Consider the following 977972-nt stretch of genomic DNA (forward strand, 5'->3'; position numbering starts at 1 on the left):
CTACAAGCAGTGCATTCCTTTATACAGGAAACTTGCATAGAACACTTGTCCAATGCGCATCGTATCGTAGATACATCGCTATAGTACATCACCTGCAAACTCGATACCACAATTGTCAAGGCGTACCAGACATCAAAGCATTACAACTTTTCCAATCTGCATGTAGCGATCCGAGTATCCAAATATGACTTTTGAAACAATGACATGAAAAAAGAAGACGCCGGTATACCCCGTGTACAGCCCATTTATCCCACTCTGGTTGGTATCGACGCGCCGGCTTTAATTAGCAGCACTCTCATACTGTGCTCGGAACAGGGATCCTTCCGTGGCAAGAAGTTCTCGCGGAGCGCCCATTTCCGCAATTGTGCCCTTGTCTAGGAATACGACGCGATCGAAATCGAGAATCGTGTCCAGCTTGTGTGCAATGGCAATCACAGTCTGTCCCTCAAACTCATCGTGGATGATGCGGTGCATTGTCTCGTCCGTATCGGCATCAACACTGCAAACAAGTTAATAAATCATTCGTCATTCGTTGCCTTGTCACTCGACGTACCTGCTTGAAAACTCGTCCAGAACTAGGATACGGCCACTGCGGACCATGGCACGCCCCAGGCAAAATAGTTGTCGCTGTCCGTGAGAGAGCAGATCCGAGTCCATGTCTTCGTCGAGTCCGCCATGTTCTTCAAAGATATCCCACAGCTGAACAGCTGTAAGGACTTCGATGAGACGCTCGTCGGTTGCCGTGCCGAGAGGGTCAATGTTCTCGCGCACGCTGCCGTAGAGGAAAAACGGTTGCTGCGGAACAGTGTTCAGTCGCATGCGTAGCTCCTCCCTCGGTGCCTTGGCAATGTCGACACCATCAATCAGGATCGAGCCAGTATCAAGGTCAAGCATGCGGAAAAGAGAAGAGACACAGGAAGATTTACCGCTATAGCTACATTAGACAACCGCCCATGTTGATGGTCAGAAAGTTTGGGTGAAGCTTACCTGCCAGTGCGACCGCAAATGGCGATTCTTTCACCGCTCTTGATGGTGAGATCAATGTTTTGAAGAACGGGTCCTAGACTAGCCTCATACGAAGCAGAGACATTCGTGAATGTGATTGATCCGCTCTTGGGCCACTCGCTAGGCAGATCCTCAGTCTCGCCGATGGCGTCCTCTCGTTCAGTTCCGAGCACGAACGAGCGAACACGACTGACAGCACCGATGGCCGTTTCCAGATGTGTCCATTCCGTGACAACCAGCTGCAGAGTCTGACTGAACGAGACAATGTTGAATAGTGCGACGCCGAGAAAGCCTGTAGAGCCACTGCGAATATTGGTCGCCAGACCGACAAGTAGGATGGCAACAGCGGCAACAACCAGATTCAGGACCAGCGTCAGCCATCGCTGGATGCACCACATCAGGTAGTATGGCTTCTGCGACGAGTTGAGGATGTCGATGCTGCGCTGCATGTAATGGCCGGACCAGTTGTAAGCACGAATGCTAGCAAGACCCTCAATACTCTCCACAAAGAGCGAAAAGAGCGGTGCCTTGGATTCAATGTCCAGCAATCGAAGCTGACGCGATGTGCGGAGGTAGTACAATTGAATTATGTACAGAGCACCAATGCAGAGCGGTATGGCCGCACCTACATAACTGGAGCCAATGAACACCAGAACAGCAGAAAATAGAGCGGACAAGATGGCAATAATCGTCTTGTCCAGCGCACTGGGGAGTTCGCTATCGATGAGGTTGAGATCTTGACTGAATCGATTAAGAATCGTGCCGGTATCTTTCGAGGTGATGAATCTTGTCGTTGCATGCATTGTCGTGGACAGCAGACGGTCGTGAAATTCCACCATCATCTTGGGAACAATTTTCAGCTGGAAGACAGAGTCGGACGCAACACTTCCCAAGAAAGCCGTTGCTGCAATGGCAGCATAAACACCGAGCCAGTATCCGATGTGTTCATTGGGGTGCTTTTCATTGGCATTTGCCCACCACTGTAGCCAGATGGCTGCATTATAGTCAGTTATGGGGGTTTGGGGGCTTGTTTGCATGTAGCATCGGTGACTCACCTGGGAATCTGAGGCCAAATACAAAGGCAGAGTAGAGAAATACGTAGAGCACCATGTACCACCAACCAGCCACGCTGATAAAATAGGCATAGATCTTGATGTCACCGACACGACGCGCACCATCGACGTCCTCTACTTCAGCGGCGGCCATATGCTCCAGGATTTCGTCAGGAAGTTCAAGATCTAGCTCCGGCTCACCATCGGTCGATTCATCATCGTCTGACCGCTCCAGGTCGAGTTTAATATCGGCGAGCTCTTCCGGTGTGCATTGTTGAGTGATGTTGCCTTGTCTATCGAGAACGATGACGGAGTCAGAGTAGCGCAGGTGGCGGACTATGGTGATGGTGAATTAGCACTATACAGATTTGCACATCCACGGTACTCACTCGAACTCGTGGCCAGGATTGTCGTAGAGTTCCACTGTCGGAGTAGCCCGTCGCGACCAAAGACGGAGTCAAGGATGCTGGATTCGGTAATACGGTCGACTCCTGCCAATACGTCGTCGAGAATGATGACATCCTCACCTGAGAAGAGGGCTCGTGCGAGTGACTGTGCCGTTAGCTACATGGCCTACTAGTATGCAGGACACTTATACTTACAATACGCATTTGCTGACCACCACTGAGGTGTGAACCACGCGTACCTACTTCTGTGCGGTCACCGTTGGGAAGAATATCAAAGTCTGCCGAAAGCGAACATGCTTGCACAACACTCTTGTATCGAGGCTCATCCCACGTGGATAATCCAACGATATTGTCACGGATTGTGCCTCGGAAGATCCAAGAGGACTGCGGGCAATATGCGGAACTGGGGAAATTTCGTTCAACGGAGCCCCCTACCTCAGGAACTTCACCAAGGAGAAGTCGCAGAAGTGTGGACTTGCCACAGCCAACAGGTCCAATGACCATGGTAGTCTTGGACTTGAGCATGTCGAAGCTGAGAGATTTGAGCACGGGCTCCTTCTCGGAGGAGTACGCGGCAGTGGCATTACGTGCAGTGAAGATCGCGTCAGCGACTGCCATGTGTTGCATTTCCGGAACAGTATCAGGCTGCACAGTCTCTTCGATACCTGCCTTCTTCTCCTGAGATGAAGTAGTACTCGAGCCATCCTTTTCGTTGTTATCTGCGGCCTTTGAATCTTCCGTTTCAGAGTCGGTGTTGGATTCGCCTTGCTCATCTGCGACCAAGTACTCCTGGATGCGCTCAAAGCAGTTCAAGATGGTCTGCGCATGCTCAAGCGCGTCGGGTATGTTGACGGTTGGTTGGTCCGACAGTTCGTACAGAGTCAAGGCGGGGAAAATAATTTGTTCGGTAAGCGTCTGCGTGTGTCTTGATCTGGCCAGCAAAATGAAGACGCCAAATCCCCAGACAGGAGCAAAGGTAGATGATACGTAGACTAAAGCTTGTCAGAGTGGTCTCACAGGCTTTGTTTTTGTACATGTACTCACATCCAGCATTCAGGAAAATGTTCCAAAGACGGTAGCGAAGAGAAGAGCGAATCTCCTCCTGCCGAAGGCGGGTAATCATCGCGGAGATGGTACCACTCACCCCGGTCATTCTGATTCCTTTCAGTGCACCCAGAGCGCCAGATGTTGCTTCCAACCGTGTTTCAATAGCCTCGAGCCATGGCACTTGGGCATCACCAGCGATGGTTGCAACCCGTAAGCTTGCGACGAGACATACTGCTCCAGGTCAGTTTCACGTGATGGCTGATGTGAGCCAGGGGTGTGTTATCATACCAATAATAAAAGCGGTGGAAGCGGACATTGCCACTCCGAGAAATCGATACAGAAGCCATAAAGTAAGGCCAAGCTCGAGTGGACCTGCGTACAATTCGTGGACGTCCTCCATACTCTCCCCGATACGATCAATATCAGCGCTCATGAGAGTCATTGCCTCGGCGTCAGAAGCAGCATGGGAGCTGACTCGTAGTGTCTTGTCGAAAATAACGGAAATGAGGCTGCCACGGAACAGAGTGATGGCACGATACACCTTGAGCTCGTAGACTGCATACGATATCTGCACGCGACTATTAGTTTGGATTGTACGAGTTGGTATCGCGTTACGTACAGCAATCCCTATATAGACGAGAGCGTAGGCAGCGATCAATCCGTAGCCCGTATTCTTGTCGGATTCTGCTGGGGGCGCGGCGACGTAGTCGAGAACTCTCTGCACTAGGAAAGGCTGGGCAATAGTAAAGGCCGAGTAGGCAAGTCGGGCCGGCATGGCAGCCAGTATCTGCCATTTGTAGTGCATTATAAAGGTCCACAGTAGCGCGTGCTTCTTTGATTGATCCGCTTACCAAGTTGTTAGCACTTTGAATACTCGAATGGATACAAGGCAACTAACCTTGATTCCACCTTGCCAGAAGTGATGATGGCTCAGAGGCCCGGAGGAGATCGCTATCTATGGGTGTCAATGTGTCGACGGTCAGGGACGAACGGAATCCTTTCATCATCAGATCATTCAACCAGATAAATAGTGCTCTGCTGTACGTGCTGCTCGTAGCTTCGGGCGAGGCATCCTGCCATTTGGGGCGAAGCAGGCGACGCTTTTCATAGAGCTCCAGAACAAAAAGAACGACCTTGACGGAGAAGCCAGCCACAAAAACCGCGGCAAGGTGATCAGCTGATTGAAGGTAGAACAATGTCCGAACACGTGCAAGATCGAGAAGAGTAGAGAGGCCCAAGTACAGGGTCAGTAGAGTCGAGGGCCGCACGGATCGTGTGTGCTCCAGATAGGAGAGATACAGAAGGAATAGAGACGTGACTAGAGTGACTGAGAGCGCAGCGAGTGTGGACATTGTTTTGGGAGCATCGGGTTGCGCCCACAACGCCAAGAGGACAATCTGCAAAACAATGTACACCCCGTATGAGACCTTGGATATCCGTTAGCCAGGGCCAGAGCTCTCCGGGGGCTTCGTAACATTAGCAGTACCATTTTAATGGGCAAGAGCCAGGACTTTTCGACCTTGGCGAGCGCATCTCGCAGTTGAAGAGCGCGCCCAACTGATAGGAAGACTGTGGACGATGATTAGAGAGCTGCTCGGCGCAGGCGAGCGTTTATCAGGAACTTGCAAGTCAGGCTCAGCGGCAGGATTGTGAGGATCGTCTCCTCGAAGAGCAGAGTGAAGTCGAAGCCACCAAGACATGCCGAGGAGACGGATGGCCCAAAGGCCCTCTCGACATCGATGGTACAGCTGTGGTTCGACTGCATCGCGACGGCGTGTTTGTCTTGAAACGAGGGACGCCCGCGCAACTTGCGGTTTTGCAGCTGCCAATGTCAAACTTGAAAGCCGCCAAGTTGGGGGCTTTGTTTCTCCTCTGGTGTTGAATGCCGACTAGACCTTGATCAAGGGAAACAGATCAAGAGATGGACAAAATCCGCATCCAAACTTTGTGCGTGAGCACGAATGAATGTGTTTGCTGAAGTTATGTGCAAGTGTACTACTACTGTAGGCTGGCTGACCTAACGAAGGGGGGGGGACGCGCCACCGCCTCTGAGAACGGCCATCGCTTGAAAGGGTCAAGGTGATTTGCCTTGGACAGCGCGGCTTACAGTGGGCGGCATCAAACTATCTACACACCCTGTTAGCGTTCTTCGGTATTACAGCACGCCCTGGTTTCCTGGTAGCGTGTCTTTATTTCTGTTACTTTTTTTTCCTTCTTAAATCCTTCCTTGTCAAGATGATGGGCACGCCGATCCAGACTGTCCATCCACTACGCCGCCATCAATCGAGTGCGGGATGGGCTTCAACGCCACCACCAAGAAGCGCTTACCAGGAAAACGCCACTGAACTGTTAGGGCTGATAGAAGTCAAAAAGGGTCATGATGTTGAATACCTTCCTGGCTTGGGCTAACTAGCAAACAGCCGCGACCTGTATGGCTCGCTCGAGTTCAAGTGCAGACTTCCCTGGCTTCTCATATAACCAAGCTTATGAAACCCACCATTCCCGCTTACTTGCTTGCTTGCTTGCTCGGCGACTTCTTGGTGTGGATGAACCGGCGGCTTTTTTTTTTTTGTCTCTCATCTGATCCATGCTGGTCATCTTATTCGTTTATAACTAGTTGTGGAGAGGGGCGACCGGAGGTAAATCAGACCAAGACTACTCCCCTCAAGCCGCCCGGGCTAATAAACTAGGTTACGCCCCCAACAAGCCGAGCATCATTCAGACCCAGTTGTCAAATTCAAAGCCAAGAGCTCTAGAGCCTGTCGGATCTATCCTGCCTTGTCCCGGTTGGGCCGTGGTTATCCCGCACACCCCGTGCTGCTACCCTGCTGAAGGCTTGCGTAATTCGACCAGCCAAAACAACTCGCCAGGCCGCGAGCGTGCCCTGACCTAGCTCCATCTCATATGTTTGACGAGCTACTGCATGCTGACGGGCCTGCATATCCGTGAGAGCCGCAAGCCCTTCTTGGTATTTGTCACAAAAACGAATATGTGCCTACATGTGCCTGCTCGCAATACGCCCAGCGCCTGCAGTCGCACTGCAACGACCGAGAGCGAATGCGACAACCGAGACCAATACGCCTGGCCATATGACATGCCGCTTGTCGCTCAGCCGAAATCTCGACACCGTTGCCCTTCCTTCATTGGTCTAGGCCTGAGTGGCTCCCACACCTCAATGCCGGCCGCCGATTCTAGTCTCATCATTCATCTTTGAGTGCAACACGTTCGTTTATCCCGGTATGATCTGTTCACTGTGGCGTGATGATGGCACTGTCGTGATGAAACATATGGATCTCAACTGCCGAGCTGACTACAGTTCTCCGTGGGGTGATAAACGAGTTCTTTGCTGCCCTCAGGGTTCGTGCACAATGTGCAACATAATTCGTAGACTGACTTTTCGCTACCCAGCCAGCAACTCTCCGAGACATGCAGATTGAGCCCTGAATACACGAACCGACTTTTTTTGTTCTATCCCGAGACATGCAGCTTATTCATTACACTCGGAGAGTTCGTTCCCTACGCCCTTGTCCCAGCCAGGCAGGTTCTACAGTTAATAAGGGAAAGTTGTAAGCAGCATTACGTCAAATGGTCATTTAATTTAATTTTTTATTTATTTCTTGATATTCTGTTTTTAAATATGACGCAAAAACTTTTTTCTTCTTTGGATTCCGTAGTATTGTTCCAGAAGCAAATGAGAACAGTAAGACGATCTATACTCTAGACGTGTATGCAGCCTCTGTACTTGTGTAGGTGTTTCTTTTCGATGGCCACACGGCCACCATCTAGTCCGTATGCTCACGCTTTTTGCAATCTTCGGAAGAGCACATCGCATCGGAGTCCCCGCGGGAGCGCATTTTCTGTGCCCAACTGGCTCATTGTGGAAGCATTAGTGCCCGACTGCTCATTCTCGTGAATATCAAAGTTCAGCAGTAGGCAGGCCAGCAGAAGCTTAATCTCTGCGATGGCAAATGCCTTTCCTAGACAAATGCGCGCTCCGTACCCAAATGGGATGTAGCAATTTTCCATGGCGCGAAGCTCATCCTCGTCCGCTCTCAGCCAGCGACCAGGGTCGTAGATGTGAGGGTTTTGGAATACGGAAGGGTTGTGCTGAATCGCTATTGTTGAGGTCGAAATGATGGTCTGTAGAGATGGGTTAGAAAGAGGGGGGTTAGAAGAGATGAAATTTCACGACGTACCCCAGCTGGAATCATGACATCGTCGTACAAGTGGGTTTCGGGGACAACTCTCTCCGCTCGGCCACTGGAAAGTGGCTTTGTTCGGAGCGACTCACGAAGACAAGCTTCGAGCACTGGTGCGTTCTTGATGGCGTCGAAAGATGGCAACCCGTCATCCTCTAGAGGCAGACTTTGCAGCTCGTTTCTAACCTCGCGTTGCCAACTGCGATGGACGGCCAGGAGCCAGATGGCATATGTCAGGGCCAAAGAAACCGTGGTCTGCGCTGCATGGATATTGTCAAGACACTCTGCTGCGAGAAATGTCTTGCGAGGCACATCATTCCCTTTTTTGTCCTTGAGCAGCCGGCCGACAAGTGAGTATCCTGTAGCGGTATCGATGCTTTTTATGGTCGAGTCCAGCCTCTCCATGTTCCATTCAAAGAGTCTCTCTTCGGCGTGCAGGAACTGGGGGTTCTTGAGATGAGTAATGGCAAACTTCATGAAACTGTGGACGAGTGGGAAGGTGTATAGCAGATTGTTCCAGACCTCGCATTCTGCCCAGTCTTCCAGGATAGTCTGCTTCTCTTTCACAGACTCTAGAGATTGCGATGTATGGTTCGGGCCATAGACAAGCGAAGTGATGTTGTCAAAGGCATACGAGTTGGTGAGCTTAAAGATGTCAGCGCCGACAGTCGACTCCACATGCGCGCTGTTGTTCAGTTCATCCACGAAGAGGTGAACACGTTGACGCAGAGGATGCATGACGGAATCGCTGTAGACAGTGGTGGGCTGGTAGAATGCAAACGTTGACTTTCGCATGGCGCGGTGCTCCATGCACCCGAGTGCGGTGAAGATTGTTCGCTCCCCGTACATGGTAAAGTTGTTGAAGAAGGAACTCTTGGGATGCTGTGTGCCGGCGCGGTAAATCATCCTGGTCGAGGCAGCACTGGAAACCGAAACCTCTCCGGGAGCGACGAGGACGACAGGGCCATATCTCTGATGCCACTTGTAGATTTGTTGATTGCGTCGTAGAAAGATGTCATGCAAGTCCACCCAAAGACGGGTAATCTTGCAAATTCTCGGGCCTGGAACATGGCAGTACGGAGAGAGGAATAGCGCATATACGACTCTTCCAATGAAGAGACATGCTGCAAAAAGGACGGCAATACTCAGAGAGTAGTAGTTGTGCAGATAGCTGGCTCCCATGTTGGCGGTATGAAAGATAAGAGAGTCACAGTGTGGCAGCACTTCTAAGTCAAGGCTGCCGGTAGGATAAGAAGTTGAAGAGTTATATGTAGTACACTATCCAGCTGGTGTGCTCGCTGTCGACTAATAATACCCACACCTAGTCGCAACCTCTGCTTGAACTGGGTGTACCTAGTCTGTGATTACCTCCCTACGCAAGTACCAGCTTCTCCATTGAGCACTCGACTAAGTCCCGGACAAGTCTGCTGCAGTATGTGCCACGGCGCCAAGTATCAAAAGCAGAGCAAACCCCGCCTGTGCCTCTGAACTGGGCCCTGACGCACATGTTAGCTGGCGGGATCTCTATGGCTTTCGGTCACGTCAATGCCAACCACTCAACTATCCACAGGTTCCGATGGTAACAGATGTTGCGTACGCCCCGAACTTCTACAGACCATCCTTCTGAACATGATGCTCCGTACCAAGAGAGCTTTCGCATAATACCATCCAGGTAGGACAGTGGGCTCAGTAGCATAAGCACGCAGAGCGATCACCACCACCAATGCCAAATTCGTGAGACTTTGAACGAGTTTCATAAGCATATACCTTGCGATGCGAATGTTATGACCACCCGGTAGCTTTCTTTCCCTGACTGTGTCCGTCGGTGATTTCCCAAAGCATTCTATTGCGGGACTTGGTCGCACTTCGCAAGAGAGCTGCGGGATTTCGCAGCCTTTTTCGATGACGGATTTCGGACCACCTTGGTTGCGATGCTTGGTTTGTAGGAATACAGTGGCCCCACCGCGAAAGAAGTCGTCCGGATCACGACATGCTTTAGTTTCTCGCAAATAGTTTCGCGTCTCGGAAAGACGTGGCAACTCTCAGATACGGCAGTGGCGGCGCGCCGCCTGCTGAAGCTGCTGCACCGGTTCAAGGCATCAGTTTGTATTCTATGGCTTTTTTTTGTGGAGCGAGGTAACGGGAATGGCCCGGCCTGCCGCGAGTACTGGTAGGGACGCGAGGCTTGTTTTGAGGCTCCTCTGAGGCGGCGATGCTACCCACACACCATCTCTTAGCCGTTTCTTGGCTTGGGCAACGCTTCTCGCCGAGATGCCAAGGAGATGGTGAGTTCATGGCTCTCTGGACTTGGATGCCATAGAAAAGCATGTTCGCATACCTTCCTTTGTTGTTGTTTTTTTTTTCATATTCTCTCTTTGGCTTGTAAACCGATTCTCCAAGAATTCACTGGTGTACCTTGTGATGCGCCTGTCAGAAGCCAGTCTCAGCGCTAGCGACCCTGCCCTACAGCGTAAGCAGGTTAATTGAATGCCAAAGTCTTTTACCATAACAATACGTTTCGGTGTTGGCCTCACCTAAGGCGGTGAGTGCGTGTTATTCAGTGGGCTAGATCTGGGACCAAGAACTCGCAGACTCTGAGGGCTTCGGCACATCAGACCGTAGCCAGTGACATCGTGCATCTCAAAGCACGGAAAACCGGCACGGCGGACGGAGGTGATCAAAGGCAAGAGACTTGACGAAAAAAATTCTACAGTCAAATAAACACACACCCCGTAAGCGCTACGTAGATCCGTCAGCCCTGGGGTACGTGGGCCTAGTAGACAGCCACTTCGGGAGTAGAGACGGCGGGGGGCGGCGAGAACTAGCGCGCGCGATGGCTTCAGTGGCGTAGGTGCTCATCGGTCTCGGTCTCGGCACCCTTGATCACGTACTTTGACATCGTTTTGGAAGGGATGTGTGCTTTCTGTAGTAACGCGAAGACGCCCTGTCTAGTAGTTTGGCTGATCAGTGGCCATGGAGGGGCGCTGACAGTTCTAATCCCCGGTTGCCAACCTGCCCAGGAAGTTTCCGAAGACGGTGTATAGGCGCAACTCGTATACGTACTATTGAGCATGCAGCACTACCTATTGAGCGTAATGTTTGTCTTATAAGCCCAACTACCAGCTGTGGTGCCCGTGTCACCAAAGGAGCACGAGTGCTCTCAGCTTGAAATCGCTTGACAAAGTTGCACCACTTATACCAACGTCACTAAAAACACATTACTCGTGACAACCAAAATGGACTCATCAGAAAATTCCAACATGATTTCTGCCTCGGATCTGGAAAGAATCTGGGGCTGGAATGCGACGGTACCGGAGCCGGTCAACCGTTGTGTCCATGATCTCATTGCAGAAGTAACGTCCAGGCAGCCAAAGGCCGAGGCCATCTGCTCCTGGGACGGAACCATGACATACGAAGAACTCGATACTTACTCAACACGATTAGCCCATCATCTGGTTAGCCTTGGTGTTGGCCAGGGCAAAATTGTGCTTTTATGCTTTGAAAAGTCGCTATGGACGCCGGTGGTCATGTTGGCCGTCATGAAAGCCGGAGGTGCCTCTGTGGCCGTGGACCTTGTCCAGCCCGAGGACCGCCTACGGGTCATTGTTCAGCAAGTCGAACCCGTTCTGATAATCTCATCGGTGAAGCAGCAATTTGTCGCAAACAAGTTGCTGAGCTCTATGCCCCCGTCAGCTTCGGTAGTGGTGGTTGGCGAGGCACAGCTAGCACAGCTACCCGCCCCCGAAGGCGGCGATACGCTACCAACAGTCGACCCAAGCAGCCTCTTATACATTGTCTTTACGTCAGGCAGTACTGGGAGACCGAAAGGTGTCTCCATCAGACACTCCAACCTCAGCAGCGCGGTAAAATACCAGCAGACAGCGCACGGCTTCAAGCCCGACTCCAGGGTATACGACTTTGCCTCGTATGCCTTTGACGTCGCCTGGATGAATGTTTTGCATACATTTACGGCGGGTGCCGTTCTCTGCATCCCTTCAGAGGAAGATCGCAGAGATAACTTTTCCGAATCCATCATCAGACTCAAAGTAACATACGCTGAAATGACGCCAACAATGGCGTACGTTCTCTCACCTAAGACTGCAGAAACTCTGCAGACTATCGTACTGGGAGGCGAAAAAGCCCACACGGAAGCGCTGGATCGTTTCCCCAAAGACGTCGAGCTGAAGAACACATACGGTCCTTCTGAATGCACGCCAACGTCCACCATTACAAATATCGATCGAAGCACCAAATTCACAGGCAGTATAGGCACAGGCTTCGGAGTCAACACGTGGATTGTATCACCATCTGATCACACCACGCTTGTGCCTATCGAAACCGTCGGAGAGCTGGTGATTGAGGGGCCGCTTGTCGGGGCTGGGTACATTGGCGATCCTGAGAAGACTGCTGCCGTCTTCATCAACGACCCGCCTTGGCTGGTTCGTGGCGCCCCCGGCCATGCGGGCCGTAGTGGGCGCGTCTACAAGACTGGTGATCTGGTGCGTTACAACCAAGACGGCGAGATCATCTTCGTCGGCCGCCAAGATACCCAGATCAAAGTCAACGGCCAAAGGACAGAGCTTGGCGAGATTGAGCACATTGTCAAGGAATGTCTCACCAAGACTACGGGAGATTCTAGAGCCATTGTCGAGCACATCATTCCGACAGGCTCAAAACGACCAGTTCTCGTCGCATTCTTGGATGTGGACGCGATGCCAGACGGCGAGGGCTACTTCAAACTCCTGAGAGAAAAGGGCGCCACCCTCGAAGAGCATCTCACCCGGCGACTTCCTGCTTACATGACGATTTTTGCATTTATTCCGATCAAAGGCTTCCCTCTAACGGTCTCGGGGAAGCTGGACCGTCGAAGCCTTCGTGCCAAGGGAGAAGCATTCAACCTGGAGGAACTGACTGCCATGAACCCCTGCCGCAAGGAGAAGCGAGCACCGACGACGGAGACTGAAAAGACGATCCAGCAGCTCTGGGCATCGATTCTGGACATCAGCCCGTCGAGCATCGGAGTAGACGACAGCTTCCTGCGCGTCGGCGGCGACTCCATCACTGTCATGAAATTCGTCTCCCTCGCGCGCGAGAAGGGATTGCGTCTGACAGTGGCGGAGATTCTCAAAAAGCCTCGTCTCGGCGACCTTGCGGCGGGGGTCGGCGAAAGCAGCAACGGGCAAGACGAGACGACGGTCAAGCCGTTTTCGCTGCTGCAGCCGAGTCTCAGCGCCGAAGATGTCCGCTTCTACGCATCCAAACTTTGCTCCGTCGCCCCGGAGAATATCCAAGACATCTTTCCGTGCACGCCCTTGCAGGAAGGACTGCTTGCGCTGACGGCGAAGCGCTCGGGGGATTACATCGCAACAGAGGTCTTTGAGCTGCTTCCCGAGATTGATGTCGGCCGCTTCCGCTCTGCCTGGAATGACTTTGTATCACGTACGCCTATCCTACGGACGCGCATGGTTGATATTCCCGGCCAGGGCATTGTGCAAGTCGTTCTGAACCAGGACGATACGTTGCACAGCGGTGACGATTCTCGTAGCCTGGACGACTATGTACGGCAGCATGAAAAGGTGCAGATGGAACTCGGCACGCCGCTTTTGCATGCTCGCCTGGTGCAGCAGGCCCGTGGCAACCACCTTGTCTGGACCATCCACCACGCACTGTTTGACGGGTGGTCGATTCCCCTCATGCTCACTCTGCTCGAGACGATTTACCACGGCAGCAGTGAGACCCCGCCGCCACCATCACCACCTCCTTTCCAAGACTTTGTAAAGCATATCGTCATGAGCGACCAAGGGCAGATCGAAGCGTTTTGGGGCGGGCAGCTGCGAGGCCTGGCGGCCCAACCCTTCCCAACACTGCCGGCGCCGGATTACGAGCCGAGCCCGACCGCGGTCCTGAATCGCCAGATCAGAGACGTGCAATGGCCACAGGCCGGTGTGACGCCCACCATGGCGCTTCGAGCCGCGTGGGCCATTGTCATTTCTCAGTACACCAGCTCAAAGGATGTTCTCTACGGCGTGACTGTTGCTGGACGCCACGCTCCCGTACATGGCGTGGAGGCCATGGTCGGCCCCACGATTGCCACGGTGCCTCTTCGTGTGCAGCTCGACTTTACAAAGAGCGTCAGCCAGCTTCTGACCGACATGCAGCAGCAAGCGGTAGACATGATTGAGTATGAGCAGGCCGGCCTACTCAAAATCAGCCGCGTGAGCTCCGAAGCCAGGACAGCTTGTCAGTTCCAAACGCTGCTTGTCGTCCAGCCCAACAAGTCAGAAACGACCATCAAGTCTACGGTGTTTGCGCCCGGTACCGAAGAAGAGGAGAATAGTCCTGATTCCGGGTTTCTGGGAGCTTTTGATACATATGCCGTCAACATCATCTGTCACCTGGAGCCAAATGGCGTGTGGCTTCAGGTCAACTACGATGGCAAGATTTTTGCGAGTGACATGGCATCGCGGATGGTTGCCCAGATGGAACACGTGCTTCGACGAATGTGCATCGCCGATAACCTCGACAACAAGCTCGCCGACGTCATTACCATCAGTCAGACGGACTTGTCTACCATCTGGAACTGGAATGCGCAGGTCCCCGAAACGGTTGACCGTTGCGTGCATGACCTGATCATGGATACGACGCAAAAGCTTCCCGACGCCGATGCTATACACGCATGGGATGGGAAAATGACGTACAGAGAGCTCGACGTCTGGTCGACCAGGCTTGCCAGCTACCTTGCAAGTCAAGGAGTCTGTGTAGGCTCGATTGTTCCTCTGTGCTTTGAGAAATCCATGTGGACGCCGGTTGCTATGCTCGCAGTCATGAAAGCGGGCGCAGCATCCGTGGCAATGGATCCCGAGCAACCAGAACAGCGACTGCGAACAATCGTGCAGCAAGTCCAGCCCCAACTACTATTGGCATCGACAAAATACGAGGGCCTTGCAAAGTCATTGACCACATCAGCGACGACTCAGATCGTCGCAGTCGACGAGACATGGCTGACTCGGACGCTACCTTTTCTCGAGACGACCGCCGCGCTACCTTTCATCAAGCCGAGCAGCCCTCTGTTTATTCTGTTTACCTCTGGAACGACTGGCACCCCCAAAGGCGTTGTCGTGACGCACTCGAATTTCAGCACTGCAATCCGCTACCAGAAAGACTTCTTCGGGTACGACAGTCCCCTGGCGCGGGTATATGACTTTTCGTCCTACGCCTTTGACGCAGCCTGGCTGAACTTGCTCTTCTCCTTGACTGGTGGTGCTTGCTTGTGCATCCCCTCGCAAGATGAGCGCCGTGACGACCTCGCCGGGTCGATGGAGCGGTTCCAGGTCACCCACATTGACATGACGCCTACCGCGGCCAGTCTGCTTACCGACGCCGCTCTCAAAAGATTGCACACGTTAACCCTCGGCGGAGAGCGACTACTGCCGTCAGACGCGCAGCGATGGTCAAAGTCCGTTAGACACGTCAACAACATGTATGGCCCGAGTGAATGCACGGCTACGGCTACGATATTACGCGTGACGCCTGAAATGGTCAGCGACAGCATCGGAGTTGGTGTCGGCGTGTGCACATGGATTGTCGATCCGCAGGATTCCTCCTCGCTGGTGCCTGTAGGTTGTGTGGGAGAACTCCTGCTTGAAGGGCCTCTAGTCGGTCCAGGCTATCTCGGACAGCCTGACAAGACCGCAGCGGCCTTCATCCAAGACCCGCCTTGGCTATTGAGCGGAGGCCGACAGGGGCGTCTATACAAGACGGGCGACCTCGTTCGCTACCACCAGGACGGCAGCCTCATCTTCATGGGCCGCAAAGACACGCAAGTCAAGTTTAATGGTCAGCGTCTCGAGTTGGAAGGCATCGAGCACGTCATCCAGAAATGCCTCTCCGATGTGGGCTACAACAGGGCTGTAGTCGAGGTCATCACGCCGTTGCAAGGCAAAAAGGCAGTCCTGGTCGCCTTTTTGGATATCGGCATCGCAGAGAAGGATGGGTTCTTCAAATCGATGCATGAGCGTCAGACGGAGATTGAGGAGAAGCTGGCACAGTCTCTACCCACCAATATCATGATCAGCGCATTCATCCCGAGAAACGGGTTCCCTCTGACCACGGCCGGCAAAATTGACCGCCGCGTCCTGCGCGTCGAGGCGGAAGCCTACACGTTGGACGGGTTGACGGCTCTGAACCCCTACCACAAGGAGGAAGAGAAGCGGCTACCTGCAACCGATGCGGAGCGCACTATCCAAGAACTTTGGTCTTCCACGTTGGGCATAAGCCCAGACACCATCGGTGCCGACGATAGCTTCCTGAGAATCGGCGGCGACTCGGTCAGTGCCATGAGAGTTGTCGGGCTCGCACGCCAAAAGGGCATCTACCTGACGGTGGCGGAGATTCTCAAACGACCCCGATTGAGTGATCTTGCTACTGTGGTTGGTACACTGGTCGAACCTAGCCAGCAGACAATCACACCATTTTCCTTGGTCCGATCCGGTGCTGATGATGCACAGCAAACGCGACTGGAGGCTGCCAATCTCTGCTCGGTCCGGACAGAGCAGGTACAAGACGTGTTCCCTTGCACGCCTTTGCAGGAGGGCTTGCTGGCGTTGACAGCGAGACGCGCCGGAGACTATGTTGCCCAGGAAGTCTTCCAAGTGCGCCAGGAGATTGATGTCCCGCGCTTCAAGGACGCCTGGCACAAGTGGGTGGCCAACACGCCGATCCTCAGGACACGCATCATCGATTTGCCCGGGCAAGGGCTCGTGCAGGTCGTCGTTGACGAGGCCCGCGCATGGCCAGAGACCGTGACTGCCAATGGATCCGAAGACCTCGCCCACTACATGCGCATCGATAACAAGCACCCCATGGGTCTCGGTGTGCCTCTTATGCGCTTCCGGCTCGTCCTCCAGGACCAGCAGCACTACCTTGTCTGGACAATTCATCATGCTCTCTACGACGGATGGTCAATGTCGATTATGCTGAGCACGCTCCAGAGCACCTACAATGGCGCCGCACTCGCGCCCGCGCCACCGTATCAGGCATTTGTGCAGCACGTCAAGGGCGTCAGTCAAGAGCAGACTGCTAGATTCTGGAGCCATCAGCTTCGGGACCTGGAAGCACAGAGCTTCCCGGCATTGCCCTCGCCCAACTATCAGCCTGATTCGAGTGGGTGCATCGTGCGCTCTATAGGCGGCCTTTGCTGGCCGAAAACGGACGTCACTCCCACGGTGGTCCTGCGCGCGGCCCTGTCAGTCATCATCGGGCAGTACACGGGCCTGCGAGACATTGTCCTCGGAACAACAGTGGCGGGGCGTCACGTTCCTGTGCCGGGCGTGGAGCGTATAGTTGGTCCGACCATTGCCACGGTGCCTTTGAGGGTTCAGATGGACTACGCCCAGAGCGCCAAGCACCTGTTGGCCAGCATGCAGGAGCAGATGACCAAGATGATCGAGTACGAGCAGGCCGGTCTCCTACAAATCAGCCAAATTAGCCCAGAAGCCAAGGCTGCCTGCCAGTTCCAGACACTTCTTGTTGTGCAGCCCGACGAAGAGACTCAGACTGCCGGCGGCCTATTCGCTCCAGACTCGGAGGAGGAGGATGAAGCCAACACCGAGCAGGGATTGGCCGGCGCCTTCGACACGTACGCCATCAATATCATCTGCCAGTTGAAGCAAGGCGGGGTGCGGCTGCAGGTCAACTACGACAAGACCATCGTTGCAGCTGCACAAATGACCAAGATCATCTCTCAGATCGAATTCATGCTACGGCAATTCTGCACTGCGAATCTCGACAGCAACTTGGCTGAGCTGATCTCTCTGAACTCGGCCGACTTGCTCGATGTCTGGACCTGGAATTCAAAAGTCCCCGAGACTGCCAGCCACTGCGTACATGAGATCATCGCGGAGTCTGTTGCTAGACAGCCTAGCGATGTGGCCGTGTGCGCCTGGGACGGGCAGCTGACATATCAAGAGCTGGACATGTGGTCCACCCGAATGGCTCATCATCTCGTTGGACTCGGGGTGCAGGGTTACGTCCCTCTGTGCTTTGAAAAGTCCGTGTGGACGCCAGTCGCAATGCTAGCCGTCATGAAGGCCGGTGCGGCGTCGGTGGCAATGGACCCGTCGCAGCCAGAGGAACGTCTCAAGATGATCGTGCAGCAGGTCAAGGCGACACTGGTCCTCTCCTCCGCAAACCAGCGAGAAATCGTCGGCAGGCTGACCGACTCCTCGGTAGCAAGCTCGGTAGTAGTTGGCGAGGCTGCTCTGGCCCAGCTCCCCGTTCCTGATTCATCCGCCAAGTTGCCAGTGGTTAAGCCGGAAGATCCGTTGTATGTCGTGTTTACTTCTGGCAGCACGGGCAATCCAAAGGGTGTCCTGGTCACGCATTCCAACATCAGCAGTGCCATTAAGCATCAGCAGCAGGCACTTGGGTTCAGCAAGGCTTCCAGAGTCTATGACTTTGCATCGTACACATTTGATCTTGTGTGGTGCAATCTCCTCCAAGGTCTTGCGGCGGGTGGCACCATCTGCATCCCCAGCGACCAGACGAGAAGAACCAGCCCCCTGCAAGGCATCGGTCAGCTCTCGGCAAATGTATCACTTCTCACCCCGTCAACCATTCGCGCCCTTGATGTGGCCGGGTTGGCGACCCTTGACACACTCCATTTGATTGGCGAGTCTTTCAGGCCCGATGACATTACCAATATTCCGCACAGGACGGCAATTCACAACATGTACGGGCCGAGTGAGTGTACTACATTCGCTACGCTTCATCGCGTTCCAGAGGCGCGCGGCTCGGAGAAGACAATCGGCAAGGGAGTCGGCCTGAACACGTGGGTGACAGAGGTTTCGGACCACAACATTCTGACACCGGTTGGAGGCATTGGTGAGCTATTACTCGAGGGACCTCTGGTCACTCTAGGCTACCTCGATGAGCCCGAGAAGACTGCGGAGGCTTTCATTGAGGATCCGACTTGGCTGCTACGCGGCGGTCCAGGACCTAACCAGGCTGGTCGTCATGGGCGCCTCTACAAGACTGGTGATTTGGTACGCTATCATAAAGATGGCAGCTTGAGTTTCATCGGCCGCAAAGACAACCAAGTCAAGGTCAACGGTCAGCGACTTGAGCTGGGAGAAGTTGAGCATGCCGTTCAGAGGTGCCTCCCCGACGGCGCCAACGCCGGCGTTGTGGTCGAGCTTGTTACACCCTCCCATGGCGTCAAACCAATCCTGGTTGCCTTTTTAGACGTCAGTTCGTCACTGAAAACGCTCAATAGCAACTCTACTGAGGCTCTGAATGACGCTATGGCGCCCATTATTGCCGGACTTGAAGATCGGCTCGCAGAGCAACTTCCCGCCTACATGACACCATCGGCTTTCGTCCCCGTGCTCGGGTTCCCGCTCACCGCCAGCGGCAAGATGGATCGCCGCAGTCTGCGAGCCAAGGGCGAGGCGCTCACGCTGGAGGAACTGACAGCCAACGCCAGCCAGCAAGAAAAGAAAGCCCCCAAGACCGATGCCGAGCGACATATACAGGGCCTGTGGTCCTCCGTGCTCGGCATCAGCCAAGAGAGCATCGGAAGAGACGATAGCTTCCTGCGCATCGGCGGAGATTCCATTAGCGTCATGAAACTCGTTGAAGCCGCACGCCAGCAGGATGTCTTCCTCACCGTAGCTGATGTCTTCAAGAGCCCCCGACTGAGCGACTTGGCCGCTAGCATCAGCACGCGGGGTCATGTTCAAGTGACGCAAGTCGCCCCGTTCTCGCTTCTTCAACCTGGCTTCACGCCCGACGAGGCGCGTTCTCAGGCCGCCGAGCTCTGTTCCAGTTCTGTAGACCAGATCGAAGATGTCTTCCCCTGCACGCCATTGCAGCAGGGTCTTCTTGCGCTCACCGCAAAGCGCGCGGGTGACTATGTCGGTCAGGAAATATTCACACTTCACCAGACGATTGATATTGTCCGCTTCAAGGAGGCATGGAATAGCCTGATTGCCGCAACTCCGATCCTGCGAACACGCATCATCGATTTACCTGGGCAAGGCATCGTGCAGGCTGTGGTGCAAGAGCAGCCAGAATGGGCCGTTGACGATGAAGATACCAATGATCTTCAATCTTCTGCACGTATCGATAGGCTTCAACCCATGGGGCTAGGCACGGCACTGACCCGATTCCGGCTAGTGCACGAAGCCAATCACCATCATCTTGTCTGGACAATCCACCATGCTCTTTACGACGGATGGTCGCTGCTGTCCATGCTCAATTCGCTTGAGAAGATATATAATGGCGAGAACATCGTTTCGCCAGTGCCTTTCCAAGGTTTCGTTGCCCATATGCTCAGCAATGATCTGGCACAAGCAACGACCTTTTGGGGTCGTGAGATGGAAGGTCTCGAAGCGCCATGCTTCCCAGCACTGCCAACGTTCAACTATCAACCCATTGCTAGTCAGTGTATAACTCGAAAAATTGGTGGTTTACATTGGCCAAAGGTCGATGTGACCCCTTCCACCGCTATCCGAGCCGCTTGGTCTCTTGTCGCTGCGCAGTACACCGGTGTCAACGATGTCGTATTTGGCGCCACAATCGCAGGGCGCAGCGCAGCTGTCCCAGGTGTCGAGGCGATGGTCGGACCAGCCATCGCCACAGTCCCCCTCCGTGTCCGACTAGACAATCGTTCCCGTACTGTTGCACAATTTCTTGTTGGCATGCAGGAGCAAGCTGTTAAAATGATTGAATTCGAGCAAACGGGCCTGTCACAGATCAGCCGAGTCAGCGCAGAGGCCAAGGCGGCATGTCAGTTCCAGACATTGCTTGTTGTGCAGCCAATTGAAGAAACACAGATAGGCAGCGACCTATTCCTTCCAGACAGCGATGACGATCAAGGACAGGGATTTATCGGATCCTTCGACACGTATGCTGTCAATGTTATCTGCGACTTGGAACAGGATGGTCTGCAGCTACATATTGCGTACGACGAAAAAGTGATCGCGGTCGAGGTAATGAACCGGATAGCCGCCCAGCTGGAAAGCGTCCTTCGACAGCTCTGCAGCGATGATAGCCTGGAACGCAAGCTAGCCGACGTTGTGACCATCAATGAGCTAGACTTGAAGGACATTTGGAAGTGGAACGCAGCAGTTCCAGAGCCTCTCAACCGCTGTGTGCACGATTTGATCAAGGAAACAGTAGAAAGACAACCAGAAGCTACTGCCATCGATGCGTGGGACGGTCAATTCACGTATCAACATCTCGACGAGTACTCAACACGGCTCGCTCACCGGCTGGTGGAGCTCGGACTTTGCGCAGGTTCTATCGTGCCTATTTGCTTCGAAAAATCTATGTGGACATCGGTGGCAATGTTGGCGGTTATGAAGGCTGGTGGTGCCTCGGCAGCGCTAGACCCAGCTCAATCAGCAGACCGTTTGGCCACTATTGTTCAACAAGTTCAACCGCAGATGATTCTTGCGTCGCCTGGCTGCCAAAGCCTTGTAGAGAGGCTGGCAAAACCTCTTGGAGCCCCAGTTGTAGCAGTCGGTGAAGCGCAGATCAGCCAGATCGCAGTCCAAGACGGTGCCAAGCTGCCAATAGTTGCACCCGAAGGCCCTCTCTTCGTGTTGTTCACGTCCGGTACTACTGGGACTCCCAAAGGTGTCATTGTCACGCATGCCAATTTCAGCAGCACAATTCTGCATCAGCACGACTACTTTGGCTATGACAGAGCGGCTCGTGTATACGATTTCTCTTCATATGCTTTCGATGCTGCTTGGCTCAATCTCTTGCTTTCCTTGGTCGGCGGTGCTTGCTTGTGTGTGCCTTCCAACGACGAGCGTCGCAACGATCTGGCCGGATCAATGGAGCGATTCCACATCACGCATATTGATATGACGCCTACAGCTGCGGGCCTGCTTCCCGAGACCGCTTTGCGCAAACTACACACCATGACGCTCGGCGGAGAGCAGCTCCGCCCTGTGGACGCGCAGAGGTGGGCGAAGCTGGTCAAGAATGTGAGGAATATGTACGGTCCTAGCGAGTGTACCGCGACAGCCACAATTCTGAGCATTGACTCGGAAGCGATGGTCAAGGATAGTATTGGAAAGGGTGTTGGCCTCTGCACCTGGATCGTCGATGCGGAGACGACAGCCTCCTTGGTGCCCATTGGCTGCGTTGGTGAGCTGCTACTAGAGGGTCCGCTCGTTGGCCCAGGTTATCTCAATGAACCCGAGAAGACTGCAGCCGCCTTTATCGAAAGTCCTGCGTGGCTGATGGCTGGAGGACCAAGCCACACTGGGCGCAGAGGTCGCTTGTATAAAACTGGCGATCTGGTTCGCTACCACCACGATGGCAGCATCGTATATGTTGGTCGCAAGGATACGCAGGTCAAAGTGAACGGCCAGCGTCTAGAATTGGGCGGAGTGGAGCACATCATTCAAGAATATCTCGCCAGCACTGGTGGCGAGACTGGTGTGGTTGTCGAGCTGGTCAAGCCATCGCAAGGCCAAAAACCGGTTCTGGTTGCCTTTTTGGATACTGCAACGACCGAGGTCCATGAGATCACGCAAAAGCTGCAAGGTGGCTTGGAGGAAGTCCTGATCCAGTATCTTCCTACCAACGTGACCATCACGTCGTTCCTCTCCGTCACTGGCTTTCCGCAGACGGCCACTGGCAAGCTGGATCGCAAGAGTCTGCGCAGTCAGGTTGAAGCGCTCACGTTGCAGGAGCTCACGGCAGCCAACATTTACCAGGTCGAGAAGCGCCCGCCCAGCACTGACGCCGAGCGAATGATGCAAGACCTATGGGCCACGGTACTAGGCATCAGCACAGAGAGCATCGGCGCAGACGACAGCTTCATGCGCGTCGGTGGCGACTCCATCAGCGCGATGAGGTTAGTCGGGGCTGCGCGACAGCGTGGCTACATTCTCACAGTCGCCGACATTCTCCTCCATCCGAAACTTTCCGATGCTTCGCAGAGATTGCAGCGCATCGAAGATTATGACTGCGCCGAGAGCGTGCCGCAGACACGGTTGCAGCTGTTGCCAACCAAAATCTCCAACCAGCGTCTCGAAGCTGTCTTGCAGAAATGGGGCTCTCGTGGGCAGCAGGCCCAGAATGTGCTGCCCGTCACGGACGAGCAGGCGCGCAGTCTCTCCATGACGTACTCGGCGTCGCGGAGCATGCTGTTCTATCACACACTCGATTGCTCCACTGAGATGAACTTGTTGAGCATGATCAAGGCATGCTCAGTTCTGGTGTCCCGGTTTGACATTATGCGCACCGCCTTCATTGTGGAAGGAGACTCCTTCTTGCAGGTTGTGCTTCGCTCCATGAAGCTGGAGGTACCGACGATTGTGGCGGAGCAGGACGAGGATGTTGAGGAGTGTATGACGGCTCTGTTACAACGCGAGTCAACCATTGCGCTCGACCTTGGTGTACCGTTGACCAAGTTCTACATCATTTACTCTGAGCAGCAGCAAATGTACCGAGTGGTCTTGCGTCTATCCCACGCGCAATTTGACGCCATTAGCTTGGGCCACATATGGTCTACTTTCGAGGACGTCTGCAAGGACGGCGTCAAGGCGAGCTCGGAACCGGTCTCGAGCTTCTCTGCCCACATGGAGTGCATTTCCGGGCTCGACAAAGCCCAAGCAGTGGCATACTGGCGCGAGGTATTGCAAGGATCCTTCATCACGAAACTGAACTACAACGGGTCCCACGACGTCAAACATGGTGCGGATATTTCCGTCACGAAATCCATTCCTCGCCATCAGCTGAGTTTGATGGATTACACCTTCTCCACCGTTCTCGGCGCAGCTTGGGCATTTGTGCTCGCCAAGAGATCGCAGATCGACGATGTGGTGCTCGGGATGTTGGCGCACGGCCGAGACCAGCCCATCAGTGAAGGGGTCTGCGGTCCTTGCGTCAACGTCGTGCCGCTTCGCGTCACGCTCAAGGATGACTGGCGGGTAGAGGATCTCCTCGCCGCCGCCCATTCTCAGAGGGTGGCCAGTATTCCCTATACCCAGCTTGGCTCTCGCGAGATTGTTCGCAGCTGTACGAACTGGGCGCCAAATGGCTACTTTGGGACCGTGATTCGCCACAACAGTTACAGCGACGATGAAACACAGGCAAGTCGCATGCACATTTTTGAATCTTTTGGTTCGGGAGCGGCTCCGGTAGACATCGACAACGTCGAAGTCCACATCATTGCTGTATCGAGCAGTGACAAGATTGATGTTGAAGTCAGCTTCGCGGCGAATGTGGTTCCCGCTGATGTTGCTCATCAACTGGCAGCGGACCTACAGGACACTATTCTGCAGTTTTACAACAGCCCAGATGCGCCTCTGGCATCACTGCAGGAGTTGCCTCCCTTGAAATGCAGGCTGCCTGTGCGGTCCAAGCCCGTGCACGTCAATGGCATCGAGGCCAAGACTTTGTTGGCAGAGCGCTGCCCAGCTGGCAAGATGGAAGCCCTACGTGCGGCGTGGAAAAGTGTGCTCGGCAGCAGTGTCGAACTGGACGTGGAGTCTCCAAAGACTTTCTTCGAAATGGGAGGTGATTTGATCGGTGCCGGTGTCCTCGCGGCGCATGTCGCAAGCCAGGGGTATTTGATGACCACTGAGGATGTGTTTGAGCATCCTAGTTGGCTGTCGCAGCTGGCTTTGCTTGGCAGCCGGGCCCATTGATGGAGGTTCAGTTCTGGTCAACATTATAGGCGTCGCTCGAGGGGATGTAAACGTTGACTTGATCGGTGATTGTGTTGTGCAGAAGAAAATGGCTTCTTTCCTTTGTCTTGCCTGATGTAGTTGTTTCATAGATTCGCACAAATAATTTGAGAGAAAAAAGATTATCCCAAAAATTGACCACACCATGTCATTGATGCCCAGCTAGTTGTCGGGATGATTAGTATTCTTCCCAGGCGCCCTAGTCGTGCAATGATGAAGACACGCCAACGGCTACGATCGACGCGTCCCACTACTGTCAGGCAGGCACCCACATATAGGCACCCTTTAGTGGGCACCTACTCTTCCACAATACATCATCATCACACACATCTCCATCACAACTACAGTATCAAGTACCTACTCTACTCTTACCACGCACCCTCCACACTGGCAACTGGTTAGTACTGTTGACAGGTGCGATTGACACCGGAAAAACGTTCCTCCGTAGCCTACTATACATCCCCAGTAGATCTCCTTCCATCTCCCTTAAATAATACAAGATTTTCCCTCTGACCCATATGCTCTATACGGTAACCTGTGACTTCCCTTTCAACAAGTAGTGTGGCTGCGTGCGTGAATTTTCTTTCACTTAGTGGGGCTGTTGGAAATGTTGACAGGAGATCACAGGCTGCTGCAGAGAGCACATAGACTGGAGGAATTCTTGTTTTATTAAATAAAGGCCATAAGCACTTATACGGATATATATATAGTAAGCAATGGTCTGTGATTTTAGAATTGCTATCGCTTGTGCGTTAACGGGATATACCAGGTCCCGTTGAAGATGATAGCCTTCGAAAACCATAGGAAGTAGATCTAATATAATTAATATCAATCCTATTAATACCAGAAGAACGTTCCTCCATACTCTAAACCTTTGTCCTCTCCTCATTGATCTTCTTATTAAAGGTCGTATTCTCAATCACCTCTTCATCAGAGCCAACGAAAGCCTTGTCACCGAATGCAATAGCAATTTCTTCTAGGTTATGGCCGGCTGTCTCAACATAATACGTCCATGCTAGCAAAGCAGAGACGAGACAGAACCCCGCGATAATCAAGTAAAAATAGCCGTGAATGCCTGCAAAAGCATCTGGCGACACCATACCGATGATGAAGTTGAAGATCCAGTTGCTCGTGGTCGCGAGAGCCATGCCTTTGCTTCGCCCTCGCAGTGGAAAAATCTCAGCAGGGAGCAACCTAGACAAATGGTTAGTCAACAGAGCAACGGGATACTGTGAGCGCAAGATTACGATATACCATGGCATCGGGCCCCACGTGAAGCCGTAGACAATATTGTAGAGCATAACAAAGGCATACTGTCCATTGGATCTGGTCTTGATTGGGAGATGAGCCTGCGTAAATGCGCACACAATCCCCAACAAGACCGCCATAGCTAGACCTCCCAAAATGAGCAGTGGCCGTCGACCCCATTTGTCAGCAAGATACCACGTTGTGATGGTTGCTGCGGTGTAGGGAATTGCATTGCCGGCTGTGTAGAGCAGCGACTTTCGATCATCGAAACCGGCGGCAGAGAGGGTACTAGGAAGGTAAAAAGAGATGATATTGATCCCGTTCAATTGTGCAAACATTTGCACTGTGATACCAACAATCGTACGCTTACGATATCTTGTAAACATTTCCTGCAGATTTTGTTATTAGTATACTATTTGATAATAGAATCATTGGAATATCATGTCCCACCTTCCAGCTTGACGACCCCAAGGTCCGCTCATACCGTACTGCCTCTTGGATCTCCATGAACACGCTCTGAACATGCGGGGCGTCGACGTCACCGTTGCTGTGCAGATCTGCCACGGTCTGGAGACTTTCTTTCATAAAGCCCTGCTTCGCCAACCATCTTGGAGTTTCGGGGAGAAAAAAAGACATGGAAAGAAGAATAAACGACAAAATGATCTGGATGATGAAAGGTCCCTGCCACGATAGATTGCTGGGAAGCAAGTAGTTGAATCCAAAGTTGACCCAGCACGAGAGCATATAACCGCCAATAAGAAAGGTGTACTCGATGCCAACCATGAGACCACGACGATGTGGCGCGGCGATTTCAGTCTGAATAATGGGAACTGTCATTGAGAGGAACCCGACACCAAGGCCTTGAATCGTTCGTCCCGCGACAAACGTGCCAAAGTCCGGGGCGAACATCTGGATGAAGGCGCTGAAGAAGTAGATGAAGGCGCCGAGGCGGACGCACTTCTTTCTACCCATCATGTCTCCCAGGGGTCCGGATATGAGGGCCCCGAGAGCCGCTGAGAGTTGTAAGCATGACACTGAAATGCCAGTTATAGTGGGATTGACCTGATTGGTCGTGCCATCTGCACCGCCATAATTTTGATAGAATCTCGAAACGAAAACGGGATTCACCAGCAAGCCGGACATGATGCCAGAGTTGTAACCGAATAGCGCGTCGCCGAGACTACCAAATGCACACGTGGCGAAAAGTAATGGTCTACCCTTGATTGGGTATCGAGTAGATATTTTGGTCGGCTTCAGTGCTTTCTCGAGCCAGCTTTGGCCTTGCGTTGATTCGATATGGCTTCCATCTTGGACGTTCTCTGTGGAAACATGATCATCTACAGTCGTAGGCAAGTCCTGTCGCTCCTTGTGAGAGCTTGATCCGTGCATTGTGAGTCTCTTGCTGTGTAATTGACGAGTTTGAGCTGACGAGGACTACTGCTGGTGCTCGAATGTTATTTAAATAAAGCCAGCCATCCCACCTCCCTCAAGCAAGTGGAGCCGATTTTGCATAATGTTAACCTTGGGGTATCTGGGGATATCCGGGGTGACCGTGACCTCCAAGTTCAACCCTTTTCCGCCTGATGGGCTCGCCAAGCATGACTCGGCGGAACTGACAACCGGCGGAAAACGTTTTATTGGATTCGGTTCCGGCGGCAGCTAGCGAGCTACCATGCCAAAACAGGTAGGTAACTAACATACCACTTATACATCCGCCGGAACCGCTAAGCCGTCAACCTTGGACTGTCCCACATCTTGCCGATCGTATATGGGCGAATTGGAGGAGCGGCCCTAGAACATGTCACAGAAAAATTATTCGTTGTTGAGAGTGTTGAAAGAGCCTAGCTGTAGGCAAAGAGAGCTCGTGGGGACACCCACATGGGATGCCTCCACAGACGTAAAAAAAAACGCATACTAAATAACCCCTCTTGTGGGATAGATCCCCTGTATGTGCCCCAAACCGTTGCTCTGGCCATTCGGCACTCGTTCGGCTCTCGATGGTGACCTAAGACCATGGTGACGTTCAGTATGACTGATATGAAGCGGTTTGACTACGGCTGCATGAATCCGGTATCCCAATTGAAATCCCAGAGCCAAAAGAGTCCATTCGATCCACCGTCGACACTTGCGCCCGCGCTATCGACAACGCTCCCTTCTTGTCGGTTTTTATGGGCGGGATTGCACATGGGTCCTCCCTCGTCGAAAGAAGACCTGTCTGTTCTGAAAGCGTGTGCTGGCACGGAGGACGTAGGGAGCACTGGCCGAAGGCGTGAGTAATAACAAGTATTGCTCTAAACAAGGGCGCACTTACCTCGCTGAACGGATGTGAGACTCTCGTTCAATTGATGGGCTACGGCTAAATTTGGCCACATCTGTGCGTCTGTCTCATTTTGAGGAACCACTCCGGTACCCTGCATCTGGGGCAATGGATCACTGAGGGCTCCAGAAGGACCGTGTGACTGAGCTCTATCAGCTGCATTCTGTGCATTGTCGCAAATACCATGGGCAGGCAAGCTCCCGCCCATCATGGCGTCCCCCTCTCGTTTGAGGAGCAGCGAGATCAGGTTCTGAAGAACAACTCCCGATTGGCGTGAAAGAGTCGATTCCCTACCAAGAAGTTGTTGCAGGCGCAGGATCCGAGTGATGGTCCTTTTCAGTTTCTGCGCCCGGTCTGACAGCGGGTCAGAAAGTGCTAAAAGAATGAGCACAGTCGCTGCATGAAACAAATTTATCGCCATAAAGGCGACGAGATGGCTGTCTTTGGCGAGCTGGGCCAGTCCCGGAAGCTCGGCGATCTTTGCCGTCCTCACTGCTGCGCTCAACCAGTACTCTGCATCGCTGGCAACGGACTCATCCCCCTCAGCCATGTAGTCGGTGAGAGTCGGACTTTGCTTATTGTTGATCGATGGAGGGCTCGGTAATTCTGTGGAAGAGGGCGTCACCTCGGGTGAAGTACTAAATGCATTGGAGGACCCGACCGACAGGTGATCGACCTGCTTTGCCAAGAAGGGTCGATACAAAACGATTAATAAATTATCAAATGTCAGCTGTAATGAAAGTGCCTGAAGTAGGTGCGCCCTCGTTCTCGGATCGCCATTTCTGGGCTCATAGTCCCTAGTTAAGTCAAGGTTCAGGTGCGGTGGCAATCCTTTCCTCCAATTGTGTAGCTGCGTCGTGACATGGCTTACGCGTGCGGCATAATCAGATTCATAACGTTGTTTGAGTTTGTGCGTAGAAATAGACCCAAAAATTATCTTCAAGGCAGGCGATGCAATGCGATAGAGATGGCTTAGCTCAGTCTGGTATCGGGAGTACAATATGCCTGACAACTGCTGTCCGCTGGAGGGCGGCGGAAAGTACGGCGACTCGGCGAAATCTTGGGGATATTCGATATTATAATCTTCATCGTTTATGCTGAGCGGCCTTCCATAGGAAATGGATGCAAACCTCATACATTGTTGGTAACGTAACAAAAGTAGCCACTGTTTGATCATTCCAAGTACATACCTGTCCCAAGTGTAAATCGTCCACCATACTCTTTTGCGCTCTTCAGCTTCCTTGTGACTGTGAAGTGGTAGATCACGATGTATCCCCAGCGCATGGGCTATTTTTATTGTTGCGCCTAGCAGGGAAAACGACAAGTTGGGTCGACCGTGGTAAACGTAGTGTGAGCCCAGCAAAATGCATGTTTGGGCTGCGGTTAGTGAGGTCTCATCCAAGAGGCTGATCAGCCGAGATTCTACAATGCCCAGCAAATCGAGGCTCCAGGTGCTCCAGTCCTCATCTTTATCGCGAGACTCGCGATTTTCCCGATACTTGGCCGCCATGCATAAAACCATGGATAGAAGAGTAAGAAATGATAAGTCAGATGGGTATGCGTTTCCGTCCTCAACCGTGGCGAGTCGTGCCCGAAAGGTTGGCTCATATACCACAAGAGAGAACCAATGAACCTTTTCAAAATAGTCCTCAACAAGTTCGTAAATAAGCTTTTGCTCAGGAAACCGACTACCCAAGATTGCCGTGATGGGCAAGCGCACAGCAGGATTAATAGGGGCGCTTTGTATATGATTGCTGCCATCGGGTATAGCGAATGTTGCAAAACTCTCGATACCGTGCTGACTTCCGAGCTTACTCATCTTATAAAACGTTAAAAGGTAGTTCTACATGGTTGAGGTGAAGTGACATGGTGGATTTACCTTTCTCGCAATGCTCATGGCCGAGTCTGTTTCGTTACGGTCCACGCATGCCTGTGAGCTGCAGGACTCTGACAGTCGTATTGAATCGCTTTGCAATTGCTGTACAGCTTCCTCAATCCTTGAAGGCGGACTTTGAGAAGAGTCAACGACGTGCGAGGTCGGAGCTGTCACTTTGGACCTTGATCCGCTGTCGCTTACCCGAGGCGATCTAAAGCCAACGCGTGTAAATGTCTGGATTTAGAGAGCAAGACGTCAGAAACTCACACATGTGTGACTGGCCTGCGTCTCGTCCCTCGACCAGCTGCATTCCGTTCGGTCAACTCCAAGGATGCAGGCTCACATTGCACATCGGCACGAAGGCAAAGAGAACATGGCCGATATGAATCGCACTACAGATCTCTTGTCAGCGATAGTTTGGCCTTAAAGCCAAGACCAAGCGAGGACGGAGCATCAAACCTACACGACTTTTGTTGCGGCGACATCGTCGGCACGCATTGCTCACTCTGGTGGGAAGCCGCCGGGTCGGCCTTAAAAACGGACCTTGCTCGGCACGTGTACGTGCTGACTCCATCGATGAGGCTGGCCGAGTTTGGTGTTTCGGACTTCTTCGAATCGACTGAACCGTCGGAACCATAGTTTATGTACTACCCGGAGGGTAGATAGAAAATAGAAACACATCAGACACTTGATCCCGCCGGAGGGGGGGGCTTTCCATCCGCCGGAAGAGAAATGCCTGAGGGGCTCGATGTGGGGAAACAACCAGGTCCTACCAAATGCACGCGAACTAAGCCTAACGTAGAACTCTTTGGCGAGCTGTCCATCAGACTACTAGCATCCGTATCCGTATACTTAATCACCGTGTACATTAAGAACAGCGATCCGCCGCGGAGCCAGATTTGACCGACAGAAGACGTTGGCCTCTCTTTTGATCTTCTTTTGCATCATTTTTAAGAGGTCATCTAAGCTACGCCTCTTTCCCCATTACAAGAAAGCTGATCATAGTCCTTCGGTTCATGTTATCTAGCAGCAACTATCATGGCACTAGTCAATCCTACACAGCTTCGAGCAGAAAAGGCGAAAAATACTCAAGAATTGTCGATTGGAAGCGCGAAGCAGACATGCGAGAATGTAACTTCGGATTTGCCGAAGCACGATTATGGATGCGATGCAAACGAAGTTGCTCATTCGGAGAAGTATAGAGTAACGCCTGGGACAAGCGTGAGTTGCCCAACTTGTTAGAGCAATAAATGGATCAAGATTAACCAAGGCGTTACATAGAACCTGTCATTTGTTCTAAATGAGCCGCACAGTGTGTCCTATGTCGAACGCCCGGTACCGAAGCTGTCTGCACCACATGATGTGCTGGTAGCCATAAACTATACCGGTATCTGCGGCTCTGATGTGCACTACTGGGACCATGGCGCGATTGGCCACTTTGTCGTCAAGGACCCCATGGTGCTGGGCCATGAGTCGGCCGGAACTGTCGTCCAAGTTGGAAACGCCGTTACGTCTCTGTTGCCAGGTGACCGGGTTGCCCTGGAGCCGGGTTATCCGTGCCGGCATTGCGAAGAGTGCTCAGCTGGTAGATACAATCTTTGTTCGGAAATCGTTTTCGCGGCAACTCCACCCCATCATGGGACACTTACAGGATTCTGGGCAGCGCCAGCTGATTTCTGTTACAAACTTCCTGAGCACGTCCCTCTCCAATGGGGCGCTCTCGTCGAGCCTCTTGCTGTTGCTGTCCACATCGTCAAGCAGGCTAGAATATCCCCTGGGGCAAGCGTGGTAGTCATGGGGGCTGGTCCTGTTGGCATTTTATGTGTAGCGGTGGCAAGAGCTTTTGGTGCTTCCAAGGTCGTGAGTGTGGATATTATTGAGGCAAGGCTAGATCTTGCTAGATCCATGGGAGCCACACACACGTACCTGTCACAGAAAGCCTCGGCGGAGCAGAATGCCAAATCGTTGCTAGAACGATGTGGTCTGGGTCGTGGCGCAGATGCGGTGATAGATGCGAGTGGCGCGGAGCCTTCGATTCAGGCCAGTCTTCATGTTGTCAAAGTCGGAGGGACATTTGTACAAGGAGGAATGGGCAAGTCCGATATCACATTCCCAATCATGGCAATGTGTCAGAAAGAAGTCACGGCTCGAGGGAGTTTCCGTTATGGGCCTGGTGACTTCAAGCTGGCGGTCGAACTGATAGCGAACGGCAGCGTAGCTGTTGGGAGACTGATCACTGCCGTGGTTCCTTTCGCTGAGGCGGAGCACGCCTTTCGCAGAGCCAAGTCAGGCGACGCTGTCAAGATGATTATTGCAGGACCTAATGAAGTACTGAGTGCTGGCTGCTAAAAACGGTGAGTACTGCTACGTGCACAGCACCATATCTCTAGGTGCACAGCAGCACATGATTAGCGTGCTAGCGTGGTACCTCTAGATTTCATATAAGCTCCACCTAAATAGACGTACTTCTTTAGCAGCTACAAAGTAGAAAACGGATACGCGGACAGCGAGACACGCAATACAGAACTATCTCCGCTAGGCATCAGCTACCCGGGAGCAGAATTGTACACATTTCCATGTCGTCATACAACCATGGACAAACTGTACTGCCCTCTCGAGGTCCGGTAAAAAAAAAGCATCATTGTATTTCACATCCTGTGGTTTGTTCTTAAAGTCTTTAACTCTAGCTCTTATTTTCTCAAGCCGGCCGAGTTCGGGCTCGGCCTTTGGACAGCCCCGATTATCCGCAAAAATCCGGCGACTACTGATCAATGAGGCTTCCTCCGACCAGCAAACCTTGACCAGAATTTATGTAGCCCGAGTCCGCCATTCTTGCTAAAAGCCCTTTGTCCCTCATGCCCGCACCGTAATCAACACCAACACACATCTACCATCACAAACAAAGCGGTAGAATGTTGCAAAGCCGGATACTGGGCCAAATGGCCCGCGGCATCCGCTGTCGTGTGCTTCGTCTCCCTGTTTCGAGCATGACCACTCGCGTCCACCACGGACAATGGCTCTCACGACGCGGCGTCCAGACTGGCGACCCCTTTCAGCCGATGCGCCCCCCGTCGCCGCAGGAGCTTGGCCGACCGCAAGCCGCAAAGCAGTACCAGCGCGGCCGCAAGTGGACGCGGCGGTTCTTGTGGACGGCGGCGGTGCTGGGCGGCATCTACGTCATCGACAACCAGGTGTACGCGGCAGGGTTCACGCGCACGGCGCGCACGTTTGGCACCACACTGCTCGTAGCGCTCGACTACAACATCAACTTTCGCGCAGACCCCTGGTTTGGCGGCTCCGTGGCGGATCTGCACCACCGTAGCGCGGAGCGCATGGCTACGCTGCTGCGCGAGAACGGCGGCCTGTATCTCAAGATGGGCCAGGCGGTTGCCATGCAGAGTGCCATGCTGCCACCGGCTTTCCAGAAGATGTTTGCCCGCATGTTTGACGATGCGCCGCAGGACGACTGGCGGGATGTCGAGGCTGTGATCCGCGCCGACTTTGGCAAGAGCGTCGAGGAGGTCTTTGGTGTCAGCTTCACGGGGAAACCCGGGTATGGCGTCATGGAGAAGAAGGCTCGGGCCAGTGCGAGTGTCGCGCAGGTACACTGGGCAAGGCTGCCGGATGGACGAGAGGTGGCGATCAAGGTGCAGAAGCGGGACATTGCTAAGCAGATTTCGTGGGATCTGTGGGCGTTCAAGTTCGTCTTCTCTCGTGGCAGTGGTTACAATGGAAGGCATGCTAACAGTCGACTAGGAGCGTTGCCTGGATCTACTCGAAATGGTTCGACATTCCCTTTTACAGCTTTGTCCCGTACGTGGCCGAACGCCTCGAGCTCGAAACCGATTTTGTCAACGAAGCCAAGAACTCGGATACGATGCGTGACCTGATCAATAACGAAAAGAGCATGCGAGGCCGGGTCTACGTGCCCATCACATACCCGGAGCTTACTTCGCGCCGCGTCATGACGGCCGAGTGGATCGAAGGCGTCCAGCTGTGGGACAAGAAGACGCTCACAGGCCGCTGGCTGGGCGGTCGCGGCAAGGGCACGCCCGGTGCGCGCGTGCCGCTGCCCGACATCGACATGGACGCGATCCGCCGCGAGCTGCGGACGCAGCCCTACCAGGACAAGCTCAAGCCGGAGCGGCAGGAGTGGAAGGGCCGCCGCGGCCAGGGCGGTCTGGGCTTGTCGACCAAAGAGGTCATGAGCACCGTGACGGACCTGTTTGCGGCGCAAATCTTCCGATGGGGCGTGGTGCACTGCGACCCGCACCCGGGCAACGTTTTTGTCCGGCGGCTGCCGAGCGGGCGGGCCGAGGTGGTGCTCATCGACCACGGGCTGTACGTGTACATGTCGCCGACCTTTCGCAACCAGTACGCCGAGTTCTGGAAGGCTCTGATGACGTTTGACAACGCGACGATTGAGCGGGTGACGTCGGAGTGGGGCATCAAGGGCGCCGACTTCTTCGCGAGCGCGACGCTGATGCGGCCGTACGAGGGCGGCAGCCAGTCGACGCGCGAGGCGTTCCTCATCCAGGACGGGGACACGCGGACGTCGGCGGAGCGGCACCACGCGATGGAGCAGCGGATGAAGCAGGGGCTGCGGGACATGCTCGCCGACGAGGACAAGTGGCCCAAGGAGCTCCTCTTCATCGGGCGCAACATGCGCATCGTGCAGGCCAACAACCAGTACATGGGATCGCCGGTGAACCGCATCAAGATCATGGGGACCTGGGCGAGCCGCAGCCTCTTCCAGGACCCGAGCCTCGGGTGGCGCGCGCGCGCGCGCAACGCCTGGCGCCACGTGCTGTTCAAGGCCGTCATGACGGCGTCGGACGTGGCCTTTTACGTGTTCAAGGTCCGGCAGTGGCTCGGCCTGGGCGGCGGCATGGAGGACGTCATGGAGCGCCGCATGAAGGACATGGCCCAGGACATGGGCATTGAGCTGCAAAACGACGTCTTTAGCGGCTAAGAGCCACATTCTTCTACCTGACATGCATCATTCTCAACGAGCTTGCTTATTATTTTTCATCAAGGTGGACTAGATTTTTTTTTTCGAACTTGGTACAGGGCTGAAGAGAAAAACGTGTACTTGGTTATATATACATGGAGTTTCGGAGCATTTATACATGTACTAGACTAGACAATCTCGGCTTCGTTTGTTTTGTACAGGTACAGAGGGGACTTTTAGCGTATACACACTCCTATATCACATAATTGTTGCAGATAAACGCATACATCTACAGCTACCCGATGAACGTGCAAAGCCTCTTCCCCCCCCCCGGTGCGGCCGCAACGATGCCGAACGTTGCCCGCCCATCCATCATCTGTGCTACCAGCATCCAAAGCACAGCCTGGCAGAGGTGGTGGATGCGGCAAACAAAAAACGACATAATTCGCGGAAAGCGTCTGAGCTCGCGCATGTCCGTGACCACCACCTTGCCAGGGCGCGCGCGGCAGGCAGCCGAAGAGCGATCATCATTCATACCTCTGCGAGCCAGAACTATAATCTATACTTGATGGATGGCCTCTGCATCAGGGCACACAAGCGTCGCCAGGTCGAAACCGAACGATGAACAACTAGACATGAGGCCAGAAAATTCCCTCCCAGTCAGGCTCTTTCTTGCCGCTTTCTTTCGGATGGCCCAACTAGGCAGGCCCATGGCAGTTTGGGCACTGGCTCAGCTTAGCCAGTTAGTTTCGAGTCGCGCTCTGGCTAACAAGAGGGATTCGCGGGAAGACAAAACTGTTCTCGCCCATAAATGTTCTACACACCAGGCACGACGAGAGCAGATTTGTGGTGTGAAACTCGAACTGACCAGGTTACGTATACACGGCTTGAATTTCATTTCCCGGCCAGTTATGCACCCGGAAGTTACTGAAAAAAAAAAGGGAGCTGAAAGAAGAGTTGTTCTGCAACCCAAGAAAGCTGCCCGGCGCAAGCGCCATGTGTTACGCGGTGCTACGACAGCTGGGCTGGCTGGTCTCGGGAGTACGGGCGCTTATGCATCCGGTGAACAACAACAAAAACAACAACGACTTGATCCGTGTTCAGAAGAATTGAGTCGTGCCCTTTTGTTCATGGTCTGTAATGTTCGACCACGGCTTTTCGAATAAGGAGGGGGGGCTGGTCGGGGGCTGCTTTCATGGCCAACGAAGAGCAACAGTAAGTATTTTTTTCATCTAGAGGTGACTGACGATCCGCAAGCGGCACAACCTGGCGTGGCACGTGGAAGAAAAGCCAGCTAGTCAGCCTGGCCTGGCCGAGACACTGCACTGCCCAGATCGATGGATTCATTTATTATTTTGGGCGGCCCAGAAGAAGAAGAGTAGAATGTGCTTTGTAGAGACACCAAAAAAAGCAAAAAATTACTGGACTCTAACGTTGGCCAAGACGGCTACACTACTGATAGTACTGGGTACTGAGTATGCGAATTGACTGCGGATATTACGGAAATCGACGACATGGTGTGTTGACCCCCCTGTACGCTGGGCTGAGCGAACAGCAGATGGGCATTTTTTGGTTTCACCTACATTAAAAAAGTCTTTTTTGCTTCCTTCTTTTTCGCGAATAGAAAAGTATTTCCTCCACGCTCATAGCCGCACCGCATCAATGGCCGCAGCATGCATGTGAACCGCCCCCCCTTACGCCACCGCCGCCCCAGAGCGTTGAAATGTCTCTCTCATATGCAACCCTGTCAATCCCAAAACAACGGGAGACAGGGGACCCTTGTTCATCTGGGCAAAGGGGGGAAAAGAGGATACTGATAGAAAAGAGAGAGGACTCGCGAAAGAAAGAGAGACGAGATTCCCAAAAGAAGATCCCCCTCGAGGATTACCGGTGCATGATCCCCGGCTCCTTGTAACTTCCCCGGCACGGCGAGAAACTCGGACGCATGCGCACGCTCTTTTCTCCCTTGCGCCATCGCCGTCTTGCAGCTGGCGGGAAGACCCGCGAAGCTCTGAGAAATCGATGATCCCAGGGGACCAGACAAGCCCTCCGAACCCTCCCCGTCGGGCTTGCAGCCGCAAGGCTACCAGGTACTGCAGGAACGAATGGAGCCGGCGCACATGGTAATCTGCGTACTACCAGTACAAGTACTCAGTACTGGTAATAAGTCGGTACTAGAACGTCGCGCTTCAGCGAGGCAACCGTCATGCGTGCGCACTAGTTAGTGATCAAGCACGCAAAGATGGGCGAACGAGGAATTACAGTTTCGCACTTGGCATTAGCGTATGCATGCGCAGTCAGAACGTCGATCAACCAGAAAGCAGATAGCTGGCTCATCGCCCCGTATCAGCGCGTACCTGCATACTGTTGTGATAAAGGAGGCTTGCAAGCCACTCATATTCTCATCATGGCCATTTGTCACCGCGAGTCCAGATGAATGCACAGGTAGTGGAGCCACGACGCAACCTAAATTATGAGAGGGCCTTTTCTTGGTCTGATTAGTTGTTCGCGTCGCAAGATGGTAGCCCCTTGTTCATCTCTTCATGGTTATGCGCAGCCAAGCGGTGGAGCAGGCCCAGAGGCAACGTCCTTCAACAGCTGCCCATCGTTGATGCGAAGCGGGCGTCTCTACGTCTGCACGCTGGGCAGTCGGCGGGCGCGCCTGTCACTGGTTGCTGCAGTATCTCATTATTCCCTTTGTCCTCTGCCAAGTTGGCACCCACGAGGGTGTGGGCGCACTGGCCCTTGAAAGTTGAGGGTTATTCGTTAGCGTCGAGCTTGGGCAGCCTGGTAGCGAAACCTGGGGGGTTAGGGGGGGTACGAGAACTGTACTTATTAGTACGCGCCAGCTTTCGTGTTGGACAAGAGTCCTGAAAAAGGAGGACCTACTGAGTACCAAGTAATCATGCCATTGGTCTTGGGAGAGGGTCAATTGAGTCAAGAATAGAGGCTTGCGGGCCGGGCATAGGGGGTTTCAAGTGCACAATTTGACCCAAGACTTGGAGCGGTACATGGTCGCGAGAGATGACATTCCGAATCCGAGGTGCTTGGTATACTTACCAGTATGCGGCGGAACAATGCGCATCGCATATAGATTTTGGAATTAGCCGTGCCTCGCTACTGGTATATGAGTGAGGCGATGCAAGCCGTGCCCATGAAGATCTACCGTCCAGGGGCCGCCCAGGGCAACCATACTGGTAGCGGGGCTAAAATCAGTGGCTGTCGAGTGGATTTTAGCGGCAGCCTGTGCCTGTCACAATTGTCCGTCGTCGCTGTCAGCCTGTCAGGTACCTGGATGCCTGGCAAGCGTGGTCGGGTGGCAAGGAGACCCGGGGAGCAACGTGGGTGAGGGTTGCAGAAGCCCACCAGAGCCCCGTGGAAATCTCTCGGCGCGCGCGCTGGAAGCATGGGATGGTTACATACTCGTCTGCTTGGATGATTGGGTGGTCATAGTGCCCACGCGTCGAAACGAGTCTCGTCCAATGCTGTGCACTGGTACGGACGGGTTGGTTGAGGCCGGTTTGCGCCGAAAAGGAGACGGGAGCCAGGAAGCCGTCAAGAAAGAAGGAAGGATACGAGCCGTCGGCTGGCACGGAGAGAGAGAGAAAGAGAAAAGGCATCCTTCCGTACTGGTAGTAATCTGTATCCGTACCGAGTGTGCTTTCAGTTGCGCACGTCCACGCCTTGAGCCGGATGCCCATGCTAAACTGGAGCTTGACATCGACACGAGTTCCCTACCAGTATCCGTACCTTAGTAGCTGCTAGCTACTTAGCATTGCTCGTCAGCACATGTGCCGTTGCAGCTCGGAGCTTATCCTCAAGCAGCGATTGGGAGCCACTCACCTTTTGGACCATTTGGCATTGAACTTGTCGAACCAGTCAGCCAGTGGAAGCAGGTGCCGAAGCTAAGGAGAGCGTCAACCGGGACAAGTTCCCCATGTCCATTTACTCGGTGCCAGTACTCCGTACTCAGGAGTCAGTACCAGTAGGCGCTCACCAGTCAATGGCTGCCATCCACAGGCCCGAAGCCCGCCGCCCAGGGTCCCCTCCCCTCCCGTCGCACACCTTGGATGCTTGGGCACTCTCCCGACTGGTACCTGGAAATAAGTAATGACTTTTAGTGCATCCAACTCGTGCCGCCTCCTTTTTGTTGCCCGAGAATCGTGTTCCAATTTTTCCTATTTCTTTTCCTCCCCTCCCCGTCCTCCTCCTCCTCGACTTTTCTCGCCCTCTCTTCTCTGGTGTTTGCCCGTTTGTCGCCTTCTCGTCAGCCCATTATCTACGTCACTCGCCTGACCCAGCGCTAAATTAACCCCCCCCTTCTACCAGTATTCTTCGCACTAGCCACCCGTTTGTGGCTGATAGGTCGCTTTCGGCACCTACAGACACTCCCCTCCCTGCGCCACGGCAGCCGTTGAGCTGCGTTTGCTTCTGCTTGCGACCAAGTTGCCGAGTGCCTCCCGATATTGGCAAAAGAAAATACATACATACGCCGTTGGCTGTGCCTCTTATTACACTCGTTTTCCCCTCCTCTTCCTCCCCCTCCTACTCTCACATCATTCTATGCGCCATCATATTTGACTTGTCCCTTTTTTTGGCCAGCGTCATCTTTTATTCATGATTTTTCTTGCATTCATTTGTTAGCTTACCACTGCTCGCCCGCCTCACTCGACCATCTACAAGTACATCCCATCTTGCCTCGACAAACGGCCACATACCTTGGCAATAGCTTCACGACTCGCTTAACCATCCCCCCCGCCTCTCACCATGGATCCTTCCGCTTCGCCCACCTCAAACCGCCGTCCCAGCTTCGGCAACCTCCTCCGGCGCACCAAGAGCGGCGACCTGGGCAAGAAGGCTCAGGCCGCGCGCGAAGCTGAGCTCGAGCGCCAGCGCCAGCGCCGCCCGCCTCGCCTTCCCGACTTTGCCAACACCACCGGCCAGCAGCTCTCCAAGGCCCTCAGCACCCAGCTGCGTCTTGATCCCGAGCACTTCTCCTCCAACGGCCCCCCGGCGCCTTACAACGGGCCCAGTCACTTCAACTCGGGCCGCCACGACGCCTCAGTCGCCAGCTCGCGCAGCTATACCTCAAGCGTTGTCCCGCCCACGATTCCTAGTTCTCATCATCCTGTCCAACCGCCACCATTCGATCCCTACGCCGCCACCGAGAGCATGACGCACCGGGGCAGGTACAGCTACGCCAGTAGTGCCATCAGCACCATCAACAGCCCTAGAAGGGTGCGTCGTCGCAAGGATCCTACTCCGTTCAAGTAAGTCATTTGCTCGCCGGCTCACTTTGACGCTCTGGTAGTTTGTCACCCATTTTTGGCCACGGTCAACTTCCTGATTTTTCAATCAATCTGTCCTTCTCAGCCGTTGTGCAGGCAGCTGACTTTGCCCCTCAGTGTTCTCGTCATTGGCTCCAAAGACTCGGGGAAAACCTCGTTCCTCGAGTTCCTCAAGACTGCCCTCGCCTTGCCCCCCCGCCGCCGTCCCAGGAAGCAGGAACAGCCAGAATACCAGGCGCCGCTGCCCGCCGAGGGTAACTTTGTTCCTCACTACCTCGAGACCGAAATTGACGGCGAGAGCGTTGGCCTTACCATTTGGGACTCCGAGGGCCTGGAGAAAAATGTCGTCGATCTCCAACTCCGGGAAATGTCGGCCTTTATCGAAAGCAAGTTTGAGCAGACTTTTGCTGAGGAAATGAAGGTTGTGCGCTCCCCTGGCGTGCAGGACACCCACATCCACGCCGTCTTTCTCATGCTCGACCCCTCTCACATTGATCGCAATATTGCCAACGCGCGCAAGACACAGCTGCAGGCCGACGGGCCCCAGAACGGCTTCCGATCCGACACGGCGAAAATTTTCGGCGCCCTTGACCATGATATGGATCTTCAAGTCCTGCGTTCGCTTCATAGAAAGACGACTGTGATTCCCGTCGTTGGCAAAGCCGACACCATCACCACCAAGCACATGAATGCCCTGAAGCGTGCTGTTTGGGACAGCATCCGCAAGAACGGCCTTGACCCACTCGAAACCCTTGGTCTCGACGACGATTCCAACAGCGTTATCAACGAAGAGGATGAGGAAGCTGAGGTTGACTCTGATACCCTGCCACAGGATGCCAGCGGCGATTCTGACACTTCTCCCGACTTTAGCCCTGTCAAGCGCTCCCCGGGCAAGCGAGCCTCTTCACAGACCATGATACGTCACAAAGCCTCGCAAGAGAACAAAGAGGAGGAGCTGCCCTTTCTTCCACTGTCCACCATCAGCCCCGACCTGTATGAGCCTAGCGTCGTCGGCCGTCAATTTCCCTGGGGCTTTGCCGATCCCTACAATGAGACACACTGCGACTTTCAACGGCTCAAAGAGGCTGTTTTCAGTGAATGGCGGACCGATCTGCGCGAGGCCAGCAAAGAGCAGTGGTATGAAGGCTGGCGAACAAACAAACTCAAACACCGCGAAAATTCGTACCGTCGTCGCTAGGGGACCTTCATCTATGACGCTGATTTGCCTTTGCTAATCAAATTTATACCATGACAACCAACACTGCGTTCCTGACAAAATACTAATGCGGCGAATCCGCATTTCTGGCTTGAGCCGTTTTTCCTCCCATTTTCTTCCGAACTCTCAGTCACGCACTGGGATGATTCCGGGTATATTCTTCTGCATTTATCCGCTGTGGAGCTATTGATGCCCTGCGTTATGCGACACGTCTTTTCTCTTATTTGAAGATCCTCTATACCCGTTGTGTCAGGATTTATTCTACGAACCTGTCCACTGATGGCCTTTTAACGTCTCTCATTAAGCACTTTTTATACTTGACTTTCTACCGACATCTTTCTTCCCTTCTTATCTCCTATTTTTTTTAGCGCCGATATACTCTGCGGCAAAGGTTACTCTCTGCGACATGCACATGTCTTTATCTTTTGTTTTGTCCTGTTGGAACGGGGAAAATGGCTTGGAGCCGTCGACTCAATGCGGCAAATTGAAATACTGCAATCAAATATACAGCCAACATGTTCGATATCCGTTACTGTAACTCTGATTATACTCTTTTTGTCCTCGTTGCAGAACTAATACATGACCTCAAGGATGGCAAGCGTTGGTCAAATGTGGTCAAGACATTTATTCACGATCAGAGAATCTCCCTCGAGCCCCCCCCAGAAGAAGCGAAGGGGGAAACCGAAAAAAAATAAAACCAATAACAGCATCTTGATGGCCATAATCTGTCCCAGAAAAATAAACAATATCCGTCATAAAACTTGTAAACCATAAAAGCATCCATTATAAATATAGATCCCTCATTGAATCCTTCATGACTACAGCCTCTTGCCATCTCTGCGCATGCTCATGCTCTACGCAGCTCGGGGACGAACTCGGTATTCGTCACCTCGCCCGTCCGCATGTCGACGTCCCTCTCCTTGCGCTCCGGGTTCTTGCCAAACTTTTCGACTCTCCGCCTCTCCTTGGTGCCGAGCGCGACAAAGTCGAAACCCTGCGGCAGGCGGCGGTCGCTGATGAGGAGGTCGACCTTCATGTTGCGCGCGCGGTCGCGGTAGGCCTGCTGGTCGCGGGGGTGCTCAAAGAGGTGGTTGTCCTCGTCGTCGTTCTGGATCAGGCTCCACTTGCCGTAGTGCTTGGCGACGAGGGCGACGAGGACGCCCGAGTCGTGGTCGCTCCAGGGGTGGCGCTGCTTGCCGTCGACGGCGGGGCGCAGCGGCCGCCGCGTCGAGGCGGCGCCGACGGACGTGGCCGATGTGCTGAGCGGAGCGGACGGCCGCGGGGAGGAGCCGGGAACCGTCTGCTGCTGGTGGTGGTACTGGTGGTGCTGCAGGAGATGCCGAGCGACACGCGCCTGCGTTTCGGCCTCTAGACGTTGGCGCTTCTGGCGGCGAGCCGCTTCACTCATGCGACGCTTGTCCGTCTCAAAGTAGTCGTCGCCGTCTTGGACGCCATCGTCGTCGTTGGTGTAGGCGGTGGCGGTGGCGGGGCCGGCTTGGTGGCGGGTGCGCTTGCGACCCAGTTGGGGAGACGCCGGGCTAGGGCCGACATGGCGGGACCGGCGGGCTGCATACGGGGTGAGCGGTGCCGCGTCGTGGTTCACAGGGAGGGTGCTGCCGCGGCTCGTGCCTGCGTGCTGGTTCGAAGGAGGCGCCGTCGGCCGGGTGGCTTCGAGAGCTTGAAGATCAGAGGCGTCTTGGAAGAGCGCGGCGCCGGCCTGCGTCTCCGGGAGGCGCACAATCGGCTGCGACTCGCTATCCTGCGAAGCGGCGTCATCGTCTCCAAAGGGGTCGTCCAGGGAAAGCTCGGTGGCGGCGTCGTGGAATTCCTCGGCCGCCTCTGCGGGATCCTGGGGATTGTTTTGCGTGCGGCTCGAGTCGTGCATGGATTGCTCGAGCTCACGGTAGGTGGCCTGTATAGCGAGCAGCAGGTCCTCGGCGGGAAACAGCTTGTTGCGAAACAGGGCCAGGTTGGAAAAGTTGGACTCGGGGCTGCCAATGTGCTTGAGGAACTTGGAGAGACAGGTGCGGCACCGGTGGTCCACCTCGCCGCCTTCGAGGCCGGCGACGGGCATGTAAGGGCCGTTCTGCAGCGCATGATCCATCTGGTCAATGTCCACAATCGCCACACAAAAGACGTTGTACGCCATCGTTCGGGCGTCACGGTTCACCTTGGCGTTGGCGAGCTTGGCGACCAAGCGCGCAGCACGAATGTCGAGAGCCAGGTTGACAATGGACTCGGTGGGGGGGACCTGGTTGCCGCCGAGGAGGAGGTCCTGCAAGTTTTCGTCCAGAATGCCGAGAAATTCAGCGTCGGAACTACTCGAATATTTCTGGCCGTTCTTCGCGCCGTAATAGATAATCTCAAACAGAGTAGCAAGGTTGGCCAGAAGCAGCGCCGTCTTGAAGGCAATGACCTCCGCCTCAGCCATATTGGCGTGATCGCGTAGCCAAGTCCATTGCAAAAAGGGCGCATACTTTTCATCCACCATGAAATGTCTGCGCAAAGCCCCGAAAGTATCCATCTCTAGCTCAAAAGATCGTCGTGCGACCTTGTCCGTCACGTCAAAGGTCCAGTAGTATTCGAGGATACGTTTAGCCGTGTTAGCCAGCTGGACAATGTGGTGGCGCATGAACTCCACATCATCGTCTTGAACTTGAACAGTGTCATCTTGTTGTTGGGCAGGGACAGTGGTATTCTGGACTTGAACCATGGCACCCGCCGTGTGCTCGCTGGCGTCAGGGCCCTCGTTGTGGTGGCTAGTATTATCGGCTTGCCCATCACCAACAGCGCCAGCACCATGGTCCGTCTCCATGTTATCGTCGGCTTCATTGTCATCATCGTCCTCTTCGTTGCGTGGAGGGTCCGACGGGATGCTCAGCTCGCTGTGGATGCTGCCTCTGGGTGGGCCCTTGCGGGCAACGGGATCTTTGATGAGGGAAGAACGATCAATGACTGCTGTGGATAGCGTGGGAGAAGTTAGAATGGCGGCACGCGTTCTCGTTGCCATGCCCCTATCTGGCTCGTCTGCGACGGCGGCAGGTTCGCTGCGTCGAGGGCGGCCTCTTGTTCGGCGCGTTGGCATGGGCTCCGGCGCGGTGGACGCAGGCGCTACCTTACGTTTGGAGCGCATGGCGAGAAGTAATTTTGGTGATGGCAGCGCTGGCGGTGATGAGGTGAGGGGAGAGAATCCGAGGTCGACTGATTGCGGGCGTCGGGGAACGCGTACTTGCGCTGATGGTTGACTGGGGTAGGGATTTCTCGAACCAGGCGGTGCGAACCAGAGCCACACCAAGGGTTTATCGTCAGAATCAATAAGAAGAATCTCGGTGAACGACCCTCTTCTATTCAAAAATACTTCGAGTGCCCATTGATCACCGCTGCGCCTGATCTAGTCGTCGTCAATTTGAATATCCAAGGTCCAGGTAAACATTGGTGTTGGTGGGGTCAGTTTCACGATTTGGGGTTGGGGTTGGGTTACTTAGGCCTTTCCAGCGGTACGTACCTTTGCCCTCAGCCTCAGGGTTAGCCATTAGGGTTACTTAGAGGCCAGGTCAGTCACCAGAAATTGAACCAGCACAGACTGTCGCCGAAGGCATCAAATCCGCTTCATGGGCTTTTATTGCAGATTGACATCCGACTTTCCCGATTCACCCGAAGTGTTTTTTTTTTAATCGCGTCCGTACTTTGAGTTGAGTTGTATTTTCTACCGGCACAAGGCACAAGACAGCATATTTGGTGCCCGTCATCGATACGTACATGCTCAGTGCAAAAGGACCCTCGCAATTCACCAAAATTGTTCTCAAAGTATCGACTGAGCCAATGCAACTTCTCTCCCTCTCACCCGGCTGATATGCACTATCCATCATGTATCATTTATTCTGCACAGCGCCCCTCTGCTTTGCGCGAGCATCGGCACATCCGTTCCAGCCTACGAGAAACCGGGTAGCCTCTGTCAGAAGCGTTTTATTTTCGTTGGCGATCATCTGTTGCAACGCTAGCCACGGGCAAGAGATTGGCGGAGACTGGTGGTGCTGCTATCGGCATGTCACCAGGCAATCGGCAATATGCAAGTGTGATTCTAAAATGGTGTGCTATATCGTAAAACCTGCTATGCCACCCTGCGAGCCGGCCAGCCACCAAATCAACGGCGCCGAGGCGGAGCAGACTATCAGACGATCCAGTCCAAAGACAGCTCGAGGTGAAGCCGAAGCCAAAAGGCGCCTCGACCTTGGCTGCTGCTCGGACGTCGACGTCGACTATGCTCTGGCGATCCACCACACCGACGGAGCCCGGCCCAGTTGCCCGATTTGACATTTAGGCCGTCTTCTTGCTCTTCGACGCTGCTTCTCTCTCCTTTCCAAAAAAACCCGTAAGATAGGCGGAGCGCATCACGAATACAAAGGTCTACGGTGGAGAAACGCCCGGGGCCCCCGACTTAGTTAGCGGAACTGGTTCCTGCGAACAACGGAGCAAGCTGCCATCATCAACACTGACTAGAGTGAGTTTGCTTACCGTAAAACCAATATTGCCCCAGGTCATCGCGTTCCACGCCTGCGGCTGCATCACCCTCTCCTTGCCCAGCGCCAAGCATGTGAAAGCCAGGTGGCCAATGTCACCAAGCCACAACGCGATGAGATAGCTTCTGACCACTTTGATCTCGGAAGTTGTCGTAAGAACAGCCAGCCCGATAAAGCACATGAGAAGGTACATGTTGCCTAGCTGTTGCGCCATGACGATGCTATGCTCCGATGCAGGAAACAGCTGCTTCTCAGGCAGCTGCTCGGCGATGAACCATGTTGGGTCCCGGATGGCGCCGATGAAGCCTGCGACTCTGATCGTGGCCGGGCAGAGATTAGTTTTCCTAGTACTTAGGGTCGCGGCCGTGTGTTGGCCGGCTCCATCTTGCGCGCACAACTCACAAAGAAATCGGCTCAATTATGGTGAATGTCACCCTCGGAATGGCAGGCAGCTGAGAAGCCATGGTGCCTCGTATCACGCCCTCAGACTCTGCGCTCCGGAAAGACCAAAGTAAATAACGCCACCGGCAAGTAACTGCCAGATGGCTGCAGCTCACCAAGTAAACAGGGAACCTTATCGACCAACTCGACTGCCAGTCAGCGTGTGAAGCTTGTGACTCCGAGCCGCGATCCACAAATTCGCTGGGTTCGGGGCGTCGAGCGACAAAGGTGTGACAATTGACATACCCGGAATGAACCGTACGACGCGGGCGCAAAGTCAGCTTGTCAGGCGCGGCGCGGGTGTGTGTGTCAGGAGGTTTTGCTTGGCCTGGCGTGGTAAGAGTAGAGTGGCACAGTGCAGGTGGCCCCGCGCCGGACAGACGGGGATGCTATAACAGCCGCTTCCCAGCTTGATGGCAGGACAATCTTGATAGGAAAAGGGGTCCTGTGAGCCTCCCCCTGCAACCAATTCGTACGTTGACGACGGAGACACGGAGAGTAGCGTTGGCGCCGGCCCCAGCTCCTCACATAACCCAGATGCCCAGGACGGTCTAGCGGGCGGGGGTTTGCCGTTTTTCGTAAATGGACAAGGAAAGACGCCAGCCCCAAAAGTGTAATAGGGCGAACCAGGTGGCTATTCGGGTGGGTTGCAGCGTGCAAGACGGCTGCTTGGTCACGGCTGCTTGGGTCGTGGTGGAGGCTCTGGCCTTTCGGCCGGCTCCCATGTGACAGTTTCACGTGTCACCGCGACAGAGGCAAACTGCCTGCACCGCAAAGCCTCGATTCGGCGTTGCGATTGCTTGTGCATCGGTCGCAGATGGATCCATCCTTAATCCGAGGATGGGACGAGACCACTTTGTCTGGGATTCCTAGAAAGTCTTTTTAATTTCCAACTTGCCCGCCTGCCATTGCATCGTGCCCTTCTCTTGGCTCTTGATCTCAAGGACACCAATGCCCACCACGACATCTCCCTGACCCTTTGCCCACGATGGCTACCATCGAACCGCGTCTAATCCATCTCTTGAACGAGTCGACATCGACTCCTCAGCACTCTCATGCAGACCTTCCTCCTCTGCATGCTCTCCCTCTGCACGCCCATGGCGACAGGCCTCTGCCGAGGCTCGACCGCGATGTAAGCCGTCACGCCGCTTCGCATCCGTATCCCATCCGCCTTCTGCTGGATGACTCCGACTCGGGCGAATCGCGACAAGGCCATGGCGCCTACCGCGATGACAGCCCCGAGGGCCCCGATGATACATACCACAAGAAGCGCAGCCGCGCCACCATGCACGTCAAGGATGACTTTGTGCAGTTGCCGCAGCCACTCAAGAAGCAAAAAGCTACGCAGCAGGCCCTCGTCATGCCGCCCATCATCAACGGTCTCCATGAGCCTCCACCCCACGCCGCGCTCTTCCCGCCCATTTCCTCGACTTCCTATGACAACGACTCCAATCAGATGAAGATGATGCACGACTTGAACAACCACAGCAGCCCGGACGAACGCTCCCAGCGACGGGGCTCCTCGGAGACTGATAAGAGCTCTACCAAGGGTCGTAAGCGCGCTACAAAACCTCGACGCAAGTGGACGGACGAGGAGACCAATCACCTGCTCCTCGGCGTAAACCGCCACGGCGTCGGCAAATGGACCAACATCCTGGAGGACCCCGACTTTACATTCAACGACCGCACTGCTGGCGATTTGAAAGATCGCTTCCGTACCTGCTGCCCTGAAGAACTCCGAAGCTCTGGCAAGGGCTCCCGAAGCGAACGTCGTTCGGACGGCAGCAGCAAGAGCAGCTCACGCAAGGGTCTGCACTCGGAAAACATTCTGATCGGCGATGAAAAGTCTCGCTCAAAGAGCTCCAAGAGTTGCACCGACTCGGAGTCGCCTAAGCAAAAGAAAAGCCGCGCTCATCGCAAGAACATGGAAGACTTGGCTGAACTGGGCATTCATGGTCCGTTCAAAAAGTCTCATCGTCGTGAGCGCCGCCCCTTCACGGAGCAAGATGATCACGAGATTCTAGAAGGCCTCGATCACTACGGACCAGCCTGGACCAAGATCCAGCGTGATCCTCGCTACCATCTCTCCACCCGACAACCTACCGATTTGCGTGACAGAGTCCGAAATAAATACCCTGCCATCTATCAACGCATCGAGAAGGGGACCTTCCAGGCCAAGGATTCTTCCAGAGGCAACGACATCATGGAGCCTTCTGTCAACATGTCCATTGACAACTCGCTCAGGCGCTCCAAGATGGCTGCTACTGGTAGTCGCCGTGGCTCTCGCGACGAGGTCCCGAAATGGCCCGCTAACGTTACCGAGTCTGAGTATGTCCAGCACTCCAGCTTCGAGTTTGGAGACGCTGGTGCACACCACTTCATGGGCGGCGAGATGGATATCTCCAGGCTACTCCTGGACGACCCCCGTATGGCTCACGGGCACGGCCGGCAGGGCGAGCTCTCCGGACCTTCGTCCCCCACCAATACTGGCGTAGACCCCCGCCGCGACCGCTACGACTATGCACTTCGATGCTAGGATGCCATGGGATACGAAATGGATGAATACTACACCACTTATTTTCAGCGCTTTGGCACATACTACGGATAATGTTTCTTTGGGAGTTTGGATTGTATTAGGATATCGAATGGGAGTATGGCGTATGGTACATTGTTTTGACTGATACCAACAATATAGAGGGCTACGAGACGCAGAAAAGTCTCGAAGGGAACAAACGGGCCCAGCCAGTCGGCCGCTCTTGAAGCAGATGGCCAGTAGAGATTAACGAAGCATTTTGGCAACTGATATCATCTACAGATGTGTGCCGTTCGCATACCAAAGGCATTTTAGCGAGCGCTTCATAATCTACTGAATACTATAGTCTGCCCGCAGGCATCATATCTACAATCTTTTTCAACTTGACATGTGAATGTGGCAAGGGACTGATTAGACCCATTTACCCAAAAGAGAATGAACCTCGGCGCGGGGCGACGGGCCAAAGTAATAAGGTGAGGCCCCACCGGCCCAGGTGAACTTCATCGCGATTGTAACACGTGATGTAGCGCGTGACTTTGCTCTAGCTAAACACTAGGGCACAAAGCCCCCAGCAACCGGCGCTAGGCCAAGCGAGGACGAAAAAAATGTGCGTGCCCCAGCGGAGCACATCTTGGTCTTGGTGGACGGAGCGTGCCTCAGTTTCTGATTTTCTGCATCCCGACTAACTACACAGCCAAACCGACAAAATGGCCCGCGGAATGTAAGTCGACACTCCCAACTGAAGACTACAACATTGGCTCTGGATACTGCTTCGTGCAATCCCAGATATGAACGATGCTGCGTCTCACAACTGAAGTCTCTGCCACTGGGCAGATTGGCTTCGTCTCGCGATCAAAAACGCTGACAACCGTCACAGCAAGAAGCACCAAAAGCGTCTCTCAGCCCCCTCCCACTGGCTGTTGGACAAGCTCTCGGGTGTCTACGCCCCTAAGCCCTCGGCCGGTCCTCACAAGCTCCGCGACTGCATGCCCCTGATCGTCTTCATCCGCAACCGTCTCAAGTATGCGCTCAACTACCGCGAGACCCGGTCCATCCTGATGCAGCGTCTGGTCAAGGTCGACGGCAAGGTCCGCACCGACATGACCTACCCCGCCGGCTTCATGGACGTCATCTCCATCGAGAAGACGGGCGAGAACTTCCGCCTCATCTACGACACCAAGGGCCGCTTCACCGTCCACCGCATCCAGGCCGAGGAGGCCGAGTACAAGCTCGGCAAGGTCAAGCGCGTCCAGCTTGGCAAGGGCGGAATCCCATTCTTGGTCACGCACGATGCCAGAACGTGAGTTTCTGTCAGACATCATTCAGCCGTTGGATCAAGCTTTGGTTGATTTCGGGGATTTTGGGCGTCACACGCAAAGATTCTCTCCATGACTGGTTCCCATGATTGGCAAAAGAGAATCAGAAGCGGGCTACTGGAGCTGTCGTCTCCGCTGTCTCGTCTGCCTGCCGCGGTAGGGTCAGACAGCCGGCCGGAGAATTGACGACGCCTCGTAGAACTGCTCCCATGACCCCGAAAACTCCCACCGTCTTTATCTCGACGAACTGTAATGGTAATGCCCCTGCAACGTATTCTTGCTAACATGGTAAATCCAGCATCCGTTACCCTGACCCCCTCATCAAGGTCAACGACACCGTCAAGATCGACCTCGCCACTGGCAAGATCACCGACTTTGTCAAGTTCGACACTGGTGCCATTGCCATGGTCACCGGCGGTCGCAACATGGGCCGTATCGGTGTCATCACCCACCGTGAGCGCCACGACGGTGGCTTCGCCATTGTCCACATCAAGGACGCCATTGACAACACCTTTGCCACCCGTGAGAGCAACGTTTTCGTCATTGGCCAGGAGAAGCCCTGGATCTCCGTGCCCAAGGGCAAGGGTGTCAAGCTCACCATTGCTGAGGAGCGTGACCGCCGCCGCGCTCTGGCCCACTAATTTCATCATGATGGTGACTTGGTTGGGTGTAGAAAAGTAAAAAAGATGGCATGTGCACAGGAGTCACGGATTTGACGTTTCTGTTGGTCGGGGGGCGATATACCACGTCCTTTATAAAACTAGCCATAGGCAAATATGAGAAAACATGAATCTTCCAATAATTCGTCATGTCGTGATCGCCCTACTGAGCCTGCTGATTGTTACTCTGAAGCTTTCAGCTCGCTTCGCGACCTAATGTAAGCATGCTCAGCACGCTATGAGACGCCACTATTACTGGCTGCACAGCCGCCGGCTGTGTGACCGGAAAAATTACATCCATCCTTCCAGCGGCCTCATATCGCATTGACAAACCCAGTTGTGGTTGTTGCTGGCCCTGAGAGGGCTGATCGCATCTGCCGGTGTCTTATCCGCTTTCCCCGCAACTGGTCTTACGAATCTGGGGATAGCGTATCCGCTGGACTAGGAGAACCATGCAAACCACGTCGGAATTGGATTTCCGTCAAGTAAGTTGGCGCACTTATAAGAAGAAGGTAAAAGACGCAAATAAAATTAACTCACCCCATGTACACTACGCTCCAAAGAAGATCAAACGATGCTTCGTTCTGTATTGAAGTCTGGCTTTCGGGGTCGGCGTTTGGTCGTACCTAGCCGCCGATGCCAGTCAACCACCACGAATAGTCCCAGGGCAGTGCCAGCTTGGTCCGGTGGTGCAGTCTTGGGCCTCGCAGCAGCCGCGGGAGCTATAGGATGGAGTGTCGCAAAATGGCAGACTGAAAGTAGTCGCAGCCAAGCCCGTTCTGACATTTCCAGCTCCATAAATGGCAAGGAGCGTTTTGCGACACTGTCGGAAATGAACCAGGCCAGTCTACAGCTCGTCGCGTGGAAGCAACATCACTAATATGAATGAGTAGGCGGTCAATGAGATTGTCGCAGAGCTGGGAAACAAGGATATCATCTCTACGGATGATGAAGATCTCAAGACTCACGGGTACTCTGAATGGTCAACGGTAAACCTTGACACGCTGCCTGTCGCCGTAGCCTACCCACGGACAACGGAAGATGTAGCCGCAATTGCCAGAATCTGCCACAAGTATCGCGTGCCTTTGATTCCGTTCTCTGGTGGCACGAGCCTCGAGGGAAATTTTTCTGCACCGTACGGTGGCGTCAGCGTTGACTTTGCGTTTATGGATAGAATTCTTCAGTTCAACAAAGACGACATGGACGTTGTTGTTCAACCGAGCATAGGCTGGCAAGACCTGAACCAGAAGTTGGCCAACATGGATGCAGGACTCTTCTTCCCGGTGGACCCCGGCCCGACGGCGAAGATTGGCGGCATGATTGGGACAAACTGCTCTGGAACGAATGCGGTCCGGTATGGCACGATGAAGGATTGGGTCATCAACTTGACGGTGGTGCTGGCAGATGGGCGGGTGATCAAGACACGTAGAAGGCCGCGAAAGTCTTCTGCCGGGTATAACTTGAATGGACTTTTTGTAGGCTCAGAGGGCACGCTGGGAATCGTCACTGAAGGTATGTTGAGATGTAAACACCACCTGGCTAATGTCTAGAATGCTGACTCCGGCAAGCCACACTAAAACTTGCCGTGATCCCCGAGACGTACTCTGTAGGCGTCGTCTCCTTTCCAACAATTCGAGAAGCTGCGGCCGCTGCCGCTGGCGTCATGCGGGCTGGTGTCCCTGTCGCCTGCATGGAAATCATGGACGATGTGCAAATGCGTGTCGTCAATTTGAGCGACAGTACGGCCCCACGAACGTGGAAAGAGCTGCCTACGTTGTTTTTCAAGTTTTCTGGCTCCAAGGCGAGTGTCGCCGAGAATATCTCTACGGTACAGGCTATCACATCACGAAACGGCGGCGAGGACTTTGAATTCGCTAAGGACGAGCGGGAGCAAAAACTGCTTTGGTCTGCCAGGAAGGAGTCGCTCTGGTCGATGCTTGCGCTGCGAAAGAATGATGAGGACGTTTGTAAGAAACGAAATACAGATTCACTCGGAATTGCTTTCTAACGATTCATAGGGAGCACGGATGTCGCAGTACCTCTGAGCCGGCTAGCCGATTTGATTGAAGTGAGCAAGAAGGAAATGGACAGCTTGGGCATGTTTGCGAGTATCCTGGGCCACATTGGCGACGGAAACTTTCACGAGAGCATCATGTACAACAAAAATGACCCCCAGGAGCTCGAAAAGGTGGAGCGCTGCGTCCACAACATGGTGAACCGGGCGTTGAACATGGAGGGCACGTGTACGGGCGAGCACTCGATTGGCTGGGGCAAGAAGGAAAGTCTCTTGAAGGAACTCGGTCAAGAGACTGTCGACGTGATGGCGATGATCAAGCAATCGTTGGACCCGCGATGGATTCTGAACCCCGGAAAGATTATGGACGTGCCGTGGTTGCCCAAGGAGACGCACGCGACGAAAGCAGATGTGGCAGTAACGCCTATTAGAAGGCTGACGAAGCAGAGGGCTTCAGAGTAGAATATCTTGCAGATTATGCCAGTGTTGGAGAAACCGGTAGCTTTTTTCATTCTACAAACATAGGGAAGCACTTCGCACCATTCCATCATTCCACTCTTGCGTTGCGCAAACGCCGCCTCAATGACACTGTTTTCCCTCTTCCACCATCCCCCCTCTCCATCTACGTTTTTGCTGTGCACATCAGCGTTCGATTCGTTGTCTACACGTCAGAGCTCGGAAACTTCCATAATGACGACCTTCTATCAATATCCTGAACAATTGGCAGAAAAATGGTCCAACGCGGGACTATCCGAAGCACGATCGCGCAGCGTCTCGCGCAATCCATCTGCGCGCAATGTCCTACCACCACAGTCTGGTCTCGAAAGGCGTTCCATTTCTCTTAAGCTGTCCAACTTGCCTAAAGAAATGACAATTCAGCAACTATACAAGGCATTCTCGTCAAATGGCAAGATTGAGTCTATCGAACTTTACGAAAGCCGCCCAAACGAAACAAAGACCGCTGGCAAAATTACCTTCGCACCACCGCCGAAGATCGAGTTTTGGCAGAACAAGCAACTTTACCTTGATGCACATGGCTACAAAAAGCCAGTCACTATTCACGTAGAGGTGCTTCAAGCTCGAAACGAGGTCTCGGAGGCCAACAAAGAGCAGCGTTGTCCGTCCATCATCTCAATGCGGCTCAAGTCCCTTGACTTTGGCAGCTTGCTGAATAAAGACACCATGATTATTGGTGAAACAATCAACTCGGTGGAGAGTGGCGATGTTTCGCTGGAACTGAACACTCGAAAAGGGGAAGCTATCATTTACTTCCCTTTTCCAGAGAAGCAGAGGTATTTCTCAAGGAAGAGGCAATACAAAGTCGTCATAAATATTTCTGCCATAAGGAGGGTCTAGGATACCTGCTCCGAAGGCAATCAACGGGGATTTACAATGTCCACTGGTTTTGATGGGCTAATTGATTATTTTTGGCAAGCCCCAGACGTTCTGGACTGGATGCCGACTGACTCCAGGAGATGGCACTGCAGCGACGCGTGGGTGCGCGCGACCGACATTTATGAGTCTATTATTGAACCTCAAAAGCTTCCAATATCGACCTATAGTCGAAGTCAGTTCGGAAGATGCATCGACATCAGTCGTCTCAAGACGTTCCGGTGCATAATTGATGAAGCTCATGCGCATTCTCTTGCAGCTGTCGAACACATAATGTTCGCGCTGGACCAATATGATATAGCTCCAACTCGGACCACGCTTAAGCTAGAGAGAGACCGAAAGCGCATGTGGGATATGCTAGATTACTACGGAAACGATACCAGCTCCAATACTCTGGAATATCTCGATCTCACTGCCCATTATATTTACTTGGATTTCGCGGTCCGTTATCGACTGGAAGTTTGTGTCACAAGAGGATACCTTGGGGAGTATGCCATAGATGGCAAATTCCTAGAAAAGCTGGGTGCGCTGAACGTAAAAAAAGCATGCCAGATACTAGAATACGTGGCGGACCAAGAGATGCAACTCGAAGACCCTCTAGAGATATTCGAAGATGCACAAATCACTTGCGCCCCTGCCAAGAGGAGCATACCACACTATTGCGCACTCGTTCTCAAGGCCAATCTCACGCCGACGTCGTTGAAGCTGAACCTCCCAAGCGTCGAAAGCTCGAATCGCGTGATGCGAAAGTATAACAACTTACAAGACCGATTTCTTCGCGTGCAGTTCCTTTCAGAAACAGAATCTGACCGCATTGCAAAAGACCGCTTTAACAACCATGATGTCTGGGAACGATTATTACGTGCACTGTACAAGGGCATCCGGATCGGAGATCGTACATATGAATTTCTGGCATTTGGAAATTCGCAGCTACGAGAAGGTAGCGTGACTTTCTTTTGCCCTACTTCCCATGTATCCTGCGATGATATTCGCAAATGGCTGGGCAACTTTGACCATATTCGCAATATTGCCAAATTTGGAGCTCGTATCGGACAATGCTTTTCGACCACCCGGGAGGTGAGGGGTGTTCGTGTACCGACCATTCGCCACATTGAGGATATTGAAGTCAACGGCGAGTGCTTCAGTGACGGCGTGGGCATTATTTCAGGCCTCCTCGCGAAACTAGTGGTTGATGAGATGAAACTAGATGTCGTTGGAGACCCGTCCGCGTTCCAGTTTCGCATGGGTGGTGCCAAGGGAGTGTTGGTAGTGTGGCCACACGAATACGCGAAGCATATGGAAGTATGCATTCGAAGCTCGCAAATAAAATTTAATACCCAGGTGAAGACGCTCGAAATAATCAAGTGCGCCAGAACCACGACCGCGACGCTCAACCGCCAGACTATAGTCATCTTGGAGCATCTCGGAGTCCCGTCTGAAGCATTTATGCTGCTGCTGGACAAACACATCCGGCAGTATGAAGAATCAATGACGGACCGTGTTGCCGCAATTGAACTCTTGACAAAATTTGTCGACGAGAACCAGACAACAGTCATTGTGGCTGAGCTTCTCAAGGCTGACTTTCAAGACCCATTCGTGAAAAACCTGCTGAAGCTCTGGAGGTCTTGGTCTTTGAAGCTCGTAAAAGAGAAGTGCAGAATTCCCATTGAGGAGAGCGCTTTTGTCTTGGGGTGTATTGATGAGACGGGCACGTTACAAGGACACTCTGTTCAGATGGAAGGATCCAAGACGAAGGCTCTCTCAAGCCTCCCTCAGATCTTTCTTCAAATCAGTGATCGAAAGTACCGAAGCAAGACGACCATTATCAAAGGAGTCTGCATCATCGGCCGCAACCCGTCGCTGCATGCAGGCGACATTCGTATTGTTCAAGCGGTCGATGTCCCGCGCTTGAGGCATCTCAAAGATGTTGTTGTGTTCCCTAGCAAAGGCGATCGACCGCTTCCAAGCATGCTTTCCGGAGGCGACCTAGATGGTGACGAGTACTTTGTCATATGGGATCGTGCCCTGATACCCAAAGTTTGGAACACCCCGCCGATGCACTCTAGGCCAGTGACCCCTCAGAACTTGGACAGGGATGTCGAGGTAAATGACTTGCGCGACTTTGTCGTCAAGTACATGAAGAATGACTTTTTGGGGCTCATTGCGGTTTCGCATCTCGCGCATGCCGATCGACAGGGATTGAATTCTCCGATGTGTAAGTGCTATGAGGTTTTTTAGACGTCTGCTGATTCATTGTACATAGGTTTGCGACTTGCTGAGCTTCACTCGCAGGCCGTCGACTATCCAAAAACGGGAGTGCCGGCAGAATGGAGCCGAGAGAGATATCAGCCGAGAACATGGCCTCATTTCATGCAACGAAAGAGCCGAACGTACCATTCGCGCAGTGCACTCGGGAAACTCTACGACCGCGTAGCCGACGAAAATTTTGACTACGTACCGAGCTGGGAAGACGAGTTTGATTCGAGAATTACTAAAGGGTTTGAATTTACCGACGAAATCCTGGCTGTGGCCAGAGGCATGAAGGAGCAATACGACGTAGCTGTGAGGCGTCTGCTGAAGCAATTCCGTGTTGCCACCGAGTTTGAGCTGTACTCTGGCTGGGCCATGTCCAAACCAGCGGTCGGGTCGGACTACAAGCGGCAAGAAGACCTTGGACAGCAGTTTGACACGCTCAAGCAGCGGTTCCGCGAAATGTGCATACAAGTGGCAGGGGCCGCGGGTGGCGGCAAGCTGGAGTGGCTTGTGGCGGCCCTCTACAAAGTGACGGAAGACGAAGTGAAAACTTTCCTGGCAGAGATGGAGGCGGAGGCGGCGGCGGAGTATTTTATATATTCGTCCAGGACAATGCCGCTCATCAGCTTCCCATGGATCTTTCACTGGGTTCTGGTCAAGATTGCGAGGGGCCACAGCTACAAGCCGCTCGAGACGAGTTTGGCGCCGGCCATTCGTCTTGCACCTCTGGTGGTGGCCACACCACCCCGAGAAGTGGACGAAGATGCCACGCATCATGTTTACGCGCCCGAGGTTGAAGAACCAAGGGAATCCCATGATGCGCCGAAGGAAGACGGCGTGATTCATGAAGAAGTTGGGTTGATTGACTTGTATGCCGAGGCCGACGAAACAAAGCCAGAGACGACGACTGGCTGCAACTCGCCTAGTACGGTGCTTTGCACGGCTCCTATTTCTCGCCATCTCGAGTATCGAGAGTCCAAGGTGGCGCAGCTGCTGCGGCTGTATGAGGACTCTGACGAAGACTAAGGCGCCATCGTGGCAGCGGTAGCTATCAGGCCTAGCAGAAGGTAGTAGCCTTTCTTGGGAAGGTGGGTGATTTCTGGGAAATTCTTTCAAATTTTGAGCTGATCTCGACTTCCCGAGGAGGCTTTTTTTTTATTTCTTTTTTTTTTTTGATTTGCTCTGGTGGTTAGCTAGCGCTTAATACACAAATCGGTCCTCAGCACCCATTTCTCGCCTGCGCGGACCTCTCTGCCCTCGTGCTATATGGCCCATGTTAGTCCTTCCAGGAGTAGAAAAAAAGCACGGGGAAAGCGGCGAGCCTAACCAGGAGACAATCGTCGCCGTGCTTGTGCAGCAGCAGCATGCCCGTCTGGGGCGACACGGGGATGGCCTCGGCCTCGGACTGGCGGTCGTGCGGGTAAAAGACGGTCTCGCCGCCGACGCAGCCCTCGGACGCGGACGTGAGGTACAAGAGCAGCGTCCATGTTGTCCGGGCCTGCACGGGCTTGGAGTCAATCTCGATTGTGACGTTGTTGGATTCGTCGTCTGGAACCGCCAACCCACCGGCCGGGGGTTTGTTCTGTCAATTGCGCTTATTTTCCCGAACCTATGTGTGTGCTACTCACAATGGCAGTCAAAGAACTGTCCTTTGGTGTATCGATAGACGCGAATATTGGGACTCAGACCGATGGGCTCACCACCCCTTTCCATGAGCCGGTTCTTGCGTCAGCAAGACTTTCCACAACTGCACGTGCCTCATCCGTCCTCGTCCATGACAGACAGCCCTGGGCCATGATGTGCGGCCGCAACCATGTAGAAAAAAAAAAAACTCACCACAAATCCCTGACGTGCTCGGCGAGCAGCGCCTCTCGTAGTCCCGTGCGCTCCCACAGCGCTGATGCAAAGGCGGCGTCGTGGACCTGCAGGCGGTCGTTGACGCGGACGGCGTCGCCGCGCCGGGGCGTGCCGGGGGTGGTCTGCAGGGCCAGCGTCGACAGCAAGGCGACGTAGTCGCGGCACAGGCCGCGCGGGAAGAAGCCGTCGACGGTGACGACCTTGTCGCCGGTGCGCGGGTGCGGCGCCGGCGCGAGGTCCACGACGGGCAGCGCGGGCTTGAACCTGGGCCACGCGGGGGGCGGCTGCGGCTGCGGCGGCAGTGGCACGGCGGCCCGGGGGGCTTTGGATGGCTTGCCGGCTTTGGATTTGCCCATTTTTTTTTCGTGTGTCGGAATGATGAGCGGGAGAGGAGGATTCGACGTAGTTTGTCAGTTTTGTGAGTTTTGGAGCGTGCAACAGGACACGGCTGCGTCTCCAATTGTACTGCGCGCATGTAGGCGTCGCTCAGTCGCGTAGATTCCGCTCGACAGACGACTTTCTTTCTTATTTTAAATGAATATAGACTCTCGAGTAAGAAGGGAAGCTTTCTGTTATTATCTCGACTTGTTTTTCTATTTTATCCGTAAGCAGTCTTTTTATTTTAAAACAAACACGCCCAAATTTCATCAGCACCCGCGAGCAAGGCCGTCAATCTCCGCTCCACCTCAGGCCCCAACTTTTTTTTCGATCTGCCCTCCCTGTTGAGGGAACCCTTCCCAGACTTTTACGATCGCCCACATATCATCAAGCAGCAGAAAGGAAATACATATTTTTTTTTAAAGAAAAAGAAAAGAAACATCACAATACAAATACACACCTTGCAATGGGGTTCCTGGCGAAGCTGCTGGCGCCGCACGTCGTAGGCACGCCGCCTGAGCAAGGCTCATCATCATCATCGCCATCTCCATCATCCTTATCACCAGTCTCATCCTCACAAACCGCCGGCGGCAGCAGCAGCAGCAGCAGCATCAGCAGCATCAGCGCCGCCGCCCAGCCCACCGCACCCCCGCCTCCAACCATCGACACCAGCAGCACGGCGCACCTGACGCCCGCGCAGCGGCAGGCCAAGCAGCTGGGGCTTCTGCTGCTCGGGGCGGGCTTCATGGCGGCGTCGGTGGGGGTGACGCGGCGGGCGGTGCTGCGACGGCAGCGCGAGGCGGTGCCGCGCTTCTTCCACTCGTCTTCGTCGTACCTGCCCGCCGCCGGCGGGTCAGCGACGACGCTGGACGCCGGGGAGCGCTCCTCGCTGGCGGCGCAGGCGCTCGGGCTCGCCACGCTCAACGTGGCCGGCTTCGCCGTGCTGCTGCTCGGCGGCACCGCCTGGTCCTTTGACCTCTGCTCCGTCGCGGAGCTGCAGGCCCGGACGCAGACGGTCATGCGCCGGCCGGGCGCTGCAGATGGTGGTCTGCTCGACGAGCAGGACGAGAAGGAGGTGGACAACATGGTCGTGGCCCTCATGGAGAGGCTCGGGATGGACGTCGACGAGCTCAAGGAAAAGGACAGGCGGGCGGCAGAGGCAGCGCAGAGCATCACGCCTACGACGGCGACGGCGACGACCACGACCACGACGCCCAAGTTGTGAGGAATGGAGTTTTTAGGTGGGAGACCCCGGATAAATCAAAACGAGTCAAAGCACGTCATGATTAGGGCATGCAGGGATGCAACGGCAAATTATGTATATTAGTGTAAAAAAAATGTACAAGAGGTGTTTTCTTTGCGCTCTCCCATGTTGTAATTTATCCAAGGAAGCGAATCATGATGCAAAATCTTTTGCTCAAACAACCAAGAGTAAAGTCCTCACAGTCCGAGAAAGCAAGGAAGAAAGAAAGGACGAAAGGAAGAAGGAGCCCTATTCTTTTGCTCCTAATTGCCTGCGAAAAATGCCAATCCTCGCGTAGAGGGTATTCTAAATGCTGCCACAAACCCGTCATCAACGTCCACCTCTATACAAATCTCTATGCTCTTTTTTTTCCTATTTGTCAATTTTTTTCTTTTTCTATATTTGTCCCTTGTGAGGATTCTTTCCTACGACACTGACGCGGCGGTGGCAGAGGCGGCCGCCTCCTCCTTGGCGCGCTGCTTCCGCCACTCCTGCACCTCCTCCAGGCCGGCGAGGTTCTCGAGGCTGGCGCGGCGACCCCAGTTCTTGGGCTGGCGCTTGAGGAACGCGCCGACGGCGCCCAGGTAGCCCTCGTGGCGCAGAAAGTAGGCGTGCTTGGCGCCCTTGCTCCAGAACTTGATGGCGTAGCTGAGCGTGTTCATGGTCTGGCGGTGGCCGCGGATGAAGGAACCGCCAAAGTAAATGTCGGAGAGGTTGTGGATCTGGGACTGCAGCAGGGCAATCTGGCCAATGTTGTTGGAGACGGCGTAGAGCAGGGAGCGGGCAATGTCGCCATCGGTGAAACCGGGCCCGCGGGGGAGGGCGTGGTGGCCGCTGCCGCCGCCGCCGGCCGTGACATCATGGCCGTCGGCGAGGGCGGCGGCCTCGGCGTCCTTCTTCATCTTGAAGACGCGGCCAAAAGAGGAGGCAATGGTGGTGCTCTTCAGGCCGATCTTGCCATAGTCCTGACCGTAAATGTCGCCGACGAGCATGTCGACATGCGTGTTGTCGCCGCTGCCGGCCTGCTCGAGCATCTCGTCAAAGGTGCGGGCGCCGGTGAGCAGAGAGAGCAGGCCCCAGAGGGTGCCGCCGCCGAGAGAGGTGCCGCCGACACGCTCATAGGCGCGGGGACCGGTGACCTTGAGCATGGAGACGCCGGAGCCAATGTTGACGAGGAGGTAGGGGTAGATGGCCTCACGGGGTCCGACAAAGTGCATGGGTTCCGTCTCGGAGTAGGTGAAGACTTCGCGGGGGATTTCGGTGATGAAGAAGTCGAGGCCTGGGAAGGAGAGGTTAGCACTGGGTTGATTGGATTGACGAGAGAGGTGGTAGGCCAAGGCTTGTTCGGGGAGGAGGAAGAAGACTCAAAAAATACTGACCGATAATGAGGCACTCCATCTCATCTTCGCGCGACACGTCAACGCCAAGAGCATCGCGGATCTTGTCGTAAAACTTGTAGGCGCCGCCGCCAGTGGCCATGACGGCGAGGTCGCTGGGGCGGGAGCCGGTGAGCTTGGCCTGACGGTCGCGCAGGTCGCGCATGAACTCGACGCAGTCGTCTATGCGGTCCGTCTCAAAGGTTTGAAAGGTGAGGCGGCCGCCGGGATCGGTCTGGTCAACCTCGCGCGAAAAGTAGACGAGCTTGATCAGTGAGCCGCCAATCTGTGACGCTGGGGGTCAGCATAGGGAGGAGGAGGAGAAGAAGAAGGGGAGCAGAGCCGACATGAAAGAAAAACAGGCTGGCAAGCAACATACATCGACGGCAATGTGACTGACAACGGCAGTATGGTTGGGTAGGCGAATGTCGCTCGTCTCGTGGTGGGTGGTCGGGGAGCCGCGGCCATTTTTGGGGGTGGCCATGTCCGGGTCGACAATGAAGGCGCCGGTGACGTTGATCTTGACGCTGCCGGGCTTGGTGATTGTGCTGTCAATCTCGGCCGTGGTGGTCATTGTGCGGGATCGGGAGAGGGCGGGACGGAGGGGGGACATGGCGGCGGCGGTGGTGTCGAGAGAGGCGTCTGGGGCCGTTGTCGCTGTCGCAGTCGCTGTAGCTGTCGCCGTCGCCGTCGTTGTCGTCGTCGTCCCATCGCGTTCCTCTGGCCCGGGCAGGGCGGCGGAGGGGATCTGAAGGGGAGGTACGGGCGGCGACATGGTGGGCGGACGTAGGAGACGGAAGAAGAGGAAGCTGGGTGGTGGAAAGGAGAGGAGGAGGAGGAGGAGGAGGCGGAAGAAGAAGAGTCGACCGCGGTCGCAGGAGGAGCGCACGACGTCTAACGGAGCATGAGAGCAAGCGTGGCTGTGGGCGTGGCTGTTGTAGAGGTTGATTGAGGTTGATTGAGGGCTGAGTAGGAGAAGGTGTTTGTGTCTTGCGTGTGACGGACGGGCAGTTTGTACGAGGACGAGGGGCCAAATCCACCTCCATCACTTTGTCCGACGAGGGGCATCGGCTTGTTGGCGGGGCCAGACAAGGGCGGCTTACAGGGCCGTCGGCCGCCGAGCCAGACGGCACTGCTGATGCGAGCTTGCTGACGGCGGGCCGTAACGGGATTTCTTTTCTATTTTTTTTTCTTAATATTCTCTCTTTTCTTTTCATTTTCTTCTTTTTCCTCTTCTTCCTATAATTTTTTTTTATTGAATAATATGAATACGAATTAAATAGGAAATGATAGAGCACGTAGATCAAGCTAGGCCCTGAAACCAGGTGCAACCGGCCGCGACGACCCTGCCCGCGACGCTGCGCTGTGAAACCACTATAACCGGCAGTAAGACGCTACCAAACACCCAAACTGAGGCTGAGTCACTCGCCAACAGTACAGGTACTTACTTTAGGGGACTTGCTTGAGATTACAATTAGGGAGGTACAGGCGGTTGCGAATACGGGCTTACCGGACACGAAGCGTACCTAAAAGAAACTTGTAAAAAGAAAAAGAAAAAGACGGATATCAAGCACTCGAGATCTCAACGAATGAAGAGGCTTGGATAATACAACAGGCTGCTTCTCAGCCTCGTCCTGCATTCATAACCACCCACAAGGTACATGAGTATCGATAGCATGCACATCTAGAATCAAGGTCCTTTTTTTTTTTTTTTTTGGAATGAACCACGCCTTCTTTCCAAAATCCACCCTGAGCCGAGGTCAAACTATTGAGCCTTTTTTTTCCTTTGTCTACTTCTCCCTCTCTCTCCTGTCCACCCCGAACCCATTCTCCATAACGCGCCCGTTGAATAACCTTGCCGCTATCGGCATGGGCTTCATGATTCGTCTGTCATCGTCTTATCGGTTCCTCGGCAGATCCTCTCAAGAGTCCCCCCCCCCACACACACCCACTCGTCCGTGTGCTGCGGTCGTGTCGTAACTTGGAACTTGCCGTCGGCCCGGCCATGACAGAATTCGGGGGAGTGGAAAAAAACACTAATTGTTCTGATCAACAGAGAGCGTATTTATTCAAAAGTCCAGTCTACAAATTGCCAACTAGCGTCGCTGACAGACTTTTTTTACGCCGCTACCCCGGATTTAATTATTTCTTCTCCCACAAACGAGATATATATATATACGCTAGTTAGAGGTCAGGTCCCTTGCTATACGTTTGCCATTGACACGTTCCGCAGGGCTTTTGCTCTGCTTCGACGGCCACCTCGGGATGCCGCTCAAAAAAGTCAGATTCTTCCTTGACCGCGTCACTTTTCAGGTGCTTCTGCAAGTATTCTGCAAATGCTGCGACCAGGTCCCCCGGATGGCGTATGAGCCGAGCAAAAAAGAAGTCAAGGTTAAACTTGCTTCCATCATACCACTGTTGACGTAATTCCTCGTACTGCAATTGGCTAAACAGCGTCCTGACAAAGAGAAAGCACAACTGCTGAAGGTTTTGCTTGGGGTATATCACCCAAAGGGGTGGTGTGAAGAGTTGCAGCGGGATGGTGTGAGCGAATTCCCAATCAACGATTCCTGTGATGCGCAGCTCTTGATCGACCAGAATGTTGCATGGTTGCAAATCGGGATGATGCAAAACAAACGGTCCGGCTTCTTTGGGCCCCTGAAGAAACTCCCGAAACGGCTCTCGCAGGGTATGGAGCGCGAAGAGTTCATAGCGGCAGTCGGCCACAGAGAAGTCTGGCGCGGGCTCGGCGACATGACGGACCAGCAAGTCGTATTGTGAGCTCATGTACGTCTTGGCAGATGTACATGACGGCAGGGTAAGTTGATACTTGTCCGCTGAGAATGAGAGAATATCACCCACTATAGGCTCATCGCCTGTCCCGGGCATCAAGGAGCCGATTGCTGGAAATTCCAGATTGCGCAACTCTTGGAGGTAGCCGATCAATTGCAGAAAAAAGCGCCGTTGCGTGGCTTCATCGGCTTCCGCCCTGCAAGCGATCGTTGGTGAGCGGATTGCCGAGAATAAGGTCAGATATAAGGAACATTTGGCGCGTCGTCCCATCGTCGGTCAATATCGCATCGTTTCCAACCGCGTGGACTGCTGGGACCGGGATTTTCGTATTGGCGCGCACATATCTGCAATACGGTAAGTGATTTGCGACTGGAACCGAGGGAGAGATTGGCACTTGAGCGTCGTAGCCTCGCTTTGAAGCTTCTCCCACGGCTTGTGCAGCCTGGGCTCGATGGGGATGCGGACAGCCCATAGAGTGCCGCATTCCTCGAATTCGACGAAGAAACAGACGTTGAAGCTCCCATAAAGACGATGAAATACTCGACACTCCTTTCCGTTGTTGTATCGCGAGGCAAGATCTGCGACTTTGGTGTGCCTCAGCGACCCGACAAATCTGTCGCGATCGAGCCCGGGCGGCAAACGGGGTTGCTCAGGGATGTCGTTCGTGGAGTGTCCCTCGAGGTTGGGGACGCTATCGCGGTGAGTGGGGAGGCCCTTGGAAGATTCCATGGAGATCGGGAGGGGTCAGGGCAGTCCGAGGTGAAATTACGGCGTCATTCCTGAACGGGTTCGAAGATGTTGGCATGGAGCAAGGTTGGAGTGACCTTGCACAAGTACTTACAGTATCCGTATCCGTACTTGCAAAAAAATTAGCTACGCCCAGGGTGTGTTCTGGACATGCCTCTGTGACCTGACTGGCAGAGACTGTGACAGGACAAAAGGGACCCAGTAGGAAATACGAGCTGTACTTGGCAGAGGATAACAGAAGCTCTCGTAGGTTACCAAGGTTTCAACAGACTTGAGTGAATAAACAAATCACCAACTCACGCACTCAATGACCTGTCCAACTATGGTCATATCTCCGCCCCAAACATTAAAGATTTTAGCAAGTAATTTGGTTGAGTCTTTTTAAAACTAAAAGGAGATGACTTTTGCTCTTTTTTCTCTCTTTTTTTTTCTGCAAAAGCCTCAACGATGCATGCATAAAATTCCCTGATACCAAATTGACAACCAGCTCTCTCTTGGGCATGCAGAAATCGAATCCAAATCAAGTATGTTACTTTCTGGTATGACCAGCAAATCTATCGATACATTCAACTTGACCGGTATCGGCCAAGATCCAATAATAACCAAGTCCGTCTATATGCGTATTTCTTCTCTTTTTATCTTTCCGGGGGCCTTGTGTCCACCCTTTTTTTCTCATGCGCTTTTCCTTCGCAACCTGCAACCCTGACAGAGCACTTGTTGCAGTACCTGGGCTCTACACCATCAAACAACTACAAACAACTACAAACAACAACAGGTAGCCAGGAGCCCGTGCAATTGCAACGCCTGAAATTCGCGTGGCTGCGTGGCAGTCTGACAGAATAACCCTGCCTTCTGCGTAGGCCAAAGTCTGCCGCAGCATCACGCCGGATCCCCGTCATATCCCAGAGGTGGGTGTCTGTGTATATTCCTGGCCTAACCTCGCGAGCGCCGCTTCAACGATTGCTCGCTTCCACGACGTTCTTTACGTTGTCTTGATTTTGCCTGCATTTAAAGAAGCAGTGTCAACATGTCTAGTCTTTTCCCCCCAAGCTGTCTTGTAATGATACACGCCGATATTTTAACATCGGGAAAGAGCAGAGCCGCCCCGTCCATCCAAGCACACAAAGAAGTCATTGAAACCTGTTCACATGAGGATTTGCCGCCATAGGATGCTCGATCCATGACTGCTCAGCAAGATATTGTTGTTGTTGTTGTTGCTCAACTAGCATTCCTGAACTACCAAGGTCCGCGGACGACTCGACGAAGCGCCCGCCGATGCTGATGGATGGCGAGCCATTCGGAGAATAAGATACCTTTTCCCAGCCACTGGATGGACTCGGCTCATAACCGACTTCTTCATAATCCGCAATGGTACCTGACTCGCCGTCCACCGGCGATTTGTCCATCATACGGTCGGTCTGGCTATCTATGCCATCCATGGCTGCCTCTTCTGTCTGGTCGGGCTCGTCTTCGAAGTGATCGTGAACCTTGTCCAGCATCTGTACCATCAACAACTGCAGGTCCGTGTCTGAAAGTGCCTGGGCAGTGCTAGGCTTCGAAATACTCGGAAGGATGCGTTGGCCTTCGTTCTTCCAAAAGTCCTTGAGCATGCTGAGCATCTCTGTGACTATGCTGCCCACATGGGCGTTGAGTGGCGCTGCCTCGCCGGGAAATATGAGATCCCATATGCTGTACCACTGTTCCACTGGGCTGAGTCTGCGGCTTAAGCGGTTCTTGAGAGTCTCTTGCACCTGGGCGGATATTCCGTCGCTACTGCGCTTCGAGGATACCGCAGCCGGCGTGCAAGTAATCTGTCGTATGTGGTAGTCTCTTGGATCTGGAGAAGAGAAGACCTTGGCGCAAGTTGGGCAGTAAAACGGCGGTTTCGAATGCCGTCGGTATATGTGCTGCTTGACGTCTTGGATTCGCGTGAGTTTGCGATTCATGCATTCAATGTGACGCGTTGGCCATCTTCGATAAAATGGACAGGCGAATGTAGACTCCCTTTCCACATTCTTTGGTCTGTGGCGACTGTCTTCATCCTCAGAGCTCAGCAAATCATCGTTGGATACGACCTCTTCCTTGGCTGGCGAGTTTCTGCGCGCCAAGATGTCCGGATGGGCTCTGATGTTTGCTGTCGACGACACCAACGGGATTGAATTTCTCCTGGACGAGGTTCCGCGTAGTTTGCGTAGTTTCTTCACGCCAGCATCGGTTGGGGGGGTCACAACACCGACGATGGAGCGGCTGCGGGAGGCACGATCCGAGTCTCCCTTCAAAGGGCTTTTGGAGCGCACGTCGACGGGAAACGATGCACGGGCATTCCTTCTAGCCGCATCGGCACTCAATGTGGAATCAGTTCGATGCAGGCCTGCTTGGAAGTCGTGGTACAGGTCTACACTGGCCGTGTCCGGTGAGTAGGCTGTCCAAGCACCAGCCTGTTGACACAAGGCAAAGGCGTCGGCATGATCGGCAGCGGCCAGAGGGGCGAATGGTGTATAGTATGGAATAGACGACGGGTGGTCCGAGATCAAAGACGACGGTGCACTCAAAGCTGTCTGTATGCTTTCAAGAGACTGCACATGAGGGAGAGGGTAGTTGCCGACAGGTAGCAGCGGCGGTTGCGGCCAGACGAAATTCGGGGGCGAGAATGCCGGGGTATCGCTTTCATGGCAAGATGTCTGGCGGGAGGGATTGCGAGAATATACTGTGTCCGATAATTCTTGAGGTCCGTCAATTGGTGACGAGGAAATTGTAGACGACATGGATGTAGCGGAGACGGTAGCCGGAAGGGGCCGAGGGCGAGTGGTGTTTGTGTTGGTTTTCACGCAGAATTTTTCTCTATCCTTTTACTGCAGAACAAACAAGTCCTAAGTCGGCTTCTTGGCCGAAGACAATGGGATGTGTTGAGGAGAAACCCAACATGACTTCGTCCCAGTCCTTTGCAGATAATAAGGCGGGCTGCGCGGCTAGACGGAAAAGGCCCACTCCTCCCATCTAAATGCCACAATTGTGCGGGAGTTTGTGTGTGGCGGGTAGGGTCATGTTTGGGCCTGAGGAGGGGGCCATGAAGGGATGGCCTTTGACTGGTTCGGCCATTTTTCATTAGCGCATCATGACCTGGTCATTCAGTAGTGAGAATACGACTGTGGCATCGTGAGATCCCTGGAGCCGACGAGGTCAGACCATTTGGCAGGCTTGGCGTGAGAGTAGCTCCAACACAGGCCGAGGCATTGCTAGGAGAGCATCATGTCTGACGAGAATGCGGTGAAGAAGAAAAATTCAACGTAAATTTGTCGGCTATTATTGTACGGGTGTTTCTCAGCTTGTCTGGCAAGTCTGGTTATTGCGAGGAAGGGAGGTGGTGAGGAGATGGTGTTTGTTGGTGTGGGAAGTAAGAACTGGGGCAATGGGTTTACTAAGTAAGTACCTACTTAGGCGAGGGCGGTGCTGGTAGTAGGCAGGTACCTTGGTACCCAAGAAGTAGGTACCACAGATACTACTAACATAGGAACCTAGGTAGGTAAGTAGGTAAGTAAGTACTTGGGGTGGGCTTGGACGGTACTTAGCAGGCTATTGGCTACTTGGTAGCTCTCCGTCGCGGCTGAGCAAATCACTGGACAAAGGATCCTGCATTACTTTTCGGAACTATCCGTAGTTGCGATATACTATTGATGGGCTCGATTTACTACTGCGGAGAATATAGTCGGCTGGCGATGGAGAATTGTTTTCCATTAATATATCGAGCAATATAGGTCGCCAAGGTAAGTAGGCCAAGGTACTCCAGTTGCCCAAAGTCCTGCCGCTGTATTACTACCAAGGTACCTACGCGGTTTTTCGATATGCCAGAAAAAACTGCATTTTCTACTGACATATTTTTTTGGCATGTCGACAGGGTGAAGAGGGGACTGTCCTTTTTTTGGCCTTTTTTGACATAACCCCCCCTGATAGGGGCAGGCCAAGCCTACAGGTGTAGAGATGCATTTTCGAGGCATGCCAGACATGACATCATACTATGGCAACTGGTACCTTGATCTCAACGGTGTGGAGGTGGCAATCGCGTGTACCTCGCCTTGTTTGTGCCCAACTAGGTAGGTGGTTAGCGGCTAGTTATGGGCCTAGGTAAGTACTACCTAAATCTATGGGCCTCCCGCGGAGGAAATCTTCAGGCCCAGAATACTATCCGCACAGGCTATTATAGCCTACCATCGCTGCGGGTAGCGCTGTACTGAGTACGGGCAGCTGTGCACCGCAACTACCTTAATAAGTCAGTACTGGGTACTGGTACTGGCACTGCACTAATAAACGGGTTGGTCCGTCACGCTGTTACAAACGGGCGGCAGGCTGCCAGCTGCCAGCTGCGGGCTCCCTCCCTTGCCTCTGCCCCCAAGCATTTGAAACCACGCTTCCGTCCGTTTGCCTGTTTGGGCTCGTCTAAAAAGTCGTCGAAAACCACACAATGCTCGAGGCAGAATTTTCATCCCTCATCAACAAATATTGCAAGGCCCACGCCATATACCCCTTGGGTCGATCGTGGGTCTCGAATGCCACTCCAACACTTCAATCTCCCCTTTCTCCGGGAAAATCTATCTTGGCATTTTTTTTACCCAGCAAAACTTTGCCCACTTCGAAAATGGAGAGCGATCGACAGAGAAAAGCGCCTCAGCGGGGTCGAGCCACCAGCGCCAGGTCATTCATCCGCAAAGATTTTGGTCCAAATGCCATGCATTACTCCATCCATTTACTAGTCAGTTATGCAGGGGCCGGGACGCGTATTGAGCCGAATTTGACACTTCTGCAAACTATTCAGCATGAACGTCGCACGGCTACGTACGGCGAACAGTACTCGAAAAGAGAAAAAAGCAACGAGCTGCTGTCAACCACCTGCGCGTCAAATCCGCCCTCGGCCCTCCGCCACTCCCGACCCGCCCATGCTACAGGATAGCGTCCGCATAGTGGCTTCTTACGTGTCCCATGCCGCCTTGTCCATGCCGCCAGGCCGCCTATGTCCTCAAAGTTGCCTTACAAGGCGGCGTCCCTCACCAGGTGGCGAAAAAGTGTTGACCAGCCCCCCCCCCCCCCGGCAGTTCATTCAACGGTAAGGGTTGACTTCCCTGGTCCAGATACTGTAACGCTTGCCGACTCAGAACCGTCTTCTGAATACGATCCAAGCGAGTCTAGATTCTATGAGACGCTGACAGCGAGCCCAGAAACAGGTTTTACGCTCCTCGGAGTTGGAGTATTCTACGAGAATGCTGTAGAATAAAAAAATCAGTTGGGGACGGAGACCAAGATCCATTCGGGGGCTAGCTGCGGCAGCCTCGCAGGCACTGCCGCAGTCAGGCTGAATCTGGTTGGACAAAACGCTCCAGCTCTAGCTTCTAGCTTTCCCCAACCCATCAAGATACCTCACCCCGTGCCTACTGACCAGCAGCATCACAGTTTGCGGCGTCTTGCTTCTGCAACGCTACCACTGCCCAGGTAGGCGGACAATGTACCAGGAACCTATGCGAGACGCAGAAATATACTCGCTCATCGGCCTCGTCTCGGCCTCAAACACGCCGAAGACGCCAATTAACCTCATTATTAAACAGCAAATCGTCATTTCTATGGTGGCTTATACGCAGCGCCGCCAGGGTGGTGACCCCCCGCTTCGATGCCACCGCTGACCCGCCAAAGGTCAATAGACAGTCCACCCCACCCACTCATTTTCAAAGCATCATTTTCCAACATCCGAATTGTATTTATTATTATGTCGAACACACATTTGTGGACAGCACTTGATCAGTGCGGGGTCTCCTCTTTTTGGAGACCCGGATCGACTATTCAAGCGTCTATGCCTCGTCATGCCATCTGGCCAACCCTCTTCTCAAAACCAATCCAGTAGCCCTACCTTCCTCCTAGGTAACTTCTCCAAGTATACCCATCCCTATTATACTGGTACGCGCGCGCCAGCTCGCAGCCCGTGTTTTACAATACTCAGCTTCGAATATTTTCTGCCACTCATTCCATCCAAACTCATCCTCGTAACCCCAGGAATGCTGCAGTGACAATGCTTTTCGGTGTTCTGCTTTGGCGTTGCACTCTTTCTATTGCCTATCAGGCCGCCCTCTTCCTTGCGAATATCTTCGTGGCACTGATCCACGACATCCTTCTAAACTCCTGGTATCACACCTATGGCTCTCCCTTGAGCCACAAGCTGCTGTTCAATGACCGCGTCTTTGATGCTTTCTTCATTGTCACTGCCATACGCGAGAGCAACTACTTCACTTCTCTTGGTCCAAGCAGTAACAAGGACCTCGGACCCCGTGTTCCTGCGCACAACAAACCGCTCGATCGACTGACGATTGCCTCCGAAGAGCCTGTCGTCTCAAAGCAGATCACACCTGCTGCCACCATCCTCAACGATAATTTTGACTTGTATGCTGTCTTTGCCGTGATTGCAGAGGCATCCAAGCATGTCGGAATCGATACCGGTCTCTCTGGTCTTGACGCACCGCAATGCCGGTCATTCGCTACCAAGTCTCAACAGCTTGGGCAGCTTAATCCCAAATCCGCCTCGATCCTGTCGAAGAATACCGCCTTCCGGGTATCGCACTGCCAATCACTCGCTGGCGGCGGTTACAGGAAGCGTTGTCAACCTAAGCCTGCGTCGAAAGGTACTGCGAACCGGATATTAAAGGAGCTGCAAGACAAGCTCAGCGGACTGTCGCCATGTAGAGGCGTGCCAGACGGACCAATCCGCTTCAAGTACATTCTTCCGTTTGAAGGCGGATTCGTTCTGATTGCTCGCTTGATCTCTGGCTTCTCATTTTGGGTTTATGCTCCTACCACCCCAGGCCCTAGCGGTTCCGCTGGCGCGGGTCGTGGTAAAGGCGGCCGCGGTGGACGACGCACTACAGCCGGCGTTGGTAGAAGTCGCGGTGGCCGTGGTGGCCGAGGTGGCCGCCCAGTTGGCAGAGGCACCGGCATCGGCATCGGCCCTGGCGGAGGTGATGAAGGCGATATGGGTGACGGAACCAACAATGATCTTGGTAACGGTAATGACGATGCTGCCGACTCCTCCGATAATATTTGCTATGCTTGTCCCTTTTACAAGTTCGATCCAATCACTCATTTTCGCTGCTACAGAAAGTATGAACTGAGGAGATACTCGGACGTCAAGCAGCATATACTGCGGTGCCACTCGCTCGGCAGGTTCTACTGCTCCAAGTGCTGGACGACTTGGAAGGAGGGTGCGGACCAGGAGGCGCAGTGGGAAGCCCACACGTCGATCTGTTTTCTGAGTATACCTGAGCCAGAGCATCTTCGTCCCCGAGAAGCGACAGCGCTCAATGAACTTGCCTTTAACCATCTTACCGACGCAGACAAATGGTATATGATGTGGGACCTTTTATTTGTGAATCATCCCCGGCCCCAATCCCCCTTTATGGACTGCGACCTGCCAGAAATGCTTTGGCTCCTCGCCCTCGGTGGGGAGCAGCTGGCTCGGCAGCTTCCTTCCATGCTGCTATCCATCCTGGGCAACCTCAACCAACCAGAAGCGATACACAACCTTGCCTTGCAGATCCATGCCATTTACAGTTTTCACTTTACTCCTAATCAACAGCGGACGCGGTTATATCGGCGTCAGCATGCCATAGATCAACAAATACAGTTACAGCAGCATGCCCAACAGGCCCAACAGGCCCAACAGGCCCAACAGGCCCAACAGGCACAACAGGCACAACAGGCACAACAGGCACAACAGGCACAACAGGCACAACAGGCACAACAGGCACAACAGGCACAACAGGAACAACAGGCACAACAGGAACAACAAGAAGAACAAGCACGGGCATTCCAGGACCAGCAGGCCCAGGCCCAGCTGGCCCAGCAAGCACAAGCACAAGCACACCAGCCACACCAGCCACACCACGCCCAGCAAGCACAAGTACATCAGGCACAAGCATACCACGCACTACAAGGACAAGCACATCAGCCACATCAGCCACATCAGCCACACCACGCCCAACTGCCTCCGGAAATCATCGATCCAGGCCTGACTATGCTTGGGCACCAGCCTACACTTGATGAAATGCAAGAAGATGATGATGATTTCAATTTATTATTCAACTATGACGCTGCTATGGAGCCACCTGATGGCAGTTTCATGCCGCCCCAACCGCCGGCGCCACCAGCCTTATAAGTTGTTGTTCGACTACGACGTCGCCCCAACCGCTGGCGCCAACGGAGTAATAGTTTGCAGATCAAACTTTACCGACAAGGCTCTTCATCGGCTTCATGACGGGCGGCTGGAGGTGTGTCGAAACCAGGATGCCTGGATCGCGGTCTTGACTGTGGCAGGCGGGAGTGACAGTCGTAATAAAGCTCAAGGCGACGAGACGAGAAGCGGAGTGGGAAGCCCACATGTCGATCTGTTTTCAAATATACCTGAGCCAGAGCATCTTGGTCGCCGAGAAGCGACAGCGCTCGGGATTTGCGTTGTTGTTGGCAGGCAAAGAGGCCGCTGATGCGCTAGCTGGGGTGAGTGGCAGGACGGAGAGACGGCGCTAAACGAAGGAGAAAGCACGGTCGGTTCGACTGGCCCAACATGATGATTTTTCGGGTCGACTTTCTCACTGCCAAATCGCAGACGGGCCTCGGCGTTCTTTTGTATACCGTGCATCCTGCCGTTACCTTGGTGTTTTTGTGCGCATTGTCTGTCGTGATGTAAGGTGGCGCGCGCCACTCTTTTGAGCGAAGATGCTCGCCATGTCTGGTTTCACTCGGACAATGCGCCATCCACACCTGGGATCGCCGGCAGGGGCTCGGATGATGTAATGAGTATCATTGATTTGTGGCTAGTGCCATGACTGCGAGTGCGAGTGCGAAAGAGGATGTCGCTATGAGCTCACGCGGGTTGGGACAGCATTGTTTTGGGATAGAAAAAAAGCGACTTGTTTTGGGTATGGATGAGTTTCTTGTTTGTCTTTCCATTGTCTTGTTTTTGATGATGCCTTTGAAGCAGCCTGTTGTCGTGTTACTGGACCATGGCAATAGGTGGGTACCACACCGGTTGGTGAGGTGTCTGGTTATGTGTAATTCAACAGTTGTGATATTATGGTACTAACACTGCAGCACCTTTTTTTGTCATGGTCGTCGCATAGCCACGTCCTTATACTATAATATCCCTCTTTCGTTCTTTGTTCTTTGATCTTTGTTCTTTTGTTTTCTCGTTGTTTCTTTCATTTTTTTCCTTTTGTTATTCATTACTTGTCATGATTTTCAGGATACAAGGCTGCTATAATATCCACACCTTTCGGGACAGCATCATGCACATGTTTTTGTTTCTCTTCTAGGGGACGTTTCTTATTGTTGCATATGTCATGTTAGAATTTCCTATCTATATACTAAAACAATTATAAAATCGGTGCGGCAATCTTGTTCCTTGCTGTAGTTAGGAGTGACCGCGCAAAACAATGTCTACCCAAGGTATATTAGTTGCAGTGAAGGAAAAAGACACAAAACAGGTCATGATGCCACGTTCCCAAGAGGAAAGGCAGAATAGTAAACAGCAAACGATGTGGCCAAAGACGCAACTGTAAAAAAACGTCGGCCGAGACAGTTCATGAGCAAAATGATAACAGTACAGAAAAATGAGAAAAATGAGAAAAAGAAAAATGAGAAAAAAACTGGAGGGAAGAAGAAGAAGAAGAAGAGAAGAAATCGGACAAAGTAGAAGCGGACCAAAGTAGCAAAGAATCAAGCCGTGAATTTTCAAGCCCCCCGTCCGACCAAGTGGTACTCGTGATAGACCTTGTCGATGAGTCCCGACAGAGTTGCCTGGTAGAGGGCCTCGAGGGCCGCGCCGTCACTGATCTGGTCCAGGCCGTAGCCGCAGGCCTCCAAGCCTGCGGCGACGCACTCCTGCTTGTGCTGGGACCAAAAGTCGTGCACGAGGGAGACGGCGAAGCCGTTGCCGGAGCGGAGGTACGGGTCGCGGCCGCCGTAATGGCCACCGCCGGTGCTCGAGGCTGGGACGTTGATGGCCTCGTCTTGCTCTTCTTGTTGCAGCAGCTGCGGATCCCCGTGCTCGTCGTACTCGTCATACTCATCATACTCGTCGTACTCTTCGTACTCTTCGTACTCGTCCGTCTCGTCGGGCGGCCACAGTTTGGGAAAGAGGGACCGAAAGATGCGGCACCAGCGCTTAGCCTCGCCCTCGTGGCCGTGCAGGCGGTCATTGTGCTCGAGGGCGTCGGCCTCGGCGTCGGCGACGCCCTTGCGGTGGGCGTCGCCGCGCGAGGCCGGGTACCCGAGGCGGGCGCAGGCGTGCGGCGCCAGGTGGGCATCGCGCTCCTCGGGGTCGGCAAAGTCGCGGTGGCAGCGCGGGCAGTAGGGCTTCCAGGGGTGGCGGGCGCGCAGGTGCCGCAGCACGGCGCCGATGCTGATCAGGTCGTCGCCGCCGAGGACGCAGCCGCGGTGGGCTTCGGGGTCCGCCGCGAAGAAGGGGCACGCGAGGTGGAAGAAGCCGTCCGGGCGGAAGACGGGCACCATCTGCTGGCGCGTCGTCTCCTCCTCCTCGCCGGAGTCTGGGCCAGACGCCGACGCGTGCAGCTTGGTCAGCTCCTCGGGTCGCGTGAAGTACTGCGTCTCGTTGACGCGACTCTTCGACGACGACGGCGCGAGGCGGTCCGCCGGCGGCGTCACGTACTGCACCTTGGACATCCAGCGCAGGACGCGCTCGTGCGACGTCTTGAGCACCTGCTCCCGCACCGCCGGCTGCATCACCAGGTTCTTGAGGCTGCTGCTGCTTCTGCCGCCGCCGCGGTCGTCCTTGTCGGCGGCGAGCGTCGTGGTACTACGCGTCTCGGTGGCGGCGAGGGCGTCGGCGTCGGCGTCTTCGTCTCCCTCGGCCGCACGCGCAGGGTAGGAAACGTGGAGGTGTTGGTGGTGTTGGTGGTGTTGGTGGAGGTGCATGTTGTGGAAGTCGTGGCTGAGGTGGTCGTCGCCCCAGTCAGACTCTGTCGCGCTGGCGCTGTTGGATGTCATGCTTCCTGGGTCGCTATCGGCAGAAAAGATGGCGTCTTCTTCGGCACCAAGGTCAGAGTAGGCGTCGTGGTCGTGGGCGGGAGCGTTGTGGTCGTCGAGGGAGGAGGGTTGTTGCTGCTGCTCTTCCTGGGGCCCCATCCAGGATCCGGTCATGGCTATCTGCTCGAAGCTGCTGTCGGAGTGATTCGAAGGCGGCTTGTGACTGGGTCGCGGGCTGAGCGCCAGCACGCTCTCGTCACTGTCCATCTTTGTCTCTTGGTGTTGCACTTGGTCGTGGTCGTCGTCATCGTCGTCATGGTCGCGGTGCTGCGTAACCTCGTCGCCGTCTTGTACCACGCGGGGCATCATCCGGCCGTGGTGACGCCAGGCCTCGTCGTACCCGCCACGCTTGGCAATTTCAATGCGGCAGGGCATGCTGCGGAAGAGGCTGCTCAGCGACGCCGAGTCGCCGTCGTCGACGTCGCGCACCACATCGATGGAGCGCCAGCTCCGCAGCGCCGACGCGGAGACGCGCGACGCCGGCGCCACCCGGAAGTAGACACCGTTCCACTCGCGCAAGCAGATAGCGATGCAACTGCTGCTGCTGCTGCTGCCGGTACCGGTGCCGGTGCCGGTACCGATGGAGAGCAGCACGCAGCCAGACGGCCCGTCGCAGACGCGCGACTCAATCTCGACGCCCTTGCTGCTGAAGCGGACCTTGCCGTCAAAGAGCCAGGGCCGCTGCAGCTCCTTGTTGGCGGCGGCGCTCCTTCCGGGGGGCGCAAAGTGGGCAAACTCTTCCGGCGACCGGGCCAGCAGGCCGCGGACCTCGCCGTCGCGGGCGCCGCCGCGCCAGGCCAGCAGCGAGCCGTCGCGCGTGTCGCGCAGGAGCTCCTCCTGCAGGCGCAGAAAGGCGCGGCGGGCACCCTCGCCGTAGCGGACGGGCAGGGTGGCGCCGGTCAGGGCGGCGAGAGCGTAGACCGTGTCCTCCTCGCGGCCGGCGGCGCGGCCGGCGAACCACGAGATGCGCACGGCGAGCGCCACGTCGGCGAGGGTCGTCGCGCCGCCGTCGAGCAGCACGCCGCGCGGGATGCCGGTGATGGTGGCGATGAGAGGGGCCAGCCCGGGCGAGCTCTTGTCGCCGCGGTAGTTCCAGGAGCCGTCGTAGAAGCGCACGCGGGGCGCGAGGATCAGCTCCTGCAGCGTCCACGACCGCTTCCAGTACCGGCACCGGCTCCACGCCGTCAGGGCATCGTCACTGTTATCCGGTAGTGTCGCCGCCGTTGCCGTCGCAGCCTTGGTCGCAGCCTTGGTCGCGAGGTCGTGCAGGTGAGCGAGGCAAACGGCCGAGTTGCGCAGTCGACGACGGGACCCGTTGACGGCGTCGTCGAGGTCGGCCGTGGAGGCCGGGTCGATGCAGAGCTCCGCGATCCAGATGTAGTCGACGCCGCAACGGCGAGCACGCTCACAGGCCTGCTCGATGGTGTCGTCATGGAGGGCGGAGGGGCTGCTGGTGATGGTGAACGTATGGGCACGGGTCTTGCTGGTGCTGACCGTGAAGGGATACTTGGTGTTGAACGTCCCGGCGGCGGCGGCGGCCGTCGTGGTGGTGGTGGTTGTGGTGGTTGTGTTTGTGTTGGTGTTGGTGGTGTGAGAGGAGGGTGGTGGGGAGGCAAGGGTCGGCGGCGGCGGCGGCCTGTAGTGTGGAGGGGCGGCATCATCAGGACCAGGACCAACCCAAAGACTGCCTTGCAGGAGGGACGTCGATGGCGACGACGACGGCGGCCTTTTCCGGTCCGGGTTGTCTCGCGTATGCGACAGGAGAGCGTAGGGCGGGAGCGCTGCATCTGGCAAGTGGACGACGGAGCGCGAGTAGACGCAGACCAACTTCATGATCACCACCCGTGTGCGGAAAGGGGAAGAAACGTGTATCAAGACTTGCAATCGAGGCAAGATGAAGGATTATTAAGATATTATAATACATGGCATCGCAATGGCATCAAAACACCATTGCAGCTAAAACCAACCTCTTCGAGATCAAAAAGAGGGGGTAGAAAGAGAGAGCCGGGCACTGTTATATAATAGTATACACCACGAAAAAAAACACAAATGTGTATTTTGGGTAAGGGGGGAGGGGGTGTGTGTGATGAATGAACAAGGCAGCCATAGATGATTTGACGCGAGTTGCAAAGTAAGAGTCGTGGATGGACTCCTGGTCGTCTGGCCCAGCCCCACATTGGACGAGTTTCCCGGTTGCGACCCACCTTTGTTTGCGCCGCTTACTTACCAGTAGTATTCCTATACTACGCTAGTACAATTTGGAACAATTTTAGCCTCGTTCTCGCTAAATTCCAGAAAAAGCCAGCCTTCTTTCTCAGCCTTGCGACCCCGTTTTGTGGCAGCCTCGCATGACAGGTCGGTCCCTGTTGTCTCTCTTTCGTCAACATTATATTTAATATTTGCTTTATTTTCAGTGCTGCTTCTCCACCGCATTTGCCCTTGGTTGGGCTGTATAAGTAAACCGTAGAATCCGATCAAAGACTCCCACGTCCCAGATGCAGATTTCCAATTGTAAGAATTTCCAACATATTTAAACCTCTCCCAGCAACTTTCAACATTCTTTCCCAGCAGTATACACATTGGCCCCCCCCGTCCCTTCGCTTCTCTTCCCTCCTACGCCCCCTTGCCGTCATGGGCTCACCGCACCTCCCTCCATGACACATACACAAGACTTGTTTTGGTCTAATTGAGGCCGTCTCCCGACATTCTGCACTGCCCCCAAAAGCGGGGACCATCACGAAGCGTAAAGGGGAAGGCACGCACGCACGTTGGGCAAGTCCAGCATGTCATTCACACTTGTCTGGTGTGTGTAGCCTCTCTTCACCTCTGCGAAAACCCACCGGTGGACCGCCAGAAACATCTTCTTCTCGCTGCTGTGGAGCTGAAAAGCAAGGCACGCACAACCGCTCCAATGAGGGCGGCCGTCTCGAGCGTGCTGGACAGGCGCTGCAAGGAGGGCGGCGGCGGCGGCGGCAGGCTGCAAAGAGACGCAGAGTTACCCCACCGTCGTGTTGTCGGGTGATGTGCCCTTGCCAGTGGTGAGAGCTGTACTTGGAGAGACTGAGTGAAAGAGAGAGAGATAGGTACAGATGGTAAGAGAGACAGAGACATACATGCGCGCGCGCGCCGTTCTCGCACAGCTGTGTCGGAGCTGGCCGGGCGGCCGCCCCCCCCCCTCCCCTTGCCATAAAGGGTCTCGCAGCAGCAAAACCTGCTGGGGGGTGAACCACGATTGTGTAGGCCCTGCGGGGGCCACGAGCTTTGTGTGCCTTTTGGCAGCGCAAGGCAGCGTAAACCATGCTGTTGTCTGGGTTGGGGCGAGTGCCGATAGTTATAATCCTCACAATTGTGACAATCTCCACACACACCCAACCGTCTAGATCGGCCTTGCCCATTGGTTCTAGATCCCCCGTCTCTGGCCGCGGTTGGGGGCCGAAACCAAATTTAAAAAGAAAAAAAAAAGAAAAAAAAAGGAAAGGCTTGTCCAAACTTCAGCGTTGGCGCCAGACTGAGCCAGGGGTGGGTGTAAATCGGCGGTCTGCAGGGGCACCAACGTCTGATCAAAGGCAAGCGATGCCCTCCCAAGGCGCACTCGTCAACTTTCTCCCCCTTGTGGGATCGTAACGAGGAGTCTGCCTTGTTCAATTTTAGATTGTAAAAATGGAGGGGTCATCGAGTTGTTTTTGCGTTGTATGCTCCCCACACACACTCTACTAATACTTGCCAGTACTTGCATGCACGTCCATCACCAACCATCATCACCCATCACCCATCGCCCATCACCCTCCCCCCTTCCCGCCTTTTTTCCAAATCTACTACGGTATTTCCGTTCCGAACATGCCATACTGCAAGGGTTCGTTGTTCTCTGGGGGGCCGGGGGGGGGCCGTTGCGGTACCTTTCTTCCATTTACCCCCCCCCCCCCCTCCCTTCCTCCCCAAGCAGGCGGGTTCTTGAGAAAAAACGGTCAAAAAGTGCCCGGCGGGCCGCTCACCTACATTGTGCGGCTGGGCCGTAGTAATAACTAATAAGTAAGGCAGGTAAGGCTCTTCGTTTACGCTCGACACCACGGGAGTCATTCATCCAGGGGAGGGGGGGGGGCCAGCTTCTCAGCACTTGGTTGTATCGAGTAACTAGTCCCCAAGCCCTTTCGGCTGGACTGGCCTCAATTTTCCTTTTCCTCTTTTTTTTATTTTCTATTTTTTTTTTTTTTTTTTTTTGCTTTCGCGTCTTGAATGATGCTTTTTCCTCCATCCCACCATTTCCTTGGACCGCGGGCCAGACCGCGGGGTTTTGACGACGTGGCAGCCACCAGCTCACGAGTGTGTCTTTGGACTCTTTTTGCCAAATGCAAATCCCTCCTCCTCCCCCTCCCCCTCCCCCATGACGCCCTAGTGCGGGGGAGAGCAAAGCCTCAGGCGATACGCCTCTCATGTGGCTTATTGTCTTTAAAAAACTTGTCCTCATGCGTGTTACGAAAGCATGAGGCTCATCCCTTGCCTTGATTGGAGCCGCTCCCGAGCTGAACGTTGGCTGACCACTTGCCGGCAAGGCCCTTTGCACTTTAACCTCCAAGTTTGGTCTCGTCAATGACGGCACATGGTCTTTTGCACCTGATGGATTCTTGCAACATTTTTTTTTGGCTTTTCTGATACTACTCTTGATTGTATCTACATTGCCATGTACACGACAAGCTCGACGAGTCCTTTGACAGACAAAATCCAGCTGCGCCACAAAAGAAACGTCTTCATGCTGCGCTCTCGCTCCTATACAGCTATACAGCCTTGGCTGATTAGTCCGCTGGTAGTCTTGTGGCTCAGACCATGCTCGACATGAGTAAGTTTTAAGCCTGGTGATGTGGTCAGCTGGCGCTCCGTTTCTTCCCATTCGGTGACAAGACTTACGCATGTCTGTTGGTAGTCAAGGAAAGGAAAGCGACGCGGAGTGGTTAGCAAAGTATGGTCCCGAATCTGCACATATCAATCGTTGGCTTCTAGGTATCTGGACTTACGCCAACTTTCTGTTGGGGAAAACCAAATGTCAGTACTTGCATCTCTCACACTTGACCGAACTGGAGAATACATACAACTTTGGCCGTGATGGGGCCGATATTGACACTACCAGAGCAAGTTTCCTCACACTTGCACCCCTGGGGGATTTGGAAGATCAAGACGGGTGTGGTGACCACGGCGCAAGCAGAGCCGACAGAGATGGGGCACTCGGCACGGATGGAGAGGGCAGTGGCGCCCGAGACGATGGCGAGGATGGTAGCAACGCGCATGTTGGGCGGTTGTGGACAGGTTTGGTTCTGAAAGTCAAGTATTGAAATGCAGAGGGTCGCTGATGAGAATGATATCACGACAAGCTAACCCGAGGTTTTCGGACAGGCGAGGGCGAGCTTTATAGTCGACAGTCATTGTCTTGAATCCTTCCACGCCTCCTGGCTCTTTGGAGAGTCTCCAGATGCTTTTCCCTCCAGGACCGCCATCTTCTCTTCGCCTTCCCCGCCGCCTGCGCAACCTTGGCGACGTCTACTTCAGCTCGGCCTCGTCCTCTTCAGCTAGCGATGTGCTGTCAAGCTGTGTCGCGAGAGGCAGCAGCCCAGCCAGCCATTCATGCAAATGCTGTGCACAGAGTACTGCTTCTGCCACGGCCGGGTACGGATGCGCAAGGCCACCGTGCGTGCTTGAGTATTTACCGGATCCGTGGCCCAGAGCACCCCGTCGGATGAGGACAGCACGATGCAGCTCACCCAAAGAAGAGGAGGATTCGCCGGCGTCCAAATTCTCAGGGTTCGTTGCATGCACGTCTCAGTTGGGAAACGAGCGCCAACGGTCCGGTACAACTAGATTCGCAGCGTAGAAACAGAACAAGCTCCCTATAGGAGCAAAGAAGACCACCAATAGGCTAGCTCGGCGTGAGCATGTCAAGAGGCCACTGCATCGCGCCTTGCTGCTCTTGTCCATGCTACACTTTCATCAGCGGTCAAGATAAAAGTCGCTCGAGGCATGTTTATCCATCGTGGCAATTGGAAGCTGTCGTTGCCGTAGCCTGTCAGCTATCAGATGAGGGTACATGAGCCTGGGTCGGTCCCAGGAAAGGAAGTTGTCAGGAAACCTGCAAATACGTGGGTAGGTGCATAGCGAAAGCGTAGCGTCATCTGCGGCTGATCGACAGGATTGAGGGCAGCCGTACGACGACTGGCTGGACATACACTGCACGGGGTCAAGGATGAAATTCCCCGGACTTGCTTGTCCCGTGCTTGATTCGCTTAGATGTCGCCGCGGGGAGTTGGGCTCCGCAAATCCGACTGCTGCCTCTGAAACGGTGCTTGGGGTAGTTTCTCTCTTCTCTTCTCTTCTTTTTTTGCTCACATCTCATTTCTGTAATCTGTTTCGACATGAGCCATGTACTCCATGACAAATGACGGACCCAGCCCGCGTTCGGGCCCAGGCAAGCGGCCTCTTTTGCGCTGCGCCGGATGCAGCACCTGAGACGTGTCGGAAGGTTTGGTATTTAGTTGCATCGACGACACATTAGTTGTCACCTGCCAAAAATGGTGCGACCTGGGCGAGGAAAGCCACTGATTGTCGGTGGGGAGAAGCCACAAAGCACTCTGTGCGGCAACAGAGCGACGCCGATGAGAGGGCTTGGAGCTAAAACGCGGGGTTGACGCAGAACCGATGCAGGCTGGCTGGGCTTGGGAGACCGGGCTCGAGCAGCCTTGGTTCTGTCAACGACAGGGGAGGGCTCGGAGACGGATTGCGGCGTGTTTCACGGAGAGCACGACGACGACTTGGAGATTCGCCGTCATATGCCAAAAACTTTTTGAGTGCAAAGGTGCATTTCTTGCCTCGGTTGGCCGCCCGCTACTTACAATTGTAGGAAATTAATAGCGCATGGAATATAGGTCGTGCTGTTGATTGACGACCCGCCGTGTAGATGCGCAGGGTCGTACGGAAAAGCAATAGATGTGCTTGGCTGCATCTGTATTGACTTTGCTGCCGTCGCCCGCTCGGGCGAATTGACTGAGGCACGCAGCCAATGTCTTTACTTGGGTGATGGGGATACTGAGCTGCATAATCGGCCGGCAACAACCAAGCATCGTACTATTACAGGTCCATGACTCCGAGCTGCCGTGGGTGATTGGCCAAGGGCCTGTCGAATGATGTACCGAAGCGTTTGTGTGCCGAGAATAGCTATTCGACGCGACTCTGTTCACCAGGCGGTGAATGACGCAGCTGAGGGCGAATTCAAGATTTGCCACTCCTCAGATCTGCAACTGTGCAAGGAAAAGCCACCATCAATATCATCATCATCATCATCACGGCCGCACTGTCTCAAACGAGGGTCGATGCCACTGTTGGCGACGCGACGCGCATCTGTACAGAGACCCGAGATGTCTCCCCCCAATAATTGAACGGGTGACTTGAGCCTCAAGTATAGAAGCACCAAGAAAATTTGCACTCCGAAAATATCTGCGGTATCGGACGTACCCTGCGACGAAACAAGTGCTTCCACAGATGCTCCGTCACCTCGACGCCCTCTTTTTGGCCCATGCACTGCGAGATCCAAGGTCGTCACTCTCGGCGCGGGGAGGGGGGTCGTTCAATATGTTGGCATCGTTGTTTCAATTATCACTTGAGTCGTTGAGCAGAGGCATTGCGTTCTCAACATGTTTGCTTATCCGCAACAAACGGTTGCGGTGATGGGGGGTCAACGCCCGCAGTCAACAACACCATAGGCACGGCACGACGGGGGGCCTTTTTAGCAAACCCTAAATTCTGCGTCTGGTCAGAGAAAAAAAAAGACAAAGGTGCAGATAATAATCCATCCTCACCATGACATGACATGATAACACCCGCAAAACGAAACCTACTGACCCTCTTTGTTGACGACTTCTGATCCGCTCGAACGACTGCTGCGCCTACGGTGCGTACTAATACTGTATACGTGGTACCGTACTCAGTTACATGCGGCACAAACTGCAAACTGGCAAAGTCATCAATACTGAGCAGGTGCTCTCCAATATCTCCGTGTTGAACCTGTGGGTCGCTTCCATCCGGTCGAAATAAATTCCGGTGCATGGCTCTTCGGAAATTCTGCCGCCCTGCTCGACTCATAGGCAGTTCGATTTCATCACTACTATGGCTTGTCTCGATCGATCCACCACCCCATACATTCCGCCCAAGCCATCAATATCAGAGATACGACCTCATCTCTTCCTTGGCAACTTGTACAGCACCTTGAACCTGGAGACGCTGCGATCCAATAACATCACGGCACTCATGTCGCTCATGGACGCGCACCACGGCCAATGGGGGGCCCCTCACATCCGAAACATCATCCCCCAAGCCAGCCACCTCTACATCCAATGCCTGGACAGCTCCACTACCGATCTGCTCCAGTTCATGAGCAAAGTGTGCGACTTTATTGACGAGCACGTGTGCGCTCCCGCCGCGGGGGGTGGCGACGCAAACGTGCTCGTCCACTGCCGAGAGGGAGTCTCCCGCTCGGCCACCATGGTCATTGCCTACCTCATGCGCAAGGACAGCATGAGCCTCGACGACGCCCTGGCCGAGGTCAAGGAAAAGCGCAAGGTCAGGCCAAACCCAAACTTCCTCGACCAGCTACGCGTATGGGAGGCTGTCGGGTATCAGGTCTGGCAGGACGACGACATGACCATCCCCAAGGAGGCGTACCAAGCCTTTCTTGACAAAAGGGCGGTGCTCTTAAAGTCCAAGGGCTTAACCGGCAACGAGCCAATCGGAATACAAAGTCTTTGAACGGAAAGCACACTGATAAATCTATGGCGGTGTATATTTTCGAGAACCTTGATCCGGAGCAGCGTCAAAACTGGTCGACGGTGTACGATGTGCGGGGACGAACAAAGTCGAGAGCCAAGACGCCTCAGAGTACGTCCTCAGAGAGATATCATACACAGTGTCAAAAGGGCAAGGGTTCTTGAGCAAAGACGTAGATGCCGCTTCCCCGGTGCGCTCTCATTTTCAACCTTTGTTTTCCATAGACGCAAACTTATTTACAGACTGGAGATTGGCGTCGTTGTTCGTGAACCGAGGTTTGCTTTGGGTTCTCTTGGTCAGCAAGAAGAGTATTTGGGCTGAGCAACGGGAAGGTAGGGTCATGGCGACTGACTCTGAACGAATTTGTATCGTACACCTTGATAATCATCGGCATATCCTGACCCGTACATGGCAAGCCTGTTCAAAAACCCCTTGATGCCCGGCATGAGCATGTTCACCGTCACGCTTTCCTGGCTGACGCTCTGCGCCCAAAGCTCGACCCTGGGATCGGTCAGGACCGGGGCCGGATGCGCGTACACAATGGTTCCGGAGTTGTCGCCCGCGACGGAGAACTCTTGCGTCAGCCCGTGTGCAATCAACCTCTGGCAATCTTCGACGGACATTACATACGTAATTTTGGGGAGGACGGGGGGGGAGGGGGGGATGTGAGTTGCGGGCATTGGCACAGAAAAGGAGAGGCGAGAAGAGTTTTTCTGTTTCTCTCTCCTTCTACAGAGTGTAATAAGAGCAAAAAAAGAACAGAGAAACAATTACGCAAACTGCAGGCACACTCTTCCTTTGCGGAGCTTTGCCAGCTCTTACATGAACAAGTTCCGACAACGGATGCCCATGCATGAAGAGGATATGCGAATGAGTCGATATATTCCTTCCATGATGGAGGTTTGAAGTCACGTATTATTGCAGGGTTCCTCTCCAATCACTGACAAGACAGGATAGCTCTCCACTCTCTGCTGTTTGCTACATTGCAAGACGGACACGCTCGCCGGAAAGAGGAAAAAGATTTTCAAAACCACGCGACGATGTCGTCGTCGTTCGCGGGAATCTTTGTATTATTGAATACAAAAAAAGGCACAGATGGGCCAATGACTGCCAAAACCTTTAACAATTGCTCCATTTTTTTCCCCAAGGGCTGAAAAAAAAAAACTTAATCTCAACATGCCATATAGTCTCCCAGCCAGCGTCATATCAGTCCCCCCCCCCTCCCGTCGTCCTGACCTCTGCCAGGCTTTTTGGGGGGTCTTTTTTTTTTGGCTCCATCAGTGCGCAGCTTGCATGGCGCAAAGCCTGTCTCGCCAGTTCCAAGAGGGGATTGGAAGGTTTCTGTGCTTCGTGCGTGATATTGCTAAGCCATCTTTCGGGGGGGGGTTGGGTGTGTGATGGAGGATAATGCACTCGACGCAACGTGCGCAAAAGTCGACAACAAATCACCGGTGGCTGCGCACATATATATCGTCACTTTTTGACCGCCGAGTCGGCTTGTGTTGTAAGCCTTTGCCAAGATGACGGGCAGTGGTGGTTTCGCCATCAATGAATCAGACGAGGGCCACACTACATGCAGCAGCAGCAGCATATCACGACTGTATATGGATCACGCCATGTCTTTTTTATCAAAAATAATAACGAGGATGATATAGTAGCGAAAAAAAACTGAAACATGTTGTCCTTCATAGCAAACCATTTGGTATCTTGAGCCAAACAAAGAAAATAAAAAATAATAATAATCATAAGTACAAATCGTGTCCTTGCGTCTTTACATTGTGCACAATAACGAGCAGAAAAAGATGAAAACTTTTTAAAACAAGTGGCCGCCGGGAACCGCCACAAAGATTGCCGTCAAGACGCCGCCCAAGAGGAGCGAAGCGAGAATGGACTGTATAAAGATGGTATCTTGAATCTGACGCAGCGCCGGCTCCTGGATCCAGACCTCACGGTCAAAGACCTTGCGGACGACGTTGCGCTTCTCGTACCTGACCACCCAGGGCTCGTCCTCGTAGCTGTTGGAGGAGCCAAACGACTCGAGGCTCGTCTTGGAGGCGCCGAGGCTGGCGGCGGTAGCGGCGCCGTCCTTTTCCGTGTCTTGGGTGAAGAGCTCCCAGGGGCGCACATGGCGGTGGTGCATGCCGTGCAGCACCACGCACATGCCCTTGTAGGCGGCGACGAGGGTGCTGATCCCGACGACGAAGGCGACGGCGACGAGGGCGCGCCAGCCGCGGCCCGCGCCGCCGAGGCAGAGCACGACGCCGGCGACGACGCCGAGCAGGATGGTGCCGACGCCGAGGCAGCGCGCGAACAGCACCCTCGCCGGGTTGCCGTTGCAGATGGACCAGCGCACAAAGTTGGGGTGGGCCTGGCGGCGGAGCGTCGTCTCGACCGCGGCGACGATGAGACGCAGCGCCGAGGGGTGGGTGGTGTGCGAGAGGGCCTGGACGGCGGCCTTTTGCTCCCACGCCGAGAGGTTGAGCTGGCGCGGCGCGCCGTCCATGATGTAGGTGGCGATGATGCGGTTGATTTCCTCGCGGAAGGGCTGGATGGAGAATGGCTGCTTGGCGCCGGCCGCGTGGAAGGCTTCCGAGGCCTGAGACCGGTAGGTCGCAACGGTGGAGGAGGGCGCGTGGGAGGCCGTGTAGACGGACTCTTGGTCCGGCGCGTCGTGAGAGCCGCGAGGAGGCGTCGTAAAGGGATTGTTGCTGCTGCCGGCGCCGGGGCCCTGCTTCTCAAAGTCTGTGCCCTTGAACATGGCAGCGGCCATGGTGTTTCTACGCCGCATCTTGTCGGCATTGTCCTTGCGGAGCCGGGCGACGACCTCGTCCTCCATGGTCTGCGTCCACTCGGGGGACAGGGCCAGGTCGGTGGTGTCGGCGCTACCGAAGCGAGCGACGTAGTCCTTGTACCAGAGGAAGAACTGCAGGTTTTCGGCTGCATGCTCAATATAGATGAGATAGTTCATAAAGTCGCGAATAGTCATGGGCTACAGAAAGAATATAGTTGTTAGAGGTTGCTATCCTGTTTGGGTAACCGCCGACGTGCGGGCAAGACGTACAGGGCAGGTTCCGCCGTTGATGATGTTGTCAAAAGCGAGAGATTCGGGAATGCCGTTTCCGGATGTTCCAGAGGTGCCAGAGCGCACCGATTCTGCAGTTGCAGAGCCGGGGACAGTGTCATGACTGGCAAGACTCTGAGCATCGACATGCTTGGGTCGGGTATATGTAAGTGGGACGCCCATCTTGATGTATGTTTTGGTGTTGGTGCCTATGCCGTAGCCGATGGTCTGGGCGAGAAGACAACAAAGATTTGGACTTTTGAATACCAGCGTACTACGAGATGAAGGGAGAAAGGCGAATATATAGTCCACCTCATGGTCGGGAGGCAGTGTCACAGACTTGCCGTGAGAGACCTAGCTCGCATGGTCAAAGAAGAAACAACCAACCTGAGTGGGTGCCTGGGTGCTGTGGGGAAATCTGTGACTGGAGTGTTGGCATTCTGCGAGTAGTCAGATTTATTAGAAGGGAATGTACGGAGTAAAGGTGTGTTGTACATGATCATTGATAGAGGACGTACGCCTGTCTCCTGCAGCTAACAAAGTCTACTCCATTTTCGGAACCTGGTCGAGGCATGGCGTTCATACCCCTGCGGGCAGAGTGGAAACAGGGCCGGCCCATGGCCCGAAGCTAGTGGCTGTTGCGTCTGGTTCAAGAGGCTGTTAAGGGTGAGGCTGGTTGAGCAATATCGCGGGGCCGGCAGACGGATGCCGTGCCGTCTCGAATATGAACCATGGAAATTCTCAAATGTACTCGTAGATCATTCCGCCTGATAGGTGCAACCCGGCCGCTCATTTTGGAGCATCAGGAGCAACATGAGATGAGACGAAGAAGACGGGACCAACATCCCAGAGTCCGAGCGGCCATTTGGACAACAACTAGTGTTTGACGTAGCTCCTCGTGGTGTGCGAGGCTAGGGAATGGCGCCGCGGTCTGGCAAGTCTGAGGGTTTGAGCGCCAACAAGAAGCTAACATGGCTAACAACCCCAATTGTGCGTTGACGCTATGGGAAAAAAAATGACACTCACATTCACGGATACAGCAGTGTCGATGGCTGTCGTATTTGATCAAGTTTGGGGCGCTGCGACGACGGCCAGCCACGGCGGCGGTATCCAATCACGATCCCTTGCCTGTCATCTGGGGCTGCAGCCCGTCTTTGGAAAAGCAAAATACGTCGCCTGGGCAAGCTGCGTCAAAAGCAAAAAGGGGCCTCGAAGCGCGGCTTTTTCGCCACCAGGCGTAGCAGCAGTTATCCACATCCATATTGATGAAGTGGCTGCGAACTGCTTCTGCAATGTCGTGTTGGTGGGCAAGGGGGGCCAGAATGAGCTGAATGGCTTTATCAAAAGAAAAATACCGACGAGTACAGGAAGCAGCCCCCCCTCCCCTTTCAGCTGATACTAATACTTGTTCTCGGACTGTGGCAAACGGTTCCGGGGCAAGGTCAGTCAGTCCTTTAGCTGGTGATGATGGGCGTTTGCTCTGTCGACATACCACGGTCACGTAACAAGACTGCACATGGGTAAAGATGGCAGGCTGCGGCTTTCTGCAGGCCCCGTGTCGATCAGCACTTCCACGGTACCATCGCGGTGATTATCGAGCTTTGGAGATCAGCAGGGGACTGACCAGAGTGGGTGAGTGGCATGTGCTTGGAGGATGGTGGCGCCCTGACGCTGCTGGCTACATTCAGAAAAGACGCCCGCAAGAAAAAAAGGGCCCAGTTGTTGTTCTCCGCTGTTAGCCTACTACCGAGTTGTCAGGCTTTGCTGCCCATCTGCATGCGTCGCAGTGAACGACACTCTGTACTTGCACCAACGCCCACTACGGCCCGCACAGGACAGGTACTGGTTGTCGCGCGCAGTAGCATGGTATGAGGCCTGCCCAAGTCCAACGGCCAACTAGTTATAAGCGTTGCCATCATTGTTTCTATTTTTTGAGGTGAAACAGATCCAGCGTTTTCCTTTGCTAGCGTCGAGCTATATCTGGTCCCGTCATGTTTCTTTTTCCCCCAAGTGGCTGGTCGAGCAGCGCCAAGAGGCCTCCTTTCTTTTTTTTTTCCTTCCAATGTTGTCCCCGACTTGCTTTTGCGTGGGACGACCTTGCAGCAAGCTATCGAAACAGGAAAAAGTAAAATAAAGTGTGCTTTTTCTTTTCTAAGGGATTCCAATGTGCTTCGTTGCTGTCGACGACATCTGAGTCAAATTGTTTCTATTTTCAAGTAGCGTGTCTTGGGAATTTTCGATGTGCTCAGTCGATCGGCCCTCCCCTCCTCAGGGAGCAGTTGTTATTGACCGACACGCTGACGGCCTATAAACTACTGAGTACTGAGATTCATATTGTGCCACGGCCTGTCTCGCCCATGCATTATCAGTCAATGGCAGACTTGGCCTGCATTAGCTTCAGCCCGTCTTTCTAGGCCTCCAATCTCAACTTGTTCCCTCCATGCCTCCGTCACGTCGCAACGCAGCCACAGACCAGACCCCTTGCTTAAGCAAAGACGCCACATGAGCACCAAGTCATCACAAGAGACATGCGTCTTCATTTCTCCAAATGTTTTCTTTTGGCCGGGGAACGCGGCGTGGTCTGGTCTTCACTCTTCTCTCGCCGCGTTCCCAAGCGTCTACTGATACTCACAAGTCCATCGATAGATTGAGTACGGCACATGGTCCCGCGGAGGAGTGTTGACATGTCAGTTTGGGTGGGAGACGCGTCGCCGAGTGCCTCCGCCGCGATTATTGGCTCTGGTAAGAGCCCAGTAACTGCCGGGAGCGGCGGACCCTGCGACGTCATTACTGAGTACCAGGATCAACTGGCATCGTGAGGAGGAGGATTGACTACCAGAGTAGAATTTGCAGAGGTAACCGACGCTGCTATACTAATTTTGTCCGGCGTCTTGACTCATCCGATCAATTATGATGCGGGTTCGGTTCATCATGTCTAGACAATACCTAGTATGGGTTGGTTGAGGGCATTATGTAGCAAAAATGTGCATCTTCACCGTGAAATGCCATCAGTTACCCAGCGTACCGATAGACAGAACGGCATTTAAAACCCGAACACGAGCAAACATCAAAGACCGCAGATTACCCTAGACGGTTTCTTCGTCCGTCCTTCGCCCGAAATAGTCCATTCGTAGACCGAAATCGAGCGCCACCTCTTCGCCGTCGCCGATAAGTAACTGGCTACCCTACACCGATATGTCTCGATGATCGAAGCAAGCCGACACGGATCCGCGCATCCGAAAAGAGCAGAATCAGACCACAGCACATGTTTCCCTCTTACCCACTGCACCAGCCGAAAGCAACTCCGAATGCGCACCGTGAGTACTTACTGACTGACTGCTACTACCCACTGCCATCAAGGTCCAGACAGCTGGGCAGGCGATACTTGTGATGTAATCGATCATGTTAACACTATACCTGTTTCATCTCACATGAAGCTGCCATACTCAAGTACCTTTTAACGCGCCGGTGCCCTCCCGGTCTGGTAGTCCATGTACCAAACGTATTCCGGGCTGGGCCGAGCTCAGGAAACCCCCGCTATGCGCCGACATCAACTCTGTTTGCTGGACAAATGACCCCGCCCAATGGTGGAATTTTTGCTGAGCGCCTGCACCAACAGGGGAAGCTCTGCCCCTCATTTTGTGAATTCCAAATACAAAGCTGCGTGTCTCTCACCAATAAAAGCACCAACAGTTTTCTTCAGAGCCATATCCGAAGCTACGAGAAATCACCACCCTGCGTGCACAACGTCAGCCCAACCCACCACACAGTACGTACTCGATCAATTGAAATAGTTCATGCCCCCCCTCCCCTCCCGCAGCCTGTCTGCCAGTTCCTCTTGCCAGCTCCTTTCTCCTCTCCACGCACCGCTAACACTTTGTTGAAACAACCGTCCAGCTCTCACCAACAACCCACACCACACACTCACAGCAAACATGTCTGCCCTCAAGGTCGGTGACAGCTTCCCTGACGACGTCGTCTTCGGCTGGGTCCCTCCCACGCCTGAAAACGCCGACATCAACGCATGCGGCGTCCCTACCAAGTACCCCGCCAGCTCCCGTAAGCCAAACGAGACCGCCCTATCGACGAGGGCATTGGAAGCCATCCCGCCCCGCGAGAGCTGCAGCCTGCTGACAACCAACACCATATAGAGTTCAAGAACAAGAAGGTCGTCCTCGTCTCCGTCCCCGGCGCCTTCACCCCCACCTGCTCGGCCAACCACATCCCCGGCTTCATCAAGAAGGTCGACGAGCTCAAGGCCAAGGGCGTCGACCAAGTCGTCGTCATTGCCTGCAACGACGCCTGGGTCATGTCCGCCTGGGGCAAGGCCCAAAAGGTCCACGACGAGTTCATTGTGAGCCTTTGCCCCCCCCCCATTCTTGCGACGGAGAAAGAAAACCGGGACAGTAGAACCGCAACTAACCAAGGGTACGCAGATCTTTGCCTCGGATGAGGATTGCAAGTTCAGCAAGAGCATCGGCTGGTTGGCCGCACCCACCCGTACCGGCCGTTACGCTATTGTCGTCGACCACGGCAAGGTCGTCTACGCCGAGCTGGAGCCCGCCGGTGGCGTCACCGTCTCGGGCGCCGATGAGGTTCTCGCCAAGCTGTAATGGTCTCAACTAGAAGAGCTTTTTACAATAGATTCACAATAGACGTATAAATAGACCACCGATTCAGGACACGATACTTTGTTTTCGAGGCTGCTTCTCTGGGCGATTGCTGTGGTTGCCCCCATTTGACGTCATCGTTGGCATTCTTAGAGATGACGGGACTGAATTAAACTCCTGGTTGTTCATGTTCGCCAGTGGTCCCGTCCCAACGTCGAATGAGCCCCTGTGTAGCAGTGCCACCCTCTTCTGAGAATGAAGGGCGACGCCCAAGGGGTCTGACCATTGCAAAGGAAACCGCCATCGCAGACGTCATAGCTGACACCAGCATCTTCTACTCTCATTTCACACGTCCACTCACGAAAGCCCTTGTATGAATTTGCATTGGTTCGTCATTGCTCAAAAAAAACTACCAATGTACCCTATGCCATTCCATGCACCTGAGATAGAAGAACCGGCCGGAAAGACACAAGAACCACAAATGAGACTCCTTTCATCCCCCAATTCCTCCGCTGCACCCAACCGACCCGTTGAAAATTTTTGTATTTTTCTGTTCCATTTCGATTTTTTTATAACATTTCCACGGCGTTGCTAAATTTATCGGGTACGGGCGGCGGGCTTGCTGGCGGCACCACCCTTGGCACCCATCTTGGAGACCTGGCGAGCGGTCTGGCCCTTGGCGGCACCAGCGTTCTTGGCCTTGTCAGCCTTCTTGGCGGCGGCGGCGGCCTGCTTCTTGTCCTTGGACTCCTTGATGGCGGCGGCGCGGGCGGCGGAACGGGCCTCGGGGCGCATGCCACGGCGCTCCTTGATCACCTCGAGCGAGGCGCCGACGATGCCACGCTGAGCCTTGACGGCGCGGCGGGTGCGCTTCTTGGCAACCTCCTCGGAGATGCCCTTGCGGTGCTGGCGGCGGAACAGGACGGTCCAGGAGATGCGGCGGGGGTTCTTTCGTTGCAGGAACAGAGACTCGGACTTGCCGTTCTGGAAGCGGAAGACCTTGCTGTCACCGCGGACAAAGATCTTACCCTGTTGGAGACACCATAGTTAGCCATCAAAGCGTTTCATCCTCATATATCCATCCATCGTGTCCCGTCACAGATTCGGCAAGCAGTCCTGCAAGAATTCCTCGGCGATAAATTCGAAACGCGCGAAAGAGTTGCGAGGGACCTTGACGTTTCCGCAACCAGCCATCCACCGGACGGACGCAACACTTGGGTTCCTCATCGCTTCTCTCGATCGCAACACCGGGGGATCGCATTGGGACGGGACGGGAAAGGAATTGGTCGTACCTTGCCAGGGTAGATTCTCTGACCCGAGAAGGTATCGTCGTAGGTACGCATCTTGTCGCGGTTGGTGTGTTTGGGCGACAAGTGTGGTGTTGTAGTGGACCGTGGATTTGGCGATGGCAAAAGTTCAAGCACCTGGCGTCTCTATCAATTTCTCAAAATTGGGGAGCGTGTGTGCCCAAAATTACTAAGCAAGCCTAGGGCAGGCGAGCGCGCTTTAGCGCTCCCCAACACGGCTGTATCGGTAATGGAGTCACGTGATTTGAACACCGTTTGGCGATTTGACCCTACGCTTGGCTGACCAATGAAACAGGAGCCTGTCGATGGAAGTCTGCGAGTGGAGCCGCCTGTCCCAATACGGTCGACTTCAATGTAGATGGATGAAAATGCTCCAAGATTTGTTGCCAAGTATCCATCGTTGCTCATTATACATATCTGCTGTAACTGATTTCATCATGGTATGAGATAGGCGCAGAACACATGGCGGCATCTCATGCCAACGTCGTTGCGGAAGCAGTGCTCGCTCAATTCAGCAAGCTCCCAGCCAAGCGAAAACCCAAGGTCCGGGATAACGGCTTACATGAATGGGTGCCGATAAGTGGTATCGTCGCCGAAAGCAATGGAAGCTTCACCTGTGTAACGCTGGCGTAAGCACTTTACACCTTGCTTCACTACATTCAATTACTCACGCGCAAAGTAGCACGGGAATGAAATGCCTGCCGGTGAGCAAGATGCTAGAATGCAACGGCGTCGGCTTACATGACTGGCACGCTGAGATTCTGGCAATCCGCACCTTCAATCGATGCATTCTGGAAGAGTGCACACGGGTGATTGACGGCGGGATATCAGATCTGGTCGAGAGGACAACCACCTGCTCGAGCAGTGCTTGGCCGTTTCGTCTAAGACCTGGCGTCAAGCTCCATATGTACGCCTCCGAGGCGCCATGTACGTTTCGATGCAAACATACCCAGCCGCGGTAGACTAACAAGCAAAAGGCGGAGACGCAAGCATGGAGAACCTGATGGCAGCTCAAGAAGATGCATCGCCGTGGGACGTACCGTCGCAATCAGAGGCTGAGGCCGGCGCGCCGCAGCAGCAGCTACTACTACCCGGACGAGCCTACTTCTCCCAGCTCGGTGTCGTGCGGCGCAAGCCGGCGCGAAGCGACGCGCCGGCCACGCTTTCCAAGTCATGCTCAGACAAGCTCGCCCTCAAACAGTGCACGTCGCTGCTCTCGTCGCTCACCGCGCTGTTCGTCGACCCAAGCAACGCCTACATTGACACCCTGGTCCTGCCGGAGGACCAGTATTGCGCCGCTGCGTGCCGGCGCGCCTTCTCAGCGACCGGACGTATGAGCGTGCTGGCGGCGGGCGAGGCCGCGAGTCATGGCTACGGCTTCCGTCCATTTTCCGTCGCCACGACCACGGCGCAGTTTGCGTACTCGAGACGGGCCGTGCGGTCGCGCTCCTCCGACGATGAGCTCGTCGCGAGCAATCTCGCGGCCGCGTGGTCCTCGTCCGGACTCGAGGAGTCGATCCTCGGTGGCGTCGTCCAGGGGCACAAGCCGTTCCTGCCCAGAGGCGCGAGTCGCGTGTCCCGGCGCAGCATGTGGCTCGCCGCTCGGGAACTTGCGGCCCGTCTCCCAGACCGGCCGGCGTTGCTGGCGCAGCTCACTGCCGACACGTACTGCCGAGTCAAGCAAGGCTCGCTCCTCGAGGCGCGAAATCAGATCAAGGGGCGCGCAAGGGAGGGTGCGCTCCAAGGTTGGGTGCGAAACACGGGCGACGACTCATTTGGCATGGAGTAAAGCGCGAGGAGCATAAAAAACATGACATCAATAAGAGATTGGTATATTCTCAGAATGTAGCTCGTGTCCTGCACATCACAGAAACGAAATATCGAGCTCACATCGCTACTCATGTAGGTCTTCCTCTAATCTCCCTACTCGTTACCCGCGTCAGTCTTGTCAGCCTTGAGTAGGGCAATTGGAAAATAAGAGTTATTCGTTTTTTTTTTTAACTTTTTTAAGCTCCCAGAGTCCCATGTGCGAAAAGAGAAGAAAAAGTACAAGCCGTTTTTATGCTTCCTCCAATCCCCATACTATGCAGTAGCGGAGTTCCGACGCCGAGTGCCAGGTACTCTGTCTCAAGTTCCGGCCACGTAAAAAATCTCCCGCTGCATGAATGACAATTCCCGAGGCCCTTTCTTTCGACAGCGCTTATGCGATATCATGTTTCGGACAGATTGTCTTACTCGACCTTGCTTTCAAAGTTCTCACCCTCGACAAGGTCAGGGATCTCATCATCATCGTCGCCCTCACCACCCTCGGCCTTGGACATGGCCTGGTAGCTCTCGGCGAGCTTGCGGAGGGAGGCCAGGGAGTCGGGGCCGAGCTGGTTGAGGATACCGGGAACGAGCTCGGTGAGCTCCTTGTCCTCGCCGTTGCCGTAGATGGCAAAGGTGTTGGAGGGGACGGAGGCATTGACTGTGGCGGTACGTTAGCGGGTTGCGGCCGCGAACCGGTTTGATGTGCCCTTGACGGTTGATTGTTTGCAAACGTACCCTTGGGGGCCTTGAAGTGGATGACGTTGCCGTCCTCCTTGAACATGTTGACCTCCTCAATGGCCTGGATGGGCTGGGTGTTGAGCTTCTTCAGGGTCTGGAGGAGCTTCTTGTCGTCGGCGCCGGAGCGGGCAGGACCGCGCTTGGCAGCACGGCGGGGAGTGCCCTTGCCACTGCGCAGAAATTACACACGTTAGTAAGCTTCTTCGAATTGATCCGGGAGGTGGTGCATTTTGTCGTCGGCTGCCTCGGCGACGATTGGCCGGTCGTGTGACGGGATATGCTTACCCTGAACCACGCAAGTTAGCGATTCTGTCCGACGACAAAATTTGGGCAGCATTTCTGCTAGAAATTGGACATACCGCTGCGGGCGCTCTGGGCACCGAGCTTCTTGAGACGCTCCTGGATATCCGCCATGTTGACAGTCGTGTAGAGAGGGGGGGTTCGGGAACTATAGAGATTCGAGGCGTAAGCGGCAAAATTCGAGACGCAATGCGGCCGGGCTGTAAAATTCTCCCAAAAAAGTCGAGCGGTCGGTGGGAGCCGGCTATCTGGGGTGGCGCAACGTACCAAAGAGATGAGGGGTAGCTACAGAATGGCCGTCTTGCTCTCGGTCGTCACTATTCGTGATGGTTATGAGTCCAGTCGTTTTTGTGCGTGCCAAGAGTTTTCGCGTGGGGAAAAAGTGTTTCGCCGAGAGGGTCGCTGACCGCACCGCCAAATCTATCGAGGTGGGTGCGCCAACCACAAGGACCCAACTGCCCCCGTTACCTCCTAATATCACGTAGCAGGAAGGATACTGGTATAGATAAATAATTAATTATTCCATCTTTTCCTCTTTGTTTGACTTTTCTCCAAATTTGTATTGAAATTATTTTGAAAATAACTATGATAGAGTAACTTTTTCCTTGGGTTATATCCAAGATTTTTCTTACTATTATTAAGCTGATAAAGATATTATATAAATCATAAAAGATTAGTTAGAATATTTCATTGTTCATTAACTAATCAATTTTAGGCATCTTCCAAGTATTCTCTAAATATTTTATTTTTATTCTAATATTAATTAGCTTATACGTAAGTATCTATTTATTAGACTGTCTTGTGATTACTAAGTATAGGGGTATAAACTGAATATTATATTATATAATAATTACAATAAAAATAAGCTAATTTTTCTCGTTATAACGTATATACTCTTACCTATTTTAGCCTAGGTTTAGAATTAAAGTTATACAGAATTACACTAGCTATACCAGGTACCTTACTAGCCACCCCAGCCACTTTAAACCTTATATAAGGTCATGACGAACCACTTGAATTCGTTCGAGTCATAGACTGGAATAGACCCACATTTTTCGTCTATATAGATCTAGTAATTCCCTATACCTTTTACCATAGAAAAAAGCAAGCTTCTTTACGACACACGCATGAATAGAAGAACGATTTTATCGATTTTACTTCGACCATCCTTCTTACCAAACGATAACCCGTGTTTCCGATCCTTCCACTTCTATTTACTAAGCCTATCGCTCGTTAACCTCTTACACTAAGAAAAAGTGAATACGTATCTTCTATCGTATTCTGTTCTATTTTATCACTCTAATTGCATACGGATACGTAGGTAATTAAACTTCTCTATCTCTACTGAGTATTAGCGTGCTCGATCCCCACGTCAACGTGACAAGGATCGGGCCTAGCTTTAATTTCGGCCCCCTGCCGCCTCCAAACAAGTCGATGGGAACCTCATCTGCGCATAAATCTTCAGACGCACTGAATTGGTTTCATACAAACTACTTGGAAGGCCGGCGGCTATAAAAGCACCGATAATGGCCACTCAGTTTCGACCCAATACCGGTTGGCAAGGGAGGGCCGCCCACGGCGGCCACCACTGCATGACCTGCATAACAATGTGCTTTACTCGCGCTCTCTACCACTGCCGCATACAGACCAGATACTGGGTAGATACATTTAAATTGCAAGTACCGAAATCCTGAGTTGATGCATCAATGCTACCGTGCTCCACCAATGAGCCGATGTCGTCCAAGCAGCGGCACGGCAAGTGCAACAGAGACCAATCCGTACACTTGCAGTGAAGCACTACATCCTGTCTCAGTTCATTTCTACAAAATGGCAAACTTTAAAGTTGCGCGAGTGAGTGTGATGGGCGAGCCCTTTGCCAAGTAGCGCTCATCTTCACTAAATTATGTAGAGTACGATGAAACACTTGTTTTGACCGGTCCTTATTAGTTCAAAACAATTGTAATTAACCCTCCAATTTCAAGTATTGGGTTCGCACTACTCGACAACCGCGCCTACGGTCCTTGTCTCGCAAGGACGCGAATGACCGCGACTGGATGGTGAGGTGGCCTGACTTATGCTCAGGCACCGCGTTGGAAACAAGTATGATGTTGTAAGCTGCAGCTTTTGATTTAAAAACCATTGGCCGCCGCGACTGTTTGTCTTTTTATATCATTCTTCCAGACCAGTTTCAATATATGTAAAGAAGTCACCATGAAGGCTCTTTCCCTCGCACTTTTGGCTTTGGCCGCCACCAAGGCCCATGCTGCTACCAAGCGCTATATCATGTATTTTGACCAGTACGTGCCAGCGATAATGCATGATACCAAGCTCCAAGTACAGATGCTGACAAGTCTAGATGGCACAAGACGAATCTTCCTCCCAAGGACGTCACGGCAGGCGTAAACTATGTCATTGTCGCCTTTGCCGAGGCCAAGGGCTTTAACACTGCCGATGGAACAAACTACAAGCCCTTTATGCCGACCGAAGAGGTCCGCGCGCTCTTTGACGAGGGAACCAAGGTGTGCATGGCGATCGGCGGCTGGGGCGACACAGATGGCTTTGGCGTCGCAGCCGCCTCTGAAGACTCCCGCAAGCGCTTCGCCGAGAACGTCAACAAGACCGCCTCCAGCCTCGGATATGACTGTGTCGGTAGGCCAAATAGCCCTCATGGCCCCTTCCGGCCACGTGTGTGAGAAAAAAAGACTGACACGTCAAAGATGTGGACTGGGAGTACCCCGGCGGAAACGGCGAGGATTACAAGAAGAAACCCAACTCGGGCAAGGTCTCCGAGATCGAGACGTATCCACTGCTGCTCAAGGAGATCAAGACCGCCATTGGCGACAAGGAGCTCTCGATTGCCGTGCCCGGCAAGGAGGTCGACATGATAGCCTACACGGCCGAGAAGATCCCGGAAATCAGCGCCAGCGTCGACTTTGTCAATGTCATGACGTACGACCTCATGAACCGCCGCGATAACGTGACCAATCACCACACCAGCGTCCAGGGATCCCTCGCCACGATTGAGAGGTATCTCGCGCGCGGTATGCCTGCTGAGAAGATGACTCTCGGATTTGCCTTTTACGCAAAGTGGTTCGCGACCAAGTCGTGCGCCCAATGCGACCAGCGGCCCACCGGTTGCCCAACAGCCGTCCTTGAGGATGATCAAGGCAAGGACACGGAGCGTTCCGCGGCCGTCACCTTTGAGAAGGAAAACTTTGAAAAATTCAACAAGGCCGTCAACGGCAGCAAGGCAGACGATGAACAGGGCGGTCAGTGGTACTGGGACGCGACGGAAAAGAAGTACTGGACCTTTGACACGCCCAAGTTCATCGACAGGAAGCTGAACGAGATTGTCAGGGCCAAGAACCTGGGCGGCGTCATGGCCTGGAGCCTGGCCCAAGACAGCTACGACTGGAGCCGCTTCAAGGCGCTACAGAACGGCATGAAGTCCATGTAATGTAAACAGCGAGAATGCAGGAGCGCAGGCCGTCCTCTGCAGGGCATCTTGTATGTACAACATGGCATAGATAGAAGAATCTACTGCAGGGTGTCTTGACGTATCGATGTATCGGCAGCTTTGAAAAGCCCCATGGTATTTGTCTTCTACACCGGCTTTCATTGACTTGCCGAATTTAATAAACACTTGCTGGTGATTCTTTTGGTATGAATAAGGTAGAAACGATGCCGTGGAATACCCATGAATAATCTGCGCATATCGGGAGAAAGCCCGCCGAGTAATTTGCACACTCCAATATGAGATGATGCTGCGCCAGCCCACGGCGACAAGGCTACACTCAGAGAAGACGGCATCTTTGTGGATGAGCTGCGGCACCCTCGAGACGCATCTCATCTCCCGCATCGAGCCTCGTGTGAGAGTGACAGACACGTAACCTGCAGAGGAGGGTATTTCTCCCACGATAACGGGACATGGCTTCGGCACTCGTCGATGGGATGCGATACGCCTGCGGCCAAGTACTGCTCACGAGACGCTTGCACCAACAGCGTCACTGCTACTTACCCAGAGAGACTCGAGGTAGGAGAGAGTTTACAATAGCGTTATATTGAACAGTTACAGGTGGATGCGGCATCTCGCACCTTGACTCGGTCTCCGTTTTCGGGGGGCGGGGGGGGGGGGGAGGCCAAGAGAAACTCCAGCCATCACCCATCTGCCGGCCATGGCACGGAACGGCATCAAAATTCTTTGGCGCAGGACGTCTCTGGCGAATGAGCATCTTGAACAAGGACCTTCTTTATGTGATCAACGGAAAACGGAGAGAAGAGAGAGTCCTCTTTGACCCGACAGGGGGCGACATAGCTCAATGTAGTGTCGAGCAAGACAAAAAGTTTGTTGATAGTGACGCTTGTTTGTTTGTATGTACGCTTGCCATGGTCATAGACCGGCGACGGGGTCCCCAGCGGACAGGCTACGAAATCCGCCAAAGGGCAAACAATTTCGGGCACTTCTCCCAGCCCAGGTTTCCGAATCTTTTTTTTTCTTTATTACTTCAAGATTTCAAAGCTTTGTCACTGAAACAGTTCATCGAACAGCTACGGGCTGAAGCTTCCCAGACGCACCCTGCGTTGCGTCGGTACGGGCGATGCTAGAATCATCCGAGACAAAAAGTCATGCTCCATCTCGGACCCAGTGCTCTCTCCGCGCACATCTAGCTCGCTCGACTTTGCACGGGAGTGTTCTTTTCTCATCTGGATACCCTGTCAAATTTGCCATCACCCCCTTGTCCAGACCACGGAACACGCACCGACTTGCTGCCCGCTGCGTGTCTCTCTCGTCTCTGTTGTCGAGAGATGCCGGCCGGCAAGGAACGGAGGTTGTTGGGCCGTTCTTGACGGGCACTGTTGGCTTCGCACGACACACATGTTCAGGCAACAGCCGCCGTCTTCTTTTGCTCCGTGGCGGCACATTGCACTCGAACACAATATCGACGCAGCAAGACATTATTGCGATCCGAAACATGAGCAGACATCATCATTCTTTCTGCAAAGAAAAGAAGAAAGGAGAATTTTTACATGCCGGGACAGTGTCACTACTACTTGGATGTTTTCGTTACCACCTTCGTCGACAGCGTACACCCCAACAACAGCAGTAGACCAACAGCGTCTTGCGACTGTTTCGAGCCAGGTACTTGGGATGAGTCGCCGCTACGTACCGGGGTACCCTCCCGCTACCGGGTACCCTTTGCACTTTGGTTTTTATGCCTGGGACGCAACAGCGGGACGAGCCGCGCGGTTCTTCCAGAAACGGGCCGGGCGTCGGACGCCTCGTACCGTGCTCACTCCAAGCAGGGTCCGCACACGACGGCCTCCTGCTACTGGTACAGTGCCTCGGTGTAGTCGACCTCATCCCGGTCGATGGTGATGGTGCACTGGGGCCTTGACGGCGTTGCCGTCGGCGTCCGTGTATATGCGGAATATGTGCAAGTACTCTTCGCCGCCCGCCGGGGGGGGGGGGGGGCAGCGAGGACCGGCAGGTCAGGAAACAATCCACGTCGTAGTGGTCAGCGTTGCGTCCTTGGGGACGTCAGTGTCGTAGCAGGCCGTCGTCCATCCGGGCAGTTCGGCGGCGGTGATGCCACAGTAGACCGGCAACAAGTGTGGCCGGCGTAGCTCGCCTTCTGGGCTGACAGATTCAGGAGACGAGAGAGACGACGATGAGTTGTTGCCGGTGTTGTTTTGAGACTATTACCGGTTTCCGTGAGGGTGGCAGAGCTGAGATGTCTAGGTATATCTGGAGTGTGCAGTCGTAACTTGCCTCAGGTCTTCTTCTTCTCCTCTACATCGGAACGCTGTCCGTCTGCTAGGTGAATCGAGACGCAGCACGTTCCACTATCCGTACACTTGTCGACCTTGGCGACTTGGCGTGGCCTGACCGTACAGCTAGCTACTTGGCTGCATGGAGCGCAGCGTCTTGTTTCCCAAACGTTTGCTTCCGGTGGACCGCGATTGTGTGGGCGCGCGCAACTCCAAGTGCTGCAGCAATGTCAAAGAAATTGTTGGCAGCAAAAAAAAAAAGGCCATGACGGTCTTTGCTTGTTGCCCTTGACTCTTGGTGCATATGCAGAGCGGCAGGGAAAGTAATGAGAGCTAGTCACGCAGGGAGGCGGAGGGGGCTGCGTTTGATGGCAAGCTTGCCATGATCCGATGATGTCAAGGTGATTTTGGCAATGACGACTTGAGGGAGAGAGAGGGTGTCTGGTCATCTGCTTGGTGCGTTGTCGTTTTTTTTTTCTTTTGATCAATCGACAATTATTGATTTGGACATGTCATGTCATCTCGCTGGCCAAGTTTTACCCCAAAGAAAGCGTTGCAGCGCTACAAAAGACCCCTCCAACCAATGCACCCCCTCCGCTCCCAAATTAATTACTGTTAGAGTGCAAACCCTCCTTTACGGGTTTGACTCTCTCTCTCTCTCGCCCGCGTGCCCCTCTCCAAATCGCGGCCGTCGATTAATTTGACAGCCGGACGGGCAAGCCACCCCCTGTTGCAATGCGGACATGCTCGGTCAGAACCTACTGGTACTTCGCAGATGGGGCCGTGCCGGGACCGCAGGGTGGCGGTTCGGCGGTCCAACAGTTGATATTTCCGTTGCAACAAAGGGGGCTTGCCAACTCGACGGCAATGACGAGCCCTCCTCCGCCCGGATGGCTTTCACCGACTCTGGCGTCGGCTTTTCTTGGTGAGAATTTTGAAGTCTGTTTGTTTTTTTCTTTCTCGATAGCAGTGCACGCGAGGACGGATATCGACCGCGTTCTACTCATCAGTACTGTATGGCAGTGGTATGCACGATGATGTTCTCCGTAGTACGTGGTGTACGTGGCCTGGTTAGGCCCAGCGCAGAACAACCCAACCCCCGCGGATAGGTAGGGAGGTTACGGCCACGGTTGTAGGTATTGGTCTTGTGAGCCATGGCATGCAGAGTACGATTTTTTTTTCTTCCTTTATTTTTTCTGCTGGGGAAAATGCTTGACTCGGCCAACTGTCCGTCCAGTCATGGATCAGAGCCGCCGACGGCAAGGGAGGGGGGCCGACCCTAGCAGTAAATAGCATTGTCAAGGTCATGCAGCATCGGTCACCTTTTTAGACACACCGGAACGGCTGGTGCCTCAAAAAAAAAGCGTCCAAAGGGCCGATCCATCGCCCTGCCGCTTTGATGAAAGCAAGGAAATCGTGTGGAGAGTCCAAGGAAGAGAGAGGGAGAGTGGGAGAGACGGAAAGAGATGGTCCGATGCCGACCGACATGGAACATGGGGGGAGAACACATGGGAGAGAGATGGGAAGTTGGGAGAACTGAGTCAGTGAGTATAACTTGCTGGTACTTGGCCAAAAGCCAAAAACGAGGTTGTCAGGCCACGCAGACGCAACGCTGCTGGTCGGTGGTGGGCCCATTTCAATGTCGTGACAGAGCAAAGCAAAAAGCAATAGTTTTTTTTTAATGACCTCTCTGGTCGCCTCTTTTTCAAACCCGCAATGGTTCAATGATTTGCCAAGTATAGACATACTGGCCGTCGCAACTCTCTCGCGCCGGCGCCGCCGCTCCACGTCGTGTCCGGTGCGGGACGGGGGGGAAAGAAGGGGGAGGGGGGCTCAGCGCAGACCCGGAACGAGGCGAAGGAAGCTCTTAGTGCGGTGCGTGTGTGGCCCTTTTGGCCCAAATCAAACTAAAAAAGAACCAAAAAAGTATTGGTAAAAAACGGAAACCGACTAATGAGTTGAACTAGTTTATTACTCGGGGTTGTTCATAAGTTTTACCGGGGGGGGAGAGATGGTGGGAGGCAACCTTGCCCCGCTGTACCGCTCTCTGAACGAGCTCTTGGTCATTTTTATTTTATTTTATTTTATTTTATTTTATTTTATTATTTCGTCTTGGTCTTTTGACTATCCGGATTCTTGGAAGCATTCTTCTTTTTAAACAAACATGATTCCCGTTCATTGTTGCAAATTCTTTACTCTTTTGGGTTGGTAGATCAAATTATACATTCATTCCATTCACGGACAAGCACCCTTTTTTTATTGTTATTCGATTTACTTAGATTATTTCATCTTTCCGTCTCGCTCTTCTCTACGCCACCCCTGTCTTCTTTGTCGACGAAAAGCGCTCGACATTGCCAGTTTTCTGTCAACCTTGCTGTACGACCCTTTCCAGACCAAAACAATGCAGACTCACATGCTTCTGTGCTTCGCGCTGGCCGCGCTGCAGACCACCGTTGCAGGCCTACCATGTACGTATTTTGCCCGTCATGATTGAAAAGGAAAAAATCAACTTGTTTCCTCTTCTTCTTCTTCTTCTTCGCATCACAATACATTTTGTTTGCATCAAAACCGGCCCGGGCTTGCTAACGTTTTGAAATGTACTTAGTGAATGGACTCTTCAGCCGCGATAGACTCGCCACCACGGCCAACATCCATATTCCAAGCTCTGCTGCCGCGCGACCTTACCAGGCAGAGGTGGATGCCGCGGATGCCAACGAGGTCTTTGGACAGTAAAAAGACACGTTCAAGTGTTTTTTTTTCTTCTGCGCGGGCCCTTCGTACGTAACCCATCAATGACGACTATACGCACCCTGTGTTGGCGACGACAACGACAACAACCGCGACGACAACGACAACAACCGCGACGACAACGACAACAACCGCGACGACAACCACTTGACGACTACCAAAACGACAAAACGTCAATTTCCTCTTGGTCGTCTCGTGAAACTACGCATGCCTCGTGCAATTTTCTTTTCACCTTTTCATGCCTGATTTAGACCCTATTTTCTTTTTTTGAGAGAGAGAGAGAGACAGAGAGAGACAGAGGGAGAGAGAGAAACATGATGACCGTCGTGTCTCGGACACCCATCAGTTTCCCCATCTCTTTTGCTATTTCTGGCAGCAATGACAGGATAGGAGGATTTTCCGGGTGTGTTGGGGCGACATCAACCAGAGACAACATTATCAAGTACATGCTGGTTGGTTGTCGATCTTGCCCCCCCTCCCCTTCCTTTCCCCCTTTGACCCTTGCATTTGATAGACCTTCTGTACATGGCTGCAGAAGTATAGCATAATACAAATTCCTTCCATGGTAATTGAAAAAAAGCCAGGGGCTGCCGCGCTTGCGTCCCTGCCTCTTTGTGGTCTACATACTCTCTCTCCCCGTGCTTGCTCAGAAAGTGCCGACGCCGAAAGACCAACAGTTTTGGCCGGCCATGGTTAGTAATGGCCCAGACGCCACCGACCCAGCCTATCGGGACTCTTGGACCACCTTTGCTGCTTTCAGCTTCTCAGCCGTTCCGGACTGGCTGGACAAAGCTGACGTGATTCCGACTTGGGCGCACAGCGTCACTTGGCAACCTTTGCACTACCGAGTTGTGGCGTTCAACCTGCCAATCTTGTCTTTGGGGATGGACGACCAGACGGGTACTCAGTAGAGGCGCCAGTTGGTTCAACGAGTTTCCGTTTGTCTCTCTTTGTTTTTTTGCGCAATATTGGCCTTGGCCTCCCCGGTCCCCCCCCCCTCGGCTCGTACGTTGTGGGGACCTGTAACTAGATTCCAAGCTTGTTGTTCCTTTCGAGTCAGTCGTCAGCTTCTCTCACCTCTCCTCTTTCGTGTTAGTGCTTCCCGCGCATCCATCGCCACCCCCCAATGACGCTAGACGGCTACCAAAACCTATCGACTGGTCAGTTTGCATCTTGACACGGGCCCCCTCTCTCTCCCCATGCCATGCTATGCTTATCCTACTTTCGCCCCCCGGCCGCTCTTTTGCGTGGCAATGGGTGCCAAGGTGCGTGCACGCGGAGGTTCGCCGTGGCAAGCAGGGTAAGCCCACCCAGCTCCGGGGGCTTCCAAGACAACCCAGGAGTCCGTGTTTCACGTCTAATCTCTGCATTGACCACTAGGGCCACTCAATGTTATTGCGTGCCCAGAAATAAGTCTGTACGTGGCAGGGCGCCAGCATTGACATGCCTATTTAGGTGAAGCATTCTTCTTTGCCCTCAACGCTCAGGTTGCTCAACGAATGTTCTCGTTTATAATAGACGAACATCATTTCCTGTCCAGCCGTATTCCAAGTCTGGTGTTGGTTTGATGCTCTCAGCTAGCCGTTTTGTCCAGATTGCAGGCATGCAGGTTGCACGATTGAGCAACTTTCTGCAGCCTTGCAGCCAGAGCGCCGGGTCTTGCGGATGTCCCCCCCTTCCCTCCCCCTACTTACCTACTGATACCCTGTGATGATGACAGGCTTCCCCGGCCAGCGCGTCTTTGGGTATTAATCTTTTCAGTTCTTTGTCTTGGGCCGGCAGTTGCCCCGTGTCAACGATAAGGTCTGCGGTCGGTGGGAGCTGAGCGACCCCGGGCCTGGGCCAGCGGTTCCCTACTGGTAGTACTACAATAGGCATGTCGGGAATGCTGTAAATTTTGGTTTCCTTTTTTACTTGTCGTATTGACGAAAAGTAAAAGACGGGACGGACGCCGGTAAATGGGGAGGGCCACTGTCTCGCGTCTTCCCGCAGCTGTCGCAGCACCTCCGTGCAGCACACTCTTTTGCCAACCCATCTCCAAGTAACCCAAGCAGCCATCAGGCCAGGGCAAGCAGGCACCGAGTATGCATATTTGCCCTCTTGTCTGCGGCACAGGGGTGACGGGGCTTTTGTAAATTGAACGGACAGTGACATTTCTCTAGAGGCGTCGCCAGGGCCCTCTGCCGCCCCCCTCGTCGACACAGCGTAGCATCGCGCATTCGAGTCCTGCATTAGTGGCCCCCCTAGCCTGTCAATCGCCTTCCCAACCGGGTGAGTCTATTTTGTGTGTCTCGCAATCTTGCGCTCGGCAGGTTTCGCTAGCATGCTGGCCACTGATGATAGCTGTGATTTGCGTGTGTACGGAGTACTGAGCACGGCGTAGGCGTTTGCTGGAGATGCAACACTGTTGGTGGTGGCAGTGCCCTGGCCGCTCCCGCCATGTCGCTGTGCCGTTTGTCGTGTGTTGTCGGCTGCCCACTCTAAATCCTCACAATCCCAGACTGACCGAGCTTCCTCCTCCAGAGTACCCAAGTTAAGTAAGGTACTTACCTAATGGCCCTGGGACCCTCTCGCCAGCCCTCCCGCCCCCGAACCTTTAACTCGTCTTCATGGGGACGGGACCCCAAACAAAAACGCCCCCCGATCTCCTCTACTTTTCACATCTCCTCCACACTTTTGAATCTCCGCCAAACTTTTTCTTCTTGGCTTTCTTTTCCCTCTCCCAATTGTCCTCGCTTGCTCCCGTCTCCTGACACCCACGCCACTTGAGCAACCAACCCACACCGCCAACAACGTCCTCAACCGCTCTCTTCGGCAACCAGATAGATGCCTCTCGACGACACTCGCTTCTCCCATGGTTAATTGATGGAGAGCATGGATGTCTTTGCCCGCGCGGCGGTCGGTGATGGTGACGGTTCTTTCGGTCCGACGCTCAAGGGCTTCTTCGACTTCACACTGTCCTTTGAACACTCCATCCTCTCCATCCTGCCAACATCCGTCTTCATCGCCCTCACGCCACTCCACGTAAGCCACCTTTGGCGTCGTCAGCCCTGCGTCAAACCAGGGATACTGCTCTGGCTCAAGATGCTCAGCACATTGCTGCTTCTCTCGTGTCAGGTCGCCAGCCTAGCCCTCTGGGCCGTTGCTTCCGTTCCCCGACATGACTTGGCTGTTGCCTCTGCCGCAATCACTTGTGTTGGCTGTGTATTCGTCTTCTTCCTTTTATACGCCGAGCACATTTATTCATACCGACCCTCGACATTGCTCAGCGTCTATCTAACCCTCATGATCCTGTTTGATATTGCCAAGACGAGGTCTTATTTTCTCCGCGCCGATCTCAGTGCCATTGCCGGTCTTTCTGCCGCAGTTGTCGTTGTCGAGTTGGTCCTGCTGTTGCTGCAAGAAGTCTCGAAACGCCGTCTCCTTACCACCCGAAACTCCGGGCCCCGCATCAGCAGTGAAGCCCTCAGTGGTTTTTGGGGCCGAGCCCTCTTCCTTTGGGTCAACACGACTCTCAAGCTGGGCTTCCGTTCCATCCTGCGTGTCGAAGACCTCAAGGATCTCGGTCCCGAATTCAGCTCGGAGCGCCTCTACGCCGACTTTGAACCTCATTGGCAAGCCGCGAGTCCAACCTCGAATCACTCCCTCGCTAGCGCTCTCTTCCGCACCCTCTATCCCGAATTCTTACGAGTCGTCGTCCCCCGCCTTTGCTTCCTCGGATTCACCTTTGCCCAACCATGGCTCATCATGTGCATCATTGACACCGTCGTCGGTGGCAGTGTGAGCTCCGACATCTCTGGCGGCCTCATCGGTGCCACCGCTTTGGTTTATATTGGCATTTCCATAAGCAGAGGATATTACAACCATCACGCCTACCGGTCCGCCACCTTAACCCGTGGTATACTGGTCACCGCCATTTTGCACAAGGCACTCAGGCTTACCCACGTTCAGCTCAAGAAGTCGGCCGCGCTGACCCTCATGACTGCCGATATCGAAACCTTAACATTTACCATCACAACATTTCACGACCTGTGGGCTAGCGCTTTTGAGTTGGGTCTCGCCATTTTTATGCTGGCAAAGATCATTGGTGGCGCGTGCTTCTTTGTTCTCATTCCTGCCGTTCTCTCTGCCATCGTCTCGTCCTACTACACCAAGAAACTCGGCGTCGCACGCAGGACTTGGAACGAAAAGATCGAAAAAAGAGTCGCCGAGACCAAGGATGTCATTACCCAACTCAAGGCCATCAAGATGAGCGGCCTGGCTCCATTCTCCTCTGACCACATCACAGCTCTTCGCGAAGATGAGATCAAGACCTCGCTCCCTGAGCGTAGTGTTCGTGTTGGCCTGCTCTCTGCCGGTGCCTTGTCTGATGCCATCACCCCGGTCCTTGTCGTCGCTGGAGCTCTGTTTTGGACCAGAGACACACACAAGCTCACAACTGCACAGTTTTTTACAGTCCTAGCACTCGTTGCAGTCGTTGTCAGTCCAATGACACACCTCCTTACCTACGTCCCGTTCGCAGTTGCTGGCTATGCTGGGTTGACTCGTATTCAGGCATTCCTTCGCCTAGATGAACGTCTCGATACTCGCCAGAACGGAAATGGCCCGCCTGAAGGCTCGCCTATGGATATGGTGATGATGCAGGCTGAGAATATCCGGAAAGCCCGCGAGATGGCTGAAAAGGGGCCCAGTCCTTTTGCCATTGAGCTCGTTCATGTCACCATTAACCGACTCGAAAATGCCGCTGTTCCCCTCATCGACGACATCAGCATCCAGTTCCGCACAGGCCAAATTTCCATGCTCGTAGGACCTGTTGGCGCTGGCAAGTCTACCCTGTGTAGGACTATCTTGGGCGAGCAAAAGATTGACGCCGGCTTTGTCCTCATGGGAGGCATACGAATCGCCTACTGCGATCAGTCGCCATGGCTCCAAAACATGTGCATCCGCGACTGCGTTATTGCGCACTGCGAGTATATTCTTCCCTGGTACAGATCTGTCATCTGGGCTTGTGCCCTGGAAGAAGACCTAGAGCAGCTTCCGGATGGAGACAAGACCATGGTCGGTAGCGGCGGTGGCCTCATCAGTGGCGGTCAGAAACAACGCGTCGCATTGGCAAGAGCAATTTACTCCCGCGCCCCCGTCATCGTTCTGGATGACGTTTTCAGTGCGTTGGATTCAGACACAGCCGAGGTCATTCTCGCCCGTCTTCTTGGTGAAAATGGCCTACTCATCCAGACTGGCACGACTGTCATTATGACTACCAACATTCGTGAGCATCTTCCTCTCGCGCAGACCGTCTACGCTCTAGACGGCAAAGGCCATGTGAAGCAGACGGTCAATAACTCCCCTGATCTCATACGGAAGGAGTATTTGGTGAGCAGCTCTCAGGCTCAGGCCTCCAAAGAAGCAGAACCCTTTGTCCCCAAACCAGCACCAGAACCTTCAAAGGATCAAGCGTACGAGCGCCAACATGGTGACTTTTCTCTGTACATGTATTACTTCCGGTCCAGTGGAGTTGGTATGATTATTGTTTGGGTCCTGTCCATATCATTTGCTGCCGTAATCAGGGCGCTGCCTCAGATCTATGCCAGCTTGTGGATGGATCAAGATCCACAGAACATGAACTGGTTCTATGGCTATGCTGCGTTGGCAGTCGGCACTGCCATAACTCTAGCGGTTAGTTTGTTCTACTACTATTACAAAGTAGTGCCCAAGTCATCACGTGTCTTGCACAAGCAGCTGCTGCAGACGACGATGAAGGCCCAGCTCCCATTCATCACCAAAACCGAAAGCGGTGTTCTCGTCAGCAAGTTCTCTCAAGATGTCGGTTTCTTGTCACAACAACTGCCCCAGCATTTTCTCGAGTTCACCTACACATTGGTTGCTTGCCTGGTCAGCATCGGTGTCATCGTCTCCGGCGCAAGCTACGCTGCCATTGCGGTACCGGCGCTGCTCATTTTCCTATGGCAAATGCAGAGCTTCTACCTACGCACGTCTCGACAAATTCGTCACATGGACCTCGAGGCCAAGTCGCCACTCTATACGCTCTTCCAGGATGTCGGAGACGGCATCATGCACATCCGCGCGTTTCAATGGGAGTCGGATATCACGTGGCAGGGATATGGCCTGCTGGACTACTCGCAGCGTCCCTACTACTACTTGTACGCCATCCAGCGCTGGCTCGCCCTCGTCATGGACTTGACTGTGGCTGGCGTAGCCGTGCTCCTGGTCGGCCTCGCTGTGAACCTACCCGACAAAACCAGCGGAGGTGCCATTGGCCTGTCTCTGGTGACACTCATCAACCTGAGTGAGAGCATGTCGTATCTTGTCAAAGATTGGTCGAATCTGGAAACATCGCTGGGTGCCATGGCTCGAGTACGAGAGTTCAATAAGCTGACGCCACTCGAAGCCGAGCCCGTCCTCAAACCCGGCGAGGAGCTGCCGGATAATTGGCCGTCACTGGGCCGTGTTGACCTCACAAGTGTGACGGCCAAGTATGATCCGCTAGACATGGATGCTCGCCCCGTGCTGAAGAACATGTCGCTTATTGTCCAGCCACGCGAAAAGGTTGCCATTATCGGACGTACAGGAAGTGGCAAATCATCTCTTCTTCTTGCGCTGCTCAGGTTCTTGGACTACAGCGGCACTATACGGATCGATGGGCGCGACGTGCGGAGCATCCCGCCCGAGGTGCTACGCTCCCGCATCGTTACCGTGTCGCAGGACGACGTGGAGCTTTCGGCCTCGATCCGGGTCAACCTGAACCCGTACGAGTTGGGCAACGCTGGTGACCGTATCAGCGACGATGTGATGATTGACTACTTGACGCGGGTCAAGCTGTGGCCGCTAATCCAGGCGCACGGGGGGCTCAACGTGCAGCTGCGCGACCTCGAGTTCTCCAAGGGCCAGAAGCAGCTGCTGTGCATCGCGCGCGCGATGCTCCGCCGTCAGCACACATCGGCCAGCCTGGTCCTGGTGGACGAGGCGACGAGCAACGTGGACGAGGAGACGGACGAGGAAATCCAGGCCGAGATTGCGGCGGCGTTTGCGGACTGCACTGTGCTCACGGTGACGCACAGGATGAGTGCGGTGGACCACGCCGATGTCATTGTAGAGATGGATAATGGAAACCTGAACAGGGTCATTACGCGTCGCGCACCGCGCGATGACGAGGCGTTTTAATGGGAGGTGGTGGTTTTTGTTTCTAGTTTTTGCATAACGACATTTAGGATTAGTTTACACATTGAGCGTTTGTCATATTATCGATACCAATTTGAGCTGCATACGACGCCATTAATCGTTACCGCATGAATACGTGAAGGATGATATGTGAAGCCAAGTGACTGTTTAAGGGTGCTTTGTAAAGTGATTATGGCGCTTGTGTTGGGTAACCTGGTTTTTATTTCCTCCCCTACTTGAGCGTAGCCCTGGCCAAGAGAAACGGAAAAAGAATAAACGCACATGAATGAAGCAAGTGTGTAATTGCAGAACATCATCATGGTAGTTGGTACAAGAAAAAAAAAAGTACAAGATTCGTTGCTGATATACACAGGCGCAGAGACGCACGTAAAAAGGTTCCTTGCCTCCTCTGCTTGCCTCTTCTTCTCGGGGCAACGTCTGTCCCCTCCCCTCCTTGGCGTCAGTCCCCCATTACAAAGTTTTGTCAAAATCCCCCGGGCCGTGATTTACTTGTTTTGTGTATGCACGTTGTGCGTGTGTGTTGGGACCTGGCCTCTTTGCTCTCTCTCTCTGTCTCTCTCTCTCTCTCTCCTCCCTTACTTGAGTCCGGCCTCCTTGCGCATCGCCTCCCGCCTGGCCTCGGCCTCTCTCGCTAGTTCTCTCGTCGACTTGATCTCTTGACGTTTTTGGTTTTCTTCCTCTTCCTTGATAACTGCCCAGACTGTATGTGTTGTGTGCGTGGAACAATTTTTTCCCCATGTCAGCAAAAAATCTTGACTCTCTCTCTCAGGTGGGAGGAGAAGAAGGGCTGGGAGCACAAGAGGAACAAAAAAAAAAACGTACTCGGCTTGTCGGATTTTGAATACTGCTTGAGCTTCGTCACAAACTCGTTAAACTCGGCCTCGCGGTCCGCGCGCCCCTCGATGCTCTTGCGCAGCAGGTCCGGGTTGTACCGCGACCGCAGCTCCTCCTCGGTCGGCACGACCCAGTACGTCAGCGCCGGGCCGCCCACGCTCACGCCGATGCCTCTGTTTGTCGTACGCGCCCTGCCCGTCAGCCTATTTTGCCTTGCTCTGTTCCAATTCTTCTCCAATGTCTTTCCCTCTCCCCCGTCCGTCCTTGAACCTTCTCCGCCCGTCCGTGTGTGTATGTGTGTGACTCACGCTATAATAACCTTGGCCCAGAGCCCCCAATTGGTCGGCTTCGCCATGACTTGGGATTTGGGGGTGGCTGCCTCTTCTTTTTCTTTCTTCTTGGTCGTGAGTTGACGCGCCTGGGTGTTGTAGAGTCGGCTGCAATCACGTTTCGGTAGTCGCTTCGGGGAGCCTGGCAAAAAAAAAAGGCTTGGATTATGCGTAGTTGCTCTCGTAGAGTGATAGTTGTGGCTGGTCTTGGTTTGCACGATTGTGACGTGATGCTCGTGGTTGAATCTATCCTGCAGCCGATTCTGCCGTGCCAGTTTGGGAAGGCGGTCTGTCGCAACACCATCAACACCATCATCGATACATAACATACTCACGCAGTACTCAGGATTACGCAAGCAGAAACGCGGTGCATGTTATAATGACTACAAATCTACCGCTTATGATACAAATAATTATACATGATATCGTCAAAGCAACCCACTTCCGATGCAGTCGCTTGCCCTCGTATGCTATCCTTTTTATATCCAACGCTTTCCAGCGTCCCATGAGTCTAACCATGCAACATTATAATCATCTGTTACATTATCGTGCAATCTCCTTCTTGTCTCTCAATACGGCTCCGCGAGATACGCTCTCTGGGCCGCGGCGCCCCTGCTTTGCCAACCCTCTTTAATTCCTCGAGCCTCTCTCGCGCCTTGGGGAAATCTTGAGCTATGGCTTGTTAGCAAGTCTCTCTTATTTCAGACGCGTGCACTGTACGTACCCGCAGCTCGCCAATACCATCTCTTGGCATCTTCCAAGTTTGGCGGGATGCCAATGCCCACCTCCGTAAAGTAGCCCATGGCAAACTCCGCCTTGGCCATGCCAGCTGTGGCCGCCTTGCGTGCCCACAAATAGGCCTCTGTATCGCTCTGATTCAAGACTCCTTCGCTTCCCGTGAGATACCATCCGCTGAGTGCAAGCTCAGCCTGGTGTTCCTCTTGCATGGCAGCTCGAGAGTACCAAACAATCGACAGCCGCGGGTCAACGGGGCATCCAAGGAGTCCGTATTCGTACGCGCATCCCAGACGAAACTGCGAGAACTTGTATCCAAGCTCCGCTGCCTGCTGGAACAGGCTCAGCGCGTACCCTTCGTCACGAATGAGCAAGTCATTAGGCTGTGCTGACTCGTATAGTAGACCGAGCTCATGAAGCGCATGCGGATTGTTCTCGTCTGCCTTGTCAGCGGCTCGCTTCAGCCATGAGACGGCCTCTCGCGGGTCCCTGCTCTGGCCCAGGAGTCCCTTGAGTGTCACCATACCCATCTTGTACATGGCTGGCGGGTCGCCCAGCATTGCGGCACGCTTATACCACTGGATTGCCTTGACCGGATCGCGCCGTGTGCCGCCACCTTCCTCGTGACCAATCTCGCAGCAGACTGCCGTACGATATGCAGCAGCGGCGTGCCCAAGCTTGGCTGCGGATTGGTACAGGGTGAATGCTTCCTTTGTGTCTGGTTCCCCGCTGTACAGACCTTTGCCGAGGCCGTCGGCCAATGTGAACATTGCCTCTACATTTTGATTGCTAGATAGCTTCTTCAGAATCTTGTGCGCATCCATCAAGTATCTATCTCTGGCTTTGGCGCGCGCGCGAGGGTCCGGAATCTGTGAGACAAGAGCATCGGCAGCCTCAATCAGTCGCTTTGCTAATCTTAATGCAGATTGTTGATCTGCGGGGTTCGTCCTAATGACCATTCTGAGCTGCTCCAGCTCTTGCATCGTCACGGGTGTTTCGGGCTCCTTATCCTGTGCCCTATCCAAGGATGCGGAGCTCGGGACAGGAGGCCCGGCGTGCTGCCTCACTTGCTGACGCATATCCTGCTGAACAGCGTGTTGCTGCTGGACCGGCCGAGGTATTCCACCATAATGCCGCACGGGAGGCGGCTTGCCATTGGGGTTGACGAGAGAATTGGCCATTTGTCCGGGCCGAACAGGTGTCGGGTGCGACGGCAGGCCTGGCATTGACGGTCTGGGTGGTGCTCCAGGCTCAGGTGCTTGCTCTGGCAGGTAGGGCGCGCGGCTAGACGCTGGTGGTGCACTAGGCCCTCTCGGAGGAACATCATCGTGGGAGATTGCTTGACCATATCCATGATTATAACCCTGATCGTAGCTCTGGTCGTAACTCTGATTGTAGCCTCGGTCGTAGCCCTGGTCATAGCTCTGGTCGTAGCCTTGGTCGTAGCCCTGGTCGTAGCCCTGATCATAGCCTTGTCCGTAGCCTTGCGTGGCTTGATGGTGTCTTTGGTCATATCCCTGCAAGCCCTGGTCAACGGTTCTGCCATAACCCTGGTCGTTTCTCTGGTCATAGCCCTGCATGCCCTGGTCATTTCTCTGGTCGTAGCTTTGATTACTCTTCTGGTTGTAGCCTTGCCTATCTCTTGGGTCAAATCCGTTGTGGGAGGGCATGGGCGGCACAGACGGGATATCACCAGCCATTTCGAAGACGGCCGATTGAGGTTGGCGCATCTCTGCCATGGACTTGGCATGACTCAGCTGAGGGATATGATGCGGTCCTCTATGCGGCTGCTCTTGTCGCGGTGCCTGGGGCTGGTCATACGAGCGTCTACCAGCATCCTGGCCAGACGCGACCATGTTCTGCACATTGCCGGCGTTTTGATTCGTGTTACGGTCTGGTTGATCATAGTAGCCGTCATACACGTCGGCCACGGGGCCGGCCGAGTTGCTTGAGACAACTGCCTCGTAGCCAGCGCCGTACGATATGTTGGATGACGCCGCCTGCTGCTGCTGCTGCTGCTGCTGCTGCTGCGGATACGCGCGTTGCGGTGTCGGCCTCATCCCCGATGCCGTAGCTGGTCGTTGCGGTACGGCCTGACCAGCAGGTCCACTGTACGGCAATGTTTCGGCTCGCTGATGAGAAGTCTGGGGTTGTCGGCCCGCATCTCGGAACGGAAGCGTCATGCTACGCCCGGGGGGGCCAAAGCCGGCCGCCGGAGGGCCTTGCCGAGGATTCGGCGCATCGGCGTAGTCTGCGTAGACATGATCCTGTTGTCGAGAAATTGGCGCGTCGTCATAGCTCCCATGACCGCGGCCCTGTGGCCGAGGGTTCGGCGCGGTGTTGTATTCTCCATAGGCAGCAGGATCCTGCTGTCTATTATCGGGATATCGTCGGAACTGCTCCCTTGGTGGGGGTTGCCTGGCGTTTACCGGCAGACCGTAGGAGTGGGAGCCAGAGGGCGGGATGCCTCGAGACTGTCCTCTAGGCGGGATATGTCTGGCTCTGTTGGCGGGTGACGCATAATTGCCTTGGTGTTCCCGGTTGTCGAGGCTAGGTCTGCCGTTGGGGCTGTTCATATCCATTGCAGCAGTGCCTGGCCTCGGAGCTTCGCTATAATAAACCAGCCTTTGGGCACGCCAACACCAGCATAACAATTCCGATCTGGAGGCTCTCGACAGCTCAAGACGTCTGTTGCAGACGCGAAAAAACTGGCGGGAGTGGGAGATTTGTGATTTCAGGATCAGAGATACTGTAGAAGCGTCAAGCTCGGGTATATTGCAATGTTGCGAGAGAAATATTCCTGGGCAAGGTGGGCATCCGTCGGCATGTACTGCTGGCTCAGGTGCTGGAGTGTCTTAGTCAGCCGTAAGGTACTGCAGTTTGTTTTGATGGAGATTTGGCTTTAATTTTTTCGTGACAGCGGCTGCGTTCGAAATGTTGCAAAGGTCTACACACTGTGGCGATTCCCCCAAAAAAAAACAATTTGTTATTATCTCTGCAGTATCTCCATCATGACGCAACTTACGGTGGTCTTTGGCGTCCGGAATGTGACGCGGTGTGTGTAGGGATATGGCGCCGTGTCAACGATGGTGGGGCGTGACCAGTTTCTGCCCGTCGCTAGCTACTGCGGTTCATTCAAGCCGTTTACTCTTAGCATTCTCCGTAATTACATAAAGTATTGTTAGTGCGGCAACTCATGTCCTCAATTGGTCGGGCGCCAACATTGCGCACAACTTTCTTTTTTAGTTTCCCCTTGCTGACACGGAGCTCTGCGACGTGACAGGGCCAGCGCCCCTTGCAGCCATGCCGCCGAGAGCACCAGCGCCAACACAAGACGACAGCATCTCAGCCCAACATCGGCTGGCTGCTTCCGAGCGAGTGCCCTGATGTATTGCTTGTATCAAGTTCGCCCGTCAGCGTCACAGAGCTATCGCCACGCACGGCCCCGCACTGGTTTCTGATGCGCCTGGCGTTATGCCTGCCCGAGCCTTGTGCTAGTTGGAGCAAGGGGGTTCACCCGAAACTGTCGCAGAAGTCGGTTGGATTACTGGTACTGGTAAGTAGACCACAAGCTGCTCATCTGCCCAAGAGCGCGTGCACCTACCTGCCGCGGAACCATGAACCTCGAATTTGTCGATCAGTTATTAGCGGCTGGGCGTAGCCTCGAGTGAGCTCACCAGAACCGATCTAGTCCAAGTTGGAACCTCTAAAGGATCCTGTTCTAATCTACTTTGGCAATTTGATTGGGAGCCGGAATCTGGGCACGGAGGAATTCTTTTCATGTGGAACCGGGCTCTTTGCGTACAAGGCGAAGGAGGCATCGCCGTTCCCCATGTCAGCCATCTTTCATGACGGGTTGGCATAAGCGCATACCGTCGCCGGAAGAGGCTTCATGACAAGACCCATCGCTGTTATAAAGTCCTATAGTGTAATGGCTACCATCTCCGTTGGTAATGTGCCGGGCCTTGTAGTGCCTGACGATTGCAAGTAGGCTGTAGCGAGATTTTGCATTGGTAGCGCGGCAAGGGTCGACACTCTCGATAACGATGGTCCGAGACTCGCCGAACGCCAATCTGTTGCTGGCAGCTTATAAGCCAGATACTTTGGATGTGCCGTAGAAGGGTCCGGCACTCTGTATTGAAAGACGACTTGGATTCCTTGGTCTGCGAACCAGCCGAACCGGTCGCAGACCCGATGCACTAGTCGCATGCTGGGGAATGCTTTAAATAGGAATGCATATGGGTCAACATTCAGAATCTCGACTGCATTAAAAATCTGTCTAAGCGTCTTCTGCTTTTCGACTGGAAACGTTAACACAAAGACGACCCCCGTGGATGACAGAATGGCGCGGACCAGGACAAAGACATGGACGGAAATGAGACGAGGCTTGCAAGGCTCAGTTCGTAAGCCTATGACGGACTCGGATCAGAACTGATCGAAAAGTTGCCAGTCTTGATACAAAGCTACCTTAACAACGACTACTACGAGTACTTGCGCACATGAAGCTTAGTTCAAGGCAACACTGGATGGGCTGTCGTTATCGGACCGCTGCCTGGGCGCTTTCACTACCTCTCTTGCTTTGAAAAGTTACTATGATCCACTGTATCGCGTGCGTAAAGACGATTCGTGGTTTGCAGAGGTAGGTATGAAAATCGTGGCGGTCTGAGTAGTGATGGGGTATGACTGCGGAAACCATTTTTTGGATGCGTCTGAACCCTGCTTCTCGGCAGCTATTGCACTAAAAATCGACAGAGCTCCCTTTTTAAAACCCCAGAAAAATACCGCTTTAAGATGGTTGATTACACTGTAATATGTATACAATGAATTTTATCTCATCTATCTACATATTTAAAAAAAGTATTTTAAGCTGAATCTTAAATTTCACTAGCCCTACAATGTATGAGTAGAAATCTTGTCGTAACATATATATATATATATATATATATATAAAGGATTTCTTTTATCTTATAGAAATATCAGTAAAAGTGGTGTTTAGAAGTGGATCTCCAATGTACGGTGGGGTGGCACTTGGAGAGGACAGAGAACATGACCCTCAACTACTCATTCCACGTTCGTCTAAGTGCCAGCGACTTCGCCGTAATGCAGTCTAGACGGGATTTCCATTTCATTCTTTCGATCCGGCCCACAATCTCGACGATGATGATTTCGACAATGATATTCTCAACGCAATAGACTGGTCCAACCCCGCTGCTTTTCTCAAAGCGGCGGGAGGCTTTGTGCCCAGGATGCCCACCCCTCAAGAGGTTCGACGCGAGAGCTAGGAAAGGTCTCGCGGCATCTTCGCTAGCCATGATACACTGAATAAGATACTGGAGCGACATGAGGCCACGATACAGAAGAGATGGTCCAAGAAGACAAGGCAGCAGAGGCTGCAAATTGTCCTCAAAGCCTGGCCAAACATGCCGTCGTCCCACCGCCCAGACTTCGAGGCTCTGCGAAACGAGCCAGGTGAGCAGAGAGCGAAAGGTACCAGGTACAGAGACCACTTCATGTGGCCATGTATCAACCAGGAGGATCTCTCGCAGCCAAAAGTGCTGCCATTGTTCCTCAACGCTCGAGGTCGGCATCCTCCCCCAGCGTTTGCGGCGGCCGACATCGATTCGGTGCATCTTGGCTTGGTATGCAAAGCATTGCGTCCCATATTTCTCAACGAGCATGTCATGATTCTCCACGGCGCTACTCCAGTAGAGGAATATGGGAAATTAGTTGCGTGGAGTGATCATCCTGACGCGTTTGAATGGATGCACACGCGGAAGCAATTCCTCCCTGGAGAAGGACTCGTTATTCTCGAACTGCAAGCTCGTCTTCTGAAATTTCTGGTTGACTGCTGCCATGATATTCTCCACGAGATTCCGATGAATGATTTGACTAGCGAAAAATATGTCATTCGCCCGGAGCCTTCCCTCAAGATAGATAACGAGGCATCCGGGTTTGCATCTCTAGCGGTAATGGCTGCAGAAGCACCTTATAGACTGCCAGAAAGGCTTGATCTAGCAAGGCTCAAGTCGCTTCTTGAGGCTAAAATGTCGGCAGCAGAGGACCACGTGTGGGCACTCCGCGAGGATCCCACATACTTTTTGCACGAATTCCTCGAGGTCAAGGACCACCGACAAGAGATGCTAAAGGACACACAGGGAAAAAAACACCCTGTACATAATAAATTGAGGGAACATCGTCTCTGGGCCCGAGTCACTGCAGGCACCTTGATTGATGCCTACCTCAGCCTCGAGACGTTCACCGAACTTCATCGACAAGCAGAGCATTTGCAAAGGCTAAAGACAAAATAAGAAAAAAATATTTTCCCCGAAAAAGCATTTACCAGAAGAGTACATGATAGCGTTACTACGCTTTCGATGCTCCTGGAGCAAACCGCGAAGAACCCCATTGACAGGCTCAGGACGGTAGTTGTCGCATCGCCCCCATGCGCAAGTTCTTTGTCCGCGTGCCGCCAACTGATCCCAATTCAACCAAGATGTCTGTCATCCAGAGGGATGGGGTCAATATGAGCCAGGTCGAGCAGAATCTGCTCTGGCTTCTACGGACTTTGTGGGAAGACGGGTTTGAACTTTTCCTTGTCGGCGTACCTCACATCATGGATGAAATTGAGCGTGTAATGCAGTCAAACCCCGAAGCGGACGCGTTGATATCGTCACACGTCGTCAACATCATTGGCGATTTATCCATCATAGCCCAGTGCTCGCGAGAGCTAGAGCTCTACCAGCCATAGACCAAGACATTCGGCTCAGCAATGGTTGACCACTTGGATACTTTGAAAGCCAAGTACTCGGAGTGGGGAGAACCATGGGCACGGGTTTCTAAATTTCTCAAGAAACAGAATATGACTGACGTTGGGAGACTCGCAGAGCCCTCTGGTGGTAAGTTTGCTTACCCCGTTGGCAAACGTCGGACGAGAGAGACGGTGAAGGCGTTGTGGAGTGCAGAGCTTCACCTGGACGCCGTGTGGACAAAGATTGACGAGCAAGTGCGTTGTCAAGCTCCGGCTCTCCAAGGCACGGCCGTGTATCGCTTTCTCTCGAAGCCACGCATGCTGCGCAGAACTGCAGAGTGGGTGGAAATCGCGCCGGCGCCGACGAGTGATCAGAAGGCTATGGAGCGTGACCTCGATGCTCTAATCCTCCCGCTTTCAAATGTTTTTTTGAATCACTCTGAGGAAAAATCACAAGCATTCAAGACTCAACCGAAAATCAAGACCAAGACCAGGGGCGTCCCATCTGTAGCACCTGCTGCGACGCATGAGGCTCCGGAACCTGAGGACCCCGACCCGCAACCAACATTTCGCGTCGATGCTCGAACGCTCAAAGTATTTCGTACCATATTCTACGATCCTGATGTGACGTCTACGCCCGGCTCCGTCATCTGGATTGACTTTCTCCACGCCATGGTATCCACAGGTTTCCGAGCGGAGAAGCTCTATGGCTCTGTCTGGCACTTTTCGCCCACCAAGTTGGATGTGGAGCGGAGTATTCACTTCCATGAGCCTCATCCCAAGGGTAAGCTGTCGTTTGAGGTAGCCAGACGGTATGGGAGAAGACTGACGAGAGCGTATGGCTGGTCTGGAAGTATGTTCATCTTGAGGGACAAGTGATTGGTGTGCGCTTTGTAGACTTTTGTAGTGTTGCCAGATGCGCGAATACTGTGCGTCATCTCCGTCAAAAGCACGGTCTTGGACCTGTTGGGGGAGTACCACCAATTCCTCGAGGTAGATTGTCGACGCGCAATGGCGTGCAACAGTGTTGGGCATTTAGTAGCGCCAAGCTTGGTACTCTGGCGTTGCAACCTTTGGGGCTGTGATGATGCATCTACGGGAGAATTGGATTACGTAGAGCGATGTGAAACCGACTGGATATTTAGACTCTGTTGCAAAGTTTGACTCGATTCCCACTGGAATCCTTCAGACCTTTGGGAGGTCAACCCGTGCAGTCAGATCGTGATGTGGGGTCGACGATCAAACCTAGACGCGGCCAATCGCGAGAAGTAGACATGACCCCCCTTCAGCCCGACTCTGTTCTACTCAGTATACTTGTTGAGCCCATGTAGCATGAATAATCTGCCGTAGACCACGGAGAGCCGCCGGAGCGCGCGACTAGTTTCGCTGGTCTTTAGTCGCGCACTCACCTGTCCGTAAAACTCTCCATCGATTTAGTAGCGAATCCCTGAAGATATTTCGCCGAGCTCTTTTGCAAAAAAAGAAAAGGAAAGCAATTCCGAAGATGTTTTCGAAGCGGTATCGAATAGATTGGATTCATCGTCTGTTTCACTGTGTAGCTTCGACGTTGGTCTTTGTTGTGTTACATGGCCCGAGTATTTGACATGCAAGGAGAAATACAAGCAAAAAGAAAAAAAAACCGAAAGAAGAAAAAAAACGAAATTTTCCATGGGAGAACCAGATGCCATGGGAGAACCAGATGCTTGGGTCTTGGACGACTACATCACTGTAGGGCCAGAGGGCGAGTTTGCAAAGATGACCAACTATTAGTACATGAATTCAGACTACAAGTAGGTTAGAAGAGGCATATCCACTAGTAAATTACATGGCAGAGGTACCTCGTTATACTTGATGATTTCTCTAATACAAGTAGTCTACTATCCTTGATACCTTGGGTGACTAGAATAACCTCTTTATACTCTTTTTGTGATAGTAATGGTGTAGTAGAATGCTAGCCTCTTATTAGCCGAGGACAGGATAAAAGTAGAACCTGTGCTTGATAAGGAAAAGTTTTGTGCCAGATTTTAAAATCCATGTGTTTAATTGTTAGCTCCCGTACATTTTTGGGGTTCACGTGGATGTGACATCAACGACGACCAGGTCCAGCAGACAGAGAACCGCAATCAAGAACGCAGCAGGACGAGGTGTATTCTATCGCGTATGGCCGCATGTACCAAACGAGCAGCAGATTCACAATATATCCGGTCGAGTTTATACCCAAGAAAAGAGGCAAAAAAAAAAGAAAAGAAAAGAAACATGCAACAGACAATGTTTGCTGGTCGTCACTGCCTCAACTGCTCATCAGTTGGTCATTAGCTCGGAGCAAATGGGCAGCCGGTGACTCCAGTGTTGAGTCACTGGAAGTTGACGGCATCCTTCTTCCTCGACTGGTTAGATTTTCCTTTTCCAGACTACGCCAAGTCGATAAACATCACTACAAGTCAACTAGTTTGGGCCTGGGGAGGGGACTTGGAACGGGCACCTAGACCACCACGATAGGCACATGTTGGTGATTTGCCACAAACGTCGCTTCGCTAATTATACTTTTTTCGTGCACAAGCCAAAAAGTTCTTTTCATGAACCTTGTTTTCCTCCATTCATCCCAAGACTCTATCGTATATAAAGCACACACGGGCCCCCTTCAGCACCTCACCAGCGCGGCTCATAACACACACAGAAAACAACAACAACAACAACTTGTCCGCAAATCGCAAAACATGGAGAGCACATACGAAGACAAAATCAGGCTCGTTTTAGCCGCCATGACCGTCGTCCTGCAGCCGTGCGTCTGGCTCGAGTCCCTCTGCCTGCACCTCCTCGGCATCGACGACGGCACCGCCTTTCGCATGTTCCCCTCGCGCGACGCGCACCCCGAATTCCCCGCCATCCTTCCCAACGGCCTGGCCTTTATGCACATCCTCCTGATCCCGAACCTCGTGTGGATGGAAAGCGAGCCCGGGAGCGGCCTGCTGGTGGCCAGGCTGGTGTCGCCCCTGACGAGCCGGTGCAGTCGTCGCGTGCGCTGGCTGCTGATGCTGCCGCGGGTCTGGCTGTACCTGGCCCTGTTCAACTACCACTTTGTGTCTTTTCTGGAGGACCCGAGCCGGCTTTTTGGCATGTCTCTCAAGATTGGGTTCTCCATGTGGCTTCTGTGAGGGGATGTTGGCAGGTACTTTGAGCCTTACTCTACACGGGAGAGTTCGAATCGGGGGAAGCGGGATACTGTAACTTTATCATCCATCTGCATTTTCTTCAACTTGCCATAAAACATCTTTATTCATTCATCTCCCTCCAGTCATTGAAAAGAGGAGAGAACCGCACTTGGTCATTGGAAAATTCCGTATCTGACCCCGGCCACAATAGGAATCACTACAGCAATGACTGGCAATCGAGCCCGCGAGTTTACGACATTGTTTAAAAATGCATTTATGCGTGACTATTGATTTCGCGTACCCCAATCTCGGGTGTCAATACGGGGACTTCACGAAGCCCCGCTAGCCTGCTTGAACCGGCCAAAGTCCACGACACAGCTCTCCCTGCGCGCCTTTTCGGCCGCGAATACAAGCAGGTGGGAGTCCAGGATGTCGTCGACCGTGACGTGCAAAACGCTCTGGTCGCCCTCGGCGACCGCCCTGACAAAGGCGCGAGCGAGGCCCGTGTCGCCGCCGCCGTGGTAGCCGCCATCGAGCTTGGGCGTGTAGTGTTTGCTCGTCCTGGAGAGGAAGTCGAAGACATCCTGTGCGGGATGATGAGTATATATTCTTCAACAGAAACAAATAAAGAGAGAAGAAAAAAAATCGTTCAGCTTACAAAAGTAGTCATGTCGCCAATCAACTCCCCCTTGGTGCCCTGGATGCGTGTCCCGCGTTGGCAGACGGACTCGGTGACTGTGAAATGCCGTGAGCAAACGTGCTTCGTGGGTGCGCGCGCGCGGTTGGCTTTCCTTACATGCAGACATGGTGACGCTGGCCGTGATGCCGCCCTCGTACTCAATGTTGACGATTTGGTGGTCGACGACGTCGTTGTCGCCCTCGTACACGCAGGTGCCGTAGTTGGTCCTGTTGAGCGCCTCGGTCACGTTTTCAATGTCGAGGACTTCTGCGTCGACAAAGTGCCTGGCCCACTGCAGAAAAAAGCGAACGCGTCAGACTTGAATGTTCAAAATTCAGACGCAAAAAAAGAAAAGGGCCAGAGATGAGAGACCACCTTTTCAACGCCCCCCTCGAGGGTATCAATGTAAATCTTCCTGGCGCTCCACACGCAGTCCCGTTCGTGCGGGCACTCGAGACAGCGCTTGGCGGTTCCGGCCTCGGCTGGTTTCTGCGACTTTTTGAAGTGGCGAAGAGAGCCAAAGGAATGCACCTTGGTAGGCTGGAGGCCGGAGAGGTAAAAGTTGACAATGTCAATGTCGCTTTTCGAAAGGGGGGGCAGTCAGTCTTGGTCCCAGCAGGGCGTTTTTTTTTAATAAGGGACACACTTGCTGGCAGGATTTGGTCATGAGTGCAAACGATGAATGCGCCTCCTTGTGCCAGTTTCCGCGCACGTACGAGTGCGCAAAGTGCTGGTTCCCGACGGGCTCGATGTGCTGGATGTTGACGATTTCGCCGAGGGCGCCAGAGTCGATGACGTCCTTGACGGCACGGTTGTAGGGGGAATAACGAAGGACTGTCCCAATGTCAGTCACGGCCTACGCGACGGCTCAGGATACTGTCCCCCCCGGCCCGGCCCGGACCGGCCCGGACGGACGTGGCACGTACCGTGGCCCATGCCAAACACTTTTGGCGCCGTAGCCTGCGCCAGGTTGCGAATCTTGACGCAGTCGGCCACCGAGGTGGCCATGGGCTTCTCGCACAGGATGTGGTATCCCAGCTCTGCAAAGTCTTGCACCGCTTCGACGTGTTGATGGTCCTGGAATCGTGTGTAAGTCGGGCGATCATCTTTCCCCCCCGTGACGGCCCCCTTTCTCTCTCTCTCCTCACCTGGACAGCGATGATGACTGCATCGGCGATTTTGCCTTTGGCCTTGAGAGACTTCCAATCAGAGCATTGCAAATCTTGTGGGATGCTACAGGAAATGCGGCCGTTGTTAGTGAATGTGACGACGGACCACCCACCACCACCACCTGTTAACTTGCCCGTGCTTGCGCGAGAAGACGCTACACCTGTGCCTGCTCGGCTCCGCCACGGCCACGACCTTGGCGAGCTCCGGGTTCTCTAAAGCGTACGCCGCATACGTCTGGTGCCATCAGATGGTGAGTGAGCGGACGGCGCAGGCCGAAAAAACTCCGTTAATGCGGGCGGGGGACCGGCTTACCGTGCCACGGCTGCCGGCGCCGACGACGGCCATCGTCACGGGCTTGGCTGCGTGGCCGTTGCTTTGCGGGGCGGAAGCCATCTTTGATCTCTCTTAGGAAAAGGGGGCGTTTTCTTTTTTTTTTTCCTTTGGGCTCTACAAGATCCCAGTCCCAGTCGCGCGCGGCGCAACGGGAAGCATACGATGATGTCGTCGTTGGAGATGATTAATGCAGGCCCAGCCATTGGCCCAACTCCTCTCCATAGAATAATATACAAGTACATACCCCTGCGTTACATGTATTGGTAGCACCTCTGCCCGCCCGCTAATGTCTGCCACCACGTGGGGGAGGGGCGGACTTGGCCTGCCGACTGACGCCTTGCCAAAAGATGCGCCACCTGGCTTTCGTTTTCCTACAAAAGAGTATTCTCGAGATATAGAGTCTGGGGTCCCAACAGATGAGGAACCGATGGCTGATTCGGCGTTGCTATTCCTGCCACCTTGCAAGTCCTCGGGTCGCAGAATGTGCTGTATAGGCATGTACCAACTTGCGCCCGTGTACTCTGTACAGACTAACTAGTTACCGTGGGGGGTACAAGCGATGGTTGCTGTATTAGGCTAATAGTAGTATTTCTTGTTTTTTTTTTTTTTGTTTCCGTGTGGCGACAAGTATACCTTGACTGAGACAATAATTTGAGTAGATACGATGCAGATGGAAATGCCACGCTTGCATTTCAAGTAGCCAAGCCAAGCAAGCATGACCCTGTCCCGTATCCGAATATAAGAACTGTATCCTTCTTACCAAATATGTCGTATTGCGATTTTTTTTACTTTCTCCTCACCAATACACTACTAATAATAGTAAGTAGTTGGTGGATCTGCGAAAGAGGTACGAGCCAAAAGAATCTATCCTGATACGAGACGCAGAGCAAGGTTTCTGAGTCGATACGAAAGCACCTTGCTGGCCATCTTGAAAACCTAAATAGACAAGTACGCGCTCGTCTTTGGCCTGCGAGAACCAGGCAGTGCGGAGAACTCCCGACGTTTGATGAACCGCGCCCCTGTTTAAATACCAAGCGGGACGCAGTCCAAGTATTCCCGGGCAGTGAGATGCTTCATTTGTCCCCCATCCTACTTATGTATGCTGCCCTTGATACGATAGTTACTCTCCGTCTGCTGCTTTTTCCAAAAGTCTTGCGCTCGCAGGACAAACCCAGCATCACATTATGGGCCTATCGCAGGTCAAGATTGGGAACCTGCGATGTGAGTAGCAAAAAAAGAAAGAAGAAGAAGAACCCCCTCCTCTCTCTCGGCCGGGCCAGCCAAGGCGAGCCCGGTCTCAAACCCCCCTCCGTCAAGCCGACCGCGAGAATCGAGTCCAGCGCAAAGAGTCTAATCATCAAGCCGCAGACAACTCGCCATGGGCGCAGGTCATCATTGTCGGGTTCGTCGCCTTTTGCTCCGTCGGCATGTTCAGCGCCATCAGCAACCTCGGCGCCGGCGGCATGCAGGACGTGCAGCTGAGTGACATTGCCAACAGCGTCCTCTATGGCTGCTTCTTCCTCGGCGGCTTCTTTGCCGGTAGCGTCAACGTATGCCTTTTTCTTTCTTTTTTTTTTCTTTTCTTTTTCTTTATTTTTTCTTGTCGAATAATGCAAAGTGGTGATGCTCCTTTCTACTTGGCAGCCAACTGACGCGCCGTCATCGCAAAGAATATCCTGGGCCCGCGCATGACCCTGTCCATGGGCACGACCGGGTACGCGCTGTATCTCGGATCGCTCTGGAACTTCCAGGTCCACGGCACGCGGTGGTTCCTGATCCTGGCCGGGGCCGCGCTCGGCTTCAGCGCGTCGCTGTTCTGGGCCGCCCAGGGCGCCGTCATGATGTCGTACCCGGCCGAGCGGGACAAGGGCCGCAGCTACAGCGTCTTCTGGTCCCTCTTCCAGCTCGGCACCCTCATCGGCTCCGCCATTGCCCTCGCCCTCTCCTTCCGCAGCAGCAGCGCGCCCTCGGTCGGCGGCGGCGTGTACGCGGCCGTCGTCGTCATCCAGCTGACGTCCGTCGCCACCAGCTGGCTCGTCCTGCCGCCGCACCTCGTCGTCCGCGGCGACGGCTCGACGGTCGAGATCCAGGCCGCGCCGGGGCCGAGGCAGGAGGCGCGAGAGTTTGTCCGCATGTTTAGGGACTGGCGCATGCTGGCCCTGCTGCCCATGTGCTTCAGCTCAAACTACTTTTACTCGTACCAGGGCGCCATCACCGCCTTTCTCTTCAACGGCCGCACCCGCGCGCTCGTCGCCCTGCTCACCGGCCTCGGCTCCATCGTCGGCTCCGTCATCATCGGCCTCCTGACGGACACGCTGCCCTGTTCGCGCAGGACCCGGGCGCTCGCCGCCACCGGCGCCACGTTCCTCATGGTCTGCGCGGTATGGGGCGGCGGCGTCGCCTTCCAGCTCGACTTTCGGCGCGGCGACACGGAGCTGAGGGGCCGGCCGCTTCCTTGGGACTGGACTGACAGCCCCGCGGCAGGACCTATCGTGATGATGTTTGCTTGTGAGTAAAAGAGGCCAGCGTAGATACTCCAAGGGGGGGGGTGTCAAAGAAACTAACCACGATTGCAGACTATGTTGTCGACGCCGCTTACCAAGGCCTGGCCTACTATACCATGTCGGCAATCACAAATGAGCCCTTCAAGCTCGCCCGCATGGCCGCGTATTACAAGGGCATTCAATCGGCCGGCGCCGCCGTGTCTTTCGGCATGGATGCCGTCAAGGTGGGCCACCCGAGAAGCGCGGCTTCGGCATGGCGACCAAGGTAGTAGTAACACTTGTGCTAACCGTATGCTGTTGCAGACACCGTACCTCGGCGAGCTTCTCATCTCATGGCTGCTCATCATTGTCTCGCTGCCGCTCTGCGGACTTGTCCTCATGAAGATCCGCGAGTCCAACTACGATGTCGAGGAAGTCGCCAGAGTGGATGAGGACGTCGACAACTCTGGGCTCACGAGAGCCGCGACTACCCCATCGAAGCCAGCTGCCGAAGCGGTTGAGAAGAATTAAGCCACGCAAAGGATAGAGAGTCCTTTTGCATAGCATAGTCTTTTGCATAGCATCCGTACATGTACACTGTTTGCATCTCATATATAGACACATTGAATTGTCTTGCTTGGGCTCATCCTGCTCGATCGTTGTGGGCCATGATGCTAATCCCAAGGGAATAGCGTTGGCATAATGATGTGCGCAAGGTGCGTACGCCGGCTGCCGAGGCTATTAGCAGTAATATAAAAAATATACAAGAGCCGGCGTCTTTGCGCTGGGCTCGCGCAGACTACAGGTCACCCGTCTGTCTTTCTTGCATGTGCCGTGCTCTGCAACAGCCTGCGTACTTTGCAGCGCATGTCAGCACATGGGACGGTCTGGCCGTAGATGAAAGGCTCTCTCTAGTGCTTTCATGGAAGCGTTTTTCCTAGGCGGACCTGCTAAAAACGGCAACTGTTTCTGATGGCCTTTTTTTTTTGCAGTACTCTTCCTTGACAGGCCTACCGTTAACGGCACTTTTATTTGCCAATTAACAATGCAAATGGCAATCAGACATGTTCAAAGCACTCGTAATTGTTGAGACTAGCCAGTGAGTGATTCTGCATTTGCATCTTGCCTACACGTGGTGTCGGTGGCGGCTACCTGTGCTGGGATCCAGCAAGAGGCGCTGTAGAATTTCATCCCGTCCCCAATGATGGCAAAGCACATCTTTCGAGTGTCGTGCGCATATGAGAGAGGAAAAGATTGATTGCGCCTTGAGTGGTGCAATCTCAAGCAATGGTCATATGCGTTCACCATGTTGGAGACGGCAACATACTGCTTGACTGCCTACTATTGGCCACACCCACCTCTCAATGCCACGCCGCAATCGGGCAAGCAATCAGGCCAGTAACGAACGCACTGCTACAGTGAAAGGTGCTGTGAGAAGGTCTGGAACCGGCCTGTTGCAGGCTTTGCCCGCGCTGTCGAGTCGGCCGTGCTAGGTCTCTGCCGGTCTCGGGCATTTTCCCGTGCACGAACAAGAGGGTAAAAAAAAAAAAAAAAAAAAAAAAACACCATGATGACGTAAAAGAAGTTTGGATGCAGAATGTCAAAATGCCAAACATTTCAAAAATGGCAAATTTTCAATGCAAAAGCGCATAGACAAAATCGCGCCAAGACATCTCCAGGTACTAGCCGCAAATCGGCGCGAACATGGGATCGGTGCGACACTGCACGACGGAGCTTATCAGTAAACGCGGTTACGGAAAAAGCTTGGCATCAAGTTAAAAGCTGGAGAAGGGCAGGAAAGAAAAAGACAACTCCTCGGAGGTCTGGGTGACGGGGGAGTCGAGGGAAGCAACATGGCCAGCGCTGTTAGTGCGAGCCCGTCTCCCGGGGGGGGGGGGGTAGGAGGACCCTGTCAGCTCGGAGGGGGATCCCGTGGCCTGCTGGCGAAATTTTTAAAAGAGGGACGAGACGAATCGGAAGCGGCCAGTTGATGAATGAAGGAGGTATGTACTCCGTATTGAGAGAGGCATTTAATTTTGGGACAACAAGTCGTCTTTGCGACAGCGCTAGCATCGATCCAGCCTACCGTAGCGCCACTCTTCATCACAGCCTCGCGCAGTGTCGATGGGGCCGAATTTACTTGGATTTGATTGTTTTTTTTATTGCTCGTGCGTTTGCTCTTCTTTCGGCGGGACAAAAATTTGAGCAAAGGAAGAAAAGAAGAACAAGAAAGGACTTGGGAGCCTTTGACTCTCCGAGACTTTTGGGAGAATCATCAGCTCGCCACTGGTGTAAGCATCAACGCAGTCAGGAAAGGGAGGAGGCGCATCGCCTGCATGCGGTGGCAGCCCGCCCGCCCTCTTTTTTTTCAATCGAAGACTACTGATACAGGGCTTGGGTTGTGTGGGAACGGGTGACGCTGCCGAAAGGGTTCGCGTGTGTATTCTCGGCCCCCTCTTGCCACGTTCATGACATCAGACCGCCTCTGAACTCTTCCAAAAGCCAGCTGATTTTTGCCGACTTACTGGTAAGGGTGGTTTGCGTTTTCACGTTGTAGTTGCGGGTTCTTTTTTATTATGAGCAAAAAAAAAAAAAAGTCTGGGCAGAAAATCGGCGAGGTATCAACGGCTTGCCGTTCTGCAACACGGCCATGCAAAAAGAAGCGTGAGACAGTTGTGTGTTTTCTCTTCTACAAAAACGGGCAACTCGTTATACAATGAATGTTTGTTTGCCCCCCCTTGGAGATACGTCTGTAAACAAAGCAATGGTGGTCAGAAATTCCCTCAACTCGGCCATACCAGATCAAGAAGGCCAGCAGCAACACTGCCCGCGGCGGGTAGACGGCATGCCGCTCACAGACTCGGAGAGCAGGCAACTAGTGAAACTGACACACACACACACACACAGAGAAAGAGAGAGAGAGAAAGCCGCCAGAGGCAGCCCGCATGCTATTAGTTCTGACATAGCCCACCTCGCCGATCCAACGCCAGAACGGCATCCGCCAGCCGACGGCAACCAAGAGGACAAGCCCCTTGTTGCTTTGCAGGCTTGTCCACTAGCCCGCATTCAAACTGGTTTGCTCGTTCGGCCAACGTATTTTTTCATGTGCTGGACGGCAAGAGAAGAGGACTTGCCTGCATCCATGGTGGTCTACCACTTATACATCCACCGACCCGCACACCTGGATCCTCGCCCTCATGGCTCGTTTGGGCTTTTTTTAAAAAAAAAAATTATTTATTTATCAACCCTCCTCTGCCAAGCTGAGGCCAAAATGAGATTGGACGCGCCTCGACCTACGCTTCCTTTCCTAAACGGGCAACGCCAACGTAATATGAGGGCTGTGGTTGGTTGTCCCTCCATAACCGCACCAAGCTCTCAGACATATGGCCATCTGTTAGAGAGGTTCATGATGTCCGAAACGGGCATCCCCAAAAGCTTCAACAATTGGCCCATTGGCCCGCTCGTCCATCCCTTGCCACAGCCTGCACGCGCTCAGCCAGGGCAACAAGGCAGTTCCGCGGCGGCCTAGAGTCTTCTCGTCTGGTCCCCTTCCCCTCCTCCCTCCCACACTTGCTTGTAGCTGTTCAGCTTTTGATTTGATTTTTTTGATTTTTTGATTTTTTTTTTCGCCCTGGGCGGCTGCCGCGTGCGTGATATAAAAACCTGCCGTAATATAAATACAAGTACATGCAAGATACTTGGTAAACAACTCAGTACCGTTGCATTCCCTTGCCACACACACACTCACCCTGCAACCTCTCGCTCCTCTTTCCTCGCTCTTTGCATCCTTGCCTGTTCTCCTTGACCAATACCGCTCTTCCTTTGACTGCTGCTCTGCATTAGTCTTGTCTCCTTTGTCGTTGCCCAGAGAAAGAAATCCCTCTTTCACCTGCTTCTTTCGTGCCAAGTCTTGATCAATACCTGGTCTTGTATCTGTACCAAAGAGTACATTCAGACAAGCACGCACACACACACACACACGTCTCTACGATGCCTGAAGAAGCCATCCCCGAACCTGCTGAAAAGGAGGCCGCCGCCGTCGCCGCCGCCGAGCGGGACACTCGCATCACCTTTCACGACGCAGACCATCCGCGCCTGGCTCGTGGCCGGTCCGAGGGCCGCGGCCGCGACGACGGCTCGCGCTCGCGCTCGCGGGGCGGCGGTCGACGCTCCATGAGCCGCGGCTCCAACATGTCGCGGTCGGAGCTCCCCTCGTCCCCCTACACGGGCATCCAGATCGAGTACCGCACGCTGTCCATCAACGTGGCCGAGTCGCACGCCGTCGACACGGAGGAGTCGTCCTCGTCCGATCCCAAGGCGGCAGCGGCGGCGGGTGGCCTCAACGGCAAGCAGGACAAGGCCGACGAAGACTACTTTGCCAACCTCAACTACCACCAGCTGACGACGGACCAGATCACGCAGCAGCTCAACGTCTCGCGGCGCGACGGCCTCTCGGCGGGCATGGTGGCGAACCGCCAGCAGCGCGACGGCCGCAACACGCTGCCGAAACCAAAGACCAACTACTGGCGCAAGGTGCTCGGCTACGTGTTTGGCGGCTTCTGCTCGGTGCTCTGGGTCGGCGTCGTCATCTTCTTCGTCTGCTGGCGGCCGCTCAGCAACCCGCCCTCGCCCGTCAACCTGGCGCTCGCCATCCTCGTGCTCATCGTCATCGCCCTGCAGGCCGGCTTCTCCGCCTTTCAGGACTGGTCCACGCAGCGGACCATGAAGTCCATCACGGACCTCTTGCCCTCCGAGGCCCTTGCCGTCCGCGACGGCGGCCAGACCGTCCGCGTGCCCGCGGCCGAGCTCGTCGCCGGCGACATTGTCCACCTCTCGATCGGCAACAAGGTGCCCGCCGACCTGCGCATCCTCAGCCACTCGGGCGACATCCGCTTCGACCGCTCCGTGCTCACGGGCGAGTCGGACGAGATTGAGGGCGCCGTCGACGTCACGGACCCGTCCTTTCTCGAGAGCAGGAACATTGCCCTCATGGGCACCCTCGTCGTCAACGGCAGCGGCGTCGGCGTCGTCGTCCTCACGGGCTCGCGCTCCGTCATGGGCCGCATCGCCAAGGCGACCGCCTCGACCGAGGAGCGCCCGACCCTGATCCAGCGGGAGATTTGGCGCTTCGTCCGCATCATCGTCTGCCTCACCGTCGTCCTCGCCCTGCTCATCCTCTTCACCTGGGTCGGCTGGCTGCGCCGCGACCACCCGTCGTACATGAACGTCGTCGCCATGCTCAACAACGTCATGGGCTGCGTCGTCGCCTTCATCCCCGAGGGCATGCCCGTCGGCGTCGCCCTGACCCTCATGATGGTCGCCCGCCGCATGAAGGCCGTCAACGTCCTCCCCAAGGGCCTCTCCACCGTCGAGACGCTCGGCTGCGTCAACGTCATCTGCTCCGACAAGACCGGCACCCTGACGCAAAACGAGATGCACGTCAACTCGTCCGCCTTTGTCGACCAGCCCGTCCCCGTCTCCGACATCCAGGCCAACGTCGACGGCGAGAGCCCCGACGCCTGCAACCGCAGGCTGATGCAGGCCGCGCTCCTCTGCAACGACGCCACCTTTGACCCCTCCACCGTTGCCCTCCCCGTCGCCGCCCGCCAGGTCCAGGGCAACGCCACCGACGCTGCCGTTCTCAAGTTTGCCGCCTCGACCCGGCGGAGCGAGCAGGAAGCCGCCGGGCTGCCCCGCGTCTTCCAGATCCCCTTCAACTCCAAGAACAAGTACATGGTCACCGTCCACGCCGACGCCGACGCCGACGCCGCCGCCGGCGCCGACGACAAGCAGTCGAGGCAGTACCGCGTCTTCGTCAAGGGCGCCCCCGACGTGCTCCTCCCCGCCTGCACCGCGTACTGGTCGCGCGCGGCCAACGCCGTCGTCCCCCTCGACGCCGCTGCCAGGCTGGCCTTTAAAGAGTACCAGGACCGGCTGTCGAGAAACGCGGAGCGCGTCATCGTCCTCTGCGAAAAGACTGTCGCGCCCGCCAACGCCGTCAGCACCAACGCCTTCAGCGACGAGATCGCCGCCGGCGCCATGAGCGACCTCACCGTGATCGGCATCCTCGGCATCATCGACCCGCCCCGGCCCGAGACCGCCGACACCGTCCGCGAGTGCCGCCGCGCCGGCGCCCGCTTCTTCATGGTGACGGGCGACTACGGCCTGACCGCGGCCGCCATTGCCCGCAACACGGGCATCTTCACGGGCGAGCGCGACCCCGACACGGTCGACAGGATCCGCTCCAAGCTCGGCCTCGACGCCGGGGAGCTGCGCGCCGCCCGCGAGAGCGGCGAGACCCGCAGCCTGCTGCTCGAGGGCCACTCCCTCACCGGCCTCGCCAACGACGACTGGGACGTCATTTGCGAGTACGGCGAGATCGTCTTTGCCCGCACCACCCCCGAGCAGAAGCTGCGCATCGTCGAGGAGTTCCGCAAGCGCGACAACGTCGTCGCCGTCACGGGCGACGGTGTCAACGACGCTCCTGCCCTCCGCGCCGCCGACGTGGGCGTCGCGGTCGTGACGGGGAGCGACGTCGCCATCGAGGCGGCCGACCTGGTCCTCCTCGACAAGTTCGACTCCATCATCGAGGCCATCCGCCTGGGCCGTCTCGTGTTCCAAAACCTGCAAAAGGTCATTGCCTATCTCCTACCTGCCGGCAGTTGGTCCGAGATTTGGCCCGTCATCCTAAACGTCTTCTTTGGTGTTCCTCTGCCCCTGAGCTCCTTCCTGATGATCATCATCTGCGTCTTTACCGACCTGTTTCTGTCGCTCTCGCTCATCATGGAAAAGGAAGAGTTTGACCTCTTGTCGCTGCCTCCCCGCAACCACAAGCGCGATCACCTCATCAACCTCAGAATCTACATCCAGGCGTACCTCTTTACCGGCTTCATGGAGACGACCATTGCGCACGCCATGTTCTTCCTCTACTACTGGAAGCAGGCCCGCATTCCCGTCCGCGAAATGTTCTTCCTCTTTGAGGGCTACTCGGAAGGCTTCCACGGCTTCACCCAGGATGAGCTCGCCCACTTCAACGCCGTCGGGCAGAGCATCTACTTTGTCACGCTCGTCATTCTCCAATGGGGCAACGTTCTCTCCGTGCGCAACCGTCGCCTCAGCATCTTCCAGGCCGACCCCTTTACTGCGAAGCGTCGCAACCCCTGGTTGATCCTCAGCGTCCTCATCTCGTTGGCCATTGCCATCTTTGTGACCGAGGTTCCGGGTATCCAGACGCTTTTCGGTACTGCTTCGGTGCCGATTGAGTTTTGGTTGATTCCTCTCCCCCTGGCGCTTGGTATCCTGGCCATGGATGAGGTTCGGAAGCTGGTCGTCCGCGTCTTTCCCAACGGACCCATTGCAAAGATTGCTTGGTGAAGAGGTTTTACTCAAATGAATTGCTTTCTCATTCGTTATTTAATTTGGTTCAAACGGCATAAATACATAGCTACGAGCGATTTGCTGGATAGTGTGGTTACCCTGGAGTTATTGAAACCGATCGGATCATGGTTCCCATAGACAGTATGATATCCTGTGGAATTTTACACAGCACATTTGACTGCGTTTTCGTCATCATTTCTGTACACTTTTAGACTTCCTCTTCGGTATCAACTCAGAATTGATAAGAGTCAACTGCCCAACAAGTCCATCATCCAACCAACGGTGACGCCGCCACAAAGCCATAAGCCTAATGCATCACGCCCAATTTCCATGATCGACAGCCACCCGTCCGTCCGGCGAAGTTCCGGAACGAGGGTTTGGCGGTGGTGGTGCACGCCGCATCGGCGCCGAAAAATGAAGTAGCGCGTTCAAGCGCATGATAGTCGGAAAAATAAACTCACGATATGAAATACTGACGTATACCCTGCTCAACGGGCCACCGGCCGGCAGCAGTGAGAAGACGGGTGAGAAGAGGGTCTCGGCCCCGTCAATTTGTGCTTTTGAAACTTGTTCTGCAAATCATTTCTCTTTGGCGCGACGCAGCGTAGCATTTCATGACCAAATTAGTCTCATTTCTTAGCTTTAGAGGGGTGTGTCTCAATAGGACCTCCGCATGTTATGTTAGTCTGCTTCTCAGAGACAGATAAAAAATAGAACCGTTATCCACTGGCGGCGCAGTGTCGATCGACAGGGCCTGCGGTATTGTTGGTACGCAGAAGTGGAACAACGCGCGCGGGAAGTTGGGGGGTGCGAGATGCCAGGGTCGGGCTGTGGGAGCTTTGCAAGCACTGGCACGGACATTTGAAAGGGCCAATCGGTCGGGATTGCTCATCTTGGCACGTAAAAGAGCCCAGAGTTTGAGGGCATCAACTTCTTGGCCAAAGACATTCACTTCTTGGCGAGGAGCTGTTCAGCAGCTCTTTTTGGCATCGCCTGTTTTGGCCAAGAACAGTTAGACATGATGCTTCATCGGTGTGTTGTTCCAGCGGCTAGTGACATGCATGTTGACGCTTGCGTGTCCCGAGGAGAGTTCTGAGGTCCAGCTTGAGACGAACGCCCGTGTTGAGGGGGATCGAGGGGGTGTGCCACAAACCAATGCCATGCTACCATTTACCTGTCCCTGTGATGCCGCGTCATTTGCATCGAGGGTGGTCCTAAACCAGATGAGTTTGGTCCCGAATGTAGATGATGCTCGTCCTTTTTGCCTGCGTCTTGACCCCAAGGTGCCGCGACTGCCGGGTTGTGGCAGGACTATGTGCCGTTATCCACGATGCGTGCGTGTACTCTGTGGTCGACTGACTCTCCCCCTTGGGGGCCTGAGTTTGGCGTGCGTGCTTTTTTTTTTTTTTGGCACCATCCTTCTTCTGGAGGCAACGCCGCCACGGGATACGTAGACACGGAAGGTTCCGTAAACTTGATCGAGCAACACCTTTACTTTTCTGTCATCCACGGAGTATATTCGTGTCAATTCAGCTTTTGCACTCGAGTATCGTGCGCCTCTGCCGCTGCTGCCGCAGTAGCTTTTTCGGTGGAGGCGAAAGAAAGTCGGTTCCATTTTTGGATAGCTGTAAATGACCTTGTCTGAGGCTGACGATGGGCACACGCCCAAGTGCTTGGATTGGAAGCAAGCTAACACCAAAGAGGAGCGAGTTACCCCGTCCCAGCGCAGTCGGCCATCGTCCGGGACAGCAATGCTTTTTTTTGGGAGGGGAGATCCAAGGAGAAGGATGAACATGGATACTTGCTCCTTTTTCAACCCTCAGCTTTTGCACGGATCGCGAATGATGTTAATACGGAAACAAAAGGGGCGAGAAGGGGAGAGCTTACTGGTTGTGCTACAAGCTTGTTACGTGAGTGCGTACATCATCATCATTTCCCTTACAAATCCAAATCGGCCCAGCCCTTGGCTGTGACCGTACGACCGCATGGCCTTGCATAACCGTTCTTTTCAGTCTCAGGTTTGCCAATGTAGCTGCAAACCCTATCCAATCCTGGTAGCTCTGGTCGGAGAATAGGGTTTTCCAGAGCCCAAATGCAATCTACTGGGTTCTAGCAAGCGCGCAAGCTTCGTCGCACAACCAGTGGATAGCTGTCACAGCGCACCGACAACGACTGTATGAGGCAGGGCTTTATCTGAAGGGCCTGTGTGTCAGTGTGCCCGGTGGCCTCCTGCGTGTCTGAACAGGGCTTGCTTCCGCCTAGCTGAGAGAATCTGGGGGAGTGTTGTCCTCCTTTTTTTTTGGAGCAGGGTGGCGCTCAATTTCCCTTCCGCTGTCAAAAAAATAGGGCGGCCCCAGGTGCTACTATGTGGCGTCCTGTATCGCGCAAGCCTCGTCGCGTGGCAATGGAGAGAAGGGGAGCCCAAAAAATAAAATCGGGCGGTGGCAACCTCTCGGTAATCTTGGTGGCCTGTTCACGGCCTTTTGTAGCATTCTGCATTCTTGATGACCTCGGCAGGAGTCTTGGTGAAAAAGAGTGTCGGTCAAACGACAACATGCACCCGCCGCATCCGACACCGGCTGTCCTTTCGGGCGCAAATCAATTCTCTCCAATGGCCATGCACAGTGGGTGGTGTAATCTGTACATGCGAGAGTACTTTGTATGATGGTCGACTGGGATTATAGACCAGCTGGGGAGCTGTCCCCGGGGCCCATACACACGTATTACAGGGGCAGGGGCCAAGGACAGCCAGCAGGGAGGGGGTAACATAAACTTGGGCTGCCCAGCGGAGTATTCGTGTGCCATGCTCCGGGCCAGGTGGCTCCGGGCTCCCTGCACTGTTGTTATATATATATAATACGCAATTGCGTCGAGCAGGGCAAGACCTCAGCTCTTGAAGATGCTGGGCCAAAGCGCACAAGTCTTGGTCGATCGGGTCATGGTCATGGTAGAGTTAGAGTCTCCCCGCCACCGAAATGCTGTGTCATCGGTGGCTTGGAGATGGTTGGGCGTCAAGGAAAATCTCCGTTGGAAAGGGAACTCTACTTACTATGCGTAAAAGGCGTCTGCAGCCGCACGGGAGACAGCGCCCAACCGCAGCCTTGTTTGTCAATGATGGTCTCCTATTTAGGCCCCGGGGCCGAAGGAGTATTGATATGGATGACGGCGTATAGGCATGCCTCTCAGCAGCTGATGACGGCTCATCCTTTCATCCGTTCGCAACGCATTGTTGCGTAATTTCGGGACCGAGTATGAGATTCTGTCACCACTCCTGTACTCCTATATTAGCGTCCTGAATTACTGGGCACACCCTCAACTATAGACATGGGCAGAACGAGCTTTCCAAGACCCAGCCAAGCCGGTATTCCACGTGTTGATGGTCCACTGTCGCGCCACTTCGATAGTCTGTAACATCCGTGTCGGCGGGAGCCTTCCCTCGTCTCCGGCAGAGACCCTTTCGCTCTACTTTGAGGCACCGAAAAGGGCTGTAAAAAACAGCTGATGTTTAGAGAACCGCCAGCACCGTCACCACCAGCACCATCACCACCGGCGTCACTACCAAAGCACCTGCGCTAGCGCAACTCTGTCAAGCATGAGACTGGACCTGCCCGGCGCAGGTCTCCGCTGCAGAGGGTGGGTTGGACGGATGGTGATGCTCCACCAGTCGGACGAGCAGCAAACCACACAGAAGATGTTTGAATGTCATCGCAAATGTAGGAGGAAATAGTCTCCGAGTCCGTCTGTAATCCCTGTGGCCTGCACTCAAGTCTCAAGTATAACGTATTAGCACACGATATTGCCGCTTCTGGTGCTTTTCAGACCATCGACCCGTGCCGGCTGACGGGTCCTCCACATTCCGGGTCGCTGCTTATCTGGCAGGTCAGGATTCCGAGTCAGAACAGCTCCCTTTCTGTTTCCTAGTCTTGGATACAGCCCATGATAGGTGATCCATATCTGTAGAGTTTCCTTGTCGATCCAAGTTTCTGCCAGACAGAGCGACGTCGCGGCAGTTTGCGTTGTCGTGGTGTAAACTCTATCAGTATACTCCCATGACTCCGTACTATCCCACGAGACCTGCGTTGAGGTTCCACACCCACTGCATCCCGGCAGGCTTGATGGCTTGGGGGGATCGATATGGCGCAATGCCTGGCTCTTGGCTCCTCAGCCGCACGCTTTTTTCCGCATGTCGGGCGATACTATTGTCCGTGGTACGCTAAAATTGATTGCTGCCCCCATTAAAACCCAGTCTCTTTTCGGCCATTACGAATTTCTTGTTTGGTCGCCGATTCGCCGCCGAACTTGGCTGGTATGCCATTGGCTATTACTCAGCAGAGCCAGCAGCACCAATTTGGCAACGGCAGGGTGGCCAGTAGGAAAAACAAATCAATCCAGAAATAGGGGTACTCAGTAACGTTGATTTGGCAGCATCGCGGGGCGTGCTAGCTACGGACGAATATCAAGCAGTAAACGGATTAGAGCGAACGGCGTGGCGGTGACGGCAGAGTGTTCCTGGCCAGCGCTCATGCGCGCCGGCAGCGTTTTGAGGCGTTCCCAAATCCAGGCTGTCTCGGGAGGTAGTCGACGAGGTGTGTGAGTAAGGCTGGTCCGAAGCGCAAATCTGGTGAGAGATTATCGATGCTATATTTTTGGTCGTCACTGCGCTTGAGTGGCTAGTCTCGGAGAGGTGCCGACTGCAACTACAGCAGGCGTCGCAATGAGGGGTTCGGAGTCGCCAGAGTCGAGGCCATGTCAAAAGGTTGTCTCAACGACAGCCGACCATGGCACACTAGCTGGCTATCGGGTCCTGTAGCTGAGAAGCGGCGCTGACGGGGGAGAGACAAGCACACGGATCGGCGTGGGTGGCGCATGGCGTTTGACGGGTGCTCCAGACCCAACGCACACCCCGTGCTTGCCTCGTGAGAGTGACGGCAAGTTTCCGATGTCTGGGGTTTGGATGTGACTCTAGGAGCACGCCAAAATCTAACGGCGGCGACCCTGTGGCTCTCTGGTGCTGGAGGTTTAAAATGCACTAGCTACAAGTAGCCTGGTGAGATGTGAGCGTACCAGAGTCTGTTTAGGTGGCGGGTGATGTCGGTCGCCAACTTGGACGGTGTGAGAATAGTCATGCTGGGCCACCTGCGCAGCCACTATTGCGCCTCAACAGATCGAGACGTGATGCTGGTTCTGGTGGCACGGGGTCCTTGATATCACGGGCAGCTCATTACCAGTCGCCGAAAACGGCTGAGAGATTCGAGAGACCAAGTCTGGTGCGATGGCTGCCGTGTGTGGGACGGGGAAGCCTCCCCAAGCCACGAGCCAGCCTGTCGCCTCAGCTGAGGGCCCTGAGCACGGCGAGGGTCCGAAGTTGAGGAGGCGTCAAGCTTTCGGTGGCAGTAGAGAGTTTAGATGTCGAATCGACGCAGGGGGATTGATGGCTGGCGGACGAACAAATGGTGGGATCGCGGCAAGATGGTGATGGATTTGGCCGTCGGGGGCGCCGTTTGTGATCAAGTAGAGAGGGTGGGAAGATGAGGCTCTGGACCGCGCATCGTCGCTAATTCTAGAAACTGTCATGGAAACCAGAAACGCAGCAAGCATCACAGAGGCAAGAAAACTGAGAACGTCAGGCAATGCTGGGTACGCTACCCAGACAGCCCAGACAGGCCAGGTAGATGAAGCAAATCGGAGGCGTTGTCCAAGTTGCCACCCGGGTGCCACTCAGCTGAGGCCTCGTTACCGACAGGTCGGGAGGGCGTGAGACGTGGGATCCCCAAGTAGCGTTATCTGTGTGTGGCTAACCAAGGCGAGAAAGGGGCCCATCCCAACGACTTGGACGAGTTGGCGCATCGTCAGTCGGTGCGTGCTCATGGCAAGGGAGCGAAGGGCCCTGCAGCGCACGAGTCACTTGGTCGCCAACTGCTAGCGGAGTAAGTAGAGAGCCATCAGGAGAGCTTGGATACCCCCGTCTGAAGCTCTGAAGGAAGCTCTGAAGCTCTAATAGTAAAGCCGTCTTTCGTTTAACACTTCCCCAAGAAGACTAGCGCTCCGGGGCGCCTTTCTGGTTGGTGAGTGGCTCAACGGGTATGGCGGAATGCGCCGCACTTGTCACTCGCCTCGCCCTGCCTCGCCTTGTCCGGCCGCCCACCCACTTCCCCAGAACAACAGAACAGCAGAACAGCAGAACAGTCCAGGTACCTGCCATGCCAACCAAAATTTCCGCAAACTCTCAGGTACCCTCAAGCAAGCCTTGCCCAGCCACGACCCCTACCTTTGGTACAGCGCTCGGCGCCGCTGCGCCACCGTCCAAGTAGTCCTCCCCCCTCCTCTTCCTCCTCTCCCCAGTCATTCCGTCGGTCTCGCCTTCGATATTGGCCGTCCAAGCAGCCCAGAAGGTCCCTCCTTTCTGACTCTCAAGTCCTTTTGTGCACACAGATCGAGAACCAACGCCATCAATACGCCACGGATAACGCCATACTCTCGACTAATTCTTGCACATGAGCCACCATCTGGGCCCTCTCATCTGGTTTTGGTTTGTTCCGCCGCTCAGCCAGCACTCTGGCCTCCGCAATCCCTACACCTCCCTCGTACGTATCCGCCTTTACGTTATTCGCCTACTCGACTTCGAGAACGCAGCAGAGGCAGAGAGGGTACCCTGCCCGGCCATGGAATAGCCTGGCCGCCTGTTATCCACCCCGCAACAGTGTGCGCATCAGTCCCTCCCAACTAGACGCAATCCCGCCCGCTCGCAGCGACGGTTCGCCATTGGCCAGAGCCCGAGCTTCAAAGCTTCGCGATGAGAACCTCGTCCATCAGAATCTGGCTTCGCGGAGTAGTGCTGCTCCGATGGCCGACCTCGTAAACACCTACTGATACTGATACCTTTCAGGTATGTCTTGCCCGCTCTGGAGACATTCCAAACCCAGCCTGGTCCGGCTATCCCGGCCCTCCTGCTGCTCATCTAATTTTGTCGTCCAACAGCTGCAGGGTTCTCCGTTACGGCTTTCTCAGTCCGACGCTATTCCAGCAACACAGCGAGCCGGATTGGATTCGCAGCTTTCTGTTTTTTTGTGGGCATCGCGTTCTTGACAGATTCTTGGTGCAGTCGGCCTGATAATGACAGGTCACACGCTGCTCAAAGTATCCAGCCAATTTTGCCAAGACTTGGGATTCTCTCATAAAAGCTGCTGAATAGGTGTGGCAGTCTTGTTGTGCACTTCGGCGAGCCTCGTATGGCCAGTCCCAGTATCCGCGACATGACAACCACCAGACACTGGCGATGAGCTAGGACGGCTCTGTGTAAGCAACCACCAGATACCCTGCAGAGCCCGTCACAGTACACCCACCACCCGCCTGGGCAACGTCGGTGCAATTATAGCGTGCATTTGATGCTCTGCTAATTGGTTTATAGGTGGAGCTTCTTTTCGCTAGTTTGGGTGTAGCCTTGTCGCTAGGTGCATTTCTGCTTGCTTTCTTCCTCTCGCCGTTTGACACTGTTTCACTATTCAGTGGGACTCACTTGGATCAGCGCTGCCCTTGTCCAGAGTAGCAGTGATGACTGCAAGAGCGCCAGCAGCCCGCCATGATCCAGACCACACCAGCTAATCTAACCAGTTGTTTTTTATTGCATCTGTCCATCCCGATAGAGTTGATGTGCCTGCGACCCCGCCGACGCGTTGTGTTGATTCGACCGACCAGCGACTCACCTCCACATGGCCGACATGCTCCCCCCTTTCCAGTTTGCCAGTACACAAAAGTCGACAATCTTCGGCCCATGCTAGCCCAAAGGGGCACTAACACGACTAACGATAGCAGAGCAACTTGCAAAGCAAAGGGGGCCCCGAGCCACGGCTGAAATGCAAACATTGGTGTGAGCAAGCTAGTGTCTGCTCGGCAGTTGACTCGCATTGCCGCTTCAAAATACATTGCGCCCTTCTTTGTCGTTTGCACATGATGAGATAGCCATGCACTTGAACCAAAACCAAGCAGGAAAAAAAAAACCAAGACAACCAAGACAACCAAGGCGCCAAACTCGAGGCGCCATGGCGGGCTTGTTCCTAGCCGTTGGAACTGTGCAAGCCATGGCTGAGCTTATCCGTTGGATGGCGCTGGTGGCTTGCTCAGAGCAGATGGGCTAGCAGTTGCCAGTGGTGCTCGCTGCATGGTAACCTGGAACCCCATGGGGGTGGCAGCAACGGCATGGCTGCAGGGGGTCCGGGCATTGGCATTACTGGCGTGGTCACTTAAACAATTATCGAAATGGGCCACCAGACGACGGATGGACGCGCATGGGATTGTATGTGACAGACTTAATGGCTGTCCGCGTATCATCGGACTGACAGGGTATACGGCCAGGTGCAACTTATCGGCCGGTACTATTTTTGCCCACGGTACGGATTACATAGCAGCTACACTACCTCCGCCCAGACGTTGCATACGCTCTGCTGTGGCACATTTTCAACAAGTTCGAGTTGCTTGCTCTATGAGCAGCACTTGACGAAATGGGACCCTCCAAACCAGTTCGCTCGTACAATGGCGTCTACAGTGGCATGGTACTAGCATACGTCCCCTGGCTATCACGACGAGGAGCGCCACGAGGCGTTTCCAGGTGAGGCGAGCACGCAGCCTGAAATGTCGCACGATACACACAAAATTTGGAGACGAGACCAGGCTGTCAATACGACGTCGTAAATTTGTGAGAAACAGCAGGCAGAGACGGCTCGGTTGCTGAGTACAAGGCGGTACACCTTTCCCAACCTGGCAGGCAGTGAATGTCGAGTATGGCATTGCCAGGCTTTATTACTTTCCCAAGGCAAGCTATGACAAAGAGAGCAAGTGAGCGAGTCTGGTGGACTGTGTGGTCATGAGAATCAAGTTAGCGTATGGCAGGGGCTAGGGGTCGCCTTGTCTGCACACCCTTCTGCCAGCGCCCCCCTCATCAAGCCACCAGGTGGCCGGCTTGATCTTGTGGTGACATTGAGGCTGGAGACAATTCCCAGGAATTTGGATTGTGGAATCAGGCGCAACAGCAGGTTGCATGACTGATCAGTGTATGGATGTTGCCGACCGGACAACAGCACTTTCGCTAAAGAGCGGAGAGAAACGTGGACCAGGATTGGCGGGCGATATTGTTGTGTTCTACTAAGTAAACCCCTGACTCGAAAGAAGGACAGGATACGGAGTACTCAGTACCCAGTCCGCACCACTTTTACCAGGTCTCGCGGGCAAGCGGGAGTATACAATGATATCAGGATGAAGGATTACGGCGCTTTCCCATGTCGGACAGTCTTGGTTGGCCCACGGCCACGCTGCTTTGCAACCAAGCTTATCATCATGGTGGGAGGGAACTCACCAATGGGGAAGTGGCCCGCCCGTCGCAACGGTGAATTTCTCAACCAAAACTTGACCCGCGGCAGAAGGGCACACCATAGAAGGTTGCAGACGCGCGCGGGTCGGGCACGACGAGCCGTGTCAGCACTCTCGTTTGCTAGACTCCGCAAAGTCCGACAAGGCGAAAAGGAGAGAGATTGGATGGTGTGGTGTGTGGCGCTGAATGGCCTAAAGCGAGCGGTGCCAGGGCAAGGTGGGTAATCGATTGGAAAGCCAGCCCGCAGCCAAGGCTCCCATGTGTTTATTTGAGTCAAGAATCTGGTATCGGTTTAGCTTTGCGACCGCGCGACAAAAAACCTCAAGCTGAGCAGCTGAAACTGGCATGGCGCGGCGTTGATTGATGTGAAATCAAGCTCTGAATTGCATGAAGATGTCTACTCGCCTATTTAGGAACAGCATTGATATTGGACGAACAGTGCGCGAACGGTGGGAAATGGGCGCACCGCACCATGCACTGAGCACGGTTCTTGTCAGAAGCTTGTTAGATGCGGGAGGCGTTGCAGTAACGGGCGGCGCTGGGGAAACCCACATAAGAAGCGGACATTCGGCATGTGGGCAAATCGGACCGCGGCAGGGGCGTACATGTCTGGAGTCGTCTTCTTTGACCAATGCCAAGGGCCTTGTCGTGTCTACGGTGTGCATTTGATGTAGCCTGGTCGTTGATTTTGATTCATTTCATTTATTCCCTTTGTTTCACTTTTTTTTTTCCTTCTTCGGTGATGAAAGGCACCGCGAGCCAGCAAAAGGGCCGCGGAAGAACACCGAGATTTTCATGTGGCAAAGAGCTTCATCAAGCTAGGGTGATTGCATGCAGAGACAACCGTGAAAAGCGAACAAGGGAGGGGGGCGCTAATGCGAAAGTTGGGCACGCAAGCAAAGGAGGACCAGTTTGCTCTTGGTGCGGACCGGCGACGAATGACTGCGATTGCGATGAGCAAGAGTCTATTTCTACTGGCAGCTATTTCTGGGTGTCATCATGGCAACTCGAGAATGCGGAGCGACAAAACTTGCGTCCCACATCACAGCAGTCCCTGTCAGCTGGGGTTGGCGACTCCACCGAGGCCTGGGCTTATGTCTGATTTGACTCGCCTTTGCAGTGCAGGCAGATGTAGATGGGGAGATGCCGCATCACGGAGGAGAGGTGCAGGAAAGGAGAGGGAACAAGAAGGTGATTATGGTGTTGAAAGATGCGCTGGGCGCTAGGTTGACCAAAGAGCTCGCATGATAGACGGCGAGGGGGAGAGAGAATCAGGGTGCATCGTATGGTATCACTCCCTCTGTTTCGGGCAAAGCACGCCTACCAGAGCAACTGCGGACAGCGGCATGCAGCCAGACGGGCTGGCAAAAAAAAAAAATCAAAATCCGGGCAGGGCAACGCACAGGTCAGATTACAGCACGCAAGCCAGAAAAGGCCCGGCGAACACTCGACAGGCTACTCATTGCAGGGAGATGTGGCTGGGGGGGATACATCTCTGCATCTGCGAGCAGCTCAGTGGTGGAATGAACGGTAATGGGGTCGGGTGCGGTGTGCAAGTACAAAACAGGTTAGCGGACGCAGGCGAGGGGTCTCCGAGCTCTGGGCAGTGCATCAAATCAGTACCAGGACAGGCCCAGCTCTCGTCGTCCCACTGCTGGACATATCCACTCGAGCCCTGATAGCCTTGAGTACACGGTGGTGGTGTGTGTTGGTGATGGCCGGTGCTGTGCGTCGAAGGGAGCAGGCCTCGTTGCGCTGGGTTTTGGAACAGCTCAAAAGAGTGCACCCGGCGCATGGCGGGCAGGGCTGGCCGGTGTCAGCCCCGAGCAAGGCTGGCTGGCGGGCAGAGAGGTAGTTATTACCTGCAGCCAACGACGGGGAGTTTTGAATGTGGCGCGGCATGGGTAGGCAGGGAGAGATCGCGCGGGCGTTGTGCAGAATTTGCGCCAAGGGGTCAAGTCATGCTGACAAGAGTATGGAGGGGGGGCGAGGAGGGATGAATAACTTGAAATGCGTTGGTTTGGGAACGAACCATCGGCAGTTGAGAGAGCGGGATGTTGGGGTCGCAAGAGGACACGCAAGAAGAGGGCACGCAAGACAAAGGAAAACTGCAGTTGGGCATATTTGCCAGCGCAGTCGACGTACCGAGTTGTCTGTACAGACATGCCACGGACGGAGGCTATGTGAGTGGTTCATTGGTTGGTATCTATGGATGTCATTCTCATGTGGTTTGTTGCTTATTGCTGACCAGTATTAGAGCGAGCTCATGGACAGGACCAACTGGGAAGAAAGAGGTGTAGAGCGGGCGCAACATGGTTAGAATGTCGCGTCGCGTAGGACGAAACCTTATCATAGGCGGATCCGCGGGCAGGCAGGCTCCATCTGGGGGGGTGGTCGGCCGGCCGGAGACTTATGGATGAAGGGTTGGTGGTCCAGTTTATGTGGGAAATGAGTCAAGGAGATTGCGGGGGGGGAGGGAAGAGGGTGATGTGGACGTCATTGATGAGAGAGCAATGATGCGGCCGGCAGAGTCACAATAGGTGATGGGTTTGTAAAGGGGTTTTTTTTTGTAGAGAAGATGAGTGTTGGGCCGTGCGGCGGTTGATATGTAGAGGAGGGGAGCAAAGAAGAGAGTGAAAGGAGAGTGTGGTGGAGGGCAAGGTGGAGGTGGAGTTGAGGTTGATGTTGTTGTCGGGCAGTGCAATGTGGTGGTGATGGTGGTGAAGGTGGTGATGGTAGTGGTGGTGGTGGTGGTGGTGGTGGTGTTAGTCGGCCGCAAGCCATATCTGTCGCTCCACAGGACAATGGAGGGGAAGGTGTGGACATGGAGACATGGAGTGGGTGGAGGTGATTTCTTTGTTCATTATCAGGACATGGTGCTGTTGGCAGAAGAGATGATGTAGCAAGTAGGGAGGCAAGGTGGTGTGTTTGCCGGACTTGGAGGATGGCCGGGAGATGAGGATGACTTGCGGAATGAGGAGAGTGTACTATTATGGCCCAAGAAGTTTTTTCTCTTGATTAACTTCTCAGGTTTCATTTAATTACATGGTGACATGCTTTGTCTGGATATATTTCTGCATCTAGTAATTAGCAAATAATCCGTTGTTGGAGCAGTACTGGCTGCTGGGTAGCAGTAATAACTGGGATTATGGGACAAGGTGGACAAGGTGGACAAGGACCCCTCGTCTCCTCGCAGGGCCGGTGGTGCCGGCCGGGCAGGGCAGGGCATCCATGTGTCGCGTTGCGGCGAGTGGGTTTAGGATCCGCGCGAACCTGGAGATTTTTTTGTTAACAACATTTCGTGTCCTCTTTTTTTTTTTTTTTTGTTCCCTTGCTTTTCCCCGACCGGAAATTTCTCCGTCTTTTTTGTGTGTGTGTAATGTGTGTAATGTGTGCGTATGCATCTCCCTACTCTACCTTGTTGGTTTATATAGACGAGAGTAGGAGATTGTAGTATTTTATCGTTGCAGAAAGAAGAAAAAAAGAAGAATAGAAGAAGAAGAAGATGATGAATAAAGAAAGAGCCAACGATTCTCGTCATACGTACCAGAAATGGCCGACAGGGGGGGGGACGGGGCGAGTGATCTGTCTGTCTGCTCTGTATCCGTGCTGATTGATGGTTAAACTTACTGATACCAGTACTTAGGTTGTTGGCAGGGGAGAAGCGGGCCACTTACGCGCCAACTCGGTAGAACCTTTTGGCGGTGACGGAGGAGGTTTGTGCGTGTGCATGTGTGTACTTTTTTTTCTCTGTCTGTCTGTCTGTCTGTCTCTTTGAGTCAATATTGCCGTCTTGAAGTATTTAAAAGAAGAGAGAAAAATAATATAGAAAATAGGACCTTTGTACAGATGATGAATGTATTGATCCCCCATGCAGCCATGTAAATTGCAGGACAGCAGACACGGACACACACTCACACACTTAGACACACACACACACACACACACACACACACACACACACACATATACATACACACTGATAATTACTTACTTGTGCACATCCGTTGTTCAGGGCTAGTTTTTTTTTTTTTTTTTTTTTTTTTGCAAGTAACTGGTGCTGTGAGTTGCCCGTAATCCGTAGGTTAGTTGGTACCTAGGTGTCAGTTGGGTGCCAGTTTATAGGTACCTAGAGAGGTAGGTTAGTAGGTGACGCTCAAAAATACAGCAGACACGCCCCCCCCTGTTCGTCCCCTGGTCTCTGCCCCCCCCGTCCCCCTCGTTCCCACCCTCCTTTTCGCACTTTATTTACCAGTAGGGCGTAAAAGAAAAAGACAGACAGAGGAAAAGAATGAATGGAAAGGAAAAAAAAAACTCACGAGGTATCAGTAGTCGATACTCCCTGCCCCCCCCCCCCCTCCTTCGGGTGCGGGCGGGGGGACCGCTCAGCTCCTGGTTCCAGGCGAGTTTTCTTTCTTTCTCTTTTTTTTTCTTTTCATACAGAGTCTCCTTTTTTTTTACCACTTTTTTTTCCTCGCTTCCTTTATCAGTGCAGGTGGTTTAAAAAATTAAAAGCTAAAAAAAAAAAAAAAAAAAAAAAGAGAGAGAAAGTGTGTGCGGGCGCAGTAAACCAGCTGCCACGGGCTTTTTGCAGGTACAGTAAACCAACCACGGATTACTCCGTGCGTGCCTAGGAACTCTAAGCAGGCAGGCAGGCAGGCAGGCAGGCAGGTAACGACCAAGGCAGTAGGTAGGTAGTAGGCACGCTCTCAACTGCTCGCCTGAATCAAGAGCAGAAATAGAGATACATTGTCTTTCCCATGTCATGTCGCAGCCTGGTTTTCTTCCATGTCGTTATTTTCATCTCATCCTTTTTCTTTTTCTTTTCTTTTTTTTATATATATCCCAGTTCTCTCTATTTTCCATTCTTCTTTTACAACTACATTGTTTCATTCACCCCCCAGCCTCGACCGCAGCAGAAGCAGCATCCTTGGCTTCCTTTTCCTCCCCCCACCCTTTATCCCGCTTGACATTCCTCACCCACACCCTCACCACATCCTTCACACCTCGTAGGCTGTAGCCAGCTCTCACACCTCACAGCTCTCTCTCTCTCTCCTCTCTCACTCCTCACAACTCTCACTCCTCACCCTCACTCTCAGCACACATTCAGCACACACACCACCATATCCAGCTCTCATTCATCCACATCCAGCTTCTCTCTGCTCCAGCCCTTTCATCTATCCCTCCAACCATGCATCCATTCAACCATCCATGTACCATCCAACCAACCATCCAACCATCCGTCCGTCCATCCATCCCACACACCTCTAGCTCCTCCACTCACTCACTCACACCACCATCATCACCACCACCACCACCACCACGCACCACTACTGCTACCACCACGTTAACCACACCAGACTAACGACCAAACTAACCATCTCCACCACCCACATCCCTACGCCGCCCAACACGATGCCCGACTCGACCCTTGGCTCTCTCTCCGTTTGCACACCCCCCTTTTCTTTGCACCCCCTCTGCACCCCTCCCCTCTCTCTCTCGCTCGCTCTTTCTCCCCCAGAGACAACTAGGAAAATAAAAATAAAAATACAATTGTACTTTGACAAAGTGGATTCTCTTTTTTTATTTAATTTTTTTTATTTTTCCCTCCCAACCACGGATACTCTCCTTTGCGTTTGTTGGACTCGCTTCAGCTGCATGGCACACGCCGGGGTACGGTTTAGAACAGCCTTGGCTTCCGTCTTGTTCTTCGTCTTGTTCTCTTCTTCTCCTCTTGCTCCTCCTCGTTTGCACTACTTAGTCTCCCCACTTCGCACTTCCTTTCTCGCCTCCAAGACCATCATTGAAGCACGAGACTCAACTTATTTACCTCTTGTCCCAATTCCTTACTCTCGGCTTGAAGTCTATATATTCTCCCAGTCTCCCCCATCTTCATCTTGTCCATATTGCACGTCAAAGACATATATCCTACGCCCAACAATACATCATTCATCCTCATCCATCGCCATAGCCAACCACCGCCACCATCACCAACTTCCAACAAGACTTTCGCGCCAAAGCATCATCGTCGCTTCCACGCCCAGCCGAGACCGACTTCCTCTCCTCCTCCTCCTCCTACAGCGCCTTCTTCACCTCTTTCGCTGACCTCACCTATTGCGTCTTTGCTCTCGGCCGCAGCCACCGACGCCCACTACGCCCACTACGCCACTGCTCCAGAAATGGAAGCCATCACCAGCTTCTCGCAAAGACGCCCAGCCGCCGGCTCGCTTCCGGCCTTTTCCCTCCCCCCTCCCAACGCCGAAATTCCAAGTAAGCTTACCGTGTCCCTCTCCAATTCATATTTTTTTGTTACGTTTGGCGCCTCAACGCCATCTCTCTCTTCTCCCTGGCGCAGAGGACTTGGAGTTTGGTCTGCGACGCGCTCTCGCAAACCTTGCGAGTCCTGTCGAGTGGTTCAGTCTCGAGCTCATTGCATGAGATCACTCTCCTCCTTTCCACATTTCCATCAGCCACAAACCACGAGGCTTCTCACCCCAGAAGCGCCTCGCCCGTCTCAAAAAGACAAAAAAAACTAACAACTCCTTCCTCAACATCAAGGAACCACAGACGGTCTCAGCCCAAGCCTTTCTTCCGTCCACACTGGCGGATCGCAAACCTCGCAGCATCACCAAAGCATGCACAGCTACACGTTCGGCGGAAGTTCAATGCACACCAACAACAGCAATAACGGCTCCATGCCGCAGGGCCCCGGCAACGGCGCATCCTGGAGCGGCTCCTGGAACAGCAACAACAACGCCAGCTACCCTCCAGGCCAGCATCCTCTCCCCAACTCGCCTTACAGCCGTCACAGCATGAGCAGCAGTGCCAATGGCAACACAAGCAATGATGGTGCCAACAACGCCATGGCCTTTAGCAACCCGCGAACCACGGCTTCTCCTGCCGCCGGCCCCGATGCCCTCTCGGCTCCTCCCTTTGACCAGAGCCAGCAGCACTACGTCACCCACAACCCTCATCCCATGGCCACTGGCGCTCCTCAGCATCCGGGCCTCATGGCCACCTCGTCGCAACCACCCGCCCAGTCCCCCCTCGCCGCTCACTCGGACGGCTACGCCCACGCTTACGCCGCCCACACCCGGCCCGGCAGCAACCCTAGCTACTACGCCTCCTCGGGCCCTTCGCAGTTCTCGTCGTATCCTCCTCCTCAGCACTCGCCGACTCATTCCTCCCCCACCACGGGTAGCCCTGGAGCTCGCGGTATCGGCGCCCTTCCCAACAGCATGGGCTACCGCTACGGTACCTACGGCCAGCCTCCCATGCCCGGCACCGTCATGTCCAACATGCACCACCCTGGTGGTCAAATGTCCATGATTCCCGGCATGAGCCAGCACCAGGGCTACAGCAGTCAGATGGTCTACCCTCATCACCCCGCCCCTCAGCCTCAGTCTGAGCGACCCTTCAAGTGCGACCAGTGCATCCAGTCCTTCAGCCGTAACCATGACCTGAAGCGTCACAAGCGGATCCATCTGGCTGTCAAGCCCTTTCCCTGCAACTTTTGCAGCAAGAGCTTCTCTCGCAAAGATGCCCTCAAGGTACGTGCAACCTATTTTTCCTCCTACACACAGGCCTGGCTCGCTGCTATGCCCGCTGCAAGCCTCGAACACTATCGAGAGCCGGCCCAGCCAGCAAGCCACACCTTAAAAAACTCTAAAAACATAGTCATGACGACAACCGACGCTAACATTGCTCGTTTCCACAGAGACATCGTCTTGTCAAGGGCTGCGAGACCAGAACTGGTGATCAAAACGATGACGCCTCTCGCCGCCAAAATGAGCGGGAGCGTGACTAGGTTCCACGCCGCGCCGTGAAATCAATCCTCAAGCGCACCAGACTGCAGCACCAGACTGCAGCACCAGACTGCAGAGAAGGCCCGAAGAGTCTCGATGGAGACTTGAAAGAGGCCCGGAGGATGCTCCGGTCTCGGGTGAATGCTGAGGTACGCGGGTGACTTGGGAGTGCCGCGGCTCTTGCAAGTCGACGATGATGCGCAACCAGCCGGCACAGGCATCAGACGGTGGTTATGCTTACTGTATTGGGTTTATCTAGCGTTTTGTTTCATTTTCTTGTCTGACTTGGGCCTATTATTATTCCCCTTGATGGCTTCGGGCCTTTTTTGTTTTATTTTTTGGTCCTTGGGTTTTTTTTATTGGTTTATGGGTCTACGCCTTTTGGACTGATTTAATAACGAACCGAGCCGCACGACGGCGACAGACTTGTTCGGTTGGAGTTGGTGGATTCTGCTTATGACACACAAGGACCGGGGACCTTGTGCGATGGGTTTGATTTTAGAATTGTTTTGCGAGTCTTTTTGTTTATTATCTATTATTGTTTTGGGGTATTACTCGACTGCCAATGGTAGTAAACATGTAATATATTGTACCATGAAGATTTCAGCCTGGTAGTGACTTGGTTGCGTGTATGACATGGCGCCATGCTATACATTGTGCATTGGTATTCTTTTGCGGCTGTCAGCGGACCTTGGGTACCACATGGCACAGGGTTACGGACTTGTGTGCCTGTGCATCTATAAATCGTCAGATTTATCATGATTTAATTTTCTTTTGATGAGTTCGAGAGGGGGGGCGGGATAACAGGACGAGACTTGGGTTGGCTTCCTCACAAGGCCATGGTCAAGTGGAGCGTGCGACTCGAGGCCCGGACCGTGGCATGTATGACGACGACTTGGGGGGCCCAAACGAGAAGCAGACACGGACACGATGCAGGCTCGTGACAGGTTGAACCGTCTTTTGAAGTATTGGAAATCAATTGTGCTATTTTTTTTTTTTTTGGTTCTTTCCCTTCTTCTTCTCGGGGTTGCCGCTTTATGTAGTGTACAGCCCATGGCCGCGGAGGAGGAAGGGAGGAGGAAAGCAGAAGAGATTAAAAATAAATAAAAATATACTAAAAGAGAGAACGAGCGAATATAGATTGTATATACTCTTTCTAGTTTGCTACCGGGAAGAAAATGGCGTGACCGTGTTATTCTTTTTTTTGGCTGAGAATTATACTTTTGGATCTGTAGTGTGTGCGTTGATGGCGCATGTGATGCGTGTGTGTGTGCTATTATAGCGTCTTGCTCTATTGTACCTTTGATTCTGTTTTGTTTCTTTCTCTCTCTTCTCCATTTGGTCATTTAGAATTGCCAAAACGATGACTATGGTGAAAAACGACAATGTGTGTGTGTGTGATCAGGGACAAGAGGTTAGTTACACTGAGGAGAGTTGCACCGTTTTATCGGCGAGTTTTTTTTTTTTTTTCCTTTTTTTTCTCGGCCAGTCCGTTGTGAAATAAACAGGTATTCGTATACACATATACAGGTCGTCGTATACACAGATACATGTTTAAAGTACATGTGCCCTTCCCTACGCACTGTCCTCCCCCCTTCTCTGTTTCTGATACTTTTAAAGGCAAGGATTTTATATAGAGGTTGTTGCCTTTTTCAGTTTTTGAAGGAGATATGTGGAGAGTTGACAAAAGATGGGTTTTTTTAGAAATATATATATATGCGTGTGTGTGTGTGTGTGTGTGTGTGTGTGTGTATACACGTATCCCGTAAAGAAAATATTGTTGACTTTCAAGTTTGTATAGTAGAGATGTGGAGAGGGAATAAAAAATGATGATTTTTCCACGAAATATCCCTGGTTATAAGAGAGACGGAAATAAGATAAAAAAGATTGAAATCAAAGGCATGCCAGCAATGCACGTTGGTGGTTCGCTGCTATAATGACTACAACAAACTACTGGCAGAGAAAAAAAAAAGTAAAAGAGAAGAGAAGACGGAAGAATAATGAACCGAAACGGCGTTTATAATACAAGGCTACAGATACGAAACAAGAGGAAGGAGAAGAAGGGGGAGAAAAATCAAAAATCGTCCCGTATTCACACAGGCTGTGCACGTATGCGTGTCGTACATGTGTCCTCGTCGCTGAACTTCGGCCCCGGGACCGAGCCCAGATGCTCGGCTTATTATTACTCGTAACTGGTCCATACCTCCGTACGGAGTACTCAGTACTGACCTACCAGTACACTTTTTGGCATGACACCCGAGGGGCCGATACATGCGCAGTTATTGGCAGGACAAGGGGGGAAGGGGAGGGGAGGTGGGAAGAAAGGCGGGCGGGCGCACGTCAAAATAGCTCACGCCCGCCGCCCACTTTCTGCAAATCCTTCAAGGGGTTTTTTGAGGGGGGGAGGGGAAAGGGGGGTTTAAAGAAGAAGAAAAATTAACAGAGTGGTGTCTCTATAGATGGTATGGGTCAAGACCCCCCGAGTGGTGGTTGGCGTATGGTTGTTTTTTTTTTTTCCTTTTATACTGGTATACTGCGCCCCTGGAGTTGCCGCTCCGCTTGTAATGATGGTGCGAGACGGGGGAAGAGAATGGATAAAGGAGAAAGACAGACACACACACAGAAAGAGAGAGAGAGAGAGAAAAGAGAGTAGCCGTTTCTTTTCGGAGATTTGTGTCAGAATCAGGCTGACAAGGAAAAAAAGATGAAATGTTCCTGGCCCCTCCCCTCCCATCTCCCCTTTATTACCCTCCGGACAATTAGTAAAGCAGAGAGAGAAAGGAAAAAATAATGAAACCTGAATGGAGAACTGCACGAGTTTTTTTTTTTTTTTTCCTTTTTTTTTCGGGGCATAAAAAAGAGAATTATTAATATTAAAACAAAGAATATACTCCACAAAACGGGTAGGCTAACTGTTCGTGGTAAAATGGGAGGGGGTGATGTGCAGCGTTGCATTTTTCATGTCTAGACTTGAGAGACTAGCACATTCAAATGTAACGCTGCGAGGACAGAGTAAAGGAGAGAAAGAAAAAGAAAAAAAAAGCACAAGAAAAAATGAGAAGAAAGACAGCAGAAGAAGGCAAGCACAAGAAAAAGAGGATGGGGAAAAAAAGGAAGAAAAGAAGGAGAAGAGGGGGGAGAAGTGGTAATTTTTCAGGATGCTAGTAGGGGTTCGGATTAAACGAATAATAGTCAAGACAGAAAAGAGCAAAAGGAAGAAGAAGAAAAAAAGAACAAAAACAAAGTAAAAAAGAGGGTGGTTTGAGAATAGGTGTTGCATCTCGTTGGGGAAGAAAAAAGAGGCAAAGAGAGAGGACAATGGTTATCGGAGAGGATGAGATGGAAGGGGTATTTGAAGATGACGAGGTGATAGAAGAGACTGCAAGAGAAGAGGAAAAGGGCAAGTATAAGAATGAGATGCATAGTAGAAGCTTCAAGAGAAGACGAAAGGGAGCTCAAAAGAACATGGATAGTAGAAATTTGAAGACAAGGGGAAAAGGGAATTCAAAACCTTATGATGGATAGCAGAGATTACAAGAAAAGAAGTAAAGTGCCAATCAAAAGAATAAAATGAATGGCAGAGACTACAGGAGAAGAATCAAGAGAGCGCACCAGACCCAACAACGTCGACGCAGAAGCAAGCCGTCGTCGTTGAATGATGCGGCCAGAAGACGAGGTATCTCAACATTAACAAACAGTCCAGACTACTCTAACCCCGGATTCGACGACATGCGACGTTTTGATTTTCTTCTGTTCTTCTTCGTTTCAGGGCCGAGGGGGAATGAGAAATGCGGTGCCCCCGTGCTGAATATGCATGCTTTGGTGGTGGTGAGGGTGACGCTGCCATGTGATGAGATTTTTTTTGCACAATTTTCTTTGTCTTGTATTTTTTATCGACTCGTTTTACTCCATTTGAAAACAGAAAGAAAAAGACTGAAAACAAGAGCGGTCATGGGCGGATCAAGTACACCTCACCACCGTACAATCACATTCCAGGATGACGTTGAAATGGCGCGCAATATATATATATACACACACACACACACACATATATATATATATATATTGATATGACCCAGACGTTGGACCTGTCTCTGATTTTTTTTCTTTCTCATTTCTTTCGAAACACTCTCGACAGTAGTCTGCCCTGTATGATTCACACGTCCTCATTTCTTTTTCCTCATTTGACACATTGTCTAAACCATCCGGCCGGCCGGCCCACGCACGCCACGCAGCACGGCCCGACCCGTTGTCGCTCAAAAACAGGTGGTCTCTAATTACAAAAAAAAAAAGTTGAGAAAAGCAGAGAAAAGAAGAACAAGAGGAAAAAAAGCAAAAAGGAACAGTACGTCTGCGTGGGCTTTGCTATTGCCCATCTTGACGTCTGTGCACGTGTGGCCAGTCCATTTATAAACGGCGTCTTTCTTTTGGTCGGGCTGCCGCTATTCGATGCCAGGCTGCAGATTTAAAAAAAAATGGCCGTCATCTCAGGGAGAAGAAGACGTCCATGCAACTGTGGCAGGCCCAGAGCAAAGTCAAATTAGCAGAGAGAGAGAGAGAGAGAGAGAGAGAGATGTTTATAACCGGGCAGCGAATGAGGGGAGTGCAAGTGAGACATGAAGCTCGTGTCAAGAACGACTTGTTCTTGAGAACAGAGAGATGCTTATAAGCAAGAGGTCTTGATAAAAGAGAGAAAGACGACGCAGAAGAAGAAACATCACATTACAAGCTGGCTTAAAGTGAGCCAAAACAAAAACAGTCGGGAAAAGGCCCGTTTCCTGGAATCATTGCACTGCCAGCGCAGTCTTGCCTCCCTGTCGCAGCCAATACCTGGTGATCACGTCAGGAGATGCGCTCTCTAGATCTTGTAAATGAACACCGCAAGCTTCTTTCGCCACATCGCACTGATGCCTGCGAGTTGCTCTACTCGAGATGTGGGATGCAATGCAAGTCGAGTGGTCAGCCAGAGCAGTCTTGACCCTTCATGACGCGGCCCATACCTGGCAATGGGAGTAGGCTATAAGCTCTTTAGATCGTGGGAAACGAATGCCGTAGACGTGTCTCATCATGTCGTACTGATATCGGGTAGTCAACCACGTTGGATGGGGGAGTATAAGCTGAGTTGGTCCGTTGGGGGGCAGAGTCTTGCCTCCATGTCGCGGTCTATACCTAGCAAGAACGGGGGGCTATCAGCTCTCCAGATCTCGAAAACGAATTCCGCAAACCTGTTTCGTCATAATTGCACTGTTGCTTTCCGACTGTTTGAGTATCGAGTGCAAGCCGGGTGGTCCCCCAGAGACAGTCTCAACGTCGCACCGTTCCCCAACACAACGCTGCTTACAGGGTCAGAATATTATCCCATCAACCTTAGACGTATTGATTGTAATAGACATCCCCACCTTGATTGCATCAATATCCACACTTTTTTCCGCGCTCAAGTGTGTACCGCAGGTTCAATCACACACACACACATACCCGTGTAGGGTACCTACCCTAGAGCATCCTCTTTTTCTTACGTTTGCAAGAAAACACCAACGGAACGAGAGCATCCAAGCCAAAAAGTTCACGACTGACCACGGACTGATTTTTTGTCTTTTGAAGCCCTATTTCCAATGGACTTCTTTCTCTTTGACCATTTTTGTTTTTTCTTTCGGGGGAGGGCCCAGTTGTCATGTTACAGACTTTTGCGTCACAAAAAAAAAACACTCATGTCTTTGCCTTTCAACATCTCTCGGCAGCCTCGCCATGTCCTGTGTGATGCAACGTCACCCTGGCGGAAACAGCATGGCTTCCTTGTAGTCTTGCACAGTCGTCGACTGATACAAGGACGCATAAAATCAAAACTCGCCTGCTACATCTCGAGATGCCTTTCACTCGGTAGCCGCGGCTAGCAGTCACGCTCGCAGCCAGCTCATGACCAATAATTATTTACCACTTCATCACTTTCGTCCCTCACTCGATTATGCAGCGATGCTTTTACCATTGCAATCATAATGTATCTCATTTCAAATAAAATCCTAAAAGAAAAGACAGAGAAAAAAAAAACGCTGCGCCATGCCCCAGGTTTCCGAAATACAACATCCCAGTCGTGCGTCCCAAACCGTTCCCAAACTTGTCACGCGAAAACACAACGGGAAAACTCAACTAACACGCCTCCGACAAAATCACTCAATGATCCATCATGCCGCCGTACCGGCCAACGGCTAGACTGCCCAGAAACACGCCGCCGAGGACCGACATGAAGTAGCCCACATTCATCGTCATGACTGCCAACATTCTACCGATTCGTTAGCTTGTCCGTTTTTCCATAGATACTTCTTATAGGCTCTTTTTTCCCTCTCTCTTCTTTTCGAATCTCTTTCCCTCGACTCAACAATCAAAAACTTACAGCAGATAGCCCACGCCGACAATGGTGGTGTCGAGCAGCGCGCGTAGCGGGTCGACGGAGAAGCGCCAGGGCCGGACGGCGGCGGTGGCCTCCTTGCGCGCGACGACGACGACCGTCTCCTCGACGCCGTTGGCCGAGAGCACGGCCGTCTTGGCGTCCGGGTCGTGGGCGACGGCCTCGGCGAGCGGCACCCGCCCGCGGGCGGCGACGTAGCGGCGGCGGGCGTCGCGGTCCAGCCAGCGCGCCTCCTGCGTGGCGCGCAGGGCGACGAGCAGCCGGAGGGCGACGCTCAGCGCGATGAGGAAGATGCAGGTGCCCGCGTAGGCGCCCGAGCTGCGCGGCGTCCACGCGTCCGAGTACAGCGGCGTCGCCGTCTGCGTCTGGAAGACCATGGCCATCATGGAGCCCATCGCGTGGCCGCTGCCGCCAGACGAGGAAGAGTTGGCGTCGGTCGACGAGCCCATGTCCATGTCCATGTGGCCGCTGTGGCGGGGGGTCAAGTTCATGATCGTTTGGCCGCGGGTGCGAGGCAGGTAGATGGGAGAGAGGAGAGTTGTACAGAACGAGGCCAATGTTTGCGGGCAGCCGTTGCAGTTTGCGAATTTACGCAAAGAGAAGCTCGCAGAGGCCCGACACTCGGAGGTTTCAACCGGAATATATGCTTAAAATTTTCGACAGTGGCACTGGTCGCCAAGAAGATGCGCAGGTTTCGGAGGCCCGTCGAAACAGGATGTTGTAGATACCGTCCTCTTCTCGAACAAGGTGGCGTCGTCCCTTGCAGCTCTAATCTTGCTCTCTCTCTCTCTCGTGACACGTCTATCCGGGGGTCGATGAAGGAGCAAAACAAAAGGGGACCCAGGTTCCAGGCCACCTTGGCGGCTTTGGAAAAGTAGGCGTCGCCTCCCGTCTGCACGGCGTCGCAGCCCGTCCCTCGGATCCCCAAGGGAAGCCGCAAGCGATGAGCCGGGCTTTCCAGTTGCTTAACACGTACAGGCGGCGGTTTGGTGGGGGGTTGTTAAGGGAGCTGAAAAAGATGTGCTTTGGTTGTTGGTGGAGCGGGGTGGAGTGGAAAAGTACTGGTACATGGCGGTTAATGCAGAATACCGTCATTGTTGAATACAGGCGGCGCGTCTTGCTATCGACAGAGTAATAAGTAAGTAAATTGAACGCTCATTTTGGTCACGAATGTGATTTCGAGGGCAGCTGTCGTTTGCCTGTATCCCTAAGTTTGCCAATCATGTAGCAAAGGACAGGACTTGTCACCACTGCCTGCAGCCTCGTCGACCGTTTTTTTCATTTACATCAAGATGAAGGCAGACTCCATGTGTTGTCTTGACTGCCGTGTGCTTTAAACTTTGATTTTTGTTTATTTATTCTTTACTTTTTTCATCCTGCCCCTTTTTCTTCTTTTTTACATCTCTTTTCTTTTTTTTCTTTTTCTTTTTCTTTTTCTTTTTTTTTTTGGAAATTTATCCCGAGTATGCCCCCAACCATCGCTGACAATGCCAACACAATAAGCAAAACTTCCAAAGTACCGGTACATAGGACTGTCACACTACGGATTTCCTGCGCAAAAAAACCTTCTCAAACATGCTCGCGCTAACCCGCACCCAGCGGCAAACCGCCACAGCACCAGCCACAGCACCAGCCACAGACGACTTACTCAGTACGCCTCAACCCGTCGAGTAATAAATGGACTGGGTGATCAATGCCCTCACTATCTACCTACTCAGTAACCGACCCAACGTTTTACCTTTTGTTTGCATTGAACCATCTGAAGTTTTCATTGACTCAAGCACATGATCAAGCCTCTATTTACATGGTCGCTTTGTCGATCGGCTCATGCCGGCCTTTGAGGAGGAGGCCTGCATTTGCGGGTCGGTTCTGTCCAGGCCATTGCTTGCTTGGGCCCAGCAGCCAGCCAGACGGGCTTTTACTTTTTTGATGCCAGAGAAACCAACCTGTTCACCCTCGCAGGCCAGCCGTATCTGATGATGTCCTCCTCTGCAGTCTATTCTTTTTCTTTTCTTTTTCCTCTTCTTTCCCATTTCCCACTCGCGCTGAAACCTTTTTCAAGAGTTCACAAAGACCACCACTCCCGGCCAATCCCATCATTGCCCATCCGCGTCCCATTTCCGCCATCATCATCATCATCATCGTCATCACCATCACCATTCTCGCCCACACACAAACGTAATGCAGGCAGCAACCTTGCTCTCCTTTGCAACCCATCTCCTCTTCTACACCACCACCACCACCACCACAACCACCACCACCACCCTCTCCTTGCTCCTCTTTTCCTTTTCTTCCTCTCAGCCCTACAGACATGAACATCCGGGGCGGCGCGCTTCCCCAATCTGGTTAAAAGACGGGACAAGGCGGCGGAAACGTTTGCCTGATTTGGGCAAACGAACCCCTCTGTCGTCTCTCTCTTTTCTCTTCCAAAGAAGAAATTTCCCTTTTGCTTTTTTTTCTGGCCCCTTGCCTGTTCTGCCCATTCCCATCTAAACTAATCTTGGCAACGCACGCACGCGTGCAGGGTCACCCGCCCATTCATCGTCTGAGACGTCGACGAATCGAGTAAGATGCATCGGCGTGAACCAACCTTGCCCCTTCTGGTTGCCCGTGCAGGCACGTCGCATCAGGGCATCTCATGTCGCGCATCCGCGATTGATTGATGCCAAGATGGTAACCTTAATTGATCCTACACCCCATTGAGCGTCATATCAAAAGCCACTGCACCCAACTCGACTACAATGCACACTCGAGTCTACAATTCATCGTGATGCATTTCATTCACTATACACAGCTGTTCTCATCCCGGCCATGGCGCCAGCTCGTCTCTCGGCCCTCTGGTCTAGGCTGTTGCCTGTGGCGTCGAGGCATAGAGCAAATCCATGCCGTTGTCCTTGTTTTTTTTTGTGGCTGCTCATATGGCTTTTCTTTTCTTTTCTTGCACATTCAAGGCACTTTCCATGCCCGACAAAAGAAAGAGAATGTGGCCGCAACAGCGGCCAGCAAGTAAATCACCAAAAATAGCACATCAAGACTGCATCAACGCCAAAAGAAATAAGGAAAAAAATATAACCCATAGCCCGCACAATATAACCCGTGTCCGCCATTAAAAAAATCTTGGCCCATTTCTCTCCAGGCAAGTCTTGTCAAGCCAAATATGTGCCGGATCGCGGCAGTCTCACGATTGGTGGTGGCTGCTGGGAGCCATGCCCGGTTGCTGCGGCATGCCCGTGTAGCCCTGGTTGCGCTGCACGTAATTTTGGTAGGCCATGGCTTGTTGGGCCTCGAGAGGCATGTTGGGCATGTAGTTACCGGGCATATGAGGGTTCTGGGGCATGCCTGGGCGGCTGCTGGGAGGGGGGATGTGGGAGCCAGACTCCTCGGGCGAGTCGCCGCCGTCGCCGCCGTCCACGCCGTTCTCGCCGCCAGCTGCGGGTTCGGGAGCGTTGAGGCAGGCCTGGTACAACATGTTAGCAACGTCTTCTTGGACGGTTCCGACTGTCGTGGTCGTGTGACGCGCGGGGTCGACGCGTCCTGACCGAGTCGCAGGCGTGCGAGCGCCGACCAGAGGGGAATCGAGTGCGTTTGCGGAGCGTACCTGGATGAGGTTCTTGCCCTCAGCCTTGGTGACGAGAGGCTGGAGCTTGGGGGTGGTAAAGGTATATACGAGACCAGTCTCGGAGACGACGAGGAGGAGAACTTGAGTACCGGTCAAAACAGACAGCTCGTAAGCCTAGAGGGTCAGAGTCAGCAGGTGAGCGCGCAAGGGGTGGAGGCGTCGAGGCAACGGATGCTGGGGGTCGAGGGTCGATGTGACGCCGAGTGGCGCAAAAAGCAAAACCAGCAACGGTTTTTTCTTGCCTTTGGCGACCAAGCGGCGTCGTTGGTGATGTGGTGACGCGGAGAGGAGGGAGGAGCGGCGTGGTGGCGACGGACCTTTTTCATGATGCCCGCCTTGCGCTTGGAAAAGGTAATGTGGCGGCGTGACTTGTCCGAGATGAACTTTATCTCAATCTTGCGACGCTCACGGCCGCCCTTTTCGTCATCATCATCGTCATCGTCGGCAGGCGTCGGGCGCTGGCGCTTGACGCCGCGAGACTCGGAGGGAGCGCTGCCGTTGCCGACCGAGTTTGCATCGTCAATGTCGTGAGGGGAAGTCTGGTCGTGCTGGTCGGTAATGTCGGCCATGGCTGCGGGATGATACGTATGCGGGATGGTCTGGCAGGGGAAATAAAATACAGCAATCGAGAATCGGAATTGGATGAAGAAGCCGTTGTATCACGTTGAAATGTATCTGCTGGAAAAGGCAACAAGTGGTGGAGATGCTGCTTTGAGCGTGGTGCCGATGGATCTATACTGGATCTGGCTGTCGAGCGGAGGAGGGAGCAGCCCGTGTGTCGCAGAGAAACAAACCAGGTTTGGTTTGGGAAAAAAAAAAGTTGGGGGTTAATTTTGATGCGGATGGCAGGCAGGCAAGCAGGCAGGCAGGCACAGGCAACAACAGGTGGGAGGGCAGCTCTTTCTGTATCGAGCGTGGTGTGAGATGTGGGCTGTGCTGAGGATAATACTGTGAGTACAGAGAACGAGGCAGGAGAGGCAAGTAAGTAAGGTAGTTAGAGGTACTAGATAGGTGGCAGGGTTGCAGGTCGGCACGCAGGTACCTACTGGTATGAGGTATAAGGTATGAGGTCTGAGGTACTTGTGCCGGTAGTGGACTGTGGTTGGCGATGCTCTCTGTTGTGGAGGAGGCCAGGAGGCTAGGACGGGAGGGGGGGCAGGCCGCTAGGTACCTACCTATATGGCATAACTTGTTATGGCTCTGATTCGCCGCCGGTAGCGTGGTGCTCTGTGGCATGCAGATGCACTTGTCGGGGCGCTTGTGCGGGGGCTCCGCTGTGGAATCGGCCTGCGGTGCGCACAGTGCGCACAGTGCGAGGCTGAGCCCAGCAGCAAGAGTGTGCGTCGTCAGCGCGTGGTTGCGCTCGCTCAGCGGCTGTTCCAGGACCTCCCACCACCTTGCACCTCCTGCCCACCATCCTGCCCACAATCCTGCCCACCCTCTTTCTGCGCTCATCTTCCGCTGTAGACTCGCCGCTGGAGCCTCAAAGAGCCCACAGCCAGGGTTAAGCTTAGCGGTCATGGGTGCGCCATGCCACCTGTGGATACCGCTACTGCAGCCCGCCAGCCCGCTGGCCAGCCAGGTTCCAGGCATGTCCGGAGTTCTTGGGCGGCCTAACTATCATCTGCACTGCAAACTCCCCAGGGTACCTTAGTAAGTACTGAGGAGGTAGTAGATAGTTACCTGCCAGCTGCTACCATAGGTACCTACTTACCTTATTGGCCTTGCGCCCCCAAACTTGCTCAAAAAGGGTTACTGGGCACTCGGCTGTCATCCGACTGCCGACCAGCCCTCTCCTCCAGTATCAGTACCTCTTCGAGAATCCATCATCATGGACAGAGTAGATTTTCTACCTGCCGACCACCAGCAAATACAAACCATCTCGTTCGTCGCCTCTCTCCCCCGCTCACTGCTTTGCACTTTGCAGACATCTTTACTGCACGATTTCTCATCACAAATACTACTGCAACAATTCGTCTGCTCCTCCTCCCCACCCTCGTACACGTTTGCTGCGTCCAAATTGCCTTCGTTTCTCCTACTAACTGGATCATCTGCCTAGGTAATCTGTACTCCTCTCTGTATCAGTACTGGCAATCTGGATTCCACCCTCGCGTCCTCCCTACTTACCCTCCCGCCTCCGTCGCCTCGACCACCCAGACTCAGCCTTGTTGGCGGCACACAATGTATTACTCCGTACCAGAGCATCTACGCCGAACCACATATTTTCAAGCTCCGTAATCGTTACCAGTACCTCCAAATCTGCCTCGCCTCTGGCTCAAAGTAGCCTGTTCCCCGACCCCCCATCAGCAACAAACAGTCTTCAACGTCTCGTCCTCCCTACGTACTGTTCTCAGCTCCAGCCTGGAACGCTGCATGTCATCGTCTCGCCTCTCACCATTCATCTGTACAGTGAAGCTTCTGCTTCTCCTCATATGTAGATGCCTCCTCGAAACTCTTGGCTCGCTATGAAGCCGCATTCCTGCCGTCGACAGCAAGGCTCAAACAGGCGTACATACACGTCTTCCACAACGCGTACCTCTCAATAGCACGCAACCACCCGCCTGCTAAAAAGCATTGAGACATTTCAATTACCACATCCGCAATCCGTGCTAATCTGCCCCAGTCGCTGCACTAGCACTACGGTGGTTCCACAGCTGAGGCTGGGCTAACTCCATGATGGCAGAGCAAGAGCCAAGTGGCACACCAGAGACATGGGCGCAGCCTTTCGAAGGGACACCGAGCACGTTGTGGCTGCCAATGTCTGGGTTCTAATTTTGACGACTGCCTCAGCCGATGAACAATGACCTGTCAACACATTTGTGCTTGACCCGGAAACGCCGCGAGAGTTGGTGGCGAAGGAAGGGTCTGTCTCACACCCGCGTTTAGCGTTGATCATCAGGCCATTAACCACGTCCACGGTTGACCACTTCCACGGCTCCAACAACCTGCAGCTGTTCGCGCTATCGTCAGCCAGCAAGCATCTGCCACTCCACTGCCAAGCGGAGGCAGCGCCCGCGTGCCCGCCTGGGTGGACTGGACCCCAGGCAGAGCGCGAGCTTGATTGTCAGGAAGATCATCACGGCCCTGTCTGAGTGGCGGAACCTTTTTTTTTCTTGGGCCTGAACACCCGCCCATTTCTGGCACTGTACGGTTTTGAGCACTAGCGGCCTGCTGATTCCTTCATTTGGACCGCAGGTACATGATTATTGGGCGACGAGATAGCCCGCCCGGCCCAGGATAGCTAGATGAAGTGCCACGAAACCCGCGAGAGGCGACGGGTACTGCAGGCGACTCGGCAGTGCTACATGGCACGCATGATTTGGAGCATGGCGCAGAAGCTACGGTACTCAAAACTGTCGTTGTCAGTCTGATACTCCGTACATCAGACATTAGCAGGCATTTGGCTGGCCGGCACGATGAGGTTAGCCGTATTAGCGAGTATGGGGGCGTGTGCAACTACGAAGCTGAGCTGAATCTTTTATGACGGAAGCGCCGCACTGTACGAGTTATGCGGTATACGAGTACATTGTACAAGTACCTAGCCAGCACGGCGAGGACGGAAAGGCCGGTGCAACACGAACATGACCAACGATGCCTGACTTGACACAGGTGCGCGGTGGGTGTAAGCAAGAGGGTGTCATGTTGTTTGATGGCAACTGTGCGTGCACGAGAGATCGCACAGGGGAGATCAGGCTGAGTGGATGGGGAATAGTCAGACGGAGAGAGTGCCAAGCAACCCAGGTTCAGGTGGCATGATGACGAAGACAGCAAATCTCGATTGTCGGTGATTAAGTGAGTGGCCCTCTCACAACCGAGTAAGGCCGCGTCGCGACTTGATGTTGGCGCCGTGGAAGCCGGAAAGCTGCTGATAGGAAGAACGGGACCTTCGGGGGGCAAGACTGGGCTCATTTCTCTGCAACACGATACAAGGTATTAATTATTAACTATCGATGATTGACGTTGGCAATGCACGCAGCACACGGCACATGGTCAAAGGGCGCAGACATGAAGCAAGGATGGCATCAAGCACTGGTACTGGTGCAGCTCAGCGTGGTGGATACAGCAGGGAATGAGCGTTTTGGGCTTGGGGCGGTGGTTCGTCGGCAGCCAAGTGAATGAGTGAGCTAATGGGAGGAGGTGTTAAGATGACAGCGGAGCTTGTTCGCAGGGCTCACGAATGGCAGGATAGCAGGCGTCCAGGCCTGGCAGGTTCCAGAACGCGGCCAAATGGCATCTGGTTAGCAATAGCAGGCCACCGGTACCCGTACATGAGTACATGTCTTGCACGCACATGGATGGGTACAGAATAATCTGTGCAGATTACGGGTACTGAGCAGAGGATCCAAGTCCAGGGTCACTGGCTTTTGCTGGGCGGTTTCTTTCCGGAGCATGGTACCAGTAAGACGGGATCCAAACTAGGTGGTGGCTCGTGTCACTGGCGGCGACATGAGGGTGTCGATACTGGGCAGCTGGGGCATGGCCGGGGGACCAGGGAGAGAGAGGGAGTGGCGCAGGGAGGAAACGAGGCGAGCAGATGATTGGGTTCTATTGTCCTAGGAATACTTGGTAAGTAGCGACAGGGCTAGGAGGGGCGGGTGCATTTGAAGCAGGAGTCGAAATTGCAGGTCGAAGATTGTGATGGGAGGCAAGAGACTGACTGGTACGAGGCAGGCATGAAGTCAATGGGGCAATGGCAGTGGCAGTGAGTGACAATGGTCATGGCTACTGAGTACGGGCTGTCAGGTTGGGTGAACTGGGCAACTGGGCCGTTGCTGAGAGGGGTTGAGGGGGAGGCGGACTGGCAACAGGTATGAGGTATGTGAAGATATGAAGTGGGTTTGTGCTCAGCCGTCCGTCCCTAGGCAGGATCTAGAGTCTGGAGTTTTACGGAGTAGGTCTATCGGGTTGTCTGGCGGCTTCTAGTCGACTGCCAAGTCGAGCGAGGTGCGCGCCACCAACGGCTCCCTACGAGGGTAGTTTGGTGGCGGGCTACTCAATAATGTTGCAACTTGAAATGTCGCTTGAGCATTTGACTTTTTTTTCTTTTTGGACAAGACCAGACTTCAAGGCAGCCTGGCAGGGCTACGAGAAGAATTCCGAAAGGAGAAGTCGCAAGAGAACGGGCTGTAATTTGAGCATGGTCCAAGAAGTTGTCTGGCGCCAGGCTGGGGGCAGACGCTGGCAAGCTGGAAGCAGAAGTCTCAGGCGTACAGTCGGAAGCTTGGTTGCTTGGCTATGTGGCCGAGAGCAGACATGGGGCTTCAGCCGCCGGGGTGAGTGGGAATGACTCCTCAACGCTTGCAGGGGGAGTTTGGGACGCGGCGGCGCGAGCGGGGACGCGTTGGCAAAGGTATACGAGGGAGGGTGAGAGGATGAGAGGGTCAGAGGGTGAGAGGATGATTTATTATTATTACTAGGGGGCAGACGACGAGTTGGACGCGAGCCGGGGAATTTTGCACTGGGAAAGATTGGTGTGTTGGATGCATCGACAGACAGGGTTGGTGTGAGGGCTGCGCGGGAGGATTCTCTGTGCACTGGGCAAGCAACTGTCGGCTGCTGAGTTGGAACTTGGGAGTAGGTCAGTCAGCTTTGTTACCAGCTACTGACGGTCATATGGCATGTAGGCATGAGTAGGTGGAATAAGTAGTAACATTAGTAGGGAAATAAGTACGGATAGGCAAGTAAGTGGTAAATAAGTAGGTATATACGTTGGAACACCAACCTATCCTACCTTGGAATGGACAGGGGAGCAATCTGTATAGGCAAGGAACAGAGAGGGTTTGCAGACGCACGGCAACAAGCGGATGTATTGTCTGATGAGGTTTTTCTCCGGCAAAGGTGGAGGGTGTACAGAACAAGCACCTTGAACTTTGTACGGATGACTTACCAGTAAGTACTTGCCTTGCCGGTATCGAGGATGGGGTACCTGGTTGCCTGGTAGTGATGGTGGTGGTGGTGGTAATGGTAGTGGTGGTGATGATGGTGACGGTGATGATGGTGTCGGGCTGACCCACACCCACACCCACACATGTATCAGTACACACTGGCACTCATACTCAGTATACTCTGTAAGTACAGACGGCTCGCGGGACAGACTCTGTCGGTACCTATTCAGCAGCCATGGCATTTTTTGGTCTCTCTTCCTTTTGCCTTTTTTTTCTTGGCAAGAAGAATTCAATGGGTGAAAAAGAGGAGAGAGAGAGAGAGAGAGAGAGAGAGAGAGGAAGGCCCAGCTGTAGTAATTCTTCAAACCCCCCCTCTCAGTATAGGTACTACCTACAGATACTTACCCGCCTAATCCGTACTAGATTCATTCACTACCAAGTACCAAACTGTTTACCGGACAACTTTTCCGGTGTGTGGGGAGAGCGAGAGAGAGAGCGAGAGGGAGAGTGAGAGAGAAAAAGAGGCTAGGGGGGGGCATGGGGAGGGCAAGGAAAGGCAAAGGGGATCTGCGACGGCCAAAAGAGCAAACACCAACAAACGGCTGGGCTGGGCTGGGCTGGGGCTGGAATGGAACGAGAGCGGGCAGGGGCGGGGCAAACGCGGTCCCCGTTACGTGCATACTGCGCTTTCGTCGGGTCCTCTTTTTTTTTTTTTGTCAATTCTTTTTTTCTATCCATGTATTTATGTATTTATTTATTTATTTGCACTTTTTTCACTTTTTTCTCTCATTGCTGTTGTGATTTCGTGCACAGTGCGGCCAAAATTTCTATTCTGCCCTTTCCCTCCCCCCCCTTTGCCCTGCCCTGCCCTGCCTGGCTGCGTGCGTGCGTGTCTACTCAGTACTGAGTATCTTGTCTGACTGGCTTTGCCGCCCCCTAGAACTCTTGCTGGCCCTCTCTCTCTCCCCCTCTTCCTCCCCCTCCCCTTCACTCTCTTCTCACTCAGCTGTGTCCGTCTGTTGTATCTCGATTTTCTGTATCTCGGTCACTGTTCTTTTTTTTCTCTTTTTTTTCTTTTCTTTTTTCCTTCTTGGATAGCCTCCCGGTTTTTTTTTTTCGCGCTTTAAAAAATCAGTCTGCATTCGGAAATTGGCAAGGGAGGGCTGCTTACTTGAACATGGATGGCTCTTCTTGTCAGTTTGGCTTTAAGTCACGTGCCAAAGCTAACAGGGTGAGCTCGCGGGCAGCATGGCATGTTCAGCAGGTCGTCGACGTTGAACGGCGTGAAATGTCGACTTGCGATTTCTTTTTTCCTTTTTTTTTTCTCCCCTCGCGGAATAAGTCACGTTAATTTTGTTTCGTTTCGTTTGTTTTTTGATTGATTCGGGTATTCGTAGAAGTCGAGCTCTTTTCATCAAAACGCAACAGTAAACCCGCAGACACTGGCTACATTGTGCGCTGTATAGAGCACTCGGATCGTGGCCATTATTGTTTCACCATCCATCTCCCTTTTCGATCTGGGCTTGGAGTCGTTCTCCTTTTTTTTCCCTTTTTATCGACTCGATTCAGACAAAGAGTAACTCACACTACATTACCCGTTGCCTCGAGAATGAAAGAAGAAGGAGAAAAAAAATTGGGATGTACTCGTTTAGTACACTGGCAATGGCGCGCTCAATACAACCATCATGATTCATAGGGCTTGCAAATCGACCATGCCGACAAACTTCAACCCTTTTCTCTTTTTTTTTCTTCCCTTTTTCTCTTATGCTTGGGCTGCAGTGGCTGGTAATTCCCCAAGTCGCAAGTAGAGAAGGGCATTTGGGATCTGATTGGCGGGTGCCCCCCCCCCTCGCTCCCATCTCGACGCATCACCAAGTTTGACATCATCCCAGCCTTTGGGAACCATTGGTGTCCACGTCGGCACTTTAGGTAATAAAAAAAAAAGTAGACCATCAGTGCGGCCATCAAATCACTCAGTGCCTTGACAAGAACGAAGTAGACTACACGCACTCTCTTCCCTACTGTTCTGTTCTTGGATGGCCTGCCACCAACACCACCACCACCACCGTCGGCCTATTTGTTTCCTTCTTCATTCAAGGTTCCTCGTCAACTCTGTAAAACACGCGACCGTTTTTGTTGTTCATGGTTCCGTGCTTTCGTGTAGCCAGACACCTCGTTGCGATCATCATACAGGACCGTACCCTGGCCCTCCACGACGGCGCGGCCAGTCCCAGCTTGGACAGGGAGGGAGCCTGTACATGGGCTAGAAACGTCCGAGACTCTAAAATTCTATCCGGACTTTGTGTGTGTGTGTGTGTGTGTGTGTGTGTGTGTGTGTGTGTGCGTGTAAATATGTGCTCGCGTACTCTTGGTTTTAAAGTACCGGTATAACCCACCAGCACGCCATCATGGACACGATTACAGCCATAGACCTGAAGTTGTTTGGGTTTGGGACCAATCTGCTCCTAACCCCCTCTCTCACTGTAATCATACTTTTTTCTTTCTTCTTCTTGGTGGAAACACTCTAGTTTTTATACAAATTTTTGCTACAAATCGTCAAAGCAAAACAGACTTGCCATCACGGCGAATGTGTTCTGTTTTGAAGGGGAGGGGAGAGAGGGGGGCTGATTGATATCAGCAAGAGTTTCAATAAACGTGTGAGAGGCCGTTTATCGAATGATGTTGAGAGGCGAGACAAGAGTGAGTGGAGGAGGAGGCGGCGGAGGAGACGAAGGAGTGCAAGAAGAAGAAAGCTCGGGGGCTGTCATCAAGGTCCAGGGGTTGTCGGAAATAACATGCGCATGTATCCATATATCCTCACATCTGCTTTGTAAAAAACCTGTGAAGAGAGACGAAGACGACAAGCCCCGGCTTTATTTTATTTATTTACTTTTTTTTCTTTTTTTCCTTCTTTAACCTATTTCCCGGTGCCCACTCACCGGCAGGCGGGCCAGCTTGCCGCGAAACTTGCAACACATGGGCGGTCCGTCGACAAGAACTGATACACGCCCTGTGTCGTCGTCTTTTTTTACTTGCCCCATTCTGGCGTTATGAAGGGGGGGCAAAAATGTCGAGGCATGAGAAATCGGCAAGAGAGGGAAAGGGAAAAAAAAATAATAATAATGCAACGTCGCATCTACATTAGGTAGAGATCCTCGCATCATTCGCGTGCCGCGGGCTACGTAAGCCCATCTGCGACGAGATGCCCGTCTGCGCAAGGTGCATGTTGTCTGGAACCAAGATCTGAAGCTACGGGTTGTTTCCAAGGAGGGTTTTTTTTTTCTCCTTGTATTTCTGTATTGGTTGATAAAGGAATAGATTAAAGCGTCAAGTGAAGAAATGTATCAGCATGTCGATGTCTATAGTAACCAAAATGCATGTACTTTCCAATAGAGTGTGCAAGCAATGGGCAGGTCTGCCCTGCGTAACTCGCTTTTTCTCATACCATCTATCTTAGATTCCCTACATTGATGAACTTGACTTGCCATCCTCACATGATTGAACCTCAAACAAAGACGCACGCAGACGTACACACGCACACAAGTCAGGCCGGTCCTCATCTACGCTGCCCTTTTTGTACTTGCTTGGCATATCCCAATCCGTCCTACGCCCGGCCGCCCTTCAAAACGGGCACCCCCAAAACTCCATCTTATCAGTCTTCTTTTTTTCTTTTTTTTTTTCTATTTGATAAACAAAAGTAGCAAACCCTCTCCCATCTTCAAGGGCAAAAAAAATTTTAAAAAAGAGAAAAAAATCAGACCACTCTACACAAAACCAACAACCGCTCTCCCCCCCGCCTCATGATTGGTCGGTCCCGAGGCCTCTCGTGCCTCACCACGAGGGTCCTGAAACGCAACCTCACACGGCCTACGCGCCATCCGCTGCCCACGCAACCCACGCTCCGATTCGCCCTACCGGTTCAATCTCCTTTGACGGTGCTAATCGGCCTATAACCCATTTTTTTTTTCTATATTAGGGCCATGATTATATGTCATCTCATCCCTTGAGACTCGGCAGGAAACGTGTAGCATAGTAGACCAAAAACGGAGAGAAGAGGGGGGAGGGAAGAGGGCCCTATTCATTTCATTTCAGACTCAATCTTTTTTTTTTTAATAATTCTCCCCTTCTCAATAGTAGACTTTCCCCTTTTCATATGGGAACTCTCTGAAAGTAGTGGATGATGCTGCTGCGCCTCGTGGTCGGCCGGCGTTTTCCCTCTCTCCGATCATCATACATTCAATCGCGTTCCTTTATTCTCTTCTGAAGCACATTCTTTTTGTAGATCCCTCTTCTTTTTCTTCCCTTTCTGTGTGGTTGTTTCTTTCAGTTTCTCTCTCTTTTTTTAATCTAATTTTTGCATCTTTTTTTACACATTCATTCATCTTGCGCTTCACTTGGACGCTGGTCGTCAACGAAAACCGAAAATCCAAAAAAACAGACAGACATTTGCACAACGAGACAGCCTCCGAACCGAATTATCCAGCTTTTTTTTTACACCTTGAGGGTCGAACCCCATTTTCGCTTTATTCTTATTCTTGGAAAATCGCAATCCAAGGCTATTCGAATCGAACCGGTTGTGCAGAAAACGCTCCCCTCGCCGCCCCGTCCGTGGCCTCCCGCCCGCGATGCCCGACAAGGTCCTCCTCGCGACGCTCGCCATCAACGTGCTGTTCCTGGCCACCGGCGCCCTCGAGCTCGGCTTCTGCCTCGTCGTCAAGGGCATGCTCGGCGGCGAGCCCGCCGACGGCCGCGAGGCCGTCCGCCACCTGCTCTACCGCGAGTTCCCCCTCGACGCCGGCATCGCCAACGCCGCCTTCATCCTCGGCACCTTTGTCTTCACCCTCGTCGGCCTCGCCTCCAAGGGCCGCTCCGTCCTCAAGTTTAGCGGCTACGTCATCGCCTTTTCCGCCCTCTTCACCCTCTGCCTCGGCGTCGTCCTCTGGGTCATGACCCTGCGCGTCAAGGAGTCCTTCTACCCGACCTACCTGGAGCAGGAGCCGTCGGTCCAGTCGGCGATTCAGACCTCGGTAAGAAGAAGAAAAAGAAAAAGAAAGAAGGAAAGAAGGAAAAAGAAAAGCCACAAAACTAATCTGTACATTTAGTTTGGATGCTGTGGCTACGTCAACGCCTCCACGCCCGCCTTCATCACCGATTCCACGTGTCCGAGCCCCGCCGCCGCCGCTCTCCTGCGCGGCTGCGCAACGTCAATCTCCAGCTTTGCCAACATTGCTCTCGACGTCATCTTTACTGCCCTCTTTGGCATGGTTGGTACGTTTTCTCATACTTTTCCGTCTCACTGTAGATGGATTTTTTTTCTTTGTTTTTTCACGAAAAGAAAGAAAGAAGGAACAAAAACAACAAGGACAAGAAAACAGAACAACCGCTGACAACCCCCAGGCGTCGATGCCATCTTCATCCTCTCCATCGCCGCGCTTCTCAAGGTCCGCAAAGAGCGCGAGCGTTACCGCCACATCGACCAAAAAGGTGGCTATCAGCAATTCTAGGCCGGTCAGGATACCCACAGCTCAAGTCTCAACCGTCCCCTCAGGACTGGCTTCACCCTTCATGCATTATAGGTACACTTTCATTTCCACTAGCGCAGAAATAAAACACTCTCATTTTACAACAGTCTCCAGCAAAACATTGTGCTTGTAATTCATATTATCTAATTGTACGTAAAGGGTTTCGAGGTAGACAAAAAAGATGGCCCGAGGGATACTGCAATAGGTAAGGGTAGGTAGGTAGGCTTGGTTGAGCTCGGTGCTCGGCTTCTATCAGGCGCCTCCAGGCCTCCAGTAGCTGGGAGCTATCAGGGCGCATCAGGAGAGCGTCAACGACGGCTGTATACGCCTGTACAACGCCGTATGCTTCTTATTGAAAAAAACAAAAGAGTAAAGGAGATCAAAGTCGCTGATCATACTGGTGAGTCGTTTCGTCCCGTTGGCGGGTTGGTCCGCCGTTGCGTGGCCGTTTCAGCTGGCGGCGCGCTGTGTGTAGAGCCCCTCCTGTCGTTGGTTTTCCACCACGAAAAGGACAGTATGCTGCTGACCGAGTCAGCTATGAATGAATCCCGCTGTTTAAGGTTGCGCCGAGCAACGAGCCCGGGAAAGCCGGTGCTCTTGCGCCGCCGCCGCGGCAATCGCCGCGTAAAAGTCTCCGACTGCGCGCTGCCTTCTTCCGCAATCGTCGTCGCACCGCTCACGGCTCTGCGTACGCCGGGCAGGAGACTTGTCGACTCGGTCAGGCCCGGCATTGTGTTTGCCCGCTGACGGCTGGCCGGCGAGTTGGGGTGCTCTTGGTCTTCCAGCTCGCCCCAGATTTCGGCGTCCTCTGCCCACCGGAACGTCTTTTTGGTCGGCGTCATGGCTGTCGATTCAAACGTGCTATAGGATGGGAACACCTCCTCGGATTCGACAGCAGCCTCTCCGCTGAGGAGCGACTCCTCCTCGCCCTCCGTATCTTCCACCATGCCCAGACCGGGTGCCAACGTAGACTGACCCACGCCAGGAGCATGCTGCTCGTCACTGAGGCGCCACGAGAGGGCGAGAACGCCGCTCAGCAGGATCACCGTACCCAGACTGATGATACAGGCCCGCAGCGGTGAAATAAAGCTTGTTTGGTTAAAATATATTAGGCCGTCCAAAATAGCAATAATGTTGTAGACGCAAAACACGAGGGGATATAAAACCGACGTTGACACGAGTTTGAGGCCCCGGTGCAGATAGTAAAGCTGGCACAGAGCCAGCGAGACGAGTGCCAGGACGATAGCCCAAGCCTGCCAGTAAATAAACTGGTTTTTGCCGGCGACAGTCTTGATGACCAGCTCGACGGCCGACTTGGCAAAAAGCAGTGCGTGCGCTGACAGATCGCCGCTAATCACACCATACGAGATGCCCTGTATGAGGCGGAAGCGGGAGCTGTGGGAGATGCTGGATACTCTGCTCGTCACATCGGTAGCCACCGCGAGCGCAACCACAAACAGCGCCTGTAGGATCATCCACACGACAAAGGGCCTGCGCGCCATGAGGACCAGCAGCTCTTCCAAATTATGGGCCGGCGACGGTATGGCGCCGAACACGGCGATGAGGATGGCGCCGGTGGTGACGAGTGAGGTGCCGGCGAGCGACCAGCGCGTAAAGGGCTCGCTGAGGATGAGAGTCGCGCAGATGGAGTTGAAGACGAGGCCCGCGGCCTGCAGCGTCGAGAGCACCGGCAAGGGAAGCGTCGAGATCTGGACCGAGCTGCCGAGAATGTTGGCGACGATGAACATGCCCATGCCGACCTGCCAGCGCCGCCGCCGGTAGGGCGGGCGGCGGACGTCGTGCGGCCCCTTTTCGTCCTCGAGGATATGCGATTTGCGCTGCAGCGTCAGTCCCAGGCTCTGCACGCTCGTCGACATGAGACCGACAATGATCCCTAGCTGCGGTTCCTCGCATTAGCACGTCCGTCCGCGGGGGGAGAAGAGGAGAGGCAAGACCGCCCGGGCGCTAATACGTACAGCAATGCTCCCGCCGGGGGAGATGCCGCCGAACGGCTCCATTGCGCTATTGAGGGAGATCCAACATTGGGCAACGGATATGTATATAGGTTCGTGATCAGTATCACCGCATGAGAGGCGCTGCGGTATTCCCGGGGTAGATGCAGAAGGGTCTTGCTTGGTCTTGGAGAAGGCGTCTCTGGGACCACCGCCGTTTCGGATGTGCCTGGCGGAGAGGGTGGCACTTGTCGGGTGTCGGCGGTTGAGTAGTACGATATAGAGTGTCGAGTAAAGGACAAAGCAATCGATCCGTAGGAGGGAGGCCAACAAGAAGATCTAACGGTTAAAGGGAGTAATAAAGATGGGCTTGTGCACCTGATGCGGTGGACATGGGTACAGAGTGGCATGGGGAATGCAGGCGGGCATTGCGTCGCACTTCAATTACAGCATGACCCGTCGGGGACTGTCAAAGCGCCACTTTGCGTTGCTTGGACAGAGTGTGGCTGGTGCCGTCACCTGACATCACCTGACGGACGTCATTGTACGGGCAGCTTCAGGCTGTTTGTCGCGGCCAACGGCCTCCACTGGCCGCTAATAAAAACCGCCGCAGGAGCTCTCCCCATTGTAGCGAAGCAACTGTGGCTAGTGAGCCCGCTGCAATCGCCCGCCGCCCAAGTAGGCCGCCAGCGGGACAAGCTTCTGGTTGGGACAACTCCACCCACCCTCCACCACCTACTGACGACAGCAACCGGCTTCATACTCGCACCGCGGCGATTCATCGACTACAACGGCTTCGCTCTTCGACCTCACGCCCTCCATCCCGACTCCTTCCCTTTGGCAACCCGCAGCACATACACAATCGCCAGCATGTCGCAACACGCATTGTCCGACCAGCAGGTGCGCCATGATCCTTTCCCTCCACCCCAGCAAGGCGCGGGATGCCGATAGCATTGCCCGTCTCTTCCCATCCTCATACTCCTCCCCCGGCCGGCGTTGGCCGGCCCGCTCTCTCTCTACATATGCCAAGAAGACTCGTGCAGCTAACACGTTCAAACGCTCCCCCTCCCCCAATGACAGGTCGACAATGAGCTCCGCAAGATGACGGCCTTTATCAAGCAGGAAGCCATGGAAAAGGCGCGCGAGATTGAGATCAAGGCCAACGAGGAGTTTGAGATAGAAAAGTCCAAGCTGGTCCGCCAAGAGACGGACTCGATCGACGCCACGTACGAGAAGAAGTTCAAGCAGGCCACCATGTCGCAGCAGATCACGCGCTCGACCGTCGCCAACAAGACCCGCCTCAAGGTGCTCGGCGCCCGCCAGGAGCTGCTGGACAGCATATACGAGACCACGCGCCAGCAGCTGTCCGCCGGCACCAAGGACAAGTCCAAGTACCAAAAGGTGCTGGCGGCTCTCGTCCTCGAGGGCCTGTACACGATGAACGAGGCCGACGTCCAGGTCCGCGGCCGCAAGAAGGACGCCGACGTGATCAAGAAGGCCCTGGACGAGGCTGCCAAGACGTATAAGAAGGAGCTGGGCAAGGAAGTCAAGGTGACCCTCGATGAGGAGAATACCGTACCAGACGCCAGGTAGGTGCAGGCTCGCGCCATGGCTTTTTCTTTTTTGCTAACAGTCTTGTGTTGCAGTGCTGGTGGTGTCATCATTGTCGGCTCCAAGGGCAAGATTGAGATTGACAACACCTTTGAAACCCGCCTCAAGCTGCTCGAAGACGCGGCCGCCCCCGCCGTTCGCGAGTCCCTGTTTGGGAAGAATGAGAACCGCAAGTTCTACGACTAAGCCCGCACCCACACCCTCGTGTTGGAAATAGATGGTACTCCTAGAGAATGCGTGGTTGTTGGTCCCCCTCCCAGATCCCGGTAGTGAAGTGGGCTTGGGCTGGGCCAAGAGAGGAGCGGCGCACACATTTCACGTTGCTCGTGTTTCTCAACGTCAGCATTGTTGTCTTTTGGCCTGGTTTTTTTAATTAACTCTTTTTTTTATATGTAGCTTAGAGGTTGTATCATAAACATTCCTACAAGTCTGGTTCTCCTACACTGGTGATGCGTTGTCATTGTAAACTTGGGTATCTTGTAATTTTCTACACGCCGCATTGGTCGTGTTTGGTTGCTAGAGAAACGGTAGCAGGCGACGCTATCGACCTCGAACTACAATTGAATCCAGCACAATCGGCTCTGGCTCCGATTCCGATTCTGTCTCTGGCTGCGGCGCCACCTCGGTCCCTGGTCCCTGCCCCCCCGTCGGCGCCGGCGACGGCGGCTTCTTGCGCAAGAAGCTTTTCATAAACTCCTGCTGCCTGGGCAGGTCCCTCTTCTGTTGCTTCTGGCGCTCCTGGCCGGGCAGGTCGAAGATGCTGCGGGCGCGCCTGCGACGGGTGCGGACCGTGTGTGTTACGCGCTTCTGCACCCACTCGACGACCGACTTAGCCTCGGTGCGGGCGAGCTTCATGCCGGCATCGTTGGTGCGGCGCCAAATATCGTGGAGCCGGGCGGCGAGCTCGTCCACGCTCTGGTTGAACTGCTCCTCGGCGTCGCTGCTGCTGCTGCCGCCGCCGCCGCCGCCGTCGGCGGGCGGCAAGGCCAGCACGGAGCCGTCGTCGACGGCCATGTCGAGGATCAGCACGGAGGCGCGCAGCTCGGCGAACTCGGTGCGCGGGCCGACCTGGAAGTCGGGCTGCGCGAGGCGGTCGATGACGGCCTGCAGCGTGACGACCTCCTCCGGCGCCCGGCGCGCCAGCGAGGCGTCCTGGAAGAGAAAGGTGGCGGCGAGGCGCCGGCGCAGGTCGTGGGCGCGCAGCGAGCTCGTCGGCAGGCAGAGCAGCGCGTTGACGCGGATGCACTGAGAGGCAAAGTTGCCCTGCAGCAGCGCGCAGGTGTCATGGCACTGTCGGCGGGGTTAACGGGTGTGGTGTGGGTGGGAGGAAAGGTGATGCGGCGTGCGCTGCTGAGCAACACGGTATGGGACTTACAAACGAGTTCCATTCTTCGGGTGGGATGGTTTCGATGAGATTTTTGAACGTCTCTTCAAACTGGTTGCCAATGTCGACGTTGGAGATGATGAGCCTGTCCATGGCCATTCGAAGTAGTAGTTGCAGCGCATACTTTTGCGTTTCCAGCGGCAGATCCTGCGATATATCTTTGAGAAGCGACAGTATAGCGAGAAGCGACGCCCAGTTGCGGCCTTTGTACACATCTTCACCCACCTTGGAGACGCTGATTGGTCCACGCTCCAGGCACACATCTTTGGCGCCTATGCGCTCCCACGTTGATTTCATCACATCCGGTGTGAGCAGCGTCTGGATCTGATCGGGACACAGAGCGATTAGGTTGCAGAGCTCCGTGCGCGTCACGGCCGACTGGGCTGTGCAAATCTCCTCAAGAACCCAGAGGAAGACGGCCTCGGGCATGCCGTCCTGGCAGCCCACCACGTTGAACAGGACGCCGGATATGAGGTTCTGCTCGCGCACTCGCCGGTTTCCCTCGGTGAGGAGGCTCCAGGGACTCTTCTTAGCTTCCGGCGGCGGTCTCGAAGAAAGCGCGCCGCCGGCGCCGTCAGGATGGCCGTCGTCGTCGTCGGCGGCGGCGGCGGCGGCGGCGGTCCGGAAGAAGCAGTATCGCAGCTCCTGGTGGCCCGGGTCAGCCCTCTGTACCGCGCGCATGACCTTGTGTGCATCCTTGGCTCCCATTTCGCCGTTGACGATGCCCGTCAGCACACCATACGAGGCCGAGGTTGCAGCGCCACCACCACCACCATCGCCGCCGCCGCCGCCGCTTGGCGTGGACAACAGGTCCCGTACCGGCTCCCGTGCGCGCTGCGAGCTCGCCTGCAGAGCCGTGTCGCGCTGCGCGTCCTTGGCAAGTGCCTTGAGGTCGAACCGGTGCCGCGGGATGATGGCGAGCGGCGACCGGTGGAGTTGGTGCCGGCCGGTGGTCGCGGCTCGTCGCTTAGCTTGCGGCGTGGTGAGCAGATGGTCGGCGGCTCGCACGGGGGGCTGTGGGCGCGCGCCGCCGCCCCCGCCGCCCAGCAGCACGGAGAGGTCCGCGAGTGAGTTGTCGGTTGAGCTGCCGTCGCTGTCCTCCTCGTCGGAGGCGGCAATCTCCCGGGCACGGTTGTTGGGAGGCGTCCGCGGCCGGCAAAGTGGCGATGAAGCCATGAGTGGCTGTTGTGGTGGGGTAGGACAGAAGCTCGTATCTGTGTGTTTTTTTTACCCCAGTTGACGGATTTACGAGGTTTGGTAGTTCATATGTTATGCCTTGTCTTGCTTGGTTGATTAAAGTCGTTTGGTGAGGTGACTGGTATTTGATGTATTATACGGGTATTATGTGCAAAGTTGATGTACAGTCGCGTAGGCTTTAAGACGTTGACGGCACCGCGTCAAGTGGTTGGTCCACAGGCAGATCTGGCCCCACTAACTTCGAGGTGAGGTTGCTGCTACACGATCCTACCCTGTATAGCCTTCTGTTGATTTGATGGGCATGAGGAAACCAACATGATGGCGGAACAGGCTTGTGATTCTTTTCCGCTTTCCGTCTCCTTCCCTCACGGTTTGGCTCTCGTCTCGAAGGTCGCCGTGTGGCCAGCCTTATCCCTGAACAGGCATCAAAGATGGAGCAGGGTGATTGTTGTCAGCACGCGTTTGTCAGCCTGCTCAACATGGGGAGCGGTACCTAGTATCGCCGGTTACATGCATCGAGACCATGCTTTCCATACACAACCACTCCGGAGCCATCCAATACGAGAGCTCAGAGGTCGAGAAGAACGAACCTCCTCCCACAACGACGCACAACCGGCAGAGTCTCGATCATGCGGGACAAATATCAAATCTGGCTGGTGCCACTACGTCAAAGAAATGCACTACGGAGCACGGTGGGCCAGAGCTTAAAACGGCGGCGCCAAGCTGGCACTGCGACAGTCTTGCGGATTACAAACGCGTAAAATGCGCAAGGACGAGGTTCGTAATGAGCCATGTCACAGTTTGACCGAGAGCGCAAGGCCAGGAGCTGGCAGCGCGAGGGGAACCGAACTGCAAAAGGTCTCTTGGCGAGAAACACAAAGCTGCCGTCATCCACGTCGTGAATATTTAAGCTCGGAATGCTAGGGACGTCTGGGCTTGTCTCAGGGTCCGGTAGAGTGGACACAGAGCTGAGCGAGGCGACCAGTACGCGGGTCCTGCAGTACTTATGCTACATGGCAGGATTTGGAGGCTCCTTGCCGAGGGAGGAGGCCCGCAGAAGCATAGAGCAACAATGGAGAAGCCCATTTGCTTGCATTCATGCAGGTCAATAACTCCTCGGCCGGGTCTGGGGTCACGGTGGCTTGCAGGAGGGCGCAGCAAAGCAGCGTGCTTTGCGTTGCTGGCGAGCGAGTCGCGAACCTGCCCGGGTGCTATTTGAAATTAGACAACAAACATGCCATCAATCGCAGTCGAAGCCGAAAAAGCAATGGACGAGGATTGATGGGATGGTGATGGGTGTCAACAAAGACAGGGGGAGAGGACCCGACCACGATCTGCGCCGCCACAGGTGGCGATGTCGGGGAGGCGAGTACTAAATAGACCGTCAAAGAAAATTATCGGACGCGCAGGGGAGCGAGCGCGAGCGTTTTTGGGGGGGGGGTGGTCGTGGGCGAGTCCGAGCCTGCAGTGAATCCGAGGGAGCTGCGGGTAATGAGGCCTCGTGTCTACAGCGTCTTCAGATATGGACATTTATGAACAGTTCAAGGCAGGGATGACCGATGCGACATCTCGGGTGTCAAAAGAATATATAGCTGAATCAATGGGAGTCTTTTTTTTTTTTTTTTTTTTTCCTTCTCAAGACGCTGGCTGCTTCTTTTCAAAAGCGCCTTGCGGCACGACGAAGAATGAGATGACCAGCGACACCATGCCAACAATGTCTCAGCCCAGCAGGGAGGAACGAGGATGGCCTGGCGACAGAAAGCTACGGGACCGTCTTCAGGCCATCCGGGCCTTTCTTTTCATTCGCAAGAGCGGTAAGGGGGCCCTTGAGGCGCGCCGGGTAAAGGGCCCGCCGAAGGGTCGCCGATCCGCGTGTCGAGCTACTGAGTAGTGCTAGGTAATTGGGAAGCTGGCTGGCTGTTGGGATTGAACAGACTTGGGGCTAAATGGAAAGATGACGAAAAGGCAAGTACTGACTGGTCCTGTTATCAATGGCGCTTTAGTAGAACATTTTTCTCTACAGACAACTGGGTGCTTGGTGAGATTTGATGCGACCATACGGGCTCATTCATTGCGGCTTGCACTCCGTGCTGAGAGTTAACTAGTGGCAGTGTGGATTCCCGGGGGCCCAAGGGCGAGGCTATAATAGTAGAAAAGGACCAAAAAAAAAGGACAGAGCCCCCAATGATCAAGCAGCAGCCCCTGGAATTTGGAGATGGGATCGGGTGCAGCAAGATGGCCGGGCAGGACCCGTACGAATAGACAGAGGGATGCGCGATGTCGTCACTGCGTGCGCGCAGGTCATGGCCTGCGAGTAGAGATGATGGGTCAAAAGAGCTCTCAAGACAAAAGAGGAAAAGAAATAGAAACAGAAAACGTTCAAGCTGCGATCTGCAGAGACGAATCAGCCCCGGTCAACCGGTCAAGGTCCTAGTCAGCCGCCATGGGAAAACATCGTATTTGAGCCCGAAGTTTTAATTTTTTTTGGGGTTCGGATTCCTGTAGCTGCCCGTCGTGCCCGTCGTGCCCGAGGCTGCCGGTCGGCCGTCATTTTATTTGCAAGCCAGAAAAAAAAAAGAAGGAAACTACTTAGGGGAGAGCAGGTACCGGGGACTAGTTCACAAGGCGACGAGGTACTTTGTGGACGTTGACAACCCCCCCGCTGAGGAAGGTCCGCAGAGGGGGGCGGCGGCGGCGGCGGCGCGGCGCTGCGCTGCATAGGCTCAGGGGCTGGTTGCTGTTGATTTTTTTTTTGCCCTGGCTGCCAAGGGCTGGCTTTATATTTGCTTGGTAATGAATTTCCAGGGTCATTTTTTTTTGGGCCGGAGGGTCCGCGGGGGTCACGATGAATAACTACTGGGTAGTTATGGGACTGCGTTCATCTGGAGTGGTGCTGGATGGAAGGGCCGGACCAAAGAGGAGGAAGAGGAGTCCTGACCAGTGCTCTGTAAGTAGGATGGGAGGAGGAACAGGAAGAATGAGGGAGAAGAAGAGAAAGGAAAATCAAGGGGTGATGTGCATAATCATGATATCAAAGCCATCTGGCAACAACGGCAGAGCTTATTGGTTGCAGGGAGCACAAGGGAATACTGAGTAACTTAGTAAGTACCGAGTGGTTACTATTAGTATTCAAGTACCACAACTGGTAATAAGAGGGAGAGACGCATGGGGGGCCACTGGACAAACAAGTTCTCGACAATGGACAGACAGACAAATCAAGAGCATTCACCGCGCCCGTAATTTTACCCATGCCGAGTCTGGAATCCCACCAAAGGCAGTGGGGTCAAATGCTTGATTTTGCGTGTATTTTTTTTCCCGCCATTGATTTTCTTACTTTGCGAGTGTATTTCTTCAGGACGGAGATAACTAGGCTCGGATGGCTCGGAAGCCTGTGGTGCCCGGAGAGGCCAGGGCCAGGGGGTTCTACAGCGAGCGTATGGTGGTGGGCGCTGGTAGAGGGATCTTGACCCGTTTAGGCCTTTGGCCGCAGATGATTACAGTGGGATGCGGGATCGAAGCCGCCACTGAAAGAGCGCTGAGCGAGTGAATCCGTGGCTGGCCCACAAAACTGGAAGGGGAGACGAGATAGCTGGCCAATGGGGTCGCGTGGCTGGTGCTGGTGCTGGTGCTGCTTACTTATGCTAAAAGGCCACTGTTACTTATGCGCTGTGCTGGCGCAATGGCAAGCCAGAGAGGTACCTACCTACCTAGGTACCCTACCAACCTGCCTGCTACCTTAGGCAGGTACCTAACTTACCTACCAGTACTTACTGGTAGACTGACAGCGCAATACCCAGTAAGGTGTTCTGTCTTGTCCGTCAGCCCGGTTGCTCAGCTAGCAGCCAGCCTGCCAGCCAACTTACCTGTCTTGCCCAGCCTGCTAGCACCCGCCGCCGCCTCAATTTTCGCTATGCTGGCCTTCTCGCTCGCCAAATGCCCGCTTATCTGACCCTTCCTGACACTTCCTGTTTCCTTTCCCTACCGTTGTCCTACCCGCTGCTCGTCTCTTCATCCACTCCCTCCGTCATCTCCCCAATCGTCTGTTCCCCTCGACCTCGTCCCGCGTCTTTTTTTTCTCTGATCCTCTGGCTGCCGAAATCCTCCGTTTGCCTGGAAAGATTGTGCTCTGCAACCCATCGCGCCAGTCTCGCCGCCTCTCTCTCTCTCTCTCGCTCTCTCCCTTTACTCGGCGCGTCTCGTCAACTGCCCCCCCATTCGACAAACACCACCGCGTTCCACGAGGCTCTCTCTGGACAGAATTCGCTTTTTTTTTTAAAAACGAAAAAAAAAAGCACTTTCAAGCCGTCAACGATAAAGAAAAATTCATATTCAAAAGACGACATCCGAAAACTCGCACCCTCTTCGCAAACCGAACGCCCGCTTCAACGGCTCAAACAGCCACGACCAAGCCCAACACCGCATCCTGGACTGGCCAAACCAAACGGCCTAACCGGCGCATGTTCGCCCTTGCCTACCCGTCATGCCCGATTCTTTGACTCCCGAGGCTGCCGCGGCCGCCAACGGCGCTGACCTCGACAAGGTCCAAACCCAACGAGCTCGATGGGCCACGCGCAGAATGACTATCAAGAGCGGCAGCACTAAACGCCGCTCTCTTCTCAATCGACACAACCGCAAAAAGTCGTCGTCGAGCGAAAAGAGCGTCGGCGCGCCTGGCGGCGGCGATGACGGCCACGGCCCCTTGTCCAATGGCGCCGACGACGACAACGACGATGCCCAAGACTCCGAGGATGACGACGATCAAGAACCTGACAATCGTACACTCTACTTCAATTTGCCCCTGCCTGATACTATGCTCGATGACGAGGGACATCCCATCACCAGTTACGCCAGGAATAAGATTAGAACCGCCAAATACACGCCATTATCTTTTATACCCAAAAATATTTGGTTTCAGTTTCACAACGTCGCCAACATATTCTTCCTCTTTGTCATCATCTTGGTGGTAAGTGAAGCTGCCTCGTTACATACCTTGGCTTCTGTTTTCTCACAACTCTACAGATCTTTCCTATATTTGGCAGTGTCAACCCTGGACTCAGTGCTGTCCCTCTCATCGTCATCATCTGTCTCACCGCCATCAAAGATGCCATTGAGGATTACCGACGAACAGTAACCGATATTGAGCTCAACAACGCACCTGTTCATCGTCTGATGAACTGGGACAATGTCAATGTCGAGGTTGGCGACGTCTCCACCTGGCGACGTATAAAAAAGGCCACCTCTCGCTTCTTCGGTGGAATCTGGTATGCCATTCAAAGCCTCTGGTCCAAACAGGCTAGGCAAAAGAGGATCGAGCGTAAAGCCAAGGCCAACGGACAAGACGAAGAGGAACCTAGGCCTTCCGTCGAAACCCAGCGAACCCGCATGTCTATGCGCCAATCCATCACCTCGCCCTTTGGCAATAGACAGTCTACGCACGAGGATATTCAAATGACGCCTGTGCCATCGCCTTCTCCCGGGGGCCATGTCAAGATCCAGGAGCCCGACAAACAGGACCAGGCACGCCTCGCCGCCATGCAGGACATGAAAACCGACATCATCAACTACAGACGCGCCGCCACAAATGCCCGCTTCAAAAAGGACGCCTGGAAGAACATCGTCGTCGGCGACTTCGTCCGTATCTATAATGATGACGAACTGCCTGCCGACGTCATCATCCTATCCACCTCGGATCCAGACGGTGCTTGCTACGTTGAAACCAAGAACCTGGACGGTGAGACTAACCTCAAGGTCCGACAAGCCCTTCGGAGCGGTCGTGCGCTCAAGCACGCCCGCGATTGCGAACGTTCAGAATTCGTCATCGAGAGCGAAGCCCCGCAATCCAACCTGTACAAATTTAATGGCGCCATCAAATGGAAGCAGAACGTCCCCGGCTATGAGGACGACGAGCCCGAAGACATGACGGAACCCATCACCATCGATAACTTGCTTCTCCGAGGCTGCAACCTCCGTAACACCGAATGGATCCTCGGCGTCGTCGTCTACACTGGTCACGATACCAAAATTATGATGAATACTGGCATGACTCCCTCCAAGCGTGCCCGAATCGCCCGAGAGATGAATTTCAACGTTATCTGCAACTTTGGTATTCTTTTCATCATGTGTTTGGTGTCCGCCATCATCAACGGAGCCGCCTGGGCCAGAACTGATACGTCCAAAAACTACTTCGATTTCGGTTCCATCGGTGGCAGCCCTCCCGTGACTGGCTTCATCACTTTCTGGGCCGCCATTATCAACTTTCAAAACTTGGTTCCCATCTCCCTGTATATCACTTTGGAGATTGTCCGAACTCTGCAAGCCGTATTCATCTTCAGCGATGTTGAGATGTACTACGAGCCAATCGACCAACCCTGTGTCCCAAAGACTTGGAACATCTCCGACGACGTTGGCCAGATTGAATACATCTTTTCCGACAAGACTGGTACCCTGACGCAAAATGTCATGGAGTTCAAAAAGGCCACCATCAACGGACATCCGTACGGCGAGGCTTATACCGAAGCGCAGGCGGGTATGCAGAAGCGCGCCGGTATTGACGTCTCTGTCGAGTCTGAGCGCATCCACGCCGAGATCGCCGAAGCCAAGAACCGCTCCGTAAAGGGAATCCGCAAACTGTACGACAACCCCTACTTTTATGACGATGCCCTCACCTTTGTCGCGCCCGATTTCGTCGCTGATCTGGACGGTGAATCCGGCACCGGACAAAAGGAAGCCAACGAAACCTTTATGCTGGCCCTGGCTCTCTGCCACAGCGTCATCGCAGAAAAGGCGCCCGGCGACCCACCACGCATGTTGTTCAAGGCTCAATCACCCGACGAGGAAGCTCTTGTTGCCACCGCGCGTGACATGGGATTCACGGTTCTCGGAAACTCTGGCGACGGTATCGATGTGAACGTCATGGGCGAGGACCGCCACTACCCGATCCTCAATACCATCGAATTCAACTCTACCCGCAAACGAATGAGCTCCATTGTCAAGATGCCTGATGGTCGCATTGTCATCTTCTGCAAGGGCGCTGATTCGGTCATCTATTCTCGTCTTAAGAAGGGGGAGCAGCGTGAGCTACGCCAAGAAACTGCTGAGCACTTGGAAATGTTTGCGCGTGAGGGTCTGCGCACGCTTTGCATTGCCATGAAGGAGCTCACCGAAGAGGAATACCGTTCCTGGAAGAAGGAACACGACATTGCTGCTGCTGCTCTGGAGGACCGTGAAGAGAAGCTGGAGGCTGCCGCCGAGCTTATTGAGCAAGATTTTCTTCTTCTTGGTGGCACTGCTATCGAGGACCGCCTCCAGATCGGCGTCCCGGATACTATTGAGCTTCTCGGACAGGCTGGTATCAAACTCTGGGTCTTGACTGGCGACAAGGTCGAGACCGCCATCAACATAGGCTTCTCCTGTAATCTGCTCAACAATGACATGGAGCTCATTCATCTCAAGGTGGACGAGGAAGCTGGCGACGACATCTCCGACGACATGCTGCTCGACGAGCTGGAAAAGGGCCTAGACAAACATCTTAATCATTTTGGCCTGAAGGGTGACGACGACGACCTCAAGGCGGCTATGAAGAACCATGAACCGCCTGGCCCCACCCACGGGCTCGTCATTGATGGCTTCGCTCTTCGGTGGGCTCTCCACGACCGGCTCAAGCAAAAATTCCTGTTGCTCTGCAAACAGTGCCGTTCCGTCTTGTGCTGCCGTGTCAGCCCCGCACAAAAAGCTTCGGTTGTTGCCATGGTCAAGAACGGTCTCGACGTCATGACCCTGTCAATCGGAGACGGCGCCAACGACGTTGCCATGATTCAAGAGGCTGATGTCGGTGTCGGCATTGCTGGTCTTGAAGGCCGTCAAGCTGCCATGTCGTCTGATTACGCCATTGGTCAATTCCGCTTCCTGCAGCGTCTGGTTCTTGTCCACGGACGCTGGTCCTACCGTCGTCTGGCTGAGAGTATAAGCAACTTCTTCTACAAGAATATGGTTTGGGTTTTTGGTCTTCTTTGGTTCCAAATTTATTGCGACTTTGACATTACCTATCTGTTTGAGTACAGCTACATCATCATGTTCAATCTGTTCTTCACCTCGGTGCCTGTCGCAGTCCTTGGTATTCTCGATCAGGATGTCTCGGACAAGGTCTCGCTTGCTGTCCCTGAGCTCTACCGCACCGGCATTGAACGGCTCGAATGGACGCAGAGAAAGTTTTGGCTCTACATGCTTGACGGAGTCTACCAGTCGGTCATGGCTTTCTACGTCCCTTATCTTATTTTCAGCAACTCTCGTCCTGTTACGTTCAACGGTCTCAACGTCGATGATAGATACCGACTAGGTGCTTACGTTGCCCACCCCGCTGTGTTGACTATCAATGCATACATCATGATAAACTCATACCGATGGGACTGGCTCATGCTGCTGATTATCGCCATTAGCGACTTATTCATCTTTTTCTGGACCGGTGTCTACACATCGTTCACTTCTTCGTCTACATTCTACAAGGCAGGCGCCGAGATTTATGGAGAGGCGTCCTTTTGGGCTTGTTTCTTCATCGTCCCTGTTCTCTGCCTGTTCCCCAGATTTGCTATCAAGGCGATGCAGAAAGTCTTTTACCCTTATGACGTTGACATTATTCGCGAGCAAGTCTTCATGGGCAAGTTTGACTATCTGAAAGAGCCTAAAGAAAAGGACGATGGTACGACAGACTCTAGGAGCCAAGGATCCCACGGCAGTTCGAGAAAGTCCAAGCACGCCCAGTATGCCAGTGTGGACGAAGACTTGCGACCCATTTACCCGCCTTCGACGGTGACGCAAAATACGTACAATGGGGCACACAGTCAGCAAGGAAGCGCCGACACGACAAATATGCCACGCTACTCTGTCGAGAACCCCATGCACCGAATTTCGACGGACCGCCCGCGACCCTCGTATGACCGCATGCGCGCTTCGATGGACCGCACGCGTGCCAGTTTTGAGGCCAGCAACGATTTCACTTCGGCTGCTCGGCTGTCGCGGATAGAGTCTTCGCACTCGCGCGGAAACTCGCACTCGCATTCAGGCATGATCCGCAGCCGCCTTCGAGCCTTGTCCTCGCTGTCCAGAAAGTCGGACGCCTAGTGGCCGTCTGAGCGTCTTTCATCGGGGGGCGATTCTTGAAATGAGTTTGCGCGTGTCCGCTCGTACATAATCGAAGCTTCATGATGTCTCCATTTCCTTACCATATTCGCTTGCGGAGCCGTGTCACTTTCATTACCCTCGACACCAGCGCTGCTTGTTGACGACTTTCGCATGAGCCATTTACGGGTGACAACACTCGCTTACCAAGATTTACAACACTTTTTGAATACGGAGAGATGGAGGCAAACCTGCCGACTTGCTGGCACAGGTCTTTCAAGGCTAGAGGATTGCTGTGAGCCGCTTGACACATTTGCTGCTTGGCGTTTCTTTATTTCTATCTTTGCAGGTGATTTGGTCGCGCTTCCTTTCGCTGCGCTTTTCGCATCTATTTCTACACGCACTGCTACTTGACTCTCTTTTTCTTTAATTGCGACTGCATCTTAGAATTTCCGCATTTGCAACATGCGAAACTCTGACACACATACACACACACACACACACACACACTACTGCTGTTTCTTTATCCTCTACTTTTTTTCTCCTATACACTCTGACTTTTTCTTTATTCTATTGGCTTCACCAAAGTGGAGGACAACAAGACGCGTGCGGTTTCGGCGTTTTTTTTGTATCAATTTTTCTTTTGGAGTGATGCTTGTTTTTGTACAAGAGAGCAAGAGACGGAGAAAACCGAAGTTGTTTTTGCGTGTTTTTTAGCCGTTGTCGAGGCCGGTATTGCGAGGAAGCGAGGAAGACAGCGAGAGATGGATATGAAGTGTACATAGCATCATCCAGCTCGAGCGACTAGAGGAGGCTCTTTTTTGGAGACGAATGAGAATAAAAGCATCTTGAACTAAAATGAGCTCTACTGACTATGAGTGAGGGTTCAGGTCTTTTGGCATGGAATTGACCTTTGCGTGGGATGCCAAGCCGATTCGAAAAGGCTGATGATGACGCTTGCATGCCGTTTACATTGAGGCCAAGGATCGCTTGCGCATCCGAAACACAGGAGCTGGGCTACATGCCACGACAATGCAGCTTCCCCAACCCCATGTCTGTGTCTGATGCGAAGGTGGAAAGCCTGACTCATCCATAATGGACTCCAGCTTCTGGCATTTGCACAGACCGATAGGCGACAATGGCAGCGGCGCTGTCGCACCTGACGCTCGGAGATAGGTCGCCCCACACCAGCTCCCCAAAAAGTTACTCCAAATGAACTGACAAACTTGCCAGGGTCCTCTCTTCGACATTGACAACCCCCCCCCAAACGTCCAACAGAACAGAGGCCTTTTTAGAGCGTATCAATTTGCGTGCTCATCGCTGCGTCTTGCCGTCATGGAAGCGTACAAGGCTCGTGCGGTGTCGCTCCTCCGTAGCGGCAGCGATGTTGCCCAGCCGTACCTCGAACATGTCCCGTACGTCTGACTTCCCCAACTATCGGACACCCCTTTCACGGGATGGTCACCATGACCTAACTCTTGCTTTTTTCCCTTATTCTCCAGGACGTCGGTTCTCCAAGGCAGCGTCGCCGTACTCGTGATCCTCTTCTCCGTCGTCATCCTCCGCGCCGCGCAGGCCTCCGCCGCGGGCCGTCCCCGACGCTATGTCGTCGAGCCCCCGACGCCGCCCGCCGACAGCTCGACCTCGACCAAACCCGCCGCGGCGCACTCCTCCCACATCGCGTGCTACGCGCCCGCGACGGGCCAGTTCCTGGGCAACGTGCCGGCGGCCTCGACGGACGACATTGACGCGGCCATCGGGGCGGCGGCGGCGGCGCAGCGCGCCTGGAGCGCGACGACGTTTGCGCAGCGCAGGGCGGTGCTGCGGTCGCTGCTGCAGCACGTGCTGGACCACGCGGAGCAGATCTGCCGCGTAGCGGGCCTCGACAGCGGCAAGACGCTCGTGGACGCGCAGCTCGGCGAGATCATGGTCACGGCGGAGCGCCTCCAGTGGACGCTGCGGCACGGCGAGCGGGCCCTGCGGCCGGAGCGCCGCCCGACGAACCTGCTCATGGCGTACAAGCGCAACACGGTGCGGTACGAGCCCATGGGCGTCGTCGCGGCGCTCGTCAGCTGGAACTACCCGTTCCACAACATGCTCGGGCCCGTCATCAGCGGCCTCTTTGCGGGCAACGCCGTCGTGGTCAAGGTCTCGGAGCAGACGGCGTGGTCCGCCGCGTACTTTGCGGGCATCGCCCGGGGCGCGCTGGCGGCGCACGGCTTCGACACGGACCTGGTGCAGGCGTTTGCGTGCTGGCCCGCCGAGGCGAAGCACCTGACGTCGCACCCGGGCATCGCGCACATCACCTTCATCGGCAGCCAGTCGGTCGCGCGCCACGTCGCGGCGTCGGCCGCCAAGGCGCTCACCCCCGTCGTCGCGGAGCTCGGCGGCAAGGACCCCTTCATCGTGCTCGACTCGGCGGAGAGGGACCTTGCGCGCATCACCGAGGTCATCCTCCGGGGCACCTTCCAGGCCGCCGGCCAGAACTGCATCGGCATCGAGCGCGTCATCGCCTCGGGCCGCGTCTACGACAGGCTGGTGGACGCGCTCGCGCCCCGCGTCCGCGCCCTCCGCCTCGGCCCGGACGCCGACGTCGGCGCCATGATCTCGGCCGCGTCCTTTGACCGCCTCGAGGGCCTCGTGCGCGACGCCGTCGCCGGCGGCGCCCGCCTGCTCGCCGGCGGCGCCCGCCACGCCCACCCCGACTACCCGGCCGCCACCTACTTTGCGCCCACCATGCTCGCCGACGTCACGCCCGACATGGCCATTGCCCGCGAGGAGTGCTTCGCGCCCGTGCTGACCCTCATGCGCGCCCGCGCCAGCACCCCCGAGGCCGTGCTCGAGGTCGCCAACGCGCCCGCCTTTGGCCTCGGCGCCTCGGTCCACGGCGCCGAGCGCGACCCGGCCCTCGAGCCCGTCGTCCGCGGCCTCAACGCCGGCATGGTCGCCGTCAACGACTTTGCCGTCTACTACGCCGTCCAGCTGCCCTTTGGCGGCGTCGGCGGCTCCGGCTACGGCCGCTTCGCCGGCCACGAGGGCCTCCGCGGGCTCTGCAACCTCAAGAGCGTCTGCGAGGACAGGTTCGGCTGGCTCGGCGTCAGGACCGCCATCCCCCCGCCCATCCAGTACCCCGTGCCGGACCAGACTAGGAGCTGGCGCTTCGCCCACGGCGTCGTCGAGGTCGGCTACGGCGAGGCCTCGAGAAAGGCCAAGGGCCTGATGGGCATGCTGAAGAACATGTAAAGAATCGAGGAACAAAAGACAGGGCTGAGGATACGTCATGACGGAGCCGCCACTTGTACCATAGAATAATTAATCAAACAATATCCAATCCGTACAGTCACGACAGAGGCTTGCAGGACTCAAGTGTCGTTGTGGTTACGTGGTGTTGCAATTATCTCGACTACCTAGTATTGAATCTGTGACCAAATTTCCCCACTCCCACACAGATTCTCGAACCTCGTCCAATGCCTTCTCATGCACTTTACCAAGTGGACACGGCGGTAGTAGATCCCCAAGCCTGGGGCACAGGGCCAGGAGCCTGTACATTTGCTGGTGGTGGTGGTGGACGGCCACCCCAAGATGGCGCGGCTGTCTGTTGCTGCACGGGAAGAGCAGCCGAAGGGGCAGCGCCCCAGCCGCCCGGAGCACCATTGTGAGGAGCGCATGCTCCCCAGCCGTTGGCGGGTGCGGCCGACTGGACAGGAGGAACGGGCTGGACAGAAGGAACGGACTGAACAGGTGGAACAGGCTGAGAAGGGGCCGGTCCGCCCCAGCCGTTCTGAGCAGGGCCGCCATTGTTGATTGCGGGGGCCGCGGCGGGATCCTGGGATGCCTGACCCCAGCCGTTGAGAGTCTCAGCAGGGCCATTCGAAGCCTGAGCTTCACCACCCCAGGCCTCACCAGGCTGATCAGCGTCTTGGCCGCCACCTTGAACCTCATTCGGGTCAAAGTCAGACTCCGTCTCAAATTGGATTGCTTTGCCGGGAGCGATCTCGGGCTTGTAAATCTCGAGGAACTCGGGAACCTCTTGGTTGGTCTCCAAAAGGGTGCGAGTTAGAACACTGGCAATCGCCTCATCTCTGTCCGTGAAGAGAGAGGTGGCAACACCGCGGTGGCCAATGCGACCAGTGCGCCCTAATCACATTAGTGAATGCCAAGAGAAAAAACAAAAAAAAAAGAAAGTAACGACAGTAAAGAAAAAGGCGTACCAATCCGGTGAGTGTACTCTTCAATGCCGCCATGGTCCATTGACGGAAGGTCATAGTTGATGACGTGCATCACATTGCGCACGTCGATACCACGAGCAGTAACTCCAGTGGCGATCAAAATAGGCGCAGTTCCTGCGCGGAACGAGCGCATGGCAGCCTCACGGTCCAGCTGAGTCCGGTCGCTATGCATCGACGTGACGGGCAGCGTCATGTTGAAAAGAAAGTCATCCAGACAGTCCACTTCCTGTCGGCTGTTCGCAAAAATAATGGTTCGCACGCCATGCATCTCGTTCAGAAGCTGCAACAAAACATTTCGCTTTTCATGGGGCTCAACCTTTACCACGATCTGTTTGATGTTCTCCGTTGTGCTGCCAGCGCGTCCGACCCGGAATCGAACATGAGCAGCTGCAAGATGCTCCTTGGCCAAGTCACGAGCCTGCTTCGGAAACGTTGCGGAGAACAGACCATATTTCACGTTTCCTTCGTCTTGGTCTAGAGTGTGTTAGGGGGAGGTGCCAGGAGATGGAGAAAAAGCGACTTACCTCCACCAAGCATGATGCGCTGGATGTCTTCCTGCCATCCAACGTCAAGCATCTCATCAGCCTCGTCAATGATCAGATACTTGAGGCGACGAAGGGTGAGAACACGAGGCTTGTTAATGAAACTGACAAGTCTTCCAGGAGTTCCAATGAGTACGTCGCAACCGCGATTGAGCAGGTGAATCTGCTCGGGAACGGGCACGCCACCGTAAACGACACCAGGGCGGAGCATAGTGCGGTAGCAAAACTTGCGAGCTTCGTTGAAAATCTGAACAGCCAATTCACGCGTCGGAGCAACGATGAGGACCAAAGGCTCTGCGGTAACCTCGTCTCGACCTTCACAAAAAGTGGCAGGATTTGGGCGAGGCGCGGCGAGTTTCTTTGCCTTGCCCATCAGACGGCTCAGAATGGGGATCAAATAGGCGCCGGTCTTGCCAGATCCTATTAGGATGTCGTCAGCACTACGTTTCAGTCTCGAAAGATCAAGGACATACCAGTCTGAGCGATTCCAATCACATCACGGCCTTGAACGATAGCAGGGATAGTGAACTTTTGGATGGGAGTCGGATGGTCGTAACCTGCCAGCTTGACATTCTCCAACATGACGGGGTGCAAGCCAGCATCATTGAAGGATCTGATGGGCTCAATCTTGACGGGACCCTCCTGGTTGACCTCGATGCTTTCAATACTTGAGCAGGTTAGCAGGGAAAAACAAATACAGGGCGCTGGGACGGACCGTCTGAAATCAAGGCCAATTCTCTCCTGGCGGGTAGCAGGATCGCCAAAGAGCTCGAGCTCAAGACTGTCGATTTTTGGACCAACATCTCCGTACTCATCATTCCATTGGTAAATGGCAGCACTTCCGTCGAAAGCATCAGAGCCTATGATGCCGGCTTGGTTGGCGTCGGAAGCAGGAACGTCATGGCCGGCCGTCTGGTCGGGGGCGGCCCCAGAATGCTGAAGATCCATTTCGACTTTTGCCAACGGCTTTGGAACGCTGAGAAAAGATTAGTCTCGGAAAATGAGAGCCCGCACGCGAGGTGGAGAGGTTTTGATGTCGGACTGACCTTGGATACGGGGATAAAGATGGAAGGGGAGGAGATTTGACGATTTTAACGATGAAAGTTCAACGGTTTTAACGATGGAGCTTCTAGCAGAGCGGTGAATGTAGAGAGTGATGAAGGTGAAAGAAGGAGAATGAGAAGAGGACGAAGCATGCATGTGTTTAAATAAACAACAACAAAGGCAGCTGGCAGCTGGCGGTTGGCAGCTGGCGGCCGCTGGCAGATGCAACTTTATCCGTTTGCAAGTGCATGTTTCGCGCATTACATTGAAGTTTTAGAGGTGCTAGAGATTCAGGTAAGCAATACAGAACAATGAGGTTTATGTACGGCTACCGGCGTAGTGCAATATATACATGCAGATCTCTGCTGGTCTAGCCTATCTCTCTATATGCTTGTCAAAGCTGACGCCGTGTGTTCAGACATAGTTTTCCGGAACTCCATTCTGCTCGTCCCAATCACCCACAGTAAAGTGCGTTGCTACAGTATTGGCACGCTATTCATTGCAAATAGGGCAGCGCACGACCTCCGAGGTGTTTTGGTGCTGGCATCCCCAATATCCCAAGCTCATAATCACAGACTAGCATCACCATAAATCTAACAAGTCCTGTGTATCCAGTGCTGTTGACACCTCAAAGTCATTCATGCCCTTTGCGAGCACTTGCTCCAGCCCGACTGCTGCTCGTCCCGTAACACCGCCCTCCTTCTTGGTCTGATCTATCCCTTTTAGCACCGCATCCAAGAAGCGCTTGTGGAATATCTGCTGCCTAGCCTCTTTATTGGGGTACATTTCCGCGTCCTCGTCCCGCTGGGCCGTGAACAGGTTCAGGTACTCAAACGCGTTCCCCGAGCGCGGCGCCCTATACAGGTTGTCCAAGAACTGCGCGCCCGTCGACGCGGCTGGCACCTCGTCTCGGAGGCCGGCCTGCAGGAAGCGGGCCAGCGTCGCAATCTGCCTGGCGCGGTTCTGCGCGTCCTTGGGCTTGAGCGTGGTGCGGGTGTTGGCCGCCGACGTCCAGCCCTTGGCCGACGACGCGACCGCCCAGCCCATGACGGCGCAGAACGTCGTCAGCGTGCGCACCCAGCCGCCGGGGCACGTCACGAGCTCGTCGCCGGCGACGTCGAGCAGCCAGTCCATGGCCGCCAGCGCGTCGTTGCTGATGTCGCCGGAGAGGTGCGTCATGCCCGCGCGGAGGAACATGACGGTGTGCTCGACGACGGGCGCGACCTGATCGCCAGGCAGCACCCGCAGCAGCTTCAGCAGCTGCTGCCGGACGGGCGTCGCGCTGTCGGAGATGAGCGGGACGAGCTTGGCGAGGACGGCGGCGGTGCCGACGGGGTTGACGGGCGGTTCGAGGGAGAGCTGGCCGGTGAGGTAGGCGAGAGCGTCTTTGCGCTGCTTGTCGGAGCGGGAGGAGGAGGCGAGGGAGAGGTTGTGCTTGAATTGCTGGACGACGTCGGGTGCTTCTGTTGATAAGGACTGGTGTCCCATAACAATCGCTACATGATGTTAGCGGGGCAACAGCGGTCATAAGCACGAGACGCAATACCTTTAGACTTGAAGCTGGTATCTGTAAAATTGGAGGCCTTGGCCTTGGCCTTGCCGACTTTCAATTTCGTTTTCTGCGATAGTTAGCATCGGCAAGGGAATAGATCCAGCATGGGCATACCTGAAAGTCCTTTTGCTTCTCCTTCTTCTTTTTCATACTGGAACCCATGGTGGCAGATTTTTATTCTCACAGACCAAAGCGATTCTCAACTGTCGTATCACCACAGAACGTAATAATTCAGGACTCGTTGTTTTCAAATTGTCTTCTCGTCGTCTTGCGATGTAGAGGGGCAGGAAATTTTGGCGGTGTCGCTAGGCAAAATTGGAGCAGCGTCACTGCATCCTCCACCATCCCCACCAGAGCAACAAGCTGCATTGGGGCCCGACGATTCCTTGCCGGGTCGTCTTCCATAAAACACCCCTCAATACCGCACCAAGATGGCCGATGCGACCAACGTATGTTGAACAAAGCTCTTCCCTTCCTCTCCGAGAAAACGCCGGAAACCCACACTTGGGCCATTTCATACTGATAGCGGGCAACCTTTTTTTTAGGGGAACAGCGCCGCCGTCCTGGACGAGAAGCTGTCGCGCCTGTCTAAGAAGCCCGGCGTCAAGGCCAGCATCGTCATCGACCGGGCGAGCGGGTCGATCCTCAAGACGAGCGGCGATGTTTCGGTGCTAGGAACGACGCAGTCGCGGACGGCGTCGACGGCGGCGTCTTTTTCAAACGAGCCGGCCGCGGCCGAGGAGAGCACCTCCAAGGGCATCGACGACTTTGCGGCCATGATTTGGAAGTTTGTCAACAACTCGGGCGAAATGGTGGAGGAAATGGACAAGGATGTATGTCGCAAAGACTATCCCGGGGTGGGCGAGGGGGAGGGGGGAGGGCACCGGCTGTGTGCGGAGATGCCAGGCGAAGGGCTGCTGCTGACCAGGCGACTAGGACGAACTGCGACTGCTACGACTACGAACCAAGAAGCACGAGATTGTCATTGTGCTAGACCCGAAATACCTGCTGACGGTTGTTCACGACACCCCGGCTTCTTGAAGCGCAGGGCGGGCGTTTGGAGTGGGAAGAAAGAAGATGTATAGGGGCCAAATGCGCAGGTCAGGAGAGACTGGCACTGCGCATGCGTCGACGCCCGATGAAATCATACGTGCGATCCAAGATACCCTTTATTTATGAGTTGTGCAAAGGTAGCACCAAGAAGAAAGCGCGATTGCCAAACAGTCGGCCTGGAAAACTGAACACGAGGCAGCATGGTACATATTCCAGATAACGCTGGGCTGAGCTGACGTCGCCAGCTGCGTAGCCGCGCACAGCCTTGGGCAGCATAAACAGAGAAGATTTGAAATTATACTCCAGTTGCCAATGCGATTTTTTGTTTGGGGGGGCCCGCACCGCCGTTAAGCCATAATGTTGCGCCAGCTTTATTATATTTTACACATTGCCCCATTCAACCCACGTAAACCGCAGTCTGCGCTCATATGGGCGGCCAATACCGCGCGTGATATGCGTCTCTCCCCCTCATCATTGCGATGCCAAAAGCGTCCCAACTTCTCTCGTGCCAAAACAGGTTTTTCATCCGAGTCGGGAAGGATGGTCGAGCGGGTTTTACGCAAGAGGAGCGGGCGCGGGCGCGCCTGTGGCGGTGCCGGAGCGATCGGGAGGGGGCATGAAGAGCGGCATGTACGTGACGCCGAGGGCCATGACTGGATGCAGCGAGAGCCCGCGCATTAGCAATCAAGAAAGAAAAAAACGTTTGTGAGGTGTTCTGGCGCGGAGAGATTTGGGGGACAGTATATATAAGTAGCACGTCACGTACCGGAAAGGCCGACGTTGAAGTAGCCGGGCGTACCGCTCTTCTTGGTCTCGGCGCTCTCGCCGAGCCAGTTCTGGATGGAGAAGACGACACCGGCCCTGCACAGCCGAACCGCGTTAGCAAATTCAATTCGACTTATCATCACCCCCCCCCCTTCGTTCGTCCGTCCCCGTGCCCCTTCTTGGTGGAAAGGAAAGATCCACAGCCGCGAAAACGCGCGGCCGCCAGGGGGGAGAGATGGCAGAAGCAAACGTACCAGCCGACAAATTTGTTTCTCGTAAACATGGCGGCCATGGGCATCGTCGACGACAGCGTCGAGCTGAATTCGGGGTTGTCGCCCTTGGAGACGGGCTCCTGGTATGGAACGACTAGCAAGTTGCGCGCGCGCGCGCTCTCATTAGCAAAGACTACCCCTTGAAAATTTAGAGGGCAAAAAGCACTGCGTTGGCCTTCTGGGCGGGGGAAGACGGCGACGGCCGCCGCGCTCTCTCTCTCCTATCCGGTACGTGCATCATTGCGCGCATCGCCAAGAAGCAGAAAGCCGAAAGGGTGGATGGATGGATGGATGGGTTCTTGGACAACGTACTGAGATCCGCACGGCGCAGGTCCTTGTTCGGCGCCATTGTGAACTCGAGCTTTGTGGTTGAATGGGAGGCGGGTTGAATTGGACGAGGCGGGTGGGTGAGCAATGTCTGTCCAGAGCAGTCTGGGGTTTGCGCGCGCCTGCGGAGCTTCAGCCTGGCGACAGAAACGACCTAGCGCGGTGCAGCCCCAACTCGACAGCGCCACTTGACAGTTGTACTTGGAGAGGACGGTAATAAGAGTAGAATTGGAGGTATATATTATATGTCAAAACATAAAAAAAAGAATAACATGCTTATTTTTGTTCCCGCTTCACAACATAATATCAAAATCGTCGAGAGGAATTAATTTTACACTAGGTTCAATGGCTGTGTGTGGGCTCAGTCCACGCGCACAATGACCTTGTAGCCGAGCGCTCCGGCCTCGCGGATGGCGCACGCGAGACAGCCTCGCTTGCGGCGGCTGATGATGGCATTCCACCCTTGCTCGGAGCAGAGGCTGCGCACGAGAATCTCGAGGTCGGAGCCCGACTGCCGCTTGTGCGACTCGTAGTGCATGTGGGCGGCAAAGGAGAAGCTGTGCTTGCGTTCCGCGCGGGGCGAGGCCGACGGCGACGCGAGGCGCTCCAGGACGGGCGACTGCGGCAGCTCGACAATGCGCGTCATGCAGTCGATGACGAGGACCGAGTTGCCGGGCGCCTTGTTCTCGGGATGGCCGACGCCCAGCAGCTCGGACAGCGGCAGCTGCTTCTTCTGGATCACCTCGGAGACGTGCATGACCTTGTAGTTGAAGAACTTGTGCAGGGGATGGCCTAGATAGAGAGCTGGAGTTAGGGAACAGAGTCTGGGAGGAAGGAGAGGAGCAGGGTGATGAAGGGGGGCGTACCCATGCGATGCAAAGCGCGTGACGTGTTGCCGAGGGATGCCTCTCCGGAGACGTCAATCTCGCGAATGGTCGGGCTCGACGGCGACTTGACGAACCGCACACCACGCGGCGGCGAACACGGGTGAGCATTGACGAAATTCACGTCGTATAATAGAGAGAAAATGTGCTGCCTGTCAGCAACGCCGTCAATGCCCACCCGGAAAGTGAGCGAGGCAGGCTGAGAAAAGAGATCCGGAGCCGGTGCCGATTCGTGCCGGGGCGTGGCCATGATTTCGGGCAGCGGTGTGGGATGAATAGACAGAGCCGATGGCGAGAGCTGCAGAGACGCAAAGTCGACGTGTACGTCGGGCGGCGGGTTCTTGTACCGATTCTCCCAGGGCATCGTAAAGTCGGCCGGAGATGCCGAGTCCTCGTCTCCGTCGCCAACAATGGACGAGTCCCGCTCGAGCCGCCGTTTGGCCCAGATCCTCGACTTTTTACCCAAGTTTGCGACATCCTCTGTACTACGTTAGCCCGTCATTTCAAAAAAAAAAAAACAAAAGCAGCCATGAATAGACCTACCAGCCACATCCTTGACGTCAATGTTTAGCCAGCCTTCCTGCGCACCCGTGGGAACAATGTCCGTCGATACCCAGCCCATGCATTCGGCCGAGCCCTTGCCCGCAGCCAGCACGCGACCGAGGATGCACGACGTGCTCCAGAAACTCATGCCAGAGTAGACGAAGCCGCCGCAGAGGTTGGCAAAGGATCCTAGCTTGCTCATGGCAACGTCGTCGTTCTCGAGCAACGTGGCCATGAGAAAGTGGGACAGACCGTCGCCCGGCAGCATGAGCCCAAAGATGTAAGATTTGGACATCCACCCAGATGGGTGCAAGGCGGCCGCCAGTCGTCTGCGTCGGGCCCTGGCTCGCTCTTTGTGGTTGCCTCTCTGGCACGTTACATCCCAGGTCCCGAAATAGTCGTCGTTGGAGTCTCCTTTGGATTTGGCATCGTAGCCGCAGTCACACATGGAGGTGTCGGGCTTCCTTTTCACGGCCTCGCGCATATGCGCAGTGATACGCGCTTCGTAATCTTCGATGCCAGGCCATCTCAGCTTCTTGGCAAAGTGAAGAAGCCCGTCGACTTGGCGCTGTCCGTTTCTTCCTTTGATGACATAATTACGCGCGGGAAACACTGTTGTCATGTTGTGGCTTTGATTATGGTGGTGGTGGTGGTTGAAGGGTATATGGCTCGCAATGACAGCCAGCCAGCTGGCACTCTTGGCTTTGATGCTCTGCACCAGGGTACCGTCGTGGTTTGCGGGGGTTTCTTGCTTGAAAGTGTCGTCGTGAGTAGACTGGCCGTCGGCGACAATCTCAATGTTATCGAGCCAGCTGCGAGCAAGCAGTAGAGACCACTTGACAGTCGAGTTGGCGGCGCGCTCAAACTGGACAACGTCCATGGGTCGAAAAGCTCCGGCGCCATATTCCTCGCCCTGGGTGACGGCGTCGAGGCGGATGAGGAGCTCGGTGGCCATGAGGATCTGCAGCAGCAGCCAGTACTTTTCCTCGGCCATCTCGTCGGAGCACTCGGTGTTGTGTATGCTGGAGTCGCCGTCGAGACGGTCGCCGTGGGGCTCGCCCCAGAGAATCTGGCCGAGACGGATGCGCCACTCGACGTGGGACAGATCGATCCAGACATTGGCGGCGCCGAGACACTTGAGGAGGGCGACGATCTGGTTGGTCAGGCTCTGGCTGTCCTTCTTGTCGAGAGCAATGTAGCGGGGGCGCATAAAGTTGCCAAACAGGTCGTTGTAGGTCTCGGAGGACTGGCGGTTCTTGAGGTCGTTGTTCTGGTAGAGCTGGCCGTTGCGCTGCAGGCGGCCCAGGACCTCGGCCTCGGGGATGCGGTGCAGCCAGCCGTCGTTGCTGAGCATGTGCTCGCGGGCGTCGACGATGGCGCGGGCCTTTTTGCCGATGCTGTCGAAGCCAAACTGCTCCTCCTCGAGGGCGTCGCTGACGGCGAGCTCGAGGGCGGCCTGGTAGCCCATGGTGCCCTTTTCGAGGCCCTGGAGGCTGAGCATGTTGGGGCGCTCGCGGCAGCGGACAAAGAAGTGGGCGCGGCCGCGGCGCTCGACCTGCTGCTTCTCGGCGGCATCGTGGTTGAGGTCGCGGGTGAGATGGGGGTGGGCGGTGACGCCACTCCAGGCCTTGGCCTCGATCTGGCAGTGGTCGGTCAGGTCGCGGATCTGCAGGTCCTCGTCAAAGGGGAAGGCGACCGAGGGGTTGGGGACGGCGATGAAGGGCCCGTCGTTGCGGGCAAAGTACTGGGGCGCGCCGGAGAAGAGCTTCTCGAGGTCGTCCTGGCCCAGCGTCGCCATGGTTCTTTTTTTTTTTTGTTTCAGATGGAGGAGGAGGAGGCGCAACGGCGGGGAAGCGAGAGCAATGGCATTGAGATGGGAGGGCGACTTGGCGGGGGGCCCTTGAGGCGGCTTGGCGGCGGCGGCGGTCGCGGCAGCGGCGATGACGGGCGGCGACCTCGGGCGGCGGGGTTCGTTTGGTCACGAACGGATGAGGCCAGTGGGGAGAAGGAGAGCTTGGATCTCGGATGGTCGGCCGATGACGTCGTTTTGAGGAGCCCACACAATGGCAGATGGCGAGACCAAAAAAAAAAAATCAAAGGAATCAAAGGAATAAAAAAATCAAAAATCGTTGCACCGTAAATGCAGGGGGAGTCTTTGTAATTTTCATGGAAAAAAAGAGGATGAAAACGCGGGGGGAGAGCTAGGGTCACTGTCTGGCACCAGTCATTGCAGTGGTAAGATGAGCACAGATTACCCGAGGCTGGTTACATATTACGCACATACAAAGAAAAAGTACAGTCAGTCTAGCGAGTAGCTGCAGTTGACAAGCCGCGTGGTGGCGCGAGGCCGAGCAGGGAAAGGAGGCACGGACACGGATCCGGTGCTGGGGCGGGAGATCAGCGCGGCGCCATTGAAGGGTCCAAGACATGGCTCACGTCGCGGAATGGTGCGGCGAATGCGGTGCTGAGGCGCGTGAATCTCGTTGATGCGCCGGGTCTGGGTTAGTTGCGCCAAGCAGCTAAATTGAGATGAAGCCATTGGGAAAGACTGTGACGAGGTGAAAGGAGAAGATGCTCGAAAACGGAGATTCAGCCACTGAGGCGTTTTTGTTCAAGCCACAGCAGGCCCCTACTAATGCACCGAGCAACTACGGATACTCAGTACTTACTTATTAATCGTACTCTGTAATCCGCACCAGTACGAATAATTATCCGTAGGCAGGCACCAATTCGTTATTTACAGCATCACAACATACCATTTTTAGCGGCCGTGACGCCATTTTCCGGGGTCGACTCCACTAGAATCGGGGGTCATGAGGGCTCCCAGTACGGATACTGCTCAACGGTTGGTTCACTGCAAGAACGCTAGAGCAGCGCCTACTGGGGCACTTTGGCAACGACCCCTACGCCCTAGTAATGGCACCAGACGGCGCCGGACAAGCAGTGTCGAGCAGTGCCAAAATACGAGGTATGGACTTGTTAGTACGTGATATGAGCCTGCCGCCTACAACCTGCCACTCATGCAGCGACGAGCGTTACTTGAACCCCTGACTCCCTTTGTCGTGAATGATATTATCGAGGGAGCCAGGCCTCCTTGACTGATATGAAAATTGGGCTACGGGGGTCCACCATGAGGCTGCTACTCCGTACTAACTTACTGGTCAGTAGGTACTAATAGTATACCCAGCACTCAGTAAGGTACTTAGTTAGTGATGGAACGCGCTGCTTTCCTACCTTATCAGGCAGTCGCCTCGACGGGGAGCAGCGCCATATACGCCAGGCGACAGAATTAAGAAGAAGAAGAGAAGATATCAAAAATCCAAAAAATCCAACAAGAACACACTAGACTCTTATATATATTTTTCCACTCCACCGCAACAATTCTGCCCCCCCCCCCCCCTTTGTCTCATCTCCCAGTGGCCCAGTCAAGGGCGTCGTCGGCCACCCTTTGAAACGCCAGCGGAGACAGTCTGTGTGTCGTCCCGTGTCGCAGAGCAGCTTGTCAATATCGCCATCAAGACCCTTCCCCCCCCAACCTGTCGATGGGAAATCTTCTTAGTCGTGCTTTGCTCTTTCTTTCGTTTTCAACTTGAAAATCTCCAAAATCTTCTTTGCAAAAAAAAAAAAAAAACACACAAACGAAAGCATAACAACGACGTCCCCCCCGGCACGGTTTTTACGACTCAATACAAAAATGCACCTTTCATCGTCGACGGCTCTGCTCTTGTGGGCGGCCTCGCTCGCAAGCGCCGGCATCGTCATCACGCCGATTCGCGATAATCAGATTGTCCCCAAGAATTCCGGCGACTGCTTCTTTGGCGTCGTCACGCCCCAGGGCTGCGGGTAAGCTCTCTCTCTCTCTCTCGCCAAAAAAAAAAAAAGACCGTGTCCGTGGGTACACATGGATAGGACCGAGCGTTAAAGAAACTAACTCGTTCAAAAAAGACCCAGAAGAGGTTGACAAACGCCGCTCACATTGAATCAACAAAGATACTCGGAGATACAAGCAAGGAAATGAAAGGGAAGGCGAGCATGCCGGGAGCATGACGTTGGGGGGCACCTGGGAGCATCATGAAAGCGATACATTAATACCATATAGACATTACCCATATTACAATTACATTCCTTTTGCCAACAAAGTCGAGTGCGGCCGCCCTCCCAGGTAGGCCTATTCGCTCTTTGCGATTGTAATTACGTCTTCTCATTGCTTGTGATGCTCCAATGGCAAAAAATCACTCGGAAAAATGGGCGTCTCTGCTGCCTGCTACTACTGTCTTGAAACGTCTCCAGCCCTCACCTGTAAGCTGCCAGCTAAATGCCTCCAATGATGAAAGTGAAACTGGGAGAAAGCCGGCGAAACCAACACCGAGTTTCAGAACCGCCACCGAATAGCTTATGCCACCCTACCTAGCCTACAACAAGACGGCTCATTTATGCTGCGGGAACTTGTTTCCTTGATTATTTCCATTCTTTTCTATGCTCTATGCTTTATTAGGAAATTTACGCAGGAGAGTGACGACAACAAAAAAAAAAACCCCCCGTTGCCGTCGGTGTCGCAATGGATTTCCGTCAATCAAACTCGGTTCACGTCAGTTCCGCTCCCGAAGGAAGAGAAAGCTTTTCCGCACGCCCAACAATGGCACCTAAAGAAAATGAACCGTTTCATTCATGATGAAAAACCTGCTATACATCGAGGAAGGGGATCCCTAAAACCAAAGTCATCCAAGTAGATTAGGCAATCCAAAGCCAACACAAGAGCAGGAAAACCATGAGCCTTTCGAAATACATAAGGAAAACAAGAAAAATGAGAAAGGAAAAAAAAATGTTTTAAAATAAAACAACAAGTGTAGATGTAGAGTAACCAACAAACAACAGCAATTTTCATATGCCCTACGATTCGAACCTTCCACCAACGTAGTAGGCCCTCGCCCTCCCCCTTCTCAGTGTAAGTGAGCTTTGTTCATCGCGAGTCGGGGGCAAAGGAGACAACCACAACAAAAACACACACACGTAGACACACAGAGACTCACACACCGGAAAGGGAAAAAATGATAAAAAAAAAGAAATTGAAAAAATTTCAAGACCGCGAGGCGAATCCGCTAAACTGGAGTTGGTGTGTTACGACAGTTCAGAGATGCACTGGGCCATCTGGGTGTCGCACGCCGAGGCCTCGACGCCCTGGACGGCGCCGGACTGGACGCCGCTCTGGCAGGCCGCGCGCTGCGTCTCGCACGAGCGCTGGACGGCGTCGCCCTTTGTGGTGAAGCTGTTGCCCGCAACGCCAAAGGGGCGGCTCTTGTCGTTGGTCTGGCTAATCTCGGGCGCCGCCACGCCGCCGAGCGCCGCCGCCTTGCTGGCACCACCCCGGCCGCCTGCTCCTCCGGCTCCGGCATTAGCGTTGTTGCCCTGACCTCCAGCGTTAGCATTGCCCTGACCCTGCTGACCGTTGTTGACCTGACCGTTGTTTTGCTGGCCGCCGCGTTGCTGTCCGCCCTGCTGCTGTCCGCCCTGCTGTTGGCCGCCGCGCTGCTGGCCACCCTGCTGCTGACCGGCCTGCTGCTGACCGGCTTGCTGTTGGCCGCCGCGCTGCTGTCCGCCCTGCTGCTGTCCGCCCTGCTGCTGACCGGCTTGCTGTTGGCCGCCGCGCTGCTGGCCACCCTGCTGCTGACCGGCTTGCTGCTGACCGGCTTGCTGCTGTCCAGCTTGCTGCTGTCCAGCTTGCTGTTGGCCGCCGCGTTGCTGTCCACCCTGCTGCTGTCCACCCTGCTGCTGGCCGTTACGGTTACCCTGGCCGTTGTTTTGCTGGCCATTGTTCTGCTGGCCATTGTTCTGCTGGCCGTTGTTCTGCTGGCCGTTGTTCTGCTGGCCGTTGTTCTGCTGACCATTGCGGTTACCGCCGTTGTTGTTGTTATTGTTGTTGTTGCCGTTGCCGCCAACAGTAAAGCGAACACAGTCATCCTGAGCACCACGCTGGGCGACGGGCATGAGGACCGGCTGATGGTTGGCCGAAGACGACATGCTGCACAGGCGGTAGTTGCCAGCGGGGAGACCACCGGTGACCTTGGCCGAGAGAAGACCGCGGCCGTTGCCTGCATCGTTGATACCCTTGAAAAAGGCAAACTTCTGGGGGTCCAGAGGCGCCTGGGGGTTGAGGGTGCGGCCCGTGTCCTGGACGGTGACGTGGGTGTGGCCGATGATGAAGCCGTCCTGGTTGAGGTCCTGGGGCGCCGAGTAGTAGGTGGTGGTGGCATTGGTGAAGGCGCCGGGCGCAAAGTTGATCATCTGCACCTGAATATCAAAGTCTTGCTTGGCAGCAATGTTGTCGCCGTTCTGGGGGTTGACAAAGATGCTCGAGACCATCTTGGTGGTGGCGGGAATGTTGCCCATGGCTTCGCGACAATGTTAAACAAACGTACACTGAAAGTCGAGTACTTGAGTGGATCACTTACGAATACCGTTGCAGGAGCCGCCACGGACCTGGGCGCCATTGGTCAGTGTCTTGCCCTGGCAGAAGTTGATAAAGTTGTTGTTGGAACTGTAAACCATGTCAGTTTTGCCCTTTAAAGATTCGACCTCTTGGTAACATACGTCGCAGAAGCAGCCTGGTCGGCGGAGCCGGGATTATTTCCATTCTGTGCAGAGCCCTGCTGAACGACATTCTGGGAAAGCTGAAGACCGTTGCCGCCGTTGTTACCACCGTTGCCGCCGTTGTTGCCACCCTGCCGGTTACCGCCCTGGCGATTGCCACCCTGGCGGTTCTGACGACGCTCGAGGGCGGAGAGAATAGGAGAGCGACGCGCATCGGCGGCATCGACGACCATGGCTGCGCCCACGAGGGCTGTAATGATGGCTTTGAGCTGCATGTTGAGGAATGTCGTCTAGGCGAAACGATTGACGAAGAAGGACTAGACAAATTATGGTGTTGTATGAAGAAAAGATGAAAGAGAGCGAGCCGCAACAAGTCACAATCTATGGTTCCAGACCGAAGATGATTGCAAACGAGAGTCGATTTGGTGGTGTATTAGTCGCCGAGAGTGTTGAGCGGGCAAAGGAGCGAACGAACGCGGAAGACAAAAGCAGCCCAGCACGCTCAGCAAAGAAGAATAAGGTATACGTCCAGCGGTTGGGGAAGGGGAAAAGGAAAGAGGAAACGGAAACGAGCGCAAGAGTCAAAGGAGAGGGGGAATATCTTTAAAACGTAAAAAAAGAGAGTCGGAGGGAAGAGGGGGGCGGGCCAGAGGGGAATGCCAAGGTCATGCCTTTAAGAACCCTGGCTGCCAGAGGCAACCCCGGTCCTCTGGAAGAGGCGAGAAGAAGAAGGCGAGACTAACAAGGGACGAGACGGAATCTCGGCTCGCTAGCCTGGGTGGTGGCATGGCCTCAGGTTTGCCCCCCCGGGAAGGGGTGTGTGTAGGCAAGTTGATGCATGAGTTTGCAAACCCGGGGAGGGGGGCGGCCAAACCGGCACACACGGCCTCTGGGCCAACAAATCTGTACTGGCCGAAAGGAGGAAGAGCACTCAGCTATTCCTTTGCACAACTCCACGAGGGCAAAACCGGCAGCGGTGGGTACCGCTTGTAGGTTGGGAGGAATCGCAGACAGCTCGTCCGTCATTTGCGTGTAAGTGGTGGGCTCCTCCTTGTCTTGCCGCCACCAACCACCAACCACCAACCGCCACGGGTGCCCTGCTCATCTGCAGGCGATGAGATGGCTCGTGTTTGGGAATTATCAACGCCGTAAAGGCAAAGAAAAGACAGATAAGGAGGGGAGACAGAGACGGAAATTAGGAGGATCGGCACAGTGGCTCCAAACCAGAGGAGTCGCAGCTGTAAAGTGCCTGCACGATGCCATGCATCTTGGGTCCCACGCCTTCGTGACAGGGAATAGCAAGAAAGCTATGACGGGTTCCCCATGGGACATGGTGCTTCCCACTCTTCTTCATCAGTCGCGGGTGCCAAGTGGGCGGGAATGGCGTGCCGACCATCCAAGGACAGACATCCAGCCCTGTACGAAGAAAAGCAACCCACCCACCCACGCTGCAATGCGGCACCGAAATAAGAATGCAAGGTTTACTGAGTACTACTTACTTGGTTGAGGGCCCCCCCCTTTCCAGCCTTGAGAGGCTGCATGAAATTCGAGAAAAAGTGTAAAAAAAAAGAAAAAGAAAAAAGAAAAAAAAAGAAAGGGAAAAAGTAGAGTTCTGAGGTACGGAGTGTCGCAGACGTGCGGCAGCCCCTGGGTGTGGCCGGTCGCCGTCCAATGAGCGACGAGACCGGCCGCCGGAGCGGCTCCACCGGCGGCCGGCCTCTTACACAGGTGAGGCGCGCCGCGAGACAATGTGGGAAGCTCCTGGGCTCCCTACTTGCAAAGTTGCGCCAGACGTTAGAAGAAAACTGGACTGTTTGGGACGTATTGTCGAATTAGAAAATATGTCCAGTTTTATTCAAGGTTTTTTTTTGGTCCTCATATCTCCAACTACGACCTTTTTATTTTTGTCATCTGATTCCTGTAACATCCTATTTCATAACTCGCCGGGTTGCCTCATTCGGGGCAACCCCGGCTGCACACTTAATTCGCTGGCTTGTAAAATAATAAGGGCCCTGACGAACCGATGGTCGGTTATGCTTTGCCCGTCCGTCCATACCACGTCCACCCCCCCATGGTTGAACGCTCAATCGTAACCCTATGCATGTCTCGTCTCAGGTACAACCACTGTAAACCCGACGTATCTGGGGAAGATTGCACTCTACAATCGGAATCGAGCTCAATTTCGACGCCTTCCCGTCTGCTGGGGGAGGCGATGCATATTGTCTTACATCCGGCCAATGTACTTTCTGTGCCGCGAACCCGACGTGGCCGTTCTGTGCCGATGAAAAGTGTCACAGGCTACTTGTACAACGCGCCTGAGGCACATGGCTTGTCGGTTTCGACCGCCATTTCATTAGATTTGCAGATTTGCAGTTACAGCTCAGGTTCGAATTCATTTCTACGAGTTGGCTTCATTTTTTCCCGTTCGGATTGACCGGCATGGTGCCGTCGCGCGGCGCGCCTTTCCCAAAGTCGTCGTCAAAGGCTCCCATTGCCAAGTGCCAAGATTCTGGGCGTCATATCACTCCGAAACAATCCATACCTAAATTCGCAGCAAAAGTGTCTTCTTTCCATTTTGCATCGCTTGCATCTGCACAGGATTTCCCCATACGTGCCTGTGCGTCGTCGTCTGAGCTCGATGACAAGGCACATCCCATCTCCTGGTTCGCCACGTCCGATTTGGAATGGTTTCGTCTCAATTCAAGGCTCGATTCCGATGACGCGTTTCTTGGGGGGATGACTTGAGTACTGCAGTGTAGCATGTTGATGACAATTGATTTCTGGGGCCTTTACAGCGTTCGGTAGATGGGGTCGCATAAACGTCAGTTGCTGTCGCAGATGCTCGATGGTTATAGAATTTCGGGTATTTCTTTTCCCAGTCCACTAAATAATCAGCCCATTTGGCATCCGGCCCATTGAATATTCAACCGGTCAAATATTCGAAACGTGCACAAATCGTATTACAGTTCCAGCTCAGCATCGCCGCCATCCCAACTCTGCGCATTGTACTCCTCGGCAATCTTGTCGAGTAAGACGGCCATCCTATAACCGGCCAGAGCGACTTGCTTCCCAAAATGGGTGCGGCGTCCTCGTAACACTGACCGCTCAGCTCCTGGCCTTGGATGGCTTTGGGGCCTTGTGCAAGTACTTTTTTGCTTGGATGGCGCGACGGTGACATGGTTTCGGAAACGCTGTGCGACTCACCATGCGAACGGATGATGGCGTTGGCCTCGCGCGACCATGCCAGCGCAGTACCACTAGTTTCGGCCAGATCGATACTGTCGAGAGCAGTACGGAGTACGAATTACCGGTGTCCTAAGTAATCAGTGATCACACAATTACAGACACCATGTTCTGATTGGTTGGGATGCCACTTCCACACTGCGTACGCTTTTTGCGGTACAGATGAGCGATGATTGTATGGATACTTATCCCATAGCTGCCTTGTGCCTGTGCAAGAAAAGACAAGCAATGATCGATTGGACGGTGAGCGTGGTATCGGGCGTCGGGTGGGCGGTGCTTTGTGGCGTGGCTTTATTAGATGGCCGAAACTGCCTCTCTTGGTGCATGCGCCACAGACTAGCCAGCCACCTCATCCTGGCGAGGGTCAGGCTTTGCTACGTTCCTGTTCGGGCTCGCCTGGAGCTTGGTCTACCATCCATAGAGAGCTATTTCTGGGCAAGGTGTTGTGGAAATGCCCAGATGCTGCTATGGTCGAGGTAATTTACTCGCTTCTGCAGTCTCCCTGGGTGGTACTGCCGACGCGCTACGGCGCATAATAAGAAACGACCTCTAGGAAATGCGAGGTATTTTTGTGCACAATTCGGCTGGCAAGATACTTTTGCCGTCCCACCATTCGTTGTCGTCTCCACCATTTGCTCGTCAACGAATACCGTGATCAGACGGATATTAGTGCCGACGCTACTCCCTCCAAAGACCTGAATGGCAAACCTATTCAGCTTGGCACGTACTTGGCTTCGCGGGGAGAGTGCCCTGTATGCACTGACCCATTGTTACATTGATGTGCGTATGGATCGAACAGAAAACCAAGCCTTCGCTGACGGCCGTAAGGCAAGAACCGTAATAGTCAGCCCGACTATGGCAAGCATAGCCATGCGCATCGTAACGCTGTTGCGAGTTGGGCTACTTTCTGGGGCTGCTGCTAGTACCACATTTTAGCTGCGTAGCATAACAATAGGACGAGCACATTACCATTCAAGTCTTGTATCAGTTCATCACAGTTAGAGTATGCCCCTTGCCAGCACTTATTAATGATCATGGCGTAAATGCCCAAAGATTTCCCTTGCGAAAATGAGAGGCCCCGGTCTGGATCTGGTCTATGGCCGGTTAATATCTCATAGGCTAAGGAACCAAAGGCATATATGTCGCCCTTGGTTGACAGGGGCGTATAGAAAGGGTTGAACGCAGGGCTCTCAAGAAGCAATGGCGACATATCCAGCGAAGAGCCAGCAAAATCAGCCACCTTTGCGTCCAGCTTGTCATCAACCAAAATATTTGCGCGACGCAAGTCTCCGTGAATGACGCCAGCACCATGGATAAAGCGTAGGGCCACAGCAATTTGCATTATCCAGCGGCGGCGTACATTACGTGCAGCGGCTGGTCGGTGACATCTGTCGTATCGAGGGCGTGCCGGGCTGCATATTCCAGCCGGATGCCATTCTCAACGGTTCCATAGTATTTCAAGAGTCCGCCATGTCCTCCCTGCAGTGCAAATCGTTCATAAATCTGCCGCTCTAGATCAACTTGTAGAGCTCTTTCTGCATCATATGGCTTCTTAATGGCGGTGACTGTTTCCAAAGTGCGGGAATCGAGGACAAGAATGCCACTGACTCCGGCGCTAATAAGGTCATGTATGCCGAATCCGGCTGGCCATTCTATCTCTGAGTGTTTCACAATGTTGTCGGCCATGGCGTCAGTTTCGGCGTGTTGGCATCCACAATGGATTTTTCGCGACTCAGAGGACCTGAAGGAACGAATTGCTGAAGGAGAATGATGAAGGAGAATGATGAAGGAGAACGAGTGTCTGGGGGGGAACCAGGGTTTCCGAAAGAATGATGTCCCCCTTTCACGCTCGCCGCCGAGCTTCTCTCCAGCCACCTCAGCCACAGTGCCTTCCGCCACGCACAGTATGGTTTTCGCACTAAAGACACAGTGTGGGGATTTACTAATAACACAGTGTGTGTAGACTCATTGATCGGTGTAGTAGGACAGCGGTACGGACACTGCTCTCGACAGAGGTATCCTTGACCCAAGAGTTGCGTCGCCCAGCGCGCTTCGCTAGCGGGTACGGCTTGCCGCGCAGGCCACCCAGCCACTTTTCCAAGATGGAGCTGTCCCATACATGGTGGAGGTGGATGCCGTTGCCGCCCCGGAACACGTCATCCTTGTGCAACGGCCTGCGCGCCGCGCCACGGGGGCAGGGTACGGTCGTAGTAGCGCCTGCTCGGTCTAGTTCGTGAGCGAGGACACGACGCATCCACTCTGTGAACTTGCCCCATTTCGGGTAGCGGATGGAGTCGGCACAGCTTGCTACGGAAGCGAGGCAGTCGTCGTCAGTGCGCTTGAGTATCTCGTTCGGATGCGCCTCGGTGGAGTTGGCGATGAAGTTGCCTGCGATGTAAGCGGTGATGATGTGAATGTCGGGCAGAGATTGACTTGGAAATCGTGTAGGATAACGCGATGCAGCAGAACCGGGCAGCGACTTGGTTTAGTCGGGGTCATCGGGCACACTTCCGGACATGACGAGAGACCGCCCGGGAAATATAGCCGCTTCGCATTCATACATTTAAGATTCGGGCAGAGATTTATGCTCATTTTTTTCCTTCCTTGATTCAAAAGATGCGTTACTAGTAGTCGAGGTCTTTTGGGCGTAGCAGGGCCTAGTGCTCCCCATGCCGAGTACGGCTTTCAAGACGATGCAGCGGTGATTTGGTTGCCTCGCAAAATGACCTTGACAATTAAACGAATTAAATGCACACGAATCAATCAGTATTAATCATTTTGAATTATCGTACCCCGCCCAAGCCGCCCAAGCCTCACCTTTTGCTGCGCCGCCTCGTTCTTCAGCCGCAGTCGCAGCTCCCCATGGCCTCCCAGTTCTTGTCCATCACTATCTACGTGTAAGTCATACTGCGTTCATTCCGCGACTAACTATGCGGTTATTGAAGTGTACAATGCTGGCAACTACAGCTTTACTCAAGATCCATCCTCTGATACGGTCCCGCCCTACGCCATTCTTTTCCATACCTGGGGGCCAGAAGAAATTATATTCCCAGATATCACGAGCTCTGGAAATTAGAGACAGAATGAAGACTACCAAAAGCTTCAGTTCTGTACCGAACAATCAAAGCAGCATGCACTACTGCTGGATTAGGTGATTGCATAGGATCAACAACTACAGCATTTTTGGGTGGACACTTGCTGTATCGACAAGTCCAATTCCATACAGTTGCAAACGGCCATAAACAGCATGTTCCGATGGTACTGCAATGTAACTCGACGCTATATGTACATGGAAGATGTTTCAAGAGCTGACAAGTCTGATGAAGAAGGAAAGGACCTTTGCAGGTCATCGTTCCAAGCAAGCAGATGGCTCACGCGTGGCTGGACGCTTCAGAAACTTATTGTCCCGAAAGTAGTAGATTTTGACTCAAAAGATGCGGTCTTTCTAGGAGACAGAGAATCTCTCTAGAGACCATGATTCGTGATATTGCGGGACTGCCGGCAAAAGCGTTGCGCGGCACCTCACTGTCTGAATTTACTGTCTCTGAGCGTGAATCATCGGCAAGAAATCGCCAGACCAAGTATGGGCTCAAAAACGACTACGAGAAGAAGTAGAAAGACTCTCACGGTCAGCGCAGGCCGGTAATTAGGAGATAACCTGACCGCATTAGGTACAGCCATGTGTGTCCCCGATATGGTGCGACTTTACTTGTTCAAAGAAAAGCTGGATCAGGCTGAAAAGCTTCTTCGGAAAGCTCTGGATGGGCTTGGGGCAGGTAAGGGCAAGGGATTCCAGATTTCCCTTAACGTACTGATGGATCTGGGCAATCTGTACAAGGTGCAAGTGCAGCTGCCAGAAGCCGAAAGGATATTAAGCACTTCTCCGCCAAGCGGGCATTTGTTTCGCTCAAGGCCGAACGGAGGAAGCAAAGAAGATATACTTTGGGGCGCTGTAAGATGCCGAAATGGTATGAGGTCCCGATCATGTAAATACGATATTTGTCGTTGCGAGCCTCGGGCACCTGCTGCACTACAAGCAGATTGACTATCAAGGTGCAGAAAGTATTTGCGGGCGCGCCATCGACGCCTGGGGTGCGGTCTACGGGTCGAACCACGGAGAGAAGCCGGTGCTAGTGTCGAGCCCGGGTGCCGTGTGCATGACGCAGGGAAGGCTGAGCGAGGCTGAAAAGCTGCTCGTGAAGGCACTGCGCGGCTACGAGGAAGTGATTGCGCCCATGCAGTCGGCGCGGTTCCGGCCCGCGCTCTGCATCATGGATAGCACGGGCCATCTGAGGCAGAGGCAGGGCCGTCTTCAGGAGGGCGCGGGAGTACTATCAGCCCGCGCTCGACGCTTACCGCGCGATTCTCGGACCAGAGAATGCCACGGTTCAGGGGCTGCAGGAGGGTCTGCGTCATCTGAATCGGCTGATGCTGGAGGCGGGGAGCGACCAGGGCTCGGCGATTTTGTATGAAGAGAGCGCAAAGGATGAAGAAGAAGACCGATGAGGAGGACAGACAGGCCTGAGTTCTTTGACGGGCATCGTGCGCGCGTCACATAACGAAGCGCTGGCAAGGCGCAGACAACGTCGACTCTCGCATGCTATACCCGGAGCCGACATCGAGTAGGAGGGCCTCGCTTGTGGGGTTAAGCATAGAGTGAAATATGCCATCAGGTCGTCTTGAGAAACAGGGTAAAAAGACTGGACTTGTGGAAACAGAGAGTCGTGATTCTGCTTTTTAGATTCCAATGACCAAATATTCACGGCACAGACGCCACAGCAGCTGGCGATGCGGATGAGACACGGTCAAATATAGCGACTCGGCCCTAATTTTGCCGCCAGAATATTGAAAGAATTGTAGGATGATTGTCCTCGTGAGATCTCCATGTAGATTAGCCCATCGTCATCATCATTGGCGGCTATCGGGGACCCCAGTCTGGAGGTAGATATATGTTGCGTCATGCAGCTGTGGCAGGGAATGATAGTCGCGATAAAATTTTCTTCGAGAGCTCTCCATCTGGCTTAGCCCGCTGCCGTCCTGTAGGTACATGTCGCAGATGGCGCAGATGTGCGGCTGCAGGATGCAAGATGACGGGTGACTCTACATATATATGCCTGTCGCCTGTGCTGTCATTAGGCATAAAAAAATGACTGTGGCGCTCCCCTCGAGGCTCAAGCCACCCGAGCCACCCCACACTCCCCCCCCCCCCTCTCCCCGAAGCCGGCAGTCTTAGTGACAAGCCAACAAGCTGAATCATACCCAATCGTCCAATGGGAGTGTCGGCTTTTCCGAATCTGCCCCGTGCAGCGATAAGAACCGGGGATCCATATGACTACAGCGCCTGGCCGCCCGCCAAACCTGTCTCGTGGACGCCGAGCGACCTGACCGCCCAGTAGCCAATTCTTGTTCCTACAAATACTCGGAATTGTTTCAATCGTCTGCTGCGGCGGGCTCTGCTACCTGTTTTTTGAGAAGGAAAGGAAAGAAACAGACAGTCTTCTTCTTTGTCGTACTTGTCTCGGAACCAACAGGCTGCAGCTGTCGCCAACTCGACCCGTGTGCATCGTGCGCTGCAGATCTACATTTCTTTTCTTCTCCGCAGGCCTCCAGCGATGGCCTTTTCTCTCGGGGCCCTGGCTGCCGTCGCCGCGCCGCACGACAACGGGATGCCGCTGCTTGAAGCCATTTCGGGCATTTTTGGCAGCATCAGCATGGCCTCCTGGATCTGTCTCATGGTACGACCTGCTTTGGTCGCCTCCCCGACCACAACGACGAACGAACCTCGATGCTGACCCAAAGCTAGCTGCCGCAAATGTTTGCCAACTACAAGGCCAAGAGTGCCGACGGCATCAGCATGGCCTTTTTGGTCGTCTGGATGCTCGGCGACATTACCAATCTTTTGGGTGCGTTTTCTTTCTTTTTTTTGCATCTTCCGCGCGCCCCTCTCCAACCGCATCTCGCTAACCTTCGACGTCGGCAAACAGGCGCATTCTTCACCCACCTCGCCCCGACGGCCATTGCCCTTGCCTGCTACTTTTGCGTCGCCGACTGCGTCCTCATCACGCAGTGCCTCTACTACAACAACCTCAACCGCCGCAAGGCCGCCCGCACCGCCGCCCGCGCCTACGCGACCGAGGACTCGCCGCTGCTTGGCCGCCGTCAGAGCGAGTCGTCGCGTCGCCAGAGCCACTCGTCCCAGACCAAGACGCCCATTGGCGACGACGTCCTCGACACGAAGCCCTGGGTGCAGAACCTTGTCAGCTTGGTGGCTGTCTACGTCATTGGCTTCCTGGGGTGGTTCATTTCCTACAAGGCTGGTGCGTGGAAATCGGATCCCGCACCGCCCTCGGACCCCGCCGACGGGAGAACGACGCTCGAGTTTATTGGCTTGATTTTGGGTTATGCCAGTGCTTTTTTCTATCTCACGTGAGGAATTTTTCTGACCAAGACTCAAATCAGTGCCGCTAACAATTTGCAGCGCTCGTGTACCTCAAATCATCAAAAACTACCGCGAAAAGTCATGCGAGGGTAGGCTTCCGCGCTCCCCACCGCTCTTGCTACAAGGCTAACCGTCGCAGGTCTCGCTCTGCTCTTCTTCCTCCTTTCGCTGACCGGAAACGCGACCTACGGCATCAGCCTGGTCGCCTACTCGCAGGACAAAAAGTACCTGCTCAATGCCGTACCCTGGCTGCTTGGCTCGCTCGGCACGATTTTCGAAGATTCCCTCATCTTTGTTCAGTTCCACATTTACGCCAACAGTGCGCGCGTCGCCAATTCTTCGGTATAAAGTAGCGGAGGGTTCTTTTTTGTATGCTGCGTTTAGCCGCGGACTCGGCTTGAACAGTGGAATGGTGGCTATGTGACTTTTTCATCGTCGGATCTGCATGCAAACGGCGTTATCTATACTCTGCCGGGGGGGCAAGTCCTGCTTTACCGGCTATCTGAGCTTTTCTCTTGTTTACATAATGTATCAGGATTTATGACGTTGCGGTAGCATCCTACGGGAATGCCGTTGAAATTTATGAATTGATTCTTCTCTCATCATCTCTTGATGGCTACGTGTGATGCAGAGGGAGTTGGAGCGCGCCGGTTGTTGATAAGGCAGAGTGGAGCCCCAAGATTCGCTGGCGGCGAGCGCTCCGATGGCGGGGCAGCAGGGTGCTTTATGGCGGGGCATGTGCTTTGCCCATGAGTCTTGACCAAAATATTTCGCAGACGACATATCCATCCGTCTGTACCCATCCAGGTCTCTTGCATGGTTTTTGAGCGCCGAGTACAATCTACAGCTCCCTTTCAGTCTACCTCCGTCGCGATGGCTACGCAACTACCTCCAAAGAAGTGCGGTACGTCTTCCTTCCTGCCCGGTCTCGCCACTCCGCCTCCGTTTCCGTCCGCAAAATTTACCTCGTCCGCGAAATCTCTCTCTCTCTCTCGCCCATTTTCACGGCCGAGATGCGAAAAAAGTGGAAGCAACCCATGTGCTCTGAGCTGACCTTGCGCGCGCGCGGCGCGTTGAAAACAGGTGTCCTCGGCGCCACTGGCTCCGTCGGCCAGCGCTTCATCCTACTTCTTGCCCAGCACCCCTCCCTCGTCCTGCACGCCATCGGCGCCTCGTCGCGGTCCGCCGGCAAGTCCTACAAGGACGCCGTCCGCTGGAAGCAGGCCTCGCCCATGGGCAAGGTCGCCGACATGGTGGTTCGCGAGTGCAAGGCTAGCGAGTTTGCCGACTGCGATGTTGTCTTTTCCGGCCTCGACTCTGACGTGGCCGGTGATATCGGTTTGTTGCCTCTTTCCCTCCTTTTGCCCTTTTTCCCTCTGCTACTCATATTCATGCTTTCTGGTGCTTCTTTTGTCCTTTTCCGTCGCCGCTACTGTGTTCCGTCCGAAATTACTGACTGCTGCTGCCAGAGATGGAGTTCCTAAAGGCCGAAATTCCAGTCTTCTCCAACGCCAAAAACTACCGTCGCGATCCTCTCGTCCCTCTCGTCGTGCCGACCGTCAATCTCCCCCACCTCGACCTCATCCCGCACCAGCGATCTGTGCACAACCTCTCCAAGGGGTTCCTGGTGTGTAATTCCAACTGCGCTGTCATTGGTCTCGTGATCCCGTTTGCCGCGCTGCAGGCCGCGTTCGGCCCCATCGACATTGTCAGCATCGTCACGCTTCAGGCCGTATCCGGTGCTGGCTACCCAGGAGTTTCATCGATGGACATGCTGGACAACGTCGTGCCATTTATCCAGGGTGAGGAGGACAAGCTCGAGACGGAGGCGCGCAAGATTCTCGGCAGCCTGGACGCCGCCAAGACGGCGTTTGTGGAGCAGGACGGCCTCAGAGTCTCGGCGGCGTGCAACCGCGTGCCGGTCCTGGACGGTCACACGGCGTGCGTCAGCTTAAAGTTCAAGAACCAGCCCGCGCCGTCGGCCGAGGCGGTCAAGAAGGCACTGCGCGAGTATACCTGCGAGGCGCAGGCGCTGGGCTGCCCGTCGGCACCGGAGCCAGCGATTATGGTGTTTGAGGACGCGGACCGCCCGCAGCCCCGTCTGGATCGTGATCTGGGCAACGGGTATACTGTCAGCGTAGGCCGCGTGCGTGAGGACGAGAGCGGCATATTTGATCTCAAGTTTGTTGCTCTCAGCCACAACAGTAAGTATCGCATTCACAAGCCGTGTGAGAGTTGCGCTAACCGGTACTTAGCCGTCATTGGAGCTGCTGGCTCGTCTATCCTCAATGCCGAGGCCGCTATCCTCAAGGGCTACATCTGAGCGCTGCGAGGTTACTATTCACACAAGATATACAGTATATAGAATGCACTGCACAAACAGTGTCGTTTACAAAAGTCAATTCATTGTTATACACGGGAGTCTGATGCATATGTGCCGTAAGTCTCAGCAGGCCTACCTGGCCCTGTGGGCGCAGCCCCATGCTGCGGATGTCTCTATACAACGGGTCCAGATTGACCATTTGTAATTTACGGTTGACACCTCATCCACTCGTCTATTCATGCAACGTGTCTTTGCTACTGGTGCCTTCCTCACTGCCAGACATGTCAAACTCCCCGCCGATACTCCCCAAAAACTCGCCCAAGGGGGCTTGATGGAGTTTTGCTGCAAAGCAAGGGCTTGCTGGCGGATGCCGCGGGTGAGGCAGGCGTAGTACGGGGTCGCGACGGTGCGCGAGCAGAGCCAATGTCGCCAGAGCTCTGCGGCCTTGTTGAGGTCGACATATGATCTGACGAAAGTCTGTCTTGAAACAAATTAATCAAGATGCCAGGTGTTGCGTTTGATCTTGTGTCTGGGTCTCTCTTTTCGAACCTGTATGGTCCATCCCATTTCTCCTTGTGATATTGGCGGTTTGCCCTCCTCGTCAATGGGACAAACGCCGTCTTTCTGCAGCTGCTCTCGTTTAATTGGTGGAGCGAAGCATACTGCCGATGCAATTGATCGTCATTTGCGTCGTACAATGGCAAATGTCTCTATAGTTGACGGCATGCGCTGATAAACCGTCGTTGGGTGGATGCGTACCCAAGACATGCAGATGTGGTGAAGCAGGGGACTGTCGTTGTTGCGTGCATCAGGGTCATCCTGTCACTCTGCGCGCGTGCTGTTGGCAAACTTGCGCCAAGACTGTGGCCACGAATTTGCACGAGATTAGAATCAAATGACCAAACATTACGGAGTCAACAATTTAGCACAAGTAAACTGTCTATCGTCTGTTGCTCCTCAAACGCCGTCCATTGTAATTACTACCTACCACCGACATCCCTGCTTAACATAAGTCGACGCAAAAAGTCTAGAAAACAGCCCAAAAATGCAAATCCCTTGTCCGTAAAAGTCCGAGAGGACAAAAAGGTCTAAAACAGAGAAAAATCTCAAATGTAAAAAAAAGTCTAATAATAAAGAAGTCTTTGGGGGTATCTTGCTCGCTGCAAATGACCATTCAGGTGGCGCGACAATCAGATCAAGTCGCCCGTCTTTGCATCGGCAGGGGGCATGCCTGCTTCTATTAGACTAGCATCTCGCGTATGAGGTGCCTTATCTACCTCGAATAACCTATCAAGCAATGTTAGTTTGGAGAGACGATGACGAGGCGGAGGCACCAAGGGAACTTGCGATAGAACAGACTCGACGAACAGGGCGAGGGCGATCCAGACTGTGCAAAACAGTACTGCGGACTTGATGCAGGAATACAGACTGTTCAAATTCAGGTTTTCGAAGAATCTTGTTCCGTGCGCATCCTCGCTGCACTCGACCTCGCTTCCCAAGGGAGGCTTGTCGCCGCACTTCCAGGTGACGGCGTCTCCGTCTGTCGGGTCGGCAACGGCGTGAACGGCCGAGAAGACGGCCTGGCCGACAAGGTTCTGGGAATCGGCGGCATCGAAGCCCGAGACACTGCCGTCGTCGTCTCTCCAGCCCTTGATGATGCGCGGGCGGGTGGGAGTGGCCGTTGCAGCGACGGCAAGGCACGTAACCATGACAGAGGCTCTCATGTTGGGCAGGTGAAGGGAAGGGGCCACCAGGAACGACGATCCTCAGTGTCGATCTTGTTGAAATTTTTCTCGTTTGGATAGTGAACGGTAGATTCCAAGCAATCGTGTTTAGTTTTTTTTTCTTTGTCAATCTCTCGAAACAAGTTGAGAGCAAGGGGGGGGAGGGAGTATTATATGCGGTGGGCCAAAGGTCAAGGCTCGAGATCAAAGAAAGGCACGCGACATAGTGGTGGTCTGTGGGGAATCAAAAAAGTTATTCGCAGTAACGGTGCTATCTCTTTATAGCATCTTTGTAAGGAGCAAAGACCAGGATGGCTTCGAATGGGCGTTGGCAGTGGCGGCATATGTGTGAGTTGAGTAGTTGCCTTGGACCTTATATAGATCTCCAGAAGCGTTTGCGGCAAGGCGGCATCATGGTGGGGGGAAAGGGACGTCACAGAAACGTTGAAGCATAAACAAGAGTGGCGTCGAAAACTGTTCTCTTTTGCCGGCGCAACATGCGAGCGTGTTGGCCCTGGGCTTTGCTGAGGCTATTGTCTCATGACGAAGAGCATGTATGCTTGCGCAGGGACTACTTACAGCAGTCAGGGCTCGAGTTATCAACCAGGGGGGGTTCCGGTTCTGCCAGTTCTGTTCTCTATTTTTTTTAGTACCATGCGCGCCCGCCCACATACTCAGATCAATGCCATGTTGTTGGAAATGACTCGAAAAATCACGCGTTTTCCACCGATTCATAAAACACACGCCCCCTTTTGGAAAAGTGATCTTATCCTCCTGCGGAAGATCGCCTGGCGAGTTCCGACTTGTGCTGGGCCAGCGCGCTCTCCACTTGTTGCTGAATCGCCATTGCCATGCGGCCCATGCCCGGCCTTTTTTGTATCAGAATCGGGGAGACAAAACCCACACTTGGCAACCTTTTTTTGCGTGCCCAGTAGCCAGCATCGAAGCTCTCAGTGCTCAGCCACCATCAAGGGCCGTCCCCCTCCCCGCCAGGCAGCTAAAAAGCATCCGAGCTCGGCCTCTGAATATCTTATACCGACTTTTCAGTTGACCAAACATTCGCTTTCCACGCTTTCCACGGGGGGCTTTGGCGCCAACGACTCTGCTCGCCCCCCTCCCCTTCTCCCCCCTCCCCACCGGACCGGTCACCGACCCCTGGACAAGACCCCCAAACGTTGCGGAAATCCAGATCGAGACATACGATAACATAGCCTTCTTCCATGCGATTGCGAAAAAAAAATAGCATTTTACTAGTCTCAGGACAGAGAGGGGTCACTGCCCAGCGAGAGCCGCCCTGCGACCATGCCGTCGCCAACAGATGACGAGATCCCTTTCCCGCCGCTGAGCAGCCGCCATCGCTCCCACCTCTCGCCCAGCGATGCGTGCGTCTCGCCCCCGCGCCGGTACGACGGCAACGGCGGCGGCGGCGGTGATGGTGCGGCTGACTCTACAATGCGTCGTCGGCGCCTCAGCGGCCAGCGCAGCGGCAGCCGGCGGCGGAAGCGGACGTGGAAGAAGCTCATGTGGGTGAAGCAGTCATGTATGCTCAACAGCCCTCCTCGGGAAGACAGTCGTGTTTCGGCCTCTTTCCTTTTCTTTTTTTCTTTCTCTTCTTGTATTTCTTTGCTAATCAAAAGACTGGATCAGACCCCGACAACTACACCGACCAGGCCACGTTCCTCGAAAACCTCCAGCGCAACCCGCGCCTCAAGCCGTACGACTTTTGGCCGCTCGTCGCCGACTCGACCGTCATCCTGCAGCACGTCTGCTCCGTCATCATATTCATCGTCAGCTTCGTCGCCATCTTCCACTCGCGCGTCTCGCCCGTCTCCGTCGTGAGCTGGAGCTCCGTCGGCACCTTTCTCGGCTGGATCCTGTGGGAGCGCTGGGTCGCCGAGGAGGAGGACCTCGAGGAGGAGCAGCTGCTGAACCTAAGCCTGAACCCGTCCGGCGCGTCCTCCTCCCCCGCCGTCCCCGCCGCCGTGGCCGCTGCCTCTTCCGTCTCCTCTCCCGCCTCCACGACGACTGCGACCTCGGCCGTGACGAGACCGACGGCGCCGGCCACGCGCCGCAGGACCCGCGCGGGCAGCTTGCGTAGGCCCGTGCTGCCCATCGTGCCCCCAGCCCCGGCCGGCTCGTCAGCCGTGGATGTCACCAAAAGCCAGAGCGGCGACCAGCTCGCGCCGCCGAGACGCCCGCCGCTGCGCAGCGCGACAGACTCCGTCTCGGAGCCTCGTGTCGACGCCTACCCCGCCAGCCTGTCCGAGGAGAGCCGCGTCGTGCAGCGCCTCAGCACCATCAAGTCGGCCATCCTCATCTACTGGACGCTCCTCGGCCTCAGCCCGATCCTCAAGTCGCTCACCAAGTCGACGTCGCGCGACAGCATCTGGGCCATGTCATTCTGGCTGCTGGCCATCAACATCTTCTTCTTTGACTACTCGGGCGGCGTGGGCGCCAAGTTCCCGGCGTCGCTGTCCACCAACGCCGCGCTCATGGCCTCGACGGTGCTCGCCAGCCGCCTGCCCGACACGACGCAGGTCTTCTCGCTCACCCTCTTCAGCATCCAGGTGTTTGGCCTGTTCCCCGTCTTCCGGCGGCACGTGCGCCACCGCTCGTGGAAGTACCACGTCCTGCTGAGCGTGCTGCTCGTGCTCGGCGCGGGATTCGGCGTCGGCATGGTCCTCCGCGACGGTGTCGTCCTCCGCGACGGCGTCGTCCTGCCCGGCGGAGGCGACGGTGGCGGCGGCGGCGGCGCCTGGCCCTGGAAGCGCGGCGTCGCCGGCATGGTCGTGAGCCTGCTGATGGCCGCGCTGGCCACCGGCGGGTGCAGCTGGTGGCTGATTGGGCTGCAAAAGTACAAGAACGAGATTCGAGGCCCGTGGGACCCGGCCAGACCCATCATCATGAGCAGGCCTCGGTGGGATTGAGGATGAGGCCCCCTTGTATAGATATCAATATCATGTAATAATAACGCGCGCGCAACAAACAAAGGAACACACTACACAGTACAGTGTAATCAGTAATGCCTAGTTCATCATTCATCTACGCTTCTGCCTCCTTCTACATGCCATGCCCACTTGACACTCTCATTCGTTTTACTGCACTTTTTGCCTCGTTGTGCACGCATGCCCATCTAATCCACTGTCATGCCGTCTACGCTTGCCCTCTCCCTTTCCCCTTTCCAATCACCTACGCATCCTCAATGTCGAGCACCCACATCTTCTTGTCCAGCACCAGCTCGTGTCGGATGCGGACGCGCCACGGGAAGCCGGCCTCGTCGAGGCCGCCGCGCAGGCGGTCGCCGCGGAAGAGGTAGTCGCTGCGCGGGACGGCCATCCACGAGGGGTGCAGCATGGCCTCTGGCGAGCCGTGCGGCACGGACGCGGGCGCGCCGGGGCTGGAGAGCATGCCGCCGTACTGGGCCACGGGGTTGAAGTCGCCGTCAAAGCCCACCTTGAGCGCGTAGCTGCGCGTCGGCGTCCGCAGCCACATGGCGGCCACGGTGCCGCCGCCCCCGGCCGGCAGCGTCACCACGCGCGTCCGGTCGTCCCACGCGCGCCCGCCCGGCGCCACGTGCACCTCGGATAGCGGGTACGTCGGGTCCGTCGGGTCCGGCACCGTGATGACCCGGATCGGCAGCGTGCGGATGTAGAAGCCGTAGACTTCTCTGGGGGCGGCGGCGGCGGTGGCTTTCCTGGTGGCAGGGACGGCGGCAGCAGCAGTAGTACTTGTTGTGCTGCTACTGTCCCTTGGACGGATGGGGACGGTTGACGTGCTGCCGGTGGCTACCGGCGCCGGGGAAGGAGAAGAAGCAGTGCCAGGAGCAGCAGGACCCGGGGGCACCCACTTGCTCCGTACCCGGGAGGGCTCCGTGTCCCGCTGGCGGACGTAGATCTTGCGGTACTTGGCCGTCGGGGCCAGGTTCCGCGTAAAGGCCTGCAGCGACCTGCTCGGCTGCCGCTGATGGCCGTCGCCGTCGTCGTCGTCGTCGCGGAACCGTACGCGCGCGTACTGCCCCTGCTCGCCGGGCAGCATGCGCAGGAAGATGCCCACGCGGCCGTCATCATCGCCCTCACGCTCGCAGTCGAGCGCCGCCAGGAACGTCTCCGGACCCCACGGGACCGTGGCCATCTCGACCGCGAGGCCGCGGTTCGTCATGCTGTACGGCTGCTGGTTCCAGCGCTGGCGGGCGGCGACGATGTCGGCGCAGGCGGCAAAGTCGGCCGGGGAGCTCGCCAGCAACCCGGGCAACTGCTGCTCATCATCATCATCATCGTTATTATCGTCATTGCCCTCGGCTTCGTCCGAGGCACCGCTGCCATCGGCAGCAGCAGCAGTAGCAGCAGAAGAAGAAGAGGCAGAAGAAGCGCCCCACGCAAACAGCGACTGGTCGTCCGAGGCCTTCATAATCTCCTCCTGCAGCCGGCGAAAGGCGCGGGCGCCGCCCTCGCCGTACAGCATGGGCATGTTGACGCCAAAGAGGCCGAGGAGGCTGTAGGCGCGGTCCTCGGGGCGGGTGGTGGTGCGGCTCGCGGCCCAGGCCATGCGCTGCGCGACGCTGCGCTCGGCGAGGGTGGCCTCGCCGCGGAGGACGGCGGCGTCGATGCGCGCGGCGCGCGCGACGCGCCCCGTGAGCGGCGCCTCGTCGCGGGTGCCGAGGCGCTCCCAGGCGGCGTCGTAGAAGACGACGTGCGCCGGCGCGATGAGCTCCTGCAGGGTCCAGCCGCGGGTGAACCAGGCGCTGGCTTCAAAGGCGGCGGCGGCGGCGGCGGCGGAGGAGGAGGAGAAGGAGGAGACGCCGCCGCCGGCGGGCACGTCGGACAGGAAGGCGTAGCAGAGGGCCGACTCGCGGTACCAGGCGTACATGGAGTTGATGGCCTCGTTGAGCTCGGCCGACGACGTCTTGTCGATGCAGCACGTGTCGACCCAGGCCCAGGCGAGGCCGTCCCGGACGGCCTGCGCGCAGCACTGCCGGATCTTGGCGTAGCCGGCCTTGGAGGCGGCCCGGCCCGACTGCAGGTCCTGGAAGGACACCTCGTCGTCGAGCCAGCGGTGGGAGAGGATGGCGTACTCGGGGACGGCGCTGCCAAAGAATTCCTCCAGCGTGAGGGTGGATGTGTTGAGCAGTCTCATATTTTTTTGGTGTGCGTTCGTTTTGCTATATACTTTGCTTCCCAAAAAAGGCGAGAAGAGCTTTGAGTGCCGTTTCTGCAGAGAGCTGGTCAGCAGAAGGAGCGATTTGCGGACAATGAATAGAACGGCTCGGCTGTACGGATATAGAGAGGATTTTGAGCACGTCTGCCATTCATTGCCCGTTTCTTGGCCACGGCTCTGCTTACTTGCCTGATGGGTAAACCGTAAACCCATGGCTTCAGCTGTCGCGTGCCAAATGGGATGAAATCCATTTTATTATGGGAATGTCATTCAGCTGCGGGTGCCATTTTTGCTTCAGCCGCACATGGAAGGCGTCAAAGAGAATAAAAAAACGGTCAAATTGCGTGAAAGAAGCCGGGTGGCTCGGGACAACGACAAACCCAAAGTGAGGCCATCGCGAATTGGTCTAGAGGCAGTTGTGCTGATGGTAACACCAGATGTGATGGAGATTGCATCTACATTTGAACGGCTCACATGCACAGGGCGGGCGACCAGTTGCGGAGTATGGTTGAGACGGACAAGAAGAAGAAAAATCAAGCAAAATTGGCAATCTCCAGCTGCCGGTAACCCTGGTTCGCGTGGTTGTAGCTTATTATGACGGAGCCACACCCGGCCGCGCCCCTGCTCCGACAAAGATCAGCGTAAGGCGTGCGTTCTTTTTGGCGGGAATTTTCGTCCATTTTTTTTTTTTCCTTCTGAGCCATCAGCCATTACAGGGCGCTTGGCGTGATTTGGCAGGTTGGCAGGGAGGGCGAGCTATGCGAGCCGGGCCAGGTCGGCCAAATGGTCTACTTGCCCTAGCGCACCCGGTTTCACGCTTGTCGATCGTGGCAGGCTCGGTGATGGGACCAGTCAATGAAGAAGTGCGGCGCAGGCATGTGAGTGCTGTTCGTGTTTTACGAGCAAACGCCACGGCGGCAAGACGATGAGCGGTGCAGATAATCTGTGGTCGAAAAGAAAAGAAAAGAAAAGAAAAAGGCCAGCACAGTACTCCGTACAGATTAGTACTCACAAGCATGGACGACTGGGCGCGTGCAGGCGTGTACATGAGACGCCTCTGTGGCCGGTTGTAATGGCCGTTGGCCAGTCAGACCGTACTAATATTTGGGAAACAATACTTGAACTACTGAGTAGCTACTAATAAAAGTAGGGCGCTCGTATTTTGAGACTGCCACGTCGAGATGCTTTCATTCTTGCGTAGGTGAAACTACACGCCACGTGTTTCGGTCAGATTTCCACACATGAGACTATGCTAATGGAGCTATTTGCACCACTACAGGACAATAACAAGACAGCAGCAGCAGCAGCAGCAGCAGCAGCGATAGCGGCAAAGTTCATTTTATATTCTAGAGGCAACAGGGCAGGATAACAGGGAGCGAGAACCAAAACGCCAGAGCTGCAGTTGTAAGGTGTGTTACAGCACAGGTTGCTTTAGTCAAGTCGATTGAAACTTTTGAATTATGAGACAAATAAGTAAAGAGTACTCAGCAGAGCGAGGTCAAGGGCAAGCAGTCGCTCCTGGGCAGGAGGCATCTTGACACTGGAACCGACAAGTATATTGTGATGAGGAAATAGACATGAGCCAAGAAGTAAGTAATATTTGGAGAGTATCAGTATACGGACATGGACTCCTTGCATAGGTAAGAGCGTCGTGTGTTCTACCAGTAAGTAACTTCTCCATGGCAGGGAGGCGACCGAGCCGGATTCAGCAGTCGTGGTCAAAAGGGGACAAACAAGGTTCCCTGAGGATGAGTACCTGGGCATCTAGGCTGGTGCAACTGGGCCAAAAACGGCAGGCTCGTTTGCGGTAGTTGGCTAGTGAAATGAAAAGTCTCATTGGCCGCAGTCTGACAATGAGGGATGTGAACCCGGGCGTGGTGATCTACGGTGCGCTAGGGTGTGCTAGATGGTGGTGGCGTGGTTGCCGTGTGCAGCAGCATTTTTGTTGTCTGAAACAAGATGATGGTGTGTGTGTGTATACAATTACGAGTGTAGAGATTATATCTGTGTGTAGATTATGTGCGTACAGATTATGTGAGTGTGGAATATAGGCGAGAATGGCCATGGCGAACAAGACATTGCACCACATGGCAATCAGAAATCTCCCGAGTCAAGAGGTTCGTGGATCTCTTGGCAAAGCTCGAGAGTGACTTGGATCGAGTTGGACAAAACAAAACTATCAGTACGAGAAAATGCCACGGACAAGGTGCAGAGAGCTGGGGTGCAACAAGCCAGGGCCGGGCAAGTACCAATACATGGACAAGGGAGGTGGCAGAGAAGCATAGTACGAGCCAGCAATGGCCAGGGATATTCAGGCGCATCAAACTCGTCGCCACTGCCGAGGAGGGGTGGTGGCTGAGCAAAGAGGGCGAGCGAGAGGGTGTGAGTGTGTGCTGAAGGGGGCGACGACGGCGGCGAGAGGCCGGAGATATTAATAGAAAAGGGGAGTTGAGTGGAAGCGGAAAGAAAAAAAATGCTGATGCGCATGTGCAGGATGTGCAAGGCACACAGACCGGGCCGGTAGTTTGTCCGAGGCAAGTTGGCAGAAAATAAGGAGGGGAGGTGGGGAGGGTTCAGTACTTACTGAGTAGTACTAGTAAGTTAGTAGAGGGAGGAAAGCTGCTGTACCAGCACTCATAAATCTGCCTGTTTTTTTTTTTGTAACAAGTGCCAAGCCAAGGGGGAAAAAAAAATCCAGTTCAATCTTGTCGGATAAAATGGACGGGCAATTGAATCGACAGCACACCCTGGTCAGCAAAGTATCCGACTATACAATACCGAATAATAATCCATTCAACCTATTTCCATGACACGCAGACGCGGTGACTGATCTTCCCCCCCGTACCTGAGGAATATTGGCTGGTCTAGAATCGGGGCCAACCCCACTGTCGCAGAACAATACTGGTAAATATGGCAGGGCAACGGAGAGGGGAAGACTGGGGGAGTACTAATACGGAGTACACACTACTTACAGTACTTACAGTGTACTCCGTACAGGCGGGTGACATGACTATTGCTTCCAGCTACTGATAGACGCCAGGAAAAAAATCTCCCAGTCAATTCATTCTGAATGAGTTATTTTTCCTCTTTTTTTTTTTAATTCTCCTATAGTTTAGGCTCGTCTTTCTTTGCACAGTCACCATTGACCAAGGACAGTCACCTGTACAGGTCCGTTTACTGGTATCAAGATGGGCAAGCCCAGGTTCAATGTAGGAAAAAAAAAAAAAAAAAGAAAGAAAAAAGGAAGAAAAAAAAAACAAGCTCTTGCTAAGGAGCTGCCAAGTGGGGGCCAAGCTCCCGTATCGTGCCAGAAGGTGGGGCCCCACCTGGGTTGGTGGGCTGTGGCCACGCAACACAGCGCGAACTTGGGTTGAAGCCTGAAACTACAGTTCTTCAGGCGAGGTGGGAAAAAATCATTCATTGTAAAAAAAAAATGGTCATTCTCCCATTTACTGACTGGGATTTTGTTTTTCTCTTCTTTTTGTTTTTTTCGTATCATGCCGGATTTTGTTTTATTTTTTCCCTTTCTTAAACAAGAGTTGTTTATGCAAACTGACCTGCCCACCCCCTTTTCCCTCACATCATTGGCTCCATAACCCGGTACAGTACGGATTACCAGTAATTGCGCAAACGGGGGCGAGTCGCCGTGGGTGTGGGCAACTGGTACTGAGTAGAGTAAGTGCCTCTGGCAGCTGGCAGCTGGCAGGTTGGCAGTTCGGCAGCGCGAGGCTCTGTGCAAGCTGCAGTAACTTGCACAGGCGGCGTCACTCGCTCACTCACTTATTCACTCCCCGCCGCCCACCCCCGTCCAGTTCGTGACACCCCCAGTTCACACCCCGCTAACAAGAGCCTGTACTTACAACAAGTACTCCGTAGTACGGATTATAGGTGCGGGATACTCAGCAAGTGTTACTACACCCACCCATTTTTTTTTTATTTTTTTTTTTGTACTGGGTGACCCAGCTTGCCCAGCCTGCCCAGCCTGGGGCCGCTCTGGTCGGATCGTCGCCGCCATCACCACGGCCGGATTCTGCTGCTGACTCTTGTACTTACCGTTACCTACCTGAGAGGGTACCCAAGTACCTTGCCTTTCCTGCGCAGACAAACCTCCAAAAGCTCGGCTCGACAGCGCACCTTTGCGAGGCGCCGTGTTTGCACCGTACGAGACGAAATCGACCGCTTTATATATACATGTGTATATATATTTATCCAATGCGCCAACTTTATTCATAAAAGAGAAAGAATCTCTCCTCGTTTTTTTTTTCTTTTGAAAAACAAAAAAAAAGTCGCTGATCGCGCTCACTCACATGGAAACACTCTTTGTACCCTGTCTTGTACCTATACTTGGGCACTATAAGTAGGTAAGTATCTACCTACCTGCGTGCAGGGGCCCTGTGTTGCGCGGCACAATTCAGCCAAACGGAAAGAAAAAAAAAGACGAAAAAGTCAATCTGTAAGTACAGGTCTTGGGGCGCGCTGATGGTCCTGAACCAAGCCTTGGTACGCCAATTGGACTCTTACTTGCAGTGGCAAAGTGCTCGGCACTCTTGTGTAGACTTTTTTTTTTCTTCCAAATTCACTTTATTTGTCCGTGTTCGTAGGTGGGCAAGCAAGCAGCCAACTACCTCTGAGCACTGATCCGGTCTCCAACTAGCTACCTACTCAGTAGGGGGGGTGGCCGCTCGAGTCCTGGTGGCATGGCCTTTCGCATTCAGCACGCCGGCAGCGCCACAGGCCCGTACCTGGCCGACGTCGCAGCTTGCTCTGAGTAAGTAGATGTGTTGGTACATGGCCAGAGGTACCCGGGTACAAGTTGCAAAAGTGATTACGCCAGCTCCTTCGCTACCGACTTGTATACTTACTTATAGATTGACCAAGAGCTGCTTTTCTTGGACAGCCACTTAAGTACTTATTAACCTCTGAGCTTTTTTTGAGTGGCCATCCTCATCAATTCCCCAGGCTTCTGCATCATACCACTGCTCCATTTCTCCTGGCTTCATCTCCCTCCCCGCCGGAAGAGCAATCCACTTGATCAAAACCCACAAAGAACACCACCAAAACTCCAGGTTTCTCCCTGTCCACCTCGTCCCTCCTTCTACTTACTCAGCTCGTGGTATGTAACGGAGGGAGGTACCCAGGTACTTACCCGCTCGGTACCCACCAGCCACCATCTCCACCTGATCCACACCCACCTTTCGGTCCACCCTTACAACCCTTGCAACCCTTGCCACACCCTGCCTGGCACGTCCTGGAGCAGCGACAAAGCAGGAAGCTCCACGTCCCTTGTCTCTTCTGGTAATCTTCCCGCCGGCTTGCTAGTAACCAAGGAGAGAGGGAAAAAAATAACAAAATACAACTCCCCTTCCCGGCTCGCCTGCTGCGCCTCTCCCAGAATTTAAATAGCCCGGCTCGCCTCCTCTCCCTCGTCCCCCGCTTCCATTCTCCTTCATCCACACGTACAATCTCAAGATCTCTATCGTGCTTTCGATCCTATATCATCCTACTCACTACTCCTCCAACCAAAACCTCCACATCAACTCTCTCAACCAGTCAAGATGAAGGCCGCTATCGTTCTCGCTGCCGCTGGCCTCGTTGCCGCCCAGCTCCCTGACATCTCCAACGTCCCCCAGTGCGCCGTACGTACAGCAAACCGCCAGTCATGATTCAATCCCTGCCCGCGACACGCCCAACTGACAAGAGACTTGCCACACAGATTACCTGCCTGCTCCCCGCCCTGACCAGCACCGGCTGCTCGCTCACCGACCTGTCGTGCGCCTGCAAGTCTGAGAACCAGGACAAGATCCGCTCCCAGGCCACTCCCTGCCTCGAGAAGGGCTGCTCCAAGGACGACCTCCAGAAGGCCCTCGACGCCGCCAACTCCCTCTGCGGCGGTGGTGTCTCTGGCATCCCCTCGGGCTCTGGCTCTGCCACCTCCAGCGGCGCTGCCTCCACCGGCTCGTCCTCTGGCGCCGCCTCCTCCCCCGCCACCACCGGCAGTGCCTCCTCCACCGGCGGCGTTGTCCCCCCGGTCACCTCGTCGACCGCCTCCTCCGGCCACAGCACCGCCCTCCCCGGCAACGGCACCTCCACCACCCACACCACCCACACCTCCTCCTCCAAGAGCGGCAGTGCTACCAGCTCTGGCTCCTCGCCCACCAGCTCCTCCCCTGGCACTAACGACGCCGCCGGCCCCGTCGCTGGCGTCGTCGCTGCCATCGCTGCTGCCGTCTTTGCTCTGTAAGCGCGCCCTGCACGGTGCTCTACAGATGAGGGCGCTCATCGCCCTCAAGCTGTGTGTAAACGGAAACTGTGTGGACTCCCGCCTAATGCGTGGATCGAATCTGGGAGTCGCAATTGTACGTGGAAATTGACTGATAAAGGATACGAGAAAAGCTCATGGGCTCCATGTGTAAAAGTTGGCACTCTGCCGCTACGTTAATTAATGCAAATTAAATCAACCAATTATATATAAACCATGCCTCAGTTGCCCGATGAATTGTTCTCCAACAGTATGCAAGTGTCTCGATGCGGTAAAGGTAGATGACTGGCGTCGTCTTGGCGCGCGGTGAGTTGATGCAGCCCTGATCTACATGGCCTGACCGACTAGCATCTGGTGGCTTGATGATGATGCGAGATGAGGCTCCTCAAAGGAGAGCGTGCTCTGGGTGTATACTGCCAACGGGACGTATGCCACATTGTTCATCCTCATCCTCATTGAGCATCGCGCGGCGGCATCTCGTCCAACAAAACATGTCTGAAAATGAGCGGCAACCACCAACAGCACGCCAGATGATCCTCTCTCAACTTGCCGTTCGTCCCAGTCACCCAAACAATGTGTTGCTAATAAAGCCTCCTCTCTCTCCCTCTCTCCCTCCCTCCATTCCTCCCTTCTTCTCTTTCCTGCTACATCAAGTCTCGGACGGCGGCGCCTCGTCCAGCAGCATGTCCACGATGTACGGCAGCTGTGACGGCTTCTCCCTGAACCCTTGAATCGCCGCATTCACAAATAGCGTATACTGCCGCTTGCCCTCCTCCTCCTCCTCCTTTTCCTCCTGGCCAGCCTGCTGCCCCTCCCTCGCCTTGCTCTCCTCGGCCTCCCAGTCAATGTGCACGCCCATCTGCGCGCTCCAGTCCATCAGCCGGGCCGCCTGCGCCGGCGTGGCGGGGGGGTCCAGGAACGTCATGGGCTTGATCTCCTGTAGGGCGACGATGCTCCGCGACGCCGCTGCGTCGATGGCGTTTTCTGCCGTCACAGTCGACATTGTCGTCGACGTTGTCGTCGTGTTGTTGTTGGTGGTCGTGGTGGTGTTGTGCCGGGCTGCTGTCTCGGCATCATCATGCTCGTCGTCTTCTGCCGCCGCCGTCGTCGTCGTCGTCGCGGGCTTCCACCGCGCGAGGTATGCGCCCCACGCCTCGTGGATGTGCCCGAAGCAGTGCAGCCGCGGCCGGGCGCGCGCCACGGCGGCCAGGAGGTGGCCGCAGCCGGCGCGGCTCGGCTCGAGGCCGTACGCGGGCAGCGCGAAGCCGGCCAGGTCGAGGACGCCGCGGGGCGGGCCGTGCGTCATGGCGACGTCGACGCCGGCGGGGATGCGAAAGTCGTGGCCGTCCTCCGGGGGGTACTGGAAGCCCCAGACGCCGTACTCGGGCGTCCACGGGCTCGCGTAGAGGCGCAGCAGCGCGCCGTTGGCGAGCCGGAACTCGTGTGCGCCGCCGCCGCCGTCGCCGCCGAGGTACACGACCCCGTCCGCCTTGGCGTCCTCGAGCAGCTCCAGCGCCTCGGTCCGGTACTCCGGGTCCCGGTAGCCGTAGCCGTAGCCGTCGTCGCGGCTCCAGTGGGCGGCGTCCAGCAGCCGGTCGTGGTTGCCCGGGATGACGACCTTGAGGGGCGCGCGCAGGCCGCGCAGCACCGAGAGGGTGCGCCGCAGCTCGTCGGGCGTGCTGCGCGTCGTCAGGTCGCCGCAGTGCAGCGCCACATCGGCCGCGGGCAGCGGCAGGCGGTAGCCCGTCACGGCGACGCTGAAGTCGCTGGCTGCCGTGAGCTCGTCGGCCGCGCTGGCGCGCGACGGCAAGTGCCCGTGCGTGTCCGAGAGGATGAGGATGCGCGTCTTGATGCGGGCCATGATGACAGGCACAAGGGGAGCGAAAAGAACAAAGTGGAAGAAGAACAAGAACAAAAACAAAAACAAGAACAAGAAGAAAATAGAGAGTGTGAAACTTTTGGGGGGAAGGTTGGTTGCACGAGATGGGATGTTGGGGGAACTGGAGCTGCTGCCTGGGCGGGTATAGGACGGTGATGAGCGTTTGCTACATGCAGTGGCGGTGGAGGGAACCTCGGTGCAAGTGAGATGGCACTTTCTCCTGTATTTTCTCTACTCTTTTGCTCTACCTTGTCCTCTTTAATGGGCGTTGATGTATTGCTAGGCCTGGACGATTCTGACAGTACGTTCTCTTTTAAGACTGATGGGGAGTGGTGGTGCGTCCACGGGAATGTCATGTATACGCTGTACCGCGCGCCCGAGCAGCGTAGACAATGCGCCCGAGCTCTCTGATGCTGGGGAAAGCCGTTTTGGGCTATTACAAGTAGGACATGAAGACCATCGTCACTGGCTAGTATTAGCGACCGGTCCCAGGTTACCCCGGGGGGCGCATTCTGCAGTCTGCAGCGACGCACCACGCGAATGAAGTGCAGGGTAGGTAAATAGGCTGCGCAAAACCAGTGAGTACTCACCTGGAAATCATTCAGATATTGCACAACCACAACAACGCAACTTGATTTGTTTCACAGTCACTCATATACGCATCTGCTTTCACCATTTTTGCCTTCCAGCAAACGATATTGTGTAACTCAATTTTGAAAAAAAAAAAAAAAAGTTGGTTCGTGCTGTATCACACACACACCCCCCGCAACACACCGACACCGTCACCAGCCGGGGGCCACTCTTAGCGTCGAGACACTGTCCACGCCTCTCCAGCCAAGACTTGACATCAACACCGCACAACGAGCCGGCCGTGCGTGGCCGTCGCTATCCCGCGCCGACGACATTTGCGCATCTCACGAGAAATAAATGGCGGCGGATCCGATCGACGTCCGCATGGCCTCGTCGACGTCGACGTCGTCGCCGCCCGCGCCGCCCGAGCACGACGAGCCGCGCTACGGCGGCTACTCGCGATTCGAAATCGAGCTCGAGGTAAGATTTGACCGTTTTCAAACCCCGCCCCCCGGCCGTACCCTCCATAATTTACTCACTCCCCTCTGTTATAGTTTGTCCAGTCACTCGCGAACCCCTTTTATCTGAACCACCTCGCGGCGCAGAAGCTCCTGACACAGCCAGCCTTTGTCGCGTACCTGGCGTACCTGCGGTACTGGAGCCGCCCGCCGTACCTGAAGTACCTGACGTACCCGGGGCCGACGCTGCGCCACCTCGAGCTGCTCCAGCAGGAGCGCTTCCGGCAGGACATTATGAGCCCGGACCTGGTGCAGCGGCTGGTCGAGGAGGGCATGCGGAGCGCGGTGCAGTGGCACCGGGACGGGCCCTGACAAGTGACGGCCTTGGGAGAGCACGGGAGTGTCGAGTGACGAGGTCGCGATGAATCATGTATAACATTGTTTTAGGAGTACTTGTATTAAAGTGAACAGGGAAAAAAAAAAGGAAATCATTTAAACTCGATTTGTAGAGTGCGCCGAGTCCTATGCGAGTGCTACTTGCGTCGTAACGCCAACCCAATGCTGTCCCCTTCCAAAACTCCAGCTATCAAGACAATGAAAAAGCCCAAGAAAAGAAGAAAAAAAAAAAACAAGAAAAAACAAGGCAAGGACATGACGCTGCTGCCTAATTCTCCCTCCACCGGTGGCCGCAGGCCATGCACTTGTAGAAGCTCGTCATGGGCTCGTCGGCGCTGCGGATCTGGACCTGGTAGAAGGCGGCCTCGAGGCCGTCGCACGCCTCGGCGGGACACTGGACGCGGGCCTTTTGGGCATTGTCCCAGGCGCCGGGCCCGCCAAAGACGTCCTCCTTCTCCTTGCGCTCGTAGACGCGGCGCGAGAAGACGGGCTCGGTGATGGTGTGCTCGAACGGGCAGGTGCGGCACTCGAGGCGGTTGGTGCCCTGGTTGGTTCGGGAGACGGTGAGGATGTTGGCGCAGTGAGGGCAGACTGGGCGGGCGCGGGCGCGGGCGCTCTGTTAGTCGGCGTTTTTGACCTGGCAAGGAATGGGCAAGGGAAGGGGAAGGAGATCATGTTTCTCATTCATTGCGTTGTGTAGGGGCGGTTGCGGAGCGAGAGTTTTGGGGGGGACTGGTTCGTACAGAGAAGCATGACGGGCGGCGTTTTGCGACGAGTGTCGCGGCTGCAGGTGCTGGAGCTGGTGCGAGATGAGAGAGAGAAAATGGAATATTGGATTGCGGATTCTGTCAGGTTGGGCTGGCTACTGCTTGACAGCTGTCGTATCGCGGTATATCCCCGTCGTGGGAGCGTTTGCGCAAAGCTGGCGGGCCAAAAGGAAAAAAAAAAAGCTGCGTCCGGAAATATCAAGATGCCTGGTGGGGATGGTTGGTGACGATATGGGACGGCGCCCCACCAGATCCCCAAGGGCTTCTTCATATGACTGACATGGGAATCCGTCTTGCGAGTATCAAAGTTTGATGTTTGGCTGAAACTTATAAATCCCCCATACAAAAAATAAAAAGGCGATGCTGCTATTATAGGGATGCCATGGCCTTGCTCAGATTCTGCCATCCTTCAGACGTGCACAATGTTAGCTCAGCCCTGCCCTGCAGCGAGGACTTTGCAGACCAGTCTACATGGAAAAGTTTTGTCATGGTCGAAATCATGATGCGCAAGTAAGTAGATGAATACGCTGAGTGACGAAGCCGTCATGCTGTGGATTGCGTCGAATGCCAAACCACGGCCCGCCGTCGTCTTGGACAGACCATGTACATTACGACGTCATGCGTGCAAGCACAGTCTCAGGTTTGTCCGGCCGCTCGTTCAGGCAGCCACACTTAATCATACAGCGGATGAGCGGCCACTGATTGTCTTGCCGATCCGTCGATTCAGGGCCAGTGTGTACCTCGCTTTTTTTTGTTTCTTTTTTTGTTTTCTTTTTTTGTTTCTTTTATTTTTCTTTTTCCCTTTTTTTCTTCGACATCATTCAGGCGAGACGGGTCGGGCATGTTCAATTGAACAAAAACGGATTGTGACTATCAGTACCAACCTACGCGCTGCTACGCACAAGCCTCCCTCCCTCCCTCCCTCCCCACCCCGTCCGGCCGTCCTCCTGCGCCACAGAAACGAGGGGCACAAGCCGCTGCCAACCTTTTTTTTTGCATGTTATTTCTTTTAGCGTCAAACGTCACCCGCAACAAGCACACAAGACACGTACACGCACTCCCACTCAGCCACTGGGATTATTAGCCGCCCGCCGTTCGTCTCCAGCAGCATCGACAAACTTGCGCCGACCATTTCTCCAATATTGTATACCCCGAGGCCGATTGTAAACGACGCACCCAAGATCGGAGAAACCGGGAGATCCGCTACATTTCTTTTGCTCTCTCCCTCTCTCCCCAAGACATATAGCTTTTTTCGCTCGCAAACTAGCCCCCCCTTCCCCCCCTCTGCTTAGGTAGATAGGGTGTGCCCCGCGCGAGACGGACGATACCATGGCCAACGACGAGCACGAGGTGAGCTTTTGCGATGCGGACATGGCAAAGGTTGCTGAGAGGCACGGGTTGAGGCTTCAACGGTTTTGGACTGACTGAATGTTTCTTGCTTGGTTTTCTTTTGAAAAATTCAGGGCGCCTCGCCCAAGGAGCTCCTCATCGAGGCCTGCCGCCGCAACAACACCGACCTCCTCAGCGACGTCCTCGCCGGGCGGCCCGACGCCGAAATCACCGCGCTCCTCAACAGCACCACGACCGTCATGGGCAACCACCTCTACCACGAGGCCGCCTCTCGAGGCAACTGTGCGTGATTCCCGCCCCTCGTCTTTTTCTTCTCCCCCTTCTCTCTCTCTCTCTCTGTCTCTCTCTCTGTGCCCCGCCTTATCCCCTGCTCGAGAGAAGAAGCTTCGTAATCTCTGTTTTCTTCTTCTTCTCTCTTTGCTCATGGACCAAAAAAAAAAAAAACAGACGAAATCATCGACCTCCTCCTCGACCAGCCCGACTTTGAATGCGACCCGACCAACCGCCTCGAGGGGGACACGCCGCTGCACGCCGCCGTCCGCTGGCTCAACGCCGAGCCCCCGGCCCAGCGACCCTTTGGCGCCGCCCTCGTCGGCATGATGCTCGAGGCCGGCTCCAACCCGCGCGTGCGCAACAAGGGCGGCCTCACCCCCGGCCAGCTCGTCGACCCGGCCAACGCCGAGCTGAGGGCCCTGATTGACAGGCACCAGTACGCGTCGCAGAATGCCGGCGACTTTGTCGAGCTCAGTGGTGGTGGTGGTGGTACCTCGGTGCCGGCGGGTGCGCCTCCGCCTCCGCCGCCGCCGGGAGGTTCTGCCCCGCCGCTGCCGGGACACGCCCCGCCCCCCAAGCTGCCCGTCCAGGACGACGACGACGACGCCGAGTTTAGCGGGAGCGATGACGAGGAGCGCGCAGAGTGGGAGAGGAGAAGACGCGAGCGCGCGCAGAGATAGCACGCACGGGCAAGATTCAGGAGGAAGAAAAAAGAAGAAGAAGCAGAATTTAAATCAACATATGCATAAATGAGACACCGATGGGAGTGAGTGGGTTAGATGGACGTATAATGCAGGCCATGGACGAAAAGGACCATGGACAGGAATCATGATTCAAGCCTTTAAACCTTCAAGTAGCACGTGGATAAAGTTCTATACATCATTTTTGCACATGGATACTCAGACACACAATTTGGGATTCATGCTAAAGACTTAGGTCATTACCAACAGGAGCCCCGACAAGACAAGGAGCAACAGAAGCGGGCAGCAGAGTCTCTCACCAGCAGACTCTTGGCTCGCAGATTTCTGGCCTGCGTTTACAAAAGAAGCATTGCCAAGTCTCCGCATTGACAGCTCCGACAGCTTGCCACCGCTCGCAAGCTCGTACATCTGCGCCGCCAGCTGGTTCAGGATATCGGTCGACCGTCCGGCGGGACACCAGATGACCTTCCAACCACCGCCTTTGGGCACGATAAATGTCGAGCTGCGGTCGTCAAAGGCAAAGCTGTACGCATCGGGGCACATAGCCTTGACGTTTTTACTGTACATGGACGGCTTGCAGATGTTTGGATCGTGGTACTGGCCGATGCAACAGTCCCTGTCACTCCCCGTCGTGGCGCAAGCACTCTTGCATGGCGAGAATGATGGCCTCTGAATATTGTCGTCTGGATAGGGATAAATGCCATCACTGGGTCTTTGCGGAGGAAAGGCCAAGTTGCGCCACGGACACCACTTGGACAGTAAATCGTTTGTTTCGTTCTTCTCCAACGGTATAGGATACGTCTCGTTGGAGTAATAGGTCCCTGACTGTGTTACGTCATAAAGCCACCCGGCTGTTGCGACACACGCCGAGTTGGTAAGGTTTGGTGGTATAAAGGACGTGTTGTCAGACGGCATGTGCTCGATGCCTACGGGTAGATTGTAGCCGTCAACCAGTGAAATGTCGTAGAATGTCTGCATCCCATTCACGCCCCCTGCGAGATTAAACTCCACAAGAGTTGCTGGTACCGCGCCCTATACTCGTCAACAGCGACTCGGTCGAGCTGTAGAGGGCACAAGACTTACACTGAACTGACAGTCCAACTTGGCAAAGCAGTCTCCCGTTTGGCAAGCGCAAGATTCACCATTTACAGTACAGTTTGTGCGCCCCCAGATTCTTCCCTGCCAGGTGGACCCAACAGTCAAGTTCTTGCTTTGGCCTGGCTGCAGCTCGAACCCACCAGTCCCTGGTCCCAGCCCGGCTTGCGTTGCCAGTCCAGGCCATATCGTTGTATCGCATCTGTTGGTAATGACAAGCGGTACTTTGTCGTCGCTGGTCCTAGGTGGCCCTCGCCTGGCGGCGTCGCGTCGCGGAGTTTGCTCGATGAACCTAATTTGCCAGTTCTCGAGAAACGAGTGGTCTGTGCTTGCAGCGATACTCTGAGAAAGAAACAGTAGGATTATAAATCGACCAAGGAAGTGGCTGGACGTATTCGCAGACCAGCCGCGACAGTTGGAGATTCGATTCATGTTTGCCAGCTGGCGGGGCGAAATCGCTCCAAGCTTCGAGTCAACTGTGGCGAGTTGTCGTCCATCCCTTGCACATGTTGAGAGAATACTAGAGTAGGCTACTTTGATGCTGCGGCAAAATGCCTCGATGCGGACTCTCCGTGTAGGCGCCGTTTTGTTGGGATACGTTTTGGCAGGCAATTGCAATGCCAGTTGGAATGCAGCCAGGTGTTGTGGCAGAATGGCTCTGGCTGTGCTGCTCGATTGGTAGGTTCGCTATCTATCCGTCAAGCTGCAACCTGTGAGCGGAAACTGATGTACTAATATTGATAAGGCGTATTGAAAAGAATGAGGCGTGTTGCGGCACTGGCGATGGCAGGGTGATTATAGCAATGCAGAGGTTGGCAGGTCGAGGTTGGACGGTTTTGCACGCCACAGGTTGAATAGGACTATTGATGACATCAGACAGAAATTCAGCGTCAAGCATCATATGTTACTGCGGTTCCCGCAAAGGCAAGACCGGTGCTGGCCACACATTCTCGGCGGCCCCTTTGGCGGAAGGAGGCGGGTTGCCGCTGCTCTCGTCACATTATTGCAACACACAGGCGGTCCACGTAATGTACCAAGTGTTGGCCAAAGTAGTCCATGATCTATGGAAAAATAAAGATGAGCAAACAGATCATCGCCGGTCATAAAATAATAATAATAAAAAAAAGCCACTCCATGGTTGCAGATCCTGTCAAGTCCACCAAGGCGTGCAACATGCAATAAATCTTCCGCGTAAACCAGCCAGCGGCTGAAACGTGCTTACATGAAGCCCCGACACGTGCTCGCAAACACATACAATTCTCACTTTGCTATATAATTCAAGCGCTGTTAGGTATCAATGCTCTCCATACTTTTGTCATGCCTCTCACAACTTGAGGGGTGCCCCATTCTCCGTGTCATCAGCGCTCTACCGGAAGCGGGCACGGCAGCGGCCCATAACCTCGCCCTGGCACACCAGCTCGGTGCTGAATTCGGAGCCATCAAGGGTCAGATAGATATCAAAGTAGACACGGTAAAAGGTTCCTTGTGGTGTGTCCATGCGCTCAAAGTCTTTTTCGAGATTCTTGCGAGACAAGTCGGATGTGAGAGTGACGACTTCCTTGATGCCTGGCAGCTGTTAGCAGTAATTCAGAAAATGTGTACTGAGCAACTTACGAGGGTCCTTGGTATATTCGGGGCAGACATCGTCATCGCAGGCGTAGAGAACATCCTCGTACATGAGGGTGGCGCCAGGGGCAACCTGTCTGAAGAAGGATACCTTGACGGTTTCGCCGTTCTTGACCTTTTGACCTCTTTGGACAAAGATTTGTCGAGTAAACTTGCAGCGGTCCTTGCCATCGAGGGAGGGAACGCGGTAGGCCTCGGGATGGTAGCCCTCCTTGAAAGGTTGAAGGGTGCCCATCAGGTAGTGACGACGAGCGATACGGTGGGTAATGATGCGCTCGCTGATACCGGCGGTGACGGCACCCTTGACAATGGCGGCGACCGAGTCCATGGGACGGACCACCTTGGACTGGAACTGAGGAGGAACGTGGAGCTTGATCTGCTGGAAGAGGTACTCGGAGGCACCAAAACCACCGACGACGAGGATGTTTTGGAGCGTTCTGTTCTGGGCCTGAATGGCAATAATCTGATTGCGAACGAGTTCGAGGATACGGTTGACGACGGGCTCGAAGCACTGCAGAATCTCCTCATTGGTAAAGGTCATGTAGCCTTCCTCAATGCCGGCCTCGGGGAATTCAGCCTCGATACCGACATCGACAGCCCATTTCTGACCGTTATTTCGGAAGTCGGCTTTGATTCTGTTCTCGAAATCCATGATACACTTGGCGTAGACACGACCAGCGGTCTTGGAGCCTTCAGGGAGCTTCATCTTGCGAATCTTGGTGCGCAGAATGTTACTAAAGTTGCGGTTCAAAGCAGTGGAACCGCAGGAATCACCGGAACCGGCGGTACACTCGGCAACGGTGAAGGGGTTCTCCTCCTCGACTTCGTAGGCGATCAAATCGACGGTACCACCACCGCAATCGACAATCAGGACGGCGTCGTGGACCTTGAGGTTGAGAAGGCCGGTCTTGGAACAGAAAAGAGCAGCAGCCTCGGGCTCAGAAACCAAGGTGAGACGGTTGTCGTTTTCGTCGCGCAAAAAGCCGGCCTGGATGGCGGCAGCACGAGTAGCAGCCTTGCCAGCGTCGTTCCAAATGGCAGGGACGGTCAGGTAGTATCGGATATTGCGTTCCTCGCGGTTGAAAACTTCACCAAGAGCCTTTTGCAGAGCGGCGCGCATGGCCTGGCGTAGCTTAAAGAGGTAATCGGCGGCGACGTCAATCTCGGACTTGCCCGGGGGCAGAGGAGGCAGGTTAATGGGATCGATATATGTGTTGCCGCTCAGCATCAGCTGCAGCTTGAACCATTCGACCTTTTGCACGCCCGGCTTGGGGTAGCCAGTCGGGGCAAGGGCATCGGCGATGTCGGGCCCCCATCCGACAACCTTTTGGTACTGATCGTAGTATAAGACAGTAGGGATCTAGTAGGTGGCGGTGTCAGTCAGCGCGGCTGCAAGGCTGCGGGGTCGCGACTACGGACCTTTTGCTTAGTGTATGAGCCGGCACCAGGCCATTCGGTAATGATGTCTTCCTTGGCTTCGTTGTTGGTGGCAAAAGCGAAAGCGACACCGGAAAAGGTCGTACCCTGTCAGCAACTGTTAGTTGGGCCTGGCGGCTGGGTTGGGGGAGACTGTGGTGGAATCGCAGCGGCGAGACGGGGGATACACTCACGAAATCGATACCGACGATGAGCTGCGCCTTGCTCTGGCTAGAACCCTCGACCTCGGCGCGATTCTGACCAAACTGCTGCTGGGACATGGGACCAGAAGGCTGGGGAGGAGGGCCGGGCGGATAGCCAGCCGGGGGAGGGTAGCCCTGAGGAGGACCGCCAGGACCGGGAGGATGGCCCATTGGAGGACCGCCGCCCATGCCTGGAGCCATGTTGGGAGGGTATCCGACAGGCGCGCCGGTGTTGATGGGAGGAGGGCCGCCGACCATTTGCGAAGGCGGGGTGCGGTTGGGACCTTGGTTGGTGAGGGGACTGGTGCGGCCGATGGGCTGACCAGCCGGACCTTGAGGGTAGTTGGCGGTATAGCTGGGCGGGCGGTTGCCAGCCCCGGGATGATTCATTGGAAGCGACGAGGTCGATGTTGATGAGGTGAGGGGAGCGAGGCCGGGCTGGGTGCTCTGCGGTATTTGGCCGGGAGGAGGGGTATTGCTGGAGGGGACGCCGTCGACGGTCTGGATGCTGGCGGTGGATTTGCGCTTTCCGAACCCGAAGTTTTTCAGGCGAGAGTTGATCGAGCTCATAAGGAAGAGGAGATCAGGAGGAAGAAGGAGGGAAAGGGAAAAAAGGGAAAAGGGAAGAAGAGAAAGAGGACCGAGGTGTGGGAGGGGAGGTAGAGCACAGGGTAGGAGAAAAAAAAAGCTATGAAAGGGACGGGGGGGTGTGTGGGAGAGGAAAAGCCGTGAGCTCGTACTGGTAAGCGGGCAACGACGCAGCAGGCAACGCAGAAGGCGGGCAACAACGAGGCTTGGCTTTTGCGTGGGCGAGCGAGCGGGCGGGCGGGCGTGGAGGTACCTGAAGGAGGGGAACTCGGGGATTTTTTTTTTTTTTTTTTTTTGGCTGGCTTGCTGGCTGGCTGGAGCGACAAAGCAAAGGTACCGAAGGTATGTAGGTACCTACCTAGGTAAATAGGTAGAAAAGTCTGTAGGTAGGTATGTAAGCAGTAGAAAGCAGCGGCGACGACGATAACGGCGTCAGGCTGGGCGCAAGTTGGGCCAAGTTGGTTTGGTAAAAGTACCTCTGTAGGCGTGGGAACCAGAGTGGGCTGGCAAGGCGCAGCTGGGTGAGGCTAGCAGCAAAGGAGATGACGAGACGGGGGGAGGGGGAGGAGTAAGATTTGGATGGTTAAGAGAGAGTGTCTTATTGCTGCGGATTTCTTTGAGAACCAAGAGGGGAGAATAGATGGAAATGGGATTTCAGAGTCGAATGTTGGTTGCGTTTTTGAAGAGCCGAATCTACTTACGTAGGAAGTGTAACCTACCTGTAGAATAATCACCAAACAGCGACAGCAAGGTACCTACCTACCTACCTACCTACCTAGGTAGCCAGCTGCTTAACGTATCTACCGTACTCACCTACCTAGGCCCAGGTACCTACCTACCGACTTACTTAGTACTTAGGTAATTACCAATCTAAGTACCTGCCACCTACTTACTTATCTACCCAACTGCCCCCCTCCTACTTATGTACTCGCCAGCCAAGCCACGCAGCCAACTAACCCGTACAGTAATAACGATATGTATCCGTATACGAAAGGGGGGGCTGAGGTGCTGCGCAAAGAGACGACCGAGCCATGGACCAGCCACAGTGTCAACTCTAAGCTTACCTTTTATTAGTACCGTCCGTCACTCGACGCCCCCGTGGCCCCTCCCAAAGAGGCCACCCCGGAGCAGCGGGGAGCTTTTCCGGGGCTGACTACTTACCTATTTACAGAAAGGTACTGCTACGGTGTGCTTGGTAGTTGGTATGGTTGCTGGGCCGCCGTCATTGCCCAAGTCGGAACTTTTTTTTTTTCTGTTTATTAATTTCAATCTTGTCTTATAGTTCAGGAACCGAAAAGCCGAAACATTGCTCCTTTGGCCCTGGTTCGATTTGCTACGTACTTACCTATCTACATATCTGCATACTGACGCGCTACCACTGATTCCAGCCCATCTGACGCCACGCTGACCAGCTAATACGTTACCGACACACAAGTACTTACAAAACAGGTCACCTATAAGGTAGTTAACAAGTACATAATAATGTGCTCGCAAGACCAACCAACTTACCTACCCATGCACAGGTTCAATACTGATTTCCTGGACGAGCGAGGCGCAGGCAAACATCACCCTGCAGAAACATGTTATGCTTGCCCATCGAATACATCATGTTTCAGTTACGTAGCTCCCCACGTACGGTACATATGCCGTTTACTCGATATTCATCGTTGCCAGCACTGCCGAGTCGCAACTCCTGCCCTCCAAGCCCGTCGTCGTATAGACTGTCGGCCGAGTCTCTGTGATGATTTCTCGAGGAGCCGCTCCCGTTTTCCCGCCGTTTTTGGTTCTCTGTGCCACCAACGACCCAGAGAGAGTCGAACCCCTCATTGACCAAAAAAAAAGGCCATGTTTTCTTTGATGCTGCGGCTGTTGCTAACCTGCATGGATGCCAAGGACTGGAACATGGCCGGCTGGCCGCGGACGCGACGCCTCCTGGTTTCTAGCAACAGCGCGTGCCAGCAAGCGAGAGCCCGCCTCTGTAGGTACTCTGTAAACCAAGACCAGACGTTCATCGACAACCCATATGCTGGTGCCGTCCATCTCCCACCATTCTGTATTTGGCGAACTGTGCCATTGCCACACTTGGCCCGTTTCATAAATATAGTAACAACATCCCCTCCTCCCCAGATCCGCGGGGCTGTGCCCGCCCGCCCGCCATGCTTTGGGACGCGATCCAGTCGCCCCGAGGCGTCTTTTCGCTGCTCAGCCTCGTTACCCGCCTGTGGGCTAGGCACCTTGGCTCCAAGGCACCTTTGGATTGTCTCAGCTTACTCACGTGATGCCACTGGCAGCTATTCGTTGCCACTGCTTTTTGCTTTTTCCTCGCGGCTATTCAAGGCGAAGAGATCTAAGTATTATAATGTGTGTCATTGTTTAAATGTAGATTCGTAGTTGTCCTTATAGGCCCACTTCCTCTTGGTCATTGGGGCGTTGAGCATTTTGGCGATATAGGGTCATCCTTTAAGCTTCATGTACGTCATTTTCCTCTTACTACGGACTCGACTTTTGTTCTCTGCTTGCTCCCTGATTCACTGGGAACCATACACGCCATATTCCGTTGACAGGCAGACTAGCCATGCCCGAGCTTGCCATGTAGAGTCGCATTGGACGAAGAAGTGCACAAGTTGTAGGCGTGTTCACTTGCCTGCAGATGGAACCAGCCCCAACAAAAGGCCGAGGTTTTACAGATACACGGAGAATCCATCAGCCAACACGGCCAAGGACCAAGGGCGAGGGGCCAAGGGCCAAGGGTCTCAGAGCCAAGTCGTGTTACCGAGTATCAGTACGGAGTACAGACCGTTGATAGACATTTTGCGGGGGATAGTCTCTTTCACCCCGCAGCCAACGCAATCATTGAGGGAGCAGCGAGCGAGAGAGTGTGAGTGAGGAAAATAATCCCATGACGGCTGTAGCGTAGTGACATTATTATTTCATGCAGGTCCTCGGCCCTCTCTCCAACCGTTGGCTGGTTTATTGCCGAGCAATGGTATGCCTGCAATTCGCTAGTCAATAAGCCATTACCGAGTACGCACTATTGACTATCAGTAAGTAGGTTAGTAGTTTTGGTAGGTAATTACCTAGGTAGGTAGGTACCTAGTTGCCTACCTACCTGAATGGTTAGTACGGACTGATATGCAATGGCTGATACCACGTTGCCAGTTTCGCAGGTGGAGGTGAGACGCCCCTGCCTGTCTGCCCAGCTATTTAGTAGTTATGGGTTGACCGGAATTAATTTATTCGCTGCACTGTTTGACTTGCATCGACCTACATACCGGTAGGTAGTCGATGGAAGCTGGGGCCGCCCCCCCTCCTAAGAAAAAGACAAACGCCAGCTGGCCACACTTCAACGCCGCCTTTGACCTCGTTCAAGATTCATGTCGTTTGGCAACGCATCGAGATTGAGGCCGTTGCGCAGACGATACAATCGCAAAACGCGAGGCTGGAACCGGACCATGGGCCAATGACCTCGAGACGACAACCCGCGTCATCGGCAAGACCAACTAGGGCCCAGACTACCTACGACCCGTTGAGCGAGCGCAGTAAAGGCTGCCTGCCCGCCTGAGCCTCATCACCAACGTCCAGCTGCTGCACCGACAACCATCATCCAAGCCTCTTCGTCCTGCACGTCTTTCGGCCCGTTCCCCATACCAGGCCCAAATATTTACCCGCCAGCAATCCCGGCCCGGCATTGTTATACCAATCAGTGATTTCTTTGCGTCAATTATCATCGCTCCCCGGTTGCGTCATTTGATAGCGACTCTCTTTTTTTTTTGGCCCTTGCTTCCTTGTCCTGACGGCGGGTTCGACTTGGGGTTGGTTGTTGGGGCAAAGCTCTCCGCCTTTTTTTTCCCTGGCTGTCCCCCCCTGGGCCCGCCGGCTCGGCCAAATTCCCAGTCTGGGGCTGGCTGGCTAGCTGAGCTGGCTACGACGCTGTCGTCCGAGGACTGGGAGGAAGAGAAATTTTGTCAGCACCAGCGGCAGCATTGGTGCAGAAGACGGCAACGAACAGAGAGAAAATTCGCTGGTCCAGCACGCTCTGGCGACTACCCATACGATTTACAGCTTCTCGGCTGATCGCTGCTCCAGCTAACTGGGAGGACCGGTGCTACTGCGTTGGCACCCCCGCCATCCGTCACCACGGCGGCGTCTACACCACAGGCTAGCGCCCCGTGGCGCGCTGGCTGGAGGCAGAATGACGCAGCCAAGGAAAGAGTGAGGATGACGACAGTGGGCAATGTCTTGTCTGTGGTTGGGATATTGATGATGTTTGTAGTAAGTTTTTTTTATGTTTGTTTATGTTTTTTCCGTTCCATTTTTACTTTGCCGTCTTCTCCGTCATCGGCTCGTCGGCATGCACCTATTTGCCAGCCTGGTGTTCTAGCTCTCCGGCTGCTACAGGCGGTACCTTCTCCCAAAGAGCTGCTCTCTGCACGCTTCCCGCTACCAATCTTCCCTGTGGGAGTTTACAGTGTTCTCCGAGGCGGCCGCTAAGCCTGCATGTTCCCGGACTGCCACCAAAAACGGACACCACCAAACAAGACCAAGACACCACCAAAACGAGCCTCCCACCACTGCAACCTCGAGCTCCCCGCATCGTCCCCCCCAAAGCTCCCCCGCCCCCTAGCCTACCACCCAGCACCTCATTCCCTCTGCCCAGTGCTGCAAAGCTCAGGCCAGACGACCTGCCCACTGTCGCCACAGAGCCACAACCAAATGCCGCCCACCCACACCTCGCCAGCGCCCACTCCATCCAACTCCCGCTAACAACTCAATAAGCTCGCCCAGCTACTTCTTAACGACGCCAAGTTTCTCCTCTCCTACCTCCAGCTTGCCCGTCCGTCTCCCTCTTCTCCTCACGGCTTCTTCTTCTCTAGACCATTCTTTGCTCCCACGGTCCCGGCCCTCGAGCCAGTCTGTCAGAACCCAGCTCCCTTTCCCACCATACAGCCTGCCTCGTGGCCCCTCAACATGGGCCTACAAGAAGAAACCAAAAAAGTCGTGTCGCAGTTTGAATTCTCTGACGCCGACATCAATTCCCATGTCGCCGAGTTCATTCAGCAGATGAGTGTGTTTTCCCAAGCTTTTGATCCATATTTTCCGTTGTCATCCGCCGCAATGGCTAACGAGTCATCCTCCAGACACTGGCCTCGGCCAGGACGGCACCAGTATTAGCCAGATTCCGACCTACGTCACTGCCGTCCCCAATGGCACCGAAAAGGTTCATCACCCGCCCCCGTCCCCTTCTGACGCCCTCAAGCTTACCTTGTCTAGGGCCTCTATCTGGCCGTCGACCTTGGCGGCACCAACTTCCGCGTCTGCTCCATCATGCTCAACGGCGATACCACCTTCAACCTGACCTACAACAAGGTCGCCATCCCCAAGGAGCTGATGGTAGCCAAGACGGCCAAGGAGCTGTTTGCCTTCCTTGCCAAGCAGATCGAACTCTTTCTTCGCGAGCACCACGCCGACCACTTCGAAAGTCACACGCGTCGACGCCAAACTGCCAGCACCCCTATGGGTTACCGCGACGAAAACATTTTCCGTCTCGGCTTCACCTTTAGTTTCCCTGTCCAGCAACTAGGAATCAACAAGGGCAAGCTTATCCGATGGACCAAGGGTTTTGACATTCCCGATGCCGTTGGCAAGGATGTCTGCGCCCTACTCCAAGACGAGATTGACAGATTGCGACTCCCCGTCAAGGTCGCCGCACTCGTCAACGACACTGTCGGGACGCTCATGGCCCGCTCGTACACATCCGTCGGCAAGCACCAATCCATTCTGGGTGCTATCTTCGGCACCGGTACCAATGGTGCGTACATGGAGAAGACTGCCAACATCAAGAAGCCCATTACTGGTGAATACGACACCTCGACGGGCGAAATGGTCGTCAACACCGAATGGGGCTCGTTTGATAACCAGCTTAACGTTCTTCCCAATACACCCTGGGACAAGAAGCTCGATCAGGACAGCGTCAACAAGGGCTTCCAGATGTTTGAGAAGCGCGTCTCGGGCATGTTCCTCGGCGAGATTGTTCGATTGGCCATTGTAGACATGCTCGAGAAGAAGTCAACCAGCCTTTTCCAGGACACCAACTCGAGTTTCAACGATTATGTCACCACCACTAGCATCGACCCCAAGTCCTCTCTCTTCACGCAATGGGGCTTGGACAGCGCCGTCATGTCGGTCGCCGCCAGTGACAACACCCCGGAGCTCTCCACACTGCGGCAGGAGCTGGAAAAGACTCTGGGCGTTTACTCTGCCTCGCTCGAGGACGCGCAGGCGTTCAAAGCCATTGCCAACGCTGTCGCGCGCCGCGCCGCGCGACTTTCCGCAGTCGCCATTGGTGCCATTGCCATCCAGTCTGGCAAGCTGGACGACCCCGAGTGCGAGCTTGTCGACATTGGCGTCGACGGCAGCCTCGTCGAGCACTACCCCTTCTTCCGCGACATGATTTACGAGGCTCTCCGCGTCATGGACGGCATCGGCCCCAAGGGTGCCGAAAAGATTCGCATCGGTATTGCCAAGGATGGCAGTGGCGTCGGTGCTGCCCTGATAGCGCTGGTCGCTGCCAGCCGCGAGCAGCCAGGTGATTTCCTTGCTGACCTGCGCACTGATATCAAGCGCGGTCTCGACCGTCTTCCGCAACATAGTATGTCATTTCCTTTTTTTTTTCTCTCTCCTTTGCTCTCTTTGTTTCATTCCTTTTTTTCCTATCATTTCCGTACTAACGCGCCCTAGTTGAAGAGTCATCCGTGTCGAACAATGCTGTCCTTGCCATTGGAGCCGTCGCAGCCGTCGGTGTTGCAGCCTTGTGGTACTGGAGACGTCAATAGGCCTCTTCTTGCCTTTATTCTTTTTCTTCTTCTTTTCGCTCTGCGGGAGTTTGGGTACGGGATCTTGTTATATGATTCTCCACAAAAACAGCTTACACTTGTATACTCTACAAAATGACAGATTTTATCTTGCAAGTTGATATGGTCTACTCACTCGCCTGCCCCATGTGTTTGTCTGTTGCAATTGTCGGAATCGATTGATGTGTAAATCCTGCGGAAGGTGACTAGGCAGTCGCAGAATAAATGCAAGCTATCTATGAATCTATATGCTTTAGTTTTGTATAACCATGGTCGCCCCTTTTCAAAGTCAAACCTTTTTTTCCCAAGACGTTTCCAAGAAGCAATGGATTTTTCTTCTTTTCGTTTCTTCTTTTTCTGCGCCTGTCCAAATTTTATAGAGTCCCTCGTGTGTGTGTGTTTTTTTTTCGTTTGTGATGGTTGTTGCTCGCCGCTGCTTCAGCTGCCAAAGGCGGCTGCCGGATAGGACCGATCCCTCTTCTTCCTCTGCGCCGCGCTGGAGCTGCTCCGGGAGCTCGCGCCCGACACCGCCCCGGACGCGGGCTCACTGCCTCCACTGACCAGGTTCCGTCGCGGCGGCGGCAGCGACATCATGTCCACGGGCAGGTCGTTCCACTCCATCTCGGAGCGCTGGTTCTGGTAGGACCCGCCTCGGGGTGGTGGTGGGCGCGCGTCGCTGTTCAAGTTGGCTGATGTCGTAGGCGGGCGGTTGACGACTGCGGCTACGGTTGCCGCTGTGCTAGGCGCAACCTGCTTCGGGGACGCTGCTGCTGCTGCTTCTGCCGCTGTTCCGTTCTGGGCGTCGTGGACGGCGCGGAGGACATCCCCGGTGCGCCGAACCGGGCGCGAGACGAGGATGGCGGAGTCGGGCCGCAGGCGGCGGTAGTAACCCTGGATCGGGGCGCCCACAGCCTCGAAGCCACGCCGGCGGTACCAGGCGAGCCCCTGCTCGTTCTCGGTCCACACGTGCGCGGTGACGCTGTGCAGGGAGAAGGCCGAAGACGAATGCGCAATGACGTCGTCGAGAGCGGCGCTGGCGAGTCCTAGAGCGCGGTACGGCGCGAGCACGCCGAGGCTGCGTATGTATAGGTTCTTCTCGGAGGCGGAGGAGGAGGCGGGATGGGAGGCGGGGAGCGACTCGGGGATGCAGACGACGGCGCCGACAATCTTGGGCTCTTCGGGCAGGCCGTTGCCGTCGCCGGCCCAGGTGATGACGCGCGAATGGCGGTGCGAGAGCGCGGGATCGAGCAAGGCGGCGTAGAAGCTGTCGGGGAAGGTGATGGGCAGGAGGAGGGCGAAGAGCCGGCGTAGGGCGGTTACGTCAGAGGGCTCGATGGCGCGGATCGTTGCGTTTGGGGGCAAGGACGAGTTCGTAGCCGAGGTGAGCGTGGGAGGCACCGACAGCGGTGGTGGTGATGAGGAGGGGGGGGGCGAGGCGGAGGAGAAGGCCGCTGCTGGCGGTTGTGGAGGGGTCGTGGTCTTGGTCGTGGTCGTGGTCGCGGAGGAGGGAGGAGGAGGCGTGTAGGTTGGCGGTTTGGGCGGTTGAAAAAAGGACCGTATGGATTTCTGCTGCGGCGGGCCGCCGCCGCCCAGCTTTGACGACGGGAGCGACATGGCGTACGGGCGCGTGTGTATTTGCAGAGGGTGGGAAGTTTTGAGAAGGGGAGGGTTGTCGGATGATGACAACGTGTGTACTTGGGTTTCTGGGGTGGTGGGCTTCGGGAAGGAAGGGGGTGGTGGATTGCGATTTAGCTTTGTCGGGCGCATTGTTCAAAGGGAAGCGAACCCGGACGGACTGGGGTAGACGGCGATAGAGTTTGGGCAAGGTAGCCGATAGGCTTGCTGCCAAGTAGGCCGAGATGATTTCATTTTACAGTACGAGGTGCGAATCAATTACTGTTGTGTGTGTCAGATGTAAGAATCTTGCGTGGTTAAGGTGAGTATGTGTCGATGGACAAGCAAAAGAGTGTATATACATCTGGTTGAATAGGCACATGGCAAACGCAGGTATGAATCGATCGTTGACACGAACAAATGTACCTTGCCTGGAATCGGCAAGGAATACGGAGTAGAAACGGGTGAAATGCAGCTGCCCAACAATTGTCCGAATCGGGACTTGCTGTCTCAATTAAACGGTGGCGGAGGGTGTGAGGCACTGAGGGCTCGGCGGCCCCAAGCAGAGCAGTTGTTGGTGAGCCCATCAGGCTTGTCGTGTCTTTGATGCCGGGGCACGGGAAAAAAGGAAGCGGGAGCGATTGCCGAAGCGCAGAAACAAAGTTTTTTTTTTATAACATGGCCACCTGATGGGAAAGTGTCAATAGATGGATGAATAAACAAACAAGCAGAGGAATTTCGACAAAAGCGCATTTTATAGGCAATGTATGCAGAAAAGGTCAAGCTCAAGCCGGACAGACTCGCACGTGGATATTGTGGCGGCGACTGGGGGGAGCCGAGGAAAGCGGATTGCGCATGCGGGAAGGGATCGTGGCTTTCGATCTACGAAAATGATGGTGAAATTATGGGAAGAGGATGATGAACACGCCCCTTGCGTGGTTTTATGCAGTGCCTAGGGTGAAACAAAGGAGGGTTGTTGAGTGAATGTGTCGTGTGATGAGGGCTGTGCCTGTCAAGTGCCATGAACGAAATATGTCATGATTTTTTTGGAGAGGTGGTTTGGTGCAAGTGATGGTTTTTATTTGTTTATTTGTTTGTTTATTTATTCATTTTGAAAAATGAAAAAGAAGAGAATTGAGAGAAAATGACGGATCATTGTATCGTCCGTTGCAGAAGCCACTGCAACTGAATCGTGTGATTCGTATTTGAAATTTCAACAGTCAGCTTGAGGCTGAGGTGGTTAACTGCCAGGCAAGTACGGAGTACTAATTGAATTAATGGGGTGTCTCCGTGGTTGGACGGCAATATACGGATACTTACCTAGGTAGACAATGTCAACGTCTGACAGGTTCACGTTGGAGAGTCCGTTGCAAAGATGGGCGAAGGGAACAGACGGGGTGCAAGTCTTGAATAGTAGAAATCTCAATCAAATTTTCTTTCCTCTTCTTCTTTGTCCCCAATGAACAATTTCGGCACCCGTTGTTGCGCACACGCGCGCGTGCCGTGTGTGTCGCCTCTGACATGCACTCAGCACATTCCCGTCGTCATCACAATGACAACCTGCCAGCCTGCCACCAGCCTGCCTGCCACCAGCCAGCCAGCCAGCCAACCACTAACAAAAACCAACTAACCCAAGCAACTAACCCAAGCATCTCCGAAAAAAAAGGCTGCATCGATCCCAAAACCACCTAAAATCCACCCTCTTGCACCCGACATCTGGCAACCCAAAACCCACCCCTGGTCGATTCGCCTTGGGTCGTTGCATCGTCCTTTTTTCTTCCCCCCCCAAAATCTTAAAAACCCTTTTTGGGAAGTTTGCTTCTCTCCTTATTTATTTATCACTCCTCTCTTTCCAGTTTGTCCCATTCGCGGTGGCTTACATTGCCGCTCATCCTGTGCATCATCTCCCAACCGCTCTTCTTCTTCTTCTCCTTCTACCATCCTCCTCCTTTTTATCAATCCACATCTCGACGAGCGAGGGCCGCGCGACAGAGAGACACACAGAGAGGGACGCAGCGAGAAAAAGGGCGAGCGTTGTCCAATTCGCAGCCGCGCCGCCGCTCGTCGTCGTCGCCGCCGCCGCCGCCGCCGCCGCTGCTGCAAGCCCCCCCAGCAGCAGCCCAGCCCAGCCCAGTCCAGCCCAGGGCCTGCCGCCCCTCGAAACCTAGCCCATCCCTAAATTTTGGCCTGGGCTTCGATTTCGGTATTGCTTCATCGCCCGCCCGCCCATCATGAATAGCCCTTCTGGCCGGGCTGGACTCATCAAGGCTCGCGACGAAGCCGGCAGCATGGAGAAACTGGTATGATCTTTACCCGCACACCCAACGCCCTCCCCTGCTCTCCCCCTGCCCGTCTACCTGTCTGCCTGCTACCCTCCCTCCCTCCCCGTGACCTCCTCCTCGCCGTTGCCGACGACGGCGGTTGACTTGCCCGGCCATTGGCGACGCTGACTGGCACGCCCTTGCGGGTGTTCCCATGACGAATTGCGCCCGCCGTCTTCCCCTGTCGTCGCCTCATCTGCTACGTTCCTGTGCTGACAATACCTTGCTTCCCTTTAACCCTCCCCTTCAGGCACATTCCGTACTCGACGACATATTACACAATGTCATCTCCGACCTCCTCACCAAGGTCCATCGCGAAGAGAAGCAGGCCAAGGCCACCTCGGCCGCCATCCGCGTCGAGAAGATGGCCTCGGACGCCTCCGAGAGTTCAACACCCGAGTCGAAACCCGACGGCCGCATAGAAACGGACGCAGCCGTGTACGAGAACGGAAAGGTCACCCTCAAGGGCAACCCGCTCAAGACGACCACCGAGATTCTCTGCCCCAAGTGCCATCTGCCCCGACTGCTCGCGCCCACCGACGGAAAAGGCGCCGTCAAGCCCGATCCCACCGTCGTGCACTGTAAGCGCCACCCCTACATCGACAAGCCGGGCTGCGACATCTACGGCCAGTCCTGGGTCGCCCCGGGACCCGGCCGCGGCAAAAAGAAGAAGGACATGGAGAAGCCCGACCCGGCCGACAAACCTGCCAACGTCCTGTCCTTCCCCTCGGCCACCTGCAGCAAATGCAAGCGCTGCATCCTCGTCACCCGGCTCAACAACCACATGGGCTCCTGCATCGGCAACAGCGGTCGCAACGCCAGCCGCGCCGCTGCCCAAAAGATGAACGGCAACAACTCCCAGCACGACAGCACCCCGCCCTCGTCGCAAAAGGCCACGCCCGCGCCCGGCTCGCGCGCCTCGAGCCCAAGGAAACGAGACGCCGCCCCTGGGAGCGACGATGACGACGAAGACGAAGACGAAGACGACTCCGAGACGAGCCCCAAGAAGAAGAAGTTCAAGTCGGCCGCCGCTGCCGCCGTGACCAAAAAGGTCATTCTCAAAATGAAGCCCAACATGAAGCCCGAAAAAGCCCGCGTCTCCTCCCACCTCAAGCAGGAGCACAAGTTTGACGACAGCGACTCGGCCACGGACAAGACGCCCACAAAGTTACTGAATAAACACACCAGCCCTCTGAAAAAGGTCAAGGTCCAGAAGCCCACCAGCTCGCCGCTCTCCCGGAACGGTAGGGACATTGACACGAGATCAGAGTCGTCAGATCCAATGTCTTCGCCTCCTGGCCGATGAGCTATACACAAAACACAAAACACGCCGGGTCATAATGGCCGCGTTGAGGACAGCGGACTGCTCATGGTGGTATACTGCCGTCCTCTGCGCCCTTGGCCTCGAAATTGTATCAACACTACCATTTGGATAACTATTGACGGCTCGTTTATGCGCACCAACCCTGCGACAACCAGGAAAGTGCATACTCGGGCTCATCTTGTCTCTATACCAGACTTTTGTTTTCTTCCCATCATATACTTTTTGCTTACTTTTTGCATCGGGGACAGGCCAGCTCCCTCCGCTGTTTCACTATTCTTTTTTTTTCCACTTGCCTGTCTTTCTTTCTCTACCCCCTCCATTTTGGCTAACGTTGGCTTTACCCAAACTTGGTTGTTTGTTTTCGCCTGCGCTTCACATTTGTTTATTTATTCTCAGTTTATTTCTTGTTCTGCTTTTGCTACCGTCTCTGTCTCATCAGAACTGGCAAGGAAGAATGCGCAGAGGAGGAAAGAGACGCGGGTTAACGGGGACAGGAGTACAAAAAGAAGACACACACACACACACACACACACATATCCTTAGCATGTCCGCACACACATGTGGACCTGGCGGCGTTTTATCGGAGAAAATGGCGTTGTTTCTTCTCCCTTGATCTTTTGCTTTTCATTTATATTTTGCTCTACTGGTTGCAGTGAGCTACTCTTTGAGAAAGAGGTGTCTTTTTTCTTGTTTCCTGGTTGGTTGTCGGTGCATGGATGGATGGATATTTTACAGGCAGATCCAGAAGTGTATACAGTCAATTGGAGTAGAATGGGTCTCTTTTTTATTCGCACGACATCTATCTTGCATTGTTTGTGACTGCTCAACTTGTTTTAAACTCAGTTGATGGTGTAAAGGGTGGTGTACATCTTATGTTGACGTCCAGACATGCGCTGCGCCAGAGTGTTTATGATTCTCAAACAATCCCATTTTCTGCCAGACCCTGAACTTGGGGGAAAAGAAGAAGAAGAAAGAAAACACGGAATAATAAAGTAGTAAACAAAAGCCGCTTGAAAGAATTCCATTCCTTGTCCATCTAGAGTTCCTCCTCGGACCCCTCCACCACCGTGGCGGTCACGATCCTCACCTCGTCGACGGGCCGGTCCTCGGCGCCGGTGGGCACCATGCCCATGCGCTTGACGGTCGAGAGGCCCCTGGCGACGCGGCCAAAGATGGTGTGCTTGCCGTCGAGCCAGGGCGCGGGCGCGAGCGTGACGAAGAACTGCGACCCGTTGGTGTCGGGCCCCGCGTTGGCCATGCTGAGGACGCCGGCGCCCGCGTGCCGGAGCGCGGGGCTGATCTCGTCGGCAAAGGTGTCCCCGTAGATGGACGACCCGCCGCGGCCGGTGCCCGTCGGGTCGCCGCCCTGGATCATGAAGTTGGGGATGACGCGGTGGAAGATCGTGCCGGCGTAGTAGCCGCGCCGCGCGAGCGTCGCAAAGTTGGCGCACGTCTTGGGCGCGTGCTCCGTGTACAGCTCCAGCGTGACGGAGCCCTTTTTTTTTTGACAAGCGACAAAAAGGGCGGGTTAGTTGGTTGGCTGGGGCGAAAAGAGAGAGAGAGAGAGAGCGGTGAGGGCCGGGTTGAGGGAACATACCATTGTGGTCTCGAGTATTACATTCGTCGTCATGGTGAGAACCGACCCTCGTGGATGCGAGGGCGTCTGTGAGCGTGTGTGAAGAAGGTGTTTGTCGCAAAGAGGCTGAAATATGTCGAGATGCAAATGGTGTCACGGTGGGGCGCAGGCCTGCGCTGGAGCTGGTGTTGGTCAATACCTACTGCGCGGCAGACGTGTGCAAAAATGAGTTGTGAGGATATCAATGTGCCTGTTTCATGTCATCTGCAAAGCAAAACTATACTGTATTTGTAGTCAAAGGGAGATGGCAAAAGTCGGGATAACCACAGTCATCGATTGAACTCGCGCTGCTCAGAGCCAAAGTCTCTTGTCAGCTTCACGGGGCTGCCAAGCAATTCTGATGTAGAATGCACCTTTACAGACATTGAATCTTTAATCTATTGACCCTGTGATTTGCTCTCAAAAACTTGAGAGGCAATTACGGCACATGTCACACGTCCATGTTTCGAGCGGGTGTGAGGCCCGGAGACGTTGGTCGCGGTCTTGGAACCTGGCGTTTCTTGTACATGACACAGACAATGCACAATAAAAAAATTAGATGGAATCTAAGCCAGATGGCTACCATGTATGTTGAGTCTTTGGCTACTTTGACTTTTTTTTATCACTGTCTTTTGCAAATGTGTAGGATAAAATGTTACCCTGATATTCCGCATCATCCAATGCTTGCCTGGCCTAGGGTCGTCCTCGCTGCACTGGACAAGAATTACTTCTATAGCACTTTCTTTTTTCGAAAATAATCAAATGTTCTTTTTCAAACACAGATGGAGATATTCTTATATTTCGGTCGGAATTAAACGTCAAAGATGACTTTCTTTGACATAGAGACGTAGCTTAACGAATCCTTAGTCATCACGAGCGTTGAAGGGACCACGTATCTCTCCATCTGATCGAGTTTCACGCGACAGCCGAGGAGCAAACATCATTCCTTCCGCCAAAATTCGCGCATTGATCTGTCAAGACCGAAGAGCTGCTCGTAATCCTGTCGGCAATCTAGCCTAGGCCATGGCGAGCAATTCGTCAATATTGGACCCCAGCGGGGGGATCCTGAGTGGCCTCAACTCGACCTCTCTCAACGCCACCGCGCGGCCCGAGACGTGGCTCGAGGCCCTCCAGGACGTTGATTTCCTGCTCCTGGAAGCCAAGCTCATCCTCGGCAGCGCAGGCATCATCTACCTCGGCGCCCACGCGGCGTTGCGGAGGCCGCCGTCGGCAGCCCTGCCCCGGGACAAGAAGGCGCGGCGCAAGACGGAGGAGGAGGACAAGCTGGCGCAGGGCCTCGAAATGTCCGACGCCATCCTGTTCCCCGTCATGGCCGGCATCGTCCTCATGGGCCTCTACTACCTCATCCAGTGGCTCAACGACCCGGCCGTCATCAGCAAGATCCTGCGCTGGTACATGTCCATCGTCTCGGTGGCGAGCCTGGTCACCCTCTACGCGCACGGCGTGGACCTGGTCTCTGCGTTTGCGTTCCCGAGGTACTGGCGCGGCCTGGACGGCCGCCTGCGCATGGTGGACCAGAAGACGCAGGCTGTCGTGCGCTGCGACAATGTGGGCAACTCGGACGCCGGCGCCTCCCCGGCGACGGCCACCAATCCCTTGCCGGGCGTCTTTGGCTGGCTCGCCCCGACGGCGAGGCTGCAAAAGGCGGCCTGGAACGTCCGAGGCACGTTCAAGCGGGAGTGGCTGCTGCGCCTCTTTCTGCAAGGCGTGGGGGAGGAGACGGCGCACATCAAGTTTGCGACAATGATGGCTCTGCCGCTGGCGGCTGCGACGGCGGCCTTTTACTTCACCACCACGTCGCCGTTCCTGTCCAACATGCTGGGCTACGGAATGTGCTACTGCTCGTTCTTGGTCTTGTCGCCCACTGACCTGCTCATCGGATCGCTCGTGCTGTCGGGGCTCTTCTTCTACGACATCTTCATGGTCTTCTATACCCCGTACATGGTCACGGTGGCGACGACTCTCGAGGTTCCCATCAAATTGCAGTTCAAGGCTGCCCAGCGCCAGAGTATTCTCGGCCTGGGCGACATTGTCATCCCTGGCATGTTTATCGCCTGGGCGCTCCGCGCGGACTTATGGATGCACTACAAGCGTCTGGTCAAGTACGAGTCAACAGACTTGCGCATCGTCGAAAAGGACGCCGCTTCCGGCGAGCTGGTGACGCGCAGCGAAACGAAGCATCGCGAGATCAAGGCCCCCTACGTGGAGGTCAAGGGCAACTGGGGCGATTGGTTCTGGACGCGTCGTCTCATGTACCTGGTCTCTCCCAAGGAGGTGCCGCTTTCCGTGGCGGCGAGCAGTTTCAGCAAGACGTACTTTTACGCGTCCATGGTTGGCTACCTGCTCGGGTTGCTCGCCACGCTGGCGATGCTTCTGGTGTTCAAGCGCGGCCAGCCGGCGCTGCTGTATCTGGTGCCAAGCGTGCTGGGCTCGACCTACCTCACGGCCGTCGTCCGCGGCGAGCTGAAGAGCCTGTGGACGTATACGGAAGACGGCAGCCTCGATACGGTGGACATTGTCGTGGACCTGGACGGGGATGGGAACCCGATCAAGACGATTGGCAAGCTGGAGAATGGAGTCGTGGACACGACGAAAAAAAAGAACCCCGACTCTGACTCGAAGCGGTCGGATCCGAAAGCAGCTAATGGCAGCGCTCAAGAGAAAGGAGATGGGAAGAAGAGCAAGAAGGAGAAGAACCATCACGTCTTTCTGTTTTCGCTGGAAGCGCCTCCAGAAGATGACGAGTCATAGAGCTATAGGCATCAAAGACGTTAGACCCGACTCGCATTTTCATCAATACCTACATATAGACTAGAGAGCGACGTATTTGGAATGACATGGCGAACATGGGCACTCGAACTGTGAAGCATTCACTTTTGAATTATTAGCGCGCCTGCCGAGGGCTGTCCTTTGTAGGTGTGTTTTTTCTAAGCAGACGTTCTTTTCGTTGGAACAGAGCGTCTTACCATTGTGCATTTCTCGGAGACGTTGGACATGTAGCTTGCCTATGGAGCAGCGATGCCAGGCATTCGTATCCTCAAATGCTGCCAGATCTTGGAGGCGAGTCGAGCAAAACGCGGAGATGAATTGCTTCATCGCTTCAATTTGGTGCAGACTGTGATTTCGACCTGCGTCTGTCTCAGCTCCAACTGCCAGCTGTGGCGGGCTCCGTCATCAGTCCTTTAACAGTATAAGCAGTCGCAATTGAAGTATAATTGACGCAACTCAGGAATCGCACCAGATTTATAGCAATTCCATGAACAAACAAGTACGAAACCTGGACCTGCTGGTTACATGAGCGGTTTGCATGTTGCTTTATATACTTTGATCTCTCAGCTTTCGTCGACGCCATCGCTACTCTTCTGCGCAAAAAAATAAAGAAATGACAACAGGTCAAGGAGAAGATCGGTGGGCGAAAGTTGACGGGCGAAAGTTGACGGGCGAAAGTTGACGGACGACAGTTGACGGACGACAGTTGACGAGCAGACTCGACGGACGACAGTTGATGGACGACAGTTGACGAGCAGACTCGACGGATAGAACTTGACGAAGATTGGATCTGTTACAATAGCAGAAGATGACAAACGGTGTCACAATGGAGGCTCAACAAAGGCCCGACGCCACCAACACGCAAAGAAATAAATGGACAATGGTAGGATGAGGGGGATGTGGCGTTAGCAGTAGCAAGCACCCCCCCAGGTCCAGAAATTGACAGAAGCATGTGAGTATCAGTAGTAGCGCTCTTAGTGTTCCACTGCGGGCTTAGATTTATAAGCCCCGAGTCATTAACTTTATATGCACTATATAAGTCGGCGAGAATTCGAAAAGAATCACCAGCTTCTCTCTGTCAGACATTCACGAGAGAGGCATCACGTCCGAACCTTGGAGGACCGCCAACCACATCCCCAGCGTCATGTCTGAAATTGAATTGAAACATTGGCCAACTGCCGCTGCGAAGCAGCTGAACGATCTAATCGCTGCCAATGCACACAAAGAGCAATATGCATGCTTCGATATGGACGACACTAGCTGGCAATTCGATCTTGAATCGTGCCTCCTTCCATTCCTCGAGAATAAGGGTGTGCTGTCACGGGCAACGTTGGACCCGGCCCTACAACTTATACCCTTCAAGGACTCGGCAAGCGGGCAGGAAAGCTTGTACAGCTACAGCACCCGTCTATACCAGCTGGGTGACTCCGTTTATTACTCCTTTTCTACGCAGGTTTTCAGCCACATACCGCTTCGTCATTTGAAAATTTACGTGGATGAATTGGTGGCTTTGACGGAGCCTGTACCAACCAACTGTTACGAAGGGGACGACCTCGTACAGATTCAAATCCACCCACCAAAGATCTTTGCCGGCCAAGTTGAGCTTTATAACAAATTAATGGCCAACGGAATTGACGTCTACGTCATCACTGCGGCATCGGAAGAGATTGTCCGCATGGTTGCATCGGATCCCAAGTACGGCTACAACGTCAAGCCGGAGAATGTGATTGGCACCACGCTTCTCTTGAGAAACACCAAGTCTGGATCGATTCAAACGTCGCGCAAGCAAGTCGCAGATGGTATATACAGCGCCGAGGCAGTCAAAGATGACGGATCAGATCTGGTGATGACTCCATATCTGTGGGCTCCTGCGACATGGAAAATGGGCAAGTGGGCTGCTATCTTGTCGTATATCGACGAGTGGAAAAAGCCCATACTGGTTGCGGGTGACTCTCCCGAAAGCGACGCGCCGATGCTGCTGCATGGCGTAGATGCGGCTCGAGGGGGAATGCGCTTGTTGGTGGCACGAAATGACGAGACCTTGCGCAAGTTTTCGGCATTGAGAGAACAGGCAGAACGCAAGCAAAAAGAGGCCGAGCTACCTCCAACTGCTAACACTAACTGGACTGTCGTATACCCAAGAGATATATTATGACCAGAATCATTGGAAAGCTATAGAGTTGGTAGCTCTGCATGTACACTATACTTTTAGGACTGTAGAGCGCTTTGGCACTCTGATGACATGGCCGCAGAAAATCTACTTGGCATCATGGTGGTACTTTGCCCTACTAGGTGTAAAGACAGCATCAGCATTTCGGGTCGCATATGGTACAAGGGCCGGCGTATAGTACAGGGAGCGGGCAATCCGGAATCTATTTCAGCGTGGTCAGTACTAATAACACGCGTATCCAGATCCACCTCAAGAATTGATAATCTCGCCCTAGCTGTGTGTTGAACGATTCTCTCTTGCAAGCATACAGTACAATACTGGTGACTTATTAATCCCTGCTGACAAATGCGCACGATGCTAACTAAAAGGAGCTGACAATGACCATGATCTCGAAAGCGCGACGGCAACTTTTGATGCAACGGTGAAGTACGGATAGATGTTGCGGACCCGCGCATGGATCTCAAATCAATGAAAACTTCCAGATGATCGCCTGTAAACTAAGCCTGAAGAGGAAGCCAAGACACGATGAAGTAACCCCAGATAGGCAGCCAAGACGCAAGTCACCGCTAGCGCGCCGCTCTTGGGGCTGGCGGGTAACGAGCTCTTGATGCGCCCTTGATATTGGTAATCTCATGAGTGTTGTTCACAGTCGAGACGTCTGAGACTTTGGTCTTGGTGTCCGTTGATTACTCCGCGTAGGACGAGTCGACTACGTAGTCCGATTTCGTTGATACAAGTCAGGCAAAGATTACTCAATCGGCAAGAAAACTGTCCTACTGCTGTCCATCTAGCCATCCAATTGACGATTTTCCAAGTTTTCCGAAAGAACATGTCTCTCAAACTGACCTACAGAATGTCACCATGGTGTATAAATACTCGGCGACTCATCGAAGCGTAGCCGTATGCGACCATCGGCCGTTGTGCGCTTCAGATCTAATACCGTCGATTGTACTCGGAGATCATCCAGCCCATGGAAGCCACGCAGAGCTCAGATACACGAGCGTCCCAGGAGAATGAAATAGAACCTGCTGATTGAACAATTTCTGGAGCGCAACAAGGAAACTTCTGGACGTCAAGGATCTCCGACAACTACGGGCTCGAGGAGTGCAGTTGCGTGAGCAAAATTACCGATGGAATGAAAGAAGCTGGAGCAGGCGGTTCATAGTACACGGCCAATTCGAAGAGGCCCAGTGAGCGGCCTTTCAATGAGGTGTTGCACTAAAATCATGACGAGGATTGTAGTCAACCGACGATTTGCAAGTAGCGCAAGAGGGAATGGACCATGGCACACTTTCTTGCCGATTTTTTTGAGAAAGTAGGCCAGATAAGGGGAACGAGCCATGGCGCACCGGCATACGTCACTGGCATTATTTCTAGATTATTCATGACACCAGTCAGTCTCGTATACAAGCCATCAAGTTCTTGCCGCACGGCATAGCAGAATCATGTGGCAGGCTACAAGTCGGCCAGTTTCACCGCAAAAGCGATCCAGGACGGTACGTGATGATCACGGCCAGATAAGTGCATGCTAAAGGCTCAACTTACGTCGGCATAGGCCATGCCCTCAACGTCTCGTCAAGAGTGACTTTGAATGAAGTATCTCCGGACTTTCAAACGTCGCTTTGTGGCAGTGACAGTGGGAGATCCTGTCCCGGCTTTGCTGTTCTGGATCCCTTCGCCAGACGATTTCTCTTCCGATGCCGACCGCAATACTTGCGCCAAGCAGCACTCTTTCACGTCGCAAAGTATCTGGATGCGTACCTCGAACCGCACCAACTCAAGTCACTCGAGGAGTATTCTAGCCAGAGAGCTCCCGCGATGGATCCCTTCCGGGTCATGGGACGCCGAGCCCATTCTTCCACGCATTTCCTATATTTTCTCCACCAGCAATGACCATCTTCACGACCTCGCACGCGCTGAATCGGCCGTCTTCATGCTGGACAGACGTATCAGCGACGACACAATTTTGCAAACGGAGGGCCCAGATCGAACTCCATCTAGAGTACCTCCGCGCGTTGCGGATGAGCAATGACAACGAGGCCACTCGAGAGACGTGCCGCGTCGGCCGGGGCGCCGCCACACCAACCATTGACAGAATGATGGGCACCACACACGAACATTGGGCGTCTTTGAACGAATCCCAGAGGAGAACTCCCCAGAGGCCCTTTCCACAACAGCAAGAGGTATGGGAAAAGGTGGCGGCTCCTCATCGAGAGTCCCGGAAACCGAACGTTGTAATTGTGCTCTCCGAAACTGGTCAATATGGTGCAAGTCAAGGCCCGGTTCCCCATCCGTCTTACTCTTTTGTAAAAGCCATCGGGCCATTAAGGCGTTTGCGTTTTAATTACTGCGTTTTCGTTGTGGGTGTTGCAGCTGCAACTCGGAAACCAATACGCAATTTGAAGAGGGCGTGGCAACGCAGGCGTACGGGATCGATGCGACGCGCTTCGTCCTGGATAGCGTTGCCGAGTTGGCAGATGTTTTCTGTGAGGGTGGTGTTGTCACCCAAGATGACGCCGAGAGCCTGCTCGCCAAACTGAGAACTGGAGGTTGTTGAAGGGTAGTAGCATCTTTGACTTGATCCTCCAGATTGGTAATAAAAAATGTCCGAACAGCACAAGTTTTCCCCTCCGAGAAATAAAATCATGCAATTTCGCAAGTTATGCCCGTCTTACAGACAGCTAAAACTGCTCGTAGAATCACACCTCGTCCTATGTGAAGTGGGGTTGGGCCAACGAACCATCTACATTGGATAGAGCAGCCCCGCCTACATATTACAGATGACCTCGGACAGATCTCATCGTAAGCCCAATCTCACGTCTTCATCCTGTGCGGATTCATCTTGCTCTTTTCTTCTCCTGAATCCCGGACGACGACTCTCAGAAGTCTACCCATCTACAGCGCCCTACTACTCTCTAGCTTACCAGCCTTCCCTGCGCGGATACCGTTGTAGACCCTGCCAAGAAATATCGCGAGAGCCTCAAACCGTGCTGCCGTCAGACTCCCCCCCCCCCGCTACGCAGGGCAAGCGCAGTCTTTTCTACGGCCTCGGCGCCTCCAAAAATCAGACCAAAATGACTACGGTTATACAGTGGGTGCTCGACACGCGCAAGTTATGGCAGGACGCCTCCACGACCGCTGAATTGGAGCATGTGGTAAGCTGCTGCGCTCTTACTCCTACAAACCAATCCCCCCCAACGGTATACTGAGGCCCGCATCATCAGGCAGCGCGCGCCATGAATCTGCTACTCGACACTGAACGCGCCGCCGTTCTCCGCTACTACCACGTCCGCGACGCCAAGCTCGCGCTGGGCTCCGCGCTCCTCAAGCGCCTGGTGATTGCGCAACACGTCCCCGGCCTGTCCTGGGATGCCGCGACCGCGGTGCGCGACGCGCACACCAAGCCCGTCTTCTACCACCCGGCGGGCTCGCCGCAGCAGCAGCAGCAGCCGGTCCTCTTCAACGTCTCGCACCAGGCGGGGCTGGTGGTGGTGCTGGCGGCGCGCGGCGCGCCCGAGGGCACGCAGCTCGGCGTCGACGTCGTGTGCCCCGGCGAGCGCCGCGCGCGCGACCTCGAGACCATCCGCGCGGACGGCTGGGCCAGGTACGTCGACATGCACGACTCGGTGCTCTCGCCCGTGGAGGCGCGGCGCCTGCGGGACCTGCACGACCAAGGGGCGGCGGCGGCGGCGGAGGAGGACGACGACGACGTCGTCGCGGACCGCAAGCTCGGCTACTTTTACGCACTGTGGTGTCTGCGCGAGGCCTACGTCAAGATGACCGGCGAGGCTCTGCTGGCGAGCTGGCTGGGCGACCTGGAGATGCGGGGCTTCGCGCCGCCCGGTCAGGCATCCGAGGACGGCGGCGAGCTGCAGGTGTTCTTCGGCCCGGCTGGCGGGACGCGCGTGACGGGTGTTGATCTCCGGATCGAGTGGTTCCTGGGAAAGCAATACATGATCTCGACGGCGATCCGCAATCCGGATCCGGGTGCGCCTCTGCAGCTCGGCAGCTTCCAGCTGCTGAAACTTGACACGGTTCTGAGGCAGGCGGAGGAGCTCAAAGCTACAAGGTAGACCATGCGCGGGCAAAGAGATGGTGAAAAGGGATATACAGAGTACATAGGCAATTATACGCACTCCAATGGAAGAATACGGACGTTTGAGCCCTTTGCGAATAGATGTGCGTTACTTTTGACAATACTCTATTTTCGACTTTGGGCTTCTCCATAGGGTTCTCTCACGGTGCATTGGTACTAGTCGTTTATTCAAGTACTCCTGCCACTGTGGAACCGTCTACAGGTGCTTGCCAAAGAATTCTAGCAACGTCTTGTAGCCACGCTCGTACTCGGCCTTGACCCGGTCATCACTTAGATTGGAACGAGCAGCCATCCAGCCGTGGATCTGGTCGGCAAAGGTCTCGACGTGCTTGGGGACGGTGAGGGCATCCTCAAACTTCTTGACGTCTTCCGCGGGTTCGTCGCCCGACGCGAGCAGGATGAAGGGGACCTTGATACCAGGAGCGTCGGCGGCATCGACCATGGCGGGATGCGCCGATGCAGCAGCGGCAAACGGGTTAGAGGACTCCTTGGCTGCCAGCGCAACAGCCTTGCCGCCCCAGCAAAACTATGCCACCGAATCAGCAATTCGTTTCAGTCTTGTCACAACCGTGCATACTTACGCCGAGGACGCCAGTGGTGGTGACGGAAGGGCTTTGGGTCTTGATAGCCTGGACGTAGCCAGGGAGCGCAGTCGAGGCGCTGGTGGGAGGGTTCTTGTCGAAGAAGGCACCGAGATCCTTCTGCTTCTGCTCCGTGTCGGGAGGGTACCTGTTCCGGTTAGCTATACGGTGCGTTGGGTCTCAAACAAAAGGTGCACATCTCATACCACTCGATGGGGCAGGGCTCTCCCTTGAAGAAGTCGGGAATGTAGACCTTGTACTTTTGCTCGCCGCTGTAGCCGAGAATATCAGCGCCCTGGAGAGTCTGCTCAAAGTAGCCAAAGATGTCGTAGATGATGACGATGGCCTTGGTGGCGTCGGCGGGACCAGTGACATCTTTTTTTTTTCAGCCCCGTTAGTGGTGCCATCATGTCAAGAGGCGGGTTCCTTGGGTCGAGATGAGGGACGCTGTGGTTGGAATTTACATACAAGTCTTGTAGCCGCCCACCTCCTCGTACTTGCCCTTGGCCTGGTAACCCTTTGACACGATCGGGGGCAGGTTGCAGCAGGCCGCGGAGTGGCCGGATGTGGCTGGCATGGCAGACATGATGTTGGATATTGAGTAGCTGCTTTGTGCTCGTCTGCAGTCAATTGAGTCAGCCGACGATTTTGAGATGCAGCGGGTGTGGTCAAGTCTTCAGTTGTTGTCGGCGCAGTGAGGGGTAAGAGGCCAGCGGGCCGAGGGAGTGCCATACCGAAACAATGTACAACAAGAATTCCTGTAATATTCGAGATGAAGAATTAGACTCTCAAGAGGTGGCTGGAGACAATGGGCTTGAGAAGAGAAAAAGGTCGCAACAGTCTATGATGTTGATCGTCGGAGCTATGGTGGGGTGCTGAGGGGTTACCAAGGTGGCGGGGCCTCGGGAGGCCGGCTAGATGATGTCACCAGATTGGTTCCGATGGCAGCAACTTCAATCCTTGCATAGCCTGCCAAGTCAATGAAGCATAGAAATTGTGTATTCTCTTCCTTGAGAGATTCGGCATCGGTTCTCATAGTCCGGAACTCGGGAGCCAAGCTTCTTCTCACCAACAAGAGTGCCGGGGGTTCATGCAAGCCACATGGACTGCTTGCATAGCTATAGATATATAGAAGTACTCTCTTATTGTTATCCGATCTTCCCTGGGCTTTGTGGGGGTCAACTCAGCAGTCATGCAGTGTCCCCCTCCAAGATGTCCGGAGCCTAAAGTACTGACTTGCGTACCCATCGTGAGCGACGTTTCTCTTGTATGCGCGTATGACATGGCTCATCAGAAAATGCTCCAGCTTCAACGGCCTATGCATCCATGTTGCAAGAAAACTTAGTGGGTATCCAGCTCATGATTCATTTTGGGCTGTTTCGGTACAATATATGGTCATGCTGTGTTCCCTGATTATCATCACACGGTCCTGAATACACATCACCTCGACGACGCTTCGGCGTTCCACATAACTCATAGGTTAAATTATCATGTATCATTTGTCTTTATCCTGTTCACTCAAGCATTTGCGATGGGCTGATCTTCTTTTCTGACATCTCAAGTTCATTGGGCCACCTTTGTCGTTCAAGATGCCACCGCGGGCCACTGAGAACAACCCACTGAGTCGTGGCTGTATTTACTTGATGAAAGCACAAGGAACCCGGGCTGAAAAGATTACTTTTTTCTAGTTGGACTTCATTTTACTTCCGAATGATAAGTGGTTTCCCATTTCTGTGAATAAGTGAAGCATGACCACCTTGTTACACGTTTGCGCCCCACGCAAAATTCCGCGAATGGCCTGGTAACAGCCAATTTTCACGATTTTTAATCCTACACTCTCTTTTGATGCAGACCTTTTTCTGTGCCATCATCATTATTCTTGGTCAGGGGAAGCTGTGGGTATTTTGCTGATGAAAAGCATCGGATGATACAGTCGTCCCCGCTGAGGACGACGTTGGAGAGGGCTCAGTTGGGCTCGCCGGTAGAGTAACTCAAAACAATATGGTGTGTATGAAACATATAAATAGTTCTAAGGGCTTCACGGCCGCAGGATAGAAAGTATGTCCCTTTGCGCCAGCGCTGCATCAGTTCGCCGCAGTCTGCGGTGATACTTGATACCGCCAGAAAGATTGGATATCCCCTAGTGACTATCCAAATGATGTTCAGGGCCGGAATTGGCCGGACTGCAACATATACGTAGACTTCGTACATACCTTTCATGGAGATGTTCCCGTCGACACGAACATCGTTCTGCCCAAATCACTTTCCCGCGGATGATTCAAGACGCGAAAAGTCTGGACAAGCTAACACATAGGCACGGCGCGGCCTTTTCCCCCTAGTTCAGAAAGCTTTCATATCATAGTAAAGTATCAAAGGTGGCATCAGTTGAACAGGGCATATTAGCTCGACGGCTTCTGTTTGACAGCGTCGGAACCAACAGGACTAGTGTACATGTCACGAATATGTGTCGGTAAAAACATCATCATCAAACATTTTTCCAAACGATCGAAGTCGTCACGACAGACACGTGTGGCAGGATGAGCCTAGAGTACCAAAATAACTTCACAGGTTGGGCATTGGTGCTGCGATCATGGTTGGGCCGCAGCCTACAGACAAAGAGCCAAGTATAAACCATTGGTAATGGGCCAGTGTGCTGCACGGCTGCTACCGCGCCTCCATGAGGAGACGAAGCAGGGATAGTGTGCAGCAAGGATGTCTGACCTACCACTTGCCGATCGTAGGTGAGAGGCCAATGTCCAATCTTGGCTCATGACTGTGAAGCCTTGTTTGACTGTGAGACTTCGCTCGGACTGTAGCGCCTCGCTTGGCCTGTAACGCCTCGATTGAACTGCAAGGGCAACAACAAGAGCAGAGAAAAGTCCATTCGTGTAGCTACTGATCAAATGATCAGATGCATGTGGCAAAAAAAAAAGTCAGAAGGGAAAAAGACCCCCACAAAGGCCGAGCTAAAGATGCAAGGTCGAAAGTCAACAGCGAGAGAGTCACACAATTTACAGTTACGAGAATGCCATGGGGAAAATGCCATTTCAGCTGGCATGGTACACTGAACTGCTTCCACGTTTCCCTGTTTCCCATCTGCTCGGGGCCCGCTAAGCCGAACTGGTCCGTGAGAGAGCGGAATGGCCTACTGGGTAGCTACTCCGTAACTCGCCAGGAACTTTAGCGCCACGATGTTAAGGTTAAGAAAGCACACGCCCCCCAAAGTGGCCAGGGCAACTGGGGCCAGTGGCTACCGTACGTACAGTACGGGTACTGGGTCGGGAATTGGGTAAAGAGGGGGTGGTATCATTGAGCACCACATCACAACAGTAATAAGAATGAATGGCTCCCCGAGCGGGTGGAGTGACGTCGTGGGGAGATTGGTTTAGGTGTAATTAACATGGGGGTTGAACGGAGCGGTAGGATGGGGGGCGCGTACGGAGACCATGAAAGAGTAGAAATGCAGCATGTTAATACAATCGCGCCCTTGCAGGTGCGGACCGGCAAGAAATGGCGAGACATGGCAATATAGGCAAGGAGAAGCTGCGTGCCGGGGAGAGTCTGAAAGCCTTTGGTAAGATGAGGGAGGGGAGTGTGGGCTGGATAGGTGAGGCTTGCCAAGTAGCAGGCGGCAGCTATGACAAGATGGCGATGGTATTTTGCTTCAGGCTTCCTTCCTTCCTTCCTCCTCTCGGTGTACTTGCCTGTTTCAACTTCAGGAAAGAAGCACACTGACGGGTACGCCGAGCCAAGAGAGGTTTGGCGGCAGCGGGTTGGCGCTGGGGGGGGGTTGAAAGAAGCCTGTCTGCCCATCACTGACCGTCTTCAAAGTGGAGAGAGGTCGCCGGCGGGGGAAGGGAACAGATGAAGAGGCGCACAGATTTGCTTGAGAAGCTAGCTAGCCTTGCCTTGTCGTTGTGTGGTTACATGGTGTGGGAGTGACATTCTAGGAAATGGACCCTGCAGAGTATCAAAAACATGGACCTACTTAGTACTTTGCAGGACATGCAGCCGCTACTTATGCGGATTTTCCTAGCAGCATAAGCCTCACCTGTCGTTGTTTCATCTGCCGTGTATCAAAAGGAGGGGGACTGGCTTTCTACTGATACGCGCTGATGGGTTGCCCACCCGCGGCAAGGCTGATATACCCGCCAGGCGATCAAGAAGCAAGTTGCATACGTAAGTAGCTTGTTGGTGTGGTGTGATGACGACTTTGCAGAGTTCACCAAACGTCCGGAACCCCGGAGACGCGGCGGCGCAGTGCGTGCGTCGCGGCCCGGACGAGTCGCGCGCTCGCCAGTCAACGTTTCATCACACCTCTCTGCGCTCTTGCGAGGCGATCCAGCCCCCCCAAGTAGACAAATGCCGAAGAAGCAGGTGCGAACCTTGGGAAGAAGAGAAGAGCCCGAGCAAGACAAGTCTTCCACGCCTCAGCGACAACGCCGGCAGAAAGGATGTCTTGCCGTTCCGCATGGCGCTAAATCCCGGGCACACACCATACCCATGCCGAGCTGTGTGGCGGCTTCATTAGGCAAACTCGGCCGTCTTTGCGCAACAACACATACATGGATGGCCTCAGTTCATGTGTGGTCTTGGCTCACGCCGCTGGGTGCGGTGCCGAGACCTTTCTTTTTTCAGCATGAGGCTGGGCTTCCATCTACCTTGGATTCACCGGCCAAATTGATCATGTGCCATCGACATGCTGTGGGCGTGGGTAGAGATGGAACGCCCACTTTCTGCTCGCTTTGATTAATATGGAGTTTGTGTGCGGAGGATGGCCCGCTGACCAGATCATGGCCCTAACTCTCTGTTTTATTGTGCTTATCAGTATCTATATTATTTCTTTATTTATTTTATTTTTTCATTTCTTATAGTCCCAAGGAAAGCTCCGGGGGCCGAAACCTCTCGGATATATTCCAGATCAAGCCTCAATCTGCCGTTGTTGTCATCAAAATGAGGCCCTGTCCGAGACGTTGTCAGAACCCAGAAACCCACCAGCCTGCAATCCTGAGCCTACCTGGTCGTGCCGCTCACAGCTCTGGCTATTTGCGTAGTGCTGTATAGCCAAGAATGACAGTCATCCTTCACATCACGCCTCCCTTGTAGATTGACATCACAGCGCGCGTCAAGCTTCGCAGTTCCCTGATGAGGGAAATCTTTAGCTTTTGCGTGAGGAAACAGCTCAGTCGTCCTGCGGCGCAACGCAAGGGCTCCAATCATCCCAAATCCATCCATGCAGGCAACGAGCTTCTCTGGTCAAGCCCCTCCCCGAAGACCCTTGTCCATCCACACACCCAATCCACTATGCCTAGCCCATGTATATGCGCATGTGCGTATCCGTACTCCGTACATGCTCCGTAAATGTCCTTCGCCCTATATTAGTGGCCAGGATAGCGACAGCTAAGATACTAGGATTTTACGTTCTGATGACTGCTCTAACAGCAAAGGTCGGTTGCGGCACGCTCAGCCGGCAGGTCTCACACTATTTCCTGCGTTAGTCAGGAGGGTACATTATTTTTGAGGAGAAAATAAAACCAAGTATATTGATTGGTAATTCGTATCTGACGGGGCAGCCCATTTCACTTGTGGCTTGCTACTTGGACCTGGCCGGTGGAAGAGTTCCGTGGACAAGTCAAGAGCACAAGTTGAAAAAACGTATTGATTTCCTGCATCTTGCCCCCAAACCATGGTGGCAAGACAAGTCTGCACAATTCGCGACTTTTCTCTGGTTTTCCATGACCCTAAATCCCGGGCAATTCCCCAAAGAAGTGTATCCGTGCCCGCCTCCCTGCTGTCGAGGTGCCGACGACGCCCATCCATGCGTGCATCGGCGACAACCCTGCCCGACTATTGTGCGCATCTCGATACGCAGAAGCCATCACGGTGGGGGGTGCAACCTGGGCGTTTCCGATGCCCCCGCTTGCCTGCATTGCCAACAGCAAATGTTTAAAGCCTTTGGATATGTCGCACCACTAGCAACGACAGAGTTGGGGGTCCAAATGTGTCGTGGGCCCGGCCAGAATGGATTGAGGGTTTTCCAATGGTACGATAGCCCCAGACTTTCTGGGTCGCTTGACTTTTCCCTGTCCCAACAATCATCGTCGGAGCGCACTAATGAGACCGCACCGCTGTCGGTGCTCGACATCATGGTTGCTACTCAGTACAGGGGTTGTCTCAGGTGGCACATTCCCGCGCCATCACCAGTGTGTGGCCGGTCGAGTCGATGACAAAGGCAGGGCCACCAATGGCTCCAAGGTCGGCTTGCTGGTTTGTCATGGACGTGTATGCTTGGCCAATTGTCCATCTCAGGCTTGGTGGTGGTTGTATCTTGCGTCCGTCTCCGCTCGTTCGGTCTTGTCATCATAGGGTATTGGCTAGTGGCTCGGCCTGATAAAACGTGAAGTGTAGGGCTTTATACACCGTAAAGGCGCCCTACGGCCATTCCTGACTCTGCGCCTTGCATGACAGCGCCGGCGCTCGTCAATTTTCGAGGATGGCTTGCTGATCGTCCTCATGGGTGCCTCCAAGTGGTCGCCAGCGACGGCGGACTCGGCGCAAACGTTTTGTGTCAAAGGGAGTGAAATGCGCGATACTGCGCTGCTAATGATATTGGTTGCTTTCGGTCCATTCGCATTCGAACGGTTCCCTGTCCCGTGCATGGACAGGCAAGCCAGCCGCTCCTCACGGGGCTCTGAGATGGCGGCAGCTTATTTTATTTTTGGCGAAGACGCTCATGCTACTCGCAAGGCGTTCCGCAATAACCGCAGCAGCGGCCTGGTATAACCCAAACTTCCTTTCCGGCCAAGGCGCAGGTCGGGCACCTGGTACCTGGAATCTGTAGCACATGAAAAGGGACCAGTCAGTCACAAGCATCCAGGGCTGGCGCATGGTGGCGCATACAGCATATGCGGACCACACGACTTAGCAATTACTCACCTTTGGTCCAAGAGATAGCATACCATCTATCTCAATCGATTCCGGCGTCCCGATTGTATCCTGCGGCGTACTCTCCTCTTCCCAACAAGGGCAAGGCAGGGCCCTGGCAAGGCGGCGGGGTGGAACCATAGTGTAGGTGATGTCAGGGACGGGATGGGTTTCCTTGAGAACAGCGAGAAAGATTGGGACAGCAACTGTCAATGAGGAAAAGATGAGTGAATCTCAGCAGAAGATATAGCTAGCCAGCAAGAATTTAGGAGATCCAGAACAGTTAAATGTAGGATGTTGATGTGAGTTGCCAATGACTTAGCTGGTGGCTCTCAAATCCTAAGGGAGTGGGGGCCGATGCCATTTATGGTTTTGCGAATTGCGACTAAAAGCAAAAAAAAAATAAAAAGACACAAAAAAAAAAAAAGAGGTAACGAGCCAGCCGGCTCAGGGTTGGCACACGGCCTTTGGGGTCATTAAGCGCGGTGGAACCCAGACTCCTGGGACAAGCCATGACGGGAATGGGTGACCCAAGACTTGGGGATTGAGTGGACTGGCCATGGTATCTGACGATCGGGAGCCAGGCGGGCGGGCGGCCGAGGTCTCGGACGGTTCTGTGAGCGGAGCCGTGTGTCTGGAGCAGACGTGTCATCTCACCTGTGAGACGCTGCCGAGCCACTGGCTAGTACTGCCTACTGAGTGTACGAAGCAGATAAGAAGAGAGAAAAGACAGCAGTCGAGTGGCGGTTGTCGGGAGCTGAGGCCATACAGGATGTTGCACTACGGTGAGGTTATGTCTCGTATCTTGAGATGTGTGTTTCTCGATCGGTTGTGCATCCTGGTGTCACGTATACCCAGAGAGCTGGGAGCGGTCGTGGTTGCGAGCCCGGGATCGAGTATCAGTAGCAAACCACGTATAGGCCTGTGCGGCATGGCGCTGCATGTCACGCAGATCGTTGTACATATTATCATGAAGAAGACGTCCAACTTGGAACCTGGTGCTACAGTATGGCCGCACATACACACTATTGGCAGTCGCGAGCATAACTTGGACCCCCTTGGCTGCAGTCGGGTAACAGCATATCGAGAACAAGAATTGCTCAAGTAGAAGAGGAAGGAGGAAACGGGCAGCGATGCGGCCGGGACAAGGGGGGTGTGGCGTGAAGCGAGGGTAACCAACCCGGTGATTGTAGGTTTACTATTCATCCAACACGCCACGGATCCCTCATGCTGCCTCTATCCGTCGAGACGAGGCGGGCCTGTTCGGGGGTGTATTGAAGCTGAGTGTTGAACAAGGAGCAGCAAAAAAGGAAATCCTTTTAATTGGAGCGAGGACACAACCAAGACTGAGGGAGAGAAAAGAAAATGGACAAGACGACCAGGGGAATACGCCAGCAAGTGGATAACACGACCCAAGTGGCAGGGAAGAGCACTTCTCCAGCTGCAAGCCGCAAAGCCTCAAAAGCCACCGGAGGAGAGAAGCAACCACATGCTCCATATTAGCTCTTCTCTTGCAGCAAGGCCAGCCAGATTACTGGTTTACCGGGATATTGGCAGGCAGCACTAAGGCTAACTAGCTCGGAGTTCACCCCCCCCCCCCCTCCCCTTCCTTGGTCCAGTGTAAATGCGGAAACAAGCACGGCGAGTAGAGGAAACGAAAAAGCCCCAATGCGAGACATGAGGAACAATGAGATGAGAAAATAGTGGCGGTAAAAAAAATAACACTAAACTAGGAAATGCAGGATGATGTGAATCAAATGTGCAAGTGGCCCAGCTGAGGTTTACTGAGCGGTATCGAAATGTGATCTTGACTGGCTCACAAAACGGAAGAGTAAAGTACGATACTTATTGCCTGGTGACGCAAATGACAAATTGCAACGTCTCGTCAGTCATACATGGTAGTCGCAGCGAGGCGATGGGGCGATTGTTAAGGGTGGCTTCCATTGCGCCGATCTCTGTCTGGCACTTTTTTTATTACCGTCTCATACGGACTAGCTCCAGTCAACAAGAGAAAAGTAGAGAGATAATAATCTGCTGCGAGACTGGTGTTCCCCCTTGTTCCCGGCAACTCTTGTCTCGCAAGAATGCAAATCCTTCATTTGGCATCATCCTTGTGGCTTGCGCGGTGCGAGCACCCATTGCGACACGGTTGACAGACTCGCTGTCCCATACGCGCGAAGACGCGCCAACAGTAGCAATGGGTGGCCGAATAATGACGGAGGGGTGACAAGGGGTGAGGGGAGGAGGGTGACGACGGTTGCCAACCAGCGGCAACGTACACACACCTGCCCAGCCCGCCACAACGGAGCTGATCGTATCGCTTTTCTGCTACCCGATAACTAACAATCGTCAAGCCAGGGAGCGCTCCGTCCAGTTGCTCTCTCATTCTGTTGACCCAATCCACTGTAGACACCCGCATGGGGGCCTTCCAGGGGCCATGAAGTTGTTGTCGTAGCATGAGAAGAATCCATAGGTTGCTGCCAATGCTGCTTCAACCATGTGTGCCTAGCATGTAACGTGCTGGTGCGCATATCACAAACCCGGGCACGCTCTATCGATCGCCAGTGTTGTACGGCTGCAGTTTCTGGTTGCAGAGCAACGACGCGATCAGTCCGAGAGCGCAATAGTATTTTTCTCGCTAGCATGTTACGCCACAAATCAAGCCTCTTGTGCAACTTCATACAACCAATAACTCGCATCAATCGCAGCGTCGCATCGCGGGGCGACTTGCCGAAGCTGCGAGCGAGGAAGGCCGAGTTTATTATGCACGTACCACTTTCCCACCACCGTGGTACTGGGTGCTCTGCCCTACCTAGTTAGCTCCCTCCACCGGCCAGGAGAAGACGTCTGTCTGTACAGGTGTCAGATCCCGCCAGCGGGGCGCCTTGGAGCATCGATTGGGTATCAGAGCTCCAACCGAATGCTCGGGATAGCAACTGCAACGGAGGGAGCGGTAGGGGAGGAGAAGATGGGGAGGGGGGGGGGGACCTCTGCACTCTTTCTGCTGGGTTTTAGCGTCCTTTTTCTGCACGGGGCCGCCGATACGCATTTCAATATCCGCCCTGACCAGGATCAGGATGAGTGATGCGGCCACCGTTGCAGTTTATTATGAAGCAAGCTATACATGGTTAGCTGATGATGATGACCATTGGCAGAGAATCGCAAACTGCGCCCCCTCTAGGCTGCGGATCGAGCGACAACACCAACACATTCTTGAGTGATTCCAACGGCTGATGATGGGATTGAGCTACAGGGTTAGAGTCAGTGAAGATCAAGCATGCTAGTAACATTGCTCACCTTCTAGGCATAATTACCAGCCACAGCTTCAGTGACATTGAGTTCTCCTCGAGTATAGCAGAACCGATTTCTCGGTCGATTCATTATGGACGAATCTGCATAGTCGTTGCTCACTAGCCACTGATGGCTGTGCAGCCACACAGAAACGCTGCTTACTGCTAGCGTGCAGTGGCTGAGGCGGGCACTTTCCTCAGTATCAGCGGTTGCCTTTCACCCTCGTCTTGTATTATTCGCATCTCTTGCGATATATCTAGCCATCCCAGCATACCGCCCGCGTGCTAGGGTACCCATTTCACCGCTACAAAATCTACCGGATTGATGATTCCGGCGGCCCGTGGCCGGGCTAGCAAGGGCGTATACTCAGAACCCTCGTCACGACGCTGGCATGCAAACGCCGCCACTTGAAGAAGGAGTTGCTCAATTCCAATATTGCTCCAAAGCCGCATGGTTTCATCCGGTTAACCGCATAGCCGGGACGACGTGCGACTAGCTGCTGGAATGTGGCCGACATCCCGCTCCAAACCAACACTATCGACTCAGACACGGAGGCTAAACCGGGCCCTCGCGACCAAGCTGCTGCGCCGGCATGACAGGCTTGCGGAACCCACACGCCGGCTCTCGTGAATGTCTCAGCAGAACCCTCTCGTTTCGCCTGATGTGCGCACATGCCCGATCAACGACCGATCACCGCCAGATCCGTGCGACACAGGACGTCGCACAAGATGATGATGCACCGAGTTATCGGTGAGGAATTGTATTCTTGCTCGACATCGATTCTGCATCTTGTTCTGCCTAAAGAAGAAACTTGGCCTTGAACATACCGTGGCAAAATACGAGGTGCGGAGATGAATTGGCCGCAGAACTTCGGATGCAGGCACTGTCTTTGGCCTATTGTGTTGCGTGCTACATCGATTGGCCAAACACAAAGCAATACGGTCTCGCTTTCAAGCGACGTCCAATGCTCACGGGTTGCTTCTTGTCCTAGCAACAGGCCACCCTCTTTTTCCACGCCCGGACAAAAATACAGGAATGCGGCAACAATTGGTCGTCCTTGAGCGAAATGTCTTGCCATTGAACAAGGTCCAGTGCCCGGAAGCTCCAGCCACCCACCCAAACCTAACTACCGCCCTGGGCTGTCAAAAATTCGTGGTCGGTACTTACTTTTTTAGCGGCGCTGGATTGTTGGCTACCAGTAGAAAAGCAGGGGTCTTCTGACCTGTCCAATAACCGTTGCAGCACCACATAAATGCGCCACTTGGACTCAAACACAACAGTGTTAAGCTGGCATTGATTACTGATACCCACGCCGCTGCGATTGTTCTGTTTCTCAGCCTCTGAGCATCCACAAATGTGTGCAATCGCGTCTTTGCATGCGCACCGAGGTACTAACAAACCAGCGATTCCGTGCTACTAGTGAGAAGCTAGTTATTGGTTTCTCTTTGGCTAGCAGTACTAGCCGGATTTCACCACCGCCGCTAATGATGTACGTTCGCCAGTGGACAGTCGCCCCCACGCGCCGAATAGCACACACGTTACTTTCCAAACTTGGCTCCTGCGAAGGAAACAATATGCCTGGCAAAGACCGCCCCGGGTGAGCCGTGGCTCATGCTGTGCTTGCAAGACGAATAAGGAGATCCTCAACGCCCTTAACCTACCATCCGGGCGCGAAGAACAATATCGTCAATCTTGATCTAACTTGGTCCACGATCATCGAAGGCATGTACTAAGCAAGCGATACCAAACATCATCTGAAGCATGCCTGTTTGCGAATCACTGCCTGTTTCATCTGGAGAATTGCGCAATTGCCCCATTGGATTTTGTTTTGTAATCACTCAAGCAAGCCATGCTGAGAAGATCTCAGTGTCATTAGTGACTACGAGCCGACTTCAGACGTTGGACGTTGGCCATGTTTGTTTCATCCGAATACAAACCTCACCCCTGCTCACTGCCACCGAAACTATTCGGCTCAGTCTGTCAAGCGCAGTGGAGAGAAAGCTCCGAATACAGCCTTTTGCCCTGAGTTACTGACTCACCATTCGAGCTGCGATATCTTCACATACATCAGCCCCCCTCCGTGGCGGCTTGGTTCAATGATACACCTGTGCACGATGTTTCGGTATTACTCATCGCAACACTGTAAGAGTTCAGTCACAGCGAGATCTCGGCTGCAGGCTGCATGTTTCTGCTTTTCAGGTTTTGAGGTGTATAGTACAACAGTACAGGTATCGGTGACACGTTTGAACATTTAGAAATATGCCTCGCGATCCGAGGAGTAACCAAACAGGTCTGTTTAGGCTAAAACGCGAGTATTCTCCACCAGTCGTTTTGCTCGCGAGAGCATCTCTGCTCAGCAAGAGCCACATTGAATGCGAACTGGCATTGCTAGCTAACTGTTAGCTAGCGTCTGTTCTTTGCCTAGCGTTGGCCCAGCTCGTCGGTTCTTGTCAGATCGGCGAGCGAGCCCAGGAGCAACTCCACTTCACCTGGTGGTCTTGGTGGAACTCAGTTGACCACTCTCCAGTTTTGAATGCTGCACTGTAATCACAGTGACGTTTTGACGCTTGTGGCAGTCGAGAAGGGGCGGTGTAGCCATGCGACCCGAACCTCCTCGGCCTTGCATCGCCCTAACCTGGGAGCTCCCTCAAGCTCCCTCACTTCTTTGCTACGCTAATAGTTAGCTGGGCACGGTAGCAAATGTGGGTTCGTTGTAATGCTTCAAAACGGGCGCAAGCAATAAGCAAATCGGGTCGGCCGAGGGTTTCATGGCCAGCTTTCCGGCCCTCCACAAACCCCCTTTCCTCCATCGTCTCGCTAGACGTGCCAAATGAGGCTGCAATAGTGTGTATGAGCTGAGTTCTGGCCAATATATACTACATGCTGACGGGGAACACAGATTTCGAGAAGGCGACGTCACAGACACGACAGTGGCGAGGTGCTACAGTGATTGGCCTGCCCATTACTGCGTATTCCCGAGTCCTGCATGGCATGCATACTTCCGTCAGAAGATTTAACCTCCTGATTGCTTGGTTGTTGGGTTTCGCAGACTGGTCTGCCACCGTATAAGCAATCCCGAGTTTTGAGGTGGATCTGCAACAACTGGCACTACATGGAGAATTTTCTCGCAAGCAACCGCCCCTTCGATCATCGAGTGGCAACAGTTTGCAAGACATTTCTCGCATTTCACTTGAGACCCTAGAGGAAGGACTGCTATTGATGCTACCAACTTTAGTCCGCTGTAAAAGAGCGAATCCCGCGGGAACTCGCGCCGTGGTATACATGTCCCTCCGGAGAAATGTGGTTAGTTTTGTCTTGCCCTATTATCTAGTGTGTGGTATGCGTCTCACCTGCGCAAGTCGCAAGACATGCCAACTAAAAGATTGCGCGATCGATACAATATCCCGCCGCCCTCGAGGCCTCTCTGTTTTGCCATTCCGATGCATCGCCGTCCGATGCTATCAGTAATAGCACATTCTCATATCCGCCACCACTGACTCAGAAATAGCAAGGGTTGGCCTACAAACATGGGAATAGCAGTTGAGATGGGAAAGACCTCGTCTCATGGCTGGGCTCTATGGCTTCAGAGGCAAGGTGGCAGAACGCCGTGACCCAAATTTAGAAGTCGCCGCCCCTGAGGCTCGGGCGGCAAGCCACGCTGGGCGAGTTGTGAGTAGAGGCGCAACGCAAGGCTGGGGCTGCTCTTTATTAAAGAGTGTCTCAGTTTCTTCATTCAGCAACAGAGAGGCAAAGAAGCAATTTCTCACCAAGAATACTCAGCAAGCAAATGTTTCAGGGGTCCCTGCCACTAGCTTGCTAGGTGCACACTCGCGGGCTTCTTTCCGCCTTGGGCGGTTGAGACTTGACTGGTTATATGTTGCCGTATAAAGTCCGTACCGTTCCGGTTTTCTCATGTCGACGGCGCTGAGGAAAGGAGTTTTGCGAAGCCCACTCGAATATCCACAAGTGATTCAGCGTGTAAAAGAGGCAACAAAGCAGGAGCCCATGCCCATCTACAGCATTTCGAGGGCGTCGAAAGGGGTGTGAAACAAAGTCAGTATAAAACCCCTGCAAGTATGGAGAGGAGGACCCCTTATTCGTTGGACGAACGCACTATTACAACGGGTGGGGAGTGGCAACAAACAGAGTTGCCGATTCGGCCCTAGAGATAACAGGAGACGAAGACAAGCGGAGTTGCGGAGACAAGTGCAATATCGTTTTTGTGAATTCGAGAAAAAGCAAAGAAGAGGGCAAATACTAACTCCAACAAGGCAGGCATCTGCGTGTCGGCGGGTCTTGACAGGAGGAAAAGAGGAAAGCAATATAATTCGTTCTTGATCGTCATTTCGCGGCTGACCCCTGGGTCGGGGAAACGAAGAGCCTCCTCCCCGAGCTGAACACAAGCCTCTCTGGTAAAAATTCTTGCCATGCCAGTCAAGCCTTTTCCTTTTTTTTTGGAGGGGGATTTTTCCCCAACTTTGCTTTTTTCTTCTTGTTAGTCCCCAAGTTTTTTAGTGAAAGGGGGAGACATCCAGACCGAGGATAAGACTATCACGGCCCGGCCCTCTGACTTCCCGAGCGGTTGACGTTGAGCCACGTTGAGCTATCGACCAGCTTTGCTTTTCCGGCTTGGTAGCCTTTTGAGCCTACACTACGGTTAAAGCCCGAGCCTTTCTTGGCAGCCAGCAGCTCAGTCCCATCGGGAAGCTGGTAGACTTGAGGCAGGCAAGTCACAAGTCTCCATTTAAAAGCAGCATCCATATAGTTTCTCAAAGTGCGTCACGGAAGCGAAGAAGGGAGATTAAAGGGGCTAAAGAAGAATATATCGTGCATCGTTTTTTCTTCTTCTTTGTCTTTGTTCTACGACGGAGCCCGAACATCTCTCGTCGTAATGAATTTATTATTAATGGGCTGTTTCGATATCACATTTAATGCTGGCCTCATGGGGCTTTGTTGGGCCTCTTGCTGTGGGCGGATAATTCGGAACCAGGAATTTCGGAAGGCGCGGTAACAACTGGGCAAGCAATGATGACTTGCCCTCCCAAAACGTGTTGGAAGAGAGAGCAAAAAAAAAAAAAAAAACATTAAATCATTTATGAATAAAATAAAAACTTGGCGTCAAGATGGAAGGCAACCCTTGGTCCCCGTTTTCCCGATTTTAGCTCACGGAGACGCCGACGATTGATGCAACGGTAAACAAGAAAGAGAAGGAGATTCAGGGAGAGAGTGAGAGAGAGCCCTGGCGGTTGTCGTCAATGCAAAGCTTGTCAGCAGGACAAGGCACTTGTGACGGTGGTGGTCGCCCTGCACCTCTGAACCTTCACGCCTCCCCGAATATAATGGGATATAATCCAAAAAAAAAATCAATTTTTTTACTGATACAAAACATGATGATTTCAAAATGGTACTCTTTTTTAAAAATGGAGTGCCACGCGATGAACTTTAAAAAAAAAATCTCGAGCCTCTCTCCCCCTCCCCCTCCTTGGACGGCAACGTATCCACCTCGGAAAGGCCGTTTAAACGCAAGCGAACCTGACCTTTTGGTCGTTTCTCACATTTTTCTGTTCATTGCCTCGTTTTGCTCTTGGGAAATCTCGGTGATGTAACACCTTGGCGACTTTGACTTTCTTTCTTTCTTTAATTTATATTATTTATTTGATCATTTGATTATTTTATTATTTATTTCTTTGCAATTTTTATCCTTCTTTTCCCTAGCCAGGCGTCCCGCGCGATCGGTAGCGTATACCAAGGTGAAAGTATATCGAAAGGAGCGCCCCCCGAAGCGGTGGTGGTGGTGATGTTGGTGGTGGTGGAAGCGACGGGGCCGCACACATCTTCTTTCCATCAAGGACCCCTGTTTTCCACAACAAATGTGTGATTTGCTGTTTAGTGAAATGGGATTTCCGGATCGTGGGGGGGGGGGGGGGAAGAGAGAGGAGGGGGAAGAGGAAGGGGGGTGTAAAAAGAAGTCGAGGATGACGACGACGAGGATGATGACGACGGGCTCTGTCAGCATCCCGAAATAAAAAAAAATGGAAAATGACAGCGGCCAGAGCATTGAATACATCAAAGAAACTCTATTTACTGGGTAGCGTCGGCTGCTATTACAGCGAGACGGTTGCTCCCCTCGGCATTTTCACCTTCTTCAAGCGGTTTGACTTGACGAAATATGTCATTAGCGCTGTTGAACGGGCTAGACAAAACAAAACTCAACATGGTATCTGATTCTAGAGACATCTGTAGCTTAGAGATGGAAAAATAATACAAAACAGACTGATGCTTGTGGGTTCTTTAACCCCATGAGTGCTTCTGTGCGCGCCTGAATACCTCACACGGGAATGCAATAATACTGGTACAGTGTAGTTGTGACAGTTCCGATCCCACTTGTGCTCGCTGCGGCGACCTAATCAAGTGTCCAGCAATGAGACACAGATCTTCAAGAGGCCGTAAAGAGGGCCTACAGGTCTGCCTACGCCTCATCGGAGCTCCTTGGTGACTTTGACAAACAGTCGGCCTCCAGTAACAGGGTGGCCGGTCATGTCCATCAATTGAATAAAGCGATAGCCCGACTGGAGACGATCAAGTCGTATGCATGCCCATGCCCGCGTTGGCCAATTAATCACCCCGGTGACCCCGACCTCGTCAATCTTGATCCTGCATCGTAGCTATTAGTCCGCTGGTCTCTTAAAAACGGGAAATTATACAGGTAGACTTACAGCAGGAAGCTCAATTCCTCCACGACATTCGGAATATCGCGAAACGTCAGCGTTTCGCCCTTTTGGCCCTCACGGCCAAAGGATGGGTGATCTGACTTGTAGACGTGTGTTTTCTTGGCGTGCGTGTCATCCGTGAGCGTGCTGTCCTTTTTAAAGTCAATGAACCTTCCCGTACGAATCTCGGCCTTGGTGAAAGTATGCAGTGCAGATCCATGTCGTTCGGCCTCTTCTCCTTGTCCCTTGACTGGAATGTGCTGTGCCTTGAAGATGGTCAAGGACATGTCCATGGTGTGCACCGTGGCCGCCTCCTTTTGTGTCTGGCTCGATGCATCAGAGCTCCGATAGCCAGGTGGTTTGAGAACCCAACCCATTTCATCGGCAAACATGCCATAGTTGAGCATCATGCCGTCATCCGGATACTGCCAATTCATCGTAACCATTTGTACACCCTTGCGCCAAAAGTAGGCAGGGTTGTAATTTGAACTGTTGACCCGTTTGAACCCAACGGGATAGCTGCGCATAAAGTAGCTTTTGTTATGTAGGAACATGGCACGATGATGCTTTTCATCGAGGTCAAAGATGTCGTCCTCGCTAATGGAGAAGATGTGATTAGGTTGTGTCGCTTGTGTGGTGTCGAGGCCTTCAAACTTGACGCCTCGAGTATATATGGCCAGGTTTTTGAGGTTTTCATGGATCGGCACTTTTGAGTTTGAGTCATGAGGCTGTTCGGATGCTGCTGCTGCGGAAGTCGACATTGACTTGCCCAGCTTAGCTACCTGATGCGACTGCTGCTCATGGCCGAGTTCCGTTTGCGTTGTCGGCGCGGAGATGGATATCAGCGGCTGCGACGAGGATTCATGTGCGCGTTTGGCTTTGATGAGAATTTTGCCGCGCAGCTGCTCGAGCCGCGGCACTTGGGATTGAGGATCACACTCGTCGTGGGGAACTGAAAGGAGCATATCCTGCCATACTTCCTCCATGATATTGACCATAACTTCCTGTTGTTCCAGACCTGCATGTATCTCGAAACTAATGATAATGGGCAGATCACTATCGACGAAAGCAGTGTCTCTGATGGCTTCGGCAACCTCGCGAAATCCACAGTAGTAGGTGAGCATGGGCCCATGGCGAACTACTGGTTCTCCCTTGGCAATGTGGCTGCGGCCTCTGACGGCAGGAGTCTGCGGAAGGTGAAGCCGTTCGTTTCTACCTGCAGTTGAGGGAAATGCGTGCAAACTCGACTTTGGCGAGTCTTCAACAAGAGTGGCACTGTTGCAGCTCACACTTCTCGAATGTGAGGCACTGCCGAGATATTTCCTTGTGGTTTCGCGCGCCTCGTCAAAGGCATGCGTCAACGAGGTGGATGACGATTGGCGATTATGCTGATTGGCGGGAGATTTTGAGCTTGACCTTGGAGTTGCTGGTTCGCCGTCCCAAACGTCAATCTCTATGCAACGGCCTCCCTTTCGTAGAACCTTGGGGTGCCGATGGATTAGCAAAATCGCTGGTTCAGTGTTTGTTTATGCTTACATTTTCGTATGCCTGTGCCGAGCTCTTGGATAGGATTTGATGTCCTTCGAGATAGGTGTTGTGGCTGCTACTGATGAAGTAGTCTGTCAATGGCCGTGTCAAGTCCTTGACAGGTAAAGGCGCAGCAGCATTCCAGGAATACTTGAAGTACCACGTGGCTTGAAAGTCACTAAGTGTATAGTATTTATTCTCCAGGGATACTGTTTTCTCCCCCTGCGTCTCGCGCAAGAAATGCTCAAACTTGCCCTTGGACAAGAGTTTTGCCTCTCCTCGCAGCTCATCGTAAATGTCGCTGAGAACGCTGGTAATATCCGCGGGCAGATGGACGGTGCCGGTGCGACTATCAGCTGGGAACTGACCTTCCAGAGGAGGCGCTTGAGGGGAGGCAAATGCTGTAAATTTGACCATTTTGTGCAAGGCGCCGGTTGCATGGCCGTGAGTGTTGCCGAATATGGACATGGTTCGCATACGGCCGCGCTTGTCGTTTCGGCGCGGCTGACGGGATTTGCGACGTGGCTAGAAGAAACTTGGTCAACGGTCTGAGAAGGGAAGGGTGCTGGGTGATGGTTATGTCTTCTCGTACCCATAGTCCACAAGAGAGCGACATGATGGCGCGTCGCGGCAGCCAGAACGCCCTTTGCAGATGGTTGTCGCGCGGACAGTTGATTCGCGAGCGCGGACGAACAGCCAGAAAGGACGGTGACGGAGGTCAGCAATGGCAGCAGCGCAGCCTTGTCGAGAAGGGATCTGTGAGACACGGCACGCAGCGTGCAGGTAGCCGACGCAGGATACGAGCAGGAGAGGAGAGGAGCGACAGCCTGGTTTTGTGTGCGGAGAAGGAGAGCGAGGAGAAGCCTCACCGGCGATCAAGTCAGGGCATGATTGTGGTCGTGAGGCGAGCGTCCCTAATAATGAATGGATACGAGCCGGCCCGGTTGGCGAGGCTGATGAGGCTGTGGACCAGAAGACGGGACGGCTCTTCCCAGCTAGCTAGGGGAGACGGCGGGCAGCTGGGGCGGTGCTGACCACCAAAAAGTTCAGCTCTGAGTCGCGTGCCAGGATAGCGCCGAATATTGTGGATGGAGCGGCGCTGAGGAGACGAGGCTTGAATTGCCTGGTGGGCGATGCAATTGGTGGTTGTGTACTCCATAGTATGTAGAGAGTGCGACAGTTGGCGCGGGCCGGAGGCTGGTTGGTCAGTGGTGCAGTCGAGGCCAAAAGGGCAAGAGAGAGGGCAAAAGGAGGCTGTAAAAGATGTCAGTGACGGTGATGCAGGCCGGCACTTGGGATGGATGAATGGATGGATGGCGGGTGATTCGCTGCCACACTATCTGTGACTATAAGTACCTAAGTACCAGTACTATTTACATAGGTCCGCTCACCTGTCGTACGTGTTAAGTAGGCCGGTAAGTACCTGCATTGGTGCATAGGTAAGTACGTTGCGGAGAGGATACATTATTTCCCATGCAAATACGGAGTACAGTACCTTCCAAGGTGCCTTTTTATCAGAATTTCTTGACCAACGGAGAACCAGCACTGCCTACCGCCCTGCCTACCGACCGACCGACCTGTTGTGCCTGGTCTGCCTTATCATTACTCAAGAGGGTACTTATCTGGAGATTTGACATGATGGTTTGCAAAATGGCACCAAAACCAGCATAACCTACTTGTACTACTGGTAATATACTTAGTGCACATGGGAATATCAGTGAGGTAGTTACGGATACCAGCTTACCTACCTGGTGCTCACAAGGGACAAGTACTTACTGCCAGGTACTACCTACTTAATATACTTAGTGGGCTTGACCCTCCCTCTTCAGGAGGAGAGTGTTGCTGAAAAGTAAGTAGCGTTTGCAGGCTCGCCAATCTTTGATCTGTGTGCTTCTTCTTTTTTTCTTTTTTTTGTCCGCAATCGTACAGGTGGCACTTATCGATAGCCTATACAGATGACATGGTCGAGGCTATCGATTTCCTATCAGTATACGGATAGGCTGTACGGAGTACTCCGTAACTATATTGTTACTTAGTAGATATGTCAAAGGGGAATCAAACAAGCCTCTGCCAAGGCACCTGTCAAACGCCTCCTCAGGCACGTCCTACCGCGTCAGTACCTGGCAGTACATATTACTAGTTATAAAGCGGGCTACCTGGCTATGTAGCTAGAGGTACCCACTGCCTAAACCCCTGCCGAACCCCCCTGTAACTTCGCCCTGTTTCGCCTGCATGTCCCTGGCTCGACGCGTGGCAGTGCGCTCACTCACCCTTTGCAATTTGGCCAGAAAAATGCCAGATGGCATCCTTGCAGGAGCTTGATTGAGACCATGTTGTCTGTCTCGTGCATATTACATCGTAATCTTTTGCCTTCTTCTCGTAACGGCTCTTTCTCTTCCTTTTTTTTTTCCCTCCCTCCCCCTTCTCTTTTCCTACCCCGACGCGCGGAGCTGTCCCTCGGCTGTCTGTCACGGCGCCAGACAAGCTGAAACGACTGTCCACGACTCTTGACTCCCTACTTACCTCGGCAGCTTCTAACTTATTGTAGATCCCGTCGCCAAACTTGACAGCGCATTTTTGGAGGTCTATTCTGTATTGTGCATATACTTCTCCATCATCACCAAAGACATGATCCAGAATCAAAGGCCGTCCTCCCGGCAATGTACAGTAAAAAAACCAGCAAAGCTATCAGTAGGCAGTGCGGTATCGCTCTGTTATTCGACAGCTACCCTAGAGTTGCTTTTCAGAAATGCACACAACCATCCACGATATACAATAGCCACTGGCCACTGGCCATGTAGTCCACTTCATCGTGGAGAGAGAGAACCGATAAACCCGTAATGTATTCAGTTTATTCATTTTATTCATTTTATTCATTTTATTCATTTTATTCATTTTATTCATTTTATTCATTTTATTCATTTTATTCATTTTATTCATTTTATTCATTTTATTCATTTTATTCATTTTATTCATTTTATTCATTTTATTCATTTTATTCATTTTATTCATTTTATTCATTTTATTCATTTTATTCATTTTATTCATTTTATTCATTTTATTCATTTTATTCATTTTATTCAGCGGGCGGCCTCTTCGCCATGGCCCTCTCGCCGTGGATGGACGGATGGACTTGGAATTCCGGTACAGTCTGCCAAAGTCACGATAAACTCTTCCGCCTACTTACTTATACTTCCGCATTCGGAAAATAAGACCATGTTACCCCGCGCGTGAACAATACCTAACAGCAACCGGAATCATTGTTGGCCAAGATGGAAAGATTCTCTCGACAAACAAGCCGCCACCACCCACGAGTGTCAACGGTGACGTGCTCTTATGCACGGGAGAGAGGGCCAACCCGTCAGATTCCGCGGCATTGATGAAAGGCGGCAGCTGACCAATACCCGCCTAGTCAAAGACAATAGCACGAGGAAATATATATCTCATGTGCATTTGTTTGCTCTGCGACTGTATATATATGCTCTATTATAGCGCCTAACTGACGGGGATCACCAGTCGTTCCAGCTGGACACGCCTTAAATAGCGTGGCCCATCGTGGGGGCGCGTGGATCGACCTTGGCCCGAAAGCCAACCCTAGCTACCAATCGAAAAGGGCATTGTCCACGATAACAATCATGATGATGCCCGTTTATTGTCCCGTTAGTCATAGATATCTTGACAACGTATTATTTGCCGTATTTCGTTGTATCTGCCGAACATGAGCAGATATTTAATCCCGCAGAGAAAGTGGTTGGTTCGGCTCGAGTGCATGACAAGGACTGAGAACTGCGCTCAAAAAGAATGCACAACCGACAAAAGGGATGATCCCGATCATTCGATGGGCCTGTGAAAAAAACAAAAAAATGGCTCGATCAAGAAGCAACCTCGAAGCGACCTTTGTTCCTTGACTTCGGATAATGTTGTGGTCCGCCTTTGCCCGAGTCGTGGTCCGTTGTGCCTGTGGCATTTGGTAACTAGAGGTTAGCATGGATGCTGATACATTTGAAAATCAACACAATCTTGAGCCCAGCCACGCCTTCTCCAAACGGCGGACCTTTTCTTCTCTTTCTTAGGTTCGATTCTATGCCGTCTCAATTTGTAAAAATATGCCATCCGTGACTGGTCGAAAAGGTGCCAGCATTATACAAGCTCCGCATACTCAATATCACATATCACCATCTATCGGGTCCTCGAGACAAGTCGAGAACAGAATGTCGCTCGAGATGGACCGGCACACCACAGAATACCTAGTCAGCTGATCATCGCTACTCGTCAGTCGCATGACAAACTCCCACTCGACGGGACCGAGTTGAGCGCAATGCCGCGGCGGCTGTGGGCTTTGCAAACCGTCTGGTAATAATTGGCTCATGGACGGGACCAAAGATTGATACGGAAGAAGCAGACAAGCGAAAGTATAATTCCCAAGCTGCAGATTCCTATAGGCCGGCTTGCGCCGAGGCACGCGATGAAACGTTGGCTAGCCTGGATGCAGAGAAGTCTGGCTTGGACGAGAGCGGCGCGTCGCATTTCCTCACGAACCTGCACGCTTGGCTCTGGCGAGCTTGAACGGAATCCAAACCGGATGCCCAGAATAGCCACAGCTATTGCTCGGACGATTCTGCTCCGTGCCGCTCTCGCATGGGTGAATTCTGCAACACTGGGTCCAACACGGGGGGCCGAGCATTAGAACCTTGAAAACGGGCATCGCCATCGCGTGCATGGATGCCCCCTCAAATTGCCGTTTCGCGGTTTAGCCTGTTTCATGAGTTCTACCAGTTCATCACGTCTCTTCTTTTTTTATTTTTCGCTCGTTTGTCTAAATGCTTCTAGGCTGCCACTTTTTTCTTCTTCTCTGTCTTTCTGAATGTCTTCTTCTGCCCTTCTCCCCCTTCGTCGGCTGGCCGTTTGGCAGGGTTCTCATCACCTGTTTGTTGAAGCTGCTGCGTCGGCCACCATCGTCGCTGGTCCTCCCAGCAAACCACACACACAATGGGAAATGCGCCCTCGTCCGAGGAGGTAAGGATCCCGCGCCGGCGGCGGCTCTCAAAGCCTCATGCCATGGGCGGCCGAGTGCATATCGCGGGCGAATACGACTACGATGGCGCGCCGACCACGCCACTCAGCGGTGCTTACCACAGGCTCGGTGATGCTATCCCGACAGTACCAAGTTTCGCATTGGTGCAGCATCAGAGCATCTCGGGCATCCAGAGGGCGAAGAACATCCCTGCTCTCAGTCATCGCCTCTCAGCCGCAACGACTAGCTACAAAAGTCGACCCAGCCGCCACAGCACGGACGCATTCCACCCACTTCGGAGCGCTCCCGTGTCAGGGAGCGCTCGGGCGACCAGCATAAAGGAAGATGACGCGCTGGGAAATGACGCCGACAGCAAGAGGATCGACGAGCTCTATTTCTCGTCTCCTCCAGACTTGAGCAGCTCCTCGTCGACCGAGTCTTGGCGCACCTTATCTACCGACTCGAATACAAGCCGAGAGCTGCCGCTTTACATCCCGTACCGGCGCCGTTCACAACGAATACCGGGCCTAGCCACCCGCCCGTCAGATGAAGAGATCCATCGCCCCAACTTGCCAGCTTCGCCACTATGCCGCCCCCCTTCTCCTTCATTACAGGATGAAGGCGACCCAGTTTCCCCCATACACGCCCCTGCCCGCGACCAAGAAACCAATCACCTCGGTAACTCTTCCGAGGTGGCTTACAAGCAGCTAGGAAGCATAAAATTTGGTTCCCTCCGGATTACGAATGGCTCACCCCTCTCAATGCGGAGGGTTGAAGTCAGCGTGGATGATTCGTCGGATCGCCACGGCAACATGCAGGACAGCCGGACTTCATCAGGGGTTGAGACCAACTCACATCTTGTTTTAACACCAGCCTCTCGCCTCATAGAGAGAGCAGACCACTCGACTTCAATCGGGCTCCTAGATTCTACCAATTTGTATTCATCACTGGAAGAACCTCTCATCAACATGCACGTCAGTGAAACTGTTCGGGGGCGGCAGGGCCGGATCTCGAGCGAGACTCAACGTGCATCAATTGAAACATTGCGCCGCAGAATATCATCATATATTGAAGTCATTGACGATGAACAGCTCAAGCTGATCCAACGACCACGAAGTACACTAGTCACGGCAGACGACAGCTCCAGTGTATACTCGGATAATGTCATTCCTCTCATCATCTCAAACGACATACTTCCTCCGCATGAGCAAACGCACAGCGACAACAGCAATGGGCCGCATTTATCATTTCAGACTTTTCGAAACCTCATCCGGCAAAAGAAGGTCAAAAGCTATCTGCAGGCAAATAACAAAGCGGCAGTTAGGGAGGAGCCCTCTCATCAAAGGTCAGCATCTGAACAAGATACTTTTACGAATGCAACCTCGAGGAGCCCAATTAAATCACGCCGCAAGTTGTCAAAAACGAATAATGAGGCCGCACCGCCACCACTACCGTCATTTTCTAACGCAGAGGCCACGGCTTCGTGGCCTCTCCCAATGCAGACATCCAATCAGAGCACCGGCCGGTGGAAAAAAGGCCATGCCTCGAGCAAATCAGATGGTCAAGTTCCCCGCATGCGCTCTCTACGTTATGAAGAAGCCCCAGTGCCTCACCACCAACGACACGGGGAACATGCTCCTCGAGATCGCTCCGAAGCCTATCAGACAACGTCAGAGCACGTGCCCATCCTCCTCGACAGAAAAAGAGCAAATCCGCGTGCGCACGTCAATTTTGAGGGAGATGTAGCAAAGCGAAAGGATAGGCTGGCCAGAGTCGAGCAGATACGACGGTCGCAAACGACCGAGTTCAAGCCTCTCCCGTTGCCCAAGCCCGAATTACCGCAGAGGAGAACGCCAGTCAGGGTGCCCGTACCGACACCCACTGGGTCGCGGATACGGAGCTCCTCCCACGAGAACCCCAGGGAGTCGCGAGACAGGCAAAACACGCACACACCTATGCCGTCGTCGCACGCCCGGTCTCACACGATACCTCTGGTGGCGCAGCGATACGTACCTGAGCGGCGCGACGAAGACTTGGAATACTACGACGGGCTGCCGTTGCCGTACACCGAATTCGACAGCCCGTACGTGTCGCCGCTGAGTGACGGCGGCGAGGAGCTCTGGCCCCTCACATCGGACCAGCCGCTCAGTCAGACCGAGACCGCGGCCCTGCCCAGGCAATTCCGGCCTAGCGAGGTATCACCCATCCGCCACGCAAAGTCCATGCCCAGCATCAACAGCCGCGGCAACGAGCGCGCGCTTCGCACACCGGCACCCATCAGCGCACATAGCCGCCGCGCGCAGGAACTGGCCGAAACATGGGAGCGGCAGCAACAGGAGCAAAAACAACGACGGCGGAAGCAGCAGCAGCAGCAGCAGCAGCAGCAGCAGCAACCTCTCATACCGTCGCTAGAGCAGCTTCGTCTTTTGAGCTTTCAGGAAAATGCACCCTCTTCCCGTCCGACGACGGCGAGCGCCATCGACGAGTATTATAGCTCGCCGGATCTATTTGTGGACCGAGATGAAAGCCTTCCCCCGATTGTATATCGGAATGGAACGCGTAGAGGCTCCGAGGTCTCCGCCAGGCTGTGGCGGCCACCGTATCGTGTTTTACATAGCTACTATTCACCAGCATATAGAAACGCCCCGATATGGGGATAAAAAGAGACGCAAGGGAAGGGTATGCACTGTGTGTGTAGATTAATTAGATATCAGGGAATACCTGCCGAGCAGAGCTTGTATATATGGATTTGGTAAATATAGAACATAAGATTAGAAACTTGGGAAGAAACAAAATCCAAGCACGAAATGTGTAATCAAAAGGCATCGTCACGCTTGCTATACGCTGGACCGTCAACAAGCTTGACTTTATTGCGACTGGTCAGGACTGGGGCACGGGACACCAGCGACAGCCCGGGGATCTTGGCGCCGTCGCCGTCGAGCGCCCAGATCGAGATGCCGAGCCAGTTCTCGCCGTTGTAGTTGAGGATCCCCTCGGGCACCGGGAACTCGGTCTGCGGGCCAATGTTGCTGATGTACTTGCCGTATTGGAAACCGTTGACGTAGAGCAGAGCGCGGTACGCGGGGGCGGCGGCGGTGCTGCTGTTGTCGAAAGCAAAGGCAAGAGGGATGTCGTACCTGTCGGCGGCAAGGTCCAGGTCAAACTTGGCCGTGTAGTAGGTGATGCCTGCCTCGGAGGCGCCCGCGAACGGCGAGGCCTTGGCGAAGAGGTCCAGCGGCGGCGACGGCTGGTGGTAGCCGTTGCGCTCGAAGAAGAGGCCACCCTCGTTGAGCGGGCCGCGGAACTTGTCCTTGTAGTCCTCACCGCCGAGGTTGCCGGCAATCTTCCAGTCGGAGATGGGCGTCGCGGGGCTGCTGCTGCTGCTGCTGCTGCTGTTGGAGGCGGCGGCGGCGGACGACGACTGCAGCTTGTAGTCGAGGATGCCGCGCGGGGCCTTCATGTCGTCGTTGCCGGGCGTCAGGTTTTCGTTGAGCCCGAGGCTGTCCACGACGACGGTCAGCACGTGGCGGCTGCCGGCGCGCAGCCGCGGGACGGCGTGCGTCACGACGACCGTGTCCCAGTCCTTGTTGCCGTCAAAGGAGCCGATAAAGGTGCGGCCGATCCAGGCGGAGGCGGCGTAGGCCGTGCCGCCCGAGGTGGTGAGCACGAGCTGGTCCTCGTCGCCGGACGCGGTGAAGACGCCCCGGAACAGCATCGTGCCGGTGTTGAAGCCGTAGTCGGAGCCGTACAGCGAGACGGGCGTCTTGAGGGGCGTGCCGCGAGGGTTGGTCGTTGTCGTGTGGTCGGCCTTGGTCCAGCGAGAGTCGTCGTAGCCGGGCTGGATCTCGGGGAGGGAGTCGATGGCGTGCCAGTCGAGGGACTGGAGGTCGGGGAGCTTGATGGTGGGCAAGTCAACGTCGGGCGTGGACAGCCAGGTGCCATCGCTGGTTGTCTTGAAAGGTGTGGCATTGCCGTTGATGGAGAGCTTTGATGCGCTCTCGGGTGCGCCGATGATCTCGACAGAGGTTGTTTGGTTGAAATCGGCTTGGATGGAGACCGTCGTGCCGTCTATTGACGCGGAGCGGACTAGGTACCCTCCATTGACAATAATGGTGTCGGGGTTCATGACGGAGCTTCCGTAGGCGGAGCTGTCTCTGGGGAGCACCGGCACCCAGTAATTGTAGGCACTATTGCGATCTGCATGAGATGGTTAGTTGATGGTCGCTTCAAGCAGTCTGCAGAGCTACGGTACTGACCGAGCATGAACACGGTGAGGCCTCCAAGGCGGATTACCTGACGCTCCGAGGTGGGTGTAAACTGGACAATGACGGAGCTGTTTCTCTGCTCATGGGCCACGCTGCTGCCGTGAACATTGTCCACGTCAATGGCGTTTTTCAGCGCAAACTCATGCAGTTCGCCCGGGCCGCCGTACATGATGACGAGGGTCTGGTTGTCAAACTTTTGCCACGTCATGATCTCAGCCGTGGAGTAGAGGAGTGTGTGGTCTCCCATCGAGTAGTCAGTGACATGGAACTTGGAGTCGCGGCCGGACAGGGTCAGCTTGCCGCCAATCTGCGGAATAGCCACCGTTCCCTGTGATGTCGGCAGTTTCAGCGTGTACAATGCCGAGTCTCGGCTCTGGTAGTCTGCGTGGCGAACAACAAAATAGTTTCCAGTCTTGTTGGAAAGCATGGGCGTGATGGCGATGCCCTTGTTGTCGCTGTACACGCCGGGCGTGACATCTCCTGGCACAGCCTCCAGGATGGAGGGAGAGACGCGCATGAACTGCGCTTCCAGTTTCATTTCCGAGTATTTCTCGCGGTCGATATAACGGTCCTCTCTGATGCTCTGTGACGGAATTAAGTCGGCAAAGTTTCTTGAGATGTGATGGAGAGAAGCAACTCACGGCACCATAGTCATAGGAAGTATATCCATTGGGGTGGCCCAAGTTTCCCCAGTTGGTACCGCCAAAGATCTGCTTTTATTAGACATTGATTTCCTGGTGAGGCTTTGGACTGTGCTTTTACCATGTAGATGTTGAAAATATTGACCCCTGCCGCAAGATTGTTCTTGTCAAAGACGCGAGAGAATTCGTGGTTCACGAGCTTGTAGCACTGATCAAAGCCGTAGCCACCGAAAGGATCGTAGGATCCACCTTGAAACTGCATCATAGCCCTGTTAATTACCTCTCATTCTATTGGGGTACCTAGGGGCCAACTGACCTCGACAATGGAGAAGGGTGTACTTGGGCTAAGACGCATGTGCGTTTTGTGCAGGTCGGTGGGCAAGTTACCCGCTGGCCAAACGTCCGGGTTGCCCTGTAGTGTATAAGTTAGTGAATTCACTATCCTCGAATACTTTGGGGATGGCCGCTTACGCAGTCGAATCCGAGGGGGTAAGAGTCGAATCCCTGATCGCGTTTAGCACATGATGTTGACGTGTCGTGTTTTGGGGATTTCATACATAAATGTCAACTTCGCCCTCACCGGTGCCAGGCGCACCAGTTCCTCCAGGATAAGAATCATTGTCGATGAGCGGCACCACAATGCCAGCTTTGCGAGCCTGGTCAATGACGTACTGCATATACTTCTTGTTCGGAAACGGAGACACGGATGCGCCGCTATACTCATTCTCTGGCTGGAATAGAATGACGGGACCACCGTTTGTGATTTGGGCCTTTGCAATGATGGCGCCAATATTGGCCATGTAGCTGTAGCAGCGTGAGCCAGCCAGCTTCCATGCATTTTTGCGCTTCGAGCAGAAACTCACTTGTCAGTTGCCTTGAGGTAGTCCGGAGCATCGGTGCGCAGTATGCCCTTGATGCGCTGTAGCCAGCCAGGGTAGCCCCCTCCAGAGACCTCGGCGTTGATGTACGGGCCGGGCCGGGCCAGAAGATAGACACCTGCCTGGGTGGCCGCCTCGAAGAAGGGCTCGAGCGAAAAGATGCCGTCGGCGCGGAACTCGCCCGGCTTGCCCTCGAGCAGGGCCCAGTCCACATAGAAGGAGACCATGTTGAAGCCCATGGCCTTGATCTTCTGGAAGACGTCTAGATAAAGTGACGGGACGGGGAGCCTGAATGGGTGGAACTCCCCGGAGAACATCAAGGCGCGTTCCCCCCGGATGAAGAGCGACTTGTCATCCCAAGTGATGAGATCCTGGAGCAAGTCTCTTTTGTCGGGCTCATGTATGATGTTGTACGCTTGGTTGTGCCTGCCAAGCACCAGCCCTTGAGCTATCGGCGCGGCTAGAGCCGCCAGAAGAGCAAGAGGCAGCTTCATGGTCTGTCGTTGAAGGCGTGTCTGTACAGATTCACGCGCAGCACATCCCTCGCGGTGTGACAGCCCGGAGGGAAAGGGGCTGGCAGGGCGCCTCTTTTTAACTTACAATCACGTCCCATTCTACGTTGCTAGTTTATGACAGTACCGCTGCATATATTCAATATTGTTGAAATAGGCAAGAAACCCGTCTCGGCAATCACGGCGCGTTAACCACCCCCTCCAATTTGATGCTGCACTCTTTGGGAAGGTCCATGGGTAGACACCAGGAGACCGAGCATGGCCTCTGCCTCCCTTTTCTCCAGGGCAAAGACGGAATCGCGCCCCCCCATGACGCTGAGCACGAGGAACGCGCGAACCGTCATTAGCCTTAACGCGCTGTCCGAAGAATGCTAAGGGGGCAGCCGTTTTGAGTCACGATGGGCAAACTTGGTTCCTGCAAAAGCCGGTCGAGCCAGACAGGAACTGCGATGGGACAGCGTTGCGATGATTAAGTCACAACAGATCCTTCTGCACTTGAGCGACAAGGTAAGCTGGCGCATAGGCGACGGAAATGAGCACGTGGCTAGGGCCTAATTAAGCACCCTCGGTTTTTTCATTAGAAAATGTCATGCCGCCCTTCTATTCTATCGACGGCTCATCGTTAGTTGGCGGATCGCGTCGGGTTGTTTTTAGCGTCGACCTGACCGTAGCGTGGTGAGAATGGATGCAGGTCCGGTGCTCATTTTGACCTGCATCTCCAGCGTTACATTCGGCGCAATACGACCGTACACTGTGCGCTCGAGACTCGACATCCTGACCAGGTAATGGCGTGCGCTCATTACCCAGACAAGCCATGAAGGGGCTGCAGGTCGCGTGGGATTTAGAGTAGTTTATTGAAGGGGCAAAAGGGCGTGTCCAAGGCCGTTCAGCTCCTAGTGTATGTACAGGCTGTAATAACTAGATATGGACATGCTAAGATGTTGGCCGCCTCTTGCTCGTCCAAGTGATTATACGAGCTCCCAGGTTGAGTCGGAGTGAACAGACCCCTCCATGATGCGCTCGATAAACCCAACGGGAATGCAATTCTGCTTCCAGACATGGGCGTCCTTCATGACAAAGTTGACTTTGCGAAAGGCCTTGTCATCGACGCGCGGGTCAGTATCGAGGGCAATAATGTCTGCACGGTTACCCTTTTCGAGCCAGCCAAATCGATATCCGCACGCGTCTTTGCCACATGACTCCCAGCCGCCGAGCATGCACGCTTCCAATACATCTTCCACCGGGATGCCGGCTTCCACGAGCAGCTCCATCTCTCTTGCTCCGTGGCCGTGGTTGAATGCGCCGGTGTCACCGCCAGCTGCGAGACGAACGCCCATAGCGTGGGCTTTTTTTGCTATCGCCTTGACTTGCGAGAGTTTGGGCTTGGCGTCGGACTCGACGACGGCCAGGGTTGGAACGTAGATGCATCCGTTGTCGGCCATGGCTTGGATGGCATCGTCGGTTGCCTCGGTTCCATGCTCGATACTTGTCACGCCGGCTTTAGCGGCCATGGTCACGCCTCTAGCAGTGCCCGCATGGCAGGCGACGGGCAGACCGGCGGATCTTGCCTCGTCCACAATGGCATTCATTTCCTCCTGCGTGAACATGACGGTGGCGGGGTCTCGATTCATCGGCGGGAACAAGATGGCGTCTCCTGAAGAAGGCGCACGCAAGGTATTTCTCCGGTAGTCGGCATAAAACTTGATAATATCGGCACCCTCAGCCACTCGCCTTCGGACGGCACGCCTCACTCCATCGGCACCATCACAAGGATCACAGATCGGCGGCGGCGTCATTTCGTTGGCGTAGTTCTCTGTGCGTATCGAATAGGAACCAGTGGTTGCTAAGCAACTCGTCGCGACAAAGAGGCGCGGTCCAGGCGTGAGGCCGCGGTTTACAGCGTCCCGAAGTCTGGCGTCGTGGGAAGCCAGGCCCTCCGTTCCCAGATCACGATACGTAGTGTATCCTGAGAGAAGTGCAAGGCGCATGTGGTTGACAGCACGGACAGTGCGCTCTACGATGCTTTCATCCCGCATCTGCTCCGTTGACGAGCGCTCACTGCCTCCATGGTTAGTGTTTGTGCCTTGCCGCTGCTTTGTGGTCCTGGCTGTTGCGTACCTATAAGCATGCAGGAACACATGGGTATGCGCATCTACGAAACCGGGCATAGCGACTTTGCGACGCAAATCAATATCACCAGACTTCAACTCGGCTGCGATGCTACGCCTCTGGATGACATCTTCAACAGCGCCGGTGGCAGGGTTGACGACAATGGATATATTGCTTTTAAACTGCTTCGAGGTTGGATCGAAGAGTGTCGAGGTATGAACTGTGAAGGTAGGAGTCTCCATGACGCCGAAATTTGATAGACAACTCTCACACGCTGCGATATTTTTTGAAAGAGAACAAGGCAACGAAGGATCGACTGTTGCAGGTTGTCAAATTGCCAACTTGTCGATGACGTTGCCTCTTATAGTGCGTCTCCCTGCTGGTGTGAGTGAAGGATCCTCTGCTGGCTTCCTGGCTCAAGCTAAGGCCGGATAGGCCAGGCGCTCTCCGCCCATTGCATGCCGCAAACACTGCATGCATTGATACTGAGTGGTTTGGTTCTGACAGCGGGACAATCATGACTGTTTGGTGTTGCACGCGCTTCACTAAATATAAGTAGTGAATGTGTATTGTTGCGATTGGGTTTGAGTGGCTACTGGCAGGTGGTTGGCGCAAGGTTGATGGCGCCAGGGGCCGTCTTTTGCCAAGACGCCGCCAACGCTTGATCTGCGAGTTGACCGGCAGCAACTCTTCATGCGTGATTGATAGTCGGCGATTACTGCGAGCTTATGCAACACATGTACTGTATCAGTACTCGAGTAGAGCAGGAGGAGATTGTATTACTGTGAACTCGGACAAGTGACCATAATGCCTTCTTTCGAACTGTTGCAAGCGTCAATAATGCAGCACTAGATGCAGGGGGTGCTGCCATCGGTCTCGATTCGTATCGGCCGCAGCAGTGAAAAAAAAAAAAGAAAAAAAAATCTCGGCAGGGCTCAGAGGATGTGAGAACTGCTGGCTGCATGGTGGCTGGTTCCGAGGCCGCGGCGTTTCAAGACAAGGCCGCTGAGCACTCCTGAAGCCTGCCCCTGCATTCTGCTTGCTGGTGCGATGCGTACCAGTATCAGTAGTTAGCAGTAATAATTCCAACGACAATCAGGGTGCGTTTCCAAGTATTATTCTGTCCGTGTCCTAATAACGGCGAAGTACGGAGTACGGTAAGCAGTTCTGGAATACAGAGTACTGGTAGGCAAGTAGGGTACTCCGTAGTTTGGTAAGTACCAGTAAGTTATTAGGTTAAGAACTTGCCACAGCGCGGGCGCCGCCCAATCCCTGCAACTCCGCGACATGGGCCATACAGGGGCCGGCCGGGTTGATGTGGTCAACTGATATAAGTACTGGTAGCGAAGGAGAGGTGACACGACGGAGCCAAGGTCACCAGGAACCGGCAAGGAATGCCCCGCCGTTGAACGTGATTCCAGAATGATAGTCACTTTGTTGGTTTCAGCAAGTGGGAGAGTGCCGCCCCCGTTGGCAGAGCTGCCGTGGCCTGCGTCTGCGTCTGTATGTGTTTGTGCCTGCTGAAGCTCTCGTCGCCGGTAGGAATAGTGATATGTGGTAATGACCAAGAGTTTCATGCGACGAGCGACAAGATGCGTGGTTGACTCGTTGGGTGCTGTCCAATATCGCAAAAACATGTCCAAGATCCCAGTTCTTGTTCCTCTGTTCTGGAGCGCCACGTCAGAGGAACCTTGGCGGTTCCGCCCAGCCAGTGTGGTCGAAGGGTGAAACGGCAACAAATAGCAGTGCGGCCTACTCGGTACTTACGTGGTACTTGACCTGTCGACCGGATGGCCAGGGTGACCACTGCGGAGACTGGCTTGCGCCCGGCAACACTCCGAAAACCCCCCTGTGGGATACGCCTCCTCCCTGAGGCACCTTAGTCAGTAGGTACTGCCATGTACCCAAAGTGGCGCCAACCATCTTGAGGAATACGAGCTTTGCATGCTCCTATTGTAAAGGCCCTGGCTCTTGCTTGGCCTCTTCATCTCTAAAAGTACCCTCCGTCTGTCCCTCCATTGTGTCACTTGGTTCTTCTTTCTTTCCAAACCCTTCGTTGGTTGTTTTCTCACACTCTCTTCGTTTTTCTCATTCCTTGCCTTGTACCGTCGTTTAGCAGCCAGCATCAACAGGACTTGTGTGACGTTTCTGCTAATCAATAATCCCCCTCTTTGATTTGCACTCCTGCCACTACTTAACGAGACCTTGTTTTTTTCTCGTTACAACACCAAAACTTGCCGCCAGTGTATTCAGACACCGTTTAAGCGGGCCAACCACCACTCGGCCACCAAAGGCCACAACAACAAAACCGAACCGGCATCTTAGCCGTATTTGACGACTGTTACTCAGCTTCCTTTCGCTTCACAGCATAATCGGCCACTTGATCGTGCAATACTCCCATACTTGCCGCTACACGCCATGTATTCATATCGCTTCCTGCTGTACCTTGTTGCCGCGCTCTGCGTGGCTGACGCGGCCCTGTTGCAACATTCCCACCTGCGACGGCAGGCTGATGTTGGGGCCAGCGCAACCGATAGTGCCAGTAGGGGATCCTCTACTGGAAGCGCGACTGACCAAAATTCGTCGCCGGCGAAATCTTCTCCCTCCCCGGCCGCATCGTCGTCGCCGCCGTCCAGCCCCAGCACTGCCAAGCCGACTTCCACGCCAGCTCCGGTATCGACTCCGGCTCCGACCAAACCCTCGCCGTCCCCTTCCTCAGAGTCTCAGTCGCCAGAATCCGAGTCGCCGAGCAAACCTGTGCAGCAACCCTCGTCGGAGCAACCCTCGTCGGAGCAGTCCTCGTCGAAGCAGCCCTCGTCGCAGCCGCAGCCCACTGAGCAGCCGACGTCGGAAGAAGATCCGGCGTCCAAGTCTACTTTCACGAGCTTAGTCACGTCGTCGAGCACATCGCCCTCGGCCAGCGCCACCGGGTCTGGGTCGACTCCCGGGCTGAGCTCAGACAAGGACGGCGCCACCTCGGGCATGCCTGTCAAGACACGCAATACGGTCATCGGCGTGGTTGTTGGCATCGGCGGCGCCATACTACTGGGTGCGGCGGGCATGGTTGCCTACAGGATCTGGGGTCGCAGAAGCCACTCGGACGAAAGCGACGGGCTGATGAGCTACGACATGAGCACCAACGGCTACGAAAAGCACGAGCAGTCCAACTCGCTCGGCAGCGGCAGCCAGCGAACACCGTTTCAATCGACGTTGGACAACTATCACCAGCCAAGCAATGTCAATGCCTCGTCTAACTTTTAAGCTCAAGGCCCGCGCCTTGTCAGGTGAGGCTGGTAAGATTATGCGCCATATGTACGGACGCGGCAGATTGTGAAAAGGAGCACACGGGGGGCATATAATACAAGCACGAAAAGAAGAAAGCGATTTGTCGATTCGCAGGCTGTGCCCTGGACGCATGAGCCTGGAGAAGAGCGGTTGCTTTATGAAGCGATGCATGCGAAAGAGCACGATGGCGCAACGCGTTGCATGCATCGCGCCTCAGACAGAGGATTTTTTTATAGTTTGTCTTCTTTTTTTTGTGCGCCGCATAGCGAAGTCTTCTGTCAATTATTGTACCTGATTTAGAACACGTTTAATAAGCAACTACCTACCTAGTCTATGGCATGAATATGAAGGGCTGCCGGGTGGTGCTGGTAATTTGGTGCTCCGGAAATTGCAATCATGCTTCCCCGCCATGGAGGAGGCAAGGGTTGGAAAAGTGAAAGATGCTCTTGTAGTACGAAGCGCATAACAGAGCGATGCAAGACGTAGCGCAGGCCGGGAATAATATCATCGGGGTAAGTATTCGTTTCACCCCAGTGGAAAGTGTAAGTGAGTTGGGTAACGTCGAGGTTGGTTGGCGTGGAAAGAAGCAACGCCAGAAAGGTTAAGTAAGTTACTGGGAACCGCTACTTGCTACTACGTACGGATACTTGCTAGGTACTCACTAAGTAGTACCAAATACCTACTCAAAGCTGATAAGCTAAGGAATCGGAGTTTGATGTCCTCTGACTGCACGTTGTTAGGCTCACATATCAGCACTTCCTCTCCTACTTACCCACTCGTGTCCTACTCTGCTTTGCTTCAAACTGTATACTAAGTACTCAGCACTCAGAGACCCTGCCTGCCCACCAGCCAAAGAAAGAAAGCCCTCGCCCTCTCCCCGCTGAAAATGCTGGACCTTGTGCGGGAAGCACCCGGGTGGTCCCCTGGGTCTAACTCTTTCAGGCCAGCTTGTGGTGACTGTTCTGGTGGAGCCAAGCCCAAGAGACTTGGGCAGAAAGTGGGCGTCATCATTTTACTGGGTGCTTTCGGGATAGCGGCCCCAGCTTTTTCATTGCCCTTGTGGACTCCGTACTTCTATATTTTTTTCCTTTGGCTCCCTCGGCCGCCCGTACGTAAGTAGTAAAAAAGTGCCTTTACCAATTGCTCAGATACCTCGGTACTCGATTTTATGTAGCCAACTGTGCATTCTGGTCGATGACAAATATCACCAGTCTTTGCACATGAAGAGAGCTCTAACAATGCATCGGTGCAGGAAAGGTGTGCGCAGAACTGAAAAAAGAAAGAAGGACTTGGATAATTTCTTCTTCGCAACACAGATAGAACTCATGCCCTGTTCCCGCCTCTCACTCCTTGCACTCTCAGTATCCGTACTGAGTAAGTACAGATCACTCCGTACTTACTTACCAGTGACCTCATTGTTGGGATGTGCTGGGCTGGTGCTCAGGTACTCCGAGCTACTTTTTAACTCGAACGCGGCCGCTCGCAATCGTTAGCAGATACATGCTATTGCTGGGGCACAGGTTTGTTTCTGCCGCAAGAGTTGAATAGTGTGAGGTACAGTTCATCACGGGGGTTGATTCAGCACCCCTGTACCTCAAGTATCTGTACTTGCGATACCCCAGCATCTGGCCATACCTGGTCATGCCAGGCCCGCTGTGCACCAAGCTTTGACGCGGTCGAAAAAATTTGACTTGCAGAGAAAATCGGCTTAGTACTTAGTTACTTACTGGGTATAGGGAAGGAAAAAAAAGCTGCTGGCAAAGGTGCGGTCAACACACACATACTGGGTACACAAAAAAAGACCACTACTTAATAAGTACACTGAGTACTGGTCGGAACCTAAAAGTAACGAGTACTTACTTACCTTGGTAAGTACCTATCCATCTTAGGCAAGTACCTCTTCGCTACTAATCCTTTTACAAGCCCTGCGTCTTTCCTCCATTGGCGGTGGCTGGGCTCCATAAGGAAGTCAGTTCACCCACCCGATGTAATCAATCCCCCAACCTTCAATGCCGCCAGTCCAAGCCAGCTCTCTTCATACATCCTTCGCACCTCGGTCGCGATTGCACTGCCCTCCGATGTGTCCGGTCGCATCGACACATCTTGTCCTCGTCTTCTAATCTGCTTCGGCTTTGTCTTCTTCTCCCCCGCTCTTGATGCCGCCTCTCCCCATATCGCTATAAGTTGGGATTCTCTCAGCGTACCCGCCCCCTTTAAATTGCCAAAAAGGGTCGTCATAAAATCGACGCGACGCGTACCCACACACCTGAGCACCGCAGACTCCCTTATCGACCCTCTGATCTAGGATTTGGGGAAAAAGAAGAAAAAGAAGAAAAGACCACGAGAGTCGACTTGATACGACGCATTCGAGAGTATCAGTGGCAGGCGACAAGTTCATCGTCTGCGCTGATCTCAGTTGGTAAGGAAGCAAACGCCCGCCCAACCGTGTAAACGGATTATGCGGTGTCACCACCCGACAGCCGCGGGTCCCCCTGATCTACACGTTTTTTTGTCGCTGCCGTAATTTTCTACTGACCAGCTTGTCGCGACTGTCATCAGACATTCAGTTACGACGTCGTCCCCGAAGTCGTCAACTGCCAGCCCTCCACGTGCGCCGGCACTGGACGGTTCTGGAGACTCTCCTTCGCAGGAGGAACGACCAACCTCTCCGGCCCTGTCTACGGCTTCTACCGCCGACGGAGACGACGACGCGGACCTTGAATCCTCTCCTCCTGCACCGGAGCTCCCAGCGCCGAAGCTGCCTGACCGAGTTTCAGCTCTGCTCCGATCGCCAACTCGAGCAACCGACGACGTCTTTGCGACGGCCAGCTGGGGCTCACCTTACCCCCCGCACGACCGCAACGTCCGTCGCCAGAGCTCCAGCAGTGATCTCTCCGAGGAATCGCCGATTCATCACCTAGATATAGACACCCCGTTTCTTCGCCCGGCTCCTCAATTTCCGCAGCTGCCAGACACGGAAACCCGTGAGCCGCTCAGCGCCGCCGCCGCCGTTCTCGCCAACAGGGTCAGGCGCAGCAATAGAGGACTCACCGAGGACTGGATCCGCGCTCACACAGCTGCCGGAGAGGGAAACATTGAGCCTCGACTCTGGCTCAGCGACGGTAGCGATAGCGAGCACTCTTCACTGAGCGGCTCCGAATTAGCTTGGCTCGGCGAGCTTACTCCTAGAGCTGTCAAAACCGCCAAAGCTGCCAAGAAGCAGACGCGACATCCTCGTGCGAGTGCCAGTATCGAGACTCTCAGACCTTCCGAAGGAAAAGGTATCAAGCTGGGTAACTCGACGAGTATGACCTCAGAACCTGAGCTGATGGCCGAGCCGGCGGCCTCCCAGGCCCCTCCCCGGCACGGCGAACCTACCAGCAAGTCTGCCGAGGAGGGACACACTACACCTACAGAACAGTTGGCCCATACCGCATCAAACCCGTCTTCGGGACCATCAGGCGAGGTTGCCGACGTGCCCACCAACACAACCACGGAGACCATTGCTCCGGTGCCCATCCCCTCAACGCCCAAAAGACTCAAAGAAAAGTCCTTGCCAAAAGACCCTACGACGCCTCGAATCAAGAAAAAGGTTCCATGGAAAGGAAAGAATATTATGATCTTGGTCCCTCGCGATGACGACCGTGGCAAGCCTGGCAAGGCTCCCATGCCCTTGCGCCCCCAAGAAATCGAGGGCATGTTTGCATCTTGGAGGGAGCTCGGGTACAACGTCGACGGATTCGATCTGGTTGTTAATGACTACCAACCCCTCGGCACCGATGAATCCCAGAGCCGAGACTGCTGGCCCTCAGCCGAGGAACTGACCAAGGAGCGATCAACTGGCCGCTATCCAGTTGCACTGCCAGACCTGAATGCATGGAAGAACTACGTCCAGGAGCTTCAAGAAGCCAAGCTCAGAGCGCTTGGTGTTTCTGATGCCGAGGAACCCCCTGCTCCATCCATCTCACCATCGCTCACTATTCCTTCTCGCCAGGCGTCTGCACAATACCCTCCACTGCCATTCTCGCCGCCAATTCCCACGTCGTCGGCATCGAGCAACCCTGGCTTCAATTTCCAGTCCCAGCTGCTATCCGGCACCACTACCACAACCCAGAGCCCCGGAATTGCTTCTCCGATTCCCTTTGGGCACATCCAGGGCAAGTTCAACCCTCGTCAGTCCATCTCGCTACCGACTGGCAGCTCTCCATTCCAGATGTCGCAGGTCCAGGGATGGCAGAACCAGGCCGGCATTTTGCAAAGTCTTGCTCGCATTGATTCGCCACTTCTCAGCCTAAACGGCGTCGTCTCACCGCAGTCACCTTATGACCTCGACGGCTTCCCTATGTCAGGCAGTCCCGCATTTAACGCCCACCAAAGGCACCATTCTTTGCAGTACTTCCCTCAACCGATGGCAAGAGCATCGCCTCACCTACAACAAGTACGCGAGGATGACGAAGAAGACGAGCAAACTGAGGAATACTCTAAGAGTCCATCCAAAACGCCAGAGCCCACCAAGCCGCGCCCGGTTTCGATGCAGGCCGAAATGCAAGATGCTCAGTATCACCTCGAGGAGCAACTACGCAATCAGCTCGAGCATGAGGATTACAACCCTCAGGCTCAGGGTAACCCTGCTACCAGCCACGAGAATCTTGCTTCGGCTCACGACCGCCAAGCCTCGGGCAATTTGGCTATTTCAGAGCACTTCGCCAATGACCAGGCTAAGCCCGTTGTCCTTCATCATCCCCGCCCTCACAGTCGTGGCCAATCTCTTACGCAAACGTTCTTCAGAGACCACGATGCGCAACCCGATGATTCCGCATTTAGCCGACTCAATGGCATCCCCGAATCTAACAAGCCTGAGGGCGACGACACCTACGAGATTGAGACAAACCCCAGTAACCTGGGCACGCCTGTGCAAAGCTTTGACTTCCCTGCCATGCTCCACCAACACCAAAAGACGATGTCGGGAGCGAGCAACCCCTGGAATAATGCCAGCGAACACGTTAACGTTCCCGATCACGATAGGAAACCGTCTACCTCGAAACTCAATGTCAAGGCGCCCGAGTTCAAGTTCAATCCTACTAGCAACTTCACCCCGGGTCTCTTCAACTTCTCTTCTCCCCCTACTTTTCAGCCTGGCGCGGCGAGCTTCCAGCCCGCCGTCTTCAACGCTGGAGTCGACGACTATGTTGAGCCTGCGCCCCCCCTTGAATTCGGTAGCATTGGTTTCGGTATGGATGCTGGCTCTCCTTCGTTCACTCCAGGCCAGACTGAGTTTAGCTTTTCTACTTCGGGGCCCAAGTTCAGACCCGACGCGCCATCATTTACACCATTTCAGTCCCTCGCCAACTCGCTCAACAAGCCTCGAAAAGGCCACCAGGGCCGTACAGACTCTATCTTTGGGGACATCAACATTGACACCAGTGAAACCGCCCGCCCGACCCGCAAATCCAAAGCCATTCCTATCATCCGACCTTCTAGTAGATCGTCGGCCAAGTCACCCCTGTTGGGTGTCACTGAAGAATCGGGCGAGGATGAGATGGACAGCGACGGCCGCCCCGTTCAGGATGAGTCGAGAGCCAAGCGCGCCAGAAGTCTTGCGCCAGATAATCAAGATGTCGCTTCATTTGCCCAGATGCCGCTCGCCAGCATCTCGGAGAGTACCAATGATAACGCTCTATTCATTGACACTTCAATGTCGTCCGCTGGCAATGGTGACATTGTAGAGACTAAGCAAACAACTGCTGCGCCTTCTGAAACGTCTCCTGATGCCAACACAAATGAATGGGAGCCTCTCCAAACCGCAAAGGATGCTGTTATCAACAGCCACAAGGCACAACATTCTGCAGAACTCAAATCGAAAAGGCAAGCCCACAAGAGAAACTCACTCTCTGCCACCGCTATCCCATTCTCGCCTGGAGCTCTTTCTTATGGAGAGGAATCACCCGCTACACTAACCCGCGCAGAGCCGAGCCCGGTCAAGATGACGCATTCGGGTAGCATTTCTGATCTGAAGAAAGTCTCCCCCAAAGTCTCGGATGAGTCTCAATTCTCATCTCCAATGCCCTCCGCCAAACCGAAGGGTCTCAAGGCCTCTCGCTTTGCTCGGGCTGACCCTGCTCCAGCTGCCTCTCCCGCTTCAGCTGCCTCTCCCGCTTCAGCTGCCTCTCCTGCTCCAGCTGCCTCTCCTGCTCCAGCTGCCTCCCCTGTTCCCACCGCCTCCCTTGCTCCCGCGGCTTCTTTTGCTCCTACACCTGTTGTAACCCCTACTTCAGAGTCCCAGCCCGAAGAGGGCACTGCTCAAAACCCGCCCGCCGATGTGATGCCGTCTATTGAGACCCAGAACACCCTGATAGACCTCACTGAAGAGCCCATCAAGAAGGATGCGAAGGTAGATGAGCCAACTTTTGAGGAGATTGATGCCGTTATGCAGCAAATGGAGATAGACCCAACCATGGGCGTTAAGAAGAAGCCCCTCGAGAAATCTATCTGGAACCAGCCTACTCCTGCCATTAGCCGACAACCGTCCTACACCCTGCGGGCAGTTGCCCATGAGTTTGTTCCTCAGTTTAATCAGCCAGTTCCCCCGTACCCCGGAGACTCTCAGCTAGAGGACCCCTTCATCGACCCTCCCGATACCTGGGACAATGGGCAGGAGCATGAGGCCATGCCTGCGAGCGACTGGGAAGCTGCTTTCTCCGAGGATGAGCAGTCCAAACTCGAGAGCAGGACGCAATTTTTCGATGGCAGGGTTAACGAGATTGTTGGTAACTTATTGGCGACACGCCTTGAGCCCATGGAAAAGACGCTGCTCTCGATTCATTCCGCTCTCGGGAGCAAGAGTCGTCGTGCTCCTTCATCCCGCCGTGAGATCAGAAGTACGACTGGTGAAAACCAGGAAAGCGATGCTGATGATGAGGACGACGAACTGATTGTGAACCGCTCCATGAGCCCGCGCCGAGATCGCCGCATGGACCAAATCCGCGTCGCCGTTACAGAGGCCCTGGCTGCCCAATCACGCCACAACCACGACGCGATTGAGGCGCCGTCCGCGGATCATTCTGTCCTTTTGGAGGCTATCGAGGAAATGAAGACCCAAATGAGCACGTTCACGAGCTTGCCGCACCTCGGCCGCGAAATCGCGGATGGGCATGCTGAAGATTTCAGACCAAGCACGTCAAAGTCTGATGATGCTATCCTCGCTAAGCTAGATCAGCTGCAAACAAAGAACATCGACTTGGAGCAGCGCTTACAACTCGAACAGCACAAGATTGAGCAGGAAGTACAGAAACGTCGCGAGGCAGAAGACGCTGCCGCCGAGCTCGAACGCAAGCTAAACACTGCTGAGACTCGCGTCGAGGTTGAAATTATCAATAAGAGCGTGTACGATCAGCGTGTGGGGGATCTTGAAGAGCGTCTCAGGCTGCAAGAAGAGAAGACCGAGGAGGAGCTCAAGCAGCGCCGCCTTCTCGAGGACAAGCTCTGTGATGTACAGCGGCAACTTAAGCATGCTTCCGAGGAGGAAAGTCGTCTAACCGAAACCCTTGAGGAACGTGATCGCAGGATCAAGGAGTTGGAGCAGGTTGCTGGCAAGAAGGCTATGCGCATGACCCTGCTAGAAGCTGCTTCCAACAACGCAAGCCAGTCCCAGAGCGAGATGACCAACAAGCTCAACGCCCTTGAGGGCGACTTGAAGGAGGTCCGCCAAGACAATACGCACTGGCGCACCGAGGCTGAGCGGGCTGATGAGAACGCTCGCCGCAACGCTGGCGAGCTCGCTGTTGTGAGCGAAGAAAACAAGAGTCTTCAAAAAACCCTCCACACCCTCACTGCTCAGCTGCAAGAAAATGAGCGTCTCCGTGAATCATGGCGTGGTAAGTTCATGTCCCTCCAAGAGGACATGGCGAACGCTGCCCGTGAGGTTGCGGAAGAGAGCGCCAGACGCATCAGAAAGGACCAGGCTATGCTTGCCCGCCAAGAAGTGCTGGACGCTAGATTGCAAGCCGAGGCTAAAACGCGTGAGCGCCTCGAAGTTGAGATGGAACGCCTTCAGCTCAACGAGCGAAGCGGCATGCGTGCGCTCAACGAATGCACACGTCTCGAGGGGATTCTCGGCGAGCTCCGTACTGAGAAGGACAGGCTCCAGCAGACTGCAGCCCGCCACTTGCGCGAATTCGAAGAGGCCAGAGAGTCTGGCGCCAGCGAGGTCAAACGCACCCGAATGTCTATGCAGACAGAGATTGATGCTGCCAACCACCAAGTCAACGTTGTCCGTCAAGAACTTGAAGATCAAAATACCAAGCTCCGTTCCGAGATTGACAACATCAGACTCGAGGCCGACACCGCCAAGGAGCGCAACGACATGCTCATGGAGGAAGAACAGACGACCAAGGTTAAGGCTCTGGAAGAACTTGAGCGCAAGCACCAAAACGAAATTGAAGACATGCAGACACGTTATGAGCGCCAGATCAGCAATGCTGCTGAGGACTCTCAACGATCCGAGGAGGCACTCTTGGAGCGCCTTAGCCTCTCTTCAGCCAAGGTTGAGCATCTTCAGGACCGCATCTTGCATCTAGAAGAGAAACTTGAGATCTCTAAGCAAGCCGCTGCCGCCGCTGCCCAAGCCGCCGCCAGCCGGACCGCTAAGGCTACTAGTCTCGAACCTGGCCGTGCTGTTACAATTGCTGCTCCTGTCAATACCGCTCGCGCTGCCGCCGCCCCTGAATTGCCCGAGAAGATTTCGCCCCAGGCCCTTCGCGAATCCATTATGGTCCTCCAAGAACAACTCCAGGCCCGCGAGCAACGTATCGAAGAGCTTGAGCAGGACATTTCTAAGCTCGACCCTGAGGCACCTTCCAAGATTTCGAAGCGTGACGACGAAATCAGCTGGCTACGTGAGCTCCTTGCTGTGAGACATAGCGATCTGCAGGACATTATCACAGCATTGTCGGTCGACTCATTTGACCGCGAAAGAGTCAAAGACGCTGCCATCAGACTGAAGGCTAACCTGCAGATGGAAGAGCAGGAGCGCGAGCGAGCTATGAACGGTGGCTCGGCTATCACTCTGCCCAACATTGCTCAGAGTATCCAAGCTGCAACTCCTCGGGTCGCGCAGACCATTGGATCTGGCTTCAATGCGTTTGATCGATGGAGAAAATCTAGCCAGACGTCATTCTTATCTGGCGTGCTCAGCTCGCCTTCAGCAGGCCCTGCCGCCACTCCATCGCGAAGCAAGGGCCCCAGCGCTCAACAATCTAGGCTTCTCAGCGGACTCCTAACACCTCCTGCATCTGGTCTGCGTCAAACACCTACGGCTGACAGCAAGCCTCAGCCTACAGCCTTTGCTAGCACAGGACGCCGGTTTCCGACCCACGGCAGCGCGCACAGCCGCCCACGCGGAGAATCAGAGTCATCAGCCGCCGTGGAAGAGGAGGAACAGGCGACCCCAGAAGACACCACGCCGACGCGTCGCCAGGAGCAGCCAGCAGACCCAGTAACGCCACTTATGATACGCCAGAGCGGATATGACTCTGACGCGCAGCCTGGCGACTTTGATGATCATGACTTCTTCGAGGATTGAGGCGAAGTGAGGCACGGCTGAACGGTCAACACGACCATTATCACTTGATTCATCATTATACATATTTTTCCTTTGTCCAACACATGCGAGCATCATATCGAGAACAGCAGGGAACAGGAAGAGCAGACGAGACAAGAAAAGGGGAGTTGGGAATTTTCGTTTGCGCGGATGAAGTTCAAGACGATTGCCCACTGGGCACTCGCGCAAAGTTCATAACGCCACGGGGACCGGAAAAAAAACAGATTGCGACCTAGAAAGATACCCCCTGTTTGGATTTGGTTTTGGCGGCTTTATTACCTTGATTTTTTTTTGTCTCATCATTTATTGTTTCAACTCATCACTCTCCGCTCTAATCATCGCCGTCCTGGAACCACCAAACCGCCCGCAGATTGACAAATACACAGTGGCTAGCCAGCGGGAAAGCGAGATGGATTGGAAAAAGCGCACCGATAGCGAACTGTCTTTTTTTTTATCATGCGAACCAAAAAAATAATCGTCTTTCTTGGGGATTTTCACCATGGGTTTTCCATCGATTGTCACCTTGCTGCCTTCTATTCTTCTCTTTACATTCTTTCTATACATTTTTAACACCATTTTACATGTCTTTTTTTGCTACACCTTTTCTCGTTACTTCTTACTATCCGTTTCTGTATATTATTGAAGCATAGCGCGAGAGAGAACGTGTCTACTGTACCCAAAGGATATCTGATTTCATTTCCCACTACTGACACTCCTTTTGTGTGTCTGTGTGTCTGTGTCTACTTCCACAATTTACTTCTTACAATTGTACTGGGCAACGAGACTCTGTTGCGCCTACGGTGGCTGCGTATATAATATGGCGTGACATGAAATCTGAGCCACATACTTCACACGCAAGGGTATATCAATGGGCAAAAATAACACTGTAATGTACTGTTTTAAGCATTATGAATGTAGTATCTATTGGTATAGGTGCCCGCCTGTAATCCATTATCCAAGAGGGGAGAAGAGTGCGTCTAGTTGTTGCTGAGTAGCTTCTCGACGGCCCACTTGACGGAAAAGTTACGGAGGTCCGAGTAGTGTTGCCCAACGCCCACGAATAGGACAGGCACATTGGTGGCATGGACCAGGCTGACCAGGGTGCCAACCATGTCGCCAACTGTGTCACATTTGGAAATAATGAAGCCGTCTAGGGAGCGGACGGCACCGAATGCAGCGTTGAAGTTGCGCGCCTGGGCGACCGAATCTGTGCCAACAAGAGCCTCACCGACCATGAGAATCTTGTCGGGCTGGGCAAACTTGGCAAACTTTTCGAGCGACGACATAAGGCGCTGGTCATTGTGCCGACGACCGGCTGTGTCGATGAGGACCACGTCGTAGCCCTCCTGCGCAGCGTGGGTGACGGCGTCCTTGGCCACCGTGGCGGCGTCCTTGCCATAGCCCTTTTGGTACAGCTCGACCTGCCCGCCCTCGCGCATCGTCAGTTCTTTCAGGTTGCGGACGTGTACGGCCAGCTGCTCAACGGCACCGGAACGAAACGTATCACCGGCCGCGATGAGCACCTTGTATTTGTTTTGCAGCAGGAAGAAACAGATTTTGGACAGGTTGGTTGATTTGCCCACACCGTTGACGCCGACAATTGACATGACGTAGGGCCGGCGCTGACGAAGAGATGTAACAGGCGGTGACGTAATGGAGTCAATGTCGCGGAGAAGGTCAAGAGACGACGTCGGTGTCAGCATCTTGGTGAGAGATGCCTCCATGGCTGTCTGTATTCTTGCATTGATGCCTGTCAAATACTGTTAATACGATTGACGCTGAGTAAATTGGATGGGGAGCTTGCCTTCAAAGCTTCCAGTCTTGGTGCCTACCAGCTCCTTTTCCACACCCTCGCAGAGTCGCACTGCAGCTTCTCTAGCCACATTCTTGCGAAGGAGATGCTCTTCCATGCCTTTCATGGCCTTTGCGAGGTCCTCGGTCGTCAAAGTCTTTCCGCCAACAACATTGCGGAAGAGTCCGCTGATGGCGTTCACGCCAGAGCCCAGGATACCGGCTTTAGCGGACGCCGCACGCGAGGCAGCCGCCTTTTCCGCCTCTGCAGATGCAAGAATACCCTGAACCTCGTCGCCAAGGTCACGCAGAACAAACTTGCCCTTGGCTGACGTGCCCCAGGTGGTTGAATCGACCGACTCTACCGCACTGGACTTGCCAACACCGTCGCCATCCTGCGCAGAGTAGTCGAGCTGCACATCGTCTTCTTCATCTGCAAAGCCGTCCGCATCCCACTTCCTACCCTTCTTACCACTTGTGCCCTTTTTCGAGCGAGTGGATTCATCTCCGGAAGAAGCAGCCGCCGAGCCGTGCTTGGCCTTGCGCGCGCGTCTGGACATTTTAGCCACGGGCCCAGCTTTGGCGACAACTAGGTTGCTGCTCGCAGGCGTCGACGGTCGTGATGTGGTGGGCGTCGAATCGGCCGATGGAGCATCTTTGCCAGCATCACCAGAGACGGCACGGCCCCTGTAAGTCAGGCCCGGAGCTGAAAGCCTCTTGCCGTCGGGGGAGCTATCCGCGTCGTCAATCGCTTCGCTAGGGTCGGCTGTACTGGATTTGTCGAGCTCCCGAAGTTGTTGGTCAAAGTAGTCGTCAAACCCGTGACACTCGACCAGGGTGGTGTGCGGCTTCTTGACTTGTTCGCCATATAGACTGACAAAGATTGTTCGTATGTTATCGACGAGTTTATCCACCCAGCTCAGGTGAAGAAGCGACCGATACACAACCTGCCTTACAGTCAGTATTTCTTATGATTTGCCATATTAGAGCGGCCATCGGCATACGACGAAGATAACTCCGAGCTCCTTTACCATGGTCCACTTCAGAGTGTGGTGGTCAGTCTTGTAGGCGGGATTCGCGGAGGCCGATTGAGCACTTTGCACGACATTTCCAGAGTGTCTTTCCTCGATGAACGTATCGGCGATGAAATTGTTGATAACCGAGGGGTTCACGGGGGCGTACGTGCGCGACCAAAGCACAACGCCGGAAGTCGTTATGATCTCGAATGTGTCCAGCATTGCGATCGAACTGTGGTGGGGGGTTTCGTGACAAGAGATACAATTAAAAGAAGGAGAGGGTAAGAGGAGTGAATAGAAAGAGCGGATACGAAGAGAGAGTGAGAAAAGAGGCGCACAGTCCGCAGCACAGGAACGAATTCTCGCTGGCGGTCTCGAAAAATTCGGCACAGTGATGTATGTAAATGCTGCAAGTCGCGGCCTTCGATGAAGAAAGCTATAGGCGGCGTTGCCGTATCACCGCGCTAGCTTCCTTACCTGCTGGCGGAACCAGGTGCTCTGGGCCTCTGGCGGGTGAAATGTGGTGCCTTCCGGAAGAGTCTGGCCCGTATCACGTGCAGCACCCTTGCGAGGCGCGGGATTGTGGCTGTCCAGCAGTAAGTTAGTTGTTTAGGTACTTGGACCTTGGACAGTGTGGCGCAGTGTACAAGCTGCCTGATGGCTGTGGTGAGATGTACTCTCGGCTCAGGGGGGATTCGAGTGAAGGACAGGTACCGTTTAGTTAGGCGTAGAAAAAAATGTAGGCAGCTTTCAGGCAGCTCTCAGCTAGCTGGAGCTTCGTAGTATTGATAGCGCGCATCGGTGGCTCCAAAAAAAGTGGCCAGCGCAACCACATGCCCTCTATGCTCGCCTTTGGCCACAGTCGCATCTAGCTCTCGTCTCGCATTCCGTCCGCCATCTCCATCTGCACGCTGCAGAGAGCTCGAATTCACGATGCAGCGAGCCAACTACGGGCAGTCGCCCCCTCTGCACCACCCCGTGCCTCAGCACGTATCGACGGTGCCCCAACTCAGATCGCCTCCCCCTCCTCCGGGGTCCGCACAGTCGCAGCAGGGCTACGGCGGCAATCCCTATCAGCAGCAAGGTGGCGGCACGGGCAACGTCTTTGGCGCCTACGGCCAGTTCATGAATGATCCAACCGCCCAGGTCGCCGCCCAATTTGGTCAGACGGCTTTCAAACATGGCCAAGAATACGTCGAGCAAAATGTGCGCCCTCGCTTGCCCTCCGGCTCGCCTCCCTTCCCGTCCCTTCGACGACTAACCAGCTCGCCAGATCGGTCGCTATGTCAACGTCTCGGCTCTGAAGCACTACTTCAACGTTTCCAACTCCTACGTCATCAACAAGCTCTTCCTCGTGCTCTTCCCTTGGCGGCACAAGCCATGGGCGCGAAAGCAAGCCACGGCAACCAACGGCCAGGAGGGCTGGTACCTGCCACCGCGCGAGGATATCAACAGCCCCGACATGTATATTCCAGGTTGGTTTGAGCTAACTTGACTTGATACGAATACTCTCTGACTCCAATCTAGTCATGGCCATCGTCACGTTTATCCTTCTCTCGACGCTCATTGCCGGTCTTCGAGGCGACTTCCAACCCGAACTTCTCGGCTACACTGCAACAAAAGGACTGGTCGTCGTCATCGTTGAAATTATTGCTCTGAAACTTGGGTGCTACCTTCTTAGTATCTCTAGCCAGTCTCAGCTCTTCGATCTGATTGCCTACTCTGGCTACAAGTTCGTGGGCATCATCACCACGATTGCCGTTGCCGAAATTGTCAACGGCGGTAAGGGCACTGGCGGTTGGATTGGCTGGACCGTTTTTCTGTACACATTCCTTGCCAACTCTCTTTTCTTGGTATGTGAAAATCAGGCAATGCCGGTATGGCAGCACTAACGCCGCCGCAGATGCGTTCCTTGAAATACGTCCTACTTCCCGAAAACGCTGGCAGCAATGGCGGGCCGATGCAAACTGACTCGAGAGCGAAACGCAACCAGCGAACCCAGTTCCTCTTCTTTTACTCGTACATTGTACAGTTCTTCTTCATGTGGGTGTTGACACGAGCATGAATTTGGCGTGCCTTAAGGTCGCTGCCAGTCCAGATGAAGGAGTAGCGGGAGCTAGCTTGGGAGAGTTGGTACAGCACATAACGAGGCTTCTCCTACTCTGGCTTGAATGTTTCCAGAGCTGCCCGCGCTCAGTCTTTAAAGGAGAAAGGGGGGACTAGCGTCTACAAAAAGGGCACCAGTGGGCGCAGACTGTTCGGGGCCAGATGTAGCCGAACCTCTAACTTAGAATAATAACTATGAGAAATGTAACGAAGTACAAGTAGCACATTCAGGTGTAGAATTGCCTGGTTCAGTTGATTCCACGCGTCTGTCCCAAGACCACTGCACCGACACGACAGTCTCTGAGGCTTATGTAAATACACACTCCTAAACTACTCAGGCATTGGTTGACTTTGAATCATTCTTCCATGTCAATTGCCGCAACATGTGTGTTGGTGGGAAGTGATTCAGGACATGCCTGCCCCACATGTGAATCTGGCGGTAGCACGTCACTGTTTTTTATCATTCTTCAACCTTTGGCCCCCTTTCTCATTCTACATCACCTATGCTATATCTTTAATTGAACCTCTTTTTGGACGTGGTATTCAATAGTTCCTGTATCGGTATTTCGCTTGACTTGGTCGCCATGCCTTCGCCGATTGTAGCGGCGACGGTCCAGTCGGCCGCCCTCGGCGTCCTCAGCAGTATCTTGGCACAGTGCATCACAGCGTACAGGCAAAAGGTCAGGCCGCCGCGAGTTGAAAGTGCTCGTGTTTTTTTCTACTTTTTTTCCCCTTCATTTCTAGTCTTCTAACAGCTCTATAGGATCCGTTATCTATCGATTGGATCCCCGTCTTTCAGTACTTACTCTTCATCATCGTCAGCACGCCGCCCAACTTCCTGTGGTACGTCTACTTGCCTTGCAGATGTCCTTTTTTTTTTTTCGCCGCAATGAGGCAGTCAAAAGAAGGAGCTGACACCGTTTTTACTTATCTGGCAGGCAAGAATTGATTGAGGCGTCTTTCCCGTCGCACCCTGAGCCCGCGGCCCGTTCCAAACAGACGGGCGACAAGGCACCGCCAGCACCCCTGTCCACGCGCAACACGGCCATCAAGTTCCTTCTGGACCAGACCGTCGGCGCCGCCGTCAACACACTTTTGTTTATCACCTTTACCCGGTCCCTCCGTATGGCCAGCGGTCATGCGCCCCGCGTCACCAATGTGTCCAAGGCCGTCAGCTACTGGGTCAGCCCCGACGCCGTCGACTTCTCACGCGTGGATTTTGATACCGTGTGGGCAGAGGCAAAGGAGGAGTTTTGGCCTTTGATCCTGGCGGGCTACAAGCTCTGGCCTGTTATTTCGCTCGTCAACTTTACGCTTGTCAAGTCGGTGCAAGGACGGAATTTGCTCGGTGCGCTGGCTGGAGTCGTCTGGGGCGTCTATATTTGCTTGTTTGCCGCACACTGAACCGAGCCACCGGTTCATACGTTATGTAAGCTTTCATTATATACTTGTATGGTATTCTTCTGTTTTCTGTTTCACGCCAAGTGTGAGGGGGGCGCCATAGCACGCGAATAGAGGTCAATAATTTCATTGCTATTCAATATCGCTTAAAGGCTGGTTGCTGATTTTGCCAAACCGAGTACGGTGACAGGTAGTAGAGTAACCTATTCGAGTAGTGAAGACAGATCAACGCTTTTTGCCCCCCTTCAAAGATATTCATGTGTCTTATCATCTCATCCGTGCCATGCGTGCCTCGGATGTAGTGTCGCCGCTTGCTTGGTCAAAAGGAAGACATTAGCTGCTTTCTACAAGAGGGTTGGTCTGCAAATCCGGTTCTATTAGCTGTGCGATTGGGTGGAGAACGGATTCAGGATAGAACACTGGAGCTTCGGGTGATAGTACATGATGCACGACCGTCTCATTGGAACCGCGTGAATCCTCGTGTGATTCTTCTCGAATTACCCATAGCACAGATCCAGCCCCAGTAGGCGAATGAAACCAGTCTATTGCCGGAACTTCTAGGCCGACATCAAGTTCTTGGAATAGTATTTCAGCAACGTCATACCAGTGAAATAGCCAGGCCCGCATGTTCCACATGTATTCTTGTGTGTTGTCCGGCCGCAGCATGTCACTGGCGAAGTTGAAGACTGTAGCTGCCAGCCATCTGCATGGCGTCGGCAAATCCGGGGTGGATTGAACATTGCACGACCAATATCTCGCTTCTTTATATATGTCGTGGCCAGTCGCCTCCCACTCTTGGAGGGCGTCAAACAAATCGAGATGCTCTCCTTTGGGGATGCAGGGCTGTAGAGCCAGAGCGCCTTGAAAAGTTTTGAACGTACAGAGGCGCATACAAGTGCCTGATCTGCTTGGTAGCAAAACTCCATCAATAGCAGTGTAGGTCGGATCCGTAAACGGTACTTCTTGTAGGATGTCGTCGTTCAGTTCTTGCGGTAACAGAAGATCAATTTGACATTGGTCCGGCGAGGGCTCTTGGACGTCGTCTTGGAATTCATCTGCAGAGTCGTCTGTAAGAGGGTTTTCATCTCCGTCGAGACACTCAGCCCGTAGCGCTATCATGTCGGCAATGGCTCCCTCCACAGCCTGGTGGCCATTTGTCATGCGGGCGACGGTGTCCTCCTCGCGCTGCTAGATTGCAGAGGGGGATTTGTGAAAGAAGAGCACAGCGCATTCGCCACAAAATGGCTGTGCGGTTTTGGATTTGATGAGTATCGCATGATATACCCTGTGCAGAGGACAGAAATACTAGGTAGTGCCGCGGCGAGAGGCAGAGTCATGGTCAACGTGTCGCCACCGGCCATGAGGTAGAGAATAGCAGCGGCCGCGGCAAGACATGGCGAGATGATGAACGGAAGGTCAAGTTGTATTTTGTATTGCTATTGTTATTGTTTCCCTTGGTGTTGTCTTTTTTTTTCGATCTTTTTTATGACTACTCTTTTGTTGTTTTTCCGGACATGACAAACGGAAGAAAGTAGACCAACTATAGCGTAGTATTATTGATGGATGTATGGAGTAAGTACTTGGATGATGAAAGCTTGTTCGGGAGAAAATGCTTTGGGGCTGTGGAGAACTGACTGGTCCACTCACCCAGTCAGTTTCAGCGATCGCACCCCAATGTTCCTACCTTCCGATTCCCAGCCAACCCATCCTTCAGTGAGTGTTCCGTTTTATTTTTCCTTGCAGCCTGATTGCCCAATAAGTACTCGAGTTTCCTTACCGCAGTTGGTTTCATGTTGAATGTTGAATGGCAGTGACGCCGCACCCGGCACCACACCTTGCACTGTAAAAAGACTGTCTGTAATGATGCAAAGACCATTCGCACAGTACCAGTGTACCACTCTTTCTTCCTTGAAAGAATTAATTCATTTCCGGACCAAGTTCCAAAGAGCAATGAATGAGTGTTTTCTCTTACATTGGTTTTATAAATGCTGCTATTGGTCGCTGCAGTTGACTTCGTGCTCCCTGGATATTGGCGGGGTCGCGGAAATGTCGGAACGTGGAATGGAAGCCGCCTGCCCCTCTCGATGGCATCCGACTTAAGCCGCCGTCGTCCACCCGTTCCGACAAGCTGTAGGCTAGTAGCGAATGCTTCGACAGTCAGCCACCTTGTCTTCGTTTTAAATATAAATAACCTCGCGAGGACCTCCCATGCCTCTTTAGACCGACCACTTGACTTTACATCCCTGCCGCGCCTCCCACACCACCAAAACAAGCACACAATGGCTGATCACGTCCACCGAGTTACCCTTTTCAAGCTGCCAAAGCCCGAGGATGTCGACAGATTGATTGAGCAGTACAAAGTCCTAGAGGCTACCCACCAAAAGGTCTGTACTGTGTTCACAGCACAGGTGTGGTTTTTGTTTTCTCCCCGACACATATGCTGATGAGGTCTGTCTTCAGAACGGCAAGCCGTACTTGCGATCCGTCGTCATCGGCAAGCCCGAGGCCGACCCTCGCGCCCAAGGCTTCACTCTCTGTGCCAAGACTGAGTTTGCCAGCGCCGAAGACATGAAGTACTACGATGAGGAATGCGAGGCCCACAAGACACTCAAGGGCGTCGCCAAATCTCTCACGCTGGAAGGCGCAATGAGCGTCTACTTTAAGCCCACTGTCTATAAGCCTAGCATCAATTCTGGAGACTCGCAATAAAAATCTACAATCGAATGAATTGATCAATTTGATGGATGGGTATAATTACGTCTCTTAAAAATATTTTCGGCGTTTGAGGTATCGAAAATCCGGAGCCCGGTTCATGAACATGGTTGCTTCAGTGCCCGTATTCTGTTCACAATCTCTCGTCGGCTTGCTTGCTGTCTCAGCAGCGTTCTTGAACATCAACATTCAGCCACATACGACTCAGCCTAAGCGTTCTGCGGAACTCTCGTCAACTCCTCAAGCTCTGTAGAATTGCTGTTTCTGCCGGGTGATGGCTTTTCTCCGGGCAGCGATGTCAAAATGTCCAATGCTGGCGGGTGCCTTTCAAGTGTGAAGAGGGAGGCCACCACCATGACCGCACATGTTACAATCATGAGTCTTGTCTCTTCAGTAAAGGCACCAGAATACGCAGAACTCACAAACTCTTGCTTCTCAGCCGGAAACTGTAGCCCTGCGACTGGTGATTTGTGAATCTGTGCCAGCTGTTCTTGGGAAAGCTGCGACCTCAAGGATCCATTTACATGGTCGTTGAACACCACAGTACAAATCGACAATCCAATCGCGCCCCCCAGCACCCTAGCTTGGGCCACGGCGCCTTGAGCGGCTGCTCTGATCTTCTGCTCGGGCGCCACCAGGTTTGTCATTATTGTCGCCGCGGAGAAGCAGAGTCCAACTCCCAGTCCGAATGCAGCTTGGAACACATACTGCATGGCTTTGGCCTTGGCCGGAATGATGGACATGAGTGTTACCCCGAGAAGCTGGAGGCACGCCGCTGCAATAAGAGTGTACGCAGTATTGTTCTTCTTGCTCGATATAGCTCCACCCAGAAATGAACCTGCTGCGCATGCCCCGAGTAGAGGCAAGATGTGAACACTGGCCATCAGGACAGATTGCCGGTCGACAATCTGAAATCTCTCGGGGATTGTAATCGCCAAAGATATGTATGGAAATCCCGTCAAAAGAGTAACGCTGCAAATTCCTTTTCATTAGTTTGCGGGCCATGTACACGGAGGACGCTGAACTACTCACAAAAGCCCAGCAGAATACACTCGTCGGCTTATGAGTCGTATTGGGAAAATGGGTTCGATCCCAAAACACGATTTCACTTCCAGGAAGATTTGCCACGCGATAAACAGTATCCAGCATACTGCGGAGATGACCAGGGTGATGATGATCTGCGCGCTGTTCCAAGCATAAGTCTGCGACCCAGCCTGCTGAATAGCAAACACCAAGAGGCCGGAGCTACTTAGCAGGGTAATGCCGCCAATAAAATCAATCTTTGTAAATGCTTCCCAGGAAAGCATATTGGCTGCGTTTTCGGGCGGCCAGAAGTTTGTGATGGCGAGCATTGCTACTAATCCGAAAGGGATGCTGTTTGTTGTCAGTCACGACTCCCCGAGGAGCGACATCGCCACTTACTTCATGTTGAAGAGCCAGCGCCAGTCCGAAAATTGCACTACCAGACCACCAATAATCGGACCTAGTACAAAGGCGATAGTTAATGTGGCTCCTATCATTGCCCCAATCAAACTTGGTCTATGAGAAGGACCAACTTCGACAAGGCCAATTTGGGTGAGACTATAAAGTCCGGATGCACCAATACCTTGAAATCCGCGACAGACTATTCTATACAAGTTTGGTAAGTCTGTGCATGATACCTTGGATCTCCGTACTTACAGTGCTACCATGCTCTTGGAAGAGGCACACCCAAGAGAGAACGCAGTGAAGAGCACCCACGACAGCACTAACATGTTTCTTCGGCCGTACATGTCGCTCAACCTCGATATAACGACGGCGAATCCTTCAAATTATGTTAGAAAACAGTTTTTTTCGTGAATGAAGTGTTCTTTTTTCTTCACACACCCATGTATGTCAAGAGGTACGCCAGTACGATCCAGGGCGCATTTCCAAAATCCTGTAGTTCTCGCGAGATGGTGATTAATGAAGTGGATGCAATCGAAGTATCCAGACTAGAGAACAAGAGTCCGCAAAGGAGACTATTCAGTGCAATTTAGCTTTGCCCTCATTTTGTCGTCGGGGTTCCGCGACGTACCATGCAACTAGCACACCGTGGCCAAGCCGACTCGTGGTATGCTTCGCAGTAACAGGCTCTTCTGGTTTTGTCAGGGGCTGCTCATCGCTTTCCCTCCTCTCAGATGTCGTGTTATTTGTCTGGCAGGAGGGAGGATTCGGATACGTCAACGAGAGCCGGAAAGTATTGTCCATTGCGTTCGTCATGTTGGCACACCCGCGGTCTGGTCTGTGGCAAGCGCGTGGCTTTTGTTAAGTGTTTCGACGAGGTCTTGATCATTCACGATTTTTTTTTAAATTTCTTCTTATCTTAACAAAGTTGATTCAAATTATAGAGGCAGAATCTTTTCGGTAAACAACATCGGCAAAGCTGTTGATGGACAGCGAACGCCCGCCAATATGTCTTGAACGCAATGGCCCGCAGATGTGCGCCCATCGTACTCTCCCCTCGTTTTTTCAGGTATTCTTCTGAGAATCAATCCCAGAGACCCGAACCCGTGGTACAAAAACTAGCCTTTCAAAACCTGCGTTTCCCGTGTCCCATCGGTGTCGCATGGCGGCCTCTCTGCAACACACACTCCAGAGATGATCGAAATCCGGGTCAAAAGGGCATTCGCTCCGGGCTTGAACCTTATTCTAAACGGATGCATGAAAATAACTGGTCATTTTCACTCCTGCATGGCAAAGCGACATATGGGGTGTTAACCGTTGTGGCTTCACTTTGTACTGGTACATGCATGCGGCTCCTCATGGCATGCAGTAATTCTACATGCATGATCCTGCAGGAATACGGGGGAGTAATAAAATTTAATGAACTTTCTCCGCTAAAAAACGGAGCGGCTTACTGGGGAATTGGGGCGATCAAGTGCTTCACTTCCCTTCTGGCATTTTCGCTCGCCATGCCGGCACCTATTCACCAGTTCCAATATCAGTCCTCCCAGCCAACTCACCGCTCTAGGGAATGCCGTGAATGCCTTCTTCCGTGATTATTGCGGCATTTCAAAAGCTCTCCTCCATAAGTTAATGGTGCCCCATTCGCAAGCATTTACGGTTTTGAGCATGGCTCGATCACCATTTCATGGACTCGGGCTCATTGGGCATGTACCATGTTCCCGTCGCTTATTTATTGCCAAGTGGCACAACGCCCAAGCTGAGGTGAATATGTCGCTTGCGGAGAGCTCAGTCTGACAAAACTCTCGATCTAGAACGATGCAGCTGTGACACCCGGCATAACGAATCAAAACATCAGAGATGGCGCGTGCACATAGAAAGCTGGCGTTTACTCATACTCTTCTAGTACTTGATTGGCCTCCCTTCTGATCTGTGTTCTCTGTAGCACGATTTGTTTGCCCATCTCTACATGTATTTGACGAATTAGAAAATGGCGGCCATCACATAGAGATTGTTTGCATCAGCTTCGTACGCCTTGCCGGCGGGTCCTACGGTAAGGGTTTTTACTCGCGCTGAAGACTCCGCAAAAAGAAACGGTGACAAAACAGAATACATGCCACGTCATTTCAATCCTCGATATTAATTTATCATAGACTTGTTTTACGTCGTGTGCTCTCCATGGAGACTTGTTTGTCACCCCCATCACTGGTAATACGACGGTCAGGCCGCTACATCCGGAACCAGTCTCACTCACATTTCATTCGAGTGTGCCTTATTCTTTTTTTTCCTCGTCTTTCGGATTCACAGAGATCGAGTTGTACATCTACCAGTGTGGCGGAAGGTAGGCGGCCACTAAATCTGCGACGGCTTTGATCAGGTGTTCAAGTTGCAAGGCGCGGGAGCTGGGGCATCTAGCTTTTTACTTGTTTGCTATTCAGTTTCGGTGATGCCAACCCATTATACGCAATTTCAGAATGATCCCGTCGATTAGACTCGTTCTGTGCCAGATTAACCACCTCTGGGGAATGTTGCGAGAATTGATGTGGTATTGTTGTTCTACGTCAATGGTTTTGTCACGGAGTAATAATAACTATATACGAAACGTCGTCTTTGTTCTATGTTATCTTACTGTATATAAAAGCCTAGCAGAGATGAATGACTTAAAATACGGATTGCATGGCCGAAATAGCCAGTCGCAGCTCTCTATTCGTCCACAGCACCGAACTCACTCACTTGTCATGTGCTTGTCTTTTCTCATTTTCCATCACAACTGATTAAGGCGTTTTTGGCCTTGGCTTGCAGTTGCAATTACGTTACAAGACACATAGACAGCTCGCAGGAAGCGCCTTGAAAACGCAAGTCAACAGCTTACAGCGTGGCTGCGCTGAGTGCAGCGCCGTGCGGCCCAACCGGGTAGTCAATGCAGAGCTGATGCTTTCACTGTTTACCAGTTTGTCCTTTGAATCGTCTTCCAATCAGCAAGCCGCTCATGCAGGCGCTCTTGCATGAGCTCCGCTATAAGCTTGAGCAGTATTGACTGCAGCTTTACTATCGGGCCGCCAAAGAACCTGCACGGACGAATGAATGCCCAAATTGATAGAGCTGTCAAGGACCATTGAAGTTTTCGCATTTACTCTTGTATCGCCTTTTCTCGGAGCTCCTGTTTGATATCTGTATCATCTGCTCAGTGTTGTCGGCTACTCGGCTCCATTATGGTTGACATTGCCGTCATAGGCCTCGGGCTTCGGTTTCCCGGCGACGCATCATCCCCTGAAGCTCTATGGGATATATTGGAGCACGGAGAGTCTCAGTGGTCTGAAATTCCGCAAGACAGACTTAATATCAATGGTTATTATCATCCCGGTGGTGACCGTCAAGGCTCTGTAAGCAAACTCTCTCTTCCGGTGACTTACACTAATACCTTGTTAGATATCGTTCAAAGGGGCACATTTCATTAAAGGGAACATTGCAGAATTCGATGCCTCGGTTAGTACAATTCCTTTCTCATCTTTTCCTCGCTAACTAGGCCGCTCAAGTTTTTCTCCATCTCGGCCGCTGATGCGAAAGCGATTGACCCTCAACAACGCCTACTTCTGGAGGTTTGTTACGAGGCCCTTGAAAATGGTATGTGGCACGTAGTCCTCGAGTGAACTCGGCTCATTGTTTTCTTTTCTTTTTCTAGCCGGGTGCACAAAAGAAGGCATTGACGGTACCGACACCTCCGTTTATGTTGGGTCGTTTGTCAAAGGTACAGTCTCCGCCAGCACTTCAACGATCGAGTCCTAACACAATAACCTAGATTATGAACAAATATGCTTGCGCGACCCAGATTGGCAACCTCAATATGCAGCAACAGGCAACGGTATTGCCATCATGGCAAATCGCATTTCTTACTATTTCAATCTCCATGGTCCAAGCATGACGATTGATACAGGCTGCAGTGGAAGTCTCGTATCTGTCCATTTAGCTGTGCAAAGTTTGCTCTCTGGTGAATCATCTTTGGTGAGAGCTCATGAGCTTTTGAATTTGTCTTTGATTGACTGACCGTTCTTAGGCTATTGCTGCCGGTGCAGGCCTGATCCTGACCCCGAATACCATCATGCCAATGACAGCACTAAACTTTCTAAGTCCGGATGGCAAGTGTTTCACATTTGACGCTCGTGCAAATGGCTATGGCAGAGGTGAAGGTGTCGGTGTCGTAATCTTGAAACGTCTTTCAGATGCCATCAGAGACAACGACACTGTTCGAGCTGTGATTCGAGGCACTCGAGTGAACCAAGATGGAAGAACTACAGGTGAGTAAATATGACGCAATTGTAAAGCATTATACTCATTCAAAGAAAGGAATCACTCTTCCTAGTAAAGAAGCACAAGTGGCAAACATCAGAGCCGTCTACATGGCTGCGGGGCTTCCTTTCTCTGATACTGCCTACGTCGAGTGCCATGGGACAGGGACACAAGCAGGCGACTGGCGCGAATTGAAAGCCATTGCTGAGACACTTGGAGCATCTCGCGCTTCCGATAATCCCCTATTTGTCGGGTCCGTGAAGCCAAATATCGGACATTTGGAAGGGGCAGCCGGTGTGGCCGGTTTGATAAAAGCCGTATTGATGCTCGAGCGAGAGCGCATTCCTCCACATATCAATTTTGAAACTCCAAATCCTGATATTGACTTCACAAAATGGAAAGTACAGGTAAGCTCTCCGGTCGAATGACTATCTTAACTTACAGCTGACTGAGCTTTAGGTGTCCCGCATTGCGCAACCCTGGCCGTTCAACCAGAGGAAGCGGATAAGCGTCAATTGTTTCGGTTTCGGAGGAACAAACGCGCACGTAAGTAGATACCTCACTATTCTATACAACTGTGACAAAGGATGACTCAACTATAACAGGTAATTCTGGACGGGGCCGACGAGTATCTGTCGACACAAAAGCTCGTCGCACATCACAGCTCGACAAATCATACTGTCAATGATTTGCCACTACAGAATGGATTCTCTCAATCAAAGCGCGGAATGCTAGGTCCAGAGAATTGGCAGCTGTTCTGTTTTTCTTCCAATGAGCGCTTGGGCATTCAGAGATTAGTATCTCAGCACGCATCAATGCTGAGCAAGTCGGAGAATTTGGCAGGCGACTTCTTATCAAACTATGCCTACACGATGGGGTGTCGTCGGTCATCTCTTGAATGGAGGGCGTTTTTTGTTTCCAGTTCGATTTTGGATTTATCTGAGCAGATGATCCAGTCGCAGCATTCGATAAGACGGTCTACCAAGCAAGCCCTCCTGAAGCTCTGTTTCCTGTTCTGCGGCCAAGGATCACAGTGGGCACGGATGGGCTTAGACTTGAGGCCGTTCCCTGTCTTTTGGAACAGCATCAATTCTGCAAGTTGGTATCTGAAGACAATTCTGGAATCATCTTTTGATCTCATTGAGGAAATTTCCCGCGATGCCCAGGGCTCTGCCTTATCAAGCGCTCACATCTCACAGCCAGCGACTACAGCAATCCAGATTGCCATTGTGGATTTGCTACATTCATTTGGAATAGCACCAGACTTTGTCGTCGGTCATTCATCCGGTGAGATCGCAGCTGCATACGCGTGCGGGGCCATTTCACGGGAAGAAGCGTGGGAAGTGGCCTACTACCGTGGACTTGCTGCATCCAAATTGCAAAGCAAGATACCAGGATTTCAGGGAGCAATGATTGTGGTTTCCATGAGCTTTGACCAGGCCACTTCTTACATCAGCGGTCTATCTGATCCTCTCGAAATCGCCTGCATCAATAGCCCGAATTCCATTACCCTATCCGGGAAACGTGAGATTGTTGAATCAGCTGCCCGAGATCTTACAGCGAAGAACATCCGCCATCGTGTTCTCTCAGTGGATATGGCTTATCATTCGACCTACATGAAGAAAGCCGAGGATGAATACATTCTCAATATTAGCTCAATATCTCCTTCAGTTGGACGAAAGACCGTGCGGATGTTTTCTACCGTATCTGGTGGTGAGCTACAATGCTCAAGTCTCAATGCTGGCTACTGGGGCAAAAACATGGTGTCAACTGTACAGTTCTCCTCTGCCATAGAGTCTCTTATGGGTATTCCAGAGGATCAGCACCCATCCGTCTTCATCGAAATGGGGCCATCGACTGTTTTGCGAACGTTGGTTTTGGATACGCTTGCTACCCGCGTACAACCCGAGCAGTTCTTCAGTGCATTAGACAGAGAACGTGCAGGCATGGCGTCTATTCTCAATATTGTCGGCGAACTATGGTCTTTTGGCCAAAATGTCAACCTTAAGAGCGCTATTTCTCGTCGACTTTCTCAAGCACGTCCCAAATGTCTCTCCGATCTTCCATCGTACCCCTGGAATCATACCAAGTCATACTGGCATGAGTCCCATCTGAGTATAGCGAACAGGTTTCGAGAATACGGTCGCCTAGATCTCATTGGCGCACCCACTGCCGATTCAGTGTCTTTTGAACCTCGGTGGCGCGGTTTTCTAAGAATTTCCGAGAACCCGTGGATCCAAGATCACCAAGTCCAAAAGTCGGTCATCTACCCAGCTGCTGGTATGATCTGCATGGTGCTAGAGGGGGCCAGGCAACTGAGAAAGAGATTCTCCGCCCTCATCGGCTACGAAATACGAAATATGCGCTTGGAAAAAGCGATTGTCGTACCAAACACTACTCATGGTATTGAGATCGCACTGAATATGAGAGCAGAACCCGATTCTGGAAAGCAACATTCGCCGACTGGTCATTTCACGTTCTCCATCTATTCGAAGGCCCTAGGAAAAGAATGGGAGAAGCACGCAACTGGTAGTTTGCACTTTTGCTGTCAGTCACAGAATATGGACATTGTATTTGCGGCTTTCCATGATCAGCACGATGAAGTCAGTAGTGGCTGCACTACATCAGTCAACCCAAGACAATTATATGAACACTTGGATACTGCTGGAGTCTCCTACGGGCCGATGTTTCGTAATATTCTGGAAGTCAAAAAAGGGTCCGGCTGCTGCATTAGCAAGATACGCGTCCCCGACACCAGATCGAAAATGCCGGCCAACTTTGAGCACCCACATTTGCTTCATCCTGCGACATTGGATTCGATGTTCCAAACGCTTTTTGCTCTTGACTCATCACCAAAGATTCCTTACCAGGTCCAGAGCATATTTGTGTCCGATAGTCTGGATTTAAGCACCAGCCGGGAGTTCGTCGGTCATGCTATTGCGAAACAACTCAAGTTCAGTGAGGCTGAGGCGCATATCACTATGTGCAGCACTGATAGACCGTTGAGTCAGATTATTATAAAGGGTCTATGCTTCAGCGGAGATCTCTTTACTTCATCAGCGGGATCATCTTTCCTCCCCAACTACCGAAACTTGGCCACGAAAATAGTGTGGCGAGAAGACCCCAGAACTGCAAAGTTTAAATCACTTAGACATGCAATCTCGCTGCTGTGTCATAAGCACCCCAGTCTTTCCATTCTTCAGATTGGTGGTGAGCTTTCACTTGCAAAATGTGCTTTATTGGCAGTTTTGGACAATTGCGACCAGCCACTGCGCCTCGGGAAATACTCGTTTATCAATCAGGCGCAGCCCAGCTCGAGCATCGAAGACATCAGGCTGGGGCCATTCAGGAGCTATGTAGAACAACTTCCTGATATTGCTTCCGTTCGATCTGAATACGATCTCATATTGGTCAATGGCGCTGTCACGGACGAACTTGGGCAGTTCGAGTGCTTCTTAAAGCCCAGCGGGATAATCTTCCAACTCTTCTCAGCCGGCGATATTGTTGAGAAACCAAAGGGCAATGTATCTGACACCAGTTTTGGTTTGGGTTGCAGCTTGGCTGATATGCAATCTGAGTGGCTTGGGTGCACTGGCGCTCCGTTTGCAGAGATTGGTGAGATCATGCAAGCAAGTATACGCAAAATTGCCTCTCACAGCACAAGACGATTTATGCCTTCCGATTTCATTCTTCTTTTACCTAATGACGCCACTGAGGAAATTTCTCTTTTTGAGACTCAGTTTCGGGAATATCTTGCTGCCAACTGTCCAACGACTAGTCTCTCCGCTCTGCAGCTCCGAGATGCAGTACTCGACGATTTCATACACAGCGGCGCGGTCTATATTTCTCTGCTTGACCTCTCTCCGGGAAAATCTACCGAAGGCTTCATATTTGGCTGGAACGAAGTAGATTTCAATGCTTTCCACTTGCTACAGAGCAGAGTAAAAACCATCATTTGGATCACGAAAGGTGCTAATATGAATCCAACCGCCCCTCGGCTTGCACCAATATTTGGTCTTGCCAGAACCCTGATGTCTGAAGACTTGCAAAAAACATTTGCTACTTTTGACTTGGCCCAGGATTCCTTGTTGTCGGAGTCCAAGATCCTCGACATGCTCATTGCCATCTGCCAGAGTGTTGCAGACCCTGCTCTCGGCGGCGAAGCTCGCGAAGTGGACTTTGCGGAGCAGGATGGGGCACTGCTCATCCTTAGATTAGAGCCTCTAAATCTCTTGAATGATATCATAGAGAAGGGTGGCAGTCTCGATGACATAGTGGAAAGAAGGTTTCGAACTGAGGCAAGCGAGATCGGCAGGCAGATTCTCCTCGAGTCATGCCTTCATTCTGATGACTCGTCATCCAGGTTTGCTTCGCATTCCCACTTCCAAGAAATCGAAATGGGTGAGTTGGACCCCAGAAATATTGCCATTTCCTTCGAGTCCGCTACCCTGCTTGTCACGAACAGAGAAAGAGGGGCTCCCACATGCCAAAGCCACGATGTTGTTGGATATGTTTCTGCTACTGGAAACAACACATCTGAATACAAGATCGGAGACAAAGTGGTGTCTCTGATTCCTGGAGGCAACGGTTTATGCACCACGGCCCGGGTCGATGCTGCGTTAGTCACGCACTACAGACCCGGGTTCGTGCCCAGCCACTTCCTATCCGCATACTACGCGCTGTTCGATGTTGGCAGAGCATGTAAGGGTAAGGAAGTTTTGATACACGTCGGTGCGAGCGGTTTCGGTCTTGCCGCTGTTGAACTTGCCCTCCTGTCTGGAGCCAGCGTGATGGCTACTGTCATGGGGGCGGATACGGACAGGCAGAGAGAGATTTTGAAAAGGCGTGGTATAGGGCATGGCCGCATCTTGGACGGAAATGACGATGCTTACCCCTCAGTCGTCAAGTTACTCACGAATGATCGAGGAGTTGACATTGTTTATAATCCTACTCAGAAGGATGTACGACTCTCGGTTGCCTGTGCTCGTCGATGTAAGTTGAAGTCGTGGGGTACCTGAAAGAAAGCTAACAGAAATTACTAGACGGTACGGTTGTTCACTTCGTTGACACTTCAAAATCCGCTTCTGTGAGCAATCCCAGCAATCCGGTGACCATGGTTGGATTCGATTTGGCCGCTCTGCTCACTGAGGATTTGGATCATGCGATAGCCATTTTTGATTCCGTGAATAAGCTCACTGCGCATACTTGCTTGAAATGGATGTCAGAACCGACTCTTCAGCATCAGTTCGACATATCTCAATTGCAAAATGCAATGCAAGTCGCCAGTGAAACACCGAATATCGGTTACGTGTCCGTAACCGCGAAAGGGGCTCCAGAAAACGCGAATCCTGTTCAAGTCCTGCAGCAAAAGCTTCCAACATCACTCAAAGCCTGCATCGACGAGAATTCCACGTACATTTTAGCCGGTGGGCTGGGCGGATTGGGAAGAAGTATTGCGGAGCTACTGGCAGACAATGGGGCGAAGCATATCGCCTTTTTCAACAGATCTGGAGCCTCATCATCAGGATCCATGCAGTTCTTGCAGAAGCTTTGCGAAAAAGGAGTGACTGCCAAGGCGTTTGCCGTTGATATTTGCGACCAAGACGCTCTTCAAGATCTTGTTAGAGCCATCGTTGCTACAAGCATGCCCCCCATTGCTGGCGTATTCCACTGTGCGGCTGTTATCAAAGACGCCGTTTTTGACAACATGACTTATGATGACTGGAATGTCGCCTTCAAGCCAAAAGCTTTAGGAGCACACAATCTCGTTGAAGCGGTGGATGCAACCGGCCATGATCCGTTCTATGTGTTTTTGGCAAGCTCTGCGGGTGTCATTGGCACCCGCGGACAGGCAAACTACGCAGCTGGCAATGCTTTCCTGGATGCCCTAGCTGGAAGCCTACGGATCCGTGGAAAGAGGGCTACTTCTCTGGATTTAGGTCCTATTCTCGGGGCAGGCATGCTGGCAGAGGATGAGGCCCTACTCGATATTCTGCGGGCGAGTGGGTTTTATGGCATCCGACATGAAGATTTCCTCACCATAGTTAAACATGCGATAACCAGAGAGACATTCAAAGGCAAGCCACTACCTCCTCAGGTGGTTATTGGTGTTGGGACTGGTGGATTAATGTTACAGAATCAGCCAGCGGACCCGTACTGGTCCCGAACAGCGATGTATTCATACCTCAACATCGTTGACATGCCGGAACCGGACTTGAGCACCCCTACAGTTTCAGTCGCTCTAGGCATCAAGGCTGAGTTGGCAAGCTGCTCGGATGCTGAAACCGCTGCCGACATTGTGTGCAGCGGTCTCTCAGGCATGCTGGCCAAGGCAATGAACATGACGGCCGAGGAGCTGGACCCATCCCGATCCCCAAGCGCGTATGGAGTCGATTCACTTGTAGCTGTAGGTGTTCGAAATTGGATATCTGGAAACTGCGGGGTAGACATTTCTGTTTTCGAGATATTGAGCGACTTGAGTGTTTTCGAGCTGTCCAAGTTGGTGGTGCAGAATGGGAAATTTGGGCGTCGTGCAGACGCGACTTAGGGAGATAAAAGTGCTTCTTATGAAAATTACCTCCATTCGCCAAATGAAAAAGATCTAAGTCGACTGAAAGTTGCAATAGTAAAAATAGAAGAACAAGGATGCCTGCCTCTTCTTCGGCTTGATGCAGGGAAAATATTGATTGAGATAACAAGCAAAAATGCGTGATCTGGGAATCGAACCCAGGGCTCCCCGACGTTGCGGATGGCAACGGAGAATTTTACCACTAAACCAATCACGCTACCGTGTAACAGATGTCATGTGAGGGAAATATTGGGCATTATATTATATTTACACCCTTTGTGACGCCAAAAGAGTACAGAGTCGAGCCCAGCACGATGGTCGACTTCATGGCGTTCATGAGGATAACTGTTTCGGTTTCGGTTTAGCTATCTATTCTGGTTACCCAATCCCACCACCATTCAGTTATACATGAGTAAGATTGAGTTCTAGCTATTAGCATCACACGAGAGTGGCGACGCCTGCTCTGGATCCCATACTGCCTCGACAACGCTCATGCGGCATCCCTGGGCCCTTGTCGCACCCTAGTTTGGGTTAGCCTGTAGTCCTGTATTAATTGTCTCGCAGCACTGGGCTCACCTGGAATCTAAATCGTGCATCTGCGGCAGCAAATAATGCCTTAAAGTCATTTTCATCACGCTCCTGAGCATTCAGTAAAGTGAGCATGATCATGTCCATACCCCTCATCAGTCTCTCATCCCAAGGATTTTCTGCGCCAGGCTGTCGTAAACAATGATCATTGATCACAACTCGCGCACCAGGTTTCAAGGACGGGATGAGGTTCTTGAGAATGCTAATAGCATATGGCGTTGAGTAGTTATGGATAATCCAGCGGAAAAAGTATACTGGTTTCATGGTACACCGCGGTCAGTACAAGTCAGCAGAACCCAAGGCATTGGCCATCGCTCACCGTCTGCTCCCTTGACTACTTGTTCTTTGAAGAAATCGTGCGCCTGGAATGTTACTCTGCTCGCGACATCAGCATCTTCCGAAATGGGACTTGGCGCACTCTCGACTGTTTTTGGTAAATCCTGAACAATAAACTTCATGTTCTTCCACTTCTTTGCTAGGTCCACACACACAAAGCCATGACTGCCACCGATATCGACAAAGGTTCCAGCATTTTTGTCGATGTCTGAGAGATCATAGTTATCGACAAAATAACGGACTTCATATCCTTCTCCCCCAGTCAAGCTAGCCATAGCGGAGCCCATTCTTCTTGCAGCTTTAGGGTTCTTTCCAAATGTAACAAACATAGGTTCTTTGTTCACAGTGTCAAAGGCGAAATTGAACCCGGTCGTCGTCAGAGACGTTGCCTCGGGGTACTGCTGGAGAGATTTCAAGACATTGGCCGATGCTGGAAAGATGTCTTCCGAATTGAAGCCAATCCAATTCTGTAGAGCATCGTCTTCGGCTAGACAACGGGACAAGGCAGTATGCGCAATGGTTCCTGGGGTTGGTTCGCAGAAGATATGGTTCGTCATTGCATGTCGCATTACTCGAGCAAGATTTATTGCATCTAGTGAAGTCTTCGATTGGAGTTCGGCGAAGGAGATGGTACCCGAAGTAGGCACAAGAGCAGCTGCGAGCAGTCAGACTGTAGACGTTCCCTGGTAGAAAGCACGTCAAAACTTACCAATTCCGTAGTGGTTGATAATCTGAAGCGTCAGGGAATCCAAGAACTATACTGCCGTGTCAGCGCGCGTCGCATGAGCAGCATAGCACATGTCGACCTACACCCCAGACGCCCCATCTCACGCTCTCGCGCGGACCACGAACTAGACTTGAAAGCTCGTTGGCAGCAAAGATGATCTCATGTCGACTCTTTTGAATATCCTCTGGTAGCTTCGGGAAATCTGCCGGGGCATCTGCGTCGAATGACGGAGGTGCGATACCTTGACTCTTGCAGAAGCTGTCGAGCTTATTGGATTCCGCGCTGATAATCTTTGCAAGATGGATCATGCGAGAATCAACTAACGTTTCTGGCTTCCTTTCAGTTGCCGCCTTGGATTCGTCACCATGCTCTTTATCGATTACGCTGCCGTTAATCTCCCTCTTCGATTTGAGCTGTGCGATTCCGGAGAAAGATCGTCGGTTGAGCTTCTTTTCCTCGGCTGTAGCTGAACGTGATGATCCAGCACTTGAGCCCTGAATCCAAGACTTAAACTTCCCCATTCCCGGTAGATGCAAAGATAGTCAGGTGTCTGCCTTGAAACGAGAGGGGCCTAAGACTGTCAGGGTTTTAGCGACGCAGCCAGATATATGAATTTTAATTGCAACGGGGGAAGCTACAGCTCTTGGCGTGTATGTGAGAATGTGGAAAGGAAAGTGGTAAGGGAGTGGAGTAAAGTGATGAGCAAAGAAAGAGGTAGAGGAGGGAAGCGAAAACAGAGACAGAGACCATGGCAGCAGACAGAGCAGGCAAATTGCAGTCCCATTGCTCCCAGCCTGTTTTCGTTTGGAGGAAAGAGAGTCGAACTTGAGCAGGCAGCTCTGACTTCTAGATTCTACTTGATTGTCCGTATTGACAAGCAGACGAGCGACTCAGCTGACGCTCACAGGCCACGCTCTGGCAGCCTCTCCAGCTTCGATTGGGAGGGAGCAAATGGTGGGCAGCTGCTTCAAATACACCAGCGCGAAACTGTACTCATTGGGAAGCGCCGGGGAATTGCGGTACACGCCGACCAGCAATGGAGACCAACCCAGAGGTCGTGCAGCGTAGTAGAAGGGTCCAGTGAAAGAAGGAGCTTGCAAAAATCAATGGGGAGGTGTAGGTGACTTTCATGCATTATAGAACGACGGTTGCCTACATTTTGCGATTGCCGGTGTGTGCAGGCAGCTGAATCTCCGAGCTAGAATTGCGAGACGCCCAATCAAGTCAGGGACCTGGGGAAAAGAATCATCCAAGGGCCTCGGTGGTGCTCGCTTGGGCGTAGTAAAAGAGCAATGGGTGTTTAAAAGGCGGGTAGGTAAGTACTGGCTCCAGGCTCAGCCGATGCAAGGCAACAATTCGACGCCGTACCGAGTGCCTGCGATCCGGAGCATGGGGAAAGCACGAAGCGCAGCTCGATTGGTGCCGTATTATATTTTACGCGGCATGGTGGGTTTTTGCTGTACCAGCACGCCGGTAGGCAGAGAAAGCCGCTCAGGAGCTGCATCCAAAGTGGCGCCACCGCTCGCACCCGAGGCAGCGGGACAGAAGCCCACGACATCCTTGGTACACACCGGTCAATAGTCGCAGCCAAGGTAGGAAGTGACCTGGCCCTCCCGGCAAATATCAACCCAGCTTGAGTTAGGAGACGTGTCTAGAGGAGCCGCTAAGGAAGTGTAGCCTCACTCTTGGCTGGGCCAAGGTCGCAGAGTCCTCCCACAGGGCACCCCTATAATAAGTTATCAACATAATCCCCGCAATGGTACGAAATGCAATGTAACCCATGGCGGAGTAGCAAAAATGGGCGGCTGTCAGCCTGCTCCCGCAGCCTAGTCTGTGCCGATGCTTCGGTGATGGTTATTAATAACGGGACGAGGCTACTCTACTCGGGTCGCCCGAAGCAGCCTCACCAGGACCTTGTCTATGAGTATGGATGGAAGCTCGGCCGGTCATACGGTAACTAGCTATTGCTCCAAGGTCTCATTCATCCAAGACCGAGCTGCCCGGCTCCGTGCAGCTTATAATCTGGCAATAGGCTATAGCCACATGGGCCAGTTATGACAGGTCAGACAGGCTTCCACACTCCCAACCCCAGCGGCGCTGGCTTGCATGCAAGGGCGGCACCCCGGCAGTTTATGTCCCAATAGTGTGGGCGGTTTCGCGATTGGACCGCCTTTGCCCTGCCATGATTGGTTTGCTTTGAGTCCTGCCACAATGTATAATACAGCAATGTCTTGCTTTATCGTTTCGTTTCCTCTTGCCATATACTCAGTAGGCAGATGGGTAAAGTACTCAGTAAGTAGCAGGCAAGCAGGGTAGCACGGGTACTTAGGTCGGCAGTAGGTTCTCAGCCGCTACAGACGAATCATTTGCCTGCCTGGGTGTGGTGGATTGCGCGCATTTAGCGCTGTAAAATAGGTGCCGCCAGACGAAAGAGGCAGTCATCATACCTGCGACAGTGCCAAAGTGCTGGTCATCCAGTAATACTCAGTACAGCGAGACAGCGAGCGTCCATTTACTCAGTACCGACCCATTGCCATGATGATGAATACGACCCTGCCACACCTGCCACTCCTCCCCCCTGGTTGATCTGCGCGCGAGCTAAATATTTTCATTATTATTAACTAATCTGTCCTAGTGTTCCACACCCCATGCTACTTGGCGGCCATGCGGCCACACCTACTTACCCAAGCACGCCACGGTTGCTTTTGCTTGAGTTCGGTCAGTACCAGTAGCGTGGGTGCGTGGTGGTCCCGCAACGAGTCGAATCATCAATCCACGCGTCCTCGCAATCGCACCTGGTCCCATGTGTCCGGCTTGCGAGGCAACCACATTTATCACAGTCTGCACAAGTTTTCATCATAGCACGACAGCAGCCGCGGAGATCTAACGTGAGATCAATTGGTCAATGATGCCTCTAGAAATACAAATAAAATATGCCAAGAATCACCCACTTCCCCACATTCAGCAATAATCGTAGTAACCACCACCTGGTTCCTTTAGTAGCTGGTGCAGCATATCAATCATGTGCATCATAAATGCTCCCATGCATGCAGCATATGTATCCAAGCCCCATAAACTCCAAAACCTCGCTGGCCTGGGTAATTCGTGCGACCTGGTTCTTACAGTTCCCACCTTCTCCTCTACATCGCATCCAGCTCTGACGCAGTTGCCACGGCCCCCCTTTTCAAGGCTCCCTACAGTCCTTAGCCCATATTCTCCGGCTTTTGCGCGTAGATTATGTGAAGCGGCATATACATGAGCGCGTTATTGTCATGGTAGGCTCTCCGCACACTAGTGAGGAAGACTTCAACTTCTTCACGCTTCCAGTTCAATCCGCGCACCATCGGACCAAGTGCAATCGCCTGCAAGCCGTCCAGGAGAATCGTTCGCCAATAAAGTCCGACAGTTTTGAGCACTTTGTTCTTAGGCCACGTTCCGATTGGTACATGGAAAACTCGCTCAGTGACATTGACGTAACCAGCTTCTTGCAGCATTTTGGTCAGTTGGCCGCCCGACGAAATATTCAGATCCACCCCCAGGTTCCCCAGTCCTGCACTGACATTAGACCAGAACTGGGCAACCAGGTGTGTTTCTGGTAACTCTGTGTCTATGTTGGCACTCCGGGGGGCGTGGTGGATTTCTTGCAGTTCTATCCAGCCACCGGGTTTCAGATGCCTATCATCAGTCAGCTTAGCATAACGGTCCCGTTCGGTCTGGGGCAAAATACGGACTCCAATGCCCGGCGGAAGAGTCGCATCCAGTCCTTCAAGGCCATGACCGTGTGTCTAGAGTGAATATAGTCGAAGTGGTTTCGAGGGTACAGCCAAGGAGACTCGGCATCATCAACAATGAACCTGACGTTAGGTGGGAGCCAATCCGGCTGAATTGGAGAGAGGTCTATCCCAAGAACGCTGGCGCTTGGGAATTGATCGCCCACTGAAGGGGAATGACAAGATCAGCTTCAGGCTTGATCTCCGCAGGTATTTTATCGACTCACTTTCAATGACCCAGATGCCCGTTCCAGTACCAATATCCAGAATCTGCTGTGGATTGTCGCCAATTGGTGCAAAGAACAGCTTCTGGCCGCAGAGAAGTTTCACCATTGCATGCTTCATGTCCTCTCTTTCTTGTTCCACGTCATCGTTAGGGAAATTGTAGGCTCCTTCGCGAAAGCGATGGTAGCGCCGGCCATTTTCGTACATGTAGTCCCGAACCGATGATTCTGCGGAAGTGCTACCAGAGCTGAACCCTTCGCTTACGTATCCTCCGTCTGATGCATCGTCTCGAAAGCCCTGCGAGGCATCCTCGGCCACAATAGATTCTTCTGCCTGCGTGAAGGCTTCCCACGACATTTGCTCCTGTTCTGTGGCAGATAGTGACGGGAACATATCAGCGCCATTTGGATGGGTCAGAGTAGACACAAGGAGTGAATCTGGTCTTCCACCTGTCGGTAAGCGCCCTGCCTCGGGTGACGCTTCTACAGCAACAGGTTCGTCATCCTGAGGTGCTTCGTGCTGGTTCAAGCCTACACTTCCGCTGTTGTCCAGGGCTTCGGAGTCTTGTGTGTCACTACGCACTTTGCCTGCCGGTTGGCTTGCAGCGGCAGTCGCAACGGCCTGGTCGGTAGATGTGACGCTTTCGGTATTTGCTGCAGCATCCGGCGGTATCCCCTCCACGTCTCTGGCTAGATTGTGTGTTTGCGCCACCCCGGCATTGGTCTCGTGTTTTGTTTTCGGGGCAAGTTGTGTTGGCTCGTTCTCGTGAACAAGAGTACTGGTGCCAGGCGTGGATACATGATGGCTTACAGCATGTTTCGTAGCCTCGTTGTAATCCTTTGGTATATGTGTCGGCATGTCGTCTGGTTGTGTCCCGTTATGCGGATCCATTGTCTCGACGACGCCGGTGCAACGGATCGTCCTTGTCTTCCGTTTGATCGAGGCCGCGCACTTGACGTTACGTGTTCCGGTGTTTAGTCACAGTGCTCGGCCGTATAGACTGTGGACGTGATTCACATGCACATCGGCGTCCCATCAATCTTCTTGGTCGTGCTTGGTGGTGGTTGCACAGTTATCGCGAAGTCGATAGGGCCTGCCAGAGATGGAAGACTCGCAGATGGGTGAATGCAATGAATATGCCGAGATTGTTCGAATGCACGAACTTGCCCAGCGTTTTCGGTGTCGTTTGCGGGAAAATGGTCTCTCTTGAGTTGATGGCAGCAAGAGGGATGTCGGGGGCAAGTCGATGGGCTGTTTGCTTGTGAGGAGAGTGGTCGGACGTGTGTAGAGGTGCTCGCTGCCCCGTTAATATCCAGAGAGGGTCAGCCTTGGAGTCTCGGTGCCGCCGGTAGGCCCCGCCTGGGTTCCGCTACTCACTGCCTCCACTCTCTGTGTGCTAGGAGGCACGAGGGTAGAGCAACTGGAGCAGCTTCAGTAGGTACCGTTGCGCCTGCTGGCTGGTAGGTACCTAAGCAGGTAATCCGGCGCTCCTCATCGTCAGCTTCGATTACTCCCAAGTCACAGCTCACTGTGCTCTCGTTAATTAGCACGTACAGACTTCGACTGCAACAGTCTCTGGTTTTCGAACCCTTCGAGGTGGAGCGTGGTACTAGGCAGATGTTGACTCAGGCCGCCATGTTTCTGTGATCAGATACAACCCTACGAAGTACCGTGGTTAGGCTAAGAAGCATTCCAGTACAATAGTCCCTAAAAGTAAACCCCTGTCTATGTTTGTGCGGATGTATATCTGTGAGGTTCGTGTTAAGTATCATCTACTATCCAGTGCGGCGGTACTCCTTCGATAAATTGATCCGCCTTTCCAACATAACGTTTGACGGTGTAGCGACTAGCCGAACATTGGACGGCAGACAACAGCTCCGTACCAGCGGCTACAGAGACCTGCCAGGTATCACCTACAGGTATGGAGCACTCTAGCAGTCGAGGGCGAAATTTATGATAATGATGCACCAAGGATCATGGCTCCATTCTCGAGATTTGAGACAGCGAAGCGGCTACTTGCCTCACAGGGTGCTGCCGAGGTTGCACGACTCTAAGTATCATTAATAGATGCGCAGGTTTGCTTGACTTTGGGTCACCAACAGAGCTGAGAAACACAATGTTCTTCTTTGTGAGTTTACCTATAGGACCAGTACTAAGTTAGTAGTTAGTGGGTAGACCCTAGGACACGGTACCTACTCGTGCCACGCACCCACTGGTCGCTTTTCTCCCAACCAGTCTCAATGCCGTAAGTTACCTTACTTCCCAAGCAAGTTCCAACCTACCTACCTACCAGGTAGCTACTTACTATTAGATACCTGCCAACCTAAGTAAATACTAACGCAAAAACAGGTACTTGAGTATGTGCCTACCTAGGTAGGCAGGTAGGTACCTAAGTAGCCAACTAGCTACCTACATAAAAAGTGCCTATTGGCATACGTAGTGGGCGACCCACCAGCGCGAGCAGTTAGACAAGAAAACCACATCGGCGTTCGTTGATCCAAAGTTTACCCTCGCACAAACACCCGTGATATGGCCTAGCTCACGATGACCCCTGGAGCGAAAAAGAAGTATTGCGCCGGCTCTGAAGGGTTTGACCCTTCGACTGTAGCTGGCGATGCTACCCTGCAATCCCAAATCGATGAGCTTCTGAAAGAAGATGACCTTCTCAGTGCCAGTCGCGCACTGTTCAAGCTCCCGAATGATGACGATTACGTATACCATGCCACCGCAAGTGTAAGCCTTGCCCAAGTACAGCACATAGTACGGCTCGGGAATGTCAATGGCCTGCATGATTGGTATAAAATGGCAGACGGAAAATCAGTGAGTCCCTCACGTCCATAATCCCGTGCGGTATGAGAGCCAGTTCCTAACCAGGCACACCACAAAGATGGCCGCACCGTCGCTACCAGATATAAATGCTTATATAGCAATATACAGACCGGAAACAGTGACACTTTCCGCTCTCAGAAACTTCAAGACGAATGCCAAGAAGAACTCTACCCGGGCAGAGTGCGCCATGTGTCTTATCGACAGAAGATACATACATCCAACTCTAGAATCGAAATTAACAATACCCAAAGTAAAATCATCAGCAATTTACAATCCGTACTTCCAATTCTGGGAATGGTCTTGTCGCTCATTAGAATGGTGCGGCCCGTGTGCATCTTCCGAGAGAGTAGCCACAAGCCACCATGTGCTGCCGATATTTATGCATCATTTTGGATGCGCAACGCCCTCACACGAAAGCTTACAGATGCTAAAGATCATTTCAGAAGGCCGTGATATAGCGGACATGGGCTCCGGAAATGGGTATTGGAGTTATATGCTTAGAGCATACGGTCTCAAATCACACGCAGTAGACAACCTGCAAAGCGCATGGCGGGTCTCCTGGGTCGATGACACAGTGATATCAGACGGTGTCAAGTGGCTCGAACATCACGGTCGTGGCGAGCAAATGGTCCTTCTTCTCGTCTATCCTGTCGTTGGAGGCGGCTCTCGAGGCGGCTCTCAAGGCGCCTTTACGAAGGACCTGGTCGATACATATGGCGGTGACACCATAGCTGTGGTCGGCACACAGAACAAAAACGGGTATACTGGGTTCAAGGACCTGACCATGGCCGAGTATATGGAAAAAGAACAGCCGAGCTGGACAAAGATTGTACAGATATCACTCCCGAGCTTCGCCGGAAAAGATGAGGCGTTGTTTGTTTTCCAGAGAGGCGAGCGAGCCCTAAAGCTAGAAGAAAAGCCCAGCTAGTGCATAGTAAAGCCCTGATGTGTCCATCTCAGATCTGCGTCAACATCTGAATGTGCCGTCGGGTTCATGAAGTCACCAACCACAAACGAGATGATCTGACGCTACATATGGAAAGTAAACAGCGCGCGTCGAAATCGCAGGCACAGTCCATAGTATTCACGTCAGGACCACGAACAGTACTGGTAGTGAACAGAAACATGAATATCACTGGTATTAGTAGAAGCTCCTCAAGCCCATCATCAGACAGGGATATCAACTCAGCGCCCCCACTACGGGCCCCATGATGATGAATGCGACAGGGCAGCCTCTCTCACACCTGCAGCACCTAGCGGCTATTAGTGGTAACCAAGGCAAAGCGCCTCGGACGCAGAGGGGCCATTTACCAGCCATCCCACTTTCCAGAGTAGCTACGTCGCGCTCGATTTTCTACAACGCCAATGGCACAAAAATCTACGCCTTCCATCAATTCTGCCCAATCCTGCCCAGCTTCACTGCCTTTCAGGGGAGCGCCGTATACCTCAAGTGACGCCGACCTTCGAGATCCTTGTCTCCGAGACCCCGCATCGCCCCCCGGCCCACGGCAACGATGTCTCTGGCAGTGCAAGGCGAGCGGCGCCGCGACAGGTCTAGATCCAGGTCGCGTGACCGACGGCCAAAAGAGGAGCCCGAGCGAGTGACAAAGTCATATTCAGACGTGCGAGAACCAAGCTATGGATATCCTGATGATGGGTACGTCGACAGGTATGACGACAAATACTCACAGTTTGAAAGCGAACACCGTCTTGGGTATCCCTCCGGGGTCAGCCTTGACCCGGCCATGCCTGGGCCTCAGTACCAGTATGATGGGAAACGTTCTTCTTACAGAGAGAAGCACTCTCAGCCAGAGTTCGTGGATTCGAACCATCTTCCAGGGTCTTTTCCGGACGACGAGGAACAACCCCGCCGAGGAGAGAAGGAAGACCGCTACAAGAGTCGTAAAGATACTCAGGAATTGAGATACAACAAGTATGAATACGACAACAATAATCGAGATAGCCGTCGATCCGAAACTGGGCGCGGGAAACAAGATTCGATTGACGCCAGCGATGACCGATTGAAGTACCTGCCCCAAAAGTACAGCCAGAATTACGATGACAAGGGAGACGGCAGAAGGAAAGTCAGACGCTCTCGCTCTGATTCCGAAGACGAGGCCCTAACTTACGGTGGCCCGCCTCCATTCACCACTCAGGCGAGCTCTCCCCCGACATATGGGAGTTACATCCCCGCTTCAAACTCCGGGGACACGCGTGGTTCCAAGCACAAGGATGCCTACTATGACGATAGGAGACGTCCGTATAGCCCCGAAAGAGAAGAAAGATCGTCCAGGAGGACAAAGAATGACACCTATTGGGAGTACCCGGACGATTCAAGGACCTCTAAATCGAGTGCCCTGACGGTGGAAAATTCCCGGCGCACAAGAGACCGCTCTCGGGATGCTAGACGAGATGCCTCACCAGGTCCGGCCTTGCTGACAGCTGAGCCGGACAAGCATAGACGAGACAAATCTCGTGATAGGTCTCGGGAGCGATCCAGAGACCGACGATCATCTAAGCGCGAGCTCTCGCCCCTGCCGCCCACTGGCCGGATGTCATCCCTCACAGTCGACACAAGTCGTCCTGTCAATATGTCACTGGCGGCGGCGCCAGGGTCCCCTCTCCTCGAGTCATACCATGGCACCTACCAGGACTGTTCTCCAATGCCATCGCCTCTACTTCTTGCGTCGCAGGCTGCCAATGAACCCCAAAAGATGATCGATGCACTCTCCCCGCTCAACTCCGATATCGAAGGAGACGGCAAGAAGCGCAATCGTAGAGCCCGTTTCCATGACCCAGAAGATATCGCATCACGTCTGGCACGCGCTTTGAAAGGCGATAGACCTCCTGATACGGAGCCTCTCATTGAGATCCTTCCAAGTTTGTCGCACGATCAAGTCATGGAGCTACGGGCGGAGTACAAACGCATTGTCAAAACAGGCTCTGAGAGAAAAGGAGTCAACATCGCGAAGCATATTCGAGCACGACTCAAGGACGAAGATCCTATGTTAATGAAGGCGTGCTATTCGGTTGCTCTTGGCATGTGGGAGAGTGAAGCATACTGGGCTAATTTCTGGTATCAAGGTGACAAAACGCGTCGCGAACTTCTTATTGAAACCCTGATGGGACGCACAAATGATGAGATCCGCTGCATCAAGGACGCCTTCACCGACAAGAAGTACGACAACAGCCTTACGAAATGCATGAAGACAGAGTTGAAAGAGGACAAATTTAAAAAGGCTGTATTGACAGTTTTGGAAGAAAGAAGAATGGAGGATTACGATCACTATGGCCGTACAATTCCGCTGGATTATGATTTGATCGACCGCGATGTTGACGAGCTGAGAAAAGCCGTCAAGGCCGAAAAAGGTGGCGAAACCTTGATGATTGCCATCGTTTTACAGCGGAGTGATTCTCATCTGAGGGCAGTCTTGAAGGAATATGAACGCCACTATAGGGGCAACTTTGCCCGCGAGGCGCTCAAGAAGAGTGGAAATCTTGTGGTAAGCGCTCCCTGCCCCTCTATACAGCTTTTGTAGCATCACAAGGGCTAATTGTTCAAAGGGCGAACTTCTCGCTCATATTTTGAATGGAGTAATTAACCGTCCTGTGCGAGACGCATTGCTGCTGCACCACGCACTGACGGCCTCGCGCAAGGACAACCTACGACGCGAGTTGCTCGTTTCTCGGCTTGTCAGGTACCACTGGGACCCCATGCACATGCAGGCTGTCAAAAAGGCCTACGGCGAGAGGTACGGTCGTGAGCTTCAAGACGCCGTCCGTGATGCGACCAGCGGGGAATGGGGAATATTTTGCCTGGAGCTTTGCATTGCGCGAATGCCCAACCATGTTCGCCGCATTGAAAGAGTTGGCGGCAGCGCTCGGTAGGTGTATCATATCAGCCAACACACAAGCGTGCTTTCCAATGTCTGGTTTTGCGTCATACGGTATCTATGAACTGAATATACATCGAACTGTTTCTTCCTTTATGCTGAAGAGTCCGTGTCCTTTTATTTGCCCTTTTTACCACCTTTTGCTTGGCTTTTGCCTCCACCAGGGCCACGGCCTCCTTTATTTGCGCCAGAGTTTGCACCAACGACGACAAGGCGAACTCGGCCGGCAGGGACCGTGTTGACGATCTCTTCGGGTTTCAAGAACTTGATGAGTTCGACCTCTCTTGGCCACATCTTTTCAGTATCCATGCTCTTGTCATCCAAAACGCCTTTTCTACCCGCATCTGCTCTCCAACGTTCAAGCAGCTCCTTTACTGCTTTGCCCTTCTTCACGGCGCCGGGCTGGAGCTTGAACTTGTATTTAGCTCGGGCAAGGGCGGCCCAAGGAGCACAGACCGTTACAGCCTCCAGAATTTCGTCGCCTGGGCGCGGAGTCCCGACCAATAAGTCAATCTGTGCACTATATTCCTCTTCGTCGTCAACTTCGCAATCCCCGCCGTCCAAAATCGCACGCCTCTTCTCTTCATGTGCAGCGACTTCTTGTTGTTTCTTTTCGTGCTGTGCACGGCGTCTCGCTTTTGTCTGCTCCATCTCTTGCTCCCGCTTCAGTTTTGCCTGCGATTCTGCTTCAGCTTTCTGTTTTCCGGCAGCAGAACCAATAAGCACCTCGGCAGCAGCACGATCTTCTTCGTCCTGATCTTTGTACTTGGCAGCAATTTTCTTTGCTTTTCCTCTTTGGCCTCTCTTTGGCTTTTTGGATTCATGTGGCACACCAGTCCGCGCCGGGGATTCTGCAATGCTGTCCACCTCTGTAGGATTTTTGTTGGTTACAGTTACTGATGGGGCAGCTTCTTGCTCATCCATGTTTTCGTCATTCTCTCCGTTGACATCTAGAGAAGCCAAAGTTGATGTTATTCGGTTCTTATCTTCTCCCAGCTGTGATGTCTCCAATCCCGCACCCCCGCCGTGAAGGGGGTTGGCTCGGATAGATTGCGCTTCCTCGTCTTGATAATCAGATTCCTCTAGTCCGCTATCGGGTTCGTGATTACAGTTCATGGTAGAAGTGTCATGTTTGATGTCATGGTCCGCCGCCCTGTGTTCAGTATGTGAAGGGTCTGAGCCGGGTTCTCGCTCAGTAGCACCGTCAGCTGCACCATTGTCCTGTATGCGATGTTTGTTATGGTGGGCCTTGCTTTCCTCGCTAATTCTGAACATGATACTGAGACCAAGTACTAACGGCCCCGGGGGCAGAAAGTTCTTCTCTCCGCTGACATTGAAGTTTCCTGGTTGTAGAATGTCTCCCGTAGAAGTTGACTTGGTGACTTGGCGCGAACTGACCCACCAAGCGCCAATGCCAGCTTTGGAGTCCCACGCATCGGAGGAGCAAATACTCAGTTGTCCGGCCTGAGCTAGCGTGGCTGGTGGGATGGGTGCATCTGTTGTATCCGGATTGTTCTTCACAACGACTACAGCGGCATTGTTTGCGTCGGCATGGCAAAAGGCATCACCACTACGCAAATGCCGCCGATATAGAATCTCTGCCTGTGACTTGTCCCTAGCACCCAGGACAAGGTAGCCATCGGAAGAAATAAACCAGTAGAACTTCTCAAACCACATCAGATTTCGAATCGGCTGTAGTAGCGCCTTCTCCTGTTTCAAACCTCTCTTTAAGTCTTGTCTGATCTTCTGCTCAGTGCTTCTGATGGCCTTGTTCGCCTGCAGTTGAGTTTTCTCTTGCTTAACAACAGCGGTCTTTCGTTGATCGTAGTATTCTCGGGCATTGCTCCAAGGGCTGAGAGTCAGGTTCACTTCAACAATGACACTATTGTTCAAATTCTTCTGCTCAGCCTTGGCATTATCCAACTCATCGTCAGATTCACCATCACTATCATCTGTTTCGAAAGGGTCCTCCTCCTCATCAACAGTATCGTCTTCTTCGCTCAGTCGAATAGAGATGACATTATCAGTCAAGTTCAAGGGCAGGCATATCAGGTTCGCAACAGGGTTGTTCTTCTTTTGCTCTCGCGCAACAAGCTTCCCAATATCCACCCAATCCATTCCTTGGTCCAGTAGACCATTGATCGAATCCATAGCCTCTTGAACACGCTCAATGTTCGCCTCGATCGCAGCTGCTTTTCGAAAATTGTCGGATTGGGCAGTTTGCAATCCCTTGATTCTGCTTTCTTGGTCTTGTTTTGCTAAGTCTAGTTTCCTTTGAGCAGCAGCTTCTCTTTCCGCCAGACGACTTTCTAGCTTTTGGCCTTCAAGGGACGAGAAGAACTCGTCGACGGTTTGATTGTAGCCCTCAACTCTGAGAACCTCAAAATTGTTGTTCTTTTCGAATTTCTTCGGCACAAAGGGATGGAAATCATCATAGAGCAGGCCGAGCTTGGTCTCAGCAGAGACGTCTGGGCTCTGCAGGTTCTGTTCCTGGCTGGGCTTCTTTGCAAATATAAAGCCGGCGCACGTTGGAGACGACGTGATGGATTCAACAAGCTCTCTTGCTTTACACAAATTTTGTGTCAGATCGCTAAGGAGAGTCGCATTTTCCAAAATTGTCTCCAGCTTGACGGAAGTGTCGAAGTCGTTTGCTTGCAGTATATGATCAACTAGGATTGGAGGTAATTCTGTAATTGATACAGCCAAACACTTTCGGAGAACATCTCCCTGTCTAGAGGACAGTTTTGAAGCGGGCGTTTTTGTAGCTGAAGCCTTCTCGACAGCCGCCACTAGTGCCGTGCGGACTCTCTCTTGAGACAGCTCTGGTATTCCCAGGAAATTCTGTCTGCTATCAAGGGAATACTGCAGCCCTACCTTTTGTGGTTCCTGGCCTTCTCCCTCAGACACATTTCTAGACAAAGCGAGTATCTTGAGGTCAGCATCGGTAAGGATAACATTTCCGCTCTGTGTTTGTTTTGTCAGCAGTTGAATAGCCACCATCCGCGGGTTTTCTTACTGCAAAAAATTCAAGAAATAGTCTGTATTGCCCTTCACTGAATTGGAATTCAAGAATGCGGTCAGTTCCTATCTGAGATACCGAGGTAAGACGACGTGTCTTAAGGACTTTGCGCAGTCGAGTAACAAAGGCAGACGGAACTCCAGCTGTCGCGCGAGCAAAGTCTGTCGTGTGGCAACGAAACCCGATATCTATGAGCAATTGCTTCTTCGTATCCGGCTTTGCAAATTTGAAAAGTAATATCTTTGTCGAGAGGTCGTAGATATTGGCGACTCGGAGCGAGATCAAGCTCTGGTTGAGCTCATGAGCAATGACCTGTACAAATGGAGAAACGTGTAAGCAAGGGTGGAGGGTGCGCTGTGCGGTTGGAATTCAAGAGGTCTCACCTTGACGTCGAGAGAGGAGTACCTTTGCTTCATATCGAATGCTCTGAGCAGTCAAACCAGGTACAAATCGAGCTTCCGCTGGGAATTTGCGATAGCTCGTGCCGTTGCGCCTCATCGGGACGTGGGGCACAGCATGACATGGCGGGGGCCATTACACTGCGGAAATACCGTGTGATGTCACGTGCATCTAAAGAGAATCTGGCCACCACTTGCTAAGTAATAAGGTAAGCAGTAAAGACTCAAGAGTAGCTTGAACAGATGGAGCTTGCACGCGGCGAGAAAAAATGGGCTTTTCTACCAGTAAATAATTGCTGCCGTCCAAGTATATGAGTCAACATCAGAGGTGGCCTCCGAGCAATAGACATTAACGAACAATTATCAATTGCCAGCCACATTGCAGATAATGGGATCGCATAGTAGTCTGACGAGGTAAATACCATCCTTCCGACAAGCCTGCAGCGTGACTCGGGACGACCGGTGTACTTATGGGGATCTGCCCCTGTTCAGCAAGCTCGAAGAGTGTGTCTGTCTCGTACAGTGCGCTTTACAGTAGATATCATGAGTTCTGTTCCTTGTGGTGGCTCGTGGCTTGCAAGGAATCAGTAGGTATGCAAGAGTAAGTAGGTGTCTATCCGAAATCCGTACGGAGTACGGAGTACTCGGTACGGATTACATGCAATTGAAATGCTGCCAGAGGCCCAGTAAAATCGTGGCCCAGTGCAAAGGCTAATCATAAGTAAGCCAAATGGAAGTTGGCCAAGGCAAGTAAGTAATATAGTTATGTATGTACATGTACGGACTACAGTCTACTTACATACAAGATTAGAGTACCATCTGCGAACCACGGGCAGGGGCGAAGCCGAGGCATGCAATACGGAGGGGTGCAACCTGTGCAAGGCAATAAAACTCTGGCGCCACACGCCGCACGGCGAGTATGATGCGTCTTTTCGCCGGTGCAAGTACAAAGTACGGAGTATAGGAAAACCAATAATAAACAATTGTTACTTACTTAGTCGCACGAGAGAGCTTGTGACAGAGATGGCGTGCGGAGGGTGCCAGGGTTGGTTGGCCTCTTTGCCCCTGGGTTGTCGTGGCAACCATGCGACACAGCTGGCCCAGTCGCGCGATCAGACGCGTCCACCGCTCGTGTCAACAACAGATGAGCTGAGAGCACCACGGCGCTGACAGGTCTTCGGTGGGTGGCCATCGAATAGGACAGGCTTCAGCGTGTACAAACTTGCTCTAGATATCGTGACTCCATTTCCATGTGCAAGATGGCTTAATTGTAAAGTAAACGGCCAGATCTAGCCGTTGGGCACTGGAATTCTCGGGCTTCAGATGATAGACACCTGGCTGGTTTTTGCTGCCCAAAATTGCTGCCTTTCTTTTTGTTTGGCGTGTGCGAGACACGGCAGGCGAGAAAGCCCACATGGGGTTTTGTTAGGGGACGGGGATGGGGGACAATTACCTGAGGAGGCTCCGAAACAGTGGAGTTTTACTGGTCTGAATTCCAAGACCTTTTTTTTTTTTAGAAAAAGAAATCTCACTTTGGGACAAAGGGCTCTTTATTAAGAAAGAAAAATGAAAGAAAGAAAAAAAAAAAGAAAAAAAAAGAAAAAAACCTTAGGGTACATATGGGCGGAAAGTATCAGCCGGCTTGGACGACGCTATTGTGGGCAGCAGCCAGCTCATCAAGCATCGTTCGATGCAAGCCAATGAGGCCCAACAGTAAGTAGATGGAAACCACACCGTCTTGAGCATACGCCATTCACAGCGAATATCTCTCCGCTTTTCCCCTAGCCTGATGGTCCGTCGCACACCCTAATAATAGTTGGGTCGTATTGCAGAAGAGAGTTTGTTTCCCCCCTCCCTTTTTGCTTACCGGTATTGGTACCGCCTCGTGCATAGCAGAGTACTGTAAGTACCTGCCGACCTACCTGCCAAGTTACCGACGTACCTGGCTACCTCCTAACTTACTCAGGTACATAGTCTCCTCCTCCATGCAGATGTATCAGCAAGGGAGGTGCCGGGTTGCTCGTCCCGGCGCTTTCAATGGCCGTGCATCTCTCAAGCTGAGGCGCTCCCGGTGGAGAGAGTATCATCAGGCTATTCCGGTTTGGCTGAAAGTAAACAAACCCCCAGCCCGTGTAAACACTGTGCATCGAGCCAAGGATACAGCCCCAAGCAACGACAGGCCCACGTAATAACATGTAGCCAGCCCAAATCCCCGTCTCCCCCGGTCCTCAAAAGCCATCGCTCTGCTGCATCCGTCAGGCCGCCATCTCTCCTTTTCAATCACCTCCAGACACAGACAGCATCATCATTCTCGAAAGAAAAGACTTCACCGAGGACCTTTCCCTCTCTTTTCTTTCTCCCTCTTCTTCGACTTTTGTTCCAAAGACAAAAGCCAGAGGACTTCTTGTCATCCTTTCGTGCTCGCTACGGAAGGTTGTATGAGAAGATTCTCTCGCTAGGCAAAAGTCGCCAATCTGGACTTTGAAGCCCGTGTCCCCGTGCCCTTTAGCATCTTTCCCTCGACGTACAAGGACAGCGAGTCGCAGACGACGACCCAGACTCACGAGGAGGTTGCTATCAATCTCCCCAACAACCAACCAGCCGGACGGGAAGGCCAGTACTCTTCTCACAAGGTCAACGAGGAAGAAGTCCGTTTTACCCGTGAAGAAGATCTTCGCCGCCGTCCCGGTTTCCAGTCGGAGCAGCACTACGTCAGGGAAGATCGCAGGTAAGCTTTACTTCATCTCTTTTCTTTTCTCTAATTCCTACTTCTCCCCGTCCCTCTATCTTTGTACCTCTGTCTCCCACCAATTCCCTCGTCTCGCTCGTGCAGCACTTGTCGGTCATTTTTCCACAAACTCCCCCCTCCCCCCTTCAAATCCATGCAAGCCCTGCCTGAGCGCCCAGGCCAGAGGTGCGGTGAAGCTTCGCCAAGCGCACCCTGGTCCAGGGGTTTCAGTTGCCCCAGAGACCAAGTCACGAATATTCCTCCACCAAGGTACTGATCATCTTCTTAGACCTGCACACAGCGAGTACGCTGACACTCACATCGAGGTCGATACTCACCGTCAGTCCTACGGCAACCCCATTGACAATATCGAGCGTGAATATCGCGAGCGTTTCCGCCCTCGATACAACACCACTGTAGACGTTCCCCCTCAGACCTACCAGTCCGAGAACATCCGTGTCAACGAGTACACCGTTGACGCAGGCGCCCGTCCTTCCGTTCACAAGGAAGACATCAAGATCACCGAGGAGACCTTCGAGCCCTTCCGTTTCGGTCAAGCCGATCAAAAGTCCAAGATGGGTTACTACGACGAAGACGGTATGTCTTGCCTGCCTAGCTGCCCGATCTGTATCGTCAGCTGCTAATAAAGATACTAGGTCACTACCACTCTTTCCGCCACGGCATGCACAAGCTTGCTGACCGCGTTGTTCACCCCCGTGGTCATCACGAGGAGCACATCGATGTGGAGATTCGCGAGGGCCCTGCTCCCGCTCCCCGCGGTCGCACCTCGGAGCCCAGCCAGTACCTGCCCAACACTGTCACCATCCCTTGCCACCACATTCGCATCGGTGACTTCCTGATGCTGCAAGGTCGTCCTTGCCAGGTCATCCGCATCTCTACCTCCTCCGCTACTGGCCAGTACCGTTATCTCGGCGTTGACCTCTTCACTCGTCAGTTGCATGAGGAGTCTTCCTTTGTCTCCAACCCCGCTCCCAGCGTGGTTGTCCAGACCATGCTTGGCCCTGTTTTCAAGCAGTACCGTGTGCTTGATCTGCAGGGTGGCAACATTGTTGCCATGACTGAGACCGGCGATGTCAAGCAGAGCCTGGCCGTCATTGACCAGTCCAACCTCTGGTCTCGTCTTAGCAGTGCCTTTGAGTCTGGCCGCGGCAGTGTCCGTGCTCTCGTCCTCAACGACAACGGCCGCGAGCTCGCTGTTGACATGAAGGTCATCCATGGCTCTCGCCTGTAAGGAGCGTCATGCCGCTCGTGTATGAATCAGATATATTATTTGGACATGTAGCTAGTTTATATTGGCTTATATATAGCCGCCGACAATGTGACGAAAGACTTTTGTCTCTCTATTCTTGCTTTGCACTTTCAATGCCCTACTCGTACCAAGTCGCTTTTCACTGGCTTCCCTTATCTGGCCGTGAATCGTGCTCCAAAAGACCTTGCACTATTTTGTCAAACATGTTACTGTACCTGCCCACCTTATTAATGGAAAGATGTATCTACATTTTTGTCTCCATTTGAGCTTCCTAGCAGTATTATCTTGCCTGGTACGGAGTCTTTGCTCTCTGATCCTCTCGTCGCAACCAGAACTTCCAAATAGCGCGGCACATATATACCATGAACCATCAAGGTTCTTGCTTACACAGATGTTCTCAAAGATACGTGACCGGCTGTTTTTACAGGCCTGCATCATTAAACACAGTTGTTTATCATGTGTGAATAGTGCGCCAGAGTCCTCAGTTCGCTCTGGGATTTTTAGTACAACCTTATACCCATTGGCTTATGCCTTGGCCCGCTCCTTTGCTCGAGTGACGCTGACAATGTCTATCTACAAGAATGATCAAGGCAGGTAACAGACCCGTGAAGGTGTGCTCAGTCGCGTGGGCCATAGCAGCGGGGTCCTCCTTCTTATCATACATGGGATACGTAGCATGCATCAAAATTCGTTCTCGATACGTAAGCCTAGCGCCTCCGGTCGTATCTCGTGACCCAGAAGAGGCTGTCAGGTTCTTACTTAAGATTCCAGTATTGAACTAGTCGTCTTGCGTGTAGCACCTTGAGGGTTCCTCCCTCCAACACAACAGCTTTGCCGAGCGCCGCACTTTATAGCAAACCCCAGGTTGCAATATGGGTAGTCAAGCTTCCAAGCCGCTGTATCAACCGGATCAGCATGAAAAGGCAGAATACGATCGTGTCAATGATCTATGCATAGATGAGGACTACATTCAACTATCTACCGAGAAGCCAGGTCGAGAGACAGTGCGGCTGCAACCGAGAGCTCCACAAGGCGTTGATCCCATCAGCTCAGATGAGTTCATTCGACGGGTACTTAATGACCCAAAGAACAGGTATTGAATAATGTTTCTGGCAGATGTGGGTTGTCCGACCACTCGTTTGCTAATTCCCACCAGGCTTGCTCTTACAGCATTGAGTTCAGCGAACCCGCGCCAAGTCTTGCTGTCTTCGCCCGTTGCCCAGTGTGATCAGCAGATTTTCAATCATAAGATCCCGTTTGAGGGAAGCCCGATCACTTCCCAGGGATCCAGCGGCCGCTGCTGGCTCTTTGCCTCGACCAATATTTTCAGGATCGCCCTTATGCAAACCTATGGACTCGAGTCATTTGAGCTCTCCCAGGCGTACCTCTTCTTCTGGGACAAGTTCGAAAAGGCAAACTGGTTCCTCGAGCAAATTATCGACACCAGCCAGGAAGACGTTGACAGCCGCGTCGTTCAACAGCTACTTGCTGACCTGATCGGCGACGGTGGACAAATGAGTATGGTTCAGGGTCTGGTAGCCAAATATGGTCTGGTTCCCAAGGTCATTTATCCCGATAACTGGAACGCTGTGAACTCTGGTGTTCTCAACTCGATTTTGAAAACAAAGTTACGCCAGAAAGCTCTGGTACTGCGCAAGTTATTACGCGGAGAGCTTGCTAGTCAACCACTACCGGTAGCTGTCGAGGATCTTAAGGCTGCTATTCTGCAGGAAGTCTTGACCACCATGACCTTGCTCCTGGGACCACCTCCGAAAAGCACCGACTCGTTCACTTGGGAGTACGTGGACAAGAACGGAAAGACTCATAAACTGAGCAGCTCGCCAAAAGAATTTGCCCGCGGTATTTATGGGACAACTCTTCGAGTCAGCTCAGAGACTTTGGACGGAATGATCTCTCTTGTTCACGATCCCCGCCACAAGCCAATGTCACTCCTGTCTGTTGACCGTCTGGGAAACATTGTGGGCGGCCGCAAAGTTGAATACGTCAACGTCGACATGCATGTGCTCAAATCCGCATGCGTAAGGATGATAAAGGCAGGTATGCCGGTCTTCTTTGGCTGCGACATTGGGCAATTTAGCGACAGGAACCTGGGTATTATGGATACAGAGCTATTTGAGTATGAGGTTGGTATTAACACCGACCTGTTGGGCATGAAGAAGGCGGAGAGGCTTATGGCAGGAGAGAGCAAGATGACGCACGCCATGGTCTTGACGGCAGTGCATATTGACGAGGCAACCGGAAAGCCCGTCCGATGGAGAGTCCAAAATAGCTGGGGGCCTGCTGTTGGGGACAATGGTTGGTTTGTGATGACGGATTCTTGGATGGATGAATTTGTTTATCAGGCGGTTATTGACCCACGACTGTGCTCGCGGGCAGTGCGGGATGTCTTAAAGCAGGACCCGATTACATTGCCACTGTGGGATCCAATGGGCTCTTTGGCTTGATTATGACGCAGCAACGCCATTATGGGTAATTACTCCGTATAGTTGGTCTGGTTTGATAAGTGCACCGACTATTTTGAGAATACTGAGTACTGCGATGCTGTACGGGTTACAGCATGCCATGACTCCTAGCACTTGCACCTCGCGACACCCCTGTCGTTGGGCAGGTAGATTGCATGACAGAAGCCAGTGATGCCCAATGTCGTACAGAAATGACATGGGTCATACCCTGTAGGGTATTCCGTACTCTAATCTATCTTGTTTTTTTTTTCCTGTTCCCCACTGACGAAACCCTGTTCTATCAACGTTGGGCAGCATTGGATACTCTAATGGCAGTGCGGCATAAAATGAGAAGTAGGGTAGGGTAACAGGGCCGGAACGCGAGATAGAAGAGGCGAGCAGATGCTCCGATCGAGCGTACTATATGGTACTACCAGTAATGTGCGACTAAAAAAGTCTCAATATGCAAGGAGCTGCAAGTATAACGAGAAAACGAGTCCTTAGCTTCACCGAACCCATGCTTACAGCGTTGCAGCCCACATTGTAATCGGTGCAGGTGGCGCACTAACTGACCTAGAGACGTTGGAGAGAGGCACCTACTGGTAGGGTAATGTGTACCTTGTCTTAGTACCTTAGGTACTTGCCTGCCTACAGTTTGCTACTGCCCTGAACAGGTACTTGCTTGCTTACCTGTTGCATGTAACTAACCCCAGCGGCCCATAGAACTCCCTGCAAAGCATGCATGGAGTTTGTCCCTTGGTAATCATCAGCAACCACGCGAAGGCTGGAGGGTATGCTACTGCCAAGCATCCGCATCTGATGCAGAAATTGCGTCTTGGCGGGCTCTAAGTCATTGCCGCAGCACGGCGGCTAAGTGAAATTTCAGCCCTGTTTTTGTAGTGCCTACGTGCGAAGGCTAGGTACCTATCTACACCGGCACACTGTCCGAACTCGATATGCATGCCGTGTATCTATTCGATTGTTTATTTGGAGAAGGGGGGAGGGAAGGATCCAGCCTGTCCCCTTGTCTGTTTAGGTCGAGCTGAGAACAGGGTGCTCGTAATTCAGCATCAGGTCAATGCCCAAGTTTCCCACCAACGTTCCTCCACACAACGTCCCTCTACCTAGGTAGTACCTGCCAACCTGCCTACCTACCTGGTACCTGCCTAGTACAAGGTGACGTCGTTGCTGGTGGTCACTGGTGGCAATGCCCTTGCCGAACCAAGAAAAACCACATATCCGCCCCTCATACCTTATATTGCACACGTTTTTCGACACCAAGCAACTTCCCCGTCTCTGCTGCTCTCGGGCACGCAGAAATTTCGCCATCCGCCTTCCCAGTGGCGCGCCGTGTGACTATATATCCCTCTACATCCTGCAATAGTAAGTGTAAACACACATTTGCTGGTTCACGGGTGCATTGTCGCGCCAAAGAGTGAGGCACCGAATAAACACTCCCGCCAATTCGGGTATCTGTGGGTGTCCCGCTCAATCCCAATGTGGGCGACTTTCCAGGAGGCATAGCTAACGGCTTGGCTGATCACGTAGGCTGCCTCGCCCAGCCCGAGTCTTGGGTTTTTTTTTCCCCTTGTATATTGCGAGGTGTACTGTGCTTCCAGTGCTGCTGCAGCGAAACCGCAGGTTGACCGCAAAATCCACACGATCCCACTACTACTCTATTCTCCGTCGCCCCTCACCGATACACCCGGCACTCGCAACCCCGCCAACTTCTCCAGCTCATCCAAACCCAGCGTTGTGAATAACGGCACTGCACCGCCGTGCTTGCTGCCCATTGTGACGCGCCCTCGAATCAGAAGCCCAAGTCTAGGGTCATGGCCGACCGACATCGCAGCTCTCATCATGCCAGTCGGCCGGCGAGCGCGAATCCCTCGCGATCATCTCTTCCGGCCGGGATGGTGTATCAACCGTCATATACGGACGACTTGTATTTGGCAACAGCTGGCGGCCGCCATCTTACTACCACATCTCGCGGCTATTCAAGCTCCACTACTTCGTCTGGCCAGCCTGCCACAACAAGGACCTACGCCGTCATGCAGGATCCCCGCTCTCACCTTCGAACACGCGACCACAGCCACAGCAGGCGGTCGACCATGGACTCGACGACAAGGCCGCCTGTAATTGTCACCACAGTACAAAATGATCGAGCTCACAAGAACGCGGCTCATAGTGCTGTTGTGCGTAATGGCAGTCCGGTCCGCGACGAATACCGTCACACCAACTCCCAGCACTATACCTTGCCCGCCTCGACGAACCGTTCTCGCAGCTCTGCACGGCCATACCGCGGTGAAGATTATACTCGCCGCAGGGATCGTGGAGATAGCTTATTGAGCCCCCTCAGTGTTGAGTCTTACCGCCAGTCTCGGCCTTCCGTCACATACCCAAGCAATCCGCGCCACAGTGCAACATCAATCGACTATGGCGATGATGGTTACAAGTACACAAATGCCGGAGAGTTGGTCCGATATGATCTTGACCACTCTAAGCCATCCCGGTCCCCACGACATGACAGCTTTGACCGAGGCTACTATCACCCCAGAACATCATATGCCAGTAACCACAGGAGAAGTGATGGTCCAAGACATGACGTTGACAGAGGTTACGCTGTGCCTCATGAACGCTCTGATGCGCGTGGCGGGCCCCCGCCCACTATGCGTGGATTTGACAAGACGCTCAGAGATTATGCTGTCGATCAAGATCGTCAAGCCCTCCCTGCCGCACCGAAACCTCCGAAGCCGCTCCCATATTCCGAGACATCTGGCAATTTTCGGGACCCAGGAGAGACGAGGCACAGGCGGCCTGTTTCTGTTAGCCAGGAGCCGTCCTATTGGGACAATTCCCATCACATTCGGGACGACTTCCGAGATCGGCGCGGCCATGTACGTGATCGCAGCGATGATAGGATGACTGAAAGCAAGCGCCCTCATTCTACTCACTTTTATGATGACAGTGGTCCGAGCCGTGCGTTTGGTATTCGCACTAGTCCGGACACGGTCCCAGATGCTCGACGTGACAACCGACATGATGGTCGACGTAACCGAGAGGATGCACGGGGTGGTGGTTTTCTACAACATGGTGAAAAGTCCCTCCCGGAGGCTAGGCAATCTACACACGACCGTGCGTTTCCTCTCTCTGCTGAGAGCAAACGTCCAGAAGGCGATGGAAAGGAAAGAGACAGAGAGGCTGCTTACAATATCCTTGGAGCCGCGGGTACTGGCCTTGGCATATCTGCAGCAGCAGCTGGGTTTGCTGCCTCTAGGAGAGATAACGAGCCCGCGAATGGTCCTGACGAGCAGAGTGATGCTACTCATGGCCCTGCCATCGGGAACCTCGGCCGTCACGAGACATTTGAGGCTGCCGAGCGCTCTTCACCCAAAGATCGGCATAGCCCACGACCAGAACCTGCCAGAGCAGGCGAGGGAGATTCTGCTGGCCTCTCAGATAATGGGGGGGCTTCCTTGGTCAAGTACAGTAACTCATCTGCCTCTGACTCGGATGACGCAGGACGGAGCAAGGTGAGGGGGAAACAACGACTACCTGGCTCTTTCAATCCTAGAGACACCGATGACCTCCGCCAGATAAAGGAGCAGCTCGCTGCTCTCAGGATGCAAGACAACCAGCAACAGTCCAACGAGCCCGTGGCTGATCAGGTTGACCGCTCGGCCCGCCCCACGTCCCCGAATAAGGAAGTCTCTCCTGCTCCTGCGTCAGATAAGGGTGAGGAAAGTTTGGCTGTTGGATTTCCAGCCGACAAGAAGCATGCTCGCGTCGTTTCACCTCCTCGTGATAAGCGAGAAGAGAAGCCTTTGAGGGGTATTTTGAAGCAACCAAGTGCCAGCTTTCCTGAAGAAGCCAACCCCGTTCGAGAAGGTGTTGCTCCTCACAAGGAGGATAAGAAGCTCAAGGAAGTTCCACCCGGAGCACGATGGACAAAAATCAATCGCAAGGTGGTCAATCCTGAAGCTCTCACTATTGGACAGGAGCGGTTTGAGGAGCGAGATGGTTTTGTGATTGTTTTGCGTGTCCTGAGCAAGGAGGAGATTCAAGCGTATGCTGCCGCAACTCAAATTCTTAGAGGTATAGTATAGTGTTTCCTATTGCGGAGGGTTTGTAGTCCTAACATGACATACAGAGCGACGCCGTGATCGCGAGGACCCGGATCGTGAGCAGGAGCGCAGGCGTCATGACGATGATGATAGCCCTCGGCATCACCGCCGTAATCGACGCCATGGTGGAGGTGATGGGCACGACAACGATGCTGATGGTAAAACGCGAGGGCTTGGTAAGGACCTCGGTGATAACGAGGGGTTGGGGGGTTCTCGGGACGAGGGAAGCGACGGTTCGGGTGATAAGAGGCTAGATTCCGAGAATGACAGGCCAAGACGGTTGAGGCGGGAGGATCAAGATGGCGATACTGCGGGGAAAAGACGAGAACGGACCCATGGCGACGAGAGAAGCGAGGATATTGAAAGGCGGAGAAAGACTGGGCGGGATCATGATGGTGAACGTGAACCGCATCGCGGTGATGGCGACAGATATCACCAATAGGCTTGCTATCGCGGCAGTCCACAATGTACTACGTCTTGTGTGTGTTTTTGGCTGCTGTGCCTGAGTTTTTGGCCTCGGTACCCAGCCTGTGTGCGGTGCCGTGTCTCCAGTTCCGTTTAAGTGTCGATTTCTCGTGGAGATATATTTCTGGCTGGTTTTATCGTTGGCCGGTGGCTAGCGACCGTCCGATACTACCAGTCCTGAGTAGAGGTGATGCAACACTAGATTCAGGCTTCACATTTGGTCCAAAATCACAACAGCGGTACGTATGAGGAACGTTACAGGACGAAGAAAACCAGGCGGTGAAATTCAGACAGTTTAATCGGTGCAAATGTTAACTATAGGGTAGGGGGGGGGGGGGGGGGGGGGAGATGAAGGGCTAACTGTGTTGTGTATCCGCCGCGGAGTCTGTGGTGGTTTTAGGCAAGTAACCGAGTGAATCCACCAGATGATCCAGTTTCGCGCATCGTCGACAGAGTCTTTCCTTGAGCCAGAATGAAGTGTACCAAGTAAGAAGATACCAGGCGTAGCTCAGGCAGTCGAATATACCTGGTGAAGCATGATTCCCCCCACAGCGGAACTGAGCAAAAAGTCTTGCCAAATCGGCACCCGAGAGAGAACGACTGGTAATACGGGCCTCTTAGAAACTAATGAGACCCTCCATCGGAAGCGCATGAGCGATGGTAGTAAGCCGCTGATTGCCCTACAGGCAACGGAAGGTCCACCCGAGGAAAACCAAAGGGTATTTGTAATGACATGTACAGTTTAGAGCGATAGAGCAACAAGTTTCGAGAAAAGCCTTGGCAGCGTCCGGGTGCCGTTCCATTGAGAACCAACTTTATGCATACAGAATGACATGACATGCGCATATCGCAGTGGCGGTAATGCCGTGCAGGTCGGCAAAAACCAAGACGGAAACAACAGAAGGTTAGCGAGGACACGACAAGCCGAGCCCATAGCGAAAGTAAGACGACACTGCCGACCTCGTATGTGGTGGCACTAGTGTTAAATTAAACAGCCCAGGCATAAAAATACATCACCACAGGCAAGTGGTACACTCGAGTCCCGAAGGTACACGGAGACGCGTCGAAAACCAAACACGTAAAATCAAATAAAATGAAATGGCAGCGAACGCCCGACGCCCCAAAATTGAGCGTGACAACCGCGTATGTCTTCCGCAGTGACGACGGCCTGAAACAGAGCAGTGGGGACGGCACTTGCAAGCTGACAACTACTGCCAGCCATTATCACATCCGGTCACCTCACGCTACAAGAGCACTCGCGCAGCGACGGAGGTCGGGGCTCTAGCCTAGAGTAGAAGACGCGCGAGAGGTTGGTCAGATATAGCAGCCCAACAGCCCAACAGAGGAACAGAGGCGCAGTCACACTCTGATATTAGGATCACTCGATCAGCGCACCTCGGCGCTGTGAATGCGCCGTTTGCCGTGCTATGCTACTTGGCATGAGAGACGGTAGCTTAAGTTGGCAGCCAGGCTAACAACAAGCTGCCATCGCCAATAGGTGCTGCCCGCCGGCAGGATACCACGGATATCATGCCGTACAAGATACTAAATAGAACCGCCATCCAAGTTGTTCGTTCGCCCGTTCTGGCACATCACTAGTTGCAAAAAGCAGCTGCCGGCGGCGATGGCTGATCAGCCAGGAAGAGCGCCGTTTTCGCAAGAGCTGGCCGCCACGCCTGAAAGTGATGGGACAGCACCGCGATTCAGTTCTTTGCTCGTTGGCCCCACGAAGGCTGTGTTCCGTGTGACCGGTGCCCACTCGGTCCCAACCAAGAAAGTTGAAGGATGACAGTCGTGAGGAGTAGCCCAGAGACGAAAAAAAGAGACAGCATATACTACCAGTACTACAAGGGGCATTCGACTTCAGGAATATCGCCTGACCCGGCCGCTGGGCAACTCTGCAGTGTATCCTGAAAAGAAGCCGAAGCGTGAACTCATGACGAGTATCCGTATTGATCTAGTCCACGGTATTGAATCATGCGCGACAAAGGCTGGCCTGCTTGGGTGAAGGCGACGTTTCATCAGGGGTGGGCTTTCCAAGTACGGCCAACTACTCCAATTGCGCCACCCTTTCTTGCCTAGCCCCTTTATCTTCCTGCATGCGCTAGCTGGCGAGGCATGGTTTGGGCTGCCACTTCAACAGATATCCCGTTCTCCATCGATTCCTGCCTGACGTGCCAGGGCCGAGCCTCTCGGGAACCAGGATTGGCTCATCAGGGATGGCACCCCGAGAGCGGCAGACATGGGTAGATATCTCTCTCGAATAGCATTTTACTATTAGTACTCCTTACCTTTACTGAACTAGCGCAACCAGCTCAGTATGCGACAGTAAACAGACAATAAGTATGGCGTAATTTCGCAACGCAGTTTCTTCCCCTGACGCGACCGTAACATGAGTCGAATTTGGCAGGATGGCCGCCCCCCCTTTCTGTCTATTTTTTTTCTTCGCACCAAGATTTACATGGTAAAGTAGTGCACTGATAAACAACTAATAGCGCCGACGTGAGACATACTGTTCCCTGGGAACACAAGATTGTATGCAGGAGATCGTGCACTGGTGGTAGATGTACGGTTGTCCGTGTTGGAGTCCTGAGTAGTTAGGCTGCGTATCTAGCTTGGTTTTGGAATAAGCCAGCTTGAGTATCTGTAATCCGTAGCGCGCAAAATAATACTTACATTCCCTGGCAGTCGGCAACACTAAGAATTCCTACCAGTACTGATAGCTATCCTGCGCTTGCAACAAACCGTGCAAGGATTCTAGCGTTTCTGCCCCAGATCTAGAAGAAAGTTAGTTCTGCAAGTATTGCAGCGGCACTGGCGCAGGGAAACCAGCCAGGGAGGGCGTGAGAAGATGCTGGGGCGAAAGCCCACTCTGGACCTAAGTCCTTAGTACTGAGTAGTGTGCCAGTACGGAGTACTCCGTAGTCTATTAGTAGCCGGTATGTACTAGGCAGCAGGTAGGCACCTACCTAAGGTGTAGCTCCTGCATGCTCGCGCCGTACCCCTGCGCAACAGGTAAGTAGAGGGAGCCCTTGCCTCGAACGGTAGGCCAGGTCTTTTGCAGCCAAGTAGCTGATGCAAAGACTACTCGGTACATTTTGTACAAGGATGTAGATTTCGCGTCCAGCTCAGCACCAGGGAGTCGGTCGGTGACAGTCGCCCTGAGAGTGCATCAGTTAGCATGAAGACCTCTCCTTGTCCTGATCGGATTGTTGCGGGCGCAGTGGCTTCTGTATCGTCGGCCGAGAGTCGACCATGTATGTAAGCAGATAGAGAGTCGAGCTAGCAGTGACGGTTGGCATGCAAGATTGAGTGCTGAGGGATCACCTTGTGTCTTAACATGTAAAGGTAGTTCAAGGATGTTAGCCCTACGATGTGGCAACCACTGGATGCCCGTCAACCCACCAGAATGCTCCGCCCATGTACACATCTCGGGGGAAGTTTGTTTGCTTTCGAGAGATCGTGGCGTATTACCAGGTTGAACACACGATCTAAAAGAACCCTGCTCAAGCGCGCCTGAGAAGAGAGGGGAAGGACCCAGCATATCAATTTAGCAGTTTTGTACACAGGACGACAACAGCGGCGCGCCAACGTCACGATTGGCTGTAAGTACTGCTTTCGACCGGAGAGCTAGCTATGAGGAGTTGGAGCACAGCGAGCCGGCGTCAGCCACATCACACGCACCACCGACTTAACAGAGGCAAAGGGGCAAGCTCATGTTCCTTGCGCCCCAGCCTGAACCATGCCACCGGGTCTCTCAACCGCGAGACGCTTGGGCAGAGGCATGGTTCTGACTCTGGCCTGTCCATCTGTCAATTGGATGGAATAGATATATCATGCCCCCGACACGTCGGCGGAAAGCATCGTTAGTAGAAGTGTTTTGTTTTTGCGACTATAATAAATAGGTACTATCTCGTAATACGACAACCTCAGTTGCCCGTCGGCCGTCGGCCGTACGGAGTAATCGCACGGGCATGACCGCAATTACCTCACTCCTTCGCACACGCTGCTAAAGGTATTGGTGTGGGCTCTCGGTACCCGGTTTTGCACGTATAGGAAAATAAAACGGACGCAGTACATGCTACATGATGCCGGTAATATTATCAATAATGATGTTATTACGATTAAGTGCGCAAATGTGTCGGTATGACGAGCGAGGTAGCGCCACCTCGGAAGCAAATAGCGAGCATCAGACAACTCACTGAGGAAGGCCGCGCCGCCTTCTTCGTGGGGCACAAGCATACTTACTGTCCCACGCCAATTTCGTCGAATCCGCTGGCGCCCCATTTTCAAAGACTCCCAATTACGCCAAGCCTTCCGGTTTTTGTCCCGAAAGGTTGAACTCCAGCGCTTGGTCCAACTCACTAGCAAGACCGTCGCTGACTAGTTGGGGGAGAATAAAGGGGAGTGGAGGTGCGGTCACTCACGAGGAAGGCAGGTGTGGATGTGCCGCGTGCGTGTCTGCGCATATGATGGAGGCCCCCAGAGAATTTTTTCTCTTCATGAAAAAAAGAAAGAAAAAAGGCCACCAAACTTGTCCATCGTCATGCAGGAGGTACACCGCGGGCATAATAAGTACCTCCGGGCAATTAGAGCACATGTGCCATGTAGAACGCAGGGCAAATTACAATTGTCATGGCAGATGTTTCGGATGAGGACTGGGAGCTATTAATATCGCCCGAGGTGAGACTGCCTGTCCCCCTTTCTAGGCCCACTGGGCTTGACTCTCTGGCTAACCAAGGCATCCCAAGATAGTTGGCTTGTACCTACCTAGGTGGGTAGTTAACGGTATGCCGGCAGCTACTTAGTTAGTTAGGTCCAGTTTGTTCGGTTACGGGCTGGCTGGGAGACATAAAAGTCCTTCCATACTAGTAAGCTCCTCTCTCGAAATGACGCCCAGCCCAAGTCTGTGCCTCTGATCCAACGGCTCCGCGAGGACCTTACTCTTGAAAACAGGGGCAGCCTTGTCTTGCTGACCCGCTCTCCCTTTCCACCCTGACCTTGTCCCGCGCCAACCGTTCTTCTCCAACTTCTTCACTTCTCTCACAGTTTACAAGTGCTGCTTACTACTGGCATCTCGAGTGTCCCCTGTATTCAGTAACTATCGCGGCGAATCGCTTCTCATTTTGAACACGGGCGGAAGAACGGATTTTGGGAAGACATTATCGCGACTCGTTTGAGCGTGTCCCGAGTCCAATTCAGGCGCGCTAGCTAACCGACAGCTGCTGGGCCTGTCTCCTGGCTAAGTAGCCAACTGGTACCATCAGGGCTTGCTTTGTTCGCCGCTTGATCTGACCGAAGTTCCAATCTTTATTCTTGCCGACAGCGTTTCGTCGTGTGTATTGATTTGAATTACGAACTGGTGCAGCCTGTCGCAACGATACTAGCTTTCTACGGACCGGCGTGGACAGTGAGCCACCGAAGTTACTGTCGACCGGCGCGAAACAAACCGAGACAACCTCTGCGTTTGTGCGACACCTTCATTCTCTGCGCCAATATTGGCTACCGCCCAACAACAAAATACAACACCGATGTTCTTCGAGTTTGTCGAATAAACGTCAACAACTACACCAAGATCATATAATTTCAAGTCTTTGTCGTCACCGAGCTCTAATCTACCCAGGTAGCACAAACCACTACATCGAGCAACGACAGGGGTATCTAGTGCTGACCAGCTTCAAGCCCCACTCTTTATCGCAACGGTCCACTGCATTCTACCAGTTGATATCACGAAAAGCTGCGTACCGCGTCTCATTGACGGACAACTGAGACTACGCGTATCGTTTTCCTTCATAATCCAGGTAAGGTGGCGATGCCACGGGTGGTATTCCGACCACATCACCTAAGAATTTGGAAGATTTATCAAAAGAAGCGCCACTGACCGTAACCTGCGATAGCCTGCACCACACCCGCCCGGCCTTTGCTTGAACCTCGTTCTTCGACAAGAACCTTTGCCTGATACAGACGCCCTTATTCGCCCTCACAAGTCGTTCTTTCTGGGAGAATTTGACGCTGAACTCGAAAACGAGACTCGGGCAAAGCTACAACGCCAGCGTTCCACCAAAGTTTGGTCCCGAGTAAGTTGCTCTATTCTTTCGAGAGCCGTTGCTATTGTCCAAGGGCATTACAGGAGCAAAGCGCACAGTTAGACACACCCACGGCTCCAAATTCATGCTGCGCGAGAAAATCAAGCGATACAGGGGTGCAGACGCAACTGTCTTTGAATGCTCTACTGATCATGATATAGTCCTTGGCCAGAACACCAATGTCTAGCATCGCAACCATGGCTGCGCCCCAACACCAGGTTCGAAGCCACTTCAAAGATGAGTTGGTAAGTTGGTCGCCGTTTCCTTCCGTTTTTTTCCGTCTCATTCCCTTCTATGAGCGAGAAAAAAGGCAATTACAACGAGATACATATGGAGACGACGCGCATAGGGCAATCGAATACCTTCCGAGTGGTTGAGTACTGATATATTCCATGGCCACGCGTTGAGACGTCGGCAGCGCTAGACCGCTGTATTCCATATGCATCCTCCATACCAAATGATTCGCATTGCAAGTCGCAGAAGCCTTTGTCTGTTCCTTCAAGCGACGGGACTCATCGGATGCCACAGCTAAAGGGTTGGCCAGCTAGCGGCTTTGTCTCTAATTCGGGCTGCTGTACATAGAGCAGCTCATGGACACAGAGATGCCAACCAAACTTCTGTATGCGAAGCTGCAAACTCTTGTGGACAATATTCGCAACCCCGACTCGGAATAAGAGTCCTCGGTGGGACAATGATTTCACTCCCGAGCCGCGCCAACCCACAGAAGCCAGTGGCTGCAGAGAGACATGCTCCTGTGGGCCCGCTAAGGGGCTTATCCGATGACAAGGAAAAGGGTTGTCGAATCGCATGAGCACGGCTGAGGAGCAAGCTCAAGTACCGTTGAGCTTGTCAACGCCACGCAGCAGCTTACCACTGCCTATGAAAGTTGTCGCGCCATAGCAGGCTAGGCTGCCCTGATTCAGGCTCCCATCCACAACCCAACGGACCGCATACCGCACTCCGGCCGGCGCGCAACAATCGCAAGGCCGCAGGTGAGAGCCATCGTGTGCTGAGGAATTTGAGCAAGTGCCTGCTCAAGCATCACGGCATCCGCCACAACCGGTGGGGGAGTGACGTGGGTATGGGTAACCTCCATCGTGATCCAAGGTCGGTCGCGATTGAGAGCCAGCTTACCCGAGTCCAAGCCCAGCCTTCCTTGCCTGGTGCCTGCTTGCTTGCCGTCGATGAGGACGGACAGACTGGGCATGGGGATGGGGAAGACGTCGTGCGCCCCCCGAGACAGGGGCACCCTAGCAGGGACCTGCACACCGCTGTCGCCAACCAAGAAGATCCGACTCTGGCGTTGCTGTGGTCCGTTGGTTTAGTCGCCGTGCAGGAGCCAGTGGCTTATTGGATAGCCCGGACTTTTTATTACCACATTGTCACAGCTTTTGCAATTGGTCATTTAATTAAAAAGCCGGAGCCGTCCCTGTGTTGTCTTGCTTCCAAGCGTCTTCGGCCAACCCTGGCTCACTTTGCTTCGGGCCACTTTCTGCGCTGTGCAGCAACGACATCTCCACAATACGTCGCTGGACTCGTACATTGCGGTACCCACACCCCCCGGCCGCTGCATGAGCGCTTCACACAGACCCTGGTACCACCCACCCCCCTGTTGAGCAGGCTGGCAAGGAAGGGAGACAACAGGAAGCAAAGCCGGCGAGCCCAAAAAAAAAAGAGGTCAATGTTCAATATATGCAAAACCGCGATACATGTTTTCTCTGCCCCAAAGTTGAGAAAAGAAGAGAAGACAACGAACAGCACTGCGCTGCTCGGGCACTCCCTTGTCGGCCTGGCGCTCTCTTGCCTGTCTGGGCACTAGCCTGACAGCGCTGATGAGCATTACTGGTCACCTTTACTCAGACTTATTTCCCAGTACAAAGGCAACGCCGTTTTTGCCTGTGTGGGATGGCGCCAATCACCACTCAAGCCGGCATATTCCCCTTCCACCTCCCCGCCCCTAACCATTTGGAGCGCCAAAGTGCTTTTATCAGCTCATTTTTTTTTACCCACTTCAATTCCTACTTTGGACTCTCTCCCCTCCCCCCTTCCAACTCTATCCAGACACGCGCCATGTGCAGCTTTCTGGACTGGCCTTCGTTTATTAGCCACCTTGCCCCTACCAGTACAGGCCAGCCCAGTCCAGGTGGCCTCGGCTGAGATGCGTTGATCTGCTGCCCCTTTCCCAAGGCGCTGCCCCCCCGTCTCACAGCATTCCATATGAGGCAAATCCCTGTCTGCTCTACTTAACAAGAGTGTTGACCGCAAGGGCCGGCTGTTCGATGCAGAGTTATCCCTGCCTGCCTGGTGCACCCTACCAACCTAGCTACCTACCTAGCTTCCTCTGCCTAAAGCCCGGCTGGTGCTACTTCCCCACGTTGTGGCCCGCCACCCCCCAACGTCCTCTTTACTGGGCAAACAACCTGCACCAGGACCCGGTTTGCTTTAATCAGCCCCCTTTCTAGGCCTAGCACGCCTCACCCGTGGCATCCTAGTCTGGCTCCAGGGGACAGCATACTCCACCACACGCCTCCCCAGACCTCTCTTTTTTTCTTGGACAGCGCCAAGGGGCCAAATAAAACACCACCACTACCTACTTCACCACGTTTTGTTTTCCTTCGCGCGTTGGAGTCTCTTCTCTTTCTTCCTTTCTTAATGCCAATGTCTTACTGATGGGCCTCCTCTCTATGCAGCATCCTCCCCACCAGCAACAGCAAGGTCCTCCACCTACGCAGCATTTGCACCACTCTCGGCCGCCCAGCATAGTTCATCAACAGCATCCCGGCCAACCTCACCAACCACAACAGTCCGGCCACCACAGTGGCTACCACCCGCCAGCGCAATCCCTTCCTTCCGCCTATCAGCAGGGAAACCAGACAGGAAACACGCAGGACAATATAAACTATTATAACCATCCCAGTCCCTACAGCACACCTGGTGCAACGAGCGGATATACCTCCGCCGGTGAGTACCCTTCCTGTGCCACTCTACATGCCTCTCCTTGTGTCACGAGCTTCGCTGGCTGTCAGCCTCATCGAGACTTAACAATAGTCTTGTATCGCTGACAACTCTTCAATATGTACAGACACCTCCGACATGATGGCCGCAGCGCAAATGCCCCGACCGCCCTACCCGCCGATGTCGTACCACACACCGCAATCTAACTCACCCGCCTCTGTCGCATCACCTTCTCAGCACGACCAACATCGAAGTCTCTATGGCCAAGCGCCTTCGCAACACATGCCTCAATCCATGTACTACCAGCCGCAGCCGCCGTACCAGCCTATGCCCCCCCAGGCTGCACACTCCCCTTATGGCCATCATACTCACCATCCGCAACAACCCATGGCCTCGCAAGCCAACTTGATGATGTCCCACACGGCCGCGCCGAACCAAATGCCGCAGCATCCCCCTCCGCATACACAGGCTGGCATGACCAGCAGCCCCAGGCCTAAGATCGAGCCTCAAGTTCCCCTTCAAATGCAAAAACAGCCCCAGGGTTCCCCAATGCCTCAGGCGAATCACCAACAACAACCGCCTCAAATGCAGAGCCCCGGTGGTCACAACGCGGCGGTGAACCCCAATGCCGCTCCTGGTCCCATCCCCGCCACAACTCCACTTGTGGTGAGGCAGGACGGCAATGGTGTTCAGTGGATCGCTTTTGAATATTCGCGCGATCGAGTTAAGATGGAATATACCATCCGCTGCGATGTCGAATCTGTGAACACAGATGAGTTATCCGCCGACTTCAAGCAGGAAAACTGTGTCTATCCTCGTGCCTGCTGCCCCAAGGATCAATATCGCGGCAACCGCCTGATGTACGAGACGGACTGTAACCGTGTTGGCTGGGCACTTGCGCAGCTGAACGCGCCGCTTCGTGGCAAGCGAGGTTTGATCCAGAGAGCTGTTGATAGCTGGCGCAACAGTAACCAGGACCCACGTCTTCGAAGCCGCAGAGTCCGCAGAATGGCGAAGATGAACAATCGCAAGCAGTCACAGGGCCCTACTCATCCACCCGCTGCTGCGCACATGCCTAGTCATGGACCACCTCCAGGTTTGACAAATGGCCCTGGCTCTATGGGACCCAGTCCTACACCCACGATGGAAAGCAAGCCTAGCCTGGCGAGCATGGGCCAGCCGATGCACCACCATCATGCAGGCGGACATCCTGGAGCCGTCACTGGAGGAGGAGATGAAGTCGGTATGTTCCACCAGATGTGATACCCTGCATAGACCTTCCATCTGCCACACATTTGCCTTGTTTTGTTCTTCCTACATCATCGCACTGCCCTATTGCACCTGGCCGCATTTTATCGCCATTATGCGTTCTGATTTGATGATACCACCCACTTTCTGCCATATATCGTCCCCAAGGGAAAAAAAAGTCTGCGCCAATTGATTTGTTCCTCCAGTTTGGATACACTGCACCTTGTTTTTTTTTAATATATCTTTGTGCATTTTTCTCATTTTTGTCCTGGTACTCGGCCGCTCGCTGCTCTTTGTTTGTTATTTACTTCGGGGCTTACTCAAGGAGGGCAAAACTCGACGAGTTCGTTTCTGTCCCAGGCTGTCTTCTGATTGTTGCCGCTGCGTTTTGTTTCATATGTCGAAAAATCGAGTCGGATTGTTGCTTTACATATCCTCCTTACACATTTTTGCCTCGCTGGCAACGGGCTGTCGCGAAGTTGAGCTGCTTCCTTTTCTTTTCTCTCCACGCACAATCCTGTACATTACTGTCTTAAAACCATCATCTCAGGCCGCAGCTTTTTTTTAGTGCCACTGCTGGAACACGCTGCTAGGTGTTGGTTGATTTTAGATGAGCTCCCTTGGTCTCTGGAATATCAATGTTGCACTGAAGATCATTTTTAGCCACGTTTTGGATTCTCTGATTGGCGCGATCTTGGTCTCAAGACTTGATGTTTCCCTCGCACTCCGTTCACGCCCTCGCACCACTCACTGCTCAATTATACGTGCAAGCTAACACACATGCACAGCTGATGGCAATTCGCATGAAAGTGATCAAACATACCGAAATGCTGGCGAAAACACAACGAACCCACAAGACGTACGCACTGCCCACGTCTTCACTGGATATACTGGTCACGGCTACCCCTCCGCCGCATCTGGCGGCGCAGTATCCTCGCACACGCCTCGCACTGGGTCCGCAGTAGCTGCAAAGCAGCGGAGCCATGGCCCTGGCGATGATCAGGATGGCTTGTTTCCCGACCTACCGGAGGCCAGAAAGCGCAAATTCGTCCTCGTCGAAGATAGTAGACGCGGTTCCCGCCTCCGCGTGCGGGTGACACTTGACGGCGTGGATACCAACGAGATCCCGGACAGTTTCCGAACTCGCGCCAGCGTCTACCCCCGCAGCTTCTTCCCTCGAGAAATGCAAAACCCGCCCCCGAACGCTCTTGGAGCACACTTTTTCTCAGACGATGTGTCGGATGATGGCATTCAGGACACGGACGGGCGCGATATTAGTAGACGTGGCTTGAAATCAACACCGTCTACCCCCGTCAAGGTACCGTTGCCTGATAGTCAGGACGGCGAGATCATGGTTCCCAGGATGAAGAGATCGAGACGCGTGAAGGAGCTGAAGCTCAATGATATGGGCCACCGTATGGCCTGGCTCCAAAGCAGAGTCTTTTCGGGCAGAAATCTGTTTTTACAGCGGGCCTGTAAGTTGAAAGAAAGCCGTTGTTACAATGCTGTTGACAAAGCGCTAACGAATGCATACAGTAGATTGCTATCGCACCAAAACTTGTGCTGCTATCGAAGGCAACATGCAAGACGTTCGAGCGAGTGCAGCACATTTTGAGTTGCGTACAGGCAAACGCAGATGGGTTGACCGGAGTCGCCATGGAAGCGCCGACAAATTAACAGATTAAACTGACTTGCCAGACTTCATCTCGCGACCAACAGATCACGACCACTGGTGCTGACATATTTTTGTTTCCTATACATTGCTTTTTCCACACAGCCCCAGAGCGCTTTCCATGTGTTCAAGAGCCCCTGATAGTGTCTCTTCCCTACTCTCTCAACGTTCGATCAGCGTTGTGTGTACTTAATTGTTTGGATCTTTAATAGGTTTGATATCGCACTGGACTTTTTAGAACTAGGTATCTAATCAAAATATTGTGCGACTTATCGAGTTTGGCGTTCATTTAATTTTAATTCTCAATATTCAATGGCCAAACAACCTGGCTCGCCAGATCCGGGCCTTTTTTTTTTGTATATTTGTTGCGAACAATATGAATTTATGAAGCTGTGCTGGTGGCGCGGACTGGCTCCCAACCCAATTCTCAGGTTTTGGCGCTATCCAATGCTGGCTGACGGTCGTACACGCGTACCTATCCTCGGCCTTATTAACAGATAACCAGCGCCCGTTGACATGGTCGCGAAACATGCACTGCTCTGCTTCCAAAATGTCGCATTCCCGCCAAGTGACAGAAAAATCCGAGAATAATTACCGTGATGAACTGGAAGCACCACAGAACAAGTCTGGGCAAGTTACCAATCGGGATGGATCCGTTTTTGAGCTTTCTGGCGAGCCGTCGCTCCTGGCGCCGTCCAGCATGCGAGGCACATCCTCCCCCCTGGGTAGGGATACTCTGCCGCAAGCAAACCCATGGCCTTTCTACCTAGATGACGTGCCAGATACAAGAGCAGCCCATAGTTTACGACAATCTAGCAATTTGACAAGCGACGCGAACCACCAGACAGCTAACCCCTGGCCATATCATGGCGTTGAAACCGATAACCCTGACATGCTCGATGCTCCAGAGGATGAAAAAGCTTCTACTGGGTTTGGCGACACAATCACATCATGCGGTGAGGCAAACGAACAGCCACCACTATTGCCTGACCCTATACCATATAGTGGCAATGACGCAGTCGCGTTGGATGGGTTGGAAGCAGGCCAAGGCCACCATCTACCCCTCCAAGGATTGTATGAGCAGCAGCTCCCAGTTCCAGCCGCATTGCCAATTCATCCGACGAGTAGCGAGACGACGTCTCCGATGCAGTCTACTGGGCAAACAAGCACATACACTAATGTCGGCTCCTGGTCGAGCAGCCCTGTTGCTACCATAGATGAGTCTCGAGTGCATGAGACCGTACGACACAACAGTATTCCCGCAAAAATGAGTATGTTTCGAATCAATAGGCTGCAGTCTGATAAATCTACGTGAGGTTTTTTCGTTCACTGACAAGCAACAACCAGATAATATAGCAGCTGAAATTCAAGGCGGCCGGACAAGTGTACATGAAGGCAGCGATATTATATCAGACTTGCCTTCAAATTTCAATAATACGTCACCCATGCCTCGAAAAGAGCATACTACGCCTATGCCGGCATTCAAAAACCACGAAGTGCAAACCACCTCTCACGAAAGTCTACGCTATCAGCCGGCAGGACATTTATTAAATGGGACTTACTCCCAACCGCCCCCCGCATACACTACCAACGGAACCTCAGCGCAGAATGTCGCAAGTCGAGACGCTGAAAGTCATGTCCAACACTTGTACTCGCATGTTCAAAACACAGGTGCCGACCAGCCTTCCGTGATTACGGTAGCGCCTGCAGCAGATGCCTATTCTCAGTCGGAGACATCATCCTCTGAGCCTCGACTCCGACCAATCGCGCCACCTTTACCACCACGATCTCCTGGGCAGACCAGGCACATGGTTGGCTTGAGCAATGGGCCTCATAATAATGTATCTTTCCCCCCCCCTCCGAAGAGGAACAATGTGCCTCCAATACTTCATCCACCACCCGTTCCACAGCGACCAACGATATTGCCTTCGTTCTCTTCATCCTCGAAATTTCTGGGGAGCTCGTCAGCAAAGAAGTGGCTAGACAAGACAAACCAAGCGATTGAAAACACTCTGGATGCTGTGCTGCAGGGCCCAGCTGGACATCCCACCCGCCCAGCCTATGTTAGCCGCCCTGAGCACCCCAGCCAACAAACATTTCTGTCACCTGCAAGTGATGAGTACCAAGACCAGGTCGATGCTTCACGAAGACCGAGTTGAAATATAGGAACTGATGGTGCAAAAGCTCAGCAGATATCACTCGAGGACTCATGCAACGGGCGGTATGATGGCAATTTTTGGATCCAACTTTACCGCCGCAATTTAAATCTCACTGGCCGCTGTTCTAGGTCAAATATATAGTGACAAGATAGTGCTTAATATGAGTCTGACTTCACCGTTTCTTCCATAACGGACAATTTCTTCGACTGAAATTCACAGAACACCTGTTCTTGAAATTACTTATACAACTCTGAAAAGACAGTGCGTGGGTCAAATGCTGTCTAGTGTGCGGTATCATGCTAAGTCGCCCCATGCTGATGGTCGCGTGTTTCTTGTTGAGACTCCCGTGTGTGGTGATATGTGAGTCGGCTGGCGCGATTCGTGAGAGGCCACACTCGCTCGGCCTAGTCACCTCGCTTTCTGTTTTGCTACTAGCCAGAAATTCGACGTCTCGAATCAAGGACTAGCCGCACTGGCAAAGCTCTGCGCCCTTGCACGTTAATTGTCATCAGGCGTGTTGATCGAGGCAAGCCTAACGCCCTCGTGACTCGTATGAATCTAAGGACTGCGCCCAATGCGTTGCCAATTATGAACAAGGAAGGGCGTGGAGCCCAAGCTGGAGCCGTTTTCGGTGCCGCTCGATTTTCTGGCGCGCCCTTGTATGATTCTTTCATGCGCACAGAAATCGCAATGATTCATACGCTACTACGCCTGCACGCACTTGAAATCGTGTGAGATTCGCTCTCATGCTGTCGAGCGAAGATATTGCTCTCGGTATGGCGGTTGATAGTTGGCATGCATGTACTACTATTAATAGGTACCTACCTAGGTAGTAACTGGGCTGGGCTCGCCTGGCCTCTCTGGTTACCTAGGTAGGTTTGTACCTACCTAGTAGGTACAAACTACTGAGTAAAAAGGTACCTAGGTAGGTCGTAAAGTTGCTCAGATAAGTACTAATGTACTCCGTACCTTACTTAGTACCTTAGTATGTGCTAAGACCAGCGGCTAAGTATACCTGTAAGGTAGTTATCAGCCTCCCAGGAGTCCAGGACTACCTACTTAGGCTGCTAGGTACAAGTTTCACGCTGCAGGTTCCAAGCCAACACAGGTACCTTCTACCCAACGCAAGAGACAGCCCAGCCATACTGCACAGGCCACATACAGGGCGGCAACGCTCCACTGGCTGACACAAGCCTAGGAGCCCCCTCGAAATTCCTTCTACTGCTCATAAGGCGCCTCTCCCACTTCTCCTCCCTACCTAGTACCTTTCCACCTATTGTCCTTCATCCATCCACCGTCTCCCCCATCCGCCAACCTCCTCATCGTCCGTTTGCATCTACTCCTCAAGAATACCATCTTCTCATCAGAGATCTTGGCCAGGTTAGAGAGCTTTGCATACTGGAACTTCGCGTGCAAATCTCGCTCTCGCTTCTCGCCACGATCGGGCCGAAAAGCCGTCACCGCCCGACTCTTGCCATCCAACCCTGACCTGTGTCATTCATCTCTGCATTTATTGCAGTAAATCGTAAGTACTGCTGATTGCACTATTGACCATGTCAACTCTCCCTCCATCATCGTCGTCTGTACCAGACGCTGTGTCAGCATGACCTTGGCTGTGGCCGTAGATCACCAACGCCAACTGCAGTTGATATTTTGCCGGTATCAACGATGAAGAACATCGAACTAAAACATCTGAAGGCCTCTCAGATCTCTCAATTTCCGAGTTTTGTTGCCCTACTGACCTTGCTCTAGATTCAGGCATCCCAACAACTCCACGCAGCGACAGCGAGCCATCACCGGGTAATTGAGCCCTTGAACGAGTGCATATTTTTTTCTTCAAAATGACGACCATGGTATGACGAGCATGCCCTTCATTTCGGGTGGACACCTCACAGGCACCGCCCAATCTCCAACCGATGAAACATGATGCTAATATCGGTGAGCAGGATCTTCGCGTCGGCAACAAATACCGGATCGGTCGAAAGATTGGTTCTGGTTCGTTTGGTGACATTTATTTGGGCACCAACATCATCTCCGGCGAGGAGATCGCCATCAAGTTGGAGTCCGTAAAGGCCAAGCATCCTCAGCTTGAATACGAGGCACGTGTCTACAAGTCCCTGGCTGGAGGCGTAGGTATCCCATTCGTGCGATGGTTCGGAACCGAATGTGACTACAATGCCATGGTTCTTGATCTTCTTGGGCCTAGTCTGGAGGACTTGTTCAACTTCTGCAACCGTAAATTTTCGCTGAAGACTGTTCTCCTTCTTGCCGATCAGCTTATCTCCCGCATCGAATACATTCACGCCAAGAGCTTCATCCATCGGGATATCAAGCCCGACAACTTTCTGATGGGAATTGGAAAGCGTGGAAATCAGGTCAATGTCATTGACTTTGGCCTTGCCAAGAAATACCGCGACCCGAAAACCCACTTCCATATTCCCTACCGCGAGAACAAGAACCTTACCGGTACCGCTCGCTACGCCTCCATCAACACCCATCTTGGCGTGGAACAGTCTCGCAGAGATGACATGGAGTCCCTCGGATACGTTATGCTCTATTTCTGCCGCGGCTCTCTTCCCTGGCAGGGACTGAAGGCTGCCACGAAGAAGCAGAAGTATGACCGCATCATGGAGAAGAAGATGACGACACCCACGGAAGTCCTCTGTCGAGGTTTCCCCAACGAATTCGCGATTTATCTGAACTATACACGTTCTCTCCGCTTTGATGACAAGCCGGACTACAGCTACCTGCGCAAGATTTTCCGCGACCTCTTCGTCCGGGAGGGCTTCCAGTACGACTATGTCTTCGACTGGACTGTGTACAAGTATCAGAAGAATGCCCAGGCCATTGCCCAGGCTGTTGGTCAAGCTGCCGACGACGATGAGAAGGCACGCGCCTCGCGGGCTAACGCCACCACAGCCACCCCGTCCGGCGCGGCCAAGCCTGGTGCCATCCCCAGCTCTCGCCGCAAGATGCTTGAGCGTGGATCCGGTGCTGGCGTTGATACTCCCGACACCAACCGCGCTATCGGTGGAAGCGATAGGATGTGAGTTTCTTAATCAAGCCTATCCTATTTCTCAACGGCTCTATTTTTACGAGGACGTGAACCTCTTATCCGAACGTTGTACCGAATAGACTTTTGCTGACAAGTGCGGCTGACTCAGTGGACGATAAACAGGCTTCGCTCCGCTTCAAAAGGAGCGAGATACGCCTCTGGCAGCTACCGACAAAAATGATGTTCACAAGGCTTCAGCTCATGGTACTTTTTTGAGAATGTGGACGGGGACACTGCTGCAACGACATTCGCAAGCAGAGTGCAGCCGGGCAGTGACTGTCATGCCGTGGCAACTATCGGAATTGCCGTGTTTGTTTGCTCACAACAGCCCCCCAAGCCCATGTCTGCACAACGCATCATACTATCTTGTTCTTCAACGCATCATATATTTACGACTTCAGCCATGGCTCGGATGGCATCGCACGTGGGAAACAAACATCAAGTCAGGCTCGTATACAGCCTGCTTGTGATTCTCCGTCGATGTTTCATCGGAAAGGCATGTCCGGGGATGCCATACAGGCATTCCCGAAGTTCCTGGACCATCCCTTACATCGCCGAGGAAGTGAAATTCACTAGCTCCCTTCCGTGGTAGGCTACTACCACTGTGATCCTACAAAATCTAGCTTGTCGATGCGAATGATGCGTTCAGGACTCATGTTTCCTTGTTCATTATGTTGCTGTTCGTGTTTTTTTCTTTCATCTTTGTATGGGGATTTACTTTCCTTGGCCACAAGTTGATTTTCACAACTCAAACCAGCTTGATGTGCCATCAAGGGGATGCGACCTGGCTGCGTGGTAGTCAATGGCATTGACAAGAGGCAGTAAATCATCTGATGCTGAGATGGCTGCGCCGCGCCATGCTGATTATGGAATGGGTTGTTGAGTGAATCGCTCGGTAAACTAGGCGCACCTTCATGGTAACCTCGTTACTGATGACTGCTGGGAAACGTCGCGAGGGAGCAGGTCTGTGGTTAATCACAGTATCGCGCGAGTAGCCACCGAAAACAGCGCCCGAAGACGATCGTCGCAAAATCCTGTTGACCCATTATAAGAGTGTACACCGATAGTTAAGAGATTGCTTTTCCTCCTGAAACTGATGGCTCATGAATCAGCTGTGAATGTCGGTGTAACTGACTAGGTAGTCTAGTCGCCCATGATGGACAAGCTCAGTTTTGCAATGGCGTCCGTGTCACGCGCCCACTTCGCTTCGCTAGTCGCAGCTCACTACTTGATGCCGTCTGGCTCATGAGTCTCCTTGAAGCTGTTGGGCGGCGATTAGGCATCTTACCACACTGCGGCAAGCCAAGACTGCTTATCTGCCGTCTCCGAGGCCCTCTCGTCCAAGCTACCGGACATTGCCGCCTGGCACTCATCAGGGGAGCAAGGCACCTAACTACAGTCTACCTGTAAGTACGTGGCACCTCACAGTCTTTTAGCGCCCAAGATGTGAGGAGGACCACCCAGCGCCATGTACCCGTGGTACAAAGCCCAGCCTATTCAAGCCAAGCTCCCCACCCTTTTCTCAGCGCTTCAATGCACCTGGATAATCAATACTCGATCAGCACCTCAGACCCCGAGTGTGCAAGTTGAGAAGCAAGGCACAATGACCCCATCAACTGTTGACCTTCTATTTCTGACCTTCAACTGCGCAAAAGCATTGATAAACACTTCAGTGTTGGCCAATCACTTGGAGGCGGCCTTTGGGCAGAACGCCACAGACTTGCCAGACATCGTTGTCTTGTACGTGCATCGTTGAATGGGACACAATGTCTACTGTGCGAACCGCTGTGCTAATTTATCGCACAGGTCCCTCCAAGAGGTTGCGCCCTTGAGCTATGCTTTCATTGGTGATTATTTCCTACGACCGTACATCGAGCGTTTCGACACTGCCATTAATCAAGCTGCGTCCCAGTACGGGTTGAAACATGAGGTGGCTAGCTTGATGTCGTCTACTGCCGAACGACCGACACCGCAAAAACGCTACGAGCTGATGAAGTCGAAAAACGTGGGCTACACAGCTATACTTCTGTTTGCCAAGGACTCAAACCGCATTAAAGATATTCGGGAGGCAGAGGTTGGTTTTGGCGCTGCCGACATGGGAAACAAAGGTGCTGTTGGTCTCAGAACCACTTACGATGCAGGAGAACGTGGCTCTGCAGAGATGACATTCGTTGCAACACATTTGGCCGCGATGGAGTGGAATCTACCTCGTCGTAATGCCAACTGGGCCTCCATCATGCGATGCATGACGTTTGGTGACCCGCTACCTCTACTCGAGAAGATGCGCGGTGGGAGCCCTACGTCGCCTGAGAGTGACGGGCCGGGAGAAGGTGCAGGGCTGTTACAAGGGCAACAGAATCAGCCCGAAACAGATGCGCTGCAAAAACAGCTGCACGACATCTCGCTGTTCAAACCTACGTCACATCTCTTCGTCGGTGGAGACCTCAACTATCGTATATCAACAAGCTCTCCGCCACCAAACGCTGCCTTTCCCAGTATGGATGTCGAATCAGATAATTACTACCCAAGGTTCTTCGAGCTAGATCAGCTCACTCGAGAAAAGGCCGCAGGCAGGACTTTGCATGGTTTGACCGAGGCCCCGGTTCACTTTCCCCCGACTTACAAATACGATGTGTTGGAGACCGGCAGCAAGGACGAAGATGGGATGGACCCTGTCCCATGGAAATTTGCTCCGCACCGCTATCCTAGCTGGACCGACCGTATTCTGTATTTAGACCTGCCCGGCTGGGCTACTTCTGAGCAGGGCAGTAGCATGAAGGTTCATGCGTACGATGCTCTTCCGCTGATGCGGACAAGCGACCACCGACCAGTATTTCTCCGCATTGAAGCTCCCATACTGAGCTTGTCGGACTTGACACCGACTGTAGAACAGTTGGTAACTGATACAGACCCCCGAGTTCGGCTACCGACAGAGTTGGACCCCGAGGCATGGCAGCGACGCCTGGCGGCGAGACGGCGCGAGCTTCTTGTTGGTTGGAGCATGTTTCTCTGGAGCACTAAAGAGGGTGCATGCATATTAGCCACTTTTCTGATCGCTTCGATCAGCGGGTATTGGGCATATCGCTCGGCATAGAAAATATCCACATTGTATCAAACGGCATCTATTGAACTGCTTTGCGTATGCAAGTCTCCCGATTACAACTGCTCTAAGCGCGGCGACAGCACTTATCGTAGCGTCTATGATCCCTTCCTAAGTATCGTTTATGCGTGCTTATCCTACAATAGCCCATCTGCCGCCCGCATCAGCTTCTTCGTATCGGCTTCTTCCAAAAGAAGGCCGCCGCTTGGTAAAACGGTAGACCTAGAAGTCTACGAAGTACTGATCATACTGCTGGGCCATGTCTAACGTATATGTGTCCCGCTTCCCATCGTCCTCTGGATATATATCGAAACACTGAGCATCGCTGGGATAGCGAACAGGTGGAATGATAGGGCCCGAAGTCCGTCGCTGTAGTATATCATCCCAGTTAAGATCTCGAAAGAACGGGTGCGATTTTACTCTACCCGCTCCACCGCTAATGTTTCCTAGTCTTCGAGAGCGATCGACTGTGCAGAAAGAGCAAATAATATCCCTGGCCTGGTTCGAAATCGGCGGATCTGCTGGGAAAGTGATGGGTCGCTCTACGATCCTGTACTGATGATTAGGGACAATTTTGCCACGACGAGTCGCAATTTTGCTCACTGTTTGTATATCTCTAATGGATTTTGGTGCCAGAATGGAGGATAGCCGGTGAGGAACTCAAATAGGAGGATGCCAAGTGCCCACCAGTCCACAGCTGTAGTGTGTCCCTTGTTGTGTATCACCTCCGGAGCCAAGTACTCTGGTGTCCCACAAAGCGTATACGTTTCTACAGGTCGATCATCGTGGTGCCCAAGCCGTTTGGCGAACCCAAAATCTACCAACTTGATATGGCCGTCTCTGTCGAGGAGCAGATTCTCCGGCTTGAGATCCCTGTAAGCAACGCCGCCCTGGTGCTCATGGAGGTATTCGAGCACCAACACAATTTCCGCGGCGTAGAATCGTGCGACTGGCTCATCGAAGCGGCGAAACTTCCTGAGATAGCTGAAAAGCTCACCGCCAGGCACATAGTCGAGGAGCATATAAAGCGAGTCGGCATCGGCAAATGAGGCGATCAGGTTCGTGATGAAGGGGTGGCCAGCAACGTCCGCAAGGACAGCGCGTTCGTGGCGCACATGGTCGATCTGCTTCAGCTTGATGACCTCTGTCTTTCGGAGAATTTTTAACGCATACACCTCGGAGCTGTCTTGTCGGTCAAGCGCCGCGGTTGCGCTAGCCGGCCGGACAAGGCAGACTCGCGCAAAGGTGCCTGAAGGTGGTCAGCGGGTTGTCTGTCCGCGAGGCAGTGGTAATGGGGGTTCACGAACCTGTGCCGAGGGTTCTGACAAGGTTAAAGTTAGACAGCTTGAAATGATGTACTGGCGGCAATGGTTTGACACTGCTACTGCCATGAGCCGACATGTTGGGCTCAGCATCGATGCCATAGCTGGTAGGTTGAGCAACAGAAGATGACGCCATGGTGCTGGTCGAATGTGCAGCTTGTCGACCGTATTGCGATCAAAGAGAACAGGTCCCCATCCGCAACCGACGACCGACGACCGATTTCGTGAACACAAACGCTGCGTCTAGCACGGCCATGCGATTGATCAATGCTGGGATCTAGTGCGATCCATGGCCGCAAGCAAGCTGGCGAGGGACGGGCTGGCAGGAAGTTCCTGCTTCTGGTCGAGTGGCACTTTTGATGGACTCTGCAACGGTATCTTTCAGCTGCGGGCCGATTTCCGGTTAGAGAGAGCCGTCTGCGCGCGAATGGGATGCAGAGTTTCGGGTCGCACTCTCCCCTCAACGGTGACGGTACAGACAGACGATGCTGGGCGGCGCCTGTACCAGTGCGTCAGGTGGGTCAGTGGCGGACATAACAAAAACGGGGTACACTTCCAACAGTCGGTACTTCCAGCAGCACAACGAGGTACTTCAATAGTGGAGCAGCAGCGAGAAGGCGGGGCAGCCCGCCAAGTGTGGCTTGAAAAGGGCAGTGTGACGCCCTGGCCTGAGCCCCCTGAGGTCGAGTGTACCCATCACATCCCACCAGTGGCTGGTACATGTATGAGAAGGGAGCTCCACCAACTCGAAGGCAGGTAAGTAGGCAATGACATAGGTAGGTGCTGCGAGAGGCCACACAAGCAAGCAAAGATTCAATCCACTCTCCAAAGCTGGAGCAGTCTTTTGTCGCTTGCACGCATCCAGGATCACCAAACCCCTCCTGTCCACCTGACCTGCTCTGTCATCTATCGCGCTTCCAACTCCTTTGCTCCCGCCTCACACGATTTGGTCTGCTCGCCTCAAACTGCTGCGAGGGCTGAGACGACAAGAGCAGTGTTTCGTCGCCATGCGCGTCTGATGAAAAGGCAAAAACCATGTTCTCCAACTTTACCAGTATAGTGCAGAAAGCACAGCAGCTCATTGACCCTACGCAAGGGCTAAATCTATCCAGCTCCGACCGGAATCCTTCCAAGGCGTCGCTGTTCCAGAGCCAATTTCGGCTCCCAGCATCCCAGAATCCTCTCTATGAGATCACTGCCGAGCTCACCATCCCACCATCGAATGCTACAGGAGGAGAGAAGGAGAACGATAGGGGATGGCACTATGCTGGCAAGCTGCACCTGTCCGAGGCATTTGTCTGTTTTTCAACGACTCCCACAAGCTTCCTGCAGTCAGCGAGCACGAGCACCTCATCTGCGTTCACCGGCCAAACTCACGGTGGCGGACCCAGCGGGAATGGGTTCACGTTTCCCCTGTGTGCCATACGGCGTGTAGAAAGGCTCAATAGTCAGAATTTCCAGGTACAGCAGGGAAACCCGAGGTCGCAACGCCGTTGCTAACAGCGCATATGTAGTTTGCGCTCGCCATCACGACGTGGAACGGGCTTCTCGCCGAGCATCAGAAAGACAAGGACAACAGCACGAAATACAGTAAAGACATCAAAGAACAACGCATCACCATCCACCTCGCAGGTTCCAGACAGGCCTGCGAGCGGTTCTGCGACGGCCTGAAGAAGGGCCTCCGAGCCGGTGTAGGTAACGTTGGCAAGCTGCGCAGGGTCGTCGCCGAATGCTACTCGGAATACCTCTTACGACCAGACGAGAAGAAAGACAGTCGTCCTCCCGATGCAGGGCTTGGTCTGACGTTCCGTTACCCTGGCGACCCGAAAAAGCTGAGAGATCGGGCTAAGATGCGGCTTTGGGCAGAGTATCTTCGCGACAACGGCCGAGGCGCCACGCTCATTCGGCAACCCACCTTTCACAAGCTCATTCGAGTTGGTCTTCCAAATCGGCTGCGAGGCGAGATGTGGGAGCTTACTTCCGGCTCGCTCTACCTGCGCTTGGAGTCCCCGACTCTATATGCAGACACGCTAGCCAAGTTTCAGGGTCAGGAGTCGCTCGCCATCGATGAGATTGAAAAGGACCTCAACAGAAGCCTGCCGGAATACCCTGGCTTCCAAAGTGAGGATGGTATCGGGCGCCTCCGCCGCGTGCTCACTGCCTACAGCTGGGTGAATACTGACGTCGGCTACTGCCAAGCGATGAACATTGTCGTAGCCGCTCTCCTCATATACATGTCCGAGTCCCAGGCCTTCTTCCTGCTCTCGGCCTTGTGCGACAGGTTGGTACCCGGATACTACTCCACCACCATGTACGGCACGCTTCTAGACCAAAAGGTCTTCGAGTCTCTTGTCGAGCGAACCATGCCTGTACTTTGGGAACACCTTGTCAAGAGTGACGTCCAGCTCTCCGTCGTGTCCCTTCCATGGTTTCTTTCTTTATATATTAACTCCATGCCGCTTGTTTTCGCCTTTCGCGTCTTGGATGTCTTCTTCGTTGAAGGCCCAAAGGTCCTTTTTCAGGTTGGCCTAGCCATTCTACGCATCAACGGAGAGGAGCTGCTCGATGCCGCGGACGATGGCGCCTTCATATCGGTGCTGAAGTCGTACTTCGCGCGGCTGGACCAATCTGCGCACCCGAGGTCCGAGAACCCCAAGCTTCGCGCTGTTACCCGGTTCCAAGAGCTCATGGTTGTCGCCTTCAAAGAATTCTCAGGCGTCACCCACAGTAGTATCACGGAGCTGCGGCTGCAGAAAAAAGATGCAGTCCTCAACAACATCGAAAACTTTGCAAAGAGAACCGCCATCCGTAATCTGGGCCCAGACAGCAAGCTCCTCTCCAACGACGAGCTAGGCTCCCTCTACGACCGATTCTACAATGTTCTGTACGAGCGCCAACAGCGAGATCGCATGATACAGGAGGAGGCGCAGCGCCGTGCCAAAGCCAGCAGAATGCGCGCATCCGAGATCTTCGCCGCCAGTGCCTCGGATCAGGTCGAAAAGGGCCGCGTGGGGCTGGGGCCAAGCACCAGTTTGATGGACTACGACGCGTTCCGAGAGTTCCTCGCCAGCATGTCTCGTTGGGCAGTTTCGGATTCGCCCGGCCAGCCCAAGAGGAGCACTGGAGCAGAGACAGAACGACATGGTAGGGTCAGCGTCGGCCAGGAGCGCTCCCGCAGCAGTTCGCCTTGGGGATTCGGGCCTGAACCCGCCCACCATGAGTTCCTAGAGCGGCTCTTCAAGAAGTGGGATGTTGACGGCGATCAAGCGCTCACTCTGCAAAATGTCGTCTCCGGCTTAGCAGGCATCAAGGGCAAGAAAGATATCATGGGTACCATCACATACTTCTTCGAGCTTTACGACGACGACGGAGATGGCAAGGTCGACCGAGAGGGCATTCTACGCATTTCGGAAGCGCTACTGTTCCTGTCGCGGCGCGGCTTAGAAGGCTCTTTGAGCCCATCAACAATCGTCCGCGCTGATGGTAGCAGTGAACCGCTCGGCAGCCAGGCCGCTAATGCGTCCGCAACCGAAAAATTTCTTGGTAGCGTCAGCGCCTTCATTCGTCGCTGTTTTGAATACGCTGATCCAGACCATCCGAAGAACGACGGAAATGACGACCTGATTACAGTCGATGGTGGTCAAGACTCCAAAGTTGCAGACGCATTTACTGTGGGCAATGATGACGATGACGACGACGACGACGACGACGACGACAGAGACGATTTCAGGCCAGTTGCACACACAGAGGTCGCCCTTGTGGACCTGGCAACTAACTCTCAAGCCACTACAGAAGGGGAGACTACAGAAGGGGAGGGCATCTCGAGTCGCATCACCAGCAAGGCGAAGGCGGAAGCCGCCAATGCAGCATTAGATCCCGCCCACCCGCTTCACATAACTTTGCCAACCTTCCGGATGGTGGTGTTGGCAGATGAGCTCTTGGAGCAGTTCTTCGAGTCCTCGTTCCCGGTATCGTTCCACATTATTGATGGGGTACCAGACACACTCATCTCAGCCGGTACTCTCACAACGTTCTCCAGCTTGGGCTTTGGCACAAGGCACCAAGTTTCGCCACAGATCGGGCCCCCCGGCGCAGGACGGGGACTGCGCGGGGTCCTAGACAATATTGTGACTGACGGTATGCGAGTCGCTACCGAGGTGCGACGGCGCATGGAGGAAGCGCAGAGAGAACTGGAAAAGAATGCTGTTCCCGGTCAACGCGCATATGATGACGATGATGAGGATGACGACATGGCTCTGCGGGCTGAGGTGGCGTCGGGCCAGGGTGCAGATATCGAGCGTCGCTCCGTCCGAAGCTCTGATCGAGACTTACTAGACGGCGCTGACGCATATGCTGGCGCATCGGGAAAGGAAGCCGGGGAACGGCTAGTGGAGGTTGACGCGGAGGACAGATCTGCTGCCAGGTCCGGGTCGCATGAAGAAGACGTGGGCGTGGTGGAATTCGCCACTTAGTGAGGCATCATATAAAGGGACACCAGTTTCACACCAATGTCTCTATTCATAGCCAGGCAGCTTGGAAAGTTGTATCAAGCCAGTATCTGCCACATATGATTCATGCTATATATCGTAGCCCGTATTCCGCATATCTGCCAAAACCTTTTCTATCACTTTCCCATCAGCCTCATCGCTCATGCGTGCGGCGGCATCTCTAGCTTCAACCCATTCGAGCTCAAACCCTTGTTCCCAGGCCTCCCTTGTGCTAGCATCTTGTTTGGCGGTACAATCACCCTTTGCGGCGAACCAAAATATCATTTTAAAAGAGTGCGTCTGTCGGCACCGGTAAACGCAGACGGAGGAAGGCTCGCAATTGACTAAGCCTTCAGTCAACCCGTTCGGGCCAACCGTGAGTGTCTTGTCCTCGAGCATCATGCTGTCACTGGGTGTCGCTCTTGTAGTATTCTTTAAAGGTAACGGGTGGAACTCCAATCCCGTTTCTTCGCATGTCTCGCGAATGGCAGTAGCATGGAGGTCCTCGTGTATGTTCTTGCGACCCTTAGGCAACTGGGTATATCCCGAGTCGCGATCATAGATAATTGCGATCTTTCGTGCTCTAGGATCAACCGGCACACAACCGCATGAGATCATGAGGAACTCTGCTGGAATGAAGCGTTGTACGTGCTGGTCAGCTGAAAGACGTACTCCAGTACCGACATTGTCCGCTACTGATGTCGCAGTGTCTGCCATGCTACCTGAACGGGGTGTGAATGAAGGTTGGAGATGCCTGGTAGGTAGATCCAGTAAACTTTTAATTTGAAATCCACCACTACTTGCTTCTATACTTATGTGTACAGTTGCTTCCTTCTCGGGTGGTATCCGATGACTCCTCGCCGGTGAGACTTCAGGCGTTGCTTTCAGTGGGCGTACCACATGTGGCTATTTCAGTCACGTTTGTGCTAAAGAAATACATATTTCCTTGACGGTCATTCCTTTGATATATTGTTTTGCTCGTATATTTATAACTATCAGGTGACAAAACTGAAAAAGAAGCGGCGACAGTGTATTTCAAGAACATGGCAGCGAATTTTGGATAAGGCTGAAAGAAGAACCACTTCAAGAATCTTTTTTTAATCCTACCTGGCTGGAAATTCACAAGCATTTTTTGAGATAAAATTAAAAAAAAGCGTAATGTAGTACATATTCCACGTCGCATTCCATCGAAATTAGCGTCACGCTGTCCTGGCTAAAGTTTTTTTTTTTTTTTTTCACCTCCAAGCCACCAAGTTGAAATACTGCAACAAGAACTTTTAAAACAAGTCGGCACAAGCCATTATAAAAGTTTACTGTCCGCTGGGGGAGAAAATTCATAGATCTAAGCTCGATATCTCTCAAACAAGGTCGATTTTCTAGCTACGCTGTCTGTTGCATTAATGTTTTTTCTTTCTTTCTATCTGAACTCGTCTTTATGTCTCACACCAGTGGTATGCATCTGCTAATCTACTATTCCAACAGGATTACGTGCTGATCGTAAAAACCAGCCGTCGCTTCACTGCTGTAAAAAAAAAAAATTAGGTTGTGCTTCTTGACGTACACCTTATTTTCATGGCATTGAGCTTTGCTTCATTTGCAATCCACAGAGGTGCATGCATTTTCTTCATGTTTGGCGTCGTAATGCCTTCCCAGGCGGTGGCACCATGCATGTTTCCTTCCCATGTGACTTTCGATCTTCTATCAACAACGGAGATCTCATCGTCGGGAGTGAAATGGGCAACACAAGTGCCGTTAGACATGTTGAAGATCGACCTAGTTAGTGGTTATTCAAATACCCACGAGCATTGGCTACTCCCCTACTCCGTACACAGCTACAGCTATCAATGGAGACAAGTACATTCTGTCGCTGCACGATGAAATAGCGTTGAAATCGGAGCCTTCTCTAGACTGGCTGGTCGATGTGGATCACTAGTAAAAGTTAGTTCGCCCTCCTTGGCCAAGAACGTTCATTCTGGTAGCGAGAGTCAGTCAGTCAGGGTGCTCGGCTAGTGCAACGCAACAACGGCGCGCCGCTCGTGGGCCAACTGGTAGGATAACTGCCCAGCGCTTGCAGCCCCTTTTCGGTGTCAAGGGTTTGATCCGCGGTCACCCCACGCCCACTAGATGTAAACCAGTCCCTTCATACCTCCCTCCCTCCTTACACGCAACATCGAGATCCTGGCGATACTCTGACTATTGTGTGAATCTTCCCCTGTCACCTGTTCAAGCATACACAGTCATTCACAGATCGCAATGTCAACCACTAGCTCTTCTGAGCCATCAGGTAAGATCGCGAAGCCTGAGATGATCGCTGCGCAGGTTCGCCACTGGGACCCCGCTGTCAAACGACGAATGTTTCGCGGCGGGTTTGTCTCGTCTTGGAATCCATCTAACAACCTGGTGTAGGGCAGCAAGGGGTCAAGGGAACACACCTGTCGGCGAATCTCCTTTCAAACAACCCCTTTCGAAACCGAGCTGCCTCTCCGTCAAACCCAGCGGCTAGCCTGTCGAGTTCTCCGTTTGACGACCCTGCACCTCACCGACCGCTTTCACGCAATCCATTCCTCGACCAGCCTCCTGCTGTGCGCTCGCCCGGTGTGGCGTCAACTCATTCCGACTCTCAGAGCTTGTCAGCGGAAGATATCTTTGTACGTACAGCCGCCAATTGTCGTTGCTAGACCCTCGTGCGCCTAGTGCCTGCTTCCATTCCGAGGGTTGTCGGGTCCCTCCTTCCGGAGGCACGCCACCCAGTTCCGACGAACGCCGCTGACCAGCAACATTTTGCAGAATTCATTGACTCTCGACGATAGCAAGCCTGTAGACTTTCAGCCATCATCTCTACCCAACGCGAGGCGACCTATGGAGCGACGCGCACCACCACCCCGCCCTGGCGAAAAGCCGGGAATTCAACCTTTGCTCAATATGCAAAAGCATCGACCAACAAAGTCCCAGGAAGAGGCCCTCAAAGCCAAGGGCCAGGCTCCAAGCTCACAGCCTGGCTCATCAAGATCGCCCCAAAGAAAACCTCAACGCCGACCGCGGCGCAATTCTGAATCCTCGATAATGGACTTCAATGTAAAATCTATTACGGAGGAAGAGCGGAAGATGATTGAGGAGAAGCGACGTGGTAAAGACAAGTTGCGCCGTGAGGGTCGTGATGGAAAAGATAAAGGCCGGTCAGGCAGACCGAGCCGGCGAATTGATATCATTGACCAACTCGACGCGACGAGCATCTACGGAACTGGGCGTGAGTATTTGGTGAAGCTCTAGGACCAACTACAATTTTTTACTAACAAGCTGGCAAGTGTTCCATCACGACGGCCCATTTGACGCACTGAACCCTCACCGCAACCGGCAGAGCAGTCGCCGCGCCCCAATGCAAGCGTTTCCGAAGGACTCACTCAACAACTCTATTGGCGGTTCTGGGCCCTTGAACTCACAAGCAGACCATTCAACTTTCATGGGGCAGACTGCTGAGGCATTCAGAGACTACGCGGCTGGCGCACGAGCTAAGAATGCCGCCATTTTCAACCCCGTCTCTCGCGGTGATGTGATACACGGTGACGAGAGCCATGGACTCGGCACATCAACTTTTCTGGAAGGAACTCCGGCCGCTCGGGCAGCTATCGCTCGGCACCAGGCTGAGGAGGCGCAAGAGGCAATGACGGTGGGTATACAGCGAAAAAAGTCTTTGGCGCACCGGATCCGACACATGAATAAAGGCCCTCGTGAATACCATGCTGGTGGGCAATATTCTCCTGACGCCCTACATTCCCGCCCTGCCGACGGCGGTGAAGCCAACCACGGCTACTTCTCTGAATTTGGGAAAGGCGAAGACAACATATCGGTCCAACGTCGCGACGGCACGCTTTCGCCAGCTAGCCCACCTCCTGTCCCAAGGCGTAGCTCCGGCGCGGCTCTCGAGAGGCGAGCCACAACAGACGCTACCAGCCCAGCCGAGGAGATCCCCGCAAAACAAAGCAGCCTTCTTGGAAGAATGAAAAGTCTCAAAGGTGGCAGGAAACCCAGAAATGTAGACGGTACCAATTGCGCCCCAGCGAATCAGGGTTGAATTTTTCAAGCAGATGTATGCGAATGAATAGTGCACGAGCGCAAAGCAACTCAATGATGCAGCGCCAAAGACACGATAGTCCAATTTGCAGTGGCTCTCACGGACATGTCGGCGTATAGCCGCGCCGATGTGCTCCGCTACTCAGTCGGCGGTGTACGAGTAAAACAGCTGCCGAGTTGCACCAGAAGAGTGGTCTGATTCGCTTCAGAAACAGCCGGCTTACTTATTAGCTGAAGCTTGTTGTGGGCCAAGAATGTTTATGCTGCCAGCTATGTCATGAGGCTGTATTTGGTCGGCGATCGTCACTGTCTTGCAGCGATGGTTTAGCCAGTAGTGACATCGATATTTCTATCTGCAAAGCTTGCAGAAGTAGCTCTAATGACTGAATTGACAATTCCTTAAATCTTTCTCTACTCTCGCGCAGAGTATCGCTATCTGGCCCGCCACTTCAGCATTGGTGGGGCTAGCTTATAATGGCGGTCTTGCCTGCCAGTTGTAGTGCTAAAACACTTGGTATCACCTACATCTTTCACCCAACGGGTATGTACTCGAGTAATCATAGACATGTTAAAAAACTCCGCTCGTCTCCAGTCTCGTCTCGTTTGCGCTTCGACACTTGCCGATGAAGAAGCAAGGCTGTCTGATCATCTCGGTAGATATCAACCAGTCAAATATGGATGTACAGAGCTGGACGGTGCGGTTCTGGTTGGCGGCCTACGAAGAGGTTCCGTCGTAGGTATTAGTGCCGATGATGCAGAAGGCTTTGGCCTATTAGTAGGTATTCCCCTTCACAGTCTTCTGCCACGGATATTAACACGAACAGATGGGACTGCAAGGTATGGTAAGAGCAATCCTGGAGGGCTCAGTGACTCGCACCTTGGTCATAACACCAAAGCCTTTGGCGTCGATATCGAAACTAATCGTGGACATCACAAAATCCGAACTATCGGAATCTGGCTTTGATCAGGTTTTGATCCAAGAGAAATGCCGGGCTTGCCTGGATAGGGTGATGCTCTCGGTTGTATTTGACATCGACGGCATCTGGCAAACGCTGTCCGAGCTTCTACAACCTATGAATGAGGTTACGTCTCCAGCTGTTACTAGCAAAAACCCAAAGACAGAAATTCAAAGAAGTGAGGACGGAGACGTGTCACGATACTTGGGGCAAGAGAGCATGAATCTTGAAGGGAAATCACGGGCGACATCGCATGATGCTCTCGACGAACACGGTGTAGCCATATGCCCTCCAGAAATCATCGTCATAACTCATTTCTCGACTCTCTTAACTTCACTATTCGCTAGGCGGGAGAAGACCGAAGCACATAAAGCCCTATCGTTCCTAAAGACACGATTGCGTGGGCTCTCCCGCTATTCAAGCACAAGTCCTCTGCTGCTACTGATCAATTCTACCACCGAGGGCTCAAGTAACAGGCATCAAGAGTCAGCTTTGGACTTTGGCAATCCAACTACGGGCTACAAGAGTCCGGATCCTACGCTCAATTTAGTATTTGGGTCGGGGGGCGGCCTGCGTACTTCACGGCCAAGTTTTGGCATCGTTTTCAGCCAGTTTCTAGACTTGCATCTCTTCTGTACCGATTTCCCGGCGCACCGAGCAGCTTCATCTTGCTGCCTTACGAAGCTCGCTGTATCTTTCAAGGGTGGCTGCCAGCAGCATTCTTCCACGTTAGTGGAAGTTTTGCAGGATAATTTGGGGTTGAATTCTACGCATGTTCACGAAGATCGCGAGCAACGATGGGCTGTCTTGGATGTGTCTGGCCCGCGAATTGTAAACCCATGTGGGCATTAGTGCTCTAGTCACGAACGACCGATAGGCATGCAAAAGCAGAACATTGGCTGGAACAAAAAGAGTACAGGTGCTTCAGTGTAAAGTACTTCGGCAGGACAGGCTTGTCTTGGTAAGACCAAAAAAAACAAATTTCTTGCGTTCAAGATCTTCTATGCATTTTATATCGATTTCACCAGAATTCTGACGTTCGGAAGAAAGATATCTGCCGTCAAGGGTAAGAGTCCGTACGATATCAGATCCGCAAAACAACATTCGCTCAATTTCGCTTCCAAAACAATGATTTGAACGGCAACCGGTGTAAGAACTCGTTTGTCAGGAATAAGAAAAGAATGCCCGGATAATTACGATGAAGAGGAGCCGGGAACATCCGAACGTCGATTGTTCTTCCAAAAATCGATAGCCTCCACGACATCTTCGCCCTTTTCATCCTCGTACGCATATAGGATCTGGAGCACTGTTAGCGAAGAATTCTTTGGGCTGTGGGAAAGTGTAAATACCTCGTGAGTGCTGCTATGCAGCATTCTGATGCTCTTGTGTGGCACAATATGGACAGTGCCATTCTCAATGTTGCGTAATTCTATGAAGTTGGACTCAAAAGCAAGGATAAATGGATAGCTCAATGCAAAGCTCTGAGGCGCGCCTTCCCAGTCAATTCGCCACTCGGGGCGAGCTCTCCAACCATTGCGGTTAACAAAAAATGAGAATTCCGAGTAGTTGAGCAAAAATTCGCCATTCAACCGCTCGATATGAATCGGCCGCACTCCTTCCCTCCGAGCAACAAAATCAAGGGAAGTATCAGCTTGGTCAAGAAGTGACTGTGTCTCAAGAGTTTGCAAGGAGACGACCTCGAAACCTCTAGCGCAAGCCACACAGAGAACTGACTTGAGGAAATGAACTGATGTAGATTCCGTGGGGATGTAGAACTCTTTGAAGGGTCGAAGTTCATCATGGCCACTGCTGATGAATTTGCCAAGTCCCTTTTGTTTCTTTGCCTTCGTCATCGCGTCGTTAGGCTCGAAAACCTTAATGGTGGTCGATAGCGCGGTAGACTTCACACAGCAAACAAGATGTCTGCCTAAACAGATCCCAGTCTTGAAGAAACTGCAGTGATTCTGTATCTTCTTCGGTCTCTTAGCCAGGGCCGGTTCGTCAGGGTTCAGTGCTGACAGAGCATAGGACTGCAGCGTTTTGTTTGAGAGAACGAGGAGAAGCTGGTATTCCTCTAGTATGTCAATCTGCGTGACGCTGGGCGTTTCGAGAACCCGCCTCGGTATTTGCTCTTTCACTTTACGGTCCGAGACATATATACCATTATCGGTGCCGTACAGTAATTTCCTACCACCATCTAGAGCAAGTTAGTAACATGCGGCCATTGCCATTCATCGGGTTTCTCACCAAACGGCGTGACACAGTTCACTTGGTTGGTGCCTCCGAAGAAGTTGCTCGAAATCGCCGTAGTGTTGAAAAAGTCGGCGCGAGCACGGAGACGCTGCTGTGCGTTGTCAATAAACTCAAGCCATTTCTTTCTTGCCGCCTGATTGGAAGCATAAAGGGTCTGTTCGTAACCCGCTTTCCCTAAATGTCGAAACGTTATGGGCCAGCCTTCGCCCTTCTTGGCATCCGATGCAGTCGTTCGGATAGACGGAATGAGGCTCGAGGATGATCGCTTTATGGAACCTTGCAACGGGATAACTTCGTCCATTTCTCGAATGGCGAGTAATTCCAGAGGTATTGGCCGCCTGTACGCGGTAATATCTTCTGTCTTCCCTTTTTGCTTGATGCGAACAAGTAAAACGGCATGATCGAACAGAAACGCTGTTATCTCCGCCGGGTCTGTCGGTGACTTCTTGAATTGGCTCTTGAATACCAGCTCGCGTCCCTCCTCGGTCAGTCGAAGATCAACCCTTTCATTAGCCTTAAATCGCAATTGTTCGTGCAAGCGTCTCAGATTAAAGCGATTCTCAGCTTTGCCAGATTCAGCGTTTACGCGGCCGAGGAGATCCCTGATCATGGTGAGCACTTTCGGTATATCGGCCTTGTCGGGATTGTCGTCCTCTGTGTACTTGAGCACGTTTTCAAGCAAAAGCGGGTACCGAGCTAATCGAGTGGTAGGCTTGGTTAAATATCCGTTGAGTTCAAGTTTGCGGGATTCCCTCTTTCTTTCGATTTCATCAACGAAGGCAGAAAAGTGAGGGTTCACGGAACGCTCGTTTTCGAATCCGAATTTGCCTTCAAGTTGCTTGGATCCATACCAGATGAAGGGCTCGAACTGGGGCACAAATTCTAAGAAGACGTCACCAATATTGTGAACAATCGGATCCTTCTGTTGACGAGTAGTAAGAGAGGACGCAAATCTTGAGCTGACAGTATGGATACTGGGGTGGTCAATAATATTACTGAATATTGTTTTGACAACCTTTTCGCGGCGTTGAGAAGGTATAGGCGACTGCTTTGATTTCAGAGGGAGAATCCAGAAGTCGCGCAAATATTCAAGATCCTTGACGAAGTCTCTCTCGGTATAGCAGATCTCAGAGATCACTTCTTGTCTCTTTTTCTCTCGCTCACCAACAGCGTCTGCGACTTCCTTCGGCACTGAGTTTATCCAAAGTTTTTGCTCGTCCGTCTGGTCTGCTTCATCATCGTGTAGATTTGTTGCATCATCTTTTCGAAGTCCAGGGTTGATCTTGAGATTTAATCGCGATACTTGCTCCAATCTGCGCGGACACGCAATGGAATAGCAAAGCTGCTCTCGCGTGCAAGTAGGCGAGTAACATTCAGAAAGTAAGACAAAAACCCCATTTACGGATGATTTCTCCTCTGGCTCGTCCACAAGGGTCTCTCTGAACTGATACATCTCTGACTGTGAGTCTCGCAGGCGATGCTCGTAGGTCACATCATGAAAGAACTTCTGCGCGTCCAGTGCGCGGCCAAGAAGAAGCGCAAGATTTCTGTCTGTAGTCCTGATAATGTAAGACAAGACATCGACAGCCTCGGAGCCACTGAAGGCATTCTTGTATGTGAGTTCGTTCTTGGTGCGATCCCCGACGTATATCTTTTGTCTAAAGCACTCAGCCACTCGAGAAAGTAGTGCAGGATAGACAAGCGGGGGGCGTATTTTCGTTGCCGTTTGAGGGCGCTCGCCCTCGATAGATTTACTTCGACATGGTCTTTGCACGAGCGTCGCAGTATCAGACTCTGAAGGTGTGATCGTCGGCGCGATACTAGAAGCCATAGACATGCTTCGAGAATGCTCATAAGTGCTCGTTGACGAAACCATGCTCGTGGTTCTACCTTGAGCACTAGACGCATTTGCATACGAGCCACCATGCGACATATATCCGTTCGCAGTCTGTAGGTCTGATGGTGTCCGCCGGTTGGGGATGACACGGCCACTCATCGTCTGATGAGCGTCCCTATCCTGCATGTGGTATGGGCCAGTCATTGACATGGATCGATCTTCGTGTCTTTCGGGTACAATACGGCCCTGCGCAGTGGTTCTTGCAGAATGCTGCTGCGAATATGGAGCCTGGCGAGACTGGTTCGCAGGCGACTGCTGATAGGCATGCTGGGATGGTTGATACATCTGGGGCCTAGAGGTCGACGCGAGGGATTGGGATCGGTAAGGGTCGGTATTCAAAGCAGCTCTGTGCGGAATCTGATACATTCTATGGCCAGGCTGTCTTGCGCCTGCCGCTTGTGGCTGTACTCCTCTGGATTCCATTCTAGGAGGCATCGGGCCACCGGGATTTGGGTACTGGCGTCGTCCCTGAGGTATGTATTGATTTGGTGGATATTGCCCACCTGAGGTCGATCGTTGCCCTTGATAATAGCCAGCAGGCATGCTACCTTCCGAGATTCTGTTACCGACAGGGGCAGGATGCTCATATTCACCATAATAGCCTTGGTGAGGTCGCTGCTGAGGAGGGTGCCGCGGGGGAGCTCTTCCTTGATCCATCATCGGAGGCATTGTGGATGAGGTCATAGTCTGCGACCTGCCAGGCGGTGGCGCGGCACCAAAAATATTAGAGAAGGCAGCATCGCGTTGGGGGTTGTTGTCTGGGTAGCCTCGTTGCCGTGGTGGTGGCCTTGAATCGTATGGATAGTCCGCCATAGCTACATATGCGTTAGAAGTCAACAGCTTCCCTGAGGGGATTCGGTCTAACACAGGAAAGGTGTCACGGTACCTTTGGATGTCCAGGCGCGACCAGACACAGAAGTAGGCGAGTCTCCGAGACAATTTCTACCCCGAGGCCAGACTGCTTCAAGAAATATTCCAACGAAGAAAGAGACACAGTGACTGTCTCGTTTCCAGTTCAAACGACCGCACTGATTGGCTTTCGTTGCTCCGGCTGAGCCGTGGCCGCGCTGCTCAAGGATGGTCCAACGTCAGTAGGTGTCGGTCGAGGGGAACCGCAAAAGGAGCCGAGATCAGGACGGCGGTATCGATAGGTAGGCTGGAACAGGACTGTTTCGTAGCCAAACAGTCGTATCTTGAACCTCGTCGTGTGTTTGCAGGGTGTCTCGGTCGAGTTGCACCTTAGGCCTCGCGGACGCCTTGAGGGATTGGTTGCGAGCTGTCAATTGCCTTCATGTGTGGCTTAGACAATCCCCCAGTTGTAGGGGTTAACTACGCCACAGTCGTTCTGTGGCGCAGGTGTGGCTCGTGACTGGGATGTTCACCACCAGAGCCATACACAAGGTAGACCTATGTTGCCTGAGAATTTACAAAATTAATTGAGCCCTCATTTTTAAAATGCAATGAGTTTTTTGTCGAAACAAAAGACAAATCGGACAGGAGTTGGTTGCCTCTTTCATGCCGCTAGTCACGTGCAATTTGAAGCTGTTTAGCCAAGGTAGGCGGAACGAAGCCAGAGCTCCCTCTGCAGCTCCTGACTGCACCGCCATCATACAGTCAATACAACTATTGAGCACCATCCAGTATATAGACGCACAATATGGAGTCAGAAGTTGCACCAAAATTTGCGCCTTTCATTGGCATGGTAAGATTTCAGATAGACCCCGTTGCCAACCCCTTCTAACAGGCTTGCTTAGGGTGGCATTGCTGCAGCAATGGTATTTGGATGTACGAGCGACCATTTTCGACCCCGATGTTACGACCGCGAAATATGAAGCGAAACATTGTGACTAACTTTCTGCAGCGATCGGTGCTGCCTATGGAACCGCGAAATCTGGCATCGGTATTGCGGGAGTAGGCACGTTTCGACCTGATCTGATCATGAAGGTAGGTTATAGCTAGAAGTTGTTCCTCTCTCAGTCCGGGGCTTGAGGCTCTAACTTTCCAAGTGCCTTATACCTGTCGTTATGTCAGGCATAATAGCTGTCTACTCTCTCGTCATATCGGTATTGATAGCGGAAGACCTAACGCCACCATCCGTGGGCAGCTACAGCTTGTTTGCGTAAGTGCCGCTCACGCACAGCGCCATGCACCAAAGCAACCTATATACATGAGCTAATGTTTATTAGTGGATTTCTGCACCTTGGTTGTGGCATAGCGGTAGGGATGACAGGTCTGGCTGCTGGATATTGCATCGGCGTTGTCGGTGAGGCTGGCGTCCGAGCATATATGGAGCAGTCGAGGGTGTTCGTTGGTATGGTGCTTATTTTGATTTTCGGCGAGGTTCTTGGGCTTTATGGGTAATTGAAACGTCATTGCCTGTGGTTCTACGTGCTAACTGGCCCGGTAGGCTCATCGTCGCGCTGCTGCTCAACACTCAAAGCAAAGGCTAAAAACAGCGAATTCACTCGGACGACACCTTATCTGCCGTGGAGGTTTAAGTTTTTTACACTGCTCGAAGACTTGTGCTTTGGTAGTCTGTACTGTATGATTTTGGAGGCGTTTGCGGAAGCTTTGTACCGGCTAGTTACCGCCTTGGTATTTGTCGAGTCGTGTGTATAGCTTGCTCGGGACGCTAGCATGCCGAGCGAGGGACGATACATTAAATTTCATGTTATCCACCGTTGGCCACCTGCCTCGGTTTTGTTTATTGTTTATGGCTATGAAGTACCATACGTGCACTAGAACGACACCTCTAGTGTGGTCTAATGTATAGGTAAGATGCGATGGCCAAGCCGACGCGAGAGCCGTCTTCGTTGTAAGGCATCGGCCTCTCCGCGAATTCTTGTCCAACTGCGTTCACGCTCTTCCCATCCCCTCATCTGGGCTTTTGCCGCCATTAGTGATGTTTTCTTTCTTTGCTGTCTATCCAATATGACAGCATGACTTGTACTAACCGATCAACCAGTCCCACTGCCGTTCTTCCTGCTGAAGTGTTGTGCTTGAGCCTTCTCTCGCCAGTCTTTCCCTCTTGGCCTCGGCAGCAGCTTGCTCTCCCACCAGGTATGGGTCCTCGAGTGGCCGGAAGACCTCGATGTTAGCAGCGTTCTGCTCCTCGATGAGTCTGGCTGTTCTTTGGCGCTCTGGTGGGCCAGCCGTTTGGTACCTTCCGTCGACCACTCGGCGTTCAGCGACCTTACGATAGTGTCTGGTGGTTGGTGTATCCACAGCTGACCACATCTGGAAGTGCGGCATCGCCGTGGACGGCGCGCGTGCCGGCACAGGCGGAAGGCCGATCGTTTCGGGCTGGGCTCCTCGGCGTCGCCGGTCATCGCATAAGTCTGCTGCTACGGTGAGACGAGCTGGCGTAGGACTGGGGGGCCTTCTCGGCGTGTAGAGTGGTGCTGCATCTGCATTTGGGATGGTCGAGTGGTATGATGGAGCATCGGATACTGCTGGCGGTATTAATCCACTGCGCTGGCTAACCTATGTCGCGATTCCTCCCCAAGCCAGCTGCTTTCATTGTGCGTCCTGCTCTCTTACCATAGGATGGTGCCGCCGATCTGATGGAGGCCGTTTCTATGTCTAGTGTGCTGTATTGCGCCGTTGTGCTTGCTGCCGCCATGCTTTCTCTCAGTTTCGTTGCTCTGTGTTTGGTTATAGTGCGCGCTGCGCGAAGACGGTATGCTTTGGACTCTGTTGAAAGCCAGTTGCGAGTCGTGATTTTTGTGTATATCTTCTTTATTCCTAGCGGGCGGGGTCTACCTTGGGGATGTTCTACCTAGGTTACATCTTTGGTACAGATGGGCCGGTCGAACTTTAGTGCTGCAAATGTTGTGTGCCTTGGGCGTGGGCACGCGACCCCGCCGAACAAGCGTCATTGTGATGAGCTTTGGTCCTGGTTAGGTACGTGGCGGTTCTACGCCATCTACGGAGCACCTCATGTAGGTGGCATGAGGTGGCTGGGCACCTACCTTAGTACCTACTAAGGTACCTACCTACGCGAGAGGGGGGGGGGGGTCTAATATACCCAAAAAGTGAATTTTATACTGACATACTTTTTTGGCATATCGACAGGGTCAAGGGGAATTCTAACATATTTTTGGCCTTTTTTCACATGCCCCCTGATAGGGCTAGGCTATGTCTACATGAGTAAAAAATATGTTAGTAGAGAATCTATTTTCAAACGACGTTAGAGCTATGTCAGAAAACACCCCTCCTCCTCCTCCTCGTAAGTATCTAGGTAGGTACCTAAGTACCTTGGGGAACTACTGATACCATTCTCCCCGGGCTACTTGGTGAACCGCTCACTGCCTAGGTAGGGTATACAATAAAACGCCGCGGCTTTGGTGACTTTTGCAGTCGACGTGAATTAATAGTATCGTTGTGTTTTATTGATAGGGTGCGTAAGGTATCTACTTGCTTACCTTCTCCAAGCTACTAGTTGGGCCATAGTGGTACGCTTTCAAGCGCCACTCACCTACCCAGTAGCCCTCAAGATACGTCAGCCCCCCATACTTATCTGGCACTCGACGGCGCGTTGTTTGTTCCCTCCAAGACGGGAAAAGACTTGACAAGTGCCGCACTGATGCGAGTATGACCGCAACCGATAGAAGCAGATAAACGCGTACAAAACACAAGACGTCAACGTATAGAGGAACTATAGAATCACACCACACCATAGGTCGCAATTGAAAGCACGGGTCGCCACTGTCCATCAAGTCAACCAGGTCCAGGGTAGTGAGTGACTGGAAGTCCGACGCCAGAGAAGAGCGTAACGCGTCCCAACAAACGCCAACGTGGACTGATCCCGCATCGCCACGTCACGCCGCCAGCGCCTCGAGAGCGACCCTATGCATCGTAAGAGAAAAAAGATGGAAGAACACACTCTAAGCTCACGGAAGAATGGCATCTCACCCCCGAGTGCGCAACACCACGCGCGTCGAAACGCGAAGGGCAAGAGAAAGAGAAACAATGGAAGTGCAGAGGACAACTCAACAACAATGAGCCCTAGCTCTACATCGCAAAGCTCAGACAGCCACGATGAAGATGTATACGACCCAGATCAGCCACTTGCAGAACGCCGAAAAGTACAGAAAAGTTTCAGAGAACTCCTCCGTGACGTAACAGAAAACTCGGAGGAATACATCCAGTCTGGCTCGCACGGGTTGTATGACACCATTATCAAAGCAAATGAGCTCACGAAAAAAGTCCGCCAAACGTCAGAAGCCACCATAGACTCACGGCTGCTAGTCAGCACAACCGATCTCTCATATCGGAAGACGCTACGGCTTACACAAGGCAGCCTCTCCCAAGGCGTTGATGTAGATGAGCTTGTCTCGAAGTGCATAACTTTTATGCGCCAGGAACGTGGAAGCTCGGGAAGAGGAGAGGGAGGTGAAGAAGCAGAAGAATCAGACAGTGCGATGACACAGAGACGACACGGGAGAGAAGACTTCAGCGGAATTGACGATTCCGAAGACAGAGACGGCGATATGATGAACTGGAGTCATTTAGGCCGATTTGCATGTCTTCCACACTCCAGGAGACCAGCCTTACATGGGCTTCTGCTTGGTCCATTATCACTCGAGAGAAAAGTACGGAGGCTTGCTAAACGCAGTGCCCCATTCAGACCAAACAACCTGGCCGAAACGCGACCGGAGATTCTGAACACCGAAGACCTAGCTAAAAAAGAGAACGACCTCACCGCCATATGTGGGAAGATATTCCAGCAGCTTCAAAATACACAAGAACAGGTGCAAGAGGCGGTAGCAGACGCCATACACGATGAGATGAGCGACGAAGAAAAGATTAATATAATGCACAAACATGGGCTACGGCGGACCGGTGGCATAGATCTTATGAGATTTGTGGTCAACCCCAAATCGTTCGGACAAACAGTCGAGAATATTTTCTACGTGAGTTTCTTAATCCGAGATGGGAGAATCGAGATCGAGTATGATGAATACGACCTCCCTGCACTAGGTAAGTCTGACGCCCTATATTCGAGAAGGAAGCTGCTCACATGGCCAACCAGCCCCTGTCGTCCGTGAAGAGCAGGAGGATGAATCAGCTCGCCAAGGCTCAGCAAAGCATCAAGCTGTATTGTCTATTGACATGCAAGCCTGGCAAGACATAGTCGAAACTCTCCAGATCAAAGAGCCGATGATTGCTCATAGGCAAGAGATCGTGGCTAGTGGCCCAGGTATCAGAGGCTGGTATAGCTGAGTTCTAAGCATATTCACCTGCCTCATGTATGATCCATTCATGGAAGCAGCACATCGAGTGAATGAACCCACAAACCCTTTCAAGCCGGTACCTGCCTCGGTGATTTCTTCATATGCTACACAAAGCGTACATAAGAAACGCAGTATCTACTGGAATCGCCCTTCATTGTCCTCCCGCTTCGTGTGAACGATGGCTCAAAGCGACACTGAAGGTACAAAGGGGGTGTATAGACAAAGGGTGAAAGGAAGAAATCAAGAATCACTGACTGGAAAAGGACAGCCACGAAATAATTGGAAGAATGCTAAAACACCTTATATATAAACGAGAATAAATACCTCTAGCCGAATGAACTACATATATTAACCGCGAACACCGAATCCCAGTCGCGTAGATCTCGAGAAACACTGGAAGAATTTGCATCATTCTGCTGTCCGGACAAGTTAGAATGACCTGCAGATGCGATACGCTTCTATCGAAGGAAGGAACAGTTAACGGAGGCGCCAGAGCCGACGACATAACCGATTCCATTGCCAAATCCAAGAGAGAGCGAGAGCAGGATGCGCGTATCACGCAGCTAGAGAGGCAGCTTTTATTAGCCAAGGCTCAAATGGAAGAGAGAGTGGACGCTCTGGTGGAAGCCGATGAATGGGAAAACCCCCCCAATCTCGAGGCAGTAAAAAAACGTGAGCGAGGGGAGTCAAGGTGGGAGCACAAGTCCAAAGAAAGGAAAGACATTGCGGCAGAATGGAAGAAGATAGAGTATCGCAGCTGCGAGCCCATCGAGCAAAAGAAAGCACTCGACGACGAAAGACAAAAAATAGAGAAGATGAAATGGGAGTTTGCCACACAGGCTAAGTCCGGGTCTCAAAGAACAAGGAGGATCGCGTCCAGAGAAGCGACTGTGGTAAGCGACCATGAAGCACCATACGGCGACGCAGTACTATCTCCAAGCGATCAGACGATTATATTTCAGAAACCAGTTCCAAAGGACGTGCAGATGCTCAACAGTGGCAGAGCGAAATGTGAGGATTATTACGAAGGGAGCAAAACTTCCTTAGCATCTCCAACAAGCAGTTTTGACACGGCCACCAAAGCCAACTCTACCTTAGTCAACCTGGCACGAGGAGTCGTCCGTCAGGAAGATTCGGTTCGAGGTTCTGGCATTGAGAAAAGGCCCGACATTCAGAACGGGCCGCGAGTTTCAGAGCAACCCAAAATGGCACGACTTGGGAAAACAGACAATAGCGACATGATATGCGGGGCGTGTAGGCAAATAGCCACCCATTCGTTGTCTCCCAATTTCACTACCCAGTCATTTTGCATCATGCTTCTAACAATTGGCATCGTAATGCTCATCGCAACATCATTGTGCGTCCAGAAAACCAGAAAAGAGCAAAGTCTATGGCTTGAGGCGAATGGACTTACGAGAGCCCACCTGCTTGCTATAGCTCCCGCGGGAGATGCTAGGTAGACTGCATTCAAAGGCCTACATGGAGAGCGGCGGACGAATCGGACAAAGAATCGTGGTGATTGGTAAGCTTCTACGCTTCGGAGACAAGAGGCGGAAAACTACCCATGAGCAGGTAATGCCAGCTAAAATATTTCAAATACACATTGGTTGCAATATTCTGGCTCTCCGCCCGCCTAGTAGAAGCCCGTCGGAGACTACTTGGTCAATAATGAATGACTATTGCCCCTCTTTTCCCTAGGTCATAGATCGCCGTACTGGGTGGCGCCACCGAACTCGTCCACCCAAAATACGATTTGGAATTACTTAGTAGGTCCCCAGACTGGGCCAAGCCGATTGAGTGATGCGCTGATGACATATGCAATAAAGAGTTGGCGCTAGCGAGCGCAGGCTTGTGATGCTGACGCAGGGGAGAAGGAGACCCGCGTTTTGGTGCTACTTTTAAATATGCACTTGCCCAGCCCGCCAATCCCGATGTTTCGAATTGCGCGGTATCAATTCATTCTAACACAAATCAGATTGATTTATCCGGTCAGATCACTACGCACTATGTCGACTCAACTTATTCCTTCCAACCCAGCGGATGTCATGGTTATCCGCCATGTCACCCCCAGCATTGTGACATTTTCGGTGCCATTCGCAAGATTTGGCAAGGCAAAAATCGGCGGTCGAGGAACCCTGGGTTAGTATATTCGCCAATAGCTAGCGTTAGACTGCACAGTTGACGCTCAACGGTGTTTCATGGCTAATTTGCAAGCTTAGTGAAACTGACATCGGGTTCGTTGGCCGCGTTTTCTCCTGTTGCGCTGACGGACGCAACCAAGGCCAAAGTGACGGAAATGGGCGGCAGAGTCAGTTACTTGATCGCGCTAGATTTTGAGCATCACATATTCCTATCGGAATGGGCGAAAGAGTATCCTGGTGCCAAGATTATTGGACCTCATGGTTTGCCAGAGAAACGAGCCCAGCAGGACGACCCAAAAATTGGCAAAGAGGAATTCGCAGTTGTGTTCACACCAGAAAAGAAACACGAGACTAAGATCAGCGACGAGTTCGATGCCGACTTCGATTACGAATATGTTGATGGTCACGCCAACCGCGAACTTGTCTTCTGCTACAAACCCGAAAAGGTACTGATTGAGGCTGATCTGCTGTTCAACTTACCTGCTACTGAGCAGTATAGCAAAGTGTCGGAGGGCGAGCGTCAGGCCTCCGGTGTAGTGGACAAGCTATTTGCGAAGCTCCAGAGCACTGCGGGTGACGGTAAATGGATCAAACGATTCAATTGGTATATTCTTGCCAAGGACAGACCGAGCTACAACGAAAGTCTCCAGGTTATTGGTGGTTGGGACTTCAATACTCTGATCCCTTGCCATGGCGATGTTATTGAAGGGGATGCTAAGCAAATTTTTGACAAGATATTCAGCTGGCACTTGGATGGCAAGAACTGAGCCTTTCGCAGCTGACTGTTGATTGGCGTTTACGATCCTGGATAATTTGAAATTGCGTTCGGAGTTGACAGCGGGGGTAGGTAATGGCAAAGGTGCAAGATTATTTCATAGTTATACCCTAGTGACATTTTTTCTTGGCCATTGAGATAGGCAACCTGTAAATGATACCATCACGCTAGATTAAGAAAACTAGACGGATCCAAGAAATCGGAGCAAGCAAGAATATTTCCCGCTGAAAAGCCTAGTCTATTTGAATCTATTATGCAGAATTATATCTCTATTTCTTTCTGGTATACGGATGGTCTATTTCTATGGCAATTACTACTCAGTAGTTGTATTACTGATACCACTCGGTGAATGTTGGGCCCTGGTTGTGGTGATCGGTGTGATAAGTGGGGCCGCAGCCCAGCCTCTGCGCTTCTTCTGGCTGTTTCTCCTGCCCTCTCAACCGCCAAGAGTCTTCCGAGAAAGTCTACACTGGCTACATGTTCAGTCCTCCTCTCGTCTGAAAGAAACCTACAGAATATGTAACCATTTTCCCATAGATAAATGGCAGAATACGGGAAGATGGAGCCGTTCTCATTCGCGGGCTCGAATGACGTCGACCACGCTGTCTGCATCCGCATGCAAGTTCGGTAATGGTGGAGTATCTGGGAAGCATTGACTAACATTTTACAGTATGAGCTTGGAGGGAGAAGGCGCGCCTTTGAAACAATCTACCTTACTCAACCGGCCTGATCTACGCCATGTTGGGTCAAACATGAGGTATCGGCCTGCCACCCTCACACTTGGCACAACGCCACTAACGTGATGCAGCGTGTACTCGGATTTATACGTCACTGTTCAAGTTTGGGCTGGCTCGAAGGCTCTTACAGTTCCCGTGCAAACGTCATATAAACCTTTCCGTGCGGAAAGACGGTATGGCACTTGGCGGCAGTATTTGAGATCCGTATACTAATGACCTGAAAGGTGGAACGAGTGGTTGCGGCTTCCCATTTCCTATAGATCGCTCCCAGCAGATTCATGTATCGCCATCACCATTTGGGACATCTCTCCAAGCGGTGGAGAAGACTCTCAAGGACATGCTATTCCCTTTGGCGGAACAACCCTGTCCATGTTCGATGCTGAGAATCAGATCCGAAAGGGACGCCAGAAATGTCTTGTATACAGGCATAGAATTGCGGACGGATCTATAAGAATGGAGACACCGGCCATTTACACATCCAAGAAGAAGGCAATGGCCGGAGAAGTTGACGTGCAGGCTGCCCGAGATGCAGAAGAATTGGAGCGAATGGAGGGTCTCTTCAAGAAGCACGAAATGGGCGATATTCCTAGGGTTGACTGGCTCGACCAACTGGTATTTCGTGACTTCGAGAACCGCGGCCTCAAAGCGGCGGAATCCTCCCTCAAGATGCTGCAGCGGCGGCGACGTCTCGACAACCTCAAAAATGAGGTCATTGACCACGTATCAGATCCAACGAACGACTTGAGTCTACCAGCATTTGTTCTGAACGTGGAGCTACCTAGATTTGATTTTCCAGTCGTGTTTGCGGACCACGAATATGACGTCCCTCCAGTATCCGCGCTGGCAACCTTGCAGGTCAATGCATCCGGACAGCATCGCCACCAAGCTCCCGAGGTCCAATTTGGGCCCGGCATTAATGCTGGCGACGACAGCATGTCGGCAATAGGCGCAAAAATAGCAGCAGTATTTGATCCAGAAGTCGGTCAGAGAGATAACCCCGCTGAGACGAAGCACAGAAGGCTGTTTCGAAGCTCTCACCGCCATGGAATACTCGACAAGGATCTGAAGCCCAATGCAAAAGTCCGGGATGAACTCAACACCATCATGAACTATTCTCCAACCCACAGCTTATCCCCGGAAGAGATGGATCTCGTTTGGAAATTCAGATATCATCTCACCAGAGACAAGAGAGCTCTTACCAAGTTTGCAAAGTCCGTCAACTGGAGCGACCAAAATGAATCAAAACAAGCTATCCAAGTTCTCGGACGGTGGACCGAGATTGATGTTGACGATGCTCTTGAGCTGCTTGGATCATCATTTAGCAACCCCGCTGTGCGCTCATATGCTGTGGACCGATTGCGCAAAGCCGAAGATGATGAGTTGCTGCTTTATTTGTTGCAACTTGTACAGGCATTGAAATATGAGCATATTGCTACAGAGTCTGTAGACAATGCCCTCGAAGATTCATCGCTGGCGCGTTTCTTGATACATAGGGCTGCTGCAAATTTTCTCCTTGGTAACTACTTTTATTGGTACCTCATGGTAGAGTGCGATGACAATAGCCCAGAGCAAGAAACACACAGTCGCGACATCTATGGGAAAGTGGCATATGACTTCATGCGAAGCTTGGCCAACCAGCCAAATGGTACCGATGAAAGAAAGACGCTACTACGACAAGCGGAACTTGTTGCTGTGTTGTCAAAAATCGCGATTGATGTGAGAAAATCTAGCGAATCAATGTCCAAGAGAGCTGACAAGGTGAAAACCCTGTTTGCGGACCCGAGCAACGAGCTCATTTTTATAGATCCACCGCTGCCTTTACCTTTGGATCCTTCTGTTGAAATAATTGGCATCATTCCTGACCAAGTCACAGTTTTCAAGTCGTCATTAAGCCCTATTAAATGCACTTTCAGAACTGTTGATGGCCAGACTTACCCAATCATTTTCAAAGTTGGAGATGATCTTCGCCAGGACCAGCTTGTGATACAAATCATCACCCTAATGGACCAGCTGCTTCAGAAGGAGAACTTGGATCTCAAACTCCTGCCATACAAGATACTGGCTACAAGCACGGCTGCGGGAGCATCACAGTTTGTGCAATCGCAGAGTTTGTCTAGCATCGTCGGCAAGTTCAAAAACAATCCAGCTTTGGCGTACTTAAAATACCACAATCCAGACAACACGCAACCTTTGGGAGTCAGACAAGAGGCACTGGACACTTATATTCGTTCTTGCGCTGGATACTGCGTTATTACCTATATCCTTGGCGTAGGCGATCGTCATTTAGACAATTTGCTATTAGCGCCTGACGGCCACTTCTTCCATGCCGATTTCGGGTACATCCTTGGGCGCGACCCGAAACCATTTGCTCCTCTGATGAAGCTATCCAAGGAAATGGTTGACTGCATGGGTGGAGTGCAATCAGTACACTATAAGCAGTTTCGGCAGTACTGCTTCTTGGCCTATGCTGCTCTCAGAAAGTCCTCCAACTTGATCTTGAACCTATTTAGCTTGATGATAGATGCCAACATCCCTGACATCAGACTTGAACCTGACAAAGCGGTGCTGAAAGTCCGGGAGCGCTTTCACCTAGAGCTGAATGAGGAGGAAGCAATGCTGTCGCTTGGTAGAATCATTGACGATGCTTTAGCATCGTATGCCCCAGTGGTCATTGACAAGTTGCACGAGTGGGCCCAGGCATTGAGAAATTGAGTTATCCTTAGATCTTAATACACATGTGGCTGACAATTTTCAAGTCTCACCAAATAGGAAGACGCCTTTCCCAGATCTGTACCCCTTAAGTCCGAGCTGCACGGCATCCCGGAGCTTGTTCTCTTCCGTCTCCCAGTTCCACGGGACCCCCTCGACGGGAATATCGGAGAATTTGCCCTGCCGCATCATGTCGAGGATATCACCAACCATATGTTTCTTGCCCACCGCATCACGCTCATTCCAGTTGGATAGCCAAAATCCGACAAAACGAATGTCTTTGAATATTAATAGTCCAACAGGAAGAGCAATGGGCTGCCTCGACATGCCGCCATACGTGACCATAGTACCACCCTCGCCTAGAGCTCTTGCGAGCGTGGTGGCGGATTTCCCGCCAACACAGTTCAGAGCAAGGCCGATACTGTCGCGGCCATTGCGTGTAATCGTCGCGAGCTGGTCCTTCCACTCGCGTGAGAGAAATTGAGATTCCGTGACAACGACGTCAGCACCCAACTGATGAAGCTCTTGCTCAAGGGACTCGGTCTCTGCGGATGATTCTCTATCGCGTATAACATTGATGCTCCTCAAGCCCCAGAGCTTTCCGAACTGGATTGCAGCCCTTCCGACACCAGAATTGGCTCCATTCTGGATGAACCATTGTCCGCTGCCCACATCAAGTGGTTTCATTCCCAGTCCGGCCTTCAGTCCCGCGCTGGGCCCGTAGCAGCGAAGCATTTTGTAAGCAGAGCATGGATTGACGCTCACGGTTGCCACCTGAGTTACTGTCAAACCTTCCTTGTTAACCTTGAGTAGCTGATTAGAGTCAAATACAGCATGTGTCCGCCATGTTCCTATCTGTGAGACAGCCGGAATGACCCAGTCACCTTTTTGAAGCTCGTTGGAAGCACCAGCGACGGACACGACCTCGAAGACCCCCTCATTTCCTGGCGTGATCGATGGCTCAGCAGTACCAATTAGCGAAGTGAAGGCTGGTTTGGAGCCGTATGTGCCTTGTATAGTGTTTATGTCGGCCGGATTGATTGGCGCGGCGAGGGAACGGACAAGAACAGAAGCTTGTGGGATTGATGGAGATATAGAATGAGTATGGAGCCTGCCCGATGGCAATTGGTCAGCGAGAACATGATGTAGAGCTAGGTGTAGCTACTCGTTTACTTGAGAACATCAGACGGCTCGCCATGTTTGGAGAAAACGAGCGCCTTGGCTTGGGTGTAGCCGTAAGGACCAGACTTGCGTCTTCTGGTAGTGATGGGAAGCCGAGATGTATTGATAGTGGCGAAGGGCCGCAGCGGATGCGACAAGAGTCCGGCTGCGCACGCCTTCTTTCCAGCGCATACCATGGCCAGATGCAGTTGCGATGGTTTGACCCGAGATGAGCCTGGCAGCACTAAAACGACAGTGAAGCTTTAGACTTGCTTTCTGGCGAATCGCCAATTATTGGGCCACCCATGACGTTGCGGGGCACTTCCGTCAAAAATTGGTTGGGGCACGCTTGGGGATGGGTCTCCAGCTGCCAGCGAGGAAGGGAGGGCACACAAAGCGGCGAATGGCATCGCCCATCATACCAGTCCGTATCCGTACACCTCTTACTTATGGTGTCGCGCCAAACCTACTGGGTGCTAATTGTGATAAGTCGTGAACGTCATCACCAACGGTGAGTCTATAGGCTGCTACGCCTCTTGATAGGCAAATGATAAGTATTACTTCTACACAAAGTGACAATTATACTCAAGGCCAGTCAGCGTTTGGGGTCGTGATACCGGACAAAACTTTGTCATTTTCATTTACGGAAATAATAATCGGTCAGGTTTGCTCTTACTTTTTGTGCTTCTGCGCAGCGACGATCTTGTCTGGATGGTGTCTGGGCATGTAGTAGGGTGGCCCGTGGATGCCTGCCTAGGCATGTAGTAGTAGGGTGGCAATACCTCAAGAGACTGCTGTCACATAATCAATGCTACCATCTGCATTTGGTTTTTTTGGACCACCTACCGGGCCGAGTCAATTCATCGTCGATTAGGAGGAAATGGCTACCAGTAATAGCAGACGGTTGAACGTGTAATAATAGTGGAGATACACGAATCGCGCAGAGGAGAGAGTTTCTGGTTGTGGGGAAGGCTCACAACCTGCAGCGACAACAGCACGCAGCCGTGGAACTTGCCTAGAGGTCCTCGTGTGCTTGGCACACACAACGGCACCGTGTAGTGTACGAAGTTGTCACTGCAATCTGTGCAGAAAACAGATAACAGAGGGCGCATGTTTAAGTCAGCCGTAATCTTTGAGACCCGGATTATACCTACTACCTATCAGCTATGTACTTAGTTAAGTGACGCTGGAAGGTTGCCAGTCGTCAACTCGCCGCTCAAGTCCCCATGCACGGGAGCCAAGCCCAGCTTCCGCTCTCCGGATAATGTAACATCTCGTACCGTTTCCGTTTCCCGCAACACATGCCTTGCCATCATGCAAGTATGCTCGCCAGCCTACGACTACTTCCCGTTTGTGCCAGAGCCGTTCTCAATAAAGTCGCTGCTCGGGGCTGGCTCGTTGGGAGCCCACTAGGTGGAAGGATACCAGTGCCACCCAAGTCCTTCATCCTTGTTAAACGGCCAGCCACCTGGGAGCTCCAATTTTGCTTCGACCCTTGGCCTTGCGCAACTGACCTCCTTTCTACACATTACTAGACGGGTTTTCTGCGGTGGTCTTACTGCCAATCCGCCACCTTCCCGAGTTCTTCCCCGTCCTGCGAAATAAATACACAGGAGAAGCCAGGAAACTGAGCTTCTAGGCTGTCTGGTCCGTGTCTTTGTCCCAAGACAATTACGGTCTGGCCTCACTGCGGCCCTCTCCTCCTCGCCACTCTACCTTTCTCACGATGCCAACTCTGACAATGCCAACTCGGTCAAAGAGTACGGCGGAGAAAGCACGCTTTGAGCTACCCGCGCTCAATCTCAATTTCGGAAACATCACAGATGGTACCAACATACCTCCACCGCCACCATCGCCAAAGGTGCCAACACCACCGCAAACCCCTCCGGCACTTGATCTAAAAAGTGACCGGGCTCATGGCACAGCCGGCACCATTAAAGCAAATGGTGCCACTACTGGTACCTACTACCTCGAGAAGCGTGCCCCGTTGAGCCCGGGTCTTCGTGCTCAACAGGGCGCACTCCGGCGCATTTTAAGCAAACGCACCCTTAGTAACACAGCCGCAGACAGCCAGCTCCCCGGCAGCCAAAGTACGCCAGTACTGGACGATATCGACCGACCTCAGAGTCGTGGTGGTTTTAGCTTGATGGGCGATCGAAAATCGAAGCGCAACAGCGGCTGGTTCAAAAGATTCCGGAGCGGCGACCAACCGTCGGCTTCAAGGCGCTCGAGCTTCATCTTCAGCGGTAGCTCAAGCAACTTGCCTGCGACGAAGCAATTAGAGCCGCCACCACCAATGATTCCTGAACTTCGAGAGCTGGAAAAGGACGAAGGTAGTCTTGGCTCCGATATTTTTCAAAACATCAAATAGTAACTGCGCCGTTTTGAACATTCACGAGGGCATCCAACTTGCCTGTATGTTGCGGCCGCAGGAATAACGCCCAGGCAGAGAAACGGGAGCTTAGTGAACCCTTTTTCTTGGATATGTTTAGCTTTGCTCTTTGCTACATGTCAAGAGTTGACGGCTTAAACATCACGACCACAGTGTCCGATTACGATACCCCCTCATGGAAGCTTGCTTCTTTGCCGCATCACAATCACATACTCCTTTTATCGCTCTTTTGCCCCCCCCCCCCCTGTGTTTTCTATTTCGATTGAAGGCAACACCGGCCCTCGTCACTACATTCACATCTGTCTTTCTTTTTTGTTTACATAGCAGCCCACCCTGTATGGATGCAAATACATGGCGATCACAGTCAGAACACACAAGATCTGGCTAAACTAATTTTACACGAGATGGCATATATCAGCTACCTAGCTATCTAGCTACCTGGGGTAGAAGTTTGACATGTGCAGCGCCGCGCTGGCAGCCCCTGGTCATAGTTGCATATGATAAATCCCATGTATATAAATAAACTGACCGAAAAGTGATATTACTTTCTGTTTGTCCCACACACTCCAGTTTCATACACGATATCCTACATAATATCCTAGTCATGATCATGGGTAACTGAGCGAATGTCGGTCGGCCTTCTAAGGTCTCGATTTTTCATCAATTGATATTGGCTGCTCCTCGATCGTATCCTCGGGTTTGCCAGGGCGGCAAGCCCACCCATCAACAGCGCGTAGCGTTTCTTTGGACCATATCTTATTCATGAATGCAAGCCGTAATGGGACCAGCGCGATGATAATCAGTGGAAATGCTGGTGCTGCCACCGTCAAGGTCACCCCAAAAACTATACCAGTCAGGACGATCTGCGTGATAGTATAAGTATGCATGCCCAGCCAAGTCACGTTGGCGGGGAGTGGTGCTAGTTCGCCCGTTGGTGTTAGGAGGTTGGCAATTCTTGGAAGTATCGGGTTGACGGAAAGGCTTTCATAGCCCATAAACATAAAGAGACCGGCTAATACGGATGTCGGTGTTAAGCCCAAGACCTTTTGAAAAGGTGGACAGACAAATATCATGATGAAAGCTGCCTGCAGAAAAGCTGAAAAACGTTGCTCATATGTTCTGGCAACTTTGGTGGACGTGTTGCCTCCTGGCGGCTCTACATCAGTAGTTTCAGCTTCCACGTAGTGGATCAATGATTCCGAATGTAAAGGGGCCTGTGGAAGAAGGCCATTAGCAGGTGGAATTCCAAGGATTCCGCAGAGGATCGTTGTAATGCCTAAAAGGGCAATGTCCCATGCAAAGCCACCCGGCTTTCGAACGCCATAACGCTGGACAGTACAGATGATGCTGCTGATTTCGTGGTCGAAGTAAAAAAGGACCGTTATTATGGCGCCTGGTATGATGGAGAGAAAGATCCACCCCACATCAAGTTTCCAGAATTCGACAAAGAACGTGTCGCGTTGCGGGTTGGTGGGCCGAAAGCTGGTCTGTATCTCCAGGCGCTCGTGATCTAGAGAGGCAAGCTCTCCGATGCGCGGGATACCGATCCATACAATAATTGATATTGCTGCAGCATACTCGGAAAGTCCTAGTCGTACGTAGCGGTGTAGTAGGGGCTGCCACGAGTTTGCTGTTGAGAGGAAGATGGCCAAAGTGCAGGTCCCAAAGGCGCCAATCACTGCGTAGAGAAAGGCCGCCAGCGATACCTGCGAGTGCGTGCGTTTCAGCTCGAGAGCTGCTTTGTGGAAGTAAATGACGCTGTTCAGAAGAGAGAATATGTCGGCACTGAAGTGCGTTACATATTGCATGGTCCAGTCATGAGCATTGAATAAGGCTAGCAACAAGTGCATCCAACCAGCATGGATGAGTGACCAGGCCATGACTGACAGGAAATCAACCTGCATCGAGAAGTTAGAGACTTGACCACAGGAATACCCATCGCAGCGTGACGTACACGGAAGTGTTCATTGCATAACTTGTAGATATTTTCTGCAAGGACAGAGAAGGGACCAGTAACTCCGAGTATACACAGCGGCTGAGCGCTGAACCTGTTGATGCACGTAAGAATTGGCGGAATTTCCGAGGGATTACTGTGATAAATCTCACAAAGCAAAAGCCAGGCCGCAGAGACCGGTACTAAAGACGACCTCAATAGTGCCCCAGGACTTGCCGGTGAGGACGTATAGGTCACTAGCAAAAGTGATGCCGGGGAGAATGTTGGTAAAGAATATATACACGGCACTGGCGAGGACCTGCTGGTTAAATATCGTCCAGTCTGAAAGGTATCTGCCCCTCAGATTGCGAAAATCCACCTTAAGAAGCCTCAAGGGCCGCAACCGACCACCCTTGGCAAAATACCGTGACCGATAAGCAGCTTGTACCGTTTCTCCTTGTTCAGCCCTCCTGCGCTCGAAAACCCCGCCAACATTGGGCGGCTGATCTACGAGCTCTTCAACACCGGCCTGTACTGGTACAGAAGAGATAGCAGTAGCGTTGACATGGTCGCCTTGTCGTGACATATTCAGTACCCATCAAAACCTCGTGAGTTTGCAGGGTAGAAAAGGTGAAAAAAAAAAGGCCAAGCGAAGACATGCAAGTAGGGAAAGTCACGGAAGCTCGCCAAGCAACTACCTAGTGACTAACCTTTTCGAAACAGTCTATCATTGAAGCTATGACACGCCACATTGCTATAAATCAAGGTTTTCGATGTGCAGCTGACGGGCACTACTCGTCTGGAATGCCCATGAAGTTGTTGACGGGTGGCGGGGCGGGTTGTGTTGGATTGGGTTCAAGTAGACGATTTCAATACCATGATGCATAATTTGGTATTATTCTCGAGGCAATTTAACTCATCTCGCCAAGTAGACTTGGGTACTCGCCAAGCTGCGTAGTGACGTGATGGAGTAATTACGATAACCTTACGGTGAAGCGGGCACCAATCTTATCGGCACGTGGCGGCGCCGCGTCAGTGCTGTTGTCTCGTGGCTGAAGCGCCTCAATAGCATACAGGCTCAGAGCTTTACAAGTTCGCATACCAATAACTAAACTCGACACGGGCATGTTGTCAAACTTATCGATAATATAACCACACTAGCCATAGTATGGCACAATTCTTGCCGAGATCGTCCTTCCAAATCCCCGGAACCATACCAAAAACATACTTCCTGGGTCATCACCAGGCCGGCGCCAACAAGATCAAAACCATCCTCCCAAATATTTCAGTTGTGCTGGAATGCCGAGATTTCAGGCTACCTTTATCCACGCAAAATCCGAGCCTAGAGAGAGCAATTGAAGGGCGGCAGCGTATTGTGATCTATACAAAGTCCGATCTTGGCACTGACAGCACCACTGCGCGGCAGACCCTGAAGAGGATATATGGAGACAATGCTATATTCTGGGACAAACACAAACCCGCCACCACCACTGCATTACTAAGGAGACTTAAAGACTCTGCGCGTACCGTGGACTCACTGGTCGGCGTGCGAGCCCTAGTAGTTGGGATGCCAAACGTGGGCAAGAGTACACTATTGAACTCTCTTCGCAATGTTGGCATTTCAGGCAAGGTTTCGAAAGCTGCGAAAACGGGCGATCAAGCTGGAGTGACGCGCAAAATTGGAACCGCTGTCCGCATTGTCCCGTCGGAAGACAAAGGAGGTGTCGGTGGTGGCGTCTTCTTAATGGATTCGCCAGGAATATTTCAACCCTATGTCGAGGATGGAGAAACCATGATCAAAGTTGCTCTCGCTCACGGTATTAAGAAAGGTCTCATACATGATGAAATTTTGGCAGATTACCTGCTGTACAATATGAATCGATGGGACCCCACTCTATACAAGCGGTACTGTGAGCCAACCAACGATGTTCACGAGTTTCTCACTGCTGTTGCGAAGAAAGATGGGAAGTTGAGAATCGGGGGTGTGCCGAACATACCCGAAGCAGCCGCACGAGTGCTTTCGCAGTGGCGGGAAGGAAAGCTAGGACGTTATGTGCTGGACGATCTCTCAGAAAGAAGCATCTTAACCCACCAAGCCAACATTGAGCAGCCACGCCAGAGCATGAGCCAGGCTAGGAAGCAGCAAAAGCGGGAAAGAAAAGACCCGAAAGAGACTTAGTCTATTACATAGATACTACTTCATAGCACGATACCCCCCCTTTTTAAATTCGCCTCTTGGACTGTAGAACATTCATGCATATATATATATATATATATCCGTTGGTCCAGTACCGTGCATACCTGCCAAATAATAAAGAAATGATGAAGGAAGGAAAATTGGACCCCTAAAACTCCTCAAGAATATAAAAACCATTGGCACGGCCAGAACTCTGTCGGCCAATAGAGCCTCGTCCCTTTCCTGTGTAAACAAACTCCAGCACTCCAGATGAACCCATACCAAACTACGCCAATGGAAATCCGAACCGAAAGGAACACAGTCAGGAATATAATTCCCCCAATGCTCCCACTATGTATAGTGATTTTGCCATTTGACCATATCCCTGGTCAAAACATCCATCATTTCCACGCACGTCAGATTTCGAAATTCCTTGTCGGTAACAGGTTTTTCTGTTGTCTCATCCAAGATGCCAACACGATCTTTCGAGTTACTCTCATCGTCCGACGTCTTCCGTGGGCTAGCCTCTCCTGAGCTTGAGCTCGTTTGATAAGCTGCCTCTGCCGCAAGATCGAGTTGAGTGCGAGATATAAACTCCATGATTGCAGCAACTCTTCTTTTCATATCCAACATCGTCATTTTACTTGCAGCGGCGGCCTTGGATTTAGAGCTGTGTCGTGTGTCGCTCGATGGAGACTTGGGATGTGACTCTTCTGCAGTTCGTTGAAGATCTCGGGACACTGAGCGAGCGGGCGACTGTTCGTTCTCATCACGATCCTTTGTGTACTGGTTTTTGCCTCTGATTCGTTTCTGATTGTTCTTTGCGGTTCGCTTATGGGAACTTCCGATCACGACGTTTGTTGGTGGTGGTGTTCCTGGAGGGTTGGTGACAATGGGCGCGGGAGTAGGCGCTGGCTCAGAAGCGGATGGAGCTTCGCTGGCCTTCGGCGCTGCCGATTTGGTAGCAGTAACAGGCGTTTCTTCTGATATGTCCGAATCTGATCGCAAATTAGCATACCTCATGTGCCTGTTAACGCCATGGTGCTTTACCTTCGGCACGACGTCGCTCCGCGCGGCTCTTACGCTTATTTGCAGCTTCCTGCCTTTGGCGTTCGCGCTCTTCTCTTTCTGATTTCTCCTTGGTGACTCTCTGAATCCTACTTTTCTTTGAACCATTTCTTGTGCTCGTATCATCATCAGAATCGTCCCGGGTGTGCTCAGCAGCCGGCTGTACTGCTGGAGAAGCAGAGCGTGATGCGGTGCGTTGTCGCTTGACGCTTGCTTGGTTCCTACCAGTTTCATTAGCAAATATGAAAGATGGATTCGTTGGTCTGTCCCACTCTTCGCTGTCACTACGACCACGTTTTGCTCGGCGAATGCCTGTTTCAACATCTGGTGGCACGTCTTCTCGGCTCGCCTCGATTGCTCGCAGCAGCAGTTCATCGTCGTATGCTGCATCGCGGCTATTCATCGTAGACCGTCTCTTTGAAGCCTGAAGAGCCTGTTCGGCGCGTGACGCTTTACTCGAGGGTTTGGGAGACTTCGTCCCATCCTTCAGCACTGAAGTTGCGCGAGAGGTTGGGCGTGATTGACGATGCAGAGGTAAATATTTCGAATATTTTTGTCTGGATAATAGATTAGCCGCCGTGCTTTAGGCATTATGAAGATCATTCGTGCTCGATTCACTTGGCGATCATTGCTCGGCCCGTGGCCTGACAACAGTATAATTGCCGAGAGTCCTTGCAAGAAACATGATGCTTTCTAAGAAAATGGGTATCGCAACATACCCGTTATTTGCAATGGCAATCTTGTGGAGATCTTGTCGGCATTGCTCACAAAAGTATTCATCGGGCGAACTCTCCGCGCTGAATATCCCCACACAGGCGCCATGTTGCCAAACCTTGCAAATGTCGCATTGAACAAAGAAGCCCGTAACGTCCTCTGCAGTAAGATCTACTGACGCGAAAAGTTCTGCGTCGGGGCCGTCAACAGATGGGCGCCCTGGGTAGTCCTCTGAGCCACAGATGCAACGGACGGCCTCGTCTTCTTCATCTTGCATATCATCACTCGCATTCGTCATTCCATCAAGCATGTCACTTTGTAGCATCTTGTCGGCGTCGTCGTCGTGTCCGCGTCGCCGTCGGCGAGACATCGGGCCGTCCTCCAAATCCTCTAAAGGCTCAGAAGACAAAGAAGCGCTCGGGGTAGATTTGTCGGATGAAGGTCGATGAAGCGATCGTGTATTTCTATCAGAGCGACTAGAGACGCCGGAAGACGATTGTTGTGATTGTGGATGGGAGGCGCGAGCTCGAGAGGATCGTCTCGGGGACGGAGGCGCCATTGAGACGAGAGAAATCTGTCGCGCGCTCTGGCACGTTGAGTGATCAGCCCGCCTGATGGACCCGTTTATATACGAGTAAATCAAAGTAGAAAGATGACTTCCACTCGCGGGCCTTTGGTGCACTGGTGAATGGTTGGTATTTTGTGTGCGACTCGCTGTTGCGCTATGTTGTGACAGTCGCGGGAAGGCAAATGTTGAGCGGTATACAATTGCGCAGGTTAAAAAATAAGAAAGGAGATGCTGCTAAATCGATATGTAGTTCCTACACCGCGCAAGGTCATCGCGGCCGTCGTGGTGGCGATAGAATGGCACTATATGCAGGATCAAAAAGTGGTGGAGGATGAATGAGTTGGGTTGAGGCCCAGAAGGTCGCGCGCCTGCAAGTAAGTACCTACCTACTTAGGTACTTAGGTACTTAGGTGCTTGGCTCTTTTGTGATTGTGGCCAAGCGGTCGGTACCTCAGTACAATGTTCGGGTAGCCGATACCTTGTACTGATAGGTACCTTTGAAGAGTGGCTAGCGCACATTAAAAGGAACAAAGTCTCTGCACATTTTGGGTACTGCGGGGTCGTTCGGTACCTAGGCACCTACTAAGTATGGGGTCAAGTACTTACTGGTAGTTACACCACCTGCCCACCTACGGTAGGTAGGTACTTACATGGCTTACTTACTCGGCCAGCTCTTGCTTCACTACTTAATACTTATCGATTGCTAGAGCTACTCTAAGGATGGTAAGGTACACTAAGTACTCAAGCGCCTACTTAGGTGCTTCTGTACTTAGGTATGTACGGAGTAGTAGATACGTGCCTCATAGACAGAACTTCCACAAATTGGCGAGGATGACAGGTGCTCAAATGGCTATGACACCAACTCCCGCGATATAGACTTTAATCACCTGGAAATTAATTAGAACAGCGGATGAGGAAAATATAAACCACTTGTATTTACCACTAGGCTAAGTTCAGCGCTGTTCAGCACCTATAGATATCGCGGGTTGCTTACCTAATTTCTAGTGCATGCCCTGCTGTGGCACACCTCCTTATCCACAAGCTGTGGCAATGTACGCCCAACGACAACATTCAAAAGAGCGCCGCTTCGGAGACGCAGCCGAGGCTCTGTCATTACCTTTCTTGAAAAGCCTCAGAACGACGTAGTCGCTTGCACCACCATACCTTAACGAAGGCTGTTAACAGCAGCGTATTTTGAGGCCACAGTCCACGGGTAGCCGCTGTCGGCCACTTTTACTGAGAGCGCTACACCATAGTTAGTGTTCGGCACACTTCTTGCTCGCCAACAGGTAGGTGAGGGTCTCCGACGTCGAACAATCTACAGAACAATGTGAACGATAAACGCAGTTTCGCGTTTCTGGCGGGAGCTGCGGGCTTTTTTCGGAACTAGGCTAAGAATGAACGAGTTGCAGTGCAAGCGAGCAAGGCTGCAGTTGTACGGCACGGCAGAAGCGATCCTCGACTGAGACGACATACAAACACGAACCGGGGAGTATTGGGACGGCCGAACCGTGTTCTGCGGGGTGGGACGTCTAATCGCCCAGCGTCGCTGGCGGCGCTTGCGTCCAGTGACCGAACTTGCTGCCGGATACGTACAATGTTTGAGGGGTAAGATTGCCACGAAGAATGCCAAGTTCACTTTTGCGAAGAGTGAAATCCTCGAGATATCCGAGCATGTGCCAAGCGGTCTCTATCAGAAGAGCGTCTAGCAAGAACTGCGGTGACCGAGTGGCACCATTATGCTGCTTTGCTGGCATGCCTTGGCAACCGTTTTCATGGCTAATCAATGGGCAATTGCAGTACGATGAGAAATTGCAAGCATGTCACCAGACAGAGTACCATCTGTTTTTTCTGAAAGGCCTATCCGGCCACTCCCTAAGCGAAAGCTTCGCGAGAAGCTGTCGCCAGAGGCTATCCGAACGATTCAATACCCCCCCGCAACTGTCCATAATATCCCTTTATTTTATTATCCAACATGCAACACAGGTGAACCACCGCGTGGATTTTCGAAAGCAAGTGGAAACCACCAAAATCTAGCGAGTGCAACGCCAGAGAACGTGGAGCTATCCCAGCCCCATGGAAGCGCACCTCCTGCTGTTGCTTCCTCCGCCCAGAGAGGTTTACAAGGGGCCCTACAGGAACTTGTTAAACACCACGCACCAACCGATCAAGGTGCTAGTCCAGACCAGAATGTTTCGGTTGCTTCGTCAATAGATGGCTACGATTCACTCGAGAACGCCAATAATAAGAAGAAACGCAAGATCCCGTCAGCTTCTGATTCCACATTGCGAGGGCCTCTATTCGTCAACAGCGGCTCTATCGAGATGTTAGAGCTAGGAAGTAGAATAGACGATGATATTCGAGCGACCGCACCTGCCTTGGCCGTGTCAGGATCATCATCTACACACAATGATGGAATCTCTGGTTCTGGACGCGGCAGAATTGGCCGTGCAGTACATGCGAGAAGCCCACTCAGAACCATCTCTGACGGAAACAACACATGGCCAAGTCGACCACTGAAAGCAGGTTTGTACCAGATGGGAACCAGTACGCAGTTCAACTTCCAAAGTGACCTTGCATTTGGTTGCCAAACTGATCATTTACACGCAGATTACGAAGCGACTGGCATCATTACAAACGCTATCGCGAATGCAGAACGATTGGCCCCTTCTGGACAGGAAAATGCAGGTAGCCTTTTGCGACAGCACTCAGACTTTGAAAAGACTACACCAGTAGTTTCCCAGTTTACCTTCACCTGCGGATCGCAGGTGACAGGTACAGCGCCCTGGCCTGGTAAGCTCAATTGGAATCACTTTCTGCTAGCACTGCATACTCATGTACCTTTTAGACGCCTCGCCCGCGACAAGCGGCTCTGCGCATTGCCCGCTACCACAGACTAAAGGCACGCTGGCGGACGTGTCATCAGGAGAAAAAGCTACCAAAGCAGGACGAAGGCGCACGCGAATTAATAGCCGCCGGCAGCTTGAGAAAGATATTTTCCTTGCTGCTCGGGATCGCCGGCGAGCCGCCATGGATGCTTACCATCATAGTCCGCCGAGGCTTGAAGATGTCTGGATATGCGAGTTTTGCGAATACGAAAGAATTTTCGGTAGCCCCCCCAAAGCCTTGATACGAGAATATGAGATGAAAGACCGCCGATATCGCCAAGAAGAAGCGGACAGACGACGTCTGTTGGAAAAAGCCAAAGCAAAGAGCCGGAAGGGTAGGAAAGGTAACAAGGCTACGAAGGGATCGCAGTCAACAACTCAAAGCTCAGACCAAATACCAGAGGAGCATGCTGCCGCAGATGCACCTGCAATGGAGCCGAATAACAACCACTCGACGCAGTGGGAACTCGATTATGAGGATAGGGTTGACGGCTATCGATCCCGAGACCCTCCGGACATACTGGGGCTGTATGAGAAAAGACCAGTGCCGGAAACGGCTCTCCTAATGTGAACCCGAACGTGGAAAGTGAGAAGAAGGCAAGCTGTCTTTGTTAGCAGCATGGTGACCATACTGAGTATGGGGAGAGGGGTAGACATATGCCCTGGTTCGCCGGGAGATCACATCGCTAGGGGTGAAGAACAAATAAGGCGGAATAGGAATAATAACTAGAAGCACATGACAATTGGATGCCCGTGCTGTACCCGGTGGGCCCGCGACAGTGGTCGGTCGACTTGCCGCATGTCTAGGATGGTGCGTGTGTTCGGTTTCCTCGTTCTGCCTTATTATTGAGCGAGTGTCCTGACTTGGGCCAACGGCTTTCCAACCTGACCACCGATCCTAAGCGAAGGTGCCAACTAATAACAATTGGCTGATTTTCTTGTTCTTCAGACATAATAGACACCAGCGACAGAATCCAATAGTGAAACATTGCACAAAAGCATGAAGGCGCGTAGATGCTCCAGGGGAAGAACGCGACGGACGAGGGCAGGCCAAGGCATGGATCCTGGTGATAAGCTAGCTAACACACTAATGAGACGGCGTAGGACGAGAGCCAATTTGAGCCAACCCTGATTTGGTCATGGCCTAGAAAAAGTTGGCAGCATTCCTGGTTTGCGCAAAGTACCTGACCAAAAGGTAAGTAGTTTTGTAGGCCAACTGAAAAGAGTGGAGGTGGCCAGCGTGTGGGACCAGTTGCTAGTGTGGTTGGCTGTGTGTCGTCATCACCTTTTAGCGCTCCCCCTGCCTGAGTTTCAGTGATTTGTCCCCAAAAACTGGGCAGATGTGGTGACCGACCCTGCAGTGCGCGATTCTTGGCGAGTCCAAGTCAGTAGAGATGCTCTTCGCTCTGTCCTCGCCTCCCTCATGATACCATCGATCGATTCCCTCCTTCTGATGCCCATCCACTTCTAGCTTGCTAAAGGCTTCGAGCGGCCCAGCTGCCCATCATGTTTGGTCGCAAACATACTGCTCCAGTGCAGGTAAGTTTCGCGCCTGTCTAGTCTTGGTGTGGGATTTAAACTTTTCCGGTATACCGGCTGCCATGCTATCGTCAACGATTCTGTCCAGCCTACCGGATCAGATCTTCCTTCCAACATCACCCCCTGTATGGCCATCACGCAGTGCTAATCATGTATGTTGTTCGATCGCCGCAGCCGTTGACGAAGGAGACAGCCAATGCGAATGCTGCCACCGCTGCCATATCGGCGTTCACGCGTCGTGCGTCCGATGCATCTCTTTCCTCTGCAGCTGCTGCAGCTGCGTTAAAGGCACGGCCGACAAGCCCGACCAATGTGGCCGATGTACATTCAAAGCGGCTCTCCCGGCGAAGCCCATCTGTGTCATCCACGCCGGGCAAGCGACGAGAGTTGACAAGGACGCCAAGTGTTGGTTCAATGATGGAGCGCACGTTTCGGTCGCCTTCCCCTGGTCGCAGTCCGGCGCCTGTTACCTACGACGTGCCACCCATCCCAAGCATTCCGAACAACGACAGCTATAAGCCATCGTCTCGACCAAACAGCTCGTCGCGCAAAGCGACCGTCGGCCTGCAAACCCAAAACTTTCGCACAGCAAGCGAGAAAATGAGAGACGGCCAGAGCGGGTCATGGTACGGTGCTGCTACCGCCCATGATTTACACGCGGTGCGCCGGACAACCTCAGAGCTTCAGCTCTCGTCAATTCGCGCGCCAGCTGAGGCAAGACCAGGGAGCGTCAGCCCGTCAATCAACTTCTCATATCCCCGCGCAAGACTGCACTCGCCAGGTGGAAGCTTGAGGTCCCTGCAACTCGATGACCAAACCCTCGTATACGATCCAAACTCTCGGCGCATGGTACCGAGAGCTCAGCTCGAGGCTCGATCCCAAGCCATGTACGAAGAAGAATGCGAAGGTGTCATGGAAGAACCCCGGGCCAAAAAAAGAGAACTGAAAGAACCGAAGGCACCGAAGCAGCCTCGAATCTCAAGAGCTGGATCGCATCTCTCACGTGGCACCGTTGGGAGAACAAGCGCGCCGGCCTTAGAAACGACCCAAGCACTCGAGCCCCAGCCGGGCACTAGCACAGCACATCAGCGTCATTTGGGCGAAGAAATCGAACCAGAGATCAATACTTCACCAACGAGGCCTAAAGCAAAGAAAAAGAAGAAAAAGAAGCAGGAACAGACTTCGCCAGCTGGTGTAGTTGGACCTGAGTCAGCAGCAACAGGAACGTCGAGCTCTGCTTCACCAAACACAATGAAAAAGAAGCTAGACACGACTGCGCAGAGCAGCGCTATTCCGGCATCCACTCTGGAAGCGGAAGCAGAATCTCCCAATGCTATGAATGGTACCACTCCTTCGCCACAAAGAAAGTCGAAAATGAACACGGTGGCTTCAAGGGAGCAATCCGAGAGCCCTGTTCGGTCCGCAAGATTTGCAGCGTCAGCAGATCAATTGGTAGTGCGACATGAGCCGCCTCCACGGTCACTTTCTCCTCGAAAATCTGCTCTGAAACATGCCAGTCCTACCAGGGCTGTGTCGCCTTCTGACGATGGATCAGATATATTGGGGGTTCCTGGACCGTTATCTCCGCTCGATGACGCTCGCAAGAAGAGTGTCAGAGTCAGTTGGGATGACCGCAATACAGTGGTCGTGACTGAACCTACAGTGCAACATGCAGCCGGACAGACTGCCAGCTCCAGCCCTCAGACGAAGAAGGCGTGGCACAGCATTGTTGGCAAGGCGAGTAAAAGAGATGCTGTCTCCATTGAGAAAGAGGAGACAATGTCCCCCCGACCGGTTCTCCCTAGCTTTGGAAGTGTACGAGAAAAGAAGCCAAAGGAGCAAGAAGAAAGGCCGCTAGTTCGCCCTGAATATCTTGTGCAGACCGAAACCCCCCCTGCTGCTGTTGCGCCAGCGGCGTCTCCTGTCGAACCGAATACTTCAAAGCCCCGAGAGCGCCTGCCAGTTATTTTTCCATCCGCGAAGAGGGATGTAGAAGTTTCAAGCTCTGAGGAGGGCCTAATGGACGACACATCGGATGAGGATCTCGACTCCGAAGCTGAAGATCACACTGGCGCTAATGGAGCGACGGCCAAAAGCAATGGGTTCCAGGAAAGCCAGGTACCCACAATAGCAGTCATGCATGCGAGTCCTCGCATGCCGCAAATTGAGCAGCATGAAAATATGGCACCGGTTGATACGGATGAGGATGATAGTTCTTTGGGTAGCGAAGATTTGGAGATGGCTGATGCTCACGCGCATGGTGCAGGGCCACTTATGGATGATATTAAGGAGGAAGAAGAGGAAGGCGATATGTACAGCGATGCCTACGAAGAGATAGCCGAACCAGATGGTGATGGCTTCTTGTCTCTTGATGCTGTTCTCGAGAACCCGACCAACTCGCCGAATGCGAAGACTAATGGCAAAGCCACTCCAGCAGAGTTGGAACCCCCACCCGTCGAAACGATGAATCAGAGCGACAACCCGGATGACTGGGAGAATGCCAAGGCTTACTGGAAGAGTCTCTCATCTGAAAAGCGGCGACAGCTAGAACAAGAAGCCATGGAGGAAGGCGAAGAAGGGCATCACGAAAACCTGAAAACGACCGAAACTGATTTACAAAAGGCTACCGAGGCAAGTGCCCAAACAGCGACGCCTATGAAGGATCGTTCGTACCAAATTGCACCAGGCACGATCCAGCCGTACAATTCCACTCCTGAGTCCACCCCTACCAAATCAGAGTTGAAGACAAATGGCAGCAGTATGCGAAAGTCAATGAGAGAAGGCCAGCGCAATGGAGTGCCGAAAGCTGAAGCGCAAAAGCTTGGTGGCAGCCTTCGAAAGTCTATGCGGCCAGAGAACTCTGTCGTCACTGATGCTGGAGCTCTTCGCCGGCCTTCAGATGACTCAACATCCCCAGCCGCCGCTCCCCGCATGAAACGGTCACTTCGTCACAACTCGATGGATTTAAGCAGCCCAGAGCCACGCCCTTCACGTAGCGCGGCTGACCGTCCGGCATCATATCACGCGGCTGTGGACTCGACCTCTTCCATGAAGCAAACGCGAGATCTACGAGCCAATAGTTCTGCTCTTGCAGCTTCTGTGGCGCAGGGGGGTGGCATGAAAACCACGTTGCGTCGCCGTGGCTCGGATTCAAGCGAAAGCAGCTTTACACGAGCACGTGCTGGCTCCTCAGGGACACACGAGTTCCGCAGATCGATGCGAGGTAGTATGCGCCAAGTACCAAACACCCCCGACAGCATACGACCCGTTTCGCCCGCTGCCGGTGGGACGCGCCGTAACTCCGTCTCTTCCCTTCCATCGGGGGGCGGTTTTGGTGCAGGTCGCCTGCGCCAGTCTCTTCGGGGCGTATCAGCGGATCCACCTGCGAGAAAGCGGATGCCTGGATTTGGAAAATCTGCTGCGGGCAAAACAAAAAAAGGAAAGGGCGACAGTCGATTTGGCGACTCCAGTGACGAAGATGAGGGGCCCCCGAGCATGAACTTCTTCAGGAGTCGCTTTGCCGACTCTAGCTCTGAAGATGATGAACCAAAAGCGAAGTCGAAAGGCAAAGGTCTCCCGAAGTCGCTGCGCTCAAAATCAAATGGCCGTGTCGCTTCAAGTGCGAGTGATTTGCCAGTCGCTCGTGACGGTCGTGGATCACCGATGCTTGACGAGGCCGTTCTCCCTCAATCCAAACAACTAGAAGCTGTTGAAGGCCCGCTGCACGAGTCGGGCTCCGGCCGGGGAGCTTTGATGTCACTACCGCAGAGTGATGGAAATGACAGGTCGTCACACCCTCAGCATACTAGACGTGGTAGTTTTATCTCGCTGCTGAGGCGCAAGAAGGACCCTTCCAGCAAGATAACCCGTGGCCTGACAGAGAGCGCTGCTCGCCAAGATACGAAACTCGAGCGCAGCCCAGAAGAACTGGAGGCGCTTCGCAACACGCCGCTGCACAAACGTGGCCCAAGTTGGCCTCTTTCTCAGCCTGAGGACACTGGTTTCGAAGCCGACCCCCACTCACCTGAGCGTCCATCTACAGCAGGGGGTGCCATTGTCAGCACCAGCTCCAACAAATCCAAGTTTATGCGACGACGCAGCGCATCACAGGGCATGGTGCCAGCAGACACTGCCGACGTGCATGACGACCTAGTCGCAGATACTATACCACAGAAAAAGAAGAAATTCGGGGCTCTACGCAAAATGTTTGGACTGCATGACTAGAGACCTGCCGTCTGCTGCTGAGCAGCATCATAAGCTCTAGGCGCTGAGGCATGGGCGGCCATCCGCCAAGACGTGAATCTCACAATGCTGGGAGCATAATATTTCTCCATTTTCTCTTCTTTGCATATCTTCCACTTCTCATTTGTTCTTTTCTTCGAGAAGCATCACGCATGCCTGCTCTGTGTTCTGAGGCTGCACTCTCTCTTTGCATCATTTGTCAACTACTTTTCTCTGCAGCCTATTGATCCGGAAACGCCTCGTCGCCTTTTATCGTGCGAGGTGCTTCGACTTTGGCAAATAGTGCTTTTGTACTATTAGAAAGTGGGCTGTACGATTTCTTGTATGGATTTTTGTCTGCCACTAACATGCGTCTTTCGTTTTGTTTTGTGCGTCTATTGCGGCTTGCTTGGAAATTACAAAAGGAGAAAGGGGCTAAATATTGTTACCATCGGATTCTTGTCTCAATTTAGTGCTGGTATTACGCATAGATCGGGGTTGGCTTGAAGAGTATCGACTTTTTGGACCTAAAATGTTTCACTTGCAACAGTTGGAACTCGTTGGATTTTCGGCCTTTTGATTTGTTAAAGCTTAATGTTATTTTGTGTAATACTGCAACGAGCCGCAATTCTGCAAGTAGGGTTATGGGAACGTGGACACAGCCGTTAGTTAACTGGTCTCGAAAAGAAGCGGCAAGCCTTTCTGATCTCGAATCGAGCAAGCCACGCCGCAGCTTGTTGGAGGAGCGGATCTTTATCACTGATTTTATCTCAATTTGACTATCATTGAATTAACGCCAATTTATGCACCCTGTTCTGTTTTCCAACCTGTCTATATGCTACTTTTCCTGTATTAGAGAAAGCTACAAGTCTTCAAATACCGTTGGGTGAGTGAGTCCAAACGAGATTCGTGAAGATACACTGGCCGGCGGCGCCGTGCCCCTCGACTCCCCTGGCCCTTAACTCCGTGATCTCTCTTTTTCACGTTCTAAGAGGAGAGTGAGCTGACTTTTGGTGCGCCCAAGGGGCAAAACAGTAGAGCTACTCGGCCGCGTTGGTGCTAGACGAGCTTCTAGTAAAGTCGACGTGGAAGACCCTTCACGTGAACTCGTTTCATCTGCGTGAAATCTTGATGTTGATAGTTGGGGTAGATCCGTTACGCTTCCGGATTGATCAATAATAGTGCCTTGCGCAGCTACAGTAGTTGTTGAGGAGGTCGCTGCGGTGAAGAGGGAGCGATGTCGCTTAGCCTTCGGCAATTCCCTCGTCCGATCTGGTGTAGTACTTGACTGTGAACGGTATATCATCTTTTGCTCGTCAAGAGCGGTTTCCTCGCCATTTGATGGTATTAATGCATCTTCGTAGTTGTCTTGCGCCAGACCGTTGGCAAATGCCGTCTTATTCAACCGGGGGCGGCCAGTACCCCGAGAGCAGGTGTTAGGCCGGTCACCGCTCCCCTCTTGCCGTGCTGGGGTCTTTGAAGCCCTATCACGGAAAGGCTGCCTTCTGATTGTCGATGCGGTTGAAGCCGGCTCGGATTTTGCCGTAGGGGCTTGTGACTTCTGGAACATGGCGTTTCCTTGCACATCCGCTTGGATGTTGACGACCGTATGCCGCGAGGGATGGAAGCTATTTGCCAATGTACAGCTTGATGACGGAATATTACTTTCGTCACTGTCTTCCTCTGCGGATTCGTGAGGTGAAATGAAGCGGGCTGTATTTCTGGTAATATTTGTAGCCGAGATTCCCACCTTTTTCAGAATAGGTGGCGGCGGTGAGGGACGGGGAGCGCCGGAAGAGGTGACACTGGCAGATTTATCATCTACTTTCGTAATTGACACTAGTTCATTTCCTGAATCGACGAGGATGTTTCTCCGCAAATGAGCCATGATCATTTCAATTGTCAAGGGAGCAGCCTGCGCTCCTGTTAGTAGGGGTCCGGCGTCGTGAGAAACGAGCAGTGGAACCTACGTCCGACCCTTCCCATCGGTTTGGAGGCCCTCGCAACGGGACAACAGTCGGTCCAAGCGATATGTCTTGGAAAATTCGGGCAAGAACACGCCCACTCAGTTTGGACCGATCACTGCCCCAGACATGCCACCAAAAATTCTCCAGCCGGCGAGCAGTCGGGTCCTTGAGCTTTTTGTTCGTTGTGGTGTACACTTGAGGTAGAGCATGTGAGTAGAATGTGCGATTCAAATGCTAGGAACGAGCTTACCATGCCAATATTGGCGCACTTTGTCTGCCGGTAAGATAGAATAGCCCGCGACTTCGTCATAGACGGTGCTGGTGTTGGTCAGAATGCCTTTCGGCAACGTCACTGGCCCTGAGGGGTCCATGGTGTGGAGCGGCGTCGTTTGCAGAGGCCAGAGGGTATGGCTCTGATTGAAACAAGTGGCTGGACGAGGGGGGGGGGGGGGGGGTTATTTCAATTTCACGGTGTTGGAGGCCAGGGTTGGACGGCACCGCTCTAGGTCGTGCAGAAGGTGATTCGGACGCAGGTGCAGATACCTAGTGAGGTGCGAGTCCTGGATTTACACTCGACAATTTGAAGTCATTGTTGAGAATTCAAGATTTTTTGATCGCGTCCACTACTTGGCCTGTCGAAATCGGAAGGGGCGAAGAAGAAGAACCCAGGATTCTGCGGCTTGGCTGGCTTCAAACGTCGAGACCAAGATAATGTCAGCGCAGCACGAGATCCAGAACTAGCCCAGCCCTAGCAACAGTAGGTGGTACTGTTCTTTATTTCCTTTGGGGGGAAAGGGAGGGTCAGGATGCGGACGGCAAGGTAAATTTATTGCGACCAATACACGCCGCAGTGGTGCGATTGGTATGAAGTGCGTTGTGCCGCTTCTGCCGGAACGTAAGAGATTGGCGGGGATGATGGGGTGGGATAGATTCAATCTGATCAAATCGCATTCAATTGGTCGTTGAGATGGGCAGGGCAGGTTGGAGCGAGAGCCATGTCCCGAGCAAGCTTTTATTAGGTCGAGCGAGGGCCTTGCCGAGGAGGCGAAGCTGGGAAGGACCTGGCAATCCGAGAGTGACCCGAGTGGGGACCCTGGGAGGCCCACGGATGGATGAAGCACTCAAGCACTTCACCACTGCGGAATGGGCGGTTTGGGATGTAGAGCATTAGCAGAGAGGGCGGAAGGTGATGCAGGTAGGTAGGCAATCTATCAGCATACGTATAGACGGAAAGTCCTGCATGTACAGCAGTCGACCAGCGCAATATCAACAAGCAAGGAACGAAATTAGTCCTTCGATGATCGAGCCTCATCCAGCAAAATGCATGGTCCAGTGCTAGGACCCAGAAAAGAGAGCCTAGATGAGCATGTGCCACCATCTAGTTACTCCATGTACTGGCAACTACTACGGTACAGTATCAGTAGCTTGCCAACTGTAGGGCAAGCTGAACCGACCGACGATCGCCAGACTTTCTCCCATTCAGAGAAGAGTTTGCCCTTTGCCCTTTGCCAATTAAGGAATTGAAAGGGTATTCGTCTTCGATTTTTATATGACTGGTTTATTGGTTATATGCACCATCTTGCATCCCGCAGTTGGAAGCGTGCAGACTACTCAGTACTTGTCTTAAGCTCACCGCCGCGTACGATTACAATATGTACCGGCCATGCCCGCTGAGACACAAACGAACACCCTGGGCATACCTAGACAAGACATAAACCGGGGCCACCGCCGTCCCTGGACTGTCACTGAATACAACGAAAGCCATCTGAAAGGACAAGTATTTGAATAGAAGGATAATACTGAGCCAGTAGGTCGATGAATAATAGCAATTCTCTTGCCAAAATCTTAGCAGAAGCCACTGCCCTGATCTAGCAAATTACACAGAAGATGTACTGAGGTATGTGTGTGGCCAGTGGAACTCGCAACCGCATAGGTAGCCATGCACTCTCTCCTCACAATCTGAGTATGATAAATCTCATTGTTTTCTATTAGTACTCCAAATCACATAAGTAGCCAACAAACCATCAAGTCAATGGTCAAAGAGTTCGAAGTCACGCGGCACCAAACGCCCAAGACTGTTTCGTGCAGGTGGCAGATTCCAACCACAACCGAGCCACACTAGACAATCTACGCCATACCCTTACCCATATTACCCATACAAGATGATAACGATCGAAATTCTGAACTTGACGAAGATGATAGGAGACATCATGGTGACACATTGTCAGGCAACGGCTGATTAGAGAGGACGCCACCAGAAAATTGGTCTTGCAAAGCTAAGGCATCACGCGGCCCTTTTTACGCCAAGGGTCCTGCAAGGATTGAGTGAGGGGGGGACTTCCTCGTGACAGGAAGTTGCTACTTAGGACTGCCCAGAACTCCGAGTATAACCTTCGTGACACCACGATTCGCAACAACACGTGCGAGTTCTTTTCCCGCAGCTCCACCGACGAACCTGACGAAGCATTCAAAGCGCAAGCTTCTGGTTGCTGTTCCCGGCGACCAACTTGATTGACTCAGGTGCGCCCGTATTCATAAACTACAACCCGTTGTCTCTCTAGCAGGGCTTTTGTATCCATGCTGTATGATTTTCAAACGTCTTTTTGATGGAGCCGTGACGCAAGCCAATGTTGAACCTTCAGGGCCCTCAACCGTCGTGGCGCAAAGTAAAATCATCATTATGTATGGTGCATTGATGCCCAAAAGGCCCTCGAGTTACGCGTTTACATTAGTGAGGTTTCCAACTAGCTCATTACGGCGGCATAAGCGGATATTGGCTATGCGCCTGGCGCATTAATAATTCGTTGCGTGTATGACAATCATCTCTGTTAACTGCCAGTGTGGCACTTCTTGTCCAAACAGCCCGTAAATTACGTGAGCGTGTAACCACCGTCCACTCGAAGGTCAATACCGTTAACATATTTGCTGTTCTCTGAGAGCAGAAAAATAACAGGTCCCATCAAGTCACTAGGGTCACCCATTTTGCCCATCGGGATAAGAGATACCCACTTCTTCTTGAGCTCTGGGTTTTCGTCGAGAATTTTCGCAGTTCTATAGTTCGGTTCGTCTTAGACATCATGCGTTGAAAACAGTGGGCAAAGGAAGTCACTTACAGGGCCGTCATCATATATCCAGGGCTCAGGCAATTGACTCGAATGTTCGCATCAGCCCACTCAACCGCAAGAGAAGATGCTAGATGGCGAACGCCAGCCTTTGAGACGTTGTATGGCCTGGATGTAGCTGGTCAATGCTTGCTCGAATTTTGTTGTCATTTTCGTGAGGCCTGCTTACGTCTGAGGCTGGGGAACATTGACGATGGAGCCCGACATGCTTCCAATCAGAACCATGCTTCCTGGCGCCTTGCGCTCCATGAGATGACGCGCTACAGCTGTGGCAAAGAGATAGGTACCATCGACGTTGACAGCCCACAACTTGCGCAGGCGATCGATAGGGTAGTTCACGGCCTCGTAGTTCTCGGTGAAGCCGGCAGATGTGACAAGGTTGTCAATCTTGCCATGCTGCTTAATAACTTCGGCAATGCACGCGTCGACAGAGGCAGGGTCAGAGACGTCCGAGAAATGAGCGGTGACCTTGGGAACTCTAAGGCACACTGTATTAGTGGAAGTCCGCAGAGCCAAAATAGATTCGTGAAAGAAAATGCAAGGGGAGAGAAAGACTGGTTCATAGGATAACTCACCGTTCCGCATTGGGGTTCTCTCGCATGAAAGCCTCAACGAGATTCTTGGTTTGCTTCTCAGCCTCGTCCACTGCGGATGCGTCAACGAAACTGCGTGTTTCGATTAGGGAACAGACGTACTATTCATATCAACCAAGGCGACATCGGCGCCAGAGTACACCATGCCCTGAGCGATAACAAGGCCCAGGCCTCGGGCACCCCCAGTGACGAGGCCTACGTTCTTGTCCAGAGAAAAGGTCTGGAGCGTCGGCTTGACGTACTGGCCACCTGCGCGGCGGACAGGGTCGCTTGGGAGCTCTTCCTCGGGAGGGAAGGGGATCTCGATATCTGAATCGGTCTGGGAGTGGCTACCAGGCTTGTTGCGGCGTGACGGACCATCGTGGAGGGCACGAAGAGCCGCGGGCGACTGGCCTGCGAGAGCTGGGCGGGCGACGGCACACCTGCGGGCAGCATTGCGCACGAGCGGAGTGAAGCGTGAAGCCATTGCGAGTGATGATATCCCGTATTTTTGTCAGTTTCAACGCGATGCGCCCGAATTGGTCCAATTGAGTTGTTGTGCTCAGCGCAGAGCTAGAGGGCTGAAGCAACAAGTGCCTCTGGCCAGGTTAGCTAGTGTCGATCGTTGACGACAGAGATTCGGTCACAAACCGGTCCCCGTCGGTGGAGAGCTGGAAGAGAAGCAGTACAGGTGGTGGTAATAAATAATTGCCCAACTTGTCCAAAAAGAAGATAGGAGAGGAATAGAAGATGAAGGAGAAGGTCTCTTCCAGTCGGGTTTCCTTTTAAGTGAGAAGAGGGGACCTCCGATACTTGTGTGGAAAGTACTGACGGCCGGCTGGCCACAATCACCGGCATAACTACATTTTACCGGGTCCTCCGATAGTGTTTTGCTGCCGCAAAACTTGCTAGTAATCAGCGTGTACTGGACCAGCATTCTGCTTCGTCCACCCCCTCCCCTCCATCCTGTCGCCTGTCTACTGAGTACTATTAGATGTCGGGAAGGGCTTTTTTATGGAGTTGCACTCCTCGAGCTCCGCTGTTTGGCACACACGCCCATCTCTGTGGAGCAAGAAGAGCCATGACGGAGGCAAATTGGCCCCAGGCGACGACGTCACAGGCAGTAGTCTCTGCCTTGTTGCAGTGTTCAAACATGGAAACATGAATATGAATAGCAATCAAAGAAGTAGCGTCGTCTTCACTATTTTATATGAGGATGAGCGCTTTAAGGATTATTTGTACACATCTTTTCGCTGAGGTCTCATTGTGGTATTCCGAGTAAGTAGCAATGGGCTGCACTTCGAGTCGCTGCGCAGGCCTGCTATCCAGGGACTCGCCTTTATTAGGGATCAACCACCGAAATCCCTTCCTCCAGTATTTTTGTTCCGGAGCCCCAAATATTCAGGTTCTACCGACATCAAATGACTTCATTATCCATAGGTCCATGCCGCAATTTATCCTGCTGGCCGCCTGCCCCTCGCAAGATTTGCTATTGCCTTTACTTTGCCACTGCAAAATTGTACGAAGTTTCCATGGATAGTTACACTCTGATTATTATTGGAAGAAGAAATGCCGAGAAGCTGTCTTGATTCTGCAGCTCCATCAATCTATCTACCCAACTGCCGCCCTGCCGACACGGCAACCGTCCCCGAGGCCCCCATCCTAGCATTCCACTTTTTCAGGCAGCAGAATTAAAAACAACCCTGTTGTTATGAACGTGATCCTTCTAGACTCATTATGGCCTGGCAGGCTGCGGCTTGGCTACTACACGCCCCTAGCTCGCCGTGCGATCAGCACGGATTACAGATTACACGAGCCGGAATGCTGTCTCATTCGTGTAGCAATAATCTTCAATTGGCTAGCCTCGGGGACTTCGGCTGCTCTCCCCCGTCCCCATCTCTGCTCAGTTTTGTCACAAAGACGCACCTTGCGAAGATATGTAACACTATCGCTTGGCCACACCTCGCGGTATAGAATGCGTCAATTGAAAAGAGAAACCAGTATACATACAGATCGTGTCTGCCTCCGCTGTGCGCCAGTCATGAGATCCTCTATATAAGTGTAATTTTGTGTGTTGGCCAGGCATGCCAAGCCCCAGAATCATGTCCCCCGCCCGTGAGCCTTTCTCTTAAACGTTGGCATACTGCTTATTGAAAGCTCGACCAATAACCATACGCCGAATCTCCGAGGTACCAGCACCAATCTCGTACAACTTGGCACTAAAGAGAAACAATTATTAGCAAGATAAAACGGCGCTAAATCTGCCTTGATGGAAAGAAAGCACTCACTCTCGTAGCAGGCGCGAGGCCGGCATCTCCTCCACGTATCCCATACCACCAAGCAGTTGGATGCAATCTAGAGAACACTCCGTAGCCCGCTCGGCGGCGTACAGAATAGCACCTGCGCAGTCCTCGGTGCGGATCTTGCCCTGCTCATCGACAGCGCGAGCCGTAGCATATGTGTAGGCACGCGAGGCCTGGAGCTTAGTGTGCATGTCGGCCAGCTTGCCTTGAACCAGCTGGTTGTGGGCAATCGGCTGGCCAAACTGCTTGCGCTGGTGGCTGAACGGCAGAGCAACGTCGAGAGCGGCCTGCATGAGACCAAGCGGGCCGGCGCTGAGAACTAGGCGTTCCAGGTCGAGACCCTCCATAAGCACGCGCACGCCGCCGTTGATCTGTCCGAGGACATTCTCTTTGGGGACGAACACGTTGTCAAACATGAGCTCGCCCGTGTTGCTCCCGCGCATGCCCATCTTGTCGAGCTTGCGCGCGCAGCTGAAGCCCTTGGCAGTCGTATCTACAATGAAGGCGGTGATACCCTTGGAGGCTTTCTCAGGTTCCGTCTTGGCGTAGACGACAATGACATGCGCGTCGGGGCCATTGGTGATCCACATCTTGGAGCCGTTCAGGACGTAGCCGCCGTCGACCTTCTTGGCCGTCGTACGCATGCTGACAACGTCGCTGCCCGAGCCCGACTCAGACATGGCCAGGCCGCCGATACTAGTACCGGAAATCAGGCCAGGCAGATACTTTGCCTTCTGTTCTGGCGAGCCGTTGAGCTGTAGCTGGTTGACGCAGAGCTGGGAATGAGCGGCGTAGCTCAGTGCGATAGACCCGGACGCGCGTGACAACTCCTCCATGACGATGCAGTGCGCCTGGTACCCCAGGCCCAGCCCGCCGACGTCCTCATCGGCGGTGATGCCTAGGAAGCCGGCGTCGCCTAGCTTCTGCCACATCTCGTTAGGGAAGGCGTTCGACTTGTCGGTGTGCGCGGCAACCTCCTCGGAGATCTCGCGTCGTGTGAACTCCTGCACACGTTCGCGAAGCTCTTCCAGGTCCTCGGCGGCTGGCGCTTGGAACCCCTTAGGGTGCTTGGAGGAGTGCAGACGGGACTGCATCGACGTCACCGTGATGGCGGGGCGCAATTGCCTAGCGACAGGGCGCGCCAGGACTCTGAGGGTCTTCAAGCTGGACATTGTGATTCGTACGGTCGGGGTTGGAATCAAACGAAAGATGCGGCTTCCGGGGGAACTACACAAATGAAAAAAAAAACGTGATGGGAGTAACGCACGAAAAGAGAGAGAAACCATGAGACCCAGCTTACTCAACCTGTAGAAAAGTGCCGGTTCCCCGGATTATGGCGGCCGAGTACGTTCTGCGGCTCACGTGTCGGCTTACTACGGCTTGAAGCGGCGACCGGCTACCCCAGGTTTCGCGACCGCGATGGGCTCGGCTTAAGCACCATCTCACTAGACACAGCGTTCCCCGTTTGCGTGCCAACACACTACATTTTTCCCTTCCTTCGCCGGTTTCCAATCTCCCAGGAAAGAGGTAGCACAAGGACACACGCATATTTACCGGGCTCAATTTTCCTCACCTCTTCTGCTATCGCAGTAAATAAACACAAATGTCCTTCTCGCGACCCTCGCAGCAGGCGATGCGCCTCGGTCGCCAGTTCGGACGCCACCACTCCGCCGCCGTCGCCGCCGCCTCCAGAGCCAACTGCCAGGCGCGCAGCGTTGCCAACCTTAGCTCGCCGCACCAGGCGGCCGCCATCTCGAGGATCCAGAGCAATGTCGACACCTCGTCGGACGAGTACAAAGAAAACCAGAAGCAAATGGCCGAGGTCATGACGCAGATGCAGGACCTCTCCGCCAAGATCCAGCTGGGCGGCTCGGAAAAGGCACGCGCCAAGCACCTCGCTCGCAAGAAGATGCTCCCGCGCGATAGAGTCACCGCGCTTATTGATCCTGGAACAACGTTCATGGAGCTGTCTCCAATGGCTGGCTACGAGCTGTACCCTGAGGCCGAGGTCCCCGCCGGTGGCATCATCACCGGTGTTGGTGTTGTGGAAGGCGTAACCTGCGTCATTGTTGCGAATGACAGTACCGTCAAGGGCGGTACATACTACCCCATCACCGTCAAGAAGCATCTGCGCGCCCAGGCCGTTGCCCAAGAGAATAAGCTCCCGTAAGTGAAAATCCCTTGAAGGATTCGTATATTCTTGCTCGCTGGTCGCGCTAACACTTCCCGTTTCTCGTAGTTGTATCTACCTCGTCGATAGCGGCGGTGCCAACCTGCCTCACCAGGCTGACGTGTTCCCCGACCGCGACCACTTTGGCCGCATTTTCTACAACCAGGCCCGCATGAGCTCTCAAGGCATCCCCCAAATCGCCGTCGTCATGGGACCCTGCACAGCGGGCGGCGCCTACGTCCCCGCCATGAGCGACGAGAGCATTATCGTCCAGGAGCAGGGCCACATCTTTCTGGCCGGCCCTCCCCTGGTCAAGGCCGCTACTGGTGAGGTCGTCAGCCACGAAGATCTCGGCGGCGGCAAGATGCATTCCTCCGTCTCTGGTGTCACCGACTACCTGGCCGTCGACGACGCTCACGCCATCGTTCTCGCCCGTCGCAGCATCAGCAATCTGAACTGGCCTGAACGCTCCGCCGCCACAAATCCGCCCGTCAAAACCTTTTCCGAGCCCCTCTACGACCCGGAGGAGCTCCTCGGCATCGCGACAACCAACCTGCGCAAGCCTATGCCCATCCGCGAAGTGATTGCACGCATCGTCGACGGCTCAGAATTTTCCGAGTTCAAGAGAGACTATGGCACTACCCTGGTGACTGGGTTCGCGGAAATTTACGGCCAAAAGGTCGGCATCGTCGCCAACGACGGCATTCTCTTCGCATCATCCGCCGTCAAGGGTGCCCACTTTGTTGAACTCTGTACGCAGCGCGGTATTCCCCTCATCTTCCTGCAAAATATCTCTGGCTTCATGGTCGGCTCTGCATCCGAGCGCGAAGGCATCGCCAAGCACGGCGCCAAGCTGGTCACCGCCGTCGCCTGCGCCGACGTGCCCAAGTTCACCGTTGTCGTCGGCGGCAGCTATGGCGCCGGCAACTACGGCATGTGTGGACGCGCATACAGCCCACGATTCTTGTGGATGTGGCCCAACGCCCGTATCGGTGTCATGGGTGGCGAGCAGCTGACTGCTGTCATGGAAACCGTCGGACAAAAGGCAGACCCTGAACTCCGAGCCAGAATCGACCGTGAAAGCGACGCAACCTTCTCTTCCGCTCGTCTTTGGGTACGTGATAATTATGGGATCCATCTCCGTCAAACACGCGCTAATTTTGTTGGAATAGGATGACGGCATCATTCCACCGCAGCACACCAGACATTACCTCGGACTCGGGCTCAAGGCTGCAATGGGCGGTAGAAACGAAGTCAAAGCAGGGGATACCAAATACGGTGTCTTCAGGATGTAAAACACGATTCATAGATGAAAGAAAATGAAGAAAAAGAGATGAAGCAATTTACACGAAATTTAGGCAGCAAGCGTTTGGTAGTCGCGCAGCCATAGAAATGATAATTACATTGTTTCCTAGATATAAATATAAGCTGAACACGCTATCTGGTTTAACTTGCACAAAAGTCATAGCATCGTACCGTGAGGGCTATCTTCTGGAAATTTGCTACAGATGTAATATGGTATCTAGTCCGGGGCTCGTCAACGCCGGTGTTGCTGTCGCTTGCGCGGTATAAACAGGTCATGGTAAAAACGAAATAAGAACAGTACATTCCAATCCTTATACAAGACTTCATCTTTTAATCTTCAGTCGCAATTGCATCATAATGCGGGCTAGATTCCGCAGCTGCATCTGCCCGTTGCAGATTCACCCAACCATTGTTCCTTTTCCTCCGACAGGCCCATTCCCCAAGTCGATGCGAAAATCGACTAGGTTGATAGAGCCACCATTACCAATAGTTATATTAGATGCTTCTTTTTGGGTGATTTTGGGGGTATTGCTGGATTGTGCTGTTGTAATCTTTGTAAGAAACTTTTGCACATTACTCTGTGCATCTTGCGCATTGTTCACGCTGCGCTCCTGAAGAACAAAGAGTACTGAAACTCGGCAGAAGTCAATAACAGTATCTGTAGCATTAAAGGGATCCTTGTCATTGGCTCGATGAATGATGCCGGCATCAACTTCTCGACTGGTCAGTCGTGGGTTTGTACGTGTAGCATCGAATTCAAGTTCTTCGTCGTTTATTTGTCCGGCCGAGTCAATAGTAGCTCGTCGCAGAGATCTCTTTCTCACTTTTGGAATTGTCTGCCTGTCCGAAGTTGCCAGAACAGAGCGACCGTTGAACGTCACGAGCGAGTTTTGCGCAATGCAAGATAGGCCACTAGTATTGATCTTGGCCAATATTGAAGTGCCCGATAGTGGGATGGAGAAGTTGGTATTAGCCTCAGCAATGAGTCTCGGAAGTGCTTGGCCAAGAGTCACATTCTGTATCATCGATGTCTTGTCCGGTGACACTAGATCGGTTGTTGTGCACCCAACTGACCCGGCAATGCCGCAATCCGGACCGGTGAATCCTCCGCTGCATATGCAGGAGCAGGTTCCGCGAGCAATGACGTTGGTGCCGCCGTTAAGACAAGTGAGGTCCTTTCGACACTTATCGATTCCGTTGTCGTTGGGTGAGTCATTCTTGTTGAAAACAAAGAGTTCAAGAGGCACAGCGATAGCGGCAATGATGATGCAGAGAAGCAAAATCGTGGCTACAATGACCGCCCACAGCGGTAACCCACAGCAACGGCGTTTGGTGTTGCCATTTTGATTTGCGTTCGCGGCTCCATCCTTGGCACCAGCTTTCAAGGGCCATCCCCCTTGTCCTAGCCAGGAGCCTCGAGCCGGACCATTGTTCACCGGAGTTGAGACTGGTGGTGGGAATGCCGCGAGCATATCAGATAGGCCGGAAGCCGGACGGCCACCTAAAAAGAATTCATTAGCTGGAAATTTGAAGGATAGTAGATAATGAGGAGGCTTACCTCGGGTATCTCCACGCCCCTCGCTAAGCTGCTTCTCACTAAGAAAATCGCTCATGGTGTCCATTCGACTGGTGGGCCGTTTGCCTTTGTCTATCATGGCTGCAAGTTTGGTTGCTCTGCGAATCAGGTCTGGCAAGCTAGTAAGGCTGCCTCGCGATTCAGCTTCCCTCACTGCATTCATGTCGATGCGTAGTCCTCGTTTCAGGGCAGAGTTGCGAGGGTTGTTGGTGGATGAAGCTTGCCCCATGCGAAATTCTGTGGGAGCGCTTGTACTTGGAACAGCGTAAGCTTGAGTGCCATCATCCTTGACCGACTCGCCATTGGCGGCGTCCGAAGGACGTCTCGCAGCACCTAGGACATTCCAAGATGCATTCGCATTGCTGACTTCCGCGCCTTCTTGTGCCTGGTTCGTGCCGGTATGCTGTTGCTGGTTTGCCGCGATTGCGGTGGAATCGAGCTCGGCCGGCTGGACTAGCCGACTTTCATCACCGAAGTCACCAGAAAAAGAGCGCGGGCTGATGTCTGTCATTGATTCTTCATAAAATGTCTCCGCATTCATGTTGCGGCTGTTTTCTGCAGCAAAGCCCCAGTTCTCGGGCATGGCAGCGCTAGAGGCGTATGAGCCATGGGATCTTGCGTATGGATTCTCTTCCATGATAGGAGAAACGAATGAGGCATTGGAATAAAAGGACGACGCGCCTCTCCTGGCAGATGGGGGAGGTCCGAGAATAGCACCCTTTTTCTGCTGGCTCACAGAATTACCAGAAGGAAGGTCCGGTATATAGCCAGGACTGGGAGTGAATTGCAAAGAAGAATATTGCGAGCCTGGGGAAGCTTGGCTGTAAAGGCTGTCCTGGGGGCTTTTGATGGTCCGCACCGGTGCGAGAAACAAAGGAGTTGGTTCCTGTAGGCGAGTTTGGTCAACCATAGAAGGAACCCGGCTTGGTCGAGGAGGCCGTTGAGGTGCCTGTGGAGGTTTATTGGCAGGGGGTCTGTATGAAGTGGGAGAATCGGCAGTTCCAGTCGGGGATGGGGTCTCGGGGGGCGGAAATTGAGGCATTGGGGTCGGTCTGGATATCAGCTTCCCGGCACCGCCTTCATACTGTGCTATTCCTTTTTGTTTGAGATTTCTGGACGCAGAAGATGAAGTTGAGTCTGCTGTGCTAGGTGCGGAAGTCTGCACTGGGGCGAGATTCTGTGTGCTTCCTGGCAGACGCTGCTCCGCCATCATTCGCGCTCTGGCAACAGAGCCAGGTTTTACCACCGGCGAGTCCATACTACCGCCATTATCCCGATCACTCATCTGGCTTGCCGCTGTATTCCTATGCAATTTGGAAGGCGCTTCGTATTTCTTGGGAAAGATGGGTGGTACAGTCTGCAGCGCAGAGCGGGCGAGGATGTCGGTGCAAACACAATGGCGGTGTTTGTGGCACGACGTACGACTGCAAGATCTGGCGGTTGTCGTTTGTCTCTGTACATTCCCACTAGTCAGTTTAAAGGATAAAAGAACGGCGATTGTGTTGTAGTGTGAGCTTGTATTATGAGTAGATTGGCGGGACGATAGTCGAGATGACTATTGTCTAGCTGTATATTCAACGATAGTGGAGAGAAAGTGAGACATGGCACTAAAAATGGAAAACCTACCAGGGCTGGTGTGATAGGTTCTCAGATATATTCCAAGACAATGCTTGCTAAAATGGCGCCGTTTTGCGCGTGCGCGCAATGGAAACAATGGGTGAATCTGAACCTCGCAGAGATCTTGGATTCGAGCCAGGTTGGACAAATTTTGAGAAGGGTTGAGGGCGTTCGCACGCGTGCAACAGTAGATTTGCTCGCTCACTGTCAATGCACGGGCGAAGAGGTGGTGCGTTTCAGGCACGCACCGGCTTTGGCGACAAAGCAGTGTTCTGGTACCTTGCACAGCAACACAACTATCACTGCGAGCTAAAAATGCTGCAGCAGTTGAAGAAGAAAGAGATTCGTTGAAAGGAGGAGTCTTTGTTTGCCGGGGCGAATGTGGTGCGCGCCAAATACCTATCTTGTGAGGCGTCGCCGGCGAAGTGTAACGTCTGGGAGAAAAGTAGCGGGAAAACGGATGCAGATAGATGGTGGCGATGGCCGGTAGAAAGAGCGAACAAGGCAAGGTAGTTGCCAAGAAAAGAAGTAGAAAATTGAATAGATTAAACGAAAGAAAGAAAAGAAAGGAAAGGAAAGAAAGGAGCGTTGAGGAAAGAGCGACCGGCTGTGCAGCGCGAGAAGAAAAAGGACTGGAGTAAATGAAAGAAAGGTTGAGGAGGCGGCTCAGCAAGAGGAAATACTGAGTAGGACCGAGTTATGAGGCGGCTCGCTGGACGAGGAGAGTGGCACCACCGGGGTGTCCTTTGTTGCAAGGTGGAAGAAGGCAGGTACGCACCGTCGGTGCACAGCCCTCTACAAGGACGACAAGGTAAAGGGAATTCGCAAGATGCGCGCTGGAGGGAGAACGCGAGGGAGGGGGGGGAGTGCAGGCAGTCCGACAGATAGAGGAGCGAAAGGAAGAAGCAACATTCGAAAGTTGACAAATAAAATGTGAATCTGTATCGATGCTGCGTAGGGGGCAGCCAATCCTGCGACGGATGAGGCAGGCAAACTAGTTAGTTGCTGGCTCGCCTCAGAAATGGCGGCGATCCAACGACGACTGTAGAAGGGCATTCACTAGTCGACGACTAACACGCGCTAGTATTCAAGCTCGCCAGAGGCAGAAAGGAAAAGGAAACAAAAAAGAAAAGCAGGTGCAAAAAAAAAAAAAAAGACGAGAAGACGTGTAATTGGGTGGGCGGGCAGACGGCGCAACCGGCCCCCTGTGTCGAGGTACTTTTTGCAATCTTGGTACCTGACTTATTACCTCTTGCTCAGTTACCACCTACCTAGCTGGATAGTATTGCAAGGCGATCCCGCGATCGCGTTGGCCCATTCGTTCTACTCCATTGGGGCAATTAAAAGGCACCAAAGCAGCCAGGGGCCTTGGATACGGGGGCCTCACCACCAACGGGAGAGCAGGCAGGCAGGGAAGCCCAAGAACCTAGCGGCCACTGCGCAGGAGAAAACTGGAGTTTGTCAGGGGTCTGTCTGTCGCGAGTCCGTCAGTAGGTTGTTTGGGATAGGCAGATAGATACCCAGCTTTTTGGAATCCAAATCGCCAGCCAAGAGGATGTATGTGCTCTTGCTTGCTACTCGAACTATCTTGATCAAGGATATCACATGACTGGAGACATGTATCAATACAATCTAGGGATACGAGGCGATCCCGGGTTACCATTTCAAATTGTGACTGCAGCCGGTACTGCCACTAATATAGTTGTCTATTTCCGTGATATAACTAACATGACAGGGAAAATGACCTGCAGCATGTTTCGGGTTGGTGGGAGGAGGGGCAGGAAGGGACGTACGCTGGCAAGAAAGGTCACCATATCATTTCCTTTCATCGTGTAGTCTCTCCCTTCCTATGTGAATTACTCGGTGCTTTGCTTCTGTTATCTGCGGCTCTAAGGGCAGCAATTGAACCCCCGACTGCCATCAAAGCTTGCTACATCGATAAAAAAACGGCAATATGGGTATTCACTTTAGCCGCTCAGTGCTGAGACATGTACACGCGGGAGAGGAGGTGTAAGCCCGTTGCCGTTGTCTGGTGTCGCTCGTAAATGCAGTGCTTCCTTCTGTTAAATTACGTCCTCCTTGGCGGGGTCAGAGCAAGAATTAACCACCAGCCAGGAACAGGGTGGCATGATGCCTCTCCATCCACAACGCCGTGGCTTGTTCCAAGTTGAGACGGACCCGGGACGTTGTCCAGTCGCAGGTCATTCCACCACACGACGCATCAGGAGACCTGCATGCTATTGGCTAAACTGCCCCCCCCTCTCTCGGTAGCCGTGGCACAGACTTGAGTTAATAAAGGGTTTGTTGATGCAAGGAAGGTCCTTGCTCCGTTTTTTTTTTCTTACCAGTCACAGTTGTACCCAGAAGAGAAAGAGCCTCCAATTCTCATGCCGGGCTAACGACGCAATGCCCCTTAGCTTACAACGGCCAAATCCAAAACACTAGCGTCTTCTTCTCACAACGCAAAAAAATAGGGCCAATGTCCGAGGCCGAAGCACGACGACGGCTGGGTCTTGCTCAATTATTTTGCTACAGAGTAGTCATATTGGCTCCTTAATAACTTGAAATAACTTCCACCTGCTACTTTTTTTCCAGCCCTAGCTACTGCTAATATCCAGCTGCATGCAAGCCCCGTTGGGCGCTGCCGCAGAATTGGTCTAGCGTGAGCTCTCCAAGCGAGTGAATGACACATTTGCTTCCCTCAAAGTGGCGCCAGTGGTAACGGTCAAGTATACCCACTTTGATGAACGTGTCCGAATATTATCATAAATGGCCAGTACAAGTGTAGACGCTCAAACGAGTGCCTGGACGATATATTTCTCGGCTCTCATAGACTGGTTTTTTATCCATTCAGCTATGTGCTGATGGTAACCTCTCTGCACATTCAGTATGGCAGCTTCATGGTTCATGTCACAAGGTTTCTCCTTGTTCGTTCTAGCGAATAAAACGTCATCTTTTACCCTACTCCAAGTAGAACACTTCTTCGAGCATCTTCCACCAGGCCCCGGACTCGGAACTCACAGCACCGTCTACCAGACTCTCCTGATAACTATCTGTCATCTTCCACCATTCACGCACCTTTGGATTCTGTGCCATTCGCGTCATGTCGCCCTCAAAGTCATTGCCAACGTACTTCATAGATGAGAACAGAAGACCATTTTTGTCATCGTACCAGATGGTGACTGTCATGCCACCGAATCGCGCACGTTGTTAGTGTCTGTACTACTCCGTATTCCCGCCGTATATCACATTGGTAGAGCCTCAGCCCCCACCACCAGCCAGTGCGGGAGGGTACACGGCCGGGGTCTGCCCTCCTCCGAGAACTTACAGTCTTCTATGTTGCTTTGCTTGATCTGCTTCAGAACCTCTGGCCATGCATTGGCATGGCATGCTTTGTATTGCTCAACGCAGTCTTTCTTAAGACGAACGACTTGACCGAAACGCCTTGCGTGACCGGGTTCGGACATGGCTGTAGCTGCCCCAAAGCCAGTGTCAGCACCGTAGCCTGGAACCAAATAGTCTTTTTCGACAAGTCAGCCATCAAGGTGAGCAAAGAGGAAGATGTTCTTGGCGAACTCCCTGACGTCCTCGAACCTGCCTGTTCCAGATCTGTGTATAGGGTAGTGGGTGTCCTATAGACGACACCAGGTTGCAGTATTGATGATTAATGATAGGGTAGCTACTCACAGATACGCCGTTATGATATTATGTCTGTGGGAGTGGTATTATGTACAGACGGTTGTATCAGATTATCCGTGGTATACTTGGTAGAGGATAAAGCTATGCGGTTTTCGCGAAGTTGTTTCTGCTATTCGCCACGTGGATAATACTGCGGGGTAGACGTAATATGCACCTCCTCACGGATACAAATCACTGGGATGGAGCAAGCTACAACCTGCACAGACTTGTGGCCACAGGATCTAAAAATATGAGGTGTCATCAACACGAACAAAGTCACATATCGAAAGAAGTATGGGGCGTGAGCTGATACGGCAATTTCTCAGTCAGTTTCGCTTCATATCGGAAATGCGCCACAGTGAGGGAAAGTATAACCGCATCCACGTGAGTGGTCATGTCTTCGCTCTTGTGTCATTTTACTGCATAATAAACAAACTAGTGCCTCTTGGGCAATCAAGATATCTCCTTCGTGGACAACGTCCAAATCTGCAGATAGTTGCATCCGGAATATAAATCGCGACCTAAGTCAAACTATGCCATAAGCTGTGCCTTTTCCTCCGAGGTGGCCGCTTCGCTAGATGGCGCCTTCTTTGATTCGCTCTGTCGCTCGCTGTCACGCCTGCGGCGAACACAGCTGCCCAGGCGCCTGGCCATGCTTTGAATGCAGAGTGCGAGGCTACACAAGTTAGCATGTGACGGTGAAGAAACGAGATGAGTCAATACGAACAATGCAACAGCAACACCGGCTGTGACTCCCATAACAATAGGCATGATGATATGTCCAGCGACGCTCTTCATAAGATGATGCCACTCCTCTTGAGAATTTATGGTTGGCTCCGCAAACTCAGGGATATACTCCGCGTCAGGCAGTTCGACATCAGAGGGTGTCATGTTCTCAGCATCGGAGTCCAGCTCCGGGACGTCTGCCCCTCCACAGCCCTTTATCTTCTGAGCTTGTGCCCATAGCTTGTCCGCCAGCTCCCTTGCACGACACCAGAGGGTAGTGCACTCTGTTTTGGCAGATTGATCGAAAGCCACGGTATGCATGGCGAGGCTGCCCCCTGGGGCCTTAATAAGCTCGACCTTGACAGTGGGGACGCCGGCTACAAATCGCGTGCCGACTTCGATGACCTTCAGATCAACCTCGATCAACTCCATGCTGTCCTGCTCTGCTATAGCTTTTGGGTACACAGCGAGGCTGTAGCCGAGTTTCTTGTTCTTTGGCCTTCTGTGGCCCTTGACAACAGTCGCCTGTAGGTCACCGCTCCAAGGGTCGGCGTCCGGATATAGCTCGAATCCGTTGAGCAATAGTCTCGTCTCATCCGCGATCGTGAAATCCAAGTGCAGCTGTGTATTTCTACCCCTGCAGTCGGCGCAAGGAACAGAGATGCTTTGATCAAAGGCCGACTCCGGCATCCCGTATGACAGTGCGTCGCCATGATTATTGATAGGAAGCGCCTTGAATATATTTTCGTCGTTCTCGGATATTTCGGGCACAATGACGAATGCGGTGGCGACAGCCGCCAGCGCGAGTGGGCGGAACAACATTGTGTTGACCTATATCGGTGATTATTTGAAGATTTCGGCTTGATAGATTAGTGCGTCGTTCGAGATGGAAATATGGGATATGATTGTTGATAATGAAAGGGACAAGCCAGGTGGCAAAGTTGAGAGGGAGGGCAGCAACGAAACTCGTTGCATTACGAGTACAGCACCGGAAGACGCGGAAATGGCTGCTGCCCCACAACGGTGACACAATCCACGAAAGCGGTTGCTGACATAATGCTCATCTCACACGCTTATTGGCCCTTTGGCCAAATGTCTGACACGCGACACAGCTCTGTCACCCTGCCTCTGCGCCCGCTCAGTTGTGATTCCATGTGCAGATTAATGTGGCCACTATTCATTGATTGATTTTGCCAAAAAAACAAAATAAAAACAAAGCATATCTGATCCGAGCCTTAATTTAGAAATTTCGAGCAATCACAAAAGCCAAGACGGAACTGATTCCTTTCTACAGTATTCCAACACACGATTTGTCTGGAGACTCTTTCGGTGGGCCCATGCATCGATGTTGCCGACAGTGCCCTCCGACTGCAGGCAGGGGTAATGGCACTTCGCTTCGATCACATCAAAAATCGGGTTCTTGAAGGCGATGGAGCGGCCCACTTCCACCCCAGGGATAGTCAGGGCTACCAGGTAGTTTTGTCCCAGAAGGTGGAGGATAGGCTGAGGTACCAATCTCCGCCGCCGACGAGGTCGGCGAGACCGTAGTCGCGAAGGTCGATGGGAAGGGATAAGTCACTGTTACTGTCACTGTTCGGAAACGTCAGCCCTTGGCATTTATGTTACAGAAAAGGAGAAAAACTCTTACATTTCTTGGTAGAGACAGAAGAATTGGCGGCGCTTGTGCCAGTCGTGGATGTAGGCCGGGGTGTAGTCTGGGTATGCTCACAACTAGTATCGACATATGTTGGCTGACTGTTGTCAGTCGAAACCCAGGATGTGGTATTGAGAAGTGTCCCAATGACACTGGAGTTTGTGGTGACTGTCGAAACCGTGGTAGTCCAAACACCTGCAGTTCCGGTAGTAAAATGGTCGCCGCCCGGGGTTGTAGCGCCCTCTGGAGTAGGAAACGCCGACGAGCTCGCGTTGCTCAAAGGATAAGGGGTTAGAGTCGCGGTAGCAGTGCTGTTGCTGTGGAAAGTTATCACTGAGGTTCCATTTGCAGTAGTTGTTGTCTCCGAAGGCGTAGGATATACGGTTATGGTGACCACCTCCGTAGAGATGCTTACTGGTGTCTCGGTGACTGTAGCATTAGCAGTCGATTCAGTGGCGCTAGGGCTGCTGAAAGAAGTCGGCGGAGAATGCACACTGCTCGTGTTCTGCACCCCCGAGACTGAAGTTGTAATGCTACCGACGCCAACGCTCGTAGGAACCGCTGTGGGTGTGGCCCCCGTCTCCCGCGACCCTGTACCTGAAGGCTCTCCTACGGTCACAGTGACGTTTTGAAACACTGTGTAGGTAATGACTGGTGCAGAAGTAGACTGGATCGAGGTCACTGCACCACTGATATCCGAACTCATCACTGGACCTGGGACAGATGATAGGTTGAAGGAAGCAGAGAAGGGGGGGATGCGAGAAATGGGGGTAGGCCAATCGATCGTGGAGGTCGCTACCTCCTTGGGTGTAGATTGATCATTTGCTTCTGTCGTCGTGTTTGACACGCCCGTGAAGGTCTGCGTTCGTGTGATGGTAATGATGCTCACCCCGGAGGACACACTAGGACCAGTAGTCGTAAGGTTTTGGTTTGATGTGGTTCCAACAGTAGGAGTAGCATTTTCATGCGGTGTCGAGGGACCTAAAGTTGTTTGCTCTGCGGAAGAAGAATTGCGATCGCTGGACAGCGTAATCGTGTGTAGAGAGGTGATTGTGACGACAGAGAAATTGCTATCAGAAGCCACTGAAGACGTAACTGAGCTGACGGGGGTCTGTGCATCAGATGAGGAGGGTAGGTATGTAGTTCCTGCGTCGGCTGGCTTGCCTGAGATGAAATCTGTCACTGTCACGGTGACAGTCTCATCTCGATGCGCATTTGTTTGCGAAGTCGGGGCTTGGCTCGAGTTTGGCAGCGAAGTTGAAGATGTTGAGAATGTTTCTCTCATGGAAGACTCTTGGATGGCAACAGTGGATGTTGATTCTATCTCAGGGCCATTGCTAATCCCAGGGGATCTAGGCTCCGTAGTCGCCGTAGAGGAATCTTGACTGACTGTCGAAGAAAGGCTAGAGAACGACTGGCTAGCATCACTAATTGTAGCAGTTGGGAGAGGATCTGTGTTTTGTTAGTATCAACCAAGACAACACTAAGATGAGAGAACTCTCACAATGAGCTGTAGACGTAGCCGAAAGATCAGGGTGGCCGAAGTCGTAGGCAACTGGGGAGTCATATTCATCGTCCGGAGAAGAAGGAGCCGGGAGAAAAACAGCACGGTTAAGAACTCGTGCCCGATGAGTAGGCCCCAAAATCAAGATCTGCTCTCCATTGTGGCGACAGTTGGACAAGACGGCGAAGAAGGACAGGGTGAGGAGCACCCAAAGTCCACTCAAAGTAGGGTGGAATTTCATAGTCGTGGATTGATCGATGAGCTATTGATTAAGATTGAGCATGAGAGTATCCATAGTACGAGGCAGATGACAATGAATCATACCTTTGCTTGAATAGTTATTGTTAATGGGCGATTTCGGTTCTTCAATAGGATGGGGGAATGATGGCGAAGGAAAAGGAAGAGGCTGCGGCGTAGACAGGAACAAGCAATATGGTGCGAGTGATTGGAATTGATTAATTGGACAAGGCAGCAAAGGTGAGCCGCAAGTGAGAAAAATTTTCTTCACTCTTTAGGCAAGCAAACGGCGAAAGTGGCTGTTCGGGGCAAGGAGAATCACCAAGCAAACGGATCAACAGCACTCACTGACTTATATACTGAACTAATAGTATCGAAACATCCCTGCGAAGTGAGAACAATCGGTAGAAATTTCTACTTCGAGCAACTCGAAACATGTGCGGATATACTCTGCCGAATGATAGGTGTCCTGCTTCCACCGCAGCCCGGCTGGATAGTTTTGCCACGATAGAAAGCAATGTTTGCGACTTTGAGAAGAAAAGGGAACCACAGGCAGATATACAAGCTACAAAAGATACAAGTTCGGACTCCTTCCGGGCTCTGCCTCCCTCTGTAGAGAAACTTGGGATGATTGCTCTCGGTGTGTCGAGTATACTAGGGCTGCTGTGTCACCCAAGTAGCCGAAGTGCAAGCTTTGCTGCGCAATAGATTATGTACGACGTAAATAGTTGCTCCATCAAACAATCCCTAGCTCTTTTGTTTTTAGCGGCCTATAGAGGCGAGCCCGTTGATACGAGTCGCAATACCAATGAGACGAGTGGGCTGCGATTTACCTCGAAGAGAGAAAGCTTCAGACAGGCTGAACATGAAGAATCAAGGCCAGATAAAAAGTTTTCTGTCAAAATTGAAACTAATACTATGTGCAATACTCAACCGTATACTTCAATCGTCTGTCAGCATTGACACATCTTAGGAGCTCCCTAGCAAACGCTGTGCGTTCATTCATGGAGTCTTCAGGAAGCCGGAGAGAATAGTGGTACACCTTGTATTAGACACTATATATCAAATTCTCACTAAAGCAACGCAGATGGTGAAACAAACCCATATGCGCGGTCAGCCGAAAACGCGCCTGACCCTTCATCATGGGGATGCCCTTGTTCACCTGCTTCTGTTATGGTCTTCGATTTTGAAGAGCCCTCAGCTTTCTAACAACCGAAACATTTGAAGACAAAACAATTTCATCAAATTTTATCATGGGCCTGAGCTGCCAAGTGATTATTGCTTAGGTCACCTCCACTGGGATAGAAGTCTGGCCCGGTATCAGCAAGTCCCTTTAAGCAAACGAGACTTGTGACAGCTCGGCACGCTAATCCCGTCTTGTGGCATTGGATACTGTGTCACAATTACATGCATCAAGTCGTAATCACATCAAATTGGCTCACATCAGACTGCGTATCATAGATTTGGACAAGTCAAAGAGCAATGCACAAGTGGCCGTAGTTCGGCGCACAGCATTGCCTTTGAGTATAATGATTCCTGAATTGGATCTTTCAGAAACGAATCAACTATCGAAATCACCAAAAAATCGTGCTGTTCTACAGAGCATTGGAAAGCGAAGATACCACCGTGACTCAACCGCGCTGATTTGCTGCCTTATCCGGAGAGGTACCACTACAAGTTTCGCGGCAAAAGGTTGAACCTACTAAGACAAAGAAAGTTGTACAATTGCTACTATGCTTGCGCGATGTATTACATGACTAGATGGGCCATCATTATCTTTATACCCATGAACACAATGAAGGCACTTAAAGGTACAAGACCTTGCGCCGACTAGATGTAATTCAAGACAGAAAATATATATACACTCATATGAATGGTGTTTTCTGAACCGTAAGCCCTGAAAACGCACCTCAGTACAATATCAACAGGGCATATCGTCCGAAAGTGCTACTAGTACGGATGGGTATTATGCATTACATACAAGCCTAGATATGAATTTTCCAACCTCTCAACTAGTTTTGGCCGAGTTCAGCTGAAATATTCAGGCTGTATTAATTTGATGGCAGCTGACTCACTGCCGAGCGGACCCCGCAGTGTGACTCTTCTGTCCGACAGCCACCGTGAGGCTGTCGTGCTGGACGGTGGGGTTGATGCCGCTAACAACAGGCTACGGTGTTCGAATTGGCATACCGATCTCTTTATAATGTCCTAAGAGCAGCTGGATGACAAATAAGAGATCTGAAAGGGACATCTGTACAGATAGCACCAGCATCACCATATTGTGTGAGTGCTTTTTCAATCATGGCTGACGAGTTGAGATACATGCCAAACGACCAGCCACTTCGGACGCTATCAAAGACCCCGAAGCAGCTTTTCCAAGCCGCCCTAGAGGATTTTGTCGCGAAGAACGAAGTTCCAGCAAATTTTGAAGAAGGACAGCTGATGGGGATCTTTGGTGGATTTACTGGTATCCCTTACATGTTTCTTCAACTGTCCAATTGGCATCCAGACGTGCGAGTGAACGGAGAAAGCCTTCGCCAGTTAGCAAAGCGCTACATGGCTATTGGGCCAGATGCCTCAATTATGGAACAAGATGTTGAATGTGGACTCGCTAGTGAAAAGCTCAGCAGAGAAGCGTTGGCAGCCTGTCTGTCTGGGGAGGAGACAGATGTGAATCGGTTCATCGCCACCACCGCTGGCGCAGCTGCTTCGTCTACAGATACAGACAACCCAGTGGTAAATGAGATCCTGTATGGAAGAGCGGGTGTTTTGTTCCTGTTGAGATTGGTTCGCCATTGGGTACCCGGCAGCAAGACGAAGCTGGAAACGCAAATGAAGGCTATTGCTGACCGCATTATGGAGGCCAACAATCACGGGCAAGACAGCTGGGTATGGATGAACAAGAAGTTTCTTGGTGCTGTTCATGGAGATATTGGTATCATTACGCAATTGGTATTGTGCCTGCCAGACTTGGCACCCAAACTCGAACCACACCTGCTGCGACTTCTATCTGTGCAATTCGAGGACGGTAATTGGCCGAAATTCATGGACCAGGGCGAGACCGAGTCTGATATTGTTCAATTTTGCCACGGAGCGCCGGGTTTCGTGATTAGTCTTCAAGCGCTGCGACCTTACTACCCTCACCTGAACGCTACTTTTGACAAGGCTATTGCCAAGGGAGTCGAGAGCACTTGGACCAAGGGACTATTGCGGAAGGAGCCGGCATTATGTCATGGAATTCTGGGCAACGCAATGTAAGTGCTGTCGCTCGGGGGACTCATAGGACCACTATATAGCAGTTCGCTGATGCGTGCATCGCAGGGCCTTGCCGAGAGGAGAGAAACGCACCCATTTCTTGGCACTCTCCGAGCCTCAGGTAATCGAGGAGATGAAACAGAAAGACCCAAGTACGTTTGGCACAGCGAATTACGGCCTCAAGTATTGCATCCCCATGATTTCTTCGATGAGCTCGGTCTGGGTGTGGGGTGTTTGTGAGCAGGATCACCCTCCATTTTTTGCTTTCAGCGATGTATAGCTCTCTAGGAATACCAGAGCGCACTACTGTCAAGGCATGGCGAAATTGGATTGGTGATCTATCGATGTGAGGACTGAAAACGACGGGCTGCGCGTCATGAAAGCATCGTAGACTCTACTTCTACGGTACGGTGAGCCGGGCATCCCCATAAATACGGTGCGACTAGCGAGCAATAGCGTTGAACAATCATCGATCGGGGGGAGGAAAAAGTCAAGAATTGCATTTGCTAAGTTTCCGTAACTAGTGCTGTCATGTTGGCTAGACCAGTGCTGTCAAAGTGCACACTAAGAAACTACGGGCTGTCGGTTCCCACTGATGTACACACCCTCCGTTTACGTCAGGACTGCATGGCCCAAGTAGACTTCAGTTGCGTGGATAACATGAGCATCGCTCCATCGGCTATTGATCGCTACAAAATTATCAACCCGATATGCTAGTGATATCTGGGCTCGGAATGGATTTCAGAACTATGGCGTCAAAGAAATGGCAGTTGATGTGCACTCCGCGGATTGTCCATGGACGCAACTGTGTTGATATTGAAGGTTCATCGACGTTGATGCTTTATCAAAATGTAAGACGCCGAATGAGCGCAGAGATGAAGAGCTTGGTGCGAATTACATGTACCAGAAACCCCATCACTCCGATTTCACAAGAGTAAGTGACTGTTCCCCTATTGTGGTGGTAGTTGCCCAATTGACAAGCTGAGCATGCACAGAATACCCAGCATAAGACCAGAGATCCAAAAGCGCCACCAAATATAGCAAATGAAGCGTCAGCCACTATCTAGCCGCCTCAGATGTTTTGTAACTTGTGGCGAGCAAGCCCTGAAATTGGGATCAGGACAAAAGTGTGGGAAAACCCCCCCCCCCCCCCCCCCCCGAGCGGTTGACATCGTATGAAGGAATTGTCCAAGAGGTTTCTATTTCGACCCAACCAATCAATAGAACGAGGCAGTAATGAGAGTATGAGAAATGCAGGGGCGGGAAACTTTGAAAGTGGATTGTTATTCGCCTAATGGGCCCGGCTTCTACCCGCCGGGCTCTTGGCGGCGTCGGCGACGGCCGTACGGAGTTTTTTTTTTTTTGGAGGGGGGGGGGTCATTGGGTCTTTTCGGTTCTTGTTTACCGACGAGGGCAGTTATCAGCGCACTTTTAATTATTACTTTGACGAATTAGAAGAATGCCAGAGACCGGAGGGAGGGAATTTTCTCCGACAGCTCATCAACGGGCCGTCCTACTTGTTATGCTGATCAGGCAAGGGGGTCGAGGCCGATATTGATATAATAGGCAAGATTTTTGTGGGCATTGAAGCGGTGCATCTGCACCAAGACGGATTTGATGATACGATGAAATCATTTTACTGGCAAATCTACCTAGAATAGAAAATCCGCGGCGGACCTTGTTATGAATTAGACGCTGTTGAGGATTGTGGCGTGGACTCTGCGCTGCTGAAAGGCAGGAACGTGACCCGCTACATTCGGCGAAATTTGCGAGAACTGCTGCAATGAGATTGTATACAGTTTTGACTGTTGAATATTGGTTCGGCCTGGCAGTGCAACTGTGCGGCAGTAGACCTCACTGGCAGGCATTGGGTTGTCTTAATACGGACTTGTATAGCAAGAGCGTGCGCGAGTTCCGGGAGACCCTGGAAGGCGATTGCAAACGACTTATCAATACGGACAAGACGAGCTGAAATAAAGTCGACACCAGAAAGGCTGTAGGACAACGGGCCTGCAACGGGCTTGTCAATGATATCATGTGGAGCGACATGTCTGTCGGAATACAGATGCGGCATTACGCGTGGAGAAGGAACGGGCAAGCCGATTCTGCGAAATCATCAATCGGACACTGAAAAGTGACAAGTTTCATTCTTTCCTTTTTCGCCGTACTCGATGGTCTGATCTGTCTTGGGCATGAGACAAAATTACATGTCTTGGTCGGACTTTTTTCGCCGGCGGAGTCGAATTTGTGGCCGGGCATTTATTTGCCCAGTTTTGTTTCTCGGCGGCCCGCGAGCCAAAGTATGGGGGTTTACGGGTGAAAAAGACAAGAGCCCGTGCCTTTCCAGCATTCATTGTATGCCCCCTGGTTTGTGAGCTGGTTGCGTGCACGCGGAGTCTCAATCTCGGAATCCATCGCGACGCTGAATCATGGCACGGCGGTCACGCCACATGGTTTTCGCATGGTCCACCTCCGTATGAGGGCCGGGCAGGAGCTAACTAATGCCCGTTGTCATATGTATCCCCCCCCCCACCACCATGTCGCAGTTGAATGGGATGACGGGGACTTGGTGCAAGACACGGTTACCAGCAGTTATCTGCGGCATGGTTTGGCGCGGCTACCATGCAGAGGGGCGGGCATATGAAATCGGCACTTGAAGCCCCTGACACTGATGATCTGCAACCGCTCGTACATTGATTGCATGGGCGATACTGGCAGAAGTGCTTCGACTGACAACCTCAAGGTTACAAGAAGAGTGATGTTTCTTAACTTGGCGTAAAATCAAGATGGGCGCGCCAATGGAATCTCGGGCTTTTGCTTTCGGAGAGCGTAGGGAATGAAATAAGCCACGCTCGCAAGCAAGACGCGCATAAACACCCGTCAGTGCGGGTATGATCGCCAGAGCGCAAGGTAAAATAGAAGCACGGTGCCGAAAGAACGAACCGAGTGCTTTAAAATGAAGCTGGATACTTCCTTCGCTGAATCGGAGAAAGAATAGTGGCGCCAACGCATCGTCCGCGGAGCCGCGGGACTGAAAACGGTAGTCGGGCTCGGGGCTAAGTTAGCACCGTGAAAGTCGGGCCCGGCGATTGCTCGAGTGGCTGACCCAGCATTTCATAATTTTAGTACAGCGGATCGCCCACAGGGCTGGATGGTGACTGCAGCTTTTTGCTGTGACAATAATTGTACCTCTATTACTAGCTTTGGGCAGGTACGATACCGGCGCTGTGGCACCCCCCCCATGCATCAACAACCGCTCGAGAATAAGCACTGTATATGTTGTAGCGCTGATTGCTGGTAGCGTTGCATTGGTCTTAGTCTGATCTCAAACGAAGAATTTTTTTCGCGGTGCAGAGCCACATGGAATGAGTATCTGGAGGGGGAGAAGAAATTAACCTTTCAAAATCCGGCAGCCTAGCGACGACGAGGTTAGATGGTAACTAGCTGTCAAGATGGTGTGTTCATTCATGGTAGCTTCAGCGCCTTTTCCCGAATAAAGAAAAAGATCTTTCTTGTACGAGGCAAGGCATGCTGAGCCGAGCAGAAATGTGAAATCTGGGGAGGGCTACCTAGGAATACGCCAATTGGTGGTGTATTATGATTATGTGTGGCTTTGGAATCAGCCAGACTAACTTGAGCTACTTACTGCTTGCAACATCCACCGTCCACATTAGTGCAGGCGGGAGAAATGTCCGATGAATCATCTTGTACTTAGTACTACTGTACGGAGTATAGCCACCGCTTACCAGTACAGAGGAGGTGCTCCACTCCGGCGGCATACGGTTAGAAGAATTATAGAAGAACCTTGTTGACTTGCCTGTCCATGACGTGAAGCAAGGGGTGTTGTAGCGAGGCGGAGCGAATCCGAGGAGCGAAGGAGAGCGAAGGCGCTGGTTTTGCTTGGCTGCCTGGCTTCTTTTGTTCACAAGACAAGGGACAGGAAGAAGAACGCAGACGTCTAGCCAATCACGGTGAGCTGGTTCAGCTCATGTTTAGTTCTACGCCAGTACCGCTGCTTGTGGTTTGGTTCAGAGCATAACGCCTCGGAGCCAAGCTATGCCAGCCAGCCGGCCAGCCAGCCCAGCACCAACCAAAGAAGTCTACGTATTGTGAATTTGAGGGTTGCTGCCACGTATATTGTCTCCCCCCCCTCGTTCGCTGAGTACATGTTGTTGAGACATTTTAGAGGCAAACCCCCAGGAGTAGTCATTTTACGTGGCCTTGCCTGCAGATGGCCAGCTAGGCTGCCGATAACGCCGTCTGAGAGCCTGCCAATATGCGAGGTTTAAGAGTGGGTGTGAAGAGAGGTGTTTGATGTGTGCGAGTAATATGGCAGCAGGTGACAAAAGGAACGAGTCGTCGAGCTGCAATGTAGTTTGAATGAATATCGGGACAGGTCGGAGGAGAAGGAGAAGACGGAGAAGAAGAGGAACAGGAAACAAAGATTGTTAATGTGAATATCTTGCTTCAATGCGTAATATATACAACATTATACGTGGCACAATAGAAACAAAGATGCGAGTTTATATTACAGACTGTGAATGAGACGGGCCAGACATCTGAAGCAACAACGGCACAGGGTGCGGTTTCGTCAGGTCATTTAGGTGGATAGGTAACTAGTTATATGTACTTAGGTAGCTCGATGGAGAAAGCGAAAGTCCGCGCCAGGAGAGGTGCGGACTTTTGTCTTGACAGGATATGCTAATACTGTAATACAGCATCCGTGCTGGCCACCCCGTACTTTCTCCATATAACTAACTAATGTGGTAGCTCTACCTAAAAGAGGCGCCCAGAATTTGACCGACTTGTCGAAGCCTATACTGGTAGTTGGGTCGTCGAGATGATTACTTACCTACCTACCTACCTACGTAGGTATCTGTCCATTGCCAGGTCGAGGACGGAGTACAGGGCATGTCGCCGCGGGAGGATTCCTCAGAGGTGGTCCACCGACGCCCGCCCAGAGTGCAAAAGCGCACACATTGGCGTATTGGCGTATTAGTATTGACACATTGGCACATTGGCACATTGGCACAGCACCCACAAGTTCAGTTACAGTGGAGGAGGCTTTCGATGGTGGTGGCTGGGCGGACGGCTTTGTGCTGCAAGGTCGCTGTGTACTTAGGGCACATGCATGTACATTAAGTAGCACCTATGTGCCGGCTCCAAGCCTACAGCCACATGGCCACTGTCTGTCTTTCCGTAGGGGTTACGGCTGCAGCCTCGCGGCCACGAGGTGCTGCAACCCGCTGCCCGCCTTCCTGAGGGGGGGGACTAAATACCTACCTACCTACATATGCAATGAGGGTAAAATAAGGTCAAGAAACAAATAAAAAACAAAAAAGTCACTTTTTGGACTGTTTTTCCTTTCCCATGCTATATACCAAGACCGTGAAGAAAAAATCGAGGATTTAAAAAAAAAATAGACGTGCTGGGCGGCGCTGCCCCGTGGACGATACGGCTCCCTTCCCCTCCCCGGTCTGGCTGTCCTGGCGCTGCTGGGTCGCACTCTCGGACATAGCTGCTGGCCGACGCGGCTAACGCCACGCCCCCTTGCTGGTGGCAGGTTCCACCCGTCCTCACTGGAGACCTCTGATCCCCCCCAACCTGCGAATACGTCTACAATGTGCGCGGTGCCCTCGTTCTCCCTGTGCCAGGCGGGAGGAAAACGCTGAATTATAAAGCAACCCAATCTGATCAACCGATCGCGCCTTGCCTTGCACGCCCCCCTGGTGAAGTCATGGAATTTTTTATTTTTTTCCTTTCTGCTCTTGTTCCACACACCTCTTCTTCTTGTTCCTCTTCTGCCCGTTCCTCATTATTAAGCGGACACCCGTACACCCATTCACATCCTCCTTAAACACGGCGCTCCCTCCGCCATCTCGGACTTACACATACGTCTTGTATACTTGTTCCGTTTTCCTCACTTCCCATTGTTGACTGTCGATACATTTACATGCTGCCTTTACAATAACACCAATCTACCTCCTACGTATAGTTGCCACCGGCTTAATTTCAGCACACGCATACCACACGCACACACTCACACACACTCACACATACGTACACGCACTCACGCACATACACACATAACAAGTACACCACGCCGACCATGGGCTCTCCAAACCTACCTCCCCCTCCGCCGGAAGAAACCAAGGCCAAAAAGCCCACCGGAAAGTCTACCAAGCCGACTCATCGCGCTTCCAAGCGCGCCAATACCGCTACTGCCGCTCATCATCACGATATCATTGCTGGCGCCGCGGGCATGGATGGCCGTCACAAGAGAGTATGGAAGGCCTGTGAGCGCTGTCGTATGAAGAAGACCAAGGTATGTCCCTCCAGCCTGAACATACATCCGGCTCAGTGATGTCGACGCTAATGCAATCAACAACACAGTGTGACGGCGAGTTCCCTTGTAAGCGTTGCAAGGATGACGGACTGGTATGCACTGCCGGCATCCGCAAGAAGATGGAATACAAGCAGCTGCCCAGAGGGTATGTCAAGTCACACCTGCCTCCTTCAGCCTAAAGCCGCAAAAATGTTGACATGATGTCATTTGTAGATACGCCGAAGTGCTCGAGAACACGCAGCTTACTCTGATTGCCACCATCCACAAGCTCTATTCCATGGTTCGCAGCTCACAGCCATGGGAGCTCGGCGAGCCAGACCTGAACGACCGTGGCCAGCCAGTCGTCCACAACATTGCTCAGAAGCTTGGCTGCATCCGACCCAACTGTGACATCGACCTCCCCGTTCACTCAGTATTCCCCGAGGATGAGTCCAGCATGGCCGAGCTCGCCCGCCAGCTTGAGGAGCAACAACCTCACGAAAACGATGCGTCCAGCTCCAACTCTGCCACCGCCGCCGTCGGAGAGGGCGAATCTTTAGCCTATAATCCCACCGAACGAGCATCTTCTTCTGACCTCGACCATTCCGACATGGAGCAAGATTATCGCAAAATGGCTTTCGGAAGCCACAATGCTTTGTCCCTCTCGCCACAGAGCTTCGCAAGCGCCAGCGACTTTGAGTTTAGCACCACACCAATCGATCTCGACGCAGGTGCGATGTTCTCGACACAGTCATCCTCAATGCCCGACTTTTCGTCAACGTGGACCGCTGTTCCCAAAGCTCAACAGCAACAACAGCAGCAGCAACGCCAGCAGCAGCAGCCGCAGCAGAATCCCGCTACTTTGTCAATGTCATTTATGCAGCCGCCGAGTCAATTACAAAATCTTGTCATGATGAATCAGGATGGTCTCGACGCCGACTTTGGAATCAAGCCCGATATTCTGTCGTACGCCAACCCAGACGTGATGATGGGCATGGCGGATCCGATGATTTTTGCCGGTTTTGACAACGATGGCATGAGACTCTAGGGTGGAGATCAGAGAGACTTGTTGCTACGATATACGCGAAACAATCGATGCGAGTGCTTAGTAGATCTAAGCATACCGCGACGGCAGGATACTTGTGTAAATGAACGAGTGTACATGGGTTTTCATTTATGTAATGGGCTACGGCGTTTTTCATTCAACCACTGCAGGAAAATGGTGTTGTGGGTGTGATATCCGGCATTTAGAGGGAATTGGGTTTGGGGAACCGGTACTAGCTTTGATTTATGGATTCTGTACATGTTGGACTTTTTATTACTTTCATTATTATTACTCTGCCTCTCACAGCGACGATAGATCTATTCCCAAACAGTCATTTCAACGACAACAGAATCAACATGAACATCACCAACGCTAAATTTCGCCAAAGTTTCATTCTGCGCAAGACGAATAGATTGAGTGGTCATTGACTGTACATGTGCGTGCGCACGTACTCCAGTGAAGTGGCTTCCAGGGTTTACGTCGTCATGGTACTCGCGTCGGCACACGTAGGCCCTAGGCGATTGCGATACCCGAAAACAGCCAACACAGCCATCTGGCTGATAAGCAATGGCGTCTGCCAATGAAGCTAGGGCCGCTCACAGTGGGAGACGAAAAAAAAAAACATGCAAATACTGCACAGCGTGCGCTTCATGGCAAAAAGTTGCCGGGCTGAGCTGCTTTGAGGCGATGGGTCGAGTGTGTGTGTGGCTTGGGAGCGAAAGCGGTTCCACTTTTACCGTGAAGTGGCTCACGAAAGCATTTCAAATCAGCTCGGCGAGGGTCAAAAACCCACATTCAGCAGCAAAAGGAAAATACTAATAGTAGCAGTAATAATAATAATAGTAGTAATAATAATAGTAGTAGTAGAGATAAATGACTTTGCATATCCCGAAAGAGAAGCCGTCTTGAAAATCTAAACTTAATATAAGAGGGGGGAAGGGGGGGAGTGTGTCTCTGCGCGGTCCAGCTTGGGCTGCCATTGCACGGTAAGAATGGAGAACAGCAGCAGGGTCTCGTCGTCGACTTGGACAAGGTTTTCTTCAAGTCTTATTTGAGCATTTGGCATCGCGCGGCTGAGATTACAAAGCGCGGCGGCGGTCAGAAAAAAAAAAGTTGGAGCCCATCTTCGGTCGAAACCATTTTCATACCACCAATCAGCGAATTGCACAATTCCGTCAAACCTGATGATGCTTTGACTCTCTCTTTTTCCGACTTTCTCTCTTTCCGACTCTCTCTCTCTCTCTCTCTCTCTCTGCCTAACCCAAGAACCGGAGGAAAAGACGGGGCAAGAGGCAACTAAGATGAAAAAAAGAAAAAAAAAACACTTGCGGACAAGTGTTTTTAGCGATTTTCATGGAGAACTACGGATTAGTTAGTGATAGAGTAAAGTCTAGTCTTACCAAAAGGGGTTACGCCCCTGCTCTCAACTGGAACGACGTACCAAGTTAGCCGGCAGTGCTACGCCATCATCTATGGAAGCTGTCAACCCAACGATGGACATGTACTCCGTACTTGACAGGCGGGGGTGAGACAGTTTTTGGGTTCATAGTAACTTAACAACGGTAACCATGGTGGGCATGGCACGGCCGTCGATCAGTCCTTTCTGCGGCAGCATCAGAATCGCCCGCCACGTCCTGACAACCATTCGCTGCAGGGTCGACGTCTCGACGTCGTAAATAAATTTCAAGGGCTTGCATGGCCACCCCTCCCCTCCCCCCTTTCTTCATATACCATCTGATTATCTGGCCAACTACGGCACTTTGCCCACCTTTTGATTACAATATTCACCTCCGTTGTGCAAGTGTGGCCGTCATGCATCTTGCATCTCGCCCAGTCACAGCTCCAAAATGTTTCGCACCGCCACACAGAGGCGTCGCAGCTTGCAAAAATCTCCAATCAATCAGTATCTCTCATCTTGACACAATTCCCAGCCTGGACCGTTCAGCAGTGGTAACCTCATTTTATGCCCCGTCTCAGATTTCTGGGAAACAGCCAAAGAATTGAATCCACCCACCCGACGCCGTGCCGAGGCGGGCATGCGGGATGGTGGGAGGAGGGGGAAGAGGGGAGGGAAAGGGGGGGGGGGGCCGCATGAGAACCCCCTATGCGAAACAAGAAAAAAAAACAGGCCCCGGCGCGCATAGTTACCTTGTGTCATCCCGCGCGACAGCTCCATTCGTGGTAACTAGCCGGTATCCGGGCTCCTGGCAAGCTCCGGGGCGGGCGTGGCGTGGGGGCAGCGGCTGACTCGTCCCGGACGGTGATCGACAACAGCGCGCGCCGCGCGGACAATTGTTCGTGACGTTCTACTTACTTATGCACGAACCGACTTGTATCAGTACTCAACCAGAAGGGACTCGAAAAGTTGCGCATCGCTATAGGGTAAATTTAGCGTGCATATGCATAGGGCTCGACAAAAATCTAGAGCGTACGTAGCATGGCTAGCTGCAGGACCAAGTCCCGTTCTGTCGATTGCGTGCTGGCGCATTGTTCGAGTCTGCCCATGAGCGTGGCCCGTTGTTTCTTCACGTATCCCGAATGCCTTGAATACGGCTTCCGCAGTCGGCTTGTTTTGCCATCGGATCCAGAACCGAACCGTGTGGATCAAGCTGGCCTTCTTAACTGCCGTGTCCGTCGAAACCTCATTTCGAATAACTACTTACTGGCAGGCCCAACGCGGATACAACGGGTATCGGGTATCTCGGGCCATCCATCCAACCTTTCATTGCTACTTACACACACATCCGCTCTTGACCTTTTCTTGATGCCAGCTGGGGCCGGAATAACGGCCGCTGTTTTATCTAGACACCCGATGCCTGTCAGTTAAACATGTTGAGCGACCCATCACTGGGGCGTCTGCGTCCTCGCCTTGCGACCGCGACAACCCGAGTGAGATCGTTCGCAGCTAACCGTTCCCGTCCGCTGGCCTCGGGAGCTTGCCTGTGGGCTGTCATTTGATACATCTATAACGTACGTTCCAACGTCGAAGAACAACCCGAAAATAAGCTTATCGCACATTGTGTCGTTGGTGTTCTGCGACAGCCGCCTTTCCTCGCCAGAAATCGCGATAAGTCTTGTCCGATACCTTGCTCTAGCTCTGTTCCCTAAACAGCCACGGCCAGCTTCCTCTACAATCTGTTTACCAAAGGACCTCCCGTAAAGAAAAAAAAGCACAAACCACGGCACTTTCGAGCCTTATCTCAGTCTCTTGCTGTAATATCCCCATCAGCCAAGAGGCTACTCTTCAGGTTAAAGCTAGATCCAATAGTCGCTGCCGCGCATGGGAGTGAGGTGGAAATATTGATAGGGCCTGATCGGTGTTTGTTTGCAGCGATCGTAGATTTGTAGCGCATAAAGCGATAAAAGATAAACCAGTCCCTCAATCAAAATATGTAGCCTATCATTTCACCATCCTTATCATTTTGATAACAACCAATTGCCGAATAGCCAGTCTGCAGACTACCCCGCCTCTTGGGTCCCCCCCTTCATGGCTGCTGCTGCATCCAGGGTAGTCGTGAGGGCGTATCAATTCTACTGGTAGGTAGTTAATGCAGTTCGCGGAGCGTTAATATAGTTATGCACACCATCGTGGAGTCAATGCTCGTACGAGCCACCTGCATTGACTACCCATGACGGGCGTAACACAAGGTGCTTTTGTTTTTCCCTTTGTATACATCTGGACCGGTGCACCGTGTAGTCCGTAGCTGCATATTTGTGACCTCTGGGCAACTACTTACAAAAGCGAAAACTGATACTTACTGATAATATGAACCGACTGTGGCGACCCCTCCTCCTGTTCTACTCACGTATATTCCCCCCTGGTCGGTCCTCATGCGCCCGTCTTGAGCTTGGCAACGACCACGTCGGGAATTCGAGGCCCCCCCCTCCCTGGGGCGTACTGGTAAAGCATGCCCACAAAGAAGTACTGGTAAGTATACAAGGGCTTTGCTGAAACTTTTTTCTTCTTGGGCTGGGATGAGCTCATGGTCGCCCACGGAGATATACAATATTGGCGAAAAAAAAAAAAAAGTTGGCTTCGCGGAACCGACAAATACTTACGGGCCGAATCATGTTGCGGGTAACCAGGTACCCAGTGGGCGTCATTTGCTCGCTCTGGATGGACGGATCTGGCGTCGTTCGAGTCGAGTCGCCCTCGGGACCGAACTGCTTGCAGAGTTTCCGAGCGAGAGCGTATTCGCCCAAAGAAAATGGTCGGAGAAATGCCGTTTTACGCGCACGCCCCCCCTCCTCCCCATCTCATCTCCGCAACAAAGCCTCAACGGACCGGAGAAGAGACAAGGAGAGAGGGCTGGGCTGGGCTGGGCGTATTACGCGTAATCCTTCAGCCAAGGCAGCTCGATGCTCTCAGATCCTATCACATTCACCCTTTGGTGCATGACTTTGTCTTCAATATATTTTTGTTCTTTGCCATGATCTTGCCCACTGGGGCAGTGTAAAGCCAAGGAAGAGAAGCCCCCCCCCTTACGCCTTTCATTGTGCTGTATGAATCAATCTCCGAAGCTTGCACTTCGCCCGGACAGGCCTTGGCATTGCAGCCTCATGTCCCTGAGAGAATGGTCAGAGTGGACAGAAATTCTCAAAACAGGGACCATCTCGCGAGTCTGCTCGACGTATCTCGCGTGTCCTGAATACGTCCCCGCATACTCGGATTCGGATTATATTACTTCGCACTACGCATCTTGGTGATTAGCTGGCCTGTTTTGGGAACATGCCGCGCCAGCCAAGGCTTACTACCCGCAAACGCTTGTGACAGGGGCGTCATCTTGGTCAATTTTGAAGAGTCTTAAAACACCACGATGCTAATATTAGCAGCGAAAGGATCATCGCTCGCGGCTTATACCAGTCCTGGTTGGCGCCCTCGCACTGAGCCGCAAAACTACGGCCGATGGCACGCACCATGACCAGTCATGGCAGAAAAGAGCAGTCACCGCAATTCAGCTTTCGCCGCACAGTTGATGATCAAAAGAAGATGTACCAAATCAATTTACATCTAACCCCGCATGAAACACCATAACTCCCAGTAAACGCCGATTCGTAGGGCTGTACTCTCATTCCAGGGCATCAACTCACCCTGGGTCCATCAATTCTCGTATACACAGCCTCGATCCGTTATTGGTGCCTTATTTACCAATGCGAACGAGAAACTGCCCGGCAGCATCAATCACAATGCGATCAGCTCTTGGTATCCAGGAGCTGTGTGAGTATGCTCTCACTGGCTCGCCACCATCTTGCTCGTTGCTCAAGGTCGTCGCCTACGCCACCCAGTGCTGCCTCTTTCCTCCGCTTTGCTTCACGGGCTGCTGCCCTGCTATTCTGTCGCTTCGTTTCCAACGGTCCCAGTTCCGCTTCTAGTCGCTCAACTTCCTTCCTCTTACGAGGAAGTTTCGACTGTAAGGCTTCCAGCTCACGTGTAACTTCCTGCTGCTCTGCTTGCCGATGCGACACGAGCTGTCGAGTTTTGGTGAGCGGAAGATTCATATCAGGGTTCGAATCCGCCGTGGCCCGGGCTGCTTTCAGTTCCGCCACTTGCGATTGAAGGCCATGTATCTTCACTGGAAGCTCCTCCAACCGAGCCGTTTCCAGTTGGATGCGTGTGTATTTCTGGCTAAGCTCACGGGCTTTGAGTTCCAAGCCGTCCACCATGCTCGCAACGTCCTGCTTGAGACTCTTTAACTCAGCTTTTGCCCCCAGATTACGCTTTTCCAACTCAAGATTCTCCTGCATGCTGACGATGAGGGGCGGATCTCCCACAATGGCGCGTATGAACTTCTCCTTAGTAACCTGTTCGACGTAGGAGAACCGCAACTTAGAAAACAGCTCGCTGTAATGCGCCAAGTCGGCCTCCAGGCTTGCTGGTGTCGGTCCTTCTAGACATGAATTTGATGCGTCTGATGTTCTTTGTCTCGGCTCCGGGGCTGTGTGGCTTGTAATAGGCTCGCTGAGTTTTATGATGGATATTTCATGTTGTGCCTGATGTCGCGTCACGGCCCTTAGCACATCCTGTGCTTTGGCTGCTGTCTTGCGAGGCGAAGTCGACATTATCTCGTGATATAGTAACTAAAGTTGTTATTGATTTGAACAGGTCCGGTGTTTTGGGCATTCCACGCCACTGTTACCTGCGTTCTGCACAATTTGATGGAGAAATCATGTTCGAAGTAGGGTCGCGACTGCTTCGCATGTTTACTTGTAGCCTAATCCGGTTAGTTTCCACCCCACTTGAGTGACTGCAACCTCCAACATCTGCGCCACCTCTAACGATTGTATCGGCCATCTTTGCTATAATAATTCTTTTTTTGGACGGCGCACTCCCTGCAGGACGGGAAAATACTGGCTGGGTCAACTTAAAATCATGTCAAACGAAGAGATTCTCACAGACGACTATGTCGCTGGTCTTCTGAGCCAGGAGGCCTCCGACTGTTCGATCAAATACTCTGCCATGGGTGTCGACGCCTTCCTAGGGAAAGACTCCAACTCTAAGAAGTAATGCGCTGAATCGCAACTGGCCGTCAGGATATATTTTTTGACAGACTGCAGGCCTATGAACATACCCAAACCGAACACAAGATTCTTGCGCAATATTATCAAAGGCACCGACTCCCATAATAAGGCACTTCTAGCCAAAGAGGCTGCAGAGTCAAAGGCTCGCCTTAGGAGATTAGAGCGAGCCGAGGAGATCAAACGAAAAAAATCAAATCCCACTACGAGAGATATAAGAGAACGCCACATGGGTCACATCCAAGCAATCTTGGGCGGCGGAAGGCGAAGGTCGCGAGACGGAGACAATAACGATAAAGAACCCGACAGCGGCGAACGAGCTCAAGCAAAGGGAAAATCGAGAGATCACCACCATGGAGATGTGTCTGGAGATGAGGACCAAGAAAAGCTGCACAGGAAGTGCTCTGCCGCGGGTCACCAGGCTGACGACAGCAGGCATCATCGCAGCCGACGGCATGACGGGCGACGTTCGAGGCAAAGAAACCACTCATTAGACGACGAAAATCGATCCCGCAGGAGGAAAAACCCTGGAGAAGATAGATCCAGGTCTCCTCGAGCCGGACACCGATTCAAGAGACCCACGAGTCGAGATGGGGAGCGTCGACGCCACCGTCATCGCTCGCCACCAAGAAATCGATCGCCAGCTTCAACTAGGAATGATACGACACGAAATTCACAGACTGAAGAAATCGGCCCTGCGCCGCCACCTATTATTCGTGGTCGTGGTGCAGTCGGTGCGTCGTCGGGAATAGATAGACGGTTTTCTGCATCGTATGATCCAAGGGCGGACATACAAGGCGATGGTGAGGCCAATACATAGAGTCGGTTAATATGGCGTGATTGGATGGAAGCCCACGAATGAAGAGGATATTGAGTTGGGGATACAGGCAAGCTGCAGCCGAGTGGCCGAAGGAAGTGGAGATTGGGTACTAAGAGATGATTATACGTGCAATAGGCTATTTAGGATGTTATCTTAAATTCTGAACGTCGCATAGTAGTCCTTGTCAACGACGTCGCTGGGGAGAACCCCTTTGTACTTTGAGCGGAATAAACATATAACAATGTCTGGAATATAGGGCCTTGCTACAGGGGTTCGTACCAGTGCACAGCTTCGAAACATATGCACGTGTGTTTTCATTTCGCCGTGGCAGTTTATTTGTGATAGATAAAACGTTTCGCGAAGGTGTCGGGCCTGGGTGAGGCAGTTTGGTTGGCACATGACGCGATGAGGGTGGAGGTGTGTGATGTGAGTATCAGTGTCATGTACATCTGCATCATGACCACGCCGCCACACCAAAAGAGGGGGCGCGTCCAAAGCACTATTCAGACGCGGGGTACTATGGATAGAGGCTACTTGCGCGATATACTCAGCAACAACGCGCCTCGGTTTTGTTGGTTTGTTCTTGTTTGCCAGCCAAGGAAAGCTCCACCGAGCAACGCGAGCACATTCATGTCATCGTAATCAGATCTCTGAGCTCAAGCAGGACTATAGCAACTTCAACACCAGCAGGTCAATAACCGACGTCATGTAGGCCCACCCATGGGTCCTCTCAATGTGCGCTGCGGCGCCGTCTTTGCTTTGCTTCAGTGGGTCACGAAGGGTTGTCTTTTGTGTGGGCGCCAGCGAATTTTAGGCGCAGCGAAGTACTCACTCGGGCCTGACCTCCTGAGAGGAGCAGCAGAAGGTGTTTATAGGTTAGCCCCAGAATGGCTCCCCCCATGAACAGTCCCTCACGCCACTGGCTGCTCGCCCTGCACTTGAACAAGGTGGTCCGTCCCATGATATCGTCAGTGCACCGCTCCCGCTATTGCATATTCCAACTCTCCCTAATAATACCCTTTTGATATTTCCCCTCCCTTTGTTTTCGCGTCCGCTCATCGCCTTTCATCTGTCTTCATGCATCACCCTGCTTGCTGAACGAATGCGTATTTGATCTACCAGCAGAGTTTTCGGGACCACGTTGCGTTTCTCGTCGTTGATTGCCTCCGTTGCGCCGCCTGCATCTGCTTCTTCAGCATAGGTCGGCGTATGCCGATGTAAAAGAGCCGACCACACACGGCTGCCCTTGCTGGCCGCGAGAGGTGACTCAGGTGTCACCTCGTCAGCTTGCCATCTCTCTCGATCTCCCTGAACCTGCCCGACAAACATCGTTGAACCCGCCGGCGACAAGATGCGAACCACGCGAATAGTTATCCTCGCCGTCTTTTTTACCGCCACCCTCTTTGTCCTCTTTCGAGCCGTCTTTGCCGTCACACGATCCTCAAACATTGCTCACCCGAAACCAGCGACCTCGCGCAAATCCATCCTAGGACTTGTTTACTACAACCCGCCGTTTTCCCTCTTCCAGCCTAATGCTGCCATCAGCTTGACAGATGACAACAGCACGTCGTTTGCTGCGAGACCTGCAGCATTTGGGCCCCAGCTGGTATCTCATGGTCTGAGTGGGCAACTTTGGGTTGGTAGTGGGTTCGCTGAGGATAGCATGGAGTCTCTTGGAGAACTTGGTTGCAGCGACATCCCTGGCTGGGAGGGTGGCGCAAGTCCCCAGGCAATACTAAAGTCGTCCATCAAATCAGTAGTGTCACATGGCTCACCAACCGATGGCGAACCTGGCAGAGGTAACAAAACCCCTAAAAACACCCTGAAGCAGACTCAATCAGATACCAGGCATTCTAAACCTCTGCGCGCGATGGATGACGGCACCGACAATTACCTACACGAGGCCGCTCCCAGTTCCCGCTCCCGCCGGGACACTTCAGCATCATCGCATGCCGATATCCAGTCTATGCAAGAATCTGCAGAAATTCAAGGCAAAGTGGTGCTGCTTATGCGTGGTGGCTGCGGATTCCTTGAGAAGGTGATGTGGGCACAACGCCGAGGTGCCATCGCCGTAATCGTTGGTGATAACCAGCGGGGAGGCCCGCTGGTAAATATGTTTGCCAGAGGCGAGGATGCCGAAAACGTGACCATTCCGTCTGTGTTCACGGCGCGAACCACGGCGCAACTATTGTCTTCACTCACGCAACCTGGCAGCTTCATTGAGGATAGTATTGACGAGGGCGGTAATCCGATATTGAAAGTGCAGAAGGGTGTGAAACCTCCTTCCAAGAAAGGTGCTGAGAAGATGAAAGCGACCGCTCAAAGCAAGGCAACCGCAGCCCCTAGTTCAGGCAAACGATTTCGTCGCCTTGCGAAGGAACCTGCTTCCGCAACCAAGGATGATCGCGGTTGGGTTGCGCGCCTGCTTGGGTTTAGATCAAGCTCAAAAGATGCAGGTTCTGAATCCCCGTCAGCTCATGGGAAGCTGGAGTGGGTAATGGTTGAGGAATGGGACAACGAAAACGACAAGAAGCTTTCGGATACTATGAAGGCCACAAAGAAGCAACCGCATAAGCCAACCAAGGCAGTCGGGGATGACTTCCGTATTGGCGTTCAAGACTGGCGAGACCCCGACCTTGTTGACAAGTCTCGTTCGAGCGACAAAGCCAGAACTGCCAGCAGCGACTCTCGCAAGGCAGAAAGCAAATATATCACTAAATCTTCGAGCAAAGACGCGCCATCCCATCCCGCCCTGGACTCTCCGGAAAACCCTGGCAAGAGTCGAAGCCTTTTGAAAAAGATTTTTAGTAAAGAAGGTACCACAGAAGGTACCGAAGCTCTTACTGCCGAAGATGAGGATGAGAAGACTGAAACCCCGAAACACGATCGACCAGACCCTGGACCTCACCATGGCCTCTGGGTAACCATCACACCAAACAGCGGCACCAGCCCCTTTTTCGACACTCTGCTTGTCCTTGTCGTTAGCCCCCTCGTAACTCTCAGCGTTGTTTATGCCTTGTTGATATTGCGAGCACGCATTCGTCGTCGACGGTGGCGCGCTCCGAAATCTGTAGTTGAGCGCCTACCAGTACGTACCTATCACACCGTGGTGGTTACACCCAGTATATCGCCCCAGCCTTCGTCTCCCGCCAATTCATCGCCCACCACCCCCCTGCTTCAGCATACACCATCGCGACCCCGACCTCGCTCGCGTACGACTACTGGTGTTCCCGAGAGTGAAAACCTCACTGTTCCTAGTACATCGATCCCTGCCGCGCCGAGCGGATCCCGTCATCGTCCTGCAAATGAGCATGAAAAGGGATCCAGCGGCTTCTCAGCTGAATGGAGAAAGTATATGGGACGGCAGGTTGAGTGCGTTGTTTGCCTGGAAGAATACGTTGACGGCGTCAGTCGCGTAATGAGCCTTCCCTGCGGCCACGAATTCCACGCTGAGTGCATGTAAGTCTTTAATTGGTCAGCTTCTTCCCGAGCCCAACGCTAATACGAGATTATAGCACCCCTTGGTTAACAACTCGACGACGAACCTGCCCTATTTGCAAAGGTGACGTTGTTCGCTCTCTCGCACATTCCTCTCGATCCCTGCCACGGTATGAACCCTACCGTGAGGACAGCGACGACGAGGTGGCTGCATCGTCGAGCCAGGCATCGGATCTCGAACACGGTGTCGGTCAATCAGCACCGCGGAATAGCCAGGGTTCTTCGTCCCGTGGTGATAACTGGTTTGGTGCGTTCTCACAAAGCCTTGGTAATGGCTGGCAGCGCGTGCCATCAAGATCACCATCTCCAGCACCTCGCCGGCCAAATTCGGATTCCTAGATCAAGTCTTCCTGAAACCACCACATATCTGCCTCTTCCCCAAATATGAATTGTTTCACTGCGTCCGTTCTTTCTGCGTTCTTTTTTTTTTTTGCGATGGAGCTCGGCGTACTGCGGTATTGTGATAATTTGGGCTCTTAATGTCATCATATAGTCCTGCTTTGCTCAAGTCTTTACAATGGGGTCCGCTCCTGCATCTTCTGCCTCCACTACGGTTCAGCTTTGTTTCTAGCCATTCACTCTTCTACTGGGTGGATTATACCCCGTGCACCGGTGGCGATGCGACAGTTTTGGGAACACGGCGAAAGCATTAATAGGCAAGATGAATAATGGTTGATTTTTCTCACTCGTATTACCCTCATTCCAACTGTAATGTGTCCTGCTCACAGCGCGGTCATCCCATTCACAGGTTCAAATTTACAGACATGTAATGTGCAGACAGGAAAACTATCTCCATCGTATGGATGTTGACTCCGAGTCCAGGCAAAGCCAGCTCCGAAGCGCCTCAACAAGCGTACGTAATAGTTCACGAAGAATATCAGTACTTTACTGGATTCTTGGAGTGTTGAAGTCGAGGTGGAGATCCTGGATACAGTAAGCTACGGAGACTTTGTCTCATTTTCAAGCATTCACCTCTTCCGCCATATCATGACCCATTTAGACAGTGGGAGAGTCACCAAAGAAATAACTCGTCATGATTATCACGTAGCATTTTAGACGCAGCGTCTTCTAGCCAGTTTAACTAGCATATCGCTATTCTGTATTTGGGAATACATGTCTGTCAACAATAGCCACGGCGTGAGCCTGTGTGTCCTTTCCCGGTCAACCATCAATTGTAAAAAGATCTCCTGCCCTAGGAGCAGGCTTTCTGGCATTGGATGTCCGCCCCTCGGATGCACCTCTGTGTGCAAGGGTGCCGGCGTCTGGGGGAGCCTGTGCACCGCAGAGGGCACTGGGCAACGGTCCAGTCATGGCATGCTTTCCAGCTGCCACCCATGCAACCCTTCTTAGCACGGGCAACCAGCTCTGGGAATAGTTCTGGCAACAGCTCAGCTAGATCAAATGGCTCATCGTCGTCATAGTCCTCAAACGAATCCTCCCCATCGAAAGAGAAGTCAGATACCAAGTCGGCAGTTGTCTCGGATGCTGGACCGACGCCGTCCTCGCCAGCGGCTGGCGCAGCAACGACTCCGGTGGCTGCAAGGGCGAGAAGAGCCTTTTTGAAAGCTCGGGTTAGTAAAGTTGCTGCTTTCTAGAGCATTGATTTCTTACGGTGATGAATTTCATTTTGAAGATGGAGTTGTTTCTTGGTTGATGAAAACAGCTTGCTGTAAGTGGCAGACGGGCATGTGCAGCCCTTATATACTTTTCAACGAGTTCCACAGAACCAAGCTAAGCCTGTGCTGTTGATTCGAATTTAAAGCTCCGAGAGCCTTTCGGAGTTCTGTACATACGTCAACTATCATCTGATAAGCCGGAGGTTGCCACAATTGGACATCTCCAGCTTGGCGACCACCCACTCTGCAAGGGTTTAGACCGCTAGAACCTCAATTGAAACATATATATGACCGCATATGAGGGGAATCTTTTCGCAAAGCCATTTTTTATTGCCGTGATGCGTCATTTCAAGCTTATTTTAACCCCGGAATGGGTGGTGTTGCTCCGCCACGCCCAGGCAGGGACCCATCGGGAGTGGAAATTGGAATCTACAGCTTACTGACCTGAAGGCCTGATCGTGCCTGTAATTCATTCTACGTGAAAAAAATAGCTATATCAGGAGTTCATTAATAATAACATGTGTCTGCTAGACGAACGAAGATATCCGAGTGAAAGACGACTGATTATGGAAACTTTTGAAGGGAAGGCAACCGGCGGTTCATGGTGGATTGATCCGCAATTCCCCATAGTGCCCGCAACAAGGCTGTAGCTGAACAAGAGCTTCTCCATTCTCGTGCAAGGGATATATGGGATGTTGACGCCGGAAATGAAAAGTACAACTAGCTGAATGTTGGCTGCTGTTCGGCGACTCTGTTTGGACGATGTAGCCGGGCGGCTAACCTAGCTCCATGGCCCTCTACAGATGGATGTACTCGGAAGATCGAAATCGCTAGACTATAGACGGATCTATGCAAAAAATAGATCAATTGCGGGAAAATGGTAATGAAATGTTCTTACAAACGACTATATGAGCCTGGTGCGTCCTGGATTGCCATGGTGCTATATCATAGCTTGGGCGATACAATGTGTACCGGAATTATATTTTCTTAAGCAGAGCATCAGTAGAATCGCCGCCCTTCATATCAAACGACCACATGCGCAGCATCCCTGCCATTGACCATTGGCGAAGCCCATGAGGTTTCCTCTCAGGGATAGTGAATGGCTTGGCATCAGGCAGGACATCGGGCATTTTATAGTGGTCATTGTTTAGAACAAAGTATGAGACGCGGAATACGAATCGTGTTGATGCCAGTAATTTCTCTCCTCTTCCTGGCTAGGCTTCGATGAGCTGCTCACAAAGTTCGTCGTTTCGCCGCCCCGTCGTCTAGACTAGACAGGACTGTGATCTGCTGATGAAGCTGCTGCTTACAAATTTGATATCCGTTTCTCGCCATTATAGCTCGCCCAAATTGGACTCAAACGCTACTTATACTGTACCGAATGCTGTAAAGATGTGCCCCATGAGTGCCATTGCCCTTGTTGCGTTTAGCTCCATACGCCAAAGATGCTTGACCCACCACTCCCGGCAGGCGATCTAAACCGAGACGGGGCGATGAAATGCATCTCAAAGCTCAGTTGCGGCCGAGGTGATTAAAGGTGCACCAAGCCATTACGATCTCATGTATGGGTTGAAGGACATATATCCTAGTAGATTCGCGCTTGATTGTGCTCAGGTTTTCGTAAAACATTCCTTGCCAAGCTTCCTCTAATGGCCGACAACCTATCAACACGACAAGGACACTTGCCTCGCGGTTTACGAGTGACCGTTTCCATCGACAGCTGTTGCCACAATGAATCCGAAGTGTATACAACCGGTTCCGTTATTTCGGGGCAGGCAATCCTTCACAGCGAGGTCGACGCATACTGCGAAGAAGCTGACATTCTCCTCCTCGGCCTTGCTGGAACAAGGCTGGAGCTAACGAGACACAAGCCTACCCGGGCGCTGTCTCCATTCTTAAAAATGTACATGATGGACGAGCGGGAAGGAGGTAGCCTCGAATTGGACTCACCTTTCCCTGGGTCTATATCTGCTGGCGAGACTGTTTCCATACCTTTTAGCTTTGTGGTGCCTCAGTACCTCCTCGAGGACTCGTGCCGTCACCCATGCGCAAGTCAGGCAGTCTGGGAGCGGCACTTGCATCTGCCGCCTACACTTGACGGCACAAATGAGGAAGAGCACGAGTTTGTAGCTCGCGGGCGGATACAATACTATGTCGAAATGCGCCTCCGATGCCACAACAACCCCAACAATATCTGCGCTGGCGGTCGTGTCAGCGAAGATTTTAGCAACTCGAAAATCGTTGCGGCAAGGCAGATGGTTACTATCCTTCCAGCTCTCCCAGAGCTGCCCCCTCTGCCGCTGGATGCTGTCAATTTTGGAATGTTTTTGCAAAGCAAGTCGGTTGCCATTCGAAAGAATATCCTGCAGCGATCTGGTAGACTAAATGCTTCGAGCACGCAACCACCAGCTATGATGCTAGATCCTAGTGGTCGGTCTTCAGCATGCTCCGTTGTGCCCTTGGAGCTCGAGTTCTTTCCCAACGACGTCTCATCCCGGCCGCCCAAGAGGCTTGCTGTGTCTGCTGTCGCGCGTGGCACTACACATCTCTGCGCAGAGCCCTCGGAGCTGCTGCCGGAGCTCTCATGCCAAAATGGCGCAATTGGCGGCGGTGGGAGTGGTCCAACTACTGTTCAATACGGCTCTACTCATTCGTTATTCCCGTTGACACCTTCGATCCCAGCGTGGCGCTGGGTCCCAGGCCTAGCGGGTGGTGGCTGTTACAGAGCACGTGTAGAGATGCCGCTCTCATTGCCAGCTGGCCAGCGAAAACCAATACTCCCTACATTTTATTCCTGTCTCATTTCGCAAACCTATACATTAGAGGTCAAAATAGGTCTCGGATACACAACTTCCGGCCTCTCACTAATGTTACCACTGCAAATCGGGGTCTGCAATACAAATTTTAGCAGATAATTCTTGACGGCCATGTTATGAACCGAAATCAAACTCATCAGATCATCTCAGACATTTCCAAGAATTGTTCTTTCATTCATATTCTCCTTGTCAAGAATCGACGAATTCAGTGTTTTCAATCTCCAACTGCTGATCGAACTGCTAGGCTCCATATACTGCAGCAGGGTCGCAGCTACGAGATTCTGAAGCTTGGCCCATACTAGAGACTAGATTCATTTGGAATGTTGCGAAATCATAAGGCACTGGTTTGGTCACAGAGATGTGTAACCACAAAAAAAAGATCGAGTAATGACATCTGATGGGGCCAAACATCCCCATGATCCGCTCTTTACCTTGAACATCCGCAATGCCAGTTCTACCTTTGCTGTGTCTACGTATGATTTGCATATATTCTTGATCAAGTAGGCCTAGAGACATCACCAGCTTGAAGCTAGCTTAGCTCTGCCGCTGAGCAGTAGACTTATTTACAGCTACTGCCAGCTCTTGGGCGTCTCGTAAATCACGTAAGACCTCAATCGTTCCCTGTGATCTCTAGTTACCCACTAATGCACTTGCTCTGTGGCTTACGGTGCACTTTCCCTCACTGGGTTCTTCGGCAGAAACCAGAAATGAGCACTGTCGATGGCGCTTGGCAAGTCCGCCCTCAAAATTTGAGTTTTGAGACTAGGCTGTTTCACGCCGACCTCTACCAGTATGAAACAATGCAAGGAGGATAAGTACTTTTCGTTCCCTTGACAAAGGGCTGTAAAAGCACTTTGTTCTACCAGGCGGTCCATGTGAACTTACATCCATATCCGTTCCGATCTACTAATGTTCAAAACAGGACTGCACGAGTATATTGATAAAATTCGGTGGTCTTGACCCCGACATCCCGACTCGGGCATGTTACCAGTCCAATCTTGCAGACTGCCTGCCTATCGTGTTTTTGGTTCATTCTGGGTGCGGTTGTGTCCTGACAGAAGCATTCAGCACCCTCCCTCCTGCAGACATACGACCCAACATTCTGCCTGGCTCATTAAATGTCCCTGTATAATGGTATTTCGTATCGACATAATCAACAGCCTCGCAGTGGGAAGTAACAGGACTGTGATGATTCGGACAATTATTGGTGGCGAGGTCAGCGCATCACTCCTGGGGCGGTATGGTGAAGGAACTGTGCTCCTCTGGATGAGAAATCGCCGGCGTTTCATGTGTGGTATTGTGACACACACATGGCCAAGCACAATGCTTCTGTTGTAGGCAACAGATAACACAAGCGGTTCCGTAGCTCTACTAATGTTGGCAGGAAGCCCATTGTCCAAAGTCGGTCACTCACGCAGATCGTGGGGCAACGATGTCACATGAGAAGTAGTGTGCTCCCTTGCTAACCAGCTGCGTGGTAACCACGTCATTACCCACAGCGGCGGCGACCTAGACGTGTAGAGCCCGAAAGAATCACTATTTAATGTGTTACAAAGAATCGCATCATTGGTAGACCCAACGAGCGGGTGAATCCTTCCCCACCTGGTTTGACGAGCGGGAAGTTCCAGGACTGTTACCCCTTTGCCCCTCTGAGGAGTGACCATGTGCAAATGCCCAGATCGAGAATAGACCCAACCCTTCTAAGATGTTTACTCCTGGGTCTGGTCTAGGATATGTATGAATCCTCATTGAGATTTGCTGCCTGCGTTTCGCTGTGCAACACAAAGAAATATGCTGTCTTGTGGACAATTGATAAAAGGGCGTAGATTCAATGCACAATCGTGCAGCAGACGACACCCAGGACATCATGTAGATACAAAATATCTACCCCAGCACCTGCCTGCTGCCCCAACAGAAGCGTCTGCTGAAACAATTAGCAAACAAGGTATGCGTATCGAAGCTACTGGCCGAGCGGCTCCAAGGCATATGACGACGTTTTACGACATGCGTGCACCGGTGGTGGCGGACGGAAACATCACAACAAGATGGTTGGCTAGCAAAGATGACACGCGCAGGGACCAGTGGGAGGATAAGCGAGCCATTCGGCTGACCCTAAGTTACATTGGCGGTGGTGAGGCGGAGGCAATATGTCGGGGTTACGCGGCGGAACCTTCACGCAAGATTGGTGGCGAAGGAGCGAGCAGCGATGTAACTGTCAGCTTGGGTCTGCAGTACTTCTCGCACGGTACACAGAGTTTGGAGAGGGAATAGCATGGAGCCGTGTGCGGCAAGATTCTCAAAAGGTTATATTCAGAGAGAATCTCTTTGGTTCGTCAAGTCCACGGGCCCGGCTTCGATGCAACCACGCGCAGCTGTCATCGTTAGGCCGAGACAACAGATTTTCGATTTGTAACTGCAACCCGAAGGTGGCTACTGCAACAGCGAGTCATTGACCACGGACATGCGGCACAGCAAGCAAGCCGGACGGTGTTCTTGTTGGCTGAATACAGCCTCTTCGTGCATAGGCCAGGCAGTGCGGCGCAGCACAACCAGAAATCCTTTGTAATGCACAATTCAGGAGCTGCTGGATTGCCACTCAAAATGATTGCATTGACAGCGCCACCGAAGACGAGACCCCTTCCCGCTCCCGTTAGTTGGTTGGCCACAGAAATATCAGGCCCAGCCCCCTGCTAGCGAGGCCTCGAAATCAGGCCTACTATCCACTCAAAGTCCCATGTCCCGTCTCTCACAGTAGCGACTGCGGGCGGCAGGAACTCCGGCTCTTGCGATGGCCTCACCATCCTGGTGTTTGTTATGCATGGTCTCTGGGCGTCCCCATACCCAGCAATCTGTGGCAAAGATATAGTTAGGGGGTGTCGTGACCCTGGTATGTGCGACCGGGATTCTTAGTCTGTCCTTCTGTCTCTGATGTCCTTGCAAAGCCAAGCCCAAATGGTACGCGCGAGCAAGGCACCGTACTTATTGTGACATCCGCATGCGGTGTTGCCCGGCTGTTCTTCTGGTGTTTTGCGGTCACTTTCGGTGTGTGAGGCAGCTGCGGCCGCGTCAAAGGGCCACCTATTTGTTGTCCACGGTCTGTTTACATGCTACCTACATGCCGTCCATATATGTACACATGCCCGTGGCCCTCCCGGCTTGACCGCATCTCCTTGTATGCACTAGCCCAACAAGGCGATAACTCCCTCCTGCTGTCGGTGTGCACCTTTCACCGTGATTTCAAATTCTTGATCCTCACACGTCATAAAATTGCTAGGCGATAGAAACACTGGCTTGCTAGTAGGAGGGAACCTTCAAGGGCTGGCCGCTGCTCTATTGGTATGAGGCTAGCCTCATTCCGACCGCTACTAAGAAACGCCAAACAAGCGTACAATATCTGCAGCCAAAGGGCTTTCTACTTTTTTTTTTTTTTTTTTTGCAAAGGCAGAACGTGGTCAAAAAAAACACAAAGTTTACTTGGCGAGGCGAAAGTATGCTGGAGCAGACCCTCCCTGCTGGAGATGGCGCCCTTATGTCCACGGCTTCAAAAGTAACCACTGGCAGGGCCGTTATCGGCTGCAACCATGCATCATGTACGCCTTACAGGTGCATTTCATCATTTGCGAGGAACTTCAAACGCTTACCCACAGAGCTGCGTCTGAAGATATGGCAGTGCGCTGCCGAGCCGCGTGTCATCATCCTGGATGACCTCCTTCGACGACCAGAGGCGTATCCTCTCCCCTCAGTCACCCAAATTAACCGCGAAGCACGACTTGAGTCGCGAAAGGGCTACGAGGCCGTTGGTCCAGGGCAGTCATCTCACGTTCATTTCGGCAGGGACATCTTCGTGTGCGATGCCAGCATCACTGAGGCTACTTCGAATGAACCCCTGGAGGCCCTTGCCACCCGAGTAGAGCGGCTCGCATTCTGGGACTGCTTTCCGGACGATAACCGAGTAGAGCTGCCATATTTCTACTCGACATACCTCGCAGCGAGCCAAGCAGCGGCCAGTGCTGCTATGGTCTCAACTGGCGCTGTACCACCTTCGTCCGGGATGGCCATCTCTTCCACAGGGCCAAGACTGCCGGTGGTCGATTTTGAGAAGCTCTGGTTTCCAAATTTACGAGACCTGTGGATTGTGAAAGTCGGTGGCGTGAATAGGGCATGGCTGATCGATGCAGACCTAGAGCAAGACGCGCCGCCAAACAAGACAACTACAGGCGCTTCATTATCTCTTTCACAGCATCCAAAATCCCGCCAGACTGCTCGGAAATTCCGATACTGGGTTCGGGATAACGTTGTTGAAATGGCGCCGCTCAGCCTAGACGATCCAGACACGCGTCTAGTGCTGCGGGAAGGGCGATGCGGCGTACCAGACTGCCGATGGCTCAACCGCGGACGTCCAATCCTGCTTTCCAGGGTGACCTTTATGGAGGGGGAATATCAACCATCTCAGGGGTGGCTGCGCATTGCACCATGGGACGGCCACGACTCCGCCAACACAAGTGCTGGTGGAAACAGCGTCGCGGGCAACGATCTGGGCGAGTCCAGTAGCACTGAGGCTACAAACTGCTCTCGCGACTCGATGCGGTGGGTGGTTGTCGAGAGAATTCTCACCTTTTCTCTTCGATGGGAATCATCTGATGAGACGCACAAAGGTTCACGTCGACATATCGGGTCCCAAAATCATACATAGCGGACTCAACAGTCTGCCGCTTCTCAGCTAGGTTTGTACATATATGTATGCAGTTCCACTCAAGTTAATAAACTCAGAATACCATGTGCTTTTTATGAACACAACACTAGGTATACACTACAAAGATTCAGCAACAAGCCTCGGTCCATGAATCTCTTGAACGGAGAGCAGCGCCGATATTTGCAAATAATGGAGCTTCGAAATCCAAGCTGATCTAGGTTTTGGGAAAAGAATGATGATGGAAACAACGAATCGTTCACATACAGAATCAAATCCTGGCTTCTTGCTGTTCTGTATAGGTGATCCTGTACAGCTTCTCAGCCCAAAAGCAATGCCATTTTAGATCACACGGGCATAGCGCATTGAGTCATGCTATCTACAGTCAGTGGGTAAGACGCGTTGGTTCTTTCCCTTCATCCTTCATCCTTAGTATGCAGTTTCGTAATAAGCTTTCCGCCACAGCACGCCACGGCACACTAGGATATGCGGCTGAAAACTCTGATCTCGATGTTCAAGAAAGTATCCAATACAATTCTTCTTTTCTCACCTTCTTTCTTGTCCGTGTTCCTACTTAGTCAATACAGCTGAAGCCTACGTCGCGACTCCAGGCCGGCAGCTCTTCGGGCAAAAACACCAAGGCCAGTAAAGGCAACCAACCCAAGTACAATCATCTACATCTTTACTCTACTATTGTACAAGATACTATATCACACTCGTCATCAATCCCGCGGATTCATTGGCTCAAGATTGTCAAATGGCACTGTGTTCTTACTACATTTAGACCGTAAAATGAAGATGACGCCTCTCCCGAACGGGCGATTGAGCTATTCCAGCAGTCTTCACGCGCCCTTCAATAAGTTTCATCTCTGAACCAGAGAAAAGGATTCTCTTCCTCATGCGCTGCGGTCTGCCTTTGCTACTTGAAACGTCTCGAGGTGGCGGACGGATGGAACCTCGACTTTAACACTCTTTGCAAAGCCCACGTTCCGCCGCCCAAGTAAGCCGACTGTTCTACAAATAGTCGAGGAACAATGAAAACTGTCTATAATAAGTGCAAAAGAGCGCGTCGACATTGATAGTCAGTCCATTTTTATCAACTTTCCCGTCATAGGCCAAACATTCCCATCAATCATTCATTGAGCTAACTCCGAGTTACGCTTCCGATCTAGTGCAGCACAGCAGCAGCAGTAGTTAGCGACAACAAGGGCATATTCTGGTGTGCCCTAACGATATTGGTCTCATAACAAGGGTGAAACTGATTATTGCCCTTACCTATCGGCTCGTCCACAAGAATGCCGCATCCTCAAACTACTGACTTGTGGTGTACGATCTCGGAATCAGTGCTGCCACCCAATCATCACCAACTCAGACTGCAAACGCGTTTTCTCACCCATGATTAGTTTCTCGTCGGATCATGTAACGACGGATACCACGCGTTTTGCTAACATGCCGAATTGGGTAGGCTTCTATGTGAAAGAGACAAGTCACAGCCAGGAATTGGACGAGCGCTTTTCAGCTTGCCGCGAGAAGAGACACAACTTTGCTACTCGCATTTTGTTCGTGCATGACGATTGTTCGTGCATGACGATGGTAACCTACTCTAGAAACAAGCGAGAGACTTGATTGATGGCATCTCCCCGCTTGAGACCCTCGAATTTTTAGTCCGAGGAACTGAAGATGTCGGACCAGGGGTTGGTAAAGGATGCCCTGCAGCGTTACGTTCCAAATTAGGACTACATAGCAAGTGAAGAACGTGGAGCCTAACCAAGGCTTATATTTGGGTTCATTGTCACGATATGTTGAAATAATTGATTTGCATTTCTTGTTCTAATCATCTCAAAACGATTTTGACTCGCCAACACGACACTGGCGTGCTGGTGTGTGAGGTTGCTGTACAGTATCACTCCAAGGGAACAATCACCATTATCCAGTGCCTGAAACCCATTTAGTAAACGCCGGGAAGTATCTTCCATCGCACCGCCGACTTGTATCTCTCCCAATCAGCCCCATACTTCTCAGCACAAGCGACATCATCTCTACCCTCGCGGTGAATTAAGAGAACGGCAAAGTACAGAGCGTGAAATGCGGTGAAGATAACACCCCATCCTTTAGCAACACTCTGCACAACGTCCGTGCCATCAAGCATTCTATACCCTAGAACATCGGCAGCAGCCATGGCCCCAGAAGGCAAGATTACGTAGCCAGCCAGACCGGCAGCCAAGCTGAAAGGCAAAGACTGCATCCAGTCACCAAAGTAATTGATGTGACGCGAAACTCCCCACCAGCCAGAGGTCAACAAACGGGTACCACGTTTGGTTTGCAGGTAGGACAGGCCAGCAACGCTAGGGTGTTCGGGAGACTTGCGGAAAACGGCCTTTTGGGTGTTGGAGGCGCGGAAAATGTAGAGACCGATAGCGAAAACGCTGCTCAGTATAGCCAGGCCTGGCCAACCGAGGTGGGTGGGATAGACAGCGAGGTAGCGACACTGTGTAGAGTAAATAAACGGCACCCAGACGATGTCGCCAAAGGTAAGCATAAAACCAAGTCCATCGGTGATGATATCCATCATGCTAAGAATACCAGCTTCGGCATATTGACCCTCAAGCACATAGTAGCCCTGTATAGCAGTCACAAAAACCATGCTGTCTGTAATGTAACCATAGTTGCGGTACTGCTTGGCGATGAAGGCTAGGTCAAGAAGCAGCCATCCGGTCAGACCTGGACGCATCTCAAGCCAGGTCTTGATATCAATTTCGCCAAAAAGGGGCAGCGTGATGCGAGGGTTGAGCTCGCGTCCGATGTAGAAGTCGTAGATGATACTTCCTGTGTGGCCGCCCTTGGCGAGCTCTCGAAGTTGACTGTTGCCAGGCTTCACCGTAAAACTGGCGGCGTAGACGTAAATTGAAATGACCCAAGCCAAAAGAAGATTGGCAGTGAGCAACTGCAGATAGTTCTCATCAATCCACCTCCAGACAACAAAGTCAGCGCCGTAGAGATAGGTGCCAACCGCGCACGCGGCAACCTGAACCAGGGTAGATGTAAATGCTACACGGCGCCAAATTAGAATGCTAGCTACACTAATGCAAATGCACCAGTACATACCGTTGAAGCTATAGTCCAGAGGGCGTCCAGATTCGCGCAGTTTCGCACCAAGTACCTTTTGCGAAGGCAGTACACGGAAGAGCACTAAGCTGAGAAGATAATAGGCAAAGGTCCAGCCGGCAGCTTCGAGAGTGATGAATCCGGCAAGACCGTCTTCGGGCCAAGGGATTTGGGTTTTGAACGCATCCCAGGTGAGGTCGCGGGGGTTGAACAAGCCAGGCGCAGGGCAGCCAGATACGTCATTGCATGCAAAGAAAAAGCCGTACACAAGCACTGGCAGGCCAAACACAATGCCAGCAGCACCTAGCCTTGCAGGATGTCAGTATTGCGCGCCTAATGTTTATCGGTTTTCGAACTTACGGTCCGCCAAATTCATAGTCAATTTTTTTCGCGTTGGGAGCCATGGTGTTGCCCCTTTTAAGACAAGAGACACAGCAACGAAGAGCGATGGGAAACCGATATGGAAGTGCAAGCTTTCGAGGAGAAGCACCGCGATATAAATATGCAAACAATTCGAGTGATCCAAGCTCGACGATCTGTAAGGAGCCGCAACTGGATCTTGGCTATACGCGTATCGGGAGTATGCGTGTGCTCTCGGCTGCAAGATTGTTCCCCGGTGTGGAGAGCGCCTTTCAGTGCAACTCAGGCCATCCGGCTTGGTGGTTTCCGGTCGCGTCGGCGGTGGAGTCGCGATTTGGCGAATACGACGCCCGCCGTATTCGTGGGCCGTCTTTGAAAAGGACGACTTCTCCTCGATGTTGCATTTTTAGACTTTGAAAAAAGCATCACACATAACCTGGTTCGTCGAAAGGAAGTTGTACAAGGTGGAATTTCAACCACCTATGAACTCGCCCAGGCTGATTAAGTATATTGCCACTATTGATAGCCCCATGCGCAGCTCATCCATCAATCAATCATTCTAGCTTGCCACGCTCTCAACTTTTAAACTAGAATACCCGCGAGAGCAGCCGCACCAAGGAGCCCCATCACCGGGGTAGTAGCCGCAGCAGGCCCCTTGGATGAGGATGTCGAAGCTGCTCCTGCAGTTGAACCGCTGTTGGCGGCAGATCCGGTGCTCGTTGCACCAGCATCCCCGGCCGCACCGAGCTCTGATGCAAGTGCCTTGGTAGCCTCAGGGAAGTCAGTAGCAGTGGTGCTAGCCAGCCCCCACTGCGCGCATACGTTTGTCAAAGCCGTGCTCCAGTCTATGCATTCAGGTCAGAAACGAAAAACGTTCAGCATCGTCATGGCGGGGGTGTGGGGAGACGTACTGGCCTGGCAGTTGGCGTCGAGTTTGGACGAGCTCATGGTCACGACGATACTAGCCAGATGCTTGCACAAGCAGTCAAAGGTTCCAGATCCAATGTTCTTAACATCGCAGCCTTCCTTGTCGAGAGCCTTCTTAAAAGCAGAGTACGAGCACTGGGGGAAGTCTTTCACAGACTCGGAAAGAGACTCGAGAGCGAGTGCGCCGATGGCGTTCGCCGCGACAACAGCAGACAGAGCAGGGAATCGCATGGTCAAGAGGCTATGTGATGATGGGGCGGTATCCAAGATTCGACGAAGATTTTTGGAGGCGCGCAAGGGGTGAAGGATGACAGAAAACTACGTCGTTGTATGTGGCTGGCGAGCTGGTTAAGACTGTTTGCGAGCAGGCCGTAAGAGTTGAGCCAGGGCCATGCAATTCGAGCCCTCAGCTTCGAATGACCTCTCAAAGCTGATGCTAATCAACCAGCCGCAGTGTTCTAATTTCCTGGGGTTCTGCTATTTTCGTACGGGCACCTTTTCCCCGGCAGTAAGACATTCAATGGGTTGGGCGCTAAAAGCCTTCTGGATCCCTTTTTCGTGCGACTGGGCTTTCAGCTCCTCGCTTTCTGGCTCAATTCGGAAACGCAGAGGTCCGTCGCCCGCAAGGGCAAGCCGAATCAAAGCAACCTCGACGAAGTCCACAAGTTCTATTATTACCTCTAGTCTACTTGATTGGCTGCCTTGGGTCATCACAGCTCGGTTAAGCCCAGGGGAACACACGAGTTTGGCGATCCGCGGCGACTTTTAGCACCTCCCCGCCCCTTGAGGAGGTTTCTTGACGTGTTTTAAAGTAGTGAAATTTACTAGTCATTGTCCAGGCAAAAGTCCGAGAAGAACCAAATTCGGACTCACAAGTAACTGGCATGCCCATGTCATCCACTGTTGAGGTTGCGTCCTCTGGCGTAGAGTGATAGGAAAAAGGTTCTCGTTTGTCTTTTACTAGACAATGGATACTATTACATTACAAAGCGTTTCCCAAACCATTCTCAACACGCATGGAAAAACAATTGATTTCCCAGCTTCGGAACCTCGACTTTGACTGCGCCACAGCTATAGCTTCTGGCCATCTGTGGCTAGCAAGACCCCGCGCCACACCCATCGTCACCAGCCCCACCACTGAGCTACCTTGCCTGGATACTTCCAACGAATGATTTGACACCGGCATCAACTCGCGACAAATTTTCGCCTAATTCTTACGGGGTGGAATGGAAACTAACTGCGGCCATACATAGCCATTCTGTGAGCTTTCCGCAACCCCCACCATGGCATAGGGCTCCTACGGCGAGCAAGCGCCAGATTCGAGCGATCGATACGCCGTGACAATAGTACCCGTGCGACAACATGCCTTCCCACGATAAAATAGTCGACGAACCGAAGAAGGGCAGGATTATCAAATCTGCTTTTGATAGCGAAAGCTTTGAAGCAGATGGTACCATTCATGTAGACGGCCTCGTCGGCTCGGCGACAATCTCGCCATCTGGTCGAGACATTGCGCTTGCATCGTGAGTGGTTGCCATATGCTATGCTTTGTTTGCGCTAACAAATCCAGCCCCGACGGTCTTGCGATCATTGATCTAGATTCTCCTTATAACCCACCTCGCCGACTTCGCAGTCCTGGAATGCCATGGCTCGTCGTAGACGTGCAATGGTCGCCTTTCGCGGCGCGAGACTACTGGGTCGTCTCTACAGCCAATCATCGAGCTCTGGTGTGGAATCTCAACATGAGAGAAGATTCGAGCTCTGGACCGATCGAGCATTCACTTCAAGGACATAGCAGAGCCATCACAGACGTCAACTTCTCCGCCCATCATCCTGATCTTCTTGCAACCTGCTCAGTCGACGGCTCAGTTCACACATGGGATTTACGACGACCGCGACAGCCTGTTCTTACATTCTACGACTGGTTTGCTGGTGCGACGCAGGTTAAATACAATAGACAAGACTCTCACATCGTCGCGTCGGCGCACGACCGATGGCTCCATATTTGGGACGAGAGGAAGGCGTCCAAGCCCATATGCTCCATAACGGCGCACACGTCCAAGATCTACGGTATCGACTGGAATCGAACGAGAGCTACCGGAATTGTTACATGCTCTTTAGACAAAAGCATCAAGTTTTGGGACTACGAAACTGGCGGGGACGAACCGGAGCACATCATCCGAACCGATTACCCTGTGTGGCGAGCGCGACATACTCCATTCGGATGGGGTCTCCTAGCTATGCCACAGAACGAGCCTGGTGACTTATTTCTCTACGACCGACTTTGGTCAGATGACTCGCCCATCGATGCCTCGCCTGCGCCTGTAGCTATCTTCCCTGGCCACGGAGATCACAAAGCAAAGGAATTCCTGTGGCGAAGCCGCGGTGGCGTTTCAGAGGCTGGCATGGATGATCGAGAGTTTCAATTGGTATCGTGGGGCACAGATAACGAGCTTCGACTACATTGTATCGACAATTCCACACTCAGCTCTGTTGGTCATGCGAAAGGTGGCCCAGCAAGGAAAGGGTTGAAAATAACTAGAAAAGGCGCTAGTTATAGGACATTCCGAGCGGTGGACGATGCACCGAGCAAGGAGCGCAGGACTGGTACTATGAGTGACCAGAGGATGATTGGGAATTCACAACAGAGAGCCACTGGTCATGCCGGTCGAGCAAGTGCTCCTCATAATCGCTACTCGCGGCCTGTTTGGCGCGGCCCTTCAATGAAAGCCAAAGCGCTGTCGCACAAAAAGACTACAGACAGTCAATCGGCGATCGGGTGGATGAAGGGCATTACTATGAACAAGCGCAAGGCCTCATCAGATACCTTTCGTCGTCTTCCGTCCAAAGAAGGCATCATGTCCCATAGTTTCCCGGATGACCAATGGGGTGGGCCGGACACTATCCAAGAAGAGCTGTTGCGTGTCAGTACACAAATTCCCAAGGTCAAATGGGACAACATCGACATGGACAGCTTGACGTTCAATGCGTCACTGACAGGCCCTTGGGGCGTTGATGCTGACTCGATCTTTATCAAAGTCAAAATTGATGTTCCTACTGGGTATCCCAAACATAGGGCACCCAAATTCACCATCGAGAAGTCCTCCTTCATGCCAGAAGAGACGCACAGGAGGTTGCAGCGAGAAATACACAAATTGGCGATTCAGTTTCTGCTGCGGAAGCAGAATTGCCTCGAAGTTGCCTTTTCGTATCTTCTGGGCGAAGTGGACCTCGAATCAAGCACTACATTCTTTAAGAATGTCCGTGATCTAGATGATGACTTGGATGGGATGGCAGATGATAGTTCGAGCGACGATGAAGACCCAGCAGCCACCGGATCGGCAAGTATGTCACAGGAGCTCCCCAGCACTGGCGAAGTCGACACGACAATTGCTCCGCATGGCCGCGCTATCATGCCTCCACCCCCTCGTACGTGTGGTGCCCGTTTTTCCAACGATGGCAAACTCGTATGCTTCTTTCCTACTAAGGAGGAGAAATTTCGAGCCTTATTTTCGTCTACCGGGGAAATTTGCAAAGACCGACCTAAGAATGAGCCGTTCTTTGCGGGCTTTGGACGGTTATCGTACGACCAAAGCCCACGCTCGCGGGAAAACACTGAAGAGGCATCTGCCACCGATGATCAGTCCGCGGACTCTGATTCAGACCGGTCATCCTCTGAATCTTCTTCTAGTGACTCAGAATCTACTTCTATTCATAACATGAATATGTGGTATCGGCCGAGTCGCCAGCCAAAGAAGGCTTGGAGTGAAGACCGCTCAGTAAGATCCAGCGGTGCTGGTACTGGAACTGGTACTGGAACGGGCACTGGCATTGGAACGGCTACTGGCACCGGAACGAGCCGGCGCCGCATCATGAAGGCACGAAACGTCATATCGATTTACGACCTCCGCGCAGATTTGCCTTCAAAGAGAGAATTTGCCGAAGAGTACGCGATCTTTGGGGATGGAGCGGACGTCTGCAATCACAACGCGCGCGTTGCTGAGAAACATGGCTTCCTCGATCTCTCAAATATATGGCTGTATCTGGCTCTGCTTTTACGCAAGGGCATACCACTAGAAGTATTAGGGGGGAACGCACACCGTGACTCGATCCTAGTCATTGCGCGAGACGTTGTTTCACGGGTTGGCTACATTGACAAAAATGCTGCTACGGACCCGTCGTCGCATGACAGTGCACTTCTCGGGAGGGTCAGATGGGGTCAGCATCCATTAGCCAAGGACCTTATTGCTGACCTCTTTGACCATTTCGAGAGTACGGCCGACATTCAAATGCTGGCTATGCTCGCATGCATATTCAGCGAAGCTTCTACAGTTCATGGTGTAGCGTATGCTGAATCGAACTTGCCAAAACAGGAAACTCCATTGCCGCTGAAAGCACCGTCATATTCCCTAGACTACTTTCCTGCAGATGCGACATCGTGGAATATGTATAGTCGAAGCTTTACAAACTCTGCCATAACAACACCTGGGACACTTCATACTCCAGTCAACTATGCCAGGTCACAAACATCGGATGATGGAGCGTGGAATGCTGAGACGGGGCCAAATTCTTTCTCGTGTGGAGAAACACCGCCGGGAAAGAACAAAGGCTTCTTAGCCGACCAAACAGCCGTGACAGTGCTTTCCAAATCCCCAAATTCGCGGCCGATTCAGCAAAAAGGCAATACTGGCTTTGCGTCGGCATTGGCTGCAAATCTCCCCCGCTCATTCACAGGGACGGCGACATCGTCCTCGCCACCTTCACAGGGGAAAAAGAAGGCTAGCCCTGCTGAGATGATTCTGAATAGCATTGCTCCACGCGGAGGAAGCAGTAGTGGAGGCGGAACCACAGCCGTGGTTGGCTCTGGTGGCGGCAGAACGTCCATGTCTGATGACGACGCTCGGAAAGAGGACTTGACAACATGGGTCCCCACCAATGTTGCAGTTATTCTAGAGGACCAGAGCATCTTTGATGATGATGGGTGGATGTTATATCCACTTCTTGATCCGAAGTTGTCAGACCTGTATATCAACTACAGATACGCTTATGCGGAGTTACTTCAGATGTGGGAGCAGCCATTGGCTCGGTTGGAGGTGATGAAGTTCAATATCTTGAAAGAGGATGCGTCGCCAAATGGGCTCGACGACAGCCAATTTAGCACCAACGGTAGCAGCATTCTTCCCGGCAAGTCATCGCCACTTGTGATGGGCAAACATGACAATTTGCAAGCACTCCTTGCGTCAGGTCGCGGCCTGGACATCATTGGCCTCTGCCGTGTTCACGAAACACAGCTGGAGCCACTGCAGTACACGTCGTCTGACCCCAGGGTAGGTGGTGCAGTTGGTACTTGCGATAGATGCCAGCAACGACAAGATAAACTACTTTGTGTATACTGCACAGAGCCGGTTGATGCCCTGTTCCCAACCTGTCTTGCGTGTGGCTGCGCCAGTCATGAAGACTGTCTAGGCGAGTGGCATGCTGCGGGCGAAATGTATTGTCCGGCAGGCGATGAGTGCAATTGCGTGGAAGAAGCGGCAAATGGGCAAGTGGAGTCCTGGGCGGCGCTACAGGCGGCGATGCTCAAGGGCCGGCAGATGATGAGCCTTCTCCCAGACCCTGCGATAGGGAGTGGTGATGAGGAGGATGAGCTAGTGGTGCCAGAGAAACAGCCACGTGGATGGGCACGTTTAGGATTTGATACAGCGGGAGGCAGCAAATCGAAGCTGCCAGTGGCACCGCCCGTGTCACTTGGATTTGGACCATTTAAGCGGACAGCCAGCTCGTGGTCACGAAGCACGAGCCAGAAGCGTGGCGGCCGGCGAGGAGGCTAGTTTTCTTCTCTAGTCAGGTAGACCACGCTTCTATGTGCTCGGTGGTTCGGAGGAGCAAGCTTCGGTATCCTGTGAGTTCAAAAACGTCCAGCCACAACATCGAGCTGCAACTGCAATGCATTCGTGTAACATAGTTTATATGATAATCATAATTCAGTAATTTGATGTAAATATTGCATGGTTAGTGATATTCCTCAGGGCTCTTTATCAATATCTTTTCCGCGGTTTCCATGTGTTGGCGGGGAGGCCAACATGTGCTCCGATACCTTCGTTTATCACATGTTTTACTCAGGCTGCGATATTTCCATTTTCATTGGACATGTTGTAGCATTTCAAGACTATAGAAAAGGAGGCGCTTTTGCATATCGTATGCGTGTATAAGACATATGCTCGAGAAATCCATGTCAAGAGGCATAATACAAAAACACCACCGTTCAGTATTAGTGGCTGACCGGTTGGTTATAATTTACCGTTGAACCAGAAAAGCGGATATCTAAGACTTGAAGAGCCGCGCCTCATGCTGCAGATCGAAAAAGCGGACGCCCACAATTAGGTACTTGGTTCCGCCTTGTATCCCGACGCCGAATCAGGCTGTGAAAGTCTCGCAAACCAGCACTATTCTTTTTTTTTTCTTTTTTTTTTTTTTTTTGGCAACTTCAAACTGCTTTATCTAGCCTGTTGCTCTCGGCCTCGCCTTCTTGCTCACACTCATTTTCATCTCGTTCGTCATTTGAAGGCTCCGGACCATGGCAGACTCAACGACCCGGGCCCCAGCTGTACGTATTGGCACACGCCAATCTATCCTAGCCAAGATCCAAGCCGAGGGCATTTGTGGCGCTCTGCGAAAGCACTTTCCAGCTAGGGACTTTGAGATTGATGCGATGCGCACTCTCGGTGATCGCGACAAGGTCACGGCGCTATACAGCTTCGAGGGCAAGAATCTATGGACATCCGAGCTCGAGGAGAAGCTGAGGGCGAATAAGATTGACTTGATTGTCCACTGTCTCAAAGGTTCACCCTCCTCGCCTCTGACTCTCCTCCCACCAGTCCAAGCTGCTAACATCCATCGACCAGATATGCCTACAGCTCTACCTGACGACTGCGAGCTGGCCGTCATCCCCCCCCGCGATGACGCGCGCGACGCCCTCGTCGTAAAGGCCGGCCTACCTTTCACCAGCCTGCAGACGCTCCCCGACGGCGCCGTCGTGGGCACCTCGTCGGTGCGACGCGCCGCCCAGCTGCGCCGGCTGTACCCGCACCTGCGCTTCGCCAACCTGCGCGGCAACGTCGACACCCGGCTGGCCAAGGTGGACGCCGCGGACGGCGGGTACACGTGCATGATCATGTCGGCGGCGGGCCTGGAGCGGATGGGCCTGGGCCACCGCATCAGCCAGCTGCTCGGCTCGCGGGACGGCGGCATCTACCACGCCGTCGGGCAGGGCGCGCTGGGCCTCGAGATCCGGCGCGGCGACGAGGCGACGCGCGCGCTCCTGCGCCCGCTGGCCGACGACGGGGCGACGCTCGCGTGCCTCGCGGAGCGGGCGCTGCTGCGCAGGCTCGAGGGCGGCTGCACGGTGCCCATCGGCGTCGAGACGGAGTGGGCGCCGGCGCCGGCGGAGACGGGGCAGGGCCGCGGGGACAGCCTGCGGATGCGGGCGGTTGTGGTGAGCCTGGACGGCAAGACGGCCGTCAACGACGAGCAGGAGCGGATGGTCAGGACAAGCGATGAGGCCGAGGCCTTTGGTCACGAACTGGCCGAAGCCCTTGTCAAAGCCGGCGCCCGGGATATTTTGCAGGCCATCATAGCCAATCGACCTCCGAAGGAATAGACCAGTGGGTTACTGTGGGATTGATTGTGGCATACAAGGGTGGCCGTTGATCAATACGACGACGAGCACCGAGTCAGCCACGGCCATTGCGGAGACGAATGAACAAATCAAAAGTAAAATTGTCAAGATGCAAAAGAAGGAACTTGGAAGTTCATCATGATGTAGGCATTAAAGCGGCATCAATAGCAAAAGCATATACATATCAAAGAGCTCTACCTACTTCATTAGAAGTTGCTCTGTAGGATCATACTGATCCAGGTGTAATAGCAGACAGGTATCCAAAACTGGCAGAGGCTAATACAATATTCATGCATACTTGTATTACCTGACGACTAGCCATCCATTTACATGTACATATTCCAACCCGGAAATGGGTAGTAAGTAAAGCTGGTGCCACCACTCGACATCCCGCCCAACTGCCAGGGTCGCCAAACTGAGGCAGGGGTGTGCTCTTACACTGGCCCGTTGTCGCGAGACCCCACGTCACTCCCCCCCCCCCTCTCATTATCGGTGCGCCGAGACTCTTCCCCAAACTCTAGTCTCGACTATTTCTTCTTTTCTCATCCTGCACAAGCACAATACTACTCTTGCACCGTTTTTTTCTTCGGTGTTTTTTATTTTTTATTTTTATTTTTCCCAGCAAGCTTGTCACAGCAGCACAGCAACCCGTTCTGCCTCGCCGCGCCTCGCAAAACCAGTTGTCGCATGCCCCGCCTCGCCACCTGCAGCTGACCTAGTCCTGCGCGCCGCCCAGCGATTCTACCATCGTTTTTTAACTGCGAGCACAGGAGTCCTTCTCCCCTCCCAGTTCCCTTTTTTTTTGTTAGGAATCGACGTCTTACCGAAGGGGGGACGGTAAGCGAATATACTTTGCGCCAAGGAAAAAAAAGCCATCCCTCTGCGCCTTCCGCCCACCGAACTCGCAGCTATGGCTTTGCCGAAGCGAATAATAAAAGAGACGGAACGTCTCATGGCGGAACCGTACGTCAAACGCGATCACCAGCCTTGGATGTCCCCCAGCAACGAGCGCTTCTCGTGTACTAACTGGGCCGGCTCGTCCTCTATCCTTTTATAGTGTTCCCGGAATCAGCGCCGTTCCTCACGAGGACAACCTGCGTTATTTTGACGTCGAAATTCACGGCCCTGCGCAGTCACCCTACGAAGGTCCGTTCGTCCGTCCTGCCTCGTCATGGTCGCGACGACCTCGCGTGAGACTGAGAACTGCACGTCAACTGACACGCAAGCAATTCGCAGGTGGAATCTTCAAGCTCGAACTTTTCCTACCCGAAGACTACCCCATGACGCCTCCCAAGATTCGGTTCCTTACAAAAATCTTCCATCCCAATGTCGACAAGCTCGGCCGCATCTGTCTCGATGTTCTGAAAAGTAAGAGCTGAAACACACAATCAAAAGTATAGATTTTCCATCACAGTGCAGTCAGGCTGACATTTTGTTTCTCATAACAAGATAACTGGTCCCCGGCTTTGCAAATTAGAACAATTCTGCTGTCTATCCAGGCCCTACTCGGTGCCCCCAATCCCGATGATCCTCTTGCTGCCGACGTCGCAAAAAGCTGGAAAGAAGACGAGCAAGCTGCCATTGCCACAGCCAAGGAATGGACCACCAAGTATGCCAAGTCTTGATACAATTTCAGCATGGTGAGATTGAGTAATGTCGCAGCTAGCTGCCGAGTCTTAGCATTTCAGGGTCTTTGATAGTATGAAGAGCATCGCATATGAAAGTTGCTTGCTGGGTCCCGGTTAGAATCCGCAACTATGATAAACTACAATAAAAAATATCAAAATTTGTCTACATTCACCAAGCCAGAGCCCAAGTCAAGTCGAGTGGTGCAGGAGAATCAAGTTAGGTCTTGCGTTTAGCATTCAACAGTGTCACACGGCCATGGCAAACAGTGACTGGGTATAAGTAGAGACGTAGCCCTACCACTTTGATATATTGTATCTACAATGCTAGAGTACACAAAGGAAAGCTGTAGGGTTGCAAAGCCGGGCAGAGTAAGCTGATTATACAAGGGCGAGGTCGCCGAACTTCTCCTGTCGGGGGGTCAGCATTCTGTTCGATGATTCGTAGCAACATAACAAAACGCACCTTGTAACCGGGGACCATCCATCGGCCCTTGGAAATGAGCTGGGTGGCCTTCTCGTCAATGGACTTTTCGGCGGCGGCAACTTCGTCCTGTTAAATATCTCATCAGCATCCATGCAAGCGATGCCCACGCGGGATCCACCACGGCGCGCCAAGCGTAAACATACAACAGTAAGCTCCTCGAACGGACGAGCCTCCTCGATGTTCTTGAGGGTGGCGGCGAGGTCCTTGAGCTCGAGGTCGACGGCCTGCTTGGTGGCCTCGGCGTTCTTGACAGCCTCAACCTCGAAAGCCTCAATGGCCTTGAGCTGGCGGTTGACGTCGTAAGTGGCGGGCTTGAAGGCCGTGAAGCGCTTCTCGATCTCGTCAACCACGGCCTGGTTCTTGAGGCTGGAGCGGTAGGCGGCAAAGTCGACCGTGGTGGCCTGCTCCGACAGGAGCTGCACCTTGCGGCGGGCGTCCTCGTTGCGCTTCTTGAAGGCCTGCAGCGAGGCGACGGTGTTGCCGCGGAGGCCGAGCGAGCTGGTCACCTTGGACCAGTCCAGCTTCAGAGCAGCGCTTCGCTGTTTGTGCGTTCTCGAATTAGTTTCAAATAGCTCCTTCATCTTGCTCGTCTTCCATCGCTTCGGATCGGGGGGCTTCGGCGGATCCGCACGCTCGGGGGGGTCTGAGGTGCTCCCTTTTGCCGTCGAGCTCGGCACCTCGCAGCCGTGGTTGCATCGCTCGGATATGCTTCGGAGTGAAATTTGCGTGCGGATCGCCTCAATTGGAAAGTTTTCAACTCACCGTGGCCATTTTGTCGGTATTTGTGAGGTTTCTCGGAGTGGAGAGGTAGATGCTGGTCAAGGTGTTGATGACTTTGCTGCTGGCCCCGAGTGCCCAGGAACGAAGCGCAAATGTGACTAAATCACGTGATCACGTCGCGACTTGTCCCGAGCTTTACCAACAGGTCGAGATGATCATGGAGCTTGACGCAAGGAAACGTCAACTCAATGGTACAAATGTTTTCTTACCAGGACAAAGAGTCAATTAATCATATTCCTTGGGAAATTAACAGGAAAGCAGGTGCAGAAACACATGTGACCGGCTTCAGAGCAAAATGTGCGTGAAATAAGTGTTTGTTCATTTGATTCCATTTTAGACATCAAATCCATGTCAAAATGCCAGAGTACATCTATACAGTGGCCAGTATATGCGTTCTACCGCACTACCAACATATGAACAGTTTTTCCCATCCCATACTCTTTTGTGTATGCGTTGCAGTAACAGATGATAACATTTTCGGAACATATCAGGGCTAGATACTGAGAGCCATGATAGAATTGACAATATCATTGTCATTTTCCTTCAGAGCTTTGATGGCCTTGTTGCGGCTAACGTTAGCCTGTGTCATGACCAGCTCAATATCCTTGTCCTCGATGCCCTCGGCGTCGACCTCCTCGTCGTCATCTTCTTCCTCTTCCTCCTTCTTAGCGTCACCGTCCTGGGCGTGGCTGTGGCCGGCGTGGTCATGGCCGGCGTGCTCGCCACCCTCAGCAGCAGCCTGGGCAGCAATCTGCTGAGCAGCGGCGGCCTGGGCGGTGGCGTTGATGTCCTCGATCTTGGCCTCGCCAAACACACTACCGGCAATGCTCTGTCAGCACTTCCATCTCTTTCGCGAGATACTTATCGATGTAATCGCCAGGAAAACTCACATGTAGGTGTTGCTGTTAGGGGACTTGTAGACCTCGGGGTTGTTGATGACGAAGAGGATCTGTTATGCTGGTTAGCTTGGCTGTTTCCATCAACGCCGTAGAACAGTCCTCGCGCCGGTTCTCGCAGTGATATCTCGGTAGACGTACGTTCTTGGGGCGGCGGAGAGTGACACGGGTGATGCCAGGCACGCGAGTGAGGTGCAGCTTCTCTAGGGCTTTGCGGGCCTTCTTCTCGTTGCGGGAGTGGACAACGGCGGTCGAGCCGGCAGGCAGATTAGCTTCACCCTCCTCAACATCAGACTCGTCGCTGCTGTCGTTCTGGTCGACGGTAGGACGCTGGGACTCGTCCTCGGGAAGCTCTTCGACTCTGGGGTTGGCCATTGTGACGGATGTGTATGCTGCTTTGGCGGGTTAGCAAAACGTCACTTCCCCGCACCACCATCAAAATTGCTGCAAACAGAAGCCCATTTCCGTAGCTTTATCTGGACGACAGATTGGCCTTATTTTCATCATTGGGGCGGTGTCTACTTACAAATTCTTGTCAAATCTTATGGGGTCATGCTCAGGCTACGATTGACTACCGCCTCCATTTTGTGAGGCCAAAACCGCACAGCGAAATTCTAGGGTTTGGTGGTGGACTGGCGCTAAACTATATTAGGCAATTCACGGCTGCCCGCTTTCCTTCGCTCTGGCTATGGGGAACATGGAGGAAGGACGAAGACAATCGGTTCGAATTGTGACGACACGATTAGAGGCGTGTTTCATTATTCATATTGCGTTCTACATCGTCAAATATTCATTGTTTCGATTCACTGCATTGCGCACTCGTAATTCGTTCTTTTTTTAATTCATTTGAATCTCTGAACTTCCGTATTGACGCCGCTCATCATATCGATGAAATGTGACATACAGCCCTTCCAGAATGGGTTGGGGGGTTTATAAAAAGAAAAACAGCAAGCAGCTTTCAAACGCTGTCAGGCTGTCGTAATGCGTTTTTGCCTGTCCCGGAATTTTTTCATACCGCAACCATCTATACCGTGAGATCCTCCCCATGGCCTTTCAATGTGTTCTCCGACCCAAAAAAATGTCCCTTGCTGAAGGCTCCAACATTACAATTGAACTCCATGACAAAAGGACGATTTACGCGGAAGCCTTGACCTTGGCCAGAGCCTTGCGCTCCTCGAATCGACGCTGGGTCTTGAGGCGCATGACCTTGAAGCGGTCAAAGTCGGACAGGGCCTTGCGCTTAGCGATCTGAGCACGCTTCTTGGCCCAGTTGGTCTCCTTCCACTTAGAGTCAATCTCAGCCGACTCCCACTGCTTCTTCAGGGTGGCGTGGCGGGAGCCACGGAGGAGACCGGGAATGACGAGGGGCGACAGGAGGACCTTGTTGAGGGGGAGGGCTTGTCTCGGGACAACGAGGCTTTCGTCTGACGAGGTACCTTCGACGAGAACCTAAATTCGGGGTGAAGAGAATGCATGTTAGTATAAAGACTCCCCCATCACGAAATCATCATAGCTCTTCCGCCATAGTCGTCGCGGCTCCGAGCGGGCTCGAACGTACGCGCTTGTGGTCGATGATCTCGACAATGGCAGCGAGTCTACCAGTATAGGGGTGGTCATTGGTGATGACAACAACACGGCCGACCTCAACGAGGCGCCAGTTGGATCCCTCAATCAGAGCTTCGCCCATTGTGACTATTGTTGATCTGCAGCGGAGAAATAGTCAGCCCAAAATGCTCTATTCCGTACGGCGCAACGTCTTTGTATTCGATATAAAAAGTGATCGTATGCGCTCTCGAATATGGGAAGTATTTATTCGTACCAAATGTCGGTTATGGTCTGGGGTGGATGTAGTTTGGAGATGCACACGCCTTGAAAGCACCAAATGACTTTTTGACAGTCTCGGCTAAGGCAAGCGTGTGGGTTATGAAAAATCACAACGTGCCCTAACGAAAATTCGCGGATTATCAGTTTTACCATGTTCCGAAGTTCCCAGTACTCTATACCGAATATAGCCACGACCCACTTCTCTCTCGTCCCTACTTATTGGCGCTCAACTTTTTTTTCCTAATGTTCGACCTCGATCCAGGTTGTTCAGCTCTGATTTCTGTGCATTCGATTGCTGGATTGGCACGGTCTTCCACAATGCAGAGGCCCTGATAGTCTCCATGTTTCCCAGCTGATAGTAGAAGGTAAGAATTTTATCTCTTCATGCTATTTCATTTTTCTTTCCTCTTCGCAATCACACTGATGAGGTAATTTGCGATTGATTCTGGTCGGTGGCTCTCTCGCCGGAGATGCTAAATCGTCCTGATAAGTGATATTCAATTTCTTACATATTCTGACATTCGATTGTTTATTCAACCTTCTGTTGCACCAATAGCGGTTGACAGTTTGCTAATCAGTGCAAAAGAGTATAGATATTGACCGCGCAACGCGACAATCGATGATCGAATCGTAGCCCATGACGATCACCGGCACTATATACGCCCATAGCGAAACATAGATTGAATATATTTGTTTGATTGATTGCTGGACCAAAGTCTTGGTGTCAACACGTACGAAAAATTGCGGTGGCGGCGGATAGGAAACGGTGCCACGTGCTTGGACATCTCAGGCGACAAGCTCGAATCTGTGTTGCTAGGATGGGACAACCTTTTATCGCAGCCAGAAATTGTCATACCGCTCCCAAGAATTAAGTGTCCATCTGGTACAGGCCACAGTGTCGTGGTCTATCCATGGCAAACAGGCAGTAGGAAGTCTCGATCTCTCGGGCATCTGCAAGCTGCTGTTGCAAGGCTTGAGTCATGATCGCATCAAATCAGCGCCGCTTACCGGGAACCTCTTCGTCTGGACATTTTAAAATCGAGACCCTCCGCGTAAACGCTTGTTACATAAATTGAGCCCGGGACCCGTCAAGTCCGCAATCAGCCGACGACACTGATCTCTGTAGGTATTTATTACACAAGACGGTCTTGAATGGAATACAAGATGAAATGAAGTTTCGAGCTGTGATATTCATGCTCAAATATGCCATTGAAATGGCCGAAATCCATCGCTTATGGCGAGGCTACAATGGACCCGTAACAGGTACGACTGTCGCAGCTATGTAGACCAACGCACAGTCGTTCACGAAATATCGACCTTTTACAGATAGGATTCTGACTTATGAAAAAACTTTGCGCCCCTTCCCAGGGCACTAAGCGCCCATATGGGATGAGATCCAGCCTCAGTTCGAAAGGACCTGCTACTTAGAATTGCTGTGCTTGTGAAGTTGTACCGAGGACTTGCACAAGAGTTGGGTGCGTAGTACCCTAGAGGGACCCTGGAGAATTGCATGTCCGTTAGTGGCATCAAAACATGTATTACGTAGAGAAAATATGAATATGAGGTCATCTAAATATGTGTGTATAAGTTCTGTGGCCACGTACAGCTTTTTTCATAGTATGCCCAGCTCTTTGGCGCATGCAACATTTGATACGGAAGGCTTCCGGCTGTAAGTCGGACAGTGATGCTAGAGACGGGTTTTGGGTGCTGGCCCATCGGAAAGAAGCGGCAACCAAGGCACTACCGACGCTAGTCGAGCTCCGGCCTTGCATGTCCAAGCACAACGTCATTAATTAGGCTACACCGTGAGAGCTCCCGCAGCCATCAAACAAAAACCCCAAGAACCGAAATCGGGTTACAAAGCCAGTACCGCCACAATGTTCCGCTTCGTAAGTTCAATTGAGACGACGAGAGCTCAGCTCACCTGCGCGCTCATGTTTGCAAGCTGACACATGAGCCCTTCCCCGCCAACAGAACAAAACGCTCGACATCGTCACTGTCTTCCACAAGGCCAGCTCCCCAGCCTCTGTTAAAGTCGCCAACCTCGTCAAACAGGTCTCAGCCAACGCCCAGGTTGGCGCAACCATCGACCAAGCCAGTGACCACTCCGCACAGACGAAGCCCGGCCGCGAGCCGTTTGAGCTCAACATCACCGAGGATCCCCCTACCACCGACCAGGTCCAGACCATTCTGGGTTACGTTGGCACTGGCGGCATCTCCAAGGTCATCAAGGGTGCTCGTGACGAGAAGGACGCCCTGAAGCGATTCAAGGAGAGCAAGGAAAACTTTCTCCGACCCCTGGTGAGTGTGCTTTTGGTGGACGCGGTGCGTCAGTTGTCAAGCACTTACTAACAGTAGCTTCCTGCAGACCGTCGATTGGAACAATGGCAAGGCAATTGCTGGCGATAACGAATCGGAGATCCTCAAGATTCTCAACGCCAAGAAGAGCGACTAGAAAAATCCACCTCAACTTTCCTTTGTGTGTACAATAGACTACCTCTCGGATTACTATTTTCTCAGCTCTATAGGACTACATTTACGGAATAAAACAATTTATCACAAACGGCAACAGTCACGGTAAACTTGGAAGTGTTTTAATATACCGCGTCGCTTTGTACAGGTGGCGGGAAGCGGCAGGCAAAGCCAGCCTGCCGTTAAGCAGCTGACATGCTCACATCTCATTCACCTCGAACTCACTTATCAGCTCTTTGCCCGAAATACCGATCACTCTAGTGCGGATCGCTTTTCAAGCCTTCACTCACAGTTACGTCGTTTGCATGCAGGATACCTCCAGCTTCGTAGTACAAACAGCACGATGCAGGCAGTGGTCTACTCACTCACGGCCTTAACATCTCTCTTCTACATCAATAAGGTCACTACATCCAATCTTGACATGACACCACCAAGCCACCATGAACGAAGCTATCTCAAACACGCAGCGATTTGCTCCGCGATTGCGTCCTCGAATCTTTGCTGAAGACCAACCCGACGAGCTCAAGGTGCATTTTGCTAAACTCTACCCCTACGGGCTACCGAAAGAATACAAGATGTGCCGTTCTACCACTGACGACATACCGGTAAAATACATCGAAGACAACCTTCCTCTTGGTTTCTACACAAAGCCGCCGGCTGGTGCGACAGCCATCTTCTCCACGAGCAGCGGGCGGCGTGATTTTCGCCACATGCAACACATCTTGCCACGCAGGAAACTGCACCTGTGGTCTAAGAACGAGATTCAGGAAAATTGCAACTCGATCCGCAAGGCTCACTGGCAAGCTATGCGAGGGATGACTGAGCCACTTTGCTGGGACGATCTCTGGAAGTATTTTGATGCATTTGACCTTTTCCACCACGGCGCCATCAATCTATGGAATATCATCAACCACCTCTACGCTGAGAACAAGATCATCAGCGCTGACATGATGAAACTATCTGCTCTGGAGCTCGGCCGTTGGGCTGACCAGTGGCTTCAAGCCAAAGGTAACGCCGACAAGCTCAAATCCTGTGACCCCTTGAAAGGCTCAGTCATGCGAGTTCTGGATGAGCAAGATTGGGACTCCCTGGGCAGCCTTGGTGATACTGAAATCCCTATGCTGGCGAACGCCCTGAAGTGCCGACGCGACCATCTTCTGTCGCCAACATATATCGAATCGACCGAGGCTCGAGATCTTCTCTCTTCCATCAGGAACGAATGGGGGGTAGAAAATTGGATGAGTAAGACAACTCTTGTACACGACATGGCAACTGTTCTGAGCTGATATGTGATACCTAGCGGGTCAAATAGTGCATTCCAGCAGTGGATTACAGCAACCAAAGCCGAGCGAGCCTATGAAATTGAAGCCTCATAGGCCCCCATGCGCTGTTGTGGACGGGAAGCATTACTACGACGAGCAGACCCGGTCCAAGGGTGCCGTGGAGGCTCTCAAGGCATCGGTGGCAGCCGCTTCCAACCATGTTGTCGTGGCAAATGGCTCTAGAATGTCACTGCCGAAATACCCTCTGACAGACAGAAATATTGTGACAAAAGACTCCAGCGTCATCAAGTCCGCTGTCGACAGCCAACCTACCCGTCCGAGCTCCAGTGATGGTTCAGTCGCCCTGACTTCTTGCTCGAGTGGAGTTTCTCATTCTGTTTCCCCTAGAAGAATGTCGGATTCTGTCGTACAACCTAGTGATCTCAAGAACACCGAAATTGGCAGCGACTTTGCTGTTCCATCAGGCATCGCTGGCGTCCATGCGGTTCCGCCTCATGGTCAAACTTCTCCGCTCATGTCTGGCCAGGCCTAGAAGGCTGCGCCGGCACCTGGAAGTGAGAAGAATCTTGAGAGGGGAGGTATCCATGACCAGCCGATGCTTCAGCACGAAGCGACCAGTAGCGCTTCATGCAGCCCTCAACGTCGACAGACAGACACTGACGCGGGCGACCATCCGACACACGTTACTCACAACAAAGCAGGTGCCACGGATACCAGCACGGTTGAAGTCTCTGCACCAGAAAACAAGTCCGAGTCCCCTTACAGAGTAAAGCGCACGGATGGTCACAATTCGCAACACAATTCCTCGCCAAGAACCCAATATGGTGGCTTCATTCCAGGAAATAAGCCATTCTCCAGAAAAAGGCCCCATGGGTTCCGGCGCCAGGAAAACTTTGGGCCAATGCCTGACAACATGCAAAACGACTTGCCCAATACGCCTATGCCACGACCTGATGCTCGTGTTAATGCAAGCAGCGTTCGAGATTGCCCAAACGCCCATGCCTCACTGGACCGTTTTAACTACGTCCCATGCGGCTGCTACATGTGCGCCATGAGAAACCGGAGCGTCTGGGTTAGAGTGGCTGATAGGCATAGCCTTCCTATCCTGGATGTGCAGACTAGAGTCCGATATGGTGTTGAAAGCCGTTTTGGACGCGTGGAGGATGTAAATCTGTCAGCGAGATCTGCGTCGATGAACTTTATTGTCAGGTATTGTATACTCATTGCACGTTTGTCTTGCTGCACATATCTAATAATCATCAGGTTTATCTCGGAAGACTCGGTCTCCCAAGCTCTGGCCATTGGTGGTGGTCGCATTGAGGAAAAGGGCATCAAGGTCAACATTTCTGCCATGTTTCGGTCCAAGTGGGTTTTGTTGCCATCTGCATTTCATCAGGGCAATCACCCTGGACCACAAGAATCCATCTACAGAGTTTTCAAGGCACCGGCTCAGCGCCGAGGCGACCTGCCCTTTGCCCAAGACTTTTATATGGGAAGAGGAAGTCCTTCTCTGCAGAGAACACCCTCCGATGGCACATTTCTGCACAACAACCGCTCCTTTGAGCAGATGGAGTCTCGCCACTTTGGTCAGGGCGGGCACTATCATGCAAAAAAGACGAGATTTCCTTTGAATGCAGATGGGAACCTTCACGGGCAGCAACCGTTCCAAGCCTTCAACACCAACGCCCAATTCCGTGGCGCTCCGATCGAAGCTATGAACCACCCAATTGCTGCTCCGATGCCTGTACCAGTCCCGAGTGCCCAACCGGAGACCCCTCTGCAGTTTCAGCCTGCAGCTAAAGAGGCGCTTGGTGGAGTTGAAGCAGAGGTCCGATCAGCCGCTTCGCCGCAAGAGAGTGCTACGGGGAAAGAAAGTACAAAGCCTCGAGTTTCGCTGCCCGAAATGTCTGTGGTCGCGTTGACTATCGCCCAAGCACAATGCCTGTCGCAGGATGCGGTGCATCCCATGATTTCCGATGGCCATGCGCCCGCGCGAGCAGACAGGTCTCCTGTGAGACAAACCAAAAAGAAGCGCCAGGCAGCTCAGCTTCGGGTTGAAGCTGTCAAATCAACTGCCGTTGCCCCTGGCCCCCCTCTTGCCTCTCCCGTCGTTGCCACTTGCGCTGCCGAGCAGCATACCAAAGAGAGACAAGTCCGCCGGCCCTCCCTGTTCACAGCAGATGAGATTAGAGACAGGAAGCAGGCATGGGATAGAATTGCCGTGCCCTTGAGCTCGCCACGAAAGCAGTCTCTCGTGGCAGACGATGCTTTGCTCTCGGCCAAGCGCGGCCACGATCGCACACAGTCGCTTCCCATGACCGCGCTCAGGCAGCCGATCAAGTTCGACACCGGCGAGGATGCGAAGAGCGTCACTGATGCTAAGAGCATCATCGATGTGAAGAAGGAAGCACCGGAGTCAAGGTCAGTGGAGCGTGACGGCACGGTTGGCTCGGACGCCGGCTGCCCAGCGGGCGAGGATCACGGGACGAGCGCGCCGCCCGTGTCCTCGCCCAAGAAAAGCGGCAAGCAGGGCCGGAAGAAGAGAAACAAGCAGGATTCGCAGTCCAAGCTGCCTGCGACAAAGGAACATGAACTGTAAGCGACGTGGCACGCCGTGACGTCTTTTGGTTCAGGAGCGTACCGAGGTTGAAAAAAAAAAGGAAAAGAGAACAAAAGTCTGTGGTTAGTCTTGCTAAATCTTGCTCTTGTTATGAAAATCAGTTGCATGTTCAGGTTGGGAAAGGCAGCATCAGGATAGACGCGCAGAGTGAATGTCGATAATTTCTCTTCTGTCTCTTTTTGAGGAAAATGTCATGAATGTGATAATGGTACAGCTTTGGCTCTTCTTTTGGCTTCCATATGTACAACGACGACGCATCATTCTCGTCATCCTGCCCGGCTCTCGTCTCCCTCCGCATCGCGCCCTTTTTGCACTCTTCAATGACTGCGTCGAGTTGGGCCACTTGGCAGGCATTTGCAGCCTGTGCGGTCAGAATCCTGACTCTCTCCTCCTCTACTGCTTGACGAGGCCGGTAATGGTGTCTTCAATCTGCTTATCCGAGAGGCCCTCGAGGGACTGGGCCTTTTCAACGCCAAACTCTGCGAGCCAAGATGTGAGATCAGCACCCGATTCTCGTGTAGCACCTGTTATTCGTTCTTCGTATCGAAAAAAAGGAGGAAAAACGCACCGTAGCGGGCAAAGACCTTGGGCACGGTGCCGGCTGCCTCGCGCATCATGATGGGGATGTTGGGGTTGTTCTTCTTCATCGTGGGGTACGCGCGGACGAGGAAGTTGCTGCGACTCCGAGTTAGCCAATTCGCCGCCACAAGCACCATACGACGGCCAGACGAGGGAAGAGAGTGTCTGGAAACGACCAAGTCACCGGCGGGCTGGCAGCTGCATCGATCCCGCTGCGCGCACGCTCTGGTGAGCCGTTTCGGGGCCGCGCAGTCCATCGCATTCTATCCTCTCTTCATGGTCGGAGCTCGACTGCCTCCCCTGTTTGCCGTCGCATGAAGGACCCATAGTACGCTTCGCCATCGAGAGAAGGGCGAGTGACCTACCGGACGGGTGCGCTCGCCTCCGAGGTCTGGCAGAAGAGGAAGCGAAGCTCCTTGAGGGACTTGGTAAAGGCGTATTTTCCAGACATGGTTGCCGCGGGCGCCGTCGTCGATTTGTCGCGGGAGATGTTGAGGAATTGAGGAGGCAAGAATATCAAGAACTCGACAATTGCAAACCCGGGCGGCTCTGGGTAAGTGTGGCTTTTGGAGGGGGGGGGAGCTTTCGAGATTCAAGGTTCCGGGTACAACTTGTTACTTTTGGCGTTGATGGGATTGGCTCAGTGACTTTTTTGCACAAAAAGTAGTGGAAAGGTGGAGACACGACCAAATGTTGTTATGCAACATAGCTCAGTTGCATAAAAAATCCTTGTTGATGTACTTCCCAAAGCTAGCGCCGGTGTCGCTGGGGCGGTTTATCTCCGGCGACTGGGGGCTCCACCCCCGAATGTCCCTCGACCTCAACGGAAATCCAGCGTCCGAACTTGGGAGCTTTTTTAAATTTTGGATCTTCGTCTGAAGGAGCATACATCATCACCCTTGTTGCTCGCGATACGGAACATAAACGTAAGTCACCATCTTGCGCACACCGTCATTTTTTATTTCCCCTTCGTCCTGAGCCCTGGCAAATTTCGTAGCCTTGCGCCCCGTCTCGCAAAACGCATCTGCAGGAAGGCAGGGACGACGAGGCCCCAGTTCAGCATCGCCGGACGAAGCATTGCCAATTCACCCCTTCTCTTCCCTCCGTCTCCCCCGACATCTCGCCGGCATCTCCCTCCCTTCCCCCTTCAATTGATATGCATACGGCAGCGACGCCACCTACCCGCTCTGACTCAACGAAATCACGAAACAGCGCAGAAAACAACCAACGCTAACCTCCCCTTCTCTCTCTTGCAGCATGGCCTCGACAAGCACTATCCTCCGCGCCGCGCGGCCCATGTTCCGCCCGACAGCCTTTGCCTCGCCCGCGAGGCAGGCGTTTGCCCGCGCGACGCAACAGCAGCAGCAGGTGATGCGCTTCCGCTTCCAGAACCGCCGGTGGCAGAGCTCCGAGGCCGGCGCCGGCAGCGCCGGTTCCCAGTCTCAGCAGCAGCAGCAGCAACAGAGCTGGTTCAAGCGCATGTGGGAGAGTGAGATTGGTATCAAGACGGTGCACTTTTGGGCGCCCGTCATGAAGGTGCGTTTATTTCCATCCAAGCTTTGCCTACTCGATACATGGCCCCCCCTCGCTGGCAAAGTTCCCACGGTCGGGAAAGGGACAAACGCTAACATAAAGACAAAAATCATTCAACAGTGGGCGCTTGTCATTGCTGGTATCTCCGACTTTGCCCGCCCCGTCGAGAAGCTGTCCTTTACGCAAAATTTTGCCCTGACCTGCACCGGCCTCATCTGGACGCGCTGGTGCCTCATCATCAAGCCCAAGAACTACCTGTACGTTTTGCGACACACACAACGCTGATCACTCTCTCAAAAACAAGCCCCTCTTCGCTTGAATGAGCAAGCACCCCGCTGATAATCAAAAATCCACAGCCTCGCCGCCGTCAACTTCTTCCTCGGCCTGGTCGGCATCGTCCAGGTCAGCCGCATTCTGCTCGCCCGTGGTGTGACTGCCGAGGTCGCCGAGGTTGTGGATGAGGCCAAGAAGGATGCCAAGGAAGTCAAGGACCAAGTCAAGGAGCAGGTCAAGGCTTAGTTAAAGAAGACGAATCCTTCTCAAACAACAAAGAAACCCCTTAGTCCCAGGAAGGATCGCGCTGGGGGGGTAGGAGGGGCCATTGACTGTCAGACAGGAGAATGTTGAGAGTCCTGCGAGGGACATATAAGGAGATTTTTCCATAATCGCTCTAGAGATTCTTTTTCAAGATGCAACGAATCACCACAAGAGGGGCCCAAAGTTGAAGATCTCGAAATGGAGGGGGACGGCGTCTGCAGCGTCTCGATTCTTGTACACCACAATACTTAAATGTCGGAAAACAAGACAAGTTCCGACAGACCTAAGCTATAACACTTATTCTTTTGCATGTTTGTCCTTGTTTTTTCGTCTTCATTCATGTCAAGTATTGCTTGGGAGGCACGCCCATCTACAAAAAGTTGCATGTAAAATTCAGACCACAGTCATTGTCGTATTTCTTTTTCATCTTCTCATCAATTAGAAAGAATCAAGAGAGAAACAAACAGTATGAGAAAAGCGATTTCTCATCATACACACATCAGCATATTTCGTTCCAAAATAAACAAACGAAAGGGATGCTGAGTTATATATATAGACCTCCCTCCCCCCCGCCCTCCATATGCCAAAAAAAAGAAGAAAAAAACCGTAGATGCTATCCTCTTTCCAACTCCTGTGACTGATCCAACAAATAAACAGTATGGAAATGAGTTTTTCCAAAAACAAAAAAAGGCGAACAAAATGGTCGTCAAAGCCAAGTACATGACATCAACATTCGACGCGATAGAGAGAGGCTTCTCCTCTTCCGTCTCTTCAACAGAAACAGCCAAAAAGAAAAAAAAAAGTTATAAAATAAATCGCCGGTTGTGTGTTTCCAATAGCGCCCTGTAGAGTGTGTGGGTGTTTGTGCCTACGGGTATCCGGTGCGAAGATAACAACAAGAGTATGAACAAGACAAAGAGAAAAGATTGTGCAAAATAAGAAGAAAATGGAAAAAGAAAATGGAAAACACGCTGTCCAGAAGTGCTAGAAGTAACGCCTGCCAAAATGTAACAGTCGTCAGGCCCCTGCACGTCATAAGAAGTCCTTCATAAGAAGGAGTAAAATTGGAAAAAAAAAAGCGGGAGAGAAAAGGTGGAGGAAAGGCAGCGTTACGGATCCGAATGCCCATCGTTAAGGAGCATCTCAAAGATAATCTGCCGTCCAGGCAGCTCAGGGTGAGCCATGGCAATCTTAACGGTGCCCTTGGATGTGTCGCCCGCCGTGGCCATCTGGCCGTTGCTGCCGTGAAGTTGCTGCGCCTGAGCAGCATTCTCACCCGTGGGACCTCGAATGCCGCCATCAATGACGCGGACGTCGCGACCGGCGATGATCTGCCGGAGACGACCGTTATCCGCGTTACGAACCTCGACATAGTCCTCATTGAACAGCAACAGGTACTGGCCGTACATGGTCGCACCGCGCGCCTTCTTCTGTTTGCCCGTGTACTCCATGATGAGCGTGCGTGAAACGTCGCCGTGCTTGTCCACGTACACTGCACAATCCTCATATGTTAGGATGAACTCGTTCTCGTTGAGACGAAACATGCCGAGCGGCTTCTGGTCACGGATCCGGCTCGCAATATTGGCAATGGCCGGCGCCTTGAGGTCTGGGATCGACATGGGCTGCTTGCGATCCAGCGTCAGCATCTCGATACCCTTGGAGGTTGCCACCGCAATATACGTCTGAAAGATGCTGAGCGAGTAGCACTCGGCCGGGAAGAAGAACTCGTCAAAGTCGCGGAATGTGTCGGTGCTGCCCGCGGCCGACTTGCGCCCGCCAAAGATGCGCGACCGTTTCTCCGTCGCCTTGTGATACAGCGGCTCGACCACTTTAAAAGATGTGTGCAGTCCCTCCTTACGCTTGTAGAAGACCAGCGTGCGATCCTTCATGCGCGCCGTCGCAAAATATGTCACGTCCTTGGCTAGACGCTGCGGCGCCCGCCGCGTATTGTCCGAGATGGGTGGTGCAAATTCAGACACCGGCGCCACGACGTCGAGAGGATACGAAATGAGCGACTTGTCGGCAATGACGAGACAGACATTAAAGTCTTCCAGCACAGCGATCTGCGTCACTCGCGTGCCTGCCACTGTTCGTGTCCAGCCGCGCGGGTTGGAAGGGTCAGAGATGAAGACGCCGTAGTCTGTACCGATGGCTATCAACGTCTTGCCAAATGCCGAGAAGCCCGCTGCGCAATTGACCTGCGCGCGGCAGACTGGCGGGACGCCCTGCGCAGAGCCTAAAACGCCCTCCAAGTCTTGAATTGCGCGATCCAACGGCGTACACTTGACTGCTACGCTCACGCTCCTGGCGTGAGGTGAGCCGGCGTCGTAGTGGAAAGACGCGTCTGCCAGCACGCGAAGTCTGAACGGCTCAGCATTCTGTGAGAACAAAGCCTTTGCATGCATGGTTTTAGCCTCGATAATGCGGCTGCACCACTCTGTGCGGTCGCGCAAAGACGACGCATAGAGCGTGTAGACTTCGTGACCCAGATGCTTGACCTTGAAGGGGTAAAGGATCTTGCCCTCGGCGACATCATTGGACTGAGTCTGCGTTAATGTCGTCCCCGATGAGCCCGTGGATGTGTGCTCCAGCCCAGGCCTTCCGCTGCCGTTGCTGGTGACCTTGTTGAGCTGCTGGCCAGCGGCGCCTGCAGGTGCTGTGCGGCCCAGGGGAGCCGTGATGCCCTTTTGCTTGATGATTGGCTCGTCATTGTTGCTCTCCAGGAAAAGCAGTGGCATAGGAATGGGCTCTCGGGACACGTCGTACTTCCTGTCTCTACCGTCTTTGCTCTGCACTACCTTGGCAAGAATAAAGTAGTGATCAAAGAGCAGCGCGTGTGTGTCCACCCAGCGCATACCCTTGGAACTCAATCGCTGCAAATCGCCCTGCAAGATCAGGGCTCTACCCAGATGATCGAGATTCAAGACGGACTGGAAACCAGGACGGAGAACAAGCATGCGGTCGAGCTCCATCATCTCGACGCGCTTATTGGCCTCGGCGACCTTGGCATCGCATTCGTGAGTGACTGTCTTGATCTCTAGGATGGCCTTTTGCAAGTTGGCTTTTTCCTCACTGTCTCCAATCATCTTGTGGTCCACGCTCTCTAGGAGCAAAATGTATCGCTGCAGACGCTGTACAGGCGCGATGAGGAAATGGGTCCAGTCCTGCTTCAGTGACGATTTGTGCTTTTGCTTGTCTTCCAAAAACTTTTTGAAAAGCAGGTTACGGTCAGACTCTTTGCGCACCATTTGCGCAGCACGCGGATAGCCAGATGCGTATTCCACATAGACTTTCTTCGCTTTTCGGATCCATTCGCGGAAAATGTCACTGAAGCCGACGACCCAAGGTCCCTGCTCCTGTTGGCGGTATTTCAACTGGGCAAAGAGATGGCCCTTGTTGATTTCCAAAACAGAATCGACCTTGCCAAAGACGCTGGCCAAAAATTTGTCTCGCTTATCTGGATGGATTATGGGGGGCTGTCGGGTGCGTAGGTCGTCGCGGTAGAGTGTGCGGAAGATGTCGAGTTGCTTGATAAAATTCTCCTCACCAGTAACAATTTCATGCAGGATATTCTGACGATCAACCTCCTTTTTGGGCTTGGTTTCCCAATCCTCTCTTGAGAGGCCGTAGAAAATGTGCCACTCATCTGCGGGTTTCGACTCTTCGGCGAATACATCCAGGTCTAATTTCTTTAGGGTTCGGGTACAGTGCATCGAGTAGCATCGTCCCGACGTGTTATGCTCGTGTAGTCTGGGAGCATAGCAGCCGGTTCCGGTGAGCTGCCACAGGACGCCAGATATGTGGCCATCCCCGAACTTGACCCATTCTTCTTCTGGTACGAGAACGCCTGCATGGAGCATTGTAGCAAGCACGGAGCTGCTGAGAACCTCGGCATCTGCCACATTCATGGTTGGCACCTTGAACGTAAAGAGCGCGGTCAAACCGTCTTCCACGGTCTTGCTCTTCAGGTCAGCCTCACCGAGAGCCATCTCACGCATCCAGGATTCAATGTTGCTAAGCGCCCAGGGCTCTGCACAGCGCAGGAAGTCGGCCGGCCCAAGCTTCGCGGGCAGAAACTTCCTTTTGCGTCCGGTCGGAAGCGTAATGCCGTCAAAAGCCCCAATAGCCGGCGCTGCGGTGCCAAACTCGGCAGGCCCCGGAGCACCAAACGACGAAGCATGGCGATGATGCCCCTGTCTTCTGCGGTCTTCGGCGGCATCGGTCTTGGAGCGAATAGGTTGCTGCACGGATGGAGCGTTGCTGTGGCTGGAGAGAGAAATGGACCGTTCGGGTTGGAGGAGATGATTGGAACTGGAGTAGTAAGACTCGGGACCATCAGGCCGCAAAGATCGTCCGTCGGTGCCGACCGAGTGTGAGTGTGGCCGTTGCGGCTGGCGGAGGCTATTTTGCGTCGATAGCAAAGAGCTGCTGTCCGAGCCGGGTGGTGGCGGCAGAGGTCTGTTGGTGAGACCGGGGTGGTAGAATAGATCTTGATAGTCGTCTTGCACGGGCGACTCTCCGCCACTTTGATGCGAGTTGAGTGAAACACGGTCTGGACCAGAATCAAAGCTTCGGCGCGTTGGCAGCTGCAGGCCACCAGTATCGCCGTAGTCAATCTCGGCTTGCTCAGGAGGAGGAGCATCTTGATGTCCTGGACGTAGATTGTCAAAGTAGGTGGGCGTCGGCAAGGGCCTTTGGCTGGATGATGAGCGAGGCGGAGGCGCTTCGATGCTGCCATAGTATCCGCCTGACAGGCCGGCCAAGTCAACACCCGCAAACTCGCTATCGTCGCTGCTATAGTCTTGCTCTTCTGGATGGGATGGTAGATTCTTTTCGTCTGGCATAGTGGGCATACTGGTGTAGCCAAAGCTACCCGAGTAATAGGGTTCGCCCATGCTGGCATTTGCCTGCTGAAGTGCAATTGCACCAGCTGCAGCCTCGTCGTCGTCGGTACCGTTGGCGTACGACTGGGTTGATGATCGTCGTTCGTCGGGGAAACCAGGTGTGGCAGGATTTGAGTTAAATTGGCGAAATAGGCGTGCTTGATCCTCGGCTGTGCGACCATCGATGGGCGCGGGCCGTGGACGACCCGATATCGTCGTTTCACTAAAGGTGTTTTCAATTTCCTCGAGGATGCTATCCGTAGTGATGCGCTGCTCGCCGCTATTTCTATCTGCTGTCGTGGTTGAATTCCACGTCGACTCACCAGGGCGGCTGGGAAGAGGAGCGTTGGTGGGATGGCGGCGTAGACCGGGAGAGCCGAGGGGCTGAACGTATGGCCCAGAACCGCCCTGGGAGGACTGGGAGCCAGGCCTCACAGGCTGACTGCTGTATAGTGATGACTGATCGCTGGAAGCGTAGGACGGGCCAACGGGAATCTGTGACGTGGCTGGATAAGGCGCGGCGGCTTGGGCGTACTGGGCATTTTGCTGGTCCGCGCCATTGGTAGGATACTGATATGGTGCTGATGACCACTGAGAGGGGTCATACGTCGGCGTGGGAATTTGAGAGGATGTGTAGGACGTAGTCGGGCTCTGGGTCGAGTATTGATAGCCAGAAGACAGGCCAGGCGAGTGCGTCGTGTGGGAGAAGGAGGGCGAGTGTGTTGGGGCGGGCGACTGGCCGTAAGCATTCGTGTTATCGTAGCCGCTGTAGCCGTGGTAGGTGGCTTGTCGTTGGGGCACATTAGAAGTAGCCTGAGCGGCGTAGGCGGCAGGGTTGTATGACTGAGGCGTATACGACGTCGGCGGGGATGCGCCGCCATAGACGGCAGAGTTGGAGGCAGGCGTGTGTGAGTAGTAGGAGCTTGTGGTGGATTGGGACCTGGTGAAGTTATTGGAGGCAGTACCGTTGTTGTTGCTGTTGTTGGCGGCGAAGGTCTGAGGATTGTAAGCGGCGGTGGCAGCTGGATGCTGCTGGGGCACGGTATCCTGGAAGCGATGTTGAAAGCCGGCAAGCGGGCTGGCCGAGGACGAGGCGGTGGTGGCGGGACTGGTGAGGAAGAGCTCGTCTGCGCCCGCGGGGGCGGCGGCGTGAGTAAAGTTGGGCTCGTTGCTGTCGACAATGGCATGATGGGAGGTATAGTAGGTGCTGGTATTCCTGTCGTCGCCGGTGTTGAAGCTAGGCCGCCTGCCGAGGTCCTGCGCCTGCTGTTGATACTGCTGCGGAGGCTGGTGATGCTGGTGTGCGGAATAGGACGCCGAGACGGGATACTGGACGGGAGGCACAGAACCGTAGCGGCGTTGGTCGTCGCCGCGAAAGGACATGATGGCGAAGGCGGGGCTATGGCGTTTCTAACTATTTCGAATGCAGAATAAAAAAAAGAGGCAAAAGCGAAAGGAAGAAGCTGAGGCCGCGCGCCGGGGAGGGGGGATTTGGCCTAGGTCGAGGAGCGATGACGCCGGCAGCAGATGGTCATTGAGGCTTTTCGCCCAAGGCTGGCTGTTTGGCTGACCGGCTGGTTGGATAGGCTGGACAGGAAGTGTGAGCGTGTCGGGCGGCGCGAGGACCGCTGGGCGCGCGCGCGCGGATATGTGTATCTGTGAGGTGGCGGCGGCGACGGCGGCGACAACGGCGTGTTTGTGGACAGTGGGTGAGCCAGGGGAAAGGTCCGAGAAACAGGTTATGACATGAGAAGAGCCATGTGCGTCCTTGGAGAAGGGACAAGGCCAACTGTGTCGGGAAGGCGTCGAGGTTGTTTGGTGACGGCGATGTTCTTTGGTAGGGTTTTGGCTGGTGTCGGTGTCGGGTTCGGTTCAGCCGGTGGGGAGGGGCGTGGAGAGGAAAGAGGAGGAGAGAAAGAGAGGGCCGTACTGAGTAACTACCTTAGGTACTCCGTGGGCAAGCTGGGACGAAAAGCTGGGAGCTGAGATGGGGAGCTGGTAAGATGGTAAGATGGGGAAGACGTTGCGATGGGCTTGCTGCAGTGGAGGGAGAGCCTGCTGAATTCGGTAGGTAGCGTAAGTAGCGAGGGAGGTAGATACCTGTAGATAGGTAGGTAGGTAGGTAGGTATGGAGTAGCTGCGAGGAGCAAACGAAGGCACAATCGCCAAGAATGAAGCTTTCCTTGAGGCAATTTCTGAATAAGATACCTTGATGCACTGCAAAGACTGTTTATTTTCTCAATGTTTCTTTGAACCTGCTACGTAGGTAAGTTGCGGGGGCAGCTACTGCCCTAAGTATGGTGGTTGGTAAGTACTTAGAAGGGTGACACCTTGACGGATCCAGGTACCTACCTAGCTACCTAGGTAGGTACCTAGGTACTTGCCTACCGTTGGTACTAGGCACCTGTCTACCGGCCTCTCACGCTACCTACCTTACTTACCTACCTACCAGTAGAACTTCAGTACAGAGTAAGTATGATGGCACATGGGTTCTCAGGTAAGTTAAGGTGCCAAGTAAGGTAAGTAAGGTACCTACTAACCTACCCGTCTACCCTACCTAAGTAGGCTAGGCTGAGTAGGTAGGTATTTACCAGGCACCTTTGTTCAGGGCGTCGGCGACGTTTCAGTGCTGTGGCTTGGCGGCGTTTGCCTTGAGGGGGTCGACAGCTGAACCCGCTGGCTGGGTTTGCCTGCCTTGCCTGCCCATCTAACCTACTCCGTACATAAGTAGGTACTTACCTACCCAAGCAAGGTACTTGCCGTCTACCTACTTGCCGACATGCGTACCTAGGATCTGCCAGGTACCTACTCGTAACTGCTGAAAACAAGGCTGCATACCAAGGGTATCTTGTTATAAGTAATCCTGTTTCCTAAATGTTCTTTCTTAAAAAAGAAAAAGAAAAAGGTGTCCTGTTGCGGCTCGGGGCACACCTTGTCTGGACCTCCTTGCCTTGGGCATTCTTTCCTGTAGTTGCCAAGAGATTTCGCTCAAGCCACACCAAAGCAAGTAATGAAAAAGAACGTAAGTGAAGAAAGAAGAAAAAAAAAAGAAAAATGAAAGAAAGAGAAGGCTCGGTGAAATTCAATATACATCGATAGATGCGCCCTTTTCCTCTCTCTAGCAGCGACCCAAGCTCCCTGCTTCAACAAATAAATCAACAGAACAAATCAACAAGTACTCCGTGCTTGAGCAGAATAGGTACCTCAGTAGATACCTCCGGAGTGCACTTTGTCTACTTACAAGCAACCAAGGTATCGGCCTGGTTTGATGCTGAGACATTGGACGATTCGCGACGCTGCGTGCATACGCATACATCTTATACGACACCTAATATGCCCAAACCAAATAAACTTGCCCCCCCGCAACTATCTAGTAGTTACTGATAAGCCAATTCTACTACTGGGTATTATCCTGCTCGCGTCGCAGCCTCGGCCATGCCAACCTCGACAACACATCAACTATACACCGTCTCGACATTTGCCCTTTAAGAATTGCCTCTCCTTTGGACGTTGACAGATTCAGACCCAGAAATTGTCCGGTTTTAAACACCCCTATGATCACCACGATACGCCTATTTCCCACCTCCCCCTTTCCTTTCAACTGCCTTTCCCACAACGTTTTTTTGGCCTCGCTACAAACTTGGTCTGCATCGGCCCGTACTGCATACACATCACAAGAACTCGTTGTAATCTTTCTTTGTTACCCCACCTGGGCGAGGCTCGCTTCTATACAAGTATATATAAGAAAAAAACAAAACAACAACTCTGCCCCCCCCCGCCCAATGGGCATCATCCGTAAATTTTGTCACATCTTGGGTCGCGCTGCTGCATGGCGTACTGGTAGTGGGCCACGCCCTGTCCCGAACGGGCTTCATTTATCAATGTTTCCCGAAATTGTATAGTATAACAAATCATGGCAAATGGGACCTTTTTTCTTCTTTTCGTCATGTAATTTTTTTCTTGTCTCCGTAATCTTCCTAGAAAAATACCTTTCTACAAAAGTTAGCTCATCTACCAAAAAAGGAAGAAAACAATGTGCTGCAACATTCTACAACACTATCGAACCCCTGGTCGTGACATCTGCAACATTCCCGCCTCGCCGGCTTGCAACGCCCTTGTTTCATACCTCTCTTCCATCCCCCCACACTTTCTTCCTATTTTCTCTTTCTTCCCTGCTTGCCTGCCAATCCATCCATCCTGTCTTTGAAGTTGCAACGCGCATGCAGTAGTTACGTGCGCGCCGTGCTCGGGGGGGGGGGGGGGGGGGGGTCGCCTGCAGCCCAAATTTCCCACTTTTGTCCTGACAAGCTTGTTAGCCGTATGCATAGAATAAATATCATACACACACACAAAAAAGAAAGAGAGAGAGAGAGAGAGAGAGAGAGAATGAGAAGAAACGAGTAGAAAAGATGAATACAAAAAGCTCACCTACCTTGCACTGGCCTGTGCGGCTCTTGGGCAAAACCAACTTCACACCGATGGCTCCCCCCCGGAGGGGACGGGACGGACCCATGCACCCCAGACCGGCCAGCCCTGCACAGGGTTCCATGCGACGGCAATAACAAAAAAACAGGTGTCATTGGAGCCTGCCCCCATCTGTAGTTGAAAGTCCCGACATGATGTGAATACATCGTCCTTATTCCACCTCCATTGCACAATTCTCGGCCACGTTTGTACACAAGTCCATCGGCTCAGATGCGAGTGATATAATGGCATGTCCGACTTGAAACACCATCTCAGGCCCAACCGAGAGTCTCGAAGTCTTAAACAAGACTTTTTTTTTTTTTGGAGAGGATACCAGGTCTGACGAAGTGAGAGTGAGATCATATTCAAGGCAGTAAGTCGAAGTTTATAAAAAACGAATGGGCATTCCCAAAATCTCATATAAATTATCACCTCTCAAATATACATTATCACCGTAATAGTATCCCAAGTTGTTGAATCTGGGTCTGCATTGCTCATCCCATAGCATCCACGTTGTGTTGAACTCTCATTGCCACGCTCTCTCCCTCTCTCTCTCTCTCTCTCTCTCTCTCTCAACGAACTCTCCGAGCTCACCATAGCAACTCCTCCCCACCCTTCATGACGAACTTGCCGCCAAACTCCTCGGCCTTGTCTACAATGTCCAGGACGTGGCTCGCGCTCTCCTCGGGGCTCAGCGTCGGGCCCTGACCTTCGGCAAGGCCCCACGACGCGGCCGCCGTCCTACCCATGTCCGTCGTGACCCAGCCCGGGTGCACCGCGACGCCCACCACCCCATTCCCGCTCTCTACTTCTCCTTGACCCTCGCCGCCGCCGCCGCCGTTGCCGCCACTGAGCTGTGTGTGCACCGCTTTGGCGATCCAGTTGGCCGCCGCCTTGCTGGGGCCGTACGCGCCGCCCGGCACGGGCTCCATCATGCCGATGGAGCCCACCGATGAGCTCACCAGCACGTACGCGGCCTTGCCCGCCCGGCCCCGCGCCGCCCGGCCCCGCGTCATGAGAGGCCACAGCCCCTGCAGCGTCACCAGCGGCCCGACGGTGTTGATGTCATGGAGCGCCCGCATCTGCGCGCCGGTCGTCGCCAGCACGCCCCCCATGGTCATGGTATGGCCCGCGTTGGCCACGAGCACGTCCACGTGCCCGACGCCGCTCTCCGCCAGCGCCGGTCCGAAAGCGCGCGCAATGTCGTGGGACTCGAGCCCGCCACCGCCCGCCGAGGAGAAGGAAGAGGTAGAGTAGTCGAGGAGCACGCTGACGAGCTTGCTCTCCGCGCCGGGCACCACGCTGGCCGTGCCGGCGAGGAGCTGAGCCCGCGCGTCTTCGGACCGCACCGTGCCGACGACTACCGTCTGCGCCCGCGCGAGCAGGCTCCGCGCCATGCAGAGACCGATTCCACGGTTGGCCCCAGTCACGACGTAGACTGTGCTCGATTCAGCCATGGCAAAAAGAGGAGAAGGAACAAGAACGGATATCCGTGGAAATTTCGCGACTTCGAGTCGAGTGAAAAGCCTTTTGCCCCTGTCAGCATCAAAGTAAACCTGTGGAAGAACATCGTCCGGGAAGAAAAAGGAGACATACCAACAATTCTCACCTGGAAGTAAAATGTGAAAATGAGTCGGAAATGTCCACCGCTTATGCCTAGTGATGGTGTAAGTGGGAGACTGTGCGTGTAAGTCGCAACCGGGAGGGGCAACCAGGTGGGTAGCAACCGGCCACCAAACCTCGGCCGGTTCCCAACAAGGAAGGGCTGGTCGGTGAGCCGGCCGGCCAAGTACCATCCATCGTCTTCGCGCATTACTTAAAAAACTGCGATGGAATCGGAACATCAATAAAATGGATTAACATCTAGTCCAAGTAACTGACACCCATATGCCGGAAGAAAAAGCCTTTCCCATTCGCTCGACTGATTTACTCCTCTCCCAATGCGCCAAAGTAGAAAAGCAGTGCCGGGACAGCACCGTTACTGCATGATTGCATGCAATTCCGTTCGCTCACGCTATTCGACTGCACCCCGCAATCACCCTCTATTTTCGGCTGCTATTTCGGCGGCAATTTGCTCTGCGTGGTCGAAAAAGCCTGGTCTTACAGTATCCCATTGTGTAGGGTCACTAGGATGCAGAGATTTGGCGCCTGGGCCGTGCATTGCCCATTTCGTCAACTTGACTGGGCCGCCAATGTGAAACATAAAAGCCATTGTACCTTTGCAAATCTTGACTGGCTCAAGCTCTCGTTGGCTAGCGGCCTGCCAAGTTTCATACGTCTCGCCGTGCGGCATGTAAGCCGCTTCGTAGCTGAGACCACCAGGAGCAAGGACATGACTGCTGCCACCGTATTCGCCAAAAACGAGGCCCATGATCTCGGTGCTCATGTTCCGGTGATAATAAGGAGGGCGAAATGTGCCTTCAGCAGTGATCCATTTCTCTGTAAAGATTAAGAATTCGCTCAAAGGTGTGTCCTTCCTATTTGACTTGACGGAAAGGACAGTATATAAAGTTGGGTCGGCCTGGTCTTTTGTCGAATTGACCAAGCTAACAAACTCATTCAAATCGTATTTAATGGGCACGTGATTGCCATGCCATGCAACGACGTCAAAGGGCGTGTGCCTTTGCTCGCATCTGTGCAGAGCGCCCTCAAGCTTGTGTATGATTGACCAAAGGTTTTCATCAATATCGTAACGAGCAAGCGGAGCGCAATAGTTTCGCTCCATGGACATGCCGTTGGGACCAATGACACCACGCTCGGGAAGGTCATGACGGGCAGCGAAAACCTCGTGGATATAGCCGCGGGAAGGCCCATCGGGCAGCTTGACACTGAAACGCATACCACTGGGCATGAGAAAGACCTCACCTGGACGGACCATGAGGGGGCCCAGCTCAGTTGTTATGTCAAGACGGCCTTGTTGTGGGAGAATGAGCATCTCGCCATCATTGTTGCAGAATGCCTCCCTGTCCATGCTGGCATTTGCCGAGTATATATGGATAGCGAGGCCTTCCTGGAGACTGGCGTCTCCTTTCCCACCGATGGTACGGATGCCTTGGACAAAGTTGACCGTGGGGGCATCAGCGCCGGTACTCTCGCCCTCTGGGATAGGAAAAGGATCCCAGGCCTGCTGGGCGGCGCACGATTCAACGTTGGAATTCGGGGAAAGAAAAGAGGACTCAATCTGAGTAGGGCGAACCAGGATGTTAGCACTACGTTGGCCAAATCACGTTACTCATGGACGAGGCCGCTCACATGTTGATTGATGCTGGGATCGAGACGAACAGGTCCATGGGCTACCGAAGGACGGATTCGATACATCCAGACATGACGGATATCGCTCCGCTTAGCATTGACAGCTGAGCCATTGAGCTGCTCTGAGTATAGGTCATACTTGACTTTCTGGGGCGTGTTCTGAGACCAGGATATGATGCCCGGAAGTGCCTGGCTGATGAAACGATTCCCGAACCCGGTGGTATAGGAGTATGGATCACCAGCTGTAGGTGGTTTGGTAAATTCCGCCTTTGCCGTCGCCGTCGGGGGAAGTAGGTTTGGATCGGCCACTGGCGCACTTGATGCCATCATGGCGGGTGGCAGCTACTTGCCTACAAACGGAGCGCCGGGCTACCTGTCGGAGCAGAGGTACATGCGCTTTCCCCGTTCAACAAGAACTAAGTCGAGACCAGACTGGCGAGACGAATTTGATGAATTGCTGGGAGCTATGGATGTGAAATATAAATAACAATGAAAAGAGAAGAAGTGGTAGGCTGGCCATGGCAAAATATTTATCAACACGGGAAAGCTTTGCGCTGTGTAACCCCCCACTGGCTAGTAGTACCTACCTAGTGTTCTGGCGCGTTTTGACTGGGCAGGCAAAAACCTCCCGCGGGTGTGTTCGTAGTGAGAGCAGCGGTATGTTAAGATGAGCACGGCAAGCGTCGGTACTTGTGGAAAAGCCAGAATAGCTAGATCCGTAATACCTTGGTAGGTAGGTTGGTACCTTAGCTGCTAGTAGGTATTTACCTTGGCTGGGCGGGCGGGTACTTGCATCGCGCCGTCTCTGATATTAACCTGGCCACGACTGTACCGAAGAGGCAGAACAAGGCCAGGAAGAGTGGCTGCTGGCTGGCTGGCTGCTGGCTGGCTGATGGGGCGGAGATCGGCCACATCACCTCAGCCCTGGGTAACTAATGGATGCGCTGGTGTCCTTTTTGCGGCTTGGAAGTGGGAAGGCGAGGGGTGTAATGTGGTGGTGTGCATGAATCAATGATTCACACAAACAGAATCGCGTTGACTTCGTAAAATTGACTCTACTGAGTAGCCAAGTACTAATAGCCATGGCATCCACGACGGGAAGCGGCAGGCAGCGGGAAGTCAATTCAATTCCGCGGCCATAATACTTCGCAGGTGGAATACGGATTACGGATTCAAGGCAAGAACCTACCTCGCAAGTACCGAGGTAGCTATCTGGGCATGTACTTGGCTATCGATTGTCCGAGTGCTCTGGTTGATACTCTACTTAGGTACATAACTACCTACGTATTAAGGCGGTAGCCGCCCGATAATACCGATTACAGTAGGTACATTGGGTGTGCAAGATGCGAGACGCGATGCTCCTAATAAGTAACAATAGGTAGTGCGATAACTACCCAGGAACCTATATCTACTTGGCTAACTGACCAGTTGTCGAGTGTAACTTGAAGTTTGGCTGCCACCTTGTACAGGTACAACCCTCGTCGCCCGCCGCTACAGAGATACCAAGCCATCGTCACCCCGCCAAAGGTCCCTGCTACCCCGCCACTGCCCCGCCACAAAGGCGCAGCACGTCGAGTTCCAGCCTCGTACGGATACTGGTAAGTCCACGCTGCGGCTCTGGTTGCTCTTGTCCGGTCATCTCGGGCACCTGACGGAATGCCACCTTGACGTCCGTTTGCACTACGCGCGCATCCTCAACACCACGACGGCCGCATCACAAACCCAAGTCTGCTCTTTTCCCACTATTAGCGCCACTCAATGGCATGGCAGCATTCTTCTTACGCTCTGATACTTCGGACTTATCTCGCCAATATCACGTACGTGTTCCGTCCACCGTAGCCAGTCCAGACATGTTGTGCCCCCAGTTTCCGTTAACTAGTTGGTGGGGATGTCGCTGGCTGGGGCCTCCTTCGCCCCTGGAAAGCCAGGGGAAACAAAGGCTCTCGTTCACGATGCTCGTCACGCGGCAGCCAACCCGGCATCTTTTCTCGCCTGCGGACCGGAATGTTTCCGTTCCATGGAATCCCTGCCCCGGACTCTCCCGTCGTTCAACCAGCTCTTTCTGGGATACCGAAAGGCCATGCCCGTTCCCTCGATATTGCAACCCCGGACCAAGACTCGTGGCCATTGTTTCACACATCAACGCCATGGAACCGACGGCATGGAGCGTCGCATTCTTGCTTAATACCAGTAGTCTCTGCTCCCGCGCCGGCGACCCATTCCCTCGCGACTCGCGGCTTGCATCTGCAGCCTGATGGGGCGCAGCTGATCGACTACCAGTAGAAGGCAAGGGAGGGACTGGGAATCAAGCCACCGAACCTCGTCCGGCAGGCAAATGTGGACATTGGTCTACCCAACAAGGACAAGGCCAAGCCAAACTGGACCATGAGAGAAATCAACCTCACAACTGGTTTCTCCATGCGGACAACCGGGCATACGATCTCCAACGCAGCGTCGCATCCCGCGCGACTCGTCGCACCACGCTGCAGTCTCTTGCGTGCGTGTCTTTGGTGTCTTGTTGGCTACCCACAACTGCTGCATACTGAGTAGTCATGACTGGGTGCCATGTTCCCTTTTCATGTAATACTTGCGACGCGGTACCATGACTACGTGCTAGAATGACACCGACCAGGCTCACACCATCGTCTCGATGCATCTCTAGCTCTGCCAACCACCGTTGCGCCCTATGGAGCCACGCGGAGATAGGTGCTTCCTACTTGGTAAAACTAACTCACCAAGGAAGTAGTCGGGGCCACCAGCGGGCGTGTCATTGCAGACCACGCACCAGACAGAGTTGAAAGCCAATATAAAAATTTTATGTATCTGATGGTCAGATAGCTTGATGGGGTGGAGGGTGGCCCGTACCCCTGCCACGATACTCTACTCGTGTCTGAATGGTCAGCGCCATCATGGGTTACAAGATGCAGATACAGACAGCTACACTGTCAAAGCTAGGCCGATAGTCTGCCTCGGGCACATGGCCTCTGCGGAGCTTTGCTTGCAAGGAAGCTCAAGCTACGTCGCCTGCCTGCGGCCTTGTCTCCGCCTCTTGCTTCTACAAGCTGCGTCAATCGATGTGTATATTCCCAAGGCCTATCTCTGGATATGTGCGAAGCGTGCCTACCATTTTTGGTCTGTCTTCTCCCTCCACGCTAGCCACGCTCTCCGTCTCTCATCAGGAGAAGCTGCCCCACCAACCACTAGCTCTCTCTCGCCATCGTAACGAAGCGCTCTCCGCTTCACACTCGTGTGCTCCTCATCCACGGCTCAGCCGCACACGCAAAGGGCTCCATCACCTGGTGCAGCCTTCTTTCCTAGTTCCGGCTCTACAGTGCCTCGAAGCCGCGCCACACCCAGCATCGCTCCGATCTACCGGTGCGCCAAGTATCCCCCTATAGATCCACTAGCCATCCACCTCGTCCTCGTCCTCGTCCCCCATACGCCCCGGCCCGGACAGCAACGGAGCCTGCTTGTTACAGAGCGCCTTGGTACCCTTACCCGCATCACTATCTGGCACTTGGCACCAGGCTGCTGCCTTGGTGCTCGTCGCCAAGCTCCGGCCCCGTTGGCAGCCCCCGGCTGGTGACAGCCCACCACGGCAACCCGGTAACGAGATGGGTGTCACGTATTGTGCTGTCCGGCCGTTGGGCTCGGCGGTCGTTGTGACGCTAATACTTTTGCTTCTTGTCAAGTTTGTACTCCATAGACGCCGCACCAACGGTTTGCCGCTGCCTCCTGGACCACCCGGAGAACCAGTCCTGGGACACCTCCGCATCGTGCCCTCCCACAGCCCCGAGTACACTTACATGAGGTGGTCTCGAGAGTATGGTTCTGATGTACTTTCCGTCAGCATCCTCGGTCAGCCTGTCATTGTCTTAAACTCGGTGAAAGCTGCTGTCGATCTGCTTGACAAGCGAGGCCTCAACTACTCAGACCGCCCACGCTTTGTGCTCTTCGAGGTCATGGGATGGGGCAAGACGCTGACATTTCTGCGATGGGGCTCCGACTTCCGGATGCACCGACGCATTCTACAAAAGAGTCTATCAAATAGTAGTATTGTGCAATACAGGCGCATGCAGGAGCGCGAAACAGCCATCATGCTCAAGGGCTTGGCAGCCAACCCTGCAGAATGGGAAACTGTTGTTCGTCGACTAGCTACCGCTATTGTACTCGGCATCGGATTCGGCATCAGCATTGACAGCGACCAGGATCCGTTTATTCAAGTGGCTGCAGACGCCAGCTATGCGCTTGGGCATGGGGGCGCACCTGCTGGCACGCCAGTCGATTTTTTCCCGATTCTCCGATACATGCCCAGGTGGTTGCACGACAGGTCGCTCAAGTTTGCCAATGATTGGTGCTGGGCTATCCGCAACTTGCACGACAAGCCATTCAACGCGGCTGTAGCAGCCCAGCAGCGCACCAAGTCGATCATCCAGCTCATGCTAGACCAACGACAGGTGCAGGTTGAGAAAGGAGAGGTGCCGGAGCTGGGGTTAGATGACATAAAAGGAGCGGCCGGCGCCGTGTTTGCTGCCGGACAAGACACAACGTGGGCGACCATCATGGTTTTCGTTATCAACATGATTCTGCACCCAGAGATTCAAACCAAGGCCCAGCAAGCCCTAGACGGAGTTGTTGGACGCAACAGGATGCCAAATTTGAATGACAGGCAGAATCCCGACCTACGCTACATTGAGTACCTGATGCAAGAGACTCTTCGATGGTGCCCTGTATCTCCCATTGGCGTACCCCATCGCTCCATCGAAGACGACGTGTATAATGGCTATTTCATCCCTGCTGGCTCTTTTGTCTATGCCAACGCGCGTGCCATGACTCACGACCCCGATACTTATCTGGATCCTGACGAGTTTGATCCTGACAGATACACGCCCGTAGAAGAAGGCGGTCGTGGCGAGCCGTTCCCCAATGGCCAGTTTGGCTTTGGTCGACGCGTCTGCGTCGGCCAGCACCTTGCCAAGGCGAGCGTGTGGATCGTGATTGCCGGTATCCTGAGCACAATGGACGTCAAAAAGCCGCTCGATGACCAAGGGAACGAAGTCACACCCAAGGTAGAATTGACCAATGGGCTGACCAGCCAGCCCGACGGCTTCGACGCCAGGTTTGTGCCACGAGACGACGTGAGTCTTGATTTAATTCGCGGGCTGCAGGTGTAAGCCGGGATATTGGTACACCCTTGTACATCGAGATTTGGTTGTCACGGGCCGAGTTTGTATTTGTAATTTTGCGGAGGATTGGGTCGTACTTTTCTTGACAGGTTATCGAGGCATTCTCAGGTTGGACGGCCGAGTTGCATCGTAGCAGGCTGAGTGCCCTGCGCTCTGATTGTGCGAATACGCGGGTTTTTCCTGAAACGACAGCTGTGCGGGGTTGTCCTGATGTGTGTTTCTTGAAGCCCACCACGGCTTGAACAATACCTGAAAACCACCTATCCAACTTAATATCCTTTTCTCTGGGAGGGGAAAGGAGGTGTATAGCGAATACAGCTCGAGAGAATATATACACAAGCCAAGCTTGCAATTGAGTCTGATTGATTCACTGATATGGAAATGAAATAATCTTTTGACTTTTTGAGATTATCGATGCGGCTTGCAAAGACAGATGGTGGTGGGCAAGTCTTCGCTTCCAATTCCACCGTCGGCGCTCTCAACCCGCAAACATCGTGGCCCTCGGCGACCCTCGATGGATGCAAGTATACTTGGCATGCTGAAGCACGCAACCTCGTCCATGCACCACCACGCTGACATTATATGAAACGACAACAAACCTAGCCCAGGCCGCAGAGTGCGTGGCAACCCAGCTGCCTAGGTAGCCAGCCAGGCATGTCCAGCCCACCCCTCGTCCCTCCCAGCAGAGGTGCCTGGCATGGCCGCCACGGACCTCATTCACAAAGTGACGTGCGCCCCCCCACGGGGATCCCCGTCTTTCCCGTTCGCCCCTCTGCTACCAGTATCGAACGTGGGCTACCCCTCCTTCGAGTTACGATCAACGACCGGGCCCCCTCTACTACGGCGAGCTGCTTCGTCGAGTAGCTACATGCCCGGGAGAGAGACGCTCACGACCGCATGGGCCAGGGCATCTGGAATATGGTCGCCGTGCAGCGACATGTCCATGTTTTACGCACGGCGATGTTGCCCCCTTTCCATGGAAGGTCGTGACGGACCACGCCCGGCCGCATCACGGTGTGGGTAGCTCAACTATAGGAGTCGTCCGGGGAAATGACCCGGAGTACTGGGAGTAACGTGCAGATGAATAAAAAAAAATTGCGAACCCCCCACCCTCCGGACGAATTAGATGTAGGCGAGGCCGGAACTTTGGGATAGGACAGGGTGGCTTTGAAAGAAAAAAAAAGGCGTGGCGCGTGTTTGTTTTGACCAAAAGCAGCCCGTTTCGATTTCTACGACGTAATGCCAAGATGGAACAGCTAATGACTCTCGGAAGACGGTGAACCCTTTTTTTTCTTGGTCCTGGGCACTACTGCAATATAGATACCGAGATTTGGAGGGTCGTCACCCCACGTTGCTTGTAAAGTCAAACGGGCAGATGTCTTTCATGCATGAGCGCAAGCCTCTTTGCCTTGTTTCCACCGATTGTTGTTTCAAAATGGTGAAAAATTGAAGCATCGAAATTACTGTAGCGAGGAGGATATTGATATAGTCAGCTGCCGGTCTCGCATCGCCCGCCCACTAAAACCCATCACTACGAGTTACAATACGTGCGTGCCCTTATTATGCCCATTCATTTTCTACAGCGCGATGAGCTGAGCGTATAGAATAAGAAGCATATAGCGGCAAACTCTCCCCTTTCATCACGAGTCCCCCGATATCCTGAGCGCCCTCGCCCCGGCCTCGCCTGAGTATCGGACTTAGGGGAGGGCTAGGCTTCGTAGGCTTCGTAGGCTCCGTAGACGAATGGCTGTAGTTGAGAGTAGAGGATGCTATGGATCGTGTCCGCCAAAGGCTATGCTCCTTTTGTGTGTCTTCTTTGCTTCGCCCATTCTTCTCACGTTCCATACTGGTGTTGCAACGTTCGTAGCGTTCGGCTTGGTGCTCCACGGTCTCGATGCCCTGCCAACCCGGTCTTCGCGGTCTGTGTCGGCCGGTATGCCTGCCAAAATTCAAAACGTTATCCAATTGCCTGTCGAGCTTTGAATAGCAGAAATATTCCTGGCTTCCTCGATCCGGTAATTCCGTCGCTATCAAATCTGTCCTTGGCCGTCTCTTCGGAGATCAATTGGGGAAGTTGAAGCCTTCTGTCATTGTGGAGCCGCGAGCTTCCCCAGCTCGGTCCTTAGTTAGTTTGGGGAGAATGCTGTGATGAGACTGGTCCATGACGGGTGCTTTCCAAGCAACAGGAACTGGCCTCGTAACTCCGCCTCGGCAGCGGCCTGTCAAAAGCTCCGTCTCGATTGGCTGGCGCACACAATTGGGTGATGACCGGGCAACACAGCTTGATGCAAGCAGCCAAAGCTGCTCGCCGGAGGGAGCCTGCGCAGGTCTCGGGTTTGGGAGCTTTTGCCCCTCCAGCGTAATCGGTAGGTTTTCATAGTAGCTTTCCTTGGGCCGACGCCGCCGACTGGCTGCCCAGACAGCTTTATTAAGCCGTACCCGAACTTTCCCCTCCTTTCCCCTCCCCCTCCATTGCATCATCACCTCATCCACTTCCAGCCATCATCAACCAAGAAAAAACAAAATCATCCAAAATGGTCAAAGCAGGTAAGAAGACCAAAATGCCTCGTCCCAAAACACAGCGCCACGACCGCATCCTGCACGTCGTCAGATGATGCAAGCGGTAGAAAATTGATGGAGGGGCAGCTCTCGGCGTTTATAGGTGGTGGCGGCATGCGTGTGTGTGTGAGAGAGAGAGCGAGCTGGTTTGCGCGGGTTTTTAGCTCACCCAGTTACGTTACTGTTCCTCGATACCTTGATGGATTGGGCTGGGCTGCAACCTCTTCTGTCAAGGGCCTTGATGGCACCACATCTGACCTGTCTGTAACGACTGAACCGGCGTTGGCCACTTTTGCTTTGCCAAAACGAGACAAGGGGAGACAAAAAAAAGACCATGCAGAAAGCTGACATCTCCTCCCACCCCGACCCTAGTCTGTGTCCTCCGTGGTGACGCCAAGGTCGCCGGTACCGTCACCTTCGAGCAGGAGTCCGAGTCGGCTCCCACCACCATCACCTGGGACATCTCCGGCAACGACCCCAACGCGGAGCGCGGCTTCCACATCCATACCTTTGGCGACAACACCAACGGCTGCACCTCGGCCGGCCCTCACTTCAACCCCCACGGCAAGACCCACGGCGCGCCGTCGGATGCCGCCCGCCACGTTGGCGATCTCGGCAACATCAAGACGGACGCCCAGGGTAACGCCAAGGGCTCCGTCCAGGACAGCCATGTCAAGCTGATTGGCCCTCACAGCGTCGTTGGCGTATGTATATACCGGGAGGAAATTCACGGCCGGTGCCGCCCTTTTCACATCATTTGCTAACTTCTCATCTACATCCAGCGCACTGTCGTTGTTCACGCTGGCACCGACGACCTCGGTAAGGGCGGCAACGAAGAGTCCCTCAAGACCGGAAACGCTGGCCCTCGCCCTGCCTGCGGTAAGCCTGAATGCTCTGGTCACACGTTTCGCTACCCTTTACTAATTGTCTCTCAGGTGTCATTGGTGTCGCCAACTAAGGTAGCCTAAGGCAACTCGGGAAGCCGAATTCAGGGAGCCGAAAAGGCAAACAACTCTGACCGTACCACTTGGCTCGAGAGTAATGTTCAAACTCGAAATCAGCCCTGTCTAGCTTTTCAGGTAGTTTTCAGGTAGTTTCATTCGACAAAAAAGGTTCACCTCATGACTGTTCTGATTTGATGGATTAATTATGCAGCAGCCGCCGCATCCCGTTTCGCCGTACTTACACCTCTCTTCAAATGCAAGCACAACAACAATACGCGTACCGACTATTCTCATAACGAGAAGAAACCTTTTGAAACTCGCCCCTCGCCACCCCTCCAAAAAAGTCCGCATCCATACAAGACCCAAAAACAACGCCTCTCAAAGCAAATCCATGTGACTAAGCGGGATGTTGTCCCATCCGGTCCCTAGCGAGTCACAGTCTCGTATAGCTCGACAGGTTTTATTTGGTCGGCGAATTCAAAATATGTAAAACCTCATGAGTTTATCAGAAGTAGATCATCATAAAGACATCAGGTCACTCCTTTAACCGTCGTTATCAATTCGACAGCCACTTCGTTTGCCTTTTGATAGCTCACTAACTGTCAGCTCCTCCAGTCAACCATTCCTATTCACGCGGAACTGTCGGAACCCGCCTAGTCACGTCCTAATAAGGCTGCAGCCTTCCCCCTTCCCCCCTTTCTCCTAAACACGAATCCATGTCGTCAATCCGGGTTGCGTTTCACCCGGTTTTGGCAGGTCGCCGGCCGTCTCCACTACTGGTAACGTTCTGCTGTAGCCGTCTTGTATTGGTTTGAAAACTTCATGGTACACTTGAGACGAAACTTCTTTTGCCTGCACAGACGACGACTCGTGAACGAGAAAAATAAGTAGGTTTCTGCTCTGACAGCGGCGACACGAGGCTCCGCGTGGATATGGGCAATCCTTGCGTTAGGCCATTGTTTGACCCTGCCAGCTCGCAGACAACCATTTGGGTAACGTTAGTGAGAAGCTTGATTGGATTCTCTAGGTGTTTCGAAACAATGGCCATCTTGGCATGAAAAGTGAAGAACGCCTGTCGAATGGAAAAGATACCGATCACATCATGTAATAGAAGACCTGCAAAACGCTAAAAGGTACTGGTACCGACCACGCACTGAGGAGTGATACCAGTGGTTCATGCTGATAGAAAAGAAAAATAGGAAACAAACTATACCTGTCTCCGCTGTCCCGGAATACAGAGCGGCTACGTTGATCATCCGGTCAAGGGGTATCCACTGAGAGCGTGAGGCCGCCCAGACTTACCTGAAGCTGTATTATTGCTTCCGCAAGTGAGGTGCAAAGACCGGAACTGAGTCCAAGACCACATTTTTCCGAAATTAGGAGAATGAGTCAACCTTGCCATATTAATAACCGGAGCCGAGATATTCCCTCGAGTCAATGCTTGTGTGGTTTCATCTTTCCGTTACATTGTCTCAGGGCCTCCGGATCCGAAGCGTTGTCGCTAAAATCACGCGATCCTCACTAGCTAAAACAACCCCTGCAGTCAAGAAACCATATGAAGATCGAGTTTTCTCAGGCCGTATGACTGCACCAACGAAGAGTCAAAGTAAAAGGTGAAGTGGCAGACGCGAGTCCTGGTGGGCTCGCAGCTTGACCACATCCATTCGATGCGGGCCAAGGCCAAGGCCAAGCAAGGACCCCGCCGTTTCAAACTTCCGAGCCCGAAGCACCGGCATGATTTCGCCTCTTTTATAGTACTTGTAATACAGTAAGTAGTTGCATAGTTTTCAAGTATTTTGGGTAACGAACAAATCTCAGAAAAGGCAATATTGTTTCACAGTCATTCGTGCCTTGGTTGACGTATGTGACGTTCCCCCCCCGCATGGCAAGCATCCGATAGCTCTACAGCCAGGTCCATGCGCGAAGCCCGGGGAGTTATTGCGCGTACCGTGCAGTGCAACTTGCATTGCGGGAAACAATTCCGTCGTTTTGTCATAACCACTGCATATGCCCGTGTCAAGGGTCCGGGGCTCGACACTAGTCAGATACGGGGTGGCGAGCGCAATGCTCAGTCTCTCCGCCACCTATCTTCAAGCCAGTAATGTCATGCATCAGCATTGTTCCTTTCGTTGCACCACTGCATGTATGATGGGAGAAGTGGAAAGTGTTGAAGATATGTATATATGCGCACAAGTACATGAAGTCCCGCTCTTGAGATGGAAGAGCTGATGATCGTTTACAAATTTACTAGCAGAATACATCTTTGCCACTAAAATACCAGGAGCTCTGAGAGTATTGCTCTGAGAGTATTGAAGCGATGAAGTACAACCTGCACTATGTGCCGTTCCTCCTGGTGAGCGAAGTTGTCGTTGCCCAGCCCCGCGTTCTGCAGGCCAGCGTGCAGCACTTCCAGAGCAAGGAGGCCGGTCCATGGCAGCCTCTGATGGCCATGGCTTTCGGCAACCCCCCACAGGAGATCACGGGAATTTTTGACTCTGGCTCTGGCGACACAGTGATCCCGCAGGCGAGATCACGCCTTTGTAAGAGCCCAAACCAGCAGTGCGCCGAGCCGGCGGCTATTGTCCGGGGCCAGTTCGACCGTAACCAGTCCTCCGACGTCAAAGATGTAACGGGCGAACGCTTCAATGCTTCCTTCTCCGGTGGCGACGTTTTTCTGGGCGACTACATCAAGACGACTGTCACCGTGGCAGGTGGCAGCGTCCCCGACGCTCAGGTGGCGCTGGCTAACGAGGGAGGCACCACCGACGACTTTCCGGTATTCGCCATATACGGCTTCGGTCCTTCCGCTTCAGTGCAGACAAATAAGACATATGAGAATCTTCCCCAGGCAATGAAGAGTGCGGGCGTCACAAAGGGCAATTCATACAGTGTGGTCTTGAATTCGACACGTGAGTGCTCCCCTTGCCACAAAGAGCTCTCACCATCCATTACTTGGACAGAAAGACACGCAAGCCCTAACTTTCTGCGCACACAGCTTTCGCCAACGGCAGCGTCTTTATCGGCGGCATCGACCGTTCCAAGTTCACCGGCGAGCTGCAGAAGGTAGACATCGTCAAAAATATTGACAGGGGGGTAATAGACGACTTTTTCGCGACGATGAGCTCCATTTCGCTGGATATGAGCGGCGGCGACGGAACACAAAACGCTAAACGAGAAGAGCAGCCCGCTCGCAGGACTTTTGGGCGCTTCTCCGGGCATCGTAGGGCTGCTAGAGTGACCAAGGAGGCAAAGGGAACCCACGGCAATGACCAGGCCATTGATAGAAGAAACGACCCCATCGGTGATGGGAATGGCGACGGAGACATTGGAGACTTCGATACCGGCAATTTCAATGACATCGGCAATGGAAATAACAATGAAAATGGCAATAATGGTGGTAGTGGCGGAAATAACGTTGACGGCAATAGAAGTGGCGACCGGGATAGCAGCAACAACAGTGGCAGCAATGACAGCGGCAGCAATGGGAATGGCAATGGCATTGACAATGGCAGCGATGGAAATGGCGTTGATGGAAACAAGGGTCAAATCAACGATCAGAAGGACAGTGGAAATGACGGCAATGGCATCGAAAATGATGGCAAAGATAACAACAAAGACGGCAATGGAAATGACGGCAGTGCCAATGGCAATCTCGGCAAAAGCAACGGCAATAGGAACGGTGACCGCAACAATGGCAATGGAAAAGACAACCAGAACAGTAACAGCAACGTCGTCAGTGGTAACGGTAATGAAGTTGGCGGCGAAGTTGACGGCAACAAAGGTGACGGCAACAATCGCAACACCGGCAACAATCGCAACAACGGCAACAACGGCACCAATGGCAAAAACAAGAACAAGAACAATGGCAATGACAATGACAATGGCAATGGCAATGGCAATGGAAATAATACCAACAAAGGGAACGGGAACGAAAATACCAAGAACAAGAACAAGAAAAAGAACAAAAACAAAAACAAGAATCAGAATGGGAACAAAGGCAACAATGGCAATACTGGCAATACGGGCAATACTGGCAGCAATGGCAACAACGGCAACCTCATCAATCTCGGACTCAAGAAGAAGGAGGGTCTCACCCTTTTCGACACGGGCGGTATCGATTTGACACTTCCTGCCGGCGTGGTGAAGAGTATGGCCAAGGCCCTTGACACCGAATTCAGTGAAGAGGATGGCTTAGGCCCCGTCGAGTGTGACAAGCTTAGCGCCGGCAACAAGCTTGTCATGGGCTTCAATAACGACTCCGTCAAGACTACGCTGGGCCTCGACAAGCTTCGCTTGTCAGAAGAGCTGACCAACCCCGCAATCAAAAACGACGGTCTGTGCCAGGTCGGCGTCAATGTAATCCGCAAGCCCCCAAAACCCAAGGACGGCGAAGAGCCTGAGGAGACGTTCAACATTATGGGCTTTGTCTACTACACGGATGTGTATACCGTGTTTGACCTAGAGAGCAATAGCCTGTGGTTTGCCCAGGCCGAGGGCGATCCCAGCGCTCCAGGTGGACAGCTGGAAGAGTTCCCATAAAAGAAACGAAATAACTCAAGTCGTGCATCTGTAAGAGAATCACTCGGCTTGAAACAAGACACGTAAAAGACTTTCATAAGAAATAAATAGAGATAGAAAAGCCTAGCGAAAAGAACCCAAATCATCAACCTCTGAAGTCCTATAAATTATCAATCGGTAGTGATCTTCTTCCGGTTACTCGAGAAGTTTAGCCACGCTGGGGGGCATGAGTGGCGACATAAGATTCGGAGACACCGTTAGTAGACTCTACCATGAGAGTCGATGCTCATCTCAGCGTTGGCTGGTTGATGAACCAAGACCAGAAAGAGAAGGATAAAGTGTGGATTACGCCTCGTAGCAAAGATATTGTCGCGTTACTGGGTACCACACCAATTGGTGAAGTAGTTTGGTATATAGTAGTTTGATAGATACTTATGAGCTGGCTCTCATAAGAGCTGGTACTTGCGACTTGTCCCTGACGCTGCGCCTTACTGTGGCTCAGCGTGGCTGGTGAAGCAACCCCTCCTTGGCGAAGTGCAATGAGCAAACCCCTGCCAGGCTCTGCGGTTCGCTGAAGGACCTGCTACCGTAAATTTTTTTTTTTAAAAAAAAAGAACATATGGAGCATACCAGTGCAGTGTGCAATGGCTCAAGCCCACAGTATATATTTCCTGCTCCTGCATTGCAGGTGCTTGATTGAGGTGGAGTTTGTTTGATGTAGCGAACGGCCACCTTGCCTCACCACTTTCAAGCACACGACAGGCCAGAATGCGGGGCGTCTCCATCTAAGCTCCCCTGCCAGGTACCTACAATCCGCCATCGCTCAACCGTTTCCGCTTGGCTTCTTGTCTTCTGCAACTGTCTCTCTGCTTGTGCAAAAAGGCGATTGTTTTTCTGCACCCCAGTTTCGTCGTTTTGCCCTTTCTTCTCACCCGTCTCTTGCTGCTAGGTACGTCAACTCAACTGCATTTGCGGGGTGCTGGTAGGCACTGCTTGTCATGATGCTTGGTAGCGGTGTAAAGCCGTAGGACAGGGGAAAGACAACTGTCTGTAAGCTGTCCTTGTTGCTTTATATCCGCCATGGGCCAGTGAAATTAAGAGGCACTGGCTAGTACTTGGTTCTTACGGCCCTACCTTTTGTCAATGCTGTGTTGTGCACCGCTGACCGACGTCTGTTTATAGATCTCTTCGTTCACCCCTACCGGTTCATTCATCCATCATGTCCAAGCCATTTATCGGCAACGTCAAGAGCGTGCTCAGCGGCGACACCCTTGTTTTAACAAGTCCAAGCAACCCTGCTGCCGAACGAAACATTTCCCTCGCGTACGTGACCGCCCCTCATCTGCGCCGCGACGGCGACGAGCCCTTTGCCTTCCAATCTCGCGAGTACCTTCGCAATCTTGTTGTCGGCAAGGCCGTTCAGGCTACGATCCACTACACAATTCCCAATTCTGGAAGAGAGTTCGGCACCGTCAAACTCAAGGATGGCACTGATCTGCCCGATGAGCTAGTCAAGGCTGGCTGGCTCAAGGTCCGCGAAGATGCCGGAAAAAAGGAGGACTCTGAAGAGATTCTTGACAAGCTCGAGACTCTCCGTTCTCTCGAATCCCAAGCCAAGTCTGAATCCAAGGGTCTGTGGGCTGGTACTGGTGGCATGATTGAGGTCCAGAACGATCTTGGGAGTCCCGACTTCATTAAAGAATGGAAGGGCAAGACCGTTGACGGCATTGTTGAGCGTGTTCTGAGCGGTGACCGACTGCTCGTGCGCCTTCTTTTGTCAGAAAAGAAGCACGTTCAGCCCATGACTCTGCTCGCTGGTGTTCGGGCCCCGGCTACGGAAAGAGTACAAACCTCGACTGGAGCTACGCAACCCGCTGAAGAGCATGGCAACGAAGCCAAGGCCTTTGTCGAGTCCAGGCTTCTGCAGCGTCTCGTGAAGGTCGAGATCGTGGGTGCTAGCCCTCAAGGACAATTGGTTGCCCACGTCCTTCATCCCCGTGGCAATATTGCCGAGTTTCTCCTTCAAGAAGGTCTCGCCCGATGCAACGACTTTCATTCTACCATGCTCGGAGAGAAGATGGCTGTGCTACGTGCTGCTGAGAGACAGGCGCAGGGCAAAAAGCTTCGTCTGCACAAAAACCACGTCGCGAAAGCCGATGGGGGAAACCAAGATATGGCCATCTTCAAGGTCATCGCTGCTGATACCGTTATCGTGCGCACCAAGAACGGCGGCGAGAAGCGTATCAGCTTCAGCAGTGTCCGCGGCCCACGAACTAATGAGGCCTCGGAGGCACCGTTCCGTGACGAGGCCAAGGAGTTCCTGAGACAAAAGGTTATCGGCAAGCAAGTCAAGATTAGCGTTGATGGTAACAAGCCCGCGACCGAAGGTTTCGAGGCCAAGGAGGTAGCCACCATAACTGACAAGGGGAAGAATATCGGCCTGGAGCTCGTGGAGGCTGGTTGGGCCACGGTCATTCGTCATCGTAAGGACGATACCGATCGATCACCCATCTACGACGAGCTTCTGGCCGCTCAGGAGAAGGCCAAGGAAGAGAAGAAGGGCATGTGGTCTGGTAAGCCTCAAAAGGCCAAGCAGTATCTCGATCTTTCCGACAACCTGCAAAAGGCCAAAATTATGCTTGCAACCCTTCAGCGTCAGAAGAAGGTTCCCGCCATCGTTGACTTTTGCAAGGCTGGTTCCCGCTTCACTATCCTGATCCCTCGCGAAAATGTCAAGCTGACACTTGTCCTTGGTGGCATTCGTGGCCCTCGAGCCCCCCGCCCGGATGGTGAGGGTGGTGAGCCTTTCGGAAAGGAGGCCCTTGACCTCGCTAACCGTCGCTGCAACCAGCGCGACTGCGAAGTTAACATTCACGATATGGACAAGGTCGGTGGGTTCATAGGAGAGCTGTATATTGGCCGTGAGAACTTCGCCAAGGTGCTTGTTGAGGAGGGTCTTGCCACTGTGCACGCTTACTCGGCCCAGAAGTCTGGCAATTCTACAGAGCTATTTGCGGCTGAGAAGCGCGCTAAAGAAGGTCGCAAGAACCTCTGGAAGGATTGGGATCCATCTCAGGATGAGGAAGAAGAAGAAGGAGAAGAGGCCCCAACAGAGACTCAAGAATCCGAGGTTTCTCTGGAGAAGCGCCCCACCGATTACCGTGATGTTGTTATCACTAACATTGATGGTAACGGCAAGCTGAAAATCCAGGAAATCGGAAAAGGCACGGCAGCTCTTGAGCTACTCATGAACGACTTCCGCAAGTTCCATCTCGACTCCAAGAACAACAAACCCCTGGCCGATGCTCCCAAGACAGGCGAATACGTCTCGGCCAAGTTCTCTCTTGACGGCCAGTGGTATCGTGCCCGTGTCCGTGCCAACGATCGCACTGCCAAGGTTGCCGAGGTCCTCTTCGTTGACTACGGCAACTCGGAGAAGGTTGCTTGGTCCAACCTCCGCACTCTCGATCAGGGCCAGTTTGGCGCTCAAAAGCTCAAGCCCCAGGCTGTCGATGCCTCGCTGGCTTTCGTGCAGCTCCCTACCGGCGCAGACTACTTTGATGAGGCTGTCGCTTTCATTGCTGAGCTGACTGAAGGGAAGCGCTTGGTTGGTAGCTTTGATTACGTCGACAACAAGGAAAATATCAGCTACATTACGCTCTACGACCCCAAGGCGGACGGTGGCCTTCCCGGTCCCAATGAGTCGATCAACAATGAAATCGTCGCTGCCGGTTACGGCATGGTTCCCAAGAAGCTCAAGTCTTGGGAGCGCAGCAAGCCTTTTGAGCCTATCCTGCAGCACCTCCGCCAGACGGAAACCCAGGCCAAAGCCGAGCGCCAAGGCCAGTGGGAATATGGTGATCTGACGGAAGACTAATCCTCCAGCACTTTATAAAGGAGCAATTTTATCTAGTCGAAGGGGAAAAAAGGGGAGAGGTGCAAACGCATGATAGGCTTATGGATCAAGGATACGCGACGTTTATTTGACTGGGCTCAGAATTGCATTAAAAATTTGAAATTTAGCGTCACCATATGAACGAGGCGAAAAAAAAAACACAGCATCAGTGGAGGCGAATGGGAAAAAAAATCATGACTTTTGACTAATAAATGCACATAAATTGGAATGTGATGAATTGACAAACTAAACCAGCATACAAATACAACGGCATGCGAGCTTACATTATTGATAATAAGGTCAAGAAGTTGGCGATAATCGAAGTGTCACCGATCAGCCCAAGCAGCATCACAGCAGTGACTTGAGACTCGTGATGGAAAACGAAATTCGTATATGAAGAGAGAGAGACGGAGAGAGACTCGTGGTCAAGCCGATACTTCTCACGACAATGAGTGATAATATGGCTGCGCGAATTGCTTGGGCTGATGAGACCCCCGCCGCAGTGCGTGAATGTATCCGGACTCCGGCTTGCCCAGAATAGCTACGCATGCTGAACAATCAATTATGAGGCGGACAGGGGCACATCCGCGGCCCGTAGCCCTCCTACAGGTCCCTCTTCTCCTGGCTGTCATCACCTCCGCAAAGATATCTCATGCTCGGAGCACACAGATATATTTCGGTGGCAAAATTGTCAGTCCCGCTCTCCTGCTGCCTCTGTTGCAAATCTAGCACAACCTCTCACGCACCCTCGAGGACTACCCACTCTAAGGGTTGCGTGGCCGTAGAGAGGCGTTGGTAGGCAATGAGACGTGCCATTGGAAAATGATCCGCAAGGAACTAAGGAATCCTTCTCTGGTGCTCTTCGCCCACTGTTCTCACCTTCAATTTCCGAGAGGCAATGTCTAGAGGCACATATGTCGGCATGCGCAGTCCAAACCGGGCTGCGTTTAGCCTCCATATGAAGAAAAAAAGGAAAGAAAGAACGAATTAGCTGTCCGTATTTACTGGACCGACATTCTGGGCGACATGGAGAACATGAATCTTGAAAGGAAATCTTGAATGCCATCATGCGTGCCAAGTGCGGTTTCTGGCAATGGACTAGTTTTTTCCGGTCTCGTGGTCTGGCAATGTGCCCGACGCTGTGCAACAAACTATTGCCTAATCACGCTTTAGCGCACAACTGTACAAAGAGAATAAAAGATACTGTTTACAGAACGAATGACAAAGGCAAGTAGATCGGCCTTGAAGAGGCAACGCGCGGCGTGACATCGCCCACAAGCCCATGGCCCAGTATGGGACTGCAAAAGCGAGGGTATGGGCAAAAGCGCCGAAAAGGCAGGATTGGTTTCAGCCCCTTCCTCCTTCGAGCCTGCATACGCACTCTAGTCAACTTCTAGTCCATCTTGCAACCTCTATTAATGACAATCGTGGGGTCGTTCGTGGCACCAGCAAGCCTCACCGAGCTGTCCTGTCGAGAGCTAGCGCAGTGATGTGTGTGGACTGTGTCATAATTCTCGGGTTCGGCACACCGACACACTGACTGTGGCTGCATTGTGGCGCTGCACACCCCCAGACGGGTTGATCTGGATATTCTTCTCACTTACGATGGTGCCTGTCACAAAAGCGTCGCGAGGTGTGGCACACCTAACTTGACAGGTCGGGTCGTTCGCGGGCTCATGTCAATCGCCCAGTGTGGCTTGGTATCCATGGCGTACTTGGACGGAGGCAGAAAGGCTTCGTTATGTACTCCGTACAGGTTGGCAAACTTCACTTGGTCACAAGACGTTGCATTTCCTGTCGCTATGCAGGGAGCACTTGGCGGGGTTGTGGCGATGATACCCCAAAAATGCGTCGGGAGTGGTATGATTGGATTGACGGATTGATCTGGGCAACTATAGCTTCCCCATACGGCGAGACCGAATGATCGTTGGAGACTGTTGCATCGTACTTGACAGCTTGCAACTCGGGGTTTGGTTCTCTTAGGGCTTGAAGCGATCCGCTGGCACTGTTAGCGGTCTCCATCTCCGCAGGATATGTTTGCATCGTCGTGCGGTAGCTCGAAGCCAATAGCGTTGGTGACAGTAGTTTATGCCCAATCTGTATAATCCCCCGCCTTTAGACATGTTTAGCCACCCACTTCCCCAGACAGCATCTGTAGCGGTAAACGGGCGACAGGCCATGCCATGGGCCTGAACCACATCAATGGAACTGGAGTGGACAGTCAAACCCATTGTTAGGGAACCTTTTTGCTCAACTCGGAAGAAAATTGCAGCTTGGGCGGCATATGCCAGCATGTGAAGCCGGGCTCGCGGAATAAAATGACTACGGGCGATCGTTTTGATTAATTAAAAATAAATTCGGCCGATGTGGAGGAAGGCGCGTCGGCAGCCTCCGTCTATGGCCAATATTCTGAGACAGTTCGCAGGCAAAAGCGGGGAGAGTTGAGGTGAAGTATCATCCTGGCGCGACTGGCACATTTGTGCTTTGCAAAATTTTGCTTGGCTGGGAGTCCTGGACGCATTCAACGGAACGCCAGGTCAGACGACACCGCAAAGACATGGCTTGAACTAGATGATGCCACTAGCCAGCGATTTTCTTTCCTACTCATAAATCATCTCATGTTGATCTGGCGAGGTTGACACGCTACATCAAGCTTGAGTCTAGAGCGTTTCATCAACTTTTGGCGTAGTGCTGGAGACGAGTGGCGGCGGCGGCGGCGAGGAACTTGATGGCGACGTGCAACCGGCCCGGCAGCCAGCTGCTAGGGTGCGCTCAGGAGGCTTGCGGTCTGGGTGTTGAGAGAAATTTGAGCTATCCAGACTCGGTTCTGCGCTATGCTCATCGTGTGCTAGCTGACCTTGCTAATGCGTGAGCTAGCAAGTGATGGACATGGGATGCCAATTGACAAGTTGACAAGCAACAAGCCAAGCCAGATGCTGTGCAGGCCCTGTCCGCACCACAGGGCTCGCGCAGATCTCTCGCATGAACGGTTCGGTTCCTTCGCGCACACGCTGGGCGCCGAGCTGGGCCTAAGTTAGCCGGTTACATAATCAAAGAGCCATGCTAAGTACTGCGGTAGTGCGGGCAAAGAAGAATCTGTTACTTCCTACAGAGTAACTTGTTGACCTAGCCAGTATACAACGCGTACTGATCCAGCGGATGAGGCGCAAAAGCTTATTCCGGGCTGGTTCAGCGAAGCAGTACGCACCAAAAGACAACGTATCGAGCAGCTGCTCAACAAGACCTGCGTGGCCTTGCACCGGCATTTAATGGCACCGTGGCTTACTACCAAGGTATACCACGGAAGAGCGTGCAGTAGTGACAACTTAGTAGAGAGCGATGGAATACGGAGGGAGAAAACGAAACAAAAGTGGCACAAAGCCGCGACGCCTTTTCTGAATCGGGCAGTAGACGAGGCTCTTCAGGTGTTCAAGGGAAGAACTGCTCTTCATGGAAAGTGCCATGGAGGATTGGTGTAAGCCGTCAAGCGCAAGTCTTGTTGTTGGTGGTTTGTTGTTGTGGTGCTTGGTAAGTTAAATTGTCGCGGCATTCGTAGTTGAAGATAAGCCTCGTTTGTATTAGACGCCTGCCAGCTGGCAGACGTTTCCTTGCCAGCTGCTAGGCCCGAAAAAAAAGACAACGTCTCTCATTTCTTGAAGCACTGCTAGATTCGCATCGCCGACCTCCTCATTGAATTTCTTCCCCCCTCACAACATCAACTCCCGATTTGAGCAGCCCTCACGCGGCATACAACTACTGGTACAAGCAGCTTCATCGGGCGGGTCGCCCCGAACAAGGCAGCTTGGCAGCTTCCCGCCCTGGTCGGGCAGCGGGACCGCGCCGCAGCAGAGAAGCATGTGAGCTGCGTCTGGCCCGCCGCCGCCCTTCGCTAGTGTGACACTTGCCTGCCCCCTGGTGCCCCTACTGCCCACTGTGACCGGTGCGTCTGCGACTAACACTACCATAGCATGCGCACAACTCCATCAAGACCACCGAGATGGCGGCGCCACCAAGGTCCTGGCCAGCCCGGTGTCCCTCTTTTACTATCCTTGTACGCTGCACCGGCCCTAGCTCTCCGGCCTTGTCGCGCTTGAGTTTTGTTGTTCCTACTTTGTCCATAGCGCAAGAGCTTAGTTGGATTCAAAAAGATTGGTCCCGCCCTACCATGGCTCCCGTTCCTGTTTCTCTCTTCTTGTTTGGCTATGCGGGATGCAAGACCGTTTAGAAATCAACCCTTGAGCTGCCAACACTTGCTTCTACTTTATATTTGACGGCAGTGTCTCTCCGGAGTGTAGTCCTTGCTATTCGTCGCCATGGTGGCCAACCTTTCCGGATACAAGGTCCCTGGCGTGCCGCACTACGAGCCGCGTGCCATGAGAGTATGGATTATACTCTCCACATCATGGGTGACAACGTTGGCCGTTACATCCGTCTTTCTTCGCTTGCTCAGTCGGAGGATCAGAAAGCAAAAGCTGTGGTGGGATGACTACTTGATCATGTTTTCCATGGTAAGCTCAGGAGCACAAACAAAGTCGTAACTTGTCTACTAACTTGTTAGGTGTGGAACTGGGTTGTGCTTGGTATAGGATTTGCCATGTACATCGAAGGCGTTGGTTATCACGTGGAAAGCCTCTCAAAACACGCGGTTCACAACATCTCCAAATGGCTTCTCATCACCGAAGTCATCTACATCTGGAACCTCTGCTGGACTAAGCTCAGCTTGCTCATGATGTATTACCGAATCTTCCGCTTCTCTGGTTTCAAGAAGCAAGTCATTGCTGTCGGCAGTTTCGTTATATGCTGGGCAATTACCATCTCTTTTCTCTTTACTTTCATCTGCAAGCCAATTGAGAAACTGTGGATTCCTGAGCTGGAAGGCAAGTGCGTCAACGAAGTCGGTGTCTGGCTGGCCAATGCTAGCAGCACTATCTTCAGCGACATTGTCATACTACTCCTCCCAATTCCTCAAATCTGGAGACTTCATCTAAAAAGGAGCGAAAAAATTGGTCTGACGGTGGTTTTCGGCCTTGGTTTCTTGTACGTTCCCGTACTCGCTCATTGTCGGCGTGTGTCACTGACAATCTTGCAGCGCCGTGTTTACTTCTTCATATAGGACATGGGTTCTCTTCAACTACGACAAGAACGATATTCCTTATTCGCTAGCCCCCCTGTTGGTTTGGTCTGATGTTGAAATGTGCGCTGGCATCATCTCCGCCTGCCTGCCCACTTTCCGACCTGTTTTCAACGAAGCCGCCAAAAAGTTGGGTATCAACATTCGTTTCGCCCGATCAACGCCTTCTCCACCCCCCGAGGTTACCATTAAAACGATTTCAAATATCAGCAGCAGAAAGCCACAAACTTCGGTCATGACGACGCAACATGATTTATCCGAGAATAACCCCGACCGCAGTCCATTTTACAGACTGCAGGATGAGTCTGACGGCGAGGGCATGCTTGGAGAGTTGACGGACACGAATTCAATCGGCAAGTCCACACGAACCGAGTCTAAGGCCAGCTGCTACGAGCTGCGGGCCATCGATACTGCGGGGTTCAGCGAAGAGTCTATCGAAATGGAGCTTCAGAGGCAGCGGATAGGCAAGTCGCAAGTATAAGGCGATTGTACACGAATATTAATGACTGCAACGACGATATGACTATTGGCATTCTTGACTTGAAAACAAAGAAGCTTTGGCTTCTTGGCGTTTGGCATGGTTGAGTCGCGTCGGACCGCGGCGGACACAATGGGCGTAATGGCGTCGCCTCCTTTCGATATTGATTACATGCTTTGCAAGTGTGAGGACAGGACTCGCGACTGATATTGTATACCTCCAGTTTAAAACAATAATAAAGAATTCGGAATTGCGGTTCAGCAAGGATTTCCCCAGTTGCCTGAATGACTAATGGATATTGCTGGTATGATTGCTGAGACGAGGTAGAGAACATGCGCTTGTGTCTGTAGACGTCAAAGACCACCCAGTACGAATTTGTCAGGATACTTCTCGCGACGTCCAGATCAAAGCGAAGCTTGGCCTACGTTTAAGGTGATCCGGATCATTTCCTGTTGCGGGGGGTGGTCTTGATCGCAGGCACGAGATACAAGGAATCAATCAAAGGTCGAGGAGGTCAGAATTTTGACCTCTGGACCCTTTCTTCTACTGTTCTTTATACCACCTATGCTAACCGAGCTTGAAGCCTGCTATGCGCCTATATACGCGAGGCGAGACCATGTTCAGCCCCGCCATTAGCACCGTTCCCATTTGAGCCAAGTTTATTAGCCTTTTAGTTCGCGACGGGGCTTCGATGACGGCATGGCTACCTCACATTTCTCGATCAAAAGCGCCGTGACTGCCAGAAGAAGACCAAGATTTTGCCTCTGCCCAGGCTGGACCGAGAAAGACCAAATCCCATACCGCTACGAAAACTGCCCTCATCCCCCACGCAAGCACCATTACGCATTCCTCAATTGACTATATTGGCTGTCGCATTGCCTTTTTCCCATACGATCCACGTTCTTACTACCCGATCGATTTAGACATATAGCAAATTCAACAAATGAGTTCTCACGCTACCTCCTCGGGCGCAGTCGCCAGCGGCAGCAACGACAACAAGAAGCAGCCCAAGTCGCGCGGCGCCCGCGCACTAGACGCCGTGGGCGAAAAGGCGGGCGAGATACTGTGAGGCTCCTCGATTCCTTCCCTGGGTATTCTTTGCGACTGCGCGCAGGCAGGCTAACCCGTGGTGGCGTCGCGCGCAGCAAGGAGGACTTGGGCAATGCGCGCAAGGTCGCTTTCGAGGCCATGAAGAGTCGCGCGTACTTGTATCCTCTCAAGGCAAGTCGATGCCGTTTTCCCTACCCTCTAGAGCGCGCCGAATAGAGAGAAGAAGAAGAAGAAGAAGAAGGAAAAAAAAAAAATCTCGAGTGCAGTTGCTAATTTTGGCCGCGGAGTCTAGGGCATCGTCTACTTCCTCTCGCACCGGTCGCTGTGGAAGCCGTTCCTGTCGCGCCTCGGCCCCATCCTGGCGCTGTCGGCGGGCGTCGTCGGCTCCATGTTCGCCTTCACGTACCTGCCGCAGCTGGCGGTGCTCGTCTTCGTCAACGGGCCGTTTGCGGTGGTGTCGACGGTGCTGCTGGTGCTGAGCGAGAGCTCGGCCATCATCAACACCGTCTCGCGCGGGTGGCTGCTGCAGGACGCCATCCTCGACACCTTTGACGGCACGCTCGTGTCGCGCGACGCGGCGGGCATCGTCGCCGAGGGCCGCGAGCTCAAGGCCGGCGGCCGCGGCGGCGACCCGATGAAGCGCCTCGGCAAGGTCCTGCGCAGCCCCTTTGACAAGTTTGGCCCCAAGGCCATGATCCGGTACCTGCTGTACCTGCCGCTCAACTTTATCCCCATCGTCGGCACGGTGGCGTTCGTCTTTCTGCAGGGTGAGAGAGCCTCTCGCCGGGGTTCTGCGAAATCACGAGTTCGGTGGCTAATCGGGGACGATGACAGGTCGCAACCGCGGACGTTCGATCCACGAGAGGGTAAGTTGATGGACGAAGAGTTGAGTGTCTGTGAGCCATCGCAGTATGCTAACGACATGGCAGTACTTTCAACTGAAGAAGTGGTCCAATGCCCAGAAGACGCGCTGGGTCGACACGAATGTCGGGGCTTATACATCGTGCGTTGCGCATGGCATACCCCCAGAGTCCCTACAACATGGCACTAACACGGAGCAAAAAAAGGTTCGGACTTGTCGCGACCGTCTTGGAAATGATTCCCATCGCAAGCATGTTCTTTACGTACACAAACACGGGTGAGTCGGCGCACGCTCGCGGAAGCAGATGGCAGGCAGCAGACGGGAGACTCAAAGGCTAACGAAAAGCACAACAAAGTTGGCGCGGCTCTCTGGGCTGCCGATATCGAAGCGCACAGCACGTCGCTGACAAAGGAGACGGCGCCGAATCTTCGTGCGGCGGCGGACAAGGCAACGGAGAAGTCGGAGTTGTAATTATGTGGCGATATGGCTTGCCAAGGTTATATATTTCGCGCATGGTGATAATATCTCTCTATTCGTAACGGTCGGGCGTCACAAGACTAGCAAAACAAGGCGCGCCGAGCCAATCTTATTACAAAGCAACGCACAATAGACTACAAACGGCCAGACCACGGGGCCTCTCTCCCTCTTTTTCTTTTTCTTACCCCTCACGGCAATTTCTGTCAGTTTTCCATGAAAGTCGGTTGTCCATGATGGCCGGGCGTATTCTTTGTGTCCGCCTACGGGAGGTAAGCCGAGCGCATGACAGTGGCACGTTGGGGTCGGCGCGGATGCGGAGTGGCCGTGTTGGAGGATGTCGGGCCCGGAGTTGCCAGGAGTGGATAGCCCACGGACAGCACTGATTTGTGGAGTTATTTTTTTGGGGGTGGTACCGGAAGGGTTGGGTTCACACGAAGGAGTGTCGCAGTTGCGTGGTTTTTTTTTTCTGTTCTTTTTTCCCTCGCTTGCTTGATTGTATACATTCTTTTTAATTAATATTATCATACTGGTAAAGAGAAGTAACGGGGAGCAAAGGGGGCCTACCATGCCATTCCCGATCGCCGGCTATCGGAGAGCCAGTGTTATAACGGCAGACGAAGAATCGACAAGGGTTGTTGGCTGGGACGACGTCGGTGCTCCAGAAAAACGACTCCAGTATGAAGTAATGGAGGACAGAATTTTGCAGTGACTACTCAGCAGATGGGAATTCCGTCACTGAGTCGTTATCTAGGTAGGTGTATTATGACATATTCCCGCAGCGCCGTTTATCCTGCTAATACCGATAAGTAGGTAGGCAGTTCCCTACTAGCATCCAAGGTACCAGTAGCGGCCAATGGCCCAGCAGTTGGCCCGCCCGCAGCGGTGCATCCACGTAGAGAAACTCCACCAAGACCCCTCTGCAGCTCCCACCCACCACTCAAAACCGCTACCAGAAGGCCCCTACCCCCCCCTAAAGCCACCCGAGCCCCCCACCAGTACCTGCCACTCCAGAAGCGCTACAGCGTCATTACAGAGCTTTTCAACATCCTCTCATAAGCACTCCGTCATCAGTCCCGCCGCTCAACCTTTTTATCCTTTCCCTTCCCGTCTCCATCCATTTTGCCTCAGCTCTTTTCTTGTCACAATCCTTTGACAACACGTCCGTCTTCTTCTTTTCTCGATACCCTTCAACATCCTCATCTTTCACAATGTCCAACTCTCTTGAACAGCTCAAGGCCAGCGGCACTGTAAGTACTCTCTACCTTTTACCCGTCGCCCGCATCTACCCCGCCATCATCTTGCTGCCCCTCGTTGCCGCCACAACAGCTCCTTCACGCCTCAACGGTCGTCAACAGGTTCTGTTGTGAGGGGCATGACAATCTCCTCCAGAAAACTTGATGAGTTGCTCTCTAGCCAACACTGGCTAAATTGTTTCTCGTCTTGCCTCGCAATGCCATGCCTGCCCGCATACTCCAAACTCGGCTTCGAAACCGCTGACCCCATTCTTCCTTAGGTTGTCGTCTGCGACTCTGGTAAATTCCCGCAGCTTCCGTCCACTGCAATTCGACTCATACTAACAATCATCTCTCCTATTTAGGTGACTTTGCCAGTTAGTGAACCCCCACCGTTCTTTCGGTCCTCGCTGCGGTCGATCTTGAGACACTTTCTCCCCCAGTTCTCGCCGCCGCAGCTCCCCCCCGGCCTTCCGATGCTCTCAACAAAACATATACTGACTGACCACCTCATAGCCATTGACAAGTACAAGCCCCAAGATGCCACCACCAACCCTTCGCTCATCCTCGCTGCTTCCAAAAAGGCCGAGTATGCCAAGCTGATTGATGATGCCATCACCTACGCCAAGCAAAAGGGTGGCGACGTTGACGCCCAGGTTGACAACGCTCTTGACCGTCTCTTGGTTGAGTTTGGCAAGGAGATTCTTAAGATCATTCCTGGCCGTGTCTCTACCGAGGTCGACGCCAAGCTGTCCTTCGACACCAAGGGCTCCGTCGACAAGGCTCTCCAGATCATCGATGTATGTTGGCCTTCTACCCGGTCGGTCTGAAGCGTGCCAAGCTAACAATCTGAAATAGCTCTACAAGCAGCAGGGCATCTCCAAGGACCGCATCCTGATCAAGATCGCCTCCACCTGGGAGGGTATCAAGGCCGCCGAGATCCTCCAGCGCGACCACCAGATCAATTGCAACCTGACTCTCATGTTCTCCCTACCTCAGGCCATCGCCGCCGCTGAGGCCAACGCCTTCCTCATCTCCCCCTTTGTCGGCCGCATCCTCGACTGGTACAAGGCTGCCACCAAGCAGGAGTACACCAAGGAGAACGACCCTGGTGTGTCCTCCGTCAAGGCCATTTTTGACTACTACAAGAAGTTTGGCTACAAGACTATTGTCATGGGTGCTTCTTTCCGCAACACTGGCGAGATCACTGAGCTTGCTGGCTGTGATTACCTGACCATCTCCGTATGTACTTCTTGACGTTGTTGTGCTACCCCAGCTAACATAAATCTAGCCTAATCTGCTCGAGGAGCTCCTCAACGGCTCCGATGCTGTCCCCAAGAAGCTCGATGCCGCTGCCGCTTCCGCCAAGAACATTGAGCGCAAGACCTACATTAACGACGAGCCCACCTTCCGCTTCGCCTTCAACGAGGAGCAGATGGCCGTCGAGAAGCTCCGCGAGGGTATCAGCAAGTTTGCTGCCGACGCCGAGACCCTGAAGAAGACCCTGAAGGAGAAGATTTCTGCTTAAATGCAGTAAAAATGGCTGGTTCGTTTGTGCGTCGCGTCGCGTGTCTACTGGCTAGATTGTGTACGCCAGATGCGCCTTTGTTGAGCAATGATCATGTATCAGGAATGGCTATAAAAGAATAATAACACCAATGACCAAAATTGCGTCAATTACTCTGTGATGTTCGTTTCTGACTATACTAACGAGCCGACTTGAAGTCGCCTGATCCGGTCATCCCGATGGAGCCGCATATGCTAGGCTGGTCGGCCAGGCCGGCCAAATGCGCAGTGGCGTATCGCAAGTGATCAGCCAAGCTGGCCGTCATTCTGCGCAGCTCATGCTTGACCAGCTCATCCGGCGCGCGGCCCATCATGACCTGCGGTAGCGGCGCCAACGGGAGCGGCGGCTCCGGCGATCTTTGCGTCTCGTCATGCTGGCCACGCGGCAGCATGGTCCCCGGCAGCGCGGCGCTATCCAGGTCGATCAAGCAACTGCCGGCCGACTCGGAGCGGCTGTGCGAGGTAGCCGACGCCGCGTCGTCCCAGTTGGCTGATGACGAAACTCGGTCCTCTTTGTCACTGTCACGAGCGAGTTGAGGAAACATGACGGGGAACTTCCAGTCCTGCGTCGCGCGCTTTGTGCCTCCACATCTCTCCTCCTCCTCCTCCTCCTCCTCCTCCTCCTCCGTGTCGTCGCCCAATCCGTAGCCAGCCATAGGTCGAACCGTGTCGGTGCCCAGATCGACAGAGTTAAACGGTGAGTTGCTGCTGCTGCTACTGTCCCCGGTGCTCACACCAACACCGACCAGACATAGGTCCAGGTCGATGAGAGATTCGCGGTCCGCCACCTGCGGGAGGCCCGCCATGCCGTTGTGCAGAAGCGCCTGCTGCACGGGCTCGGGCAGGAACTTGGCGTAGTACTGCCGCGAGTAGTCGTCGTAGTTGGAGAGCGTGTTGGAGTCAAAGACCTTTTCGAGCGGGGACTTGACCGTGGCGGCGTGCCGCGGCTGTCGCCGCCGCCGCCGTCGCCGCCGCTGCTGCTGCGGCCGCGAGGTGGCGGACCGTTGCGACCTTCCCTCTTCCTCCTCCTCCTCCTCCTCCTCCTCCTGCCCCTCCTCTTTCCCGTTCTGACCCTCGATGCCGTACGCGCCGGACAGCGCTTCGCAGTCCGATGCGTCGAGGACGTTGTCATCGTCAGTCTCGACCGCCGTGCTAAAGCTCCAGTCCTGCACGATGCCGTCGCCCTCGGCGCCGTCGTATATCGGGGCCGCGCCCCCGGGTGCGAACAACGACCTGCGATCGCCGCCCTGGGCCTCCCAGACGCGGAACGCGCGCACGAGCTGCGCGAGCGACGCCGTGGGGTACCGCTCCTCCGTCGCCGCAACGTAGGCGTGGCGCCGCACCTCCTCCATGGTGGGCCGCCGCGCGGGCTCGCACCGCAGGCAGGTCGCCACCAGGTCCTTGATGCCGTCCGAGTGCGCGTCCCCGACCAGCCGCGGCGTCTGCATCTGCAGCTGGCGGCCGAGCCGGGCCAGGCCGGCGGCGACGCCCAGCTCCGCGTTGGGCGGACGACCGGTCGCGAGCTCGTACGCCAGCGCGCCAAACGCCCACACGTCCACCTCGGCGCCGTAGCCCGCGCCGGAGGCGCCGCCGCCACAGCTACCACCGGCCAGCAGCTCGGGAGCCATGGCATGCGGCGTGCCGACGACGGTGGTGCGCCGGTCCGCGGCGCTGCGCAGCGTCGCAGCGACGCCAAAGTCGCACAGCTGCACGCCGCCGCCGTCCTCGGCAACCAGCACGTTGGCGGCCTTGACGTCGCGGTGGATGATGCCGCGCGCGTGCACCCAGGCGAGCGCCGCCGCCGTCTCGCGCAGGATCGGCACGATCCATTTCTCGCGCAGGCCGGCGCCGGCGCCGCCATGAGCGGCATCAGCAGCAGCAGCAGCAGCAGCAGCAGCAGCACGCGCCGGCCGCATCAGCGTCGCCACGCTGCCGCCCGCGCAGTACTCGACGACGACCCAGGCGGCGGGCCCGACGAGCAGGGCCTCGAGCATGTGGTTGACGTTGCGCGCCCCGCGGAGGGCGCGCAGGGCGCGCAGCTCCGCCTGGACGTCGGCGAGCGTGTCGGCGAGGCCCGGGGCGGCGGCGTCGCCGCGCTCAATGTCGATGACCTTGACGGCGACGACGGCGCCCGCGCTCGTGCCCGCGCCGGAAGCCGTCGCGACGGCCTTGTACACGCGCCCAAACGAGCCCTTGCCGATGAGCTCGGTCAGGCGGTACGGCGGCAGGGGCTGGGAGGCGGCGCGGCAGAGCGCGACGGCGGCGGCCTGGGCCTGCCGGGCGTCCTCGAGGGCGCGCTGCTTGATGGTCGACGGGGCCATGGGTGAGGGGGTGAGGCGCGGCATGGAGCGGCCATGGATCGGGTGCTCGCTTGGATTTCGGGATTGTGTGTGTGTCAATGTGATGGGTTGGTTGGGTCCATGCTGATTGTCTTTATTAGGTGCGTTGTCGCAAGGAGAGGCTGTCCTGGGCGGGGGAGGGCGGCCAACCAACCTATTGTACGACGCGGCTGTCACGGTCGGCGCTGGGTCGTCGCGAGGCTGATGAGTGCGAGCAGCCAACGATTGCTCCAGGAGATGCACTCTTTGGAATTGCAATTGAACATGTGTTATTCATTCACTTATTGTTCATTTCATAGGGCAGGGGGGGCATATCATGGCGTACTTGGTACACGGACTACTTATAGCTGAAGTATTGGAAGGCAAATAACGGCTGGCGTAATGCAGTGTTGGGCCGGCGGCCTAGCAACATTTCTTTCTCGCTATATTTCTTCTATATATATATATATATATATATATCGCTGTAGTAAGTCTGTAGAGCTGCGATTTCTGCTCTCACCAGTGCGGTTCGATGTAGCTGAAACCAGAGCCTGTGGTTCCCGTTCGATGCATAATGGGACGACAGCTCGTGAGCACCAATGACGACTTACTTGCGTGCCTAAGTTGACTTTTCTTCTCGCCACCATCAATCAGCTAGTTCAGCATCACAACTCTGCTGGGTAGCATCTTGTGCTCCCGCTTCTTTTGTACTCGGCATAATCGCGCCTCAAGCACTGCGCTAAAACTAAAAGCAAGAGGAAGAAGAAAAGAAAAGAGCCGCAAAAGAACAGTAATAGGAAGATGACGAAAGAGATTGAGAATTTAGAAAATTATCAAGGCTTTTTGTCAAGAAGTCTGCCAAGGCCACATCACGGGCGATCAAGCTACTAGCTCTATGGTTGTACGGCAACACAAGATACATTGTTGCTATAATAGCTAAACTAGAAGTAGGAACCTGTTACCCCTGGCCGATTCAGCAATATTGACCTGGATAGGGGCGCCAGTTGCTTAGGCGCAATAAACGACGCAAAGCATCAGAATTGAACCTGCATCTACTGCCTTTCTTCAGAACGTTCAATACGATAAGTCGTATATCCCGTGAATGGGTCCTCCGAGGACTCATGTTTCATGTTTGAGATGATCCATTTGCTAACGTAGGTAAGCACTTTGAGGTTAATAACTCCCACGATTTCGTCCCAAGCCTCGTCAAGCTGGCCCAGGGCCTCCGACATAGCCTCGAAGCCTTTTGATCCGAACACGTCCTCGAGAGTGCGTTTAGCACTATTAAGGGACTCTTCAACCTGGAGAAGAAGATTGCCATTTAGCGCTGAGAGTTTTGCAATAGCCTCGTCACCCTCAACATCAACATCCTGCGGGAGATACTGCCGACTAATTAAAGTCACAGCCCGGCGGTAATTGTACAGCCGGTTTGCTTCTTCCAGCTCTTTGTGAACGCGTTCAATATTGCTCTCTTGATGCTCAGTCTCGGCGACAAGTCTCAAATTGGCAAGCTGGCTACAATTTTTGACGAGAATCTGATCCCAGGCGGTTTTCAGTTTGCCCGCAGCATCGTCTATCCTGTCATTGATTTTGGCTGCGAAGGCATCCTCAACTGCGAGCCCAAAGCTGTTTTTCGCGACATTAATTTTTTCAAGGGCTAGATTCTCACGTTTCACAGTCGAAATCCAGAGCTCCTCAATAGCTGCAGCACTCGATGCATCCAGATTTCCCGTGTCACTAAATCCGCGGATGAGTGCGGTAAGCCCTTTGCGATTGTATAGAACATTTGCATGTTGAAGAAACGCACGACCCCGATCAAACTCAGAATTCTTGCCTTTCAGGATGCTGTAGAGGGCAAAGTCCTTGATGTCCTTGCCGCGGGAGCGGAAGCACTCGGCAGGGTTGGGAAAGTCCTCCCCTTGCATCTCGTAATTTTTGCGATGACAGTATTGAACAGTGCCAACACAGTCCTCGGTGAAATTTGGCATCGGGGGGTGCTCCACGTCCGGGTTAGATTCGAGGTGGGTTATCTCTTCACAGAGAGATCTATTCGTTGCAGGCTCCTTAAAGAGCTTCGTTCCCATGGCCTCATGCTGCTGCTCTGGGGCTGCAAGAGCAGCAGCCGACAGGAGAGATAGTACGAGACGCAGCTTCATTGTGAAATGTAATAGAGATTGTTGTAAAGATTTATATCAAGGCGAAGTGATGATAGACTGAAGTAAAGCTGATGCTGGACCTTGGAATATCGTCTGGAGAGGTTGGGGAAAGAGCCGTTTAAATAAAAAATTGTAGAGAAATACGAGTTTGATGTGCTTCTACAACTTCTATATCGGACTATACACACGAGAGGTTCTCTTTGCCGTCTTAATCTGTATAGGTCAGTGACGCAGTGTATTGCCGTGTTGTTCTCTCGTCATATTTGCCAGTCATAAGGCTCCGCTTTAGGGGGCAATTCAATGCACCCATTTACTACTGGTAAGTACCAGAGGACTGAGTCACGACAGAGGCATTGTCGCCGGGTCCTCACCTGGTGACAAGTAGCCAAGCATTCTTCTCGTGTTAAAGAACTACTTGGAAGCCAGATGTTGCCATGTTTACCGAGGATGATTCAGGATTCCCAACTCAGTATTTGACATTGACATGTACGCAATGAGTTGGATATGTGTACGTCCTTTACTGTAAAGCGAACATTTATTCTACAAATACCTATCCAGGCAATGAAACAAGTCTCCTTGAGATGGCGGGCTCACGTCGACGCATGCCGTGTGGCTTAATCCAATACTTGCGGCTCGACACCAACTTTTTCAAGCTTTGTAACTCTGGTTCTCCAATGCAAGTACTCCGTATACGGATACTCGCCCAGCTTTGTCTTGTCAGCCTTCAAACGATGCTGACCGGTCACTTCGCGGCTGCACCCGCGTGAGCCCGACGTCTCGACCCATCTGGTTTTCCGTTCTTTCCACTCACTGCATAGTCTACCCAGAATCGAGAGCAATCGAGAGAACATGAATGTCAAGGTCCCTGGGCCCAATATTGTGCTTTAATGACCCTGCTGGTCATATAATAACGAAGAGCTATAGTCGTCAAAGGGATTGTCAATCACGTCATATCAGGAATCCGAACAAACTTTCGACTGTTTTTGTAGGTTTGTAGCTCTATCGTACACAGTGCTCGGGCGGTTAGCGCATTGATGACGAGCCTTTTTCCACCAAAATTCGATTGTGAGTACGGATACAGCGATTGTGTATGAAAGGCGGTTAAATCGCTCTAGGCAATTTGCGGCTCCAACCAAGGGCCTTGGAAGGGATGCTGAACTGATCCATTGAGGCTAGAGAAGGTTCTTCTTTCCTTGTAAATTTTTTTTTTTTGGGATTGCACCTGGGTGTTCAAAGACCAATCACCATGTTCACCATCTTCGCAAGTACCTCCGTACAAGACCACAATACAAGCATGACAAGTAAATTCTACTTGCATATTAGCATTGCTTTTCAGATGAAAGGGAGAGAGCTACAAGGCGACTGATGTATGATCTGATACTGAGTTGCTAGATCAGTCCCACCGCCCGGCTGAGCCATTGAGTACCCAGTAAGTACGGATCACACTATCTATACTAAGTATTCAGAGAATAACGCCAAGCCTCCTTCATCACTGCCCACAGTGCCCTGCAAGCTCCTCCATCTAAAAATATCATGCTATATAGCAGGGGCTCGATCGTTGATTTGCCTACTCACGGAGTACTCCGTAAGTACTGAGTACGGATAGTAATTAAAATATTCGGCGTCAACTCCGCGGAGTTGGTACGCTGGCCACTCCAGAGGATCTTAATGCCTCAGAGTTGAGATGCACCGCATTAGGTCCTCAATAATCGGCACAGGAAGGAGTTGCTAACTACTCAGCATTCAGTATCCGTAGTTGGGATTCGTTCAACCAGCATCTGCCGACTGGTTCAACAAGGTACTTTGTGGGAGCCCGCCTAGCTGCGCTGCCAACTCTTTGCATGTCGCTCTCCATCCGGCGGAATAGTGTCGGAAACTCTACATCGCAGGACTTGATGACCTTGAAGATGAGGCGGTTACTGGTATATTGACCTCGTATACAGGCTAGCGAGAGCGTCACTCAGCCGACGACTTGAGCTATTTCGAGGCCGCTTCATGGATTCCACCTTGCAGGCCGAACGAGAGTGCCGAACCCGGCAGTGATTTTTTATCGGCTGACACTTGGAGTACAGGCCAATAGATCGACACGTGTTCCTTGGCTTACAAACGCAAAGATAAAAGCCCACATCCAGTTTGACATCTGGCCTGCGGCTCGAACGCCCAATGAGGATCCCACCACGCAGCTTGCCCACCGACGAGACAGCTCGGTTTGTTCTCTTTGGCCTGGGGGAGCGCTGTCATTGTCTACATTCTGTGGGTTTCGTGGCTACGTATTTCGTCTGACCTCGGCAATGTCTTCGCGACGTACCGAATGAATGCTTTGTACAGGAACGAGGCCATGTAGCTAGTCATGGCTTTATGAAATTTCACGAAACACTTGGGGTGTGCTCGTCTGGGCATAGGCATCTCACTTTTAGCAATGTCTCTGTCGTCGGCCGTTGTAGTTGGCAATCAATTGGTCGTGCTAATAGTATTACACCAACTCAAAGTTGTGGGGACAATATGCACGATTGCCTGCAGAGTACCGGTTTGTGAATATAGCATGAATTATATTGTTTAAACATGGTAATAAAAGCGCCCATTCTGAGGCGGTGTGTTTATGTGTCCAAGGAATAGCAAATTGGTATCGTAGCGTAGAAAGGCAAAGAAAACCGGGCTTGAAGATGACGTGAGAGAGCCGAGGGAAATGAAGGAGAAGACAGGAAAACAAGAGGAAAAGATGACACCACGTGGGTTTAGTCCTTGTATTTCTTGCAGGGGACTTGACGAATGTTGCGCTTCACATGGCCCTTCCTGCTAACGTGGATCACCAGAGCCGTGAGCTGGCCGCCGTTGACGCAGGCCGAGTCGAGGCCGAAGGTGTGCTTGCCGAGCGTGAGGCCGCGCTTGGCGTCGTGGCCGTAGACGACGGTGCGACGGTCCGATTTGGGGATCTGAGACTGGCGGAGGTCCCAGAGCTCGGCCCATTCACGCCCTTGGTGGGTGTCGACAGGGATGAGGTCCTCGAACGCGGCGCGGCTAGCGTGGGCGTCCTCATCAGCATCAGTCTGCGCATCAGTCCTGTCCCCGTCCTCGTCGACGAGAGGCTCGTCTTCCACTAGGTTGCCGTCCTGGCCGGGAACCTGGTGCACGAGGCGCCGGGACGGTTCGATGAGGGAGCGCATGTTCATGACGGCCCAGGGATCCTGGCGGAGCGGTCGGATGCCCGGCACCAGGCCGGCGTGGACGACGTACATGGCCAGGTCGTCGGCGGCGAGGATGAGGGGCCTGTCGGCGAGCCACTTGACCTGTTCCGGGGAGAGCTGGCGCGCCGTCTTGCGGTCGCGCTTCTTGCTGTGGCGCACCTGGATGCCGGGGAACGCGACGCCCTCGCCGGCCTCGCGCTGCTCCGCGGCCGAGGCGAGCGCGAGCAGCACCCGGTCCTCGTGGTTGCCGCGCACGGCCGAGGCGCCGAGCTCCATGAGGCGGGCGACGACGCGCGCCGAGTGCGGGCCCTTGTTGACCATGTCCCCCGCGGACACGATGTGGTCCGTGGCGCCGTCGTAGCCGACGTGCTCGAGCAGTCTGTCCAGCGCCCTGTCCATGCCGTGGATGTCGCCGATGATGATGAGACGGCGCCCGTTGCGCGCCGTGGGGATCACGTCCCGCGGCAGCCTCTCCATCATGGTGAGGTCGGCAAACTTGCGGTGGGTGCGGCGGCCCTGCGCGTCGACGTCATCGTTGGCGTCGCTGTCAGGCTCGCGCTCAGGCTCAGGCTCGGGCTCGGGCTCGGGCTGCGACTGCGGCTGCAGCAGCGATTGCGGTTTGGAGAGCGTCGTCGCCCAGTCGCGAAACGACACGAGAGGCGCTTCAAAGGAAGACTGCGCGAGGCCAAAGAGGCACGCGGTGAATAAGACGGCGACCAGCAGGGCCGCAAAGACTCGCTGATGCCGCGAGGATGGCTCCTCGCCTAGACGCGGCATGATTGCGTGCCTGACGCTAGGTGTAGATCGCAGTTATTAATTACTGAGGCGTAGTTTGTTAGGTCCGGCAAGGCCGTAGTCAAGGTAACAGCGAACTCCCAAACGTGAGAGATCCGTATAATTCGAGAAGCATCGACAGCCGGGCGAGAAGAAGAATCAAGAGGCGAAATGAGGAGGTGGCTTGCGTAGTTGTCAACCATGTAAAGGGAGAGACGAGAAAAAAAAAGGGCAAAAACTGAGTTGGGAGAAAAATCAAGGGTCCACGACGCCAAATATATGCTTTTGGGCCTATCTCAGTTCTCGGATGGGGGCCGCCTTAGGCTGACACCAATAAACTATTAGGGGCCGCCGTTTTAGGCTGCGGTGGCGTTGTTTTTAGTGGTCAGCTGGCGGGATATAGCGGGCTTCAGCGGGCTACAGACTTACAGTGGATGCCCAGAGGCCGCCAGAGGCAGTCATCGGGCTTGTTTTTAGCGGCTTCCTACAGCGCTAGCGGGGTCGTTTCTCGGTAACTTACAGGGCTTAGTGCAGTTCCGGGGTGTAGGAGACGGAGACCCTGCATCAGCCAGCGGCTCGTCATCTCTACGATCGAAAAAATGGGCTATACATTGCCCGAAGTTGAATGGATTACCTAAAGTCGCACGTCCCTCTCGATATGCACCCAAGCGCCAGCAGGCCTCCAACAAAGCTCTGTCGTGGATGGTGGTGGCCGGTCGGCTGGTCGCGGAGCCAAGGTTTGCTGCTGAGAGTTTAAGGAATATGGGTGTCCATCTAGCTACCTATCTGGGCGGTGATCATCTCGACGGATTAGGTGAGGATGATATTGGCTATCTACTCAAGCATAAGTAAATTGAGAGGTAAAATTAGAACAAAGTTCGATCCTCTCGTCCGATTCCAGCTCAGATGGTGCAAACACTGCTTGCATTGCACAGGCAGCCTGATGCCTTCCGCTCACACCATGAAGTACCAGAAACATTCTCCAATTCTATACTCTATTTCATTATTAATATCGCACCGATTTGTACTCATTTGATAGTCTGTATACCGGACATGTATCAGATACATCTTCCTGGTGAACATCTCGGCGTGTGATGCAAACTACACCACCAGCGCCGACCATGTTGGCCGAGTCTTGCTCCAATGGCAAAAGATCATCTCTTCAGAGTTGTGAATACATATATTTTTACACGCCGGTACTCTTGATACACGCAGGCAGCTGCTCCACGATCCGGGTTCGGCAGCCAACCGCACCATCTCCCATCATACAATGCTTCTGAGGGTAAAATAGAATCATCCTAAACGCCAAACCGCAATGCCGTATCGCAAATCGTCGTATATACGGTGCCAGAGGGTCCAACATCTTTCCCTCCTCCCCTCTGCCCATCCCTTGCCCTTTCCCCTTCTACCCCGTCACTTTTGGTTGTTCGCGGCCGCAATCGCCGCCTGCTCGGCCCTGTACCGCTCGTTCTCGACGTCGCGCCAGTCCGGGGCGATGGGCTCGTTTCCGCTCGTCTCCTTGACCGCGCCACCAAACGCCGACGCGCCCGCGTACAGCTGGTAGCCCTTGTCGCCGTCCGCGGGCCGCGGGCCGTTGCTCGACTCGCTCTTGTACGCCACCGGCATGTTGCCGCGGAACCGCTTGCGCATGTCCACCATGCCGCGCTTGCAGTCGCCGTAGCCCTTCTTCAGCTGCTGGCACTTGGTCGGCAGCGTCGACGACAGCGGCTCGCGCAGGCAGTCGGCCGCCCGGTTGCGCTGCACCATGACGCAGTCCGATTCCTGGAGGCACTGGGCCAGCGCCTCGCCTGTGAATTCAAGTCAGTGGGGGCGACGCTTCGATCGCGGTGCTTCGATGCAACCTACGCAGTTCTTGACACGAGCTGGGCATTGTTAAACTGTGGCTGTCCTTGGTTGCTTGTCAAAAGGTAATAGTTGTCCTGGCGGCGTTCAAACAATCTGGGCAAGATTCGCTTGCAGCTGATTGGCCAGTAACTCTGGCCACTACGAACCTGCGTGAGCCACACCTTGACAGTCACGCTAAACCGTAATCGGACAGGCGCCACATTCTTCCCCCGGCTGATGACAGCCTTGTGGCTTGCCCATTGTAGCGCACCTTCACATGCTCGTGACATCATCCTTTTCACCATCCACTACCCACAGCTGCCGGTCCTGACCATACCGCCAAAAGATGCGCCTCTGAGTCCTTCATTTCATATCACCTTTATTAATCCCTGCTATAGCATCGGTCATGGTACTATTCGTTTCTTTTATGACCTGACCCCTCCAAACTCACCTCACAATGGCTGTTCCCTTAATCGGACGCCTCCATTCGTATGTTGTGCTCAAACGTCGCACATGGCGGGGACGCAGCCGCACAGCTCACCTCGCTAACGACTTGTGATGCAGTATGGAGTACATTGCTCTCATCGGTTCCTTCGTCCTCGTATCCCTTGAGGCCATCATTCGCATATGCACCCTAGCGCTACGTAAGCTATCACACTCTTCCAAAGTTTGTCATCATGGACACGGCTGACGCACGGTAGCCTCGTTCCTCGTCGCCTACTTTTACCGGGCATCAAGGCGACTATTTCTTCGATTTTCTTCCGCCGAAGATAGGCGCGCTCATCGCAAGACCAAGTGTGAGTTGCATCCTGCCGCCGTTCATCTCGTTGCTAGCTAACCTCTCTCAGGCATCTCTGATTCTGTCCGAGACGCTGCTGACTTTGTCGAGCTTTGTCAATTCTGGGGCTATGAAGCAGAGGAGCATATTGTCCAGACCAAGGATGGGTATCTTCTTGGCCTTCATCGTCTCCAGTGGAGGCGCGGCGAGGAAGGTCAGAGAGTCGACTCTGGCCCGAACTCAATCAAGAAACGTGTCGTATATATGCATCACGGTTTACTCATGAACTCCGAGGTCTGGGTCTGCCAAACCGACGAGAAGAGATGCCTGGCTTTCGAACTGGTTGAAAGAGGCTTCGATGTTTGGGTAAGTCGGCCCTCTACGATGTGCAACCATTCGCTAACAGGGCAAGTTTGGCAACAATCGTGGCAACAAATATTCGAAAAAGTCAATCCACAGCTCACCCAACTCAACACGCTTTTGGGATTTCTCTATTGATGAGTTTGCTTTTCATGATATCCCTGATAGCATCGAGTACATTCTCGAAAGCACTCAGCAGAAGAGCCTCTCATACATTGGCTTCTCTCAGGGCACTGCTCAAGCCTTTGCCACGCTGGCTATTCACCCGAAGCTCAATCATCAGGTCAACGTCTTCATTGCCCTTGCCCCAGCCATGGCTCCCGCTGGCCTCTCCAACGGCATCGTGGACTCCCTCATGAAAGCCTCTCCCTCGGCACTTTATCTCATGTTTGGACGCCGCTCCATCCTCAGCTCCGCGACCACCTGGGAGTCCATCATGTATCCGCCTCTCTTCGCCCGTTCTATTGACATGGGCCTCTCATTCCTCTTCAACTGGAAGACTCTCAATATCTCCGCCAGCCAGAAGCTCGCCGCTTACCCGCATCTGTACTCGTTCACGAGCACCAAGTCCGTTGTCCACTGGTTCCAAATCATTCGCAACCGTTCCTTCCAGCTCTACGACGACGACGTGCATCAGCCCCTCAGCGTCAGCACCTCGCGCAAATTCTCCAAGGTGGCCAAATACCCTACGCGCAACATCCGCACGCCTGTCGTTCTCGTCTACGGCGGCAGCGACTCCCTGGTTGATATCAACAGTATGCTGCGCGAGCTGCCTTCACAAACTGTCGCTACGGAGATTCCTCACTACGAGCATCTCGACTTCCTCTGGGCTCGCGACGTTGACGTACAAGTCTTTCAGCACGTCTTTGACGCCCTCGACAGCTTCACCGATGCAGAGCACACAGTAGAGGAGTACGATCGATACCACGTCGTCCGCTCCGAGAGTCTCATGGGCTCTGGCCTCCTTGTCAACGCCAACAGCACAACTGACAGCGACAACTCCGCCTTGGGCAGCAAGAGCAACGTCCACCTTCCTGTCCCGCAGCCGCATATTGCCCGTGAGCCCGCGGTTCGCTCCCGCGCTGCCACCGTTGGCAGCCCGCCCTCGTTTCCCCTCGTGGGCTCTGCGTTGGAGTCGCCGGCCGCCAAGAAGCCCAAGCCCGAGCAGCTCGACAGCGTCGCTGTACCCGCGCCTGGCTCGGACAAGCTCCGCGGCGTCGGCGTCCGTCGGGAGCCCTCAATCACCGGCCTCAACGTCTCCGTCTTGCGCGACGGCCGCGGGATAGCGCTCGGCCAGGCCAATGCCGTCGGCGGCGTTGTGGCCGACACGAGCGGCGTGGAGCGCGCCGACGTCGTCTCGTCCTCGGGCGAGGAGAAGAAGGGCGAGAAGAAAAAGGGTGAAAAGAAGACGCTGACGAAGCGCCGCTAGGAAAAGACGTCGTCGACGGATGCCTTTTATTGCTTTCCTAATCCGGCCGCGTAGGAATTAGGACACTTTTGCACATCTGTCGAGAAAGAAAAGGATTGTATACAAAACTTGTAATTAGCCTCATTATACCCAGTACACAGGAGTCTCTATTTTAGTACAGTTTCCAGTCACGGGGTCTTTTCTCTTGTTTTATCTTCATGGTGATGAATCAGTCAGTAATAGTTTATTATACGTCGCCCGTACGCGACGTTGTGTTGTATGTAGAAAACATATTTACGCCTTCCGTCCTCCCGTTGTAGACACCAAATCGTATCTTATCCTCTCTCTCTCTCTCACTCTCCGCCTTCGTAGTCATTATGGATTTTTTTTCTTTTCGGTCTTTGCAGCAGCAGCTGCTGCTGATCTTTCTGTCCTCGTATCGAGAAATCACACACTTCCAGAACATTTCCAGCTACCACTGGCACGCATCGCTGGAAGGGCATTGTAAGATGCAGAGATAGAACGAGGGCCCGGAGCGGCAACTAAAGGTGGGAAATGCATCGAGAAAGATGGAAGAAGGGGTATCGCAACGTATATGATATCGTCATCCATGCTAACGGAAAATAGGTAAAAAGAAAATTCGTTGTGGCGCCGAAAATAAAAACGCCGCTCAATGTTGGTAATACATCTAGACACTGTGATGTCCGGGACTCTACGCGTGATTTGGGGGGAATAGGGAATGCAAGTGGGCTCGGTTGCTCTGCCTCAGAGCAAGACTGTGCCCAGGGGGAGGACCTTACTGGCGTCACCGTGAAACCTGGCGCGGTACTCTATAATTCCTTGGCTGATGGTCTGAAAATCCTTCACCTTTCGGTTTCGGTAGTCGGTGAGCAGCTGCCGGAGGCCTTCAATGTACTCTTGCTTTCTCGATTCTTCGCAGTTCGTATACGCACCCAGCTGCAGCAGGATTTGGTCATCTAAGATCACGGCGATTCTGGTCAGTTCTTTTTGCCAACGCCATATCTGGCTGGCCTCGTCGGCATTCGCTACACGGCTTCAGCAGTGAGCAGAGCGAAGACGTACCGGGCGCACTCATTTCCGCAAAGTGCTGAAAGTGGCAGTTCTTTCCCCAAGGGCACACATTGCCTGCGAGTTCGTCTGGGCACAGTGGCAGCTTGCTATCGATCTTATTGCTGTAGGTAGCAGACCGCAAGCCGCCGGCAACAACATTGTGGAAATTCGGGTGGAAGCGATACGAGTGAAAGTAACGCAAGGGAGAGTCATATGCCAAGTAGCTCGGCCGCGAGAAAGCTTCATCCGCATCCTTAGACACGCCTTCTCCTACCTAAAATCTTTATGTTAGTCTTTGTTGCTGACGGATGTGAGAGGCGGGTACTACTTCTCTCTCTTGCTCCATGGCGGGAGCAGAGTCTTGTCGTCCCGCATATAATAATTCAGCACTGAGCGCTGCCACAGCTGGGTCGCTATCAGTAATCTCAGGTGCAGCTTCAGATGTCTTAAAGTTCGGCGAGGATTCTCCAGTTTCATATGGGCTGGCTTCGGCAGGCTCGTAGCCGTCAGAGTCGTCGTCTGCTTCGTCTCCACTGCTTCCCGCCTCTTCCATGGCGATATCCACATCGTTCATTGATGGCATAGTAACTTCCATAGCAACATCGTGCGACGAATCGGCCTTAGGGTCCGTGCTTTGTCCATCTGATGGAGCAGCAGTATGAACATCTTCTACCATCACCTCGGGACTTGATCGAGAACTTGACTCGGTGGCAATATGATCAGAGCTCAGCATGCTGACAGGATCCGCATGGCCACCTCCGGATTGTTCCGCGTTTGCGATAGACTCGGTATGGGTACGAGCTGAGGCTGATCGAGGAGCAGTCTCTTCAAGAACATTGTGTGGAGGGTATTCATCGTCAGAGATGTAGTCAAGATCCTCCCGCAACTTTTGCTCTTCCGCGAGGCCCTCCTTGAGTTCTCTCTCGATATTTGCCACTTGTGATTGAAGCGCCTTCAGCCTTAATATCTGCTCTTTCCGGCGTGACTCGAGCATTGGCAGCCGTTCACTGGCAGCTCGGGATCGATTGATTTTTGGCGAGCCAGGGGATGCCAGTCTTGTCTCTGCTACCTTCGGCAATCGGCTGGAGACGGTATCGTTGATGGGGGAAGCGTTACCATCTGGAGAGCTCGATTTTGCTTCATATATATCGTACGCTCTTGGACGTGGTGAGGCTACTGGGGACGCCGGCGCAGACAACTTAAGTCTCTTCTTCGCCTCCGCCTCTGCGATTTTCCGCTTCATCGCCTCAATTCTTTTGTTCATGCTCTCCAAGTCGTGACGAGCCGCCGGTGGCGTGCTCATAGATCCAGGACTTTGGACAAGCAACGGCGTCTGCAACTGCCTCTTGCCAGGGCTAGTAGGTGCATGCAATACAGACATACGCTGCTCAGGGGATTCCATATCCATATCTATGTCGTCATCGTCATCGCTAACATCAATAAGAAATGGTCGTGTCTGACCAAAAGGTTTTTGGAAGGGACCTTCAGAGGCGCTGCCACTCCTACTAGTTGACAAAGCAGCAGCTTTTGCGGAAGAGGAAACCGAAATGACAGCCTCTGATGCCGACGGCTTAGTAGTTTGGCCGCTTGCTGTCGCCGACGCCGCTGCCGCTGACGACAAAGCTGAAGGGGGCTCCGCGGCGATAGCTGCGTGAGTAGTGTTAGGCAAGCTTTCTTGGTTAGATACAAGCTCTGACGCTGTCACTGTTGTTTGGCGCTCAAGTGCCTTTTGCTTCTCTTCGCGAGCTTTGAGTAATGCCTCCATCTTTTGTTGAAGCAGCTTTGACTTTTCCGAATTTATTTTTGTGCTTGCAGCTTTAGCCACTTTTCCGATGACAGTCGCTCCTCCGGCCTTCGTAGCTTTCGACCCTTTCGCAGCAAGAAGTCGCGCGATACGATCCTTACGCGACTCCGATTTGTCAAGTGATGCTGTAACCGGTGCAACGGTGTCCTTGACTGTTGAAACAGCAGTGCTGACCTTATCGGGAGGAGCAGGGAGGACAGTGGATACTGCAGAGGCCGGGTTATGTGAGGTCTCAAGCCCCAGGTCACCAAAAAGTTGGTCAAGAACAGTTTTGTCGATTCCTTCATTGACATAGTCCTGATAGCCAATGTTGGCTGCTTGAAGTCGTAATATAGCATCTTTCGCTTGGATCCTAGCTTCCGCGATGAGATCAATGGACTTCAGTTGTACCTCTGCCGTGCTCGGCACGCTGATTGCAGCTGAATACCCCGTGGGCATGGGCACAAGAGTGGGTGGCGACATATCCATTTCCCTGGCTGAAAGAAAGGGCGAGTACGAGCCAGAACGATCACGCTCCTCGTCGCTCATCTCAACATAACTAGCATCGATTTCCGAGGCATGTTGCTGCTCCTGAGGTATATACACTGGTTCTTGCGATTCGTATAGGTCTTCGAACTCGTCCGCAGTTATTTCTCCTTCTTCTGCAGAGTCGTTGCCAGTCGCGTTTGCGCGGCTCGATGTTTCCTTGGCAGACGCGCCAGTCTGCTTCGCCACTGAGCTTTCTGCCTTTCCAAAGAACCCCAGCCCGAGACCCGGAATAGTTTGTCTATTATGGTCAAAGGAGTTCTGCGTCGCGTCACCATGGTTTGCGGTGCTATCGGCCGAGCCAGCCGCGTTAAGTGCGTACACCGCCGACGGCGGGATTCCCGGCGCATGGCCAGGGCTGCATGACAGCTGTACCATCTGTGCCGGATTAGTTGATTTAGTCCTCAAAGCTGCCTTTCTCGGAGTCCCCCAGTGTCATAAGCAAGGCCAGTGGCTTCGAAGCACCAGGGGTTTCAAAATCGATATCACGCGTAAAGAGACAGTCTGCCTGCCACCTTAGCAGTATCGATCTGATGAGGCACCTATGAAGGCTTTTTTCATGCCCTGGACGTCTAGAAAACGCGATCGCCACAATCGAATGAGGACTTGTAGATATTGATAAAATTGGACATAAAATCGCAGTGGACAAGAACTATGCGAAGTTGGTCCAAATCGGGGCTAGCGTGCTTGCCACTTGTGGCTGGGCTCAGCGCTCAACAGCATTGAGTCACGTGAAGGTCATTGTTTACTTCAGTGGGGTTTACCCCAGCAACGGTGCTGCTTAATGGCGCCGATCAAAGCGTGCGAAGGGGGCAGTAGAAGACGCAAACGCCGTGTCTTTGCCATTCTCAACACGACAAGTGACGACATCATCTGCGTGCGTTGACTTTTTTTGGTTGTTTTCCTCCTCTCCTTCGTTTTCTATCTCTCGATTGTCTCACCTGGACCTTTTCAAGGCTCGCCACGCTTAGTGACGCGCTTGTTGATACGCGTCCCATGCCCTGGCTCCGATTACATCAACAGCAGTTGGCATAAATGCGACGACGAGATGTCTTTTCCCAGCAATGCGCCGCCACAACGGCGAAATCCCTTCTCAAGGACAGGTTCCCCCGCTCCTTCGCAGACAACCAACGGCCGGCCCAAGTCTGCGCTCTTCTCCTCTCAAGCGCCAACTAGTCCTTCACACAGCCGATCTCACTCTGGCAATCCCCTGGGAGTGGTATTAACTCCTCCTACTGTAAAGAATGGGCGACGAGATTCACGAAGCGGCACGCCCACCTCGGGCACATTTGCACCCGCATTCATCAAGACGGAGGAAATGATGCGGGGTTACGACACTGTCAAAGGCATCGAGGGCGAGAACGACTTTTCTGGCAAGCGCTACGTGTGGCTTAAGGATCCCGAAGAAGCCTTTGTCAAGGGATGGGTTGTACAAGAGAAGCCAGGTGGCAATCTCGTAGTCCAGATCGATGACGGCAGTGTAAGCGACCTAGATGTCGGAGAACCTCATCGCGCCCATGCTAACGCTGAATAGCACCGAGAGGTTGAACCTGACGGGTTTGACAAAGTCAATCCTACAAAGTTCGACAAGGCCAACGATATGGCTGAGCTTACGCATCTGAACGAGGCCTCCGTAGTCCACAACCTCCGCATCCGGTACCAGTCCGACCTCATTTACACATATTCTGGCCTCTTCCTGGTCACAGTCAACCCGTACTGCCCGTTACCTATATACACAAACGAGTACATCAACATGTATCGAGGGAGAAGTAGGGAGGATACCAAACCGCACATTTTTGCTGTGGCCGACGAAGCCTTTCGCCATTTGGTAGATGAAGGCTCCAACCAGAGCATCTTGGTTACCGGCGAATCCGGAGCTGGTAAAACCGAGAATACAAAGAAAGTCATTCAATACCTTGCCGCTGTTGCTCAATCCGACTCATCTAGCAAAAATCGCGGACAACATACCAATCTCTCACAACAGATACTCCGCGCCAATCCAATTCTTGAGGCGTTCGGTAATGCGCAGACAGTCCGAAACCACAACTCATCGCGTTTCGGCAAATTTATCCGAATTGAGTTCAATCGCAGCGGCGCAATTACCGGTGCGCACATCAATTGGTACCTGCTTGAAAAGTCCAGAGTCGTTCGCATTAACAACCAAGAACGCAACTACCACATCTTTTACCAGCTTCTCAAAGGCGCAAACGCCCGTATAAAGAAGGACTTCATGCTAGACGGTTGCGACACCGGCGACTTTGCATACACGCGTGACGGCAACGACAGCATTGTCGGAGTCTCAGACGCGGAGGAATGGGATACGCTCATGGAGGCTTTCCAGGTCATGGGATTCTCCGAGCAAGACCAAACGTCCATTTTGCGGACTATTGCCGCTGTATTGCACCTCGGAAATGTTGAGGTCAAGAAAGAGAGTCGAAGCGCAGACCAGGCTTCGCTCTCGCCAGAGGCAAAAGCGCAGGTGGCCAAGGTCTGCAAGCTGCTCGGCGTACCCGCGGAACCCTTTATCCGCGGCTTATTACATCCCAAGGTCAAAGCAGGGCGTGAGTGGGTAGAAAAAGTACAAACCCCCGAGCAGGTTCGTCTCGCTCTCGATGCACTAGCCAAGGGTGTCTACGAGCGTGGCTTTGGCGATTTGGTTTCTCGAATCAACCACCAACTTCATAGCTCCGGGATGGGCCCTGACGAGTCGCACTTTATCGGTGTTCTCGATATTGCTGGTTTCGAAATCTTTGACCACAACAGCTTCGAACAATTGTGCATCAACTATACAAACGAAAAGTTACAGCAATTCTTCAACCATCACATGTTTGTGCTGGAGCAGGAAGAGTATGCCCGGGAGCAGATTGAGTGGCAATTCATCGATTTCGGTCGAGATTTGCAGCCAACAATTGACCTCATCGAGCTCTCTAATCCCATTGGCATATTTTCTTGCCTGGACGAGGACAGCGTCATGCCAAAGGCCACCGATAAGACTTTTACAGAGAAGCTCAACGCTCTGTGGGAAAAGAAGACGTCCAAGTACCGCCCTTCTAGACTTGGCGCAGGCTTTATCCTTACTCACTACGCAGCTGAGGTCGAATACGACACCAGTGGCTGGCTTGAAAAGAACAAGGACCCTCTCAACGATAATATTACGCGACTGCTTGCGACATCAAAAGATAAGCATATCGCTGCACTCTTTGCCGACTGCGCCGACCCAGATGACGAGGTTGGCGGAGGTCGTAATCGTGTCAAAAAGGGCTTGTTTCGAACTGTTGCACAACGCCACAAGGAGCAGCTTCACAATTTGATGAACAAGCTACATTCTACACATCCTCATTTCGTGCGGTGCATTCTTCCTAACCACAAAAAGCGTCCCAAAACTTTCAGCAACCTTCTTGTTTTGGACCAATTGCGTTGTAATGGTGTGCTCGAAGGTATTCGCATTGCTCGAACTGGTTTTCCCAACCGACTATCCTTTGACGAGCTTCGCCAGAGATACGAGGTACTCTGCTCCAACATGCCTAAGGGTCATCTCGACGGCCAGACAGCCGCCACTATTATGCTTGAGAAACTTGCGCTGGACAAAGCCCTTTATCGTGTTGGTCTAACCAAAGTGTTCTTCCGTGCTGGTGTTTTGGCCGAGTTGGAAGAGCAGCGTGATGCACTGATTACTGAGATAATGTCGAGGTTCCAATCGGTTGCGCGAGGCTTTGTCCAGCGACGGGCGGCATACAAGCGACTCTTCCGAACGGAGGCCACAAGAATCATTCAGAGAAACTTCAATGTGTACCTCAATCTTGTGGAGAATCCTTGGTGGCATCTTATTGTCAAGATGAAGCCTATGCTTGGGTCTACAAGGACCGCTACTGAGGTGAAGAAGAGAGACGCCATGATTCAACAGCTGAATGAGAAGATGCGCCTTGAGCTAGAGAACAAGAAAAAGCTCGAGGAGGAGCGCCGCAACTGCTTTACGGAAATTGCTCGTGTCCAGCAAACTCTGGAGAGCGAAAGGGCTCTGGCATTGGACAAAGAAGAAATCTTCAAGCGACTTCAGCAGCGGGAAGCCGAGCTTGAAGAGAAGCTTTCTGGTGCTCTAGAGGACCAGGAACGCTTGGAAGAAGAGCTCGACGAAATCATGGAAGCCAAGGTGCGCGCCGAACAAGACCTTGAAAGGCATCGTACCCAACTCGCCCAGGCCGCTGGCTTGATTGCGAAACTGGAGGATGAGAAGAAGACACTTTCAACAAAGTCTGCCGAACTCGAACAATCACTGAATGATATTTCACAAAAGCAGTCTGAACGCTCGGAGCAAGAAGAAGCTCTGGAGCGTGAAATCAAGATGCTCCAGAGTCAACTGTCTCTCAAGGACCGCAAAGCCCAGGACCTAGAGAGCAAACTTCTCAAGGTCGACCAAGAAGTGCAAGTCAAGCTCCATGAGACACAGAAAGAGCTGGACTTGACAAAGACCCGTGAAGCGCGCGCAGTTCGAGAAAACCAAGATATCCAGAAACAGCTGGCGCAGCTGTCCAAGACTTCAACCGAGTACGAGGATCTCGTCCGTAATAAAGAAAGCGAGCTGTCACTGCTACGTAGCGACAAGCGGCAATTTGAGTCTGAGCGCCGCGGCTTCGAGGCGCAGAAGAAGGCGTTGACTGAGGACATCGAAAAGACAACTGCAAAGTCCCGTGAAATTCAGGCTGAGCTAGTTGCCTTGAAATCGAAACACTCTCAATTGGAGAGAGAGTCCGAGGATGCCAAGAACCTGCTTGAAGCACGTCTGTCACAGGATGCCCAAGCCGATAAAACCAGACAGCAGCTCGAATCACAAATCAAGGATCTGAAAGAGGAGCTGTATCAGATCCAAATGGATCTCAGTCGAGAGAGGCAGTCTCGCGACGACGTCCTGCTCTTGGGTGAACATAAATATCACGCTCTGAAGGACGAGTTCGACAACCTCAATGAGTCCAAGATTATCATTGAAAAGGAGCTGTATGTGCAGCAAGACTCTCTGCGAAGACACGTAGAAACTCGCAAAGTTGTTGAGCAGGAGCGTGACGAAGCCCGTGTCGAAATCCGCAAGCTACGAGCCGCCAAGGCAGAAATTGAAGAAGCCCGTGTCCTTGCCGAAGAGAAGCGCGAGCTTCAAGCATCCAAGGCAGCCAGGGATCGCGAAGCCAGCCTGCAACGAGATCTTGATGCCGCTCACGCTCGCCTTGGGTGGTTCGAGGATGAGTGCGCCAAGCTCACTCGCCACATCGAAGGCCTCAACAAGACTATGCTTGCTTCTGGTGAATTTGGGCTAAAGAATGATCAGGCAAAGGAACGCATGGAACGTGAGCTGACAACTGTCAAGAGCCGGCTTGCCGCATCTGAAAATGATAACCGGGCTCTCCTGAACAAGCTGCAGCAGAAAGGTCTCGAAATTGCCCGTTCCACTTCAAAAGCAAGTGATGCATCTCGCAGTCAAGTCCTGTCTCTCCAGAAAGAAAAGACGAGATTAGAAGAGCATAATGCTGTTCTAGACAGGCAATTGGGTGAGGCGCAGGTAACTATTGCTTCGCTCGAAAAGAGAACAGAAAAACTGCAACTCGACATGGAAGATCTCAACCACGAGGTTGCGCGAGAGGTCAAGACTAGCCGCAACGCCGAGAAAGCCTCGTCTAACTTCACTGCACAACTCGCCGAGGCCAACCGCACCGTGGATTCGGAGCGACAGCTGCGTACACAAGCTCAGTCAACCGTACGAACACTGCAGGCAACCCTGTCATCCCGCGACCACGAGCTTGAGGAGCTTCGTGAGCAGATGCTCAAGATTCTCAAGACGGTTGACCCCGAGGCTACGCCTCCGGTTGTAGATGGCGCGAACGAACGTGGTATTGCAAACAACTTCGACTTGGTCCGCAAGGTTGAAGAGCTGCAACAAAATCTGCGCGCCCAGACGGCAGCACGCTCCAACGCCGAGTCTCAGCTGTCTGAACTTCGTGCCTCCCGAGGTGACTCCAGCCGCCCGAAGCTGGAGGAGATCCACATCAACGAAGCTCCTTTCAACGGTTCGCCTACGCAGAAAAAAATCAAGCCGCGACGGGTCTCTAACACGACAACACCCACTCGTCGCAGCCAGCAACCCGGGTCTGAAGTCCTGGACTATGCTGACAAGACTGCAGATACCGCTGTAGTAAACAACGGCATGGACCTGAAGGCAGAAGTAGAAGAGCTCCACAACCAGCTCCAGCTCAGGGATATGCAGAACCGCCACCTGCAAAGTCAGCTTGACCGCGCAACTCCCGGCCCCGATAGCGTCTACGATGAACAAAGTCCGTCCATCCGTCGCATGCAGAAGCTCGAAAAGGTCAACAGTCGCCTACATGACCTCTTGGACGACTCTGCTCGCAAGGTGTCTACTCTCGAGAAGAATATTCGCACTGGTGAGCTGTCGCTTCGCGATATTCAGGCTCGGTCTCACGAAGAACTACTTGACGCATTCAACAACCAAGAAGAATCTCGCCGCTCTCTGCTCCACAGCCATAAGGATACTGTCGCCGAGCTTACGGACGTCAAGTCTCACTTTGATAAACTGCGCCACGACCGCGCCAAGTTGGAAGTCGAGGTTCGTGATGTCAAGTCAGATTTGCATGAGATGACACAGGCCCGAGAGCAAGAGTCACAGAGCCGCAGCCAGCTGCTTCAAGAATATACCGACCTCCAAATCCGCCTTGACGCGGAGACGGCTAGGTTAGCGGATGTGACATCGAGTCTTGAAACTTACAAATCACGCGCAGATGAGTACTTTGGCAAACTGGAGCAAGCCGAAATTACTGTACTCAAAGCCACTCGCGCCGAGCAGTTTGCCAAGTCTCAGGCCAGAGAAGCTGAGGACTCTCTAGCGGAGACCATGGCTGAGCGTCAGAAACTCGATAACCAGATTGAGGACCTGCAGAGACAGAACCAGCGGCTGGATGAAAAGGTTGAGGACATCTCGACTGATCTGGAAACAGCCCTACAATCCAAGAAGCGCCTTCAGCACGAACTTGAAGATTACCGCAGCCAGCGTGCCATGGATATAGAGGACAAGGAATCCAGCATGGAGCAGACTCGCAAGAAGTACCAGGCTGAGTTTGCTACCCTGACGAAGGAACTTGACCTGGCCCGTGAAGAAAAACTGTACAAGCAGACAGAGATTACCAGACTTCGAGAAGAGCTCGATGATCTCCGATCCAAGTGGGACGACGAGGTTCTGAACAGCTCTACCTGGTCCAAGGAGAAGGCTCGCATGGAGGCTACCTTGTCCGATGTGTCGGCCTCGCGTGAGGAAGCTGCCAATGCGCACAGCGAAGCCCAAAGCAAGGTCGTGTCTTTGCTGTCTCAGGTACGCACTCTGCGTACCAGCGTTGATGAAATCACCGCGGAGCGTGATCGTCTGATGCGCGAGAAGCGCGGCGTGGAAAGTCGACTCGAGGAAGCCAAGGCAGGCCTTGACGGTCTCGCCCGCGGCGATAGTGCATCACTGCGAGATGCTGCCAACATGGACAAGGAGGTTCTTGAACTCAAGTCGAACCTAGCAAAGCAAGAAGATATTGCGACCGCTGCAGTGGAGAAGATGCGTCGCTCAGAGGCCTTGGTCGCTGAGATGCAAAAGGAGGTTGTCGCCGAACGTGAGAATAACTCATCCGTGCTCGCCCAAAAGGCGGCGGTGGAGCGCATGCTCAACGAGGCACAGCTGAAGCTGGTGGATCTGGAGACGAAGGGATTCTCGAGTGCCAGCCAAGATGTTAAGTTTTTGCACCGGAGAGTTCAAGAGGTAAGTCAAACTGTCTTCTCTACCTTTCGTTATCTAATGTCATTTCCAGCTTGAGTCTCAACTCGAGAAACATGAGACGGAGAAGTCACAGTCACAGCGATCAACGCGCAACGTAGATCGTACTGTCAAGGACCTGCAGGGTCAGGTCGAGCGAAAGGATAGGCAAAACTCGCAGCTTTCGGAAGACGTCAACCGGATGCGCGAAAAGGTCGACAAGCTTCTGAAGACGATTGACGAGCTGCAAGCGTCCGAATCGGCTACTCAGCTGTTGACGCGACGTACAGAACGAGACTTGAGGGAGGAGAAGGAGAAAACGCTGCGCCTGGAGCGCGAGGTGGATAGCTTGAAGGCTTTTAAGAGTGGTGGGAGCCTCAGAGCAGGTGGGAGCATCCGTAGCAGAATCAGCGCACTGGGTGTGATTGAGGACGAAGAGGAGGATTCGAGCTTGAGTCGTGCGCCAAGCCTGACCAAGGGATTTATCTAATTGTGTTCTTGACGGTTTGTCGGAGGTGTCATGGCTAGAGGCTTGGGAGGCTAGGAAAGGCGTCATTTATTTATGGGTAATGATTTAGTATATGTTAATACGAACTTGTATGAGTCCATGCTGTGTTGCAGTGAACGATGGAGAGGGCTTTCTAGGATCAGACATCAAAGGAGGGAAGGAAGTACGAACTCTGGAGCATGACTTTACTACGTACATGTTGTACAGCTTGATTTCGTTGACTGATTAATTTTCTGTTTCTTCTTCTTCTTCTTCTTCTTCTTCTTCTTCTTCTTCTTCTTCTTCTTCTTCTTCTTCTTCTTCTTCTTTTTTTTTTTTGGTCCCTCAAGCGTTCCTGTTTTGCCCATTTCGCGGTACTGTCCATTGCATTCTCTATTTGTTTACTTTTGCTATTTCTCTGATTCTCTCATTTCTATAATCTTTGGTACTTCGACTCTTTCTCTGGCTTTGATAATTTACTTTACATTTCTATTTTGAGGCAGGTAGAGCTCACTAGAGATTTGATTTGTTTCGGTTCTGTGAGCTTTACTCCGCTGCAGACCCGTGTTGCGCAGTAGGAGCGAAACAAAGCAAGGTTATGACAGCTCATAGATTAGAGGCAGACGATCAAGATTCAAGAGCTACGTGATTGAAATGGAAAATAAAAGATCCGGAACAGAAAGAATCAAAAGAGGAAGATTCCATCAAGTGTAACAGCGAAATTTTGCAGTGACTGGTTGCTGACTGCTGGTGCGCGTGCAGGCATGCGCTGAGGCAGGCTGTCGCAAATTGGCAATACTTATTTGCCCCCCCAAAACGCGGGGCGTCGCGGTCGACGCTGCGGCAAACTTACTCCTTACACTCACCTGTCAGTTTTTTTGGCGGACGGCTTGTCGAGCGACTATCATCAGCGTACTGCGGGATTCGACTTGATATTAATTGATTATTGGCAGCGTTTGAGTTGCGCAGCTCCCAGCTCGACTAGCACCGGCCGGTCGCGTCAAGCTAAACCCATCAGCACCATTTACGCCACGCCCTCCGGTCGTTCCCTCCACCAGTCAAGATGCCACAATATCGCATCGGTAGGTCTGCTTTCCGACGCAGAGCTATGCCTGTCAATTAATTTCTGGCTAGAAATCTCTCCCAACAACCGTGCCGGCTGCAAGGACACGGTGTGCAAGAAAGCCGCCGTCAAGATCACCAAGGGCGAGATCAGGTTTGGCACATGGGTTGAGATTGAAGAACGTGGCAGCTGGTCGTGGAAACACTGGTAAGCTTCTAATCAGCGCCCCAGTTGACCAACCACTCCTAATAGGATAGGGGATGCGTGTCAGGCGAGCAAATGCAGCGTCTGCACGACCAATGCGACAAGGGCGATGGCGAGTGGGACTTTGACGAGCTTGACGGCTACGATGAGCTGGAGTATGTCACCGTTTATGGCCAGACACAAAATTCGCAAGCTAAAAACACTAGGTCCAACTCGGAGGTGCAGGAAAAAGTCCGTCGCTGCGTAAAGCAGGCGCACATTGACGCTGAGGACTTCAAGGGCGTACGTGCTCGCTTCCTTCAGGCTTGCGGTAGCTGACTCTTGCAGGACCCTGAGAAGAACAAGCCGGGCGAGAAAGGTATCCGTCTTAGCGCCAAGGAGAGGGCTGCTCTCGAAAAGAACGATGAGGTACGATCTCTCGCCAGACTCGACGCACTGTGCTGACAATGTAGGATGAGCCCAAAACCAAGAAGCGCGGTCGTGACGGTAAGGCCAAGGGTAAAAAGTCTCAAGCTGATGAGGAGGAGAATGACGAGCCCCCTGCCAAAAAGGCCAAGGCTCCTGCAAAGAAGGCCAAAACCAAAGTCGAGGACGACCAGGACGACCAGGACGACGATGCTCCCCTTACCAAGGCCAACGTTGGCCGTGGCAGAAAGGCCAAGGTTGTCAAGGAGGAGACGGAGGAGGACCAAGCTCAGCCTGCCAAGAAATCAAAGGCGGTCTCAAAGGCCAAAGCTGCTCCGAAAGCCAGAAATTCGAAGCAGGTTAAGAAAGAATCAGGCGATGAGGATGAGGTTCCTCCCGCCAAGACGGCCAAGGCTACCACCAAGGCTGCTCCCGTAGCCAGAAAGTCGAAGCAGGCCGACGAAGAGGAAGACGATGAGAACGACGCTCCTCCAGCCAAGAAAGCAAAGGCTACTCCCAAGGCGAACTCCAAAGCCAAAAAGGCCAAGCAGGCCAGTGAGGATGAAGGTGAGGAGAATCAAGCTCCTGCTGCCAAGAAGACCAAGGCTACTCCCAAGGCCAGAAAGTCCAAGCAGGCCGATGAGGATGGAGACGAAGCAGAGGAGGAGGAGGAGAAGCCCAAGCCCAAGCGTCGCGGTCGCCCTTCCAAGGTATAGTTTGCAGTGTATCGTCAGTGGTTGTACAACAGCCGCCACGACCTTTGTTGGAGCATGGTTGCATACTAGGAGTTGTGATGTAAAGAATATTGGATTGTGAGTGTGGATGCATGGCGAGCGGGAATGTTTGTTACAGGAGTTGAGATATATTGGTAGATGGAAATCGAGCTGTAACTCTAATCAGTGGTATTTGTAGTCGTTGAAAAGACGCGTTGCGTATCTGCAGCTCAGACTGTGCTCCTCGCAGTGGTGTGGCAAGGCAGACGGACAACATGCGTCATTGCCCCACCATCGCGAAGCTCCCAGCTCGGAAGCTCTCTCGTTCAAGCTCCCCTTCCCAGTGTCGAACAAAGCAACATTCCACACAATAGCAGCAGCAGCAATAGCCATGTCCAACGTGAACCCCGACCCCGGCCATGACGCGCCCGCCTTCATCCCCCTCGAGGCGAACCCGCCGCTCATGACGGACCTCGTGCACAAGCTCGGCCTGTCGCCCACGCTCGCCATCCACGACGTCTACTCGCTCACCGAGCCCGACCTGTTGGCCTTTATCCCGCGGCCCGCGCTGGCGCTGCTGCTCGTCTTCCCCATCAGCGCCGCCTACGAGAGCCAGCGCCTGTCGGCCGACAGCCTGGTGGCCGAGTACGCCGGCAAGGGCGCCGCCGAGCCCGTCGTCTGGTGGCGGCAGACGATCCGCAACGCCTGCGGCATGATGGGGCTGCTGCACGCCGTGTCCAACGGCCCGGCTAGAGAGTTTATCGGTGCGTACCATCTCTCGTCTCTGCGGGAGAGTGTTGATCCCCTTTTTTGGCAGCTGTGCTGCGGTGCTGCTGCGGGGTGTTGCTACTATTATCCAAACCTGAGCTAACAGGAAGCCGCCATCGACCAGAGTCCGGCTCGACCCTCGACGAGCTCCTCCAAAAGTCGATCCCGCTCGATCCCGCGCAGCGCGCCCGGCTCCTCGAGCAGACGCCCGCGCTCGCCGCCGCGCACCGGGAGGCCGCCTCGCAGGGCGCGACCGCGGCGCCCGACGCCCAGGACGACGTCGACCTGCACTACGTGTGCTTCGTCAAGGGCGGCGACGGCGCGCTGTACGAGCTCGACGGCCGCCGCAAGGGGCCCGTCCGCCTCGGCCCGCTCGACGCCGACGAGGACGTCCTGAGCGACAAGGGCCTCGCGCTCGGCCCGCTCAAGTTCCTCGAGACGGCGGGCGGCGACCTGCGCTTCAGCGCCGTCGCCCTGGCCGGCACGCTCGACTAGAGGCGGTCCTCGGCCCGGCGCGGCGACGAATGGCGCAGGAACCACCAGTGCGGGGAGCACAAGCGGGCGGCGCACGCAACGGCGGCGCGCAGGCTGACGCCTGGCAGGTTTCTACTGGATTAGATGGCATGTACGATGCGGGGATGTATGTTAACCATGGCATGATTAACGAGGGTCGCGTCGAGCAGTACAGCGAAGCAGGAATAGTGCGTCGCTAAATGATCATTCTTTGCCTTGGATGAAGACGGCCTATATATCTAGGCGCTGCGGTGCTGTAGCAAGCACGGCGCAGGCAGAGACTTTGCAAAAAATTGAGGCTGCCACCAAGGTAGCAGACGTCTGTGAAGCTTTCCTGTTCCCTCACATTAATGAGAAGTATCAAATAACTCGTGGCTTCTGATATCCTACATGACGTGATGTTTTTTCCGCAAAACTCTTTCTTACAGACTCTCTCTTGTCGGCAGATCTACATTGTGGCCCTACCTTGAAATCTTTTTACGGCCTTTTGCCCCGAGGACTGCAATACCATGCCGCTTGCTCCCGGTTCTCGCCCAGTACGCCACTAGACGAGAGCTTGAAACGACGGGCTTAGTACCCAGCACACAGCTGTCACAGCTCTCGAAAGGTGTGTCGGTTTCCATGTCAGGACATTAATCTACTAGGTGTCCTTGTTCCGTGGCATTAGCAGTGCGAGCCAAGCAAGCGTTGGCAGAAGAGTCTCTGCTGAGCGTGGGCCAAGGTCAGCCCGTCGTCCCAACAGCCTGGAGGACAGTGCAAACTAGTATGCCCAGAATCTGTGTTGCTCAACTCTCATTCTCAACTTTTTCCTTCTCGCCCTTTGCAGACAGGACTACGGCCATGGTGGGCAGCGAGCCGTCGAGGGGAACTGACTTACACGGCGAGCGGCATCCGACCGCTTTCTAGCTCCAACGACCGAATTCGCAATGGCAATGCTCGAAACCAGTCAGACTATATGAAATAGCACAGAGAAGTAGAAGCCTTCCTCATATCTCGTAGGCTCGATGCAAGAGATGTACTCCCGCCGAGGCAGCTTGTTGAAAATGTTGCCCAGTTCCAGAATGGTCTGTCCCAGGCACTAGGTAGTTACTAGGTAGTAACAAGGAGTTACCAGACGCCAAACTTCAGTCTCGTCGCGGCACACGTAAAAACGCTAGAACAATGTCTCTCATCAACACAAACCGGGTCATCCCAGCACAACATTCCTTCTACCAAAGTTTTCGCGCGACCGCAAAAAGAAAAAAGCAGGACGTATGCATTCCGTGTGGAATAACTCACGGACAATGAAAAACATCAAAAACAAAAAAAGAACGGGTTTGGCCGGGGATTGAACCCGGGACCTCTCGCAATCAAACTCGGGGTGGACCCTAAGCGAGAATCATACTGTGTCGACTGTTAGCTGTGGTTCTAATGGTCGAATGTATTCAAGGAATGACGTACCCACTAGACCACCAAACCATGCTGGTTGTTGACGGTCGCTTTGTTATTTAATTATATCAATGTTTTCCACTGTGGGTCAGACAAAAAGGTGCGCGTTTGGTAGTGGCTATTAACCTGTTCTGCCAACATGCGTGATGCTCTGAACCCATTGAAGAATGCTGCGCTCGCACTACGGATCCGATGATAGAGTGCAACGAATGGCAGAGTATACCATAAACAACACCGTTTGATAAACACAACTAACACAGACTAATTTCAAGGCGCCCGGCTAGGACTACATCTCCTAACAAGCTTCGCCTACAAGTGTAGGGTACTATTCTGCCCGTAGCATGGTTGAAGTGAGGGCCGCCAATATCCTGCCAATTGGCCGGCAAAAAAACAATGGGAAAACATAGAGCTACAAGAGTACATTGCTCATTGCGACGTTATTATTATGCTTCGAGTGGCTTGCGTAAAACATATTGTGAAAGGCAGGCAAAAGTGACGGCGGTGACCGTCGAACCTTGAGAACCGTGCGATTAATACTTGAATTTGCGTCATAATTCGCATTTGTTCTTCTAAATCTTGAAAAAACATTTCCAGTGCTGCATCCAACGTTTGCCATCAAGTCATCCCAAATAGAAAATCTATATACATACGCATGCAGAATGCCCTCAAACGCCATAGCTTATATATATTTTTTTGTTGACGATTTTCTTGTTTCTTTTTTTTTTTTCGTGAAACCTTTTCTTCTCTTGCCTCTTATTCATCCGTCTTGGGCTCTTCCTCAAAGAGAACGAGAATGGTGCCGGCCTTGCAAATGTCGCCCTCCTTGTGGGCGAGCTTCTTGATGACGCCGTCCTGCGGGGAGCGGATGACCGTTTCCATCTTCATCGACTCGATGACGACCAGAGGGGTGCCCTTGCTGACCGTCTGGCCCTCCTCGACCTCGTTCTTGAGAATCTTGCAGGGCATGGGGGCGGCCACCGAGGCCGACACCTCCTTGAGGCCGAGCGCCTTTTCGTACCACTGCGGGGGCAGCAGCGACAGCTCCGTCTTAACGCCGTGCTGGAAAATGGTCACCTTGGAGTCGTTACCGTCCTCCTGCGGCACAACGGTGGAGTGGATGCGCTCGTGCGAGAAGAGAGAGTCGACTTTGGTGACGGCATCCTCGGTGGTGCGCTTGGCGGAGACGTTGGCGAAGACCTCGGGGGTGTCCTGCCCCTTGCGGCTGATGGAGACGGTGTACAGGTCGTGTCCGGTCTGGGCAACGCTGGCCTCGACAACCTCCCCCTCGTTGGCGCTGTAGCCGTCGAGGACCTTGAAAGCAAGCTTGCGCTCGCTGGTGGCGTTGGGCGCGCCGAAGCCGAGAGAGACGCCGTGAGGACCAGGCTCGTTGGCCTGGAAGCTCAAAACACCCAGGGCCGCTTGGGCAAAGACTTCGCCCTTGATGTGCCGAGGCTTGAAAAGCTCGTCCCTCCACTTGTCAATGAAGCCAGTCTCAACGTCGCCCTCGATAAACGCAGGGGACTCGCACAGACGCTTCAGGAACTCGACGTTGGTGCTGAGACCGACAATCTCGAACTTGCGGAGAGCCGCGGCCAGCTTGGCAATGGCAGTCTCGCGGGTATCGCCGCGGACAATGAGCTTGGCAATCATGCCGTCGTACGCCTCGGAAACAACGCTGCCCGAGCCGAAACCCCAGTCCAGCCGAATATCCTCATCGCCCTTCAAGCTCTCGGCAAGGACGGCGTGAACGAGCTTGCCAGAGTCGGGCATGAAGCCCTTTTCGGGGTTCTCAGCGTAGACGCGCGCCTCAATGGCGGCGCCGCGCTGGGCCATTTGCTCTTCGACCTGGGCTTGGTCAAGGGGAAGCTTCTCACCGGCAGCAATGCGGAACTGCCACTCGACGAGATCGACACCGGTAACCATCTCGGTGACGGGGTGCTCGACCTGCAGGCGCGTGTTCATCTCCATAAAGTAAAACTTGCCGCTGTCCTTGTCCAGGATGAACTCGACGGTGCCGGCGCCGACGTAGCCGACAGCGGAGGCGGCCATGCGGGCCTTGTTCCAGAGGTCCTGCTGGGTCGCGCGATCCAGATCGGGGGCGGGGGACTCCTCGAGGACCTTTTGGTGTCGGCGCTGCACGCTGCAGTCACGCTCACCGAGTGCGACGGTGTTGCCGTGCTTGTCGGCAAAGACCTGGACCTCGACGTGACGAGGGCGCACAATGTACTTTTCAACCAGCATGACCTCGCCGCCCTCGCCAAAGGAGGCCTTGGCCTCGGCGCGGGCACTCTTGAGCTGGGTCATGAACTCGTCCTCGGTCATGACGATGCGCATGCCCTTGCCGCCACCACCGCGGACACTCTTGAGCAGCACGGGAAAGGTGACGTTCCTGGCGTGCTCCAGGAGCTGCTGCTCGCCCTGGTCGGAGCCGTGGTATCCGGGCACGCAGGGAACGTTGGCGGCGTTCATAATCTCCTTGGAGCGGGCCTTGTCGCCCATGTCGGACATGGCCGAGGGCGGGGGCCCGATGAAGACGATGCCCTCCTGCTCGCAGCGCTGGGCAAAGGCGGGGTTCTCGGACAGAAAGCCGTAGCCGGGGTGCAGGGCCTGGATGCCGTTCTTCTTGGCCAGGGCGATGATCTTGTCGCCGTCGAGGTAGCCCTTGGCCGGGCCGAGGCCGAGGGACTGGAAGCCCGTGGAGGCGTGCCACGCGTGGGCATCGACGTCGGTGTAGACGGTGGTGGCGCGGATGCCCATGCGCTCGGCCGTCTTGTTGATTCGGATGGCAATCTCGCCACGGTTGGCAATCAGGACGGACTGGATGGCGGTCGTCTTGGGGACGGCGGCGGCAGTCGAGGAGGCATATCGAGGGAGGGGCCGCAGGGCGAGGCGGCGATTAGCCCTGAGTGAACGCATCGCTGAGGTTGTGGTGGTGTGGTGGAATGGTAAACAGAGAGAGGAGATATTGGGAGGGGGAGAGGAGAGGGCAAAAAATGGAAGTGGTCGAGATGCGGCTCGAAAAATGTCAATGGGGGAACCAGAGACGGCAGATGGTATAATTTCCCCGGATGAGCTTAACCCAATGGCTTCTATTGGGAGAGGTGAGAAAGTGAGAAGGGGAAAAGAAGAGGAAAAAGATTCCGAGTGTCCCCAAGATGCCGCCGTCCGCGACGAGCTACGAGCGCAGTAGCTACGGGGAGCTAACAAAGCCGTCCGTGGGGAGCCGAAAGTAGCCGTTTCCCGCAGAACGGGCTATGGTCGTGTGACGTCTGCCGAACAGTCCAGTGCTGTTGAGCCGTCGTCGATGCGCTGGGCCGCCTTGTGCCGCGGACAGCGACAGGCCAACACTCTGGGTACCTATGTATCCGTACACATTACTCAGTTACCCCGGATTGGAGCATTCTAGGCCACTGCTGGGGCACACCTTTCACCTGGTTGGTGTGTCGGTTCATCTGGCGGGCGGGCGGGTGGTGGCTTGTCGGTAGGTGGACAGACCCTTGGGGGCGAGGGCATATTCCAGACGTCCATCGTGACTCAAAGTTTTTTTTTTCCCAAGAAATAGACAGCAATTCAATCAGAAGCAATAGTTTTTGTCATCTTTTGCATCATCTTTTGCACAGTTTTGAAAAATGCCCTTTGGGTAGCCATATCGCGTTGAGATATCTGGTATTACCCTTATCCCCTGTATTATTAGACACTCTGCAGGTACAGTGGCACAGTGGGTGTACTGCTCGTGTCACCTACCGCTCAGCCACAGCAGGTAGGTGCCTAACCAGCCTGCCAGCCACTGGGGGTCCGCCTCCGATACCTTGTCCGTCAGTCTGTCTCCCAAGCCCTTCCCTTTCCCTCACACTGACGACAGCAGCGGGGGTGGTCTCATCGTCCCATCTTGCCGCCCGCCCCAGCTCCTTCAGCTTCCCAACTCAATCGCTTTTTTTATTTCTGCTATTTGCCCCATCCGCCATTGGCTGCCAGCACCGCCCATCCTTCCTCTCCCGGCCAACATCGCAACCGCTCGAGAAGCAACAGCCGCCGCCCCGTCGACACACGACCATGGACAAGATTCCCCTCAACTACGAAGCCTCCGAGGGCGACACCAACAAGCAGGTCACCAGCACGCTACCCAACGAGGTTGTTCAGTGCCTGGAGAATGCCCGGTTTGTATGCGATGCCCGCCCGCACGCGATCGTGTCTTGGGGGGGAAACCTCCAAGCGCTCCAACACCCGCAGTGCTAACTATTGCATTTGTCTTGATTTTTTGTTTTTGCCGTTCGTCATAGCTTCATCTGGCGACTTGCACCGACAATGTGCCCCAGGTATCGTTGATGAACTACACATATCTCCCGTCGTCGCCGCACTCATCGGCGCCCGTCATCGTCATGACTACGAACCCCGCCTCGCGCAAGACCACCAACATTGTCGCCAACCCCAACGTCTCTCTCCTCGTCCACGACTGTAAGCCGTGCACCCCGCCTCCTCCCCCCTTCCCGCGACCATGCTGAATCCTTGACGCAGGGGTCTCCCACCGCCCGCACGGCCGGCGCCCGTCCGGCGGCTCCCCGGAGCCCGCCCCGCCCTCGAGCCTCGCCACCCTCCTCCTCAACCTCAACAGCTCCGCCATGTCCAGCATCAGCGCCACCATAGGAGGTGCCGCGCGCCTGGCCCCCACGGGCTCCGACGAGGAAAAGTTTTACGTCGCCCAGCACCTCGCCAACAACACCTTTGAGGACGACGGCAGCGCCCTCTTCGCCCCCGCCGGCGCCGCCGACGGCGAGACCGACACGAGCCGATTCGTCGCCGGCGAGGACGTCCGCGTCATCGTTGTCGATATCAAAACTGTGCGCATCAGCGACTTCAAGGGCAACGTGCGCGACTGGGCTCTCGTCCCGACGCAAGCAGTCAACGGGACCGTATAGAGAGCAACCTGCGGCAGATCAAAACCGCAATCAGGAATATTTCATCATTGTACACGGCGCATGGGGGAACCATCCATCAGTTTCAAGTTATCTATACCTGAACTCAGCACAGGTTTGAAAAGAACAAGATTGGGAATACAGATTTGAAAGTCTCTTCGTTTACATTGTTTCATTCTGTGTTAAGATATGGTGTACTAATCGATACAATTTGATCATGCCTGAGGAAACGGCATGTCTGGACAACAGAGGCACAGTAGCACATGAAATCAAACAGCAAACGATGCAGCGATAGTGTTTCATGTGGCATTCAGTAGGGAAACCATACATGTATCTTTTTGTGTGCACAAAACAGTGCCAATTTGCGAAGCGCATGTTTTTCTTCTTCGCGACCCAATCGCAGACCAAATAAACGCCCCGAGTACGAAAAGCAAGCCACGTCAAGCTCAGATGCCAAGAATGAAAAAAAAAAGAAAAAAAAAACCGAACAATGATAATCGTGCCCCCAAATAAAGGAAAAAAAACGCTAATACAATACAGAATGTCTCGTCTTGTAGCTTACAGACGAGCCCACTCAATGACTTCGAGTGCCAGCATGACGAGCATGAGAGTAGAAGGGAGGATCCTGGCCGCATGTTAGTATTCAAGTCACGGGCAAGGTAGACGCGATGCGAGGCAGGCAGTGTTACGAACCAGATGACATAGCTCTGGAAGAGCAGGCGACCCATGGTCTTTTCATACACATTGTTGATCTGGCAAATCTGGGCCAGCTGAAGAGCGCTGGGAGCGCCGACGAGAAGGAAGCAGACAATGACAAAGATGGGGTCGTCGAGGATGCTGACGTTGACGTACTTGGCCAGAAGAGCCAGGATCGGCGTCATGATGATGGTGGGGAGCAGCATGCGACTCAGTAGGGACGCAACGAGGAGCTTGGTACCGATTTCCTCCTCCTCAATGTCGATGCTGTCGGGGTTGGCCATGGTGTTGCGAGCCAGGTTGGCGCCGAGGACGACTAGGATGAGGGGAACAGCAACGCCACCGCTCGACTGGATGGCACTGGTGACACTGTTCTTGACAAACGAGCCCTCCTGGAAGAAGAGGCGCTGCAGCGTCGGGATGGAAGCCACCAGGACGGCGATCAGCATGGCCCACAGAGGGGGGTTCATAAAGTCCCAGAGAAAGTTGGTGACCTTGCTGACGACGAATGTGATGCCACGGAAGGCTGACTGGACGGGGCGAGGAAGCGACTTGAAGATGCGGGCGCGAGTGTTGCTGAGGCTACTTCTCACGCGCCCAAGCGTCTTGCGCATGCGCAGCTGAGCCTTGCCCAAGACACCGGCGGGTGCTTCATCCTCCTGCTCGCTGTCCGGGAAAGTAGCAAAGTTGGGTTGTTGGTGGCCGTTGGAGCGCTTCTTTTTGGGCACGTCCTCGTCATCGGATGATCCGTCTACGGATGCGTGAGAAGCGCCACCAGTGGGAGTACGGCCTGGCGGGTTGTAGTGATCGCTGCCGTCGGCGCTGCTTTCGGCGCTGCTTTCAGCATCATCCTCAGTATCGCCATCAAGGCCCTCGATGAGGAGAGCAGGGGCCGCAGGGTCATCGTCACGGTACCGGCCCTCTTCGGCGCGATCGTCATTGTACTCGAGGTATCGCTCCTTGGGAGCCAAGAGCACATGGTATCCCCAGCTCCAGCGTACGAGCTGGCCGAGCTGCTGGAAGATGAGAAGGTAGAGGATGCCGCGGGCGCCAACCTCGTCGTCGTTATCGCCGGGGATCCTGTCCCAGTGTAGGCCGGCGATTGTCTGCGACAGCGACAGCACGAGCGAAATGGGCAGCGAGTTGGAGTTTCCAAAGACGCCCATGGCAACGACAAAGTTGGAAGCGCGACGGTTGAACCGAAACAGCTTAGCGACAACGACAGCGACGGTCCAGGAGACGAGGGTCTGGATGACGAAGATGGCGGGGATGATGGCGAGGTCGCTCAGCTTCTCGGCGCTGAGCTGGGAGGCGAGTTTCGTAAAGACTGGAACATGAAGAAACGGTTAACACGGAGCTCGCATGGTAAGGAAGTTGTTGTCGATGTATTGGGACATACTCAGACATGGCGTGAAGAGTGAGACGTTGAGGTTGGCGAGAAACTTTTGCTTGTCGGCGTCGAATTGGCCGAGTCGTGCAATAATGTAGCCGGGCAGGCTGACGCAGACGACTTCTAGGACAGCCTCAAAGACAAGGAGGCACAGGTGGGACAGGGACGGCGAAGACTGCCCGCCACCTTGAGCAAAGACTTTGAGGGGCAACTCGTAGGCATCCGTAGCCAGTCGGGCGAGCCTGTACGGCGACGGCGAGGCGATCGCGTCCATGTAGCAGGGGCAGGGGAGATGACGTGTAGCGTTCGAAGTCGTGTCAGACTCGGAAAGCAACGAGATGAAGGGACAAAGATGACGGGAGAAGAGGAATAATAAAAAAGAGTAAGAGCGAAAGAGAGAAGAAAGTATAAAGTGGGATGGGAAAAGGAGCGTCCAAGGGAAGAAATAGTAAAGAGAAGAAAAAGCAGGGTTTGAAAACTGGAGATGAATAGGCCGCCAGGTCGGTGGTCGAAGGCGGCGAGGCCAACGGGGAAGACGGCCTGAAGTGCGCGAGAAAATTAACCTTAAGTGGAACCGCGCACGTAGATGCGACACCAAGGCGACACGGTGCAACAGCAGCAGTAGCACCACCACGACCGACCACCATGCCAGGCAAGGCAAGGCGACTACGACGTATGGCTGCAACGCCACCCACCAGCTGAGTCTAAAAAGGTTCTTTTTTTCGTTTTTACGCTCTCGATTCTTTGAACCTTGCGCATCAGTACGATGCGAGACGAGCTCAAAGACAGGGCTGGTGGTGGTTGGTGGTGGTGGTGCTGCACCAGCCTCGAGCCGCTAGGTGGCAACCTGGCGGAGGCTCATTGCGACGCTTCCAGACGTTAACTACTTAGCGCTCTTCGTTGACGGTTTCGCTTCTTCCTTCTGGGTCTTTTTCTTTCCATTTTTTCTGCCTTTGCCTTTGCTAACATCCAGGTCAAGTACCAAGGGCGATCAAAAACAAAATCACATCGAAACACAGAGCCCTGTCACTGGTACAAACAACTGTGGCTGGAACTTGTATCGTCGTGGCTCTCGCACCATCATCATGACCGACTGCCAAGAAATAGCACGATAGCACGCAAGACAAACCTGTCAGCTGTAACCTTGGGGGGGAATCAACAGGGTAGCGATCCACGTTTGTTCAACGCAATTGAAACGGAGGGAGGGGCCCTCACTGATGCGGCGGCAGCGCTGAACCTTGCAGTCAGTCGGTATTCGTTGTCCATGCTGGTTGCTCCGTCTTCATGCTAGCAAGGTGAGTGACCCCTGCAGAACAGCAGAGAGGCAGCCCATCTAGTGCTCCTTTTCTTCCACTTCCCTTGCAAAATTGGGCGCGGTCAGAATGACTCGCCAGCGCAGCCTGCCGAAGTCCCACATATTTTCGTGCCAGGGGAGGAGATAGGTGGGAAGGGTGGACGCATTGCATGCCGCGATACGGCCAAGCCCAGAAACGATGAGAAAAGCAAGCCACCACCTACGCAGTCCATGATGATACACTGAGCCAATCGATGCAGCCCATTCGAACATGAGCTTCTAGCGTGCGCCACCAGCACGGAGAGGGGGGGCGCCTATCTCTCGCCCCAGAAGGGAGGCTTGGGAACCTTGTGGCCGCCCATCCGCCGTATCAATTGGACCGGAAACCCACCGTGCGATGCTAGCGTTTTGACTCACCCCGGCGGTTGTTAGTTTAACTAGCCCTGCCATCGCCTGCCACATATTACGCAAGCTGCATGTGGTGTGGCTTGTTCGCTATTGCCATTGCCATCCATTTTATACCTGCAGTTTCTGCTATTGCAGCCGTTGTTTCTCTTGGCTGCGGCGCATTTATTAGAGAACGGAAGACTCTTGCCGATCGATAAGCGACCAGGTAATAAAAGAGAAAAAAAAAGCACCGTCCCGTCCCAGAAGTGGACTCTTTCAGAAGTGGCCCAAGATACCGGCCTCACGGCCCAAAGATCTGCTTTCTCATCGAAAATTGCAAGTGAGACCGTATCACGGCAGCTCTATGCGGGCTGGCGGCGGGCTGGAATGCGTTGACTTGAAACCATACTGGCTCTTGCAGACAACGGCGAGTCTAGCATGAGAATAAGCTTGTACCAAACCTTCCGGCGTGATTCCTTTGTGAAAAAAAAAAGACAAAAAAAAAGCCTTGAATACGCATAATTCGATACTTTAACCACTGGCGCTAGCTTCGCAAAGCGATAAGTTTGCGGGGAAGAGCTATACCTGATGCGAAGATCTGGTTTGAGCATGAAGTCTCCTGCCGAAAATACATTCATGAGCCTCGTCCCGAGAAGAGAGACGAGGAGATCGGCATGAAATCTAGCCAAACTTGTCCCCATCGTTGGAGCCCACCTCTGGCCTCCATTGCCGCATCGCAAGCTCCGAGGGGTGACGAACTAGGTTTTGCCGTGCCAAGTGAATTGGCCAAACTGTTTTTTTGTTCTCTTCTTTCATCGTTTTTTCAAGATAAATTGAAAAAGAAGCAGAGCCAAGGACAAGTGACGCAGCCACTGCGCGGACAGAATCTTGGCATGCATGACGCAAGAAGCGCACCTCGCACCGCACCCGCACCGCACTGCACCGTACCACACTACATAGTATAACTACTGCGTAGATACGACACACATCATGGATTGATAGCCGGGCGAGACATGTGGCCGTGTTAATGCCAGGCTTGGCAGTCGCCCCCGCCGCCATCTATATCACTCTGCGGCGATTTCAATCCAAGATGGGCAACGTCTCGTTTCCACAGAATTGGAAGACCCCCCCCCCCCCCCCCCTCCTCCCTGGGTACAAGTCGCGTGCCCCCATCTGTTCGTCAAGGCCGCCCCGACAACCGTCCTCAGTACGCCGGCTATCCGGCCGTGTTAATTTCCCCCGGAAGCTGGGATTATGCGAACAGAGCTCCACTGTAAGGAAAGTTCATGGTCTGACCGGAGAGTAATAATCAGGAAAGAGGAAAGAAGGACAAGAAAAAGAAACACTGTGCCATTCTGGCTCGCATGCTTGGACAATAAGACCCTGTCATTATAAGCGGTGGGGAGCGGGGATGGCCGAACTACTTTGTCGTCCCGCGGCGCGGCTCGACCGCAGGATAAATTGAGCTTGGCGCAAGCCCGGATCGACTACAACTAGACCCCCCCGCCATCTTGGCGGCCTCTTTTGCATCGGCGTATTCCTCTCGACGATTCGAGTCGGTGTGATGTGCGCGGGCCAATATAGGAAAATAGGAAACGGACAAAGAAGACGAAGCAAAAGAAAAGCAAGGCATGGCGTAATTGCTGTAGGCAGGATAGAAAAGAGTAGGGCCGCGTGTTACAAGGCGGGGTGGGTTGGTCGAGACGGGGAAAACTACAACATCTCGGAAGATTCTGAAGAAAAAAAAAAAAAAAAAACGTCGGCGAGGCCTCCGAATGGGAGGACCCTTCTTTACTTCCATCCTTGACAGGAACGCTGTTCCTCCATGCGGCGCTCGGTCTGGGCTCTCTCCTCTCTAATTCAGGGCATCTTATAATCGTAACCCGCTGCCACCGACGACGTTGCAGATTACTTGAGTAATGAAGGCGGGGATGAGGGAGGGGCCGGCAACTAACTGGCCCAAAACTCTATTACCGTATCTGTTAGTCATGTCCATTGATTATTCCCATCATTTTTAGCGCTTATGCTCTGGAAGCTCTTGTCCAACCCCCATCTTCATGGGAGGGAATTGGAGGTCTCGTGGGCAATGAAGAGCGGGAAGCCAGCAGGGCACGTTGGACCCTGACTATATCTGCGCCGCATTGACATGGAAAAAGGGTGGCCAACGCTGGTATATACGTGCCAAAGTAACCCACGATGAAGACTAGAATATACATCCTTGAGGACGTGGTGCCTATGCGAGCCAGGGATGATGTCCTTGGCTACTTGCCATCCGACGGATCAGTAGAGAAGCAGAAGCTAGAATCTTCTTTTCTGAAAGCTTTCTTTTCCTTTGCTACTTTCCTTTTTACCTTCTTCTTCTTCTTCTTCTTCTTTTTTGGAGGGGGGGTTGAATATGCAATATGAAAACCCCAACACACAAACTTTTCAGATCTACAGATGCAAGGAGTTTATGTGGCTGAACTCGCCGAGTCGGTCTGCGACAAGCACACATCTCATCACCACTCTTGTTGCTGCTCTGCAATATGATTGAGACCCCCCGACAGCATATTCTACTGGACTGCACCGAATAATGTGGCGTCAGGAGGAGTAGTACGACTACGTTGCGTGATTGATGGGAAACGCCCACGAGGTGGCGTAATGTAAGCTGGCTCGGGGGACCTGGGAGAGCATCGGTGTTGCGCCAACGTCAACGTCATTGGAGGTGTGGGAAACAGCTGGCCCAGTGCAAAGAAGCAACAAAAGGCAAAGTTTGATTGTAATCCCATAGACGTTGCATGCCCCCCCCCCCCCCCCCCCCCCCCCATCCATGGGCATCAAACATCTCCCCGCAGTCTGTTATCGATGAGCTTGTGCAGCGCCTCAATCTCTCCCCACGTAAAAATCGATCGATGGAAGATTGTGACAATTTCTACAAATCCCAGAGGTCCGGTTCATGCGAGGCTGGGCGAGAGATGGGGGCAAAATGGAGCAAACATCAGGTCCTTGGCTTAGCCTTGTGTCGCGCGAATGGCTTGGCTGGATTAATGTACACTGCAGCTTCAGCTCCCTCTTGGCACGTTGTTGGCACGGGGCACTCTACACGTAAGCAACGGGAGGAGGAGAAGGAGGAGGAAATGGAGTACAGTCTCGTTTTGTCCGGAGGGTATATGCTGAGAAATAAAAATAAAATAAATCATTTGATCCGTCTTTTTCGGCCCGGCTAACACAAAGGGCCGTTGCTTGGCATCAGCCTACGAGGCCACACAAGCTTGTTTGAGCCTGGGGGCAGAAGTGAAGAATGGGAAACAATGATGAGTATGTAATAAACAAGGGACAGCGATTGTGCCAGGGAAAAGAGAGATTACGTGCCGTCCAAGGATGGGCAATCTGTTTGTACAACCGTGGAGAGGGGGAGCTGTCGTTTGATAGTCGGCCCAATGACAGACAGACGGACTAGTTGGGCCATGCGATGACGTAGATGACTGTGATGGATGGTGTGCGGTGATGTATTACCCAAAGACAGTAAAAGAAGAAGAAGAGAAGAGAATAAAATAAAAAGCCAATGGCAGGCAAAACGTGGAAATCAGAGACAAATTGTGGGAGGTGGACTTTAAGAAAAGGAGAAGAACAAAAAGACGAAGAAGAAGAGAAGAAAAAGTCTATGACTGAATGACGACGCCACAGAAATGGAACATGAAGAACGAGGGACAGATTCATCTGGTAAGTACTTAATAAGTAGAGTGCAAAGAAAAAAAACCAATCAGAAACTCGTACTTGGAAATTGCAGGACAAGCCACGTCCCACAATGAGACTGGGCTGTTTTTCTCTTCTTTTTTGTTTTTCGGCGAGTAGGAGACTAGTTTGTTTTATTACGACAAAAACTTGCGTACCTGAAATATGATGATGGCATGTATGGAGTAACTACTCAGTACACAACTCGGCTACGGATGATACTAGATTACAGATTTACATGGTTATTTATTAGGTAGGTTTAGTAGGGCATGGCAGGTGCCTGCCTACGTACCTACTTAGCAGCCAAGTACCTACCAAGGTAAACTCAGTTACGTGCCTGATGATGTATTCCGTACTCTGTACGGATACAGGTTACAGATTGCATGGGGTTACCTTTTGCCTGCTTGGGTTGCCGATAAACGAGGGACAAATTGCCCTACGTGGTACTTGGCGCATGATGCAGAAGTAGGAAATGATAGGCAAGTTTCGAAAGAAGAGGCGAGGGAAAAAAAAAGGAAAGTAAAAGATGAGAAAAAAAAATGAAGGAAGCTTGTGCCCGATTCATCACAGTCTACACCACCAATACTCAATAGTCACATTTTACCTACCTAGGTACCTGCTCGAGTGCTAAAGGAGTAGGCATACTTATTAAGTATACTTACGGATACTACTAAGAAATAAAAGTCAGGGCAAGTACCTGCCCAGCTAACACTTGATATGGCTGCCTATATTGGTCAACTTTGCTGCCAACTAGACCTTTTCACCAGTGTGGCACTGCCTACCTCCATTCTTGGGTACTTGGTAGGCAGGTTAGTACCTAGGTACGTACCTGGCTTAGCCTCTTTCCATCCTCACCACGCCCCAAGCCCATGGTACGGCCCCTCCTCGCCCTCCTCTGCCCCTCATCATCAATGAGATAATACACCAAGGCCAACCGGTGACATTTCAAGCCAGCAAAAACCCATTCTTTTTTTTATTCCCTTTTTTCCCCTTCTGTTTTTTTATTATTTTCTAGACTTTTCCATTTACACGTTTTTTCCCCCTTGACAACAAACGGAACTCTCTCTCTCTCTCTCTTCTTTTCTCCATTGCCCACCACTTACGTACCCGACATCTCCCCCCTAAAAATCAGCCTCCCATCTCGCCCAAAACGCCAAAGTTTTTTTTTTTCCGTCCGCTCCTCCTTTCCGTCCCTCCCGAAACGACGACCAAAGGCGAAAAAAAAAAGAGGAAATTTTCCATTGCTGCCCAGGCCGCACCATTTGGAAAAGCCCAACGACAAAAAGCTGTGCGACAATCTCCCCCTTCCCTCCCCTACCTAGCTTGAACACATCCCACGCATTTCTGCATCCCACCTTTTTGCCCGCGTCATTGTCCTTGACCCCTCCCTCCCACCATACTGAGTACGACAACGAGTCGGTCTCAACTCTCGACGACGAACAACGCATTCGTGGCCTCCTCACCCATCAACAGCACCGGGTTTCGTTTTTAAACAGTCGCCATCGCCAAAACGCATTCACCACATGCCGCCGCGCTAGCTGAAGGAGGACTCTGTGCCCTCCTCCCCCCTCCTCCCGCTCTCTCTCCTTCGTCGCTCTTCCTCTTTCCTCAAACCAAAAAGACTCTGGTTGTCGTCAAAGGCTTCCCCCCCTCACATTCGAAGTCGCCACTCTCACGATTCACTCTCGCAGCCTAGCAGTCTAGGTACAAAGGGCAGGAAAAGGAACCCGAAAGGCACAACAGAACCAATCGAAAAAAAAAAACACACATACACGCACACACACACACACACAAACATCATGGCAGACACACAACAAGAGACGCGGCGGCCCTCCACCGAAGACCAAGTCCCCGACCTACCCTCGCAAGCGCAAACGCCCACCGGCGACAACGCCGCCGCAGACGCCGACGACCCTCCCAAGCGCGTGCCCTCTCTGCGGTCCGTCTCGGATCCCCCTACACGCAACTCCAACTCGACGGCCCGCGGCCTCCTCGACGATGCTAGAAACCCTGCGCGCCTCGGCGCTCCCGCCGGTGGGCCCCTCGCCGGCCGGCTCGGCGCGCTCGACGCCAACGTCCTGGCCAAAGCCCGTCGCCTGCAGCAGGACCGCATGAAGCTCGGCAGCCCCGGCGCCGGCACGCCCGCCTCGTCGCCGGGTCCATTGTCTCCCATGGGCGGCGGCGGCGTCAGCCCCAACGGCCTCGTGCCGCGCATGCCCGCCGCCATGGCGCGCCCCGGCCCCGTCATGCACGCCAACTCGGCCCCCGCCGGCACACGCCCGTCCCTCATGGATCGTCGCCGCGCCGGCCTAAAGCTCTCCGACATGGGAGCCGGCGGCGTCGGCGGTGCGGGCTCGGCGGGGGTCAGCCCCGCGCCAACCATGAGACGGGCCGGCGCCCCGAAGCTCTCCGACATGGGCAGCAACGGCGGCGGTACGCCCAGCGCCGCGAGCACCGGCAGTACCCCGACCCCCAGCTCGAAGCTCGACGACTTTAAGAAGTACATTGACGCGGACAAGGGCTGGATCACGTTTGACGGTGCGGCAACCATCACAAGCTCGGGCGTCAACTTTGCCAACGGACAAACCTTCAAGATTTCGCTGGACGAGGTCGAGACTGTAAGCGAGCTCGGCAAGGGTAACTACGGCACCGTGTACAAGGTCCGGCACACGAAGCGCAAGGCTCCGCGCTTCGGTCAGGGCCTGTCCGGCTTCAAGGCGCACCAAGCCCGCTCCGCCGACAACGGCGACAACGACAACGACAACGACAGCGAGGCAGCTGTCGGCGACGGCACCACAGGCATGCTCATGGCTATGAAGGAGATTCGGCTGGAGCTCGACGACGCCAAGTTCACGACGATCCTCAAGGAGCTCGTGATCCTGCACGAGTGCGTTTCGCCGTACATTATCGACTTTTACGGCGCGTTTTACCAAGAGGGCGCCGTCTACATGTGCATCGAGTACATGGACGGCGGGTCCATCGACAAGCTGTACCGCGGGGGCGTCCCCGAGCGCGTCCTGCGCAGCATCACGCACGCGACGGTGCACGGCCTCAAGTGCCTCAAGGACGACCACAACATCATCCACCGCGACGTCAAGCCGACCAACATCCTCGTCAACGCCCGCGGGCAGGTCAAGATTTGCGACTTTGGCGTCAGCGGCAACCTCGTCGCCAGCATCGCCAAGACCAACATCGGCTGCCAGAGCTACATGGCCCCCGAGCGTATCTCGGGCGGCGCCCTCTCCCAGTCGGGCAACGCCGACGGCACCTACAGCGTCCAGAGCGACGTCTGGAGCCTGGGGCTGACGATTATCGAGTGCGCCATGGGCCGCTACCCTTATCCGCCCGAGGTGTCGTCGACGATTTTTGGTCAATTAAACGTACGTTTGTTTCTTTTCTTTTCTTTTCTTTTTCCCTTTTGCCCCTTCTTTTTCGGGATAGGAAAATCAGTCAAACTGTCCATTTTTCGAGAATTAGGGGAAATTTTTCAATAGTATGCTGACAAGAGACATTCGCTGACGTGTACACAGGCCATTGTCGAGGGCGAACCACCCACGCTGCCGAAAGAGGGCTACTCGGACGCGGCCCACGACTTTGTCAAGGGCTGCACCAACAAGGTGCCGCTGCAGCGGCCCACGTACGCCGCCATGCTCAACCACCCGTGGCTCGCCTCCCTCTCCAAGCCCGCCACCATCACCGAGGAGGCCGAGGAGGGCGAGGACGCCGAGCGCGTCGCCGCCCGGGTCGGCCGCATGGCCCTCCACTCGGGCACCGAGGACCCAGACGTCGCCGACTGGGTCCGCGGCGTCCTGCGGCGGAAAGCAAAAGGTAGCGGCGGCGGCGGCGGCGACGACGACCTCACCGCCGGAAGCAGCAGCAACAAAAACGGCAGCAAGAGCCAGGACCAAGGCGACGACGACGGCGCAGAGACTCCCGAGTCCGAGTCCGAGCAGGGCCGCCCGGCGCTGCACGCTGCGCCGCTCAACGGTGCCGGTGCCGTTGCGGGCGAGTCGTGAGAGAAATTTGGCTTGCCTGGGGGTGCGGTGCGCGGCGTGACCATGGAACCATGTACATGAAATGGATGAATGGATGAATGGGCGGATGGGTGGATGGGTTGGATTGGATGAAACGCATACCAGTACACGCAGGTAGACGGACGGAACGGCAAAACGTGTCAGGCAGCTTTGGGTGGTAGTAGTTGTTGTTGTTGTTGTTGCTGTCATCGTTGACGCTGCTGCTGTTTTTTCTTTGGTCCGTCCGTCTTTATCTTGATCATTATATAGCCATTGTTCTTTTTTTTTCTTTTACTTATTTCCCACCAAGTCATATATTCATATACAGCATTACCCCCATCATGGCAGAACAAGAAGAAAAAAAATACGAAATCATAAAAAAAAAAAACTGTAAAAGCGTGACGGTTTAAAAATTATGCAATAGTATATTAAAGCAAAGTCATAGTACGTTGCCATTACATCCTCATTAGATCATAGGACCATAGACTAAAAACACCATAGGCCATGAGCTATACTACCCCCCGAAACAGCGTCGCTCTCCCTTCATAAACAACTGTTTCCCAAAATTCAACCAGTAAACACTATAATAAACAAAACCCTCCATCAACCATGATTCTGGTCCAAACGCCCCCCCCCGAAAAAAGTAGGTATTTGACTCGACCGTCTGTGCTGTATGTGCAGAAATAAATTGAAACAAGATAAACGGCGACCAACCACGAGACCTCGGCAGTCGTGTGCATCGGTCCGTGTCCAAACTTGGCTCGCCGCATAGGGTGGCATTATCGTTCTATTTTTTTTTAAAGCTGAAGTTTTCTTTTCAATGACGTTGGTATCGTGGTATTGACATTGCCGTCAAGCTATCGCTCTTCAAGAGGAAAACGAGGGCCTGCTTGACGACCGATACAAGCTGTCGCAACTAAGCATTTAGCTGTATTCGTCCTTGACGCGACGGCCCTCGTAGCTGCGAGTGCTCTGGCGACGACGCCAGAAGCGACCACCACCAGCGCCGCCGGGGTTGCTGCGGTCCTTCTTGATGCCGGCAGAGAAGACGACGACGGAAATGAGAAGCGCAGTAAAAGAGCCCCAGAGGAATCCGAAGCCGTAGCGACCGAGTTTGGAGTCGCGGTTGTCGGCAGAAAACTTCTTCTGGGCGAGGGCGTAGGTAGCACTGGCATCACATGTTAGTGGATAATGATGACGACCACGACACTGTCGTACCATTGCGTTACACGAGCAATGCACGGCAGGAAGAGGGGCGACAAGACACGTACGTGAGGAGCGACGAAGCGACAGCGTGGCAGAGCAGAGCAAAGAAGCTGACAAAGGTGGCCACGGCGGCGCCGAGACGGCCGCAGCAGGCGAGAAAGCTGCTGAAGAAGGTGAGGGTACCGAAGAAGAGGGCGAGAAGGAGAAAGACCCAGCCAAAGCGGGAGAGGAGGTAGAACTTGTTGTTGGAGCCCGAGTGGGAGCCGGCAATGCCTTGGGGGACGTTGGAGGCGTCACTGCTCCACGCGTGGCCAAAGGGGAGGGCGGGCTTGGCCTTGCCGCAGTCGACGTTGCCCTCGCCGCAGACGTAAAAGTACGTCCACTGGGAGACGTCGCGGGCGCCGTCGATGCCCTTGGTGTCGGCCTGGAGGAAGTAGGTCTTGTTGAAAGGGGTCGAGGTGGTGACGCCTGCGAGGATGATGAAGAGGAGGAAGAGGAGCGAGGTGCCCATGAGGACGAGGCCGACGAGGCCGAGGGGCGCGTCTGCGAGTGGTGCTTTTGTTAGTCATTTGGTTTCTGGCATTGAGAAGTGTTTGGTTTGGTGCAATGTTGGGTGTGTTGCGCGGCATCCTGGGCAGATATACACTGGCGCGGCGGCATGGGAACGGGCAGCAAGACGATTGCGCCATGCCGAGGCAGCGAGGTGATTGAGGTCATGGTCTTGGATAGAAGCGAGCCGTTGCCAGGCCCATTGTGGGCGTCGCCGTCGTCGTTGTTGTTGTCCTCATCGTCGTCGTGACCAGCCATGTGTTGCGGGATGGCACAGCTGCCAGAAGCTCTGGCGTCATCAGGCGTAGGCCCGGCTGTAGCGAGTGTGGCGGCGACGCGGCGCGGTCGGTGATGACTTATTTCACGATGGGGTGCGTGTTCTGGTAGTCGAGGGATTCAACTTACTCTTTGCCATGCTGGAGTGAAAAAAGGTAAAACAGAAGACCAAGGTAGGTATTTGTTTCACGGATTCAAGCCGGGATTGAGAGTGAGAAGGGGGGATAGAAGGAGAAGAGGGAAAAAGAGGGTGAAGGCTTTGTTTTTGTACGAGCTTGGGTGAGGTAGGCAGGTAGCCCCAGCTAAGTAGGTGGTAGGCAGGTAAAGTAGGTAGGTAGGTACCTACACCCAAGCTTGCTGGGTACTTGGATAGCTTCTTAGCTCGGTACCTCCCTCCAAGTACGAATCCTGGCCTGTTTTAGCGTGTGGAGCCCCTGGAGCTTCTGGGGGGTTGTGAAAACCAGCTAGGGATTGGGGCCGTCTCTTGGTTGGAACGATGGACGGGGGTAATAAATGACGGTGATTTCTTTCCTTTTTCTTTCTTTTTTTTTTGTTTTAATCGTCTCGATCTTTTTTCTTCTTTTTTTTTCCACCATTTCGCATCATGATCATGATTCTCATTGTGGTGCGAGTTGGCTTGATAAGCATCCAAGTACAGGCATTCGTATCGTGCAAGGTCACAGGGCCAAGTACCCTGGAAAAGCCCAGAGAGGTAGGTGCCTCTGACCCAGCATGTATCCAAGTCATGTAATAGTACAGCAACAATTGTCACTTTAACCGTCGTCAGTCGTCACCAGAGTCCAAGCAAGCCACTCGATCGACCTGCGCAAGCCCATGGCGGGCTAAACTCAAAGGGGCATCATTCAGTGGAACCTGCTTCTCGACTACGGAGGGGGAACTACTGAGTACTGGTAACTTGATGCTTTGAATTTCCTTGGTTTGGGCAGGAAACAGAAACAGAAACAGAGAGCGCCACCGACTGTGACTGTGATTGTATGGATGGGCAACTACTTAGTACTTACCTAGGTGTCTACTTGGCTCGTTGAATTCCAGCGTCAGAACAGACCTTGGGTCCCTCGGAAGCCTCCATTCACGGCGCGCCACGCCCATCAACCAATCCACTGGAACATGGCTCTGCAATCAGCACGGATGGCCGCCTGTTAGCGCTCTGCCCAGGTCGGTAGGTTAGTAGGTAGAGTACCTATGGACGCCCTGTAACAGCTACCACTTTGCCCGTCGTCACTTCTGTCGGGCCGCCAAACATCCATCCCCAAGAAGCCCCTGTAGCCCCTGCAACTTTGTAGCCCCGTAACCCTGCAACTAATCAACCCTCCTCTGTATCCGGCATTTCCACAGCGCACGCTCCCCAAAGCTTACAAAACTCGTCTCACCCGCGACGCTCTAATGTATCCATCCCCCCATGTCAATTTTCGAAACAATCAGTATCAGTATTGCATCGTGTTTTTTTTGTGTCTCCCGCGACCCAAAATGCTTCAGTTTCCATCTCGATTTTTTTTTTTCAAAGCAAACGCCCAGACGACTTGCCACCACCGCAAGCATCTTAGTAGCTTTCCGGTTTAGACTTTGCAGCCCTCCCCTCCCCTTCTTTCTCTATCTTACCTTGGCAACTAACCCCTGTGGAGCTTGTTACCCTGTCGTATGACGACACCACGAGAAACCGCAGCAACGAAGCCCAGCATCGTGCACTACTACTTACTTGGTTACTACTTGCTGGGACGCCAGGACGCAACAACCAACTAGTTAAGTAGTCAGTCAGCCAGCCAGTCGGTCAATCAAACTCGTCTGATCAGACAAGGAAAAAAAGGTTTGTTACGTTGAGCATTGCCAAGCTCCCCTTGGTCATGAGCAGAATACCAGTACAATTACCTCATTCTAGAGACTGCGACCTCTACACGTCCTTGCTTGTATGTATTTAATTGTGTGCCTTTTCCCGTCATCAATTGTTCGCCACATTACTTACAACAGACCAAGAATACAGTATACAATGCAACAAGTTAAAATAAAATAGAATAAAATGAAATACAAGTAGCTAATCTGTACTCAGTACATGGTTTACCAGCACCACACACAAGTCTCCCTCGGGAAACCCCAGCAACTTTTAGTTAGCGCCAAAGCTTGCCTCACGAGCTATCCGCACCTGTGATGTCATGGAAGTTGCCCCGTCTCACAACTGCTCAATGCTACCGATGCGCAGGTCTCGCCTCCATGGCACCATGGCCAAGTACTGAGTAGTTACCGTTCAGCTTGCTTGGTGTGCTGCCAAGCCGCGGCATCGCCTTGTTCTGTGACGACGACTGCGACGACGACTGCGACGACGAGGGCGACCTTGAAGAAAGCCCGATTCGGTGATTTTAACGTTGCGAAATATCCTTGCAGGACCGAACTTGCCATTATATTTATTTATTTCCTATTCTTTTTCTTCTCTTTTTTTTCTTGACAAGATTTTGGCAGCCTACCTAATAAGTAGTACACTGAATAGCATGCCTACATTGTAGTCACCAACTATTTCCGCGCGTCATACCCATAGACTGTAAAGCAGCGTCCTCACCATCATCATCCATGCCCTCAGGTCCAATTCTGCACAATACCGAGTAAACTGCTATGACTACTCCTCTCCTCGGCATCCCTGTACCGATATTCAACTGCAGGGTTCGCACGCCCCCAACGTTCACGCGCCACTTTCCCTGCCTTTCCCCCCTCCAGCTCCCATCGCCAGAGGCTTACTTCGCCTTGCCCTCCGGCCCATCATCATCATCACCATCAGCCACTCTTTGTAGCACCGGCCGGCTGAGAGGGGGGAAAGGGGACGCTGGCTGGCCACGCATACGTATGCTCACTTGTTCAACGTGGCACAGCTTGCGACGACGCCAAAAGTGATGCTATTTTCGTAGACCGCCACAACACAAAATGTCATCCGCAGCTACTTACAAGTGCCGGCATTCAAGCCACCTGCTCTCTCTCTTTCCCCCTCCTCTGTGTCTCGATATAGATGTACGGATACAGCTTGTTCCATTGGCAGCTCAGCCACCAGCTCACCTGTCAATGTCTACTGGGTACTAATCCACGGCTCTCCCACTCGGCCCCCCCCCCCTCCATCTGTCCTCTCACGCCTCATCCCAAGATCAGAAAAGAAGCGGATCTTGATAAGAATATAATGCTGGTATTATTTTTTTCGAGAAAATAAAAACCCACCAAAAGAGGCCCAGCAAAGCTGTCGTCATCCATCGGGGCACAGCACCGCCCACAAGAAACGTCACCCGCGGTTCCGCCGCCACGGCACACACTGCCGACTGTATTAGCCTCAGCTTGCTTGGCAAGCTCACATTCTCCGCGGGATTCTTCCTTTTCTTTTCTTTTTTCTCTATCCATTTTTTTTTTTCCTTTTCTGTTTTGTCCATTCTGATATCGATGCGATTCGGCCACCCATTACCATGGTATTTCATCCAGACAAACGCCTATGCTGGTATTTTTCTCTTTTTTTTTTTTTCAATTTCTCTTCTTTCCTTTCGAACAATAGTACCAGCTTCCATAAAAAAAATCCTCCCCCGTTGAAACCTTGTGCATAAACTAATCGCAAGTTACTCCGTAGTAGTAGCTTTGAACATGACGTCGTCCCGCTGTGCTTAGGTTGACATCCCAGGACCCGAGTTGAGAAACGTTAAAAAAAAAAGTTGGAGAAAGCCCCCTCTTTCCACCGTCTTAGCCGTGGTAGAAAACGTGCCAAGTACGTGCGTGTGTAAAACTACTCAGAGCTTCTCGGCCCTTGCCAAGCGTCTTCTTCTCCCTCGGACTCGGCGGCCCCCGAGCCGCTGCTTTTGATGTCATGGACTCTGGAACCAACTCAACCAACTCGTCGTCCTCCTCCGTCCCCCGCGCGGCCAGATGCGGCGGAACCCTGACGCCATAGTTTGATCCTACTGGCCCCCAAGATCTAGATCATCATAGCTGCGTCAGATATCTTGTGGAGGGGGACAAGTCGAGCTGGAGCCGCCTTGACTATCGGAACGGCCTACCCGGGACCGATGGGCCCGATATGGGTTGCAGCTGTAAGTTTGTCAATTGGTTGTTGATCATCTCTATCGCCTATTCTCTATCAGTTCCTTACTTTGTCTTTTTTTCTTTTTCTTTTCGCTTTATTTTCTTGTTCTTCGGTTTCGTCGCACTTTGGCATGTTGGCTGAGCCATTACGTTAGACTAGCGATGTAGCAGCTCTCCTTCAGTTTCGTGTAAGCCAGCGCGTACTACGTATACCGAGTCTGAGGCCCATAACCTAGATTTTTAAATCAAATTTATCATAGGCAGATGATGACTTTGTCGAAATACCAAAGTCAACAGAGTAATTGTTTTCCAAATGACACGAATTCCACGCTGGGCGACGAATCAAACCTCAGTCTCGCGAAAACGCAACCCCCGACTTTGGTGGACCAGAATGGCCCAATACCATCAGACCAAAAAAAAAAAAACCTGCAGCCACTCCTACGCTCACGATTTCCAATCCTCATCTTCCATCACAACATAACATTTATACCCCCCAAAAACGAGCAATGAAGCGAGCGCAACGGCTGCTGCTGCGCAACCACCCTTTTCTCTGCTCTGTATTCCCTCGAGAGCCACATCCGGGTGCATCTGCCACCGCCGCCGTCGCCAGCCGATACCGGGGGCCTCCGTGCCGCCACCTGCACCTCCTCCAGCACCACCACGTCAAGCCGGCCGCCGGGACCTCGCCGCCGGGGCAGCCCTTTGTGCGCTACGACGACGTCGCGGCCCTGCAGGAGGAGCACCGCGCGCGGTTCCTTGCCTGGAAAGCCGGGCGCCATCCGGGTCGGCAGCAGCAGCTGGAGCAGCAGCAGGAGGAGGATTCTGGTGACGTCGACGACGCGACACCACCGCGGCCGCAACTCCTCAGCTTCCAGACTCAACCTACGTACACGCTCGGCCGTCGGCAGAATGCGCTGACCCCTGCGCAGGCCGAGCGCCTCACCCGGCCCCTGACCGTAGCCTCCTCCGCCTCCTCCTCCTCTGGGGCAGCGACAGCGGCGGCGGCGGCGTCGACCTCGTACACGCCGCAGGTGCGCAAGACGAGCCGCGGCGGCCTCACGACGTACCACGGACCGGGTCAGCTCGTGCTCTGGCCCGTCCTCGACATGCACTCGCCGCTCCACGCGCGGCGCCTCGGCGTGGCCTCGTACGCGCGCCTCCTCGAGGCCACGACGCAGGCGCTGCTGGCGGACCTCTTTGGCGTCGGGACGTACACCAACCCGGACGAGCCGGGCGTGTGGGTGGCGTCGGCGACGGCGACGGCGGCAGGAAGGGGGACGCCGCCCCCCCCGGAGCGCAAGATTGCGGCCCTGGGCGTGCACCACAGGCGCTACGTCACGGCCCTGGGCGTCGCCCTCAACGTGCACCTCCCCGTGTCGGGCGAGGACGAGGCCGTCAACCCCTGGGCGCGCTTCGTGCCGTGCGGCCTGCAGGGCAAGATGGTGACCTCGGTGGCGAGGGAGACGGGCAGGGAGGGCCAGGCCGCCGAGGCGTGGGACGTGGAGGCGCTGGCGGAGGAGTGGGCGAGGCGGTTCGAGGAGGGGTTGCTGAAGGGATGAGCGGGGTGAGTAGGAGGAGGGAAGAGGGAGGACAAACTGCAAACGGCCTGGTTGGCTGGGATGATGACGGTGGTGGACGCTGGCTTTGTGTATTATAGACATGAGATACCCAGAATAGAACTTGTACAGCATACTGATACTAATTTGCAGCATTTATAGTCCATGCCGCTTGAAGTGGCTGTCATGTATCCGGACGTGGGATGCCCAAAACGTGTTTGGCCAGCTTTCATGCGATTTACGACTTCGCATTTACATCACTGAGCGCGGCATCTCTGAATAAGGATATATTACTAGGTGCCGGCGTATGCTAGGGCAGCGCTGAGATGCGTTGGACTTTTGACGGCCTTTCTGCGACGTCAAGATGCCCTGTAGATTGCATGATATGTATTCGCCTTATCTTATCGCTTGATGTTCGTCCACTTTCTTGCTCTTTTCTTGATTTTTTCTGGCTTCACCCCTCCCGGTCTCCCCCCCCCCCCTCTCTTTCCGTTTTTACAAACATCAAAGAACCGGCAGCAGCAGGGCAACGAGGCCGGTTTAGTGGCGTTTCAAATCACGTCGAAACACCCGGATGCAGAACGAATATTTCTGCGTCAAGGAAATCATGGTCTTACAAACGAGAAGCAAGCACCCTGTGTAGAATTCAATCAACGAAAACTGACTTTCGGCCGCGGCGGGAAAACTCACTGCCCAGTCAAGGCCAGCACCAGGGCGCAGCCGACGTTGGGCCATGTGACGCGCTTAGAAAAGCGGTCGACCCGTTGCCGCGCCTGCTGGTGCCACCTTACGCCAAATGTCTCTCTCCATCAAGAGAGACCTTTGTACTACGTTTTATTCCGCTCGGAGCATGTTGCAGGAAGAACATACCCTTTCAGAAAGACCGAAACACCGGTTGCGGCCGGCTTGTACATCAAAGCGACACCCCGTCGCACTCATTGCGGCGGAGTCCTTCACGGACTGACCAACGTTGCACTGCGGCACAGGATATGGTGGTGTCGCGTTACTCCTTCTTGACCTAGCGTGCGCTTCGAGCCGTCACTTGCCAGGCTCTAGAGGCCTTTGAGGCCAATCTAGAGCTCCCAAAGAGAGAGAGAGTGTACGTGTTTAGATGATGGGCACCCGAGGTCTTTCCACCTCTGAATACCGACTTGAAAATCTTGCCTTTCACAGGTATGCCGAGACTCAAAATGACAATTCCAAACTTGCCGTGATCAACAAGGACACCGGTCATGGCCCAACGATGCCAGCGCTTAACGGTTACACGGCGTGTGGTGCAGCCTCAGCTGTGACGTAGTTTGAAAGGTCTGACAAGCTACTTACCAGGCATCTACAAAGCGACGGGGTGCTTGTTTTCTGTTGTGCGACATTCAAGGTGACTCCAGAGTTGCCGGCCGCAGTTGTGCGGCGTCAACGGCCAGTATGCTTTCGCTGGAAGCCCATCTAGGCAGGCTGACCTTTAAAATATAAGAACGCATCGGTCCCGTTTCAATCTCCCCAAGTTTCTTTTGCTGCAAAAGTACTTAACATGGACAGTCGAAACGAGCCGACTCTCTTGAGACGACTCTTGTCGTGGTTTCCGGGTACCATGACAGAGGAGAGACTCAAGGATTCTCTTACCAAGCTGGCGAGGGCCGAGTTGGACAGAGTTCTCGACCAGCCTCTTAGTGAGAAGGAGCTGGAATCTATGAGAAAGAAAATCATCCGGAACTGCCACGCTGGCCAGAGGATGTACGAAGAATACAGCGTCGAACTCAGCCAGTTGAGAATGCATTTTCATCATGACAACTTGAAGCTGCAAGACCAGCCGCTCAATAAATTGCTCACAGAGCATGTTCATGAAGAACGCATCCCTATTCTTGCGCGCAGTGCTGTGCGGAGGCGCTGGCAGAGACTAGGTGTGTGGAAAGACGACTGGGTACCCAAGACTTGCGATAGGAACAATCCTGGCGTACCGTACCACCCCTCTGACTCTGTTCTGCCGGAAGAATGGGGCTGGACGAAAAATGTCACGCCGCCTGACGACGAGAGGCACCCTGTGAGGCGGGTAATCCGTCGTCGCACCGGGCTACGCCGCGGGCAATTGGGGCCGCCCCCGCCGCGGTGCAGGAACCGTTCCAGCAACAGCTCGGCGGACGAGATGGAATCCTTCATCACTTCACGCCCATGGTTTCTGTTCAAGATCTGCGTCTTTGATGAAGAGGCGCGTCGTGAGAGGCTACCACTATTACTCCCTTGGAAGTTTCACTTGGACGAACCCCGGCAGATTGTGCGGCGGCAATGGGAGAGAATGGGCATCTGGCTGCCGAAATGGAACAAGTCAGCGGAGCCAGGGTGGCATTGGTACTTCGAGGAGCGCTCTTACCCCGAGCCCGAAGACTACACTCTGTTCGATCCAAACGCACCGGAGAAGCACCTGTCACCGTCGGAGCTGCACTTGTATCGCGCCCAGGAGAAGATCATCCAGGCGTCCGCTCCAGACGGGGAAGCAGCAGCAGCAGCTGCCCCGCGCAGACCAACGAGGCAGAAGGCATCATCCTCACGCCGGCAGGCCCCCGCGACAGGGCGACGAACCCGAAGCCAAACCCGAACCCGACCTGCGGCAGCGTCTGCGGAGCCTCGATCGAGGGCCAGGACGGCCGCCCTGCGAGCCCACAGATAGATTCGACTTATTATGAATGGACCGGGGGGGAGCAGCAGCAGCAGCAGCAGCAGCAGCAGCAGCAGCAGCGCCGTCAGGCGTGAGGGAGGCCGAGACGACACCGCGAGCCGGTGGCCTGGCGGCGACGGCAGAGAAGGAGACGACAACAACGAGCAAGCCTGAGATGCCGGCCAAAAAAGTCAAAAAAAGCGCAGGAGAAAAAAGTGAACTGCGCGCCCGTTTTGATTATTAGCGGCCACCATGTTACGATAACTAGTTACTGACTGAACTTTGTGCCCACATCTACAACTTACATCGCTAGCTTTATCATTACACTTTGCATGACTTTGCATGACTTTGCAGCGCGCCTTTGATGATTTCCCCAAATTTACGAATTTCTCAATTGCCCTTTTTTAAAGTTTAAATCCCGAAACACGTTGCCATGCTTCTTACTCAACTCTACCCAATCAGCCGCCTTGCTGTTCCTGTTTGCAACCTGGGGAGTTGGTTCTTGTCTATCTCTATCTCCACGTATCAGAGCGCTCAGAGATAACCAAAAACCCCAGGATCCACAGACTCTTCTCACCCTTGGTCGTCTTAATCGGCGGGCGGGCGATTGTTATCCTCGGCAGCATCACATGTCTTTTTTTTCTTCCTCCGATTGTGAATGGAAATCATTAGGAACGTGACGCATGAATCATTGTTGCCCGTCGTCTGCTACCATCATGCTTGCTTGCGCCTTTTTTCTGTCTCTCTCTTTCCTTTCTCCGGGCTTGGTGGCTTGGTGCTTTATTAATGCCAGCCCGGGCGCGCATCACGTATTATTAGTTTCCCTTATCAGCAACCAGGCAAAAGCTACTCCTTCTTTTCCCCCCTCCCCACATGCGCCGACGAAGCGAAGGCTGGCACACCTCCCTCCACCCCGGACTGTTGTTATCTTGTCCTCCGCAAAAGGCCTTGATGGATTGTCGTTGGACGATAACCGGTGTATATTGTGTTGCGTCGCAGGTTTTTTATCGGGCGATGTCGGCTCACGTCCGCCTCCTGGCTCCTGTTGCGGCCTCGCTGCGTAAAGGCGTGTAAGTGGCCGGCGCGTCGCGGGGGAGGAGGAACCTTATCTTTGATGGGAAGCATATAAATGAAGAAATGGTCCCTGAAAGTGATTTGATTGTAGAATTAAAGTTGTAAATTGTGCTCATAACATCAGGCTTACGGGTTTGCACAACACCAAAGAAAAATGACACAAACCGTGCCTCCAGCTCTGAGCCAGGGCTATGGCTATGGCATTATCCTCGGCGTGGGCTTTGCCTTTGCCATCTTCATGGTATGAGCGGACTCGTCCCTGTACAGACATGAATTCACTCTGATCGCACCAGATTACCCTCACGCACATCCTCAAACGATACAATAATGAAGTCGTCACCTCGGAAATGTTCACCACGGCCGGCCGCACCATGAAGTCGGGCCTCGTCGCCTCCGCCGTCGTCTCGTCGTGGACGTGGGCGGCCACGCTCCTGCAGAGCTCCGGCGTCTGCTACCGCTACGGCGTCTCGGGCCCCTTCTGGTACGCCTCGGGCGCGACGGTGCAGATCCTGCTGTTCGCGACGCTGGCCATCACGCTCAAGCGGCGCGCGCCCAACGCGCACACCTTCCTCGAGGCGGTCAAGGCCCGCTACGGGACCGCGACGCACTTTGTCTTCATCCTGTACGGCGTCATGACCAACGTGCTCGTGTCGCTGATGCTCATCGCCGGCGGCGCGGCCACCATCAACGCCCTCACGGGCGTCAGCGCCGTCGCGGCCATCTTCCTCATGCCCATCCCCGTCGTCGCCTACACCTTCATCGGCGGCCTCAAGGCGACCTTCATCACCGACTACATCCACGGGCTCGCCGTCCTCATCATCATCATCACCTTCTCCCTGACGGCCTACGCCACGTCCGACGTCCTCGGCAGCCCCGCCGCCGTCTACGACCTGCTCGTCGAGGCCGCCGCGGCCCACCCCGTGCCCGGCAACGAGGGCGGCAGCTACCTGACCATGCGCTCCTCCGGCGGCGTCACCTTCTTCATCATCAACATTGTCGGCAACTTTGGCACCGTCTTCCTCGACAACGGCTACTTCAACAAGGCCATCGCCGCCCACCCGGCGCACGCGCTGCCCGGCTACATCATGGGCGGTCTCGCGTGGCTGCCCATCCCGCTCGTCACTGCCACGACCCTCGGTCTCTCCGCGCTCGCGCTCGAGTCGAGTCCCCGATTCCCCACGTTCCCCAACCGCATGAGCGAGGCCGATGTGTCTGCCGGTCTGGCGCTTCCGTATGCGGCCGTTGCTCTGCTCGGCAAGGGCGGTGCTGCCGCCACCCTGGTCATGATTTTCCTCGCCGTGACCTCCTCCTTCAACTCTGAGCTTGTTGCCACGTCTTCCATCTTCACCTACGACGTCTATCGCACCTATTTCCGTCCCAATGCCGGCGGCAAGAGCCTGATTTGGATTTCGCACATTTGCATGGTCATCTATGCCACCATCATCTGTTGCATCTCCGTGGGCCTATGGTTCAACGGCATCTCGATGGGTTATCTGTATCTCCTCATGGGAGTGCTCATCTCTGCAGCTGTCATCCCTGCCACTCTGACTTTACTATGGGACGGCCAGAACAAGTGGGCGGCCATGCTGTCCCCCATCTTCGGAACGGCATGTGCCATCACTGCGTGGCTGGTTACCGCTAAGAAGTCATGCGGCTCTCTTACGATTGAATGCACCGGCTCCAACACGCCGATGCTGGCGGGCAATGTGACAGCACTGTTTGCACCCCTAGTTCTCATCACGTTTTCGAGCATCGTCTGCGGCTTTGACAAGTACAACTGGAAGTCGATGGGCCTCATCCGGCAAGCCGACGACCATGAGCTCATCGTCAGCTCTGGGCTGGATGAAGAGGCGCAAAGGGAGGCGGAGCGCCGAGTCAGGGTCAGCCAAGAGGAGGAAGAGGAAAAGCTCTCGCGCGCATTCAAAATCTCGGTGACCGTCACCGCCATATTGTAAGTTTCCACAAGCCTCCAAAACGCCACAGCCTGACACTAACCTTGCCCAGAGCGGTTTCGCTGTTGGTTCTCTGGCCGATGCCCATGTATGGATCGAGATACATATTTTCCAAGTCATTCTTTACCGGCTGGGTGTCTGTCGGCATCGCGTGGATCTTCCTCTCGCTGCTTGCCGTCGGCGTGTACCCGGCGTGGGAAAGCAGGGAGACGCTGATCAAGGTGACGACCATGATGCTGCGAGGAGGTCGCCTCCCGAAGCGACGGGTCATTGACGGCGAGGCAGTCAAGGCGGAGGAGACTAGTGGTTCTGTGACACCGGTTCGCGCAGAGCCGACGAAAAAGGGGTGAATGTAGCGAGGTTGAAATACTGTAAAAGCTCGCATGCCAATGGCAACACTTGATATAATTGATTAGTCACAGAAAACAAAGTGAAGACAATTTAATGCAAGACTAATAAATATCAGCTTTGATGCAGTTAGCATGATAAAAAAAATAGAGACGATCACTATGATCCGTTTTCAATTTGTAGATGTCAAAAAACAAAAAAGTAACGCATGTTGTTGCGAACCAGGTTGCCCAGTATGAGAATCGAACTCATGATCTTCTCATTTCACCGTATAAATACTAGTGAGACGCTATACCACTTAGCCAACCGGGCTTCTTGTTGGAAGCGTGTGTCGTATTTTGCATTATGAGCTGATCCACACAGCCCCCAGTCTTAAAGCCCGATCTGCTGTCTCACAATTCCTCCGAGCTTTGCTGATCTTGCCAGAGTACGCGATCTCGGCCGGCACGCTAGCTCAACCCATCATCGATATTTCCCATTGCACGACCATGATGCTGCCTGTCCATCAGTCGCGGCGCTGGCCCATCGCCTCTTCACTAGCCAGTTGGCCCACTTGCGGCGAACCTTGCGCCATAACGACAAAGCTATAGTCCCCGTCCATATTCCGGACGATGGCGACTTACGGGCTAAGCCTTATCAGTGGTGATAAAACGGATGCCACCTTGAGAAGCCCCGCCGGATGCCGAGCGGCGTCGTGAAGAAAATGCGACCGCCCGGGCTCCGATCGTGCCCTCTGCAATCGTCCCTGCAGCCAACAACATCGCCGGTCTACAGCATCGAACACGGTCGGATCTACAAGAATACAAGATAAAACACGTCCGGCCAAGATGCATCCCGCAGCTGTCGCCGCGATGCAAGGGCCGACAGAAGACGGCGTTGCGTTTCGCGCGCGGCCGGGCCACGTTCACAGCACCTGGGCGCGCACATTCTCGTCAATGCCCGAGCTCTACATCCAGCCGCAAACGCTGGCCGAGGTAGAAAAGGTGGTCAATCTCGCGCGGCTCTGCCGCCGGCGCATCGTCACCACGGGCTGCGGCCACTCACCGTCGCACATCACCTGCACCTCGAGTTGGATGGTGAACCTCGACCACTTCAACCAGGTGCGCTCCGTCGATGCGGCGACGCGAACCGTCGTCATGGACAGCGGCATCCGGCTGTACGACCTCTGCGCCGCGCTGGACCGCCACGGCCTCGCCATGCCCAACCTCGGCAGCATCAACGAGCAGTCGATCGCGGGCGCCATCTCGACCGGCACGCACGGCAGCAGCGCCGCCCACGGACTCATGTGCGAGGACGTGGTCGCGCTCCGGATCACGCTCGCGAGCGGCGCGACCGAGTACTGCTCGGCCGACGTCAACCCGGACCTGTTCAGGGCGGCGCAGCTGTCGCTCGGTGCGCTCGGCATCATCACCGAGGTCACGCTGCGCGCCGCGCCGGCCTTTACCCTCCGCTGGCAGCAGACCATTGACACGGACCGCGCGATGCTCGAGTCGTGGGGCGCTGCGCTGTGGAAGCAGACCGAGTTTGTGCGCGTCTGGTGGTTCCCGTATACCCGCCGCGCCGTGGTCTGGAAGGCCGACAAGACGGACGAGCCGCACCGCGACCCGCCCGTGAGCTACTACGACGGCGCCCTGGGCTACTACGTGTATCACAACCTGCTCTACGCTGCGCAGTTTGTGCCGCGCATCCTGCCGTGGGTCGAGTGGTTCGTGTTTGGCATGCAGTACGGGTTCGCCAACGGCTCGACGACCAGCGCCGTGCAGCCCAGTCGCAAGGCGCTGCTCATGAACTGCCTGTACTCGCAGTTCGTCAACGAATGGGCGCTCCCCCTCGCCAAGGGCCCCGAGGCGCTGCGGCGACTGAGCTCCTGGATCAACCACCTCACGCCCGACGACCCCGACTACGTCCCCCACAACATTCCCTTTTCCGCCGACGGGCTCTACGTGCATGCCCCCGTCGAAGTCCGGGTCAGCGACACGAGCCTCACCACCAACGCGCGGCCCTTTCTCGACCCGACCGTGGAGGACGGCCCGACGCTGTACCTCAACGCCACGCTGTACCGCCCGTACTGGCGCGACCCGCCGTGCCGTGCGCGCTACTATGAAGCGTTTGAGTGGCTGATGAAGGACATGGGCGGACGGCCACACTGGGCCAAGAATTTCGAGACCAAGCAGGCGGATCTGGAGGCTTTCTACGGCGACAATCTTGACAAGTTCAGGCGCGTGCGCGACGAGGCCGACCCGGAGGGCATGTTCGTCGGTGCCTGGCACAGGGAAAAGATTCTCGCCCGTGGAGACAGGCTGGCTCTCGAGGAGACGGAGATGTCGAGGGAAACGATTTCAAGCGGTGGATTGATGACGTACGGCAAAATATAGACGGCAAAAATAGACTGCTTTTTAGGGTTCACATCGGGTTGGATGTCTTGTGTAGCTTAGCGGGCATATATGGCTGTTTAGTAACAATTCATTGTTTGAGGTACTAGAAAGCTGCAGAGAGGTTCGAGTCAGATTCAAGGGCTTCATCTCAACTCAGCATCTATTTGCAATACCAATACTTATGCTCAACTCCTGTGCACATAATCAAGTATCGCTTAAGTAAAAGCACTTTATCTTCTCCACGTGACTGCGCGTTGCCTAGGGAGCGCTCCGCCATGAGGTCGTCGCGTCGCCCGCGACCCACCACAAAATAGTGGCATCTCAAGGCGACAACGCAGTCCCAATGCCCAAGAAAACCAGATCAATTCCTTAGACATAGATTCCACATCGACTCCTGGTGATGAGGAACCGGCAACGACATAGCCACACACCATGGCCGGCCTCCCAGACACAGGCGGCAACCTTGGCGGTGCTGGCGGCCCACCACCGTCGACGCTCGCCGCGCAGCTCGTCGAGAACATCTCCGCGTCGTCCCGGTCGGCGCGGTCCGACGACAACGCCGAGCTCAAGGGGCTGTTTGCCGTGATACAGCGCGTCAAGGATCAGCCGTCACTGCTGCGGACGGCGGCGCAGCGCACCGAGCACAACCACATGCTCGTCTACGTCTACTGCCGGGTGGTGCTCGACGCCGCGCGCCTCGACGACGACCACCCGCCGCTTCTCGACGCTGCCCGCCACCGTGGCGAGGCGCTCAAGGCGCTCACCTTCCTGCGCTTCACCGTCAACGAGACGCCGGCCGTGCTGTGCCACGCCTCGGCGACCCACGGCCTGCTGTTCCGCGGGCCGGAACCCCTCTGGGCGTGGCTGCTGCCGCGCTGGCTCCGCATGCTGGGCCATCCGGCGTGCGCCGAGCTGGAGAGCGCCATCGAGGGCTTTCTGCAGTATCTGCTGCTGATGGCGGCGAGGGTCTCGAAGCTCTGGCCCTTGATCGGGCCGCTGACCGCGTATTACCGTGGCTGCTTGGCAGGTAGGATTGCCGGCACGATGTCATGTTACGGGACGTTGACTAACCATATGTTTGCGAGCAGGCCTTATAGAAAAATTACAGTCGTCTCCGAACAATGACTCGAAAAAGAACGCATCGATTGATATAGACATGCCGCCGGCGCAAGTCCTGGACCAAGTGCTGGGCGGACCAAGTGCGACGCCGTCAGTCTCACTCACATACCGTATTCGAAGCCCTAGACAAGCACTGAAGCAAGCGCAAAGCCTGGCCAGGGTCCTCGCGTATCCGCTGATTTGCCAGGACTCGGCATTTTCGTCAATTGCGCCCATGTCCGAGATTGGGCCATGGCTCCTCGATTCTTGGCTGGATCTCTGGTCGGCGCAGAAGCGAGTAGAAGGCGATGAGACGAAAAAGTCACCCTTGCCTCTGATAGAAATGGCAGTGGAAGTGGCCAAGGCAGCCCAAGGCAGCCATGTAGTGGCAACTGCTACGAGGAACAAGGCGTGCACGACGCTCGTCTTGTTGTGCAGCGAGATGGTGGCCGTGCCCGAAGTATTAGCCGAATCAGATGCGGATGGAGATGCTGCAAGAGCTAGCTATTGCACTGCTCTAGTTGCTATTGCCCAAGCGGCGCTACGATCACCGACAATCGGTCGCCTGGCGGCATCAAAACTGGTCAATGAACTGTCTTTACTACCAGCGCAATATCTCACGCTTGGAGAAGAAACCGATGTCTGGGTAGGAGAATTCGGATTGAGCTACTCGGATCACTAGGACTGACGAGAAATAGAGATGCGCTCTGCTTTTACGAGATGTAGTCAACCGCGAACCACTCCAGACACTACCTTCTTCAACACACCCATCCCTATTCCAGAACGCAGAACTAAGGCGCTCTGTTGAAACCATGGGATTATCACATGAGCAGCCAACTGGGCACAGTAATGAAACGAAACGAAGAAAACTTAATGAGCCGTCAAAGAGGGACGCCACATCCCTATCACTCAAGAGTCTCTACGCCGCTCTAGAGCTAGATGAACCTGTCGATGAGAAGGGGCTTGATTCGGTGCCTATTTTGTAAGTCTTGTCAGTGAATTGGTTGAGTTCAGCACTAACACGCAAAGAAATGCGATGGATGCGGCGAATGATGGCACTAAATGTTTGGCTATCGACATGATTTCGAAGCTGTGCTGCATTGTTGATAATGAGCTCTGCGAGATTGACGAAAGACGATGTGCCATTTGCGCAGGCAAGACTTCCCCCCAAAGTAATGTACAAGCGCATCGTGTCAAGGTTAGCGTACGTTCTATATTTTCTGAGCTGATCCGCCAATCAAGCTTTCTGGAATCTCGCCGACCACGAGTCGCTGCTATGCTGGCTTTGCGCAGGCTTCTTCTGCATTGCGAAGACGCCACTACTCTTAACCTGGAAACCTCTACCCTGGGCCAGTGGTGTCTGCAGTCTTTGAACAGCTCAATACGAGAGCTGCGCATTGCAGCGGGCAGAGTACTTGTCATTTTTATGCCGTCCAGGGCGACATCTTATCTTGACGACAGCCTACTTTCAAGGAACCGCAAAAACACAATAGCTCTGCTGCGTTCAGTTTCGGATAACGATCAAACTCACCTTGTTGAGTCTCGGATCATGGTCTGGGGCCAGCTTGGGAGAGTGATGCCGGAAAACGAGCTGAACCTAGTCTTGATTAAGCTACTCGAGTATCTTGGTAGCAGCAACAGTTTTCAAGCTGCTGTCGCCTTTAACGAGCTTTTGAGTTTAGCAGAATCACGCAGCACCACGCCAAGGCGCTTGCTCGAACCGTACTGGAAAAGCCTGGCTTATATGGCGACAAAAGACATGGTTCACAGACCACAACGAAGCAGAGCAATAGCAGAGCTCCTGCAAATTTCTGTCAATGAACTATTGCTGCTCATTCAAACCCACGCACTCCCATGGCTGGTCTTGGACAAGCAGACAGAAGTGATACAAAAGTTTGCCGAGGCGCGACAAGAGAACATGGGTTGGCAGCCACTGATGGACAATGCAAACCTGGCTGCCATCCTGTCGCTTCTGATGATACAAGAAACAGATGATATCGAAGGTTTCGTCAGATCTCGCCTAAAAGATGCTGGTCTCCATCTGCATGACCGGCCGATTGTTGAACTGCTGCAGATTGAACCCGTCTTGATCGCCATCGAGCTCCTGAAGGCGGCTGGGCAAGCCGATGGTGCGAGAAAAGAAACCATTACCGAGGCTCTTCGGTGGATGGCAACAAGCCTTTTGAGTGCAAACCCTGAAACTAAAAGGATCAAGAAAGGGAACATGATTGGCAGATTTCTGCAATCACACATTCTAGGCTTGATGGCGCGCCTGACGGATGTGATCAACGACCCAGCAATGATGCAACCCGGCGAGATGGAACAGCGCAATTGCATTCGTGCCCTGGACGAAATGATCAACCTTTGCCAATCGCACGCGCGCATTGCCCGGCCGCAAATATCCGCCTGTCTCCTGGCGGCACTAGCACAAGATTCGCTTAGAGACACGTCCTTGTCGTGCTGGGCATCCATGCTGATGAACTTTGAAGAGGAAGACGTTGAGGCGCTGTTGGAGACGACATTCTTCATTGTCAAGCACTACTGGCCACAATTTAGTTTGTTTTCGACCGAGACTGCCAGTAATATTGTATCATTCCTTCTAGAACATCATGGGGCCATTGTCGAGAATACTATTAGCAGCCTGCCCTCGTTCCAAGGCATTACTGCTTTGTCCAAGTTGGAAGCGAAGCTGCGAGCTCTCCGACCCAAGCTTCTTCCGGAAGAGCTGCTCCCAATTTTTGCCACACGACTTCGCCACGAGAATTCAGGTGTCGTACAACAAGCTTTGAACGAGCTCGTGCCATATCTTCGAGCCAACCAGAGCGCCCTTTACGCCTCCAATGTCTCACAGACTGACAATGTTGTAACCATACTTATGCGTGCATTACTGGATTGTGCTTGCAGATACAACAATCTCCATGGGATCATCAGCCGTCTATGCGTCGAGGCAATGGGCCTCATAGGCTGCTTGGACTCGAACCAAGTCGAAACAGTTCGTGAGCAGCGGTCAATCGTAGTCTTGGACAACTTTGAAAGTTTTCAAGAGACTACCGATTTCGCGCTGTTTATCTTGGAAGAGATTTTGGTTCCAGCATTTCTTTCTGCGACGGACACACGCCTCCAGGGGTTTTTATGTTTTGCGATGCAAGAACTCTTGGAAAGGTTCGAGATCAAAGCCGCCATTGCTCAGCAAAATACGGGAGGGGTTGCTGGGAACGATTTTTATCGAAAATGGATTGCGCTGCCGGAAAATGTGCGGGAAGTAGTGACACCCTTCCTCACCTCGAAGTATATGGTTGCTCCGATGTTGCAAGTCAGGGTGGAATACCCCATCTTTAGCCCTGCTAAGCCCTATGGTAACTGGCTTCGGTCCTTTGTGATTGAGCTACTGCGAAATGGGCAGCATCCCCATGCTGATATGCTCTTTGAGCCTCTGTCGCGCGTCATTCGAGTCAAGGACTTGTCAACGGCTGAGTTCCTACTGCCTTACCTCGTTCTCCATGTGCTCCTTGGATCCAAAAGCACAGACCAAGACAAGGATCAAATTCTTCATGAGCTCACAAGCATTCTGGAGCACAGTCCGTCTGAAGACGCGTCGTATGCCGAAAAGGAAGAATTCAAGCGTTACTGTCATGTAAGTGATAGGAAATCCGAGTTGTCTCACATCCACTGACCTTATTGGCAGGCCGTATTCCGAGTTCTCGATTACGCCATGCGCTGGGTGCATGGCAAGAAGTCTTCGGGCAAACTCTCGCCACAGAAGAAAGAACAAGTTTCTAATATCCAGGCTATCCTCGACAGCATCTCCGCCGAACTTATTTCACAGCGTGCAACTGACTGCAATGAATATGCGCGTGCCTTGTTCCACCTTGAGCAGCATGTCCAGAAGATAGAGCAACAAAAACGAGAGCCTGGTGATCGAGACCGTATGCTAGAGAGGTTGCAGGATATCTATGCCAATATTGATGAGCCAGATGGCTTGGAGGGCATATCGGCGCATCTCCATGCGCTTGATATTAACCAGCAAATTCTTGGCCACAAGAAAGCTGGCCGATGGACGGCTGCGCAGACTTGGTATGAGATCCAATTGGCGGAGAAACCAGACAATGTCGACGTCCAGGTCGAATTACTGAGCTGCCTGAAACAGGCAGGCCAATACGACGTGCTTCTCAATCATGTGGAATCCATGTTTACAGATACACCAAGCGATACCAAAATCATGCCGTATGCCGTCGAAGCGGCCTGGGTTACCGGCCGCTGGGAGAGCCTCGGAAAGTTCATTGAGAGGTTCCAAGGTGACTTGACGCAAGACTTCAACATGTCACTCGCATCAGTTCTCTCGTCTCTTTATAAAAAGACAGGCCACGCGCACCTGTCCCGAACTGTGCAGGGGATGCGGGAAAAAATTGCTGCAGCCATGACTACGTCTGCAACGGCATCACTACAAGCAGCGCACGACTCTTTGCTAAAATGCCACGTTCTTGCCGATCTGGAAATAATTGTTAATTTACAATCCGACAGAGAGGAGGACCGAAAACAAGCTCTGAGCTTGTTGGATAGTCGGCTCGATATCATTGGAGCATATTTCTATGATAAACAGTATATCCTCGGCATTCGGAGAGCTGCTATGGAACTGACGCGACCAAAGTTTTCCGATCTTGATATTTCTGCACTTTGGCTCGCCAGTGCTCGATTGGCCAGGAAGACGGATGCTACTCACCAGTCGTTCAACGCTGTTCTCCATGCCTCGCAGCTGGGAGACGACTCAGCCACAATCGAGAACGCGAAGCTCCTTTGGAAAGATTCGCATCGCCGGCAGGCCATTCAGATGCTCCAAGGTGCGATCGAACGCAACCGTTTCATGACGCAGACCGGAGCGTCCATCACAGCAAGCTCGAGTAAACTTGGCCCGCAGCAGAAGCTCCTGACGGCGCGCGCGCAGTTGTTGTTGGCCAAGTGGCTTGATACCTCTGGGCAAACACACGCCTTGGCGTTGCGTGAAAAGTATCAGCAGCCGCCCAAGACCCATTCCATGTGGGAAAAGGGGCATTATTACCTCGGTCGCCATTACAAGAAAATCTTGGAGTCGGAGCAACCTTTGAAGGCCGACTACCAGAGCGACAATTATGTCACCGGAGAGATTGCAAGATTGGTCATCGAAAACTATCTCAGATCCCTCAACTTTGGAACAAAGTATCTCTACCAGACTCTACCGAGAATTTTGACGCTGTGGCTGGACCTAGGTGCCCAAGTGGATAAAGCGCCGGAAGGAAAGATGTCACTCTCCCGCGAACTTCACAAGCGCCGCGTGGAACAGCTGAATGTGCTGCATAACTTTCTGGACAAGTACATCAAGAGGCTTCCGGCGTACATTTTCTACTCGGCCTTGCCGCAGATTGTTGCCCGTATCGCGCACCACAATATCAGCGTCTTTGAGCGACTTACGCATATAATCATCAAAGTCGTCCAAAGCTATCCGCAGCAAGCTCTCTGGAGCGTGATTGGCGCCATAACCACGAAGCAGGCAGGGGAGCGAAAAGCGCGAGGTACACAGATATTGCAGACTCTTCGAGGCACATCTCGCAAGGTCGAAGGCTCGTCGTATGATCTCAAACAACTTTTGCGCTACGCGGAAAAGCTCGCCGAGCAACTGCTTCTCGCCTGCACCAATGGCGATTTCCACGGCAACAAGACAGTGCATGCAAGCCTCACACGAGACCTGAGGTTCAACCACAAGTGCACTCCCTGTCCTCTGGTCGTTCCAGTCGAGGCTACCTTGACCGCCGCGCTGCCCACGGCTTCCGAATATTTCAAGAGTCACAGGCCATTCTCCCGAGACGTTGTCACAATCGACTGCTTCTTGGACGAGGTTCTGGTGCTGAGCTCGCTCGCCAAACCGCGTCGGCTGAAAGCCCGCGGTAGCGATGGCAAGATTTACATGCTGCTCATCAAACCCAAGGACGACTTGCGAACAGACCAGCGTCTGATGGAGTTCAACAGCATGATCAACCGGTCGCTGAAGCGCGACGCCGAGTCGAGTCGCAGACAGTTGTACATCCGAACCTATGCTGTCGTGCCTCTGAATGAGGAATGCGGCATCATTGAATGGGTGCCCGGTATCAGGACCATGCGAGACACGCTGCTCACGCTGTACTCGTCGCGAAAGATCCACCCCGACTACATGGCTCTGAAGCAACTCATGGACGAGGCGTCGGCGTCGGAAAGCAAGATTCGCATCTTTACCGAGGACGTGCTCGGTCGGTTCCCGCCTCTGCTGCCGCTCTGGTTCATCCAGCAGTTCCCGAACCCGTCGGCGTGGTTCGCGGCACGACTCCGGTACACGCGCTCGTGCGCCGTCATGTCCATGGTCGGCACCATCCTGGGCCTCGGCGACCGGCACGGCGAGAACGTCAACCTCGAGGAGGGCAACGGCGGCATCTTCCACGTCGACTTCAACTGCCTGTTCGACAAGGGCCTGACGTTTGCCAAGCCCGAGCGCGTGCCCTTTCGGCTGACGCACAACATGGTGGCGGCCATGGGCATCTACGGCTACGAGGGGCCCTTTCGCAAGTCGTCGGAGCTCACGCTCAGCATCCTGCGGCAGCAGGAGGAGACCCTGATGACGATCCTCGAGGCCTTCATCTACGACCCGACGCTGGACCTGCAAAAGGAGAAGCGCTCGAGGAAGAGCGACGCGGCGGTGCGGCTGCAGCCGCAGAGCGTAGTGGACAGCATCAAGCGCAAGGTCAAGGGCTTACTCCCCAACGAGAGCATTCCGTTGTCGGTGGAGGGTCAGGTGGAGGAGCTGATTAAACAGGCTGTTGACCCGAGAAATCTGACAGCCATGTATATTGGATGGTGTCCATTTCTGTGAGAATTAGATTGTAGCTGCTGCATATATATATATTAGTGTGCATTTTTGCTGGGCTATGGTCTGGAGGCGCATCGCGGGTGCACATTGAAACGGCGTTTAAAATGTTGAAACATTGTCTTGATTTCCTAGCCCTTTTGCTAATTCATGAATGTTGTTTTGCACCAATAGACTACATGATGTATTTCAACTTGATGCACGCGTGAGTCTGCACTTGACACCCTCCTTGACGGAGAGCGTAAGAGCAATGTATTCCGTCCACGGCGCGTCATCAGTCGCTCCCACGGAGACGTACTCTTGCGCCATGCGCACCATGACATAGGTTGCCTCCGTAAGCGCGTACTGCTGGCCGATACAGATTCGTGGGCCGCCGCCGAATGGAATAAAGTCCTGCGTTTACATGCCGCAATGGTTAGCCGAGGAAACTCGGATTTCAGGAGAAGAGTAGGCCACCGCCCGCAGATATAACAGGAGTCTTTTTTTATGAACCAGTCAGTTTTGTACATACCCACCCATGGCGCTGAGTGGCCCAACGCTCCGGTCGAAATTCGTCGGCGTCCGGCCCATACAAGTCTTTGCGACGCTGCATGGTCCACGCGGAGTAAACGACGCTGCTGCCCTTGGGTACAAATACGGGCGACGTGCCGTCCGGGCCGCCGCCAGTCGGGAGTATGGTGTCGCGGGTAGCTTGGCGGTTGTTCTGGAACACGGGAGGATAGAGGCGGAGCGCTGTATTCGCCGGGTTAGCATTCACCAAGTTTGCCTTGACAGCTCCAAAGGATGCAACGCACTCTCATTGATAATGTACTTGGCGAATTTCAGACCGCGCAGTTGCTCGTAGTTCGGTGGCTTGCTGCCTAGGTCCTGAATCTCGTGGCGTAGCATGCGCCATAGATCCGGCCTGCGCGACAGGACGTAGAAGGCACTGCTCATCAGACTTGCTGTAGTGTCACGCCCCGCGACCATCAGGTTCATGATCTCGTCACAGATGTGCTCCCTGTTGTCAATCGTCTTGGCGACCTCCTTGAGAAAGTAGTAGCGCCGCTCAACGCCGCCTTCCGCCTCGTCGAGCCCGCAAGTTTCCATCTTCTCGCGAATTGTCATGGCCTCGTCCACGAACGTGCCGATGTAGTCTCGGCAGATCCTACGCCAGCCCTTCTCGCGAGGATGTTTGCGGTAGAAGCGGTCCAAGGGGCCTCGACGCAACTTCTGCGTGATGTTGAGAAGGGAAGAGGTGAAGGCCTCACCAAACTCCTGGTCGCGGGCCGAGGGCCGCGCCAGTGTGTTGGTGGAGTGGCCAAGGAGAAACTCGCTGGCCGAGTCGAGTGTGAAGCGCAGGAAGTACGTCTGCAGGTCCACGACGTCGGACGGGTCGCTCGGCAGCACCCGGAGCAGCTCCGCGACGTGGCGTTCCAGCATGGCCAGGTCGGCCACTTGGTCCTTGGCGAAGTTGGGACGCAGGCGCGCGCGAGAGCGCGCCCAATCGTCGCCTTCCAAGACAAATATACCGTGGCCAAGGAACTCGCCGAGGACTGCCTGGCGGGTGGCGATGGAGTAGTCCCTCCACTGTGTGGCGAGCATGCACTTGATGTTGTCAGGCTCGGCCGTGTGGATGGTCTGCTGGCCCTGGATCCACGTGAAGTAGGTGTTGGCCCCGATCTCGCGGAAGAGCCGTGCCGAGCTCGTGGTGAATCGACTCTCGCGCGCCGCGGCGATCGCGTCGAACAGCGCGTCGAGGCCCAGGACGGGATCCTTGTGGCGGTAGGCAGCCGGCCGCTCGCAGCCGTGGCTTGCGTATGCCCGGCCGAGGACCCGCCACGCGGTCAGGTAGCGGAGGACACGATAGCAGACTGCGGCGAGAAAGCAAATGGGGATCAATGTTCGGATGGGATACTCGCCGAGGCGGGCGGTCACGGCACCGAGGTGGCAAGGTATCAAGGCAAGCGGATGCATGGTGGACGTTGACGACGGGGTGAGATGGGGTTTCGTCGCGAGCTCTTAATACAGGTACAGACAAATGAGGAAGAAGGCACGGACCACGGCGGTATTTCAATGCTGAGCTCTGTGGTATCATGTTAGGGGTGACGGCTGTTGCAGCCAGAGAAGGACTGTGTCGTGGCCTACTTCCCTGTTTCGGATGAGACCCTCGCTGCAGGTGCCGACCTAAGCGCCCTGATGATTGTGACGGTTCTTGTGACCAACTTTCGGGCTGAGATTGGCTTTACCAGGCATTAATGACGTAGGGACTGCAGCTTCTGTGGTACTACTTGTCGCGGCGGGCGGTTGGCCATTCGATGGCATCTGGAGTGCTCAGATTAGCTTGGCTGGACACCGGATAACTCTCTCCTTTTAATCATTTACAGTGCGAAATCATCAGTAAGGGGACCTATATAGACTGTTGAAAGCATTTATCGGCGCCCAACGTCGCGTGCAATTGCTTGAGCCACCTCTGGGCATACATTATATGCATTGTTCTTGGTGCCACAAGCCAGCCGCATTGGTAGTCATTTACAGTTTCGACTCGAGAGGAGTTCCAGGTTCTGCGCACCTTTTATTTCCCTAAATCACTAAAAGCTACATACATGACTTTTCATAATCGAAATCGCCACTGGAATACTTTTCTGTCCTGCTTCATATGTTGAGTAGTAACGTCGCCTCGATACCTCAAAGTATATGCCAATTCTTCCCCAACACTGTGTGATTTTTGAACCGCGTTACGCGTGTCACCAGACAATGCCTGGATGAGTTCCTGCGTGTACACAATACAAAGAGTATTGTATAGACCACTACTAAAAAATTCCAGACGAACAGATTGATTGATTTCGGGATATTTGCCGCCCAGACATTCGATGACTGGCCTCCTCGGGCCAATAGTAAAAAAGGGCCATGGGATTCAGGGTCCTGGTACCTAGCTTGCCTCGAGCAAAAGCAAAAAGGTCGAATGAGAAGCCAGGTCTCTTCGTGGGTGGAAGACGAAATGTAGATGAGTTCAAGACTCATGGTGCGCGCCGCGCTCGTATCTCGGAGGTATACTTAGAGCTATATCAAACCCCATAACAGGGACCTCTTGATCTCCGCACTGTAATTCTTTTTTTAGTAACGCCCATACAAAACTCGCCTCTATACGAACACACAGTGGGCTGTTCTCGGCATTTGTGGAGCTCACGGAGACGCCGTTGAAGAAGTTCAATTATCCCGGAGGAGAGCAACTAACCCTGATGATTGTTGTTATATTCCCTTTCGAGATGGAAGCGCCAGAGAGAGAAACTACCTATCCACGAGAGGTAAGTAGCAGGACTGTTGTAGCTCTGGTCTGGCGAGCCAACGCGATAGTATACGGCAGATCTAGCATCTCCAGGCTTCGGACTTGCCAAACCGGTCAATGATATACCTGGTACGGTTTGTACTATGGCAAAAAGCTTTTCAAAATGATTTCCTTCTTTTATCACCTGTTTCGTTGGGACCAACCGATGGGGCTTCTGGCTTGCCCGTGGCCATGACCAATTCTCTGAATTTTGGCTACATCTTTTCCATCGAAATCCTGCACTTACTATGCAACCCAAATCCACTGGAGAGCGAGACTACTGGGGCGCAAGGCTGTCAACGTTTTTTCCTGGGGATGTGCTGCCCACTGCCGAAATCAGGACTGTGGCCGACGGCCCACCGGATGCCAGGGTCATGGATGGTTTGTCGAAATGGAGCATTTTTTGGGGGGCCATGTGTCTCTTCATCGATTTCGCACACATCTAAATGAAAAGAAGCAATTATCGGCTCATGTTGGTTTCGACGCCAATTATCCCCAACCCCAACCCCCGAGTGTGGATCACAGCGACGGGTTGTAGAGGCCATTCGTTCAAGGCCACAATCTGGTTTTCGAATGAGCAATTGCTCTGGATATCATCAATTTTAGGCTAAGCAATAATCTAGGTACACAAGGGCCGTTGAGTAACACTGCGTGCTACCGATAAGTCGTGTTGGGCTTTCAATCACATGCAGGGTGATCCTCGACGCAGCCTCTTGGCTTGCTTCTCCAAATGGTGGACATGGAACTCTACCAATGGGCTGGGAATACTGCGCATAACATGCCGGAGTCGTTCCATTAGCAGCTGGCGAGGATTACACAACCCATGATCCGCGTGTGGCTCGTTCGCTACGACGCCAATGTCGTGAATCACCAGGCCTGACAGGACCCGGTAGAGCTCCTTCAGGCTCAACCTGACCTCTGTGGCCTCGGGAAGCGGCCACAACCCAGCCCGCGCTAGGCAAAAGGTCATGGATCCTAGCGCCATTAATTCACACTGGTGATGTCCCATGCCGCTCGCGTATCGGCACCATCTCGGTCCTTCATCTGACACCGTAAGCCTGTCAGCCACATCGCCAACTATGTCTAGTAGCTTTCGAATAGTTTGGATCCTAATCGAGTCGATGCTTTCTGCAACTCCCCTGTTAGCAAAAAAAAAATCCAGAATACGGAGGTAATCATATCAAAGTACCAATAATCCGGGGCGCTTGTATCTCATCACTCCCAGCTGGCGCATTTCTGGATTGCGGCGGTTCCTCCATCAGCATGCGGTACGCGATCTTGCTGAAATCTTCTTTGCGCCCAAACTCCCAGCATATCCAGAGCAGCTTGGTCTGTATCACATTGGCATCGTGTGAGATTTCCGCCACAGATGCCATCCAAGCCTCGATCCACGGCAGCAGAAGCAGCGTCGCGTCGTAATAGTTTGTCAGCACCGCCAGGTCGTACAAGTTGTCGACGGATAAAATGAGAGGAACCAGGGCGAACTTCGCGTGCACAATGTTCAGGAACAGCTGCATAGGGGCCGGCTTGTCCTCCGGAAGAGCGATGGACCAGTCGGCAGAGTCCTTGCCGTTGCGGCGGGTTGCCTCCATGTAAGGGCCGTACAGCATGCGATCGAATACCGGGGATGCTCTGGCCAAGGTGCGAGAACAGACGAGAAACTCGGCGTACTGCCAGGAATCGGAATCTCCTGTTCCCGGGTCACAACCTACTTGAAGCCGGACGTCACCCCGGCAATCCACTGCGACGGCGCTGCTGCCGGTTTTCGCCATTCTTTAAGCGCAGGCGCTAGGGCATGGACAACTCGATATTTATGCCGAGCTTGACTCGGGAATAGGAAGCTCTATTTAAGCTTCACTTATACCAGGAACGTCTGGAATGCCGCTTTATTCTGATCTTTGGCAATTGGCCGCGCGATCCACCCTCGTGTTTTATTTTTAGCCCTTGTTCTTGGCTGGGGGCAGAACTAATCCCTGACAGATCATACAAGCGGCACCTGGGTCAAGTTTCATAAATCGATATAATGGGCTATACATAGCACACAATTCTCCTTTACTCCCTACAATGCTCATAATCGTCGGTCTACGTCATAATTTGTGGTCTTGGAGGGATGAAGACCTGTCGGGTCATCAGGCGTAGGCAGCCGTGTGCACCATGTATTAGCTAGTTAGTGCTAGGAAATTTTATCTTATAATGGGTTGTTTTAAACAGCCGACACGCCATAGCTTCGCTTCTTGACCGGTTCATGGTAACCAATCAGTACCAGTCTTCTCCGCATTATAACAACATCACCAGTAATGGGTGTATAATCAATACTTCATGTATGGTGACGAGTCTATACGAAGTGGGTTTAAGCCACGAGCAGGGCGGCCTTGTTAATTAGTGTGTAATTGGCCCTTTGGAACGGCAACACGCCCAATAGGTGACCGTGACAGGGAAGTGGGAGCGCTTAGCATTACCCGAGGTTCAATGGCGACGTTGAGTTACTTTGCTAAATCTAATTGGCCTGTTTTGAACATGATGCCAGAAAGATGTTTCGGTATGCCGTCTATGATATCCTTCATTGTGTTTCTGAGATGCCGGCTAGGATTGCAACCTTGATGATCCGCATCCTCAGCCTTTCCAATGTCATGCACGGCAACGCCACCCAGTTTTGTGTACAAATCCAGTACACTAAATGGAATATTCTTAGGGTCCGGTAACGGCCAAAGTCCAGCGCGAGAGAGACCAGACATGAGCGATCCGAGAATCATGGACTCGCATCGGTGATGGCCAAACCATGTCGCGTGGTGGCACCAGCGCGGGCCTTCATCAACAACCAAGAGGCTTTGAATCATGTCCCGAAACACGTTGCAGAGCAAATCCATGATATGCAGTCGTATTGAGACGATGTGCTCTGCGAAGCAGTCAGTTTAGGCCCAATCGCACTCTGGGTGTACACACCTATGGTGTCGGGAGGTATTTGCAAATCCGCAAAATCCGGTTTCGCAAGCATCGAGGCTTGCTGTACAAATCTTGCAGCTGTGCTGAAAAAGTCTTCGCGACTGCCCAGCACCCAGTAAATGCTCATAGCCTTGAACAGCGTGACGGTATCGTCTTCCGGCTCAACAGCGATGGACCTTGTCCACGTTGCCGTCCACGGCCTTAGAATCGCCGATGCACCATACTTGTGCGCGGCGGCAGTCAGATCGTACAATGCTTCAACGGAAAGCTGTGTCGGTACCTTGTCAAAGTGACAGTGAATGGCGTACAGCAAGATGGCCAGGGAGTTTGGCTTGTCGTGGGGCAGCTCGACGAGGCGGTTCTCGGAGAGCAGAGCCGCGCTCGGCTCTTCGGCTTCAGCATCTCTGTAGAAGAGACTCTCGAAAACAGGCGAGACGCGAGATAGAGCGCGAGAGCACGCGATGAAGACGCTGGGCTCGTCGCCATGATTCGAACCCACGCATAGCTGAGCGTCACCGTTGTCGTCAAATACAATGACGCTGGCACACATGTCCGGAGTTGTGCGATTCTGCTATTCGGCAAGAAAAGAGCACAAGACTTGGGTCTATTGGTTCTACACCACGCATTTAAGCCGCTCCCTTGCATCCTTCACACATACTCTCAATTGTTGCCGTGAATCCACCGACCAGCAGGGTCTATTTTTATCCCGACTGGGGCTGTGCTGGTGGTTCTCAAGGAAATCAGCCTAGTCGGCCTTCATCCTCGTAGCGACTGTTGCGTCTGAGCAAGTTGGACCCAGGAAAGTAATGGATACGAATTGCGCAAATGCTTCCATGACTGGTGTCCAGAAAACTTGAAATCATGGTGCAAAAGTTTCCCCAACTTGCTGCTTCGCCAGGCCACCCAGAATAGGCCTCCAATTTCTGTGGGAAAGAACGTCTTATAGGTGGCCATGTGCCCCTATGATAGAAGTACTGTAGTGGTTTACGTTTTCAGTAATTGAAACGAATTCATTGCGCAAATGTGTGATCGGACAGTCGTTCTCGACAGTCATGGGGATACCAGCCTCCAGCTGAGAAACGGTACTCAACTCGACCCGACCATTTACATTACTTGTTCTCGCGCTTTAGCGCGGGCGTCGCCGATTCTGCGTGCGCAATTGCGCGGACAAGCGGTCTCTGATGATCCAAAGCTTCAACATGCTCTCCAAATCAAAGGACACGACGACGAATCTTTGGCCATATTTCTCAACATTGTACATGCGCATTTTCTTGCAGTTCCGCGCACCGTTGATGTCGGTCAGATGTACAACTTGACAATTCTGACATCAAACTACCGTTGCTCATCGATACTGGGCCCTTGGATTGACGCGTGGATATCTGGCATCCGGGAAAAGGTGCGCGAGTCTGACATGGCGATGATGCTCTGGGTGTTCTGGGAGCTTGGGCTCGAAGACGACTTTCACAAGATGGCGCGCAGGATGGTGGTAAACCTAGATGCACGCAAGCTGATGAATGACGGCCGCCTTTGGGGCAGTCGAAAGACTGCGCGTGTCATGGGTGCGATTTTCTCATTACCACGTTTGATTTTTTTTATTTTTTTTATTTTTTTTTGGTTCTAATCAGTTCTTAGACCAACTCTGCAAAATCCGCTTGCAATCTCTACAAGCCCTCTTTGACGCCACCAAAGATATGCTTGAAAATATGCTTGTTTCGGTAGAGGTTCCAAAGTGGTCTCGCTTTGCTACACGAAGCGACCCCAGGCGCTGCCGACGGGCTACCTGCGCAATGATGGAATCCTCACTCGACTCGGCCAGCCTTTGGCCACTCCCAGAGACTACTGAGGTGCAGGAGAGCGTGACAGAAGTGTACTCGAAGCTCGCCGCAGTCACGATTCATAATCACATGGGTTGCGAATTTGGACACTTTTGGTGTAGGAGGATGCAAGATGCGCTGAACTCGCAACTGGATCAAATCAAAACGCTGTGGGATAGTCATGAAGATAGTTTAGCGGATGTCACAGAGTTGGAGAACTAGGGAGTCTTTCTTAGCAACATATAGCTTAATATGAAATAGACTTGTAATTAAACTTGTTTAAACGAGCCTGACGATGTTCTCTCCCCATTTGCCGGCGCTAACCGCTCCACAAGATGATCGAATCTGTCCTTGATATACAATCAACTATTGTCAATATCGCCGGGTAACGTGCGCCTCTTTCAGTCTTATGTGTGGTACGGAGAGGAGAAACGGGGAGGGTAGTATCAAAAGGCAGGCGTCAATATGGTTTTGGGTGACCAACTAGGATCACTAGAGGTGCCGCTAGGGCAGCCAAACATGAGTCAAATTAGTTAGTGCTTGGCCGGCTGCCAGCCACATCGCAATCCTTGCGAAATTTTGTGGCTTCCACAATGGCGTCCCATCGTAGGTTGGCTCGTTGCGCCTGTTTTACATGTCAGCATAGCCGAGATCAAAGCCTACATATTACGATGCATAAAGCTTATCCAGTTAAAGGCATATTAGAGGCTGTTGATTTGGAAAGAAGGGTTTCAGATCTGTCTCTCCGAACAGGCTCTCATCAAGTGGGCTGGTTAGCTTGCGCAACCACTAAGCTGCTGATCGGCTGGCAGTTTGCCATTCGTGGTTGCTCTGAGCCGACTGTTTGTTCTTCTTCTTTCAATTTCATCATTACTTTCTATTAGCTGCCAAACTTGCATTTCGTTGGGACGGTCGGCACTGCACAAGGGCGTCAATACAGCACGAGCGACACGAGCCGACAATGGAGGCAATTTATCCTTCCCCGCAATCGGCCTGTGACTCGGAAACGGGGAGCGACGGACCGGATCGCAGCCAAGGCTCAGCAGAGCTCGACCCAAAGCGAGACGCGCGTGCGCCTGGGAGTGATGCACAACGTAAACGGCGATGGGCGCCAAAGGTCAGGACAGGCTGCGCCACATGCAGGTATATCGAAGTGCCGTCAGACGCCGGAGAGTCGCTGGACAACGCTCACCATTGACAATGAGCAGGCAGCGTCGTATCAAGTGCGATGAGACGAAACCAGTCTGCCGAAAATGTACGTCTTGGCAATTCAGTATTGTGCTGGCCAGGCTCACAGTGAAAGAAACGGCGATTCAACTAAATCGGTCACTAACTTTGATGCAAGGCACAACTGCAAGGCGTGTCTGTCACGGCTTCTTACAGATATCGCACGTCACATTCGAGAAATCTCCTACAGAGCCCAAATCCTGCACAATCATTGAATTATCACCACCAATGTCCCCAGTCGGGACCAGCAGAGCGTATAACGAACCCGATCTGTTCAACTATTTTCGCACATATGTCGCACCCGAAATTGCTGGCGCCTTTGACCAAGAATACTGGCTGGGCAATCTTCTGAGGCAGGCTCAGTCGGAGCCTGTCGTGTGGCATACATGCAACGCTATTGCGGCCGCTCACAAAATGGACCGAATAGGAATCTGCGACAAAGCGTCGCTTGTGGGAGAGCAAAAGTCGCTATCGCTGCAGCCCTACGAGCAGTATCATGCCGCGATCCAGCACATGAAGCACATCGTGCCGCAGCCCGACCTCAGTCTCGAACAAAAGCGGAACGTGGCTTTGGTCAGCCTGCTGTTTACCATCTTTGCATTCATGAGGGGTGATTTGGAAGACTGCAACGCACATACAATGGCCAGCTGGAGCTTGGTGGACACTTGGAAACTTTGGGAGCAGACGCGGCTGTATCGGCCTCGCGACAGACATAGTGTGCACCCAGCAGACTCGCTCATTTACCTCTGTGTACGCATCGAAACGATTGGCAACCACATACGGCAACCGAGTCATAAATACGAATACGGTTGGACCGGGTGCAGTCTGAAGCTGAGAGATGATCCGTTCATTTCTGTAACGGAAGCCTACTTTGAAATGGAGCTCATATGTAACGCCGCCACCGACATCACGGTCCGCCCAGGGCCAAAGTCTGTCAAGTTCACGCCGTCCGAGATTGCCGGTGCCGAAGACCTCCGGGGGCGGTATCGGGCTAGGCTCACAAAGTGGCAAGGAAAGTTCGGCAGCCTCCAGCCGTCGTGCGGCGAAGACGACAAGCTGGCGCTGGCGATTCTGGAGCTGCGCGCGGCCATGATGCGGACGATTGTCTTTACAGAGGACGCGCTGGCCGTTTCTGAACTCTGCTGGGATTCCTGCACCGCAGAGTTTGCCAGAATGATCGGCATGGCCAAGGATATCCTGGCGATGCGGTACGCGGCGACGGGCCAGAATGCCAATGCTCCGCCGGCCCGGAAGCCAAGTCATCGCAGCCGCCGCCGCACACTGGCCATCGGGCCCATGGTCAACGAGACGCTCTATCTGATTGTGCGGCTCTGCCGTGACCCGGTCGTCCGGCGCCGGGCCCTTGCGCTGCTCGCGCACGACTTTCATCTCTCGCCGGGTATCGATACCCTGCTCTACATCCACATGGGCGACGCGATCAGGGCCGAAGAGGAGCGTGAATGGGACACGAAGCAGCAGCAGCAGCAGCAGCAGCAGCAGTTGGAAGGCAAAGGCATCGTCGGCTCCTCCTCCCCCTGTGGATGCAGTCGCAGGCAGACCCGGATCTGTGACGGTCACCGGGTCTGCTCGAGCTGCTTGGACTGTCCGACCCGCAACAGCGCCGTCCTCTGCGTGAAGACGGTCGAGTGCGTGAACAGGGACGGAGCGTGGAGGAGGATCCCGCTGCACTACGGATCATACAACCCTGAACTAACACCGCTCTTTGAAATTTAACGCCGGGAAGCTCTCCTCCCAATTGCAAAAAAGTGGACAGAAAATCGGATGAATTCCCTTTTGACGTGACGTGGCGCGTGGCGCAGGAATTGTGTATTGATCTGGGAAACTTTTCTTCGATGGACATTCTACTAGAATCTTTATTTTAATGTTGTTGTCGTCGTTGTCAATAAGGCGCGTTTTAACGAGGCAGCTATCTTGAGTGAACAAATCTTGCCCAGCAGTGCTCAAGATTACGCCTATAAGTCAGCTGCGAATAACAGCCAGCTGCTCCACATGGAGAGAAGATGCCGTAGCTGTCATTCACATGAAAATATCCCTCTCATGACCCTCAGATTGTCTGCTTATACAGCGGCTGATTCGGCCAAGGGGCTTTTGGTTGCCAAGTTGCTTCTTCTCATCTGGGGCCCGGTCTATCACGAAGATGAGTACCGAATGGGCAAGGAACAACTTTGGCGGCGGGCCGATACATGCAAGTAACGTCCAAATATGGCTAGCAGGTACCCCCAATGATCAGACGATGGGGAAACAGGCTGGTTGTTTTAGCGTGCGCCTACCGTGTGGTGGCTTGCGCTTCGGGTTGGTAGATTCCGCGCAGCCTTGGCTGAACACTCCATCTTGCTGAAGATTTCTCTGGCTTTCCTTCCGAGCAGCATGCTCTTACTTATAAGTGAATACCTACTCGGAGAGTTCGAGAAATTGTCTCTTCCATGTGTTCCGTATACGCGGAGCAACCGCTGAGAGGGGGGGGGGGGGGACGTTTCCTTTCTATTTGAGTGCGGGCTCAGCTGTACAGAGTACGCAGCTCACCGAGACACTGGAACTGAGCGACGTCCGCGATCTTGCTTTTGCCAAGCCACCCTGATCTGTGCCGCTGCGGGTGTCTCAGCCTGGGAGGACCTCTCCTCCGCACGCAATGAGGGCTGGCCCGCGCCGGCGCAGAAATCATCGAAGCCCACCCACTCACTCTTCTCGGGGTTTCAGAGAGCTGGCAATCTGCTTCTGAGACGTGTGTAGGCGAGACTGACATTTACGCCGGGGCAATGTTGTTTCTTCGGGAAACTTTGGTGGAGAGCCAACGGTGAGGAGCACCATGTACCAGTATACCCATTCGTAATCGGACGCCTTGCGCCGTCGCCTGATGAGCACCAAGTTTGCGGCCACCAACCCATCACGTTATCACTTGCCGGGGGGGCTTCTGCAGTCTCCTTACGTACAAGGATCGTTTTGCATATTATGCTACATTCCACCTCAAGTTACACAACCTATGCACTGTCTACAAGTAGGTGGGTTAGCATGGTGCGCAAAGCATCATCGTTTGCTCGCTCCAAGGCACAGTGCTACCAGCGAGGCTGCTCAACAGAAAGCAAGCTCCGTGGTGAGTACTGCTTCTCTCTGGTCCAGCGATGACGATTTGAGACGGTGCTCAAGGTAGTGCTACTATCGATGTGCCGTAGTATTCTTGTTGGGGCGAGTCGGTCTGCGCCCCGGAATCGCGGAGGCCGGTTGCTAAGACATTTCACTATTATAAGGGCAAGGGGACAGCCTGCACCCTCGGTTTCATAGCAAGCTGCCCGTCTTTTTTCTTTTCTTTTCTTTTCTTCTCCTCGTGCTGCGCTGAGCACGGTAAATGCTGCGTCCACCTAGCATCTGCCTTCACCATGTTGAACAAGCCGGAAAAGGTTGCTCAGGATCCCAAGATTGCTCCGGATGCCGCCACCAATGGCGGCATCCTGGATGAAAAGACTGAAACTGTATGCAGAACCTGTCGCGACATCTTTACCTTTGTCCTGTATCTACAGTTTGTGTTGACTTGTTCCTAGAACTATGGCGACTACGACCTGGACCCCTTGACGCAGACTGAGACAGAGGCCCAGGTTACGATGAAGGACCTCAACGTTACGGATGATGACCTTCTCGAGGCCAAGGAGCTGGCTGCCACCTACTCGCTCGACGATGTGAAGCGTGTGAGTCGCACAGCCTGCTTTCTTTTGTCATATTGAGAGATTGCTAACTCCATCGGCAGCTCATGACGCATGTGTACAAGATTCACAGACGCGATCCCAACTTTCCCGCCTCTGCCATTGACAAAATTGAGCAGTTCTTGGGTAAGTCCGGGAAGACTAGGGTTGTGACCCGTTATACTCATCATCACACTTTTTCTCCATAGGCGACAATGACATTTTCAGTAACCCACACAAGCATGAGCGAATCATTGCCGAGATGAAGATTGAAACCGCTCTGCTCACCAACAACTCGCCCTACGCCGAAGTCCGCGCCGTCGTAGATAACAAGGATGACCCCGACATGCCGGCGTCCACCATTCGGGCATGGTTCGTAGGCCTCTTGTTCGCCTGCATCATGGCCTTTGTCAACGGCTTCTTCCAGCCGCGTTTCCCCGCCATCTTCGTCTCCAGCACCGTGCCCCAGCTTCTTGCGTACCCCGTGGGCACCTTCATGGCCAGATGCCTTCCCGACTGGGGCGTCACCCTCTGCGGCGTCAGGCATAGTCTGAACCCTGGCCCCTTCAACAGGAAGGAGCACATGCTCATCAGCGTCATGAGCGTCGCCTACGACTCCGCGCCGTACACGAACCACATCATCTGGATCCAAGCCCTGCCGCAGTACTTTGACCAGCACTGGGCCTACAACGTTGGCTACCAGCTTTGTGTGGCCCTGTCTACCGCCTTCATCGGCTATGGTTTCGCAGGCATAACGCGTCGCTTCATCGTGTGGCCTTCTCATTGTATTTGGCCAAACTCCCTGGCCACCATTGCCCTCAACTCCGCATTCCACTCCAACGACGGAACTCATCCCCTTCCGGGTCCCTTCAACACTACATGGCGATGGTCCCGTATCAAGTTCTTCATGATTTCCTTTTCCCTCATGTTCGTCTGGTTTTGGTTCCCAAACACTATTTTTACTGCTCTTAGCACTTTCTCGTGGATCAGCTGGATTGCTCCTCACAATCGTATCCTTACTGCCATTACAAGTTCGAATACCGGCCTCGGACTTAACCCCTTCCCTACTTTTGACTGGAATACTGTCACTGCTAGAATTGATCCGCTCTACATGCCATCATTCACCACCTTCAGCTACTTTACCGGCTCCTTTATGAGCATGTTCATGGTTATTGGCATCTGGTTTAGCAACGCGTACAGCAGTGCTCACATGCCCATCAACTCGAATTTGCCTTTTGATCGTTTTGGCAAGAGGTACAACGTCACGCGTGTTTTGAACGAGCATGGCACACTTGACATGGCCAAATACAATGCGTACTCGAAACCGTACCTTTCCGCCGGAAACGTGACTGTCTACTTCTGGTTCTTCGCTGTGTATAGTGCCTCCATCACGTATGCTGTACTTCAGCACCGAAACGAGATTTGGAGCGGCATGTCATCGGCACTCCGCAGCATGTTCAAGTCGAACCAAACCGCCCGTGAAGAGGTTGAGATCTCGGATATACACATGCGCCAGATGAGCAAGTATAGAGAGGTGCCCGACTGGTGGTACCTAGCTGTGCTTCTCGTGTCCGCCGCGGTTGGCATGATGTCGATGGCTGTTTGGCCTACTGGAACTAGCCCAGCTGTGGTGGTGTTTGGCATCATCATGTGCGCCATCTTTGTCATTCCCATCGGCATCATGTACTCCATGACCGGCTACCAGGTGACCTTGAACGTTCTGGCCGAGTTCATAGGTGGCGCTGTTTCTAATGGAAATGCTGTTAGCATGGCCTATTTCAAGACCTACGGCTACCTGACTTGCGCTCAGGCTCTCAACTTGGCTCAAGATCTCAAGCTCGGCCACTACGTCAAGATTCCTCCTCGCGTTCTGTTCTGCGGCCAAATGATTCCAACATTGATTTCGACGTTTGTATTCGTTGGCCTTCTCCAATACCAGCTTCATATTGACAAAATTTGCACCCCACAAGCGCCATTCAGATTCATTTGTCCCGGCGAGAACACCTTCTTTACCGCTGCAGTTCTCTGGGGCACCGTCGGGCCCGCTAGACAGTTTGGGTCAGGAAGCCCGTACTCGACGCTTCTCATTGGCTTCCCTGTTGGTGTAGTAATCGTGCTTGCTTTTCTGGCATTGGGTAAACGGTTTCCCAAGAATGCCACGCTGCGCAGTGTTCATCCAGTCATCCTGATCTCGGGCGCCATCAGCTGGGCTCCTTATAACCTGACGTACATTTGGCCCGCGGTCCCCGTCGCGGCGTTCTCATGGTTGTTTGTTCGCAGGAACTATCTTGCGTTCTGGTCCAAGTACAATTACGTCCTGTCTGCGGCTTTTGCTGCCGGTGTCGCCCTTTCTGCGGTTGTTCAGTTCTTTGGCCTCGCGTTCACTGGGATCGAGATCAACTGGTGGGGAAACAATATTGTTGGGCAAGGCTGTGAAGGTGTCGCATGTCCTCTTAAGCCTTTGCATAGCGGCCAATGGTTTGCTCCCAAGCCAGACGGTCAATTGTAACTGCTTTAGTCTGGTCGAGAAGACGTGATCCTTATGCAGAAATTAACTAGCACAATTTTCCTATATTTGATATAGAGAATTTTACTTATTAATCATGTTACTCGACGCTCCAACCTCATACGTGACCCGCGCAAATTGGGCGATAGTAAGTGGCATTTGCCCTGGTGTAAATGCTTTGATGCGCTGTTGCATTTCAACAACAGTCTCGTGATTGCCTACGTCAGTCACGCCCATGCGTACGGTCGCACATTAGCTGGCGTCATCCATCTTGAGTCATCAAGCGTTGATGCATTGGATTGGTCCGCGCCTCAGCCTGACCAGGCAGCAGGCCACTTCAGCCAATTTACTCATATCTTCAGTTGGCCAAAAACTTGTTTCAAGTTGAGTTCGAGCCGCGTTGAGAATCATTTAAAGAAAGGGTCCCAGTTTACACGCAGCTCTGTTGTGCCTGCAATTCTTACAATACGGACATAATGCACTACAGCTCAAGTCAATTCAAACAGGACTGGCGCTACGCTGTTGACCAGGAATTCACCACTTCCGACGGTCAACCTTTCCCTTATGCACCAGGCGGGCATCAGGCATGGGGTGATGAGGTTGCCAAAATTCCGCTGCAGGATGCGTCGGAGAGTTGCGTCAGCAGCGACGGCAGTCGCATCGCCATTGCCGTGGGCGACGACGTCCATTTGATCAACACCGAGACACAAGAGACTATTGCAGTTCTCAAATCACATTTGACAACGGTGGCCAGTCTTGAATTCCATCCGAACGATGCCAATATTCTACTAACCGGCAGTTCCACGAGCTCCCAATGGTCGGGAGGCAAAGTGGTGGTTGATGTGGACGCACTTATTACGGTCTGGGAGCTTGACGAGCGCACACTGACCCTGAATCAAGACACAATAGTGTCTTCTTCAGTCGTCGAAGCCGGCGCGGCGGCGGTTGCTACCGAGCTCGCCCATGCCGGCACCAAACTGCCATCCGAAGCGCTGGAAGAGCTACGAGAGCGCATGGCGCCCAATGTTGAACATGTGGTCAGAAAGCATACGGCAAGGGGCCATACTCGACTGTTTGGCCGACTTCGTACCTCATTTGGGAGCAATGTCTTTAGCCCGTCGGGCCGGTTGATGGTGTATTTACCGGGCAACTCGCCACGGTCAAACGACGTTGACAAGTGGGACATGTGCGTCTGCCGGACGGACGACTTCACGACTCCGATCCTGACGCTTTCCGGTCACACCGACAACATAGTGTGGATAGGCTGGAACAATGAAGAGACCCTCCTCGCCAGCGTCTCCTGGGACAGCACCGTTCGCGTATGGGACGTCGCCACGGGCGGAACCGTGCACGTGTTCCGCACCGGCGACCGTTGCCAGAACTGGACAGGCGGCTTCTCGCCAAACTCAAGGTACCTCGTCGCGACGGACGGAACCCCCAAGGTGCACGTTTACGATCTGGAAGCGCGCGCGCGCGCGTCCCCGGGATCGCAAGGCAGCGCAGCCACCGACGAAGCGTACTGGGTGTACAGGGGACCGGAACGGCAGCACGGCTGGCACCGCGCCGTGGCATGGCACCCGAACAGCAAGTGGCTGGCCGTCGGCCAGGACCAGTCCAGCGAGCTTCTCCTGCTCGACGTGGAGGGCAAGAGCGTGCTCCAGAGGCGTACCCTGTCCACGGCGGCGTCGCGGCCCGACCGGGAAGAGCTCCGCGTCATGCTCGGGAGCAGCGTCGGCGTCAGCCAGATACGCTTCGCGGACAATGGGAGGAAGATTGTGGTCTGGACCCACGGCGACGACAGCATCGAGGTGTTTGACCTTGAGAGGGAGCAGAAATGGCGCTTCGGTCGTGGCGGCACCGAGGACGTTCCCGGGGCGGACGCCTGGCGCGACGAGCATGGCAAGGTGACGAGTGCTGGGGGGAGAGGCATGTCGGTGTGGGAGAGGGATTCAAGATTATGGATGGCAAGTCTCGATGGCGATGCAGTCCGGCTCTGGTCTATCGAGCTCGAGTGATTTTTGTCTGGCGTGCCCTTGCCACCTTGCTAGCTATTAACTATTGGTCAGATTGGCCCGTACCAATTTACGTGCTCTCATGAACGGTTTGGTTTTTTTTTTAAGAAGAAGAAGAATTTCGTTAAATTCGCTAGACAAAGTCCTGCAGCGCGGCTTTTATCCTGGGAATGACGTCCTGGTGTCCCTTGCCGACAGTGGTTCCCGGCAGAAGCACGTCATTGATTCCCTGCGCGACACCGTCGCTGCCCGTAATATCCTGCTCCACGACCGGTGCCGCATTCACCGCCATGGTGATGAGACACATGTATCTGGTGATGGACACGGACAGGCTGGCCGCACCCGCACCCCCTTCCCCTTCCCCGCCGAGAGCCGACGGCAACTCCTGCCCCATGCTGCCCTTGTATATCCTCTCCTGGTCCGCCGCCGTCGACGTCCAGCGCGGGCCGTTGTTGTTCTTGGGCCAGATAAAGTTTGTGTAAAAGGTGCGCGCCGGGCAAAAGTGCAGCCGCAGCAGCGCGGCCAGGTACTTGCTGCCGTCCGGGTCCTCGGTCAGGAACCGGAGCGCGTCCGGCCCGAGAGCCGCAAAGGCCTGGTCGGACGGCGCGAAGAGCGTGCCGCCGCCGCCGCCGCCGCCGCGGCGCTGCGCCGCGAGTTCCTCGTCGAAGCCGGTGAGCCGCACGGCGCGCAGCAGCGTGGAGTAGCCGCCCCTCGCGCGCAGGACCTCCAGGAGAGGAGCCGGCGGCAGCATCACCTCGTCGACGCGGTGGATGATGCCGTTGCCAGCGCGGATGCTGGGCTGGACGAACCTGCCCGACCGGCCCACGGTCCACCCGTCCTCGGCGGCGAGGCGGAGGGGAAAGGTCTGCGGGCCGTTGCTCGTCGCGGGCTCGTAGACTGTCGGTATGTTGGTCAGGCTGCGCAGGTAGGCCTCGCCGAAGAAGTGAGGGCTAATGTGCATCGAGAGCACGCCGGAACCGGCGTCGGCCGCGCCGGACACGCGCTCCGCGAGGCGGGGGTCCTTTTGCCATGCCGCGTTCACCGGCAGGAATAACGTGAACTCGCCGTTGGACGGGTCCGCCAGGAGAGCGATGAGACTCGGGTGCTGCTCGAGAAGCCGGTGGTAGCTGCTGGCTTCTGGCAGTCCCTTGATGATGTTGTATATGGTTTCACTCTGCTGAGAGTTGCCGCTGGGCGTGATTGGATGGGCGTCTTCGATTCGCCGAAAGGCAGCCTCGAGATCGTCGGGGCTTGGCTGTAGCATTTTTTTTTTTTCCTCTTTCCCTTGGTCAGCGTGAGATGCAAGACGTAAGGTGGTTGCTAAAGGGAAGTCCAGCCTGGTCCGTCGTATATAAGTCGCCGAGCGGACTAAACAGGCGTGTGACGACTAAAATAGGGTAACTAGTGGATACATTTTTCCGTTACTCAGCTCATTATTTGCATTATTGTTCAAGTCTCTTAGTTAATTTAAGGTTACTAGTTCTCGTCTATGTAGCTGCGATGTAGTTGGACAGTTGTTTGAGCTCACAGAGTTTGCAGTGTCAGGCTACCTCGCAGCTTGGACATGATTGATACCCGCCGTTTTCACGTGTCCAGTAACTTGCTACCAACTTCAAGAAGTTTACAGCAAATGGTAGTAAATGGAGAGAAATTGTAACAAGCTCCATCTTCTACGCCGGTGTCACCCAGAGAAGTAGACTTTCGCCCTCGTCCAGGTCTGCTTCCACGCCGTGCTGGCTCGCGTCATGCTGCTGGCCCGTCCACACATCCTGCACGGCGTACGTCTTGCCCCCATCCAGTCCCAGGTCCTCCCACGTCGCCGCCACCTTTTGCCTGCCCGGCAGCGTGCTGCCGAACCCGCCCTTGCCCTGGTCCGGCCCGTAGTTGGCCAGCACCACGATCGCGCGGCCGGACCCCCCCTGCTCCGGCCCCGCGACCCACGCCTGGAGCTGCTTCGCCGCCGCCGCCCCCTCGCCCGGGTTCCGCGGCTGGATGGGGTACGTGGCCGCAAAGTCTGCCGCGGCGAGCGCGCGGGGGCTCGCGAGCAGCTCCCGACCGAGGTCGTCGAGCCGCGCCAGGTCCGACCCCGTGATGAGGTTCGCGCCGGCGGCGATCCAGTGCGTGGCGAGGGTGCGGCGCTGCACGTCCGAGACGCCCGTGACGTCCGCCGCGTTGCCCGTGTACAGGTTGTCGAGGTCGGGGCGCACGCGGATCTTGACGGGGCCGCCGTCGCCGCCGCCAAAGACGGCCTTGGCGGCGACGATCCACTGCCGGTAGTTGTCGATGGCGCGCTGCGCCGTAAACCACCGGATAAAGGTCGTCGCTTGGTTGTCGTTGTTGATGTCCTGATCTGTGCGCATGGAGTCGGCCTGATCGTTCCAGAATTTAAAGTAGTCCGCGGAGCGATCTAGCTTCCAGGAGATGTCGAGGCGCATCGGGCGCCCGCTACGGCGGATGGCGGTTTGCCAGGCCCGCACGGCGGCAGACTGGTCTGCGGGTAGAGGCTGGCCGCTTTCAGGAGAGCCGGGAGTGACGTAATCGAGCTTGATAAAGTCGGTGCCCCTAGACAGCTGTGTCAGTATATTGAGTGCGTTAGGAAAAGGGGGAGGCGCGCGGTCCCGCAGGGCAGAGCAACACGTACCAATCGGCAAACTGCTTCACAACGGAGTCATGCCAAAGCTGTACCTCTTCACGAGTGTAGTCGAAAACGCATCGCGCGAGGCCCTCGCTGCCGGAGCAGACTTCGCCGATCTTGGTACTCGTGTTCAGGATAGTTTTGTCCCGGTCTCCCTCGAAGGCTCCAGGCACGACATACAGCCCCAGATTCAAGCCCTTGGCGTGCAGGTGCGCCGCCAGCGCGGGAATGTCAAAGACGGCCGTGTCGTAGGTGATGCGGCCGTGCTCGTCGCCGTTGTAGGCGACGGACCAGCCCGAGTCGAGGCTGCAGTAGGTGTAGTTGGCGGCGGCGCCGAGGTCCGACGCCAAGAGGTCGCACTGCGCCGCGACGTGCGCCTGGTCAAACTTGAAGTCGGCGCCGGTATTGGTGCTTTTCAGGCCAAAGGAGTTCCAACCGCGCGCGGCGGAGCGGAAGCCACCGGCGGTCTCGCCGTAGGAGATGACCTGCAGATTGGTGGCTGAGGCGGCAGCGACCGCCGCAAAGCCCAGGGCGATGGATCGTGGAGCCATTTTTTTTTTTGAGGGATTCGAGCAGATACAATATAGAACTCTGTATATAGAACTCTGTGTATAGAACTCTGTATATAGAACTCTGTATATAGAACTTTGTATATAGAACTCTTTATATAGAACTCTGTATATAGAATGATATAAACTCGTTCTGTCTCGTATCGGCGCAATCGATATTTATATACAAGCCCGAGGCCGATCCCCCGCCGACCACGGTCCTCTCCTACCAACGGACCGATTCAAGATTAGCGAAGACTCGTTGCCGGCAGTGAAGACTCGTTGCCGACAGCGAAGACTCGTTGCTGGCAGTGAAGACTCGTTGCCGGCAGTGAAGACTCGTTGCCGACAGTGAAGACTCGTTGCCGACAGTGAAGACTCGTTGCCGACAGTGAAGACTCGTTGCCGACAGCGAAGACTCGTTGCCGGTAGTTGATGCCGAAAAAGCATCCATCAATTAGATCAAGCAATTCCCACCCACTGATGCGCTGAGACGTTGCGCGCAGGTCTAGCTCCGCGCGAGTCGCGACGGCGCAGTGCGGCCCGGGGTAGATCGCCCCACACGTTTGAGCGCGACGGCCGCAGATCAATCTCGCTGCTCCAACCAGAACAATAGAAGATCAACAATGTTTTGTCTTGATGAGGTTAGAATTTGAATTTCAATACAACTCGACAAGCTACTCCTGAATTGTGCGACATGCTGCTAACTAAAAAAATCATTTCGGGTACTGCGGACTTTGGTTAAGTCCGATGAGACCGTGGACGGCGGCAGATGTTTGTCATGGCCGTCATGGTGTAATGCGGTTCGTCTGCCGAGTCTCGTTTGAAAATTTCCTTGACAAATTTCCTTGACAAACTTCTTTGACAAACTTCTTTGACAAAATTCCTCGAACAAGTACCGGACAAAATCACCCGATAACAAACCCCGGTAACAACTTGGATGATATCCTTGGCAACCTCCTGATAGTCGAATCAGAAGTCTCATGAATAATCACATCAGCCATAATATACAATATCGGATCATCATAGATAGCCTCATTAATAAAATCACTCTAAAACGCCACTCTGCAACTTTTCCCACCTACCATCTACGCCTCGCTCATGAACCCATCAGTCCACCGACCCACTCACACAAGCACACACACTCTCTCTATCCCTCACTGTTTTTTTCTTTCCTCTTTCCTCTTTCCTCTTTTTCTCTTTCTCTTCAAATCTTGTGCTTTCCCGCCTTCTCCTCCTCCTTCTCCACCTCGTGCTCACTTCGCGGCAGCAGCACGGCGCGAAAGTGCACCTGCCCCTTGTCGAGTCTGTCCATGGCCTCCTTGGCGCCGTGCTCGTCGAGGGGAAAGGTCTCGACGACGGGCCGGACGCCGTGGCGGGCGGCAAAGGCGAGCATGTCGCGGTGGACGGCGCGGGTGGCGACGAGGGCGCTCTGGATGACGACGCCGCGCAGCAGCACGGGCGCGTAGGGCACGACGAGGTCGCGGCCGCCGACGCTGAGGGGCACGATGCGGGAGCGGACGGCCATCATGGGCATGATGACGTCCCAGTCGGGCAGGGCCGACGTCGTGACCAGCAGGCGGTCGAGCTCCCACACGTCATCCTCGTCGTCGTCGTCTTTGTTTTCCTTGTTCTTCTTCTTCTTGTCGGCCAAGGTGCTCGTGGCGACGAAGCGGTGGCCGCCGAGGCGCATGGCCTCGTCGCGCTTGCGGTCCGAGCCGGAGAGCACGACGACGCGGCAGCCCATCTTGGCGGCGAACTGGATGGCCAGGTGGCCGAGGCCGCCGACGCCGAGGACGCCGACGGTGTCGGTGGGGCGGACGCCGAGCAGGGCCGTGAAGACGGTGGCGCCGCCGCACTGCAGCGGCGCGGCGTCGGCCGGGCTCAGGCCCTCGGGCAGCGCGTGCAAAAAGGCCTCGCGCCAGACGGCGTGCGTCGCGAAGCTGCCCTGCTCCGGGGACGCGCCGGCCCCGCCGTACATCTGCCGCTCGGCGCAGTACGTCTCGTCGCCCGACAGGCAGGCCGCGCAGAGCCCGCACGCGCCCGTCTGGTAGCCCCAGCCCACGACCTGGCCGGGCTTGAGGGCGCGCACCTCGGGGCCGACGGCCTGCACCTCGCCGACGCCCTCGTGGCCGAGGACCATGTCTTGTTTACGCTGTGTCAATTTTTCGATATTAGTGACTAAATTTCAACTTTTTGTTTTCTCCCAAGTTTTCTCTTTTTGATTTTCAAAGACGGAGTTTTGTCCTGACTGGGCAAAACAAAGAGAGAAAGAAGGCAGTCCGTGTAAGGGTAAAAAACGTACATAGTGTAAATCTAGATAAATAAAGCAAGTTCAGTTAGCAAAAGACAAGTGTATAATGAAATTGAATGTCTAAGCGCGGGGCAAAGGGTTCTCTCCCTTGTTCCCAGACACCCAGACACGAACAAAGAACAAAAGAGAAAACGAACCGGTACCGCAGACACCGGAAGCCAGGACCTTGAGGAGGACCTGGTCGCCGGTGAGCTGCCGGGGCTTGGAGGTGGTGCTCTTGACGGGGGTGCCGTCGGGGGAGCCCTTGTAGACGGTAAAGGAGAGCATGGCGGTGGTGGATGGTGACTTTTTCAAATTCGTAGGTATCCAGACAAGAAGTGGTATGAGAGAGAGAGAAATACAAAGCTGCCGGGAAAAAAAAAGAGAGACAAGAGGTATCGATAAAAACGGAAAGTCAGAAGTTTAAAAACATTTCCAAACCGAGTTATCGGGTGGGGGCGGGAGCTCCGAGCTCCCGGGCTCACCGGGGCGGGAAACGCTCCATTAGCCAATCATGCTGCTTTTGTCAACTTTTTACTAACTCCGATACCAAGCTCAATTGTCAACCCCGGTTTGTGAATACAAAGTCCGAAAAAGAATTCTCCAGAAAAAAAAGGAAGATGAATTAAAATTGGAGGAAAATAAAACCAAGTGTCCAATGATCAATCAGGCATGAGAGAAATAGAGAGGGGTTCCGCGTTTAAAAAAAAATCGCAAAGGCCCCCCCCCCCCCCCCTTCTGCTGTTGGTTGGCCCAAAGCTGTTTTTTACTCTTTATTTTATTCTATTTCTATTTCTTTTCGGGGGACTTGGTTTTTCTTTTCGGAGATTTGGGACCGGACATCTTATCCTCTCTTTTTTCTTCTTTTAGCCTTCTTTTCTTCTGAAATGTATCAGTTACAGATAGGCAGAGCCGGTCAATTCATCTGTAGCTTACAAATAGATGATGACGTCTTTTTTTTTCTCCATTTAATTTGTCCGTCGCATTCCCAGTTTATTTTATTTTAATTATTACCCTCGGTGTTTCTTCACAAGAGTAGTACCCCCCCGTCGACCTGGTCTTCTTCGTTTCCTCATTTGAATTAACCACACTTTTCTCTTCTTCTCAAAGATGCACGCAAATACTCGTCATATTTCTCATTTAACCTTTTCTCTACTTACCTTGCGAAACGTCCTCCCGGAAGGGCCCGCCTTAGGGGGGCGGGCTTGGCGATTGATTTCACTTATTTTCTATTATTATTATTTTTTCCCTCTTTAAACTATTACCCGATTGAGAAGCTCCAACAAGCCGATAGGTTAATCTTGATAAGATGGACATTTCTGATCAGTCGCTATCCTCTTGGCATTATATAATCAGAGACCGAATCATTTAAGTAGTTCACGTTTTTCATCGCCATCATCATCGTCATCATCATCATTACTTTGGCCCCGTTCCTTTCATCTTTTCCCATCGCTCCAACGTCGCCATTTCAGTTCAGCCCCACCTTTTGTTGCCTTGTATGTAGGACGGCAAACTAACAACTACTCATGGCCGTGGTTGTCATTGAAATTTTTCTAAAATAAAGGAGGAGGGGCAATAGAAATAATAGGCTCGGGAATGTTCAAAATTTATTTACAGGTTCAATATGTAATTCGCTGTGCCAAGTTATATCATCATTTTGGGCGCCAACCACACCTATATACAACAACTCCATGCCCCCCTCTTCACAGTAGCCTCCCTCGTTATATCCATCCGTACGCGACAACCCAATCGATCCAAAACAGTACATGAGCAAAAATGTGTAAACGTGGTACCAAGCAAAATTGTATGCACCAGGGAAAAGATCAAGAGAAGAAAAGAGAAGAGAGTCGAGGACAAGAACGAAGATCAAGAACGAAGATCAAGAACAAAAAAAAGCAACTTCGCTTTATGCAATAGATAGGCCGTTTCATGCATTTCAACATCATGGGCCGCCCCCTCCCCACCAGCTGGCTGGCTCAAACAAAGGACAATTTGGCCAGTACACAGTACTCGACATAGTCTTGCCCCTCAATCGTGATAATCTTGCCGGGAGAGACGAGCTTGCCCCTAAACGAGCCGTTTGTCCTGCGTACATACGTGACGCCGTTAAACACGGTTGATCTTGGCTCATCGTCGTCGAGGTCGTCATCCTCGTCACCTGTCGGCGGGCTGGCCACGCCAACGGCCCTCGGGCCCGCGGCCGACGTGCTCTTCCTGCCATGAGCCGCCGACGTAGGCAGGGCCTTGCGCGGCGCAGGTGGCGAGACATAAGGCTGCTGGGGCAGGGGTTGGCGTGCCGACTTGGGGGCGATGGCCTGGATCGGGGGCAGACGCTCCTTGTCGTCGAGGTCCATGGCGTCGCAGGCCAGGGTGGCGTGCAGCGGCGGCAGGCGTTCCTTGTCGTCGAGGCCGTTTGCGTGCAGCGACGGTAGGCGCTCCTTGTCGTCGAGGCCGTTTGCGTGCAGCGACGGTAGGCGCTCCTTGTCGTCGAGGCCGTTGGCGGCGCAAAAGGCCTTGAGCGGCGGCAGGCGATCAGTTTCCTCGTCGACCTTGACATTGGCGGCGCGGAACGACGACGACGACGACGAGACGGGTCGGTCGTTGGGCAAGCGGTGGCCTCGGACGCGGGGTGAGGGAGGCTTGTAAAGGTGGTGGTGATGGTGGTTGTTGTTGTCGTTGTTGTGGTGTTGGCTGTGGGAATGGCGGTGGTGGCCGTGGCCGTGGCCGTCCCTATCGGCCGCGGACATGGGCTCCCCGTCGTCGTCGTCGGCGGCGAGGGGAGAGGCGGACCGTCTCTTTTTCGAGTTGGTGGTGGTGGTAGAGGACGAGGTGCGGTGATGCGACGGGGGCTTCTGGACGGGATGGGAGAGGTCCAGGTCCGAGGGCGGGGAGGCGGGCTTGATGCCGTGGGCCTTTTCATGCATGGCCTTGGCGTGGGCGCTGGCGGTGCCAATCTTGCGGATGGCGCGCTGGCGGTCGGCGCACTTTTCACGCTCCCACCGGAGGTTGCGGGGGCGCTGACCCTCGCCCGTCGTGGAGATGCGCTCGGCATATTCGACAGCCTTTTTCACGTTGGCCTCGACGCTGGCGGCGTCCTCGCCAGCCGTGACCTGCCTACCCCGCTCGCGGCAGTACTCCTTCATGCCCAGGCGGTTGAGGTTGAGGAGGTGGGGGAGCAGGACAATCTCCTCGTGGATGAGCCATGTTTCCGACGGGGGCGGGTAGTTGCCGCGAATGTTCTTGCCGTCGCGTGTCTCGGACACGAGCTTGAAGCGCAGCTTGCCGTCCCGGCTGAGGATGCCGTAGACGGCGTGTTGGTCAGGCTCGGGCTCGGACGAGTAGAGCCAATAGCCAACCAGGATGCGTGTTGGGTAGCGGGCAGCAAAGTCGGAGGAGCCGCCGATTTTGGAGTAGCTGTGCATGTTGACAGAGGGGACGGAGACGGAGACGGGCTCGGGAGCCTGAGTGGCAGGCATGAATGAGTTGCTTGCGGTGGTCGTGGTGGTTATGGTGGTGATTGTACTTTTTGGGTAGGATATCAAGGCCGTTTCTTCCCCCTCACTTGCAGCGGGTGGTGGTGGGTGGTTTTGGGCGTTTGCGTGGGATGTGCTATAAAGAGCAGCATACGGATGCACTCGTCATGGCCTCTGGATGCGAGGTAAAAGAGAAGAAGAAAATAAAAAGTAACAAGTCGCAATGAGAAATTTCTTGGGTTAGGAAAAGAGGTGGAGAAAAGATGGGATGAAAAGTGAGGAGAGAAGAAGAGAAAAAAGAGGAAGAAGAAAAGAGGACAGAGTGGTAGTGGTGGTGGTAAAAGTGGTGGTGGTGATGGCCTCGTGAGAGGAGAAGGAAAAGAATATGTAGTTAAGTGGGTGGGCGGTGGGTGCTTTTTGGCTTGTGTCTTGGACTGTTGGGGGACCTGCTTGTCTTTTCAGAGGGGAAGGAATGCCTGAGAGACGGAAGAGACCTAAAAGACCAAAGGGACCAAAGAGAACTGAGAGACCTGAGAGAGAGAGGAGGGGAAACCAGAGTAAATAGACCAGAGGGTGTTGGAGAGACTTTGAAGATAAAAATAAAATAAAATAAAAAAGGCACGAGGGAAAAAAAAGGTACAAGAGAACGAGGGGATTTTACGGGTGAGGATGGGTGCGGAGAGAGGTATTTTGCGGCGGCTTCAGGGCTGCGGGATGAACTGGATAAAAGGCGCTGTAGCCTGTTAGAAGGTAGGTAGGTACCTACTAGGTAGTCATTAGTTAACTGATGCTCTTGGGCTTGAGGTTGCGGTGCTGTAGCTGCAGCACTAAGGCAGGCGGTTACGGTGTTGCGGGGATGGCTTAGGGGGGGTGGGTTTTGGGGGTTTTAATCTAAGTACAGTGGATGACAACTGTATTTTTAGGGGACGATGGGGGAGTGGATGAGGGGAGGGGAGTGGTGGCAAGGAGGAGGAGGGGTTGGTGAACCAAACCAAGAGACACGCACACCACCAGATGGGCATGCGGGTAGAGCAACCGTTTGGAGGAGTCACGGGCAAGAGGAATGCGGAACGAATAAAGACAAGAAAAATCAATACTTACACCGGGAAGTTTGGCATCTTCTTCAAAAGAGTGCTGTTTTGAAGAAAGGAAAAGAAAAGAAAGAAAGAAAGAAACTTCATGCCAAAAACCGCCCGAGCGCTCTCGCTTTCTCTCCATCTCCTCCCATCTTCTTCTCTCTCTCTCCTGTCGCATATCCTTTGGCACCAAGGTTCTTGGTTAGTTAATTACCTGGTACCAACTAGTCAACTACTTGCTTCCCGTCCTGCACGGCCCGACGCATCAGTCTGGATACTTACTCAAGTAGAACATATGGGGATAGCTGAAGTGCGACGCCCCCCTCCCCTCGCAAGTCCCGGTCCTCAATGCAATGCAAGCCGCCGCCGCTGCTACTGCTGCGGGCTTCGTCGTCGGTGGATTGCAGGGCATCATCGAGACCCCCATCCTCCCCCGCCGCCGCCGCCGCCGCCGTGGCCGCCGCTGCCCATCCTCCCCTCCCGGTTCGGCCAATAAGCCAATAACTAAACTAGTTCAGCCTCTTTTGGGGAGGGGTGAAGGAGGAAGAGGAGGAGGGGGGGCCGCACACACAGTCCAGTGGTTGAAGCAGCAGAAGCAGCAGCCCGTACGGTGGTGGGTTCACAAATAAGGCCCCCCCCTCCCCCTTCTGCCAACCAGTACCAAACCAAGGACCAGGGCGAATTCTCCGCTCGCCAGCAGGACGGAGAGGGGAGGGGGGGCCAACCAACTAGTTGACTGGAAAGGTAGGTAAGGTAGGTAATAATAATAATAATAATAAACTACGTTGTAGAGAAATTTCAGAAAAGAAAAATTTCAGAAAAAAAAAGAGGCTGGAGCGGACAGTGAGTGAATGGGTGGCTTGATGGTTTTTTTTTTTGGCCAATGTAACTTGACTGAAGCAGCAAAAAGGACAGACAGGGCGCACCAACGAAGAACTAACAAACGGCTTCAAGGGACGACAGTACATGTGAGGGAAGCTTACCAGGAGCGTTTTTTTCTTGGTCGTTCCTCTTTGGATGCAACCCTGTGGCGGGCATGCTTGTTCAACTAGTCTCTCTTTCTCTCTCTCTCGCTTTTGTCATGGAAACTAACAAGGCGTGTATGTTATGTATGTCTGTCTGTACGTATGCATGTATAAGTGTACATGTAGGTCGGAGGGGGTTGACAAGTGGTGGTTACTAGACCCGGTAGTTTAAACCATGTACCGCAACACAACTAACTAGTCAAGTAGTGGCTGTTTCTTTGTCCAAAGAACGTTGAGGTAATGGACGACGATGGGCTCTAAAATTAGCAAAACAAACTAGACCAAGGACGGCACATCGGACAAGTCTGGGGTGGGAGGGGAGGTTTGCAGCCCTCTTTCTCCATCTCTCTCTCTCTCTCTCTCTCTCTTTCTTGAAATTGCTTGCCTTTTATGTATTTTTATTTTACCATCTTTGCCTCTTGCAATTAAAAAAAAGAAACGCTTTGGTTGGCTCGCTCGCTCATTTGCTTGCTTGCTTGCTTGCTCGCTTGCTCCGCGCAAGACGCACACTCTCTCACTCGACCAAAAAAAAAAATAGGCCCAGCGACGGCAGCGACGGCGACGGCCGGGCCCTGCCTGCAGCCCACTGCCGACAGGCCCCAATTTTTTCTCTTCTTTGTCTTCTTATAGGTACATGATGCAGAGGAAGGGAATATGAATAAACTCAATTCCACAAATATAGATGTATCATGGAAAAGGAATGTTAATGTCAATAACTATCCAAAATTTGTCCCTTCGGTCCCGTAGCGGCAGATTTGATCGCGTCATGGCCACCAACGCAACAATGTGGTTGTCCTCCTCGTTGCCATGTAACAGATCTATCTCATGGGCACTTTCGCTGTGATCTGCTTGCTGGTTTGTTGCTGATTCGTCTGGTCTTTTGGATCTGTGGTCTGGTGGCCCAAACTACACAGTAGTCTGTTCTGGATTTGGGCACTAAAAAGAAAAAGATGCGGTAGAAAAGAAAAAGAGTAAGGAAAAATAGAAGGAAAAAAAAGGAAAAAGAAAAAAAGAAAAAAAAAAGTGCATGACGGATTTCTGTTGTTGGCTAATAACAAGTGGAGAACGTCGGCGTGGGCAGCTGGCAGCTGGCAGCTGGCAATGAGCGGGGATTGAGTCAAACAGAAACAGTGCCAGCCTGACCTCTCAACATGATTTCAGGGAAATAAAAGGATCGCCTTCAACAATTGCCTTTGAGATTGCTCGTCTTGGAGAGATGTTTTGAGGGGGAAAAAAACACGAATACTCGCCTATTTAATCCGTACCTCGGGGCAGATTGACCTATCTCGGGGAAATACCACAGACCAAGAGATGGCCAAGAACAGGAAAAAAAAAGGGTTCCACTAGTGACTTGCCAAAACTATTAGTTAGTACCTACCCTTCTGTGCGGAGTAACTATACCGGCCTACGGATACACAGGCATCTACTAAGTAGTACCCTGCCTGCCAAACCTTGCCCAAGTACCTACCTACTCAAGTACTAAGTAGTTGCGGACGGATCAAGCCAAAGTATTGATTCCGCTCACGAGTGGCCTTGATATCTCGTAATAATACCACCTGCATACTACTTATACCTCCCTACTTGTACTATAGGTACCCAACTACGTGCTACCTAGTGTGAGGCGGGCAACCCACTGTGCCTGGTGGTTCATCGTCCATGACCGTTTTTGCTGCTCCAGTACGGAGTAAGTACTCAATCTACATGCAAACGCAAACACCCTTATTTCTTTCCCCAGTCACTGATGAGCAAGTTGAGCTCGTCCTTTTCCTTTCTGTTTCTTTCCTCTTCTTCTTCTACACGTTGCTTCTTTGTCTCCCTCTTCCTCCTCTTCCTCTTCCTCCTCTTCCTCTTCCCCTCCTACATGCCTGCACACACTGCACATCTCCTCATCTCCTTGCCGTGCCCGCATACAAGACCCCTCCGACGACTACCAGTACTAATACTTACAACGACCATCCACGACGCAACCTGGTATCCATCGATAACCGCGCCACTCGCGACATGGGGGGGTCCTCCCTCCCTCACTCCCCCGTTCTCCATCCTTCATCAACAGACACCCCCTCTCTCTGTCAAATCCTTCTTGGCTAGCCACCACAAGTTGACTACCAGTAGCTAACCACCTAACCAGTGATCCACCACCCGTCACTCTATCATCCACCATTCATCATCATCCACCAACGGGCCACCGACACCCGCTCCCCGACAAAGGAAAACGGTCAAAGTGCGGAACCAGAAAAGCCAAGGAGGCACAACGACCAGCAGCATCAGCCACCACCACCACCATGCCAAAAAGTCCACCGTCCACCTACCCTACTCACCTCCCACCTCCCACAACAGTGCAAAAACGCATCACCAGGCCACCAGAACTTGCACCAGAACTTGACCTTCTCACCCAACTGCCCCTGTGCGCTCGTGCACGGCTTCCCTCCCCTCTTGTCCATTGGCTTTCTTCTCACGCAAACCTGTCGCCTCACACCTGCGCCACCAATACCACCACGACGCTCACACCACACAGCCACCAGTACTCACTCGTCGCTCACAACCACGCCAAAGCCACAAACGCACCCAACTCTCAAGACACCACACCACACTCTCGCCAAGCTTCTCATACAATGCTTACAAATTACGACTCTTGGAAAACCAAGACACATCTACCACCCTTCACCACCTGTCGTTACCACCTGCCACCACCTGTCGTTACCACCTGCCACCACCTGTCACCACACACACATACACATGACGCCCTCGGCTCAGCCATCTAGTTGCCTCCATTTCCATCTCCATCTACTCCGTATACCCCATACTGTTGGCACGCACAACCAAGACGAGTCCCGAGCCGACCGCGCCATCACCGTAGTCATCTGTGCGCGCTGGCAAGCTCGCAACATGTCTTGCACTGCTTCTCGAATCTACATGTGCTGCATTCTTTTTTTTCTCCTTGTTTTCCGTCTCCGTCTCTGTCTCTCACATTTTTTCTTTTTTTCCCCCTTCTATCCTCACCCGTCCGTCTACTTCAAGACGACTACGGAGTAACGACCAGGTACCTAGCCTATATGTGGTAGCATCTTCCCCTTTCACACCAATCCTGACTGGGATCCGCCTTGTCTGTTGATGATAATGATAATATAGCTGGACCTCGACCAGCACGGCCGTTCTCGCACAAGTTACCACCTCTGCCAGCACCACTCCCACCACTCCCACCACTCCCAGCATCACCAGCACACCAGAACCACCACCGTCGACCTGACCTGACCAGGCCTGCCGCACCAGCCCATATTTTACAGGCCCCCCCTCCTTAGCTGCAGCCTGCGGCTTGCGGCTTGCAGCTTGCAAGGTACCACTGACTGCCGGAGCCCTTGTCCATCCATCCGTCCTTGCCCTGTGGAGAGCGAGACATGGGCCAGCCAGTCAAACCTTTTCAACCTGTCAACCAGTCCGGCCAAGCCCAGCGCAGCTCGACCCAGGCAAGGATGCCAGGTTGCCAGGTACTGACAAGCCCACACCTACCCTCGCAAACTTTTCCCCGACCACGACCAGGCCCTGCATGCCGCGATGTATAATAGCAAGTCAACAAGTATAGTCCTCTGACTGACTATTAGCCGCTTTGCCACGGATCTCGACGGCCTCGCCGCGTCTCGGCTGCCCGGCCTGGGTTAACACGGTATTCTCGAACACATGGCACGGTTGCTGCGCCTCCTGCACATGGCATGGCTATCCACGGCCAAAGGGACCGAGGAGGGACGGATGCGGCTTCTGTCCTGCTTCTTGCTGCGAGAGACCTTCTTTCCTTCACTGGCCAACCACCTTGCCACCCCCAGTCACCAAGCTTGCAAGCTTGCAAAGCAAAGCACACACATGTGCCCCAGTTGTCCGGGCCAGAGAAAGACCAGGCCACAGGCGTCGCTAGTTACTGAGTATCCTAGACCCCTCCCGGGGGTGGAGGGGCGGAGGGGCCGGGCCTCCAACGGCGCAAAAGTACTTTTGCTGACTTGCCTTGCCAATCTGCGCATCTGGCAAAGGCTGTTGGTGAGACCGAGACCAAGACAAACCTGCAGCCTTGATGCGCGCAAGAGGGCCAGGACTGCCCGGCCACTACGCACCACTCACCAATTTAGCCTCCCGTCCTCATTGCCTCTGCCTCTCTCATGCAAGCGCACAATGAGACCAAGCTGCCATGCCACACCCATCATCATTATCATCAGCTGTGCGTGTCCAACGGGCCCCAAAAAGCCACCACTTAATTTGAACTCTACTACTGGCGAGAACGGAGCATTCGTCTTGAGAGTACTCGGTACAGCTAGCAGCAAGCCAAGACATGGCCTTGTAACGTGTCGTTGCTTCCCCGACCGACCAAGAGCAGCAAATCTATCCGAGTCAACCCAGGACAAGGAAGGAAAATTTGCCCGTCTCGCTCATCCTGGATCGACTCGAATCTAGGTTGGCCTGCTTGACAAGCACCCAGCTTGCCAGCGAACCCCGGAGGAGCTAACTAGTTCTGCTCGGGCAGCTTGGCTAACCTGTTTGGCTCAGGCAGTCGTCTTGATTCCCTCCTCGCATCTGCAAATAATGGTGCCATCTCCGATCCGTATCAGCCGTCTTCTCTCTGACCACCTTCTCTCTACTATTACTCACCGTTGACGCCGCCACCCAGTAGTTACCGTCACGTCCTCTCCTCCATCACCCATTTGCCTTGCCTTCCGACCATCCCATCCTGCCAGTCAGTAGCTGCTTTTGGCTTTCCCCTCTTCTCTTGTAACCCTGCCCTCTCCCCTCTCCTCTATCAAGTAACTACTGAGTACTCCGTAGTTTCTTACTCTCCTCCCCTGTCGCCTGTCCCCCCGCTCATCACCATTACTGAGTACCTCTTACCGGTGATCCTGGTCTTTTGGTTTTCCGCCCACCCCCACCCAAGCACTTTCAGTCTGTCACTCGAAGCCAAGCATTGGGGGGAGACGAGACGCTTCGAAACAACTGCCCATCCTACATACAGCTCATTACAACTCTATGGGGACGGTATGTATCTTTCATCACATGGATGCCCAAAGTGCCTCCGGATGCCTCCCCGATTGTCAGTGGCCGGCGAACAATCGCCAATTGCCAGGCAAGAAGGTCATGGCCTTGTCCGTGTATCCATGGATTCATGGTCTAACACGGCATCCTAGCTTCGGCCCCCAACTCATCATCCTGGACTCGTGTCCCATCTGTCGGCCAGCGATGCAACCATGCGCGCGCGGGGCCGAACTTGTCCTATTTTCTCGTCAATCTCCTTGCCCTGTCGCCCACTTGGCTGCTAGTTAGTCTATTTTGGCCCGTCAGCCTTCTCCCTTCAAGTTCTTCATCACTCCGCATCACTCATCTATCAGAGGACACCTCCAGGCTCCAGCACACCAATCTATTTCTCCTTGGCCACGTTGCAGCCAACTAACTAACTCGCCTTCCCTGTCGTTGGTGTAGTGCACATCTTGTCACCAATAACACCTTGCAGCTGGTACATGTACCATTCTCGACGTCCTTTTCGACGCCCATTTCGACGCCCTCCTCGACGCCGTTCCCGCCCCAATCCTGCAAAGGACTCGGTTCATGCACCATTCAACTACCCCGCCCACGCCAACGCCCACACCCTCCTCCTCCTCTTCCTCGCCATCCGTTCCCCCCCAAGAACTCGCCCCCCCGCGTGGGTTCTGCACTGCACCTTTCCGGCGAATATTCTCCTCGCTTCGAGCTCCTTGGCATTGCTTGCTTGCGAGTTGTGGTAGTTGTGGTACTGGCTTGGGTTGCCTCACCCGACTAGGCATCCAGAACACACCACTCTCGCTCGCATCCTGCAGTCGCACTCACACCATCCCCGTCCCACTGCCGAACTGTTGGTGGATCATGTCACTTTCCCGTCCCGATGCAAGTTGCCGGCGCTGTTTCACAGGCCGATGGATGGTTGACCCAGCCAGCCAGGGCCAGCCAGGACCCCCCCCCCCCCCCCCTCCGCCCTCTCAGCCGTGCACTATGTAACTAGTTAATGAACGAGTCACAGCCCAACGGCCCTGGTCACCACGACCCTGTCCAACAACGGTCGGTCGGGATTGACGAGAGATCCCTCCTGTGTTCCGTTACACAAGATCTCGGCAAGATTTCTCCCAAGACCATCGTGCATGCTCCATTGGCTTTTTCACGTCTTACTTTGGTTTCAAACTTGTTTACCTGAAAATCTTAATCTGCGTATCTCATTGTTGGCGTACTGCGTGACGTAAAAGAATAAGCTTGGTGCCACGCTGACCAAGCATGGAAAATCAAGCTTTGGTCGGAGAATCAGAGAGAACCACAACTAAAGCAGTCGCATTATTAAACATGATGGCCACAGCTCGAGTATAAAAGATGCAAAGCTTGTAGTGGTAATCGCATTCAACCTGCCATTATCTGCAACCAACCATTTTCTTTATCACAAAAAGTAATTACATACCCATCATTCGACATCATCCCCCGTCACCATGACTACGCTCTACTACGCCGCCACCGCGCCCGTCAACCCCGCAGGCGCCTTGCCCGTGCTCACGGCCGCCCAGGTCTGGGAGGGCCTCCGGCTCAAGGTCCGCCACGCCGACCGGTTCGTGCCGCCCATCACGTCGTGCGTCGTGCTCGGGGAGGAGGACGGGGGCCGCGTCGTGCGCCGCCGCGTCGTCTTTGAGGGCGGCAGGGAGATGACCGAGGTGTGCACCGAGCGGGCCCCGCACAGGGTCGAGTTCCGCCTCGAGGACGGCACCGAGGTCGACAACATCCTCGCCCCCGGACCGGCCGGCCCTGCCGACCTGCATCTCACCTACGCCTTCAAGTGGAAGTTGTCGCCGTCGGCCGCCGACACGGACGAGAAGGGGCGTCGGGAGGAGAGTGACGTGCTGGCCGAGCAGCAAAAGGTCAGTTTTTGAAATTTTGAAATTTTGATGTTTTTTATCATTATTTATTTTACCGCCGTCCAGTAGATTATACGTCAAGGGAAAAAAAGAAACTGACACAAGAGACAAATGATAGATGGCCCTTGGCGCGGTGCAGTCGACAATCAAGGTCATTCGGGACATGGTCACGGATGGACGACTGAATGCATAAAAAAATTATACAAGATGGTTTTTGGGGAAGAAGAAGAAGATAAATTTGTTTGCTTTTTCACCTTCTTTTTGCTTGCGATTTTTGGTTGCGATTTTGCGCTTGATGGAATTTATATGGCAAGACTTTTATGCTCGGAGACATCACCATCGCTACCAACGCTATCAGATCATGACCATTTTCAACATGTTATGAAATACGCTCCTGACGCTGATTGCCTTTTTTTTTTGGCCTCGCTCCGCTCGAGAGGGGACTGTTGGATAATGTGCTCTTTTCGCTTACGCTGCGGTATATGAAGCGGAGCGAGATTCACGCAACAAGGCGCAAGGGAACAGTAGAAATATTCGGAATCCGGATATATCAATGATCACCGGGGACTTAACCAGAACTTTTACAATCATGAGAATAAAAAAAGACTGAAAAGGAATACTTTACATCTCCTTTTGTAAAAGAAAAAGATGAAGGCAGCAAATAACAGCCGCGGATAGCCACACCTCATCGCTCTCTATTGCGGAGATGTCGGATTGCCTTTGACAATACAAAACTATTTTCCTGGAAATATTAAATCGTGACCCGGCCGCAATACGACAAGAAGAGGAGAATCTCACGTCGCGGTGCCCAGGTGACACTTGGCTGCCCTCTCCATATCGCACACACACAAGCGCAACGTGAAAGTCATTGGCAGAATTCAAGTGGATGGTTGAGCAGGATGACGGATGGCGCATAGTAGTTCTCCATCTCGATGTTTTTTTTTCCCGCGAGGTTTAGTGGATAGTGCAAACACCACCACAAACCCCATGGATTCACCGCGCCTTGGCCTGCACCGAGATACAAAAGGGAAGGAACTGGCTAGCTTGTAGTGCTAGGATAGTTTCGTGCTCGATTGTTAGACGCGGAACTGCTTCCCCTGTTTTCCTGTCGAGTAAGGGATGTGTCTCTCCAGCTTCAGAGACGACTGCGAAGCTCACACTCCTGGAGCTAACGACCGAGGACACCGGACACGACGACCCAAGAAGGGCCCTGTTCCGTTACTTTTCAATTCAGTCTTATGTCAGTCACTGCAACAGGTTGCTTTACTGATACTTTTGCTCTGGCGAGCCTTGGCATCTTCAGATGCGTGCGTCGAGTTCCGTCGACGAGGTTCGTCATGTCAGTCTCACGGCCAGGCAGCGCCCAAGAAAGGAGACCGAAACTACGCGACGCGGCTGGAGACCTTGTAACACCTCGCTCGAACGCCGCAGTAGTGGATGATCAGTGCCGTACTTTTGACCAACGGTCACAAAGTAGTCGACAGTGATGTGATGGAGCAGACTTGTTCGTAGTCACGGCGGCATTCGTAGTAATGGCGGTGAGGCAGAGGGGGGATGGAAGAGACGGCGAGACTCTCGAGGACTATTTTGGGTGGCCCTATCCATCATTTTGCTACCTAAATAAAAAGGCACTGTTGTATAGCTGGGCCGTTCGCACGTGCTCGTCTTCTGTTGAGCGCCTGTTCGTCTGGCTGTCGTTGATCTTACTAGTGGTGTCGTGAATGCTGGAGACGATGACTTTGGCATTGAGAAGAAACAATGAGCGGTATTTGTAGCCTCGAGGCTTTTCTGAATGCAATCAACGGGGGCCGGTTGGGTTACCTTACCTTCCAGGTCGGGGTGACGGATGGCCCAGCAGCCCTGTTTGAGAGAAACAAGGCCAGAGCGAGAAGAGAAGAAGAAAAAGAAAAAGAAGAAGAAAAGGTTTGGTATCACAGCGCCAGTATATACTTTACACCGATAGGTATTGGGACACGATTTGATGGACAGTGTGAGCCTCTCCGAGCGTCAGCAAGGGGAGCATGTAATTTAATAGACGCTTTCGAGCGAAGTGAGGCTAAGAAGAAAAAAAAGAGGGGACGATGCATTACATGCTATAGTGTCATGATAAACTAATATGTATTCTAGATCTAGGCGAGGAGAGCATATTATCATGGCTCCTTTCGAGCGAAGCGAGGCAAAAAAAAAGAAAAAAAAAGAGAGAACAACGAAAAGCCTCAAGATATTTTGTCTTAAAAATTAAATTCCATAAAAATTAAAATCCATCAACTAGAATATCAAGGCAACCTCAAATAAGCAATATGTTCGAATTTCGCATTGTGTAGAACCACCCCAGTCTGGTGGCCCGTGCACCGGCGCCTGGCTGTAGGAGCAAACGCGGCTGGAAAAGAGCTTCACGCGTTAATGACTGCATCCACCTTTTTCTTTTTCATCATCCACGGCTCATTGCGCCGTCGCCAACCTCGTTTCTTCCCCGTAGCCGCTCTGCGGATCTTAGAGTGTCAGCTTGCAGTGCTTTGCATTTTTTGCTTGTTTCCATTTGATGCTTGGCAAAGGACGTGCACGTGCTCTCTCCCGAGAAGAAGGCCCCCAAGGTCAACACAGTCCACCCTACTACACAAAATCGTCAGTCTGCTCCTGAACAAACAAGCACAACTTCGACCCTCCATCGCTCGACCATTCTAAAGCAACCTTTTTTTCCGCAAAACAATGACGTCGATCCATCGCCCGCCATGTCCAACGTAATCAGTGATCAGCTGGGCAAATGGTTCGACGAGTTTCAAAAGATCCCTGACGAGACGCATCTGCTCTGTCCCAAAATCAGCGACGAAGATGGCGAAAACTATCGATCGCTCGATGAGCCCGGTTCCGCCATCACTCGAGAAGAAAAGGAGAAACGTATAGAAGATGGCAACAGTCGTATCAACATTACATACTGGAACAGTCTGATATTCGGCTTCGACGAGAAGGACGGGGGCAAGTGGCTTAAAGATTTCTCCAACAGACTTGATAGCTCTCTCAAGTCTTGCTCGGAATGTGTCCTCAACTGGCACATGAGACGCAAACCGCAGATGCAAAAGTTTCTCGAGTACGTAGACGGAACCTTGGGTCATCGAAACACGGCCGCGCAACGACTAACCTTGATGGGCTTTTTTTCTAGGCACTGGGACGAAGATGCCACGGCACAGATTCAAGCTCTGCTCGAACGAATAGATAACGTCCGAATCGAGGAAAACCTGACGTGGGCAAAGGAATACATTGCCAAAATTGAAAACACGGGTGCTACATTTAAAAAGTCGGAATTCGGCGACAAGCTCGGCGATGTGCTGATTACAGTCTACGAGGCTCTCTGCTGCATGACCTATATGGCCCAACCCGACCGGCGAGCTACGTTTCAATACGTCTTCATGCGCCTACAAGGCAAAAACTACTTGAAGCTTGGCACGAAGGATCCCTTGCCCGGCATGACGTACTTTTTGTTTGACCACAAAAACGATGATCGACGAAAATGGGCCCACGAGAACTGGAAGAACATCACCACCTCTTCCCTGACTGCGCCCCAATTCGAATGGGCCATTCAAGATGGACTAGCCAATGCCGTTGAAGACACCTGGCGCAAAGACTTGAACCAGTCAATCCCTGAACAGTACCTCGAGATTGAGCAGTTCTGGTGTGGCTTCGAGGACATCGTACGAACCCTTCCTGCCAGCTTGATTGCCTCTCATGTTCGCAACTTGGAAGTAAGCAAATCCATCTACGAGTTGCTGTTTGCCCACATTCAATTCTGCCGCTCAGAAGGCGTCTTGGTTGTCGCTATTCGTATCTTGACTCTTCTCCTGGAAAAGGCACCCCACGTCATCTGGGACGTAATTGGCGGAGCTCGTCCCAATGTGATTGCCGACCTGCTTTTTGGAAGCCCAATTTACAAGGGCCTGCTCCGCCAGTCGCTTGAAAACTGCTGGGACAGCCCCAGCCAAGACTCGGTGCCGTTTTCTACGTCCTGGATCGCGCCTTGGCTGAAATCCATTGGTCGCGACCAACGCTATGATGCCTGTGAAGTGCTCATGCATACTCTCTTCGAGACGTTGGTCAAGGATGACAGTATTGGTGAGCCCGGCCAGGCGGCGTGCATGAGAGCTGGTTTTGATGCTCTTGCCTTTACCCTGAACACATTTCTGGACATGGAAACATCTTCTGCAACCTCGACGGTCCAGCTATACATTAATGCTGCCTTCAACTTGATGACCAAATACAAAGATCTCCTCATCCAGCAAATCAACCCTCCCAAGAAGCAAAAGAGCATTGAGGGCTGGGCCACATTTAAAGTAGCCGACTCTGCGTACAAACTGACACAAGCCGCCATGAAGCTTGACATGAAGCTCTTTTACGAAGAGTACCATGCTATTCACGGTAGCAACAAGATCCAGTCCACTGTTACAAGGAACTCGAGGGAGTTCTGGACAGCTATCATTGAAATGTACGAGGCGTCTAATGATCGCGTCACACTTTCCAAGCACATCCTCCACGCCTTGGCCCCGATCTGTGCCTGTGAGCAAATTCGAGTCCGCAAAGGGGCAGGTAAGCTTGATGAGTCTAGCGCAGCTTTCAATGAGTCCCTCAAGATGACTGCCGACACTATTGCAAAGATTATAGGACGCATTGGTGACATGGATGTCATGGATCTCAATAGCCTCTTTATTGAACGTGTGCCTATTCAGGTCATCATCGGGCTCTCAGTACACGATGAATCCGACTTGGCAGAGTCTGCCGCAGAAGTCATCAAGGGATGGACTGCTGAGGATACCCGTGGCTCTGCCATCGAACAGCTTGCGCAGCTACATACTGAGCAGACGCTGGCGTCGGCCGTGTGGGCCTTGGATCGAGTTCTGAAGCCGCCTTTTCCCTGGGGTCCGATTCGGCCTCTTTTAAACGCGAACCGATCCATTCTGCGTGGTCTTGCCGAAGCCTCTTCCGGTGTTTTGCGCGGTGGGCAGCTAGACTCTAGACAAGCTGCTACTGTCCTCCGCTGGTGGAACGAACAATGGCGGTTCGTTTCCAAATCGTGTCTCAACATCGAGACCTGGTCCCATTACGTGCCTAATGCCATCATGACTGAGTTTTGTCGTGAAATCATGGAGCTCGCGGAAGCTCTGATTGCCGAAGATGGTCTTCTCACCTCTGCGACGGCTCTTGGTCGCAGCGAGGCAGACATGATGGTCAGAATCCTCGCTCCCGCCAAGGACAACTTTCGCGGCATGGAAAACATGATTAGACTGAAGGATCTGTGGCTCGTTGATGTAACGGTGCGAGTTCTTTGCAAGATCTTGAAGCGACTTCGTGAAAATAATCTCGAAATCAATGCTGGCTCTCGAAAGCTCATCGTGGATGCATGTGTGCCTACAGCGACGCCGGGCAAGTATCTACGCTCCACCAACCTAAGCGACCAGCAGCGTGCCGAACTTTTGCAAGCCCTCGGCAACACTGATGACGACGTACAAATCATCCAGCTCAGCGCAGCCGATGCCAAGTCTGCCAGAGATAAAACCAAAAAGCAGAGCAGACTGGATGCATGGTCAAAGTCTGGGTCTTCATCCCCGTCCACTAGCACATCCTCTTCAGCTAGCAAGCCTAGCTCGAACCGGCAGGATGTGTTGGATTTGAGCAAATCGTTGAGCAACCCGCTTCTCAAGACCATTGAGGCCAAGCAAAAGGCCAAGGCTAAAGTGCCGGATCAGAAGGCTATTTCCGCACTCAAGGAGAGCAGAATGAGGGAAAAGGCGGAAAAGGCAAAAAGAGATGCAGAGGCCATTGCCAAGGCCAAGCAACTTCGTGGTGAGCCTCTTGGTGGCCCTGCCGGCCGAAGCGAGATCATGGTGAATAGTTCCGACGAAGAATCCGACGACAGCGATGACGCCGATGAAGGCAATCAGCTTGCCCTGATCAGTACCGACGGACAAAAGACGGTCGACGAAGCAGAGAAGCGTCGCTTGCAAGCCCTACGCGACATGACGCGGCGCCCTGTCAAAAAGGTTCGACAGCAACGATCGGTTAAGGAAATGAGAGCTCGCCTCATCCCCCCCATGGACAAGTTGCACAATGCCATTCTTGCATGGGACATTTTCCACGACGGAAATGAACCTCCCAATGGACCCAAGGCTTGCAAGGTTGATACGCGATACTCTAATCCGGCATCCTACAGAGACACGTTCTTCCCACTGCTCGCCTCAGAAGCCTGGAGGGCGTTTGTCACTGCAAAGGATGAAGTAACGGCTCAGGCGTTTGGTATTAAGATTGCTAGTCGGGCCAGTGTCGACAGCTACCTCGAAATTACATTCACCATGGAAGTTGTTCAGAACAGAGAGAGAGGTATTGGTGAAGGTGATATCCTCCTGGTTTCAGAGGATGAGAGTCCGCTCAACAACCCCACCGCCCGCCACTGTTTAGCTCGTGTGCATCGTTTGACGTACAAAAAGGAGCGTGTAGAAATCATTTTTCGAGTCGCCTCGCGTGGTAATCCCCTTGCAGCCACTTTGATGCCCAACAGCATGATGCACGGCATCAAGATTACCAACATGACCACCATTGAGCGAGAGTATGCTGCGCTCGAATCGCTACAGTACTATGATCTCATGGACGAGATTCTCAAGGCCGAGCCGTCGCCCATTCTCAAGTATGGAGACGAGAAGATTGCGAATTACCAAAGCAACTGGCAGCTCAACCGCGGTCAAGCTCTGTCCGTTTTGGGTGCGCAGGAAAACGACGGCTTTACCCTCATTCAAGGTCCTCCCGGTACGGGTAAAACCAAGACCATTATTGCCATGGTCGGTGCTCTCTTGTCAGAGCAGCTTGCGCAAGCACCTGCCAAGGGGACGCCTGTTGGTGTTCCAGTCCGACCTGGTGCGACAGCCCAGCCTGCTGGCCAAAGGCCCAAGAAACTGCTCGTCTGTGCTCCAAGTAACGCAGCTGTAGACGAACTAGTTACCCGTTTGAAGAATGGGATCAAGACAACAAGCGGCAAAACCAAGACTATTAACGTCCTGCGTCTCGGTCGTACCGATGCCATCAGTGCTGCAGTCAAGGATGTGACTTTGGACGAGCTAGTCCGCGTTCGTATGCAGGGTGATTCGACAAAGGACAAAGCCAAGGCTGAAAGGGACAAGCTCCATGAACGCGCAGGTCAAATCAAGGAAGAACTTCTTATTCTACGACCAAAGCTAGACGAAGCAAACGAGAAGGAGGACCAAGATTATCGTAATAGGCTTCTACGACAATTTGACGAGCTTAAACGTGAACAACGAGATATTGGCAAGCAGATTGAAGCCGAGAAGGACAGCGGCAAGTCAGTTGCCCGAGAGGTGGAGATGAAGCGTCGCCAGATCCAACAAGAGATTCTCAACAACGCCAACGTACTCTGTGCCACCCTCAGTGGCAGTGGTCACGAAATGTTCCGAAACCTCGATGTCGAATTCGAGACGGTCATTATCGACGAAGCTGCTCAGTGTGTTGAGTTGAGTGCTCTGATCCCACTCAAGTACGGCTGCTGCAAGTGTATTCTCGTCGGAGATCCCAAGCAGCTGCCGCCCACCGTTCTTTCGCAGTCAGCCGCTCGATTCGGCTACGACCAGAGTTTGTTTGTGCGAATGCAGCAGAATCATCCCAAGTCCGTCCATCTCCTCGACATGCAGTACCGAATGCACCCGGAGATTAGCTTGTTTCCCAGCAAAGAGTTTTACGAAGGGCAGCTTCGCGATGGGCAGGATATGGCCGGCCTGCGCCAGCAACCTTGGCATAAGAGTGCTCTGCTCGGGCCGTATCGGTTCTTTGATGTACAGGGTGTACAAGAGCGTGGCCGCAAGGGGCAGTCGCTTGTCAATACCCGAGAACTCGATGTCGCTCTGCAAATGTACGACCGCTTCCGTAAAGAATATAGCGAGTGCAACTTGGTCGGCAAGATTGGTATCATCACTCCCTACAAGGCTCAGCTATTCGAGCTTCGAAGTCGCTTCAAAGCGCGATATGGAGAAGATATCACCGATATCATTGAATTCAATACTACCGATGCCTTCCAGGGTCGCGAGTGCGAGATCATCATCTTTTCGTGTGTGCGAGCCAGTGCCACCGGAGGTATCGGTTTCATGACAGACATTCGACGTATGAATGTCGGTTTGACCCGTGCCAAATCCTCGCTGTGGATTTTGGGTGACTCTCGCGCGCTTGTGCAGGGTGAATTCTGGAAGAAGCTCATCGAGGATGCGCAGTCGAGAGATCGCTATACACAGGGTGATGTCGTCAACATGTTCCGCAAGCCCTTGGAGAAGGCTAAGCCGGGCAGCATCATGACTTCTGCTGCGCCCACACCTGCGGATAGTCCCATGGCTACCGTCTCTCCAGTAGCCACAACGGATGGTGATGTCAGTATGCCCGACGCTTACGAGCCTACACCTTTCGCACGTTCAAGTTCGAGCGAAGACCGCACTGGGATGCCAACTCGGCCGGCCGATCACCAGCCTCGCCCGCCTGTGATTCAGACATCGTCATTTTCGGGTGATAAGAAACGATCGCTGAATAGCCCCGACGGCACTCCGCCGGTTCCCAAACGAATCGCTAGCGACAGGCCTCGTGGAGGAGGACTTGCTGGCAAGTTTGGTCAGAAGCCTAACAGGCCCGTACCTAAACAGCCAACAGACCCCAGCGCCATGGTTACTTTGGGTCTGGCACCACCTGAGCGTCCACCACCTAAACCAAGCGCGCTTCCGACCTTGCCTTCGCTACCATTGGCTCCTTCTGGGCCGTCTGCTTCAGGACCACTCGGTCCGTCTGGTCCGCCATCTCGGCCTGTACGTATCTCATGTCACATTGTTTTTCCTTCAACTGCTAACAGTGCGCAGAGACCGCCGCCCACAGGGCCACGGAAAAAGGCCAAGCCAAGCTTATTCATGCCGAAGAGACGATGAGTTATCGTTCGTGTTGCTTTTGGAAACTCAGATTTGCATACTTTTTTTTCTGCTTTACTTTGTTTTTGCTGGCTGCATTTTACATTTACTTGATCTTTGTTGAATAGACAAGGGGGCATTTAACGGCGTTGCCTAGGTTAGATATGCATTTTCTGCGACATTGGGCATTTGGCATTTTGAGGTGGAGGGTTTTGGTTGAATAGAGACGAAGCTAGGTGAAAGAAGACGGAGAGAATGGGAGGGGAAATTGCATTTCTGCTGTTGATGCAAAAGGTTGTACGATTGTAGTCGACGAGTTGAGAATGCTCGAATTCCAGACGCGGTGCATCCGCAGTGCGTTCCGCGTATACTTGGAACTTGAACATCCATTGTCTCGCACTCTATCCTTGTCTTCGGATGCCCTCGACGGAGACCCTCGACGGACCAGAAACTTTGGTCTGCAAGAGCGTACATTCAATCATTGCAAACCATTGCTCGAAACATTCAATGGTTTGCTCGAGGCTTTTATATAAGTCTGCCATTTTGTAGTAATGTCTGCGCTAATCTATTCTACACGTCGAATATTTTTCTCTTTTTTTTTGGAAAAAAAAAGAACCCCGAAAATCTTCCCTGCGTACAGTCAGATGGGACAAGAGTCTCTGAGATGCAAGGAAATCCACCCAGAACTTGGCCCGTCTTTGAGAGACAGATTCCGACGAGATCCTTTTGTTCTCTCAGATACAACCGGCCAGTATGGTTTCTGAACACGAGTACGAGTCAAGTTGTACCAACACAGAACTGTCAAGTGGATGCGCCGTTTGCTTGTCACTTTGTTTTCGATCTTCCTTGCGACTTTCTTCCCAAATAATAGGAGGCTCTCTTTCTTTTTCTGAGGCCCAACACTCGACCGATGAATACAAACAGCAGCCCATCGCGGCGGGGAAAAAAACATATCAAACGAGGCAATTAGAACTCCAAAGCATCCCACTTGACTCTCGCTTTCAACTTGATGCCGAATCAAGCTGCGAAAATGATACCGAGTAGGTTACCGAGCAAGGTTTACGTCAACTCTCGCCTATTCAGAAGCGTTAACCGTGACGGCAGCGCCGCACTTAGCCCTGGCCAAAGAGCAACAGTCGATGCTGAGTGATGGAAGTTTCCGCTCCGACTTTGTTGTGCCCGCAGCTGCTCCCCGGGCTACCGTCTTGTCTCGATTTTACGCCGCCGTCCGTCGCCTGATCAGTGTCCTCCCCGATAGCCCGGAGAAGCTCGCCGTCCAGACTGAAATGCCGGCCGTCGATATAGCATTGGAGCAAGCGGCCGATCGAGACGATGTAGTATCACGGTTAGTGCTGGATCGCATCTTTGACCCCCAGTTTACCTTTGATACGAGCCACGCCGACACGGCTGCATATCTGCTTGACGTGAGTGGATAGCCTGCTCCTTGCCCTCCCCTCTCCCTCCCTCGACACCAACAACGGCCGGAAACGCTAAGTCATCTGTAGCTGACCGGGCCACTGGCCGCGCGGACGGGCGGCGGCAGCATCTCAGCCTCTCTCGTCGAGCGCCTGGCAACGGTGGTGCGGAGCTCCGAGCTGCGCGGCCGCCCCGCCGACCCGTCTATGCACGCGTGGCTGTTTGAGCAGTGGTGCACGCTCTTCCGCAGCCTCGAGCCCGCCGAGGCCGAGGCCATGATGGCGTCGGGCATCCTGCAGCGCCTCTTTGGCGTCGACCTGCTCCGCGCCGCGGAGCGCAAGGCGCAGCTCGACCGGCGGCGCGCCGTGCAAAAGTACGAGGCCCGCATCGACGTCGCCAACGGCGCCAATGCCGTGAAGCTGCGGACGCGCGACGCCCTCAGCGCCCTGCCGCGGCTGCTGAGCCTCTGCGAGCAAATCCACCACGGAGAGGGCGGCGGCGGCGACCCCGCCGCCGCAGCCGCAGCCGCCGTCGTCGACATCCTGGACTCGCTGATGCAGGGCTTGGGGGAGGTTCTCGCTGTGCGCGCGGCACAGCCGCCGGCCCAGAGGGGGCAGCAGCTGACGTTCTGGACGCACCTTGGCGTCGTGCCCGCGCTCGACCGCGCACGGGCAACGGGCGACTTTGCGCAGTTTGTAACGGCGATGCGGGAGCAGCTGGTCAGGGCCGACGCGGAAAACGACCTGGACGCCTTCTACGCGATAGGCACCGAGGTCAGGCGGATGCTCGAGTGCATCAAGGCCAGGGAGCTCGGCAGGATACAGCAGCGCAAAGGCAGCGGTGGGAGCGGAGGTGAAGGGCCTACGGACAAGGGGAACGAACACGACAAGTTTGGCGATGTCTAGAAAGTCTAGGCAATGGGCTACAGAAATTTGGGAAAATGTGAATCCAGGATGTTATTCTATCAGGCACTGTTTTGCTCGTGGACTTGAGGCTGTTGGTCTTGGTTCTCGAGGTAGCTTCTGCTTCATCTGTCTAGGACATGAGTGTACCCTTTTCTACGCAGCTAGCTTCCTTTTGTCTACTTTTTTTTTTCCTAAAAAAAAAAGTGAGAAACTTTGTTTGTAAATCGTAATGAAGGTGCCAGGCATCCGTGACCGCGTAGCTCCGGACCCGCGTCTTTTCACAGGTGGTAGCCATGCAATCACTGGTTTCGTCTCGCAATCAAACGAAAATTCTTGTTGTTATCTCCTCCAACAAAAATGAGGAGGCTTCAAAAGCAAAAAAAAAGAAAAGAAAAAATGTACAGCACCCGGTGTTCGCTGGTCGTCACCGACCCAACTACTAATCTGGCGCTCAAGTGTTTTTCGATCGGAGATCAGACGGGATCCAGAATTTTCACTCGGCTATGGCCGTACATGCTAAAGATATGGACTTATTTTCCTTTTAAGCCCTGTGTGGTAGTTGTTAGAGCCAGTTTATGGTAGGCAAACGGCCAATAAGGCTAATAGTATTACCCCGTCTAGCTATAGTTAATAAACCCTTAGTCTTATAGTAGTTAATAATATATATTTTATACTTCTCGTTTTCGAATTCCTTACTTTAGTCTACTTGCCTTTACTTTAGTAATGCTAAAAATAAATACTGCTCTTACCTAGGGCTTAGCTTTCACTCGGCTATAGCCATATATGCTAAGGAGTTAGACTTTTTTCTATTATAAGCCCTATTAAATGGTTATTAGAGTAGACCTTAGTAGGCAAACGGTTAACAAGGCCTATAGTATTATCCCGTCTAGCTATAGTTAATGAGCACTTGGTCTTGGAGTAGTTGTTAATGTGTATTTCATACTTCTCGTTTTGGATTCTTCACTTTGGTCTGCTCGCCTTCACTTTAGCAATGCTAAAAATAAACACTGCTCTCACCTAGGGCTCAGCTTGCACATCTACGACAATCTATTCGCGTTGTGGCAATTACAGCTCTATGATTCCATGACAAGACACTTTTGCTTGCCAATGAGAGCCTCTCGCGTTTATTGGCAATAATGTCTTCCCGCGGCTTTGCGTTCAATCCTGATAGGCGCTGGGCTTTCGAGACTGACCCCGATCGGGTTCCACGCAGGGTCATTTGCATCACGCGCCATTGGCCACCAGGTTGGGCTTTGGAAGCTCAATACATTGCTCAATGGGATAATCCGACCGACGCTGGAGTCACATTCAGTGAGGCGGAGACTACGCTGCACCCCTCTGACTATGGATCACATGCCGTGGTCGTGGGTGAACTGGTTCCAGAGGCTGCACAAGCTCAATGCATGAAAGTTGCCTTCCCATCGCCGGAACAAAGGTCACTCCCCGATCATGAAAGCACTGGGCTGCGAGGGCAACTCGAATGGGTCACTTTGGACAAGAAACGTCCGCGCTGCGTCGTTGTCCGAATGATTGACGCCAGCCCGGCCAATTTCTACGTACTCGCCAAGAGCACCGAGAATGGTCTCTGCCACTGGGTATCTTCCCCTGGGGAGACGAGACGTCGGCTCTTTATCGCTTTCTACAATGAGTGGTATGAAGAAAGCACGTGCAAAGCTCCGCATTTGGTTCGCAATGCCGTCAGAGAGAATCTCGAAAAATTCTGCGTCAAATACATGCAAGAGCTCCGTAACCTACCAAAGGACACTATTGGAAGTCGACTCACAGGTCCGCAGCCCAGTCATGAAGCAAATAGAGCTCGACCAGAGCCCATGCCGAGTGCAGAATCCGGTCATACACGGACACCAGCCCCGATCGAAAGCACCCAGAGCAACGATGGCCCTCAGGTTCACAAAGATCTGCCTCGGGAGTCAACCAGCAGTCAAACGATTCACCTACGAGAATCCCTGGCTCATTTATTCAAAGTCGATGTTGGATACACACACGACGATGCTGTCAAGCTGTTAAGTCATCTTAATGTAAGCGACATGGTAACCCATGTCGAACTTCTACTAACAGCGTGAAGCAGTTCTACGACCTCCGACATTTCGAAACGTCTCACTATACAAGCCTCATTTTGGATTTGGCTATATTGCTACGCAACAAAGCATTAAAGGTCCAGTCTGTACCGACACGGCTCAGAGCCTGCATGGTTGGAGAGTGGTTCAGACGGTTTGATCGCTGCGGCGCAGAGGTATGGGAGACAGAACGAGTCATGGGAAGTCTCGCCACAGAGCTGCGTGATGTCTAGGAAACAACGCAGCAGTTTTCACGATCAGCCGCGCTCGAGAAAATTTCTGAACAACGCGGCGCCAACTAACCAGGCCGCAACTTTTTTTCCACACCAGGGTCGCGTGAGCGTTCCTACAAATCGACAACGAACTTACAATCAGCTTTTGCAAACCCGGCAATGGCAAACTGGTCGATTCATTTACGAGTTTCAACGGGTCGGCTTGGCTAAGCAGTGGATTTTCTCACGCACACCATTGAAAAATAGGATCACGATTCAACGCGTCTGATCCGGCGAAAAGTCCAACTGCAGTTACTTGGTGATCGAAAGACGGTGTTCTAACACGGCACAATATTGGTAGCAATGTCGGAGTATATTTGGTGGCAAAACACATCGAGGAGGCTGCCACAAAGGCAGTATTGTCTCCGACTGACGTGGGCCGGGCGCATGAGAGTGAATATTACGCGCCGTGTCGGATTCAAGGGCGCAAGCAAGGATGGCCCATTCATGTATTTACAAGCGTAGAAGATGTCAGATATTATATGAATCTCATGAAAACAAACTCGTTTGGTGATGCCGTACAGCTCGTTCACGCTCATCGGTGCATACCCGTCTGTCACCCTCACCCCCCCTTTACGCCAGACACACCCCGTAGCTTCTCCCACTCCTCCCTCAGCATGCTAAACTCGACGAGGTCGTGCCACGAGCCGTTGATGTAGAAGCAGCTGCGCATCCTCGAGTCCTGCACGAAGCCCATGCTGGCGTACAGGTGCAGGGCGCGCTCGTTGTAGGCCAGGGCGCCGATGCTCAGGCGGTGCATGTTGCACCAGCGGAAGGCGTAGTCGGCCGCCCAGCCGATGGCCTCGCGGCCGTAGCCCTTGTTCTGGTGCTCCTCGAGGAAGCCGAGGTGGTACGCCGCGCACTCGGGGAACGACTTGTTGAGGACGAGGAAGCCGACGGGCTCCGGTTCCGGCTCCGGCTGGGGCTCCGGCTCCGGCTCCGGCTCAGGCTTACCCGTTCCCTGGTCGCCTGCCGCCGCGTCCGCCGTCGTCGGTGCGGGCAGGCAGATGAGCACGGCAAGGTACGGCTTACGGCCCCCGTCGACGGTCTGCTCCAGCTGCTTGTCCGACTCGGCGCGCGAGGGCGGCGTGGGCTGCTCCGGGCCGATGAGGCTCCGGTTCACGAGGTTGGACGCGCGGCACCGCCACCAAAAGTCCCTGCACCGGTCCGTCTGCTCGAGAGCCGTGTAGACGAGCCGTTGCGACTTGAAGATGTCGCGGAAGCTGTCCGTCATTTCTTGCATGGACGTCATCGCTGCGGGGGGTGTTTGAGGGTCCTTTTGCGACGATTGGTCGGGGGAGTGTTGAAGGGTGTGCTACTTTCTCACGTCACGAGCAAGGCACGAGACAGTCTTTATATACTCTCGAGGCCCGCTGCAGCGGCGCCACAAACGTACGGCGCATCCCTTGGAAACGTCGCTTCTCTACATGCTTACGACGCTCACAACGTCAGATCGGCTGCTCGGGAGATGCTTCCCCGCGCGCTAAGAACAAGGCTGGGCTCTCACGCGATGTCGTGGTATCGGTCAAAAAGTCGTTGAACCGGTATAACTCGGATGTGGCAAGGGGACTTTTATCCTACTCAGGGTGCGCACCTTGGAGGCAAGTCAATGGGAATGAAACCTCGGGCCAATGACCGCCATTAATTCAATGATCCTGTTGAGCCATAGCAGAGCGGCCACTATGCTCAGCCCAGACAATGGATGGCGTACGCCACATCCTGGGGCATACGAGCTTTCGAATGAATGTTCAATGTTCGAGTCTCTATGCCTATTCTTCAAAGTTATAGTCAAGGCTTGAATTTTGCAAGGGATTCGGCATTAGTTCATGGATCTAAAACGGGCGAAGAGTATGTCATATTGATGGAGCGCTACAAAGACGAAATATCTGTTTTTGTCTTGCTTAGTCCACTTTCGAGTCGTAGTTTTCTCATTGCCCATGACAGTAAATTCGAATGTCTCTACTCCGTACACAGAGCCTCTATCGGCAGTCTTGCTTCAGGGAGAAAGCAAGCCAGCGGCTCGACACTAGTGTAAGCCGGCTCGGAATGCACTCCTCGTCTAATTTTTTTCTTAGAAAAAAAAAACCAAGACAGGCCGAAGCCGCCGGTAATAGTAATGGTAACGGCAACTATGCTTGCAACGGTACAACGTCAATCAGACATTGCTACGCTGGCCCAAAGACGACGAAGGAAACATGCCATACTACGATGCTTCTCTACTAGAATATTGTAACAATATTTGCACATCAGGCTGCCGCCTACTATGGGGCCATCCACTAGCTAGTTAGTTAGTCAACAAGAAGTCCGTCCTAGATGAATTTCTGGGCAATATTAGTGCGGATAAATCAGGCTTTTGCCAACAGCCCCTATTACAGCAAGCGACGCCTCACTCTCTCTCTCTCTCTCTCTCCTGTTTATCTTCCTTTTTTACTTTACAATCTTTTTCTCTCAAACTCCTTCACTCGCCTCTTGGTCGGCTTTGGTCTATCCCCGTCAATCACTCTTTCTATCCATACGTCCAACACTAGCAACGACCGACCACATTACAACCACTCGCCTACTTTGCACCAGCCCATCAGGTTTTCGCCGCCACGCCCGCCCTCCCGCCCGCCACGCCCGCCCGCTCTTGACAGAACATCATGCTTCTCATCCGCAGCCTGGCCGTCGCCCTGCCCCTGGCGTCGTCGGCGCTGGCGCGGACCGACCTCGCCGGCTGTACGTACACGGACCTGGTGGTGCAGGCCACGCAGATGGCGGCCTACGCCAGCCGCCTCTGGTACGTGCCGGACACGGGCGAGGTCTGCGCGCTCCTCGACTGCGGCGGCGGCCGCGCGCCGCCCAAGAAGACGGTCCCGGGCTGCCCGCAGTACACCGGCACGGACACGTACGCGCCGTCCTACGTCGACCCCAAGACGCTCGGCAACGGCGTCATCCCGGCCGGCAGCAGCGTCGTGCTCGCGACCGCGCCCGTGACGCACGCCGCCGCCACGTCGTCGTCGTCGTCGTCTTCGTCTGGTGCGACTACTACTACTACTCCTCCCACGACAGCGACCGAGCGAGGCTCCATCATCACCTTGACGGGCACCAACACGCCGTCCAGCAGCAGCGGTGGTTCGAGCTCGGCGCAGGTCACGAGCGCCTCGTCGGCGTCGTCGTCGTCGTCAGGCAGCAGCGCGGCCAAGACGACGAGCCCCAGCTCCGCCGCCGCCGCCGCCGGACCGATGCAGACTGTCGGTGCGGTTCTCGCGCCCTGTGTCGTGGCTGCGATTGCCGCCGGCCTGGCTTGATGTTGTCCCTGAAGCCGTCATTTGCTTTTTCGACATTGGCGGGCTGGCGACTGACAACAAATGTATTTTATAACTAGACAAAACACTCGATTTAGCATAATAGCGTTCTATTTTGATATGGCAAGGCCAGTCTCGATCGATGCCAGAGGACAGAAATGTGACCAGAAAGTGCTTCCAGCTCCGTACGAATATCCCGAACAATCGGTCGTATCTCCTCTCCGTTCCGCACGGCGTACACCGGTGCCGGCTGCATTGCGCCTGGCACGACGAATGCTGTTTACAATGGGCGTCATGGAGTTGCGTGTCTAGACGCAACATCCCATCAGTCACATATGTACAACTACCTGTTCCTCATTCTCTCTCTCCAATCACCACAACACTGTACCCGAATATCCATTTTGCTACGACGAGTATTCTCACTTGCTTGGCTCAAAGGACGTGTGAGACTAGGTACTACCGTCTAAAGCGAGGCAACGATGCAGAGGTAACGAACTGTAAAGGTCATGTATTCATCACGTCGTGAATGTACTCAAATGCACACGCCTATATACTACCATCTCCCCATGCCCTTTATTCCCAATTTTTCTTCTCGAGGTATTGTTCAACCGTTTCCAGGACCGGCGGGTACGTCAACTGCGTCAAAGATTATCGTCAGCCGTCGCAGCTCCCCCACACTCTTTTCATCAAGCCATGAAAAAAACTTACATCCTTGGGGGATATCACGCTCGCGTCGCCGCCCAGGTAGCCAAACTCGTCCCAGAAGCGCGTCATCTCCAGCAGCGGCTCGCGCAGGAACGGGGGGAAGGGGAGCTGGGCCGGGTCGGTCGGCCAGGCGGCGTAGGCGGCCCTGCGTCCGGTCGTGCGGGCAAAGAGGTCGAGAAACTCGGCAAACGTCATGGACGCGCGCTCGCCCACCACCTTCTTGCCGGCCGTCGGCTCCCGGACGAGCGACTCGACAATGGGGCCCGAGTCCTCCTCGGCGGCGAAGACGGGAACTCGGGTCGTGGGCTTGATGCCCGGGGCGAAGAGCAGCGTGCCGTCGTCGCTCTAGTTGTCATTTCACCACTGTCAGCACACACACACACACAAAGCCCATCTTTTCTTTTGCTTTTTGCCTTGGTTCTTCCAATCCCTTCTATTTCCAAAAAAAAAAGCCCTAAACATACCTTTTGGGGCTGCCCCATGCCGCCGGGCAGGATGTTGCTGAGGAACCAGCCGGGCACGTAGCTGCTCGTCCTGCTCCAGAGGTCCGGGTGCGTCTCCCTGACGTAGGCCTCGGCCCTGGCCTTTGCCTCAAAGTGGTGCACCCGCGCGTACTTGCCGCCCGAGAGCGCGCGCGTGTCCTGCAGGACCGACAGCACGAGGCGCTCCAGCGTCGTCGGCAGCGCGACGGCGGCGGCCGCGTCGGCCACGTTGCGGAGCTGCTGCAGCTCGACCGCGCCCGCCCAGGCCATGAGGTCGTCGTCGTCGTCCTTCTCCTGGCCGGCGGAAAGCGGCTTGGCGACGGTGACGGCGACGGACCTCTTCTTGTCAGGCCCGGCCGTGAGAATGGCCAGCGGGTCCGTGACGGCGTAGACGGCGTGCGCGCCCGCAAAGGCCGCCCGCAGGCTCGCCGGGTCGTCCAGGTCCGCCTCGACCACCTCGGCGCCGCGGGACCGGAGCGACGCCGCCTTGGCGCTCGCGGCGTCTCGTGTGACGGCGCGCACGCGCCATTCGGGGTTCCGCAGAAAGGTGCTGGCGACGGAACCGCCCTGGTTGCCTGTGGCACCGAGGACGACAATGGTCTTGGACATGTTTGGGGAGGTGGCGGGTGGGCAGGCGGTTGACAAGACGTTGGAAGAGGTTTTTTTTGCTGTTGTAATGGAGGATGAGGTGTTTGCCTCACTTTCTGCAGGAGCCGCCTTCTTCTATCCGGCTATATACTCATCAACCGTTCTTGGCTACGACGCGAGGACCCCCCTCCTCTCCCCGGCGTTAGACATGTCATTACCAAACTGATGATCTATAATCAGCCTGTCACGACATTACGACTAGCCATTACCAAACAACAGAGCCTCGTTGTGCAGCCTAGCTCCAGTTTCAACCGGGCGCGCGTGCCTGGCTGCTGTTGTACATAAGCTCCCCGAAGGAAGGGGGGGTGGCGGCTTTCAAAGCATTATTTGAAATGCGTGACTAATTAAACACTGGGCGCTACCCGGAAAGCCTCGCCGTCTCGGAAAGATAACAAGAAGAGAGAGGGGGGGGAGAGAGAGAGAGAGAGACAAGGAACACAAGGAACAACGTGTGTTGCGTTGGTCAGCCTCGTTCAACCAACGTCAGCACCAATCTTGCGTGCTATCTATTAGACCATTGGTATGATAGTATCTACTCTTTTCTTATCCTGTCCGTCCGCTTTGGGAAAGTCGCCGAGCGACGCCAATGACCCAGGGGGGGCAAAGAGGAACAGGAACGGACGCGCAAACTCAATTTATTTTTCTTGTTTTTCTTTTTGCTCATCTTCCTTTCTTGGCAAATCTGAGCGTTCACCCTGCATTGTCAGAGAGATTCCCCGGAGCCGGCTGATGATGATCAGCTGTGTGTGTGTGTGTGTGTTCCGTTTCGCGCCGGTGCCTGAGCGTGTTACTTGAACTGCTTGATTTATTAGGGACGGGCTGAGATTAAACCAAAAAAAGGCGACTGCCGCCCGGGCGTTTTTCTTTTTTGTTTTTTTGTCCTTGGTTGTGATACGCCTTTATGCAAGCCACGTTTTTTCTGGCTTCCCTTTATCGCTGGGTCAGGGGAGCGAGGAAAGGGGGGGAGGAAGCTCCCAGCTCCTCTGTCGCGCTGGTTATTAGGCAAGCCACAATATTCTTCTGATCCCTACACGGTTGCGTTGTCTTGTATGTAAAAAGTATATGGTGATACGAGACGCGGCGCAATCACGGTGCGTGCAATCAATATACCTGCGAATTGTGCAATTCCCCCCCTCACCCGTATACTGCCCACACACACCTGACAGGCAGGCAGCGTGACAAGTCAGGCACCATTGCAGGGGAACAGCAAGGGAAAAAGGAAAAAAAAATAAAGGCACAGGGTAAAACTGGAAACACGAGTCTTCATTGGATGGAGCTTCGTATTACACCCACTTGGTCAGGGAACTACTCCGAACAAGGCTCGGCAGAAAAAACTCCGAACCATTCGTGTTTGGAGCAAATGCAAAGAAGAAAAAACAGTCACCAAAATGATATTACTTTGTGTGAAAGAAAATAACCATTTTGTATCATATTAAATATAAACAGGTCTATAAGTGTGTTCCAGACTCCGTGAAGAAAGAATGTACATCGTGAAAAGCCCTTGTATTAGTGTCTTTGGTTGGAAAGCAAAATGCCAAGGACCATTTCTATGCTAGAAATCGCATATTGATGCAAGAAAAAAAAGGTATTAAATCCACCGCTATCATAACATGTCCTCATTTTGAAGCAAAGAGTACTATGCTATTTACAGCATGGCCAGGGCAGCGAGAGCAGCGGCGCCGAAGGGGGCGACAGCGGCAGCGCCGCCAACCTGGGGAGGCTGGTTGGTGGTGGTAGGCTTGGGGCCAGTGGGGATGGCACCGGTGCCGGTAGGCTTGCCAGGGTTGTTGCTGGTGGGCTTGGGGGGGTTGCCGGTGGGAACACCAGTGCCGGTGTGAGGCTTGGAGATGGTGCAGGGGCAGTCGGTGATGGTGAGGGTGGTGGCCTCGGTGACGGTGTGAGTCTTGTTGTTCACGACGACCGTGGTGGGAGCCGGGCAGTAGGTGGTGTAGGCAGTGACAACCTCGGTGGTCCAGACAACCTCGCCGGTGCTGGTGGCGTTGTTGTGAGCGGCAGCGAGGCCGACGAGGGCAGCGGTGGCAGCGAAGAACTTCATTTTGAATAGAATGGTTTTTTTGGTTTTGTTGCGTAGAAGCGAATGTAAGTAGACAAAGGTGTCTGAAAGAAGCGAATGTAAGATGAAGTGAGTTGGTTGGAGAAGGAAGAGAAAAAAAGACAGACCTCTTTGGGGGGTGGGAACGTCGCCTTATATGCTGAGAGCTCGGTTCATCTGAATAGGGGCGATATTATTAGAAACAATGGGACATTGCACACACACCCAACCTGATAGGAAGAAAAAAAAACAACACCGGCCCTAGTATTACGTGACATCATGAGCCACACACCACTCCCCAGTTCACTCACAGCCTACAGGTCACTCCGTAGGCTGGCAGGCGAGCAGGCAGGCACGCTATCCTCCGGTCCGCCTCCTGGGCGGTGCAGCTCTGAGCTCCCAGCCAGGATGACTTGGTGTGTGGGCATGTGCGGTGGCCTAGGTGAGCCGATCCCCTCCAGCCTCCACCAATATACGAGTTACATTTTTCCTTCTTTTTTTCTTTGTCTTGTCGGTGGATCCCTGCCTGCCGACATGTATCCATAACTGGAAGGCGGCTGATAAGTATCGAGAACGGCCCATGGGTAATTTGCCTGAGCCTGATTAGCCTGGTCCTGGCCCCGAGCCTGACTTCCTGACTTCCAGGGGCAGAGACACGCCTGCAGGACCCATGGCTACCGGTACGATCCTTGTTCTCCTTGCAATCGTTGCTTATTATTCTCCCCGTACTCAGTACCTTGTCACTCGCCGTTCCGAGACAAGGACAAGAGCAATTCATCACCCCGTGAAAGAGCAGCAGTACTGGTAGGCAATCGTGATTTGAGTCTTTTCCCAGTGGCGAAGCCAAGCCCCCAAGCCCCTTTTAGCGGCGCTGGTAGAGCGACGGAACAATGGCAAATGGCAACTCGACGGCTTGGACGGTGTCATGGTGTGTACTGACTGGTTAGCACTGGAACGTATTGCTAAAACAAGAAGCCAACGCCCCCACGGCCATGCTCCACTAGAGCTGTAAAATTCTTGTCGGTTTAATTTCCCCGTGAGCAGGGCAGAAACTCTCCTGTCAAGGCGGGTCGCCTTCCGACCAACCAACCGCAAGCGTTGTTTTGTTCCCAGTTGCCAGTCGCCAGTGTGCCGACTCGGCCAAGTGATGAGCGACCAGTCAGTCCCTGGAAGGCTGCAACTCAGGCACCACGACAGCAATGGTGACTGAGTACGGACGGTACTGATACTGGCGAAGCTGACACGGCCGGCCGGCCCGAAGAAGATGTCTCAAAAAACGTGGTCGCACTGCAGACATTGTTGGCGATTTGCCCAATTCGCACTCCTTCGCCTGCGTACCTGGATCCCAGTCCCTGTCTTTTTGCCATTCTCATACTGGTACATCACAGCTAGCAGTCAGCACTGTGCCGGTCCTTTCCCGTAAGAAATGCCTCACAACTCTGTTCCAGTCGACAATCCCTGTCCCTCCTGGCTGCGCGTGCGCCCTTTTCGTGTTCTCAGCAGCACCCACGGGCACCACAGCAACCCAGAAAGAGAAATGGTACCCAGGAAAAATTTTACTTCTCCGAACGTCATAGGGCAGCGCCTAGCACCGCACTGCCCAAACCGGCATGATAGCACGACACTAGCGGCTTTGACGGTGGCACGGGCGCGGTTCGCTAGTCAAGCACGCCACGCATTGGGGAGTCTTGGATGTTGTTCTCGGTGCCTCTCCAGGCGTATCAGCCCATCGGGAACCCGCCACGGTAGATCCGACAGGTCTAGCTTTCCTGCCAGCTGAGAGGCTGTTCCAACAGCCTCAAGCCTCTTGGCCGTTCGGTACCTGAACAAGACGAGCCCACCAGTCTCCGCTCTCATCTTCTGCCCAGATGCCCAGCTCATCTTGCGTTTTGCGGTGGAATCGTAAAGGGGGGGGGACGATGTGTTTTTTTTGTGGCTGGCCTCATTAAAAATCCAGTCATGCCTTGCTGGAAAGTCTCCGTGGTAGGAAATTTCTAATCAGGCAATCAGGCTCGCTCGTGTTCTCAGTGGTTGCGACTTAGTACTGACTGCTAGTTGCCCGGCCACCCTATCTCTCGAGCCCCATCCCCCCCCCTTTTCCGCTTTGCTTCTTTGCGAGGACCTGCAGGAGCCAGGAGCGAACTAGTTAGTGCATGAGTCGACGTTGCATTGCCTGGACAAATCAAGGTCAATCCGGAGATGCGGCAAATCGGGTCCCGGACAATAAACTCCCTCACAGCCCTGTAATCTCACATCGAATCAATTAAATTGCCATGAGCTCTCTTGGGGGAGTTGCCTTGTCTTGGACACACACTAGGCAGCGACGGAGAGTCTCGTTCATATTAAAGGAGCAGACGCGTGATACTCTTTTTAGCAACGCTTGGACTGGGTGTATAGTGTCCGTCAAGCCATGTCCCAGCGCGGCCCGTCTTTCGCATCTGGTGCTAGAGAGATATGATCTCAACCATACTGCGAAGCTTGGTTCTCGTACATATCTTGCGTACCACCCGAAATCCATCGACCAAAAGCAATTTCGGCGCTGCCACAAAATAAAAAACGTTGTTATCAGTCACCGTATTTGTCGGGCTTTGAATACCGGAGCCGCAGCAACACCGTATTCATTTGTAGCCGAAAATAGGCATCATTGGTATACGATAGTGCCGCCCAGCAGGCGGTGGGCGAGGAGACCAGCCGAGGCGAAATAGTCACCAAAAGAAGAATAGCCTGTTCTGATGTCGTTTCCATGAAGTTGCGCTGTCTCGTAACTGTAAGAAGCATGAACACTGTTTCCCATGATTTCGCCAGTGCTCGATCTGAGTGAGGGGTTGCGCTACTGGGTGGCAGTCGTGTAGGGTAGGCCGTCCTCTCCCCTCAGCCGTGGTTTGGTGACCGCCGCCGTTACTCGGTGTGGTCAGTGTTGGTTCAACCGAAATTCCATTTTAGTTTTGCGAGGCAAGGTCGCATAATGAAACTCAGCATATCACTTGTTGGTTACCCTGGGATTGTAGCGCCGCTATCTAGAATCGTAAGTCGTCGCCGTTCCTCATTTCGGCAGCCCATGAGTAAGCATAGAAGTAGTGCGGACTTCTCTGCCTAGTCAGCCGCAATGGGAACAAAAACCGACATCGATGGACTATTGTCAGTATGGATACCCTAGACAACAGTTTCGCCCATTTACTGTTATCGCATTGTCGCCGCGTGGCATTAGCCACTGGCATGCTGGACTCCGCAGTCTGGTATGGGCAAGCGCGCTCAAACAAGGAGGAGCCACATCTCCAGACCCCATGATGGATGCACGTCAACAGTGCCTTGGAGAACAGAATAAGACCGATAAGTTGTGGATTTACACAATAGTGTTTTGTCACAAAACGCAGAGACAGGGTTGTGGAGGCCGGTGATGGCGGAACATGCCACCCGTGACATCCATCTCCGGACTGCCAGCAAACACCGAGCCTCAAACCCTGATTATCCCTCGCCTGGTATGGTTCTCTTGCCGTTTCGTCCAGGCTGTTTCGGTGTTGATCATCCAGGTTTTTTATTTTTGGCGGAGGCTGAGTCCGGGCTGGGCCTAGTTGGCATTGATTGAGCCTTGGGAGCCTGCTTTGTTTGTACTGGTAATGCAAGCGCGCCATCTATCAATCTGGATAGCGATTCGCGACTTGAATGCATCCAAACCAAACAAACAATGACCGAGAATGGAATGCGGATATGAACCCCCATCTTAGCAGATGCGTATCTTCAAGACATCGTGCTCGCTTCGAGAAGCATTTTCCGTATTGTCTGGCGGGAAAGGGTGGGGAGGGACCGAAACCGCCTATTTTTGGTGGTGGCCGAGTCGCCTCGAGTGAGGCGGTGCAGCGTCAGCCACTCTGCCTTGCTTTTCACATTGTGGCTTGGATCAGCGCTTGAGTGACGTGACGACGACAGCATGATGAACGGCGTTTCGTATTGGAAGTCTCGTATTAGTATAGTAAGGAGGTCATACATTTTTTTTCTGAGTTCTCCTTCTGTTGCTTCTCTGATTTCTATCCAACTTTTTTTTTGCTCACCTCACAGAACAGGAACATTTACAAGCATGCCCCATCGACAGCGACTCTCGCTGCATATTCCCGGCTCCCCGCCCGGCGCCCTGCCGGAGTCGACTTACACGCCGTCGAGCGACCGCCGGCGCTCGCTCATCAGCCTCCCCGACAACTTCAGCCTCGGCAACCTGAGACCGTCAAGGGCCAAGCTCCAACGATACTGGCCCGGAGGCAAGAGCCCGACGACGACACCGGGCGTGGCCAAAGACTACGCCACCACTACCCACGACTTGTCGACGCTCATACTGCTGGCTGGCGAGCAGATGGGCGCGCTGGCTGACCCCCGTCGGAAGACGACGGCCTGCCGACCTGCGTCCTCGTACCGGAAGGACGACCCCAAAGTGAAGCAGGATCTGGAAATGACGCTGCCCAAGAGCGCAACCGCCCTCTCACGGCAGGGCAGCAACATCCTGCGGAAACCGCTGCCGACGAATGCCGTGCCGCAGTGCTCGGCGCCTGTCGTGCCACCGCCGAGCCGGGCGCCCCCGCCACCGCCGATTCCCGAACTCTCCACCGTCAACTACCACTCCGGGGATGTCGCCATCGCCGCCGAGCTCGTGTCGGCCCCCCAACCAGACTTGCCCGTGACCCCAGTGTTTCCCTCAACGGTGAGACGCCGAGCCAAGACACCCGTTCATCACATTGGTCAGCTGGAGGCGGCCCAACGAAGACGGCAAAAATCTCTCCGGCCAAACAGTAACATGGATGGAATCAACCGAATGTCTAGTGTCAGCACCATTGCCCGCGAATATCGAGAGCTGGCAGTTTACCCAGAAACGGACATCCCTGACGTGCCAAAGATTGACCCTTCGTACCTGACGGGGCAGGACATTGCCGAGTTGCCAGCCGCGCAAGGGGACGATGAGCAGAACGAGCATCTGCTTGGTGCCTCGCCTCATAACCACCGCCGTACACTATCTTCAGTTTCCGAGGACGGCACGCTGGTAGGCTCGGAGCCGGACACCAGCTTCGGCAGCTGCCCGTCCCTGACACGCTCGAGCTCTCCACCGGCAGAGATGAGCGATGACGAGGAGAAGCCCCCCCCGGCTTTGGCGTCGCTGCGGTTCCAAATCGGCCTCGAACTCCTGACCAAGGAGCTGTCTACGGCGTTTGCCGACCACTCCGGCCGTCAGCAAAAAGACGGCAACGCCTCCTCCGCCGGCCTGCAGATATGGGTCATGATCGAAGCATACGAGAGGCTGCGCGAGCAACTAGACGCCCGGCCTGCGGAGGAGAACAAGCAGGCGCGTGACGCGATTGATTCCTGGATTCGTGCGCTGTATGCTATTCACAACAATATTGCGAGTGAAGGGGCGGCAGACGAGAGCGAGTATGAGAGCGACTAATGATACCAAAATGCTAGAACAATGATGACAAACTACATACAAACAATCTAGCGAATTTTCCTGTTTATAATCAATTTTTCAAGCAGCTTCTTTTTTTTGCAAATTAATCAGACCTGAAGAATGTTTTTTCCTTTCTTTGCTAGTCGCTCGAAATGACATCTGAGTTGTCCCGCGGTTGAACAGAAAACTACCCAACAAAGGGCAGCACTATGCAGCTAACATGCAAACCCACCTATACGATGGTTGCTAACGGTACAATAGTCCCAATTCATATGACGTGAATAGGCAGCCCGCCAACCCGCCCATCAATCCCCTTTAACCGCCGCTAGCTAAAGCATCGTGCAGAGACCTCGCTGTGTTGATTGGCCGGGTCCTCTGGCCTGGAGGAGATAACAATTGCGCGTTGAACATGGCAATATCCCTTTTCCGCCGTAATTCGAGTCAATAGAGGCACAGATACACACTTACGCTGCCCCGACGTTTGCCCTTCATCATCACCGTGGCTTGTTCGAAGTATTTGTGCTACACGCCATGGACAGCTTCCACGTTTGGTCCTCACCTCTTTGGTCACTGTGAGTTCAAATTGCTGTTCGAGCTTTCCTTGTTCGAAAAAACCTCTTGAGCTCAACATCTTTTTTGTCGTTCCTTACTACATCTTGATCATCATCACTGGTGGTGTCCCGCGCGTGAGATTCGGCCTCTTGCTCTGGATGACGCTCGGCCTCACCGCGGCTCCCTTCGGTTTGCTGATTATTGATACACTCCTTTGGCGGACTTTGTCGCTTGAGTCTGCTCTAGCCAAGACCGCGGCCATTTTTTTTGAGTGCGACTCCCGTTTGCATTAGTATCATTCTCTACGTTGAACTTGTCTTACCTATCCACTAGCCGTCCTTTTCTAGCATCTTTCTCACGGCAATGATGCTGCTCGACGTGGCTGTGACATGTTCTACTTTAATCGCCACGGCCTGAAATTCATATGTAAACTGCGTATGCCCATACCTGTGGTCAAGTTTACCTGACTTTTCTTGAAGACGCTTAGACACGCTTAGATGGTTCAAGGCGATCTCTGACCATGAGGAAAGAGCTCTAATGGGCAGGAATGTCTTGCTGGGTCCTAGAATTGATTGCTGTTTGCATCGACCAACCGGCCATGTCTACGAGCTTCATCTCCGAGATCACCTGTCGTGATCTCGGAGCGAGCGGCTCTCATCTTGATTTTGAGCAACATTATGCAACATTTACTAAACACTGGGAAACTTCCAGCATGGAAAAGCCGAGATTTGCTCTGCTCAAAACATGGTCACTATCCTACCCTCCGCTTTTCGGGCGAGCATTTCGCTCTGGGCTACTGATTTGGCGTCGTTGTCTCGCATGAAAAGTCTGTTTGGATGAAGAGCTTCAGGACGATCGAATAAGCGAGATATCTCAGGTTATGACTGTGACGGATGATATTCAGCTTCACCCAGACTAGTCGGTGCAATTGAGCTGCGAAACCGACGAAGAGCCCCGAAAACTGTCTTTGCCGCCCAGCTCAACGATGTCGCGGTGGGGGTGGACCGCGCCAAACCGATTGTGCAAGACTTGTCTGTGAAGATACCTCCTGGAAGCAAGACCCTGATCTTCAGAGCGGTTGGCTCTCGCAAGTCTGTCATGCCTAGGGCCATACTGAGAGAGATCAAGCCCCATAGGATCTGCCCAGGTTTCTTCGCGAGGCCCCGTTGCCTATTGTGCCCAGGTTCATGGATTCGCAATGACACCACACAGAGCAATCTTATCGGCGCAAATACCTTCAATGAGACGCTTCTTCGCCGGGCCTCGGCGCGCCCATCCTTTGCTTTTTTGTATTCGTCGTCGATGCCGTGCAGCACTTTGACCTCCGCACCTCGCGCCAGCCGCGCGTCATGGAGCTGGATTCGTCGAAGAAACTGTACAGAACTTTACGGATATGATGTCGAGCGCCGCGCACATTCGCGCATACCGCTGGCAGGCGGACTGTGTGGCCGAGTGCTACAGCGTGCTGGACGAGACGCAGCAGCCCTTTTACTTGCTCTTTCGCGTGTAGTAGTGGTTGGCGCTGACGCGCTGGACATGGAGACGGCCATTTCGGCGATTACGGTGGTGAGCTTTGCGGTCAAGTTTGCGTCTCGAACATCCGATATAGCCATGGGTCTTGTTTTTTCCCAAGTCTGATAACGTGTAGTGAGACGGCCAACATGTTCATTCACGCTTGGGTCGAGACAGAAACATGTCTAGACATCGTCGCACACACAAGAGAGTTCGCTACTACGACTCTCGAGGAAAAGGGCACCCCAATCGTCGCGGAGCTTCCGAAAACTGGGCCACGACGTGACCAAGTCGAGCTACAATGTGGGCGCAGTGTACATGTAGGTAATTATTCTGCACGACGTTACCAAATCAAGGCGCACTAACGACGTGGGCAGAACAACCACAGGCGCCTCTCACATTGTGCTGAGAAATGTGACCGTGAATGTTATGCCGGGACAATTTGTTGCCTCACATGCCGTAATGGAAGGAAGTTGACAACTACAGTGGTAAGTCTTCTCTCTGCTCTTGGTACTGCTTGATCTCGTAGAGTACTCTGGAGGTATCCGAACAGACGGCGTATAGACTGGAGGCGTCCCCGCAGACTTTTGCGCACGCTCGCATCACAAGCACTCGCAGTCTGCTCTCCTGCTCGAAGGCTCTGTGCGGTACAATTTGAATCTTTTTGATGCATTCTTTCGCTTGAAGATGACGGATGAGCTGCTGACAGAGGCTCTGCGCAAAGCCAGGCTGTGGGATTATAAATGCCCGGGGCGGCCTGTTATGGGTGAGATGGAGCTGTCGCAGGGGTAGTTTTCCTGACGGATGAGGAAGCCTCGAGTATGGATGAGCAAACAGAAGCCCGGACGCAAAAATTCACGACGAGGATTTTGGCGGATGCACGATTTTGATGGTCTCTCACCGACCGGCGACGTTGAGCCTGGCGGATCGCGTGCTGCACCTGGCAAAGGGACAGCTGCGTATTGTGCAGCAGTACAGACACATCACATAGGGTGCCGATGGCTGAAGAAAGCCAGTGCGAAGCTTGCTTTCGGTATTTTGTAGATTTTCAGTCCTCTCTCGGTCGGCCAGTGTCGTGTTTGTGCGCCATGCGCCGTTCAGATGGCCGGACAAAGAGGCCTCAACTAAGCGGGTCACGGCAGGCTCGCTGTTGGACAACCAAGAAGGATGATGCAGCAGTAATAGGCTGATCACAGACGGTCCGTGTGTTGTAGTTGAGTGAATGGACGAGTAATCAAGTGAGTGAGCGAGCGAGCGGTGAGCTACGTGGTGTGTGGTGGGTGGATGAGGCCTCTGGCTGGACAGGCAAGCCACAGGCCAGGTGTGGCACAGTTACATGTACCGGTACTTATTCGTTACAGGGCATCAGAGCCACTTCAGGCTGGCTGATCAAGTCGCCGTCGCACCACTAGAATCAAGCTGTCGGATCGTTTCGAGTCTCTGTACACTCCAATTATCTGATCTGTAGCCGAAAAGTAGCAAAAAAAAAAAAAGCGTCTGAGAATGCGACCCCTGTATTACGTCAATATATCTATTTTCTACTTCATTGCACGTGGTACAGCGAAAAAAAAGAACGCATAATCTGGCACTTGGCATAGTATATGTACCTTTCCCCAGCCACACACGATCGCGACTCGTGAGCCACCATCCCAGCATCCTCCCCTCCACGCCTCGTCACTCGTAGCAGAGCCGTCGTTTTGTCCATCAAACCATGATTCCTTTTTCCTCTCTGCCATGACGGACATCTGACAACAGGCCGCAAAGTTCTTCCAAGAGCTGCGCCCGGCATCGCCTGCGTGCTCCCTCCGTTTGCTGCTGCCGTCGTCTCTTCTCCTCCCTTAGCCGTCGCATGTTTCCAAGGATCCAGGCGGCCTCCAATTTAGCTCGTTTTGGTCCTAGCGAGCCAGCGCGTTTTGACCGTCTCAGCCCTCCGCAATCGATTCTGGAAATCAAATCTTGGATACTCGATCATTGATTGATTAAACTCGCAACCCGTTTCTTCCTCCTCCTAGCACCGATTCGATTTTCAACCGATACTGGTGCCATCCGATTCTTCTCATGGCTGGCCGGCCAGCCTTTTGGCGGCAGCTGCGGCCATGGTCTTCAACGGCCAACGCCAACGCCGACGCCGTCCCTTCCACGACGACGCCCAGGACTACGGTCGAAGAATCATCACATCACCGCTTGGCGACGCGCGACCTATCCGACAGCGCCGTAGCCGGCGTCGCTGTTGGCGTGGTCATCTTCTGCCTGCTGCTCGCCTTTTGCCTCTACCCCGTCATTGTTGGCTGTCTGAAACGACGCAAGAGGGGTAGTCGGCGACGCTTTGATGACGAGGCTGGGATCGGGGATTTGCCTGATGGAAGCGACGGGACGCGCCCGCGACTCTCTTCAAGCGACTCCCTTAAGCACAGCAATACGTTGTCGAGGGGGTACGATTTTGATCCCGCCACTGTCCCCCAAAAAGAAGGAGTTCCCAACCCGGACCCTGTGCTACTCAACTTTGCCCAGTATGACCCAGAAACCGCGAGAGGCACCGTTGAGTACATGCCTAAGGACATGGTCGATGACCAGCCCGGCGTCCTCAAAGGCACAAGTGAAGACTACTACCGAACATCCATCCCGTCATCAGCCTTTGGCATGCCCGACGAACCCTTCTGGCTTCCACCCCGAACAACCTCAAGAGCGAGTTCACTTTCCCACAATGTCCGCCACATGTTCCGTCGCAAAAGCGACAAGAACCACACGATCAGCTCTGTCAGTTCCTCGAACAATGGCACAGAGCAAGGGGCGATGCCGCTGCAGCGCATAATCACAGCCGAGGAGCCCATGGCCGAGTCGCCTACGGCCATGTCGCCGAGCCCTAGTCCACCTCCGCAGTCACCTGCCCCGGTGCCGCCACCATCGGTCACGCCAAGAGGCCTCTCTGCTGAGCCTCCCAGTGCTGCCTTGTCGAGCACGTCGTCGCCGCGAACGCTTCTTAAGTCGCCGTCACCACCGGCCAACCCAGCCCCCGGAACCGTGAATCCCATGGATATCATGGCTCCGAGTACGGAATCAGAGCAATGGCATAGAACAGAGTATCAGCTTTACGCGTCATCGTATGAATCGCCATCTCCCCAGCCGCTACAAACCCAGGTGGAGCAGGACCAGGCTTCACCAGCTAGCGTAAACCAATCTGGCTCGCCAAACGTTCATGAGAGGCCGGCCAATGGGGGCGCGCCAGAACGCAAGGACTCTGGGCAGACGCAGACTCTGGCTGATGAAGACAACATTAAACCTCTAGGACGTCATCCAAGTTTTCCATCAGAGCTAAAGAATTCGGGGCAGACTCATGCTCTTACAGGCGAAGATAACATCAAACCTGTCGGACGCCACCCGAGCTTTCCATCAGAACACTCGACGCCTCTTCCGGGCCCGGGTTTCACCGATGTCTCGTCACAAAACACACCATCAACACAACTAGACACTCCGTCTCCAGACTCTCGGAATAGCTCTGAATTTCGCCATAGTGCTTCCCCAGGCGTGGTCGCACACCATATGCCCTCTCCAGTGAAGAACCAGGACGGCATGTATCAATGCGATGAACCTGGCTGCACCCAGTCTTTTGATCAGCCGCACAAGCTCAAGTATGTACATGCCGGTTTTGGCCCGATCATCCTTGACTAACCCAACGCAGGCATCACCAGCGCTATCATAGCAAAGACCATAAGTGCCACTACCCCGGTTGTGGCAAAGGCTTCGGCACCAAGACACACTTGCAGCGCCATATTAACGATAGGCACGAGAAGAAGAAGAAGTTCCATTGCTCAATGGAAGGGTGCGACTACTCGAAGCTCGGCGGCAGGGCGTTTCCGAGAAAAGACAACTGGAAGCGCCACATGATGAAGATTCACAACCTCGAGCAGCAGCAGCTGCCCATGCCTGTGGAGGTGGATGCAGAAATGACGGGCTTATAACGACGCCTTGTCTACGGGTGCTGCTACCTGCTTTACCCGCAGAAATCTTTTACTGTATAGTCTTGTTTGCATTGGGATGCCGCTGACTGCGGGCGGTTGTTACCTGCGACTCTAGACTGGCAGGCAAGTTTGCAGTTGGCCTGCGAACTTGTCTGTCTTTGGACCTGTATATAAGCACACACACACACACACACACACACACACTTACACACATGCCTTTACCGTTTTTATTGGGCATTTAACGGCTTCGGAGCGAACTATATCTCATTCGGGTTGGCAAGGCATTTGGGGATCCTACTTTGGGCGTTTGTTAATTCTTTGCATGGCTGAATATGGTTCGAATGGGTTAAAAGCGCCCCTCTTGAATGGAACTTGTGCAAGCAAGCCAGGGGGGGCCGATTGAGCGCTGTACTTTGCTACTCTTTCCACTTACGGCTATCAATATATACTTGAATAAAAAAAATGAAGAAACAAAACTAAATTCACTCGACAATCTTGAGTCTGCCGTCACACATGTTGCAAAAAAAAAGAAGAAGGTAAGAATAGAAAAAAAAAGACATTGGTGCGCCATTCGTTATTTGACTGCCCATTGATGCTGTGGCCCTTGCGATGATACCTCCCGCTCGAATCGTTGGAAGGAGAATAAGAAAAGACAATGACAATATGTACATGATGTTGTATTCCGCATCAACCAACAAAGGCATCTCCCTGCCCCCTCCCCCCCCCCCCCCTCCCCCCCTTTCTCCCCTCCCCACGGTCCAACCGCCACCCTTCAACTCATCTCCTTGAGAAGCCTCTTGACCAGCTTCTGCTGGTCCTCCACGCCCAGCCCCTTGTCGTCGGTCTCCTGGACGGCCCTCCCGACGGCGAGGACCGTCTTGACGCCGGCGGCGCTGTCGACCCAGAAGCGGCCGTTGCGTCCCGTGGCCGTCTCGAACTGCAGGCCGGCGGCGGCCAGCGCCTCGAGCACCACGACACCGCTACCGCTACCGCTACCGCTACCGCTGCCGCCGGCGGCCGGGGCGGGGGTGGGCATCATGAGCCGACGCGCCATGCCGAGAGAGACGGGAAACAGCATGCCGCCGACCAGCGGGCCGAGCCCGTCGGCCTTGCCCGTCGACGAGGAGACGCACTCGAGCTCGGCGTCCATGTGGCGGTCGGCGAGGGTGACGCGGGCGTAGACGAGCGCGCCGGGGGCGAGCACCGGGCGCGTCTTCTTGGTCGCCGACTCAAAGGACAGCTGCGGGAGCGTGGCCGGCGCGGCGTGGTCCGACAGGTGCACGTAGTAGACGTCGGCGGCCGACTTGTGGACGGTGCCGATGACGAGCTCGCCCGCGCGCGGGAGGTACTTTGTAGATGGAACAAGAAAACGTTAGCCTTTTTGTCTCTCTGTGTGTGTCTCTCTCTCTCTCTCTCTCTCTCTCTCTCTCTCTCTCTCTCTCTTTCTCCCTCCTCTTCTCTCCGTGGGCCCAGATTGACCCCTAGCTACTGGCATCACCAAAAAAAAAAAAAACGTACCCGACCGGTAGACGTCTCGACGCGAATCGCATTCTTGTTGCGGTCGCTCACGAGCTGGCCCGCCACCGTCGGCAGGATCTCGTTGGTGGAGGGGTCGTGCCGCAGGCCGGGTCCCAGGCGCAGCGGCTTCTTGGGGTGCGTCGGTATCAGGGCGTCGTCGATGGCGTCGCCCGGTAGGACAATGGTGTGTGACGCCATTTGCGTCGGAAAATGTATTGTTTGGTATGGGGGGGTGTCTTTTTGTTTTTTCTTCTTTGGGAGGTCGTTTGCAAAAGAGTTTGGAGATTCGAGAGGGCGAGAGGACGGGAAAGCTTATCGATAAAGTGGCGGGAGAGGAAAAAAAAGTGGTGCTGGTGATAGGTTCTGATCAGTCAGTCTTGGGATTGTGTGAATTGATGGGGATTTTTGGTAGTACTAGAGTTGTAGAAATATATCTCAAAAACTACTTTTTTTGCTTCATTCACTTATCATTAATTCAATATTCTTTTCCTGCTTCCGCCACAATCTCTTTCTTGTCTTGATATCTCGAGCATGGTTCGAGGGAACTTGCTCAGCCGTTTTAGCCTACTTACTTACATAATTATGGAACAAGTTGGGAGACAGACACAGAGACGGGTGGAATATGCAAGAACCTTTTCCATTCGTCTCTCTTCTACGTAAACTCCGGCTCTTTTATCGTTGTTTCTCATTGACACCACATCATCCATCTTTCTCACTTCTTGGCAAGATCTCATTGTCTCAAGTTGATGTTAAGCAATGGCCCCCGTTCTTGGCTGACCCATATATAAATACGTAAAGATCAAAATACAGGAGCATACTTGCAGTGTACAACACGTCGGGCTGCGGGCTCCGCTGCGAGTTATGCCGAAAGGAAACGAACGAGTTGATAAAGGTTATATTTACCCCAAAGGGAACAGGGACATGTCATGTTCCGTGTCTCTGGAAAGCACAGAGAAATCTTGCCTCAGCGGAAAGCTCCCCGAGTAGCCCGCCGTGCCCTGACCTTGGATAGCGCGCGTCCTCGTTTGGTAGACTTTCACATTGAAAGACTCCCGTATAGGTAGATGGACAAAAGGTCTGGGAAAAAGCAACACTTCATCAGGCAGCATGGTGTGGACACCAGCGAGAAAAAGAGTTTGTATAATTGCGGGTTTCTCACCTGTCATCTCATCTTGCCTGCGGCGCCACCCGCCTCCCTAATAAGGCGTGGATAGCGGCTCGAAGACGGCCAACGCCAACTTGTAACGCAGGAAAGAAAAACGCGCGTTATCCCTCTGAAGCTCCCCACATGCACAAGGGGCGGCTTGATCATCGCATCGCTCAAAATCAATCAGGCTCATCTCGAAAATGACAGCCTGCAGCCCCGCTTCCCCTCTTCTCCCGCTCAGGACAGCCGCAGCCCGATTTGGCCCCCCCTCCAGTAGAAGCAAGGCAGGATAAATAGAACAGAGATTGCCCCCGCCGCCATCGCTCAGAACGCAGTGATTGCAAAAGGCTCGACTTGGCCACAATGAAGCTGCCATATTAGCAACGATGCCACTACTTCAGACTCGAGACCAGGAGGCGACTGTGAGCGCGGCCCTGCCGACGGCGTCCCAGCCGCGAAGAAAACAGTGGACAACAAAGAGCAGAACGGGCTGTCTCGGCTGCCGGTAAGATCTGTCCATGATTTATCCCGGCGAACGTGCTACACGCTGCAAAGTTGCGCACACATGCGCAATCTTCTTTTGCGATTACGGACAGTGCTGATGTTAAAAAATGTTGGCCGTTTTTCAGTGTTCGACGCGTCAAGTGCGATGAGGTTCGACCAAAGTGCAGAAGCTGCGCGAAGCGAAAAATGGCGTGTCATTATGAAGTGAACCCTCCGGAAAACAGCCAAAGCATAAATGCTGTGCCTGCACATGCTTTCAGCGCGTTGATCCAGGCGCAGCTCATTGCAGCTCCCGGACATGCCTCGGAGGATGAGGCAGAAGCGCGGCGCAGAAGAACCGAACAAAGACAGTACATGCAGGCCATCTTTTCAAGCTGTGGCCCTTGGATTCATGAGCTGTTTGGTTCCACCTCTGTACCGGTCTGGCTTGTGCCTGAAGGATGGGAGGCATTCGAAGCGATTGAGTTTAGTAAGTTGCTTTGTCCAAAACTCTGTTTGCTGGCACAGCCCCCCTTTCACCACTTTCCCCCCAGAGCCTAAGCTCTGAGCGCTGCAATCCGAAAAAAAAAAAAAAATGAATGTACTTATATAATATACCGCGTCGGTAGTGAACAATGTGGTTGATCCGGACACGAAACAGACGGACGTCGCTGAGAGCACCCACCAAGCAAAGGCTCGCACAGAGGCATACAACCCAAGCAATGACATAATTATCGCCTCGGCGCTTTGCACACGGATAGCACGCATCGCAGATATTGAGAACGCCAATCAGCTGCCGACGCCTTCGTGCGTTCATCTCTGGGCCCGCCTTCAACAGCTACTTGCCAGCTCCATCAAGACACTCAGCCGTCAAATCACTGATCTCGACAATGTTGTCCAAAACAAGGTTCTTCAGAGGATTTGCGACATGACCGGCATCGAGGTATACTCCAAACAACAAATTCAATCCGGAATCTTTATAGCTGACGTCCTGTCGCCCAGGAGTATCTACACCTGACAGGTGGACGCGCCCACATACGTGGATTTTTAGCTATCCTCAAGCATTTCGGTAGGCCCATCGATCTAGCAAGGACACAGATAGGTCTTGGAAACGCAATCCACGTTATCACTACGTTTGTCGACCTTTCCAATTATAATTGCGTCGCTGATTAATGGCAACAGAACTGCAGTTGTGTCGAATACCTTTGCACAATATCATGATAACTTTATGGAGATAAATGCGTTCAGTAACCAAGAGCTAGTGGATATTTACTGCCTCACGCTGGAGTCATCCTTTCCCTGCCCAAGTTTTCTCTGGCGGCAGATTCTCGAAATTGGCAAGTTGAGAGGCATGGTTGCTTCTGGACTAGATGCCACTGTTGCGATTGAAAAGGCCAAGACGATTCTGCATTGCATTGAAAGCTTTGTTCCCGAGACTTGGCAAGAATCCTACACTATACCCGAGGGGCGCGCTGCCTCTCTACTAGCATCGGTGTACAAGTCTGCAACCATAATATACTGTTGTGGCTGCGTGTCGGATGGTGCAGATGGTGGTCGGGCTTTTACTGCCTGGGGAGATCCTATCCAGGCATCCTGGCGCATCCCTTTACTCCGCTCACTGAGCGAAGCCGTCGAGTTCGACGCCAACCTTTCAGATCCCACTCTTTGGCCGCTGGTGGTTGCTGGATATGCTGCCAAGAAGGGATCGTATGCCGAGAGATCCTTGGTCGACAGGTTGCTAGGTGACATGGGCCGGGACTGGGGGAGGGGGCCGCCTGAATTGCGCGCGAGGTTGAGTCGCTTCTGGGTGGAAGGCGTTTCTTGGGATGACCTCTGGCGTGTTCCATACACGTTCATGACCTAGGGGACAGCTATTTAATGTCGACTATACGCAATGATGAATAACGTAAAAAAGAATGAATGAATTAAAGAATGATGATGGTTGTTGAATGCTCAATGAAGCACACCCATAGATCTAGCTCGATCCAGCCGCGCCTATTACGCCATCGAACCGAAAGCACATCTATATTGCTGAGGAAAGCTGCGACACTACAGCATCGCAGGTTTAAGAGAATTCGAGGCAAGAAAGTTCATAGCAGTCATGGTTGCATTCCCAATCACATTGCCGCCGCTTGCCACAGCGAGAACTCGGTCGAATCTTACGGCCATGGGGCCAAGTAGTTGGATGAATATGGATTATGGAATAATCCGTTTCATCATGAATTATTCCCTGTACCATTTTATATGCACTTTTTACTTTTACCCGGCCTGTCTGCAAATTGCAACATAATGCGCATGTAAGTGATAAAGGCAAGCACTTACTTGCCTGGCTAGGTACTAGAGGTACTGAGTAGTTGTACTGGGTAGGTATGTATCTCTTACATACAGTAGGGAGACAAAAGTTGTATGTACCTGCGGGTAAACCGCGGAGGTACTAACTTACAGGTAGGTAGTCTGCCTGTCTGCCAGTCCTGGACTCCTGGGTTGCAGACAGGCAGGCAGGTTCACTGGTTGGCGCGTCCACCAAATTCACAAAGGGAGGCGCTAAAACTCCCCTTAAATGCAACTCCCTGAAGGCACTTATTATCAGTACTGCAAAAGCTCTCTCTGCCTATTCGTTGCCCCTCTTCTCCCACCAACCCACCTCTCCCCCCCACTTCTTCCTTGCCGCATCTTTTTTTTTCGTCCCTCGTTTTTCTTTCCTTGTAGTTTACCATTTCTCTCTAATCATTATTCATTTGCACATCCCCCCCGTCACAATGGTTGCGCCTGTTGACCCCAACGACCGGGTGGTCCTCGGCATTACCTTTGGCAACTCCAACAGTTCCATCGCCTACACCGTGGATGACAAGGCCGAAGTCATCGCCAACGAGGATGGCGGTATGTCTGATCTGGATCCGAGATCAAAATCCCTGGGCCTGATCTGGGCACAACTCATCCGCTAACTCAATTCGCGCAGACCGTCAGATTCCCACCGTCCTCTCCTATGTCGACGGCGACGAGTACTACGGCGCCCAGGCCAAGGCTTTCCTCGTCCGCAACGCCGACAACACCATCGCCTACTTCCGCGACTTTCTCGGCAAGGAGTATGTCAGCTACCCAACACTGCGCGAACCCCCGCCGTGTCCTCCCACCCGTCACCTCTCCCTCCCTCCTAACGCTGCTAATCCGCGATTTAGCTTCAAGTCGATCGACCCCACGCATTGCCACGCCGCCGCCCACCCCAAGGACGTTTCCGGCCACATCTCCTTCTCCGTCAAGGACAAACCCCAGGGCGAGGACGAAGACGCCGAGATTGAGCCCTCGACCGTTTCCATTGACGAGACCGCCACCCGCTACCTTCGTCGCCTCGTCACCGCCGCCTCTGACTACCTCGGCAAGCCCGTCACCTCGACCGTCATCACCGTCCCCACCAACTTCAACGACAAGCAGCGCGCCGCCCTGACCAAGGCTGCCAACGACGCCGGCCTCGAGGTCCTGCAACTCATCTCCGACCCCGTCGCCGCCGTGCTCGCCTACGACGCCCGCAAAGAGGCCGTCATCAGCGACAAGGTTGTCGTCGTCGCCGACCTCGGCGGCACCCGCTCCGACGTGACCGTCATCGCCTCGCGCGGCGGCATGTACACCATCCTGGCCACCGTCCACGACTACGACTTTGCCGGCGTCCACCTCGACAACGCCCTCATGGACCACTTCGCCAAGGAGTTCATCAAGAAGCACGAGGTTGACCCCCGCAACAATGCCCGCTCTCTCGCCAAGCTGCGTCTCGAGTCCGAGGCCGCCAAGAAGGCCCTGTCTCTCGGCACCAACGCCCAGTTCTCCGTCGAGAGCTTGGCTGACGGCTTCGACTTTTCCTGCACCATCAACCGCGTCCGCTACGAGATGGTCGCCCGCAAGGTCTTTGAGGGCTTCAACCGTCTGGTCGAGAGCGCCGTCAAGAAGGCCGAGCTCGACGTCCTCGACGTCGACGAGGTCATCATGTGCGGCGGTACTTCCCACACCCCGCGCATCGCCAACAACCTGGCCGGCATCTTCCCCGAGACCACCACCATCCTGGCTCCCGCCACCAGCACCATCGCCATCAACCCCTCTGAGCTGCAGGCCCGAGGCGCCGCCCTCCAGGCTTCTCTGATCCAGGAGTACGAGGCCGCCGACATTGAGCAGTCGACCCACGCCGCCGTCACTACCGTCAAGCACATCACCAACGCCATTGGTGTCGTCACTACCGGCGCCGACGGCGAGACCTTCACCCCCGTCATGCAGGCCGAGACCGCCGTCCCCGCCCGCCGTACCGTCCATATCGCCACCCCCAAGAGCGGCGGCGACGTCCTCGTCAAGGTCGTCGAGGGCGGCACCCACATCAAAGTCACCAAGCCCGAGGTCAAGGCCAAGCCCGAGCAAAACGGCGACGAAGACGACTCCGACTTTGACAGCGACGACGAGGACGACGAAGACGAGGAGCAGCGCGAGAAGCTCTGGAAGATTGGCTCGCCCCTCGCCGAGGCCGCCATCAAGGGCGTCAAGGCTGGCGGCAAGGTTGAAGTCACCATCAACGTCCTCGGCGACCTGAGCGTCACCATTACCGCCCGCGAGGTTGGAGGCAAGGGTGGTGTTCGCGGCACTCTTGCAGCGTAGAAGAGGAAAAGTTAGAAGAAAAAGGTTGATAAGGGGAAAGGGGATGAGAGGGGAAATCAAAGAAAGAAAGCAAGACTGACGCTTTAATGACGATATAGAAGAAAAAAAATGGAAAACGACAAGGAGGGAGATATGAAATCAATTAAAGACAAAAATTAACGAATCTTTTGTTTTGAAAAATGAAAAGATAGACTGGGAATTCACTCCCCCGAAAAAAGCGGCTCTGGGAATTTTTTTTATATAGAAATGGATTTTTACTCTTCTGCTTCTTCGTCTGCCTGAATCTATTCTAGGTGGCAGCTACCTTTACCTCACAGGACAATGTGCCATGTATTCTTCGTCAACTCATTGCCAACAAGAACAGAAATAACAGAGGATGGACACTGCCATAATTAAAAGGGAGCAGTTTTCTAAAAAAAAAAAAAATATCGAATTCCGCTAGACCATCTATTTTCCCAACCATTTTGCCATTTTGGTACAGCCCAAACTCCGTTTGTACCAGATGGAACCTTATGCCACCCACCCATCCATCTATCCACCCATCGTCTGTTAACTTTGCAGCCGCCTAGAAAAAGAAAATTGCAATATTCACTGCAAAGGATCGCTAAGAACAGAAAATGATGAAAGACAAGAAGCAGGAGCGCAAAAACATAAACAAGAAAATTAGAACAAAATGACCGCCATACAAACAACAGAGTCGCCAATCAACTACTTGCTGAAGCTGAAATTCAATACGCCCTTTGCAAGGCTGTAGTGGTGTAGAAAAAAAATATTCACAAAAAAAGAGTCGGGGGATTGACAACCACAAACGTGAGAAAGATGTGCATGTCGTCATGCGGCAAGACCTTCTTGCCCGGGAAGATGCCATGCCACGAAATTGTCGCGAAGCTCATCCTCGCCAACTTCGCGCTGATGCTTGTAGCTCATCTCTGCTCGCCCGTTGTTCTCCGTTCCTGAGCTGCTGCCCAATGTCGGGACGAGACTGGCCATGCTATCGCTGCGACTACTGCGGACGGCGTGATGGTCTTCGTCCAGGCGTGACGACTGGCGGCTGTTGAGTGGAGTATGCGACTTGCGGGGGCTAGGAGAGTTACGGTGATGTCCGCCACCGGTGACAGTAGAAACGCTTCTATCAGAGGAGGCACTGTGGTGTCGACGATGATTGCTAATGCCGAGGCGCCGGAAATCGGAAGGACGAAGAGTACCGTTGTTGCCCAGGTCGTCATTCTCCAAATCATCAGGGTCTGTATTGGAAGAAGAGGTATCACGCTTGGCCGAACCCATCTTGGGAGCCTTCCAACCGTTGCCACCTGAAAAGATATCCTCGATGCACTCATCGGCAGGAAGTTGCGCCGGCTGTTTTGACCACGATGCGGCTAATGTGCGACGGTAGAGATCTTGAACTTCGGCATTGTCGCGGTTCTTGCTGAAGCTGGGCATGGCTGATTGAGTGACATGTTAATTCTCGATTCGCAACGGTTGGCTCATGTATTACTTACGTCCAGTTTCATCTTCGATTTGGTTAGGATCCATGAACCCGGCAATGCCGCCAAACACCGGAGCAGTTCTAAGTGAGGGTGCAGCAAAGTTGCGGTCGCCGTCGATTTGGACCATGAGAATTCCAATTTTGAGCGTGCTATTGATTTTGCTGTCCTGCATGAGATAGCGTCGAATGATACCTTCCTGAGCAGGGCGGCTCTCTGAACTGGCTCGGCGGTTTGAGCTGGAAATGCTGATGCTGCTTCCGCCAGTGCTTTGCTTGCGGATCCTAGGAGGCGACAAGACATCTCTGCTGTATGGCTCGCTCTCCTCGACAAATTCGCTCAGGTTTAGTTTGATATGGCCGAGGGTAATTTTTTCGGTCAGGGCAAATTCTTGCAGAACCTCGAGCTCAAAGGGGCACTCGGAGAGCATATTGTTCTTGTCAATGGAGATGCGGATCGATGGTACGATTCTGCTAAAGTCATAATCGACTTTGTGATTCGCAATGGGGCATTTGCCAGTACGCCCGCGATGCTCTGCATGCATGGAGTGAGATAGATGCCATTTTATGTACGAGTTGCCGTTGACCAGCGGAACGTTATTCAAGTCATAGATCTGCCAGTTGTTAATTGCTGACAGGGCTCAGAGATGGCCTGGCATGGGCTTACTTTGAGGTGAAGCTCAAATTTTGGCTATGCGACAGTGCAGTTAGTACAGGACGTTGGGCCAGGAAGCCTTATGTGGCCGACATACCTTGCGACTTTTGCCAACTGGAAGTAGATGCATGTTAGACAAGTTTGAGACTGGCTTAAGAGGAGGGAGGCAGTCGGCCGGAGGGGCGTAGACAGAGGCCCGTCTTCCGTATTCAAGGGACAACGAGTCAAGTGAGCAAGGGTAAATGCAGCTGGAACCGCATGGGCAGACGATCAGAGGCAGGAAGGGACTGTGCAATGTAGAAAAGAGAAAACGGGGTCCATCTCGGCTTACTCAGGGAAGACATGACTGCGGCAGGCGTTATCACAGTGGCATGGCAGAGCGGACCAGTCTGGGGCTGGTGGTGAGGGTCGCAGTGGGTTTGAGGCGAGGGGCCCAAGGACGAGGCGTGAGGGCGGCTTCAGAAAAGTGTGCGCGCGTTGGATCCGAAAAGACGCCAGGATGCGCTGGGATGTGAGCTAAGAGATCCGGCGCAGCCGTGTGCGCGGCGGCTTTGGCTTTGTACGAGTCGCACAGAACGGGCCTAGACTGGGTGAGACTCGGATGCGACGTTCGACTGCGACTGCTGTTGGCCACGGATCGGGGCGCTGGGTCAAGTAATCGAGCACGAAGGGGCTGTCGCTAACCACTCAGAAGGCAGGCTGGCGCGGGCAAGCCATGTATGTGGCCGCAGGTGCAGAGAAACAGATGGCGAGTTCCTGGTTGGCTGGCTGTGGTGCATGTGATGATGACGCGCGCAGTCGCTGGCAGTGTGCTGAGTACGAGAGGCCAGCGGGGGCAGGAGCGATAGGGGACGACGCTGTGGAGACGAGGCTGACGACGAGAACAAGAGGCTAGCTTGATGGATGGATGTATGAAGGCTTGTCGATGGATGAAGCAGATTGGAGTTTGCGAGATGCGGGATGCAGGATGAAAAGGAAGAAGAAACATATGTGATAACGGATGAAATGACAGCACAACTGTGTCTTCTCTGTTTGCAGCAGGCGTATTCCACAGCTGCTCCTTCCCTGACTTGCCTCAGCCTTTGAATGAAGGGCCTGTCCGTGTTGGGTTTAGCGTGCCAGCTGCCCCATGTGCCACATGGATGCCAGCAAAGAAATGCATGCGCCACAGCAGGGCAACAGGGCTAGCCACATCACGAAACGAAGACATGGGATCAATTTGGATAAATTTTCACAGATCCATGATGCTGGCCTCTGCTCGGCTCTACTCTCCTTCCAATTTCTGTCCGAGTGTCTCGCCGATGGGACGTGACTCTGTGAACAACCGTCATGGCTGACGCGGGCGTTTTCCTGTGCAAACGACCACCTCCAAGCGCTCGGGGAAACTACCGCCCATCTGTACTGACGACGGAACGACGCCATCATGCAGCTACTTACAGGCGTGGCTCCATGCGAACCATTCCCTCTTTGGGGCTTTTGAACCCCCCCAGGTCAGGTTCATAACCACGTAGCTGACGCCCGCGACCCCTCTCGCTCCGGGGCTTATCAACATGCCACGTTCACGGAAAAACGTCGTATGCATCCTAGGTACCCTAGACATCATGAACACGGCTGGAGAGTTCTTCAACGGCCCCTCTAATGATTAGTAGCGCTAGAAGTTTGTATCTAGAAACGACGGTAGCTCATCCAAGCTCTCCGGAAATGAAGCAAAATTTCCATCCACTCCAAAAAATGGTGTGCACGACGGCATCAGCATGTTATCCTCTCTCCACGCAGCCTCTGCCGGCCTCCAACCCTGGCCAGCAGCCAGAGGCGTCGCAGTGTCCGACGCCATGGCACTGCCCGCCGACCCTGGCGCCGACGGATGCATCTGCACCGTCTGCTCCCACTTCTTGAACTTGGCGTAGTCCGACTCTCCGGAATCCGCAGTCTCGGTATGGCGTGTCTTCTTCATGCTCGCAATGGCCCGCTCAAACGCCTCGATCAGCGACGCCTCCGAGTGCCACGACTGGCTGCCCGACGACATGTCCTTGAGCATGACCACGCCGTCGCGCAGGGCCTGCCGGAACCGGTCCGTGTTCTGCGTCAGGCACTGCGTGGTGATGACCAGGAGCGCGGCGCGGCACGAGCTAAACTCCGTGTACGACGCCCGCGCCAGCCCGACGCTCCTCGCGATGATGCGGCATGCGTCGACTACTGAAAGTGCCGCCTCGACGCAATCGCGCACAAGGGTTGAGCGCGGGCTCCGAGACGTCATGTCCGACGACGGCGTTGAGCGATTGCCGCTGTCGAGCGGGCCGTCTTGCGGCAGGATGAAAATTCGGCCGAGAAACATGCGGACCATGCAATATTCTAGCCTCATATGCATCTTGGGCCTAAACGCGCCTGGTCTTGGCTGCTCACTATTGCAAAATGCGGTATCTCCATGTCCTTCCCACCATTCAACCAGCTCACACTGAAGCTGAGCAAGTTTCTTGACGCAGTCCGATTTTTCTGGTTTTGGGAGAGTCCGCAGGTTTGTCCTGCAATTTGATTGTTAGCGGCCATATTCGGTTCGACTTTGCCAGCCACCTACATGATATGTGCCACCTTGGATAAATACTGATTTAATTGTATCGTGGTGAGTAGTAACTCGGGGTTTCTAAACGACCATGTCGGTCCAAGCAACGCAGACGGCAGATCCGCATCGACATCGACACTGGCGATAGAGATGGGCCGACCATGAAATATACCAACGCGCCTTTGGAAGGTCAATAAAGGGTAATGTAAATGTGGGAAAGAAATGTGTTGAGCACTCACTGCTCAATAGTGTAAAGAGCCCACCAGACGCGATTTCTAGTCTCACGGACGCGAGCATCTATGTCATTGGCAGGATGCTTTCGGTGCATGCCGTTCTGTACTGCCAATTTCAAGGCCAGGTTTAAGTAAATGTATGCAAGTCCGGACGCGTCGACTGGGAGCGTGTATATGCCCATCAGCAGGCAAGCCTGGACGCTCTCCAACGATGATGCTGCGATGACCTCTGGCAAGAGATGGGCAGCCTTTCGGTAAAACTGGATGCCGACGGCATCCTCGGTGAACTGCTTCGATTCGGTTGCATCAATCGTAGTCCTACCCTCTGTCATGGATTCCAGATAGGCATACTGAGTGCCGATGGCGAGTATGGCAAAGATCATTGAGATGGTGCCAATGTCACTGTTTGATAGCGACATTGGATTCTCGTACACGATACCGACCTGGATACACAGCCACTCTCTGTCAACGAAGCTATAGTTGGCTTCTGCATGTTGGAAAAAGCAGTGGATGAGGAAGTCGGTGATGGAGCGGGGCGGCAGCGAGGACAACGGCACCAGTGAGCCGGCCGGGGACCGAAGCTCGTCAGGTCGATAGTACTCGTCAAATACTATTGAAGGTTTCGGGGTTTTCTCCTATTGCAATTAGTCTCTTACAATCAAATGACTTAAATGGCTGATCCTTACATTTTGTCCGTGTCGTGCTACACTCTGGTCGAGCCAGTCCTTGATACGCATGGAAAAGTTCCAGTGCGAAAACTCTCCCGAGTAATCTGCATCCCATTAGAATTGAAATGGTGGAACAAATGATGCCCCAAGCTTACGTGTTACGTTGCCATCCAATGACTGCATGGTGATTGACTTGTCAACTTCATCCTCGTGCGATGAGGCGGATGGACTTTGTTGGCTGTCTGCCTCTTCTGCCAGGCTTCGGAGACTGTCCAAGTCCAATGGCACCTCGGACCCAATACGACTGCGCAAGATCTTCTCTAGGTATTGCAAACGCCTTTGTTGTTGTTGCGTAAAGGAGTTCTGATCGAGGCTCCCATGACTGCTCGAGGTGGCATGTGTCGCGGGCACAGACGAAGGTGGCCGCCTCGCCGTCATGCGACGGCTCGGTCCCGATACGGTTCCAACATCTCCTGTAAATTCACACTGGCGTCCCAGCCGGAAACATCTCCGGCATGGAACGCCACCGTCGCACCTCTCCTTTTGGCGTCGACAGATGTCACATCTATAGGATCGTCAACAGTGATGAGAGGCAAGAAATGGCCGTCAAAACATACGCCCGGGCGGCTCGCTTGCGCTCCCTTTCTAGGCTTCTATTATTCGAGTCTGAGGAGCGGTATTGATTGCTCATGAGGGCCGGACCACCGGTGTATGTCGGTACCAAACGGTCAAGAGGATTATGCTGTGTACTGTCTCAGTTGGAGAAGCAAGGTTTTGGAACGGCGATGCGCCTCACTGTAGCCAGACCCACCAGCCGTTCAGAGGAACGGAACGACCACGTACAGCGTCTGGAGCTCTTCCTACATACTCAGTCGCCGGTATAGTGATGAAAATGGAAGATTTTCAAGACTGATCAAAGTTCAGGTTATCTCAGGTTGAGTATCTCATGCGAAAGGCAAAATCTATGGACGCTGCTGGTAAATGCTATTATGGCGCTGGGCTACAGTGGGCTTCGCCGCTAGAGACCGCTAGAGAAGGACCGCAAGTCGCCTGAAGGTTACCATATGCTAATCTGCCGAACAGAGACGAATTATACGGAGGGCAAGCCGGCCATGGACAAAAAAGTCTCGTGTTCTGAAACTCAATTCGCTAATCTAAAATTATATAACATAGACACGTATCGGCCTTGTGAAATACTGGAAAAAAGAGCAATCTTCGATGCGCCAATTACAAAAAATCTAGATTTTACTTCCCATTACAAGGTAGAGAGCACCGCTTCCATAGTGTTGATCAGAATAGGGACTATATAACAATTAGCTAGATGCACAACACGGCAGATCTGCACTTCAACTTACTGTGAGTCTCGTCGAAAATCAGCATTGGGCGAAGGCGAACGGTGGAAACACCACAGGTACCAATGTTAACTCCACGCTTCTTCATGGCCGCCACGAAGCCAACGGGGTCTTGGACGTCAAAGGCAATAAATGTCCTGCAGTTGTTAGATATGAAACCGACAAAAAACAAAACAAACAAACGAAGCAAAAGAGTAGAATGCCTTACCCCTGTCCCTTGCCGCGCAGGTTCTGGACCTGAGCCGGATACTGGGAAGCCAGCTTCTCCAGCTCAGAGTACAAGACGGCACCAACTCGAGCACACTGCTCAACCAGTTTCTTGTCGAGAATCTCCTCAATGACGGCCTTGCTGAGCAAAACGCGCGCAGGGTCACCGATCCAACTTTGAATCCACCGTGTCAGCCTTGAATACACGCACGTACGCCTGTAAAAGGGAAGAGCAAAAAAGCACCATCATGACTCACGTGTTGAATTGCCTGTAGGCCTTGTCGGGCACCAGCATCGGGTCCCCGAAAAAGTAGCCCGCCGTCTGCGCCTTTTTGGAAAAGGTCACCATGTCCGGCGGCGAGTCGAGCTGCCAGTGCTCGTGGCCCCAGAACCGGCCCGTGGCGCCGAACCCGGTCTGCACCTCGTCGGCGATGAGGCAGACGCCGAGCCGCGCCGTCAGCGCGCGCAGGCCCCGGAAGAAGGCGGGCGACGCGTGGTTGTCGCCGCCCTCGCTCTGCACCGGCTCGACGATGAGGCCCGCCACGGGGCAGCGCCAGGACCCGATCAGCTCCTCGACGCGGGCCAGGCAGCGCGCCTCCTCGGCGGCGTTGCCGGCGGCGTGCCGCTCGTCGTCCAGCGGGTACCGGAGCCGCGGGAACGGCGCCTGCGGCCAGTCAAAGGCCGGGATGTCGAGCTTGTGCACCGCCTTGGAGCGCGTCGTCGACAGGCTGCCGAAGCCCCGGCCGTGGAACGAGTCGGCGAAGCTCATGATGGCCAGCGCCGGCGACCCGGGCTCGGCATTGTCCAGGCACGACGACACCTCCTCGGCCGTCCAGCCGCCGCCGCCGCCCGCCTCGCCGCGCTGCCTGCGCCGGTACAGCATAAACGCCGCCTTGTAGGCCAGCTCGTTGGCCTCGGAGCCGGACTGCGCCGTAAAGATCTTGTCCAGCCCGCGCGGCGCGGCGCGCAGCAGGCCGTCCTTGAGGACGTCGTGCCACTGCGCCGAGGGGTAGTTGCCAATGGCCGGACGGTTGATCAGCGCAGAGATCATCTCTGGCGACTTGGCCGCAGCAGCGAGGGCGGCATTGTTGTAGCCCACGGGAATGGAGGCGATTTGAGAGTAGCTGGTTCTTTTTGTCAGATGGTCCGAGCTCTCTGGTGGGTTGAGAGTGAACAAGACTTACACATCCAAGTACTTGTTGCCGTCGACGTCGACGATGCTGTCAACGGTTAGCTAGTGCGGAAATAACTAGGGCCTGAACGTTGCTTCGCACGTACTACGTTCCCTCGCTTTTTTCATAATCAACCACAAAGTGAACCGCGCGGGCGTCGAAGATTGTGTTGAGTTTGTCCGAGGTAGCCTTGGACACAGGCCCCGGTACCTGGTTGATCATGGCAGAGGCAGTCATCTTTGGCAGCACGATGAGTCTGTTTCTGGGGTTGCTTTGTATCGTTGTTGGAAAGCAGTTCTCAAAGTCTGAAGATTCATTCCACTCTGTGTATATAATTCCCAATCACTAATCGATCAGCAAAACTAGTGACAGCTGCAACGCTGTGCGCGGCCGCCGAAGCGGGTGAGGACCGGCCCGGTCGAGGCTGCCGGTTCCGGTCCCACTTGGCCGTCCGCGACCGGCAGGCGGCAAGACAGCCGGAACTGAATCGAGCAATTCCGTTGGAACAAAGAATTAAAAAGGTTAGGGGTGAATTTAAACAGTACCGTGCGACAGATTGCGTTTAGTGTATAATGAATGACGTTACGCGACGCCATATCTCAGTCGATTGCAAGGCAAATTAATTGACATCATGTTTCAACTCGAGGATCATGTACGCCCAACCCTCGGGCCAAATAAAATTCTCACGAATAACAGTCAAAATAGTTGCAAGATCCTTCACTTCTCAAGAGTCAATGTTATGTTGACGGAAACTGGATTGAAGCGGCTTCCGGCGTGCGCTTCACCGTGGATAGTAAGTATGCTCATGAGGAGCCACCAAGGACCGTGGACACTAACACCGCCTCAACAGATCCTTCAACTTCTGGAATTATAGGCAAATGCCCCGAGTTCGACTCTGCCGACACGGATGCCTCCATCCTCGCCGCGCAGGGCGCTCTCCCTGCGTTCCGGCGTACACCGGCGCGGCAGCGCGCACAGCTCCTCCGCCGCTGGCACGACCTGATGCTGTCGCACGCCGCAGACCTCGCCACCATCATCACGTCTGAGAACGGCAAACCGCTTGCCGACGCCGCGACCGAGGTTCGGTACGCTGCGAGCTTCCTCGAGTGGTTCGCCGAGGAGGCGCCGCGCGTCTGCGGCGACGCGATGCCGGCCAGCAGCAATCCGGCGTGCCGCATCGTCACCATGCGCGAGGCCGTCGGCGTCTGCGGCCTCATCACGCCCTGGAACTTCCCCGCCGCCATGATCACGCGCAAGGCCGGCCCGGCGCTGGCGGCGGGCTGCACCGTCGTCGTCAAGGCGCCCGCGGAAGCACCGCTGACGGCACTGGCGCTGGCGGAGCTGGCGCACCGTGCGGGCATCCCCAAGGGCGTGGTGAATGTCATCACCGCGATGAAAAACACCGTCGCCGTGGGCAAGGTGCTGACAACAAACCCGATGGTCAAAAAAGTGTCGTTTACGGGCTCGACACCTGTGGGCAAGCTGCTGATGCAGCAGTCGGCGTCGACGCTCAAGAAGCTCTCCTTCGAGCTGGGCGGCAACGCGCCCTTCATCGTGTTTGAGGACGCCGATCTAGACGCGGCAATCAGGGGAGTGGTGGCCTGCAAATTCAGAATATCGGGACAAACATGCGTCTGCGCAAACAGGATACTCGTCCACCACGGGGTCTACGACAAGTTTCTTTCCATGCTCGTCGACGTCGTCAAGACATTCCGAGTGGGCGACGGACTGGACCCGTCTACGACTCATGGACCTCTCATCCACGGTCGGGCAGTGCAAAAATGCCAAGACCACGTTAACGATGCCGTCGCCCAGGGCGCGCGCCTGCTCGTCGGTGGCGAACGACTGCCGCTTGGCCCAAACTACTTTGGCATGACGGTGCTCGCGGACATGAAGACTGGCATGCGCATCTGCCAGGAGGAGACCTTTGGGCCCATCGCGGCCGTATTCCCCTTTGACACGGAAGAGCAGGCTATCGCGCTAGCCAACGACGCAAATGTCGGGCTTGCCGGCTACTTCTTCAGCAAGGACAACAGCCGATGCTGGCGGGTGGCTGAGGCGCTAGAAGTGGGTATGGTTGGTGTCAATACCGGTAAGACATATGTGTTCACTTGGATATGCGTCTACATGCGTAAGGATTCTGACATTTTCCTCATTCAGGAGCCATCAGCGACCCGGTGGCGCCATTCGGCGGTGTCAAGGAGAGTGGTTTCGGCAGAGAAGGTGGCGGGTGCGGCATTGACGAGTATCTGACAACAAAAATGGTGATGATGGCCATATGAACTGGAAAGTATCGAAATAGAAGAAGGATGCCATTTCGAAGAAATTTTCCCAAGTGCAATGCCGACCTTGCAGGTTACCCCCGGGACGTGGGCAAAGGAAGGTGACGCAGGGGATTCTCAACAACAAAGCCAAGCTCACGTAGCCGACGGCTTTTGCCTCGCCCCGAAGAGAAGCCGCACAGTGTACATCAGTCCTGCTTTTCTCAAGGGAGTGGCTGTGATTTATTGAACATTCGATCGAAGGATCAGCTACACTGCCTGGGCGGGCGTGGCAGGCACTGCTGGCAGGGGCCTTCCACACTCCAATACCTGCCATCTATCCTATACCAAACGAGGCGGAGCACCAGAAGGTGGCAGAGCTCGAGATACAGATCAAGTAATTTCTACCTGCGATATGGTAGAGTGAGCCCACCCCAACATGCCTCAATGAACACTTCGAAAAAGTATAGCATTCGAGCGGAACGGGTGGTGCTGTGGCAAGGGCCGCCTAGTTTGCGGTTCGTCGTCGTGCCTTTTGATAACATTAGTATGTTCTTGTTGCATTGAGCCTGAGCGTGCCTTGGTAAACGCCTCCTCGATATATAGTGGTGCAACGTATAAGTCCAAAGAAAGTCTGAAGTAGTGAGGTTTTTCCGCTGCTCCACTAGTCAATATTGACCCAAAGAACTAATCAGAAAGCCGAGTCACTTGCCTGCCGGTTCTTCCTAGAATCGCAACCTTGCTTTTTGGCGGAATATTGAAGCTCAGTTGCTTCACAACTTGACGTTCGCTACATCTTACGTTAGTTGGAACCGAGTTTCGACAAAGAACTCGTACCGATGTGCAAGAGAGAGGTTATCCAGCCGAATGCTGCCGCGTTTTGGCCAGTCGCTTGGAGGGGGCATGTCAAGTGCTTGGCGGCGTTCCTGTGGCGTGAGGTGAATATACCCATAGATTCCATCCATAATTGTTACCATCACGCATTCACATCTGCGCCAAACTCCAGTAGTACTTTAACTAACTCCATAAAGCCGCTTTTCACCGCTAGGCATAGCACAGTAACTCCTGAATCATCTTTGACGTATACATTCGCACCATGTTGCAAAAGCCGATGCGCTGATTCTATGCTGCCACTCTCAACGGCGCTGAAGAGCGGCGTACGGCCTTGTAAATCTTTCACGTCAATATTCACTTCCAGTGCTAACAGCCCATTCAGAATGGCTGCATCACTGTGCCTCGCTGCATAGTGCAGCGCAGTACGACCAGTCTCATCTCTCCTCATCGGTTCCGCCCCAGCGCGGAGGAGGCACTGGGTAATGTCAGCGAGCCCCCTATCAACAGCGCAGCAGAGTGCATTCGTATGCAGATAAGGGCTGCTGTCTGCTGATGCGAGTACGCCCGAGACTACTCGCGCATGATGCATAGCCGCAGACGTTCCATCGATGTCGATGAAAGCAAAGTCAGGTGGTGATGGTAGCAGCTCACCCTGTGAGCGTGCTGCTCCGGACATCTGCAGACACTCGTGAGGCCTCGGCAAATGACCGAGCAAGATTGCCTCCCAATCGAGCACATTGGTGCTTTGGTGAAGAGCCTCGTCGGCTCTGTGCTCAGGAAACCCACCAACGCGAGACTCGAATGCTCCTGCTTGGGAAGACATCAAATCTTCTGATTCCCCCAATCCCTCAGGTTGCGACAGGACAAGCTCAACCGTGAGAGGCGGCGGCCTGCGGATACGCCCTATCAAAATCGTTAGATCACAAGCTCCAAGCAAGCGGCGAAGAGGTGCTTGTTTCTTCCTCACGCGTCGGTTGGCCAGCATTGCTACTACCAATCCTGTTGCCCAAGCTCATTTTCTTGGTCAATCTTGCGGATATGATACAGGCGATGCCGCCTCCGTGCGCCGAAGGCCGAGTGCGGGGATGTTCTCTTGCCATGCGTGAATCAGGCTCGTCGATGATCCTTCTTGGGTCATCTCAGCCAACAGTGATTGGCCACAGCGCCGCCCGGCCCGCGTCTCACGTGCTAATACCTGTCGTCTCTATTCTGTTGCGCTCTCCAAGATGCACTCATTCTGCCCTGATGCATAATGGGCACCATCACATGGGCAGACTCTAATCGCGCTCCGGATCGCACTCAAGCTTAGAGACATCGAAATTCGCTCCTGGCTAGCGCTGCCCCCAGCCGTCAAATAACGGTGACGGGCTGAGGGGGTAGGTTAAAAGTCAAAGTGGTTAGGGCACCCACCTCGATAGCATCTGCATTTCTAGCCCGGGGCCCCGGCCTCCTGGGGGGATGGGGGGACAATTATGGTGGATCGTGCCCCATGATACTACTAATAGTAGTTACTTAGTAACTAGTACTGGCTGGGTAAGAAGATTCCCACTCAGTTGGGGCATGGGTGGCTGATGGTAACTATCAGCAGATGATATCACTGATCAAAGGACACTGACTCGCAATGGAGGTGCGGATCACAATGCGTTATACGGTACATCAGAATGTGTTGTAAGGTATCATTCAAATCATCGGCTCAAGGGCACAGCGGCTGGCACCCGGCTTCTACTCCTTGCATTGAACACCTATGAACGAACAGTGCGGTGTCGAGTCGGTTTAGAGTCTCTCCTGAGGGAACAGCGGGATCGGCATACCGCTGCGAGTGGGATTTAAATCTGGGCACCTTTGTGTCTCTTTGATTCTCGCATCGCAGCTCGGGGACATGGGGGAACACACCTCTTTCAAATTGATGCCTGATTAGCAATCCAACTCGTACCATGTTACCTGTAGGGGCACTCCGGAGTACCGGTTTCTTGACTTTCTTTTGCGCTCATTACTACTTGCCGAGGGGTAACATGGTCTGTTGAGCTGGTCTGGGGTTTTCCGCCGTTCTCGGGGGTCAAAGACTCCACGCGCTACTGTTGGTGCATCCGTCTCTACTAGCGGGCCGGTCTTCATCATGAAGTGGTGTGTAGCCCATGGAACCGGCCCGGCTTTCTATCAGCAAGTAGCGTCTCCGTTACTATCAGTTCTTGGCCCCCCCCCGACCTCTTGCAACCCTGACCCATCCATAGTCCTGTTTGCTGATAAGTGGCGCCGCGGCGCCGCCCGATTACTCTTCGGATCAGAGTTGCCGGACAATGCTGGGCGGCGTCCACGCGCCACTGATATGTCCATCTCACGAATCCTTCCTTCTCTTTTTCATATGTTTCTCTTGTACAATTCAGGCCGGCCTAGCTTTCCATAATCCAAACTTGTTCTGCCCCCCTCCTCCCCATTCGTATGAATCTCATGATAGTTTCGGATTGAAAGCCAACCCGCCCAACAAAATGGAACTGGAAGCGGCCCCCACGCCGTCGTCGCGCAGGCTCTCCCGGCCTCCTCGTGGAGCCGCCGCCGCCGCCGTCGTCGAGGACACGGCCGTGCTGGAGCAGCTCGGCCACAAGCAGGAGCTGAGGCGCAGCTTTTCCATGATCTCCATGCTCGGCCTGGCCTTTGCCATCCTCAACACGTGGACCGCGCTCGCGGCCTCCATCACCCTCGCGCTGCCCTCCGGGGGCGCCAGCGCCGTCGTCTGGGGCCTGGTGGTCGCCGGCCTGCTCAACCTGTGCCTCGCCGCCTCGCTCGGCGAGTTCCTCTCGGCCTATCCCACCGCGGGCGGGCAGTACCACTGGGTGGCCATCGTCGCCTGGAAGCGCTGGGCGCGCGGCCTCAGCTACGCCACCGGCTGGATCAACGTCTCGGGCTGGATCGCGCTGACGGCCACGACGGGCCTGCTCGGCAGCACCTTTGTCGTCAACATCGTCTCGCTGCTGCACCCAGACTACGAGCCCAGACCGTGGCACCAGTTTCTGATCTACATTGGGTTCACGCTGACGGCGCTCGTCATCAACGCCTTCTTGACCCGCATCCTGCCCATGGTCACCCAGGCTGCATTCCTGTGGTCGCTGGCCGGCTTTGTCATTATCAGCATCACGATCCTGGCCTGCTCGTCGGGCGACTACCAGAGCGGCGAATTCGTCTACACCCAATTTGTCAACAAGTCTGGCTGGCCTGACGGTCTTGCATGGATGCTAGGACTGCTGCAGGGTGCTTTCGCGCTGACAGGTACGTTCGTCTCGTTGGATTCCCGCAATCATCTTGAAACTGATAATGCATTTCCAGGGTTCGACGCTACTGCACATATGATTGAAGAGATCCCTGATCCTCAGCGCCAAGGCCCCAAAATCATGCTTCACTGTATTGGTATCGGCATGTTCACCGGCTTCATCTTCCTCACCTGCCTTTTCCTTGTCACCAAAGACGTTGACGCCGTCATCAAAGCGCCGTGGGGGCCTCTTCTCCAAGTCTTTATGGATGCCACCAACAACAAGGCGGGCAGCATCTGCATGCTGTTCTTCCCCATCATCTGCATGCTGTTCACAGCCATCACCATCATGTGCACCAGCAGCCGCATGAGCTATGCCTTTGCTCGTGACCGCGGCATGCCCTTTTCCACCGTCTTCGCCAAAGTGCATCCTACACTCGAAGTGCCTCTCAATGCTCTGATATGGACTGCAGCTTGGGTCATCGTGTTCGGGTGCATCTTTTTGGGGTCAACCAGCACTTTCAATGCCATTACTTCAGCCTCTGTCGTTGCCCTGGGCGTGACGTACGCCATCCCGCCTGCTATCAACGTTCTCCGAGGACGTCGTATGCTGCCAGAGGACCGTCCATTCAAGATCCCTGAGCCTTTTGGCTGGATCCTAAACATTGTAAGAATAGAGACCTGGCATTTTCGAAAGACGCCCCGGCACCAGCTAATGTATCTGCAGATCGGTATTCTTTGGTCCATTCTGACCACCGTTCTCTTTGTCTTCCCCCCGGAGCTCCCCGTCACAGGAAGCAACATGAATTATGCCATTGCTGCGTTTGGTGTCATCCTGCTTATAGCTGGAGGAACCTGGATCTTTGACGGCCGTAAACACTATCACGGGCCTCAGGTTAATGTCGAAAGTCTGGTGCGCGGTACAGTGGAAGGAATGGACCCCACTGAAGAGAAGCCAGATCGTAAACCAAGCAATGCCAAGGAAGAGTGGGTGTCTTATTAGGCAATATATACTTTTGGTTGTTCCACTCCAGTGTCAAGGTAATTTGATGCATGACTCTGATCTGCAGCGGTGCCCTCCCGAGCCGCGAGACCTTGGCCGCAATGTATACTTGCGTTTCGTGGGGCACCCACAGAGTTTCATACCAAATTTAGACTAGAATTGCAGTAGAACGAGTGTAATTTCTCTGATAGCTGGCGGCAAATCGCTGGCATCTGCCGTATATTGCTCCAGAATTTGCGCATCTATGTGCTAGACGAACCTGTAAGCGGGTACGTATTCGACGCCCTGTGTGCCAAAAAAAAAAAAATCATACTATAGATGAAGATAGTTATAATGCTATCATGGAGATGATATGTGGAGTCTTGTCCAAGAGAACTTTGATAGCTATAACGCATACTTTGGCTAGTATTGAGAACTTTGGTTTAATTATTATTCTTGATAGTGGGCGTCTTATTGAGCACGCTTTACCAGCAGAGTTACTTGCGGTAAAGGATCGCATGCTGAATCAGCTTGTTGGCGCCTGTTGAAGGCTTTTCTCTTCTATTTACTTTCGAATCCGAGTAGATATGCTAGGCCGACTCTACACCGCGCCTAACGGGGTGGCTAAGTGTTTTTCTGCTGCAGTAGTGAAAAGAATAAATATAATATTGTTCAAGTCCCGGTTTGAGTGTAAGGAGCGCCGAAATGGCTTGTGTAAACCTGAAAATCACGGTGACAAACCTCGCAGCTCAATTGCATATATGCATGTATTTATATCAGATTGTTCGCAATTCTGTATGGGTCCTCGACCAAGTGACGAATGATGTCACGATCGGCCTCGGTCCAACTACACATACGCTGCAACCAACGGCCAGGAGGCGCTCAGGCACCGTTTCAGCATTATTATTGGAATCTCGCCAGAGCGCATACGTCCGAACCCACATCTGTGCTCAGGACGGTGAAAAAGGGCGGGAGGAGATGTCGCGGCCAATGAAAGCAACTTGGGTTCTCTTTTTTTTCTCACCATCTCAGAGGTTTCAGGAGGTCGAATGAGCTTGGACATTACTTGAAATGATTGCAGTTTTGCTCTCCACGCGACGTACGCCGAGTCAGTGAGTTGCCTAAGCGAAATTGCAAGGTGTACGAGTCGAAGAAATTATCTTGCGATATAATTCTGCGCATCGGCAACAATCTTTACAGAAAGATAAAGTACGATAGAGTGATCAAGGCATATCAGAATCGTGTAGTCTTGGGCACTGAGAGTATTGGTTGCTTGCAAAGGCGGTTGCGATGAGCTGATCACAACACGCACGTTCAATCTATGCATCCGAGGTGCGCAAGCAAAAGTGGCAGTGTTTATCGTGTAAATGTAGAGAAAGAAAAAGGCTTCTGCAAAGCAACTGTCTGGATAGATGTATAAATTCTCACACATCTTCTGAATTTCCTGCTTCTTCTTTGACATCTCAGTACATGATTCTCTATAGGACTCATCATTACCTTGACATTTTCAATCTCGGCCGTTCTTGACGGACTTTTAGCCCAAATTCAACATTCAAGATTACCTCTCATATTTCAAAATGCGAGTCCCAAATGCTCTCCTCCTTCTTCTCATCAGCATCAATGGACACGAGGTTCTCGCCGCCCCTACCTTTGGCCTCTTCAGTGATGCCCTCGGCTACTTCATGGGCGGAAAGAATGGCAAAACACCCACCGGCGCAGCCGGGAACAGCCCTCCCGCAAAGCAGAACATTGCCAACGCGGCGCGATTATGGCAGGGCGACACGGAGACGGTCTCCAACTTCCTCTCGCGCGCAGAAACTTTGAGCCCCCAGGAGCTGAAAGATCAAGGCACCCTAGCTCTCGCCGCTGTCAAGGACGAGCTGGTCCAGAAGGCTGTTCTCGACAAAGTGTTCCTCAATGGAACGGCTGAGGCACGGGATCCTCGCGTGGTGGAAGCCGATGATAGGCTCGCCAATCAGGGAACCTTTGCGTTCGTCGTGGATGGAATCGCACTCTTTTCAAAGAGAGGGGCGGAATTGACGCCGGATGAGGTCGCAACCTTGGTCAAGGCAGTGAATCAAGACAGATGCCCGAATGTATTGCCATCTGTCGATGCTTACCTCTCGGCGGCAGAGATCTCTTTCGGAAGCGGTAATGGAACCCTCAAGGCCATACGACCAACCAACTGTTAGCACATGTCTTGATTGGACTCAGACTCTTATATTCTCTTGTCTTTAAACCGAGTGAGACTATATTTGGGACCCAAGATGGAATAATGAGGGCTATAGACATAGATCACATGGTCTTTGGTAGGCAACACTCTGTGTAATTCTTTTGTGCATTTCTCGTAAAGATTCTAGTTGGAAATATATTTTTTGCTCTTGGAAGAAAACAAGGATTTTGTGTAGAACTTGTCTGAGAGTGTGATCATGAACTAGCATCATTTCGCGAGAAACGCTGTCGCTGCCACAATGTCAAGGTACGCGGCTAACACGAAGAAGGAGAAGGATGTAGGTATATTACTTTATATGGTAGATAATTAGAGGTAATAAGTAGATAGTTAATTCTTATCATCTAGTAGTAGCAGTAGCTATCTTACTTTATATTGTGCTAGCAGCTAACATTAGCTGCGCACATGTAACACTCTAAGTAGTAGTAAATAGGTAGATATTTATAGTATTTGAACAATTTCCAAAACTATATAGTGAGAATCCGTTCTATGATAACTATAGATCTTACCTTAGAATCGCCTCCAAGATAACTAACAATATCTTGAGTTCAGCAAGCAAAAACACTAACCAAAACTTCTAAAACCCGAATTCATAAGCACGGTAATGGGGTACTCCCTACGGAGTATGCCACTCTTCTTAGCAGAAGTCTCTAGGGCAGTCTTAACAGCAGTAGAAAAAGCAGAAGAAGTGGACGACGCGAGACTACTAATCGCAGTGCCCGGGTTACAAAGGTCGCGATACTGAGCCTCGTACACAAAGACGCAATTTTCTTTACTACCACATGGAGCTTTGCCATCACCACCACAAGCCATGCTGCAGTTTTCCTAATTTTTTGCCCATTCTCCTACGACGGATCTACTAAACCAGCACCGATTGCCATTCTCAAGACCGGTAAATTTGTAGCCCTGACGGGAGCGAGCATTCTCGCACGCCGCGTCGCGCCCTGGAGGTTCAGGCCAGGTGTATATAGCGATCAGCATTGCATTTTCTGCACGGAAACACAGAGAAAAAGAGAGACCGCCGTGAACGAGTTCACCTGCAGCAAACCGAGTGTCATGCTCACCCTTCGGGTCTGCACATGAAACACAATGGGAAAACGAGCCGGAGTCGCGAACAGGCCAACCAACTCAACTGGTGTGAGCGCAATATCACACACATGGATCACGTGCCTTCAACAAACGACTAAGCAAGGTGTTGCTGAAGCTCATTTTGTGAATCCTGCCATGTCGCTGCTTCGACTCGAGCCGTAGTTTCATGTAGCGTGGTGTTTTCGCAAATCTGGTTGGTAATTGTCCGCTCGAGTCGCTAGCACTTGCGAAGCCCAAGCGTTGGATGCCTGAATGAGAGCCTCTCGTTCTTGGCAACTAAGGTCTATGGCATTTCTGAATGCGGTTGACCCTCTTCCAAAAGTGTCGATGTTACCGGTCATTCCCCAGCTGTCAATCTGAGTCATATGATCTCCCGGTAGCCCTTCCCCTGCCCTCGGACCAGTGACGTGATGAGCGTATTGTACACGTGAAGTTATTCACGGTGGAAGGGACGTTTTGGCTTAGTGGGGTTCGGAGAGCTCTACCTCTGCCTTGCCAGGTCTAACACACCCACTGGAAAAATACTACAGCGCTTACATACCTACCTAACCTACTAGTAGCCTTCTTGATAACCACTATAGCCACTATAAGGTTAGGCCTCAGCTACTTAAGGTAGTTACTTGAAAGGCCTACCTTGTAGGTTTATAAGACTAAGGACTTACCCTATAAGTCTAAGAGACGAAGAGTTACCTATCTTTACTGACACTACAACTTTGACATGCCTATTTACAAATTGTAACACTTTATAATATTTTTGATCTTTCTAATGTAACAAGTTTTGAATCGAAGCAAGATTTGTATGAATGATGTGAATGATGTGAATGATGTGAATGATGTGAATGATGTGAATGATGTGAATGATGTGAATGATGTGAATGATGTGAATGATGTGAATGAGATGTATGACATAGCCGACATTACCGTTATGATTGACATGAACGAAACTGCTAGTCAACCAGACCCAACATTACATGCGAAAATTCTATAGACACTCCAAACGGCTGATCTAACCAAGAGTGCAACAGCGAGTCCTACATACTTGGAAATTCGAAATAAAAGCCACTGAATATACGCGTTTATCAAGTTTACGCCTTGGCTCAACGCTGGCTACAGAATTTACTCGACCGTTGCAGAGGAAGAATCCCGTCTGCCCCACTAAAAAGTTGACAATCTTCAACTCAGTCTCTCTTCCTTCATCTTCACGCGCCAACGCCTCTCCACCAGCCATGGGCCCCAAGCAAGCTCCTGCTGGCCCAGGAGGATCTGGTCCCGGTAGGAAAAAGGTTGGTGGCGCGTCGACCGGCGGCCGAGCTGATAATGCGGCGCCGCGACGCGCCAAAGTCCAAGTTGCCCGCAGCATCCCCGTCGAGCCAGCACAGTCTGCATTGAAAGATGGCGAACTGGACCTGCAAGCCTTTGTGGCCGCCCACGAGTTCGAGATACGCTCTCTCGAGCAGAGCATGGCCACATCCAAAGCTGTGCGGAGCTCGCGCGCCTTTCAACAGGTCCCGCGCGGCCTCCGCCGACGCACGGCGAGTCACAACCCGCGCAGAGTGCCTCGACGGCTGCAGGCGCGCGCAAGGAGAGAAATGGCAGAGGACAACACACCCATGGTCCAGCCGAGACGACGCAAGCCGACATCGACGCGAGCGCGGCTACGGGCGGAGACGGCGAAGCGACTGCGGCTCTTGGCGGCGAGGACCAAGAGGCGAAAGATGATTGCAAAGGGCGCAAAGATGGGGGGTAAAGCGGCGGCCCCCGCGCCACAAAGACCACGCCCCAAGATTCGAAGGAATCAACTCAATGGGCCGCCCATGCCGCCTGCGAGATTCCGAAAGCGACAGATCAACAAGACGTGGCTGCCCACGCATCTTTGGCATGCCAAGCGCGCGAGGATGACGCCGCCAAGCAGCCCCCTGTGGCGGTTCGCGATTCCTCTGACCCCGAGCGAGAAGATATATCGACCGACACATCGCTCGCAAGGCGAACGAGGAACGCTGATTTGGGATACGAGTTATATGAGTACCATTGGCCTCTACGGCCAAGAAGCCGGGCTCTGTCGCCTATTGAAGCGCATTGGCTTCAGCGACAGTGCGTACTGGAGTGAAAGGGGGAATCGGTGGACGTCGGGCACGCGTTCGCGATCTACGGTCATAGAGAGAAACCACAATGGACGACTACGGCCTATGTGCCCGTGCACAGTTGTATGGAATCCTCAACCCGCCATGGAGGAACAAGTCACAAAGCAGCGACAAGTCTTCTTGCGCATGCATCCGGCCGCATTCAAAGAAGTATTTGACGAACTGCTCCGATTGATCAAAATGGAAACTCCACGCCTGTACATTGAGGACCTTCGCTTCGAGATTGGAAGCATCGAGCTCACCGGCCCAGCGTCAACAGAGGCGCTGCTTGCGGCGCTGATACCTCATCCTGCTGCGGAGAGGTCGAATCTGAATCAGGGGCAGATCTTTCAATCTCTTCATGGCCTTACGAACCCGGCGGCGTTAGCTGCCAACGCAACGCTGGCCTTTACCATTCAAGATCCGCGTCTTCAGTACCCACCTCGTCGGCTTCAAGGCTGGGAGGATGACAGGCTACAGGAAAAGCTCATGGAGAGTATAGCCGAATGGCCTGTTGAGCGGGATTTGGATAGCAATCTGCTATTTGACAGAAATGCCCGGCACAAAGCCACCGGGCTGCCGACACAGCAAGCGATTTATAAACGCAGGAGAGACATTACGGCAGGAGCCCATCTGAAACCAGATATAGGTGATCCAGAGATTCCAGTCATGCTATTGGCCTGCAGATCTGCGTCCGGAACACAGACACAAGGATCCTGGACCCTGGTGCTGCCGTGGAAGTGCGTGCTGCCAGTCTGGCACAGTCTCGTGCACTACCCGCTCATCTCTGGAGGAAACCCCCGCTTCGCAGGCGTCAATGAAGCGATGCAAGTAGCTTTCGAGCGCAGCGTGCCATGGTTTCCCGCAGACTATCTGAGCACAGATTCGGGAGCCGATTGGGAACTCGCGCAACGTGCCAGGCGTAGGAAGGACTACGACAAGCGACCCAAGAGCAAGAGGACCGAATGGGCCTCGCTTGACCTAGGCGCTGGTCGCAGAGGGGAGATAGGTGACGGTCTTGCTTGTGATTTTGAGCTTCTTTTTGGCCTGAAGCCCGAGGGCGAGGAGCCCGACCGTGCGTCGAATCCAGAGGGAGATGCAATGGACGGCGTTGAGAAGACTGCTGTGATCAAAACGTCAAATGTGAGTTGTCTCAAGCGATTGACTCAAGTTTCGAAAGCAGATGTGCAGTCTCATCTCACTTCAACACCACCTCAAGCGCTACCGGACTGTGCAATCACCAATGTCCGCATCACTATTATTGGACGCGGGGTTGTGACGAGCTGCGCCCGCATATATCGCCTGCCCAAGCCGTCTACACCAGCACCCAAATCGTCCAACGTTGAAGTGCCTTCGACCGTCCCACACGGCGCATCTCTGGAATCGAGGCCTTTGCCGTACGACCTGAGGGCGCAGTGGCTCTCCAAGCTCTGCGCAGAGACGGCATCGCGGATGGCGAAGCAAAAAAAGGACGATCCCACCGACATGAATCATCGAAAACGCTTGCTCGCGCAGCAGCTGACGGCGCCTCCCGCACCGTACCCTCCGCCGCCGGCGAACCGCGACAGCATCGACGGCCACCACCCTCTCGTGCCGGATGCCGAGGACCTCATCGGGTTCGTCACGTCTGGCTCATACAACATGGCACACGGCAGAGGCACGGCGGTCGGCGCCATTGCTGCTGAAAAGGTGCTCTCGGATCTGCGCACGACGCCCAATGAGGCTAAGCTGTGCATTGTGCGAAACAGCGGCGAGAATGTCGGCTGGTTGGCACGATGGGAGCATGTATAGTAGACAGAACACGTAATGACGATTTCCACGAAGATCCGACGCCCTCGACCGAGCATGAATTAAACAGGACTTCATTTTGCAACTCAAAAGACGACGTGAATGAGGGCTGTGACGCTAATGGTCGGTGCTAAATAAAAGCTGCACTGGCGTAGATCATCCACCACTCTACATGCAAGCCTATGACGACGAAAGGCGTTATTGACAACCTCAGCTCACAACCAAACTATATAAACCTAATCGATTTTTTTTTCATTCCAATGCACTTGCGTGGCTTCAAGTACTCAAATTTGTCTTTACATCTTGTCACAAAATACTCTTATTTTCCTTTAGAATGACTACCGAGTTGCCTACCCGTGTTAGTGGCGGCTGCCTCTGTGAAGGCGTCCGCTACACAATCACCTTTCCCAAGGGCCATGATTTCACGCGCGCGGTATGTCTTTTTTCTTCTTTCTCCATCTGTTGCCGAGAATTCCCGTGGTGCGAGAGGAATGAATTGAAAAAAAAAAAGAAATCAAAATCTAACATCAATGCGCGCGCAACAACGCCCCAGGCGTCGACGTGCCAGTGCTCACAGTGCCGCAAGCAGACGGGCAGCCTCGTCTTCCGCGTGCAAAAGGTCCCGCGGAGCAGCCTGCGGTGGGACGCGCGGGCGACGCTCCGGGCCTACAAGGCCTCGCCGCCCAACTCGCGCGGCTTCTGCGTCGCGTGCGGCAGCGTGCTGTTCTGGGCCGCCGACGACGAGGACAGCGTGAGCGTCTGCGTCGGCACGCTCGACGACGACGCGCTGCGGGAGCACGGCAGGGTGCTGACCTATGCCGAGAGACACTTGTACTGCGTCAACGACATCCCGGGCGTGACCGACCACTTGCCGGGGACCAAGTATCAAGAGGACGACTGATGATGATGGGATCCTGGTGTCTTTGTCGAGGGGTGAAGAGGTGTGTGTGGCTCAGACTTTGTAGAATAGGTGTTTTTATTTCAGTTTTAAAAAATCGTTTTTATTAGTCCTGCTCTTGCGGCGGCGACAGCTCTCGAACCTCAACTGTCGGTATGCTGCTTACCGATAGTGTCCTCAATGATCCGGAATACCGATTTATCCTCGCCCTCTTCGAGATGATCAGTTGTCGGCCGCTTGAGAGACGTACGCACCAACGTCTGTGTTTTTGAATGCAAATGGAAATGTGAAATACTAGATGTCATTCCCTGCTTTATTAAGGGACCCAGTCTTGTCAACGCCGACGTACTTGCCGCCAACTTTGAGTATTCGACCAGGCCATCTACGCCACTATTTCCCTGCAGAACAGGCTAGAATGTTAACAAATAATTTATTCTTTTTTTCATGAGATGCTATGGTTTTCTTTGAGGACTATATTTGCTCTCTGCTGTACCAAAGTCTAGTCCTTTTTTTACCTTTGGCGTTTAGTTGACGCGGTCAATAAACTTGACCACCTTACCACCCGTCTTGCTCTTCTCGAAACCGTCTGTATTCTCTAGAAGCACTGTAGTAAACATGTCCTCCTTTTCCGGATCTAGCGAGATGAGCAGTTTGACACGGTCAATCATCTCCTGCAGCGGCGCCTCGTCGCCTCGTGCCGTGGCGCTCGGCAGCACGCGCAGCTCGAGGCACGGCAGCAGGCGGCCGCCCTCCTGCCCGTCCGGCTTGTTCTGGAGGATGGCCTGCCACTGCAGGATCCCGTAGCCGGGGTCCTCCACGATGCCGGCGAGGTTGCTGAACTCGATGTAGTCGCCCTCCCAGTCGAAGCTGAAGCGCCGGTCGCGGCCCTCGAGACGCAGCACCCGGATGTGCGGCCGGTCGGCCTCGGCGATCAGGTGCGCGACGGCCTCGGGCAGGTCGTGCAGGGAGCCCAGGTCCCCGGAGACGTAGCGGACGAGCGGGTTGCGCAGACGGCACAGGGACGTCAGCACGATGACGCCAGTCTCCCCGCGAGGCAGTGGCGGCGGCGGCGCCGCCGCCGCATCCGACACGTCCTCGCCCTCGCCCTCGAGCGCGACCGAGTCGGGGAATATCTCCACAGTCATGGTACGCGCGTCGTAGACAAAGTCGGAGGATGACGTCGTGCGGTCGCCAGTCAGGTCTGGGTTGCTGAGGGCCCAGGGACCAGTCTCCGCGCTCGCCAGCAGAGAGCAAATCTTGACGCCGTCGCCGAGCGTTGCGCGGATATAGGCACGCTGCGAGCTCGTGAGCACTTCAGAGGTGTACACGATCTTGTTCAGATGGATCTTGCCCTGTTCCTCCCGTGTCAGCGTCGACAAATGGTTAACCAGATTGATAATCTGGCTGCTGTCTCCGGATATCACGTTGGCATTGTATTTAATGAGCAGCTGCGTGACCTCGGGCATGGGCATGTAGCTGCCGGCTGCGAGGGTGCAAGCCCCAGCACATTCCATCAGTTCGAGCGTCAGATCGAGAGCTCTGTATTGAAACGCCTGTCAGTTGCAAAAAATGGAATATCTGGGGTGACAGTCAGGAATAGTTGGTGCGAAAGTGATGCAACAAAACTGCCGATATACTCTCATACATTGACGTACCTGTATAAACCGCCACCCGAGTGCATGCTGACGACCCAGTCGCGACTGTTGAGCATGCCAGTACTGGCGATTAGCTTTCCGAATTCAGCTCGCTGGCGGCGATTCTCCTCGCTGTCGGTCGCGAAAAAGAGCGGATGCGAGCCGCGCCCGCCGCCCGTGATGCTGACATAGCTTGATTGTCTGTAGGTGTTTTCGGGGGTCGTATCGTTGACGAGCCGTTGGATGGTTGTGTACCTTGAAGGTCCAGATTAGAAGACATGGCCAGCGTGGACGAGCGGCGTCTGTTCTCACAACGTCTTTTTGTGCAGCAATGGCCAAGCGGCCAGCTTCTCAGCTTCATCATCTGCTGTTGACTGCCGTATAATTTCATCAATAGCGTCAACGTTTGGAGGGTAAGTGACACTCTCGTCATAGAAGCAGTGTCTCTTGGCTACTGCCAGAACACCAGACAGCGGATATACCATGACGAATTTAAAATAAAAACTTACATGCACAGTGAGTGCATGAGGAGGCTGGAGCAATGCAGGAGATTATGGAAGTAGGCTGGCAACAAAAAAAAAGGCATTCACAAAAGCACTCGGTATACGCTTGCTCTTGCGACATGCCTTTGGCACAAGAAACATCGTATGCTCAGCCTTGATCTCTTCCCTTCTCCTACGTGTTAGGTCCCTTTACATTCTCCGCCCACGGCAAATTGGTCTTTACCCGGCTTCGTGTAAATCGAGTGGAGATCTCCATGTGAGTGCATTGATACGTAGGCGTTGATAAGCAAAACTGTTTCATGGCGGCAGATGATGTGCCATTTCGAGATTATGGTCCAATCAATCGAGACCTCTTCGGGGGTTTCGGGTTTCCTGGCAGAGTAACTACTGCATATACACACAAATGATGACCCGGCAGACAGACACATCCTGGTCAGGTTCGGCACTTATAACCCCATTCTACCCGCTTGTGGGACCTGCGAGTTCCGTCAAGGGTCAATATTTCACACAGTCTGACGTTGCTCTAGACGATCGAGTGGAGGTATTTATGGGTTCGTCCAAGTAGCCGGCATGGCCGCTGGCTTCAGAGTATGGGTCGTCAGCAAGAAACGCTTATTTGACTGCACGGAGTACTGACCACGTAGATGGGCCCCATCCCCACGCGATTTATGAAAAGTTTAACACAAACACGAGCTCAACAAAGCCCGGCAAGGATTAATGAACTGCCATAGTGCCTAGATGAAGTGGTGTGGACGGATCTAGCTCCCGCCCGGAAGCCGTTCCCCGGTAGCATCGACAATCTGACTGGTTCGACTCTGTTTTGGGTGGTTTCCATGCACTACTTGTTCCATAGAAGAGCGCGGTTTACCCTCTACAACAGTACAAAGCAGAGACAGACCAGTGTAGCCGAGCTTGCGAATCGTCCACCGTCTGGAACATACATGTCTTACTGCCTCGACGCTGCGCTAGCCACCAGGTTCAGCTGGCCACAATATATTGCGTGGCGTTTCTGCATGTGCGTTGATACCTTCACGGCGGCGGCGATATAGACAGGGAATGCTGGGCCATTGACCAGGCTCCTGCGGTACCTTCCGAGACATGGCTCATCCGAGACTATTATGTGGATGTGAGAAAAGAAATTTTGAGGCACGTAATTTGTCCTTTTTGCCGGGTGGGCTCATCTACATGGACATGCATGCAAACTACTACTGCAATGCACTCATGCTGGTGGCGGAAACAATTTGCATTGCATACTTTGCGAGGAAAAAAAAAAAAAAAAAAAAAAAAAAAAAACCCTGACGCGCAAAGGGAACAGCGATGCGTGGAAGTTGGACAATTGTCCATGGGGCGCATGCTGAACGACAAATCTTTTATTACTGCCATGTCGCGAGTTTCTCTGGACGCACTGACAGGTATATTATGCAAAAGCTAATGAAACATACGAAGGCACGCCAAAAACCCCCCATCTAATCCCACTTCATGCGGCGGCGCTGGTCTCGGCCACGCCCTTGTCTACAGGTGGCGCTTCCCTGGTGTCGTCCAGGCCGGGAAACGGGACCGCGTCCCATCGCACCCGGCGCAGGTGCCTCTCAGGGTCCGTGACCTCGTTGCGGGCATGTAGCCACCGCCTGTTGTCGATGAGGATGATGGACCCTGCCGGCAGGTCCGCCGCCGTGAGGTGGAGCGTGGAGTCGGCTCGGGCGGCGAGGTGCTGCAGGGCGACCTTGAGACGACGGAGCGCGGCAGCGGCCGCCGGGCCGATGGGGGTGACAATGTCCTCGCGGAAGCGGATCAGGGCCGGGCGGCCGCGCGCGTCGGCGACGAGGAGGCGGCCCCGGATCCAGGCCTGCGCGGCCGGGTCCTTGACGAACTCGGTCGGGATGGCGATGCGGAACTCGTCGCGCATCAGCGCCGCCAGCGTCGCCGCGTCCAGGTGCTCGCCGAGCCGCGCCGCGCTCATGACGGAGAGCGTGCCCCCGCCGTAGCGGTCCGGCTGCAGCACCTGCAGCGCGAAGAAGCGAGGCGGCGGGTACTCGTAGCTGCAGTCGGTGTGCCAGGGGAACTCCTCCATCGTCTCGGAGCGCGCCTGGTGGTTGGCCGTCTGGAAGTTGCTCAGGCTCGGCCGCACGTCCCAGAACCAGCCCCGCGTCGCGCTGTGCGATATGGGCAGGCGGTGGTTGTGGTTCGCGTGCAGGCTCCTGATGAGCTGCTCGAGATACTCGCTCCCGTCGTCCCGGAACCCGAGCGTGATTTTGAGAATGCCGTCCCGCTCCAGCCGGTCAGCCACGAGGTCGACATGGTCGGGCTTCTGACTATACGACAGGTGTGGTGCAACAAGATTCGTTACCGTCCTTGACAGTTGGGTGCTGGTGTGCATTGGTCTGTAACCGACAGGTTGCGGGAGAGGAAGCCTCAGATGTGGCTTGGCGCAATTCCGGCTTAGCAACCGACCCGAGCGGAGCAGTATCGTAGCGAGGGACTCCATGTTATTGAATTGTGAAAGTGAGCGCATCTGATAAGAAATGTTGTGGCCAGGCTCCTCATGTGGTCTTTATAGGGATCACGTCTCGTCCCTGCCATTTGGATCCTCTGCCCTGAGCGTGCTGTCGCACCGGACTACAAATACAAAATGTACATGCGCAGGGCTTACACGGACATGTCTACAGTCTTGAGCTGTTCTCAAACCCTGCAGACCACTTAAAGTGGCACCGTATCCTTGCTTTCTTCGTCCGATATGTGGCAGGCTGGTCTGCCTGGTTCGGGCCAGCCCGAAGTGAGCAGACTGATGCACCGTCTTGAGCGGCCCAGACCCGCTGTGGGCTTTCAAAACCCGTTGAAGACCCCGAAAGAAGCGAACGCTGCCGAATCTGGGCCTGATATTTGCATCATAGCTCGGTATATGGTAACCTGTAGTCTAAAACTGGCGGAATAGCCAACACCATCGCCGAAACTAGCCGCCCAGTCGGGACCATGGTAGGAAATTGAGCCTGCAATAAAACTAGTACTATTCTGAAATTTTCCCTATGCATGTCTCGCGGGCAGATCTTTGTGAACCCCCAAGCTGCAAGTATCGGCGCAACGAAAACGCCATCGCCCAGCCAATACTGCAAGGACTTGCATGCACAGTCGTCTCAGCCACGACCGCCATACAGCTCACACAGGTCTCTGATATATTTACTTTTTCTTTCCTATGCTCTTTGCCATGGCCGCAGTAGCTACGGAACGGATGAGACAGGTCCACCTGGGTCTGGGCTCAGCTGGCTACGCGACCGTCGCCAAAGACCACAGCAGCAGCAGCAGCAGCAGCAGCAGCCCGGAGCTGGTCGCCGCCGTATTTGCGCAAGAGCACGAGGCGCACGAGGCAATCCTGTTGGCCAAGTGCCTGCCGGACGTGTGGCCCCCCAAGGCTCGTACCGTTCGAGCTGCCCACGGCCCATCCTCGTCCACCAAGGAGCACTGCCGGCAGCTGGCGGCGCTGCACGACGCTCTGGCCGCTACGGTCAACGACATGGTGCCAAGATGGTGGACGGACGAGGAAGCGGGCTTTCCGCGGCGCAGGCCTCTGACCGAGGAGGAGGAGGAGGAGGAGGAGGAGGAGGAGGAGGAGGAGGAACTTCTCAGGGCGCGTATCAAACCAAAACCAACGGGACGGAAAATGGAGCGCTAGAGGACGGAAGCGGGACAGACGGCCTGACTGTCAAGACATGCTTTCCATGTGAAAACGAGTCGAGTCGTTTGAGAATCTAGGAATGCTCTTCTGGTCGTGTGTGTGTGTGTGTGGGCTTCAGAGCCCAAATACTGACGGGGATGACGCATGTAGTGGCTTGACCGTCACCAAGATCTAGGCCACCTTCGTGAGTACTCTGCATGCGAAGGCTCGTGGCGGCCTGACCTCCTCAACCAGAAAGTGTGCGGGGATGACGGCAGCTGGGCGGAAAACTTTCGCGTGTCCGAGATCAACGCCCGGTTCTGCTTCAACGGTTTCCTGCACTTTGCGTACGGCAGCTCGGCGTTGGCGGACATGAGCACGGAGCAGTTCAGTCTCGTCGCCGCCACCGACGGAGTCCAGGTAACGAAAGGGATGCCTCGTAGCAACCGCCTCCTACGCCTCTCCTTCCTCCCCCCTCCGATGAGCGCGCGCTAACATGCCTCGGTCCCGATGCGCAGCTCTTTGACGGCCTTCTGGGGCCTCTTCCAGCACGACAAGCCGCTGCATCTCCTCAAAAGGGGAGGAGATGACGACGAGTGCATGGTCGTGCAGCGCCAGGTCAGGCAGCACCGGTATGATGTCGTGCTGAAGCGGTCTGGCGAGGTCGGAAACTACCCGCTCGTCGGCACGTATCACGTAGTCAACGGGCGCCGCTGCCTGGGCATCGGCGTCTGGCGAAGCGGCGGTGACGGCATCTGCGCCGCGTCCACCGGCGGCTCGTGAATGTGCTCCGTCATGAGCCCTTGACGAAGAAACGAGGACGGTGGTGGTCGTACATTTACTGATCGATAGACTTGCTTGTCTCGATTTTACTGATCTAAATAGATTCGCTTTTTCTGTACTCAACATCGTTATAGACCAGAATAGTATAGAGATTCATTTTTTCTGTATTCAAGATTGATAGAGATTAAAATATTAGAAATTCAAGAGTTCTCGCTCGTCCTCCGATTCTCTCGCGCCGTAGACATTTGAAAAATGGCCAGGGGGAAATTCCTGTCAAACGTAAGTCCTTGTATGTACCCTTTTTTACTCTTCCACGCTTGCCCGTCGGCATGCCTTTACCCCATCGTGCGCCGTCGACCTCGCGATTTGTTTCCTGCCTCGTATTGTCGTCCTCTCTGCGCGGCGCGTAGCGGGAAGATGCCGTCATCTTCCGGCGACCTGGTCTGGTCTGAGCAGCATTGGCTGTCTCATGCAAGTCCACACGCCAGCCAATTCAGCGTTGCTTTTGGAAAAAAAGTAACGCTGCCCAGAGAAATCTGCCCAACGACGTGGTGGTCTCTCGCGGCCGCTGACCTTGAGTGACCATTGCTCGAGTGCCAGGGAAAAACTGGCACCGTTACCAGTCGCGATCCAAGCAGTAGCAGACGGACTATCCGCGCTCAGTGGTGGCAACTGCCCCTCCCAATCTGGAGAAGGAGAAGTCAAGTATTATACCACGGACATCTCAGTCCTCCTCGCTGATCTCGCTCTCGTCGTCGCGGCCGCCGCCCTCTTCCTGGCTGTTGGCGAGGTCCTCAAAGGCGATTTCCATCTCCTTCTCCAGGTCCGCCTCGAGGTCCATGACGCCGCCGTCGTCATTGTCCTCGTCGTCGCTGCCCGCCGCGTCCTGACCGCCGCGGATGTTGTCCGCCGCCGCCGCCGTCGCGTGACCGTTTTGCGCGTTGACGGGACTCGGCAGCTTAAAGTCCATGTCCATGTCGTCGTCGCTCTCGCCGTCGGCGTCGTCGGCTTCCGACTCGCGCTGGTTCATGTAGTCGTCGAAGCGACGCTGCGTCGGGAACGCCGGCGAAAAGTCATTGTGCTTGGCGGCGGCGGCGGCGGCGGCGGCCGTGGCGGGCGGCCCCTCGGGGTACTCAATCATGAGGCCGCCGTCGTCGTCGTCATCGTCGTCGTCCTCGTCGTCCTCGTCGGCCGCTTTCTTGGACTTGGGCTTGGGGGCCGGCGCCGGCGCGGCGGCCACGGGCATGGCGAGGTTCTTGGGCGGCTTCTTGTCGACCTTGCGCTTCGCTTGGGTCGCGCCGGCAGCGCTCGCGGGCTTGTCGCCGCCGCCGTTGTTCTTCTGCGCAGGGCCCCGGACATTGATGGAGTCCTCGGCCCGGTCCTCGACGTCCAGGTGGGGGAAGCGGCGGCTCAGCTCCTCCGGATCGGCGCTGCCTGGCATGCGCGTGAGGTTCATGTTGAAGGTCGAATCGACCTTGTCGAGGACAAACGCTTGACGGCTGGGGTCAAAGTACAGGACGTACTGGTCGTCATCGGTGCTTCGAGGCCCTGTGAAGGCATAGCTGTCGTCGTCTTCGTCCGTGTATGTGAGGTCGTACGAGGACGTCTTGCCAGGGACCGACGGTTTTAAGCGGGCGCGCTCCGGCGCGTCTGGAGAGGAGAGTTCCGGCTTGTGGTTGTCTGCAGGAGAAGGGAGAGACAACGTCTTGTCAGCGACCTGAAAAGAGGCTCATTTCTGACGTTGCCGTCATCTCGGCCACACCTGCAACGTGGGAAGGGGCAGAAAACAAAAAAAACCTACAGCGGACTCCGGTGAAGATCTCATTCGAATCCTCGCCTGTCAGGCTGTCGCCCAAGATGACGGGGTATTTCCCCGCCACGGTAGGATCTATGAGAGCAGCCATGGCGAGTTGCGCGCGCGCGTACACCAGAGTGCACGGGGTTCAAGGCTGGTCTGCACGAGGGCGTTCGACGCCAAAGCCTGGGGGCAGCGCGCGGAGAGGGAATTGCTGCTTGCTAGGTTGTCTCAGTAGATGTTTCGGCAACGTATATGAGCGCGACAGCCAGAATCCGCGTGGCTTGGAATAGGAAGAAGAATGTTGGCCAAGAACAAGCAGACGCAGGAGGATGATGGAAGGGATAAAGAGAGCCTTGCTTGGTGGTAGCGTGGCGCCTTCGCTCGACTCGACATGGGGAGAGTGACAACATGTGGATCAAGGCGGGACAGGCAGAGTTGGCTATGCTTTTAGCGCCCGCGAGCCACAGCCGGATTCTTTAAAAGGCAAAAATTGCAATACATACCGGGTGGTCTGTTCTTTTTGTCGGGATTTTTTACTGCTGTCTCTTTGCCGTCCTTGTTGCTGTTCCTGGCCTCTAATACGGGCCCTCTGTCGAATATATATACTCAATCTCTGCCGCCGTGACACCGAACCATGCCCACCCTGCTGTGTATCCTTCTTTGAGCCATTTTCCTCCTCTGCAGCTTGTCATACCAATATTCGCCAATGTTTGCCTTATACTCGCTTTCATCCTTGTCTGGCCGCGGTTCGTCCCATCTAATGGTTGCACACAAATAGCGAATAACGCCGCCGAAGCAGACCAGTTACAACCGGCCCGGTTGGCTAAGTGGTATAGCGTCTCACTAGTATTTGATACGGTGAAATGAGAAGATCATGAGTTCGATTCTCATACTGGGCATCTCTTTTTGCTGCATTGGGTCACCCCCATTTTGCTGTCGCGGTCATCTGCGATGCTTGTCTCGGAGTGATCTTTTTCGGCCTCTTTTTACTTTTAAACTACGAGAGGGAGAAAGAGGGTCCATCCATGGATTCCTATCGTGGTGTTTCCGTCCTCGCGAAGCTCTCAATAGAACAATCTCTCCAACACGGGCCCCATTCTTGATCTTGTCCTCATACATTCGACCTCGCCCGGTCCCACCTCCGTCGTATCGCTCAGCACATGCGTAACTTTGCACCAATCGCTGTGTTCCGTTCGAAACTGTCCTGCTCGACCGATCTGTACAGCCTCGGATTGTCTCTTTCGGCCTGTGGGTATGAGTGCGTGGATCTCCGTCTTGTTACCTCCCGGGCCGTGGCGATGGGCACAACAAGCGCATACCCTGGAGCAATTACTGGTCTGTCCAATACGAGCGACACACACCTAACCTGTGTATTTCGCCTTCGATGTGAAAGGCGCCGTCGGAGTGACGGTTGTCGTCACCAGTCAGCGTGCGAAGCTCGACCTCCACGCAACTGACGACCTACTCGCTCTTTGCTGGTCCAGCCAAGGCATTTTCTCGGGCTAAATCGAAATCAACATCCCATCACTTTAGGGCAGCTACCACAGGACCACATGGAAATACCGCTTTTCACAGTTACGGGGGCCTTCGGCACCTGCCTACGTATAGAGCACGTCCAACACCAACACTGCAACGAAAATTTTAGTGGCGCTGAGAACCGGATTACCCGTCATTGGCAAGTCTGTTTTCATCTGTCAAGAGAAGTAAAATAGCCCTAAACGTGCTCTTTTTCGAGTTGAGTGTAGGTATTGTATGCTAGCGGCAGATACGAATTTGGAGCTGAATCTTGTTTCTTAGTCTGTGTATTCTCTCTATTTCTTCCGACGACCCTCAGCCACTCATAGAAGAAAGGTCCCGCTTCGATCACCAATACGCACGGGTTGCTGAGAAAAACGATGAGACCGCCCTCCAGCTCTTTCTGCTGCGCGGCGAACGATGTCTCCCTCTCCTTGCGGCTTGGCGAGATCTGTATTTCCACGCCACTTCCGCTCACCTCCTTAACAAAACTGCCTTCCGACGATAAATTCGGCCAAGAGAAATTCGGATCAGGCGAAGCCCCCGGCCGGGTTCTAGGAGTGTTAGATGTGTTGCGGAAAAGATCAATTCATTTGCTTACCCAACACATCATGTCAGTGTCAATCCATTCTTTCATCTGCGCCCAGTCTTCCAGAAACGTATCAAACTGGATACCTGGACTCTTTGGCGCGACATTTCCTGCACTCGCCTGCGACCTATATGAGCGAATTAGCCACAGTCCTCGCTCAAAAAATCTCGGACATGCATACTGCAAATGAGTAAGTATTCTGTGTGCCCGAGCACAGATGTTGCTTCGTCCGGAGAGTGCCTGCATCCGGCGCGCCAGGCCATCAATGTCCTCACGGCAGGTTTCCAGCTCCGACGCGTCGTCGTCTGTCGACTTGGGGTCCTGGAGACAAGAATGCAGTGCTACAGCCGCATGCAGTGCTTTCAAGCTCGTCACTCCGCTCAGCAGCCAGAGATAATTCCGGAGCAGCGGTTCTTCATAGATCTGCTTATGGATGGATAGCAGGTCCCTGCTCGAGCTGATGCACCTCTCTCGCGACGCTGGGCGGAACGAGGCCGTCTTGGAGTGGTGAAACGGTCGGTGTATGAGGAGATACAGATGGTGTGCGTATGTCTGCAAGACACACCAGTAGGCATAGCTCGTGGAGTCGAGGACGCTCGGCGAGCCATCGACCATGAACGTGGCATCCCATTGTTCCTGCTCTGCGGCCACCGCTGCGTCAAACCTGCGCAGCAGATCTGGTTGAAACTGCGACGGACCCGATATATGCTGACAGATGTGCGTTGAGAGCCGAAACAGCCGAACCTTGCACATCATGACAGACATTTGCGAATATCCGCCCCCGGAGCACGGTTGCTGAATGCCCTGCTCGGTGATATCCGCATCATTCACATTCGCCGGAAGCGAGGACTTGATCGTCAGCAAATACGAAAAGTCCACGTCGCGGAACAAGATGCCCTGGTATGTATGCAGCGTCAAGAGGCCCGCCCAGCAGCGTCGTCGCCGCTCCGTCTCCACCGGGCCCAGGTTCTTCTTGTCCATGTTGCAGCGCAGCGCGATGCCAATGTTGAGCGCCATGCCGAGCAGCGCCCACCCCTGGTGCACGGTCTCGTTGTGCGAGAAGCTGTAGATGACCATGAGGAGCGCCTCGAACGTGCTGAACTTGTGGCGCACGAAAAAGTCGTCGCGCAAGAGGCACGCCATGGCGGTCCGCAGCAGGCGGCGCGAGGCCGAGACGGTCACCGGGTGCCCCGGCGTGACGTCCGGGGCGAAGGAGAGCAGCCGCGGGTCGCTCTCGTCCATGGTGCTCAGCGCCAGCGAGCACAGCGAGAAGAGCAGGGCCAGCCACGACAGGTCCGTCTCTTGGCGCGGGTGCCGCGCAAACGCCCGGTACTGCTTCTGAAAGGTCGGCCCGTGCAGGATCGGGAAGAGCGGGAAGATGTAGTCGAAGAAGTGCGAGATGAGATGGTCGCAGCTGGACCGCGCGGGCAGGTTGTCCATGATTTCCTCGAGCGACATGCGCGGCGCGATGGACAGCGGCGAAAAGGCATCCTGCGCCTCGTACTCGGGGGTCGGCCTCTCCAGGACGGTCTCCCACTGCGCGTGCAGCGACGTCCGGTCCGTCGTCGGCAGCGTTTCCTCTCGCTGCAGAGGCGAGATGTCGGCCGGGCTGTTCTTCTCCGTGACGATGTCTGTGGCGGCGCGGGCCGGACAAACCGCCGGTGCTCTCAGATCACGACAACGAATTGGTGTGTTCTGGGCCGACGACGACGCCGAAGACGGCCTCTTGCGAGCCGGAGGCTCGTAGCCGCAGTCGCCTTCTCGTCCGCGACGCTTGCAGGCACTGCAGGGCTGCTGGCGATCGCATCGCAGCTTGGATCGGCGGCACTCGTCGCAGCTCACAGGCCGGCGCTTTCGGCGCGTAGAGCTTGCGGCTTGCGGCAAGGGCACGTTGCCAGCAAGCCCGCCATCGTGCATTGGTAAGGTGCTCATCAAGTAAGGGTATAGCGATTTTCTGAGAGAAATGTCCGGTCTGGTGCAAAGTGTCTCGTCGGAGAAAGAGCAACAAGCCTGGAGGATCGGATTTAAGAGCGGACGGCTTGGTCGGAGAAAGAGTGACAAAAGCGGGCCCGGTCGGAATCATAATTCAGATCGGAGCTCCCGGCCTCGGAGAAGGTAAAAACCAAGACCCTTTCTATGCTCTCATTTATTTCGACAGAGTTTGTCTGTTGAGATTGATTAACAGCCCGCTATTTCGTCTTTCGATGCGCACAAAGGCTTGTTGTAATTTCGCATACTGCCTTTGAATCGTTCAAGAATGGTATTCGCCGAGTCGGAGCTGGGTCACCTCCTGTCACAGCCCCAACCACGCACAGAGGTCATGATCCAGATGAATAAGTGGAATCGGAGATGCTCCCACGGTAGGGGCCATTGATGTCCGTGAGCTCGGTTCAACCGAGTAGCACATTTGACGGAACTACGCTTCTTATTCGAGTCATAAAAATGGGACATGGCTACATCAATTAAACCCAGTGTAGCATATATAATACAGAATATCTGCCTGCCCATTCCCTCTCTGTCAAAATGTTCTCTTCGTCACACACTTTGACTAATGCGCCATGGAGGCCTATTTCCAATATCAACGAGTCCGGCGAGCCGTCCGCCAGACTCTGTCGGGAGAAAAGAACGGTGGCAGTGACTCCGATACAATAGTCCCGCCACAAGAGGCAAGGTAAGGAACCGAATCTAAACGACAACGACGATCCTATCAAACTGACATGTCCGCCGCAGCTGTGTGTTGGAGGCCAACCACGACTGCCTCGGCGAGCCGACACTTGCAGAGTCCATCGCCATCGACAGTGTAATCCTCGTGGGCTGGGATGGGCCGGACGATCCCTTGAACCCGATGAATCAAAGCACCGGAAGCAAGATCTTCATGACGCTCCTTGTCTCGCTGATCGCTCTCTCCGTCACTGCTGCGTCTGCGATTGATGCCTGTGGCGTCCGCGAGTATAGCGAACATTTCCACGTATCCGAAGTTGTTGGCTCTCTGGCAACAGGTATGCGCCCCGATTTCCTATCCGTGCCATCTTTTGTCTCAGCCTACGGACCCCCGAGAACTGACGTTTTCCCCCCTCTTTCTCTTCCAACTAGGTCTTTTCTTGATCGGCTTCGCTTGCGGATCGCTGCTTTCCGGGCCCTTCTCCGAGACGTTTGGTCGCAACGCAATTTACTCGAGCACGATGCTATTGTATCTCGTCTTCATCATGGCGTCTGGTCTCGCCAAGAGCATCGCCAGCCACCTCGTCTTTCGCTTCATTGCCGGCTTCTTCGCCTCCACGCCGCTCAGCTGCGCCGGCGGCACGGTGGCCGACCTGTGGAGTCCGCTGGAGAAGACCTGGGCCTTTCCGCTGTACGCGATACCGGCGTTCGCCGGGCCCATGGTCGGCCAGCTCATCGGAGCCTACATCCCCAGCACGCTTGGCTGGCGCTGGCTGGAGTGGATCATGCTCATCCTGGGCGGCGCGATCCTGGTCGCCGTGCTCTTGTTCCAGCCGGAAACGTACGGAAACATGATCCTGTACTGGAAGGCGTCGATCCTCCGCGACGAGACCGGCAACGAAAGATACAGGGCCCCGATCGAGATGAAGCGGGAGAGCCTCGGCCAGCGTCTGACCTTGGCTGTGTACCGCCCCTTTGCCATGTTCTACTCGGAGCTGATCCTCATGTTGGTGTCTCTGTATTTGACAATCATCTACATTGTGCTTTTCACTTTCTTGGAAGGCTACACATATGTTTTCGGCGAGACGTACGGCATCTCAGAGGGTCTCACAAGTGTCTGCTGGGCTGGCATGCTGGTCGGCAACTTATTCGTCATCGGTCTGGTGCCCATTGTGTACTCCTGGACTGCCAAAGCATTATCTCGGAGTTCATCATCCACCATTGTCCCAGAAACCCGACTATGGTACACAATGCTGGGGGGTGCAGTGGCAGTGCCCATTAGTCTCTTTTGGATGGGTTGGACTAGCAATGTAAGTTACAGCAATACCATCGGTATAAACGGATACTAATTTTGATTTGAACGCAGCCAAACATCTCCATCTGGTCTCCGCTTGTTGCCTCTGTTCTATTTGGTTTCGGAGTGACGACAATCTTCATCGTTTCATACATGTATCTCATTGATGCATACGACACGTACTCGGCTTCAGCGCTTGGGTTTCTTGTTTTCACGAGATACATTGTTGCAGGCGGTGTCACCGTTGCGGGCGGGCCTATTTACCGGTCTCTCGGGGTGCCGTACACTTTGACAATTCTCGGGTCGATAAGCGCTGCCATGGCTCTTGTGCCGTACCTATTGTATGTGTATGGACCGAGAATTCGAGCGAAGAGTAAATATGCGGTCGATACGGCAACAAATTAGTATTGATGCGGGATATGGGACGGTTCAGCATATGGAATGGCTATAATAACGGACCATTAGACAATTAGACATTTCAACAATTAAACACTTCAACAATTAGATACTTTAACAATTAGACAACTAGTTATTCAAAACAACTATACTCTACCTACGATAGTTGGAGTACAAGAGGCTTGAGATGGAATTATCTACGCCTCCTCACATAAGCTATATGTTCTATACTTGCGATATCGACAAGAAAAAGCGTCGCCGCTGTCATATAATATTTGTGTGCGACCAAATGTGCGATGGTAGTGACTTGGGACAGTGTGAGGCCGGTTAGAACTACGTGGCAACACTGTTGCCTGCAACACGTCCTGGCAAACTCTATCGCTTGTTTTCTGTTTTGCGGTTGATTACATTTATACAGCTTGAACCAGTAGTCTAGTTTACAAGGTAGGGGCTATCTTCATTGTTTCATCTAATCACACGCTGACCGTGTAGACGCGGCCAGTCCGACAACACCGCGCGAAGCCAGGCCCAGTATTCTTCCCTTGCCCAGTGCTGTAATAGCTGTAAAGCACATATGATCTGGTAGATTCCCTTTGAGCTTGATGTAGTGCCGAATGTCATCTTCTGCCAGAAAATGGTCTTGTCCCCTCGACGAGTGGTGATGACAAGGTGCCAGTCGTGACCTTGAATTATAATTCCGGGGAGGTATTCTGGTAATTGCGAACTCTGCGCGCTTGACGTATCCGGACACTCCATCCTTCCGGCTTCCGTCGCATTGTCCGGGTTCGGGCCCTCTCGAGTCGAAAGCTCCTCCGCCGCCTCCTGTCTCATCCTCAGCAGCAGGTCAAGAAACGCCCAGTGCGCAGCGCTCCATATACCCATCTGCAGACTAGCATTGTCCCAGCCTTCGCCCGTTCGCGTGGTCTCGATACTGAGGGCAATTGCTCGATCGCGTAGGGTGTCAAGGCTGGCGTGGTTGAACATGCCGCATGGAAGTGCGTCTTGAAGACTCGCGATTGTCTGTGAGGCACGCGGGACGTCTTTATCACAATCTGGCTCGACATACATGCAGAAATCAACCTTCTTGGGGGGTACAGTCGTCATGTGGTACTCGGGAATGATGGATGCGGTTGTGCTATACGATATGGGTTGACATTGAAGAATTGGTGATGAGTGGCAGGAGAGGCTTACCTGGATCTAAAATTGATCAACTGATCAACACTGGGGCCGTTTAACGGCCTTAAAGCGGATTCGAGAACTCGATGATGCACCTCGATATTCCAGTCGGCCTCTGGGCTGCCGCTACTGTTACAAAAAGCTGCTTGGTATAATATTCCATTCACCGTGTCAGGTGGCGGAACCTGGCCTAGATATTGGCGCTCTATTGAGAAGTGCATGTCACTCATTTGCCCTCGTCGCGTCCAATCCAAATTGGAATACGCGTCGCCTCCCAGCTGACTCAAGGTTTCACGTTCAGTCGATGGAAGGATGCCTTGCCCCTCAGATAGCAACTCCATCTTGTAGAGCAGGGCCTCCAAAGACGGCGGCTGATTCAGAAAGGAACTCAACTCTCGCGGGATTACCCCTCTAACGCCCCGCTCAAGCGCATTCCATTGTTTGGACGGGAAAGAGTATTCCGACCTGTCAGACGCCTGGTAATCTGATCGAGAAGATGGTAAAGAACAGCCCGATCCGCTTCGCGGGACTTGAGGCCGTCGATTGCTCGCTCGTGGGGCTTGCTGGAATTCATCGCCAGAAGCATCGCCAACTTCACCACGCCCTCGCCTCTCATGACTGCGCCGGCGCATCGAGGCCATGCTACAGCGACTACTGGCACCGCTCTATGAAGTTCCCGCAGTCGGGGGGTTGAGTCGGCGTCGCTTTCGGGTTTGCGCTCGGGCTTTGCGCGGTCGCTCTGGCCTAACTATCATGGTAGGATCAATGCCATCAGAAAAATCTGTTAGCCAGGCACATACGGCTTCGTTGCACATCATAGTCTCAATGTATTATTATGGTCATGCCGTTGACATATTGATGAATACTTTGCGACCTAAATTATTTCGATGCCGCCCGAGTTGGCACGGCAACTAAGCGGGAGGCTTTTGCGACGACCTTATTGACTGCGTTGTGATGCTCAAACTCCTCCTCCGCCTCCCATCGTCTCCCCTTGCTTATATCATTACGGCAGGTGAATGCCGACTTTAGCTCGAGGATGAGGCTAGCAAATGCTTTACCAAGCGCAAACAGAAAATCTCCGAGGCCGGTCGCCCATTCAGCACAGAGTGAACGAGGGCGTCACGGCCTCTCACGATAGGCGCGGGCCAGAAGAGGCGTTTCTCTTCCGCCATTTCATGTCGACAATGCCAACAATGCCGACAATGTGAAAGTTCTTGTTTACTAGAACATGGCCACCTTTGCCATCCACGTGCTTCAAAATTTCTCGTCATTCTCTCTGCATTGGTACATTGCTCCCGGTCGACAGCCTTCCATCTGCGTTCGAGTAGAGCCTGGAGTGCCGTACCAGTGCCTGTACCCGTATCAGGGACCCAACAGCTGCCACCTCCGATGTAGCAATATCTCCTGATGGTATTACCGTGGCCATGAGTAATCATTTCCCATCACATGGATACTTTCTAGGGTAGAGTATGACATCGATCAACAGTTGCACGGCTTTCTCCCCCCTGTGTCGTTGATGCGATCTGGTGGTCTCGAGGACTGCTGTCGAGCTACTTCATCAGGACACGGGCAACGCCGATCGCGTTTTTTTTATTTTACATCTCCTACGTCAAAGGGGCTTCAGGTTAAGGAGTTTGGATGTGGCGCTCTCAAATATTTAGCGGGTGAAATCGCCAGATGCAATTTTGCACCTTTAACATTCCTACATGCATCGGCAGGGCGAATTAGTCTACCGTGTTGCAACTTTAATCGATTGCCGAAAGACTCAGCTTACACTGCATAAGGTTGCGGTTTGAGTGACATAAAGATCGCTTCACGGCATACTTGAAGTTTCATTGCAGCCAAGAGGGCTGCAATCATTGCTTGGTATCTCAAATCTTTTCGAGTTGGTAACCTGACATCATCTCTGTTGGTTGCGTAACACTACAAAAAGACACCCAGCAAACGGTCATAATGTATTGGTACCTCTTCCATCGCGGCTCGTTGCTGCAACAAGGCGATAGCTGGGTTCCTTTCCGAGCTTACGCCTGCTGATTAACCGTAACGAGAACATATGTCCGGTATCATCGCGTTGTATTTCAGTTGCCGCCAGACATTTAGGCGCAAAAGAAATATGGGCCATAGTTACTCGACTGAGTTATCCTTCAAGTCGTGGTGCTTTGCGGCAAAGTCTTCTACCTCGGCCCAGTCCATGAAGCCAATAGCGTTCCAGTACAGCAGCTCTCCGGCCGCTGGTGGCTTGCATCGAAATTCCTTTCGCGGTTCTACCTGAATGAGGAGGGCGCCCTCGGTGGCAAACTTGTCATCCACCACGGCAAGACGATTGGGGTCCAGCCCCTTTTCTTCAGCATGGCGCTGATGCTGTTTGACCACCTCATCCGTGTCGCCAGATTGATCGAGCGAAATGGCTACATATCGGAAGAGATCGTCTATGCTGCCCTTGGATCGCGGCTCTCCTTCATCGTTTACATAATGCAAACCGACATCAACGGCATCTGCCAGCGGGTGAAAGCTGTCCCGGTCTCCATTCTTCCGATTGTCGTACACGGGCAGTTGAAGCACTGGCGGCTGCTTCTCGTACCATGTCCCCTCTCTCACCTCGGTCCAGTCAGAGTTGGCAATTGCCAGTGACGCTGCCGTCATACCGGCCATATCTGGCATGTTCCGAACGGCATCCGGGAACCCATGCTCGGCTTTCAAGTCACAGAGTAAAACACCATCCGTAGCCGCGTTCAAAGAGTCCACGATCAAGAAATAGGACTGCTCGCTGTAGTTTGGAACCTTGTAGTTGTCCTCTTGATGTTGAAAAATTTGCAGCGGCCTTTTGTCGGGCATGAACTTGATGGCGAATTGCTCCTTGACCTGTTCAATAGTATCGAGGACGTCACTGCGCAGGAGCTCACATATGGCGTCTTCGGTCAATCCGGTGACGGTACAGTAGACTCTGATAGTATAGTTGTCTTCCGGGGCGCTCATGGTGCAAGCGTTTTGTCGAATTGTTTTAATGAGTATGACGTGTATGAAAGGAGTACATTGTCGTGATAGAACTGAGGGGTGAACCGACTGTTTGTATCAGGCAACGTCATATACACGTGATGCGTAGCTGACATTTCAGCGGACAATGGGCCACCTTTGTGGCTATGAGCAACGATCACATCAGCAGAAAGACTGGCTTGGTGTTTGTTAAACTGGCCATGTCATATACAATAACTGCCCGCACATGGCATAGCCTCTTTACGCCTCACTCCAACACACAGATTCATGTTGGATACCCTCTCATTCTTCTGGGTGCATTCACCATGTATAAGCGAGCGATCCTTCAAAGCCTTTCAGCCAGAGACGGACCGGCTTTATGCGCAAATAGGCTGGAGCCCTGTTTTCGATCTTCGGTCGATCATCTCACGCTACCCCAAAAGACGAAATCGGCCGGGCAAATGTGATACGGGCGATGACTGCGTACGAAATATCTTGCCACATCCAGCTTGCATCGAGATGGTCAGAAATAACAACTCTACTCTACTCTGAGGCCTCAACGTTACGGTGGTGCGCGAACTGAAACCTGCATACAGTCTCATCGAATAGGCTCATCCTCGTACGTAACACCTCATTTGCCGGCTTGTTTTATCGATTTGCTGTGCTTACTCTTGCGCATGACATTATCACGATCCATTATTCTTTTGAGCGACAGACTGCCTTCTTGCGATGTCTTCATGCACCTCAGCATATGACGAGGCTGTGAGAGAGGTAATATCGCCCGAGGAGAGGCGTGAGCTGAGGCAAGCCCATGTAGTATAAATAGAGGAAGCGATTCTCACGGAAAAGAGAGAAAACTACACAACCCAAGAACAGACATCATATCGCATCTTGATCCTCCCCTTCTCTATCATCATGCTTTTCAAGCTTTCCACATTCGCACTCGTGGGAGTAGCCGGCCTGGTCTCCTTTGCGGGACAGACACAAGCCACGCCTCCAGATATCACCTTCCTGTGCGACAAGGCTCCCGAAGTGTGCACAAACATGTGCTGGGCCACCCGCTGCGCTAGCCCAACCTTTCCCCAGACACTGACTTTTGACTTTCCCGACGAGGTTAAAAAGGAAGAACGCCGCAAGAGCGCCGGCTGCGAAAAGGGCAACAAGTGCAACAAGGGCAAGTCGGGCACCGGCCACCGCGGGGACGGCTACGAGTCGTGCGACGAGTATCCCTTTGCCAGCACCAAGGAGGCCGACCAGGGCCACCAGGTGTCGCGCTGCGTGCCGGGCACGCAGAACAGCTACCAGGGCGGCAAGCTTTCCGGCCTGCAGAAGAAGTGGAAGAAGGAGGGGAAGACGACCTTCCTCATCGGCTTTGGCAACCCGGGCAGCAGCGGCGTCAATTACTGCAACAACGAGCCCTGCAAGAACGACGGCTGGGAGGTGCAGGACGGCAAGGTCTCGAAGCGCGAGGCGCCGCCGCTGTTCAGGTACTATCGAACAAGGGCCGGCATGATCTTGGCTTCGCTCGCGCCCATCGACTTTCCGTCCAACTTTACGCGCGAGTTTCACGAGCAGGACAAGGTGGACGAGAGTTTCTACGTCTGGACAGATGTCGATGCCGACATTGGCGAGCAGCGCCTCATTCACGACACTGTTATGGAGGAGCTTCCTTGGGATCACTTCCTGAACTAAGACGTCCACCGAGAGGGGGGAGATGAGTGCAGAGTCAGGGTCGTCATCTTTTCTCAAAATGACGACGGCAGGATTGGTCGAGTGCTGTCGCGTGTTTATAGCGCTCATATAGGAGATATGAAATCGCATGTTGTCAGAAGTCCGCTGGATCACAGCTCTTGGTAGTGTGTCAACCCTCGCGCTGGTCCTGCTACGCAGCCGGCTTATCTATCTTGGGGATATCTTAGAGATGTCTTGGAGAAAATTCTGGCCGGAAATTTGATTATGATTGAAACACCTGCGTGCACGAAATATTGTAGAAAAACTAAAGACGCCCTTTCCAGACGAAAGCGGACTCATAGCAAATTTGCCGCTCTGTCAATAATCAGTCGAGAATACCCCAGTACCAGTCTGAGCCGGTTGTGGAACGTTCTGATCAGCGCAGTTTCCGATGGCAATCGCGTTTGGAAATCCCTGGCTTGTTGCAATTACGGATAGCGCCGTTAAGGGGAGCGATGCAGGACACCGCAGCTTGACCTGAGGCGTTGTGATCGTTGATAGTGTAAGTCGGAGGTTTGGTGGGCTTGAGGGATGACCCTATAACGTACATAGGCAGACAGGCAGGCCATTTGACCCCAGGTAAAGGTGCCCTAGCGAAGAATGGAGCGACCGTTATGGCAGGACTATGATCTAGTATCCTTTGGGAAACGTTACGGAACCATCCCTATTTTAGCTCATGCTCAAGACTGACTGGTTCGATACCCTGCGCAGGTAACGGGCGCACTTGATACAACCGGAGAGATACGAAGGCTTACAAAATAAACCCTGTCCCTACGAAAGAAAAGTCTTAGGGGGTCTCACAACATCAGTAAAAGCCGGCCTCTAGTGCGCACATCTCATACCACAGAGCAATGCCGTCTATGGAGAAGAAAAGAGCGCGGGACCGACGCTCACAGCAAAGTCTCCGCGATCGAAAACAAATGCGCATCGCCGAGCTGGAAGGGCTGGTCGCACAATGCAAGGAGAGACACCAGGCTTACGACGCGCTTGATGCGTACGCACGGGAGATGAGTGCGCTGCGACAACAGAACAGATCCCTCGTCCAACGGCAGGAGCTACTTAAATCATTGGTGTTGTCCTGGGGGGAGCCAGGTCTGGTCGTGGCGGCAGAAGGCGAATGGACTGGAGGGAACCCGCCAGCTCTCGGGCATCCGCCGTGCATCCGGACAACACCGGCACAGACGGGCGGCGCGACGGCAGTGTACAATGCAGCACAACCTCATGCCGAGATTGCTCGTCAGCCAAAGACGCTGGTTGCATCTGACGGGGCAAGGCCGCCGCCGCCGCCGCCGTCTTGGAGCCTCATCCCGCCTCACGACGACGACTTTTCCAACCTCGAAACGCTGGCCGGCTGTCCCTGGTTCGGGCACGCCGAGCTCATCCGAGGCTGCCCCGACACGCCGCACTCGCCCCTCGACATCCTCTACGGCAGCAGGCTGAATCCGCTGGCGGACATGATCTACAGCACGAGCAACCGGCGGCCGTTTCGGGAGCCGGAGCGGCTGGCCACGGGCTGGATGGCGTACCTCTTCACGCGGTGGGTGTGCAACCCCTGCCCGGCGACGTACGGGCGCATGCCGTCGTTTTTGCGGCCGGTCGGGGCGCAGCTCGAGATTACGCACCCCATGGTGCTGAACTTGGTGCCCTGGCCCGCGGTGAGGATCGCGCTCATACGCGCGTGGCCGCGGTATCGGGACAATTATCGGGACTTTTTTGGACTGTTTGCTTGCTGTATACGTATTCGCTGGCCTTGGGGGGACAATGTCCTGGAGCGGGCGTCAGACAACACCCTGGTGATGCGCGACGACTTTTACAAGATACTCATGAGCGAGAGCGGGTGGATGGTGACAAAAGACTTTGTGGATCAGTATCCAGCTCTTTTTGCTGGTATTAATGTAGCATCTATACTCTATGAATTTCTCTAATCAAAATCTATCAATATTTTCATCCAAGAGAGTCAGAATCGGACTTGGTCGAGGCTGGTCCGTCGTTCAACTGGCCAGCGTAGCTGCCGGTGTGGCCTCGTGGCCTCGCATTCAGCTTCTTTAACCCTCAATCAAGACTAACGGGCCATCTCTCTCGAATAGCCTTTCCATAGCGGATGAAGACGATGGGAAGAGGCACAAAAGCTAGTGCCAAGAAGCCGAGTAGCGAGTTTCCCCAGCCTAGCCCGAGCGACTTGAACATGGCCGGTCCTGCCAGCGGCAGCAACGCACCGAGCAGCGAGCGCGTCGCCGTCAGCGCGGCATTGCCTGACGCGGCATACGCAGGATAGCAATCAATGACATACGTCTGGACCGGCATAAAGACGCCCATCATACCGGTGCCAAAGGGGAACATGCCAATGATGGGCACGATCCAGTGGACATGCTTTTCGGCCGTCCAGCCGTACCAGAAAAAGCTAATGGGCAGGATGCATGCAAATACGGTCATCATGGGCAGACGCATCTCGGGTTCCATCCTTCCGCCATTACGCGCCGCCAGTTTCATGACCATTTTATCGTTTGTCGAGCCAATGATGATGAGCCCGACGAGGAAGCCGATGCCGATGCCGAGGTAAGCAAGACCGGCGAGTCCTGTAGAGAAACCGTATTGGGTCGTCATAACAGATGTGATGGTGGTAAAGAAGAGGTACAAAAGACCGTATATGAGAGCCTACATTGCGAGATGAATTAGCATGAGATGAGCGACATGGGAAACCAACAATGGCGGGCAGGTGATCCGTACCATGTAGATGGAGAGGAGCAAGACAATGACAGATTTGGAAAGGAGCAACAGCGGGCGCCACATTCCCTTGCGAATGGTCCTTGCAGCCGAGATCTGTTCACTCCCGGGCTCCAGCGCGCTGCGCAAGTCACTGCGGCCCAACTCTTTGGCGAGCGCCTTCGTCTTGCGGCGGAGCAGCACGGGCGCGTACGTTTCCCTGTTGACCAGGTCCACGACCAGGGAGAGCACGCCGCCCGCGATGAGCAGGAGCCAAAACACCCACCGCCACCCGGCCGCCTCGCCCAGGAACCCGCCCGCGATGGGGCCGACGACGGGTCCGATCAGGGGCCCCATGGCCCAGAGCGCCGTGGCCTGACCGCGCTGCCGGACGCTGAACAGGTCAGCGATGACGCCGGCGCCGAGTGTCAGGCACGCGGAGCCGCCGATGCCGGAGAGGAGGCGGCATACGATGAGCGTCTCGACGTTGCGCGCCAGGGCGCAGCCAATCTGCCAGACGACAAAGAACCAGTTGCCCGCGGAGAGGACGATGCGGCGGCCGTAAATTTCGCTGAGCGGTGCGAGCAAAAGAGGTCCGACCTGAGAGGAGAGGAGAGCCCGCCATGTTTGTTAAGAAAGAGGGGACTAATAGCACACGAGTCTCTCTGCATCAGATCAAGAGTTACGTACTGTATAGCCAATGAGGTATATGCTAACGGAGAGAGAAACCACCGTTTCGTTTGTCTCGTCAAAGTCCCTAGCCATGTATCCCACCGCGGGAGCAAACATGCTAGATGCCAGCGGGGAAATGATTGTCATGACGCTGATCAAGGCCAGTATCATCCATTTCTTGCGCGGCGTGTAGTTTTGGGGGTTCTGGGGGTCGTCCTGGCTGTCCCAGCCAACGATGCCAGCATCGAGGTCGGTAACGGGAAATTGCGCATCGGAAGTGTGCGATTCGGCAACGGCCTCCTTGTTCAGGTTTCTCTCAAGGTCAGGCTCCAATACGTCGTTGTCGCGATTAGTTTGTGTCGTCGTGGAGCTTGCGTAGTGGCTCGCCATGGTGGCTGGCTGGTGCCAGCTTTGGCAGTAGAGATGGAAGTGAATGGATTACAAGAGCGGGAGCCGAGACAAAGGAGTCGACTACAGGAGCTAACATGCCAGTGGTGTATATTTACATACATATATACATATAGAAACCGGCCACCATTGTCTATTATTTCCCCTTACCGGACTTAACAACGACCCCGAGATCAACTACAACAATATCCCGGGGCCGGCCACAGGTTCTGGGGCAGGTCGACGATGAATCAGTGGTGAGGGGCGTCCGACGACGACAAGCCAATCATTTGAGCCCATATTCCGTGGACAAGGCCGTGCTGAATCATCGCTTCCGCGGAGCTGGTATAAGCTGACGTGTGGATGAGACGTACGACGAGCAAAAGAACGCATACTCGGGCATGGGGAAAAAAACGGTGATTTAAAACCAAATGAGGTTGCTTGATCACTCGAGCTTCCCCTTACAATTGAGCCATGGTACTTTTGTGCACAGAGCATCTCAACACTCTCTGAAACCACCGTAGACAAACAGCGTCTGTGAGGTCTCGGGCGATGGCGCAAACCTGCCCAGGCTTCCTGAGACATGTCGCTCTCTAAATTCTGCATCGGACACCAGAATTTTTCGAAACTTTCGAATCAAATGGGGCGTGGCAGTTGTAACAAGGCAAAAGTTTGCCAAATTTGATGGCCGCAACCTGACTATTCAGCCGTGCCCCATCGGCGCGCCATCCTTCTGTACAATTCTCCAGAGAGGCTTGCAGTGTGCGCCAATCTCATCTCAATACGGATAGTGATCATGGCTTTCACTTAATGCGAGAGCGCCTAGTTATAGCATCGTCCAACCTTGAGTGTTCTAACGCACTTCGTCGGCATCGCTACCAAAATGACAGAATGAACGCGCCCGGGTCAAATCAAATCATTTGCATCTTGTGTGTTGACAGACCCGCCGTGGAGAGAAGCCACAGGCAAGCATTCCGCGGAGTCTGCATGATTTCGCAGCAGATCCCCCCCATAGTTGCATGGTGCAATGGCCCAAACCCCTGTCACAAGGCGAGGGAGAGACTTGAGGCTCTGAGTGTAATGTGGGGAATGTGAATGATTCTGCAGCGCATGGAAGTTCGATAAAGTCGCATCTCATGTACGTGTGATCTTCTATTATCGATCCACCAATAATGGAGATCGGAGCAATTCGCCTGCGCAAATGCCTCGACCCCAGCAACGTGAAAGCTATCAACACTGTGAGAACTACTTGCTCCAAGGCGCGATCAGCTGATCTAAATGTTGATAAGATAGACCCCTTATGCCGAATCACCTAGTACTGCTGCTTTGCAAGTACATAACTTTTGTTCCTATGCTATCGTTCGCAGCAGGCGGGAACAGATCCTGGCTCGTCATGTTGAAGCAAAATCTGTGGACAGTTCCTACGGTTCGTCAGCATAGCCACGAGAAAACGGTGTAAATATCTGAAACTACCAGAAACATACGTGTCCTATTGATTCTCATGCCAAATCCAGCACACATACTGTGACTAGCCAGTGACGGCAGGTTGACTTCTAGGCACAACTGAAGCGGTGCGCGAGTACAACGTGAATGCTCTGTGTGTTGTTTCCGATACCTGTTGCGCCCGGAGATGCGCTGAAAAACTTCTTTGATCATTCTGTGAAGCGGTCAGAAACATATATCGTTCTGCGTCAGGCCACAGTGTTGATGTTGGCGGTGGCCCATCTAGACAAGAGACTGCACATTTCTCGCTCAAAACATTGGCATTTTGCTTCTGCCACACGGAACAGACGGACCAGGGCAGATTTGTAAACGCAAGTCATGAAATTATCGCTCTGTCTATCAAATTCTATGAGCGCGCGCGTAAAAAAAAAGAAAAAGAAACTCGGGCCAGCCTGTCACTATTCCAACGACGCTCCGGGTGCATCCGTATGCGGCAGGCACTTTACACGTCCAACGGCTCGCCTAGACCACGACTCTCGCTAGAAGGGGGCGTGTAGAACTTCATACCGGTCGGGGCACTGAGGGTTGTCACCGGTGCTGAGAAGGGGTAGTAGAGTCAGCGGCGGCGAACCGACACATTTTTTGCTGCTGCTGGTGGAAGGCCAGAACAAAGGAGAACCAAAAGGACGTACCGATGGGAGCTGCGAGAGAATATCCGCCAAAGAGGCCCAAAGCCAGGAGCGTGATGAATGAACTTTGCTGCATTTTCTGATGGGGGTTTTTCTGATAGCTGGGCTGTACTGCAGTCTGGTGCCTTTTTTATGAATTGTTCAATGGTATAAGAGTCAACTCTTGTGTCCTTTGGTCCGGTACTTTGAATGTGCGTGCCGGCCGAGTTATATGCACAATGCAAGGGACCGGTTGCCAGCCAATAGCGCACTACGGGAACAGCAGGTCGGTGTTCCAAGTGCCGTCTTCAAAAAAGTAGTTTGTGTGGGGGGTATAACCAGCTACTAATAAGTATCTGTGCGCTCTGGTTAACAAGCATAGCCCGGGTAGTTTCGTTGCAAGGAAACTCCGCACCGCCTCTGATACGTATGAGTTTGCTGGCAACCAATTATAAATAGAGCCGGGAGCCAGTAGACTGGTAACTAAGCCATCAGCCTGTGCAATGAACCAATACTCTCCCCCCGGCCCCCAGGCACCGCGGAAGACTACAAGTTTACATGTGCCACACGTGTTGGAAGACGTTGACTGAATCTAAATGACCAACTCTTTCCTCCGCGAGACGAAGTTCTCACTTGTCTCTTCCATCAGACGCCTGAGGACTCTTTTGTCATCCTACTGATTCTGAGGGGCGCTGCCCGGGCATGCCGCGAGAAATTGGGCCGATTGTTTTCCTGTCAAACTGCCCTCGGAGCGGTTTGCCATTGACAAACCCGTCTTGGCTGGCCCATAGTATTATCAGTTTATGGTGGCTTCTGACCGACCATAGCCACTGTGCCACATGTCCGGGCTTGCTGCAGATTTGGGTTGGCGTTTTTTGCTACTGCTCGCTAAAGTTGGCCACTCCACTTGAACGAGGACGGAAGCGGGCTTCCTCGACGAGTTAGAAACTCAGCAGGGATGACACGCCTCCCCAATCCGTGGAACTGGTTTATACTCTGGTCCAATATAGCCCCCATCCAGAGCGTTGTTGCTGCCAGGAAGAAGGCAGAGAGGCACTGGAGCAGCGAAGATGGGCTCAAGGGGCTCGACCGCTTGCCGACCGGTTCATCATTACGGTGCTGCGCGAACTTGCAGCCACTAGCATACCAGCCTTTACGATGTGACGTCGACGAGCGGGATATGTATGGGTGCCAAGTCAGCATTGGTGCCATCACGAGCCTGCTTTTTGCGCCACGTTATTGTAACTATATTGTACTAATATGGCGGCCTTTTCAGCCATACGTAGCTTGGCCCTGTATTCAAGGAGGGCCTGCTACGCAGAAGAACCTCTGATGCAGACAGCCAAAAAAAAGGATGGTACCAAGCCGCCGCCGATCACTCATCAATATCGACGACGTATTCTTTACAGTTCATTTATTGCCACGAGGGTCGACTGGGTGTTCTCATCTGCAACTGCAGGCGGGATGCATTACCAGTAAGCTAATAACAAGCTCGATGCGATGAGTAGAGAGCGGGGAGGGGGGGGGGGCTGCCGCAGCTGGGGAAAAGGGAGGAGCCAAGTTTGGAACCACTAACTACTTCGTACTTGCGGCGTAGTAAATAAGATAAGCAACTAGTTGACTAGTTGAACCCAGTCGTCAATCTATTGACGGGAGTGGACGACGCGGTGGTCTCCCCACCACACTGCCGAGTCCGTTCCGCTGCGCTGGAACTTTTGCGTCGCGCGCGCGCGGCCCCCCCGAGAGGGTTGCGACCTTCCGTACAGTCTTTGGTGTGTGCTGGGCGGGCTTTCCAAGACCAAAGAAGGAAAGGAACCTTGAAGATCACGTCACAAGTCAGTTTGTAACCGACTTCCAGCATGGCAATGGCCAGAGCCTTGCCAACGGAGCAGAAGCAAGCCACTGACCGGTAGTGCCATATCTCCATCTTCAACGCCCCAGACACGCAGTGGACGGCTTTCGCTACGAAAAACACTTACAACAAAGAAAGCTTCAGAATCGAGCGGCGCCACATCAGTCCCGTGTTGCCTCCCTCTCCCCCGGACATGGCTTCATGCCACCCCGTCCCGACTCGCTGTTGTGTATCTCTCACTGATCGGAGTAGGCAAAGGCGGGAAATTTTCTTGCTTTTTGACTTTTGCGGTGGCACAAACAAGGCTATATAATTTCGTATCAATCTGTAGAGGGGCGGCGGGCTGCCAACCACAAGACAACCCGGTCATCTCCCATCATAGCCCATGCTCCTCCGCAATAGATGCGGCTACTAAAAACCTACAAGGAGCTAAAACATCCTTACTCTGCACATATTATACTCTCCGATGTAACCACCCTGCTGCGCGGTCTTGGGGAACAGTTAGTTGCCCGCCCCCCTCCGCGATTGCGGGTGATATACTCGCCCGAATGTTGTTGTTTGGGCTGGCTCGAAGGATGTTCAAACCAGCCAAAACCGCGCGGCAAGAAATTCCCATATCATTGTCACTGCCCCAATGACGCCCGCCGTGATCCTTTCCCATGACAGACGACCGCTGTTGTTTGATTGAGCCGTGCCCTTCAGCCTTGTCGCATTCCTACTGCTCTTTGCATTTCCACTTACTTACCTTCTCTACTCTCCTCTCCCCCCTTCAGCCCCAGCCCTTTGTCACTCCCTTACTTACTTTCTTTCCCGCCTTCTTTAACGTTCCTGCCCCACCCCTGTCTGTAACTTGATTTCTTTGAATTCCCACCATCATTTGCATCGTCTTCTTTTTTTTGCGTTCGCGGCGTATGGGGTTCGCCCTAACCCTCTTCTTTCTCCCGGTGAAACAATGGCGGCCTTCACTTCGGACCATCTCTTCTGGGACCCCCTCGTCTACATCTTTGACTTTACGTTGCGGTTCGAAGAGATCATCCTCCAGCTCATACCTTCGGTCCTGGCCATCGGTGCCTGTGTCGTCTGGTACAACCATTATCGCCATGAGCCTGTTTATATCCGCTCGAGCGCATTGCTCTGGGCAAAAGTCGTACGTACCAGGACTCGTAGCCGTTGCGATAATACTGACTTGCGCCTAACTTTTTTTTTTAACTTACCCGTCAGACCACCGCGGTCGCTCTCGTTGCACTCCAGGCAGCCAATCTATCACTTCGCGCGAAGCTGATCGATTCACGCACTAGTAGTTCCATTCCCGCCTCGACACTTGAACTCGTCGCGCTCGTCGCACTTGCGGGCGTAGTGTATATGGGTCACATGCACTGCATCCGTTCGTCTGGTTTCTTAGCCCTGTACCTTATCCTGACCCTTTTGATCGATATTGTCAAGAGTCGTTCCTACTTTCTGCGACCCGACATGAGTACGCTCGGTGGCATCACTGCTGCCACTGCCACTCTACGACTCACTCTGCTTCTGCTCGAAGAAAAGTCCAAGAGAGATCTGATCATTGACAAAGAAGTCCTCGAGTACTCTGGGCAAGAAGCTACAAGCGGATACCTCACAAGGGCCCTCTTACTGTTTTTGAATCCAATGTTCATCGCTGGTTATTACCACAAGTTGAATAGTGCAGAATTGATGCGTCTTGGCTTGGATTTTTCGTCCAAGCGGTTGCATCAACGGTTCAAGAAGCACTGGGAAAAGACAAAAGACAAACCAACTCGATATTCCTTGCTCGTTGCATGCCTTCAGACTTGGAAATTGGAGCTGTTGCAGCTTCTGTTCCCCCGGTTATGTTACGTAGGGTTCAGCTTTGCGCAGCCCTTTCTCATGGGCCGTGTTATAAACACCGTTGAACAGGTCCAGGATGGAATGGGAAAAGAAAAACTTCCATCCAGAACTGGAATCAATCTCGGCTTGCAGGCTGCCACCATCTTCATCTTCGTCGGTATGGCCCAGTCCAAGACAACTTCACAGCACATGACAAATCGTCTCATGACCCAAGTGCGCGGTGGTCTTGTCGCCGAGCTCATGGAGAAGACGCACCATCTCAGCGAACAAGAGGCAAAAAAGTCCTCGGTACTCACTCACATGAGCTCAGATATCGATTCAATATCCGAGGGCCTCGGAGGCTGCATTGACATCCCCATCACCATCTTGCAGACTTGCCTCGGTGTATATCTCTTGTCTCTATTCATTGGCACATCGTGCTTCTTCGTCTTGGTTCCCATTGCAATCACAACTTGCTGCTCATATCTGCTGGGCAGCAAAACCGGACCTGCAATGGCTGAATGGAACAAGGCCATCGAGGAAAGAATTTCGAAAACGAACGAGGTGCTATCGCAATTACCTGGGATCAAAATGTTCGGCCTTGGCCCAACTATGCGGGACATGATTCACAGTCTTCGGGTCAAAGAGATGGAGATCTCAAAGAGGTATCGATTCTTCATGACCATTGTGAACGCGACCCAACAATTTGTTGATCTCGGGACGCCTGTTGTCGTTGTTGCGGCAGCCTTCTTCCTAAGCGGTTTCAACCATACCATGTCGGCCGGCCAGGTTTTCCCCACGCTTGCGGTTGTCAGTCTCATCCAAGCTCCCATGCAAAAAATCCTCGAAATTTATTCCGAAATTTGCGCCATGATTGCCTGTTTTGACCGAATTCAAACCTTTTTGCTGCTCCCCGAAAGAAAGGACTCACGGGTGAAGTGGGATCCATCAGCACCACGCGAATCATTCGAACTTTTGCCAACCCATTTTGGCTCGACAGTGATGAGGCGTCGTCGTCCACAGGGACCAAGTCCTGGTGGGATCATTCAGTTTGATGGGGCCACTTTTGGTCCCATGGGGATGGAAGACCCTCTTCTCTCCGATTTACACTTTGCTATTCTCCGAGGCTCCATCACAGGGGTATATGGCGGGACAGGCTGTGGAAAGTCCACCTTATTCCGAAGCATCTTGGGGGAGACAAAGGTCTCGGGGGGATATGTGTACACCGACCATGTAGACATTGCCTATTGTGGCTCGCGAGTTTGGCTTCGGGACGCTTCTATCCGAGACAACATTATCGGGTGCCTAGCGTACGACCCTGTGCGGTATGATATCGCGATCCAGAGCTGCCAGCTCGAACCTGACCTAGCACGTCTTCCCGGGCGGGACGCGTATACTGTTGGCCCCAACGGCTTCAACCTCAGTGGTGGCCAACGACAAAGGGTCGCATTAGCCCGCGCTGTTTTCGCCCGTTGTGCCATAACAATCATCGATGACTGCTTCAGCGCTCTTGATGCGCAAACAGCAAGGGCTATCCTCGATGCTCTTTGTGGGCCGAATGGAGTTCTTCGAAGCTCGGGATCTACGGTGCTAATGGCGACCTACCTTCCAGAATCGCTTCAAGTCATTGATCAGATGATCAGCTTCGATGGACGGGGCGGGGTTTCTTTGGACCAGGTCGAGTTCCGTCACCCTGATTTCAACCGGCAAATCTCCAACTTCTTGAGCACGCTACAGTCTACAGCCCCACGAGAAGTTGAAATGAGAGAAATCGATGCTATTCGGAGAACGTGGCCCGAGGAGTTTGAGGTCCCCTCTGCTGCCGAAGAGGACTATGTCAGACAGCGCGGTAGCTGGGGTCTCTACATGATTTTCATCGACAGCGTAGGGAGGGCCAAGTGTGCTTGGTTCAGCTGCATGGCGCTTCTTCTCGCTGGCACCGAGCTTCTTCCCCAAATCTACATGCGCGCCTGGGTCGAACGCGGTCCAGATAATGGACTCTGGTTTATTGGGTACTCCGCAATGGCCGCCGTCGCCTGTGCTCTCATGGCTCTTGGCTATTGGCTGCTCTACTCTGTCTTTGCCGTGCGGGCGGCAGTCGGTTTGCATGAGCAAATTCTCAACGTTGTCATGCGTGCAACCTTTGGATTTCTGACAAGTACGAATACTGGAGACCTCCTCAATCGGTTTAGTCAGGACTCGGGTCTCTTTGCCAGAGTTTTGCCATATTACTTGTTTCGAACAATGTACATGTTCTACGAAGCCGCGATCGTGATAGGCATCATTCTCTCGAGCGCCTCTTATATGACAATTGCGCTCCCCTTTATTATCCTAGCCATCGTTGCGATCCAAAGCTTCTATCTACGAACCTCACGACAGATCCGCCACATTGACCTCGAAGAAAAGGCTCCTTTATACACCTTCTTCGTCGAAACATCAGAGGGAATCATGTACATTCAGGCATTTGCGTGGCAAGAGAAGAATATGGAAAAAGGGTATCGTCTACTTGATAACTCCCAGCAACCATACTATCTGATGCTCTGTATCCAGCAATGGCTCACATTGGTGCTTGGGTTGCTTGCAGCTGGTGTTGCTCTTGTGTTGGTCTCCGTTGTGATTTGGATCAAGAAGGGCACTTCCGGCCCCGCTGTCGGCCTTGCATTTCTCGGCATCATTTCCTTCCAGCTGATCATGATGGAGCTTATCCAGGCGTGGACTGGGTCGGAAACGTCGGTGGCCGGGCTTGGTAGGCTGGAGAAATTCGTCTCTGAGACTCCATTGGAGCCGAAGCCCGATCCGCAGGCTCTAGTTTCCGCCAAGTGGCCTTCTGCTGGCGATGTACAGTTGACGAGCGTCTCGGCGCGCTACAAACCGGCCGTTGATATACCTCCCGTCACTAGAGATGTATCACTTGCTATAGAGGCCGGCGAGAAGATTGCCATTACGGGGCGAACCGGTAGTGGCAAAAGCACACTGCTGCTAGCTATTCTCGGACTGGTTCAGTACGAGGGCAAGGTAGAGCTTGATGGTGTGGACATCACCACGATTGACCCTGATCTTCTGCGGTCTCGCGTCATCACTATTGGCCAGGAGCCGCTGCAGTTCAACGCCACCATCCGCAAAAATCTCCTGCCATTCACAATGAACGACGATGGTACCAAAGGCGAAGATAAGATGCGAGAGGCAACGACTACTGACAGCATGCTCGAGAACATACTGAGCCGGCTCACAATTTGGAGCAACATCAGTGCGAAAGGAGGTCTCGACGCCCAGTTGGATAGTGCGGGCTATTCCAAGGGCGAGATCCAACTCCTGTCCATTGCGCGAGCAATCGCCCGTCGAAAGCAGACAGGCAACAGCATCGTTCTGATCGATGAAGCCACCAGCAATCTGGACCCAGAGAGGGACGTTGCCACGCAGCGAGTGATGAGGGAAGCCTTTCGCGGCTGCACCGTCATCACCGTTGCGCACCGAGAAGAAGCACGCCAAAACGTCGACTGCGCCATTGAATTGGTGGATGGTCGGGTAGCTGGTATACTGCACTATCAGCGCGCTCGCACTGGCGATACTTCGACGGAGGCCTCATCGGAGGCCGGAGAGGACGAGGAAGAAGAGCGGTGCTAGTTTACCACGGGTAGTTTGAACCTGCCCGAATGCAACTGAATGTAGACCCCCTTTTTTCTTCCCTTTTGGAATCTGATCATGCGCCGCTTGTGTGTTGCGTTATACTTGACCATGGGCTTTGTGGCTGCCTCCTCCAGTCGAGATTCCCGACGCGAGGGCCGACGCAAAACCCTAAAAGAGTTTCTCCCGGTACCAAACTATACCGAATGGCTGTTCCATTCCGCAAAATACAATTTGCCGCAGAATACCGATGATATCAATGACCTGGACCTACACCGTAACCTTGTTGGCGCCACGGGACGACGACACCCCGTTGCGAACCTCAAAGTTTGGCAATACGTTTTTTGATCAATTACATTGATCCGTACGAATGAATTGAAAAGCTAAATTGCTTCCCACTGGGGATTGCACCAGCCTTTACCATGTCTGTGCTCGTTACCAAGACGCTGTCGTTGGTGGAGATGGTGGTCTAGTGAATTGTGCGGTTGTATGGTGAGAGAGGTTCGTGTATAAATTCATTACTCTAGTCCAAATTGAGGAAATTCAATCTATTTGGATGTTAAAGAGGAATTTACAAGCGAAAAACACGACGACGTTGTGGTAAGTAGAGGCGTTCGGCTTGCTTCTCTCGCACCGAGGTCAAGCTGAGCCATAATCCCTTGAATCTTTTTCTGGGTCAAGTAACCTATAAACATTCAGCTGCGTGCTCATTGCTCATGATTAGTTTACTTTTTTGAATTTAAATATAATTTCAAAAAAGGTCGCAGAAGCAAAAAAGGGCGGAGGGGAGGAAGGAGGGGGGGAGAAAAAGACCTTGCCATTAGAACGATCCCCCAACTTCTACCACTTCTGATTTGATCAAATGCTTCCAGCTTATCACACGTCGTTATCAAATGACTAGTACAACGGAGAAAGATGATGGTTATCAGTCTATGATTCTCATACCAAGGCCTCGAGAATAAGGCGTTCCTGCAATGACAAGGCAAAAAGAAACGGTCAGCATGCATTGTGCCGAAATGAATTGCCTTTGTATGAGGAGATGGAGCTGCGGGCTCATAGCTTCGGAACTAGCTTTGACACCCCCCAAGCCCTCCGGAAGCGAAACAAAGTCCGACGCCCAGCCAGCTGAATGCCTCTTCTACCCTTCTCGATATGTCCGCCATGACCGGTCTTTGGAGCGCCACAACTCCCACCACAGCCTTAATGCATATTATGTTGATTTGGCGGGTTCTTAGTGACCAATTATCTTTTCAGTTTGATAATAGGCTTGGAAGCTACATATTGCGTAGTAATAATCTTTCTAGAATAGAAGTAAGGTCTACTCGCGTATGCCATCCTGAATCTGGTACAACCCGTTCTTTAAAGTTCATAAAATGACATGTCAATATCGCGGATCATACTTTTAAATTAGTCTTTTTTGATAGAGTATAGAGTCATATACTTAATATGCCTCTTTCGGCCGTGTCGCCGTTTGATGTCTTTGAACCACATCTTGATTCCCAGCCTTTAGTACTCGACGGAACCCCTTTGCCACGACCATCCTCCATATACAGTAGAAATATATACCAAAATTGGTCAAATCTCGTTCAAACCTTCTACATGATGCTTCAACGACGCTCAAGGGCTCTTGATGATGTGAGAGCGACATACAACAGTCTCAAATCCTTGGTGTATGCCACTCCAATCTTGACATCCGATACTTTGTCCAGAAGAGCTTCCAGCCCTGGATTGCGCATCACGCTTTTTTTCAAGTGTGAGAACCTTCAAAAGTCAGGCTCGTTCAAATTTCGCGGCGCATCCAATTTCATCGCGCATCAGTCGGATGCGGACCTGCGGAAGGGCATCGTGGCTACGAGCACCGGTAAAAGTGAATGCAAACCACAGATGGATGGTGCTCTGACAGAACAATTTTTTCCAGGCAACTTTGGTCTCGCGGTGGCTCTTGCTGCAAAAATGGCGGCCGAGTCGCGGTCCATTCCGATACAAGTATCCGTCGTTTTACCCGCGGCGTCGATGCCCTCTAAAATTGCCGGGGCCGAGCAAAACGGTGCGAGAGTGTTCCTAGCAGGAGAAACACCGAAAGATCGCGAGCGAGTCACCAGAGAGATTCTGGATGAGACCGGGGCAGTTTTGGTAGGCCCGATGGACGATCCGCGAATCGTGCTCGGACAAGCAACAACAACTTTCGAGTTCGTTGAGCAGGTGGCCACGACCTACGGCGAGAAGCTAGATGCTCTTGTTCTTCCTAGCGCTACAGGCGGTCTGCTATCGGGCGCTGCCGTGGTGTGTGAGCAGACGGATACCATGGTGTTTGGCTGCGAACCCTACGAGGGAGGCCCTGATCTTCGAGGCAGTATTGAAGCCGGCATCGTCTCCGACCCGGGAGCCCAGAACACCATAGCTGATGGCTTGCGAGCCTCCACATCAGCCAATAATTTTGACGTTATCCGGCAAAAGGACCTTGTTGATGGAATATTTGCTGCAGACGACGAAGAGATTCGCCAGGCTTGGTGGCTGCTGATCGAGCAGCTGAGGTTGCTCGTAGAGCCAACTGCAGCTCTGTCATTGGCCACGGTACTTTGCAATAAAGAGCTCCGGGCAATGCTCGCGAGCAGGAAGCCACACTGGAACATTGGCTTGATCCTTACTGGGGGCAACACCACAATCTCGAGAATTGTGGAAGAGTTTAGTCGGACCGCGTCGCAGGCGTCTTAGAAGTACAGCCATATTGTTTAGACAGAGGAACTACGTTGGAGCCTTTTTGAATACTGTCATACATGCAGAGCTTGAACATTTCAAGAAAAACCCCCCCCCGGGACTCGGAAAAGGTAAAGAAAAAAGTGTCAATGCTGTCCTGAAAGCGCATGTTATCCACAAACTTATATTGAATGACACCCAACACTTTACTCAAGCGCCACACCAGGCGCATGTGACTTCTCGCCCGCGCTAAAAAGCAATTTCTCTCAGAACTGCTGCCATTTGATCCCGGAACCGTGCGGCGCCCATGAGCAAAGCAATGAAGGCCAGTTGAGAACGGCAGAGTAAATGACCCGGCGCGCTCGCCCTAATGACAACCTTGAGGGATCAGGAAGCCAAGGACCACTCAAGCCCACGCTCTGCAGCCCTCGAGACATCGTCTCTCGGGAGCCGCCGCCATTGGCACCGACCACAGCGCCATTTGGCCCCGTGGCTGGCTGTGGCGCACTGGCGGCGTCTATAGAGCGCCAAAACCATCCATAGATGGACCCAATGGGTTCTCTTTCTGATCCTTGCGAAATAATGTATTATATTAAACCGGGCGAGCAATAATACGAGCGCTGCGTAGTTCCTTTCTGGGAGATGGCTCACAACAAACTCGCCCTTGGCTAGGTAGCGCCATCCGTACAGCCACCATCTCCGACCTGACCGCCAACAGTGTGCGACTCAATTCGCATTGGAAAATATGCTGTTTGGGGGGCAAAATAACGTTTTGTCTAGGAATGCGTCGGGGCTTGATACGATAGTTGTAGACAGAGTATGCCAGCCGCCGGGAACGTGTGTCCGATGACCAGTCAGTCAGAATGTCATCCCACCTTTGTGCGTTCAAAGCTTTAGCAAAGCCCACATAATTTCCGATATTCCATGAGGTTGAGACCTATCTGTCAACCTTCACCCTACTTCTGATAAGATAAAGCACGAAACGTAGGGCTTTTAGCTACCCGAGCGGGATAAGAAGCTTTCGTAGCTCAGAGGACCTTGAACAGCTTGATCCTCAGTGTCACCGGACATGAGTTTCAAACAGCGTGGGGATTCCGAGATCCCATTCTCCTGTCTCTCATGAGTTTTGCCTAGTCATACTTCCTTCAGCTTGTCAACTCTTGTCTGAATTGGGGGCTTTGCGTCCTAGTACTCGGTCAGTAGGTAAGGCTCGGTGACGAACAGCCCGAGAGTAACTTGCGAAAGACATGGCTTCGTCCAAAATCCTCAAACTCTTGGAGCCTAGGAATAGTTCATCTGTGCAACTTGGGAACAAACATGTACAACTAGCAGCGCACGCTCATCGTTTTTATTGCAACAGGGTGCCCGGGATATCCCCGCTCATTTATGAAATGTAAAGGCAATGTATTCGCGTCTGTTAAATTGTTTGTGATTTCGGCCCAATGCTCGAAGCAGATTTTGGATTTGAGCACACGTAAATGGTAGTCGCTAGGCAGTTATCTAGAGTATTCATGCCGTTCTCGATGGTTGGCGATGGTACGAGTCGACCTCCCCAGTAGGAGCCCCATGCATTCTCGGAGGAATTCCTTATCAAATGTAGCCCGCCAATGCATCATACTTGTTGTAGTCTTGAAGTCTCAGGTTCTATTACTGTATTAATTGTCCGCAGAGCCGTAATATAACAACCATTTATGCGGATCTTTCGACATTTCTTGCCTGCATCAATTTGGTGGCAGGGTATTACCCGAACCCTTATCAAAGTACTTGTCCGTACCCCTTGATGAGCGAGAGCGAGATACTGTTGTAGGGAAACAGGCATTTGTGTTTGTAAGGGGTTGTATATAGCAAAGAAGTGAAAAATGTGATGCATTTACAACGGTGACAAGTGACGTTGTGCGAGCCCTCGTTACTGTTTCCAGCTCCATTACACCAATGCCAAGGTCTGAGCATGTCTGAGACCGCTCTTTGGCAAAAGCAAAAAATAGCAAGTGGCGGGATGGAAGAGAGATGGGTCCCGGAGACTTTCGCAAGCTTTACTGTATTTCTTTTTCGTTTTTAACTTCATGTCCCTTCTCTCCCTCTCTCACTTTTTTTTTTGTTTTTTTTTTGTTTTTGTTTTTTGCTTCTGCAATTCATGGCTACCTAACTGTTACGAAGTCTCGCAAGTTTGTCATGCGGCAAGAGAAGACTTTTCTTGAGCAATCTACAACACTGCTTTCCGTTATCACTGCTTTCTGTATCAGTAAAGGTAGACATGTTTGGTTGCGTTCAAGCTAGCACATGTGACGAACCAGACGCTTGGCCCATTTCCAAGTCTGGTCACAGACATCAATAAGAGGCCGTTGGGCCGGGGTGCATCGCCGTCATAGTTCGGAATGCGCCACCCCGGGCGAACCCGTACCGTGATCTGGCTCCGTAACCACTTTTTGCTTCTTCCCACCGCCGATATATTTTTTGCGGGTTGAAAAAGTCAGCAAAAAGCCTGACTTTGGGCAGAATACTCGCAGCACGGACGAGAAAATAAATGGCGCAAGCAGTCTATCTGCGACGCCAGCAAACCGTCTAGCTTCCGACCAGCCAATGCTCTGTCGTTGAACTTGACAATTTTTTTTCTTATTCTTTATTCCAACTTGCGCAAACGCATGGGCTGATAGCCTGTTTCGTCTGGAATAAAGACGTCGGCTGCAATAATTCTCCGCTTGCGCCGTTGATGGGCGGCCTGCTCCCCGTTGAATCCCCCCGGGGGGGCTACTTACCGGCCGGCAGAGAAACAGAACAGGCATAATGTCTTGAGTGATAAGACAACAGCGCTAGGGAGAAGGGCAAGGGCCGCCCCGATGTCAGGAGAAGAGGGGGGCGGGGGGGCCTCGGTGGTGTCGGCGGTTTGTGATGGTGTGTGTAAGTTCGGGTACTTACTTTTAGCATCCATTTCCGTGTGAGTCCGAACGACAGACAGCAATCCTGCAAGTCGTCAGATAACGTACGTTTGCAATTGGCACCAAAAGACAGCGAGTCGGCCGGGCTCTTTTTGGCAGAGGCGGCACATCGTACAACTCCTGGACAGAAGCGACAAGGACCATGAAGCTACCGATATGGTCGGAACCATAGGACTCGTCGCGATCGAATTCCCACTGCCCGTACTCCGTCTTGTCCGCGTAAGGCGTCCATCTCTGATGGGGCTCGCTTGTCTACGACATATCCCCACTGGCCCAGCTCGCCCAACCAACCAACTCCGGATCCTCCTCTTCCGATCCTGGCTTAAGACAGGAGCCTGTCGCTTTTCATCACATTCGCAATCTGCCCTGCACCCTGTATCACATCCCCTAGTCGAATTAGTGAGTACCATTCCCCAGCCAGACCAGCTTACCGAGGCACCAAGAGTGGCCAGCTCCGATGTGACAGCACTTACTTGGAGGTTTCAACCTGCAACGGTTACCCATCGTTCACATCTTGAAAGCCAAAGAGCACTTGCGCAACGCAACAGAATGCGCCGTCCACAGTCTAATCAGTCACTCAAACCAACCAACTTGTTAGCTAGCGGCGGATCGCCCAGTTCCCGTCCGGAAAGCCACATATTTCGCCATTTAAAAGTGATGAAGCGTGTAACATGGCAATCATTGCATTACCGCCAAAGGCCAACGAAATACAGTAATAATCTTTTTTTTTATTTTGGCAGAATCCACGACAAATGTTGCTGTGCGACCGGCAAAACGGCCTTGTCAGCTGCACAGTTACTTGCTCACGATGCTGCAGTGGGGGACGCACCGGCTCAGCCACCCGGCCAGTCGGCTTGAGTCAAGATTTCGCCGTCTTGAAAGTTTTCCCAGAGGCTTCACATGCAGGCGCACTGCATTACTTGTGCCTCGCAGGCCTCGCCGATCCTCTCATGCGCGGCCCCAAGCCTCAGCTCGGGCGGTAGGGTCTGTGTTCCGTGACTTGTCGGGAACCCTTCACCTGTCAGCCCATATCCAAGGCCTAACTAATCCTTAGTTGCCTAAAGCGCACCGTCATCAGGCAAGGAAATGAAAAGACCAGTTCTGCTGCTCAGCAGCTGATCAAGGACAAAGGGATTGCCAGCCATTGTCCAGCAGCTTTGATGACATGACAGCATGGACAGCATAGACGGCAAACTTGGCTGCGAAAGAAGCAAGCACAAGCGCAAGTGTGTTTGTGTAAGTCACCTAACAAGGAAAATAGAGCCCAGCCAGGAACGGTAGGGTCAGACGGCGTCTCTCTCGCTCTTGGCTCGATGCCTTGACACTAACAGAAGGGGACGGGCCTGCTCCTCTGGCGCGCTCACCTCCCCCCACTGGCGCTCCCCGGTGATTTAATTCTTTAAGCAAGGATCTCTCTGCCTCACTAGTCATGATGGTTCTCTCGATTGGCAGGCCCTGTCCTTGTAACTACCGGCCCGGCGAGCCCCAGACTCCCCGACATTGCTTCTTGTAAATAGCGCTAGCCCAGTTGACTCTCAGACATTTCCGACTTTGCTTTTGGGTGGGAACAGTCCTGTTTGTCCAATTGGGAGGGGAGAAAAAAAAGGAAATGAGTCGTTTTGTCTTGGATGTGCCTGCATCCCTGGCGGCCCAACCAAGATGCACATCTCATTTCGTTTCACACTTATATAACAGGCTATCCCTACCAGTCTCGGTCGCTACAAGATCGCGCATTTCCGTATAATACGCGACGACTGCGTCGACATGGGATTTCTCGCAGCAACGACACACTCACCACCCAAGACGCCAGACGCAATGGCGACCGCCGATGTAAATCATGACATCTATGCAAGGGAAGTCTTGGGCTTGGAGGCTGGCATGACAGAAGATGTCGTTGATGCCGACCTAGTCGCCAAGGCCAATTCACTGGGCATCGCCGCCTCTACTTTGCAGAAGCGCACCACATCGAGCGCATTCTCGTCTTCTACATCCGGCTCTGCCCTTGACCAGACATTTTCCGCAGCTTCCTTCTCTAGGCCCGCCACACCTCGCTCCTCTATCTTTGCGTCATCTAGCACAGACCTGGCGTGCAGCGGCGCGACAAGCTTTGCGCAATACGACCAGTTTATCGCCGCCGTCGATGGACCATCCGAGCAAGCACGCTTCCGCAAAGGATCACTACCGGACGTCAACTCATCAGCGCAAAGCGCCTTCAGCGTCAGCACAAACAAGAGTTTCTCCAGTGTCAAGTCTGGTTTCAAGCCACGCTCATGGTGGAAGAAGAAGTCAGACCCGTCCATGTAAGCAGTTGCGGTCCGCGGTCGCCGTGATGCAGGCGGAAAGTTTACTGATGCGAAGAAACAGGTCCTGCCATGGCTGTCGCAGCTCAGCTGGCAAGATGGTAGCCCTACACGGACTTTCATGTAACCACACATACTGCTCCGGGTGCTTGCGATACATTGTGAGCCGGGCGTGTTTGACTGAAGAGAACATGCCTCCCCGCTGCTGCTCTAAACCATTTGCGAGTCGGGTGTTGCAAGAAGCGTTGGATCGCGATACAAAGCAAACCTTTTTGAAAGCAGTAGCTCATTACAGCACACCGGCGCAGGCTCGTATATACTGCCCCAACAGCAAATGCGGCGAATTCATCAACCCGCGCCAAGTCATCGATCATAAACACCCATTTGACGTTACGTGTCAACAGTGCCTCACACGGGCGTGCCGTGCGTGCAAAGGGGGCTCGCACGCCATTGGTAGCGATTGCCCAGACGATTGGGAACTCGAGGCGGTCAAGAAGATGGGACAGAACACGAGCTGGAAACGATGCTACAGCTGCCGCAGCCTGGTCAGCCTCGCGCAACCGAACGACCACATGATATGCCGATGCAAAGAGGAGCTGTGTCCGATCTGCGGCGGAATCTGGGACGCCACGACCGGATGTCCCAACCTGTGCGGCGACGCGGCCGAGCTCGAGAAGCGCCGGTCAGGCCTGTCAAGCCTGCTCGCGCAGGACCAGGACGAGGCCGCCAAACAGGCCGCGGCCAGAAAGGAGGCGGCGAAGCGCGAGGCGGAGCAGCGATCGCAGCAGAGCCCCGAGGTGCGGGACCTCGTGGGCAAGCAGACCCTGGAGCTGAGTCGTTTCTGCGCCTACTCGGCGCGCACGCGCAGCTCGATGCAGACGCGCCACGCGACGCAGAAGCTCGCGCTGCTGGAGCGACACGTCGAGGAGGAGGACGGCATGCGGGACAGGCACGGCCAGGCCACCGGCGCGCTCGAGGACCGGCAGATCGCGGCCGAGATGGAGCTGCGGGCGACGCTGGAGCAGACGGCGCGCAGCGTCAACCTGCGGCTGAAGCACATGGAGGCGTACTGCCAGGGCCGCCCCGGCAGCGGCAGCAGCACGGTAAGCCTCTCGGGCGTTGTCGTCGCCGCCGCCGCCGCCACCATCCCGCCGCCGCCGCCGCCGGGCTCCGCCGGCGACGACAACACGGCGGGCCGCGTGGTGACGGAGCGCAACCTCCGCGAGCTGGGCCAGCAGTACACGCTGCGCGACGGGATGGAGCGCCAGCACCAGGCCAAGATCAACGTCATGCGCGACCGCCAGGCCAGGCGCATGGAGGAGCTGCTGGACCGGCAGGACGCCGAGGCCGAGGCGCTGGTCGCCCGCCAGCGGGACGAGGCGCGCGCGCACGCGGCGCGGTGCGCCGCCGAGGACGAGGCCGCCGCGGACGCGCTGCGCGCCCTCCAGATCCGGCTCAACGCGCGCTGGAGCCTCCAGCTGGACGTCCTGTGCAAGGAGCGCGAGGCTGCCGAGGGCGTCAAGTACGGCGCCGTGCCGACGCCGGCGTGGCCGCAGGAGCAGTTTGTTCTCGAATAGTCGTTGCCTGGGCGGGCTGCTTTGACTGTTCTTCGTTTGCAAAACTTGGTGCATATTGGGGATAGGGGCTTCGTTTTTGGTTTTTTGTTTTTTTTTATGCCGGAAATCTCTTCTTCTTTTCCTTGACGTTTTTATATCCCACGACGCCACGGCGGCACAACTCTTCTTTGTACCCAAAAGCCTACAACTCCTTCTCTGTTCATTATTGTGTCTCATTATCCCTAATGCTTTGACTCTCTTGCGACTCAACTCTTCCTCTCATTTTTCTGTTGTTTCCGCATCTCTTTGTATTTATTGTCATCACACGTACTCGGGATTTTCTCTCTTATCAGACGGGCTCGAGGACCGTCCAGTTGAAGAGTACTTTTGCAGGTCAGGAATGTACAATGGCAGCAACTCTAATTGCACAGCGACAAATTTTGCTACTCCTTGAAGATTCCCACCAACACTCCGTGCACCATTTTTAGACCCTGACCAAGGAAGATCCTTGCTACTGGCGCGCAGGTACGCCAACTACCGTCCAGCCATGCCAGCCATCCAGCTTGCTGGGACCAGATGGATATGTTATGAAGTATCAGTATCCGTACTCCGTAGACAGGGGTTCTTTCCTCGGGTCTGACGAACTGCAGCAGTGTTCAGGGGCATTCTGTCTCTCTGCCACTGAGCGTCCTTCGAGTCGTCGTAATGTCGCCAGGGCCAAGCGGCGGAGCAGGGTGGCCCAGCCCGCCCCCTGGCAGTTCATGGCCCCAGTTGTCTATTTTTTCGAGCAAGCCCAAGGCCAGATCGACAGTGGTGGCGTCTCTGCAGCAGGTGGATTCGCGATGCTAATTTGTGGCTTCCTCCAGAGGTGGCTCAATCAGAAGCTGCACAACGAGTATGGCTGATCACAGTGACACGAGACAAATGCAATGGCAGTTGGCAGGCTACAAGGAAAGCATGCAGTGAAGAGTGAAGGAGCTCGCTACCACGCAAGACCATTGGCTCTTTTTGCTCCCCCAAGTAACGCATTACAGACATTCTGCAGACACAGCGCGGCACATATCCTTATTGGCGCAAGCCCAGTGGGAACGGGCAAGCTAGCCATCTAGGTACCGGGTTCCCCCCCTGATTTGTTACCCAGTGTAAGTTTTGGCGCCATAACCTTTTTGGTCAGGAGTCCTGTTTCTTTCAAGCTCTTCAACTTCTTCTCAGCTCTATTTGCAGCCCGGAGCCTCCAGGTTCAGGGGTAGATGAGGGCTGCCTCATGCTAGTGCTTGCGGAGGGCTACCGAAAACTGGCTGACTGTGTCGTGTGTTTCCGCAGCGGCAATCGCTGGCCTGGCCAGCGTCGTGAAGAATGATCAACCTGGACTGAACCTGGAGTTGATAATTTGGTGCATGCAAGGGGAGATTGAGGCGGGATGCGGGTGCATATATTCGTGAGCGGGGCCTAGCGAAGAGTTCTCCTTTTTGAGTTTGGTGGCGGTCAGCAATATCAAGCGGGCTGGCTTCTTTTTTTTGTTTTTTTCTTCGTTCTTGGGGGTGGCAGCGGAACACTGATGACTGCAACCCGGGCTCAAGAGAGTAAAGCTGCCGGTGGCGCTGTGACACGGTGGGTAGAATGCGAAAGGAGAGTAAATGAAGCATCACAGGCTGTTGATAGCACAGTGCAGAAGACGTACAGTTCAGTCACATTTTACGTACTGTGCGCCGTTTGCTCTCTTCGGTTGGGCTTCAAGCTACCAACAGTACAGATTAGATGTGACGATACAGAATACTGCAGACCAGCAATCAGCAAGGGCCCATCTTCTTCTTTTTTTGGTTTTTTTGCATGCACCCATGCATTCATGCTGCAGCCAGTTATTATTGGCAAAGTAAATGAACAAACACGATGTTTAAACTTCCCGCCATACCAGCAGATGCATAAAGCACGGCGTCGTAATACAATGCACAAGGGTCTGGGCGCGCTACCGCCCCCAAGACTAGATGGATACCACCAGGAAACAAGCAAAGGCGCAAGAGTCTTCTTATGCAAGCGGCAATCGAGGAATCACGAATCAGCGGCACACGCTCCGAGCCCGAGACACGGCCCAGCCACGACCTCAACGCCTACAGGCTACCAGTACGAGGATGACCCGCCAGTTGCCTCGACTGGTGATCCCTACACTACTTAGTACTTGGTAGCCGTGCTCACTGCCAGTATCCACGCAGCCATCATACGCGTGTTTGCATCGTTTTGCGCTGAGACACGGGCCTAATCAACAAGAGTGATGCTGAAGCATCTTAGTGCACACTCTGGCCGCCCAAGATTCGGGGGCTGGGGAATCTTGTCTGATAACGGGCGGGTAGTAATGGTCATTATGGATTGTCATTAGAGTATGGCATGATGATAAGGTGACCCATTGCTCCCTCCCTCCCGCTCACACTTCCTGTAGGATCTTTCGCTAACACAGTCTCTCCTGCACAAGTACTACTCAATGGAACATGGTGTCACCACCACACGCCCGCAGTAACCCTGGCGTCCGAGCTGTTAACTACTGAGTACGAATGGGGCCGGCACTGGGACCTCGATGACCTCTCTCCGCTCCTCTCTCCAGCTGCCAGATTAGGATGGCAAGAGAGCGGCCGCAATTTCTTGTGGGCGTTGTTGGCAGGTCCAGCTCAAGTGGCCGGCCATCGTTTCACTCCATCCCTTCTTTGTGTGGCCACTACCACCATCAGGTCAGCCTACTCGGTACTACTATCCAGAAGCTGCAGAACTAAACGATGCGGCAAGGGGGGCTAAGGACTCTCTCAGTTAGCCGCCTTGTCGGAAATTCGAGAGCGCTCGCTCACAGGCTCAGCTACCTGGCTGGTAAGTAGTCAAAGTGCACCCGTCCGTTTGGACCGTGAACCCCGCAGCCCCTCCCTGATTCATTGAGTGATTACCAGTCTGCGTCATCTGTTGGGGGAATTGGCGGAACAACCGCCCTCTACGAGACCCAGCCATCTCCTCGCTAGGGCTGCTGCTGCATATATGTGTGTGCATGCGTGCATAGCTTCCAGGTTAGTGTGCTTGCTGGTCGTCGAGATCCCGGCTGAGTGGTCCGTCCTCCACCCCAAGAAAAAAGCTATCCCTACCAACTTGCGCCGATCCTTGCCTACCAGCCCCTGTGTGACCCCCCCTGCTTCTGCTCGTTCGGGTTGTTGCTGACGATGCTGGATTGCGTTCTGGGAAAAAATGCTCAAATTGGCCTTGGCCCCAACCTGCACGGATTGAACAGGGCTGTCGCTATCTCTTCCTCCGTCTCTCCATCCTCAGCAAATATTTTTCTGTAGCCTACCATTCGTGTTTCTTCTTCACAGGCGTGCGTTCATTCGTTCCCTATCTTTTTAAAGGTGTCTCAGCGCTGGGTCGAACGGTACGGGGACTTTTTGTCTTGTTCATTGTGTCTCGCCTCCGCTCGATACTTTTCTCCATTCTGTTTCCTCGGCTCCAGCCTCCAGTTCTGCAGGGTCCCAATCGCCCTTTTGAAACACGATTCACATCGCACAACAGCCGACAGCTACGAGTCAGCTCGCCAGTCACTTAAAGCGAGCACCTTCGGACGACTGTTACTCCCTCGGCTGGCTATAATCCTTTGGCTTTTACTGCTTGGCGCTTTAAACATTGGTTTTCATCCATTTCTTGCCAGGCCCCCTCGTCGCATTGGGCGCTACAAGGAACCCGTTGCAACGTGTGTTGCGTTGGTCTAGCTAGGTGCATCCCAGGCGTCCGTGCCACAACACGAGATCACAGGGATTTACAAATGCCGTCACGCCTCTGCAATCAATTCAGCAGTTAAACCCAAGACGCAAAAATGGCCAGCGCGGCTTCGCCTCTCTCCATCATAATCGAGTCCAAAAATTCATCTACGGCATCATGGGACAGCGATAGCCTTCACCCGTCGCCGTTGACTTCGCATCCTTTTCGCATTCCGACGCCAAGCTTCAGTGATCTCGATATCCCGTCCGACCTGCAATATACCTCACGTCCACTGTCAGACATGAGTATTGCCGGCACTCGCACGAGTTATCTCGGCGGTGATTTACACGACACCGTTCGTCATGGGAACCATCTTCGCCGCAGTCGCGACGATGTAGCTGCTCTTATTGAATTTTTACGTACCCATGAGCCACCAGCGAGCAACTTCATGTCGCAGCCCTACAGTGACGAGGAAGAAGAGCGCGGTAGGTGGGACAAGCTCAAGGTCATGGGCAAGAGGAGGAGTAAGTCGATGAGCAGAGCGCCAGCTCCTTTTCGGCTGCCCGACTCTGCAGTTGCTGGCGTCACTACTGGTGGCCATCGCCATATTGCCATTTCCATCCCTCTCAACGCCTCGCACTTTGGTGACGACCCCAAGTCGCAGTACCCCGTCTTCAGTCAGCACGGCCAAGCGCCTGTCCCGCCGCCGTCCGAAACGGTGCGCACTTTTAAGAACAAACAGGGCGTGGTCACAGTCCTCAGGCCCCTTTCCCCAAGCCAACAATGGAACAGCCTTCCCCCAAGCCCGGCCTCGCCTCGCCGTTTCGACAGAGATTACCCGCCGCAGCTGCTACGAAACCGCCGCATGATGCCGCCGTCTCCCCCTCCCTCGTCTCCTGCAGATTCTGAGCACTGGCCTCTGGCTCAGATCGAAGTAGAAGTGCCCCCTGACGGCCAACAATTCACAGCTTCCTACGATACCAGCGAAGAGACTGCTTCCAAGGGCGCCTCCCGTCAGCCTAAAGAGTTTGTCCGCGCGGGTTATCCCTCTCGCAATTCAAGCATGGCTGCCCCTCCACGCATTAAGCATCATCAAGCATCCTCCATTGATGAAGTGATTGCGGAAGAAGAGCCTTATAATAGAAATCCTTCGCCCATGCCCCGCGAAGGCGCGGTATTGCGAAGCACCGAGCGACGCACAGGTCATCCCCCGATATCCTTGACGAAATCTTCTGTATCACGAAAAGCTACTTCCAGCCCGCGATTCGAGCGTCAGGCTGACAGGGAGACGGTAACCATGCAACCGAGAGTAACCCAGGTCACAGAGAGCCCCGTCATCAACCGGTCGCCCTCGCCACCTGCGAGTATCACCTCGGTCAAGAGCCGCCGCGAAAAAGTACGCGACAAGAAGCTCCGAGATATTGCAGCGGCACGCAGCTCGAAGATGGGCAAAATGCAATCTCCCGCAACTGCCGAAGTCACTGACAGCCGGCCCCTTCCTATGGCCAACTCTGAATCCGGACCAAAGCTATCCACAATCATGGTCGTCGTCGACATGCAACCGGCCGACGAGGCAGCCAGCAAAGAGTCTGCGACTACGGCCCCCGAGGATGCCAGATCCGACGAGGAGACGCGTCCAGAGTCCCTCATGACGCTTCCCACGCCCCCCACATCGAACGAAACGTCGCCAGCGCAAAAGCACGGCTTCGACACGCGCACATCGCTGACCCGCCGCCGCGAGTGGCAGATCAGCCGCGACCAGGGCCGCAAACAGCCCGAGGTCGCCGCCGCCGGTGCCAAGGTGGGGCAATCCTCAGGAGCGCTGGTTGCGCCGCGCACCTCGCACGGTGGCATGGCTGTCACCGACCCCGAGCGCAAGATCTTGCATCTCTACGAGGCTTACCGCGAGCAGCGGCTCCGCGACATGGAGAGCCGCGTCCGCCGGCTCGAGCGCAACGGCGACTTGTGGCTGCGCGCCCTCGTCCCCATGCTCGAAGACGTCCGCAACAGTAGCACCGGCGCTGTCATGGCTACCGGCACCGCCCCGCACCGCCTGCCCGGCCTCGAGGAGGAGAGCCTCCGCGACTGTGCCTCGGATGACGAGACGACGGGCACTGCCGCCGTCGGCGCCACCACCAACGTCGATCGCCTCGCCCGCGCCTCGCAGCGCCGGCGACTCATCCGTCGCGCAAGCCTCTCCCGGGAGCGCATGCTGGAGGAGCTGATGCGCCGCGAGGAGCGCGACCTGGTACACCAGCAGCACCAGCCTCACCAGCAGCCCGACGTGAGCGGCATGGGCTCCATCGAGCCGCTGATGCGCGAGCTCGCCGGCGGCGGCGCCCGTCCAGAGCCGACGGGCGCACCCGCGGCGGTGACGACGCAGCCTAGGCCGACGACGACCAGGAGAATCTCGGAAGAGGTGCCGCCCATGCCGCTGCGCCCCAGACCGGCCAGCAAGCGTGTCAAGGTGTAAAGCGGTCTCATTACTCTCCCCAGTTGCATAAACGAAGCAGAAAGGCAAGGCAAACCATGTATACGTAGCACCACTCTTTTGATTTCTTTTTCCTTCTTTTACATTAGTGCTTTCATCAGCGAAAATATACCTCCATAGCAGACTTTTCTTTTCCTTTTTTTTTCCTCGTTCTTTTTTTGTTCTTGTGCTCATCGCTATGCCGTCCTCGTGGACTGGCAGTGAGAGAAAGAAGGGGCTGCAACGATACGAGACCAACAAAGGACAAATCGAATACTGAATACCAACAATTTTTTTTTTTTTTTGCATGACACTCCCATTGTCATCGTATGTGATTTTGTTCCTGATCTACAAGGGGGCGAGGGGGGCCTTTTATCCGCAGATACATACATCTACACACACGACAGGCCTGTATGTACATACAGGTAAGATGAAACGAAAAAAACAGTGTATTATAGCTAAGCATCACGAAATCAAAACGAAATGTAGCTAATGCTCTATTCTATAAACTTCTTTCTTTTCTTTCCCTTCGCATCACATTCTTTCCTCTTTGATTCCCAAGACCTGCTTGCTGGCACTCCCAACCTGCTCTTCTTCCGTCTTTTTCGCTGCCCGTCTAGTGTGTATTACAGCTGCACCTCCTGGAAAGAATCACCGTCGGGTGTCGAAGCAGGCTTCTTGGCTTCATTTCCTTCATCCTGCTTCTTCTCCTCTTCCTCCTTTTCGGCCCCAGCGTCCTCGCCCTCGTGATCGTGATCGTGCTGGTCATCCGCCGTCAGGGACGCCTTGCTGGTGGAGGGGCGCAGCGCGAGTTTCTGGCCGTCCTTGTCCTCGAGGCGCATCTTTTGCTCCTCGTCGTGCGACGGGCGGCGGGCCTTGGGCTCCGCCTCCTGTGTCCTCTTGTGATCGTCGTCGTCGTCGTCGTCGGTGGCGGGGGGAGCGTCGTTGCGCCCGGCAGCGTCCTCCTGGCCTTCAATCACGCTGTCCTCGTCGTCCTCGGGCGGCGGGGGCGGCAGGGGCTGGTTCTTTTGCGCGGGCGGCGGCGTGGAGGTGGGCGTCGCCTCGCTCGGGGGCCCGGGCCGCATGGCGTCGAGGTAGAACTTGGTGACGCCGAGGATGCGGCCGTTCTTCTCGCAGGCCTCGACCCACTCGGGCCGGACGACGGGGATGTTGTTCTCGACGGCCTTTTCCCAGGCGGTGCCGCGGCCCTCGGTGGTGACAAAGTGCGTCGTGTCGATGCGCACGCCGTCGGCCATCTTGGCGCCGATGCGCTCGACGGCCCGCGCCAGCGCCTCCTTGGCCGGCGCGGGGAGGAAGCCGGCGGTGATGGTGACGCCGCTGAGGTCCGTCATCTTGTGCGTCCGGACGGCCACCTTTTCGCTCTGGCGCGTGCCGGCGCTCGTGCGCAGCACCAGGTGGAACGTGTACTCGGTGTCGACCGCCAGGCCGCTGATCTTGGTGCTGTGCATCTGCAGCGGCCGCGGGATGTTGCCCGCCTTCTGGCCGTTGCGGTACAGCGTCAGCGAGGCCAGGTCGGCCGTCGCGAGCTCGACGGGATCCCACTCGAGCACGACCGACGTCTGCGTGGCGTTGCGGCAGCGCAGCACGGGCGTGGCCGGCTCCGAGGCGCCAAAGGACGCGTAAATGCGCTCCTGCAGCGACCGGAACTTGGCCTCCTCGGACGATTCCTTGGTCGCGTTCTGCGAGACGTTGATGTCGACGATGCTGCCGGAGGAAATGTTGGGCGGGAGGAGGATGGAGGGGAACTCGATCTGAACGGGAGGGGGGCGGGACAGGTAGGTTGGGTTAGCTGCGGTCTCTTGAACAAAAAGGGCAACGTGGCTGTCACCGCGGTGCCATTGGATGAGGCAGTGGTATGGGAAGATATGTAAAAAGGCTTACGAGGCGCTTATCGGGCGTCAGGAGTACCGTGACGCCGGCGTCGACCTTGCCGACTGTCAAGGACACGAGCATGGCTGCTGGGTGCCTGGGGCGGTGCTTGCTGCAATGGTGCTGTTGCGACTCCGTTGTTCAGTGGTTATGTGAAGGCTCTGTCGATGGTTACTCGTCGATATCGGACAGCCCCCCTCGTCGTCGAAAGCGAGGCGCCTGGTGTGGTGTCGTGCGCGAACAAGTGGCTGTGGTGGTGATATGGAGAGAGTGCTGGACTCGCCGTGGCAACTAACAGCTGGCGGAGCTGGGGGGGGTTGAAGCTCAGGCATTCGACAGGTGTGCCGGGGGCCGATGTCGAAAGCGCACCATCAATGTGCGATTTTTGTGCGATACTCTTACCGTATCAGATTTCAATGGAAAATGGCCCTTTATATTTACAGAATTTTATCTTTCGTCATAGAGGCCCCCTTCCCTGTGTTCACTGTGCCGTCATCGAGGCTCAACGGTCGAACCCTTGAAATGCGTCACGTGATTCATGCTCGTTGCGCCGAGTCAACAAAGGGATTATATCTGGCCAGTTATAATAGACTCGCTATCGTTCTCTACTCATCATCGTCATTGAAAAAGGACACTTTGTGTATGGAGAGGCTCTCGTGCTGCAAAGTGGTTGATTTGCGACGTGGCGTCAGTTCGTCTCGAACCAAGTCACCAGCACAGTATATTGACCGCACATGGTCAACCAGGTTCTCTGTAGATAATGCATGTGTTGTAGCTAGCGCTATGATCAATCTCCCTAGGTAGATGCTTGGAATGCCGAGTCTCAACCTACTCTATAGCTAGTTGATGTGTCCAGATACCCCGAGCCACTTTACAGCTCCTGGTTGTCATCGTACACAGTGTCCTCGTTCCAGTCCTTCTTCTCACCGGGCAGCTTGATGGCCTGCCACTCCTTCTCCGTGACCTTGTTCCACTCCTCAACGGGGATCCATCCAATGTAGGCGCGGTCACCGAACCCGCCAACCCAGTAGATCTTGGTGACGACCATGCGCACCCACTCGCTGGTGTGGATGTGGTTGCCGGGCATCCAGTACGTGCTGTCCGGGTGCTTCTGCAGGTAGCACTCCTTGAGGTCCTCCGCCTGGGTGGCGCTGGCGTTGAACTTCTCCAGGTAGCCAAAGAGGGCGAAGCGCGCCAGGTTGTCGGCCGAGTAGGGTACGGTGTCGGGGATGCTGGGGTCCGCCGGGTTGGGCGGCACGCCGTCGTCGCTGCGGCCGAGGAAGGGCACCCAGGAGAGGGCGCGCCTCGCGACGCCGAGGCGCTTGGCGGGCGGGTACGGCGGCACCCACTGCATCGACACGGTGAGGTTGGACCCGGCGTCGACGTTGCGGAAGGTGGTGCCGATCTTGATGGCCAGGACGGTCGGGTTACCCTCGTCCTCGCAGTCGGCGACGTAGTCGACGAGGCCGATGGGCTGGCCGGCGACGCCGTGGTCGGCGGCCGACTTGGACTCGCTGGGGAAGATGGTGGAAAAGGTGGCGAGCTTGCTCAGGCCCAGGATGCGGCGGCCCATGACGGCCGACTCGTAGCTGGTCGGGACGCGGTGCCCGGCGGCGTCGGCCTGGGCCGAGTCGTCGCTGCCCATGGCCTGCTGGTGGCCGGCCAGAGCGGTGGCCGAGCTGCCGAGGACGGCAAGGGCCGAGGCGAGCCTCATGGTGGATAGTAGAAGAGGTGGTGAGGGAGAATGAGACTTGTCCGCGGCCGACGTTGTGAAACGAGAGCAACTAGGATAAGGGTCAAGTGTGTGTCTCAGATCAAACAGGCTCAGTCTGCAGCTCCCGGGGCTTTAAGTACTGCTGAAGGACAACGGAGAAAAAGCCTCAAAAGGACATGCCAAGCCGTGGCGTGACAATTTTTGCAAAGAGAGGGGAAGCTGTCCGCGGTCGCGACGCAAGGAGGGTCCCGTTCTGCTCGAATGCAACCCCAGGCCTTCTGGCAGGTGATTGATTCCAAGTGGAGCCCTTCCATATTTCCAAACGCTGATTGATAAGATTAGATCAGCTCGTTGCAGCTGCCACCCTACACCGGACCAAAATGTGGAAATGACGACTCGGAACCGGGGCGTTGTGCGGTATTTAATATATTCAAGTATCATTAGGCGCAAAATTGGCAAATGTCGGCTTTTCTAGACGCTCTCGAGTGGGCTTTATTTAGTCAATAGCGTCGTAGTCGCATGTGTGGACTTGCTGGTACACCTCCCGCAGCTACACATGCAGCAAACTCGGTTCTCGCCCCGAACGCTTGGCATATACAATGAGACCACCAATGGCCATGGTCTGATTAAGAAGGAAGCATCGGTGCAATGGATGGAGTCATATTACTTTTCCTTCACAAAAGTGCCATCTATATACATCGTCACATATAGGCAAGTCTTAGCTAAGTCAAATCCACAAAGCAATCATCATCACACCTCGCACTCTGTCCAACAAAAATTACCTCATCGTCGGCGTCCCCCATGACGACATCATCCATAGTCGGTGAAAGTCGTATCTCGTTAAAGAGAACACTTTCGGGTTCCGAGACATCTGAATCGTCGTCAATCACCATGACGTCCTCCGGTACATGGGTACCTACATTATCCTCCTTGAGCAGCCACTCATGCAGGTGCTTGTACAGCACGTACACAGTGTTGGGCGGAAACGCATTGCCGATCTGCCGCCGGATCTGGGTCGTGGTGCCGACGAACCGGTGCTTCTTCGGGAACCCCTGCAGACAAGCCAGCTCACGCAGCGTAAAGTCGCGCAGCCCGCTGGGGTGGTAGGCGTTGGCACCACCAGTCGTGATGGTGCGGCCCAGCGTGTTGGCATCCCAGCGCGGGCGCGGCGGGTGAAAAGATTGCACGCAGTTCAGGTCGTGGAGGTCGTCGCTATCACGCACCCGTGCGAGGGTGCTAGCAACAGTATTAAACGGCTTGCGTCCGTTGCCGCCGTGCTCCGAGTGTGTAGGTGCAGGAAACGGCGGAAGACGCTCACCGGGCGCAGCGGCAATCATGATGAGGCGCTTCCGGTCTTGCGGCGAGCCCCAGGTACAGAGTCTGATGATGCTCCATCTGACCGAGTAGCCAAGGTCGGTAAAGTCGCGGATGAGTGCCCAAAAGTGGCCAATGTGTTTTGCGTGCGTGATGCCAAACGTCTGCTCCAGAGTGATGATTCGTGGCCGGGTCTGCTTGATGAGCCTGCGACAGGTGTAGAGGGCCTCGGTGTTGGCGGCGTCGTTGACACCGCTATGAGTGTGCGCCGGTGACCATACCTGGCACGGCGGCGACAAGTGAAGGATGTCGACAGGTAACCGCGCCGCTTTCTTGGCGTACTTCTTGGCATCACATTCGTAGAGGCGCGTAAACGGAAAATTGCCGCTATAAGTCTGCTAGACCTCGGGCTCCTTGTCTATGGCGTAGCGCACTTTGAAACCTGCGTCTTGGGCACCTCGAGACACACCGCCCGCTCCAGAAAACGAGTCGAACAGTGTGTATGCTTGGCCAGGGCGTTGCAACAATGGCGTGCTCAGCGAACTAGCCGAGTCTTGAGGTGGTTTCCAGGCCCCTCCGCGTATGCGACGACCGCGCCACATCTCGGAGGCTTCGTCATCGAGCACGCGGTGTTCGGCACTGGCTACATCATCGCTCCGAAGGTGCTCGATCAATTCCTCCTCTGCCTTGTTTCTGTTCTGAGCGTTGATGGTGTAAATAATGGTAATGTTCCATCGGCAGACAAGAGGTCCGAAAGTTTCCGCCAATTCCCTCGGCTGCTCTGTCGAGCGAGATGAACGGGCATATCTATCAATTTTGACCGCATACGCAGGGTATCTCGCATTTGTCGTGATGAGGGTTCGCCATCGAATGACAGATTCGGGCTCCACGTCAACCAATACCGGAGGGCCTAGTTTCTTCTCAGGCATTTTATGCATATGAGTGACCTTACATACTTCATTGAGATGGTCTCTGATTTTGTTGTTTAAGTGGCAGAGCCGTGTAAACGGCATCCCACGAATATAGACGCTGCCCTGCCGGTCACGGATGATTGCGGTGACCAGGACAAAATCGATTTCCAGTTCTCCGAGAAAAACGTTGCAGACCTCGATATAGTTTTCCGGCTTTATGATTGTGCCGCAGGGTGCCGTCACTGAATCGAGCTCCGTCTCGTTGGGACGGTGAACTTGTATAAGTCTCTCAGAGTCGTCTTTAGTCAAGTCTATGACCTCGGAAGCGAACAACACATCCGGCTCTGCATCGTCTTCGACTATCTCGCAGAATTCATCATCAGTCGTGTCGTTCAGAAGCGTTGAGGTCGAGGCCACGCTGGCCGCTCGTCCCGCTCGTTGACCTCGGCGTCGGGAGCGGACGTAAACGTCATCGTCGCTATCATCAAGCGACGAAAGGACCATGCCTGAGTATGCGTAAGAGCTTGATTTTCAAATGAATTAGATGAAAATAGTCAAAGCCAATTCGAGTTTCAGCAGCGCTGAGAAGGGTTCCAACAAGGCGAAGCAGATGTGATTCTAAACCAGTAAGCAATCGCGAGCAGCACAAGACAGATGCAGATGATGTAGCAACAACAACCCTCGGGAATCTTGACCCTGAAAACTTTTTTGAATGTAGGACATAAAGACCCTTTAAAGGCGAGACTGGGGAAATATGTCGTTAAATACGCACGTAGGTAGCTTGCAGGCAGAACTATGCAAACGCCGGAGCAGTAACTGCAAAGGGCCCACAGCAGGTGACAAGACACTGATTTGAAAATGATGTGGCATCTGGAGACAGTCTACCAACAACGCCACCACAACTTTTGTTTTTTAGTACATCTGCACCGCCTCTTGTATAGCTTCGTCGACGTGATGCCTGCGAATACCCGGGGCCGGCCCCAGGCAGATGCCCCTGCTCGATATGCCCGTGACAAGCTTGTCCACGTCGATGGTGATCTTGCTTTGCGGTGTTGTTGCCAGCGCTGACTGTGGCGGTGGTGATTGCTGAGTCAAGCTCCAGCCTGACACGGGCGACGCGGTCGAGACCTCGCGCATACCGCCGGGTATATTCTGTCCTTCTTCAAGCTGCTTGCCGAATATCGTCCAGTCCGGCAGCTCGGGCTCCCACTCTGGAGTCACCGGCCCCTCCGAGTCGGCGTCGCTGCCTTCCGACCCGAGGTGCAGCGTGACCGTCTTTTGCGACTTGTCTCTGACGTGGATGCCGCGCTGCGCCAGGTACTCCTCCACGTCGGCGGCCTCGAGCCACTCGCCGGCCAGCTCCGGTACGTCCGTCTCGAACCACGTCCTGGTGAGGCCGTACTTGAGGCGCTGCAGCTTCGGCGGCGCCAGCCGCAGCACAGTCTCCGCCGCGCCCTCAATCTTCCTGTGCAGCTGCGGCAGGAAGCGCCCGGCGTAGTCAATGTCGCCGAGCGGGTTGTCCGGCGACGCCTGGCCCAGCGTCTGCGCCAGCAGGATCTCGCCCGGCAGCACGTTCATGCCCGCGAGCAGCTCCGGCGTGAAGCAGCCCAGCTCGCCCCTCTCCAGCGAGTGCAGGCTGAACTCGGCGGCTGAGCGCATCAGCCTCTCCGAGAGGATCCTGCGGGCGCAGGTGGTGTTGGAGCAGTCGAGGAGGTTGCAGCCCAGGGTGTCCTGGACCTGGACGCCGCTGCTGTGGAGGAGGCTGGAGATCTCGAGCGACGTCTTGGAGACGGCGACGGCGACGTCCAGGGGCACGGAGCCGGTGGGCTGCTGGAGCAGCGACTTTTGCAGGTCGCGAAAGGCCGAGAGGGTACCCCGGAGAGCGCTTTCTAGCGCCGTAGCTTTTTGCTCGGCGGCAGCGAGCGTGTCGTGCTTCTTGGAGCGGTACCTGCGCTGCGCGAGACGCATTCGAGTTCGACGGGACTAGCACGTGTGCGAACAGAGATGAGTTTTGAAGATCAAAAATCGCAATGGCGATGAGGAATTGCTCACAGTCTCTTCATCCTGGGCGTCAATGCTGGGCTCCTCCATCCGAGGGCGGCCAGCACGGGGCTTTTGAGGCTGCATTGGTGGCCAGCTTTATTTTGATGACTGCTCTTGCTAACTGCGAAGTGGTTTTTTACGCTGATCTTGAATGTGTTGCTGTGAAATTTGAAAAAAAAAAAAAAAAAGGGCAAGACGCATTGCGCCGAGCATCGCCAGCTTAGACAAATCGATCCCCGCTTCCCGGTTGATGCCGCCTTCGGCCAATCGGGTGTTACGCTGTGGCTCACGGGGATCCGCAATTTGTCTATGCTTGATAGTCTATCACGGCTCGAATTATTCTAGGCAACAGGGGAGATTGAGAATCAATTGTCGATAATAGGGCTTGGATACAAGAATTTCTACACATATCGGGAATCGTGAGAAAATCTCACCAGAAGATGGGCCACGAAGGAATCCCGGGGGGACGCGACTCAGTCATCGACTTGGACTTCACTTGTACACGAAAGTCATACAAGCCCGACCTGGCCAAAATTGATTCATTCTAGTTGGTAACACGATTGACGCTGTAGCAGTTCTCAAGGAAGACCAAAGTCACTCACTCTGGCAAACAACATGTCGCGATCCCTCCTCTTTCTGCCCCTCACCATCTGTCATGTCACCCCTCTCCCACCGAGTCATCACGTCCTCCCTCATCAGATTCCGCGCCGATGGTAACCACGTCGCTATGCCCCTCATGAAGGAAAACTACCTCCAGCGAGCCTGCACACCCGGCACCATCATCATTGCCGAGTCATGCGCCGTGTCCCATGACCGCGGCGGCATAAGCTACGGCTCCGCCGTTTTCGGCGAGGAGAAGGTCGCCGCATGGAGGGACATTGTCGACGCAGTCCACGCCAAGGGCTGCTACATGTACTGTCAGCTTATTAGCGCCTTTGGCCGAGTCGCATCGCCGGACGTGGCCGGTTTACCGTCAAGGGCCGGCCCCAGCGCCGTCGCGGCGCGCCGTCGAGGGCCAACGCCGCCGTCCCGGAAGAGACGACGCTCAGAGACATCCAGCACACGGCCGACTCATCTGCGCAGGCGGCAAGGAACGCCAGACGCGCAGGCTTTGACGGCATCGAGATTTATTAGGCGGCCAACGGCTAACACATTTCTTGATCCAGCACGTCAGCAACCAGCGCACAGACGCCTACTGCGGTAGCGTAGAGAACCGCGAACCGTCTGGCCGTGCAGGTGGCACAGGCCATCGCCGACGCCGTTGGCAGGGAGCGTGTTGGCGTCAAGATCTCCCCTTGGTCCACTTTCCAGTCCATGCGGATGGTCAACCCCATCCCGCATTTCAAAGACTTCGTCGCCAAGCTCAACGCCATCGGCATCTCTTTTTCTCAACACCGCAGAGCCTGGCGTGGCCGGCGTCGACTGCATGCACCGACGACACCAAAAAGGTGGACTGGGCGCAGGATCTCTTTGATGGCGTCATGGTTGCCACGGTGTGGCTACCTTTGCCTGGCACCAGTCAAGCCCTGGTCAACGGAATAGCCCGCCAAGAGGATCCTCGTCGCCTTCGGGAGGCGATTCGTTGCAAATCCTGATCTGCAGTTCCGCATATTCCACGGCGCTGGAGCTAAATCCGTATGACGGCGCACCTCATCCTGCAAGGTGGGAGCCTCGACTACCCGTTTATCAGTGGCCAGTTTCGGTCAGGCCTGCTTGTGGCCAACTGACTGACCGGTTGCATAATAAAGTTTGGACAATTGATTTTTTTTGTTTGCTTTGCCCTTCCCCGCGCATGAGAACGTGCGACCTGCCTATGCTGTCGTGAATGAATGAAACGCGATGAGGCTGGCCGTGCGAGCCTTGGCCCACTGCGTGTCGCAGCACGGACGGCTCACAGCCAGCTATATCCTGGAGACTCCCGGATGTAATTGTGCGAAGCTTTGTAATGTGGTTTTCCATTTCTTTGTTCAATACACCGCTTCGAGAATTATTCCTGGCCTATCGATGAGCGCGCAGCACCGCGTCGGAATTCTTCAAAAATTACTTTCCCTTGATCCCTCGGGTCCCCAACTATATAAGTAGTCCCGCGATACCTCGGAGAGGGAGATCAACCAGCCTTGCAACAGCACAAAAATCACAAGTTTCTTCTTCCTCAAGATTTCCTCAAGATGCATTTCCAGAAATTCTCTTTTTTAGCCATGGCTGCTACAGTTTTCGGCGCCCCGGCCACCACCAACGACACCAAAGGTAGCTTCGCCCCGTTCTCCGCATCGCCGTCACGCTTCGCTAACAAAACCCCCAACCGCAACCGCAGCGCCGCCGCCTCGCAACTTTGGCATCGTCATGTATGACTCGTATGACCTGCTCGACATTGCCGGTTCCGTCGAGCCGCTCTATCTCCTCTCCTCCCGCCAGCGGCTCAACCTCAGCCTCATCGCCGAGACCCTGGACCCCGTGTACATGCGCCCGGCGCCGAGCGAGAACTACACCACGGGGTCTCACTTTCAGCTGTCCGTCAACCCGACGCACACCTTTGCCGACCCCCCGGAGGACATTGACGTGCTCTTCGTCCCGGGCGGCGGCGGCGAGCGGTTCGGCAACATCACGGCCGCCGTCGACTTCATCCGCGCCACGTACCCCAAGGTCAAGCATCTCATCACGGTCTGCACCGGTGCCGGCGTCGCCGCCCAGGCCGGCGTCCTGGACGGCAAGCGCGCGACGACGAACAAGTGGGCGTGGAAAGAAATCACCCCGACGGGACGCAACGTGCAGTGGACGTCGCCCGCGCGCTGGGTGGTTGACGGAAACATTTGGACTGCGTCGGGTGTCGTGGCGGGCGTCGACCTGATCTTGGAATTCATCGAGACCTTTTATGGCCGAGAACTGGCTCACACCATTCAAGGAGCGACCGAGTTTAAGCGCACGTTTGATCCGTGTGATGATCCTTTTGCTGCATGGCACAATGTCACCCCGAGCGGAGACTGCCGATTGACACCTTCTATATATGGAAAATAGTTTCCTAAATCAAACAAAGAGAAAAAAAATGCCATGTCTAAACTAAAGCCACATGGCCATGTTCACTCGACCTCTTTCCAGATCAGTTCCAACTTGAATATCTGCATCCATTCGTCGCCACGCGCGGCATCCGCCATGCCGGCCTGCATGTTGTTAAACATCTGCGCACCCGTGGCTCCATTCTCCGTCTCGTACCAGCCGATGGAGTTGTTGCCGTGCCAGTTGCCGTCGTCCGCGCCGGAGAGCACCGACATGCTGTTCATGCCCTGGTACATGAGGCTCAGCTGGCCCTGCTGCATGGCCTGCATCATCTTCATGTCCTTCATGTGGCGCATGAACAGGATGCGCGGCACGGTCTGCAGCCACACGTCCAGCCTCTTGGTGCCAAACGCGCGAAAGTTGACCAGCTCGGCGTCGGACGCGGCGGAGCCCGGCGCGCCGGCCTCGCATGCCGCGCGCCACATGCCGCGCATCCGCGGCGACCAAATCTGGCAGATCTGCGCCCTCTCGTCATACTCCCCTTGCAACGGCATGTGGTCGCTCAGAGGAGTCTGTCTGACAAACACCAAGTAGCAGTGCTCGCAGAAGAGGGCCTCGCCGTACCCCCACCATTTGGCCTTGGCGCGGGACTCGCGGCCGGGACACGCCTCGACGCCCGCAAACGTCCGGATGTGGTCGGCGTAGCAGCTAAAGATGCCGCGGTCCAGCGTTTCGGCAAACTTGTTAAAGTATTCGTCGAAGCGCGGTGCCGCGGGGCAAAAGTCGCAGATGACAGTCTCCTCCGGCCCCCGCTGTTTCGGCTCCAGGAACTGGTCGAGCTCGTTGGGCTTCATGATGCCCTCGTAGCAGGCCTCGCAGAGGTCAAAGTTCTCGCAGCCGCCCGTCACAGTCCACCAATTTCCGCGGATGATGCCGTACTTTGTGCAAGGCACGAGCTTGACGATTGCTGCGGCCGAGTCATAAAATGCGCCAAAATCATCCTTGTTCTCCGCAGCGTCCAGCGCGAACATCATGGGCAGGGAACTGCTGGTCAGCGAGCAGGTCCAGCGCTGACGCAAGAACTCAATGTACTGGTCAAAGTCGACTGATCCCGGTAGCTGCTCAAACTCGGCACAGAAAGGGTCGAGCTCAATTTTGTCCATGTAGCACGCTTCGCAGACTTGAAAGTTGTCCATCTTTTGACGCGTCGTGTACCAATTTCCACTATCTGCCCTTGCCGTTTCCTTGCCTTCGCAAGCTGGTGTCTTGAAACGGCGGCTTGCACCTTCAATGAAACCGTGCCAGTCATTCCGCTCAGAGAAACTTGCGAGTGCCTTCTGGATGTACGGCAAGCTCGCGTCGCAAGTCCACCTATTGTCCTTGCCTTGCTCATGCTTATATGGCTCGAATTGCGACTCGAAAGCTGTGTCGGCAATGCAATCTGTGAAGCACGCTTCGCATGCAATGAACCCGTTTATCGTGTCATCTTTCATGCCATAATACTTGATCCCATCTGGTCCAGTTGTGGTAGCTCGCCCCTTGCAGTTGGGTATGAGAAGGCGGCTAGAGAGGAAAGCCCGCAGATTGTCGAGACTGTGCGTTTTCAAGGCTGCTGGCCAGATGGTATTTTGTACGCGTGCATAACGAAAGTGACAGGATGAAACGGTGTCAGGCTCCGCTCGTTTCCTCTCAAACTTGTCCGCCAACGGCGTAGACTCGATATGATCTTTATGGCATCTCGTGCAGATTGGAGAATTTGGTAGATCCTTCAAATAATACCAGTAGAGAGAGTAGTCCACTATTCTGTCTTGAGGACAATAGCGCACAACCTCATACCCAGTGCCATCTGCTAGCATGGGCGGCAGTTTGCTGCGCTTCTTATCTTTCTTCTGGCTTCTAGGCTCTGCCTCAGCAACCTTTGGAGGGGCGCTTAAACTGAGATTAGACAGTTGTTGCTCGACCGAAAGGGATGACGAGTACTCGGGTGCTGTATCTTTGCTAACTTGGGAATTGTTCTCGTTGGTAATGGTGTGCTCATACGCTGCAACAGGTTGCAGCCGGGCCTCATCACTAGCCAACGTCGCAGGGGGGGCAGCACAGGAGGAGGACGAGTCGAGTTGCTGATTTGGCGGCATAAAGTTATAACCCGTCATATTGCCCACAGTACCTGCTTCCGTGCTCGGAGGGACATGGATTTGCTGCTGTCGCGGATTGCAGTCCTCGACTGCCGGTGTAAGAGGTGGCCTGATGGGCAGAAGGCCCGCCCTAATTTCGTATGAAGACTGTTGAAAGTAGCGGATATGTTCTTCTCTACTCTCAATATTCCCTTGGGGAACTGCTGTACTCAGACGCTGGGGGTCTGGAGTTGTGCTATACTGTGAGTATGCCGCCTCGGTAGCAGCCGGTGGTATATATGTTGGAGGCGGCGGCGGCATGATGGAGTTGTAGGAATACTCTGGCCGCGCTGGTACCGAGCTCTCATAGCTAGCCGGTAGATACTGAGCCGTCGCCTGCACTTGCGGCGCGAAATGGTTCGGTTGCGACTGAGGTGGCTGATACTGTCTAGGAGGCAGTGGCGGCGGCGCTACGTTATATGCCGCAGCATATTGCTGCTGAGGCTGAGGCTGTTGCTGCTGAAATTGCTGAAAAAGAAATCAGAAAACTCAGCAAGAGTCATGTCTTATTTTCCTTGTATTTGGGCCATTATTACCGAATAAGCAGCAGTATTGCCACTTGAGTTTTGTTGCGCACCATAATGATTGCTGGTATTGTCGTAGTCGGATTGAACACCAGAATCGCGTTGCTTAGCCAGATGCTGCTGCAGCTGCTGCTGTCCAATGGCGTATCCCTTGGCGATGCCGCTTTTGACTGCTTTTGCGAAAAGATCCATGGTGAAAGACGGAATGCTCGCTTTTCCACGGGGCTTGGCCGCCAGGGCCTTGGCACGGGCGCATCGTGACTTTATATATATGCGGTTTCTCATGCGAATAAGGAAACTCCTCCATTGGGCACGAATGCGAGACCTTTTTAGACTTCAAAATAAAGTAGGAGTGCACTCCCTGGGCCGATTCAGCCTAGACCCGCTTGCGCTGAAGATGATAGATGAGGCCACGCCCGTAGACGGTCTAGACCTGAGGTCTGATATGCGTGCTTCTCAGCTGAACGCCTCATACCGCCTAATATCTTTGTGCAGCCTCGTCTAGTGGAGCATTCAATGCTTGGGGAGTGACAAGGCGTAGATGAATAAAAAGCCCATCCCATGCCCTCTAGTCGCCCGGTCCGAGTTCTTGTCTTCATTCTACCCCAATCTCTCCCAATCTACTCCCAAATAGTCGTCAACTTTCGAGGAGTTCTTGACCGGACCTCTGTTGAGATTTACTTCATCCTGTTGCGGGGCTATCTAGCAAATTTGCGAAAACTGCCCGGTTACGTACATGAAGTTTGATGCCACAACTGAAAGTCTTCGATGACATCTCGCTTGCAGTCACCGGAAGGGCTCGTCACGTTGTCTGGAATATTTTGAAGCCAGATACTATGACTGGGGAATATATATCTATCCGGTCGGCTCGCGATTTCTGCCTAGTGTTTTTGTCGCTTGACTAACGAACATGCAGTACTTGCTCATTGTTCAGAGAAAGCACTAGCGGAATGAGGCATGCAGATGCGGCTTTTAAACGTAAGTATTCTCGTGAACTGTGCTGGCCATAGCCAACTGCCACTATTTCGGTAGTATTTCGAGAACGTAGCATCGAGAGACCTTGCTTCGGAGTGAACTTCATTAATCTCTTGGCTAGCCACACATTAACAGCATACATGTACACAGCCTAATCAGTGACGAAAGCTGGCCGCCGGCATACACGTAACATGTGCGAAAACAGACGTGCAGAAGACCCCAAAGGGTCGGTGACGGTCGAATGCGGGAAACCTGGCAATTTTGGACGGTTAACGGAGAAGTAAAACGCGCAAAGGCTTTTATGTAAAGCGCGCGACGGCTAGGAGAGTTGCATTGACAGCTCTCAATCAGAGATTGGGCGGCAATATTTGTCCGCCAGGGGTTTGGAGTCGGTCGACTCGGTCGACTCGGTCCTAACTTGTGACACGATCGCGCAAGTGGCTGGGCAAAAAAGGTGCCTTGTATTTTAAGCGACATGCGCCACCTAGCACATGCCATGTGAAACCTGACTTAGAAATATTTGACCAGAAAGACATGACAGATTTCGCTGGTATTGACCGAGCTGGTCCCTTTGCCCACGAGTCAGGTCAGTGGGCTGGCAATTGACATGACACATTCTATTAAAAGATGCACAGTCGAGTTGGTTCTTTCATCCTTTGGTAGAGCATCACTCAGCGGCCTTGATTGTCTATGATCCCGATTCTTGCCAAAATGATGTTTAAAAAAGAACAGAAGAAATAGAAAGCCTCCCCTCATTGCCGGCCTCTGCACGTACATATTGTTGTAGGGTAATACTTGGGCAGTACTAGGGCGGCTATACGGAGTAAAGCTCCGGCTAATGCAAGCTCGGTTTCTTACCATCCAATCAAGAGTCGTGATATAGCCTCTCCACCAACGGACGGATACCGTAGGCCTCAAGCGGCGCAGGGAGCTCAATCGACCCGAGATGTAAGTCTGGGGTGTCTACGGAGCGGCGAGCACCACATCTTACTGGTACAATGAGGTTATCGGCAATCCGGACGTAATGGGCAACAGCCAGATGGACATAAGAGATTGGCTTTGGCCCGGGAGCGCCACAGCGATCGCTAAGTCACTTGGCCGAGTGAACAGGCATAGACAGGTTGGAGAAGGGCTCCGGGGCTGCAAGGCCTTGTGCGGGTGGCTAGTCCGCATTCGAATCCGACGACAGCGGGACCGAACGCGCGTCCCAGTTGCCAGGATACATAGCGGGACAGGGCTGAAACTGTCTAGGAGAGCTTCCTTGTCCGCGACAGAAAGGGGAAGCGAGTAGGCAGTGTTTTTTAAGGTTCGGCTAGCCCTTCTGATAACCTCTTGGTGATGCCCGCGCATCGGTGTCACCGTCGAGTTACGAGCAACGTTTCTTTTCTAGGCCCTTTTTCACACGACTTGCGACAGGACAATACTGATAGCCAAGGGCAGGGCGTTATGGAGTGCATGAGTGCTTTTTCTTGCAGAAACAGGGGTTTCCCATTGGCAGCTTCTTTGACTAACGAAAAGACACCCGCGCACCGGCGCCGCGAGACCAGGGTTGTTTCGCCAAATTCTATCAAAGCATGTATAAAAATAGCTAAAGATAGTCGGGAGCTTTCAAGATTGTGTTCTGCTGGCCCTACGACATCAGATCGCACATGGCCCCCCCCTCCCTATACCGTCCGTGTACCAGTAGGGAGTAGTACTGATAGACCGAGCGAGTACCTGACTAACTGGCATGTTTGTGGACACTAGAAGCGGGGCGGCTGGCGAGGTTCTTCGCATTCGTCGGAATCAGTATACGAGCCTATGGGGCCCAGGGGGAGAGACATGAAGCCTACCTCCAGAAAGGGCTGGTGGTTAACGGCAATAGAGCGGACACCATGCAGGGGCTTTGCTACGCCCTGCGGAATGCTTGCCGACCAGGTCGTACTTGGGGGTCGCTGGTAGTCCCAATTCTTCTTGGCGCTTGGCAAAGGTCCCGTGTATATCGACATCTCCATATCAAAACCTGCACTTATGGTATGGCCATCGCATATAAGAGGAGACAACCCCCATAACCGCGTGTTGCACACTTGTACTCGTAGTGTTGAAGGCATCTATCCTCGACGTACACGATAAGATTTATCAGGCACACGATTAACCGCCATCAAAATGGCGCGTGCCTCATACCCTCTAAGGCTCCTGGGTGGCCTCGTGCGCAAGAACATCCTGAACCACATCGTCCGACACCCCATCAGCTTTCTGCTGACCTTCTACGTTCTACCTCTCGCCATCCTGCCGGTTCTCTTATCCCTACCGAAGCTGCTATCCTATCAGCAAGTTTCCGGCGCAGCAGACCCGGCTCCAATCAAGTCCCTGGCAGATACGATAAATCAAAGACTCGTCATTGTCCAGCCGTCCGGCCTAGGCAGCGATGTTCAGAGAGTCATTGACACCTTCACCAAGTCAATCAACCCCGATAAGATTCAAATCATGAAGAGCGACGATGAGATGTTCCAGGCCTGTAGCGCGTTTACCGGCAACCAGGGTTCCTGCCACGCTGCGGTCAGCTTTTACGACTCGCCTGACACGGCTTCGTCCGAGAACCGTACATGGCAGTACACGATTCGATCGGATGCAAAAGAAGGCAGCACCAGCGACTATCTGGCCCACCGGGGCCAAGCGGATGATGTCTATCTACCCCTCCAACTTGCCATCAACAACGCCATCACAAACTCGACGATTATCCCGGAAACATTCATGTTCGCTAGGACCAAAAACGAAACCGAGACGACAAAGAAGGAGGAGGGCGCAACTCTCATCGGAAGCGTGTTTACATTTGCCCTCTTTGGCTGCTTCTTTATCATGATTTACAAGTACACTTCCTGGATCACCCAAGACCGGGACTCGGGAATGTCACGCTTGATGGATACGATGGGCGGCTCCTGGTGCTTACCTTTGCGAGTTCTGAGCTGGATCCTCGTCATCGACGCCGCGTGTTTGCCACTTTTCATCATCTTTGGTATCATGTATGCCAAGATCGCTTTCCCAGTCTCTGATGTGATGCCGTTGGTTGGTTGGCAGATCCTGTTGGGGTTTGCCGTCAATAGCTCCTCAACGTTTGCGGCAGCCTTTTTCACCAAAGCTCGCGTCTCCTCCATCTACATCACCGCCGTCTTTATCATACTCTCCCTGACCATGCAGCTAGTCATGGTACGGTCCCAGCCTCAGCCCATACCTGACGTGATCTGGGCATTGTCCGGAATCTTCCCTAGCTGCAACCATGCCTTGTTCACGAAACAAATGGCTTTCTGGCAGCTCGCTGGAGAGAAGGCAGACTTTTCGAAATTCCCATCGGGGAGCTCCGTGGAGATGATGGACTTGACGGTTGTCAAGCAAAACATCCTTCTTCTGCTGCTAGCTGGACAGGCTATAGTTTACGCATTGCTGGCCATGGCTGTGGAATGGGCATTCCATGGAGTAAGCAGTGGGAGCAGAACATTCAAACAGAAAACAAAAGGGCTCAATGAGTCTTCTATCAAGGTTGAGAACTTGAAAAAGGTCTTCAAACCTGGCTTTTGGAAGTGGTTTTGCTGCTGTGGCAGACGTGGATACAAGACTGCCGTTCGGAGTGTCAGCTTTGAAGCATACGAGGACCAAATCCTGTGCCTGGCGGGCCCTAACGGCTGTGGTAAGACAACGACACTGCAGGCGATGGCTGGATTCAGTAAGCCTAGTTCTGGACGCATCTCACTCAAAGCGAGGCGCGAAGAGGTCGGCATCTGCCCACAGCAAAACACCTTGTGGGGTGATTTGACTGTGCGAGACCATGTTCGTCTATGGTCTCAGATCAAGGGTGGCCATGAAACTGAAGTCGAGATTGACGAGCTCATCGTCGCCTGCGATCTCGAAAAGAAGATGGACAGCTATTCCAAGACGCTCAGTGGCGGACAGAAGCGTAAGCTCCAGCTGGCCTGCATGTTCGTCGGCGGCTCTACAATCTGTCTCATTGACGAGTGTACCTCTGGCCTTGATCCTCTTTCCCGCCGCGCCATCTGGGAATTGCTCCTCAAATACAGAACTGGCCGTACCATGATTTTCACGACTCACTTTCTTGACGAGGTCGACGTCCTAGCAGATCGAATCGTCGTCCTATCAGATGGCATGGTCCGATGCCAGGGCTCACCCGCAGAACTCAATACGGAATATGGAAGTGGGTACAAAGTCATTGTCCCTCATGATGGGCAGCAGCCCATCATGGACGGCACGGGCCAGACCATCACCCACCAAGGCCAGCTTGTCACCACGGTGCCAGACTCTGAGACGGCCACGCGGCTCGCGCGGGTATACGTCCAGAACGGGGTCTCTGATATCTCCATCTCCGGCTCGCAGTTTGAGGACATCTTTCTCAACGTTGTCAACAAGCCCAATGACCTAGAGAGCATCAACAGCAACAAGAACCTGCTGGCGGACGACAAGGGCTTTGCGCTCTCGCCAGCCTGCAGCACGACCTTTTGGCAGCAACTCCGGATCCTCCTGGGCAAGCGGTTCATGGTGCTGCCCAAACTGTGGTGGCCGTACTTCTTCGCAGTGCTCATTCCCGTGGGCGCATCGCTGGCGATGATCATCATAAGCAATGCCTTTGACGTCCCCAAATGCGCAGACGCCAAACCGGTGCTCGGCATGCCGGAGCTCGAGAGCTTTTGGTTCCCCGAGTTCTGCGGAAAGGTAGATTTCTGCACTCAGATGGTTCTGGCCCCGCAGGACGCAAAGGCCAAGCTGCGCGGGCTTGTCGAGAAACCTTTCGAAGACGTGCGCGATGTCAACATTACAGTCTTTGATTCTTACGTGGTCCCCTTGGACAATCGACAGAGCTGGCTCGACTATATCCAGAAGAACAGAGATGCTTCCCCATCATACAGTGGCATATATACTGGCTCTGGGAGCGACGCGCCCATTATTGCGTATCGTCCGCCCTCGGATTCGAGGGTTAGCAGTTCCGCGATGCTGAATCTTTGGAGCGAGATGAACAGCAACGTTCAGATAAAAGCCAGCTTTGGCGAGATTCAGACGGTGAAATCGGTGAGTCAATTGTCTTTGGGCTCCCATGAGTGATTCCTGAAAGCTAATCATGTTGTAGAACGACTATGGCGTCGCAATAATGTACTGCATATTCCTGACACTTGTCTTGTCAGTGTTCCCGCCAGCATTCGTCTTATATCCGGCGATCGAGAAGGCGAACAAGACTCGTTCGATGCAATATGCGAATGGCGTGAACCCAGGTCCTCTCATCATCGGATATCTCTTATTCGATGCCATTTTCATCACTTTCGTTTCCATCATACTGGCGCCTATCATCAGTGGCCCTATCCAGGGATGGATTGGTTCTGGTGCTCTGCTCGGCGTGGCATTGGTCATGTACGGGTTGGCCACCGTCCTCCTCGGGCATATCGTGTCTCATTTCTCCGTTGGGCCGCTCAAAGCATTCATTGCGGCCTTTGGTGTCAATTTGGCCATTTTTGCAGTTAGTGCTGGTGGCTATGCTGTAAGTAGCGGCGCGGTTTGGTTCCGGCAAATGTCATTCTAGCTTTGCTAACAACTTATCAAAGGCGGCAACGCTGTCCTCGGAGGAATCAGCCAGGGCAGTTGCATTTGGTCTGGGCCTATTCTCTCCCATCGGAAATGTCTTTCGAATCATGATAATCGGCCTGAATGTCGCCAATCAAGGCTGCACCAATTTCAATCCCAAATCTTCCAACGGCATGGACAGCTACTCCGGCCCAATCTTCTACCTGTTTCTTCAAATCATCGCGCTAGCGACATTTGCCGTATGGTTAGAAGGCGGTCTGTCTCTCATTCACAAGGGCGTTCCCGCTTCTTCAGAGATGGATATTGAGATGCGCGAGCCCAGCATGCCAGGGAGCGGTGTGGCTGCCGAGGTCCTACGTACCGAGCGCGAGAAGGACGACATGCTGCGGGCAGTGCACGTCACCAAATCGTTTCGATCAAACGTCGCTTTGGACGACGTTACGTTTGGATTGCCTACTAGTCAAGTGCTGGCTCTGATCGGCCCCAACGGAGCTGGCAAGTCTACTCTGGTCAACCACATCCAAGGAGAGCTCGCTGCCGACAAGGGTGGAGTGATGCTAGGCGGTGATAACGCCCTGAACTCGAGTTCCAAGAAACACATTGGAGTCTGCCCCCAACACGACGCATTGGACCTTTTGACTACGCGGCAGCATCTCGTCTTTTATGCCAAGATCCGCGGCGTCCCAGACATCAATAGCAACGTCGACTACCTACTCAGGCGACTCGACCTCGAACCGCACGCGAAAACGGCAGCTGGAAAGCTCTCCGGCGGTAACAAGAGAAAGCTGAGCCTGGCGATTGCCCTCATGGGCACGCCGCCCGTGCTCGTGCTGGACGAGCCCACCACAGCCATGGACGCCGTCTCCAAGCGCGTCTTTTGGGAACTGATCAAAAAGGTCACCGAGGATCGGTCCATCCTCCTCACCACCCACAGCATGGAGGAAGCCGACGCACTGGCGGACCGTGCCGTCATTCTGGCGACAAAGGTGCTCGACATTGGCACCACGCAGGACCTGCGTGCCAGATATGGAACCCAGAGCCACATCAATGTCCAGCTCAAGTCGGCTCCGCACACATCAGAGGAGGAGATGCAGCGTGTCTGGGCACACATCAAAGAAGGCGTACCGAGCGCGGCGCTGGAGCGAGACATGAGCCGCGGCCAGCTCCGCTTCACAGTGCCTCTAAAGGGCGAGAGCGGAGGGGAGAGCAGCAGCGTAACGGTGATCAGAGTGACCGAGTTTCTGCAAGACTTCAAAGAGGAGCTTGGCATTGCTCACTTCAATGTGGGTAGCGCGACGCTGGAGGGTGCATTTTTGAATATCATACGAGCCAACAACTTTCAAGAGGATCGTACACCGGTTAAAAAGCCAAGACGCAGGTTTCTTTTCTGGTAATATCTGTATTTGTTAATAAATATATAAATATCCATTCCAATACATGGCTGCCATGAATACGTCAACAAGTGCAGCAATGAGGCCTCGGTCCCGCGCATGTCAGCGAAGACATCTGTTCAACTGAGTTTGTCGATATTGAGACGGTTTAAATCATACATTGCCCTACTTGCTCTCTCGCAGCCGACTTGCAGTTTGTGCGTATCCTCATACCTGGTTCCCATCACGGCAATTGGTCTGCTAGGGTATTATTCTCCAGGCGGACTTCTAGGCCGTGTGATAATTTACTATTGCTTCGAGTAACAGCACATGTAGCAAGCGATTGGATGTCTCAATATCGGAATCTGGCCCATAGTCAGGCTCAAGCCTACAGTGCTACGAAAAAAGGTCTACAGCGCGTGCTGGGCGCAACATTGCTGTATCGCGGAGAGAGTCGAAGAGACAGCAAATGAAGAATACGTCTCGCATTAACGTGTCAATATATCGACCAAGTTATAAACTTGCTGCTCCAGGACATCACATCGGGGCGGAGACGCACTACTGGACTACCCATCAATGTTACTTATGAGCGCTCTTTGATCGAAATTCGCGTACCAGTAGCACATCAGGCTATCTTCAGCGTTTCCAGCTTCGCATTTGAATGGACCTATACCAATGATGGAATTATGTGGCTTGTTATATGCTTGCTAGAGGAACTTTTGTGAACAAGGCCGAGCCGGGCCGGTTGGCGGGATCCTGCCTAAGAGCCTTGATGGCCTCCGGCTGGGAACCCGGATGAGCTGAAGATGTTATTAGATCATTTGACCGGATGATCTCACCGACGCGGGGCCCCGGAAACGTTGTATAAAGCAACCCAATTTTGTATATCAAGGACGTTGGGCTGGTGCTCGAAGCTCTTGTCCAGATGGGGTAGCAAAAGCTGCGATTGTGCAATCTTACTCCGGAGAATACAGCACTCGACTCTGCCTCTTGAATCAATCAATTTCTGAATCATTTGAACCCAATTATTGAACACTATGAGCAAACCATGTGGCTCGGCCGACGATTCGAGCTTCGGCCCATCCATCGGCTCTTGTTACAGAGACTTTGACTTCACGGTTTTCTTTGAGGAAACAATACTATCGCTAGTTCCCTCTGAGACCAGCGCTGAGAATCTTGCCGGCCTAATCAGCAGAACAATGTTCCACTGGATTAATCCGCTTCTCATCTCAGGATTTCAGGGTTCACTGAAGGGCCGTCGATTGGGTCCGATCGATCCGAAACTCGAAGCCGCTTACCTGACTGAAAGATTTGCTTCTGTTCTATCAAAATTTCAGTGTTAGACTTGCCAATTTCAAAGTGTTAATTCATTCCTTTCTGATGATTTCTGTAGCGGGAATTGCCAAAGGAGGACTGAGCGTTGTGATTCTAACGTGCGCTGGCCATGATCTGCTCCTCGCTGTCGTCCCCCCACTTCGCGTTTCCCTGTTTACTCCTATGCAGCCATCTCTCACCGACTCGATCCTGGGCTGGCCCACTAAGGATGACCACGACGTGACAAATCAAGGCTATGGCCTCATTGCGGCTACTTTTTTCGTGTATTTTGGCATTACAGCGAGCGTCGACCCCGTGGGCGGTCTTCCTGGCATTGACCACCGTTAGCAGGCATCATACAGTTGGTATTGGCACCAAGTGAAAAAGTCAGCCACGATGATCCGTGGCGGGCTCGCGGTCACTCTTTTTGACAAGCTAGTACGACTTGCCGAGAATCCGGCCGTAGAGGCGCGAGCAATGACACTCATGTTCAGCGACACCCAAAGAGTCATGTCCGCGATGAATTACTTCCACGAGCTTTGGGCCGGTGCAATAGACACTTGTGTCGCTACATGGCTTTCATATCGCAAGACCGGGTCAGCGAGCTTTGCAATGTTGGCAATTACGATTGGTAGCTGAAGCTCGGCCAGACACGAAATCGCCGAAATCACAACTAACGCGAGTGAACAATAGTCTCATCGGTTGTCTGCGTCAGTCTTTCCAAGAAGATCAGTTGACTGCAGCAAGAGTGGCTAGCGGCTGTTGAAAAAAGACTGGCGCGTACGAAGTGCCTGCTGTCGTCTCTCAAAGCGGTCAAAATACTGGCGGCGAGCGATCGAGTCTCGAGCACAATCTCAGCTCTGCGTCGAGCCGAACTCGCTGTTGCTTGGCCTTTTCGGAGACTGAAGATTCTCACAACTGCCATCTTTCAGTATTCCAGTCCACACATCTTTCAAGCTCCAGTTACAAATCCTAGGACAGCGTACAGTAGCATGACCTTATCGCCGCCCCTTGTTTTCGGGGTGTACGTGGCCATCAACCCAGATAACCACGGTCTAGATGTTTCTAAACTGTTTTCATCTCTCACTCTCATCAGTTTGCTGGCAAATCCTGTGATGCACCTCTGTCAGGCTATTCCAGCACTTGCTGCGGCTCACGGCTGCATGGCTCGAATCCAGTCTTTCACGGAGCTCGACGAGCGAAGTGACCAAAAAATTACATTGCCTTCGGTGAAGGACACAAATACAACAGGTCAAGTGATCTTGTCATTGAAAAATGTTTCTTTGGGCTGGCTACCGGGAAAGGACATCCTCCATCACATCAATCTCGATGTTAAGCGCGGATCGCGCGTGTCCATTATGGGACGCATTAGCGCTGGCAAATCTCTTCTTCTTAAAGGAATACTAGGTGATGTGGCAGGGATTTCGGGTGAAATAGCGTTTGAGGAAGGTGCATCCTTTGCGTACTGCAGTCAAACTCCATGGCTGGAGAATGTGTCAGCCGAGGAGAATTGGACTCGGCGCGGCACCGCGAAGAACTGGAATCAGCTGGACAAGATTGCCCGGAACTACGGACTCAAGGACATTCAAGAGCTGCACGACTACAGAACCGGAGCAATCGGCAGTCAGGGTGTAAAGCTCAGTGGCGGACAGCGGCAGAGACTGGTAAGCCGGCCATCTGATTTGGCGCAACGACGTTTTTAACAGATATATCAGGCACTTGCACGAGCAGCCACTCTCGAGAGGGACGTTTTACTTCTGGATGATGTATTTAGCGCCCTCAATCGCCGAACAAAGTTGCGCGTGGCGGAAAGGCTGTTGCGCTCACGAGATGATCGAAATCAAAGTACCGTAATCTTCAGCACGCATGACGGTACGCGTTTTCGCTCAGACATGTAGGCACGCTTTGAGATCCACTGCTAAACAAGGCCGCAAAGAGCATATTGCCAACATGGCTGACGAGGTCTACGAAATCAACCAATCCGGTACACTTGTTCGCCGGCCGACGACGGAGCCGGCATCAGAAGCTCTGTCGGACGACGGTGACCTGTCCCCCGAAGCCAAGGAGGAGGTTGCAACCTCGGAGACCTCGCAAACATCTCCTTCAGATACCATCAGCCCTCCGAGCCCTGACCCTCGGGTCAAAGACATGGATGTTTACAAGACCTACCTGCGCTCAATGGGCCTTGGCAACGCTGTGGTGTTTCTGCTGCTCGGTGGGCTGTACGGTCTCGACGAGGACGCGCAGCACCGAATGGAGATGCTGATAGAATCCAAGTTCCAGGACAAGACTATCATCTCCGTCTGTCACAAGCTTCCGTGGGCGCTCAAGTCGGATCGCATCATTGTTCTGGAAAAGGGAGAGATTATACACGATGGGGCGACGCGAGACATTGTTAAAGAGTCTACTCTATTCGCCGGCGCGTCGCTTCCGGATATCGAGTAGAAAATGGTGTTTATTTCTGGCCTCATTACTATTCATCTCTATAGAACATTGACCTGGACAACCATGATTCCTACTGTAGCTCGAGAACCGCCCATACAACGTCCATGGTAGCAACGGGCTTATCGACGGCTTCCAGGTGCGCCATAGCCTGTTCGACTTGGGGGATATACCTCAACACGCTCTCTTCCTGCTCCTTGGGAAGTCTCAAAGAGACGACTTCCTCCTTGAAGCTCGGTGCCGTCACGATCCTGGCCTCCCAGTAGCCGTCACGCATCTCCTCCGGGGGGGTGACGACGCCGCGGCGAGCTACCGACCAGCCCGCGTCCTCGGCCACCGCCAGCAGCTCTTCCACCTCCAACGCCCCGCGGATGTTGAGCGTGCTTGGGCTCCTCTCCGGGTCGGGATATTGCTCCCTGAGCGCGTGCAGACGCATCTGCGCGCGCGCCGCCAGTTGATGGGGCCGCTTCGCCGCCGCCGCCGCCGCCGCCGCGTCGTCGTCGTCGCTCGATCCGGTGCTGTATTCTGCCAACAAGACCCGAGGGATGCGCGCCTTGGCGAGCGCCGCAAACTGGGCTCGCACCACGTCGCGGTCGGCCAGGTACCAGAGACTGTGGCAGAAGACCGCCGCGTCAAAGGCGACGGCGCCGCTGTCGCTTCTGCCGTGCAGGAAATCGGCCAGGTCACTCCGGACAAAGGTGATGCGCGGCCCGAGTGCGGACTTTTTCAGGTAGTCCTGGGACTGCTCCAGCGTGAACGGGGCGCCGTACGACGGCGCGGCGGGATCCAACCCCGTGGCGTGGCCGTGGTCGCCTACAAAGTAGGCCAGCACGGCCGTGGACTCGGCCTGTCCGCAGCCGACATCGAGCACGCGCCACGCGGCCTCGTCGCGGATGCCCCAGGCACGGCACAGCTGTATGCGGTGAGCAAAGGTGCTGTCCAAGGCCTTGTCCCTGCCGGTGCCCTTGTGAAGAAAGCAGGCAGACAGCGTGTCCAGAATGTCTTCGTCGGCGGACATTTTTATGACGGTCTCGTTGGATCTTTGATGAAAGGAGGGAAAAAAAGATACATTGGTCAATTCCAACTGGAGAATGTCGACTAGACGTGTAAAGTCGAGGAGGCGTAGCTAATACTCCGCAGCCGAAATCCTCCTCGGTGTAGTCCCGAACATGGCATTGATAAGCATGAATGTGGTGGCGTTGACGAGTCGTAAGTTTCCGATGCTAACTGGCTTGTGGGATTGGCGCAGCCTGATTCGACCTGTCTTCTTGGTATGAAATCCTCCGAACAAATCATGGTCAGGCTGCGACGAGAAGCTTGATCGGTTCTGGCAAGTACTGGAGGCTGCCGAAACAACTCGCTGCCAGTACGAGAACAAGAAAACAAAAGTTCCCAAGAGCTAATGAGCCGGTATTTCGCGCCCCGTTTACCCATGGCTTCACATTTCGTGATGGCAATGAGAAGCCTAGGTGGTGCCGGTAGGTAGAAGGGACTACGAAAACGAGCCTGTGACTTGAATATTGAAAGAATAAAAACATCGAAACGCTCAGCTCTGCCGTCTTGATGTAAAGTCCTGTTTCCAGTGATTCAATCGTGCGCACATTGACAGCACAGGAAAATTGTGCTACATTGATGTCGGCGCGCGATGCCGGCGGCCGGTTCCGTCGAGGAGCCGCTTCTGGCGGCAAATGCCCCGACCAACAAACTAGCAGACGATGCGGGAACGGACAATATAAACACGAAATTGTTGCTCATCTTGTTTTCTCAGCGTCCTCGTGTCCGATCTTGGTTACATCATCAGCCTCACCCTTCTGACGCGCATCGCTGAGGATATCATCGGCCGGCGCCAGTGCTTGCGAGCGTCGGGGCAAGGAGTCGCTCACCGAGGCCGACAGCGGCGGGCGGTCGAACGAGGCGCGGTCCAAGATAGCGGAGGTCCTGGGATCTGTTGCCGAGCTTTCAACTTCTCCCAACAGTGATGCCAAAGACTCTCAGTGGTACCGTATCAGCCGGGGCTTGGCTATGTAGACGACTGACAGCTCTATGCACCGAGAATATGTTTCGATACGTTGTCCAGAATAATCTTCCAATACGGAGGCTGCAAGGTGGTCACTTTTAGTATATGCTGCACTTCTAATTACGAAAGAGATGGGATCGTCGAGGCAGTCTCAAGATTGTTCTGATCCCAGAGATGATGCGTGTGTTACCCTCGCCTTTCAATTTCGCTAGATATAGCGCTCGAAACCGGCACATACAAGCCTTTTGAGTCTCTATTACAAAGAATGTTTTTATAACGCCAGAATCAAATACAATATACCTTCATTTTACACGTGGAAGGCCTGAATTAGCCACTCATTGCTTTTCGAACCACGTCTTGCGAAAGAGCCTTGGCCGCGCAACACCCCAGCGATACCAAGATCTCAAGATAAGAAGGAAGCGAAACCCAAAGGAGAAGAGTGAAGAAAATACATGCACTGGCCGGTGTTGCGCATGAAGCAGAGCCAGGACGGTATTCGCAGATGGTAGTTCTTGCCGCCAGCAGCTGTTGATGACGCCCCCGCACGCAACGTCTCTTAGCTCCGGAAACGACTGCCGCGTATAGAGCCGGACCACCTCGTCATCTTGACGATTGCTGTACGGCGGAGCTCGCTGCATGATGTGGTAGAGGGACGAGCCCAACGCGAAAAGGTCTGTGAGTGTATTGCACGGCATGTCAGAGTCCATGGGACGCGGGAGAAAGTATCTGGTGCTTTCCAGGCAGAGCGGCTTGAGACCATCAACCGAAGAGCCAGCAAAGTCGATGATGCGGATCGACATGTCGGAATCGAGAAGCATATTTTGGGGTTTAATGTCGCCATGAATGATGCCGAAATCATGGAGAAACGCGACGCCTTCAGTCGCCTCGATACACCATGTAAGCTGTTGCTCCGGGGTAACGTGAGCCGTCGATGCAAGGTACGCTTCCAGAGTTCCGCGTGACAGGTGCTCGAATATAATATAGCTGTTGGGTCCATCGTCAGAGTAGCTGATCATGGTGAGCAGTCGCTTGTGCGATGGCAGGCGTCCATACACCTTGACTTCGCGCATCAACTGGCGAGCTTGGCGTTTACTTTCACTGGTGCACTCTTGCGGTTGAGGCGACTTCTTGACCCTGTCTCCTGGTGGCAAGACTTCGACGATGGCTGTATTTCCAAAAGCAAGACAGGTTTTCTGTTTCCTCGTTCAGCGGCGGAGCGCCCATCACAAGCGGTAAAATACGTACGAGCCTGGTCTCTATGGAGGGTGGGAAGGGATATTCGAATCCATCATGAGCAGCGCATTTGTTTGATGGCGTACATGGGCACCGACCAGCCATTTCTATGGTGATTGCTCAATGACATGTGAACCTCTCGACGGCAAGGCGACACCCTGATTTCTCAGTTGACCGACCCCCTTGCTTCCTCGCTGACAAAGCACGGTCATACTCATATTCGAGTATTTCAGTGAATCACTGGTAATTATAACGAATTTCAAACTTCATACCTAAATACCTAGAACGCGTAGTGCTATGACGCGACTGATAGTATGTATGGTATTATCTCGTCAACTCTAACTGTGAATAGACTGTCAACTTTTCTTAACCTCTCATGTCCCCTACGCGTAATGAACTCTTGATTGAAAATGCGTTTTGCTCTCGCTTTCATCTCACCCGTGATCTTGCGCCAATCACGAACTGTCTCTATGACATTTCTTGACAATTATGCTTGCGGACGCGACGTCGGCTGCTCCGCGGTCGAGGGTGCCTCTGTACTTTGGGGCATCGAACTTGGCATCGGCAATCATTGAACCGCCCGTCGCGCCGTACTTTATCAACAGCAACCCCTGGGTTCCGGCGGTGGTTGGTGTATGCTGCAACGCCCTGGCGGTAGCCATCGCTGCCTGCTTACCAGAGACATTGCCGTTGTATTACACATGACGATGATGCTGGCCATGGACAGGTTTGTGCAGACCAAGCTGCGCATGTCACCTTAAGGAAGGACTTTTCCCTTGCCAGCGTGTCGATTTGTCTATTCACTGCCGGCTTTGACACGCTTGCACTTGCGCCGACCGTGGCGGTGGTTATTCTGGGTAGGTAGTGCTCGTTCAACGTCTCCAGGTTGCTGATTCTCACCGATACACTGATACACTAATACGGGAAAGCGGTCGGGATATATAATCTGGAGAGTGGATTTGGCAGATTTGTAAAGTCAATGGTGAGCACCATGGTTGAGCCACATCGATTAGGAGGCATAAACAGCACCTTGTCGATTATGGATACGGCCGGGTCGTTTTTAGCCGGTCCTATACTCGCCCACGCGCTGAAATGGAGTATCAAGCTCGGGCACAGCTGGCGTGGCCTGCCGCACATGGTAAGTAGCATCGGTTCTTTGCGGAGCGGCGGGCGTGGTCCTGTTTCTGGTCAACCCCTGCTAATACTAGTAAGGGGGAGGCACCTTTCGCCGAGAATGGTGGTGCCCTCGGTATGTCGATGATAGTGAACACGGGCATCCGTACTCCGTACTCCGTACCAATATTTACCTATGTGCAGATTATGAGTGCAGAGGTCTTTGTTGAGGTGCAGAGTGTCTCAGGTGCGGAAGGAGTAGGAGGATCTGTGCTTTTTCCGCGGTAGGTGCGGCGCTGGTCAAGTACTGACTCGTCGGAAGAAGTTGAAGTTGTCATGATTGTGACGGTTGTAATGTCTGTGACAACGGGTTGTCTTCGGCATGTTGCTGGTTCTTGCCTATATTAATCATGAACTTATTGTGTCTGACAACGAGCAGGTGTCTGTAAGAGTGTCGGGCGGCTTCACACGTCGCTGGTCGTGAATGAAACTTGTTTGACCAGATGCTGACCTATCGGAGGACAAGGTTTGGCTGTGGTGGTTGTGCCATCGGATTAAAGGTTGGAGGGGTGGAGCATGGAAGCGAGCGAGAGGAGGGGGAAGAGGAGGTGGCGCGATGGGTGGCAGGTGGGTGGATGGATGGGATGAGTTTTGGTGGTGGTGATGATGGTGGTACTGGTGATGGATGGTCGTGCTGATGGTGATGATGATGATGACGATGGACGATGATGGTGGTTGTGGTGGTGATGCCATCAGCAGATGGGCTGTTTGCTCACAGACAATGAGTAGAGACAAGGCAGTAAGTACTTACTCAGTACTCCGTACTCCGTACAAAAGCAGGTACATGCAAGGTACTTGTGCAGTCATACGTTACTTACAGCGGCCTGCTGACACGAGCCAGGTCAAAAATGTCACCGGGTGACCAGAATCAGGCCGTTGCGGTAGTAATTGTAGGGGGTTTGGTGAGTTTTAGTGAGTTTTAGTGAGTTTTAGTGACTTATAGCGGTGGCAGTGAATGCCGAGTGCTGATGGAGCAAGGGGTCAAGTATTTTATTTAAGGTGCCTGTTGCTATCTTAGGTTGGTAGGTAGGTAGGCACCGTTAGGTACTAAGGCAGTAGATTGGTAGGTAGGCAAGCACGCAAGTAGCCAAGCAGGTATCTAGACACCTTTTCCAGGACGTGGCGGCTTCCCGTGACGCTATTCCCAGGCTGGGTAGGCCGCCGCTCGCCTATAGGAGGCAGGCATCAGGATCCTCTCCGCATTGGCAGTACCAAGAGGTGTCAATATGCTTTGGTAAGTCAAATGCTCCGTAACTTGGCGAGTAATAAGTATGTATTTGGTGCGAGTACGGAATATGAGAGGGCCGGATCGTAACGGGTAAGCCGGGGTGAGCGGTTACAGGGGGGCCGCTACAGGGGACACTGTGGCTTTCCTACCTGCTACTTTAGTACTTACCTACCAGTACTTACCTGTAAGTATTAGTAGACTGTAGTTAAGTAGGTACCTTACTCAGTACCAGTAGGTAAGTAAATTATTACTGATACTCGGTGGACTTTGTTCCAGGAGTGTGCTCGGCTCGGTAGGAAATGTGGCTAGTAGACTGGAGGATGGTGTTTTCTAGCATGCCCAGAATGGCATTGTATTTTTAAAATATTTTTAGGACGTGCTGTAATAATTAGAGGCTCGTAGAGACACATGTCAGAATACAATTACATGTCCGAGGCCATGTGAGAAGATACTTGTAGGAAGGTATTCAGTGGTTCTAGGTGCCAAGGTGCCTACTTGGGTAGTCAGTACTTACGTCCTGGTCCTGCAAAGCACCACAATCATGGCCATCCCTACCGTACCGCCTTGAATAATTATTCCATGATTACAAGCTTTTTCTATACATTTGAATCAGAATCTACAGCAGAATCTGCAGACTGAATTTAGGGGAAAAAAAATCTTGTTGACCGTTCAGCCGTACAATACTTACGCAGTATCTAGATATATGTCTGCCCACCTGCCTCATAGTAGGTACCTATCAGTACTGAGTAATGTACCCAATACTTTGACGCCCCACTGCCCACAATCACCCAATCACATCAACACCGCCACTACTCAGTAAGTATCCGTACCTAAGCAACTAAAAGCAACTACTGGCCGGTACGTACCGTTTTTGGGACTACCGCTTCCGCACCTGCACCTCCACCCAATTCTCAACTGCGCGTGCCGCTCTCTCCACGATATCTTCACCCCCCCGGGAATCCCTTACATTACTTGGCCTCTGCCATTTCTTCCGCCGACGAACCGCCCCTTCTATCCCGTCCATCGATTGTCGGCTCTATCTCGCCTTCGGACGCATACACTACTCCATTTTTCGTCCACGGTGTTCTCTCGCTGCCCGCCACGGCTCGCCTCATCAAGTCCCGCGCGGCGTCGCCGACAACACCGCAAACGCCCGCCCCCTGCGCCCGCTACCAACACAAGCTTAGCTTTTGGCGCGGGTCGAATCCTGCCTTCTTTGGCTCCCACCGACACGTCGATTGAGACGCCGGGCTGGCCTCTCTTGCCTTTCGCAATTCCTCCCCAATCACCTCCCTCACTACCAACAAGCACCTGGTCGGCATGGCGTCTCACCTCCCTTCCACGGCATGAGCTCTCGGAATTCCATGGGCGCTCCGCAAAGAGCCCAGCAGAGGGCGCCCACTGGCTCGGCTCTCCAGGCTCATCACCGCACCAGCTCCTCGTCGTATATACCACCCCCTTCGCCCGTCCGCAAGGATGGCCTCGTCGACCACGCCCAACCGACGGACCCGGCCGATGCCTCCGCAGCCTCGTCGCAGCCCGCAACAGCCTCTCGCCACGGCGCGACTCCGAGGCGCACCGCCGGCTCCAGACTTCGAATCGAACTATCCAACGACGACAGCATAACACCCGGCCCCGCGACCGATTCCCCGCTAGCCACCCCCTCGGTCGTGTCCCATAGCGCCGCTCCGGACTCCGGTACAGACGTCAGCGGCCACGGTAGCCCGGCCCTCTCTCGAGCCTCCCACTCCGATTCGGCCATCCCTCTGATGCCCATGCCTCAGCGTCGACCTCCTCTGCAGCGCTTCGTCGCCAGCCACAAAACCGCCGCGCCACCCGCCGCACCCGTCAAGCGTGACGCCAAGCCCAAGCAGTATACCATCGAGGTTCCTCCCGCCGCCCCGCGGTATCTCTCCACCAACAAGCCCGACACACTGCACCGCGATCCTTTCAACAAGGGTCTCTTCTCCGGCAATGCCGACTTCTTCCCCTGGACCGGCCGCCACCACGAAGACGAATGGAGCACCGAGGCCATACAGAAGGGAACTTGGGACCGCGGCAGCCAAAACGAGACTTCCTCGGCTCGGCTTGCCGTCTACCCGTCCTTGAAGCAGAAGACGGGGCTCAATGCTCTCTCTACCATCTTCATGGGAGTCCTCAATCAGCGACGAAACCGCGGCCAAATCACTGCTCCGTCCACCTTCAAGCCTCCTCCTCGCGTCACACTCACCGATACGAAACGTGAGGTGTGGCTCAAGGATCTGGCAAACCCGACCATCTCGCTACGACGCCTCAGCCGCACCATTCCCCACGGTATTCGCGGTCGAACGCTTCTTGACCAGTGTCTCAACAAAAACGTGCCCACCGAGCGCGCCGTCTGGCTGGCCAAGTGTGTCGGTGCCAACGAGATCCGCGCCTTCAAGCGCAAGGGTGGTAGCGGACCCTTGGTCATGGGCAACGAGTTCAAATGGATCAGGGACTGGACTATTTTTGTGGAACAATTCGTAGACTCTGTAGTCTCCTCCGTTGGGGACCCCGACTGGAAGCACAGAGTGACGTACTCGTAAGCCAAGCATTCCAAACATGACAGAAAGCAGCCCTACTTACCACGCCTCAGCATCCGCCTCGCCACTATCCTTTACTCCGAACACTTGCTAGATCGAGACCACTACCTAGAATGGATCGTCTCTGGGTTGGAAAACAGCAACCAGGCCAAGTTGCCCATGTGGATATTGATTTCGCAAATATGTTGGACAGACATACTGCGATCTCGGAAACCCGGTCGTCGCCTGGTGTTCTCTCTACTAAACCATCTTAATATCGTATGCTTCTCTTCTTGACCCAGCTGCCATGGTCCTTGCTAATTTGTTCAGATATTCAACGACCCCGATCGAGACATTCTATTACCGCTCTCGAATCAACTCGTGTCACTTCTCAAAGCTCTCGTTACAAACAACCCCGAAAGTTTTATACAACCATTACAGTGGCTCAGATACCGCGAATGTCTCTCGGCTTTTCTCCCAACCGAGGAGCGAGCTTTGCAGCAAGCCTATCGCTCCATAAACCAAAGGAACTCGGAACTCCTAGTCTCCAGCACCGCTTCCCCACCTGTCGGTGGCAAAGAGCACCTGGTCAAGCTTCTGGACGCTACGCTACACGGCAAGGTCGATCGCGAGCTGTCCTACAGGTGCTGGTCGACCTCGGAAGACAAGACACAGGTCCTCAAGACTGTCATTGAATGGGTCACCTCGTTTCACCGCCCTGGTCTGGAAAAGATCTATACCGCCGCCAACCTGCTGCGTTCCTGGAGTAGCTTTCGTGTCAACACAACAGGCGCTATCCTAGACACTCTGGATTCTATAGAGCCCGATGATGTGGTCCGAAAAAGGGCGGTTTATCGTCTCGTTACCGAACTGGCGCGGACTGGGCATTTTTCCGTTTCTCAGTACATCCAGTGGTTGATTGCTCGAGGAAATTGCCACAGTCCTGCTGACGTGGAAGACACAGGCCCATGCGCATCCAGACTGCTCGTTGAGCTACCCGTCTCCTGCATACCAGAGGACCGCAAGATGGATCGCGCCAACCTGCTGCGCCGTGCCGCCAACTACGATGTTGCAGATGAAGCTCGTGATATCGATATTGCCATTAACTGTGTCAATCAGACGATCGGGCTTTCTGCACTAAACAATCTCGGTCATGAAAATGCCTTGCCAAATAAGCCTATCCCACTGCGCAAGCTTCTCAACCGCATCAATAGCAGCAGCTTTGCGCTGAAGAGTGCCGTTGGTTCTCATCTCCGCAACGCGTTCCAAAGCCTACTTCCGCCTCGCCTCGATACTGATGTTTCCTTGAACGTATTCACGTCAACTCGTACCATTCTCGAAACAATCGGCGACTTTTCCATGTTAGGCGAAGTGCTCAGGAGCTGCTCCAAAATGTCCAACATTGAGGTTCTCTCTGCCTGTGTAGACACCATCAACGTCAATCTGCAGGTCCTTCTCGCCGTTGGTATTGCAGATGACCTCTTTTCTCTCTACACCGAGCGACTCAAGGCGGCGAGTCGCGAGCACGGGCTCGTAGCTCGTCCTCTGCTTGCCGCCCTGTCGTCCCTGGCACAGCGCATGCCTAATCACAGCGAAATGGCCAAGAACCTACAGCAGGAGCTGACGCAGACTGACCGTAGTAATCCTATCGACGCCTGCTCCCCTGTCTCGGATAACATGGTGAGCCAAGCAACGAGCCCGGAGGGCGAGTTCTCGGAACAGATTGACAAGCTGCTAGCAACGGGCAACAGCGTTGACCACCCGACGATGAACCGCCTTTTCCGCAACATTGTTCCCCGTCTCGAGGCCGGGTGGAACAAGCTGGACGCGAGTCGCCGAGTCTATGCTTCCCTCCTTGCCAGATTACGCATATTTGACACCCAGCATTTTGACAAGCTCATGAGCGATTGGGTCAGCCATATTCGGTCGCTCAAGGAGCGGCCTGCGCTTTTGGAACTGCTTCCGCTGCTCGTCAGTCTCGGTTGCCTTACCATGGTCACCGTTCTACATACAGCCAATGCAGCTCCCGTGGCCGCAAACGTCAACGCCGTCGACTCAGAACCACCCCGCGGGTCCGCCGTCTATCTTCAGGAGCTCTTGCAGCTCATTCTACGCAAGCTGCCCAAACAAAACCCGCTGACGGTAGACGAATCATACCGCTTTGTTGTCTATCAGCAGTCTGCCAAAATTGAGCATTCCAGGGCACTGCTGCTTCTGATTCGCAATGCTGTTCAGGAGTATTCAATCCTCCGTAACCGTCCTACCGCAACTACGCTCCCACTGGATGACCGAAAGTGTCAGGATGATGTGCTGGAGGCTTTACGAGCCTTGGTAGTAACTGACTCTACTGCAGCTGCAGAAGCCCTCAGTATGAAAGAGTTAGCTCCCGAGGCCTCTGCTTTGATCAGGACTGTTGCCGCCAAGCTGCTGACCCCTGGTGACGAAAACACGAGCTCTTCGTTTGACAAGATTTTGGGCCTGGCCAATGAGCTCACGATGCCATTTTGCCAGCTCAGTCTTAGTATGGAGCTCTCGTTGCCGCAGGACAACCGCGGTGGCGCCGGCAACGAGCCACCGCAGGAATCGCAGTTTGATGTATTTGCAAGGGCTATGGACAGCGCCATTGAAGCTCGTAACATAATGTGGACGAGCATGCTACCTTGCCTCAGCGACGACATCACGCAGCACCTCCGCAGTCAGGCCCACGGACGCTTCCTCAAAATGATTCCCTCGTCCAAGGCGCCCAACTTTGCAGAGCTGGCCACGAGCGAGGATAGAATCCAGCTAGCCAAGAATCTGCTCGGCGTTATCGAGGCCATCATTTCGGGCCAGCCGCCTTCGAAATCCGCACAGCTGACCGCGACGCTGGTAGACAAGCTCACCGACCTCTGGGAAATCATATCTGTCCACGACACGTCCGCGGCCCAGGATGCCATTCGGCGGCACTGGCTGCCTTTTTTGCTGCGCTTCATTACCCTCCACAGCATATCCTCATCGTCGTCCTCGGATGCGTCCGGCGCGGCACCCGCAGCGGCCTCGCCCGCCGTCATCAACAAGGCCGTCAGTAACGTGGGCGCGCCGGCGAACATGTCCACCGCCCCTTCCAACAGCACCAACAACATCAGCAACAATAATCATAATCATGAGGCCCGCGCGCGCATCGTACTTGTACTGTGCGGGATCTTGTTGGCGCTCGAAGCGCAGCAGAGACTGCCCCCAGCCGGCAAGCTCGCGCAGCAAGTCTTTGACATTGCGCTGCTCCTCGTCGATGGCCTCCCCGACGACATGCGACTGCACTGCGCGCGCAATGTGCTTGCCAACCCGTCGGCCATCCCCAACGGTGCCAGCGGTGCCACGGCCTCATCCCGTGCGGGTACCTCGGACCCGCGCATTTACTACCTCTTCAGCGCGCCGCGACCGACCGCCGCGGACAGCTTGATGCTTGCGCACAGGGATAAGAGCGCGATCCCGCTCAGCGCCGCGGCCCGCGGCCTTGGTGCCATGTACGGCATCGGCCCGACCCTCCAGGAGAGGTACAGCCACTTTACGCTGCGTCGCTGGGAGGCGCTCAGCGAACCGACGCCCAACGTTGGCGAAAACGACACGAGTCTGTCGCTGGGCTTATTCGAGGCCATCAAGATTCAGTAAATTGCAATGGGGTCCCTTTGCTCGTACATTACGACCAATGAAAACTTTGTTTTTTTCCTACGACGAGAGCAAATTCTGCATATACACAACATCATTTAACGATTGAACGCCTTCATCCGCTCGTCTTGACCTTTCTCGCCGTTTTATTGTTTTCCTATGTATCAAATTCTCTTTTCCTTTTTTTTCATTTTTTTTATTGTGTCTTCTTTCAACAGCATCATTAGCTTTTCCAAACATTCGGGGGCAAGGGAAAGGATGGGCGTTTCATTCATTTTGTTGAAATGGGAGAGCTTTCTGAGGTTGCGTAGTTGCGCGCAGATTTCCATCAGCATATTCGGCTGTTTTTCTCTGCTCGCCTGAACCTCTTTTCTTTTTCCTTTTTTTTTAATTTCCGCGTCACATTTTATGTATTTCACTTTTTTCCTTGGCATCATTTGGGGGGTGTTAATGCACCCTCCTCGCATGGGGTTTAGGGATCAACCCACGCAGAACGGAAAACAAGAGAAGGGATGAAGAAATGAAACATTGAAAAAAATCATGTCTGATTCGATACTTTTTTTTGCGTGTGTGTATGTGTGTTTGCATTAGAGAAGAGGAGGGGGAAACAGTGTGTTCTCATCATCATCATTAGCATCATTGAATGGCGAAATAAAGAAAGTCCAAGATGGGGGAAAACACGCAAATCGCATGCGCAGAGAGACTGGGTGGTTTTGAGGCACACTCGCAGTTTTTTGTTTTCTCTCTGTATTCTTTTGTTAGTCTTTTTTTTGTCTTGTTTTGTTCTGTTACTGGTTTTTCATTCTCGATCAATTTTTCATTATTATCATCTTGGCATAGTTCTTATTCTTTAATGGCAAGAAATTCAATTATAAAGACCAACGGGCAAAAGAAGGACGTTGTCTTGTATCTTCACCTTACCAGTGTGTGTGTGTGTGTGTGTGTGTCCATCAATCAATCTCCTCTACATACTACACAGACGAATCAACTCATGTCCATGGACAAATCATGTATTTTTTCTTTTTCGAGAAGAAAAAATATCTTCTGTCCTTCTTTCCTCATGCAGGAGCCCCAAATCAGTCAGTACACATGGCAAAAAAGAAAAAGCAGAAACATAATTTGTTTATTAGACATGAGCTGTAAAAACTTTGGACAAGAAAAGATGAAGAAAAAATTGACATGCTACGTCGAAAGAATGGAAAAGAAGAGATAAAATATGTCAATCAATCAAATAAAGGGCCATTGGCAAAACATAAAAAAAGAGTCGACTTGTGAAGAAGAAAAAAAGCTACAATAAGAAAAAAATAATAGACAATAGACAATAAGACAATAAACAAGAGACAGGCGGGTGACCAACATCATGACGCCGTGCTGGGAATGGATGGGGGAAAAGGTAGATAGATCTCTTCTTGACATTCGAGCAAGGAGAAAAAAAAAAGAGATGGAAAAATATAAAGACGAACCAGATCCAAGCTTCTCTCCATTTGACCAAGACCCAGAAACCCCCAGAAACTCGTGAAAAGAACAAAGAAAAAGAAAAGAAACAGGGCTCAAACTGTCCAGAAGTGCTCGCCGTTTCAATCCTCGTCAAAGATCTGGTACGTGTTTTGCAGAATGGTGTCAATGACCTTGATCTGCCAGCCCGCGTCCGTCATGGCGGTGCTGGGGTCGCTGCCCATGAGCGTCGGGCCAAAGATGACGGCCAGGTTGTGCGAGTTCATGCGGTTGATGTGGGCATTGTCCATGACGCGGTAGAGGTGCAGCGTGATGGCGCGCAGTGTCGCGTAGTTGGGGTCGGGCAGCGAGTTGATGATGGCGTGCAGCGAGTCGCGCCGGACAATGTCGTCGTCGTGTTCTGAGCAGAGAAAAGGGAAGGGTTAGTCGCCTATGCGGAGAGATGGATGACGGAAAACGAATGTTCCTTACTGGCTGCGTTGATGAAGCTGCTGTGATGCTCCGAAGTCAGGATGGGATCGGGTAGATCCCGGAAGAATTGTTTCAGCAGACCAGTGACACTGTTGACGTCGTGGTAGAAGCTTTCCGGGTTTCTAAAGTCCAAGGCTGGGTTTTGGGAGTCTATCAAGCAGAAAGCAGTCAGTACGCGGTTTTCTCTTCTTCTTCGTTTTTCTATTCCTCTCCCACATGGCGTGTCAGCTTCTTTCCAAGGTTTACGTACCTGCATCAAACATGCTCTTGAGCTTGTTGATGTGAGTCAGCGAGCCAGACTGACGGTAAATACCCTCCACGCCAAGCCCATACATGTCCACCGCCTGGATGCACTGGTACACGACCATGGGAACGGCCAGCCCGTCGCGCTCATAAAGTCTAGCCAGCGAGACGCCAAAGACGGGCTTAGACGGGGTTGGGCTGGCCATGACGCTGGTGCCATGAGCGCTAGGGTACGCCGGTGGCTGGCCCTGAGGGACCTGTCCCGGCTGCAAGGCGCCGGGGTGGGCACCCGGACCAACTGGGCTCTTGACATCGCCAGGGGGTCTGAACGGCAGCTGGCTTTGTTGCGGTGACCCGCGCGGGCCTGCGCCGCCGGAAGCGCCTGGCGGTCTAAAGGGCGGCTGGCCTTGCTGCGGAGATGCTCGTTGACCTGGAGGGTTGCCGCCCTGGAACGGCAACGCGCCAAGCTGAGGCGGCGCCCCGGGCTGGCCACCGTTCCCGTATCGTGGAGCTCCTTGCTGAGGAGGTCCTAGAGGAGGACCGCCTCGTCCACCATATTGCGGCGGCGGTCCTCCCGGGCTACCAAAGCCACTGGGGCCGCTGATGTTGAGAGGGTTCCCTTGGCTGACGCTGCGGGTGTGCTGCTGACCAAACGGTCTTGGCTGATCTGGAAGCCCGCCTTGAGATACACCAGGAACCTGCCCCGAGCCTTGCAGGTTACCGGGGCCGTTGGGTCCGGGAAAGTTACCAGTGCTGGATCTCGTACCCACCGTCTGTGGTTGCTGTAAAATGGGGCTGGAGATGTTGGCCGCAGCAGATGGATTGGCCTGGCCAAAGGAAGACACGGAGCCTTGCTGACCTGGCGGAGCAAACGGTTGGCTGTGAGGTCTGGGGGCCGCGGAGGCCTGAGGATTCAGCAACGGGTTCTTTTCGTACTTGACTTCGGTGGCAGGGGCCACCTTGGATTGCTGAGCCAAGATGAACTCGTTGAAGTCGCGCTCGTTGTTGATAGAGGAGACAGCCTGACGAAGGCTGCGAGGCTGGGGGGTCGTCTCTCCGGGCTGGTTCTTGAAAGGGTACACAATAAGACCATTTCCGAGGAGAAGCTTTTCGTTGAAGGCAGCTAAACAAGAAAAAGGGCGGGAGGTGAGAAATTGTGAATCAGATTATGACATTCTGCTCGACTTACCAAACTTTTGCATCTGCAGGGTGGTGGCGGAGTCGGTCTCGTAGACCAAATCCTGGAGGGCCCTGACAGCCTCTGGGCGATGCGAGGCTTCGAGCTGCGACTTTTCCGTCTGCAGCGTCTGCACGTGGGTGTAATACGTCTGGTCGGCATTCTGGGCCTTCTTGAGCAGGTCCTCCTCCTGCTGCGCGGCAGACTTGTGCGCTTTGAACGCGCCGAGAACCTTTCCACCACCCTGTCTACCCTCCCCGGTCCTGGCTCTGTCGTACTCTTCGGCTAGCGAGTCGTACTTGGCCTTGCTCTTGCGCATGGCCTGCTCGAGGTCGGCAACCTTTTGCTCGGCGGACAGACCATTGGTCTTCCAGGTCTTTCTGCCGCGCTCCGAGTTGTTGGCCAGCTCGATCAAGTCCTCGTGCATTTGGTGGAGCGAGGCGGCGAATTGAATGCCGTTCTCGGCCATGCGGTCGTGAATATACATCATCTCGTCGTAGGACTGGGCAAAGCTGCCTGTGCGGTGGTCTGTTCGCCGCATGTTATCCTGTGTCGAGCGACAGAGTTTCTTCAAGCTCTGGGCATGGTCGTCCTCGAGAATGGCACGCTTTTTGAGAAAGGTCGCAAACTCCTGGGGTGGGCAATATCAGTTGGTGTTTGCTGTACACGGATGGCGCTGAAATCTTACCTTGGCAGAAGCCACACTCTGCTTGAGACGATTCAGTAGGGTAGCAATTCCAATCTATATGAAGGGTTAGCAGCTGCCGCTTGGTTGCCTTTGCGCCGCCCGGAAAAATCGCATACCTCGGAGGAGAGAACTGCGTTAACCTGCTTCATCAGCGCAGCTTCAGCCGGGTTCGGACTGGAGGCATCAGGAGGGGCCGAAGCTCCGCCTGGAGCTGCGGCTTCGGGAGCGTTTGCGGCTTCGCTCTTGTCGTCGTCGTCGGCGGCGGCGGCGGAATCGGCGTCGGCGGCCTGGGACTTTTCTCCTTCGGGGGCAGGCTCTCTGGTGCCGCTATCTTCGGAGGTCTTGGCCGCTGCGGGCGCACCAGGCTGGGATTGCGGGCGCTGTCCCTGGGCGACGGGCAAGGCGTCGTCGCCTGGCCCTCGAAACTCTGACGACATTGCTGGCGTCGTGTCGTGTGGCCGTGGCGGGGTGAGCCGCTGTACCGGTTATTCTCGCAAGACGGTGCTGCAAAAAAGTCGAAGCGTCGACACGGGCCACAGATGCAGGGTGAGAGAAAAAAGAAAAGGTCTTGGTCGTCGCGGGGACAGGAGCGCTCGGGTCCTGTCGTTGGGGGCCGGGAGGGGAGGGGGGCGGCGCCCAGCAGGGTTTTGAAGCTGTCGTATCGGCGGGCGTCGCCAACCAAGATGCGACGTTTGCAGGCGTACAAGGACAGGCGCAAACTCAATGGAAGTGGGGTGGAAGCTTTGGGGCGCAAAAAGGGTCTCGTAGCAAAAGAGGCTGGCCCGTACGTAATAGTCGCAGTCAAGGGAGGGTGCAGAAGTGATGCGAGAAGGATTGGTAGCTGGGCAGCAGGAGAGAGCTTCGTGGCAGCCAAAAGTGGTGGCGGCGCAGAGAGAAGAAGCAAGACCCGGCCGGCCGAGTGAGAGGTGTGGCTGATGCTGGTCCTCAGTTGTCAGCCACAATGACGCGCCTCCTCCAGGCCCTGACAACTTGACTTCCGAGTACCTTGTCAATAACACAAGGGGCCCTCTGTAACTGCATCAGCAGTCGTTTTCTCACTCTTCACAGGCAGACAGGCAAACAGGGCAGCTTGTCTCGCTGAAGAATCGTGGCGCAGGCCATTCTTTTTTTCAAAGCCTGAAACCGTTTCCTTGGTGGGCAGTGGGCACTCGCTCGGCTTACAGCCAGCCAGCAGCCAGGGCCCCAGAGTGGGCTGAGCGTTTATTAGGTGTGTTTGTCTCGCATCTTGCGTTGGGGCGCAGGGGTTAAAACCGGTATTCATAAATATAGAAAGAGGGAGTGCCAGTACTGATACCCTACAGTTGCGCTGCAGTCGGAAACCAGGGACTACGCAATCAAGGGAAAGCCTGTTCCAGGTCAAGCTCAAAGTTGGCGAAATTTAGGGATCCCGGAAGGATTACTAGTTTATTACCTGCCCTTTTCGCAACAACTTGGTCGCTGCGGGTTGGGTGGATTTATATGCGACAGCCTTGCTGAAGCAGTTGACACGTCAGATAATCTCACACGTTGCGTCTCGTCACCTCATTACAGCCTATCAGTAGTAACAAAAAAAGGGACGAGTAGCCGACTGCTAATGCAAAATAGGCTACTACTACTTTACTATGGACAAAGAAGAAAAAAATAGGAAGAAGAAGCTATGCCTTGGTCATAAAGAATGGACACTAACAGTGTTCATGTTGCCTGATAGCAGAGCTCAAGCCAGCACCGCAATAATACTCACAAGAAACGCTTTCTTCTTCTTTGCATACCGCTTCCTCTGGACCAGGGCTGAGATGCTATCCTCAAGACTGTTCAATTAATTAAGGACTCCCACCCATGGTACACCCAGCAGACTCAACGGCGATTACAGTCTATGCTCTACCACCACAAAATAGTACCTCACCATGTGTGATCAAATGCGCACCTGTCAGGAGGGCCAATGGCTTGCTAGCAAACCAACAACCCGCCGTCATTTTTTAATATCATTTAACAACTTTCTCCAATCAAAGCACCAGCGTGATTCATCTACTCACGACGTGCCGGCGCGCCATTCCTGCTGGCGCGGCCAAATCCCCCTCAAAAAGTATATCCTCCAGAAAATGCCACTACGTTGGGAATGCTCGAAGCTGGAGAACGAAGAAGAAAAAAAAAACTTTCGTTACGAATGAAGCAGCTACACTATTTTGAATCGAAACAATTCTGTGAATCACATAAACAAATTATGCTCGCAGGCGATCGTGCATGGACCCTTGGTCTTTCTTTTCCGTGGTGCATGAGTCGGCGGATATATCCCTTTCGCAACGAGGATTGGCTCCTACGTCATCACAAGGATTCTTCATGCGCTTCACCTTTGTCGACTTATACCTGATAGATGGTCATCGTCAACGATGTAGTAGTCACCATCAAGGGAACAGACGACCACGCTATCAGGCCCGCTGAACGATACCATTCAAACTGTTTTTTTAAGCCCAAAGCAGACGCGGTACATCACAGCCACGAATGTTTGATGTGAAGAAAACCGTGGACCGAATATGCTCTTTTTGTATGGAGACTGCCATCGCTAGGCTGCACAACTGAATTCCTATCCATGGTCTGCCAGCCGGCCAGACTGGCTCGTATGCCATTCGACTCAACAGCCTGTGACCGCGCATGTCTCTCTCAACGCCTGCCCCGTCCAGCGCGCGAGATTCGTCACCCTGGCCCGCGAACCTATTTGCCTTTTGGCCTGACCTTTGTCCCCTTTCCACCGCCATCCCACGCCACCTCATGCCTCACGTGCATCGCGCTCGAGTCCGGGATTCGTATTTTTTTGACATGTTTATGAATGAGGTTAGGTATTTCCGACCGGGTTTTTGCCAGCCGGTTTATGCTATCGACACCTTGCTTTCCTTTTGTTTTAATTCAGTCAAGACACCAATTGTCCAGAATCGCAACTCCAAAAGAACCAGTCTCATTCGACCAAAAAGCGTAGAAGAATTTCCCCGGAACGACCTGCTCCCTTTTGTTTCTCTTTTTTATTTCTTTCTTTGTGTATACTTGTTCGTCCTCGCGCGCGTGCGCGCGCGCATCGTCGTCATCGTCACACATCCGCCGACACCGTTTATCGCAGACGTCTGGCTTCACGCTCAGACTCGAGCAGGCAAAGAATGTCGTTCTCGCGGACTGGAGGGTAGGCAAGGACGCAGCCAAAAGTTAGCATCTGGAGGTGTCCGGTTTCATAAGGGGGATTTTGTCGGGAATCTGTCACGGATGCGCCGAGTGCAGGATATTTTGGGCACAGGAAAAACATACCGGGACCCTTGACGTTGCGGATGATGGAACGGGTAGAGTCGTCCATGAACTCGACGCGGACCTGAGTGACACCACCACGGGAGCCTAATCGGAGCGACGAAGAATTAGCCAACATATTCCCATGATGTTCAGAGTCCCGCCAATCCTAATCTCGAGAATCGGTTCGCCTGGGCAAAGTGGTTCGTTGGAGCAAGCGACAGTCGAAATTGGGAATATTCTCGGGTTTTGCAGGTAGAGATAGAATTTGGGCGGGCCCTATCGTTGAAAGGGTAGCTGGAGATTCGTACCGGTACGGCCAATAACCTTGGTCACCTTGACCAGCTTGACGGGGGTCTTGGAAGCTTCCATCTTGAAGAAATCTGGCTGTGTTGTTTTGTCGGATTAACGGACAGCGATTGTGGTGTGGAAATTTGGCAAAAGGTCGGTCTCGTCAATTGTTTGAAAAGTGGATGGCCTCTATTTTGTGCCATTTGGCAGGGTTTTCCGACTGCGATTTGGCGTGCGCGCCCCGCCCAGGACTCAAGTCACGTGCTTCAACCGAGAGCCCCAGCCCACTACTGCCACTGGTGGTGGTGTGTGTTGTGTGCCAATGACAAACCGGGCCGGCGATGATCCGGCCTAGCTGCTGATTCAACAGGTACAGGGCGAGGCCGGTAGTACGCTAGTCGGCTTCGGGGCTGGCGCGCTGTGGCGCCAACTCTGGTGGCTTGCGCCGGGTTCCCTGGTATTATGCAGAGAGAATGAGAGAATATGTCAGTACCTACGTGGTGAATATTTTCTTACAATCGTACTACGCTGAACCAAGGGCGATGGTATTTTCCAGCGCTCATTCTAACCAATATTATCTTGCTATTGTTCTGCCATCTTGGGAGAGAGGAAACCTTACTCAGCCTTACTTGCGCTCCCTCGCGGCTCACATCGACTCAGCCATCTGTGGCTGGGCTTTAGTAGTGGTAATACCACAGCTTCTTACCTTACTTATAGTACCAGGTACTAAGGTATAGCGATGAGGTCACTGGAACACATTGCTGTAAACAAAAAAAAAAGCCTACCTACCTGCATCAGCGAGTTGCGTAGTAACAATAAAAAGAAAAAAAAAACCAGCCGACTCTCTTGAACCCTCTCCCTCCAGGAATGCAAATTAATGTCCCAAAGCTTCCCTCCCTTCCTCGTCCCACCAATGTCAACTCTTGGTTGCTGCTCACTGCCCACTGCTCCTCCCGCCAGCTCGTGTTGCTGCTCCAACCTGTGTTGACTCTGGCGGCAGCTCCACCCAATAGCAACCCCCAGATTCCACCACCGAGCCCCAGTACTGGCCCAGATTGCTCTGTATCCCGCATCGCATCTGCATCTGTCGTCCTGCTGTTTGTCGTTTATTATTTATTCTGTCCGCAATCTGCATCGGCATAGAGCTGCATCTGGCATTGCTTCTATCCATTATACTCGCATCAACTAGCTTCAACGCCTCCTTACCTGCTGCCCGCTGCTCTCTCTTGTTCGGCTGACCGAGCCCGTCTTGCGGCCCGCCTCCTCCTCGGCCACGCGTTTGTTGACCTTCACCAGCCTGGCCACGAATCAGCAGCCATGGCCAGCTTCATGTCCAACTTTTTCCAGTCCGGTCGCGACAAGGCGGCCCAAGAGGTCGCCCGTCCCATGACGCCCACCAAGAACACAAACAACAACTTCCTCAACCCGCTCAACACCCCGCAGGGAAGCCCCAGCAAGAAGACTCACCCGCCGGGCGCTCACGACTTGCCCTCCGCCTTTGACAGTGCCATGAATCTCAATGCTAGCGAGGTGGACACACCTGTCCGTCTCTCGCGCCCCCAGACCGTCGTCACCCCGCTCTCGCCGGCAAAGACGAATACACAGCCCGTCGACGACAGCAGCCTTGTTGCCGATGATAGTGTCTTGCACAAGGGCCCGACTCCAGGCAGCCCTCTCAAGAAGCAGGGTCAGGAGAACACGCCTCCTGTTCAGCACATGACACACGCAGCGTTGTCGCGCCAGCAACTGTATGAGGGCAAGGAGCGCCCTCTTACACCGGCCAAAAAGTTCAACACATCCCGCGGTCTGACTGCCGAGGAACGCGAAATTCTGCAAAGGCCAAGCGTTCGCCGGCTCGTCAATGTCACCCAGCTATGTATGTCTCGCACTTGGCTACCTTGCTCGCCGAGGAGTCTACTAACACAATGCCAGACTTCCTCGACTATTACTTTGATCTTCTCACCTACGTCGGCTCCCGACAGAACCGCCTCGCGGCTTTCAACGCCGAGTTCCCCGCACCCCCAGCCACCGATGATGCAACTTTCAACCAGATGTGGAGCAAATATGCAGGTCGCGAGCGTGCCAACCTTCGCAAACGTCGCGTCCGTCTTCGCCACGGCGACTTCCAAATCCTGACCCAGGTCGGTCAGGGCGGCTATGGACAGGTCTTCCTGGCCCAGAAGAAGGACACGCGCGAAGTGTGCGCGCTCAAAGTCATGAGCAAGAAACTGCTGTTTAAGCTCGACGAGGTCCGCCACGTCCTCACCGAGCGTGATATTCTCACGACCGCGTCAAGCGAGTGGCTTGTGCGACTGCTCTACTCCTTCCAAGACGACAAGAGTATCTATCTTGCCATGGAATATGTCCCGGGCGGCGATTTCCGAACCCTGCTTAACAACACGGGTGTTTTGTCCAACCGCCATGCCCGATTCTACATTGCCGAAATGTTCTGCTCCATTGACGCCCTGCACCAGCTCGGCTACATCCACAGAGACTTGAAGCCCGAAAACTTCCTGATCGATTCTACCGGTCACGTTAAGCTGACCGATTTTGGTCTGGCTGCCGGTGTCCTTGCTCCTTCACGCATCGAATCGATGCGTGTCAAACTGGAGGAGGCATCCGAGACGTCGGTGCCATTTGGAAAGCCCATTGAGCAGCGCACCGTTTCGGAGCGCCGCGAGAGCTACAGAAACATGCGCGACAACGACGTGAACTATGCCAAGTCGATAGTTGGCTCACCCGACTACATGGCTCCCGAAGTCCTTAGAGGGGAAGAATACGACTCCACAGTTGACTATTGGAGTCTGGGATGCATGCTCTTTGAGGCACTCACTGGTTTCCCGCCTTTTGCGGGTGCCACGCCTGAGGAGACGTGGCGCAACCTGAAGCACTGGAAGGACGTGCTGAAGCGTCCTGTTTGGGAGGATCCTACCTACTTCCTGAGCAACCGCACATGGAACTTTATCACCACGTATGTACCCTACGGGAGCGCCCTGCCGCGCTCCACCTCTGGACATCGTAGACTGACACTGCCTGCAGCTGCATCAACTCGCGGATGAGACGCTTCAGCAATATTAAGGACATTTACAACCACCAGTACTTTGCCGAGGTGGACTGGGCGACGCTGCGGCAGACGCGCGCGCCCTTCGTGCCGGAGCTGGACTCGGAGACGGACGCGGGTTACTTTGACGACTTTGGCAACGAGGCGGACATGGCCAAGTATAAGGAGGTGCACGAGAAGCAGCAAGCGCTGGAAACGATGGCGGACCGCGATGACGAGATGAGCAAGAGCCTCTTTGTCGGCTTCACGTTTCGCCACCGCAAAACTGCGCCGGGCGAGGACGGCGGCGGTGGCGGCAGCAGCAGCCCTCGCAAGAAGATTCCCGTCGACGATGCCTTTGGTACGATGCTCTAGAGAGAGCGGATGGAGGTGCCGTGTCGGAATCCGTGTTGCCCGTGTCAGCCACTCGACTGGACACGCCGGCGATGATGTTTTTGAACTTTTTTGTTCTTCTGCTCTTCTTTTTCTTTTCTTTTGGGCTTCGAGTGAGCTAGGCTGGTTCCTGCTATTCACTTGCCTGTTTTTTTCCCTTTCTTCGTTTCTGGTCATTGCGATGTCTGTCTCACTTCTTTTTTGGTACTAGAATATTTTAGTCTCATTTCAATTTCTGCTTCTTTGCCTTTCTTTCTTTCTGTCTCTTTTTCTTTCGCCTTGTGTGTTTTTTCTATTATTATTATTATTTTTTTTGCCTTTCTTGGTATCCTGTTACTGTCAATGCCCTGTCTTTTTTTTCGTGTTTTTTTTCCTTCGCAATGTTAGACTCGGTTTTTAGGCTGCTAAGAACAACAACGGTATGAGATGAGGTAAATCTGTGTGTGTGCGCGTTTGCGTGTTTGTTTTTTTCTCTTTTTGCCAGCAATCTGGGCCAGTCGGTCGGTCGGTCGGGCATCCATGGTTTTGTCCTTTTCTTTCTTTCTTTTTCAACGTGTAATGGCGGGAATAGGGTAGGTTCTTGGAGGCTGGGTTGGGTGCGGCCGAATGGCCGCGCAGGGGGCGGGGAATCGTGTTTTCCTCTTGTGTTCCTGTGGCAAAAAATCACAAAAGTGAGTGGGTTGGTGAGAATACAAGACAAGATGAAGCAGAAAGTAAGAACAAGAACAAGAAAAGAGGGAGACTAGAGATGTCAACATGTGAGAGTAGGAATTATTCGATATTCAACAACGTGGTTTATTGCATAATCTTGTTACATTGATCAAGTCACACGTCATTGGCTGATAACTTCAGAAAGGCTTTGTACCTTTCATGAATGTGTTTGTAAATAAAACGTACACGTAGACTCGTCAATCCATCATTCAAAAGCAATGTGATGGGGTGCACGCAGGTAAAGACGAATTTCACTGTACTGCAGTCGTGGTACTCAAAAAATATCGCGTGCATAGTAGTAGTAATAGTGGTAGCAGTAGTATCCTCCCCCGGCATGTGCTTGCTTCGTCTTGAACAGAACTTTGTAAAAAGAGTCTTTCCCCTTTCCACATCCCCCTTCTCCCCTCTCCGCACAAGATCCATCTAGACGCCAAGACAAGAAAGAAAAGCCAGGCAACACCAGGTTCGAAGAGAAAAAAGGAAAAAGAAAAAGAAAAAAGAAGAACACCAACCACTACGCTATCCCAAAACCCAGCCGTACCATCATCAACCCCAAAACTTTCCTCATTCACCATGTCGCTGCATATCGCTGCACAAAGACATCATACACCATACTGAAAAGAAAAAAAAGGTACATTGCGGCATAACCAATAAGCCACCAAGCCCAAAAGGATAAAAAAATCATCACACATACTACTGCTCATCATTTGCAAGCGAAAACTCCCCTTGAAGAAAATTCCTCCCAGTTCCGGTCCACAAGTCTATCTGCAAGGTATCATCAAACGAAAAAGAAATCAATCGCGGAAAAGATGACGGAACAAAAAGAGATCCTTGAACCCCAACAAAACAAATCCCCAAAAGAGGAAAAAAAAAAGGAAAAGCACCCGTCCAGCATAAAACATCCCTCGCCTTGAAGCTCGTCAATTCATCCCATCATATTACAGCCGTCGGTTCGTAACGATAGTTAACGGGAGAATGGAAGAGAGGATAAGTATTATAAAGGCGGGCGTACCGGCGCCGTGTCCAGAGAAAGTCCATCGTGTATAGGTGCGTGTTGAGAGTTACAGTTTCAATGGGATGAAATGAAAACCCCAAACTCCAATCGTTATGCAAAGAACAACAAAAAGGAAAAAGACTCGCCATTGTGCCGTTCCAGCGTCAACCAGGGGCAGGAAACAGAGAAAAATCAGAGACTCATCGTGAGCCACTCCCACTCCTGCGGGCCGACGGAATTGCCATTGGGATTCATGCCAGCGTTGGGCGGGTGACCCATGGGTCCTGGGGCGGCCATCAGAGGACGCTGGTGCATGCCATAGCCTGCATTCATCATGGTGGATGCGATGGACGGCATGCTCGGCGTCGTGCCGAGAGATCTGGTGCCGTCATTGGTGCCAGGGAAGCCGCTGTCAATGTCCATGGCCGAGGTGCCGTCGCTCTTGCTGTGTCTGCGCTGTCGTTTCGAGGAGGCGGTGACAGCAGGGCGAGAGAGTGGCATGGCCGAGGCTGATGCACCTGGGCCGGGAGATGACTTGGGCGGAGCGGCGGCGATGGGTACAACGCCCTTGCCGCCAGCTGCCTGGGCTCCGAACTGGCCGCTGCTGGCAGACGCGGGGCTGCTTTCTTCCTTGTGGCTTGTGCCGGGGCGCTGACCGGCGGCGTTTGTAGGTGTCTGCTGTCCAGATGGCGCCGAGTTGGCAATGGAAAGCGACGAGTTCTTGCGCGAGGCAGTGGCAGAGCCCGCACCCTTCTTGCCACGGCCGCCGGCATTGTTTCCGGAGCCGCGGTTGCGCTTCTTGATGACGTCCGTCTTGAGACTCAGAGGGCGGACTACACCGTGGAGCTTCAGGAACAGGCCGCAAGCATTGCAGAGCGGCTGGCCCTCGGGATTTCGTCGCCAAAGCGGGGTCGTTTGCGTGAAACAGTTGGTGCAAGTGGTGGGGTTGCCACCCTCGGTCTGGTTGCCGGCAGCGGCGGCTGCTTGCAAGTTTGTCGTGGACCCCGGCTTGGAGGCTGGCGGGGAGGATGGTCGGCTGGGAGCGACAGAGGAGAAGCCAGACATATTACCAGCGACTTCGCCGTGGGGCGAGGTCGGCAGCGACTGGGCAATTTGTTCGAAGCCGTTGTGCTTGGAGGCCATGTGGGAAGGCGTAGAAGCGGTTCGCGGAAGCTTTGGCTGCCGCGCACCGGACGATTTGAACGACTGGGATCTGCCGAGACCGCCAGCGCTATCTTCATTGTTGGACTCGACGTAGTCGGTAGTGGTGCCGCCAATAACGACCTGCTTGCGCGGAGGCCCGCCAGGATAGCGCGCAGAGTGCGTGCTGAACTGGCCTGGTAGCGATGCGTCCCATCCCAGGGAGCTCACCTCGTCGACGGCGGCAGTAAACTCGCCCTGCATGTTGTTGATGCCGTTGCTTCCGTCATCCTCGTCCGAGTCACCGCCAAAAGAAAACATGCCATCCTGGTTCATGGGAATGGTGGGGGAGACGAGGCCGCTGTCGGGGTGCATGGCTTGTGAATGGTCCATCTGGCTGAAAGGCTGACCTTGAGGCATGGAGCCGTACATGGAGTTGCTGTTGGGGTCGTTGTACATGAACTGATGATTCATGTTTTGCTGCGGAAAGGCGTGGGGGTGCTGACGAGAGTCTTGGGGGCTGAAGGCAAAGTTGTCCTTGTCGCCCATGCCGTGCGGGGTCGAGCCGGCCGAGGGGTAGGCAGAGGCCGGAGGTGAGTAAAATTCGGTGGTGGTGAGTGAGGATGGTGCCATGGAATTGTTGAAGGAGGAGAGGGGCCCGTTGGAAACCATGGGTGAGGTGGAGGGAGAGAAGCCAAAATTCTGATGGAACTGAGAGTTATTGATGATGTTTTCGTTGGGCATGAAGTCGAGGCCAAACTGGTCAATAGGTAGCTGCTGAGGCATGTTCATGTGGCCGTGGCCGTGGCCGTGGCCGTCGAGGGAGTACCCGTGGACGTCTCCGTCGTTGTCGAGTTCACGGCCAGCAGAGCCGGGGGGCGCACCAACAGCGCTGATGTGAGGAGAAAAATTGGCAGGACGTTTTCTCGTCTGGCGCATGTTAGCAATGAGGAGCAAAAAGCAGGCTCACGGGGAGTGAAAAGCGTACCTGGCGGTCGTCAATACTCGTCTTGCGGACGTGGCGCTGGACATAGTTGAACTCGCTATTGTCGCGATGGTGAATGTGAGGCGCATCTGGGACAGACTGAGGAACGAATGCGCTGCCGAGACCCTCGTTTCTGGGCTGCTGAATGGGAATACCCGAAGTCTGAGTAGACGAGACGGGGCCTGACATGTGAGGCGAAGCAAAGGCGTCAGGTGAGCCAGCCTGCTCAGGAAAAATGAACTCGTCAATGTTCATCTGATCCGGGTTGTGTGCGGCAGTGTCTGCATTGACCTGAGAGGATTTGCGAAGCTGCGCAATGCCGCTGGGACCGGACTGGGCACCTGGGCGAGTGATGCTGCTGTAAAGGATGAGATGATTAGAGCCGAGTCGAGAGCAGTGGGGGACGAGGAGGGAGAGACGGTCAGAAGACGGGGAGAGAGAGAGTCAAGAAACGGAGAGAGAAAGAGACAGAGACACTGAGGGTAGGAGGGCCAAAAAAAAATACATTCAGAGGGCAACAAGGAGAGGAACATGAAGCAGAAGAAACGGAGGGCGCGTCACTTACTTTTCTCGACTGCGCTGCTCCTGCTGCTTTTTGCGCATACTGAGAGCCATCATGCGCCAGGTGAGGTTTTCCATGCGCTGCTGGTTGGGAAGACTCTGCTTAGTCCTAGTAAAAAACTTCCAGACTTGGGCGGCGAGGGGATCGTCGGACTGCATCTGGTCGACGACGTCTCTTCCGGGTGCGGCAGCGTCGTCGTCGGCGGCGGCGGCGGCGCCATGGCGGAGGGTAGGAAAGAGCGCATCGCCGAGGAGATGATCGTGTCTGGCAAAGGACTTTTCGAGGTCGACGAGGGCGCGAGAGGAATGGGAAGTGGTGGTGCTGGGGGAGTTGGCAACGGGGAGACCAGGGCGCGGGCTGGAGTCGGTCGAGATGTCGTCAGTCGTGGCTCTGTCGTCGGGTCTTCGCGGAAAGCGGTAGTCGTGCTCTGTGGTGGTGGGATGCATGGTCCCGAGGCGTGCGGCTCTGGCCGATGTCACGAGCGATGGCAAGCGGGCGGGAGAGACACCAAAAAAAAAAAGACAATGGAATTGGACCGGGAGGACGATGGCGAAAGTGTATCACGGCAGAGAACAAGGCGCGACCCGAGCGAGGGAATTGGAAGGGGAAAAAACCAATGTTCGGGAGGGGAGGGGAGGATGAGGATGTGCAGAGGTGGCGGCGGGCGAGTGAAATTGAGGCGGAGAGGGAAAAAGGCGAGACGGCGACGGGGTTAGTAGGTAGTTTAGTGAGTCGGTGGTGTTTGGTAGTGGTTTAGCGGTGCTTGGCTGACGACTGACTGGTGTAGTGGCAGAGCGGGTGTTTGTTTGTAGGTATTTTAGAGGTAGGTACCTACCTACCTAGGTACCTAGGTAGGTTTGTAGGTACCAAGAGAGCGCTAATTTTGCCTGCGCTTGCTCGTGCTTGGGTACCTTGGCTCCCAATACGTGTACTGGGAAAGCCTCCAGAGCCGGAATTAGCGGGCGTAACACTGCCTGGCTCTTCTTTTCTCTAGGCACCTTGCCTTCTCCCCGCGTAGTTCTACTAATAGCGGTTCTAGCGGCTCTCAGCAAGCTCGGTGGGTGGCGACGCCCCGGAGCGTTCGAGAGCGTTGAGCGGCGGTCGGATAGGTTTCTGGTGGCTGGCGGGCTGGCGGGCTGGCTGGTTGACTGGCAGGCCGCCTGCAGTAGTCTCCAAGGCGGGGAGGCGGCGAACGACCGGGATACCCTGGTAACCTGCTGTCTGGTAACAAGGCAACAAACTGGTACCAGTAGCTCTAACTCTTGTGTGGTGCGGATGCTTTCTGGATGGTGAGTCTGGGCTGTCTGATGGGAGAGGAGAAGGGTCCGTTTGCTGCCTTGAATCTCTGTGTCAGAATTTGGATGATACAATGCTAAAATCAGTTCTTGTTACGAACCAGCCAGAACAGGACGCCCAGTCGAAAAGACTAATGGACTTTAGTTTGCGTAGCTACGTTGCCAGAAGGGGGTGATTTTACTTTTTCCCTCTTGGACAAGACTGACTGCCGATGGGATCGTGGATGGATCGAAATGGCTGCGGGAGGTGATTAAAAAAAAGAACAGTAGTAGAAAGCTATATTTGGTCAGGAGTCGAGGCGATGCTTGAAGTGACGATGATGATGACTATGATGATGATAATGATGATGACGATAATGATGGTGATGATGGGCCACTGGTGGTGATAACTACTCGGTAGTGGTCATAGTGGTGGCGTGGCGTGAGATGTGCAGATGCTGCAGATGTGCAGATGCGTAGATGCAAGCCTACCTAGGTAAGGAATGTAAGTACTTAGCTACTTACTCTGGTGCTTGGCGGGAAACTGGTACAAATCATCATACAAATGACAGTGAGTGTGGGGATGGCCTCGGGTATCGGCCATGCAAGTTGGCACGGAGCACTCGCTATTCGACTACTTACTAGTACTTAGTATTAGATGTGCGTGCAAGGGCTGTACGGGCAGCAGCCTCTGCAATGGAATAAGGGAATAATAGTATAAAGCCATCTGGTGATTTCAGGCATCATGCATACTTACGTTTTCGACTGCTTTCGACTGCCTTCGACTGCATGTACTTACCACCCATCCGCTGGCTACCTACCTACCTACCTACTTATACTGCAAGACATGCTGGTCATGGATTCGGCACTATATTTTATACCACGGTCATGCGTGTTGTAATGATTAGAAGCCCGGTACAAGAACCAGGTTGAAAATTGTCAAGAAAAAAAAACAAACCTTCAACTGCTGGCCCTATTTTGCAACATGCCTAATACATATTTATATATTTATATCATAGAATGCGTCAACGTGTCAAGACGCCGTGTCGACAAGATACCTACCGGCCTCCATACATGAACCACCACCCACCCCCCTCCATAGCGGGTGGGAGCCACACGAGGCTGTATCTCGAGCGCAGCATCCAAAAGCTGGGCACCCACTATCCGTACTTGGGCAGCTTGGCGGGTAAAAGTTATAGCAGGAACAAACCTATTACTGGGGAGCCAGGGAGCTTTGTTGCACCTTGCCAGGTTGCACCTTGCCAGGGCCCTGCAACGCCCTACCAGTCAACCAGTAAAGGATATATCCCACCCTCCCCCCTGTCCACCCCTGCAAGTCCCCTAATTGGTGCCAGTGCTCCGTCACGGCAGGTTTCCGTCTTGCCTTTTTTGAAAGGCCTGCAATTGAGAGTGTGTGTGAGAGAGAGAGAGCATGGATGCGACTCTCGGCTTTTTCTGAACCTTTTCTATCCGGCTCTTTTTTTTTTTTTGCTCTCTTTTTTTTCTCTTTTAGTCATTCTGTTCTCACAACACTCTTACCAGGCGGGCTGCATTAGTAGGTACCTAGATAGGTACATCGACAGCTAGATAGGTGCCTTCTATTCCTCTAATACGCCTCACCTACACACTCTTACCACGAGGTACTCAATATCGATTACACGAAACAAAAAGAAAACATTCCATCCCCCCCCTCGTATCCTCTCTTTTTTACTTTGGCGCCAACGTCATCTCGTCTTTTTCCTGCCTAGTTAGTGTCCCCTCTTTTTTTTTTGGTAACTAAATTCTTTCCCATCCGGCTACCATCCACCAACTGCCCACATGCAATACCAGTACCGCCGCCAGATCTGCGCCGCCTAATAGTACCTACCCCTCTGTAACCAAACCCAACTCGTCCCGACTCAAATCAAACTGGTGCACCATGTTCCCGTCACAACGACAGATATATATATATATATACATACAGAGAGAGAGAGAGAGAGAGAGAGAGAGACTAGCCAGAAGAACTGCTTCTGGGGCCGGGGTTGCACGGGTACTGTGTTTCCAGTAACAGGTACTGAATATGATTCAACGTCGACGTCGACATTGTGATGGTTGGTTGCCTTCAAAACTTAATAAAGGTAGGTGGAGGGTAAACACTGTAACACATCTTTGTTTGTCTTGTTTCTCCCCTTTTTTTCTCCTCCTTCTCACACATCTTGCCACTTACTTACTACTCGGCATCACCATCCCCCATCCGTCACCATCCTCATCAGCCCACCACTGACCGGCCCACCACCAGTCGCCAAAAGAGAAAAAAAAGCATGTGCAAGTGGGCATCCAGCCAACTCCGGTAACCTGCGTTACCTAGCTATTCTTCTTATTCTCTCTTCTCCTCCTTCTTTACGGATACAGGTGTTTAATAAATATATATATACCAGTCGTAAGACGGATCGAGCCCGATGGTTGGGGGGGAGAGCCGCCTACACAAAGCCGAGCCACCAAGCCAAGGCTCATCCATCGCCAGCAACTTGTTGCTTGACTTTCGTCAATTTGCCCATTTCCAGATTTGAGTACCATGCAATGTGCCCCATCTTCTCATCTGCCCCTCGTCGCCTCAAGCCTGTTCCGTCCCTGGTGTCCGCATAGACTTTGGCGGCGCGTCTACTCTCCCTGTTCCTCCAGTCGTTGACCCTGTAAATTTCGACTGTCTTCCGGTGCGCATCCTGCCGCAGCCCTGCTACTTGTGCTGGCAATAAACTAAACCTTGCCGCCACTCGACGCTTCCCAAGTAGCTGCTCACTAACCTAATAACCTAGGTAGTTTCATTGCCGCCGTCTCGTCATTAGCCGGCCTCTCTCTCTCTCTCTCTTCCCGAGGCCGGCAACGGAGCTCCCTCTCCAAATTCTCCCGAAACAGCCCCAGTCCACCGTCCCGGCCATTGCCCGTTTCTGCATCCTTTTCTTTCCCCGGTAAATTGAGTTGCCTCTCGGGAATGAATAGACTCATGTATTGCGTCCTCGGTCCGTTGCTGTAGAAAGTTTGGTGATGCGGCTCTCGCCACCACCGTGCATGCCATCATCACCTTGCAGCCTTGGTTGAAGCCGCCGACTCCAGAATTAAGCGGCTGCCAGCTGCCAGCTCCCAGCTGCCAACTGCCAACTGCCAACTGCCACAACTGTCAACCCTCCGTTTGCTCTTTCAAAACACCAAGAAACGCCATCTACACCATCTACACCATCATCATCACTTGGCATCAGCGTCACCTCCCACCCACCCCCTGCCCTCAATTGCCTTTTTTCCATCCTGCCTGCGACTCGACTCGTGTCATGCATGCCGGCCATGGCACCAGCCTCATTCTTCCTTGCCCACCTTTGTGCCGACCTCACCCCGAAGTACCCACAATCGCCATCAACCACCACCACCGAACCACCCTTGCAACGACAGGCTTCCTGGCTAGCTGCCCAATCACATGTGTCTCTAACAATGCTTATCGATATCCCCTGCTCCCTCCGTCCAATCCGCCGCCACCCTGATCCCCGTCCGGTGGATGGACTGGGACCCTCTGGCTATCGCTGTCGCGCGTTCGCGCTACCAGTTGTACTCAGTACTATTATGCCAGTCCATCTCAGTATACAATACTACCCTGTCGTGTGGCTTGCTCATCAATGGATCCAGACAATTCTCACTGCCTCTGCCTCTGCCTCTGCCCCCAGGCCACGGACAACAAACGAGACGGCTGCGCCTGTCAACGGATTGCATCTCTCTGCATCTCCCTCCCTTCCCTTCTCTGCGCCTCTCCAAACTCAGCTCGCCTCGCGGATACCACTCCGAGCCTCCCCGCCCACACCACCATCCCGTGAGATGGGTGGCTAAGAATGAGATGCTCTCCCGCAGATGCCCACCCGCCGCTGTACTACACATCCTGCCTTGACCGACCACCCGTCGCATGCAACAATGCAGCCACCATGACTCTCTTCGACTCCCTACAGCAAGAGCTGTTTGATCGTCCACGCACCACTTGCCGTGTTTGACTTGCCTTTTCAGCAGCATGCAGAACGACCGCAGGCTGCGCGGCCAGCTGTCCGCACAGCATGCCGCCAAATACGCTGCAGCATGCTCGCCTCCATCTACGGAGTATCTGATCCGTACTTGGCATTGTATTCCCAAAAGCACAGTGCCGCTCAAGCTAGCACCTGCCGCCGCTCATTTGCATGGATCCTTGAGCCTTTTCTTCAGTCTCGCTCACGCCGCCGCGGTCTGTGTCCGCATGGCCGAACAAAGCTTGTGCGCCGGTAGCGTCCCAGCGCCCTCGTGGCACCTCCGCCAAAATAGGTATCCCGCGGCGTGACAACGGTCTGCCCGCTCTCTCTCCCGGCCCGACGAGCCACCACGTTTCTCCCACACTTGCTACTGTGGCACTGTGGCTAACGGAGGAGCAGCTGATAAGCACCAATCCCACTTCCGACATTTTTCTTATCGCGGGAGCACCGCAGTCTAGTTGATGAATTCCGGCAGCCCTGCCCTGCCGTATAAACTTTCTGTCCCTGGCCAAGCTGGTGGTATAAAAGCAATAAAGCTGGCCCAGGCCCTGACCCCTTTGCGTCGCGTTGCCGCCCCAAGCTACCACGAGTCTAGTACGCTGCAAGAATACAAATCGGCCCAGTGAAGTAGACTGAGCCGACAATCGGAGGCCGGCCTTTGTGGAACCAGAAAATGGATATCCGAGCTGCTGAGGCTGATGTAAATTAGACAGCCTCATCGCCAGCGCGAGCTGGCTGTCACTCTCCGTACTGAGTACACACACTCAAATGGGTCGTAGCGATGAACCACCGACATGGCCGCAAGAATTCGCGCAGCTCATGCAATGCTGCAGACGATCACAGGACCAGATATGACGACTGTTCATGAGCAGTGATGTATCAGCAAAGTATGCCAACCGCATGCTCTGTTCGCTGCATCATCGTCGCCAGAACAAGCAATAGTATGAACAAATGTATCATTTCGAAGCTTGGACCTGGTTCAATTACCCTGCCCCTGGTGCAACATATGAGATTTGATCGCTTATTAATTTCTGATGGTAACGGATGTTGTTTCCCAGCGCGACGCTCGAATCATTATTCACCTATTTTGTGCTAATTCATTACCCACCTCGTGTGAAACTACATCCAGCTTGACTGAGAATCCAAGAGAATCACGAATAAAATTTGATTATAAAATAGCCCTCCCTTCGTTCTTGCAGATATTAAAACTCCAGCCAGACAGGCTAGACAGGTAGGACACTCTGTCGAAACACCCTATAGGGTAGCTTCAGATTGCTTAGTAACTCCTAGATCGCCCCCACGCGCGATAGCTCCAGCTTTGTCTTGACATTTATGACATCTTCTTTTACTGCGATCGCGCGTCGCGTTTCGGCTCTGAGACTCTCTTTGGACTACAGCATCCTTGGGGTCTCCTACGTCAACGCATCATCCGTGTCATCATGGCCAAGGAGAAAAGTTACAACCCCGTGGCTGCCCAGCGCAAAGCGGACAAGGCCAAGGCAATTAAAAAAGGTTTGTGACGAGAAAACAACATTTTTTTTTCTTTTTAAAAAAGAGAGAGAACTAATTGAACCCACCCTTGCCAAACTTTTGCAGGAAAAAACGAAGCACAAGAACGACGAAACGAGCGGCTCGCGCGCAAGAACCCGGATCAGCTGCAGCGACAGATTGATGACCTCGCCAAGATCACCGACGGCGGCGGCAAGCTCAGCCGCCACGAGGCGCTGGTGCTGGAGGGGCTGGAGAAGGAGATCAAGGCCGTGAAGAAGGCGAGGGACGCGCTGGGAGACAAGGCGCCCACCTTTGGCGGAGGCGGGGGCGGGGGCGGCGGATGGGCGCCGCGGGATGGGCACGGCGTGCTGGGCAAGCGTAGGCGTGGGGGCGGCTCGAGCAGCGAAGAAGAAGAAGAAGACGTACCGGACGACGTCCGGAGAATACCCATGCCTCGGGACACGCCCCCGCCGATACCCAAGGAGGTGCTGGATGCATGGTACGCCAAGCGGCGCGCGCGGCGCAACGCCGAGCAGCAGCAGCAGCAGCAGCGGCGGCGACAGCAGCCCGCAGACAAGGACAAGGTTGACGACGACGACGACGATGCTCGTGGCGAGCACGATGAGAAGAAGAGGAGGAGTCAGGAGAAGAAGCCGGCGGCGGTGGTCGAGTCCCGAACCGTGTACGAGGCCGCGCCCATCACGAGGGACCTCCGCAAGGAGGCCGTCTCCGCGTTCGTGCCGTCGGCGGTGCGGTCCAAGCTGGCCAAGGGCACGGGGCGGGCCGCCGGCCTGATTGAGCCGGAGGAGGCGGACGCGCTGGAGAGGCAGGGCTACATGACGACCGCTACTGATACTACTACAACTACTACTGCTGGTGGTGCTGCCACTAGCACGACGGCGGAAGACGGACTGGCGGCGTCGTTGTCGTCGTCGCGCAAGGTTACAGTGGAGGATGCAGAAGACGAAGACGACGACGACGACGAGTGAGCGAGCGAGTAAGTCCATGGGCGGCCGTTTGGGACCGGCGCAAGTGGTGGTGGGAGCTCATGGGTGAAAGGAAAGAGAGGTGGATGGGCCGTGGGCGTCCCGTGTGTGTATATTATTCATGATGTTATGATGCCAAAATTAATGGTCAAGGAAAAGGCGTTTATCAATGGAACTGTCATTTCCTTCTTCTTTCTTTTCTTTCTTCTTTCTTTTTCTTCCTCTTTCTATTCCTTCCTCTTTCTATTCCTTCCTCTTTCTATTCCTTCCTCTTTCTATTCCTTCCTCTTTCTATTCCTTCCTCTTTCTATTCCTTCCTCTTTCTTTTCCTTCTTCTTCCTCTTCCTTCCTCTTCCTCTTCCTTCCTCTTCCTCTTCCTCTTCTTCTGCTTAAAAAACAAGAGTCACTTCGACGATGCAAGGGCGCAACATTCCACAGGGCCACTACTTCAACTGCGAAGCGGAGGGCATAACAAATTCCATTTGTGGTCTTATCATGGCTATTGGCTTTCCTCATGCCCCCCCCCCCCCCCCCCCCCCCCCCAATCCTCCTTCTACTACTCTCCAAGAGACGGGAGATTCCTTTTCACAATGATACGAAACAGTAATCAGCAACACCCCAACCTCGATAAGACCAGCCGAGTTGCCATCATTGCGTCTGCTGGCTGCCAAGTAGTGTTCTACTTCCCCGAAGCGTTCTTTGCTGCATGAGCGTCTTCAGCACCAGCATCAGATTGTAAAAGGTCAGAGTTTTGGGCCAACCAAAGTTGCCAAAGAGTATCCTCTTCCTCTTGCGTCTGCGGAACATGAAACTCAATACGCCCGGAGGGATCCTAGCTTGCCTGGGGAACCTTGACGTTGTGCTCGTACAAGATGGAAATAACCGGTGATTTGACAGTCTGCCAGTGGGCCTCGTTAGAAGCATCCCCCATGATAGACAGGGCTCGAGCAACAATTTAGTACCGGCCGGGCGGCGCATACTGTTCCGGAGCAAAAGCACCTCTCCAATCGAGGAGAAATTTCTCACCAGCCTTAACGTAATGCTTGGGATAGCCGGGCAGCTGGCCGATGGATCTGATACCGGCAAATTCTATTACTATCGAGTCGGGCACGCAAGCTCGAGAGAGATCTGGCTCCGTGGCGGCTGCTTCCCTAGCAAGGCCGGCCAGGCCTCGAGTGCCGACGCTTGTCGCGTTCGCAGGAGCGGGTATCGAGCATATATCGAGCGGCACAATGTCGACGCGGACTAGAGGCGAGCCGAGAACGAGCTCAAAGGAGCTTTAAAAGGGCCAGTCGCGAATAGCGGCCGGAGAGGGTTCGATTGCGTTTAAAGGCCCCAGTTCCTATCCTTTCGGCAGATCACGCAGTATAAACTCAAGATCTGGAACGGAGCGCAAAGGACTGTCAGGATCGAGGATAGTGGCGGAGCGCAGCGAGCCGCCCATACCAAGATAGGGGACAGTGAGGTTCTGGCCGTCAGACCCCTAGATGCCAACCCAACCGGACCACAGGGGCAGACGCTCTAGATCAAGACCAGCGGGGTCGACGGCCAAGACGTCAACGGTGACCGACTAACCTGCACCAACGGTGACGGAGGTCTGGCTTAGTTTGATATCTGCTGTCTCGTCAACAGCCTCACCAGTGCTGAGGCGGATCGACCCGCTCCAGAACGTATAAAGTGTTGTAGCAGCGAGGTTAGAAAGACGGTACGTCACTTCAGCCTTAGCCGTGTTAGTGATACGCAGCCCGATCGAGCCAGGACGGTTATCTGTGTCGTTGAACGCCAGGGCAGCGGGCTCGACGAGCGTAGTAGCATGGGCAACCTCCCACGCCCTGAGAAGGCCGCCTCCCTGCTAGGCCACGGTAATCGGACGGCCATCCTTAATCTGAGGCTCCGCCGTTAACATGATCAGGCTATTCAGGAGAGCAAGGTCGAACGTGCCCCAGACTTAAGCCATAAGGGCAAAGACACCGGCGACAAGAGGCGTGGCAAAAGAGGTACCCAAGTCAGCGCAATAGCCGCCATGCATTTCAGTCACAGGAACCAAATCGCCGGGCGCGCCGATTGCAGGTTTGACGTCCAGCTCCCATGTCGGTCCATGCGCCAACAGCGCGGCAATGTCGCCAGTCTCGATGCGGACCCGGCCAATTCTCCGTGCCGTAACGGGCTGGCCGGATGCGAGGGCACGAGCCATGGCACGGCCGACTTGCGCCCCGGTAATGCCGATTGCTTTGATCGGACGTCCCATCGCGTCCCCGCGCCGAATCTCGACATAACGAGGATTTGTTTGCCAAGCAAGGATATGCTCCGCACCGCGGGCGGCGGCATTTCGCACGCGATCGTAGAAATGGCACTCCTTGGTCTGCGGCGTCTGGCGGATCAAGGCGATGCGGCCGACGAGGTCCTGGGCAAAGCCGCCGGTGCTCGAGTTGCCCGGGAACAGCTTGCAGTTCTCGGCGAGTTCCGTGAATGCGTTGATGCTGATGGGCACTTGCTCGGCTCCCGCGAGGTCGTCGTCGGGCTCGTCGCCAAAGTCGGCATCGACGTCGTGCACGGGACGCGGCTCCCCGTCCCAACCGTCCAGCGAGCGGCCGGGCTCGAATACAAAGTCGACCGGCCCGGACGTTGTGTCACCGGTCGAGTACTCGCCACGGTGTTCGAGCGCCAGGTAGGCGCGGCGGAACGAGTTGACGGACGTGACGCCGCGGCCGGTGCTAGGATTCGCGGCATAAAACAGGCCGTCGTCCTGCGTATTGCCCAGGGCAGCGACGCAAGGCACCCCGCTGGCGACGATACGAGCGACGACCACGGCAAGCAGCCTCTAAGCCCAGTTCTCGCCCTACAAAGCAACTAACGAGACGATGATTTGCGCGCCATCCTCTTTGGCCTTGAGCCAACCTGCTATCATATCGTCCTCGGAGCCCTCGGCCGCGCAGTCAAGCACGCGATATGCCATGATAGTAGCGTTTAGCGCCGCGCCGACAAAGCCCTTATCTTTATCATAGCCAGCCAGAATACCCAACACCTTGGTACCATAGCCATGCCAATCCATAGGGTCACTTCTATTCCCTTAATTAGAAAAGTTCTCTCCAGTTACGACCCTGCAACCTAGTCCAAAGCATCCTCCCAGTACAGGATGCTTGTAGTCAACCTGTTCTGCTTATTAGTATCCGTATTTCTGAGACTTGAGGGAGAACAGGGGGTAGAACAACGTACTCCAGTGTCTACGACAGCAATCTTGATACCCGTCCCCGTGTATCCCTCCTCATATAGCTTGTCGACGTGCGCCATAACGTGATTCCAAGGAGCCTCGATACCGTCGTTGCGAATGCGTCTCCCAAGACGATGGTGACGCTTGCCTATAGCTGGCGGCGCCGTCGAATTCTTGCCCAGCCCGTCTTCTTTCCCATTCGGGCTATCAGGCACTTGAATCACTTTCTGCACCGGCCACGATTCCGTGATACCCTTAAACTGGGACACCAAGGACGTTCTCTCCTCTTCAGTCGTCAATATAGGGAGTTCAACTGAGATTCCAGTAAAGACATCAGATTTAAACATGTATCACAAGGTGCCGCCCCTTTCCCCGACAGCCTTGGCGACCGATTCGCAAACCTGACTAGTCTCGCATTCGAGGATAAAGGCACCTGCAGCGTTGTTGTTTGAAGGTTCTGCTACGTTTTCAGTGGCGAAAGCTGGTGTCACTACTGCGGCACCGAGCCATACAATGGCTAGCCAGGGCGGGTAAATCATGGTAGCAAGAAAGCTTCCCGTATAGTCGGGGATACTTGGTTGTAATAAGACTGCTGTTGAACGAGTACGGTTCGGAAGAGCAGTGACTAAGGATCTCGGCTCTATATGGACAAAGAGAAAGAATGTTCAGAGTCGAGGCGATGATTTGATACTTGTACAACCACTTTTGGTGGTGCCTGTTATACCTAGGCCGTGCATCGTATAAATCGCTTTCCAGGTCCTGATTCACAACCATGAGGAAATGACTGCCGAGGTAAGCATGCCAGCAGAAAGGATTTCGTCATCTATCCAATAAAGCGTCAACCTGACTCGTTTGTTGGTTTTCATAATGGCAAAGCATCCACTAGGACTAAGATGATCACAATAAATGCTAAACTACTAGAAGTAATTAATCACGCATTTATATTATGGTTGCTTTGAATAATCCTTATCATTTTAAATCAAAGTTACCATATTAATTGACTCTCTGAGTCATGATATTCTAATATCATAGAAGGCTTGCAAATACGTAACATTTATTAGTCCATAGCTTAATACAAAGTCTTTGTCGCATTACTGGTCCGACTGGCAAAAGGTGGGTACTACTCTAAATAGTGATGTATATTAGTATATAGCAGTTCAATATACCCCCAAGTCTAACAGCATACCTGGTGTCCTGTTAGAATGTTTCTTCGCACTGCTTTAGCAAGTTAGACCTGTGGAATAGGGGCTCTGTTCTGTCCTCCTAATTCTGTACGCCTATTTTTGCAAGTATACTATCAGTACGTATGTGCCTTTAAGGGGGTTCAAACCTATAACCTTCGGACCTCTCTTTACGCGGTAGTAATTCGACAGTTTTAGTAGAAGTTATACGTTACTGAACTAGGCTATTAGGCTGCTAGGGCTCCCTCCCGGGCTCATAACTGTCGTATTACTAGTCCGCTGGTAAAAGGTAGGTACTATACTAGTTGGTGAAGTATTTTGGTATATAGCAGTTCGATAGTCTTCCTGCTATGACTAGTCGAGAGGCGCAAGCGTAATAAGGACTATCCGTACTCTATCCGTACTTGTCAACGGAAATCCACGAATTGTCAACGAATTCGTGGCCGGGGGGTGGCTGAGTAGCGCTCGATCCCTTTGGATGCCTGAAGGCTCCGGCATATCATTTTCATCGAGGTATGTTAAGGTACGCGTTATTTACTAATAGCTAGCTGCTATATAGAAACGCGGTTTGTGCGCAACAATGTCCGGGAATAGAGAAGAGACAATGCCTACCACCATTTGACCAGCACTGAAGGTATCTACTAATAGTAGGAACCCCGAAATGTACTATCCCTGTCATGACTAGTCAAGAGGCGTAAATATAATAATATCCGGGCAACTCTCCTCCTACATCAACACCAGATTTCAAAATTCTGGTGGTAGGCTCAGGCGGTCTGTCCACCCAGGAAGGAATTTGGAGAGCTTGCCTTCCTCGTAGTCTACCTTGTGTTAGTCAGAGTGTCACATGTGCGCGGCCAATCCTGGCTGCCGGCACGTGAGAATGTACGAGTACTGAAGATGGCTACCACCACTACTAGATTGACATGGTCAGAAAACAGAGGCTCGTCAGTATTGGCGCGCTGCCAGTCACCTTCCGCCTCCAGCTGGCCAATTCTGGCGACCTTGCCAGGTCTAACAAGGAGTGTGGTCTACTACGTTAACGGCAACGTGTTTCGAGTTTTTTAAGATAAATTCGACGTAATCTTACTACGATATGGTAGTAGTATTAGCTTCGAGATATAGCTACGATATCTACTCCATCAAGGTAGCGTTCTAGCCTACGAGAAGGCTCGACTATTTAGTAGTATTCTTCCCTTCTTCTCTTGGATAGAAGAACTCATACAAAGGGAACTCAAACACTACCAATTCAAAACCAGGCATCATCTCCAGTTGCGGAAAAGAAAGACATGTGTTGATTGCTTAATACTTCTTTACTTGAGCCAAACAGACAAGCCCAAGATGGAGGACAGACGATTCTCTTTGAGACCTTGTCGTCACTGAACCATGAGTTGTCTGTGTCAGGGTCATGGGTCAAGAACGTGATTCTATCCATACTAGCGACGGCGAATACAATGAGACGGACATGGAATGCTGGAAAGAGACGAGGAGAAGAGCAAAGATGAGAATGCGCGGATAGAGAACGTAATGGAGGCAACGACGCAGGGGTTGCTACGACGCAAGGCATTTCAACAAGTCGCGGCCAATGGGCTCATATTTTCGGTTTGCGCCGCAGCTAGCTTTTCAGGTTGGGCAGAGCCGAAGGAATTACCGGCGTCCCTGGAAGAATATTTGGAGGCCATTTGAAATCTGAGACTGGAGAGAATGCATTGCCGTGTTGGTGCGATTGGGACCCAGGGGGCAGGTAAGTCATTGTAGCAAGGGAGCTTCTCGTATTTTCGGGGCACTTGATTACAAGAAGACTGCTGTGAAACGAGGTCGGTTCGTAAGAGTAGTGATGAGGGATCTCAGCTCGTTATGGGCAACAAAAAGAAAGATTTAGAGTCGAGGCGATGATTTGATACTTGGCCAGCCCTCTCCGAAGAATGCAAACAAGGTGTTATTATTCAGCTCTCTTGTTCTATCGTCCGATGCCTTTAGAATCGTGGCACCCCTCATCGCGGCTTCTAACCTCCCCCGGCAAGGTTTGAACTTGCGACCTTCAGATTAACAGTCTGACGCTCTAGCCAACTGAGCTACAGGGGACTAATTTTTGATGTTGGCGCTGCTGTTGGCGGTTAATTCGACCTCAATGGCAACGCACACTTTCCGAGCCGAACTAGAGGGTCCGGCAGGACTGTGCTCCCTGCGCCACGCAAGACATTTGCGCTGTTGTTCGCACTCATCAGGCGTCTTGGGTATCATGAGGGCATTCCGCGCGGACCGCCTCCTTGATGATCCACTGTCAGAGTACAGGGTCGAGCATGAGACCGGGGTACATGGAAAGTAATCAAGGCGGGCGGCGAACCATACAAGCTTGCTTAACCTGGCAAGCCTACACTACTTTGTTGGCAAGCTCGCAACTTTCAGCAATCGTTGCCATCATTCAAAATCCTGACGTGGTTGTGACCTTGTCGCAGCGCCTTCCCACGCCTAACCTGTCGCCATGTCAGACAACCGTCAGTCGTGACTGGCTGGCTAAGAGAGACGGCCATTTTGGCATGGCCGCTTAGCGATAATATACTGAAGATTGTGTCTATACTTGTACGATGTCGATACTCGAAGTAAAAAAAAAAAAGGAAAAAAATAAATAAGATGCCGCGTGTGGCAGGCTACTTGTTCTAGTGTCAGGGGTGGCGCAGCCAGTATATCTGGTTGTGCTCGGAGAAAAGCTTCATGGACGAGAAGAGCCGCATCACGGTCAATCCTTTTTCTCTCTCTTTTCTCTGCTTTTCTGATTGCGATTGATGAGCGCCGAGCCGAATCTAGGAAAGATCTGCACTACAACACTCGCTCATATAAGTAAGTCGTAGAACGTTTGACAGGCGGTATGTGACGCCAAGCACGCTCTTGTCTGCGGAAAGGCGAAAAACCGACAGCGCAATTATAAATCAGTCAAAGGCCTAAACCAACTAGAGCATATCCGTCCGTGGCGTCGATGCAGCGACATGGGTGTGGCAGGTGGGAGGAGAACATTTTCATGTGCGCCCTACGCAGCAGCCGAACAATGGGAGAGCCAGGGTTTCCATTAACTAGTTCGGCAATCCCTGTTCCGCCACTCGAACCCAACAAGAGCCTTGTTTTATTCCCGAACCTGGTTAGAGTTTAGTAGTTGGTAGGCCATGCGGCCGACAATCGCCGCCCGGGCAGGCGGAAAAAGAGGAAAAAGAAGGAACGGAAAAGAAAAGGAAAAGGAAAAAAAGTTTCTAGTCTGCTCCACCCCGACAACGGGCTGCGACGGCCGGGTCCGGTGAGCGGCGTGGATTCATACCTGATGTTACTATGAAGTAAAAAAAAAATCAGGCTCGACCCACGAACATGGATGGCCACCACCACCCCTCAATATCTGGACAAGGTTGGCTCTTTTTTCTTCTTCTCTCCTTCTCTTGGGCGTGGATCTACTTAGCCTTGCCTTGCCTATTTTCCCACTCCGCCATCTACACGACCGAGATCGATCCGAGTTGATCCACGCCTGTTGCTGTTGCTGTTGCTGCTGCTGCTGCTGCTGCTGCTGCTGTCACTCGGGTGCGAGAAACTTTGTGGACCAACATTATACAGCACCATGGACGTTCAGCAGGTCAACTCGCGAGTCATACACGAGGAGCCGGACACGGTCTACCGCGTCGAGACGGCCGCCACCGACGCCGTCTCTGAAAAGAACACTCCCGCCGCCACCACCACCGCCGCCGCCGCCGCCGCCGCCAATCACCAAGACGGCGGCCAGGTCGAGCGGCAGGCGACGGCCCTCTCGGGCGCCTCGTACGAGGAGACGTATCCCGAGGGCGGCCGGGCGGCGTGGCTCGTCGTCCTGGGGTCCTTCTTCGCCCTCTTCTCCGCCATGGGCCTCATGAACAGCATCGCCATCTTCCAGGCCTACACGCTCGACCACCAGCTGCGCGGCTACAGCGAGGGCACCGTCGGCTGGATCTTTTCCATCTACACCTTCCTCGCCTTCTTCGGCGGCGTCTATTTTGGTCCCATCTTTGACAAGTACGGCCCGCGCTGGCTGACCGTCAGCGGCGCCGTCTGCGTCACGGGCTCCATGCTTGCCATGAGCTTCTGCACCGGTAAGTTTCCACTGGATATGTATATATATATGTGTGTGTATGTATGTATATGTTTATATATATATATTTATGTATATGTATATATACATCTATATATATATATATGTATATACCAGCTCGCTTCCCTCTTCCCCGGATTGCAACTTTCTAACACGTACACGACTCCAACACCCAGAGCTCTGGCACTTTATCCTGTCCTTTGGCATCCTGGGAGGGCTGGGCACCTCGCTCATCTTCACGCCGTGCATCGCCGCCGTCGGGCACTGGTTCAAGGCTCGGCGGGGCTTCGCGACCGGCCTCGCCACCTGCGCGGGCGGGCTCGGCGGCATCATCTTCCCGCTCCTGCTGACGGACCTGTTTGAGCGCGTCGGCTACGGCTGGGCGACGCGCGCGCTGGCCCTCATCTGCCTCGTCTGCAGCAGCGTCGGCGTCGTGCTGGTGCGGTCCCGGCTGCCGCCCGCGCGCAACGCCACGGCCCATCCGGACCCGCGCATCTTCCGCCAGGTGCCCTTTGCGCTCGCCACCGTCGGCATCTTCCTGCTCGAGTTCTCCCTCTTCATCCCGCTCGCCTACATCTCCACCTACGCCGTCCACGTCGGCTTCGGCCAGGCCTACGCCTACCACCTCATCCCCGTCATGAACGCCGGCTCCGTCGTCGGCCGCAGCCTGCCGGGTTACTACGCCGACGTCATCGGCGCCTTCAACACCTGCCTGCTGTCCGTCGCCCTCTCCCTCGTCGCCTGCCTGTGCGTCTGGCTGCCGCTCGGCCACACCAGCCCGGGCCTCATCGTCTTCTCCCTGCTGTTCGGCTTCGCCAGCGGCACCGGCATCGCCATCGCGCCCGTCTGCATCGGCCGCATGTGCAAGACGCAAGAGTACGGTCGCTACTACGCCACCACCTACACCGTCGTGTCCTTTGCCTGCCTCATCGGCATCCCCATTGCCGGAAGCATTGTCCAGGCCAACGGCGGCCAGTACCGTGAGCTCATCATCTTTACCGGCTGCATCTACATCGGCTCTGCCGCGTTCCTCATCTGGGCCAAAGCGGCCAAGCTCGGCTGGAACAACTGGCTCGCTGCGTACTAAAACAGTCGCCAACCCTTTCGGCGCCTTTGATCTTTTTTTTCGTCTTCTTTCTGCAATTGGATTGTACTCTCATCCTTTTGCGCACATTTCCAACAATACCCACCCAAGAGCGCTTAATGATCTAACGACCCTCTCCTCATAAACCAAAAAAAATATAGGCCTGATGACCTATGCGTATTGACTCAAAGCTAACCTTTTCCTCCAAGTTCGGAGATTTTTTACTTTCTCTTCGTTCGTTGTATTCTCTTTCTAGCATCGTATTCGAGCGCGTGTGGCTGATGCAGCACAGCCTTCCAGCCCGGCCTCTTCTCCCCAACTTGGATTGACTAGGTAAACGAGTAGTGTACATTCCATAGTTGAAATAAAAGTCTTTTTTTCTTTTCTGGACAGTACATGTTTCACACATGCCGGCGCCACGCCGTGTCGACATGTCTCACCTGCAGGTCTAGGTCACGCTTGGGAAGCGTTTCTTTGTCCGTTTGCCATGTCATTGCATCCAAATGGCCGACGAAGACTCCTCTTGTATTTTGGCGATTAGTCCGAAGCGCATCGACAGCTGGCCAGATTGTCCTCTCGAGTTGAGTGTGCGCCGGTTCAGCCTATGAAAGTGAGGGGAACCTCTCTCAAGGAGCAACTAGGCTTCTTTGCAAGTACGTTTATCGTCATGGTTTCGGTAGGATGGTTAAAAAAAAGGACCATTTCTACGAATTTTAGTTTTATGAAGCTACATGCGAATCGAAATTGTTCAAGAAGATGCAATATGTGTCTTGCAGCTTACATGCATCATGGTGTCTCAGCTGGTGGGCCAAGGTGCATGTTGTCTCTACTCGATGCGCACTGGTGGCTGCGGGAAGCCCACTATCAATAATCCGTAGCTGAGCGCAATGCAGACGGTTGGGCATCCGCAAGCCACGAATTCTCTCGGCAACAATCATCTTTTGGGCCTGGCGCTGGCGCTGGCGGGTACTTTTGTGGCTACGGGGGCCCAAAGCAACACATAGGGGCCCAAGTCTCATCGCAGACAAAAGGGGAAATGATGTATATACGTAAATTCAGAGACGTCATGTAAAGGCCAAAGTAACAGATGTAGGCCGGAACTACAGCTCGGTAAATATGCTGCCCCCCCCTCCCCCTCCCCCCTTGGTACCATTGTAAATGCTCGACAGTCACTTGCCAACTCTAAACACTCGCTTCAATGCTCCCCGGTCGCTTAATACAATGCAACGTGCTCTATGGAATATATATACTTGACAAGGTAGTATCCAGTTTCTGTCTACCGAATAGGGCCGAGACGGACCAGCGCCAGGAGCGCGCGCATGCGGCTGGTCTGGCCGGGAGTGAAACGATCATAGCAAGCACTGTTTTTTTACGTTAACAGAACGGCAATCTTGCCAGGGGACAGCGTCTCACTTACTCGCTGGAGTAATCCATGTAGTTCTCGACGGGGTCCAGGCCGGGGAGCTCGGGGCACGTGTCGCGGTTGGCCGGGCAGACACCGCGGTTGGCGCTCCTCTCGGCCGGGGTGTCGGCGATGAAGTCGCCGCGCTCCTCGTTGCAACCGCCCTGGAAGGTGTGCAGCAGGCCGAACCAGTGGCCGAGCTCGTGGACGGCCGTCTTGCCCATGGCGTAGACGCCCTTGTTGCCGGGCATGGAGAAGGAGCCGACCATGCAGGCGTCCAGTGCGAGGGCGTCGCCCTCGTACGCGCCCATGTTGGGGAAGACGCAGACGCCGCCGGCGCCGAGGCCCGGGACGAAGAAGATGTTGACCGTCCGCGAGTCGCCCTTGCGGAGAGCCCTCTTCATGGCCAGCTCGTTGTCGTCGGGGTAGTCGGCCCAGGTCGCGTTCTCGGTCCAGGTGCTGTTGACCAGCCTGAAAGCCAGGTTGCTGGGGTCATAGGCATCGTTGAGAACCTTGAGCTGCTCTTGGAGCTTCTCCGGCTGCCGTGGTTGTTAGAATTCCTCTCTTCCTTCTCCGAGGAGAGGGGGAAAAACGTGGTAGACGTACTGTGATATAACCGCCGTCGTGAGTTTTGGCGTTGTAGACTACGTGAAACCAGGTGTCGAGAGTGATGAGATCGCCGGTATCCCGCTTGGTGACGGTCAAGCCTGTCGTGCGGCCGTGTAAGCCACTGTCACCGTTGCGGAGAGCCTCTTGAATGATTTCATCACCCTTGGCAATCTTGTCCAAGGTAGGCTGGTCTCCATTGGCAATCTTCTCATGCAGTGCCAGCAGTTCATCGGTAGGCTCGGTCTTGCAAAACTCGTCTCTTCCGTTCCGAGTCAGCTCGGGAGGGAAGGCACTTGCCAAAGGCAGTGCGGCCAGAATGGCCGCAAAGACGCCAGCAGAGAGATGCATTGCTTGAAGTTCTGGAAATGAGTGTGAGAAGGTGAACTGGCTGAGAAGGACGACAATGATGAGACACAGACGCCTCGAATTCTGTGGTTGGCAAGCACTATATATATATGAACGAGGATATTTCAAATGCCGTCCAACAAATTGACCTCTACCCACGTCGACTGGACGATGTAACCATATGTAAGCTTCCTGCAGTGCCTCATCAGCTTGGTGACTGAACCCATCCCATGACCTCTCACAAATCACGGGGGGCTGATTGTGCTTCTCCTGCATCCCCGTTTAACGTTATCCATAACACTAAATGAAGAGGCGTGCTGGAACCAGCGCCACATATCAACATATCAGCCAGAGCGTGCGCTGGTTGGTGGCCTACTCCTATAAAACGACTTGCTTAGGCTTAGCCAGGGCAGATGGCGACGCACTGCGGCGCCATCATCTAAGTGACCTGCCCTATCCAGCATGGTGCGCGCGCATAATGAGGGTGTGGGAACCCCAAGGAAAACTAGCGTTGCGGCGGGCCTGGCCCGAACGAGATTCTTCTTCTTCTTCAACTCAATCGCCTCGCTAGGGAGAGCGAACAGCGGCGGCGTCTTGGCCGAACTCGTAAGAAACGGAGCGCCCCAGCCTACTAGGCTCTTTCCTGGAGGAGCGAACGGGCCAGCTTCCTAATAAGGACAAAGGGACCTTTTTTTTTTTCACTTTTGGCATGAGCAGCTGTGGCGTGGGAACCCGAGCGACCCCTATAGTAGAAGGACGCATGTTGACGTACGGGATGCGTCTTGGATACCTTCTTCATTCGGATGTCCCGCCGATTGGAGTTGTTAGGCGAAATGATAACACTGCCACGAATACGCAAAGCCCACCCCGCGCACATTCTCCTCAGCCGTGGACAGAGCAGACATCCCCATCAAGTACATTTTGCGTGGAAAGGAGCTGACCAGAAAGAGGCAGCGCAAAACGCAATGGCTCAAGCAACGGATATTAAACACGATGATGACCAGCTGCCGACTTGCTCGATTTGCCGGGATAAAAAGTTGGACGTCTTCCTGGCAAGCTGGTCGGAACACGGTCATTGTCAGCGGCTGACACTCATTTGGTAGCTGGTATTTGATGACTCGGAGCCAGCAGTCTCTCTGACGTTGCTAATTGGGTAATAAACTGGCAATAGTAGTTGTTACAAAGAGGGCCCTAATGTTGCCCGTTTCTCTATCCGGGTCACGAGTCAAAAGTCGCCAATTACAGAGCGATCAGACTCTAGAACTGGCTTGTTGCGGGGACCCTTCACGGGTGAAGGAGAAGCGTGCACTTTCTTTTGCCATCGGGATTAAAAATTTAAGGTTATCCTTGTTCGCGCCGTAAAATGAAACGTCACCCGGTGTTCTCTGGACCTCTTTATCGGCAAACGCTGTGGAGGCGCAGAATCTTCCGCCCCGATGGATGACTTAACGCACCGGGTTATTGGTGAGAGGGCGTAACAAGCCAAGACATGCTTCCCCCACCAATAAATACAATAAAACCCTCCCCCACCCCCCTTTCTAGATGCACAAAACTCAGGCGTGCTCATACGAGAATGCCCCAAGATTAACATGCTACCGCCTCGCTTCGCCAAAGCCAAAATCAGCCGAAAGCGGCATCATGGGCTGGGGGGAGGGAGGGGCGGCGGCTGCGCAGACACAAGGCGCAATTTTGCAACACCAAGTAACTTACTTGAGTAGTTACCGAGGGGGGGGGGAGGGGGATCGTGCCCGAGCCAAGAGAGACTTGGACCCGAAAGAGGGGCGGCGAGATGGAGTCTGTGCTGGTCTTGACCTTCCAAAAAGCGCTTGATGCGTCAGGTGAGAGCGGGCGCGGCGGCCGTGAGTCGCTGATGATTGAACGTCGAAGAAGGGGAATAAAGAATCGGGAAAGGGAAGGAGGCCGCGGATGCCAAGCAAAGAACGCAGTTCCAATGCTCGTGTTGACAACAGGGCGCGAGCTGTCGGATTCTCAGACAACGGCGAGCACAGGAAGTGGAGATGTGGGTGACGGAATCATGTTTGCTCAATTGCAATGGGTTTGCTGATGCGTAATAGCCAGCCTGACAGAGTCGGCTAGCCATCCAGCCAGCGAGCAACTCAATACTGATGAACCAGCCCAGCCAAGAGACTAGCCAACCAACAACAATACAACAAGTCGGCCAGCCAACAAGTCCCATCCTCCAGCCATCAGATCAACCAGCCAGCCAGCAGGTCGACTGGGCTAGCTCGACAAACCTTCTTAATGCCTAGTAGTACCACGAGGGGGAATGCCATCTACGCTTTACACTCTACAAGACTGATGCAGAAAGATTCAACGTGTTTATTTGCTGCTGTGCTTTTCCTGGGCTTCTCTCCCAACCTTGCTTGTCTAAACTAGCCTCCGACAACGGCAAAAGCCTGACGAAGCCTGTAGAGAAAACCTATAAAAGTAAGCTACACAAGCAGTACCGCGGCTGCGGGCACAACCCGGTCTGAGGTGGACATTATTGTGGAAATTCACCACTCGTAAATTTCCTCATTCCACGTCATCTTCTGTCGTATTCCCGTTTTTGCTTCGATTCAATTACTTTTTTTTTGTTGTCCCATCATTTCAGTCATACGTGTTAGCCGGCCCGCTATTGGCCCCGGCTCCGGGTCCGGGCCAGGGCCGGATGCAGGCCATTCTTCCGTGCAGTCACGACTGCCATGAACATTGCCAGATGGATGAAATCAGCCTTGTCTGCTAATAAAATAGACCTATAATAGCTACTGAATTTTCGAGTCAGTCGCTAGATTGAATTTTTTTTCTTCTTGCTCAGTTTCGCCGTTACGCAAGGTTCCTTGCAGTGAGGTTCTCAATGTTTGCCTCTGTAACACAACCAGGAGGTAATACACAGTCTTTGAGTTGAAACTTCATAAACAGATTCAGTAATTACAAAAGAAATCGAAATTATACCCGAGGCCGCTGATGTATAAGAAATCAACACCTATTCTCCAACATCTGTTCTCCTTCGATGGCGGCTGACATGTCACGGGCCCGCGTAACCTACCAACGGTGGCCGGGGACAGCACGAAGCAGTCTCACTTTACGTGCGACCAGTAGCGAGCAGCCACCGAAATTGTCTTTTACGCAAACTTGTGACGAGCGTAAAAGTAGTGCATTAGGAGCTGGATCTCTTGGCGCGGCGGATAGGCCGACTGCCCGGTTGAGACGATGCCGGCGTGCATGTAGGTCTGGCACATGCTGCACTTTAGTATGATACCTCGCACTGCGAACTGGACCACCAGATACTATTGGGATGAAGTCCTCTTGTAAACAATTCTAAAATTGGCAATACAAACCCTTTGGAGATGAAGCTCGTCAGGGTCTCACTTGGACATACTATACGCATGATCTTGCGACACGGGCTCTATTCTGGAGCGTGCAGTATATATTTTCTATCTTCTACAGCACTTGTCCTCACTGCCCTGCCATTGCCTTGAATGCCATCGATATGCGCCCATCTTTAGTGAACCGTATCTGGCACGTCTCCGACAAACAGTCCCGTACGCGGCCTACTTCCAGCCCCCGCCGTCCCCCTCACGCCTTCTTGGACGCAATGTGCTCGTCGTGCAGCTCCGACACGGCGGGGATGATGAGGGCCTCAATCTCGGACTCGGGCTCGTCGGGCGGCAGCTCGTCGGCGCGCAGCGGGCGGCCCTCGGCGGGACCCCAGCCGCCGCCGCCGCCGCCGCCGTGGCGGGCGACGCGCAGCCAGCGGTCGTCGCGGCGGGGGCTCACGAAGACAACCTCCCACTTGCGCGTCGTCAGCAGGTTGCCGATGACGAGGTGGTGCTGGTAGCGGTCGAGGCTGGCGCGCGCCTTGTGCACGAGGATGGCCGGGTCCGTCTCGAGCTTGTAGCTGACAATCATGCCCTCGGGCGCCCAGCCGTCCACCAGGTTCTCGAGGAACTTGGGCACCGGGTCCAGGTCGACGACGAGCCGCTTGGAGCGCGGCACGCGCGGCGCGTCAAAGTTGTCAAAGGCCTCGTCCTCGTCGCCCGGGCTGCCCCGGCTGCCGCTGCTGTTGCCGCTGCCGCTCTCCTTGGACGGCTTGCCCCGGTCCTGCAGCGCCTGCGCCGCGTCGGTGGACTGAATCTTGTGCTCCGACATGCGCTCCGGCGGCACGAAAAAGTCGGACACGGCGGCCGCCAGGTACAGCAGGCCGGCCGGTCCGAGCGGGCGCATGAGCCGCGCGATGCCGCGCAGCTCGTGCAGGTAGTCGCCAATGGTGACAAAGGGCAGCATGAGGAGCATGTTGCTGGCCTTTGCCTTTTTGTACTCGCGCAGCACGCCGAGGATGCGGGCCTGGTCCTTTTTGCGCACCACCACCCTCCTCGTTGTCGCGTCCTGGTTGCCCTCCTGGTCGCCGTCGCCGTCGCCGTCCTCGTCCAGGAAATCCAGGAAGCAGTCCTTGGCGTGCGTAAAGTGCCGCGAGTACGGCTGCAGGCTAAACTCGCGGTGGAGAAAGATGACGGCGTAGCCGGCGGCGAGAAAGTACTCGGCCGACGTCGCGCCGCGCGTGCCGGCGCTGAAGTTGTCGATGAAGCGCACCGTCTGCCTCTCGAGCGGCACCGTCGTGCCGCCCGACGTGATGAGCACGACGCGGTGCCCGGCCGCCGCGTGGGCGTTGATGAAGGACTCGGCCTGCGCGAGGTGAGACGCCAGGTGCCGCGGCTGCGGGTTGGACGAGAAGTAGGCGTCCTCGGCCTGGACGGATTGCGCCGACGACATGATTTTCAATTGTTGCCTTGTTTGTGCGGTTTCTCCCCTTTTCTGTGTTTTTTCTCTTTTTGCTTTTATCTATCCATGCATGCGCTGCGATGGATGCTGTCGTAGTAGGCGGCGCAGTTGGTGGTAAACTCTATAGTGAGTGAGGGGTTAAGCTTATTAGACTTGAGGGGACCAACTCAAAGCATCCCCGTCTTGCAAGGTGCTGGGTATCGCCGGGAAGCTAGATGATGATGGAAATGAGATGAGATGAAAAAAAGATGAATATTTTTTAGGCAGTTTTGGCCCCGTCAGCGCCTTTATAAAACCCTCGTCCCGGCTGTGCTGATATTTACGAAGCAGCTTCCATCCCGCCTCATCTCGGTGTAGATGAATCTTACCTCGGGCGAATGGCAGCGCCACGTTTACTGGCTACATCTTGAACGGTCTTGTCGATGGAAATATCTCAATCTATTTTATCACGTGTGTCGGAGTGACAATTTACAACTCCTCATATTCTGCAGCCATCTTGCTGACCAAGGCTGACTGACCCCATATGGCATCTTTACCTGTGAGCTGCATAGCAGCTTTACCGAAGAAAACAAGGGCTCTGAGATACTGGATTCATCAATATATCTACATCTAATATTCGTCCCATCAATCCATCACGGACTCCTACTCTGGACAGGCTAGAATCGAGTTCGAGGACTCGGCACCTCCATTCATCCAACCCTGCCGGGCTCGGCCGGTCGTTGGCGAAATGGGACGAATACAGATCTGATGCATACACTTTCGCTCTGTAGCGAGTCAGGATCTTGACGCAAACACGACGACTCAAGAATGTGCGTGGCGTATGCCAGGAAGCCGGCACTGTACTCTCGAGATTGCCATCTCCAAAGATACTTGAACGATTCATCGTCGCGTTTTCATCTCGCTGAGAAATGACAGTCTGCCCGGATGTCGAACGCGGGCGGAAGGTGAGGTAATGGTCGGGGGCTGATCAAATGGAAAGAGTAAGACGCCGATGATGCGACAACAGGGAAACATGGTCGGGAGCTCTGGGAACGTCACAATCTAATTGACGGAATTCGGCCGAAAAGTCTGACGATCAATAGACTCACCTGGCACATTAGGATATTGCGTAGTGACGCCCGCCGCCAAGGGAGGGGGGGGGGCGCCACAATGCAAAGTGACGACGGAGCAAGGCCGCGCAGCATCACAAACCATGGTGCGGAGGCGGCATAGCGCCGACAGCGATCAACTGAGACGTGAATCTAGATTCTCGCGAAACAGAATGTCGTCATATCTATTGATCTGTATGTGACCTTGATGCCGTGGTCATCTCGTTTTCCCCGGGAACAGGATAGATGAATGACCTGCGACAGTCTACGTGGAAGGAGAGGACAAGGAGCTCCGTCATCACCATACATACCACTCGCTATTCTCTCTTATATACAAGAGTAGACGGCAACACATCCATGTACGGCCATAGCCGAGTGCCAAATCTGGATCCCGTCTGATCTCCGAGCGATAACCACTCGAGCGCCTGAGTAGTAGCTGGGTCGGTGACGACCAGCGAACTCCGGGTGCTGTACGTTTATTTTTTTTCCTCCTGCCTCTTGCTGGTCTGTAACTCGTGAACAAGTTCTTCTCCTTTTTTTCTTTTTTTTTTTTTTTAATTTTGTTTCTTCTTTTTCTGCTTCTGTCTAGCAGGCGGAGCGCACGTGCGATGAGGAATTGACTGCCTGTGGAAAAAGGTCAGCGAGGAGATAGATGCTGGGCAAGACCATCACATCGGGACTGAATGGGGCACGATATACCGGGATGGGAGAATGGTGTCGGGAACCTAGAAAGACAGACTATCGAGACGATGGCAGCGGAGCAATGAAACTACCATGGTGAAAGTCCAGAAGGCTGTTGAATTGAAAAGGAAAAAAAAAAGCATGACAACTTGTTATGTTCAAGTACGGCGCCCCTACAAAGGTTTGCTTCATAGCATCAGAATCATCAGTATAAAGTATCCGACCTTGTGGCCCGCTCCTCGTCGAAAAGCATTGCCATCTCCAAGGTATATATTCGTCTATACTTAACTTGCTTCAAGTTGACAAGGATTGGAGCAATTCCCCCTCCCTCCCTTCCTCACCTTCCCTTCCCGGCAAGATTGTCATCTCCGATTTCGCAGAAACAAGAAAAAAAAACCATCAGCCCTCCTCGCTATACCACAGCGCGCGGTAATCCTTGTACGCGAGGTAGGGCCGCGCAAAGTCTTCATCGTACTCGTCAGCCAGCCAGCCGACGCCGGGCAGGAGGACATCCCTGTGCCAGCCAAACGGATTCGGCCCGTCGCCGTAGAGGAAGGCGCCAATTTCGGCGGCGCACCAGAGCCCGCGGCCGTCGACGTTGCCGGCGGCCTTGGCGAGGCCGACGGTGACGCTCGGGCGCTGCCCGCGCGGGCGCGCCGCCCACGACGTCAGCCGCGCCTTCATGGCGTCGAGCAGCGCGGCGTGGTTGTCGCGCCGCAGGCCCCCGTCCTCCTCCGCCGAGGGGAAGACGAGGAAGCTCAGCTCGACGGAGCGCAGCGTCGGCGGCAGCGCCCCCAGCGCGCCGACCAGGTCCGCCACGCGCACGCGCACCCCGGACAGGCCGAGGTGCCGCAGGGCGGGCCACGCGTCGAGCGGCAGCAGCGACTGCAGCGGGATGAAGCGCCGCCGCTGCCCCCCTCCTGCTCCTCCTCCTGCTCCTCCTCCTCCTGCTCCCGCCGGCGTCTCGGCCTCGCCGTCGACACGGAGGCGAAAGTGCTGCAGGTGGCGCGCCTCGGCGAGCAGCCGCTTCAGGCGGCCGTCATCGAGCAGCGCCGCGTCCTCGGGCCGCGTGCCGGCGACGAGGACGGGCAGGTCCAGCCGACGGAAGCCCGGCTGGCGCAGCACCAGCGCCAGGTCGCGGTGCTCGTCGCAGTCTTGGGCCAGCATGTAGGGGCTGACGCCCGTGCGGAGCGAGTGCACGTCGACGACGAGCTCCGGCACCGGGACGCCCCTGCCGCTTCTGATGCGCTCCGCCAGCGTCCGGATCGTCAGCATCAGGCCTCTCCAGCGGGCCTTTTCCCTCGCCACGTCCTCCTCGGTCCACGCGTCCGCCGTGACCCACGGGTGGAGCACCGGCGGCGCCGGGGTCGGCGCCGACCGTGCCTCCTCCTGCCGGGACGACGTCGGCCAGCCGCGGGGGATCGGATAGTTGAAGCCCAGCGGGAGGGCGCGGATCATGGGCGTGCGGTACAGCGGCGTGTACAGGTACCCGTGCGTGGCCGGCGTGACGGTGATGCGTTCGAGCGCCGGGAAGGCGTCGAGGCCCTCGGCCAGCGCGCGCTCGTCGGCCCCCTCGGCCACGGCGCGGCCCTGCGCCCGGAGCAGCGCCAGGTAGTGCTGGTAGCTCGACTCCAGCGGGGGCTGGGCGTCGCGCTGGGCGTCACGCGCGGCGCGGCGGGCGGCGCTTCCCCCCTCCCCCCCGGCGTCGTGGTCGTTGGCGTGGCGGCCGTGCAGCTCGCGCAGGTTCCTGGCGCGGCGGGCGCCGAACCACGCGCGCATGGCGCCCTCGCGTGCCGCGAGCCGCAGGCCCTCGTCGGCGTCGTTGCCGCCCAGCGCCTCATCCGCCTCGTCCGGGTCGCGGTCGCGGCGGCCGGCGTCGTTGAGGCGGTCCCGTCGCAGGCCCGGGTCCGCGAGGCGCGCGTCGTCGACGACAATCTCGCGGACGGCGAGCCGAAAGGTCGGGTGCGCGGCGACGGCGCGGAAGACGGCCAGGTTGGTGGGGTCCGGGGAGAGGAAGACGCGGGCGAAGCGCGGCGGGACAGCGTGGCAGAGGGCCGGGCCGGCGGCCAGCCGCAGCGCCTTGATGTCCCGGTTCGGCAGGTGGCTGCAGATTGCGGCGAGAATCTCGGAAGGGAAGCGTAAGAGTGGTGGCGGTGGTGGTGGTGGTGGTTGAGGTTCCATGTCTGCGCTGGGTGTCTCGGTAGACTCCATCACGGCCGTTTGCTAGATGAAGAGCGTGTGTAAAGAATCGCGCAAACGACAAGATAGATAAACTTGATGGTATCGACGATGAAAAAAAAGGACGAAATGAAAATAACGTGAATCGTAATAAAAAGGGAGAGGAGGGAAAACCAAGGGCTGATGCTGTTGCAAGAGTTGTCAATGAACGTACGATGATTGCCGTTGCTGGGCGTTTGCTCACAAGTCAAAAGAAAGTCGATACCTGCCAAGCAGATAGGAGAGTACTGCCGATGGACAATTGATCAATACTTTTTCTTTACCTGATTGTCAGGTCAAGAATGAATTTGCAAATACCATACCAGATCGATCGTGGCGGCATTTTGCGTAGTGGTGAATGATGATGGATGGAGCAGCCCGGTGTGTGACTTGAAGCTGGGGGAAACGAAGGAAGGAGGGGATCTGCGGGGTTTGCATGGTGAGGCGGCATCATCACAGTCAATGTTCAGGCAGCAGCAGCAGCAGCAGCAGCAGCAGCAGCAGTGTTTCTTTCTTCTTGTCATTTTGTCATTTTTGTCATTTAAACATTTTATCCCCTTTCCTGCTTCCCTTCTTTCCTTGCCTGATTTCCCCATTTCCCGAATTCTTTCTCTCTTTTTGCGCATCAAAAGGTGACAACAGAGAGCTTGGACAGATTAATGATTCTCTTGTTTACATGACTAACATTACTTGGCTATATGCTTACAAGTCCCTTCCATCCTCTCATCTTGTGTGGATGCTCTGCTCGCTTCGCTTCCCTTGCTACCGCTGCTATTGCTTGCTGGGCGACAGCCTCCACGCGCGCAGAGGCAATGCCTGGAGCTGTCGCACCTTGGGCTTGATGTACATGAAAAATGTCACGGCGCCAAAGAGCACGCACAAAATGTTGACCCAGTAGAAGCCGTCACGCGTCATCTCGCAGACGCCGCCGCCGTCTTGGCACCTCTCCTTGTCCGCCTGGACGGCGCAGGAAAACGACTCCGTCACCAGCGGGCCCTTGAGCTTGGCGCTGCTGGCGTGCTTGCCGGGATGGCAGGTGGCCACGGTGAAGACGTCGACGAGGCGCAGCACAAAGTATCGCGGAAAGGTGCCGCCCAGGTTGGAGACGGTGGCGAGGAGCGTCATGTAGGTGCCGCCGATGACGGGGTCCGAGACCTTGGCGTGAAAGGCCGAGACGGCGACAAACATGATGGTGTTGGTAAAGGTCGAGATGATGTGTTCTAGAATGACAACGACGAGATACCACGTCGTGACGCCCTCGGCAGGGAAGATGGCGACGGTGAGTTGCGCGAGCAGAGCGGCTACGAGGCGGCCGACGAAGCCCCAACCCCACAGCCTCATGGCGCCGTACTTTTGTGACCACATGCCCGCGTAGTAGCCCAGGCCAATCTCGAAAGGAAAGTCAATCAGCACCGTCAGGGCCATGTTTTCTTTGCCAAAGCCCTTGTCGAGGAGCTTGAGGTTGGTGACGCCGTCGTTGGCCTGGAAGCCAATCTTGGCAATCAGGTGGACAATGATGATGGTCTGGACATTCTTGAGCTTGAGGATGCCCCACATAATCTTGTAGACTTCCCAGACGCCCTCTTCGTTTTGCGACCTTTCCTCGCGCTTCATGAAGCCGAGGCCGATGGTGACGATGATGTACATCCAGCCCCAAAAGGTCAGGTAGCCGCCGAGAGAGACGAGACCGTCGTCCGAGGGGACGGACCGGAACCACTTGTTGGCAAAGTCGGAGGCGTTGAGGGCGAGGAAGACGGTGTAGGACATGAAGTGGCCGGCGGTCAGGCCGACCGTCTGCGCGGTGGAGGCGTACGAGACGTTGCTGGGGGTCAGCAACGTCAGGGCCCAGCCGTCAACGGCAATGTCCTGGGTGGCGCACATGAGGACGAGGAAGAACCACCAGAGCATAAACGACCAGACGGTGGGGCCGCCGGGCTTGCCGGTGGTGGCCATCATGGTCTCGACGTGGCGGCCGAGCCAGAGCATGCCAAAGCCCGAGAGGAACTGGATGGGGACGATCCAGGTCTTGCGGCGGCCGAAGCTGGGGCTCCAGACGGCGTCGACAAACGGGCTCCAGAGGAGCTTGAGCGAGTAGGGGTACGAGGCGAGGGTGAAGACGCCAATCTCGCTGTACGACATGTGGTTCTTGAGGAGGAAGGGGACGGAGCCCATGGCGAGGCCCATGGGGATGCCCTGTAGGAAGTAGAGCAGGACGAGGAGCATAAAGTTGCGCTGGTCCTGGAGGGGCAGGTGGAAGAAGCCAGCGTCGTTGGCCGAGGTCGGCGTCTTGGGGACGGGGTCGTCGAGGGAAAAGGACTCGCGGGCCATGTAGTTGGAGGTGAGGGCGGCGGAATCATTGTTGGCGTTTTTGCGCCGCATCTCGAGGCCGGCGTTCATGGTGGCGTCGCCGTTTTGGTGGTTGCGCGGCGCCTTGCCGTTGGCCGTGCCGTTCGCCTTGCCGCTGGCCTTGCCGTTGGTGTCGCTGTCGGTCTTGACGGACAAGGGCGACGCAGCGCTCTTTTCCTTTTGCGACTGCGGACGTCGCGCTCTGGCCCCCATGGGAAGAAGTGGCCTCGGAAAGAGAGAGCGCAGGGGTGGCAGATCCCAGGCGCAGACTTTTGTATATTTTGTTCGTTTCGCTGTTTCGTCTCTTGTAAGAAAGTCGAGATGGAGCTGTTTATAGGAGATGAAAGAATGAACAGGTTTCGATTGCGCGTAAAAAAAGAAGGTGAATAAGGATGAATGGTAATTCGAAGCGTGTAGCTTGTGATCTCGTGTCGTCAACGGTAACGTAACGTGGTAGTGGTGGTGGTGTTTGGCAGGCAGCAACAACGGCGGCGCGCTGCAGAGGCTCGGAACGGAAATAAAGACTGGATGTTGGACGAAGAAGAAGAAGAAGAAGAGAAGAAAAGGTATGGAAGGAACGTGAAATCAAAGCGCCGTCGAGGAATTCGGCCAGGATCAAAAGAGGGAGGAGGCGACTGTCGGGCTGTTGGCGCGCTCTGCGGGTTGTCGGGCGGCGTGGCGACGCTACCGTGGCCTCAAGGGCTTACAAATTTTGGTCAAGGAAGCTTGTCCGGCGTCGGCCGTGAACTGCTGGCAGGACCAAGGAAGAGGGGATGGGGGGAAAAATGGTCAAAGAAGGCATAAAGAATGGAATCAGATAACCGATGCGGCTGCAGTCACGGAGCTCCCTCCATGAATCCAAGAAGAAAAAAAAATGATCAAGGCAAAGATGCGTTTGCTTGTCTTGAATCATGAGGCCTATTTGGGGGGGGGGGGGGGGGGGGGGAAGTCGAGAACCTTAAAGGGCCCAAAAGGGTCTCCTCTGTTGCGCCCCGGAACGCCCCGCATTCAGAGCCGTCGTCCCCTGCAAGACGCACACGCGGTAAGTGCCCAAGTATTCAGTAGGTAAGCACTGAGTTGTACATCAAGCAGTAACAACGTTGGCAGCTAAACCTACCCGGTTGCAGGGTCATTTGCTGCCACCTTCGTTAGAGCTCATTGTACTGACTTGAGGGGCATCACCTTTGTTAAGTACAGCCATGCGCAGGCTCGGGTGCCGAAAGAAGATTGTCTAAACATGTCAAAGAAACTGAGAAAAAAAGGGAGAAAGAAAAAAGAAGAAAGAAAGAGGAAAAGGAAATTCAATCCAGTCAAAGAAAAAAAAAAGTGACAGTAAACGAGTATTCGACTCTTTTATTCTCCTGTAACACACAAAACGCCTCCCCCTGCCCAGCGCCGCAGCCTCTTCCCCCCCCCCGCTTTACTGAGTACGGAAGCGATCCGACAAGCTTTGTCACCCGCTGGACAGTGGAACAGCACGACCACCTTTGAGCATCTATGGCATTGCACTTGTCAAGCCAACACTGCCCTAAGCCGGCCTCAGCAACACACCTGCGCAAGGCGCTAACCGACTCGCAACCACTCTAGAAACTGGCCGGGCTGGTCATCCATAGTGGCTCCGCCGCGGGCTCTGCCGAGGCCGACGGTGGTGCCATTCAGCGTCTCCTCAGTCGTTAACTTGAGCAACTATAATTAATAGTCGTCCAGTCTTGAAGAAACTGGCCTCAGAAATGCTACTCTATTGTGCGAGATTGAGCTTGAACGGCAGCCAACCACCAGTCGTCGAGCGGCCCGCTAGGTATTGTCTAGGCCGCAAAGCCAGGCGAAAAAAACCAACACGGTGTCGATCCAGGTCAATTTGCAAACTAACACACAATTGACCACGACTGGATATTTTCCATGCAAATCCCTATCGGCACGTCCAATGGCTCCTCACCCTTCGTATTGGCATAAGTGAAGAAGCTTTCCTTGGTACCAAAAAGACTTGCGCAAGTTCTTTGCCATCTACAGTGCTAGCTTCTTTCCTGAAAGCAGTGTCCTGAATAGTCCCCCTTCCCTCTCCACCAGCTCAGACGGCCGCCCAGCCTCTACCAGCTTTCCCCCATGCATGGCCAAGACCACATCGCTGTCCATGATGGTATCCAACCGATGTGCAACAGTGATTACAGTGTAATCTTGAAAGTCTTCACGTAGAATACCCTGCATCAGTTTGTCCGTCTCGGTGTCGACACTACTCGTCGCCTCGTCGAGCAGCACGAGTCGACCTCGTAAATGGCGCATCAGGAGCGCTCGTGCTAGCGAAAAGAGCTGCTGCTGGCCCTGAGAGAGCGGGACTGACTCCATGGTCAAGTCAAGAATATCTGCCGCTAATTTGTTGTTAGACTCATCGCACGACAATTGTTCCCCATCTTCGGCCTCGACACTCTGAGCCAAAGGAGATTTTTTCTGCGTGTCGTCACCAGGCACGACTGAAGAGCTCTCACTGTAGTTTCCTCTGTCTCTGCGTGCGAGAAGTACCCGCCACAGGCCTACACGCTCGAGAACACGAACCATCTCCTCGTCCGAAAGATCGGCGGCAGCAATGTCCAGGTTCTGCCGAACAGTGTCAGTTTTGACCAGCATCGGATCCTGAGGTACCGTAATGATTCGCGCACGCATAGCATCTCGCGACAAGTCGCAAATATCCAACCCGTCCACACGCACTTTGCCAGAACCTTGCAGCTCAACAAGACGCACTAGACTCAGCAGCAGCGACGTCTTTCCGCTGCCCGTGCGGCCCACGACACCAACCTTCATTCCTGGCGCAAGCGTCACGGTAATACCGTCGAGTGCAAGCGCGGATTCGTGGTAGCTCGCCGAGACGTTCGCAAACTCGACGGCGCCGTGCGCGGGCCACCCTGGCGGCGGTCGCGGGTTCCGACCAGGTTCCTCCTCGGGCAGGACGCTTTGCTCAAAGTCACGAACGCGCGAGATGGCCCCCAAAGACGTTTCAAGGCTGGTCCAGGCGCTGACCAGCCGAAGAATGTACCGATTGGCTTGCAGGATCACGTTGAGAGCAAGGCCAATCTGTCCACCAGTCGTGGTGCCTTTGAAAATAACACCAAGGCTAATAACGCAAATCGCGAGGCCGGGGACGATGAGATCCAAAACCAAGTCCAGCCATCGCTGCACGCAGGTGAGCATGTAATCCGGGCGCAGCGATAGATCCAGCTTTTGCGCATTGTCTTTGCTAAAAGCCTGCTGCCAACCAAACGCACGAATCGTCGCGACACCCTCCAACGTCTCCAAGAAGCTGCTATTCACAAGCGCTCGAGCCTCCAGATCAACAGCGCGAAGCTGTCGAGAAGTCGTCAAGTATACCTTCTGAATTAAGTACACAGCTAAAATGGTAAATGGCAGCGTGATCATAATTAAAGGCTGAACGATGCACAATAAGATGAATTGCGATAGAAGCAGAAATATAGCCTGAAAGACTTGAAATAAGGCAAATGGGAGTGACCGATCAATCATCCTAATATCGCTACTGAAGCGATTGAGTGTGATGCCCGTGTCAGTCGTAGCGAAGTAGGCCTGTGGCGCATGCATGACTGTACGCAGGAGTCGCTCGTGCAGGGTGTGGCCAGAATGCGGCGCAATGACTAGGAATATGGTCGAAATAGCCACTGCGACAGATGCAAATGCACCCAGGGAAAGGAGAAAGTAGATGCCAGTATAGAACCACATGTACATGCCACCGCTTTCTCCCATCCACTTGAGCCAGTATGGGATGATACCGACAAATATGGAATAGAGCGTCAAAGAGACGAGGAGAAGTAGTAGTCGAGGGATACCAATGGCGCTGAAGTAGTATTCTGGCTAATTGTTAGCGATACAGCCTAGCCTATTTGGTTTGCCTTGGAGGCGAGGGCACTTACTGTAGAGTGTGACATCGCCTGTCGCGCGGGTGGTTTGGTGTATATCGTCGGACTTCTCGAGACCTTGAAGAACGCCGTCCCCGAACTTTATGCGATCCGGTGCTAGGTCCTCGGCTTCCTCGTTGTCATGTCCCAAGACAATTTTGCTGGTATAGCCGGTTCCAGCTCGAAGGACATTCCAGGTGCCCTGCTCGGCGACACCACCCTTTGCATCGAGAATGATGATGTGATCAGCCAATGGCAAATATTGAACTGCACCATGAATTATCAGCATATATGGTCAGGCTATCTGTTCATCAGTCTTACTTGTATGAGTGATGAGTACCACGGTGGTACCAAGCTCCTTGAATAGGCCATTTGGACCAAAGAGGCTATTTGTAATGTGACGCTGCGTAGATGCGTCTAGCGCCGAGAGTGTATCGTCAAGGATAATGATATCCTCCCGGGCGAAAATAGCTCGCGCTAGGGCCTACACAGCAACTAGATTTAGTACAAATAGATCTCAGTTGACAAATGAAACATGTACTCACAATTCGCTGCTTCTGTCCCCCAGAAAGAGTGATGCCGCGACTACCAATCACCGTTTGATCTCCGTTCGGCATTTGACGGAAATCCTCCTCGAGATCACATGCATGCACAACTCTCTGGTACCACACCGCGTCAAATATCGAGCGGCCATTACCTAGGCGACAGATGACCTCTCTGACAGTGCCATTGACCAACCAGGCTACTTGCGCACAATACGCCGCAGTTTTGTGGGCAGTCTGGATAATGCCAGAGTCCTGTAATAGCTCGCCCAGCAAAGCCTTGGCAAGAGTCGTCTTTCCGGACCCGACAGATCCAGAAATGACAACCAGATCACCCTGTTTCCACATTGTGCTAATGTTCTTCAGTGCAAGGTCTGCCGTCGAGGCTGGCCGGATGTTGACATTGTCAAACTTGACGGTCGTTTTGTCGTTGGGCGCGCTGGGTAAAGCAGACAGTTGACCTTGGTCACTCATAGGCCTGCTAGTCTCGATAAACTGTCGCCTATCTTCTCGGCTAGGGATTCTGAGGTAACTTTGAATTCGATCAAAGGATGCAAGAACAGATGCGACTTCGGGAAACACCCCGAGGAGACTGTTTGCCGGCGTGGCCACAATGGCGATGATGGCAAGTGATGTAAACACCATTTCTGTGTCGACAGACTTGGCGCCGCGGATCTGCGCCTGAACTGCGTAGAGAATGAGAGTAATGGCTGGGCTAAATAGATGCAGGGCAACCGCTGGAAGAGAATTTCAGTACATGAGCGAGCAGGAATTGGGCATCAAGGCAGACACCACTTACAGCTAGTAAAAAATGCAAGCAAGAGTCGGTAAAAAGCAGCAAATTTCTCAAGCTCGTATGTCCTGGTGCCTTGGATCCTAGTTTTCATTTGCTCCACGAGGCCCATCATCTTGATGTTTTTCATCGAGTCAAGCACAGCTTTCGTGGTTGATATGCGACTCTGCGTCGCTCTACTGAAGGCCACTTGTCGGTCGGCTAGATTCGCGGTGATGAACTCGACGACCCAGGAAATGCCTATCAAGGTGCAGAAGCAGCGAACAAGTCAGCATGGTTGAAGGTAGCCTCACGCCATGATGGGGCAAAATGACAAGGAAGATGAAACTCACAAAAGACCACAAGAACTGGGAAAATGCATACCCAGCCGAGTTCTTTTGCCAACATGTACATTCCGATACCAACTTCCAGCAACTGCGACCAAACGTCATGAAAAAGATCCCAGAAGCCTGCCGCGCCACTCACATCATTGCTCATGAGTGCCACGGCGGCGGATTCATCAAAAACGCCCTCCTTGACCAGCAGGCAATCGTTGTAAATGGCCCCGACAAGCGCCATTCGCTCCACTATATTGACTCGAGCAAGCAAGCGGGTGTAAGCGCCATTGCAGATCTAGAAAAAAAGGAATCGGAATTAGTACATAATGGGAGTGAACTTTTCATCAACCTTGCGAATATCTGGCACATACTGGCAGGCCCGTGTAAATGATGAATGTGAAGAAAATCAAGCAAAATGCTTCATTCCTGTCCTCAAATGGTGACAACTCTTGGCTGAAAAAGATGATGGCCCGGCTGATAAGAAGAGGTTGGCAGCAGCGCAGGATGGTGCAGAGAAGACGGGGAATGAAGACGTAGATGTTGGGTCGCCAAGAAGTCTTTAGTAAGGCTAGCATGAGAGCATGCCGACTTTTGGAATTTCCTGCCATGCGTTGGTATACGATCTTTATGGTTTGAAAGACAAATGGAGATTTCCATACTTTTTCTTTCCCACTCTTGCTGCATGGCGTCGCGTATTTCCACAGCGTCGAGCGACTCGTCCAGTGGCGGCATATCGGCGAGCGAGAGAGCCTTGGAATAGCCAGTCTGGAGAAACTTGTTTACCCACCAGAAGAAAAGCACCCCTAAGAACCCCGAGGTCGCTTCTGCTGGGAGCCCATTGTAAGGCTCTCGGAGGATGGACCGCTTGGTCTGACTCTCCAAGATGAAAAGGAAGAGCCTGCCTGTGAAGACGGCGGCAGAGAGTCCCGATATGGTGCACAGATTCCAGGCTACCAATTGCAGACCTGCAGTTAGAGCCTTGCTAAAAATTGCAAAGAACAGATACGCAGTCAAAAGGGTAGAAGGCCCAGTATTTCGTCCATGTTCGAAAAACGAGAGCATGCATACTGCCGCGTCGGCGAGCACAAAAAGTAGACGTTGTACCAAAGCAACCGAGGAGGCATGCTGCGAGGATGCATGGACGAGGCTAATGAGTTGAAGCATACATATTGCGATGGCTAGGGGCTGCAAAAAGACATGTTAGCACCATTGTGGTTTCGGATTGTAACCCGGAAGAACATGTTTGGGGGGTTGGTTGCTCAACCATTTTGACGTAAAGCCGCCGGTTGGGAAGCACGACTAGCTTGGCGCATCGTAGTTGGGCCATGCGGAACGGGGCAGCAAGCAGGAGCAAAACCGCGGGACCAAAGTACAAGACCCCTTGAGCAAGGTTTTCTACTTTTGCATTGTTCGACAGCCGCCCTTGTGTCGGCCGTAAACCATCAGGGGCACGGCAAAACTGCTCAGGCCAACCCGGTAGGGCGGCGGATGCGAGCGGCCACATCGCGCTCGAGCCGTGGGCGTTAGCCGTGGGCGTTGAAAAGGTACGAGCACAATGGTTGCGTATCGTGCGGGAATGGAAATGCTGCGCGTCCGCGTTTTTGACGCGGATTTGGCGGCTCGAAAAAATCGAAAAGCCAAAAAAGAATGTCTCTTCTTGTTCGTTTCTGCGTCCCTTTGTATAAGAAGGAAGAGAGAAGCTGCAAAACAGTTTGGACCAACGGCAAACGGGCAATGCTTATGTGCTTGGGGGGGTGGATGAGTGTCTTGGCATGCAGATGCAGCCACTGAAGCCACCTTTTTTTAGCGGCAGCAAGAGCGGGCATGGGCGTGCCGGATTGCCAAAAGTTCCGCTCAGCAGAGCACCAACTTACACCCACTGCAGTTGGATACTGTAACAGACTTGTCTTCCGACTGTCTTAATAGGTGAAGAACCAAACAGATGAGAAGAAATGGGGTATGAAAAGGTTGCAAGATGAGCTTAAATATTTACTGATTTACTTGAATTCTAGGATTGACTGAAAGGAAGCGGTCAGCTGCCTGGCGGTGTCGTAATGGTGCGTACCCTACAGAGCCTGCGCATACAGGTACCTAGAGAGTGTAGCACCCAGCACGTTATGTTTAATTTAAAATCCTCCTCTCGGAGTTTAATCGATGGAAAACAAAATCAAATAAAAAAACAAATGAAATTCAAGCAAACGGTATTTTTTTTTTCTTTTTGGTTTTCATCTTGGGCATTTCTTTCTTGAGAGACAGTCATGGGATTACGACCTCTCGCAAAACGCATCTTGTAAAAGACCAAAGTTGAAGACAGTTTTCAAGCTTTGCGGCGTCGGACCAACCGAAACAAAAGTGACTAGTAAGTATAGCATAGCATACCTGATTCAGTGTCCAAAATCTCCTTGACCGTGATATCTGGCCCCAGTCCTTTCATGTAAAGGACGTCATTGACCGTCGCCTCTGTCAAGTTTGCCGAATCTGCCGGGCCATTGTATTCCCACGTCCTGCCCGCCTCACTATCCTGCCACTTCTTCCACAGACGGTCGAGATTTCCATGATGCAAGAAAAACACTGGATCTAAACATGCGTTGCCGACCAGTTAGCAAACGCCAAGTCCTGCTCGAGGCATTTCCTGGGACGGCTTACCGTTTGGTGCCTCCAGGTAGTAAAAATCGCCACAGACATTGTTGGGGACAGCATCGTGCGGACCGCTCTCGAGCGCAGCAGAGAATTCCGCAAATGAAGTTTGACGCAAGACATGCTCAATGGCAGAAGGCTTGAAGGCATCACCGCTCCAGGTTCCGTTGAGACCGAAGCATCGCCCGAAGCCACGCGAGAGGCAGTGCAGCTCGAGGACCATGTTGTAGAACATGACCTTGTAATCGGCAAGCGGCCCGTCCGTGACGCAAGATCCCCATCCTACAGTCACTTTGCTGTCGGCATCTCCGTTGCCCCCAAAGCCAGTTTCGGGATCCCAAATAGCAGACTTGGTCGGATCCTCCCAGTCAAGTCCCCAATCCCAGTAGCTGCGTCGAATGGCTGGCCTCAGCAAAGATGCGCTTTGTTTCTGGGACAATATACTTACGGTAAAACACCTTCATAGTCACAGAGCTCGTGGAGAGACTTTTCGTAGAGGTGCAGCACATATCTGTGGTAAGGCAGGAACATGGAGGTATCGTGGACTTGGCACCACATCAGTTGGGTTGCGCACAACCAAGTGGAATGATGGTCGGGCTCCCGTATGCCTCGAGAAAAACTTGAACTTACTAGACTTTGCGACGTGGCGATGCAGCCAAGGAAAGTCGTCGGAACGTCTCCCGATGCCAGTCAACTCGGACGGAAACGTCTGCAGGCACTTGACCGCCTCGATATATCTAGACTTTTCTGTCGTGTCGAGCTGCCGCCACTCGCGCCGCAGCGGCGGAGACTTGCATCTCGCTGCCGGATGACTCGAGCTTGCCGATAGAGCAATGGTACCTATGACAATGCAACTGGCCACGATGGAAACACAGCCAAGTACAAGACGATTTGACTGGAGTTGTTTCAGTCTCGCCAGCCACGGGGCTTCCCGGCGCTGGTTGAAGTCGAGCCCGGAGACGTCGCCGTGGTCGAGGTCATCCTTTTCACAGCCAAGGCTGGGCGAATTGTGCTTCAATGGTGAATACATGCCCATTTGGAGTATATCGTATGCACAGCGATGACGAGACCTGTTCTTTTTCCCTCTTTCTTTCTGCCCAACAAGGCCAAGCTGGAGGAGGTGGGCTATAGCGACTTTTATAGTACTTGACAGCAGCCTTCTCCGCTGAAGGCCCTGGCGCCTTCAGTTACTGACCCAGTAGCCAGCAGCACCAGCTGCGCTGTATACGGAGCCCTGTACAGAGTACTCTTATAGGTAATGAGCTTAATAGGATATTCATGATATAATGCTTGCAAGAGATTCGTTCAAGAACATAACCGTCATATTTTCATTCCTGAAAGAAGTTGACTGTATATTGTAATGAATAATTTCATCTTAAATTTACACAGTCTTTGCCAAAATCAAGACTTTATTTTCGGACTAGACATGATGAAAAGCCCACCATGGTCACTGTTGTGAACAAGTCTAGCTCTTCAGGATCAGCATCAGCCGACTGCATCAGTATTTCCGAGCAGTGCCGAGTGTGATGAAAGCTGACGCTATTGTCATCGAGATACAAGCCGCCCTGCAAGTACCCTTTATGCTGCCGCTGCCACATGTACGCGCAATGCACCGCATGCTCCCGCGCCGTAGTAAAGTACCTGAACGGCATCACCCTCTCCGACATGGCCTCGAGATCCAGCATCTCTCTGCCCTCTGCGTCATTGTAGCCGTGCCAGTTCACCTTTGTCTGGTACGCATGATTCATCTCCTCATCGAAACACGGCGCCGGAACCCATAGAAACGACAGACTGTCAAACTGGCAGCCCAGCGCTCTCGCTTCCGCCGTCGAGTTCCCGCAGCTGAGTGTTTTCGTAGGGAAGCCTTGCTGCCAGATGCCTTCGCCGTAAAAGGAGAACAGTAGACACCAAAAAGCCGACGTGCACAAGATGGTCGAGGTGACAGAGTTGCACCAGCCCGCCTGAGAGTCGCCAGTACAGACCATTTTGCCCTTGGCGTGTCAATTTGCAATGACTTGGCCCGACTCTCTATAGCATGTTAGTGGTTGTGATGGCAGCGGCGTCACATCAAGAACTTGCCAATCTTCCCAATGTCGAAATAACATGGGAGTTTAGCTTTTGTGTTTGAGCGGGCGACACAGAATGAGCGTAGATGGGGAGCAGTATCAATTCACACTGAAAAAATGATAGTAGCAACGAGACTGACGGTTCTTGGTTAAACATGTTCCAGCTCAGCCTGATTTGCAGCAGCAGGCCTGGATGGGAAGGCTGGAGAGGCTAAACAGCGCTCATCTCATGTCCGACGGATGCATTCTTTTCTTCCCCGTTGATAAAAAACGCCTCCTCGCATGGACTTCTGCATTTGAAGCCTATTGCATTGGAACTAAGACGGATTCCTTCTCTTCCCCCCGCGGCCTCACTTTTGCAGCGGGGTTTGGGTCCGGGTTCGATGCAAATGGAAACACCATCTCGCATCGCCTGCTTACTTTGGAAATCGCCACTTAGTTGAAATATAGTTGCTAGTCAGTTGTGGCAGTTGACCTGATGTTCTCGGGTGGCAGATGAGTCGCCATGCAGTTGGGCATTGCGGACATCTTGTGAAGCCGCGCTTGGCCTTTTTTTCTTTCTGGCCATGTTGTCTGAGTTGTGCTCTTGAACTGTTTCAATGCTCTCTTTAGTTCCTCGACAATGATTTCCTCTTACTGGCGGCCATTCGGCAACACCTCCAACAACATGGCCAGCTGCTGCCTACTCATTCTGGCCATGTTTATTCCCATGGCTCTGGTGCACGCCGTCCCTTCGCAGTATTGCAATTTTCGCGCTGGGCAGAAAGAGCCCGGTGCCAATGACTTTTGCATGGCGGTAAGCGCACGCCAAAATCAGTCCACGCAGCTGCATGATCTCTACATCACCATGGAGGTATACCGCCCCCAAGACAGCGCTCTCGGCTGGACAGCAATCGGGATCGGGCCTGGGATGGCTCAATCGCTCGACTTTATTGTGTATGGCGATCCGAAAAGCCTACCCAATCCAGTACTTAGCGTCAGAAGCTCCAATGGCCACTGGGAGCCCGAAATCTTTGATGATGCTACCGTCGACGCAGGAAAACTCCGAGTCGGCCTGATGCAAGGTGGCTGGCATGCGTATTCGTCGCCTTTGAACGCCGAAGCTCTCGGAACCGTGGCACGCGTGTCGCTTGTGTGCTATTCTTACGACTCTGGCCTTGATCCGGAGCTGGCGTCGCCAATCTCGCTCTCGGCACCGCCCTACCAGTCGTGGATATGGGCAAAGAGCGACGACCAACAGTTCTCAGACTACTCGGCACGAGCCTCACTGACGATGCACTCTTGGAAAAGGGGATACGGACATTTTCTTGTCAACATGACTGGAGCTCTTGTGTCGGACGAGACACCAGCATCCACGATGCCCACGATTCGGCCCGGCATACCGGCGCTGGGGGCGGCATCCGACCTGGAGGAAGCACATCTGGCGCCGGCCCGCCCTCGCAACCCATCTTCATCCATGATCATGGCCCTTTCGCACGGTTTCTTGGCAAGCCTCGCCACAGTGCTCATTTTACCCGGTGGAATATTCTTCATCGTGTCTGGACCCCCGGGTGCGGCTGCTCATCACTGGCAGCTTGACCTCTTGGCAATGGCCTGCCTCTTTTTGGCTTCAATCCTGGCTCTTTTTTTACCACGGCCGAGCACAGCGCATCAGATCATCGGAAGCGCCGCCTTGCTCACTGTCACGGTACTGGCAGTGTATGGAAAGTCTGTCCGTCATCAATCCCGTCCGGCTGCTGTCCACCAAGCCGCTCATCGACCATGGACGCGGCGCATACACGTCTCACTTGGCGGACTCGCCCTGGTCGCTGGCTACGGCGCAGTCTTGACAGGAATGGCAGTTCATGAAGCGTCTACATTTCAATACGTCGTCGTTTGTGTCATCATCTTTGCTCAGATTGGGTGGCTCTCTTTCTCAACGCTGCAGGGAGCCGGCGGTAAGCCAAATATAGGAGCCGGCGACAGCAAGAGAGGGCAGCATCAGGGATATGAGCTATTAACGTAGACGACAATAACGGTAGCAACAAATAGCTAGCTTGACATTTTACTACTTCGTTACGGTCTCAAAAGTTAAGCCTGCAATTCCAAGATCGATTAGACCACAATCAAGCCTGTTCAGGAATAGTTGCCTTTAATCCATCAGTTTGTGTCTCGTATAACGCGGCCCGGCTCCAGCTAGTGAAAGCTATTCTGGAAGGACGCCTTTTCGGCAGCTAAAAGCCTATAATCAGGCTATAGCAGACAAGTCCTCTATTCGCTAGTCATATAAGATACATTCAATAAAATGTCTACTTCTAGTTCAAAGTCGATGTACAGTTTGTCTCTTGTAGCGAGCCTGATTACAGTCTGTGCATGCATGGCGCAATCCATCGAACGTTCGGGACACCGACTCTATTTGCCAAGTAGCAACATATGGGGGCTACAAGTCGCCTTGAGGCTTACAAAACAGGCTATGCGGGTTATCGGCAGACCCGCGTGACCTTATAAGCTCGGCGCGGAGCGCAATACTATATACATGACGCGCGTTACATTGGGGACCTTGGCGGCGTCCCGCGCACTCGCTTACAACAATAGCCTAGGCGCAGCTTAACTACATGCAACAGCTACCTTTTGCGGTTGGGCAGTCCCAGCAGCCGAGTGTCAGCCTTGAAATTAGCTGCTTGGCGGCGCCACGCTTCCCCAGCTTTTGGCCGAGACAGTTGCAGATCAGGTTGTTGCCGCTTCGAAGCGCCGCGTTTCTCCAACTCTGGCTAGGACAGGTTTCTGAACGGCACCAAGCCCACTCGTCATGCTGAGATTCCACGGCTGACCCTCTCCGCCTTTTTGTGGCTGTCATGAGCAAGCTCCGTAAAATCACAATCAAGACATGGTTCATTCGACTGGTTGGGAGCTGCAGATCGGACAGCCTGCTCCGTGGAGTGCGCCCGGGATGGGGGGTACTTCTCCCGCGGCAGATATGGCTCAGTTTGGCGATTTGACGATTTGACGATTTGACGATCCGACACCGGCTCAAGAAACGTACACGATCAAGCCTATTTTGTCTAAAGATGGCAAGCATGAATTGAAAATTCCGACAACGGCAGATGGGCACATGCCCTGGAACCTGTGGCGTTGGCACCCGGCTAATTCACAGTGCCATTCAGCACTTGTGTAATTCCTTGTTTTTTTTGTTTTGGTCCGAGGAAAACGGAAGAAGGAGAATTGTCTGTCATTGAACTCTAAAGATTATATCCAACATGCCAAACACCGGAAGACCCAGCCCAGGCTGTCATTTGTGCCGGTCGCGAAGGGTCAAGGTGAGCCACTCAGTACACACACGATGATTGTCTGCGCCAGGTTCTGAGGACTAGATAGTGTGACTTGACGCAACCTGAATGCTTGCGATGCACCACTTATGGCGCCGCATGTCCAGGGTATCGGACCGAGATTGATCTCCTGTTTCATCAAGAGCAGCCAGGCCTGGATATAAAGAAGAAGAAGAAGAAGAACAAGCATCGTCGACGTCCATCGGCCAATGTACAGCTCGAGTTGCCCTCTTCCCCTCCACCAGCCGTCGACTGCCAGGTATCCCATTACCAGAAACGGCCCTATTTTGACCTTTTGCGAGAGTTCGTGGAAGAAGAGAGTCTTGATCCGCATTCTGGCGGTTCCTTTGTCTTTCTTTCCGAGCTCTGCGGCGATGTGACTGTCGACCACTGCATGGCCAATGCTGCTCACGCATTGGCACATTCGCTTGCTGCCGCGCACTGGTGCTACACTCACTATGAAACTTCGCAGCGGTACTATTGCGCCGCGCTCGAGGGAACGACACGCCTTCTGAGTTGGTCAGATTTGGCTGTTCACGATGCAACTATTACAGTCGTGTGGCTCCTGTCATTATACGAGGTACTTGAACAGCGATGAAACATTTGGATCATGTACATTATTAAGTCTCCTTCTGCTAGATGTTGGCCGAAAACTTTGTCGTGCAAGCTTCTCATGCTGGCTCGGGGGGCCGGCATCAGCACTGTCAAGGCTTGGCCTCCCTCATCCAGCTTCGCGGCCCGGAGCAGTTCAGAACAAGACGGGGAAGAAATATGATCTGGGCCGGCCTTGAACAAGTAGTAAGTTTTCTTTCATCTTTGTCTTTGCCATGATTTACTAGGCCGCCTTTCTCACCTTGGGCGAAATCGATTTCTTTAGGTAACCCGATGCATCGAGGCCAAGGAATCATGCCCGTCCATTTGCTGGCAGTGGCTCGTTGATATCAGTCACTTTGCACATGAAGAAGAGCAGAGTGCGATTGTCATCTACTCCTTCTTGCTCGAGGCCAGCAGCATCATGTGCTTTATAGCGCAGACAGTCGGCGAGCTTGCTACACATGCACCTGCTGAAGCATTTGCTACAGTCCTGGCGCTCCTGGAGCGACTAGAAACTCTTGAGAGCAGAGAACTACTGCCGTACCATCTTCTAGAACAATCTTCTTGTCAGCGCCATCTCTGGAACAATTATCGTTGCGTGCGTGTCATACTTTACTACGATGTCGTGCAACTTGTCGAAGGGGCCGCGACCGCAGCCGCAGAATCGGGCTGGAAACAAGGCTGGAGTCAACTGCAGGAGCTTCGGACCCTTAGCCTGGAGAGCGCCAAAGAAATGGTGGAAGCCTTTCTGACAGACATCAGCATCAGTGTATACCATCCATATCTGGCAAGCGTTCGAGTCTGGGGTGAATCGACTTGCACGCAGTTTGACTCGTTGGGCTGGGACATTGTATGCAAAAACCTCTGGGCTGTATTTGCCATAACAAAACATGACATGGTGGAAGGAGAGCACTTTCAGAGGGCCAGCATGCTGTTGACGGAAATATATCGCCAACTTTGCTTGAAACCGCCACTAATGGGAATAGATCGAGACTCCGCCTGTACAGGCCAAGTCTAACCTAATATAAGGGCCTCATGACACGTCCTAGGGCAGGAGTTGCCAAATTATGCACATGAAATGTTCAAAAGAGCGACAAGTTTATTGCTTCCATTGATCAGTTCTTCAAGTTTGCCTGTTAAAGATGCACTTCTCGATTCCACCACGCCCCAGCTTCAGATACCGGGCCAGCCTTTGTATTTACATCCAGGATTAGGGAAAACTTCAATCTGTGAGTAAGAAACCTAACCCAAGGCCGAAAAAAGTCCCCCCGGACCTGTGGTATGTTAGTCTTGGCCCATGATAAGTGAGGACGGATGCGCCTGGTACTTGCAATTGTCAATGTAACGGGTCCTAGTTCTCGTTTGAAGTGCCAGTATCGCCGATTCGCTTGTAGTCCTTGGGAAGGAAGGTGACTTTGCCTCCATAGTCGCGAGCTTTGACGCCGGCCTGTCCGGCGCCGGCGGACCGTTCATAGTCCTTGGGAAGGAAGTGGACTTTTCCATAGTCGCGAGCTTCGACACCGGACTCTCCGGCGCCGGCGGACCGTTCATAGTCCTTGGGAAGGAAGTGGACTTTCCCTCCTCCATAGTCGCGAGCTTCAAGACCGGCCTCTCCGCCGCCGGCGGACCGTTCATAGTCCTGGGGAAGGAAGTGGACTTTCCCTCCTCCATAGTCGCGAGCTTCGATTTCCGCATTGCGAGACCCGGACAGCGGTACAGCCGCTGCCAGTGCGGCCGCGAAGCTCACAATAACAACTTTGGCATACATGACTTGGTGTTTGTGCGGGAGGGGGAGATGGTCAAAGCCTTGAATTTTGAACAAGTGATAGGGGGGCTTCTTCTGGCGAATGACTCGAGGGCTCACTACCTTGGACTGCACTCGACGACATCTCTATTATATATGCAATGTCTGTCTCAGCTCGAGATCTGGCTTCAGTTTGAATTTTGCGATTGAGAAAAAGAATCACTCGGCCGGGCGCTCTATGAGCCTCGAAAAGGCAAGTCATTCGAGATGCATGTTGGCTGCAGCAGCACTAGAAAGAAGGCACGCGCTAGCGTCCGTTATACTCGGTCAATGCCTTGTACGTGAGTGTTCGCATGAGTTTCCTCTCTGGGATAATGTAGTGCCAATAAGTGCCCAAAAATACCCTTTGGCATGGATGGGCAGCGGCACATGGAACACTGTTGCTATTGCTTTGCGGGCATAGCCAGCCGAGGCGGACTTGCCACCGTACTTGCTGACTGCTCATCAACGCCTTGGATATTGTCCCGCGGTGTGACTAAACAGACTAGGCTGTACAATACTCTTTCTCAACTCTTCCATGCTGCATATACCTCTTTTCGCGGCCATCCAAGCACAATGAGTTTACCAAGATGTCCTTTGCCATGGTCCAAGCCAAAGATTCGGCTGTCCAAGCTGGAGGAGGCGCAGGAAGAGAATGATGCGTTCATCCCGCAAAGTCAAATATTCATTTCGGATCAAAATTCAAACTACAGAAAGGTCAAGTCTCTTCTAATTGTCATAGCAATCCTTGAGTCGATTATCGCCGTCGCTCTAATCACATGGCAATATCCTACCAAGAGTTCCTGCAACAGAAACCCAGGATGGGTGACGGAGATTGGTAATGCGGTCCAACCAACTCACCCGTAAGGAAAAGAAAGGCTGACTTTGTCTAGGACCTCGATTCCCGGTATTGGAAATGGAACGGGTCCGGTTTGATGCTGGGCTGGATCTCGACGCCGCTGGGCATGTTGTCCTTGTCGGTGGTGTCGCAGGAGCGCCACAGTTTACTGGACCTCCCAGCGATGAAATTGATTCCAACTGGGATTCCTTAATACGTAGGAAGGCCTACACATAAGCTTTGACGATTGCAACTGACAATTCCAAAGCTTCAGACATGAACATTACTCGAGGGGAAGCAGAACAGATAGGCGGCGACTTTTACTTCTACCCGGGAACGGACATTGCCACGATTGAGATTTCCTCGTTTCATATCTTACATTGCCTGGTATTCGACCCCAGCCTCTCGAAATTCTAGACGCCTTTTACTGACATGTTGCAAGGACCAAGCTCGCAGGTCAGTTCACTGGAGGCACTACTACCCGCAAGGGCTCGACAAGCTTCACGAAATACACATCGGTACGTGCTCTGCCCGTAAGCAATGTAACAAATTTTTTTCCAACAATGATTCGCGCAGATCATTGCATCGACGCCATACGCCAGTTTGTTCAGTGCCATGTGGACTTGACGCCAATTAACCTGGTGTGGTCAGAGAATAAAGGAGGTATACTACCCGACTTTCAGCAAGTCCATACCTGCCCAAGTTTTCAACAAGCGCATGAGTGGGTTATGCGGAGAAATATTGCCAACTATGAGAATGGCATCGGCGATGAGGACGTTGCAGATCACGCTCGCCGTACGCTGAAGCGGCTTGGATTGTCGTGAAAAATCTTGTGCGAGGCACAGAAAACGAAGCTCGGCCTTGCTACCGTTAGACGGCGGGGAGCAAAACATGGCAAATTATGTCATGCATTTAGATCTACGTATAATTCTTAACCGACGCAATACATTTCGTATGAATAACGTTGAGCCCGCGGCCGTGCCTGGTCCCCGGTGGAGTAAGTTTCTGCGTGGAAAGCAAAACGGCAAGATTAAAAGTACCAAGTATAATGGGCGGTGCAAGTGAAGGTAGACCCAGGTAATGTCATGGGCAACAAAGTCTCTGGCACTGGCTGAAAGCTCTGCCTCGGAAGCTACGTGGACGAATAGACATGCCCACAGAAGCGCTCTGCAGGATCAGCCTGCATACACCTAGGCACTGATTAGCTACAATGTTGCGAAATGACGTTACATGACCGACAAGTGTCGCTTCGGCGACACACGAAACAGTTTTTCCTTTCAGATCCTGGGGGGGGGACATCTCGTTAGAGTAAAGTTGCCCGCACCGAGGCGCTGCTCAAACAGCGCCGTGTAAGCAAGGGGCCACGCAAAACGCAACAGACGTCCTCAGAAGCGAGATTTTTCATGTTGCTGATGGACTGGCTACATACAGCACGCGACAGATCTGGATTTGAGAAAGCAGGGAAAAAGGCGGAAACGAGTCGGAATTACAAAGGTCTCAAGCTAGCTTATTGGTGGACGACGCTGTTTTCCTGCCACAATCCATCTTCCCTCACCGCCAGTGCAGTGCCAGGCCAAGCCATTTGCGTCAATTCGTCGTTTGCCACCAGCCCTGCACCCCATTCCGATACCGAGGAAACGCTGCCGCGCGAGCCAGTAGAACGACCCCTACGGGAGTTGCGGCCCTCGCCGCGAAACGGGTTGCGTAGCGTCCAGGCCCCGTCGGAGGTCTGGCGGGTGACGTTGACGCCTTCGCTGGCGGCCCAGTCGGTGAGGGTCCAGTCACCAGGACCGCCAAAAGTGACGGGCGGCTCCTCACCGGCAGCGGCGCGCTCGAGGTGGCAAGCAACGTGCTCCATCCGGTCGTCCCAGGCGTTGGGGCCGTGAAACTCGGAGGGACAGCCGGTGGCGGGGCACAGCATGAATTGAGGTAGCTCGCAGCGGGTGCGAGCTGCGTTGGTTTGCAGCTCGCGCATACGATCCTCAATCTCGCTAGGAATGGGCTTTTTTGAAGTAAGTCCTATAACAGGACTGCCTTCAGGAGCCAGGTGCATGCGGCGGATGTGATGGGTGTAGAGATCTTTGCGGTTAAAGATTAAGCCAAAGGCAGGAAGAGAGGCCGCTCGGGAGCGGGTACGCGTCTGGCTACAGGTCCCTTCAGTGCAGATCCAGTAGCGGAGAGCGAGGTGCTGCGAGGTAACGTGACGCTTCCACTCATTCTTGGAGGCAAATCGCGAAGTGCAGCCGGCATAGTGAAAGACACAAAGAAGGGGTCGCCTTGTGTGTTCGAGTTCAACGTGCTCCTGGAGGGTTGGCAGATCGCGAAAGGTTAGGTTGCGTTCGGTGCACTCGAGAGTAGCATGATCTGTCAAAGTTCTCTTGGAAGGCAGGGTAGTCCAGGTCGCGGAGGAGGGGGTCGGGTACGGCAAGAGACCCTGCATGGAGTCGTCCATGGAGGAGTCAGGCGAAGTCCCCATGGGGTCATCTATGGGGTCATATATATGAGATGACGTATGATCCATGATCGTGCAAGGCTTTTGGCTCGTGACAGAAAGGGCGCGCTGCCCTGGCAGCCACGATGTATAGCTAAAGAGGTTGCCTTTCTCCTCTGCCTCCAAGTCCGTACTCTTCTCAGCAGTGCGAAAAATGCGGTCAAGGTCTTCTTTTGAGGGAAGACGGACACTTGTAGCATTTAACTGCTCTTGAATGCTTTGCAGGGACTCATGTAAAGGCATCACATAGCCCTCAAGGAGGGTGTCGATGGCAACCAAATGACCATACACGTGTCCATTCGTGGGATGCACGACCCATGCGCCAGAGTCACCGTGACTCAGACCTGCAAACTGTTAGGAAAGTTCCGAACCGCGAAGCAAACGTTGAGACTCACTTGATCCCGCTTCCGGGATAAAGTCCAATGTCCTGACCAGCTTTCTCCCTGGCGGCATAAACAGTCCGGACGTCCGACGAACTAGCCGACCATACTGGGGTCCCTGGCTAGTCAGAGCCATCATATTGCCTTCTTCCATTTTTGGCGAGTTTTCAAAAACGGAAAGCTCAATTTCGGCGTCCAGCATATTCGGGAGCGGAACAATCCGCTCGAGAGTGACCAGTGCCCAGTCACAGTTTGCGCCAGCCGAGTTTGGCTGGAACGAGTGATGCAAAACTGGCCCGATGTAGTCATCAAAACAGTCTTGGCCGAAATCTTTTTGGGTTTTGACAGAGTCGTCCACGTCTGATCTGAATATGACGTTCGAGTCGGACCACCCTATCGAGTCTTCTTCATCGCCGCTGCTTATGCTTTCAGCCTGATAATCACTCTCAGAACCTCCGGAGACTGAATCAGTCCTGGACAGTTTCATGATCTCGTCGACTGCATGTCCGGCAGTCAAGCCAAAAAGAGATTCATCAGTCCCTGTTGTCGCCATGATGATGCCACCCAAAGTACAGACCCGCGTCACCTCGCCCTGCGAAAGCTGCAGGCGTCTCCCACAGATTGTGCTCTGCTGCTTTCCGGCTTGAGCGGCCACGGCTGTAATATCACTCGTGGAAGCCATGAGTCTTCTCATCCCTTTGATAACTTTCACACGGAAGTCGGGTTCCAAATCTTGGATAACGTGGGACTGGCCAAAGAACGAACGCACTTTGCTCGCCGCGCTCGGGCTGCATAGAACTATAAGATAGAGTTCTGCCACCGACTCTCTCTTTCCAAGGTATTTCCATTTCATGGAAAAATCGTAAGCCGCTAAATCAATGTTCCTAGCTCGCCTGGAGCTTAAGAATCGACGCTTGCCGAGGATGTGATTGTATAGCGCGGGGGTGTAGACGTCTTGCAAATCCTCAAAGCGCTGTTGGAGTTTTTCTGGGATCTGGATATCGAACACTTTTAACCCAGTGTCTAGAAACGGAAGATACGGAAGACCCGGAGCGGTATCCGTAGACACTGCGGAGTTGGGCGACTCGCGACTCATCGTTGTCTCGGATGCATCAGCAGCAGTGTCCACGACGGAGGCTGGCCCAGCAGCAGATGCTCCAATCGCGGGTCCGCTCATTATCAAAATGGCGTGGTCTGGCCGGCGATCGGGTTCGTGGTGCAGAGATATTCGCCCTTTGCCGCTGGCGGCAATGACGGTCGTGCCGCTTGGTGCAATGTTCCTCGCCATGACGATAAGAGACACAACAAAAAGGCAAAAGGGGGGGCTGAAGACTACAAGTCAAAAGGCTTGAAATTCAGAACAAAGCACTACTAGAGCAGGAACAATTGAGCAGGGCTGACTCAGCCTGCATGATATGCTTGACGCGTGTCGAGGTATGAGTGTAGCCAGGCGGAGGCGCAGCCTAGAGATCTGCCTTGCGCTCAGTGCTGTCGCTGCGACATAACCCCGCGCCATCCAGTATACATTTTTGTCTCTCTAAACGTCATGCATCAAAGATCAGATTGGTAAAAGTGTCTGATGATGGCGACCGCTCCGACTCCTTTGGAGCTGACGGACTCGCGAATCATGCAGCAGCTCGGGCACGTTCTCTGGTCGTGGCCTCTATGCAGCTGCTGCGCCGCTGTTCGAGTCTGCGCAGACGAGGTGTGCATAGCTCGCCTCTCTGCCGGAGAGCGCTACTTTCGCTTCTACGAAGAGCTGATTGGCACCTATGTGGACGAGGGGTTTGAAGCCACGCGGGTGTTCAAAACCCACGAAGATCTCTTCGCCGCCATTCAAACCCTACGGGCCCAACCCAGCATGACGCAGAAGCAGCTCGTAGACGCCATCACTGCACGTCGCGCAGCCCTTCCTGGGGCCATAACCGCGGCAGTGGGCCTCACAGTCAAGGTCTTGACCATGGTAGATCCGTCATCGTCGCGTTTCCTGACATCACCGAGCACGCTGGAGCTTGGCCGCTTCCGCACGCCGTGGAGGGATTACGTCCCGTTTTGCGATTATATACACGACATGTTCCCTGCGTGCGCTGATCCCACCGGCATGGCCGACGGGAACAGTGATAGGTTCGCGGATGTGCAGGCGGCACTCCGGGCAGTTAAGCTGAAGAAGAAGCTCAATTTGACGTTGCGGCTCACACACGACTTGCGAGATCATTTGCGTTTTGATCGGAGGCGCAAGATTTTAGACATCTTCCACCTGACAACCTTTCTCAAAGAGCAATTGCGGTTGTCGAAAGGAATACCAAGTGTGTCCACCTCAAACACCGTTAAACCCTCGGTGCCAGACAGCGTGTATGACCACATACACTACTCTTGTACCTCTGTCTACGGCTGACTTTTGCAACTCGTAGTGACATTCTTCCGCGGCAGCTCCTCCTCGAGACCCTCTCGTCGATCCAGCAGATCCTCTTCCCGCCGTCGGACCGACGCTCACGACGTCTCCTCCAGTCCCTCATTGTCTCGGCCGGATGCGATCCCGATGCCGCGCGGTACGAGTCGGCTGCGATCCGCCGGCCTGGCGACGGCACCGCCGTGCGCTACATATACTGGGCAGCGCGCCTCGAGGATCTGCATGAAGAGATGCAGAACCCGCAGCCCGACGGATGGCTAGATCGCTTGCTGGAAAGGAAAAGCCGTCAGCGGCACGCCATGTGCGTTACAGTTGCGGGACTCGTGGTCGCACTGCTCCTAGGTGTAGGGTCATTGGCCGCGGGCATCTTCCAGGCCGCGGTGGCATATCTGGCGTGGAAACATCCATAGACTGAACTTTGATCGTGGTGCCATTCCTCCTGGGAAAGAAAGACGACAAGGACGCGGGCGCAGATGGTGCAGATGAGTCGTTGCCGCAAAATCTTGGAGGAAAAGGGGAGAGGATTTTGGCAGCTGGTCAGATCATGGTTCGAACTTGCTTCTGCACGGACTCAGGACCAAATCCTTGGCCAGCATCATCCCGTTTGGTGTTATTGTACGCCTCGAGAAGCAGAAGCCGATTGTGAAGGTAATAAGTTGAATCGGTAAAAGCTTACGCTCAGCCCATTTCTGCTTTTCACGCGGCACCGAAAATTGTAGCTTTAGCCAGTCATAAGCTCACGACTCTGCGTTCTCTTTTGATGAGTGCTAGCCCCGCGTCGTGATAATGGACGTCAAGTCGACCTCGTCATAATAAATCTTGACGAACTACTATGTTGCTGACTCTGAGTCGTGATCTGTTTGAAGTCTCTATCCTCCTCAACCTTGGGTCACCTGTAGCGACGCCATAGTGGGGCAAACGCCTATACCAGCAACATACCAGCTGGCAGCAACAGCTACCAGCCCCACACAGCCTTGGAGCTCTTATCTTATCGCCCCTCCCCGGACTCACATCAACAACACGCGACTTGACATCGCGACAATTCCAGTTCGTACAACGGCAGCCGCTCGAGCTTTAGCCAGCAACGCGCCACCCGGGGAAAAAAAAAAGGGGACATTAAAAAAAAAACCCCAACCTTCACCATGGAAGATCAAGAAAACCCAAGACCACAAGTAGATCCCCTCGACAAGGAAATCGCTTCTCTAAAAAAACGAGGTACTGCTTCTTGTCCCCCCCCCCCCCGCTTCGTCCTTGATTCCCAAGCTAACTCAAGCTCTCACTCTCTCGACAGTCGCAGCCTTGCAGAAACGTCTCCAGATCGAATGCTCCACCATCCTCTCCTCCGCACCCATACAGGACCTCATCCAGGAAGCCTCCTCGACCGCCGCATCTTCCAACACCACCACCACCTCCTCTTCGTTGCTGAAATCAGCCCGGTCCTCGTCAACCGGAGCGACCGACGCCATCGCCTCCCTCCAGAGGCGCTCCGCCCAGCAGGCCGCCTACATGCAGCAGTGCACCTACCGTCTCGCCGCCCCCGTCACCGCCTTCAAGATCCGCGACCCGGACCCCCACGCCGTCGACCGGGGCCACGTCCTCGCCATCCGCTTCGAGGTCATGTCCCAGGGCCACTTCCTGCGGCCCTACTACGTCATGCTCAACCGTCCCTGGCCCGACGCCCGCGCCCACCTGCGCGTCCACCGCCACACCGTCCCGCCCGCCGTCCCCGTCGGGGGGCTCGCCGCCCGCTACCTGCCGCCGCCCCGGGCCGCCGTCCATCACGATGATGAGCCGCCCGCCGCCGCCCAGCGGTCAACGACGACGACGCAGGACCTGGACCGCTTCGCCCGCGCGCTGCGCCGTGAGATTATGCGCTTCCACAACCGCCTCGGCCTCACCGCCGACCTGCGCAAGACGGTCGGCCTGCAGCGCAAGGGGAGGGCCGCGCCCGCCACAAAGCCCAGGGACGTCGTCGAGGCCGGCATCGCCGACGTCGAGGCCAAGCACGTCAAGCTCGCCTGGGCCGACGGCCGCACCGGCCGCATCCTCATGGACCAGGATGGCAGGGTGCAAAGGTTTGTCGTCTTTGGGCCCGACGGGAGAGACTGGCGGACCTCGAGGCTGTTGTTTGATTCGAGGGACGGTGTGGATGACATTGCCAGAAAACTAGAGCGCTACGCGGCGACTTGATCCGCGCTCTGGGGTTGATCATGTATATATATATAAATGTATAGAATTCGTAACGTATGAAACGATTAATGACTGAATGGGGCTACAAAGCATCGTTTAATATCAATAAGTACAAGAGCAACACGCACACACACCGCAAACAAACACATGCATATATATACATCCATATTTATACGTGTTGATTACACACACAAACACGCACACAAACACACATACATATATATATTCATTGATGAATATCAATGTACTACGTGTGTATGCAATCAAGAGCCAATGCATATCCATCTACAAAGATCTTGCTCACTTGAATTATGGTGAACCCGTCGCGCTCAAGACAGCCGCCTCGTTAGACGAGTCCGTTATTACATGTCCCTGCTAGTTCCGCAACGGACAACAATTTTATACGTCACAGTGTACTATCAAAGGGAGAGGTAGATTGGTCAAGAACCACTTTTTATGATTTTAAATCAAAAGAAAAGAGACAGAAAAGGTGTAAAAGTGACAACAGAATCAAGGCCAACCCCAAATCATGCCTCTCCGTTGGAAAAAAACGCTACCCCCAATCACGCCAGCTTCTCCCAATCTCCCACTACCCCTCTCCCCAAAATGTGTGTGTGTTTGTTGTGTGTAAATAAGTAATAGAAGAAATGTCCACAAAGAAGAAGAAAGCGCGTCCCAAATATGAAACATTGGTGAGATGCGGCTTTCTTTGGCCGAGTTTTGCAAGGGAAAGAAAGGAAAGGGATCTCTTCTTCATGAAATTGTACATCATGTGCGGCTTTTCGAATCGGTTAGAAACGTGCCTTCCATGACATGACGAAAAAAGAAGCGGATAACATGACAGCAACTTGTTCTTTTTTTCTTTTCCCTTTTTTTTTCGTTTCTAGTATATTTACAGAAGAGCAGCAACGGCGGCAATGGCGGCAAAGAGGCCAATCTGGACCTGAGCACCACCGTTGACGACAACGGGGGGCTGGGTCCAGGTGTTGTTGCCGGGGTGGGCGGGAGGAGGAGCAATGGAGGCAGGGGGGGCGGGAGCCTTGGTGGTCACGGGGGGCGCAGGAGCGGTGACCCAGACGGAGGGCGTCGTCTGGCTCGCGGGAGGGGGAGCGACGACGACGGCGGTGGTGCTGGTCTCGGGGCAGGGGGTCTCGGTCTCCGGGACGGGGACGGCGGTGCCGGGGGCCTGGGTGGCGGTGGTGACGGGGACGGGGACGACGGGGGTCGGGGTGGCGGTGGCGGTGTTGGTGGCCGGGCAGATGGTGGTGGTGACGGTGGTGACGGCCGTGGTGCGGGCCGGGCAGTCGACGACGGTGGGGGCGCAGTCGATGACCGTCTTGGTGACGACGCTGGTGGCCGTCGAGGTGGTCCAGGTGTGCTGCGGCGGCTGGCCCGGCTGCTGCTGCTCGCACGCGTCGCACGGGTGCACGTAGTGCCACTCGTGGTCGTCGGCGTCGCACCCGTCAATCGCGACGCCCGGGTGCGCCGGGTGCCACGTGTCGGTGCGGCCCGCCGGCGGCGGGAACTTGGGGCCCAGCCCGGCCGCCAGGACGATGCCCTCGGGCACCTTGACGATGGCGTCGAGGCCCTGGACGCTGCCCGTCAGGTCGTCCACCAGGCTCGGGTGAGCGGCGACGACCGAGGCGAGGGTGGCGGCGGCAATGGCAAAGGACTTCATTGTGAAAACTTTTGCTTCTTTTCTTTTTGACTTGGGGAAAAAAAGTGGTCAAGAAGATGGGCTTGAAATGGAGAAGAGTAGTAAAAGAGGTTGAGCGAGTGTATAGAACTGGAGATCCAAAGGAGTGTATGGGTGAGAAACAGAAAAACTTCTGAGGTGTTCAAGCTAGAGTTCTTGTGGAGGGAAAGACGGAAAAGATGGGCGGGATGAGAGTCGTCTTAAATAAGACAAGAATCATCTTTTTTGCCGTGAATCTCACCCTTGACTCTGTCCCCTACGTATCGCTCGAATCTTTTGCCGCTCCATCCATCTCTCCCTCCTCCTCCCCCTCCTCTTCCTTCTTCTCATCCAACAGTATGCCCTCGTTCGCAACGTACTGGGACGATGCCGCCTCCCCCGCGACGCCCGAGGAGGAATAGCTCTGATTCATGGGGAAATGAGGAACAGAGACAAGACATGGCAGATGCGAGTGGGCTCTCCTTTGTCATTACCATCTCCACTTTGGCCGCCATCCTTTTGCTCTCGCTCTCTCTCTCTCTCTTTCGCCCTGAGCAGATTCCCTTTGCCAGGTTGGTAGATTGGTAGACACGCCCTAGTCGTCGCTTCGTATCGCAAGGGTGAACGAGTTCCCGGGGGGTTCCCTCCCCAAAGCCTGTGGGTACCTGTCTTACCGATCCTGGCCATCGGCGGAGGGCTCCATCGAATTAGAAGGCCCCGGCGCAAATAACGTCCGTTTGGCCAGGGCCTGCGTCCGGCACATCTTGTCCCACATCAACCGCCACAAAGCCCCGAATCAAACTGGGACCTGCGTTATTAGTATCCGTACTGGCAGTTGCATATTGCTTCGTCTCATTGCATGTCTGCGCTGAGAGCGTGAGAGAGAGAGCGAGAGTGAGAGAGGAAAAAGAAAGCACCGTTCGACCGTTGTTGTGTTGTTCCGAAAATCGTCTGGAGGCTTGGGACAATGCCGATCCACATTACACGGCCCTGTTCCTGATTGTTCGGCTGCCCAAATGGTGGCGACATCCCACCACTCCGTGTAAGTGAACACCAGCAATGCGACCAAAGTGCATTTGAGTTTTGGTCGGCAGTTTTCCGGCCTATAGATGCGCTTTAACTTTGCATCCTCGCTGCAGTCCCCTCTGGTCATGTCTCGCGCACACGGCTGTGCCAGTTGTTGACATTGCTCTGCCTTGGGCCTGAGCGAGCGTCGCGCGCGCCGTTGCTTGCATCCGGAGAAGGAGGGGGGAGGGGGGAAAGGGCACAGAGCCAGAATGTCTCAGGCACCAACACCCAATTTCCAACTTTGAGACGAGAGGTTAGCGAAATGCGACCCGTCGTCGATGGACGCCAGTGCAGGGTTGCCACCTCGTCCTTGTTCCCTTTTTGCCTACACATTGTCTTGGCCCCCCTTTGTATAAGAGGACAAAAACAGATAAAACAGTTGGCCCCAGATTTTTTTAGGCTAATAAGGGTGGAAGCCGCCGGGAAACAACAAGCAAATCTTGCCTGATCTGGTCGAGGGGGGGCGTGGTCGCCTTTGATGGAAAAAGCAACTACCGACAGGGGGTGGTTTTTCTCGGGGCCAAAATAAAGAGGCTAGCAGCCAAACTCAAAGGAGATAGATAGCAAGGACAGGCCGGCAAAATAAATAAAAGAGAAAGCCGTGTCGAGACTATGAGCTGCCCTTTCTCTTGTCCTATTGGCTTCGGCGACTACATGTGTCTCGTTTAGCTGCCAAAAGACGCCAGCAGCGCGTGTGCTTCTTCTTTTTGCTGTGCTCATCTGCCCTGCCTTTGTTTCAACGCCACGCAAAACAAAAAGCAAAAGGTTCATCGCAGTGCAGCGTCTCCTACCGAGTATATGCAGCTTACCCTGCACTCTCATGTTTGTTTTTCCTTTTGGTAAATTTTTTTTGTCGCGAGTCGGTCTGCCCACAACTCATTGCCAGCGGACCTGTTTCAATTTTTCAATTCCAGTTCTGTCGTCGCGAATCTCGAGGCCGACGGTTCCTGCAATTCACCGGCAAGCCGTAGACTCGCAAGACGTTTCCGTCCATTCCCGGCACTATATTTTTTTCCTTCTTCTTCTTCTTTTGTTGCTTGCAGGCCAAGAGATGCTGGACAAGTTGAGACAAGAATCCACCGCAAGCCTTTTTCACCAATCCAATGCTTTGTTCGTTTTTTGTACGACGCCCGATTTGGCTTGCTCGTCTGAGATTATTTCCATCCGAAGACCCGTCTCATCGCGTAGAATATTGAGCTGGATATTCCACCGCTTCACCTGCCCGTCGACAATCTCTGTCCACTTCCTGATCAAGGGGTGTGCCTCGGCCACGTCGGAAAACAGCACCTCCTCCGTCTCCTCGACCCGGGGGCTGCTAACCTGGTAGGTCCAATTTCCGTCCGGCGCCCAGTAGTCGGGGCTAAAAATGTGCGTCGTGCTCAGCTCCTCGCGGGCCCGAGCCAGCAGCTGTCCTGCCTCGGCCGATGTCTCGTTCTGCAGAGGCTCCAAGGCGTTGCTGATGCCCTCGAGTATGCCGACGAGATGCCCGGCCCGCTGCCCAATCGTCGCACCCAGGCTGAAGCCCTCGTCGAAGCCCGGCTGTATGCTGGCCTCCTTGGCCACCGATACGCCTTCTCTGTAGCCCGACGTGCTGTGCTCGGCCTGCAAACGACTCATATCCGTCGGGTGTGTGGATGCCGGCGCCCGTGGCATCGAGTCCTGCACGTCAAAGCCACTATCCGCGCCAAAGACATCATCCAGAGGGTCTGGCGGCGGCGCAGCCACAACAAGGGCTTCCGTATCCAGCACTTCAGGCTGGCCTCGCCCCTGCGAGAAGTGGGAATCCTCTGCGGAGAGATCTCTTGGCTGCTGGTGCATGTTTTTCTCTTTTCCACAATTCCGCTTTGTTTATCGATCTATAGCAAGACAGAGGGGTGCGAAACAAGTAATCAGAAAAATTCTGACAGATTCAGCCTTTGTGGGTGCGGGCCAAGTCCGTACAGTAAGAACAGCCACGACGGTGCCTCCGCACTGTGTAATTTGCCCTATTCATTATACCATCTTACAGTGCGTAAAATCATCACCACCATAGCCCGCTTTTCCTTCACGCTCCAAGCTACTACTGAGTACTCCGTATCCGTAGTCAGTACGGAGTAGCTGCCCTGCATACACTACGCCTCCCTCGCCGCCACATGCCCATCTGAAGCTTTCTTTTTGCTCGTCATACTGTGCAAAAGGAGAAGGTGTCTGAGGGGGCCGATCCGCTTTCGGTTCAAGACATGCATCCCTTGTAATCTCGCCTTTGTAAGCCGGGCGCGACTCGAAACTAGGACCTACCTTTGGAGAAGCTGTGAGCCGAAATCGGAAATAGCAGTAAGTACTCGGTGGCGGCTTCAGCGTTTAGAATGGACTACCTGTGCGAATCACTGTCTACCAAGCCTTGTCGTGTACAGAGTCGACGGGAGCGTTTACACCCAGCGAGTTCAACACTGTGTGCATCCGTTGACTTTGGAACACCCGAGATATATTCATAGATCCATTTCAGCGATAATGACAGCCCGAGCTAATACTTCTCGGATTTTGAGGGAGACCCTTCAAGTCTGTTGTTGTGCCAAGTATAGGGTATGTGACTGGTTTCAACCATCTGCGGAGGCACTTATCGACCGTCACCGGATACTCCCGAATCAGATACTGATACAATAAAAGTAGTGCCATACACGCGACCGTTCATTCTGGAGCCTTGCCTGCGTGTCAACTACAAACACAAAACTGTCAACCAATTAGTGCCTCATTCTGGTGTGCTGTCGTGACAATGCTTACCACAGAGAAATCTGGTTACACTAGCCGGCAGGCTTCAGTAAAACTAGGTAGTGGTGAGCTGGGATTCATTTCATTCTGTTCTAGCTTTGATCTCTGCCGCGTGTACGACTTTTTGCCCACCGTACCAGTAACTCAGTTACCCTCGTATGCGAATATCTAGAGGCCCATGTATGTGGTGTGAAGCCGCTTACATCTCTTGACTCGACATCGGCACGTCCCGTCTGAAGAAGTGCCCTGACCACGGCCTCATGTCCGTTCCCGGCAGCAAATGAAAGGGGAGTCTGGCCATTACTGTCCTTACTCTCCACAAAAGCTCCGGCCTCAAGCAGCAGCCTGACTACCGCCACCTTGCCACTCCAAGCGGCCCAGGAGAGCGGCGTTTTACCGTGGTTATCCGCGGCATTGACATTGACTCTTTGCGTCTGCAGTAAAAGCTTCACCACGCCGACATGCCCGTTTTTCGAAGCTAGCGCAAGTGCCGTCCATCCCGTAAGAGAATCTTTTGGGTCAGCATTTGTCCGTTCAATGTCTAGCAAGCGCTCAACCACGGCTTCGTGACCGTTCCAAGAGGCCCACGAAAGCGGAGTCCAACTGTTATAGCATTTAGTCTCCGTATCGACTGGCCCCTTCTCAAGCAGCAGCCTGACCACAGCGTCATGTCCGTTCCTGGCCGCCCATGACAGCACAGTGTGGCCGTACACCTCATCTTTGGATTCTAGATCGGCGTCATCCAGTGCGAGCACAAAGGCTACTACCATCGGCTCATCACCCTTATGTGTGAGGTATGCGGGTACGATGTGGCTGCTCGAGAATGTGAAATCCTGTCTGAAAATAGATCGTTTAGATGAGCCTTGCTGGTACTGCTCATAAAGATTGTGAAAGGGGGAGTCAGGCGGTTCATTTCTAGTTGTAAACTGAAAGAATTCTCGAACCGCGGTGGCGCTGTTCGTTGCCAAGGCTGCAAACATTGCACATCCATATCTCTCATCTTCCACAGCGAAACATGAAGCTGCGCCCCCATGAACTCGAATTAGGTGCCCTAAATCCTGCTCGGCCAATATATATTGCAAGCTCGACTTTGGAGTGTGCCGATAAAGCCCCTGTATTGTGAAAAGATTGAGCAGTCTGATCCATTTGAGTAGCTGAAGTTGCTTGAGAAAGCCAAGCTGGCTTACTCCGTGCCCTTCAGCAGAATCCGCATGATATAAAATGTTTCGGACGGCATATTCCAAAAACGGAAAATTTTCTCTCACTTTTTGATTCAAGTTTCTTGCATGTTTGGTCCCCTCTTCAGGTAGCGAACTTTCAATAGCCAGAGCAGCATAGATGTCAATCTCAATGTAGTTGAAACAGCACCATTTGAGACTCTCGTGGCTCTGTCCTTCAAACCCCGCGACTAGCTCTGGCCAAAGGTCGCTAAAACCATTGTCCTTCAAAAGAAAATCCTTGACAGATTCATGTATAAACTGAACCCTAGGATTGGGGGGTGCTGTGACTTCAGCAAGGCCTTTGGAGCAGTCAAGGATATATCGTTCCATCACAGACGAGGTTATCACGTCGCGGTTCCACCGCCCAAGCTCTTCGGGCTCAAGCCCTGCGAGTAGACCAAAGTATAGCTGCGCTGGTGTCAAAGGCTCTGCGGCAAAAAGTATCCACTTGATACATAACAGCGATTCGTCTTGGTTTGTATCACCCCGACTAAGGATATCGCGGAATAGCTGATGTAGGTTGCTTGGAATCTGTCGTAGCTTCTTCTTCAGTGCATAAAGACGTCCGCGGTCAAATTCCTTGTTCAAAATTTGGACAACAAGGACAACCCACATGAAAACCCCGGACGCCTTGCGCTGAACTTCTGCGCGAATTTGGTCTGCGAACTCTCCATGTCCCAATTTCAGCGTCTCGTCCAGATAGGAGCTTATGTCTTGATCGTGCCCACTTTGTCTCTCCAAGACCAAGTAAAGACCCTTTGACAGAGTGATGTGAGGGTAATGCCTGCTAGCAAAGCAGACAAACAACTGCGCATCTCCATTTACCGAGGATTCCCCCAGACGTTCGAAAAATGATACCATGTCCCGAACCTCATCCTCGTCGCATTCATCCAAGGCATCGATAAAGCACATGATCGTGAGCCCTTCTACCCGCTGTACTGCTAGCTCAAAGTGAGCCTGAACAGAGTCGATACTCCATTGTCCAAACCTGCCGGTTGGGGGCTTGAGCTTGGGCGAATCGAAGATATCTTGAAGTTCTGGTCGTTGTTCGAGAAGCTGTAGCAGTAGAGATCGATACATGCCTGCGACAGACTTCTCAAGTGCATCTCCTCGTGCATTGAAGAAAAAAGAGAGAATAATGTTGTCCGTCGTTGTCTCTTGAGAATTCGCCAGCAAATACTTCATTACTGTGGACTTTCCAGCCCCAGGTTTTCCTTTGATCCATAGAAAACCATGGTGATCGTGGAGCCTTTCGGGCTCCTGCCAACTGGTATAGCAATTGTTTTGCAGAAGCCACTTGCACGTGTTGGTATGCGCGGCTTTTATATTCAGTTGACGATCATCAATTCGGTTGAATCGTAGTGAGTCTATAACTTCTTTCTTCTGCTCGTTATCAAGCAGATTGTTGATTTCCTTCACTGATTTGACATCAGCGGATGGTATTCGGCGCAGTAGGTCTTTCGTGAATATAGCCGCGGTCATTGAAGCATATCCTTGCCACTCTTTAGCTTTATGGGAGTCCGAATAATCGCATATACCTCGTATGACCAGACATGGAAAGTGATTCATTATGCCTGCCGCCTCCATCTCAAAGCAGAGGACATTCTTCGCTGATGCAAGGCGATCTCGAACGAGAGCATCCTTCATAAGGTTGTTAGCTGAAGCAATCAAGCCGTAATGAACTACCGGCTTAGAGCTCCATCTCGACTGCCGTTGTACCAGATTTAAACCTGGCTTGTGAGCACAGAATTCCAGACAGCCTCTTGAGTCGTGTACGACATCCGAACGAAACAACAAATCAGTGCTTGGAGGCGGCTTCTGGTACGTCTCTCGAAGTATTGGTCGTTTGCGCAAGATCTCATTGATGGTCTCTTCGATCTGATGGCCATGTCTTATGTGTTCAGCCTGTAGTCCGCTCAGGGCAGCGCGTAAAAGCCTTGGAGGCTGGTTTAGAAATCCCGTATCACTGAACGCTTGTTTTTGTATTGTTTTGCCAAAATCGTATTGGAGCACACCGCCCATACCATCATGAGGTGTGCTGACCACCACGTCTCCGAGCCGAATGTCACGTTCTCTGGTTGGCGCACCCCCTGCAATGCCAACAAGAAGACCAATTCTAATGCTGGGAAAGCTTCGAAGCATATTCGTAGCGACACTGGCCGCAGAAGCTGTTCCGTACTCGCCAACCGGCAGGACTGCAATCACAACATTGTGCGCCCCGATTTTGCCAAGTGTATACTCGTTGTCCTCTTCAGCAAGGTATCTAGGGCGGCTATGTTCCTCTTCAAGGCATTCCTGAGCTGCAACATACTCGATTGTGATAGCACATATCCAACCAACGGAATAGTGGTCGGCGGGTAAAGCAGGTAGAGAGGCTCGCGCACCTGTCGACTCTCGGCTATGACCCTGATGCAACCGCTTCCGATCTGTCGAGGTACATACGGAGTCTCGTTCGTATTCGGATTCGAAAATTTTCTTTGACATCGCATTAGAGATCCGAGGCGACGAGATAATGATATAAAAGGGGGCCAAATCGTAGTCTGCCGTGTTACGTGACGGTTCCGACAAGCTCAACCAGGCCGGAAGAGTTGGAAGTTGAGCGTATGTAAGGCAAGAAGATAGTATGGGGTAGACTAATTAGCAATGATACGCTCGTAGCGGCAGTTTAACGATGTTCAGCTGGAACGAGACTGTCCGTATACAACAGCCTGAGGCTAAAGAGGGGTCGACAATCAATGAATCCCTACCCAATAGCCCCGTTGCGACACCACGCAGCGTGTGTTGCGTGATGAGAATCTTTCAAACCCAAACATGGAAAATAAGAGATATTCATACGATCCAAGCGCAACAAACAAGTAGCTCTGAATTACAGCGGAATGAGCGTCGATGACAGTCGTGCTAGGACTTGAGGGACAAGATCAGGCTCGAAGGGCCGGGCATATGCAGATCGACCCATTTTTAGATTTTCTCCCAATCACCTCCAATCGGCAGGTGCGATAGTCTACCGACTCTGCATGGCAGGCAGTTTGCAGCTGGTAGTCGTGGTGTCGGAACCCATGCTGGGACTCGTTATTTTCCCTCTAGATCTCCTAGCCTCACCTCAGTTAGAAGAACCTGAGCGCGTCTTGCGCCTGACCCCTATACCTGTACAGGAGCCTACACGAAGCCTCTTCAGATTGATGCCCATCAGATATTGGCCCACTGACATCTACCAACGCCACCCCCTCCCACCATGACATCGCCTTCGAAAGTTGCACCTCTACTGAGCCTTCAACCAGCGGACTTGAAGAGTCGTCCCGAAAGCCACTCAAGAGCTACTGCTGACCTCACTTGGTCGAAAGCATGTTCAAGAAAATTGTCAACGCTTTACCTCTACACAAATCTGCCGCTAGCGCAAATTTGTGCAGTTATCGACAGCTGGCACCCCAGATCAGAGCAAACTGGCATTGACAGCGCATCACGTCATATTAACATTCTTTTGGGTAAGGAATCACGATGGTTACGCCCCAAATCGATTGAAGATATGGGTTGTCGCCTTGAGCAGCTTCCACTTTCGTGCGCCAGAATGAAAGGGCAGGACTTCGAAGCGAAAGAGGTGGAATTCGCCTCCTGCAATGGAGCACAACCCAGTCACCAGCCCACTCGAGTGATTCAAAATCCTACTGCTGAGCATGAAGTCCCTAATACTCGTGCTATTCGTGCAATGGATTCTGCAAAAATAATGTGTTACGACTCAGAATCATTTCAGCCTCTTCATCACTCGGAACCCCGGGGAGAACACGAGAGTTGTGTATTCGAAAAATTTCTTCAAAGGCTCGTCGATGATCCATTGTACTCGAAAGACAAAAAGCTCCAAATTGACCAGACTTTGTACGGCTATAGCAGCGCCTACCAGGGGGTTGTGCAGGGGCTCTTGAGCCAGGTCAACCGGATCGCGACTGAACATTTGGATGCTAGTCAGACATTAACCTCTTTGGAGCTCAGCTCTTCTACGATATCCAGGTCTGGGAATCAACAGATGACGGTGAAATCCAGTGATGGTAAGGTATTACATCTGCCCGGTGACTACCTCTGCTTCGACAGCCCTGCTCAACATCTGGAGTGTGATAGCTCTGGTTATCATGTCGAGCAGCATGGTATGTTTTCTTTCGCAAGTCGATTATTTCAGCCTCCACTCAACTATCCCTGGCTCCACTCAAATGGTTTAAAGGAACACGGTTCGCAAATCCTTGAGGGATTGATCCACCTACCTGACTTCTCGGAAATGGACTCTTTCGGGAATACGATCATGCATTTTGTGGCCGCTCGTGGTGACATCAGTCAAGTATATGATCTTATTCTACGATATCGATCCAATGAAACACTGCTGAAAATCAACAGCGCCGGACAAAGCTTCCTGCATGTGATGAATGACGACTCAACAGCCCAGTCCGCATTGCTTGTCATTCTACTCCAGACTTTGACTGGTGCTAACGTCGATATTTTCACACGGGACCTCTACGGGCGTAACTTCTTCCATATACTACAAGAAAATACTGCCAACCAGATCATCCTCGATACAGTTCTACCCGCACATGATATTGAAATATGGAACCTGCGCGACGCCTTTGGCGAGAAACCACGGCTAACAAACAAGCAAACCGCACGAAAGCAGACCGCAGGAATTCTACATCACGATGACGCACTCGAGAAAGATGAAGAAAGTCTTTTTATGAATTACATAGGACTTTGGAATCTCATCCACACGGCGTTGTATAACCCAACTGCAGAGGATTCACACGGTCGAAATGCACTTCACTGTCTTGCCGTCGTGAAAATAGAAACTCAGGAAACACCTGCCAGGGCAGAAGCCTCTCAATCCGTTGGCTTACCGTCTGGAAATGAGAACGGCCACCGATCACGGTCCGGGCTTGTCAAAACTCAGTCATCACGTACCATAATGGAACATCGGTCTGAAGTTCTGGGCAGCCTACTGGACGTTGGTGTTAGCCCGAACAGTTATGATGAGAACGGCCAAACTCCACTCATGGCATTCATAGTTCATTTGCCAGAAGATGATGACTATAGATCTGGCCCAGAGATGCTCGACATGTTAATAAAGGGGGGAGCGGATCTGGAGGCGCGGAATCGCAATGGTGAGACAGCGCTTCACGTTGCGGTGCGGTGTGGGCGGAAACTTGCTGTCCGAACCTTGGTTCTTGCTGGTGCAAATATAAGAGTGACAGATATCTGGGGCAGAAGTTTGCTTGATGTTGCTGATGCTCAAATTGACGCGGCTGCAAAAGATGATCGTCTAGAAGCATGCGCTCGGGTAGAGGCATGCCGAGCGTGGCTTAGCAGCGACCGCGTCGGAGCGCGACAAAACCCTTGCGTCGTAGAGCAGTGGATTCTAGGTGTGGACTGAGAGGACAGCTCTTCAAATAGTTCTGGTATACTGATAGTGTCTCTTGAACTCTCATATGCTTGCAAGCAGTCCAACCGCAGCTTATTACTTCAAGAAACCATGGAGGTGTGTCACTCTTGGCAGCAAGTACATCAAGCCATAATTCATATCTATTTACGAAAAAGTCCGGTCAGACTTGCTGCTATGTACGTTTAGAGAATCTTTATATCTTTGGATGTTATCCGTTCTACTGGCAAGATGACCACCACTCACTCGACTTTTTGCAAGTGTATGGGGACTGACACGCAGTTGGACCGTTATATCCTTGCCCGCCACACTACCCGTCATTAGCACGAGGTCCGTATCTCATCTTTGGGCGAGTATTCTTACCTGGCCCCATCTGGGGACGCTACCCGTGGGAGAAGAACCGGGGGGTGAAGTACTGGTAGGGCTGGAACCTGGGGGAGTGCTAGTAGGACTAGAACCAGGAGGGGTTTTGGTGGTGGTATGAGGAGGAGGAGGACCGCTAGAGCCACAGGGACCACCGCTGACAAGAATGTTCTTGGCCTGCTGAGCATATGTGCAGCCATTGATGACATTGGAGTCGGAAAAGCCAGCGCTCCACATCATGATACCACCAAAGTGCGAGTCACCCTTGTAGTCGTTGACGATGGCTGCCAGCTGTTCGGGGGTGGCGTAGTATCTGGCACCACTGGCGTTGCCATTTGCTGCGATTGTCGAGGCCGGAACGCCAATGAAGATTTTGGCGTCCTTGGAGGGCGTGGTGGAGATGAAGTTGGTCCAGTTGTTGTAGTTGAACGGAGCGTTGCCGTTGATGGGAAGGGCACAAGGGACGGTGTAGTTGTTGTTATTGTAGAACTGGACAAAGATGTAATCAAACTGGCTGTTGCTGATAATCTCGCCCATGTTGGGCTCGGGAATAGGACACTGAGGGGCACCCGTGATGAAGTACTTCTTGGACGCGTCCTTGGCGAAGTTGCCGCGAAGCTTGGCGATGAGATACTGGTAGTACTGGCTGCTGCCGCCGTTGACCTCAATGTCAAAGTCCCACCCGTCGACGGCATTGCTGCCAAACGGACGCTGGACGGTCGTGTTGCCCGAGTTGCCGTACGAGTCCCAGAGGTACTGGCCAATCTTCTCCGCCTGCGCCCGCGACTCGAGCGAGTAGGAGCTCGTCGCGCCGCCGAGCGACAGGACAATCTTGACGCCGGCGCCCTGGCACTTGGCGATGGCGGCGGTCAGGTCCTCGCAGTTCTGGCCCTGGCCGGACGTGCTGACGTAGCACGACTGCCCGATGGTGCCGGAGGGGATGTCGCTCCCGCGGCCGTACTGGTACAGAAAGGACAGCACGATGACGTCCATGCCCGAATTGTTCCCGCAGTAGTCGCCGAGGTCGCCCTTCTCGACGGTGCCGCCGCCGTTTTGGCCCCAGTACACGACATTCTGCGCGCCCGGAGCTTGACGGCCTGCCAGAGGCGAGGCGGCGGCGAGGCTTGTAAGCCCGAGGCCGGCGAGAAGTGAGAAGCAGCGCATCGTGTTTGACGAGCTAGAGATTTGTGAGAGGGACTGTATACGGAAAATAAATATGTACAGGTAATAATGAAGACCTCGTGGTATCAATATGGACAGTGAAATAAAGGAATGTCAGAGGTCACTGCAGGACCGTCTCTTGGGTGATCAACGCTTGGAGTCCACGAGCATCTACAGCATGACTTGGAATGTCTCAGTATATTTATATCACGATCGAGTCCACCATGGTACAATGACTAGTAGTGCTCGCTGCTGGCGCACTCTTTTACCACTGTACCAGTCGCACATCCCAACACTCTATTCGCTACTCTGACCTGCCTTTCTGGGACGGTTGTGCCGCTTCGGGGGTCGCATTCCAGAGAGAGGCGGCCACCAGAGCGGATCACAACCCAAAGGAGGGGAAGGGAGACGTTACATACTAAGAGCCGTCATCTGCGGCCTAGGAGGGGGAAATAAAGGATGGCAGACCTCAAAACTCCATTTATTCGGGACCGGTCCAGGACTAAATCCAGAGCTCGCGGGGGCGAGATACACATTCCCGGAGCGTGGCAACTTGCCATCAAAGCTGGGGACGTCCGCCATGGAGATACAACAGGGGGGACGTCGTCCAGGATAGGAAGCCGCAGCTGTCAAGTGACTGATGCCGCTCCAGCCGTGTTGGCGATGTGGCGCTCGATTGTCATTGGGGAGGGGGACCAGACTGCCGCCGCGTGAGAGATGGAGTCGGCGGATAGATGCGACGTTCCTGCGCTAGTTCGCTCCGGAGGTGCCTGGTGCCAAAGGCCCGATGAAGGATGGGCACGTCAGCAAGCTAATAATGGCTTGGTCTCTCCGTGGGCTGCCTGTGTTGCGCTGCCCCGGAAGACATCCTGCTCTGGCGAGTCGTGGAAATGCTTGGCGTGGTTCGCATTCAAGCTAGCCAGCATTCGTGCTGTTGGCCTGCGTTCTTGGCGAGCGATTCTCCCTTTCTGACAGTGACCATCATCTTGACCCACGCTCCGGAAGAAAGCTTTCACGTCAATTCAGCGCCAGTATGGAAGGTCCCCAGGTAGCGAGATACATGACAAAGTTTGGGCAGTAGAAGCAATCAGCAAGGACTTGGTTTGCATCAAAGTAGATTCTATGTAACCTTACATGATATTTTATTCCAGTCCGCTGCACCCCTTTCCTAACCTTTTCTCGTTCTCAAGCTGCAATCATACATTACGGAGGACACGCTTTCCGCTTGAGCTAATAAAGTATTACTACACCGCGTGTGGGGGTCAATGATACCCCCATATCGAAATCAAGACTATAGTTTGCAGTTTCCTTTCTGGTTTGGGGCGTCCCATTAGCGTCTTTGCCTACATCTGGAGCACCGACGTTGCAACTCATCAACCTCTGAGGAGCACGCTGGTCTTGCAGTATCGAGACTTGTCAAGATCTTGCCAAGAAACACGCCTCCCATCTCACAGGCTTGAACTGTTTTTATTTTGTTTTGAAGTATATATATCGCAATATCATTTTGGGTTTCCACCCCATGTTTCCCCGCGCACCCTATACTGCCGGCGATCAGTCAAAGCTGCGTCACGCGACGGTGCTCACTTAACGCCGCGTTGTCGGCTTATTATTTAAAGTGGTTGCATAAGAGCGCCACAGCTAGCAAAGTCATGTTACACCGTGTACCTATGGTGGTCGACACGTGCACCGACCCATGGCAAGAGGGAGTGCGGCATGCATAGTGAGTACTGAGATGGAAGCCCCGCAAGTAGGTAGCGTGGGAGACAGAGTTCAGCTTGAGTACAGAGCCCTTGTCATGTCATTTAACTGGCTCCACGCTGATCTGTCATGATAAGCCCAACCTGACCGCTTACATGGTGTAAGTGGCAGAAGCCGGCACGACGGCGCGTTACGCCCCCATCCGATGCTCCAAGTCAGTCAATGACGACTGAGATGCTACATGAACAAATCTCATGGATTTGGAATTCGCCCTGCGAGTCGAGCCGAGCGCCTGTTATACTGGGATTTGGCCGTCGATGGGTAATGTTTGAGCGAGTATAACTCGTCCGCCATGCCTCATGAAGTGCTTCAACAAGCCCATCAACTCTGACGTGGATTTGCGGTTTCATGCACGAAAACTGGTTCTTTAGCTTACAGAAAGTACACATTTTCTATCCCCTGATAAGAGGAGATGCAAAGAAGCTCACTGCTATACTGGACTATAGAGTGTTGCCGTTACCAGTCTTGCCCGTCTGTAGGTATTGGAAAAAGGGGCTTTGGTAAGCGAATTCCCCTGAAACGCACGCATTCCCACTCCCGAGCCCGAGCCCGGCCGTCAACCGGCCCGGCACAGCCTGACAGCCACCTTGACCGGCGCCGTGGTCAGGGTGTACCGGTGCCTGGTGACCGGGTCCGGGTCCAGGTTCTCGATGCTGCCGTACTTTTGCAGCGTCCGGACGACGACGTAGGCCGCCTCGGTCAGCGCGTACTGCTGGCCGAGGCAGACGCGCGGGCCGCCGTTGAAGGGCAGGTACTCCCAGCCGCCGCCGCCGCCGCCGTGGTTGTGCCCCCCCCTGCGGTCCGCCCAGCGCCCGGGCCTGAACGCGTGGGCGTCGTCCCCCCAGAGGTCTTTCCGGTGGTGCATCACGTTGACGCTGTAGATGACGTGGCTGCCCCCGCGGACGAAGACGGGCGACTGCCCGTCCGGGCCGCCGCCGCGGGGCAGCGTCGTGTCCCGGACGGCGCGGCGGCCGTTTTCCGGCACCACGGGGTGCAGGCGCAGGACCTCGGACAGCAGGTGCTGCACGGGGCGGCACGCCTTGAGGGACTCGAACGTGATGCGGCGCCTGGCATCGTCGTCGCCGCCGGGCGAGTACGGCCCAAAGGCCTCCACGACGACGCGGTGGAGCCTGCTGTAGTGCGCGGGGTGGCGGGCGAGCAGGAAAAAGGTCCAGCCCAGGAGGCCGGCCGTGGTGTCCCTGCCGGCGAGCAGAATGTTGAGCAGCTGGCTGCGCAGCGCGTCCGGGTCCCTCGTGGTCTTGGCCAGCTCGCGCAGGAAGACGTAGGCTTCCGGCGGCTGGGGGGAGGAGGAGGAGGAGGAAGAGGAGCCGTCGTCGTCGTCGGCGGCGGCGGCGCTGTCGTCGGCGGCGCTGTCGCTGTCGCCGCGGCCCTGGCTCATCAATGCTCGCCGAACAAAGTAGTCGGCAAACTGCCGGACCTCCTCGCAGTCCCTGTCAAAGGTGCTGGGCTTGTACAGCCAGTAAAAGTTCATCATCATCCCGCGGAGGGCAATGGTGGCGTTGGCCCGGTCAAAGGCCCTCCCAAAGGACGACCAGTCTCTTCCGCTGACGCCGCCGTCCCGCCCGTCCTTCTTCTCCTCCTCCGCGGCGTCGGTGCGTTGCGTGGTGGTCGTCTTCTGGTAGCCGGTCTGGGACTCCACACTCTGGCCAAAGAGGAACTCGGTCGCCGCGTCCAGCGTGAGGTTGAAAAAGAGCGGCGCCAAATCCACCTCGGATGTCCAGGAGCCCGGCTGATGATGGGCATCGTCAAAATGCCGAAACAGGTTCTGCACATGGGTCTCGAGAAGCGCCAGGTTGGAAATCTGCGACCGAGTAAACTGCGGCCGCAGCATGGCTCGCTGCTGCTGCCTGTAGTAGTAGTAGTAACTCTTGTGGTCAGCCGATGATATGCTGGCGGCGATGGGGCGGCAGGAGGTTTCGGGGCCTTACCACTCTTTACCGTCGCTGGTGAATATGCCGTGGCCGATCAGGGGCCCGATCTGATCGAGCCGCAGCGGTCCGAGCTCAAAGTCGTGAAACTGCGTCGCCAGCATCGCCTTGATGTTGTCCGGATCCGCCGTCGTGACAAAGTACTCGCCCAGAATGTTCTGCAGCCAGGTCCCCGGGCAGCCCATCTCTTCGTGGATGACCAGGTCGTCGCTTTGGAGAGTATTGTCGAGCATGGCAGACATGGCGCGGAACAGGTTATCGATCCCGAGCGGGAGCAGGCACGGGCGGACAAGGGCCGGCTTGCAGCCGGCTCGCCGTGCCAAGATTCCAGTGTATACTCTGGACCATGCAGCCCTGAGTATGTATACCGCGGCAACCCCAGACAGCAAGACTGTTGCGTAGGCGGGAATAGAAGCGGCCATCATCGTCACGTACGTTTCTCCTGGGCCGTGTTTGCAAGAATGTGCCGCTTCAGAGGCCTTCCTCGGACCAGAGAGCAGCCATGATCATTTATATATACGTGTCATCTAGCGGCCCATCCGGCAAAGCCTTGCTTCCCAATGCACATGCACACGCATGAGGACGCAAGTGTGGTACTGGGAAGCAATACTGTGTAGCTATGCACCCTGATCGATTGGACGCGGGATCCTGCTGTGGTGAGAATAGCGTACTGATTGGCAGGCAGCCTTGGTTACGGCGTCCTCGGAGCCGCTGGCATCCTTTTCATGTGCCGCGTCAGTCTGTCGGGATCCTAACAAACCCCGCCATCCACCAGCTTTGAGCCCCCCGCGGGACTATACTGCAGCGAATATCTGCACGCTTATGCGTCTTGTTCCATCACGCTTGCGATTGAAAAGATCCTTTGTTGGGCGATGACGTAGCTGCCCCTCCCGCAAGGAAGCTGATCAAGGTGACTGGATGTTCCAAGTGTAGCCTTGGTAGCATTCAGGCTGGAGATGGGGAGTTTTTGGAAAAGTAATTTACAGCGACAACAAAGTTGGTGAGAGATGTGACCATCTGAAAAGGGCCCGAAGATGGCGGCCCACGCCAGGGTCGCGCTCCAATTCAACAGCATAATGCACCGATGAGCTTCTTTGGCCAGCAGTATCTAGGCCTGATCATATTATCCAATTTCCAGGTATTGAGATAGGCTATATAGCAGATTTATAGTCAGGCTAGCCAAGCGCTGCGTATTATTTTTTCAATCTGATGCCGGAAAAGAATGTAAGCAGACCAAGGCTACCTTTGATAGTATTCCGTTTCCAATGATTGCCTCAAATCGGCAGTGTTCTATATGAAGCGACTGTTGCGTATTCCCGTAGGCAGGTGAGCAACCCAAAACGTGCAGCGGCTTCATATGGATAATCGCATCTATTTTGGGGAGCCTAGTATTTTGGCCTGGCTGGCAACTGCCTCGCTGCGGAGAGGCTGTGAAGCTGCAACCGCCTTTTAGTTTGTGGCGCGTATTGCTGGCTTTCATCAGTCGCGTCATTTCGCCAGTTACCAACTTGCCTCCGTCCACCAACACAGCCTCGCTACAACTTGCAGCCAACATTCCACAAGCCAACAACAGGATGAGCTCTTCCAGAACAACTGCAAGCGCAGTGGATAGCAGTGCGTCTTCACCAACTGCGACTCGCGTCTCGCTTACGACGCCCTTTGTGCCGCCGTCGGGCTGTCAAGGGGGACAGTTTACAACGATTACTGGTGTTCCTTACCATACGACAGACACCTTTGTCGTCTCCGATCCCAGGCGCAGTTCGACATGCCAGCCTGAGGGATGGGATGCAGCAGGCACCCCGCAGTTTGCGTACAGCCCTGCGGTTTGTCCCGGACGCTGGACTGCGTACTCCCTGACAGTAGCCAGCGTTGGCGACGAATTCGAGTCCCGTGCTATTTGTTGCTCCGAGTAAGCCATGCCAAGATTCGCGCGCTTGCTTTTCCGCAGAAACAGCACACTGACCCCTGGAATCACAGGAGCTTCACATACACAAACTACGTATTAAATCCTCTGCACAGCGCTCAAGAGAGCGCGTGCGTACACGAGTATCAAACTGATGGTGGGAATGTCGTGTCCATCCACGAGCCATGGTACATTAGCTGGAAAGAAGCAGATGCATCTTCATTACGTCCTGTACCGCCATCGATGAAGCAGTCATGCCGCAACGTGCAAATCAGCACCTGGGTGCCCGGCTCCAAGGTCGAGGCGAGCGCTAAAGCGGCCTGCCAGGGTCCCAACGAAATCGAACACGGGCCTGACTTGGGAGCGGGCGCCTTCTACGTTTGGCTCCCAATTCTGATTGTGGCCCTGGTTGGTTTTGGGCTCTGTTTTGGCTGTTACAAAAATAAGCAACGAAAGAGGTTAGCGAGAGAGCGGCGAGCGGTTTGAGACGTCGAACCAGGCTCGCATATGAGAGACTAGCTTAGAAGAGTACTTGTAGGATACTAAATATACCGAAAATCAAAATATATAGTAGATAAAGTTAATATAGCTAGACTTTCTGAAGGAATACCTTCTAGAGTACTATAAAGCTCTTACTCAGTAGATAATTAGAGGTTATAATAGTAACTTTAGTTGACGCTCTTGGGATTTGTGGTTGAGACGTAGTCCAGGCCTCTGAAAAGGTAGAATGGTCAAGAGCAACGCCGAATGAAAGCCCTACATGCATGGGCGTCGTCTTACTGTGCCCCAGCCTGGCGAACCACTGCCCATTGATCAAACTGCTGGCTCCGCCTGTCATCTACTCTAGACTTGATGCTCCGCCCCGATAGTGCCAAAAGTCTGCGGCTGCTGGTAAGAGCTACTCAGTATAGCCAAGTAGGGCTGGTGATGCCCATCAGGTGCGCGTCGTGGGACTAGCCCAGCCCTATGGGAATAACATTGCCTGTCAATTTTGGGGCTATTCAAATCTTGTCAGGGTCTGTCTGGGTGCTGCCGGCAGCATTGCAGCCAAACAGCCGATAGCAAAGACCTGGATTTGACGGGCTACTGATTCCGAGGCCTTTCTTACGCTTTGGTACGAGCAATCTTTCAACCGTTTTAGCTACGGCAGTTGTTTATTTCTATTTTATTTCTTCCAAGTTGCCCAGCGGCTTCGGCAAGTGCCGCACCAAAAAAAAAAAAAAAAAAAAAAAAAGGACATCCTTGTCCTGGGCGAATGACTCTTCTTGCCACCAAGCAGGCTTGTTCCTGTGCTGAACGGTAAGTAAGTTAGGCATTGGTACGGATACTACGGAGTACCTAGTAAGTTACGGTGACCTCGCACATCAAGAATCTATCATATGGTCTAACTAGCTTGGGATCATCATGTTGCGCTTTGGCATGGCCTCGATAGCTAGCCCAAGTTTCTTTCTCTTCTTCTTTTACTTCTTCTTTTCCTTTTTTTTTCTTTTTCTTTTTTTTTTTCTTTTTCTTTTTTTTTCCTTTTTCTTCTTCTTCATCTTCTTCTACTACTACCAACGACACCAGCATCGCTTCACAGGCCAAGCTTCAAGATGCCAAGTCGCACGCCTCCCGGCAAAAGCCCATCGTATTTTCTTATTGATTTGAACTAATTTTACAGCGCATTGCGTCGACGACCCCCCCCCCCCCCCCCATCAACTGTTCCTGTACTCCGTACTTGGTGGAGTGTCTCTGGCAAGGGGCCCGCTATCCGTTTCTGCTGGCCTTCCCTGGCTGATCGTCGTCCAAAGATGACGAGGACGAGAAGGAGAACCGACGTCGTCTTGTCTAATAAATTAACCCTGGGCGGAGCCAGAGGATTGGTCGGCCCTGAACCCGGCGCTCCCTGGCGGCGCAAATGCTCGCCTAGCCAACAACAACACGGAGTTTCCAGGGCAAAGTATGCCCCCTCCCCTTGACCGGAGAGTCCCGCGTGCTGATACGTGCAGACACGAAAATGTCTGCTGATACGACGTACGCCGCAACTCGCAGAGAGGATGACAAGAAAGAAAAAGAGACAGGTTTGCGCCAACTCATAACTTGTAGCCCAATCGTCTTTTTCCTTTGGCGAGAGTCTTGATGGGCGGTCTGTGCCCTAACTACTAACCACCCATGGTGCCATGTCTCAGGCGGCGATTTGATGTCCCCTGTTCACTCACGGCAAGGGTGCCTTTATTCACGGACGTTCAAATGCAAGTATTGATATACTTGTGTTCCCAGGCTAGTTCAACTTGGTTCCTCAGAGTACTACTGATATTAGTACTAAAGGGCCCAACAAAAAAACTTACCAAGGAGTAACAAGATGAAGGAAAAAAAGACACTTTGTCGCTCCGTGAACAGCTTGTGACTCGCGGCCAATCTGCCATCGTAGGAAGCCAGCCACCCCCCCCTTCCAGCCATCCGTCCCATGCCATCACCAAAGTTGTCTCTTGTTTTTGACCCCTTGCATTGGTGAGAAACTGGGCCGCCTGGCTGAACATGGCGCGACAGAGGGCGTCCCAGCGAACCGGGAAGAAGGCGCAGAGTACACCTGACAGACAAGCTCAAAAAAAAAAGCAAGGCTTTTACTGGTACATACACCAGACAAAAAAAAGGCTTCTTGTTCCGTTTTTGACTTGCTCTACGAAGGAAAAAGGTGGTGTGGCATATGCAGGCTTGTTTTCTCGCCCCTGGTTCGACTGAGAAAACTGTTTCTCTGAGCACTCATGTGTGTGATTTGACCATCTCGATGCCGTAGGCTCGTAGTGAGACCTCGGCTGTTTTCTTTTTTTCTTTTTCTTCTTGTCTTTTGGTTTATTTATTTTTATTTTCATTTTTTACTTGTTTGTTTTTGGTCTGATTTCAGCCAGAATCTCGTGTACAATATTGACAAAGAAACCGAGCCGTCTTCATTCGCCGATATTCTGATTTACCAAGGAAACAAAAAACAGTTTAGCTCTTGGGCGCGCTGCCTTGGCCAACACTGTCGCCCTGCTTGATTCCCTGGCTTTGGCCGCCGCTAGCGTTCATGCCGTCTAGGCCGGCGCCCTTTTCATGCTCGGGCAGCGGTGCCGTCTTGTCCGCGCGCGGCACCTTGTCTGTCTATAGTATGTGTGTCAATCATGTTGATCATGTGTTGGTCGTAGTTGGTACAAAAAAAAAATTAAATTCTTCTCTTACCTTGACGTCACCAACACCGTGGGCAATGGGCTTGTCGGCTTCCTCAAAGGGACCGTTGTGTGATGAACCATCTCCGTTGCGAGGCATGATGTGTGTGGGCTTTTGAGTCGTCTGAACTGTTTTCGTGGGATTCTGAAATACAAGATGGAGTGATGATTCCGAGGGTCAAGATTGAAGCAGATTTGTGATTCCCCCCAATATCGCCGCCCCGAATGTTTTATACTCGCGAGTGGGGATGTATGGAACGTCACTCACCATCGTCGGCGTCATACATTCGTCACAGCTGGGGTTCTTGGTCCCAGCAGCCGAGTTTCTAGATGGATCGATTACGCAACAAGTCTTTTCCGGGAGAGAAATGCAAGTACCAATTGCCAACTTCAGGATGCATTCTTCAAGACATGGACGTCAACAACCCTATTCTGCTTGTCGTCTAGCCTTGCCAATTCGATGGCCCTGCCGCCGGTTTAGATGTCCAGCAGCTGGCGTCTTTGCCTTTAAGCGCGAACAACTAGTTGACCAAGTACTCAGTTGCCTGATCTCATGCGTGTCTCTCTCCATAGGTACAACTTACAAGCTCACTCAGGTCCTAGTGAATCCACCTGCTAAGTACTTGCCATTGCAAATCGTTTCCAACCGTCCTTGTAAGCGAGAAAAAAAAAAAAAAAGAGGGGGATGATACTTGCAGCATTTGATGTGCCAACGACCAGGAATCGCCAAGGTAGTAGGCGTCATCAGCAACGCAAATCACTCGTGGTCATCTATAGAACGACTCTCTCTCTCTCTCTCTCTCTTGCACACGACATGCGTGATCAGGGGGGCTGTGATTTTCATACTATTTTTATCCGTGCAGGAGGAAACAGTCTCATCCCCCTTTGTCCTTCGCCTCTCGCCGACTGCCATCGCCATCGGCTTATTCTTATTGGCTGATATTCGGTGACAAGCCAGCAGCCAGAGAGCTGAACCTTTTTCCCCCAATCGCCACAGGAGGAGCAGGGCAGGGCAGGGCAAGGGGGGGGAAGGGGGTTTGCTGAGAAGAGGAAGAAAAGGTGAAACACGGGATTGAATCAAAGTAGAGAAACAAAAAAAAAAAAAAAAAAAAAAAAAAAAGCAAAGGTCTCGTTTACTGCATACTTTTGCGATCGGGAACGAGAGGAACATTATGCGCGCGCGTGTGTGGCTGAACACTGACAGGCGAGCCGGGGTTGTGGGAGCGAGCCGACGGGACGACGCCAGCCAGTTCAGCCATCTTGTTACTTTTTTTTTCATCACAATTCAGCTCTAGGGTACTCCGTACCGAGATTTTCCATTGCGATTCTCTTTTTCTTGCCTGAGAATGGCCGCCAGGAGGACCAGCAAGTCTGTCATGACCCCTTGATGGCGTCCCTCGTCACGGAGTGCTCATTTTCGGTTCCTTCTACTCCGTAACATCCCGTCTTGGAGCTGATTTTCCAACCTCGACGGTTCTCTTAAACGACTGCGAAGAGCACAACTTTGTCTAACTTTAGCAACCGGCGGGAACTCAATTCCCTGCCTTCTCGAATAGGTAAAAAGTTGTAGGCCTTGGCCGGGCCAATGCTCGCCGCCAACCGTGTTCTTTTTCATCATGGCAATTACCCAGTACGACGAAAAATTGCCCATTTTGCGAAATAAAGGGAAAAAAAAAAAAGGCTCGGATAGCCCTGCTATAGTTGACCGGCTTGCTGACTGGTACGCGGTGCAAGCCCTCATCCCCGGGTCTGAGACTACATCTACACCCCAAATTCAATGCTCTCTCACACACATCACATTCCCTCTCGCGAATCCACAGTATATACTATGTACTTGCAAGCCGCATGCATCATCGGCAAGACACGAGATGGCGTTTGTTAGGGGGGGGAGCGCCTTTGGAATTTTCTTTCTTGTCTCTTCGGGTGCATACTAATATAGAAAAACAAGTCCCGAGCACACGGGCCGTCGTCCCGAGTCATTCTAATCGTGCCACCGCGGTCGCGGGCCGATGTTGAATCGATCAAGGATAACTTTACTTGCACTTTGTCGGCCCTTCCGGATCCTCTCCCCGACACACGCCTTTTTCCTACTCCCTTTAGATAGGAGACAAGGGAAAAATAAAAGTGACTGGCCATCTCGAGTATAATCAGTAAAAAAAGCCACGTAGCATAACCGACACATGATCGAGACCCTCCCTCTCCCTCCCCCGCTTCTTCTTCCCTTTTTGCTCGTCCCTGACAGCAAACGCCCTTTGAATTTTTTTTTTGCTGCCCCTGCAGGAACACACAACCAGGTCTCTACAACGTCCCGTATAGACGGGACGTTACGAGATCGGAGGGAGAGGGAGGAAAGGGGGGGCGGACGGGCGGGTGACAGCAGCCGGAGCAGCCGCGGCACTTGCAGAGCTTGCCAGTGAAAAAGAGGACGGCAGATGCTATGCGAGCAAATGCCATGATTCGTTCGTTTATTCAGTCGTCCATTCTCTCCTCCTCTTTTCGTAAACGGGCCCTGGCGGAAATCGTCAACATGTGCCGATGGCGGATCACCGGGAGGGCGCAGCCGCTCTGATCAGTCCGGGCTGGGCGAAAACGGGTCGCCGAGATTGAATTTCCTTTGTTGTTGTTGTTGTTGTTGTTGTTGCTGTTGTTGCTGTTCATCCTTCCTCCTGTCGTCTTACTTGTCACCGCCACTGCTGATTTTAGGGATTTTTTTTCTTCCTTGTTTCCCTATTTTTTTTTTGTTTCCCGCTCGATGAGTACATGAGATGACGACCCAGAAGCAAGTACCTTACCCAGTAATCTCTGTAAAAGGAGCGCTCGACTGTGCAAAAACCTGTCCCCCCTCTTCCCTGTCCCCTTGCTTTTTGGCGCCCCTTGTCCTGGCCCGTCGAGACGACAGGCCCAAGCAACCGCGAGGATGAGTTTTTGTTGAAACAAGCGTCTTCCTGGCTTGGTCGTACGAGTCATTGTTGTGAAAATAGATGAATCGTCAGTTTGATATACGCAGCATAGCCTCCTTGCACTCCGTACACTCTCGCTACAAGCAGAATACAAATACAAGAGAAAAGAGGGAAAACAGAAAAAGAAAGTCAGAACAAAAGAGGCATCAAATGAACAGGGAGCAAGGTTGACACAGCCAGTACTCACTCAATCACTCACTGAGCAAGGTTGACACAGCCTACGAGTACTCACTCAATCACTCACTCACCCAGTAGCATCGGGAAAACCCACGTACGGAAGGCCCCTTTGACGGATATAATTGCACCCGGTGTCTAGGGCTTCGAGAAATCCCTGCCACAACTAAAAGAGGTCCAGTACGCTGGGTTGCGGTGACTTCTGGTTCCAGTAAAAATATATTACTTGTTGACTCGCCTCTGCCCCTGTACACAGTAATAAAGCTTATAACTGACGGATCCGCCCTACAATGTGTGCGTCCCTGTCGCGGCCGTTTTTAATTTTGTTCATTTTTTTTCTTCTCGCTTCTCCTATAGATGCCCTTGTCAGTTCATTTTCTCTCACCCTTCCCTTGCAAGACTGAACACGAAAGAACAAACCAAAGGGCTGTCTGTTTACTGATACCCGCGGGCCAATAACGACGGCTAGGTGCTCTCCAGCAGCAATCAGACACCGGCAAATCAGGTAGTTGCAAGCTTACCAGCCAGCCAGCCTGTTGTAGGTAGGGTGTGGTAGGTAGACCGAGCCGTCCACTAGTTGACTCAGTAGCGTCGTCTTTTGGTCAATCTTAAAACACGCCGCGCTCCATCAGGCTCACGGCTCTTGCCTTTCAGGCTGAGTGGCAGTGGCTTATACCTGTAAAGGGGGGGGAGGGGGTGGATGATGAGATAGCTTCCAGCATGACGGACACTTTCCCCTTTACCAACCCTACCTTCTCTGGATTAGCAAAAAAAAAAAAAGCCTGGACCTTGCTTAGAAGCAAGACCCTGGACACAAGAAGCTTCCATGCACCAGTCTGTGTTGGGTTTAACAGCATTATTCCCCAGAAATTGTTCCCCATCCAACGAACAAAAACTTGCTGCCACCAACATGGATTCGCGCGACCGCTAGAAGGAAGCAAGGGCCCGGCGCCAGTTGTTCCAGAAACCGTCCACGGAAGACCGAAAAATGTAGGACACGGGAGGTCGTATGCACTGCGAGCGGCTCATTTTACTTGCCGTAAAAACAAAGAAAAAAAATTCAAGAGAAAACAACCACGCACCTGTTATCTTTTGGTCAAAGGCTCAAAAAAAAACAAAAATAACATGTCTGAAACCCTTTTCCTTTCATTAACAACTCAAGGGCTAAAAAAAAAGAGGATTGCGCCATGGGAGGAGAGGGAGGGCGTCTCCTCCTGTCTCGGTCGCCAAACCGTATGTAGAAGAAACCCACCCCTGTCAGGACATCATCCCAGTGCAAACCGTTGAATCGTACGGGCAGAACAAAAAAAGGGCCTTCTCTGGTCTCTTCTTTGGATTTGAGTTTTGATGGACCCTGCTCCCTTGGACTATACAGATGTGTACCGGGCCAGCCCGCCCAAGCTTTGCTATACGCTCTCGGGAAGCTGCTTCGCGGCCCCCGGAGGACGGGGGATCGCTGTTTTCGTATAAAGTTACCCTTTCGAGGTACCGGCTGCCGGCAGTGGTGAGCGGGCTCATATGTGTGTGGCGGGCATGTGTGTGCGTGTCGTCCCTCTCACCCAGCCGTCTGGGTTTCCGGTGAGCCAATCGACGTGCTCTCCGGGAACGCGGACACGGGATGCGTCGACCCATGGATTGCCCGGTGACGTCTCTTGCCTCTGTCCCCATTTCGCCCATGACAAGAACGAGGGCAGCAGACACAAATGTAAAAAAAAAAAAAAAGAAAAAGAAAAAGCGAAAAAAAAAAAGAACATCCTTGCCTTTGCACACACCCTCAAAGCGTCAACCCGCGTCGGCGGGTAGCATTTCCGACCTCCCGGGCCATGGTTGTCCAAGTTTCCACTTTCCTCATCACTAACTAAAGAAACAAGAAAGGACGACCCTACGCCTGTTTTGGTTTGCTACCTTTGCTGTTTTGGCACTCTGTTGGGCGCGCCGCTGCGCCCCCCCCCCCCCCCCCCCCCTTGGCCTAAACCTTCCATTCCCAAAAGTCCCAGCCCAACCAACCTGGACCACAGGACAACACACCCCTGTCGATCTGGAACCCATGTTAGCAGTAGTCTTGATCCTGGTGCTTGTACTGGTAGAGAAGAGAGAGAGGGTGAACCCGCCCAAAGAAAATAATAATAAAAATACCCCCAAACCAAAAGGAAATTTGGACTGAGGGTCTCAGCGCTTTCATTTTTTTTTCTCTCTCTGGCCCGTTTCTTCCAGGGGGGCTTCGTAAAATTTCACCGCTTCACTGTTTGACCGCAACATCGGTAACCGTCCATGCGAATGATTCCTTGCAAGTAAGTATAGGTGGTCTGAGCAATGCTGGCAATGGAGAGCCACGCGAGAGCCTGCCGTCGAGGAACGGGGACGGGGGGTGGTGGTGGTAGTGGTGGTAGTGGCGGTTCTTCTTTTTCCCTCTCTCGTCCATGGATTTAAATATCCTCATATCCCTCTGCTTGTCTTGCTTTCCCACCACCTCTCTCTCATTCCATTCTCTCCTGGCAGGCTCGCACGACTCATCATCCTTTTTACATTCTACTCCGAGTGCGCACGTCTGACTCTTGCTCCTTAGTAGCTCGCTGCTCCAGCACACACTCATACACACACGCGCGTGCGTGCGCCTTATTACGTGAATCTTACTGCCGAGGCCGCCTTTTTCTGCGCAATCGGACTCGACAAGAACGGGACGACAAAAATAAGAGCAACACAAACCCACCTAACCGAGATACTTTTGCGACACTTCGCACAAACTCTTGACAATGGCACGCGGACCGTACGACACAACGGGCATAAACAAGCCCAGCAATCCTCAACCTGCCAAGCCGAAATGATGATGGCCGAAACAAAGGCGTGGAAAAAAGTACCGTTTTAATCCAGACTACTACACCATCTTGTGCGTTGCGTCGAGTCAGCGTTACACGCCCAACTTCAACACGGTCGTGACTAACGATGACGCAGATACTGTACCAGTCAACCATCTCATTTTCCTACTTGTCAAAAACGATAGACGGCGGCGTTTGCTCTTCTCTTTTCTGTACGGATAATATTTTCGGAATGCGATAAAAATCGTCGAGTTCCCTTTTTCGCGCCATTCCCATACCGCTGGGCGGGCCACCAGCGACTTGAGGAGCATCGTTTTCACCCTTTTTATTTTTTTTGCTTTTCGATCAGGAACATAGATTGCGACGAAAACCATGGGCGACCAGAAAGAAGCTTTTCGAGCCATGAAGAATACCATATAGACGGCGTCACCGCCACTTATTTTGAAAATCCATTTCTCACGGAATGGTACTCGAGAAAAAAAAAGGTGTGGACCAGCTTGGTCAAGGAAACGGTTTCATGTGAGCAGCGAGGCCTGTTGAGAACTCGATCTTGGAGGCACACTCGCGCGGGAAGGAAAAGTCTTTGTTTTTTTTTGGGCACAGTATTGCGGGTGTTTGTTGGCGCCCAAGGAGAAGGGTCAGAGGGCGTGATCGTCTCTGTCTTGTTCACATGGCGAGCGGAACGACAGAACAGGCAACCCCAAGTGGTCGAGCTTCATGCAACGTCATGCAGCTAGCGGACGCTCCCGCGTAAGTGGGCAACCACATGTTGGGCTGTGCGGGGACTGTCATGGAGAGGTCGAATCTGACGGGAACCGGTTCTGGCCGAGTTGGTTTTTTTTTTTTTGCGCAAGCCAAGGTAGATGTTATATCGCCCGCCGTAGGCTTGCGTTCCGCAAACATACAAAGTTTCTCATAATAGACCTGATTTTATGCGTTGACATGCTATCATGATTCGTGACGCGCCGCACGACGTCGATTGGCGTGTCTGAACTTGTGGACGCCAGTCCCGATGCTGCCTATGTGATTGAATTAATGCCAAGTGCCGCAGTGGTACGTTTGTGTATACTTGTACGCCATGGTTGGCGGCGGCCGGCCAGAGTCCACGTGTGGCTGTGTATGTTCAGCCTGACTGAAGGATTGAGAATGACAACATTAGGGTCCGGCCATTGCCATCCCAAGACCGCGGCTCATTGCTTCTAGGCAGATCACCACGTACCATCAATAAAGATGAAACCAAGCCATGTATGTTGCTGGCACGAAACAAGGACATATGACCATCATCTCCGTTTGGTGGCGAACTGTTGGGATCAAATACCGCGCCAGCAGGTCCCTCAAGCAGAGACAACCGGCGGGAGCACGTCATGCGCCTTGCCTCTAGCCAATAAAGTGATTTTTTCCCGGTCAATGCTGCGCAGCCCGAAAGAAAATGTCCGATTGTAGCCTCCTGGCAGTGTCGCTCACCTGTGCGACGCGGCATGCGGGCTGACGCACCGCATCACCCTTCAGACTGGCGTCCCCCCGCGTCTGTGTAGCAGCCGTGCATGGGAGATCTGACGTGGCCACTTGTCTGCAGAAGCGTACATGCAGGAGGGTTCGATGAGCAAATTGAGAACACACCTGCATAGAGGCCCGGGGGGGGGGGGCTGCTAGCACTTTCAAAAGCCATATGTGACGATGCTACATCTCGCATGCTGCCGCTGGCCGGTGAAGAAAGCCGGGCAGGTCATCTTAACTGACCACGACTTGGCATTCTCGATGTGTTGCTTTTTTCAGCCCCTCGTCACTTTGATTTCGAGGCCAAATTCCATGAACAAGTGAACAACCCCGGCTTGCGGTGATCCGGGTTTAATGTGTCAATGAGTAGCTGAAAACTCGAGCGGGGGCGCGACAGCAAACAATGTCATTCCTACAACAAATCCTCTGATAATTGACTGCAGCGCCTGCAGTCTCACCGCATGAGACAAAACGATCAAAAGAAGGAGATCAACAGACCGAAATCGAACGGAAATGATCTATTTGGGAGGCGGAGGGTCGGAGGCGGACGAGGCAAGCATATGGGACTTGGCGTTCAAGCCTGGGCAGCGGGTCGTGGTTTGGCCATTTGCGATGCCCTCAACTCGATGGCAAGGTACCGGTGAATGGATCACCAGGTCACTAGAGCGATTCGGCGCATTTAACTCTATTTCGCTTGGCCTTGAAGAGCCTCATTTCGGTATCCACGACGCCGACATCGTCGTCATCCCGGGTGGAAATACCTTTCGACTGCTGCACCACCTGCAGAAGTATAATTTGCTACGCGCCCTGCAAGCTTTTCTGGATAGGGGAGGGCGCATCTACGGCGGGAGTGCTGGTGCACTCACTCTCGGCGCGAGCATCGCAATCGCGGACAGCAGCGTGGGCGGGCAGGATGACAACGTCGTTGATAGCGACATGGGGGACCTGCAAGGGCTGAACGGGCTCCAAGGCTGCGTAGTGTACCCTCACTTTGAACCAGGCGTCAACAAATTCGAGGGCCACTGCCACCGCTGGAGCCAAGGGCATGGGGTGACGGTGATTGGCATGCCAGAGACGTGCGGCATCCAATTTGATTCTTCTGGGCGCGCCTTGAATGCGGGGCCATCGCCAGCATATATATTTACACCCGATGGGCGGCGCAGCGTTTGGGCACCGAACGAGACACTGTCGTTTCCCTTGGTTGTAGGAACCAATGAAAATTGATCCTTTCGCATGGTATTGTGCTTCTGAATGTCTCTGTGCTTCGAATCATCTCTGCGCTGCGTTGTTCTCTCGAGTTTCATGATGAAGGTGCCGCAACATGGCGTCCGATGCTGCTAACGCATCGGAATAAGGTTGAGCCCGCAGTGTGATGATCTGAATGCGATTTCTGCATGCAGAATCGTGCGGGCGAGCTGGCCACCTGAAATCTACTCCATAGAGGATGTTTGCCTGTGTCTAAGTCTGGTAGGAGTCGACAATGGCTGGAAGGATACGAGCCACATCCGAGACGCAGCTATCGAACGGGCCAACACAGTACCCGTAGAGGGGGCATATTCCTTGAAAACACGCCCTCTTGCCGCGCCACACAGCATATCGGCATTGATCTCATTCGTCTCCAGGCATGGCAGTTACACAAGTCTGGTGCGGTGTGGCGCGCGTGGGGTCTCTCGCGCATTGGGTGGAGGGAGGGAGGGTCGTCCTTGGGGGTTGCGCTGCAAGGCTTCGGGTGTCGCCGGTGATGGGGAGATGTGGTGTCATTTTGGCCATCTAATGAAGAAGAAAAGCCATGCTGATCTTGCGCAGACCCAAGGTGATTGGGGAGAGAGAGAAAAATATTCAACATCGTCGTGATTCGAGATCAGCCTGCTCTCAACAGACTCGGAACAGGCCGAGAGAACGGCCAGGCTGTAGCCGCGTCTGGGCCAAAAACGCACAAACGCGCGACGATCCGGGCCAGCGCCGGCTCTGGAAGACAATAGGTGAGCAAATCAGCCCCAGAAATGAATCGATGCGGGTGGGAACGAACGTCCATGGGTAGGTGATCTCTGGCAGGACGCATGCCCAGACCAGATGAATGGCGCCGCCCCCCCCCCCCCCCCCCTTCAAAGAACGGTTACGAAAGGCCCCAGCGGCCCACGAGATGCCCACAATGAGTAAACAGGCTTGCTGTCCTGCATTTAATTTGCTGGGATCCGACAGGCGGCTAATGAAAAGTCGCAGGCGGACAAGGGGACGAACCAACGAGGGGCGGAAAAGAAAAGAATGCGGCGGGCAGTTGGGCGGAATGAGAGGATGTAGAGTCAGGGTGGTGTGCGTGTGCGTTAAGGGCAGGGATGGATGCAAAGGATGTTCCTCTAAGTACTCCGTACTCCGTACAGATTACACCTTGCAGGCCGGCCGCAGCCAACAGGACAATATTGATTGCTGCCAGTTTCGCAGCTGGCTGGCCTTGTCCGTTTGCATGCATGGCTCACGCCATTTGCGATATTTCGCTTTATATAAGGGTGCATCGCCGTCCTCTTCTCACACGCCGTCTCTTCCAACGCTGTTGCTGCCAACACACTCACCGTTGGGCACAGCTTTTCGTATGACAAAAAGGCTGCCATAATGGCGATCCCATACATGACCGCAGGCTTCAGCTGGCAGCTTGTAGCATACATCTCCCTCTCGTGCTGGGTCGTCTACGCCGTGTGCTTGGGTGTCTATCGGCTCTTCTTCAGTCCCATTGCCCACCTACCCGGACCCAAGCTGGCGGCGCTGACGCAGTACTACGAATTCTACTATGATATCGTTCTCGGAGGCCAGTATACCTTTCGGATCGTCGAGATGCACGAGCAGTACGGCCCCGTCGTGAGGATCAGTCCTTGGGAAGTCCATGTTAGTGACCATGACTTCCATTCTGAACTCTACGCAGGGCCGCATCGCCGTCGTCACAAGTGGCTGTTTTGGGCAAAACAGGTGAGTGAGCATCCATAAAGGAGACGTGAATGATACAACAAGTTTCATAGGCACAGTCGCTGACCTCTGTGCAGTTCGGAGCCCCTCGTTCGTACACACGCTGCCATCCTGGCTCCCACAATCTGACTCTGCATTAGACAGTGGCCTTGCGACTCTCGACCACGATCATCATCGACTGCGCCGTACCCCATTGAATCAGTTCTTCTCGACCAAGAGTGTCCGCGATCTTCAGCCTATCCTCGAAGAGCGAGTCGACCGGCTTCTGGCTCGTTTGCACCAGGAAGGACGAACTCGTCCTACTGAGCCGATCAACTTGATGTATCCATTCTCGGCTTACACCAATGGTACGTATGCATCGGCACCTATATCAGATTCGAGTCTAGGCAAAAGGTTTACTGACAGCTGAATATAGACGTCATCAACGAGTACGCTTTTGCGCGAAGCGATCATCTAAGTACAAGTCCATGGTTCGAGTTTCACAGTCTGGCTCTAACAGATCCGCAGTCGAGGAACCCGACTTTGGTGCTCACACGACAGACAGCCTTCTCCAGGGCACACACATGGGGCCCATCATCAAGCACATGAACTGGGCCCTCACACTTGTCAATGCTCTGCCCGAGTCCGTTTCCGGACGCTGGGTACCTGGTACGTTGCCCCCTCCCCCGCGCGCAAGAGCGAGCCGCAGGCGTAGAGACTCACAAACGACAAGGCTGGGACGGCTGGCTCAAGCTCAAGAACGACATCCTCGGCCAGATTGACAGCATCAAGGTGACGCAGGGCACCAAGCACTGGGAGCTCGACGTCAGCCACCCGACCATCTTCCACGAGCTGCTCTCCTCGGAGCTGCTGCCCGAGGTGGAGAAGGAGACGGCGCGGCTCGCCCAGGACGGGCAGATCCTTGTCCAGGGCGGCACGCTGACCACGTCGTGGACACTGTCCCTCGCCGTGTTCCACCTGTGCCACCGGCCGGCGCTGCTGCGGAAGCTCCGCGACGAGCTCTTCGCGGCGATCCCGGACCCCGGGGCCGTCGTGCCCCTCGCGCAGCTCGAGAGCCTGCCGTACCTGCGCGCCGTCGTCAAGGAGGCGCTGCGGCACGGCGTCGGCACGAGCAGCCGGCTGTCGCGCATCGCGCCCGACGAGGCTTTTGACGTGGCCGACCCCGCGGCCGGCCGCACGCACCACATCCCCCCGGGCACCGTCGTCAGCATGAGCCCGTACCGCACCATCATGAACGACGTCATCTTCCCGGACCCGCTCGGCTTCCACCCGGAGCGCTGGCTCGACGCCGACGAGCGCCTCGACTCGTACCTCGTCATCTTTGGCGGCGGGCCCCGCGTCTGCCTCGGCCAGGCCCTCGGCCAGGCTGAGCTGCACCTCATGCTGGCCAAGCTGTTCCGCCGCTGGGGCTGCGCCGGCACCGTCGGCGACGACGACAACGACGAAGACGCGGGCGACCGCCGCGAGGGCGACCTTGGCGTCATCAGAATCTTTGAGACGACCCCACGAGACTGCCAGATGGCATCGGACTACTTCATCCCAATGCCGTACAAGGTATGTGAGGCCGGGGGGGGGGGGGGGGGGGGGGGGGGGGGCTCGGCGATGAGCCGAGCAGACTTGAGCACCGAGAGCTAATGATTGGCCGTTTTAGGGAAGCAAGGGCTTGCGTGTTCTGCTGGAGGCACATTGAAGCTGGCACAACAAAGGATCACCATGTCAATACATTAACGTAGCAAAGTGTCAATACTATACGCAGAATGGCATGCTCAAGCCTATCAAGGCCCCTATGATTAGCCTCATTTTGGAAGACAGTCTTTACTAGTCTGTGGTCCCGAACCTCTCTCTAGTCTTGGAGTCCTTGCAGCAAGCGAAAACTTGGCAGACGAGCATGCACAAAGAAATCCATCTGGCCCTCACGGACATCTTTCTCTCTCTCTCTCGCCCACCATCGTGACAACCACGTTTTTTGCCCGAAGACCCTCGGATAGTGTCTGCTTCCCTTGCCAAAGAGCCTCCTTCAGATGACTACTCGGAGAGGCTCAGAATTTTTTTTTTTTTGACTTTATGAGACTATGTGTAGAAGTTTATGCCTTTGTTCATTTCGGGATATATATATTTTACGACCTAGAGAACGAATACTTGCGCAAACTGCCACTGAGCAAAAAATAGTATAAAGAAAAGATGGCCTCTATTCCACCCGCCAACCAGAAATGATTGAGCAAACGTGCAAGATCATTCTACACGCCGTCGAGTTCCGCCCCCTTTTTTTTGTTCTGTGTTGTTGGACCTTCACATCCAACGTCTAATCTATCCCTCTTGAGCACGCTTCACGTTTTGGGGGGGGGGGCAATGGTCTCCCAAATCACAAGCTAGTCCTCGATAAACTCAATCATGACGGTGCCCTGCTTCAGGCCCGCATCCTCAATCGTGGCGTCCAGATTCTCAATCAGGTCTTGGCCTTGCGGCATCTTCTTCAGCTCAAACACCACGCCTTCCTTTCCTTCAAACGGCTCCGCCTTGAGCCACTCAAACAGTGTACGCACAGGATCCGACATGCTGAACCGGCGAATCACACGGCCGTTTGCGTGCTTGAACTGGATCCGTGTCGTAGTTGCTGGGTCGTTGGCCGGCTCGGAATGCGGAGTCGTCGACGAAATCTGCGCAAAGGCCGCCGATGCCGCGTCTCCCGATGCCACGTCCTCCGTCTCTTCCGCGACCTTGGCCGTGTCCTTTTTGGTATAGGCGTCCGGGTCGTGGACGTTGGGCGTTGAGCTCGAGTTGCTGCCGCTACCGCCACTGCCGCCGGCTCCAGCCCCCGACAGGCTGTTCTTGAGCGCCATCTCCAGCATCTCCTCCTCCGTCATGCGGTCCACGTCCACCACGGCTGGCTTGGGCCCGCTAGGCTTGGCCACGGGGTTCTTGCTGTTGGCCGCCAAGCTGTACCGGTCCAGAAACTCGGCCAGCTCTGCGTGGAACTCGTTGGCCTTGGGAAACGGCCGCCCAGTCCAGACTTTGACCTGTTCGCCCGTGCGCGGGTCAATGATGGAGACGTGCGGGTAGTTGTCGGGGTTCTCGTGCGTGCGGTTGGGAAAGTAAAACGTGAGATACTCCTCGGCGTCGGGATAGTCCTTGTCGTATTGTAAAAATATGAAATTTTCCGAGACGAGCTCCTTGACGGACTCGTCCTTCCAGATATCGCGGTTGAGGGCTTGGCAATTGAAGTCGCTCATGTCCTGTAGATTGACCAGTATCCATTTCTTGTCACCTTTTCCTAGTGTGCGTGCCTCATCCCACGACATGCGCACCATGAGATCGAAGGGTGGGCGAAACAGATCCTCGAGTCGCCGCGCGTGCGTGCCGTTGGCCGCTGCGCTGCCTGCCGGCGATGTGCCGTCACCCCATATGCGCTGTGCAAAAGGACCACTTGCGCCAGCGCCGCGGCCTCCTGCTCCGTAGTTAGCTCCTATGTTCCCAACAAAAAGGTGTCACTCTCTCTTACTGGCTGCCGGGCGCCGCCTTCGAAGGCTTTCCAAAAGTGCTGCGTCATCGTCCGGTCCCCAGGCCGACTCGGGGGCCACCAGTGTCTCCGTGGTTCTCGCGATCGGGGCGCGCACTTCTGCATCGGCGCCGCCGCCGCCCTGCTGGTAGAGCTCCTCCTGCAATCTTCTGGCCATGGCGGCATCCTCGTCCTCCTGTGCGTAGTTGGCTGCCAGCTGGGCCGCCTGGTGGCCGTCGACGTCGTCGTCGTTGTGGGTTTCCTCGGCGCCACTGTCGGCGTAGCCGTAGTCCATCTCGTCATCGTCGCTTGGGATGTGAATCACGCCGCTCGAGTCCTCTCTGGCAGCACCTCCTCTCGTCCGCGTTGAGGACGTTGTCGCTGCGGGTGCGGTCGCTACAGGAGCTCTGCTGCTACCACTGGTGCCGGACAGACCGGCGCTCATGCCAGATACCAGCTCTGGGTTCTCGAAAAATAGAGCCACGGCACGCTCCAGATCGCCGCCGGCAACTTCGAGGAATCCGCGAGCGACATCGGTGCTGGAGCCGGTAATGCCAGCAAAGCTGCTAATGTTTTCCTCGTCCATGCTGCTAATATTTCGTCTCTTCTACCGTATTTGTCAAAATCTATGCGACTCGGTCCCCCGCCCGCTCGATAGTGGGCAGGCGCGTGACCGTCGAAGCGTTTCGTTGGGGGCAGAGGGATAGCGTCGCTCAGGATCGGCGAGCCTGTGCCGTCGTCGCTGAAGCGCACACACACAGTGTGCCGGACGTTGCCAGGTCACGAAGCGGCGCCGCTAAATGGTGAACCAGGGCTGAGAATGCTTCGGGCGCTTTGTAGTCGCTCGATGAGTCGTCGAGGCCAGGCCGGCAATGTGAATTGTAAAGAAGGAAAAAGAAGAGAAGCAGAGGTACGTGTGGCGAACGGTAGTGGGTGTCTCCGTTTCTAACGGGTAGGCATTAGTTCGTCACAGGGTTTGCGCGTGCAAGTCACTGGAGGCTTCAAATGCAGTGAATCACCCACTGCAAGGGCCGATCAAAGAAAACGTGGTGGGCAGATGTAGATGCGAGGAAGAGGTGCCCTCGGTCAAAGCAAAAGGCGGGATTGGCATCGACATGGAGTACGCCTGGGTCCGTTTACTTTTGCCCCTCAGCGAGTCTGAAGGTGTTTGTCGCGAGTCGCCAGGCACCCTTCTGGCCCGCTTGCATGACGCAACAGCCCGAGCCCCGCCAAAACGGTTTGCTTACCCTGTAGCCTCCTCACGATCACTTACCCTATAGAGGCTTCAGGATGACGCAGGATTGATCTCACAGTCGCTCCAAAGGCACACGAGCATCCTCGAGAAGCACCAATAGCGTGTGAATGTTGATAAACCATGAAATATCGGGAATCTGATACCCGAAATCGGAAAACCCCGTGCACCGTAACCTGTCGGCACGCCCTGTACTGCCAGTACCACCTCACCAATTTCACGTGAGACTAAACGACCGACGGCTGCAACGTCCATGTGCCCCCGTTGACTCGCCCAGGCTTGATGTCTTTGTACGAGGCATGCAATTCAAGCTAATTTTCAATCTTCATTCTGGAAACAATGTCATTGTTTGGCATGAAACAGCCGAAAAGCTCCGATGAGCTCTAGTCTTGTTCTTGATTGCCTACACCCTACTATACGGAGTTGTTGATGAGATTTTCACGATCATTTTGCACACTACATGCTTTGACGTTGTAGTATCAGCCTATACGAGACTTGAATGAAGCATATCTGCCTTAACCTCCCACGGCGAGCTCATTTGCTCTGCAAACAAGCCGGCGGTTGTCCACCATCCCGAAAGATGGTCAAGTTGGACATTCCAGAGGCTGGCCTCAACAAATTCATGGCATCTGTCTGTGCTACTCCTGGATGCTTCACTGCCAGATCAAGCAGGAAAGCAAAGATGCTGTGCTCCCCGAACCGTACCGCATTTTCAACCTGCACTCGTGTCTGATGTGGCCGCCAGCTCAGACCACCTCCTTGGCCAGAGAGAGAATCTTGCAGAGTAATTACCAAATCAATGCAACCATGCTCCAATCTAATTGCACCTTCACCTACGACCGCGGACAGCATACCCTGGGTAGTGCGTGCCACTTTCTAGCTGCAAAGAGAAATTGCAATGGAATGCTCTTGCTACCCCGGCCATCAACCTCCATCTGTCCATTATTCCACAGCTATCGATCCGCCTCTTTATAGATTGGCGCGCCTTCTACCTTGGTGTAAAAGTCCAGGTCCGTCCGCGCCCTGTTCTCGACCCCCCACTGACGAATCTTGTCAAAGTTCCTGCACGTATGCGTCGTGTGCGCGTTGCCCAGGTACCGGCCTCTCCTCTCGCTCCACTCCCAAAAGATGGTGCTCACGTCCGAGTGGCACTGCAGCGACTGCCGCAGCTGCTCGTAGCAGTGCTCAAAGTGAACGACATTGTCCGTGCTCTGGTCCGTCCCGGACGTCAGGTCGGTCGGGTACGTCGCCGGGTAGACCAGCTTGCGCATCATGTTGAGGCAGTGCAGCTGGTGGAACACGTCGAGCGTCACGATGTAATGGCTGGGATCCTCATTGAACGGCGTCGTGGCATTGGGGAGTCTTGCCGCCGAGCCCGCATCGATTTGCGAAACAGCCGCTTCTGTGTAGAGTGTCAGTGAAAGATCATTGAATAGCTGGGCGGCCAACGTACTGCTGTACAGCTCGTTCCACATCGCATCAACCTCGCCGGATGAGCCCATGTATGGGGACGGGTCTCCTTTGAGTCCGCCGGTGAAAATGACGGTCTCGTATTCCACAACGGACTGCGCAGGTGCTAGAAAAAGTCAGCGAGAATGTCGCTGCGAGGGATGGAGTGACTTGCAGTATATCTCATTCGGGATGTAGGCCTTGTCCGGGTCGCGCCCAAGCACCCTCCAGTTGGCAGAAATTACAACCAGTAATACAATGTTCAGCAAGAAAGATAATAAAAACCACTTTGACCATCTGCCATGTCCCGGGGGTGGTTGCGATGGGCCAAAGTCGTCCTTCTCCTCGCCAGCGAGGAACGGCACCTCGTCCAAAGGTCGGCCAGATGCCCTTGCCTCGATTCTGCGAAACAGTGCTCCAAACATCCCGTGCTTCAAGAAAATCGAGAGACCAAAGTCAAACTTCAAGGACGCTGAGATATACCGCTGCAAGTATAAAAATCTCCGTCTGCCGGCTAGAACGGTTTCGTGTACGCGTACAGTGCGTGCGTGCTAAACGAGCCGAGCTGATCGCACATATTCCAACGATGCGAGACGAACCCCCCCCCCTAAAACGTTACATTGTGCATCCAAGCTACGGAGACTTCTTATTTGGAAACTCTATCTCTTAGATACAAGGCAGGATCGCGTACTACGTAGGACGGTCCAGCCACATGCTGACATGCAGCAAGTTTGCTGTCAGCCGGCGGAGGGGAGAGGCTCCTCCACCGGCTGGTGCTGGAATAGAGTCGAATGAATACGAGGTGTGTATATTGCATCGAGCCAGCAGATTCGGAACTTGCCGGATTGGGTCGCGCAGAAGATGGCGTCTGCGTTGCGCTGCGGGGAAGAACGACGTCGGAATCCTGGTGGCTGTTAGTCTCCAGGGTGCTGACTTGGACTGCCACCGGGACAAAGTACAACAGAACGTATGGTCATACTTGGGAGATGTGATACTGCAATTCGGAGAATTATTTTGATTTCATAATTTCATGCGTATGCTGGCAGTATTTTACAATACATGTTCGTCACGGAGTAGGCCCTTCACAGTGTCGACTTGAAGAACTGGGGTTGACCGCAAAGGAGCCCCGGGCTTGCCATTTAGTAGATAACGCACGGAGATTCCATGGATTTCAGCTGCCATGGCCTCTAGAGTAAATTTTGAATGCTTTGGTACCGGTGAAGAGGACAAGTATTGGCACTGGGCAATGGTTGTTTACTTTTCGTCGGAAACTTGCTCAGCGTCGGCTTCGGCAGTGTGTACAATACAGAAGAGGCTGTAATGATACCCAAAATGAGCATAAAGGCCCAGATGCGCTGAAAATAATAATAATGAAATGGCTGAAGTGCAACGTTGCGCGACTGGGCCTTATTCCGAGCGAGGGTTTCAACTTGAAAGTACATATAGATCTGGATATCCTCAAAGGTGAGCTGTCCTAAAAGCTCTCAACACACTCGAAACCAAAGAAAGCCATCATCTTCCCATAAACACTGGAATACACCTCTACCTCGTCCTCAAAATGAAGAGTTTTGTTCCCATCGCCCTTGCGCTCTTTGGCGCCGCCCTCGCCGCCCCCGTCGCTCCCGAGAGCGTCGAGAGCACCGCCAAGAACCCCGACATCCTCTACTTTATGCCCGTGGGCTGGGGCAAGCGTTCTGTCGAGGTGAGCGTCGAGAAGCGCTCCGAGGAAGCTGCCGCGGCGCAGCCCGAGGCGGCCGCCAAGAACCCCGATATCCTCTACTTCATGCCCGTGGGCTGGGGCAAGCGGTCCGCCGACGAGGCATAAGCGTCTCTCTCGTTACCGCGACGACTTCAAATCGTGTGGGGAGCATGGGCGGCATATACTGATGGGGTTTACGGAAAGGCGGGGTCTTGTAACGATGCGAGAGGATTATGACTCTTCCAGTAGCACGATTGTCAATGCAGTTCTACCTATACATTGTAAAACCGGTGCGAGATGTGAATGCAGATGCTCGGAACGGAATCCAAACACGATTGTACTTCACAATCGCTTCTCATATAGGATGTAAAATCCGAGAGCAGAATGAAACCAATGTCCAACAGAACTGCCAAACTGTCTTCAAAATGTAATAATGATTTTCGTCTTGCAAAAAGCTTTCACGCGCCGACCTGTCCCCCGACACTTACACGTTTGGAAATAGCCGACAGCGTCACGACCCCGCAGCCATCAATATCCGCTCCGGCTGTCTGCAGAGATGGTCGAGTGTATCGAGTGCGACAGCGCCAGAGATGAGGCTCAGTAAGACCAAGTCTCTGGATGTAACCTTACACCCAAGGATCAGGATGCATCGTGGCGCACCGGACCAGGCTGTCAGGATTCTGGGGTTGGACATGCCGCCGGTAGTTGGACTTTGCTACGTGGGGGAAACCATGCCGCCGCCACCGTTCTGCGCCGGGGGAAGAAGAAGAAGGACCCCGGCTTTGGAGTGAGGTTTTTTTTTTTCCAGTGACCGGTCCTCTAATAGATTTTCATCCTTTTGACGACATTTTGAACGGGAGACTTATTTTTTTGGCCTGGAAATAATCTTTTTTGCTGTCGTTGCGCGGAGGAAAATGGACCGCGAGTCGCCCGACCCGGAGAGCCTCCTCCTTGGCGAGGAGGAGGAGGAGGAGGAGCTGTCTGAGAAGCAGCTCCTACAGCCACCGCCGCCAGCGCTCAAGAGGACGAGACGAGACCGCCGCCAGATCCAGACATGGTTGCACGGTGCGGCTCTCGTCTTCTACCTTGCCCTGACCATTGTGCTCTACACATGGAGCGTGCGGCTGCGAGCGACGCAAAAGAGCGCATGCGCGTGCGAAGCAGGCCAGATATCATGCAAGTATCCAAATCGATTCAATAAGAGCGAGGCAATGGCTGACTTGTGTCCATCGATCGCCCCCCTTTGCAGCGCCCGCACAAGAGGCAGTGGAATACGAGCGGGTAACCATCACGCACAACCTCGAGGACTCGGAGAGCAAGTACAGGGGCGAGCCGAGCCCCGAGATCGACGCAGCCTGGGATGAGCTCCTGAAATGTACAGTCTCTGTCTCTATCTCTCTTTTCCCTTTCCACGAGATTCCCGCCCTCTCTCTCCCCCGTCTCTCCCTCCCTGTCTCCCTCTCCCCCCCCTCCTCTCCTCTCTCTCACGCGTCTTGGCTCTCAAAACTAACACGGCCGGATATCAAACCCGGCGCCCAGACAACAACCTCCGCGTCTCGGACGAGGAGCTGCGGGCGGCCAACGCGAGCTCGGTGCCGCTGAGCGACGGCGGCGGCGGCCACCTGGCGACGCTCGACGTCTACCACACGCTGCACTGCGTCAACCGCGCGCGCAAGGCGCTCTACCCGGCGCACTACCCGAGCCCGAACCGGCCCGAGCTGGACCGGGCGCACGTCGAGCACTGCCTGGACCTGCTGCGGCAGGTGCTCATGTGCCACGGCGACGTCGCCCTGCACACGTACCGCTGGCGCGGCGACGTGCCCGTGCCCTGGCCCGCGTTCCGCACCACCCACCAGTGCCGCCGCTGGGACCGCATCGTCGCCTGGTCGCGCGCCCGGAGCGTGCCCTCGCTCGAGGGGCCGGCCCTGCGCCACCCGACCCTCGGCGAGTCGTACCCCGCCGCGCACGGGGGTGGAAACGCGGCCCGGATGACGGAACGGGACGGGACGGGGGGATAAAATAGCAGCCCGGGAGGAGAGGGAGGGTTCATCACATTAGAAACTGGGCCACGGAATCTCGCCACCTTGCCGAGTGCCAACTGACAGGTGCAACAGACAGAAGGCGGAGAGGCCAAGTAGGAAGCCGTGTAGACTCTTGAGCTCAGTAAGCTGCATTTGAAATTTGCAATGTACATGTCTCTACAGATCTATTTGCGTCTCTTTGCATCTCTTTGCGTCTTTTAACTCACCTCCATGTTTCGGACTATTTTCTACCCAAACAAATCGTTCCTTGCCAAACGCCTCCACATCTCGTTACTGAACTGGGCCACTTTTTTGCAATTACACGACCTGGGAAATAGATTGATCAAGATAAAGTAAACAAGGCTCGTGTGAATTAGTTTTGTACAGGATGATATTGATGGCGCCTTCTCCACGGTGTGGCCAAGAGGCAGAAACACAGCTAGGCAAGTTGTATCCTTTGTCCACGTCTCCCGACAGACTTGTCGAGGCATACTATTTACTGCTTGTACTGGCTGGGAACAACCATGAGCTCGGGCTTGACTAGGGTATCAAACTCCTCCGAGGTGAGAGCCTGCAGCTCCATGGCACTTTCCTTCAGAGTAAGGCCCTTCTTGTGAGCATTCTTGGCAACCTTGCTGGCCATGTCGTAGCCAATCTTGGGGTTGAGGCAAGTCACGAGCATAAGACTGTGTCATGATTGTGAGTATACGGTATTGTGGATCAAGGCATTGAAAAGTACGTACGATTCCTTCATAATGCTGGCAATCTTCTCCTCGTTGGCCTGGAGGCCAGCGACCAGATTCTTCTCAAAAGAGCGCATGCCGTCGGCGAGGATGCGAGAGCTGTGGAGAAGGTTGCGGATGACCAGAGGCTTGTAGACGTTGAGCTCAAACTGGCCGTTCATGCCGCCAATGGTAGTCGCAACGTTGTTACCCATGACCTGGGCGCAGACCATGGTGAGGGCCTCGCACTGGGTAGGGTTGACCTTGCCAGGCATGATGCTGCTGCCGGGCTCGTTCTCGGGCAGGATGAGCTCGCCGAGACCGCAGCGTGGACCGCTGCCGAGGTAGCGAATGTCCTGGGCAATCTTGGTGAGGGAGCCGGCGAGGGTGTTGAGGCTGCCGTGGGCCTGGACAATGGCGTCGTGAGCGGCGAGAGCCTCAAACTTGTTGGGAGCCGTCTTGAACTCGGTCCCGGTCATCTTGGTGACCTCGTCGGCAATGGCCTCGGCGAAGCCCTGGAAGGTGTTGATGCCCGTGCCGACGGCGGTGCCGCCCTGAGCGAGGAGACGGAGGTCGGGCAGGGAGCCCTCGACGCGCTTGATGCTGAAGTCGAGCTGGGCAACGTAGCCGGAGAACTCCTGGGCGAGAGTGAGGGGGGTGGCATCCTGCAAGTGGGTGCGGCCAATCTTGATAATCTTCTTGGCGTCAAAGTCGTCGACCTTGGCCTGGAGGGCGGCACGGAGGCTGCGCATGGCGGGGAGGAGCTCCCCCTCGAGATCGAGGACGGCGGCAATGTGCATGACGGTCGGGAAGGTATCGTTGGACGAGGCGCTGCGGTTGACGTGGTCGTTGGGGTGGACGGGAGACTTGCTGCCCATCTTGCCGCCGAGAATCTCAATGGCACGGTTGGAGATGACCTCGTTGGCGTTCATGTTGGACTGGGTGCCGGAGCCGGTCTGCCAGACGACGAGAGGGAAGTGGTCCATGAGCTTGCCATCGGCAACCTCCTTGGCGGCCTGCTGGATGGCCTGACCAATCTTGGGATCTGTAGGGAGAGGGAAAAAAGGTGATCTGTTAGTCGCAGCTTTCAAGAGTCGGTTTTCGCGGTGCTGACGCCGGCGCATCCACCTGCGCCTTTTTTCGGGCGTCGACGGAGCTGGCGCGCCGGTCAGCCCCGGAGAGGCCCGAGGAGCCGTGCAAGGGGAGCAAGGGCGGGAGGGCAAACGGACCAAGGCCATATCGCATGTTGACGGTGGCGGCGGCGCCCTTGAGGATACCAAAGGCCTTGACAATGGGGGGAGGCATGCGGTCCTGGGGCTGGTTGATGCGGAAGTTCTCGAGGGAGCGCTCCGTCTGGGCGCCCCAGTACTTGTCGCCGGGGACCTGGATCTCGCCAAAGGCGTCGCTCTCGGTACGGGTGGAAGCCATTCTGGTGGTTGTGGTGCGGAAGCCTCGATGTTGCGAGGAGGAGAGAGGCTTGGGAGAGGCGAGCTGCGGGGTGAACGAGGCAACTCTACATGTGGGCGTGGCTGCCGCTGCAACTCTGGAGCATGAGGACGCCAATCCCGTGGCTGCAAGCCTGCGGCTAGTCGCTCGGAGCATGGTCGGTGATGGTGCGCTCTTTGGGGGAAGTGTGAAGGAGAGAAAGAGAGAGAGAGAGAGGAAGGGAAAGAGATGGAGAAAAGAAAGAAAAGACGGAGAACAGTACGCGAAACGCTTCAATGGCAATCTGACGGTCTTTTTTGTTGATGCCAGGAGTTGGCTAATAATCTGACGGGACCCCGAAAAGATATTTTTGGTGGCTGAGGCACCAAAAAACAGATGACCCACCGCCCGCCCGCCTCAGCATCTGTTTGAGCTTGTTGAGGCATAATTGCCGAGTGTGTGATGACAATGAAGATGTCACAAAGAGATTGGGTCAAACAGCATGTAGAGGAGAGCCACATTGCAATTGAGTTTTTCTTCTTCTGCTTCTGCAACGAAATAAGCATGTACGGCGCGCCATGGTAGCTTTACCTAGTCCGCCATGGCTAGTGGCTGTTGGCTGTGGCTGTGACTACTGGTATGGCTTTGAATGCCGATGTGGCTGTGAGTTCCGATGTGGCTGGTGGTCCGCGCCGCAGCTGCAGCTACTGCGTAACTCTCAAGCGAAGCACGCACGTCTTATTCGTAGTTGCTTCAAATAATCTCTTCTAGTTTGTAGTTTCTTCCAAACCAGAAATCTCTTACTGTTAATGATTTCTTTCGAAAGTAGTCCCTTTTCTCCCGCATGGATCTCCTTCCCTGCCCCGCAGGCAGTGCACATGGTTGGTCATCTTGTAGCTGCGTTTCTACATTGTTCGAAAGTCTATGAATTCGTACACTACTCTTTCCCGGGGGGCGTCAAGCCCAGGGAGATGGGACTTGCTGTAGTGTGTGTGAAAAGAACCTGGCCTCAATATGTCAGTAGATGGTGAAAGGCCCCTTGGCCGGGGGAACGCTGCTGTCTGCGTCGTCGTAGCTTGACTTGACCGCGTTGATTGCTGTAGCGGTGCAGCTTTGTATCGAATTTTCTTTGGAGGTTATTCCAAGAACGTAGACCTCAATGGCAGGCTGTCCACTGTTCCTTCCACACTGCACGTACTACAGTGCTATCCATCGAATCTTCAATTATCTTTTCCTTTGGGAGCGTCGCCTGGGCTCCGCCAGCAACATGTACACGGCCAGGCCGAGAGCGCCAATGATGGCCACCACCCGCCTCTGAGCGACAAAGTCGGGATCCAGCAGTCAAGCCAAGCGCCCAGGCCCAGGCCCAGCAGCAGCAGCAGTAGCAGCAGCAGCAGCAGCAGCAGGGGAGGAGCGCAGCTCCCCCAAGGCCCGCGCCAGGTGGCCCGCGCTCGGGAAGCGTCCGGTCCAGCAGCCGTCGATGACGGGCCCGAGGAGGGCCAGGCCACGCGTGTCGGGCAGGTCCTCGCGCGCAGGCCAGTACGCGCGGCCGTCGGCCGGTTCGTTGTCCTTGTACAGGTCGATCGCACACCGGGTGCCCGTCGCGACCTCGTACATGACGGCGCCGAGCAGGCAGACGTCGACCTGCGCCGTGTAGCCCTTGTCGTCGGCGACGCTCATGTCGGTGTCGGACGGCAGCAGCGAGGCCTCGGAAAAGTCGCACAGCTTAAGCGACAGGCCGGCGTCGAGGAGCAGGTTGCGGCTGGCCACGTCGGCGACGAGCACGCGCCGCTCGTGCACGTAGTCGAGCGCCCGCGCCATCTCGAGGCACCACCGGAGCTGGAGCTCCGGGGAGGGCCGCGTCTTGGCCAGGTAGGCTTTGAGGTCGCCGTTGGGCATGTGCTCGAGGTGGATGGCCTCCGGGCCGAAACCGACGCAGCGCACCACGCCGCTTTGCACGGGCGTCGTCGGCAAGGGCCAGCGGCGGCGGCGGCTGCTGCTGAAGCCGGCGATACACGTCCTGCTCGCGCCGGATGCTGTCAATGCTTGACTGGACGTCGTAGGGCGTAGACCAGGGGTACCGCAGCGGTGCTTTGATCGCGACACCGTCTTGGAGGATCACAACGGCTGAACCGCCGCTTCCTAGCACCTGCTCCCCTGGAATGGTGTTGCCTTGAGCGTCCATAAAGGGCGAGGTCATGACGGGCGAGGCGAGGATGCTGGCAGCCTGGGGGTCTGATCTCGTTAATTAGGAGTCGGCGCCGTCAGGCATGAGATTTTATAGACAACTTACGCCAAAAAGCTCAAGATCATCTCACAACCTCATTATCATCAAGTATTCTGCTTGTAGCACTTGGATGGAGAGAAGTTGGATAGGCAGCGGTGGTTCAGCCTGCTGAGTCAGCGGCAGATAACGGAAGCAAACAAAGTCATACTGATTCGGATTATTTGAAGAGAATCCTAAATTTGTTTGATGTTGATCACAAAGCAATAATGCCTTGGACTAGCTAGAGACTTTCTTCTACGTTGTATTTTATTTTAGTATAACTCTTATCTATAGTAAAACTATGGGTAAAATTATGGGTATCTAGCTAGGATAGCTTAAACCTCACAGGTCATGCGTGTATACAAAGGGAAGGATGGGTAGTTTCACGCAAACATGATAACGTAGGTGAAGTTATATTTGGAACCTGGCGGAAGTTTTCATCTAGCCCAGCACATTGCGGCCTCTTTCTTTCTTGCTGCTCTTTATCTTGGCCAGTCAATCTATCATCGAGGGCGGCGTAGATGGTCATATTACTGAGCACATGTTGGCTGTGGTCTTCATCCGCTCGAGTTTATCTGAACATAGCGAAAGTGTGTAGTGGTATGGTGTCTGAACCGGTGTTTGATTGGGATGTTCGGGCGTCTATCTCCTCGCCGTCTGCAACGGAAGGCATCTGGGTGCTGGTGCTGGCCATTTTGCTTGTCGCTCGTAACTGCGAGTGGGCTATTTGGGTGTTGGTATTGGTCATTCTGCTCGTGCCTTGTCCCATGCGGGTGGCGTTGGTTATTGGTATTGCGCAGACATTGTCACTGCGACGCGGCAAGATATAAGGCGAGAAAAAAACGAAATCATTCTATAATCTATGAGCGCTGCGGCGGCAGGAGGTGATGAAACTGCCCAATATGTGATGTATAACCAAACCAAAAGAAACGCCCCCAAGACGCCGAAAAAAAAGCACGTCATTTCGCCATCGTACTGCATACCTGCTCTATTTTTTGTTTGCAGCATTTCGTGATTTCTTTTATCATCATCTCTCTCTCTTCTCCTTGTCGTTACTTTTTCTGCACAAACTCGCGCAGAAACCAGGCGTGCATTCGGGCGTCGGGGGTCAGCTCCGGGTGGAAGCTGGTGCCGAGGACGTTGCCCTGGCGGACGGCGATGATGTCGCCGGCGCCGTCCTTGATGTTGGCCTCGGAGACGAGCGACTTGGAGGGCTTGGCCTTGTTGACGCGGTCGGGGAGGGTGGCGACGACGGTGACGCGGTGGTCGGGGGAGCCCGACTGGCGCAGCACCTCCTCGACGACGGGGGCGCGGATGAAGACTCCGTCAAAGGGCTTCGCGGCGGCGGCGGCGTCGTCGCCCTCGCCGGCGAGGAAGGGCAGGTCGAGGGGCGTGGTGAAGCTCTCGATCTGACGGCCAAAGTGGTTGCGGTGGACGCGGACGTCGAGGCCGCCAATCAGCTCCTGGCCGCCCTTTTTGGTGGCGTTGGCCTGCTCGGAGAGGAGGATGAGGCCGGCGCACGTGCCCCAGGTGGGCTTCTTGAGGACTCTGTGAAGAGGAGAAGAGAAAGTTGTGTATTAGCATAACGAAGTGGTGATTGTGGACTGGATGTCGCGGGCTTGGCGAGAAGAGGGAGGAAAGAGAGATAATAAGACACCAAAAAAAAAATAAAAAAATAAATAAAAAAGAGTCGCAAAAAACATACTTGACAAACTCGCGAAGAGGCTCGAGCAGTCCCGACTGGGCTGCGACAAAGGAAATGGTGGTGCTCTCGCCGCCGGGGATGATGAGGGCGTCGCAACGGGCCAGCTCGTCGGGAGTGCGGACCTCGATGGCCTCGACGGCGGTGGGAAAGGTGCCGGCGAGCTGGTCGGCGGCCTTGCGGACGAGGGCGACGTGCTCGGCGAAGCCACCCTGGAGAGCGAGGACGCCTACGGTGGTTGTGGTGGGCTGCATGACTTTTCTCTCAGAGAAGTGAAGAAGAGCCGGAAGGAAAAAAAAAGGACCGCGCTCCAAGGAGTGGTGGTGGCGAACGACACGAGTTAAGAGGAGGGGAGGATCGAATCAATACAAGGAAAGAGAAGAATCAGAAAAATAATGTAAAAGAAGCTCAAAAGGTGGTCGATTGGAATTGCATAATCAGGGAATGAGTTATTGTAGGTGCTGCAAAGTGAATAAGAACGATGGCGGAGTGCCGATGGACTTGATCATCATCGGCTCAAGCCGGCGTTTGACAAGCAGAACAAGAATCGTTTACGTTTTGGAGGGGTCGATTTTTTTTTTGGGGTGGAGCTCCGCCTTCGGACACCCTTGTACTCAGTAGCGCCACCGACAAAGTACCACGTGTATGGTAGAAACACTGTCATGGTACCTTGCAGGGCGCGCTTGACAGGGAGGAGGGGTGTGTGTGTGTCATATGAACAAGAAGAAAGAGTAAGGGCAATAAATTAAAAAAAGAAGAGAAAGAGAGAGAAGCAAGGAAAATGACCAGAAAAGAAGAAGGAAAGTAGAAGAAAAAAAGGAGATAAACTAGAGGGACGGCCAGAAACGCCACGCCTACTCGGACCAAAAGCACCATCGTTGGTACTTACTGCTTGCTCTGGATCTGTACGTAATAACGGAATACCCTTACTGGTGCAGATAACGGATTAGTCAAGTCGAATCTGGGCGAAACGGGGACCCGGGTGCGTGCGCGCGTGCAGTGTTGTGGAGGGCGCCGGGGCGGGACAAGGTTGGAGGGGGCGGTCTCGATGGCGCCGACGGCGTTGCGCGACTCAGTGTGACAAAGTATGAGTCGAAGAGCCGCCCAGAAGAAAAAAAGATGGAGAGAGAGAAGCGAGCGAGCGAGCAGATTGGCATATCCGGGCCATCGGGTACCCGCGTACAAGGGCACCGGGTACAAGGGCACCACCGGGTGCGACGACGGCCGGAGGGAGAGGTGGCACGGGAACTGCATCGCAACGGATCAGTGACCACTAAGTACTCTGTACTCGATAACCGGTTCATCAACGTAGGGGGCCAATAAGGCGACAAAAATAGACTGAAAAAGAAGAAAAAATAGGCGACAGAAATAGGTGCTGGGAGGGATACTGGTGCAAAGGGAACCGGGGGTCAGGATTAAGTAAAATGTTGTGCTCAACCGGGCGGTACAAGTGGCATGATTTGTTTTGTGATCCGATCTGACTTTTGTTTTTCTCTTCTTTTTTCTTTTTTCTTGCGAGACATGATGCCCCGGTTGCGAGACATGCAGCGGCCACGTTGCCGGAGTACGGATCCGTGGTGACAATTTTTTTTCCCGTTGAGCGGACGGTGGATTTTCGTTTCGAGTACAGATTACAGGCCCGGACGAACTGATATGGGATGGACAGAGGCTTTCATCGTCTATCCAATTATAGACACCAATGTCTCATGGTTGCACAGTGTGACGGTATAGGATGGTCTTGGACGTCGTTGTCGTTGATTTGTCGCGATTTCGAGGGCGCTGTTTGTTACTTCTTTTGTTTTTATTCTTGTACGCTCTTGTCAATGATGTGGTGTGACTGGTAAATGCTGAGATGTGTACGGAGTAGGCGGGACTCGATCGAAACAGTCCAAGAGTCATCGGTAGCTTCTGTTGAACAGCAAAGAGACCAAAGAAAAAAAAAAGGAAAAAGGGGAAGTTGGCTTGCCGAGATTGATGTTCTACTTCGGACTATGGCGTCCACTGTTGCATGGCGATTTGTTCTTGTCCATTTGCTGCGGCTTTGGCCTGTTTGCCAAATCTGATTTCCTGGACCCGATGAACTGGTCTTTTCTTTTTCTGTTTATTTCTTCTTTGCTCCAACCAATGGCCACGTCAACGACCACACAATGACCGAATCGCCAAAGAGAAGAGCCAAAGAAAAAATCATCTGCAGCGGCGGCATCGTGGGCCGCATGTCCATCAGTACATGCATGGATGCATGGATGGATGCATGCATGCGACCGAAAGAGGAGTGTCCGCAACGGGTGGGCCAGCAAAAGAAAAGGACCAAGACCCTGGGCTGACTGCACGTACGGCTAGGTAGGTAAATACCTACTAGGCAGGTACCAGGTACTGATGGCCTTGAGTGGTTATTATGCAAATGTTGGTAGATGAAATTGTCGTTGTTGTCGTCGTCTTCTTGATGCGTACCGATGTCTGGTGTGGTGTGGTTTGTCGTCGACGTCGTGGTTGATGCGGTCAAGAACGAGAAACAGGCTGCATTGCGTCCCTTTCTTTCTTCTTCTTTTTTTTCTTAGTTCTCTCTCTCTCTCTCTCTCTCTCTTCCTTTTCTTTATTTCTTCTTCTTCGTGACATTGTTGAAAACCAAGGTGATCAGCCATGTTAGGTAAAAGGAACCTTGGTGGCCCGTTTGTATGTACCCTCACTGCTCAGTAGTACTGAGTAATACTCAGTAACGATGACTTTGGGGGCAATTTTTGACCCACAGTTTCTCGGCCCCTGCAAGCAGACCCTTGCCGACTCTCTCTGTCGCTCTCTCTCTAATTTTTTTTGGCTGCCCCTCCCCCTCCCCCTCCTCCTCCTCTCTCCATCTCTCCAGTACAACTTTAAGCCTACGCTAACCCCAACCACCACCCACGCCACCACCACACCACCACACTCACCCGCTAAAGAGGGGCAAATGGAAAATATAATGGAATAAAAAAGAAGAAAATCCGAAGAAGAGGCCAGAAAAAAAAAAAAGCGCCGCCCACACAAAATGTCGTCCGCGCCCATCCGCGCCTCTCCGATGCTCGCTACCTTTTCTGCTCACGGCACTCTCTCGCTCCCTCTCCATATTCTTCCTCCTCACTACTCCGTCCTCTCCATCTTGACTCACTCCGAAAAAAGTCTCGCTTTTTCATTTCCTTATTAGCTCCCCTCTTGCCTTTTCCTCATCCTCCTTCTTCCTCTTCTATTTGGTCTCAACATCTCCAATTGACTTGTAAGCGTGTCTACCCCCCCTCGCACCGCCTCCCCGCGCCTCCCCCGTCATCCCACCGTGTGTCGCTTGATTTACGATTCCTGCATTGAGGTACCTGCTAACAGGAATAACTTTTGCCAGATACTCTCCCTCTCGCACATCACAATGGCTTCCGAAACCCCCGCCACCAACGGTAGCAACGGCACCGCTTCCACCTCGGCCGCCGCCGCCACCACTACCTCCTCCTCCTCCTCCACCTTTGCCGTCAAGGCCGGTCTCGCGCAGATGCTCAAGGGCGGCGTCATCATGGACGTGACCAACGCCGAGCAGGCCCGCATCGCTGAAGAGGCGGGCGCCTGCGCCGTCATGGCCCTCGAGCGCGTCCCGGCCGATATTCGCAAGGACGGCGGCGTCGCCCGCATGTCGGACCCCTCGGTCATCAAGGAGATCCAGGCGGCCGTCACCATCCCCGTCATGGCCAAGGCGCGCATCGGGCACTTTGTCGAGTGCCAGATCCTCGAGGCCCTCGGCGTCGACTACATTGACGAGTCCGAGGTGCTGACGCCGGCCGACGACGAGTACCACGTCGAAAAGTCGCCCTTCAAGGCGCCCTTTGTCTGCGGCTGCCGCAACCTCGGCGAGGCCCTCCGCCGCATCGCCGAGGGCGCCGCCATGATCCGCACCAAGGGCGAGGCCGGCACCGGCGACGTCGTCGAGGCCGTCCGCCACATGAAGACGGTCAACCGCGACATTGCCAACGCCCGCGCCGCGTACGCCGACGGCGGCATCGTCCGCCTCCGCGCCCTCGCCCGCGAGCTCGAGGTGGACGTCGAGCTGCTCCGCCAGACCGCCGAGCTCGGCCGCCTCCCCGTCGTCAACTTTGCCGCCGGCGGCGTCGCCACCCCCGCCGACGCCGCCCTCATGATGCAGCTCGGCTGCGACGGCGTCTTTGTCGGCTCCGGCATCTTCAAGAGCGGCGACCCCGCCAAGCGCGCCAAGGCAATTGTCCGCGCCACCACCCACTTCCGCGACGCCGCCGTCCTCGCCGAGTGCAGCACGGGGCTCGGCGAGGCCATGGTCGGTATCAACTGCGACTCGATGAAGCCCGAGGAGAAGCTGGCCGGTCGTGGCTGGTAAAAAAAAATAATGATTAAATAAAAATAAGAAGGGAGGGAAGCTGAAACCATTTTCTTAACAAAAAAAAAAAAACTCTTTCTTCTTATAAGTTGAAGAGAACAAGAAAGGAAGGAGAAGAAGAAGAAGAAGAAGGGAGAAAAAAAATATCAAAGCAATATAACGGATAATGGACAAGTTTGACAACGGCAAAACAAACCAAAGGAAAAAAAGGAATGATTCTTATCTGGTCGCGGTGACATTTTGTGAAGCGATTGCCACGATTTTATATACATATATACATTTATTACACACACACACACACGCACGTATCTATGTGCATGTGCAGAAACGCCCATCTTGCACAAGGACAATAACAAGATAAAAAAAGAAGTAACAAAAAAAGAAAAGAAAAAGACCATGAGCATCTACACTCTTGCCTTTTTATGCTTCTTTCTTTCTTTCTTTCTTTCTTTTTTGGGCTTGAAATTGTCTACTCTCTTCGCACTCGACTTGTCTGCTTTTTTCATACCCAACATGGCGACCTATCCATCTTCACCCAGCTTGGCGACTTTTTGTACTCTCGGCTTGGTCATGACGGTTTTTTTTTCTATTTTCTTCTTCCTTTTGGCCCTCTTCTCGCGTCTACGCAACGTACTTGTCACCTTTGCATCCAACCTTGCGAATGACGTTGGCACATCTACAGCGCAAGAAAAAAAAAAGTGCGACATGACATGGAAATTCTGCTATTAAATTCATTTCTGCAGGGTCATTTGCAAACAATCGACTACTGTGTACTGTGTGTGCCCAGATAAAACTTCAACTCTCCCTTTCCTTTCCACCAACATGCCACATTCTCCTTCATTCTCCTTCATTCTCCTTCATTCTCCTTCATTCTCGAACAACAAAAAGAATAGAAACGAAAAAAGGTAAAAACACGACTCTCAAAACGGCCAAAACAGCCCGCCCCCTCGCTGTCCCAATGTTCCATACTGTGGTTCTGAAACATCCTTTCCCATTTTCTTCTTCTTCTCAAGACACGCAGCATCATATCATCACTCCTGTTCAATTTTAACCGTGTCGTCGGGCTTTTCCTTCACTTCTGCACCGTCTGTCCCTTGCGTGCCGTCGTCGTCATCCTTGTCGGCTGATTGGTTGGTGGGCGGCAAGGTCGGCTTGTCCTCGGACGGCGCCTCAGACTTCCCGGCGGCCGCGGCCGGCTCACCATCTTCCGGGCCGGGAGCTTGAGCCTTGCCTCCGCCTGCGTCTCCGTCTTCGCCGCCGCCGCCGCCGCCGTTGCTGCCATCGTCGTCGTCACCTAAGGGGTCCGCGTCACCGAGTCGCTCGCCGCCGCGCTGGGCGAACTCGACTCACTGGTGGGCGTGGCGGCGCCGTCCTTGGCCCCGCCCGGCGCGCCGTACGTCTTTTCAATGGGCACGGTGGACGAGGTGTAGACCGAAGCGGCCTGGATGGAGGCGAGAGAGGACATGAGCATCTTGGCGGATGTCTTTGCGTGTTGTATGTATGTGCTGTATGAGTGTTGTGTATATGTATGTGCTTGTGAGCAAAGGAAAGCGTGCTGAGCAAAAGAGCAAAAAAGACTTGAAATGGTAGACAAGTCTGGTTGTGATTGTCTGGAAGAGAACACAGCAGATGGAGGACAAGAGACTCTGACAAGACAAGCCAATAAGAGACTTGCAAGAAGGTGAGTAATGGTTGGAGTGCTGATGAGTCCAATTGAGAAAAAAAGCAGCTTCTAACCCTCCCTGTTATATACTCGTGAACAGTCTTGTTGGTAGTAGATTTTTCCTGATTTCCCCCTTCATCTATCGCCTTGTTGGTAGCCCGTTTTCGCTTTTCCCTGCTCCTGCTCCTCCTGCTCCTCCATGTCTGCCTGGTCCTACCAACATGGGCAGCCACCAACAAGACGCTAGTGCCATCTCTGTGGCTGTACGGTGACCACCAAGCGGCGAATCAACCGCGTGAATATACGGTGTTGTGCTCCTTGCGAGCATCGGCCAGCAGGCAGGTGTTGGCGGGGGTCCCCCCGCGAGAGGGATGGGCGAGGCTAGGCTGAGGCGGCGACGATGCAACCCTCGCGCACGGTCATCCCCAGGGCCCCAGGGGCCGCGGGTGGGGGCGCTTGCCTGGAGAGAAGCCTGCGTCGGCTGCTGGGGAGAGAGGGAGGGGGGAATTCTGGCAAGGCAGCGATCGCGGCACGGTACCAGTACGGTCACAGGTTGGTTCGGAAGCGGGCTTCAACACGTTGAAAGAGCGCGTCAACGGAGAATAAAAGTAGATTCTGCCGGGTGAAATTCTCCGACAAGTGCGGCAGCCATATCTTGGGTTGTCAATGCCGTTCTGACCATTCTTCTCGGAGCACTTTGTGTGATGTTGGGTCGGCTACCAACAAGAAAACCGATATCTCCACAACGACTCGATGACGGGCTTGCTGCCTCTCCTGCCTGCTTGCCTGCCATCCTGCCTAGCCTGGTCTACTTTTTGATCAAGAGCGGGGAGGCGACGGCCGGGGGGGGGGGGGGGGGGGGGGGAACCCGCCGCATCTGTTGCGCCCTACCATCTTCGCAAGCGCCTTTTTGGCCGCGCCATTATCGACTTGGAGGGGCGGGCGCGCGTTGTTGGTAGCGCACAAGGTTGCCCGTCTTCGCGCGCTTTTTTGGCGGTTCTCCGTTTGGCAGCGAGAGAGGAGGAAAAACGAGAAAACCAAGGGTCGGCAATTTTTTGCGGGGCGCCCCATTCTAAGCGAGCAAGCGGGTCTGGGTTTCTGACTGTTCCTGTCCTAGTCCCAACACACCCACATCTTGAACGGCGCATGTCGGCGGGTGAGCACACTCTTTTCAGAAATGCAACTCCTCTTTTCCGATGACGCACTACCACACGCGCAGATGACCATGGTATCGCGGCTCGCGGTTGGTTCGTTGCGCTTCTAACCACCAACAGGGCAACAGCCGGGAAATGCTACCAGTTAGAGAGGGGCGGAGGGGAGTAACAGGGAGGGGAGGGGGCCGTTCACTCCGCTGGCCGACTAGCACGACCGCTAAGGCTGTGGTGATGCGGCACCTGTTTGTTGGATTGTGCGCGGCCAAACCTTGGCCCTCTCCGACTTCCCCGAGCGCCGCATACAAACCAAACCAACAAAATGTTGCGCCTTTTTTACTACGACAAGGATAGGGCTTCGACATGACCCCTCCTCGGCTTCGGCTTCGGCTTCGGCTTCGACTTCTCGACGAAATGATTGGGTAGCCCTGGCGCTTCATCTAGCCTAGTCGGGTAAAAAAAGACGCCACCAAACGAGGGCTGCGGCGGAACAGGGCCTCCCTCCACGGCTGCTGGAACCAATCAGGTCGTGGCGTTGGCGTCAGCAACGACGTAGGATATCAAGTCATTCCAAGAGCTTGGAGGGGGGGGGCGGTGGCTTGAGGGATGGTTCGGAAATGCGTGTGTGTGGCCAGACAGAGGCTTTTCCCTTGAGGGGTCATGGTAGCTGTACTGACTGTCCAAAACGAACAAAAGTGTACACGAGGCTAAAAAACCGAGTTGTAAAAAAGGAGCAAAAAGACTGCCACAGTTGGGTAGCTTGTTGGTACTGTGTTTCTACCAGGCAGTATCGCAGCAGTGCATCACCGCGGGCCGTGCGTTCTTGTGGAATTATCACGGCAATGTGATCTCGTGAAGGAGTCGCTCCGGTAAGCTCATCAACACCATTTCCCGCGCCTCGTCTGCGACAGGACCAACGTTGGCCGCGACATGTCTCTTGGAGCAACACTGCTTTCAAAATACAAGGTGGATCGATGTATAGTCTCATAGGTTCGTCTATCTTGCTTGTCTACGCTGCGACAGACCCAACAGCGCGCAGTGACATGCTCTCGTGGCAAATGGAAAAACTTGTCCATCTTTTTTCCTTTTCCCTTTTCTTTCCTTGACATTTCGGATTCTTCGTATTCTTTGTGATTTCTCTGAATCTTGACTTGTCGTCCATGCCATAAGGCTTGCTTGTGCGGCGACAGGCCACCCCAACAACATGCCGCAAAGGACACGGCCTTTTCCGAGCACAAACCCTCTCTTTCCCATTGCAAGATGTTTGTCTGGTAACACATTGATTCTCTATACTCTATACGTCATACCATGTTCATCTATCCATCATAGAGAGCGAAATAAAACAACAACGACAAGAACAACTCGGGTCCCCCATTTACCACATCGCCATCACTCTCCCCCGGCCCCAGCAAGCTTATTTTTTCAACTCGGGCCATCGCTCCACGCCCTCGGGCCACCACATCATCGGGGGGTACGCGACCTCGCCGCCGCCGACGTCGACCCTCTCCCAGCCCATGGAGGCGTAGGCCTTGGCGCCCTCCTCGGTGGCCTCGAGGTAGGCGGGGACGCCGAGCTCGGCACAGCGGTCCATGCCCCAGCGGACGCAGGCGGTGGCGGCGCCCTGGCGGCGCCAGGCCGGGTCGACGGCCATGAAAGTCAGCAGGCCGTAGGGGCGGCCGCGCACGAAGCCCTGGCGCGCGGCGACGACGGGGTCCATGATGGCCTTGGCCGCCGCCCGCACCTCGGCCGGCTCCACGTACTCGAGCCGGTTGGTCCACGGGTCGACGCTCCATTCGGCGGCCGTGGCGCGCTCGCGGTTGTAGACGGCCCACTCGGCCGTCGCCACGATGGTCGTCTTTGTCGCCGCTGTGTCCGGGTCCGGGTTCGGGTCAGTGTGCACGCACTTGATGGCAAACGGGCACGACGTCGGAAACGCAGCCGCGTGCTCCAAGTGAGCCCGCCAGTGCGCCGCCGCCGTCACCTGATACGACGACGGCGTCGCCGGCCCAAACACCAGCGGGCCGATCGGGTCCGACGCGAACGCAATCGTCATGATCTCGGCGCACCGCACCATGTCGGCCTCGGTGCTAGGCTGGATTGAAAAGTTGGGGTTGCCCATTTTTGTTTTTCGTCTTAAGAAGTGCAAAAGATGGGGAGAAAAAGGGAAATAAAAAATAAAAATAAAAAGGCAAAGACCGACGTCAATGATATATGTATATATGTTTTTTATGGTATGTGGTTTGTTGGTAGCCCCGCTGTCGTGGTCCCGCGGTTTGTGGTCGTGTTTCGTTCTGGCTCCAAAGTTGGGGATGTGTGTGGTCTGATGTCTGTCTGTGCGCGCGTGTGTGTGTCTGTGTAACTGGACGTTTGGGTGTAGCGTCGATGGCGGCGGCAGCGGCACGGCCTCGAGATGCGGATGTGGCTTGAGCGGGCGCGCTTGTCGACTCGAACTGGTGTGAGGAGGAGAGAGAGAGAGAGAGGGAAAGGAGGGGTAAGAGAGAACAAAGTTTTTTTTTTAATCAAAACCTGGAAACTTTGTTTCGGTGAGGGGAAGGCAAGGGAGGGGGCGGGGATCTTTTTTAAACGGAAACTAAACATCATCACGGCGACGACGACCACCATCATCATTCGTCCGCGGACAAGTATGAACCTAGCAATAAACAACCTCCAGCTGCCCTTTGCCTCTTCTGTCTCACCGGTTTCTTGGCCGAGGATCCCCCCTCTCTCCAAGTCACGTCTAGCCTATCCAAACCGTCCTGCTACTCCTGCGGTAGCACTCTCAGAGACGCAAGGTCATTACTAAGCCCCCCCCTCCCAGCCTCGCCTCAAGCCTCTCCTCTCTCTCTCCTCTTCAAACTCGCGAGCCTCGTTTGCATTTCGGGGAGGCAAAGGCGGAGGAGAGGATTGGTAATCTGGGTTTTGCTCCGAGGAGGTTGTCTTGTCGGAGGAGGCAATTTTCATTATCTTGGAGAGCAGTAGTAGGTATTATTAACCTCGCTACAGGTGTCACCTTTCCCCCCCGGCGCCCTGCGCCACGCGCCCACCTACCTACAGCATACTGGTATGCATATTCTCTCTCAGCCCTGCATGCCGCTGCAAAGAAGGGAAAAGGTAAAATTCTCAAGATTGTAAAAACAAAATAAAAAAAAATGAAAAGAACCATCCAAGTTGTCACCAAGGAAAATTTCGCTCGCTCCAACGTATACATGTAAGCTCTGGAGAGGGGGATAAGGAAAAACAGCCAAAGTAGTTGTTATTGTAGAGAAAGAAAAGAAGCCAACTACTCTTCATCAGAAGTAAAAGAAGAGACAAAAAAAAAACACTCCATTCTGAAATGGGCATGGGCGGCGAAATGACATCCCAAGCCTTGGTTTGGCTAGTCACCCGCCCACCATCGCCATGGCCATGGTCTCTGTCTGTCTACCAAGTTCAATGATATACAGATGATCCTCAAAGCAAGAGAGTGAGAGCAAGAGAGAGGGGGGAAGGGAGAGAAAAGAAGGACCCCACAGACACGACCGGGGTGAGTGCAGTACATGATTATTAGAAAAGAAAACATACACGAGTACGGAGAAGCTAGCCGGAGATGAATGTCTGTTCATTTATTAAATCTCAAGTCGGGTCCAGTCAGTCGCAGGTCTGTACGCCAAAACATACACACACACACACACAAGAGACGATAATAAAAGATCTAGTGTTGGAATCGGAACCGAGATGAAAAAACCTGCACATCATCTTTGCGTGTACAGCATCAAGAGACACCAAGCAACCACAGATAAAAACGTTGGACAGACACAGTCAAAAGGAGCACGCAAACATGACTAGAACCGTGATTCGTTCTGAATAATATAGAGCAAATGGACAAAGGAAAAACAACAACAACAAAAGATGGGAGCTTTAGAAAGCAGCAGCAATCAATGTGAGAAAATGTGACTCAATGGCAAATTCCCCCTTGTCCCGTTCCTCCCCCCGCAAAACGTCCGCAAAACGTCCGCATATCGCAACGCCAATTCGTCATTTCGAAAGACTCAAGAAAATAATCAGGTGGCATGGTGTCGTCGTGTCAAGCGCGCAAAAAGCAAACGTGACCAAAACAAGAGAGAAAGAGAGCTCTGTAAAACACACACAAGACAAAGAAACTGCCGGCCAAAAACCTCAAGGCTTGCGACGGCGGCGGCAAAACGTCTTTTTGATTTCAGCCCAACGCCCCGAAGAAAAAAAGTCCCTCCCTTTCCCCCAGGCACACAGAAACAAAAAAAGAGGCCAGGTTTCAGAGGGGGAAAAAAGTTGCCAAGAAAAAGACAAACAAACGCACAACATCATGTGAGCCGGATTCCACAACGGAGCCTTCTTCTTTTCGTGCCAACATGGGTGAGATTCTCCCCGTCCCAAATAAGTTACTCAAGTCTTGCCGTCATCGAGTTGATCGAAAGATCTCAAGATGCTCGTCTTTTCTCTCGTTTAAAAGTTCTGCTTTACTGACAAACGCGCGTGGTTAGCCTTGTCTCATCCACGTGTGCCAGCTTGTTACTCGGTTCCATTTACCTGGGGAGGGCCAGCAGGTCCAGGGGGGCCGGCAGGACCGGCGGGACCCTGACCGGGAGCAGGACCGCCAAAGTGCTGAGGCCCATAAGGACCAGGACCACCGTGGCTAGGCATTCCCATGTAGTGAGGAGGAGGGGGGGCGGGACGGTAGGGGGTACCAACGCCGGAGTTGTTCTGCGAGCGGCCCCAGCTCAGGCGCACGCGCGAGTTGCCAATGGGGTAGCCCTGCATCTGGTTGATGGCCATCTCGGCAGCGTGACGGTGGACAAACTGGACGAAGCCACAGCCCTTGCCGGGGGGGATCTTGACGTAGGTGATTTCACCGAATCCCTGGAAAAAGGAGCGGAGCTCGTCCTCGGTGACGTAGCCCGAGAGGCCGCCGACAAAGACGGTCGTGTTGTTGGGGTCGGTGAACTGGTTCATCTGCGTGGCGGGATTGTAGCCGCCGTAGGCGAAGCCCTGCATGCCGTTCCACATGGGCTGCTGAGGCATGCCGCCGCCCATCATGGGACCGCCGTGGTGGCCGTGGCCAAAGCCGTGGTTGCCGCTGGACGGGTTAGCTTACGCGCGGATTGTCGTGTTGAATTGGGGCCTACCGGTTCTTGGGGGTAGCAGTAGAGATGCGCATGGGTCGGTTGCCGCAGTACACGCCCTGCATCTCGACGAGGGCACGCTGCTGGTCGTTCTCGTCCGAGAAGCGCACAAATCCGTAGCCGCGGCTCTGGCCCGACATGGCATCCGTCATGATCTTAGCAGACTTGCAAGAGGGGAAGCGAGCCTGGAAGAGGGAAACCAAGACATATTCGTTGACCTCGGGGCCGAGGTCGCCGACGAAGATGCTATACTCGGGGCCGCGATCGTCTCTGTTACAGGGTGTTAGCATTGTTTGGGAAGATATTTTGCTCTAGGAAAAAAAAATCGGACGATGATGCATGTGGCAAACGGAGCAATCTGGACCGGACAAATAGTCACACAGCACTCGGTCAAGTGAAGGTCTATCTGACTATAGGGAACCAAAGTGGGGCACAAGTACATTGAGCATGACTGCACACGGCAGCTTCATGTCCGTTGCCATACAAGGATTCAAGATGGGATCGATGAGGGTGTACATACCTGCGGTCAACGAGGCCACCGCCAGAAGCCCAGTTGAGTTTAAACTGGCGGGAGCTGTTGGGGACGGGGTTGCCGTTGAGGCCAAGGGCCTTGGTGGCGGCGTCGGCAGTCTGGAACTCGACAAAGCAGTAGCCGGCGTTGCTGATTCGTTAGCATTTCCTGACGGAAGAGGTGGATGAAGACACGGGCATGCGGTAGTAATTGTACATACCCAGAGTTCTTGTCGCGGATGACCTTGACATTGACAGTCTCGCCGGCGGCAGAAAGGAAGACGCCCTTGATAAAGTTCTCGTCCATCCAGGGCTCGAGCTCACCCATCCAGAGGGTCGTCTTGGCCTGGTCCTGGGAGGAGCCAGTGGGAGGAGGAGCAGACATGTCGCCGGAAGGGGGCGTGCCGTTGGCAAAAGCCAGCTGGCCGTTGGAGGGGCCTCCGTTGGCGGAAGCAGCGCGGAAAGAAGGGTCAAGCTCCATGGTAATCTGGCGAGTCAGCATCGTCTGGGCCATTGCCGACGCAGACAATCGGGATACACACTGGTCAAGTAAGATAGGAGAGGAGTTGAAAAGTGCTGAGTGAGCGAGTGATCTATGGCGAGTTAGTCGGGGTGGCGGGATGTGGCGGCAGGTGAGGCGCGGGAAGCATACAAGAAAATAGTTGCCGAGAATGCTGGACTAGATGCAGATGGGTCGACAAGGGTTGGTCGGAATTGTACACGCGGGAGGGTCGTAAACTCTTGAGGCGAGAAACAAATCGTTATGGGCGTAGTTATGGTATGGAGGAGCTGGTATCCGGACCGAAAAAAGCCGCGACACTGACAGGATGGTCGTACAGAGAATACTGGCAAAGACACCGCGACGCCGAGTGGAAAAGAGGAAGCAAATTGCTCTTCAAGACACGGGAACGAGGGAGAGAATGACAGAAGCAGAGTTCCGACAACGAGTCCCCGAAAATGCAGACGTAAGTTCTACCGAAGATTCGCAACGAACGTGGTAAAACAGTTGGACGATGACGAAATGACGAGAACCTAGAATAGAAAAAAAAGAGGTGTGATTAGCACTGGAGACTGGCGCGATGACTTTGTTTGTGGTTCGTTTGCTGGTGAAAGCTCTGGTCTGTGGTCCATGGTCCGTGACGGCTGACGGGTACGCTGAGGGAGAGGCGCGGGTCCTAAGGGGGGAGGGATGGCGTTGATGGGATGGAGCCGAGCGGTTCCGGCAGCGACGGATACGGGCCAGCAGATGAAGTAGCACGCAGCAGGCACTGCATGACCGATTCAGAGATGAAATTGGCTTCGAGATGAATTCCTAGGACAGGTGGCACGGGTGCAAGCGCCGACCCCAAGTCCCGACACGGCCGAAGGTGGATGGATTGGACGAAAACGGCAGAGGACTTTGCGACACGGACAATTGCGGGAACAATGCGCCATCGGGCGCGACTAGCGGGAGCGCAGGAACAGGCATGAAATGGCCAACTCAGTCGAGCGAGACGGTTGGTACCTGGAAGTTGGCAAAATGCGAGCCAAAAAGCTTTGCGATGGCTGTCTGGCAGTCTGTCTTGGGGCTTGGGAGAGAGCTGTCGGGCACAGCCACGTCATCCGGCGCAGGCCAGTCCTGAGCTCGGGCATCGGTCGAATTTTGACGAGTCGATCCAATCGTCGGGTTGCAATGGCATGATTGACAAGATGTTTTGCAAAATGCCGTCGAGGAGAAAATATTTTTTTTGTGTGTTCTTGCTGCGTGCGCGCGTCGATGAGGTCGCGATTGGTTGAGGGGTAGAGTAGGCAGGCGGTGGTAGAGTTTTCGAGGCGGCGCGCGCCAGGGAGCCAGTCAAGCGCACCAGCAGCAACGAACAGGACACCGGACCAAGGCAGCCAGCGGCAAAGAGCGCAAAATGAGGAAGAGGAATTGGCAAGATGATGAAACTTACTTTTAAGCGCCCGCAAAACAACCGTAAATCTCTTGACAATATCCGAAACACGCACAAGGGAAAACTCGCAGTAAGCCTTGACGGAAGGGGAGGGGGAAGGAAAAGATGTGGAAGGGAAAAGAAGGAAAGATTGCGCGAGGCAGCGATGGGGAGGAGATGGGGAGGAGACCTTTTTTTTTTTTTAGCAGGCTATTCTTTGCTGTTGTCTGTTTCGGCGAGTGGTGGGTGGTGCACGATTAGCGGCAGTGGCAGGTACCTAGATGCCTAGCAGCTACTTAGGTAGGTGGCCTAGGCACCGGTTAGGTACTTAGCTGGACGGGATACGGAGAATGCTGAGCCAAAAAGAGGACAAGGCGTAAAAAGACACGGGAAAAAATAATGATTAAATAAAAATAAAAATAAAAATAAAAATAGCCAAGTGATGCAAGGCTAGACCATGTTTAGCAGTGGCTCAGTGGAAACAAAGAGAGGCTTATTTCATGCTGGGTCCAGTGAAGGGAGAGAGAGTAATTGTAAGGGAAGAAGGGGGGGTCAAAGGTGTCGGGCAGAGAGCTCCGCTATGCAGGCAGCTATAGCGGGCTGGTTGCAAGCGACGAAAGCCTGGAATGGATTTGGGCAAGCCAACAGCAAGGGGAAAATAGGAAAAAGAAAAAAGAAAAGAAAGGACAAGGAAGGGATCAGGCAGAAATGAAAGAGAATAGGACAAATGAGGGGGAAAAAGAGAAGAGAAAAAGAAAAGAAAAAGAGCCGGCAGCACAACAGGCCTGCCAGCACCCGTAAACACAGCTGGCTCACAGAGGTTGCACCGGTACTAACAGTAATAGGTACTAAGTACCTCGCATCTCCCGCTAGCAGTGCCTACTAGGCATCTACTGCCACAGCGGCCACAGCGTGCTCGTCAAGCCAAAATGGCGCTATCCAACTTGCCAGCTTGCCAGCCCACCGGGAATCCACTGTCGCACCAGCCGGGTTGCCAGGCATCTCAAGGCAGCCACTCAGAAGCGAGCAAAGAAAATGCTTTTTCTCACCTTTGTCCACTCGACTGATCCACCCAGGATCGACCAGGGCAAACCGCAACAGGGCACCCGCCGTTTTCTTGCTTTGCTGACGCTTTTGCTGCAAACTCGCAAACTCCGACCCAGGCGCAGGCAGGCGAGGAGCAAGCTTGCTCTTTTCGTCGTCGTCCACTGACTCTGTTCGTATTAGAATCATGTCCGCACACACACACGCCCGCTTCCAAGGACAGACGGCAAGCCGGCGCGCCAGCACAAGCCCGTTTGATGGGGGTGGCCAAGTAGGTGGGAAGACGCCGAATCACTCACAGTAACCAGTACTTGCTGAGTACTCCGTAATCCGTACGGAGTACAGAGTACGGATACAAATACGTCAATCCTGCTGCAGAGCCGCAGCACAAAAGAGCAACGTGTGGATCGGGCTCGTGCACGCCAACTGCACGGTAACGGGTGCCGGTGGTTGGTGGTCACTGGTGGGCGCAGATGGCAAAGCAACCAGGCAGCGCAAATACGAATGCACGGTTTGGTGGGAACACGGAGCTGACAACGCGCGCTGGTGAATGGCAAAGTGATGGAATCAGAAGCAACCAATGGCAACAATGAATCAACTCGGTTCACGAATCAAGGTAATTTCACCATGCAGGAGCACAAAAGATGGTCAACAAGCCAGGAGAAGAGAGGGGAACAAGTAACCCAGAGGACCACAAGAGGGCAGCCCAACATGCTACCTACTGAGTACATCATCCGAGGCCACAAATGCACACACTCACCAGCCCACTCATTCATTCACTCACTTACTCACTCACTCACGGACATGATCCGCCTCAAAGGTATTGGAAAGCATTATTGTGCCCAGCGCTAAGTAGGTAGACCAGGAGCATGTGCGTGATACAGTACGTACAGAGAGAGAGGCAGTGTGTAGCCGAGAGAAGAGAGGTGGATGGCTGACACTGATGGCCTGCCCGGGCCACCCAAGCGAGAGCGACGCTGCAACCACCACGGACCCGATGCAGTTGGTGCGCGGCGCCAGCCCAGTTGATACAACTTTTGGGTTCTCTCTTGATACACTAAAAGATCGCCATTGAAAGAACTCGCAAGCTACTTGCATCCCAGCGTCGTACAGGAGCACGCCCGATGCTGGACAGACAACAGCCAGGGATGCACCTCTTGTTCATAACCGACACGCTGCAGTGCCGTGCCTTGTAACCAGTACTTAGGCAGGCAGGTTCTCATGATAGATGCACATCCTTGACATGCTCGACATCCTTGCCGGTCAGCCGGGAATAGTCTAGTGCAATAATGCCAGTCAAGAGTGGGCTTGCTCCAGACCTGCCGATACAGTGCCGGCTCTTCCAAAGTGCAAGCACCGAGTACGTACAGATAAATTGCTTTTCCGAGTTGGGTTACCAATGCAAGAACTTGGCGCTTTGGAGGAGTTGGTACCTTGGTCGGATGGGTACAGAGCCCTCTCCCAAAGTGCTGACACCCTACTTACTACTCAGTACAGATTAGTTGACTAACTTGCTAGTTACATTTTTCCTCTCCGTTTGCGGGTTTCCCGGCATCATCATTTCATCAACTTCAACATGCATGCTGGCAAAAAGCCACGCCTGATGAAACAACCAGCCAATGCCCTTGCTAGCACAGCATGGTGCCTCCCCAGCTCTCCTCCCGCCGCGCGCGCCGCGTGTTGTCGAGGTCCCAATGTCGATTCTGAAACACGGACCGTGTGGCCCACGCAACGCACTGCAGCCTCTAGAACCAGCAAAAGACAAGGGCAGCTCCAGCCTACTTAGTCCAGCCCAGCCAAAGCTGGCCCAAACAAAGCCCAAGCAATGCCGCAAGCCACAACCTTCGCCGGCCGGTTCCTGCAGCTGCCGTGCTCGGACCCGACAAGGACAGCCAGTGTGTGCAACCTACATGGGACATGGTAGGCTGTCTCGCGACAACTACTTACGGATATAGCAAGCAAGAAGGCGGCCAAAATCACAAAATTACATGTGAGTATATGTGTATCCCCTTCTTTGCTGCATGCCACCTCTTCCCTTCAGCATTTTTATCAAGAGCCTGTGCTTGTCCCTTTCTGCTGCTGCGCCTCCTCTCTCTCCTGCCTGTGGAGAAGCGGGTAAGGTACTTACAACTTACTGAGTTTGATACCGGTATTGATGCCTGGGTATCGAGGTATCGAGGTATCAAGACCAATCAGCCATGGAACCGAACGTACCAACCATACCAATCACAAGAGGCTCTTTTCGTTTCAGTTGATCAAGTAACCAATATGCATTCATCGATCAAGGCATAACCGTCTCTCATCACCAACCCTTATCACGTCGGGGCTTTGTGTCTTTGTGTCTTTGCGTCTTCCATCACTATTACCACGATCACGACAATGACCATGTGTATACCAATCATCCTTGTGTACTCCGTACTTGGAGAAGAGACTTTCCCCTCAACAACACAATCATGATCATCTGCACCATTCACCCTACTCAGTACTTACCATCTCCTCCCTCTCCACATTCACCAACCATCATCATGCGACCCAAAGCCCTGTTTCTTCAGCTTTTTTGCAACCAAGCGTCGTCGCATAAATAATGGTCGATGGCTCCATCCAAATCATCCCGTCGCCCGTTTAGAGTTTGCGCCTACATGTTACCTAGTTACCTCTCCATCTTGCCCTCCCCTCCCCCAGCGCTCTCCACGCACCACAAAACTTTGCTTTTTCCCCCAATCGTGCAAAAATCCAAACAGCTAGTTACTCGTCGTATCGCCGTTTGCGCGCTTTTCACATTTTCCCCTCTGCTCGATGCCATTTCCGGGTGGCTGGTTGGCTGCAACTGTCTGCCTATCTGCTTACCTGCTTCGCAGGTCAATTGTAGACTTTGCGCTGCTGAAAAAAAAAAGAAAAAAAAAAGAAGGTAAGTAAAAGTATCATCTGGGCGAAATGTCGAATTGCCCGCGGCAGCGGGCCTTTCAACCCCCATCCTGGATACAAGAAACGCGCCTTATTCTTTCTGCTTCTTATCGTTGCCTTTCGAAACGTCAAAAGGCTGGTTGCTTCTTCTCCTCTCTCCTCTCCCTGCCGTGCACGAATCAAAACTCGCCATCGGCCATCGGTATGGGATGGAACCATGACATGCATGCATCGCATCGCCCTCCTCTCCTTACAGGACCGCCCATCACTAAACCTAAAATGCTCTACAGTACTCAGTACTTACCGAGACTTCCGACCTGTCCAGCTGAGGACATGACTTACTTTCTGCCCCCCCCCCCTGCTCTCCTTCCTCCCTCACGTACATGTCGCAGCTACCAGTAGTCTCGGCTCTGATAATTGATAATTGTTCTACTCAGCGCAGCCGTCATGCCATTCATAGCACGGGACTTGAGAAACAAGACATTGGCCGTGGACCAGATAGCTAATAAGGCCGGCTACTGATACGTTGATGACACCCTTCTTTCACGTGTCCCTGATGAGCCAAAGCCTCATCGTACCATGAACGCTCTGACTTTCTGCAACCTGGCTTGGCACGGCAATGCAATTGCTCATGCAACTCTCGCAACAATAAGCCAGGGCAGACCCTGGAGGGTCATTGGCTTCTCCTGTGCTTGATGACGGCCGCGCCTGACGACTCCAAGTGAGAATGCGAGGTGGTGCGGCACCCTCTTTTGACAGCAACGCCACGGCCGTGCAGCGAGGATGCGCGCGCCCGACAAATAAAATCGCTCTCCCGAAGCTTGGGAGGGGTGTGTGTGTGGAGGACTGCTTGATGGCACGACGCTAGAACAAGTAAGTAGTGCCCCTGGTTCTTTTGGCATAGACTGAGGTTTGCTCTACTTTGCCCGCATCGAAGCCCTAATAAGAATGAAATCCATTGTTGCCGGGACATGCAGTCTCTTTGACAGTAAAAGATGGCTCATTCTGTGTCTGTGTCTGTCTCTTTCTTTGCCTCTCTTCACCTTCCCTTTACCTCCCTCCTCTCTCACACTCTCTCCCTCCTCTTCAACCTATCTACCTTGAACCGTGGGAATCCATAGAGCGCACACGTCGCTGGTATCTTCCTTCCAGACCCCCCATTCGTTTGGCCGGGCAGCCTCCGTGTCCTTCACGTACTTACTGTGGGCCGTCACTTTTTCTCTTGGATGGTGTACAGCTTATTACTGGCCTGCCGGTGCGGACCTGTGGCGTTTTGTATGGGCAACTAATAACATGCCTAGCTATCCGGGATGGGGCATGAACACCTCTTTTACTTGTTTGCCTGCCACACTGCGCTGAAATACCCGGAGGAGCTACTGATAGTGCGCTCAAAGTATAATAGTAGGGAAAAGTTCTGGCGTTGGGCCTTGGCATCTTCAAAGGCCCGAAAGTCGATACGACATGCTCTCTCCCTATCAGTCGACAAGGCAGAGAAGAGCCTTACCGGCTACCAACCCCCAGAGTGATTCCTCACTCCGAGGTTTGTGGCCCGGGAGCTTTTTTTGATCGGCCGTATGTTCCGTATACTGAGTACAGTACGCAAATAGTCGTAGCCTGCGCCCCCCTCACAAACGAGCTGGGGCTTTGTATCTGTATGGACTAGTGAGTTGGCAGCGCCCGGCCTCTTAACCTTGGTGCTGTCCCACGGGCCAGGCACTCTTCATCTTCTTACCTCGAGTGTGAGTTCTGTGGCTACCATTGACCACTCGCACACAGTCGGGCGAGGCATGCAAAGAGATCTGTATACATTGTTGATTCTTGCGAAATGGTCATTCCCAGTCCAGCCCAGCAATTGATCGAGTTCATGTGCAAGGCTACTCAGCCCTGCCGGTTGTCGCGTCGCCTCGCTGCGGCAAAACTGCTTAGTCAGAACTTGCATGTGTCGTAATGTTGGCCGCCTGAGCAGGCCGCAGTGTGTCTACATCATCCCAGGCGGCCGTGGTTGACTTTGCAGTTTTTGCCATCTCAAAGGTATTTGTAACGTAAAGAAAAAGAAAAAGTACTGCTTCCTTTCATCTCATTTCATTTCCATTTTCGCCCCGGCATTAATCTGGCGTTCTTGTCATGTTGAGCGTACAATTGCACGATTGCGTATAAACCTTGTCAACCCCCCCCCCCTCTGCGTCAAAACGCCTCTCTCGTGGGACCGCGATGGCTGCCCCATCTACAGAGCAGAAGGAGCTGCAGCTCGTCGAGACTGTCGAGTTCAAAATCCTCGGCGTCGCCAACAAGGAGCAGAAGCTGCATGAGCTACTGCAGCGCTACTTGGCGCCTCTGATATTAAAAGCCGCCAGCGACCATGCCAGCGTCCGCGGCAGGGTATGAGGCAGACCAGCCAGCCAAGCGATCAAGTTGATGTTCTAACGTGCCTGGTACAAAGGTTATTCAAATACTGGCCCGTCTCAAGACGTTTATCCAGCCACCGCAGGTCATCCTACCCGTCAAGGCGCTGCTGCAGCAGTACAGGAACACGGACTCTGTAGTCATCAAGCAGCTAGACCTCTCCTTTATCCTGCACAGTCTCGAACGGACTGATATCGAGGACCGGCGTGAGCTTCTGCCCATCGCGCTCAGGGGTCTCGTAACAGACGAGAACCAGCCCCGCGCGGCAACCATTCTCAACATCGTCCTCCGTCTGATACTGGACATAAGAATACCGCCGCGCGGAAGCAAGGACGATGAAGCGTTCAGAACCGCTCTCGGCCTCGACGACGCGGCCGACGCAAAGTACCTGGCGTACCTGCTCGGCGTCTTTCTCCGACTCCGGGCGACCTCGGGCGCCCAGACGCTCGCGCAGTCAAACCCCACCCTTTCGAGCCCGGAGCTGGCTCTGTTCCCGGCCGAGAGCCCGGACACGGAGAAGCTGCTCCGTCGCATATCGGAGCTCAAGATCAAGGTCGTCACCTTGCTCGCCAGCGCCGCATTTACCGACGAGGAAAAGTTCCTGCCCGCCCTTTACGCTGCTGCCAGCTTTGACGGGAGGGTGGCTTCCACCGGCGAGGAAATCATCAAGAGGAGCTCAGTGTCCCTGGAAGACGAGACACTTGTTGCGCGCCTCTTCGCCGCCCATGCCTTGCTTCCCGCCGCCAATCGCACACGCATCCTCGGTATGCTCTCCAAGTCGGCCGTCTCGACGACCATGACGGACAGCATCATCAGGGTTGTGACGCTCGACTTCATGCCCCCGCAGGAAGGCTCACCGTCAAACGCGCTGCAGCCCTCGAGCGCCCTCGAGCGGACCAAACTCCACAAGGCCCTGTTCCAGTATCTGTCTTGGGTCGCCCAGATTGGCCCGTCCAAGCGAGGCTTCACGATTGGGCCGCAGCTGATCCGAAAGATGCGAGAGTACGTCGAAAGCCAAGGCTGGCCTGTTGCCGAGTCTAGCGCGAGTGACGACATCGCCCTGCGGTCGCGCGCGTATGAGACGATCGGACTGCTGGCGCGCAGCGCGGACATGCCAACCGACGACAAGCTCAACCTGGCCGCCTGGCTCTTCCGCTCCTTGTCCGAGGACTCGACCAACGATGCCGTCGTCAACATTGACGGTGCTCTCTCCAGCCTGACCGCGAACATCGACCCCAGCGTCACGGCCGGCAACCTCGTATTCAGGACCATGTTGCTCACCTACATGTCTTTGGCCGACGAGCCTCCCGCTGTACGCAGCACACGCCACGCCGTTGTCAAGTGGGCGAACCAGTGCCTTTCCTTTTCCAACGTCCACGCTCGGTGGATCGATATCCTCGCCATTGCCGGCCAGTACAACGAGCGCAACGATGTCATCGAGCAGGGCCAAAAAGGCCTCGACCCGTGGACTTACTTTGCCCACAACCAGGCAGAAACAACAATGCCCGACTGGAGGGAGATGGTGTCGACGTACTTTGATTCTTTGATCGAGCCAGCGCCTGCGGCAGGCGGACAATCCATCAATGGCTTGCCCACATTGCCACCGCGTCCGGTGTTTCAAAATTTCCATGGTTCCCGAATCCTCGCGTTTCCCGTCGCACTCAAATACTGCAAGAACCTCATGCTCCTTTCGGCGCTAGACGGCTTTACCGTCCAGCCGGACTGGATGCAGGCTCTCGGTGCCCAGCTGAAGAATGACATCAAATCCCAGAACCAGGTCCGCGCATACCTGCAAAAGGTCGACTCTAAAGCGCTCGTATTCTATCTCCAAACGTGTCTCGAAGGTGCTTTTGTCCAAGACGCCCCTATCGTGGAAGACTGCATCCGTTGCTTTGTCGAGGTTGCCTCGCTTGCCCAGGCCGAGACGATTGGCCTGCTGACGGGGCAGACGATGAGTCTGCTTCCTCTGGTCAAGTCGAACAATCGGGAAATCCGAACCCTTGCCGCCAAGGCCATCGGCATACTGGCCGCCCATCCTGCAAATGGCATTGATGCCGTCTCCAACTTTACTGTCACTCTCCACGGCTTCTTTGACAATGCGCAGAGAAAGGCTGGCCCTGACCTGAATGCCGCAGAGGGTGCACTGATAGCGTTCGGCCACCTGCAGTCTCGATGCGTTTATTATGATCGCGAGGTTCCAGAAACAGCGTATCCCCTGTCGTACCTGGCGGATGATTCTACGCCGGCTTCGCTATTCGAGGCAGCTCTCGACTCATTTGCCCAGCTCTGGTCTGCTGGACTCTCCTTGCCTTTACCGGAGGGCGAACACAGCCTCGATAGCATCATCAAAAAGCTCGCGGTACAGGCGAAGAAGGGCAACGAGCATGCCATAGCCGCACTTGGTCGCCTGGCATCTGCCATCGAAACTACCCAGGCCGGAGATGCAAGCTCAGCACCAGTGGAATGGGAGCAAGGAACGTTGGGCAGTATTCTCAAAGATTTGTTTGCTCTTCACGAGATCAAGCAGGTGGAAATTCACTTTACCGTGGGAGAAGCCATCACAGCAGCCATTGCTCGATGGGACTCTGACCAGGTCAAGCTGGGGATGGACGTGGAGTACCGAGGCGGCGGGTTCCAAAGCAAGGCGTTGGGCTCCATCGTTTCCTCTGTTCTAGGCAAACTCTTCGCAGACTGCAAGGGTACGAAGCCTTCCCTGCTCAAAGCATCCGGTATCTGGTTGTTCTGCATTGTTCAGTACTGCTCTCATATTGAGCAGGTCCAGTCTCGTCTGCGAGAAGCTCAGGGTGCCTTCATGCGTCTGCTCAACGCGCGTGATGAGCTGGTGCAGGAGACAGCCTCTCGCGGTCTGTCTCTTGTCTACGAAAGAGGTGATGCTGATCTCAAATCCGCCCTGGTTAAGGACCTCGTGTCGGCGTTTACGGGCTCGAGCACGCAGCTCAAGGTCGAAGAGGACACGGAATTGTTCGAGCCTGGCGCTCTGCCCACCGGAGAAGGCAATTCCGTCACATCCTACAAAGACATTGTCAACCTCGCAAACGAGGTTGGTGATCAACGGCTGGTGTACAAGTTCATGTCACTGGCTGCCAACGCCGCAACCTGGTCTACGCGGTCCGCGTTTGGCCGTTTTGGCTTGAGCAACATTCTGTCCGAGTCCGAAGTCGATCCAAAGCTGTATCCGAAACTCTACAGATATCGATTCGATCCAAACTCCAACGTCCAGAGGTCCATGGACGACATTTGGAAGTCCCTCGTCAAGGACTCCAATGCTACTATAGACGAACACTTTGATGCCATTATGGAAGACCTCTTGAAGAGCATCCTCGGTCGCGAATGGCGCATGCGAGAAGCCAGCTGCGCTGCCGTTGCCGAACTAGTACATGGCCGCTCATTCGTGCAGTATGAGAAATACTATCGTGATATCTGGACCGCCGCGCTCAAGGTACTTGATGACGTCAAGGGCAGTGTGCGTGAAGCAGCTCTGAAGCTCTGTATGGGGCTCTCCAACGGTCTTGTGCGCCAGTTGGAGGAGAGTAACCACAGCGCCGCAGCCAAGGCGATGATGAAAGAGGCGTTACCCTTCTTGCTCTCCGAAAAGGGCATCGAAAATTCCGTGCAGGACGTGCAAATATTCGCAACAATTACCGTCATGAAGATTTGCAAGCACGGCGGCGTGTCTCTGCGCCCGTTCATCCCAGAGATTGTGTCCCACATGCTCGGCTTGCTGAGCACAATCGAGCCGCAGCAGATCAACTACCACTACCAGCGTGCCGGAGAGGAGAGCCGTGACCAAATCGACAAGCTGCGCTCGCAAATGGTGAACCAGTCGCCGATTTCCGAGGCCGTTGAAAACTGCCTGCGCTTTGTCGATGCCGATGTCATGCTGCAGCTAGCCCCGAAGCTAGAGGCAACGATCAAGAGCGCCATTGGTATGCCGACCAAGATTGGGTGCAGCCGGGTGCTGACGACGCTGTTTACGCGGCACACCAACGATATCAAGCCGCTGTCGGGCAAGTTTCTGAAACTTCTCGAGAGGCAGACTCTGGATAAGAATGACGAGGTCAGCCAAGCATACGCCAGAGCGGCCGCGTACATCATGAGGGCGGTCGGGGACGCTGATCGACAGCGCTTCTGCAGCGGTCTGGTGGAGCTGTATTTCAGCGGCGAAGACGAAAGCCGCCGCCAAAAGGTATCAGACGTCGTGGTCTCGCTGGCCAAGATCTCGCCCGATCATTTCTCCAGCCAGGAAGCGGACCTACTGCCGTTTACCTATCTCGGATCGCACGACACGGACGAGTACTCCAGCAAGGTGTTCAAGGAGGTCTGGAGCCAGCACGCCGGCAGCGGCCGCACCGTGATGCGCTACGTGCCCGAGATTGTCGCGCTCGTCGAGCGCTGCCTCGCCACGACGCAGTGGGCGCTCCGGCACACGGGCGCGTTCACCATCGCGGCGGCGGTCTCGGACGTGGCGAGCGCGACCGAGATGACGGGCGGCATCGGCGAGCCCAACTGCAAAGCCCTCTGGCCGGCCTTTGACAAGGCCTTGGCGCTCAAGACGTTTCCCGGCAAGGAAAAGGTGCTCGCGTCGTTTCCCACGTTTGTCAAGAGCGGTAGCGTCTTCTGGCAGGACAGCGCGCCGGTGGCCGCGCAGATGAAGAAAGTGGCCCTGCGCGAGGCGAGGCGTAACAACGACGAGTACCGGCCGCACGCCTTTCGCAGCCTCTGGGCGTTTGCCCAGGCACGGCCCGACCTGGACCTCCTGGGCGACATCACCGACATTGTCACGCCGTACCTGGACGCGGCGACGGACGACGACAAGATGGACGTGGACTCCAAGGGGGAAGACAAGGGCCTGATGGACACGGCCCGCAACGGCCTCGAGGCGATTGCGCGCGGCTACACGCGGTCGCCGTCGCGGGACGTTGCCGCCGTCGCGGCCGCCGTCATCAAGACGCTGCAGCCGTACCTGGCCCACGAAAAGATGGGCGCCATCAAGCGCGAGGTCTGGTACAAGTGCGTCGCCGACTTTATGACGGAAGCTGCTTCTGCTTCTGCTGCCGCCGCCTCCGCTGCCGAGGCAAAGAGCGCCGGTGGTGGTGGTGGTGGTGCGGCGGACAGCGCAGCTGCCACGTTCACGTCGTACCTGGAGAGCCTGGACCTGGACAGGGCCGAGACGGGGACGCACCCGCAGCGCGTGCAGCGCATCGAGGCCGTGGCGGCGGCGCTCAAGGCGCAGCAAGCGGGTGCGTTTGGGACGGCCAAGGCCGCGGCCGCATCATCATCGGGGACCGACTTGAAGGCGGTGCTGGAAAGGGCGGCGCGGGAGGAGAGGGCGACGGATCTGCAGCGCTCGTGGCGCAAGGTTTTGGAGGAGTTTGCTTGACAATGGTAGCGTGTCGGTGAGCCTGAGCGGTGCCATATCAATGTACTCTGTCTTTACAGGCGTCTCGGGTCTCTATCCTCGTCAATAGCATGAAATATAACAGTAAACTTTTTTCAAAAACAATTGCGCCCCAAGATTCGTCAAACAAGGGAGGGGGGCGAGTACTGTCGACCGTCACAACCAGAGCATCATTGTGCGTTGTATTCGTCCCACAAAGACGACAATGCAGCGGATAATGCGCAGTCAGCGTGGACAGAGGTTTCAAGCACAACATCCATGACACACACCAGGGAAAAGAAAAGGATTTTTGTGCTGACCTTTTGTGCTGACTTTTGAGAAATTCAACAATAGCACAGGGGGAAAAGTGCTACCCTACAGCTACCTGCTGCGCGATTGCGAGACGGCCAGAATAGCAAGGAGCATTTGTACAAAACTAATCAATTAGCATGGCCAACGGGGCAAATAAGCAGGATCCATCTTTGAAAAGGTCTTCTTTTGTTCTTCATAGCTTGCTTTGTTCAACGTCATGGGCGAGCGAGCGAGTTTCCTTGATCGCGGGCTGAGACGGCCCAGTCTGGAGCCTGTCTTCATGTGTCACTACTATCCTTGTCCGCTCCCTTGTTCATGCTCCTTGTCCTTCCCTTTGTTGGTTGCAGATGACTCGGCACTTGTTCCCGTCCCGGCGGCGTCATCGTCAGAGTTGGCTTTTTGAGCGTCTAGATACCTTCTCTTCTTTATAAGATCGTTTATCTCTGATATCTCACGGGCCATCTGCTCGCCTGACGACGAAGATGGCGTTCGAATCTTCTCCGCAGACAATGAGTATCCCTCTGGCACTATGGGAGGCTCAACGGCCTCGGCTGCTTCAAGGATTTGAAGCACTTCGGCGGATCCAGCTATTGCTGCTGCTGCGCTCGCCGCCCTTGTATACCGCCTGACGTAAATGCCATCGAGCCGCGCTCCGTGACTTAGGAGACAACTCGTTATTGCAACATTGTGATTAGTAATGGCAAGCCATAGTGGCGTATGAGTTCTCTCCCATTGCCCTTTATAGTATTTATCACCCCATAGAAGCAGTAGTTTGAGCATCTCAACGTGTTGGCGCTCAGCAGCAAGGAAAACAGCCGACGTGTCCAGGACACTTTTACCAAGGTTTACGTTCGCGCCACTCGCAAGTAACAACTCGGCCATGGAAAGATTTCCTGTTTCCACAGCACGATACAGCGGACTCACAGTCGACTGGTGCCGACCCTGATTTAAGCCCCCATAGTTCACAAGTAATACTTCGAGTACCTCGGCGTGTTGCTGCTCGGAAGCGAGGAAAACAGGCGTTGTTACTGTGACGGTCTCACCGATGTTCACGTTTACACCGCGCGTAATTAGAGACCTAACTGCAGAATCCTTTCCCATCCGCACAGAACGAAAGAGTGGTGTTTCTGTCTTGTCATGAAAATAATTCCCGGGTGAACGGCTCCGCGCGAACTGTGCAAGGTCTACCGCGTTATCAGAGATTATCGCCACCCTGTAAGCGTCAAGTTCTCCTACAGGTAGCGATACTGTCCTTCTGCTAGCACGGGCCGTAATATCGTGGACTAGATCGGGTGCAGGAATGAGGTACGCTGTTTTCAGAGCTGGGCAACCCGCCACCACCATACCTAACCATTCGACGCCCGGCCAGCTAAAAGCCCATGAACCGCTGATGCCTTTCCTTGTTTCGATTCCCGAAAGTGTCCACACCTTGGACAGCCGAGAGCTGTATGGAATTCGAAGAAGAGCAGGCGAGCAAACGGTACAAGCATCGAACTGAGCACTGGAGCGAGATTTCACTATAACTGCTGAGCCTAGTGCAGGTAGATCCCGGCTCCATCGCTCCGGCATAACAGTCGTGAGTTCACCTGAAATATAAACCGAAAAAGTGTTCGAGTTATACTTTGAGCCCTCGTCATCGATTCGTAGGAGCGCGTAGTCAAGTTCGGGACGAGAAAGTTTGGTCAAGTGCCCAACAATTGGCGTGTCCAATGAGAAATTTAAAGCTTCGCTAGACGGTTGGTGCATCGCTGATTGATAAATAATTGACGGTGGACCTACTCCTTGTTAGAACTGAACTCTCTTGCGGTAGAAGTAAGATATAGTATTTGTTGTTCTCACTTGTCATGACTGGTGCTGGAGCGCTCTCTGTGTGCATCGAACCCGACGTTTCGCTCTCCTGCGCCTCAAACTGCTGTGCTTTCAGGAAAGCCGGGTCATTTGCTTCGTCTAGTCGAAAAGTCAAGTTTGTGCTCTCTTCTGGAAGGTCGTCGTGGAAGACATGTGCAGCTGTGATACCATACATGGTATTATTGATATTGAGTAAACCTCCCAGTCTTGCCACCCGTTGGAACTGCTCTGGTTGAATAGCAATTTCGAGGCCAACAGCAGTCTGGAATTCGGCCCCGAAAAGAGTCGTAACGAGGAACTTGTCATAGTCTTCTCTCTCTGGCCTGCCCTGACTAAAGAAATCATCTCCCTGTTCGGCAGTGAGCATTTCCTCGTTTCCATCCTTTGCACCCGTGCAAAGATTGAGGGCAGTGTCAAGCTTGAGAAACCCGAACTCCATCTCTTCGAGGACCCTGCACTTGGAGATGATGCGTTTTGCTGCGTCCCTGACATATTGGCACTCGCTTACAATCGCGACGCAGGGTCCGGCATGATTTATGTCTTTTCCGAACAGAAAGCATTTCAAACCATAATGTGGAGAATTCGTGTTAGAAGTAGAAGTTGGTGGTCGAAGCTCATGAGCTGTAGCGTCCAAGAGCTCACGAATTCGCTCCAAAATCCCCCCTTCCCTGGACCACTCTTCGGCCACAGTCCCGGTAACATGCCACAGTTGCCAGATCACGATCCCAAGTCTTTCAGCAGTGCGTGCAGTTTCCCCAAAGCAGCTCGTGTGCTTGGGTTTTGTTCTTCTGAGTGGCCAATACATTATTCATGACACGAGATTCACAAAACGATTTAGGCCGCTTTTCCACATCAAATATGCGCAGGACTGAGATAGTCTCCAGCCACTTTTGTTGCCGCCCGTGGCGCCTGCAGGATGCATGCAAGGACGACGCTACGCCACGTTTGATGAGATGATTGGTGCAAACCAGCATCGGAGGTGGGCATTTTAACAGCTGAATCAAATATTGCTCCTAGGAGCAGAAAAGTATTTGCCTGGGGAGGCTTAGCTTCCCCGCCTTTCATGAAGTCTCCAACCTGATATCGAGTAAGACTGGCAAAAACGACAAATTTACTTGGAAATGGCATCCATAAGTAGCGATCAGAGCTATTTGTTGACTTCAGAGGGCTTGAATAAGCTTATGAGTACTCTCTGGCCGACAAGCAACAACAAAGGCATCGGAAACAGCGGGAGACAGGCATACATGTTGTATGTCGAGGATCATTTGCAATGTGATCCGACACTCGAGCCGGCCACAAAAGCGGAATACTTGTCAAAAGTTGTTCATTTTATGAACTGCTATCCAACAACATCGAAAACTGATCTGATCCAACAGCTGAAGCTGAACCCTCTTTCGTCCGTCCTGGGAAACGACGATACACGCATTGCCGCAGTACTCGAACTTGTTGCCCGATTATGGCTAATGATCAACGTGAGGACTGAAACAAGTGTCTATTCAATCGATAGTAGTGTGCCATGGCCGCTGCATCGTGGCATTGCAGACGTGATAAAAGACGGGCTTGGACATGGTAGATTCCTGAGCCAAGGGGAACCAAGACAAAGATTTCCCAAGGATTTCACACTCAAGAATCTGGAATGCATTGGCGGGTTCAAGATATGTTGGACAAATAATATATTGGAGCATCTGGCGCTTCGAGAGAGCGACTGTATTTATATCTTCTATCATGTCTCCATTTTGCGTTGGATGGAGGACTCCGTTCGCAAGTGAGTTCAGCGACACCTTGGCCTTGTGACACCGTGAAACGTGCGTTGACATAATTAATCATAAGCGAGGTCATTCCAAGGACAGTACTTGCAGAGTTACGGGAAACTTTATCGCTCCTTCTTCCGCGAGTCAACGCCGAGTGCCTCTCCTGGCTGCGACACCAGCAAAGCAAGCACCTGTTAGATTCTGAAATGAGGAATCTTCCGCCAGCATCTCGGGAGGTCGGCAGCTACGATCACTGGAAAGACCGACTGCTGATAATTCTGGAAGCCTTTGAGGAAAGCCAGCCTTCTACACTGTCTCAATGGTGGTACGATAGGCGCAACAAGGTTCAGTGGTACACGTTCTGGGTGGCGATCCTGGTCCTTATTCTCACCATAGTATTTGGATTGATCCAATCCATAGCATCCGTCATTCAAGTTTGGGCAGCTGTAAAAGGGCTCAGCTGATGATTTCAGCTTTTGAGCACAAAATGCAGCCAAAGAGTACGTCGTCCCCCAACTGCAAAGACGCCTAGCAGATTTTTTTCAGACGAGGGGTTGGGATATACCCGCAAACGCTAATATATTACTTGCGATTTAGTTGCCCACAGCTAAAGGCAAATGCGATGACACCAGTGCCAAATGTGGCTTGTCACAGTTTCTCGACAAGTTTTGGTTGGACGAAATACAAGGGGTCTAATGAGAAGGGTCTGGTCTGCCGCATAAGGAAACAAGTATGGCAAAAACAAGAAGAAAAAAAAGGCACCAAAAGGTCCTCATAGCTGTGCTGCAACAATACTGCGTGGACTCACGGCATTCATTTTGACATGAATGTCGCGGCAGAGGCCTAATGGTTTCACAGCCAAACAATGTTTCCAGGATCGTAATAATGAGACAAGGCACGTCTGTGCCATTGACGAGATTGCACTACACTATTTTAGTCGAAAGATTCCATCCTTTGTGGTTTTCAATTTGAATACATGGACTACATGGTCGTAGCTAGGATTGCGCCGCAATGAACGCCGAGAGGCACCGACGGCACCGAAAGATACACCGTTTTGGCTATCTAGAGCTATCGTACATGTCTATTTACCAAGTTTTGAGTTACAATATCATCATTAGGAGTATGTTTATATTCTGTCCGTCATTTCTCGTAGACTTTCAACCGCATACCTCCTCCGGGATAGACCGAGGAAGCAGCAAACCAACTTCTGGTGTAGTCAAGTGGCGATTCACAGCTTTGCATGAGATTGCCCACGACATTTCTCCACGAGCGATAGACATCTGCATCAACCTTCGTTTGATGTCGTTTCCAGAGCGGCCTCTTCGTCTGCGGCGCTCCCTGCTTGTCTGCTTTGCTCCTTCGATTCGCCCCCCGCTGCTGCGCTCTTCTCACCCGTCGGCGAGAACTTGCTCCGCGCACGGATCTGCGCGCCGTACTTGTAAAAGAGAAACGGAATGACCGCCAGCAGCACACCCACGCCGCCGACCAGAGATCCTCCGCCCCCGACGCCCATGGCGGAGAACATCTGGCGCGTGAACAGCGGGGCGGCCGCACCGCCGGCCGACCGGACAACAGTGTTGGCGGCCAGCGCCGACGCGGCGTACATGAGGTATACGTCGACGAGATAGTTGAAGTAGGCGACGAACACGAGCAGCATGTTGGCAGATAGGACGCCGCCGCCGATGGTGGGGACGATCCAGTGCACAGAGCTTTGCGGAGGAATGATTAGCTGGGAACAGTGGACGAACGTGAACCGAGGGAGGGACAGCTTACTTGAAATTCGCCGACCAGGCGAGCCAAAACATGCCGATGAAGAAGCCAATGCCGCCAATCATGGCAATCGGCAGACGATCCTCGGGGGTGAGATCGGACATTTTGAGCTTGCCGCTCGCAATCTTCTTTTGCCTGATGTGTGCGTCCACGGCCACAATGGCTCCGCCGCAGGCCGCTCCGACGGCGGTGCCCAGGAGGGGCAGCTCGCCAATCCCGGCATTCCACCCTCGCATCTTCTGGAAGACGATGGGGTAGATGGAGAAGAGCATGTACAGGAGCATGTAGACGACAGCCAGGTAGACGGCGCACAGCAGCGAGATTGTGTCAAAGAGGATGATCCAAGGGCGTGTCAGTGCAACTTTGTAGGCGGCCGCCAGGGTGCGGTCCGAGTCCTCAATCTCGGCCCTGACGTCGAACCCGTTGCGGCGCGCCCGCTTGGCCTTTTGCATCAGCACGATGGGAGGGTACGTCTCCGGAATGGTCACCACCAGCAGCATGGTCGCGGCGCCCAGCCAGAGCAGCATCCAGAAGCACCAGCGCCAGCCCTCGTCGCCCTTTGTCAGCTGCAGGAAGCCGGCGACGACGGGGCCGACGGCCGGCCCGATCCAGACCATGGTCGAGAAGCAGGCAAACGCCGTCGCGCGGTGCACCGGGTTCCACAGGTCGACCAGCACGCCCGGCGCGTTGCTCAGCGGCGCCGACGCGAACGTGCCGGTCAGGAAGCGGCCGACGAGCAGCGCCGCAAAGTTGGGCGGCCACGCCGTCAAGAAGGAGAAGGCGACGTAGCCGGCAAAAGTGACGACAAAGATGACGCGCCGCCCGTAAAACTCGCTCAGCGGCGCGAAGAGCAGCGGGCCCGAGCAGTAGCCGAGCAGGAAGAGCGTGACGGTCAGGGCCGACACCTCCTGGGAGACGCCAAAGTGCTTGGTGAGGGAGGCGCTGACGGCGCTCGGCGCGGACGAGGCCATGGTCGCGTTGAGGACGAGCAGCACGGCGACGGCGGAGATGCACGCCCGGCGGGCGACGCTCCAGTTGAGCGGGTTCTCCGGGTCCGAGGGCGCAAAGGCGACGTAGCCGGCGGCGTCGAGGAAGGGCGGGTGCGACGACGGGAGGTCCCTCGTGCGGTGCGGCTTGGCGGTCGCGGAGGAGAATATTCTGCTGAGAGACTCCATTGTTTGAGAGCTGTGTTTTTGGACCGCGGTCCACAGTACGTGCGTGGGCGTGCGTGTGAATCAGAGACTGGAGGTGTTCGTTGCCGTGCAGTGAGGCTGTAGACTGTTCAGACTGGGTATGGCATTTACACGGACAGCATGGGAGTCGTAGAGTGTGTGGTGACACCGCGTATCATGTCTCGATCCAGCAAACGTGTGTAGGATGAACCTGTCTCGGCTCAGAGATGGGGAAGTCCATGGTTATCTACGAACAGATGACTGAGAGCTCGGCCACGGAAGTCTTGTAGGCCGACTCGGCCGCCAGACCTCTTGCGTCGCTACAAGAACCGGCTCCGACCAATCTCTGCGCGGCGCGCTGGTGTCGTCATAAGCCATTGTTGCGGGCCATTCGAGTCAGATTTCTAAACAACTTGCACTAGTAAGCCACCCGCGGAAAATTGTTCCTTTGTTGCTTGATTGCGGCCGGCCGAAACGCACCGTCTCCTCATTAGCGGCGGCCGAATACACCATCTCGATGCGTTTCCGATTCACGCAATTTGGTTCATGTAGATTGCCCTACCAGTTTCTGCGATCGCTGCATCAACTAAAAATTGCTGCAAGGTCGCGCGAAAAAGTTATTGTCTAGATTTCAGCTGGATAAGTGTGGATGATACAGAGATGAATGTGCGATGTGATGGCAAAAGCGACCCCGGATTTAAGTGGCAAGTCCGCGGAGAGGCACGCCGCTGTGGCTTCCCCAGTTCTTTTGTGAGACCATGATATCATATGCTAGCCAATGCGGAAGGGGGCAAGCTTCCGAGAGGTCCGGCATGTGGCTACGCTACTTACGGTTGGCTTAATACACCCCTTGCCAGTGTCTGTTTTGCTCTCTTCTCCAGCATGCATGGTACGATTACTTCTGCATACGGATGCTCGCGAGCTCCCATCTCCATCTTTTAACTGGCCGCCATCCGCAGTCTGGTTCTTTGCTACTATGACTATCAAATGCAAATGCGACGTATGACTGGTCGCTCTTCCGCAGCTTCGTGAGCAACTTTACAACTCAAGGTGCGCGGTATTGTCCAATCGATCCTGATAGGTTCTACCATCCGCGGGGACAATGATGTCTTGCCTTGAACATGGCGGTGCAATATCCTAGGAAGAGACTGAGTCATATGAAAAAGATGACAAGAAAAAAACAAGAAAAAAAAACAAGTATATGTGTAATGGGAGAAAGACGTTGGCGGGGTGCCTTTCACGGTTTCACTTTTCCTGCGGCTCAATCTGGGGTAGCTGTGAAAGCAATCTGTGTGGGACAGCTGAGGCAACAAGAGCATAGAGCACACAAGGCACAAGAACTGGCTATAGACAATTTTAGATCAACTCTATGGGTATCATGAGGCGGATTTTTTATGTATCTGCATATAGGCGTGCACGTCGCTTGTAAAAGTAACGCATCAGAGTGATATGTAAATGCCATCTGTGATCTTTGAGAGCTTTCATGCGAACCCGCTCAAACTAGGTTCATCAGCAACTTTTACTTTCGCTCATCGATGTGATTGACTCTAATTACCGGGGATCTCATTGTGATCGCACCCGACAACAGTCAAAAACTGCCAATCTTGCTTCACCCTGAAGCAGCCTCTCTCATAGTTGGCGTCGTACGTGTTGGTGTACACCTTGTCGTGACAATTATCCGCCGACGTCGAAAAGGAAAACCGGCAGCGGCCCATGGGACGCACAAAGTTGAACGACGGGTAATCTTTCAAGTCTTCAGGCAGCCTTAGGCACTCTTGGTCGTTGTTGGCCTTGTCCGTGATGAGCCTGCCTTCGGTGGGAGCCTCGTTGCAGCCGTACTTGTGGAGGTAGACTGACCATGCCGCAGCAAGGGACAGTAGCTGAGCACCGACAAAGCACACTGAAAGCCTCATGATCGTCGATTGCGAAGCGGTAATTTTCTTTATTTTGTGCGCGATCGGAATTGCGGCCCGCGCTGTTTGGTGCAATGGATAACTCGCAACAACCAGTGAGGAGATTTGTTAGATGAAAGAACAAACGATTGCGCGCCGGAACGATGCCGCTTTTCGAGCTTACTTCACGTGACTATACATCGCCGGAGAGATTGTATAAAGTATCCGTAATGCTTTTGCAACAACGTGCCTCAGCCTGATCGTACCAGGCTTGAAAGCCTTGAGCCTTGGACGAGGTCGTTAGTGCGCGATGTTGGTGTCGACGCCAACAACAGTTGGACTAGACTCGCGGCCCCGGCCATGGGATCGAAATCATGGTGGGAAGACGAGGCTACTTGCGTCCAGTTTCGAGGTTAACGGTATCGTCCGTGAAGTCGAGGGTGCCTGTCAGAGGTAATGGCGAGTTTCTATACGAAGTGGCGTAATTGAGCCGAGAAGCTTTCGTGCAATTGTTGTCGAGTTTGCCTGGTAATTGGGATTTGCCAGGCCTCTGTAGAACTGAGAGTGCTTGCCCCGTACTGTGGCTCGACTTCTCGACAGGATTTAGTCAACAGAACAGGCAATATGATTAGCGCCGTAAGTATGTGGTCACGCCCGTCGAACAAGACCGCAGTTATGGGGGGACGTTCGGCAAATATAATGAGGAGTTTATCTTTGATTGGATCGAGCAGCTCGTCTATCATCGGGACTTTCAACTTTATCCTTTGCCACATTAATGCTAGTATACAATATTGGTTTTATCCCTTTTCTTATCATTATTGAGTAGCTCTATTGCAAGCATAATGAGGTAGTAGAAACATCTTCACAATCTTGATATTATAATTTATAATAAGTACAATATAAAGAATTCTGTCCAAGAGTATCATCTTTTTCGGTGTGGAGGGGTGCCGCGAAGTGGGTGCCTGGTGCCCGACGTTAGCGCAGCAATACTATGCAGAACCCCCTCCCGTTGTGCATTCATTGCAATCAACGCAAAGGGCTTGCCGAGACGAGCTCAAACTTGGCCAGGTTGCTTGTTAGACATTGCTCCCTGTTCTCTCGAGATGAGTTCTGTGCATTCTTCGTTACCAATTTCCGCACAGCGCGCATCGCAGTGAAAACACACCATGAAGCAAAAATGTGTGGCAGTTCTGACAGGACCATCCTGGAAGCTAGCGGTCGATGCTGTGCGGAAATACTACATGTGCCACACATCCGCTTCCTCGAAGTGGGTGCGTGGCACATGTACAACTTCTTAGTTGAGGAGCTGGGAGCCATTCCGGCGGACTGCGTGGAACACGCACCGGAGGAGGGCTGGCCAAACATTTCCGAGGGCTCGCTTGCTGGCATGGAAAAGACCAAGAAAGCTGTCGACATTTTACGCCATCTATCATACATCAAATATAGCAACGGGTTTAATGTTCAGATCGCTTTTGCGACCGAAGCTCTCGACTATCGGGGCGCGGAGGTTGCGGTCGGTAATAGAAGCAGATAGACTCCCCATAGAAACCTCGAATCCCCCCCCCTCATATTATAGTCTTAATCGTAGAGAATAGCCCAAGATCGTATGGAGTTAATTTCTACTAGATACGAAGAAGCGTAAGTATTATAATTTAGCTCTAATTTCTATCCTAGCTATTATTAAATGTTTCGTATTGATTTAAAATAAAAAATAAATATATTTAATATCTATTAGCTTGAAGAACTATTTAAACCTTTTAAAATTCTTATCAAGACTAACCTAGATAACTTTTAGTATTTTTTAAAAAATATAGCTTACATATCAGACCCGGGAGGGTCGCCAGAATCGACCAGCTAGAGGGTGATGATAACTGGTAGCTCGTCAATACTGACAGGCCTCTGTTCTCTGACTATGTTAACATTTAACAGGATCGCGAGCCTACGAGCACTTTACTTTGCACAGTACGTGGTCAGAAGTAGTAGGTAGATAGTTAATTCTATTAATCTAGTAGAAGTAGTAGCTATCTTAAGTACTTATAAGATTTCACGTGCTCGCAGTCAAGAATGACTGCGCACATGTAATAAGTAAACTTATTTATTACTAGTATTAATAAGAAGAGATAAAATTGAGGGATAATAGCAAGGAATAAACTATCTACACACTATCTACATCCAAGGTAGGTAAATTGGAAAAAATTGAAAGGTCGCAGATCGCGGACCAGGCTGCCTGCTACACTCGGGCGCGGCCGCTTTCTCAAACTGGATAGTCGGCCAATCCGTTAGAACGGCCTTGAAACAGACCCCGCTCTGACAGGGTGCACAGCTCCTTGATCGCAGATGTCATGTTCCACGACGATAATGGGAAATATAGACCCCAAAAACTATTTTTGGAAGTGGAGAATGTTTCGGTATGCCCCCGCGAGAAAATCTCGTCTGCAAAGTTAATAGCTCAAGCTGATAGATGCCAGGTAGTTGAGGGGGAATGAGGGGAGGCGGCTAATTCGACGACTGTATATCAAGGCCTCCTCAACGGCTTCGGTATCGATAAGATTGCACCGATAGTTTCTCTATGCACTTACTAAAAAGTTTACCCGTCAGAAATTGGAAGAGATCAAATGGCGAAAGAAAATCGGTAGGATGAAGGATGAAGGATTCAGGTAATAGAAATATGCTGATCGGCCATGCAAAAGCAAAGGTACTTTGAAGGTGGACTAGCTTTAGACGAGCATGTACTAGTCTACTAGATGACTATGTAGGTAGGTAAGCATCACAGCAACCCACACAACAGAGCTACCAACGCAATAGAGCTACCAACAGAATTGCCCGGATTCCTACCAGGGAAACTACCATTTTCCACTACTACGTCTTCTGCGAACCTTTATATTCTCTCATGCAGAGACATCTGAAAAGATTATAATATTGCGTATTTCGAGTGGTGGTCACGACCATCGAGTGTACGAGTGCTGGATTCAATAGCAACAGCACCATGCAACAGCTCGATAGAACGACTAGAATTACGAGGAGAAAGGGGGCATGCGAGAGCTGTCGACGTCGAAAAACTCGCTGTATGCTTCTTCTACTCTGAGACTAATACAACAACTTAGAACTGACTGAGAATGAAGGCGATGGACAGTCTTGCTGCCAGCATTGCCAGGTTTGTAATCCAAAGCTATATATACCTCTCTGAAGCTAGACAATGGAATAACAACGTTCATTTATAACAGAGACTTGGGTTCACCTGTCGGTATCTTCCTACGCCCCACAGACGCCAACGCTCGATCAGCAACGCAGATATATCCACGATACACGACCCAGAAGTTTCCAAGAAGCAATCTAGCTTGCTTACTGGAGAGACAGCTATGGGAAGTATTGATAATGACGAATTTCTTAACTGCTACAATCTTGAAAGCTTAGAGTCATCCGACTTGGCTGAAAATGAGAGTTCTATTCCGAATGACCTATCAGCTACAGTTTTTTCTGCTCGCGACATTTTTGCACAAACGACGTTAAATATCGACGAAGAATTTGGGTATCGCCATAACTTTAGCGAAGTCTCTGGATACTGCGCTGAAAACCCACGCCAACCCTCGGTGGCGGCTTCCAGTCCGGTGCATAAAGGCTCCTTCGGAGCAACAGCTGAGGCGGCAATAACCGTAGCGGATGGAGAAACCTTTATGCAGCAAGTGCATCGCGTAAGTTTGCGGTTCGAAATGACCCACGCATGAGTTAAATTACTAATAAGTATAATAGAAGAGACAGCCTGATCCTTTGCTTGAAGCATTGTTGAATGTCGCTCGGACGCAGAGTAGCCAGTCGCATACTTTGCTCCAACCCAGCGGTTTACAGTCATTTAGTCAGACTTTGTCCCAGGGCGCCGAATCGCTCATCTGCCATAATGGCGAAACTTTGAAGGATGCTACTGATGGCATTGCAAGAGCGGACCCAGCGTTTGTGATAAACTGTGTCAATGGTAAGACTTTTTGTACACGAGTAGTACGTGGACGAAGAGCGCGCTTACAGTATCGCATAGCTTGTTTTGAAGCCCCCCAAGGGTAGTATACACCATGAAAAAAACAGGGTCGAATTTGAATCTGATTCCAATAGCATATCCGAGTTTTTGGAACGCCCACTTCTCGAATTGGCAATATCGGACAAGCTGGGCTCCCCGTTGAAGGCAGCTCTGTTATACGCCGTCTTGGCGCTGGGTTCGTATCTGATTGGAGAAGGCTCACGTCCTAACAGCCCGGCATATCATTTTCAAACTTTGCTGAATACTGCGACTAAACTCAAGCTTCAGTTCGCTAGCGACGCCGAGTTTTCACTGTGCCATCTGCAGGTATAGGCATTCACGTGAACAGTATTGTATAATCAAGCTCACGCGAGACAGGTCTTAGTTACAATTGTACGCAGATCCAGTTCAACGGAAGAAACTGATGGAGCAGAACTAATTTGAATAGAGCTACACCGCACTGGCCATCGCGGCGCCACAGGCTTCGCGCTTGTTATACGAATCTATCCATTGTGCCCAGACCATGCGTTTGGGACAAGCGAGAATGATTCCGAGATATTGTGTGTCCCATGGTGACGAGGATCGGTGCAAGAGGACAATGTGGTTCCTCTATGCCGTGGAAAAGACGTTTTGTCTCCGATCAGAAACACCTCCGGTACGCTCTACTCTCATTCTTGAAGACCGACGCTGATCATCACCCAGGCGCTCGATGAAGACTTCATTGACTACTGGCCGCCCCAATTGCAAGGATATCCGTTTGTGACTGACTGGCTATCTATTCGATGTCACTTTGCGTTGCTTTGCTCCTCTATCCTCAGACATTCCTACAGTCAGACTTCATTGAATGACAAGCTCTCCACCGGGCTCCATGAGCTCGACAAAAGGTTAGAGATTTGGCGCGACTTGCTTCCGTCCGATTTGCGCGTCGGAGATGAGTTGGACGCCAGGTTTGCCACTCTTAGCCATCAAGAACGGAGAACCAGGCTTGATCTCTTTATCAAGTATCATGAAGCCACTCTATTTATTCATGCGCGCAGAGGTATTCTCCAAGGCGCGAAAAAATTCCCAGAAAGCCACAATAGATGTGTGATTTCGATGCGAGCTCTACTCCTGATTACTGGCCAAATTATGCCTGATGATGTTCTCTCAAATATGTGAGTCACAAAATAGAGAGTATGAAGTCGCAAATACTAAATTTCGATTTCACAAGCTCTATATTCCGCGTTGTATACATGGCAACGCTTAGCTGTGTCGCCGTGTCCCTGCAAAGCTCCAGTGGTCTAGACAGTCGACCCTATCTTGCGATGGCTTCAGGCTTCTTTGGACGCTTGGCGCGCGGACGCCGGAATTTTCCGTGGAACCATATATCGGCTCTCGTAAATCTGGTAGATGTGGCTAAGAGGTTGAATCATCACTCAGAAGATGAGCGAGGTGGAGTAACTTTCGATACCCTCGAGTAGATCTGGTAGCTAGTGACATGTTTGACGTTGTCCTGAACAAAGGCTTCCATTTATTACATCCAAGATCCATCACCTATGATTGGTTTGTCGAACAAGTAATGACTCCATATGTTCAATCCTATTTTCTGCCCAGAGTGCACAGGGAGTCCTGCATGGGCAACTCGGAAATCCCCGGAGCCGTTGGCATGCAAATTGTTCCAGAAAATGGCATTACCCCTTTTCGGTTTTACATATAAGCCTTTGCTGCTGTTTCCTCGACTGAACTTGGTGCTATCCATCATACCCGAGATAGGAGTAAGCTGAGGGAAGTAGGTCTCGCCACCAACACAGTCATCTTCGAGATAGGCAAATATGCTCGCCAGCCGATTCCATTGTCTGGTCTCATTTCTGGACGGCACTGTCCTGTTCTGCGGTGAAAAAAACCAGTCCACGTGGACACGATATTCTTGGCCGATCTTGTACTTTACGATCTGAATGGGTTCTGTTTCAACGTGCTGTACGTTGCCAAGAATTGTCTGCATGCGCTCTTCTAGACACGACGCAACCAAGTCACTGCTTGGAACAGCCGCTGAATGCGAGCTGCGAACCTCGCTATCGACTATTTTCTTCGTGTAGTCAGCAAGGACTCGAGATTGCTTGAAGTTGGTCTCGCTTGAAAAATTGGTCAATATTATAAATTGGTTACTTTCACATGCGGCAGTACAGACCTCGACGCAATGAGATGTGATATCTCTTCCTCTCTCAGGAAATTGTTCAGATAAATGACGAGCGGATCAATTGAAAGCAGTTCAATAGAATAGTTTTGAGAACAGATGTAGTCATTCCGTATCGCACTCTGTTGACGGAGCATCGCGAATAGTGCCGATGGAGTCATTGCTAGCAGTGACAAATGTTGCCGCAACTGCGCCAGGCTAAAGATCAGCATGCTCAGAGGAATGAGCAGCGTGGCGATCCTCATATGAACAGACTGCATTTTAAAGAAAGAAAAATATTGGTAGCGGACCTTTCTGAAGGCTTCGCGAGGGCATACCATGGTGGTTTTATTTTGATAAGCGGTTCCTGCGAAGCCAGGGTGCGATTGTGCATTTGTGCTGCAGCGCAGCTAGTTAGAGGAGTACAGCGGTGTGATTTCTCCAATGCCACTCACTGTGTGGTCGCTAGACTTTGCTTGATGCTGAATACAATGGATAAGGATTCCCCTTTTAAAACTGCTATAAACTCTGCTGCTCCATTGTATGTAGCCTCTCGATGCCATGCCATATCGTCGGGTTTTCGGGTCGGATAAAGTCCTACCAGGACCGAGCGGTCCGCGTGTACTAGTTAACTATGGTTGGTGAGAAGGCCAACTTTCCGATCAGTCCGAGCTTTAGCAAAGTCGATTGTAGATTAACCTCCCAGGTCACAGGACTTTCATTACGCTGTTTGGAACAAGGCTACCATTTCCTCTCACTCACAGTTCGGTTTGGCGCATTCTGAACTCAATCATCACAGCCACGACAATGAGTACACTTGGGTTTTTATTTTGGCCAACTCGCCGCCGCGAGACCTGTTACGAAAAACTGCCTAGCGAAAGCTCCAGCCAGATCTGCTCGTGTAAGCGCAGCACATCAATTTTTTCACCGTCTTATCGTCTTCTCCAAATCATTGCAGTCGTTCTTGTCCTTATTATCGCATGTCTCGCGGCGATTCTCCTCACTCAAGAACAACACCAGGAAGCGGCATCCAACCACCAACCACGCCCGACAATGACCTGTGGAGGCACAGCTACCGAAGCCCGCTCTCGCAATTGTCACTTTGATCTTCTTGCCAAGGCATGGGTTCCATTCGAGTGCTCCAAACACGGCATTAATGAGTTCATTGGCACCGGCGCTACTTACTACGGCAATAAAACCACGACATGGAAATATTGGACGTCAGAGGATGGCGAGACGAGAATCAGACTGCAAGACCTTGCTACAATGGGGGATGACAATAGAGACAGTAGATGGTGGACTACTCGTCGTGAGCATTCTGTACACTGTGCTTGGATGTTGCTGCGTTTGGCTCATGCTTTCACACACAATCTACCTGGTGACCATCTAATGCGCAACTACCACCACGCCGAACATTGTGTGAATAACCTGCTAGATAAATCCTATTTCGCACCGGATCAGGATGAAATTGCAACACAAGGAAACATCATTTTTGGCGATTGTTCTTAGCTAGGTTATGAAGAAGGAACCAATAAATCACTGCGATACAGTAGTCAAACCAATGTAATATTAACCATAGTATTGTGTATCTGTGGTTTTCCGTTAAAATATTCCATTTATAGCACATCTAGAGCACGTGTCCCTACTAGGACCATCCTACTTTAATCGTATGGGGTGCGGACCTGACAGGCTTCGGACCGATGGTCCATCCGAGGCTGGCTCTCTCACTCATTTCGGACACCAGCGGCAAAATTCAACATTACATACACTCTTATCCTGTCTAAAAAATAAAGCCAATTGATCAGGCTACATACTCGGAACACGGACAAGTGCTTCTAATTGCTCTCTGGTATCAGTATACCTCGCAGAATTATGCAACAAGACACCAACGCTGAGCCAAAGCAACACGATATGCCAGAACCTATGCTCGATGAATTTCGATTGTCAGAGGAAACTGAGCCGCTGCAGGCGAAATACCAATCTACCCGCTTTCAGGAACGAGTCGTGCGAAGCAACAGGCTCAGGAGCATCGCAAGTTTCGTCGCAGTCGTGCTGATCTTGCTGTCATCGGCTCAGCTCTTTCTACTTTTGCAATACCGACAACATATTAAACACAAGGGCGAGTCCGCAGCTTCGAGGCAGCCAGAAAATGTTCGAGTTCTTGACTGCGGCCAGACCGTGGCAGAAGCCAAAGCCAAGGGATGCACCTGGGATGAGTTATCAAAGGCCTGGCTACCACGTGAATGTCCTCGCTACGCTCTCGAGGAATATAAAATGCAGGGCATGCTTTCGAATCCTCATCAGAATGCAACTTCATGGCCATATTATTGGGATCAGGAAGGTACGAGCAGTCTCGACCTCGACGCTGTCGCTGGAGACGAAAACAGGGAGATTACTGAGAAAGTTTGGACAACAAGTCGCCAGCATCTAATGCATTGTGCTTCAACTTTAAGACGTACAATTTGGTCCTACGAGAACGGACAAGGGCATTACGATGCAATATCAGAGTTAAGCCACGCGCATCACTGCATTGATACCCTGCTACGCGGGGCAATCCGAGCGGAAGGAGACTCTGTTGATACGATTACAACGCTCACTCGTGTCCATGTTGGGTACTGCACATTCGCCGAATGGGGCTAGAACATTATGGTTAGGAGAGAATGAATTCAACCTCCTAGTTTGATCTGTAAATCGATCGTTGGTTTTGCTACATTATGCTGATTTCAACGCGGACCACAGGTGCCCGCTACGTCTTACTTGTTTGCTAAATTGATTCTGCTCACAAAGACTCCATCTGGTACCCATATGGTCGACATACAGCCGAATGAGCTTGAACCGGCTGTGTTTAGCTATCGGTCCGAAGCGGTCTTCGTCTAGATTAATTAATCACCCATGGGTGGTCGGACCGCATAACTGCGGTCCGACTGCGGTCCGACCCGCACAACTGCGATCCAGCCCGCACAACTGTGGACCGACTGCACACTTGCGGTCCGAATGCATAACGGGATCCGAACTGTGAATATGCAAGTGATCCACGAGGGCTGGGACAGGACACAATTAGTTATCTGCAGCTTATCCTTGGTATAGCGGGGGTTTATAATCTGGCCGTGGTTATGTAAGCTTTGAGGTACGTGTGAATACCCTCGCCAATCCAACGGGAGTTAAATTTGCCTCGGACTGCTTAACAAAGAATGGCGATCAAATCTGAAAAAATTATTCCAAAGTAAGAAATTACTAGATAACGGAGGGAAATCACATCCGCTGCTTCTTTGTCATGCTTAGACAAGCTAGTCGTGAGCAATGTGTTTCGCGGCGCCTCTCTACGCCAGTCCCATAGCCTGATTTTGCTCAACGGGTAGATACGAAGCCGAGGTTTCGATTTTGAGAATCCTCCAAACCTATCAGACCGGATCAATGCCGGACTGACTACAGTCAAAGTCGACGGAGAGACGGACCGCCGTTTTCCGAGCGTGACGCCGCAGAACTAGAACCGTGCAGGACCTGTAACACGTAAAAGGGCTTGCTTGGTATCTCAGAATCATTCTGGATTGCTGCTATCCAACACTTCCTCATTACTTAAACAGTCATTAGATTGAAAATGAAGTATACTCTTTTTGCTACGATGCTTTACACTGCCTCGGTCCTTGCCGGGGTAACCAAGCCGCAGGCCATGGAGGAACGAGACGGCGAGCTTGTCTACAGAGCACCACCTCCACCCATTTACGAGGAAAAGGTGTACGCCGACACTCGGTATTAATCCATGAAAAGCAACGATTTGACGGGTAAGTTGCATCAACCAGCTCAGCCCACTAGCCTCGAAATGTCAACGCTGAGACTTGAACAGGGCCGAATTCCACTGTAGCGATCTTACTCTCGTGGCAGGACAGATGATAGTACTCAAATCCGTTGCCCCATGAGCCGCGTTCGCGGGCAGACCTCTTGCAATTATGCAGAAAGTTTTATACTACAATATACATCTCAGTCGGCGTCGTCGAAATAGAAAGTGGCTGTAAATCCGAGTGTTCATTAGTGCTCATGCAGATACACCCTCTTATTACCACCGTCTCTGAGTGAACGTGAATGGCTTTCGTGGCTTAGCTGATGCTTAGGCAGCAACTCTTCAGAGATTGAATAATCTAGCCAACGCTAAAAGATCCATTTTAGAGGCTAGAACTACATATTGTCCATCTTTTGAATGATGTGCTCCATCTTCGCAGCATCCTCACTCTTTGTAACCATATCCCAAAAAAGGCCCTTACTTCTCAGCAGCTCCTGCGGCGTCCCAGACTCCACAACTTGACCTTGGCTCATTACCAGTATGGAATCGAAGTCGGCGACGGTCAGTAGCTTGTGCGCTACAACTAGAATGGTCGTATTCTCAAAGTTTGCTCTGATCGCTCGCTGTATGACCGCTTCGGTGCCTTCGTCGACACCACTAGTCGCCTCATCTAGGACCAGAACCCGACACTTGTCCTCTAGCATTACGCGGCAAAGGCACACAAGCTGACGCTGCCCCTGTGAGATATTTTTTCCTCCTGTGAGAATCTCCCTGTTAAGATCTGCTTCTGAAATGCCTCCAGTTGTTTCAAGAGGGGGGAAGTCTAAGCTGTGGAGGGCAGAAACTATTTCACAGTCGCTTTTCTTGCCAAAAGGGTCGACATTCGACCGAAGCGTTCCAGAAAAAAGAAAAACGTCTTGGGGTATAACAGTGACGCTATTACGTAATCTCTCCGGTGAGATCTGGGCAATATCTCGATTATCGATCAAGATCTGTCCCTTTGTGGCATCAACGAAGCGCAGAATGGCATTGATTAGGCTTGACTTTCCGGCCCCAGTACGGCCAACTATTCCGAGTCGCTGTCCATGCTTAACAGAAAAAGAAATATTTCTGAGTGCCCAAGGAAGGTTTTCATTATATCGAACGGCAAGATTCTGTACCTGAATCGCCCCGCGGGAGGGCCATGTGTCCGGCGTGGCCTCTCCGTCCTTCTCCACGTCCTTCTCCACGTCCGACGGTATGGACGCCAACTCGAGCAGTCTGTAGACAGCATTGAGACCGGTTCTACTAACATTGACCCGACCAATTGTAACAGAGAGTGCTTGACCAAGCTGGAGAGCAAAGGCGATCCCAAACCCGGTGATGGCGGCGGATTTGGTACTAAGAATGGTGGCTGTAGCGACAGTTGCGACAAAAATACTTTCAATTACTCCAAGACGAATGCTCATCCAACTCAAACTGAGTGCCTGATGTGTGAATAGCGTGTTGCTATCGTCAATGAGATTTTGCATATTCTCGATATAGTGCGGGACCTTATCGAAGGCGCGAATAGTTGCAACGCCCTCACTGACGGAAGATACGAGGTTCGAAATGGGAAAGCTCCAGCTGTTCAAAAGAGGACGTAACTTTCTCGATAATCTTAGGGACTGCGTAGCTACTCGAATGTAGAGGCACAGAATGATGATACCAGGAAAAAACGTATATCGCGACAAGAAGACACTATAAAATTTAATACTTGTAAATTCGGTCTCTGAGGACACTCAATAACCGACCTTGTAGTATAGATGAATAATATATGGATGGTTGAGCTCAAAATACCAATGATTTGTGGTGCAATACGATGGTCCATGGTATACATGTCCGAACTGAGCGTTTGAACGACTTGCCCGGGCGGCGTGTTGTTGATCCAAGCGAGCTTAGCCTTCAGAATTCGTTGAACAAGTTTCTCGAAGAGCTTCTGCGAGGAATCATAGCCAATTCTTGCAAAGAGAACAGTTTGCACGGAAGAAAATGCTGCACCAAGTACCGATAGTGACAAATATACTGCGACATTAAACATGGTGGAGTACTGGTGATTGGCTGGGCGGGTCCTGGACGTCCACTCGGACAACCACCACGAGTTACTGATAGAAACCAGGCGGAATAGTAGCGTAACAATAATAGCACAAATATATGCTTGGGGATTCTCGCTGCTTTCGATATATCGACGCAGCGTTTCCCAATAGTTTTGAGTGTCAACTTGCTGTGCGGCAGGTTTCGAAGCAGTTTCGGTGACGCATGGTTCGCCAGTCGCAGGTGCTTGACCTTGTTCTTCTACCCCGGTGACACTTTGCAGCTTTGTCTGGCTCACTTCTGCCGTCGGCTTTTGTGAAACGGGAGTTGTAGTGGACAAGGCAGAACCGTTCTCCAGTGAGATAAGGGAGGCCGCAGTTGCTGAGCAGTATTCTGGGTGCTGCGTTGCCAGAATTATGGCTCTTCCGCGCGCCAGCTCCCCACGGAGAGCATGTTCGCATATATGCCTTGCGATAGGGGTATCAACTGCCGCAAGAATGTCTTCCGTTATGATGTATTCAGCAGGCGAATAAAGCGCTCTGGCGAGCGCCACTCGCCACTTTTGACCGCCGCTGAGCAAGGAACCACTTGTACCGGCAAAGGTAAGATCGCCGTTGTTAAGAGTAGCAAAGTCATCGGTAAGCGCACACGCCTTGACGACTTTCTGATAGCGTTCTTCATTAATGTCGTGCCCAAAAATTATGTTTTGTCGTATAGTACAAGCTTGAATCCACGGGGGCTGAGAGACGTAAGCAGTCGATCCAGGAATGATATACTTTCCACTGGCCGATTTTGATGGAGTTTGAATTGCAGGTTTGTTAAGACTCCCGGATTTTATGTTTGCCTCCTCTAAGATCGAAGACAAGAGCAGGCTCTTACCAGAGCCGACCTTGCCCTTGACAACAGTCAGTCCAACTGGTGGAAAGTCCAAGTTGACATTGTGTAGAATAGCTTGACACTGGTCTCCACTCCATGCCAAACTGGCATTTTCTAGCGAAATTATGTCAGAAATGATTGCACATCTTCCCTGCTCCGGTAAATGGAAATAGAGTTGAAGTTTCGCGTAACTGAGTCGCCATCGATGTATAGACGTAAATTGAGTAGGGAGTTGACGAATAACAGCATGTAAACTTCCAAACAAATTGATGGCCGCGAAACAGACCGACGGGCTGAAATCATCAGTGCGTAGAGCATACATCGAAATAGCCACAGACGCAAAAAGAACTGGGCCAAGAGCCGCAACGAGGTTGAGCAGCTCTTGCTGCAAGCTATCTTTCCACGCCAGCCCTGTATCGAACTGCCTTGCGCCAAAGAGTCGGGTTTCCCAGAAACGCTCCATGGAGGACAGCCTTATTTGGCGCAAGCCATGCAGAGCTTCAGATACGAGTCTGGATACGCGTTCGCTAGCCCCAAGGTATTCAGCTTGTGTTCGCCGATGCCTTTCTGAGAATTTCGTCGAAAAAATGATTGCCAGTATTGGTATGACGCTACTAACGAGTACCGCTGAATAGCCTAGTAGGCGAGATAAATACACGGAGTAGGCGGCAATTTTCAGCAAAGCAATCGGCATGCTGTGAGCGTTTAGAAAAGCCGAAGCCATACTTTGACTGTGTGATTTCTGTTGTCAGTATTACCAATGCTTGCTGAGCGAAGCTGAAAATACTGTACCTATGATTGAAGATGGCGTCCATCGTGCTTGGAGCATCAGTATCGGGCTTCCCACTTTCCAATATTGTGCAACTCTCAGCCCGTAAACGCATCGACTTCTCAAATACCAGAGACTGAAGAAGACTGACTATCGGTAGCTGAATACGCGTGTGCCCAATCCATGAGGACCAGTTGTCGAAAACGGAATCACACAGAAGGCTCAACGGAAGCAAAGCAACCCAGATCCATGTCCAAGAATCAAAGCTCGACTGTCTTTCCAGATGTTGCAGCAAATGATGTACCGCGAATCGGCTGCTGAACTCCGAGGCGGCTGCCAGCAAGACCAGTAGCCACTGCAAAAGCCACGGGCGAAGAAATACAGCAGCGCAACGTGCCCATAATGCTTCTATATGGTTGTACGATTCGTAACGCATCCTCAGAAAACGGACTGACCGACCTTGAGGTATTCGGGGCAGGTCTTCCACTGCTAGGATGGCGGGAAGAGAGTCCATGTCGCGATGGAGTCCCCATGAGAAAAGCATCCAATCAAGAACAGATACCCCACTCTCGTTCAAGACTGCAGTGCCACCGACAAAAACAACAGGCCGTCGAGGAAGAGACATTAAAACGATCGAAACGGTTGCTGCAGACAGAACCTGCAACCAGGGGCAACTCTGGTTCAGCGTAGTCGATTCGTACCAAATGAAAGCCATAAGTATCATGGACGAAGTGACTGCGAAGAGTGATTGCGTGTATCGTCGGTGAACATCCCTCTGTTGGGAAAGAGAAATTGACTGCCATGCAAGCAAGAGCTGCGAGTGCGCGTCAGCTTTGCATTGTACAGAGGATTCGTTGTGAGCGGCGAGGTTACTTAATAACATACCCAGAGAACAGGCTTAGCCCATCGTAAGAGAAAGCCGCATTGCGGGGGATTTTGTGTCAAAAAGGACATAGCCAGTCCAATTCCAGGTACAATGACAATGGTCCCATGGATAGCTGGATGAAGCGCCTCCGCCTTTGTTTCGGACTGGTTGGTAGCTACGCCATCTACATCTTTGTAAAGTTGACCTTGCGGCCGGCCTCTGTGATGCAAGCCAAGAGTGGAATTGGCTGAGGCCATGTTCAGACAAACAAGTGCGAAATCGGTAGAAGTTGAAAAAAGTGAAATCGTGTTGTGGTCGGTAGCTTCAATCTGATAGCGGAGAAATAGCAACTAGCGACGACAAGCAGTGGAGCTAGTTATAGGGATGCGCGCAACTGGCATCAATCCTCCTTTTGTAAACAAGGTGGATTGATGCTACGTTCGGAGAGATGCAAGCGAATTACTGCGGGGTAGGTCATGATGAGCGATGAGGACTCCGAAGTGCTGTGCACACGGCAGGAAATGCTCCACAGCTTCGGACCGGCCATGAGCGATGCACGAAGCTGACAGGTACTGCACCCCGCCACCTTCGGAATTCCAGGTTGAATTTACCATAAGAGTAAACTAATAAACGACTGGTGATATAGTATTTTTGTGTGTGCAGACTAATTCAAACTGCTGAATTTAAAGTGCCCTGTAAGCATGAAGCTGACTGAGATACTATCGTTATAGTTGTAAAGCAATTTTCTTTTCTCGTTATACCGTAAAAATCGGAATGGGTGTCGCGGGGGCATACTTACAGAGCGCATCTTGTGAGGTCCCAGCTAGTAACCCAAATATGCTCTCTCACACACAGGAGGTCCGTCAGATTTACCGTGACCACGAATGGCCGGACGATTTTCGTCGTCGCGAGTGCCGTGATGCCCTGCAGGAATGGAACAGGACTATCAGGGATCGATTGGCGGAGCCGGGAAACAATCTGCATGAAATCAACCGCCGACCGCCAGGCCCGCAGGAGAGCTATCGGGGCTCCGAGGGCGAGGATGAAGTACTATTTGTTAGACCTGGCTGGCAAAGCCGGCCAGTATTACCAAGCTAGAGGCCCAAGGTGACATAAAGTGGCAGCATATCGCAACGACCAATCCAACAACAAAGGCAAAAGCAGTGTAAAAAGTCACATCATCGCTTGTTCATGACAATCGTTTTATCCGTGGTGCTATTATATTTATAACTGAAGCTGAAGCCGCGGGACCCCCACGAACCTACCGCCTGCCGTGTAAAACCTGGCACCTAAGTAACTAGTGGAAGAAGAGCGATGAATATGTGTGAAAAGCAATGCAAAAGGGGTATCTTTTAAGTAATGAAATCAGAGACACGCTAAACGCAATTTCAAGTAACAAATTACAGAACATGACGCCGACCATCCACCAGTATGAGAAAAGAGCGAGGCAGCCAACTAGTCAGCACAATATTGGATGCACCGACCCAAATAATCACCGAAAAGACATCTATACTGCTCGCTCTCCAAAACCAAGCAGCAATACTGCCCCATGCCCCCTTGCATTCCGGAATCAAGGCGCCGGTTGTGCCACAGCTTTCCTGAGACTTGTCCAGTAGGCGCTTGGCCAGGCGGCCATGCCCTTGTCGTCGGTGGACGTCCCTTCCTTGCAGCGCAGTACGACGCTCTGGATGACGGCACCAAGTTGCTCTTTGGTCACGAGCAGAGTTTTACCGTCTCCGGCCACAGAGGGTGCTCGGCTGTATTCCTTAGGGTAGCAGAAGTTGTTTCCCTCGGACAACAAGGCCTCACACGTGGGACGGTCCTTCTGGTCACGACTCAGGCAGCTTCGCATCGTCTGTATCAGAGCGACAGGTACGTGCGATCCATCTTCCGTTGTCGCCGGGATTTTAATCCGGTAGGACCAGTCGACAATGGCACGGATGCGTGAGCGTTGCTCAGCTATCTTCGCAAAAGGCGGCATGCCGTAGACCATCTGATACAGGATGCACCCCAGGCTCCACACGTCGCTGGGTTTGCCGACCTTGACAATTTTGGGCGCGCCACTGGCTGGCATGTACAAATTCGCATTGTGCATCGACGTGAGAGCATATTGGTTCGAGTCCATCAGCGATTCGGGCGACATGTAGTTTACGGTGCCGGCCATAGTCTCACGATGCACATTAGCCGTCATGTCGGTCTGGATAGCGTTGGCGATACCAAAGTCGATAAGCTTCAGCCGGCCCCCGACAAGTACAAAGTTGGCCGGTTTGAGATCGCTGTGCACCACCGCCAGCGCATGGATCGCTTGCACGCACTCAATCATCTCCCTCCAGTAGTATCGCACAAATGTGAGTGATATCGAAGCTTGGTGCTTCAGCTTCACCCTGGCGGTTCCTGAGAAGGGAGTTGAAGTCAAGTTCGCCAATTTCCATGAGCTGTTATGCATGTTAGATGTTTTGTCTTTCGGCATAGAGTAGCCTAAATGTCCTGGAAGACGACAATACTTACAATATAGAATGCCTGCTTTTCTCTCTTCATCTCATAATCAATGAGTTGAATGACACGTTCAACATTCCGTAGTCGCTGAAGTAGTTCAATCTCTCTTCTCAAGTCCTTCTCCATAAGCTCGTCCCCGAGCGAAACTCGTTTCAAGGCTAACATAACCCCTCTCTCCGTGGCAACGCGGAACACTTTGCCCGAGCCTCCTCGTCCGATGTAGTCTATCCTCGTGTAGGCTGTGCCGTTGACTTTCATCACCAACTGCCTTTTCTTCATTGATTGGGCGGCCGTCAAGGTCTCGATAACAGGCATCCTGGGGGGCGGAAGGGTGGGTTCCGGCTGGCAGAGAGTATTCTGGCCCTTGACAGCTAAGTCTCTCCTTTCCGAGGACAGGGCCAGCTGCGGAGCAACCGATCCAGTGTCGATCCTGTGTGGCCTTGCTGGCTTGCTAATCTCCCTGGCAGGGAGTTCCATTGATACCCTTTCAAGTGACGGGGTCAATGACAGCGGGATAAGCGCGTGGTGTGGTGAATCGTTGCTCTCTGCTTGTTGGGCATGCATATACAAGAGGCCGGCCTGAGATGCCGCCGGCTTGCCGATTGCGGCAGAGTTCTGGAGTTTTGGGGTTGAGGGAGCCATGGCGGGCCGATCACTCGCAGCGGTCCCAAGATCTTGAGGCTGCTGACTATCGGGATCCTGGCCGTTTGTGAGTGGCTCTTCGCCATGTACTTCAGCAGCTTCTTCAGTCTGCATTCGTAGGCCACGACGTGCTGGTTCCCTGAGGATTCCAGGGACTCGCCGGCGGTGCGTCGATCTCCGAAGCTCGACATCCTCTCTCTTGCCCGAGTTGGCACTTCGTGATACGCTGCCCACACTATCAGCATCGGCCGTCTGCTCCGCGGTAGCGGCGGCCATTGTTATGCCAGCATCGCTATCCACCTCGGTGCTCTTGGGAGTAACAGCTGCTGAGCCTGCTGAGTAGATGCTGTTTGCAGATGGACCAACTGAGCTCCGGACTGCGTGTGCTGAAGTAGGCGTGTTGATACTTGGAGTATACTCCTGCTTGGGTTGCCGCTCGTCCATTTCAGTTTGTGTCTGGCAATGCGATTCTTCTTGGGTGCATCTTCTCTCCTCTTTTGTCCTACGCGCATACGCCGACATGGAGCGTTGTAGCCCGTTTTGCGGGCTTCCGCGCCCTGGTGTACTGCCGACACTCACGACTCTCTTTCTAGGAGCCGGGCTGCCACCTCGACTTTGGGATTGGGATGCGGCTGGTGACCTTGGCTTTGCGAGTGGGAGCTGCAGGCCGTCACCCTGTATTATCATCTCAGTCTTACGCTGCCCATCAGTTCCTCGCAGATGGCCATGATCCTTTGATTTGGTTGAGGTAGATGTGGCAAGAGCGCTGCGCCGTGCGCATAGCCTGTGCGGAGGCAGGGCTGACGGGGACGCTGGCCGATCAGCTGATACAGCGCATGCGGCGCTAGGTTCGGATTGTCCATTAAGCAGCGCCGTTGTGAAGGCACTTAGTTTCATCGGCAGAAGAACCTCATCGTCAGAGCTATCATGTGGCTCAGGGTGTAGTTGCGACTGTGGCTGCGTATTCTCTCGCATCGTTGCGGATGGTGATGGCTGCAGATCGCTCTGCTTGTGCTTTGACGTGGAGAGCTGCCTCATAGCCAGTCTTGAAGAGGCCCTTGTCCCTAAGGGCCTCCCTTGGCTACCGGTATCGAGAGGTAATGACACTGCTGGGGGCATACTGCATGGCTCGATGAGTGCAGGAGTTGACTCCTTTTTACACCTTTCTGTGCCGCCGATGCTGTTCAAAATGACGGACTCCGCTTTGTGTGCACGCTGCAGGGCAGAAGAAATGCGTATAAAAAGAAGCCGGTATGTACTTTGAATGCTGATGATGCTGCGGAAAGGGCGATGTTTTGGGTTACTTGGAGTGAGCCAATCAGAAGACGCTGCACCCCGCACTACCGTTGCTTAGGGCAACCAGCACGCGGCCAGCCGGCCAGTATGTACCAGTGCCTGCCCCACCGTTAATCGAGGAGAAACCTTATACCTAGTACCTAGCCCTTGGCAGCAGCATGCTCGCGTTTACTTCTCCATCGCCCGTGAATGTGCGCTTGTCGTCACTGGAGCTAATCGTTAATGCGTATCTGGTTAGATAGAGCTGGAAGGATTGTCCATTTGTGTCGCTGTGATGCTCCCGATCGGCTGATTGCCACGCGGCGCTGGCCCCACCCTTGACCAGGCACACGCTCACACTGGGTCTTACTAATTAGGCTCCCACTGGAGAAGGAGCTTGGGCGGTGTCGCTGTGGAAGCAGGGTTGGAGATTGCTTGGAAGAAGTATTTTTAGTATTTACTAATTAAATACTAAATTAGTCAAGATGATTACAGTCAAAGTTTCAAAAGTCGTGGCAAAGGAAAACCTAATCATCTTCACGAAATCAGCGCCCGAGCATAGTATTATAATACGGACGCTCGCTGCCTGGCGAAGTTGTTCGCGCCAGCGACAGATCTCGAGCGAGCGACGGCCTACCACTGGTCATGCACATTGCACATCGCCGCAACAGACCCTGGCCAGTTACTTTTTAGCGGACACAATTCCGTTGGCGCTCCGCCAAACATTATTTTATTCACTGCGCAGTAAGTGGCCCATCTAATTCGCACCCATGGCGACGGCCTACTGCTGATGATAGGCCAGCTCCGTCTTGACCTTCTGCGTTTGCGCGCCAAAGGGCAAAATCTCAGTCTGCCACTTTACGGTGTCCCCATAGCCAAGAGGGGGGGCTGAGCTATTGAATATATGTAGCGACCACGAACTGCAAATCATAATTCAACAAGAAGTCGGATGGGTCGGATGGGTCGGATGGGCGGAAATCAATCGCAGAGCGAAAGCGGCCCGCGCGTGATCTACCCGTCGATCATCGCGGGGCTAATGGTCACGGCCGAGCGGGTTGAATTGAAGAGAGAAGAAAACGTTTTCGTTATTCAACAGCTCGAGGAAGAGATGGGAACCCGACATGTCGACACATGAGAGAACCAGCGACCTTGTCGTTGGGCAGCACCTGGATGCCCGACAGTCGGCAAGAGGCAGAATGATTCACGGATACAGGCACACAGTATACAGGCACGACAACGCGCCAATTTAACAAGAAAATGTAGGAGTCTACAGAACACCTGGATCAGTGCAAGGCACGCCAACTCGATAAGAACAGAGATCTCGGGGACAAGAGCCGGTTTCGAGCCGGTTTCGAGGCTGCGTGTCTGGGACTCTCAACATGTCACTCACCA

At 53.4% G+C, this 977972-nt stretch overlaps 276 protein-coding genes and 5 non-coding genes across 281 annotated transcripts; 140 read left to right on the forward strand and 141 right to left on the reverse strand.

Annotated features, from left to right (window-relative positions):
* Nucleotides 1-279: 279 nt before the first annotated feature.
* V2A60_010099 (uncharacterized protein) lies at nucleotides 280-5276 on the reverse strand (the record flags this gene model as incomplete). Its single annotated transcript, XM_083261360.1, has 12 exons — nucleotides 280-499; nucleotides 554-928; nucleotides 988-1999; nucleotides 2061-2393; nucleotides 2447-2609; nucleotides 2660-3456; nucleotides 3509-3742; nucleotides 3800-4079; nucleotides 4131-4357; nucleotides 4410-4938; nucleotides 4998-5080; nucleotides 5138-5276. The coding sequence occupies 12 exons, from the start codon at nucleotides 5274-5276 to the stop codon at nucleotides 280-282; spliced, it is 4392 nt and encodes a 1463-aa protein (XP_083117486.1).
* A 2030-nt stretch (nucleotides 5277-7306) lies between these two features.
* On the reverse strand, nucleotides 7307-8892 carry V2A60_010100 (uncharacterized protein; the record flags this gene model as incomplete). The annotated part of the gene is made up of 2 exons (XM_083261361.1): nucleotides 7307-7651; nucleotides 7708-8892. 2 exons carry the CDS (start codon nucleotides 8890-8892, stop codon nucleotides 7307-7309), a joined length of 1530 nt encoding a protein of 509 aa, XP_083117487.1.
* A 2054-nt stretch (nucleotides 8893-10946) lies between these two features.
* Nucleotides 10947-24380, forward strand: V2A60_010101 (uncharacterized protein; the record flags this gene model as incomplete). The annotated part of the gene is made up of 2 exons (XM_083261362.1): nucleotides 10947-19827; nucleotides 19885-24380. The coding sequence occupies 2 exons, from the start codon at nucleotides 10947-10949 to the stop codon at nucleotides 24378-24380; spliced, it is 13377 nt and encodes a 4458-aa protein (XP_083117488.1).
* Nucleotides 24381-25285: 905 nt separating this feature from the next.
* On the reverse strand, nucleotides 25286-27056 carry V2A60_010102 (sugar porter family MFS transporter; the record flags this gene model as incomplete). The annotated part of the gene is made up of 3 exons (XM_083261363.1): nucleotides 25286-25613; nucleotides 25674-26056; nucleotides 26118-27056. The coding sequence occupies 3 exons, from the start codon at nucleotides 27054-27056 to the stop codon at nucleotides 25286-25288; spliced, it is 1650 nt and encodes a 549-aa protein (XP_083117489.1).
* Nucleotides 27057-30898: 3842 nt separating this feature from the next.
* Nucleotides 30899-32209, forward strand: V2A60_010103 (NAD(P)-dependent alcohol dehydrogenase; the record flags this gene model as incomplete). The annotated part of the gene is made up of 2 exons (XM_083261364.1): nucleotides 30899-31081; nucleotides 31142-32209. 2 exons carry the CDS (start codon nucleotides 30899-30901, stop codon nucleotides 32207-32209), a joined length of 1251 nt encoding a protein of 416 aa, XP_083117490.1.
* A 638-nt stretch (nucleotides 32210-32847) lies between these two features.
* On the forward strand, nucleotides 32848-34832 carry V2A60_010104 (ABC1 family-domain-containing protein; the record flags this gene model as incomplete). Its single annotated transcript, XM_083261365.1, has 2 exons — nucleotides 32848-33560; nucleotides 33617-34832. The coding sequence occupies 2 exons, from the start codon at nucleotides 32848-32850 to the stop codon at nucleotides 34830-34832; spliced, it is 1929 nt and encodes a 642-aa protein (XP_083117491.1).
* Nucleotides 34833-39578: 4746 nt separating this feature from the next.
* V2A60_010105 (uncharacterized protein) lies at nucleotides 39579-41297 on the forward strand (the record flags this gene model as incomplete). Its single annotated transcript, XM_083261366.1, has 2 exons — nucleotides 39579-40081; nucleotides 40217-41297. 2 exons carry the CDS (start codon nucleotides 39579-39581, stop codon nucleotides 41295-41297), a joined length of 1584 nt encoding a protein of 527 aa, XP_083117492.1.
* An 865-nt stretch (nucleotides 41298-42162) lies between these two features.
* Nucleotides 42163-46299, reverse strand: V2A60_010106 (uncharacterized protein; the record flags this gene model as incomplete). Its single annotated transcript, XM_083261367.1, has 3 exons — nucleotides 42163-44706; nucleotides 45831-46149; nucleotides 46238-46299. 3 exons carry the CDS (start codon nucleotides 46297-46299, stop codon nucleotides 42163-42165), a joined length of 2925 nt encoding a protein of 974 aa, XP_083117493.1.
* A 965-nt stretch (nucleotides 46300-47264) lies between these two features.
* V2A60_010107 (telomere repeat binding factor family protein) lies at nucleotides 47265-48812 on the forward strand (the record flags this gene model as incomplete). Its single annotated transcript, XM_083261368.1, has 1 exon — nucleotides 47265-48812. The coding sequence occupies one exon, from the start codon at nucleotides 47265-47267 to the stop codon at nucleotides 48810-48812; it is 1548 nt and encodes a 515-aa protein (XP_083117494.1).
* Nucleotides 48813-49516: 704 nt separating this feature from the next.
* On the forward strand, nucleotides 49517-50766 carry V2A60_010108 (40S ribosomal protein eS4; the record flags this gene model as incomplete). The annotated part of the gene is made up of 3 exons (XM_083261369.1): nucleotides 49517-49530; nucleotides 49687-50109; nucleotides 50424-50766. The coding sequence occupies 3 exons, from the start codon at nucleotides 49517-49519 to the stop codon at nucleotides 50764-50766; spliced, it is 780 nt and encodes a 259-aa protein (XP_083117495.1).
* Nucleotides 50767-51236: 470 nt separating this feature from the next.
* On the forward strand, nucleotides 51237-53260 carry V2A60_010109 (FAD-linked oxidase-like protein; the record flags this gene model as incomplete). Its single annotated transcript, XM_083261370.1, has 4 exons — nucleotides 51237-51269; nucleotides 51678-52296; nucleotides 52353-52751; nucleotides 52803-53260. The coding sequence occupies 4 exons, from the start codon at nucleotides 51237-51239 to the stop codon at nucleotides 53258-53260; spliced, it is 1509 nt and encodes a 502-aa protein (XP_083117496.1).
* A 228-nt stretch (nucleotides 53261-53488) lies between these two features.
* V2A60_010110 (RNA dependent RNA polymerase-domain-containing protein) lies at nucleotides 53489-57469 on the forward strand (the record flags this gene model as incomplete). Its single annotated transcript, XM_083261371.1, has 3 exons — nucleotides 53489-54090; nucleotides 54286-56405; nucleotides 56454-57469. The coding sequence occupies 3 exons, from the start codon at nucleotides 53489-53491 to the stop codon at nucleotides 57467-57469; spliced, it is 3738 nt and encodes a 1245-aa protein (XP_083117497.1).
* Nucleotides 57470-57636: 167 nt separating this feature from the next.
* Nucleotides 57637-58656, reverse strand: V2A60_010111 (uncharacterized protein; the record flags this gene model as incomplete). The annotated part of the gene is made up of 4 exons (XM_083261372.1): nucleotides 57637-57705; nucleotides 57771-57991; nucleotides 58072-58148; nucleotides 58280-58656. The coding sequence occupies 4 exons, from the start codon at nucleotides 58654-58656 to the stop codon at nucleotides 57637-57639; spliced, it is 744 nt and encodes a 247-aa protein (XP_083117498.1).
* Nucleotides 58657-59144: 488 nt separating this feature from the next.
* V2A60_010112 (uncharacterized protein) lies at nucleotides 59145-59903 on the forward strand (the record flags this gene model as incomplete). The annotated part of the gene is made up of 1 exon (XM_083261373.1): nucleotides 59145-59903. The coding sequence occupies one exon, from the start codon at nucleotides 59145-59147 to the stop codon at nucleotides 59901-59903; it is 759 nt and encodes a 252-aa protein (XP_083117499.1).
* A 443-nt stretch (nucleotides 59904-60346) lies between these two features.
* On the reverse strand, nucleotides 60347-62072 carry V2A60_010113 (type II pantothenate kinase; the record flags this gene model as incomplete). The annotated part of the gene is made up of 3 exons (XM_083261374.1): nucleotides 60347-61200; nucleotides 61301-61583; nucleotides 61677-62072. The coding sequence occupies 3 exons, from the start codon at nucleotides 62070-62072 to the stop codon at nucleotides 60347-60349; spliced, it is 1533 nt and encodes a 510-aa protein (XP_083117500.1).
* A 1409-nt stretch (nucleotides 62073-63481) lies between these two features.
* Nucleotides 63482-64819, reverse strand: V2A60_010114 (uncharacterized protein; the record flags this gene model as incomplete). Its single annotated transcript, XM_083261375.1, has 2 exons — nucleotides 63482-64286; nucleotides 64431-64819. The coding sequence occupies 2 exons, from the start codon at nucleotides 64817-64819 to the stop codon at nucleotides 63482-63484; spliced, it is 1194 nt and encodes a 397-aa protein (XP_083117501.1).
* Nucleotides 64820-65967: 1148 nt separating this feature from the next.
* V2A60_010115 (uncharacterized protein) lies at nucleotides 65968-67602 on the reverse strand (the record flags this gene model as incomplete). The annotated part of the gene is made up of 1 exon (XM_083261376.1): nucleotides 65968-67602. The coding sequence occupies one exon, from the start codon at nucleotides 67600-67602 to the stop codon at nucleotides 65968-65970; it is 1635 nt and encodes a 544-aa protein (XP_083117502.1).
* Nucleotides 67603-70889: 3287 nt separating this feature from the next.
* V2A60_010116 (uncharacterized protein) lies at nucleotides 70890-73025 on the forward strand (the record flags this gene model as incomplete). The annotated part of the gene is made up of 1 exon (XM_083261377.1): nucleotides 70890-73025. The coding sequence occupies one exon, from the start codon at nucleotides 70890-70892 to the stop codon at nucleotides 73023-73025; it is 2136 nt and encodes a 711-aa protein (XP_083117503.1).
* A 1571-nt stretch (nucleotides 73026-74596) lies between these two features.
* On the reverse strand, nucleotides 74597-77743 carry V2A60_010117 (uncharacterized protein; the record flags this gene model as incomplete). Its single annotated transcript, XM_083261378.1, has 1 exon — nucleotides 74597-77743. One exon carries the CDS (start codon nucleotides 77741-77743, stop codon nucleotides 74597-74599), a length of 3147 nt encoding a protein of 1048 aa, XP_083117504.1.
* Nucleotides 77744-80751: 3008 nt separating this feature from the next.
* On the reverse strand, nucleotides 80752-81189 carry V2A60_010118 (uncharacterized protein; the record flags this gene model as incomplete). Its single annotated transcript, XM_083261379.1, has 4 exons — nucleotides 80752-80757; nucleotides 80813-80818; nucleotides 80920-80928; nucleotides 80995-81189. 4 exons carry the CDS (start codon nucleotides 81187-81189, stop codon nucleotides 80752-80754), a joined length of 216 nt encoding a protein of 71 aa, XP_083117505.1.
* A 2866-nt stretch (nucleotides 81190-84055) lies between these two features.
* Nucleotides 84056-84694, forward strand: V2A60_010119 (dual specificity protein phosphatase family protein; the record flags this gene model as incomplete). Its single annotated transcript, XM_083261380.1, has 1 exon — nucleotides 84056-84694. The coding sequence occupies one exon, from the start codon at nucleotides 84056-84058 to the stop codon at nucleotides 84692-84694; it is 639 nt and encodes a 212-aa protein (XP_083117506.1).
* Nucleotides 84695-85050: 356 nt separating this feature from the next.
* On the reverse strand, nucleotides 85051-85335 carry V2A60_010120 (uncharacterized protein; the record flags this gene model as incomplete). The annotated part of the gene is made up of 1 exon (XM_083261381.1): nucleotides 85051-85335. One exon carries the CDS (start codon nucleotides 85333-85335, stop codon nucleotides 85051-85053), a length of 285 nt encoding a protein of 94 aa, XP_083117507.1.
* Nucleotides 85336-86525: 1190 nt separating this feature from the next.
* Nucleotides 86526-87956, reverse strand: V2A60_010121 (uncharacterized protein; the record flags this gene model as incomplete). Its single annotated transcript, XM_083261382.1, has 2 exons — nucleotides 86526-87701; nucleotides 87774-87956. The coding sequence occupies 2 exons, from the start codon at nucleotides 87954-87956 to the stop codon at nucleotides 86526-86528; spliced, it is 1359 nt and encodes a 452-aa protein (XP_083117508.1).
* Nucleotides 87957-91708: 3752 nt separating this feature from the next.
* On the forward strand, nucleotides 91709-92386 carry V2A60_010122 (Redoxin; the record flags this gene model as incomplete). Its single annotated transcript, XM_083261383.1, has 3 exons — nucleotides 91709-91832; nucleotides 91925-92127; nucleotides 92210-92386. 3 exons carry the CDS (start codon nucleotides 91709-91711, stop codon nucleotides 92384-92386), a joined length of 504 nt encoding a protein of 167 aa, XP_083117509.1.
* Nucleotides 92387-92980: 594 nt separating this feature from the next.
* On the reverse strand, nucleotides 92981-93726 carry V2A60_010123 (60S ribosomal protein eL24; the record flags this gene model as incomplete). Its single annotated transcript, XM_083261384.1, has 2 exons — nucleotides 92981-93412; nucleotides 93676-93726. The coding sequence occupies 2 exons, from the start codon at nucleotides 93724-93726 to the stop codon at nucleotides 92981-92983; spliced, it is 483 nt and encodes a 160-aa protein (XP_083117510.1).
* Nucleotides 93727-94152: 426 nt separating this feature from the next.
* V2A60_010124 (tRNA-specific adenosine deaminase) lies at nucleotides 94153-95479 on the forward strand (the record flags this gene model as incomplete). Its single annotated transcript, XM_083261385.1, has 3 exons — nucleotides 94153-94319; nucleotides 94373-94617; nucleotides 94668-95479. 3 exons carry the CDS (start codon nucleotides 94153-94155, stop codon nucleotides 95477-95479), a joined length of 1224 nt encoding a protein of 407 aa, XP_083117511.1.
* A 442-nt stretch (nucleotides 95480-95921) lies between these two features.
* Nucleotides 95922-96651, reverse strand: V2A60_010125 (NAC domain-containing protein; the record flags this gene model as incomplete). The annotated part of the gene is made up of 3 exons (XM_083261386.1): nucleotides 95922-96157; nucleotides 96235-96407; nucleotides 96593-96651. The coding sequence occupies 3 exons, from the start codon at nucleotides 96649-96651 to the stop codon at nucleotides 95922-95924; spliced, it is 468 nt and encodes a 155-aa protein (XP_083117512.1).
* Nucleotides 96652-98748: 2097 nt separating this feature from the next.
* Nucleotides 98749-99994, forward strand: V2A60_010126 (glycoside hydrolase superfamily; the record flags this gene model as incomplete). Its single annotated transcript, XM_083261387.1, has 3 exons — nucleotides 98749-98834; nucleotides 98894-99186; nucleotides 99255-99994. 3 exons carry the CDS (start codon nucleotides 98749-98751, stop codon nucleotides 99992-99994), a joined length of 1119 nt encoding a protein of 372 aa, XP_083117513.1.
* Nucleotides 99995-104707: 4713 nt separating this feature from the next.
* V2A60_010127 (uncharacterized protein) lies at nucleotides 104708-105039 on the forward strand (the record flags this gene model as incomplete). Its single annotated transcript, XM_083261388.1, has 2 exons — nucleotides 104708-104774; nucleotides 104912-105039. The coding sequence occupies 2 exons, from the start codon at nucleotides 104708-104710 to the stop codon at nucleotides 105037-105039; spliced, it is 195 nt and encodes a 64-aa protein (XP_083117514.1).
* A 2889-nt stretch (nucleotides 105040-107928) lies between these two features.
* V2A60_010128 (uncharacterized protein) lies at nucleotides 107929-112236 on the forward strand (the record flags this gene model as incomplete). The annotated part of the gene is made up of 1 exon (XM_083261389.1): nucleotides 107929-112236. One exon carries the CDS (start codon nucleotides 107929-107931, stop codon nucleotides 112234-112236), a length of 4308 nt encoding a protein of 1435 aa, XP_083117515.1.
* Nucleotides 112237-112829: 593 nt separating this feature from the next.
* On the reverse strand, nucleotides 112830-113443 carry V2A60_010129 (CBP4-domain-containing protein; the record flags this gene model as incomplete). Its single annotated transcript, XM_083261390.1, has 3 exons — nucleotides 112830-112954; nucleotides 113077-113279; nucleotides 113397-113443. The coding sequence occupies 3 exons, from the start codon at nucleotides 113441-113443 to the stop codon at nucleotides 112830-112832; spliced, it is 375 nt and encodes a 124-aa protein (XP_083117516.1).
* A 512-nt stretch (nucleotides 113444-113955) lies between these two features.
* V2A60_010130 (uncharacterized protein) lies at nucleotides 113956-116734 on the reverse strand (the record flags this gene model as incomplete). Its single annotated transcript, XM_083261391.1, has 2 exons — nucleotides 113956-114089; nucleotides 114142-116734. 2 exons carry the CDS (start codon nucleotides 116732-116734, stop codon nucleotides 113956-113958), a joined length of 2727 nt encoding a protein of 908 aa, XP_083117517.1.
* Nucleotides 116735-119572: 2838 nt separating this feature from the next.
* Nucleotides 119573-120460, forward strand: V2A60_010131 (uncharacterized protein; the record flags this gene model as incomplete). The annotated part of the gene is made up of 1 exon (XM_083261392.1): nucleotides 119573-120460. One exon carries the CDS (start codon nucleotides 119573-119575, stop codon nucleotides 120458-120460), a length of 888 nt encoding a protein of 295 aa, XP_083117518.1.
* A 134-nt stretch (nucleotides 120461-120594) lies between these two features.
* On the forward strand, nucleotides 120595-120900 carry V2A60_010132 (uncharacterized protein; the record flags this gene model as incomplete). The annotated part of the gene is made up of 1 exon (XM_083261393.1): nucleotides 120595-120900. One exon carries the CDS (start codon nucleotides 120595-120597, stop codon nucleotides 120898-120900), a length of 306 nt encoding a protein of 101 aa, XP_083117519.1.
* A 21-nt stretch (nucleotides 120901-120921) lies between these two features.
* V2A60_010133 (uncharacterized protein) lies at nucleotides 120922-121779 on the forward strand (the record flags this gene model as incomplete). The annotated part of the gene is made up of 1 exon (XM_083261394.1): nucleotides 120922-121779. The coding sequence occupies one exon, from the start codon at nucleotides 120922-120924 to the stop codon at nucleotides 121777-121779; it is 858 nt and encodes a 285-aa protein (XP_083117520.1).
* Nucleotides 121780-123617: 1838 nt separating this feature from the next.
* V2A60_010134 (uncharacterized protein) lies at nucleotides 123618-124055 on the forward strand (the record flags this gene model as incomplete). The annotated part of the gene is made up of 1 exon (XM_083261395.1): nucleotides 123618-124055. The coding sequence occupies one exon, from the start codon at nucleotides 123618-123620 to the stop codon at nucleotides 124053-124055; it is 438 nt and encodes a 145-aa protein (XP_083117521.1).
* A 326-nt stretch (nucleotides 124056-124381) lies between these two features.
* V2A60_010135 (Gfo/Idh/MocA family protein) lies at nucleotides 124382-126294 on the reverse strand (the record flags this gene model as incomplete). Its single annotated transcript, XM_083261396.1, has 9 exons — nucleotides 124382-124636; nucleotides 124711-124787; nucleotides 124849-125023; nucleotides 125107-125311; nucleotides 125448-125565; nucleotides 125658-125808; nucleotides 125880-125964; nucleotides 126062-126135; nucleotides 126214-126294. The coding sequence occupies 9 exons, from the start codon at nucleotides 126292-126294 to the stop codon at nucleotides 124382-124384; spliced, it is 1221 nt and encodes a 406-aa protein (XP_083117522.1).
* Nucleotides 126295-127418: 1124 nt separating this feature from the next.
* V2A60_010136 (uncharacterized protein) lies at nucleotides 127419-129248 on the forward strand (the record flags this gene model as incomplete). The annotated part of the gene is made up of 5 exons (XM_083261397.1): nucleotides 127419-127455; nucleotides 127603-127784; nucleotides 127905-128742; nucleotides 128811-128962; nucleotides 129042-129248. The coding sequence occupies 5 exons, from the start codon at nucleotides 127419-127421 to the stop codon at nucleotides 129246-129248; spliced, it is 1416 nt and encodes a 471-aa protein (XP_083117523.1).
* Nucleotides 129249-132707: 3459 nt separating this feature from the next.
* On the forward strand, nucleotides 132708-136091 carry V2A60_010137 (cation-translocating P-type ATPase; the record flags this gene model as incomplete). Its single annotated transcript, XM_083261398.1, has 1 exon — nucleotides 132708-136091. The coding sequence occupies one exon, from the start codon at nucleotides 132708-132710 to the stop codon at nucleotides 136089-136091; it is 3384 nt and encodes a 1127-aa protein (XP_083117524.1).
* Nucleotides 136092-152093: 16002 nt separating this feature from the next.
* On the forward strand, nucleotides 152094-153265 carry V2A60_010138 (C2H2-type zinc finger protein; the record flags this gene model as incomplete). The annotated part of the gene is made up of 2 exons (XM_083261399.1): nucleotides 152094-153008; nucleotides 153176-153265. The coding sequence occupies 2 exons, from the start codon at nucleotides 152094-152096 to the stop codon at nucleotides 153263-153265; spliced, it is 1005 nt and encodes a 334-aa protein (XP_083117525.1).
* A 6166-nt stretch (nucleotides 153266-159431) lies between these two features.
* On the reverse strand, nucleotides 159432-160157 carry V2A60_010139 (Ctr copper transporter family-domain-containing protein; the record flags this gene model as incomplete). Its single annotated transcript, XM_083261400.1, has 2 exons — nucleotides 159432-159540; nucleotides 159652-160157. 2 exons carry the CDS (start codon nucleotides 160155-160157, stop codon nucleotides 159432-159434), a joined length of 615 nt encoding a protein of 204 aa, XP_083117526.1.
* A 2687-nt stretch (nucleotides 160158-162844) lies between these two features.
* On the reverse strand, nucleotides 162845-163854 carry V2A60_010140 (MADS-box domain-containing protein; the record flags this gene model as incomplete). The annotated part of the gene is made up of 2 exons (XM_083261401.1): nucleotides 162845-163399; nucleotides 163603-163854. 2 exons carry the CDS (start codon nucleotides 163852-163854, stop codon nucleotides 162845-162847), a joined length of 807 nt encoding a protein of 268 aa, XP_083117527.1.
* Nucleotides 163855-173795: 9941 nt separating this feature from the next.
* On the forward strand, nucleotides 173796-174674 carry V2A60_010141 (uncharacterized protein; the record flags this gene model as incomplete). The annotated part of the gene is made up of 3 exons (XM_083261402.1): nucleotides 173796-174197; nucleotides 174273-174438; nucleotides 174568-174674. 3 exons carry the CDS (start codon nucleotides 173796-173798, stop codon nucleotides 174672-174674), a joined length of 675 nt encoding a protein of 224 aa, XP_083117528.1.
* A 410-nt stretch (nucleotides 174675-175084) lies between these two features.
* On the reverse strand, nucleotides 175085-176710 carry V2A60_010142 (uncharacterized protein; the record flags this gene model as incomplete). Its single annotated transcript, XM_083261403.1, has 2 exons — nucleotides 175085-176590; nucleotides 176669-176710. 2 exons carry the CDS (start codon nucleotides 176708-176710, stop codon nucleotides 175085-175087), a joined length of 1548 nt encoding a protein of 515 aa, XP_083117529.1.
* Nucleotides 176711-177514: 804 nt separating this feature from the next.
* Nucleotides 177515-178441, forward strand: V2A60_010143 (H(+)-transporting V1 sector ATPase subunit E; the record flags this gene model as incomplete). Its single annotated transcript, XM_083261404.1, has 3 exons — nucleotides 177515-177544; nucleotides 177725-178233; nucleotides 178291-178441. The coding sequence occupies 3 exons, from the start codon at nucleotides 177515-177517 to the stop codon at nucleotides 178439-178441; spliced, it is 690 nt and encodes a 229-aa protein (XP_083117530.1).
* Nucleotides 178442-178795: 354 nt separating this feature from the next.
* On the reverse strand, nucleotides 178796-180815 carry V2A60_010144 (uncharacterized protein; the record flags this gene model as incomplete). Its single annotated transcript, XM_083261405.1, has 2 exons — nucleotides 178796-179545; nucleotides 179631-180815. The coding sequence occupies 2 exons, from the start codon at nucleotides 180813-180815 to the stop codon at nucleotides 178796-178798; spliced, it is 1935 nt and encodes a 644-aa protein (XP_083117531.1).
* Nucleotides 180816-185316: 4501 nt separating this feature from the next.
* On the forward strand, nucleotides 185317-189953 carry V2A60_010145 (uncharacterized protein; the record flags this gene model as incomplete). Its single annotated transcript, XM_083261406.1, has 2 exons — nucleotides 185317-185799; nucleotides 185856-189953. 2 exons carry the CDS (start codon nucleotides 185317-185319, stop codon nucleotides 189951-189953), a joined length of 4581 nt encoding a protein of 1526 aa, XP_083117532.1.
* Nucleotides 189954-191285: 1332 nt separating this feature from the next.
* Nucleotides 191286-193193, forward strand: V2A60_010146 (meiotic recombination directing protein; the record flags this gene model as incomplete). The annotated part of the gene is made up of 2 exons (XM_083261407.1): nucleotides 191286-191365; nucleotides 191453-193193. The coding sequence occupies 2 exons, from the start codon at nucleotides 191286-191288 to the stop codon at nucleotides 193191-193193; spliced, it is 1821 nt and encodes a 606-aa protein (XP_083117533.1).
* A 241-nt stretch (nucleotides 193194-193434) lies between these two features.
* V2A60_010147 (P-loop containing nucleoside triphosphate hydrolase protein) lies at nucleotides 193435-195669 on the reverse strand (the record flags this gene model as incomplete). Its single annotated transcript, XM_083261408.1, has 5 exons — nucleotides 193435-194087; nucleotides 194162-194653; nucleotides 194704-195141; nucleotides 195195-195388; nucleotides 195437-195669. The coding sequence occupies 5 exons, from the start codon at nucleotides 195667-195669 to the stop codon at nucleotides 193435-193437; spliced, it is 2010 nt and encodes a 669-aa protein (XP_083117534.1).
* Nucleotides 195670-196347: 678 nt separating this feature from the next.
* Nucleotides 196348-197479, reverse strand: V2A60_010148 (Rix1 complex component; the record flags this gene model as incomplete). Its single annotated transcript, XM_083261409.1, has 3 exons — nucleotides 196348-197261; nucleotides 197312-197384; nucleotides 197432-197479. 3 exons carry the CDS (start codon nucleotides 197477-197479, stop codon nucleotides 196348-196350), a joined length of 1035 nt encoding a protein of 344 aa, XP_083117535.1.
* Nucleotides 197480-197748: 269 nt separating this feature from the next.
* Nucleotides 197749-198358, forward strand: V2A60_010149 (roadblock/LC7 domain-containing protein; the record flags this gene model as incomplete). Its single annotated transcript, XM_083261410.1, has 3 exons — nucleotides 197749-197766; nucleotides 197863-198150; nucleotides 198254-198358. The coding sequence occupies 3 exons, from the start codon at nucleotides 197749-197751 to the stop codon at nucleotides 198356-198358; spliced, it is 411 nt and encodes a 136-aa protein (XP_083117536.1).
* Nucleotides 198359-198925: 567 nt separating this feature from the next.
* On the reverse strand, nucleotides 198926-199756 carry V2A60_010150 (uncharacterized protein; the record flags this gene model as incomplete). The annotated part of the gene is made up of 4 exons (XM_083261411.1): nucleotides 198926-199023; nucleotides 199137-199231; nucleotides 199390-199546; nucleotides 199720-199756. 4 exons carry the CDS (start codon nucleotides 199754-199756, stop codon nucleotides 198926-198928), a joined length of 387 nt encoding a protein of 128 aa, XP_083117537.1.
* Nucleotides 199757-200095: 339 nt separating this feature from the next.
* On the reverse strand, nucleotides 200096-202959 carry V2A60_010151 (uncharacterized protein; the record flags this gene model as incomplete). Its single annotated transcript, XM_083261412.1, has 3 exons — nucleotides 200096-200526; nucleotides 200601-201098; nucleotides 201162-202959. The coding sequence occupies 3 exons, from the start codon at nucleotides 202957-202959 to the stop codon at nucleotides 200096-200098; spliced, it is 2727 nt and encodes a 908-aa protein (XP_083117538.1).
* A 3320-nt stretch (nucleotides 202960-206279) lies between these two features.
* Nucleotides 206280-208024, reverse strand: V2A60_010152 (uncharacterized protein; the record flags this gene model as incomplete). The annotated part of the gene is made up of 3 exons (XM_083261413.1): nucleotides 206280-207550; nucleotides 207611-207696; nucleotides 207750-208024. The coding sequence occupies 3 exons, from the start codon at nucleotides 208022-208024 to the stop codon at nucleotides 206280-206282; spliced, it is 1632 nt and encodes a 543-aa protein (XP_083117539.1).
* Nucleotides 208025-210709: 2685 nt separating this feature from the next.
* On the reverse strand, nucleotides 210710-211100 carry V2A60_010153 (uncharacterized protein; the record flags this gene model as incomplete). The annotated part of the gene is made up of 3 exons (XM_083261414.1): nucleotides 210710-210861; nucleotides 210954-211027; nucleotides 211096-211100. The coding sequence occupies 3 exons, from the start codon at nucleotides 211098-211100 to the stop codon at nucleotides 210710-210712; spliced, it is 231 nt and encodes a 76-aa protein (XP_083117540.1).
* Nucleotides 211101-212333: 1233 nt separating this feature from the next.
* Nucleotides 212334-212678, reverse strand: V2A60_010154 (uncharacterized protein; the record flags this gene model as incomplete). The annotated part of the gene is made up of 1 exon (XM_083261415.1): nucleotides 212334-212678. One exon carries the CDS (start codon nucleotides 212676-212678, stop codon nucleotides 212334-212336), a length of 345 nt encoding a protein of 114 aa, XP_083117541.1.
* Nucleotides 212679-212931: 253 nt separating this feature from the next.
* V2A60_010155 (uncharacterized protein) lies at nucleotides 212932-213510 on the reverse strand (the record flags this gene model as incomplete). Its single annotated transcript, XM_083261416.1, has 3 exons — nucleotides 212932-212934; nucleotides 212992-213380; nucleotides 213501-213510. 3 exons carry the CDS (start codon nucleotides 213508-213510, stop codon nucleotides 212932-212934), a joined length of 402 nt encoding a protein of 133 aa, XP_083117542.1.
* A 1447-nt stretch (nucleotides 213511-214957) lies between these two features.
* Nucleotides 214958-215498, forward strand: V2A60_010156 (uncharacterized protein; the record flags this gene model as incomplete). Its single annotated transcript, XM_083261417.1, has 3 exons — nucleotides 214958-214960; nucleotides 215033-215241; nucleotides 215297-215498. The coding sequence occupies 3 exons, from the start codon at nucleotides 214958-214960 to the stop codon at nucleotides 215496-215498; spliced, it is 414 nt and encodes a 137-aa protein (XP_083117543.1).
* A 1106-nt stretch (nucleotides 215499-216604) lies between these two features.
* On the forward strand, nucleotides 216605-217779 carry V2A60_010157 (PQ loop repeat-domain-containing protein; the record flags this gene model as incomplete). Its single annotated transcript, XM_083261418.1, has 5 exons — nucleotides 216605-216727; nucleotides 216796-216895; nucleotides 216977-217418; nucleotides 217471-217520; nucleotides 217571-217779. The coding sequence occupies 5 exons, from the start codon at nucleotides 216605-216607 to the stop codon at nucleotides 217777-217779; spliced, it is 924 nt and encodes a 307-aa protein (XP_083117544.1).
* A 665-nt stretch (nucleotides 217780-218444) lies between these two features.
* On the forward strand, nucleotides 218445-219754 carry V2A60_010158 (aspartate-semialdehyde dehydrogenase; the record flags this gene model as incomplete). Its single annotated transcript, XM_083261419.1, has 3 exons — nucleotides 218445-218769; nucleotides 218901-219635; nucleotides 219687-219754. 3 exons carry the CDS (start codon nucleotides 218445-218447, stop codon nucleotides 219752-219754), a joined length of 1128 nt encoding a protein of 375 aa, XP_083117545.1.
* Nucleotides 219755-220944: 1190 nt separating this feature from the next.
* On the reverse strand, nucleotides 220945-221478 carry V2A60_010159 (uncharacterized protein; the record flags this gene model as incomplete). The annotated part of the gene is made up of 2 exons (XM_083261420.1): nucleotides 220945-221041; nucleotides 221123-221478. 2 exons carry the CDS (start codon nucleotides 221476-221478, stop codon nucleotides 220945-220947), a joined length of 453 nt encoding a protein of 150 aa, XP_083117546.1.
* Nucleotides 221479-222780: 1302 nt separating this feature from the next.
* Nucleotides 222781-224405, forward strand: V2A60_010160 (phosphatidylinositol N-acetylglucosaminyltransferase; the record flags this gene model as incomplete). Its single annotated transcript, XM_083261421.1, has 2 exons — nucleotides 222781-223018; nucleotides 223126-224405. 2 exons carry the CDS (start codon nucleotides 222781-222783, stop codon nucleotides 224403-224405), a joined length of 1518 nt encoding a protein of 505 aa, XP_083117547.1.
* A 262-nt stretch (nucleotides 224406-224667) lies between these two features.
* Nucleotides 224668-226611, reverse strand: V2A60_010161 (uncharacterized protein; the record flags this gene model as incomplete). The annotated part of the gene is made up of 1 exon (XM_083261422.1): nucleotides 224668-226611. One exon carries the CDS (start codon nucleotides 226609-226611, stop codon nucleotides 224668-224670), a length of 1944 nt encoding a protein of 647 aa, XP_083117548.1.
* Nucleotides 226612-232187: 5576 nt separating this feature from the next.
* V2A60_010162 (CFEM domain-containing protein) lies at nucleotides 232188-232873 on the forward strand (the record flags this gene model as incomplete). Its single annotated transcript, XM_083261423.1, has 2 exons — nucleotides 232188-232268; nucleotides 232346-232873. 2 exons carry the CDS (start codon nucleotides 232188-232190, stop codon nucleotides 232871-232873), a joined length of 609 nt encoding a protein of 202 aa, XP_083117549.1.
* A 667-nt stretch (nucleotides 232874-233540) lies between these two features.
* On the reverse strand, nucleotides 233541-234752 carry V2A60_010163 (Metallo-dependent phosphatase-like protein; the record flags this gene model as incomplete). The annotated part of the gene is made up of 1 exon (XM_083261424.1): nucleotides 233541-234752. One exon carries the CDS (start codon nucleotides 234750-234752, stop codon nucleotides 233541-233543), a length of 1212 nt encoding a protein of 403 aa, XP_083117550.1.
* A 945-nt stretch (nucleotides 234753-235697) lies between these two features.
* Nucleotides 235698-236170, forward strand: V2A60_010164 (mediator complex subunit SOH1; the record flags this gene model as incomplete). Its single annotated transcript, XM_083261425.1, has 2 exons — nucleotides 235698-235820; nucleotides 235895-236170. 2 exons carry the CDS (start codon nucleotides 235698-235700, stop codon nucleotides 236168-236170), a joined length of 399 nt encoding a protein of 132 aa, XP_083117551.1.
* A 292-nt stretch (nucleotides 236171-236462) lies between these two features.
* V2A60_010165 (DNA-directed RNA polymerase III core subunit RPC11) lies at nucleotides 236463-236947 on the reverse strand (the record flags this gene model as incomplete). The annotated part of the gene is made up of 2 exons (XM_083261426.1): nucleotides 236463-236785; nucleotides 236938-236947. 2 exons carry the CDS (start codon nucleotides 236945-236947, stop codon nucleotides 236463-236465), a joined length of 333 nt encoding a protein of 110 aa, XP_083117552.1.
* A 1343-nt stretch (nucleotides 236948-238290) lies between these two features.
* V2A60_010166 (uncharacterized protein) lies at nucleotides 238291-239264 on the forward strand (the record flags this gene model as incomplete). Its single annotated transcript, XM_083261427.1, has 3 exons — nucleotides 238291-238341; nucleotides 238425-238593; nucleotides 238759-239264. 3 exons carry the CDS (start codon nucleotides 238291-238293, stop codon nucleotides 239262-239264), a joined length of 726 nt encoding a protein of 241 aa, XP_083117553.1.
* A 252-nt stretch (nucleotides 239265-239516) lies between these two features.
* Nucleotides 239517-240263, reverse strand: V2A60_010167 (thaumatin family-domain-containing protein; the record flags this gene model as incomplete). Its single annotated transcript, XM_083261428.1, has 1 exon — nucleotides 239517-240263. One exon carries the CDS (start codon nucleotides 240261-240263, stop codon nucleotides 239517-239519), a length of 747 nt encoding a protein of 248 aa, XP_083117554.1.
* Nucleotides 240264-241746: 1483 nt separating this feature from the next.
* On the reverse strand, nucleotides 241747-244195 carry V2A60_010168 (uncharacterized protein; the record flags this gene model as incomplete). The annotated part of the gene is made up of 4 exons (XM_083261429.1): nucleotides 241747-241946; nucleotides 241995-243366; nucleotides 243426-243530; nucleotides 243617-244195. The coding sequence occupies 4 exons, from the start codon at nucleotides 244193-244195 to the stop codon at nucleotides 241747-241749; spliced, it is 2256 nt and encodes a 751-aa protein (XP_083117555.1).
* A 4986-nt stretch (nucleotides 244196-249181) lies between these two features.
* Nucleotides 249182-251046, forward strand: V2A60_010169 (glucokinase; the record flags this gene model as incomplete). Its single annotated transcript, XM_083261430.1, has 4 exons — nucleotides 249182-249278; nucleotides 249352-249431; nucleotides 249485-250862; nucleotides 250952-251046. 4 exons carry the CDS (start codon nucleotides 249182-249184, stop codon nucleotides 251044-251046), a joined length of 1650 nt encoding a protein of 549 aa, XP_083117556.1.
* Nucleotides 251047-251502: 456 nt separating this feature from the next.
* On the reverse strand, nucleotides 251503-252678 carry V2A60_010170 (uncharacterized protein; the record flags this gene model as incomplete). The annotated part of the gene is made up of 1 exon (XM_083261431.1): nucleotides 251503-252678. One exon carries the CDS (start codon nucleotides 252676-252678, stop codon nucleotides 251503-251505), a length of 1176 nt encoding a protein of 391 aa, XP_083117557.1.
* A 2231-nt stretch (nucleotides 252679-254909) lies between these two features.
* On the forward strand, nucleotides 254910-256305 carry V2A60_010171 (uncharacterized protein; the record flags this gene model as incomplete). The annotated part of the gene is made up of 2 exons (XM_083261432.1): nucleotides 254910-254978; nucleotides 255250-256305. The coding sequence occupies 2 exons, from the start codon at nucleotides 254910-254912 to the stop codon at nucleotides 256303-256305; spliced, it is 1125 nt and encodes a 374-aa protein (XP_083117558.1).
* Nucleotides 256306-257359: 1054 nt separating this feature from the next.
* Nucleotides 257360-257953, reverse strand: V2A60_010172 (cyclophilin-like domain-containing protein; the record flags this gene model as incomplete). Its single annotated transcript, XM_083261433.1, has 2 exons — nucleotides 257360-257818; nucleotides 257921-257953. The coding sequence occupies 2 exons, from the start codon at nucleotides 257951-257953 to the stop codon at nucleotides 257360-257362; spliced, it is 492 nt and encodes a 163-aa protein (XP_083117559.1).
* Nucleotides 257954-258961: 1008 nt separating this feature from the next.
* On the forward strand, nucleotides 258962-260710 carry V2A60_010173 (aspartic endopeptidase; the record flags this gene model as incomplete). The annotated part of the gene is made up of 1 exon (XM_083261434.1): nucleotides 258962-260710. One exon carries the CDS (start codon nucleotides 258962-258964, stop codon nucleotides 260708-260710), a length of 1749 nt encoding a protein of 582 aa, XP_083117560.1.
* A 1162-nt stretch (nucleotides 260711-261872) lies between these two features.
* V2A60_010174 (uncharacterized protein) lies at nucleotides 261873-262883 on the forward strand (the record flags this gene model as incomplete). The annotated part of the gene is made up of 1 exon (XM_083261435.1): nucleotides 261873-262883. One exon carries the CDS (start codon nucleotides 261873-261875, stop codon nucleotides 262881-262883), a length of 1011 nt encoding a protein of 336 aa, XP_083117561.1.
* A 3089-nt stretch (nucleotides 262884-265972) lies between these two features.
* On the forward strand, nucleotides 265973-266971 carry V2A60_010175 (4'-phosphopantetheinyl transferase family protein; the record flags this gene model as incomplete). The annotated part of the gene is made up of 2 exons (XM_083261436.1): nucleotides 265973-266053; nucleotides 266123-266971. 2 exons carry the CDS (start codon nucleotides 265973-265975, stop codon nucleotides 266969-266971), a joined length of 930 nt encoding a protein of 309 aa, XP_083117562.1.
* Nucleotides 266972-267190: 219 nt separating this feature from the next.
* On the reverse strand, nucleotides 267191-268161 carry V2A60_010176 (Alpha/Beta hydrolase protein; the record flags this gene model as incomplete). The annotated part of the gene is made up of 4 exons (XM_083261437.1): nucleotides 267191-267520; nucleotides 267576-267723; nucleotides 267782-267950; nucleotides 268044-268161. The coding sequence occupies 4 exons, from the start codon at nucleotides 268159-268161 to the stop codon at nucleotides 267191-267193; spliced, it is 765 nt and encodes a 254-aa protein (XP_083117563.1).
* A 16105-nt stretch (nucleotides 268162-284266) lies between these two features.
* On the reverse strand, nucleotides 284267-286643 carry V2A60_010177 (PLC-like phosphodiesterase; the record flags this gene model as incomplete). The annotated part of the gene is made up of 4 exons (XM_083261438.1): nucleotides 284267-284444; nucleotides 284507-285981; nucleotides 286037-286552; nucleotides 286620-286643. 4 exons carry the CDS (start codon nucleotides 286641-286643, stop codon nucleotides 284267-284269), a joined length of 2193 nt encoding a protein of 730 aa, XP_083117564.1.
* Nucleotides 286644-291016: 4373 nt separating this feature from the next.
* Nucleotides 291017-293701, forward strand: V2A60_010178 (uncharacterized protein; the record flags this gene model as incomplete). The annotated part of the gene is made up of 1 exon (XM_083261439.1): nucleotides 291017-293701. The coding sequence occupies one exon, from the start codon at nucleotides 291017-291019 to the stop codon at nucleotides 293699-293701; it is 2685 nt and encodes an 894-aa protein (XP_083117565.1).
* Nucleotides 293702-293856: 155 nt separating this feature from the next.
* On the reverse strand, nucleotides 293857-297319 carry V2A60_010179 (glycoside hydrolase superfamily; the record flags this gene model as incomplete). The annotated part of the gene is made up of 8 exons (XM_083261440.1): nucleotides 293857-295238; nucleotides 295298-295889; nucleotides 295948-296016; nucleotides 296069-296203; nucleotides 296264-296359; nucleotides 296419-296451; nucleotides 296505-296751; nucleotides 296811-297319. 8 exons carry the CDS (start codon nucleotides 297317-297319, stop codon nucleotides 293857-293859), a joined length of 3063 nt encoding a protein of 1020 aa, XP_083117566.1.
* Nucleotides 297320-298305: 986 nt separating this feature from the next.
* V2A60_010180 (metal-dependent hydrolase family protein) lies at nucleotides 298306-299688 on the reverse strand (the record flags this gene model as incomplete). Its single annotated transcript, XM_083261441.1, has 2 exons — nucleotides 298306-299395; nucleotides 299456-299688. 2 exons carry the CDS (start codon nucleotides 299686-299688, stop codon nucleotides 298306-298308), a joined length of 1323 nt encoding a protein of 440 aa, XP_083117567.1.
* A 2176-nt stretch (nucleotides 299689-301864) lies between these two features.
* V2A60_010181 (uncharacterized protein) lies at nucleotides 301865-302707 on the forward strand (the record flags this gene model as incomplete). The annotated part of the gene is made up of 1 exon (XM_083261442.1): nucleotides 301865-302707. The coding sequence occupies one exon, from the start codon at nucleotides 301865-301867 to the stop codon at nucleotides 302705-302707; it is 843 nt and encodes a 280-aa protein (XP_083117568.1).
* Nucleotides 302708-305189: 2482 nt separating this feature from the next.
* Nucleotides 305190-312311, forward strand: V2A60_010182 (uncharacterized protein; the record flags this gene model as incomplete). Its single annotated transcript, XM_083261443.1, has 2 exons — nucleotides 305190-305217; nucleotides 305299-312311. The coding sequence occupies 2 exons, from the start codon at nucleotides 305190-305192 to the stop codon at nucleotides 312309-312311; spliced, it is 7041 nt and encodes a 2346-aa protein (XP_083117569.1).
* Nucleotides 312312-313306: 995 nt separating this feature from the next.
* On the reverse strand, nucleotides 313307-315358 carry V2A60_010183 (signal recognition particle receptor subunit alpha; the record flags this gene model as incomplete). The annotated part of the gene is made up of 3 exons (XM_083261444.1): nucleotides 313307-314079; nucleotides 314134-315067; nucleotides 315125-315358. 3 exons carry the CDS (start codon nucleotides 315356-315358, stop codon nucleotides 313307-313309), a joined length of 1941 nt encoding a protein of 646 aa, XP_083117570.1.
* A 711-nt stretch (nucleotides 315359-316069) lies between these two features.
* On the forward strand, nucleotides 316070-317201 carry V2A60_010184 (protein transporter YIF1; the record flags this gene model as incomplete). Its single annotated transcript, XM_083261445.1, has 4 exons — nucleotides 316070-316342; nucleotides 316410-316611; nucleotides 316664-316989; nucleotides 317040-317201. The coding sequence occupies 4 exons, from the start codon at nucleotides 316070-316072 to the stop codon at nucleotides 317199-317201; spliced, it is 963 nt and encodes a 320-aa protein (XP_083117571.1).
* A 625-nt stretch (nucleotides 317202-317826) lies between these two features.
* On the forward strand, nucleotides 317827-318646 carry V2A60_010185 (Mpv17/PMP22 family protein; the record flags this gene model as incomplete). Its single annotated transcript, XM_083261446.1, has 3 exons — nucleotides 317827-317922; nucleotides 318006-318085; nucleotides 318181-318646. The coding sequence occupies 3 exons, from the start codon at nucleotides 317827-317829 to the stop codon at nucleotides 318644-318646; spliced, it is 642 nt and encodes a 213-aa protein (XP_083117572.1).
* Nucleotides 318647-320922: 2276 nt separating this feature from the next.
* On the forward strand, nucleotides 320923-321352 carry V2A60_010186 (Dabb family protein; the record flags this gene model as incomplete). The annotated part of the gene is made up of 2 exons (XM_083261447.1): nucleotides 320923-321027; nucleotides 321104-321352. The coding sequence occupies 2 exons, from the start codon at nucleotides 320923-320925 to the stop codon at nucleotides 321350-321352; spliced, it is 354 nt and encodes a 117-aa protein (XP_083117573.1).
* A 212-nt stretch (nucleotides 321353-321564) lies between these two features.
* Nucleotides 321565-322782, reverse strand: V2A60_010187 (major facilitator superfamily domain-containing protein; the record flags this gene model as incomplete). The annotated part of the gene is made up of 3 exons (XM_083261448.1): nucleotides 321565-322327; nucleotides 322388-322729; nucleotides 322778-322782. 3 exons carry the CDS (start codon nucleotides 322780-322782, stop codon nucleotides 321565-321567), a joined length of 1110 nt encoding a protein of 369 aa, XP_083117574.1.
* Nucleotides 322783-325992: 3210 nt separating this feature from the next.
* Nucleotides 325993-333614, forward strand: V2A60_010188 (uncharacterized protein; the record flags this gene model as incomplete). Its single annotated transcript, XM_083261449.1, has 10 exons — nucleotides 325993-326163; nucleotides 326210-326266; nucleotides 326317-326404; nucleotides 326463-326528; nucleotides 326580-326782; nucleotides 326835-327075; nucleotides 327125-327474; nucleotides 327527-327613; nucleotides 328267-332059; nucleotides 332110-333614. 10 exons carry the CDS (start codon nucleotides 325993-325995, stop codon nucleotides 333612-333614), a joined length of 6561 nt encoding a protein of 2186 aa, XP_083117575.1.
* Nucleotides 333615-333772: 158 nt separating this feature from the next.
* On the reverse strand, nucleotides 333773-333852 carry V2A60_010189. Its single transcript has one exon. It is a non-coding gene; the product is annotated as a tRNA-Gly (tRNA).
* Nucleotides 333853-334060: 208 nt separating this feature from the next.
* On the reverse strand, nucleotides 334061-335807 carry V2A60_010190 (S-adenosyl-L-methionine-dependent methyltransferase; the record flags this gene model as incomplete). The annotated part of the gene is made up of 5 exons (XM_083261450.1): nucleotides 334061-334156; nucleotides 334212-334477; nucleotides 334543-335214; nucleotides 335269-335314; nucleotides 335370-335807. The coding sequence occupies 5 exons, from the start codon at nucleotides 335805-335807 to the stop codon at nucleotides 334061-334063; spliced, it is 1518 nt and encodes a 505-aa protein (XP_083117576.1).
* Nucleotides 335808-338489: 2682 nt separating this feature from the next.
* On the reverse strand, nucleotides 338490-340172 carry V2A60_010191 (S-adenosyl-L-methionine-dependent methyltransferase; the record flags this gene model as incomplete). Its single annotated transcript, XM_083261451.1, has 3 exons — nucleotides 338490-338961; nucleotides 339018-339222; nucleotides 339284-340172. 3 exons carry the CDS (start codon nucleotides 340170-340172, stop codon nucleotides 338490-338492), a joined length of 1566 nt encoding a protein of 521 aa, XP_083117577.1.
* Nucleotides 340173-341825: 1653 nt separating this feature from the next.
* V2A60_010192 (uncharacterized protein) lies at nucleotides 341826-343038 on the forward strand (the record flags this gene model as incomplete). Its single annotated transcript, XM_083261452.1, has 2 exons — nucleotides 341826-342014; nucleotides 342544-343038. 2 exons carry the CDS (start codon nucleotides 341826-341828, stop codon nucleotides 343036-343038), a joined length of 684 nt encoding a protein of 227 aa, XP_083117578.1.
* A 586-nt stretch (nucleotides 343039-343624) lies between these two features.
* On the forward strand, nucleotides 343625-345998 carry V2A60_010193 (uncharacterized protein; the record flags this gene model as incomplete). Its single annotated transcript, XM_083261453.1, has 2 exons — nucleotides 343625-345613; nucleotides 345675-345998. 2 exons carry the CDS (start codon nucleotides 343625-343627, stop codon nucleotides 345996-345998), a joined length of 2313 nt encoding a protein of 770 aa, XP_083117579.1.
* Nucleotides 345999-346120: 122 nt separating this feature from the next.
* V2A60_010194 (uncharacterized protein) lies at nucleotides 346121-349438 on the reverse strand (the record flags this gene model as incomplete). The annotated part of the gene is made up of 3 exons (XM_083261454.1): nucleotides 346121-348967; nucleotides 349020-349334; nucleotides 349406-349438. The coding sequence occupies 3 exons, from the start codon at nucleotides 349436-349438 to the stop codon at nucleotides 346121-346123; spliced, it is 3195 nt and encodes a 1064-aa protein (XP_083117580.1).
* Nucleotides 349439-351120: 1682 nt separating this feature from the next.
* Nucleotides 351121-353400, forward strand: V2A60_010195 (uncharacterized protein; the record flags this gene model as incomplete). Its single annotated transcript, XM_083261455.1, has 4 exons — nucleotides 351121-351133; nucleotides 351887-352148; nucleotides 352438-352745; nucleotides 352805-353400. The coding sequence occupies 4 exons, from the start codon at nucleotides 351121-351123 to the stop codon at nucleotides 353398-353400; spliced, it is 1179 nt and encodes a 392-aa protein (XP_083117581.1).
* An 890-nt stretch (nucleotides 353401-354290) lies between these two features.
* On the forward strand, nucleotides 354291-355883 carry V2A60_010196 (bleomycin hydrolase; the record flags this gene model as incomplete). The annotated part of the gene is made up of 2 exons (XM_083261456.1): nucleotides 354291-354511; nucleotides 354575-355883. 2 exons carry the CDS (start codon nucleotides 354291-354293, stop codon nucleotides 355881-355883), a joined length of 1530 nt encoding a protein of 509 aa, XP_083117582.1.
* Nucleotides 355884-357931: 2048 nt separating this feature from the next.
* V2A60_010197 (uncharacterized protein) lies at nucleotides 357932-361764 on the forward strand (the record flags this gene model as incomplete). Its single annotated transcript, XM_083261457.1, has 3 exons — nucleotides 357932-359975; nucleotides 360031-360180; nucleotides 361688-361764. 3 exons carry the CDS (start codon nucleotides 357932-357934, stop codon nucleotides 361762-361764), a joined length of 2271 nt encoding a protein of 756 aa, XP_083117583.1.
* A 7887-nt stretch (nucleotides 361765-369651) lies between these two features.
* Nucleotides 369652-372443, forward strand: V2A60_010198 (uncharacterized protein; the record flags this gene model as incomplete). The annotated part of the gene is made up of 3 exons (XM_083261458.1): nucleotides 369652-370753; nucleotides 371547-372233; nucleotides 372295-372443. The coding sequence occupies 3 exons, from the start codon at nucleotides 369652-369654 to the stop codon at nucleotides 372441-372443; spliced, it is 1938 nt and encodes a 645-aa protein (XP_083117584.1).
* A 3987-nt stretch (nucleotides 372444-376430) lies between these two features.
* Nucleotides 376431-377639, forward strand: V2A60_010199 (kinase-like domain-containing protein; the record flags this gene model as incomplete). The annotated part of the gene is made up of 2 exons (XM_083261459.1): nucleotides 376431-376442; nucleotides 376536-377639. The coding sequence occupies 2 exons, from the start codon at nucleotides 376431-376433 to the stop codon at nucleotides 377637-377639; spliced, it is 1116 nt and encodes a 371-aa protein (XP_083117585.1).
* A 1608-nt stretch (nucleotides 377640-379247) lies between these two features.
* V2A60_010200 (Endonuclease/exonuclease/phosphatase) lies at nucleotides 379248-380738 on the forward strand (the record flags this gene model as incomplete). Its single annotated transcript, XM_083261460.1, has 2 exons — nucleotides 379248-379384; nucleotides 379451-380738. 2 exons carry the CDS (start codon nucleotides 379248-379250, stop codon nucleotides 380736-380738), a joined length of 1425 nt encoding a protein of 474 aa, XP_083117586.1.
* A 605-nt stretch (nucleotides 380739-381343) lies between these two features.
* Nucleotides 381344-382202, reverse strand: V2A60_010201 (kinase-like domain-containing protein; the record flags this gene model as incomplete). Its single annotated transcript, XM_083261461.1, has 2 exons — nucleotides 381344-381993; nucleotides 382052-382202. The coding sequence occupies 2 exons, from the start codon at nucleotides 382200-382202 to the stop codon at nucleotides 381344-381346; spliced, it is 801 nt and encodes a 266-aa protein (XP_083117587.1).
* An 899-nt stretch (nucleotides 382203-383101) lies between these two features.
* Nucleotides 383102-386538, forward strand: V2A60_010202 (rab-GTPase-TBC domain-containing protein; the record flags this gene model as incomplete). Its single annotated transcript, XM_083261462.1, has 2 exons — nucleotides 383102-383527; nucleotides 383581-386538. The coding sequence occupies 2 exons, from the start codon at nucleotides 383102-383104 to the stop codon at nucleotides 386536-386538; spliced, it is 3384 nt and encodes a 1127-aa protein (XP_083117588.1).
* A 2268-nt stretch (nucleotides 386539-388806) lies between these two features.
* V2A60_010203 (Pal1 cell morphology protein-domain-containing protein) lies at nucleotides 388807-390554 on the forward strand (the record flags this gene model as incomplete). The annotated part of the gene is made up of 5 exons (XM_083261463.1): nucleotides 388807-388837; nucleotides 388960-389201; nucleotides 389341-389800; nucleotides 389859-390220; nucleotides 390276-390554. The coding sequence occupies 5 exons, from the start codon at nucleotides 388807-388809 to the stop codon at nucleotides 390552-390554; spliced, it is 1374 nt and encodes a 457-aa protein (XP_083117589.1).
* A 2219-nt stretch (nucleotides 390555-392773) lies between these two features.
* Nucleotides 392774-396096, reverse strand: V2A60_010204 (CNH domain-containing protein; the record flags this gene model as incomplete). The annotated part of the gene is made up of 3 exons (XM_083261464.1): nucleotides 392774-392878; nucleotides 392930-393777; nucleotides 393828-396096. The coding sequence occupies 3 exons, from the start codon at nucleotides 396094-396096 to the stop codon at nucleotides 392774-392776; spliced, it is 3222 nt and encodes a 1073-aa protein (XP_083117590.1).
* Nucleotides 396097-397387: 1291 nt separating this feature from the next.
* V2A60_010205 (H(+)-transporting V0 sector ATPase subunit c') lies at nucleotides 397388-398180 on the forward strand (the record flags this gene model as incomplete). Its single annotated transcript, XM_083261465.1, has 6 exons — nucleotides 397388-397432; nucleotides 397485-397515; nucleotides 397592-397674; nucleotides 397737-397849; nucleotides 397917-398087; nucleotides 398138-398180. The coding sequence occupies 6 exons, from the start codon at nucleotides 397388-397390 to the stop codon at nucleotides 398178-398180; spliced, it is 486 nt and encodes a 161-aa protein (XP_083117591.1).
* A 499-nt stretch (nucleotides 398181-398679) lies between these two features.
* On the reverse strand, nucleotides 398680-399352 carry V2A60_010206 (uncharacterized protein; the record flags this gene model as incomplete). Its single annotated transcript, XM_083261466.1, has 2 exons — nucleotides 398680-399179; nucleotides 399271-399352. 2 exons carry the CDS (start codon nucleotides 399350-399352, stop codon nucleotides 398680-398682), a joined length of 582 nt encoding a protein of 193 aa, XP_083117592.1.
* Nucleotides 399353-403972: 4620 nt separating this feature from the next.
* On the forward strand, nucleotides 403973-404874 carry V2A60_010207 (uncharacterized protein; the record flags this gene model as incomplete). Its single annotated transcript, XM_083261467.1, has 2 exons — nucleotides 403973-404105; nucleotides 404186-404874. 2 exons carry the CDS (start codon nucleotides 403973-403975, stop codon nucleotides 404872-404874), a joined length of 822 nt encoding a protein of 273 aa, XP_083117593.1.
* Nucleotides 404875-405634: 760 nt separating this feature from the next.
* V2A60_010208 (phosphatidylinositol 3-kinase VPS34) lies at nucleotides 405635-408331 on the forward strand (the record flags this gene model as incomplete). The annotated part of the gene is made up of 3 exons (XM_083261468.1): nucleotides 405635-405639; nucleotides 405691-405792; nucleotides 405844-408331. 3 exons carry the CDS (start codon nucleotides 405635-405637, stop codon nucleotides 408329-408331), a joined length of 2595 nt encoding a protein of 864 aa, XP_083117594.1.
* A 39-nt stretch (nucleotides 408332-408370) lies between these two features.
* V2A60_010209 (MDR family NADPH-dependent oxidoreductase) lies at nucleotides 408371-409686 on the reverse strand (the record flags this gene model as incomplete). Its single annotated transcript, XM_083261469.1, has 2 exons — nucleotides 408371-409439; nucleotides 409502-409686. The coding sequence occupies 2 exons, from the start codon at nucleotides 409684-409686 to the stop codon at nucleotides 408371-408373; spliced, it is 1254 nt and encodes a 417-aa protein (XP_083117595.1).
* Nucleotides 409687-411230: 1544 nt separating this feature from the next.
* Nucleotides 411231-411860, forward strand: V2A60_010210 (uncharacterized protein; the record flags this gene model as incomplete). The annotated part of the gene is made up of 1 exon (XM_083261470.1): nucleotides 411231-411860. The coding sequence occupies one exon, from the start codon at nucleotides 411231-411233 to the stop codon at nucleotides 411858-411860; it is 630 nt and encodes a 209-aa protein (XP_083117596.1).
* Nucleotides 411861-412522: 662 nt separating this feature from the next.
* V2A60_010211 (uncharacterized protein) lies at nucleotides 412523-414400 on the reverse strand (the record flags this gene model as incomplete). Its single annotated transcript, XM_083261471.1, has 3 exons — nucleotides 412523-413779; nucleotides 413836-413929; nucleotides 413988-414400. 3 exons carry the CDS (start codon nucleotides 414398-414400, stop codon nucleotides 412523-412525), a joined length of 1764 nt encoding a protein of 587 aa, XP_083117597.1.
* Nucleotides 414401-414982: 582 nt separating this feature from the next.
* V2A60_010212 (protein MTG1) lies at nucleotides 414983-415993 on the forward strand (the record flags this gene model as incomplete). Its single annotated transcript, XM_083261472.1, has 1 exon — nucleotides 414983-415993. One exon carries the CDS (start codon nucleotides 414983-414985, stop codon nucleotides 415991-415993), a length of 1011 nt encoding a protein of 336 aa, XP_083117598.1.
* Nucleotides 415994-416341: 348 nt separating this feature from the next.
* V2A60_010213 (uncharacterized protein) lies at nucleotides 416342-418331 on the reverse strand (the record flags this gene model as incomplete). Its single annotated transcript, XM_083261473.1, has 4 exons — nucleotides 416342-416988; nucleotides 417041-417279; nucleotides 417331-417615; nucleotides 417778-418331. The coding sequence occupies 4 exons, from the start codon at nucleotides 418329-418331 to the stop codon at nucleotides 416342-416344; spliced, it is 1725 nt and encodes a 574-aa protein (XP_083117599.1).
* A 4403-nt stretch (nucleotides 418332-422734) lies between these two features.
* V2A60_010214 (uncharacterized protein) lies at nucleotides 422735-426991 on the forward strand (the record flags this gene model as incomplete). Its single annotated transcript, XM_083261474.1, has 2 exons — nucleotides 422735-422767; nucleotides 422942-426991. The coding sequence occupies 2 exons, from the start codon at nucleotides 422735-422737 to the stop codon at nucleotides 426989-426991; spliced, it is 4083 nt and encodes a 1360-aa protein (XP_083117600.1).
* Nucleotides 426992-428475: 1484 nt separating this feature from the next.
* On the reverse strand, nucleotides 428476-429326 carry V2A60_010215 (uncharacterized protein; the record flags this gene model as incomplete). The annotated part of the gene is made up of 4 exons (XM_083261475.1): nucleotides 428476-428549; nucleotides 428654-428903; nucleotides 428959-429149; nucleotides 429206-429326. The coding sequence occupies 4 exons, from the start codon at nucleotides 429324-429326 to the stop codon at nucleotides 428476-428478; spliced, it is 636 nt and encodes a 211-aa protein (XP_083117601.1).
* A 2499-nt stretch (nucleotides 429327-431825) lies between these two features.
* V2A60_010216 (uncharacterized protein) lies at nucleotides 431826-433136 on the reverse strand (the record flags this gene model as incomplete). Its single annotated transcript, XM_083261476.1, has 5 exons — nucleotides 431826-432006; nucleotides 432069-432185; nucleotides 432247-432555; nucleotides 432653-432722; nucleotides 432773-433136. The coding sequence occupies 5 exons, from the start codon at nucleotides 433134-433136 to the stop codon at nucleotides 431826-431828; spliced, it is 1041 nt and encodes a 346-aa protein (XP_083117602.1).
* Nucleotides 433137-434777: 1641 nt separating this feature from the next.
* On the reverse strand, nucleotides 434778-436124 carry V2A60_010217 (acyl-CoA dehydrogenase/oxidase; the record flags this gene model as incomplete). Its single annotated transcript, XM_083261477.1, has 2 exons — nucleotides 434778-434868; nucleotides 434938-436124. 2 exons carry the CDS (start codon nucleotides 436122-436124, stop codon nucleotides 434778-434780), a joined length of 1278 nt encoding a protein of 425 aa, XP_083117603.1.
* A 431-nt stretch (nucleotides 436125-436555) lies between these two features.
* Nucleotides 436556-438417, forward strand: V2A60_010218 (carboxyl transferase; the record flags this gene model as incomplete). The annotated part of the gene is made up of 3 exons (XM_083261478.1): nucleotides 436556-437118; nucleotides 437192-438236; nucleotides 438295-438417. The coding sequence occupies 3 exons, from the start codon at nucleotides 436556-436558 to the stop codon at nucleotides 438415-438417; spliced, it is 1731 nt and encodes a 576-aa protein (XP_083117604.1).
* A 408-nt stretch (nucleotides 438418-438825) lies between these two features.
* Nucleotides 438826-440640, reverse strand: V2A60_010219 (calcium-binding EGF-like domain-containing protein; the record flags this gene model as incomplete). Its single annotated transcript, XM_083261479.1, has 2 exons — nucleotides 438826-439928; nucleotides 439986-440640. 2 exons carry the CDS (start codon nucleotides 440638-440640, stop codon nucleotides 438826-438828), a joined length of 1758 nt encoding a protein of 585 aa, XP_083117605.1.
* Nucleotides 440641-444581: 3941 nt separating this feature from the next.
* V2A60_010220 (rhamnose mutarotase) lies at nucleotides 444582-445087 on the reverse strand (the record flags this gene model as incomplete). Its single annotated transcript, XM_083261480.1, has 2 exons — nucleotides 444582-444802; nucleotides 444949-445087. 2 exons carry the CDS (start codon nucleotides 445085-445087, stop codon nucleotides 444582-444584), a joined length of 360 nt encoding a protein of 119 aa, XP_083117606.1.
* Nucleotides 445088-445829: 742 nt separating this feature from the next.
* Nucleotides 445830-446846, reverse strand: V2A60_010221 (uncharacterized protein; the record flags this gene model as incomplete). Its single annotated transcript, XM_083261481.1, has 2 exons — nucleotides 445830-445974; nucleotides 446026-446846. 2 exons carry the CDS (start codon nucleotides 446844-446846, stop codon nucleotides 445830-445832), a joined length of 966 nt encoding a protein of 321 aa, XP_083117607.1.
* A 644-nt stretch (nucleotides 446847-447490) lies between these two features.
* Nucleotides 447491-449423, reverse strand: V2A60_010222 (uncharacterized protein; the record flags this gene model as incomplete). Its single annotated transcript, XM_083261482.1, has 4 exons — nucleotides 447491-447614; nucleotides 447673-447739; nucleotides 447781-449130; nucleotides 449183-449423. The coding sequence occupies 4 exons, from the start codon at nucleotides 449421-449423 to the stop codon at nucleotides 447491-447493; spliced, it is 1782 nt and encodes a 593-aa protein (XP_083117608.1).
* Nucleotides 449424-451720: 2297 nt separating this feature from the next.
* V2A60_010223 (lanthionine synthetase C family protein) lies at nucleotides 451721-452677 on the forward strand (the record flags this gene model as incomplete). The annotated part of the gene is made up of 1 exon (XM_083261483.1): nucleotides 451721-452677. One exon carries the CDS (start codon nucleotides 451721-451723, stop codon nucleotides 452675-452677), a length of 957 nt encoding a protein of 318 aa, XP_083117609.1.
* Nucleotides 452678-458783: 6106 nt separating this feature from the next.
* Nucleotides 458784-460047, forward strand: V2A60_010224 (uncharacterized protein; the record flags this gene model as incomplete). The annotated part of the gene is made up of 3 exons (XM_083261484.1): nucleotides 458784-458999; nucleotides 459068-459165; nucleotides 459234-460047. 3 exons carry the CDS (start codon nucleotides 458784-458786, stop codon nucleotides 460045-460047), a joined length of 1128 nt encoding a protein of 375 aa, XP_083117610.1.
* A 5190-nt stretch (nucleotides 460048-465237) lies between these two features.
* V2A60_010225 (uncharacterized protein) lies at nucleotides 465238-466104 on the reverse strand (the record flags this gene model as incomplete). The annotated part of the gene is made up of 1 exon (XM_083261485.1): nucleotides 465238-466104. One exon carries the CDS (start codon nucleotides 466102-466104, stop codon nucleotides 465238-465240), a length of 867 nt encoding a protein of 288 aa, XP_083117611.1.
* A 2627-nt stretch (nucleotides 466105-468731) lies between these two features.
* On the forward strand, nucleotides 468732-470843 carry V2A60_010226 (uncharacterized protein; the record flags this gene model as incomplete). Its single annotated transcript, XM_083261486.1, has 1 exon — nucleotides 468732-470843. The coding sequence occupies one exon, from the start codon at nucleotides 468732-468734 to the stop codon at nucleotides 470841-470843; it is 2112 nt and encodes a 703-aa protein (XP_083117612.1).
* Nucleotides 470844-472070: 1227 nt separating this feature from the next.
* Nucleotides 472071-472504, reverse strand: V2A60_010227 (uncharacterized protein; the record flags this gene model as incomplete). The annotated part of the gene is made up of 2 exons (XM_083261487.1): nucleotides 472071-472433; nucleotides 472490-472504. The coding sequence occupies 2 exons, from the start codon at nucleotides 472502-472504 to the stop codon at nucleotides 472071-472073; spliced, it is 378 nt and encodes a 125-aa protein (XP_083117613.1).
* Nucleotides 472505-474395: 1891 nt separating this feature from the next.
* V2A60_010228 (uncharacterized protein) lies at nucleotides 474396-475612 on the forward strand (the record flags this gene model as incomplete). Its single annotated transcript, XM_083261488.1, has 2 exons — nucleotides 474396-475177; nucleotides 475555-475612. The coding sequence occupies 2 exons, from the start codon at nucleotides 474396-474398 to the stop codon at nucleotides 475610-475612; spliced, it is 840 nt and encodes a 279-aa protein (XP_083117614.1).
* Nucleotides 475613-477314: 1702 nt separating this feature from the next.
* V2A60_010229 (uncharacterized protein) lies at nucleotides 477315-480003 on the forward strand (the record flags this gene model as incomplete). Its single annotated transcript, XM_083261489.1, has 2 exons — nucleotides 477315-477555; nucleotides 478958-480003. 2 exons carry the CDS (start codon nucleotides 477315-477317, stop codon nucleotides 480001-480003), a joined length of 1287 nt encoding a protein of 428 aa, XP_083117615.1.
* Nucleotides 480004-481948: 1945 nt separating this feature from the next.
* Nucleotides 481949-483509, reverse strand: V2A60_010230 (ergosterol biosynthesis ERG4/ERG24; the record flags this gene model as incomplete). The annotated part of the gene is made up of 3 exons (XM_083261490.1): nucleotides 481949-483048; nucleotides 483106-483413; nucleotides 483466-483509. The coding sequence occupies 3 exons, from the start codon at nucleotides 483507-483509 to the stop codon at nucleotides 481949-481951; spliced, it is 1452 nt and encodes a 483-aa protein (XP_083117616.1).
* Nucleotides 483510-484047: 538 nt separating this feature from the next.
* Nucleotides 484048-484623, reverse strand: V2A60_010231 (uncharacterized protein; the record flags this gene model as incomplete). The annotated part of the gene is made up of 2 exons (XM_083261491.1): nucleotides 484048-484310; nucleotides 484377-484623. 2 exons carry the CDS (start codon nucleotides 484621-484623, stop codon nucleotides 484048-484050), a joined length of 510 nt encoding a protein of 169 aa, XP_083117617.1.
* Nucleotides 484624-485754: 1131 nt separating this feature from the next.
* V2A60_010232 (uncharacterized protein) lies at nucleotides 485755-492052 on the forward strand (the record flags this gene model as incomplete). Its single annotated transcript, XM_083261492.1, has 5 exons — nucleotides 485755-485915; nucleotides 485963-489719; nucleotides 490960-490999; nucleotides 491031-491234; nucleotides 491298-492052. The coding sequence occupies 5 exons, from the start codon at nucleotides 485755-485757 to the stop codon at nucleotides 492050-492052; spliced, it is 4917 nt and encodes a 1638-aa protein (XP_083117618.1).
* A 928-nt stretch (nucleotides 492053-492980) lies between these two features.
* Nucleotides 492981-493695, forward strand: V2A60_010233 (E2 ubiquitin-conjugating protein UBC13; the record flags this gene model as incomplete). Its single annotated transcript, XM_083261493.1, has 4 exons — nucleotides 492981-493033; nucleotides 493128-493216; nucleotides 493307-493438; nucleotides 493520-493695. 4 exons carry the CDS (start codon nucleotides 492981-492983, stop codon nucleotides 493693-493695), a joined length of 450 nt encoding a protein of 149 aa, XP_083117619.1.
* Nucleotides 493696-494076: 381 nt separating this feature from the next.
* V2A60_010234 (F1F0 ATP synthase subunit d) lies at nucleotides 494077-494763 on the reverse strand (the record flags this gene model as incomplete). The annotated part of the gene is made up of 3 exons (XM_083261494.1): nucleotides 494077-494106; nucleotides 494162-494248; nucleotides 494326-494763. 3 exons carry the CDS (start codon nucleotides 494761-494763, stop codon nucleotides 494077-494079), a joined length of 555 nt encoding a protein of 184 aa, XP_083117620.1.
* Nucleotides 494764-495455: 692 nt separating this feature from the next.
* Nucleotides 495456-496233, reverse strand: V2A60_010235 (nascent polypeptide-associated complex subunit alpha; the record flags this gene model as incomplete). The annotated part of the gene is made up of 3 exons (XM_083261495.1): nucleotides 495456-495777; nucleotides 495853-495911; nucleotides 496000-496233. The coding sequence occupies 3 exons, from the start codon at nucleotides 496231-496233 to the stop codon at nucleotides 495456-495458; spliced, it is 615 nt and encodes a 204-aa protein (XP_083117621.1).
* Nucleotides 496234-496992: 759 nt separating this feature from the next.
* On the reverse strand, nucleotides 496993-497545 carry V2A60_010236 (60S ribosomal protein eL14; the record flags this gene model as incomplete). The annotated part of the gene is made up of 2 exons (XM_083261496.1): nucleotides 496993-497307; nucleotides 497417-497545. The coding sequence occupies 2 exons, from the start codon at nucleotides 497543-497545 to the stop codon at nucleotides 496993-496995; spliced, it is 444 nt and encodes a 147-aa protein (XP_083117622.1).
* A 2014-nt stretch (nucleotides 497546-499559) lies between these two features.
* Nucleotides 499560-500137, forward strand: V2A60_010237 (thioredoxin-like protein; the record flags this gene model as incomplete). Its single annotated transcript, XM_083261497.1, has 3 exons — nucleotides 499560-499571; nucleotides 499657-499983; nucleotides 500051-500137. The coding sequence occupies 3 exons, from the start codon at nucleotides 499560-499562 to the stop codon at nucleotides 500135-500137; spliced, it is 426 nt and encodes a 141-aa protein (XP_083117623.1).
* Nucleotides 500138-500594: 457 nt separating this feature from the next.
* On the forward strand, nucleotides 500595-501969 carry V2A60_010238 (uncharacterized protein; the record flags this gene model as incomplete). The annotated part of the gene is made up of 2 exons (XM_083261498.1): nucleotides 500595-501396; nucleotides 501455-501969. The coding sequence occupies 2 exons, from the start codon at nucleotides 500595-500597 to the stop codon at nucleotides 501967-501969; spliced, it is 1317 nt and encodes a 438-aa protein (XP_083117624.1).
* A 519-nt stretch (nucleotides 501970-502488) lies between these two features.
* Nucleotides 502489-504036, forward strand: V2A60_010239 (uncharacterized protein; the record flags this gene model as incomplete). Its single annotated transcript, XM_083261499.1, has 2 exons — nucleotides 502489-502646; nucleotides 502701-504036. 2 exons carry the CDS (start codon nucleotides 502489-502491, stop codon nucleotides 504034-504036), a joined length of 1494 nt encoding a protein of 497 aa, XP_083117625.1.
* A 414-nt stretch (nucleotides 504037-504450) lies between these two features.
* On the reverse strand, nucleotides 504451-505087 carry V2A60_010240 (thioredoxin-like protein; the record flags this gene model as incomplete). The annotated part of the gene is made up of 3 exons (XM_083261500.1): nucleotides 504451-504536; nucleotides 504626-504732; nucleotides 505002-505087. 3 exons carry the CDS (start codon nucleotides 505085-505087, stop codon nucleotides 504451-504453), a joined length of 279 nt encoding a protein of 92 aa, XP_083117626.1.
* Nucleotides 505088-505893: 806 nt separating this feature from the next.
* V2A60_010241 (mitochondrial pyruvate carrier family protein) lies at nucleotides 505894-506688 on the forward strand (the record flags this gene model as incomplete). The annotated part of the gene is made up of 3 exons (XM_083261501.1): nucleotides 505894-506172; nucleotides 506290-506426; nucleotides 506526-506688. The coding sequence occupies 3 exons, from the start codon at nucleotides 505894-505896 to the stop codon at nucleotides 506686-506688; spliced, it is 579 nt and encodes a 192-aa protein (XP_083117627.1).
* Nucleotides 506689-507815: 1127 nt separating this feature from the next.
* V2A60_010242 (CNH domain-containing protein) lies at nucleotides 507816-512972 on the reverse strand (the record flags this gene model as incomplete). Its single annotated transcript, XM_083261502.1, has 1 exon — nucleotides 507816-512972. The coding sequence occupies one exon, from the start codon at nucleotides 512970-512972 to the stop codon at nucleotides 507816-507818; it is 5157 nt and encodes a 1718-aa protein (XP_083117628.1).
* Nucleotides 512973-516643: 3671 nt separating this feature from the next.
* V2A60_010243 (uncharacterized protein) lies at nucleotides 516644-517510 on the reverse strand (the record flags this gene model as incomplete). The annotated part of the gene is made up of 1 exon (XM_083261503.1): nucleotides 516644-517510. One exon carries the CDS (start codon nucleotides 517508-517510, stop codon nucleotides 516644-516646), a length of 867 nt encoding a protein of 288 aa, XP_083117629.1.
* A 578-nt stretch (nucleotides 517511-518088) lies between these two features.
* On the reverse strand, nucleotides 518089-519632 carry V2A60_010244 (uncharacterized protein; the record flags this gene model as incomplete). Its single annotated transcript, XM_083261504.1, has 2 exons — nucleotides 518089-519234; nucleotides 519306-519632. 2 exons carry the CDS (start codon nucleotides 519630-519632, stop codon nucleotides 518089-518091), a joined length of 1473 nt encoding a protein of 490 aa, XP_083117630.1.
* Nucleotides 519633-522919: 3287 nt separating this feature from the next.
* V2A60_010245 (cytochrome P450) lies at nucleotides 522920-524479 on the forward strand (the record flags this gene model as incomplete). Its single annotated transcript, XM_083261505.1, has 1 exon — nucleotides 522920-524479. One exon carries the CDS (start codon nucleotides 522920-522922, stop codon nucleotides 524477-524479), a length of 1560 nt encoding a protein of 519 aa, XP_083117631.1.
* A 2546-nt stretch (nucleotides 524480-527025) lies between these two features.
* Nucleotides 527026-528008, forward strand: V2A60_010246 (superoxide dismutase SOD1; the record flags this gene model as incomplete). Its single annotated transcript, XM_083261506.1, has 4 exons — nucleotides 527026-527038; nucleotides 527423-527754; nucleotides 527833-527929; nucleotides 527986-528008. The coding sequence occupies 4 exons, from the start codon at nucleotides 527026-527028 to the stop codon at nucleotides 528006-528008; spliced, it is 465 nt and encodes a 154-aa protein (XP_083117632.1).
* A 2303-nt stretch (nucleotides 528009-530311) lies between these two features.
* Nucleotides 530312-532533, forward strand: V2A60_010247 (uncharacterized protein; the record flags this gene model as incomplete). Its single annotated transcript, XM_083261507.1, has 2 exons — nucleotides 530312-530903; nucleotides 530990-532533. The coding sequence occupies 2 exons, from the start codon at nucleotides 530312-530314 to the stop codon at nucleotides 532531-532533; spliced, it is 2136 nt and encodes a 711-aa protein (XP_083117633.1).
* A 1198-nt stretch (nucleotides 532534-533731) lies between these two features.
* V2A60_010248 (uncharacterized protein) lies at nucleotides 533732-536389 on the forward strand (the record flags this gene model as incomplete). The annotated part of the gene is made up of 1 exon (XM_083261508.1): nucleotides 533732-536389. The coding sequence occupies one exon, from the start codon at nucleotides 533732-533734 to the stop codon at nucleotides 536387-536389; it is 2658 nt and encodes an 885-aa protein (XP_083117634.1).
* Nucleotides 536390-540720: 4331 nt separating this feature from the next.
* V2A60_010249 (uncharacterized protein) lies at nucleotides 540721-542019 on the forward strand (the record flags this gene model as incomplete). The annotated part of the gene is made up of 3 exons (XM_083261509.1): nucleotides 540721-540915; nucleotides 540966-541444; nucleotides 541497-542019. The coding sequence occupies 3 exons, from the start codon at nucleotides 540721-540723 to the stop codon at nucleotides 542017-542019; spliced, it is 1197 nt and encodes a 398-aa protein (XP_083117635.1).
* Nucleotides 542020-542959: 940 nt separating this feature from the next.
* On the forward strand, nucleotides 542960-544399 carry V2A60_010250 (EI24 domain-containing protein; the record flags this gene model as incomplete). The annotated part of the gene is made up of 7 exons (XM_083261510.1): nucleotides 542960-543081; nucleotides 543162-543237; nucleotides 543359-543833; nucleotides 543901-543932; nucleotides 543996-544069; nucleotides 544134-544204; nucleotides 544284-544399. The coding sequence occupies 7 exons, from the start codon at nucleotides 542960-542962 to the stop codon at nucleotides 544397-544399; spliced, it is 966 nt and encodes a 321-aa protein (XP_083117636.1).
* Nucleotides 544400-545613: 1214 nt separating this feature from the next.
* Nucleotides 545614-547165, forward strand: V2A60_010251 (sedoheptulose-7-phosphate:D-glyceraldehyde-3-phosphate transaldolase TAL1; the record flags this gene model as incomplete). The annotated part of the gene is made up of 6 exons (XM_083261511.1): nucleotides 545614-545652; nucleotides 545919-545937; nucleotides 546003-546014; nucleotides 546154-546437; nucleotides 546496-546879; nucleotides 546929-547165. The coding sequence occupies 6 exons, from the start codon at nucleotides 545614-545616 to the stop codon at nucleotides 547163-547165; spliced, it is 975 nt and encodes a 324-aa protein (XP_083117637.1).
* A 178-nt stretch (nucleotides 547166-547343) lies between these two features.
* On the reverse strand, nucleotides 547344-549524 carry V2A60_010252 (uncharacterized protein; the record flags this gene model as incomplete). Its single annotated transcript, XM_083261512.1, has 1 exon — nucleotides 547344-549524. One exon carries the CDS (start codon nucleotides 549522-549524, stop codon nucleotides 547344-547346), a length of 2181 nt encoding a protein of 726 aa, XP_083117638.1.
* Nucleotides 549525-550573: 1049 nt separating this feature from the next.
* On the reverse strand, nucleotides 550574-551677 carry V2A60_010253 (uncharacterized protein; the record flags this gene model as incomplete). The annotated part of the gene is made up of 1 exon (XM_083261513.1): nucleotides 550574-551677. One exon carries the CDS (start codon nucleotides 551675-551677, stop codon nucleotides 550574-550576), a length of 1104 nt encoding a protein of 367 aa, XP_083117639.1.
* Nucleotides 551678-554412: 2735 nt separating this feature from the next.
* V2A60_010254 (Metallo-dependent phosphatase-like protein) lies at nucleotides 554413-555639 on the reverse strand (the record flags this gene model as incomplete). The annotated part of the gene is made up of 1 exon (XM_083261514.1): nucleotides 554413-555639. One exon carries the CDS (start codon nucleotides 555637-555639, stop codon nucleotides 554413-554415), a length of 1227 nt encoding a protein of 408 aa, XP_083117640.1.
* A 1410-nt stretch (nucleotides 555640-557049) lies between these two features.
* V2A60_010255 (cytochrome c oxidase assembly protein PET191-domain-containing protein) lies at nucleotides 557050-557527 on the reverse strand (the record flags this gene model as incomplete). The annotated part of the gene is made up of 2 exons (XM_083261515.1): nucleotides 557050-557444; nucleotides 557503-557527. 2 exons carry the CDS (start codon nucleotides 557525-557527, stop codon nucleotides 557050-557052), a joined length of 420 nt encoding a protein of 139 aa, XP_083117641.1.
* A 411-nt stretch (nucleotides 557528-557938) lies between these two features.
* Nucleotides 557939-560048, forward strand: V2A60_010256 (sterol esterase; the record flags this gene model as incomplete). The annotated part of the gene is made up of 5 exons (XM_083261516.1): nucleotides 557939-557970; nucleotides 558046-558125; nucleotides 558183-558278; nucleotides 558330-558625; nucleotides 558672-560048. The coding sequence occupies 5 exons, from the start codon at nucleotides 557939-557941 to the stop codon at nucleotides 560046-560048; spliced, it is 1881 nt and encodes a 626-aa protein (XP_083117642.1).
* Nucleotides 560049-560792: 744 nt separating this feature from the next.
* V2A60_010257 (uncharacterized protein) lies at nucleotides 560793-563805 on the reverse strand (the record flags this gene model as incomplete). Its single annotated transcript, XM_083261517.1, has 3 exons — nucleotides 560793-561004; nucleotides 561111-561372; nucleotides 561427-563805. 3 exons carry the CDS (start codon nucleotides 563803-563805, stop codon nucleotides 560793-560795), a joined length of 2853 nt encoding a protein of 950 aa, XP_083117643.1.
* A 670-nt stretch (nucleotides 563806-564475) lies between these two features.
* Nucleotides 564476-571712, forward strand: V2A60_010258 (uncharacterized protein; the record flags this gene model as incomplete). Its single annotated transcript, XM_083261518.1, has 3 exons — nucleotides 564476-564907; nucleotides 564962-571228; nucleotides 571278-571712. The coding sequence occupies 3 exons, from the start codon at nucleotides 564476-564478 to the stop codon at nucleotides 571710-571712; spliced, it is 7134 nt and encodes a 2377-aa protein (XP_083117644.1).
* A 1060-nt stretch (nucleotides 571713-572772) lies between these two features.
* V2A60_010259 (PARP-type zinc finger-containing protein) lies at nucleotides 572773-574097 on the forward strand (the record flags this gene model as incomplete). The annotated part of the gene is made up of 6 exons (XM_083261519.1): nucleotides 572773-572791; nucleotides 572844-572979; nucleotides 573030-573131; nucleotides 573183-573258; nucleotides 573304-573384; nucleotides 573429-574097. The coding sequence occupies 6 exons, from the start codon at nucleotides 572773-572775 to the stop codon at nucleotides 574095-574097; spliced, it is 1083 nt and encodes a 360-aa protein (XP_083117645.1).
* Nucleotides 574098-574485: 388 nt separating this feature from the next.
* V2A60_010260 (ubiquitin carboxyl-terminal hydrolase) lies at nucleotides 574486-575357 on the forward strand (the record flags this gene model as incomplete). Its single annotated transcript, XM_083261520.1, has 2 exons — nucleotides 574486-574858; nucleotides 574987-575357. 2 exons carry the CDS (start codon nucleotides 574486-574488, stop codon nucleotides 575355-575357), a joined length of 744 nt encoding a protein of 247 aa, XP_083117646.1.
* A 1330-nt stretch (nucleotides 575358-576687) lies between these two features.
* V2A60_010261 lies at nucleotides 576688-576833 on the reverse strand. The gene has a single exon. It is a non-coding gene; the product is annotated as a tRNA-Pro (tRNA).
* A 723-nt stretch (nucleotides 576834-577556) lies between these two features.
* Nucleotides 577557-579719, reverse strand: V2A60_010262 (carbamoyl-phosphate synthase L chain, ATP binding domain-containing protein; the record flags this gene model as incomplete). The annotated part of the gene is made up of 1 exon (XM_083261521.1): nucleotides 577557-579719. The coding sequence occupies one exon, from the start codon at nucleotides 579717-579719 to the stop codon at nucleotides 577557-577559; it is 2163 nt and encodes a 720-aa protein (XP_083117647.1).
* A 1137-nt stretch (nucleotides 579720-580856) lies between these two features.
* V2A60_010263 (pyridoxamine 5'-phosphate oxidase family protein) lies at nucleotides 580857-581719 on the forward strand (the record flags this gene model as incomplete). The annotated part of the gene is made up of 3 exons (XM_083261522.1): nucleotides 580857-580964; nucleotides 581120-581258; nucleotides 581319-581719. The coding sequence occupies 3 exons, from the start codon at nucleotides 580857-580859 to the stop codon at nucleotides 581717-581719; spliced, it is 648 nt and encodes a 215-aa protein (XP_083117648.1).
* Nucleotides 581720-582274: 555 nt separating this feature from the next.
* V2A60_010264 (auxin efflux carrier) lies at nucleotides 582275-584076 on the reverse strand (the record flags this gene model as incomplete). Its single annotated transcript, XM_083261523.1, has 3 exons — nucleotides 582275-582341; nucleotides 582410-583739; nucleotides 583812-584076. 3 exons carry the CDS (start codon nucleotides 584074-584076, stop codon nucleotides 582275-582277), a joined length of 1662 nt encoding a protein of 553 aa, XP_083117649.1.
* A 6920-nt stretch (nucleotides 584077-590996) lies between these two features.
* Nucleotides 590997-593213, forward strand: V2A60_010265 (kinase-like domain-containing protein; the record flags this gene model as incomplete). Its single annotated transcript, XM_083261524.1, has 2 exons — nucleotides 590997-592577; nucleotides 592728-593213. The coding sequence occupies 2 exons, from the start codon at nucleotides 590997-590999 to the stop codon at nucleotides 593211-593213; spliced, it is 2067 nt and encodes a 688-aa protein (XP_083117650.1).
* Nucleotides 593214-594134: 921 nt separating this feature from the next.
* Nucleotides 594135-595223, reverse strand: V2A60_010266 (SUR7/PalI family-domain-containing protein; the record flags this gene model as incomplete). Its single annotated transcript, XM_083261525.1, has 3 exons — nucleotides 594135-594378; nucleotides 594482-594959; nucleotides 595061-595223. The coding sequence occupies 3 exons, from the start codon at nucleotides 595221-595223 to the stop codon at nucleotides 594135-594137; spliced, it is 885 nt and encodes a 294-aa protein (XP_083117651.1).
* Nucleotides 595224-599806: 4583 nt separating this feature from the next.
* Nucleotides 599807-600859, forward strand: V2A60_010267 (lipoyl(octanoyl) transferase LIP2; the record flags this gene model as incomplete). Its single annotated transcript, XM_083261526.1, has 1 exon — nucleotides 599807-600859. The coding sequence occupies one exon, from the start codon at nucleotides 599807-599809 to the stop codon at nucleotides 600857-600859; it is 1053 nt and encodes a 350-aa protein (XP_083117652.1).
* Nucleotides 600860-602444: 1585 nt separating this feature from the next.
* Nucleotides 602445-603601, forward strand: V2A60_010268 (uncharacterized protein; the record flags this gene model as incomplete). Its single annotated transcript, XM_083261527.1, has 2 exons — nucleotides 602445-603295; nucleotides 603349-603601. 2 exons carry the CDS (start codon nucleotides 602445-602447, stop codon nucleotides 603599-603601), a joined length of 1104 nt encoding a protein of 367 aa, XP_083117653.1.
* Nucleotides 603602-604734: 1133 nt separating this feature from the next.
* V2A60_010269 (uncharacterized protein) lies at nucleotides 604735-606882 on the forward strand (the record flags this gene model as incomplete). Its single annotated transcript, XM_083261528.1, has 3 exons — nucleotides 604735-604821; nucleotides 604874-606531; nucleotides 606585-606882. 3 exons carry the CDS (start codon nucleotides 604735-604737, stop codon nucleotides 606880-606882), a joined length of 2043 nt encoding a protein of 680 aa, XP_083117654.1.
* Nucleotides 606883-607107: 225 nt separating this feature from the next.
* V2A60_010270 lies at nucleotides 607108-607192 on the reverse strand. Its single transcript has one exon. It is a non-coding gene; the product is annotated as a tRNA-Thr (tRNA).
* Nucleotides 607193-607707: 515 nt separating this feature from the next.
* Nucleotides 607708-609255, forward strand: V2A60_010271 (D-arabinono-1,4-lactone oxidase-domain-containing protein; the record flags this gene model as incomplete). The annotated part of the gene is made up of 1 exon (XM_083261529.1): nucleotides 607708-609255. One exon carries the CDS (start codon nucleotides 607708-607710, stop codon nucleotides 609253-609255), a length of 1548 nt encoding a protein of 515 aa, XP_083117655.1.
* A 432-nt stretch (nucleotides 609256-609687) lies between these two features.
* Nucleotides 609688-611035, forward strand: V2A60_010272 (uncharacterized protein; the record flags this gene model as incomplete). The annotated part of the gene is made up of 2 exons (XM_083261530.1): nucleotides 609688-610282; nucleotides 610344-611035. 2 exons carry the CDS (start codon nucleotides 609688-609690, stop codon nucleotides 611033-611035), a joined length of 1287 nt encoding a protein of 428 aa, XP_083117656.1.
* An 867-nt stretch (nucleotides 611036-611902) lies between these two features.
* Nucleotides 611903-617227, forward strand: V2A60_010273 (uncharacterized protein; the record flags this gene model as incomplete). Its single annotated transcript, XM_083261531.1, has 2 exons — nucleotides 611903-613987; nucleotides 614039-617227. 2 exons carry the CDS (start codon nucleotides 611903-611905, stop codon nucleotides 617225-617227), a joined length of 5274 nt encoding a protein of 1757 aa, XP_083117657.1.
* A 183-nt stretch (nucleotides 617228-617410) lies between these two features.
* Nucleotides 617411-619177, reverse strand: V2A60_010274 (cytochrome P450; the record flags this gene model as incomplete). Its single annotated transcript, XM_083261532.1, has 3 exons — nucleotides 617411-617614; nucleotides 617733-617953; nucleotides 618016-619177. The coding sequence occupies 3 exons, from the start codon at nucleotides 619175-619177 to the stop codon at nucleotides 617411-617413; spliced, it is 1587 nt and encodes a 528-aa protein (XP_083117658.1).
* Nucleotides 619178-621703: 2526 nt separating this feature from the next.
* Nucleotides 621704-622300, reverse strand: V2A60_010275 (uncharacterized protein; the record flags this gene model as incomplete). Its single annotated transcript, XM_083261533.1, has 1 exon — nucleotides 621704-622300. One exon carries the CDS (start codon nucleotides 622298-622300, stop codon nucleotides 621704-621706), a length of 597 nt encoding a protein of 198 aa, XP_083117659.1.
* Nucleotides 622301-623011: 711 nt separating this feature from the next.
* V2A60_010276 (uncharacterized protein) lies at nucleotides 623012-624021 on the reverse strand (the record flags this gene model as incomplete). Its single annotated transcript, XM_083261534.1, has 2 exons — nucleotides 623012-623424; nucleotides 623472-624021. 2 exons carry the CDS (start codon nucleotides 624019-624021, stop codon nucleotides 623012-623014), a joined length of 963 nt encoding a protein of 320 aa, XP_083117660.1.
* Nucleotides 624022-624492: 471 nt separating this feature from the next.
* On the forward strand, nucleotides 624493-625507 carry V2A60_010277 (uncharacterized protein; the record flags this gene model as incomplete). Its single annotated transcript, XM_083261535.1, has 2 exons — nucleotides 624493-625030; nucleotides 625104-625507. 2 exons carry the CDS (start codon nucleotides 624493-624495, stop codon nucleotides 625505-625507), a joined length of 942 nt encoding a protein of 313 aa, XP_083117661.1.
* A 1233-nt stretch (nucleotides 625508-626740) lies between these two features.
* V2A60_010278 (uncharacterized protein) lies at nucleotides 626741-628246 on the forward strand (the record flags this gene model as incomplete). The annotated part of the gene is made up of 1 exon (XM_083261536.1): nucleotides 626741-628246. The coding sequence occupies one exon, from the start codon at nucleotides 626741-626743 to the stop codon at nucleotides 628244-628246; it is 1506 nt and encodes a 501-aa protein (XP_083117662.1).
* A 1661-nt stretch (nucleotides 628247-629907) lies between these two features.
* On the forward strand, nucleotides 629908-632716 carry V2A60_010279 (uncharacterized protein; the record flags this gene model as incomplete). The annotated part of the gene is made up of 4 exons (XM_083261537.1): nucleotides 629908-630000; nucleotides 630070-630213; nucleotides 630273-630354; nucleotides 630417-632716. 4 exons carry the CDS (start codon nucleotides 629908-629910, stop codon nucleotides 632714-632716), a joined length of 2619 nt encoding a protein of 872 aa, XP_083117663.1.
* Nucleotides 632717-633189: 473 nt separating this feature from the next.
* V2A60_010280 (WD40 repeat domain-containing protein) lies at nucleotides 633190-634728 on the forward strand (the record flags this gene model as incomplete). Its single annotated transcript, XM_083261538.1, has 1 exon — nucleotides 633190-634728. One exon carries the CDS (start codon nucleotides 633190-633192, stop codon nucleotides 634726-634728), a length of 1539 nt encoding a protein of 512 aa, XP_083117664.1.
* A 130-nt stretch (nucleotides 634729-634858) lies between these two features.
* Nucleotides 634859-635989, reverse strand: V2A60_010281 (fasciclin domain-containing protein; the record flags this gene model as incomplete). The annotated part of the gene is made up of 1 exon (XM_083261539.1): nucleotides 634859-635989. One exon carries the CDS (start codon nucleotides 635987-635989, stop codon nucleotides 634859-634861), a length of 1131 nt encoding a protein of 376 aa, XP_083117665.1.
* A 406-nt stretch (nucleotides 635990-636395) lies between these two features.
* On the reverse strand, nucleotides 636396-637911 carry V2A60_010282 (glycoside hydrolase family 27 protein; the record flags this gene model as incomplete). Its single annotated transcript, XM_083261540.1, has 2 exons — nucleotides 636396-637287; nucleotides 637367-637911. The coding sequence occupies 2 exons, from the start codon at nucleotides 637909-637911 to the stop codon at nucleotides 636396-636398; spliced, it is 1437 nt and encodes a 478-aa protein (XP_083117666.1).
* Nucleotides 637912-639115: 1204 nt separating this feature from the next.
* On the reverse strand, nucleotides 639116-640489 carry V2A60_010283 (chaperonin 10-like protein; the record flags this gene model as incomplete). The annotated part of the gene is made up of 3 exons (XM_083261541.1): nucleotides 639116-640063; nucleotides 640214-640224; nucleotides 640360-640489. The coding sequence occupies 3 exons, from the start codon at nucleotides 640487-640489 to the stop codon at nucleotides 639116-639118; spliced, it is 1089 nt and encodes a 362-aa protein (XP_083117667.1).
* A 1688-nt stretch (nucleotides 640490-642177) lies between these two features.
* Nucleotides 642178-643677, reverse strand: V2A60_010284 (uncharacterized protein; the record flags this gene model as incomplete). The annotated part of the gene is made up of 1 exon (XM_083261542.1): nucleotides 642178-643677. One exon carries the CDS (start codon nucleotides 643675-643677, stop codon nucleotides 642178-642180), a length of 1500 nt encoding a protein of 499 aa, XP_083117668.1.
* An 8580-nt stretch (nucleotides 643678-652257) lies between these two features.
* V2A60_010285 (SRPBCC family protein) lies at nucleotides 652258-652870 on the forward strand (the record flags this gene model as incomplete). Its single annotated transcript, XM_083261543.1, has 2 exons — nucleotides 652258-652680; nucleotides 652796-652870. 2 exons carry the CDS (start codon nucleotides 652258-652260, stop codon nucleotides 652868-652870), a joined length of 498 nt encoding a protein of 165 aa, XP_083117669.1.
* A 2539-nt stretch (nucleotides 652871-655409) lies between these two features.
* Nucleotides 655410-663931, forward strand: V2A60_010286 (SEN1 N terminal-domain-containing protein; the record flags this gene model as incomplete). Its single annotated transcript, XM_083261544.1, has 5 exons — nucleotides 655410-655765; nucleotides 655838-661488; nucleotides 661566-661637; nucleotides 662715-663034; nucleotides 663116-663931. The coding sequence occupies 5 exons, from the start codon at nucleotides 655410-655412 to the stop codon at nucleotides 663929-663931; spliced, it is 7215 nt and encodes a 2404-aa protein (XP_083117670.1).
* Nucleotides 663932-665067: 1136 nt separating this feature from the next.
* Nucleotides 665068-666239, forward strand: V2A60_010287 (uncharacterized protein; the record flags this gene model as incomplete). Its single annotated transcript, XM_083261545.1, has 2 exons — nucleotides 665068-665967; nucleotides 666018-666239. The coding sequence occupies 2 exons, from the start codon at nucleotides 665068-665070 to the stop codon at nucleotides 666237-666239; spliced, it is 1122 nt and encodes a 373-aa protein (XP_083117671.1).
* Nucleotides 666240-666840: 601 nt separating this feature from the next.
* V2A60_010288 (GNAT family N-acetyltransferase) lies at nucleotides 666841-667530 on the reverse strand (the record flags this gene model as incomplete). The annotated part of the gene is made up of 1 exon (XM_083261546.1): nucleotides 666841-667530. One exon carries the CDS (start codon nucleotides 667528-667530, stop codon nucleotides 666841-666843), a length of 690 nt encoding a protein of 229 aa, XP_083117672.1.
* A 1387-nt stretch (nucleotides 667531-668917) lies between these two features.
* On the forward strand, nucleotides 668918-669565 carry V2A60_010289 (uncharacterized protein; the record flags this gene model as incomplete). The annotated part of the gene is made up of 1 exon (XM_083261547.1): nucleotides 668918-669565. One exon carries the CDS (start codon nucleotides 668918-668920, stop codon nucleotides 669563-669565), a length of 648 nt encoding a protein of 215 aa, XP_083117673.1.
* A 570-nt stretch (nucleotides 669566-670135) lies between these two features.
* Nucleotides 670136-671358, reverse strand: V2A60_010290 (uncharacterized protein; the record flags this gene model as incomplete). Its single annotated transcript, XM_083261548.1, has 3 exons — nucleotides 670136-670198; nucleotides 670271-670612; nucleotides 670732-671358. 3 exons carry the CDS (start codon nucleotides 671356-671358, stop codon nucleotides 670136-670138), a joined length of 1032 nt encoding a protein of 343 aa, XP_083117674.1.
* A 1684-nt stretch (nucleotides 671359-673042) lies between these two features.
* V2A60_010291 (uncharacterized protein) lies at nucleotides 673043-673453 on the reverse strand (the record flags this gene model as incomplete). The annotated part of the gene is made up of 1 exon (XM_083261549.1): nucleotides 673043-673453. One exon carries the CDS (start codon nucleotides 673451-673453, stop codon nucleotides 673043-673045), a length of 411 nt encoding a protein of 136 aa, XP_083117675.1.
* Nucleotides 673454-677525: 4072 nt separating this feature from the next.
* V2A60_010292 (uncharacterized protein) lies at nucleotides 677526-678878 on the forward strand (the record flags this gene model as incomplete). Its single annotated transcript, XM_083261550.1, has 1 exon — nucleotides 677526-678878. The coding sequence occupies one exon, from the start codon at nucleotides 677526-677528 to the stop codon at nucleotides 678876-678878; it is 1353 nt and encodes a 450-aa protein (XP_083117676.1).
* A 4122-nt stretch (nucleotides 678879-683000) lies between these two features.
* On the forward strand, nucleotides 683001-684901 carry V2A60_010293 (uncharacterized protein; the record flags this gene model as incomplete). The annotated part of the gene is made up of 2 exons (XM_083261551.1): nucleotides 683001-684571; nucleotides 684622-684901. 2 exons carry the CDS (start codon nucleotides 683001-683003, stop codon nucleotides 684899-684901), a joined length of 1851 nt encoding a protein of 616 aa, XP_083117677.1.
* A 772-nt stretch (nucleotides 684902-685673) lies between these two features.
* On the reverse strand, nucleotides 685674-686617 carry V2A60_010294 (exosome non-catalytic core subunit RRP40; the record flags this gene model as incomplete). The annotated part of the gene is made up of 2 exons (XM_083261552.1): nucleotides 685674-686249; nucleotides 686420-686617. The coding sequence occupies 2 exons, from the start codon at nucleotides 686615-686617 to the stop codon at nucleotides 685674-685676; spliced, it is 774 nt and encodes a 257-aa protein (XP_083117678.1).
* A 1639-nt stretch (nucleotides 686618-688256) lies between these two features.
* On the forward strand, nucleotides 688257-689913 carry V2A60_010295 (uncharacterized protein; the record flags this gene model as incomplete). The annotated part of the gene is made up of 4 exons (XM_083261553.1): nucleotides 688257-688539; nucleotides 688679-688992; nucleotides 689052-689182; nucleotides 689232-689913. The coding sequence occupies 4 exons, from the start codon at nucleotides 688257-688259 to the stop codon at nucleotides 689911-689913; spliced, it is 1410 nt and encodes a 469-aa protein (XP_083117679.1).
* Nucleotides 689914-690808: 895 nt separating this feature from the next.
* On the forward strand, nucleotides 690809-692684 carry V2A60_010296 (ribosome-associated complex protein SSZ1; the record flags this gene model as incomplete). Its single annotated transcript, XM_083261554.1, has 3 exons — nucleotides 690809-690929; nucleotides 691009-691135; nucleotides 691229-692684. The coding sequence occupies 3 exons, from the start codon at nucleotides 690809-690811 to the stop codon at nucleotides 692682-692684; spliced, it is 1704 nt and encodes a 567-aa protein (XP_083117680.1).
* An 831-nt stretch (nucleotides 692685-693515) lies between these two features.
* Nucleotides 693516-694952, reverse strand: V2A60_010297 (uncharacterized protein; the record flags this gene model as incomplete). The annotated part of the gene is made up of 4 exons (XM_083261555.1): nucleotides 693516-694126; nucleotides 694184-694781; nucleotides 694835-694858; nucleotides 694920-694952. 4 exons carry the CDS (start codon nucleotides 694950-694952, stop codon nucleotides 693516-693518), a joined length of 1266 nt encoding a protein of 421 aa, XP_083117681.1.
* Nucleotides 694953-696473: 1521 nt separating this feature from the next.
* On the reverse strand, nucleotides 696474-698721 carry V2A60_010298 (transcription factor domain-containing protein; the record flags this gene model as incomplete). The annotated part of the gene is made up of 4 exons (XM_083261556.1): nucleotides 696474-697344; nucleotides 697622-698250; nucleotides 698302-698387; nucleotides 698439-698721. The coding sequence occupies 4 exons, from the start codon at nucleotides 698719-698721 to the stop codon at nucleotides 696474-696476; spliced, it is 1869 nt and encodes a 622-aa protein (XP_083117682.1).
* An 817-nt stretch (nucleotides 698722-699538) lies between these two features.
* Nucleotides 699539-701251, reverse strand: V2A60_010299 (aminotransferase class-III; the record flags this gene model as incomplete). Its single annotated transcript, XM_083261557.1, has 6 exons — nucleotides 699539-699585; nucleotides 699639-699772; nucleotides 699844-700017; nucleotides 700100-700966; nucleotides 701027-701062; nucleotides 701124-701251. 6 exons carry the CDS (start codon nucleotides 701249-701251, stop codon nucleotides 699539-699541), a joined length of 1386 nt encoding a protein of 461 aa, XP_083117683.1.
* A 394-nt stretch (nucleotides 701252-701645) lies between these two features.
* V2A60_010300 (succinate-semialdehyde dehydrogenase (NAD(P)(+))) lies at nucleotides 701646-703296 on the forward strand (the record flags this gene model as incomplete). Its single annotated transcript, XM_083261558.1, has 4 exons — nucleotides 701646-701666; nucleotides 701720-701807; nucleotides 701865-703106; nucleotides 703175-703296. The coding sequence occupies 4 exons, from the start codon at nucleotides 701646-701648 to the stop codon at nucleotides 703294-703296; spliced, it is 1473 nt and encodes a 490-aa protein (XP_083117684.1).
* Nucleotides 703297-706595: 3299 nt separating this feature from the next.
* Nucleotides 706596-708356, forward strand: V2A60_010301 (amino acid/polyamine transporter I; the record flags this gene model as incomplete). Its single annotated transcript, XM_083261559.1, has 3 exons — nucleotides 706596-707373; nucleotides 707431-708020; nucleotides 708081-708356. The coding sequence occupies 3 exons, from the start codon at nucleotides 706596-706598 to the stop codon at nucleotides 708354-708356; spliced, it is 1644 nt and encodes a 547-aa protein (XP_083117685.1).
* Nucleotides 708357-709912: 1556 nt separating this feature from the next.
* On the forward strand, nucleotides 709913-710527 carry V2A60_010302 (uncharacterized protein; the record flags this gene model as incomplete). The annotated part of the gene is made up of 1 exon (XM_083261560.1): nucleotides 709913-710527. One exon carries the CDS (start codon nucleotides 709913-709915, stop codon nucleotides 710525-710527), a length of 615 nt encoding a protein of 204 aa, XP_083117686.1.
* Nucleotides 710528-712880: 2353 nt separating this feature from the next.
* V2A60_010303 (ribonuclease P/MRP protein subunit POP1) lies at nucleotides 712881-715565 on the forward strand (the record flags this gene model as incomplete). The annotated part of the gene is made up of 1 exon (XM_083261561.1): nucleotides 712881-715565. One exon carries the CDS (start codon nucleotides 712881-712883, stop codon nucleotides 715563-715565), a length of 2685 nt encoding a protein of 894 aa, XP_083117687.1.
* Nucleotides 715566-715896: 331 nt separating this feature from the next.
* Nucleotides 715897-716463, forward strand: V2A60_010304 (Mss4-like protein; the record flags this gene model as incomplete). The annotated part of the gene is made up of 2 exons (XM_083261562.1): nucleotides 715897-715995; nucleotides 716116-716463. 2 exons carry the CDS (start codon nucleotides 715897-715899, stop codon nucleotides 716461-716463), a joined length of 447 nt encoding a protein of 148 aa, XP_083117688.1.
* A 521-nt stretch (nucleotides 716464-716984) lies between these two features.
* On the reverse strand, nucleotides 716985-718579 carry V2A60_010305 (uncharacterized protein; the record flags this gene model as incomplete). Its single annotated transcript, XM_083261563.1, has 3 exons — nucleotides 716985-717999; nucleotides 718116-718349; nucleotides 718407-718579. 3 exons carry the CDS (start codon nucleotides 718577-718579, stop codon nucleotides 716985-716987), a joined length of 1422 nt encoding a protein of 473 aa, XP_083117689.1.
* Nucleotides 718580-720074: 1495 nt separating this feature from the next.
* On the reverse strand, nucleotides 720075-720974 carry V2A60_010306 (uncharacterized protein; the record flags this gene model as incomplete). Its single annotated transcript, XM_083261564.1, has 1 exon — nucleotides 720075-720974. The coding sequence occupies one exon, from the start codon at nucleotides 720972-720974 to the stop codon at nucleotides 720075-720077; it is 900 nt and encodes a 299-aa protein (XP_083117690.1).
* An 825-nt stretch (nucleotides 720975-721799) lies between these two features.
* Nucleotides 721800-723029, forward strand: V2A60_010307 (uncharacterized protein; the record flags this gene model as incomplete). Its single annotated transcript, XM_083261565.1, has 3 exons — nucleotides 721800-722219; nucleotides 722418-722632; nucleotides 722765-723029. The coding sequence occupies 3 exons, from the start codon at nucleotides 721800-721802 to the stop codon at nucleotides 723027-723029; spliced, it is 900 nt and encodes a 299-aa protein (XP_083117691.1).
* A 724-nt stretch (nucleotides 723030-723753) lies between these two features.
* Nucleotides 723754-724933, reverse strand: V2A60_010308 (RNA polymerase II transcription elongation factor-domain-containing protein; the record flags this gene model as incomplete). The annotated part of the gene is made up of 2 exons (XM_083261566.1): nucleotides 723754-724709; nucleotides 724831-724933. The coding sequence occupies 2 exons, from the start codon at nucleotides 724931-724933 to the stop codon at nucleotides 723754-723756; spliced, it is 1059 nt and encodes a 352-aa protein (XP_083117692.1).
* Nucleotides 724934-725640: 707 nt separating this feature from the next.
* On the forward strand, nucleotides 725641-725726 carry V2A60_010309. Its single transcript has one exon. It is a non-coding gene; the product is annotated as a tRNA-Thr (tRNA).
* A 1146-nt stretch (nucleotides 725727-726872) lies between these two features.
* On the reverse strand, nucleotides 726873-728848 carry V2A60_010310 (uncharacterized protein; the record flags this gene model as incomplete). The annotated part of the gene is made up of 3 exons (XM_083261567.1): nucleotides 726873-726896; nucleotides 726944-727058; nucleotides 727113-728848. The coding sequence occupies 3 exons, from the start codon at nucleotides 728846-728848 to the stop codon at nucleotides 726873-726875; spliced, it is 1875 nt and encodes a 624-aa protein (XP_083117693.1).
* Nucleotides 728849-729489: 641 nt separating this feature from the next.
* Nucleotides 729490-731291, forward strand: V2A60_010311 (MFS transporter; the record flags this gene model as incomplete). Its single annotated transcript, XM_083261568.1, has 4 exons — nucleotides 729490-729602; nucleotides 729662-729930; nucleotides 730025-730902; nucleotides 730959-731291. 4 exons carry the CDS (start codon nucleotides 729490-729492, stop codon nucleotides 731289-731291), a joined length of 1593 nt encoding a protein of 530 aa, XP_083117694.1.
* Nucleotides 731292-731747: 456 nt separating this feature from the next.
* V2A60_010312 (uncharacterized protein) lies at nucleotides 731748-732799 on the reverse strand (the record flags this gene model as incomplete). Its single annotated transcript, XM_083261569.1, has 2 exons — nucleotides 731748-732417; nucleotides 732474-732799. The coding sequence occupies 2 exons, from the start codon at nucleotides 732797-732799 to the stop codon at nucleotides 731748-731750; spliced, it is 996 nt and encodes a 331-aa protein (XP_083117695.1).
* Nucleotides 732800-734582: 1783 nt separating this feature from the next.
* Nucleotides 734583-735434, reverse strand: V2A60_010313 (uncharacterized protein; the record flags this gene model as incomplete). Its single annotated transcript, XM_083261570.1, has 1 exon — nucleotides 734583-735434. The coding sequence occupies one exon, from the start codon at nucleotides 735432-735434 to the stop codon at nucleotides 734583-734585; it is 852 nt and encodes a 283-aa protein (XP_083117696.1).
* Nucleotides 735435-736346: 912 nt separating this feature from the next.
* Nucleotides 736347-737123, forward strand: V2A60_010314 (uncharacterized protein; the record flags this gene model as incomplete). The annotated part of the gene is made up of 1 exon (XM_083261571.1): nucleotides 736347-737123. The coding sequence occupies one exon, from the start codon at nucleotides 736347-736349 to the stop codon at nucleotides 737121-737123; it is 777 nt and encodes a 258-aa protein (XP_083117697.1).
* An 890-nt stretch (nucleotides 737124-738013) lies between these two features.
* Nucleotides 738014-739087, forward strand: V2A60_010315 (bZIP transcription factor; the record flags this gene model as incomplete). Its single annotated transcript, XM_083261572.1, has 1 exon — nucleotides 738014-739087. One exon carries the CDS (start codon nucleotides 738014-738016, stop codon nucleotides 739085-739087), a length of 1074 nt encoding a protein of 357 aa, XP_083117698.1.
* Nucleotides 739088-739214: 127 nt separating this feature from the next.
* Nucleotides 739215-740927, reverse strand: V2A60_010316 (major facilitator superfamily domain-containing protein; the record flags this gene model as incomplete). Its single annotated transcript, XM_083261573.1, has 3 exons — nucleotides 739215-739817; nucleotides 739890-740465; nucleotides 740556-740927. 3 exons carry the CDS (start codon nucleotides 740925-740927, stop codon nucleotides 739215-739217), a joined length of 1551 nt encoding a protein of 516 aa, XP_083117699.1.
* A 4912-nt stretch (nucleotides 740928-745839) lies between these two features.
* On the forward strand, nucleotides 745840-750332 carry V2A60_010317 (uncharacterized protein; the record flags this gene model as incomplete). Its single annotated transcript, XM_083261574.1, has 2 exons — nucleotides 745840-746034; nucleotides 746109-750332. 2 exons carry the CDS (start codon nucleotides 745840-745842, stop codon nucleotides 750330-750332), a joined length of 4419 nt encoding a protein of 1472 aa, XP_083117700.1.
* Nucleotides 750333-752285: 1953 nt separating this feature from the next.
* On the forward strand, nucleotides 752286-753047 carry V2A60_010318 (uncharacterized protein; the record flags this gene model as incomplete). The annotated part of the gene is made up of 1 exon (XM_083261575.1): nucleotides 752286-753047. The coding sequence occupies one exon, from the start codon at nucleotides 752286-752288 to the stop codon at nucleotides 753045-753047; it is 762 nt and encodes a 253-aa protein (XP_083117701.1).
* A 4733-nt stretch (nucleotides 753048-757780) lies between these two features.
* Nucleotides 757781-758269, forward strand: V2A60_010319 (uncharacterized protein; the record flags this gene model as incomplete). Its single annotated transcript, XM_083261576.1, has 1 exon — nucleotides 757781-758269. The coding sequence occupies one exon, from the start codon at nucleotides 757781-757783 to the stop codon at nucleotides 758267-758269; it is 489 nt and encodes a 162-aa protein (XP_083117702.1).
* Nucleotides 758270-758456: 187 nt separating this feature from the next.
* Nucleotides 758457-759842, forward strand: V2A60_010320 (BRcat and Rcat domain-containing protein; the record flags this gene model as incomplete). The annotated part of the gene is made up of 1 exon (XM_083261577.1): nucleotides 758457-759842. One exon carries the CDS (start codon nucleotides 758457-758459, stop codon nucleotides 759840-759842), a length of 1386 nt encoding a protein of 461 aa, XP_083117703.1.
* A 3817-nt stretch (nucleotides 759843-763659) lies between these two features.
* Nucleotides 763660-766017, forward strand: V2A60_010321 (uncharacterized protein; the record flags this gene model as incomplete). Its single annotated transcript, XM_083261578.1, has 2 exons — nucleotides 763660-764068; nucleotides 764120-766017. 2 exons carry the CDS (start codon nucleotides 763660-763662, stop codon nucleotides 766015-766017), a joined length of 2307 nt encoding a protein of 768 aa, XP_083117704.1.
* Nucleotides 766018-766640: 623 nt separating this feature from the next.
* Nucleotides 766641-767988, reverse strand: V2A60_010322 (uncharacterized protein; the record flags this gene model as incomplete). Its single annotated transcript, XM_083261579.1, has 2 exons — nucleotides 766641-767786; nucleotides 767917-767988. 2 exons carry the CDS (start codon nucleotides 767986-767988, stop codon nucleotides 766641-766643), a joined length of 1218 nt encoding a protein of 405 aa, XP_083117705.1.
* Nucleotides 767989-768775: 787 nt separating this feature from the next.
* On the reverse strand, nucleotides 768776-769618 carry V2A60_010323 (pyridoxamine 5'-phosphate oxidase-domain-containing protein; the record flags this gene model as incomplete). Its single annotated transcript, XM_083261580.1, has 1 exon — nucleotides 768776-769618. The coding sequence occupies one exon, from the start codon at nucleotides 769616-769618 to the stop codon at nucleotides 768776-768778; it is 843 nt and encodes a 280-aa protein (XP_083117706.1).
* Nucleotides 769619-770340: 722 nt separating this feature from the next.
* V2A60_010324 (S-adenosyl-L-methionine-dependent methyltransferase) lies at nucleotides 770341-772347 on the reverse strand (the record flags this gene model as incomplete). The annotated part of the gene is made up of 2 exons (XM_083261581.1): nucleotides 770341-771319; nucleotides 771428-772347. The coding sequence occupies 2 exons, from the start codon at nucleotides 772345-772347 to the stop codon at nucleotides 770341-770343; spliced, it is 1899 nt and encodes a 632-aa protein (XP_083117707.1).
* A 408-nt stretch (nucleotides 772348-772755) lies between these two features.
* On the reverse strand, nucleotides 772756-773970 carry V2A60_010325 (bZIP transcription factor; the record flags this gene model as incomplete). Its single annotated transcript, XM_083261582.1, has 2 exons — nucleotides 772756-773826; nucleotides 773896-773970. 2 exons carry the CDS (start codon nucleotides 773968-773970, stop codon nucleotides 772756-772758), a joined length of 1146 nt encoding a protein of 381 aa, XP_083117708.1.
* A 571-nt stretch (nucleotides 773971-774541) lies between these two features.
* Nucleotides 774542-775020, forward strand: V2A60_010326 (uncharacterized protein; the record flags this gene model as incomplete). Its single annotated transcript, XM_083261583.1, has 2 exons — nucleotides 774542-774798; nucleotides 774831-775020. 2 exons carry the CDS (start codon nucleotides 774542-774544, stop codon nucleotides 775018-775020), a joined length of 447 nt encoding a protein of 148 aa, XP_083117709.1.
* A 1064-nt stretch (nucleotides 775021-776084) lies between these two features.
* Nucleotides 776085-776901, forward strand: V2A60_010327 (DJ-1/PfpI family protein; the record flags this gene model as incomplete). Its single annotated transcript, XM_083261584.1, has 2 exons — nucleotides 776085-776133; nucleotides 776201-776901. 2 exons carry the CDS (start codon nucleotides 776085-776087, stop codon nucleotides 776899-776901), a joined length of 750 nt encoding a protein of 249 aa, XP_083117710.1.
* A 62-nt stretch (nucleotides 776902-776963) lies between these two features.
* Nucleotides 776964-779770, reverse strand: V2A60_010328 (uncharacterized protein; the record flags this gene model as incomplete). Its single annotated transcript, XM_083261585.1, has 2 exons — nucleotides 776964-779522; nucleotides 779591-779770. The coding sequence occupies 2 exons, from the start codon at nucleotides 779768-779770 to the stop codon at nucleotides 776964-776966; spliced, it is 2739 nt and encodes a 912-aa protein (XP_083117711.1).
* A 2928-nt stretch (nucleotides 779771-782698) lies between these two features.
* V2A60_010329 (uncharacterized protein) lies at nucleotides 782699-791244 on the forward strand (the record flags this gene model as incomplete). Its single annotated transcript, XM_083261586.1, has 7 exons — nucleotides 782699-785608; nucleotides 785667-786071; nucleotides 786136-787465; nucleotides 788879-789142; nucleotides 790219-790463; nucleotides 790515-790671; nucleotides 790736-791244. The coding sequence occupies 7 exons, from the start codon at nucleotides 782699-782701 to the stop codon at nucleotides 791242-791244; spliced, it is 5820 nt and encodes a 1939-aa protein (XP_083117712.1).
* A 70-nt stretch (nucleotides 791245-791314) lies between these two features.
* Nucleotides 791315-792259, reverse strand: V2A60_010330 (class I SAM-dependent methyltransferase; the record flags this gene model as incomplete). Its single annotated transcript, XM_083261587.1, has 1 exon — nucleotides 791315-792259. One exon carries the CDS (start codon nucleotides 792257-792259, stop codon nucleotides 791315-791317), a length of 945 nt encoding a protein of 314 aa, XP_083117713.1.
* Nucleotides 792260-792886: 627 nt separating this feature from the next.
* Nucleotides 792887-793269, forward strand: V2A60_010331 (uncharacterized protein; the record flags this gene model as incomplete). The annotated part of the gene is made up of 2 exons (XM_083261588.1): nucleotides 792887-792987; nucleotides 793071-793269. The coding sequence occupies 2 exons, from the start codon at nucleotides 792887-792889 to the stop codon at nucleotides 793267-793269; spliced, it is 300 nt and encodes a 99-aa protein (XP_083117714.1).
* Nucleotides 793270-793593: 324 nt separating this feature from the next.
* On the reverse strand, nucleotides 793594-795153 carry V2A60_010332 (protein kinase family protein; the record flags this gene model as incomplete). Its single annotated transcript, XM_083261589.1, has 2 exons — nucleotides 793594-794423; nucleotides 794955-795153. 2 exons carry the CDS (start codon nucleotides 795151-795153, stop codon nucleotides 793594-793596), a joined length of 1029 nt encoding a protein of 342 aa, XP_083117715.1.
* Nucleotides 795154-798238: 3085 nt separating this feature from the next.
* V2A60_010333 (mediator of RNA polymerase II transcription subunit 12) lies at nucleotides 798239-803083 on the forward strand (the record flags this gene model as incomplete). The annotated part of the gene is made up of 3 exons (XM_083261590.1): nucleotides 798239-799455; nucleotides 799510-799714; nucleotides 799766-803083. The coding sequence occupies 3 exons, from the start codon at nucleotides 798239-798241 to the stop codon at nucleotides 803081-803083; spliced, it is 4740 nt and encodes a 1579-aa protein (XP_083117716.1).
* A 1574-nt stretch (nucleotides 803084-804657) lies between these two features.
* Nucleotides 804658-807551, reverse strand: V2A60_010334 (uncharacterized protein; the record flags this gene model as incomplete). Its single annotated transcript, XM_083261591.1, has 6 exons — nucleotides 804658-804935; nucleotides 805007-805156; nucleotides 805257-806372; nucleotides 806439-807057; nucleotides 807115-807168; nucleotides 807231-807551. 6 exons carry the CDS (start codon nucleotides 807549-807551, stop codon nucleotides 804658-804660), a joined length of 2538 nt encoding a protein of 845 aa, XP_083117717.1.
* Nucleotides 807552-810214: 2663 nt separating this feature from the next.
* Nucleotides 810215-810753, reverse strand: V2A60_010335 (eS28 family ribosomal protein; the record flags this gene model as incomplete). The annotated part of the gene is made up of 3 exons (XM_083261592.1): nucleotides 810215-810276; nucleotides 810406-810489; nucleotides 810693-810753. 3 exons carry the CDS (start codon nucleotides 810751-810753, stop codon nucleotides 810215-810217), a joined length of 207 nt encoding a protein of 68 aa, XP_083117718.1.
* Nucleotides 810754-811989: 1236 nt separating this feature from the next.
* V2A60_010336 (kinase-like domain-containing protein) lies at nucleotides 811990-814087 on the forward strand (the record flags this gene model as incomplete). The annotated part of the gene is made up of 3 exons (XM_083261593.1): nucleotides 811990-812548; nucleotides 812605-813643; nucleotides 813712-814087. The coding sequence occupies 3 exons, from the start codon at nucleotides 811990-811992 to the stop codon at nucleotides 814085-814087; spliced, it is 1974 nt and encodes a 657-aa protein (XP_083117719.1).
* Nucleotides 814088-816002: 1915 nt separating this feature from the next.
* Nucleotides 816003-818943, reverse strand: V2A60_010337 (GATA-type transcription factor; the record flags this gene model as incomplete). The annotated part of the gene is made up of 3 exons (XM_083261594.1): nucleotides 816003-817880; nucleotides 817939-818293; nucleotides 818501-818943. 3 exons carry the CDS (start codon nucleotides 818941-818943, stop codon nucleotides 816003-816005), a joined length of 2676 nt encoding a protein of 891 aa, XP_083117720.1.
* Nucleotides 818944-825229: 6286 nt separating this feature from the next.
* V2A60_010338 (WW domain binding protein 11-domain-containing protein) lies at nucleotides 825230-826270 on the forward strand (the record flags this gene model as incomplete). The annotated part of the gene is made up of 2 exons (XM_083261595.1): nucleotides 825230-825302; nucleotides 825387-826270. The coding sequence occupies 2 exons, from the start codon at nucleotides 825230-825232 to the stop codon at nucleotides 826268-826270; spliced, it is 957 nt and encodes a 318-aa protein (XP_083117721.1).
* A 952-nt stretch (nucleotides 826271-827222) lies between these two features.
* V2A60_010339 (uncharacterized protein) lies at nucleotides 827223-830017 on the reverse strand (the record flags this gene model as incomplete). Its single annotated transcript, XM_083261596.1, has 8 exons — nucleotides 827223-827544; nucleotides 827641-827735; nucleotides 827853-828116; nucleotides 828306-829050; nucleotides 829123-829329; nucleotides 829401-829423; nucleotides 829484-829791; nucleotides 829885-830017. 8 exons carry the CDS (start codon nucleotides 830015-830017, stop codon nucleotides 827223-827225), a joined length of 2097 nt encoding a protein of 698 aa, XP_083117722.1.
* A 2650-nt stretch (nucleotides 830018-832667) lies between these two features.
* V2A60_010340 lies at nucleotides 832668-832741 on the reverse strand. The gene has a single exon. It is a non-coding gene; the product is annotated as a tRNA-Asn (tRNA).
* A 1516-nt stretch (nucleotides 832742-834257) lies between these two features.
* Nucleotides 834258-835848, forward strand: V2A60_010341 (major facilitator superfamily domain-containing protein; the record flags this gene model as incomplete). Its single annotated transcript, XM_083261597.1, has 2 exons — nucleotides 834258-834762; nucleotides 834938-835848. The coding sequence occupies 2 exons, from the start codon at nucleotides 834258-834260 to the stop codon at nucleotides 835846-835848; spliced, it is 1416 nt and encodes a 471-aa protein (XP_083117723.1).
* Nucleotides 835849-837121: 1273 nt separating this feature from the next.
* On the reverse strand, nucleotides 837122-838204 carry V2A60_010342 (zinc metalloprotease; the record flags this gene model as incomplete). The annotated part of the gene is made up of 3 exons (XM_083261598.1): nucleotides 837122-837206; nucleotides 837263-837786; nucleotides 837854-838204. The coding sequence occupies 3 exons, from the start codon at nucleotides 838202-838204 to the stop codon at nucleotides 837122-837124; spliced, it is 960 nt and encodes a 319-aa protein (XP_083117724.1).
* Nucleotides 838205-841780: 3576 nt separating this feature from the next.
* V2A60_010343 (phosphopantothenate--cysteine ligase CAB2) lies at nucleotides 841781-842974 on the reverse strand (the record flags this gene model as incomplete). Its single annotated transcript, XM_083261599.1, has 1 exon — nucleotides 841781-842974. The coding sequence occupies one exon, from the start codon at nucleotides 842972-842974 to the stop codon at nucleotides 841781-841783; it is 1194 nt and encodes a 397-aa protein (XP_083117725.1).
* Nucleotides 842975-845151: 2177 nt separating this feature from the next.
* On the reverse strand, nucleotides 845152-846963 carry V2A60_010344 (uncharacterized protein; the record flags this gene model as incomplete). The annotated part of the gene is made up of 1 exon (XM_083261600.1): nucleotides 845152-846963. The coding sequence occupies one exon, from the start codon at nucleotides 846961-846963 to the stop codon at nucleotides 845152-845154; it is 1812 nt and encodes a 603-aa protein (XP_083117726.1).
* A 777-nt stretch (nucleotides 846964-847740) lies between these two features.
* On the reverse strand, nucleotides 847741-849528 carry V2A60_010345 (acetyl-coenzyme A transporter 1-domain-containing protein; the record flags this gene model as incomplete). Its single annotated transcript, XM_083261601.1, has 1 exon — nucleotides 847741-849528. One exon carries the CDS (start codon nucleotides 849526-849528, stop codon nucleotides 847741-847743), a length of 1788 nt encoding a protein of 595 aa, XP_083117727.1.
* A 1791-nt stretch (nucleotides 849529-851319) lies between these two features.
* On the reverse strand, nucleotides 851320-858539 carry V2A60_010346 (uncharacterized protein; the record flags this gene model as incomplete). Its single annotated transcript, XM_083261602.1, has 12 exons — nucleotides 851320-853166; nucleotides 853230-853481; nucleotides 853536-853698; nucleotides 853760-854493; nucleotides 854556-854789; nucleotides 854882-855161; nucleotides 855238-855467; nucleotides 855526-856044; nucleotides 857246-857443; nucleotides 857513-857892; nucleotides 857952-858048; nucleotides 858134-858539. The coding sequence occupies 12 exons, from the start codon at nucleotides 858537-858539 to the stop codon at nucleotides 851320-851322; spliced, it is 5340 nt and encodes a 1779-aa protein (XP_083117728.1).
* Nucleotides 858540-858912: 373 nt separating this feature from the next.
* Nucleotides 858913-859488, reverse strand: V2A60_010347 (uncharacterized protein; the record flags this gene model as incomplete). Its single annotated transcript, XM_083261603.1, has 1 exon — nucleotides 858913-859488. One exon carries the CDS (start codon nucleotides 859486-859488, stop codon nucleotides 858913-858915), a length of 576 nt encoding a protein of 191 aa, XP_083117729.1.
* A 703-nt stretch (nucleotides 859489-860191) lies between these two features.
* On the forward strand, nucleotides 860192-861574 carry V2A60_010348 (uncharacterized protein; the record flags this gene model as incomplete). The annotated part of the gene is made up of 1 exon (XM_083261604.1): nucleotides 860192-861574. One exon carries the CDS (start codon nucleotides 860192-860194, stop codon nucleotides 861572-861574), a length of 1383 nt encoding a protein of 460 aa, XP_083117730.1.
* Nucleotides 861575-864819: 3245 nt separating this feature from the next.
* On the reverse strand, nucleotides 864820-865236 carry V2A60_010349 (uncharacterized protein; the record flags this gene model as incomplete). Its single annotated transcript, XM_083261605.1, has 1 exon — nucleotides 864820-865236. The coding sequence occupies one exon, from the start codon at nucleotides 865234-865236 to the stop codon at nucleotides 864820-864822; it is 417 nt and encodes a 138-aa protein (XP_083117731.1).
* A 591-nt stretch (nucleotides 865237-865827) lies between these two features.
* On the forward strand, nucleotides 865828-866913 carry V2A60_010350 (oxidase ustYa family protein; the record flags this gene model as incomplete). Its single annotated transcript, XM_083261606.1, has 5 exons — nucleotides 865828-866089; nucleotides 866145-866306; nucleotides 866358-866476; nucleotides 866532-866607; nucleotides 866666-866913. 5 exons carry the CDS (start codon nucleotides 865828-865830, stop codon nucleotides 866911-866913), a joined length of 867 nt encoding a protein of 288 aa, XP_083117732.1.
* Nucleotides 866914-867596: 683 nt separating this feature from the next.
* Nucleotides 867597-870248, reverse strand: V2A60_010351 (uncharacterized protein; the record flags this gene model as incomplete). The annotated part of the gene is made up of 2 exons (XM_083261607.1): nucleotides 867597-868924; nucleotides 868976-870248. 2 exons carry the CDS (start codon nucleotides 870246-870248, stop codon nucleotides 867597-867599), a joined length of 2601 nt encoding a protein of 866 aa, XP_083117733.1.
* A 294-nt stretch (nucleotides 870249-870542) lies between these two features.
* On the forward strand, nucleotides 870543-871780 carry V2A60_010352 (uncharacterized protein; the record flags this gene model as incomplete). The annotated part of the gene is made up of 2 exons (XM_083261608.1): nucleotides 870543-871312; nucleotides 871372-871780. 2 exons carry the CDS (start codon nucleotides 870543-870545, stop codon nucleotides 871778-871780), a joined length of 1179 nt encoding a protein of 392 aa, XP_083117734.1.
* A 732-nt stretch (nucleotides 871781-872512) lies between these two features.
* V2A60_010353 (Cenp-O kinetochore centromere component-domain-containing protein) lies at nucleotides 872513-873560 on the forward strand (the record flags this gene model as incomplete). The annotated part of the gene is made up of 2 exons (XM_083261609.1): nucleotides 872513-872585; nucleotides 872662-873560. 2 exons carry the CDS (start codon nucleotides 872513-872515, stop codon nucleotides 873558-873560), a joined length of 972 nt encoding a protein of 323 aa, XP_083117735.1.
* Nucleotides 873561-874452: 892 nt separating this feature from the next.
* V2A60_010354 (uncharacterized protein) lies at nucleotides 874453-875238 on the reverse strand (the record flags this gene model as incomplete). The annotated part of the gene is made up of 1 exon (XM_083261610.1): nucleotides 874453-875238. One exon carries the CDS (start codon nucleotides 875236-875238, stop codon nucleotides 874453-874455), a length of 786 nt encoding a protein of 261 aa, XP_083117736.1.
* Nucleotides 875239-877395: 2157 nt separating this feature from the next.
* Nucleotides 877396-878121, reverse strand: V2A60_010355 (Yae1 family protein; the record flags this gene model as incomplete). The annotated part of the gene is made up of 1 exon (XM_083261611.1): nucleotides 877396-878121. One exon carries the CDS (start codon nucleotides 878119-878121, stop codon nucleotides 877396-877398), a length of 726 nt encoding a protein of 241 aa, XP_083117737.1.
* A 1074-nt stretch (nucleotides 878122-879195) lies between these two features.
* V2A60_010356 (ankyrin repeat domain-containing protein) lies at nucleotides 879196-881351 on the reverse strand (the record flags this gene model as incomplete). Its single annotated transcript, XM_083261612.1, has 3 exons — nucleotides 879196-879219; nucleotides 879255-879884; nucleotides 880317-881351. The coding sequence occupies 3 exons, from the start codon at nucleotides 881349-881351 to the stop codon at nucleotides 879196-879198; spliced, it is 1689 nt and encodes a 562-aa protein (XP_083117738.1).
* A 4669-nt stretch (nucleotides 881352-886020) lies between these two features.
* Nucleotides 886021-887208, reverse strand: V2A60_010357 (glycoside hydrolase family 18 protein; the record flags this gene model as incomplete). The annotated part of the gene is made up of 1 exon (XM_083261613.1): nucleotides 886021-887208. The coding sequence occupies one exon, from the start codon at nucleotides 887206-887208 to the stop codon at nucleotides 886021-886023; it is 1188 nt and encodes a 395-aa protein (XP_083117739.1).
* A 2311-nt stretch (nucleotides 887209-889519) lies between these two features.
* V2A60_010358 (cytochrome P450) lies at nucleotides 889520-891154 on the reverse strand (the record flags this gene model as incomplete). The annotated part of the gene is made up of 2 exons (XM_083261614.1): nucleotides 889520-890849; nucleotides 890913-891154. 2 exons carry the CDS (start codon nucleotides 891152-891154, stop codon nucleotides 889520-889522), a joined length of 1572 nt encoding a protein of 523 aa, XP_083117740.1.
* Nucleotides 891155-895785: 4631 nt separating this feature from the next.
* On the reverse strand, nucleotides 895786-896100 carry V2A60_010359 (uncharacterized protein; the record flags this gene model as incomplete). Its single annotated transcript, XM_083261615.1, has 2 exons — nucleotides 895786-895935; nucleotides 896014-896100. 2 exons carry the CDS (start codon nucleotides 896098-896100, stop codon nucleotides 895786-895788), a joined length of 237 nt encoding a protein of 78 aa, XP_083117741.1.
* Nucleotides 896101-904059: 7959 nt separating this feature from the next.
* On the forward strand, nucleotides 904060-904671 carry V2A60_010360 (uncharacterized protein; the record flags this gene model as incomplete). The annotated part of the gene is made up of 1 exon (XM_083261616.1): nucleotides 904060-904671. One exon carries the CDS (start codon nucleotides 904060-904062, stop codon nucleotides 904669-904671), a length of 612 nt encoding a protein of 203 aa, XP_083117742.1.
* A 1386-nt stretch (nucleotides 904672-906057) lies between these two features.
* Nucleotides 906058-908227, forward strand: V2A60_010361 (cytochrome P450; the record flags this gene model as incomplete). The annotated part of the gene is made up of 7 exons (XM_083261617.1): nucleotides 906058-906408; nucleotides 906483-906495; nucleotides 906546-906752; nucleotides 906821-906862; nucleotides 906913-907053; nucleotides 907118-907959; nucleotides 908162-908227. 7 exons carry the CDS (start codon nucleotides 906058-906060, stop codon nucleotides 908225-908227), a joined length of 1662 nt encoding a protein of 553 aa, XP_083117743.1.
* A 547-nt stretch (nucleotides 908228-908774) lies between these two features.
* Nucleotides 908775-910487, reverse strand: V2A60_010362 (DNA protein crosslink repair co-factor UBX5; the record flags this gene model as incomplete). The annotated part of the gene is made up of 2 exons (XM_083261618.1): nucleotides 908775-909850; nucleotides 909905-910487. 2 exons carry the CDS (start codon nucleotides 910485-910487, stop codon nucleotides 908775-908777), a joined length of 1659 nt encoding a protein of 552 aa, XP_083117744.1.
* Nucleotides 910488-912106: 1619 nt separating this feature from the next.
* V2A60_010363 (oxidase ustYa family protein) lies at nucleotides 912107-913027 on the reverse strand (the record flags this gene model as incomplete). The annotated part of the gene is made up of 3 exons (XM_083261619.1): nucleotides 912107-912555; nucleotides 912607-912729; nucleotides 912778-913027. 3 exons carry the CDS (start codon nucleotides 913025-913027, stop codon nucleotides 912107-912109), a joined length of 822 nt encoding a protein of 273 aa, XP_083117745.1.
* A 1133-nt stretch (nucleotides 913028-914160) lies between these two features.
* On the forward strand, nucleotides 914161-914427 carry V2A60_010364 (uncharacterized protein; the record flags this gene model as incomplete). Its single annotated transcript, XM_083261620.1, has 1 exon — nucleotides 914161-914427. The coding sequence occupies one exon, from the start codon at nucleotides 914161-914163 to the stop codon at nucleotides 914425-914427; it is 267 nt and encodes an 88-aa protein (XP_083117746.1).
* A 788-nt stretch (nucleotides 914428-915215) lies between these two features.
* Nucleotides 915216-916319, forward strand: V2A60_010365 (oxidase ustYa family protein; the record flags this gene model as incomplete). Its single annotated transcript, XM_083261621.1, has 3 exons — nucleotides 915216-915477; nucleotides 915551-915676; nucleotides 915841-916319. The coding sequence occupies 3 exons, from the start codon at nucleotides 915216-915218 to the stop codon at nucleotides 916317-916319; spliced, it is 867 nt and encodes a 288-aa protein (XP_083117747.1).
* A 499-nt stretch (nucleotides 916320-916818) lies between these two features.
* Nucleotides 916819-918472, reverse strand: V2A60_010366 (fumarase FUM1; the record flags this gene model as incomplete). Its single annotated transcript, XM_083261622.1, has 3 exons — nucleotides 916819-917008; nucleotides 917066-918081; nucleotides 918173-918472. 3 exons carry the CDS (start codon nucleotides 918470-918472, stop codon nucleotides 916819-916821), a joined length of 1506 nt encoding a protein of 501 aa, XP_083117748.1.
* A 1338-nt stretch (nucleotides 918473-919810) lies between these two features.
* On the reverse strand, nucleotides 919811-920669 carry V2A60_010367 (uncharacterized protein; the record flags this gene model as incomplete). Its single annotated transcript, XM_083261623.1, has 2 exons — nucleotides 919811-920420; nucleotides 920485-920669. The coding sequence occupies 2 exons, from the start codon at nucleotides 920667-920669 to the stop codon at nucleotides 919811-919813; spliced, it is 795 nt and encodes a 264-aa protein (XP_083117749.1).
* Nucleotides 920670-921787: 1118 nt separating this feature from the next.
* On the reverse strand, nucleotides 921788-922691 carry V2A60_010368 (PdxT/SNO family; the record flags this gene model as incomplete). The annotated part of the gene is made up of 2 exons (XM_083261624.1): nucleotides 921788-922283; nucleotides 922441-922691. 2 exons carry the CDS (start codon nucleotides 922689-922691, stop codon nucleotides 921788-921790), a joined length of 747 nt encoding a protein of 248 aa, XP_083117750.1.
* Nucleotides 922692-925825: 3134 nt separating this feature from the next.
* V2A60_010369 (SOR/SNZ family-domain-containing protein) lies at nucleotides 925826-926797 on the forward strand (the record flags this gene model as incomplete). The annotated part of the gene is made up of 1 exon (XM_083261625.1): nucleotides 925826-926797. The coding sequence occupies one exon, from the start codon at nucleotides 925826-925828 to the stop codon at nucleotides 926795-926797; it is 972 nt and encodes a 323-aa protein (XP_083117751.1).
* A 1031-nt stretch (nucleotides 926798-927828) lies between these two features.
* Nucleotides 927829-928268, reverse strand: V2A60_010370 (uncharacterized protein; the record flags this gene model as incomplete). Its single annotated transcript, XM_083261626.1, has 2 exons — nucleotides 927829-928091; nucleotides 928148-928268. The coding sequence occupies 2 exons, from the start codon at nucleotides 928266-928268 to the stop codon at nucleotides 927829-927831; spliced, it is 384 nt and encodes a 127-aa protein (XP_083117752.1).
* A 2757-nt stretch (nucleotides 928269-931025) lies between these two features.
* On the reverse strand, nucleotides 931026-931730 carry V2A60_010371 (GNAT family N-acetyltransferase; the record flags this gene model as incomplete). Its single annotated transcript, XM_083261627.1, has 1 exon — nucleotides 931026-931730. The coding sequence occupies one exon, from the start codon at nucleotides 931728-931730 to the stop codon at nucleotides 931026-931028; it is 705 nt and encodes a 234-aa protein (XP_083117753.1).
* Nucleotides 931731-934138: 2408 nt separating this feature from the next.
* V2A60_010372 (RNA-binding protein) lies at nucleotides 934139-935773 on the reverse strand (the record flags this gene model as incomplete). Its single annotated transcript, XM_083261628.1, has 4 exons — nucleotides 934139-934703; nucleotides 934753-935019; nucleotides 935270-935410; nucleotides 935481-935773. The coding sequence occupies 4 exons, from the start codon at nucleotides 935771-935773 to the stop codon at nucleotides 934139-934141; spliced, it is 1266 nt and encodes a 421-aa protein (XP_083117754.1).
* A 7558-nt stretch (nucleotides 935774-943331) lies between these two features.
* On the forward strand, nucleotides 943332-948924 carry V2A60_010373 (proteasome stabiliser-domain-containing protein; the record flags this gene model as incomplete). Its single annotated transcript, XM_083261629.1, has 2 exons — nucleotides 943332-943499; nucleotides 943561-948924. 2 exons carry the CDS (start codon nucleotides 943332-943334, stop codon nucleotides 948922-948924), a joined length of 5532 nt encoding a protein of 1843 aa, XP_083117755.1.
* A 2038-nt stretch (nucleotides 948925-950962) lies between these two features.
* Nucleotides 950963-951520, reverse strand: V2A60_010374 (uncharacterized protein; the record flags this gene model as incomplete). The annotated part of the gene is made up of 1 exon (XM_083261630.1): nucleotides 950963-951520. One exon carries the CDS (start codon nucleotides 951518-951520, stop codon nucleotides 950963-950965), a length of 558 nt encoding a protein of 185 aa, XP_083117756.1.
* Nucleotides 951521-954117: 2597 nt separating this feature from the next.
* On the reverse strand, nucleotides 954118-955777 carry V2A60_010375 (MFS transporter; the record flags this gene model as incomplete). The annotated part of the gene is made up of 2 exons (XM_083261631.1): nucleotides 954118-954541; nucleotides 954606-955777. The coding sequence occupies 2 exons, from the start codon at nucleotides 955775-955777 to the stop codon at nucleotides 954118-954120; spliced, it is 1596 nt and encodes a 531-aa protein (XP_083117757.1).
* A 1544-nt stretch (nucleotides 955778-957321) lies between these two features.
* Nucleotides 957322-957687, reverse strand: V2A60_010376 (uncharacterized protein; the record flags this gene model as incomplete). The annotated part of the gene is made up of 1 exon (XM_083261632.1): nucleotides 957322-957687. One exon carries the CDS (start codon nucleotides 957685-957687, stop codon nucleotides 957322-957324), a length of 366 nt encoding a protein of 121 aa, XP_083117758.1.
* A 1156-nt stretch (nucleotides 957688-958843) lies between these two features.
* Nucleotides 958844-959200, forward strand: V2A60_010377 (uncharacterized protein; the record flags this gene model as incomplete). The annotated part of the gene is made up of 1 exon (XM_083261633.1): nucleotides 958844-959200. One exon carries the CDS (start codon nucleotides 958844-958846, stop codon nucleotides 959198-959200), a length of 357 nt encoding a protein of 118 aa, XP_083117759.1.
* Nucleotides 959201-968000: 8800 nt separating this feature from the next.
* Nucleotides 968001-968309, reverse strand: V2A60_010378 (uncharacterized protein; the record flags this gene model as incomplete). Its single annotated transcript, XM_083261634.1, has 1 exon — nucleotides 968001-968309. The coding sequence occupies one exon, from the start codon at nucleotides 968307-968309 to the stop codon at nucleotides 968001-968003; it is 309 nt and encodes a 102-aa protein (XP_083117760.1).
* A 5428-nt stretch (nucleotides 968310-973737) lies between these two features.
* On the reverse strand, nucleotides 973738-975749 carry V2A60_010379 (uncharacterized protein; the record flags this gene model as incomplete). The annotated part of the gene is made up of 2 exons (XM_083261635.1): nucleotides 973738-974602; nucleotides 975232-975749. 2 exons carry the CDS (start codon nucleotides 975747-975749, stop codon nucleotides 973738-973740), a joined length of 1383 nt encoding a protein of 460 aa, XP_083117761.1.
* Between the last annotated feature and the right edge of the window lie 2223 nt (nucleotides 975750-977972).

Source organism: Cordyceps javanica, chromosome 7 (assembly GCF_051103115.1).
Source record: "Cordyceps javanica chromosome 7, complete sequence".
Lineage (NCBI taxonomy): Eukaryota > Fungi > Ascomycota > Sordariomycetes > Hypocreales > Cordycipitaceae > Cordyceps > Cordyceps javanica.